Below are 1153433 nucleotides of genomic sequence, written 5' to 3'. Positions count from 1 at the left end.
TGGATGACTGGAATGAGTGGCAGGAGAGGGGAGGAGGAATGACACATGAAACTAGGGAATGCACGAAAATGTACAACCTGCATGAACACATACACAATCCAAACAAACTTGGACATCATTGTCATGGCCTTCTGTAGTCCAGGCTCAGGAGTGGTACGAACCAACCACCCCCTCTAGGGTTTTGGCGCCTGCAAGTTCGGGGCTTACACAGGCATCCGCAACCCCAGTGGGGAAAGAGGGTCAGGGAACGTTGCTTGGATAGGTACGGGAAGCAGGAACACCGGGTAGAGGGTACAGGTTTCAAAATTGCATAGGATTACGGGTGATTAGGGAGAAAAAACATACCAAATTGAACCACACATACATCCATGCATCAGTACACTCCCCAGCAAGCCTATGCAGAGCAGTTCGAAAGAAAGACAACAAGACACTTAGCTCTGGTTTTGAGTGCTGGCCTCCTGCCTGCGCACTCTCAGGTCCGGTTACAGGAGCACTGCAATGCTGCAAAGAGAGCCACAGTCAACAACCTGTACGTGCCAATTACACAAAAACACAACACCAAACATGCCCCATAGCAACAAACTACTCTACAAACAGACAATCTGTGGTCGATGCTTCGTACCCATATATAACATCAGCCCTGTGACGGGTCATACACAGTCAATGCAGTAAGTCAGCCGCTGGTGGGTGCGTGGCAAATGGAACACCAATGTGTCACAATTCACACAACATGCAATGTTCCCTGGGTAGGCAGACAGACCCATATAGCAAGCCATGACTACAGAGCAAGTTGCGTACCACCATGACCAAAACAAAGTTGGCAGTGCATTTATCATGAAGTACGTGGAAAAGACATGCACTGCACCCGAGTATGTCCCTTGCTGTATGTCCCTGTGAGCTGCCCCTTTCCATGTCTCGGAAGGCTACATGGTTGATACAAGTGCCTCAATGGACCTTGGTGTACCGGAGGGTATGTGCCACTGCCCCTGCATGTGTCTCAGACAACCCTACTATCAACAGCCATCAGTCCACAAACACATCTGAGCTGCATTGTGTGCTTCAACACCAATATTCGTCTAAGCTCACCCTCAGTGCTGTGACTAAGCCTGCATGTGCAACTCGCCTGGTGCAAGCTTTGCTGTGTCGTGGCCCCCCTGTGATGCTCACCTTGCCTGGAGTTCCTTGGAACATGTCAGCAGTTCTAGGATGTGGGTCTGCAATCACTGTGCCTCTGCTTGTGCACACATGTGCATGTGGGCACCAACAAACGGGTCCAGAATTCCGTCGTCCAATGGGCCATGTCTGCTGGCAAAGGTGCTCTGGAGGCTCATCCCCCTGCAGAAAGGGCATGAAACACATGATTAATGCTTCAAAGTCATCTGTGTGTGTCTCATCAGGCATCTCATTACTTGACCATGTCAGAGAGTCACATCACAAATCACACCATCAGTCCGTCTTTCACCTCCAAAGTGTGGAACACTATCTACAGCATGAATTGCAACAAGCACGTGTACAGGAAAGATATGAAACATACTACACAATGCATAGCAATCAATGTACACATTAATCATGACACACCCCATCTAGCAAAAGCTGAACAGTGGACAATGACACCTAAATCATCCCCACTAGGGGTGTCAACACAAGTCACACAGCACCAGACATGCCACAGATATGACAGTCCAAAGCCCTTGTGTAATATTCTGTAACACCGAACCATCCTTGCGAGCCCATGGATAAGGGAGGCAGGAGTGGCATATGTGAGTCAAGGACCCCAAGCAGCAAACACATACACAAGACAACCATGAAGGGCCCAGCTGGAACAGACAGTGGATGCCTTCAAAAGCCACAAAGCAGCGCACCGTCACATGAAAGCACAATAGACTAGCAATTTTAAACTAACTCAACTATTAACTAATTACACTAACAATGGAAAACCTACATTACCTATTTAAACTAACTATCAAACAGAAACTTAACTAACTAAACTAAAAGAAAAATCAAAAATGGCCACATACAACCCGGGGGGGAGGGGAGGCACCCAGGAGGGGGGAGCTACAGGGTGCTGCTCAACATCCACATGCGATGATGCTGAGCCAAAAAAAAATCCTCCATGGGCTCAACGCCTGCACAGCCCGACCTATGTGGGAGATAGATGGTCGTCCGAGTCTGGCTCATCCTGTAAAGGAGGACGTGGCACAGTAGCCTGGCCACGCCTAGCCGCAGCTTGCCCCTCGTCGGCAGCAAGTCTGCCGGACGGGTGAGCCTGGTTCTGTGTGGCGATGTGACATAGGTCTGCATGCAGAACCTCACGTGATACACGTGCTTCCTCTTGCAAGGTAGCACGTGTAACACGGAGTTCGTCCTGCAAGGCCTGGCTGGACAACCGCTGCACCTCCCGGCAAGCCTGTAGCTCAGCCGAGAGGGTACGCTCAAGCTGTGCAAACCTCTCCTCTGCCTGCTGCCTCTGGGACATCATAAGGACACCGAGAGTGGATCTGAGGGAAGCATACTCCTCCCTCAGGGCATCCATGTGCGCCTCTGCGTGATCAGCAATTGCTTGAGAAGCACCTGCCTAGCTGGGGGGAGCACAGATCGGGCCACACGCTCCATGCTCTCAGCGATGTTCTCCATTGCTGCCCCCTGCCGTTCGGAATTGGCAGTCATGTCTTGCTCCCACTCAGTATACAGCAGTTGCGCGCGGCGACCGCGTTGCCGGGCTTGACCCCTGCGGGACCCAAGGACCGGGGGTCCTCGCTGTGTTGGCACCGCCTGCGGCTGCACGACTACATGCCCCCGTCGACGTGATGTCCCAGGCACATCAGTGACTGCTGTGGAGGGTGACCCTGCGTCCCGATCCACCATGGGCGGAGGAACCAAGACTGTCTGATCCCTCAGTGCAGGTGTCGCAGACAGAGGAGTGTCCACATCAGAATCACTCACCCCTGACACATGGACTTGATGCTCATCCAACTCAACATGGACGTCAGAGTCGTCATCAAGGCTGAGCTCATAGGCAGCCAGAGACAAGATGGACTGCAGCACTTGGGGGTTTTCGTGGCCTACCACCCCACGACCCCCACTAGTGCCGGGTTGATGTGGTGTTACCAACCCTGTGTCTGGCATGACAACACCATCCTCCGCCTCCATTGCGTCATCACCTGAAAAATAGGGAGAAAAAGGTCACTACACATGTCAGAAGCACACGACACACACACACACCGACAGCAAAGGCATCCGGCAGACATGTGACACACAACATATGACCTGGCATGCATTCTGGGTCTACTTTGAATAGCTTCTGTGATCAGACCTGTTGAAAGGTGGCAGTTTCCATGGAAGTGGGTCTATGCAGTGCAGAAAATGTGTACGCCACTCACTACCTACATGTACAAGCACTCCATGGTGTGTGCCAGGAAATGTGAAGGCAGTGCAATGTCAAATTCAGACATCACGTGCATTGTGCATTCAATATGTACCATGTCTAGAAGCCAAGCACCCCTCCACCCCAGTACCAAAGCAGGGATGCCTAGCATGGTATCAAAAGGCTGACCATACACCTGTGTATTGACAGGCAGTGTTGACTGGCATCAACAGCTTCATGTGATTCAAATTACAACACTGCAAATGATGCTGGGACAGTGGGCAGGACACATGATGAAAACTCCGGAGGCCGCCCACGTGTGAAGAAGACACAACAAGAGTTGGACAGAGTCATTGGCCATTGAACAGGCTGAGGCCTGTGAGCCACACAGATTGTCAGAGCCTAAACATGTGTGCAACGCAGGACTGAGCCACAGTTGACATGGGGAGGCCGATGAGATGGCAGGCAATGTATGTAACCAAGGACTCATATTACAGTGATCATCCAGTCAAGGACACATAGGGGCATGCGTGCAATGCACATGGAGCATGAATGGGCACTCATGTCCCTGTGGGACATCTGACCCATGCACAGTACAAGTGGGATACCCTCTATCAAGTACTAAGGCTGTACCACACGGCATATGTCTGGCAGTTTCTACGCTGGAAGTTAGCATCTACACAGGACACATGAACAAGAAACTACACATTGGCAAGATTGAAGCAGACCAGTGCAAAGGTGGAACTGGGGTGCAGAGTGGCGGAGGAGGGGCAAGGGAGTATGCCCACTTGGAGTCCCGCATGCAGGCAGAGGAGACATGCATGACGGTAGCATTGCATTACTTACACATCAGAACCATGTACATGTCACATGTAGCAGCAATCATGCACAACACATCCCACAAGTGAAACACACACGTCCTCAACAAACACGCATCAACACTCACTGGACTGGGCATCAAAGTCCAGCATCCCTCCCACTCCTTCGACCAATTCAGGTGGTATGAACTCCGCAACGAGAGCCTCATGCGGAGTGAGTTCTTCCTCCTCTGGTGCAGGCCCAACGCCAGTCACCAGAGTCAAGTTGTAATTTGAGGCACGCTTAGCCTTAGTGATGCGCTTGATGTCATTCCAACGCTTTTTGCACTCCTGCGCCGTGCGCACCTCATGGCCGAATGAACTGACATGTTCCGCAACATGCTTCCAGTGGGTGTCACGTTGGGCAGCCGTAGTCTGACTATTGGCACCCACTAGCATGTCACGGCTGTGGCCCCGCACGTAGTCCACGAGGAAGTCCAGTTCCTGCTTACAGAAAGGCTTCTTCCTCGACGTGCAGGAGGTCGTGGCTGTGTGTGGGGTCCCAGCCTGTGCTGCAGGTGCAACCTTCCTCCTCTTGGACTGTGGCGCAGACCCTGGCTGGCTAATGCCGCCCTGAACAGTATGGCCAGTGGGTTCGGTGGATTGAGCCAAGGGAGTGGCAGGTGGAGGGATGACCAAAGGCCTGACTTGTGTCAGTGGCAGCTGGGTGCCCACTAATGGACCCTGCACAGCAACATCAGCTGTGGCAGGGTCATTGACCGCAACGGACCTGGTTGGCAGACTCACAACCGGGGTGCTGTTGGGTGCATCTGCCCCTGCACTTGCCAACACCCGGCTGTTCGGGGCAGCAGATGACATGACTGCCCCAGGGACACGTGTCTTGGTCTGAGCAGCCCGGCGTGCCCCTATGGTTTCCCCCCTGGCCTGTTGGAGATCTACCAAGGGCTCTTCAAGTGCCAACGCAGCCTGCGCTGGCAGACCCTGAGCCTGGGTGGCGGTGTCCACAGCTGCACCTGCAGCTACCACTACCCTTGGGCCCGTGGCAGTCGATGGAACGGACTGCCGGGTCATACGGGTGCCAGTGCCAGATGCAGGAGCTGCATCCCCCGGAACCACAGGGGGTGGTGGCATGGCTGCACCGACACATGGCACAACATTGTGCTCAAGTGGCGCACCCCTGCCTCTTCCCCCTCTGTGGCTGCCCTGGACACCCTGGAGTCCCCCTACTTCCTGGTCACCACGGCCTCGTCCCCGACCACGCCCGCCACGAGGAGGACGCCCAGCTGAGGCACCCCTCACCTTTGGTGGCCTCCCAACCATGGCACAGATGTAGTAGTGCTGGCACAGATGGAGTGGTGCCAATGGGAGGTGTACACCACAATTGACCTGGGCAATTGGGGTGAAGGGGGTGGGAAGCAAGATGTTAACAGCCCCCCTGCACCTGCAAGGCTGTATGTGACCCCGGTGATGTGGTGACGGGTCATGCAACGCTCAGGCACCCCAAAACTGCAGTAAAACCGTGCACGCAACCCTGCAGCCTACGTGCGTGGATTCAACCTCCCGCAGTACGCGGTGGCACCCAGTAACACGAATAACGCGTAAGCGTGGGACACGCAGGCTACTATGACATCGAAAATGGGTGCGATACACAGGGGCACCCGCCGTGGGAAAAAGAGCGTGTGCGACTCACCGTCTGACTAGCGCGATGCAGAAAAACACGCGTAGCCAATACCCCCGCCAAAAGAAGAGATACGTCCTTGATAGCTGTGAAGTTGTGATGGCGCGCGAAACAACAGGAAGCAGCAACACACGTCGGTCTCCACGAAAGGCACGTACAGCGAACTGCTGGGCCCGCTCACCTTTAACCCGTGCTGAGGGAAACGCACGCGCGCGTCACATCACTTACGCGCTTGGGCCCTTTCCTCGTATTACACGCGGACGTGCAGTTTTCCACACGCGCTTACGCGCATGGGCCCTTTCCTCGTATTGCACGCGGACATGCAGTTTTCCACGCGCGCTTACGCGCATGGGCCCTTTCCTCGTATTTCACGCGGACGTGCAGTTTTTCACGTGCGCTGAAATGCCCATGCACGTCTGTACGCGTCACGTCACAGGGGCGCTTGCGCTTGAGGGGCCTTCTGTCCAATGAAAATGCGTATGCGTGCAGACGCGCTTACGCGCTAAGGGCCTTTCCTCGAATTGCACGCTGACGTGCAGATTTTTCACGTGCCAAATCACTCCGTATCAAGTTGGCCACGCGTACGCACACGGAAGACCACGCTCCTGCCCAGAAGGCCGAACTACTGCCCCCCAGAGCCCCGAGCACGCTCCCACCTGCCATCTGCTGCTGCCTGACTGCCTGCTGCCCACGTGCCCTGCCATTTGCTGCCTGCACATCAGCCAGGGGTGCTGTTGCTGTGACCACCCCTGCTGGAACCGAAGACTCCCGACTGGGATTCCATCGCTCCACAGCCCAGCCCCAGGACCCAGTTGCCCACCCACTCCTGCCTCTGGGGTTGTCATGTCGGGGCAAACACCATCTGAGACCACTGACAACCCCCGGCCAGAGAGGCAGAGGGGCACCATCTTCAGTGCCACCGAAGTTGGTGTCCTGGCGGAGCAAGTCCTGGGGCAGTATGATGCCCTCTTCGGAAGTTCCCGCGCCGACAAGGAAGGACAGACTCGGATCTGGACTGACATCGTGACTGCCATCAACGCGGAGGGGGTGGCAGTCCGCGACTTACAACATGTCAAGAAGCGCTGGGAGGACTTCAGGTCCAGGACCCTTAACAAGGCCCGGCGCCTCTTGAAGGCAGCGGATGCCAAGGGGCGCCGGGGCCACTTGTCGGAAGAACAGATGAGGGTCCTGGAACGCATATCCCCAGCGCTCCACGTCCAGGTCCTTGAGAGGCAGACCTGTCTGGAGTCGAGCGGTGAGTGTACATGCATCCTGATTGTGAGCAGTGCGTGTGGTGATTGTTCAGTAGTGTGCAGGTTGCACATCTGTTTGTATGGGGTCGAGTATGGGTGGGGGTGTACAGGGCCGTGGGGCTAACACATGCGAGGGCTGGTATGTGTGAGACATGGATGGTGCTTGTGTGTGTAGGCTTGCATGCCAAATGCAGTTGTGTGGGCACACATGTTTGGATGAATGTGTATGTAAGTAGACATGTCCGTGATGTCACGCATGTATGTTGTTTTCGGCTGCATGTATCAGCACTGTGTACATGTGCATGTGTGTGTATTTGACAAGGGTGCAACAGTGATGCAACATGGATGCATGTGACAGCGGTATGTGGAAGCCTGATTGGCAGATGTGACATGGATGCCCGTCTGAACACTGCGACACTTGGCAGAGGTGTACACATGCATGCAAGTGTGGTGGTGTGTGTACATGTGTGGTGCACTTCCTGTGTTGCATGTGATGTCTGGCTCACCTTTGGCTGCTCATGCTGTTGTATGTGTATGGATGGTGCTGGCAGTTGCGATATGGCTGTGGTATGGCTCATGTGTGCGAGTTGAAATGACATGTGTGTTGGGGATTGTGATGACATGTCTGAGGTTTGCCAATGCCACTCATGTACAACTGTCATGTGTGTATGTGTCCATTGTACAGTGCCCTGATGCCTGTGTTTTGTTTCTCCCTGTCTGCAGCGTCAACTGATGAAGAGGGCGGAGAAGGTGCTGTGGAGCACAGCGGCGGGGATCCCACCGCCAGCCGGAGACGCAAGGCCCGGCTCCCCTCCCATGTTGTGATCTCGTCAGGGAGTGAGGAGTCCGGTGCCGCGTCCCAGGCCGCAGCTGCCGGGGGGAGGTCCAAAAGGCGGAGGTTGGAGTTGGACTCCTCGGCAGCAGAAGGGGCAGCTGGGACCCCACAGGGCCCAACAGGGGAAGATGGCACGGAGTCATCCAGGTTGGTGGGGGGTTTGGTGGAGGAGGAGGCCGTGCAAGCACCAGAGACGGGGTCTGGAGGTGGGGATCCCACTGGTGCTAGTGGTGCAGTGCAGGACCAGGGACAGGAGGCAGCACAGACCGCCGCGGAGGTGCCTGTGTGCAATCCTGTCCCTGATCCTGTCCCTACATCATCTTGCACCAGCAGGGATGCCTACGTCCAGACCCGTTTTCAGGCAGGTGATGAGCTCACGTCAACTGGTCTTCCTCTGCCTGCGGACGTGGCTATCCGGGTCCGGGTTGAGCCTGTCCTGACTGGTGTGGCGTTGCGTCAACGGGCCATGCGAGGTGACCTGCAATCTTTTCATGAGGAGACTGCACGCCATCTCGAATGGCTCGTTGACCACGTCAGCCTGCTGGGACAGGTCACCCAGGCTGGATTCCTCCGTCTGATGGGGCTTGCTACGACCCCCTCCTCAACATGACCCCCTACGCGCCAGTCGTCCTCCGTGCCATCTTCCCACCCATCAGTCACCTGGGTGCCCTGTGGAGCTGCCTCTGACGGTGCGGCCAGGCTGGTGGAGGAGGCATCCCTGCCACAGTCGGGAGTCGGACGTCCAGCAGGGGTGGCCACATCTACGACTGCATCCCAGCCAGCGGAGAATGTGCAGGCAGCAGGAGGCAGTGCACGGGCAGAGGCACAGCAGCAGCAGCAACGTGGTGGGAGCCATGAAGGCTCGGGGCCTTCAACATCGGAGGGGCAGGCATCGGCCGGAGGGCAGGAGGACCCAGGACAGAGAGTGTCTTCCGTGTGGCAGCGGTTGGGCCACGCCATAGATGCGGAGCGGCAGCGGGCGGAAGAGGCACGGCTCACAATGGTCAGGGCGGAGAACTCCATGCGGAGGGCCTTGAGGCGGGCCGAGTGCCTCGAGGCAATCCGCAGGGGTTTGGAGGTTGACACGTCGACGGCCCTGCAGACCCTCGGGGCCATGGAGGAGGACCGCCTCCGGGACATTGAGCAGGAGTTCGATGATGCCCTGGCCCAGGACATCCACAAGTGAGCCGTGAAACTAGCCTGCTGCCCTTGTACATAGTTATGTAGGTAGTGTTAGGTTTCATTTTTGTTTTGATTTTATTTGGACTTTTCGGACATTGGCCACATTTTTGTATATAGTTTATTTTATTAGTTAGTGTAGTTAGATAGGTTTCCTTTCTTTTGTTGGGATAATGGACCCTGGCTTGTTCCCATGTACATAGTTCACTGTTGGATTGTATTTATTTTTTCACATTTTAACCATGGAGCAATGGCTTTCTTTTTTATTTCCCATTGGATTTTGTTTTGTGGACATTGACTTTGGACAACATTACTTTGGAATTTTATTTTTGGTTTTGCTTTTTTTCACGGACATGCTTCTTTTAATTTTTGTACATTCACATTTCTGTTTCTTCATTTTTGATTCTATTTATGTTTCCTTTAATACATATTTTTTTTGGTGAACTTCAATGTGTGGTATCTCATTGGTTTCATGCATTTCATGATATGTGTTTTGAGATTCACTAACACCCATTGGGTGTATGTGAGGGAAATGTGTTTGTTTCGGAACTTGCAATTGGTGTTCTGTGATGTAATTGCAAATTATGAGTGGGTGGATGCAATACTCGGGTGGGTGTTTTGCATTTGGAGGCTGACCATAGGGACCAGGGATCTAGATTGTGATGACATGTTGGCTGGGGAACATGAGTTGCACATGGGTGGGGGCCTGCTGGCAGGTGCCCCACAGTGCTGGGGGGTGGGGGTGGTGGGGAACATGAGTTGGACATAGGTGGGGGCCTGCTGGCAGGTGCCCCACAGTGCTGGGGGGTGGGGGTGGTGGGGAACATGAGTTGGACATGGGTGGGGGCCTGCTGGCAGGTGCCCCACAGTGCTGGGGGGTGGGGGTGGTGGGGAACATGAGTTGGACATGGGTGGGGGCCTGCTGGCAGGTGCCCCTGGTGGCTGGGGGGTGGGGGTGCTGGGAGACATGGGTGGGGGCCTGGTGGTGGATGTCTCTGGTGGCTGGGGGGTGGGGGTGGTGGGAGACATGGGTGGGGGCCTGGTGGAGGCTGCCCCTGCACTGCTGGGGGGTGGGGGTGGTGGGAGACATGGGTGGGGGCCTGGTGGAGGCTGCCCCTGGTGGCTGGGGGGTGGGGGTGCTGGGAGACATGGGTGGGGGCCTGGTGGTGGGTGCCCCTGGTGGCTGGGGGGTGGGGGTGCTGGGAGACATGGGTGGGGGCCTGGTGGTGGGTGCCCCTGCACTGCTGGGGGGTGGGGGTGCTGGGAGACATGGGTGGGGGCCTGGTGGAGGCTGCCCCTGCACTGCTGGGGGGTGGGGGTGGTGGGAGACATGGGTGGGGGCCTGGTGGAGGCTGCCCCTGGTGGCTGGGGGGTGGGGGTGGTGGGAGACATGGGTGGGGGCCTGGTGGTGGGTGCCCCTGGTGGCTGGGGGGTGGGGGTGCTGGGAGACATGGGTGGGGGCCTGGTGGTGGGTGCCCCTGCACTGCTGGGGGGTGGGGGTGCTGGGAGACATGGGTGGGGGCCTGGTGGAGGCTGCCCCTGCACTGCTGGGGGGTGGGGGTGGTGGGAGACATGGGTGGGGGCCTGGTGGAGGCTGCCCCTGGTGGCTGGGGGGTGGGGGTGGTGGGAGACATGGGTGGGGGCCTGGTGGAGGCTGCCCCTGGTGACTGGGGGGTGGGGGTGGTGGGAGACATGGGTGGGGGCCTGGTGGAGGCTGCCCCTGCACTGCTGGGGGGTGGGGGTGGTGGGAGACATGGGTGGGGGCCTGGTGGAGGCTGCCCCTGGTGGATGGGGGGTGGGGGTGGTGGGAGACATGGGTGGGGGCCTGGTGGAGGCTGCCCCTGCACTGCTGGGGGGTGGGGGCGCTGGGAGACATGGGTGGGGGCCTGGTGGTGGGTGCCCCTGCACTGCTGGGGGTGGGGGTGCTGGGAGACATGGGTGGGGGTCTTGTGGAGGCTGCCCCTGCACTGCTGGGGGGTGGGGGTGGTGGGAGACATGGGTGGGGGCCTGGTGGAGGCTGCCCCTGGTGGCTGCGGGGTGGGGGTGCTGGGAGACATGGGTGGGGGCCTGGTGGTGGGTGCCCCTGGTGGCTGGGCGGTGGGGGTGGTGGGAGACATGGGTGGGGGCCTGGTGGAGGCTGCCCCTGGTGGCTGGGGGGTGGGGGTGGTGGGAGACATGGGTGGGGGCCTGCTGGAGGCTGCCCCTGCACTGCTGGGGGGTGGGGGTGGTGGGGAACATGAGTTGGACATGGGTGGGGGCCTGCTGGCAGGTGCCCCACAGTGCTGGGAGGTGTGGGGGGGGGTGGGGAACATGAGTTGGACATGGGTGGGGGCCTGCTGGCAGGTGCCCCACAGTGCTGGGGGGTGGGGGTGGTGGGGAACATGAGTTGGACATGGGTGGGGGCCTGCTGGCAGGTGCCCCTGGTGGCAGGGGGTGGGGGTGCTGGGAGACATGGGTGGGGGCCTGGTGGTGGGTGCCCCTGGTGGCTGGGGGTGGTCGGAGACATGGGTGGGGGCCTGGTGGAGGCTGCCCCTGCACTGCTGGGGGGTAGGGGTGGTGGGAGACATGGGTGGGGGCCTGGTGGAGGCTGCCCCTGGTGGCTGGGGGGTGGGGGTGCTGGGAGACATTGGTGGGGGCCTGGTGGTGGGTGCCCCTGGTGGCTGGGGGGTGGGGGTGCTGGGAGACATGGGTGCGGGCCTGGTGGTGGGTGCCCCTGCACTGCTGGGGGGTGGGGGTGCTGGGAGACATGGGTGGGGGCCTGGTGGAGGCTGCCCCTGCACTGCTGGGGGGTGGGGGTGGTGGGAGACATGGGTGGGGGCCTGGTGGAGGCTGCCCCTGGTGGCTGGGGGGTGGGGGTGGTGGGAGACATGGGTGGGGGCCTGGTGGTGGGTGCCCCTGGTGGCTGGGGGGTGGGGGTGCTGGGAGACATGGGTGGGGGCCTGGTGGTGGGTGCCCCTGCACTGCTGGGGGGTGGGGGTGCTGGGAGACATGGGTGGGGGCCTGGTGGAGGCTGCCCCTGCACTGCTGGGGGGTGGGGGTGGTGGGAGACATGGGTGGGGGCCTGGTGGAGGCTGCCCCTGGTGGCTGGGGGGTGGGGATGGTGGGAGACATGGGTGGGGGCCTGGTGGAGGCTGCCCCTGGTGACTGGGGGGTGGGGGTGGTGGGAGACATGGGTGGGGGCCTGGTGGAGGCTGCCCCTGCACTGCTGGGGGGTGGGGGTGGTGGGAGACATGGGTGGGGGCCTGGTGGAGGCTGCCCCTGGTGGCTGGGGGGTGGGGGTGGTGGGAGACATGGGTGGGGGCCTGGTGGAGGCTGCCCCTGCACTGCTGGGGGGTGGGGGTGCTGGGAGACATGGGTGGGGGCCTGGTGGTGGGTGCCCCTACACTGCTGGGGGTGGGGGTGCTGGGAGACATGGGTGGGGGCCTGGTGGAGGCTGCCCCTGCACTGCTGGGGGGTGGGGGTGGTGGGAGACATGGGTGGGGGCCTGGTGGAGGCTGCCCCTGGTGGCTGCGGGGTGGGGGTGCTGGGAGACATGGGTGGGGGCCTGGTGGAGGCTGCCCCTGCACTGCTGGGGGGTGGGGGTGGTGGGAGACATGGGTGGGGGCCTGGTGGAGGCTGCCCCTGGTGGCTGGGGGTGGTGGGAGACATGGGTGGGGGCCTGGTGGTGGGTGCCCCTGGTGGCTGGGGGGTGGGGGTGCTGGGAGACATGGGTGGGGGCCTGGTGGTGGGTGCCCCTGCACTGCTGGGGGGTGGGGGTGCTGGGAGACATGGGTGGGGGCCTGGTGGAGGCTGCCCCTGCACTGCTGGGGGGTGGGGGTGGTGGGAGACATGGGTGGGGGCCTGGTGGAGGCTGCCCCTGGTGGCTGGGGGGTGGGGATGGTGGGAGACATGGGTGGGGGCCTGGTGGAGGCTGCCCCTGGTGACTGGGGGGTGGGGGTGGTGGGAGACATGGGTGGGGGCCTGGTGGAGGCTGCCCCTGCACTGCTGGGGGGTGGGGGTGGTGGGAGACATGGGTGGGGGCCTGGTGGAGGCTGCCCCTGGTGGCTGGGGGGTGGGGGTGGTGGGAGACATGGGTGGGGGCCTGGTGGAGGCTGCCCCTGCACTGCTGGGGGGTGGGGGTGCTGGGAGACATGGGTGGGGGCCTGGTGGTGGGTGCCCCTACACTGCTGGGGGTGGGGGTGCTGGGAGACATGGGTGGGGGCCTGGTGGAGGCTGCCCCTGCACTGCTGGGGGGTGGGGGTGGTGGGAGACATGGGTGGGGGCCTGGTGGAGGCTGCCCCTGGTGGCTGCGGGGTGGGGGTGCTGGGAGACATGGGTGGGGGCCTGGTGATGGGTGCCCCTGGTGGCTGGGCGGTGGGGGTGGTGGGAGACATGGGTGGGGGCCTGGTGGAGGCTGCCCCTGGTGGCTGGGGGGTGGGGGCGGTGGGAGACATGGGTGGGGGCCTGCTGGAGGCTGCCCCTGCACTGCTGGGGGGTGGGGGGGTGGGGAACATGAGTTGGACATGGGTGGGGGCCTGCTGGCAGGTGCCCCACAGTGCTGGGGGGTGGGGAACATGAGTTGGACATGGGTGGGGGCCTGCTGGCAGGTGCCCCACAGTGCTGCGGGGTGGGGGTGGTGGGAGACATGGGTGGGGGCCTGGTGGAGGCTGCCCCTGGTGGCTGGGGGGTGGGGGTGCTGGGAGACATGGGTGGGGGCCTGGTGGAGTCTGCCCCTGCACTGCTGGGGGGTAGGGGTGGTGGGAGACATGGGTGGGGGCCTGGTGGAGGCTGCCCCTGGTGGCTGGGGGGTGGGGGTGGTGGGAGACATGGGTGGGTGCCTGGTGGAGGCTGCCCCTGGTGACTGGGGGGTGGGGGTGGTGGGAGACATGGGTGGGGGCCTGGTGGAGGCTGCCCCTGCACTGCTGGGGGGTGGGGGTGGTGTGAGACATGGGTGGGGGCCTGGTGGAGGCTGCCCCTGCACTGCTAGGGGGTGGTGTGAGACATGGGTGGGGGCCTGGTGGAGGCTGCCCCTGCACTGATGGGGGGTGGGGGTGGTGGGAGACATGGGTGGGGGCCTGGTGGAGGCTGCCCCTGGTGGCTGGGGGGTGGGGGTGCTGGGAGACATGGGTGGGGGCCTGGTGGAGGCTGCCCCTGCACTGCTGGGGGGTGGGGGTGCTGGGAGACATGGGTGGGGGCCTGGTGGTGGGTGCCCCTGGTGGCTGGGGGGTGGGGGTGCTGGGAGACATGGGTGGGGGCCTGGTGGAGGCTGCCCCTGGTGGCTGGGGGGTGGGGGTGGTGGGAGACATGGGTGGGGGCCTGCTGGAGGCTACCCCTGCACTGCTGGGGGGTGGGGGTGGTGGGGAACATGAGTTGGACATGGGTGGGGGCCTGCTGGCAGGTGCCCCACAGTGCTGGGGGGTGGGGGTGGTGGGGAACATGAGTTGGACATGGGTGGGGGCCTGCTGGCAGGTGCCCCACAGTGCTGGGGGTGGGGGTGGTGGGAGACATGGGTGGGGGCCTGGTGGAGGCTGCCCCCGGTGGCTGGGGTGTGGGGGTGCTGGGAGACATGGGTGGGGGCCTGGTCGAGGCTGCCCCTGCACTGCTGGGGGGTGGGGGTGCTGGGAGACATGGGTGGGGGCCTGGTGGGGTCCTGGTGGAGGCTGCCCCTGCACTGCTGGGGGGTGAGGGTGGTGGGAGACATGGGTGGGGGCCTGGTGGAGGCTGCCCCTGGTGGCTGGGGGGTGGGGGTGCTGGGAGACTTGGGTGGGGGCCTGGTGGAGGCTGCCCCTGCACTGATGGGGGGGTGGGGGTGGTGGGAGACATGGGTGGGGGCCTGGTGGAGGCTGCCCCTGGTGGCTGGGGGGTGAGGGTGGTGGGAGACATGGGTGGGGGCCTGGTGGAGGGTGCTCCTGGTGGCTGGGGGTACAGGGGGACATGCGTTGGTGGGCAGTAGTGCAAGTTGACAAGTGGGTTGGCTGGGGGTCATGGCCATGGTGGATGGTGTGCCTGCAGGACATGTACAGGGTAGTCCCCTGTGGTGTGAGCCACCTGCAGGGGCCGTGGAGGGTGTAGAGGGAACACCTGGGAGGACCCACACGTGCAATTCACGTGTGGTGCTCCCCGCGCACCCCTGTAATACACGTACCCTGATGGAATCGTGTGTGGAACTTCCCGCGCACCCCTGAAATGCGTGCACCCTGCTCGCACAGGCCCAATCGCGTGTGGAACTTCCCGCGCACCCCTGGAATACACGTACCCTGATGGAATCGCGTGTGGAACTTCCCGCGCACCCCTGGAATAAACGTACCCTGCTGATGTCGCGTGTGAAACTTCCCCCGCACCACGAAATACACGTACCCTGATGAGATCGCGTGTGGAACTTCCCGCGCACCCCTGAAATACACGTGCCCTGCTGATGTCGCATGTGAAACTTCCCCCGCACCCCAAAATACACGTACCATGATGAAATCGCGTGTGGAAATTCCTGCGCACCCCTGAAATACACGTACCCTGCTGCAATCGCGTGTGGCACTTCCCGCGCACCCCTGAGATACGCGTACCCTGCTCGCACGGGCCCAATCGCGTGTGGAATTTCCTGCGCACCCCTGAAATACACGTACCCTGCTGAAATCGCGTGTGGCACTTCCCGCGCACCCCTGAGATACGCGTACCCTGCGGAAATCGCGTGTGGAATTTCCCGCGCACCCCTGAAATACGCATACCCTGCTCGCACGGGGCCAATCGCGTGAGGTACTTCCCGCGCACCCCAGTGATACACGTAGCCCGCTTGCCGTGCTGGTACAGGGTTAGCGCAGCCCTTTGCGCTGGATTGGGTATATTGATGGCTTTTCCCTGCGCAAGAGGCGTTCTTGGGGGCGTAACTGGCGCTGCTGCAGGGTCGCTGCGCCACTGTGCGCCACGGCTGGTTTTGGTGGCTGGAATCCATGAATACGCTGTGAGCGGAAATGGATTTTAGCGCACGCGGCTGGCGCAGGGATTCGCACGCGCACACTGTGCGCCAGCCGCGTGCGCCACTTGTGCGCTGAATTCTATGAATTACCCCCTAAGTCTCTCCCTAATAGATACAGCAGGGATATGGGGTAAGTGGGGTCAGCACAAAAGCATACTGATCTGAGAGGCGGCCAATAGAAACTGTAAGCGGTTCTTTCACATGGTAAATTTGTGGGTTTTAGAGATGCTGACCACCAGCACTATTTCAGAGGATAAGATTATTTTGCTTTTATTGCAGAGTGATTCACCTGTGTCTGTTAAACATTGCACTTCCTCACCCTTGATCTTGAAATTCACATATGGTCCCTCTTCATCCACCAGCACCAGTTACTGCAACATGACATCAGCTGCCTCTCTGGCAGTCCTAACCATTATTGTGTTGTGTTTTAAAAATTAATCTGATTGTCACATTTGTAAAAGAAGAGGTAGAAGTAACTGTTGTTTCGCCTCCTGTGGCTTGGAAATTAGGCTGATTCTGGCACATGTACGTTCAATACCTCTTCTGTTTGCAATAGTGACAAGCTGTATTCCTAGTCACAAATCCATTTAAATGTCCCTGTTGGTCAAGAGTACCACCCCATGGTCTTTATCTCTACCTCGGGCACATCCAGTACCTCTTTCTATTATAGGACTTTCAATTTCCGTATTCACAAACACTGCCACCCCGTCAGCGCTTGCTGTTGTACATTTTGTACACGGAGAGTCATTAATTATCCTCATTAGCCTCCTTAATTTATTCTTGATGTGAAACACAATGATTTGCAACCAAAATGAATCCCAAAAGGGCTTTGTCTACCAACTAATACAAACAACATTAAGCTGTTGCTGTGCTTTAGGCAGCAGCGCAGACGCAAATGCACTGGCTACAGCTTCCCCTACCGCTTATTTAATTCTGAATGATTGAAAAAGACAACTTTCAATCCATCTAGAAAATGTGCTTCCAATTAGAGAGCTTGCCACAGTCAGTTGTACATGGACACACGACTGCAATCTTTTGTATCAAAGCAACTCTAATCGGAGTTAGTTCAATAACATATCCTACATCCACCATGGGCCAATCACTTTCTTGAGTCAAACATTGATGCATTTCGGCAGGCATAATCACTCTCAAGATGATTCATATCAAGCCATGAGGGATAATAATACTGACTGGCCGTTCATAACCCCTTATGTAAAATAATCTCTGCTTCCTCTCCCTTATATTTGTAAACCGTTTACACAAATTCCTCAACTCCCCTGGATTTCACGGGGCATGTACTATTACCAGGCTACCAATTCTATCAGCACCCACACCTTGTAGCTGTCTCAGTTGGGTTTGGAGATGTGCACTATAAATAGCATCTGCGCTGGTATAGGAGGGGCTGGTAATGGATACACTTTATTCCTGGCCAACCAGATCTTGGGGCATGGGTTGCATGCTTGCTGCCCTTTGGGAGAGTGATTGCAGGGTTTTTGCTTGCATTGCTTGAGCTGACTGTGCCATGTGCGCTTGCAGTGGTTGATGGATCCTGAGTTTTACAATGTCTTCTGTTCCTGCCTCATCTGTTTCTTTCCCCTTTGGAATCTTTGTCAGTTACGGGCATAACTTAGCTTTGGGTGGGAATTTCACACAGTAGCTGGTACAGACTGGGTATGTGCTCATTTTAACACTGGAGCAGACCCACTCCCGCCTCCCGCTACACCAGTGAGAACACACAGCAAGAGGAGCTGCTGTGTCTGGAAAACAAAACACCCAATTTCAAGACACACACTTTTACTTACAGCACAGATGTGACTTTTTTGCCATTTAAGGCAATACAACCTGGAAACACACTAGCTGGTTACCTTGACACATCTTGAAGACCAATCATTAAGTTCATTCAACCAGGGTATCATCTTTCGGACTCCATGTACAAGGAAGATTGCAAACATTGAAAATCTCCACAGCAAACTAGCGGGAACACCCATTGACAATTTTTCTTGTCCTGAAGAAGGCTGGGCCAGTCAACAACCACAGACCCCCACCCCCACCACCAGCCGAAACCTTTATATACGGGTTGACAAACAAGCATCTTGTCCATTCACACCGTACAACGTGCACTCTTGCACTTTTGATTGAGTTCTGATGTTGTTAAAATTGTCAATGATTTTTTGGTATTTTAATACTTGATACGCTGGAGCGATCATCACATTATCATTTGTTGTTTCACTCACAATCATACCCACTTGGCTTTTCTCACTTTACTTTTTTTATTCTTTGCGTACCTTTTTGACTGATTTTGGTTGTTGTGTGGTGTTGTATTGTATGTCCTTCTATAATTAAAAAACTTTGTCGCCTTGTTATTTAGCATTTCACTTTACATGACTAATCATAGAAACTGTCCACGCTAGGGATTTCCTTTCTTATATTCTTTTTTTTGTCCCCCGGCTTCTCATAAATAAGCTCTGTGGACAGATGAGTTACGGCTCTCCTTTCAGTTTTTCCCTTCTAAATAGCTGTGCTGTTTCTAGTTTATGGCGTAGTTTCAAGTGTGTTTCTTCTAAATTTCTTAATCTTGAATTCCATAACCTCTTTGATCCCTCAACAAACTAATTGAAAAAGACCCCCCACTCTCCTGCTTTTATTGATGAACCCTTTGCTGCTAAGATTCTTTTAAAGTGAAAACGATTCATTATGTCGAAGGTTCCGTCTATAAGAATTTGTTGATGTCCAGCCCCTTTCATCAGTTGCTTCCATTTTTCTAGGTACTGTGATGAATCCAGGGAATTGGTCCCCTCTCCCCAAGGGGAGCCACACTTTTGGGACTAGTGAGGTGAGCCTACTAACCGTAACCCCCCCTACGGGACAGTGAGAATGGGATCTCACTGAGAGTGACCCCTCCTTAGAGGACAGGAAATCCCTAGAAGGGTTTTCCATGTATCTTCCCATGTCTCAAGATTCCAATATCTTTGTTGGCTATATGGGAGTTAAAATGTATGACATTTTGAAACTACCCGTAGGAATGGCTGGTATGGTTTCTGGCCCTTGGTGCACACCATCCTTGCCTGGGACAGGAGAACAGTGAAAGGGCCCCACCACATAGCAGACTAGGGGATAAAGAACCAATCAGAAAGGGACAAATGTGTAGAGGGCCGCAGAGCTCGAGCAGACCGCAAACCTCCTCCTTGGAGTTGTGGTCAGACAGAGAGTGCATACTCCAAATGCAGCGGACCGAGCGACAGAGGCAGAGCCAGAGCCTGCAGAACGCTCAAAACCCTGCCGGGCCAGATGCCGGAAGCGCTTGGCTTAGAAGAGGGGATGGCATCATACACTGAGCAAGATACAGATAACTAGCTCACCAAGAGGAATTACCAAGGGTGCGAGAAAGGTGGCCTGAGGCAGTGCTAGCGGAGCAAGCCGAGGCGGTCATGGAGACGATATACGATATCTCAGAGGGTGGGCACGAAATATCCCGCATATACGAACTACTGATCTCTAGGGTGGGCAAGGAGCCGCTCCAACTGAGGCGGGACTGGGAGGAGGAGGTGGGAGAACCTATGCAGGATGGACAATGGGATAGGGCTCAAAGGTACCACAAGAAGGTGTCCCGAAACGTGAGGCAGATCCAGTTATATGTTACTCACAGGGCATATATGACGCCTAGCTAAATCACCAGGTTTGGAAGTTCAGTGACACAGAAATGCCCAAGGTGTGGGGAGGTGGAAGCTGGGATGATACATATGTTTTGGGCTTGACCGGAGGTGGGTAGGTTCTGGAAAGAGGTTAAGCTACGCCTAGCTGATAAAGGGATCACTCTGGAGGTGGAGTCAGTTTTCTGTGGGGCTTTGCCAGACCACGCAACCTGAAGCATATCAGTAAGATGAAAGACCTGGCCTACATCCTGGCCAAACGGAGAATCGCAATGGGCTGGAAGGCAGCCCAACGACCCAGACTAGAGACATGGTGGGCTGACCTCCTGAAGTGGGCAGATGCAGAAACAGCAGCTTGGTATGAAGCAATCAGCAGGGGATGGGAGGAGGTAGCGGGACCCCTGATAGCATGGCGACAACCTCAAGGCGGGGTACAGATCAGTAGGTACCAAATTGGACAGAGCACTGGGACGTTCCTTGGTGGGGAATACCAGAAGAAAAACCTAAAGTGAGTGTCATGATGCCTACCCCCGCAGCACCAGGCCAGGCCCAGCACCCCCGGAAGCAGGCATCATGCCCTCGGGTAAAAGCCCAGCGGCCCCTTATAGGGGCTCTTTGGACTCAGTCCTGGCGCCTTTGGCGCCAGGCTCATAAAGGGAGGTGTTTTGTGCACTTACCTGATGCAGACCATGCTGCACGCTTCAGGCCTCCCTGAGACCTAAAAGGGACTATTTTTTCATAGGGACTGTTTTTTCACTCGGGCGTGGCCAGGGAAGGATACATACCTAGTTGGTGAAGGATACATACCTGGGACTTCTTTGGAGGCTATTTAAGCCACGCCCAGACAGCAGCTCATGCTTCGCGTTGTTCTGCTTCCTGCAGCTTAATGCTCACCGTGTCTGCTCCTGCTCCTGGACTCCAGCCACGCCCGCCTCGAACCTGGAAGACCTGCAAGGAAGGAAGAGAAGGGAAAGGTGAAAACCAAGGACTATTTCAAACTTCTTACCTGCATCCGGAATCTTCTCGCCAGCATCCCTGAAGAAAGACTTCCATTTAAAAGCATTGCGTTGCTCGCTGCAGCGCCACGCTTCACTCACCTGTCCTCGAGACATCTCCCGGCTCCATCGCGGCTGTCAGCATCGGACGCCACATCTCTGCACCTAGGGGAGAGAGGAAGAAACAAAAGGTGAGCAGAAGGAACACAGAAGGAAAGCCTGATTAACAGCCATAATACTTACCGGCTTTTCTTCCACATTTCGGGTCGGCGCCGCCCCGTTGGCAGGTACCGTACCCCGGCCCCTATGGGGAAAGGACAAGAGACATTTCTGGGGAATGATAAGGACATTTAGAGGGATCACCTCATCACTACTCACCTCGGCAGTTTAACCCCTCGACGCATCGCCTTCATTCTGCACCTGAAATAAAGGACAGATCACAGGTTAGAAAGACAACATAAAGGGGGCCTCACTTGAACTTTGAACTTTCATACTTACGGCGTATCGCTCAGGAAAGTCAAGTGGATTTTGCCAGCGCCATTCTGAAAACCAGTGAAGTAACTGGACGAACGCGCGCCCCTGCACCAGAAGCAGGATGGAGAGTTCATCCTTCCAAACCATAAGGTGAGCTTAAACCGGGGTTTGGAGGAAGTTAGAGAGGAACGAAAGGGGAAAGGGGGGAGCTAGTACACTATTCTGCAGACTGTTAATCCCCTTTCTCATCTGCAGAAGGATATTCCTACGGGCCAGGCAAGCACGATTTGGAGGTCCTGTCCAATCGGTGTTCCGGGTCCTGCGCATCACGCTAGAAGAGGCCACAGCAATCCAGACTAGACCAGCGCCCCCGTGGGAACCAGGTGAGCGTTACAGAACGCGAAGCCCTCCTACAAATTCCCACCCAGGCGCTATGGAAACTTCCGAAACTGACCAGTTGGCCCAATTACTGGAGGAATTACGGGCCGAAGTACACGCCGCTCGTCAAGAGACTAGTGCCCTCAGGAGGGAAGTGATTGTAATAAAGGATAGAGCTGATGACCTGGCTAGACAGCTTTTGCAAGGTCAAGCTGGACAAACTCCTTTACCCGGTTCCAGGGGGAACCCCGCTCCAGTGGTTTCCAGTAACCCGGTGCAGATTAATCTACCTGGAAACATGCCGCTGGCCCCACCTGAACGCTTTGCTGGGGACCCCAAACGATTCGCCGTATTCATGAATCAGTGTCTTTTGCACTTCCTATGCAGACCTGGGGCCTTCCCTAATGATCAGACCAAGGTAGCCTTTGTGTTGTCATATCTCAGCGGCTGTGCTGCCGATTGGTCAGTCCCACTGGTAACTCAAGATGACATGATTCTTCGTGATTTTCAAGGATTTCAAACAAGCATGGAAAGGTTATTTGCTCGACACTCCCAGGGACAGGCTCTGGATGACGAACTTCTATCTCTGCGACAGGGCAATCAAGACCTTCTATCCTACATTGCAACCTTCAATAGACTAATTGTGGAAACTGGTTGGCCAGAGGATAAAAGAATCACGTTATTCTATCGAGGTCTACGCGGAGAACTTAAAGATGTCCTGGCACAAGTTGTAAATCCGCCCCAAGAATGCACTGAATATATAGACTTAGTAGTCCAATTGGATCACAGGCTGCAAAACAGAAAAGCAGATCGGTCCAAGTTTGAAACCCGGGTGTTGGCCAAGACCCACGCTAACCCCAAGGGGGCTGATGGCTCGGAGCCTATGCAAATCGGAGGGGTTAAAGGACCCCTAACTCAAAAAGAACAGGAAAGAAGATGACAGATGCAATTATGCCTTTATTGTGGGTCCTCTGGACACTTTCTATGAGATTGCCCGGTTAAGCCGCCCAAGAAGGTGGTAGGAGCCGCTGATAAAATCCATGGAAACTCTGTATCGGGAAACGACCACGCCCGGCAAGCGTAGGGGTCCGCTTGCCGAGCTTGAAAACTAACTCTCAGACCTCGCATTTCATTGTGCCAATGGTCCTCGTAGATCCGGAACAGCCTAAACGGTTGCATGCTATAAAGGCATACATCGATAGCGGGGCTATAGGAAACTATGTGGATCGAGAATTGGTTTCTAGGATAAACCTCCCTCTGCGTCCTAAAACCAACAAAGATGTCATCACCACAGTAGATGGAACCGAAATTGCCTCTGGACCGGTAACACATTCCACAGCTGAGGTGACACTTGTAGGTCCGGATGGCCATCGGGAGGCAGTTGTGTTTGATGTAATCAAGGCTCCACAGTTTCAGCTTATTCTCGGAATCCCTTGGTTAGAGACACATAATCCTCGAATTGATTGGCGAGCGAAGAGAATAACCTTCCCGGATTGTGCACAAACCTGCTACCCAGAAAATCCAAAGATTAATCTAGCATCAGTAACCTCTGTCCCCGTGCAACTACCTCCAGAGTACCAAGACTTTCAGGACGTCTTCCAAAAGGAACAGGCCAACACGTTACCTCCCCACAGATCGTACGATTGCCAAATCGATCTGGTGCCCGGTGCACAACCCCCTTGTAGCAGGATTTACGCCCTTACTGAACCAGAGAATCTGCATTTGAGACAATATTTAGATCAATACCTCGCCAATGGTTTCATTCGCCCGTCAAAGTCCCCGGCATCCTCAGCTTTGTTCTTCGTGCCTAAAAAAGAAGGCGACCTTAGAACTTGTATCGATTACCGCGCATTGAACCAGATAACTGTTAAAAATCGTTACCCTCTGCCTCTGATCCCTGAACTCCTTGACCAGGTGAAGGACGTTTGTGTATACAACAAGTTGAATCTCCGGGGGGCTTATCATCTGGTACGAGTAAAAGAAGGCGACAAATGGAAAACGGCCTTCTGTACAAAATATGGACTATTCGAATACCAGGTGATGCCTTTCGGGTTGTGCAACGCGCCTGCAGCCTTCCAATTCTTCATGAACGATGTCCTTCGGGAACTCATCGATGTCTGTGTTGTCGTGTATATCGATGACATTCTTGTGTACTCCTCTTCGGAATCTGATCACAGAAAGCATGTCAGGGCCGTCCTAGAGAAACTGCGCCAGCACAAACTGTTTGCCAAGCTGGAAAAATGTCTTTTCCATACCACCGAGGTTGAGTTTCTCGGATTCATCCTGACACCTAAAGGGGTCCGAATGGATTCACGGAAAGTGGATGCCATCCTCAAATGGCCATCACCAAGTTCGGTGAAAGGTGTCCAAAGCATGCTTGGTTTTGCCAACTTTTATTGCAGGTTTATCCCGGAGTTTTCACGTGTGGTGCAACCCATCACTGCACTCTTGCGAAAAAATAAACGTTTTGAATGGACCGAGGAAGCCGAACAGGCCTTTCAGGAGTTGAAAGCTAAGTTCACGTCCGCACCTATTTTGAAGCACCCGCGTCCCGATCTCCCATATATAGTCGAAACCGACACGTCCAGCTTAGCCATGGGAGCTGTCCTGTCTCAGAGAGACCCTGAAACCAACCAACTGCACCCCGTAGCATTTTGGTCCAGAAAGTTCTCGCCGCCGGAGATAAATTATGCGATCACCGATAAGGAACTATTAGCCATTAAGTCTGCCTTTAAGGCTTGGCGGCATTATCTCCTCGGCGCCCGGCATACCATTACCGTGATCACTGATCACCGAAATTTACAATATTTAAAAACTGCCAAGGCTCAATCGTCTTGACAGCTCCGATGGGCTTTGTTCTTTGCTGAGTTCGATTTTGTAATCACCTACCGCCCCGGCTATAAGAATGGTAAGGCGGACGCTCTATCCTGAATTGGAATGGAAGAAATAGACACAAACTCAGAACCTGTGCCGATAATTCCCGAACAAAGAATTTTGGGGATAACCACTTTACAATCCCTTGAAGACATTCAAGCACGAGTGAAACAATTCCTGGACTCTTCAGCCTTGCAGGATTGGATCAAAAGGGGGTCTAACTTTTCAGTCAAGGATGGCTTACCTTACTTCCAAGGACGCTTATTTTTGCCAGAAAAGGAATTGCAAGAACTGGTTATTTCCCGTCATCATGATACCCTGATGGAAGGACATCCTGGCATTGCCAAAACAGAGGAAAAGGTTAAACGACAATTCTGGTGGCCTTCCTGGCGAAAGGATATTAAATCTTTCGTGATGTCCTGTGGAGTTTGTGCCCAAAACAAAGGTCAAAAGACAAGACCCGCCGGTCTTCTTCAGCCCTTAGACATTCCACCAGCACCTTGGCACACCCTGTCACTAGATTTTATCACGGACCTGCCCTCTTGTAATGGTTACAATACTATTCTGGTCGTGGTGGATTTATTTTCCAAAATGGCCCACTTTATTCCGTTGAAAGGATTACCTTCAGCCTTTGTTCTTGCCAAGGAATTCCTCGAAAATATCATCCGTTTGCATGGATTCCCGTCCATACTAGTCTCCGATCGGGGAAGCCAGTTTATTTCTCATTTTTGGAAAAAGTGTTGTCAACTGGCAAAAATCGACGTAAGACTCTCGACCAGCCACCACCCACAGACCGATGGTCAGACGGAGAGAACGAACCAGACCCTTGAACAATATCTACGATGTATGTTGCACCAATCGGAGGGTAATTGGAAGGACATTTTATGGGTGGCTGAATATGCATACAATAACTCGATACAATCTGGAACTGGTCAGAGCCCCTTTTATACCCTATATGGACATCACCCTCGTACTTCAGACTTGGACTCACCTCTGAGCCTTGAAATGCCCGCAGTGGACCATTTGCATTCTACGATTACTCAAGCCTTCAAGGATGCAACTGCACATTTGCAACATGCGAAAGGGAAATACAAAAAGAATGCGGATCTGCATCGAAGAGAGGCGCCTCCATACCAAATAGGGGATCAAGTATGGTTGGCTACCAAACACCTATCACTCAAGGGGCCTCGAACTTTTAATCCAAGGTATTTAGGCCCTTACTCGATCAAAGCTATAATCAACCCAGTGGCAGTCAAGCTCGATCTACCAGCTAACATGCGGATTCACCCAGTTTTTCATGTGTCACTTTTGAAACCAGTGCACCCAGGAACCAGATTAACAAAGCCACCAGAACCGATTCAGATAGATGGGGAGCCTGAATTCGAGGTGAAGAACATTTTGGATTCTAAGATCTCAAAATCAAAACTTTTCTATCTAATTTATTGGAAGGGGTACGGGCCTCAGGAAAGGTCTTGGGAACCCAGTGATCACGTACATGCACCTCGGCTGGTAAAAAGGTTCCATCGGAATTTCCCAAACAAACCGAAACCTCCAGAAGGAACGACCTTGGGAGGGGCCTTGAGGGGGAGTGCTGTCATGATGCCTACCCCCGCAGCACCAGGCCAGGCCCAGCACCCCCGGAAGCAGGCATCATGCCCTCGGGTAAAAGCCCAGCGGCCCCTTATAGGGGTTCTTTGGACTCAGTCCTGGCGCCTTTGGCGCCAGGCTCATGTTGGACATCAGTCCTGGCGCCATAGGCGCCAGGCTCATAAAGGGAGGTGTTTTGTGCACTTACCTGATGCAGACCATGCTGCACGCTTCAGGCCTCCCTGAGACCTGAAAGGGACTATTTTTTCATAGGGACTATTTTTTCACTCGGGCGTGGCCAGGGAAGGATACATACCTAGTTGGGGAAGGATACATACCTGGGACTTCTTTGGAGGCTATTTAAGCCACGCCCAGACAGCAGCTCATGCTTCGCGTTGTTCTGCTTCCTGCAGCTTAATGCTCACCGTGTCTGCTCCTGCTCCTGGACTCCAGCCACGCCCGCCTCGAACCTGGAAGACCTGCAAGGAAGGAAGAGAAGAGAAAGGTGAAAACCAAGGACTATTTCAAACTTCTTACCTGCATCCGGAATCTTCTCGCCAGCATCCCTGAAGAAAGACTTCCATTTAAAAGCATCGCGTTGCTCGCTGCAGCGCCACGCTTCACTCACCTGTCCTCGAGACATCTCCCGGCTCCATCGCGGCTGACAGCATCGGACGCCACATCTCTGCACCTAGGGGAGAGAGGAAGAAACAAAAGGTGAGCAGAAGGAACACAGAAGGAAAGCCTGATTAACAGCCATAATACTTACCGGCTTTTCTTCCACATTTCGGGTCGGCGCCGCCCCGTTGGCAGGTACCGTACCCCGGCCCCTATGGGGAAAGGACAAGAGACATTTCTGGGGAATGATAAGGACATTTAGAGGGATCACCTCATCACTACTCACCTCGGCAGTTTAACCCCTCGACGCATCGCCTTCATTCTGCACCTGAAATAAAGGACAGATCACAGGTTAGAAAGACAACATAAAGGGGGCCTCACTTGAACTTTGAACTTTCATACTTACGGCGCATCGCTCAGGAAAGTCAAGTGGATTTTGCCAGCGCCATTCTGAAAACCAGTGAAGTAACTGGACGAACGCGCGCCCCTGCACCAGAAGCAGGATGGAGAGTTCATCCTTCCAAACCATAAGGTAAGCTTAAACCGGGGTTTGGAGGAAGTTAGAGAGGAACGAAGGGGGAAAGGGGGGAGCTAGTACACTATTCTGCAGACTGTTAATCCCCTTTCTCATCTGCAGAAGGATATTCCTACGGGCCAGGCAAGCACGATTTGGAGGTCCTGTCCAATCGGTGTTCCGGGTCCTGCGCATCACGCTAGAAGAGGCCACAGCAATCCAGACTAGACCAGCGCCCCCATGGGGACCAGGTGAGCGTTACAGTGAGCATATGAACCAGGGATCCTAAAGTGGGATGAGAAGGCAAGAAACATTTATGCTACAGACTTGAACTGTGTATCTGGGCGAGAAGACCATTCTTTTCACCAAAGGGACACATGGATGGGGTACAGGAACCCTCCACCATTCTTTTGTTGGGCAATCTCTCTAATTGTATCTTTGTTGAGATTATGTTTTGCCTTTTTCTTCAGTAGTAGGGACATAATTAGGTTAGCATAGGATTCTGGACATAGGACTTTTCCCTTGTTTGAACGACATCCTGACAAGCACCCTTATAAACATCTTTTCTTTATAGAGTAGTGTAGAGAAACATGATTGTAGGGATAGCTTAGGCCTTGTCTGTTCTAATAAAGGACATTTCACCATATCCGTCCCCTAATTGTGATCTACCACAGTACCTACGTGTTTCTGTTCGGTAACCTATGAACATATAAAATGCTGTGGTGCCCCTGTCGAGAGGATTCCACTCTCGTGATTGATTTCTTCCCCCTATCTTCAACTTGAAAATGAAGTATGCCTGTTTTCCACGTATGGAGGCGTTTTAGGCTCCTGCCCGCTGTACCTTTTCTCCCTTGGCTCCACCCTCAGTGCCCATCTACTGAATTTTCCATGACCTTAAATATTCTCTTTTCCCCTGTATTATGTTTTAAACTTCCCGCTATTATTATTTTAATATCAACTAGAAAAAAATACCCATACTCCGCATGGGTTCTGTAGACAGACATGATAATACTCATCAATTCTTGAAAATCAATGATCTTGTAGGTCACTTTTCCGAGTCGCTTGTTGTGCTTTACACTCTGAAGTAAACTGAACTGAGAATTGGCGTGTGTAGCTGGCTGACATACCCTGGAGCAGACATGGAGGGGAGGCGAGAGTTGTTTGCAGCATACTGGGACCTTCTTTGCACTCCCCCACGCCTGTCGCCTCACCCTGTCACGGTGCAGTGCGTTGCGGTGCAAATATCTCAGAATCTGTGCATCCTAGGACCTTAAAACATGGTTTTCAAGGAGCTTAAAATGAGTGTTGTCTGGTCCTTCTACGACCACATGATGATTCGCCGATTTCAGGCAACTGTCTCATGTGTGATGGGGCTGAAATCCGGGAAATGGGTGGGGTGTCCAAATATCAAGAAGCCAGTAATGTCCAGAGGGTCCTAATAGGTGACTATGCAAAATATAATGCAGATTGGTGGAACGGTGTGCAATCTGCTTTCTTTTGTTCTTTCTTTCTTTCTTTCTTTATTAACATTTATATAGCACTCAGCAGCCCTTAGGCATTGTGGCACCGTTACAGTGAACAAATCTGGTTGCATGGAGCATAACAGTTTACAGGGACATGCAGTAAGCAATCTTGATTACAAAACAGTCTGGTGTGTTATACATACTTAGTTACAGTCGGACAACGGGGTGCAGGGTTAGGCAGGTGAAGTTGGGAGTGTCAGTTGAAAAGTGTGGTTTTGAGGATTTTGCTAAAAGTAGTGAGGGAGGTTTCAGCTCGAAAGGTGTTCCAAAGTTTGGGAGCTAAGTAGGGGAAGCCTAAACCTCCTGCTTTAGCTCTTTTGATGGGCGGGATGAGTAGTTGGTTAGCGTGGTGCGATCTTCTGGGCTGTGTGGATGGGTCTCTGCTGATGGTTCGGATAGGTAGGAGGGGGCAGAGAGGCTGAGGCATCTGTGCGCTAGGGTAAGAGTTTTAAATGTAATCCTTTCCTTAACCGGGAGCCAGTGGGCATCTCATCTGGCTTGTGTGATGTGATCTCTTTTGGGGATGTTGAGTGCTGCTCTGAGTGCATTGTTCTGGACTGTTTGGAGCCAGATTATGTTGTTAGCTGAAGTGCCTGCTAGGAGAACATTATAGTAATCTAGCTTGGCACCAGTAGTAGCTCGAGCAATTGATAGACAGTCTTGGTTACATATATATGGTTTGATGGCGTTTATAAGTTTGGTGGTGTGGGCAGAGGCGTAGGCGATGGCACTGACCTGTCTATTCATGGATAATGTGGAGTCAAGATAGACCCCAAGGGTCTTTACTGCGGAGACAACGGGGTTCCGTTTGTCCAGTATTTCTTCTGGGCCTAAGAGAATGATCTCTGTTTTGAGGCATAGTCCATTGGCTGCCATCCATGCTTGGATGATGGTGTATATTTGGAGAAGCTCTGCAGAGTCATAATCATACGAGCCGGTAAGGGGAAGGAGAACTTGTGTGTCATCAGCATAGTTTGTGTAGGCTATGCCAAAGGAGTCCAGTTTGACAAAAAGGGGCTTGGTAAACAGGTTGTAGAGGGTGGGCGCAGTGCATGATCCCTGGGGAACACCGCAGTGGATGGTGGTGGGAGCGGCGTTGGCAGAATCTGAGAAGACTTTCATGGCTCTGCCTTCTAGGAAGGAGGTTATCCATGAAGTGGCCTGTTTAGTGAAGTGGCCTGTTTAGAGAAATGGGCTGCATTAGTCAGGTGGGAAGTGAGTGTTTTGTGATCGATTAGGTTGAACAAGGCTGATGGGTCTAATAGCAGTAGGAGGGCTGGTTTACCTTTGTCCATTATCTTAGATATTTGTTTTTTTAGGTCCAAGAGGGCAGTTTCGGTGCCATGGCCTTCGCGAAATCCAGATTGTCTTATGCCTAGGATGGAGTTGGTTTCAAGGAAGTGCTGGATCTGATTGTGGGTGGCTTTATCAAGGATTTTAAGCAGGAAAGGAGCGGTGGTGATGGGTCGGTAGTTGTTGGGGGAGGAGGGATAAAGAGAGGGCTTTTTAAGAAGGGGGCAGACCCATGCTTCTTTTAGACTGGATGGGACAGTACCTGAAGTAAAAGAAGCATTAATTAATGCAGTGATGAGAGGGGCCAAGGAGTCGGCGCTTTCTTTAATGATGCTGGGTGGACAATATATATATTCTATATATAGATTTGTTTGTAACATCCTGGGTACGGCGGCATTCTGTTTGGCATAGGTGTAGAGGAATCCGGGCCATTTGCCTGCCTTCCTCCAAGATGGCGCCTGATGCGCCATGTGCAGGTCTAGTTTCCTCTGCAGCTGACTTCCTGGTTTCTCCTCGTTCCAGCATCAGAACAAGTCTTATACTGCCTTCTCCAGCTACCGGGGCATCGCTACTCCTTTCTCTGGACGTTCCGTAAGTTTGGCCTTCTTGTATCCTTGACTATATACTTACCTACTCTCTGTTTCACCTTACATCAACTGCTCTCCTTTCCCTTCATACTAGAACGCAATCAGAGTATTAGAGATCGTCTTCCGTGTCAAGCATTACACCGAATTAACAAGTACACATCTAGGTGCATCAAGCCGACTGTAGTCCTCCATTCCGCAACTTCTGTCCTTCACTTTATGCTGTTTCCTTCTCTTAGCGCGACACAGCTTTGCCCCAGATGCTGAGCGCTGCAGGAAAGAAGGTAGAACAATCAGACAGAAAGATGCTTCTACAGCCTTCCCGCTCAACATCTATGCTTTGCAAATTCTGATACCCTGCAGTTCCTGATACCAGGGTTTGCTTCCCCAGAGGATTTACCTGAGCCCACTGTATCTCCTACTTCGTTCTGCTACAAAGAAGGGCAGTGTTGGGGTATTAGGGGATTCTTTACTACTCCGTTCTGCACCTGATCAGGTTAGTTGCATGCTGTATAATTCTGTCATATCTGGCGAAAAAGGGTCTATCTGTGGATTCATGCGCAGTGAGCATAACAAGATTATTATTTCCCCCTGTGTTGTGGCAACTTCCTGTGAGGAACCGATGGTATCACAAGTAAGAAAGCAACACAAAGATGCAGGTTTCAAGGGTGTTTATTGAACTTTCAAATGGGATGGTAAAATGCTAATCTAACCTTAAATCTAAAGATGGGAGCAAGCTACGACCATCAAATAATAATAACGCAGTCCTAGTAAAGTCTTGTCAAAATAAAAGGGCCTATCCAAATAAACCTATTGCCAATTCTTACTTCTAAATACAAATGGTGTGGGAAACAATGTTATGCAACAGAAAAGTGTTCAAGAAATGATAAGTCAGGATATTTGAGCTGTTGGCTTCCCTTCCCCATATTTTCAGCACGGGACAAGACGTTCACTCGACCTAAGCACAGACTCTGGCTTCTCTAGCACGTGGGTGCAGTTCAAACATTAGCATCAGGACCTTCCATGCTGAAGTCTCTTTGCCCTTCAAAGTCTCCTGATTTAGAGGGCCTGATGTAACAAACAAACAATAAGTTCCTTTCCTCTTTAAGATTTTCACAATTATTCAATTTCTCTGGCAATTCACTATTCACCTTGGATCCCCCTCAACCAGGCTCAGATCCTCTTTCACAATGTTCATAGGATATTCTTTCTCGGGGGACTCAGGGTTCACCCCAGATCCCCCTCGGTCGGGCTCAGATCTCAGATCCCCCCCTTTTTAACACAATGTTTGTAACTTTACACAAACTTGCTTTAACGAAAAGCTTTTAGCTGATCTCCCTACCCTGGGCTCGGAGCAACTTCCTACACGATTTCATCAACTATCAAAGACTTTTGACTGGGCACAGGGTTTCGTCTGACCTGTTGCAGGACCACTTCAATTTCACAACTCTTTGTTACATTTGCCACCTTTCAGCTGGATACCTAACAGAGACTTTCGAATCAGCACCCATGTGGTGCCGGACCACTCTGTATACAGCACTATATCTTGGCTTCAAAGTTCAATCACTCATTCGCTGGTTTAATTGTGCTCGTGTCGCTTGCCACATATGCTTCATACACTGTTCTCTTCAGCTGTCACTTATACAATGTTGCCGCCTGCAACCTTGGCTTCAACACAGACCGGTCTGGTATCAGTCTCCGCAACTCACCGGATGTGCTGACTTCACTGGTGCTGCTTTGTTGTATGAGCCAAGGATAGTACCACAGCGGCAAACGATTAACCCTGCCTTGACTATCGATGCAGGAGGGCCCTGGGTACCACTGACACACAATGCAGGATTCTTCAGCCTCTATTCCTGGTCTTATGGTTCCTATTCTCGAATGTTCATGAAAGTAACGGTCTTGTGTAGAAAAGGTCACAGGCACTTCCCTCCTTGCAATCCTCTTCGGTTTTGCCGTCTTTCGCCTTGTATTAAACTGCCATCTTGGAACTGCTGCTTCCTCATGTGCTTTGCCTTGCTCAGAGTGTGCTTTTGTGCTCCACCTTTTATCCGTGTGGGGAAACGTGATGGAAGTCAGGTGTGTGTAATGATCAGTAATTGCCTGAACCCTGCCTGACTATTGTATTGGGACAGGTCAGCTATATGGCTCGGGTGTTAGTCCGTTTTCTCTCACAGTGAGCTGTCTGTGAGAAAGTGTTCATGTTGGGAAAGGGGGTTTTAAGTTCCTAAGTAGCCTAACTGGCAGCATGGGGTAAAGGTGTTACAAGGAAGGGGATATCATGTCTCGCACTCTGGTGTTCCACTTTCACTCCCTGAGGACCCCTCACCCAGGTGATCCTCCCACACTGGTCCACCCCCAGGAGCTGGATCCAAAAGCGATGGCCGTTTACTGGCCACCTATATGACAGATCCCCAGGGACTAGCGGGTGAGACACCTTCAGGTTTCTCAAAGGATGCAGTTCAAAACCTCAGTATCAGGGCCTTATGTGCCAAAGTCTTTTTGCCATTCAAAGGGCCTCATTACACGGATGGCGGTAAGGATTTACCGGTACCGGTAAAATACCGGTACTGGTAAATCCTTACCGCCTTACTACGAGGTCCCTTTGCGGGTTGGGGGATTTAACGCCTGCTTTTTGCAGGTGTTAAAATCCAACCCGCAAAGGGACCTCGGAGCTAATTACGGCACCACAAAATTGCGGTGCCGTAATTAGCGCCTTCCCCATTCCCATAGAGCCCTATGGGGCAGAAATGGGAATGGGGAAGGGCAATGGTGGAAGGGGGATTTACCGCCCCTCCAACCTTGGAATGGGGCGGTAAATCCCCTTTCCACCAAGGCGGTGCCGGTATTTTACCGGCATGAGCCATGGCGCTAATAGGCTCACCGCCTACTGTGTAATGAGGCCCAAAGTCTTTTAATTACAGAAGTCCTAATGCGACAAACAAACATTAACGTTCCTTCTTTCTCAGGATTTTCACATGTAAGATTTCTCAGTGATTTACTGTTCACCCCGAGCCCCCCTCCGCCGGGCTCAGACTCACTTTTCTCACAATTTTCACATGCACAATTCCTAGGGTGATTTAATGTTAACCCCGGATCCCTCTCTGCTGGGCTCAGACCCACTTTGACACAATGTTCTCAATTGGTCTTCCTCAATCGGGCTCAGACCATTTAATCTAAATTTCCAATCTTTTCTTCTTTGCATCAAAAATCGAATACCATCGACTGTGAAGGATTTCGCTTGACCCGTCGCAGGACAACTTCGATTCACAATTAATTTCTCTTTACAACTCTTCAACTTACACTTCTGTCACTTCTCGGATGGATACCTTACAGAGACCTTCGGCTGAGCATGCACGCGGTTCCAGACCCCTCTGGCATTGCATCTTTCATTTCAAAGTTCAAGCATTCATCAGCAGCAGTTTAGTTTCACTTATGGTTCCCTCAGTCAGGCTCGAGTCAGTCTTGGCTTCAACAGTTCACTTTAGACACCTTGCATCACAATTCCACTTTCTCTGGGTGTCTCCCTTCACATTGGTCAGAGACTTTAGATAAGGCTACTTTATTTTTGCCGGACCACTATGTTACTTCACAACACTTTATACACTGCATTCTCTCTCTTTCTCTGTCACTGTTTCCTAAAACTGCAGGTTCCACAATGCAACAGTCACTTGTTACATTAATTGCTTGAAATGTCACAAACCAGGCTCTCTCCTATTTTACACGATAACTCACTGGTTGTCTTGACCTTCCTTCTTATCAATCTTTGCCATAGGCCGGGGCCTCAGGTGCCGGCCTTGCTCCTCCCCAACTCCGTCATTCACCCAGGAGGGAGCCAGGCAGTCTCCAGGCACACATGGCGGGAGAACACACACAGTTCAATGTAGGGGGAAGAGGCTGGAAGCCTTTATACTCCGCCTCCACCTCTTCTGCCTATCAGACCTTGCCGGGATCTCCTCCTCTGCTCCACACCCGTTCCTCGACCTGTCAGTCCTGGGCTGAAAAGGATCTGGGGCTCTGCTTTGTGGCTCCCCTCCGTGTCTCGCCTTCTTCTTCGGGCTTGCAGACTGCCAACACTTAGGGATCCTCTGCTGGTCTCATGTGTTTAACCTCCCTGTACCAGTGCTGGGTCTGGTCCACTGCTTTCTCCAAGTGCTTGGGCTTCAGGTAGGGATCCTCTGCCAGACTTAGCCTTGCAGCCGCCCTCCTGGTGTCCCAAGAGCAATTGACCCTTATTGCTCAGCAGCCTTCCTTTATACACCTAGGAGATGTTAACAGGCTGCAGGTGTTGGGTCAGGGTTGGATCTGCCTGACCTCACCTGACTCCATTAGTGGGACATCCTACTGTCAAGGTGTGCTAGTCTGTTTCCTGTTTCCTAAGGGTTTTTTCCTTTGCAATCCTCATACTCGTACTCCTTCTCTCCCTCGTCTCAGTCCTTGGGTATTTCAATAGGGGAATGGGATAATTGGAGTTGTAGTGTCCTATAGAAGAGGAAAAAAGAGGGTGTAGATTTTTGTCAGAAGAGGGGGAATGAATGTAAGGTCGCTGAAAAAAGGGTTTTAAGGAAGGGGAAATAAAGTCTGCACTGCTGTTTAGAGATGGTATTAGTCTTCTTTTCCGTAACATGAAAAGTTGGGGTATCACAGGATTCTGATGACAATGTGCTGCACACATAGAGGGGATGTTGAGTAGGGGTTTGTTGAAAGGAAGGGGATACCTTGTCTTGTCTGAAGGCGTTCTTCCCACAGTCCCCAAGGACGCCCTGCCCAGGTGATCCTCCCTCACTTGTCCGCCCCCAGGGGTTCGGATCCAAGTGCAATGGCCCTTCCATGGCCACCTGAACAAAGGATCCCGGGGAATTTCTAGTGAGAACACCCTTGGGTTTCTCACATTTAGCAATTTATTTTATATCTGTGTCTACCCAGGCTGACTTATAATTAAATAATCCCTCTTTCGTGCAGCCCGAGGAGAAACACCAACCTTCATTTGCAGATCTTCTCCGAAAACCCTTTAGAGGTTTCAATTCAACCTCCTTCCTATTCTTTAGTACACACAAGAGTTTGAAGGGAAGTATTCTGCTATTCTCATTACCGTCTCTGCTGGGCATGGCAAATGTGAGAGGTAATGCCACCAAATGTACACATCTTGCAGCACATCACCACATACTTCAATATGGCGTTAAGCCCACGTTCCAAGGGCTGGAACAGGGGTTAACGGGCTTGCAGCCCAAGTTATCGGCCCAAGCGAGGCAAAGCCCAGTGAGCAGCGTTCGCCGCCCGGGAATCATGCAGCGTGTAGCTCCCGGTTCACTCAGCGGAAGCTACGGAGAGCACCTTTCGCTCTCTCTCTGTGGCCGGCAGCAATTGGGAGGCTTTGGTGCCCCACAGCTCCTGCTGTAGACACCAAGGATGGAAGACAGCAGGCTTCTCGATCCTCTCACAGCCACACTCCTGCTAAGCACGTCTTCCCTCCAGCCAGTTCCTCTCCAGCCTGCTTTGCTTCTGCAAGCCGTGTGCCGTTCTCCAGGCCCTCTCTCTCCCAGCCTATTCTCTCTCCCTTCTGGGAGGTCACCGATTTTATACACCTGTGACTTGTTAACAGGTTGCAGGTGCAAGTCCTTCACTTCAATTGCCTGACCATGGTTACGCCGATTAGCTGGCCATGCCTGGCTATTACAATAGATCCCATCCAAAGCCCTCTTCCTCGTGTCTTAGTACCAAAGTGGTGTGATTGAAGGGAAGAGTGCATAACTCCCCGTTATTTCCTCCTCGTCCCAGTCTTAATGTTAAATGACTGTGGAATGGTCTGAATAGACGAAAGGGGCACAGCCTGAAAATAGCTTACAAAGGCTGGGGGAATATAGGGCTCCTTTTTACAAGGGAAAGGGGATACCATGTCTCACCCAAAGGCATCCTCTACACACTCCCCAAGTTCCCTCCACCCAGGTGATCCTCCCTTGCATATCCACCCCCAAGTTGGGATCCAAGAGGGATGGCCTTTCCCTGGCCAACGCAGAGGAGGATTCAGGGGGAGAAGAAGTGAGGATGCTCTCAGGTTCACCAAGTTAATTGAGGGGTTCACCAGGATTGAACAAACCCTGGTTCCCAGTCTACTGCACATATGCCAGGCAGGAGCTCAACCTTGGGACCACCAACATTACAGAGATTGGTGGGTACTGTGACGAATCAAGGGAATTCGTCCCTTCTCCCCAAGAGGGAGCCCACCACATGAGGGTAGGGAGGGAAGCCTGCTCCGCAACACCCTCCCTAGGGGTCAAGGGCAAGTGGGACCTCAACGGGAGAGACTTCCCCTTTGGGACAAGGACTCCTGTTCCGGTTAGGAACTCCCTGATGCCCTCCATATGATGGCATATATGGAATGGCCTACACTCCAAATCAGCACAAGTTCCATAACTTGGACGGAGAGAAAATTGACTTATACCATTACCAAACAGAAAAAGAGCCTGTCAAAAACGTAGCGGGTGTCACAGAGAATAAACACAGAAACAAAGAGAAGGAAAAGAAGGTCGGTCTCACAAATCTAGCGGTACCAGAGACGTTCCCCCTCAGCACTGAATGTAAAGGGGAGAACGGTCAGGAACAAGGGACTCGTTATAGGATCAGAGATACTCGTCTCAGTACAAATGACGAGACTCCAAAAACACCATTAATAAAATGGAACTGTATTAATGTGATAAAGAGAAGCCTAGAATCTACACAGAGATGAGAGAAACAAAACAGGAATAGTATTACCTTGAGAAAAGAAGAAAATAAGAAGCAAAAATTGTACACAATAGAGAGAGATAATTGTGTACCAAAGACCTGAGGGGTCCCTAGGATAGACTGTTTACAAAGAAGTTGATATATATAGAAACTCAAAGTCTCAGAAGATAATACACTACATCAGAACTCTCAGAATCCTATAGGAAAGAGAAAAGGATTCTGACCAGAACCAAGCAACCATTAATAAAATGAGATAGAAAGACTTTCAATCCCGTCAGAGAGTTACAACAACTAATACAGGGGATCACAAGAGAATATTTGAGAATCTCATACTAATAAGGAAAAGAGAAAGAAGAGAAGACAAGTGCAGAAGCACAACCAACAGGAGAAAAGAGTAATTCTCCTGATCTTAGTTGATTATAAAAGTGGTACGGTCAGTAAGGTTAGCTTTGGACAGTGGACTGTATTCTTTGAACATTTATCCACAACTGATGAGCACCTTAATTAGTAAAATAGGTAGGGAATCCCCATAGTACTAGGGAAAGAGGGGCATTCTTTTATTCTTTAATAAAAACACTTTACAGATGTCCTCAGCGAGTCTGCGTCCTTCTTCTGATCCGCCAAAGTACCTAAATGTGTATGTGCTTGAAGGATGTTTACATCACACACTCCTTCCTCACATGGTATTGTGATGAATCCGATGGTGACCTCCCCTCATGTGGTCAGGGGATGGCAGCCGCTACCTGATCCTGGGGGCCGCTGTACAGAGGGAGGTAATTTCACTGACGGGCCCATAGGTCAGTGCTTACCCTCTAGTACCTGTAAGACAAGATAGCTGCACCATGTGAGGAATGGGGTGCAGGATTCACTTACTCCGACACGACTCAATAAGGAGGACTTAGTAGTTTGGCAAAGGGAAGTCTGTTTAATGACAAGTACATCAAACAGGGAAACAAATGGGAATCAGCATTGTTGCGATCACCAGTCTCGCTTCAACTTCCAACTTCTTCATGCAAACAGTAACCTTTATAGCAAATTCTCATCATTGAAGTCTAACTCTACAAAACTTCTCATGCAATCTAATTGGTTAGGAAAGGTAACTTAAGTATAGGTGTTATATCTGTATATGGTAATAGAGCATGCAGATTGGATAACTCTTATCGGGTGGGCATCTACGCCCCTCCCTCTACATCACACGTGATTGACGTCACTACAAGTATGACGTCCTATTGGTTCTACTATCTATAGGACCCAGATAACTTGGTCCCTTGTGATTGGGCAGGTTACACCCCTAGACATAAATCCCCATTTTAATTAGCAGCATGCAGAATGGACACTCAGGTGCCTAGTGCCCCAGGATTCACCCTGCCTCCTTTCCATCAATCAGTATTTTAGGGCTATGTGTCTATTAGTTGGCTGGTTATGGCCTTGATACTGTAACTTCTTATCAGGAAAAGTTATGGCATCCTCGGGTTCTGGGTGACATCAGGCGTTGGTACCTCTTCGCCCCTGACTGGTCATGTGTCTGTTCACCATGAATCTGCTTCAGTTTCCAACTTTTAATGTGTTTAATCCTGCTTCGGCCCTGCCACCTGCCTGGGCCTCTCTTATCTTGACCTTCAAGAGCGGGCTGGTATGCTCTGAAGTTTGATTCTTGTTAGTTGACGCTCTCCTCCCTTTCTCTGGGTGACCTCGATTTCCCAGGCATGAGTCGCTCTTTGTTGAGTTTTGATTCTGCTCTTCCTCCCTGCTCTGGCTGGGTTGTGAAACTTGGCCTGTTAGGCCTCTGGCAGCCTGGGCCCATTTCTGCTTTACAAAATGGAGTCGCACTTGTATAATGTGCTTCTTGAGGTAGATATATAGTTGGCGCTTGCCGCTTCTAATATTCTACTAAGCATAGCAAGCAGTATCGATTTCTAAGCTTCTTGCGTTCCAAGCCTGTTTACACGTGTTAACTGGTTGGTTACTTCCATCTTGCCTTGTAACACATTTCCTTATGTTTTATCATCATCTCTTTCTTGTGTCCATTACATCTATTTTCATAACTGCTCGCACCGGAGTGCTATCTTCGATAGCTGATTTTGCTCATTCGCGAGTATGTCCAGGCTCTTACGTCATTTCCACTGGCCTTCCATTAAGGCTCTTTGGGTCTCTTCATGGACCGTCTGTAGGTACTCTTCATTTTGTATCAGCGGCTGGTATGGCTGTCTAATAGGGTACCGTGCTGCCCAGGGTTGTCTGATTATGGGTGCTTCAACAGGTATGGATCTTCTGATGTACACTGGGCAGAGTCCCAGTGCGGCTCTTTGTTGGGTCATTTGCTCCTCATACGTCACGTACCTGGGCAAGTACCTTCCAGGTGCCTCGAAAGGAGGGACAGGGGTGCAGGCCATGTCTGGGACCTCCTCTGCACTCCCCCCTCTGGTCGGTTCATCGACCACTTCTGCTTCGTCTTTTGTATTTATTTCCTTTGACTCTTCAGTGTTTTGTTCATCATCTTCATGGTTAATACATGATGGTGCGAACATGTGCGTCTTTCGAGTCCATATTTTTACCACACCTTTGAAATTCCCTGCTGTTTTCACATGTTCATCTTTGTTCCAGGTCATTAGCTGGCATTGTCCATTTGGACTGCAGTAGATCCATTTTCCTTCATATCTTCTTCGTTTCTTAGGGTATGTGAACTTTGTTCCCTCTGCCGCAAATTCGCTGGCTTTCACAAAGTCTCTTATTTCTTCATCAGTCAGGTCTCTGGGCTTCCATCCTGGTTCGATATCGAGCATTATTTTCATCCCAATGGCTTTCTTTGCAGTTCTCTGGCACTGTCTGATGATTATCTTGATAACACAGAATCCTAGCAGTACCATTGCTAGTAAGGCTCCCAGAAACTTGAATATGTCTGCCATCCATTGTGGGACCCATGAGAACAGGGCTCCAAACCAGCTGTCACCGCCCACTTCGTCAGTCTCATCGATCAACTAGTTTTTCAGGCTTGTCAGCATACTTATGGCCTCTGTTAGGGTTCCATTTTCTTCAACATGTGATGGTACAAATGTGCAACATGATTCTCCAATTTTTGCACAAACACCTCCATCGATTGCTGTGATCATGTCAAGCACATATCTGTTCTGGAGGGTCATTAGTCTGACTGCTCTTAGTTCTTCTTTGATTGCGTTGAATCCTTTTATAGTGGTATTGATGGTCTGCAATAACTCCCATCTGGTTATCTGCAACCATTTAGCATTTACTCCAACTTGGAAATGGGACAAGAGCAATGTTGTGAACACTGTTGAGGTGAGGCTGAATAGCCTGTGTTCGTAAGGGATTGCATGGAATACCTCTTCTAATTTGGCAGAAAAGTAGTTTTCTCTTTTCATCCTGAATACCAGTTCCGCAGATCTCCTTCTCCTTAGATGAGCATCTGCTTTCGGGAAACTGTCCAGTTTTAGGTCATTTTTTGGGATCACTAGTGCAGGAACATGGACGTTCACCAGTGTGCATATACCTCCCCAATTCTTCGGTAGTCTTATATATGCCTTGGATCCACACGCCCAGTAATGGTCCATGATGACTGTGGTACCTTGTGTCATTCCTGGAGCTTCAAAGATTCTACCGCAGTTTACATTCTCTCCCATCTTCCCCATGCCATTACTTCTGAAGCATAGCTTTGGGCTTTCCAGTGGTACTATTTGCAGGGGTCCTCCTCTATCTTCGACCCATGTTAGCAGTTTTACCAACCTCGGCCACAAAGGTTTGCATAACTTCTGCAAATTCTCTATTGCTTCTTGGCAGGCTCCAAGGACCATCCAAGCTCGGCAGATTACTACTCCGTCTTCCCATCCATTTGGGGAGACCACTGACCCCCAGATCTGCATTTGGCCTCTGTTCTTCCAGATTTGTGCCTCTTCTGCAGTTTTTCCTTGGACGTTCAGTCTCAGGTTTATTTACCATCTTACCCCTGACCCTTTAATACCAGGGTTCTCGTATCTGATCACGTGGTTCCTGGTGTGCGCCCTGTTTCTTGTTTTAATGTCCTGGACGTAGCCATCTTCATCCGGGTAATCCTTTTCTTTGGCCCATATCAACGAGGCGTCTCTTCCCATAAATTGTCCTCTGGTTTTGCACATTGCTACGTGTGACATACAGTGTGCTGTGGGGACATCAATTTCTACGGCTACAAAGATCTTAGATTTTCCCATGCTGTATCGTAGAAGTGCACAGACGAAGCATTCACCTTCTGACTGCCTTCGTCCAACTTCCTTCATGTGCTGACCATATGTTGTTTCCAAGATGGGCTCTGCTGTCCAGGTAATCATTAAGTTCATTGTTATCTTTATGAGGGCTTCTCTGGATTTTCAGCGTTCTTCTGTAGTTTGCTATGACTATGGCCTCCATTAGGACCCTGGCGCTAAGTGTTTAATGGCGCCGTAAAAGGCTGCGGCGCCGTTAAACACTTAGCGCCTTACTACAAGGTCCCTTTGCAGGACCCGACCTGAATGGCTGGTTGAGACCAGCTGTTAAAGTAGGGACCCGCAAAGGGACCTTGGTGCTAGGTACGGTACCACAATTTGCGGTACCATACTTAGCACCTTCCCCAGTCCCATTGAGCCCTATGGGAATGGGGAAGGGCCGATGTTCAATGGGGAATTACCGCCCCGCCAACCTTGGAATGGGGTGGTAATTCCCCATTGAACATTGGCGGACTCGTTATGATACCGGCACCAACCATGGTGCTAATAGCGCCATGGTTTAGCGCCAGTATCGTAATGAGGGCCTATGTCTCTAAATGCGTCTGTGCAGCTTTTCAACACTGGGTATCTCGGTGGAGCAGGCTGCCTTGACTGTATCGCTGTGGTAGGAGAAGGTTTTGTGCTACCTTTCCTTCCCTTTTTTAGTCTGTCATAGACTTCCTCTAACCACCATTGGCTCCCCAACCTCCCAACGCGTGGCTGTGTTGTAGGCCTGAGGCTTGTTCCTGGCGTTGGAGCAGGCATGCTCGATATGCCATTCCCCTCCGGATGATACACTGATGAGAACTTGTGCTTTATTCCAAGCAACAAGTTGATCTGTTCGAAAACTGAGTTTACAAAGTGGGCCCCATTATCTGACCTCATTGCCTCACACACCCACCATCTAGGGAACACTTCACTCACCAGAAACTTGGCAGCACAGGTAGCGTTGGGGTGTGTACAGAGACCTGCTTCTATCCATCTAGACAATGGACACACCACCACAATTAAATACCTGTACCCATTGCACACTTGAATCATATTGACATAATCGATATGTAAGTGCTGGAATGGCCCATTTGGTCTGGGGATGATTCCTCTCACTACTTTTAATGTGTGCCCAGCGGTGAATTGCTGGCAGATTATGCAGTTCACCATGAAAAATGCAACATGCTCCGCTAAATTCGTCATGAACCTATCTTCTGCGAGCGTTGCAACTAGGTTTCCTTTTGACATGTGGATAGGGTAGTGCAGTTGCTCTAATGCTACCTTTAGTAGAGCGACAGGCATTACTGGTTTACCAGTGCTGTCTTGCCTCCACAAACCGTCAGAGGGGTTTAAAGAACACCCTTGACGCTTCCACACATTTTTCTCCTCCTGAGGTGCCTCCCCCTGGAGCTCTATTAGCTGAGTCTGCCCCATATTGCTATAGGCTTCTGGTGTGGCTCGCGCTACCATCATCCTCTCATAGGTACGTGCCACCTCCACGTCCATGATTGTTTCATTCTTGGATGCCATGCGCTTGGCTTCCGTGTCCGCTTGATGGTTCCCGCGTGACACGAAATCTGTCCCTTTGGTGTGGGCTGCGCATTTCACAACCGCTATGCCCACTGGGAGCTGTGGTGCTTTTATCAACCTGTCCAATAAGGCTGCATGTTGCACTGGCGTGCCGTCCGCTCGGAGGTTGCCCCTCCTTTTCCAGTGTGCTAAGCCTGCGTGCACGGTAGACGTCACATAGGCAGAGTCCCTGTACACCGTTACTTCCTGGTCTGCATGATTCTAAATGGCGAGTATCAATGCCAACAGTTCTGCAGCCTGTGCCGAATAATGAGATGGTATTCGTGCACTAACGAGTACTCGAAACTCTCCATTCGCTAGGTGTTTTACCACGGCCACGCCTGTATACCTTTTTCTGTCTTCTTGGTCAATTCTCAAAGACCCGTCAATAAAGACGATCCCTCCACTCGCCAGGGCATTTTCCTTCACCCTGGGGATTTCATCATAGAATTCCTCATAATTTGCACAGTCGTGTATAGGTTCTCCCTCTGCAACTGGCTCAGCTATGAACGTAGCAGGGTTTACAGTTTTACATTGCACTATTTTGATCGATGGGTTAGAGATAATCACCTCATAGGCGGATGCTCTCTGTGATGTCACTGTGCTCTTTGGTTTTTCTAGTATGGCGAATAGCGAGTGCTCAACGTACAAGGTCATGGAGCACCCCATCCCAATGGATGACGCCTTTTCGATGGCGAACGCGGCGGCAGCTAGATTTTGTTTGCATGGGAAGTGGCCCCTTATGACTGGGTACAGACTCCCGCTGTAATACGCTATGGGCTTGTACCCCAGCGATGTTCGCTGCGCGAGCACTGCCGTCATAAAATTGCCATCGGTATGTGAAAACAGGTAGAATTCCTCTGCATAATTAGGAATCCCGAGAACTGGGGCCTTACAAATTGCCCCCTTGAGTTCTGCAAACCCCTTTTCCATTGTCTCAGTCCATTCGATTTTTTCCTTTGTCGCCTGGGCCTTCTTTAGGGCCTGAAGCAAGGGCTTAGTATACGAGCTGTAGTCGAAGACCCATGCTCTGACATAATTGCATAAGCCTAGAAAGCTTTGTATTTGTTTTATCGTAAGTGGCTTAGCCGTGTTCATGATTGCTTCAGCCCTTTCTGGGGTTACCTTTTTCCCTTCATGTGAGATTAGCTGGCCTATGTACAGCACCTCTTTCTGACAGTATTGTAACTTTTCCTTATCAACTTTATATCCTTTCTCAGCCAGGATAGTCAATAGTTGGACAGAGTCACGCCTGCATTGTTCCTCATTGATGCTGCAGATCAGAATGTCATCCACATACTGCAAAACAACACTGTCTACTGCAATATTGCTTAGGTCCATCTGTAGGACTCTGTTAAAAATGGACAGGTCTCACAATACCCCTGTGGCAAACTTGTGCTTTTCAGGCGCATTTGTTGGAAAGTAAACAATGTCAGATCTTGTGAGTCACGGTGCAACGGGATTGAGAAGAAAGCATTTTTCAAATCGATCACCGTGAAATATTTTGCCTCAGTGGGTATATTGCATAGAATTGTAGATGGGTTAGGGACTAGAGGGAACTCAGCTTCAACAACATCTTTTAATGTCCTTAAATCTTGGATTAAACGCCAAGACCCTCCCGTTGATTTCTTGACGGAGTAAATCACTGTGTTACAGGGTGATTCTGACGTCACTAGGATGCCCTGCTCCATCAAGGTGGAAATTGTCTTCGCAATCCCTTCGTCCGCTTCTCTGGACATGGGATATTGTCGCACTCATGGTAAAATTGCTCCTGGTTTCAGTTTAATTTTCACTTCACCTGCCCCCTTCAGGAGGCCTACGTCAAAGGGCCCTGTAGTCCATACCGCGGCAGGCACTTGGGCCATGTCGTCATCAAAGTATTCTGGACGTACCAGCGCCAACATCATTCTTTGTGGCACCTCCCGTTTGATCATTTTGACCCAGAATATGAGACTCACTTCCACCCTTGTCTCCTCTATGTCAGGGTGTTCTTCGAACAGATAGTCATCAGTGACGTTAGTCACTTGATACGCTTCTTCGATGGCGATAATCGCACACCATTGTCTGCCTTCGTCATCATATCCTTCGACCAATACTACTTTCCCTCGCACTGCAACAGATTGTATCATTAAGGGAAATACTTGTCCCTCCTCTTCGTGCATGGGTATTCTTGGTCTGAATAGAAACTCATCAGGGGTTCTCATAGTTTTGTCTGCGAGGCCTGGCAATCCCGCCATAAGCACCCGCATGCCATATGCAAAGACTTCTAATTCTAACAGTACAGCTCTCATGGCTATGCGTCCTGAGTATGCTCTAATCATTTCGCACACATCTGAATAATGCATTCCTGGAGTGGAGCACACTATACATTCTCAGTAAACGAGATTGTCATATTCAATTGAGTCATCAGGTTCCGACCCAGAATGTTTACTGGGGTCTGACGTGAATATAATAGGGGTACATTCATTTCGCGCTCTCCCACTGAGACTGGGAGCGTGTCTGTAAAGGGAACTCTATTGTGAGCTCCAGTGAAACTCTGAGTATCTATAGCCTCGCCGGACAAAGAAAACTTGCCTTCTCGTATGCACGATCGCGTCGCACCCGTATCAACTAAGAAGGAATATTCTTTATCCCCTATGACGACATTCACCCTAGGTTCCCTATTAGGGTCTGGTGTCACTGATAGGATAGAGCACATCAGAGTCTCCCATGAGCTGACCTATTTAATATACAGGTTCGGCCCACTGTATACTTGTGGGATCCTCCCATTTCCAGGGTTCATTCCCCCTCCGGAATTAGTGCCCTGAGCCATCTGTGGCGGTGCCTGCTGGGATTGTCGCTGTGGCAAGTTCCCGATGTTCGAGGGTTGAAGCACTTGCTGCGCACCTTGCTGCAAGCCTGACGCTTGCTGCTGTGCTGTGTGATTTTGTGCACCGCCCTGTTGCGGGACGGCAGGCTGATTCACCATGCCTGCCCCATTCCTTGGCTTTTTTGCCACATGCCTTGGCTTCTGCACACGCGCGCCACATGTCCTGTCATTCCACACAGCCAACACACTGGCGGTGGTCGGGCCATCTGTCCATTTAGCGTAGCTGGACTGCCCATCTGTGCGTTCTGAAAGCCACCTTGATTATTCTGAAAACCTCCCTGGTTACCTCGAAACCCTCCCTGATTACTCTGCCATCCTCTTCCTCCAAAACCCCTTCCCCTTGGGTAAAATCCTGCGTTACCCTGATTATTCTGCGATTGGTTAGTCGCTTGCTGTGCACTTGGTTCAGCTGGGCTTGTCAACATGGCTCCCTCGAAAAAGCATACTTTGAGAGTTTCTTTTGCACTAGCTTCGCCTCCTCACCCTTACGAGTTGCCTTCTTTTTCCGATTCTTTTCTTGCAACAATCTACAATAATGCGCAATTGTTAACTGTATTTCAGCCCATGGTTTAGCTTCTATTCCTACCAATTTCTTGAGCTGTTTTTGCACGGGTTCTGGTAACCCTTGGTACAATATATGGTAGAATACAGGGATAGATTTCGTCCAAGACTCATGCGTTTCGAGTACCCACGCGTCTTGAAAATTCTGGATATAAATCAATGGATCCTCTGATTCTTTCATTTTTCGAGTCATTATAGCTCCCATATCGAACGTGTCTGGGTATAGCGTTCGTAGAGCTTTCCACACTGCTGCTCTACAATTATTGAACGGGGCTCCGTCATGGGTGGTGTTAGTTATTGTTACCCTAGGATAGCCTGCCCATTTCCATACATTGTCTGCTCTTTCACCAAGTATAGCAATTAGAAGGCCCTTAATGTCCCCTATAGCTAAGGTGACACCCCCTGTCATTTTCTCTAACTCATGTATCCACTTCCCGGCTCCCGATGTCAGCATTGGAAGCTTATTTTTCAGGTTCTCTCGATCCATGTGTGGCCATGGAATATATTGTGGTCTTGCTCCCCCCTTCTCTAGCAACGGGAATTGGAATGCACAGTCCTCCTTCTCCTTCCCCATAGCTCTCCTGTCTATAGTAGGGGTCTCATTCCCACACTGCCGTCTACCTGGCAATGCCCTTAATCTGTTTGTATAGGCTGGTGCTGACGCTCCACTCTGCCCTTAGGGTGTTCCTTCATGTCGGCTGGACCGTACAGCAGACTTTGGTGTCCTCGTTGCGGACCCACTAGCGTCTGACCATCATACCCCCTGGTTCCTTGGGAGCCGTCTCCCTTCTTCATATGCCTCATCCTCCGTTTCCCCATCGGAGTCAGATTCTGAGTGTTCCCAATTTACACAACTCCTTGCATTCTCTTCATTCTGCCTTATCTCTAGTCTGTCTAGGGACAGTCCGCTGTTCCCACTACTTTGAGTGACATCTTCAGTGTCATACAGCTGAGTGCTCTCCAAGCGCTCGTCTTCCCTTCCCCCATGGGATATCTGTTCTAACCCCATCTCGTCATATATCTTATCAATCGTTTCCATGATGCTTCTGGTGTCGAAGTCATCTTCAATATTTGTCCCACTTATACCTTGCACCGAGTCGTGTGCAGGAAAGAATTCTTCTATGTCCTCCCATTCTACAACAGGATTGGGTTTTTTAACTTCCCGCTCCAAATATTCTAGATCTCATGCCCTCTGTCTGCGCTTACGTTCCATTTCCTCCTCTATTTCCTTGCGCTACCTTGCTTTTTCTCTAGCCTTATCTACTTCCCTCATCCTTTAGTTTCTACGTTCTTTTGCCCTTCTACTTTCCTCGTCCTCTCTTCTCTTCACTCTCTTCTCACGTGCTCTTTGCTCTTCTTCCAACCTTTGCATGTTCTGCCTGTATTTTCCACAGGCTGCGCACTGTGTGAGACTGAGCGGTATTCCTTGCTCTTCGCGATATAATTGTTCTCGCCTTAGCCTATCCTTCTTTTTTATCCTCTCGTCCCTCATTCCCTTTTCCTTCTCTTTTTCCTTTCTTCGCGCCTCATCAGACCTCTCTCTCGGCCTTATATCATCACTTCCTTTACCATCAAGTTTCAGCAATATCTGACCTCCCATCCATTCATCTTTTGCGAATGCTACCTCATCTGTCCTATTTTCACTTCCTTTCCCTTTCTTTCCCTCTCTCTCCCTAACGAGAGATGCACAACTCTGTGCCTGATCCTTTCCTTCATCACTGCGTCTCTCCTTGTCCCTCGGTACTGCGGAGGCAAGATTAATGTCCTGGTCCTTTTGTTTAATCTTGTTACTACTGCACGTAGGTGACTCATTTGCCGGGTTGCTGTACCCCGTAGCTACCTTTAGTTCTCTTAGCGGGTACAGTCCCTCTGTCTTGCGTCTCACCCCCCTCCGTGCATACATTTAATATCCAGTCTGTAGGATGCTCTTCCTCCTTTGGCTGCTCAAACATCTTCCATAATTCAAGAACAGCAAGACGTTTCTCTAGCTTCTTGCCGGTATATGTGGCATGTAGGAAAGTCGTCATATGCTGTAAAACGGCTTTAGAAAGGGACCCATTCTGTGGCCATAGCATAAACATCTTGTGGGCGGTACCCTTAACCCATTCTGTGCTATACTTCTTGAGTTTTGGTGCATGCTTGGGTAACTGCTTGCACAAATGTGCAAGCGGGGTAACTTCCTCCATTCTTAATTTCGCCACCAACAATATTTATACAGTTTTTTAACCTTCCAATGGTATGAGCGAGCACCAAATACGCAAGCTCCAATCCACTCTTTTCCCGCCACAATTTATATTATCAATTTACTCAAAACCCATCAATTCACTGGCGATTCCCTCTTAGTTACAGAATCACGTAAAGCCAAATAGCATTGCGAACAATCAATGATACACTCACTTTACATTCGACGTACAACAGAACACATATGACAGACACTTGACAGACACTTCACAGACTAGACGGACACCAGCTGGTCATACATATACCTGCCTTCTAATCAATTCCCCGTCATGGGGTTTAAACAAACTCCCTTGATGACGTCTTTAAACGTCATCGTAGCCTTTTTGTCCCCCCTCTGTGGACTATGAGTTCACGTTTCTTCTGACCGCTGTATTAAAGCGCAGGAAGATGGCGAATCCTTATGTGTTTATCTCAGGTGCCCCCCTGGTAATCCTTCGTTTTTAACTCAGGTATCCCCTGGTATCCCTTGTTTTTCTCTCGGGTGTCCCCCCGGTATCCACTCTTTATTTCTTATGCTCGAGTCATTACCCCCTATATATATTCTTCTCTACTTCTGACTATTTTAATTTTTTATCTTTCCCTTACTTCTTCTAATGCCTACAAGACATTTGCCAAAGTATAGAGTTTATTGTTTCACTCACCGATCGCATCTTCGGGATCACCGCCCCTTCCTCTTCAGCCTCTTGCGGTTATTTTCGTCCGATTGGCTGCCCGTGGGAATGAGAAGGGTTATGCTTGGAAAGGCGGGTTCCTTCAGACCCACTGCAGATTTTTATGGGCTTACTCTATCATTGTCCACAGGAAGCTTCTCAGCCTACTCAGCCGGAATGGCGGAATGGCAAAAGGACTTGTGATATTGCTGAAGGCCTAGAGTTACTTCGTGCTGTCTGTCTATAGGTGTCTTATAACTATATTAATCAATAATCCATAATCGATGGCCGTAACCATCCTCACGCTACCAAGTGTACAGAGGGAGGTAATTTCACCGACGGACCCATAGGTCGGTGCTCACCCTGTAGTACCTGTAAAACAAGATAGCTGCACCATGTGAGGAATGGGGGTGCAGGATTCACTTACTCCGACACGACTCAATAAGAAGGACTCAGTAGTTTGGCAAAGGGAAGTCTGTTTAATGACAAGTACATCAAACAGGGAAACAATTGGGAATCAGCATCGTTGCGAACACCAGTCATGCTTCAACTTCCAACTTCTTCATGCAAACAGTAACCTTTATAGCAAATTCTCGCCATCATTGACGTCTAACTCTACAAAACTCGTCATGCAATCTAATTGGTTAGGAAAGGTAACTTAAGTATAGGTGCTATATCTGTATATGGTAATAGAGCATGCAGATTGGATAACTCTTATTGGGTGGGCGTCTACGTCCCTCCCTCTACATCACACGTGATTGATGTCACTACAAGTACGACGTACTATTGGTTCTACTATCTATCCAGATAACCTGGTCCCTTGTGATTAGGCAGGTTACACCCCTAGACATAAATCCCCATTTTAGTTAGCAGCATGCAGAATGGACACCCAGGTGCCTAGTGCCCCAGGATTCACCCTGCCTCCTTTCCATCAATCAGTATTTTAGGGCTATGTGTCAATTAGTTGGCTGGTTATGACCTCAATACTGTAACTTCTTATCAGGAAAAGTTATGGCATCCTCAGGTTCTGGATGACATCAGGCAGTGGTACCTCTTCGCTCCTGACTGGTCATGTGTCTGTTCACCATGAAACTGCTTCAGTTTCCAGTTTTTAATGTGTTTAATCCTGCTTCGGCCCTGCCACCTGCCTGGGCCTCTCTTATCTTGACCTTCACGGGCGGACTAGTATGCTCTGAAGTTTGATTCTTGTTAGTTGACGCTCTCCTCCCTTTCTCTGGGTGACCTCGATTTTCCAGGCATGAGTCGCTCTTTGTTGAGTTTCGATTCCGCTCTTCCTCCCTGCTCTGGCTGGGTTGTGAAACTTGGCCTGTTAGGCCTCTGGCAGCTTGGGCCCATTTCTGCTTTACAAAATGGAGTCGCACTTGTATAATGTGCTTCTTGAGGTAGATATATAGTTGGCGCTTGCCGCTTCTAATATTCTACTAAGCATAGCAAGCAGTATTGTTTTCTTAGCTTCTTTCTTTCCAAGCCTGTTTACACGCGTTAACTGGTTGGTTACTTCCATCTTGCCTTGTAACACATTTCCTTACGTTTTATCATCGTCTCTTTCTTGTGTCCATTACATCTATTTTCATAACTGCTTGCACCGGAGTGCTATCTTTGATAGCTGATTTTACTCATTCACGAGTCTGTCCAGGCTCTTACGTCATTTCCACTGGCCTTCCATTAAGGCTCTCTGGGTCTCTTCATGGACCGTCTGTAAGTACTCTTTATTTCGTATCAGCTGCTGGTATGGCTGTCTAATAGGGTACCGTGCTGCCCAGGGTTGTCTGATTATGGGTGCTTCAACAGGTACGGATCTTCTGATGTATACTGGGCAGAGTCCCAGTGCGGCTCTCTGTTGGTTCATTTGCTCCTCATACATCACGTACCTTGGCGAGTATCTTCCAGGTGCCTCGAAAGGAGGGACAGGGGTGCAGGCCATGTCTGGGACCTCCTCTACACCGCTATATGAGGGAGGATCACATGGGGAGAGACAACCTCCGGGGAAGTGTCATGGCATCATCGGATGAGACATGGTATCTCCCTTTTCCTTCTGAGTATCCTCCCACCCATACCTAACACCTTAATGGTGTTGGCTAAACCTCCCTTCATCCATCTTCACCCATCTAAGAAAAACGTTGAAAACCTTTTCACCAGATCTGTTTATAAACCATCAAAACCCAACTTGCCTTTGAAAACCACTAAAACCGTTTCCCCAAACTTCATATGCAAGTTACCCAACTTGAAGTTCCATTCCCACATATCTGAGAATACTGACTTGAGGAAGAGGGATTGAGTAATACAGATCACCTAAGCTCAAGAGCACAAGCCGCGCTCTAGTTGTTATGAGCGCTTACCTACGGCAGGGAAATTTAAACAGCTGAAGCAGCTGACCAAGCAGAGCTGCTGGCGGGAGAAGACTGCATCTCTCGGGAGCGACCAAGAGATTGAGGGACCAGAAGGCGTTCTGTGGAGCCAACCAGTTTATGGAGGAAGAGAATGGAAGTGGACCATCAAGCGGAACATGCTGCAGAGACGCCAGAAGCCGAGAGAATACTTCTGGGTGTTTGCAGGTGTACAGAGATGGCTTTCACCGCACCGGAGCTCAGGAAGACACAGAAGAGCCCTGCAGGAGCGGCGAAGAGCAGAGAGACCAGGAAACAGAAGCAGCGAGCAGGATGCCAAACGCTTGCTGCTGGTTAACCACGAGAGAGGCAAACTACGCCAAGAAGAACCAGTGAGTCCACAGAAGGCAAGAGGGGACACTAGGGCATATTGGCAGACATGCCAACCCCTGTTAATAAGCAACCCAGCCACTAAAGGACTACATGCAAATTAACATTTTTGTGAAACGGATAAAGCGGACAGAATAAGAGCCTTGCAATCAGATGAGTGTATGCAATACACAGGTGAAAGAGGTCTCGGCAGAATAGCGTACTATGGCAGATATGAAGCCAGAAAAAGCCAATAGAAGAGACTATCAGTATTGGAAATGAGTCCAGATAAGAAAGCCCTGGCAGGAGAGTATACAAGGCAACTTGAAGGTATGTTTGAAGGTACAATAAAATGCATATGTAATAAAAGCCCTGGCAGGAGGGTATACGAGGCAGTTTGAAAATATAAAAAAGTCCTTATATAAGAAAGCCTTGGCAGGAGAGTATACCAGGCAAACACAAGTTGTAAGAGTGTTTGTCATGTCTGCCATGCCTGCCCCCGCTTCAAATACGGCTGATACCTCCATGTTAAACAAGAAAAGAAGGCTGCTTACTGATATGCTTCACAAGCAGCAGTTTGCCCATAGAACGGCAGCTAAACCGTTCTATTCACGCTATAAGCTCACTGGGACGTTTCCATGGAGACAGCGTGTGTTTCCAGGACACCGTGCTCCATGTCTACATATTGTTTACTAAGATTGTCACGTGATTTCCAGCGTCACATGTCTTGTGGGCATTCATACAATATTTAAACACTGCTATTGCAGGAGTCTGGTGCTTCTTATTGACGTTCAGACGCTGAAAGCTCCTGTTGCTCTTCTGCATATTCACCTTGCAACTTTGTATCCTGTGACTTCCTTACTACAGTCCGTGTTCTTTGCCGTTCCATCGGCATACTTCCAGCTCTCCGAAACCTGGAGTTCTGAACCGCTGGGTTGCAAGAACTATTTCCTATCCGGTTTTCGGTCTGCAGTCGAATAAAGAACTGCCACGCTATGACCGCAGCAGCTGCCATTGGATCACGACCTGTGAATGGGGCTGTATTTCTGAAGCCTTTATTCTTCATTTCATTCCACTCTCGTGGAGTTTCCGGCTGCTGTTTGCCCCGCTGTTATTGAACTACGGCTTGCGTTACGGGGCTGTAATACGGGAAACCTGCTAACGTTACTTCCTACAGCTCACCTCCTTTGATCTAAGGAAAATGCATGTACTTCTGACTCCTGTTATTGCACGTCTCATTCCATTCCGCTTTCTGTTCTGCACACGTGCTTCCAGTCCAAACTTACAGGTCTTTTCTGCTGTGAGGGCTGCATTGGGAGCCACCTCTCCATTCTGGGATTCTGTCTTCACCTTATTCTGTAGGGAACTGGCAACTCTATCCTCAAACCTATCATTGGCATACATCCTTTTGGACCCACAATAGACTTGTGCACTGAACTCTAAAGATGCTTTTCAGCGAATCACTCTGTGCATCAACCCGACTCTAGTGCGTCCCTCGTGCCGTTCGGGTACTAGCTCCTTACTAACCTTCCCTGCCTTGCACGTTGGTTCTGAACATATTACTGGATTGTCATACTCTGCAATAAGGTAGGGAAACTGAAGGGTATTTGTTGTTCATGTGGGAGTAGGAGGAATGGGGGTGAACTAGTTTTGGTTTTACCATACATTGAATTTGGTGTATTTGCCTTCTAGGAGAAGACTACTCCCCTCAAGAATGGGACCCATGCTCTGCAACTGGTTTCCCTATAATGGTAGATTCCTCGCCCTTTTCAGTGATCCACTGCTCTAGCTATAAGTTCTTCTTGGCTAGTTGGGTTGATCATTTAGAAGGTCTTTTCACATCTAAAATATCCTGCATATTGCACAACGGGCACAGCAGTTAACCAGGATGCGTGCTGCATTTCCTTGTGAGTCACTATATTCCTTATTGACATCTCTTTGTTGCCTACCTGGTGCTCAATTGTGACAGTGTTTTAAAGAGAAAGTCCCTGGAAGAAGACTATATCAGGTGGATGTTAATTGTGAACGCGTGTTTCCATGAGAAAGCCCTGATAGGAAGGCATATCAGGCATCAAGTTGAACTAAGTGTAAAACAAAGATTGGTTCAAGAAATCCTGAACAGAGCACATCATGAAAAGGCAGAGGAAATATAACCAGGGAGAAAAGAAACCTGGCAGGAGAGTACACCAGGTATCCTAACATGGTAAAGTACAAGAGTCAAGTTGTTTTGTGAGCCAGCCGCATTGATATTCAAGAGACTGATAATCTTGAAAGGAAAACAGAGCGAAGAGAAATTCACGGTATGGGAATCACCCTCTGGAGCAAGGAACTCTATCCTTTGGAACTTTTCCGTGTTGGAGTGACGCATTCTTTGTGTGAACATTTATACATCATCCAAGGCCAAAGACATTTTCCCTTTCCACTTTAGAATTACTTTGTTAGAATGTGAGAATCAGAAGAGAACTTTGGACACAGGACATTTTGTTTTGAACACACTGACCACTGACAGATCCTTAGTTTTGGTTTTGTCAGGGTTCCGTCTGGTTCCTCTTCATCATGTCTTGAACCAGGTACACACAGGAGGAAACATTCCTATGCCCCTGGCAAATCTGCCTGTATTTCTAGGAATTTGGGACTCAAACTAAACCCTCAGAAAACCCGTTCATCCAGAAGTACGCGTTCCTTCAGAGAACGTTATGGGTTGCCACGCTGGCTTCCATTGCATTTGCGCATGCCTTCAAGGTTACGGCGGCACATTGTGCGTGCAGTCAGCTGTTCGTAATATAAACCCTGCACACTCTGCACAGCGCTGCTTCTGAATTTTATTCTGAATGCTCTTCGTCTTGTCACCTTGTTTTCCTGGTTTTCGATTCCCTGGTCTGTATTTCGACTTCCCTTGCTTCGTCTCCTGATTCTGCTTAATCCTGCTTGCCTGTTGCCGACTCAGAACGCTTACTGGACTGCACCTGCCTCAGCCCTCTACACTTAGTCTGCCTGTTGCCGACTCGGAACGCTTACTGGACTGCACCAGCTTCAGCCCGCTATGCTTAGCAAACCTGTTGCCGACTCGGAACGCTTACCGGACTGCACCAGCTTAAGCCCTCCACAACTCGCCTACCTGTTGCCAACCCGTAACGTCTACTGAACTGTACTCGCTTCAATTCGCTACACTTTGCCTGCCTGCTGCCAACTCGGAATGCTTAATGGACTGCATACGTTTACTGGATCGTCACGACTCTGGAACAATCAACCGTTCATCACCTCTTCACTTCTCCTTCTGCCTGAAGACTTTAAAGAACACTGTGCAAGGATCAAATACTTTGTTTAGGCATCCTCGTGCCGGCGGGAATAGTCAACAAGAATTTTGTGCTCCTGGAATTACACCTCTATTGCTGCAATCCTTTCTTCAGAAACACTCCAAGACACCTAACACCCTTCTATTGGTAAGCAATCTACTGTTTGAATCTTTTGCTCTTCTCTACCTTGTTTACCCTCAGTAATTGCTACCTTTCTTATTCCCAGGATACTCATCAGCCTAGCTTGGAAAACCTTAGTCAAATCATTCATTCTTTACTTGTGAGTAACAGTTACTAATCTCGCCTAGTTCCCTCAGTGAATTTAACTGTACATTAATCCTTGTTTTTTTCTTTTGCAGCCAGCTGTGTGGGTACCAGGGTGTACCAAATATTTTCGGGCAATACTCACCTCAATCTGTCCTTTTGAACTCTTGAGGGGTATATTGGCAGAAAGACCCAATTGCTTCACGACGTGTCAAGCCACCACTTCTGAGTTTAGCCCTTGGGCCTAACAGGTTTTAGGTAGAGAAAATCCTCTAGTGCAGGGACAGAGAGGCATTTTCCCAACCCCTTTTATTTTAATAAAAGTCTTTGACCAAAACTATGAACCCCTTGTATCCGAGTTTCATTCCTGACTCCACACATATGGTGCCAGGAGTGGCATCAGGCTCAGTTGACAGAAATTGAAGGATCCTCAAGTTTGAAAAACTTAGCAACAGAGGTTCCGATCTATCAGTAGCTACAGAACAATTTGTAGAGTTAATACAACTTGGGGATCGCGTCTTAATACCAACGGACCTGGACTTGATACCCCCATCAGGCACTTACATCCGACTTGCCTCTTATGTCAGGCCTAGCCTGGCGATACGGCCTGGATGTGCTAGCGGGCATCATAGACGCCAACTATTGAGGTGACTTAAAAATCTTGATCCAGAACATCAGGAAGGAGGCATATCAAATAAAGACAGGAGAAAGGATAGCCCAGGGGATCCTGGAGCGGGCATTATTTCCCAAAGCAGAGGAGGTTAAAACCACAGATGAAACAGAAAGAGGGAGAAAAGGATTTGGAGAGGCATATGCAGATCTCCCAACCACTTCAGAGGCAGTACCACCAAAAACCCTTGGGGAGGAAGCTGAGATTATTCCATACCTTCCATTCGCCCAAAGGAATGATCCCTTGCTTGCAGAAGCTTTCTTTCATGTGAGAGTATATGTTACTGTTAACTTCGACAGCGGTAGCTGGCAGATTAGAATACAATAATACACTAACCTGGCCCGTCAGCAACTTCCAAGGAAGACAGCAGATGAAGAAGTGAAAGATCCCCCATGACAATCGTGCCCCCTCCTCTCAAAAGAATAACACTTCTAGAGAGGAAGATGGCACGACCCTCAGGGAAAACCTCCTGGGGTAGAAAACCCTGTTCCACCGCAGGACTCCGGGTTGGTCGATGTGGGATGTTGTTCTTTGGCGCTTGCAAACTCACAGGCGATGAAGACTTCTCTAAAGAGGAGAGATATAACAGGTAAGTATGCCCTATAAAGGGTGCGAAGGACAGAGTGGAAAGAAAGAACAGAGCACTTACTATGAAGCCTTAAGTGGTGCCAGTTAGAATGTATGCACTGAACCAGTTACTCAGGGGATTCTTAGATCTGTATCCTGAAGTGGTAGTCAGAGAGTGGTTCTACAAATAGAAAGAATCGTAATAATAGAAACCAATGGTAGTTGTAACAGCGAAGGATTGTTGAAGAGAGCGTGAAAAGAGGTAAGACTCACTTTCGGGAAGTAGAAGGATTGACTCGCATTCTCTATTAAAGGGTTGAAAGGATCAGAGTACCTCGTAGGTTCGCCCGAAACGGACAAAGATGAAGAGAGAATTCTTGCACAGAAAGTGTGCGGAGGTGGGAATCTGCAATACACGTAAATGGAAAAGAAAAGAGATTAAGGAAAAGTAAAGTCTCTAGCATGAATGATCAAAGGTAAACTCCTAGAAGCGAACTTACGAAGCGTCGATATGAGCAGTAGCGAGACATTTGCTAGCTGCACTTGCTTCCGTATATGGAGTCACATAATCCGCCGACAACGTTCCTTGCGAACGTGCAACAACAAGACTGCTGATCTCACTGTAAGGAAATAGGACACCGGCTATCCTGGGAGTACCACTCCTAATAGGTGCGCATAAAGGCTTCCGCTGCCACAAAGACCAATGTTGGAAATGTGTAACAGTATAACCAGGTTACTCACTGTAGTGACCACCTTACTCCTAGTCCATAGTCTCCTTTCCTCCATACTTATGGGACATTCCTCCGTCCTGTGGGACGGGACCGGAGCACTTTGTAAAAGCATAAAAAAATGTGCAAAATCTTTAGTCCTTCCTCTCTTTCTACATGGGGTACAGCACGCGGCCGTAACCCCACCCATCTCGGCTCCGCCCCGCACTTCACCCATCAGTCCTTTTCTATCGCCAGGTCAGAGACTTTTAAGCAATAACAGAGGAACCTTATTAGAGGGGACGGCGGGCGGGCGTATGGAGGAAAGGGGACTATGGGCTAGGAGTAAGGTGGTCACTACGGTGAGTAACCTGGTTATACTCCTATGTCCCATCCCCTTTCCTTCATACTTATGGGAGATTCCCAAGCACTCCTCACAGGAACTACGGGTGGATGGAAAACCCCTTACTGAAAAAGGTTCTTCAGCACAGCCTGGCCAAACTGAGCATCAGATCTGGAGCTCAGGTCTAGACAATAGTGTTTACAAAAGGCCGACGGGGCGGGCCAAGTAGCCCCCATAGCGATGGTCTCCCAGGGGACATATTTCTGAAAGGCAACTGCAGCTGCTTTCCCCGCACCAGGTGTGCATGAATGCCTTTAGGAGGCTGCAGTCCTTGGACAGTGTAAGACTCCGTAATACAGGCAGCGATCCATCTGGAGATAGTCACCTTAGAGGCCTGCTTACCTTGTGGATTACCAAAGGTTACCAACAGTTGAGAAGAACTCCTAAATTCGGATGTTCTGTCCAGATAGAATTTAAGAGCCCTTTTAAGATCCAAACAATGCAGAACCCTTTCCGCTTCTGAAACAGGGTTCGCAAAAAAGACTGGCAGGGAGATTGACTGGTTCAGATGGAAATCAGAGACCACCTTCGGCTGGAAAGAAGGGTTTGTCCGTAGGACCACCTTATCCTTGTGAAAAACCAAGAAGGGATGCTCCACCGACAAGGCCTGGAGCTCACTCACACACCTTGCTGAGGTAACGGCAACCAAAAGCGACACCTTCCACAACAGGTGCTTGAGGTCCACCGTGGCCATTGGTTTAAAGGTTTATGGCACAATGCCGTAAGGACCACGTTCAGATCCCACGCCGGGTGCAGTTTGCGAACCGGGGGATAAAGGCACATCAAACCTGTAAAATGTCTCTTAACCACTGGATTAGACAGAGAGTGTCAAGGATGGCACTCTGTCAAGAGTGGCACAGGGCACCCAGGTAGGGTTTGGGTGGTTGTGCTGATGTAAGGTGGACAGATAAGTACACACACAGCGGGAAGTTAAAACAGAACAAAGAGTAGGAAAGTGTAGCAGGAAAATAAAAGGTACAAACAAACTGGATTCCCTCTTGGGGTGTATGGAGAAATGGGAAAGCGTGTTCTACGGACCTTAGGAAACTCCAGCCTTCTGCACAGATTGCTATAACAGAGGCCCACGCTGTATGCTCATGGCTGGGAACAACAACTATGGGTGTCTGTAACACTGAAACCAGACAAGGGAAGGGGCAGAGGTTGCCTGCCGGAAACCAACAGTCAAGCTCTGTACAAAGGGATCTACATACGATACAAAAGAAGACAAGAACAGAAAAATCCAGGGAAAAGGAAGTCGATGAGCAAACTAGCAGAAGGAAATGAAGGAAAAGCAGTATAACTGAAATGGACAGGGATCAAGAACAGAGGGTTGAAAACAAGGAAGAAAGCAAGGGAGCAGCAGCCAGGAAACAGGGGGGGGGCTGCAATAACCGATGGTACAAAGTGCAGGTAAACTGTTGTGGACTGCAGAGGACTGTAGGTAGAGCGCTTAGAATAGCAGGACAGCAAGGAGCGAGCCCAAAGGAGCAGGGCTGTAAGGAAGGGAGCCCAGAGGATATGGGCTTTAGGCAGCGGAGTGAAGCAGGCTACAAGGCAGGGAGTCCAGAGGACACGGCCTCTAGGCAGCAGAGTGAAGCAGATTGCAAGGCAGGGAGCCCAGAGGACAAGTGCTGTTGGCAGCGGAGTGAAGCAGGCTGCAAGGCAAGTAGCCCAGAAGGGCAGGGTAGCAAGGAGTGAGCCCCGAGGAGCAGGACTGTAGGCAGCGGAGTGAAGCAGACTGCAAGGAAGGGAGCCCAGAGGACAAGGGCTGTTGGCAGCGGAGTGAAGCAGGCTGCAAGGCAAGGAGCCCAGAAGGGCAGGGCAGCAAGGAGTGAGCCCAGATGAGGAGGGCCGCTGACTGTAGAAGGCTGCAGAGGACTGTAGTAGGCTGCAAGGGAGGAAGCCCAGAGGACGATGGCTGTAGGTAGAAGGCAGCGGAGCGTGATCGGCTGCAAGACAGGAGCCCGGAAGACAAGGGCGGTAGGTAGAAGGCAGCAGAGCGTGATCGGCTGCAAGACAGGGAGCCCTGAAGGGCACTGGATCAAAAGCAGGATAAAGCAGGAACAGCATACAAAATTCGTAGCTCAAAGCAAAAAAGTGCTGGAAGGACTCTTAATGCAAGAGACTGAGCTCCTGCAGGCAGCAGCTTAAATACCGCCCTGCCCAGTACTGAGGCAGGCTAATTGGCCGCACCTGGATCAGCACACCTGAATACAATCTGCCTCCTCCCTCTCTGGTCCTGAGATGGTGGAAGCAGCGCTGATCCCTAGGGCTTCTGGGGATTGTGGTTCCGATGCTGACGAATTGGAATGGCCAGGAATAGATAGTTGTAGCAAAGTGCATTGTGGTACGTGTAGTTACTTGAGTAAAATAAAAAAGCACCAAAGTCACGCAAATGGGAATTAAGGTCCAAAATGTGAATAGGGGTTGTTCTAAGAGTATTCTGTAGGAAAATGAATAACAATTAGTCCATGATGGTCGCCAATGTGTGTGCCCATGGCGCAGGCATGACAGAGAGTAAGAACATTGATCTGTAGATAGGTAGGCGGATACCGCCGAAAGATAAGTTCTGCATGACAGAACGTGAATGCCTGACTCTGCTAGGTGGGATACGAAGGACAGTACAGTGTCAATCGTAGCCACCCTTGGGTCCAGTTGTTTGTCTAAGCACCAATGACAGAACCTAAGCCATTTGCTTCTATATTGAGACCTAGTCGAGGGTTTCCTGGCTGTTTCAATAATGCGCATGTTATCCACAGACAGGTTGAGATGTTCTAAAGACCTGAACTCAGGCACCATGCCGCCAAGCTGAACGATTGTGGGGAGGGGTGCCACAGCTGTTGATTACCCTGGTGAAGAAGATCGGGAGTCACCGGCAGTCTGATCGGTGCACACACCGACAGGTGTTGAAGTTCTGAGAACCAGAGCCTGGCCGGCCACCACGGGGCTATGAGCAGAAGAGAGCAGTTCACCGTGTTCTTCAGCTTGCAAATCGTCCAATGAATCAGAGGCAGAGGCGGGAAAGCATAGGCCCTCATGTTGTGCCAAGGAATCTCGAGCGCATCCCCCAGCCAGGAGGCTCTCAGACCATTTCTGGAGGCATACAGAGGAAGTTTCTTGTTTGCCACTGTTGCGAAGAGGTCCACCTCTGGAGTTCCCCAACGCAGGAAAATCCATGAGAGGATCTCCGCCTTCCGCTCCCACTCGTAGCTGACCATCGTCCGCCGACTGAGGGCATCTACCTTGACGTTCAGCTGGCCCGGAATGTGTACTGCTACCAGCCAGACACCATGACGAACCGCCCACTCCCAAATCTGGATGGACAGGTCCACGAGAGGGGGAGACTTGGTGCTCCCTTGCTTGTTGATGTAATACATTGACACCACATTGTCCGTGCGGATACGCACCACCTTGTTGGCAATGATCGGTCTGAACGCCTTGAGTGCTAGGAAAATCGCCAGAAGCTCCAGATGATTTATGTGGAGGAGCTTGTCCTGGGGCGACCATAGGTCCGAGACCTGAAGAAGATCCAACGTCGCACCCCACCCCAGAAGGGAGGAGTCCGTCGTGACCATTACTATCGGGGCTGGGTCCTGAAAACCTGCACCCACCGACAGGTTGCTGAGAGACGGCCACCACTCTAGGTCCGTTATCATGGAAGCCGGAATCAATATCAACTTGGAGTCCGGATCCACAGCCTGACGCCAAAAACTCCGGAGAGCCATTTGAGTCCGCCTCATCTTGAGATGAGCGAGAGGTAGAGCCAAAACACACGAGGCCATGAGGCCCAGAAGCCTCTGGAACCACCAGGCCGACATGCTCCCCGACTGGGCAAACATCTGACACGTGGCTAACAGATCCGCCATTCTGTCCCCGGTCAGGTAAACTCTGCAGTCGATCATGTTCCAGCGAAAACCCAGGAAGATCAAGTCCTGAGCGACCATCATGGAAGATTTCCGCCAGTTCCCCGATATCCCAAGATGGAACAGGAGCTGGAGGAGAGACTGAAGATTGCACGCGGCTTTCAACGGACAAGGACTGCGTAAAAGCCAGTCGTCCAAATATGGATACACATGGATACCCTGCAGACGAAGATAGGCCGCAATCACCGACATCATTTACGTAAAGACACACGGTGCTGAGCTGAGGCCAAAAGGAAGCACTCGAAACTGGAAGTGCTCCTCTCCCACAGAGAAACAGAGATATCTCCTGTGTGGATTCCAGATCCGAATATGCATGTACGCATCCTGAAGGTCCACCACGCTGAGCCAATTGCCCATCTGCAAAGAGGACCATATCTGGCCAGGCGTGATCATCTTGAATTTCTCTTGGGGTAGGAAAAGATTGAACTGGGAAAGGTCTAGGATGGTGCGCAGGCCAGCCTGGTTGGGTTTGGGCACCGTAAACAGTCGGGAGTAGAAGCCCTTCCCTAGCTCCCCTAGGGGAACGGTTCCACAGCTCTGAGGTCCAGCAGTTTCTGAACTTCGGCTTTTAGGGAAGAAGACCCCGACTGCTGGAAAGGAGGGTTGAAGGGTGGGGTGGGGGTTAAGGGTAAGCGGAAGCCCGCCCGAGCAACTGACAAGACCCAGCGGTCCTCGGTGATGGTCTGCCATGCCTCCCAATGAGACGCAATGCGTCCTCCCAATGGGTCTTGTGCGGAGAACTCTCATTTGGTGGGTTTTTCCGTGGTGTTGCCACCTGAACCCGAGGAGGAGGCTGAGGAGCGGGAGAAAAACCCGAGTCCGTTGCTGCCTCTGGCGGGAATTTCCCAAAGGGGTATCCACTCTGCGGGATTTCCGGTCTAGAAATCTCCTGAAACCAGAGGAGGGCCGGCTTTGCAACAACTGTCTTTGGGTCCTAAAAGGGGTTTTAACCAAGGCAGACAAGGGCTTGGCCGTCTGGGTGCTGTCCTTCATTTTGGTGAGCTCTACATTCGTCGAGGAAAAACTCCTTACCGTCAAACGGCAGGTCAAACGGCAGGTCCAACACCTTGTCCTGCACCTCCTTTGAGAACTTGGTGACGTGCAACCAAGCCTACCGAGAGGTATCAACCCCAAGCATAAGGCCCCGAGCCGAAGTGTCAACGTGGTGAGCCACGGCCTCCAGCAGATCCTGGGCCAAGACCCTGGCATCCAATAATCCCACCTTAAAGTCTTCCAACTTCTCGACCGGAATGAACTCCTCGAACTCCGCCAGACCTTTCCACATCTTCATGTTCGCCCCTGCTAACACCAGTTCTGCATTGGCCTGCCGTAGCTGCAGGATCGAGTTAGCAAAGATCTTCCTCCCAAGGGAGTCGAGAAGCTTGTCCTCTTTCCCCAGGACCTGAGTAGCCGTCGTAGAAGAGGATGCCACAGGCCTGGACTGTAAAGTGGCTGCAGCCACCACCGTGGAGGAGGGGGCGGACAAGATGCTAGAGCCACCTCTTCTGAAGAATGCAGCCTGTAGCGTGTTCTTATTGACAAAAAGTCCAGAGTGTGGTTTTTCCCAGAATTTTCCCAGACTCTACGGACCTCGGCCAAAACGTCCTTCTGCAAAAACAGACCAGCACGCTCCGAAGGAGACAAGGTGAACGCCCCCAGAAGCACACCCTCCTGCGGAGCGGGTGCCTCAGGCACTGGAACACCCAATAGGCACATCATGTCCAGTACCCGGTCGTGAAAAGCTCTAATAGAGCGGGGCTGGTCTTTGCTGTCCTGATCACCCTGCGCATCATCCGACAGGTCAGGATCCTGCGGAACCACGTCAGGCACCGCCTTGTCCACGGGGGACAACGGAGGCAAGGGCGGAAGGGTCGGGGGAGGCCCCGTAGGCAAAGGCGGCACCGGCGGAACCACCAGAGGCTCGGGTGGGGCCGGAGGCGCAGGCGGGCATATCTCCCTAAAAAGACCCTTGAAATACTCCCTCGTGGGGTCAGTACGCATGAGTACCTGAAACTTGCCGAAAAAAGCATCCTCCGGAGAAAGCTTTGGAGCTGCCGGAGAAGGCAGGCCTCTCATGAGGGGGATAATTCCATGGACGGAGAGGGGAGGGATGCCAAGCCGGCCCATCCCCTGGGGTGTCCACATAAATCAAGGGTGCCGAACCCACAGGCAGTGAGATGTTGTGTGGAAGGGGCATCCAAGCGTTCCAGTCGTAAACTGGGCGGAACGGGTGCGCAAAAGGAACCTTATGTTCACCTACAGAACCGCTCCCCACACCTGAGGCCGATGGTGTAGTTGTAGGAGAAGTGCCCAAAATGGCCACCGTGGTCGTGGCGGGAACGGCTGCCATTTTGCCGTCACCTGAGGGGAACTGCGGCACGTGTGGAAGTGAGGCAGTGGTACCCGCCGGTGGATCAGGGGGTCTTCATTTTAGCCTTTACACAAGGAACCTCGGCCGAGCCGGTACTATGCGGCCTGGAATGTTTCTGCGACATACCAATAGCCAAACTAGCCTTCACAGGAAGGACCTCGGCACTGCTGGTAAAGGAGGAACTTCGGTTCGAATACTCACTCATTGGCCCTCATTACGACCCAGGCGGTAAGTTACCGCCTGGGTCGTACCCTTACCACCATGGCGTAAACTACGTTTACGCCATGGTGGTTGGCGGATTTACCGCCCCATTCCAAGGTGAGTGGGGCGGTAAATCCCCATTTCACCCTTCCCCATTCCCATTTTCGCCCCATAGGGCATAATGGGAATGGGGAAAAGCGATAATTACGGCACCGTAAATTACGGTGCCGTAATTATCGCCAAGGTCCCTTTGCGGCATGGATTTTAACGGCTGCAAAAAAGCAGCCGTTAAAAGCCATCCCGCAAAGGGAACCTTGTAATCAGGCGTTAAGGGTCAGCGCCGTTTACGGCGCCGTAAACCCCTTAACGCCTGAGTCAGAATGAGGGCCATTGCCCCTGTTTGTGCCCTCCCCAACTCTACGTGAAAAAAAAATGAATAATACAGACACTCCCTGGACAGGGAATAAGGCACAAAAGAGCAGGCTGCGAGAGTTCAAGGAAAAGTTTCTCTAGATCTCTGAGAGCGCTCTGACCACATCAAGGTTACAACACATTTATATAGTACATTGACATTTTTAACATATGATGCTACGTTGGACCTGGATTGGTCAGTCGGGGTGGTGTCTTAGGTGTGGGCATCATCTCTTCCTCCGGGTTGGTTGCTTGGTTGGCGGGAGGATTGACATCAGACATCTGTGCTCCGGATGGGTGAAGGTCAGGTTGCTGTGAAACACGGTGGTCACTATCTAAGCTAAGCTAAGAAAACACATTCTGAATAATGCATGCACCAAATAATGGTTGATCAAAAGACCCTCAGTAGTGTATCATGTCATTGTACAAATCACTCAAGAGTTTATATCATCTATAACATTTGCAGTTTTACAGGTCACAGGGTTACGGGCCTTGACCACTATAATACTGTCATTGAACTATTGGGTTAGTCTCACAAGAATCTCAGGTATGTGGCATTTTGTTAGTATTGGGCACGATATACAGCAGCAGGGGTCTAATGTTAGTTGGGGGTCTGTTGGGTGGGCTTCATAGCATGGTCAGTAGTCTGGCACATGAAAGGGATAACTTGCCGGGACACAGGGTTAGAATGGCAATAAGTTTCAACTGGCAAGGGTAAGAGGGCAAGGACACTTTTGTGGAGATGGACGAGCTATGTGCTTGGCTCATGTTGGTTCACATGCAGGACAGTGATCTCAGAGGAAAAGAGATGTGTTACATTTATTATTTGTTGCAAGCAGCTCCGGCTTCAGCGTGAGAGTGGAGCTGCGGAATCTTCCAGTTGGAGTGGGAACGAGGGTGGGGGCCATGTGCTCCGAGCTACTGCGGCGGGGAAAAGGGAGAGAGGCATTTTGTACTATCGCAGTGAGGCCTAGTCACCAAGATGGAGTCTAAAGGGGTACAAAAAATGGATGCCCCGTGTCCTGCTCGGTGGTCCCATCTACGCGAATGTAACCCAAAGTTAACATTGCGTAAGGGCGAGGGGCGTACCCACCACTAGAGGCACTTGGTCCGAGTTTTGTACTGAAAAGTGATGGTAGAGAGGGGGCCATTGGCCCCTCGCTCCCACACATTCCTCCCTTTCGTTACATCTAAAGTAACAAATACTTCTACTTTTTATTCTCCCTTCGGTAGTACTCAGCTTCGACCACAGCCTCGTCCCACGCGGTGGTGCCTTTTATGGGCATCCATGCTCTGCATACACTTCTTAAGCTATTTCCTCTTCTGGCATATTCGTCTGGTGTACACATTAAGTAAATTCCTCCATCCCCATCTAGATCCACCCATACTTCTTGGTACCATTGCAACTCCCTTGGTTCTTTTATCATTGTATGATGCAAATTATCAACTATATCCCCATATTGCCTGTAAATTGCTGTCATCCTGTATTGTGGTGTAGTGTACTCTCCTGTTTGCATGTTTGCATCTATCATGGTGGCTACCGTTGTCGGTCGGCCCATTGTTACCATCATCATAGCTGAGGTTGGCATGCTTTTCTCACAACACCGTAGTCCAAGTTGGCACACACAAAAGAACAGGAGCACAAAGACGATGATGGGGATCAGTATTTTCATTGCCACATTTACCCATGATGGTATCCAACTGAACAAATTGTCGAACCATGTGCTTTCTTCTGATCCTCCTTCCGTTCTCATTCTCTCTCCTAGATTGTGTACTGCTGTTATCACATGTGAGAGTGTCCCGTTATCAGCATCTTCAGTTGGCACGAATGTGCAACACGCCCCCCCCCCAATTTTTTGGCAAACACCACCGTCCATCGCCGTGTGGAGATCTAGGACATATCTGTTTTGCATTGTCATTAGGCGCAGCGCGCCGAGCTCTATTTTTATCACGTTGAACCCATCTTCAGTGTCGTTAGCCAGTTGGATGAGCTTCCAGCGCACTATCTGCAACCATTTGGCGTTTGCTCGTGCTTGCAGTCCCGGGACAAGAAGTGAGGCGAAAAATGTCTCTGGTGCTGAAAAGAGCTTGTATTTCTGCAGGATCTCAGCAAGGAGTTTCGATGATTTGGATGAGATGTAATTGGAGGATCTTTTACTTCGTGTCAGTCTTTTCTTTAGCTCATATTCTGACAATAGTTCATACGCTGGAGCTTCTGTTATTATTAGTTGGGGCGCTGTCGATGGTTCAGCCGATTGCCCTGCTGCCGATATGCCAGCCGATTGCCCTGCTGCCGATATGCCAGCCGATTGCTCTGTTGCCGATCCTTGGATATGGCTCTCTGGTATTACCATCAGGGCCGTGTGGAGGGTGGCTAGAGCACAAGTTCCTTTCCACGATGCGGGGAGGTGCAAGTAAGCTTGTTTGCCGCAAACCCAATACATATCCATTAGTGCAGCTGTGCCTTTCTTCATGTCCGGTATGATTACTGTTTTGTTACATCTCTTTGTCTCCCCCATGTTCACTTTTCCTTCCCCGTGGAAACACAGTTTATGGGGCGCTTCTTTTTGTATTTTGATAGGTTTTTCTAACGCTGTGACCCACGTTAGCTTTGCGACATGTTGCGACCAGATGGGGTCACATACCTCTTTTATCCATTGGAAAGTGTCATTTGATAGGCCTCGAAGGGCTTCTGCTTTGCATTCAATTGTTTCTTCGTGCCACTTATTTTCTGCATATCGCGTCCCCTTGATGACAAGAAATGGTTCCTTGAGGTAAATTACTCCTTGACGTCTGCTTGTGCACGTTTTCTCATTCTTTAGTTTTTTTCAATGTGACGGTGTGCGCTTGGAACGTGCTCTTTATTCTGCATAAAACCAGATGAATTAAACATTGGGCCTCCGACAAGGGCACTTCCTGCGGTACTAACATTTTCGGTGTTCCTGATGCGTGCGGAATGAGTGAACAGACGTAGCAGCTTTCATTTGTTGCTTGCCTTGAGGTGGCACTCCTGTCGGAAATACCATTTATTTGATTGATCAGGTGGCAGGGATCTTCTATTTCGTCTAACCCCAGGTCATGATAGATGTCCTATCTTTTCCCTCCCGCCCCCCTTTTTCAGCTCCTCCTCCCTTCCTGGTTATTGTTTTTCACCCTTTTGTAATGTATTGGAAACATTCCAACCCAGGTTGTATCATTGCTATTCAATATGGCATGTTTATCCTCATCAGTGGCAGCAATGTTGTGTGAGGTAGGATGTGTGGTTGTCTGTGAATTAGTACTAGTGTTAATTAAATCATTTGGCCAATAATAGTCTCCATAATATTCGTTATAGCCATAAGCATTACTCATATTTATATTGAAACATAACACTGACACACTTGTTGATTCTACAGTGATGTATTCTGAGGATTGCATCACATCTGTATTGTTGACGTTAGTCTCATGTGACTCTTTCCATATAGTCTTTACCCCAGTCCATATCATGTGCGATCCTTCTCGTATCATGTTAGCCCCGCTTCCTCCCCTGTGCATGTCATTGACAAACGATAAAAGGGTATAATACCAAGCTGAGAAAAACAACATTACTGACATCAAAATTGCAGCACATTTCAAAACACATTCAATGTTACTGAACCTTTTAGCCCTAATGGCGACCCCATCACTACCTAGCATTAATTGGTTCTCCGCGATTGTAGGTCATTGTGCCATTTTTCACCTTGAGGGGCGATATAAATTCGTTAAGTCACCACAATATATACATGTATTTACATTTATTGTTCAATTTCATGTTTAATCATTATTTTTAGTCATGTTTGTTCATTTATTCTATTGCACAGGTACCTTTACTATGGAGAGAATGATAGTAACACAGTGATGGAGAAAAGCGTGGAACAATAATCGAAACGAAGGTGGGAGGTAGAGAGAGAGTGTTGAGGTGCATGGAGAGGATATTCATCAAAGAGGAAAGAAGGAAAACAGAGAAGAAGGAAGTAGTAGATAAGTTGTGCAGAACAAAATACATATCATAACTTTTATCTTTGCCTGTTCTCTTTACTGACAATTTGGTTATCCTTTTTCAACCTTGTTTGTGGTACCAGTGGCACCATCTTGCTCCTCCTGGGGGATTGTACTATCGTGTGCCCTCCTCACGTCTGATAAGTGCACCCAATACTTCAATCCTTTTACCTTCACCGCACTGGGTGTACTATAGATGACCTCATAAGGGCCATGAAACCTGGGTGAATTCCACCTTCTCACAAAGCTGCGGACGTACACATGTGTTCCTGGCATCAGTGGCCCGCTTGAACTGTCTGTGGCCGGGGGTATCAGTTGCCACATTTTCAGTAAAAGGCGGTGCTATTCGTCGCGCTATGCTGCGTACTGCGCGTGTTAACTGGGTCAGGTATTCCTTGAACTCTTCCCCCAGCACTATGGCAGCCCTGTGCGCATCCGATGCTCTTCTAGTCGGGGATACTGGCGTGTGTATTCGCCTCCCAGTCACAATTTCGTGGGGGCTCAGATGGTGGTTTTTACATGGTTGCGTCCTGAGTTGGAACAGTGCTAGGGGCAAGCAATACACCCAGTTCTTCTTCAGTGTGTTACACAGCTTAGATAACTTACTCTTTAGTAATCCGTTGATCTTTTCTACCACCCCATTCACCATTGGATGATAAATTGAGCATAGTTTGTGTTTTACCCCCAAGAGTGATGTCACTTCCTTAAAGAGGTCATTCACAAAGTGTGTACCGTTGTCTGATCTTAACACATTGCATATTCCCCATCGTGAAAACACCTCCCGAACAAGGAACTTGGCCACACACTTTGCATCTGGGTGGGGGCATGGGCCCCGTTCCACCCATCTTGAAAAGGGGCACACCACCACAATCAAATATCTTGCTCCATTACCCCGCTCTCCCATATCAGCATAGTCTATGTGGAGCTCTCTAAATGGTCCTGTTGGTCGGGGCAGGGTACCGCGCAGTGTTCTTAATGTCATTCCTGAATTATATGTTTGGCATGTTATGCATTCTACAATGAATTTCGACAGGTGCTCTTGCAAATTGGGGATGAACCAGAGTTCCTGGATGTCTGCGGCAGTGTGTTGCTTTGCTACATGGCCGGGGAAATGCAGCTGTTGGAATGCTATTTCTAGTAACTCTATGGTCATTACAACCTTTCCTGTTGTCTCCTGTTTCCAAATGAGATCTGTGGCTGATTGTTTACATCCCCGTTTGCTCCACAGTTCTTGCTCCTCTTGTGGTGCACTTCTTTGTAATTCTATTATCTGCGCTATTGGGGTATTATTGTATGCTTCTTCTTGTGGATCCTTGGTGGTTGCTTTTACAATGCATTCGAGTGTTGGTGTCACATTGAAATACAAGGCCTCCTTCGCTGCTGTGTCGGCTGCCGCGTTTCCCAATGAGATTGCATCTGTGTTGTTAGTATGGGCTTGGCATTTTACCACTGCCACTACCGATGGTACTGCTAATGCATCCACTAGCTAATTCAACAATGTTGCATGCTGTACTGGAGAACCGTCTGCCCTCCTGAATCTCCGTCTACGTCACTGTGACAACCCTGAGTGCACTGTGTTAGTTGCATATGCTGAGTCTGAGTATATTGTCACCGCACAGCTCTTGGCTGTGTGCAGTGCTTCGATCAGGGTAGTTAGTTCGGCTGCCTGTGCTGAGTAATGGGATGGGAGGCGCTTTTGTACAATCGTCTCATAGTCATCTTCCTCCATGCGCACTACCGCCATTCCGACGTGTTTTTCCCCTGTTTCGGGGTTTACTGATGCTGACCCATCTATGAAATATATTTCTCCCTCCTGTAGGGCATTTTCAATTGCTTTTGGGATGTCATCACCGCCCCCCTCATATGTGGCACAATCGTGTTCCTGTATGTCCTCTGTCATGCATGGCTCTGTAATAAATGTTGCTGGGTTTACTGTTTTGCACCTCACAACGTATACGTTGGGGCTTGAAATTATTATTTTATATGCTGTTGCTCTTTGTGTCGTTAGTGTTGATTTTGATCGCTCAAGGATGGCGAATAGGGAATGCTTCGCATATAGCGTTACTGAACATCCCATGACAATTGTGGCGCTCTTTTCAATCGCGAAGGCCGCGGCTGCGAGAGCCTGTTCGCATGCGAAATGGCCTTGCATTACTGGATCTAGTGTCCCGCTGTAATAAGCCAATGGTTTGTGACCTAGTGATGTTTTCTGTGTCAGTACTGCTGTCATCAATGTCCCATTACAGTATGAAAACAAGAAAAATTCCCTCTCATAATCTGGGTTTGCAAGGACTCGGGCATCAGCAATGAGGTCTTTTAATTTCAAATACTGTGTTATCATTTCCTGCATCCATTTTATTGCGGCTCTATTTTTCTGTGCCTCTTTTAACGCTTGTAGCAAGGGGCGTGTGTATGCCGTGTAATCGAGGATCCATGCTCGGCAATAGTAAGTAAGTAAATCGTCTACGTATTGGATGATGGTACTCTCTACATCTATGTTTCCAATGTCCTCACGTAACACTCTGTTAAAAATGTTGGGGCTTTCGCAATACCCTTGTGGGAGTCTGCGATGTTCATACCTGTTGTTCCCTAATGTGAACGCTGTTAGGTACTGGGATCCTGGGTCGAGTGGTATGGAGAAGAAAGCATTCTTCAAGTCAATCACAGTGAAACATGTTGATTCTTTTGGCACACTGCACAATATTGATGCCGGGTTAGGCACTAATGGGAACTCTTTTTGAATGACGTCATTGAGTGGGCGGAGATCCTGGATCATCCTCCACGCCCCTCCTTTTGCTTTTTTGATCGGGAAAATCGCTGTATTACATGGGGAGTTTGATGGTACTATGATGCCTTGTTTTAGGAGTGCATTTATCGTTTCCCCTAATTCCCTCCTCTGCTTCTCTTGATATGGGATATTGCTTTAGCCTCGGCAGTATTGCACCTGGCTTGAGTTTTATTTTTATTTGTGTCACCTCATGCAGTAGCCCTACATCGTGGGGCCCTGTGGTCCACATTTCAGGTGCTACTTTTGCCATGTCTTCCTCAAATATAGTCAGTGGGGCATTAATGCTAGCCATCAGTGGGTTGTGTACCTCTCTGTACTGGATCATAATATCACATGGTATGCTTATTTCCATTATTATTTCTCCATCATTCTCACCATCAGTGAATAATTCCTCGTCTGTTATATCTCGTAGCATTATGTTTGGGTCTATGCATAACACAGTTCTCCACTCGCACCCATGCGCGTCCAGTCCTATGACCACAATACGTTTGCTGGATACTTGAACTGCCTCGATGTCTATGGACATTATCATGCCTGGCACAAGGTCTGTGTGTGCAATTGGGCGGAATATGAAATCTGATGGTGTTCTCCAATCTTTTCTCGTTATCTCTGGCACCGCTCGTGCTAATACCTTAATGCCATAAATAAACATACTTATATCAATGGGTACTCCTCGCACCACAACTTTGTTCATTACTGTGCTGATCATCAACATGGCTCGTACTGGGCATATTCCTGGGGTTGAACACACTATTCCTCGTTCTGTAAATGAGATGGTCATATTTAATTTGCTTAACAAATCTCTCCCCAGCAAATTGATCGGCGCGTCTTCGTGGTACAGTAAGGGTGCGCGCACGGTTTTTCCCCCCACCGTTATATCAAGATCTTTAGTGTAAGGAACTTTTAAAATAGCCCCAGAGAACCCCTGCGTCTCTAAATTCCTGCCTGAGAGCGGAAACCGCCCTTCCATAAGACATGATTTCTCCGCTCCTGAGTCTACCATAAAGATAAACTGCTTATTTCCTATCTCTGCCCCCACTAGTGGTTCCTCTTCTGCACATAGGTGGTGGATAGGACTGAACACGCAAGTGTTCCCTGTGGGCTGTCCTAATCTGAATGTCTTTCTTGCCCTGGCACTGAGAAGACATTGTCTCCAATCACGGTCACGCCACGGTATGGTGCGGGCGCACCGTTTGCGGCTGTTGAATAACAATTATTGTTTGCGCTTCCTACTGCGTTTTGTCTTGCCATAGGTTGTGGCGGTGGTTGCTGTCCTTGCTGCATCTGAGATTCGTTATAGCATTGGTCTTGCTGTCTCCCTCCTCCCATCGGTAGTCCATAGGAGCTACCTGGGTGTGGGCACCCCCAACCTTGTTCATTCTCCATGGGCTGTTGCCCCTGGAAATATCCTGAAGGCCGCATTCTACAATCTCTGGAGTAGTGTCCCCATCTCCCACAATTCCAGCATGACCCTTGTGGTCCGCCTCTCATTCCCTGACCACCAAATCCTCTATTTCCCAGACCTCCAAACCCCCCTCTCTGGCCACGGTACCCACCTCTTCCTCTTGCTTGCCACTGTTGTCCACCTTATTACTCTTCTCCGTTCCACTGTCCTTGTCCTCCTGTGGCCCGCAGTGCCGCTATTGTTGCTGGTCTGTTTCCCGCTCCTTCGTCCACCTCGTTTTCTCTGTCTGTGGCTACGCTGGCATTGACGGCGGCGACCTTCACTAATTTGTTCTGTACCAGCTTTGCTTCGTCTGCCAGACTTTTTTGTGCTATTTCCTTTTCTCCCTCTTTCATCCTCCTGCAGTGGTGCACAATTATACTCTGTATTTCAGGCCAGCTCTTGGCTTCTATCCTAGCTATTTTGTCCAAGGCCTTCTGCACCTCCTTTGGGAGCCCCTTTTTAAAGATAAAATAAAACAAGGCCGTGCCAGTTTCGCTTCTCCATAAATCCTACACCCGCAGTATGAATTGCGTAGGATCCTCGTTCTCCTCCATTGTGCACTGCATCACTAAATGTAAATCTGGAATATCTGGAAACGTGCGCCTCAATGCATCCCATACTTGTGCTCGAACGTTGTTGAATGCCGACCCATCGTGGCGGTCACAACTCATCGTTACTCCGGGGAATCCGGCCTTTTCCCATACTGCATCTGCTTGGTCACCAATTGCTGACACTAATAAACTTTTCACATCCCCTATCGCTAGCGGCACTCCTGCTGTGTTTTTCTCAAAGGCGTGTATCCATTTCCCAGCCCCTCCCGATAATGGGGGGAGGACCTTTAGCAAGTTGTTTTTATCCATTTGAGCCCATGGAATGTAGTTTGGCCTACCTGCTCCTTTATGTATCAATGGCATTTGTAACTTGTGTTTCTTTCCTACCTTACTTACCGCACATTTCTTTAATTTACTTACCATCATATTTCCCCCTCTCTGTCTTAGTCTACCCTGCCATAGTGGTGGCGATGGTGTGTCTGGGTAACGGCGGTTTGGCAGTGGGGACCCGGCCTCGGCAGCTGCCTCTTCATACTCGTCTAAGTCACTCCACACCTCTTCTATTTCTGATTCTTGCTCATTGTTCCCTTCACATCCTTCCCTTCTCTCACTTTCTGCGGTGGGTGGGCGTATAATCCTCACGGGTTTGTCATTTAGATGGAACAGGAACTCCCCTGACCGCCACTCTTTCTCTTGCCCTTGTGGTATGGATGTTCCTTGTGATGATACTTATCGCGCTGGCTCTGAGATTGCTTGCGCCACTTCCTCTGCTGTGCTCAATGTTGGCGTTAGATCCGCTATGGATAATGGTGGCATCTCTACTCCCCCTGGGAGCATTTGGCCTCTATCGCACAATGCTCTTAGCCGCATTATTTCCATCTGTGCATGCGCTAGCTGGCAGTCTAATTCTCCAGTGAAGTGTGCCAAATTCACCGGTTGAAGGTGCGGGGGTGGGACATGCCGGTACGTACAGGGGATCACTGTATCCTACTGCTGGCCTTGACATTAAAGGATATATTTTGGTTGTATCGCCTTCAGCTGTAGTGGTTGTGCACTCGCCCTTTGGCGTTCCGCTTACCTCTTCCTGCGTTTTCTGTGTTTCGTTCGTTCTTTCTTTATTTACCTCTGCTGTAGGCGTAACTTCTTCAAACATTCGCCACAAATCTAGTACTTCTCTTCTATTTTGTAGTTGTTTCCCCTTATACCTTGCTAACAAGTGTGTGGATACTAAATCTAACACCCTTTTGTCGAATGACCCACCTTCTGGCCAAATTGGCGTCACACTGTCTCCTTTTATCTCCGTCAACCATTGATTGTAGTATTTTTGTATTTTCTCACTGTATAACGGAAGGTGCTGACAAATATGTGCTAGTGGTGTTACACCCCCCATGATGCTATTTTTTCCTTTTCTCCCTTTGTCTGTACTTGCCCTTCAACCTCTCTTTACCTTTAATCACTTCTTCACTGGTCTTTCTTTCCTTCTAGCTGGACAATACACCACAAATCTTCTCAGTTACTTGTAATTTGTATGCACATATATGTATCAATATATATATTTATATATATATATATATATCAATTTTCAATGGTACCCTTATGCTGGTTGCATAAATTCAACAGTTCATTTTTTGCATATTTTACCACCTTTATCCACAAATCAATCACAGTATTTGGATATCCTTGACGAAAAAATGGACAGAACACAAAAGCACATATAACACTTATCATGCACATGCAGGGACGTCATTTGGGGGTCGCCAGAGGTCGCAAGAGCGACCGCTGGCGATTGGCCAGCGACCCCTGTCAATCTCTTGCGACCTCTGGCATTGACCAATCAGAGGAGGAGGGGGGGGGGGCGTGGCCACAGCGTGCTGCGACGCTTGTGGCCTCCATTTTGATTATTGTTGCTGCATGTGAAACGCGTGTGGTGCGCTTCTCATCTCGCTGGCGCTGCTGAGGCTGAGAGTTTTGTCCACAGGCTGGCTGCATCCACGTTGATCCAGGAGGCCAGACTAGTGACCAGTGACTAACTTCCGACTCGTCTCTCGAGGTGAGTGACACGTGACTGAGTCCAACGGTCGCCGCCGCCGCCGCCGACCGACGGCAGGGCAGCGCCAGAACCAAATTCATTTTACTGATGTGCAAATATGTGTCGGTGGTGGCTTCCAAACCGCCGCCGACACATATTTGCACGTTAGTAAAATGAATTTGGTGCCGACTGCAGGCAGCACCTAATTCATTTTACTGATGTGCAAATATGTGTCAGCGGTGGCTTGCAAGCTGCCGCCGACACATATTTGCACGTTAGTAAAATGAATTTGGTGCCGAGTGCAGGCAGCACATAATTCATTTTACCAACGTGCATATGTGTCGGCGGCGGCTTGCAAGCTACCGCCGACACATATTTGCACGTTAGTAAAATGAATTTGGTGCCGACAGCAGGCACTCCGTTACCTGAAAGTAATATACTTGCTCCCGGACATACCGAAAGGCGAATGGGCAAGGGTTTGATATGTTGATAAAGGTTTGACTTAATGTAGCCCTTCTTCTCTCTAGTGGTAACCATTTTCCACTGCAAAATAGCATTAAGTAGCAAAAATGGCCTACTTAAGGGATGGATCTTGCATGTACTTACACAAAATGAACCACCAGTGCACAAAAAACGGAAACTGTCTAATACTAGTAGCTGTACGAGTACGGGCCATGCTAGTAGTGCAGTTCCCGTTTCCTCTCAAACCTCTAGATGATATACAACATTAAATCCTGCTCTTCGCCATCAGGGGACTTCGCGAGCTTCCCTCTTAGCTATCCCTGCCTCACAGGTCAGAGGCAATACAAACAGCCTTCCTTAACAAGCCAGGACTCACAACAGTATTGCTCCGTTCCTTGCAGGGGTGGACATATTATACCCTCACCATCTCCTTCTGCCCTCCCTTGTGGGACCTCCCAGTTACCATTTCCAATAAACAAGCAGAAATCCCAGCCGCCACTATAGCATAAACATACGCAGAGTTTGTTCTGTTTTGATTACATCATCATTGCGACTGAGCCATGCAGCAGAGCGCCCGCACACACGTGGCCCATGGTGCAGAGGCCAACAGGGACATCTCCAGACTTCCTTGTAGGCCAGCCCCACCACTGGTTTCTTAGTGTCTCCACCTATGCCATATTGTGGTATGGGACATCATACAAATACACATATTCTATAAGGTTATGCATTTTGTTGTGCTTGTTTGGTTGCGTTATGACAGTGGGAAAAACAATATTCACTCGTTCCCCCCTTTAGTGAGTGCATGTGCATATTATAGTAAACAATCTATATTTATATGAACATTGTATTAATGAGAACCTGATAAAGCCTATGATTGTGTGCATACTATATGTGGGATCAGGGGTCCACTATAAAAGAAACATAGATAAATATACATGTCTTGCAGGAAAGTTAACATATCTGAAGAGCATAGGATATATGAACTGAGAATCCTGTAAGATCTAAACAAAGCTGCTTAATTCTACAGCAATGTGGCCCACTGATCGAGCAGATCCAGAAGGGATAGGAACTACTCCTTAATTAAAAGCAGCAAATGGCAAAACCTACCTGTGCTGAGGTTTTGATGAGGCAGGAAATTGTTCTGAGATTGTCAGTATCTACAATGCAATGGGGCGAACCTATCAGGCTGGGGTCCCACTCCTCTGTGTTTCAATTCCCTATCCGAGTCCTCAGAAACCCCAACCACTGAGGCTGAAACGGGTGCTAGAAATGAAATATGAGTGCCTCCAAAATAAATTAAACATGTATGTTTTGTGGCAGAGTCACTAACAAGAGGCTAAGGGGTGGGGCCGAGGCACCCACCATTTCAAAGACAAAGGCACCATGACAAAGACATCTTACTCCAAAATTGTGGGGACCCTTTTGTGGCTTCCTCCTATGGAGCAACAGACCACCTAACAGAGTAACAAAGGTTAGGAGTTTCACTTCAGTTGAAAGTGGGAGAATGGACAAGCACCCAACCTAGACCTGTGAATATCTAAGAGCAAACAGGTGTCCCCAGCGCAGTACTAATCAGCCCAATTACATGGAAAGCACGGATATAAAAAGGCATTTGTCCCAATAAATGTGGTGGAAGGTAGGAGGCAGATTGCAAAGAGTGACGAGGGACTGAGAGAAAGGGGAGGTGAGGTAGGACTAAAAGAGATTAGAGGTGAGAAGAAGATGGATGAGCGACAGAAGGATGGAAGAGGCAAGGTGTAGAGAGAAGACTGCATATGAGGAAGGACAGGGAAAGAGGGGGTGAGATAGAGCAGGAAGAGCTAGGGGTAAGGAGAGAGAGAGAAGTGGCCAAGTGGAGCAAGGAGAGTATAGAGGTGATATTGAAACAACAGAGGCAGGGAGAGCGGAAGCAAGGAAGAGAGAAAACCACATAGGAGGGTGGAAGGAAGGAGAAAGGAAGAGCAACAGAAAAGTAAACACTTAGAGGAAGGAAGAAGGTCAGCAGAATGAAAGAAAAGCACTGTGTGGCCATAGAGAAGGAATAGAATGAAGGAGGATTGAGGTAAGAGTGAGGTAGAGATGGAGAAGAAAGAGGGATGGCAAAAGGGGATAAAACCGTGTGAAAGTGACTGTCCAGCCTACACAGGGTGCCACGGCCCTGACCCAGAGAAAAGAATGGACTCCGGCCTTTAGCACTTTAGAAACTCAGTCCTCACAAGTTATGGCAGCCCTTGACATGAGCATTATTTTGTTTAGATTACCCTCTCGCTCATTTTCCTGTACTGACTTTAACCCAGAATATAGGGGAACAAAGTCAAGTGTCTCTGTCGTCGTCTGCGGATTTTACGGCTGGTACAGGGTTTAATGTACAATAAACCTAGGCTGTGTTCCAGCAGAACAGCTGCCATGTTTTTCCGGTGTGGTGTTGAAATAACAGGGCAGATCTACATCAAGTTGGGATTGGGGTTCATAAACTTTACGTGGCAACATGGACCTTGACACTGCTACATATGATGATCCATTCTTGTATGAAATGTCACAATACACTGATATCATAACCATTTTTTTCTTAGTGCACTGAGGGATAATGCTTCATGAGGCCATGTCATGGTGGGGGCGTGGTCAAATGGCATCACTTACTGTGGGGGTGTGGTCTAATGACATCACTCCCTGTGGGGGTGTGGTTGACTGACATCACTTCCTGTAGGGGTGTGGACAAATGACATCACTTCCTGTGATGCCACTCTTGGGGGTGTGGCACTGTGATGTCACTTCCGCTACCCCTGGCATTTTGGTGAAATGACGTCCTTGTGCACATGCACTACCTACTTGCTTTTTTCTCCCCGTTTTGCTCTTTTTACCATCCCTTCCCCGTTTTGCCTACTCTTCTCATTCACTCCCCAACTCTTACACCCTCTTACTCTTTTCCAAGAATCCTTTCGTACCCAGAAAAAGTATGTTCTAAACAACTACTCCGAGTCTACTCAATATGCGAGACTCCTACTATTTTCTCTGTATCTTCACTTATTTATTCTGCACTGGACGAGACAATGCTACGCAGCGCCGCCTTCTACCCCGTTCGAGCTAGGATACCACTTCTCTTTTTTCTCTTCACTTCTTACAAAAACCTAATGGCCATATAAAGGACAGATCAGAAAAACATCATCACTCACACAGGCCCTACTCTTCCCTATAACCCATTACCACCTGTCCCCCCTACCTTTCCTTCGGAACCGGCACTCACGTGTTCAGTCAGGTGACCAAAGGGTCGCCCCTCGCAGTCTGACCCCAGTCAGGCTCGCACCCCAACCAAGCCGTGGACCGCCTGGGCGAGCAGCTTTTCAGTCGGGTATTCGTCAACCGGGAACCCTTGACCCTTCTTCGTAGTGCGCACAGACTGGTCGGCCGCGGGGGCGATGGTTTTGCTGGGGGGCATCCCGGATCGCGCCGCACGGCGCCGGCCTCGAGGCACCTTTCCGATCACGTCACAGGGGGGGTCACCAAATGTTTGTGCCCTCCCCGACTCTACGTGAAAAAAAATGAATAATACAGACACTCCCTGGACAGGGAATAAGGCACAAAAGAGCAGGCTGCGAGAGTTCACAGAAAAGTTTATCTAGATCTCTGAGAGCGCTCTGACCACATCAAGGTTACAACAAATTTATATAGTACATTGACATTTTTAACATATGATGCTACGTTGGACCTGGATTGGTCAGTTGGGGTGGTGTCTTAGGTGTGGGCATCATCTCTACCTCCGGGTTGGTTGCTTGGTTGGTGGGAGGATTGACGTCAGATATCTGTGCTCCGGATGGGTGAAGGTCAGGTCGCTGTGATACACGGTGGTCACTATCTAAGCTAAGAAAATACATTCTGAATAATGCATGCACTAAATAATGGTTGATCAAAAGACCCCCAGTAGTGTATCATGCCATTGTACAAATCACTCAAGAGTTTATATCATCTATAACATTTTGGGTTATACAGGTCACAGGTTTACGGGCCTTGACCACTATAATACTGTCACTGAACTATAGGGTTAGTCTCACAAGAATCTCAGGTATGTGGCATTTGTTAGTATTGGGCACGATATACTGCAGCAGGGGTCTAATGTTAGTTGGGGGTCTGTTGGGTGGCCTTCATAGCATGGTCAGTGGTCTGGCACATGAAAGGGATAACTTGCCGGGACACAGGGTTAGCATGGCAATAAGTTTCAACTGGCGAGGGTAAGAGGGCAAGGACAATTTTGTGGAGATGGACGAGCTATGTGCTTGGCTCATGTTGGTTCACATGCAGGACAGTGATCTCAGAGGAAAAGAGATGTGTTACATTTATTATTTGTTGCAAGCAGCTCTGGCTTCAGCGTGAGAGTGGAGCTGCGGAATCTTCCAGTTGGAGTGGGAATGAGGGTGGGGGCCATGTGCTCCGAGCTACTGCGGCGGGGAAAAGGGAGAGAGGCATTTTGTACTATCGCAGTGAGGCCTGGTCACCAAGATGGAGTCGAAAGGGGGTACAAAAAAATGGATGCCCCGTGTCCTGCTCGGGGGTCCCATCTACGCGAATGTACCCCAAAGTTAACATCGCATAAGGGCGAGGGGCGTACCCACCACTAGAGGCACTTGGTCCGAGTTTTGTACTGAGAAGTGATGGTAGAGAGGGGCCCACTGGCCCCTCGCATCACCACAAGAGCGGGAACGGTGAGAAACACCTTTCACCGATAAGGCCTTCTCAGACCTCTCAGAACTGTTGGTTTCCTTAGCCTCTGTACGAGGGACCTCGGACCCAAGTCTGGTAGCAGCCTTTCCACTGCGGGCCTCGAACATACGTTCGGTATCACCAAGCCCAGTCGAGGCCTCGGGGCGCACCCCGGTACTTTTGAGGGAAGCCGATAAAGAGGCCTCGGAGCGAGCTCCGGTACCCCCACGACTCAGTAGAACTAGGTCTACAAGCAGCCCGCAAAGGAGAGGCCTCGGAGTGTACTCCGGTATCCACAGGCCCCTTACAGAGACCCTCAGAGAAAACTCTGGTACACTTTTAAGGCCCAGAAGGCACCTCGGGGCAAGCCCCGGTGACAGATCGGTCGACGCTCCTCCTGGACCAGGAAGACCCTGGGAAGGTGTCTCCAAGCCGGGGTGCTCTGAAAAGTAAAGCACTTACCGGGCATTGCTTCTTTTCGTCGATGAAGGATTGAAAATGCGTAGGAGGAGTACGCTGAAACTCCTCCTCCCACCGCTCTAACCGACGTTGAAGTGCCCGGACCGAAAGGGAAACGCAATAGAAACAGGAGTCCCAATGGTGATCAGGACCCAAACACTCTAAACAAAGAGGATGGGGATCCGCCCTCGCGAAGCGTCGCTGACACGAGGAACAATTTGGAAAGTCTAGTTTAAATGACATAGACTGAATAGTACGCAATCGCCAGCGAGAGCCAGAGAGGAGGAAAAAAGGAAGAAATTCTTCCGCAGATGCAAGTGCGTCCAGTCCCGAACGAGCGGAGAAAAGGACTGATGGGCGATGCGCGGGGTGGAGCCGAGATGGGTGGGGTTACGGCCGCATGCTGTACCCCGCGTAGAAAGAGAGGAAGGACTCAAATGTTTGCAATATTTTTTGATGCTTTTAAAAAGTGCTCTGGTCCTGTCCCACAGGACAGAGGAATGTGCTATAAGTATGGAGGAAAGGGGACGGGATGTAGGAGTACAGCAATTACTGTACTCCATTGAAACCCTACCATTTGTATTGCCCTACATAATGTAGCTCATCAATGGTAGCCTGCTAGTAATTAGTTTTCCAATCACTACTGTGTCCGATTTGTAGGTGGTTCCCCCTTTTAATGCTGTGTCTCAAATCTTGGTGTTTACCACCTGCTATTATAGCTCACATTTAGGGGTTTCTCCCACTTGCCAGGAGTGTCAAATCTAGGTGTCTACTACTTGTTATTGTATCTCACATTTAGGAGTTTTCCCACTTGCCAGGTGTCTCAGGTCTAGGTTTTTCTACTTGCAATTGTATCTCACATTTAGGAGTTTCTCCCACTTGCTAGGTATCTCAAATCTAGGTGTCTACTACTTGTTATTGTATCTCACATTTAGGTGTTTTCCCACTTGCCAGGTGTCTCAGGTCTAGGTTTTTCTACTTGCAATTGTATCTCACATTTAGGTGTGTATCCCACTTGCCAGGTGTCTCAAATCTAGGCGTCTACTACTTGTTATTGTATCTCACATATACGTGTTTTCCCACTTGCCAAGTATCTCAGGTCTAGGTGTTGACTACTCGCTATTGTGTCACATTTAGGAGTTTCTCCCACTTGCCAGGCTGTCTCTAATCTAGGTGTTTTCTACTTGCTATGGTGTCTCACATTCAGGCGTCTTTGGCCCCCTTCAGCATGCTGTGCCAGTTCTAAGGGGTTTCCATATGGCTCCTGTATCTTGAATGTAGTTGCTCTTCCCCTGGCTGCTTTGCTCCATTTCTGGGTCTCTCCAATCATTGTTTCTCCAATTCTGGGTGTCTCCCCTCTAGCACTGTCTTCCAACTTCGGGTGCTCCCCACTACTGCTGGTTTCAGTTCCAGGCTCACCCTAGAATCCGGACCTCCACGCATGTAGGGGCTTTATCCGTTAACCCTAAAGCCCCCCCTACACCCTGCTTTTTGCACTTACCATAGCTGGCTCCCCCGGCTGCACTTACTCAGAGAAATTGCTGCCCTGATCACACTTCCCTTTCCCCCTCCCCCTGGCACTGCTCCTCCCCCCCTGAACCTGCACAATCTGAATGACACAAGACCTAGTAAGATAGTTTGTTTCATCCTCCCCCTGTCTCCCGTAAGGGAGGCATAGTATCACAAGTATGACACTGAGTTACAAGTTTCAAAACCATTATTATCTTTTGGGATTTGGAGAAACTCCTACTCTGCCCTATAGCTAAAATGGGAGTAGTCTCTACCATCAAATAATAAAGAAAATACAGTCCTAGTCAGCCTATGTCAAATCAAAATGGCCTATACTAACAAAACCTAATGCCTGCCCTATCTCTTATACAAAAAGTTTGTAAAGGGGAATATGTATGCAAAGGAAAGTAAGTGTTATAACAAAGAATCAATGTGGCTGAGTCAGATCTCCTTCCCCACGTTGGACAGCACGGAGTAAGGCAGCCCCTTTAAACAGGATGACACACTCTGGCTCGGGTTCTCAAAACAAAGGCAGTTCAAAACGTGGATTGAGGCCTGCTTGGCCTTCCACGTTAAAGTCACTTATTCCAGCTTTCAAAGGTTCTTTCACAGTTCAACAAATGTTCAGGTAGGTCTCCCTCGGCCGGACTCAGACCTTTCAAAGCAAAAAGTTCACATAGGTCTCCCTCAGTCGGGCTCAGACCTTTCAACCAAAAAGTACCTGATTCAACGTAGATCTCCCTCAGCCGGGCTCGGACCTCACAATCACAGCACTTGCAGGGTTTCCCTTCCCCAAGCTTTATTCACATTAGTTAGGGGTTCCCTTCCCTTAATTTATCACATTTCCAGTCTCCCACAGTCGGGCTGGAACCTTTCACTGATGTCAAAAGACTTTTGAATGTGCGAGGCTTTTATTATGGAGCTCCGCAGGACCACTTTGACTTTCTCTTCAATTCACACTCTTGTGAAATTTGCCCGAGTGTCTCTGGGTCTTGGTAGTTCAGTATCATAAGCACATATGTTCATAGAAATCTTTCTTTTAAAGTAGTTTGTTCACTTTGCTGCTTTATAACAAGATATCACATATTTTGCGCAGACTTTCGAGTGGGCTATTTCCTGTCGTCGGACCACTCCACTCGTCTGTATCATTAGCTTCACAGTTATTGGTAATTTAAAGTTCACCACAGGTCTGCCTTCCTTCGCGTCTCATCAGCACAAGCACAGCCTTAAATCGTGAGATATACTGTTGCAACTTCAATCTTTTCTTAACACACACCAGCCTTTCCTGCCATTTGCTAACACACCGGCTGTGTGCATTTCTTTCTTGTCTTTGCGGCTTTATTTCACGAGTCAAGGTTAATACCACAGGCTTGGCCTCGCCGCCCCAACTCCCTCGTTCTCCCGGGAGGGTCACTGGCATTCTTGAAACACAATGCAGTCTTGTCTGGGATTTGGCCTTCTCTGCGCATCTTACATGGCTTTCCGGAGGCAACAACCTCCTGCAGGGATCTCCTAGGTTTCCCTACCCTTTTCTCTCATCCCTAGATCGGTTGTTCTGCTCCAGTGGATTCACCTTCGCCCCGGAGGATCTGCTCCTTCTCGTGTTCCAACTTGCTCAGAGTGTTTCTATATGTTCCACCTTTTATCCATGGGGGAGAGCTAATGGGTATCAGATGTATGTTATTAAATCAAGTGCCTGACTTTGCCTGACCTGATTAGCGGGACATGTCCAATGAGATATGTAAGGGTTAGCCTCTTTACTCTCAGTCGCTCTCTTCCTCGGCGCAGTGTTTGTGCAGAAGGAGGGTTGGGACATTAGAGAATCGTTTAAAGTAGGATAGGGCATGGGTACAGGAAAGGGGGGGAACCACGTCTCACCATCGGTTGCCTCACCCCCCACTCCCCGAAGACCCCCTCACCCAGGTGATCCTCCCGCACTGGTCCACCACCAGGGTATGGATCCAAAGGCGATGGCCGCGCCCTGGCCACCTGCTCCACCACCACCACTCTGCTCCAACTCTAGAGGTTTATAGGGGGTATCTAACAGAAAACTAGAAAGATAGCCGTAAACTACCTGCAGACTAATAGCTTGAGGGGTTCAGACTTCCGAGACAGCCCAAAGAGTAAAGCCTCCAATGCGCTGATTCAGGAACCACCGCCCAGCTCTTCCCCATTAAGAACTTTTTCTCCACCCAATCTAGGAACCAACAGATCATGACTGAGTCGCACGCAACACCCCCACCCCTAACAATAACCATAGGCAACAGAAACCACCAAGAAAACCGTGACTAAAAGGGGAACCTAAAACTAAACAAACAAAACAGACAACAACAAACCCAACAAAAATTCGCAAAAAGTGTTGGAGATGGGAAAGGGACCCTATGATCCAAAAACAATAACACTGTTAAAAACTAAAACACTAAAATAGAACAACAAAAATGCAATGCCACAGAATAGGACAATGTGAAAGAAAACCGGGATAACGGATAAACGAAATAGAACCACACCAGACCACCACGTCACCAATTACCAATACAGCAACATAGCATACACCCATAAGTGCGACAGAAAAAATAACTCACTCAAAAACAAGACAAAATCATTACACCTCACTACCGACCACTTGCCAGCATACAACCACCAGAAATGTTAGACGCACCGGCAGGACACAAAGACTACGCAGGAAAAGAGCAGAGACATGTGGAAGGAGAAATATGGGGAAACAACATCTTCACTCCATACATCACCAAAATCCACAGCAATGGCAACTAGATACAGAAGAGAAGCCAGAAGAAGTCATGGACACAACACAAAACCTAACCGATCTACTCAATGTTCAAACAGACCTAACAGAACAGATCCTACATCCTGAGAAGAATGAGAAAACTCACCAACAAGACCAGACAAAGATGAAAACAACAAAGCAGAACATCATAAAGAAAAAAATATGCTGCAATCTAATCAACGCAAGATCAATGTCCAAACATGCCACAGAGATTTACTATCTACTCTACAACAATGGGATTGACATCCTATTTGTCACAAAAATCTGACTAGGAGACAACTACAAAGCTGTCTACCCGACAACTTCAAATGCATACAGGTGTCAGGTGTTACTCACCGAACGGGAGTGGACAAGACAGGAGGCCAAACCGGCGAGACGGTGCTTTGATTGAAGAGCTCGGGTTGAAGCCTCCACCCGCGCCTCCTCTCTATGAGGGGAAAAATGACCTTCCTGATGATATGACCCACTGCTGATTATTGTGCCAGACAGAGGGACCGATCACCCGAAAGAGCGGGGAGAAACACGCCGCCACGGACCCAGCTGCAAGAAACAACACACGATTAATCACTTGGAATAACAGTAGTACCAATAAGTGGAGATAAGACAGAATAATACCGGAACAACCCAGTCCCTGGATCCTGAACCCACAATGCCCTGGTCCCCCCCCCCTGGAGTTATAGACAAGGAATTAGAAATTATCCTAAGAGGTGTAGGTAGCAAGGAGAACAAAATTAAGGGCACTGAAGGTCTTACCCTAGGAAGTCGAAGTTCCCTTATACTCCAGGATGCAGAACACAACGACAGTGCAAAATAATAAACGGGGGAATGTTAGTTGGGTAGCTTTTCCCGGGCGGAACGAGGGACGCACTAGATCCGGGTGGGTGCACAACTGCAAGGCGTCCCAAGGTGCACTTAAAGGGCGGAACCAGGTAGAATCCAAAATAGCCAACGTCCTTTAACAGTATCACAAAACGGAAAGATTCGGTACACAGACGAGAAAGAAGGTAACAGAATCAGCAGGCAGGCAGTCCTTACAGCAATCCTCAAGTCGGTACACGGGCGAGCAATAAGTAAACAGAATCAGCAGGCAGGCAGTCCTTAGTTCAGAAAGAGGGTTCGATACACGGAGCGCGGTATGAAGGGACAGGAATCCGCGGAGCGGACTGGAAACGATACAAATGAGCTTCAGAAACAAGGCGATAAGACAGAACTTAAGCGCCGGCTGTAACTTTCAAACAGAAGCAGCGTCCTCCGGGCTGCAGCCGCTTAAATCAATGAGGAGGTGGAGCAGAGTGAGGGAGGCACTCGTGATGTCATGGACTACGGATTCCCTAGGTTTCATGGGAACCGTAGTTCGAAGACCGTCTGGCTGGTGCGGTAGTCGTTAGCCTCCAGGGCATTCTCCACTTCCTCAGGAATGGCGCTACAGAATGCCGAACAGAACGGCGAAGCGCAATAGTTTTGCCAGATGTCCCTTTCCGCTGTCGGCCCCGAGGTAAGCATAAAGCACGGGGTCTTAGTGTGGAACGGTGCCGAGGCGTGACATCAGGAATCAGGGGTGGAAGTTATGGAACCGCTGGCGGCACTAGCTAGCGGTTACCTCGCTCTAGTCCTCATCCAATATGGCGGAGGACTCTATAAGTACTGACTCCGCCTCCCTGTGCGGTGCGTTGTATCTGTGTTTGCTTCTCGCACTCTAACGCTCCTTTGCTCTCTAGTATTTTCCCTTCCATTAGGCTTCCTTAGCCGCCTTAGTTTTCCAACTATATCCAAATCTTGTACAACCTTAGTTTCTCGCTGCATTTCCTTCTTTCGTATTCTTAGGGTTCACGGCGTGTACTCCGCTGTTTCACCGCTTCGGTGACTTGCTGTCTTGCTACCCTGGATACTTGGCTCCTCCTACTTCTCTGCTCGACTTCTCACCGTTCCTTCCTTGCTGCCTGCGGCCTTCTCTGTGCGCGGCACTCTTTGCACTGTTTACTACTTACATTTGCCGTCCGGTACTTCAAACTTTGCGGCACTCCCTTCCTGTATCTGGTTTATTTATTACTCGGCGGTATCTGCCATCTATTCCTTCCACTGGGTATTGCATTTCGGGTTTCCTTCTTAGGCCATTTGTTCTCCTTTCCTTTCCTCTTTTTCGTCTATTATCCTGCTACTTACTTACGATTTCCTTGTTGCTATCGAAGGATTCTACCTGCAAGTCTTATTCCGAGCTCTGTCTGGGAAGCTGGTCGCGGACATCTGGTTACTTCCAGTCAGCCTTCGCTATCCACCTTTCTTCCAACGGCCTGGGTTATCAAGGACTACCTCACCTCCTACCATCAAGACCTACAGGGTTTTTTCTGCTTTGGCTTTTTCCCTGAAAGTGAGGCTGGCCCCACTGGAGGCACCCAAGACAGGTTCCCACTACTGTCACGGTGGCCTCTGGAGGGGATAGACCTTATCTCCGCGAAAAGAAGGTCCGGATTTATAAGGACGAGTCATCTAGCAACAAGAAGAAGCAGCTTCCAAAGAAGAAGAATCCTCTCAAGGATCTATCCTCTGAAGAATCCGGTGAGGAGATAGGGGAGGTGGGACCGACGTCTGAGAGAATACAACGCCATACATTACCCATGGCGTCCTTGGAGCAGTACCAAGAGCTGGTCGCAGCCATGCAGAATCTCACTGCGGAAGTCCAGTCTTTGAGAACAGAGAATCTCGCCCTTCGACAGCAGGTCGTACTGCACCGAGATGATCATGGGGATTTACCTACTATGCCACTCTCTTTTGGCAAATATGATGGCCATCCGGGAGGACTTAAGGAATTCTTGGAAGCCTGTAAGGTATACTTCACCTTCAGACCTCATGCCTATGGAACCGATCGATCTAGAGTCGGATTCATCATAGCCAATCTTCACGGAAACGCCTTGTCTTGGGCTACCCCGTTAGTCACAAACGAAGATCCTGCATTGAATAACTTTGACCAATTTGTAGCTGCATTTAAGGACAGGTTTGACAGACCTGAAGTTTTGTACTCTTCCTTGGAAGCTATCCTGGACGTCCGCCAGGGAAACACAGACGTCCAAACATACATTTCCAGATTCCTGAGACTTGCGGCCAAGGAGGATTGGCCGGACTCAGCACAGCAAACGATCTTTCGACGAGGTCTTCAAGACGAAATTAAAGACGAGCTAGCTCGAGCAGCTCGTCGTCCTTTTCGAGACCTGATGACCTTAGCCCTCCAAATAGAATTTCGATTACATGAACGTCGTCAGGAAAGAAGACGGTTTCGCGGAAACCAGCAGGTGATTGGTTTACCCACCCAAGCTCCGGTTCAGAGAACGCCTCCCTTAACAGAGGAACCCATGCAGATTGGGGCTACTCGTGGTCCTCTTACTCCGGAAGAGAGAAGACGCTGTAAGGAGGCAGGTTTATGCATGTATTGCGGATCTTCAAAACATTTTTTACGGAATTGTCCAGAAGTTCCTCCCAGGCGGAAGGAAAACTACAACCCCCGAACTGTGGCAAGGGAAGTGTCGGGGGATTTGCCAAATACCCTTGCTACCATGCAGGAACAATAGGGGACACAGAAGTAAATAGTCTGATGGTGTTCAAGGTCTCACTATGGATATCGGATTCTAAACAAGTCGAAGTGTTGGCAATGTTGGACTGCGGTGCCGCAGGAAACTTTATGGACCTACACTGGGCTAAGGAAAACCTTGTTCCCACGAAACCGAAGTCAAGGGCCATTCCCGTAGAAGGGGTTGATGAGACACCTTTGTCCTCAGGACCTATTGTAAGTGAGACAATTCCCCTGCGAATGGCACTGGACCACCACCAAGAGGTTCTGGTTTTTGACCAGATCAGAGCGGCACATTTTCCGTTGGTATTAGGCATTCCCTGGTTAAGGAAGCATAACCCTCATATAGATTGGACCGCAAATAGGGTCAGCTTTGACTCCCAGTTCTGTAAGACAAATTGTATGGACCCTTTTGCCATCAAGGAAGTAGCCAAAGAAGAGACTAGGGTCATCGGGCCTGTAATCGTGTCAACGGTCCCAACTCAGTATCAGGAATATTCTGAGGTGTTCCTGGATACCATTCCTAAAAGCCTACCTCCACACAGGGCCGAAGACTGTTGTATTGACTTGTTACCCAACTCTACGGTGCCCTTTGGTCGAATGTACCCCTTGTCCCTTCCCGAACGAGGAGCTCTCAGAATCTATCTCGATGCCCATCTCCAAAACGGATTAATCCAAGAATCAAGATCATCTTGTGGGGCCTCTTTATTCTTTATACCAAAGAAGGACACCACTGAGCTACGTCCATGCATAGACTACAGAGGTCTCAACAAGATAACCATCCGAGACAGATACCCTATGCCCCTTATAAGGGACATCCTGGAGGCGGTGCAGGGTGCAAGGTATTTCACCAAACTCGATTTAAGGGGTGCCTATCACCTCCTGAGAATAAGACACGGAGATGAATGGAAGACGGCATTCCGGACCCCTTTTGGGTTGTATGAATACAAGGTAATGCCGTTTGGCCTTGTGAACGCTCCAGCAGTTTTTCAAAGATATATGGACAAGGTGTTTGCAGACAAGTTATTCTTGTCAGTCGTAGTCTATCTAGACGACATCCTGATTTATTCTGAAGAATTAGCCGATCACCGGCAGCAAGTCAAGGAGGTTTTGCACCGACTACAGTTCCATCAACTGTTGGTCAAACCTGAAAAATGTCAATTCGAAGTACCCTCAGTGTCCTATCTAGGATTCATCCTATCACAAGAAGGCATCAAGATGGATCCCAATAAGGTCACAGCAATCATGGAATGGAGGGAACCAACTAACATTAAAGAACTACAGAGCTTCCTCGGATTAGCCGACTTTTACAGGAGGTTTATTCCCAACTTTTCTAGGATGGTACTCCCTCTAACTTCATTGCTTAAGAAGGGAGTTAAGTTCGCCTTCGACAAGGAACCCCGAGAGGCTTTCCTTTTTCTCAAAAAGAAGTTCTCCAACCCACCCCTTTTAGCTCAACCAGATCAGTCAAGACAGTTCATCCTAGAAACTGACGCTTCTGTAGGAGCGGTAGGAGCAATTTTACTACAATGTTATGACGATGGCTATGAACATCCTGTAGCCTATTTTTCCAAGACTCTGACCAGTAGTGAAAGGAACTACTCTGTCTTAGAAAGAGAGTTATTGGCCATCAAATTGGCTTGCCTAGAATGGCGTCATCTCTTACAAGGTGCCATTCACTGCTTTATTATCCGCACGGATCATCGTAATCTCAGGGTCCTACAGCAGATGGAATGCTCCAACGCAAGACATGCCCGGTGGGCCTTCTTCTTTTTGCAATATGATTTTGTAATTACTTACATTCCTGGGACAGAAAACAAGAAAGCAGATGCATTATCACGAAGTCTCGGAGAAGGATCGGAGTACTGTCAAAGACAAGACTTGATGTTACCTGGAATTAAGATTCTGGCTTCCACCACCTCCTTTCTAGAAGAATTGATACCTAATTATCAAACCTGCACTGAGCTTCCTTCAACTGTGGTTCAAGGAGACGATGGGTTGTTCTATCATGAGAAGGCGTTATTCATCCCTAACAAGAAGCTTCAAAGCAAGGTTCTTTCCTGGTGCCATGACACCCCTTTGACTGGCCATCCAGGAATTAGAAAGACTTGTGAACTACTGAAGAGGAACTTTTGGTGGCCAAGGCTTAGAGAAGATGTATACCAATAAGTGTCGACTTGTGCGGTTTGTGCCTCCAGTAAATACCAGACGGGCAAACCATTTGGATTATTGCAACAACCGCCTCTTCCGGAACGCCCTTGGGAACACATATCCATGGACTTTATTGTGGATCTCCCCCAGTCCTATGATATGACTGTAATCATGGTGACTGTGGATTCCTACAGTAAATTGGCACACTTCACTGCATTTAAACAAGTTCCATTCGTCCCTGATACGGCAGTTGCCTTCCTTAGAGACATTGTCCGTTTACATGGATTGCCCAGGACTATAGTGTCGGATAGAGGATCTCAATTCACCTCCCGACTCTGGGCTACCCTCTGCCATGTTTTGAGCATACAAAGAGCTCTTTCCTCTGGTTACCATCCAGAAAGCAATGGCCAGACGGAAAGACTCAACGCCAGCCTAGAGCAATATTTAAGATGTTTCTGTAGTCATCAACAGAAGGAATGGTTTCAATTCCTCTCGCAAGCAGAGTTTGCTTATAACAACACTTTGCACACGTCGATTCAGATGAGTCCTTTTCTTTGTACTTATGGATTCCACCCACACCATCTACCCCCTGTAATTCCACCAACTACCAAGATCCCTGCTTTGGATGGTACATTTAAAGAGGTACATGATCTAGCCAAGAAGGCTCTCCTGGCGAGCCGTCTTACACAAAAGAGGTGGGCAGATAGAAGCAGACGATCTAACCCAGGCTGAAAGACGGGACAATTAGTCTGGTTGTCCACCAGATTTCTCCCAAAATGGGTCCATACCGGGAAGTTTTCCCCACGTTTTATTGGGCCCTTCAACATCATTCAACAGATTAACCCGGTGGTTTACAAGATAAAGCTCCCTATATCTCTCAAAAGGGTGCATTTTGTGTTCCATGTCTCCTTACTCAAGGAGCATAAGGAAGACCCCTTTCAAAGACCAGCTCGTCGGAGACTTGCTCAGGTGGAGGAGATTCCAGAGGAATACGAGGTGGCTCGGCTAATCGATTCCAGGTATCACCAGGGCAGGTTACAATACCTGGTACATTGGAAAGGCTATCCGATAGCTGAGAGGTCTTGGGAACCTAAGAGCCATCTCCATGCTCCCAGTCTGGTAAGAAGATTCTATCAGTTACACCCGAGCAAACCAGGGGGATCCCCGAGAAAGAGGGGGTATACTGTCAGGAATCAGGGGTGGAAGTTATGAAACCGCTGGCGGCACTAGCTAGCGGTTACCTCGCTCTAGTCCTCATCCAATATGGCGGAGGACTCTATAAGTACTGACTCCGCCTCCCTGTGCGGTGCGTTGTATCTGTGTTTGCTTCTCGCACTCTAACGCTCCTTTGCTCTCTAGTATTTTCCCTTCCATTAGGCTTCCTTAGCCGCCTTAGTTTTCCAACTATATCCAAATCTTGTACAACCTTAGTTTCTCGCTGCATTTCCTTCTTTCGTATTCTTAGGGTTCACGGCGTGTACTCCGCTGTTTCACCGCTTCGGTGACTTGCTGTCTTGCTACCCTGGATACTTGGCTCCTCCTACTTCTCTGCTCGACTTCTCACCGTTCCTTCCTTGCTGCCTGCGGCCTTCTCTGTGCGCGGCACTCTTTGCACTGTTTACTACTTACATTTGCCGTCCGGTACTTCAAACTTTGCGGCACTCCCTTCCTGTATCTGGTTTATTTATTACTCGGCGGTATCTGCCATCTATTCCTTCCACTGGGTATTGCATTTCGGGTTTCCTTCTTAGGCCATTTGTTCTCCTTTCCTTTCCTCTTTTTCGTCTATTATCCTGCTACTTACTTACGATTTCCTTGTTGCTATCGAAGGATTCTACCTGCAAGTCTTATTCCGAGCTCTGTCTGGGAAGCTGGTCGCGGACATCTGGTTACTTCCAGTCAGCCTTCGCTATCCACCTTTCTTCCAACGGCCTGGGTTATCAAGGACTACCTCACCTCCTACCATCAAGACCTACAGGGTTTTTTCTGCTTTGGCTTTTTCCCTGAAAGTGAGGCTGGCCCCACTGGAGGCACCCAAGACAGGTTCCCACTACTGTCACGGTGGCCTCTGGAGGGGATAGACCTTATCTCCGCGAAAAGAAGGTCCGGATTTATAAGGACGAGTCATCTAGCAACAAGAAGAAGAAGCTTCCAAAGAAGAAGAATCCTCTCAAGGATCTATCCTCTGAAGAATCCGGTGAGGAGATAGGGGAGGTGGGACCGACGTCTGACAACAGGTAAACAGAAAAGGAAAAAGAGGAGGAGGACTTGCAGTAGCGTACAAAGAACTCCTGAAAATTAAAACAGCTGACCTGCTGAACATCCCGAACTGTGAATCGCTCGTCCTTCACCTGACATTGGACCCACAAACAAACCTCACATTCACACTAACCTATAGACCACCGACCTATGACGCAACCTTCATAGACATCTTCATAGAAGCCCTCACAAACCTGGCCATTAAACATGATCACCTGATCATCCTCTGGGACGTCAATATATTGTTCGAAGAAGAGAACACAAACTCACAGAAATCACTGTGATGAATCCTGCGCATTCCTCACTAAATCCCTTCCCAAAGTCTCCTCCCAGGGGGCCAATGAAAGGCAGACGCTTTTTGATCCTGACCTTGGGGGTGGTGTTCTGTGGGAGGATCACCTGGGAGGAGATAAGGCTCAGGGTGGTAAGGAGACTCAGTGGAATGATACGCAGTATTTGTTTCCAAAAGGGAAGAACCTTTTACAAATACTGTTATGATTTTTCTGATCCATAAATTGAACATCTTAATGTCGATAAAGCTAATATAAAATCCCTAAACATCTTAAGAAATGAAAGCCCGTCTGAGACTTCTAAAGTTAGAAATCATCCTAACTCCCAGAGGTACAGTGAAAGTAAATCTGTAATTAATGGCTTAAATGAACTGTCTTGCCTTTTCCAAGTAAATTCCTGTGATGCTTCCTTAAATATAGTTAGAAGAAATGAACTTGAGTTCAAAAGTAGAAAGCAGACTATATAACCTGATTTTGTTGTTGGGGATTTCAAGTCCCATAATTACCCAAGTACTGGGACGAGGAAGAGGCCTCAAGAGTAATGTTGCAGGAGTGGTCAGCTTGTTAATGCTAATGACCCACACCTGAGGGAGGTAGAAAGGCTTAAAAGGCCCCCTCAGGTACAGGCCATTGGGATTAGGAGTAGAAATAGCAGCAGCATCAGAAGGAGAAATCAGAAAGCAGAAGCAGGGATGTTGTTGGCAGTGCAAGCAGAAGTTGGAGGAAAGAGGGCGCCGGGACCACTGCAGGCCAGATTCCAGCTGCTGGGCCTGAGTGGGTCCTTTTCCCCCTAAATCTGAAGTGCAGAAGTTGCGCAGCGGGAAGTGTGAAGAAGGCAGGCTTTCCCCCATGTGAACCGAATTGTAGATACTGCGCAGCAGGAAGCGTGCAGGAGATGATTGCTGGGGGCTGGTATGTACCAGCGGGTCTCAGGAGCAAGCAGAGCTCTGTGTTTAATTGGCGGGAACGAAGTCAACTTCAACGAGGAAGTGTGTCAGTTCAAGAAAATCCATAGCAATGAAAGTCCTGCGGCACACAAAGGGATCAAAGGCAAAGGAAGAAGCCGTTGAGAGTTGCAGAGCGCTCTAATCCCTTTTGAGTATTAAAAGGCAGGCAACAGTAGCAAGAAAGAGTCACTCGCGTGCAAGTGACAATTGTGTTCAACCCGACCGTTTGATTGTTGAACAATGAAGGCAACAAAAGTAACATTTGCGTATGAGCAAAACTGCTTTGATAATATTATTTGAATACCGAACCAAAGAAAACAGCTTTGATTGTTGAACAATGAAGGCAACAAAAGTAACATTTGCGTATGAGCAAAACTGCTTTGATAATATTATTTGAATACCGAACCAAAGAAAACAGCTTAAATACTAATCGCGTATATCTAAAAGGGATTCTAAAGTGAAAGTTAACTGAATAATACTTCATAAAGCAGCAGAAAACATTGTAGCATTTACACCAAGTGGCCAGACCGTAAGATTGTGAGTTTCAGTGAACATATACGCATTGTCCAAAGCCAAGAGTTATACAAGCATTGCCCAAGCCAAAAGAGACTAACAAGACATACAATTAAATGAATATAACCAAAACAAACAAAAAGGGCAAATTAAATGTTTTCAAAGGTGAAGCTTGTTGATTTGTGATTGTTCCATAAATGTAAAGCTGGTATAAAAACTCACATTGCCAAAAGAAGGAAAGTCAAATCATATCCTTAATAGTACTTGGTTAGTGGTGTTGCAGGAAGACAGGAGAGGTGAATAGGCTGCCCATCTGGAAGGTGAATGTTCAGAAGAAGTGCACTGCATTGCTTACAGGAAAGTGTTGAAGAGCACTAACGTGAATCTTGTCTTTTCTGGAAAGTTGTTAAATGTTATAAAACCGAAAACTGCTTAAGCTGTTGTGAACATTTGGTTGACGGTAGATCTACAACCTCAGAAGCACTGTTGATTGTGGAAAGCTGTCAGGCAGGTGAGTAAACCTGCATGGTGAATCCTTATAGATTAGGCCGGGCATGGAAGTAAACCAGGTTGAAGTGAAAATGCTGTGAAGTTATTGTGACAAAGATACAAACTGTGATTTATGGTGTTGAAAGAACAGCTGAGAAAAGCTGATATCAAGAAGCTGCGTTTCTTTGAATCTTATAAGTTGTGGCAAATCATCTTGACCAAGAATATCATTGATGCTATTTGTTGGACTAAAAATATCTATTCAAGGAAGAAGAGAAATCTTTCGTTTGTTAAACATTGGATTATTGGAACTTTCTTTTGACAAGTTGAAGATGCAAAGAACTGTGTTGGAACTTTCTTACACACCCATATTTCCTTGTTTATTTTGGTTGTACAGCGGAACGGAGTCCAACTTAAAACATGGGGAAGGAGAATTCACCCCGGTTCAAAAGAGAGACTGAATACATTACAAATGCAATTATTGTCGTTGTGAATTGCCATATTCTATGTGTATTAGATGTACAAGTGGGCGGGCCAGATATCCTTTGTGAGAGTGTTTCCTTTAGTTTATTTTAGGCAGGGAAATCCTCCTCAGGGTAGGGATAGTAAGGCATTTATTGAAACTTATGATTTGATAAAAGGGCATTTATTGAAAAATCATCTAAAAGTTGTCCGCCTCAAATTTTTCCACCGTCACATCACTAAGTAAGCAGCTTGAGACAATGAGACTATGACAGATGGTGAAAGGAGCGACACACACAGCAGGACACACCATTGACGCAATCTTTGCCAATAAAAAACTGATCTCAACTGCACCACCAATACAAATACTATGGAGCGACCTACCATTCGTGATCAAACTACCATCAAATGCACCAACAAAAAAAAACATAAGTTCCTGCCGATCTGGAAAAGAAACTGAAATACAGTGTCATGCGGCGCATTCCTACCTGGCGTCCGTGGCCCCGATTCCGATTACACACTTCCTAATTCCTGTCACATTTTTCTGTGCTACGTCCACTTAGCGGTGTAGTCTTTTTCCGCTCGTGAACGTAGCGTTACTTAGCCACGCCCTATCCTCTGTTCTGTGCGTTGCAACCCTTCATGGTCAGCTGTGTTTTCTTTTGCTGCCGCGGTTTGCTATACGCTGTTACTCTGCTCCACTGAGCTTTCCTCTCTCTTTCCCCTCCTCGTCCACTCGGGTCCAGTTTCCCGGGAACCCCCTTCTCTCTCTCTATTACCTTTCTTTTTCTTTTGTTTTTTTTCCGTCCTGTTTGCCTGCAGTTATCCGCTTTCCTGGAGTAGGAGCTCTTGTATTTCCCTACTCTTCCTGTTTCTTTGGTATTCCTTCTCCGCATCACATTGCTGATATCTGCTAGTCCAACCTCCATCAGGATACCCACCTGCCTTTGTGATTCACCAGGGTTTTTTGCCTACAGTTGGCTTTTTTCCCCTTTTCCGGTCCCTCCCGGGAGGGGGTCACGGTCAGGGCGTTTCTATCGCTCTCACTGTGGCTTCTTCTTGTGGGAGACGTACACAACAAAGAAAAAAAGAAAAGGATTACAGAGCACATCGAACTCTCAGCCCTATCGAAGAAGACTCTGATTCAACAGGTGAGAAGGTGGAGGAGGGAAGCGGGGATATTGACGTCCTATCAGGGAATCTGCTGACAGTTTCCAACGCCCCCAAACCTCAAGGATGGCTACTCCTGAGCAAGTGCAAGAGTTAATAGCTGCCGTTCAAATTCTTTCTCTCGAAATGCAAAACATGAAAACAGAGAATAATCTTTTGAAACAAATGGTGGCGGCACGCAAACCACCCACAACAGATCTACCTCCCATGTCTTTGTCTTCTGGGAAGTACGACGGGTCTCCTAAGACCCTAAAAGAATTCCTCGATGATTGCAGGGTGTATTTTTCATTTAGAACTCGCACCTATGCATCCGATCATGCCAAAGTCGGGTTTCTAATATCTAATATGACAGGGAATGCCCTTGCTTGGGCCACCCCTCTTGTTACAGGAACCGACCCAGTTCTCCAAAATTTGGATGCCTTTGTGGACCTAGTAAAACGCACTTTCGAGAGACCCGAAGTATCTATGGCAGCAGGGGAAGACCTGATGGACATTCGCCAGGGCCAAGCCGATGTGTTGTCATACATTTCCTCCTTCAAAAGACTGGCAATGGAGACCGGTTGGTCGGAGCAATCTCAATTCATATTGTTCCGCCGAGGCCTCAGAGAGGAACTTAAAGACGAATTGGCTCATTTTCCTCGTCCTACCTCACTACAGGACCTGATGACTGCTGCGCTTCAGATGGAATTCAGGATGCAAGAAAGGCGGCAGGAGAGACACAAGACACGCCCCTCCTTTACAAGAACCTCCTCACCTCCTTCAGCTACACTCAAACATCATGACGAACCCATGCAAATCGGAGCTACTCGTCGGTCCCTGACCCCTGAAGAAAGGAAAAGGAGAAGGGAACTTGGCCTATCTGCTTATTGTGCTTCGGTCCGTCATTCAGTACATAATTGTACAGAACTGCCTCATAAACCGGTGGAAAACACGAACCCTCGTACCTAAAAGGGACGGGTTACCGAGGGCAATCTTCCAGTCCCTATGTGACTATGTCAATTGATTCGTCAGATCCCTCAGAAGACTCGCATTTTATGGTATTAACAGTAAAGGTTACCATTCATGGTAATCAAGTGGAGACCTTGGCACTTTTGGATTGTGGTGCCGCAGGAAACTTTGCTGATACACTCTGGGTGGACAAAGTTTGACACGGCCAAAAGGTAGAGGGGGTGGATGGCACGCCTTTGAGTTCTGGACTCATTTTACAGACAACTGAACCTCTGCCACTCACCATTTTTCAGCATTCAGAAGTCATCACATTCGACATTATCAGGGCGGCTCATTTTCCTCTGACCTTAGGTATCTCCTGGTTGCGTCAACACAATCCTAGCGTAGACTGGAAGTCAAACTGTTTGCATTTCAATTCCAATTATTGCCAAACCCATTGTTTCCAAGACACACCTTACCAGGACGTCAAGATCCATCCCACCACTCTTCACACTACTGTTGGAGTACACTCTCTTGACAAAGTCTTGGAGGAATATCAATCATTATTTGCAGAAGCTGCTCCCATGGCGTTACCTCCCCACAGACCTGAGGACTGCGCCATTGACTTGGCTCCCAATGCTCTAGTACCCTTTGGCAGGACGTATGCATTATCAAAAACAGAAAAGGAAGTACTACGGAAATACTTGGATGATAACCTGTGTAATGGTCTCATTAGACCTTCAAAGTCCCCGGCAGGTGCTCTTTTGTTTTTTATCCCCAAATGGGATTCCAAAGACCTCCGGCCATGCATTGATTACAGGGGACTTAACAAAGTAACTCTTAAGGATAGGTACCCCATGCCGCTCATCCCAGACATCCTGGAAACCGTACAGGGGGCAACGGTTTTCTCAAAGCTGGATTTGCGTAACGCTTATCATTTACTCAGAGTACGTTCCGGTGATGAATGGAAAACTGCATTCAGAACACCTTTTGGCCTATACGAATACTATGTGATGCCCTTCGGACTTGTGAACGCACCTGCCATTTTTCAAAGATTTATCAACCGTATCTTCTCAGATTTGTTATTTGTGTCTGTTGTCGTTTACCTTGACGATATACTGGTTTTTTCTCAGACCATGCCAGAACATCTAATACATATCAAAGAAGTACTGGAGCGACTCAAACTACATCAACTATTGGTCAAACGGGAAAAGTGTCTCTTTGGGTCTTCTTCTATACCCTACTTGGGATTTATTCTTTCATCTCAAGGGATTCAAATGGACCAAAAGAAGGTTGATGCCATTCTCCAATGGCCAGCTCCTTAATCTGTCAAGGAAGTACAGCGATTCCTGGGCTTGGCAAACTTTTATAGGCGATTTGTACCAGGGTTTTCCAACATTGACCTACCCATCACCAGTTTACTAAAGAAGTCATCAGTGCCTTTTGCCTGGAGCACTCAGGGTGAAGATAGCTTTCAACTCTTGAAGAAAAGTTTCTGTAGGGCTCCCATCCTACGCCAGCCAGATCAAAGGAAACCTTTTATCCTCGAGACCGATGCTTCAGCTGTGGCCATAGGAGCGGTTTTACTACAAGAATATGACAACATAGAACATCCGATAGCCTATCTGTCCAAAACCCTTACAACAAGCCAGCTGAACTATTCCGTCATTGAAAGAGAACTCTTAGCCATGAAAAAGGCTTGCGAAGTTTGGAGACATCTCCTTCAGGGGAGTTGCCACCCCTTCATAATTCAAACTGATCACAAAAATGTACAGGTATTACAATCTATGGATTGCATAAATTCCAGGCAAGCAAGATGGGTACTTTTTTTCTCACAATACGATTTCCGTATTACCTACATCCCCGGAAGTCAGAATACCTCGGCCGATGCTCTATCCAGAAAGACACTTACCTCCCAGACAGCCCCTTCCTACCCTGAAAAACTGTTCCCAAGGAATCGAATAGTGGCTACCATCACCTCATTCTTTCAGCAGATCAGAGAAGCCGCCTCCTCTCAACCGGAGCCTCATGGCATGACTGAATGGGATGGCCTGTTTTTCAAAGGCAAAAAAATATGGGTACCATCCAAAACTCTCCAGAAAAACATCTTGTCTTGGTGCCATGATCACAAGACAGCAGGTCATAGAGGGCAAGCCAGTACCCTGGACTTGATAAGAAGAGCCTTCTATTGGCAGGGTTTGCCCGAGGATGTCAAACGGCATGTAAGGACCTGCAGAGTTTGTTGTCAGAGCAAAAACAGTACTAAAAGGCACATTGGATTGTTGCAACAAGACACCATCCCTGATCGCCCGTGGAGTCATATATCCACAGATTTCATTGTGGATTTACCACCCTCACAGGGACACACATGTATAATGGTGACTATCGATTCTCTCACCAAGATGGCCCATTTTTCTCCGCTCCCAGGTCTCCCGACTGCTGACGGCATGGCATTGGTTTTCATAAAAGATGTTTTTAGACTCCATGGTCTTCCAGACAAAATCATATCTGACCGGGGAGTCAATACGTCTCTAAATTTTGGAATTCACTTTGCGCTGCCCTTAACATCCAGCGTGCTTTATAGTCTGGATATCATCCCCACACAAATGGCCAGACGGAACGCTTGAATGCCACCCTGGAGTAATACTTACGCAGCTACACGAACCTGGAACAAGATAACTGGGTGGACCTGTTGCCAACGGCGGAATTCGCATACAACAACGCCAGTCATTCAGCAAGTGGGATGTCTCCCTTCTACTGTTCATATGGTTTTCATCCCTGAGCCATCATTCCTCTCTCTCCCTTTCAACCTACCTTTCCGGCGGTTGCCGAAACACTGTCCAGGATAAAAGATACTCAAGAAAAAGCAAACTGAAAGACAGTCTGCAAGTCTATAAGAGACAGGCCGACCGACACCGGCAGGTGGTACCTGATTGGAAGGTGGGCTCTGAAGTGTGGTTATCCACTAAATACCTCCCAAGATGGTCTCGACCATCTAAACTGTCCCCTCGGTTCATCGGTTCCTATCCTATCACTGAGAAAATCAATACAGTGGCATTCCGCCTAAAATTGCCATATGCGTTAAGGCGGATTCACCCAGTGTTTCATGCTTCACTTTTTAAGAGTGCCGAACAGTCTCACAAGGCTCGACCCTTCCCTATTCTCACTCCCCCGATTCATCTGAATACGAGGTTTCCCAGTTGTTGGATTCTAGGTACCGTAAAGGGCGCCTGGAATACCTGGTACACTGGAAAGGTTTTTCCCATGCTGAGGTCTCTTGGGAACCCCGTTTACATATCCATTGTCATGATGCCTACCCCCGGGGATCCGGATCGTGTCCATCAGCCCCGGGAGCTGGCATCCAGATACTCATTAAAACCCCAACAGCCCCGGCTGGGGGCTGTTTGGATTCAGTCCTGGCGCCTTAAGCGCCAGGCTCATCATAGAAAAAAGTCCTGGTGCCATAGGCGCCAGGCTCATAGACTTTACTTACCTTATGCAGACCATGCTGCAAATGAGTCCAAGCCAACGTGAGGCCTGGATGGGACTATTTTATTACAGGGACTATTTTTCACTCGGGTGTGGTTCTGGGGAACTTCTTACCTGGGACTACTTTGCAGGCTATTTAAACCATGCTTCGCGTTATTCTGCATCCAGCAGCGTGACGCTCACCATGTCTGCAAGTCAGCATCCAGTCTTCTGCCACACCCGCCTCGAATCCGGTGCTCCTAGACAAAAGGAAAAGAAAGGAGAAGAGGTTAGATCACAGCCATTATTTGATTCCTTACCTGATTCCGGACCCAGCACATCTCCGAGCCTGGAAAGGACATTATCTCAGCATGCGTCGCTTCGCCATCAACAGCGCCACGTTATACTCACCAGTCCACCGCATCTTTTGACTCGGCGCTGCCTCCATCATTTTCTTTGTCGAAATCCAGCACCTGGGGGGAAAACAAAAGGAATAACAAGGTTAAGACAATCTCTTTGCCACCATAGGCTTACCTGCTTTACCACCGGAGGTATTATTCTTTAATTCGCCGCATCTTCCTATGCCGCACCTATAAAGGGAGAGAAAACAGCAAGTTAAACTCATGCAACTTTTACTGGATAGTGTTTGGTAATACAGACTCTTACCTGAACGCCATCAGCTGCCTCCAGACAATATTCTTTTGGACCCAGCTGCAACCTAACGAGGGAATGGAACAAGAGTGAACATCGGACATATTGAACTCTTTGAACTTTATAGACACTGGAGTTAATATTCCTCTGGAACTCCTCCAGTACCTTCAACCCAGTGAAGTAACTGGTATCTACGTACCCCTGCATGGCATGCAGGATGGAGAGCTCATCATTTAAAAACATAAGGTGAGATTACCAAAAGGAGATATCGGAGGTGATTAGTGGGGAGAAGAACTGTTGGGGGGCCATCACTAAAGTCCACGGGTGGCTAAAACCCTTTCTCCACTTGCAGGAGAATACTTCTACGAGTCCAGCAGACAAGATTAGGCGGGCCAGTCCAGACTGTCATCTCTTCACTACACATCACGTTGGTGGAGACCGCAGCTGTCCGGGTCCGATCGACGCCCCTGTGGGAACCAGGTGAGCGTAACATCCATGCCCTGATCCTTCTCAGAAAGTTTCACCGATTACATCCTGGTAAACCGGGGGGTCTGTGTCTTGGAGGGGGACATACTGTAATCCGGCGCATTCCTACCTGGCGTCTGTGGCCCCCGATTCCGATTACACACTTCCTAATTCCTGTTACGTTTTTCCGCGCTACGTCCACTTAGCGGTGTAGTCTTTTTCCGCTCAAGTGAACCTAGTGTTACTTAGCCACGCCCTATCCTCTGTTCTGTGCGTTGCAACCCTTCACGGTCAGCTATGTTTTCTTTTGCTGCCGCGGTTTGCTATACGCTGTTACTCTGCTCCGCTGAGCTTTTCCTCTCTCTTTCCCCTCCTCGTCCACTCGGGTCCCGTTTTCCGGGACCCCCCTTCACCCTCTCTCTCTATTACCTTTCTTTTTCTTTTGTTTTTTTTCGTCCTGTTTGCCTGCAGTTATCCGCTTTCCTGGAGTAGGAGCTCTTGTATTTCCCTACTCTTCCTGTTTCTTTGGTATTCCTTCTCCGCATCACATTGCTGATATCTGCTAGTCCAACCTCCATCAGGATACCCACCTGCCTTTGTGATTCACCTGGGTTTTTTGCCTACATTTGGCTTTTTTCCCCTTTTCCGGTCCCTCCCGGGAGAGGGTCACGGTTAAGGCGTTTCTATCGCTCTCACTGTGGCTTCTTCTTGTGGGAGACGTTTTGTTTGTTTGTTTATTTGATAATGCGCACCAAGCCCATGGGCAGCCGGGTGCAACGGAACAAGAATACTCGAAGCTTAGTTACAGTGTTACATAGTTGGTACGTGCATTAATTACATTACAGTATGAGAGAACAAGTACATTTCAAGATTCAGTATAGGCAATAATTGTAGAGAGAAGTATAATACAGTAAATGAGGTGAAGCATCAGATGGGTGGCCTGTGGTTGCACTTGTGAGAGTGAGGATGGTGAGTCATAGGCATTAGGATAGTGCAGGTCAGGAAAAGAAAGGCAGGCAGAGAAAGACGTTATAGGTCATTCGAGCGAAGGCATTTGAGGGCGTTGATTCTGAATGTAGAGTACGGGAGAGGGCATCTAAGGTCAGTGGGGAGTGTGTTACATACTTGTGCAGCTTTGACTGGGAAGCTGGTTCCTCCAGCCGTGGCAAGTTTGAATCTGGGAATGTCAAGCAGGAAGGTGTTAGCAGATCTCAGTGGTCTGGCGGCAGTTTTCCTAGTGATTTCTTCTGAAAGGTAGGGTGGTGCTAGGGTGTTGAGACATTTGGAGGTGAGGGATATCGTTTTGAGGAGGATTCTGTCTTTTATTTTTAGCCAGCGGGCCTCTTTCCTAAATTTAGAGATATGCTCTCTGTGAGGTATGTTCAACCCTGCTCTAAGAGCGTTGTTTTGCAGCCTTTGAAGTTTGTCAGTGACATACTTGTTGGCTCCTGAGTACAGGGCGTTGCAATAATCAAGTCGGGACATGATAAGCGCATTGGCCAACGTAATGCAACTGGACAGGAATGGTCTGGCAGCTCGGATTAATTTGCAAGTGTAGGCAGTGGTAGAGGAGAGAGAGTTAACTTGCTTTTTTAGGTTGAGAGAGGAGTCCAGGTAGAATCCTAACATTTTTACCTCCGGCAGGACCTTGATGATGTTATTGTCAATGTTAAAGGATGTGTAGTTTGGAGTTAGTTTTTTTAAAATAGAATTGGATCCAAGGATTAGAATCTCAGTCTTATCGTCATTCAGGCAAAGGCCATGGGTTGCCATCCATGCCTGAATGAGGGTGTATATTTTGTTCACCATAGCCAGGTCCTCTTCATAGTTGCCCGAAAGGGGTATGAGGATCTGGGTGTCATCTGCATAATTAATTAGTGTGGTTGACACCCAGTCTGTCCAACGTGTCGAATAGTGGTTTAGTGAAGATGTTATACATCGTTGGTGAGACGCAAGATCCCTGTGGGACTCCGCAGGAGATTTGGATGAGATTGGCGCAGGCAGAGGTAGAGAAAACTCTCATTGTGCGATTGGCTAAAAAGGATTGCACCCAGGCAATGACTTCTCCTGTGAAGTTGGCAGGAGTTTGTACACAACAAAGAAAAAAAGAAAAGGACTACAGAGCACATCGAACTCTCAGCCCTATCGAAGAAGACTCTGATTCAACAGGTGTGGAGGTGGGAAGCGGGGATATTGACCTCCTATCAGTGGAGTCTGCTGACATACAGTCAAAAGCAGTAACTTAGAAGAACAACTAGAATCCTCAATACCATTGATTGCAACCCTGGACGCAACCGACTTAGATGAAAAAGCAGACCTAATCCAGAAATGGATTGCCGAAACAATTGACACCATCTGCCCGGAAAACCCCCTCATCCCATCATGGAAAAAAAGCAGTGGCAAAATGGGGGATGCCCGAACTCAGTACAATGAGAAAAAAAAACGGAAACTGGAACAAGAAAGGAGGAAAAACGATGAGCAAGCTGATGGGAATTATTTATCAAAAACAAATCTGAGCATTCAAAAAAGAAACTCTGAAAGCCAAAATGAAATACTACAACAGGATCAACAAAGCCACCAACACTCAGAAAGAACTATTCAACATCGTAAACGAGATGCAAAATCCCCCTGGATGCAATAACACAGAAGCACCCTCGCCTAAATAATGCAAGGATCTCACAGATCATTTAAAGAATAAAATCAATGACATACACCAGATCATACAAAATAGACCAATCAACCAAACCATGCACCATCCCCTACCTATCCCGGGACCACAGAATAGGCTTAACAGTTTCACCCAAATGTCAGGAGAAAAAACCCACAGCCTGGTGAAAAAAGCAACATGGCAGTCTCCCCAATGGACTCCTGCCTACCTGACATCTATAAATCAATCCTTATACTGGGAACACCATCGGAATGCTACCTAAACCTCTTCAACCTATCACTCTCAACAAGGGGAGTACCGCAAGCATTCAAATCTGCCTACATCAAACCACTCCCCAAGAACACAACTGGTAATGTGGAAGACCTATCAAACTACAGACCGATCTCAAATATTCCCTATTGTGAGGGGTCAGTAATGTGAGACTCAACTGTATTGAGTTTTCGCAGTATTTGCCATTTTATTACACACAAAATAATAACAGAAATCCAAACTAAACCTACTCTACCAGGGGGTTTCATAGCTATTCTAAGATCTATGGCAAAACCTTCTCGCATTCACAAAACTAACCCTCACACTAAACAACATAAACATTGAAAACAACATAAATAAAAGGTTATCAAACACCCAGTGTCTTGGATGACTTCTCATGGTCCTCGGCAGATATTGCTCCCCCAGGAATGTGCCAAATCAATTTCCTGCAAGGAACAAAAAGTCTCAACCAAAGTCTTGAAAAGTTCCAAAGAAACAAAAAGTTCACATAAATAAAATCCACTGGTCAAAGTCTTTCTTTCTTTGGGTGAAAGGCTTCTTTCTTTACAATCCCACAAAGAAAATAAAAGCACCAATGGAGTTTCCTGGACGACTTCCTTCCAGGAAAGAGTAGATGAAGTTGACAAATATCTCTCCTGCTTTAACACCAACTTCTCCACCGTCAGCTTCTGCGGTGTCTTTTGTTCAAACTGTCATGATGTTTCCGTTTGAGATGTACTCCTCTCTCAACTTCATTCTGCAATATAACTGTGAGAGCAGGCTCCTTTTCCCCACAGTTAGCTTCAACAGTTTTGACGAATATTGACAGCCACAGCCTTGCTACTGCTACTACAACTTCTACTGCTCTGTAATTTGCTGCTACAACAGCACCTTTAAGGATGGACAATATTTCAAGACATCTTCTACTGCCACAGGTCGGCAAGGCACTCGTATTTCTATACCATAAGAAAGGGCAGTCACTTTGTCTTGCCGCTACCATAGAATCTGCTTTGGGCTTCTAGACCACTTCTTACTCTGCCAAACAATCTTTGCAATGCAGCTATAAAAACAACTTTGGTGAACAAGTACCCAGCTCCCTTCCCCAGCTCTGTATACTCCTTGCCTTCAATGGTTACCCTAAATCGGTTGTGCCACTCTCCCAGCTTTGGATGAAGTCTCTTGGGTAATAATACATTCATCAACTTCAGAGCAATGGTATACAGTTCTTATGCCGCAGGATTTACTTTCATAGAGATCGCTCGATGGGCTTGGGTAATGCTTGTGCTGGCTTCAGCTTCTACTACTTCTATAATCTCCAGCTTCAGCCTTTGATGTGTTGCAAATGTGTGTCTTCTATCGAAAACAAAATTACGCACACGTAATAGCTTTTTGGTATTGAACTGCTACTTCAAAGAGAGACGCTTTCCCACATTTCGGTCAGCACTCAGCCTCCAAGGTATCAGGATACATTGTCTCATGCGCACAGTCCCTTTAAACAACACTTGCAACTCTTCAGGAAAGTCAGTTTAACTTCAACAATACTACCGGCAGCGTTCTCCGTGTTAACCGGAGCCACGCAACTGCTCTGCAACAAAGGATTGCTGATGTTGGGCAAAGAAAGGCTTTTTATCACACACGAACGTTTCAATGAACTGTGTGTTACGTTCCCCTTAATAGAACAACTTCCTACGTCTGTGGTTAATATTTACTCGCTCATACTTCAGCACAAATGCAATTAAAAGCTTCTCAGGAGCATGCAGCTTCCTTTTCCGATTCCCAATTATTATAATGACTGCAGGCTGCTGCGGCTTCTGGACTGGGGGGCAGAAGGGCAAATACCCCCTGGCTGGGCTGTCCTGTCTGAAAGGGCAAGATACAAATGGAGTCAACGGGCTGTCTCCTCCTGTCTATACCCTGATATTTGTAACACATAGTTGACAGAAGTTATTGTTGAGGGGGGTTTATTCCTACGTATGTGTCCCGTAAAAATAACTAGTTTGCCCTGTGTTGCTATTCTACATATGTAGTGATCACTTCAGCCCTAGAGGTCGCTGGTGTGACGGCTACAAACGGGATGTAGAAAGCCTATCCCTTTCCTCTCTCACTACTTTCCTATGCTAAAAAAGTTAGGTGCACATTCATCGGTGGTCGGATTTCCACTTTATTGTTTCCGCCTCCAATGTTTGTGTCTAATCAATAAAAAAAAATAATAATACTGTTCGGCCAGTTGGTTGAAAGATAATTAAAAGTGTGTATAAGTGTCCTGTTCCTTGTGTAAGAGTGGGACACTCAGATGTTTATTGATTTATATACTTATTCAAGCCCTTTTATCATAAATATAGTGGGTCTTGGAGTCCTAGGTCATCGGCCCAGGACTGCTTTGAACGTCAACCGGTTTCAGCGGTTCTGGTTAGTGGCCACTTTCTTCAGGACTGGTGATATCTTATTGCTTTATTTGTAAGATATATCATTGGTTTCACTCCTCCCATACATGGGTCTCTTAGGGAAATCTTTGGGTTTCCAGGCGGGCATAGTGAATAATTTTCAGGCCCTATGGGGTTAAAAAGACAGATGGGGTATCATCAGTCTCAAAGTGCTTGAACTCAACAGGTGAGGATTATGTAGAGGGTTCATTGTTCCTTACCTGTAGTGACCTGTGTGTCACTGTTAGTACATCTATCCTAAGTGAGATGTAGTGGTCGGGTCCTGGTATGGGGTGGCTTCCAGGGTCTCCCTCAGGTCAGTATCTAAAGGTGAATACAAGGTGAGATAGCGCTCTTGTCATCATGCTGCTATTTTCTAGAATAACATGACACATGTATCTATATCGGATGCTCAGTTTACCTGTTGTATGACTGGATTCCTGTAGGCAGTCCACGTTGTAAACTTCTTGTTCCTCTATTGGTGTCTTATCGCCCTATGGAATAAATCCCATTATGTAAATATTTTAGGGGTGATGTTCAAAACATCTTTCTTTGTTGTTTAACTAGGGGGTATTAAGAACCGTTCTGGGCCAAGCTGCAAGGCTATTTCACTATACCGAATCCAAAACTGTGGATAGTGCAGACTATATTTGTTTGAAGGGTCTCTCCCCAGTATCGAGTGCAGTATGGTGCTGCGTCGTGTAAAACCAAACTTGAGCACCAACTTTGGCTGCTACGGGCTGAAAAGTCTCTAAGGGTTGTGTGCCGTGGCTCTTCAAGGAAAACAAGCACCCAATTAGGCTATTTAGAACTAAAGAGTCTCTAGAAGTCGTATGCTCTGACTCTTCATGGGATACCCCCACCACCAGGATAGAGTTGCCATTGTTCAAGTTGGCTTACCTTGATTTCAGATTATCGGGCGCCATAGGGGGGACGTTCCCATTTGTAGTCACATGTTATAATCACGTGACCACTCGCGTACAAATTAATTATTGTGTATTTCGATAACTGTTAATGATCTGTTGTTAGAGACAACCGTGCGAGCCTCAGATGTTATTATATTCAAATTATTTACTTATTTGTTGTGTTGTCCAGTCTCCGGCGGTTCGGGCCGTGATCTCCCATGTACTCATAGGGATTGTAGTTCTACGCGTGTCGTCACATATCCTGTTCGTTGCACGCCGAACTACGGCACTGCCTATTGGGACTCCTAGGAGTTCATGGGGGTTGTAGTCGCTCCATGTGTATTAATTAAGTATATTATCTGTTAATTAAACAGATTATATACAAATTATAATATGATTCAAGCCTCATATCTCTAGTATTGCGGAGGGTTGTTCTAAGGTTATATGGTGTATACATTCTCGTTGTATGAGCCTTATTGTGTGATGTCAGTATGGCGATTCAAAATACAGATTCCCTCTTGTTCACGGGAATTGTAGTGCAATCTCGTGCTTAGCTCATTCACCTTGTTTTCAGAGGAGAGAGACAACAACTATATCCTTGCCCGTAGTTTAGTCTGTGATGCCATCTTGCATGTCCAACCCAAAGGGAGCATAGATAATTGTACGGTTAGTTCCTGGCTCACCATTAGAATTTCTATGTCCCTGCATGGGTCCATTTTGTGTGTCACATATTTCCAGTTGTTCAACATGTACTCTCAAGTGACTACATGGGACTAACTCAGAGCAGAAGACCATGTAGTAGACCATGTGTCTATACATGGCTGTCATTTTATTGTGGCTCTGTCTCGTATTGGAGTGAATGTAGAGCCAATAGCTATTGAGAACAAAGTGTATTGCATTTCATATCATCATTGTACCGCAAGTGCCTGCCAACAGATGTCCTTATTCATGCCAATCTTATGGCTTTGTAGTCTAAAAATCCACATCTGTTCTCTCCTTAATAGGAGTGCGATATATTGCCACCTCTTCTAGGTGTTGTTACTTTTTCAAGTATTGTCCACGTTAGGTCATTTTCCGTATGGCCCATTGTTATGTAGTGTTCAACTAGAGGGGCTGTGCGTCTTTTTGTCCTAATATTGGACCTGTGTTCGCTTATCCGTGTTCTGATGGCTCTGGTTGTCATCCCAATGTATCTTTTCTGGCATGGGCACTGAATCTGATAAACCACATTAGTGGTGTTGCAGTTCGTGAAATTCCTTTGTTCCCATGGATGTTTCCAACCAATGTCAATGGTGGTGGTCCGTTTTGTAAATTGACAGACGGAACAGTTATTGCAGGGTGCATGCCCTACTGGTTTTGCTGTGTTCCACAATGTTGCTGTTTCTCTTGTCTTGGTTTCTTTGTACGTATGGACCAGGCTGTCCCTTAAGTTTTTTCTACGTTTTATAGCGAACATAGGTATTGTTAAGTCACCTTCTACGTTAAGTAGAGGCCAAGCCTTCTTGATCTCTTTTTTAAGGCGGTTGATGATTGGTGAATGACTGAAAACCGCCGTAATGGCATCCTCTCCTCTAGCTTTCTTTCCATGTTGAGTAAGTGTCACCTCTCTAGGTATATTCCTTGCTCTCTTTCTATACCGATAAAAATACGATTGAAACAACACTTTTCCAAGAACACCTATGAAGGCTCTAAAGATGTGACTTGTTTACATAATAAATCCACATACTATCCACCTTTACAAGCTAATACAGTGGAATCACAAATCTTTCAAAAAGTAATTCTGAGAAAACCTGAAGAAATTGAAAAAGAGGAGAAAAAACAATTCAACAACATGACCAGGACCGAGAGGATAGCCTTCCGAGATCTACAGAACAATGTTGAAATAACAATTAAACCTGCTGACAAAGGGGGTGCTATCGTTGTCATGAATACACTTGACTATGAAGGAATAGTGAATACCCTGATTGAGGATCACACCACATACCGGCAACTAGGGAGCGACCCTACAGAAAGACTCAGGAACCTTATAAATCCGATCATAGAAGAAGCAGAGGCAGAAGGTCACATCAGTGCCAAAGAAGCGGCCTTCCTGAGTCCCCAACACCCGAGATGTCCTGCATTTTATGCACTTCCCAAAATCCACAAAGGGGTTTCCCCACCACCAGGACGACCTATAGTCTCAGGCATTGGCTCTATCCTGGAACCCCTCTCTCAATTTACAGACTTCCTCCTATGAAACGAAGTCACTAAAATGCGATCCTATACCATAGATACCACGGCAGTACTAACATACCTAGAAAACCTAACCTTGAACAATCCAGACACTTTCATTGTCACTATGGATATAGAATCCCTATATTCGAGAATCCCCCAAAAGGAGACGCTGAAAGTTCTGGAAAAGGTTTTACAAGATAAGACAGAAACCTTGGAAATGCCAATTTCACTTATTCTACAATTAGCAGAGATCGTATTGACAAAGAATTACTTTTTGAGGGAAGAAAGCTATTATGAACAAATAGCAGGGACCGCTATGGGTGCGATCTTTGCCCCCACATTAGCCAACCTATATGTTGCAGACTTCGAGGAGAGACACATCTACCCAGAATCCAACCCTTTTTCTACCAACATTTTGAGTTGGCGCCGCTATATAGACGACATCCTCATTATTTTTTGAGGGGGATATAGCGACATTGGACAACATTATCGAATGGGTCAACAATCAAAACCCGTTTTTAAAGTTCACACATGAGGCTAGTAAGACCTAGGCCACCTTTCTGGACTTGAAAATCATGAGGACAGGGCAGACTTTTGAAACCACAGTGTACTAGAAAATGACCGACAGAAACTCCCTCCTAGAATACTCTAGCTTTCGCCAAAGGTCCTTGAAAGACAATCTCCCTTTCGGACAATTTCTTACGTTCAGACACAACTGCACAACAAGATCTGAATATGACAAACAGGCAGAGAGATTAGCTAGCAATCTAAAAGAAAGGAATTATCCCAACAAAATAATCAAACAAGCAAGAAAGAGAGCAAGGAATATACCGAGAGAGGTGACACTTACTCAACATGGAAAGAAAGCTAGAGGAGAGGATGCCATTACGGTGGTTTTCAGTCATTTACCGATCATCAACCGCCTTAAAAAAGAAATCAAGGAGGCTTGGCCTCTACTTAACGTAGAAGGCGACTTACCAATACCTCTGTTCGCTATAAAACGTAGAAAAACTTAAGGGACAGCCTGGTCCATACGTACAAAGAAACCAAGACAAGAGAAACAGCAACATTGTGGAACAGAGCAAAACCAGTAGGGCATGCACCCTGCAATAACTGTTCCGTCTGTCAATTTACAAAACGGACCATCACCATTGACATTGGTTGGAACCATCCATGGGAAAAAAGGAATTTCACGAACTGCAACACCACTAATGTGGTTTATCAGATTCAGTGCCCATGCCAGAAAAGATACATTGGGATGACAACCAGAGCCATCAGAACACGGATAAGCGAACACAGGTCCAATATTAGGACAAAAAGACGCACAGCCCCTCTAGTTGAACACTACATAACAATGGGCCATACGGAAAATGACCTAACGTGGACAATACTTGAAAAAGTAACAACACCTAGAAGAGGTGGCAATATATCCGCACTCCTATTAAGGAGAGAACAGATGTGGATTTTTAGACTACAAAGCCATAAGATTGGCATGAATGAAGACATCTGTTGGCAGGCACTAGCGGTACAATGATAATATGAAATGCAATACACCTTGTTCTCAATAACTATTGGCTCTACATTCACTCCAATACGAGACAGAGCCACAATGAAATGACAGCCATGTATAGACACATGGTCTACTGCTCTGAGTTAGTCCCATGTAGTCACTTGAGAGTACATGTTGAACAACTGGAAATATGTGGCACACACAATGGACCCATGCAGGGACATAGAAATTCTAATGGTGAGCAGGGAACTAACCGTACAATTATCTATGCTCCCTTTGGGTTGGACATGCAAGATGGCATCACAAGCAAAACTACGGGCAAGGATATAGTTGTTGTCTCTCTCCTCTGAAAACAAGGGGACTGAGCTAAGCACGAGATTGCACTACAATTCCCATGAACAGGAGGGAATCTGTAATTTGAATCGCTATACTGACGACATCACACAATAAGGCTCATACGAGAATGTATGCACCATATAACCTTAGAACAACACTCCGCAATACTAGCGATATGAGGCTTGAATCGTATTATAATTTGTATAATCTGTTTAACAGATATTATACTTAATTAATACACATAGAGCGACTACAACCCCCATGAACACCTAGGAGTCCCAATAGGCAGTGCCGTAGTTTGGCGTGCAACGAACAGGATACGTGATGACACGCGTAGAACTACAATCCCCATGAGTACATAGGAGGAGATCACGGCCCGAACCGCCGGAGACTGGACAACACAACAAATAAATAAATAATTTGAATATAAGAACATCTGAGGCTCGCACGGTTGTCTCTAACAACAGATAATTAACAGTTATCGAAATACACAATAACGAATTTGTACGCGAGGGGTCACGTGATTATAACATGTGACTACAAATAGGAACGTCCCCACTATGGCACCCACGACCAAATCCAGAAAACAAGACGCGGCTATAATCTGAAATCGAGGTAAGACAACTTGAACAATGGCAACTCTATCCTGGTGGTGGGGGTATCCCGTGAAGAGTCATGGCATTCGACTTCTAGAGACTCTTTAGTTCTAAATAGCCTAATTGGGTGCTTAGTTTTCCTTGAAGAGCCACGGCACACAACCCTTAGAGACTCTTCAGCCCGTAGTAGCCAAAGTTGGTGCTCAAGTTTGGTTTTACACGACGCAGTACCATACTGCACTCGATACTGGGGAGAGACCCTTCAAACAAATATAGTCTGCACTATCCACAGTTTTGGATTCGGTATAGTGAAATAGCCTTGCAGCTTGGCCCAGAACGGTTGTTAATACCCCCTAGTTAAACAAAGAAAGATGTTTTGAACATCACCCCTAAAAGATTTACATAATGGGATTTATTCCATAGGGCGATAAAACACCAATAGACAAACAAGAAGTTTACAACGTGAACTGCCTACAGGAATCCAGTCATACAACAGGTAAACTGGGCGTCCGATATAGATACATGTGTCATGTTATTCTAGAAAATAGCGGCATGATGACAAGAGCGCTATCTCACCTTGTATTCACCTTTAGATACTGACCTGAGGGAGACCCTGGAAGCCACCCCATACCAGGACCCGCCCACTACATCTCACTTAGGATCGATGTACTAACAGTGACAGGTAAGGAACAAGGAACAATGAACCCTCGACATAATCCTCACCTGTTGAGTTCAAGCACTTTGAGACTGATGATACCCCATCTGTCTTTTTAACCCCATAGGGCCTGAAAATGATTCACTATGCCCGTCTGGAGACCCGAAGATTTCCCTAAAAGACCCATGAATGGGAGGAGTGAAAGCAATGATATATCTTACGAATAAAGCAATAAGATATCACCAGTCCTGAAGAAAGCGGCCACTAACCAGAACCGCTGAAACTGGTTGACGTTCAAAGCAGTCCTGGGCCGATGACCCAGACTCCAAGACCCACTGTCTGAAAAGGCAACTGCTGCAGCCTGCAAGCATTTGATGGCTTGAAGTTGATTCATTTTTAACTCCATGCGTAGGAGAAAGGCAGGCTTTGCCCCGCTCTCTGCAAGGTGACTGACTCAGTCCTCGGCAGCAGGTGTGGTGAGTGCTGGAGTGCAACATTGTTACAAATCTAAGCAGGGCCAGGGCTTTTGCAGACGGTGTGGAGCTGTCAAAGCCTACCTCTGTTGCTGGCTGGGCTCTGCTGCTTGACAGCTTCAGTCATAAATCTTCATGAGGGGACAGGACAGGCAACACCATTTCAAGATCACTGCTGCTGACCTCAGTAGGATCACTGCTGCTGGCCCCGGAAAGGGAGAGAGGAGTTTGATTTTTTAGGTAAGATATAGGTAATAGGTGTTGAAAGACTTGGACTACGGTGGTGGGCCGGCTGCTTCGCTGGGATAGCAAGAGGAGGTTGAAGGCTGTGCATCAGTTAATGTTATTTAGATAAACTCTGCAGTGCCAGTGAGCTATCTCCTTAAGTTAATGCACCTGCTGTTAACATCTGTGTGTTACATGTATGTCACAGGTTTGAAATTGGTAGAACGACTGAGCCCTTCAATCTTCTAAAATAGGTGAAATAAGTTCCATTGAAGTGAGTAATTCTGGTTGCATGACAGTGCTACAACTCTGTTTGAATGGGACAAATGCAATCACCTGTCAGGCCTGAATGTTCCCCCATTTCATTCTTTATAGGGCAATAATACAATTAAGGTGTATAGTGTTACCAGAGAGTTCATGGCAGGCATTTACCACTTCAAAGGCCTGTCATGCGGAATATAGTCAGTCACATGCCAATCCTGGTGCAGCCATACATGCTTGGGATATTGCTTAAATTAGTGCCATTTAGAGGGGTAAAATTGCAATAGGATACATTTTTGGCAGCTCTGCACCTGTGAAAGAACAGTATAACATAGGTCTCCGCAGTGAGTATTTTTCTTTGAAGGATTCTTTTTTATCACCTTAAAACAAAATTTGTTTAAAGGTGCTAAATAGTTTGCTGATTGCGATGAAAAGCCATGCGTGAAGAGTTGCATGTGGTATGTGGTTGGTATCGTGAGATTTTCAGCTAGCACTTTGTGGGGTGAGAATATCTAACAGGGTTTATACCAGTGTCAGCAAAGGCAAGTCAGTAAAATGATCATTGCACAGTCATGCCTGATTCTGTTTACATTCATCTTACATGTCAGAAAAGAGTGTTCTGTCATGGGTTTATGCTGCTTGCACTTATTCCCTCCTTCAAGATAATTTGGATATTCAATATTGCTATACCAATAATATAAACCACCATATTCACAGACACATTAATACTTCCCAAAACTGCATATATCTGTGAGTGGTATAACACGTACATTAAGTAAATAGTACAGATTCTGCACTACTTATCCAGTAGATATCAAGGCTGCACATGTAGGAGTTTAAGGAAGAATCCTAATTGAGGTATTTTGTTGCAAATTAAAATAGTCCTTTATATCTGGGATGCCACTTCCTGTGATTATGTCAGTACAAGGTCACATGCCATCACTTTCTGTGATATCATCCGAGTCAATGATCATGTGATGGCACTTCTTGTAATGTTAAGAGCTTGATGCCACTTCTGCTACCCCTGGCATTTTGGTGAATTGGCGTCGTTGATAAGATGAGGTTGCTGTTTAATTTATGGCATGGAAATCTAAGGAAGGCATGGTATCAAACAGTAAGACAGACACAACTGATCACAGTTCAAGGGTGTTTATTGAACTTCAATTGGAATTGAAAAACATCTATCTAATCCCAAGTCTAAAGATGGGAGCAAGCTAAAACCATCAAATAATAATAACGCAGACTACTGGTGTCTTGTCAAAATAAAAGGACCAATGCTAATAAAGCTATTGCCAATCCTTACTTCTAAATACAAATGTGTGGGAAACAATGTCGTACAAAAGAAAGGTGTTCAAGAAATGATATGTCAGGATAGCTAAGCCGTTAGCTTCGATTACCCTCATTTTCAGCACGGGACAAGGCGGCACATCCAAGCTTAGCACATACCCTGGCTTTTCTAGCACGAGGATGCAGTTCAAAATCTCAGTATCAGGGCCTTCTGCGCCAAAGTCTCTGTCATTCAAAGTATCTTACTTCAGAGGGCCTGATGTGACAAACAAACATTCAAAGTTTCTTTCTCCTCAGGATTCTCATATGCACAATTTCTCTGGTGATTCACTTTTCACCCTGGGTCCTCCTCTGCCGGGCTCAGGCTCAATTTAACACACAACCTTCAATTAGTCTCCCTCCGCCGGGCTCGGACCAATTTATCTTGTTTTTCCAAACTTTCTTTACTGTATCAAAATCGAAGACTTTCAACTGTGCGCGGCATTGTGCTTGACCCGTCGCAGGACCACTCCGATTTACAATTCCTTTATAATTATAAGTTTCACTTTTGCCACTTCTCAGCTGAATACCTTACAGAGACCTTCGATTGAGCACACATGCAGTGCCAGAGCACTCTTTCAAAAGTATTGTATCTTTTCCTTTCAAAGTTCAAACATTCATTAGCAGTTCAACTTTACTTACGTCTTTTATCACACGCGTTTTAACAATGTTCATTCCGGCACTCGCCATACAATGTTGCTGCTTGCAACCTTCGCTTCAACACAGACGAGTCTTGTATCGGTCTCCCCACCTCACTGGCTGTGTTGATTTCACTGTGGCGTTGCTTTGTTCTTGGAACCAAGGACAGTAACATAGCAGCTGCGGATTCTCCCCGCCTTGATTATTGACGCAGGAGGGCCCTGGGTATCTCCGGCACACAATGCAGGATTTTTCAGCCTGGTTTCCTGGTCTTACGTTTTCTATTCGAGGTTTATGTAAAGTAACAGTTCCTTGTCAAAAAGGTCAAGTGAACTTCCCTTCTTGCGATCCGTTTCTGTTTTGCATCTTTCTACTCTCATTAAATTGCTGTCTCTAAACTGCTGTTTCTTTTTTTTAATTTTTATATTTGATATGGCTGAAAAACAGCCTTTCAAAGTTAATAAACATAATAACAAAAACAAAACAACATGCTATAGAATATATGATTACAAAGCCCAACAGAGAAGCATACAGCACATAACTTAACAATTTTCAAGTTAGCAGATGGTGCATATAATATCTCTGTAATTCTTCTAAAAATCTAGACATATGGTTTCTTTCCTATAAGTAAAATTCTTTCGAAGATTGTTCCAATTGCAAAAATCTAATAAAAATTTTGAAAATCAATAACCACACATTATTCCTCAATGTGTAGTGTTTGTAAAAACATGGTCATCGCTATGTTCATTTTAGAACTTTGACTGTTATATAACTCAGTCCATAGAGTTTCGGGATCTGTCATAAGACGTCCTTTAAACAAATGTTTGAAATACAGTGATCTTTCCTCATACAAAGCTTGACATACCGCTACCAGATGTTACAGTGTCTCTGTTTCTTCCCTTTTTTGACAAAAACTACAGTTATCATTATCAGATCATTTTCTCATGCACCGTATTTCATTAGTAGCACAGATATTGAGTCTAATTCTCATGTATGACAATCTGGATTTGGGATCTGGAAATAATAACAGGTACTGTTCTACTTTGTTAAATTCTTTGGTACAGTAAAGTTGGTTAGTAAATATTTTCAATTTCATGCATGCATTTCTAGTATTAATCCAGTCCATGAGCCACAATCTTTTTTTTTGCTCTCTAAGGGTTAGTAACAAGAAGTTCATTATCGATCCCTACTTCGTCTATTATTACGTCAATGGTTTTATGCCAGATAATGATCTTTTTGTTACCAGATTCCAACATGTATTTTCCCATTGTATACATTATACAGTTTATATCTGTCACCATCAAATATTTTCTGTACAAAGAGAATTTTCCATAAATACATGGCATTCAGGGATATCAACCCTAAATCATGTCGAACCAGACACATAGAAACTGTTTTAGGTAAACCACATATAACTTTTTCCAAAAACGACCTTCCATTCTTAGCCACCTTTGTTCTGATATGACATTTCTGGTTTCAGCGCTGTAAGTCGGTATAGGTAAAATATAGGTAACATTTTTTGCTAATAAAAAATCATAGCAGGTGACACTGAAAATGTTCCATACTTTGCTTGTATGATTTTTGCTTGAGCTATACCTGTTCTGACTTTACAATCCAACTCTCTGTGATAAGGTTTGTCATTTGGATCATTGCTTATTTGAAGACCTAGATATTTATATTCAGAAACAGTATCGATTACCACATTTTGCATAGTCCAAACCTCCTTTCTATTTACAGCCTTCTTTTTTAGATCACATTTCATTATTTTTCCTGGTTTATCTTTAACAAATTTGCATCTTAGCCAATAACATTAAATCATCAGCGTAAAATAGCCAAGGAACAGCTTTGCCCCCTATGCGAGGGGCATCAGAGATTATCGACATGAAATTATGCTGTACTTCAGAAATAAAAAAATTAAACAGCGTGCTGGCCAGGATACATCCCTGCTTTAGTCCTCGTAGCGTTACAATTGGATTAGATAAAGTACCATCTAACGCCAGTCTTATTTGGACAGTTGTTTCGGAGTTAAGTTCATTGATCCAAAAAATCAGATAATTCGGGCATTTTGCCACTCTTAATTTTCTGATTAATAGTTTACAATACACAGAATCGAACGCAGCCACAGCATTAATAAAAGCCATATATAATGGATGTTTCTTGGCTTCTTCTTGCTTTTTAATGATTTCGAGGATATGCAAGTTAATGGAAGTACCCGTTCCAGGCATAAATCCTGTTTGATTTGGGCCTCGAATTTTGGATTTATTCAGCCAGACATTTAGATCTCTCAACAAGAGCCTCGCAAAAAGTTTGCCCGGTATATCTAACAGAGATATCGGTCTATAATTCTGGGGGTCTGTGGTATCACCCTTCTTATATATTGGTATTGTTATTGATTTCCTCCAAGATGGAGGAATCTTGCGAGTTCTTAAAGTATGATTGAAAATTGTAAAAAATATCTGCGCCCATGCACCGGGGTGTTTTTAATCATAAGGTTGGAGAGGCCATCAAGGCCAGGAGCTCTTGATGTCGAGAGCTTCATTATATAGAATAAGATTACTCCTATGTCTCGTCCCCTTTCCTCCATACTTATGGGACATCTCTCCATCCTATGGGACGGGACCGGAGCACTTTGTAAAAAGCATCCACATTTTTTTCAAAAATGTGTCCCTCCTCTCTTTCCTGCGCGGGGCCCGGCACGCGGCCGTAACCCCGCCCACCTTGGATCCGCCCCGCGCATCGCCCATCAGTCCTTTTCTCCGCACGATCGGGGCCGGACGCACTTGCATCCTCAGAAGACTTTCTTCCCTTTTCCCTCTCTGGCTCTCGCTAGCGTTCGTTTACTAGTCTATGTCTTTTAAACTAGATTTTCCAGACTGTTCATCGTGTCACCGTCGCCCGTGTTTGGGTCCGGAACACCGTTGGGACTCCTGTTTTTACTGCGACTCCCTTTCGGTCCGGGCACTTCAACTTCGATTGGAGCGGTGGGAGGAGGTGTTCGGACGAACTCCTCCTTCGCATTTTCAGGCGTTCATCGACAAGAAGAAAAAACGCCCGGTAAGTTCTTTACTTTTCAGAGCACCCCGGCCGGGGGATACCTTTCCGGGTTCCTCTCGAGCCTGGAGGGGCGCTGATCGCTCCGTTACCGGGGTTCGCCCTGAGGTGCTTGTCGGGCCTAATAATTCTACCGGAGTTTTCTCAGAGTGTCTCCGTAAGGGGCCTGTGTCCACCGGAGTACGCTCCGAGGCCCCTCCTGGGGGGGCTGTTTGTAGACCCAGTTCTACTGAGTCGTGGGGTACCGGAGCTTGCTCTGAGGCCGCTCTTTCGGCTTCCCTCAAAGACAAAACCGGGGTGCGCCCCGAGGTCTTGGCTGGGCTTGAGGTTACCGAACGGATGTTCGAGGCCTGTGCCGATAAGGCTTCTACCAGGCCTAGGTCCGAGGTCCCTCGTACAGAGGCTAAGGATACCAACAGTTCTGAGGGGCCGGGCAAGGTCCCGTCGGTGAAGTTGCACCGTTCCCGCTCTTGTGGTGACGCCAGATCTGTTGAGGGGGCAAAGAAGAAAGTTTCTTCTTTTACCGGCGGTGCCGAGGCCCTTCCTTCGAAGGCTCAGTTGGCAGTTGGTATGTCGCAGAAACATTCCAGGCCTCATAGTACCGGCTCTGCCCAGGTTCCTTACGTTAAGGCTAAAATTAAGACCCCTGACCCATCGACGGGGACCCCTGCCTCACTTCCTCACGTGCCGCAGTTCCCCTCAGATGAGGACAAAATGGCGGGCGTTCCCGTCACGACCACGGTGGCCATTTTAGGTACTACCCCTACAACTACGCCATCGGCCCCTGGTGTAGGATTCGGTCCTTCGGGTGAACCTAAGGTCCCTTGTGCGCATCCTTACCGGCCGGTTTATGATTGGAACGCCCGGATGCCTCTTCCGCACAATGTTTCGTTGCCCGCGGGGGCGGCTCCTTTGATTTATGTGGATTCGTCGGTGGAGGGGCCGGTGTGACACCCTTCTCCCTTACGTCCCTGGATTTGTCCACCTCATGAGAGGCCTCCTCAGGTTCCGAAACAATCTCCTGAGGACGCTTTTTTCGGTAAATTTCAAGCGCTTATGCGCACCGACCCCATGAGGGAATATTTCAAAGGGCTTTTCAAGGAGATATGTCCACCCGCGCCTCCGGCTCCACCTGTTCCGCCGGTGGTCCCGCCGGCACCTCCCTTGCCCGTGGTGCCTCCCCCTGCGCTTCCGCCTGTGCCACCATTGTCCCCAGTGGACAAGGCAGTGCCTGACACGGCTCAGCAGGATCCTGACCTGTCAGATGACCCTCAAGGCGATCAGGACAACAAGGACCTTCCCCGCTCTATCAGAGCTTTCCATGACCGGGTGCTGGACGTGATGAGTTTCTTAGATGTTCCGGTGCCCGAGGCACCTGCTCCGCAGGAGGGCGTGCTTTCTGGGGCGTTCACCTTGTCTCCTTTGGAGCGTACCAGCCTGTTCTTGCAGAAGGACGTTCTGGCCGAGGTCCGAAGAGTTTGGGAAAAGCCACACTCGGGACTTTTTGCCAATAAAAAGATTGACGCGAGGTACAGGCTGCATTCTTCGGAAGAAGTGGCCTTGTCGTCTTGTCCGCCTCCCTCCTCCACAGTGGTGGCTGCGGCTACGTTGCAATCCAGGCCTGCAGCATCCTCCTCCACGACGGCTACTCAGGTCTTGGGAAAGGAGGACAAGCTCCTGGACTCCCTAGGGAGGAAAATCTTTGCCAATTCAGCCTTATAGCTCAGGCAGGCCAATGCAGAATCGATTTTGGCGGGAGCTAACATGCGGATGTGGAGAGGTCTGTCGGAGTTTGAGGAGCACATTCCGGTTGAGAAGTTGGTGGATTTCAGAGGAGGCCTTTCCGATGCCAGGGTCTTGGCCCAGGATCTCCTGGAGGCTGCGGCTCATCACGTAGACACCTCGGCTCGGGGTCTGATGCTTGGGGTTGATACCTCGCAGCAAGCGTGGCTGCATGCCACTAAGTTCTCGAAGGAGGTGCAAGAAAACGTTCTGGACCTTCCATTTGATGGTAAGGAGCTTTTTCACTCTTCTACTGATGTAGAGCTCACCAAAACCAAAGATAGCACTCAGACGGCTAAATAATTGTCTGTTCTGGTTAAAGCTCCCTTCAAGTCTCAAAGGCCGTTGTCGCAAGGTCAACTTTCCTCTGGTTTTAGGGGCTTCCTCGAACGCAAATCTCGCAGGGTGGATACTCCTGCGGGGAATAACCGCTGTAGACAACAGCGTACGCGGTTTCTCTCCCGCTCCTCAGCCTCATCAGGTTCAGGTGGCACCGCCACGATAAGCCTGCCAAATGAGGGTTTTTCCGCGCTGGCATGAGACCCCGGTGGGAGGACGCATTGCGTCTCATTGGGAGGCGTGGCAGGCCATCACAGAAGACAGATGGGTCTTGTCAGTCGCTCGAGCGGGCTTCCGCTTACCTTTACCCACCACCCTACCCCTCAACCCTCCGTTTCAGCTGTCGGGCTCACCCACCCTCAAGGCCGAGGTTCAGAAACTTCTGAACCTCAGAGCTGTGGAACCCGTTCCCCTTGGGGAGCGAGGGGAGGGCTTCTACTCCCGGCTGTTTACGGTGCCCAAACCCAACCAGGCTGGCCTGCGCACCATCCTAGACTTTTCCCAGTTCAATCTTTTCCTACCCCAAGAGAAATTCAAGATGATCACGCCCAGCCAGATACGCTCCTCCTTGCAGATGGGCGATTGGCTCAGCATTGTGGATCTTCAGGATGCGTACATGCATATCCTGATTTGGAACCCACAAATGAGATATTGTTACGCTCACCTGGTTCCCACGGGCGCGTCGACCAGAACTGGGCCGCTGTTATTTCCACCAGCGTGACATGTAGCGCTGAGATGACTGACTGGACTGGCCCGCTCAGCCTAGTTTGTCTGGCTCGCAAGAATATTCTTCTGCAAAGGAGAAGAGGAATTAACCACCCGTGGAATTGAGTGTCAACCCACCTTCCCCACTCCCGTTGTCTTCCCACAGATCACTCTTGATGTCCCCTCCTTAGTCTCACCTGATGGTTTGGAAGGATGAGCTCTCCATCCAGCGTCGACCGCAGGGGCGCGTTGATGACCAGTTACTTCACTGGCGAAGAGGAATTGGGGAGTTCCAGTATTGACTCTAAAGTCCAATTGTTCATAAGAGTTCAAATGTCTGCTCTTCACTCTGTCCGTTCCTTGCAGGTTGCCGATTAATCCACTCGAAGATTTCCAAATGGCACTCGGTAAGATTCAGGTAAGTCTATTGTGGTTTTCCCCTTAGGGGCCGGGGTACGGCGATGAAGCAGAGTTGACTGTGCCGACCAGAGATGAGGTGAGACCCCCGTGGTAAATCAGGTACGTTTTGTGGGGGGTAACTGGTATTGTCTTTGCTTTCTCCCCTTAGGGGCCGGGGTACGGCGATGAAGCAGAGTTGACTGCGCCGACCCGAGATGAGGTGAGTACCTCCCGTGGTAAATCGGGAAAGTCCTTGGGGGGTAGCTTGTATAGCCTTAGAGAGTCCCCTTGCTCACCTTGCTGTCTTTGTCTCCTTAGGTTTCGGAGGGCGGCCGCGAGATGGAGAGAGCGTGATGGAATGCTGAAGTACCGCCAAGCAGGTGAGTTCAGCGCGGCACCGTAGGAATGCGAAGCAATGCTTCAAAGACTTCTGTCTTTCAGTTCCGTGGCAAAATGGATCAGGATTCAGGTAAGGATTAAGTTAAAACTCCTGTTCTAACCTTTATCCTTCTTGTTTCAGGAGTCCCAGGACTGAAGCGGGCGTGGCTGAAGACTGGAGCTGCTGAAAACACCGTGAGCGTTACGCTGCAGCAAGCAGAATAACGTGAAGCACGTGTGGCTGTCTGGGCGTGGTTTAAATAGCCTTGGAAGAAGATCCAGATAAGTATTCTTCCACAGCCCCACCCAAGTAACAAAATAGTCCCTTCAGTAAAATAGCCCCTCCTAAGCCTCATTTGGCTTGAGTCTTCATGCAGCATGGTCTGCCTCAGGTGAGTATGCAGCATGGTCTGCTTCAGGTAAGTTATCAATAATGAGCCATAGGCACCAGGACTGTACCCAAACAGCCCCTAACTGGGGCTTTTGGGCATGCTCCAAGTGGCATGATGCCTGCTTCCGGGGCTGCTGGGCATGGTCTGGTCTTCCGGGGGCAGGCATCATGAGCGATATCTCTGCTTCTCTTTGGGAGAGGAGCACTTCCAGTTTCGAGTGCTTCCTTTTGGCCTCAGCTCGGCACTGCGTGTCTTCACGAAGATGATGTCGGTGATTGCGGCCTAACTTCGTCTCCATGGTATCCATGAGTATCTGTATTTGGACTAATGGCTCTTATGCCGGGGTGCGCCCCGAGGCCTTGGTGGGGTTTGGTGCTACCGAACGGATGTTCGAGACCCGCGCGAGTAAGGCTGTTACCGGACCTGGGTCCGAGGTCCCTCGTACAGAGGCTAAAGCTACCAACATTTCTGAGGGTCTGGCAAGGCCTTATCGGGGAAGGTTGTTTGTCACCGTTCCTGCTCTTGCGGCGACACCAGATCTGTTGAGGGGGCAAAGAAGGGAAATTCTTCTTTTACCGGCAGCGCCGAGGTCCTTCCTGAGAAGGCTAATTTGGCGGTTGGTATGTCGCAGAAACATTCCAGGCCTCATAGTACCGGCTCTGCCAAGGTTCCTTATGTTAAGGCTAAAGTTAAGACCCCTGATCCATCAACGGGGACCCCTGCCTCACTTCCTCACGTGCCACAGTTCCCCTCAGGTGAAGACAAAATGGCGCCCGTTCCCGCCACGACCGCGGCGGCCATTTTGAACGCTACCCCTACAGCTGCGCCATCGGCCTCAGGTGTAGGGCTGGTTTCTCGGCCTTGTGCGCATCCCTATCGGTCAGTTTATGACCGGAATGCTCGGATACCCCTTCCACACAATTTTTTGTTGCCTGCGGGGTGGGCACCTTTGGTTGATCTGTCCATCCAGATATAGGAGTGGGCCATGCTTCATGGCGTATGGCTGCTTGCGGTACACATCCCGGGCCAGCTGAATGTCACAGCGGATGTCCTCAGCCGGCGGACAGTGGTCAGCTACGAGTGGGAGTTGAAGGCGGAGATCCTCTCATGGATTTTCTTGCGTTGGGGCACACCGGAGGTGAACCTCTTCGCTACGGTGGTAAACAAGAAGCTTCCTCGGTATGCCTCGAGAGGGGGGATGAGAGCCTCCTCTCTGGGGGATGCTCTCGAGATTCCATGGCACAACATGAGAGCTTACGCCTTCCCGCCTCTGCCTCTAGTTCATCGAGCAATTGGGAAGCTGAAGAACTCTGAACTGTTCCCTTCTGCTCATGGCCCCGTGGTGGCCGGCCAGTTTTTGGTTCTTAGAACTTCAACACCTGTCGGTGTTTCTGCTGATCAGGTTACCAGTAACCCCAGATCATCATCATCAAGGGGAACAGCAGATGTGGCACCCCTCCCCACAATTGTTCAGCTTGGCGGCATGGTGCCTGAGTTCAAGTCTTAGAGCTTTTTAACTTGTCTACGGATAACATGCGTATTATCCAGGCAGCCAGGGAACCCTCGACCAGATCCCAATACAGGAGTAAATGGCTCAGGTCCTGTCGTTGGTGTTTGGAAAAGCAGTTGGATCCAAGGGTGGCTACGATTGACAAGGTGCTGTCCTTCGTGTCCTCCCTAGCAGAGTTGGGTGTTTACGTTCTGTCATGCAGAACTTACCTTTCCGCGGTTTCCGCTTATCTTGCTATAGACCAATGCTCTTATTCTCTGAGTAACCCAGTGGTTAAGAGGCTTTTGCAGGCTCGACACTCCTCTACCCTCCGGTTCGTAGTCCGCACCCACCTTGGGACCTAAATGTAGTCCTGACGGTGCTGTGCCATAAACCCTTTGAGCAATGGCTACGGTTGACCTCAAGTACGTGTCCTGGGAAATGTCCTTTCTGGTAGCCATTACGTCAGTGAGGAGAGTGAGTGAGCTCCAGGCATTGTCGGTGGAGCACCCCTACTTGGTCTTTCACAAGGACAAGGTAGTCCTTCGGACGAACCCAGCTTTCCTACCAAAGGTAGTGACCGAATTCCATCTGAATCAGTTGATTTCCCTTCCGGTCTTTTTTCCGAACCCTGCCTCAGAGGCGGAAAGTGTTCTACACTGCCTGGATGTCCGAAGAGCTCTTAGGTTCTACCTGGACAGGACTTCCGAGCTTCGGAGCTCTTCCCAACTGTTTGTGACCTTCGATAAGCCTGAGAGCAGGCCGGCGCCTAAGGCATCTATTTCCAGATGGATTGCCGTCTGTATCACGGAATCTTTCACCGTCCAAAAGCTGAAACCTCCTAAAGGTATCCATGCACACTAGGTGCGAGGCAAGGCAGCCGCGGTTGCTTTTCAGAAGTATGTTCCCTGGGAGTCCATCGCTAAAGCGGCTACTTGGGCCTCCCCATCTGCTTTCTGTAAGCATTACTGCCTCGATATGAGCTCTAGAGCTGACGCTCAGTTCGGCCAGGCTGTGCTGAAGAACCTGTTTCAGTAAGGGGTATTTCCATCCACCCATAGTTCCTGTAAGAAGTGCTTGGGAATATCCCATAAGTATGGAGGAAAGGGGACAGGACGTAGGAGTATTACCAGGTTACTCACCGTAGTGACCACCTTACCCCTAGTCCATAGTCCCCTTTCCCCCATACGCCCGCCGCCGTCCCCTCTAATAAGGTTCCTCTGTTATTGCTAATGGGTCTTTGACCTTGCGATAGAAAAGGACTGACGGCCGCGTGCCGGGCCCCGCGCAGGAAAGAGAGGAGGGACACATTTTTGAAAACATTTTTGATGCTTTTTACAAAGTGCTCCGGTCCCGTCCCACATGACGGAGAGATGTCCCATAAGTATGGAGGAAAGGGGACTATGGACTAGGAGTAAGGTGGTCACTACGGTGAGTAACCTGGTAAATCAGCAACATCAAATTCTAGATTTCCTCGGTCACCGTAGTCCTTGATGTTATCTGGGCTCTTTACGTCTGTATTTGCATATAAGGTTTTATAATATGAAGCCCATACCTCTTGTGGAATGGGATTCATTTGATGCACCAGCTGTACTCTGCGCCCTGATTCTTTCAACAAAGACCATATTTTTGCTGTATTTTTGGAGCATAATTTCTCAAGCACCGCCTCCCCATCATGTTGATACATAACAGCATGTCTGGATCTCAGCCAGTTTGTATATTGACTTTTGAGCAATCTTAAAAGAACCACACGGTCAGGGGAGTCTGATCTTAAAGGCATGGTCTAGTAAAAAATGTTATTTAAAAAATAGATAGGCAACATAAAAAAAATACTAGCATTCTCTTTTTTAAAACTTCCTATGTAAAATTTTGAGCTATTCAAGCTCAAAATTCGCAAAAGCAAGCACATGGGCGCATCCATTTTGTGAAATGGATGCCCTCCTGTGCTGGCTTTTGCGGCACTAATGAAGGAAAAGCCAGCCAGCTGTAGTAAACAAAAGCTACCGCTGGGTGGCTTTCCCTTCATTAGTGCTGTACGCGGAGGACAGGGACCGGAGACCAGAGCAGGAAAGCTGCAGCTGAATCTCGGTAAGTGCTATTTATTTTTTTTAAAAAAAGCAACAAAAAAAATAAGCACTAGCTGGGGTTTTTTTTCTAAGTTTTCCGGGCTGGAGGAGCCCGGAAAACTTAGAAATAAAACCGCAGCTTTAAAAACGTTGTATTTATGTTTGCGGTCGCTTTTGAAGCGACCGCAAACATAAATACAACGTTATTGTGTTGGAAAACGCTGCGGTTTTTCTTTCCAAGTTTCTCGGGCTCCTCCGGCTCGGAGGAGCCTGAGAAACTCGGAAAGAAAAACCGCAGCGTTTTCCAACACAACCACGTTGTGTTTCTGCCTGAATCTGCTTTCCCATTTGGGGCTCTCGAGCCCCAAATGGGAAAGCAGATTTAGGCAGAAACAAGGCAGCATTTAGCATTTCCCATTTGGGGCTCTCTGAGAGCCCCAAATGGGAAATCAGCTGTAGGAAGAAACACTACGTGGCATGTAAACACAACCGCGTTGTGTTTCTGCCTGCTGTGGCTTTCACTTTGGGTCTCCGGTGCTCCCCTGGGAGCACCGGAGACCCAAAGTGATAGCCACAGCAGGCAGAAACACAACGTGGTTGTGTTGGAAAACGCTGCGGTTTTTCTTTCTGAGTTTCTCAGGCTCCTCCGTTCATCTTCAAGAGAGAGCGCTGGATTAGCAGGTTTAAGGGTAGGTTTAAGGGTATTCTTTGTTACCTTTGCCACTTTCAACTTAATCGGCTGAGTTTTGTGAGCATTACTGATATTATCAACTTCAACCACTCCAGTACAGACCGGGTGCTGATCAAATGCCTCCAAAGCACCAGCCGCTACTAAAGAATTTGGAGGGGTATTCACCAGGTCGATCATTGTTTTCCAGGTTGTAGCCGGCATACAATCCCTCACAGCTTCTCTAACTGGGGGAACAGATTCCAGCAGACGCTCTGTTCCTACTGAACTCTTTCCCCCCAGCGCGCAAAATTTCCTTATGCCTGCTGCAGCCGAGCAAACTCTATTATTAATTGTAGCTGATTTAGATGCTCTTGTCAACATAATTGTTCATGAGGATGATTTCGGCGTGTGTACAGCTTCTTTGCTACAAGCTGCAATCTCCGTCAGTGACGGCATTCCTGCTTTCAGGGACACTACCATTTCAATTCACACACAAGTGTTAAGTAAAAATATGGAACCCCACCTGATACAAGATGTTTACCAGACCAACGGCACACTGTACCATCAACTATGCCCACCGCCCGCCGACAGCCTACATGCACTTACAAGCACTTCACCAATGCACATGCCCAGTGCTTGAATTAGTGTTCTGGGAAATGTGGGCAGAGCTTAATGTTCGAGTCACTAGAATAGGGAAAATAAAGTATTTGGGTAAGTAAATATTACTTATATAGGTCCACAATAGATAGTCCACAACTGTATAAATCCTTTTTCCACTCCGTAGAGCAGAAAGTATCCCGTACCGTGATGGCTCCAAAAGCACGTCGCAAAAACGTTCCTTGCACCGGTAAGTAGTTCAACTACGACAGGCACTTCCAAGCACTTCATCAATGCGCGTGTGCGCCAATGCAGGCGGCCAGTGCTTGAAATAGGGTTCTGGGAAATGTGGGCAGAGCTTAATGTTCAAGTCACGTGATGGCTCCAAAAGCACGTAGCAAAACGTTCCTTGCACCAGTAAGTAGTTCAGCCACGACCGGCACTTCCAAGCACTTCACCAATGCTGCGGTTTCCTTGTGTGATTTGACTTGCTCAGAGTGTGCTCTCGTGCTTCGCCTTTTATCCGTGTGGGGATGTTTAATGGAAGTCAGATGTGAGTAATTGTCAGTAATTGCCTGACCAACACATTGTGACAGGTCAGGTACATCGCTCAGGTGTTAGTCTGTTTTCTCCCATAGCGAGCTGTCCGTGTAAAAAATCTTGTGTTGTGTAGGGGGGTAGAGTTCCTAAGTATCCTACCTTGTAGAATGGGGTAAAGGTGTTACAGGGAAGGGGATACCGCATTTCTCCATTCTGTGTCCCACTCGCCGAATACCCCTTAACCAGGTGATCCTCCCGCACTGGTCCACCCCCAGGAACTGGATCCAAAAGTGATGGCTGTGTCCTTGCCACCTTGATGACAGATCCCTGGGGACTAGTGGCTGAGACACCTTGCGGTTTCTCACAGAAAGCAGAGCATCAGCTAATAACATGTGTGTGTTTTCTACCGTGTTTTGTTTTCGAAGCCATCGAATTAGGCCAGGGATTGTATTAATTGGCAAACAGACTCTGAAATGGCAGCAGGTGAAGGGGGCTCATTTAGTACTTCAGCGTTTGTTTGTTTGTTTTGTTTGTTTTATTCACTTATAATGCGCACCAGACCCGAAGGTAACCGGGCGCAGCAGTACAGAAAATGCGAAGCTTAGGTTGCAGGGTGGGTTCATGGGATACATACACTGTACAAATACAAAATACAAATATAGAATGCAAAATATCACGGTAAAGCAGCAATTGCGGTTTACATGCAGAATAAATACAAAATATGATCAAGACAGTCTATGTACAGGTACTGTGTGGGCGAAAGCTCAACGGTCAGGTGGGCAAAGTGGGTGGGACCATAAGATCATGATGAAATGTATGTTCTAGGGTGGGGTGAAGGATAAGTGGGTGCCAGTAGGCTATTCATTGGCAGTCCTTAGCAGATTGATGTAGTTATTTCTGAATTTAGGGAAGGGCTGTGCCTCGCGTAGAGGATTAGGCAATGAGTTCCATAATTGAGCTGCTTGCACCGGGAAGCTACTACCCACCGCCTTAGATAACCTGAATCTCGGAATGATGAGGCTGTTGGCATTTGCAGTTCTGGCAGGGCGCGAGTGATGTCTTATTGTGAGTTTATTGCGCAGATAGCTTGGTGCTGCATTGTTCAGGGCTTTATGAACTAGGGATGCAACTTTAAAGTGGATTTTGTTTTGGGAGGACAACCAGTTGTTTTGACGCCTGATATTTGAAATATGTGATCTTTTAGGTACACCAAGGGCGGCTCGTAGGGCATTGTTTTGAAGAATTTGCAGTCGGTGGATAATGGATTTATTTGCTCCAATGTAGAGGGCATTACAATAATCAGGCCTCGAAAGGATTAATGCTCTCGCTAGGATAAGGCAGTTGTTATCGGAGAGAAAGTGCTTGCCTGCTCTAATGAGCTTGCATGTGTAGGCGGTGGCAGATGCCAATGACTTCACCTGCTTGTCAAAAGAGAGGGTGGCATCCAGATAGAAGCCAAGTGTCTTCACATCTTTGGAAACCTTGATAATGTTCCCGTCAATTTCAAATGAGGTATAGTCCTGACTGAGTTTCTGTATGTTAGAATGTGTCCCTAGGATGAGCAACTCTGTTTGGTCATCGTTCAGGCATAGACCGTGGGTTGCCATCCATGCCTGGACGATGATATACACCCTATTCACCAAGGCCAAATCCTTGTTGTAGTCCCCGGAAAGTGGGAGGAGAATCTGGGTGTCATCTGCATAGTTGGTGTAGGTGATACCAAGATGGTCCAGAACATCAAAAAGGGGCTTAGTGAATATGTTGTAGAGAGTCGGGGAGACGCATGAGCCCTGAGGGACTCCACAACGGATGGGGATTGGGTCCGCCGCTGCCGAAGGGGAGAACACCCTCATGGTCCTATCACTGAGGAAGGATTCAATCCAAGATATGGCCTCCTTGGAAAAATGTGCGGCTGAGTCTAAATGGCTACAAAGTACTCCATGGTCTACAAGGTCGAATGCCGCAGAGAGGTCCAGCAGCAAGAGGAGAGCCATTTTACCTTTATCTCTTATTTCATCTATTTGTGCCTTAGGTCAATAAGGGCAGTCTCTGTACCATGTTGTGGACGGAATCCTGATTGGCGCTCTCCTAAAAGTTTATGTTGTTCCAGGAAACTTTGGATTTGATTGTAGGCGATTTTATCCAGGATTTTGAGCAGGAAGGGGACTGTTGTAATGGGGCGGTAGTTTGTGGGTATGAGAGGGTCTAGCGTTTGCTTTTTAAGCAATGGTAGTACCCAGGCTTGTTTTAAGTTGGTGGGTACCGTGCCGGACGTGAATGAGGAGTTGACGAGTTTGGCAATAAACGGGGAGAGGTCTCTAGCTGCGTCTTTTATAAGCTGGGCAGGGCAAGAATCGCCCTGGCAGTTAGACGGCTTAAGAGAGAGGATGACTTTCTCCACCTTGAGAATCGATGTTTTGGAAAACATAAACCGTGTGGCTGTGTCCTGGGTCTTTGGGGTATGGTCTGTAATGAGGATGTTAGTCTTGGGATGATGAGTAAGGGAGGCTTTCTTTTTGGTTATTTTTGTTTGGAGTAGGGAGATTTTATTGGATAAGGCTAGCTGAATGTTGGAGCACCAAGTTTTGTCTTTGATGCAAGTGTCCGGAATGGGGATGGGTGACTCTAGTTCTTTGAGGATGGTGAAAAGTTCCCTCATGCTTGAGTTGGCGTTGGAGATCCGCTTATTAAAGGAGTTCTGTTTGGCCAGATGGATTTCTTTTTTGTATTGGGAGGAGATTTCTGTTAGTTTCATTTTATGGTCTACTGAAGGGGTGAGCCTCCAAGCTGTTTCGCAGCTCCTCTTAAGTAGTCGCAAATCCTTTAGTTCGGGGGTAAACCATTTATTTAGGTGAGATTTGGGTTTACTTTTTCTAAGTTTCAAGGGTGCGATGTTGTCGAGGGTAGTTAGCATAATTTTGTTGTACTCGTTGACTAGTGTTTCTGGGTCTAGATGATCTGCTAATCCGTTAAGTGTAGGTAGAATGGCCGGGATCACTTTGTCTCTGGTGATGCTCTTTTTGTTTCTTGTTGGGCAAGGCGGGGCCATGATGGAGGCTAGTGAAGGTGGTCTGGAGGTAGATAGTTCAAATGACAGGAAGAAGTGGTCTGTCCAAGGTTGAGGGATAATAGCTTTGATATTGGCCGTGCAATTGTAGTCTACTAGCCAATCAAGGATTCTTCCCTTATTATGTGTAGGTTCAAGAGTTTTTTGCGTCATGCCCAGATTTGAAAGGGAATTGGCAATAATGGTGGCATTTTTATCTGAAGGGTCATTGAAGCCCAGATTGAAGTCTCCTAGGACAAGTAGTTGTGAAGAGGTTTTAAGGTTGTTGGAGAGTGAATTATGTAGATCCTCCTCGAAGGTCCCTAAGGGACCAGGTGGTCTGTAGATGAGGTGGATCGTCAAGGTTTGGGAGCTAGCTAGTGGAAGTTTGATAGTGAGTGATTCACATGAGTCAACTGCTATTGTAGGTGAGATTCTCAAATCTAAGCTGGTCTTTGCAATGATGGCAATGCCACCGCCGCGCGTGTTGGTTCTATCTTGCCTGAATATAGTAAAGTCTTCTGGGATGGCTAAGGAGAGTAGGGGTCCTACTGCGTTGTGCAGCCAGGACTCGGTGATGGCGATGAAGTCCAGATTGTCAAGCACTATCAGATCGCAGATATCTGTGGCATGTGCTATCAGGGATCTTGCATTTATTAGTCCTCCTTTAAGTAGGTGGTATGACGGATGAGGTGGTACAGTTTTGGTCTGGGTAGTGGGAGGAAGTCTCCTGTTTTTTGGGGGGACGTTGGTGTTGGGCTTCTGGGTGTTGGATCTTTTGTTGTTGGGAGGTAGGGTTCTGGTCAGAGGCTCATAAAGTTTCAAGAGTCTAGCTCTGAGCCTAGAGTTTCGACAGAGTAGACTAAATGGGTTGCTGGGAAGCTCGGATAGGGGATTCAGATCCGGGTGTTCCATACTGGTGTCAGTAGAGAGGGTGGTGATGGTGGAATTTAGGGGTCTTGTGAGCATAGTAGGGAGGCTACTGTCCTCTCTATGGTGGAAGATAATTGCAGATAGGTACAATAGCAGGCTGCAAGGTGTGATACTCATGATGTGGAGGTGGATACACCGGGCACGGTGGGCATAGATAAGCATAGGCAGTGACTAAGTTGCACAGGGCACAGTGGGCATAGATAAACATAGGCAGTGACTAAGTTGCACAGGGCACAGTGGGCATAGATAAACATAGGCAGTGACTAAATTGCACAGGGCACAGTGGGCATAGATAAACATAGGCAGTGACTAAGTTGCACAGGGCACAGTGGGCATAGATAAACATAGGCAGTGACTAAGTTGCACAGGGCACAGTGGGCATAGATAAACATAGGCAGTGACTAAGTTGCACAAGGCACAGTGGGCATAGATAAACATAGGCAGTGACTAAGTTGCACAGGGCACAGTGGGCATAGATAAACATAGGCAGTGACTAAGTTGCACAAGGCACAGTGGGCAAAGATTAGCATAAGCTTGCAGGTAACCAATGTCAGAATGTCAAATTGATGGTTCCTCTGTTATGAGATGTAAGAAAAAAAGAATAAATAGCCCCTGGGCTTACCATAGTAGTATGGGTCCGTCAGGCAGTGAGCAAAGGTCCTTGCAGCATTTAGGGAGCGGGCGCAATAGGAGTAGGCTACGCCTCCCATGCGCCGAACAGGGCCTTTGTATGGCCTTCGTGTGGGCCGGCGTATCCGCCTGCCGGCGGAAGCAAAGGGCTTAGAAGTGCCCAGATCGAGGCTCAGCCTCGCTTTGAAGCCGCGTCGCGCCCGGCATGGCGAAGTCAGGCGAGCGGGAGAGACAGGGACAGGCAGGCCGCCGTGTGCAGTGCAGCGGATCTGCACTTGCTGCTGCCGGGTGGTCTGCTGGATGGGAGGGGGGGGCTCCTGCCCACCACCCTCGTCGAAGGTCGGGAAGCGTGAAATGTATTTAAAGTGTATTCCAAGCCAATGCTGCTGTGTAATAGGAGACCGCAAAGGAATAGGTGGCACTGTTTCTAAGAGTGGGATAAAGTGAAAAGCATATGCTTTATGTTTGTTCCAGCCAGAAACATCAACTAACATGTTTTCAGACTTATGCTGGGCTGCCTATCGCATCAGGAGTCTTTTAATCATGGGACTGGGCTATCCTAATGTATTGAGTCTCGCAGCATTTCCAGGGGGTGGCCTCTAGGCACTGATTTGGAGAACATACCATGCAGAATAATTTGTTGTACTTTATGCAAACCATGCATTCCTCCCAAATCTATTTGCTGCACAGGCCCTTTATAGTGTTCCCTTCCATTCGAAGATTCTGCTTTATTCTAGTTATTGAAAATGAATATATGAACCACCATCAATCCGAAACACTGTGTTGAGTGACGAACACAATAGCACACCAATCTGTAAGAAGGCTGGTGTGTTACAAGGGGTAGTAAAGGTGAAGATGCTCATTTGATACACATACCCTGTCAATGTGACTCTTGAATTTGAAAGTGATAACCTAGTGCTGTTAGATGGTTTGGTGAGGCCCTGAGCAAAACATGTAGTGGGGCCCCTTTGCTGCCCTATGCCAGGGGACCAGCGAAAAGAGGACACAAACATTCTCCCTTTGAGTTTGTGTGGAGGGCACTCTGGATGCAGCTGGGCTTAGCCAAAATTCTGCAGTTGGTCTCAAGTGGCACATGGCAGAGCTGAGCTTTAACTCACTGAGCAATCCAATTACGACACAAGTATGCTGTTTAATTAACTGTGCAGTTAAAAGAACCTATATTAGGATACTTACCTGGATACAACCCTCTCCTGTCTGCTTCAATCCTTTAAAAAATATATAAAACACTATTATTACATTTACTAGATCATGACATATTCCTACTGCTTATAAGCACTGTAATAATAAGTGTTATATTAATAAGAAATACAACTACCAGAGCAGTGCATTACCATATTCTATGTTCTGCACATTCGAAGGAGAACAAACTGGTAAAATAGCTCAGTTTTTTAAGTGCTCAATGCTGGAATATATTTATAATCTGCAAGTCACAGGTTAGAAGACTAGCAAGGTCTATCCCTCTGAGGTCGACAAATGAGTATTAATTTCTGTTGTCAGGTAATATTTGTATAGGAGTATTTTATGTATATGGTGAAAGCGCTATATAAGAAATGGATTATTATAAATACTTAAATGCTACTATCAATCATTCTATGCAGTCAAGAACGAGCTCCGCGTATACGATGTATACCTCAGTTGGAAACATACCAGTTGGAGAGTTGGGGATGTAGCAGAAGGGAGGAGGTGGAACAGGAAGCCTGCTTGTTCCCAAGGTGATGCAGGGTGGTAAGCGATGATCCCTGCTTGTCCCCTCCAAGGTAGTGCAGTGTGGTAAACGATGATCCCTGATTGTCCCCCCAAAGGTGGTGCCGTGTGGGAAACGAGGAGGGACCAGCAGCTGCCATCAGATCCCAACAGGCACTTGATGGTTTACCACCGTAGTCCAGAACGTGACTGGGAAGGGCCCCAATGGTGGAAGGATATTGCCAAGCGTGACACCAAAATGCAGAACCAGAAACAAACCAGTTAAAGAGTCTGAAGCCAGAATATCCAAGATTGGAAACAGACGTGCGCAGTGACAAAAACGTTCAGAATGAGTCAGTCCGTAAGCCGTTACCAGAGTAGAAGCAGTTTGTGAGGTCAGACAGTAGGGTTTGCCGTAGCAAGAGGGTCGATCAAGAGTAAGTCTGTGTAGTGAAAAACAAGGTCAATAATCCAGAGGAAACAAGAGTCGGACTCAAGGAACGCCACTAGCCGGGAAGAAACACAGCGGAGAAGCGCCATGTAATTCACTCGGCATACTTTCATTCTGTTGCTATGGCTACTCGATCACGTGAGCAGTTCTGTGTCATGTGAGCTTTTCGCCACATCAGACGTGTGTTCCTCCATCTCCATGGCAACTGCCATTGCTGACGCAGCCAGAGGCGCCACGGATTATATTGCTGCATTATCATAGCACCCTTTCTTGGTGGGAGGGTGTAACGAGGTGCCAATCGATCGCCAAACTGCTGCTGGGTAGGACAAACTTGCGTCCCGTGAGTGGAAGTGCCCCGGTGTGCTGAGTGCGTGACAGAACCCCCCCTCAAAGGCCCACGACCCTGTGGGCTAGAAGGATTGTCCCTATGAAAACGGGACACCAGGAGCGGAGCATTGAAATTACTAGCGGGTTCCCAGGACCTCTCCTCGGGGCCAAAACCAACCCAGTCCAGCAGGTAGTATAGGCACCCCTTGCGAATATGGGCCCCAAGGATGCCACTGACCTCGTATTCATCCGGGGAACCCTGCAGAACGGGAATAGGGGGGGCAAGACCACTCATGTGGTAGGAGGACAGGGTTTCAGAAGGGACGTATGAAAAACAGGGTGAGTGCACCAAGCAGCAGGCAAGGAAAGGCGATACGCAACAGGATTTATGACTCTGGTAACCCTGTAGAGGGTTGGAAAGGGTTGGGGTATCCAAATGTCATGTAGCCAGTATTGTCCGGAGGGTCCTAAAAGGTGACTGTGCAAAATTTGGCACAGATTGGTGAAACGGTGTGGAATTGTATAGGGAACACACGCAATGCCACCAACCCAAACACACATTTTCCCTTTTGCTGAAATCCGGGGAAAGGCGTGGCGTGTCCAAATGTCATGTAGCCATTAATGTGTGCAGGGCGCTAACAGGTGACTGTGCAACATGTGGTGCAGATTGGTTAACAGTGTGGAATTATACAGGGAACATACACAAAGCCACAAACCCACACTTTCACTTTTGCTGAAATCCAGGGAAAGGGGTGGGGTGTCCAGATGTTATGTAGCCAGTAATGTCTGGAGGGTCCTAACAGGTGACTGTGCAAAATTTGGTGCAGATTGGTGAACCGGTGTGGAATTGTATAGGGAACATACACTTAGGCACAAACCCACACATTTGTATATATATATGATAGATCTATAGTACTACAGTATGCCTCCTTTTATGTTTTTAGATGGAAATGTAATAAAGCAATGTACTGCACCAATGCTGCTCAATTGATACTGACAGGAAGGAATTCTTGCTATTTATCTGTTGTGTGAATTCTGCATTTGGTTTGCACATTCATGTTTGTTTTGTGCATTTGGAGTACAGAGGTCTTTATTCGATGAAGTATTTAGGAGTCTTTTTTCCATTAAAAAAATCAGTTGCTATTTTTAACAGCACTACATTGCTTGTGTTTTAATTGACAAGTATATTTTGATATCATATATGCTGTTTTAATGGTGGTTTGGGCCCGTGGTCTGGGGAGTTTGGGAGTGCTGCACCATGGTCTGTAACTGGGGGTGAGGGCTGCTGCTGGGCTGTAAATGGGCCACAGAATTGTCCTGCCACCTTGGCCAAAAGTTGCCCATCCTCCCCTGTGCACGCCCTAATGATTAATTGTCTGACCCTGTTTAGAGTCATTAGGCTTTCTTGCATGACCTGCAGTCCTACCTGCCCCTGTAGCCCTCTTCTTTTTTTTTTTAATTGTCTTTATTGGGTTTTTGAGTCATTACAGATAACCATATGCTTAACAATAGAAAAACAAGCAGGTTTAGACTACTTTTCTTAACTCCCTCGGTCTTCTATCCCTCCTCCCCTTCCCCCCTAAACGGATAAGCTTAAAGGAATAGTGCACTCAAAAATTTTATTGTTCGGGCATGTGGTTTTAAGCATACGTTGATCGATTGTAAAAACATTTCCTAGGCACTGTACCTTAGTTTTCCTCACTTTTACACATGCAAAATCAGGCAGCTGGGCGCGGCTATGCTGTGCTAATTATTTTTATTTTTTATTTTTGGTAGCAAAAAATAATTTACACCATTACAAAATATGCTTCAAAGTAAGTAAAAAGCTAATTTACTTTTGAACTGATCGCATTATTCCATAATTTACAAACAACAACATAAAATCACAACAAGTTGTGGAACAAGTAATAAATCAAGTAATAACACAATTCCCTTGTTTCATCCCTTGTTGCATCTCGCACACGAGGAACCAATACCAAGTTAAAATATGGTCACAAAATTCATAAGCCAGAACACTTTCAGCATGGGATTCATATTCCTGCCTTCTAAGATTTACAGAAACAAAGGAACGAGAGGAAATTAAAAGAACCACACCATTACCAGTTCCAACATCAGTCCCAACCCTGGAAGTCGCAGGTAGGAGGATAAGTCACCCTAATGGGAGCACTTCTTCCCTGGCGATCCTATCCATTTATCCATCGCCCTAAATTCAAGTGCCCCTGCGGCAATAAAACATATCCCCCGCCCCTGAAGCTGACCATTCCTAGCAATATTCTCCGCCTATCGCCATGACGTTACTGTGCAGCGTAGCCAAACGCGTCCAGTCATCACATACGTCTTGACATCAATTGACGCAGAACCCCCGAATATCAACACACATCCTCTCACAGCACAGCGCATCCCAATTCTGAATACAAAACACTTTTTTTTTTTTTAAAAAGGAAACTGCAATACTCTGCAATTTATATTGTGCTTTCATTTCACAATAAACGCTCTGAGAACATCTGCCGATTTCCATATTCAACCAAATTTGAAATTTCTTTCTTTCTTTCGATCCACAAATCTTTATTGTGAGTTACACAGAGTTACTTTGGGTATAAGAAGCGCACTGGACGCGCCGTGAATCGCAAGGTTTCGGCATCAGCTTGATGTCAGGTTGCTCCTTGTCGCTGGTAAAAGGGCATATCGACCCGGGGCAATTGTCCCACAACAGCGTGATTGAAATACAGCCATTTAGGTGTATCTGCAACTGCCTGCTGAAGAAGCCATCAATTGGTATCTGGAAACTATGACATGCGCAGAATGGCAGGATGTAGCTGTGTTGAAAACATAACAGAAATGTGTCTCAGTAGCCGTTCTTTATTCTAATTTACCAATTCACCCATTAATTCTGCACCGTGTGAAAACTAATGATGACCACAAACGTGAAACAATGGAAACACAAAAAACATTGTGGAAAGTTGGTGTCTACAATGTACTTGAGAGGTTAGTGCTATGAAGTATGTTTAGCTCGCAATGTGATGCGGAAGCTGACGGATGAATTCGAAGAACACAGACAGCATTTTAACGGAATATTAGTGTAGAATTTGGCGTTGGTGGAACCCAGACGTGGACTTCATGCATTTCGGTGCTGGACTGCTCATGTGCCCGGGACAAAGACAAGTACACACAGGTTGTTTTTGCGTGTCGTTGCAAAATGCCACAAACAACCCATTACAATGTTAGCCAGCAATACCGGTCATAAAATAAAACCTTGACTCGATCTTCTATAAACTCGTTTCCAGTAAAACATACATAATATTCGGCATTTTCATTCTCTCGGCATAACGCAGAGTGTCCGTTCAGATGAACGAATTTTCATAAAATGAAATTAAATGTTCCTTTGTCCAGTTTTGGAATGGTGAACCTTATCATATTTGACGGTATTACACACCTCCCTTCATTCATTCCATTCCGAATCCTCCCTTTCTTTCAAGGATGAAAAACAATCTAACCTTCTTAGAAGTGCCTATGCTAAGTTTGCTTTTGGTGAAGGAAAGCCACAAATCAAAAACATACTGTGTAGGATGCGTGGGTGTGCACAGCTCACAAGAAAAAAAATCAAACGCAGTGACCTTCACTCCCATGGGAGCAATTAGCCCTGCAGACCAACGTGGCATTTGAAATATTTTCGAAAAGCAAACAAATTGTTTGCTGGCATCCACCAATGCCGCGCAAAATTTATAGCGATTCACTTATTTTATGAAAACAGTACCAGTTAGTGTCCTCCGCATTGTCAAATATGCGTGCACCCTGTTTGAGGAGGAATGTGCTCTGCGGATAACGTGAGACACCCACAAGTCATAAATACAAGTGCCCTTCCATCTCCACTGAACTTCATGCACACTAACAAATGTTGGGGGAGAGACGGTATATCCCACCCGCCCTGAACCATTCTCGTACCGGTCAAATGACATCTAAGCAAAGGTGGGAGACACCTCCACCCCTCCTGTACCTATTTGCATCACCCATGTTTCATAAAAGTGTATTAGCGTTGTGCTAATGTGTATGCTTTGAACCTCGTACGAGAATGTCAGACCAAGCCCTGCACCAACCTTAGTGCACAATCCATCTCTGCTGACTGACTCGTGCCATCTCCAACCCCCTCCTGCCATGCCACGGTCCCCTGATCCCATGACCCCTGTTCACTTTGAACACATCTGGTCCCCAGACTCTACCCCCGCACCACCTCAAATTCACCTCCCATATACCTAACCAGGAGTGGTCATGTATTTTGGTAACACTAACGCCTATCCCCACTGTGTTTGAAATCGTAAGACTCCAAAGGCCACAAATCAAAGATCAGCCCTTCTGATAAGGCATCCGATAGAAATGACCCCTAACACATGCCCCCATAAAAATATAGGTCAGAATACACCTATTTCACACCATCAGCACCCTTTCATGCATTGTTTTGCTTAGTCAGTAGTTCTTGAATGCCAAGTTTGTTATCTATCCTAGGTCTCATTCCTTAGTAGGACGCGTATTTATTCAGCTATTTGGACACGTGCTTGCTAAGGCAACTACAGACCCCACATTTGCTTTCATGCTGATATTCATCTGACCTTCCCCTGATCAGTGAAGGACCCACAAGAGCTCGCCGAAAGTGGGAAGTGTGAAAGCACAGAGTTCCACTGTATGGCATCCTCTAACAGGCACTTACTGCAAAGCAAATTGACAAGGAGGATCCATTTGAAAAGACTATTTGGACAATTTATACTTTTAATAGCTTTGAAATTCAAGTTAAATAGATTTCCATTGGTCATGTACAATGTATAAACATTGTTGAACATATGAATAGCTGCTAATCATTTGAACCGGGAAGTGAACTGTTCCACAAGGTCTGCTTTCGGTGGACAGGGCACGTTTGCAATGTTTTGTGGCAATGCATGTGTCCTAAGAACAAAATCATGAGCGATTCCATGTGTATGCATGTCCAACACAGTCAAAGTAAGATCTTTCACAAAGTCGAATTCCATTTCCTGGTATATTGGCTTGACCACCCATGTTTTGCTTCTTTTTGCAAAGGCTATTGTGTAACGAAGCATACCAAAGTTTCCTGCAGTTCTCGATTGTTGTCTCCCTATGTTCTCGTTAAGCGCTAATACCGCTAGTAATGTTCAATATTGCATCCCGCCTATGCCGAAATGTAATCTCTTGTGCCTGTACTTTAGGCACATATTGTGCAACACCTCCAAATCTCTGGTGTGACAGAATTCTGTGAGTCTCTTCAGGTGTCTTGAAAGAGTTTTATCAAACACGATCTTTTCAAGAGCTTTGTGTGGAGGTGTAGATGGAACCAAGCACTTCTTCTTGCATTCCTGTTCCTCCGATAAAGGTCCATGTGCACATTGGTGAAAATGTAATGGCACAAAAATGTCACACTGTCCAGCCTGAACCATTTGCCAGAGAATGTCCTTTCAATAGACATTTGTTCAATTTTCCAGGCTTGACTAATAGCAGGGAATAAAAATTCTCTTTGATATTTGTAGTACTGTGTTTTAGAAAGAAACTGAAGTCCAACAAATTGACAGAAACTGGACAACCTACTAAAAGTAGAGCCACTGAAAAGTAAAGCTGCTGCACACAGTAGATTTCTAGCTGGCACTTTGCCCAGCATCGGTTGAGAGGACCATGAAAATGTACCATTGAGTTGTGCACAGGTGGCTTGGAGTTTCAGGTTAGTGCCTTGTAATACACTAGTCACATTCACCAATGGCTCCCTGCATATATTCCCCCTCACCGGATGGACACATTTCAAAGCCCAAGTTGATTTATCTATGAAGTAAAATTTGTACTGGCAACTATGCCATAGGATACAAGATTGCATTTTCAAATAAGGTTTGTACATTTCATGTTCATTTAAATACAGTTTGTATGTTTTTCTTCCACATGTGGTACAGGCTGGTGGTCTATCGTGTGTTTTACATGGTGGCTTAATGGGTGGATTGGATACTGCATTCGAAGAGTAATACCTGTCTGTGCCGTTGGTGCCCTTCGAGCCGAATTCCCCAGTGACATCGGTCAGTACAGGGGATTTTCCCACACTGTGCTGCAACCCGAAGTATACAATGTGTAGTACATTTGTGCCGTCAACATCAGCAACAAAATAAAATATAACTAAACTTTTCTGAATAGTTGTTTCAATTTTTCAGTGAATCATGGTTACGCTCACTTGTCCTGGCAGGGCTGACTGAAGTGTACATGGTGTTTGGCACCTCGGCCATTCCCACCCAAAGGCAAGCAGTCCACGCCCCTGCAATCCACATAAGTGTCTCCATTCAGCAGTGTTCCGGCCCTTTTCTGCACACATCATGCCCATCCATCCCCCCTGCCACTATCAATGGCAGTTCGCACCTGTGGCTGTGCCCTCCCGAGGGGGATGGCAGGATGGGAACAGCCAAGGTGCCAAACACCACGTACACTTCAAAGGTATTTTACGCGCAGGGGCCATTGTACACATGGCCTCCCTAGACCCTGTGTCTCCTGGCATGCACCCCTGAAGCAGGCCATGCCCCTGCAATCTGCATAAGACAACGCCATAAAGAAGTCACTCATTCACATACACACCCACTTTTCTCATTCTTTATAAACCCCTTAATATTTATCCTGAGAACATCTGTGAGCACCAAGTCAGCTTGTGATCGTGCTACCTGTGAACATCTGTAAGCACCGGAGGTCAACTCGTGATTGTGCTACCTCAGAACATCTGTGAGCACTGGAAGTCGACTCTTGATCGTGCTACCTGTTCGCCTGCTACTAACTACCCTGCTTGCTGAATCTAATTGTTTCTTATTCAAGGTAAGGGCAGGTCACCTAATCATCTCTCCTTGATCTTTACATTTCTATCTATTTCAAACAAATGTACCCAGTAATGTAATGTTCATTCATCTGATTGTTATTACCATTGTCTTCTGTTTAATTTGTTCTGTTCTCGATACATAGCAAATGTCATCAGTGTCAATTGGGATAGAATTGCATGCTTCGCGGACCATGTCTATAAGCATGTTTCCTTTTGATGCGTGAAAGTACATTCGACGGACGAGTAACACGTTACAATTTGCGTCACATCAATCAATTCTGTATGAAAGTTATCCTAGTGTATATTCGACTACGCCACAGTTTTTGCTCTGTGGCCAAAACAAACCTAGCATAGAAAACTTTCATATAATTCCATCTTTCTGGCGCATTCATGTAAAACATTTTTGTAAATATGTTTACTTTTTTTTTACAGATTTTTAAGGCACGCCTGCTTGTATGGTTTATGGCTGCCGTCTAAGACCCATGACAAACCTAAGGGCACAATAATGCACAAATTGCAGAGGAATATAGATCTAATAAGAGAATGGGTCAGATATTGTGGATTTCCAGTGGACGAGCTTAAAAGTAGAGCCCAGGATGTGTTGGGAGACTTGAGGGCCAATCAATTCCGCATCTGCAGCCTGCACTTTACCCCGGATATGTACAACCAATCGCAGTACACAAAAAAGCATCGACTCAGAACGTCTCATAAATTGCTTCCAAATGCAATTTCACCTCTATTCATGCACACACTGGACCAGGTGAGTCCCGGATGAGGAATTAGCTTTAGACCTTGGGTACTGAACAGGTAACTACATGAACGGATTGGTGCTTTTGGTGTAAATGTTTACTAAACTTTGCATATTTGATTAGATTGTATTACTTTCTAACTGTACCACATTTTGCTAGACATCTGTCCCTGGTTTTAGGAGCATCATAGAAAGTAATTATGACCATAGAAAACTATGCCATAGTGCCCTTCGAAATGAGCATAATCTTTTCGTAATCGGTTGCTTCACATGTCAATTATTTTAGGAGAGCATACTGACGGAAGCACAGACCCTCGCTAGTGACAACATCATTGACACGTCCATTATACCAATGGTGAGCCATACAGACGTGCAGAAGTTCATATTATTGAGAGTTGGATCTTCCCACATATCTAATGCAAAACTAATTTTTCCTTTTACCACTTTGTGACAATATACTGAAAATGAAGGAGCAGGATTCTGCATCCATTTCTTTTCCAGAGTCGACAACAACTTTGAGAGCCTAATGGGTAGTTTTATTTTGCTTTTCTATTACGTGAATGTATTATGCAAGGCATTTTAAATGAGGTGAAATAGTTTACGTATCCTGTCGTTTGTTTACATAACGTTTCATTTATGGGTTTCTATTTATATGTAGCATTGTCTGCATCCTGTTGTGTCTGTTAACTTTCAATGTTTTCATCCATACTAAAACAAGTACCGTGTTACAGGGGGATGCTGGTACTTGGACTACAATTACATCACCCTTTTGAGCTCGTCCAGAGTTTGAGCTATGCGTGCTGACAGTTCCCTTGATTGAAAGGAAGTAAATCCTACATCGGATACTATTAGACCTTGACATTCATATAATCGTGCAGTGTTTCAAACTCCTATCATTTCAGTTCTAACGTTACAATTTCTACCCTAATGCAGAATACAATGCAAAATGCTTGAGTTCAACATTACAATCAGTAGGTTTTACACGGTGATCTCTGATCGAGTAGACTTGTCATCAACCAGGTGAAATTCGAAATGTCTATTTTGACAAAATTATATACACTGTTTACAAGGGTATGTATGTAAGCGATGTATGCTATGAAAGACTTTCAGTTCGAATATGATTGACTTTAGTTTTTTTATGAATATTCTATTCAAGGAATGTATACAAGGTTGGGGAATTAGAAGAGGGGGCACATGGATCAGAGGTGGTGGACCAGCTTGCTGGTGCGGTCGTTACAGTGAAGAACACGTTTGCACAGAAAATCAAGAAAACAAGGGTAACTTACAAACAATTTTGTTTAATAAGTGTTTTGGCCTGGTATTGTCTTCAGAAAACATGTTTTTTATTTTATCTAAAGTGCTATATACTGTATGTTGGATTTACATTGAACATGTTTTTACAACCCATCTCCTAGAGGCCCAGAAGGAAAAGAAGTATAAAAACACAGACAACAAATGAAACCAAAGATGCTGCTTGCCAAACAGATTTCACCATCGAGCGGGGGGCTCAAGCCCCTAAGCTTTGGAACACCCTCCCCGCTACAATCAGAGCGGAAGATTCCTTCAACAAGTTCAAGGCCAATATCAAATCTTGGCTGTTCCACCAACTTTAAGATATGGTCAGCACCCCTGTCTTACTTTCTTGGTCTGTTACTTTTCTGCACACCCTATTGCATTCACGGCTGAAACCCCTGTAACTCTTGTAGATATGAGCACTTCATATTTCCGTTAAAGTTTAATTTCTTGTCATTTTTATGTCTGTATATATGCATTTCTGTAACTTTGTACAAATTGCGCCCTGATGCCTCCGGGCCCGATGGTTGCGCGTTATAAATAAATACAAATACAAATTATTTGAGGCGCAGCGTGGTCCAGTCTATAAGCAGACGAGAGATGCTTATGTCCAATGGCCAGAAAATGAATTGAATGTGACTGGCGAAGCAAGCAAAGTGTTCTTGGACGATTGCTACAATGTGAGAACTCGACAAGATGAAGATGAAATTGAATATAAGGAAGATGCTTTTTAATTACTCACTGATCACTTAACACAATCTACACCCTCAAAAAAAAAAAAAGGCCACCCAATAAATAATCGACATTGATGGTTTCTCCAATTTGCGTGCAAATAACGCAAGCAGAGCTAACAGAGACCGAAGCTTCTACACAACTTGCCAAAGATCTTGACTTCAGTGTGTCCAGTTTGGCCGCATTGTCCACATCAGTTGATTCACAAACCAAATTCATGCAGGACAATAGTCTAATAAACGAGCGCAAATACATTGTATTCGACAGCTGCCTGGTAGAGATTATACTGATGCTGAAATGTGTCCATCCGGTGAGGGGGAATATATGCAGGGAGCCATTGGTGAATGTGACTAGTGTATTACAAGGCACTAACCTGAAACTCCAAGCCACCTGTGCACAACTCAATGGTACATTTTCATGGTCCTCTCAACCGATGCTGGGCAAAGTGCCAACTAGAAATCTACTGTGTGCAGCAGCTTTACTTTTCAGTGGCTCTACTTTTAGTAGGTTGTCCAGTTTCTGTCAATTTGTTGGACTTCAGTCTCTTTCTAAAACACAGTACTACAAATATCAAAGAGAATTTTTATTCCCTGCTATTAGTCAAGCCTGGAAAATTGAACAAATGTCTATTGAAAGGACATTCTCTGGCAAATGGTTCAGGCTGGACAGTGTGACAGCCCCGGACTTTCAGCAAAGTAATGCACATACCACTTTCAGGACATGGAAACTAAAAGAATTGTGAGTTCTGTGGTCGTGCAGGTGTCCCAATGAAAATCCTCAGTGGCCATTAAGAAACATGGTTTTATACAATCCCTGGAAGATCTCCAATCGAGGGGAATCAAATAGACCTCATAGCCACTGACAGACATGTTTCAATATCCAAGGCCATGCGAGAGCAGTTTCCAAACATTCAACATCAATTTGATGTATGGCAATTTGCCAAATCAATCAATAAAAGAATCATAGCTTCTGGTAAAAAAAAGGGTTCTGAAAATATTTTACAGTGGTCCCAGTCTTTCAGCAACCATCTTTGGTGGAGCTCCAAAACATGTGATGGGTCTGTGGAAATTACTCTCGAAAGAATGGCGCTCATTGATGCACCATTGTTCCAACGTTCACTCATGGACAGAAAACCTACATTAGACACATTACAAACGTGAACAACTATGCATTCCATAACGTCTGGGACACAGAGAAATATTGTTTCTTGGTTGTACGTGAAAGACACGCAAGATGACCATTATGATTTCCCCACATCGCGAGTGATGTATAGAATTGCAAGGCTATATTCTTTTGGCAGTGATAGATCAAAGTTACAATGTAGGAGACAAACATGAAATATTAGTGGCATAAGTGACATCACATCTAGAGTACACTTACTCGTTACTTGGATTGCGAGGGCGAACTGTTGCACGAAGTTTGTGCATAAGCACCATCATAATCCTCAACACGGACCTGGTGAGGCAGGCGGCCCTGAAGGCATGCAGCTGGGTGACGCATAGCGGCGGTTGCTCTTCTTCCAATACGTAGGAAAAGCATCCAGAGGTTTCTCTGCAGCAGCAGTTCTCCTCCTCGGTTGGCATGACCTCGCACCAATTGCAGGTACACCAGGTGGAAACGTCATCCATGTGACTAGGCTCAGGCTCTTGATCCGGGGATTCGTCCTCCTAATTCCACCTCGGAATACTCTGGCTCGTACTGGTAGGGCTGTATTGTTGCCATTATACAACTAAATTAAAATAAATAGTAATGATAGTACTAGTATCTGTTCGCACGGGCTACGAAAATAGCTGAACAGAGCAGAAACGAGCCACAGGATACACAAAAAAAAAAGACAGTGAAACGATTGAAAAAGCAACTCTGATGTTGTCTGATGAGAAGCAGTCTGTTTATACCTATTGAGGAAAGAGGAGTCCTGCCATTTCAATGGAGACATGTCATTAGCTGGCACACAGAGAACATTGACACGAGACGTGCATTCGCATTGTGAAATGGTTAATACGCGTCAAGTGATGTCAGCTTCAGGGGTGGGTGATATAATTTAGTGCCGCAAGGGCAGTTCACCTTAGGGCGATGCAGCAATGGATAAGATTAGCACAAGATGGCCGCGCCCGGCTGCCTGATTTCGCATGTGTAAAAGTGAGGAAAACTAAGGTACGGTGCATAGGAAATGTTTTTACAATCGATCAACATATGCTTAAAACCACATGCCCGAACGCTCGGGACAATAATATTTTTTGAGCGCAATATTCCTTTAAAGGGCACGATGGGTCTTACAAAATGTCTAATATTCTGATATGTTGCAGGCAGTATTGTTCAGTATAGTCACCATGGAGATACTCCAAAATTGTCACCCATTCAGTAGATCATTTGGGGCTATCCCCTTGAATTGCATAGGTGATCCATTCCTGTGGGACAAAGTTCCAGAGTTTGTTGTACCAGTTGCTTATGTGAGGTGGGTCTTTGGATTTCCAATTCTGCGCTACCACTAGAAGGGCCGCTAGCTGGATCGGATAGAATGTCTTCCTTTTGTGCTTTGGCCACAGTACGATGTCTAATTTTGCCAGGCCCAGTAGGTGTTCCCCCGGCCGTCCCTTAATTTGGAGCCCAAACATTTGGCTGATATCCGCTGTCACCTCTTCCCAGTAGGGTTGTAGTTTTGGGCATGTCCCCCATATGTGTAGCCAGTTAAGCTCCCCTCCGCATTGACTCCAGCAGGTGTTTGCTAAGTTTGGGGTTATTTTATCTAGTCTTTCTGGAGTATAGTGCCACTGGAACATACGTTTGAGCCCGAATTCTCTTACTTGTAGGGATCTGGTCATGCGGGGGATATCATTCCAAAGTTTCGACCAGTCTGCATCCGAATGTGTTGTTACCAGAGTTTTCTCCCACCTGACTTGGTATGGTAGTTTTGATTGGGGGGGGGGGGGGGGGGGGGAGAAATTGTCCATCAGGAATTTATATATTCTTGAGATCTGGTGTTTGTCCCCTGGGTTAGTGGACAGACATTTCTCAAAGGTTTTAGAGGTCTCAGTGCGGCGGTTCTGATTGCGGGGGCCATCAGCCAATGGCGGATTTGAAAGAACTGAAATCTGTGTGTTTCTTGTAGGCCTAGTTCTGTTTTACATGTGTTGAACGATTTGATCTCATTCCCCTGGAACATGCCCCTGAATTTGGTACACCCTGCCTTTTTTAATTGTGGGAAGGAGAGTGCATCCAGACCTGGTGTAAATGGTGGGTTGGCAAATATGGGAGTAGAGGGTGATAGGAAGGTTGTGATCTGGTGTTTGCATAACGTCTGGTCCCACATGTTTTCGACTAGGTTCGTGATTTGGCTCAGATACATATTGCTTAGGCGGTCTGATCTCTGTAACCATAGTTTCACCTCCATTTGCGGGACTAGGAGTGCTCTTTCCATTTGACCCCACCATTTGTCTGTGTCCCCCACAAACCATGCTTTTATTACTCGCAGTTGGGCTGCTTGATGGTATGTTCGAAGGTTGGGCAGTCCCACCCCCTCCTCTGTTTGACGGGAGCATCAGCGTTTTGAGTGCTACTCTAGGGGTTTTGCTCTTCCAAACGAAATCTGAGACTAGTTTATGGAGGTCTCAGAAAAAGGTGGGAGGGATTGGGATCGGTAAGGCTTGGAGTAGGTAGAGGGCTTGGGGAGGGTGACCATCTTTATTGAATTGATCCGACCTAGCCATGAGACTGTCAGTGGATTCCAGTGTCTGCGAGGAACGGTTTGTAATTTGGGTGGTACAGGCCATCAAGTGTGTGTGTGTTAAGGTCACCCCCAGGACCTTGTTTCCCTTTGTAACACATTGAAATTGTGAGTATTCCTTAGCCCTTGCCAGTTTGTCGTTTTTAAGCGGTAGGTTTAGTATTTGAGATTCAGTTAGGTTGATTTTCAGGCCAGCTACTTTGCCAAAGTTCTTGAGTTCCAGTGTTGGCCCCGGGAGGCAGGTTGCGGGGTTGGTTATAGCGAGTAGCATGTTATCAGCGTGATTTTGTGAGTGTCGCCCCCAAAAGTGTTTCCTGTTATCGTGTCTGCATGTCGCATCTGTGAAAAGTAGAGGTTCCAGGTGCATTGTGTATAGGAGTGGGGAGAGCGGGCAACCTTGTTTTGTGCCCCTTTGCAAGGGGATGGGGTTGGATAGGGGACTGTTTATTAGTCTGGCTGTGGGATTATTGAAGTTGGCTTGGATCATATTTATACATTTGGGGCCAAAACCTATTGCCCTCAGGGTGTTCAAGAGGAAGGACCATACGACACGGTTGAATGCCTTTTCTGCATCCAATGAGACTAATGCCACGGGGTTCCCTTTTTTGGCTACTTTCACTGTTAGAAGGCAGGTTCTCCTTATGTTGTCATGGGTTTGATGGTTTTTGATGAAGCCTGATTGGTCAGGGTGTATTAGTATGGGCATAAGGTTCTTGAGTCGGTTTGCGAGTATTTTTGTGTAGATCTTTGCGTCAGTGTTTATCAGTGCTATCGGGCGGTAAGAGCCGCATTTCGAAGGGTCGTTCCCTGGTTTGGGGAAGAGGATTATCTCAACTCTTTCCATTGAAGCAGAGATCTTGTCTGCATTTATGCATGTGTTGGAAGAGACCTGTTAGAGACAGACTTTCAGAACACAAATCGAACAAGGAATGAGAAGTCACCTGTAGCCAGACATTTTGGAGCAAAACACCACTCTACATCACAACTCAAATCTGTAATCTTAGAAATGATATCTAAACCACCAAGAGGAGGAAACTTACAAGATATCATGTCACACAGAGAAATGTTCTGGACCCACAAACTGGATGCACTTGAACCACAAGGAATGAATGAGGAATTCTCTTTAGCTATCTTTTTGTAAAAACAAACAGTTTCCAAACTCAGAATGCTAACATCTAATCAGGCTCAAAAGAAGAGGGGAATAGTCAAATGCACTCAGAATGTGAACTTAAGTTGAATTACGCCTAAACGAAGCAAATAGACATCTATAGGCCATCTCACTTGACTACTAAAGGACACTTTCTTCTATTCAACTAAAAATTTCAAATTCTAGAATTGGTGTAATATTTGGTGTGACATTGGTGTCGAATGAACTCAAAATTTGGACCTGAATTGAGTCTAAAAGAAACTAGTAGACATCTATCAGTCATTGTATCTGACCACTAAAGAACGCTTTAATTCATCCAACTACGAAATGCGAAGTTGCAAAACTTTGTAATTTATGTAATATTTGGTGTGACATTTGGTACAACATTGAAAAGAAGTAAACAATCATGTTGTTAATAATACATAGATGATATCCGCTAACATATGTAAGTGGCTAACTCCAGGACTCTATCTTATTACACAAATGTTGAACTGCACAAACGTTGCAACATGTGAAAGTTTGAATTCATGTAATTTACCTGATATGCCCGACACAATGACTAATGCAAAATGGTTGTAAATGTACAAGATGTCACAAATCTGTTGTCAATAACTGGTTGTCAACAAAGTTAAGGCATCAGAAAATGGATTGTATGTGCATATACATAATAACACTGAACAATTTGAATATATTATACTTATCGGATATCTAAACAGCACTATGCCTCTGGTCATGCAAGTATGTTGTAAAACTGGCACATGTATAGTTATGGCATCATTAGTACCATTACGATTGATAAGACAGAGAACCAACACTGCCTAAACTGTCAACTTAGTCATAAGAATGAAGGAACCTCATATCCCAGAAGGCTTATCAGAAACAACGTGGCAACACTAGACGTACGCACGTTGATTACAAAAAGAAAACGTTACCTAGCAACACTAACATAGTCAATTTAGTTATAAGAATTAAGGAACCGCAAATCCCAGAAGGCTCACAGAAATATATTGGCAATACTAGATGTACCGCACGTTGACTATAAAAAGAAAACGTTGCATAGCAATGCTTTAACACAAATCTATCGCAGCAAAGGCATCCTGACACGAGAGACTGTGCTATATGGCAACGTGATCACAAATTAGGTAAGAGCATTTGGAGGAAATAGTGAAGATACCCTAAATTGAAGCCACTATTAGGCAATCTTTTATTAACAATATCGCAGTCGTTTGCCGACGTGTGAGCAAAAGAAAGGGAACATGCTCAGAAGGGGCAGCGTTAAAGTCTGAAAATCGCTGATAACGGAAGAGAAGATATGATCCCTGCCTTACTGTTGTGGGGGCGAGTATAGCCTCCACATAAATATACACAGAGGATTCCGATGTCTTGTAGAATTTTGACCATGAAATAGAACGCAATTGTAACTCACAAAGCGTTCGCTTTGTCAACAGGATTTAACCCAACACTATTCAATCTATTTGAAATAGAGAAAGACTGCTACATGTTTAGTCAACAACTTACCACAATGACATCATGGCATGTTGGTAAGTACACAACCCAGATTTGAACAAATGGTCTAACGATGTTAAAACCTAGAAGTTACTAGACTGATAGCCTTTAATTCAAATACGTGTATTATAGTTAATTGTATGTACCGCATAAACGCATAAACACCTAAAGAAAGAGGATGCCTGCCGAATAGAAACATCGTCCCTAACAGCATCTAAGGATACCCATAAGGTAATATTTTCTACCTAATTTATGTGATTCCTAGACTAAAAATAAGAGATTCCATTAGTAATACGCTGCAAATATGTGTCCCACAGGTTACATTTAATATTGAGACCGCACAACTGTACCAACAATTCCCAAGAGGAACAATTTAAGGTGAAGTGCTCATGATGAACAATTTACACTAACAATGGTTAATCATTAGCAACCAAGAAATTAGACTAACATGTGAACTTTTGTAATTTGCCTTATAGAAATGTGATGTCAATATGAAAATTGAAGGCAAAAGATAACCCTGCTCCTGAAGAAACGAGTCCGCTCTCGAAACGCGTTGAGCTTTTTTCATTTTCTGCAGTAAATAGATTTTAAATTATGTTTGTATGTATGGAATTAATGTCAGAAAAAGCAATGCAAGAAATTGTTGATGTTCCAAGTTAAAAAATGATGAGTAAAATTGACAAGACAAACTTCAAATATTGTTAAAGATTTTCTTTCTACCAAGGCACATGATTGAATCTGATTCCAAAACTGAAAAACAATACGTATACTCTTTGGAACTTTGACTGAAAAGTTGTTTCAGTAATTATAGGTGTGCAAGGGACGGGAGTGCCCATGAAATATGGTCACTTTTTTTGTCTTCTATGCTATTGTGCAAGGACGTGCCCGACACACCGCAATTGGGGATGGGTTATAGGTTTAGCATTTTGTGGACTGCGGTTGTACAGGGGCGCATAGTCCTTTAGCTTGTTGCATTTGATTTGTTACGTTAAGTTGTCCTATACTGTACACCTTTACCATTGGCATAGTCTCTAGGCGCTCCCGTGGTTTTGTAAGAAAGTGGATTGGGTAAGTTAGTTAGCATAGAAGAAGTAGGATAGAGGTTGTGCTTTTCTGTTGGTACTTGTAGAACCAGAAGGAACTGGCGTCTACTGTGGGTCTGCTTTCTAGCTGTGTTTGAATTGTGCGCACTGGGGATATTGTCCAAATGGGCAGCGTCCAGTGATTGGGCGTTTGTGGCAGTTCATTTTGTGGTGGTTGTGTTTCAGTGGGATTAAAATGATCTGAAGGGTCATGCGAGGTAAGCATGGTGTGTGTTGGAGAGGAGTCGGAAGCAGGGGATTAGTGTTTTGGTCCCCATTGGCATCGCTGGCAGTTTGCATTTTGTTCTGGTCATTGTGAGTTGAATAACCATGTTTTCAGTTGTTTTCTGAAGGTGAGGTGGCTTTATGTCATCCTAATTTCCTTCAAGATTTGCCCATACATCCCTGTTTTTCATTATGCTCAATGGGTGGGGTGAAGTCAGTGATGGTGGCCAGAACTGCAGTTTATTTGTTTCTGCTCTTGCTACGAACGGTCAGCACTTGGTGACCATTTTGAATAAGGTATGGTACAAGATCTTCCACTTTATTTTTCTTGCTTGTATTTGTATTTTATTATAGCTTATATAGTGCTTGTATCCAAAGCGCTGTACAGAGTATTAAAATAACAGTACAATAAATATGAAATGACGAGGGAGGATCAAATATCGATTCTGAAAGCAGACAGTCAAGGACAGCGGAGAAGATGATTTTTTAAAGAGACCTTGAAAAGAGAAAAGACAGTAATAGATCGCAGAGATAGAGGAAGAGTGTTCCAGTGGAGAGGAGCGAGAAGCTGCAAAGAGCGAAAGCGAGACTAAGCACATGGTAGACGAGGAACCGACAACTGGAATAGACAGGAAGAACGAACAGAACGCGAAGGGGTGTAAAAGGACAGGAGAGCTCCAAGATAATCAGGAGCTAACCCATAGAGAAATTTAAAGACGAGACAAAGAAAATGAAATTTAAGTTGAGAGTGAAAATGCAACCACCCAAGAGAGGCAAGTTATGCTGAAATAGAATCCCGATAGGAGAGAAGACAAAGTAGACTGACAGAGGAATGATACATGGATTTCAAAGGAGCCAGACGAGATGAAGAAAGGCCAAAAAGCGTTGCACAACAATAAAAAAGTCAAGAGGAAATAAGCAGTTTGGTTGTGTGGAAGCTAAGAAAGGAGCGAACTTGACGGATGTTATGCAAATGAAAACAGCAAGACCGGGATGTAAGGGAGATATGATGGATAAAAGAAAGATTATAATCCAATTAAAGACCAAGATTTTGCGCAGTGGGGGAAATGGAAAGGGTGAACAGGAATTGGCAGGGAAAAATAGAACCTCAGTTTTCCCAGCATTCAAGGTAAGAAAGTACAGGGACAGCCAAGATGTAATAGCAGAGAGACAGGATGAGAGATTGTGGTGAATTTCAGGTGTAAAGGAGAGAAAGATAGGAAAAGTTGGGTGTCATCAGCATAAAAGTGATGAGAAATTCCAAAAGAAGTAATCACAGGAGCAAGTAATGAAGTATAGAGTGAGAATAGAACTGGACCCAAGACAGATCATTGGGGAACACTGTGTTCGAGGGGAAGAGGCGACAAAGTTTTCCCATCCCACGAAACTGAAAAAGTTTGTTTTCTCAGAGTAGGATTCATTGCTCATGGACAAGTTAACAGATTCCTGTGTGGAGTTTAGCAGTTCACAATCTTATTGTTGTATCCCTTTGATTGTTTTGTGATGCATGGGCAGGGGCTCTGTACATGAATTTATCTTACTGATGTGGTGAACCAGAAGGAGGACTACAATGGGTCATGATTCAAGGGTGTTTATTCGAAATGAAAGAAAAATGCCTATCTGGCTCTGCTGCTATGAGGGAAGTTCCTTACCTTCTAAAACAAAACTAAGGTTTTTTATTGAAGTGCAAAAGAAAATAGTCCCAAGTCCAAATCCTAATTTACCAACTGGCACTACCACTTTATAAAACTCCAACTAAAAAGAAAAAGGAGGCTGTAGCAATAGTATAGTAAAAGCATCTGCCTGTGTCTCCTGCCTGGCCCAATTACTTTAGATGACTTATCTTCAGTCTCAGGATATAAAGACACAGTTCCAAAGTTCCTTGGAATATAATGACAGTCCACTGTTTTCTTGTAGATCCTGTTGATCAGTGCAAGTGGTCAGAAATGTGAGGCGGACAACTTTGTGAAGATTTTTCAAAATATGCCATTTTATCAACTCAAAAGGATGGATAAACGCCTAACTATCCCTACCCTGACAAGGAGTTCCCTGCCTAAAATAAACTAAAGGAAACACTAACAAAATGTTTCTGACCTTCCCACTTGTATATACACCATATCAATAAGGAAATATATTTGATGTTGTTGAATTGCCATAGAACAGTAAAATTCCCATCACACTAGCTGCTTCTTCTGATAAACCGGGGGTGAATTCCCCTTCCCCAGATTCCAGCAGGATTTTGTTTACCTGTCCAAAAAGGATAAGGAAATCCTCTATCATAACAACTACCACTTCAGTTCTCCTTTTGGTTCAGCTTGATAACACAAAGTTCCAACTTGGATTCCAAGGGCCATTCACAATGGTTTAACAAAGATGTACTCTTTCTGCTTGTATCCAAGGTCTTGAAACGGCTTCTTGTTATCAACAATTTATATTTCAGTACTTCATTAGTTTCAAATCAAATGTCTTTGTCAGCATATGTTTGCACCACTTTTAGTTTCATTATTACTTCACTAAAATACTTCAGTGATTCTTCAACTGCTTCTTGATTAGCTTTACCCTCACCACAGTACTTTAACAACCTTTACCTGGTTTGCTCTCCTGCCAGGCATACTACTACAACTCTCTGATCCGGTGCACTCTACTGCCAGAACAGGTATACGCTCCTGCCATGCCAAGACAAACTACTGCAATTCTCTGTTCGGGTATACTCTCCTGCCAGAACAGAACCGATTGGTACAATGTCCTCTAACCTGGTGTACTCTCCTGTCAGGCCAAACTACTATTAGTACTTCTGTGGTAAGAGTCAACTTCAAAAGCTTTAACAATATATTCTGCTTCATACAATCAAGTTTAAGGTTTAAGAATGTCTTCAAGGGAAACAAGAATCCCACTGGTGCCATTTATCACACCTATGTGTTTGCCACACAAAAGACAGGCAATGCTTCCCTCCTCCTGAACCTCCTTTTTCAGAAGGATAGCCGCCTGCCAATCTTGTTACACCTCTATTATTAACCAAGTGCTGATAACACTTTCTCTCCTTCTCACTTCTTTGGCAATGTGGGTTTAAGCCATCTCCGAGTATGACATCCTCTACACATGGGCAATATTCTTCACAAACACTTAAATGCTCAATGATCTTCTTTTGGCTTGGTCAACAGTGGTTGCTTATCAATTGCCTTAGTAGGAGTCTCTTTTGGCTTTGGCATTATTGGTTTGTATCCTCTTCTTGAGGTATTGCCCCTTTGTGTGTTTGGCTCCTTCTGTAACCCAACAGATGAAAGTCACAGCCTTCAGGATGGATTGTTAAGTTCTTAAATAGTTTCTTGTTATGCCAACTGCTTTGTTTTAAATCAGCTTGGTATGCAACATAATCGTTAACTTGTTTTACATCAGTTCAGTATTCAAAAAGTGATTTGTACCCAGCAAGCGGGCAGTCACGGAGTGCTCGGGTTCACAATGTAACAGTGAACTCACCGAATCTGGCATGTGCTTGCGTTTGGCTCGCTGCCTCGCACTCTTCTGCTTTGGTTTTCCTATGCAGCACGGCAAACTCTCCTATGCTGATTTCCGTGGCCCGCGTCTGCCACTTTCAGAGCTCTCGTGGCTCCCTGAGCGGACCAGTGCTCGCCTACCACCGCTTTAGTAATAGTGGGGAAAGTTACCCAATGGTGTGCTTTCCCCTGTGCAACCTCTGCAGCTGAAATCTCAAGCACTTGTGACCCTCTCAGGACAAGCATTAATTCCACTGGCCCTTGTGGTCCTGGCTCTTCCACAATTTCTTTCTCTGCTGCTTCGTGGATAGTTTGGAACTCCTCCACCCACTACTACTACCCTCCTGCTGCTGCTTCGCCTCCTTTTGCAATCACCACCTCAACCCCAACCTAATGGCCTGCACCTGAGGGGGCCCTTTATGCCTCCCAGTCACCCTCAGGTGTGGGTCATTTACTTTAATTGGCTGCAACTTGCAACATGTGCATCTGAAGCTCTCTTCTTCTCCCCTGTACTTTGGACATTCTGGGACTCGAAGTCCGCAACATCAAAATCAGTTTTCTCAACAGTATTTTCAGCCCAAAGTTCACTTCTCTCCTTATGCATATTCCTTAAAGGAGTATCATAAGGATTAACAGGACATATTTGTTTTGACAGAGGAATTATGGTTTTTCGGGATTTAAATTGGTAGCATTTAAAGACTGCTATGCATAATATTCCTGGGACTCACAGGGGTTTGTATTTCAGAGAGTGTTAGTTACTTTACAAGAGTTTTTCTTGCCCCGGATACATGACCGCTTATGATGATCTTCACTCACACTCTGACAATTGACATAGGGAATAACAGCTCGCTTTGATAACATGTCGTTGCAAGTGCCGGCATTAATGACATTCTCCTCCTTGGGAGATGAGGGATTGGGGGGGACACAGATACCGTGTATTATACCACAAATTCCCCCTGTTGGCCTGCGGCCCTTCTCCCACCAGGTGATCCTCCCAGCTAACACCACCCCCAGGATCAGGAAGCGTCTGCCTTTCCCTGGCCATCTGAGAGGAGACTTTAGTTAGGGTTTTAGTGAAGACTACGTAGGATTCATCACATCTGGGAAAAATAAATCCTCTGTACAGTTTCCCCTTCCCTGTTGAAAAAGGAGGCTTCTCCTTCGGTCGCATTTCTCAGATTCAATCGCTTATATGACTTACTTTCAGTCTATAATTACAGGGTGCACAGTTTCTTGTAGATTCTGTTGATGAAAATCAGATTCAAGAAGTGTCTAAATCCCTCCAGGATCACTTTCACCAGAGTTCTCTATGCCAAAACATTGTGGCGCTAGGTCTTGCTCCACTTAATAGGCATAGGGTGTCTGCCTGCTTGGATATTGTAGGTTTCTGTTCCCCAGACGTCTTCTCCAGCCTTGTTGCAAAGTGCTCTAATTCTTTTCAATCTGTTTTGCGCGGATGTATGTCTGTCCAGCTTTATCAGTTCCTCGTACCATGGTCTGCTTTCCCAGTCTTGGTATGAACCACTCCCATCTCCTTTACACTGTTTTACATAGGGTGTATGACCGTTCTGTTCTCTCAGGCTCTCATACCTTTGGCGGCTTCTCCAGCCTTGGGACAAAGTGTTAATATCTTGCTTGCTCAGTTTTAGCGGGGAGTGTGCCCATTACATGCTCTCCTGCTCTCGTACATTTGGCAGCTTTGGGATGAAATGTTTGTATATCTTGCTTAGTTTTAGGTAGAGCGGGTGCCTGTTCAGTTTTCTCAAGCTTTCGTACCTTTGTGGGCTTATCCAGCCGAGGTCCTCTCTGTTTGCCTGTGCCCAGGCCCTGTAACCTCATCGGTTTTGCCAATCTTGGAAACCAAAGTTCGTAGCCCTCAATGACGTTCTCACTTCTGGTGTTTTTGCTTCCCGGTTTGTGCTAGTCTCGGCAGCAAAGGTACTGTACGTGTGGAGCTCGGGGACCCAGGCTCCCTTCTTATTTCTGGTTTTGGCGTCGGTTGTCAGGCACCAGGCCCATCACTCCTCTCCTGTGGTCAAGCCACCAGTTGGAACGGTTGTGTTCCAGTCTCAGTCTCTCCCCTAACCTGAGCCTCTTGGCCGGTCAGAACACCTGCTGCTCGGCCTCCAGCTAGCAGGGGTTTCTCTCCCCCAATGCCCCTGCATTCCGCAACCCTGCGTGGGTCAGCACTGCCAGGACATTGCATCTCCAGAGGCTCGCCTGTGTAGGGATTACTCTCCTCCTTCCATAAGAGTTTCTCCTCGACTCACAGTGCACTCTAATCTTATGAACGAATAGAAAGGTGTCAGTCTTCTTTGATTATGGCATTCAGGTGAAGTTCAGCATTACCTGAAGCCAAAACAGTAAAGGAAGGGTCTTGGTTTATTATAGTCATCCCAGGAGATGCTAGTCTTTCTACCTTCCATATAGGCATAAACTGCATTTCGGACTGAGATTCCTTATTGGAATGTGAGTCCTTGGCCCCAAGAGGGGAGTCACTCGCAGTGAGGTCACAGTTGCCCAGTCCGCTATGGAGGGTCTTGCTTAGCGGCCTCACCTACCTAGCATTAAAGGGAGTGGCTCCCCTCTGGGGAGAAGAGACGAATTGTCCAGATTCCTCACACTGCTGTAAATACTACATTTATAATACGTAACATCTCGCCACCAAAGGGGCATCAAGCGTAGGATATTACATGACATACAACTACAGCATAAGTACTGACAAGCACAGTTTTTTCTTAGGAAACATACACGTTTTCAGAGTTTTCCTGAAGGCCAAGTGATTTTGCAGCAAGTGGAAAAGTGGAGGCAATGCATTCCATAATTTTTCCGCCTGCACAGAAAAAGAAAGTTCACATTGCTTTTGATTTCTAAATTTAGGAACCATCAGTAGTCTGGCACAAGGTGAGGTGAGCTGACAAATGGGTACATAATGTCTTAAGCTTCTCAGCCGATACAATGGTCCTTTACGATGGTTGGCCTTGTGAACCAAACCAATGTCTTTGAATTCAATGCACTTTGCCACCGAAAGCCAATGCAAGTCACCAAACGCCTGAGAAATATGGTTGTGCCAATTTAGACAAACGTTAATTCTGGCTGCCACATTCTGGATATACTGAAGTTTTATTAAATATTGTTTAGGAAGGCCCAGGTAAATGGAATTACAATAGTCCAAATAACTAGTCAAGAATGCATTAATCAAGTGCACTTTTGCAGAAAAGGCAAAGTAGTCTTAACATCTTTTCAGCTGGGGAAAACAGCTGCTGGTGAGTTTGCCAATCTGAGTAGTAATAGAGGGATCAGATTCCAGCCAAATGCCTAGGTTGCACACAGATTTAGATTGTTTTGGACAAGAGCCAAATGAGGCAGGCAAATGGCAATCTTGCCATACCTGCTCTCTTATAATGGCAACAGATTAATAAATCTGTTTTCGGAACATTCAATTGCAATCAATCAGAGCCCATTGAGATTTTAACTTGTTCCATGCAGTTTGTACATTTTCCATGATCAGATTCCTCTGGCTTGCCTAGAGGAAGAATCAGTTGGGTATCATCAGCATACAAAGAAACCTGTATCCCTGCCCTATGAATTAACTCAGCCAGAGGTCTCATATTAATCGAATAACAGTGGCCAGAGTGAAGAGCCCTGAGGAACTCCACATATGATAGGTTTCTGAGAAGAGAAAAAAGGTGGCAAAGACCAGAATTGTGCTCAGTTTGTAAGGAAATATTCCAGCTATATCCAGGCACTGCCTTTAATACTCATCTTATACAGCCTCTCCAACATGATTTTATGGTCCATGGTATCAACAGCTGCAGACAAATCTAGCAATACGAAGGCTCTCTTTTTCCTGGTATCCGCCCAACATCCAAGATCAGCCCGTGCTGCTACCAGCACAGATTTCGTATTATGACCCAGTCTGAATTCTGCCTGTATTTCATCCAGCCAACCAGATATATCAATGAAGTGTTGCAACTGAGAAGTTACCTCAGCTTCCATCAACTTACTAATATACGGAAGCTGTGCAATTGGCTGATAGTTAACAAGATCTCTAGGATCTAACATGGCTTTCTTCAAAAGAGGGGTCACCACTGTGAGCTTAAAATAGTCTGGAACTTTCCCAGATGAAAGTGAACGATTTATAATATGACAGAGGAAAGTCAGGGTGTTGGCACAACAATATTTCATAAGCCATGCAGGGCATGGGTCAAGAGGAGACGCCATAGCACGTTTCTTACAGAATTCTCAACAAAGAATCCTCTGTTAATAGTTGGAAAGAGGTGAAGGTCATATAGGGAGGGGTTTATCCAATATTCCAATGTCAACACTGTCCTCAATACCTGAAGAGATAAATTGATCCCTAAAACTTCTTATTTTTGCCTTAAAAAACTATGCCAACTCTTTGCATCAGAGATGGAGGGGTGTGCTTCCTGAGCAGTTCGGTCGAACACAATTGAGCCAAAACAGAAAAAAGCGCTTTGGCTGAACAGTGCTGGAAACTAAATGTGATCAGTTTAATATCACGTTTTGCCCTTTTGAGCATTTTATTATAGAGTTAATCCATAAAGGTTCGCTTAGGAATCAGTTAATAAGCCTCTTATGGGAATGGGCAGAATCGGGACTCTTGAGTTGATTTTTAACTCATCTCCACATGGCTGGTTCTGGTCCAGTCAGTCTCCACTTCTGCCCTCATTGTATTCCAGTGGTCATTTGAATGGCTAACCTAGAGACTGGGTTGGTGGAGCTTCCAAATTAGCTGCTGTACATGGGCTGGTAAGGACGTAATGCATTGTTGCAACACATGTGATTCCTTGACCTTGTGGACTTTCTGCCCAACCACTTCTTCACCAGGAATGGAATCCAATCAGTCATTTGCCTTGAATTTCAGGAGGGATTTCCCAGAGGCATTCCCTCTGGGTAACAGTTGGTTCTCCCAGCACAGTTCAGCGCCTGATATGCACTTCAAATCTCTCTAGCGTGCAATGTATGTAATGGGGCCAGTCAGGTTACATTCCACCTTGCAGCAGTCACAATCGTTTCTAATTTCTGGAAGAAGACTCCCAAATCTTTCCAACTCTGTACTTTGCATATGTTTTTAAAATGCATTGAGCGCATTGTTTCATTTGTTATTTATGATGTATTCATGTTTGGGTTCTCAAATATGTGACTTGACAGGCTTCAGCTGAATCTGTACAGCTTTTTAAAAAAAAAATATAATACATAGTTATTGTATTTAGGTTACCTTCATGCATACCCTTTTGTCCAGGTTATTTGCCCTTATTATGAAGGTTTTGGGGGCACACCAACCTCTTATTTTGTGTTTTGTATAGGAGTGAAACCAGGGCTACCAGGGTCCGGGCTTGTAATTGGCCCAGCAGGAATAGCTGGCCAGTTACCAACTTATCCAGGATGCCGTTCCAGGTCAGGACTCCTGCTTCAGCCGAGGCACCAGCCTCCATCGTCAGACCTCTAGCAGATTACATTTTAGCCTCCATATGGACTGGCAAAACAGGTTGACCACTATTGGTTGGACCCAGGAGCATGTGCAGCTCATCGCCCTCTGTGCCAGTGGCTGACCAGGAACCGGTCCAGACCAGTGGAGACCAAGTTTAAACATGAGATATCTGGATTGAGATATTTTTCTGGACAATTCCTGGCAGTTCGTTTCTAGCTGGTTGTCCGAGTGGCTTCTGGAGATAGTGTGTCCAGGTCATCAGTTGGTCTGGGGTTCCAAACCTCGGACCCAAAAGGAGCCGCAGAAAGAATTGCCAGGTTTGGAGGGATCGGCTTTAAGACCGCTTGTGTCTTGGCAGTGGAGTATTAATCTGCTTGTTAATCAGTCCAAACCTGCAGATTGCCCATCTGACATTATATGGCGACAATTTTTCAAGCAACAGGCATGACAAAAATATGGTAAACATTAACTATTTGGGACATGGTACAGGATTGGCTAAAATAATAAAAACAGCGAATAGAAAATCAACAAAAAATCCTGGCGTTTCTTCCGCCCATGCTACCCACTTCGGGTATTGGGCCCTGCTACCCAGTTTTTCACACCTCTTCCTGTCTCAAAAGGTCTCCGAACCCTTCTCTGTCCCAAATGTCCCTTGCAGGATATTTAAACCCCCTTGCCCATCCTGTATCAAAAGGTTCAGAGTCTCTGGTCCTTGCTGGTTTATGGGTTTCCCAAACCCTTCTCAGAACCATGTCCTTTGTGGGTTTTGGATTCACCATCGATTCCTCCTTCCCCCAAAACATTCCCTCATTCTGTATGCCATCCTCAGAAGGTCTTGATCATGTGCATCTGACTACAAGCCACACCATGAGGGGTGGGAGGGTCCCTCACCTACTTGGATGTGGGCTGGGGTCTCCTCGTCCACACCCTTCTCCCTTATGCCATTATAGGCTCCCTGTCAGCAACATGTTCCTCTCCCCACCTCTAACACCTACAAGTCCTTCTACCTCCTTCTGTGGGTCTCTAGTCATCACCTCCTCCATTCCTTCAACAACTCTTGCTTGATGACGGTTTTCTATCGCCTTTTAGTCTCTCATATCACCACCTTCTGTGGTCTGTGGATCTATCACATTCTCTTACCAATTGCTCCTATGCTCCCCTCATCTAATCTCCTCACTATCCAACCTCCTTGCTCTGGGATTCTTCCCCATAAACTCTGTTCAACCTTCAGTTGACGTACCCATCCGTAGTCTCCTCTGTGCAATTTCGTTCCTCTCATGTTGGCCTCTACCAATCTACTCTCCAATCTCCTAATGTTCGCCTCCTCTGTCCAACCGCCTCCCTCTGAGGTCCTCCTCTGCCATCCTCCTTTATTTGTAAAAATCACCTTCCTCTGATCACTGATGTTCTCCACCAACTCTTCCATATGTCCACCAGCCTTCCTCTAATGTTCTTCTCCATCAACCTCCCACTGACCTACTCTCGCTCTCCTCCTTTGGTCTTTAACTTTCTCCACACCCTGTATTTACATCACTCTCCTCCTCTGGTCACCAATTGCTCCTCTTACATGCGCCATAAGCTCTCCATCCTCACCATCTCCTTTTGCCTTCCTTCTCCTCGGCTCCCCAGCCACCAAACTCCCAAACCAATGGATTGGAAGGATATGCTTATATAATGTGGGGACCCCTCCCCTTAAATTGTGGTCTGGGCTTCACCAGATTGTTCAAATTAATGTTGCCATGTGATTGGCTGTGCCAAGTTATCCTTGGCCTATTAGAGAAACGGTGGGCTAGCCCATCTTGGCTTTTACTTTCCCAGTTTGGTTTATGTGGAGGGCTGTATTGGGAAAATGCAGCTCTCGGCTTTCCCCACGATGGGTGTTCAGTGGGCACATACTTTTCATTCGGCCAGCCAATTTAAATCGTTTGGCGGACATTTCTGCGGAAAAACTGCAAGACTGGAAGCCTCATGACAGACTCTCCTGCCCATAAGATTTGGGTGGCTGGGTGCAGGTTTTGTGGGCTGCAAGAGGCATTGTGTCAACAAATCACCAAACCAGCCTCTCTGCCACTTGGATTGGGGTGCAGCATTTGCAGGCTGCATCCATTTCACAATCCCACAACGCAGCACAGAATTTGCTGCACCTTTCTCTGAAGCTCACAAACATACCAGCTCTCCTCCATTAGGCTGGCGGCAAGAATACAAGTGTTTTTTTGAGAGTTCAACCCTTTCCGCTGCAAGGTGAGAATGTTTCCTCTTGCGGACTTTGGATCCGGGTATCAAGATAATCATGCTCTTGCACAGCAGCAGGTGGTCTGTTTAGTGGAATACAATGAAGGTACCCTGCCCTACCACCAGGACCAGGCAATTCTCCCCCAGGGAACATTATTTTTTACAAATGTTATTGGTTTCTCACAAACATACATAGAAAGCAACAAGAAACCTTTAACAGTTTTGTTCACTTCCTCAAAAGTATTCCATGACAGCACTACTTTGTATCTAACATCAAAGAAGAAAAGAGCAAGAGAAAAGAGGTAGAAACAACAGAAATTACTAAAAGAACATACAAGAAACTCCAATTGCCAATCCTATTTACATATTAAAAACATTTCAACATATGATCTTCCCAAAAAGAAAAAAGAAAAGTACCACCCATTCCCTCAGTACCTCCCTTCCTCTTTTAAAATTAACTCAATGCATTTCATTGCTGCCAATACTAAACCAACCCTCTCCCCCCAATAGCACCAGCTCCCATCATTCTTCCGCTGTCAATTGTCAATCTTATTTGGCCCAATTGCACTCCCAAATAATGTTCTGAGCTTGGTTAATGCTGTACAAGTGGTAGCTAAATGGGCTAGCGATTCCAACGGTCCCTTTACCTCACAGTATCTACAGTATGCATTATCCACCTTTATTTGGCGTCTCCTCAGTTGTACTTCTTTCGTAGGCATAATATTCAGACAACATCTCAGCAAAAGATCTCTATAATATGCTGATGGCAACATCTGGAGATACTTAGAGGGGGGGGGGGGGGTTAGTCAAATTTTTCTCCTCTTTACACAGCCCATAATTCAAAGAAGCCTTACTTCTGGCTTCAGTCGTTTCAATCCCATATAACTTTTCACGTTTTTCTTTGACTTTAGATGGATTGCCAGCAAGGACCTCATTCTCAATGTTATGGTGATCTAGGAGCCTCACTATTTTCAATTTCCAATGTTTCACAACCTTTTCTTCCTTAAACTCCTGTGTTCTTAGGATGGCACCCCGCCCATCATCACACATTTCCGGTATAACAATATTGATTTCCATGGCACTATGTAAGCCATAGATTGAAGTCAAAGTTTGTGTCATCTGGAAACCACCGGGCGCGAAACTGGAAGCCTTAAAATGTTGCGCCAAAAATAACCTAATAGCACCCACACTTTCCATGTGAGCTTTAGTAAGGCTTTGGTGCCGTACGTTAACTCTTGTACCACCTTCTGTTTATAGAAGGTGATTAATAGTGTGAATGAGAAATTGCCATATCTCTTATGAAGGGCCGCCCCCAGTGTGGTTAATTTTTTCAATGTATCCCTCAATGCTATGCACTGACCTTTTTCATTCAAGTTTTTATTTATCACAATTCATAAGTAGACAATTAATTCAACAATCTCCAATGTCAGATCTTCAACGCTCCATCTAAAAGTCTCCTTTCGTTTCCTGCCTGCTGACGACTTAACCCTTATTTTGGATTTCTTCACATTTATTTTCATACCATTTGCTTTTAGATAGCTTTTAAAAGCCTCAATTCTATGCTGCAGGACGATGGCAGTTTGATCCAAAAAGACTGTCGTCGGCGTATAGGATCCAAGGGACCTCAGAATTATTTAACCTAAGGGGAACAGCTTGAATACCCTCCTGTGAAATTTCCAAGTCCGACATATACAGGACTAAATAACAACCGTGCTAGAGTGCACCCCTGTTTTAGCCCGCAAAAAGTATAGATTTTCTTTGACTGTCTCTTCTGCCGATAACCTTACTTGGATGGACGTGCCCATATAGAGTGATTGTATAGCCTCTACCACGTCTGTCTGGCAGTTCCAGCTCTTAGGTTTGGCCCACAGGCGTTGCCTATCTACCCCATCCAAGGCCTGTTCGAGGTCTATGAAGGCCATGTAAATACTAGATTTTGTCTCCACCGCCCTGTTTCAACATTTTAAGGATGAACAGGTTTAGTGACGTTACTACCCCCTTCACAAATCCCAACTGCCTGGGATCTAATATGGCAGTTTTTAATCGCCCAAGCATTCAAGCCACGCAATATGACTGATGCAGAGAGCTTCCCCAGAGATTCAAGAAGGGCGATAGAAGCAACCCGAAGAACTATCACCCCTCTTGAATATGGGAACCACAATGGCCTCCCTCCAGGACTGTGCCACCTGTTTATTTATCATGATCTGTTTGAACAGTGCTACCACTAACTTTGCCCAGATATCAATACTTGATTTCAAGATGTGGTTTGATCAGCCATCTGGGCCAGCTGCCCTAGACGAACTAAGCTTGGTCAACATCCACCTAGCCTTTGTCATGTCAAACTCAAATGACCAGCTCTTTCACTTTGGTCCTTCCTTCGCCACTGGTAAAAAGTGTCAAGTAGTCATTTACCTGTCCCTCTTCGGTTACCTGACCCATCATATGCATCTTTCTAAAATGTCCACCATTGTTGATTAGGTCCTACACGTATCTTGTATTTTTCGCGCAGACAAAACATTTATTCAGTGTCTTTTTGCACTCTCCACACTCTTTTTGCCTTTGCCCAGTTTTTATATTTCTGCCTGCGTATTCTTATTTTTTTCTAGCATTCCTCAGCCTCTCTCCCACTCAATCCCTTTAACATCTGATCTGAAAGCTCTTGTTGCCCTCACTAGAACTTGGTCACAGGCATGTCTAAAATCTTTCAAGATCCATGCATATTCAAAACATTTCTGGATTTCCAGCTATGGAATAAGCATAAAAGCTCAGGATTTTAGCAGCTACCTTCTGGTTTATCTTTAACCTATTTTCCCCCAGGCAAGCTCGACTGGGGGCATTTTCCTCCAGTCTTGTGCAAAATAGTGTAATATAAGTGTGATGGCTAGGAGATCATGATCACTTTGGGTTCGTTTCACCACTTTAAAGCCCCTACCCTTTCCCCAATATTTCTGGTCAAAATTGTCAAGACAAGCCTTTTGCGATCCATTTTCCAAGGTACATGCCCCAGGTTGGTCACCTTCTGTCTCCCATTTAGCATTACCAATTCGTGCAACCTTGTTTCGCATAGCCATTTTCTAGCCCCCCCCCACCCTCTTCCAATTGGGATATTGCGAGTGGCACACCTTCATTGGACAACAGCCGTATATTTAAATCCATGCAGAATATAATCTGTGGGTCAGCCCATTCTATTAGGACTTCAACCACCATATCCATAATTGATTTAATGAACACATCTGTGTGGAGTTTGTCGACTCTTCGATAGACATTTATCAGCAAAAGATTAGATTCCCCTACCAGAGACTTCCTATACAATTTTAGTATTTGCACACATGGCTTTGGGTTAATTTGGCTCTTATAAAACCCTTGTCCACCTTAATCAATGTTAACAGGCCTGAGAACAGTCGACCCAACATCCCCTTAAAAGTAGGATTTAAGAATGCTTTGTAGGCCTCACACAAGTGTTAGGACCTCAACCACGTCTCCTAAAAGCAGAGGAGATCATATTTGCCCAAAACCTTTGATTCCTCAGTGAACATGGATTTAAAACATTGTGAGTTCCAGGATCCTATCCGGATTTTTGATTTCCTCTGACTCCCATCAGTCTATTTTTGTTTCGGATTCCCCAAAGATCCTGCAAAACAGGTCCAATCAGTTGTTTCCAAACGGCCTTAGTGTTGATAGTTCAGGACCGGTTCAGTATCTTTTTTTTGGGGTCGATCGTCCACAGTAAATTTAATATATGAGGTTTTTGATTACAGAGTTTGAGTTACTTTGGTAGATTTCACCTCCCTTCTTCCCCCTGCATCATTCACTTGGCTATGTAATATGCTTTACAAATATGTCCTCGGGGCAGTTTGGACTTTATTTTGCACACTTCCGATAGTCACTACGTTCATAGCCCAAAAGTAACAGTTTATTGCTATATTCCAGTAGAGCGTCTTTGATTAATTGGGATTCTAGATGAAGAATGACCCAGTCGGTGCGTTTTTTGGTTACAAACTCCACCACCCTGATGTCATCTGTTGATATATATACCTCAGGGCCAGAATATGTTGCAGCAGCTTCATTATATTTCTCCGGTTCAATATTGGAGCTTCCAGGCCTGACAATATTCTTTCTAAGCATACTCTCAGATCATTATTTTTTAGACAGAGAGACAGAATTATCCCGAAGGATCCCCTCTCTTATTTGGACTTTGTTAATTTCCTTAAGGACGACCCCCTGGGATTCTTGCTCGATACCGTTCTGATAACAGCCAGTCTCCCCATGGGCAAGCCTTTTTTCCTCCGTAGTTTGAAAAACAGGAGATTTTTTTTACTATAAACTTCAAGCCCTTTTCCATCTCTGAGATACCTCTCAGGACCACAGGGTTTGGGGCCATTTGAGCATCTTGTCACTAAATCTCTATCCAATCCGATCTGCTCAAATTATTCCAAACCCTCATCTTCTGTGTCCATAATCTCTATTTCATCGTTTAAACATGTCTCCGAGGAGATATCTCTCTCCCCAGTCTCCTTTAGTAAACTTTGACAGAGACCAGCTGATTGATGACTTTTAAATACAGGTATCGTTAATTCAATTCAAGGCCTCTTACATGTTTGATTGGGCTCCTCTCATGCTGGAGTTTTTAAATTTCTCAGAAACGCTGTAGACCCATTTGATGTTAATTTCCAAACCTGTATTATAATTTTTATATTTCTTCTCCCGTAACACTTGGGCTTTTTTTCTTTTTTCAGCGTCCATCCCCCACATATTGAGGTTACTTTGGCTTAAATATTGAAAAGGTATTTACTTGACGCGATGTGGCTTTGACAATTGTACTGCTTTTACCCAACTCTTCTTCCCAAGCCAGCAGCGAGTTTAAGACCACTTGGGTATTGAGTTATTTCCTTTATGCTTCAATGGAGCTCTTTTACTGCTTTGGTACTGGCTCTCCTTCCATTGGGTCCGCATCCATTTGCCAGCTTCAATCAATTAGGTTTTATCGATAGTCACCCGCCTAGCCAGATCACAATGACGGGACTGCCACCGAGTAGAGGTTTCGGATTCTGTATTTAGCCTTGTTTTAACCTTATTTACGAAAGGCGTCTAGGCTTGTTATTTTTGTATGCACCATAGCAATCAGAGTAGCCTGATCTTCCAATGTGGAGTTTACTGCTTTGTATAGTTTGCAGAAAGGTGCCATCGATATCGCGAGAGTGACCATCGTCTTGTTTTAGATGTGGCCCAGGTCTTCTCCAATTGAGATTTCCCCTTGCTGCTGGTGAAAGACAGCCCATTTTACAAGGGTACTCCTTAATTATACAGGTACCGCTAATCACGCTCACACCAGAATGCATGCACCCCTCTAGGGAAGCAAGGCCAAGAGTCTTATCTTGCAAGGATAAAAAGTTTATCTTTACAGAAATGAGGATGGGTGTTAGGGAGAATTCTCCGTTTAGGCTGAATTTCCTAACCTAGTGAGTCCCCCAGCAGCTTTGCTGGATTTCTGGAGTTTGTTTTTTCTCCTGCCAAGAGTGAGACTCTTTCTCCCACTCTTGGACATGATTTGTGGTGTTTCTTTGACTGTTAATGTGTTTTATGGGCTATGGGGTCCTTTACTCCATAGGGTCTCATGTGTTTTCACTATGTGTGTTACACAGCACCCTCCGTGCAGTGACACAGGGGTGTCATAGTGACACCCCACCATAGACTCCATACCCTGGGACTGACTACTGTCTCCCAGGGCATGTATAGTCACCATTTGCTTTACTAGTCCCAAATTATGAACATAAACCAGTACAAACCATCATATTGTGGACGAACTGGTCGGGGCAATTTGATTGCCCCGGGGTCTATTAGCCGAGGGGGCACATCTCCGTCCCCCCTGATCGAGTTTTGGCTGGTGGCAGTGGATACTACTTTTTATATACGACCGCGAATATATCTCTATGGGATTTTCCCATTGTTCGAGGCTACCACTTTAAATATTTAATTCTCAGTCTCGAGCATACCGCCGGTTTATTTATTTAATATTAATTCGCCGGTTGGTATTTTTTGCCAGGACTCGATTCTAAAATGGCATTTGTGTTCTCTTCTGTGACTCCAACCCAAGTCGAGCCCTTTGTTCCACTTTTTGGCGGGCTTCTCCACAGAAGCCTCCAAAAGTGGTGCCACTCTGTCTGGGTACCAAAGGGGGTGCGGGAGGGGGTTTGGGCACCCTGGACGGAGTTACCTTGATAACTCAAGTCGCACTCTTGTGTGATTGGCCCAAGTGGTGAGCCGCACTTAGCATGTTTGATTGACAGCAAGGCTGAGTGAATGGGGGTGTGCCGCATAAAAGCATGGCTTTTGAGACTGGAACTTCAGAAGTCGCCACAGGACCTGAGAATCCGACGAGGGAGAAGCTGAGCCGACCTGCTACGACGACACCACCGGTGGAGCCCTGCGGAACCGACTCACCACTTCCCAACGACAGAGAAGACCTCCCGGCTGGAGTCTTCTTCCACTGACTTCTTTTCCTCGCATCCCAGGACGTCTTGTGGTCGAATTGCCCGTGCCAAGCACCCCGGCAACCAGATAGCCACTTACCACTGGACCGCGAATAAAAGGACCGCTCCTTTTTGACCTGAGAACTCCGCGGCTGGTTTCTTCCCTGGCAGTGCAACAGACTTCTGTCTTCCTCCCAGACGAGATCCTCTTTTCCCCCGGACGAAGCACCGACTTGCATCCGCTGCCAGGAGCAACTGCCCCCGCTGGAGTATTCTCACCACTTTAAGGTACCGTGTCCGCCAGGCCTCCCTTTCTAAAGATTGCTACAAGGTAATAATAATCCCTTAACCTTCTGGACTGGGCTGGCCGCCTTGACCATCTAACTGGTCCCTTTCTTTTGGTCCAACTCTTTCTGAACCTTTGAGACTTTTCAACCGTGTGACCTTGGACACATTTCGTTCTGATCCTCTTAAAGTGGATCCGGCATCTGAACTCTAACTTCACGGTTTGACTCTGCCTTCCTCTCTTGCTGTGTTCTTTTGAAAGTGTTGGGATCTGTATCAATTTATGCTCTGCCTTTCTCTCCCTTTTTAAACCGAATTATTAGAGTGCCATCTACGTTAAGCGCTCACCGCTGTCTGAAAATAAGTGGGGCTTTACTTAAGACTTGTCTAAATATTCTTTTAAGGGAGTGTATATCTTTTAGTAACCGTGTTGTTGAACTGCTTAATATTAGTGCCTGTGTGTTTTATTAGATGTGGTTTTAAATAAATAATTATATCTCTTTTACACCAAGGTCTGGTCAGTGTTTGCTTGTTCTACTGTGTTCTTTTGACCTATTGTGAATACTCTGTATACTGCCTAACTCTTCTTGAGGGAAGTCTGACTGCTCAGCCACAGCTACCAAGTGAATCTGTGTGGTACAGACTGCTACCAAGTGGGTTTACTGCCAAACACCTGTAGTCTTAAATCGTTTGCAGTGGTCCCAGAGGGAACTGCACAGGTTTCTGCCTAACAATGGGGGGGGGGGGAACAAAGAACTCTGCTCCCTGAATAGCCTTCTGTCCTTCCGTTCCAAGCTCCTCCAGACTGATGCCAGGCAGGTGCTTATATACTTCTTGACTTGGTCACTGGATACTGGCATGGCTCTATCCAAAACTGTCCTCCTTCCCTACAAGGGATGCTGCAGTCTTCCTTCCTTCATGGCTGAGTTTCCATTTAGGACATACTACTTAACATACTGCTAGCCTATGCAAGAATACACACTGTAGGTCCGGTTTATCATAATTTTGCTACATTATGAACATTTATATATAGACACATTTTCCCGTCATGCTCTCCATATTTCATTCATTTGACTCATTTTTATCTGGCCCTGTAATTTCCCTTAAACCCTTGTTTTCCATAACTCTGCATGTCGTGCCTTGAGCATGTTAAAATCCCCATTTAGCATACACAGGCTTTTGACAAACAGCTGCTCAGCCACTTTGTGTGCTCTGCCAGAGCTTAGCCTCAGTGACGCAATACCACATGCTCTGCAATCCATTTTTAGCGCAGGCCACATTCCTTCCTGGAAGGCAGGGGTAACAGGGGGTGGGGGAATTTGACGCCTACCGTGCTTTGAGATCTTAAAACTAAATAGAATAACATTTATAAATGTATTCAGCTAATAGTTTTTTACACCTTATATTTAAATACTAACTACCTTCATTTAGTGCCCACCCATGTCTGTATGTGATTATATTTGCATGAAAAAGGCTTTCTCAGTGCTCCAGTGCTTAAAAACAGTCAAAAGAAGTCTTGCCTAATTCTAAAGTGCTTGGGAACAAAGGAAGGCACTAGCTCCTTCCCAAAACCGGCTTCCCCCACCTTCACTATATCGATTTTGAGAGCCGTCGGATGAAATTGAGCTATGACTCGTAAAATGTCATGCAGCGGCTCCTCCCCCACCCAGCTTTGCGTCCTTACATGCCTCCTCATTTACTCTCCATCCCTTATTTGTTTTCACTTTTGTCATGTTGCTTTGATATGCTCGGTGGTGCGTGGCTGTTTTCAGCTTCACCGTTTTCCTTTCTTGGTGCATTGGTAATCTTAACAAGAGATCTATTCTTGGTTGTTGTACAATGTCTGCGATACTGCTCTATATTTTGATGCTCGTCACTTAAGGCAGCCAAACAATTTAATTGTTGAAAGACTTTTCCTCCTTTGTGAATTTATTTTTTCCGTGAGATTCGTAAGATCTTTTGAAAGCTGCGCCACCAAATAAGAGTTTCAAACTTCATGCCTTCCCAAGTGCAATAACGAATTTCTTTCCAAACCCAATTCAACCTCTTTAGCCATATTTCTCTCACCCTGTGGGTTGGCATTTATTTGGTACGATTCTTTTCCAGTTCTTAAACAGTCAGTGCTTGCCCCATCTACCAATACATTTTGGTTCAAAGCCACCAAATCCACACGGGCTTCCATCAGCAATGTTTGTTGGGCCGATAAAACACCTACCCCCTCCTCGCCGTTAACCCCTGCAGCCGTCCATTTGCCTTTACTGCCAATTATTCTTTGCGCATGCACCCCAATGCATTACTCCTTATCCCCACAAATTGGCATGACACAGAATTTCAAATGGCAAACTTGGCCGCAGTTTTATTTCCATGACAACAGAATTATTTGTACACATTTGTGAACTTCATTCTGTCCGTGTGGCGCTTGCTTGCCGGATTTCCTTTGCTTCCCCCTATCCTTGGTATAGTAGGCCCCCAACTCCCCCGACCCATTGTACCTGTTCCAATCCTGCCCATGCAGGTGTCCGTGGGCGGGGAGAGCGCCGTTTGTTTTGTAGGCCCCCAACTCCCCCGACCCATTGTACCTGTTCCAATCCTGCCCATGCAGGTGTCCGTGGGCGGGGAGAGTGCCGTTTGTTTTTTGGGGGAAGCTGAGCCTTATTTGTCCCTACCAGACGCCCCCGCCGTTTAGGCCCCCAAGAGGCGCTGGTCCGGAAGAGCGAAGACCCATTCCGTTTCCTTCTGGCTCGTCCGGAGTCTATCCTTTGTGCTTGGTTGCCCAAACACCGCCAACTTGTCATATCCTGGCCTGGGTGTCCTGCGACAGCAACCCCCAGGTCTCCTGCTCTTTGCTTGTATTTCGTGGGTGGGTGGGTGGTGAACGAAATTCCTTCCATCTGCGAGCGAGGCGGCGACCGGGTCCCAGTGCAGGAGCGAGATGCCTGGCACCCCGGTCCCGCCTGCTTAAATCCTGATGGCCCCGCCCCTTTCTTTTGTTCCGCCCTTCGCGGGCTTTTGGGCCATTAGGCCTTTGGCGCCTTTCCGCCCCTCGCCTTTTGACCCCCAGAGGATGGTCCCAGGTCCTGGCGGCATGACCCCGCAGGGGTTAACCTGCTGCCTCCTCCATTTTGAGCTGATTTTCCGTCGTCAGCTCCATAACCCCTGCAGCCGTCCATTTGCCTTTACTGCCAATTATTCTTTGCGCATGCACCCCAATGCATTACTCCTTATCCCCACAAATTGGCATGACACAGAATTTCAAATGGCAAACTTGGCCGCAGTTTTATTTCCATGACAACAGAATTATTTGTACACATTTGTGAACTTCATTCTGTCCGTGTGGCGCTTGCTTGCCGGATTTCCTTTGCTTCCCCCTATCCTTGGTATAGTAGGCCCCCAACTCCCCCGACCCTTTGTACCTGTTCCAATCCTGCCCATGCAGGTGTCCGTGGGCGGGGAGAGCGCCGTTTGTTTTGTAGGCCCCCAACTCCCCCGACCCATTGTACCTGTTCCAATCCTGCCCATGCAGGTGTCCGTGGGCGGGGAGAGTGCCGTTTGTTTTTTGGGGGAAGCTGAGCCTTATTTGTCCCTACCAGACGCCCCCGCCGTTTAGGCCCCCAAGAGGCGCTGGTCCGGAAGAGCGAAGACCCATTCCGTTTCCTTCTGGCTCGTCCGGAGTCTATCCTTTGTGCTTGGTTGCCCAAACACCGCCACGCCACTGAGTGGGTTCTCGCCCACTGTGGCTCCCCTTCCTCCTGTCTCCTTCTCCCCTTCCAGTAGTTCGGTAGAGATGTCCCCGAAAAAGAGCTCCGTTTCGTTCCTGGACAAGATTTTCCTCCGTCCGATAGGAAGTACTCGGGTGTTTCCCCATTAATCAAGCCATGCCTATTCTGACAGAAACCCCTGCCCTTGCAGAATTTGCAACGGCCCTGTTCAGCTTCCTCCTTGCCTTCTCAACTGCTGTATGGCTCTCTGCCCCCTCCCCTTGCGCCGGGGGAATATCTTCCGATCACCCGATTTCAGTCTCGCCCCACTGTGCTGCTATTTCCTGCAATGAGCTTGCAATGTCCCTTGGCCGGACACCCCTCCCCAGGCTGGACAGGTCGTTCCCTCCCAAGTGTATTACCAACCCTCCGGCTTCTGCCGCCTACTCAGCAATTTTCCTAGCTGCCCCTCTAGCTGAGCCAACTTCATCCCTGGCACCCCGTGCCACTCACTCTTGAACTCGCCGGCCGTCAGCGCCTCCTGCCGTTGAGTCCAGCTCACATTAGCCTTTGAGATGCATGAGCGCCCCTACTACCTACACGGTACGTTCCCTCCTTCTTCGTGCTGCTGTGAACTGACAAAAAGGAGGGAACGGCATGGTTAACTATATTTTGCGGGCCTGATATATCGTTTGTAACATCCTGAAGACCATCTCCCCAACTTTTTGATGCCTTCCGGCCATGCCTGGTCGGGGACACTCCTGCCCCTGCCACCTTTCCACCTTGTACCGCCTTACCCAGGGCGGGCCTGCTCTGGGACACTTCTGCCCCTCCACCTTTCCATCTTGCTCCACCTTAACCAGGGTGGGCCCGCTCTGAGACACTTCTGCCCCTACCACCTTTCCATCTTGCTCCACCTTACCCAGGGTGGGCCTGCTCTGGGACACTCCTGCCCCTGCCCCCTGCCCCCTTCCATTCCGCTCCGCCTTACCCAGGATGAGCCTGCTCTGGGACACTTCTGCCCCTGTCACCTTTCACCACCATAGCCTGGGCTGGCCTGCTCCGGGACACTTCCCTGCCCCTGCCACCTTTCCGTCCTGCTCTGCCTTAACCATGGTGAGCCTGCTCCGGGACACTCCTGCCCCTGCCACCTTTCCGACTTGCTCCTCATACTGCACCCGTAGTAGGTTCCTGACTATTTTTGTTCAGCAAAGGCTCCCCCACCAATTTAACCTTGCTCCGCCTGCCCTTGCAAGAGTCACCCTGTTGGGAGAGCGCCATTCCTGGCGGGTGAGCTTGAGCTGAATTATTTCTGCTTGCTTTCCCAAAACCACTTTGCCTCCATTGCCCCTTCTCTCACTCTTATCCCTTTCTTTACTTTAAAGGAGGATCTACCCTTCCATATTCCTTATGTTGGCCCAATTCCCCTGAGCCTTACTCCTTAACGGGTTGCTTGCGCTTGGCTCACGATATAGTCCCCCGATACTTTAAATGGGAGGTTCCCCATTCCCTTGTCACGTCCGGCCCGCTTCCCCCTTCTTCCTCATCTGCGGATGGGACCGTTCCATTCCTTCAGCCGGCCAAAGCTCTCCCGCCATAGACCCAGCAGCCTGCCTCCCAGCAGCTGATACCAAGCTGATGGGGTGCCGTTCCCGACCCCCCCATCTGACTTGTCCTCGCTTCCCGTCAGCCATCCTTGGCCCACCTTCTGGCATCTAGGTAGCTTCTTATTACCAACCGCTCTGCTATCTACCCTATGAACCACGAACAGTGCTACCTGTTTTCCGATCCCAGAGGGGTGAAGGCTGCGCTGGCCTTACTGCCCAGGTCAACTAAAACCCCCACTCCCACTGTTTAACGATGTACCCCACGTTATGCCTGATGGTAATGGTAATGCCTGACTCATGGCCCTCGCTCACCACTTTGGAAACCCGGCCGCCCCCCGGGCCAGCCACCAATGCCAAACGAACCACGTTTGTCATTGTCTTACTCGCGCGCCCTCCCCAGTAAGCAGAGTCATTTCAAGACTTCGTCCTGAAGCATGCAACCTTTTGCGGTATCGAGCCCCCATGCATGTTATTAATATTGCAGTCTTGCCGCCAAACAATTAATTTCCTCTTCTATTCAACCGTGGCATTGCCGCTGGTCCACCCACGGCTGCCCTCGGGGCCGTTGTACCTGCGCCCTTTCCGTGTACGAGAGCCCCAACCCTGTTTTAGTAGTGCAAACCCTGTAACCTTTTTTACATTCCGTGCCTCCAGAGGCCGGGCTCACCTGTACTAAGGACACCTTTTTGACCCACGAACCCGTCCGTTAGGTGTTCCAAAGAGGCCCTACTCCGCCCGACTGCCCTCAAAATTCTCGCGGCCTGGTTGAGTAACCTGGCGTACCTACACCCATAGAAGTACCCTTTGCACGGTCCATGCGCCAAGTGTGCATCAAATAGCCCCCTTGCCGCTTACCGATGTAAGGACCCTCTACTGTCCCATTTCCCCTATCGCATGGAGCTGAGGCCATAACTCCTCCCAGGAATACCTCACCCATTATGACAAACCCATACGCGCCTCTATGCTTCTACCCCAACCGTGCTGAACCATACCGCCACTGAAGCTTGTAAAGCAGGTGATCACACTTGTCCCCCATTCAGCTCGAGCGCCTATATGGAACGGCGACCGTACTTTCCAACCGCCCATGCGGCCATGCGCGTCTCCCCAAATGCGCGCCATGTGTCCACACAACCAGTGTTTTTTAAATAACCCTCTTTTCCTCCAAGACTACCTGTGCCTTCAGTTACCAATTTAACATTAACTTAAACATTACGATTCCATGTTCCTCCCCCTAGCCGCTCGCACATCAATACTCCCCCTTTGCCACCATTGGTCAGTTCCTCCCCAAATTACGCGCGCTGCAGACCGCATCAATTGTTTCCTTTCTTTTTCTCATACCATTGTGGTTGCAACGTTTAGCTTTGCTAGGGGGTTGGTTGTTCGGAGACGACCATGCCTGCTACTTGGGGGTCCCTGCGACCACTTCCTTTGCTGGGAGCCCGTTAATTTGTGTTAATCCTCCCCCCCGCTCTCGTGTGCCACTTAATGCACTTTCTCCTCCCAAACGGGCGGGCGGCCACCTCACTGAGCTATTTTCCAGCCGAAGCCCCTGAACACAACCTCCTGCCGAATAAAATTGTTGTGCCTGTGCACCACCTTGGGTGGAACACTGAGCGACGCAGTCCACAAACCATGCACGCCTCCTAACGCCGCACATAGCCCCTTCTCCTTCTGGTTCCTGGCAATAACCCCCCTTGGCGTCCCTAGTGAGGCGTGTTGTCCGCCCCCATGTTGCCACGCTGGTGAGCTTCCTCCCCCCGCTTAGGCGCCCCCACAGGTTGGGGGAACCAGGCGTGCATCGACCAAGACATACTAACGCCCCTGGGGAACTCTCCCTGCATTTCTGCCCGTGTGTGTTATCCAACCAACAAGAGGATATTTAACCCTAAATAACAATTGGGGGCAGGCGCCAAGTCATTCCCATGAAGCATACTTCTTTTTGCAGGCCTGACCTTCACTAGACAAGTCTTGCCTCATCGTCCTGTTAATTGGTGTATTTCATCCAATTGTGCTCAGCTGGGGTCCTAGCCTGCTCTACGCTCGGCCAAGGTGTTGAGCTTTAAAATTATCTAGCCCTGTGTTATCCCAATGACACCGCTGCTGGGCTCTGACAGTCTGGCACCCCTCTTTTAAAACTCAAGCTACCTCCCTGCCAAAAGTTTTATCAGCTTGTGTCCACATGTCTTGGGAGGGATCTGTAATCCTGCTTTCTCATGCTGACCCTTCACTGCCCCTCCACCCCAACTGTTTTTTAAACGTGCACACCCAAACCCCGAAAAACTCACATACATAATTGGCACCAGCATTAAAGTGCAAATAAAAATGAACACCAATTGGCACTAGTGCAGTCTCCCCAGACTCTTGAGGGGCCAAATAACCACCTGTTAATATTTTTTACATGTGCTTTCTTCGCCATAGTTTCCTTTGCGAAGCCCAAGGGCTGGCACTTTTCTCACCTGCAAACCATTATTTAGGAGTTGGAAGGTTCCGTGCATTGGCTACGGAAGCAGGAATTCAGTCCCCCAGTTCACGGACTACAAAATATCACCCTCTGGCAGTTTTTCATCAGCTTTTTTGTTTCTGGTGTGTTTTAAAGCATCGGTTTTCGCCACTAGACGCCTCCGGGCGCAGATCAGAGACAGCCACATCTCCTTAGGAAGTGGTGGCCGGTCTCATGACGGGGATATAATCCGATGTTTATACAGCGGCCGCCTGAATTCGAACATCCCCGCGAATCTTATCCTCACATTTAACTGCACCTGAATATAAAGCTTGCTAATACGCCAGGCGCTTGGCGAAGGGAGATAGTGAACGATGCCCAAAATCCCTCCATGCCTTTATAATCACGTACATTGCACGCATTTCCTGACCCACCTATTTGCGTTTCTTGACAACCGTGGCCCCCACAGCTCCAACCGGGATGCAAAATTACCCTTTATGCCGCCAGAGGTTTAATTGTAACACTTTCCGTTTTGGGGAAACCAGGAGTTTATTTAGTTTTACTTTTCTAAGCGCGGACCCGAGGATCGAGCCTGTGTTGCTTTGTGTCATTTTGCTTTTAAAGCGCGCACATTGCCGCCGAGCTATCCTCCCGGGATCAACAAGCACCGCCATAAAGGCGGCATCCCCACGTCCTTGCACATTCCCCTGTTTTCCTCACGCACCCGGCCCTGAAGCAAATATGAGCCCGACATGATTAGAACACGCGACCCTCAGCACTGGAGTCGGACGCGCTACCGCTTGCGCCACGAGCTCCTTTGTGCACACAAGGCGCACTCCTGTGCTCCAGCCCCGACTTTTAACTCTAATAACGTTAACGTTATTAGCTCCTGCACCCGCCCTCACTTTGTCCTGATCCTGCCATACCCGCAGCAGCATCCCACTTTCGGCAGAGTGCCACCCTGCTCTCTATTTGCCCTGCTCCTTACCACACACTCCTTCATTACTGCCACAGCGATCCTGAAGCTCCTTCCTCCCTGCCACGGCGATCCTCATTCGCTGTAAACCGACATCACCGGAACCTTTCTCCCTCTGTAACGGGCCACAGCAACACTTCCTCACCAACCACAGCAACATGAACGAAATAGGAACGAAATTCCTTCCATCTGCGAGCGAGGCGGCGACCGGGTCCCAGTGCAGGAGCGAGATGCCTGGCACCCCGGTCCCGCCTGCTTAAATCCTGATGGCCCCGCCCCTTTCTTTTGTTCCGCCCTTCGCGGGCTTTTGGGCCATTAGGCCTTTGGCGCCTTTCCGCCCCTCGCCTTTTGACCCCCAGAGGATGGTCCCAGGTCCTGGCGGCATGACCCCGCAGGGGTTAACCTGCTGCCTCCTCCATTTTGAGCTGATTTTCCGTCGTCAGCTCCATTAATGCTGCAGTTGGCATTCACATTGGCAGTTTAGCTGCAATGACTGCAGTTTCGGATACCTGACAACACCGAGCCCTATGGGCTGCAGCTCCTCCTCTACCCTCGCTGCATGTGATGCCGTTTGGAGTCCCGTCGACTGCAGCTCTTCAAGTTCATTTCTACCAGTTGTGCAGACTACCGTCGGCGGCTATACTACCAGCCCTTCACGGACCTGGTCTTTCCCAAAGTTTTGAAGTGCCTGGTTCAGTATTTAAATCTGAGAGTGAGGGGGTAGGGCCATGATGAGAAGCTCCCGATTCAATGAGTGTCTCAGAGAAAACTGAGGCGATACAATAGGGGGGGGCAATATAAACGGATGGCAAGGCATTTTGTTTTACCCGTTGTCTCGTTCTCGCCCCGGCCAGATTGTTTAATTCGATGACCACATTCCGACATTTCATTTGAACACAAGAGATAGCATAGGAACAAAGCCGCTTCCTCCTGCAAACACAGCCAGCACCACTTCTGCTCCACTTTTGCGGAGTGAGGGGGTTTTCAACATTCTTGGGCTTCGGTCTCATGGACACAGGGGTGGCGATCCGGCAAGTTAAAGGGGCAGTGTAATCAGCTTAGTAAACAGCACTTCTGCTCCACTTTCACATTATCGTCAAGCTTGGGAGCCCTAAGGACACCTATCAGGGCATGGGACTCAGTCATGCTACTTATTTAGATATGGCACATGACATGGTGACAGATATGCAGAATATCATAGTGCACAAGTTTCATTTCACCCTGCAAGAAAGACCTTAGTTTAGTGAGCTGGCCTTGTGGAGATCCTATTTTTTTATTTTATTGGTTTTATCAAATGAAAACCAAAATGTTTATAAAACAATTGGCAAGATCTTAAATTCAGATATGAAATACCTTCATCTTTGAACTTCATAGCAAATAAACGTTCAAAATGCCCCACTTTCATAACCCTCATTAACCATTACATTCATTGTCAGGAAGTGATAAAAGTAAGGTTTGTTAAATACTTAACTGCCCATCATTTTAATGTGGCTCATAATTTGGTAACCTAGCTATGCGTCCATATTAAACATAACAGTTGTTGAGAAAAGCGAGTACCATTCGATGCGGCTCATCGTCCAATATATAAATCAGTTTATGTAACGTCCTCCCACCATAGTAGCATGTCCTGGTTATCTTGTGTAAGGTCAGGTTTATTTTGTCGGACCTCTCCAAATAGGAAACCCTCATAGAAATGTGTATGGTATTAGTTAACTTCCATGCCAAAGCAATTCTTCTAGTGGCCAGTTTAAATTGCTACATTTGTGAACCTTTCAATTCCTAGGCCCCAATAAGTAGGACCCTGTCTGGAACATATTCAGCTTCTATGCAAGATATTTTACGTCTAGTTTTCACCCAGATAAATGATCTGTGAGCATGACCATACTATGTGCAAGTGGTCTGCATTCCGTCGTCGGCATTTAGAACAGCAATGGGTCGTGAAGGGAGGCAGAAAAAAAATCGACAAATATTCAGGAGTCTGGTATACACTGTGCAAGACATATTGGATCAAATTTAATACATGCATTCGAGAAACACCAGTAGGATGTAATGTTATATGGGACCATTGTGTGTCAAAAATGTGTTGCCCACATGTCTTTTCCAAGTAATGGGATACTTTGCTGTTAGTTAGTACTGTTAGGGAGAATTCTCTGTAAAGGCTAATTTCCCAAACCTAGTGAGTCCCCCAGCAGCTTTGCTGGATTTTTGGGGTTTATTTTTTTCTCCTGCTAAGAGTGAGACTCTTTTCCTCACACTCAGACATGATTTGAGGTGTTCCTTTGACTTTGGATGTGTTTTATGGGCTATGGGGTCCTTTACCCCATAGGGCTTCATGTGTTTTTGGTATGTGGGTTACACAGCACCCTCCCTGCCGTAACCCAGGGGTGTCGTAGCGACCCCCAAACATAGACTCTATACCCTGGCACTGACTACTGTCTCCCAGGGCATGTAGTCACCATTGGCTTTACTAGTCTTAAATTGTGAACCAGTACAAACCATCATATTGTGGACGTACTGGTAGGGGCAATTCGATTGCCCTAGGGTCTGTTGTTCGAGGGGGCACTGTCCAGTCCCCCCAACCGAGTTTTGACTGGTGGCAGTGGATACTTCTTTTTATATTCAACCGCAAATATATTCCTATGGGATTTTCCCATTGTTCGAGGCTACCACTTTTTTAAATAGTCCCGAACATACCGCCGGTTTATTCAATTAATATAAATTCACCGGTTGGTATTTTCTGCCGAAACTTGGTTCCAAAATGGCGTTTGTGTTCACTTCAGTGACTCCAACCCAAGTCGAGCCCTTTGTTCCACTTTTTGGCGGGCTTCTCCACAGAAGCCTCCAAAAGTGGTGCCACTCTGTCAGGGTATCACAGGGGGCGTGGGAGGGGGTTTAGGCACCCTGGACTGAGTTGCACTCTTGTGTGATTGGCCCAAGTGGTGAGCCGCCCGGCTCACCATTTAGCATGTTTGAGTGACAGCTAGGCTGAATGAATGGGGGTTTTCTGCATAAAAGCAGGGCTTTGGGGACTGGAACTTCAGAAGTCGCCACAGGACCCAAAGAATCCGAGGAGGAAGAAGCCAAGCCGACCTGCAACGACGACACCACCGGTGGAGCCCTCCTGAACCGTCTCACCACTTTTCCCGACGACAGAGGAGATCTCCAGTCCGGAGAGTCTTCTTCCTTTGACTGGTGGGGATAACCAGTTTGCCCGTCTTTTCCCCTTCCTGGAACCTCTCGTGGCCGCCTTGCCAAGCACCCCGGCAACCGGAATACCACGGTTTACCACTACAGCGAAGAAAAGGGTAGCTTGTAACCAGAAAACTCTGTGGCTGGTTTCTTCCCTTGCAGTGCAACGACCTTCATCTTTCCTCCACGTCAAGACCTCTTCCTCTGGACGAAACACCGACTTGCACCAGCTGCCAGGAACAACTGCCCCCGCTGGAGCGTTCTTCCCATTTCTGGTACTGTGTCCCGCCTGGCTTCCCTTGCGACAGATCGTTCGGGGTGACAGTAAATCCTCGACTTTCTAACCTGGGTTAGCCAGGGCCTGTTCACTAACTTTTCCTGACTTGATCTCAATCTTTTGCGAACTATCTACAAAGACTCTTTGGGCATAACCCCACTGTGTGATCCTGGACACATTTCGCTTGCTCTAAGAGTGGGCCTGGCATTTGAACTTCCTTGCCCTCCAGTAGACTTTGCCTAACCTGCCTCACTGTGGTTCTTTGAAAAGTATTGAAATTTGTGTGCTTTCATAACTTTTCCTTCCCTTTTTCTATAACTTATTAGAGTGCCATCTTATGTTAAGCGCTCACCTCTGTCTGAAAATAAGTGGTGTTTTTCATTAAGACTTGTCTAATAAGTGATTAGGGTTGTATATATATATATATATATATATATATATATATATATATATATATATATATATGGTAGTGACTGTGTTGGATTTACCTCTTTTTGTGCTAGTGTAAATTACAAGTGTGTCTTTAAATAAATATTTATATACTTTTACACCAAAAGCTCTGGTCAGTGTTTGCTTGTGCTACTGTATCTCCGTACTTATTTTGTATACTCTATATACTGCCTAACTCATCTTGAGAGAAGTCTGACTGCTAAGCCACAGCTACCAGGTAAATCTGGGTGGTACAGACTGCTACCAATTGGGTTTACTGCCAACCACCTGTAGTCCTAAATCTTTTGCAGTGGTCCCTAAGGGAACTGCACAGGTTTCTGCCTAAAAGTACATCTAACATAGCACTGTAAAATCCAGAGAGTACTCAAACTAAAAAGGTTTTCTAGTGCATAGAGTATCAGTTCTTGTATTGGTTCTACAGGCAGGGTGGGCCAATGTTTCCTTGCTCTTCCGGTCAGGGATGCTTAAGTCAGAAATGGACCAGGGGGATAGCTTATATAATGACTGGGTCTCGGGTGGTTTGTACATAGCCTTCCACAGACATCACACCATGTTGCAATGCTTCTGGGCTCCCATGTATGCAGCACATCGGTTCCTGTGATATCAAGTCAGAGGGACTATGGAAAGCAGATTCCCAGTTTCTCAGTCACATGGGTTTAAGCTGTGGATGACCAATGCCTCCTTGCCTTCCTTTTCGGGGGCGGTGTTCCATTTTAGAGCCTGTGGCTAAGAGCATAGAACTCCACACCCTAGATGGTTACAATTCCTTCCTTTGAATGAGTGCATTCAACCCTTTAGTTACAAAAGAGTTATCACAATACCTATGGTAGAATAATTGTGAACTCCTTCACCAGGTCATCACTGGATAGCTTTAACACCAAGCGTTTGTATAAAAGAAGTCCATCATAGAAGAGTAAAGACTCCGTTCCACAGTGGGCTCTTTATCCCCTTGACCTGAAAACCACAGGCCAGTGACAAAATGCATACATGATAGTGAATATAAACAGTATAGGGTGGGGACAAAAATTAACTGCTACTAAAAAGCAACAGAAAACCGTAAAAACATTCCCCAAACCCTTTCCAATAAAAGTACAGCACACATGGCACAGTAAATCCTTAGAATGTATTCATAGAATATAGAAGTTGTCAAATAATTTATTCAGTTTTCGCCATTAAAAACATACTCAATTGTACAATTCTCAAAAAACTATTAAATCACCTACACACAGAATAAAACCACAAAATAGAGGTACACTCTTTACATTGGCCAAGTGGGTGCTAGGTGCAATCCACATTATAATGCACACTGGAACCAGTTTTAAACACTGTCACATGATATTGAACTGTCTTCGTGAAATAAAATATCTAAAAAGGTACATAACAGAAACCGGATTCCTTTCCATAAACCATTCAAGGATTCACGATCCAGGATCTGTTCATCTACACCCAAAATAAAAAGTACAGATCTAACCAACTAATTGTGTACCATATACAAAATAACACGTTTTTAGCACTAGGCTTTAATTAACAATGTATAGGATTATCAAAGTTAGCAGATACAAGCAGTGAAAACCAATCCCATGTCTACATAAATCCGTAGTAATTTCCTAGCAATGGAATACATAAGTGAGTGAAAGTGAATAAATTACTATATATTATTTGTCAAGACAGTTATTACTACCCAGTTTAACAGTACATTTCTTTTATTTTTTTAGAGACATACTGGGCACAGCAAGAGTAACTAACAAAAGGTTAAGCAAAACAGGAAGAGAAAACATTAAAAGCCATAGAATGTATAAAGTGCAGCCCAGATATCCTCTTATAAATAAAACCCCTCTAATTTACACTATGTAACAAACACAAACTCTATAGTTCCGAATGCCCAAAGCGCAGTGCCCATTTATGTGATTAATACCTTTATGTTACGTTTTGATAAAATGTAACAAGTCTTAAATCCAGAGCAAATCTTTACATTAAAATGCATGTGTCTGCTAGAGACCAGTGACGGGTTATTTCCTTCGGCAACAGGATAATGGGGCCATCATAAATTATATTTGGTTATTTTATTACAAATGCTGCAGCATTAGATTGTTAATTATATGGTGTAAAGGCAAATGTACATTTTTATATAGAGCTTAAAACTATCATGGAGCTTGTAGACAGAATTATAGATGTTAGGGAAGAGGCGCCCAAGCCTTAGTGTGATTATCAGGGAAGAACGTGGTGTTTCAAGCCTGTGCAAGAGGTACATACCTATACATTGCTGTTGAGAGCATTGGTTATGTGTGGGCCATGGTGGAATTGTAGGCTACATTGCACATGAAGTCACTGTACGGGTGAAGTAGCACAACGCCAAGAAATTGGGGGTTGAGGGCGTCAGATGTTTTCCTTGTGTGAGGCAATGTAATGCAACAGGCTTGTGCAAGAGAAGCTGCAATCACGCAAATACGCAAGCAAGCTGCCTGCAAGGTATCCTTTTGGCAGTAAACAGGATTTTGCATTTTGAGGGGTTGGAGGACGCTTGCCTTTAGTAACACTGAATGAAGATCTGGTTTATGTGTCGAGTAACATGGCCATTTGTTCAGTAGTTCTCTGTACTGGTTTATATGAGCACTGGTGCAGAGTGGAGCTTACATAGACCTTGACGACTTTTGGATATGCCCACGGGCCAGACACCGATCTAATGTAGTACTTCCAAGTGAGGGCTGAGGGAGTGGTGGGAAGGCATCGTCATATACATTAGCCTCACAAAAAAGAAACATACTTCACATTGCAATGCAGCAGGTTCGGTTTGTACTTGGCCTTGTGCTATTCCAGCAAGATGACAGTTCCTGCTGGGTGGTGACCACCCTCACTAGAGGACCTAAGGATGCCTGCTCTACAGTGAATAGCAGTTCAGGGGTTTAGTTAGTTGGCAGCTACCAGTCAAGCAAATATGACTTCCATCAAGGCAATTCGCTTTAAGGTCAGGTTGCAATTGTATATTTTTGTTTTTCGGGGAGAGCAGCAATACCTCGCAGCACAGTTGTTCCAGACAGCACATTCTATCTGGGGGAAGGCCAAACCCATGTTTTAAGCTAAACCATCATCTCCTGTTTCTAAACCATGTCCAAAACTTATTCTGCTCCTTAGTACCTGTAATTTCGGCAGATAATGGAACTGAAACTTAGGAAGACACATGGATATGTTGAGGATCACTATTTGGCAGAGTTATAATTCGGGCCTCCCTAGTTCACAGTTTAAGCGCTAGACCACATACCTTCCCTAATAAATTGACACCCAAACACTACAGGAGACTGACCCCCACAACCCCAATATTGTGACACCAAGCAGTACAGTAAGGAGGTTGATTCGCCGAGCTATATATAGACGAGTGCTACCCAAAACGACAGGATTATGACAAACATTAAAGGAGACTCTTCACTAGCAGAGAGTGGCCCCAAACTTGGAGCTATTGCATCACAGGGACACCCAACAATACAAGAATGTGATATTCCAACACTACAGAAGAGTGGCCTATCCAACAAAGACGATCAACAGCATTGTGCCCCCACAACTACAAGGAAGTGCCCCAAGCTTTTCATGAAAGTATCCAAAATACTGCAGGTCACTCACCACCGACCACCACCACAGAAGGAAAATGGCCCAACTTCACAAGAGCAGGAGTTGCTTTTCTGTAGTTTAACAAACCAAAGTTGCATTACAGTGGTCCCCAACTACCAGAAAGTGACTGAAACGCTAAAGAACACTGCAAGAGTGCCATCAAGTACACTGACCCAAATGCTTTAGAAGAGGAGGCCGAACACTACTCAAGAAGGTCCTCACCCTGTTGCAGGGGAAGGAGGAAAGGGGTACCATAATCATAGGAGAAAGACCAGCTGCTACCAGTCAATGGATAGAAAGTCACAAGTATGACATCAACACAACACGATCGTGACTCACCCCACAAGAGAGTGACATCCCAACATAATGGGACAGCAGCTCCAAACCTACTTGATGGGAACCATAGCAGAATCCTTTAGGAGGCATCGACTTAGACTGTCCCAAGTCCACGCATGCCTGCATTTTCTACTGAAGTTTCTTTAAGAGAATCCTTTAGTGTCCCTGCAGCTGTTAGGAATGGCTCCAGGATAGTTGCGTAGGCCTGCAAAGCAGCATTGGGATGCACATCATCCTGGTAGCAGTGAAACCTTAGTCTCTGTAATCTGCGTCTGGCTCTTCACGGTGTTCGATGATCCTAGTTTTGTTTAGATCCATACTCGGCTCTAATAGAGAGAGAGTGCATATAGGTCAACACAGATCGAAGTGAGACAAAAGGCAGGATACAATTATTAAGTTAAAGCAAATATAAAGCAACAAAATGCATTAACACTCTTCAATCAGTATGCACCACCACATAGCTGTATCAAACACAAAACACATGTATATCCTTTAAAGATACAAGTTTATAGATCCTCTACTATAGTCAATGACGCATAGCTAGGGGTAAATCACACATGACATCAGGTTATGCATGTTTAGTATGACATGTCTCACATTTTATGGGTAACGCAGGGGCAGTGTGGACGTGATCATGCATTTTAAACCGGCTCCTATTCCAGAGAAGTCTACATTTGAAATGACTCGGAACCTCTTGTTTAGCCCACATTAAATCTGCCAAAACTCAGACAGCACAGTAGGTTGACTAGCTCACTTGTACTACCTTAAAGAACCAATGTACGATCTAAAGGAATATGCTTGCCTAAAACCAGCTGAACTTTCTACAATATCTTCCCAATGTCAGATTACCCATGAGCAGGGCCAAAACATATGTCCCAAATCCCCAGAAGAACCCATGCATCTAAAAGTATTGTGTGGGGGTTGGATAGAGTCTCCTGAACAGTTGCCTATTGCATCCATGGTATATTCGGGTCACTTGAACAGCTAACAATATTACAGCATTGTGGTGAATTGTTTGAACTTCCCCATCGTAAAATGTGCACGAAGCAAGCCGCGAGGGATTGAGTTGGGCCATTGCTTCCTTATGTGCCTTAGAGACGGCAGATTAGGAGGGATCCCACAACCTCAGCGCCCCTCCCAGAGGTGTGGTATCCGCCCCAGTGGGTGACCTATGGCAGGAGTCCAATACGCAGGACAACAATACTAAGTGTTGCAAGAAGTAAGGATTAGCTGGGAACTGAAACCACCATCCTGTCATCAATGAGGAAAAAGAATGTGCAAACCTATCGTGTTTGCAAGTTGCTAGGAAACCAAAGACAATTCTGCCATCTGGTTCAGCGAGCCATCACTCAAACACCCAGCATGTTCTGCGTCACAGTGGTGTGGTCCAGTTGCAGTGGCTTCAGATAATTCAAGGTGGCGCCAGACACAGTGGTCCCCTTTAAAGCCTTGCAAACACTTGTCAACTGTAATGACTACTATCACAATTAACCAATGTGAAGACCGCCTAGAATAAGATACTGAGCAAAAATAAAAAAGGAAAAAAACACAAATAGACATTTCAAGCGAGGAATAAAAAATGAAATTGGGAAGAACCACTCGGAGGTGAGGACAGGAATAAACTCTCAATGTAAGAAGTATCAAAGGGGATGGATAGACCACAGTGAATGAGAGAATCCAGGAGACAAATCAGGGTCCTGCACTCCTTTTCCGTATGGAACCCAGAAAAGCACAGACTGGAGGAAGGCAGAAAGTTTGGAAAAAGTTCAAGGAACCATTTTGGATGCAGCAAAAACTTGTTAACACTGGAAGAGGACGACACACTGACTTAATGAGCATCATTCATGCTTGGCATAAAAGAAAAAAAGGGATTAACAAAAATCCCTTGATTGAACTTGATAGCCAAGTCCAGAGGTTTTCCACCAGCCACTGTAAGTTCATGGTATAGGAAGTCTTCCTGTGGCAGGAGGGTAAAATATAATTTCATGCCAGACAAGGAGCCTAATGGAGTATGGCACGCTGTTTGCTCAAGCCTTGTTTGATAAGGGCTGTCTGTGGCTGTCTTCGCTGCTCGTGCTGTCTGCCAGGACTGATTTATTGCCTCAACGGTATGTTTGCAGAAGCCCAAATCATTTGGACTTGAACTGAATCACAAAGAAACTCCAAAGAAACCGTGTATTTACACCGTGTGTTTTTCCCCATAGGTGCGTGTTTCCATTGAATTGGCCAAGTGTCATTAGCCCCTCCCACCCTACCCAGGAATCCTAATCAGCCCAGGTGTGCGCGCGCACGCTGTTTGCTCAAGCCCTGTTTGATAAAGGCTGTCCGTGGCTGGTGAGGGCCCCTTTGGAAAAGTTAAGCTGCTGACAAAGCTTGTCTCTGCTGCTTTCTCTATTCTTCTATTTTCCTTTTCTTTGCGTTCCAATCTCCTAACAGCAAGTAGAATTGATTTGGAGCCGTCGTCAAGTGGGCATAAAACAGAGAAAGGAGAAAACTGTGCTCTAAGTACATCAAATCCCCCGCTCATCTATTCTAGAACAAGGGAGAACAAACACCAACGAGCTTACCTGGACCAAATTGATTCACCTGCTCCTCACTCTGTGGATGAAACCATAGAGGCAACCCCTTCACCGAACCCCTACGTGTGCCCGACGATTGATTTAGCTCACACTACATTGTCGGACCTGTCATTCCATGCAAGTTTTTCAGAACCTTTATACGGTCAGGAGGAGGTACTAAATTCATCCTGAACCTCTTAAACAGAAAACGCTCATTCACCTTCTGTCTCAGTTTCATTTGTTGCTCCCACTCCGAGACGCCCAACAACACTACCTCCTCCAAGGGCGATGAATACACAACAACCTTTGCTAGAAATTACTCTTGCAGTTATTAATAACGCCTTAGTGAGTCTGGGTCGCTTTTTGAAACTATGGATGCCAAAATTACGTTTCAAAACTAACAAATAGACAAACTTACTCAATGGATGTTAAAAGTAAAACATTCAAAGGAAACTGAAGTTCCTCCGTTCATACCAGACAGTAACTCTGGCGAATTTAGACCAGGTTGTGTTCCCGTGCTGGAGTCACAGAAAGATACATCCCTGACTCCAGTTTTACCGACCATTGATAAAATCATCGGTCCAGTCATTGAACAACTGACCGGAATTGTCTCTGGGGAAAGGACCACTCGAGCAGTGAGCACAAATGAGAACGCACCCAAAAAAAAAATCTGTGACATTTTCCAACGGGTGCCTCATGTCCCTCCTGCCTCTAAAGGTTATGTCAAAGCCAAAAAAAAACAATGTGCAAGTGGAAACGATGAAAAAAAGCAAGAATATAAAAAACGTCAGAATTGTTAACCAACCAGCCGCAAAGCAGTTCATAAAAAGAATTGTTGCTGTTCAAAAACAGAATGCAAGCCTGGCTCTGATAAAGAAATACAGAAACATGCGGAAAATCAGAGCAGCGGAACTGGAAGGCTCGGTGGCTCTGCGAGCCTCTGCACACGAGCCGTTAGACCAACTGGTTCAGGAAATATCTAGAAAACAACACGATCTTGCTCAAGACAACAGAGGTGAGGCAAATGATGTGCGCAGGGAAAAGGAAATGCGCCAAACACAGAGCAACTATCAGGACAGACAGGCTACAGAGTCTCGAAGGAAAGAAATTTGAGAAGCAGTAGATGCCTATTTAAGTTCGCAAAATAATGAGCACACTCTTAACATAGATCTTTGTCTCTAACCAACACGTCAGCCGGTGTAAACCTCTCCCAGCTCCTTGGGAGGGGGTTCCAACGACAAGCATCCAAGGGTTCAATCTTGCCAACAGCGACTGTCTGAGAACTTAACCCAGTTAATACACCGTTGATCGGACAATGCGTTACAATTCAGCAACGCCCAGCCTAATGACACCCCCAAGCAAGGTTATACATGCACTTGCTTACATCTTAAACAACCTAGTCAAGCATGCACACAACAACAGCTTGAAGGAGGACTCGATACTCATCCAAAAATCATGATGGTCTTGCATAAACAAAGTCTCACTAGTGACTATGCTGGACAACAAACACCAATCACAAGAACATGAAAGCCAAATCGGTTCAGCATACACGGATTATGAAATGCCGCCCAGCACCTTTCAAACAATTTATGTTGTGCCGTGCCAACATACTGAATATTTTTAAGGATACTTCTACCTTAAATAACATTGCGACTGTTGATATTGCGCAAGTAGAATTCCCGAACCTGTACAGACCAGAGATGGTCAGGCTGTGGATACCATCAGGCATGGTGGCTCAGGCAATACGGAATGCAATTCCTGAATTGTTTGAATTAGGCTTCATCATTGTGCAAGAAATACAAGACTATGAGCCTTTGACCGTGGCGAGACCTGTAATAGAAAAATGCATTAGTGCTCAGACACAGAATGGGAAAATCGCCAAACATAACTTGGATTACAAAAATCAAGCAATTACGAAAAGGACATATCATTGAAACAGACTAGTCTAGCCAGCTGGAATACTTGTGGATATTCCCATTTTATTGAATCCTTGGGGAGCAAACTAGAGAGCTTTGATATAATTGCACTCCAAGAAACGTGGTTATCAATGGATCCAGTGTGGAACGATCATAATATTCTGCTTCTTCCTGCGATGCCTGCCACCAAAGGCCGACCTACATCAGGTCTGATGGTGGCGACTAAAATCAGATCAGGGTGTATTTTGCGACCATGGCTCACACCAAATAAGTATATCCAGCTGGTCAAGATCTTTTACCACTAACAAGTGGTTGCCTTAATAAATGTTTACAGAAATCCAACCGGTATATCTGACTACGTTTTATCAAGACTTAATATGCTGGATGAAATTGCTCTTGATATACAAGTGACGAATACAATCTAGGTGGGAGACTTGAACTTACGTTGTCTCAAAGAAGCCGCTCAAAAAAGATCTGATGTGCACAAGTGGTCCTTCCTAATCAAAGAGCGAGGACTAGTCATGATGAACGGAGCATTACCGGAAGACATTCCAGCTAAACCAACGTGGTTCAGGGGTCAGTCAAATAGTATAATCGACTTCATATACACTGACAGTGCTCCGTTTAACCAGACCATCTCATTTAAGGTGATGGAGCAATCAGTGACCATAACATCTTAACACCGAGTTGGAACTCAAACTCGATGAAAGTTCACAAAGCCAGGAATTACTACTCTCACGACCTGGAGATACAGTTCCATAACTCGATTTTGCTGGAACAAATTAAAGTTAAGCCAACTGAATAAAGCAATATTACATAAATTAAATAAGGATGAAAAGTCCTCATACACCGTGGCTCTCCTTTCATTTAGATCTAATGGGCTAGCAAACAACTTGAAGCAGAAACCTACCTTGAGCCACTCCTTTGATCGAGAACAGAAGGCTAAAAAAGCCCAAATGAGAAGAGAAAAAAAAATGCTTGCTCACTGCCTGAACCGGTTAGATCAGCCACTCTACGCTCCATAAAATGTCACTACAGAAACTGGACTCGCAGTCGGAGCGCGATGAAATACCAACGAGATGGTGAGATAATGCTATGTGCCCGGACATCGAAAAGCACAGCTCTTATGTGGTCTGTTCTCAATCAAGTCGGAAACAACAAAAGACTGGTCCAGATCAATGGAGTTCCAGAGGATTGTTGGTTACAACATTTCCAGGAACTTTATAGTGCAACTAAATGGAGAGTGGTCCAGGCTCCGTTCACGGCATGTACCTCCTGGCATCTGGACATATCAGTAGAGGACATAATAGATTTCATCAACAAGTCATCTAGTTCACGGGCCCAGGATGGCTTAAGCAATGCTATGCTTGAAGCTTTTCCTCAGGAGTGGGCAAAAGTTTTATATAACATCTTTGCTTATGTCCTCAAAACAAAAACCATTCCGGAGTCATGGTGTAAAGCCGTGGTAATACCAATTTATAAAAGTGGCGATCGTCTTCGCCCTTCCAACTACAGAGCAATATCATTGCTGGATGTGGCAGGGAAGGTATTTGCTCGATTTGTTTTGCGAGACTTCAATTCGTGGACCATACAACATCAAAAGAGATCCCTGCCAAACTGGTTTTATTCGTGGAATGGGCACAGGTATCAACTTAATGTCTCTTTATGCCATCAAACATCAGGCCTACACTCAAAAACAACCACTGTATCTTGCATACATAGACTTTAACGCAGCCTTCGACTCTGTGTCGCGAGAACTGTTAATCCTAAAGTTACAGAGGGCTGGATGCCGTAGCACCTTGGTAGACATCATACATGAGCTGCACTCAAACACTTCTCTACAGGTGAGACTGAACATAGGTCTCTTGTCATCGTCGCTACAGACTAGAAGAGGATTGAGACAAGGATGCATCCTTGCCTAGGCCCCATTTAACCTTTTTATATACGACTTACCAGAGAGTTTCCAAAATCTAATCACAGATGCTCCAAGATTGGGTGAGACACCATTGCCCGCTTTACTATACACCGACGACCTAATTCTACTTTCGAATACACCTACTGTCTTCAAAATTTACTGAATGCCGTAAACTCATTAACAATAACCATTTTACGGTGAATACAGATAAAACCAAGATTATGGTTTGCAATGTGTGCAAGATGAATTCTAATAGATATACATGGACTTTACAAGGCACTGATAGAGGTGGTAAACCAGTATAAATATCTAGGAATGCAAATTGATGATCGTCACCTCAGCGGAGCACATTTAAAAACCCTGGAAGAACGAATGATGACAGCGATTTCACAATCAAAGTTAATACTGCGCACTTATGGCAAATTCTCCATAAAAACAGTCATTCATTATTACAACATGAAGACCGTTGCAATACTTTTGTATGGCCTAATTTGAACCTAAAAATTGTACCAATATTCGAGTGGAGATACCGGAGGAAAAACCTCAACCTGCCCCAGTGCACCCCGGTTGCTTTTATACATCATCAACTTGGCCTGTTATCTTTGCAGGTTAGACTCCGGTGGCGACAATGTGCTCTGCTGAGAAAATGTGTTCTTGCTAACAATCCGAATACCTTGTTGTTTTCTCTTACATCGTATATTCTAACTTCCTCACACTGTTTTTCGGTAAATTGGTGTAAGAGTGCGTATGCCGCAATGGCTGGTGCAGATGTCTCATTGCAGACATTGCTGGAAAATCCTGATAGAGCAAAAAAGAAACTTTATTTGCATGTTTGGATCCAAACTAGAGAATTATGTGGCACATATAGAGACTTTAGAGAACCCATTTGCAAACAAAAAGTTGTGATTGTGAACCATATCTAATCTATTCTCCATCTATTTCACTTCGCTCAGCCATACTCCGATTTAGATTAAATGTATGGCCAACCAGATCAGTAATGGCTAAGCGAAATCTTACTTCCTCATCTTCAAATTTTTGTCGATTCTGTGGAAACTTGGAAGTTAAGGAAACCCTGCAACATTTATTTATGGAGTGTCCTGGGGTTGGGAGAGAGCGAGAAGTTTTTTTTGTACAAACATTGTCATCAATATCAAAGTCTCGATCAAGATTAGAGATGGAATTTATTCTTCTCAACCAAAAGATTACCTGTGTATATAGCCATAAAGAGTTTTTTTTAAATATTACTCAACTCAGAGAAATGTGCATAATATAAATTAGGGATTTGGCTACCTGCTCTATATGACATCTTGCATACATTTTACTTGTGATGCCACCTAATTGTGTATAAAAACAAATTGTGTTCTAAAATGTTTTATTTCCTTGATAACATAAGAAATGTATTAATGTGATAATTTATTATTGTATGTGCCAATTGGTGTATTCGTTGCCGTTTGTTTTTTTCTTAAATTGTAAAGTTGATAATCAGCTAAAACAACTTTTAAATAAAAAAATAAAAGTATGGGGGTCGACTGCTTGGGAAAGAAAGCCAGGCCAATCAGGGATCCACTGAGAAGCTTGAGACAGAACACTAAGGTCCATGAGGGACCTGTTGTGAAAGCCCAGGACCTGGAAGGGCCGACTATAATGCCCAGAAGTGCTCAAAGGTCAACAGATCACATATTCTGAATCTTTTTTTTTAAACTCTTTTTTATTAATGGTCAACACAGATTTACCTTATTGCACATTGCATTTCACAGTACATACATTTCTCGCATTGTTAGATACATATTTCACCAATTGTATTTCCATTACATAGAGGTTTCCTCGTCCGAGGCCATTTCACAAAGGTATATCTGGAATGGGGCCCATATGTCTTTAGGGCGATTACTCGATGTTACTGTCAATGTATACTGTTCCTCGCATTTGTTCACGTAGGTTAGATTACAAAGAAAATGTTCAATCTTAGGTGGAAAAGGGTTTGTCCAACATTTCAATATACACTTTTTGCTACTTCACAGGAGGCATTGAACAGTCTCCTGATGGTTTCGGACTGCTTACCAAGGTCTCCAAATAGGTATATTTGCGGGGATAGGGACGCGGGGATCTGCGTTCTCTCTTCCAATGTTTCCGCCACTTCTTTCCAAAATGTAGCAATCAAGGGACATTCCCAATACATGTGGTATGACCCTGCCTGGGCTGTCTTGCATTTAGGGCATTACCCCGTTGGCCATCTTGGCCGGTGTATAGTGTAGCCTGTTTAGGACCTTGAATTGAATCAGCCGAAGGCCTGCGTTCAATGATACCGATTTTGTAAGCGTGCAGTATTTGGCCCATTTATCATCTGTAATGATTGTGTTCAGGTCCTCCTCCCATTTAGCCTTAACCTTGTTTATTGTGAGTGATTGTACTAATGAATATAACTTAGAGACTCCCAGTCCCGTACCAGATGTCGCCGCCTGTATGCATGGATGTGAGGGTGGTTCATCCGGGAATAGTGGCCATCGTGCATTGAATGCTGACTTCATCCTGTGGTACTGAAGTGTTTTAAGTGGTCCCCACCCAACCCCCCCCATCAAATTCTTCTCTGGTTATAAATTTCCCATTGGGGAACATGTCCCGCATTCGAACTTCTTTGTCTGGGTCCCAGTGCCTCTATCATTTTATCGAATGTGGGCAGTATACCAGGATATTTCCAAAGCGGCACGTCTGGGTCATATGGGGTATCTATCTTTAGTTTTTTATATAGTGTTATCCATGCGCGGACCGTAGTACCCACTGGGTCATAAGGACAGGAATCTTTGTAGTTAAGGTTGAATATAATGGAGCGGAGGTCTATTGGGGCTGCAGCGAATTTCTCAAGCCATATATGAGGTGAGCGGTCTTCCGGGTCATACCAGTGTCTTGCAAAATTGCGCTTGCGCTACCAAGTAATATGATTTAAAATCTGGTGCCGCCAGTCCCCCTGCGCTATAGGGTTCGGTCAACTTTTCCCACTTCATTCGAGGGGTCTTCCCGTCCCAGACAAACGTCACCACCATAGATCTTATTTTATCAAAAAAGGTTCTACCAGGCCATATGGGTATGTTTACAATAAGTAGAGCAGCTTGGGGAGGACCACCTTCTTGAGTATGGCCACGCGGCCATTCAGGGATATGGGCAGTTTAGCCCAAGTTTGGAACCTGACACTGAGCGCCTGTATAATTTGGTCATAGTGATCTGTGTACAATGTCTGCCTATCCCGTGATATCATTATGCCTAAATATCGTATATGCCCAGTTGCCCATTTAAGATTCCCCACTGTCATTGGGCACGTAGTGTGTGGCATCAGCGGAAGGATTTCTGATTTTTCATTATTTATTTTGTACCCTGAGTATTCAGCAAATGTATGAATGTCTTGCATGAGCGGTGTCAGGTTAGTGTCGGGGTCACGGACATACAGTGAAGTATCATCAGCATATAGTGAAATCGATTGGGGTGGGCCCGACATTCATATCCCCCTATCACCATGTTTTAGTCTGACCATTAAGGCCATGGGTTCAATGGTTAATGCAAACAATATTGGGGAGAATGGGCAGCCCTGCCTGGTGCCTCTGGCAAGCTCAAATAGATCCGAAATTGTATTGTTTGTAAGCACTCTTGCGCCTGTTTTTGTGTAAAGCAATTTAACATATTGAACGAAATTGGGGCCCATTCCAAATTTTCTAAGTACCTCCATAAGATATATCCATGACACCGAATCAAATGCTTTCTCGGCGTCAAGGGACACCGCCACTGCCTGTGCTTCTGGGTTTATTTGCGCCATTATTGTGAATAACCTGCGCAAATTCAATGCCGTGGATCTTGTGGGAATAAATCCATTCTGATCTGGGTGGATCAGCGTCGGCATGTTAGGTAACAGCCTGTTAACAAGTACCTTGGCAAACACCTTGGCATCTACATTTATGAGTGACAGCGGTCTATATGATGACATTTCCTGTGGTAGACGGGGTTTTGGTAAAACGGTTACGATTGCTTCCCTCATTGAGTCGGGAAGTTTATTTAGCTCCAATGCTTCCTCCCATACTTTTAACATGATTGGGACCAGTTCTTTTCCAAATTCTTTATACAGTTCAACTCCCAACCCATCCGACCCCGGGGCCTTCCCCGGACTTAATGAATGCTTTTATCGCCTCAGTGACCTCTTCCTCGGTAACCGGGCTTTCGAGGGCCATTTTAGCTTCTAATGAGAGTGTTGGGAATTCCAGGTCATTTAGGTATGCTTGTATTTCTGGTATCGATTTCTCGTCATTATTTGAATATAAGTTCCAATAGAACCCAGAAAATTAATGGTTTATGGCCCTTCCCCCCATTACCATTTTACCTTCCCTATCATGGATACTTGTGATTGGGGTACGTTGGCGATCTGCTCTAATGAGGTTGGCTAGGGACCTTCGTGCCTCATTACTTTCCCCATATATCCGTGCTCGGGGGGGGTTGGGGCTGCTATGTGTTGTAATTCCCTCGTGGCCAGTCTATCAAAGTCCTTAAGGAGTCAGTTTATCTCTGCTAGGGTATCTGTGTTCCGAGTCTCACTATAGGAGTTTTCCAAATCACGCAGTTGTGTTTCTGTCTCAGTTAGTTCGCGCCTCACTGACCTCAGCAGTCCCGTGGTTTTGGAGATCAAAGCCCCCCTCACCCAGGCCTTGAACGTCTCCAAGAGTGTCGAGTATTTGTCTACCGTTCCCATATTGTTATTAAAAAATTCTTCGATTTCTATGTGTAGGGATTCAGCTACATTGGGATCTTTAAGGATATTCGCAGGCATTCTCCATCTCTTTTGGGGCATTCCTGAACATTAACTCTAGTGCTATCGGGGAGTGGTCTGATAGTGTTGTGGGATGTATCACGCAGCACTCAAGTGCATCAAGTAGATCCTCAGACAGGAGCCAGTAATCTATCCGCGATTCCGAGTCATGTACACTCGAGTGGTATGTGTATTCTTTTGTGCATGGGTGCAGTGTCCTCCATGCATCGCTCAGTGTCAATTGTGGCATTATCTGTCCCATTGCAACAGATGCCTTGGTTTGCGTTCTCCTTACTTTAGAGGATCCATCTAGTTCTAAGTCTAAGACCAGGTTGAAGTCTCCGCCCTATATAATACTAGAGGTATCCAATGTTGCCAGTATTTCCAATATATTAAAATAAAAGTTTGGGTCACCTATATTTGGACCATGTGCTGACTAGTGCTACTGATTTTTCTCAAATATCTCCCCATAGTATTACATATCTACCCTGGGGGTCTATTATGTGTCCTTTAGTCTGGAATCCCAATGATGGATGTAATAGTGTTATAACTTCCCTGGCCTGTGTGGAATATTCAGTGTGGTATCTCTGCTTGCACCAAGAGGGAAGTATGTGCGCATTATTGGACCCTTGTCTATGTGTTTCTTGTAGCATTATTACATGAGGGGGGTGTCTGTTTACATATGCCCCAACTTTTCTGGTCTTAGAATGATTATTTAGGCCTCTAACATTACATGACAGAAGTTTAATCTTTAGTCCATTCCCCTTTTTAGAGTTACTCATCTTTGTATCTATTCTTTGAACTGTTCCTGTAAAGGTACTGTTTAGCATGCTCCGTGCGACTATCTGCAAGACCATCATTTAAAGAACTCTTGTAACTTAACAGTTCAACTAACATTTCGTCCCTCCCCTCCCCATTCCACCCGCCACCCCCATCTGTCCCAACTTGATGATTGTGCCTTACAAATTCTTAGAGATCTCCTGGGGTTGCCATGTTGTTGCCACATGGCCGCCGGCTCCAGGCTCACGGCCCGACCTTCTCATTCGCGTGCAGTGCACCCCGCATCAGTCTATATCTTAAAAGTCTTCCATTGTGTAGGGTCTTTGCGCAGTTTGTTCCAATCACCATTCCTCGTCAGTCCGCTACTGGCAGGGGTCTGCCGTTTTGATCAGGTCTGCGGCCCTCAGGGGGGAGGGGTATATGAGCCTCAACGTAGGCCATGGTTGCTGTTGGGGTTTCAAATTAGTGTGCTCTTCCCCCATGTTGGATTCTCATTTTATCTGGAAATATCAGTGCATATTGGATATGCCGTGCTCCTAGTAGTCTCTTTACTGGTTCGTATGATCTTCGCTTGGCCTGAACCCCAGCTGCAAAGTCCGGGTATATATGGATACGGGTCTCCTCTTATTGTAGTGTACCTTGTTCCCTGGCCTTCCTAAGCATCGTATCCCTATCTCTGTAGTTAAGGAGACAAGCTATAATTGTGCGGGGTGGTGCCCCGGGTTTTGGCATTGGGGCCAGTGTGCGGTGCGCTTTCTCCACTAGGAATTGCTCGGAGAAGGCATCAGTTCCAAAAAGATTTTTAAGGAGGGATTCAACTTGTTGCCCCATCACTCCTTTTTTTCAGAAACGCCGACAATCCTTATGTTATTTCTTCTGGATCGTGATTCAAGGTCCTCGCACTTAGTTTGTACCTTCACAAAATCAGTTTTCAATTGTGCGATATCTCGTTCGTGGTTGGCAATGGTATCTTCGTTGGAGCTGATTCTGCCTTCCGCTTCCGTGATTCTCAAGCTCTATTTGTCCACCCTTGCTTTTAATGACCCGATAGTGGAAACTATATCATCTAACTTGACATTTATCGCAAGGAATCCATTTTGAACTATGGTGGTCAGCCTGTCGACTCTGTCTTCGCTTTCCGCTTCACTCCCGTTGACGGATGTTGTCGGTGTTCCAGGCACTGGGTCTGCAGCCTGGCTGTTGGTAAATGAGTCCATTGGACCTTTCTTCCTGGCCCCTGCCCCTTTCGACATATTCCCGGGTGTTGGCGTGTCACTTATCAGATTTCTCTCAATCTACGGATCTGTGGTTTCCCGCGGATTTAGGGTATTTTTCACCCCAATCGTGCTTGGAGGTATAGTGAGTCTTGTAATGAATTTCTGGGTTGGAATTCCTAGGGAGATCGTCCCCCCTCTTAGGCTATTTAGGAGTTGTTCGGTGGTCGACTTTAGGTGATGCAACGATGGTGCGCTTCAAGAATAATGCATTTCTTAGGTATGTCTTGTGTTCGTTAAGGCGTTGTTACCCTGATCAATCCCTCTGGTTTGCAAATGCAGATTAACCAGATACTTGTGCTGTAGCGATATAGAGACTTTACCAGTCTCTCAATTAGTTGTTTTGGGCCATTTAAGTTCTTGCTTCTTACTCTTTGCCCCCTTATTTATTATGATTTCCTTAGGTGATTCACTATGTTTATTTGTACAGCAATAAAAGTACACATACCCTGTACAGTCATGCTGATCCCCAGGGATGGGATCCCCAATGTTGCAGCCTTTGATAGGGGGGGAGGGGGGGGGAGGGTTCAGGGGGGGGATCAAGGACCGGATCCAGTGTTTGTTCCTAACACTTGTCCACGAGTGGATTGCGCTCTCCCACGTACAATTTTGGCTATTTGCCCAGTTCTAGTTTTCACCAGTTTTCAATTCTTACCTCGTGGGTGGATGGTTGCTTGTGCTGCGTACGGATTTTTGTGTTCTGGTGCTCCAGGGGTTGGATCTTTGTTGTTGTCTCTGCCTGTATCTGCCCAGAGCATCCAGCAGTTGCTTTTAACTTTTGTCTGTGGGTGGTTTGTGTTCACCCCCGTACACTGTGGCCCGTGCCACAATTTCTAATGTTTTTAGCAGGTTCCACAGTGTTTTGGCGCTCTTTTTAATGCAGTTCCGATGGCCTGCCTCCGCCCAGTTATGCGCCGCGGTGTTCCAAGCGTCTCCCGCTTTGCTGCCCCACAGTTCTGCCAGTTGTGATCCACCACCGCATGGGCCCTTGTTTTCGCTTCCCCCCCCCAAGCTTTATACTGCCTAGTCCGTCTGAGGCGCGTAGGGCACCCAGCGCAGCCCGCCGCCCCGTCTGGCCACGAACCAGGGGAAGCAAACAGCCCAGGGCCAGTTCTCCACTCTCAGTCCTATCCGCGCCGGCTCCTTCAGTCCAGCTCCCACTTTGGGTCGCCTCCCCGTCAGGATTGTCTTTGGTGTGGCGCCGGCTCCGGTCCCAGCCGCCGACACGAGATCAGTCTGACCCACGCAGTCACCACCTAGCTTTACCTCGGGCCTCCTCTCTCACCCGGTTCCTGTTGTCGTCTCGCCCGCCTTAGGATAAGGGTGTGTGACCGTACGCAGATGAGCGTCTCTGCCTCTCAGGCGTTCTGTCTGTATCACCGTGACCCTCCGCTTTAGGATATCTCCCCTCTATGGTAGGCCAGCCGGAGTGTCTGCGGTACAGTCCTGAAGTCCTCTGGTTCCGGGGCTCGGCTTGCGTCTCCGCCTCCTCCCGGTCCGGCTTCTGCACAACGTATCTTCCCACAGCCTTTACGATTTTGCACAGGATTCTCTCTGGGCACTGTCCACACCTTTAGCCTTCCATGCGACCCTTCTGCGTGTTTAGTGGGGTGCTCCGAGCAAGGATAGGAATGATACGGATGTTTGCCGGGTCGGAGCTCTGGCGGCCATCTTTCGTCGTGCACAACAGCGCCCTCCCACATATTCTGAATCTTGAGCACGAAAACCAACGTTCATGAGAGAGCTACTGGTTTTCCTGACCAAAAGCAATGGTCAGCGATGTAACGCTCACCCGACTCCCACGGAGGCGGTGGCCTGGTTCGCGCTGCTGTGACCTCTTCTAAGGTGATGCGCAGGGTTCGGAAGACGGACTGAACTGGGCCCCCAAATCTGGCGTGTCTGGCTCGCAGAAGTATCCTTCTTAGGGTCTGGAAGGACAAGCTCTCCATCCTGCTTCTGATGCAGGGGCGCGTTGGTGTCCAGTTACTTCACTGGATTTTCGGATTGGTGAGAACCAAACCTGCTTGGCTTCCAGGTAAGTTTTTTGATAAGAGGTTCCCCTTGTGTTCATGAATTAATGTACTAATGCTAGTGTCTTGTTCCCCATAGGGGCCGGGGTACGGAATGCCGGGGAACAGGCACCGACCCGAGATGAGAGGTGAAATCTTTGTAGAAATCAGGTAAGTCTTTAATGAGCGTTTTTTGGTAATGTCTTTTCATTCGCTCATTAACGCTGATGTCTTTTTCCCCTTAGGGGCCGGGGTCCGGAAATGCCATGATGCGGCGCGGACCCGAAATGAAGAGGGAATGAATCAACAGGTAAGTCTTAACATGGAGATTTAGCTTTCCTTATTCCCTTCTCTCTCTCACCTTTTGTTCTGGTCTTGTTCTCCCTAGGCGCTGGGGCGTGACTGCGAATCCGGATGATCGCTGCTGAACATGGAGGCGCCCTGTAAAGGTGAGTGGAATGTGGCGCTGTAGCGATCGACGCGATGAGCTTTTAAATAAAAGTCTTCCTTTTCAGGATTGTCGGCGAGATGTCTCCGGGATGCGGATTTAGCAGGTAAGGACTTTTCCTTCTTCTCTTCTCTTCTCTTCTTCTCTTCCTTTGCAGGTGATCCAGGATGCTGGCAGGAGTGGCAGAAGTCAGGATGCAGGAGCAGACACGGTGAGCGTCCAGCTGCTAGATGCATAACGCGAAGCACGTGTGGCTGTTCGGGTGGGGTTTAAATAGCCTTGGAAGAAGTTCCAGGTATGTATCCTTCCTCCAATCAGGTATGTATCCTTCCCCGACCACGCCCGGATGGTAAATTAGTCCCACAGGTAAAGTAGTTCCTTTCAGGCCTCAAGGAGGCCGGGATCCTGCAGCATGGTCTGCATCAGGTAAGTGCACCCAAGCACTTCCATAATGAGCCTGGCGCCTATGGCGCCAGGACTGATGTCTTTTATGAGCCTGGCGCCATAGGCGCCAGGACACTGTCCAAAGGGCCCCTATATGGGGTTGCTGGGTCCTTCCTTGGGGACTGGATGTCCGCTTTCGGGGACGCAGGGCTTGAACCGGCTCCCCGGGAGCGGGCATCATGACAAGCGATTGACCTATGGTAAACAGGGTCACAAGAGGCATAGTAGGAAGCAAGAAGCAAACCAAGGTCATTGAGAGAGCTAGAGAAACCAGTAAAAACAAATCCAAGGGCCGGGGAGAGTCCTCAGTGGATGTGCCAAGGTTGATAGGATCCTAGAAGCTAGAGAACAGTGAAGGCCAGAGTCTGAAGAAAAGGCGATGGAGGCCTAAACAAAGACCAGATCGAGTCTGATCACACCTTCCCAGAAGTATTATTTCCGTTTAGTTTGTGTTAGAATAGGGTTGAGCTTCACAAGGCTAGTTCTGGGACTTTTGCTTCCTTTGAATAGTGTGTAATTAGTTCAGGGGTGCCAGGAGGCCCTGGACTTACGACTAGGTTGAAAGACGTTCCGTTGGCCACATAGTTGAACTCTACTTTGTAGAAGTGGTTTTCTTATGAAGGAGCAAGGACCGGGAGTGGGTCTGGAATGTTAAAACATTGTGCTACACCTCCGGTGTTGAATCTGAATAGAATCCCAATTTGTGTTGATTTCTCCCAAACACAGTTAAACTTAGTTTTGCCCTCATTAGTTATAGTTTCAGCCTATAGGACCTTTAACAGTTTGATCAAACCATATTCCTGAAATACAATACAAATAAAAGCCTTGCTTCTAACATACTAACATATGCCTAATGTGTCATTGCTCTGCCTTACCACAGGCATATGCATCCTCAATATTGCAACCCACTTCTCAGCAGGTTAAAAACCCTTGCCATGCTATGGATAGTCCTGACCAGCATGCCTGCTCAGCTAACCGTAAGAGTGGAGTGTAGGTATTTGATATCTGTTGAAGGGGTATGATTTCCTCTATTATATCATGGTTGATCTTTACCTCCTCGTTTTCAGGACCAAGAACTGAAAAGCTCTAGCTATGCGTAGCCAGAAACCGACTGGCAGTAAAGAACCTGGTCTCTAAGAACCAATAGACAGTTCCACCATGGAGTTGAGATGTCCAATTCGGTTCAAGGTACAAGTCAATTGCCTTTTAAATTCTATGGAAAACAGAAATGTTTTAAGACCTTTGAAGATTCCTTGACCTTCCTAAATAACTGTCTTCTTCCAGTCCACCTAGAAGTCTCATGATGTTTTCTCTTTGTGCTACACCATCAAAACCCCACGACTTTACCACCTCCTCTTCTACTGTGCTCTGTGTATGTTGACACAGACAACAGGCCAGCCCGTTTTTACACCGTTGCAGGTGTTCTTTTCTGAGACGTAAACTAAGGTAGAGGCCTCGGTCCATTTTAAAATGACATTTTACACTGGATTAACAGGTGTGTATAATTTCCATTTTGGTACTGGTTTATATACTATATACTTGTACACCAACACACATATTTATGGTACTTGCAGTACCCCTGTATTATTGCTTAAATAATATTTTAATAAAAAGTGGCCCTCTCAGTGAAGTCTACATGACAAATGACACCCTAGCTTTATTGCCCTATACAAGCACTGCCCTCTAATTCCTCCAAACGTTTCATCCCATTGGTACCCAAGAAACGTCCAAAACTTGGACCAAAGTCAAATCTATGTCTCAGACAGTGACAAACTGCACTTGTGAGTTTCACATTAGGATTACCCAATATTGGGGCATCATGACAAATGTGCAAGAATCTTTAGTAATTTAGCCACCAAAACACTGCCTGTTGTAGCCCAGGAACCTGCATATAGCAACCATCACAAGTTGTCTTTTTACAAGACACACTACACAGACTGTTGGGGAATCTGACTGCTCCTATTCTCTTGTCAAGAATATGTTGGTAGAGACAGCGAAAGGTTCTAAAACTGAACAGGCGAGGGACAAAAATAAATAAGTGACTGGTTCTCTTTTAGTTCTGCCTCGCGGACAAGAGGCTTTGGTGTACACAGTTCAGGGAACAGGTCAATTATCAGTTACTTGTCAAAAGGCATCAGTCTTACATTTTCTCTAGTTCCCCCAGGGTGCCATCCTAAGGTCCATGTGTTCCCATGGGGCCATAGTCTTGTCTGATGCCACGGTTCTCCTGCATAGACTATTCGGTACTTCCGTTGCTGACCTTCCTGGGTGCACCAATACATGAGACTGAGGTGGGTTGATTGAAGTTCATAGATTTTATTTTGCACCAATCCTTGGCCTCTGGGTCATCGCAAGGGACAGGTCCGGCCCCAGGCTTGCTTGGCAACAGAGAAGTTCTTGCATACTGTATTTTCTGGTTCCAGGCTCTGGAATCTTGGCTGTTTTAGGGTGTCTATACACTTGCCCTTCTGGGTGTATCAACATTTGGAAACCAGGATTTTATGTTTCTGTGCTCCAAATGCTGGAGCAGACCCCCGCCCAGCTCTCAAAGTCTGCTGGATGATCAGTGACTGACTTTCTCTTCAGAGTCTGGTGGGCTAGTGACCAGCTTACCTCAGATTGCTCTCTCAAGAGACTTCTTTGTGGGTTATACATGTGTGTCGCTGTTGTGGTATTGTTCCAGGTCTACCTTGATGTCTACACTCTTTTCCTCTTTGGGCGTGCTCTTGTCCTCACCTTGTTGTAGATCAGTCGTTCTTTCTGGACTTTCCTCTAGCTCCTATTACTCCTGCCCCTCGCCCCCTCCTCCAGCTGCCATTACTCCTGATCCCCCCCACCCTTCCTCCAGCTCCCATTACTCCTTCCCTCCGTTCCTCCAGCTCCCATTACTCCTGGTCCCCCCCCACCCTTCCTCCAGCTCCCATTACTCCTGCCCCCCCCTTGCTCCAGCACCCATCACTCCTGGTTCCCCCCACCCTTCCTCCAGCTCTCATTACTCCTGGTTCCCCCCCACCCTTCCTCCAGCTCCTATTACTCCTGGTTCCCCCCTGCTTTTTTCCTTTATCCTGTCTCCTATTGTATAGCCCTTTGTCTTTGCGGTTTCACTGTTCTGCTTTTGACATTCTTCTCGCCCCAGTGGGCTGCACCCGGTCCTCTTAATTACCACTAGTCAATATGGATATTATCCTCTTACTTCCTCTGTGGGATCTTTTCTCCTTCACTTCTGTTTACTCCTAGGGTTTCTTCCCTTCAACGTTTCCTACTGACCAGAGTTTCTCTCGTTGTGGATTGCTTACTCTTTTCTTTTCACCTCGCGGCCCACTCTGTGCACCTCCTCTTTCTCGCGTTTGACATCTTACCTCTCTGCTTCGGTTGTTCCATTCCCTTCAGAATCACTGGCTCTCTAGCTTTCTGATTACCAACACCTTCTTCCCCTCGTCCCATGATTTTCAGGCAGTTCTCTTAGTCTTCTCTGCTCTATTCCAAACTCCTGTTCTCCTTTGTCACTTGACAACAGCTTCTCACTGCTCTCCAATGTCCCATACTCTTCAACCATCGAGTAGTCCTTGCTGCTGGGCAATGCTTTACTAATTCCCTCCTTCCGTTTCCTCCACTATCTAAGCCTTCTTCCAAATCGCTACTTTTTCAGCCTTTTCTTCCCTGCCTCTGCCATCTGCTTTGGATCTCCCACATTCCCCGCCGGTACCCTTGCTTCCACTCCGTCTCCCAGGCAGCCAAACAGCCATATGCCAAGCACCCTTTAGTACATCATATCATACAAAACCTAAGCGAGCAGAACATTTCAAAGCAAGGCAGGGTATAGACAAGATAGTACAGTGCAACCAATAACAAACGATACCATAGCTTCGTGTAACAAACAATTATGCAACCCACCAATGATTTGAAGTCTGCTGCTGCTATGGGGGGTTGACTGCTTTTAAGATGTGAATGGAATGGTCTTTTCTAGACCAAGGACCAGGGCTAAAATGCAGGAGGATGCCACCTTTCCTTCATTCAACCCATGGCAAAATAGTTCCATTAAGAATTGCTCTCTCCCGGCTACAGGAAGAAACATTTGGGCCCTTTTGGGCAAGTAAGTAATGTCTCATTCTTTGACTCAACTGGTGGCGTACATTTTTCCTCATTTCTTTTAGTCTGTATACAACGCCAACATGCTGCCTTACATTTGTTTCCTAGGGCTCTGACACTCTGCAGTGTGTTGCAAAGTCCAGGAAACAAAATTAATAAAAACAGCAAACAAAGGAGACTTTAGTGCACCACTGGAACTGGACCAGTATTGGGCCTTTTCCCCCACAATCTATTGATCAGTCATTTTTGTCCACAAATACCAGGGGAGCGGAAGGGATCAGGGGTGGTGTGATACCCCTGATTGAATAAGTTGGGGAAGTGGCTGACAGAAGGATATGGGGGATTGAGCAGTGAAACCCCTCAAAATTGTCATAATACACCACGTTTAAGGCTACATAAAATCAGCCAAAAAAATTTCACTGCGGCCTTCAACAGTCAGAATTATGACACTGAACCACTGTGCCTGGGCCCTACAGCCCTGAGAAAGTGGTGCCCTTTAAACACCCTCCCTCTGAACCAGCTGCCTTGTTAGACCCCCCCCCCCCCACTCAGGAGCCTGTTAATATGCTTTATACTGCACAAAATAACCACTAAAGTAGATTCAGATCACCCAGGTTTTTATGTGGCGTGGCATGCTCTGGAGACCGCCGAAAAGTGCAGTACCTAGAACATTGTGGTGTATGGAGCCCAGTGAAGATCAGATTACAGAAACCATGAAGCGATGGAAGAGGACAGAAGACACAATTGGGACAATACAGACGGACAAAAATGTCAACTTGTTGACTACTGTGCGATGTGCTCGTTTCAAGCGGTTGGTCAACCAGGTGAACAAACAAGAAAACAAAGCTGGAAAGGCTGGAATGCTGGAACATGGCTAAGTTGCACGAGATCCGATCTAAAGGCTGGATACAGCTAGATTTACAGGTTAGGGATGACTTGTGTGATCACTTTAGGGCACTAGAGCACCCACAGCCCATACAAAGGCGGCCTTCCCCTCTCGCCATTCCAAAGAGAAGGATTAACTTCATATCTGTGGAAGGGGTCTATAATAGGAATAAAGAATTTCTATGTAGAACTCAGGAATGCCCCTGGACAGTAGGGTGGAAAATACATAATCAGTTGGTAGAGCTATTTCTCCCCTTGCAGCTGGCCCTGGATAGACCAAGAACCCCACTAACTTTGTGTGAGTCATTGGAAAGACTAAAAACAACTACACCCCCTCTCCTACAGAATGATGGATGCCATAACGCTGCGATTCACAAATAATGAGGAGCCTCAAATCCAAAATTGGTTTCCCTGCGAAAAGGCTTCCAGCCCAAGAATGGACTTGTCGTTCTGAAAACAGTATGAAGACAGGCTTGCCTGCAATATGCTCTGAAGTCATTATATTGTTGCCCTTGCTCTTTATGGGCAGTGACTGGAATGGCTAATGCATCTGTGGATTAATTGAAGTTCAGCAGGAATAAAGCCAGCAAACATCTTGCGTGGATGGCGTTCGCTCGTAGGAGCATCTCTGACCTATATATCCTATGTGAAACGACTGTTGTAGTTGGACTAAGGTTCAGTTTCTAGCATTTTGCCCTCAAGCTAAAGCTCGAGGCACTTTCAACAGATCAGAGTAAGGTTTAGTGCGACAGAGGTGGCATCTGAACCTGTTGCGATTCACAAAACATACGTGCAAATGGAATACAATGGGATATGCTACTGGGGCGGATCGATGTTGGTCTTTACTTGACTACAAAAGAGAAACAAGGTAATGAACGTTCTAAGAACAGCTTGACCAAGGACTTCAGTATGATGTAACTTTAACGGTTATTAGGCAACAGGTTTGATGCAAGAGTGTTGCACAAATTCAATAATTTGCATTATCTAATGTTTTTGATATTTGTATAGTGTCTATTACCATTAGTATGGATCCAAAGCTCTGCCTTGGACCAACACCCTTCGAAAGACTGTAGTCTGTGCAAACATGGGAATAAAAGGAGCAATACAATGCGAGCGAACAGTAATTGACATTAGATGATGAGCAGAGATGACTAGGTTGAAGAATTTTAAATCATGCAGTGCATATTGCAAAGACATAAGAAAAGACTGCTAGGTCAGTGGCTATGCGACAGCTGGACCACATTTTTCATAGTACTCCGCTGTATTCTATAGGTGGCAGTGCGAGAGGGGGCAAGGATATTGTGAAAAGATTGTCACTTCCTAGGGCAACAGTCTACAGTTGAGGGCTCTGCTATACTTTACATGCAGAACACATGCACGGTTGTCAGAGAAGAAACACTGCTAGCTACACCACTTCGTTGACCCAACCACCAGGGTCCCCTGCATGTCCATATTTCTTTTACCTTTCCTAAAGTCCACCTGGGTGGGAGACGAACAAGTTACTTACCAACTGGTAACGTTCTTTCGACTGGATGTTCCTCCAACGTATTCCACGGGCCTCATTACGAGTATGGAGGTAGCCATGCCCTTAAGAAGGGCATGGATGCCTCCATACCGGTTTCCAGGTCCGGGTTCCTTCAATGAGGAATTGCCGGGTCATTCCAACCTTGGAGGACCCAGTAATTCCTCATTGAAGGAACCCATCCCCATTCGAGCCCCCATAGCGCTCAATGGGAATGGGGAGGGAGCTAATAACGGGCCAATTAATAATGGGCCCGTTATTAGCTCCCTGGTCCCCTCGCGGGACCCGCAAAAGACGTCTGGTCTGACCAGGCGTCCTTACAGGGTCCCACAAGGGGACCTAGTAATAGGGCAACCCGTAATGAACGGTGCTGGTCCCATACCGGCACCCTTCATTACGGAAGCGCCAGGGTCATGAGGCCCCACATCTTTGACATGTAATGTCCACAGCTGTGCACTTCGGAAATGTTTTCGGCAGAGGGCGCCCTGCGTTCATGACGTCAGGTCGATGTCCCTCGAAGGCCTCCGTCGAGGGCGACGTCACCAGATGTTATAAATAGGACGTACAGTGCCCGCAGCCTCAGTTTAGGTTTTTGGCACCAGTCTCATGCCTGCTTGACTGCACTTAGCCTTGCAGAAACGGAAGCTGAAATCTCATAGGAAATTCTCAAGAGGGGCAGGCTGGGGGGGCGATGTGGAATACGTTGGAGGAACATCCAGTCGAAAGAAGATTACCAGTTGGTAAGTAAGTTGTTCTTCGATTGGATTGTGTCCTCCAACGTATTCCACATCTTTGACAGACTCCCAAAGCAGTACCAGTAAATGGAGGAGGGAAAAGAATTTAGAGTACCCAATTAGATGTAATAAAGAACCGCCTTCCCAAAGGCCATATCCTGACCATGGATTGTATCCAGGCAATAATGTTTAACAAAGGTGTGGATGGAAGCCCATGTAGCAGCATCACAAATATTCGTAGGAACACCCCGCTGTAGGGCGGTGGAAGAAGCCACGCCCCAGTAGAATGAGCTCGCAACCCTTCAGGAGGGACCTTACCCGCCAATCAGTAAAACTCTGTAATGGTAAGGATAATCCACCCGGACAAGGTCTGTTTGTTAACAGCCTGGCCCAATCAGTGTCCAGCATATCCTACAAAGAGTTGATCGTCCACTCTGACCCTGGACATCCTAGAAATGTAAAAGCTTAGAGCTCTCCTAGGATTCAACCGATGGAGCTGCTCCTCTAGCTTACCAGGATGATGAGGGTAGAAAGATGGAAGAACCACCTTTTGACTCAAATGATATTCAGATACTAACTTGGGTAGAAAAGAGGGACGTACTCGCAGTACAACCCTGTGAAACACAGTAAAGGGTGGCTTAGATGAAAGTGCCTGCAATTCACTCACTTTGCGAGCGGAAGTAACCGCAACCAAGAACACATTCTTGAAGGACAGTAATCTCAAAGGACAAGAGTGCAAAGGTTCAAACGGAGCACCCATGAGAAATTTCAAAACCAAATTCAAATCCCAAACCGGCACCTGGAAAGGAGACGGCGGGAATACATTAGTCAGTCCTTTAAGAAACTGAGAAATCAAACCAATCAAAGTAAGAACATTCTTCAGACGAGCGCTTACAGATGGACAGCGCCGCCAGGTAACCCTTAATGGTACCCACTTGAAGGCCCCTGTGGGCCAAAGAAAGTAAGAGACAACCATAGGAATGGAGCACTGAAAAGGATCAACATTGTAACCTCTGCACCAGTCGCAGAACTTATACCAACGGTACAGGGATTTTGTTGCAGGCCGCCTGGCCGAAAGCATCACCTCCATCACGTCATCCGGGAGGTCCCAATCCTTATACCTCAACCTTTCAGATACAAAGCGTGAAGGTTGAGAGTTTTTACCTCTGGATGGAGAGCCTGACCAATCCCCCCACACCCCTCCTCGCGCGCACGAGAGAGAGAGAGAGAAGATCCTCTCGGTAGGGAAGACGGCGTGGAGTGCAGATGGACAATTCTAGAAGGTCTGGGTACCATGCTCTCCTGGCCAATCCGGCGCAATGAGAATCATGTGGGAATCGAACCTCCGTAACCTCCGCAACACTTGAGGAATGACGGGGACTGGAGGAAACGCTAACAGCAGTGGGAATGACCAACGCGTCTCCTAAAGCTCCTCTTGGAGGAAATTCCCTTGAGCAGAATCTCTCGCACTTCCGGTTGACACTGGTGGCAAAGAGATGCACTTGTAGGGTTCCCCAAAGGGCGAAGATCTCCTGAAGGACTTCCTGAGCCAACTCCCACTCGTGAGAGATCGTGCTCTGCCTGCTCAGAGCATCCGCCGCTGCATTTTCATCTCAGGCCAGATGAACTGCAGAGATCGAAAATCCCTGCTGGATGGCCCAGAACCAGAGCTGCATTGCCTCTCTGCACAATGGGAGTGACCCTAACCCCCTTTTGTGTTGAGGTAATGCATGGCCACTGTGTTGTCCGTCATGATCAGGACACTCTTCCCACGTACAGAGGGCAGAAAAGCCTTCAGGGCTAGCCTGATGGCCCTCAGCTCTAACAAATTGATGTGGAGTCTGGACTCCGGAGACCAAGGACCGCTGACGGTCAAATCGTTGCCATGAGCGCCCCATCCTGTGAGGGAAACGTCTGTCACTACAGTCACCTCTGGCCACGGTTGCCAAACGGTTCCCCCCTCATCAGGTTCCCTTCGTTGGCCACCACAGAAGATACTGGGAGACCGAGAGTGGAATCTAAACGGGATCCGACGTCTTGCCGGAGAACTGCGACCACTGCATCTTGAGGACCCATTGCAGGGACCTCATCTGCAGCCTGGCCTCTGGACCCGAAAAATGCAGGATGCCATGAAGCAGAACAAGCTTAAGAATTTGAAAGCCGGGAGACTCTGGGCATGTTGAAACTTGTCCACCATCTGCACAATGTGATGAGCCCTCACCTTGGGAGGTGAGCACTTCCCCCAAGGACGTGTCTCATACCATCCGATGTACTGGTGCTGTTGGGAATGTGTCAAATACGACTTCTTGAAATTCAGGGAGAAGCCCAGCCTGTGGAGGGTGTGGCAGGTGAGACAGAGGTGATACAACGCTTGCTCGGGAGAGCACGCCAGGATCAACCAGTCATCCAGGTAGGGGTAGACGTGAATCCCCCCTCGCCTGAGATACGCTGCCACCACCACCATTAGCTTGGTGAAGACCCTCAGGGCGGAGGTCAATCCAAATGGCAGGACCCGAAACTGAATAAGCGAGTCACCAGCCGCAAACCTCAGGAACTTTCTGTGCTTGGGATAAATAGGCACATGAAAGTAAGCATCCTTTAAGTCCAGAGACACTAACCAATCCTGAAGTTGAAGGGCTTGGAGGACTTGAGAAAGAGTAACCATCTTGAACTTGTCCTTCCTGAGAAATTTGTTCAACCAACGCAAGTCCATGATGGGTCTCAATCCCCAGTCTTTCTTTGGGATCAAAAAATAAGGGGAATACCATCCCTTGCTCCTCTCTGCTATAGGCACCAGTTCTATAGCACCTTTCTCCAGCAGGGTTAGGATTTCCTGCGCAAGGAGCAGATCCGGAAGCTTCAAAGAGTTTCCCCTGTGGATTGTCTGAGGCTGCTGAAGGAAGGGAAGGCAGTAGCCGTGGGCAATGGTAGCCAGAACCCACACATCCGAAGTAATGGCTCGCCATTCTTCGAGATTCTGAGACAGTATGCCCCCAACCAGCGAACCATGGGCCATGGTCTCATGACTGTTTGGAAGCGGCTGCGGCAGTGCCTGAAGTCAAAGAGGCAGCTGCCTGAGCGGCTCTGGCACCACGATTTCCCCGACCACCACGGGTACTTCTCGCTGGCCCCTTTGACTGGCGGCCCCTCTCGTTCTACCAAAGGAGGAGTAGTAACAAAAAGAACCTCCCCACCATTGCAGTCCTCTAGGACGAAAAGGCAAAGAGTGACGCACAGCTGCGCTCAAAGATTTAGCCGCAGCTTTCGAGGTCTACAACCTCTCAAGGCTCTCGTCAGCCTTGCTGCCAAACAAATTTGCGCCATCAAAGTCCATGTTGAAAAGACGGGCCTGAACATCCGGAAGCAAAACCAGACTTCCTCAACCACGCAAATCTGCGTATGACGGTGCTCGCAGCCATGTATCGGATAACACTGTCGGCTGTAACCAAACCCGACTGAAGGGATTCGCACATGGCATCTGTCATGACCCTTGCCCCTGGCCCTCACTGGCAAGTCAGCCTTCCAGTTAGGGCCAGGTCAAAGGCCTTAAAACCTCATCCAAGACTCTCTTGGAGTCAGTCGGCGCCAGGCTCATAACCATCATGAATACCAACATTAGAATGGGACCATTTAACTTGGGGGAGCGGGGGGTTCAGCCTACATGGAAGCACACACATAGCTCAGTTACAAGGAACTGAATTATGCGGTCTAGTCTTTTGGGTGTGGCAGGCCTGGGACTACTTTACCTGGACTACTTTGGGTGTGGCAGGCCTGGGACTATTTTACCTGGACTACTTTACCTGAGACTATTTAAACCAAACCCAAACAGCAGAACATGCTTTGTGTTATTCTGCTGTGGGCAGCGTAACGCTCACCGTGTCCAGTTCTTGCCAGCTTACCTGAAACCAAGGACCTGCAGAGAGAGAAAGAACACTACGAAACTTATCTGGAACAGTATCCTGTCTTCAATCCATCGCTGACTTCCGTTCCACTCACCTGAAAGGTACTCACATTTCCTCCCGAATGAAGAAAGCCACACAATTCTTACCTAGGTAATCATCCCCTGGTCAGTATCATTGCTGGAACATTACGGCGCTCGACAATGTCCCTCGACGGAGGCCGTCTAGGGACATCGACCCGAAGTCATCAACGCAGGACGTCCTTTGCCGAAAGTTTCTCAAGTGCACAGCTGTGGACATTATATGTCAAAGATGTTGAATACGTTGGAGGACACAATCCATTCGAAAGAATACTACTGAAGCACCACTTCTTATTGAAGCATGACCGCTAATTGAAGCATGACCGCACCATTTACTGAAAGTAGCAACGTTTAGCTGGATTTAGCTCACTCCCATCTTAAAAATTGGGATGATCACAGTAGTCCACCTAGACAATGGAATAGTTCTATGGAAGGAACATTCTATTAAATAATAAAGTACAACTAAGGAACAAGATAAGCAGCTCACCTTTCAAAAGATATACAGTTAATGGTAAGAGCCCGGAGCAATACATTGTCAACCTTTATATTCGGCAGATGGGGTCACAGAAGGGATAATATGTGCATTACACAGCTCCCCGCAAATACAATCTACGGAAGCGGTCACACCACCCATTCTGTTGTAACATTCAGGGGTTGTGTCTTTAAAGAGCAGCTTCCCACCAGTTTCCACAAAGCCCTTGCATTTTTAAAAGCAATGACCTCAAGCAGCGCCTCCCAGTTACTCTATGCATACTTCTTAGTGCCAGTGAGATTTGTATAGTTGTCCGGTTTGTCAAATCTCCCAGGAAGATGCCTTACACAAAGGTCTACAAGACTGACTGGCTAGTAGCCATTTGCTCTTTGCGACAACACTTTCAAACCAGAAGCTCAACTCCCTCTACAGGTTAGATATGGTACAATGATTTATGTAGACTAATAGGGTCATAATTGCTACATTACCCTTAACTGGAAGCTCAAGTAAAATGGGCAGACTTGAAAGACGCAGTACAACCGTAAAGTCTTTTAAACAATGCCAATGTGCTAAAATAAACAAATGCATAATTGATGTGACAAATCCTAACCGGGTAACGGAAGGTTGCTTTGGTGAGGATATCTCCTGGTAAATGGCCATGACAGGCCCTATATCTGGAATGAACGTAGCTGCAGTATTGGGAACCATAGGATGCCTGTAAATCTGGGATTCCCCAATGCCTCATTTTCCACCAAGAGACCAGTCAGTACACAGGGTTCCAATTTCATGTTGTAGCTCTCACCAAAACCCTCAAACTTTCAAGGTATATCCAATCACAAACCGAATCCTTTTTAAAAGGCAAATGGGCTTTATGTATATGCTGCACATACATAAGAAACTAATTTGGCAAAAAAGGAGTAATAGCAGAGAGGATGAAACACCCAGATTTAAATGCATGTACAGTAGCATTCAGGGAAATAATCACCCAACATTAAAGAGGCCCCACTTGGTGGCTCCTGAACTCCTTGGACTGCAGGAACAAGAAAGATTAGCTATCCCTGCCTGAATATTTCAAACAAGATTCTTGAAAACAAAACATAAGCCTGATGAACACAATTGCTCCAGTTATACTAAGGCATAAGACAAAAGCCCAGATGAACATACTGCGATTGATCCTCTGTGTTTGTACTGTGGGCAAAGGGAAAGGAATCCATATTTGCCTGGGCTCTACACACCTCAAGCAGGTGTTTCTCTGAACCAACAGTTCTTGCCTCCTTTAGCACCTATCTTATAATAATGGATCAGAGTCTCCAGGCTGCCCTCTTCCCGCATCTTCAAAGCCCCAGATCTTTGTGGCACATAGGGTAACATGCATCTCAGAGCATGGGGTGGGAGAGGGGAGTTCAGAAAGACAGACAAGGTCTGCTCTGACAGTCACAAGTGAGAAAGTGGAATGGGACGATTCTGCAAGAGACTAGTGCTGGGAGCATGAGGAGGACACCAGGTTGTAAGGCATTTTCCTTCCTTTCTTTCCATTTATTTGTTTTAAAGTATTTTTATTGGCATTTTCAAATATAACATTTACCACCCCCCCCCCCCTCCACCTCCCATATCCCCACCACTCTCCCCCGGGCAGAGTCTTATTTTCATACTTCCATTGTTCAAATAGGCAACAATTGTTCTTGCTTACATAATATTCAATATCTAAGTTATGTGGACACCATTGTTGTACAAAGTCAAACAGGTGAAAACCACAGTCCACGGTTGTTGAAATGTTGCCTGTTCGCCCTGCAGGTTATAGGTCATCCACTCCATTGCGATAAACCTGCACAATTTAACTTACCAATCTCTTAACCCTGGTGATCTTTTCTGCTTCCAACCACTTGCTATCACCAACCATGCTGCTATCACCATTAACATAAAAGCTTTGTTTTGGGTCTTTGTGGGTAGACATTTCTGGATCGTACAAACCACATCCATTCCCTGGGTGTCCATATCCCTTCAGCGGAAACCATCATTTGTATCTGGCTCATAACTTCTTCCCAGAACTTCAAGATTGGCCAATCCCACTATATATGTCTCCAATCCCCTGTCATTCCACAGCCTCGCCAACCTTTTTCCGTAGTTTTCAGGAACATTTTGTGCAGTCTCTCAGGGGTATAATGCCATTGGAACATGATCCTATACCATGCTTCCCTGATCTGAATCGACCTTGTCAATTTGGGGATGTTTGCCCATAGATTTGCCCAATGATTTCTCAGAAGATTCATCCCTAAAGTCTTTTCCCACTTATGCATATATCCCCATATCTGTCCCCTCTCCTCTTCCATCAATATCGAATACAACTTAGACACTAGGTGCCTACTACCTGTATGTGTGGTGATGAATCTTTCAAACAGTGAGCTCTCTCCCCGGTGCTGCTCTACCCCCTGACCCTGCAATCCAGTGTCTTAATTGGTAATATTCCAGCCTGTCGTTCTCCAAGAGGCCAATTAATGGTTTACAATCCTCAAATGTACAAATATCTCCTCCCTGTATCATGTCATCTTTATACATCCCACTTTCCGCCATTGTTTGAATGCTCCCTGTATCATCCCTGGGTGGAATTGCGGGTTTCCAAAAAGCCGAGTAAACAGGGATGGGCGCATAGATAAACTTCCTTTTTCTAATAGCCGGTCCCATATATCAAATTCCACTGCAAGTATCTGGCTGGCCTATTGGAGGCCTATCTTGTCTGTACAGTCATAGTAACCCTTCCAATGTACACCCAGCCACCGCCCTATCCATCTTTACCAAGGGTTTCTTGGCCTCCCCCGTGAACCATTCCCAGAGTACACTTGGCTGTGCTGCCTCATAATATTTTACAAAGTTCGGAAGACCCACTCCCCCACCATCTCTGGGTGCCATTAATGTTCATAATGCGACTCTCAGGGTTTTATTTTGCCAAAGTAATCTCGTAACCTCTTTATTCAATGCCGTGAAATAAGACCATGGTATCTTATTCGGAAGAGCTTGGAAGTAGTCTCAGAAGAGTCACTATCTTAATAGTAGCCACTCTTCCTAGCCATGAGATTTGAAGCAGGGTCCATTTCCCCAGGTCTTTTACCTTCTGTAATAGTTGTGGGTAATTACTATGAAACAGCTGTGAAACAGTCGTTATGTTAACCCCCACATATTTAATATAGCTATCTGCCATAATAAATGGAGAATAGGAGGGTAATACCTCCTTCTGTTGTATAGATCGTCCCAATTCTAGGAGTTCCGATTTCCATATATTGACCTTGAGGCCCACCACCCGCTCTATATCTGCCAGTTCCCCCAGCAATGCTGGTATTGATTGTTCGGGATGCGTCAATGTAATCAACATGTCATCTGCAAGGCCACGATCTTATGCTCCTCTCCTCCAAAGAGAATGCCCTGTATCATCGACCTGATTCTATGCAGGAATGGTTCCAAATATATTGCATATAGAAGTGACGATAGTGGGCACCCCTTTCGTGTTCTCTAACCTATTTCTATATTACGAGAGATAGGTTTATTAATCGCCAGCCGTATTTTAGGGGCCTGTTAATTTGCTTGCACCATCTGTTCCATAGCAGAAAACAAAAAGGGCCATTCAACGTGATCAAACTCCTTTTCGGCATCTAGTGAGACCAGAACTGAGGGAGATCTGTTTAAAATTAACTCTCAATTAAATGGGTCACCCTCCTAATGTTATCTGAGGTCAGTCTGCCCAATATAAACCACGATTGATCTGTATGCATCAGCTCCGGGAGATGAGGCGTTACCTGTGTACAGCTTTGCATCAATATTCATTAAAGCAATGGCTCTATATGACCCACATTTCATTGAGTCTATCCCTGGTTTTTCAAACACCATCACCTTTGCCTCTGACATGGTTGGTGTAAACCCTCCACCCCCCCCAGTTTGCCACTATCGTATTAAAAAAAGCTCCACTAATTTTGGGACCAACTGCCTAGCATATTTTATATAAAATGCAGCTGGGAACCCATCTGGTCCTGGTGCTTTATTAATTGGCAGCGCTCTTATTGCTGACACCACTTCCTCCTCCCTGACATCCCTGTCTAGACCCTCCCGCTCCTACATAGTTATCTTTGGCAAATATATATCCCCCATATAGCGTATATCCCGTAGGTCAAGGCGACTCGACGCATATAGTGATTCATAAAATTGGGCAAAGTTCTCAGTTACAGCCTCTGATTCAGTTGTTATTGTTCCATCTGACTGTGACATTCGCTGTAGCAACTTAGCTGCCTCAAAACCCTTCAGTTGTCGAGCAAATAGTTTATCCGCTTTGTTGGCACGGACATAATATCTTTGTTTAGTCATCAACAGGGATCTCTCTGCCCTTCGAGTCTCTGCAGCATATTCAGCTGACTATGTCATGCCTTCAGTTTATTAGATGGAGCTGTCGTTCTGTGATTGGCTATAGCTGATTTGGGCATCTCGCACTTGAGCCTTAAGGTCCCCTTCCATTTTCGCCCTGTTTCTCCCGTTGGGCATGCAGTGCAATAAGTTCTCCCTGAATTACCGCCTTAAAGGCGTCCCAGGTTCCTTCAGGGGAGAACGATTGATTGCTATTAGTAGAATAATAGCCTTCTATTTTGCCTCTTATCTCCTCAACTATCCCTTCATCATTCAGCAATTCGCCTGGTAACGTCCATGCCCACAACCCTATACGCGGCCCCATATCCCTTACCAGAACTATCAGGGGGGCATGATCTGACAATGAAATATATCCCAGGTCTATTTCCTTTACCTCCCCCATTAAGTTAGCTGCTGCCCACACATTGTTGATTCTGTATAGGGATTGATATATATGTGAAAAGCATGTGTACCCCCTTTCATCTCCTCTCTTCATCCGCCACACATCTCGCAATGTTACATTTTCCATGTGGGTAGTACTATTCCTTTTCCTGCGCCTCCACTTCTATCTAAAATAGGGTCCCATGCCTAGTTAAATTCACCCCATAGTATTATTTCCCCTCTTGCAAGTTCCTCCAGCTTAATTGCTACCTCCCGCAAGAATCCCACCTGACCTGTATTAGGCGCATACTCCGTTGCCAAAGTGATTTGTTTAGATTCCAGTTGCACCAATAGAAAGCTATCTCCCCTCCATGTCCGCACTACTGATGCCCTTAATGTAGCCGTGATTCCCATCATGACGGCCAAGGCCTTCTCCACTGCATTGGATTGACAGATTCGGGAGAACAGCCACAATTTCCCTACAGATTTATCTGCCTTCTTTAAGTGTCTCTTGTAGCATGATAAATCTTTACCCCCTTTTGATTAAAGCTTCCACCTTTTGCTACTTCACAGGGGAGTTTAATCCCCTAACATATGCAATAATATATTATTCATCATGATTGAAATATTCCCTTGTAGTAATTAATGCCTTTTCCTCATTTCCTCTGCCCCCCTCCCTCTTCCCCTCTCTCCATCCCCACCCAAATCCCCCCCCAATAACCCATCCCAGGATCAGGCCTAAGATACCCTCAGGGAACATCCCGCAAGCTAAGGCCCAGACAGTTACCTGAGGTCACTCCCACCGTGAAGTATCCAACCACCTCCATTAGATTCAAAGACATCCTTGTCCAGCCCTCTGCTCCTGGCTTCCTTAAATCCAGCCCCAATTTTTAACACACCTCCCTTTCCATTTTCATGTTGGACTTCTCTTAAGAGATTCTTCTCCACTCCCTTCCCCTCCTCGCCCTCGTGGACCTGTCAAATGTACCCCTATGAAGGGGCCCCTGAGGGACCCTCGAATGTGGAAACAAGGCACAGTCACCACACACGAATAGATACGCCAAACACGAGGTTCTGTTCCCAAAATCTAGGGTTTATTGCAATACAAATAGTTCCAATTGGCCAAGTGGTCCCACGCCCCACGACGTGTGTCTAACAGACCTCGGGGGACGCAAGCAAAAAAGAGATGTACATCAGTTACATACATACAAAAGGAGCACCTTATAATCAGCAATGACACAATTGATGCCGCCCCCAATTCATTTCCCTTTGAATTAGAGGCGATGATTGACCATCATGACAAATACGACACTTCAGACCACCATATTTAGTAACAGGTTGCAATCTCCATTTTTACAGACACCATTCTTTGTTTGCGAGAACACCGTTTCTGTTTTTTATAGGCAAGCTGTGCGTAGGAGACTTGCACATACCAGGCCTCACTATCTCGAAGTTTCGATTCTCGCTCTAGAAGTGAGCCCGCTCTCCGGGGCCTCACTGGGCTCAGAAAGGGGGGCCGTAAAGAAGATCATAATTCAACTCTTTAAATGCTAGTTTCGTACATTGCTATTCTTTCAGGAGACTCGCTGGCATTCGTGTACTGATTATATGCCTTGCTCCCTGTCTTCAAGTATACGTGAGGGAGGGAATCGGGCATTCCTGTCTTGCTCTCCAGTGTAATGTTTAAACATGTTTCTTAGCCTTGGACCATTGAAGCGAAATAATCTCTACAGCAAAGCAGTTTTACATGAGGCAAAGTGGCAATGTTAGAGAAAGCAGAGAGAAAACAAAATGGCGTTTCTGGTCATCTTAAAATGGCTTCACTCTAGTTAAACTAATAGCTACGTAATAACTAATGACTAATGAATATATATTCTTACACTGTAAATGAGGCGGTTGGTCTTCGGCCAACCAGTTATTAATTTCCGGACCCTCAAGGGGTGCTTAGTTTTTCTGGACTGACACCTAGACCACCCCTCTTTCCGGATACCACAGACCAGTCCCATTGTCGCATCCCACGTTGGAAGGAGGCCCTTGTTAGTCTCTCCATGCCCCTCTTCTTCATCCATGTTCGACAATGCCAGCCCTTCCGCACACAACGTTATCCAATGTTGTACCGCCTCCAAGGTAAAGAGCTGCCCAAATGGAAATGTCCACTTATACGGAATATGCACAGAATATTTTTTGCATTTAAAGCGTGTGTCAATTGACCCATATTCCTTCGCTTTTGAAGTGTCACCAACGCCAAATCTTCATACAGTTGAACTTGCTGTAATATTCCCTACTGTTCTTGCTGCCCAGAAAATGTTCTCTTTTAATCCAGATGAGGTTACTTCAACCAAGACATCTCTAGGTCTAGCACCCGGTTCTCTCCTCCTTGGTCCTACCCTGTGAACTCGATTGATTCCAATGTCTTCCAGTTGTACTTCTGTCAATAGGTTTCCAAAGCATTGTTGAATTGTGCATTTCAAATCTGTGTCCAATATTGTCTCACTTAAACCTTTCATTAGGATGTTAGACTTCCTTGAGCGGTTCTCCATGTCCTCTGCTTGTAGTTATAGATTATGAGACTCTCGCCAGCTGTTCTAGTAGTTCACTATTCTGCCATACCTCATCCGACATCTCAGCAAGGCCTTGCTCAGTGGCATTCACCATTTCCCCCTTAACTTCCGTTAAAGAGTTTCTCAAATATTCTTGTAGCAAGGTGAACTGTTGCTGAAAGTTGTTTTTGATTCTTCCTTCCATTTCAGCATTCTTTAAGATCTTCCTGGTTGAATGGCATTTCTTCAATCTCTGGGGTGTCCCCTTCCACAAAGTCTTTCTTTTTATTCCCTGTTGCTGTCTGACCACTTTGCTTTTGCTTTCAGCACCGCTCCAATTGACCTTCCTGTTCTGCTTGGGGTTGCCTACTTCTGGCATGGGTGCCCTTATCTTTAGATTTTGGCATTTAGGATCCGATTGCCCACTCTGTTTTATATGCGTTATTCTGCCTCTTCAACCACTCTCTACTCCAGCTGGGGCGTGCTTTACCTCTACTCTGGCCCATTTCCCCAGTCACTTTTTTGCACATCAGTCTCTCTAGGCTTCCTGTGGACCAAGATTGCATGCTCTTTCCCTCATTTCGTCTGCATCTCTAATTTTAAAAGGCAGCTTTCGCATTTGTTATGGGATATGGGGTCAGCCACGTTGTGTCTCCCTTATGTGTTCTCAATTGGCCTCTCAGTCTCTGCACTACTTCAGATTAGTAGGTAATCCCAGCCACCATTCTATGTGCCGGTATATATTTGCGCCGCTATTCCTTCCTCTTCCCGCCAGTTCCTTTACCATATTGGCAAGCTTTGTGCTCCTTGATTCACCCCTACCTCCACTAGTTGCTATTTGTACATATACACCAATCTGGGGCGAACCCAATAGACTAGAGACTCTTCTATTGTATTAGAGCTTTGGCTGTTAGACTCACCTTCCCGGGCTTCTCATTCCCTGTGTGCTTCAATATTTCCAGATCGGGTCACGCCCTGCCACCCATGGACAGCTAAATCTTCCTCGCACACACTCCGGCGGCAAGAGCCATCACGGGTCTGCCACTACTCCGCCTCTTCAGGCACTTGGGTCCCTGCCTTCCTTGCTCATCGGGGGGGGGGGAGCTCACCCAAACTCCCCCGGGGAATATGCCTCAATCCCTAGCTCCTCAGTGACCTCTCCTTGGCAGCCTTCCTTTGCGGAGAAACTCCATCCGTGTTGTTTTCCCTCGCCGTCGGGGTCTCCGGTACCGTGCTCCTTCTCCCCTGCACGGCCAGGGGATGCTTATCTCTCTGCCTGCCTCCCCTCCAGTTTCACTGCCTCTGCAGTGCTTGCTTCCCCTGGCAGGCTCCTTACTTTGTGCTTGCACGTGTCACTGCTTGCGTGCGGGCCACTCCTCTTCTGGTAGGTGGGGGCGCCTGCAGCTTCCAGCAAGGGTCGGCACTTCGCTATTACTGCTTCTGGATGCTTTTCGTTGCCCAGCCTGCGCCCAAATCTCCTCACTCACTACATCCTCACCTCACTCAACAGCGGCCATTTTGGAATATTTCCATGCATTTCTAAGACTTCCTCTGTACCGTGATTACGTTCTGCATTTTTGCATAACTTGCTATGCCAAGTTATGAGCAAAGCAACCTAGCCTTTACCATAAGAGGTGGGACAATAATATGTTTTTCAAAACATTTTTAAGGGAGGGCCACCACATCAGCCCTGAAAGGGTATACGGCTCAAGCTTACAGTCAGCTCTTTATGGCACACAGATTTTGAGTTACAGCAACATTTCACAATCCCTGAAATCTTGGTTCAAGAATCTGGCCACTAATGATAAGTACTCCAAACGTTTCCCTAAACATTTAATTTGGCAAAGAGGGCATGGTTTTAAATGCAACCATCAGTCCATTATTGTACTGACAGAAGATAGAGTTCCCGGCGCAAATGGATTACAAGGATGTCCGTTGAACACTAGTTGGTTGCCTTTTCCCTAGTTGAAAAGCATGGCCAAGAATATAGGTCTAGAATGTCTTGGAAAAATCTTTGTATGATCACTAAAAAGCACAAAAAGGATTGTGAAATTCTACTTTGAGGAGCGGTTGACAGCAGTTGGGGTGGATAATTGTATGAAGGAGTACCCAACATTAAATAGCCACATGGGGTGAGACCTGGCTGAGGAGTGGTAACCTTGGCGCTCAGGCGCATTGGGCCATGCTACAGGGGGCTTGGGGGGTTGGGTGGGGGAGGGCATGAATGTCCCCAGGATCATGCAATAACACTTTTGGTGCAAAGGAAAATAGTTTGACAGAGCAACAATGGCAAAACTGTTGCCATTCAAGATGGTGCCTATGTGCCGAACTAGGGAATGCAGACACTGGCTGGATAAGGGAGGCTCCTCTCCCCCTGAAGGTCTGGTTGGTGTGCCACTCGCAGTATCAGTGCAAAGTTTCTGGTACTCCGCTTGGTGCACACGTCAACTGCAGGTTTCAGATTTCACCTAGTCGCACCAACCAAACTGCTTATTCGCCCAGTTTAGGGAAGAGCTGCAGGGCCTCAAAGCAACAGATACAGAGGACCTTGTGAGCAGCTGCACAGTTGTGGCCCAATACTCCATCCCTAAGACTAAAGGCGTGCTGAAGGATGGGCATGTTCAACCCTGGTTGGCATGGTGCGTGGTCTATGGCATTTTTCTGGATGGACGAGGTTTCAAGCAAAGCAGTGCTTAGAGGTGTGATCACGATCCATGTAGCTTGGCGGTAGATGTAGGACCCCCTTACCCAGGCATGTCGATACATGGTCGAGAGTGGTGGACACTTGGGGACAACACCACCCTCCAAGTGATTTGAGGTGTGCTAAAGGATTGTCACAAGCGTTCTCCACCAGGGTGAACAGCATGCAGAGTTTTTGGTAGCTTTCCCACAGGTTCAATGATTTGTAGCTGAATGGCCTGAAATGCTGTTCCCCAATAGTGATCTTTAACATCTTTACAGATTTGCCAAAAATCGTTGAAGCAGATGTGGGCACCACCTTCGTTACTTTAGAATGGCCCATTGTAAAATGCTAGCGAAATAGTGATCCCCAATTTTATAGTGCTACATGGAAATAGGTATATTGCGTAACTAGAGGAGAGCCCGCTCCTAGGAAGTTGGCGACTATACCACTATGGCGGGTAACTCCACTTTGGCTGAAGCCTAGAGAAACCTTCAAGATCCTTTCAAGAACACTGCAGGCAGAATGCTCATCTTTGCAGTGCTTTTGGTGAAGAGTATCCTGTGAACACTAATCTATAGAAAGTCTCCTTTTGTAAATATTTGAATCTATGCTTTCACTCAAACCCAAGTAACCTAATAAGCGGTTTGCAATTTTACATTAAGTTTGGTACTTCACTTGAGATACAATTGCAGTCCAAAAGCTTACATATCTTTACTCTTCCAGATTTGCTGACTTTTGCACACTAGTCCTTCAACTGCTGCTCTGCCCTCTGTTGAATGCGAGTCCTGATCGCTAACATTTTACAATGGGTCAACCTAAAGTGAAGGAGAAGGTGGTACCCACATCTGCTTCAAAGATTTGTGGCAAACCCATAAAGATGTTAAAGACACTCTCCCTCCCAACTGTGAGCCTAGCAACCCCTCTAACCTCGGTATATGTGGGGCCGAGGGCCGATTGACAGTCTCCCCAGCCACTAATGATTCTGTGCTATATTAGACTTCAATATGTCACAATATACCAAAATCTGACCAAATCAGCTCAAACCTAAAAAAAACAAACATTCAGGTGATCAGAGGAGGCTGAATATTCTCTTTGTGAGCCGGCCTACGAACACTCAACTAGTTACACGGGTTTGAATGCTGGCAGAACACCACTACTAAAGGCAGAAAAAAAACCTAGGGCTATGAAAATTGTTCTAGGAGGAACAACATTTGGGTAAGGAACATTCCAAAGGAGTTTACCAATAAGAACCTTTGAGAATCTGTCCATGCATTGGTTTGAAACATTCTAGGAGATGAAGACATATCTAATTTTCAGAACAATGGATTAATCCCTGTGGTTCTATCCAGCATATACTTCTTTCAAGTTCAGGAGGCATCAAATTTCAGGGATCACAATTAAACATCAATCAGGATCTTCCTCGTTCAATGATTTTGAAAGGCTGCCAAATGAAACCTTTAACCACTTAGTCTCCAACAGCTTTGAACTAAAGACAGCTTCGAGTCCCCCTTGTAATCATCTTCTCATTTGAAAAGATGCATCGATTTTCCACTTTGCAATCAGCAGCCAGGTTTCTGTAGATCCCAATCAGTGGATAAGATCTAGAAGGGGGGCCATGGCAAGTCCCTTTTGGTCGCAGAAACACAGAGCTGCAGGAGGCGTTTTATTTTCAGATTGCCTGCACTACCTCTGGAGTAACCGGCAACAGTTTTCTGGGGAGCGCCCGAGTACTCAACCATTTTTGCTTTGCATTAGCCTTCCTAGGAGAACATGCTCCTACATGGTCTAGAGATGTAGAATCCAAATGTTTGGTATTTAGGATTTAAATTGGTTATACCTATTCCGCTATGGGAATTCTTGTTTAAACAGTACTTGGGTTTACTCAATTTTTACAGTTACACTTTAAACTGTTGCCTGTAAATCAGTTGTTTTGTGTGCTTTGCTATTCCACATTTAATGGACACAGCAGTCTGGATGCATTCAAATCCTATTCCATGCTTAGAATATTTATTTAAAATGTACTGAGATTTCTTTACCACAACACTTCCATTGGGGAGTTTTCATTACAACCTTTCAATTTGCTCAGATGGCGAAAAGAAAAGTGGTTTCCCTAAACATGCAAGGTCTTCATGACCCAGCCACACAAATATTTTGGTTAACCTGGGGGGCGGAGACTGTCGGATTTCAGAAGATCCATCTGCTGCCCAAATATTCCCATAGATGACTCGAAAGAAATGTACCTATACCATATTTTCCCATTCTGTGCCTAAGAGGGAGGTGTCAATTTTCATTAGCAAACAAATGCACCAGTTGCTGAGCTCCTCGATGTAGATATTTGGGGGTAACAAATATCTTTAAATAAAATCCCCTCTAATGACTTGCTAGATGCGGGCCCAAGGATGAAAGACATTTTGCTAATTTCCCAAAATAACCTTCTAAAAATGCACAAATTGATAATGGTGGTGGGGGGATTTTAATGTAGCGCTTGATCCATGTTTGGATTGCTGAAAGGCCATTGTTGATTTGGTTTAGTACCAGCTTAACTATTACTCCTATGCAAATAAATGTTATTTCCAGATTAGATTTTTTGTTTTGTTTCTAGAGTCCTCCAATTTTGTCCATTTTGCAAATACTGAGTTTCTCTCTAAATGCTACATTACCTGGAGTTTGAATGATTTGCTTTGCTCGGCATCTCTCTGACCCAGTTATTGTTGAAACAAACAGCTCTATTCCAAAAATGTAGTGAAAGTGAACAGCCAGACATTAATCTAGACATTGTTTGGGATGCATGGCATCCTGTAGTTCGAAGAGTGGTTCAAATTCTTGCCTCTACTAGACATTGGGTAATTAAGTCACCCAACAAACCTTAGAAGCTAAAAGGCAGAAGAGACCTAATACAAGGCCAGTGGCTCTAATAAAATACCAGCGTTTGTGTGGGTGGGGGAAGCGGCTTATATACTTGGGACAAAACTATTTTTTAAAAATCTGATGAAGTGAATTGATGGTTAGCCTATAAATAAATTAAGTTTCATTACAAGATATGCAGGATGCCAAACTTTGCTTAAAGGAAGTTAAGCTTTGCTTTCCAACTATTACTTTGCCTATTTTCAGCCCAACAACTGAATCTAGAACAGATTGACATTTGGCAAAAATCAATAACTTTTTTTTTGCCCGAAGAGAAGTGTCTTGGGCAGATCAATCGCTGTAGAGGTGATAAATCGCTCCCTACAAATAGAACCCCGGGTCCTCATGGTTCTTCAGCATGGTTTGATAAAAAAAACCACACTTTAAGCCCTGGATATGGTCTCGCTTTTCCAAAACTTCACAACTCAATGGGCAAACCAGTGGTCAGTCTCCCAAGCAAGTGAAAGATCCCTTGCTTTTCTCTCCAATTATACAATTGTAACTACGTCGCAACCAGATTGATTAATAGGGTTCTTCCTTGCACACTTCAAATTCGTGGGGGTCGGGGGGGTCATTTTTCACATTAACGATTGACCACCTTGTCCAATCTATTTAACAGGACAACAAAGAAATTTCTAGGAACTACCATAGGCAAGCATTGTCATAAGCAGACTCTTCGAATTACACTTATTGCACGCAACTCCACAACACCTTTTACTGAAATTACGCATGTGCTCTGTGCCTTTTACGCTGCCTCAGGTTACAAATTAACCTTTATAAATCTAAACAGTTAAATATTTCCAACAGATTTCAGTTTGTAATCAGCAAGATTCATATTTCCATTGGGAACATGAAAACCAAAAATAATCAGGGCACATATCTGAACAATATTTAATTGGCTCAACTAACAATGTGCAAGAGGTGTGGGCATATTTTTTGAAATTTATGTAGGTGTCAAGTACATATCCAATTAAGGTGAACCTCCTACCCCGGCTGCTATTTATTTTTCACTCTTACCATTTTTACACAAGAGAAAATCAAAACGATTTTTAAAATCTGGCAAAACGAAATTCCCAAGTTCTTAGGAAAGACTTACAGGGGGCTTGTCGTTCCCAACATGGCAAGATATGCATTGGCAGTCAATCTCACAGCAACACTTGACTGGACCACACAAAACAAATCTCCCTATTCCATTAAAAGACTTGTTAGGTCTACATCCTCTTGCACGGTACTTACCTGTAAACCTGAGTCAATCAACTCATAACTGGTCTCTGGCATTCAAAAGGATTTGAGACTTGTGGAAAACCAAGGACTTCAATAGTATTGAGGTGCTGGGGTTTACAAAGACTGGGGCAATACTATAATCACTGTTAACTGCCTTCAATCCAGCCCTTTCAGGCATGAGAGGATTCCACATTTGAGGATTTCTACTTTGAATTCCACGCTAAGTAAATCAACTCTTTGCTCTACAGAATTTTGGACAAAGTTTCACGGCACATTCTTACACGAAACGCTGGATGAAGACTGTTAGTCAAAGGACAGAACAATCATGGTATAACATTGGTTTGAGGGCAGCTAAATCAAATCCCATTCAAAAAGGTTACTTTCCCTTGAGGTATCACTTCAGTTCACCTCAACGTTTACCAAACTACCCATTCCTTTTGTTGCCATCTCTTCTGAAGTGTAACGCATGAACACATTGTAGGAATGCCACATGATCAGGCAGAAATCCTTCCCAATACCCAAAGGTACTTCGACTTGGGGATGGTGATACAACATAGCTATATTTGGATGGATGGCTACCTTGACATCTACGCATGCAGCTTCCTTTGAAGTGGAGGAGTGCCGCATAGCAATGGTTCAAAACTCTGCAAGGCTGACTCATGCCTTCACCCTTCTAAGGATGAACTGTATTACCACAGATGAGGTTAGTAATAGCGTTAATTGTAACACCTGCTACCAAGCACTTTGAAAGTGTGACTCTTGATTGATAGCCTTTACAAAACATCACATAGGCATGGAGTTTGCCGCTCAAGACTAACCTCCCACATGTTGGTGACCGCTACAATAATTATAGCAAATCACTGAAAGTCCCCCAGGTGCAAATGAATGGAAGCCTCGCCTCTGGGTTTTTATTGCCATGGAAAAAGTGTTGGCTTCCTTTAGTAATAAAATTCCCAAATATTTGAACGTCTGGTCTCCCTTTCTATGTGAGGTGGAATTCATTCATTTCCCCACATCCACTGTGAACCAATGATCATGCAGTCATGTTCCTTCTATTGAAGGTAGAGCCCTGTAAACTCTAGCACCCACCCCATAGAAGCACAGTTTGTAATGACAGGCCCTGAATTTATATTAGTTGGTTTCACATTCTTTGTTAAGAAGTAGTCGATCTACTTGGCTTTCATGCACCTGAGCACTGCCTTCAACAAGGTGAATCGGGGCAAATTTTGGAGGGTGCTCAGGTCTATGGATTGTCCGATGGATCTTTTATCAATATTGCAGTCTGTTCATACACCTAATAGGGCATGTGTAAGATATGGGGACAAGCGTCTGTGCACTCTTTTTGACACAATACTAGATATATGAGTCATTTATAAAACGCCTGTACACAAGTGTTTCTAGGCGCGACGAGAAAAGGGAGGGAAGCACAAAAACAATCTTATTAGGCCTTGTGTCATTCAGATCGTGCAAGTGCGATAATGCGAAGTGCAGGGGGAAGTTCCACGGAGAGGGAAGGGTGGAGTGCAATCAGGGCAGCATTGCTCCGAGTACATTGAGCTGGGCCAGCATCTCGGTAGGTGCAAGGAGGCAAGGGACTGTAAAGTTGCAGTTACATCCCCCAGTTGCGCAGTAGGCCCGGAGGCAATGCAGGGCAACTGGTCATCGAGGAGTCTGATACCCAGTGCGACTGAGGGTAGCCAGGCAACCAGTCAGTGCAGCAGACAATATGTCAACAGGGAAGAGAGAAAGCAGAGGTGAAAAGGAAGGCCTTGAGCGGCTTCCGAACATCAGGTGGTCCGGCTCAAGTCTGAGAGGGGCAGTGAGGCCATTCCAGAGGGAGGCACCTGCAGAGGAGAGATCTACCCCCCACTCTCTACCTGGAGAAGCGTCTGACCCTCAGAGGTGTCTGAACAAAGGGCTTGAGAAGGAAGGTGTTTTGGAAGAGAGTTGGATGTAGTGCAGGGCCTGGCCCCAGAAAGTCTTGTGGACGATGCAGAGGGTCTTGAACTTGACCCTTGCAGCCACAGAGCCAGTGGAGAGATTTCAGGGCTGGAGAAATACGGTCCCTAAGGTTGAGGACAAGTCTCACAGGCCTGTTCTGTATTAGTTGCAGAGGGCGGAGAGTAGAGGAAGGCAGACTGAGAAAGAGGCTGTTGCAATAGTCCAGCCTAGAGAGAACCAGGGCTCTGGAGACAGCAAGCTTCTGGGGGAAGGTGCAAAATTGAATACCTCTGAGATGCAGCTGGTAGTGGGCCTTCTTGGCAAGGTCCTTGATGTGAGGAAAGAGTGGAGTCGAAGAGACACCAAGGTTTTTAGCCTCACAGGAAGGCGCAGGAAAAGGTCCCAAGGAGGGCGGCTAGAGTGAGAGGGAAAGCAGGAGCAGGGGTCCCATGAGAAGGATCTCAGTTTTACTGGCATTAAGGCAGAGATCGTTGGAGGCGCACCAGTCCTGAATCCCAGACAGGCAGCTAGGAATGAGCGAGAGAGGAGGCTGAGGGGAGCCTGAAAGAGAGCCGAGTCATCCGTATACCACTGAAAGTTCGAGAAGGTGGTTTAGAGCTGGTGGGCCAAAGGGGCCACGTAGACATTGAAAAGCCAGGGTAAGAGGTTATTGCCCTGGGGAATACCACATGTGGAGAGAAAGGACCCGGGTTGGACCTGGGAGGGTCAGTCCAGGAGAAAGGAGGTCAACCACTCAAGGGCATGATCCGTGATGCTCAGGTTCTTGCAGAGTCGATTGCTCAGAATGGCGTGATTGACAGTGTCAAAAGCAGAGGAAAGGTCAAGGAGGATGAAGACAGAAGGAAGACTTGAATCGGGATTAGTGAGCAGATCTTCATGGGTGTTCAGGAGAGCAGTTTCCGTGCCTCTGGTTGCTCTGAAGCCAGACTGATGGTCATGAGACAACCAACAGATTCAGTGTGGAGAGTAAGCTGGTAGATGGACAGCTTTTTCAGGAGTTTGCTCAGGAGTGATAGAGCTCGGGCGATAGTTTGCCGGACAGGTAGGAGTCAAACAAGGATGTGTCCTGGCCCCTAACCGGTTTAATCTGTACATTAATGGCTTGGAGAAGGATCTTGTAGAGACTAAGACAGATTATCTAAGATTGGGCCACAGGACTTTACCAGTCTTGACCTATGCAGACGATAATGTCTTAATTGCCCGCACAACTAAGACTGTGCGAAAGTGGATATCAACCTACACTCCGTTCACAACCACCCTGGAATTAAAAGTTAATACACCGCCATGGCATGTGCTAGAGGGAATAGAAATATAAAGATGATTAAGATGCTGTGTAAAGGTGACATTATTCGAAGGGTACAGGCCTTTGATTATTTAGGAACGCGCTTTTTATCTTCAATGACCGGGAAAGCTCATGTGGAGAAACAATGCGCACGGATGCGCCAGTCAATGGGGGGTGTCTCATTTTATGTCATGGCCACCCTTTGCATACAATTCTACAAGTTTATTCTGCATAAACTAAGGCAACTTATCCACGGTGCCATGCTCTGGGGTTATGTAAACATCCCAGAACTCCAAGTGGCCAAGAAAACATGAAGCAATCACTGGGTCTTCCGTGTTCGGCAGCCAACTTTTCAGACCATTCAGAGCTGGGGGGATCTGCTTCTTAAAAAACGACTGGCGTTTGGCTCCTTTGTTTCATTCGCTACGAATCAGGGCCAACCCAAGAGAATCAATTACACATTGCCACTCGAGAATTCCTTGGTTAGGTTATGTCAAATTTAATCTGACTAAATTGAACCTACCGGCACTCATTGCACAATGTATTTTGTGGACTACTGTTCAGCGAAAATTGTACAATGAGAAAGAATCGATGTGATGAAACAACGCAAGAGCAAGAAGTTGCTCCTTAATACAAACAGAAAACACGTCACCTACACTCGTTAGATTCACTACAACCATATTTAACTTTGAGTCACAGGTCCTCAGATCGGTGGCTGATCACTAGGGCCTGCTTGGATTGTCTGGGTTTTGTCATGATCACCAGCAAATCGGGCCCCAGTCACCATGTCAGATGTCAGAAGTACACGTGAAGGGGGTGGAAGAGGGAAGGCTGGACCCAGTTGTGGTGTGGTTGGAATGCACTCTAAGCAAATCATGCTCATCCAACACATCCTGCTGGCACTTTCTGATTGGGGGTCTACTTTATATGGTACCTCCAAGATGGCCACCCCATAGGACCTTATTGGCCTACTCTCAGTATTTCTGCCGGAGAGGCCCATCAATGTATTGCTATTCTGGTGGTCTAGTTGCATGGGTGCGGTAGCTATATAAGCCACACACAATGCCTGTTTCATCACATTGCGTTCTGCCTTCTGCAGCTAAATGCTTACCGCCAGAGTCCTGTACCTCACTGGGAATCCTCTGAGTCCTGCAAGGGGGGGGAGGAGAAAAGAAGAACAAGTTAGTCTGCTGGGCATCCGACCCCCTGGAAGCAGGGCAAGCACCTTAAGAACATCTCCGGAACATTTCCAGATACTTACTTTCCACATCGTGTGCCAGTGCGTCTGTCCCTCACTGAAGAGCTGCGCTCTGTCCCTCGCTGCATCGCAGATCCACCGTTCCCTGCAAACAAAAAGGAAGAACAAGTTAGTCCTCAGCAAGGGAGCAGGGCGAGTACTTCACCAATAATTCCAGGACATTTAAATACTTACTGCATTGCGTGCTTGCGCTCCTGTCTCTCACTGCAGCACGCTCCCCTGACACAGGCTCAGCTACACGGCCCGACCACCCCAGCTTCCCGGGAGTTCGTGCACCTAAGGAAAAGCAAGAAAAGACAAGAGAAGTCAGGACAAGCAATTTGACAGCTACATCACCCTTGGGCAAACAACAACTCGTGAGGGAAGGAACTGCATCCACGGGTTTCTTGCCTCAATAGATACTTTCAGCACAATTTGCCCATAAGTAAAGGAGGGGATTTCATCCCCACGAACATGCCATCAGAGTTTACCATCCAGAGGACTAGTCACAGCGGGTCTGGGCAGCGCCAGTGATGTAACTGGCAGAGAAGCAACCAGGAACCCTCATACCTGTGCAGAGTAATAGGTAAGTTCAGCCTTCTGTCGGCCGGAGGGGGTGGGGGGGGACAAGGATCCCTTCGTTAGCAGCAAACACTTATCCGTGATCTTTGGTCCTAGGGTCCTTGCATCAGATTCCTGACAGTCCTGGGTAGCAGCTCCACAACACCACCACCAGCAAAATATCCCACTTCTTCCAGCTCACACTCGGGTGGTGTAATATTGGTACTACAAGGGTGTGGGACGGTTAGTAGTGTGGAACAGGCCCTGGAAAGTCCAGGCGCTCCTGCAGAGACCAAGGTAAGCGTTACAGAACGCAAAGCCTGCATTAATCACACTGCCTGAGCGTCATGGGTTCTTCCTAAATGGACCAGTTAGCGCAACTCTTGGGGGAACTCCAGGAAGAAGTCCATGCAGCCCGTTCGGAAACCAATGCCCTGTGTCGAGACCTGGTATAGAATAGGGACCACACAGGGGAGTTAGCACAGTAACTATTACAGCCACAAGCCTGACGGGCCCCGCTCCCTGGGAGAACCCTGCAGCCCCCATAGCCCCAGTCCAAGTAGTGTTTCCAGGTGCTATGCCTTTGGCCCCACCAGAGAGGTTTACCAGGGACCCTCACAAATTCCCAGTCTTTATGAACCAATGCAGACTACATTTCCTATGTAAGCCAAGAGCCTTCCCCAGCGTCCAATCTAAAGTGATGTTCGTCTTGTCATACCGGGGGGTGGAGGGGGGACATGCAGCTGGTCGATTCCATTGGTAAATCGGGACGATTCCATTCTGCGTAACTTCACAGGGTTCCAGCTGGAGTTAGAAAAGATGTTTGCCCGCAGGACACAAGGACGAGCCCTGGATAACAAACTTTTGTCGCTATGTCAGGGTACACAAGACCTCTTATGTTTCGTGGCAACTTTCAACTGGATGGTAGCAGAAACAAATGGCCAGAGGAAAAAAGGGCATGTTTCACCAAGGCCTTCGAGGGGAGTTAAAAGACATTGTGGCTCAAGTTGTGAACCCACGGGAAGGGTGGGCCCAATACATAGATCTAGTATTGCATTTGGCTACAAGACTGGAAGGCCGACCGTACCCACTCCGAGGGTCTCGCCTTTTATGTCGACCCAAGTCCAAAGGAAGTATGAGGACATCAGGCCGAGAACCCCCGGAACCTATGCTGCTGGGGGGCTTTAGAAGGTCCCCTTACCAGAGGAGAGAGAAGAGCAGCAATTATGTTTGTACTGCGGTAAGCCTGGACACTTCCTGCGCGATTGCCCAGCAAAACCACCCCGGAAGACAAGAGAACAGATCCTCAGAAAACTACACTGCCCGACAAGAGTAGAGGGGTGCTTGTTGAGCACGGAAAAGGGGTCTACAGCCTCACATCTAGTTTTACCAGTGGTGCTCATCAGCCCGAGGCAACCAATACGTATGCACACCATGGAGGCATATGTGGATTGTGGAGCTGTGGGCAATTACATGGACCACAACATGGACGTATTTCACAAAGAGCAGGCCCACACTCTGCCACTGCATAAGTCTTACGACTGCGAAATAGACCATATCACTGATTCCCCAAATACTGTGTGGTCGCATTTATGCCCTGATGGAGCAAGAAAATGGCCACTTCTGGACCAACACATAGCTAACTGTTTTATCCGTCCATCAAAGTCTCCCGCAGCCTCTCCCCACTTTGTACAAAAGGAGGACTTATGGACCTGTATTGACTACCGGTCCTGAACCAAATCGCTGATTAAAAATAGGTATCCATTGCAGTTGATACCCGTACTCTTGGAACAAGTTAAAGACTCCTGCATCAACACCAAACTGGACCCGAGAGGGGCTTATCACCGGGTACGCGTCAGAAGCGGAGACAAATGGAAAACCGCCTTCCACACCAAGTTCGGGCTCTATGAATACCAAGGGATGCCGTTCGGGCTCTGCAATGCACCAGCAGCATTCCAGTACTTTATGAATGACGTTTTGTAGGAACTCATGGATGTTTGCATGATAGTTTACATCAATATCTTGATATACTCCACCTCGACTCAGGATCACATGTGAAAGCCGTGTTGGATAAGCTTTGCCAACACAAACTATATGCTTTGTTGGAGAAATGCTCTTTCCATGTCACTGAGGTCGAATTCTTGGGCTTTGTGTTGACCCCACAGGGAATTCGTATGGACAACTGCAAGGTGGAAGCGATCCTCAGTTGGCCTCCCCCCGCCCCCCACTTCCGTGAAGACCGTCCAAAGTTGTAGGATGCGCAAGCTTCTACCGTTGCTTCTTTCCCAGGTTCTCTCACCTAGTGCACCTCAGAACCACGTTTCTCTGAAAGAATCAAGAGTTTGCCTGGTCCGCCGGAGCGGAGCAAGCCTTTCAAGCCTTGAAGAAAAGCTTTACCACTGCACCCATTCTACAACACCCAACGCCACACCTTCCGCATGTGGTAGAGACTAATGCCTCAAATGTAGCCATGGGAGCTGTGCTGTCCCAGAAGGATCCATCGACTGGACAACTCCACTCAGTGGCTTTTTGGTCCAAGACATTCTCTCCCACAGAGGTAAACTACACAATTACAGACAAGGAGTTGTTGGGGATCAAGGCAGCATTCCAAGAATGGAGATACTATCTGGTGGGAGCAAGACATCCCGTTACGATAATCACTGATGACCGAAACCTCCAGTACCTGATAACAGCTAAGGCCCAATCATCTAGGCAACTGAGACGGCTCCATTTTATGCTGAATACGACTTTGTGATAACCTACAGACCTGGTGTGCGGAATGGTAAGGCCGACGCTTTGTTGCGGTCAGGGTGTGGGGAAGAAGACGGAGCTTACGCCGCGCCCAAACCAGTGGCCATCATTCCAGCTGACAAACCATTGTAACCACCACCCCCTGGGAGGAATTACTAGCAGCAGTACGGAAGATCATGACACCAGAAGATCTAAAAGCTTGGGTTGCACATGACCGATGAGGACCGGGAAGGCCTTTCATATCATCAAGGTCGGTTATATCTACCTGACCCAGCATTGCAATCGTTAGTGCTCTCGAACTACCACAGTGCCTTGATTGGGGGGCACCCAGGGATTGCAAAGACCCTTGCCAAAATACGGCATTTCTGGTGGCCCAGCTGGCGCAAGGACACAATACAATATATTCAAACGTGTGATTATATGTGCGCAGAATAAGACACAGAAATCAAAACCTTCAGGCCTACGTCAACCTCCGTCTCCAAGGCATACTATATCCCTCAATTTTATCACAGATCTGCCCTTGTGCGATGGCTACACACCATACTGGTCTTCGTGGCCTTTTTTCTAAGATGGCCCATTTCACTGCACTCAGACGACTCCCAAACGCAAATACCCTGGCTGTGCCTTCCTTGAACAGATAGTCAGATCGCACGGCTTCCCTTTGGTGGTGATCTCGGATCAGGGAACCAATTTGTGTCCCAGTTTAGGAAAATGTGTTGTGCTGCTGCAGAAATTGAGGTATGGTTATCAACCAGCCATCATCCCCAAACTGATGGGCAAACGGAAAGGACAAATCAGACTCTGGAACAGTACCCCCCCTTGCATGCTTCCCCAAACCACCCAGAGTTGGGTTAAACTATTTTTGGTCGCCGAGCACGCATACAATACCTCAGTACATGCTTCTACAGGTTACAGCCCATTCTATATCCTGCATGGTAGGCATCCTCGCATTTCTACGTATGACCCTCCCGAACATTTGAGATGCCTGGGGTTACAGCACTGCATGCTACTATCAACCAAACACTAAAACAAGCCACTAAACATTTGCAAGCAGCTAAAGAGAACCAGAAAGGTGTGCAGACCGTAAGCAAAGGAATTCACCTGAGTATCAAATAGACAAAGTATGGTTAGCCACTAGATACATCCAACTGAAGGGACCCAGTAAGTTCCACCCCAGATTTATTGGGCCCAATCGCGTTTCTGCCATAATCAGTCCAGTGGCAGTGAAACTATGCCTACCACCTTCGTTACACATAGACCCAGTATTCCACGTCTCACTACTTAAGCCTGTTCAGCCTGGCATACGAACCAGTATAACTCCACCAGCCTCTGTATTAGTCCAGGATGAGCCTGAATATGAGGTGAAGGATATTCTGGACTCAAAAAAATTAAGAGGTGTCCTGTATTGCCTAATTGACTGGAAGGGATTTGGGTTACTGGATCGCTCCTGGGAACCTGCTACTAATGTACACACACCCAGGATTTTAGCAAAGTTCCACCGAAACCACCCAACCAGTACAGGGCCAGGGAGACGTCCCTTGGGAGGTGCCTTGGTGAGGGGGGGGGGGGTGGTCATGATCACCAGCGAATCTGGCCCCAGTCTCCATGTTAGGAGTACACATCAAGGGAGGGGTGAGGGGGGGGGGGTTGAAGAGTAAAGGCTGGACCCAGTTGTGGCGTGTTTGGCATGCAATTCAAGCAAATCATGCTGATCTAACACATCCTTTCTGTTGGGATCTAGTTTGTATGGGACCTCCAAGAGGGCCGCCCCATAGGACCTTATTGGCCTACTCTCTGTATGTCTGCCGGAGAGGCCCATCAATGTATTGCTATTCTGGTGGTCTAGTTGCATGGGTGTGGTAACTATATAAGCCACACCCTTGCCTGTTTTATCACCTTGCGTTGTTATGCCTCCTGCAGCTGAATGCTTGCCGCCGGTGTCCTGTCCCTCACTGGGAATCCTCCGAGTCCTGCAAGGGGGAAAAGAGGAACGGGTTAGTCCGCTGGGCATCCAACCCGAAAGAAGCAGGGCAAGCACCTTAAGAACATCTCCGGGACATTTCCAGATACTTACTTGCCGCATCGGGTGCTGGTGCATCTGTCCCTCACTGCAGAGCCGCGCTTTGTGCCTCGCTGCATCACAGATCCACTGTTCCCTGCAAACAAAAAGGAAGAACAAGTTGGTCCTCGGCACGGGAGCAGGGCGAGTACCTCAACAATAATTCCAGGACATTTAAAAACGTACTGCATCGTGCGCTTGCGGTCCTGTCCCTCACTGCAGCACGCTCTGCCGTTACAGGCTCAGCTACACCGACCCACCACCCCAGCTTCTGAGGGGTCTGTGCATCTAAGAAAAAGAAAGGAGAGACAAGAGAAGTCAGGACAAGCAATTGGAAAGGGAACAGCTACATCACCCTTGGGCAAACTCAACAACTCGTAAGGGAAGGAACTGCATCCACACGTTTCTTGCCTCAATAGATACTTTCAGCACAATTTGCCCACAAGTAAAGTAGGGGATTTCATCCCCACGAACATTGCCATCAGCGCATACAAGCCAGATGACTAATACCCTCCAGCTAGCCACAGCGGTTCTGGGCAGCGCCAGTGACTTAACTGGCAGAGTAGAAACCGGGAAACCTCACACCTGTGCAGACCAACAGGTGAGTTCAGCCTTCCCTGGGTGGGGGAACAAGGGTCCCTTTGTTAGCAGCATACACTTATCTGTGTTTTTAGGTCCTAGGATCCTCACATCCGATTCCTGGCAGTCCTGGGTAGCAGCTCCACACATTACCACCAGCAACATATCCCACTCCTTCCAGCTCACACTCTGGTGGTGTAATATTGGTACTACACAGGTGTGGGATGGTTAGTAGTGTGGAACAGGCCCCGGATAGTCCAGGTTTGAATGCGAATACAGCTAAATGGCAAACCCCTGCGGAGGTCACAAGTTGCCCCATATGGAATGCGGACCCTGAAGATCTTTCGCACTTTATCTTTTTCTGCCACGCATATTCATACATTATGACTAGGATGATTTTACTGCTTTAAAGGCAGTTTGTTTGTACAAGGTCATCCAGCTTTGTACTTTTTATTGGCGGCTAATGCCGGTTATGTGACCTGGGCACTATTGCTGTATCTAAAGGGGGCATCAAGAGATCTGTGCATTCTTAATAGAATACATTTTAAGTGTGGTTAACTTTTGATGCATTGTATGCCATTTTTATTACAGTCCTGTCTGCAATTGGATGTTAACGATTAAATGTTCCATGCTCTATATTAATGTTGGTTTGTTAATGGAATTGAATATCAGAATTAACTATTTTTGATGATGAATGAAACCTTACTGGATTTGTTTGTTACGTTAAAGGTTCTTATTCCGTGCACGGTTTGCCCCTGCGTGGTCTCTTGGTGCTCTGGAGGATCTGTAATGCAAGGAGGGAAGCAGATATGTTAGCTGGACTGAGAGTGGAAAAAGAGCAAGAGAGCTGTGATGTTCTACTGGCAGCTTCAATTCGGATACACCAGTCACTGAGCGTAGTTGTGTTTTTCGGTTGGTAGTTGCCATATGGTGTTGGGCGAGATCCTGTGTGGTTTCTTTGGTTGTTGTGAAGTGCGTGCGGTTTGTGGTGCTGTAGAGGTATGGTTGTCTTTAGTTCAGAGTTGTATGCAGAAGGGTGAGTTTTTAGTACGGTTAGTCAGTGGAAGTATCTCACCCGCTAGTACACAGGGATCTCGCCCTCTCAGGTGGCCAGGGCACAGCCATCACCTTTGTATCCAGACCTTGGGGGTGGACCATTGCAGGGGGATCATCTTGGTGAGGGGTCTCAGTGGAGTCGGGGTAAGATAGCCAATGGAGAGATGCGGTATTCCCCCTTGTTTGTACATCTACCCCATCCGATTTTGGGGGATTTTCCAAAGTCCCAACTCTTACTAGATATGTCCCGTTCATCAGGTCAGGCAAAGTCAGGCACTTTACCCTAAGTGCATATACCAGATACCAATTAGGACTCCTCACTCAAATAAAAGGCAACACCTAAAGACACACTCTGAGCAAGGCAGAACACGAGAACGAGCAGAACTTCCAGGACGAAGAAAAACTTCCTGGAGCAGAGCAACAGACCAAGGGACAAGAGTAGCGGGCCGAAAACGCCAAGGCTTCCCTACTGGAGGTCGTTGCCTCAGATAGACCCGCGAAAGACAAGTGGAGAAGGCCAGATCCCACAAATGAAGATTGCATTGTGTTTCAAGGATGCAGAGTTGGAGAGGCGAGGCCAGGCCTGTGGTACTAACCTTGACTCGAAAATCGGAAAACGCAAAACAAGAAGCGCACACAGCCAGTGAGTTGGTGAGCGACCTGAGAGAACGGTGTGTTAAAGTGAATGAAGTTGCATCATATCACAAGTGAAGGTGGCACGCGTGTGGCTGAGACGTGAAGAAAGGCAGACCCGTGAATGAACTTTAAGATACAGCAGTAGCCCATTCAAAAGTCTCACAGAAAAGCGCATTGTTTGAAGCTAAAGGGCGAACAAACAGCAAGAGTGAAAGTAAATGGTGAACGTTGCATTGAAATGGTCCTGCGGTGGTCTGTAAAGAAAGCCACGCTCATTTGAGAGACTTAGACATCCAAAAGTGGTTCAAGCCCGATTGAGGGGACCCAAAGTATATTAAGCTTGGGGAGACCTACGAGATCTGTGTGGTGAAAGGTCTGAGCCCAGCAAAGAGGGACCTTGGTGAACGTTTTGGTTGAAACATTTTGAAAGTCAGAGAAAGGAACTTTAAACGTGGAAGGCCAGGCAGGCCTCGATCCACGGTTTTGTACTGTGTTGGAAGCTGAGCCAGAGTGTGTCATCCTGCTGATAAGAATCGCCTTACCTCGTGAGGCCTAACGTGGGGAGGAGAGCTGGTTCAGCCACATTATCATTTTAACACTGACTTATCCTTTTGCATATATTTTCTCCTTTTTACAATTTTTGTACAAGAGATAGGGCAGGCATTAGGGTTTTGCTAGTATAGGCCATTTTGATTGGTCTCCACTATGACAGTTTTGTTTATCGTTTGATGGTAGAGACTACTCACATCTTAGTTATACCGCACAATAGGAGTTTCTACAACCCAAACATTTTCAATAAAGGTTTTACAAATGGTATCCATTGTGTCAATGTCAATACTTGTGATACCATGCCTTCCCTACATACTCCACGGGAGGTGTCACGCGGTGCGGATTTGAATGGTTTTAACCATACTGTTTGTTTTTTCGGACAAGAAAGATTTCATCCAAGGCAGCGCTGTGCCGATCCCCATTCTTCCAGTCCCTTCACAAGGGAGTTATGGTTGACTGTCGAATGTTGGAGAGAGGTTGAGTAGTATCAGTGCTGAGTTTGTGTTTGAGTCTGCGTTGGTCTCGAGGTCGTCCTATAGAGTAGTGTGGTTTCCCTTCCTCTCATGGGTCTGAAGCTTATTTGTACCTGGTCCAATAGTTGGTTATTTTCTAAGTGTTTCAGTATTTGTTCGTAGACCTAGGTCTCAAATAGTTTTGCTGGGCAAGTAATGTTTGAGATCGGTCTGTAGTTTGAGAGGTCCTCCACATCACCCACTTTATCATTGAGGAGCGGTTTGATGTAGGCAGATTTGAAGGCTTGTGGTACTCTCCCAGTTGAAAGTGACAGATTGGAGAGGTTTAGGTAGCATTCAGATGGCGTACCCTGTGTAAGAATTGATTTGTAGATGTCTGGTGGACATGGGTCCATTGGGGATCCTGCCTTGTTGCTTTTTTTTCACTGAGCTGAAGAATTTTTCTCTTGACTGTTGGCCCAAAAGGTTCAGTGGTCCCACGGTTGGTTGGAAGTTGTGCACAATCTGGCTTGATCACTCTACTTTGCATGATCGGATGCACGTTGATGATTTTGTTCGTAAAAAGATATGCAAGATTGCATAATCTTTTGCTTTGAGGTGGGGCATGAACCATCCAGCAACTGCTTTCTTTCATAATGGGATGAGGGTTTTTTCGCTGGGAGATGCTATCAACTTTTTACATGATCCATTTCAGGATTAGGTCTGTTTCTTAGTCTATGTCAGTTGCATCCAAGGTTGCAATCTATGGCTTAGAGGATTCTAGTTTTTGTTCTAGGTTACTGCTTTTGACGGTTCTCCAGTTTCATTTGCAGATCAGGGGTCAGGGGGGTTCTTTTGGGGATTGTTGGATGGTATTTGGATTACGAAGTGTATAATGGAGGTGGTCGCTCCATAGTATTTGGATTGGTGGTGCTGTTGTGATCAGGTTTTTATTGGCGAAGATTGCATCCAGAGTGTCTCTCCTGCTGTGTGCACTACTCCTTTTACCATCTGTTGTAGTTTCATTGTTTCAAGCTGCTTAGTCAGTGATTTCTGCAGGTTCGCGTTTTCTTCGAACCTTATGTTGAGGTCCCTGAGAATGATCATTTTTAATGGCCAGATTTGTGACTGCTTCTTTGAAGGGTGTGTTGTAGGTCGTTGGTTTTGGGTATAAATGTAAGGTTTGTTTGTGGGTCTGAGGTCAAGTGAAAGACTAGTGTGACTCAATTGGGCCAGGTGGCTTGAAGTGGGAGGGCCTCTGGCTATATAGGGCATTATGGACAGTCATACTATCTTTGTGGCGAAAAGGGGAGGAGTTTTAGTGGAGCAGAGCTGGTCAGAGGGTCATGGATCACAGGGTGGGTAACATTGCGTGCGGTCAGGTAGGGGGGGGGTACCAGACAGTCGCTGTCCCTATAAGTATGACCGGAAGTGGCAGTGGGGAGCAGAGGTCTATGGTGTTATGGGCCAGATACAATGCCGGCAGGACCAGCTCTGTTGGAAAGTATGGATTCCCTTACCCCACCCGGTTGGATGAGAGTTATTTGGCAACCTTAGAGTACTAGGTCAAGTGCAAACATGGGCACTCTGCACCCCCCCCATCTAAATGCAGAAGTTGGACCCCTCTTGGCAAACGATCCGAATGCGGACTTCAGCTACCCCACAGACTCTGGCCATCATATACACTTGAACAGTTGAAGGTTTGGCTATCCTGTGTATAACTGGGCAGATGTAAGCTTTTAGGACATCCTGCACAGTTAGGGCGAATGCAGAACTCATGTTATCTTAGACAGTTGGCTAAATGCAAGCTATGGTCACCTTACCCACTTGAACCAGACATGAACTTTGGCCTCCGCAGAAAACTATTTAGTATGTTTCTGCTACCTTTCCACCCTTCAGCTAATTTTCAACCTTTGGCTACCTTAGGCCAGCGGCTAGCTGCAAGCTGTGGCTACCTTCGACCATTTGCCAGATGCAAGTTGTGGCCGCCTTATAGGCTTAGTTCAGGTGCAAATCTTTCTTGGACCGTTGGCCAAATGTACGTTTCAGGTTACGTTGTTTTCTTAGGCTAAGTGAGATGAAAGCTTTGGCTATCATAGATAATTTGCCAGGTGCAGACGTCTGCTACCCTACACTCCCAGTATGGACACAAAATTACTAGCTCACACAATTAGGTGGAAGGCAAATCTAACCATCTTATACAATGCATCTGAATGTGAAAGGCTCTCAGAATCTGGGGAAAAAGCAAGATCTGGCTGTGTCACACAATTATGCTAGATGTGAAAAATTGGCTGTCACACAACTAGGGGGAATGTAAAATATGACAAGTCCACAGAATCAGTGGAAGAGCAAAATATGGCTTCAAGTGCAAAAAAGCCTCTAGCATGATTAGTGGGAATGCAAAATATGATTAATTCACAGAAATTGGTGAGAATCAAAACATATCTATCTCATACAAGTATGCAGGATGTGCAAGACGACACACACAACTAGGGGAAGAGCAAAATATAAATCTCATACATTTTGGTTAAATGTTAAAAGAGACTACCTCACCCAATCAGGGCAAATGCAGAATGTCTACCTCATACAATTGGAGAAAATGGGCCAAACGCGAGATATGGCTTACTGACACAAATGGGCTAAATGTGAAGTATGGCTCACTAACATAAATGACCTAAGTTCTGGTAGGTAATAAGAGTGGTGGGGCTTTACTGTAGTACAGTAATGGCTGCACGCCACACTGTGAAGGCATCATGGAGTATACCCAGACAACAGGTTCAAGTTTTGTTCTCAAATGTTTTATTTAAGTAAAATGCAGGATGGTGTAAGGCCTAACTTGCCCTATGCTAAGGTGGGATTTCCCTACCTAAAGAAAACTAAGGATAGTCTATGTCAGGAAGTCCAAATCAAAAGCCAGTCTGTGTCCAAAACCTATACTTGCCCTTACAACTAACTGTATACAATGGGTAGGGGTGTCAGCATCAAAATGAAAAGTGTTCAAAACAAAGTTCAGAGCTTCTTCCAGCTCTTGGTTTGTAATCAGCTTCCCTTCCCCAAGTTCAAAACAGTTCTCAAGGTATCAGGGTTCCCTTCCCACAAGAGTTCAATTGTTCCAGCTTTTCAACGAAACCAATATAAATCCATGGGACACTTTCCAGTTATTTTTAGATCACCAATTCACAAAGGCAGTTCTTTTTCTTTACGTCAAAAATCACATAACAGATTGTTGCCAAACCTAGGCTTCTTTATGGATACTTTCATTGACTTCGACACAGGGCACTCGGTCCACCTATTACAGGTCCCGCAACCGATACCGCTTGTTGATAGCTTGCCATCACCAATGGGCCATTGCTTCCTTGTGACAGTGATGTTGCGTTGCTTCCCCAGTGTCACATTCTTGACACTGTACTTTGGCTTGATTGGCCACCATGCTCTTTGTTACACTTTTGTTGCACACACAGGTTCCTTTTTAACCTGTAGTCCCTTGGACCCCTTTGATCAATACTTGGAGTCTTATCTTATACCCTTCTTGGTTATGTTTTGACTTTGCCAATAATTGTGTTTCATCCAGTACACTTTGTGGTATTGTCACATGCACCGCCTTTCACTCCATGAGTTCTCAACACTTTACTTTACTATGTTTCGGCATTCAAAAGTGCTTATAACTTTCAGGTCATTCTGCATTCAAGAGTACTTGATTCCGCCTTAAAAAAAGTACTTGAAATGAGTTTGTTCGGTATTCACAGCACTTGTTTCAGCATTCAAAATACTTGTAATGACTGTTCGGCATTCAAAAGTATTTGGAATACCGTTCAGCTCGTTTGGTATCAAAAACAACAATGTTGAATGCGCAGCCTGCCAGCCCGGTGCTTCCCATTCACTCACTGGTCGAAGCTACCGCAGTTGCGAGGTCTCTGTCACTCCAGGTTCTCACCTGCTCGAGCGGGATCTCACTCCTCTCCTCGCTCCCCTCCCAGCGACTGTCTGTGGCATTGCTCCCCAGCAATGCTCTGCCTGCAGCCCAGGACTTCCGACTACTTCGCTCGGTCACGCCGGTCTTCCACAGGCCATCTGCTACCAGCTTCCCAATTTCCTTAGCGTCACTTCCTGCTGCATTGCTCACCGGGTTTCGAGCGCTCCACTTGCCACACCACTCTCAGGAGTTGCTTCCCCAGCTGCTGCCTCAGTGCCCTTGGCTCACACTGCTTCCATAGCTGACTCCATTCCCAAACAGCGCTCGGGGTTTGAAGTGCCTGCCACTATAATGATTGCAGGAAAGACTAAACCGCTCACCGTCCGAACAGCAGTTCTGCCTTATTCGCGCTATCGTCCTACTCGTCCCAGTACACATTGAAGGCTGATGTTTGTATTAACAAAAGGAGGCTGACATGTGTATTAATAAAAGGGGACGGATATGTGTTTGCCTTCAAAAAAGTATACGTCTTGCTAGTTGGTCTCTTCCGCATCCCTGTGTTAAAGTCATGTTTCAGAGGGACAGTTTGAAGGGAAGAAAAGGGAAAGGGCTGACAGTAGCCTACAAAAACTTGAGGGATAGAGGGTTCAGTGTGAAAATGGAAAGGGGCATACCAGGTCTCAACCAGGGACATCCTCTGCCCACTCCCCAAGTTCGCTCCACCCAGGTGATCTTCCCGCGCATACCCACTCCCAGGGTTGGGATCCAAAATCAATGGCCTTTCCCTGGCCATCTCAGTGAAGGATCCAGGGGGTAAAGTAATGAGGAGGCCCTCAGGTTCCTCAAACCGCCCAGACCACACTTACCTTATTTAATTCAAAGCCGGTCCACACACTCTTTAGCATCTTTTCCATAATTTGTGTTAACTTGTTTGATGGACTGCATTTGAAAGACTCAGATACTGTTTTTCCCCACTTTAATTGTATTATTGCAAATATGAAAAAGGCTGAAAACAAATACAAATATGGATCAAAAAAGCCACACAAGGTTAGAAAATTAGCTTAATGAGGTGCAACTGTTTCCTGTGAAGGTATTGTACCTTTGCCCATGTCTAGAGACCCACCATTGGCCCCTTTCCCAACCCTATGGAGGCCAGTTACAAAGGACTGTTGCACCTTCTATTTGACAGTGGGACAGGGACCTGACCCTCAAGAGAGGATGGGGCTGCCCTCTCAACCAGTGCAGGAGGCATACCAGGGCTTTTACCAGAGCCAGCCCTGTGGTGTGGAAGTTGAAAGGGCCCCAGACTCTGTCCCTTCTACCTATGCCTGGCTGTCAAATACTACCTTTTCTTGCCCCATACCTGTAGATGCACAATGCTGGCCAATTTCTTTCGGTTTGTCCAGTAGGACATAACCCAAAAGGCATATAGATGGAGAGAGCAAGCAACCCAACTGAGAGCGAGCTGGCAAGGAGCTATAGAGCCACTGCACTACCCACAGATTCAACCAGCAATCCAGACACTCTACATGCCCCATACGGCAACCTCCAACGTTACCTTCAGAGAAGGCAACCTCCAACGTTACCTTCAGAGAAACCACAGAGCAGACTGCATATCAAATTGACAATCTAGAAACTCAGTTTAAACCTGAAACGAACTCTAGAACGGACTATGTTGAGAGGAAGGTGTGGGTTGTTTGGGTGAGGTCAAGGGAGGACCACCAAAATAATAAGCGGTGTAAGGACTCTGTAGAGGAGCGTGGAGAAGCACTGCAGAAAGTGGGTCTGCAAAGCGAAAGTGAGAATCATAGTACAAGTTGAAATAGTGGAAGGAGGGTGACTGTAGGAGAAGGTGTGGGGGAAGTAAAAGAAAGCAGGGGGAAGAGTAGGTGTAAGAAAGGACAGAGGGACAGAGGAGAAGTGAGAAAGGCAGAGCAGGAGAGAGATCACCCTTAGGCCATCACAACCAGGCAGTAGGGGCTACCAATCTCTAATGATCATCCTGGTGTTTACAGATATCTGGGCTAATGAGGGTACCGACCAGAGGGACAGAGGACCCTTAGTGAGCCCAGTTTCAATAGAAACCCTTGAACGGTCTTCAAGAGTTGGCATGTTCTTGAAGCCAGCTGTGAAAAAAGCTAAAGAGTGTTGCTCATTTCTGGTTTTTCTGTCACTTAGACTGTGCATTTAGAAGAATTGGTTACTTACCATGGATTAGATTGCAGGACGTAACAATTGGGTGTAAATCTGTGCATGCATACCAAGCATAAGAACAGAGGTCTTAACAGTTATTACATTCTTGAAAAGAGCCTGAAAAAAAGATCTGGCTCTTAAGTAAGTCTATTGGTTAGGCTTTCTGTACTTAAAAATATAAAGTTGCTGGTTTCTACAATTCGTTATAGGTCTCGACTAGTACTGGTCAAAGATTTGCTGTATTGGGATCTTAACCAACATTTTCAATGTAGTCTTCTTGTTTGAATTGTGAACTGTAGGGCTTTAAAATTTAGATTGTGTGACGAGGCACAGGACTTAAACACTGCAGGAAATAGTTACCTGGGAGATGTAAAGTTACAAACCACTGAAGTTCAACTGTTAAAAGAGCATGCCAACTTGCTAATACTTGTAACCCTATTCATCACAAACTCCCCACATAAGGACACTTATTCATATATGGCACACGTATGCTCCCAATCTGCGATGAAGACTAGACCTGATGAAGGGGAAGATCAAGGAACAAAGACGTGGTCTAGTGTATCACCAATACTAAGCTGCATCCATAAAAGAAGGGAGAACGGATGCAGAGAAGAGGATCGTGGTAGCAGATGTAGTGGTGGCAGCAGGAGAAACTAAGGCGGCGCAGCAGTGCAGACCGGAAAGAAATACATTCTCGTTAATCCTAGCGGCAGTGTGTCGGGTAAACACACATGGCTGCGAGCGAAAAGGAGAGAGGCAAAGCCCCTATGCACAAGACTTTGCCGACTGGCGTATCTGGCGACAGCAAGCAGCGTTGGTGTGCCCTCCAGCAGAGGCATGATCAAAAAGGTATGGTCCGTGCGACATAAGGGGGAGAATAAATATATGCAGAGCAGGCAAATCGACTGGTATATACAGAAGCTGTTACAATACGGTGAACCCCCCCGCTAGTTGTGAGATGCAGTAATAACTAAACCAGTCCTGGGCAGCAGAGTAAACCCAGGCTGGTTAAACCCCACCGAAGGAAGACAACGCTATTCCGTAGTGGATGGGGTGGTTGATATTAGTAGTCAAAGAAATGATCTGTTCTTAATAATATCGACCTGTTAAAACTCCTCAGTGACCTTACTCGTCCCACTCAACTTTGGAGAACCAAAGCAAACATCCTTTGACAGGAGGAGGCGCCAAAGAGAAAAGCAACCAAAAAGGGGACTCTAATTAAATAATTAGTAGAAAAGGAAAGTCCAAAGACAAGGATTGTCCCCTTGGCATTATTGAAGTGTTTCTTACGGGGAAGAAAGCCAATTCCTTAGAAGTTAAGATTAACTTCAGTGAAACTAGGAAAGTCCAAGGAAGAGGATTCTCCCCTTGGCATTCTTAGTTAGGCTGGTCCTTGAGAAGGGAACCTATTCCCTTAGAAATGTAGGTTAACACTAATGAACATCAACTTCTGTGGTGTATGAGTTATAAAGAAAGGCTGCAGACAACCAATCTGAAGACACTTCATTTTCCCTTGGTTACACGTTGTTAAAACATTGATAGTGTTAGGCTCAGGATAGGTTTTTGGACACTTCAGAAAAGACTTAGTTTTCAACTTCACATGGTTTCATTTGAGGCAGGGAAATCCCCCTTAGTGGTAGCAACAGGTACGAGTTTGTCAAAACCCAGATATGTATTAAAAAATAAATGCTTGTTGTTGAAATGTCTTCCTTGCAGCTGAGCCGTTTTTCTGGCGGCTCACAATTGGTATATTGTAGGTTTTGAAGCTCAGGAGACTGACTCAGCGTTATGTTATCTGAACATTTATTTCAGAACAAAAACAAGGGCCAAAGTCTAAGAATCTATGCTATACTCTACAGAGAAAGGACATAAACGGGTGCTCGGCAGGATGTCCTCCATAAATAGTCCTCAGTCCAGAATCATATTCCATTTTGAGTTCTGTCCCTACCATTATAAAGGAAACATACAAATGCAACAATGATACTTTGGGCTATTGCCAGACTAAAAGGACGGTGGCTAGTTTCTGCCCCCACCCTGGTGTCTTTGCCATGTGCTCCTCGCCTAGATGTACAGTCCAAACCATCCACAGAATAACTTCTCAACTTGGGTTTCTCAAAATGTCTATTCTAGTCTGGGATTCTCTCAGTATCTCGCACCCGGTTCTTTTCCATGTTGTGGCTTGCCTCAACCTTGTTCCTCAATCTGGGGTTTGGTGCTTTTCCTATTTTCCCACTCTGGGAATTCCTGCTCATATCCCCACTCTAGGGTTTTACCTTGCACTACATACCTTGTGGCCTCTTGGTATTCTCCGCACCTTGGGGATTTTTGGGCTCAACCGCCTTGAGTTTTCTTGGTACTATCCCTACCTTGGGATTTCTTGCAGTTCTTCCCTCTCCGGGGCTGTCCTGTGCTCTCCCCACCTTGGGCCTTCTCTGTATTCTCCGTGCTTTGGCTTTGCTGCCCTATTCCCAGGTTGCCACTGCGTACCTTGTGCTCCGCGGGAGGGAGATTTGCCGAGTCCATTTGACGTGGAGCGTTTATGCGACTTGTCAACTGGGTTTCGTGTCGGACGCAGCTTTCTCTCAGTTCCCGCTGACTTCCAACAGGACTCAGGTGGCACCTTCCCTGCACGCTGGTCTCACTCTCCTCTGATCCTAGGCCCGTCTGGCTCCTCGCTTGGTGGGTCTTGCAACGTCTCTGCCCACCTTGGTAAACTCTGCCACAACTGGATTTCTCCCATGCAGCCTTGCCAAACCTCTGAGGCTCCCAGCCCTCGAGCTCCACAGGCTTCTCTCCCTGTGGCAACTTCTGAATGGTTCTTGACCTGGCGCTCCTCCAGGTACTGGGCTATCCACTGTTTGGCTCTTTCAGGCAAAGACTGAAAACTAACCAGCAGTTAAATACAAACATAAAAACGTATGTTTTAGCTTCCACATAGCCAACAAAGGTATTCGTTTTTGGGTGGTGGGGATAACGTGCAACCATTTCTGGGGATTTCTTGTCCCCCTAAAGGGGTGGAGAGGTAGGGTGGGGAAATCACCCCCAGTCAGATCCCTCTTGCCCGGTCCCCTAGGTGTTGAGCATAGTGGGCTCCCCTCCCTAGACCCAAACGGCGTGGGCTCCCCTTGGGGAAAGAGGACGAACTCCTTGGATTGGCCACAACTGAAAAACATTTAGATTGATAATGTACAATAAACTGATTTTTTTGCAACTCAACACCTAAACTAATAAATAGCAAAAGCCACATGTGTACATACAATCCTGTTCCCCCGACAATAGTGTGGAAAATGTTAAGATATTCTATTGCTAGGTATACTTGGAATTGCTACCATTGCACCAATCACCTATTGGTGCCCTCCCATCATTTCACCCTCATCCATCCTGGGAAGGCCTGCATCTTGATTTTCTTCTCCTTCCACTCGCCCTGGTTGTTTCGTGAACGCTTTGAAGCAGCAAACAAATACTGCAAGCATTACATAACCAACATTGGTAATGCCAATAGTTAGGGCTTTCATCTTTAGAACAATAGATCAACCTGTGCCCTGCTCGCCTTCAATGAAAACAGGAAAGTAAGCTAAAGGGCGTAATGCAGGTAGGACCACTAGAGTACATGGTAGTCTGCTCTGAATGTGAATTGCCCAGTTTCACCACAGACTATTAGTTGCATCAGATCCACCGGACCAATGAAGGAGCAGCTCCAGAGATTGAAGTGGGGATTTGATTATCTATGGACCACTTGTGAGAACGTGCATGCTATGTATGATGAAACCACAGTGTACACATTGCTAATGGAAGGAAGAAGGGAACCAGCAGCTCTGCTGATGCGCCTTGACAGCTCTGTGTTCGGGAGGGAGCTATCCAGTCATAGCATTTCTGCACAAGTGTAGTTTCTGTTTAATTGGAAATGGTAGTTCAAGTATTCATGAGACCGTTGGTAAGTGTATAAATACATTCATTTAAATTGTTGCAAAACAGCCTCCTAGCCTCTCCATCTTCTGCCTCCAAACCCCCACCCCTCCCTCCACTGGCTTTATATCCACAGTCGCACATTACAACTTACCAGGCCAATGGCATGCAGGGGAATGGCACGAGTCAGGAAGCAACCTGGAATGTAGCCAACCCACAGGCTACTCAGATAAAAAAGTAGTAGGAAGGAAAAAAAAACAAGACCAAGGAAGTGGAGGACACTAAGCTGTATTGGGTGAAATTTGACAGTGTGAAAGCTACTTCAACTAAGCCACGGACGGGGGCGTGGCTTGAAGCTGCCACGAGTGGTATGGCTCCGTAGTAGCTCCTGGTATGCGGTGGCCACCGAGAGATTTTGCCGGCATATCACTCCATTAACTAACGAGAATTTACGGAAAGAGTGAGGAAAGTTCGGAGCGGGCTCTGCCCAAGAATCGTGCTGTTAGCACACCGGCAATGGGAAAAGTTTGGTGCACAATCCATGGCCGACTCGCAGTTTGAGAGGAAAATGGCAGCCACTCCGGCCCAGAGCTCTTCACCCACAGCAGCAGAGAGGAGCTACGACATGGTGCGAGGCACCAATGCCTGATGCGGTCCCAGCTGGATGCAAATGACATGCATTACTTACCGTAAAAGCATTTCTGATGGTTTTATCTGCTTAGATTCACATGCTGTGCATAGTACGACATTCAGTGGTAACCGCAGAGAATTGCATCTTGTTTTTCGAGAATCGAAAGAGGAAGTCGACAAGGGCGTACCTGTAACACTATCCCTACGTGACGTGTAGTGTACCCAAGATCCCTCACGCATCAAGGTCCCTCCGATTGTACTTTTTTTCCTGCCAAGAGGGAGCCTTATGACTATCGTGAGTACAGAAAAGCGACAGTAGTAAAACGTCTATGTTCCTTCCATCCAAGCAGGGAGGAAGGGTGGGCGCATATGAATCTAAGCAGATACAACCATCAGAAATGCTTTTACGGTAAGTAATGCATGTCTTCTAATGTTTATCAATCTGCTTAGAATCACATGCTGTGTATAGACTTGCGAGCAGTATCCGGAGTTGGAGGTGGGTTGTGAGAAGGAACAGTAGTGAAAAGATGTCTTGATACTGCCTGTCCCACCTGAGAATCAGATGTAGAATGAGTGTCTAGGCAATAGTGTTTTGTAAAGGTGTGTACAGAACTCCAGGTTGCCGCTTTGCAAATGGACTCAAGGGGAACATTTCAAATGAATGCTATGGATGCCCCAGTGCCTCGAGTGGAATGTGCTCTAGGCTTGAAGGGCAGTTCTCTCTTAGAAAGATTGTAGCAGAGTGTAATGCAATTGACAATCCATCTAGAAATAGTGGATTTGGAGACTTTCTCCTTTTCCTGTGGCCACTGAAACGAAAAACTGATTTGTTTTCCTTAGTGGATAAATTATGTCTATATAGAACATGACAGCTCTGCATACATCCAGTGTGTGCAGGGTTCTTTCTCCCAGGCTTGAAGGATTTTTGAAAGAACGTTTAGTAGCTCTATTGACTGGTTCACATGGAACTTGGAAAAGAATGTAGGCGCAAATCTAGGGTCAGTGCGCAAAACCACCTTATGTTTGTGAACTGTTACAAAGGGATCTAGAATAGAGAGTGCCTGTAGTTCACTTACCCTCCTAATTGAGGTAATCGCTATTAAAAGAGCAGTCTTGAAGATGAGGTTTTTAAGACTTACTTTGTGCATGGGCTCAAAGGGAGCTCCCATAAGCCTAGTTAACACCACATTGGGCCCCACCCGGGAGCCGGGTTAGAAATGGGAGGGTGAATTCTTTTTACTCCTACCATGAAAGCCTTAATCACTGGCATCTTCCATCATGAGACTTTCTGTTGAGATGTCGTGTATGCTGAAAGTGCAGCTAGGTGCACCTTTATTGAGCTGAAGACTAGGCCTGAGTCAAGTAAGTGAGTTAGGTATAAAACAATGTGAGTGGCAGAGCAGTTGATTGGGTTGATGCTCTAAGTTACACCAGATGACAAACCGTTTCCATTTACTAGAAGAGCAATATCTAGGGTTTGGTTATCTTGTTTCCCTGAGAATGTCCATACATCTTTGAGGGAGGTGTCCAAATTCTATGACCTCAGGAGCCAGGCCGCTAAGTTCAATGTCTGCAGGCATGGGTGAAGCGTCTCCCCTTTGTCTTGCGACAACATGTTGTATCGGCAAGGCAGTTTGACTGGAGGAGATAGGGACATCTCCATCAGATGAGCGAACCAGGGTTGACTGGTTCCCGGTGCATCTTGTGCACGATCTTGTTGAGAAGGGGAGTCGGGGGGGGTATATAATGGGGTGTAGACAAATTTCCCTGACCATGTTATCCAGAGTCCGTTCCCCTTGGAGGCGTAGTCTTGGCATTGAGCGTTTTCCAGAGTTGCAAACAAATCTATCTCTGGAAAGCCCCATTGTGCGAAAACGTTGACGCCGATGTCTGTGTAATCGCCATTCGTACTCCCTGGGCAAAGGAAAGTCTCTGCTGAGTACATCTGCCAGAAGATTGAGTTCCCCTGGAACATGCTGTAATAACAGGAACATGTTGCGATTGAGAGCCCACTTCCAAATGTTCTTGAGACAGTTTGTACAGCCCTGGAGATTGAGTGCCCCCTTGTTTGTTCAGATAGCACCACGGCCATGTACTGTCTGAGGATTAGGATCGCCTTTCCCTGCAGTTGTGTTTCGAAAGCTTTTAGTGCTTTGAACACTGCCAGCAGTTGTAGCAGGTTTATGCGGTTCGATGCCATGTCTGACGGCCAAACGCCGCCTGCCGTTTGCTGAAGCAGGTGGGCTCCCCACCCTGCGAGGGAGGCGTCTGTTCGAGTGGCTTCCACTGCGGGGGTGGTGAAGGATTTCCCTTTCAAGAAGTTTTCCCTCGACCACCACTGCAGCGAGAGAACTAGGGCCGGCAAGACCACTACTAAATCCTCCCACTGTCAGTTGGCCTGACACCACTGCTTAGCCACTCTTGCATTGGGCGCATGTGCAGGTGCGCGTGAGGTACTAAGTAGATACATGGCGCCATCATTCCTAGCAGACGCATATCCTTGCGTACGGTTACCTCTCGACTGGCTACATAGTGAGGGATTTGAAATAACATGTTTTGAACCCTCTCGTTGGAGGGGAAGTCTAGGCCGTCCTTTGTTCGAATTAGAGCCCCTAGGAATTGTTTGACTTGACTAGGGTCTAAGCTGGATTTTTTCTCGTTGATAGAGAATCCCAGGCTGAATAAAAGATCTATCGTCTTTTGGGTATTTGACAGACACGTTGCGTAAGAGTCCCCTGTTATGAGTCAGTCGTCGAGGTAAGGATATACTGGAATGGATTGCTTGCGCAGGTGTGCTGCCGCTACTGCTAGTACCTTGTAAATATCCTTGGTGCAGATGCTATGCCGAAGGGTAGTACCTTGAACTGATAGTGTTTGTTCTGTGCGATTGGCAACATCGAAATATGAAAGTATGCATCTTTCATGTCCAGGGTTGCCATGTAATCCCCGTGTGAGCGGGGGAATTACTTCCTGCAAGGTGACCATGCAGAACTTTTGTGGTTTTACAAATTTGTTCGTTGGGCGCAGATCTAGAACAGGGCGCATGGTTAGATCCTTTTTGGGTACAAGGAAGTACACTGAATAAATACCTTCTTTTACCTGTGATAGAGGTACTATTTCTATGGCTCCTTTTTGTTCCAGTATCTCGACTTCTTGAAGAAGTATGAGAAGATGTTATGGCGTTAGTCTTCGTTGACGTGGAGGTCTGTATTTTGGGGACCGGTTGAACTCTACACAGTACCCGTGGGCTATGGTTTTTAGTACCCACTGGTCTGTGGTTATTCCCTCCCATGCCTGAAGGAACGATTTAAGCCGGCCCCCGCCCGGGTAGGCATGGGAGGGGACCTGAATCCTTGGGTCATTTGGAACCTGAGGCTGGAGAACCTCTGGGGGTAGGGTTCCTGCTCCTTCCTTTACCACAGCGCTGTCCCCTTTGGGGGTACGGGGTGGTGTAAGTATTGGTTCCCTGTGGAGAGTTCCAGTTGTTTCCTGAAGAGTATTGTTGATGAGTGAAGCGTTGGCCAAGAAAAAACCTTGTTTCCAAATCCTCATCTTATGGAGGGTCTCTGAGTGATTTGGTCCAGACTCTTTAGTGTGCCATGTTCCTTTTTTGCAGTCTCTAGGGCCTCGTCGACTACCTTCCCAAACAATTTGGATTCCTCCACAGGTTTGTTTATAAGTGACGCTTGCGTCTCAGGTTTACATACCGAGTTCCGAAGCCAATGCGTGTCTTTTGAGGAGTATGCCCTGAGCCAGGGATCGACTTGCCGTCTCAGCAGAATCCAAAGTGTTCTTTAAAATGCTCTGGTTAACTTGCATACCCTCAGAGACTGTGGTGAGGAGATGGGTTCGTAGAGGTTCTGGAGCCTCTTGTAGGCCTTCTTGTATTAAAGCCCACTGCGCATCGGCGTAACTGGCCAATAAAGTGGTGTTATTGGCAATACGCATAGTGTACGCTGCTGCTGTGGTAACCCTCTTCCCAAGGCCGTAAAGTCTTTTCCCTTCTTTGTCAGGGGGTGCCTCGCCAGTTGACAAAGGGACCCCTGCTCTTTCTTGTGGTAGTGACTACAAAAGAATCTGGGGTGGAATGACCTATAATATATAGAGGATCCGAGGGAGAAGGGCAAAAGTTTTTCAATTCTTGGGTTTACACCTCTTGTGAGAGCAGGTGTTGCTAAGGAGGGAGCCATGCGTTTTTTAATCAAATTGAGGAGAGGGATAGCCTGGCTGGCTGGCGGCTTCTCCGAGTATATCCTCAACAAAGTCTGCTTCAGGGGCTGCCTCTTCAGTGGCAATTTTAAAGTGTTCAGCTGCCTTACGTAACATTACGTTAAAAGTCAACTGATCATCACTTGGAGAGGGGTTTCTTGTAGGGGTGGTTTGAGGGGAGTCCAAAGCCAGAATATCTGGATCTTGTGGATCTGGGGATTGCCATGGTTGAGGGTCACCCATATCTGGAAGGCCCGGACACGTCAACAGGATCACCGTCCGTCGAAGTTCTTGCAGGTCTTCGGCAGAGACTGGAACAGCCGCCGAGATAAGGGACGGAAGGGATGATCTTTAACTATTTTATAGAATTATTCGACCAAAGTTCAGTTGGACAATAGCAATGTTCTTTACGAACTCCGCATAAGGGCGACCAGTTATCTGGGTGGAAAAAACAATCTGAGGGACCTCGACGCGTGAGGGATCTTGGGTACACTAGACGTCACGTAGGGATAGTGTTACAGGCACGCCCATGTCGACGTCCCTTTTCGATTCTCGAAAGACAAGATGCAATACTCCACGGTTACCACTGGATGTCAGACTATGCACAGCATGTGATTCTAAGCAGCTTGACAAACATTAGAACTGGCCATTACTCCAGCGACTCACTCCACCAGCAACAATGAAGATCCCCCATGTTGGTTCCCTGGAAACAGGAAGGAACGCCAGGACCTCCCGCGCTGAGCATAGCCGACCCCAATAGCAGTTCGGCTGACGGTGGCCTTGGTCTGGGCGCTGCAGCCCCAGAGAGCCTGGGTCGCGGCAGCTGAGCGGACCCGGATTGGAAGTTGTCCCCAGCAGGTGGGGGTAAGGGGAAAGCAGCCCCCGCTGGGGCACACATGAAATTGCCCAGGAGAGACCCGGTCGGAGGCTGCCACCATGGTGGCGGATTCGGGGATCAGGCATTCCCAATAGGCGGCAAGCGGTTGGAGCCCGGACCCAACATGGCGGGGGCTGGGACTGTCTCAAGTAAGCACTGAAGTGAAGAGCCAGCCGCATGCAGCCAGCGGGGAGCACCCGGACCTAGCGGAGCAGGCGTGGAGGAGCAGCCACGCACCGACAAGGAAGAGCCATCCGGACCAGCGTTGGAAGTTGGAGGCCCTCCAGGAAGAGACTGTCCGGCTGCCGCAGTGAGTCGGGGGGGGGGGGGGGGAATAACATAAGGAAAGCAGCAATCCCCTCTATCTAAGCGTTCCAGCCTGCATCAGGAGAGTTCTGGCCTCGGTATAATCTGAGTGCCCTGAGCCACAGTAGCAGGATTAAGGGACTGCTGGGGGAGGGGAGAAAACAACTTTCAATCATATAGCTCCCTGACCTGCAGTGTTCCCGGGAAATCCCCGACCCTGCCTGAAACATCCTCCACTGTGGCAAGCAAGGCACCAAAGCACCCTCAGGAGGAATCATTGGCAGAGCACCTGAGTCAGTGCGGGGAACAGCCCATGCCTAACAGAAGGTGTTAAGCCCCCACCAGCGTCAAAGTAGGGGATCCCCACCCACGCAACCGCCCACCGCAGAGGGCAGGGATGAGGCGAGAGAGGCGGACACCTGGACCGGATCCACCACCTCCTGCTCATGCTCCAATCCCAAGTGCCTGTCCAACTCCTAGCATCCCACAAGCAGCTGAACCATTATCCGCCCACACAGACCCTCCAGGAGCGGCACTGCTGAGCTCTGAAATGCCAAGAGAGCATGCCAACCTCTCGCCGGGCCACACAGCACTACCGCCAAGAACACACGATGGCGAAGAACGGAAAAGCATCCAAGCAGGTGGACACCACAACAGTGATGAGTGGCTCCACCCAGGAAAAACAGAAAAAAGGTGACCAGGCCGGTGGGCAAAATATGGAAACCAGTCACAACACGAACCTGCCAGAGCAGGCCCAATCTGCCAAAAATCTGATCTAAAAGACTTGCTGTCAGCCCTCACAAAGGAGATCCAGAGGGGGGGTCAGAGGAAGTGACAAAGAAGATAGCCAGCCTAGACAAAAGAGTGGAAGCAGTAGAAACCCGCACGGTGGATATTGAAAACAAATTATGCGAACAGGCATTCGAAATGGAAAAATGTCTGGACAGGATGGCTGCCCTAGAGGCGCGATGCGAAGCAACACAGGAAGATGCAGAAAATCGTTCGAGGCGCAACATCCGCCTCCGGGGAGTTCCCACCTCAATCCCAGATGCTGACCTGGAGAGATATGCAGCCAACCTGTTCAGGTTCATCCTGACCCTGCCCGACAGCTCCCTGCTGGAAATTGACCGGGTAAACAGAACGGTCCCAAGGCAATCGTCCACCTCCCCTCCAGATGTCCTAGCAAGGATCCACTTTTATGGGGTGAAAGAAGAAATCATGAAAGAGGCAAGATCATCACAACAGATCTCGTTCAGGGACGCCAACATCCAGCTGTATCAAGACCTGGTAAATTCAACCTTGCAGAAGAGGAAAATCGATCAACCCTCTCCCGGATTGGCTACGGGAAAGGAAGATTACGTACAGATGGGGCTACTCAACTTCCCTGACGTTCACCTGGGAAGGAGCCCAAAGGCAGGTCTACACCCTGAAAGAAGCCGAAACATTTCTGGGGAGAGGAGCTGAAAGTGGCGAGTCTGAAACAGAGGACCCAGCACAAGACCAGGTCAAGAAGCAGTCGACTACGGCGTAGACAAGGGTCAACAGAAGATCCAGGATCCCCGCGGAATATCCCCAATCCAGAATGATCCAGAGAAGAGCTATAAACCTATTACAAGGTCAGTGACTTTCCCCATGGTAATCTGTCCAACAGGGGACAATAATCTTGATTACACTGAGCACTCCGGGGACTTGGGAAAGGTGAGGTGAACAATTGAGCGGACTAGGGGGTAAAGAAGCTGGCCCCTCTGATAACCCTGCGGGGAAGCATTCAAATATGAGTCACTCAGGCACTAAGGAGCAGGATGGCCAGAGTTCCACTATTGCCTCCAGCTGATGACTGTACAGGCCCGGTTGGCCTAAATTGTTAAGTGGTGAGACGCAGCCAGGTACCCCGTTGGGTGAGACTGGCCTCTACTCGCTATGTACAAGGGGGGTAGAGTGGGGAGGGTGAAGTTCAGGGGGCAGGGTTGGTAGTTAGAATCCAGATTCCCCACAAAAGTAGAATTAGTAACAATGACATCCATACAGACAGCAGTCGCATTCACTCGGAATAAGGAATAAGACAACCAAGGGTCCACAAAACAGGTACGGTCTAGGCTGGTCCAAAATGAAGTTCTGCAGCATGGGGCCTCATAACGAGGCAGGAATCTGAATAAGCACATGGAATGTCCAGGGCTTAAACTTCCCGGGGAAACGTACATCGGTGGAGCATAGATTAAACCCATTAGAGGGGGACATTGTTCTCCAGGAGAGACACTTGATGCTAGCGGACGAGAGACTAATTAGATTGAAGAGATACACTAAAAGCATTCTTCGCCACCTCAGGGGAGAAAAAGAAGGGGGGTGGTAATATTATTGAGTGACAAAATTCCACCGATGAACATCACAGTAAAAAGGGATCCTGGGGGCAGGTATCTCCCATTGAAAGGTCACCTAGTAGAACAGCTGGTCACCATTGCAGCCATTTAAAAAAGCCCAAATAATGCCCCAGACACATTCTTAGAGTACTTGATTCCGACCCTGCAGACATTCTCAGAGGGTTTTCTCCTGACGGGGGTATGGGAGGGGGGTTTTAACCTGATCCCAGACCCAGGGAAGGACAAGACGCTACCCCCTACCAGGGCCGATTACACCCAGGAGCTAGCCCTAGCCAAGCTCCTCAGGGAAACTGAAATGGTGAACGCATGGAGACTAGCCAACGAGAGCTCTAGAGACTACACCCACTACTCTTACGTACATAAAGGCTTCTCAAGAATCAACCTGATTCTGGTCACAGGCGCCCTATTCCCCTGTCTGGATAGGGTTGAACTACACACCCCAATGATTTCAGACCACGCGCCGGTCTCAGCTGATCTGTGCAGAGGATCCCCCCTCCTCCCAAGGTACTGGAAACTAAGGGATTCCCTCCTGCTAGATGCAGTGATCAAAAAGGGAAACGGGTGAAACGCTAGTTAACTACTTTGCAGAAAACACCACAGCGAATAGGCCCATTGACGTATGGGATGCCATGAAACCTGTGGGGAGTGGGGACAATCAGTGCAAGCGCCGAACGCAACAGGGTCTCCAAAATTCAAGCATCCAAGTTAGAAGCAAAGGTAACAGCCCTAGAAAAAGAATAAAAAACCCGGCATGACAGGAGCTCTGAGAGGGAACTGAAAAAAGCCAAAATAGCATTAGAAATGCACTGGGCTGATCGATAAGCTAAATCATTGGCATATGCAAAACAATTTTACTATAGCAAAAGCAATAAAGTGAACCATATATTTTCATAGAAGCTACAGAAGGTCCATAGGAGGAACATACTGATGCTGGGGGGTGAGAACGGCAAAGCTCTTTATACAGATAAAGAAAAAATGGCAGCCCTAGAAGCACACCACAGAGAAATAATGGCAGGACCCCCAATACCGTCTGAACGCCAGAAGCAATACCTGAGCACCGCCACCTACCCCATACAAGACCAGTTAAAACCCCTAGAAGCCCCAATCATAGTGGCTGAAATAGATGCCATAAAATCCTTGAAGAACACAGCCCCAGGCCCAGACAGACTAACAACAACATTTTACAAAACTTATTCTCAAATCATAGCCCCACACCTAGCCTCATTATTTAACTCCTTCCTGAGCACAGGGGGCATCACGAGAACAATGGCCGAGTCATTAACAATATTAGTCAACAAACCAGGGAAAGACCCAGACCAAGTAGCCTCAGAGACCAATAACATTGATGAACAACGATGGGAAAATATTTTCAAAGGTGCTGGCTTCTAGGCTAAAACTGTTTCTACCCGACAGTCGCCTGTGATCAGACAGGATTCATCCCAGGAAGGGGGATGCATAACATCATCAGGCATACGATCGACCTTATAGAAAGTACGATCGACTTTATAGAAAGTACAGACAGACTGGGGGAGGAAATGCTGGTCATCTCGCTGGACGCCCATAAGGAGTTTGATCTGGTAGACTGGGGTTACATCAGGAACACACTCATACACCTGTGACTGGGCCCAAACTTCATCACCTGGACAATGGCCAATTATCAAAGCCCATCCACGCAACTTCGGGCCAACAGGATCAGATCAGGGACCATAAACATCACAAGAGGAACAAGACAGGGCTGCCTCCATCTCCCCTAGTGTTCGCCTTATTGATGGAACCATTTGCGGAGAAGCTCCAACAAAACACTAAGATTAAGAAACTCAGGGTTAGGGGACAGGAGTACAAGGCGGCACTATACGCATACAATGTGCTTCTAACAATAACTTATCCGGACACCTCTCTGGTGCCCCTGTGGTCAGAGACCGAGGCCTTCAGCAGAACCTCAGGATTCACGATAAATTATAATAAATCATCAGCCCTAGCGATCAATCTTACTAGAACCCAAGGGGAAGGCCTGGACCGGCTGCTCCAAAACCCTTGGGCGAATGACTCGATAGGATACCTAGGGGTACAGCTGCCCAATCATATTTCACGAATCTAACAGTGCAATTTCCCTCAGCTGTTCTGCGAGTTCCGAAAGGACCTAGAGCACAGGAGAAAACAAGATCATGGCTCGGAAAAATAGCAGCTGTAAAAATGGATCTAATTCCCCGTCTGATTTACCAATGCACCGCACTCCCGGTACACATCCCAGAAACCATTAAATTCCCTGCAGAGGAAAATATTGAAATTCATATGGGGACGGATGAAACCCCAAGTAGCTACAAAGATTTTGCTCCATGGCAGATGCTTGGGGGGCCTGGGAGTCCCAGACGTGTCGAGGTACAGGCGTGCAGCGCAACTATCGCAGGCATTCATATGGACGCAAGACGCAGACCAGCCATGTAGGAAACAGATAGAAGCAGCATGGAACCCCCCCACCGCCAGACCTTCCACACATTCCGACCACGCAACCCCAGACAAACGTCGGTCCCCTCGCAGTAACAAAAAATGCGATGTCAAACTGGAAGTGGGCAGCACTCAAATGGGGTTGTACAGGTACTCTAGGCCCGCTTACGCCAATCTGGAATAACCCAGATTTCTCACCAGGACTTCACCCCCAGAGTGTTTAAGCTTGGAGGGAGGGAGGCTTGCAAAAGGTCTCAGATTTCTTGGAAAGGGGTAACCCTCGCACATTCGAGGAATGCAAGGCCAAGTTCAAGATGACCGAGAGGGAGCGGTTCCACTACACCCAGCTCCGACATTGGATGTCGCAAAAAATAGTCATGGAAAGGGGAATCGAGGGACCTCACGTCACTAGAACGAACACTAACATCACCAGCTCCACAGGGGAAAATCTCCACACTCAACTGCCTACTAGACAAAACGGACCCAACTATAAAAGATGGGGTAGAATCTGGTCCAGGCTACACAAAAGCACTCAATGCATCACAGATAGAGAGGGGATATAAGGTCTGCTACAGATACTATGTGACCCCGAAACTACTCCATAAATCCAATCCAAACTTCCCACGGGAACGCTGGAGGGGTTGAGCAGAGGTGGGAACTTTGTTCCATTTGCTATTGGCCTGCCCGAAAGCCGGGACCTACTGGAGGGAGGTGTTGGATCAGATCAAAGGGATTACAGGGCTGTCGATCTCATGGGATCCAGGAATAGTACTCCTAGGAGAAACAGAGTGGGGGGGGGGGTGGAGTGGAATTCACACTCTCTGGACAGTTGGCGCGCCTGTGTACGCACCTATTAACGGATGCAAAAGTAGCACTGGACCGGCTATTGAAGGCCCAGGGGGCCCGTCGATACCATCCTGGTTGCCCAAATGCTGGAATATTGTAGTGGCAGAGAAAATATCAGCGATCCACCTAGGGAATATAAATGTGTGCAGAAACACATGGGCACCATTTATGGACTATGCAGAAAAATACCCAGGATTAACTAGGAGACCCCCGCTGACAAGGTGGCTTCAGTGAACAGATCTTGCTGAGCAAAGGCATCCGAGGCCCCAGGAGAACACAATCAATTCAAACAGTGTCCCCTGAGAAACTGACATTATAAGAGTGGTCCCTCACTCCTTCCCTATCGGCAAACAGCTTGTCTTATGAGTGGTATGTGTTGAAAATGCTGATACGATGTCATTGTAAAATTAACTTGAAATGCTTAATAAAATATTTGGTTGAAAAAAAACTAAGTCACAGACGGTCAACACTGTACAGCTTGAAGGCAAGCAACAAACCATGCAGACAATTTAATGCTGCTTGGCCTTTCCCAAACTTGCCTCGTGCCCATAGCGACCAGTGTTTTGACAAGGAACAGACCCAGGTGCAGCAGAGGGCCTTCTGGCAGCGGGGTGGAGAGCGCAGGTACTAGTTATGCCAAGAAGTTACTGAAAGCTGATGCTATTTCAATATTTGTCATGCTACTTTAACATTTCTCCTAGATACTACTTGGGAAGCAGAAGGTCTCCATCCTGGGCCTGGGGTCAACCAGAGTGGGTAGTGCAAGTAGAATCAGCATACTGAAATTAGTGGGAAAAGTTTCTGACTTTCACCCACTGCAATGGGGTTGGATTTTCCCCTAATTGGGTGGAAAATATCGGGCCTGAATGCAGGTGTTATGGCTGGAAGGCCAAACAATAAGTGGTTAATGGAGTGAAGAGCCAGATTAGGGATAACGTATGAAGATGTTTAAGTTAATAAAGTCCACCGCCAATTGATTTGGTTGTTTTCAATTCAATGGAGTTCGAATTACATTTTTAGATAGAGTGATCTTAACAAAAGGTATCGTCTATTGAATGTCCCCCAATCCGCTGTCTGGGTACTGCATGCTTCATGCCCTACTCTGTAGCAGCAGCTGGTCCTGCAAATGGCTCCTTCTTGCAGCTTACTCCATTTCACAGAGCACACGCTTGCACAAGGAACTGAGAAGCCTTGCAAGAGACTGCTCGGATTGTCTATGTTAAGCCCAGGAGGGATGGGTTTTCAGTCTTTTCTAATCCACTGTTAAAGTTAGCATTCCTGCCAAACAGGTAACAATAGTACAATAATTACACGTCTTTTCTGATCTCTACTTGTTTATGTAAAGTCTTTGTACTATATTTACGTTTACAAAGACGTTTCATAACAGGGAGCGTGTGCGTAGAGTAAAAGACTGACTGGTGTGACACCAAATCAGTACCGCTCAGGGAAATGCCAACAAGTACCTGCGACTTAAGATACTTGTACGGTTGATACAGTACCTCCAGTGGGATGGAAGAGTTCTGCCTTTAAGTTGGGAATAATTTACAAGCCTGCGTACCCAATACCCACTTCATGAATACAATGCTAAAACAATCAATAATATACTAAAAATAAATACCACCAACACACAAGATCTTCTATCAACTAATTTTTAAAATGCCATAGATTTGCACACCCAGGGTTCTAAATTAAGATTCAATGAGCAGTCGCTAAAACCAGCTCCTGGGTGTCAGGCATCACCCTATAGGTAGGAGCTACCAGAGATACTCCTTTAAATGGACAAAATGTGTATTCAATGTGTTCTGATTCTTCTTTATTAACATACTCAAAGTAAATGTCACATTTACATGTTTAAAAGGCACCAGTTGGCTCCAGGAGGCAAAGTAGCTCCTGGTAGATGTTTATTTCAAGCTAACCAGGCTCCACTATGCTAGAAGCATGAGCTAAATCGCTCCCGGCTCCCCTCAATTTAGAACCCTGTCCACCTGACTTCTGTGGAATAATCCAACGACATAACTCGGCCACCCATGCAAATGAATAAAAGTCCAAGAGAAGGTCCATGCGCAATTAATTTAAGCTATTAAGTGCTGATGTTCGCATTGAAAGAGCATTGCCTATTTTTACAAGGGAGATCAATTACAACAGCTCTCTTTCCGTGGGAGACGCCACATCACTGCAGGCCTTGAATCTCAACAAGACTTTTAGTATGCCATGCAGCAGATGCCAAGTCAGCAATGTGTACGTTTCATTGGTGCTGCATGCTCATGGTTTATAGTCATAATTTCGAAACCAATAATGTCGAAAGTCATTTTTTCGAGAATTTTGTTTTTAATGCATTTTATTTTCCAAACGGGGGGGATTCCCCCCCCCCCAACCCCCCTTTTTTAAAAAAATTTTTTTGTTTTACCCATTTTTTTTATCCCGAACCCCAAAATAAATATATAATTTAAAAAAACAGAATTCGACTTTTCTTTCCACATTATTTTTTCGAAAAAATTGTCATTCGACATTTTTTCGAAAAAATGACCGACCACCCATGCGATCATGCATCTGAAGCGGTCGGAGCGGGCCCTGCCCAACACAAACAGAAACAAATTAGTATTAGTTCAGTACACTGGCTGCAAATATCCTCAAAGGATAGCCATTGTGTCAGAAGATGAACCTGGTGGATTGTGCATATTTACCAGAAACAAGAAAATGTATTTTCTTTGATTTGTCACCACAATAAAATGCCACTTTAGAATTAATAATGCTTAGTTCATATGAATCAACAACAATTTGCTTCATAATCGAGAAATACAACCAACAGCCAACTCTTAATTTGGCAATCGTGCCCATGAAAAAAGTATTTTCAAAAAGGCTTTGTGGATGGTTTCTGGAAAGTCTGCATCGCTTCTGCACAACGCACTACGCGGATGATGGCCGTGACGTGTCCTGGAAGGCTTCCATCACCCTGCCCCATGTAGCTTCCTCCAAGTACTCCTCGCCCATTCCTCAGTAGTGGTGTTCTCACTGCTTCAGGTGCTTGGCTGACTGGTGTATACCACGGCAGGCTGCAGTCATTCACTTCTGCCATTTCCAAACTTTAATTCTATCGCCACAGAAAGCCTCCCCGGGCCATTGTTGCTGGCATGAGCCGAACAGCCAATTAAAAGGCTGTATATGGGAATGCAGACAATCAAAATATCCGTCTGAATGCGGATAAGCAACCAATCATAAGGCAGTTTCTAGCGGTGTCACGGGTGCCTAGAAACAGACCGGAAAGACTCGGCCATGTCATCTGTGTAGTGGTGAGGGAGTATAGGCCACCTCTGCCCCACTTACTGCCTCTGGCAAAGACCAGCAGCGCCACAATAAAAAGGTTGAAGAATCTCTAAAGTATCACACTGGCTTTGGGACATCACCAATCATTAACCAGTGTCTGCATTATTATACTCCCAACAACAAACCCATTGAGGCAGACCCAGTTAACTAGTACTGCAAAAAAAGCAGGAGCACGCTGCTCGTCTCAACGTCATGCCAGCATTGCCCCTCTTTCAATGCTGGCTTAGAATGGGCCCAAATCAGTTCACAAGGTCTTCCCCACCTTTCATACTGGTTGTGTACAAAGAAGTTAATGAGGCTGATCTCAACAATACATGTCAGCATTGACAATGTAAAAAACACAGTTTCATTCTGTTAGTGCCCAAAGAACACATGAGGCCTGTCCCCACAATGAATGACTACTCTGCCCTTATCATGCCCAAATCAAATCCTGCAGTCTGTCATCATCAACCATTTGCCATTTCTACATCGTGTCATTTTCAGCACCGAAAAAAAAGGTGCATTTGCTTTGCCCTGAAAAACACACACATACACAAACTTTGTTCAAAGTACTTTTTTTTTTAATGAGCTTTAAAGCTAGGAATGGTTCATTATTTCCCGTCTGACAATGGAAAACTTGAGACCTCCTTGTCATATAGGTTTTAATTAGTTCAAGACTAGGGCCTCATTACAAGCTCAGCTGTGCGGCCAAAAACAGGGGTACGTGACCACTGCATTACCGCATCGCTGAAATATGGGGTTGGAGGTAAAGCAGAGGAAACATGGGTTTGGTGTTAGAGCAGAGGAAACCCTCCAGCAGAATGCTGGCGGTACTTCCTCTCCCTTACTAGCAACAAGAAAGGCTAAATTGGCAGAATTACCACCAGTGGCAATTCTGTCGAAATCCCCATTGAAACCTATGGACTCCAATAATTAATGTAATTAAGTGGAGTGGCTTAAACGAAGCCATTGAACGTTCGTACCCAGAATGAACGTGAGTAAGGAACAAGTTACTTACCTGTAACTGTTGTTCTCCAGCATGGGTCTGGCATGGATTCACATGCTCATGAATATTCCCCGTCGTCAGGCTGGGAATCCTCGGTAAAGAAAAAATCAGTATCAGTTTCGTTTCTGATCTGTCTTTCGTAGTAGTAACCAATCACTGATCTCTGCGTCATACTGACCACAGCCAATGACTGCCCTCTACCTAAGCCCCGCCCCTGGCAGCCATCTTCAGATTTGGTAGCACGTGAAGTGGCAGTATGACCAAGTGAAGAGCTGCAGAGGGGTAGGCGGGAGGGTTCGCTTGTGAATCCATGCCAGACCCATGCTGGAGAACAACAGTTACAGGTAAGTAACTTGTTCCTTCTCCAGCATGGGGTCTGGCATGGATTCACATGCTCATGAATAAAGAATACATAGCAGTACACACATGCACAACCACGGGAGGTGGCAATGGCTCAACATTAAGCATTACATCAAACTCAACATTAAGCAATTCTTACTCCTCACCAGGCTCACCTTAGGCGAACAGGTTGCGCAGCACTTCTTGGCCGACCCTGGAATCCCGATCGACGCAGTAGAATTTTGTGATGGTGTGCGTCGACCTCCTCGTAGCAGCCCTGCAGATGTCCAGCAAGGGCACACCAGATAGGAACGCTGTGGTAGCTGCGATCGCTCTGGTGGAATGGGCTCTCGGACGGCCAGGCAGCGGTCGGTTTGCCAACCGATGATAGTACATGATACAGCCGGAGAGCCATCTGGAAATGGAAGCCTTCGAGAGAGCATTCCCCTGATTGACAGGTCCAAAGTTCACAAAGAGTTGTGACGTCTTCCGAAAACACTTCGTGCGGTCCACGTAGAACTTCAGCGCTCTAGCCACATCCAGCGAGTGCAAAGTCCTTTCAGCCGGCGACGAAGGCGACGGGAAGAAAACAGGCAACACCAAGGGTTCCTTGAGGTGGAAGTCCGACGGCACCTTGGGCATGAAGGAGGGGTGCGTCCTGAGCACTACCCTCGTGTCGTGAAAAGTTATGTACGGGGCCTTGCAGGAAATGGCCTGGATCTCTCCCACCCGTCGTGCGGAGGTGATGGCCACAAGAAACACTGTTTTCCACGACAAGAACTTCAACGGAGCCGAGTGCAGAGGCTCGAACGGAGGTCCCATGAGCTTGGTCAGCACCACGTTGAGCTCCCACGCCGGGGCCGGAGCCTTCACCGGCGGGAACGATCTGAACAGTCCCTTCATGAATTCTTTCACCAGACGATGAGACCACAAAGACGTCCGCCCCGTGGTTCTGGTGTATCGGGAGATCGCAGCAAGATGAATCTTGATGGACGCGTGCGCCAGTCCAGCTTTGGCCAGCGTCAGTAGGTACGGCAGTACTTGGGGAGCCGTAATCCGTAGATGGTTAATCTTCTGTGCGTGGCACCAGACAGAGAACCTCTTCCATTTGTGTCCGTAGCATTTAAGAGTTGAGGACGCCCTGGCCTTTGCAAGAACCTCTCTGCAGTCGGCCGGTATGTCGTATCCTCCAAACTCTAACGCTGCAGGAGCCAGGCCTGCAAGCTCAGCGACTTCGGGTCGTGATGGAGGATGGCACCTCCTTCCCTGGAGAGAAGATCCGCGTCCACTGGCAGCTTGATTGACGGGGACGCTGACAAGTCCAGAAGGTCCGAGAACCAGATCTGCCTCGGCCACGCAGGTGCGACGAGGATCATCCTGCCCCGTGACCTCTTGAGCTGGTTGATGAGCCGGATCAGCAATGGCAATGGAGGGAACACGTATAGAAACAGGCCCTCCCAGGGGAACGAGAAAGCATCGCCCATGCTCCTCGGCTGGGGAAACCTGCTGGCGAACCTCCGGCACTTGGAGTTCGTCGCCGTCACGAACAGATCGATCTGGGGTGTGCCCCACCGTCGGAAGAGGCGGTCCACTAGATCCTGTCGTAGGTCCCACTCGTGGCACGAGCGCAGCTCCCTGCTGAGTGAGTCGGCAATGGTGTTTTTTATCCCTGCCAGATGAAACGGCACCAGAAACATCCCTTGGGCGACGGCCCAATGCCACAGATCCTGCGCCTCCATGGACAGGACTGGGGACCTGGTTCCGCCCTGTTTCCTGATGTAGAACATTGTGGTGGTGTTGTCGGTGAAGATCCTCACCACCTTGCCCTTGAGGGACGGAAGAAAGGACCTGAGGGCCCAAAACACTGCACGGAGCTCCAGGACGTTGATATGGAGGGACTTCTCCGTCGGGAGCCAAAGGCCTCTCGCGTGCAGATTTTCGGTGTGTGCTCCCCACCGTTCCAGGGAGGCATCTGTGGTCACTGTCTCCTGGTGGCCGGGGGTCTGGAAGTCCATGCCCGCCGTCAGATGCGCGCGGGTGCCCCACCACCGGATCGTTCGTCGGAAACTCTCGTCGAGTGTGATCCTCTCCTTGAAGCTGCCTGTCGTCTGGATCCAGCGCGCGTCCAGGAACTCCTGCAACGGGCGCATCCGGAGCCTGCACAGGCGGATGAGGTAATTGCAAGAAGACATCATTCCGAGGAGGGACTTGATGGACCTCACTCTGGCCGCGTCCGCAACCAGCATCCGCTGCACCTTGCCCAAGATGGCCCTCGTCCTTTCCTCCAACGGAGAGGCCAGAAGCGACACTGTGTCGAGCTTCGCTCCCAGAAACAGTGCGTCTTGCCCGGGCACCAGGTGGGACTTGGTGTAGTTTATGGAGAATCCCAGGTCCGTGAGAAGTTGGACGGTCCTTGCCCTGTGATCCACGGCGAGCTCCTTCGTCTTCGCTCGGATGAGCCAGTCGTCCAGGTAGGGGTAGACGTGGATCCCCTCTCGGCGCAGCTGCGCCGCCACCGGTGCGAGGCACTTGGTGAACACCCTGGGTGCCGACCTCAGTCCGAAGGGAAGGGCTCTGAACTGGTAGTGACGCCCTTGGACCACGAACCTGAGAAACTTTCGGTGTCCCTTTAGGATGGGACTATGGAAGTAGGCATCCTCCAAATCCAACGACGACAGGAAATCGCCCTCCTCCAGCTGACCCAGGACGTGTTGTTGGAGGGTGACCATCCGGAACTTCTGTGCCTTGATGAATTTGTTCAGTTATCGTAGGTCCAGGATGGGACGCCATCCTCCGTCTTCTTCTTCACGAGGAAGTATCTTGAGTAAACTCCGGAGCCCCGAAGCCTCTTTGGGACGAGCTCGATGGCGCCCTTCTTGAGCATCGCCTTTACCTCCAAGAGAAGTTGAGGGACGTGATGTTCTTTCCTGGCCACAGGGGGGACGCGCGGGCACCTCTTTAGAAACTCGAGCGCGTGACCCTGAGCTAGGGCGTCCAGCACCCAACGGTCGGTGGAGATGGACTCCCACACGCTGACGAAGCTCGCCAGCCGGCCTCCCACCAGGGTGCTTCGGTGGGGGCCCGATCCCACGGCCGGTTCAGTCCTGCTTCGACGAGGCTTTGCCGCCTTGTCCTCCTTGGCGACGACGGCAGGGTCCGCCTGACTTGCCTCGTCCCCTGTAAGCTTCCTGCGACGACGAACAGGCCACTTGACGGTAGGTGGAAAATCCGCCGCCGGAACCTTTGGAGGCACCCTGTTTGCCTCCGCCGCTCCGAAAGGGCAGCCGCCGTTGCTGGATAACCCCAAGAGCCCGGGCCGTCTCTGTGTCTGCCTTGATGGCTTGAAGGGAATCGTCCACTGTTTTCCCAAACAGGTTGTTTCCATCGAACGGCATGTCCAAGACTCTGGTCTGCACGTCCTGACGGAAGTCAGTAGCCTTGAGCCATCCACGCCGCCTAAGGCACACGCCGTTGCCCAACTGGCGAAATCCAGTGTCAGCGATGTCCGTCGCAATCGTAATGGCGTGGTCCGACGCCACCTCTCCTTCCTGCAAGATCTCTAGGGCTTCAGCCCTCTTGTCGTCCGGTAGGAAGTCCAGCAGGGGGGCCAGTTTGTACCACAACTCCCTGTCGTAGCGGGCTACGATAGCCAAGGCGTTGGCCACCTTAATTGTCGTCGCTGCAGACGAGATGACTCTGCGTCCCATCGTATCTAATTTCTTTCCCTCGCCGTCCGGCGGGGAGGTCGACGTAGAGGCCGCGCCCCCCCGCTTTCTTCCTGGCCGCCGCGGAGACGACCGAGTCCGGGGTCGGCTGTGCCCGAAGGCACAAGGGAGCCGCCTCCGGGACCCGGTACTTCTTCTCGTACCGATCCCTTCTAGCCAGCGTCGTGGATGGGTTCTTGAGGAGGGCGAGGCCCTCATCCCAAATATCATCCAGTAGAGGTACAGAGAGGACCGTCTTCCTCTTGGCCTTGCGCCGTTGATAAAGGAAACCTTCCTTCTTCTCTTCCGGGCAGAGCTGGAAAAGCTTGGATGCCCTGGCGATCATGGAGTGAAACGATCCAATCTCGTCGGGCGGGGAAACCCGGGTGGGAGGTGACGACGGCAGATCCTCGTCGTAAACCTAGTCGTCCGTACCCGTCGTGGCCGTGTCCGTATCATCCCCACGAGTCGTGGACGGGGAGGAGGGCTGAACAGGGCGCGATGGCTGAAAAGGAGGTGGAGGATGAATCCTTCTTCTCTTAGGGGGAGGGCTCCCAGAAGGGCCTGGCTCCGGGTCCCCCGTCGGGAGCGGTTCCTCCGCTGGTGGTAACGGCAGTCTCGTCCTTATCTCCGAGCATAAGGACTGTATAGCCAACAAAATGGCCGCCGAGTTGTCTTGCGCACTGGTTGAGGGGAGTCCGACGGGCGGTCAGGGGCCCCGTCGGCACCCTCGACGTTATCGTCGTCTCCAACGTCGGGGTCCCTCCCGACCGACTGGTCTTCTTCCACGCCAACGCCGTGGCTTAAGACTTTGATCAGCTCTTCCTCAGAGGTTGAGGCCGAATCCACGACGACCTCCTGCCCCCCCTTTTTCTTCTCCGTCGGAGGTTTCACGGGGGTCCTGTCGATGGGCATAAAAGAGGACTCCCTCCGCGGTGGCAGGGAGACTCTGAGCCCCGAGGTCGCCACCACTGGTGTAGCCTCCACAGGCTGAGCAAGGGCCGCCGCGACTGTCTCGATAGAGGCCTTGGCCGGATGGATTAAGGCTTTCACCACCTTAGGTGCGCTCACCGCCTTCTCCTTGGGGGGAGGGTCACTGCCTCGCTCCCCCTCCGATGGGGCCTTCGAGCTCGACCGGGGTCTCTCCAGGAGCTTCGCCGGGTGCTCGGCCTTCCTCTTACCCGAACCAGAGCGTTGGCTCGTGGTTGATGGCGCCGGGGAGGATGCGCCCTGCCTGGCGCCCGTAGAGCCCGACCGTTCGGCGCTCCCGGTGCCAGCGGACTCGCGGTGCTTGGCCTTGTGTTGGACCCCCGTCGCCGGGGCATCCTCAAAGGTCTTAGGCGAGAAGAAGAAGAAGTCCGAGCGGTCTTCTGACGGGCTCTTCCCTTCCAGCCAGTTGGCGAGACGTTGATGGCGGTCCTTCATGGTCCGCTCCGACATATTGCCGCAAAACGCACAGTCCTTTTCCACGTGCGTCTTGTCCTCATGTAGGCAGTAAAGACAAAGGGAGTGTTCGTCCTCCTTAAAGACATTCTGAAGCTGGCATCCAGGGCAGACCCTGAACAGCTTTCCGGGCGTCGAGCTTCCCTTCTCCTGGGCCATGTCCGAGATGGGCCTGAGAAACTTCTGGAGTCCTCCAAAAGCGTGGCTCGACGAAATCTTCACCCTTGAGGGGCGTAGACGAATCCGACATGGGTCCCCGTTTATCGGATGAAGAAACGGTGGAGCTTGAGGCTCTTTTGACCGAAAAATAGAAGTTTTTTGAGAAAAAACGTGAAAAAATAACACTAACGCTCGAGAGCAATACCAAGAGGATCCCAACACTTGAACGTGCGGTAAAAATCTGAAGATGGCTGCCAGGGGCGGGGCTTAGGTAGAGGGCAGTTATTGGCTGTGGTCAGTATGACGCAGAGATCAGTGATTGGTTACTACTACGAACGACAGATCAGAAACGAAACTGATACTGATTTTTTCTTTACCGAGGATTCGCAGCCTGACGACGGGAAATATTCATGAGCATGTGAATCCATGCCAGACCCCATGCTGGAGAAAATTCACTTTAAAAAGGTGTCCCTTCTAATTAATGCGTGGAACAAAAATAGACTAAAATAAATACATTCAAATATGGAATCCTAATCTAAACAAAACAGGTCAATCAATGCACGTTCCGGTCCCTCTGTTTGAAAGAAATTAATCGTTTCCTATACATTCATTGTATTAAATAATGTTAGCTGCAAAACTTAAAATGTATTCTCAGTAGATTTCACGCCCTTCCTTCAGTGTTAGAAACATAATGGAATTCCAAATGCCTCCAACTGATGCGATTCCAAACAAGGCATCTACTTGGAAAAAAGAAAAGCAGTACTTGTCGCGCATCCTATTAACTTTAGCATGCTATAAAATCAGGTTGCGTGGGTCATTTCTGGGGTCCCTGCATAGCCCCTGCTCGCGGATGCGTTCCCTCTTCTCCTGAAATTACTATGGCAGCACAGCCCCCGTAATGATTAGCGTCGCGTACTTCCTGACACGCGTTTTCTATTGACAGGAACAGTGAGCTTCTCCTACGTTTGAGGGTAACGCACAGCTCCATTCACAGTGTGCCAGAATGCCTTCCGCTTTGCCTTTATATATGAATGTTTGTCTCCAGTCCATGTGTTGCCGCCTACGTCGGATCTTTCTGCTGCTGTAGGTCGCTTCCGTGCAGCAGGCAGGTAGAGACAGACTATGGCGCTGTGTGTCGGGAAACCTTTGCCCCCAATGCGAGCCAGTCACTATTAAATAGAAAACACTTGTTTTTGTCCCAGCTACTCCTCACAACAAACAAAAAGGTACGGATTGTTTGTGTGTCTGGAATCGCCAGGGTCAATGATCGATATATATCCAGGGTCGGAGTAGACTCTGAACCGAAAAGGCGATTTTTACCGTCTTTACCGTCACCTTTTTACACAATGAATGCATTGGCCAATTCTTCTAAGCACTTGGCTTTTATACTTGTTCTAGGTATACCGCTCATGTCTGGACTAAGCTATTCTATTCTGAGGCGCTCTGGTGAGTTGGAAACCAGAGCCAGAAGATGCTTCTACTCTATAGCAGGTTCGAATGGGCGTTATGCCATCAAATAGCATTGTTCCTAAATACACTATGAAAAATATGGTTACAATATCACTAACGCGATAAACATTTCATACAAGAATGGATCACCATAGTATCAGCAGAAAAAAATATGCTATAACTGCAACTTGCGAAAAAGCAAAATACATCGTCCGAAATGGATGCTTATTCTACTATAAATGCTTTTTGGAGTATTTTGCCTGCATTGAGAATTTGAAGTGTTTAAGAACTAAATCAGTGATTCACTCCGTGAAGTGTCCCTAAAATAAACCTTTAATGAGTCTAGCAAGTATTGTATAGAATTCCAGAAAGACACATTATTTGTTATTCTTATTCTTTCTTATTTAGGGTCAATGCTCAAAGTGTTACACTTGTGGAACCCCCTGTTTTTTTTAAAGAAGCCTGAACAAGAAAGCCAGCCACTCTAGAAGAACAAGTTACTTACCAACTGGTAACGTTCTTTCGACTGGATGTTCCTCCAACATACTCCACATCTTTGACATGTAATATGCATAGCTGTGGACATTACATGTCAAAGATGTGGAATACGTTGGAGGACCACAGATGAAAAAACATCCATCTCCGCGGTGGATGAAGATGAAGGAATCAACAAAAGATTTTGACCAGCTGATCGGAGTAGGCGAGTTGGACAATTAGGAGAAATCTTTGAAATAAGTTAACTGGGGGCTAGGCCATGTAGTCATTTGAAGACAGTACAGAGGATCTTAAAAATGATCCTCAGTTGTACTGGGAGCCAATGAAGACTTCTGCGAAAAGCAGATGAGATGGTTCTTGGAAGACTGTAGAGCAGTCTGATGGCCGTATTTTGTGCGACTTGGAGGCGCTGCATTTGGCCAGCCGGAATGCCTGTAAAAAGGGCATAACAGTAGTTAATTTGAATTCACCAATGTCCCAACAGCTGGATGATCTTTTACTGCTATGAGGAAGAATGAGCCGCAGTAATTTAAGGCGAAAATAGATTAATTTAACAATTGTCATATTGGTGGTTTCTTTACTGTAGTGTTGTACTTGTGATGGTTCTACCTACATAAAGAGAATGAAGATGGGAAAAAATAAACTTACCAAGCTCCTCCATGGAGGTTTCTGTATTGGAGAAATAAAGGGTACATATATCAGAATTCACATGAATTGTTATTTTGCATTCAAAACTAATGTATGCTTTATTGTTATTACAGATCAGATATAGATCTACACTAAACCTTTTTGAAAAAAAAGTGAAAAAAATTAAACTTCCATCGCACATAAATGACTGTTGTACCAGAACTCCTTGTCCATATACTCCACAAAACTCACTACCAAACAGAGGGGGCATACGAGTTGGAGGATGCATCGTTCTTCAAACCAACAATGGAGTTTGCAACAGATTACCCTGCCAAGTAAAAAAATAAGTCCCTTCTTCCTACGATTATTTCATGAACAAAGGTCAGGTAATCTAAACACACTATATCCTCTTTCCTCAACAGTTTGTTCTTCATACCTTTCTTTGGGTTTTAGTACAATTTAACAGTATATTCTTGTCATTTACTAATGCAAAATTGAGTCAATAAATTACATGTTCTCTTTAAAGGATTTTAATCGTACATGTTCCAGAACCATCTTAATTTCATATTGAATAACTTGTAATGTCAGATTTAATTATCTGATCTATAAACTAGCCAAACATTTAAGAGATTTTATATAGCTGAAGTTCACTATCCACCTCATTTGTACTAATTGTAACAGGGACTTGATCCTGTCCAAAAAAGGAATAGGGACCCCTCCCGACCTGGGTAGGGGCCTACTAGGGCATTTGCCAGCACAAGAGGCAGGGAGTGGAGATTGAAGACGACCACTGTTCTTGCCCCCATATGCGTAACTAATGTGGCTGAAGGTACCAGCTTCTCTCCTATATCTTCCAGCACAGCTTCTGGCTTGTTTGCCCTTTTCTTTTGTAGAACCACAACTCCTAGAATACACTTGGGAACTACGAAAACCCAGACCAGTATCAAACATGAAATCCGAAAGGTGACAACTGAAACAGACCATGCAAGGACAACACTCAGTGCATCACAAAATCAAACTACTCCCTGCAAGCATGTGAAAAAGGTTGTCAAGCCCCACAGCATGCCGAGGAAAGAACAGAGCAGCCATTACAGACTTACCAAAACCTGGGCGAGGCTTAAGGGTTTTTTGAAGCTTTAGTCATGCGTAATGCCCAGCCCCTGGTGAAAAGGTAGTCAAAGATTGGCCCACAGAGTCAGGTGAGTGCTGGAACCAATGGAAGACTGGGGATGGGGTGTTTGAGACTGGTTGGAATGGACAAAACCAGTAACTGCAGAGTATACAAAGGGAATGAATAGAAGGCAGAGTGTGGGTGAGGTGGAGTGGATGTGGACCAAGAGACAAAGTGGAGGACAGAAGGCATAGCAGCAGGCTAAGGAGTTGGTGGTGGAGATTGGTGCAAAGGTCTGGAAGTAGTATTGGTTCTGAGAGTGGTTGTGCGTGCATGTATTCGAAGCTGTGAATGAGTGAGTTTGTAGAGTGGGGGTGGGAGAGCCTGTTAGTGGAAGTGAAGGGAGTGAGTAGCAGAGCAAGGAGGAGTGAGAGGGAGACAGGTGAGAGGAAAAGGGGAGATGGTGAAGACTGGAGGGTCAGAGGAGGAAGAATGGAGAGACAGGAGGAGGGAGTTAGAAGACCAGAGCGAGTAGGAAAGGAGAGAAGACAGTGGGAGAAAAGGAGGGTGGGAGGAATGGAAGGAAAAGACCAGGGGCAGGCGACAGAGCAAGCAGAGGTGGAGGGGGGATTGGAGGCAGGTGTGGGGGACTGCAAGGAGGCAAGAATCTCTTTTGCCACAATCAATCTTGTTTTTCATAGCACAGTTTTATAGCATAACAAGCAAAGGATCCGTCACAGTGAAGAGTCAAAATACACGTCAGTACACAGCCCAACTTTTGCACTCCCATGGTCTACTTTAGGACATGCTACCCGGCTCCCATTCCCTCCCGCTATGGAGTGTTCAGTCACCCTCCACCCATCATCCCTACATTTTTTCCACCTTTTCTAGGCATCCTCATGCAGCATATATGCACCGCTCCGTAGACGCACAGATGTTTAAATCTGCCACCCATTGTCAAAACTGCAGGCGTTCCGGGGCCCCCCATTTCTTGGCTATGTTCCGTTTTATCAACCCAATCGCTGTGGACAAAAACAGCTTTTCATATCGGCTATTTAAGTTTTCACCCCAAATTCCCAAAAGTAACAGCCTGGGGTCCTGTGCTATCTCTGTGCCTAGTAGCCTGGCCAGTTTATGGCAGCATGTCGACCAGAAGTGACACAAACGCGGGCAACCCAGATAATGTGTATAAAAGTGCCCTCCTCCCAGCACCTCAAACATTGTGGGCTGTCAATACAACCCCATCGGAAACAGCGAGACCCTGGGGTAATATACCCTATAGAGGATTTTAAGTTGCACCAGTCGGAGTCTGGAAAATATTGCCACTTTCCAGGGGAAAACATCAGGGCTTCCACCCAGTCTTTGGGTTCGATGGGTCCCACCTTGGCCTCCCATTTAGCCTTAGGGTTGGAAAGCTCTGGAATTGCAAAAGCACCTATGGCCTGGTAGATGGTGGAGGTAACCTTAGTGGTTATGTGTTCTAGCAAAATGTTCCTCTCAAGAGGAGAGCAGGGTGGTATGTCAGGCTGGTTTGCGAGTTGTGTGCCTAGTGCATGTGATATTGGCAAGTAGTGGTATTGTAGACCAAACCCCTGTTGTAATTCAGCAAAAGAAGAGGTGGTGCCCCCTCCCATCATATCGTCAATGGTTTTGATGCCTGTGGCCACCAACCCTGGTAATACCGGCAGCTTATTAATTTCAAGCAACAAGGATGTCCCCCAGAGAGGGTGGGCCAGGGTTCATTTATCATCACATCCAATGTATTTGTGAGCTGCTCTCCACAACTGGACTACATATTGTGTCATAGATGTGGGGGTGAGGTCTGTTGCACCCATCGGTATAGGTAAAGTGGAGTCGCACCATTCATCCCCTCTGCTCTAACATGGAGCAAAGCTGTCTCCCTGTGTAGTATGTCATTGATAACCGCCATTTGGCTTGCCCAGTAGTAGCATCGAACATGTGTTAGCCAATACCTACCTCCCAGACCGATCGTTGCAGTGTGGTCAGGGCTCTCCGTGGCTGTGTACCTCCCCATTAAAGGTCCAGAAGAGCAGAATCTATCCTCTTGAATTCTAGATCAGGGATCTGTAAGGGGGCATTCTGCATGATGTATAAGAAACTTGACAGTGCCAGCATGTTAAACAGGGCAGCACTCCCCAACATGGTTAACAGAAGGGATTTCCAGTGTTGGACAACCCTGAGGAAGCGATCAGTAACTGGATGTAGATTACAGGCAAGGCACAGTGTGTGATGAATGTCGACATGGACACCCAGGTATTGAAAGCTATCTTTTTCTACTCAATATGGGTAATTCGGAGGGATCGCCAGGTCTATGCCCTGAAATGGGAAGAGTACAGATTTACCCCAATTCACTCGTAACCCGTTGAATATTTCATAATCTCACAACCGTTGGTCACGATGGGGCAGGAATTGGCACGGGTGCCCAAGTATACCAGTAAATCATCTGCGTATAGTGAAACTTTACCTTCCCACCCCCTTGGCCAACGGAAACCTGCCCACGAAGCTGAGCTGCACAGGCAGGGATTCAATGGTGATTGTGAATAGCAGGGGCGGGGGGACAATGGGCACCCTCAATGTGTTTGCCCCGACCCAGCAAGGTGGTCTAGGAGATCTTGCCATTCACTCTAACCTCTGCTACCAGCAACTCATATAGAAGGCAGACCCAGGTCATGAAACTGTCCCCAAAATCCTTTCTATCAACGGTTTCCCATATACTGTCCCACACCACCGAATCAAATGCTTTTTCGAAGTCTATTGCGAACAGTGCTAGTGGTTCCCGTCACAGATGCCCGCTCAAGTGCTAGTTTCAGCCACCGAATGTTCATGCAGGTCGATTTGTCTGGCATAAACCTGGATTAGTCAGGGTGGATGAGAGTCGAGATAACCGGCAGCAGCCGGTTCACAAGGACTTTAGTGAGTATCTTTGCCTCCCCATTAATCAATGAGATTAGCTTGTATTACCCACAGAGGTCTGGGAGTTGGATTGTTTGGGGAGGACCACAATGCTAGCTTTCTGAAGGAAGGATGCCCTGCTCCCTACAGTATTGAAACATATTGTGTAAAGGGTTAACCACTCTCTCCAATGTTCTATGTCTCAACCGGGAAGCCATTGGGGCCCAATGTTTTCCCTAAATTAAGTTGGGTAATAGCGCTGGCAATTTCATATGATGTCAGCTTCCAGATGCAGGTGCTGGGCCTCCGACAAATGTGGAAACGTAGAGTTGACCAGTGTGGCAGCCCCCCGCAACTTGCATCGGCTCAGATGGAGCTCTGCGTAATAGTCGGTAAAGGCCTCTGCTAGATCGCCATCTGTCCTCACCACTCTTCCCCTCCCCACACGCCCCGGCCATTCCTTTCGCTCCAGGACTTGCCTGTGCGCCTCTCATCCTTCCTTTCGAGCCATGCCAACATTTCTCCTGTCTTATGCCAGATTCATAAATGTGACTGCGCATTTCATAGTGGGCCTGCCTGGCATTGTCCAGGGAAATGTTGTGAAATATTTCCCTGGCCCTGAGGAACGACTGATGTGCTTCAGAAGAACCTAGGGTTAGATACTCTTGTCTCCCACCTTGTCGCTTTTTCAGCCTCACGTACCGGTTTGAGCTGGGCCTTCCTTCGAGCCATGACCCATGTGATAGTTTCCCCTAGGACTGTTTTATATCCCTCCCACAGCATTGCTGGGCTATCCACCGAATCCAATAAAATCTGCACACTAGAATTTACCAAGATTATTCTATACAATAGCTTCTTCAGATACACTAAATATTATCCAGATTTCAGAAACATCAATGGTGTCAGCCATGCCCCAGCCTATGCCAATACATTTATGTTTGCATTTGAATCCCAATACATCCTCAAACATCCCACATGGGCCAGTAAGCTGGCCACCTTGAAGAAATACATAGACAATACTTTTGGGATCTGGAAAGGTCCAGTGGAAGATATCAAAGCTTTCCTGGAGTATCTAAATGAATGCAACCCGAGGATAAAATTCACCCTTGAAGTGGGATTGCCAAGTGTCCACTTTCTTGATGTTAAGATCACACCAGTCAACAACTCCCTCTGCACATCCATCTACTGCAAACCAACTGATGTCAACAATACTCTACACTACACTAGTTATCATCCACAACCTTTGAAAAATAACCACCCGAGTCAACTGTTAAGATTGAGAAGGATTCTCTGACAACAATGATTACATGAGGCTGAACAGCAGACCGATTCAAATCCAGAGGCTACCCAGATTCCGTCCTATCAGAAGTAAAGTCCAAGAGAGTCATACACAACAGAATTACCGTGCTGAAAAATAAGCAGAGAAAAGAGTACCCACCATTGATATACTTGACCAAGTTCTCAAAACAAAGTATGCAAATCAACGCTCTATTCGAAAAGAACTGGAAGATTACAAGATTAGACACGCAACTAAGCTAATTATTTCCAAGCTAATTATTTCCAAGAACCACAATGGAGGCATTCACAAGAGGACGAAATATTAGAGATAACTTGGTAAAAGTTTAGATTCCTAAACAATTTCCCAAACCTAAACACAGGACCTTTCCATGCCTACATTGCAGCAATGTTCAAAAAGGCCAACATGCACCCACACACAGGACAAAAATAAAGTTGTGACAATATGCCACATGTGACTATCTGTAATATATGGTCTGATTTGCCCTTGTGGCAAGTTCTGTGTCGGACAAACAACAAGGAAAATGAAGGAATGACTATCTGAGAATCGAACATCAGACCAAAAAATTGAAATCGGTGGCCAGACACTGGGCCTCATTACGAGCATGGCGGTCCTGGAACAACGTTGCCGGTAAGCCTACCGGCACCGTTGTTACTGGACCGGCACAGTATGAGTCTGTGGGATGGCACCGGCCTGCAGACTTACACGGCAGCACCAGCACTGTTGCACGTGGTGCCGGTGCTTCCATGTCCCCATTCCCATTGAGTTCTATGGGACTCAAATGGGAATGGGGATTTACCTTTTCTGGCACCCGACTTCCCGGACCGCCGGTGCTGTAGTGCCCCGGTAAATCCAGCAAGCCAGGTGCCGGAAAATCTTGCAAGTCCGGCGGCAGCCTGCAGGTTTTACCGGCACGGCTACCGCCGGACTTGTAATGAGGCCCACTGACACAAACAAATAGAAAATTGCCCAACTAAAATACGTGATCTTGGAAATTGTGGCCAAACTTCATAGAGGAGGCAACATCAACAACCTACTTCAACGCAGAGAGATGTTTTGGATCCACAAACTGGATTCAAGAGCCCACTTGGAATGAATGAAGAATTCTTGTCGACACCGTTCCTTTAACTACTCACTGATACTTGTTGAAATCACATGTGTTTTTTTGTTTTAGCGTAAAGTTGAGGAAAGAATGACATCTGTCACATTGCCAATCTGAACATTTAATGTTGATTCTGATAACAGAACATGGACATTTGAAAATGTATGGTCATAATGTGCAAGACTTTATACTGCCCATTACACCAGATCACTTAATGTTCCCTTTGAGAGGAAATGGGAACATTGGAAAATTACGCTATCCATAGAAAAAGACACTTTCAGACAACCCTGTGTATCAAATCAAGAGGACATCGCATTTATCACCTTGGACATACTTCTGTCCATCTATTGTTATAGTAGACTCATACTGAAAAGATTCATAATGCTTGAAGCACAAGCTAGTTTATGGATACATTAAGAGTATAACCAAGGTATTGTATGAGAATTATATTAAGCTGTCTTGCTATGCAACATATCATGTAACACACTATGCTTATATAGGATGTATCACCAGAATAACTTGTAACGCTGTACCAGACCAATATTGAGGAATAGAGGCTATTTCACATTGAACAGTCACATAATCCTATGTGCCAGTGCACCCAACCAAATTTCAGTCACCTCTGCTTCAGCAAGCAAAGAACATAATTAGATGTCCTTTTGGTCATCGGGCCGCTGCCTTAACTAAAGGTACTAAGATAGACCGAGCTCCCGGCAACGTCATTTGTTTACCTAACGTTACGTCCATGACATCAGCACGCGAACGGTATCAAGCATAGACATAGAACAGCCATTTTGACCGCGGGTCACTCTGTTGAGCACCCGCGATCCGGTCCTGACCCTCACCAGCAAGTAAAAAACTGTTGCAAAATAGCCTTGAGGCTTCACATTGACAGAATATTATACCTTGTTCCCTATTCTAGGTTATCTTCTATAATCGCTACCCATAAGGTGTTATACTATCTATTATTGATTCGTACTGCATCAATCTACATTTCCCACTGGTTACACAAGAGTAATACTCTCCTTTGTGTTTTATTTTATCCACCAGAGTGGATCTAGACAATTGGCCAAATGTTTTCCAGATACATTCTCAGTCAGTACTTATACTGCGACCAGCAGACGACATCGGACCACAGCGAAGTTGACAAGGGAAGGCTGCCAACCCTAGCTAGGCACACCTTGACTATGAACTTTTTTTATCTGCACTGACCATTCTCATCGACTAAAGACCACCACACATTTTCTAACATAGGTGGATACTTCCATCGAACGATGGGTGACCTCAACCTGTATTGCCTCTTCCGCAAGGAACATTAGAGATATGCACTTCAGCAAAATAGATTAAGGTGATGTACCATCCTCCCATACAGTTTTTAACATGTGTAGGCAAACTAAAAGATAATTCAAGATACAGAAGTTGTTCTCTTGAAACAGTATCTTATTTTGTGTTATTTATATAGACAGCGAAAGTTATATCCTGAAGCACCACTACCATACCAAGAAACGAACACTTCTTCTGATGAAGGGCTTATTATCCCGAAATGCCTTGAGCTAATTTCTTATTTTTGTTAATACTATGAACTGTGAATTTTGATTTATGTTGGAGTTTATTCCCACATTAAAAAAACTGATCTTACTCAGTGCATTTTTGAAATGTTTACTGAACAAACAATTTAAATTAAGTTGCAACATATTGTTAGCAAGTGTTGAAATATTTCTCAGTATTAGTGGTGTGCATGGGAAGGGATTGTCCGCCACTACTTTTTCTTTTCCACTATCCACCGAATCACCATTTATGTCAAAGTACAGAATAGTCCTGGAATGAATATGCTCCACAAAGTCAGGGAACCCCTGATAGTAGCCGTTCAGGCGCCAGCTCTGGGCGGGCCTCGTCACGTGGCTTTGGAGCCATCACCAATGGCAAGCGGTCCGAGACCCGATGGACTAAACAGTATGCGGCTGTCGCACTGTGCGTCTTGCCACAGAGACAGAAATAGTCCAGCCGTGAGAGGGGAAGCATGGACCCCAGAGTGAAAAGAGTATCCGTGTTCACCTGGGTGCAGATCCCTCCAAACATCACAGAGGCCTAACGCCAAAGAAAAGGCAGCTCATTTTGTGGGTATGCTTGGATTTCTACCCGGCTGGTGTGCGATCTATCGACACATCTATAACATTGCTAAAGTCACCTCCAAGGATCCATACTGATCCTTGGAGAGTATGGCCTGAATATCAGCAGTGAGTAATTCAGCAGAGACTGGTGGTGGGGTGTAAACCAAGGATGCCTAAAGTCCTATCCCACACTTTGCCAGTTAACCGGACAAATCTACCCGAGGGTCCTGCTGTACTACAGCATTCTGAGGGGAAGGTGATATGCAGTAGGACTAATACACCCCTATCCCCCATGGAGAAGCCAGAGTGCAGGGAGGTCTTGTAGTTCGATCTGCGGAAGAGAGTGCATGTTGACCCAGCCATGTGTGTTCTGCTTAGTAGGGCAACATCAGAAAAGTATCTGTTAAGGAAATGTAAAACTAATCTCTTTGTGCCAGAGCAGAGGTCGTTAATATTCCATGTGAGGAGCTTAATAGATCTGACTTCTGTCCCAACCATACAAACTCAAATAAATGGCAGGCAATATGTGTAGACATTTTGATGCCTAAATATATAGGGTCACGTGCCCTGTTGGAATGGTATGCAGACTTTGTGACCCAATCCAAACAAACCAAAACTGAAACACCCCAACCCGAAGTAACATGTTGCCCGAACATTTCCAGTCCCAACTCTAGGACTCAAAAAGGAACAGGAAATACAAAAAGGGAACAAAAGGAGGAGGGGGTTGGGTGAGTCTTCACACTGGCCCTACGGAGATGAACCAGAGGGACAACAATACAAACACTTGTTACATGGAACTTAAGTTTGTGGCGGCGTCCATGTTCTCATCCCTTATCTTGTGAAGGTTGGGTGTCTCCCTCGGTTCTAGCTAGATCAACTTCTTGGTTGTTTGGTGGTCAAGTGGGGGTGTGATCGTAAAGGCCTTGTCTGCGGGGTGTTGCTGGTCCTGTGGTCAGGGGTGCCTTGTCCGCCTTCTAGGTGTTGTTCGACCTATGCCCAGACCTCGTGGGGGACCTGTGAAGTGGAGGGCGGGCCCGTTGCAATATATTTGGAACTGGGTCAGGAACAATAGTCCATATTTAAACACCCAAAATGTGCAGCCGCCTCTTCAATGGTTCAAAGGACTGTCTAGCTCGTTGCACCTCACGTGTAGTAAGGGAAGAATGCAATTTTGGATACATGATCGATCCCATTGCTCAGGCCGTTTGAAGCAGTGCATCCCGGTCCCTGTAGTTAAGCAATTTTGTTTGTGGGGACTTCCAGTGGGCCCTCTCAAATCGAGAAGAATTTAAGGTGCCACAAGGTCAACCAACCATTGCTCAACAAAAAGGTTCCATGCTAGGACCTTCCAATTTTTCTGGGAGGCCCAGGATATGACCGTTGTTATGCCGAGAGCTGCCCTCCCCTTAGTCCACTCAACCCTCCTCCACCCAAAGGTGCTGCACACCTTTTGTCAATTGGCGCTCCATGGTCTTTAGGGTGTCTTCAGTATCTGATATGCGCTATTCAGCTTCCCCCATGCGAGAGGATAACATATGCAAGTCGTGCCGCAGAAGAGATACCTCTGAGCTGAGGCCGTCAATCTTCTCCTCCATAGAGGACGGGGAACCCACGATTGCAGCCATTCCATCTTGCAGACAGATGGTCATGTCCGCCAGTGTGTTTTCTTCCTGCACTCTCCGCCTACTGGGGGCACTAGCAGTACTAGTTGCGTAATGGTCCATCTTACTTTGAGTAGAGACCTTTTTGAATTTCTCTTTAACCATGATGCCAATAATCGAAGGAAAGGGGGGCCGATAGGCTGCCTTGGGGGCTCTAAGTACCAGAGCGTCAAGAGCCCAGCGTATGTATAGGGCACCAAGGCCTGCTCCCGCTGAGTACATGCTGCAGGCCACCATGATCCTGGTTCCGTTATCCCAGTCTATTTTTGGTCCAAGGATTTATGTCTCTTATTCATCCAGGAGGTAGATTTGCTACCGGGTGGTCGCCCCGTCCAAGCTCCTCGCCTCTTGCTGTGTGTCACACCAGCCGGGGGCCAGATCACCACCTTCTTTTGACTGTCAACGTCTTACGGCCACCCCCTCAGCATTGGTCCTGGTCATCACCGCTGCGTTGCCCAGGCAGTATGCTTCAGCCCCATGTGTGGGGCCCAGCGGGTGCTGCAGGGCCACAGATGGTATAGGGGGTGCGTAAAGGGCTTTCCTTTCTCTAGTCTATTCAACAGAGAGCGGGCCTTACCAGTCTGCCAGCCACCATCACCGCCCGACTGGCGAGGTGCACTGCAATACTGTATTTCACAGGTCCGCTCCCGGGCCTTGCATCAACCCCTGCCCCAAAACAGGTGTTGCAGCTCCAGGAGCCCCGCTCACGCGCTCATGATCCAAAAAGTCTTATGAGTGGGGGCAGTCCCACGGGCTCCAGCTTTTGGGTTCCGTTTGCAGAGGGGTTTAGCGCTGCAGGACTTCTCTATGTGGTGAGCCTGTGGCCCCGCTCTCCTGCACTGCCCATTCAGGGATGAGGGTTGGGGGGGTGCGGGAGGGGGGAGGGAGGGAGGGGAAGGCGGCTGCTTCCACACTGTCACGTTCTTAAAAAAACATGCTTACACACAATCAAGCAGATACCTTCCCACACAACACTCACCATCCTTTCGCTCATGTCAAGAGTAGACTACACCAACTGCATTTCTCTCGGAATGCTAGAGTACCTTACCAAAAAACTACAAAAAAATACAGAATGCAGCAGCAAGACTAATCCTCAGACTCGGAGAGAGAACACCAGCACCAAGCACCCTAAATTGGCGGACGTTATTCCAAAGTCTCTGCATAACAGAGCAATCCACAGCCAAGGAGCAGAATTCATACAGGGGGTTAGGATTACGCAGCAGCGAACAGGGTTCCCATTTGCCACATGCAGAATTCACTGGTTGCCCTGAAGATTAGTGGCTCGATGAGGCGGCTGTCCTCTGGTTTGCTGCCCTCCCCACAACCAACCATTTCCGTATACAGTGTGGCACGCACCGAAGTGTTATGTTCCTTTCCAGTCGTGCTGAGACAGAGGGCAGTCTGCTTCACAATAAATGGAGCGACGGCAGACGGAACAAGCTGTTCTCTCAACGGTCTACTTACCTATATTCCCCTTCAAGAACCTTACGTTTCCAAGTCTCTCTGTACTCTGAAAACTTGTCCCAGTCATTACAGGTATGTAGTCATCTTATTTAGCTCTTAGTTTACCCTCTATTATTCAATGATACAAACAACCTTACCCCAAAGAGATTTCATGTCCCAGATTTAGGATCTAAGCTGGGCACAGCAGCAGGTAAGCCCCTTTTCAGGGCATTTTTCTTGTATCCATTCTTTACTGTGCAGCGTGTTATTAAGTCCTTGCTTATGTAACCCTGCAGCTCCAGTGCACATCTTGATTCTCCAGTCCATCCAGTATCAAGCCTCCAGGCTGACAGGGAAAAATGTCCATCTACAAACCGAACACTAAGGTCCAGCAACGACACTCGCCTCAAATCTAAATACTCAAAGCAGAAATTTGGAATAGCAGCGCTCACATGCACCACGGCAAAACTTTGGAACTCGCTCACAAAAGGAAATACAAACAGAAGATCTAAAGTTCAGAATATTGCTAAAATAAAATGGCTCTTTAACTCACCGAACTAAATGGGAAAAATCAAAAAAGGGAAACTATCAACACTTCACAATGGCGACACCAAAACAACTGAAACATGACCACCCAATGAAATGAACAAGTTGCTTACCAAACTGGTAACGTTCTTTCGAATGGATGTTCCTCCAACGTATTCCACATCTTTGACATGTAATGTCCACAGCTGTGTACTTCGGATACTTTTTCGTTAGAGGGAGTCCTGCGTCAATGGATGACGTCACCGGATGTTCTAAATAGGACGCACAGCACCTGTAGCCTCAGTTTATGCTTTTTCCCCCATAACGTGTGACCTGCACATAGTCTTGCGGTAATGTAAGCTGCAATCACATAGGAAATTCTTCAGAGGGGCGGGCTGGGAGGGCGATGTGGAATACGTTGGAGGAACATCCAATCGAAAGAATGTTACCAGTTGGAACTAACTTGTTCTTCGAATGGATTGTGGCCTCCAACGCATTCCACATCTTTGAAAGACTCCCAAAGTAGTACCAGTAAATGGAGGCGGGAAAGGAATTTAGAGTACCCAATCAGATGGCAGAATAAAGAACCGCCTTCCCAAAGGCCATATCTTGACCATGGAGTGTATCCAGGGAGTAATGTTTCACAAAGGCGTGGATAGAAGCCCATGTGGCTGCATCACAAATGTTCCTTATTGGAACTACCCGATGTAGGGCAGTGGAAGTAGCCACGCCCCTAGTGGAATGAGCTTGCAACCCTTCCGGAGGGTTCTTGCCCGCAAACGGTAACATTCGGAAATGGTGAGGTTAATCCACCTGGACAAGGTCTGTTTTGTCACAGCCTGGCCCAATCAGTGTCCAGCGTATCCCACAAAGAGTTGATCATCCACTCTGACCCTGGACATGCTAGAAATATAAAAGCTCAGAGCTCTCCTAGGGGTCCAATCTATGGAGCCGCTCCTCTTCCTTACCAGGATGAGGAGGATAGAAAGAAGGAAGAACCACTTTCTGGCTCAAATGAAATTCAGACACTACCTTAGGTAGAAAGGAATGACGTACCCTCAGTACAACCCTGTCCTTGTGCAACACAGTAAAGGGCGGCTTAGATGAAGGTGCCTGCAATTCACTCACTCTGCAAGCAGAAGTAACCGCAACCAAGAACACTGTCTTGAAGGATAATCTCAAAGGACAAGAGTGCAAAGGTTCAAATGGAGCACCCATGAGAAACTTCAAAACCAAATTCAAATCCCAAACCGGCACCTGGAAAGGGGACATGGGGGGGGGTATTGGGGACACATTAGTCAATCCTATAAAAAATTGAGAAATCAAAGGAATCTGAAAATAAGAACAATCTTCAGACGAGCGCTTAAATATAGACAGCGCCGCCAGGTAACCTTTAATGGTACCCACTTGAAGGCCCCTGTGGGCCAAAGAAAGTAAGCAAGACAAAACCATAGGAATGGAACACTGAAAAGGATCAACATTTTGTCCTCTGCACCATTCTCCAAACTTGCGCTAACGGCAACGGTACAGGGATTTTGTTGCTGGCCTTCTGGACGAAAGCAACACCTCCATCACATCATCCGGGAGGTCCCAATCCTTATACCTCAACCTTTCAGATACCAAGCGTGAAGGTTGAGAGTCCTGACCTCTGGATGGAGAACCTGACCCCACTTCTCGCGAGAGCAGATCCTCTCGGTAGGGAAGCTGGCATGGAGGGCAGATGGACATTTCGAGAAGGTCCGGGTACCACGCTCTCCTGGCCCAATCCAGCGCAATAAGGATCATGCAGGATCCGAACCTCTGTAACACTTGAGGAATGACGGGGACTGGAGGAAATGCATACAGCAGTGGGAATGACCATTACACTACGAATGCGTCGCCTAAGACTCCTCCAGGAGGAAATTCCCTTGAGCAGAATCTCTCGCACTTCCGGTTGGCACTGGTGGCGAAGAGATCCACTTGTGGGGTTCCCCAAAGGGCAAAGATCTCCAAAAGGACTTCCTGAGCCAACTTTCACTTGTGGGAGATCGTGCTCTGTCTGATCAGAGCATCCGCCGCCGCATTTACATCTCCAGTCAGATGAACTGCCGGGAGCTAAATGCCTTGCTGGATTGCCCACAACCAGAGCTGCATTGCCTCTCTGTAAACTGGAGTGACCCTGCCCCCCCCACCCTTTTTGTTGAGGTAATGCATGGTCACTGTGTTGTCCGTCATGATCCGGACACTCTTCCCGCGCACAGACTAGCCTGATGGCCCTCAGCTCTAACAGGTTGATGTGGAGGTTGGACTGCGACGGAGACCAACAACCGCTGGCAGTCAAGTCGTCGGCATGAGCGCCCCATCCTGTCAGGGGAAGCATCCATCACTAGTCACTTCTGGTGTTACGCTCACCTGGATCCCACAGGGGTGTCGAGCAGAACTGGACAGCCACGGTCTCCACCAACGTGATGCGTAGTGCAGAGATGACTGACTGGACTGGCTCACCTAGCTTCGTCTGCTTGACCCGTAGAAGTAGTCTCCTAAAGACGGGGAAAGGGAATTAGCCACCTGTGGATTTGAGTAGTAACACCTCACTGCGTCCCCACTTATCACTTCTGACATTCCCTTTCACAAAGCTCACCTTATAGTTTTGTATGATGAGCTCTCCATCCTGCGAAGAATGCAGAGGCGCGTTGATGGCCAGTTACTTCACTGGCTTGAGGGTATTGGAAGAGTTCTGGACAAATCTTGGCTCCAAACCTCCGGGCGAAAGGCCGTAAGTATATAGTTGTAAAGAGTTCAAAATGTCTGAATAATCACTCTTGTCCAATTCCTTGTTTCTTTTGCAGCTTAGACCCAAAAGATGATAGTCTTGTGGCAGCTGAAAGCGTTCAGGTAAGAGTCTGTGTTTTGTAACACTGTCCGGTAAATGATGCCAAGGTTTAACTCGCTGCTTTCTCTTTTCTTGCAGGTGCAGCGTAGGAAGATTTGGCGTGCTGGTGGATAATACCTCCTGCGGTAAAATCAGGTAAGCATATGGTGGCAAGAGATTGTCCTGGCTTGTTCCCTTGGCTCACGTTGTTTTCTTGTCCCCCTTAGGTGCTGGAAGGCGGCAAGCTGGTGATGGAGACAGCACCGGATCCTAGAGATGCTGCGAGGAACGGTGAGTATGGCGCGGCGCTGCTGCTGGCGATGCGTTTAAAATGAAGTGTGTTTCGAAGATGCGCTGAATCCGAAATCAGGTAAGAAATCCAGTAAAGTTCTTGTTCTAACCTTTCTTCTTTCCCTTCTTTCTAGGCGCTCTGGACTCGAGGCGGGCGTGGCAGGATGCTGGATGCTGACTGCAGACACAGTGAGCGTTACGCTGCTGGATGCAGAATAACGCGAAGCATGTGCTGCTCTTCGGGCGTGGTTTAAATAGCCTTCAAAGTAGTCCCAGGTAAGTATCCCTCCACAACCACACCGGAGTAACAAAATAGTTCCCAAGATAAAATAGTCCCTTCAAGCCTCACATGGGCTTGGATGCTTGGATCCCTTGCAGCATGGTCTGCATCAGGTAAGTTTGAACATATGAGCCTGGCGCCTATGGCGCCAGGACTGATGTCCCATATGAGCCTGGCGCCATAGGCGTCAGGACTGTACCCAGATAGCCCCTAACAGGGGTTGCTGGGTTTGCTCCAGGTAACAGGATGCCTGCTTCCGGGGCTGATGGACTTGGTCTGGATGCCCGGGAGTAGGCATCATGACATCTGGCCATGGTTGCCAAAACGGCTCCTCCATCAGGTTCCCTTTGTGGGCCCACCACAGAAGATCCTGGGAGACCGAGAGAGGAATCTAAACGGGATCCAACATCTTACCGGAGAACTGCGACCACTGCATCTTGAGGACCCATTGCAGGGACCTCATCTGCAGCCTGGCCTCTGGCACTACAAAAATGCAGGATGCCATGAGGCCGAGCAACCTTAAGAATTCGAAGGCTGGGAAACTCTGGGCATGTTGAAACTTGTCCACCATCTGCAGAATGTGATGAGCCCTTACCTTGGGAGGCGAGCACTTCCCCCAAGGACATATCCAGCACAGCTCCGATGTACTGGAGCTGTTGGGAAGGTGTCAGATGCAACTTCTTAAAATTGAGGGAGAAGGCCAGCTTGTGGAGGGAGTGGCAGGTGAGACCGAGATGATCCAACGCTTATTTGGGAGAACGTGCACAGATCAGCCAGATGTTCAGGTAGGGGTAGACTTGAATCCTCCCTCGTCCGAGATACGCTGCCACCACCACCATCAGTCGACAGCGGCAAACCTCAGGTACTTCCTGTGCTTTGGATGAATCGGCACATGAAAGTAAGCATCCTGAAGGTCTAGCGACACCAACCAATCCTGAAGTTGAAGGGCTTGGAGGACTTGAGAAAGAGTGACCATCCTGAACTTGTCCTTCCTGAGAAGTTTATTCAAGCAACGCAAATCCAGGATGGTCTCAATCCCCAGTCTTTCTTTGGTATCAAAAAATAAGGGGAATACCATCCCTTGTTCCTCTCCACTACAGGCACCAGTTCTATAGCGCCTTTTTCTAGCAGGGTCAAGATTTCCTGCAGAAGGAGCGGATCTGGAAGCTTCAAAGAGATTCCCTGGTGGATTGTCGCGAGGCTGCTTTAGAAAGGGAAGGCAGTAGCCGTGGGTTATTGTGTCCAGAACCCACGCATTCGAAGTAATGGCTCGCCATTCTTCAAGATGCTGAGACAGTCTGCTCCTACCAGCGAACCATGGGACATGGCCTCTTGACTGTTTTGGAATGGCTGCGGCAGCGCCTGAAGGCAAAGAGGCAGCTGCCCGAGCGGCTTTGGCACCTCTTCCCAGTCCACCACAGGTACTTTTTCACTGACCCCTTTGACTGGCGGCCCCCCTCGTCCTACCAAAGGAGTAGTAGTAATGAAAAGAGCCACCCCTCCACTGCTGTCTCCTAGGACGAAAAGGCAGAGGTTGACGCACAGCTGCGCTTAAAGATTTAGCTGCAGCTTTTGAGGTCTGAAACCTCTCAAGGCTCTCGTCAGCCTTGCTGCCAAACAAATGCACGCCATCAAAGGGCATGTTCAAAAGACGAGCTTGCACATACGGAGCAAAACCCGACTTCTGCAACCACGCAAATCTGCGCATTACGATGCTCGCAGCCATGGACCGGCTAACACCGTCTGCCGTGTCCAAACCCGACGGAAGGGATTCACACATGGCATCCTTGCCATCTTGCACGAGAGCAAGGAACCCACCCCTTTCTTCCCCCTCGGGAATATGTTCAGCCGCAAGAGAAACAGTGGGACAGAGTGTGAAAATCTTGCCAAGGCACAAGTGGAGTTGGCCTATTTAAGTGCCATACTCCCTGCAGAAAACACCTTGCATGCCCAACCGTCGAAGCGTTTGTCGTCCCTATCGTGAGGGATGGTAGGGTACGCCGCCTGCCTCGAGGTGGCCGTAGCCGCCTGAACCACCAAACTCTCTGGAGTGTGGCGAGTAGATAGGTAGCTGGGGTTGCTACCGGAAGGGCAGTATTTTTTGGTTAACGACTTAACAGCCGGAAGAGATTCCGGTGACTGCTAAGCAGCCGCCACCCTTTTTTGTAAGGTCAGATGAAAAGGTAACACTGGGTCAGAGGACGGACCCTGATCTAAAATGTCAGTTAGATCATCTTGCACAAAAGCTTCCGGAGGACTGGACCAACCCAGATACTCTGAACGTAGCCATGAGCCTCCTGTAGGACGACTCTGCATGAGCACCAGGCTCAGGCCTGCCAAATTCCACGTCCGGAGAAGTGTCCGGGCCGCTAGCATCATGAAGAGTTTCCTTCAACGCATCCAATTGGCTATCCCCTGAAAAGACAGGAGCCCCATCAAGCTCAACAGAATCAAGATCAAAGTTTGACCGCTCCTCCTCCTCATAAATGTCATACAGAGGGAGGTAAAAGTCCTTTCTCTGACCAGCCGAGGGCCTGGAGTCCAGAACAGGCCTCACAGACTTGGAAGTAGCCTTCCTAGGAGGATCCACAGTAATAGGGATCTCGATGGTAAATTTCAGCCAAAAAGCCTCAATGGCGCCAAAGGTTTTGGCGTCGAGAGCGCTGATGGCTTCGGCGTCGATAAAGACGCCGAGGGCTGAAATGAAGGCAAAGCTTCGCCATCTGTATCCAACGGACAAGGTTCTACAAGGTAAGTACAACACATTTAGATAAAAAATGTCATCACATCCATCACTCAAACAAAAGAAAAATCCATCTACTTTCAAATGATAGAATCTCCGCTGTCGCCCATGATCAAGAGACATTCACCTGGATCGTTGTGTATAGGATTCTTCGGAGAAGAAAACACTCCAAGTCGGATGTCCATTGTGATACATTCCACGCTGAGAAAAAAGGAATGTGTGTGTGGCTTAACTAGATTAGGATCTGGGCCCTGCAGCAAAGGATGTGTTGACACATGTAACTAATCTTTTTAACACAAGCTCCAACATTATTAAGGATGGAACGGCAAGGCGGCAACGTGCTCACCTTGGAAGCAAGATGACGTGGAGCAACACAGGTTCGATCCCCGGGTCCGCGCTTAGAAACCTTTGGGTATTAAGCGCGTTATAAATAACCTATCATATCATACAAGTATAAATGTGCTGCGATAAAACCAGAATTCATCATGCAGTGGATCACAAATGGATCGTCAGTTCTAAGAATCTAGAGACCAAAAGATAAAGATAGAAAAGGATAAAGAGGGGGGCATATAGAGTCTCAAAAAGGTAGTCATATGGTGGTGCCAATTGCCAACTGGTTTACGAAGATACGACCAGGCTTACCTCTGGTAAAAATGTCCATCGTTGGGGGCGTGGCCAGCCGAGGACACCGAAGGATGTCTCCTTGGTGAGCTCTGGGACTCCTTCCCCGTCCTAATGCCCTAAAACCCCATAAAATAGGCTAAATACCCAGGAAGACGGCTCTTCTGGTCCATGCGAGTGTTGGGAGTACCTGGCACAGCAGGCGGCCCTGGGGAACCACTTATTGAGGAGAAAAATCGCTGAAGATTCGAGGATCCAGGAGCTTTCAAGATGGCGGGCTCAATATGTGGAGCAGCGCGGGGGCTCGTCAGCCCACCCCTGGAGTAATGGAGCACTGATTGGGGGTCTGACTGGGGTGCTCTTGTAGGCAGAAGACGAGGAGCCTCGCCAGGGGGCACTGGGATTCGGAGGCGAGTGTTGGCCAACTGGATGTCTCTGCCCCCCTCCTGTTGCCACGCTTGACTGGGGCCGCCGCGCTGGAGGAGCGAGGCGGGACGGAAGCTCTTCAAGCGGAGTGCCCTGGGGAGGTGAGCACGTACGCAGCGCTTCTGTGTTTACCCGCCGAAGGAAGAGGCGAGCCGTCTGCTGGGGGCCTCGTTCGGATCTGCGGTGCCGGGCTGCCTGTCCCCCCCCCCCCAGCCCTGCCTGGCCGGGGGTCCGTATGCGAGGAGGAGGCGTTGGCCCGCTGACCGGGGTGCCTTGTGGGGGCTGGCGGCACATAGCCCAGAGCGCGTGGAGGAAAGGCGGGGTTGCAGCGCTCTGGTGTTTGCCTTCGGTTGGAGCTTCTGCAGCCAGAGAAGTGTGGCGGCAGGGAAGACAAGAGGTGAGGAGGCGTGCTACGGAGGAGAGAGCCCTGGACACTGCAGGGCGGGGAGGTGGTGGCACTGGTGCTGACTGTGCTGTGCTGGGCCTGGAGTGAGGAGAGCCCTGAGGCACATAGAGGGCTTTCCCCTGAACCGGTCAGGGTGGAGACATCCTGGTGAGAGCCTACGTTGCCCTAAATACCCTGATAGGGGCGCCTTGTGCGGTTGGTGCCCCCCCCCCTTTCCCCCTCTGTTACGATGCTCGGCGGCCCACAAGGGGGACACGACTGAAGGTCCCCGGGGTGAGGGGGTCCTAACTCATGGGAACAGCGGTCAGCTACACTGGAGCGGAGAAGTGGAGTGGAGAGCACAACTTGAAGAGCCCATATAGCGGCGATATCAGGCATTAAGGGGCCAGATTCAGCACTGTAGTGATGGAGCACCTCCCTTACATATAGTGACAGCACAGGCCTTGGGCGACCCATCCTATTTACTACTGGTGGCAGAATGTCTAAGCAGACGGGAAAGCCCAAAGGTTCAGGTTCTGGAGACATTAAGTCCATGATGCAGTCCGTGGAGGCTCAGAAGCGTAATCAACAACAGGCGCAGGCTCAGACCAACTCACCACCTCCGGGGGTCTTGGAGGACTGTGCAGACCCACCGATGAACACGGCCATGAGCATGAAGAGCTAGCACAAAGGGTCCGGATCCTTGAACAGCAAATGGAGCAGGTCCAGGAAAGACAGGAGGATGCAGAAAATAGATCACGGCGGAACAATATACGTATCCGGGGTATTCCGAAATCTGTTCCCGATGGAGACCTGCACCAATATGTGACAGAGTTGTTTCATCATATCCTGGGCCCAGATACTGAGAGGGACATTGTCCTGGATCGGACTCATAGGGTATACTCATCGCACCAGCTAAAGAAAAATGTGATCCCGGACAATTTAACCAGAGTGCATATGTTTCAGCTGAAAGAACTCATCATGCGAGCCGCACGGGAAAAAGAACCTATAAGTTTCCGCTCTACGTCCATTCATCTGTTTCAAGATCTTTCCCAAGCCACCTTGAACAAGCGAAAATGGCTGCGGGTCGTCACGGATTGGCTACGGACAAGGAAGGTTTGCTACCGTTGGGCGTTACCGACGGGTCTGCGCTTTGAGTGGAAGGGACAAAGATTTACGATCACAAAAGAGGAGGAGATGGACGAGCTTATGGGAGAGACGGAAGGCAGCGAGGGCAAGGACCAAGCAAGTTGCCTGCAAAGGAGTGAGGGCAGAGAAGATCCTTTGGCAAAGGAACAATGGAAATCAGTGCGCTCTCGTCAAAGAGGTCACAGGAAGGATCCTAGTGCCGGGGGCCCGGTCTGAGTGGGGAGGGCGATGCTTCCCTGCAAGCTGGCTGGAGCATTTTATATTAAGTTCTGGAAGAGCAGTGTTATGGTTTTGATTCTACATGCCTTGAGGGTATTGGAGATGGGAGCAATGGTTGTACTGGCTTGAGAAAAAAGGGGGTGGGGACGGGGGGAGGAGACCAGACCCTACATTTCCCGGGGGGTGATGCACCTGGTGTTATTCCGAGGTACAATTATGGGGTCTGGGTTTGTTGAAGTTCAAGGAGTTAAATTATGTTGGGGTGTTGAAGGGGGAATGGTTGAGTATCTTTTTGTGGTGGAATTTCTATACGGGAGGATTGCGATGCCTAGGAGAATGACCCAGTTGGAGAATATTGCATTGGGTGTGTTATAGTACATGAATAGCTGAACTAACCTTCATCACATTAAATGTCCAGGGGCTTAATTCCCCGGTTAAAAGAAAATCGATTTTGACTAGACTCAGGGACATGCAGACCTCGGTTGTTTGGCTACAGGAGACATTTGCTCCCGGAAGATGAACACAGGTTGCGGAGTAGGGCCTTCCCGGCGCAATTTTTTGCCTCTAGTGGTACAGAAAGAAGGGGTGTGGGCATCCTCTTGGCTAAAGGGCTCCAATTTGAGAAACAGTTTGCAAAGAGGGATCCAGAGGGCCGTTATCTGATGCTAAGGGGATTATTGATGGGCCAACAAGTCACGCTGGTGGCGGTTTATGCCCCCAATGAGCGGCAAGATCGCTTTCTATTAGAGTTGTTACTTAAAATCACAAAGGCGGGAGTGGGACAGATCATGATTGGGGGCGATTTTAACGGGGTAATGGACGCAACTCTGGACAAAACTCTTCCTGCCACCTCCAGTGACTCGGTGTTTAGACAGGCCTTAGTCAAATTCCTTAGAGACTTGCACTTAATAGAAACCTGGCGATTCTTTCACCCCCTGGAGAGAACGTACACCCACTACTCGGCAGTACACAGAGGGCATTCTCGAATTGACATGGTCTTGATTTCGGATTCTCTGGTTCCGCAGGTCATGGGCCTGGATATTGGGGTGCGGTGCCTCTCAGATCATGCCCCGGTTTCCCTAAGGATGGAGCCCCTTACCCTGCAGCCGCCAAATCGTAGGCCTTGGCGTCTAAATGAGGTGTTTTTAAAAGATCTAGCCCTGAGAACAGACAGAGTCCTGAGGGACTATTATCAAAACAGTGTCACACGGGAGGTGGACTGGGCCACAATTTGGGATGCAAGCAAAGCTGTGGTACGGGGCGAGCTTATAGCGCATACAGTGGGGTATGTTAAGAGAAAAGAGGGTGCGAGGCGGGAGTTGGAAGCCAAGATTAAGGAAGCAGAGGTGGAGTATAAGAAAAAAGGCTCACAAAGAACAGGGAGGGATTTGAAAAAGGCCAGAGCCGCCCTAGAAACGTTACTTGCTGACGAATCTGCACAACTCCTTTTACGGAGTAAGCAATCTTATTATATACATGGGGACAAAGCCAACCGCTTTCTAGTGGCTAAATTAAGGCGGCAGAAAGCCCGGAATCATATTGTACAGCTCAGAGACCGGGATGGGAACTTGGTGAGGGGGGAGAGGGAACTGGAAGGGGTTATGCTTTCCTACTACACCAATACATCCTAAAGGGGGAGAACCTAGAAAAGGAAGCACAGGTGGCCTTCTTGGACCGGGTGACTGCCACAACTTAGTGAGGCAGACAGACTAATGCTGGAAGAACCCATATCAGTGGAAGTGGGGGAGGCAATAGGGTCATTAAAGGGTCATAAACCCCCAGGCCAGGACGGGTTAAGTAACGCGTACTATAAAACCTTCAGACCGATCTTGGTAGGCCCTCTAACAAATTTGTTCAATTCTATCAGGGACTCGGGGCGAAGCTCAGGGGATATGGGCCCGGCCACCACGGTCCTCCTGCTAAAACTGGATAGGGACCCCTTGGATTGCTCCAGTTATCGCCCCATCTCACTATTGAGCGGGGATGCAAAAATCTACTCCACTGTTTTGGCCCGTAGGTTAGCAAGAATCCTCCCCAAAATAATACACCCAGACCAGGCTGACTTTGTAAAAGGGCGGCATACATATCACAATATACGCAGGGCCGTGGGTACGATAGAGTGGGGGCGGAGGACTGGGCAGAGATTCTCGGTCTTAGGATTACATGCCTCCAAGGCTTTTGATAGCTTGCACTGGGGATATCTGCAACTTGCTCTTGAGAGGTTTGGGCGAGGACCGGCATTTATACGTATGGTGGCCAATTTTGTAAACCTGTCAACATGTTCAACGGACGGCTCACAGATAGCATTACTATCCGCAGGGGCACGAGGCAGAGTTGCCCATTGTCCCCATTGATCTTTGCCATGGCCTTGGAGCCGCTGGTGCAACAAATCCGGGCTGATCAGGGTATCCTAGGGGTGGAAGTTGGGACGGACGGTCCCCCAGAAGGTGGCCCTATGCGCAGATGATATCCTTTTGTTCATGAAAGACACGACAAATACCCTCCCGAGTTCTATAGAGCTGCTGGATAAATTTGCAGAAGTTTTCGGGGTTCCACATTAATTACTCTAAATCTAAGGCACTTAATAATACAGAGGCTGCCAAACAGGTGTTAGAGTGGGAGATCCGTTATCCCTTGAAATGGGAACAGAAAGCTTTAAAATACTTGGGTGTCCATTTAACCCCCACTTACAATAGGCTATATGGGGCTAATATCCCGGGCCTTTTGAACTCCTTTCAAGACCTCAAACTATAGGACTTGCGGGAACTGTCATGGCTGGCACGTATAGCGGCGGTCAAGATGAACCTGCTTCCCAGGTTTTTATACGTGACTGGTGCCCTGCCGATATGTATACCAAACCCAGCAATTAAGAAGTTGCAGGCAGAGGTGATGTCCTTCATCTGGAAGGGGAAGAAACCGAGGGTTCCCAAGAAAGTCCTATTTAGACCGCACGTTCTGGGGGGATTGGGGGTTCCGGAATTCCACAGGTATTTATGGGCAGCACAGGTGGCCCCCATGCTGCAATGGCCACCTAAGGACAGTTAAAATAGGTGGGTGATCTTGGAGAAAGCAGCCTCAAAGATGCCTCTGGAACACTTGGGCTTCCTCGCAAGTCGACAGAGAAAGGGGGCACGTTGTTGGAGTCTTCCTAGGCCACTTTGTGGTATTGGGATAAAGCACTACGGGGGAATAAGGTGGGGGGAGGCCCACTTACCCCGGTAGCTCATAACCCAGATTTTACGCCAGGTTTGCAGAAGAGTTTTTGGAAGCATTGGGGAGGGAAGGAACGGGCTCTAGTATTAGGGGATCTGTATTCGGAGGGTGAGCCGTTGACCTTTGAAAGTTGTAAAGCTAAATTCCAGATACCGGAGACAGAACGTTTCCATTACGTCCAACTCCGACACTGGATCACCAACGGGAAGGTACGAGAGAGAGCTGTAAGGGCTCCCACAGGGCTGGAGCTTACGGTACAAGAGGGAAAGGACGAGAAAGGGGTGTCAAGACTGTATCGGCTGATGGGGGGAGCGGACCCAGAGGAGATTCTTCCATACATGCAAAAATGGGCTGAGGAGGTGGGTAGGCCTATTTCGGGGGAGTCATGGGGCCGCATATGGCATCGCACTGCCAAGGGTTCCAAATGTACATCAAAGAAGGGGCGTACAAGCTTTGCCTTTGTTGGTCCATGACACCACAACGAATGCATTCCATCAATGCGGACTATTCCATCCTCTGTTGGAGGGGCTGTGGGCAACCCGGGGATTTAATCCATATGTGGTAGAGGTGCCCGGTGGTGGAGACCTATTGGAAGGAGGTCCTAAGCCATATAAAGGATAGAACTGAGACCCAGTTGCCATTTGACCCGGTGGTCGTCCTGTTGGGCGATGCAGTGGAGGGGAGCTACGCTAACTCTGGATGCAGGGCTGGCCTCATCACTCATATGCTGAGCGCAGCGAGAATCACCATAGCGCAGGCGTGGAAGAATAAACAAGGGCCTGTGGTGGCTGCATGGTGGGTAAGACTCTGGGGGGTGATGGCCATGGAGAAAGTAACAGCTATTTCCGAAGGCTCCTACTTGAAATACATCAATACCTGGGCACCGTTACATGAATTCATGGACGACAGGGATCAAATGTACTTTAAACCCAGGTTGCTTCGCAATGTCTCTATCCTGTAACTGGGGACGCCCGAGTAGCTAGAAGGTTTGGTGTTGGAGGGGGTTCTTTTAGGTGGTTGACTGTAGACGCTATATTCCACACAAATGTTAGTGTTATTGAAGCGGGGGGGAGGGGGTCGGGTTTGGGGAGGGGGGGGAGGGAGTTGTATTGTTGTATTAGTTAAATCTCAGCAGCAAATTGCACCCCTGATGGGGGTATCTGGCGAGAAGGATGTTGGCGACATCATTATTTGATATTCCTTTCTTATACGATTACTTGTAATTCGCTCTGCTGAAAATAAACATAGTTGATAAAACATTTTTTTAAAAGTCCATCGTTTCAGGAAACACTGATAGAGGTGTGTAAAATCACTTGCTAATATCAGTATGCAAGCTTGAAGCTGTTAATGATAGAGATGTATGAGGGCTACATAGGTGTAAGATCTATCTCTAATAGGCTTGGTTTAATGAGAACTCCTGGGGAGATTTATCTCTGAAAGTACCAGAGTATCTAGATCTCACTTTTATGATTGCAGTGTTCCCGTCCCTCTCCTGGGTATCGGCATTCGCGCGGGCATTCCAAAAATGGGCGCGTTAGTTTACAATGTAGTCTGTGACGTCATCACGTCACGATGTAAACACGGATCCGCGCCCATGGGTAAAAGACGCATAGCGCCCCTTGTCTTGTCTGTAGACCACCTTTAGTTATGGAAACTAGAGTGTTGTTAGGAACAGTACTGGGTGTTGCGACCCATGCATATTACTTACCGAGGGTTTCCTCTCCAACAGCTGCCAATAAAGTATAGAGACAAATGTTTCTCAAGTTGTGCAATCTTTCAAGAGTCCAATTATCCGTGATAAACACGAAAGTGGTCTGGGGCCCATACAAAGTCGGGGAAAGCACGCAAGCGCACCACACCAGGGTCTGGGACCCATATGAAGTTGGGCAAGCCCTGCAAGAACAGCACACCAGGGTCAAGGAGCCATATAAATCCGGAGAAGCACGCAAGGAAGGGGCTGGGGCCCAGAGCAAGACGGGAAGGTCCCGAGACAACCCAGAGGGGTCTGGGACCCACATAAGAGAAAGAGAAGTGTGCAAGAAGTGAAGAGGACCCATTGCCAAAAAGACATTTTCTGGAATACTAAGATCTACAGTCAAGCCTGGCAGGATAGTGAACCACACTACATTTGTGAACTGGACAAAGAATAATGGAAGAGCTGCTCCAGATACTTGAACTGTTTTTGTATATGTTTGGAAGAGCATTCAACATCAAGAACCTTTTAGTTAAAGAAAACATTCATGGTGTTTTCTCATCAAGAAATGAACATTTAAATTTGCATCCAAAACGAGAGAAGTCTCCTTCTGGATCAAGAAGACACCAAGTGTTTCCTTAGTCTAGAGTGGAAGGGACAGCAATCGGTTTGACACAGGACGGTGGACATTTTATTTTATTGGACATCACGACAGAGTCCTTAGTCTTTTGGTCGAGGAAGGGGAACCTCTTGTAGAAATAGGGCAAGGTAGAGTGTAGAGAAGGAGCCAAGTGCCCCCCCCCCCCGGATCAACCACCTCACCCATATTGCCTATATGTTGGGAACAGGAGTGTGAGACACATGCAGTACCAGTGAAAATACTGATACCAAGGAGAGTCCTGGAAGTAAAGGTTCCCATTGAGTAAGCCCACCCTGCATACAAGACAGTATGATGGCCATTTGAATGAAATCCCTGAAGAAGCAGAGGAAATGTCTGGAACAGAAGACTGGTGATGTCACACACGAAGCCAAACTGATGTACATAGAAGAGATGTAGTGACAAAAGAATGAAGATATTCTATAAGGCATCAAGAAGGTATCGAATATAAGTGACATCTTGGGGTCAAGATGAAGAAACTCATGTTACAGAAACGATGAAGATAAAGTCATTTTAGACGTGTACATATGCAAAAGAAACGCAAGCAGACAAAATATTCTTGAGGCTAGCTTTCTAGTGAATGGATTGCTGCATGCGCCAACGTATACATATATATGAGTGAGTAAAGAATGGATGTCTCCACTACTGTTTTCTTTTCGACCACATGGGGAAAAGAAGGTCAGTGTTTTCAGTGCCCATCCTGGATCATGTGTGGAAGGAAGGACTTCAAACCATGCGTAACCCTTTCTCAGAGCCAGCGATAAAGGATCGTCTAGAGAAAAAATTCAAAGCCCCAGACTCTATTCCCAAGTGCCTTTCCTCACAACCAACTCCTGACTCTGTGGTATCGGCGGCGGCGAGAAAGGTAAGGGCTCAACATAAGTGTACGACCCCCCCCAGAAAGTGATGCCAGACAAGATGCTTTCGGCAAAAAAGTCCTGTCGGTAGGTGCTACGACAGTGAAGGCAGCCAATTGCGTCAGCGGCAGAGAAGAAGTTGACGACTGCCCTACCGTCGACGACGGTGGTGGTCGTGCAGGCTTATACGTTGTTCCCGCCTTTTCTGAACTCGACCTGCGTTTCTCTGCCTCTCGACTCGAGGCCGATCTATGACGATCGCCCGAGGAGGATTTAGATTTTTCTTGGTCTTTCCTCGCTGAAGAGGACGAAGAGGCCTTCTTCGAAGAAGAGTCCTTGGAATGGCCTACCGACGATTCCTTGTCCACCGGTCGCGATTTCTTTACCGGGGGTTCTGACGACGATGAGCAGCGCGGGGCCCCTGAAGATTTTGACACTGAGGCCGCGCTGTGTGTGGAGCCCACCTCAGAAGGCGGGTATGCCCCCGCTCCGTCGTTCAACCATGCTACAAGTCTGCGACTCCGATCTTTAAGAGTCTTCTGGGAGAAGACCTTACATATGTCGCACTTGTCAGCCGAGTGATGAGGGTGCAGACAGTATATGCAGTCCATATGTCCGTCCCCCTCGTACACCTTTAGTCTGCACGTAGCGCACGGGTGGAAAAGTGCTTTTCCCGACATCAGGAGAAAAAACTGCAACAGCACAACCTAACCAAGTAGAAATGACACGAGGTGTTCCCACTTTGGAGACGGTTGAAATCTGAAGGGAGCCGCGGGGATGGGGCATTTATACCACTACGTCCTAGTGGGGCGTGCGTGCGCGGCCCAAAACGATGTAGATAGGACACAAAAGTGTTGAACGTTTTCCTATGGGAAACGGCTTTATAAGCTTACCGAGGGTTCCCAGTCTGTCGACGGGGAATATTCTAAGCATGTGAATCCATGAAAGATCCAATGCTGGAGAACTCATGTTACAGAAACGATGAAGATAACGTCATTTTAAACGTGAACATATGCGAAAGAAACGCAAGCAGACAAAGTATTCTTGAGGCTAGCTGTCTAGTGAATGGACTGCTGTATGCGCCAACGTATACATATATGAGTAAGTAAAGAATGGATGTCTCCATTACGTGTTACAGCAGTTCTGGACCAGAAATGGAAGCCCTTTTTTCCAGTGTGTCGCAGTTGGAAAAGCAATTGAATTACAGGAGTGAATCTCAGAAAGGCGAGGCTGGATGAGCACCAAGACGACCAAGGCCGTTGACGGCTGGGATGTGCAGACATTACTTAAAATCATGTGAAGGAGGTCTATTAGAAGATAGTATTTTAAAATGCACTAGAGCTCGATTTTGTGGTCTTCAGTCACGTGCAAGGATTAAGTTGGACAAACATGACGAACCACACCTACGCATGGAGGCAGAGCGTGCCTTCACTCCCCTGAATTCTCCAGAGCAAAGAACATTTCCTAGGACAAGTTCAAAGCCCTAATTGACAGCAGACCATGGAGGTGATGAGGGATATGCTATGCTAATTGGTGGGAAGCTATGGTTATGACCAGCTCCTGAATGCCCAGCCTGCGTGCTGCTAATGTAGGTGGAGAAGTCCTGACGGATGTAAGAGAGCCAACGAATGGTAGGTGGCAGCGTGATTAAGGGTCCTATAGTTTGTGTAGCCAATGGGATGTTGTGTATTTAGTGAAGTTCATAGTGACCTTCTTAAGGGGAGCCACCTGATGTTAAGGAGCCTATCACTTCCTTAGACTAGTATGGTACTTCTCAGTATGCCTGAATTACAACACGCACCTGTAAATAATTAATTTTAGTGTTTGCAGCAGTCTTGCCGCCCCTCAAATCATGCACGGTCAGTACGTGGAATCTTAAATGCTTGCAGCAGAGTCCACTACCAATCCAACTTCAACTGTTACAAAACAGTACACATGACTGCTATTACAACCAATCAAAAAAGCTACATTATCAATTTATACTGATTACGTTTCAGTATAAAACCGTTTAAAAACCAAGACAATGTGATACGAGTGTGATAATTCTCCCTTTAAACAGTTCAAGGGAAGAAAAGACTGCTTCAAACCAAACAGGGCCTATGCCTACACATAGGACAGTAGTATGATGGGCTTGCAAACTAAACATATCAACATTTTCCAACTGCAAGTCTGTATTAAAACTGGATTGTATTATTCTTGAGGAATATTAGAATAATCTTAATAGTAGACATAATAAAATGTAAAAATACCCATACCATCTAAAAGCAATATAACATTATATAAATCCCCAATCATATAAATACACTTAGGCTGGATGAATAGACTAAGTGCAGCTGGAGTAGAATGTTCCAAAGACCAGACCTTAAAACAGTTAACCAATATAAAATAAAAATAAGATGGTCTGCATCGTTTAAAATGAAAACTAAAGGAATAAGGTATTGTTTGCATAGCAAACAATACATTTCAGAAAATATTTACTTCATATTCTGACCATCACAATAGCAGTAAATCCTTCACTGATTGCCCATTTACCTCCATTTGCACCCAATGGCAAGTGATAATGCATACGAGTAACCTGAACATGGGCCAGCCTTTCATGAGACAACCATCAGTGTCTTGCACCAGTGAGCATCATGCCTTTAAAGCCCTAGTTTTCCAGTGCATTAGTTCAACAACTGCCGCTCCCTGCCTGGGCTTTTACCACTCTGAAAGATCTCGACCCCCATTGGCAGGCTTGCTCGATCTAGTTTCCCGAATTTGGAGATACGGCTGCACTCGTTTGCAACTTTAACGAGTGGAGGAAAAGATTAATGTAATTAATAAAGGTTAAAAATATAGACAAACGTGATTCTAAGTAAATTTAAATGAAAATGAGAAGCATACCTACTTACGAGAACTAGGGCTTCCATTTCAATGTAGTAGGGCCCGTTATAGTTCGAGAGACCATTTTGAATCAGATGCATGCTTGCTGTCTGAATGGAGCTTCAAAATATGGCTTGCAGAAGCAGTTTTTAACTTGCAAGCTATCTTACTGCAGCATCAGCAGAAATGTATGAAATCTCGATTATAGCGCCAGAATATTTTTTATGTATTATTTAAAACTTCAGATGACTAGCTGTTGTCTTGAAGGTGGCAGGTGGACCTTGTAAGACTAGAGCCTGGCAATCTCACACAGATCCATTGCACCGATTGGAAGGAGCAAAATCATACAATCCTCTGCTGGTTGCATTACAATGAATGTATTAAAAGTCTATGTAAGTTATTGTATGGGGCGGGCGTTCGCCGTTCTCGATTCTTGTCGGTTTGTGTGGTCACTCTGCATTGCAGTTAATCACGTACTTCCTTCACGATTTGTGTGCAGAGTTCGATTTCAGCAACAAGGCTGTTTTGCGTAATCCATTCTCCAGTCAGAAGTCTATTTTACAGATTACCTGAGCAGTGCTGATACCTGCATGCACCTTTCGTTTCAAGCTCCAGTGTCCAGGAATTGATAGCATTCCGACTTCTGTTACAAATACCCTTGCCTCACAAAAGATTCTTATCAGTTTATAATGTCATTTTAATGGCCCAGTCAAGTACAAAGATTCCCTTTCGTTAGGGCCAATGTAAAAATGTTACTTATGTTCCAACCAGTTTCCTGCTTGCTCTCCCCACCCCTTCCCACACTGCGCCTTTTTTAACCTGCATTTCCAGCTCCAGAATGAGGTTCCATTTTCCCAGTTTCCGCTTCCAAGATGCATCCCAGCTTTTCCATAGAACTGCCATATTCCGAAAGCCATCGCCTGCTTAATGAGACCTTTTCAATCCGCATTCTCTCGTGATTTGTACTGTTTCAATGTGCGGACTATCTTTTACAATGGGTGCCAGGGAGGTGTTTATAGTTTAGTTTCTTTATTTATAGCGCGCGCCGAACCCTGGGGTAACTGGGCACCGGAGACTTCGAGGAGGTTACAGCATAGTATAGACATACAGTATAATAACAGTAAGTGCAGTTGACCTGGTTACATGGTGGTTAAGAGGCAGACATAGGAGTACAATAATTAGTGTGTCAGATAGTGGTGGAGTTCTTGTTGGCAAGCAAGGACCTTTCTTTTGCTCAGAAGATCCAAAAGGAGGTTTCTGCTCTAAGGTTCAGGGGTATAGCGTTCCATTGTTTGGCGGCTAGGACCGGGAAGCGGGCGCCGCCTGCTTTTTTTTTTTTAGGGAGAATTTGGGGGTGGCTAGGCGGTGAGTACAACGTTCTGGTGGGTCTGGTTGAAGTGTGTTTGTTGAACTTGTCTGCCAAGTATTTGGGGGCATCATTAGATAGGCATTTGTGGACGAGGGATCTCAGGGTGATTCTGTCTCGTACAGGGACCCAGTGGGCATCTTGTCTGAAGCTGGTGCTATGCGAGTGACGTGGGATACTCAGAGCCGCTCTGAGGGCATTATTCTGCAGTACCTGCAGTTTGTTCAAATTGCGTTCTGAGGTGCCCAGAAAGTGTGTTGCAGTACATTTTAGAGCACTAGTGCTCTGGCTAGTGTAATGCAGCTGGAAGGTGAGAGGAAGGGTTTGCATGCATTGATGAACTTATAGTACATTGCGCACAAAGGTTTGGGCAACAGCTGTAATAGGATTTTGTAATCTCTGCAAGTTCAAGGTGGTCACATTCACTCAGCCAACAAGCTAGCATTTCCTCCATGGCGCTTTGTCTGGAGTGCTCTTCATCATGCCCGACACCTTTTTACTTGTTTCCTTGTTCATTGTCTAGGCACAAATACGTGTTTGTGCATTTCCTCTTCCTGGTTCCATACACTTGAGGTCCCAGCTAACTCCAGTCATATACTTCAGTCTGGTTCTCATCTTTGTCCAATCCAGAAGGTATTGGCCAGTCTCGTTACATCATTCATCCCTCCGGCTTAGTGCTCTGCCAGTACTGACCTTAGTTTAGTATATCCCAAACTATCACTCCTGCCGAAGTTCTATTTAAAGCTGTGTGGCATCCTCTCAAATACGGTTTCCCCCTATGGGTACTGACAGTTGGAGGTCCAATACGGTACTCCGGAATTGAGCAGAAAGGCTATTCTAGCTCCAATTCCAGATCCATTCACTTAATAAACAATCTTCTAATGCATGTTTTAAGCCCATCTTGTTTGGACCAATCGCTCCAGGGTTATCCCATTAGTGAATCATGCCCAAATTACATTTCTTCTTAGGCTATTTGAACTATAGCACCTATGCTAGAGGCTTCTAACTGTGGCTATTATACTTGTGACCGGTTCATGTTTCTACAGCATAGAAGGGGTGCAGATGGGGAGACCAAGAAACGTCTTCAATATCAAGTTATTTCCAATGATTTAACATTGCTGGAGCCAAAAAACTCAAAGCCATATAAAGCCACTGAAATTGGATATGATCAAAATCACCCATGAAGTCGATTGCACACCTCCAAGACCTCAAAACCGTGTGCCCCCACCCTCAACCCCTCCCCCAACCCTCAATGAAGACAATCTAAACCGAGCCATGGGGCTTTCTTGAATCTGGGGTGTCCGAGTGGCCCTTAAACTCAAGCATATGCCTAGATAATCGAAATTAGGCAAATACTTTTAACCCTGAAACGGTAACTAAATAGCATTCGAGTGCTAGGCCAATTACAAGCCATACACCTACAGTAATCGATGGGCCCTTGCTACACATCCATTATTAACATTATTGAAACAATCAAGGTGACTCTGAAGGCATACAGGTGTTGGACATAAATATTACTTCATCTGCACAAATGCCAATCGCCTCTTTATTTAGGGCTGTGGCACCAGTCTCAAGATTGAAAAGGCTCTCTGGATTCCATTATTTATAAAAGGAGATACCCTTGGCTAAATTTTACAGTTGAAGCGCAATAGTAGTTTGAAGGAACACTACACAGACAGCGCCAATACTCTTCAAAAGAAAATTCTTTATCGGGGCTACCCCAAGAAATTGGTTAGAGATGCTGCAAAAAGAGCATATAACAATAACCGGGAGGCTCTGTTGGAACAGACATCCAAAGAATCTAAGAAATTGGGGGCAATGGTCTTTGTGAACACTTTCTCAGATTTGTCTTATAAGCTAAAAAGTGTAGTTTCAAAAACATGGAAGGTGGTGTATACTAAGGAAAATCCCACACCTGTATTAGCATACAGAAAAAGTCAAAATCTAAGAAACATCTTAATTAGAAATGGCCTTAAGGACAAGACTCATGTCCCAGCTAAGCAGACCACACCATGGGGGTTGGCTCCAGTTGTGGGTAATCACCCATGTGGGTGCTGTAGTATGTGCCAATATACTACAAAAACCCATGAAGTAGACATGTGATGTGCTGAAAAATGGTCGATAAAGGATTTCTGCAATTTTAACAGTACGAATGTAGTATACAGGATCACCTGCCCATGCGGACTACACTACATAGGAAAAACCAACCGCAAATGTAAGACCCGTTTGATTGAACATAGGAGTTGCATTAAGGCAAAGGTGATACAGGCACCCATGGTAACACATTTTATTGAGAAAGGGCACTCCCATGAAGACCTTACATGGGTTATTCTGAAGCGCGTATATGGTACAGCTAAAGAGGTGATTGATCAGAAATTGATAACTATGGAGCAAAAACTAATTTTCAAGACACAAAGTCATTTGGGGGGGCTTAACGAAGAAATTGAGTGGCACAATGTTGGTCGTCCAATACAATACAACAGATTAATGAATGTATGGTTTTTTCCTGAAGTGCGTGTCTCGGGTTTTCAACCAGATGGGCCCTGTGTTCTCCTCCGCTACTGTGTTCAACACTTGAAGAGATGGGATCTACCCAATTGGAAATTTGTTGAGGTTGGGTCAGATAACCTGGTATGTGGTATTTCGATTTAAAGAAACAACGTTGGGGTCTTTATCCCACATGTGATTAGGGGTAAAGACATGTATAATTGTATTATATTCACCTCCTGCAAACACAAAGCGGAATACAGTACAGTATTAGTAACAGCAAAACAGTTTCAAATTTAGCAAATGGTTTTTTATATCACCATCTATTTGATTCTCCAGAGTTGTGCCCGTCTATATGATAGCCTTGAGTGATGGGTCCAAGTACGTAACCGTTGGCTGCTTCAGCGTTTTAGTGATCAATTGCAATGCCACGTAGTGGACATAATAGATGACAATAGCCCAGTTGGATAGGCACGATGCAGTACTGGATGTGGCTTTAACAGCCTGAAGGCGCAGGTATGTGCCGAAATATGTCGAAGTCCTTTTTCTTTGACTAATGTATGGGAATGTGTGAAACCGTGGAGTCTGCTTTCTATTACCAATTAATACGAGCTTTAGGAATAGTTTTTTCTGCCTTAATAAGTTTTAAATTATATGCAGTAACTGCAGCGGGTGTCGCGAGTTGGATGCAGACGCTGTGGACTTTAGAACACAAAAGAAAACTGAACGAACGGCTAGGTAAGACTTGTTGTAGACTCTGCGCCTTGGGTGTTTGAAAGCATTATTTTCACATTTTTAAAGTGCTTGCAGGGTGTTCCAAGAGTTGCTGTTGGTGACTTAGGCAAATGAGCCAGTGGGGTGCATGATGCCTCTACACTTTTGAACTAGATGCACAATTGTTTGAAAGTGCATTTCCCTAGCAGTTAAGGGTGAAAATTGGATTGTATGCAGGAAATTAAAACGTTGGACCCACATGCAAGTATGTGTTGTGCAATATATTAAAAATCAAACGTGATAAAGACTAAGGTGTCCTATTTGTTTACAGATCGCAAAAGAAATTGAATGGAAGCCTGTAACATGTGGAATGTTTAGGCTCAAGTGGATTGGTATTAATAGTTCACAGTTAATGGAACCTCCAGTGTGTGAAGGTAGGGAATTGTTGGTCTAATCATTTGGTATACCTATAATGGTGATGGTCTGTTTTGAGTGACAATTAGTGACATACTTCTGATTTTATGCAGCGTGTCTACCTGGTAGCCATATTAAGGGTTGAAGAAAGTTTTTTGAGTCCTATTGAGAAGGAACAGATTAAAAGTATTACCCACTGAATGGAATTTTGAATTACATTTTAGAGCAGGTATGGAGAGCACCAGTGATGTGCTGTTATGCTTACCAATGCATATGTAGGGTGCTTTATTAAGTAAGACGCACCCTGAATTGTTGATGAATTGATTAATTCTGTGTTTAAAATTATTGTATGGTGATTGAAAATGTTTTTATATTTTTAATTAGAGTGTTACAAAAGGAAGAACCCTCACCAGGTTTGAAGTTGGGGACACCGAAATACAAGTCAATATTTCCCCTGATGAATGTCTGATGCAAAGGGTCTTTTTGGACAGAAACATGTTTAGCAGGAACAGCTATCAGACCGGGTTGTTGAATACTAAATGTTGGCCTTGTTGTGTGTAAAGTCATCTGTTTAATGGTGTTTGTTAACTGTGTATTTTGTGATTAGAGAGTGTCCTTGTTTCTCTTACCAGGGTTTGGAGTTCAAATTAAGAAAAAGCAAAAAAGTAACATTTTTTAATGACATTGTATTACATTTTCTGCCATACACTGAATGAAATAATAAATACAAAGTGTATATTTTATACAGAACAAAATATTTCTTGCATGTTTTATGAGAAAAGAAACATCACCATTGCTTAAAAGAAAAAGTATGAGATTGTCTCCTCAATTATATATACTAAAAGTAGAGAAGAACACCAGGCCATCATGCACCATTGTCTTACCCATTTCAATACTGGAAAGGGATTAGATTTCTCTTAATCTGGGTACCAGCAAACATCAGCCATTACATAACACCCACCACACAACATTAATTTGTACATGCATTAAACGGATTGCTGATTTATGCCAATCTTGCTCACCAAGTCACCAGTTCCATCAGTTCAGTGGCATCCCTTTACCAGTCCATGAGAAGATTCAACCTGTTGACCCTTGCGATTTTCCATCTTAAATCTTTAACTGCCCCTAGATGATTTTCAAGGTGATCGATTTGGTAAATTTCTGTACTGCACTCCTGCTCCAAGGTCTTTAGGCACTGAACTTTATTTCTCCCTAGGTGAACCAGTTGATTTTTAACTGTGATCTAATAGACAAAGAACGAATGTGCAAAGGGGGGAGGGGGAAAAACTACACACTTTAGCAGCTTGGACTGAGAAACATGACAACCTTTGTAACCAAGTCCAAAGGAAGACATTTCAGCGATCACCATCTGGCACATATGGAGTAATTCAGGATGAGAAAAAAACAGGGGCCAAAGAGTTAATACATTTGCAAGCTAAGCAAGCCATTTCAAAGATTACCATTATGTACATCTAAATTATGCAGTGAGAATCTGACCGCAAATTCATGGTCCAATTTACGATGTCACGAGACAAACAGCAGTATTTACAGATAGTATTGCTCACATGCACAAGGCGGCATAAGGAATGGTGCTACAACTTAACTCAGCACCCAATTGCAGCAAGCTAGAATAACAAAGTTACTCACCCGTAGGTACTACCCAACTCCTAGTCCATAGTCCCCTTTCCTCTATACTTTTGGGACGGGACCGGAGCACGTGTCCTCTTTTTACGCAGGGTAGTGCACGCGGCCGTAACCCTGCCCTCCTTATGTCCGTCCCGCGCACTGCCCTTCAGTCCTTTTCTATCGCCAGGTCTGAGACCATTTAAGCAATAATAGAGGATACTTATTAGAGGGGACAGCGGGCGGGCGTATGGAGGAACGGTGACTATGGACTAGGAGTAAGGTAGTCACTACGGTGAGTAACTTTGTTATACTCCTACGTCCCGTCCCCTTTCCTCCATACCTTTGGGAGATTACCAAGCACTCCTCACTAGAAATATGGGTGGATGGAACCTCCTTACTGAAAAAGGTTTTTAAGACAGCCTGGCCGAATTGAGCATCGGCTCTGGAGGCCAAGTCTAAGCAGTAATGCTTACCAAAAGCTGGTGGGAAAGCCCACGTAGCTGCTTTGGCCACAGTTCAATGCGCTTACAGAGCGACCAATAGATGGGAGGCAATGAGGGGAAAGCATAAGCTTTCATGTTGTCCAACAAGCTGCAAAGAGGACCACCTCTGGCGTGCCCCATTGCTGGAAAAGGTTGGAGATGATATTGCTGTTCATCTCACACTCGTAACCGATGCCGACTGGTGACTGAATTAATCTGCGGTCACATTGAGGTGACTCGGGATGCGTGGAGCCTGGAGCCAAACAATATACTGGATGCCCCAGCCTAAATTTGTATGACAAGATCCACAAGGAGAGGAGAGTGTCACCCTGCTTCTTGATGTAAAATCTCGCTTTTAAGGGAGGTAGTCAAAAAGGCCGCCGTGGCCCGCGGAGGTTGGGCCACCATTATCACACACCTGGGGCAAACTGCGTCACAGGAGCAAGTGAAGCAAGTCTCCCCAGGGGAGTCAGGGGCCTTGCGTGCCATCCTAGCCTTGAAACAAGTAACCTTGGCAGAGCTGGTACTGGCAGATCTAGGGTGTTAACTCGACACGTCAGGGGCTTCCCCAGAATTAATCTCTAGTGGAGGATCCTCGGCAGAGCCGGTACTGGAAGGTCTGTAGTACGCGACCGCCTTCCTTCACCCCCTCTCAACAGAACTGGTATCACCACGGCCGGGCGCGAGCGCGGAAAGGCTTAGGGATATACCTTACAGCCAGGACCCTTGATGAGGGACTCAATTCTGTTGGTGACCGATTCAGCCCCAAGCAGGGGACCTCAGGAGTAATCCTGGTCTGATAGCCACCTCGAGAGGGGCCTCGAGCTAAGACTCTGTACAGTTGGCTCCAGATGGAGAAGCCTCAGGGCGAACCCTGGTATCCAAAGCCACAGCAGAACTGGGGTCAGCCTTAGCCCCAAATGGGGAACCTTGGAAGAAGATCCGGTATTGGGAGACCGCTGCAGGGCCCCTTAGCGAGCTTCCGGTGGGTCTCGCTGAGACGAGACCAAAAAGAGTACCCGAATCTGAAGTGTTCTGCTCCCACAGAGAACTGCAAATATTTCATACGCGGGCTCCAGAGAACCGCAGATATACTATAAACGGGCTCCAAGTCAGAATGTGCATTTACGCATCCTGGAAGACCACCACACTGAGCCAATCGCCCTTCTGAAAAGAGGACTTTATTTGGCAGGGCGTGAACAACTTGAATTTCTCTTGGAAAAATCAAAGATAGTGCACATGCCAGCTTAGCTGAGCACTGAAGGGACCGCATTACTAGCCCCTCCCTTGCTCCATGAGGGGAACAGGTTCCACCGCTCTGATGTATAGAAGTTTCTGTACCTCTGCTCTGAGGGAGGGCATCCTGATATGTCTGAAGAGAGGCTTGAAGGGTGGGGTAGGAGGAAAGGGCTAAGCGAAAACCCACCTAAACGATGGACAAACTGTAACGCTCACCTGACTCCCACGGGGGCGCTGGCCTGGCTCGCGCTGCTGTGACCTCATCTAAGGTGATGCGCAGGGTTCAGAAGACGGACTGGACCGGGCCCCAGATCTGGCTTGTCTGACTCGCAGAAGTATCCTTCTGTAGGTGAGAATAGGGGGTTAACTGTCTGCGGGGTAATGCAATCGGCCTCCCACTTACCCCGCTCACCCTCCTCAAAACCAGCGTCTCACCTTAGGGTCTGGAAGGACGAGCTCTCCATCCTGCTTCTGATGCAGGGGCGCGTTGGTATCCAGTTACGTCACTGGATTTTCGGATGGGCGAGAACCAAACTTGCTTGGCTTCCAGGTAAGTTTTTCTATAAGTGGTTCCCCTTGTGTCCATGCATTAATGTTCTAATGCTAGTGTCTTTTTCCCCATAGGGGCCGGGGTACGGAATGCCGGGGAACAGGCACCGACCCGAGGTGAGCGGTGAAATCCTTGTGGAAATCAGGTAAGTCTTTAATGAGTGTTTTGGTAATGTCTTTTCATTCACTCATTAACGCTGATGTCTTTTTCCCCTTAGGGGCCGGGGTCCGAAAATGCCTGGATGCGGCGCGGACCCGAAATGAAAAGGGAATGACCCAACAGGTAAGTCTTGACATGGAGTTTTAGCTTCCCTTTTCCCTTTTTTCTCTCACCTTTGTTCTTGTCTTTTTCTCCCTAGGCGCGGGGGCGCGAATGCGAATCCGGATGGTCGCTGCTGAACATGGAGGCGCCCTGTAAAGGTGAGTAGAATGCGGCGCTGCAGCGATCGATGCGATGTGCTTTTAAAAATAAATGTCTTCCTTTTCAGGATTGTCGGCGAAATGTCTCTGGGATGCAGATTTAGCAGGTGAGGCCTTTTCCTTCTTCTGTTCTCTTGTTCCCTTCCTTTGAAGGTGATTCAGGATGCTGGCAGGTGTGGCAGAAGTCAAGATGCAGGAGCAGACATGGTGAGCGTCCAGCTGCTAGATGCAGAACAACGCGAAGCACGTGTGGCTGATCGGGTGTGGTTTAAATAGCCTTGGAAGAAGTTCCTAGAATGTGTCCTTCCTCCAATCAGGTATGTATCCTTCCCCGACCACGCCCGGGTGGTAAATGAGTCCCACAGGTAAAGTAGTTCCTTTCAGGCCTCAAGGAGGCCGGGGTTCTGCAGCATGGTCTGCATCAGGTAAGTGCACCCAAACACTTTCATAATGAGCCTGGCGCCTATGGCGCCAGGACTGACGTTTTCTATGAGCCTGGCGCCATAGGCGCCAGGACGCTGTCCAAAGGGCCCCTATAAGGGGTTGCTGGGACCTTCCCCGGGGACTTGATGTCCGCTTTCGGGGACGCAGGGCCTGAGCCGGCTCCCCGGGAGCGGGCATCGTGACACAAACCCCACCAGTCTTCAGTGATATTTTGCCACGCCTCCAGATGAGACGAGATTCCCACCATAGTGTAGTGTGACCGACAAAAAAATATCACTTGGTGATTTGTGGACAGGGAGATTACCTGTCCCTGTATAGAAGGCTGATGGCCGAGAGAAAAAGCAACCACCTTGCCGCTGCAGGCGGGGCTACCAACAGGAGTTTCAGATCAGCGCGCACGGCGACCCTGAAACCCCCTGATCCCAGAGAAGGACGGAGTCTGGGACCCCGACCTCTTTGTACAAGGGGCCTTAGCTGAAGCTGTCGCCAGGACCAACAAACGGGTCTTTGTTGTCCACATAGCGTGGAAAAACTGCTCAGCCCCAAAAGGAACGCTCCCAGCACCAGTCGTCATGGAAGTTGGTGTGAGGGAGGTATCAAAAATGGCTGCCGTGGACCAAGGGGGTTGGGCTGCCATTTAGTCAACACCTGAAGAGGACTGCATCATAGGAGAAAATGAGGCAACTGTCCCCTCAGGCGAGTCAGGGGAATTAAACACCTTGAAACAAGGATCCTCGACCAAGCCGGTGCCGGCAGATCTAGGATGTTTAGTGGACAACCTAGGAACTGGCCCAGAATTATCCTCCAATGGAGGAACCTCGGCAAAGCCGGTACTGGAAGGCATGTTGCGGATCACCTTCTTTTCCCCCTCAACAGAATCGGTACCACCACAACCCCAAGCATGGGACGGTTGAGGAATGCACCCTAGCGACAGGACCCTTGAGGATCCCTAGATTCCGTCGGTACTGTATTTAGAGGCACCCTGGGATTTAACCCGGGAAACACTGCTGCCTCAAGAGGAGCCTTGAGCCGTGGCTCGGTGTGACAAGCACTAGAAACAGACCTCTGGGCGTACCCCGGTATCAGTCTGGAAAGCTCCAGAAATGGAGACCTTGGGGCGAACCCCGGTATCCAGAGCCAAAGACAATGCTGAACCTTAGCAACCAAACTGTGAACCTCGGAACCACGTCCGGTTTTGGCAGGTCCTCTGAGGGACCCTCAGAGAACACTATTGTGCCCATTAGGCCCTTGAGGCACCTCAGGGGATTCCCTGGTAACAGAGCTACACAAGCCCCTCCCGGACATGGAATGCTCTCACCGAGCGGGGCTGCTCATCGCTTAAGGCTTATCCTAACGAGGCGGGAACAGAAGACTGGTCCTCCACGCCTACCACCTCAGATTTTAAAAGAAAACCCAAATCGGAGTAGCCGGGGTGGAACAGGAGTGAAAGAATGCCTGAAATACGTCCTCATAGGGTCAGAGTGCATGAGCATCTGAAACTTCCCAAAAACTCATCCTCAGCTGAGGTGGTTTCCAGGAGGGTCCACCACCGGCCGGGTCCACATAGATCAGTGGAGCAAAAAGCAGGAGGGAGCGAGACAGTATGAGGCAGCGGAGCCCATGCACGCCAGTCAAAGAAGGGCAGAACGTGTTACTATTGCCAAAAGGAATGCTCCAAGCACCAGACGTTGCAAACGTAGGTGGAAGGGAGGTATCCAAAATGGCCGCCGTAGGCCACGCAGGTTGGGCCGCCATTTTGTCGCCACCTGAAGAGAACTGCGTCACATGATTAGCTGAGGCAATTGCCTCCTCAGGAGAGTCAGGGGACTTAAGTAACACTTTAGCCTTACACGGATCCTCTGTGACCACAAAAGTGATGGGTGGAAGGTTTCAAATGAAGCTGAACCACTGGCAATTGCTCTGGGCAACCTTCCACACCACCGTTTTTTAGCACCATTGCAAAAGTAGTCCAGCCATGTGCAAATCAGTCAGCTGCCGCCACCAATGGTAGCAGCCCAGCCCGAACTGCTAGGCCAGGTCCCCTCTGCGCAGAAAACCAAGCAACCCCAGACATGTTTCGGCCTTGTTGGACCTCCTCAGTGAGGTGCAGCCTGGTTCCCCATGGCGGAGTGAGCAAGGGACCCACGTCTGGGCATACCCTCTCTCACATGGAGAGACAAACTGCGACCACAAAAGTGATGGGTGGAAGGTTTCGAATGAATCTGAACCACTGGCAATTGCTCTGGGCAACCTTCCACACCACCGTTTAGCCCGTCTGCGCCATTGCAAAAGGGGTGCAGCCATGTGCAAATCAGTCAGCTGCTGCCACCAATGGTAGCACCCCAGCCCGAACTGCTAGGCCAGGTCCCCTCTGCGCAGAAAACCAAGCAACCCCAGACGTGTTTCGGACTTGTTGGACCTCCTCAGTGAGGTGCAGCCTGGTTCCCTATGGCGCAGCGAGCAAGGGACCCATGTCTGTGACCCTCTCCCCCCCCCCTCGATAGAACCGGTACCACCATGACCCTGAGCGTGGTACGGTTGAGGACAATACCTCACCGACAATACCCTCAGAGAAGGCCTCTCAGATCTGTTGATAGACTTTAGCCTCCACATGAGGAACCTCAGGTTTCAACCTGATAACAGCGGGGAAAGCTCCAGAAACTTAGACCTCAGGGTGAACCCTGGTATCCCAGCACCCAGCTGAACTGGGCTTAACTTTAGCACTGTGATGGTGAACCTCGGAACAATGTCCGGTACTGGCAGGTCCGTCAGAACCCTCAGAGGAATATCCGGTACGCTTGTTAGGCCCTTGGGGCACCTCAGGGGAAACCCTGGTTACAGAGCTACAAGAAAGGCCCTTAAAGTACTCCCTCATGGGGTCAGAGTGCATAAGTCTCTGAAACTTCCCAAGAAAGGCATCCTCTGACAAAGAGGCTTCCAGGAAGCGAGACCGAATGAGGTAGTGGCATCCGAGCACCCAGTCAAAGGAAGGGTGGAACATTCACACTGTTGCGTGGAAAATGTTGTCCACCGAAAAGAAGATTCCCAGCACCCGCCGTCGATAGCGTGGGTGTGAGGGAAGAATCCAAAATGGCCGCCATAGACCACCCGGGAAGGCCCGCCATTTTGTGAACATCTGAGGAGAACTGCGTCACATGTGTATATGAGGCAGTTGACTCCACAGATTGGTCAGGGGACTTACTGGTGACTCAGCGAGCGCGGGAAAGTTGAGGAATCCACCTCACAGACAAGGTCTTAACAGGCCTCTCAGTTCTGTTGGTACACACCTTAGCCTTGTTAAGAGGAACCTAGGAACAGAGTCCGGTTTTAACAGCTCTCCCGAGAGGGGCCTCGAACCGTGGTTCGGTACAGAAAGCCTCAACGGAGGCCTCAGGGCGCACCCCGGTGTCTGTGTGAGAAGCTCCCGACAAGCAGACGTCGGAGCGAACTCCGGTACCCAACGCCTCAGCACGCCTATGCTGGCTATTAGCACCTGATCGGTGAACCTCGGATTGTGATCCGGTATAGGCAGGCCCTTCGCGGAAACCCTCAGCGAAAACCCCAGATACGCCTATTAGGCCTGCGTGGCACCTCAGGGGAAACCCTGGTAGCAGAGCTTTTGAAACCCCTCCAGGACCTGGAGGACCTCGGGAAGGAGTCCCCCAGCCGGGGTGCCCTGAAAAGTAATGAACTTTTCTTTCTGTCTATGAACAGCTGAAAATGCGATGGAACCTTCTGGAAGATCACCTCCCACCGATGATGATGATGATGATGCTGTAGTGCCAGAACCGAAAGGGAGTTGAAGTAGAAACACGAGTCCCAACGGTAATCCGGTCACAGACACTTCAAGCAGAGAGAATGGGGATCTGCCCTAGCGAAGCGACGTTCGCAAGAGGAACAAGTAGCAAATCCCAAATGATCTGTTATACACAGAGCACTAAGCGACCGCAGAACCGGAACAGGAGAGAAGAACAGGAAGGAAAATAAATGTCTTCCCGGTGATGAAAGTGCCTCCAGCCCCGACCGTGCGGAGAAAAGGACTGAAGGGCGATGCACGGGGCAGAGATAAGGAGGGCACAGTTACGGCCGCGTGCAGTACCCCGCGTAAATAGAGAAGCAGGATACATTTTTCAATTTGATGCTTTTTTACAAAAAAGTGCTCCGGTCACGTCCCACAGGACGGAATGTCCCAAAAGTATGGAGGAAGGGGGATGGGACGTAGGAGTAACTGGGATTAGCTGACCCGCCATGTTTTACAATGAGGTGCCTAAGCCAGGCCAACATAGAGGGAGTTAAGAGTAATGAAGTCTGGCATTCATTGCAAAACCAACCACTAGCTTCTTACGCATCACAGAGTAAAGGCACGCGTCCCCTTAATAAATGTATTTACATTTAACTGAAATGATTTGAAGTGTGTCATATCTGCAAACTGAAAACTGAGGCATAATGTGAGGAATCTTGTAGGCAGTAAAGTGCCCAGTAATGGTATTGCTGGTGCACTCCCGAGAGACCTTTCTAGTTGAGGAAAAGGACCCTAGTTGCACACTCCTGTCCTGCAAGTAGTAACAGAACCAGGTAAGGGTGCTGCTGCAAATGTTAGCCACGTAAACAAGGTATCCTAATAACATTTCCTACCAGACATTGTGTACCCCAGCTCTATGCTGACTGATTACTGTGGTCACATCAAAGCCTAGTTCGAACCCCAGGTTATTGCAGTAATTGATCTTGTGCAAATCACCTACGCCCAGCTTTAAATTCAGCATGGCGTGACTACAGACCAAACATTTTACCTCTGATCTGCATACAATCCCCAGTGCTCCCGTTGGCACCAAGTGATCCACGGTGAGTCACAGCCCCCCCCCCTAGATTTTCAAATATCAGCTCTACAATGATACTTGCATACCATTTGAGATACTCCATCCAGACTTATATCACGGACGCGCTCGACCCATAAATTCCAGTCAATATCCTCCAAGTATCCACTCTGGCTGGGCCACCAATACCCGGCATAACCTCAGGCGAGGTACTCTACACACAGATGGCTCAATCCAATGCCTGCTCCTGTCACAGACAATGAGACTCAACTTGAGCAAGTCATTACTTCCTTGGCTATTTCTGGAACTTGCCGTCAAGAGGATCACTGCCCCTGGCAGTCCCTTGAAGTGATTGTTTGGGTGGCCACAGGGGCTGGGTGCCGCAACTTGCACGAACAATCCACCCAGGGAGGTGTTTGTAGGATTCCCTGCCCAATCCCGCTATGCCCTAGTTAGGAGGCATTTGCACATCACACAAGGCCATTATATAGGGCTGTACTCAGGGCACAGACACTAGGTGCCTCCATAAAGTAACTATACCATAGTCCAATGCTTTGCAAACCAGCCATAAAGTGGCCCAAGAATAAATCCTGAAAGAAGCATTTCCCCTGAATGCAATTCTAAAAAAGTGGCTGGCAGACAAGCGAGAATAAACAGACTTCAGCAAAGGCGCAGAGATGCGCCCATCTACACAAGCTGCGTCGGAGAGCAGGGAAGAGATGCAGAGCGGGCAGCCCCAAAGCTGTGCATAGGTCCACTCTGTGTATCCAAGATGGCAGCCAGTTGTTATGAAGGCTTGGTCTGCTAATGTGTGTAGAGCAGGGGCTAGATCTTCAGAGTGACAGAGGAACCGCCCAAATCAGTGATTTAAATAATGGTTCGGGGTGCAGAATCACATGAGGCTGAGACCGCTTGAGCGAGTGCAGTCTCCGGGGCAGGGCCCCTTTCTAATAGCATAATTAGAGGTTTGGAGGAGGAGTGAGTTTGGAGGCGGCAGGAGGAGTGGATGGAGGGCAGGTAGTCCGGATCTGATGGAGAAGGATGAGGAGAGGAGAGCGGGAATACCATCAGAGGGAAAAAAGCAGCAGAGGACAGATGGTATCAGAGATCGTGGAGGTGGTTGGCGAGACGGGGACCTTCGGGCCAAGAACGAACCAGGGTGGTAGACCAGAGTGCGATGCCCTGAATCAGTGAGACAGGGGTGGAGGAACAAGCACATGGCAGAGCATGGAGGTGGTGCAGGGGAAGTACGAGAACAGAGGAGGAAAGACAGGGTAAATTGGATGTGTTATGAGCAAATGGCGAGACGAAGTAGAGTGAGATGGTGCGCATTAGAGCCAGAACCGTGAGACTAAAGGCACAGAAAGGCCTAGCTTGTTTATCCGGGCATTCATGCTCATTCTCTCCAAGTGCAGAGAATGAGCATGTACCAGATTTGAATGAGCTCCAAACCGGATTCATTGACGAAAGAAATTGTGATCTGCACAGTTTATACACCTGGAAACTCTTAAGAGCATTCAGGAGAGGTTGCATGTCTGAAATGTGTATTTGCCATGTTTGTAACTCCCTGAACCATTATCTATGTTTTATCCCTTTATGTTACAAAGTGTTTACACTGTCAAACCACCACCATTAGTAGTAATACTGTCCTGCACTTTTCAGTGCCAAAGGCCTGTGTGGGTGTGCTAGGCAAGAACAGGTTTTCTTTTCCAAATAATTGCAATTCAGAAGTAATTAACAATACTTTTATTAAGCTAACTATATCCTGTCATGCAAAGACAAGTATGTGTTAACTTAATTTTTGTTTTTAAAGACAGTCATGCAATTCCATTCCTAAAACTTAAGTTGTTACATAATGCATAATTACAGTATTGCTAATGTAAAACAATGCCATGTCTCCATGCTGGACAGTCAAGTTTAGGTGTGTGTATCTAAATCCCAGTGTCAACTATATTTCATTGTGTTGGGGAAGATGACGGGTGTATACTTTTTTGAAAATGCACATGACCAAAATTCTTTTGATGGCAAGCCTAGTTCTGTAACTTGCTGGTTGCATTCATCTGTGCAACTGGTGCTCAACCCATGAGCTGATCCCATACTCCGACAGTCTCGCATCAACCTGTTGCTTTATACCAGCTACCATGAATGTGAGCTGGCCGGAAACTGCAATATTCCACCTGTGTTTGACCAGTTCTCTGCCTGTTACGCCATCACCTCTGCTTAGTCTTACTTTATATCTTCTTACATAATGAATACACAAAGCTAACTAGAGGTTAGTGCAAAGTAGTGATCAATAGTTCCATCTAGTCTGTACATCTACAGATCTACTGCACTACCATACACTGTAGTGAGATTCGTGAGAAACCCGAAGGTGAATCACCCGCTAGTCCCCAGGGATAAGTCATACAGGTGGCCAGGACAAGGCCGTCGCTATTGGATCCAGTTACTGGGTGTGGACCAGTGCGTGAGGATCACCTGGATGAGGGGTCCTCGTGGAGTGGAAGTGGGACACCGACAGGTGAGACGCGGTAGCCCCTTCCCTGTGCCACCTTTTCCCCCCATCTTACCCCGTAGGATATTCAGAGGTTCTACCCCCCACCTTTCAACACTTTGCTACACCGTGACAGACAACGGACTAACAGCAGAGCCATTTACCGGAATTGTCCCAACACAAGGGTCGGCAGAGTCGGGCACTTGACAAACTACGCACACCCGATGGCCTGTTGCCTTCCCCACAGGGATAAAAGGCAGAGCACAAGAGCACACCACGCAAGCCTGAACGCATGAGGAAGCAGCTATTCCGGACCGGCAGATCAAACGGAGGAGAAAGGCAGAGAGACCTGGAGGGACGAGGAGGGAATTGCCCATGCTCTTTTCAACTCAGACCTGTGAAGCCTCCGAACAGGAAATCTTAACACCCGGAAGTCCAGCTGTAAACGGTGCAAGGTGCCCTCCCACGCTGATAGCCAAAGCGGGGAGAAGTGCTTGGTGCCGTCCTTGACCCCAGAGACAAGAAACTCCAACAGTTCAGCACAGTCGGTGAGTCGGAGAAAACAGATAGAAAAACCGAACTGTGCTCGGCCCAAGGTTGCAGGCGGCAACCTTGCTGAACAAAACTTGTGTAATTGAACAATAAAAATAAATTATAAGTGACTCACTAACATACTCTTAGTCCCCTTTCCTCCATACTCCAAAGGAAGGGAGACGGAACCTTTTTCACCAGAAAAAACCATCCTGTTCAAATTTAGAGGCATGCGGGGGTGTGGCCCTGGGAGCATGCGCTGCCCTGGCTCCGCCCTCTGGCACCACACCTCCGTCCCCACAGACGCGTCGACAATAAATTTAACATTGCCTAATGACACCAGTTTCATTAGGAGGGCGGGGGGCGGGATGGTGGGATGTATGGAGGAAAGGGGACTAAGTACGTTAGTCACTACGGTGAGCAACTTATGATTACTCTTACATCCCATCCCCTTTCCTCCATACTGCATGGGCGATTACAACCAAGTGTAACCCCAGGGTGGAGAGGAGACCCTCCATAATCAAACCGGTTTCTAAGAACCGCCTGCCCGAAAGCCGCATCTGATCTAGAGGCGGTGTCCAAACGGTAATGCTTGCAGAAAGCCGAAGTGGTGGCCCAGGTGGCCGCCCTGCTTAGGACTTGCCAGGGGACATGCTGCTGGAATGCGATGGCCGTTGCCTTGGCTCTGACCGCGTGGTCGTGCATGTTGGCTGGAAGTGGCTTATGCAGTCCCTCGTAAGCTTCCTTGATCGAGACCATCCAACGGGCTATGGAGGTCTTGGAGGCCGAATTCCCCGGTATTGATCCACCAAAGGTGACAAACGGTGCGTCCGACTTGCGGAAGCCCTTGGTCCTGTCCAAGTAGAATTTCAGGACACGTCTGACATCGAGGCAGTTCAGAACTCTGTGCCTCATCTTTAGGTTCAACAAAAAAGGAAGGCAGCACTATTTCTTCATTTAGATGGAACGCGGAAGGCACCTTAGGTAGAAATGCTGGGTGTCTCTAGCGGACTACTTGATCCTTGAGAAAAGTAGTATGAGGTTCTGAGGCGACCAGTGCCTGGATCTCCGACTCTGCAAGCTGAGGCGAAGCCTACTAGCAAGGCTGTCTTAATGGTGACCAGCCTGATGTCCGCGGACGCCATCGGCTCAAATGGCTTGTGCGCCAGGGCACCCAAGACTTGTTGAGGTCCCATACTGGGTGTGGCCTCTTGATGGGTGGGTAAAGTCTGGAGAGTCCCATCAAATGCTTGACAATCGGGTTGGAGGAGAACACCTCCTCCTCTGAGATTCTGTAGGCCTTAATAGCTGCCAAGTATGTGCAGCAAGTATCTACCTGCACGCCCAAGTGGGTGAGGTGCGCCGAGAAGGAGAGCACGTCGTCCAACGTACATGCAAGGGGGTTGATATCCTTAGAGTCAGCCCAGTGATAGAACCTGGTCCACTTGCTCTTATACTGGGCCCTGGTAGCCTTGCTCCTTGCACTCTATGATCCCTAGATTAGCCTGGTGTTAGGGAGAATTCTCCTTCTAGGGCTAATTTCCCTCACCTAGTGAGTCCCCCAGGAGCTTTGCTGGATTTCTGGAGTTTATTTTTCCATCTGGTAAGAGTGCACATCCTTTTTCCACTCTTACATGTGTTTTGGCCCATGTGTTCTTACTCGTTGTGTGATCTTGGGCAATGGAGCACACCACTCCAGGTGCCCCTGTTCTTGTATGGGTTACACAGCACCTTCAGTGTAGTAACCCAGGGTGGTCTTTAAGACTGCCCTCCGACTCCATTTCGCTGGGGCTGACTACTGTCCCCCAGAGAAAGGTAAAGTTACCATTTTCTTTACATAGTCACTTTAACCACAGACCCAGTACACCCCATCTTACATGGAGTACTGGAAAGGGCTAATCTGTACCCCTTTTCTGTCTGTACCTCCCCGAGCATTGTTTCGCTCGTTTAACATTTAGACTTGGCTGGTGGCAGTGGTATCTACCCTAACTTTTCTACCACAATTATATTAGATAAACGTGGTAATGCTTTTGGCTATTTTAGCAGCCTAAAGCATAAACCCGCTTGACCAAATAGTCTTTCTTTTGGCTCCGGTTGGGTTTATTCGCCATTTCTTTTTGTTAAAGTTCTTCTTGTGTTTTACTTTGCGCGGCAAACTAGGTTCGCCTTCTTTATTCACCGTCTTTTGGCGGGCTTCTGCAGAGAAGCCCTCCTCTTGGTGCCTGGGTGTCTAGGTAGACTGAATGTGGGGAAGGGGTGTAGTCACCCCCTGCACAGGGTATTCTAGGAAACCCAAGTCGCACTTTGCCATGATTGGCTGAGGTGGTTGTCCCGGCTGGACATCCCCCCCTGCTGCATGATTGACAGCCAGGCTGTGTGAATGGGGGTTTTGCGCATAAAAGGCAGGTCTCTTGGGCTAGAAGTCAGAGTCGCCACTGGAACTACAAGGAACCGAAGAGAAGCGGAGAGAATGACGGCTGCTGCAACTACCCCGTCCCGGTGAAGCCCTGCTGCAGTCCTGAGCTATCTACCCTTCAACGACTAAGAGAAGATCCAGTCCGGAGTCTTCTTCCCGTGAGCCTGGTGGGGATAACCAGCTCATCTTCAGCCAGAGGTCGCCTTCGTGGTCGAAATCGCTGCACACTGCTGTAGTGGTCCGGATAGCCACCTGAAGAGCCTCTCCTGTTTTTAAGGAGCGCATCTTTTATTCGTTGTCGCTGCTGCCGGCTTCATCCCTGTGTGGTGCAGACCCCCTTCAGACGTCGTCCTTCACAACAAAGTTCCAGGAATCGTGGGTCTGCAGGAAACCGACAGGAACAACTCCCAGGGCACCAGCTGCACCATTGGAATAAGGTACTGTGTTCTGCTTGAGGAAATTGGGTGAATCCCTTTTCTTCATCTTCAAGGCTTGCCCTGGTCTTCCCTCCTTCTTATAACTTTTGCTTCCGAATATTGACAATATCAAAGTACTCTTGGCTATGGGGAATCGTGAACTGTCTAACAGTGTGATCTTCGGCAACGGGTCTCTGGTGTCACTTGAACCTGGCTCCGGTCCTTTGACTTTTGAACTTCTGTTTCCGAGTGTTTCTCGATTCTGTCTGCCTAACCAAAATATTGCCTGTGATTTTTGCCTCCAACTCCCTCTGGGTATCTCAGGTGCTAAGTGTGTTTTTGCCCTGGTATCATTTCATGTCACGTATATGCGTTTATTGAGCAGACCGAACTGTCAAAAACCGTATCCGCGGTATCATGTTTTGTTCATAACACCTGTTCATTCAAACACAGGGTACTAACCTTGAGACACACTGTACAAAGTGAATTGGTTAGTTGTAGTATATTTAACGTGTGGTTTTGTTTAAAGTTTAATAGAAGTGTTGTGTTTATAACTGATGGTTTAAAAATAAATGTACTTATATTTTTTACCTGAAACCTTGAGTCAGTGTTTGCTTGAGTCACAGTAATTGTGGTCCCTTTGTGTGTGTAATATCTGCTGCTGCTCATACTCTTGAGATAAGCCTGGCTGCTCCGCCACTGCTGCCACTATGACATAGTACAGGCTTGTACCAAAGGTTAACTTGTATTGCCACCTGTAGTTTTAATTGTGTGTAGTGGTCCCTAAGGGCACTGCACAGGATTCTGCCTAACACCTGGTAAAGGCTGAGGTGCCCTAGCGTGACCTGCTCAGGAACCACGCTCTGAGGGCTACTTTGTGGTGTGGGGTGGATGACCCTGCCCCCCTGCAGCGCTAGAAGATGTGCTGGGCACGTCGGAAGGTGAATGGTTGGTCGATCCGAGAGGCTGAGCAGCTCAGAGAACCATTGCCTGGCTGGCCACCATGGAGCCATTAGAATGACGCAGAGGTGGCGTGACTCCTTGATCTTGCATATCATCCTGTGTATCAGTGGTGTGGGCGGGAAAGTGTATGCAGTCATGCCGTTCCACTGAATCTGAAATGCGTCGTCCAGTGAGCCGGGGCCCTGCCCCTGCCAGGAGGCAAACTGTAGGCACTTCTTGTTGTCAAAGGAGGCAAAGAGGTCCACCAGCGGGTGTCTCCCCATCTGCTGAAGATCTCCTGTAGCACAGAATTGTTCAGATGCCACTCGTAATTGTCCGCTCCCAGTCTGCTGAGCCTTTCCACCTCCAGGTTGGATTCCCCCGGGAGGTAGACGGCCCTGAGGTAAATGTTTTCCAGGGCCCATTCCCACATGTCGACTGCCAGTCTGCACAGTGGAAGGGATCTGGTGCCTCCCTGCTTGTTGACAGAACATGCTGGTCGAGTTGTTCGTCTGAATGAGGACGATCTTGCCCCCAATGACCGGAAGGAAGGCCCTGAGCACTAGCCAGATGGCCTTCAGTTCCAACCAATTGATATGGTACTCCTGCTCCTGCCGGGTCCAGGTGCCATGGACGCAGTGGTTGTCCAGGGTGGGCCCCCATCCTTCGAGGGAGGAGTCAGTAGTGATGGTGACCTGTGGGGTAGGTTGCTGGAAGGGCTTGCTCAGCCGCAGGTTGCAGTCCCTGGACCACCAGGTGAGGTCCGGGTGAAGAGAAGGAGGAATGTTGATCATCTCTGCCTGGGAGCCCTGCTCATGGTTCCATGATGCTGCGAAATGCAGCTGTATCCTCATCCCAAGTCTTGTGTGGGGGATGGCCAATAGGACCGCTGCCATGAGACCCAGTAGGTGTTGGTACTACCAGGCCGACATCACTTCTCTGCTGATGAAGTGCGTAGTGGCCCTCCTGATGGCCGTGATCTTGTCCTCCAAAGGAAAAACCCTCATGCAGCACGCATCCCAGATGAGCCCCAAGAAGGTCAGTCTCTGCGCAGGCTGCAGCTGCAACTTCTTGAGATTGAGCAAAAATCCCAGATCATGCAGTGTGTTCATAAGAGCATGGGAAGTGTGGTGCATCGCTTCCGGAGATGAAGTCCTGACGAGCCAGTCGTTGAGGTACGGGTAGATGCAGTGGCCCTGAGGAGGGCCGCCACTGTAATCATCAGTCTGGTAAAGACCCTGGGGTCGAGTTGAGGCCGAAAGGGAGCACCTTGTATTGGAAATTGTAGCCCATGATCCTGAATCGTAGGAAAGAACGATGGGGCTGTCAAATCGGGAACTGCAAGTACGTGTCCTTCAGATCCAGAGAGCACATCCAGTCTCCCTTGCACAATGTCTCTACAATAAAAGCTGGCGTAACCATTCTTAATTTTTGTAGAGGTAGGGTGAGGTTGAGGGTGGAAAGGTCCAGCAAAACTCAGGCCCGCCTGGTTCTTTTTCTGAATGTCGAAAATCCTCGAGTAGAAGCCCAAGCCTCGCTGGGAGGCTGGGACTTCCTCCACTGCCTGGCTCTCAATGAGCGACCGCATCTCTGCAAAAATAGTTGCTGTCCCAATCTGTGGGAGTGGAGGGGAAGAGGCAGGAGAGGCTGGGATGGGTAGGCGGTACCCTGTGGATATTACGGAGAGGAACCAAAGGGTATGCAAAATTCTGGCACCAGAAGTGTGCATGGAGAGCAAGCCCACCCCCCACTGGAGACACGTGGACCCGGAGGGGCGTGTCATGCCTTCTTTCCCTCTGAGGCTGTTGTAGAGGAAGGGGACTGGAAAAAGCACTTAACCCCCACCCCTTTTTGTTGCTTGCGCCGATGTTGGGTCGGCGAACGGTTCGGCTGCCTGGACCTCCGCTCTTGGAAGCCGCAGAACCCGCTGTATGTACGCCCCTTGTCCGAGCGCTGCTGTGACTGGGTGTACGTTTTGGGCGTGGTCTTTGTAAGGATGGATAAACACTTGGCCATTTGCAAGCTGTTTTTCTTTTCATCCTGCTCCTCGTCCGTGGTGGAGTGAAAGAGGTCACCCCCATCGAATGGCAGGTCTAAGATGCGTTCCTGGACATCCGGGTTGAATTTAGTAGCACACAGCCAGGCTGTCCTCATGTCCGTGGCAATGCAGATGGCCCGGCTAGAGGAGTCAATGTGGGCCACGGTGGACTCCATGATGTCTTGGGCCACCGGCTTAGCCTCTGCCAATCCCGCCTTGAATCACGATCGGCTCTTTGCCGGAAGCTGTGGGAGGAAATCTGCATTTTCCCACCAAAGCCTCTGGTTAACGGCTGCCAGCATGGCATCCGCGTTGGCTTGCCAAAGATGCAGGGACGCGTTGGAATACAGCTCCTTCCCATACGCCTCCACGATCTTCTCCTTGCCTAGCAGTGCCGCAGACGAGGAGGCCGAGGACGACGGAGGCTTGGAGTAGAGTGATGCCGCAGCAATCACTGAGGAGTGCTGCTGGAGATGGGCCGATAACCAGAGTGTATCCATCTCCATTTGCCTGTACTTGGCGTCCAGGGGTCGATTGACCGGCTGGACCGAGTGGGGCTTGAGCCAGCCCTTTTTGGCCAAGGCAACAATGTCCTTCTGCATCGGAATCCCCGTTCTAGCTGCAGGACTTAGCGTGAGGACTTCAGCGAGGACCCCCTCTGCTGGTTGCTCCACCTCAGTTTGAGGAAGGCCCAAGTATTCGGCCAGCCCTGCAAGACGCTCGTGGAAGGCCTTGGCTGACGACGGTGTCAGAGTCCTCCACCTCATCTGTGTCCACCTGGGGGTCCGGTAGGTCCGGCACCGCCGGTGGAGTGCTGGGAGCCGAAGGTGGAGGAGTGGAGACCGGAGCCGCCTGCACAATTGGTTGGGGGGCCGGAGCAGGCAGGGGAGGCTGCACAGGCACCAGGGGCGCCTATACTGGAGTCTGCAGCGCCGGGGCCATTTGCAGGTGCACGTCCCTGATGGCATCCCCGAGAACGACCCCCATCCAAGGAGATTTCATGAGCTTGAGTAACCTTTAGAAAAACCTGTCCTCGCAGGCCGGACGGGTGGTAGGCGATATTGACAGGGTAGCGGGCGGCTGCTAGAGCCGTTGCATGCCCTGCCCATACGGATGCAGCGGGAACCTTCCCAGTGCAAATGAAGGCTAGGCTGTAGACGGCGTACCTGGTTGACACCAGTCCCACCTTGCCACTCGTTTCTCCATCTGCCCCCTTCCTTGGTGCGGTGTCGGGTGGGTGTCCCTAATGTCTGGCACGACGGCCATCTTGTCGAGCTGCCTTCCACATGCCTGTGTCGTGTTGCTTGGCTCAGTGGGCAAAGCGTCGTCCAGTGTGGATCATGAGGCCTACCCTGTTCTTCAGGCCGAGGCCTGGTAGGCATTTCCCCCTTGGCAGATCTGCCAGTAGTATTGCATATAGGCGCCCCCTCTAAAATGTTGCTGGTACTTGGGCGTTGCCCCTCAGTTGAAGACCAGGTAAAAGAACCTTCCGGTCCCTCAGCAGTGTCACCGGGAGGATCCACTGACCCCTCAGCCTGCCGGCCGGTAGCCAAATTAGCCTCGTACTGGTATGAGAACCTGAGAGGTTTCTCTCGTGCGGGCGAGTCCTTGGAAAGGAGTCTCCCTTGCAGGGTGCGCTGGAAAAGAGTGGTCCTACCTTGGGCCTGGATCAATGTTTGATGAAGTCCTTCAGGTCCTCTGGAGGCGATCTCTGGAATAGCTCCCTCCAACTGGCTAGTCTGTTCTTCTGAGACCTTGAAGAAAGCGCCTTGCATGCGGTACAAGCTTGCCAGCTGTGGTCTGGGCCAAGGCAACCTAGGCAGAAGGCATGGGGGTCTGAAGTTGGAAAGAGTCCGTCGCAGTATGGACACTTGATGAACCCTGTTGAAGTCGACATGTGCCGGGGAGGAGCGCGTGGAATTACATGGCCAAAGCCAAACCCAGGAGCGCAAGTGAATTCGTCCCGTTTCCGTCGACGCGGAAAAGGGGACTGAGGTCTGGCGCCGGAGGGTGGAGTCAGGGCAGCGCATGCTCCCAGGGCCGCACCACCACGCGTCTCTAAGTTTAAAGGGGAAGAAGGTTTTTTCTGGTGAGAAAGGTTCCATCTCGCGTCATATGGAAGGGACGCCCATGCAGTATGGAGGAAAGGGGACGGGATGTAAGAGTAGCCCTAGTAAAAGGTTCAGAAGCAGAGTGGTCAGGCGTCATAGGGGGCTCTCATTCGAAGGACTCTGACTGAAGCCCTTTTGACTTGTGTATTTTTCAAACTACGAAAACCAAGAGTCCTTAGGAGAGGCTAGTGTGGAGTGTTTAAGTGGTCCCACGATGGTTGAGCAAAACCCCTTGTACACTCTAAAGTCTTTGACACGTTGGAGAAAACTGATTGAACTGTGAAACTGGCAAATGTGAACCAGACAGGAGGTATGCCTGCAGGTTGAGGGTAAACAGTGATATACCCGTGAACATTGTGATAAGTGTCAACCCAGCTGAGGGATGTCCACAATGGATAGTTGGTGAAAAGGACTTTGAGACTGTTGAATGACACGTTTGAGTGAAAGGCCGTAGTGAACCAGATTGAGGGAGGCGAACTTTGCAAGAAGGATCAGAGCCCGGCTGAGGGGGATCCAAGGGGCGAAGAGCAATCAGCAAACTTAAAAGGATTACCACAGGAACTTTTGTTTGTTTATAGTACAGCAGGCCATCTAAGGCAAGAGACTTTTGCAGGTAAGAGACTTGACCGGAGAAGGTCCTGGAGTCATTGAACGGAACTGTAACCTCATGCTGGCGAGGCTCAGGAGTGTGCTGTGCTCAAAGGGCCTGCCTTGTCCCGTGCCAAAAACGTGGGCAAGGGAGACCCCAGCCATACCATCCTGACGTATCATTTGGTGAACACTTCTTTTCTTGAGAACATTGTTCCACACTATTTCGTAACTTAGTTGTAAGAATTGGCAACAGTTTTTTTAGTACATGCCCTTTTTATTTGACAAGACGCCACTAGGACGGCCTTCTTATTTGATGGTCGTAGCTTGCTGCCATCTTAGATTTAGATTTGGTGTTTTTCTCACCCATTAGATAGTCTAATAAACACCCTCTAACTGTGATCACTTGTGTGTCTTTACTGCTGCCACCATGAGTTCTTTAAATACTCATGAGCTTTCTTTGCTTTAGGATTACGATGACATTATATATTAGCACCGCTGGGAGAGAACTGGTTGTTAAGATTTCATTTTATATGTAATTTTCCCTCTAGTTGTACAACCCCAAACATTTTGCTTCTGTTTAAACACCATAGACTGACTTTGCCAGAGAAGCACAGCCTTCTGCTGCACTCTTCTGGGCTTTCGCTCACTTTTTATGGGGAAACCGACATGCCCTTAAGACAGTCCGTAGTGGGAGACTGTCTCCCTTAGTCCTTTTACAATGGTCCAACTTTTCTGCAAAATGTAACAAGTGCACAATGTACCTTACAGTAAAGTGCACTTGGGTCTCTTAGTCATTTCCAAAGACCCTAGATACTCTCGTAGGACTTTTTAGGAGATGTGCAGATGTCTCATGGACAGGGCTGGTGGCAGCTTATCTTTTCATATCATTTTAACCCTTTCCTGCAAACCATGATTACAGCATTTGTTTGGTCATGCAGTTTCCCACGAAACGCCATGCTTTCGCGGGCTTCTACAAGCCCTGTGTGTGTGCCTCCAGGATGTGGGCTGGGGTGTCTGTCCCCAATACACATCCTGGGTGCCAGAGAGTCTGGAGTGCTGTGAATGCCTGGGACCACCATGGTCCATGATTGGTCCATGCATGGAGTGGGTTTGTGAGCAGATCTCCCATTGGCTCCTGTTCGTTTTTGGCACGAAGTAGACTCTGGATAAGAGGAGGACCAAAGCACCCATACCATGTCGATCTCTGGAGTTCTCACTGAACGAAGGATAGGATCCAAATATCCTGAAACTAAGAAGCCGAGTCGAGGAACCGCTGGTGAATCGCTGGAAGGTTTGGCACCCTGAGCCCGCAGTCGTCCCGTGGGACCCCTATGCATCTGGTCGTCATAGAATGTCTGCAAAGACGCTTCGACCCATTAGAATAATGGGACCAACGTGTCCCTGGGCCAACCAGTGGGTTGACCAGCTTACGCAGGACTTTTGCTCTTCCTCCACCGCGATTTTGAGGAGGCCCTCGAAACTTGGTATACTGCTAGCTCTGTGTACCCGGCACCCTCATGCCGAATTTTGAACACTTGGCATTCCCAGGTCTGAAGTGAGACGAGTGAGCCAGGACCGGAGTAAACGCGGTTACTGAGTTGCCCAGCCGCAGCAACGATCTTTGCAGGTGTGCTGCATCTGTGACCCTCTTGCCCCTGAAGCATGCTGCAGTGAAACTGGCCTGATCCATCCATCAGGAGCGGAGAAATCGCCACTGTCCCATTTGGGAATCATTGCTGTATCTTCTGAACTGAAAGCCGCAGAGAAGTCCTTTTTGTCTCATTTGAACCTGCAACCGCAATGGACTCGACTGGTGAAGTTTGGTCCGGAGTGCGCCTGGGGCCGGTGAGTAACCCTAACCGGTGGCCCCTAGCTCCTCCATCCAATTTTACGCACGAGTGGCCCCTGGGGTTCCCTCTCCTTTCCACTGCTAGTGCAAACTAGCAAACTACTCCCGAACCTTGGAATCACCTCTGCCGTCAAGTGGAGGTCCTCCCTGAATAGTGGGAATCTATTCTTCATCGCTTCACCCACCTTCCTGAGCTGCTAGAGACCCCTGAAGAAACCCCGCTTTGCCCATTGCAACAACCGCGTGCGCCTGCAGTGCATGTACTATTGAGCACAAGGCTCCTCTCCTCTTAGGGATTGCACTGCCTCTTAGTTCGGTGTGCGTTTGATATTGAAGGGGACTAAAAAGACTACCTGCACTGCCTATTTTCCTTACCCCCTAGTTTGTGAACATATTTTGTGCCATTAACCCTTTAGACCCCAATGGTCTTGTATATATCTTGTATTGATTGTGTTGTGTTGATTTGCTAGTATTGCTGTGATTCTTTTACTGTGTGTTGAGTTACAAAGGCCTTGTAATAAATGGGTTTATATTTTTGATATATACACCTGTATGGGAGTAATTTGTAAGTGTCCTTGCTCTGTGTGCTCACTGAGGTCTTTCAGTCACCCTCACCCCTCCTGAGACTTGGTCTTGACTGCAGACCATAGCTACCTTGATTGGTCTGGCTTGTCCACAGGTTACCCTGTTTCAAGAAACTAGGCTGGCCTTCTGAACATCTGCCCGCCAGGTCAGAGTTCAGAAATCCGTCTTAACAAATTGGTGTACAGCGGTGGGATAGGACTGTAGGTATCCAGTGTTGCACACTAGTGAAGGCATTCCGAGTTATTCCTACCCAGGACACAGTGAATTGTTGTAGCATAACTGAAAAAGGTCATAGACCTATCTAACAAAATGAAACAAGTACCTTGTTAACCTTAAATGCTTCTAAATCTGAAACATTAATATAGATGTGTGTTGAGAGGGGTTTACCTGCTCAAGGCACAAAAATGGAAATGAGTCAAAGAATCGTGGAATGGCAAGAGTCACAACTTGGTGCCATAGCTCCTAAGGAAAGTGCAGAAGGTGGTGGGGCTGCTCTCACTGGCAGAACTGACAAGTCTGTCGCTGCACTTATCCATGGGAACAATGAGGATTTAGATGATGTGATGTCCAATGTTTCCTCTGCCAGTGCTGATGCCGAGGCCATGCTTGAATTCAAGAAACAAGAACTGCTGTTTAGCCAGAAGGCACTTGAATTTAACATGGCCAAGCTGAAGATAGAGCAGGCAGAAAAACAGATGGCAGGGATCACCAGTTGGAACTGGCCAAGCTTCAAGTTTCAAATGGATCTAAGGGTCCTGGACATGGGTCTGGGCCCTCCTTTCATCCAAGGTTTCCTAAAGATATTCTCAGTGTGTATGATGAAAAGAATGACATTATGGACTGGCTGAATACTTTTAAGTATGCATGTGAAGTTCAACAAGTTGACAATGCTGATAAAATTGCATGGTTACTTAGCAGACTGTCCTATTCTGGCTGCAGTGCCATTATGGAAATGTCAAAGGCTGAGAGAGCAGATTTTGCAATGTTGAAGAAAACTCATCTTAAAGTTTGGAAAGACTCCTGCCCAACACTTGAAGAGATTAAGAGAGTACAAAAAGAAAAAAAGGAAGTACTTGGGTGTCTTATGTAACTGAGTCCTTAAAAAACTTGACTGGCTGAGTTGAAGGTTATAAGGTCTCCAACTTTGAGGGTATGAGATGTCTTGTCATACTTGAACATATTGTTGCATCTTGTTCCCCTGAGCTTAAGCAGCATTATAATCAATCCGCACAAATCTGCCATCTTACCCTTTGGGGTTCAAAAGAGCCAGCTGCGAACAAAAACGACGCATTGGTCGCTACTGGGAACAGAAATCCCCGTAGTACAATCCTTTCTATATCTAGGAGTTTGTATCAACACAAGTAAGATCGACGCTCCACGACTGGAAACACTAAGAAAGAAAGTGATGAACCTCACAGGTTTAGGAAAAATCATTTTGAAGCACTAGTGTGGCTTTAGTCTAATTCCATTGATTAAATCTTATAAAGGCAAGGTGATTCCGATTCTCACCTACGGTGCTGAAACTGCTTTCAATTTCAAAGTAAAAAACTGGGCAATTCTCAAAGGTCATTTTTGGAAAAACACCCTGCGCCTTCCGAAGGGCACGCCAATAACAGGCAATCCGTAGAGAACTGGGTTTAACCTCTTTGCTAGCCATTTTAGAGTGGAAAACATTGTCCTTTTACAGAAAATGCATTGAGGAAAACCCCAAAGGGGGTTTAAAATGACTAAAAAAAGCCCTTTTGGAAGACCATGAACCACTTCTGACTGCATGGAAAGCCGAATGTCAGACTCTTCTTAACATCACAGGAGAGCAAGTGGACATTCTCATCAGTAATCCGGACAGAGTATAAAAAAAAAAAAAAAAAAAAAAAAAGCTATATTCTTGTGACTAGTTCAGGACTGAGAATGAATGGCCAACCTGCAAAACTTATGGGAAACCATGGGAAGACAGTAAAAAACCAAATTCCCTACCTAACTACCTGAAATTGTTTCCCCATTGGTATTTCAGAGATAAATTTCTCCGATTTCGACTTAACCTGATCAAAACAAGAGAAACTACATGGACACGAAATCATGCTGCGCCCGTGAATTGTAGACTGTCAGGATCCAGAGTTAATAGAAAATCTGTATCATATGATGATGGTGTGTCCAACTTTATCATTGCAAAGGAACACCCTCATGATCCCGATCATCACAAAGTACGGATACAAATCAAGGGAGCTATGGTGGAAAATGTTACAATCTGGGGAAAAATCATCAATATCCTTGGCCGTAGTCAAACTCTCTATTGCCATCCAGAAGCAGCTATCAACACTTGAAGATCTGTGACCTTGATTCTGGACGTTAATTGAAACTTATGTCAATAGAACTGTTTTTCTTTTTTATGGAGTATACTTGATAAAAGGTTGTCAATTGCATAACCAAATATCAAATAAATAAAATTAAGAAGCATTTGGCAGATTCAAAGGAGTTAGATCCTAAGAAGCTAGCCATAGCAGCAGATTTGTGGGTGTCACAGAGTGTCCCATAAGAACAAGACTCATCCTGGTAAGCAGGAGGAGGGGAAAAAGCCCAAAGATAAGGAGGGTGGGGGATCTGATAAAACTTCCTCCCAAAAGGGCCACAAAAAGAAAAATAAGGGTAAATCACAAGAGAACACACGGGGTAGTGGAGATTATCCTCAAAAACAGAACTCGCGTTACAGTAAGCCTCCCTATGTCACCAGACCCAGTGAATCTTGTGTGGCCTGTGGAGCCAGTGACCATGTGAAGGGGGATCCCAGATGTAAGGTCAAAACCTTGGGGGTCCACTCTGCTGATCTGGCCTTCTCCTCCTATGAGGAAGAAGCGATTACATGAGCATCCTTCTCCTCAGATTCCTTCCCCAGTGGGAAGGATTCTGAGGTAGTTTTAGTTTCCCTGGGTGCCTGTGAGCCTAAAGTCGCAGAGGCTTATGCTAGGATTCCAGACGATACCAAGCACTACTTTGAAGACAGTGTGCTGATCAATGGAGTGGACACTCCTGCTCTTCGGTATAGTGGGTGTAGTCGAACTGCAGTGGACTCTACCTTGGTAGACCCAGAGGAAGTTGCCAGAGCTCCTCTGATGCCCACTAAGTTGGCTCATGGCCCACCTCTCCAGTTCCCAGTAATACCTGTAAACCTTACTATAAATGGTAGATAGTCCGGATTCCAGTGAGCATTCAGAGACACAAACAAGGAAAGGTATTGCTGGGAAATGATCTCAGAGCTTTAGGGCTTGTGGGAGATCCAGCAGGAAGACCCTGCATAAGGTCTCAAACAAGGGCTGCACTGGCCAAGACCACTGCAATGCCCAGGCCAAAGGGGAAACCCAAGGCTAAAGGAGTCAGGAAAAACAAAAGAGTCAAAGAGAATATTCCCCCTAACTCACCTACCACTGAGGTGGAGGTAGTTGGTGTTAAGATGGATTTTTGAACTCTGACCTGGTGGGCAGAGGTCCAGAAGGTCAGCCTAGTTTCTTGGAACAGGGTAACCTCTGGACAAGCCAGACCAATCAAGCTTTGGCAGGCGGTCAAGACTAAGTCTCAGGAAGGGTGAGGGTGACTGAACGACCTCAATGAGCAGACAGAGCAAGGACACTTACAAATTACTCCAGACAGGTGTTATATCAAAAATAGACACATTTATTACAAGGCCTTTGTAACATAGACCATAGCAAATGAATCACAGTAACACTAGGTAAACCAACACATCCCAATCAATACAATATATATACAAACAAGACCACCGGGGTCTAAAGGGTTAAATGCACGGAATATGTCGACAATCTAGAGGGGAAGGAAACGGGCACTGCAGATAGTCTTTAGGCCCAGTTTATCATCAACAATACACCTAACTAAGAGGCAGTCCAAGCCCTACGAAGAGAGGAGCCTTGTGCTCAATAGTACATGCTGTTAGGCAGAATCCTGTGCAGTGCCCCTAGGGACCACTACACATAATTAAGACTACAAGTGCTAATACAAGTTCACCTTTGGTACAAGCCTGTACTACTTTGTTAGAGTGGTAGCAGTAGCGGAGCAGCCAGGCTTATCTCAAGAGTATATGAGCAGTAGCAGAGATGACACAAAGGACCACAATTACTGTGACTCAAGCAAAAACTGACTCAAGGTTTTCAGGTAAAAAATATAAGTACATTTATTTTTAAACCATCAGTAAAATACAGCACTTCTAGGAATTCTAAATCACACGTAAAATACACTACAACTAACTTCTTCTCTTGGCACAGAATAGCTCAAAGTAAGTACCTTGTACTTAGGCAGACCGGTGTTGTAAAACAAAAGCGTTACCGGGAATACATTTGCAATCAATTTTTGACAGCTCGGTCGTGTTAACCCTTTAAGTGCCATGGACGAGGTATCTCGTCCTTGGAAGTGCATACGCAGTGCCAAGGACGAGATAGTTTGGCAAAAGCAGGGATCGCTCAAAACTGTAATCCAACCCCTGGGCTATGTGAGGGGGAGGTCCCCCCCTCACTGGCAGGGGGCTGGATTACCTTCAGTTTCACATCGGCGTGCGTAAAGCACGTCGGCGTGAAACAAAGTAAAATCACTGCAGCAGCCATTTTCGGCTGCTGTGGTGAAGAGAGAAGGTAAGAGCCCTTCTTGCTCCGCCTCGATCTCCGGCTGTATTTCAAGCCAGAGATCGAGGCGGGTATCGTTGGAAAGGGGAGATTCTCCCCTTTCCAACGATACCCATTGTGTGGCATTGCTGCCCGCGGATCGGGCGCAGGGCGTGCAATCCGTGGGCAGCAATGTCACCGGATCAATAGAGATCCGTTTGTGACGTGGGGGGAGGGGGGCTGCTTATCAGGTAAGCAGGCCCCCTTCCCCCTGTTGCCCCAAAGCATGGGGCCACAGCGCTGGAGACCCCTGGGGGCAGATCACTGCCCCCAGGGGTGAAAAAGAAAAATAAAGAAAAAAAAAAGGCGAGGTAACGGGGAGGTGGGAGGGGGTTTGGGGCCCTGGGACCCACTAGGCCACCAGGGATATAGGAAAAAGTGGTGTCCCTGGAAAGGGGAGGTTCTCCCCTTTCCAAGGACACCACTTATATGACGCATTGCTGGTCACGGATCAGCGCAGAGCGCTCGATCCGTGACCAGCAACCACTGGACCACCATGTAAATGTTTGTGATGTGGGGGGAGGGGGCTGCTTCAAGTAAGCAGCCCTCTCCCCCTCCCCCCGGCCCCCAAAGCATGGGGGCACATATGTGCACAACCCTGGGGGCAGATGGCTGATCATCTTCCCCCAGGGAAGGGGGGCAAAAAAAAAAAAGTCATAAATAGAACGGGGGTGGGGATGGGGGGGCCTGGGATTTTTTTGCCCCCATGAAATGGTGGTGGCCCTCCCCCACCAAGTGGAAAGGGGGGCCACCCCTTGTAGCCCTCCCTGGGGGCAGATTTATGGCCCCACGCAGGAGTACATGAGGTGGCCCCCCATCCAATTGGGGGTGGGGGGGAAGGGCTACCAGGAATTAGTGTGCAGGCCCCCAAAGGATGGGGCCTGCAGGTTAGGGCCCCCCCCTGGGGGCAGATGGCTGATCATCTGCCCCAGGGAAGGTGGCAAAACCAAAAAAAATAAACATTTCAAAAGGGAATTTTGGGTGGGATGGGGGGGCACTAGCCACCAGGGATAGATTTTACAGAAATGGGGGGTGGCCCTCTCCCCCTCACCCCAAGGGGAAATGGGGGCACCCCTTGTAGCCCTCTATGGGGGCAGATATCTGCTCCTAGGAAGGGGCATTTGACCCCAGGGAGGGCTGCATGAGATGCCCCCCTGCATTTGGTGTGGGGGAGTAGAGGGTCACCCCCCATTACATTAGAAAATTACCTGGCGGGGGGTGTACCTCACGCAGCCGTTTGTAGGAGGCCCAGGGAGGCATGCATGAAGTGCCCCCACCACCCATTTGGGTTGAGGGGGGAGAGGGCCCCCAAAAATGGTGGGACAGGCCCCCCAGTGGGTGGGGCAGTAAGGTTTGGGCACCCAGGCGCCAGATTGGCACACTAATGTGCCCCTCTGCGCCAAGGGGAGTTGGGTTACCAAAGGAAAAAAGTGAAAATGGTGGATTGCTTTTTAGGGGGGCGGTGGGGCACCCCAAAATGTTGGGGAATTTTCTAATGGGATGGGGCGTTGACCCCCTCCCCCCCACCCGCAATGGAGTGGGTGCCATGTCATGCAGCCCTCCCTGGGACCAGATATCTGCTCCTAGGAACGGACGCCTGAGCCCAGGTAGGAGTGCAGGACAGCCCCCCCCCCCTTATCTGCCCCTGGGGAGGCTACATGAGATGGGCCGCCCCTCCAATTGGGTTGGGGTGGAGAGGTGCACCCCCCTTCACGTTAGAAAATTCCACAGCGGTGTAGGGGGCCCCCCACCCCTGCTAAAGGGCAGCCTGCCATTTTGAATTGTGTTCTTTGTTTACTATACCTGCCTTGGCGCAGAGGGGCACATTGGAGTGCCAATCTGGCGGCGGGGTGCCCAAAACGTACTGGCCAATGCAATAGGGGGGGGGGAGGCAGTATGGGTGGTTTGGTATTTGGGTGGGCTGACAGATAAGGAACAATGTAATGTAATTAAGTGGAGTGGCTTAAACGAAGCCATTGAACGTTCGTACCCAGAATGAACGTGAGTAAGGAACAAGTTACTTACCTGTAACTGTTGTTCTCCAGCATGGGTCTGGCATGGATTCACATGCTCATGAATATTCCCCGTCGTCAGGCTGGGAATCCTCGGTAAAGAAAAAACCAGTATCAGTTTCGTTTCTGATCTGTCTTTCGTAGCAATAACCAATCACTGGTCTCTGCGTCATACTGACCACAGCCAATGACTGCCCTCTACCTAAGCACCGCCTCTGGCAGCCATCTTCAGATTTGGAAGCACGTGAAGTGGCAGTATGACCAAGTGAAGAGCCGCAGAGGGGTAGGCGGGAGGGTTCGCATGTGAATCCATGCCAGACCCATGCTGGAGAACAACAGTTACAGGTAAGTAACTTGTTCCTTCTCCAGCATGGGGTCTGGCATGGATTCACATGCTCATGAATAAAGAATACATAGCAGTACACACATGCACAACCACGGGAGGTGGCAAAGGCTCAACATTAAGCATCACATCAACTCAACATTAAGCATCTTACCTCCTCACCAGGCTCACCTCAGGCGAACAGGTTGCGCAGCACTGCTTGGCCGACCCTGGACTCCTCCCTGGAATCCCGGTCGACGCAGTAGAATTTCGTGAAGGTGTGCGTCGACCTCCACGTAGCAGCCCTGCATATGTCCAGCAGGGGCACACCAGATAGGAACGCCGTGGTAGCTGCGATCGCTCTGGTGGAATGGGCTCTCGGACGGCCAGGCAGCGGTCGGTTTGCCAACCGGTGACAGTACATGATACAGCCGGAGAGCCATCTGGAGATGGAAGCCTTCGAGAGAGCCTTCCCCTGATTGACAGGTCCAAAGTTCACAAAGAGTTGTGACGTCTTCCGAAAACCCTTCGTGCGATCCACGTAGAACTTCAGCGCTCTAGCTACATCCAGCGAGTGCAAAGTCCTCTCAGCCGGCGACGAAGGCGACGGGAAGAACACAGGTAACACCAAGGGTTCGTTGAGATGGAAGTCCGACGGTACCTTGGGCATGAAGGAGGGGTGCGTCCTGAGCACTACCCTCGTGTCGTGGAAAGTCAAGTACGGGGCCTTGCAGGAAAGGGCCTGGATCTCACCCACTCGTCGTGCGGAGGTGATGGCCACGAGAAAAGCTGTCTTCCACGATAGAAACTTCAACGGGGCCGAGTGCAGAGGCTCGAACGGAGGTCCCATGAGCTTGGTCAGCACCACGTTGAGCTCCCACGCCGGGGCCGGAGCCTTCACCGGCGGGAACGATCTGAATAGTCCCTTCATGAACTCTTTCACCAGACGATGAGACCACAAGGACGTCCGCCCCGTGGTTCTGGTGTATCGGGAGATCGCAGCAAGATGAATCTTGATGGACGCGTGTGCCAGTCCAGCTTTGGCCAGCGTCAGCAGGTACGGCAGTACTTGGGGAGCCGTAATCCGTAGAGGGTTAATCTTCTGTGCGTGGCACCAGACAGAGAACCTCTTCCATTTGTGTCCGTAGCATTTAAGAGTCGAGGACGCCCTGGCCTTTGCAAGAACCTCTCTGCAATCGGCCGGTATGTCGTATCCTCCAAACTCTAGCGCTGCAGGAGCCAGGCCTGCAAGTTCAGCGACTTCGGGTCGTGGTGGAGGATGGCGCCTCCTTCCCTGGAGAGTAGGTCTGCGTCCGCCGGCAGCTTGATCGGCGGGGACGCTGACAAGTCCAGAAGGTCCGGGAACCATATCTGCCTCGGCCACGCAGGTGCGACGAGGATCATCCTGCACCGTGACCTCTTGAGCTGGTTGACGAGCCGGATTAGCAGAGGCAAGGGAGGGAACGCGTAGAGGAACAGGCCCTCCCAGGGGAACGAGAAAGCATCGCCCATGCTCCTCGTCTGGGGAAACCTGCTGGCGAACCTCCGGCATTTGGTGTTCGTCGCCGTCGCGAACAGGTCGATCTGGGGTGTGCCCCACCGTCGGAAGAGGCGATCCACTAGATCCTGCCGTAGTTCCCACTCGTGGCACGAGCGCAGCTCCCTGCTGAGTGAGTCGGCGATGGTGTTTTTTATCCCTGCCAGATGAAACGGCACCAGAAAAATCCCTTGGGCGACGGCCCAATGCCACAGGTCCTGCGCCTCCTTGGACAGCGCTGGGGACCTGGTTCCGCCCTGTTTCCTGATGTAAAACATGGTGGTGGTGTTGTCGGTGAAGATCCTCACCACCTTGCCCTTCAGGGACGGAAGGAAGGACCTGAGGGCCCAAAACACTGCACGGAGCTCCAGGACGTTGATATGCAGGGACTTCTCCGTCGGGAGCCAGAGTCCCCTCGCGTGCAGATTTTCGGTGTGCGCTCCCCACCCTTCCAGGGAGGCATCCGTGGTCACAGTCTCCTGGTGGGCTGGGGTCTGGAAGTCCATGCCCGCCGTCAGATGCGCGCGGGTGCCCCACCACCGTATCGCTCGCCGGAAACTCTCGTCGAGCTTGATCCTTTCCTCGAAGCTGCCCGTCGTCTGGATCCAGCGCGCATCCAGGAATTCTTGCAACGGGCGCATCCGGAGCCTGCACATGGGAATGAGGTAGATGCAGGAAGACATCATCCCGAGGAGGGACTTGATGGATCTCACTTTGGCCGCGTCGGCCACCAGCATCCGTTGCACCTTGCCCAAGATGGTCCTGGTCCTCTCCTCCGACGGGGAGGCCAGAAGGGACACTGTGTCGAGCCTCGCTCCCAGAAACAGTGCGACTTGCGCGGGCACCAGGTGGGATTTGGTGTAGTTCACGGAGAATCCCAGGTCCGTGAGGAGTTGGACGGTCCTTGCCGTGTGGACCACGGCGAGCTCCTTCGTCTTGGCGCGGATGAGCCAGTCGTCCAGGTAGGGGTAGACGTGAATCCCCTCGCGGCGCAGCTGCGCCGCCACCGGTGCGAGGCACTTGGTGAATACCCTGGGTGCCGACCGCAGTCCGAAGGGAAGGGCTTTGAACTGGTAATGCCGCCCTTGGACCACGAACCTGAGGAATTTTCGGTGCCCCTTTAGGATTGGAATGTGGAAGTAGGCATCCTCCAAATCCAACGACGACAGGAAGTCTCCTTCCTCCAGTTGACCCAGGACGTGCTGTAAGGTGACCATCCTGAACTTCTGCGCCTTGATGAACTTGTTCAGCCGTCGCAGGTCTAGGATGGGGCGCCATCCTCCCGTCTTCTTCTTCACGAGGAAGTACCGCGAGTAGACTCTGGAGCCCCGAAGCCTCTTTGGGACGAGTTCGATGGCGCCCTTTCTGAGCATCGCCTTTACCTCCAGGAGAAGTTGAGGGACGTGAAGTTCTCTCCTGGCCACGGGGGGGACGCGCGGGCACCTTCTTTGAAACTCGAGCGCGTGGCCCCGGGCCAGGGCATCCAGCACCCAACGGTCGGTGGAGATGGACTCCCACACGCTGACGAAGCCCGCCAGCCGGCCTCCCACCGGGGTGCTTCGGTGGGGGCCCGACCCCACGGCCGGTTCAATCCTGCGTGGACGCGGCCTTGCCGCCTTGACCTCCTTGGCGACGACGGCGGGGTCCGCTAGACTTGCCTCGTCCTCTGTAGGCCTCTTGCGACGACGAGCGGGCCGCTTGACGGTAGGAAGCGAAACCGCCACCGGAACCTTTGGAGGCGCCCTTGCCTCCGCCGCTCCGAAAGGGCGTCCGTCGTTGCTGCAGGACTCCCAGGGCCCGGGCCGTCTCAGTATCCGCCTTGATGGCCTGGAGGGAATAGTCCACCGTCTTCCCAAACAGGTTGTTCCCGTCGAAGGGCATGTCCAGGACTCTGGTCTGGACGTCCTGCCGAAAATCCGTAGCTTTGAGCCATCCACGACGTCGAAGGCAAACGCCGTTGCCTAGCTGGCGGAACCCCGCGTCGGCGATGTCCGTCGCCACGGTGATGGCGTGGTCCGAAGCCACTTCACCTTCCTGGAGGATCTCAAGGGCCTCAGCCCTCTTGTCGTCCGGCAGAAAATCCAGCAGGGGAGCCATCTTGTACCAGAGCTCCCTGTCGTAGCGGGCCACGATAGCCAAGGCGTTGGCCGCTTTAATCGTCGTCGCTGCCGACGAGATGACTCTACGTCCCATAGCATCCAATTTCTTTCCCTCGCCGTCCGGCGGGGAAGTCGATGTGGAGGCCGCACCCCCCCCCGCTTTCTTCCTGGCCGCCGCGGAGACGACGGAGTCCGGGGTAGGCTGCGCCCGGAGGCATAGGGGGGCCGTGTCCGGGACCCGGTACTTCTTCTCGTACCGGTCTCTTCTAGCTGGCGTCGTGGAAGGGTTCTTGAGGAGGGAAAGACCCTCATCCCAAATGTCGTCCAACAGAGGCACTGCGAGGACCGTCTTCCTCTTGGCCTCGCGCCGCTGATAAAGGAAGCCTTCCTTTTTCTTCTCCTCGGGGCAGAGTTGAAAAAGCTCGGAAGCCCTGGAGATCATGGAATGGAAGGATCCGATCTCGTCGGGCGGAGAAGCCCTGGTGGGGGGCGACGACGGAAAATCCTCGTCGTATGCCTCGTCGTCCGTACCCGTCGCTGCCGTGTCAGTCCCCGTATCATCCCCTCGGGTGGACGGGGAGGAGGGCTGGACGGGGCGCGACGGTTGAAAAGGAGTTGGAGGATGGATCCTTCTTTTCTTGGCAGGGGGAACACCAGAAGGTCCCGGTTCTGGATCCCCCGACGGGAGAGGTTCCTCCGTCGGTAACGGTAGCCTCGTCCTTATCTCAGTGCATAAGGACTGTATGGCCAACAAAATGGCCGCCGAGTTGTCTCGCGGCGCTGGCAGAGGGGAATCCGACGGGCGAGCAGGGGCCCCGTCGGCATCCTCGACGATGTCGGCGTCGTCGCCTGCGTCGGCACCCATTCCGACGGGCTGGTCTTGTTCCACGCCTAGGCCGTGGCTTAAGACCTCGACCAGCTCTTCTTCTGAGGTTGAGGCCGAATCTACGACGACGCCCTGCCCCCCCTTCTTCTCCACGGAGGTTTTCACGGGGGTCCTATCGATGGGCATAAAAGAAGACTCCCTCCGAGGAGGCAGGGAGATTCTGGGCCCTGAGGTCGCCACCACTGGAGTAGCCTCCACAGGCTGGGCCAGGGCCGCCGCGACCGTTTCGATAGAGGGCTTGGTCGGATGGATCAAGGCCTTCACCACCCTAGGTGCGCTCACCGCCTTGTCCTTGAGGGAGGGGGCACTGCCACGCTCCTCCTCTGCCTTCGAGCTCGACCGGGGCCTCTCCAGGAGCTTCGCCGGGTGCTCGGCCTTCCTCTTACCCGACCCAGAGCGTTGGCTCGTGGTTGATGGTGCCGGGGAGGGTGCGCCCTGCCTGGCGCCCGTAGAGCCCGACCGTTCGGCGCTCCCGGTGCCAGCGGACTCGCGGTGCTTGGCCTTATGTTGGGCCCCCGTCGCCGGGGCGCCCTCAAAGGTCTTAGAAGACCGCTCGGATTTCTTCTTCTTCTCGCCAGACGGGCTCTTACCCTGCAGCCAGTTGGCGAGACGTTGATGACGGTCCTTCATGGTCCGTTCCGACATGTCGCCGCAAAACGCACAGTCCTTCTCCACGTGCGTTTTGTCCTCATGAAGGCAGTAAAGGCAGAAAGAGTGTTCGTCCTCCTTAAAGACGTTCTGCAGCTGGCATCCAGGGCAGACCCTGAACAGCTTTCCGGGCGTCGAGCTTCCCTTCTCCTGGGCCATCTCCGAGACCGGGCCTGAGAAGCTTCTGGAGTCCTCCGAAGCGTAGCTCGACGAAATCTTCACCCTTGAGGGGCACAGATGAATCCGACACGGGTCCCCGTAGATCGGATGTAGTATCGGTGGAGCTTGAGGCTCTTTGACCGAAGAATCGAAGTTTTTGTGAAAAAAGCGCGAAAAAATAGCACTAACGCTCGAGAGCAATAGCACGAGGATCCCAACACATGAACGTGCGGTAAAAATCTGAAGATGGCTGCCAGAGGCGGTGCTTAGGTAGAGGGCAGCCATTGGCTGTGGTCAGTATGACGCAGAGACCAGTGATTGGTTATTGCTACGAAAGACAGATCAGAAACGAAACTGATACTGGTTTTTTCTTTACCGAGGATTCCCAGCCTGACGACGGGGAATATTCATGAGCATGTGAATCCATGCCAGACCCCATGCTGGAGAATTTATGTTTTGTTTTTCCCTTTACAGGTCTTGAGCAGTTCAAGCTTCTCCCTTGTTATGTACACATGAAATTTTGGTTATTGCAACATTGTATAGTGGGTGGAGGGCACACTGCTATTGGGATGGGTGGGAACTGGGCCTGTAGTGTTGGTGTTGTGAAGGGAAGTGGGTGCTCTTAGGAGGTATTGTGGTGGCCAGGAACACACTTGCCGAGGTAGGGCACAAAATGCCCCCCAGTCCAGCTGAACAGTGCTTTTTCCCTGGGAGGAAAGTTTGCCACTTAGCCATCTGTGCAATGTTTATTTTTGTGCTGGGGGTTGCCATACGCCCATTGGTCTTATTCCAATTTCCTATCATGGTGCAGTCCAGCTTTCTGTGGTGGTAGATGACTGAGCAGTGTTATGTATGTGGTGGAAGGAGCTGAAAAATGTACAGATATCTGCCAGACAGTTGACGGGACGGTGGATGCCCCCTGTGCAAGTGGTAGGGAGGCGGTCGATGACTGGGCCGCCGTCGACGACGAAGACTTCGCAGGTGGTTTTGGCGGTCCCGCCTTCTCCACACTGTGCCCGCTTTTACTCGACTCTTGACTCGTGGTCGATCTGTGATGATCGCCAGAGGAGGATTTCCTTTCCTTCTCATGCTTTTTTGATGAGGATTATGATTTCTTTGCCGAGGAGTCTCTAGTGGAGTGACTTCCAGACGACTCTTTTTCCGACGGTCTAGATTTCTTCGCCGGCGGTTCCGACGAGGCCGCTCGGCGCGATGTTTTCGCCGATTGTGTGGAGCCCACCTCCGAGGGGGGGTATGCCCCCGCTCCATCATTCAGCCATGCCACCAGGCGTCGGTTCCGGTCTTTGAGAGGGTTTTTTGAGAAAACCCCTTGCATATGTCGCAGGTATCCGCCGAATGATGAGGGTGGAGGCAATATATGCAGTCCATATGTCCGTCCCCCTCGTAAACCTTTTTTAAGCCGCATGTCGCGCATGGACGGAACAGCGCTTTACCTGACACAGAGGACATTATTACTCGAAATCCAATGACGCAACCTACTACAGAACAGTAGGACAACACGAGGAGATCCCACTTCTTTGGAGACGGTTGAAATCTGAAGGGGAGCCGCGGGGGCGGGCCTCTTATACTGGCACGGCCTGCGGAGCATGCGTAGGCGGGTCCTAGAAGGATGTAGATGGGACACAAAAGTGTCAAAAGTTTTCCTTTGAAAAAGGCTATATATGTGTACCGAGGGGTCCCAGTCTGACGACGGGGAATATTCTAAGCATGTGAATCCATGAAAGATCCAATGCTGGAGAACTACATATATTACTTGGTAATGTGGGGGTGGAGGGTTACTTTGGTGGGAGAAACTGTGGCTGCAGTGTCAGTGGTATGGGTGGGAAAGGGTAGTGGGGAGGTTCGGGGGCAGTGAGGGGAGCGCCTTGCATTGAGGAAGGTGGCTGCTTTGCAGAAGGAAAAATTGGCCGACATAAGTAGCAGCAGCTTTTCATAAACATTGCTGGTATTAATGCAGATGGTCATTTTTTTCTGAGCATGCTACGCACACTTGATACAGAGATCATTACTTTTACTGCAACAATCCCCATTTCTGTGGTCCAATTCCAGCAGTGGTCCCAGTGAGCCCTGCAAGGGTCCCCATCCTTTTGCAGGGGGAAAAGCTGTAACGCAGGGTAGCTAGAGGGGCAGGACGGGGGGTGATGTCATTGGCCTTGGGCGTCCATTTCCCTCATGGATATTGTGCCCCCCAAATTCAGCAGTGGGTGAAGGGTGCCCCGGCATGGTCCCCATGCCTTCCTGGAGGGGAAAGCTGCAGTGCTTGGCAGGAAGAGATGTAGGGTGGTGGTGGTTGACGTGTGTGACCTTGGCTGCCTCTCTGCCTTGGTAGTTGAGTGGCCCCAAGTTCACCAGTGGTCCTGGAGCTGCGCCCCAAGTTCTCACAATCAAAGTGTCCAAAGTTGCATCCTTTTGTGATGAATGGCGCACATTCTGTAAGGGTACCTATATTTAGAGAGTGTACAAAGCACCCTTGCTGCACAGTTCGTATCCTCTGTCAGACTAGTCACCCTGCCAAAGTGTAACGGTGTTGCATGTGCAAGTCACCTTACCACCGTGCAGTGCAGTCGGTGGGCGACAGGAGCAGACAACCTTCACTGATTACAATTGCGCCAGCACAACTGTGTTATTGGCACAAGGTGACATACTGTCTTCACCTCTTTCCCCTGAAACGCAAGTGCCAATTACGTATTGACCTACTGTAATTTCACATGAGGTGCATGTCCGAATGGGTGAAGTGTGTGTCTGGGATTGTTACAAGAGCCATGTGTTGATGCAATCATGCTGCTATTTGGTAAACTGTAGGTCTGGCCATATTCATGGGGGTTTACTTGTTATCATTTCCTAGTGACGATGAGGGTTGTGTAGATAATTGGCTACTCTTTCACCCAAAGGGCTGCACGATTTTCCGAGGGCCAACCACATCTGGCTCCCAAAGGGATGCCTTCCCGGTGCATTGGTTTGGGGTCAGGGGGAAGCACTTTCAACAGCTCAGAGGAGCAATTAGCAATGTCCAGCCAAAAGGAGATCCAACCCCTCCACCCCCACCCTACAGTGGTGCACCTGGGAGGAAATGATTTAGTGTCTGTGGGAGGGGAAGGGATACAGGAACTGCTCATGGAGGAACTGGAATGGATTGCACAGAGGTTTCCAAACACTGATGGTTTGGCGCCAGTTATCCAGGAGGTTTTTCGTTTGCTGGGAGATGCCATTTGCCAACTGGTCTTATTTCCATTTCCAATCCGTGTGCAGTCTAGCCTTCCGTGGTGGTAGATGACTGAGAAGTGTCATGTATCTGGTCGAAGGAATTGAAAAATGTACAGATAGTTGCCAGTTTGGATATGTTATTGGCAGGCAAATCACTGAATGTAATTCTTTTATGTTTCCTTTGCAGTTGCGGCTACTGAAAAGCTTTTGCTGACTTATGTAAGTACAACATATATTACTTGGTAATGTGGGGCTGGAGGGTTACTGGGGTGGAAGGAATTGTGGCTGCATGGTCAGTGATATGGGTGGGAAAGGGTAGTGTGGAGGTTTGCGGGCCAGTGATGGTTGTGCCTTCATTGAGGAAGGTGGCTGCTTTTCAGAAGGAAAGGTTTGGCCAACATAAGTAGCAGCAAATTTTCAATTTTTGTTCCAGTAATTATGCAGATGGTCATTTTTTCTTAGCATGCTATGCACATTTGGTACAGAGCTCATTCCTTTTACTGCAACGTTCACCATTTCTGTGGTCCAATTCCAGCAGTGGGCCCAGTGTCCCCCGCCAGGATCCCCATCCTTTTGCAGGGGGAAAAGCTGTAACGCAGGGTAGCTAGAGGGGCAGGAAGTTGGGGGGTGGGGGAGATGTCATTGGCCTTGGGCGTCCGTCCCCCAGGTGGATATTTTGTCCCCCAAATTCAGCATTGGGTGCAGGGTGCCTTGGCATGGTCCCCATCCCTTCCTGGAGAGGAAAGCTGTAGTGGTGACCAGGAAGCGATGTAGGGTGGTGGTGGTGGATGTGTGTGACCTTGGCCGCCTCTCTGCCTTGGTAGTCGAGTGTCCCCAAGTTCACCAGTGGTCCTGGAGCTGTGCTGAAACACTCACAATGAAAGTGTCTGAAGGTGCATCCATTTGTGGTAATTGTGGCACATTCTGTCAGGGTACCTATATTCAGAGAGCGTACAAAGCACACTTCCTGTGGACCTACCATCCTCTGGCAGACTAGTCACCCTGCCAAAGTATAGTGGTGTAGCATGTGCAAGTCACCTTAACACTGTTCAGTGCAGTTGGTGGACCACAGGAGTAGAAAACTTCACTGCTTACAATTGTGCCAGCACAACTGTGTTATTGGCACAAGGTGACATACTATCTTCTTCACCTCTTTCCCCTGAAAATAATGTGGCAATTATGTGTCGACCTACTGTTATCTCAAATGAGAGGTGCATTCCGAATGGGTAAAGTATGTGTCTGGGATTGTTACAAGAGCCATGTGTTGACGCAATTGTTGTTTTATTTGGTAAACTGTATGTGTAGCCATAATCATGGGGGTTTTCCTATTTTCATTTCCTAGTGAGGATGAGGGTTGTGTGGATTTTCGGCCACTCTTATATCCAAAGGGCTGCACGACTTTTCCGAGGGCCACCTACATCTGGGTCTGGAAGGGATGGCCTTGCAGCGCACTGGTTTGGGGTCGGGGGGGGGGGGGATGCTCCTCTGAGCTGGTGAAGGCGCAATCATCGATGCCCAAGCAAAAGGAGAGGCCCCCCCGCCCTGACCTTATAGTGGTGCACCTGGGAGGAAATTATTTTGCGTTTGTGGGACGGAAGGGGGTACGGGAGCAGCTCATGGTGGACCTTGAATGGATTGCACAGAGGTTTCCAAACACTGTGGTTGCCTGGTCCCAGATGATTCCCAGGATGGATTGGAGAACTCAAGGGAATACAAGGGCCATCAACCGCTCGGTGTGGAAACTGAATGGCGAGTTCACCAGACTGAAACAGGGCAACAACAGAATACGGACCATTCACCATGGCATTATCAAAGGTGCTGTGATGATTCACAGAGACTGGGTGCACCTTTCCAAAAGAGGCTTGGAGCTGTTCATTGGAGACATAATGGATTTTGCCCAGATGCTATTTTACGGGGGGGGGGGTTAATTTCGTCCTCGTGACCTTTCCCCTTACAACAGACACCCCTATGTGAATGAGCAGGTGTTTTTGTCAAAAGTGTGCCAGCAGTTGCCTGGAAGGGCCTGCCGTGTACTTTTGTTATCTTCCCTGTCGGCTTCTTCATTGCCTATGACTTTTCAACTCACCCAATCACTAATACGTTGCATGGTTGCTTCTCACCTCCATTTCCCATCCACCAGCATCCCATGGAGGAGGGCATGGTGCAGAGCATGGTGGCCGTTTCTGAATAGGTAGTGTGGCTGAAATCCTCATCCCCATGCTTGCATTTGTGTAAAGTTTAGCGGAAGAGAACATTGTCCTTCGCTTTTTTGTTGTCTTTCTTTTAGGTGCAGGTGTGTTGTAGCTGTCTACCCACTTGTAGGAAAGCAGTCAGCTGGTCCTTAGCATTTTACATGAGCGTTTGCAAAGTAGTACTCCGTTTATTGTCGCGTGCAGGGAGTATGTCATATTGCAGAGGGCTGCTACAGTTTGTGAGCAAAGTCTGGACCTTTTGGTGTACTTGTGTGGAGTAGGTTCGTGGCACTGAATACCACTTACTCTGCTACGTTCCATACTTTGAGAAGCACACATACTTATTGTTTCAGTCTTCATCTGGTCTTTGGGCAGTGAAGGGTTCCATAGCGAAGGTACTCGTGGCTTCTCAGCGATCAATGTCTGGTGCGGAGGCATTAGCTGCAGTGATGGAGTCTGGCTCAGAGCAAGGCACAGGTGGACATGGAATCTGAAACAGATAGTGCTTCTGAGGGGCAGGAGGGAAGTGAATGGGGAAGTGAGTTGCCAATTGACGAAAGTCCCTCCTCCAACTCATCATCTGATGACGAAGAGGAAGGAAGAGTGTATCCACCTTTTCGCACACTTCCCACACGCAAGGGACCTGTAGTAAGGGGGATGGGACGTGCAAGACGGCCACACAATGTGGCAGTTCCTGACATGGCTGAAGAGTCTGGGTGCCTCCAGCAATGGCTCAGCCTGTTGTGCCCCCTTTCACTGGTATATAAGGGTGCACAGTAAATACAGATGGGTTTCAGCCTATTGATTTTTTCAACCTTTTTGTTGAGGATGGGTTAATTGCAGATGTGGTTCAGCAAACCAATTTATACGCTGCACAGTTCATGAGGTCAAGGGGTCCCACTCTGAAAACCCACTCCAGAGCACAAGCATGGGTTCCCACAACCGATGTTGAAATGAGAAAGTTTTGGGGTCTCATTCTGCTCATGGGAATTGTACACAAGCCATCTGTCGCGATATACTGGTCTACTGTAGCACCACTTTATTGCCCGTTTTTGCAGCTACACTGAGCAGAAATCGCTTTCAAGCACTGCACCGTATGTTGCACTTCAATGACAACTCGGCAGCATTACCCAGAACGGACCCAAACTGATAGGCTCTTCAAACTGAAGCCATTTCTGGACGACTTCACTCACCGATTTGCGGAGGTGTATGTTCCTAGCTAGAACATATCCATTGATGAATCGTTGGTGTTGTTCAAAGGTCGCCTAGTGTTCAGGCAATGCATTCCAAGCAAGAGATCACGATATGGGATTAAAATGTACATGTTGTGTGAAAGTACCACTGGGTATGTCTGCAACATGGGAGTCTACACCGGTAAAGACCTTACCCTAAACCCTCCGGGCTGCCCAGCCCATTTAGGGACAAGTGAGAAGATAGTTTGGGATCTTCTCACACCATGGCTCCACAAGGGACACCATTTGTATTTAGACAATTTCTACACAGGAATTCCACTGTTCAACGAATTGTTCAATGTGGGCACACTGGCATGCGGTACAATCCGCAGTAACCGCAAAGGCTTCCCCAGACAACTTGTGTGTAAGAAGTTGGCCAAGGGACAATGTACGGTATTGCGGCGGGATGAATTGTTGGCAGTGAAATTCTGCAACAAAAGGGACGTGTACATGCTAAGCACTATTCATGATGAAAGTACTTCAGCAGTCCCTCTGCGTGGGCGGACTCCGCAAGTGTGGAAGCTCAACTGCATTCTGGAGTACAACAAGTACATGGGTGGAGTAGACAAAAATGACCAAGTGCTTGAGTCATACCATGCTGAACGCAAGTCACGTTTCTGGTACAAAAAGTTAGCCACACACATTGTGCATATGGCAACTTACAATGCTTATGTGGTGTACGGTGCAGCTACTCCACAAAACAACCTCTCCTTTTTGGACTTTGAATTAGCCATTGTTCAATTTCTTGCTAATGTTCATGTACAAATTCCCTCCTTTCCAGAGGTCGAAGATGTGGCCAGATTCCAAGAGCGACACTTCAGTGATTATGTTCCTCCCACTGCCACGAAGGCACAACTTTACCGAAAATGTAAGGTGTGTACAAAAGGAAAGAGGAAGGATACTCGGGTGTACTGTACCCAATGCCCTTCCCAGCCTGCTCTCTGCTTTCAGCCTTGTTTCCTTTTGTATCATACAAAGGAAAAATATTGTGAGATCGATTGATTTCCGAAAATGTCCATCATTCCTTGAAAGGGATCCTTAGCCGCTGAAATCGTGCATGTCTTATAAAGGAATGGCACTCTTGCACCCTGCCCTGGAGGTGTACCTTCAATGAAAATGCAACAGGATGTCAACTCACTTCACTTGATTTAGCGTGCCTTCACGAGCATTGCTAGTCCTGCTTCCTCCACTTGAGGCCTGCCTTGGAAAGGCAACCACAGCCGTAGCTTTCCCTTGAGGCCTGCCTACGAAATATACATCAGTCTAGATCCCTCAGCTCAAGGCGTAACTTGCAAACGAACGCTAATCAGGCTCCTTCCATTGGAGGCGTGCCTACGGAATAGTAATCATTACGGATCCCTTTACTCGAGTCGTGCCATGCGGGTCATTCCACTTTGGTGTGCTTTGGCAAGCAATGCTAGTCCTGCTCCCTTAACTTGAGGCCTGCCTGGGAAAGAGACATCACCCCCGGTACCTTTCACTTCAGGTCTGCCTCATAAGGAAAAGGCAGTCTAGCTCCCTCTGCGCGTGGTGTGCCTTGCAAAGTAACGCAATTTAGGCTCCTTGCACTTCAGGCGCACCTTCAAAAGGAATGCCACTCCACCGCCTCTAGTTGAGGCGGGCCATGGAGAAGAAGGGTAGAGCACTCTGAGTAACTCCCCTTTGGGGTGTCTTGGCAAGGCACGCTAGTGCAGCTTGCTCCTGTTCGGTATTACCGTAGAAAAAAACGTCTGGAAAGCCCCATCCGCATCCGGCGTACATTGGAAAGGAACCCGAATCTGGCTCCTTCCACCTAAGGTTTGGCATGCAAAGAAACGCCTGTCCCGCTCCCTCTACTCAAGGGGTGCGTTGTGGAAGACCATAACACCATTCAGGTTCCCTCCACTCCAGGGGTGTCTTTTCAAAATAATACACGCCACTTTGGCTCCCTCCCTTGAGGTCCAAGTGTCATGAAAGTGGTACTTGGACACCAACTATATGGCGGCTGTGTCTTGCGTACCTCGTAACATCCTGCCTTGTTTATTGTTTTACTGCGAGTAATGTTGTGTGGTGTAAGTGACACGTCTTCTGTAGGAATGAATTGGATATGATTGGTGTGCGAATTAGGTAAAGATACAAAGAACATGCAGATACAATTTCTGTGAATGCACTTTTCCAGCAGTGCAGAAATGATTGTCAAGTTGCAGGGTGTGTGTTTTGTGTGGGTACGGTTGAACATATGAATGTTTGCCCAGAGTTGCTATGGGCATACTCGAAGTGGTGTGGAAGATAGCGCCTGTAGGCGCAGGGTAGCCAAGTGAGCCAGTATGCACTTGCTATCAGTGTCCACAAACGATTGCAGGCACAAAGTTTGAATGCAGACAGTTGCTATACAACTGCTGCCAAATGATAGTTAAGATATTGCTAGAGACACGGTTGCATTGTAAGCACATGTCCACGTGGTATAAGTGTGTAGATATGCTCATGTGCAGGTACGCTTGCTCTGGTGCTAGTGATTTGGTAGAAGTGCAACTGCTGAAATGGATGCCAACTGACTGCATACACGAAAGGGATACGAATGGCCAGTGATCCGGTGGGTGCCTTGTCGTGGCATCACTGATCACAAGGACGATCCTTCTTGTGCTACACAAGAAGGTGTCTCCTTGTGCTAAATCCCACCTTGCATGTCCAACTGCATTGTGACTGGTATGTATGGGAAGTGTGAGGAAAGGTGCATGTGAAATGGCTTACTACCAGTACTTTACTGTCTCCTGAGCGCACTACAGAGAAGTTACTATACAAATGATGTACCCATTGTCACTCGGGTGCGACACCTGCACACAAGAGGTCTGCCTCTCATTGGGACACGTGTGGGGACGCGGGAAGGTAGGCCACGTGTTGTTGGCGGTGTGTTTCGGTGGGTGGCCAGAGTGAAATGTCTGAGAATTGTCTTCATTTCCAGGCAATTTCAGAGACATTTCCCTGTGTCCACTCACCGAAACAGTTGCCAACAGATGTCATACCTTCTCGCGTTCCCACAGGTGTCCCGACGAAAAAGGTACCTCACATGTGTGGGTGCACCTACGGGGGGCGCAAAAGGAAAAGGGTAACCTGCTGGTAACCCCAAGCCTTTCGACACAGCACAATTTGTTCATAGGGACAACCTACAGATTTGGGCCTAGGGTGTCGAAGCCAGCAAGGAAAACAGGGAACCCCATGGATTTCCCAAAAGAGGACACCCGTGGGAATGCACAGAGGTCTGACTTGCGCGAAGCGGCCCAGAATTTATTACCCAGAAGCCCAGACAAAGTGAACATTGTGTTTTTTCCCCACCAAATATCACACTTTGTCGGGGATTGTGGCTAATAAAAACTGGGGCAATTTGTGCAAGGCAGACCTCTGTGGATTCCCAGGGGTGTCCTCTTTTGGGAAATGCATGGGGTTCCCTATTTTCCTTGCTGGCTTCGACACCCTAGGCCCAAATATGTAGGTTGCCCACATGAACAAAATGGTCAGTGGCGAAAGGCTTGGGGTTACCAGTGGGTTACCCTTTTCCTTTTGCGCCCCCGGTAGGTGCACCCACACATGTGAAGTACCGTTTTCATCGGGACACCTGTGGGAACGCGGGATGGTAGGCCATGTGTTGTTGGCGGCGTGTTTTGATGGGTGAGCCGAGTGAAATGTGTGGAAAATGCGTTTTTTTCCCCCCACAATTAAGATTTTGCGGGGGTGTCTGGGTAATAAATTCTGTGCCGATTTGCGCAAATCATACCTCTGCGGATTCCCACGGGTGTCTTCTTTTCGGAAATGCATGGGGTTCCGTTTTCCTGGGTGGCTTGGAAAACCGAGACCTATATCTGTATGTTGTGCTTCTCTGGAAAAAGTGTCAAATTCAGGTGTCGAAACAGACTTGGGGTTACCTGTGTTTTAGGGTTTCCCCTTGGTGGTTAGGTGCACCCACACATGTGAGGTACCGTTTTCATCGGGACACCTGTGAGAAGGAAAGAAGGTATAACATTTGTTGTGTTTGTGCGGTTTTCATAACGTTTTGACCCATTTGCAGGTGCCCTTTGTCACACAACCCTTTCATTTCCCAAATGTGACCTACATTTAGTCGCTGCTTTAGGCACCATACACTTTTGTAACCTGCATAAGTCATCTACCCTTGAAAAGATCTGCCTGTGTTCTTTCAAAAAATGGATGCTTGCCGTTCCTCACCACATTGGTTTTCCCGATTTACACATGCTAAATGCGTCTGTTCAGGCCGTGAGCATAAAACTCCTGTGTACCATGGCTCAGTGTTTGGCTTGTGGTATTGCTTGTTTTGTAAAACACTCCAAACAATTGTGCTTTCCTAACTGCAAGAGTCGGGGGAATGTAGCAGAGCATAGCGTTTCTCAAAATTCATAGAAGCCATTGCCGTACCAAGTCAACCATGTCCAACAAATACCTTTTTTTTCTCGGTCATTTTCCCGCTTTTCCCCCAATTTATGGCATTTTCCCCTACCTATTTGTTGCCTGACCTACGCAAATCACCCCTTCCTAAACTTGGAATTTTGTCTACTTTTCAGAAATATATGCCTTTCTGTCCTCCAATTTGGCTTTCGTACCCTTTTCTTCCATTCTGTCCATGCATGTCCAATTGGCAAAAATTGCCAAAATCGCCTACCTCTCACAAAACAGTAGATAACCACATCAAAATAATTTCTCTTCGTTTGGGGAATTCAGCACAGCAAACCATTTGTTCCTAGCTCTTACAAGGAAAAAAAAAAAACACAGGCTTCTTTGTACATCATTTTATTGGCATTTTTTGAAAAAACACCAAATTTTCACCATTTTTGCTTATTTTCGCTCACCCCCCTACAGCAACCTAGGATTCCTGGGTGGCGTTACGACCGCCTACATGTGGGAAAAAAAGGAGCCAAATTTGGCTGAGATATCTCATGTAACAAAAAAGTTACAAGGCTTTGAATGGCCACATACCGAAATCAACAAAAAAGGCCCTGGCACTGGGGGGAAATACCCATGGCACTTAAAGGGTTAAAGAAACATGTATCCGCGGCGGGAAATGTTACCGGGGCAAAAGCACACTTAGCACCTGGGCTAACCAGAGAGAGTTGGGGGCAAAAATCACAATACTTTTGTCAAGGCAGACAGAATCTGAACACTCGCTGAAAGCAATACAAAAAAAGTCAATAGGCCGGAGCCAGTGTCAATTGGAACCGGGTCCCTGTTGCCGAAGATCACACGGTTAGACAGTTCAAGATTCACGCAGCCAGGATTACTTAGATATTGTTCGAAAGAGGAGGCAAAAGTTATAAGAAGGGGGGAAGACAATGGCAAGCCTTGAAGGTGACGAAAAGGGATTCACCCTACTTCTTCAAGCACAACACAGTACCTTATTCAAGGGAAGAGCTGGTGGCACTGCAGTTGTTCCTGGTAGTTTCTTGCACACCCACGGTTCCTGGAGCTTCGACACGAAGGAGGACTTCTGAAGGGGTCTGCACCACACAGGGATGAAGCCGGCAGCAGCAGTGATGAATGAAAGGTGTGCTCCTTAAAAACAGGAGAGGCTCTTCAGATGGCTATCAGGACCACTACAGAAGTGTGCAGCCAATTCGACCAAGGAGAGGATCCTCTGGCTGTGGAAGATGAGCTGGTTATCCCCACCAGGCTCAAGGGAAGACGACTCTGGACTGGATCTTCTCGTTGTTGAAGGGTAGATAGCTCAGAACTGCAGCAGGGCTTCACCGGGACAGGGTAGTTGCAGCAGTCGCCGTTCTCTCCGCTTCTCTTCGGTTCCTTGTAGTTACAGTGGCGACTGACTTCTAGCCCAAGAGACCTACCTTTTATGCGTAAAACTCCCATTCACACAGCCTGGCTGTCAATCACACAGCAGGGGGGTTGTCCAGCCTGGACAATCACCTCAGCCATCATGGCAAAGTGTGACTTGGCTTTCCTAGGATACCTTGTGCAGGGGGTGACTACACCCCTTCCTCACATTCAGTCTACCTAGACACCCAGACGCAAAGAGGAGGGCTTCTCTGCAGAAGCCCACCAAAAGACAGTGAACAAAGAAGGCAAACCTGGTTTGCCGCGCAAAGTAAAACAAGAAGGACTTTAACAAAAAGAAATGGTGAATGAACCCGACCGGAGCCAAAAGAAAGACAATTTGGTCAAGCAGGTTTATGCTTGAGGCTGCTAAACTAGCCAAAAGCATTACCACGTTTATATAGTATCGCGGTAGAAAAGTTAGGGTAGATACCGCTGCCACCAGCCAAGTCTAACTGTTAAAAGAGCGAAAAAATGCTCTAGGAGGTACAGATAACAAGGGCTAAGGAGTAACCCTTTCCAGTACTCCATGTAAGATGGGGTGTACTGGAACTGTGGTTCAAGTGACTATGTAAAGTTAATGGCAACTTTACTTTCTCTGGGGGACAGTAGTCAGCCTCAGAGAAATGGAGTCAGAGGGAAGTCTTAAAGACAACCCTGTGTTACTGCACTGAAGGTGCTGTGTAACAACAAAAAAGGGGGTCCTGGAGTGGTGTGCTTCCGAGTCCAACATCACACAAATAGTAGAAACACACATGGCAAAACACATGTAAGAGTGGACAAAAGGTGTACACTCTTACCAAGTGAAAATAATAAACTCCAGAAATCCGGCAAAGCTGCTGGGGGACTCAATAGGTGAGGGAAATTAGCCCTAGAAGGAGAATTCTCCCTAACACATGCAATGCAGGTGCACGCGCTTGTGCCAATGGGCAGAATAGGGTCTCTTCAAGGGTTTCTAGCAGCTCAGGAAGGTGGATGAGGCGATGCAGAACAAGTTCCCACTATTCAAGAAGGACCTCCACTTGAAGGCAGAGGAAGTTCGAGAGTGCGGGATGGAGTGGCTATTTCGCAATAGCATTGGAAAGGAGAGGGACCCCCTAGGGGCCACTTGTGTGTAAAAATGGGCTCTTGCGCTAGGGGCCACCGGTTGGGGTATGGAGTACTCACCGGTCCCCGACGCAAGCAGACCCAAACTTCACCAGTTTAGTCCACTTCGCTGGTGTAGGCAGAAACCTGTGCAGTTCCCTCTGGGACCACTGCAAAAGATTTAAGACTACAGGTGTTTGGCAGTAAACCCACTTGGTAGCAGTCTGTACCACACAGATTCACTTGGTAGCTGTGGCTGAGCAGTCAGACTTCCCTCAAGAAGAGTTAGGCAGTATACAGAGTATTCACAATAGGTCAAAAGAACACAGTCGAAGAAGCAAACACTGACCAGACCTTGGTGTAAAAGAGATAATTATTTATTTAAAACCACATCTAATAAAACACAATATTAAGCAGTTCAAAAACACGGTCACTAAAAGATATACACTCCCTTAAAAGAATATTAGACAAGTCTTAAGTAAAGCCCCCACTTATTTTCAGACAGCGGTGAGCGCTTAACGCAGATGGCACTCCAATAATTCGTTTCAAATGGGAGAGAAAAGCAGAGTATAAATTGAAACAGATCCCAACACTTTCACAAGAACACAGCAAGAGAGGAAGGCAGAGTCAAACCGTGAAGTTAGAGTTCAGAAGGCCGGATCCACTTTAAGAGGATCAGAACGAAATGTGTCCAAGTTCACACGGTCGAAAAGTGCACAAAAGTCTTGAAAAGGTTCAGAAAGAGTTGGACCAAGAGAAAGGGACCAGTTAGATGGTCAAGGCGGCCAGCCCAGTCCAGAAGGTTAAGGGATTATTATTACCTTGTAGCAATCTTTAGAAAGGGAGGCCTGGCGGACACAGTACCTTAAAGTGGTGAGAATGCTCCAGCGGGGGCAGTTGTTCCTGGCAGCGGATGCAAGTCGGTGCTTCGTCCGGGGGAAGAGGATCTCGTCAAGGAGGAAGACAGGAGTCCGTTGCACTGCCAGGGAAGAAACCAGCCGCGGAGTTCTCAGTTAAATGGAGCGGTCCTTTAGTTTGCGGTCCAGTGTTAAGTGGCTATCCGGTTGCCGGGGTGCTTGGCACAGGCAATTCGACCACAAGTTGTGCCCACCAGTCAGGGGAAGAACTCTCCAGCAGGGAGATCTTCTCTGTCGTCGGGAAGTGGTGAGTCGGTTCCGCAGGGTCCACCGGTGATGTCGTCGCAGCAGGTCGGCTCAGCTTCTCCGTCATCGGATTCTCAAGTCCAGTGGCGACTTCTGAAGTTCCAGTCTCCAAAGCCCTGCTTTTATGCAGCACACCCCCATTCACTCAGCCTAGATGTCAATCAAACATGCTAAGTGGGGAGCCGGCCGGCTCACCACTTGGGCCAATCACACAAGAGTGCGACTTGAGTTACCAAGGTAACTCAGTCCAGGGTGCCTAAACCCCCTCCCACACCCCCTGTGGTACCCAGACAGAGTGGCACCACTTTGAGGCTTCTGTGGAGAAGCCCGCCAAAAGTGGAACAAAGGGCTCGACTTGGGTTGGAGTCACAGAAGAGAATACAAACGCCATTTTAGAATCGAGTCCTGGCAAAAAATACCAACCGGCGAATTAATATTAAATAAATAAACCGGCGGTATGTTCGAGGCTATGAGAATGAAATAATTAAAGTTGGTAGTCTCGAACAATGGGAAAATCCCATAGGGATATATTCGCGGTCGAATATAAAAAGTAGTATCCACTGCCACCAGCCAAAACTCGATCAGGGGGGACGGAGACGTGCCCCCTCGACTGACAGACCCCGGGGCAATCGAATTGCCCCGACCAGTATGTTCACAATATGATGGTTTGTAGTGGTTTCTGTTCATAATTTGGGAGTAGTAAAGCCAATGGTGACTTTACATGCCGTGGGAGACAGTAGTCAGTCCCAGGGTATGGAGTCTATGGTGGGGTGTCACTATGACACCCCTGTGTCACTGCACGGAGGGTGCTGTCTAACATGCATAGTAAAAACACATGAGACCCTATGGAGTAAAGGACCCCATAGCACACATTAACAGTCAAAGGAACACCATAAATCATGTCCAAGAGTGGGAGAAAGAGTCTCACTCTTGGCAGGAGAAAAAAACAGAAACAGCAAAGCTGCTGGGGGACTCACTAGGTTAGGAAATTCAGCATAAACAGAGAACTCTCCCTAAAAGCTGGCAGGTTGGGATGCGGCAAAAAAGGACGTCTCTGCACCTTTCATTTCCTGAGATACAGTGATGATTCCCAAACGAGACAGTGGCGATTTCTCCGCTCAAGTTGGATGAATCAACCCAGTTTCACTGCAGCAGGCTTCAGGGACAAGAGGGTCACAAAGGCAGCTAACTTGCAAAGTACGTTGTCGCGGCAGGGCAACACGGTAACCGCGTTTACTCCGGTGCTGGCACACTCGTCTCACTTCAGACCTGGGAACGCCAAGTGTACGAAATTTGGTACGAGGGTGCCGGGGACACAGAGCTTGCAGTATACCAAGTTTTCAGGGCCTCCTCGAAACTGCAGTGGTGACAGAGTAAAGCAACTGGGTAAACTGGTCAGCCCACTGGTTGGCCCAGGGACACTTCCGAGAAAGCTTACTTGCGGGGTTTGATGAAGGTGCCGAGAATAGTTGGTACCACTATTCCAATGGGTCGAAGCGTCTTCACAGACCTTCTAGGACGACCAGATGCAGAGGGGTCCCACGGGACGACAGCGGGCTCAGGGTGTCAAACCTTCCAACGGGTCACCAGCTGTTCCTCGGCTCGGCTTCGTGATGCAGGATACTTGGATCCTATCCTTTGTTCAGTGAGAACTCAGGAGATCGACATGGTAGTCGTGTTTTCAGCCTCCTCTTATCCAAAGCAAAAAAGAAGGTGGGTGAGGCGCGCACTCCCGGTCCTGGTCAATTGAACCTGTTGCAAAAAATAAGTAGCTGGGTCACATCCCAAAATGGACAAATATTCACAGGGTTAGATCCCTTCTGCTGCAAATCAGGTACTCAGTATTAACAGGGTTAGATCCCTTGCTGCAAATCAGGTACTCAGTAATAACAATAATTGTGCTTTGGAGGGGTGTCGGTTGCTGGTCACCTGAACAGAAAAAAACGTTTTCACTACAGCTACCAGAATCCTTTGAGTCTAATTAGACACCTGCTCAACAGCCTCCCTGATGATTATTTGAGATAAGAAAGCGCTAGGAGGAGAACAACTAACTGCAGCTGAGGGATCTAACCCTGTTATTACTGAGTACCTGATTTGCAGCAAGGGATCTAACCCTGTTAATACTGAGTACCTGATTTGCAGCAGAAGGGATCTAACCCTGTGAATATTTGTCCATTTTGGGATGTGACCCAGCTACTTATTTTTTGCAACAGGTTCAATTGACCAGGACCGGGAGTGCGCGCCTCACCCACCTTCCTCTTATCCAAAGTTACCTTCGCGCCAAAACAGAGAGGACCCAATGGGAGATCTGCTCACAAACACACACTCCATACGTGGACCAATCACGGACCACGGTGGTCCCAGTCATTCATGGCATTCCAGACTCTTTAGCACCCAGGATGTGTATTTGAACCAGACGTTCCAGCCCACATCCTGGAGGCACACACACAAGGCATGCAGAAGCCTGCGACAGGATTGGGATTTGCGAGAAAGTGCATGACCAAATAAGGACTGACCCGGGTCGACTCGACCTGGGGAAGCTGAAGGGGCAAGATGGCCAAAGGACAGGACAAAACCTTGTGGCATGGCCATTTTGGAGCCAGGCCACCTATTTGTGCCAAACGTGGTTAACACGGTTAACATGGCAGGAAAGGGTTAAAAAGAATGCGAAAAGATAGCTGCCACCAGTCCTGTACATGACACATATGCACAGCGAGAGTATCTAGGGCCTTTGGAAATGACTATAGACCCAAGTGTGCTGTATGGTAAGATACATTGCACACTTGTAACATGTTGCACAAAAGTTGCAACATGAGGAAATTACTAAGGGAAGCAGTCTCCCAGTACTGACTTTCTTAAGGGCATGTCAGTTTCCCCATAAAAAGTGAGCGAAAGCCCAGAGGAGTGCAGCTGAAGGCTGTGCTTCTCTGGCAAAGTCAGTCAATGGCGTCTAAACTGCAGCAACATGTTTGGGGGTTGACACATGGAGGGAAAATTACATATAATAATGAAATCTTTTCTAACAGTTGGCCAAACACCAGAACCAGACGAGGTAGAGGTGTTGCCTGAAGTATTTGATCCAAATGACCATCCTGAACTAAAAGACTTGTTAGTAGATGGCCCCGACAGAGAAGAATTTAGTAAAGGCCAACGTGAGTGCCCATCTCAGGAAGGCCTAAGGAGATAGGCCTGCGCCCAGCTTGAGGGTGAACCTCCTGGGACACAGGATTTATTGGGAAGGTGGGCTCCTGTACAGTGAGCCTTCAGAGTCTACAGAAGGAGACATAGGAGGTTGGTGGTTCCCCTTGCTGTAAGACCCTTCCTCCTGCAGCTGGCACATGAAGTGTTACGCTCACCTGGCTCCCACAGGGGCGTCAGTCGGACCCGGACAGCTGCGGTCTCCACCCACGTGATGCGTAGTGCAGCGATGACTGACTAGACCTGCCCTCCTAATCTTGTCTGCTTAACCCGTAGAAATATTCTCCTGCAAGTGGAGAGATGGATTTAGCCACTTGTGGATTCAAGTGATGGCACCCCCACAGTCCACCCCAACTAATCACCTCCGAAATACCCTCACAGCAATCTCACCTTATATTCTTGAAAGATGAGCTCCCATCCTGCGTAGATTTGCAGGGGCGCGTCGATTTCCAGTTACTTCACTGGTTTGAAGGCTCGGGAGAGTTCGAGAGTATTGACTCTGAGGTTCCTGGTGAGGACCAGTAAGTATTAAGTTCATAGAGTTCAATATGTCCGATGTTCACTCTTGGTTCCCCCCTTCCTTTCTTGTCTTGCAGGTGGCTCGTGAAAAGATGCTCTTGTGGCAGCGGGTGGCGCTCAGGTAAGAGTCTGTATTACCCGGCGCTGTCCGGTAAATGTTGCACGTGGAAAACGTGTTGTTTTGTCTCCCTTTACAAATGCGGCACGTGAAAATATGGAGAGTCACAAAAGGATGCCTCCGGTGGTAAATCAGGTAAGTCTATGGTGGTAAGAATTATATTTGTTGGTTCCCTCGGCTCACCTTGTGGTTTTCTTTTGTCTCCTAAGTGGCGAAGTTCGGCGAAGAAATGATGGAGGCAGCGCCGACCCGAAGGATGCTGTGAAGACTGGCGAGTAAGGTGCGGCGCTGCAGCTGGAGGTGCGGCGCGTTCAGAAATGATGTTCTTTACAGGTCCGGAGACGAGATGGATCCAGAATCAGGTGTGGAATAGAAATAAGTTTGTTTTCTAACCTTGTCCCTTTCTTTCCTCTGTTTTAGGCGCTCCGGATTCAAGGCGGGCGTGGCAGAAGACTGGATGCAGGCTGCAGGCACGGTGAGCGTTACGCTGCTGGATGCAGAATAACGCAAAGCGTGTGTTGCTGGTCGGGCGTGGTTTAAATAGCCTCAAAAGTAGTCCCAGGTAAGAAGTCCCTAGAACCACACCCGAGTAAAAAATAGTCCCTGTAGAAAAATAGTCCCTTTCAGGCTTCATGTTGGATTGGAGTCATTTGCAGCAAGGTCTGCCTGAGGTAAGTAATGAGTATGAGCCTGGCGCCTTAGGCGCCAGGACTGAACCCAGATAGCCCCTAGCCGGGACTGCTGAGGTTTTACTAAATGTCTAGATGCCTGCTCCCGGGGCTGATGCGCTTGGTCCGGATGCCTGGGGGTAGGCATCATGACATGAAGTCCCCCTTGTTGGCCACCTTGGAATCAAGAGAACCAAGCAAAGGTTATCCATGCACTTCTACTGGCCCAAGATGGGGGTGCAAGTAGAAAGTCACTGCAGGAGTTGTGCCACCTGCCTGTTATCTGGTAAGAGTGGCTCAACAATCCAAGCTCCAATGGTAACATTCCCAGTTGTGGGGGTACTATTTGAGAGGGTCCGGATTGACATTGTTGGTCTCCATGATCCCCAAACATCCTCAGGCAATAGGTTTATCCTGGTGCTGGTCGGCCATGCCACCAGGTATCCTGAGGCCATCCCATTAAGAACTGTGACTGCCAAGGCAGTTGCAAAAGTTTTACTTGGTATATTTACTAGGGTTGGCTTCCCTAAAGAAGTTGTGTCTGATAGGGGCAGCAACTTTATGTCAAAGTATATGCAGGCCATGTGGAAGGAATGTGGCGTCACCTATAGGTTTTCATCTGCATACCACCCACAAACCAATGGTCTAGTGGAAAGGTTTAACAGGACCTTGAAAAGCATGATTGGGGCTCTGGAAGAACCCCAAAGAAGAAAATGGGATCTTCTGTTACCATGCTGTTTTCCTACAGAGAGGTACCACAGGAGGGTGTTGGCTTCAGCCCCTTCAAGCTTCTGTTTGGTCACCCTGTAAGGGGACCCTTGGCCATAGTCAAGGAGGGATGGGAGATGCCCACTCCCCCTATTACTACCAACGTAGTGGACTATGTGCTAAGGCGCAGAAAAAGGATGGTACTCCTGATGGGTCTGGCTAGTGAGAAGCTGAAGGCAGGGCAAGCACTGGTGAAACATTGGTATGACCATAAGGCTTCCCTCATCACTTTCACACCTGGTCAGCATGTCCTGATCATGAATCCTAGAAGGCCTAGAGCTTTGCAGGAGAAATGGTCACACCCTTACACAGTGGCAAGGTCAACTATTTAGTGGACATTGGAAGGCGGGACAGGCTCCAAAAGTGTTCCATGTGAATAGACTGAACGTTTTCATCCCAAGAGTCGAAATAGCTGCACTGTTGCTGGCTTCAGATGTTGAGGAACAGGAGTCCCAACCTCTCCCTGAACTGTTCCAAAGCAGTCCTTCCGACAGCTCCATTGAGGGTGTTCAAGTGGCCCCTCACCTGACTTCTGATCAACAAGCAGAGGTGAAAAGTGTGACACCGTGGTGGAAACATGACATTAACACAGGAGACAGTGCGACTACCAAAAGTAGGGGATACAGAATGTCAAAGCAAGGTCTTACATCAAGACAGAGGTCAACAAAATGTTGGATCCTGGGGCGATTGAACCCTCTAGTAGTCCTTGGTCCAGCCCAGTGGTATTGGTTCCAAAAGCAGGTACTTCTGAGTTGTGGTTCTGCGTTGATTACAGGGCTCTGAATGCTGTCACCAAGACAGATGCACAGCCGTTGCCTAGAACAGATGAGCTGGTGGATACTTTGGGTGCCTCCAAAAACCTCAGGACATATGACCTCACTGCAGTCTATTGGCAAATAGCTCTTGCAGAACATGCCAAGGAGAAGACCGCTTTCTTAACACTAGAGGGTCTTTACCAGTTCAGGGTAATGCCTTTTGGGTTGAAGAATGCACCTGCCACTTTCCAGAGGCTTGTGAATCATGTGTTGAATGAGTTGGATGAATTCTGTCTTGCATATCTGGATGATATAGCAGTTTTCAGTGCCACCTGGGAACACAATGTGAAACACCTTAGGATTATGATACCGGCCCTTCAGAATGCCCACTTGACCATAAAGGCCAGTAAGTGCCAGATTGGACATGGATCAGTGGTCTACCTTGGACATGAAGTAGGTGGAGGGAGGATACAGCCTCTACCCAGTAAAGTACAAGCAGTACAAGACTGGCCTACCCCCACTACGCAGACCCAAGTGGGAGCCTTTTTAGGACTCACTGGGTACTACAGAAATTTCATGGCAGACTATGGCACCATAGCTGCCCCTCCGACTCTATCACTCCACTGAAACCCAAGAAGGTAACTTGGTCTGAAGAGTGTGAGAAGGCCTTCAATGGCTTAAACGACTCATTGTGCCAGGCCCCTGTTCTCTGGGCCCCTGAATACCAAATACCTTTTATTATGCAGACAGATGCCTCTGACAATGGGATAGGAGCTGTACTATCACAAGTAGAGGAGAAGGGTAAGGACACCCTATTGGCTTTATTAGTCGCCAGTTTAAGGACAGAGAGCTCAGATGGTCCACAGTACAGAAAGAATGTTTCTCTGTTGTGTGGGCCCTAAGGAAGCTGAGGTCCTACATCTATGGGACCCACTTCACTGTGCAAACTGACCATAAACCCTTAAAGTGGCTAATGAACATGAAGGGAGAGAATCCAAAGTTGCTCAGGTGGTCCATAAATCTGCAAGGCTTTGACTTCACTACTGAGCATAGGCCAGGTGTCCAACATAGCAATGCTGATGGGTTGTCCAGAATGTTTAACCGACCGGAACAGGATACTCATCCAGGGGTGGATTAGTTTCCCCCCTGTCCTTACTCTGGGAGGGGCGAGCGTTAGGAAAGATTTCATTTTATATGCAACTTTCCCTCCAGTTGTACACGCCCAAACATTTTTCTGCTGTTGAAACACCATAGACTGACTTTGCCTTCTGCTGCACTCCTCTGGGCTTTCGCTCACTTTTTATGGGGAAACTGACATGCCCTTAAAACCGTCAGTACTGTGAGACTTTGTTTCCCTTAGTCCTTTTCCAATGGTCCAACTTTTCTGCAACATGTAACAAGTGCACAATGTACCTTACAGTACAATGCACTTGGGTCTCAATCATTTACAAAGACCCTAGATACTCTCGTGGGACTTTTTAGGAGATGTGCAGATGTGTCATGGAAAGGGCTCGTGGCAGCTTATCTTTTCCTATAATTTTAACCCTTTCCTGCCATTTAAACTGCGATTACCGCGTTTGGCACGAATAGGTGGCCTGGCTCCAAATGGCCATGCCACAAGGTTCTTTGTCCTGTCCTTTGGCCATCTTGCCCCTTTGCCTTCCCCAGGTCGAGTCAACCCGGGTCAGTCCTTATTTGGTCATGCAGTTTCCTGAGAAATGCCAAGCTTTCGCAGGATTCTGCATGCCTTGTGTGTGCCTCCAGGATATGAGCTGGGGTGTCTGTCCCTAATACACATCCTGGGTGCCAGAGAGTCTGGAGTGCTGTGAATGCCTGGGACCACCAGGGTCCATGATTGGTCCATGTATGGAGTGTGTGTTTGTGAGCAGATCTCCCATTGGGTCCTCTTCCTTTTGGCGCGAAGGAGACTCTGGATAAGAGGAGGCCCCAAACACCCATACCATGTCGATCTCTGGAGTGCTCACTGAACAAAGGATAGGATCCAAGTATCCTGAAACTAAGAAGCTGAGTCGAGGAACTGCTGGAAAGTTTGGCACCCTGAGCCCGCTGTCGTCCCGTGGGACCCCTCTGCATCTGGTCGTCCTAGAAGGTGTGCAAAGATGATTTGACCCATTAGAATAGTGGGACCAGCTATTCTAGGCACCTTCAGCAAGTAAGCCTTCTCGGAAGCGTCCCTGGGCCAACCAGTGGGCTGACCAGCTTATGCAGGACCTTTGCTTTGTCTCCGCCGTCGTTTCGAGGAGGCCTTTGAAATTTGGTATACTAATAGCTTTGTCCCCGGCACCCTCACACCGAATTTCGAACACTTGGTATTCCCAGGTCTGAAGTGAGACGAGTGCGCCAGGACAGGAGTAAACACGGTTACCGTGTTGCCTAGCCGCGGCAAAGATCTTTGCAGGTGCACTGCATTTGTGCCCCTCTTGCCCCTGAAGCCTGCTGCAGTGAAACTGCCCTAATCCATCCATCAGGAGCGGAGAAATCGCCACTGTCCCGTTTGGGAATCATCGCTGTATCTTTGGAACTGAAAGCCGCAGAGATGTCCTTTTTGTCGCATTTGAACCTGCAGCGGCAGTGGACTCGACTGGCGAAGTTTGGTCCGGAGTGCGCCTGGGGCCAGTGAGTAACCCTAACTAACCGGTGGCCCCTAGCGCCTCCATCCAATTTTACGCACAAGTGGCCCCTGGAGGTCCCTCTCCTTTCCACTGCTAGTGCGAACTAGCAAACTAATTCCGAACCTTGGAATCACCTCTGCTTTCAAGTGGAGGTCCTCCCTGAATAGTGGGAATCTATTAATCGCCTCAACCACACTCCTGAGCTGCAAGCGACCCTGTTTTGCTCATTGGAACAACCGCGTGCGCCTGCACTGCATGTACTATTGAGCACAAGGCTCCTCTCTTCTTAGGGCTTGGACTGCCTCTTAGTTAGGTGTGTGTTTGATGTTGAAGGGGACAAAAGACTACCTGCACTGCCCATTTTCCTTCCCCTCTAGGTCGTGAACATATTTCGTGCCGTTAACCCTTTAGACCCCAATGGTCTTGTATATATCTTGTATTGATTGTGCTGTGTTGGTTTGATAGTATTGCTGTGATTCTTTTACTGTGTGTTGAGTTACAAAGGCCTTGTAATAAATGTGTTTATATTTTTGATATATACACCTGTCAGGGAGTAATTTGTAAGTGTCCTTGCTCTGTCTGCTCATTGAGGTCCTTTAGTCACCCTCACCCCTCCTGAGACTTAGTCTTGACTGCAGACCGTAGCTACCTTGATTTGTCTGGCTTGTCCAGAGGTTACCCTGTTCCAAGAAACTAGGCTTGCCTTCTGAACATCTGCCCACCAGGTCAGAGTTCAGAAATCTGTCTTAAAACTGGTCAAACTCTTTTCAATGCTTTTTTGTCATATCTATTTATGTATGTGTTTCCATTAATTCAGCTAACATTTACTGTTTACAGACACTCGTTCAAGGCTTGTAAAGTCATTTTCGGCCACTCGCATAGTCTAGTAGATTTTATGAAGCGGGAGTAACATTTGCAGTGGATGTTTGAAACTTTTATTTACCAGTTACTTTGCAGTAAATGCCAAATAAAGGTTTCACTGTGCATGGCTGGCCTCCGGGTGGTAGCAGGGTGCCCAACAAAGTGGGTTTGTGGTGACACAAACCATTTTAGAAAAAGCCCATTTAAATATGTTGCCATGGTACAAATGCATTTCTCTGAGGTCGAGTAGGTAAACCAAGTTACTTGACCTGCAGTCTAGTGGAATTTTCAAGAATTTGCCAGGCCTGACTCGTCTCACTAATGTATTACTTCAGCAGTAAACAAAACTGCTGTATTGTTGCTCACTTTATGTCTTGGGTAAAAATAACTTCTGGTGACATTAATATCAGTGCAGTACTGCTAATCAAATGGGTTTGTTTGCTAGCCAAGAACATTTTAATTAGTAAACTCTGCTAATCAATTTTCGAAAACTAATGTATGCCTTGTAAATGGCTGATGGTCTCGCTTCTGGGTTCATGTGGCCATGGGTAACATTTTTGCATCCCTTAGTAGTCACATTCCCATGAAATTTAAATTCTCCTCTATTTTACATGAATTCCAATTAACACCACATCCGTGATAAGCCTATGATCATACAGTCATTTTCCTTTTATTGAATGTCGACCCTGCAATGACTACATATAGATTTGTTTGGTGATACAAATTAACCGTCAATTGCTTGACCCATTTCCAAACATGGAAACGTTTCCACTTACATACATGAACTCTGTGGCATCTTTTCCATAATTGTTCTACCTTTGTAGGCCTTTACTTCTCTTAATTCATGAAATATTCTTATCGGGTACCTTTTCCACTGTATTATTTCCACTTTGAAAACTGGAAAAATTAAAATAAATTAAACAGTGAAGTTTAAATTGTGGGAGTACGGACTTATGAGTATTGTATGACTGACATAGGATTGTTTTTTATTTGTAGTTGTATTATGAACTTTAACCGATTTAGTACCTCTTTTTTAATGTGGATTTGCTGCACCAATGTGATTTTTGGAGTGTATTGATACATTGTTTTTATAGTAGGACTATGACATTGTTATAAGCGGTCTTGTGTTTTAATCATATTTGAATTTTGTAAACGTTTTATAACTGATTACAAATAAATATAAATAAAATAAATTACGGATTCATATAAAAAAAGAAGCCACACAGGGTTCAGAGATGACCTTAATAATGTGCCAGTGTTCCATGCAAATGTTTTGTACCTTACGCTACTTGTGGAGACCCTCCGATTGGCCCCTTTCACATCGAGATGGAGGCTGCACACAAAAGATTGTTGCACCTTCTGTTTGACAGCTAAAGACAACATTCATTATTTATAGTTGCTCTGCCCCTTCTACTCTGCACTTAGGAAGAATCAGTCACTCCCCTTGCTTAGATTGCAAGAAGTAACTACAGAGGTGGCATTGCATGTGTGCAGATCAAACATACGATCAGTGGTCTTGGCCACGACCAATTTCTTGAAGAGCTTGGAGAAGGTCTACACTATAAGGCAAATCTACTGGTTGAATTATTTGCACTTAGAATCGGTTACAGTTCTTTATAAAAACCGCTTTTGGATACTTTTATTACACATTCAGCGATTTGATGCACTGTCCTCTTATCCAAAACTTTAAATTTAAAAGTTGAACATTTGAATTGTAAAATGTATGGATTTAAAGTTTGGATTGTGATATTTCATATAATTATAGTCTGCAAAGTCTTAAATAAATATTCTTGAAATATTGATTGACAATGCATAGTAAGCAGATTTCTCTGCAAGTTCTCACAAATGCATACAAACTGCCTGAACGTGTAAATGTGGCATATTGGCTGCATTTTCTTCCATACAATCCTGTGCTCATTGGGAAAGTGTGAGGTTTTGCGATAGTCCATTGCTACTTTTGCTTGGCATTGCAACTCTTGCGTCACATGCCACCCTCCCAAACATCTTTGATTGGCTCTCTTCCATGCTGGCCAGAACACTTGGCACTGGTATCAGGATGCTGCTTTTCTACTCCATCCACTCTTAATGCTCCCAAGCAGTGAAATGAGAATGGGCGTGCAAAATAAAAACAATCTGCATAAACGCGGGTTGTGCCTCTGCAGCAGTAAGGCTTTCATTTCAGCATACTCCGACAGCATTTTCTACCTTAGTCTGCATAATAAGTTACAGTATTTATGAAACTGAAAAGGCACACTTGTTCCAAAACCAGATTGGGTATTTGTTTCTCTACACCACAGGTATATGGTGTAATTAGCAGGGCGTAGTAAAAGGTATACATTCACAATCACTGTCATTTTGGTCAGTTAAATAAAAAACACTTTACATTAGCCAGGCACAGCAAGGCAAACATTAGTTTAAAAAAAATTGATTAGCAGTTTGCCCATTAAAATGTACTTAATTAGCAAACAAACCCATTTGATTAGCAATATTTTATTACTATTTTTAATGTCACTAGAAGATATATTGTACCCAAGACATAAAATGAGCAACAATGCAGCAGTTTTGTGACCCGCATAAGACATAAGTGAGATGAGTCGGGCCTTGCAAATTCTTTAAAATTTCTGTAGACCTGCAGGTCGAGTAACTTAGTTTACCTACTGGACCTAAGAGAAATGCACCTGACCCATGGCAACGGACATTTAAAACTGATTGCTTTCTCTAAAATGGTGCATGTCACCACACACCCACTTCATGCTTGGAACACAGCTGCCAGCCAGAGGTCAGCCATGCACAGTGAAACCTTTTTGAAATGTACTACAAAGTAAATGTTAAATAAACATTTCAAACATCCCCTGCAAAAGTATGCACCCTTGACAAAATCTACTAGATCATGTGAGTGGCTGAAAGGACTTTGGCCAGCCCTGGATACGTGTCTGTAAAATGTAAAAGGTTAAGTGCATGAATGGACACAAATAAATAGATATGATAGAAAGGCTCTGAAAACAGTTTGGACGGATCTCTCCCGCAGGTGCTCATATATAATGCAATCATAATCATAGAGCAAAGCTCGCTCTGGGGGCTAACTACAGTGTATGGTAGTGCAGTAGATCTGTAGATGTATAGACTGGATGGAACTATTGACACTACTTTATGTTAACATCTATTTAGCTTTGTGTATTCATTATGTAAGAGGAAAGTAAGACTAAGAGTGGATGGCGTAGCAGGCAGAGAACTGGGCAAACTAGGTGGAATATTGTATTTGTGGCCATGATATGATATGGCATTTATAACGCGCCTATACACAAGTGTTTCTGGGCGCGATGAGGCAAGGGAGGGGAACAGAGGGAAGACGGAGTATGATCTTACTAGGCAGGTGACATTGAGATTGTGCAAGGGAGGGTGGGAAGGTGGAGGGGCAGTGCAGTACATAGGATAAACAGTAAATAAATAAAAACAATGAATAAGAACAATAAAGAAGTGTGGGCAGCTGGTGGCAGGTGCATGGGTAAGTGCAGACATCAGGTGTCAAGTGCTGGTAGGGGGCTGTAGGGATACAGAATCAGCCCCAGAGTGCAAGGGTTGCCAGGGGGGCAGTGCAGGTGTGCAACTGGCGGGGAGGGGCCTGGGCACGAGAACAGAGGGTAGCCAGGTGACCAGTGCAGTGTCGGTCTCAGCCAGGAGTTCAGCAGGGGAGAGGAGGAGAAAAAAGCAACAAGGAAAGTCTTGAGGTGCTTCCAGACCCGGAGATGGTTCTCTTCAATTTTGAAAGAGGCAGGGAGGCTGTTCCAGAAGGAGGCCCCATCCAAAGAAAGATCTACCACCAACTTGTTGCTTGGAGAAGCGACTGACCCTGAGGGAGTTGGAGGCGGATGAGCGAAGAGCTCGAGAAGGAAGATATTTAGGAAGAGAGTTGAAGGTATTGAGGCCCCAGAAGGCCTTGTGGACAAAGCAGAGGGTTTTGAACTTAATCCTCGCAGCCACTGGGAGCCAGTGCAGAGATTTCAGCCCTGGAAGGATATGATCCCTCATCTTGAGGCCAAGGACAAGTCTTGCAGTCCTGTTTTGGTTGAGTTGCGGAGAGTAGAGGCAGGCACATTTAGAAAAAGGCTGTTGCAGTAGTCCAGCCTAGAGAGAACCAGAGCTCTGGAAACAGTGAGCTTCTGGGGGAACGAGTGGAAAGGAAGAATACCTCTGAGGAGGTGCAGCTGTTAGTGTGACTTCTTGGAGACGTCAGAGATGTGAGGAGAAAAGGAGTGTGTGGATTGAAGATGACCCAGAGGTTTTTAGCTTCAAAGGTGGTAGCAGGAAGAGGGCCAAGAGAGGCCAGCTAGAGAGACAGGAAAGGAGGGAGCGGGCGTGCTGATGAGGAGAAGCTCAGTCTTACTGGCATTAAGGCAGAAATCATTGGCGGCACACCACTCCTGATAGACAGAGATAAGAGAAGAAGAGTTGGCTGTAGAGAGCATGAAAAGTAGCTAAGTGTCATCTGCATAGCACTGAACGTTGGGGCAGAGAGCAGCAATGCAGTGGGCAAGAAGTGCCAGATATTGATTGATAAGATCGAATGCCAAGGAGTATGGGATCAGCTCCTTGGTTGAGCACCAGCTGCACAGATGCATGCAACCAGCAGGGTAAAGAACTAGGTTTACCATCAAAAGAATTTGGTCATGTACATTTTCAAAAGTGTTCACTCTTATTCCGCAACAAAATGAAATATAGGTGACACTATTGAGATTTAGATACACAAACCTAAACTTCACTGTAATGCATGAAGACAATGCAGTGTTTTAAAGTAGTAATACTGTAATTATGTATTATGTAATAACCACATTTTGTAGGAATGGAATTAAAAACAAATAACGTTAACACATACCAGTATTTGCCAGACAGGATTTAGTTTGCTTAATAAAAGTATCTTCCCAATTACTTCTGGTTCGCAATTATTTGAAAAAGAAAAGAAAATTTTGCCTAGCACTCCAACACAGTCCTTTGGCATTTACAAGTGGATAAGAGGATAACTGCTGCCCTTTTTCTCCATTAGCACCTTTTAACTTGCAGCAAACAGAGAAAAGAGTAGGGAGAGCCCAGACGGTGAGAGCAGAATGCAGGGCGAGCTGTGCTTAGATTGGACAGGCTAACTTAAACAGCTAGCTTTGCTACGCAAGTGCCAATTTAATTAACAAACCTACCGAATTGTATGGCAAATTGCTATGAGAGACACTGCTTATTTTTTGCTTGTATAGGCAAGTTAATGTTTTGTGACCTTCCCCCGAACCACACATTTGGTGTTCAATTAAGTTTAAGATCTTGAGGAAGGATTGGAAGATGAACATTACATGTGTACACTTGGGGAGAGTTTGTGATTTGGAAGCAATGCATTTCATTTTGATTGTATGTAGATTAGCATTTTGTAAAAGGTGGATTAGGTTTCAACTGTCATTGGTTTAATTTCTTTTGTACAATTGCTATGTTGGATATGGTGATGGTTTACATAAGACGAATGATGAAGAAAAAGAAAAAAAACGTTCATCTGAAAACAGCTTTGCATTACAAAAATTAAAAAAGAGACCAGAATGTATATTGTATTCATGGCTGTAAAAGGTTTTGATCTCACGTCATATCAGGAATTTCATTAACCATATTAGAAAAAAGTGTCCACCCTGCAGAGCTGATACAAGTACAAGACAACATTGATTTTCTCTTAGTAAAGAAAACACAATTGGGAGAAACAGTATAATGAAGCACTGGATTTCTTAAAGTCTGCAAGAGATCATCCGGTCAAGTAAAAAAGTTGCAAAAAGTAATAACTCCTACCTAAATGGTTCATAGTTTTCTCCAACTAGGAGATTGTACACAATTTAATAGTATAGTCAAATCAATACCAAATGCACACCAGTATAACATTCGCACATAAAAATCCATTTAGAAATATAGAACATTGCCTTCATAAAGTCTCTACTATGTGAAATGTGCAGGCCAACAAAGCTTCACTAACCAGGATGTTTGTCACATTTACTTCAAAGAGCCTCAGTTTTAGACTCCGTTACCACAATCGCAAACATAGCACCTACCTAGAAAACACCAATAATTACTAGATTGCCCTAAAACTCCATCTTAATGTTGTAATTACTCAGGCATTAGGTAAACAATGCATACTGTGTTTAGACTATAGTCTGTCCGAAACCCAGGTAGGAGCAGCAATCCGCTACCAAACAGCTTTAAAAGGCAACACCTGCTGTGGTTTTGCTAAATCGACAAATAACATACTGGGCGGCAATAATATCCTTAGCACCAATAGGTGCCAATATTCCTCCTGCCATAAATGTTCCTGGCTGGCACTTGAAGCCTTAAGATAGGAGTAACAGTGAGCCCTTAGTTGAAGCACCTAACAAAGTGCTTTCAACTTTACAGCAGTACATTTCAAAGAATAGATTATCTGGAACAGAGTCGTGTTGGCATTGAAGGCCAGATCCGATGCACAACCTTAAACAACACCCTTTGGACCAGAGGAAGCAATTGGATAAACCCTCCAGATGAGCAGCATACTAGTTTTACCCCCTAAAATAATGCAAATATTCTCAAGAGAAAATAAAAAGTGAATTATTAGCAGGCATCTTCCCCTTCTTTCTACCTCCACCGATTTGGTGACTTCAGACCAGTAGTATCAACAGCTCATGCCACACAGAGGAGCTCTGCTGTGGTACGTGATCTTAAAGGGACCAAGATTGTGATAACTGGTGTAATGAGGTCAGAGACTCTTGGAAACATTAGAAAGCCCTAACCTGGGGGCGTGGCTAGCTGTGGAAGCCGCTTGGATGCTTCTACTGTGAGCTCCCGCTGTGAGCCCCTATGCCCTCAAAATGTCGATCTCCCCCCTGAAAACCAAAGGTGAGGTGCCAGAAGCAGTGACCGTGACCTCCTGAAAGTTTCAGAAGATTTGGCGTTTAGGAAAGGGCAAAACGCTGACCGAAACTTCAGCCCACCTGGAATCTTCATGGCGGCCGTACTAAGTTCGCCAAGACTCATCAGCAGTGTGTCGGGCAGGAGGCGCTCATGGGTGCTGAAGCGGCCTGGGCCTGAGGGATTAGGGGATTGTTGGACCCCCGGTGGAGAGAGCAAGGCTTACAGCGCTCTGGTGTGCCCGGGGCGGGAGCAGGGTCTCCTCCGCAGAGGATCAGTGATCCTTAACATGCAGCCGGTGGCCTCATGTGTCGGAAAGTGTCTGGAGAAGCTACGTCAGAGAACATTGTGTGTCCACCGGTGATCCCAGCTCAGGTTCAAGGTGAGAAGTTCTTGCTGCAGGGCACAGCTGGGTGATGGTGAGTGGCAGACAACAGTGGGCAAACACCGGACCTTGGATGATTCCGGCACCGACCAGGCAGGACTCCAGCACAAAGTGAGTCAGTAGGGAGGAAGGAGACACAGGGGCATGGAGGAAACTGGGAGGCTGATGGAAGGTATGCAGCAGGTGCAGCACTGGGAAACGGTGCATGCTTGAGAAGCTAAGAGACTTGCAAGGCATAAGAGACGTAAATCCATCTATTGAACGCTCCCCTGGCCCACTTCAGTATGGTGAAAATTGCATGGCAGAAGGTGGAGGGCCCGCGAGAGACTATGAAGTGGGTCCGACGTGAAGCTAGAGTGGGCACAGTAGTCTTGGTGACTTCCTTGCAGCCCACTCAGCGGTGGTGAAGTGGCCCTCTCACAGTGGGAGATATGACAGGTGGAAATACTCTGGGATAAGTAAATGTCCTGGGAGGTCTGAGATTGGATCAGCCCAGGACCTGAAGAGGCTACTGGCCAGACATCGGTTCTGGATAGTAGTGTAGGGTGGGGTGGGGGGTGGGTGTCTGACTGAGAATCCCGCGCACTGTTTGTTGTGAACAACTTGATCCACAGGGTCCCAATATGGCAGAAATAAGCAGAGAAGCAGAAGGGCCCCTTGTTGGGGGACAAAGGTACTGATGCAGGGGTCTGAGGGGCAGAAGCGCCCAAAGCCCCCGATGGCGGCCCAAGTACCTTCTCCAACCCCTCTTCAACCGGAGGTCGAGGATCCACCAACAAGGAGATCTGACCTGATGGCAATACTGACAGAGCTTAAGGACATTAAAGATAGTGCAGCTGACCTCACTAAAACCATTGCAGATCTCATTAAGAATGTCCTAGCGGTTGAAAGGAGGGTGGACGAGGTGGAAACAGTGCTATGTGAGCAGGGGCATGATTATGAGGAACCGACTCGACGTGTGGGTACCCTGGAGCACCAAATAGTGTCTGTTCCTAAAAAGGAGGACGCCGAAAATAGATCCCGCCAGAACAACATACGCATCCCCAAATGAATACCGGATGCAGAGTTACCAGACTATGTGGTGGCACTTTTCCGACACCTTCCGGACTCTTTGGCGGAAAGGGAGTCTTAGACCGGACTCAACAGGTGTACTCCTTGTACCAGCTTAATAGGACTCTGGCCCCAGATGTTTTAACTAGAGTCCATCTATTCCAGGTGCAGGAAGAAATCATGGGAGCTGCGCAAAAACAGGAACCAGTGCGGTTCCGGGAGGCCCGGCTGACACTACCAGGATCTGGTGCAGGCGACCCTGCTTAAAAATGGAAGAGATTGCAGATAGTTACGGGCTTTCTCAAGTCCAAAGATATTTGCTAGGGATGGACATTCCCACGTGGTCTGCACTTTGAATGGCAGAACCAGCAATACACCATCTCCACAGAGGAGGAAGCCACGGAATTGATGGAAGAGGACAGATCACTGCGCTTGAAGAACGCGGAGGCGGACACGGACGATAATCGAGTGCTGTGCCGCTCCCCAAGAGGAAGAGATGGAAGATGGGGTGTCCACGTCCAAAGGGGAGAAGCAAAAGTGGCCGAAGAGCTGCTCCTACCTCAGCAGTATATCTAAGGCATGGGGGGGGGCGAGGGCTACATAGTTGGGGTTGGACAGACATGCCTGAGGGTGGCAGAGATGCTAATCCGTTCAGTATTTGACAAGGGCTGATATTGTGCAAAGGAGGATTTTCAGTGGTGGGGAGGGAGGTGGGGGGACCGGGTGCATTGGAGAAGACCGTTTGAGGAGGGGTCGGGGGAGGGAGTGGGTGGGTAGCGGGAAATAGGTCCCATTTACCCCGGATGGTTCCGGTGATCCCAGTGGGTGGATATGACATGCTAATGTTAGATTTTAAACGTTAGGGGGGGGGGGGGGTCACTTTTCTCTTAAATCTCGTCTTTTGGTAGTGGTACACAGTAGTTCCGTTTCCAAACAGGAAAGGGCGTTGGCAGAGGGTCTCAAGGACACCAAAGGGTTGGAATTGGATGATGGGAGGTACAAATGGTTTCCCTGTACATCCAGAGACTAAATAATCCGATCAAAAGTTGCTCAATCCTGAGGAGGCTGACTGAATTACAGACCTCTGGTTTGGCTACAGGAGACGCATCTGCTCCGGATGAGACAGTTTCCCTCACAGTTTTCCACAACCAGTGGAACAAAAAAGAGGGGGTAGCAATACTGATTTTGATGGGTATGGGGTTCCAGAAACGCTTCCTACACAAAGATCCAGAGGGTCGCTACCTGGTCTTGGGGGTGTTGTGCGTCCAGTTGGGCACGTTGATAGCCATATACGCACCAAATGAAAAGCAAGAGCAATTCTTAACTGAACTTCTGGGTGGGGTAGCCGGATGGAGTGTGGGGAAGGTTCTAGTGGGGGGAATTTTAATTGTGTAGTGGACGCCTGAATAGACAAAACGCTCCCACCCAGTCACAGCGATAGTACAATAGTAATCACACACAGGCATTGGCATGCTTTCTTAGAGAGTTGTAGCTCATTGAGACTTGGCGATGTTTCCATCCCCAAGACAGGGAATATACACATTACTCTGCAGTGCACAAGGTTTTCCCCGGATCAACATAGTATTAGTGTCAGACACCTTCATTCCACAGGTTACAGCAATAGAGATAGGGGTGCAGTATCCGACTGATCATGCCCCAGTCGTTCTTGGGGCTGCCTATGACACCACCCCTGTTGGCTCGGCCACCCCAACGGTTGAATGAGTTGATTCTCAGAGACCTTGCTTTTAGATCTCATATGGAAGTGGCCATGCAAAACTATTTTCGGGAAAATTATACTGGGACAGTAGACTGGCTTACGGTCTGGGATGTCAACAAGGCTGTGATGAGCGGGGAGTTCATCACTCAAACAGCAGCCTTCCTGAGGGAGTAGGAGCTCCTTCAGGTGAGGTTAGAACAGGAAGTTGAAGAGGCAGAGAGTTTGCATAAATCCAGGGGATCCCAGGGAGCATGGTGGACCTTGTTGGCTATGGTGAAATTAGAAGCCTATTTATCAGATAGTTTGTATGAGGAGTTGCGCTGACCTAAGAAATCATACTATGCAAGGGGAGATTAAGCCAACTGGTTCCTTGTGGCACAATTAAGGAGGCAGAAGGCTAGGAATTACATTGCCCTGCTCAAAAATCCAGCAGGCTATCTACTGAGGTGAAACAGAGAAAGTGGGCATTTTCTGGGCATTCTACGCTCAGATCCTTAAAAGGGAGGACTTTGCAGGCATTCTTAAAGAAAATAGAGCTACCCCGAATCTCCGAAGAGGACAGACAGTTTTCGGAGGCCGCGATTACAGAAGAGGCAAGTCGGGCTATTGGCTCTCTTCCCAGGAATAAAGCTCCGGGACCAGGCAGGCTAGGCAGTGCATACTACAAAACCTTCTGGAATATCTTAATCACCCCTCTAACAAGATTGTTTTATGGAATCGGGCAGTTGGGACCCTCCACGACTTTGATATTGAAACCGGGTAAGGATCCGACAATGCGCCAGCTATCATCCAATTTCCCTACTCAATTTGGATGCAAAGCTCTATGCAAAGGTGCTGTCCCAACGGTTAATGTGGGTGCTACGAATAATCATACACGCAGATCAGGCTGGGGTCATTATGGGGAGGCATATCCAAGATAATATTAGAAGGCCTGTGAATGTGGCGATATGGCAAGTTAGGACTACCTAGAAGAGGTCTAGGATTGCGCTTTACGCCACCATAGTGTTTGATAGCCTGGGTTTTTTCTTTTAGGATGACCGTGGAAAATTTTGGATGTGGGTCGGTTTTTAGTTGCATGATTCTAGCCAACTTACAGATACACTATGAAATTGCAGATCAATTACCAACTCTCGAGCTCGATCCCAGCAAGGTTGCCCCCATCTCCGTTTATGTTCGCCATGGCCATGGAGCCACATGTGCAAGAATTTAGGACCGACCCAGAGATCCATTGTGTCAGGGTTAAAGGGTACGCACATAATGTTGAATATGATATGTCATTTATAATGTGCCTATACACAAGTGTTTAAAGGCGCAACGAGGCAAGGGAGGGGAAACGGAGGGAAGACAGACAGCGACCCTACTAGGCCAGGTGACATTGAGATCGCTCAAGTGCAGGGGGAAAGGGGCGGGGGAAGTGCAGTACATAGGATAACAGTAAATAAATAAGACAATAAATAAAAGTGCAGCCAGCTGGTGACAAGTGCAAGAACAGACATCAGGGGTCAAGTGCTAGTAGGGGCGGTAGGGATACAGAAACAGCCCCCAAGTGCAATGGTTGCCAGGGGGCAGTGCAGGTGGGCAACTGGCGGGGAGGGGACCTAAACCCGAGATCAGAGTGTAGCCAGGTAACCAGTGGAGTTACAGATTCAGCCAGGAGATCAGCAGGGGAGAGGAGGAGAGAAAGCAGAAGCAAAGAGGAAGGTCTTGAGGAGCTCCCGGAACCGGAGATGGTTTTCCTCAAGTTGCAGAGAGGTAGGGAGGCTGTTCCAGAGGGAGGCCCCAGCAGAAGAAAAGATCTACCACCAACTCATTGCTTGGAGAAGCGACTGAACTTGAGGGAGTTGGAGGCAGATGAGCGAAGAGCTCGAGAGGGAAGATATTTAGGTAGGGAGAGTTGAAGGTATTGAGGTACCAGGCCCGAGAAGGCCTTATGGACAATGCAGAGGGTTTTGAACTTACTCCTTGCCGCCACTGGGAGCCAGTGAATAGATTTCAGTCCTGAAGAGATACGATCCCTGGGCTCGAGGCCAAGAACAAGTCTTGCAGTCCTGTATTGGATGAGTTGCAGAGGGTGGAGAGTGGAGGAAGGAAGATTTAGAAAGAGGCTGTTGCAGTAGTCCAGCCTAGAGAGAATCAGAGCTCTGGAGACAGTGAGCTTCTGGGGGAAGGAGAGGAAAGGAAGAATGCCTCGGAGGAGGTGAAGCTGGTAGTGTGACTTCTTGGAGACGTCAGAAATGTGAGGAGAGAAGGGAAGTGTGGAGTCGAAGATGACCCTGAGGTTTTTAGCCTCACAGGTGGGAGCAGCAAGAGGCCCAAGAGAGGCTGGCCAGAGAGCGACAGGAAAGGAAGGAGCAGGTGTGCCAATGAGGAGAATCTCGGTCTTCCTGGCATTAAGGCAGAGATCATTGGCGGTGCACCACTCCTGGTTGGCGGACAGACAGTCGGAGATGAGAGCGAGAGAGAAGAGGTGGAGGAAGGGAGCCTGAAAATGAGTTGTGTCATCTGCATAGCACTGAAAGTTGGGGCAGAGAGCGGCAATGCGGTGGGCAAGAAGTGCCAGGTTAGACCCCTGGCGAACACCACAGGTAGAGTTAGAGATAGAGAGGAAGGACCCAAGTTGGACCTGGAAGGGTCGATGAGAGAAGAAAGTCAGCCAAGCCAGGGCCTGATCGGTGATACCCAGGGTATCACAGACAGTTGAGCAGGATGGCATGGTTGATCGTGTCAAGATGCCGCGGGATTGAGTTGTAGGCTCTCTTCTTGGTGCGGACAGAGCCGGTATTGCCTTTGGAGCAGGCGGCAGGCCAGTTCGTCAGAGGATGTACCGGAAGCATGACATTTCCTCTCGGCCACACTTGCCGTTTAAGGGTGACAAGGTCTGAGTCGTACCAAGAGTTGCACTTGGCTTTGGGTTTCAAGCAGATCCTCATGACAGAGGCAAGAACATCGAGAGTATCAAATATAGCAGAGTGGAGCATGGAAAGGGCTGTGTCAGGATGTGAGACAGCCAGAGGAGGAGTAGGGGGTGAGACGGTGGCACGAAAGCTTCAACTGACACACGCTTCATGAGTCGGATAACCGAGAAGGTAGGTGGAAGTGCTGGAGTTGGCTTGGCCGGAGGGGTAAAGAGGGTGAGATGGGAGGAAAGGAGGAAGTGATAACTCCAGGAGAGAGGGGTGGTCAGAGGAATAGAAAGGGGAAGGTCTGAAGAGATCAGAACATCCAGAGTGTGCGAGAGAGAGAGAGAGCGAGAGAGAGCGTCGCAGAGGTCACAAATGAGTCCAGTGGAAGGACAGGAAACAGCCAGGTGGATGTTGAAGTCTCCAAGAAGGAGGAGTTGAGTGGTTGAGAACAGGAAGGAAGAGGAGAGGTCCGCCCAATCAGAGGAAGGAAGAGATCTGACCAGGTGGGCGATAGATGGTAGCCACAGTGAGGGAATGGCCAGGAGAGAGAGAGCCTGCAGACGAGGCATTTGAAAGAGGTGGAGGCCTGCGTAGGAATGACAGCGGCAGGAATCCACTCAGGGAAGATCATGGCTACACCGCTACGTAACGGTTGGATCTGGGTGCGGAGAGGATCTTGTATATATGCTGACATATTTCTGTTCCTCTGGGGCACTGCGAGATTGCTACCAAGAGTTGTGGAGCTCCTGGAGGAATTTGCTGGCGTGGCGAGCTTCGGCATTAATAAAAAGGCCCTTAATTTTACAGAAGATCCTAAAAATATTGGTAACTACCTGGAGCACAGATTCTACCCCCCCTTCCCCAGTCCCTGAATCCCCCCTCTGAGCTGGGAACGGGATTGCATAGAATATTTGGGGGTGAAGCCGACACCAAAATATAAGGGGCTATTTGCAGCAAATATCTCGTGTCTACGTCTTTGTTAGATGATCTTAAGAGGTGGGACATGCAAGAAATGTTGTGGTTTGCTCCCATAACGGCTGTCAAAATTACCCGGTTACCGAGATTTTTATATGTGGCGAGCTCCCTTCCGAACCAGACCCCTGTCCCTATGGTTAAAATTTTCCAGAGGGAGATCCTCCGATTCATATAGAGGTGTAGGAAGCCTAGAGTGCCCAGAAGAGTCCTTTTCTGGCCCCCAGGTTTGGGAGGGTTGGGGGTTCCCGCAATGTCCAGTTATCTTCTGGTTGGAGCTGCTGGCCCCAATGTTGCACTGGTCATCAGAGAAGTGTCAAGCGGGCTGGGGTGAACTAGAGCAGAGTGCCACCAACATTCCATTGCAGTATCTTGGGTTCCTTGGGCAATCGGCGGCGGGAGGCCCACTACTTGAAACTTCGAAGTGCACACTCAAATATTGGGACAAGGCAATACGGGATAAGAAATTAAAACTCTGGTTGGGTCCATGTACGCCAATGGGATATAAAACAGATTTTGCGCCCGACAGATCCCCTAGTCTTTGGGCATGCAGGGCAAGCAACACTAATCAAAGGATTTCTATCAAGAGGGTGTCCCACTACAATTTAAGGACTGCAAAACTAAATTTGCCCTTACAGAGATGGAACAGTGCCACTATGTGCAGATTCAGCAATGGATCTCGAACAAAGCAGTTCGAGAAGCAGCCAATAGAGCGCCCATTGGGCTGGAGCTTACAATGAGGCAAGCGTCAACCGAGTCGCAAGACTATAGTTTAGTTTATTTGCTTATATAGCACACCGAACCCAAGGGTATTTGGGTGCGGTTACTGGACAGAACGGAAATCGTTACAACATACAGATGCATATTGACAATATGGTACAACAAAGGCTTACAAGAGAGGTATAGTGCAATGCCGACACAGGGACAGCTATACCAGAGTATCGAGATAGAAAGTGCAGTCGAAGATGTGGAAAGCCGTCCTGTGGTACAGATCAGGTGTCATGCATTCACCTATGAGGTGTGGTAGTAAGAGTCCCTACGCCTTTAGAACGGCGGCCAAGCAGTTTTATACCAAATGGAGACTGTTCTCCAAACTGCCTGCCAAACGATATTGAAGCTACATTAAATCACATGGCTCGTCGCGTGTCTAGGGCACGTATTTAGGTCCCTTCCTCAGAATGCTATGTGCTTCTGATCAAGCTTTTGCTGGCGTTCCGTGCGGTCACGTCCAAACGGAATTTCTTCTTGTTTCTTGGAGTTCCTGTCTTGCCATTTTGGATTTTGTCTTTCCAGCGGATGTTTATGATGACTCCTCGTGCTCACCATTTTTATGCGAGTTGTGTGCTTCCTAAAGCACACTCCATTGACACAGCGTTTTTCATTGAGTGCTCCTTAAAGCACTTTCAGCAACGCGGCGGCTTCCCTGCCGTCCGCGCCAGCGTCATTCCTGCAACTCTCCGTGGTCGCCAGATCCCACACGAAAGTTTCTGGTGGTGTGCTGTTGTCTAAGCACTTCCAGTAACGCAGCGGCTTCCCTGCCGTCCACGTCAGCGTCATTCCTGCAACTCTCCGTGGTCCCCTTTTCCCCACACGAAAGATTCCGGCGGCGTGCTGTTGTCTACAAGGACTGCTTTCTACCAGGACGGCTACAGCTACCTGCTTTCTCGTCCCATTGCAGGTCATCCTCCACGTCAGTCTTGCCCCAACCGCGGATGCGGTCTGTGATCATTTCAGGTACGAGGCATTAGTTCTGCATTTTTGGCTTATTTGAACGCTCCACGTTACTTCCTAAAGAACGGAAGTTATATTAGTTGTAGACTGCTCCAGGAGGTGAATCTGCCCTACAAACCAGTTGGTTTTGAGTTTCTTTACTTATGCTTATGGTGTCCGGTTTTCGGGGATAACCGGAAAGTGCCTGATATCGGACCCCCGTTAAGATTTAAAAATTCTCGGGGTTATCCGATAAACCCCGTATTTCATAGTGCTGGGAGCGGGATTCGAAACCATGGCGTCTTGTTTCCAAGACACACACGTTGCCAGTGAGCTATCCTAGCAGCTCTGTTAAAGCATTGTCTATTGGAACTGGCAAATGCCGATTTGACTGCCTAGTCATAAGGACCTCACATTGCAAACTGCAATGCCAGACAATCCGGAAAACTCTGGTTTCGGTTGAGCGTTAAGCTGTGTGCCTCTCTCAGCTTTGGCATTGTTCTTGGGAGGGAAACATTAGCAGGACTGCAGGGGGCATGCTCCTGTTGTTGATGTGTGCGTCTGTCAGGGAGGGGGAGGGCTAATGTACCCCCTCCAGTCAGGACCTCTGAGGCCTGCATGGGTAATTAGGCTGGATGTGCATGTTTGCCCGGGAAATCTCGCCCCATATAGGCAGCGTCACTTGTTCGAGCCATTCACTGCTCCTTGAACCTGCTGAATGGTATTTTCCAGTGTTTCCTTCACTTTTGCTAAGCTGGACATGTTGGACCCTTTGTAAGGTAAGTTGTATGTATGTTTGTGTGTGATGCCGACGTGGTTGGGGTTTGATTTACACACAAGGACTCCTGTGCCATTTCTAGCGAGCTCGGAACTGGCACAACCCGTGCCCCTGAGCCGAGGTGCCATAATGACCCCTTACCTTGGAGGGGGGCCCCACAGGGCTGCCTGATTTCAAGAAGTAAGATTCCATTGAGCACCAGTCTTAAATAACACACGTCAGGATATTTTATGGAGTGCTGCTGAGGCTCTAAACCCATTGCCTTTCTGTTTTGACAAATCACTCAAACTCATCTCCTCAAAGCTGCATATAGGTCGGTACTAGCGTTTGCATAACAAGATGTCACTATAAAAGCACAACGCCTGCACATGCATATTACAACATGAGTACTTTAAGCACACAGAACCAGAAACCAGCTTCATGATGCTCCATGCGCTCAAAATGGCACCAAAGAGTAGAGGAACAGTCTGAAAACAGTCTATGAAATTGACAGCCTAGAAGCAGATCTGCACTTCGAAATCGGTAACCTTTTGGGGAAGCGCTACAAATTCTCAGAAAACAAAAAGCTGCCCCCAACCTGGTCCCTGAACTTTATGAATTCATCTGTTATAGCACGCTTGGAACCCGTAATGCTCTGCATTGTCTTGCTTCCAAGACAGGTGCATTGCCCCTGAGCCATCCTCCCGGCCCATTAAAACGAACTGGGATGATTTTCTACTCACCCTCTCACAGTTCAATTATGTAGGTACAAACCCCACACGGTTTGGAATCCAAAGGTCCACAGACGCCAAACCTCTAAGCCCATTGGAGTCCCCAGAACGTGCAAGTACCCTTTTCCCGTGTGCATTGGAGTGCTCTCTTAACACGTGCATGTATCCCCTTTTGCCGTTTGCGAGTGCCCTATTCCCATGAACACGTGAGTGCCCTTTTCCCGTGTGCGTGAAGGCGCTATGGGGCTGTCAGAACTTCGGGGGGTCGGAGGGCAGCGCTTGCTGCAACCTCTACTACTATAGCAGGCTGTGCGACCCAGGTGAGCGGGGTGTGTGATTGGGGGTGGGGTGGCTGGTGGAAAATGCTATTTGTATTTGGGTGTGGGGCAGTTCGGTTCTGCAGCAGTTGCTAGACCACAGGCTTCTCTGTTAAAGGTCGGCAGAGGCTCTTGTTTAAAGTGGTTTATGGGGGATCTGGGATTCTGGGTGCTGATAAGTTCCTGTTTGTAACTTCAAAGGACTCGGTCCTGGTTATCTTGACACCAACTGCTATTTCGGGGCGACTTTTGACCCCCTAGATTTATGTGTTTTTTCCTTTCTTGCATACAAGCGGTTCCCATACTTTATACCTGCAGTGTTTACGTCTTTAAATAAGGGGGCCAACCCCCTTAATATTTTTATTTTATCCATAACCTTTATCCCATTTTTCTATACACCTGTTTTGCCTGTTCACTGAAAAATGAGCAAAACCAATGTAGACAGAAAAAGCCCAATGGGTCACAATGTCATGAACACACATGAAGTTTGCATCACGCTATAAACCTAGGAGTTCAGCCCACTGGGCAGTAGCTCTGCAGTCATACACAGGACACCCCCTCTGTATATCCGCTCAGGTTCCCAGCAATAGGTAGGTGGGGCGGTTGGGGGCATGATTTCCGCCAAGCTGCTCTGTTATTAAAGCATTTCTTTAAGTGCTTTCGCTCGGCTCCTTCCTGCTGAGAAAAACCATGAGGAAAAGCAGTGACATTTTTCACAGCCTGACATGTTAATCGTGGGGGAAATCATTTTTCCACACTAAATCACCCCTGTGTATAAATGTTTTATTGCTTGCCTGCTGAGGTGTGAAAGATGCATTGGGTCCTCTCCTACACTTCATTTGTCTCTGTGGTCGACATCGTTGCTTAGACACTTTGCACGGGTCCGTATAAACGCTGTTACCTAACCATCTAGCAACAGGCAGCTTCCTCTGGGACAGTGTAAGCAACCCCTGTCGGGGCGTCATCAGCTGTTCTATTGTCTGCTGCCTACAAATCAAAGATGCTCCCTCACACTTGTAACTCTCCCTTGATCCCACCCCTACTAAGTTAATGCATATCCTTATTTTGTAGAAGTGAGAATAGGTGCAACTAGAAGACATTTACAATAGGTGCAAACATGTCAGATATTATACAACTACTTTACATATTAATGTTTTTTTAAATAAAAGCAGATCATTTAGGTGACTGTCCAAGAAGAACTTTACTCAGTGCAGCTGTCCATGTGTCACATATCAGCTGCTATTGTTCACTTAAGACAGTGATCGAAGTGAGCGGGAGTACTTTAATTATTTTCTGATTACCATTCCTCTACTTTTTACGACCATATTCACCATTCTATAAAGTGGATTTGTCCATTCTTGTCCTTGTGCAAGTGTAACCTTGTAATAGGAGCCTTAGTTAGTAGTCCCTTATACTACTCCAATGCCACGGCCACAACACCTTGTCACATGTTGCACTATGCTTCCACCTACCCGCTCCCCTACCAAGGCCAAAGTTCCACAAAATTTATTTCGGTATACGTCTACCACTGACTTTAGGTCACAGCAAGAAATCTGCAGGTTCGGAAGGTGCTGTAGAATTATTGCTAGGCCCTCATTATGTATGGGGCAGGCATGGCAGAAGAACCACATCCAACCCTCTTGTCACTGATTCCCTGCATGCTTTTGGAATTCCATGAAGAAACCCCACACTGAAATGTTCTTTTAACATGCAGGTTACCCTACATATGCACGCAATGAAGCAATAAAAGAACATTTCTGTGTTTTCACCTCAAAAAACAGTTGTCCGCGATTTTTTGAAAGGGGCAAACGGGAAAACACTGAAACACAGGTTCTGAAAATGTTTGAACACACCGGAAAAACACCCCCGGAAGTAAAAAATAAATAAATAAAGCCTTAAAACAGGAAACCCTACTTATGCTGTATTATTTGGACTCATTAAGTCAAGGGTGAATAACAGACTGCACCTGAGTGAGAACCTAACAATTTATATTACCAAAGAAAGATGTTATGTGCATTGAACATGAACGCTACCCAGACTGCACCATCCCGACTCTAGTTCGGCCCCTGTTCCGCCCGGGTTCAGTTTCCTACTAACCTTCCCTTCCTTGGCGTTGTTTCCTTTGGATCCATCTGGAGATTCCTGGTTCTTCACCATTCATTCAAGTCATCTAATCAATTAAGGTTAGTGTTGATAGTTAGTGTTTATTAGGAGGCCCAACAAAGGTTTTGTTACTTATCAAGTGTTTTTTTTATAACAGATTGGAGACTGTGCTTAGTTATTTATCCTTTCAGGTGATTCTTCACGCTGACTGTATATTCTTCAGACAACGAGTAGAATCATTAGAAAGGATTCTTCCTTGAGGATTCGTCACTGAAGGTTGTGAAGATATCCGGGAGCCTTCGTGTATCCTTTCTAAGTATCCTTTTATTGGTTGTGGTGACCACTGCAAATAGGGTGGCATGTCATCAGGATGCAACGCTTCAGTAAGTCAAGAGTCTCCAGTATTGTCGTCTAGTGTTACAGATCTAAGCGACTGTCCTGGAGATGGTGTGGGCAGGTTGCTAGGGAAAGTTGTATAAGTATTCAAGGAGGCTAAAAAGCAAAGAGGGGAAAATAGGATCTTAGAGCAGCTGAGAGAAGAGCCAGGTTTTTACCTTGTTTCTGAAGGAGCGGAAGGAGGGTTCCATTCTGAGTTCTAGGGGTAAAGAATTCCATGCCTTGGCTGCCAGGACCGGGAAAATAGATCCACCAGCTTTGTGGTGTTTAAACTTCGGGATGTTTAAGCAGTGAGTAGTAGGTCCTAGTGGGTCTGGAGGATTGCTTTCTGGAGAATGTGTCCACTAAGTATTTTGGAGCTAGATTAGCCAGGCACTTATGGGTGATCATCAACGTCCTGAACGTGATCATGTCTTGGATAGGGAGCAACTTAGCATCACGTCTGGCTTGGGCGATGGGGTTTGCGCTAGGGATATTTAAGGCCGATCTAAGGGCGTTATTTTGCAACACTTGTAGCTTATTTAAGTTGCGCTTGTAGTGCCAAAGTACAGAGTGTTGCAATAGTCCATTTCAGACAGTAGGAATGATCTTGCCACTGTGATGCAGCTGTAGGTGGACAGGAAGGGCCGGCATGCATTTATAATTTTAGCGGAGTATGCTGTTGGTGATGAGGTAGCATTTACCTGTTTGGAGAGGGAGAGAGAGGAGTCCAGGTACACTCCCAACGTTTTGACTTCCTTGTCAACTTTAATGTTATTCCATCAATGTTGAATGAAGTGTACAGGGCAAAGAGTTTAAGACGATGTTTGGAACCGATGAGTAGAAGATCGGTCTTGTCATCGTTGAGACAAGACGGTTGTTGGCCATCCAAGCTTGCATTTGAGTAAATTTCATTTAGGAGTTTGGAATCTTTCTCATAGGATCCTGATAAAGTAATGAGTATTTGCGTATCGTTTGCATAATTTTTGTACAATACTCTCAAATCATCAAGGTGATCAAAGAGAAGCTTTGTGAAGAGATTGTATAAGGTATGGGAGACACAGGAGCCCTGCGGAACTCTGCATGTGATAGGGGAGGGTTCTGCGGAGGCTGATGGAGCAAAGACTCTCATGGTTCTGTCAGATATGAATGAATGGACCCAGGAATCCGCTTTAGTACAGAAGGAAGCAGATGTGGTTAGATGAGACGTAAGGATGTTGTGATCTACTAAATCGAATGCTGCTGATAGGTCCAGCAGGAGGAGCAAGGCCGGATTCTTATTGTCTTTCGCATCACCCATCTGGATTTTTACATCTAGGAGGGCTGTTTCAGTGCCATGCCTAGGCCTGAATCCTGATTGTCTTATGCCCAGCAGATTGTTAGTTCCGAATTTGGATGTAGGCTGCCTGGTTGAAAATTCTCAAAAGGAAAGGCACAGTTGTTATGGGCCTGTAATTGGTGGGAACGCTGGGATCAAGGTTGGGTTTTTTGATGAGGGGCATGACCCATGCATCTTTAAGATTTTTTGGGACCCAGCAGGCAGCAAAGGAAGTATTAATTAATGACGTGATGAACGCCGCAAATTCCTTCGCCCCTTCTTTTATAATGGTGGCTGGGCAGATGTCGCCAAGACATATAGAAGGTTTTAAACTTGCAATAATCTTCTCAACCTCAATAGTGGTGACTGGTGTGAAATCAAAAGTGTTGCAAGGTATTTATTTATTTGTATTTATTTTTACATTTGTAAAGCGCCACGCAGCCCGGAGGCATCGGGTATAGGTTGAGGGTGCGGGGTGAAGTATGCTGGGGTTGCCCAAGGATGCAAGGCTAAGTTTTTGTTGCTACTATTTTGGCTTGCAGTGATGCAATTTTATCTAACAATGCCTTTTGGATATTGACACAACAGAGTGAGTCTTTGATGCAAGAGTCTGGAAGGGCTATAGGAGACTCCAATTCCTTGAGGATGGTGAAGAGTTATTTTGAGGAAGGTGAAGAGTTATTTGGAGCTAGACTTGGCATTTTGAATTCTGTGATTAAAAGGCATCACTCCTAGTTTTTTGTGTGGCAGTTTTGTATATGGCTGAGGCATTGTTGAAATAATTCTTCAGTGCTGTAGGATTTTTTTATCCAGCTAGCTTCTGAGCATCTTTTAGCTTTCTGTAAGGCCTTAAGTTCAGGTGGGAACCATTTGTTAAGGTGTGCTAAGGCTTTGGCTTTTATCGCTTTGAGGGGAGCTATATGGTCAAGGGCTAGGAGGAGTTTCTGGTTGTACTGCTCCACCAGTTTGGAGGGATCAGTTTCTAGGAACTCTCTGGGGCTAGTGATAGGCTAAAGTAGCAGGGGTATATTCTCCAGGGTTATCATCTGGTTATTTCTTGTGATGGCAGTGGGGACTTTTTGGATGTTAGTTGGCGGGGGACAGATGTCAAGGATCTCAAACGACTATATGGTGATCTGACCAAGCACAGGGGGAGTTTGATGTAATTTGTGTGTTGCAATTTAGATCTGCTACCCAGTCCAAGGTGCTGCCTTTGCAGTGAGTAGGTTCAGAAATGCGATGAGAAGCCCAATTCTCAGAGTGAGTTTTCTAAGGCGGTGGCATCATTGTCTGAGCCGTCATGAAGTCCGAGATTCATGTCGCCCAGAAGCATAATTTGGGAGGCAGGCTTAGTGTTTTGGGTAAGGAGGTAGGAGAAATCTTTGAAAGAGGACAATGGGCCAGGTGGTCTATAAAGTAAGTGGATGAGAATTGTGCGTGTGGGAGATAGTGGGAGTTTAGCAGAAAGGAGTTCTCCAGAAGGAAATGGATGGCTATCGATTTATCTGATGCAGAGTGTTATTGACAATGATGGCAACTCCGCCACCTCTACCGTTGGTTCTGTCTGTTCTAATGATGGAGCAATTATCAGGGATGGCTAGCATGAGGGATGGACCTGCTGCCGGATGGAGCCAGGTTTCTGTGACTGCCAGAAAGTCAAGATGATTGGCTGAGATAAGGTCAGCAATATCTAAGGTGCAAGCAATAAGTGACCTGGCATTAATCAGGGCTCCTTTGATGTGCAGGGGCTCCGCGGCCAGAGGAGGAGTTAAGCGAGGAGGTTTGGAAGTCTGTGCCCGAGTAGTATTACTTAAACTCGAGTCAATTGTATTAATGGAGTCGGAATTGGATGAGCTATATTTAGTAGGGTGGACTTTGCAGCATTGATTTGTCATAATGAAAGTCAGAGAACCAAATCTATCATTTCTGTAAGAGGTGGAGCAAAGTATGTTCGGAGTTGGCTTGGTGGCAAACCCTAGTAGCCATTGACTGGGGGTCAGGGAGATATTGTTCACATCGTTGTCGTAATTTTGTTTAGGTTGTGGTCTAGTAATGCTGCAAGGAAGGTAATGGAGCGTGGCAATGGAGTGGAGGAGTGGTATTATGGTAGCCATTATGAGAGTTAAGGAGGGCTAGTTGGCCATAAGGTGTAAGGTGGACTGCTCTTCGCTGCTAGGTTCCGTCAGCAGGGCGTGGGTATGGGGTATCCTGGGCTAAGGGGATAGAGGATGGGATTAAGGTCACCCTCCCAGCATCAGAATATATAGTAGGAATACATCTCACTTATTCAACATAATAAAATTGAGGTAACTAGCCTATTAGATGGGGCCACGTCTGGGGATATTTTACCCTGTATGACCAAATAGGAGAACGATCTAGGGGTTACATAACGGAGGAAGAGTGGGGCCAGATTTGGACGTGATCGAGCAAACACTCCAGATGTATGGCCATCAGAGAATCAGCATATAAAAAATATGCTTTCGGTGGTATATGACCCTGCACCGATTGCACTCAATCAACCCCAGAATTTCCCCCGCTTCTGCTGGCGAAACTGTGGCCAGGTGAGAGACCTGGATCACATGTGGTGGTCCGGCCCAAAGGCACAGATTTACTGGAAAGATGTTCTGAGCCGCATTAAGGACATCCTGGGGATACAATTACCACATAGCAAGACAGTGGTGGAGTTGGGGCGGTAGCTGAGGGCCTCCGACGCTAGCAGAGCTTGTGCCACCCTTATAACATGCTTACAGCGGCAAGGACCACAATAGCCCACTGGTGGAAAACAGAACAGGGCCCAATTGTGGCTATGTGGTGGGTCAGAGTATGGGGAATCATGGCAATGGAGAAAGTGTGTGTCTTGATTGATGGCAGATAACAGAGATTCCTCGCTGTATGGCTTCCATTTTAAGGATACGTATCAGAGAACCAGATTATTTTAGGCATACTTTCTCCCAAATGTCTCGTGTGACTGGAATGAACCGAGGGGGAATGCCATTGAAAGGTCAATTGAATAACAATTGGAGGGACTCTGTTACACCACCTTAGATTTGTTTAGTTTGTTGGGGGAAAGGGGGTTGGGTGGAGGGGCGCAGAGGTATTGTATTGGTTAAAATGTTGTGAACTCAGACACAAAGTGAACATTTCTTCCCATTATTACGATCTAAATGCTGGTGGCGATAGGTTGACTATGCTTGTCTGGCATGCACATTGAAATAAAAAGCTAAAGACCAGGCAAAGGATCCAAAGTTAGGTTTTGGGATCCCAAGACTGGGCGTACAAAAACCAATTCCACATTAAGTTAACATACGGATTGCTGGCTCTGAAGCAAAGCTATGTCATCTTGACTGAGGTCAACAGGGTTGGTGTAGATAAGGGCCAAGCCAATGGATTAGAAAAATAGACAACACGTTTTTAAGGAGGATGCAATCACAATCACCACTGAAGGGGGTGGAACCAGAGGGCAAACGTTCATGCCAACTCAAGAAGTTAGAAGGGGAGCAGAATCCACAAATCAGAGCCATTAGCCCAATTAACTAATAAGTACCTGTATAACAGTATGCAGAAACCTCCACACTAGGCAGGTGCCTTGGTTTCAAGTAAGGACAGCATCCCAAGGAGAGAAGATTCAAAAAGGAGCTGGCCAAAACACAAACATCCACCTAGGGGAGGATGCAGGAGGAACTGGATTTGGACAAAAGCCAGCTAGTAAGAAAGAGTACAGCCAGACAACCTGAATTGGTCAAGCTAAAAGGGTGAGCTAATTAGACAAAGGCAGGCAGGAGAAGACACAAAAGCGAAACCTGGATAGGTCAGAGAAAGTACAAGTACATAAAAAAGAATATTCATGGACACCGCTCGTCCGCCAAAACCAAAACCTTCATTAGTAACGCTTTTCTTCTTGCAGCATAGGCACAGTAGTTTCATCTCCATTTTGCATAATGCAGGCCAGTGTAGAGGAAACTCTTCAAGGAACTTGCTCTAAACCCAGACAAGCTTTTCCTCTCTCAGGACCACTTGCAGGATCCCATTTGCAGTGTGTGCAAAGAAAGCACTCTCCAATTCCAGTCAAAATCACTATATTAAACCTGCTCGTGTCAGTACATTGTGGAGTGTCCCAACCCCACAATTTAGGTCTGGTTGAGATCTGGTTCCCAGTTTGTCAACGGGGAATATTCTAAGCATGTGAATCCATGAAAGATCCAATGCTGGAGAACTTAAGTACTGAGGACCATTAGATGTATAGCTCTGTGGAGGGAATGTTGTGTTTAAACACTGTATTGCATTTCGATTTTATGTATTCAAATGTTTTACTAGGTGGATTAGGTTTGAATTGTTCTAGCTATTGAACATGTTGATCATATTTTGTACATTTTGCTGGCCGTGCCTACATAAAGCAAATTCTAAAAACAAATATAAAAAGAAAATCCTTACCCAGTACATCCGGAAACTTGTCTGCATGGGGGAAAATAAAGAAATAATATACAAATTCACATGGGTCATTTTGCATTACCAAATCTAATACAGTTTTTTGTAAAAACCACACCATACAAAGAATAGAATTAACCATGTTAAACCACAAAGCACAACAGGTTTAAGTACTGGAATACATTTGATCCCCATTTTCTCACTACAACAACAAATGGGTAAAAAAAGTTGAGTGAAGCATTCTTCAAACGAGTTGAGGTCTGCAACAAATCACCCTACCAAGTAAAAATATAGTTAAAAAAGTTTCCTACGCTTAATCCAAAGAAGAATTTACGAAAGAGTCAGATAATCAAAATATGAAAATATCCTGTTTCATGAACAGTCATTTATACTTTTCTTCAACTATGTGCATTAAAATGCATAACTATATTCTAGTCACTATCCAATACCATCCAAATATACCATCACTGTCCAATACACAATTCAGTAAATTACAATTCCTTTAGAGGATGTTAGTTAATTGTACACATAAATCTCCCCAAAAATTGTTAATCATGCATTTAATCATTGGTAATGTCAGATTTACAAACCATTATAATATTTTTCTAACCCTGCAGTAACATTTCAGATACCAGTCTGTATGAAGTTTCATCGGTACCAATCCAATTAAACCATTAACTGAAATAAGTTATGGATGCATTTTTTTTACATGAAGGGAACACTATGCTAATAATCTACATCTTCTGCAGTACCATTGTATAGATTACAATGAGTTCCATTTTAGAACTTTCAATTATGTATCAGAATCAGTGTCACACTACAAGATGGCGACCATCTTTGATACCACGCGAGTTACTGCACAGCATATTGCCATAACATCCCGAAACACCACATGATTAGAATAAAACATGGCAGATGCAGTGCCACATCAGTGTTCAGGAACCACAATTTCCAAAAGGACTTAAGGACAGTGGAATGCTACCCTCTCCCAATTCCAGAAAAAGGTAATACTTAATTGATTTAAACTTTAAGGGATTCCATTTCTGATCGAATAGGCAGCTTTACTTGATACTGCCTCCTTCCTAGTTTTTTACGTCCCTTAAACTAACACTGAAAGATACAAAATGATAATACGTGAATCTTTTCTTTTGACGCTACACTTTTAGCATGAATAGTTGTCTAGATTATCAAAGAAATCATTTCTGAACTATAAATGTACTGTCCTATTGCAGAGATGAATAAATTGCCCCATAATCTTACACCACCCAGAATATTGCATTCCTCAAATTGCAGTAGTGTTAGCCAAATCAGTATGTTGGTTGACATTTGGTTGATTAGAGTTCGGTCATAATTCCCCAGCAATTACTTTAGGAGATATACACTTTTCAAATGCCCAACATTTAAACAAATACTCATTATCAGATGAAAATTGAGGAATATAGTACATGGCACTGAAAGTATCTAGCATACGAAATGTGTCATTCAACAAATATTCAACTAAGCAAGATCCGTTGCTCACACTAATCAAACTGTGGTCACGTTTATTTCAACATCCACAGATTTAGACACTCAGTACACCACAATCCCACCCATAGCTCTAAGCCTAGAACATACAGCTTTAATTTCTAGACATCCCTAGGACTTGCTCATAATTTTACAAATCACTGCCATTATGTAGAAATGGATGCTAAGTTCAAGCTATGGTCTACTTTGAGAAACCAGAAGGTGTCTCACCCACTAGTCCCAGGGGATCTGTCATGCACGTGGCCAGGACACAACCATGGCTTTTGGATCTAGTTCCTGGGGGTGGACCAGTGCGGGATGATCAGCTGGATGAGGGGCCTTTGGGGGAAAGTATCCCCTTCCCTGTTACACCTTTACTCCATCCTATCAGGTAGGATATTTACGAACTCAACCCCCCCCTCTTTTTTACAACACTTTCTCACAGACAGCCCGCTATGAGAGAAAACTGACTAAACACCCGAGCGGTATACCTGACATGTCCCAATACAATGGTCAGGCAATTACTGACCATCACAGACACCTGACTTCCATTACTCTTCCCCACATGGCTAAAAGCCGGAGCTTGAGAGCACACTTTGATCGAGGCAAAGCACACGACAACAGCAGTTCCAAGGAGAAAGACAGCGTAACAGAAGGGGATCGCAAGGAGGATGAACGGTTTCCTCCTTGCTCACCCGTTTGTAATCGCCAAAACTGAATCAGTTCTATCACACTATTTGAGGGAAAACAAATCAACCAGAATTCAATAATTTGATTGGAAATGCATGGAATCCTGTTTTTTGGGGCGGGGGCGCAGGGGGGATTCAAAGTCTTGCCTCCGCCATACACTGGGTTAGTTAAGAAAGTTGACAAATATGCCTTGGAAGCTGAAAAGTAGAGGTTAAAGACCCAAGTTCCAATAAAACCCATTGATTCTGGATTCCAGAAAAGGGAAAATTGTATTTGCAAGTGGGGGGAAGCCGCGTATGGCCCAAGATCAAAACAATTCTATAAATCTGAAAGCAAATTGTTACCCTATAATTTGAACAACTCGTGTAATACAATCATTTACTTACAAGATATGCAGCGCTCCAAATTGAGCTCTGAGAAAGTTAAGCGGTGCATTTTGACAAATTACTTTGGATCTCTACTTTTAGCCCAACAACTATCTTTATTCTATTGAGCAATAGTTGCTGAAAGTCAATTTACCCTCTTACCCATGAAGATGGGAGTAGCTTCTTACCTGTAACTCCATTTCTCCAGCGTTGGTATCTTTCATGGATTCACATGCTGTGAGTATTTCCTGTCAGGCTGGGAAACCTTGGTAACTTTAACTTAGAGTTTTCCTATGGAAAACTTCGACACTTTAGTGTCCCATCGATGTTCTTTTTTGGTGCTTTAGGCCACGGCAATAGGACGTCCGATATAAATAAGCCCCGCCCCCTAACCCAGGTTTGCCTGCAGGGGTGGCTAGTGGGCGCATGTGAATCCATGAAAGATACTAACACTGGAGAAATGGAGTTACAAGTAAGAAGCTACTCCCTTCTCCAGCATTGGATCTTTCATGGATTCACATGCTGTGAATAGATTACATAGCAGTGCGACCACTGTGTGGTGGTGTATCATAGGCAAACCAACCAATACTATCTTCTCACATACATGAGACAACAAACCCAGCAAGTGACAGAGTAAAATAGAAAACCCCCGAAGCCTCTGGGCCTACCTAAATGAAACAGGCGTTGGAGGACCTCCCGCCCCACCTGCACATCTTCCACATGTTGCTGCCCCAGACAGTAATGCCTGGTGAAGGTATGCGGCACCGCCCAGGAAGCCCCTGGCAAATGTCCACTAGCGGTATCCCAGACCATAGCTCCGCCGCTGTGGACTGCATAGAATGAGCCTTTGGAGCACCCTTCAAAGGCTTGTCAGCTTTTGTTTGACAAAATTAAATTGTAGAGGAAACCCAACGGAAAAGTCCTTGTTTGGAAATAAACTGCCCCTTGTTGGAGTGCCCAAATGCTAGAAACAGCTGCTTTGACTTCCGGAAGTCCTGTGTACGGTTCAGATAAAATTTGAGTGCCCTCTTAACATCCAGAGAATGAAGGGCCTTTTCTGCCGGTGTGGATGCGTTAGCAAAGAACGAGGGTAAGGCAATAGATGCAAGCTTGTGAAACGCCAACAGCACTTTCGGGATAAAGTGCGGGTTAGTAGCCAGGAGAATCTTGTCCTTCATAAACATCAGATAAGGTGGGTCAATGACCAGTGCCTGCAATTCTGACCCCTGTCTGGCCGAGGTAATCGCCACTAGAAATGCCACCATCCACGAGAGGAACTTCAAAAAAGCCGTCGAAATGGGTTCAAATGGGTTTCATCAAAGCTGAAAGAACTACATTGAGGCTCCACACCGGTGCAAACCGTTTCTCCGGGGGAAATGTCCGAAATAGTCCTTTCAGAAAATGTTTCACCAAGTGATCATTAAACAGAGGAGCAGCATGGCGCCTTCTTGTGAACCTAGAAATCGCCACCAAAAGCACCTTGTAGGATAATGCCAGGCCCCCTTGAGCAAGATTTAACAAGTATGGGAGAACTGGAGCCAAGGAGACGTCCAAAGGCTTTCTCTCAGGATGACCCTCACACCAGGCACATAATCTCACCCATTTATGACCAATGTGACATTGGTAGAAGGGGCCCTTGCTGCTTCCAAGATCCGGCGACACTCCCGGGAGATCCCTAGATGATCTAACTCTGAGTGGTCGGAGCCACGCCGCTAGGCTGAGAGATGCCGGATCGTGATGCCACACTCTGCCGTCGTCCTGAGACAGGAGATTTGGATCCGCCCCTAAACAAAACAGCTCTTCCACCGCTAGATGAAGGAGATCTGAAAACCACGTCTGACTGGGTCAGAACGGGGCTACCAAAATCACCCTGCACCGGTACTTCCGCACCCACTGGATGGTCCTCCGAATCAGGGGAGTGAGAGGGGGGGGGGGGGAACGCATACGCAAAGAGGCCCGTCGACGGGAACGAGAAGACGTCCCCCCCCAATAGACTCTGGATGAGCCCCTCTGCTGGCAAACTCCGGACACAGTTTTCCATTGTAGCGAACAAGTCTATCGGGGGAGACCCCATCGCCAGAAGATTCTTGCCACCTGCTGCACCTTCAGCCTCCACTCGTGCAGCTGACTGGCGTCTCTGCTGAGCATGTCGGCTTGAACATTCGGAACCTCCGGCAGATGGAAAGCAACAAGACTGATCCCTTGAGCAAGAGACTGTAGAGGAGGTCCCAAATACAGCCCGCACTCCAGCAGTCCATTTTGAAGTACCAGGAACGTTCACGCCGAGATACGTGACGTATGATGATCAAATAAACCAGCAGAGAGCCGCAGTGGGGCTCTGTCAAGTACCTATCAGAAGAACAGCACCTATTGAAGTACCAATACCAAGGAAACCATGGACAGTAAGGTACCCATTGAGAAAACGATATCAACAAATGAGAAACTGAAGATCGCCTGAGCAAGGTCCCTGAAGAAACCAAAAAAAGGTCTTGATGGAAGACGAATGGTGACATTACAACAACCAGGACCAACTCACATATTGCTATGCTTAGTAGAGGGATAGTGCGGCAAGCGCCATATGTCTACCTCAAAGAAGCACATTATATAAGTATACTTCCACTTTGCACAAGAAGCAGAATTAACCAGGATTACTAAAGGCCACACGAGAAAGGTTTCATATTCAGCGAAATCAAGAACAGAGCGGCAGAAACGAAACTCAGCAGAGGCAACTCGTGCCGAGGGAACCAAGGTCAGCTCTGCCAAGATAGACGAGCAGTAGCTACAAGTAACTGAAGCAAAGACCAGAATATACTGCTTTGAAAGGTCAAGATAAGAAGCCAAAGGCAGGTGGTGGGTGAAAGCGAAAATGAAATACACGAATTGTTGAAGAGGCAAAATCACGGTACCTGAAACACGTGACCAGCCGAGCGAACAGAAGCAAGACCCCCACACCTACACATGGCAACAGATCAGGAGAGACAGGAGATGCCAACCAAAATGAACTGACACATGGCCACTAAAGGGATGATTGATTGTGACAATAATTGGAGGAAGGCCGGGTGAATTAAGGGGCACCCTGCACCTGGCCGACCATTATGCATGCTGCTAAGCAAAGTGAAAAAGTATGCATGGGGTTGGTGCCAACCCAATCACAATGGACCAAGTAATCTAGGATCCTATAGATAGTAGAACCAATGGGATGTCGTACTTTAAGTGACGTCTACAGTAGCCATTTTGAAGGTAGGGCTAAGATGCCCCACCTGACTGCGTTTACCCAATCCCCTTACTCTGTTATCATAAAGATATAGCACCTATATTAAAGTTACCTTTTCCTAACCAACAGAAATGCATGCCAATTCTAAGCGTTAACCGTGAATGATGACGAGTTTTCAGAATAAATGTTATGATTTTTGTGAAGATCGGAGTTGTGAAGCGAGAAGGAAGATCACGCATCCACTGATATTCATGAGACTCCCTGTTTTTTGTACTGGTCATTAAACCGACTCCCTTTGCCAAACCGTTGAGTTGTCCTTATTGATTGGTGTTGAAGTATATATCTGCACCCCCATCCGTCTCACGGGTGCTGCTATCTTGTCTTAACGTGCTTCTGAGCTAACCCCGACTATATGGGCCGGTTGGGGGTCTCGTAACACACTTGGTAGCAGAGTATGGTTGGTTATCGATTAGACCAGACACCCATTAACCGTCAAAGTAACTCTAGGTCCTCGGCAATATCACAAGTCCTTTGCCATCCGGCTGAGTGGACCGTGAAGCTCCCAGTAGACAGTGGTAGGGTAGAAATAAAATCTGCAGAACGAGGTCTAATGGACCCGTGTTACCCACATAACCCCTTCCCACTCCTACGGGCAGCTGAGCGGGAGAATGGCCGGAGAAGGCGGTGACGAAGGCGGTGATCCCGAGCATCCAGAGAGGAAACATGCGAACGGTGAGTGAAAAAGACTAATGCTTTGCCAAAAAGTATATACCTTAGAAAAAGTAAGGGGAAAAGATAACAGAGGGCGGCGGGAAAACAAAATATAGTCAGAAGTAGAGAAGGAGATATATATGGGATACATTACTCACCGTAATCATATTTCTGATGCTTGTATCTGCTTAGATTCACATGCTGTGCATAGGCTGACATCTAGTGGAAGCTGCAGAGTATTACAGTTTGTTTTTCGAAAAGGGCGTCGACACAGGGCGTGCCAGTAATACTATCCCTAGTGTGACGTCCACTGTACCCATGATCCCTCACGCGTCTAGGACCCTCAGATTGTATTTTTTCTGACATGAGGTAGCGCGAGTACAGATAATCCAAGCAGATAGAAAGTTAAGACTACAAGCATCCATGCGCCTTCTCTCAGAGGAGAGGAAGGGTGGGTCGCATGTGAATCTAAGCAGATACAAGCATCAGAAATACGATTACGGTGAGTAATGTATCCCTTCTGAGGCTTGTGGAATCTGCTTAGATCACATGCTGTGCATAGATTAGCAAGCAGTACCTGAAGGAGGTGGGATGTGTGAAGGGCCATGAGCAAATAAATGTCTTAGAACCGCTTGTCCCACTTGTGTATCTGTCTTGGAATGAGTGTCAATGCAGTAGTGCGGAGTAAAAGTGTGAATAGAACTCCAGGTAGCTGCTTTGCAAATAGTGTCAAGGGGTACATTTGCAATGAAAGCCAGAGTGGCCCCAATGCCTCTTGTAGAGTGGTCCCTAGGCGTGAAAGGCAGAGTTTTTTCAGAAAGTGAGTAACACAGCTGGATACAGTTAATAATCCACTTAGAGGTGGCACCTTTAGAGATGCGATCCCCCTCTCTGCCTGTAGCTACGGAGACAAACAGCTGATCTGTTTTCCTTAGCGGTCTGGTCTCGTTTACATAATAGAGGACCGCCCTACGCACATCTAGTGTGTGTAGTTTCACCTCAGCCGAGCTTTGTGGGTCTTGGAAGAAAGCCGGAAGCTCGATGGACTGGTTCATGTGGAATTTTGAAATAAACTTAGGTGAGAACCTAGGGTGTGTACGTAAAACCAGTTTATCTTTATGGACAGTAAAGAAGGGATCTTGCACTGACAGAGCCTGAATTTCACCGACTCTTATAGATGTAATTGCTACTAGGAAGGCCGTTTTTTAAGTCAGGTGTTTGAGACTGCTTTTGTGCATGGGCTCGAATGGGGGGCCCATGAGCTTAGATAGCTCCGCGTTAAGGTCCCATCCTGGTGGTGGGTTTGAAATAGGAGGGTGAAGTCTCTTTACTCCTTCCATGAAGGCTTTAACTACTGGTACTTTCCACCACAACACCTTGTTATGGGAAGTGGTGTATGCTGACAGGGCTGCCAGGTGTACCTTCAGTGAGTTAAAAACCAGTCCTGCATCCAGCAGGTGGAGCATGTATGTAACAATAGTGGAAGGAGTGCAATCAACTGGGTTGATTTGTTTATTCTGGCACCAGATAACGAATCTCTTCCATTTGTCAAAGTAGCAGTGCCTCGTGTTAGGTTTCCTAGATTCCTTTAGGATGTCCATACACCTCTGCGGTAATTTGAGATGTCCGAACTCTATGACTTCAGGAGCCATGCTGCCAGGTTCATTGAGTTGTGTTGAGGATGCACTGTTTGACCTTGGTGCTGGGACAGTAGATTGTACCAGCTCCGAAGTTCGATGGGTTTGCACACCGCCAAAGGGAACCACGGTTGTCTTGCCCACATGGGAGCAACTAGGACGAGCGTCATCGATTCTCTGTTCATCTTGTTGACCACCTTCCTGATTAGAGGAGTTGGTGGAAAAGCGTACGCAAACATCCCTGACCAGTTCATCCACCGGGCATTCCCCTGAGAGTCTGGTTGGGGGAAACTGGATGCAAATCCTGGGCATTGTCCGTTTTCGCTTGTGGCGAATAGGTTTATAGTGGGGAAACCCCACTGAGAGAAGATATCTTCTACGACTTCTCTGTGTAGACACCACTCGTGTTCCTCTGGGAGGGGGTCTCTGCTCAGAGCATCCGCTAGGGAATTGGGATCCCCTGGAACATGTTGCGATGACAGGAAGATGTTCCGTCTGAGTGCCCATATCCAGATTTTCTGGGCAAGCTTCGACAGATTTGGCGACCAAGTCCCTCCTTGCTTGTTCAGGTAGAACATGGCTGTAGTGCTGTCCGTCCGGATTTGCACTGACAGATTTAACAGGTAGGGCTCGAACGCTTGAAGTGCTCTGAATACTGCCAGAAGCTCTAACAGGTTGATGTGATTCTTGGCCACTGAGTGCGACCAGAGACCCTGAGCTGTGTGGTGGAGATGGTGAGCTCCCCACCCCGTCAGGCATGCATCGGTTGTGACTACCACCTGTATCTCGGGATCGTAAAAGGGTTTCCCCCTTGGACGATTCTCTCTTGTCCACCAGTGAAGGCTTTGTACAAGTGTTGGCGAAACGACCACTAGATCGTCCCACTGACCACTTGCCTGAGACCACTGTTTCGCCAACCATTCCTGCATGGGACGCAGGCGCGCGTGGGGGACCAGGTAAATACATGACGCCATCATGCCCAGCAAACGCATTGCTTTGCGTACCGTTATCTGGCGACCGGACTGATATTGCGGAATTCGCAGCGGTATATTCCGAATTATTTCCTCGGAAGGAAAGGTCAACCCCTCTTGAGTGTCTAGGATAGCTCCTAGGAATTGTTTGGATGTGCTTCGCACCAGACTTGACTTTCTCGTTTATTGAGAAGCCCAATTCAAAGAGGAGGTTGATTGTCCTTTGAATGTTTGCTCTGTAAATTACTGGGGTCTCCCCTGTGATGAGCCAGTCATCCAGGTAAGGGTACACCGGGATTGCATCCCTGCGTAGGTGTGCTGCCGCCACCGCCAGTACCTTGGTGAATACCCTTGGAGCCGAAGCCATCCCGAAGGGCGGTACCTTGAACTGGTAGTGCCGACTGTCCACCTTGAAGCGCAAGTACTTTCTGTGCGCTGGGAACATGGAAATATGAAAATAGGCATCTTTCATGTCCAATGTTGCCATGTAATACCCCTTTTTTTAGGAGGGGGATTACCTCCTGGAGAGTAGTCATGCGAAACTTTTGGGGCTCGACATACTTGTTTGCAGGCCTTAAGTCTAATACTGGGCGCAATGTAAAATCTTTTTTTGGCACAAGGAAGTAAGTTGAATAAATACCCTTGTTTACCTTGTACCGCGTCCTTTGCTAGCAGATTGACGATCTCCTCGAGGAGGATCTTCTGGTGGTCTAAAGAATGTATTTTTTGTCGTGGAGGATGGTTTCGTGGACGCTCTAACAGTTCTATGCAGTACCCTGCGGATACTGTGGACAGCACCCATCTGTCTGATGTGATCCCTTCCCAAGCTTGGGTGAAGTTGGAAATGCGTCGCCCTACTGAGGTTGCGTGAGAAGGGACCCTGAACGGAGCATCACTGTTTTGGTGGAGGCGTGCCGCCTCCTCTACTGGGGCTGCCTCTACCTTTCCCACGTCCTCTTATTACCCCTGCCGTAGCACTGGGTAGACTGTTGGTTATTATTGCTCCACGGTGTACCCTGCCCCTGGGAATAGTTAGATCCTCTCTGGGAATTTTGGCCGCGTGGGCGACGAAAATTGCCATTCCCTCTCCGATTAGGGGGTTTATTGGTTAGTTGGCCTAGGGATTTGAGTGTTTCATACTCGTCCTTGGCATTTTTCAGCGCTTCCTCAACCGCCTTACCAAACAGTTCCGGCTCCACCGGTTTATCTAGCAATGATGCTTGGGTTTCAGCTTTGAATCCAGACTGCCGTAACCAAGCGTGTCTCTTGATAACAGTTCCTTCTGCTATCAACCTGCCGGCGTTATCCGCGGCATCAAAGGTTGCTTTTAAAATGCAACCGGACACGGCTCTTCCCTCTGCCGAAACTCGTGCCAACTGGCTCTTTAAGGGTTCTGGGGCGGAGTCTGTGTGCCGCGACTTCTTCCCACTGATGGCAGTTGTAGCTGGCCAACAGGGTGGTGAGTTGGCAATACTTGCCTGGTAGGCGGAAGTGGAGGCTACTTTCCTGCCCAAACCATACAGTTTCTTGCTCTCCTTGTCGGGAGGAGCTTCGGACGATGACAAGGGTGTTCCAGCCCTCTCACGGGTGTTTGTAACAACCAGGGAGTCCGGCTTCAGATGCCCCCTTATATACAGTGGTTCTGATTGGGCTGCCCTGAAAAGTTTCTCAACCCTGGGGTTCACTACCCTGGTGAGGTTAGGATTTACGAGTGAAGGGTCTATTCTTCTCTGAATAGACTTCAGGATAGGTATGGCCTGAGCAACAGGCCCGCTTTCTCCCACTAACTCCTCGGCGAAGTCCCTCTCCTCTTGAGCACCCTGGGTGTCAATGTGGAAATGTTCAGCTGCTCGAGAGAACTTCATTCAGGAGAGGTTGGTTGTCGACAGGGGAGTTGGTAACCGGGGGTTCCTTCTCTACCAGGGAATCTATTCTGTAGGTTTCCGGGTCGTCCTCATCCTCTTCTTGGTCCTCATCATCCCCAAAGTAGCCCGTACCAGTTCTTCCAACATGCCCAAATCTAGATCCTCACAAAAGGATGTCTCTCCTTGATACTGAGAGTAGAGCTGTACATAGAAGGGGTCTGAAGACCGTGTTGGTGTTTCAAACCGGGACTTTTTACTTGGAGGTATAGGATCCTTAGAGCCCGAGGGTGCTGACCCGTCGGGAGTATAAGAGAGAAAGTGTTCAGGGTTTTTTGCGTACAAATCTGCTGATGACATCCTTGGCATTACCCTGTCTATGTCGTCACTAGACCATTCTCTAGAACTGGGAATGACTCTTTCTGGAAGTTTCTCCGATTTATCCTGACTAGACTTGGAGGTCTGAGCAGGGGTCCTTGTGATAGCAGAAGACTTGGACTGGTCTGTTTATGAGGAGTGGAGTGTTTTATAGGTGTGGAAGTAGGCAGAGGCTGCTTCCTTTGTTGTTTTTCCCCCTCCCCATGAGTGGAAGAGTATTTTCCCTGTTTTTTCACCCCTTCGGAGCCTTTCGACGCCTGGCGTCGAGGTTCGGGGATAGTGTCCCTATCCTTCGAGCGTGGAGGTAGGGGCTCGGGAGCCGCCGTAACACGGTCTGCGGGCGCCGACTCCGGGAGTGCGGTCTGGGGATTGAAGTCGGCTTCGTCCTCCGACGATCGAACTTCTGTTACCTTGGGGAGCGAGGCACTCTTGGCAACAGTGGATGATTGCCTGGAGTCATGCGGCGATCTTGATCGAGAACGCCCAGAGGACGCCGATTCGGACCGTTCTCTATGTGCCTCTTTCCGAGAACTCGACGTGCGCCTAGAGTCCCGGTTGGACTTCATGTGTTTTGTGTAAGTGTTGTGGGAAGCGCTTGTGTCGCCGGGGGTCTTCCCCATAGCCGCCCTGCCAGACGACCTTCCGAGGTCGGGGACTTGCGCTCGGCTGTCTTTCGACACCATAATGCCCTCGTCGTCCGAAAGCACGGCGTCGCTGCCATCGCTGAAGGCGCCTTCCGCTGCCATGGCCTCTTGACGCCTGCCGTGGTGGGCCCAACGCTTGATCGAACGGTCCTTAAGTGTTTTGGGTTTAAACCTATTACACGCTCTGCAGTTCGCCTCGGGGTGGTCCCTCGGCAAGCAGAGATTGCATGTGGCGTGCCTGTCGACCCAAGGGTACTTGCGGTTGCACTTGGGGCAGAATTGGAAAGGGGTACCCTCCATACGCACCTTGTGGCAGCAGGCTTGTAAGTGTAGGAATATATAAGAATGTACCTATATACCAAAAGAGTGTGGAGTATGTCCACCCCCCACTCTCCCTACTTGCAGGGCCGAGGCCAGCGGCCTTCCAAGGCCGGGCCGAGGCCAGAGGCCTTTCCGAGGCCCAAATCCGTTGTGCAGCTGTCGACGGTCGAATTCTTCTCCGGGCCGGTGTCGAGTGTGGAAGTTCGGTGACTCGACGTTTGGGTGGAGAAATGGGTAAATTTAACAATATTTAGCAAAATCATGGCTATAAGGACAGGGAACTCTGCGAAATGCTTCCGACCAGTATGTCGGAAAAAAACAATCTGAGGGTCCTAGACGCATGAGGGATCATGGGTACAGTGGACGTCACACTAGGGATAGTATTACTGGCACGCCCTGTGTCGACGCCCTTTTTCGAGTTTCGAAAAACAAACCAATACTCTGCAGCTTCGACTAGATGTCGGCCTATGCACAGCATGTGATCTAAGCAGATTCCACAAGCCTCAGAAATTATATATATATATAGAAATAATGACTCAAGAATAATTAAGTAGACAGAGAGGATATACTGGGGAAGACACCAGAGAAGTGAGAGGATTCGTCTAATTCCTACGCTTTTAATACAAGCGGCTAGAGGAAACTTGCATCCAGAGTCCCAAATAAAGGAGACCAAATAGGTAACCACAGCGGTTAAAGACACTTTGTGAAAGGGGTGAGTTTAAACTCCATGACGGGGTAAAATATTAGAGGCAGATGTCTATGTAGCCAGCTGGAGTTCGTCTAGTCTGTTAACATGTAAGACAGACGTTATTTGTTGTGATGTCATAGGATGAAACATTTTCCTTCGAAGAACTAGCATAAAAACTGTGCAATTGGATATTTGGAATATTGTAGAATGTAACTTGAGGTTTATTGAGTAAAATAGAGGATATCAAATTTTGTGGAAAACAAGATTGGAGCTCGCAGCGATTGGTGCTCACTCATATTGTTGGATTTTTTTAAACAAAGAGTGTTGTGTAAACGAGAAGGTGAACAGGGTTAAGCATAGAAGATATAACTCTGTTAGTACACCTGTGCAAGCAGTTGCCAAAACATGCACCTAAACTGAAAAAGTACAGTGCAGAATGGGTGAAAGGAACCGCAGGAAAACTGTTTATGCCTTGGCCACAGGGCGGGTCATTATCTAAAGCCGTTTTGCAACACATGACATATTTGCATGTCATATACACAGGCAAAACGTTAGACAAACGCCTAGCTAGTCTAGAGTTGTGGAAGATGTATCAACAAGACAAAGAGGAATCGCCATTAGACTGGATACTTAACGCATTCACAGAGGGGGGGGGGGTGAGACGCCCTAAGCGCCACACGCCTCGTCTGAAACGAAAACTGAAAATAAGGAGGAAGGGTTATACCCGCTCAGGGAACTTAAAGCAGCCACGGGGTATAGCAACCCAGCATACGAGTCACCTACGCATAGTAGTGACGAAAATCCAGATAAAGATAGAGATATCACCTCCAAAGTCCCAAGGGACAAGGAGAGACACGATGACTAGAGAAGAGACCAGACACAGGCAAGTACATCTCTCGAGGCAGAGAGAGAAGACAAAAGATGGAAAGGAAACGAGGATAGAACTGATGAGATAGCAAGTTCAAAGAACAAATGGATTGGAGGGCAGATTCTATTGAAACTATGGCAAAGGCATTGATGACGCAAAACAAAAAGAAAGGTTAGACAACGTACAGAGAAAGGAGAAGGAAAAGGAAAGGATTGAGAGACGAAAGAATAAAGAAAAGATCGGCTGAGATGAGAACAGTTATATCGCGAAGAGCGAGAAAGGCAACGCGATCACAAACAGAAAGCAGCCAATGAGCAAGACAGACAGGAGCAACTAAGGATAGAGGAAGAACGAAGTATACGAGAGAAAAGGATAAAGACGAAGGGATGAGGAAATCCGAAGGGCAAAAGAACGTAGAGAAGCAAAGAAAGAGGAAGAAGATGGGGTCAGAGAGGAAGCGAGGAAGCGCAGAGAGTTCGATAACGATATAGAACGAAAGCAAAGGCAGAGAGCTCTTGAATATCTGGAAAGGGAGGTTAAAAAACCTGAGCCAGTAGTAGACTGGGAAGATATAGAAGAATTCTTTCCTGAGTACGATTCAGTAACAGGCACGTCTAGGGCGAATATGGAGGATGACTTCGACACCAGAATCATCAGAGAGACGATTGATAGAATATATGATGAAATGGGCCTAGAACAGGTATCCCAAGGGGAGGGGGAAGACTAGCGCTTGGAGAGCACTCTGCTTTACGGCACTGAGGAGGTCTCCCGAAGTAGTGGAAATAGGGAACTGTCCCTGGATAGATTGGAAATAAGTAGGAACAAAGATGATGCAAGAAGCTGCACGAGTTGGGCGCAGACAGTGTCTGACGCAGAAAGAGAGGAGCGTGAAGAAAAAGGAGAAGACACGAAAAACGAGTCGCAGGACAGAAAGGGTTAAGAGGGTCAGACTCTAGGGGGTCTGCACCGGGGGCATCAGAATTTGCCACAGTCAGATCGGCACGAAGAAGTATCTCACGGTCAGAGGGGTGTGTCGCCTCCATCCACTGTATATGAGCCGACTAAGGTCATTGCCGGTTGGCGGCGATGCAGGAATATTACTCCTGCAATAGACAGGAGAGCAATGAGAGAGAAGGGAGAGGACTACGTATCCCAATTTCCGTTGCTCGAGAAAGGCAGAGCAAGACCACAGTATATTCCATGGCCACACATGGATCGGGAAAATCTGAAAAATAAGCTTCCAATGTTGACACCGGGAGCCGGAAAATTGATACACGAGCTAGAGAAAATGACAGGAGGGAACACGTTAACTATAGGGGATAATAAAGGTCTCTTAATCGCCCTACTTGGTGATAGAGCAGACGATGTGTGGACAAGGAGAGGTTACCCTGGTGTGACCACAGTTAATACTGCGCATGACGGAGCACCATTTAACAATTGCAGAACTGCGGTGTGGAAAGCACTATGAGTGCTATACCCAGATACTTCCGATATGGGAGCTACCATTACTCGGAAAATGAAGGAGTCTGAAGACCCGTTGATTTACTTACAGAATTTCCAAGACGCCTGGGTACTTGGGAATCTTGGGGGGAAGTCTATACCCCTGTTCTATCATATATTGTGCCATGGGCTGCCAGAGCCAGTACGGAAACAGCTCAAGAAATTGGTAGGAATCGAGGCCAAGTCATGGTCAAATACATTTGACCATCACACACTATTGCAGGCTGCTGCAAGAAAAGAATTGCAAAAAGGAAGCTGCACGAAAAGGTGAAGAGGTAAAATTAGTGCAGAAGAAATTGTCAAAATATGCTCTTGAAGGAGCAATAACTAACACAGCTGAATCAAGCATGCCACAAGTCAATAATCCACAGCAGAATAATCAGGGCAGTACAGGATTTTACCCCAGGGGAAGAGGATTTAGAGGAAGAGGATGGCAGAGTAATCAGGGAGGTTTCCAGAATAATGAAGGTGGTTTTCAAAACATGCAAAATGGCAATCAAGATATGTCAAATGGGCAAATGATCAGACCACCGGGTATTTAGCGCGCACATGCAGAAATCAAGGCATGATGCAGAACGGCCAAGGAATAGGAGCAGGTACGGTGAATCCACCTGCATTTTTACAGCAGGGAGTTGCACAAAACCACACGGTGCAACAACAAACGCTAGGAGCGCAACAAGGCTTGCAACCTCAGAATTCAGTGAGTTTTTCACATGACAGTCCCAACAGTCACCGATGCAACTGACAGACAGTAAGCACAGGACAGACTGTGAACCCTGGAATGAGGAGTAACACTGGTGATAGAGGAGGGTGGGGTGCGGGGGGTGGGTGAGTCCATTCGCACAAGGTGGGACAAAATTATATATGGACTAGGACAGCTCACTGGGAGCCCTGATGTGTTCTGTCCTATCAGTGACACCAGACCCTCACCGGGAACCAAAGGTGGACGTCGTTCTAGGGGATAAAGAATATTCCTTACTCGTTGACACGGGTGCAACACGTTAGTGTATACGTGAAGGCAAGTTTTCCTTGTCTGGCGATGCTATAAACACAGTTTCACAGGAGCTACCAGTCGTGTTCCTTTCACAAACGCACTTCCAGTTTCTATAGGAGAATGTGAAATGATTGTGCCTATTATATTCACGACAGACCCCAGTAAACATTTTGGGTCGAGCTCTAATGGCAATGTTAAATATGACAATCTCGTTCACAAAGGAGGGCATAGTATGTTCAACTCCAGGAATGCACTATTCAAATGTATGCAAAATGATTAGAGCATACGCAGGACAGTCAGCTATGAGAGCTATCCCATTAGAGCCAGAAATATTCGCATATGAAATGCGCGTGCTAATTACAGGGCTGCCAGGCCTTGCTGAGAAAACCATGAGGACCCCAGATGAATTTCTGTTCAGGCCAAGAATACCTATGCACGGAGAAAAGGGACAAGCATTTCCCTTAATGATACACACAGCCGTGATACGAAGAAAAATGGCTTTGATCGATGGTCATGATGATCAAGGCCGACAATGGTGCACAGTAATCGCCAGTGAAGAGGGGTACAGACTGACGTCACTGATGACGATCTGTTTGATGAACAAGCAGACGGAGGAGAAACAAATGAGGTGAACCTCAACTTTTGGGTGAAAGTAATTAAAAGAGAGGTGCCTCAGAATGATATTAGCACAGAACCGTCCTGAATATTTAGAGGACGACATGGCCCAGGTGCCTGTCTCAGTGTGGACCACAGACCCTATGACATAGGCTTATTTAAAAGAGTCGGAGAAGTGAAAATTAAATTGAAGCCAGGAGCAATTCTACCAAAAGTAGAACAATATCCCATGTCCAGGGAGGCAGATGAAGGGATTTTTAAGACAATTTCGTCTATGATGGAGCAGGGCATCTTAGTGACATCAGTCGTCATGCAATACTGCGGTTTACCCCATCATAAAAATCAAAAGGAGGGTCTTCGAGGCCAATTCAAGATCGGAGGCCGAGGTCCCTTTAGTCCCTAACCCGGCTACAATTCTATGTAATATACCTGTTAAGGCGAAATATTTCACGGTGATTGACTTGAAAAATACATTTTTCTCAATCCCATTGCACAAGGATTCACAAGATCAGACATTTACGTTCAGACAAATGCGTCTGAAAAGCAAGAGGCTACCCCAGGGGTACTGCGAGTCTCCTTCTATATTTAACAGAGTCCTGCAGATGGACCTAAGCAATATTACCTTAGAGAGTGTTGTCTTGCAATATGTGGATGACATCTTAATTTGCAGCACGACAGAGGAGAAATGCAGACACGATTCTGTTCAGCTATTGACTATATTTGCTGAAAAAGGATATAAGGTTGACAAAGAGAAGTTACAATATTGTCAACAAGAAGTGCTATACATAGGTCAGCTGATCTCACATGAAGGGAAAAGAGTTACCCCAGAAAGAGCTGAAGCCATAATGAACACAGCCAAGCCACACAGTAAAGCAAATGCAGAGCTTCTTAGGCCTTTGCAATTACGTCAGGGCATGGGTCTTCGACTACAGCTCCTACACCAAGCCATTGCTTGAGGCCCTAAAGAAGGTACAAGTGATGAAAGTAAAGATTGAATGGTCCGAGACCATGGAGGCAGAATTTGCTGAACTCAAAAGAGCAATTTGCACAGCACCAGTTTTAGAGATTCCCAATTATGCAGAGGAATTCTACCTGTTCTCACATACGAAGGGCAGCGTTATGACGGCAGTACTCATACAGAGAACCACACTGGGGTACAAGCACCTGGCATACTATAGTGGAAATTTGGACCCAGTGATGAGGGGCCATTTTCAGTGCGAACAAAGTTTAGCTGCCGCAGCGTTCGCCATCGAAAAGGCTACTACCATTGTAATGAGATGCTCAATGCCATTGTATGTCGAGCACACTCACCATTTGCTATTCTAGAGAAACCGAAAGGCACATTGACATCTCAGAGAGCTTCTGCTTATGAAGTAATCATATCAAACCCATCGGTTAAGATAGTCCGATGCAAGATAGTGAACCCAGCTATGTTTATAGCAGAGCCAGTCACTGAAGGAGAGCCAATTTATGACTGTGCAAATTATGAAGAATTCTATGATGAAATCCCCAGAGTGAAGGAAAATGCATTGGCAGGAGGAGAAATTGTCTTTATTGACGGTTCTTCGAGAATCGATCAAAACGATGGACTAAGATATGCAGGCATTGCTGTGATGAAGCACACAGCAAATGGAGAATTTCAAGTGCGTCTTAGTGCACAAATACCATCTCATTATTCAGCACAAGCTGCAGAATTAATGGCGTTGATACTCGCGATTGAGAATCACGCAGACCAGGAAGTAACGGTGAACAGTGACTGCCTATGTGACGTCAACAGTGCACGCAGGCTTATTGTGCTAGAAAAGGAGGGGCTACCTCCGAGTGGATGGCATGCCGGTACAGCACGCAGCCGTATTGGATAGGCTGATTAAGGCACTACAGCTCTGAGTGGGCATAGCGGTTGTGAAATGTGCCGCCCACACGAAGGGGGCAGATTCTATCTCACGACGAAATCAAGCAGCAGACACGGAAGCCAAGCGTATGGCATCCAAGAATGAGACGATCATGGAAGTGGAAGTCGCTCACACAAATGAGAAAATGATTGCTGCACGGAGTGCACCTAAGAGCTACAATAATCTGGGAAAAACATTTGATGGAACTCCAAGAGGAGGCACTGCAGGAGGAAAAGAACTTATGGAAACAGCGAGGGTGTTCTTTAAACCCCTCCGAAAGATTGTGGCGACAAGACAGCACTGGTTAACCAGTAATGCCTATAGCCCTGTTAAAGTTAGCACTGGAGCAGTTACACTATCCAGCACACATGACAAAAGAGAATCTAGCGGCAACGCTCGCGGAAGACTTGTTCACACCGAACTTAGCGGAGAATGTTGCATTTTTTATTGTGAACTGTATAATTTGCCAGCAGTTCACAGCTGGGCACACATTAAAAGTAATCAGAGGAGACATCCCAAGGCCCAATGGGCCTTTTCAGCACTTGCATGTCGATTACGTCGATAGAATTCACGTATGTAACGGGTACAGGTATTTAATTGTTGTGGTGTGTCCATTCTCTAGATGGATAGAAGCAGGTTCATGTACACATCCATACTCTACCTGTGCGGGCAAATTGCTAGTGAGAGGTATTCCCCAGGTGGGGGGGTATGCAAAGTGATGAGATCAGACTCACTTTGTGAATGAAATTTTTGAGCAGATTAGCTTGTTGCTTGGTATAAAGCACAAGTTCTCATCAGCGTATCATCCGCAAGGTAAAGGGATATACGAAAAGCTGAAGAGCTTATTAAAGGAAAAGACAGCCAAGTTGAAGCTTACTCTAAGAAAGGGATGGTTGCACTGCCTTCCTTTGGCACTGTATGCACTCAGGAATCAACCCGGTTCCGACCATCATCTTACGCCGCACGAAATAGCCACAGGAAGAAAAATGCGCACTCCCCTGACACCCCGAGACAGATCTAGATGTGATGCCCAGTCAACAGGAGAAATCTTAGGGTCTGAAATGCAAAATTACTTGAATTGCATGACATCCTGCCTTACTGTAATTTCAGGCCAGCTGCAGCAACGACTAAAGGGGTGCAGGCCAGCACGGAACACAGGAGATACTACTGCCGACTCAGCTCAAGGATTACATGTACCACCCATCTTCCCTGGAGATGCCGTCTTGGTAAAGAACCATATGAGGAAAAAGTGGGACGAGCCAAGGTTTAACGGTCCTTTTACAGTGGAAGACTGCACTCCCTCTGCAGTAAAACTACTAGGAAGAGGAGCTTGGATCTTTCGGGTGACATCAAGCCATACATCGGAGAAGGCCCCCTGCCTGCACCCCAGCGCGAAGAGATTACAGACGACAGGGAAGAACCACAGCACGTACAGACGAGATCCATGACGAGGAAGAAGGACGCATGAGCAGCAGCAAAACAGACAAATAGCTTTTGTGCAAAAGTTGTGGCTTCATTTTTTGGACATTCCTTTGAGCAAAAAAGGGGATAAGGACATAAAAAAGGACACACTGTGCATAAGTACACGTGGAAGCCACAACATAATCTGTCGACTTTGAACTTTGGACTGAGGCACACTGAAGCCTTGATAAGAAAAGAGAATGCGCCAAATTTTGATCGAGGACACACAAATTGGAAGAAAATACAATACCCAGATTCTTTCCACACGGAAACTTTGTTCGGAATCACTTAGGGTGTCCCACAGTAGCGACATTACCAAAGATGTATTAACATACTTCGATCTGGTACTAAGATCATACCCGTCATTGGTGGGGAGCAGGCTCACCAGTGTCACTGACTTTCTTCAAGATCCTGAAAACGAAAAGACTATAAGGAGATTGCTTACTGTGATTGCCGAGCAGTTCCTCCTACTTCCGGAATACAGCGAGGAGCAACCAAATGTCCCAGGCAGACGAAGAAGCAAATAGGCTTATTGATGTACTGTTCTTTCGCATAATTGAAGATTTTCCAGATCTTGTTGGAAGAACTACAGATGTATTTTTTTTTTTTTTTTTTTATTGCTTTTAATCAATAAGATTTTTACAATAGAAGACTTTTCATTTTCAGTGCGAAGCTGTGGTGTCATCGGTGATGATTAAAACGGGGGAAGTATTGTATTGTATTATGTTGAATTGTGTTGAGGCCGGAACTCATCGAAGGTCGTTCGACGGACCGCTCAACCTGAGGGCGGTCGGCTGAGAAGTTCAGTGTTTATATAGACCAACATTTTGTAGGTGGCCAGCCGCCACGAAGGTCTATCTCCGGCCATCAGTCTGGACCAACAAACGTCCTGGTCGCTTAAAGTGTGCTCCGAAAAGATCTTCGACAGGTAGACTGTTCGGATCCTGGCTGTGCGAGGACATGCTAAGAGCAAATGCCTAATCGATTCTATTGTTCCCGGCGTTTTGCAGAATCGGCACTCGTTCGATAGGGAAAGCCCTCTGATTGCTAAAATTTCGTTAGTTAACAGGAGGTTTAGCCGCGCTCTCATTATTAAATCGCGAGCGTGTCTAGAAGGGAACTTTTTGATGTACGGTTGTAAATCGTTAAATCTTCTGATGTTTGGCGGGAGGTGCTGTGTCAGTTTGTTCTTTAGAGCTGCCTCGTTGGTTTGGATCCAGTCGATTTCTTTCAGCTTGTTATGAATTTTGTAGGGTTTCTGACAAGTGTCTCTTCATCACACTCTGTAGTAGCCAGCAGAGCCTGGTTTATTTTTGTCCAACGGTTTAGCAATTTACTTTGGCCGTTTTCACATTCTTTCTTTATTAGATTGTAAATTGATGGGTCAGGCGAAATTCTGGTTTTGCGATAAAGCATGAGCATGCTGGATTTCACTGTTCCCTCGAGTGATAGTAGGCTGAGTTCCTTCCTTATGACGGTCACCGAGGTGGAATTAGGGAGACCCAGTGTCCCTCTCCAAAACATCACTTCCAGTCTCGGCCACACAACAGTGGGTAAATTCGGAAGGGCGTTGACGCCGTAGGTCAAGGTGGGAATAACCTTTTTCTTGTAGAAGTCTACAACAGGAATTAGGGAGAAGCGACCGAATTTTCTGTTAATTGCTTTGGCTTGTGCAATCAGCTTTTTCGTTGTTCTTTTGAGGTGGGCTTGCATTGCCAATTCATTTCTTGAGCCGTCGAGTGTCACTCCAAGGTATCTAAATTCGGCGACTTTTTCGACCCGCTGCTTTCCCAAGAACAGAGCGGTTTTTTCCACCTTCTTTGGTTTTGTAGACAGGATCATAAATTTTGTCTTTTTTTCGTTTATCTCCAATTTGTTGTCAGCCATGTATTCCGAGAGTTTCTTTAGTTGCCGCTGTAGGCCCACGACAGTGTGGTCTAGGAGGACCAGGTCGTCTGCGTATAGGATTCTATTCACGTGTGCATCGCCCAACTTTGGTGGGAAGCAGTGGACTTCTTCGAACGTTGTTTGCAGGTCCCCCAGGAAGGAGATAAATAGGGCCGGGGCCAAAGGGCACCCCTGTTTCACCCCTCTGGCGGTTGGAATCGCTGGGGACAGGAGGCCGTGTTGGTTTAATCTTACTCGCATGGTGGTGCCGGTGTACAGTGCTTTGATCGGCTCCAGGATCGGGGTAGGGCAGCCCCAGGTTTCGAGTTTCTGCCAGAGCCGTGGGCGCTCCACCTTGTCAAACGCCTGGGTGAGGTCGATGAAGATTAGGTAAAGTCGCGGTCCACCCTCCAACACTTTCCCTTTGAACACGCTGAGCATCAGTATGTTGGCTGCTGTGCCCAGTCCTTTTTTAAAACCTGTTTGTAGGTAGTCATGGCAACCCGCCGTTTTGGCCCAGTTGTTGAATTCTCTCAGAACGAGAGAACCAAACACTTTACCAATACAGTCGAGAAGGGCGATCGGCCTGTAGTTTTTTGGATCTTCTTTATCTCCCTTCTTGTAAATTGGAACGACTGTGGCCGTTTTCCATGATGGAGGAATAGATTGTAGTTGGGCACATCTCTGAAAGATTTTACTGAGAAGAGGGGCCCAATCTTCCTCGAAGGACTTCAGGTCAACGTTCGAGATGCCGTCCGGGCCTGGGGCTCGGGAGTTTTTGAGTCTCTTAATTTGTGTTGTGATGTCCTCTATGTCATCCACTCTGATCCATGGTAATGGTGTCTTTGCCAGCTTCTCCGTTTGCTCTTCTTCGGACTTCCTAAACAATGCGCTGAAGAATTCGACCCAGGTAGCTTCGCCGATGTTTGAAATAAAAGCAGTTTTTCCGTCGGAGTGTGTTGAATTCAGGAGGCTCCAGAACTCTCTGCTGTTGTTGGATACTATTGTTTTCAGAATAGCTTCCGAGTCCTGTTGATATAGGGTCAGGCGATAGTTTTTGAGCCAGTTTTTGTACTGTCGGCACCCCTCTGCTGCCTCGGTTATTGCTGCCGCAGTTCCTCTCACTTTAGCTTGTCGTTTTAGCCTTCTCATCTCCTTGCGTTTTAGCACCATGATGTTGTCAAATCTGTGGTGCGAGCAGTTGTGATTGGCTCTGTTGGTGGCCTTGACTTTGTATGTGACCAATAAAGGTAAGTAGTCGATCAGCTCGCTTGTCCCCCGTTCTGCCTGTGCCTGGTATTTGTGTCTTAGTTCTTTTATTGCTTTAGCCGATATTTTCACTCTTGTTCGCTGGTTATTCGTGGAGAGCTGTGGCAACGCGTAGTCTCTTTCCACCTGTGTTGTTGACCAAACTGTCACCAGCAAGTTGTGGTCACTAGCCGGCGCATTGATCACGTCAAAAGAACTTATCACTGCCAACAACGGGGTGGACACAAATATGTGGTCTATTGTGGCATTCACTTCTCGCCTTGCCCAAGTCGGCAGCCGTTTTGGGTCTGGAAAGGCTGCGTCCAGGTTATGGAGTTCATAAGAGTTCATCAAATTCGTCCACTGGACTCCTCTCTTCGCACCCGGGCTGTTCTTGTCCAAACGGGAAGTGAATTTGTCTGAGGACTGGCATGTGGCATTGATGTCTCCACAGATCACGAGGTTAGGGGTTAACTGGGCCGACAGTGCATCATCGATCGCTCTTTCCATTTGTTCCAGAAAGGATGTGTCACTGATTCCAGCTGGATTCCAATACGTATTTATGATGATCAGTGGCTCCCGTAGCTGGTTGGCTGGGTGTTCTTCGCGATCAGTCTGAACTGCTTTGGTCATCAGGATGGAGGGACTGCTAAATAGCGTGACGTCGAGTGAAAAGCCACAGCCTTGACGACATGCTGTCAATATTCCAGAGGATGGACGTCCTGTTTGTCCTTTTGTGGCCGGTGAGAGGATGATTTCGTATCCCTCAAGTGTCGGGACCTCTGTGAGCCAGGTTTCCTGTAGACATAGAAAGTCATAATCTCGTAGTTCAATGACTCCTGGTCGCGTTAGATGCGAGTGTCCCCTGGTGTTCCATGAGCCTAGTCGGATGCAGGATCTCTCAGCTTTCTTGACGGTCGTGAAGGCTGCACCGGACTCATGGTACTTGGATTGCTATTTCCTTGGTGCACCAGTCGGTGCTTTGGATAACCACGACTCTGGACCCAGGACTAGGTTGAGTCTCGAGTTGTGCCTCAGCGAAGGTTGTATTTGGTCTGCCAAGATAGTTTTTGTAATCGTGAGGTCCATTTTTCTGTTATTTTGTTCTTGGCTTATTCTTGCCGGCGCTTTCTCGCCTCCCTGGTCCTTGTAGGCCTTCTCCTTAGTAGTAGTTTGTGACTCGTATCTATGATTTGATTTTTCCCCTCTTGTCTCGTGCCGATGGTTTTTTGTGTACTGACAATGTTTTGATGAGGGGCTTCTCGTTTCCAGAGCAGCTGAATGATCGCGTTTTGGGCTTGGTCGGTTGAACCGTGTTGATCTAGTTGATTCTATGATGTCGTATCCAAGTTTCAGCAAAGCTTTCGTTTCGGCTATCAGGAGACGAAACACAGATTTGGCAGCCACGTAGAGATGTGAGATGGATTTGTGCTGGCTCTGGCTGGGGTCTACTATCAGCAGGTTTTTCGCGTTTATAGATCTGAGATTAGGCACGAAGCTCAGTAGTTCTAGCACCGCGCCTCTGTTTAGTACTACCTCGTCATCGTTTCCAGGGATCTGCTCCAGCTTCAGTATCCATTTCTTCCTTTCTGTGTTTTTTTCATCCTTGTGGTATTTTTCCGTCTTGGAGGTGAAGTGCGGCGCTTTCTGTTTCCAAGAATCTGTGCTAGGTCGGAGGCTTGTTTTGCTCGTGTAGTGCGGCTCTGCATAGGCAGAAGTATGACTTTGGGGCTTGGACGCGTGTCGGTTTTCTTTCTCGTGTGGAGGGTTTGTAGACTCTTGGTTGCCCTTGTTCGCTGATCCCCTCGGGCTCTTTGCTTTCCACTGCACCTTTTTATTCAATTTCTTACAGCGATCCTCGAGTGTTAAGAATTCTGAGCTAAATGGTTCGTCCTCAAAGTTGGACCCCGTGCCCATGTGTGTCTCCCTATGGACGTCTCTTGTTGCCATGAGTGGAGCACACTCGTTTTGTACTTGGGTTGGCTCTTCGTCCAGGTGTTGGCTATGTTCATCATTGAGTCATCTTCAAGGAAGTCTTCAGCAGATTTGGGCGAGCTCACCGCTGTTCCGGGTTTGGGGCTCCCACTTGTGATGGACGGTTGTTGGGCTGGGGTCTTCTGTCTCGTTTCGGCCCCCTGCTGTTTTTTATTTTGCTTAGTGGGAGGCCTGGCTTTCATCGCTGTTGTTGATGAGGGGGGTTCTTTCTCGATCAGGTAACTGAGCACAGTTGAGCCTTTTGCTTTTCCGGTTGACTGTTTAAAAAATTGAGTTTGCTTCTTATGGGGTTTGCTTGGGGCTTCTTGGGCTTGACTATTCTCTTTGGAGGTTTCACCGCCCAGCCCCTGCACCTGCTTGTCGAGGCCTGTCTGAGGTCTCTTTAAGTGCGGTTCTTTCTTTTGGTCCTGACCGATGTCATTGGTTAGATCTATAGTTATGTCTGTTTGCGTCGCGGTGGATACTGCGTGCCTCTTTGAGACTGTTGTAGTTATGTTCTGCTCCGTTGTCAGGATTGGTATACTTGTCTCGGTAGGTGGATTGGGAGAGCCTTTATCTCTGGCCATGGTATAAGCCTCTAGAAATAACAGTTTGCTATACATCATGGCTTGTGTTGTGCTGAGATCTTTTAAGTTGTCACTCATGGCCTCGTAAAGCTTCATAAAGGGCGCCAAAGCAATTGTTGTTGATGACATAATTGCCAGAATGTCTGCTTTTTTCGAAGGGGTTTCAGCGCCTGTATGATTTGACGAAGTCGATGTTCTTGTTTTTGCAGGGGTCTTTAGCACTTTGTGCTGCTTTTTGTACCCTGGCCCGGACTCTGAGCAAGAAGAGTCCGTTGGCCTTCTTTGATTTTCGTTCACTGCAGAGGCTCTTGCCGATCCCGTATACCTTGGGATGTTGCTAGTTGAGGGTCCTGTTATTGGACTATTCCATGTTTCCCTGCTCCCCTGATCAGTTGTGTCGCCGCCCGGGTGCAATTGGGCCCCCTCAGATGGAGGGGCAGACGGCCACGGGCTCCTCGGGGTTAAGAGACCCTCCCCCTTATAAGGGCTTTTTTCACCAATGGATACTGTGGCTGTCCGTCTAAGTTCTGCTTGTTGGAGTGTGGGTTCACCTTTCTCTCGTTCTGCATCCGTGCTCACATCTGTTGACTCTGATGCAGGATCGATTACGTGTGACCCGTAGATGTTAGGTGTGGGTTCCACCGCTTCCCCATCTTTATGTGTGTCTTCCACCACTGGGCTCGGGTACTCTCCATTTCTTGTCTCTTCGGAAGTCTCTTCAGGGTCTAATACGATCGCCTCTAGAGAGGAGACCTTTTCTAGGCCTTCCTCTTCGTTAGCTTGTGTCGCCCAGGCCCTTTCTTTTCTATGGTTGTCTTTCTGCGTTGTCTCGGGGCCGCCGGGATGCCCTGTCCTTCCTGCAGTCCCTTCTGAGGGAGGGCTCATATGCGACAGGCTGCGCCTTGGTGGGCAATCTTGATGTATCGTCTATTCTCCGGCATTTCGCCTGCGGCCAGCAATCCTGCAATGCTTGGAGGATTTCCGTGTCTGACAGTTCCACAGTGTTTCTACTTCTATGTGCTGAAGATGGCTTAAAGTAGTATTTTAGACTATGAGTTACTGGTGGTTTTCTTGTAGTTTTAATCTCAGATGTCATTTGTGGAGATTGATCCCCCTCCGCTGCCTCTTGATTTTTGTATGGCTTCGCTCGAGCCCGTCTGCGGTAACCAGTGCCTTCCTTCGTCCTTATTTTGGAGGCCCAAGAGCGTGCATTCTCATTTCTTTTTCTCTTGGCTTTGACTCTGGATGGATTAGATGGGCCCAATCTCAGTTCTGTGGAATCAGCTGTCCCCTCTCCTCCTTCCTGGGAGCCAGGCAGAAAGTCACTGTTAGTCCATTGGGCAGGGGCGTGCACCATCGCCAGCACCGACAGTGCTGGCCGCCTGCTCTCTTCGCTGCCTGCCGCTGGCGCTCCCTGCGTGTCGCTCGGGCGCTCCTCAGCTGCTGGCAAGCCGACCGCTTTGAAGTCTCTCCCCTCTCCTTCTCCCTCTCCCACCCTCACCCTTGTTCGAACTTCAAGCCCAGGCCCGACGCCGTCCTCGGCTGGCGTGCTCGGCCCTCCTGGCAGATCTTCCTCACGTTCCCGGCCCTCTGCTGGGCTACCGACGGTTTCTTCTTCCGTGCTCGGTCTCTCTGACGGCCAGGCGTCTGCTTCCCCACTCCCCGCTAGCTCCTCCCCGGGCGACCTCTGCGCCGCCACGGCCTCCACGAGGACCCGGGTCGGCGACTTAGGACCCCGAGCGGTGATAAGCGGGCAGGTGGTCGTAAGGCGGGTTGGTGGCTGCGAGTTCAGGCTGCTTAGTGGAATGTTAACTGCTACACCCCAAACTGGCTCATGGCTGGTACTGGCGGCTGGGGCAGTTTTGGGAGTTTTTGTTTGGGACACGGAGTGATTTCCTCCCCACTCGGTGGCCCTACGCCTCGCTCCTCGGCCCCTCCATGTATAACTAAGGGGCTAGGAGTAACTTTGCTGTCTATGTAGGGGATTCCTTTACGCTCACCTTTTTTTTGCTGTAGCAGCTTTGAGGGCGAACGGCTGTCCAGTTGTGGCACTCTGTGCCCGCTCGTGATCTCAGACTTTTCAGCCGGCCTCCGCAGTCCTCACCTTCTTCTTCCTGGCTGTGGCGTGTTGGCGACGATGTTTCGCTCCTGGCGAGCCTGGCCGCCCTGGCAGCCATGACTGCAGGACTGCACCTACTCGTCACCTACTCCGCTCCGCTGGGAAGTGGGGTTTTGATTGTTCACTTTGCACCACTTTGCTCCACCCACTGAAGAGACTGTAAAAAGACTGCTCCAGAGTAGACTGCAGGACTGCACCTACTCGTCACCTGCACTTGTGTTTTAGCTGCCCCGACAGAGTCGTAAACAACCGCTAAGCGTTGCGGATTCAATAGGCAACGGGGGGGTGCGACCCATGCCTGTCCCGAAGGGTAGTCTACAGATGTATTAACATTTCTTCGCAATCCAGCAAATACAGAACATCTAAGCATAATCCTAAATGGTATAGTGTTTTTTTTTTTTTTTTAATTATTTTTATTGGTTTCATAACAAGAAATAAACAACAAATACAGAAAAGAATCATTGGCGATTGGTTAAGCATATCAAGAAAACAACCCAAACCCCTCCCCCCACCCCCGACCACGGTTAGTTCACTGTTCCTCTCTAGTTCGTGCCCGTATCCGGGCAACTCTCTCCACTCCGCTCCGTATCATCTGCCTCAGGGTGGAGCATGGGCACCTTCAGGGCCACCCAGCAGTGTAGTTCCTTGCTGGAATCTAGTCTTTGCACATGAATAGCCGTTTCCCATGCCGCGGTTTCGGCTATGATCCACTTCGTGAGGTCACCCCACCATAGGGGCATTTGTGGACCTCTGGGGCTTTTCCACCCCATGGCAATACATCTTTTGGCTGTAATGTAAAAAAGGTCAGTGAGCTTGGATAGGGGTTTGTTCTTCCCGTTTCGCCTGTATTTGCCAAGGATGCAGGCCGTAGGCTCATCCACCTCAACTACGATGTCTGCGCCAGCCACTCTGTCCTTCACTTGTGACCAGTCCCTGATTACTGGGCAGCCCCAGAACATGCGAGTCATTCCCGCTCTGGGTTCACTGCATTCGGGGCATGACTGGGTTCCAGCTCCCGTGAATCTCGATATGGCTTCCGGTGTGAGGTACGCTCTATTGGTGATATACAGTTGAATGAGCTGTAAGCGTTCCTTCTTATGATAGTGGGTTATTTCACCCCAATCTTTGTCTTGAAAAACGAGGCCCAGTTCAGTTTCCCACCTATTCCTACATTTGAGGTCTCCCCTGGTCGTACCCCATAACAGGGCTTCATAGATTCATGAGGTTTTGTGCCCCCCCCTCAGTGGAGTTCAATATCATTTCGATGCAATAATTCTCCTCAGTCAGGTCAGCTGCGACTGGCCATCTCCTGCACAAAGCCTGTACAACCACCCTGTGCAACAGAACGGTCCTGCCGGGAGGCCCGTGGTCTCACAGAGTTCCGAAAAAGTTAGTATTTCCTGTTCTTGAATCAAGTCCCCCCCAGTGTGGCCACCCCAAGGAGCTCCCATTGTGTACGTGTTTCGGCATGCCCCCAAGAGTGATTGACCAGGAGTGCAGCGATGGGGATCTGTGGGGAAAACGGGTCATCCGACCCGACCAGTTTGCAGGCCCTTTTCCAAAGCCGGATCCGAGCTTGGCGAGGTAAGGGCAGTGACTCGTAGCACCCTCCCCGGCCCACAGTATGTCTGAGTAACAACCGGCAGAGGGCCGGCTGAAGGAGGCGAGCGTCTGTCGTGCTTTCGTCCGCCATCCACTGCGTGAAATGTCTCAGCTGGCTGGCGAGGAAGTACAGCTCAAAGTTGGGGATCTTGAGTCCACCCCTCTCGTACGGTCTTAGGAGAGTCTCCAATGCCACCCTGTGCCTGCCTCCCTGTCAAAGGAAGCCCCTACAGAATTTGTTGAGATCTTTGAAAAAAGAGGGGGGGATGTTGAAGGGGACGTTAGTGAAGTTATGTAATAGGCGGGGAAGGGCGATCATTTTGAGGAGACCCGCCCTCCCGGCCATCGAAAGCGGGAGCCGGCCCCAGAACTACATAGATTTCGTGAGAGAGTCTTTGGCCCTTACGGTATTAAGGATGTGTTCAGTGGTTGGGTTGCGGTGTATAGTTATCCCCAAGTATTTGAAGGAAGTAGCCTGCGATTTGAGATCCAGAGGGGGGAGGGGCCTGTATTCATCGGTGTAGAGAGCTGCGAGGGGGTAAAGGCAAGACCTGCTCCTATTGATCTGGATACCGGTGAGCTTGTGGAAACAGTCCAGGGTTTCCAAGATGTAGGGAAGGATGTGCTCCGGGTCCCGTAGGTACAATAGGGTGTCGTCAGCGTACATAGAGATGAGGTGGGTCACCCCATCTATCTTAATGCCACCCTCTCCATATTCCTGTCTTAGGTAGGCCCATATTCCTTTCTTAGGTAGGCTGCCACTGGTTCAGCGGCAAGGATGTATAACATGGGGGACAGAGGGCACCCCTGGCAGGTGCCTCTGTGTAGGGACCATTTAGCGGAAAAGGTTTTGTTGGTATGTACCCTCGCAGTGGGGCTGGCGTAAACCAGCCGGGTCCACTTAAGGAACACAGGGCCTATCCCCATTCTGGCCATGGTGGCATACAGCCAGTCCCATCTCACTGAATCAAAGGCTTTGGTGGCGTCAAGTGATGCCACTGCGAGTTTCTGCGGCTTTCCCTCAGTGCTATAGATAACATGATGCAGCCTGCGCAGGTTCTCAGTGATAGAGCGCCCTGGGACATATCCAGTTTGGTCCTGATGGATCAACAGAGGGATAACTCTGCGCAGTCTATTCGCCAACAGGGCGGTGAGAATCTTACAGTCAACATTAAGCATAGAGAGAGGCCTGTAAGAACCACAATCCGCCCCGTCCCTCCCTGGTTTAAGCAAGGGTATAATCACGGCCTCGTTCATGGAGTCTGGGAGGATGCCACGCTCAAAGGCCTCATTTAAGACCTGGGCCAATATTGGGGCCAGAGTTTCCTCATAGGTCTTGTAGAATTCCCCCAGGAGCCCACCGAACCCGGGGTTTTCCCAGCTGGTAGCGATCTGATTACCACCCTGACCTCGTCGGGGGTGACGGGCTCATCAAGGGTCTCAGCCAATTGCAAGTCTAGTTTAGGTAGGTCGATGGCGTCAAGGGCGTCCTCGATCCTGGTATCAGAGGGGGGCAGGGCTTCGGAGTACAGGTTACGATAAAAGTCAGTAAAGACCGAATTGATTTCTTGTTGGGTATGTACGGCCGTGCCGTCGGGGGTGAGTATGTGGCAGATGGGTGGCCTGGGGTTCTCCCTTTTATAGAGCCAAGCTAGGAGTTTCCCGGGCTTCTCTCCCAGGGCATGGATTCTTTCTGTCTGTTTGGCGTAACTCCGTTTACCAAGGGATTCCAAATGAGTTAAGCAGGTTTGTCTGAGTTCGGCCATTTTTTTTTAAGTGGTCAGGGGATGGGTCAGCCTTACCTTCGAGCGTACTCCGGTCCCTTTCTGCACGCTCAAGCGAGGATGTAAGAGATCTATGGGCTCCCCCAACTGCTGCAGTCATCTCGCCCCTCATGACCACCTTATATGCTTCCCAAGTTGTGCTCAAGTGTCTAACGCTATGCAGATTATTTTGCCAATATTCTTCAGTGCTATCTTTAATGCGTTCCTTGAATGCAGAGTCAAGTAGGGCTTCAGACCTCAGCTTCCATGTGGGAATGGGGGGTGTGGGCGGAAACACCTCCCAGGTTACCAGAAGGGGAGAGTGATCCGACAGCACCCTAGGCAGGTAGCGCGCATCAACAAATATGGACTGTTGCGTTAGGCTGAGAGATGTAATCCAGCCTGGTGTGTACAGCTGGGGTGGGGAGTAGAAGGAGTACTCCCGTTGCTCGGGGTGCTGGCCCCTCCATAGATCACTGAGTTGCAACTGTTGGATTAGTTTGGAAAGTATTTTGGCTGGGGGGGAGGGTCGGTCATGTTTGTTATCAGATCTGTCAAGTAGAGGATCAAGGGTGCAGTCGTGGTCACCCCCCCCCCATATCATAATTCTGTCCGCATATGGGCTGAGTCGCGCATGAAGGGAATGGAAGAAGGCAGTCGCGTCATGGTTAGGTGTGCAAGTACTGACCAAGCAAACCTCTTTGCCCTCTATGGAGCCGCACACCACCACCATCCTACCCTCGTTGTCTGTTTTAGTGCTAGTGAGTTTGAAAGGGACAGTGGGGGCAATCCAAATCAGAACCCCCCCCTGGCGTAGGAGTAAGTCGAACCTATCAGGGTACCCCGCCAAGTTTTTGCCAGGGCTTCCAGTTTCTTGGGTATTAAGTGAGTTTCCTGCAGCATTACGATTCCGACCTTGCATCTTTTCAGGTAAGTATGGACCTGTCGTTGTTTAACAAAGCTGTTCAGGCCCCTGATGTTCCCGTTAACGACCCTTATTGTGTCAGCCATAGGCGTGGTGTGGTTTATTCTGTGTAGTGTGTGGCGCTCGGGATCTAGGAGGTGCTGCGTTGCATGTGAATTGTTCCCGTGGTCTTGATGTGTCCCCGTGCATGTCCCCAACTTGTGCAAAAACTTGTACAAAAACTCCCGTATTCCCACCCTCCCTACTTAACTGTGAAAAAAAACTAAACATAGAACTGACTCAGCGAGGTTACCCTCGTTATGACTGTCCCGTTTCTGCTCCATTGGACCGTGCATCGGTCTCCAGGCGCCCTACGGGCAGGTATATGTACCCAAAAAGAGGGAAAACAATCAGGGGGTGGAGTGAACAAGGACTCCAGGTCTCTGCGGGAAGGATCCATTCAGCTGTGTAACGGTTCAAGCAAATATAGTTCCCACTTGAATGACAGGAGGATAGTCATCTCGGTCTCCGTTTCCTTTCCTCAATATCAAGGATCTGTAATCCGTCCATCCAGTCCCTGGCCTGGGCCGGGGTGTCGAATAAGTGTGCCTTGCTGTTATGCAGTACTTTAAGTCTGGAAGGATACAGGAGCATATAACGCAGCCCGGCGGCTTTCAATCTGGCCTTGGTGTGTATGAACTGCGCTCTGTTCATTTGAACCTGAAAGGTATAATCAGGGTATGGCGATTTTTGCCCGTTGGATTTGGCCGCCAGCTCGGGAAAAGGCCAGAATGACCTCACGGTCCCAGTAGTTGAGAACTTTCGCTATCACCGGCCTGGGTGGGGCCCCCGGCGGTGGTTTCTTGGGCAGGGATCTGTGGGCCCTCTCGATGGGAAAGCCCTGGGAGAGTTTGCCAGCTCCTACCTCTTGTAGCAGGAGGTTCTCTATGAAGTTAGTGGGGTCGGAGCCTTCGGAACCCTCTGGCAAACCGAGAAGGCGTATATTGTTCCGGCGAGCCCTTCCTTCTGCCTCCTCGGCTCGGTCCTCCAAGTTTTTGACCCTTTGCTGAAGCTCGTCGACGTCTCTAAGAAGGTGAGTTTTGGATTCAGTGTTTTCCCGGACTTGTGTTTCAAGCGCCTCAGTCCTGAGGCCCAGGTCTGTGGCAACGGCATCTATTTTGTTTTCCATTGTTGCCTGGAAAAGCTTGATGGCTTCGAGTATCTGGGTGTTGCTAGGCTCTGAAGCCGCGGGGTTAGATTGAGCGTCTGGGCCGCTTTGTTTGTGCCCTCAGGATTCGGGGATTCACAGGCTGCGAAGGTGTCCATCGTGGTCTGGCGCTGCTGCTTGGGCCTGTTGTTCCTGCCCGACAGGTCGTCAACACAGGGCCTTCCCGCACCGAGAGGCCGCTAGGTCTTGTTCCCGTCGCAGGGCGATGTTAAGAAGCAGCGGGGTAGCAGGCCGGTTTCGGGAAACAAAAGATATCATGGATCAGGCAGGCGCGGTCGGCCCCCTCCGTCATCGGCTGTGAAGTGATGGGGGCCCTAGGAGTGGGCCTCGCGGTCCGCCTGAGCGTTAGTCTGCAGGCGGGGGCCAGGTGTTTTCGCCCACACCTCCCCCTGGTGAAGGATCAGCAGGCGGGGGGGGGGGAATAGCAGGGTTCACAACGCCTCGAGGAGGCCAGCCCAAGTTCTTGCGTTGCCACCAGCGGCAAAGTCAGGCGCAGGGGGTAGAATAGGCCCCCCTCACCCTGCCTCCGATGTAGGTGTCCGGGGTGGTCCTTCGCCACCCCCGCTTACCTATGCGGTACCGGTCGGCCACCGCTCACGCCAGGGGCCCTCTCGACTGTCTAGGGCACACCTAAGCCCGGTCACACACTGTGGGAAGGGCGCGGTCCGGTCAGGACATCCGGATCGGTCCTCTCGATCGATGTGTAGCTGTTCGGTCCCCTCCAGCGCAAGTTCGGTCCCCTCCAGCGCAAGTCGGCAGCTCAGGATCCTCTCCTCCTGCCGGCGGGCAGCTTCGCCTGCGATGGTAGTGCGCTCTGGCATTTCAAGGGATCAGGGCGCGGGAGCCGCCATTTTGAATCCGCTCAGGGACCCTCTTCGCTCGCCGGATAAAGGAGTTAGGTTTCTCTGCTTAGCTTGGGAGACAGGGCAAAAGTTGCCAAGGAGGTTCTGCAGCGGATGGTGCAACTTGTAGGGTTCCGGAGCACTTTCAAGTCACTTAAAGACAGCTTATCATGGCACATCAGCGCGGCGCTCTCAGGAGACACATCCGCTCTACATGGCGGTTAGCCACGCCCCCCCCCAAAATGGTATAGTTATGCATACCATAGTAGTTCTTCAAGCACACCGAAATTGCAGAAACTGCTCACAATAAGGAAGAGCAAATAGTCCCAAACTTCAGCTAAGACAGGACAAATGTCCCCGTCACCAGAAGAAAGCAAGTTGGTGAGTAATGTGTTTTTCCGTCTAATCAAGGATTTTCCAGAGCTTGTGGGGAGACCAGTCGATGTTGACGTCCTCGCATACATCAGAGACCCAGCAAATTCCACACAGATGGGCATGGCTCTGCATGGCATCGTGATGCAAATCGAACGTTCTAACCATCAGCAGAACTATTTGAGAAGATTTTGAACCATCCGCTGAGGGACAGATTGAGAGAACTGTGCCAAAGATTGAATTTTTTCATCTTTATTATACTAACAAGGACACAGCAGGTCTTTATTTATTTATATATTTATAATGCGCCAAAAGCCCGCAGGCATCAGGGCGCGACAGACAAAGACGGAAAGGTGACAGGACAGAATAATAAGTCTTCGGGAATGAAGCAGATCAGAGGTGTAGACTGGGAACGGATATATTTTGAACATGCACACTAAGGAGACTTGCTGGATTATTCACCTGTTTTTGACACTCACATAGAAAAAGAGAACTGTATCCAGAAATAATAGACGATCCAGTGCTCAGACAAAGAGACAATTGATTAGAATATTGTTAACTCACAAGCAGAACCGGCAGAACCTAGAAAAAATATTAGTTTGAGAAATGCTAACTTTTAACATATTTTCTAACAGATGATCGAGATGGGGATCCAGAGCAGTAACCTAGTCCTTCCTCGGGAGGAAAGACGTTCATATCTTTCTGGAAGTAAATGCTGCCGATGGACCTACAGGGGACTAATGTATTTATGTATCATATTCATTGTTATTTTGCTGTCGCTAACGATAAGAACTGCATTTATTATTGGTGTGCAAAGCATTCCAATCCCAGTGCATCCACCTAATGATGTACGTATGACACCCACACAAGTACCCAGACCTTTTATAGTAATTCCAGTTTCTAGGAGATCTGATAGAGTGAATGAACTTGAGATGGATGTAATCAGTAATAATACACATAAACTTACGATAACAAGCAGAATGAAAAGTCGGAGACGGGGTCGGCAAAGTCTGAATGGAAAAGGAGCACTGACAACTACACGCACGCAAACACTGAATGCACACACAACAGGCCTAGTGTCAATAACTGCAGAACCACAAAAGGAAGCATGGAAAAAGAAGACTGCCAACTATAAGAAATTCCACTACAAGCGAAGTGAAAAGACAAATGGAAGAAGCTGAACTCCTGAAAAAAAGACAAGAGGAGTTAGAGAATCGACCAACAGAGACGGCATGGATAAGCACATATGTTCCAGTGAAAGGGACAAGTACACGTTCTACAACACAGCCATATACTGGACCAATGCCAGAACGGATACAGACATTTTCAACCAAAAGGAAAAAGATCCAAGAGGATAAGGAGAGAATTGCCAGACTTACCTACTCAATTGGTGAGGATGACGAGGCCTGCACCATGGATCAGGGTACCTGAGAATCCTCCAGCAAGAAGGAGCCATACAGACGCATTCAGGGATGTAGTTATAGCAAACTATATGAAATCCTTGAGATGCATACATGGGGACGACAGTGAATTGAACGACTACTTGGACAGCACAGCACATTTGGGAAACATTTGGTACCAGCACATGAAGGAAGTTGGAAAACAGAGTTCAGAAGGAGAATGTTTTGTTTGTGCACTACTACCGTACAGCATGGGGAAGTCCAAGATCTTCGTAGCTGTAGAAATTGATGTCCAGACAGCACACTCTTTCGCATTTAGCAATATGCAAGACCAGAGGCCAGTTCATGGGAAGTGATGCCTCACTAAAGTGGGCAACTGAAGCAACTGATCCTGATGAAGAGGATTATGTTCAAGACATAAAGCAAGAAACAGAGCTCATACTAAGAATCATGTAATCAGGTACGAAAAACCTGGAGTAAAAGGAACTGAAATCAGATGGGAAGTGAATCAGAAGCTAAATGTCCAAGGAAAAACTCCAGAAGAGGCTCGAAGTTGGAAAAACAGAGGCCAAATGCAGATTTGGGGAACAGTGCTTTCACCAGACGGATGGGAAAAAGGGGTGGTGATCTGCAGAGCCTGGCTGGTCATTGGTCAATACGAACCTACCATCAACATAGTACAAAATGGATGCAAGCCATTATGGCCAAAGCTTGCCAAACTATTGCCATGGGTCGAAGACAGGAGGACCCTTGCAGTTAGTGCCACTGGAAAGCCCAAAACTGTGCTTCAGAAATAATGGCACAAGGAAAATAGGAGAGAATTAGAACTGTGGACGAGTTTTTGACGCTCCAGGAATGGTGCATGGAACTGCAGTAATTATGGATCATTGTTGGGCATGTGGATCCAAAGCATACATCAGACTGGCGAAAAACTGGGGAGGTATATGCACAATAGTGAATGTCTAAGTTCCAGCATTAGTGATCCTGAAAAGTGACCTGAATATTGACAGTTTCCCGAAAGCAGATGCTCATCTGAGGAAGAAGAGATCTGTGGAACTGCTGACTCGGATGAAGAGAGAATTATTTTTCTGCCAAATCAGAAGAAGTTTGTCATGCAATCCCATATGAACACAGGCTGTTCAGCCTCACCTCATCAGTGTTCACGACAATCTTAATGCCAAGATTTCAAGTTGCAGCAAATACTAAATGTTTGCAGATAACCAGATGGAGTTACTGCAGACCATCAGCACGACCATAAAGGGGTTCAACGCAAAGAAGAGTTAAGGGCAGTCCGCCTGATGACTCTCCAGAACAGATATGTACTTGACATGATCACAGCTATGGATGGAGGAGTTTGTGCAAAAATTGCACATTTATACCATCTCACAATGAAGAAAATGGAACTCTAACAGAGGACATAGGTATGCTGACGAAACTACAGAACCAAATGATTGATGAAACTGACGAAGTGGACGACAATTGGTTTGGATCACTGTTCGCATGGTTTCCACAATGGATGGCAGATGCATTCAAGTTCCTAGGAGCCCTGTTAGTAATTATATTACTAGGATTCTGTGTTATCAAGATAAAGCCATAGGGATGAAGATCATGATTGATGTAAAGCCAGGATGGAAGCCCATAGACCTGACCGATGAGGAGATAAGAGACTTTGTGAAATCTAGGAATTCATGCACCTGAGGGAACAAAGTTTCTCTATCCCAGGAAGCACAGAAATTATGTGGGAAGATGGGTTTACTGCAGCCCAAATGGACATGTCAACTAATGACATGGAACAAGGACGAACATGTCAAAACAGCAGGAAGTTTAAGAGGAGTCATAAAGATATGGACCCCCAAGAGACATTTCTTCAAACCATTATGTGTAGACCCAGTAGATGAAGAGAAAATGGGCCCAGGCAATGTAGTAAAAGTGAATATAGATGAACCAAAGAAAGAGGTGAAGGCGGTCGGTGAATCGCCCAGACAGTGGGGGGGAGAGGGGAGTGTATAGGAGGTCCCAAATACAGCCCGCACTCCAGACATCCATTTTGAAGTACCAGGAACGTTCACATCAAGATACGATGAGCAAATAAACCCGCAGAGAGCCACAGTGGGGCTCTGTCCAGTACCTATCAGAAGAACAGCACCTATTGAAGTACAGATACCAACGAAACCATTGACAGTAAGGTACCCATTGAGAAAACCACATCAACAACAGAGACAAACTGAAGATCGCCTGATCACGGTCCCTAAAGAAACCAAAAAGGTCTTAATGGAAGACGAATGGTGACGTCACAAGAACCAGGACCAACTCACATATATAAGATGTAATAACGACCTGAGAATGATAAAAAGACAAAAACACCATGAACAAAGGATATCGTGAACCTAAAGTAAAGGACGATGTCAAACATAAGAAGCTTAAGCCATGAGCATGGAGAAGATACTCAACCAGTTTACAGGTGTACATCTGCTTGAAACCGTAAGAAAACTAAGAAAATTGTGCAGCAAGCGCTATATATATATATATATATATATATATATATATATATATATATATATATATATACATACATATACACATACATACATACACCTCAAAGAAGCATGTTATATAAGTATACTTCCACTTTGCACAAGAAGCAGAATTAACCAAGATTACTAAAGGCCACACGAGAAAGGTTTCATATTCAGCGAAATCAAGAACAGAGCGGCAGAAACGAAACTCAGCAGAGGCAACTCGTGCTGAGGGAACCAAGGTCATCTCCGCCAAGATAGACGAGCAGTAGCTACAAGTAAATGAAGCAAAGACCAGAATATACTGCTTTGAAAGGTCAAGATAAGAAGCCAAAGGCAGGTGGTGGGTGAAAACGAAAATCAAATACACTAACTGTTGAAGAGGCAAATTCACGGTGCCTGAAACACGTGACCAGCCGAGCGAACAGAAGCAAGACCCCCACACCTACACATGACAACAGGCCAGGAGGAGATATCAGAACTCTTCGAGACAGGAGATGCCAACCAAAATGAATTGACACATGGCCACTAAAGGGAAGATTGAATGTAACAATAATTGGAGGAAGGCCGGGTGAATTAAGGGGGCACCCTGCACCTCGCCCACCATTCTGCATGCTGCTAAGCAAAGTAAAAAAGTATGCATGGGTTGGTGCCAACCCAATCACAATGGACCAAGTAATCTAGGATCCTATAGGTAGTAGAACCAATGGGACGTCATACTTTTAGTGACGTCTACAGTAGCCATTTTGAAGGTAGGGCTTAGATGCCCCACCTGACTATGTTTACCCAATCCCCTTACTCCGTTATCATATACAGATATAGCACCTGTATTAAAGTTACCTTTTCCCCACTAATAGAAATGCATGCCAATTTTAAGCGTTAACCGTCAATGAATACGAGTTTTCAGTATACATGTTATGATTTTTGTGAAGATCGGATTTGTGAAGCGAGAAGGAAGATCACGCATCCGCTGATATTCATGAAACTCCCTGTTTTTTGTACTGGTCATTAAACGGACTCCCTTTGCCAAACCGTTGAGTTGTCCTTATTGATTGGTGTTGAAGTATATATCTGCACCCCCTTCTGTCTCACGGGTGCTGCCATCTTGTCTTAAAGTGCTTCTGAGCAAACCCTGACTATGGGCCGGTTGGGGGTCTCGGAGCACAAGACTAATGGCAAACGTCCTGCGCCTCCTTTGACAGGACTCTGGAATGCGTGCCGCCCTGCTTCCTTAAATAGAACATTGTGGTGGTATTCTCAGTCACTCTCACCACTGCTCCGCGGGTACCTGGAAGAAACGACTTCAGGGCCCAGTGCACCGTCCTCAACTCGTGCACAATGATATGCAACAAAGTCCCCTCCCAAGACCATAGGCCCCGTACCCGTGACTCGTCGAGGTGTGCCCGCCATCCTATCTGGGAAGCGTCTGCCACGATCGCGAATTGGAACTATGGCTCCAGCAAGGGCATGCATCTTACGAGATTGGTCGTGCAAGCCCACCACCGAAGGGCGTCCACCAAGCCCTCGTCAACCACCAGCTTGTCTGACCATAATCCTCGACTCTGCAACTACCTGTCTGCGAGGAACTCCTGTACCGGCCTCATGAACAGGCGGCAATTGGGAAGGAGAGGGATACACGACGCCATGGCCCCCAACAGCGACATGTAACCTTGGACCGAGACCACTGTAACCCCCGCCACTCGCTTGCCTTGGACCGCAACTTTTCCACTCGCTGGAAGGTTTTACCAGATTGTCCTAGGTAAGAAACTGCGCCTGAGAAACACCAATTCTCTGGACGGCGCCAAATATGATTTGTCGAAGTTGACTGTGAATCCCAGCCTTTGCAAAAGGCCCATGGTCGCCATGAGAGACTTCCTTGCCTGTTCCTGCGACAAACCCCTTAACAACCAATCCTCCATGTAGGGGTACACATGATGGCCCTCCCTCTGGAGGGAGGCAGCCAACGGAGCCAGACACTTTGTAAACGTCCTGGGGGATGACCCAAAACAGAGTGATCCTCTCCGACCGTGAAAATAGGCATCCTGCACATCTAATGACGCTAGGAACTCGCACGGTTGCACCGAGCGGATGACATCTTGAAGGGTGAGCATGTTGAACTTCAGGCATTGCAGATTCTTGTTCAACGCCCGAAGATCTAGAATAGGCCTTCACTTGCAATTGGGTTTTTTCACGACTAAGTACCAGGAGTACACCCCCTGGGCCCGCTCCGCGACCGGAACTGGTTCGATCACCCCTTTCTCTAGCATGAGCACCACCTCCTGCCACAAGATCGGAAGATGCGGCTGCACCACATACAATGGCCGAATAGGGACCGGTGGATGCCGAAACTCCAAGTGGACGAGATGTACCGTATCCAGCACCCAGCGATCTAATGTTATCCGTTGCCACTCGTCAACATGGTTCGCCACCCTGCCCCCCCCCAGCAGATTGTCCATATGGCAGTCATTGTTGAGCTTTTGACTGCCTTCCTTATGCAGCCGAGGCCTGTGAACCTTTCTTTCGCCGAGCTTGAAAGTCTCTGCTCTTCTGAGCCGATGGACTGATCGCCGATAGCCTTGAGACGAGTAGCTGGAGCGCCCGTAACTTCAATCTCTGGAGGCGGCAAACCGGGCATAAGAGGCTCCACAAAAAGCTCAAAAGGAGCAAAAAGAGCGACCACTTTGCAGGGAACCCAAAGACTTTGCCGTCTCAGTATCCTCTTTCATACCTTTCAGGGCCTCATCAATCTTTTCCCCGAACAAGTGTTCACCCTCACAGGGCATATCGATGACCTTATAGTGGACTGCTGGTCAAAAATCCGTACACTTCAGCCAGGCCAGCAGTCTGAGCACCACCCCATTATTAATTTGCTTAAACCCCGACTCTGCAAGGTCCACTGCAATATTGATACTGTGGTTGGAGGCCTCCTCCCTCTCTCAAACCACCAGCATTGCTTGCTTACGGTGTTGCTCCGGAAGATGAACAAGAATCGGGGATAGCCTGTGCCACATCTCCCGATCATATCTGGCCACAATTGCCAAGGAATTTAAAGCCTTCACAGTCGTAGCCCCCATTGTCAGGACTTTCTTCCCAAATACGTCCCGTTGCCTGGCCTCGCTGTCCAGGGGTGTAACACATTTGTGTTTGCTTCTGGCCTTACGGCTGGCTGCTGTCGAAACCACTGACACGGGTGCGGGCTGCGACATGAGACACCTAGGGTAGACTCAGGAGCCTTGAATTTAATTTCTAGGCGACCCTTCACTGCAGGCTTAGTAAACGGGTGGCGCATCGTGTGCAGGCCCTCCTGCCACACATGGTCGAGAATCGGAACAGAGAAGACCGCCTTCCGTCGCTTTCCCATATGGTCGAAGAGAAAGCAGTCCTTACTTTACTCTTCAGGCGCCAGCCCAAACTCCTGACACGCCTTTGCCATCATGGCGTGGAATGCCCCAATATCATCCAGCGGAGATGGTTGTACTGGACTACTGGGCTGCTCCACCACAGGGTCCGTGTCCCAGTCATAAGATACAGTCGACAGGATGTCACACGGTGCACACTCCGGGTCAGACTGAGGTAACTCCCCCTCAGGATGACTTCGTGGGCGGCCCAACCCCACCGGCAACCGTGCCCGAGGCGACTTCCTAGGGGCCTCACCAGGGACACTGCCAACCACCGGCACCGCCGGACTCGGAGGCGGAATCAACCTCGCATCCAGTTGCCCCAACAAAGACTGGAGCAGGTTTAATACCTGCAAGGACAGCAGGGATTGCGGATTAACCAATGGGTAAAGGGGCGGCCCAGCCCCCACCCCATTCAATGGCCTTGCACTCTGCAGATCCAGAGCCGACAGATGAAGACTGCTCTTGTTCTTCCTCCATCCCTGAGGAAACCAAATACGCAGCTGAATCTTGCTACAAAATGTCCACGGGAAGCATGGACACAAAGCTGGTGGACTGCCACGGCCCATCCGTCTGCAACAAGCCTTCCGACTCCATCTGCGTCGACAACAGCAATGGACCACTGTCAGTCAGTTGTGGGCGGCGCCGATGACACCATAGTCGACGACGGAACCTCAGACTGCACCACCGCCGAGGGAATAGCCGCTGCCGATCTCGTCGGAACAGCGGCCTCCGCGGTCTTAGCCTTCGCCAGAGACCCAGATTTTTTGGAAGACGAACCGGAACAGTGCTTCGAAGACTACCGGCTGGACAAAGACTTATGAAGATCTCCTTCGGCTTCGCCTGTCCTTTGTCCGACACCTTTGACTTCTCGGGCCTGCCACCAGGCCCCTTGGACTTCTGCCCTGGAAAGTGAGGAGCCACTCGCCCCCTTTGAATGATGCAACCTGGATGTAGATGACTTGTTACCTCTCCCCACCTCCGACGCAGGCAACTCCATCCGTTGCTTCTTAACGGGGGTTCCACCGATGCCGCTCGGCAGTGCTCAGAGGCCTTCGTCGCCTTCCCTGAAGACTGGCTCCCCCGGGCCGAACCCACCTCCAAAGCCGGTTAAGTGCCCTTGTTTAGACAACATATGAGCTGTCGATTACGGTCTTTCAAAGTCTTCTGCGAAAAACCCCTAGCATATCTCGCAGGCATCTGCCGAGTGATGGGGGTAGAGACAGACAGTCCGTATAGCCATCCCATTCGAATACCTTCTTAAGGCCGCAGGTAGCACAAGTCCAGAAGAGAGATTTTCTCTGGGCCACAGATGACATACTGGCCAAATATAAAAAGCATGTGCAAACGCGAAGAAACAAGGTGATCCCAACAGTTTGGAGACGGTCAAAACCTGAAGGGAAGCCGCAGGGGCAGGACTATAACAGACGTCTTAGTGCAGTGGCCTAAAGCATCCAAAAAGAATGTCGATAGGACGCTAAAGTGTCGAAGTTTTCCATAGGAAAACACCAAGTTAAAGTTACTGAGGTTTCCCAGCCTGACGACGGGAAATAATATTCACAGCATGTGAATCCATGAAAGATCCAATGCTGGAGAAATTGATTTCTTTGACAGGACGTTCACCGATGAGGTGGTAACTCAAATAAGTAGTCACTCCCGAAAAATAAAATCCTGGGTCCTGAAGGTTTTTCTGAATTATTTTAGAAAAAAAACCCCACTGATTTTATTCCTACAGATATGCCTTTTGCACAGCTTTCAAAGATCAGTGATAGTTGCCCCTCAATGGGCGAATGAGTCACTAGTTTCCTAAGCAAGCTTGACAAAGGCATTGCTTTGCTCCTCTTTCCATCCTATAGTGGTACTCTATTACAATCTACTCAAAACTATTATCAACAAGAACGGCAATGATCTTGGATACCCAATAGAAAAGGTCGGACCAGTCAGATATTAGTTTAGGTAACTAAGAAAGCATTCACTTGGTTAATCTTGCATACAATCACAATCTAACCATGCACCCTTTTATTCAATATGTGGGGGGAAAAGCATTTGATCACCTTGACTTTATATTCAAAAAGTACCAAATACATTTGGCTTTAGTCTCAACTTTCTATGATCGATTCTGTCCAACAACGTCACAACAAAATTGAGGGTTCATTGGTTTTCTGTCGCATACATTTCCAAATTCAAGGGGCATTGGACAGGGCTGCCCCTTAGTCACTAATGTTCACATTAGTGATTGAACCCCCTGCCAGATCTATTTGAGTGGACAAAGATTAAGAGAACCACCATAGGAAAGGAATGTCCCGAGCAGGATCTTTTTGCAAATGACACTCATTACGCACAACTATTCCTCAAATTACATGTGAGCTCTCTGCCTTTTATGCTAGGCCAGGCTATAAAATGAATCTTTATAAATGTAAACTATTCAAATATTACGGCCACTTTTCATGGTTCATAATCTGCAAGAATCCCACTATTTCCAACGGAATCATGGAAAGACAATATATCTGGACATCTCTTTTTAGAGAAATAGGTTAAGTTAGAGCTGTCAAAAGCTCATACAGTAAAGATGAACCTTTTATCCCGCCTTAGATTCATTTTTCATTCTTCCTATGTTTTTATTCCAGAGAAAGGACCAGGCCATGCCACATTTTTTAAATACATTTGGCAAAACGAAATTCCAAGCAAGGGGAGATGGTGAGATCTCTCTCTCAGACCCGAATATTGACATTACAGAATAATAATGGTAGAACATCTGGATGAGAGCAGCCAAACGCAAGATCTATATGCAAATGAAAAAAGGTTTATAAAATTGCTCTTCAGATGGTATCTCACTCAAGGTCCCCTCAACAAAATGTATTGCAAACACGTCTCTTCTGTTGGTGCCGTTTTACCACGTGAAATGATGCATAAGGCAATGTTGTGCCAAAATACTTTACAACATCCCAAAGATAACTGGCGTTTCCCCTTCATATGGCACTCCAGGTACTCCTCCTTAGGGATGTGGATATGACATACCTAAATTTGGATGATAACTACATGGTGAGGGCTGCATTGACAAGGGTTAAAAATTCTGCAAGGCCGACTCAGGCCTTAATCTTTTCAAGGTCTATAATTGAGTACCACACGTAGTAATATAGTAATTTGTTATTTTATTTATACTTGTGTGTAGCCAAGCTAGGCTTTTACAAGGACTGTTTGGTTTGTAGAAGAAAATCAGGACCGGTCTCGGACATATTCTCTGTCTGGATTCGAATTTTGCAATTTTCCAATTGCCAATTTCAAGATTTTAGCCGCAGCGATAGTCCACCTATTGTCACCAGAGAGGAGACGCGCCCACTAAAGCTCTTATTCACAGAGATCGCAGTCCGAAAGCAAGGGGGAGAGAGATGCTTTTCTGAGCTCTTGCATGGCTAGGCACAACATCAACAGGTGCCTTATAGTTTCGGGTTGATCGATTCCGGAGCATAGTCTGCATTCTTTTTATCGTTGACAGTGCCCTGATTTCGTGAATACAGTAATTGTAACACTTGAAAGCAAGTGCTCTGAAATGGGTAAGTCAGTTATGCAGGACTATAATACGTTTTGCCACACTTAGACGGAATTACAATTATTAGCTAATGCCACACTTGGATGGAATTGTGAATGTTAGCATGTGCCACAACCTGACATAATCAAGAACATTAGCCGGCGTCGCCTCTAGACGTAATCGTGAGAATTAGAATTGCGATTATTAGCATTTGCCTAATTAACCAATCCACTAACAATTTCACCCTACTGCATATACCTCTCAAACTCTAACCAAACTACAAGCCCATAACACAACAATCAGCACAAACCTCACCACACTGCAACAACAAACCAAACCACACAGACTTGCACAACAACACATGATGACTACCGACCCGAAAACACCCCAAGCCCAGCCAACGAAATTCAGGTTGAGGCCCCCCAACAGCACATCACTGCTCTCTTGCACGTTTCCAGCTTATTCCCACTAACTCACCCCCCCCCCTTCCCTTTTTCAGAGCCGCCGGAGCACCAGGGGACCACTCCGGTGGTGATAGTGCACGGTACAAATATCCTTTAACATTAACATATTTATAGCTCAAACAAGCTTTATCATAATACAAAGGCAATAAATACAAATCAGTTTATTTAAAACACAATCAATTAATCACAGGTAATAAAAGAAAGAAAATAATACAAATGAAATGGATCCGTCCATGGTACATTAATTTCATACTTCCTAATTTAAGTAAACAGTTCAGTAGGATAGAGCTATCAGCACCAAGTGTAATAGAAAATAAAAGTCATTGGGTGCCTCATAGTTAAATCATCGAACATCTCACAGTTTAGCTCACTCTTCCCGCCTTTCCCAGCTTGAATATTGTGTTCCAGAAGTTAAATAACGCAATATGTACCGGTTTATTTCCGTATTAAGGCAGTACCGCCAAAAAGCCTCACTCTTGATGCTGTTGTAGTCAGATACGTATGGACCCAACAACTTCATGTAGAGTGGGCCATAGTCACAGCACTCTGTCAATATGTGCTGAGCAGTCTCTAGTATTCCAGGTAGCCCACTGGAGCGACACTCTTCGCTCTTTGGGGACACCCAGCTCAGGTCCAATGGAAGCTATTACCAGTAGTTTGTCCATTCGCAGTAACACAAACCTGCGTAATTCAAGGAAGGGGTATATCTTGATGTAGCCTTGAGAAGTTTTATATCTGTGGGCTAGCTGGACAATAAGATCCATAGCTACTCCTGTTGCTCAAGTTTGTTGGTAAACTTCTTAGTTCATGTAAACTATCCTCCCAGACAAGTTTCCAGCACATATTTTCAATGCTCCCTAGCGCCGAAGATGTGTTGCGAGTCATGGTGTGCGGTAGGAACTTGTTGACTTAACAGGTGTAAAAGTGGGCATCTAGGTGCTTTGCGAGATTTAAGAAACAATACAATAGTTTATTGTATACCCCTCCAACACTCTTCCCTTCCTGTCACCCATTCACCCACCCCCCCCTCCACGGGATCTATGTCTTGCTGCTATATATTGTATTGTCACTGTATAGTAGCTTGTTCTGTTTCTACCCTGCCCCCCCACCTACCCACCTTTAACATATCTATGCAAGGCACAACTAAGGATTGTCGTTTGACAGGGATTGTACCTTTTTACTGACAAAGGCCAAAAGTTCTAAAAATGCTACCACCAAAGGTAAGGCAAGTTAAAAAAAAAAGACTGCGGGGGTGTCTCCCGCAACACCCCGCTCACTATACTGTGTGGTATAGTGAGCGGGGTGCTGTGGGGGACACCCCTGCAGCACACCAACAAAAAATAAAAAAGACTGCGGGGGTGTCCCCCGCAACACCCCGCTCACTATACCACACAGTATAGTGAGCGGGGGGGGTTGCTGGGGAAACCCCTGCAGCCCCCGAAGTATGTACGTGTGCTCACATGAGAAAGGTGCAAACCTTTGGTAGTTCGCACCTTTCTCATGCAAACGTTACGACGGTGGCAAAATCAGCCGTAGTCGGATCACGTAGATCCGCTTGACAAGTTATCTCCACTGTTGTATGTATTACTTGCACTTATTCCTGCACTATGCAGGCCTGTATCATTCAGAAAGTCAAGGGCTCCGAATGGCTTTTTTTCCCCACTGTTGAACCTAACACCCCCACTCCCTCAACCCCCTCCTTGAGCGCTTTGCAACATTTTTCTGTGTGTATTTGTATTTTGTATTTATTTATTTATTTGTATTGCGCGCCTTGCCCAGAGGCTTGCGGGAAGTTACAGGTTACAGTAGGGGTAAAACAGTATACAGTTACAGGTTTTAGTAACATCAAAGTCAAGATAACAGGTTACAGCAGAGGGTAAAAGCAGTATGCAGTTACAAGTTACAAGATATATTTACATCAAGGTCAATTTATATTACAGCAAGGTCGACAGGGTAGTGAACCTACGCACATTAAGCAAATATAAGTACAGGCGTGTTCAAGTCACAGATTGCAGTCAGCCGCGCAAAAACAGCACTAGCAGCTGATGGATGCTGGAGTGGATGCTGAGGTATCTTGTTCAAGTAACCATAGTTTGGTTTTGGCTTTAAAGGCGTGGCAGTGCGGAATGTTCCTTAGGACATTGGGAAGGGAGTTCCAAAGCTTGGCAGCAAGGACAGGGAAGCTCGACCCTCCAGCAGATCGTAACTTGAAGCTGGGGATGTCCAGTGTGTGAGCCTGGGTGGATCTCAATGGTCTAGTGGCTGTGTGTTGCGTGAAGCGTGATGCTAGGTAGGCAGGAGCTACATTGTTCTGTGCCTTGTGGGTAAGTACAAGTGATTTGAGTGATATGCGGTGAGAGATGGTAACCACTGAATGTTACGTCTAGTATTGGAGATGTGATTTCGTCTAGGTATGTCGAGTGCTGCCCTTATGGCGTTGTTTTGCGTGATCTGGAGTTTGTCCAGGTTTCTTTGGCTGGTCCCTAGGTAGAGGGTGTTACAATAGTCGATTTTAGACAGTATGAGGGTTCTAGCGAGTATCAGGCAGTTGTCCGGTGTCAGGAGGGGCCTGCAGGCTGTAATCAATTTGCAGGTGTAAGATGATGCAGACACAAATGCATTAGTTTGTCGAGTGAGGGACAGGGTGGAGTCAAGGTATATTCCTAGAGTTTTGGTGACATTGGCAACTTTGATAACATTCCCGTCAATAGAGAAGGACTTGTAGTTGGAGTCGAGTTTCATAAGTTTAGTTTGTGAGCCAAGGATGATTAACTCAGTTTTTTCGTCATTAAGGCAGAGCCCATGATTAGCCATCCAGGCCTGTATGACGGTGTAGACTGTATTAAGAGATTTTGAGTCGGTTACGTAATCACCAGTGATAGGGATGAGTATCTGGGTGTCATCCGCATAATTAGTGTATGAGACACCCAGATAGTCGAGGATATCAAAGAGTGGTTTAGTAAACACGTTATATAGTGTGGGAGATACACAGGATCCTTGAGGGACTCCACACGGGACGTGGGATGGATCGGCTGCCGATAGTGGGGAGAAAACCCTCATGGTTCTGTTAGCAAGGAATGAGCTGATCCAGGATGTAGCTGCGTCAGAAAAGTGGGCGGCAATTTTGAGATGGTGACAGAGGATTTGGTGGTCGACCAAATCAAAGGCTGCTGAAAGATCAAGGAGGAGCAGGAGCGCCAGTTTGCCCTGGTCTTTCAGGTCCTCGATTTGGGTTTTTAGATCTAATAACGCTGTCTCAGTGCCATGCCTGGGACGGAAACCCAGTAGATTGTTGCGTTCGAGATACTCCTGGATTTCGAGATAGGCTGCGCGATCAAGTATTTTGAGCAGATATGGCACGGTGGTGATGGGCCTATAAATGGAAGGATTGCTGGGGTCCAGATTATGTTTTTTTAATTAAAGGTATGACCCACGCATCCTTGAGGTTGTCGGGCACAGTGCCTGATTCAAAGGATGCATTTATGAAAGTGGTAATAAATGGGGCGAGATCGGGTGCGGCCTCCTTAATGATGGCAGCAGGGCAGGCATCACCTTGGCAGTTGGAGGGCTTGACCTTAGTTATGTTTTCTACTTCCTGGATAGTAAGGGGTGAGAAACTGAATCGTTTAAGGTCGTGTTTAGGCGACTGAATTTTGTATTTCGGGATGGCGCTGGTTGAGTCTAAAAAGGTAGGGTTTTTTTTGCATTCATTTTAGCTTGGAGCATGGCAATTTTGTCCAGCAAAGTAGACGCTGAAATTCAGTGCCAACATAGACCTGGTGGTAGCATGTGCATAGGTTTCACCCTAGATCAGGCTTTGTCAAGGCATAGTAAATGTTGGGATGGAAATGAGTATATTCCACCCCGCCCCTAGGCGGTTTCAGGTGAGGTGAAACCCCATGAAATAGTGTAGTGTATAAGGGGGAGAGAACCGCACTATGAAACTCGCTGAGGATATAATATAGCATTAACAGCAGACTTATAACCTCCGAAGGCACATAGAAACACCATTTTGTATTTGCAGGCTTGCATGGCCGCACTGCACCAGTAACGCTTCATGGAAGGATTTCACTAGGCCCAGATCATTAAGGCAGAATGAGTCAGCACCACCAGTTCTCACATTTAGAATCATTGGGAGGAATTTGCCCTGCAAGGCTGTGAGACAACTCCAGGCTCCCTGCAGTGCCCATTCAACACAACCAAGCTGCCAGCAGGCCTCTAACCCCCACCCAGCCGACCCAGAGCCCATACCACTGACCCGACCGCCACACCCTTGCATTCCATAAGCGAGTGACCCCCCCCAGCCCCTAGAATAAACCAAGCGACCATAAAAGATCTAAGCATGCATGACCGTTTCACCCCCCCGAGCATAAAACACATCCTTTGTAACACGAGGTACAGGGTGGGATAAATTATAGATCAAGCAAGGGTGGAAGCCTTGTGTGCTAGAGGAGCAGTAGCAACAGAGCCTAGAATGTGTGGGTCAGTGTGACTGTATTCCTTCCTCCCTTCCCCCTGGCACCAATCCCCAAGCCTTCCAGGTGCATGCCATAGTGATCCAGTGGTAAGCTTAGCATGCTAGCATATTTTGTACAATGTAGCTTATGAGCGACCTGACCTTGACTCCACGGAGAGATGAGCCCAGCTGACCCACGTAGGAACGGACATCAGAAATGTGAACCAATTGTAGCCTGGCATCCCCTATGGAGCAGGCCAATGTATATGGTCTCACCAATCAGTAACACCAGTTTTTACTGTATAGTGATGACACTGAACAGCCGTTTAAGCTTCTGCCTGTACAGAGCTTAACCCGAACGTTCTTGAGCAACAGAGTCCTTTGCTGATATTTTGTATTCTGTACAATTAAACCTGGTTATTCTTGCAAGCCATCGACTGGCTTAATTCCCTAGAGGGTTGTATTCATTCTGGAGTGTGCGTATTCAGGGACTTACCTTCATAAACAATTATTACATGCAATTACATATATGAGATTACATAGATTACAGTTCGTATCAACTCGTGAACCCTCAGTGGTTGACAGATCATAGCATTGCATGTGCTTATTCATGCAATTATTCAACGGTACATTACAAGACAATTCTGTTCATGCCTGTATTCAAGAGCTTAACTAGCAAGTAATTTAGTCACAATGTTGTCTGTTGGTGTAACCTAGGTAAGGGGCGGAGGAGGGAAATAGAAACTGGAGAATTAGAGAAACAAGGGAGTAGAGTGATTAAGTAAACTGGTTAGCATTCAATCAAGTGCCTGGTGGCGTAGCGCTATATAGTTGTTCGATGGTGGAGGGTTCAGTTGGGACAAGTAATAAGGCGTCGGTGCAACTAGTTGTGGTAAACATGGTTTTATAAACAAAGTGGTGATGTAGTAGTTTGAGTATGGAGTGTGTTCCATTAGGGCCATGCTTAGTGATCTTTGGGAGTGTGTTGGGCTTGTGATTATTCGGACATTACCATGTGCTCTGTGCATTAATTGGGTCAATAGAAATCCTGGATGGTATCACAAATATATGGTAAGTTACCCGACGTATCGCATGTAAGTAGGTGGTCTGTGTGCCACGTTAGGCCGCCGTGAGGACTAAACCGTCATTGTCCCGAGGCGTTTGACTCAACAGAAACAGACAGTTTATCAGTGGATATTAAAGTAGTATCTCATTCCGTAGTAGAGCTTAAAAGAACAAAAAACAAATTACCTATTGGCTGCCATAGCGGGTAGTATCTGTGCGCAAATCGCATTCACTTAAGGAGCGGTAGTGGAACCCTTGCGGTTGCATTCCCATCTATGGAGAAAGTAAGGAGCCCTAGTGGGTAAGAAAGGTGGCTCACTAAGTTATTAAAATTCTAATTAGCTGTATCACAGGTGAGCGCTTGGCGTTCATGTGCTTACCTTAGCGATTTGTGTGATGGTATCTGGTTAAGGTACGTAGTAGAGGGCCCTGTAGGGTTAAAGGAAGAAGTCAATACTTAATTGAAGGTTAGGGTACGGACCGAGTCCTATGCGCTCAGGTTTCCTGGGTTCTTACCTTTGTAAGCGATTGTAGAGGATTGCAATTAGAGGAAGCCGGCATACATTTCCTGTCCTGGAGCGCTGCCATATTGGTTTATACCAGCCGGACTTCTTGTAACCGATTGTGTGGGGACGTATTGCATACAGTTGGCCGTGAAGCTGACATGCGCCCCTAGGCTAAAGATGCATAGGTGCATCTTAGATGTATCCTGTCATATTTGTGAATACTTAAAGTTTGCTCATTAGTTGAGAACCGTTCAAAAAGCAGGCTTCCCTATATTTGGTATTAGTTCAGTGTTTAATTGTTCCGCTTGGATGCAGGGCTATATTCACATGGATAAAATCCTGCGTACGTTGATAGGTCAGATCATATTATAGCAGAACGCATAGTTTGCAACTTCTATTTGTGAGAGGTGCATAGTTATGATCATGGGGGGGATGTTATTGTGAATTCCAAGGTGGTTTCACCTCTACAGTAGTTGGAAACATCGAAGTGCTGGGCCTAGTTCACGGTGTAGTCACTCACGGCAGGGTATAGCCTACTCCTCATAAGCGTCACAGTTCAACAATTATATTGGAGAAAGCATTCAGTACGTTGGTAAGTGTGCCTGGTAGTAAGGTTACAAGTTGGTGGGAGTTACCTGGGGCTTGTATTAGCAGAATACTGTAATGCCTAAAATCATTCTCCTGATATAGTTACACTGTGGCAGCAGTTGCTTATTGCTATGCATATATTACAGAAAGTAATGCAGATCATTACCCGTATTAAGGCGTTCGTTGACTGTCCGTAGGTTACATATTATCTTGGCCTCTTCTTGTCTCAGTCTTTTCTCTCGGTCACCCCATCTGGGGTCTGATTCAATGCGTTTGATCTCGAAGAATTTAACATTGCTTGTCTTTGGAGTGTTTTTTGTTCCAGTGTTCTGCCAGTGTCATTCTTTTCTCTACAGCTGCCAACTGCTTATATGCCCTCCAATTCGTACACGTAATTGTCACAACCCTCACCCCAGACCCCCACTGGCAAGCCCACTTGCCAGGTGGGATCAGGCCTCGGGTCTCCATTAAAGCCCTGAAGGCCTGGCACCCACTCCCAAGGCTCTCTTGGGGCCAGGCTTGGCGCCTATGGCGCCAGGCTCATGCACCTTGAAGAACGTGTGTGCAGGGGGACTACTGTTTAATTTGAGGCCTGCAGCCAACATGGAGGCCCCCACATAGCTTGGTCCCCAGGAACCAAGCTATGCAGTATAGTGTTTTGGGTGTGGTGGCCTAGGGACTACTTTACCTGGACTACTTTGTTGAGGCTATTTAAACCACACCCGAACAAGAAAGCACGCTTCACGTTACTTTGCAGACTGCAATGTGATGCTCACCGTGTCCTGTGATACCCACGAGCCTCAGAGAAGCGAACCTGCAGAGGAGACAAAAGGGACATCCGATCCGATTATCCGCTCTCAGCTCCAGTGAACAGCTTCCTCTGAATTCCGCATACCATCCGGACCGAATACCTGAAAGAGGAGTGGACAATATCAGAGAAGGTATATTTGGCATAACAATCACAAAAAGCACAAGAAGGTTACCTGGCTGGTCGCCTCCCGGCCGGCACCGCTCCAGAGTTCCACACATGCTGGAGAAGCACTGCGACCTGTAAGGAAGGAAGAAAATGGGTTAGCAAAGGCAAGACAAGGCATCGCTGCGCATATCGCTTGCTTACCACATCACGCGCCATCATTTACTGGCAAGGCCCAACTCAGCCAGTTCGCAACGCTGAAGCTCCGCACACCTAGGGGAGAAAAAAGACATTATTAAACAAAGAAAGGCATGCAAGAACACCACCATACAGAACTGCTGCAATAAGACCTACCTGAAAGACACCTAAGAGGGCACGTGCCAGTGAAGTAAGTTGGCCGCACACGCCCACAGAAGACAACGCGCCCCTACCAAGAAGGCAGGACGGAGAGCCTGCCTAATTCCACAACAAGGTGAGAAGGCCCAGAGGGGCTGAAGTCACGCGGGGTGGTGGGAGGATACTTACCTCAGTCGGCCAGTCTTGAACACAGCCCTCCTGTATTTTCAGGCAGAACATCCTCCGTAGACAACCTCTGGGAAAACTGGGAAGAAGGTACCAGCAACCAACCCGCGCTGAGTGGCGTCCCTTTGGATACCAGGTGAGCGTAACAGTAATTCTCCAATGGTGCTGCCCACGTATAGCTTATCACAGATGCAAACAATTATGTAAATCACATAGGTAGTTCTATGGTTTATTAATTCTTTCACATTAACAGTATGTCCTTGTTTGGTGGTGTGTAATTGCACATTGATGGTGTGTTTGCACATAATGCAGCTAGAGCTTTTGAAGAATCCTTGTATTGGTTTACTAGTGATGAAGCTGGTTTGTCTTTTGTGTGTTCTCCTGTTCATGTAGCTTGGGCTAACTTTAGTTCCTATTGTGGGGGCTCAGCGGTAGACTATGTCAGGTTGCTCTGTAATGTAATCTTTGAGATCGGGGTCTAGCTTGAGTATGTGCCAGTTTTTACGAAAGATTCTCCTCACAGTGTTTTTGTATTGGGTAATAAGTCGGACATTGTCTTTTTTGGATTCATTACCTCTAATTTTGGGTTTCAGGCGTTCCTCTCCGTTCTGTGTTGTTGCCTTGTCTTTTGCTTTAGGGACACATTGCTTAGAGTATCCCTTGCTGAGGAATCTGTTTTCAATAGTTTCACATTCTTTCCTGTATGTTGCATCTGTGCTACAATTTCTCCTAGCTCTAATAAATTCCCCTGTGGGTATGTTATTGATAGTGTTTAAGTGTGTGCTCACTGTATGTAGTGCCGCATTAGCCTCTGTTTTTTTTGCGAAATGTTCTAGTCTGCATCTTTCCTTCTTCGATAGATGCATCGGTTCAGGTAGTTAATTTGTTCTACACTTTTCTCTAGTGTGAAAGTTAGTCTAAACTTATTGGTGTTAAGGAATTCACAGTATTCGTCAAATTGTGTAGCATTGCCTTTCCATATAATGAGAACATCGTCGATATACCTCATCCATTTCACTTATTTCTTTTTTTGAAAATCTTACTTTATTGTCATTTTAGGTTAAAATATCATGCATCATATATTGACATGGATCACCATAACACAATTATAACAATTGCCCTGGAAAGGCCACCCCCCCACCCACTGCCATAGATCGAGCACATGTAACTAGTTCGCCTGCCGAGCTCGTGGAGAACGTTTCAAGGTACAATCAATCAATTCCTTGCACACTGGAGTTTTGGGCCCAACTTTGAACATTGTTTATGCCCAGTATCATTCCTGGTGGCCTTTCATGTTTGGGGGGGAAGCCCCCAAGCGCATTGTTGTCGCTTTAGGCCAGGCATCCATACTTTTCGAAGACGGGGAGCCACAGTTCTTCAATGTTCGATTTGGACTCATCTATAAGGTGTGTTAGGAACTCCATATCGTAAATGGCCCGAACTTTAGTGACCCATTCTTTTTCACCTGGCATCCGTGGACTTTTCCACTTCTGTGCCAGACAACACCTAGCCACCACCAACATGACCTGTAACATATGACCCTGAGTTTCCTCGTGGTCATCCCCCACATTGGTTCCGAAAAGGGGGAGCCAGGGCACAGGGTCCTCTCCACCCCATCAACTCTTAATCCAGGATAAGACCTCTCCCCAGTATGTCTGGAACACCGGGCACCTCCATCACATATGTATATAGTCGCCTTTTACCGTCCTACATTTCCAACAATGCGGGTCATATCCCACCCTCATCCTAGCAATCCTCTGGGGGGATAGTGCCACCTGTGTAGTACCTTTAGAGCCTGATGTCGGAATTGGAGTGAGGCCGTTGAGCGGTTGGCTCGTCTGCACATCTTGGACCACCTTTCATCAATTACCTCCTCTAGGTCCTTTCCCCATTGTATCCGTGCTGGTGGAGGGTCCGTTGGAGCAGAGAGTAGGAGAAGCTTAGAAAGACGGGATATCACCCCCTTAGAGCCCCGGGTAGAGATGAGCAGTCTCTTGAAGTCTGGCAGGTCCCTCCTGAGAGTGTCCCCCCCCCCCCCCATGAGAGTTTGGTGAGGACTCCCTTGAGCTGGAGATAGCGGTACAGCGACAGGGTGCCCAATCCCAGAGCCTCCTCCAGATCTTTCAGGGATATGAAGGAGCCCCCCACCCAGAGCTGACCAGCCCTGCTAAGACCGGCTTCATACCATTGCTGAAATGCTGCTGGCTCGGCTGCCTTGTCTATGAACGGGGGGGGGGGGGCAAATGCAACTCAATGGGGAAGGCCAGGTTGTAAGCCATCGATAGTAGCCCCCTTCCATCCAAACTGACCACAGGACCTTCAGCAACGGGTGGTACAGGACGCCTCTAGGAGATGCGCGCCCTGGGAACCCATAGCCATTCATTTAATATAACGGGAGCGAGGACCTTGTTATCCATCGCTACCCACTGCTTTTCTGTCCTCGGGTAAAATGATCTATTAACACCCTCAACTGGGAGGCCTTGTAATAGGTCTCCAAATCCGGGTATCCCACCCCACCGTCGTCCTTGGGCCTAGTTAGTACTTCATAAAAGATCCTATGTTTTTTGCCCGCCCAGACAATTCTCAAGAGGACTCGTTTTATTTCCGTTAGGAATGTCTTGGGTACCTCCACGGGGAGCATTTGGAACAGGAACAGAAACTTGGGGAGAATCACCATTTTCACCAAGTTGAGACGTGCCATCCAGGAGAGTCCTGCTCTTGCCCATCTTTCTAAGTCCCTCTTGATATCTGACCAGAGTGGGAGAAAGTTACTAGGAAAAAGGTCATCGGGGTTGCGTGTCACTTGGACACATAGGTATCGGAACCCGTCCCTCTGTAGACGGAAGGGGAGCCCTCCCACATAGTCTACCTCTGCATCTGATAGATTTCCCCCTATGAACGCCACCGACTTCCCAAAATGTACCTTAAACCCGGAGAGTCCTCCGTAGCGCGCCAGGCCCTGCACGATCTGGGGGACAGTCTGTGATGGTCTTGTGATATAGAGCAGTGCATTGTCGGCAAACAGGCCGATCTTGCAGTGCGAGTCTCCTATCCGTACCCCATTGATTGTCTCGTCTTTACGGACTGAGATCGCCCATGGTTCCATAATCAGTGTATATATTAGGGGGGACAGAGGGCATCCCTGTCTTGTGCAACTCCACAAGGGAAATATCTTTGATTCACTCCCGTTTGACACCACCTTAGCTGAGGGAGTGGAGTATAAAGCAGACATCCAGCCTAGCCACCTCGATCCCATCCCCAGAGAAGAAAAAACCTCCCCCATGAAAGCCCAGCTGACCCAGTCAAAGGCCTTCTCGGCATCAAGGGCCAACAGGAGGGCCCCCTCTTCATGGACCACCCTCGAGTTAAGCACATGGTGGGTCTTTCGCATATTGTCAGAGCCTTGTCTGTTCAGGATGAATCCCACCTGATCTGTGTGAATCAGGCAGGGGAGGCATCTCTCTAATCGTGTCGTCAGGATTCTGGCAAAGATCTTGGCGTCAAGGTTCAGCAGGGAGATAGGCCTATACGAACCACAATCTGCCTGATCTTTGCCCGGTTTGGGTATTACAGTGATTAGGGCCTGTAGGAACGTCGGTGGGATCGAGTCTTGGTTTCTAATTTGGTTAAACAGTTTGGCCAGTGGCTTTAACAGAATGGATTGACACAGTTTGTAGAAGTCCGCTGTGTAAACATCTCCCCCCCCCCGGGGCTTTTCCCGCTTTTAACCTCTTAATGGCACACCCCCTCGAGGGCCTCATGCTCAGACTCGGTCAATTGGGGTAGGGGATGATCAGACAAATCAGCCTGAATCTCTTCCGATGACTCACTCCCTTGTTTGGTGTAAAGTTCCCTGTAGAAGTCAGCGAAGCATTCCACTATTTCCGCCCTTTTCTTACACAGATTGCCCCCTTTGTCTCTAAGGAGGCCCACCCTCCTTTCCATCCTACACCCCCTTGCCCTGTGTTCCAAGAGAGTCCCCACTCTATCCCCCCGTTCATAGTATCTTTGTCTCGTATATCTCACTTTAACCACTTCCCCTATGAGGACCGCATGTAATGCCTACCTTTTTTCTTGCATTTCCACCAGGAGGGTGTCCCGATCCTCCCCATCGAAGCAGAGTCTAGCTCTCAGGGCCCTTAACTCTATTCAGACCTTGTTTTCAATAGGCCCCCTTTCCTGCTTACGTCTGGAACCCTCAGCTATCAGGAGACCCTGGAAAGTGGCTTTCGCGGCCTCCCACACCATCACCGTTGTCGTTTGTTTCAAAATAGGCTAGAATTTCCTTCCTTAGCGACTCCCTGAAGACCGGGTGCCTCAAAAGCATATGGTTACAGCGCCATCAAGAGGATCTCGGGGAGACAGGCAATGACCAGTTTGCCACCAGCAGCTCTTGGTCTGACCACATTATTGCTTCAACGCTTGGGAGCTCAGCCACCCCTCCCCCTTCCTCAGAGGTCAGTAGCAAGTCGATTCTTGTATATGTGCAGTGTGGGGGTGAGAAGGTGGTGTATCCCCCTGGACCTGGCCACGCTCTATGCCATACATCAACCCAGTAATGTTCCCTTAGGAGAGTCTGCATGGCTAAGTTATCCTTGGTACTTCCCTTTGTCCCTGCACCCTTTGCTGACCACCAGTCCAGTTGGGGGTCCATTATGAGATTGAAACCACCACCAAGTATCATGAGCCCCTCTGCCCATTCATCCATTACCCCGAAAATCTTGGTCAGGAACCGTATCTTGCCTGAGTTGGGTGCATACAGGGTGGCCAGCGTAATCCCTTCTGTGAGAGGCCCAGAAATTACTCCCAATTTCCTTCCCCGTCATCATAGATTCCTTCCCCCATTTGTAATGGGTTTCCTGTAGAAAAAGGACCATTAACCGTTGCTTGCGAAACATGTTGCTGGTCAGTGATCTCTTGTTTTGAGAGTTTAAGCCTTTAACATTGTGTGCCTATCCTTCCTTCAACCATTGTCGTCCTTAATACTATTCTCTTTGTGCGCCTCTGTGTTTCCGATGTGGAGCCCATTATGAAGCAGGCGGCCATGGCTCAATCTGGCTATTCCCATACCCCTCAACCCCAACAAATGTCCCCCTTCTTCCCCCACCCTCTTACCCTTTCCCGCCCCCTCCCCATCCCTTGTTCCCTCCCTTACCCATTTGAGGCGTTCGTCCACGTCCTTCAACACACGCTGCAGTTAGTCAACGAACCACCAGGGACTCCACCCCAGCCCCGGATGATTTCAGCAAACAGGGTTCCCATCTCAGTCTTCATGTCAGGACTATTCCCACTTTACCATTGACATGGGAGCCTGAGACAAGGTCTCAATTCTACCCCACTCCTTTCGCTCATATTAATGAACTTGCACCCTAGGCGTGCACCCATCAACAACTTAACCACCGAGTGTCAAAAAGTGGCCCCTCAACCTCAGGGGCAGAACATGGCGCCAACATGGCGCTCGGCCATAGTGCCTTTGGGGCCTCCGCACTCGGCTGCTTCGATGCCCTCGCACAGAGCCACAAAACCGAGAGGAACATTGCCCAATTCTTAGAGAATAATTTCAGAGTCAATTAAGGTGTCCCTCGGAGGCCAAAGAGGGGTGTTTAGTTTTTTTTAAACTTGCGGGCCCCTTTCACCTTTGCTTTACCTCTGAACGCGTCTGGGCCATTAGGGCCACGGACGGGGTCCCAAGCTTCTCCTTCACGGCTGCCTGAGGGGCCGGCCCGATAACTCACCAGGTCCTCCGTGACCCTTTGAATGTCTTCCTCAGACACCAGGTAGTGCTTCTCCCCCTTCCATTCAAACGCCAGGTAAAAGGGGTGACTCCAGCGATACCTGACCCCCTTCTCCTGGAGCCATCTGGTGATATTGCCACACTTTTTCCTCATCAGCAGGGTGAAGGCTGAGAGGTCCTGAAAGATGGCCACCTTGGAATCCCCATATTGTATGCTCCCAAGAGTCTTGGATTTTTCCAGGATTTTAGCCTGGTCTTTGTAGTAATGTAGTCGCGCCAACACCGAGCGAAGGCCCTTGCCTCCCCCTCCAGCGCAGTGAACTCTGTCCAATTTGATTTCTTCACCAGCATCTGCCCCCAAAACTATCCTTATGATGTCGTGCACCTTGCCTTCTAGCCCAAGCAGGCTTTCACTGTCAGATTCCACCAGGCCAAAGATGTGCAAGTTATTTCTCCTCTCCCTGTTTTCCATGTCGTCTACCTTGAATCGTAGTTCCTTCTCGCGACATTGCACCTCCATGAATCTTGCCTCCATTTGAGTTTCCAGGAGCGCTGTGGAGAGTTGGTTCTTTTCGACTGCCTCCCTGCGGTCCTCTAAGGTAGTCACTTAAGTTGTGAGGTCTGCCAGCTTGGCTCCCATGTCCGTTCTTATTCCGCAGATTTCCTCTAGGATCATCTGGATAGTATTTTGGATGGTGCTCAGGTAAGGGGCTGGGGTGGAAAGGCCTCCGGAGGCCATCTTGCCCTCGCCGGCACGGAATTGGAATTTGGAGAGGGCCTCCTTCCAGCTCATGGGGGTTATGCCAGGGTTGGATATGGTGGCTACCCTGCACCTCCAAGCTTGTGGTTGTCTCCTCAGTGGTGCTCTGGCAATGCCGGAGGGTCTGGTGGGTGTTGGCCCAGGGAATAAGTTGGCTCCATGGGGGACTGGTAGGTACCCCAGGGGCGCCAGTCCTCGAGTCCCTGCACACGGGTCCCGGTCCCTTCCTAGATCTGATGTGGTGGGAGGTGGGACAGTTGGACAGCCTGGGGATGTGGAGGTTCTTGGGTGGGGGTATGTGGGCTCAGTCCAGGGCGGGAGAAGGCACCTTCCACAGTGCCCCCAGGGGCAGGGCTGTCTCCCATCCAAGTGGCGCTCCCTTATGGGCCAAACCCCACTGGATTGGCTTGTCTGGTGTTGGCCCGGCGGCCCGTCCCTCTCATAGACCCCCTCACCTGAAGTGTGGCTCTGTGTGCGTCCTCCCGGCCAGCTGTGGTGAGGGCACGCTCCCGCGATGGACCAAGCCGGGGGAACCGCACCAGCGATGTGGGCCCCGTTGCCAGGGCCCAGGGACGTGGGCCCAGGCGCAACCCCAGGGGCCCTCCAACTGTCCCTGGTGCGCGCCTCCCTCTCCCAGGCAACAGCAGTTCGCTGGTGGTCTAATGGGCCCCCATGCGTGAGCAGTGGGAGTTCAGTCTTGTACTGGGGAGGAAGGGGGCCACCCCCAACCACCTCTTCACCGGGTGTTGATCCCTCTGTGTGCTCGCTTTCCTTGAGTGGCGGGGTGGGGGGCGCGCTCCAGCGTCGCCCTGGTGCACAGTACCAATGCCAGTGGAGGGGTTGTCACTCTGCTGCCGACTCCCCGGGGCTCCCCTCAGCACGGGGGGAGCAATGAGGGATACCTCTGCTGGCGTGTCTCTCCTTTCGTGGGTCCGGCCTCTCAATGCTGCTATATGGGTGGTCGCGAGGCTTCACTTTCTCCTGCGACTCGTGCCACATGCACCTGGGGAGGAAGAGGGGAGCCCACAGGGTCCAAGCTGCCTCGCAGTGCTCCAGGAGTCTCTCCAAGCTCTGCTGGCTCACCCTCAGTTGCGCGTCATGGATGGGGGCGTTTCGTGGCTCGGCTGATACCACTTCCTGGTGCTCCTCCTCTCCGGCCCAGGCAGTGAGCGGCTCCACTGTCGCCTTCTGGCGCTCGGCCCACAGCCCTGGGGGGAGGGGCAGCCAAGGCTCACGACGTTTCTTGGGCCAGGGGGCACCTCCAGACTTGTGGTTTGGACCCGTCAGTGGGTCATGTATTCCGAAGGCGTTATCTCGTGTCTCTGCAAGACAGAGCCCTTTCTCCGTTATTACTCCACATGTTTCCCGGGACTGGGTGAGGAGCTCACTGCTCAGGCGGCCATCTTGCCTGTGCCCCCTGGTGGCGTCACAACTAATTTCTATAGGCTAGGTGGTGTTGCATGTTTCTATTCAAATTCACCCACAAACAAATTAGCCAGCGATGGAGCAAAGCTGGTCCCCATCGCTATCCCCTTTGTTGGTGCAGTTTGTCATTAAAAATGAACACATTGCTTTTCAATACAAATGCTAGTAATTCTTTATACATTTCTATATATAGCAGGAAAGATACAGATATGTTTGGGACTGTGAAGTCGATATTATCCATCGCAAGTTTGTGATCAATGGAGGTATATAGTGCTTTGACGTCCATAGTACCTAGCATGTAGTTTTCTTGCCATGTTACATTTTTGAGGTTATCAAGTACATGCAGTGTCTCTAATGTAGGAGTCCAACTTGTATACCTCTGGTTTAGGATGAAGTCTATGAATTTTGACATGTTTTCCGTAATCCAACCATTGCCACTCACTATTGGTCTAACTTCCAGGAGTGTCTCGTATTCCTTGTGGGTTTTGGGTAGAAAGTAAATAGTTGGAATTCTTGGTTTGTTGGTACATAGGGATGCCCTTTCATCATCACTGAATATTTGCTAGCCATGCCATTTGATAATCAAGTCATTCATTTCGTGGCTAACACTAGTAATAAATAGTCGGTTAGTTTCTTTGTAACATTCAGGAGTTTAAGTGTCCCTCAGCCATCTTGATATAGTGCTTTATATTAAGAACTACAATGTTACCACCCCTTGTCGGCTTCTTCGATTATTATGTCTTGATAGGATGTGATGTTATTCAATTCTGCCTGTTCTCTGGGGTTGAGATTCTTACTGCCCCTTTTTCGATTCGGTTGTTCGGTGTCCATCTTTTTTTCTATATCCTTAATGACTGCCCTGTAGAAGGCGTCAATGCAGTGGTCCTGTGATACCATCAGTATAAACTTAGACTTATTAGGTTTGAGGTTGCTTTCTATTAGTGTGTTGGTATGTATGCCAAGGTGGTCAATTAGGTCCTCCCTAGGTAATTCAATATCATCCTCAATGGAGAGTAGCATCTGTGTCTGATGCTTAGAGGGCTTATGATAGGATCAGATTTGCTTTCTACTCTTGTAGGGTCCAAAATAAACTTATATGTGTCCACTTGCAAGTTAGTGTAATCATGTTAGTTGTGTGGAGCATCGCATAATCCTCTATTAAGTACTTTAATTTCAGTGTCGTCCAGTGTCCTGTCTGATAGGTTAAGGATTAAGTTTACCTCCTTGAAGTTTGGTCCTTCCTTAATTCTGAGCGTGTCCTCATTCCTGTTTTGTTCCCTTTGTCTCCCGTTACTTCTTCCTCCTCCTCCTCTTCCCCTGCAGCCCCTGGGTCTGTTGGTATTCGGAATCTTAGTTATTTTGAATGTATTGGTTTGTTGCTGCGGTGGTATCTTTCTATCTGTTCTAAAACCCTTTTTAGTGGTTGTTGGGCCGGTACTTTGTGTATTTGTCCTATTTTCCCCTTCGATATCCGCATCTGAGCTGTTGGGTGATGCAAAACCACTGTCAATTGCTTGACCCATTTCCAAACATGGAAACGTTTCCACTTACATATATGAACTCTCCATAATTGTAGGCCTTTACTTCTCTTCATTTATGAAATATTCTGATCTTGTTCCTTTTCCACTATATTTCCACTTTTAAAAACAATTAAGGATTCATATTAAAAAAAAGCCACGCAGGGTTCAGAGATGACCTTAAGGTGTCAGTTTCCATGCAAAGGTTGTGTACCTTGCACTACTTGTGTAGACCCTCTGATTGGCCACTTTGCTTCCAGGTGGATGCCGCGCACACATGATTGTTGCACCTTCTGTTTGACAGCTAAAGACAATGTTAATTATTTCTAGTTGCTCTGCCCCTTCTACTCTGCACTTAGGAAGAATCAGTCATGCCCCTTGCTTAGATTGCAGGAAGTAAGAACTACAGAGGTGGCATTGCATGTGTGAAGATCAAATATACGATCAGTGGGGTTTGTCATGACCAATTTCTTGAAGAGCTCAGAGAAGGTCTACAGTATTGCCGTACTCCGTGGGGTTTGCCACCAGATACTGCAAAGCCGAGCAGACCCACTCCTACCGATAAGACTTTCTTCCTGAGAGCACGGCATGCAGGGTATAAAAACCTGTCAGGCCAAGGGCTCAAGCAAAAAGACAGGAGACACAGCAGAGCTATAGGGAGAAAACACGAGGCAAACAAATACCTTTCCCTCCTTGTCGTTAACACCACACTCCCCAACTGCCCACAACCTTACACGTAGTCGTCCCTTGATTGCAGTTTAACCTACTTGTGGAATAGCACAAGGTAAGTTAGAGCGGGTAGGCTCTGATGTATTCAGCAGGAGTCCAGAAGCAAAGATACCTATTGAAGGTATGTGTTGTAGGTAGATGAAACCCATAACCCGAGCGGAACGAGGACTCAACTGGGGCAAAGGAAGGCAATCCAAGGAAATACCAGCAGAGCGTCCATGCATATAGTCGAAACAATGGGGAAACAAAGTCCTCTTACTCGATACAGCAGAGCGTCCAGGAAAGTATGCCCTACAGAATCACAGGAGAGCGCCCGGCTTCAGTAAGAAGTGGGTGTGTCCTCGCTTAGCAGCAGAGCATCCGATGAGGCGAGAACACGGGTGTACAATGTTCACAAGTTCAGATGCAGTTAAGTGGGGGGTACGCTAGGAAGAGTGACAGGGAAAATGGGGTAACAGGCAAACAGTGTTAGGGAGAATTCTCCAGAATGACTGATTTACCTTAGCTATTGAGTCCCTCAGCAGCTTTGCTGGACGTCTAGGATTTATTTTGTTTACCTGGTAAGAGTGTGAGCCTTTCTTCCCACTCTTACATGTGTTTTTGCTGTGTGTTGTACATTTTTGTGTTCATGGATATGGAGTCTCACCAACTCCATAGGCATCTTTTTACTGTGCGTCACACAGCACTTTTAGTGCAGTGACACAGGGTTGTCTTTTCAGGCTTCCCCCTTTAAACTCAATTTTCTGGGACAGACTACTGTCTCCCAGAACATGTAAAGATGCCATTGACTTTAATAGTCTTTTTAAATTTACAGACCCAGTACAAACTATCTTCCATAGAGTAATGGAAGGGTTAATAGTTATCCCTTTTTGGTCTGTTTCTCATGGAACATTATTTTGTTCCCCTTTCTCTAAAATCTGGCTGTTGGCAGTGGTATGTACCCCTTTCTTTCTACTGCGAGCTATGAAAATAGCCTCGGTATAGTTAGAGGTTATGGTGGTAGCCTCAAACTCTAAACCCGCTGGAACCCTTTTATTTTTATTTGGTTCCGGTAGGGTTTATTCGCTATTTCTTTTTGTAAAGTTCTTTCTCGCGTTTTACTCTGCACGCCAAACCAGGTTTGGTTCCTTTGTTTGCCGTCCTTTTGTGGGCTTCTGCCCAGAAGCCCTCCTTAGGCGCCTGAGTGTCGGGGTGGGCTGAATGTGAGGGAGGGGTTTTAGGCCCCCTGCATAGGGTCTGCTTGGAGACCTAAGTCGCACTCTGGTTTGATTGGCTAAGTGACTGTCCGGCCAGGACAGCCACCCTGCTGTGTGATTGACAGCCAGGATGTGTGAATGGGGGATTTGGTGCATAAAAAGCCAGTCTCCTGGACTGGAAGGCAGAGTCGCCACCGGATCAAGAGAGCCAACGAGAAGCTGAAGGAAGACGACTGCTGCAACTACTGGACATCCCGGTGAAGCCCTGCTGCAGGCACGAATCGCCTGAACTTCGTCGACAGAGGAGATCTGCAAGGAGTCTTCTCCCCTTGAGCCTGGTGGGACCAACCAGCTCACAAAGCCCCTGGACTTCCCTCTGCAACCTGGTCGAATTTGCTGTGCCACAGAAAAATCGGATAGCCAGCTTGAGAGAGTCCCTTTGTGCTTTTAAGGAGTGCACCTTTTATTCTTCGCTTTGCTCTTCTGCTGGCTTCTTCCCGGGGCAGCGCAGGACCCTCCAGTCTTCCTCCTTGTCAGTCCCACAGTCGCTTCAGGAACCATGATCCTGCAGGAACTACCGCCTCAGCTACAGCATTCTTCTTGATCTAAGGTACTGTTCAAATCTGGTCGTTCGTTTCACCTCTCCGAAGGCTTGTCCTTCTCTTCTGAATAACCTTTCCTCCGACCACCTTTGTTTTGAACTCTTGGCAAAGACTTAACAGCGAACTACTCTGAACTGTGTTATCCTCTGCAAAGATCTGAACCATTAATATTGGCCCAGGCCTATTGATTTGAATCCTAGTTGTAGTAAGCCTTTTCTAGATTGCCCTGCCTATCACTTGTTGGTGTTGTTGATTTTGAATAACCTTGCCTTTCTTCCCCTTTAAACTGCAGGAGTGCCATTTTGCTACACTTCATTTTTTAGCTGAACTTGTCCAGAATTGATTGGGTGGTGTTTAGTGTATTAAGATTGTGATTTTCTGGTGCTTTATATTAGTGAACTGTTTTATAACTGATGGTGTAAATAAATGTATATTTTTTTACTCAGAAACCTTGAGTCAGTGTTTGTTTGAACCATAGTAATTGCTGTCCTTTGTGTAACTTCTGATACTGCTCACTTTACTTTTGAGATAGGTATGGCTGCTCAGCCATCGCTACCACCTTACTGTGTACTACAGGCTTCTACCAAAGGTGAATTTGTACTTGCACTTGTAGTCTTAATTGTGTGTGGTGTTCCCAAAGAGTACTGCATATGATTCTGCGTAACAGACAGACATGTAAGGGTTATGCAGGAGCAAGCCAGTAATCAATCCGAGGTCAACAAGGAACTGGAGGACAATCCGAAGGAACAGAACACCAAACACTGAATCAGAGTCGGAAGCGGACTCCAGAGAAACAAAAGCCAAGTCAAACGCAGGAGCAGGAAAAAACGTAGAATCACCAGGAAACACTGCTTAGCCGTGCCAAAGCTAAATGGTTTAGGAGCACCGGCAGGTTCGGAAGGCAAATCCTAAGTAGTCAGTGTACTTCCGGGTGAGGCGTGGAACGCATGAGATCAGGCATTCCACGCCATCACCGAGCGCTAATCCTGCTGGGTAATGTAGTCCCATGAGTATGGTGCTGTTGGCATTGCCCTAAGCACCATGGCAACTGCCAAGCCCTTTTCCCACAGACATAGCAGAATCCCGGAGAGGCCTGGGATATGACAAGTATAAGGCAAATCTACTGGGTGAATTAATTGCACTTTGAATCAGTTAGAAATATTTATAAGACCTCTTTTGGATTCTTTTTTATTTTTTATTTTTTTTAACACATTTCCAATGATTTGATGAACTGTGCTCTTATCTAATACTTTAAATTTAAAAGTTTAACATTTGAACTGTAAAATCGATGAATTTAAAGTTTGTATTATGATATTTCATATAATTATCATCTGCCAAGTCTAAAACGTATTCTTGAAATTTTGATTAACAATGCACAATAAGCAGATTTCGAAGTGATTGTGTCCTCCGATGTATTCCTTATCTTGATAGATCATCTCCAGCTTGCTGGCCTCAGAATTGTTTTTTCAGGAGAGGGCGCTGTGCGTCGACTTCCCTTGAGCCGATGTCCCTCGACAGCCTCTGTATCGGCGCCAACGTCATCATGCGTATAAATAGATTCGCGCAGCGTCCGTTGCTCAGTTCCGTTTTTCTGCGCTTCGTGGGCCTCGGAATCGCGTTGCACAGTTCGTTAGTCAGATATATTCTTCATTATTCCTCGAGAATACCAACTCTTACTCGATGGCTTCCTCATCTGAACCGACAACTCCACGGTCCGGCTTCAAAAAATGTTGACTGGAAACAAAATGTCGTTGACAGATCCTCACAGGATCTGTTTGTGGTGCCTGGGATCGGAGCACCAATGTTCGGAGTGCGAGGACTGCGTGTCCATGACGGCGAAAGCCTTGAAGGAGCGTAAGGGGAAGCTTGAGAGAGGTAAGACAGTTAAAACTCTTTCAAAAGTTTCCTCGGCAGAGTCGAGACATTCGTCTACTCGCCAACACAAGAAACATTCTCGTTCTAGGTCTCGAAGCAGTTCCCACCACACTTCGAGATCCAAGCATTCGAGTTAGAGACGTCGAAGATCCCCTTCCTCGTCTTCTATTTCTCCGGAAAGAGTCAACTACCCCACAAAATATAGCTCTCAGGCTGAGTGGGAGGAATTCCGTAAAAGGATGCTTAGCGTCTTCGAGAAAGCGGCCTCGACCCCCTCGAAGACAGCTGAGGGCGATACCCTGGTGATACCCTGGGTGAAGTCTATTTATACGCATGATGACGTCAGCGCCGATACGGAGGCTGTCGAGGGACATCGGCTCGAGGGACGTCTCCGCGCAGCGCCCGCTACTGAAATTCCTCCCCCCCAAGGCCAGCAAGCTGGAGATCTACCAAGATAAGGAATACGTCGGAGGAACATCCCATCATAAGAACGTTACCAGGTAAGAAGTAACTTGTTCTTCTCTGCAAGTTCGCACAAATGCATAAAAACTGCTTCGACGTGTAAATGTGGCATATTGGCTATACTTTTTCATACAATCCTGTGCTTATTGTGATAGTGTGAGGTTTTGGGATAGCCCATTGCTACTTTTACTTGGTATTGCAACTGTTGGGCCACATGCCACCCTCCCAGATATCCTATTGGTGCTCTTCAATGCTGGCCAGTACTCAGCACCGGTATCAGGGTGCTACTTTCCTACTCCATCCACTATCCCTGGTTGTTTTATGAATGCTCCCAAGCAATGAAATGGAAATGGGTATGCAAAATAAAAACAATCTGCATGAACGCGGGTTGTCCCTCTGCAGCAGTAAGGCTTTCCTTCTTGACAGCACGGCCTGCAGGGTATATAAACCTGTCAGGCCAAGGGCTCAGGCAAAAAGGCAGGAGACACAGGAGAGCTAAACGGAGAAAACACAAGGCAAACAAATACCGTTCCCTCCTTGTCGTTAACACCACACTCACAGTAATTTCGGTCAGTTAAATAAACACTTTATATTAGCCAGGCACAGTAAAGCATAAATTAGTTTTCAAAAACCGATTAGCAGTTTGCCAATTAAAATATTCTTAGTTAGCACACAAACCCATTTGTTTAGCAATATTGAATTACTATTTTTTAATGTTACCAGAAGTTATTTGTACCCAAGACACAAAATGAGCAGCAATGCAGCAGTTTTGTGAACCGTAAAAGACAGTGAGATGAGTCAGTCTTACAAATACTTTAAAATTTCACTAGACCTGCAGATCGAGTAACTTAGTTTACCTATTTGACCTAATAGAAATGCACTCGACCCAATGGACGACAGATTTAAATTCCTTTCTCTAAATTGGTGCATGTTACCACAAACCCACTTCATGCTTGGAACACTGCTGCCACCCAGAAGCCAGCCATGCACAGTGAAACTTTTATTTGACATTTACTGCAAAGTAAATGTTAAATAAACGTTTCAAACATCCCCTGCAAAAGGTATGCACCATACACAAAATCTACTAGACTATGCGAGTGGCTGAAAGGACTTTAGCGAGCCCTGGATACGTGTCTGTGAAATGTAAATGGTTAAGTGCATGAATGGACACAAATGGATATGATAGAAAGGCTCTGCAAACAGTTTGGCCAATATTCTCCCGCAGGTGCTAATATATAATGCAATCATAATCATAGAGCAAAGCAAGCTCTGGAGGCTAACTACAGTTTATGGTAGTGCAGTAGATCTGTAGATGTATAGACTGGATGGAACTATTGACACTACCTTTTTTTTTTAACATCTATTTAGCTTTATGTAGTCATTCCGTAAGAGGAAAAAAAGTAAGAGAGTAAGTAGAGTGGATGGCGTAGCAGGCAGAGAACTGGGCAAACTAGGTGGAATATTGCAGTTGGCGACCATCTCAGGTTGATAAGTTAGAATGTCAATGAGTATGGGGTCAGCACATGGGTTGAACACCAGCTGCACAGACGCCTGCAACCATCAGGTTGTAAAACTAGGCTTACCATCAAAAGAATTTGGTCCTTTACATTTACAAAAGTGTTTACTTCTTCCCCAGCAAAATTAAATATAGGTGACAGTATTAGGAGATTTAGATACACAAACCTAAACTTTACTGTACAGCATGAAGACAATGCAGTGTTTTAAAGTAGCAATACTGTAATTATGTAACAACCACATTTTGTAGGAATGGAATGACTTAAAAACAAACTAACACATACCCGTCTTTGCCAGACAGGATGTAGTACGCTTAATAAAAGTATCTTCCCAATTATTTCTGGTTTGCAATTATTTAAATAAGAATATAACATTTTGCCTAGCACTCCAACACAGGCCCTAGGCATTTAAGAGTGGATAGGAGGATAACTGCTGCCCTTTTTCTAATTGGCACCTTTTAACTTGCAGCAAATAGATAAAAGTAGAGAGCCCTGAAGGCGATGGGCAGAATGTAGGGCGAGCTGTGCTTTTATTGACCAGGTAACTTAAACAGCTAGCTTTGCTACACAAGTGCCAATTTAATTAGAAAACCTACAGAATTGCATAGCAAATTACTATGCAACACTGCTTATTTAATGCTTGCACAGGCAAGTTTAATGTTTTGTGACCTTCCCCTGAACCACACAACTTAGGTCCAATAAAGTAAGATCTTAAGGAAGCACTAGAAGATAAAATGACACTTGTGCACTTGGGGAGGGTTTGTGGTTTGCAAGCATTGCATTTCATTTTGATTGTATGTATATTAGCTTTTTGTAAAAGATGGATTAGGTTTCAACTGTCATTTGTCTAATTTCTTTTGTAAAATTGCTATGTTGGATATTTTACATATGGCAAATGATTAAGAAAAAGAAAAAAACTTACCATCAAGTTCATCTGGGAATAGCTCTGCATCAGAGAAAATAAAAAATATAGATAAGCATGTATATTGTAGGCAGGGCTGTAATAGGTTTTGTTATGACGTCATTTGAGCAATTTCATTAACCATGTTAAAAAAAGCGTCCACTCTGCACAGCTGATAAAAGTACAAGACATCGTGTTTTCTTTACCAGGAGAAAATAATTTGGGGAAAAAGTATAATGAAGCACTGGACTTCTTAAAGTCTGCAAGAGATATCCTGTCAAGTAAAAAAGTAGCATAACAGAATAACTCCTCCCTGAATGGTTCATAGTTTTCTCCAACTAGGAGTTTGCATACAATAGTATAGTCAAACCAATACGAAATGCGCACATCAAGTATAACATTCTTTCACATAAAAATCTATTTATAAATATAGAACATGGCCTTGAAAGCTTCACTAACCAGAATGTTTGTCACATTTATTTCAAAGAGCCTGAGTTTTAGACTCCGTTACCACAATCGCAAACATAGCGCCTACCTAGAAAACACCAATAATTATTAGATTGGCCTAGGACTCCATCTTAATGTTGCAATTACTCAGGCATTAGGTAAACAATGCATACTATGTCCGAAACCCAGTTAGGTGCAGCAATCCGCTACCAAACGCAACATTACAAGGCAACACCCACTCTGGTTTCACTAAATCGACAAATAACATACTGAGGGGCAATAATATCCTTAAAACTAACAGGTGCCAATATACCTCCTGCCATAAATGTTCCTGGCTGGCATTTGAACGCTTAAGATAGGAGTAATAATGAGTTCTTAGTTGAAGGACCCAACTAAGTGCTTTCGACTTTACAGCAGTACATTTCAAAGAATAGATTATCTGGCAGAGAGTCAGGCTAGATTGGATGCACAACCATAAACCATACTGTTTAGACCAGAGTAAGCAAGTGGATTAGCCATCCAGATGACCAGCATACCTGTTTTACTCCCTAAAATTAGGCAAATCTTCTAAAGAGAAAATAAAAAGTGAATGATTAGCAGGCATCTTTCCCCTTATGTCTACCTCCACTGATTTGGTTACTTGAGACCAGAAGCATCAACAGCTCATGCCACACAGAGAAGCTCTGCTGTGTTACGTGATCTTAAAAGGAACCAAGATTGTAATTATTGGGGAAATGAGGTCACAGACTCTAGGGAACATTAGAACGCCCTAACCAGGGGATGTGGCGAGTCGTGGAAGCCGTTTGGATGCCTCTACGGTGAGCTCCCACACTTGAGCCCCTATGCCCTCATAAATGTCGAGCTCCCCCTGAAAACCAAAGGTGAGGTGCCGGAAGCAGGGACCGTGACCTCCTAAAAGTTTCAAAAGATTTGGCGTTTAGGAAAGGGCAAAACGCAAACGAAACTTCAGCCCGCCTGGAATCTTCATGGCAGCCGTACTAGGCTCGCCAAGCTGTGTGTCAGGCCGGAGGAGCTCATGGGTGCTGAAGCAGCCTGGGCCTGAGGGGCAGGGGAATGCTGGGCCCCGGTGGAGAGAGCAAGGCTTAGAGCGCTCTGGTGTGCCCGGCGGCGGGAGGAGGGTCTCCTCCGCAGAGGATTGGTGCTCCTGCGCATGCAGCTGATGGTGTCAGAAAGAGTCTGGAGAAGCTCCGACAGCGTGTGTCCACCGGTGATCCCAGCTGAGCTGTGGGGTGAGGGGAGTTCTTGCTGCAGGGCGCTGCTGCATGACTGATGGCGAGTGGCAGACAACTATTGTCAAACACCCAACAGCCCCCCTCACCCCTCACAAATGCAGCAGAGAGGAGGTCGTGCCTGGGATGATTCTGGCACCGACCCGGCAGGCCTCCAGCACCAAGTGAGTCAGTAAGGAGGAAGAAGCCACAGGGGCATGGAGGAAACTGGGAGGCTGATGGAAGGTATACAGCTGGCGTAGCCCTGGGAAATGGTCAATGCTTGAGAAGGTAAGACTTACAAGGCATAACTGTCCCCTGGCCCACTCAATCATGGTGAAATGGCGTGGCTGAAGGTGGTGGATCCGGCTTAACGCTAGAGTGGGCCCTTGCAGGAAGGCATCGTGGGTGCAGTACTCTTGGTGACTCCTCCTGGCCCCCGGCCCACTCGGCGGTGGCGTAGTGGCCCACTGACAGTGGGCGATATAACTGGTGGAAATACTCTGGGATAAGTAAACATCCCGGGAGTCTGGGACGTTGGATGTTGGGTCAGCCCAGATCTGAAGAGGCTACTGGCCTGACGTTGGTTCTGGACAGTGGTTTAGGGTAGGGTTCTGACTGGGGATCCGGAGGCCCACTTGAGTTGTGCACAACATGACCCCAGGGGGTCCCAATATGGCAAAACAAGCAGCGGAGCAGAAGGGCCCCTTGTCTTGGGACATAAAGGCACTCAAAGGGATCTGAGGGGCAGGAGCGCCCATAACCGTCGACGATGGCCCAAGTACCTTCTCCTCCCCCTCTACAACCGGAGGTCAATGATCCACCAACAAGGAGATCTGACCTGATGGCAATACTGACGGAGCTTAAGGATATTAAAGATAATGCAGCTGACCTAACTAAAGCCATTGCGGAGCTCAATAAAAATGTCCTAGCAGTTGAAAGGAGGGTGGACGAGGTGGAATCGGTGCTATGTGAGCAGGGGCATGATCATGACGAACCGGCTCGACGTGTGGGTACCCTGGGGCAGCGAGTCTTTATTCTTAAACAGGACACTGAAAATAGATCCCATCAGAATAACACACATCGGAGGGATCCCCAAATCAATACCAGATGCAGAGTTACCGGACTATGTGGTGGCCCTTTTCCGACACCTTCTGTACTCTTTGGCGGAGAGGGAGATATACTCTTAGACCGGACTGACCGGGTGTACTCCTTGTACCAGCTGAATAGTAATCTGTCCCCAGAGTCCCATCTATTCTGTGTGAAGGAAGAAATCATGAGAGCTGTGTGAAAACAGGAACCAGTGAGGTTCAGGGAGGCCCCGCAGACACTACCAGGATCTGGCACAGGGAACCCAGCTTAAACAGAATAGATTACGGATAGTTACAGGCTGGTTCAAATCCAAAGATATTCGCTACCGATGGACATTCCCATGTGGTCTGCGCTTTAAATGGCAGGGCCAGCAATACACCATCTCCAAAGAGGAGGAAGCCACGGAATTGATGCAAGAGGACGGAGCACCACACTCCAAGTGCCCGGAGGCAGACATGGACGATAATCAGAGTGCTGTGCCGCTCCCAAAGCAGGCATCCACATCCAAAGGGGAGAAGCAAAAGTGGCCGATGCTAATTCGTTCAGTGCTTCGACAAGGGTCGATATTCTGTAAAGGAAGGTTTGGGGGGTGGGGGGGATGCATTGGAGAAGATGGTTTGAGGAGGAGCCGGAGGAGGGAGCAGGTCGGTAGCAGGAAATCTGTCCCATTTACCCAGGGTGGTTCCTGTGAGCCTGGTGGATGGATACAACACCCTAATGTTAGATTTTAAAGGTTTGTGGGGGTTTCACTGTTTTCTTATATCTTGCCTTTTGGTGGTGTTACACAGGAGTCCCGGTTACAAGCGGGTGCAGCGGTTGGCAGAGGGTCTCATGGGCAGCGAAGGGTTGGTAGTTGATGGCGGAGGTGCAAATGGTTTCTCTGAACATCCAGGGACTACATTCTCCGGTCAAAAGACTCTCAATCCTGAGGAGGGTGACTGAATTGCGGGCCTCTGTTTGGCTACAGGAGATGCATCTGCTCCCTAAAGATGCGCTCCGGATGAGATAGAGTTTCCCTCTCAATTTGCCGAGTCCGGGGGCACAAAAAAGAGGGGGGTAGCAACACGGATTGCGAAGGGTATGGGTTTCCAGAAACACATCCTCCACAAAGATCCGGAGGGTCGCTACCTGGTCTTAGGGGGAGTTGTTGTGCAACCAGTTGGACACGTTGATGGCCATATATCCGCCCAATGAGAAGCAAGAGCAATAACTGCTCTCCTGGGTGGGGTAGCGGGATGGAATGTGGGCAAGGTTCTAGTGGGGGGGGATTTTAATTGTGTAGTCGATGCCTCAATGGACAAAATGCTCCCACTCACAATAGTAGGCACAGACAGGCGTTGGCACACTTTCTTGGCGAGTTGCATCTCATTGTAACCTGGCGATTTTTCCATCCCCAAGACAGAGAAAATATTTCCCAGATATACATGGTATTAGCAGACACTTTCATTCCACAGGTTACAGCAATAGAGCTAGGGTTGCGGAATCCAACTGATCATGCCCCAGTTCTTCGGGCAGGGCCTTTGACACCACCCCTGTTGGCTCGCAGACCCTGGCGGTTGAATGAGTTGATTCTCAGAGACCTTACTTTGAGATCTCGTATGGAGATGCAAAATTATTTTTGGGAAAATGATACTGGGACAGTAGACTGGGTTATGGTCTGGGATGCCTGCAAAACTGATGAGAGGGGAATTATCACTCAAACAGCAGCCTTCCTGAGGGAGAAGGAACTCCTTCTGGTGAGGTTAGAACAGGAAGTCGAGGAGGCAGAGAGTTTGCATAAATCCAGGGGATTCCAGGGAGCGTGGTGGGCCTTGTTGAAGGCTATGGCGAAATTAGAAGACCATTTAGCAGATAGGTCGGCGCAACTCATACGAACTAAGCAATCATATTATGCAAGGGCGATAAAGCCAACTGGATCCTTACGGCAAAATAAAGGAGGCAGAAGGCTAGGAAATATGCCCAGCTCAAAAATCCAGCAGGCGATCTACTGAGGGGGGAACTGAAAAAATTGCCATTTTCCAGGCATTCTACTGTCAGATCCTGAAAAGGGAGGACTTGGACACTAAGGCCCAGCAGGCATTTTTTTTTGAAACTTTAATTTTATTGGCATCTAAACAATGTCAACCATATAGACTTATAAACACCCTGTGGCTGTATCAACCCTTGCCCTCCCCTCCCTCCGCCCCCCACCCCTAGTCCCCTTAACCTTTTTTTTTATTAGTTGGTTTTAGTTTGCTCAGCAAACTTTTTCAACAGTACATTAAAAAACAAATACATTAAAAGCTTACAAACAAAATTGAAAGGATAATGCATTAAAGGCTTACATACATATTTAATCAGAAATGTTTTCATCAACTCCTGTGGTTGGATTTTCTATGGGATACTGATCTGGAGGGAGGGGCGGACTTGGGGAGGAGGGAGAGGGGGCGTGAGGGGAGGGAGACCCCGGGGGTTTGATGATGATAAATGTGATATTCATATTGCTCCCGGTGTTGTCATTGTTTCTTTCTCTGAAAAATTGCCAATAAAACCAATGTTTAAAAAAATAAAATAAAAAAAGAAATGTTTTCATAGCTTTCATAATGTCAAAACACAACTTGACAACAATTGCTATCCAAACCCAGCGACGCCTCTATATTACCAGCACATAAGCGTCACCACTTGTCTGCCATTGTCTTTCAAAACATCATGCAACAAGTCACAAATATTCTCCTAATTCCCAGTACATGACTTTGCAGCTATCAGACCATGTGGTTCCCCTTCAACATGCATTGTCCGTCGTCTCAAGTTCCACTTTAATAATCAAGAGGAATTTTGACAATGCCAGAATGGACTTTATGCAATTACCCCATATAAATACAATCCAGAGCCATTCCCTGGCTAATTCAGTTGTACCCAACACTTTTGATCCAAAGAATGCGGTGCGCAGCTTTTCAAAATATATACAGTAGAGTACCAAATGTTTGGTCGTCTCTGTAAATTTAATTTACAAATCGGCAATTTTCTTTGCCATTTACTCGAGTTTTAGAACGCCAACTCTTGATTCTGTCATATGTTGGGATTTGATTTAGTTTGAATCGTAGGCATACATCCCGCAATTTGTTACAAGGAAACCGAAGAATATATGACCTGCGCGGCAACCTCTTTGATGCAAACTTAGCAGCTTGCCCATAAAACTTCATTTCAGAAATGGACTCAACAGTAGTGCACCAATCATTCAAATAGACGTTTTTTGACATATAGTAGACGAAATTATAAATCATCTGGAGTAAGCCCAATTGCTGTTAGCAGAGCAACCATACAATCATAATACTTTGCCATTGAAGGTGGATTGTGCTTTGTAATCATTCTTTCCAAGTTTTCATACAATGAATTATCAGGTGGGAACAACATTTTTGCCAAATAAGCCAACAACCGCCAGTGGAATCTTGTGGACAGGGAAGTGAGACCTAGTTCCCGTTTAATAAGTGCATTTGGCAAGGATTTCGCTAGTCGTAATGTATTTTTCCAAAGTCACCCCTGCAATTGGGCTAGGACATTGTCAATATTTGTTATACATATGTCTAGTCCATACAAAATTATAGCTTCAACTTTAAGTGTATAAAATTCAAGCAAAGGACCCATCGAGTATTTGCAATAGTTAGTGTAGACAAAGCACATTTGGGTGTATATTGCTTTCACCTTTTTATTGACCATCCTTCCACATTTTGGCAGAATTGGCATCCACCAAATCATAGCCCAGATATTTAATCGATAATGCACATGGGATGTAAATGCTGTCAATCGTCCACTTCTGAGTTGCAACCTTCCTCTTACAATTTTGAAATATAAACACCCTTGATTTATTGGCGTTGCACTGCAGGTTGTGTGCAAAAAGGTATGAAGCGAAGAGATTCAACTTTATTTGCAGCCCAAATGGAGTGTGGTCAAAGATCTGGATATCATCCGCAAAGGCAAGCCAATGCAGCTTTAGAAGACCAAGCCTTGCTGGATAACTGAATTCAGTAGCCCAAATTTCCTCTATGTCACAGAGGTAGAGGTTAAACAGGGTCACTGCCAAATTGCAACCCTGCTTAAACCACACCTCAGTGAGTATCGGGTCAGTTGTTGTACCAACGTTGTTAATCCACACCAAATGAGCAGCATTATGATGCAATTGGATATAAGTGCAATTAGATGTTCAGGGATACCAAACCATCTCATTTTTTTCCCACAATAGACTGCGAACAACGCAGCCAAAGGATGCAGTGAGATCAAGTGAAGCCATGTACAAGAGGCCTGTATTAGAAACTTTAGATGTGGCAAGAAAATGGGTCAGAATTGATGCATTTAAGGTTGTGCCCATTTGTGCTCGAAAGCCAATTTGAAAACGTGGCAAGATTTTTTGAGATTTCATATGGGCCTGAAGTTCTCGTAGTAGAAGAATTGAGAAGACCTTCGCAGCAGCATCTATCAAGGCTATTGGAAGAAAGTTGTTGGGATCCGTTCTACTTCCTTTTTTATAAATAGGGACCACTATCGACTTAGGCCAAGATACAGGTATCCGAGATGTTGGTAGAATATTATCAAATTGTGTTTTTAGAATCAATGCCCAAAAAGTAGGATTCCGTTTGAAAACACATGGTGGGATGCGATCAGGACCTGTTGCTTTTGAATAATTCAGTGCCCTAATAGCAACCATTACTTCCTCAATTGACTAACTCTTAAATAGCTTTGACGATAGAGCGTAGGGGAGCTCCCCTTTTTGGAAAACCTGCTTGGTAGCTTAAACGTGGTCCCAAAGAAAGTTGTCCATACCTCCTCCATAATGTGGGAGGTTTGATCGGTGATGGTGATTTGAGGATTGGACCAGAGCAACGCTCAAGTGGTACGTCTATCGTTGTGGCAGACTGACAATCATTCTGAATCACCAAGTTGTGAAGGTGGCGTTTGAAATGTAGGCATTTATTTCTATATGCATTGCAGAGGATTTTCATCCTTTTGAGAAATTTGCTGGGTGATACGGATTCAGCTTTTAGTTTGCGTATTTCAGTATTTTTCCAGCGTTTGGCCAATTGAATGTCCCTACAATAAGGCTGGGGGTGAGTTACTTTCATACGATTTTGAACCAGCTTCTCAAGTGCTGTGTTGATTATGTAGGAGTGTCGCATGACTCTTTGTTGCAGTGTCATAAGAGATGCCCCAATTTCTTTGTCGGATGTAATATGATTGTCAATCATAGTATTTAGTTTATCACAAAGATAGGTGTTCCATCGTAGCGGGATCCCAGGGGGATCGCCTACTAATAGGTCATGCGACGGGTCACTCCTTAACTTCAAAATATTTGCTTGAACTGTCATGCCCAGCATTAAATGGTCCCCAACACCTGGTTCCGTTATAGCTATCTCGCTGCAGTATTCTCTCATGTTATACGATACTGCATAGAAATCAATACATTAAGTTTTGAAACCTCTTCTCCAAGTGACCTGGGGGGGGGGGGGTTATGTCAGAAAATTGACAAATGCGATGTCCCAATTAGCAAAGAATTCAATCCATATTTCCCCTCGCGCAGCAGCCATGGATTGAGAGACAGCCATCTGGACGAAATAATATGTGATCCGCATATGCGCAGTAGGCGTTGAAATCGCCCCGTATAAGTATTTTACATGTAGGTAACCGGACTGTAACCTCCTCATTAATCGAAGCTAGATCAGTAAATAGTGCATCTATCTTAAACTGTAACAGATTATGATAAATAGAAATGATTAAAATATTATCATAAGGTTTTTTCCTGAAAGACCAGTAGCGCTAATATTGCTGGAGACTTGTGGACTAGCTTTGTAGTAATTATATTTGTGTTCAAAAGTATTGCTAGGCCACCAAATGGCCTCCCTAGGGGGCCTCGAAGGGCCTCTGCATGGAAGGCAGTAAAACTTTGTACTTGGAACTTAAAACCACACATGGTTTCTTGACACAGTATAATGTTAATAATGTTATCTGGAATAAGAGCTTTGGCCCATGTGAGCAGATTTATAAGGCCACATGAGTTCCAAGAAACAAGCTTTAAAGAAGATTTGTTACTATGTGGTTATGATGTTCTCAGGTGGCGTTGCAATACCTGCCAGTGAGGACAACCAAGACCAATTTTTACAAATAGTAGAACGAGCCACTAGTTGGGTGATCACAGCCACCTGAGGTGCCACATTCAGTGATGCCATAGTGTCGTTTTTCGCTACCAGCTTTGGCTTTTCTTCTGGAGTTTCGTTAAAAGCAATAGCTTCCTCTATGGTATCAAATCGAAACGGGATTAGACCGATTTGCTTAAGTTCTCTCTCATACTGCCACAACAAATAAGCTATGATTACAGATTGAAGATGGAACACCATCCGGTGATCCATTCAATATCACTTGATATTAAGGTTCTCAAAGCTGGGATTTTATGGAAAGCCTGAAATATAAATGATTGATTTAACCGCTTATCCCCATTTCTACCTACCTTACTCAGCCACCCCCTGATAGTAGAAGGTGGCATCCTAGTTTCATTCCCAGAAGGGCATATTATTGACCTTTCAGTCAGATGGGGTGATTTTGCAGAAATCATATCCTCATCCAGGTCAGGAATTTGATCAGTTTCCAAATCCAAGTTCATGTTTTTTGGAGCCTCTGCGGCCTTCCCCTCATGCTTATCACTCCGCACAGTTTTGGGAGATTCCAAAAGGTATACTGGAAGCCATCGTTGCTACTTCCTCCATGGCCTCAGGTATGGACATCGCTGAATTGTTTTTTTTGTTGGGAATAGGTATGTAGAACATGGATAACTCTTTGTTGAGGAAGGGTTAAACTGGAGGTAAATTCCCTTTGTTTTGTGGAAATTGGTTTAGCTACATCATCATCCGCCACACTCTTACTAAGAGGCTTGGAATCACCTTCCATTAGCGTACCTGAAATGTTTGGCACCATACTTTTATTGATAGATTCTTTAAAAGTCCCACTAACCAATTGCAAAGCCCTTTTACTTTCCTCAGAAAGTTCATCGAGATTTATACCATGTTCAACATTGGGGGGCAATGGTTGTAGCCTGTGCACCCTTTCCGACCTCATTTTTTTTTAGTTGTTGACATTAGGTGTTTGTCATTTTTTTTTGCCTTTCGCTATCTGCACACTTTGCCGATCAGCCTTTCTTTTCAGTGCGCGAAAGTACAGACATTTTTCTTTCCTAGGTACAAAGAGAAGACCAGTGCGATTTGCCGTAGGGTTGTCATACACTTCAGCATCCTCTGCTTGGGTCTCTACTTTTTGCACCTCTGCCTCAAGCAGAATAGGGAGGGCAGAGGGGCAATCCGGGTGAAAGATATCACCCGGTTTAGGACTACCATGTTCAATTTTCAAGCCTGTGCCCTGTTTGATAACCTCTACCTGAAGAAAAAAGTGTAGTTGATCTATTTTTTCGCTGTTTTGAATCGCCCTTTGGCAAAGCTGAGTGTGTGTTAATATTCGAACCACAGCAGGATCGCAGGTTTCAGCAACCGTCTGGGCAAATGTTTGCGCGAAGCTGAAAATTGGGACCCCCAGTTCGTGTGTAGAAGTCCTTTGATCATTCGTTCCAAGAAAAGCAGTTTGAGTTGCTACCGATACTGTAATGGAAGTATCATTTTTAAAAGGGAGCTACACAACCACCTTCTCGCTTATAGTTCTCAGCAAAAATACAGCCCTCTAGTTAGTTTAATTTTGACAAGACCTCAAATTGGGCAACTTTCAGGTCCAGTAATTCATAATGGGTGTAGTTGTGACCCCTATTTAGCAAGTTGATCACCCTCGATAAAACGGGATAGGAGGACTCTAATGACTATGTCCTCAGATGGATTTAAGAGGGCAAACCCCAAAGGGAGGGGTACCGTCAATTCTGGAAGGGCTACGCAAATATTTATCGTTTTAGATCACAGGAATTATTTCCTTATTCAATGAATTGCTAGCATTGGGATCATGTAGTGGATCAGTGTCAGGCCATTCATTCCAAGGCAAGTTGTCGGTTGAGTCATTAAAGGGGGCAATTGGGGAGACGGCCTCATAGTGCAAGTGCACATTTGCTATCTTCCCTGGCGCCGCAATAACTGGAGTGGACGGCCCCGTTGACAGGCGTACCCGTTTTTCAAGTTCCACCAGCACTGCAGGTGCAAGGATAGAGATGTCGGATGGGGCAGGATACTGTTCCTCCCCAATATCAGCCAACTAGTCCCCTTAACAGCGTGTTCGGATAACTAGCATCAGTGAACAACAACTCAATCTCTGAGATGGAGAACCCCATGAGAAGGAAGAAGAAAAAAAAAGAAAACCAAAGAATGACCACCTCACTTAATATAACATTATAACGTTGCATATGGATTGGCTCCCCCCTGAAGGGCCAGGCCTATTCTACGGACTTCAGCTAGGCTTTGACCATCTCCATCTTTGCCATTAGTGGGACCCCAAGTAGTCATTAACAATGGAAGTCAACCTCTCCATCACCATGATGTTGCATAGCTTCTGTTCCCACTCCCTCTTCGTGGGGGCCTCCCCTGCCTTCCACTTGTGCGCTATTTCCAGTCTCCCTGCCCTAAACATGGCTTTGCACACCTGGGTAGCCTATGTTCCTCCCGGTCACTGGCCTGGATCCCAAGCAGCATCTGGAGCGGGTCTATGCTCAGCTGTACCTCCGAGTATTCCTTAATCCATCTAAGGAGTGCCTGCCAGAAAATGCATATTTTCGGGAAATGCCACCACATGTGGGATAGTGAGCCCAGCCGACTACAGCACCTGAGGCCCATGGGAGAAAGCGCCCCGAAACATTTGTGAAACCTTCAATGGGTCTCTGCCACCCCTGTAGGATTTTATAGTTTTGCTAGACAGTTGAGGTGAAGAGGTTGCCGTGGAATGTGTTCCGGAAGATCTTGGCCCCGACCTCATCAGAGATCTCTTCTCCCACTAGTTCCACCCAATACCTTTTTAATGTGCTTCTCCCAACCTCCAGGTGGAAACCAGGAACTTTTATATGCTCGAAAGGGATCCCTTGCGCACAGTTGCTGTATCCCACCATCTCTTGAACGCGATAAGCTCCCAGGAGACTTGGGCGTGCCACTTTGGCTCAGTGAAGATCCCTTTTAACCTCAAGTACTCGATCGTGATCCTGGCCTGCCCTACGCCCACCAGTACCTCCTCGAAGCTCTTGAATCAGCCTCTCTCAAACAGTTGTCCCACCCTTTCTAGACCTCTGTCCAACCATTGTTGAGCCCAATTCCCTCCCGTGCCTTGCCAAGTCAAATGGGGGCCCCAGAGCAATGCCATGGGTGAGGCCCATGACGGGAAAGTCCTGTTGGCTCCTCCCTCCCTCCATAGGCCCCACAGTGCATTCAACACAGGGTGCTCCCTCGCCCCCCTCGATATCCTCCCAACGGGAGCCCACAGGTAATCAACCATCAGCGGGTCCACCACTAGTTCTTTCAGGTACGACTAATATGTTCTCAGCTCCTCCCTGGAGTAACGGCACACTTAATTGGGTGGCTTTGTAATATAAGAAGGGGTCTGGGAAGCCAAAGCACCCCTGGTCTCACAGGAGTGTGGCCCATTTCCCCTTCTGCCATACAAATTTCGATAGCACTTGCTTGAAGTCTCTGAAAAAGGACGCAGAGAGCCTTGTTGGGAGGGCTGAAAATAGATCGAGCAGGCGAGAGGATGATGTTGATCTTTATAGAAGTCATGTGTCTATACAGGACAAAGAGAAGGGCTACCACCTCTTAACGTCCTCTTTGATCTTTGCCAGCATTGGATTGAAGTAAACCTTGGCCAGCACTGCGAGGTCCCTCGGTATACACCTAAATATTTACTCTGTGTCCTTTCAACCCTTATCCCCAAACGTCAGGCATGTGTGGCGATGGCAGAGTTTTTTGGACTCATGGGCATAATGCTAGATTTGTACACATTAATTTTCAATCCAGACAGGCATCCATAGCTCTCCATTTGGTCCAGGAGTTTGGGGGGTGCAGGGAGGGGAGAGGTGTCCACCTCGGTCAGGTACCGTAAGATGTCGTCTGCAAAGAGGGATAACTTGAACTCGACCTCACCCGTCCAGATGCCTTTAATTTCCTGATTGCTATTGAGAGCAGATCTATGTTAAGGGCATACAATAGAAGCAATAACAGACACACCCTGTCTTGTACCCCACGACAGTCGGAACAAATCTGACAGGGCGTTCTTGACCCGGACTCGTACCATGGGCTGCATATACAGGGCATCCATCCACCTCAGGAAACCAGCCCCAAGCCCATTTCCCCTAGTATCTGCATCATAAATGGCCATTCCACCATGTCAACTGTTTTTTCCGAGTCTACCGTGATCAGGCAGGCATAACTTTCCTAGGTATGTACCTGATGCATCAAATCTAGAGTGTTCTGAATATTGTCTGAGCCCCGTTTCCCTGTGAACAAGGGACAGGAGCAAGCCCTCCAATCGGGATCCCAGAATCTTGGCTCGGATTTTGACGTCACTGTTTAGCAATGAAATCGGGCGGTAATAGTCGCATCTCGTAGGATCTCTAACCCCCTTGTGGATTGCCACTATCGTGGCCTTCAGCATTGCCTTTGGAAAGGGCCCTCCCGATAGGACCTCATTGAACACTCTGGCCAGATATGGGGCCAGTGTGGCTCTAAACCTTTTGCAGAACAGGACTGAGAACCCATCGCTCTGTGTCACCTTCCCAGTCTTCATCCCGCTTAATCGTCAAAAGTAGCTCCTCCACAGAGATGGGAGACCACAGCCTTTCAGACTCCTCCTGCAGAACGGCGTCCAGGAAGGCCGACCGCTGATCATCTGCCCCCAAATGTACGGTTCTATAAAGATTTTCATAGAACTTAGCAAATCCCTTCCCTAGCTCCACTGAGTCGTGTACCACACTGTCCTCCTCCCCCTAATGGCCCCTATTGTATTTCTCTTCCTTTCCTCACTTAGCTTCCAAGCCGGTATCTTACCTGCCTTTTCTCCCCAGCTCATGGTATTTCTGCTTTAGTAACAGTAACTGTTTCTCCGTATCCTGCACCAGTAAGGCCTTAAGCTTTGCCTTATTTAACTGCCATTTGGCAGTCCTATCCAGTGTCAGGACGGAGCCCCCCAGCCCCACCAGCTGTAAATCTGATCCTCCCCCTTAGTTCTTCTTGGGCCCTACGTTCGATCCTCCCCCTTAGTTCTTCTTGGGCCCTACGTTCCTTCTTTTTCTGGGATCCTATCCCAATGAGGACCCCCCCCCCAGCATGGCCTTGAGGCCCACCCAAAGGGTGCGCACCCCCACCGCCCATTATCGTTGATCTCAAAGTAGTCCGATCTCTGTCAATACCGACTGGGCGATGATCTCATCCCTCAGCAGGAAGCCATTGCTACGCCACTCTCCCGAGGGCCCCTTGCTAAGAACATTCCCCAAAACCACTTGGACCATATCGTGGTCAGACCAGGTGACCGATGCCACACTGGACGTCCTAACCTGGTATCTACCAGAATCAAGTTGATGCTGGAGAAGGCGTTGTGGACCGATGAGATTGGTGAATGGGCTTTGCACCGCTCTCACACCCCTAGGGAATCTGCAAGGCCCATCTCCAGGTTGATTTTCCTGAACCTTCTGGAGGTTGCCTTGCCTGGTATGCTGTCTGTCCCCTCCCCCATCCTCCTGCGATCTCTGGCTGGGTCGAGGATCACGTTGAAATCTGCCCCCACCACCAGCCAGCCCTCAACAAAGAGCTCTAGTTTATTCTGGACCCCCTTCCAAAACTCCACCGGACCCACATTGGGAGCATACAGAGAGCACACAGTGGGGTCCTTTCGCCCTGCAGGGAGCCCTCGATTAACAGAAACTGGCCCCGGGGTCCCGCTGTGTTCTATCCACCACCAGACCCAGCCGGGATGACAGCGATTGCTGCCCCTCCCTTCCTCGATGCAAAATATACCTGCACTCCCCATCCCCTACCTAGCCGTGGTTCCTTGCACCTCTGGCAGTGTGTCTCCTGTAGCATCAGGTGTTCCACCCTGGCCCTTCTGAACTCCTGCATGGTCATTGATCTTTTGGCACGAGAGTTCAGTCCCCTCACATTGAGGGAGCCAATTACTAGGTCACTCCTCACATCCATCGCCTTGCTCACGTTTCTTACCTTGACTCCAGCCCTTCCCAAGACACCACAAACCGTTTCGGCGAACACACAAAACTGAAAGTTTTCCCCTAACCCCCAACCCGAACAACCCCAACCACCCTCCCCTCCTTGGATCCCCTGGCATCCAAACCCAGCACACACTCCGCCTTCCAGGATAGTATCACCAACAGGTTTCAGAGTCAACAGGACTCACATCCGACCAAACTCTTACTTCTTCTTGAGCCCTCCCTTCTCAAAACTCCTGACTTCCTCCCCTTCGCCTTCCGAACACAGCAAAAGCTTCCTCCAGCCCCTCCCCCTCTTGAAGACCAGATCATGGGCCAAAGGGGCCCCTTGGTGAGGTATTGAGCTTTTTGTACTTGCGGGCCCCTGCCATCTTGCGTCTATTTCTGGCTCCAGCAGGCTGAGCCCCTGATCCAGCGGTCTCTCCCGGGGCAAATGACCGGAGCCGTGAGACCACCATGAGTTTGTCAGATCTAGTTGGGTCACCATCCATGTCCAGCCGGTAGTCTTGGCCTTCGTATTCAAAGATGAGGAAGAAAGGGAAGCCTCAGCGGTATCACACTCGTTTCTCTGTCAGCCATTTGGTGAGTGAGCCGCACATCCTCCTCCTCGTAAAGGTAAGTGCCGAAAGGTCCTGGAAAATAGTCACTTGGGCCTCACTGTAGTTGATTCGGCCTGCTCTCCTGGCACAATGAAGCATCCTTATACTTTGTTCGTAATAGTGGAAGCGCGCTACCACCGAGAGCGGACCCCTTCCGCATCCCCCCGCTCTATAGGCCTGGTCAATGGTAGGTCTGTCCATGGTGTCATCTCCGAAGAGCATGCAAATCACTTCCCGGATGGCTCTCCTGATGTTGCTCTTAGTCTCCCCATCTTTCTCCAGGAGTACAAAGTAGTGCAGGTTTTTGCAGCGTTCCGTTTTCTATGTCGTCCAGTTTGAGCGTCGTCTCAGCCTCCCTCCTCACCAGCTCTGCCAACCTCACCCCAGTCTGGACCTCCAAGTGCCACCGAAGTTTGATTTACCACCTGCCCTAGGACCCTTTCTTCCATAGAGGAGTCTCTTGTCCATCTTGTCCAGCCTCTGGTCAAGGACCAACCTAATGTCCCCGATTTCCTCCATAAGGGCCGCCACGTCTGACTTCATGGCTGCCGGGTCCCAATCCATGTTGGCAAACGGGGCGATGAGGCCTGCTCCCTCTCTCCCCACCCTCAAATTGAAACCTCCTTAAGGTGTCTCTCCAGCTCATGGGCCGGGGTTATGACCCGATGGTCAGGGTCTCGTGGGGCTTTGCCGGACAGACTTGGGCTCCATGTTCCTGTGCCTCTGGCCGGGCCGCCCTTGAGCCTAGGCGGCACTGATACTACTCCTCTGTAGCTTGTGGCTGCGTGTCCCTGCGGCAAAAGCTCAAGCAAATGGTTGTGGGGGTTTTGCGGTCATGTGCCCCCCCCCACAGTCTCCGACGAAGGCCAGCGGTGACATCTCCTCTGTGGCCCCTGATAATGAGGAGCTGGCCTCTCCTCGGGCCGGATGCCCTTTGGTAGAGGTGGGGTATCGTCTCAGGGTCTCTCCTCTGCTCCCCTGTGGCTAAAACCAATCCTCCCACCTTGGTGCTGCTGTCCCGGGGGCCCCTATGGGACCTTCGTTTTGGGGGCTGAAACACAGGCCCCTGCCAACACTCACCGCCTATTCTATCTGGGGGGGGGGTCTCCGACAGGCTAGGGAGTGCATAGTATAAAATCTTGCTGAATATCTTAATCACCCCTCAAACAAGATTGTTTAATTGAATCCGGCAGTTGGGACCCTCCTCAACTTTTGATACTGAAGCCGGGTAGGGATCCGACTGAATGTGCCAGCCATCATCCCATTTCCCTACTCAATGGGGATGCAAAGCTCTATGCAAACGTGCTGGCCCAACGGTTAATGGGGGTGCTGCCAAAAATCATACACACTGATCAGGCTGGGTTCATTATGGGGAGGCATATCTAAGATATTTATTAGAAGGGCTGTGAATGTTGCGATATGGGGAGGTAGGACTGCCCAGAAGATGGTTTAGAGAGATTTGTATATGTGGTGAGTTCCCTTCCGATCCAGACCCCAGCCCCCATGGTTAAAACTTTGCAGAGGGAGATCCTCCATTGTATATGGAGGGGTAGGAAGCCTAGAGTGCCGAGAAGAGTCCTTTTCCGGCCCCTGGGTTTGGAATGGTTCGGGGTTCCTGCGATGTCTAGTCATCTTCTGGTGGCGCAGCTGACCCCAATGTTGCACTGGTCATCAGAGGTGTATCAAGCAGGCTGGTTTGAACTAGAGTGCCAGCAAAATTCTATTGCAGTATCTTGGGTTCTTTGGGCAATCGGTGCGGGAGGCCCACTATTTGAAACTTTGAAATGCACACTCAAGTATTGGGACAAGGCAATATGGGATAAGAAATTGAAACTCAGGTTGGATCGATTTATGCCGATGGGATATAAAACGCTCACTTTGCATCCTGCAGATCCCCTAGTTTTTGGGCATACTGGGCATGGCAAGCTACACTAACCTTAATGGATTTCTATCAAGAGGGCGTCCCACTGCAATTCGAGGACTGCTGTATAACGAAATGTGCCATTATGGAGCTGAAACGGTTCCACTATGTGCAGATTTGGCATTGGATCTCGAACAAAGCAGTTAGAGAAGCGGCCAATAGAGCACCGATTGGGCTGGAGCTTACAATGAGGGAAGGGTCCACCAAAAAAAGAGTTGCAAGACTATACCGCCTATTAGATGGGGCCACGTCTGGGGATATTTTACACTATATGACCAAATGGAAGCAAGATCTGGGATTTACCATAACAGAGGAATCAGGGTATAAAATATGCGTTTGGTGGTATATGACCCCGCACCGATTGCACTCCAACCACAGAATTTCTCCCCCTATGCCCCCACCGCCCCTTCTGCTGGCCAGGTGGGATATGGTCACATTTGGTGGTCAGGCCCAAAGGCACAGATATACTGGAAAGAGGTTCTGAGCCGCATTAAGGACATCCTGGGGATACAAATACCACATACCCCGATGGTGGTGGTGTTGGGGGTGGTAGTTGAGGGCCTCCAACACTAGCAGAGCTCGTGTCCCTCTTATAACACATGCTTACAGCACCAAGGATCACACTAGCCCATGGGTTGAAAACAGAACAGGGCCCAATTGTAGCTATGTGGTGGGTCGGGGTATGGGGAATCATGGCAATGGAGAAAGTGTGTGCCTTGATTGATGGCAGATACCAGAGATTCCTTGCTGTATGGCTTCCATTTCATGAATACGTATCGGAAGGGGAGGCATACTGGGGGGAATGCACTTGAAAGATGAATTGAATAAGGATTGGAGTGACTCAGTTACACCCACTTAGATTTGTTTTGTGTAGTTTGTTGTGGGTAAGAGAGCAGGAGGGGGTGGGCCGGGGTTGTATTGGTTACAATGTTGGGAACTCAAGCGAAAGTGAACATTTGGTTGTCCCATTTTCCCATTGTTATGATCTTAATGCTGGTGGCAATAAGTCGACCAGGTTTGTCTGGCATTCACAATAAGCTAACAGCCGTATTGCTGGCTCTCAAGAGAAGCTATGTCATTTTGTCTGAGCTCAACAGAGTTGGTGTAGATCGGGGCCAAGCCAATGGATTTGAAAAAACACCACACGTTTTTAAGGAGGAGAACATCACAACCACCACTGAAGGGGGTGGAACCAGAGGACAAACGTTAATGCCAACTCAAGAAGTCAGAAGGGGAGCGGAATCCACAAATCCGAGCCATTAGCCCAATTAACTAATCAGTACCTGTATAACAGCAAGCAAAAACTTCCACACTAGGCAGGTGCCTTGGTCCGAGTAAGGACAGCATCCCAAGGCGAGAAGATTTAAAAAGGAACTGGCCAAAACACAAAATCCACCTAGGGGAGGATTCAGGAGGAACTGGATTTGGACAAAAGCCAGCTAGTAAGATAAAGAGTACAGCCAGACAACCTGAATTAGTCAAGCTAAAAGGGTGAGCTAGTTAGACAAAGGCAGGCAGGCAGAAGACTCAAAAGCTAAACCTGGATAGGTCAGAGAAGGTACAAGTACATAAAAACAATACTCATGGGCCCAGCTGGTCCGCCAGAACCAAAACCTTCATTAGTAAGGCTTTTCTTCTTGCAGCATAGGCACAGTAGTTTCATCTCCATTTTGCATAATGCAGGCCAGTGTAGAGGAAACTCTTCAAGGAACATGATCCAAATCCAGACAAGCTTTTCATCTCTCATGAACACGTGTAGAGGATCCCATTTGCAGTGTGTGTAAAGAAAGCACTCACTAATTCCAGTCAAAATCTCTATATTAAACCTGCTCGGGTCAGTACATTGTTATAGCTATTTCGCATGTTGATCATATGTTGTACGTTTTGATGGCCATGCCTACATAAAGCAAATTCTAAAACCAAAAACAAAAAAAAACAAAAAAACTTACCCACTTCAGCCTGAGACATTTCTGCATGGGGAAAAGAAAGAAAGAATAGTCTAATTCACATGGGTCATTTCACATTACCAACTGTGATGCAGTTTTTGTAAAAGTCCCACCATAACAAAATAGCATTAACCATGTTAAACCACACAGCACAACAGGTTTAAGTACTAAAATACATTTGATCCCCATTTTTTCACTACACTAACAAATGGGTAAAAAAGTTGAGCGAAGCATTTTTCTTTAAATGACTCATTACAATCTGAAACAAATCACCCTGCCAAGTAAAAATATAGTAAAAAAAAAGTTTCCTACGCTTACTCCAAAGAAGAATTTACAAAAGAGTCAGCTAATCAAATTATGAAAATATCCTCTTTCATGAACAGTCATTTATACGTTTCTTCAACTATGTGCAATAACATGGGGAAGTATATTCTTGTCATTATCTAATACACAATTCAGTAAATAAATTACAATATTATAATCCACTAGAGGATGTTCGTTAACTGTACACACACACATATATATATATATATATATATATATATATATATATATATATATATATATATATATATATATATATATATATATATATATATACCTCCCCCCAAAAATTCTTCATCCTGCATTTAATAATTGATAATGTCAAAACCTATTATAATATTTTTTACCCTGCAGTAACATTTAGATACTGGTATGCATGGAGTTTATCCACATCATCTGTACCAATCTAATTATATAAACAACTGCAATATGTTATGGATGAATTTTTTTTACATGAAGGCAACACTATGCCAAAAATAATCTAAAACCTCTGTAGTACATTGTATAGGTTAGAATGAGTTCTATTTTAGAACGTTCAATTATGTATCAGAATCAGTGAGAACACCGCACTATGAGATGGCGACTATCTTTAATACTACGTAAGTTACTGCACAGCATATTGCCATAACATCCTGAAACACCACATAATTTGAATAAAACATGGCAGATGCAGTGCCACATCAGTGTTCAGGAACCACCATTTGCTAAAGGAAATAAGGACAGTGGAATGCTACCCTCTCTCAATTCCAGAAAAAGGTAATACTTAATATAAACTTTAAGGGATTACATTTCTGATCCAGGAATAGCAGCTTTACCTGACACTGCCTCTTTCCTAATTTTCTTTTATATAGGAATTCCGTTTGAACTAACACTGAACAAAAGCCAAAAACGTGGACCTTTTCTTTTGACGCTACACTTTTAGCATGAATATTTCAGTATAGATTATCAAAGAAATGATTCCTAAACTATAAATGAACTGTTCAATTGCATAGATTAATACCTTGCACTATAATCTTACACCACCACGAATATTGCATTCCTCACAGAAAGCATCAAGCATACGAAATGTATTGCTCACACTAATCAAACTGGTCACGTTTATTTCAACATCCACAGATTTAGACACTCAGTACACCACAATCCCACCCGTATCTCTAAGCCTTGAACATACAGCTTTACTTTTTAGACATCCCTAGAACTCCCTCATTATTTTGCAAATCACAGCCATTATGTAGAAAATGGATGCTATGGTCTAACCGAAACCCAGTTCAATGCACTACCAAACAGCACTCAGCGCTACAAGGCTACACCTGTTGCAGTTTACCTCAAATCCCCAAATAACATGGAGGGACAATATAGGTACACTTCAACACAGGTGCAATTATTCATCCTTCCAGGGAATAAATCTCCAAACAGGGCGTATGTTGTAAATAGACATATGTTATCTAGGCTAGAACACAGTCCAATTGTGGAGCCAGGGTTCGGTAACAGGGCCTTTTAGTTACAGTCCGTATATGGATACATTACTCACCGTAATCTTATTTCTGGTGCTTGTATCCGCTTAGTGGAAGTCAGTTTTACAAGATTTGTTTTCGAAACTCGAAAATGGATGTCGACAGGGCGGGTTTAGTAATACTATCCCTAGTGTGACATGTACTGTACCCATGGTCCTTCACGCGTCGAGGTCCCTCAGATTGTTTCTGACATGAGTTTGCATGAAGTATAGCACGAGTACAGATGTGGAAGCAGAAACAGTGATAATCCAGGAAACAGCTATCCACCTACTCCAGTAGGGGATGAAGGGTGGGCGCATGTGAATCTAAGCAGATACAAGCACCAGAAATATGATTACGGTGAGTAATGCATCCCTTCCGGAGCTTGTGGATCTGCTTAGATCACATGCTCTGCATAGATTAGCAAGCAGTATCTGGAGAAGGAGGTGGGAAGTTAGACTGTAAAGCGGCAAAGATGTTTTAGGACCGCTTGTCCCACCTGTGAATCTGCTTTAGATTATGTGTCAATGCAATAATGCTGTGTGAACATATGGACTGAGCACCATGTAGCAGCTTTGCAGATGGCTTAAGAGGGACGTTTGCAATGAAAGCCAAGGTAGCTCCTGTGCCTCTGGTAGAGTGTGCTATAGGTGTGAAAGGTAGAACTCTCTTGGTTAGGGAATAGCAGAGTTGTATGCATTTGACTATCCATCTGGAGATGGCCCTTTTTGATATGTAATCGTCTTCCCTACTAGGTGCAATGGAAATAAATAGATCTGTTTTCCGAAGGGGTTTTGTTCACATAGTACAAGACTGCCCTCCGTACATCAAGTGTATGGAGGCTTCTTTTTTGCTGAGTTTGATGGATCTTAAAAGAAGGTGGGAATGACCTTTGGTGAGAACCTAGGATATGTCCGGAGTACAACCTTGTCCTCGTGTAGCATGAAAAAGGGGTAAGGGAGCGTAAGCAAATTTCCCTGACCAGTTCTTCCACAGGGTGTTCCCCTTGGACCCTGGCTAGGGAAACCTGGACGCGAAGTCTGGGCATTGTGCGTTTAGCTTTGTGGTGAACAACTCTATTCTGTCTAAGATATCTGTCGAGTTGCCACTCGTGTTCTACTGGTAGAGGGTGTCTGCTTAGTGTGTCTGCCAGAGAACATAGTTCCCCTGGAACATTTGGAGATGTTAGGAACATGTTCCGCTTGACTGCCCACTTCCATATTTTTTGGGATAGCTTGGAAAGACTTGGACAGTGTGCCTCCCTGCTCGTTCAGATAGAACATGGCCATGGTGCTGTCTGTGAGTACCTGCAACATTTGACTCTTGAGATGTTGAAAGCCGTGAAGAGCCTTGAGGACTGCCAAGATTTCCAGGAAGTTGATAGGTCTTTGGGCAATAGCGTGTGTCCACTGTCCGGGGGCTGTGTGGTGGAGGAAGTGTGTCCCCATCCGGCGATTGAGGCGTCTGTAGTTAGGATTGCTTATGCTGGTGGAGCACAAAAACAGTTTTCCTTTTAACAGGTCGTCCTTGAACCACAGGCGAAGAGCCTGAACTAGGGTTAACGAAACAACCACTAGATCGTCCCACTGTCCGCTTGCCTGAGGCCACTGTTTCGCTAACCATTTCTGCATTGGACACATCCGCAGGCGCGCACGATGAACTAAATGAATACAAGAGGCCATCATCCCGAACAAACTCATTTGCATAGTTATCTGGCGACCGACCTGGTATTGTGGTACCTGCAACAGCATATTTTGTACTCTGAGGGTAATGCCAGCTCCTCCTTTGTTTAGAATAGCCCCTACAAATTGTTTTATTTGACTCGGGACTAGACTATTTTTTCTCGTTGATGGAGAAACCCAGATTGAATAGAAGGTTTATTGTCTTTTGTGTATTTAATGTGCAAATTTGAGGAGATTCCCCGGTGATTAGGCAGTCGTCCAGATAAGGGTATACAGGGATGGACTTTCTGTGCAGGTGTGCCACCACTACTGTAAGCACCTTGGTGAATACTCTTGGTCCTGAGGCGATGCCGAATGGGAGTACTTTGAACTGGTAGTGTACTCCCGCCATCCTGAATCGCAGGTATTTTCTGTGTGGAGGGTGCATTGAAATATGAAAGTATGCCTCTTTCATGGCCAATGTCGCCATGTAGTCTCCCCATTTCAGGAGTGTAAACACCTTCTGGAGCGTGGTCATGCGTAAAGTTTGTGGTTTGACATTTGTCCGCAGATCTAGTACTGGGCGCATGGTGAGGTCTTTCTTTGCCACAAGGAAGCACGTTGAATAAATACCCCTCATTTGCCGGGACGATCTCTATGGGTCCTTGTCGAGTAGCGCCTTTATTTCCTCCAGCAGTATTGATTGTTTTTCTGCTGTCATCTTCTGTCTTGCAGGCGGTAGTGTGGTTTTTGTACCAGCTCGATACAATAGCCGCCTGCCACGGTGGACAACACTCACTTGTCCGAAGGTATACCGTCCCATGCGTGGGTGAATTGAGTGATTCGGCCTCCTACTGGAGTGGCGTGGGAGGGGACCTGAAACAGCGTCTCACTATTTGGGAGGGGCCGAGCCTCTCCTAGGTGAGGTTCTGCCTCTACCTCTGCCCCTTTTATTCCCTCTTTGAAAGTTGGGCTAGGAACCTTGGCCTTGTGACTGGCCCCGGGACGAGGAGCGTCCTTCCTGAGTAGCCTGAGAAGCGTTGCACACCCTTGCCCTGAAATCGCTTAACCCAGTTGGGAATAAGGTCTGTTAGTTAACTGCCCAAGCGATTTAAGAGTGTCCTACTCATCCTTGGGAACCCTTAAGGGCGTCGTCTACAGCCTTTCCAAATAATACATTTGGCTCTATTGGCATGTTTAAAGAGGGTTGCTTAAGTCTCTAGCGTAAACCCTGACTGCCTACGCCAGTGTTCCCTTCGCTATAATGCGTCCTGCATTATCCGCTGCATCATGATTGTTCTTCAGGATGAGACTGGTTTGCCCTCTGAGATAGTCTTAAGAATTTGAGCTTTTAGTGGTTCTCAGGCGGTTTCTAATTGTTGTTCCAGCTTATCCCATGTGTGGCAGCCGTAACCAGCTAACAGTGTAGTATTGTTTGCAATTCTGGTCTGGTATGCTGCAGAGGAGGCGACCTTTATCCAAAATGTATATATCTTTTTGCTCTCCTTGTCTGGCGGGGCTACTGCTGACACCAGGGGAGTGCCTGCCCTTTTTCTGGTGGTAGTGCCCACTAGGGAATCTGGTCTGAGCTGGTCCCCAATATCGAGCGGGTTAGTAGGCATGGGTCTCAGTAGCTGCTTTATCCTTGGGTTGACTGACCTTGTAAGATTAGGTCGTTAGTAGGGATGGTTGGGTACATCTCTGGACTGACTGCAGGAGAGGTATAAACTGGGTGGCAGACGTGTTGTCCCCCAGGATATCTCCAACAAAGTCCTTGTCGACCTGTGTCCGAGTGTCGATATTGAAATGTGCTGCAATGTTGTGCTGCCTTTAATAGCAGTTCGTTGTACTGGAGTTGGTTGTCAACCGGCGAATCTGCTACCGGCTGGTCCAGATGGTCTGGCGACTGTACTATGTAAATGTCATCATCATAGTCGTAAAACCTGTTTTAGGGCCTCATCACGAGTTGGGCGGGAACTCCTGCGCTATTACCGCTGGCGCTATTAGCCCTACCGCCAAATCCCCCAGCGCTATTAGCGCCGGATCACGGGTTTGGCGGAACGGTTAGTGCCCATTCCCTATTGGGCCCATTCAGGAATTCCTCATTCCCCATTGGGCCCAATGGGGAAAATTCACGCTATTACCGCCAGCAGATTTCCAGCCGGCGGTAATAGTGCTGAAAATCGGCAAATCCGCCAAGGCCCTGATCTGGCGGACCCTTAAATGCAGCGGTAATAGCACTACCGCCGCATTTAAGGGTTACCACCAGACTCGTGATGAAGCCTTAGTCTTGGCCATTTCTGCGTTTTCTTTGGGGATGCCAAATGCCTTTTGTACCCGTTCTTTGGCATGCGAAAGGAGCACCTTTTTATAAGCGGTGTCCGAACCGACATTCGCTTTTGTTTTTTGGGGACGGCCATGAGGTGAAAGCGAGCAGGATGGCCCAGAGAACAATGAGTAACCAGAGCTTTATCCCCGGTTACTGCATGGGCCTAGACGCTGTCGCTGAGAGTCGTCCATGGGGTAAGACCGCAGTGCGTTTGCGTGTGCCCTGCCGCTGGGTTTCTTCTCCATCACAGGACCGCCGGCCTGCTTCTCGGAGTGGGGGGCCCGCACTTGGGGTTCTGGCGGACCTTCTTCGGCTTCGCTCATGACCCAAGACAGCTCTCGATGGAGTCTTCAGTCACATCTATGGAGGCCTCGACCTGCATGGCGTGAGCGGCCCAGCGTTTCGTCCGCTGATCCTTTAGGGTTTTAGGCCGGAAAAGCCGACATGATTTACAATGCTTTTTGGCGTTATCACTTGGGAGACAGCGATTGCACACTCAGTGCGTGTCTTTCCACAGGACTTTACAGTGGCAAGAGGGGCAAAATTTAAATGGGGTTTTGTCCATTATATTTTAAAAGGGCAGATGCGCAAAAATAGAAGCAGATGATGGGAGAAACATTCTCTAAAAGAGGTCAGTATAGAGAACCTCCCCCCTCTTTCCCTACAACAATTGGGCAAAGCCCGAAGAGGCCGTTAAAGGCAGCGTCTGATTGTCGATCGATCAGTTGTCGCCGATGTGGGTGTTAGTCAGGAAATTGAAGGCATCAGCCTGGAAGAGAAATCTGCATGGCGGAAAAAAACAATCCGAGGGAACTCGATGTGTGAAGGACCATGGGTACAGTATACATCATAATAGGTATATTATTACTAAACACACCCCGTCGACATCCATTTGAGTTTTGAAAACAAATCTTTTAATACATTGCGACTTCCACTAGATGTCGGACTATGCAGAGCATGTGATCTAAGCAGATCCACAAGCTCCAGAAATAAATATACACAGTTCCAGATGCTCTCAATAGTATATACAGTAAGACAGGAAAGGGACTGGACTAGGGGTCACACCCACCAGTCAACCTCACACACCGACAGCTTGGACCCAACCGTCACTCTCAGAACACACACCAGAACACAAACATTCCAAAAAGCGGTCAATCATGCCACTCCTGAACATTCCATAGTAGCAGAGATGGCTGCAAGCGCAAACAAGACATGAATACATCACAACATTCCCTTTCGCACACGAACAGAAGACAGGAGAAATGTATCACTACACTCAACCAACTCCAAACACACAACCCGCTCGAAACAACCATCAGCAACAACACACACACACACACTTCCTACCTGGTACTGCCACTCCCAGGTACAGGGTCTGCCACACCCTGGCACACTCCAAAGAAAGAAACCTCCAGAAACACAAGCAAGCACCAAAGATCACAAAACAGGAGTAAACGGGCTAACCAGAGACATACACCGAAGCAGCAAACAACCCATGCGCTCACGTCCCTATATCAACGCACAGAAGGGTGGTGCCACACAAATACCTAGTGTGACCACACAAACTGGCTGTGTAATCCACACATTTCTACCCACCAGCAGATATGTGCTCAAGTCAACCCAACACACCCTGCAGACAGGTCAAACAAGATCACATTCACCAGAGATCATATCAAAACATCCAGACCTAACATCACACTAACCAAACGAGGTGGTGCCACACCAATACCTAGTGCACAACCACAAGATGAGGAACATGCGCCATCCACCTTGCACCCCCCATGCAAAACACTAGACACATGCGCCCTCATGATCAATGCACTTAATGTTACAGTCCATCCAGACACAAGCAATACATACCACCAACACCCACGCAAAAACATGGCAAAACATGGAAATGGTGATAAATAGAAACAGTAGCCCTGGTGATACTAAGCTGAAGAAACTGAAACAGTGGAAAGCCAATTAACTATTAAACAGTGGACGCATCATTTTCCAACATCAGTTTCATGCAACATTTGGGTCGAATGTGGGTGGACCCTTCACCAAAAACCTGAAAGCAATCAAGTTATTCTCCTCAAACATGAGAGCTGAACTTATTCCAGCTTTGTATATGAGATGGCTATTTGAAAACAAACCTCTCCCATACTCCTACAAAGTAAATATGCTGAACCCCCATAACATGAAGTACCTTAAATTAATTCCCAAGGATGCACCCTAAAAGCTGGGCAATACACCCTAATAAGCTTGGTTAACAACAACTCCTAACCAAAAACAGGCGATGGCCTCTAAATCCAGAAGCAACCAATGCAATATGCCAAAATCCTGCAATGCATCAGGGGCCAACCATGGTGAAACACCGACAAAACATTGAGTGTATTACACAATCTTTACCAAGAAGTGAGCAAGCACAACAGATGGTGGCCACAACATTGACTCAACACAATGAGCACAAAACAAAAGCCCACAATCATTGCATATTAAATGTCAGATCTCTTCCAAAGCATTGATTCCAAATTTTATGGCAGCTTGTAACACAAACACAGCTTTCCTATTTTTTTTATTTTTTTTATACCTTGTATTTATTTGCCCCTTAAACAGCATAAGTTAAAGTCTGCATATTTTGTTTACTATCTATCCCAAAGGTGACTAATGCATTCACCATCTAACCCCAGGAGTGACCAATGCATCACATTTCAATGCAATTTCTTTTCCCTATACTTTGTTTCCGTTTTTAACATGAAACATCTCGTTGCACCCTTAATCTCAGAGGTAATACGTTGCCAGAAACATTTAGCATTACTGTAAAAACTTTTTTTAACCCACTCAAATGGAATCGAAGATGACAATGGAAACTCCAACCACAATAATGTCTAAGATGCGAAAGTTCCCCAAGTTAAGCAATAAAATACAGGCAGCTCCTTTTTTCAGCATACTATGATCACACATCGAGTACCGTGTGAAAACGGCAGCCTGCAAGCATTAGCAGTTCTGAAGTGGCCTTCAATGTTTACAGGACACTGGTGTGATATGAAGGTGTTTATTCGGATACCTGGCAAATGAGGACTGACGGGGTACTTAAGTCCAAGATCAAAGGGAGAAAACAGTACTCGCAGTTCAGTCTCTTTGCCTCACGCAGTTGACTGACTTCACTGCATGGTACATGTGCTGGGGTATTAATATCCCCTGCCAGCTGAAGCTCCCACAAGGCTACCCTCAGCCATGGTATTACGCTCAGCTGTCTAGGGGCCTGCAGATGGGGCTGGCTTGCATGGGAGGGCTGATTTACCTCAATAAGGAAGAGTGCCAAGGACCGACCATATTCTGGTCCCTGGCTCTGACTCTGTTCCTTCTGCGCGAACTCTCACGAGACAAGTCCCCACACACCTCCTTTTGTGGGAAAAGCTGGATCCTAGTCTATTAGTCTGTGAATCTGGTTGGCTTCCTTCTCTCCAGTTGAGGTCGGTTCTGATCAGTAGCCGTTTTGGGAGACAGGGTGGTTATGCGAGATCGCAAGGGGTTTGTTCGCTGCGTTTGCTTCCCGATATGGTTCTCTAAACCGGGGTTTGGAGCTCTGTGTACATGTTCATTTTGGTTTCCTTTTTCCCCTGACGTCCATCTCTGGTTTTTGGGGTTTGCTGGCTAACTCCCACGGCTGATGGCCCTCTCCTACTCCCATGGAAGGGCAGGTGATGGACGCCCTTTTCTTGTACACGGCCACTTCTCCAGGTTCCACCTTCTACCATCACTGGTGTGGATATGGTTGGTTCCTTTCCGAGTTACTTCTATGGCCTTGCTATATTTGGAGCCTGTCGCAGTGTCTTTGTGGGGTAGGCGTATTTGTACTCAGGTCAACGAAGGGGACTTGGTGAAATGTGCTGCTTTGCATTTGTCGCTCTGAGATTTTATGATCTCCTTGTTCTTTTACAATCTGAAGACAAAGTTTCTCATGTCGATGTCATCGTACTCTCCGACGTTGTGTAGCCACGGTGATACCAGCGTGGATGCAGCCCTTCTCCCTCTCAGAGATATTCATGTGATGCGTCAAGCAGTGTGCTGCTACGGCCTCTGACAACTTTGCATGGATTCATGCCCGATGCGCATGCCAGTTGTAAAGCGCCTTTGATGAAGCGGTTTGCCCTTTCCACCAGCCCGTTGGCTTGTGGGTGATACAGGCTTGCTCTCAGCTTACTGTTTTTTTTTGGAAAGCTTTCCATTTCCCTGGAAACTAGTTACACCCAATTGTACGTTCCGATCAATTTGGGGAGCCCCTCTCGAGATAGTCCATCTGGACTACCCCCGTACCTGTGGTCGCTCGACATGCAGTCTAACGTGCCAATGAAATCCAGCCCTATTTTGTGCCAGACACCATGTAGGATTTCTGTGGTTATCATGGGCGCTTGCCTCACCTTTAAATCGGTTTGTCGCCGTTTGTGCATTCATGGCATCTTTCAATCATTGCCCTCACATCTTGGTCCATGCCAGGCCACCAATACCCGTCTCGCACTCTGCGTCGTGTCATATTGCTGCCTAGATGACCTGCATGCACTCTACACAATATCACCTTGCGGAGGCCTCTTGGAGGAATCACTTGGTCACCTCATTATTAGACCAATTTCCATGATTTCGTCACTACCTTTCCAATATAGTCGTAGAGCTTCCGGTACTGCTCTCTCGTTGGCCCACACTTTTGCAGGCCCATTCCGCTACTCGGCCCAGAGCATCATCCTGGAACATTTCCTACTGCCAGTGCTACTCGCTCATTTCCATAAAGTCTTTGTTACTTAGATCGCCTATGGATGCCACAACACATCTGTCTTTGAGGGATGTAGTGCCCAGGGTACTTTGATCCAGTAACATGGACATGCAGTCCGCTTGGGCATTCGTCCAGCCCGCAATGTGAGTGATCTCGTGTGTGTACTCCTGCAATTTGGCGGTGATTCTAGTTAGGTGTGGTGTCGCCGTTTTTGTGCCGCCTGGGCTCAACATATGCAACAGGGGTTTGTGGTCAGTGACTAGGTGGAATTTGGTTCCCCACATGTACAACCTGAAGTACGCCTAGGCGTACGCCAGCATCTCTTTCAACAGTAGAGTAGCTGTTCTCTGAGGTGGAGAGTGCTTTCGACGCAAAGGCAACAATATATTCAGTGTCTCCATTTTATTGGGTGCGGGTGGCGCACAAGCACTATGCATTGGCGTCTGTTATGTACGTTTCCCATTCGGGATTGAACGGTTTGAGACATGGTGCATGCAGGATTCTCGTCTCAATTTCGGCGAAAGCCTCGACTTTCCCATCTGTATTCCGTACCTTTCTTTAGGAGCTCTCAAGGGCGATGTGGTTTTGGAGAATCTGGGAACGCATTTCGAGTAGTACTCCGCGAGACCCAGGAACAACCAAAGTTCATCTTTAGAGGTCGGGGCTGGAGCGTCGACTAAAGCCTGTAGCAGGTTTTTCTTTGGGCTCACTCCTTCCTTTGAGATGCAGTAACCCAGGTAGTCTACTTCACAAGCTCCAAATATGCACATCTTGTAATGCAGGTGTACTCCTGCGCTCTGTAGTTTGCCAAGTACTTCTCCTAGCACTCTTGTCATGGGTTTCTGTGTCCTTGGCGTACAACAGGATGTCTTGGAAATACGACATGTTGTTGATGCCATGCAGAAATGAGTTCATCATTCTTTGAAATCCTGATGCAGCGGATGACAACCCGAATGGCATTCGCCTATATTGAAATGTGCCAAATGGCGTGTTGAATGCTGCGAGTGGGTGAGAGGCCTTGTGCAATTCTATTTGATGGTAGGCATTACTCATATCAAGTTTTGAATACACCGTCATTTCCTTCATCAGTATGATTTAGTTGATGCTTGGTCAGGGAAAACTGTCCGTGACCACTTCCAGGTTGAGGCTGCATAGATCTATGCACACCCTCAGCTTGTTGGAGGATTTCTTCTTTACAAGGATCACCGTGTTTAGTCATTCGGAGGATTCGACAGTCTCAAACGTTCCTTCCTCGACCATTTTCTGAAGCTGGGATTAGACTGCCGCTCTCGCTGTCACAGGCCTGACCTTGTGCTTGACTGGTACTGCATTGGGTTTTAGGTGGATTTTGTGCACATATCTTTATTATCCCGGGCGTTTCGGAGAACAGCATGGGGAATGCACCTTTGAGATCCAACGCTCCACCTGAGGAGACCAGCAGCACTTGTTCAGCAGTGCTGGGGTCTAACCGGATGCTCAGTTTATGCTGGCCATCCCATCCCAGTACGGCTGGACCCGCAGACGAAAAATAGACTTTCGTTGTGGTGCCCTATCCTTGAATTCAAGTTTGGCACTGATGTAGTCTAATAGGTCTACGGGGGCTCCCCCGAAGACTGTGGGCCTTTGCTTGGTGCTTCTAACCTCGACCAAGTCGCGTCCCATCATGTTTTTGTATATCTGGATGGGGAGGATGGTCAGGTCGGACCCTGAATCGGCCATGACATGTGTTTCCTTTCCATCTACTCTTACCACGCAATGGAGTTTCTCCCTCCTTGCTCAAGATGAGTGGACCATGATTACCATTGGCTTGTCGTACAGATCTTCATCGTTGCTGGTTCCTCTGTCTCCGTCAATGTGGGCAACATTCTATTCCCGCCCTGTGCAGGATACCGCAACGTGGCCAAATTGCCTGCACTTGGAGCATTCTTTGTTCCTTGCGGGACAATCTCGATCGTTCGCCAGGTGCTTAGTAGTGGCCCATCTGTAGCGCTTGGGTGCTTCTCTCCACTTTGGTCCTTTCTCCCTGGCGGCTTCTCGCTGCAGTCTCCCTCTACGCCCCTTCCATTGCACAGCGGCTATTTCGGGTGCGGGCGACAGTCCTTACTTCTCTGCGTCTGCTCGAGGTCTCTTCTGCCCTTGCAATTTGAATGGCTTTATGTAGGTCCAGTTCTGTTGTATGAACTTACCCTGGACTTTACGGAATTAGTGTGGACCACTAACATGTCGCAGATGACTTGTTCCACGTTGTCCCTGAATCCGCACAAGGCTGCGAGTACTCTCATCCTGGTGATGTAGTCAGACAGGTTTGTTCCCTTCTTGTTTCCTCGTGTAAAACTTGAGTCTGTGGAGGGCCACGGTTCCTTTGTTGGAGAACCTTTTGATTATGCGGCAAACTGCCTCCTTGACATCTTTGTTTTCGGTATGCACCGTCTTCAATCCTGCAAAGATGCGCTGTCCTTCGACCCCCATGGCATTAAGTAGCATGGAATAGCCCGTACCTCCCAATGCCTCCAGATACGTGGAGAACAGCGGTTCTCATTGCTGCCAAGGGATTGCAGGCATGCCGGGGGACTGGAGGAAAGCGGGAGGTGAAATGGCGCCCTGCATGGCTATGCACAGGTGTTTTCAGGTCCTTGTTGCCAATTATGTAGTGGCCTTCAATGATTACAGGACACTGGTGTGATATGAAGGTGTTTATTCTGACACCTGGCAAATGAGGAGTGATGGGGCACTTATGCCTAAGATCAAAGGGGGGGAAAAACAGTACTCGCAGTTCAGTCTCTTTGCCTCATGCAGTTGACTTCACTGCATGTTACATGTGCTGGGGTATTCATATCCCCTGCCAGCTGGAGCTCTCACGAGGCTGCCCTCAACCATGGTATTACGCTCAGCTGTCAACAGGCCTGCAGATGGGGCAGGTTTGCATGGGCGGGCTGATTTTCCTCAATAAGGAGGAGCGCTGAGGACCGACTGTACTCTGGTCCCTGGCTCAGACTCTTGCATGTATCTCGTGATGAGATCTCGCATGACAAGTCCCCACAAGTTGCTTTTCACTCACATGCTGAAGTCACATTAAATACCAAGTGAAAAAAGCCATTCTAGGGAAACCGCTCAGCAGTGCTCTGCTGTGTTTATAAATTCCAAAAATGAAACGCAGTATCACCAATTGTGGTTTGCCGTCTCTTGCTGCGAGACTATTTCGGGTACATCTTGCTGTTTTTTTTTCCAAGTTTACACAAATAAACTGTGCACTCCGTATTTGTTTCTGCACACGGTGGAGCACTCGTCCCAAAAGTCTGCATACCAGGAAAAAATGGTTGGCCCATGCTCAGCGTTCTACGCACGTAGTCATTCTTCAGCATCTCACATGCTAGGAAGAACTCCCAAGCCCTTGAAACACGCTGCGCTCTGTAGGAAATGGGGGTGTCCAGAGGGTGAATCGGCCACCAGCCCGGCGACCTGATACCCAACAAAATGGCCCGTTCATGAGCAGAACTCATAGGGCCAGACGGCACGGCAAAGAGGACGCAGACTTTCCCCAGCGGCATCCAGGGAACCAATCTTCGATGGGAGAGAAGCCTTTGATGTATTGATGGCCTGAGAATGCCGATGGGGAGCGCTGTGTCCGTGTCCAATTGCCGGGCACCCAGGCGGGTCATACCTCCCCAAGCTCATGCAGGAGGTAAGTGCGAAATTGGAACCCCTTCCCAAACTTGAAGTGTCGAAATGAGGGCCATGCCCCACTCCATTCCCTTGTTTAAGTGTCCCTCCTTTGGTCACACCAGAGAAGGGCCCTTCCATTGCAGGATTCAACTCTGTTGCTGGATTAACACCCAAACCGACACTTCTGGCACAATGATGGGCCATATGTCATCCCTCATCACTCCCCAACCCTGCGGGTGATCTCTGGGACCGGGGAAGTTGGGGCCGCTGGATGAGGATGGAAATAGCTTGTTGGGGGAACGGTGGGTGGCTATGCTGCTGCGCCCCCACCTCCACAGCTTATTTGCACTTACTTTTCTCTTGTTCACCTGTCCGTCAACGTTGATCCAGTTACTCTGTCAGCTTAGGCCGAAGCAGCTTCTTTCCGGGATGTAGGTCCTCGCCAGTTGTAAATAGATATAGGTTATCTAGGCTAGAACAAAGTCCACCTGTGGAGCAAAGGTTCGGTACCAGGAAGCTTTTACAGTCCGTATATATACATACAGTTCCAGTTACTCTCAATAGTATATACAGTAAGACAGAAAAGGGACTGTACTAGGGGCACACCCACCGGCCATCCTCACACCCACAGGTTGGACCAAACTGTCACTCACAGAACACGTACATCAACATTCAACCAAGCTGTTAATCATTCCACTCCTGAACATTTCATAGTAGCAGAGATGGCTGGTAGGGCAAACAAGACACATGAATACATCACAACAGCATACCTGTGGTACAGCTTTCTGAGCATAACCATTTAATTCTCCCAGAACAGTATTCATGATAAGTGCGTCATCCCTACAGCAGTATTTTAATAACACACCAGTTGTGATTGAATTCAGTGGTTCTAAGTGTGCACCTTTCCTGAATGGCACAAGTATTTCAATGGGCACAGTGTTTGCGATGGGCAACACTAATATGAAGAAAAAAAAAAGTCTACTGAAAATCTGTCCTGTTACCTCATGCTGCAGAGCTCCAAGCCAAATGAGGCTTGGAAGGGACTATTTTACCTAGGGACTATTTTTTACTCGGGTGGGGCTGGGGAGGAATACTTACCTGGGACTACTTTGGAGGCTATTTAAACCCCAAAGAGCAGCACACGCTTCGCGTTATTCTGCATCGAGCAGCGTAACGCTCACCGTGTCTGCAAGCCTGCATCCAGTCTTCTGCCACGCCCGCCTCGAGTCTGCAGCTCCTAGAAAAAGGGAGGAACAGAAGGAGAAAAGGTTAGAATAAGAGCAAAACCTTCGATCCTTACCTGAATTCCGGATCCACCGCGCCTTCGAGCAGGAAGAAAGAAGCATTTTACTCGCGCCCCCTCGCCTGCTGCAGCGCAGAACTCACTGGCCTTCGCAGCATCCTCACGATCCACCGCATCCTTCTGCACGTTCCCGCCGCACTCTGGTACCTAAGGGGAACACAAGAACAGCAAAGATGAGCCAAGGGAATAAACAGAGGCAATAGTAACTACCGCCATAGACTTACCAGATTACCGCCGGGGGTACTATTCCTCTTCACGGGTCAGCGCAGTCTCCACTGCAGTTTCACCGTACCCCGGCCCCTAAGGGGAACAAAAGGACAACAAGGTGAGACAAAGGGACAAACAAGGGGAACTCTTCTCACCACAATAGACTTACCTAATTTTACCGCCGGAGGCATTATTCCCGAACTTAATTTTTTCTCTCCACATCTGAATAAGGGAGCAAGCAACAGGTTACATTCTGGCCTTATTTTATTGAACTGTGTAGGATAAGCCAAATCCTTACCTGAACTTTGTCAGGTACCACAAGGAACTCTTCGCTGGGGTCAAGCTGCAAACTGCAAGGAATCAGACAAGAGTGAAAGTCAGACATGTGAACTCTTACGAACTACATACTTTTCGGAGTCAATATTGTTCTGGAACTCACCAATTCCTTCGAGCCAGTGAAGAAACTGGTTATCAACGCGCCCCTGCGCTCAATGCAGGATGGAGAGCTCATCTTTTCAAACCATCAGTTGAGCCTATAAGAGGGGACATCAAAGGTGATCTGTGGGGAGAACAGCAGGGGTGGGGGGATTTATGCTCAACTCCACGGGTGGTTAATTCCCCTTCTCCATTTGCAGAAGAATATTCCTACGGGCCAAGCAAACGAAGCTAGGTGGGCCGGTCCAGTCCATCATCTCGGCCCTACGTGTCACATTGGTGGAGACCGCAGCTGTCCAGTTCAGATCGACGCCTCTGTGGGAGCCAGGTGAGCGTAATACCAAGATACGCAGACACGATTTTTGGTTGCATCAGTATACGGACGAATTGCGTCTTGTAAGATGAATTGGTTGATCAGGCGAGTCGTGCCCTGATTCTGAATAACCCCGATATTGGTTGAGAGTTGGTTTTTCAAAATCAAACGCCCAGAGTAAGGTTGAAATTAGCCAAGGGTAAGGTTAAAACATGCCTGGGGTATTGTCTTAGTGCCTAGTGGGTTTTTTTCTGCTGCGGTAGACAATCTTTGGAAACTGGCCAGGTCGCGCCACCCGTGGGGTCGCCGGCGTAAGACGTGTATGTAAAGTATGGTGTAGGGGCGATAATGTTTTGTGAAATTTGGCATAGGCAAACCAGACACGAAGAAGACTTACAATGGCTGAAGCATGGGAGTTATGAGATTGCGAGGATAGATTATTTGGGAAAAGAATTGCTGAAAGAAAAAAAAAAAAAACACGCCCTGCGGCATTTGACGTCATTAGAGACTGGAGGAAGGAAGCTATGCTTCGTTGGAAAAGCAGAGAGAAAAATGCGCATAGGCACAAGTCAAAAACAGAAAGAGTGAAAGAGCAGGATGAAAAGGAGTGGGATGATATGAGAAAATCAGAGATGTGGTCAGTTGGGGGTAGATAAAATATATCCTCAACAAGAATTGCACTCATCAGATGAGCTGATAAAATATTAACTGAGACAAGACAGGAACGCCCAAAGAGAGGCTAATAGAATCACACCAGTACCCATTGTTTAGCCGCCTTTAGTTGCCCAGCCCCTCCCAGCTGCTCAGACTCCAGTGCAGCTGCAGATTATACAGCCAGAAGCGCAGAGGTCCGCAAATTCGGCGCTGCAGCAGGCACTCCACGTTCCCATTGTCCCGTCCGCACCTCCCGCCCAAGACATTCCTCTTCCCCCTCTGCCCCGTGAACTTGAGTTCACTGTAATAAGAGAAGGTGCGGGAAGAGAGGGGACGGCACAAAATGAGTGCACCAGAGTAACTCGTAGTGCGGTCAGCAAAGAGGAAACGAGAATTGAAAGAACAGGCAGAGATGTATATAGACGGAAATTATGAAACATCAACGCTGGATTCGATGTATGATTTCAGGAACAATAGTGAAAGACAGGTATTGTTGGAATGCATGGGGGAATATTTAATGGAGAGATGGAAGCAGTTAATTGGAATGGTACCACCGCAGAAGTTGCGGGATTTGAATGCTTTGGCACGATGTAGAGAGAGAGATGAAGAGATAAAAGAACATGTGGACAGGATTTTTGAATTTAAAAATGAACTTGATGATGCATATGCTGAAATGTTTGCCATGCTGGGCTACAGGAGTAAAGCTATAAGAAGGGATAGGAAAGAGGCGACACCTCATGTGCAGCAGCGATTCCTTGCGCCGTCCAAGCAGGCCAGTGAAAAATTGAAGGTATGTACAAAGGAGGCACTAAAATGGATTACAGATCCTAGTTTTCCCAAGATGGAAGTGCACGAGATATTCGATCAATATACATTGCCAATGAAGAGAAAAGCACTACAGGTGATGGTAGAATATTTACAGGACAGAGATATAGAAAATAAAAAGGTTATCCCCCCCGAATTAATGACGATATATAAAAGAGCGATAGAGCGCGGAATGGGAGAGACAGCCTGATTTGGGAATAGTATTGAACAAGAGGGAGGGGGGGAGGCAAAGTAAGTGCGGTATTTCCTATGAGGGAAGTCCCACCTACTTTTGTGCCAAAAGTAGAAATTCCTGCAACAGGCGACCAACCGGCACAGGTAACAGAAGTGCATTATGCAGCACAATATGTACATGTTCCTTTCTCCAGACAGGAGGTGAATAATATAAAACAAACGATTACAGATTTGAGGAAGAATCCGGTGGGATTCTATAAGGAAATAGTGTCTTATTTGAGATCATCCATTTTTACTATGAATGATATAGATTTAATATTCCCAGTCATTTTGCCGGCAGACATATGGAAGCAAGGAAAGTGAATGATAAGGCCTATGGTGACACATGGGAGAATTTAATAACAGAGGATAAGGACAGAAAAGCAGGCGAGAAACCATCAGCAAATATGGCAGCGTTACCCAGACGAATAATACAAAAATTGAAAGAAATAGTTCCAGAAAAAAGAATTTTATGGGACAAATTAACTGCATGTGTTTAAGGCAAAGATGAGTTGTCCACAGATTACTTTAACAGATTTGAGGGAGTGTTTGCAGATTTTAGTGGACAGGATGTTAGCACAGAGGCTGGTAAAAGATTATTTGTTGACAAATATGCGAGAGGGTTAATACCTCCAAATTCAAAACCTAATAATGACATCAGAAAGTGCATGGCAAGCGAAATCATTAAGTGAAGTATTGCATATGGCCCAGTATTATGAAATTAGAGTGAATATGGAGAAAGACAAAGAGGCGAAGGATAGGGTAAATTTGAAAACGAGGTCGTTACTTCAGCAGGTGACTGGACACAACAGAGGGAGAGGGAATGCGCAAGGGAGAAGTAATTCTAACATGCATGGAGGGCCTCTGGGATTAAATCAGTGTGCATATTGTAGGGAAGAGGGTCATTGGCGAGCGCAATGTCCACACTTGCAGAATAGGAACGGGTATGGTCAGAGAAGACCATACAGGGGACACCCGGGAACCAATGGGCAGAGTAGAAATAATAATATGCAGCAACATCCGAACAACCAAGGAAATGGCACTCGGAGTCAGAGCCAAGATCAGAGTTTGGTTCCTTATAACCAAAATCAGAGTGGGTACAATAAAGGCAGGAGCGGAAACATTGACACACAAACACAACCCAATACATATTATAGTGGTGATTATACATCGGATGACGTGTTTCCCCAATTCCCTCAATAGGACAGCCTGAGACAGGGGTCGAACCAGTGTCTATTCCTGTGAATCAAAAAGGACCCTGCGTAGAAATGAAAGTCGGGAATAGGGAGCACAGCTTTCTCGTAGCCACAGGTGCGCAAAAGTGCTCAATAGAGCATCACTTGGTTCCGGAAATACCGCTGTCAGAGCAAAGAAACATTTCAGTAGGGTTCGCAGGTACGCCAGTAATTAATCCAGTATCCCAAGCAGTACCAGTGACATTCGGTCCATTTACTGAATATTGGCCATTTCTCTTAACAGAAAATTGTGGGGAGAATCTTTTAGGATTCAATTTGTTGAAAAAACTGAGTGCAGTTATCCAATGCACTCCTGATGGTGTTCTTGACAATTTCTACACAGAATATACCATTGTCTGAATTTTTGTCCAAACCTCTGGCGGGGGAGTTGAGTAAAGTACTAGCTTGCATATGGGCGATGAATGACAATGATGTGGGATGTTTGAAGATGGAGGCAGTAAGCATTGTTTTGAAGGAGGGAGTCACATTGCCACATATTCCTCAGTATAAAATTTCAATGGAGGGAAAGAAAGCATTGAAAAATATTGTTTCAGATTTGGTAAAATTGAAAGTAATTGAAGAAATCACAGGTAGCATATGTAACAGCCCCATTCTTCCAGTGTATAAGAAAGGAGGTAATGAGATACCGTACAGTTTCATAATTGATTTACACGCATTGAACAAAGTGGTTGCCCCACAATTCCCATTGGTCCCAGACGTCAACACGATTTTGACAATGATACCTGCCTCGGCAGAATATTTTAGCGTGGTAGACCTGAAGAATGCATTTTTCAGCATTCCAGTACACAAGGATAGCAGATACTGGTTTGCTTTCACGTTAGGAGGGCGGTCATTTACATTCACGCGCATTCCACAAGGCTATACAGAGAGCCCGAGTATCTATAGTAGAGCATTGAAAGAACAATTGTATATTTAAGAACTACCGGCAGGATGTGTATTGTTACAATATATAGATTTGTTAATTGCTGCGGATACCGAGGAAATTTGTAAAAAAAGTACTGTCTTGTTATTGTCACACTTAACAGCGCATGGCCATAAAGCGAGTTTGAAAAAATTCAGTATTGTCGAAAGGAGGTGGCCTATTTGGGCTACCTACTTTCGAAAGAGGGGAGAAGACTGACACCAGAACAAATAGAAAGTATCTCTGGTATGCCTAGTCCAAAAACACAGAAAGGAGTCAGAGCCATAATAGGCATGGCTTCCTATTGCCGGCAGTGGATTGTAAACTTTGCAATGATTGTGAAACCAATGGTGCCATTAACAAAAAAGGATGCTGGGATGCCTTTGCAATGGAATGAAGAATGCCAGAAAGCATTGGATCTGCTCAAAACTGCATTGTGCTCCGCTCCAGTTTTGGGCACACCAAACTATGAAAATAATTTCATATTGTTTGTGCATGAGAATGAAGGCTGCGCGTTGGCAGTTTTAACGCAGGAACAAGGTAGAAGAAATAGACCATGCGGCTATTTTTCTTCCGCGCTGGACCCTGTGGCATGCGCTCTACCATGTTGTTTGTGAGCTGTTCCAGCGGATGCTGCGTCAGTGAAACAAACTGAAGGAATGGTGTTGGCGCACACTTTAATTTTGATGGTGCCACATGCCATACACCTTCTATTAAATATAATGCAGATGCAACACCTCACGTCCGCCAGATTGACTAGATATGAAATCGTCCTATTCGTACCACACATCCAAATTATGAGGTGTAGCGCCTTGAATCCTGCAGAATTAATGCCACTCCCCGATGGAAAAGTAGGTGAGAATGAATCACCTCCCCATGATTGTTTAATGGTTACAGAGGAAGAAACGAAAGGAAGGATTGATTTAAAAGACACCCCACAGAAAGAGCCAGATGGAGAACTGTTTTGTGATGGCTCCTGTTTCAAATTACCTGATGGCACATCGACTGCTGCCTATGCCATTACGACACAAAAAAGTATTGTAGAAAGTAAAAGAATCCCCTACAACTCCGCACAGACCGCAGAAATAATAGCGTTAACCAGAGCATGTGAAATTTCTGAAAATCTGAGTGTAAACATATATACCGACAGCCAATACACCTTTGGGGTGGTACATAACTTTGGTAGACTCTGGGCAGAGAGGGGTTTTTTGACATCACATGGAACAAGAATTCAACACGGGCCTTTGATTGTACGACTACTGTCTGCACTTACGTGTCCAAAGCGCCTAGCGATAGTAAAATGCAAAGCGCATAAAAAAGTAACATGTAAAGTGGGAGAGGGAAACACATTTGCAGACACGATTGCGAAGCAAACTGCCACTGATTTGAACACCAAAATGTTAACAGTACAATCAGAAGAAGTGCCTTGCATGATAGAGGATGGGGTTGCCACTGTCAAAGAGATGCAGGCAGAAGCCACTGCTAATGAAATACAAGGATGGGCTGAGGGCTCCGCAGAACTAGATGTAGAAGGTTGCTGGGTGGATAAGAAGAGTATAAATTGGATGCTGCCCAACTCCTATGTAACCGCAATGGTCACGATGGCCCACAGTCCCACTCACATCTGTGCAAAGAAAATAGTCCAGCACATACACAGTATGGCAGAACACACACAAAGAAAAATGCAGAAAGACTGGTACAGAATTGTATAACGTGTCTGAAACATAATGTGGGAAAAGGAACAGTGACTCCAACAGGTAGTTTTGGCCCACATTCTATGCCATTTGAGGTAATCCATTTTGATTTCATAGAAATGGAAAGGTGCCAAAACTTGAAATACGTTCTAGTGGTTGTGTGTGCGTTCAGTAAGTGGGTGGAAGCATATCCATTAAAGGACTGTACTGCCATGAGCACTGCAAAAGTAATGTTGAAGGAATATTTCTCACGGTTTGGCCTACCCCGGGTCATATGGTCAGACAATGGCCCACATTTTGTGGGCGCAGTGATGCTACAGATTTGCGCAGGCCTCCAGATTGACAAACAATTCCATTGCAACAGACATCCCATGAGTGCTGGCCTTGTTGAGTGCCAAAACGGCATATTAAAGCTAAGATTAGCAAAATATGTGCGGGGAATAAGTTGCGTTGGATAGATGCATTGCCCCTAGCGTTACTGTGCATGCACACTTTCGGTGCAGGCAAGGACTGGGCTCTCCCCATATGAAATCTTGATGGGGAGACCTGCGAATGTTTGGTGTGCGCCACAGTGACATTGAGTACCCTGTGCTCAGTACATATTGTAACTTGTTAATACAGAAAATGCGTTTGAGTCATCAGCAGGTGCAGGAGGCTCTTCCCATCAGATACACTGGTCCGGGGCATTCTCTGCAACCAGGTGACTGGCTCCTGGTGAAGAACTTTGAAAGAAAATCATCGCTTGCACCCAGGTGGCGTGGACCCTACCAGATACTTTTGGCGACACAAACTGCAGTTCGTGTGGACGGACGAAAGGCATGGATACATGCCACACATACGAAGAAAGTCCCATCGCCATTGAAAGAACTGCCTGATCCGGACGAGAAAAAAGAGAACGGCCGCAGATACGAAGGAAATTGTTGCCAGCTCTATGCCATAAAACCTGTCTGATCCTGAAACGAAGCCTGGAAAGATTGCTATAAAGGAGGAAGGGCAAAGAGTGCCCCAACGCGGTCCAGCAAAATCTGCATCACTGCTGGCTGACACAAAGCCTGCATCGACACTTTGGCGCCCCCCACTCATTGTTGTGCCACAGGATGGCACTGAGCCCGAGTCTGGAAGTGCACCTGCACTATTCATTGATCACAGTACCAGGAGTAAGGCGGTATAATTTACAGCCTCGAAACAAGGAGTGATAAAATCTTCGTCCTATTGATCTTTGTTGCCTCCGTTTCCCATCACGGATGAAGTGGGAACCGGAGGCCTAGGGGAGAGAGGCTTGAGAGTTGTGCAAATCCGACAGCTCAAGAACGCGGCTCCCCGGTGCCATCTTTGAAAATCCAGGTGTAGATCACCCCTCACGGACAAGAGGGGCTCATATGGTACAAAGGCAATTGATAACTGCTCTGGAGTTCCTTGAGCGATGTGCAGAATCTTGCCCAACGTATAGCAATCCAGGCTGCGGAGAACTGAGTAAACACTTTATTGGCATTCCTGAACTTATTGACATTCAAATAAGAACAACAGTGAGATATTCACGACGAACATTGTTTGTAGAAGGACCACGAGAGAAAGATGCATGCACCAGCTTTTGCCCCCTCCTGCACCGCTGCTGATAAAGAGTTAAAAATAGAGACTGTAAGGTTACAGAAAAAACATTGCAGAAAATAATTGTATGCCGATTCTAACAATAGTCATGTGCATTATGAGTATATTAGCACCGATAACCACGGTACTGGTATTATGGTATTTAGAAGAAATACAGCCATTCGAAGTGTTCTTGCCAATTAGAAATATTTCCACTACTGACACACTCGATTTTGAGAAAAAACAATTGTTGGGTGTGTGCCCACTTACCACAGCATGGGGGAAAGGGAATCGGTTGGTATGTGCAGCCACTGCCATTGAGTTCTGCATGTTACGCATCCTAAAGTGCATTATATTATGGGAAATGGAACCAGAGTGAAACGGGTCCGTTAGATAGAACGAACATGAACGAGTTTGAGGAAGTAATTATGAAACCCGTAGGTTGTTCTATATTCCATAAAACACAACTGATACCAGTAATAATACCACAAGATAGATTATTTGTGCCATATAAATCATCTGTAATCACGTTTCATATAAATGAAGAAGGAAATAAAGATACAGTGCCCCCCCTCCTATACAGTGAACTATAGCCCACGCTCTGATCCCTTTTGCTTAAAGAAGAAGGGCTCCTATTCAGTGGGGACATTCACTAGATGTATGAATATAGCATTCCTTGACAAGGAGGAAGAACCAGTGTATGTAGGTGACCCTGTTTATTAAATATGTGGAGAAAAAGCTTATCCCTGGTTACCTAGAAACTGGGGAGGTACCCGTTACTTGGGGTTTCTGTTTCCAGGGGCGTTTCTTTCAAAAACAGCAGACATAGCCAAACTATCCAGATCAAGGCCACGACGAGATGAGGAAGGAGGATTGATTGCGGAAGATAGCAAAATCATTTATACCATTCTGGGGCCAAGCAATAAACTACTATAACATAAGACAACTGTCCAGAATATTAGAGAAAATAATAAATGGGACAAAGGATATATTATACAACATGACATTGGAGGAAAAAGGGATTTGAATAATGACACTCCAAAATAGGATGGCTCTTGACATAATCCTGGTTGATCGTGGGGGAGTTTGCAAAATCGTGGTATCAGAGTGTTGTGTATTTGTAAGTGACTTCTCCCCTATGATTTTTGAAGCGATAAGAAAGCTGCACGTTTGGAGCTCTGATCTCCATCCCCCGGAAGGTAGTTGGGAATTAAACATAAGCTCCTGGTTCTGGGAGATATTACGCTCATGGGGATGGAAGTTAGTTGCAATACTGGTAGCAGTGCTCAGAATATTTATAACCTGTTGCTGTTGTATACACTGTTTACCAATAATTTGCACTGAAATAAGTGAGGAGTGTGTACATATAGTCACACAAAAAACTCCTAAGCTAGATACTCAAATGAATCATGAAATAAACACAGTGAAAGAATTTCTCTCAATCAATATTGATGACAACGATGATGAAAATAGTAGTATGCCGAGTTCGGAATCATACACTTGGTCAGAAGAGGATGCAATGTATGGATAAAGCGTTTGGCTTACGGCCCAGAGGAGGGTTTGTGAGTCCATAAAATACCCTCCCTTAGTAAGAGCAATGTATTTTATTGGCCGAAAGCCAACCGCCTCACATTTGGGATTAGTGAGACAGAATCAGCATGACCAGAGTACGTCCATTTTGAATGGAATAGAATCACCATTTTGTCTAATTTTCGCTTTTTGCTTTCTGTTCAAACTGCTTTGCTCTAAAGCTTATTTCATTCCGTTATTTCATTTCTGCTCATGCATAGAGCAAGGCCACAAGATACATGTTGAAACACAACGCAGGCAACCCAGACAGTGATGCCCGGTCTCTTCCCTCACAAGTCCTTGAAAGTAAGCAACAAGGTCTTTAATCACTACGCAGGTGCCAGCTAGTCTTGCTGATGTGGTAGAAATGGCAGGAACGAACAATGAATGGCCTGAATTCTACTCTCTTTTACGCCCCCCCCCCTCACCGAGCCCTGTAGCGCGAGTTGACCCCTAGCACACGAATAGAAACTAGACGATAGCAAGGCCTGGGATGTGCCTCTCCCCTGCATGCAGCTCGCTTGAAAGAACAGGAGCAGTGTGTTCCCTAAAACAAAGAATCATGTCTGCAAGTCCGCAGATTGCAAATTGTTTCTAAATGAATGTCTAAAGGTGTCATATTTGTCACAATTGTCAATCATCGTATCCATTTTACAGGAAGAACATTAGGGGGGGGGGTTTAAACATGTCATTACTGATAGTGACATGTCCGTTTTGTATATATATAACTGTTGTAAAATGCTCGCTCTCTTGCGTCCCTCGGGGTCTGAAGACACGTTGCGGGACGTGAGACCCAGTTGGCCAACTGAGACTATTTTGCTTGCAATAAACCCTAGCTTTTGGGAATTGAACCTTGTGTCTGGCGTATCAGTTCGTGTGTGGTGATTGTGCCTGGTTTCCATACGCGAGGGTCCCCTAGGGGCCACATCATTTAGGCCAGGATCCAGACATTGTCATTGCGCTGAATGTACCTTCCCCGAATATTGCACTATAAAAAAAAGATATCTTTTCCACCCTTGCATCCTCTGGGCAGTTCCGCTCACCAGTGGCACGCAATGCACTTTTTAGCGATAAGCACCAACACTTGCAAATGTCTTACATTTTAGTATGGCAACCATATATCCTAATATACATAGATGGTATTGCTTCTCTTTACATCTAATCTACTACCATTTTATATCATATTGTGATTGTGTGTTTAGGTGTGCCTGCTGTAATGCAGTTAATTAGTGTATGGTCGATATCGCACATTGGGCAGCTCTCCTCGCAGTCTTACATATATCACCTGTAAAATCTTATCCCCTCCGAGCGCCTTATAGCTTTCCAGCAGGAGGAATTGGCCATCCTGAAACAGGTTTAGTCTAATCAGTCCCATTTTGGCAAATTCCTTACGTATAGTCATCAAAAGCACAATCCAGTCGCCAAATCCGGTCAATCGATATTCTCATTGTAATCGAGTTCTACGGTTTACCTTTTTTTAAAGTAAGTGCCAGAGTGCACTGACTGCTATTTGTTCTGCGTTTAGGGACATCCAGTTAGGGTGTGAGATTCCATTTACTACTATAAGTGGGTTGTGGGTGGGAGGTCTTCTCTCTTTACTGCCACCTGCTGTGTGTAAAACTAAGTGCCTATCACGCAACAATGGTGCAGTACAATACATGACAAGGCCAGTAATCAAGCCTTGTCACGAGGGGTTTGTAGCCCCTCTCCATCTGTGGCGGGAGGTGCTAGCCCAGAAGGGGGCAGAGGCAGTTGATTGGAAGGGGGCAGAAATTGAGGTCCTAAGTACCCGATTGTACTTTAGCAGTAAAACCATGCATCAACCCATACCTCAACATATACTTGCCAGCCTGGTTTCTTTTATTGCAGGCATCCTCAAGGCCCAGAGATCAAGCCTGATCACCTGCATGAAAGTGAGCCATCAAGCGCACCAATGTGTTAACAGCTGGTGACAGAGTAAAGTGTGGAGTCATAGTTTAGAGGAGGGAGTCACATGGAAGGGTGGAGATAGATATATAAACCGAAAAAGATATCGGAGAGACTGTTGAGAAAGAAGTATGATTTATGTTATTTATGACACACACTTAATAACCAGAGGTTTCTAAGCACGGACCCGGGGATCGAACCTGCGGTGCTCCATGCCGTCTTGTTTCCAAGGCGAGCATATTGCCGCTGAGCTATCCTCCCAAGGACAAGAAACGAGGGCAGGGGGTGGAGTTGGACGGAGGAAAGTAGTGAGGGGGAGATAGTAGCAAACATGAAGGGGAAGATCAGGGGGTCAGAGGAAGGAGAGTCAGAATAGCGTCTTAAAGGCACACTAGCAACCTCTTTAGAACGAACGCAGATAGAGTAGAACCAGTTTTCGAAGCTCCCTCTGGGTCTTTGTAAGGTAAGGAAATTGTCTTCAGGCCCTCACTATTAGATAGCTAGAAATTAGAATATTGGGTTACTACGCTCTAGACACCAACCTGGGGAGAAGGACATCTGGTACAGAGTAGAACATGCTTCAACACTAGCGAGTGACTGATGGCACTAGTGCATAGTCTAAACATTCAATAACAACCATTGAACCTCATCTTACAAACATTTGGACATTTGGCACCCCAGTTAACCCCCATGCTTGAAGAGAACACTTCCCAGTTAACTGTGTGCTTCCCACCCATATGACAACATTGCAAACCTCAATCTGTGAAAATATTGTTACACACGGATGGTACATTCATAAAAATATATAGCATCTCAGGCAAAATAATTTCATAAGTGATATTCTCACCATCATTGATAGTGGAAGTTTCAACCAACAATCTTTTTGTCTTCAACTCTTCTAATGCGTTCAAATAATATCTATCATATAGTATGGGCACCTCTCAAAATTCTAATCCCTAGATAATCCACTTCACTGACATCTGAACCCAGATATTGTCCCCCACTACTTACTCATTGTTCAGGGCAATTGGTAGTATTTCTGTTTTGGTCTAACTATTAAGCCTTAGAACCTGCAAACTATTAACAGTGTCTACTACCGGACCAATGTTCCCAGCAAGTCATCTGCATCTAGATATTATGTAGACCTCCATCTATGTGCTATACTCCTGGATAGCAGGTTAGTGGCTCAATTATTAATGCAAATAATAACGGCGAGTCAGCCCTGTCGCATGCCCCACTTGAGCACAAGTGATGGAGCCAGGGTAATGTTAGCCTGAACTTTTGCCACAGGTGAAACATGCAATAATTGAATCTCTAAAAGATACTCATCCATGTCCATTCTATCAACGACCGGAATTAGAAAGTGTCATTCTAGCAAATGAAAAGCCCTTTCAGCATTGAACCGCAGAGCAACTGCTGGAATGCTGGATTCACTTTGGGTAATGGCCTCTGCAAGCTCAAATGAGTGGACATTCAACAAAATCCTATTGGTCAGGTAGCACAAGGTTATCCATTAAAGGGGTTATCCGATTAGCCATCATCTTGACCAAAATCTCATATCATCCTCTGTTTCTAAGCTTTGATAATAAGGGGCACTTATTAGCATGCTCGCCAGACTTTGGTATTACAATATTGGCCTCTCACAGTTAATGGCAAACATTCCTGCATAAGATTCCCTTTAAACCTCCAGCAGAAGCGGAGCAACTAGATCTGCATACTCCTTGTATTATTCAGGTCTTATTCCAGGCAAGGTGCTTTCATACTCAATTCTTTTAAGGTGTTGTGTATTTCTGATTCAGTTATGGGGTTGTACTGGAGTGGCAGGGGAACCATTATCAGTCTCCCAGTCTACATGCAAGAGGAACTCGGCCCTAGAAATACCCTGCACCAAGAATGGAAGACCCAGCCATATGACAGTTCTACTGTCTCTAATAACGATTCAATGACGGGCATTGCAGTATGAACCATGCAGCATTCTCCACACTTGTGCGCTCTCCAGGTACTTGTCGTCGTGTTTTATTAACCCATGACATCATAGGAGGTTACAACCCAACAGGGAAGGGGATTGGTTTGTGAGGTGAACTATATACACATTCTATAAGGGGTTAGTGCCACTATCTACTTGTATCAGATACAAAGTTGCAGGTTAGAGTAGGTTGACTGGCCAGTGCAAAATAGTGTAAAACATAGCGTGGAAGGTGGTTAGGGATTGGACAGAAACTTGGGGGCTTGTACAGTTACCAGGCCAAGTCTAACTATTGAAGGCAGTGGGAACGACCGCAAAGGTGCTGCATGTTCCCAATAAGTTACCACCTCCAGTCTGCTAGGCCCTGAGAGAGAACATTCAGCTTTCAACCTGTATTACATTTGTATCTCGCTGCCTTCAGTTCGATGGAAACAGCCACCTCAGTCTGGCTCAAATGAATAGGCTCTTCCTTGCAGGTTCATATCACGTTTATAGGGACCACGAAAAGGACTTTCAGCTTGTGTTCCCTGCAAGTGTCCAATCTCTTCTATTAACGTGAAACCTTCCTCAGTATTCTTGGCAAGGCTGTACATGGTAGCCACGCTGGAACCCTGGTCTGCATGCTTCAGCCGGGTCAGCCCATCAGCTCTTCTCTGTATTAGAGTTCATTCTGCTTTTCCCCATTCACTTCAATTTACCTGAAGCTTCCATATTTTCATGGCCGCCCATGTTGTGTTTAAGCTTGAGAAAGCAGTTCATAAATACATCAATGATGGGGAGGGGCCCAGACACGATGTACATCTCTCATTTTTCTCTGTCACCGGGATGGGTGCGACAAGGGCCACGTTTAGGTCTCCTTCTTCAGGGTTATTCAGTGGCACTCTGTGCCAGCTAGTGAATTCTTCTATGCACTGTACATGTCTAATAATTTGACTCAGACAATTTCTTCTAATATTCAGTGTAGACTGTCCCTTCTCCTCTTCCTCTCCAACAAGAGCCCCCTCTACTTCAATGTCCTTCACCCAGAGCCTTGGAGTTTCTCTATTAGCCAGGAAAGCACCTTTATAGACCCATAAGCTTCCCTATATCGACTAGCTGTTGCCTTTCTGGTCAAACTTCACCAGACGTCCCTCATTCTCCGAATTAGTTTTTAGCTAGCTCACCCAGGGTCTGATCACAACCAGTCACTGCATGTTTAGCTTCTAACTCAGAGCTCGCTCTCCAAGCAACTTCTCAGCGAGTTTCAACACCCCAACTTCCTTGGATACACAAATTCCCAGGAGATGCGCCTCATAGGATTCCCATATTATGCCCAGACTTACAATCATGCCCTTGTTAATGTGTACATTTTGTTCCATTTCTCCTTGAAATGCCTCTTTAAATACTACCTCTGAAAGTGCATCAAATCTAAACCTCCATCTGGGTCAAATTCCAGCACCACTCAACGATGACAGATTGGCCCAAGATGGTTCTTGGTAATATTTCACGTTTCAATTGCTTTTCCACCAAGGTCCTTGGTGGAAAATCAACCATTTATAAATTCTTGTAAGTGATTCATGCATACTGCAGTAGTAGGCCTACCTCCCATCGGTGTGTGCTTTCCCGCAAATGTCTAACATCATACAGACTATAGAGTTGTGTTGTAATGAGGCTTGTTGAGTAGCAGTGTGTGCGACATCATCTGCTGGTGGAATGTTGGTGTGAGTGTTCTGCTGGGTGACGGTTAGTGAGAGATAGCTGAGAGCTGAGAAGATGGGTGTGGGGGTGAGCCCGGTGTTTCCCTTGTGAAGCTGTGTCTTCTGTGTCCCCTACCATCCCCGTGTTTGACTTATGGAGTACAGGACCAGGACAATAAAACATCATAAACTTACCTTTGGTACCCGGACATCCACTTTGTTACAAGTTGCTCCAGCTGCATTTCCCAGCAATCTTGGGTTATCTGCAGATCTATTGGTTTTTAAAATCTGAATAGTCCATTCCCAGAGTTACAGATCCCTTCCCCCTTGCCCCCTGCATAGCTCCACAATAGCGCAATCACACCAGCAAAGAAACCAGAGGTATTAATGTTTGGGGCCCAAATATCAACCAGCACTATTCTTTTTTTACAATTCAGTTCACCTTCAACTGCCAGATATCTCCCTTCACTACCCTCTAGAGGGTTATTACTTTGAAATTCAGTGTGTGACACCATAATCATGACCACCCCTCTCCCCCCAAGGGGAGTATTATGCTAGGAAGACCATCACTGTGTACCCCCAACTGGCCTAAATCGTTTTCCTTTTGAAAGATGCACTTCTTGTAGCATAGCTATAATTACCCATGGTTCCATATTCCTCATTCTTGGTGCATAACGGTTATGCAATTCATATAACATCCCCAGTGTTCCTGTACACTTGCCTAATTTTTTAAAGATTAAATGTTCTCCACCCGCTCCCTCACTGACATATCCCCACCTACCAGTGCAGCCCCCCCACTCGCTTGCAACGACTAAATCATTCCCCATTCAACTTCTATACAGTCTTCTCAAAGCCAAATGGCTTCTTCATCTTGGGGGCTTACACAAACCCGACCTATAAGCACCAGACTTTTTTAGAGCATGCATATCCAGGTAATTAGGTTGCCAAAGAATCCAGAGTATACAGAGAAAAAAAGAAACCAAAAACAATCCAGTAGCTAACTTAGTCTTTGTTTGCTTATATTGCTTGGAGAGAGATTCTCCCGAGAATGTGCTCGTTTTCCTAGATGTAGCATAAATCAGTAATCATCTAGGCGACAGTTTCTCTGTCATTTCAGGTAGCAAAAAGCATACTTACATATTTTGCTGTCTCCTCTGGGCTGCTAAAAAGGGGGGAACTCTCTGGATGTATTATGTTCAAGTTTAGATGGGACCAGCATCTGGCATTATACCCATTTAATACATAGTCTCTTTTTCAAATCGTGAAAGGATGTCCTTGCAGCCTGTACCACCGGGCTAAATACAAAAAAATTGCGATAGCGTTCTTTTAATTCAACTCCCGTTTTTCTTTAGTAGCTCCAAGTATATCTCTAACTAGGTAGTTTATTATAAAAGCAATTATAGGTCTTTGGGGCATTCCTGGAGCTGGTCTTGCTCTCTCCAGTCACACTGATGAATGGTCTACGATGTCTGGTCGATCTTTCTCAAAAGGGTTCCATGGAGCCCTGGGTTACTGCTTCTGGAAGCCCCAGTATTCTGATGTCATTTTAACATCTATACTCCTGATCCTCAGTCGGTTTTAGCCATCAACAGCTCTGTCATTGCTCCATCTCTTTCCATCTTATGTACTATGTCCACATCTCCTTTTCAGTTACGCAACTCGTCCACACAATTGTGTAATCTTTTGTGACATCAATGTCCCAATATGCATGGTTCCCCTGTTCATAGAGGTTTGCCAGGTTTTTAAATCCGTGGCTGCTAATACGTGTTGCTTTCTGTTGCGGCTTGATTGTGAAAGAGTTCATGAGTCTGTGGTGCCTTTTTTCCAGGGGTTTGGTAGATCTTGTACCCACTGCTTCCCTACACTTTCAACTTGCCGCACTGTTTGCCGTTTTGTCTGATCTTGAGTTAAGGCTGCCTGGTGTGGGTTAGTTTGCATCACATCAGAGCAGTCCCCAAGCTTATTCTGTGGAGATCTCACACCGGTGGATTGCTCCACACTCTCACAGCAGGCTTTCTGCTGCCATTTGCATCAAGCATTTTAATCAGTATTGTTAGGGAGAATTCTCCAGAATGGCTAATTTCCCTTACCTACTGAGTCCCTCAGCAGCTTTGCTGGATTTCTAGGATTTATTTTTGTTCACCTGGTAAGAGTGTGAGCCTTTTTCCCCACTCTTACATGTGTTTTGCTTTATATGTTTTTACATTGTGTGTGATCTTGGGCTGAGGAGCCTCACCTACTCCCCAGGCATCATCTTTTTACTGTGTGTTACACAGCACCTTCAGTGCAGTGACACAGGGTTGTCTTTCAGACTTCCCACCTCTGACTCCATTTTCTGGGGCGGACTACTGTCCCCCAGAAAAGATAAAGCTGCCATTAACTTTATTTAGTCTCTAACCACAGACCCAGTACACCCCATTTTACATAGAGTATTGGAAAGGGTTAATAGTTATCCCTTTTTGTCTGTTTCTCTTGGAGCACCGCTTTGCTCCCTTTTCATCAGGACTTGGCTGGTGGCAGTGGTAACTACCCTATTTTTTCTACCGCGATTATCTTAAATAACCTTGGTATTGTTTTAGGCTATTTTGTTAGCCTCAAACATAAATCCGCTTGACCAACTATATTTTATTTCGGTTCCGGCTGGGTTTATTCGCCATTTCTTTTTGAAAATGTCTCTCATGTATTACTCTGCATGCCAAACCAGGTTTGATCCCTTTGTTCGCCGTCTTTTCGCGGGCTTCTGCACATAAGCCCTCCTTAAGGGGCCTGAAAGTCTGGGTAGGCAGGATGTGAGGGAGGGATTTTAGGACCCCTGGCATGGGTTCCCTTGGTAACCCAAGCCACACTCCTGTTTGATTGGCTAGGTGACTGTCTGGCCAGGACAGCCACCCCACTGTGTGATTGACAGCCAGGATGTGTGAATGGGGGAACACTGCTTAAAAAGCAGGTCTCTGGGTCTGGAAAGGCAGAGTCGCCACTGGAACGAAAGAACCAACGAGAAGCTGACAGAAGAGGACCCCTACCACGACTGAACCGCCCGGTGTAGCCCTGCTGCAGGTCCGAATCTTCAAACTCCAACGACAGAGGATCCTCCAGGAATCTTCTTCACTTGAGCTGGTGGGACCAACCAGTTCGCCCAAACTTCAAGCCAGGACTCCCTCTGGTCGAATTCGCTGTACAGAGCTACAGTGGGCTGGATAGCCAGGAAGCTCTGACCCTGCTTGGGTTTTAAGGAGTGCACCTTTTATTTGTTGCTTTGCTCTGCTGCTTGCTTCTTCCCTGGGCAGTGCAGGACCCTCCAGTCTTCCTACTTCGTGTCAGTCTAAAATTCGCTTCAGGAACCATGAGCCTGCAGGAACGTCTGCCTCAGCTATGGCTTCCTCTCCACTTAAAGGTACGGTGGAAATCCAGTTGCTCGTTTCATTCAGCCGCAGTGAAAGTGTGTGAAATCTTTCTCCAATCCGAGGGCTTGTCCTTCTCTTCTCACTAACTTTTCTGCCGACCAACTTCGTCCGGAACCCGTGGCATGAACTTTACCGCGAACTACCCTGAACCGTGTGATCTTGAGCAAAGACTTTTGTCCTATTCACTTTGGCCCCAAGCCTTTTTTCCTGATTCTATCACTGTAGTTCCTCTTGCTCAAATTGCCCCGAGTACTTACCTGTTGGTGTGGTTCAATTTCTACTTAACTTTGTCTTTCCCTCCCTTTTAAATTGCTGGAGTGCCATTTTGCTCCCACTTCATTTTGTGAGCTTAACTTGTCTGGAACTTATTGGGAGTGGTGTGGTGTATTAAGAGGGATTTTTAAACTGCTTTACTTTAATGAAATGTTATACAACTGATGTGTAAATAAATGTATATTCTTTTACTCAGAAACCTTAAATCAGTGTTTGTTTGAATCATAGTAATTGCTGTCCTTTGTGTAACTATTTGATACTGCTCACTTACTCTTGAGATAAATCTGGCTGCTCAGCCATCACTACCACTTTAATGTGTAGTACAGGCTTGTACCAAAGGTGAATTTGTACTGTCACTTGTAGTCTTAATTGTGTGTGGTGTTCCCAAAGGGTACTGTATATAATTCTGCCTAACAAGTATCCACGGGTTACAGCCCCCAAGTCGGCCAGTTCTGCCGCTCTAGTTTGCGAGAATTGCTTTCCTTTTGTCCCCATCAGTTTTACATTTCACTTCTGCCATGGGTTCGCTTTACAGGCACCTCAGGTTGCTCTCCCCCAGTGTTTGTGACGCCTCTTCATCTGCTTTTGTGCCATGTGCATTTTGCCTCAACACCCTTTTCTCAGTTCTGGTTCTCATTGCAGTCAAGGTTTTGCAAATCTGGCATTTCTGCTGCAATTTTAGCTGAAAGTATCAATATTGGTTGGACCGATATTCTTGTTTCCAACTATTGTGGCAACATCGGTTGCGGCATACACTTACAATTGCTCAGCGTTCTAGGCTACAATCCTTGGGTTGCCGTTTGCTGTGCGTCCGCTAGTAGTCACCTTCTCATGAGCTCTGATGTTTTTGCCTGACTGGCGCAGTCTCCATCAAAACGCTCACCTTGCAGGTGACTTAATCGATAGTCCAATCTACTCCATCCGACTTTCATCGAACATTCTGCGCTTACCCCTCCAGTTCTCCACATAACCTGAATGCAGGATTTTATTACATGATCTCATCTCGTTGAGGTCAAAATCGCTCCTTCTAAGGAGCCATCTTGGTTGTTGCTCGCAGGCACCTCCCTGTCCCATACGCTATTCTAAACAAGCGGCACGTGTTGTAGCACCCTAGGAGAGCCATTACATTTCACTCACTTGCAGGGTATACATTTACAAAGCCATAGAATTTTATTTTTGGCTTTAGCAATTGCTTCAGAAGATGAGGGTGTGTGTAAACTTTAGTTGTACTACAAGCACTCCTACTGGGGCAAAGTATTGAGCTTCCATCCCATTAACCTAGGGATACATTTAACAGGTATCAATAGGAATTTCACCTTTGTTGGGTGCTTTTCAGACTGCGGTTATCACCCTACAGCCATAGCCTTAGGCACACCACTGGCACTGCTTCATTCTCAAAGTCTTAAGTACTTGCCCAGTGTAACGCTCACCTGATTCCCGTAGAGGCGCCGGTCTTGACTGGGCGTATACCGTATCTTCAAAGGTGATGTGTAACACACGGCTGGCTCTTTGGGCTGGACCTCTGTGCACTGTATGTCTGACTTGAAGGGTAAGATGTCTGCAGATAGAAATATGGGATTAAGAAACTGGGTTATTGAATGTCTCTCTCTTCTTCCCCTTCTCTTCTCCTGTAGAACCCCAAAGGTTAACGCTCTCACCTTAGGTAAGTGAACGCCGTGCTCTCCATCTGCCTCGGGGCAGGGTGCTGTAACCAGTTTCTTCACTGGATAAGGGGAGCAGGCCTCTTGACTTCAGAGGACTGCTGTCCGTCGTTTACTGCACGAACGGTAAGTTTCGAGTAATTCTAATGTCTTTAAAGTCTTTAGTAATGATGTTTCTTGTTTTGCAGGGTTCCGGCGATGGCGGATGACGGGCTGAAGTGAGTTGAAGATGGAGCCCGTGTGATGAATAGAAGCGCCTGGAAGCACGTAAGTAAGCGCTTGTTGCCTGCTTCACGATGCGCTCTAACTGTCTTTATTTTGCAGGTACAAGTTCGGAGCGGCTGCAGGGTGCCGGAATACCCGCTGGGTTAGATGTGGAAAGGAGTAATGGCACGTGAGTATTAAAGTTCCCCAATGTCTTTAAACGCACCTTGTTTTGTCTTTCAGATGCGGGATGCAGCGCCGAAGGCCTCCGGAGCGTGCGAAGAGTTGGTAAGCTTTTGTCTTTCAGATGCCGGAATGCAGTGTGAAGACCTCCGGAGCGCACAAGGAGTAGGTAAGCCTTTGTCTTTCAGATGCCGGAATGCAGCGCAAGGCGTTGGTGACAGCCGATGGACCAGGTAAGTGAAGAGCTGTCACTGAAGCCCGTAATGCTAACCTGTTCTTTCTTGTCTTTATAGGTGTTGCTGAAGACTGGATTCAGGATGGTAAGCCTTTTTCCTTAGGCCCAGGATCAGATGCAGAAGACACGATGAGCGTTCTGCTGCAGAGGATGCAGAATAACGCAAAGCAAGATTCATCCATCGGGTGTGGTTTAAATAGCCTCCTGTAGTGCTTAGGTGTCTCCTCCCACAGCCACGCCTAGGTAAGAAAAGAGTTCCTGCTTTCCAGAAGAGTTCCAGTGTTCTGAATCTAGGGAGTGGCTCCTGCCCCACCCAACAGGAAAAGTAGTTCCAAACAGAAGAGGATCAGAGGCTCAACTGGCAGGCAAGTAAGCAGCATGGTCTGCTGCAGGTAAGTCCACCCAAGCATTATGAGCCCGTCGCTTCCAGCGCTGGGACTGGGCATATTTATGAGCCTGGTGCCACTGGCGCCAGGACTGGGTCCAAAAGGTCCCAATTGGGACTGGTTGGCACTCGGAACCTGGGTTATGGATCTGCTTCCAAGGGAGTTGGGAAAACCCTGACCTTTTGGAAGCAGAGATCATGACACCCAGCTCCCAACGCAGCAGGGTAAGCAATACTCCTTCACCTCCACTAGTCTCCATGCTAAACCAGAAATATGTGCCCCAGCCCCAAGCAGATTAAATGCTGGACCTACCCAATGGTGTGGCTTCAACTCTGGTAATCCTAGGACTACCACCAAGATCTGGGCTGCAGCACCACTGCCCCCCAAAAAGGCTAATCAATTACTGCTCCTTCTCAATTGTCTCTGGTTCAGGACAGTCTAGCATACAGCCCACAGCACTTTTTGCAACATTCCCATCAGTGTCCGATTTCTCAGGGCTTAGCCACCTGCATTCCTCTACACCTGCTGCTTTTTTAACATACTAAATCTCTGGGACGTGGCTGATGGCTGCCTCCTGGCACATTATTTTGTACTGGATTAAAGTAGCTATGGCAGAAATTGGTTGGGACATTATTGCACGCACCTTCAGCACTTCCATCAAGCAGGGGACCGTTCAGCTTGCCTTCAATACTGCCTATTCTGAACCCCTCAGTGACCCACTACAGACCCAGGTGACCAAGTCAACTATCTCCCAGTCTCCAGCATAAGCGTAATTGGCATAGTCCTTAAGTAACTATCTACATACAGCTTTGTGAGCGTATGGAAAGGAGCAGCCTCCAAAATGGATCTCAACAATGATTTGGGCAAATGGGGAAAAACAGTGCCCATTCTCAGCTCTATTTGGTACATGCTGGGGAGAGGCACGACAGCGACAACTGGTGCTTTTGTCAAGCTGGATATCTCTGCAGCCTTCGTTGCCCCATCAGATCCTACTGCAGACCCTAGAGGACATTGTAATTGGGGGAGTCACCCTGTATGCCATCACATCCATCAATGCCACAAGCAAAGGCAGCGCTCAGGACCCTTTCAGCTCAACTCCTTGCAGCCTAATATAGCCAGGGCCCCATGGCAACAGCCTCTCCTGTACGGTATGTGCAGGAGGGAGGGGGAGAATCAGCAACATGGACATCAATTCCGTCAACTGTGCAGACAACTCAGTTTGTCAGAACACCCACATAACCAACCTGTGGACACTGCAGTGATTGCCATCTGCTTTACATGGGTTCAGTCCATCCAGGCCTAAGCTTCTGATCAGCGGCACTACACAGCCTAACACTGCACTAATTCCCTGCCGGAGGTGGTAGATCACGGACATGTGATCAGCTTGGTCTTTTAGCCACATTTATTTTTTAATGTGCCCCCCCCATTATCAAATATTCAATGCACGCGAGCAATCCCCCCCCCCCCCCAAAAAAGAAAAAAAAAATCTCAGCATCAAGAGCTCCCACCATCACTAGATGAGGTTTCTTCCAACTAAGCATCCTATGGTGCATCATGACCTACCTGACCTTCAAAAACAGGACCATGGCAGATCACGCTATATCACACACAAACACAGTATTGTCGACCACTCTGAACAAAGGGAGACACCTTCTCCCTCCTGGTGGAGAATTCTATACCCAGGCAACCCCATACAGAGGCAGACCCAAACATCAGAAAGCAGCTGATGGGTTTAGCACTTCAGCAAACTCCCAATGGGATATCTATTCAGAAATCTCCATATACACAAGTACCTAGTCTCACCCTCCTACCAGGAATGGAGTCTTCAAACTACAGAAAAGGGCACAGATCCCTTCCTGAACCCCACTGGTCAACCTACGAGGGTGACCGCTACAAGGATCGGACATAGCACAGCCAAGGGGGAGCGCAGTTGATACCAACTAAAACCCTGAGCAGGCTTCCTATCCACCACACCTCTGGATGCAGACTGCCCTGGATACGGTGATGCAACATTTGGTTTTACAACTCTTGAACATTACCCTTAATCCTTAGGTCCACCCCACCCAACTAATCAACAACTTCCCTCTAAAACGTCACCCTTCAACCACATTAGAACATTTCCCGGACTGCAATAGCAAACCTAGTCAATACCACTGGAATACAACCAAGGTAGGACTTCTGCTGTTCTACTCCGCTCCATTACACTCTCCCCCCCTGCCCCCCCAACCCCATATTGGTGGGGAATACTGTTCAGGCACACTACACTGTTGAGTCCTTGGGCTCTTTCCTCAGGATAATATTCCCAAACTACACCAATCCCATAAGAGCATATCGACCTACATAAACTGAATACTTCAGACTTGCACCCATCAACATTACAGGTTTTGCATGTACATCTCTGCAATCCCCACGCTCCCTTACAGAGCCACATGCAGCGAGGTGCACAAAAATGGCAGATGTGCACCCATACAAGCCCATGTTATTATAGTAATGTGTCGATTGTAGTGCAGTACATTTTGAAGCAAATTATCACACTTTTCTTTTACACACTCCACGAGATCAACCCGGAAAGGTTTCTGTATTGAAGTAGAGGATATCAGATTTCTCCTGGATAGTATTATGCATTCAGAACTAATGCAAGTTTTAATGGTATATAAAGAATGTCTGCTAAGTTGACAAAATAATTTCACTTCTTCCGGTACTTACGCTTATGAATTTACTAATGTCAGCTTATCGAAAAAAGAATTTCTCCAAAACACAAGTTCATAATATGCACCACCCTAAACCCCAATAACAAAAATGTGGTAGTTCATTAAATAATAAAACATGCAGTGAATATATTAAAGTGATTATAGTATGTACATATACATCATAATCCCTGTAAAGGAACTTTGCAAACTGCACCATTATGGATTCTCCATACAATAACTAATTAAGCATTTAATAAAGTAATTATTTTCTTAACCATTCAATAAAACAAATGATAGTAAACATCATATATGAAATGTGTGAAATCCATCTACTTCATGTGTATCATTCTAATTATATGATTAATTGCAATACTTTATGAATGCATACATTTGAGAATGGCATGATTGTTACAAATGCTAGGATGAATTAGAAGGTTGCAGTAAGCGGATGATTACAAGTTCTATTTTAGAACTTTCCTTTATCCATTATAGAACTAGCATGATCATTACATAACATGGTGCCCATCGAATATCACGAGGCAGTGCGCATCACATTGCCATAACATTCTGATACACCAAGTTATTTAGATGAATCTTCACCAGGAACTAGTTCCTAAGAGGACTGGAGGATGGTGGAATGCCACGCTCCCAATTGCAGACCCAGGAAAACCTATGTTGGGTCTAACTTGCAAGAATCCAGGAATAGATTTCTTGAATAAACACTCCCGCCATTACTTATTAAACTAGGTTTTTATTGAAATTGTACTTGACATTGCTAAAATTCACTCTGAAAGATACAAAAGCCTAATGAATTGATCTTTTTATTAAATTAAATAGAAACATACTGTGAAGAGCCAGGAATGAGACACGGACACATGAGACATGTTTGTGGTTACAAACTGTTATTTAAAAAGAAATGGGGGTTGGAAAATACTCACTATGCCTTCCCTACCTCAACAAAAAACGAATGGGTATGTCCACTGTCAAGATGTCCAAACAAATGGATGTCCTGTGTCCATAATCCTATTCTGGCCCTCACACTCTAAATAAACTCCAGTGTAAACAATACTGTTTCTGGTTCAACAAGTTCAGATCCAATAAAAAGGGTTTCAATGACCAATGTTCACAATTCCAGTGAACAGTTTTTCTTTCCCAGTTTCCTTGTATAAAACTTAGCAATTCAAAACAATAATCAAGTTACAAAAGGATTACTTTCTCTCCCCTTGGTCAAAAGGAGTTCCAATGAATAATGTGGTTTCGCAAAAGGTCATGAGGAGAAGGGCTCGTTCTCTCCCCTCAACCTCTCGGGCTTTGCTCCCCTTGGTCACGGGTCCCAGACTCGTTATGGTTTCGCAAAACTTCACGCGTCGAGGGGTTTTCTTCTCCTCCCTTGACCTCCCTCAGGGTGTCTCCCTTGCCCAGGGTCTCTTCCTCCTTAGCACTAGTAAAATCCTAAGGTTATGTCTCTTCGTAAGGACTCTTTCTTCTGGGCGTATTTTCAAAAGTTCATGATTTCAAGGGCATGTCCTTCCTTGAAGTTCTTTAGAATTGGTATCTAGGTTTCTCCTCACCAGATATACTTGTCTGCCAAGACTAATGGCACAAATTACTTTTAAGGATGTGGTTTAATAACAGATTAGTGGCTTTCTGCACTTTTACAGTCACTTCTTTAATGGCTTTGCTGTTCACTTCTTGTTGCGCTTTCAAGAGCCGACTTGGTTTCATAGGCCATCCAGCAACCCACTTGCTTTCATTAGGTTCACTGCAGGTTTTTGGCTTCCCCTCACTTTGCTTCCCTTCAGTTTCAGTTACCGCTACGAAGCGGCAGTCACACGCTGGCAACCCTCTTTCCTGGCCAGGGCTTAATGGTTGCCTTCAGCGCTCCGTCACTCTCCTGCTTCAGGATACTGCCTCCATGTACGCCCAGTGAAGCGTTGCACTCTCGCAGTGTGGGGTTCCTGCTGCCCTCTGTCAGCAGTGAACCGCCTGCATCCAGGCTTCTCCCTTCCTACTCTGGAATCGCCCTCACGTCACCTGCCACAGCAGGCTTTTCCCCATCATGGTAACGGGCTTTGCTGCAGTTAAGCTTCGCCAGCTCTCCTCTCTCCCTCGGTGTCAGCTATAGCCAGCCCGTATTTTAACTTCCCGGCTTGCTTAATCATTTTCCAACAACTAAACCGCTGTGTTTGTCACATGGTCCTTGTGCTCTTCATTACTCTTGCTTCGTTCTCATGCCAGTAGTCCTGGGACCATTTCCTCTAGGGATTTGAGGGAGTGGATATTGAGCATCACTGGAAGTGATCCTCACTACTCCCTGCCTCTTCCTCGGTTGAGGAGAAATGTGGCAATATATCCTTAAGGCAAGGGGGACAGGACAAATCCCTGAAAGGAAAAGGGGGGGGTATGTGGTTTTCTCCAACAATGCCCCGTTAATCTCCAGAGGTGTACCTCCCCCCTGATGGTCCTCCCTCATACAGCCACCCGCAGTATTAGGAGGCAGCTGCCGTCCCATGGACTTAGAGGGTGAGGCCTCCTCAGAGAAAAAAGTGATGACATCGCCAGATTAATCACAATACAATCTGGTGAGATTCTTCACCGTTAGCATGAATGGTTCATGTATTACTAAACAAATATGACTTCACATTTTTTCTCCATTAAATGTTCCATTTGTAGAGCTCATTAACTTACATTACAAAATCTCACACTATCGCAGATATCTTAGTCAGCATTTTCCAAATCATTATGTTTGCAATCTCAATTTCTAAGGCGAGTGTCCTCCCAGGTATTCCTTATTTTATGATATTTCCATATCCAGCTTTGCTTCAGAAACCTTTTCCAGCAGGGGGCGCTGTGCGTTGTTGCCTGTCGACTCAATGTCCCTCGAGGGCCTCAGTCTAAGCGTCGACGTCATCGATATTTAGCGTGCGCAGCAACCGTTGGCTTCAGTTCCATTTTTCGACAATAGCCATCGCTTCAGAAGATCAGCGTGCTTCGGTTCCTTGACAGAAACCTTTAGTTCCAAAAAAATGTCACGGGCAAAAATGTCTCTTACAGACCCCCATCGGGTGTGGCTGTGGTGTCTAGGATCCACTCATTTAACATCTGAGTGTGGGTACAACCTATCGTTGAAAGCGAAAGCCCTGAAAGAGGGAAGTTAAATGCAGGAAGGTCTCAATCCCCTTCGACAACCCCCATCGAAAAAGCGATTCTCTGACGAGTCGAGAGATGACTCTCCTCGTTGGAAGAAAGCTAATCGGTCGCGATCGCGCAGTGGCTCACACCACTCATACTCACAGCAGTTGAAGAAAAGGTGGCACAGATCGCAGACTTTGTCGTCTAGTTCCACCCCGGAACGGTTCTTGTGCCTGACCAAAACCGCCTCACTGGCTGAGTGGTAGAAGTTAAGACTAAAAATGCTCAAAGTATTCGAGAATGCGGCCTGGACCACCTCGAAGAAAGATAAGAGCCATGCCCATGTCAACAAACTCGACAAAAAGAAGGCAAGGGACAAAACCCATGGCCCCTTGGGCCAGTGTGTCCAGGAGAAGACTCCTCAAGAGCCCTCAGAGGTTCCCTATACAAAATGAATGCCATTGATGCCGAAAGACTCAAATTCAGTGTCTAAAAAATCATCGATGCCACAGCCATCGTAGCCCTTGACTTCAAAGACTTAGACACAAGGAACAAAAAACTTGAAGGATGTAGAGAAAACTTCAACCCCACTTCCGAGGAAAGATTTAAGTCTTTCCTAAATTTATGAGGATTATGAGCCATCTTCAGATAATTCATGTACTTTTGGGTTACAGTATGGGAAACAAAATGTTCCAGAGGCCTTAATTTCAGAAGACTTGATAATAAAAGACACCTGAAACCCCTGAAATCTGCACATTGGTTGGACACTTCCCCAGAAATAATGTTTGACAGACCAGATCCCTCAGACCATGCAGATGGATCTTACAGGCAACTGATGTAGAAGGTGCTTGTACTACTCTTTGGCTCATCTGTCAGTGACCTGCTCAAAACTGCATTAACTGAAGTACCTTATCCACATACTTCTCTGCTCCTCCAACCAGGGCCCTATTCCAGCTCCTTTACAACAAATCTAAATGTTCCGTTTTTCCACCTCCCTCCCCCCTTTCTTAGGTAATCTGGTAATAATGTTCCCATACATAATGTCCCCATACACAATGTTGCCGGGAAAAGCCACTGGCGACATATGGTGACGGGTTGCTGGATGTCCCCTGCGCCCCTTGTAAAAAATAAAAACGGGGGTTGCGGAGGTGTCCCCCCGCATGTTCCGCAAAAACCAGCGTCATTTTTGTTAGGGGACATTTTTTGCGGGGACATTATATGCAACCCTTCTTAGTACTCTAGCCTCCTGCCGACAGTCCCCTCCAAACATCGGTCCCATTCTTTCGGGCTATTTCGGATCTTAACCCTTCCTTCTAGGCTGGGCCACCCATAGGTGTTTGCATCTAGGTTTGATTGTTTCTGGATGGCATGCAATTGATGGTACATTGCTCAAATAGGTTAGGGGTTTTGCAATCTGGAGCTGGGAGTTGCTGTGATGTGCCAACAGCTTATGAAGGGCGTGTCCATTTCCAAACAGGCTTGCAGCTTGCCCTTTATGCAAGCCTCTCTCTGCAGGTTCGATACCACTGACTATGGCGCTACTCTCATCAGTCACCTTCCCTGGCTACTGTCTAGTGCATAGATCAAGCGATTAGGTTATGATAGACCTGTGAATTTGGCGAAGTAGCCACACATTTTTTCCAGTCGTGCGCACCCTACAAAAGTGTACAATCTTGTAAATACTACAGCTGTGGCACTTTTTTTTGCAGCTTTGCAATCTCCTTCAACGCGACTCCCAACATCTCTCTGGACAGCTCTTGTGACTGACCAGATATTAGTGAGAGTGGGGTATTTGGAACATCACCTTCTGAATTCATTTTGTTTTGGGGCAGTAGTGAGTCTTAAGGTTACTAGTGCAGGCGTCTGTTGTATAGCATTTCCAACTTCAGTAGTACAAGGGAACAAAGTTTCCCGCTTTCTTTTTACTTGGGAGTATTTTTCTCCGTGCATAGTGCATCTAGGACAAGTTGATGGCATTGACACTTACACTTTTGGGGTACACGCCTGTGCACCGCTTTACTGGGGAGGTAGCCATTTTACCTCTACAGTGTCTAAAACTTCTAACCTTCCTGGCTAACTGACTTGCTTGGCCTTCTCCCTCCTGGGTAAGAGTCGGAAATTGCCACATATGGTCACTCTTCACTTGCTCTAGTCAGAGCTCAGGACGAAGCCTGCCTGTGCATGGAACTGGTTTGGGATGTGGCCGCAAAAAGCCCCAATACCCATTTAAAACCTGAACGATGCATGGCTATACCTGGTCAGCCACTCCGCTTGAATGCTGTAGGTGGGAAATTAAAGGAGTCCCCGCCACTTACTATGAGTCATGCATGTAACAATTCTTCACAGGGGTGGCTGGAATGGTATCAGGTAATATATGAGAATGCATTACTTACCGTAAAAGCATTTCTGATGATTGTATCTGCTTAGATTCACATGCTGTGCATAGGTCCGACATCCAGTGGTCACTGCGGAGTATTGCATTTTGTTTTTCGTAGTCGAAAAGGGGACGTCGACAAGGCGTGTCTGAAACACTATCCCTATAGTGACGTGCGTTGTACCCACAATCCCTCACGCGTCGAGGTCCCTCTGTTTGTATTTTTCTGCCCTGAGGGAGCCTTCTAGACGTGAGTGAGTACAGAAAAGAGAGAGAGAGATATATAAAGGAAGTCTATGTTCCTTCCATCCGAGCGGGGAGGAAGGGCGGGCGCATGTGAATCTAAGCAGATACAATCATCAGAAATGCTTTTACGGTAAGTAATGCATTCTCTTCTGATGTTTGTTAATCTGCTTAGAATCACATGCTGTGCATAGACTAGCGAGCAGTACCCGGAGTTGGCGGTGGGTTATGAGAAGGAACAGTAGAGAAAAGGTGTCGTAATACTGCCTGTCCCACCTGGGAGTCAGATCTAGAGTGTGTATCTAGACAGTAGTGTTTTGTAAAGGTGTGCACAGAACTCCAGGTAGCCGCTTTGCAGATGGACTCAAGGGGAACATTTGCAATGAATGCTATGGATGCCCCCGTGCCTCGAGTAGAGTGTGCTCTTGGCCTAAAGGGCAGTTCTCTCTTAGCAAGGGTATAGCAGAGAGTGATGCATTGAACAATCCATCTAGAAATAGTGGATTTTGAAACTGCATCTCCTTCTCTTCCTGCTGCCACCGAGACGAAGAACTGATTAGTCTTCCTCAGTGGTCTGGTTCTTTCCATGTAGAACATGACCGCTCTGCGTACATCTAGTGTGTGCAGAGTCCTTTCTCCCAAATTGGAAGGATTTTGAAAGAACGTTGGTAGTTCTATAGATTGGTTTACGTGGAATTTAGAAATAAATTTCGGAGCAAACCTAGGGTGAGTGCGTAGAACCACTTTATCTTTGTGAAATGTAACGAAGGGGTCTAGAATAGAAAGAGCCTGAAGTTCACTTACTCTCCTGATGGAGGTGATAGCTATTAAAAAAGCAGTCTTAAGCGTGAGGTGTTTAAGAGATGCTTTGTGCATGGGTTCGAATGGAGAGCCCATGAGTCTGGTAAGTACCACATTAAGGTCCCATCCGGGAGCTGGGTCAGCTATCGGGGGGTGTATTCTCTTTACTCCCTCCATGAAGGCCTTTATAACAGGGATCCTCCACCACGACACTTTGAGTTGGGAAGTGGTGTATGCAGAAAGTGCAGCTAGGTGGACTTTAATGGAGTTAAACACTAGACCTGAATCCAATAGGTGGGTCAGGTATAGGACCACATGTGTGGGAGAGCAGTCAATAGGGTTGATGCTTTTACTCCTGCACCAGATGACAAATCTTTTCCACTTGCTAGAATAGCAGTGGCGAGTGTTCGGCTTTCGGGCTTCCCTGAGGATGTCCATGCATCTTTGCGGGAGTTGTAGATGTCCGAACTCTATGATCTCAGGAGCCAAGCTGCTAAGTTCATGTTCTGGGGGCATGGATGCAGAGTCCTGCCTTTGTCCTGAGACAGCATGTTGTACGGGCAGGGGAGTTTTACTGGGGGGGATAGAGACATCTCCATCAAGTGAGCGAACCATGGTTGTCGTGCCCACATTGGGGCCACTAGTATCATGGTCACTTGTTCCTGGTGCATCTTGTGCACCACTTTGTTGAGAAGGGGAGTCGGGGGAAAAGCGTAAACAAATTTCCCTGACCATTGCATCGACAGACCGTTCCCCTTGGATTGGTTCTGGGGGTACCTGGAGGCGTAACTTAGGCATTGTGAGTTTTCCAGGGTTGCGAACAGGTCTATATCTGGGAATCCCCATTGTGTGAAGACGTCGAAGACGATGTCTTTGTGCAGGCGCCATTCGTACTCTTTGGGCAGGGGGAAATCTCTGCTGAGACTGTCTGCTAGCAGATTGAGTTCCCCGGGTACATGTAGTGATAGTAGGAACATGTCCTGTTTGAGAGCCCACTTCCATATATTCTGGGCCAGCTTGGACAGGCCTGGAGAGTGGGTGCCCCCTTGCTTGTTGATGTAGTACATGGCTGTGGTGCTGTCTGTAAGGACCATTACTGTTTTGCCTTGTAGGTGTTCCTGGAAGGCTCTTAGCGCCTTGAACACAGCTAGTAGCTCCAGTAGATTTATGTGTTTGGATGCTACGTTCGGAGTCCACACTCCGTGAGCAGTCTGATGGGATAGGTGCGCCCCCCATCCTGTGAGGAATGCGTCTGTGGTAAGAGTGGCTTCCGCCGCGGGTGTGGCAAAGGGTTTCCCTTTTTCCATGTTTTCCTTTGTCCACCACCGTAGCGAGAGAACTAAGGCCTGCGAGACCACAACTAGATCCTCCCATAGTCCACTGGCCTGACACCACTGGCTGTTGAGCCACTCTTGCATTGGGCGCATGCGCAGGCGCGCGTGAGGTACCAAATAAATACACGACGCCATCATTCCTAGCAAGCGCATTGCCTTGCGTACCGTCACCTCTCGACCGGTTACATATAGAGGGATTTGAAACAGCATGTTTTGGACCCTCTCTTTGGAGGGGAAGACGAGGCCGTCTTTTGTTTGAATTAGAGCCCCTAGGAATTGCTTGATTTGACTGGGGTCTAAATTGGACTTCTTTTCGTTGATGGAGAAGCCCAACTGGAACAAAAGGTCTACTGTCTTTTGGGTATTGGAGAAGCATGTTTCGTAAGAATCCCCTGTTATGAGCCAGTCGTCGAGGTAAGGGTAGACTGGGATGGACAACCTGCGCAGGTGGGCCGCTGCCACTGCCAGCACCTTCGTGAATACCCTTGGTGCTGATGCTATGCCGAAGGGTAGCACTTTGAACTGGTAGTGTTTGCCCTCTATCATGAACCTGAGGTATTTTCTGTGCGCTGGCAACATTAAAATATGAAAGTATGCATCTTTCATGTCCAATGTTGTCATGTAATCTCCCTGAGAAAGCAGTGGGATTACTTCCTGTAAGGTTACCATACGAAACTTTTGGGGTTTGATAAACTTGTTCGCTGGGCGCAGATCTAATACAGGGCGCATGGTTAGATCCTTTTTGGGTACAAGGAAGTACACTGAATAAATACCTTCCGTTACCTGAGATAGAGGCACGACCTCTATGGCTCCTTTTTCCAGCAGTAGTTGTACTTCTTGGAGAAGGATGGCAAGATGTTCCGGTGTCATGCGACGTCCCCTCGGGGGTCTGTAGGATGGGGAACTGTTGAATTCGATACAGTATCCGTGGGCTACGGTGGACAGTACCCAACGGTCTGACGTTATCTCCTCCCATTCAGGAAGAAAGGATGTTATCCGGCCCCCGACCGGTGTTGCATGGGAGGGGACGCGAATCTTCGCGTCACTTGGAGTTGTTGGGGGCTTGGGAGCCTCTGGGGGTGGATCCCCGACCCCTCCCTTTGCCCCGGCGTTGGCCTCTTTGGCTGTACTGCCCACTATTGGTTTGGTAATTGGTGGCAGGGTATTGCTGATGTTGATTTTGTTGTTGGTGTTGGCGTTGGCCACGAAAAAAGCGTTTGTTGCCATAGCCGCGCCTGGTAGTGGGCTTAGAGATTTGGTCAAGAGTCTTGATAGTGTCGAACTCTTTTTTAGCCATCTCTAGGGCTTCATCTACCGCTTTTCCGAAGAGGTTAGCGTCCTCGACAGGTTTATTTATCAAAGACGCCTGTGTCTCTGGTTTAAAGCCTGAGTTGCGCAGCCATACATGGCGCTTTAGGAGTATTCCTTGTACCAAGGAACGTCCTGCTGTTTCTGCCGCGTCCAGAGAGTTTTTAACAATGCTCTGGTTCACTTGGGTTCCTTCGCCAATAGTTGACAGTAGGCGCGTACGTAAAGGCTCCGGTGCTTCCTCGGCGTCTTTTCGCAGTTTGGCCCACTGCGCGTCTGCGTAGCTTGCAAGCAATGAATTGTTGTTGGCAATTCTTGCTGAGAAGGCAGCCGAGGAAGTAACTCTTTTTGCAAGAGCATATAGCCTCTTGCCCTCCTTGTCAGGGAGTGCCTCACTGGTGGAAAGTGGTACCCCTGCCCTCTTTCTAGTATTAGATACCACTAGGGAATCCGGAATGGAATGTCCCCTAATGTAGAGGGGGTCTGAGGGTGAAGGAGTGAAAAGTTTTTCAATCCGTGGATTGACCCCTCTGATCATTGCGGGAGTGGACAGCGAAGGTATGATCCTTCTCTTCACTGAAGCGAGGAGTGGAATGGTCTGGCTGACCGGGGGTTTTTCTTTAATCACTCTTTCTACAAAGTCCAATTCTGGAGAGAGTTCCCCGGTGTCGAGTTCGAAATGCGCTGCTGCTCTGCGCAACAGTGCATTGAACGTGGGCTGATCGTCAATTGGAGACGTGTTCCTAACTGGAGAATTGTCCGGAGGAGTTAGGTTTAGGACATCAGTGTCGGAATACACTGATGGTGATTGCCAGGGGTGTGAAGGTCCCTCTTCTGGGTTAACCCCGAAGCCTTCTTCTATAATGTCTGTTCTGTCTTCCAGACATTCCTCCTGGTTCTGTTCTTCATTGTCCATGAAATCATCTTCCTCCTCGAAGTCTTGTTCCTCCCCAGTGAGGTCATATACATCTTGGAAGTCTGAGGCTGTGTCCTGCTGGGGATCGACTAGCCTCGGATTTTTGGCCCTGGGGTCCTCCTGAGGCCCTTCTCTGGTCCTCTTGTGAGTTTGAGAGGCCTGGGTGGTCATGAACCTTTCCATCCTCTCCATACAGAGGTGGAGTCTTTCCATTGTTTCATGGGGTACCCCAGAGCGGTCTGGCGGGGGAAACATAGGGTTATCTAACTCGAAATGGCTCGACCTCTCCCAAAGCGTCGAGGAAAGTGTCCCGTCGCCCTCCGAAAAACCTTCAGGTGAGTCGGGAGACTTCCTGACTGAAGGGGGTAGTCCCTGCTTCCCTTCGGGCTTTTTCGGCGTATCCTTTAACTGATGCATAACGCTCGACGTAATTTTCGGCGTACGCTTTTGGGCGTCGGCTACAGCGATCCTTGCTAAGCTATCTGCGACTCGCTTGTCGGCGACTCGTTTGTCGGCGGAAGCTTGAGTTTTCGACGCTATGGGTATCGAACGCTCTACGGCGGTCTGCGCTTTCTGTAGGTGCGCACCGGCCGATGGTTTGGTGGCAGCGCCCTTGTTTGCCGAAAGCCCAGTCGCAGGTCGCGGCTGCGGTTGCGAGAGGGGCTTCGAACCCGAACGGTCCGAGGAGGCCGCCGGTGGAACCTGCGTCTCCTTGGGCGCCGAAGGTCTTTTCGACTTCGTCGAAGAAGAGCCGTGGGTTGTGTGTTTATGTGGATCTTTGTGTGCGTCTGTGTCGCCGGGGTGTTCATCCCCATAAGCAGGGCGTGAGCCGAGCCCGTCGGGGCCGGGGACAGACGACGAAGCGCGTAAGCGCTCCTTAGAGGGGGTTTCGACTTCCGTAGCGGAGGTCGTGTTATCGCGTTCCTCGTCACTGTCGGTGGTAGCAGCGGCGGGTGAACCTTCGGCCTTCGACATCGCGTAGGCCGCCCACCTTTTAACCCTTCGGTCTTTTAGAGTTTTAGGCTTAAGAAGCCGACAAGCCGCGCACCTTTCCTCCTTGTGATCGAGGGGCAAGCAGCGGTTACACCGTGAGTGCTTGTCCTTCCAAGTGAATTTGCCTTTACAAAGTGGGCAAAACCTAAACGGTGTCCTCTCCATAGCCGAGGCAATAAATCGCGATAAACACCCCAAGGGAAAGGAAGGGGAAAGGGAAAGTCATTCTCAGAAAAGACCCAGAGATGTCCCACGACCCCACTCTCCCTACTGTATATGGCCTGCGAGGCCAGGCCACGTGTTCGGCAGCGCCGAAGGATTCCTTCCGCTCGACCCTCCGTCGAAGATTCTTTTCGGCGGAGAACAGCTTACAACTGCGTCGAGGGAGGGATTATTAATATTAGAGAAAAAACGACCAAAGGTCGAGGAGTTGCAATGTCTCTCGAGGAGCTCCGCGTGAAGGCGACCAGAAGCTGGGCGGAAAAAAACAATCTGAGGGACCTCGACGCGTGAGGGATTGTGGGTACAACGCACGTCACTATAGGGATAGTGTTTCAGACACGCCTTGTCGACGTCCCCTTTTCGACTACGAAAAACAAAATGCAATACTCCGCAGTGACCACTGGATGTCGGACCTATGCACAGCATGTGATTCTAAGCAGATTAACAAACATCAGAAATATATATATATATACATAGACAGGGGCAGGCGGGGTCGTCCCCCGCTCCCCATAAAAAATAAAAAGGGTTTGGGGGTTGCAAGGGTGTCCCCCGCATGTTCCATGTAATAATGTCCCCACACAAAACAAAACGGCAATTTTTCCACGATTTCTTTGCATGGCGATATTTTTGAGGGGACATTACTACATGGAACCGCTGGAATGAGTCAGCCTTAAAACTACCCTGAGAAAAGCATGATTGGTGAATACAAATTATCCAGGTTGACTGAACACCAAAATTCCAAGTAACTACACTTTTTTTTTTTAAAGTTGTTCGGGAACACTTTTATTGGTGTTGTCATGTACTAATGCATTGATAGGTTGATTTCATACATTAATTTAAGGCAGTTTAATATACTGTCACAAGCTTTTTTTGCATTGTTTTTGAAGACAATCGTGCATTGGAGACAAAATATACAGTTGTCATACAATCGTGGGTGACAGAAAATATATAATCAGCGCTAGTACATAGTATTTGCACTACAAAGCTATTCTTATAACACAAAACCTAACGGCGTTGGGCATAGTATAACACATTAATATGTGCGTGTCATTTTTTGACCCGACAAAGGTCATACTGCAGATAAGATGGTGACCAATCCTGGGTCTACGTTGGGTTATAATTCCCTCAATGTTTTATTAACTATGTAGAAACAGTTGTAGCTGTGTCCAAATACGTTTCCGCTGCATCAAAGGCTGCTTCTGGGGCTCCTATCGGGTCTCTCTGGAGAAAAAGAGCACGGAAGGGTTAAGTGTGGTGAACACAGAAACACTTCATCTAAAATGTGAGCTAGTGAAGGGTTAAGCAAGTGATTAAAATCAACTAAAAGGCTAAGAACAGATATTTTTGCTAGGGCACAAATGACCTTGTATCACCCCATGGGTGGCACGGTGTGGATTTTGTTTCTCTATATGGGTTGGCAAGTCTCAGTTGTTACTGAAACGGCTCCTGTCGTTGTGCGGCCATGGTCGCGGACCAATAGTTGATAGCACACATGGTCCTGGATTCTACCTGCAAGGGGACAGTATGGAGAGGGAAAGCGCTATGAGGACTGTGCTACTGTCTGGTACTCATAGAACCATGTATTGAAATGCTATTGGGCATTTTCAATGGTTAAGAGTGAGCTACCCCTTCAGAGGTGAGAGAAGTGTTTTAGAAAAAAGTGCACCCGTAGCTCAGTGCCAGCGGTTGCCGTGTGCTGCTGCACTCAAGATTGCTGGTTTTCTGGCTATTCCTCTATTGTCAGCAGTCAATCTGACTGCTGACAATAGAGGCCAACACCCGAGGTCACAGAGACTCTGCCAGGAAGGGCAAAACTTTGTGCAGCACTCGCAGTAGAAAGGGACCGCTCTTACAGACTGCGCAGATTTGAGGCAGAGCTCCAAATTCTTGACCACCTTCAGAGGAGTAGGAAGTTCACCTAGTGTGGAGGGCCAGAAGGAAGACCATGCTGCAGACGCAGAGCAAGAAGCCACCACCAGATTTTCGGTCTTGTCCCCGTTCAGCTTCAGCCAATTCGCACTCATGTAGTTACCCACTGCCAAAACTCCCGTAGCTGAGAAGCCAAGGATCACTGGTCATGATCCAAACAGACCAGGATCTGAGGGTCATCAGCATAGGAATACAACGAAAACCATGGGTGCAAATGAGGCGAATTAGCAGCTGAATATAGATGTTGAAAAGCATCAGGGACAAGGCCGACACCTGAGGACTACCACAAAGAACAAGTTACTTACCCCTGGTAACTTTCTTTCGACTGGATGTTCCTCCAACGTATTCTCATCTTTGACATGTAGTGTCCACAGCTCAGCTGCTTTGGAAAACATGTGTCAGAGGTCGCCCTGCGTCGATGGCTTCAGGTAGATGTCCCTCGAAGGCCTCAGTTGACGTGTGGCAGAAGCGGACACAAATCGGGTCTGACCGTACTCGGCCGTGTGGGAACGAAAGCTGCAACAGCATTGGAAATTCTACAGAGGGGTAGGCTGGGAGGGCAAGGAGGAATACATTGGAGGACCATCCAGTCGAAAGACTGTTACCAAGGGTAAGTAACTTGTGTCCTCCAACATATTCCTCATCTTTGACAGACTCCCAAAGCAGTATCCATGATTGGAGTAGGGTGAAGAATTTCATAAAGGGCAGAGTGCAGCACTGCCTTACCAAATGCCACATCCTGAGCATGCGAAGTATCCAGGGAATAATGCTTAGTAAACATGTGTATCGAAGACCACTTTGCAGCATCACATGCTCTTAATCGGGGCACCCCTTTGCAGGGCTGTCTATGTAGCCATGCCTCTGGTTGAATGAGCATGCAAGCCCTCAGGAGGGACCATGCCCGTCAAACTATAGCATTCAGCAATAGTGAGGATGATCCACCTAGACAAGGTCTGTTTAGACACAGCCTGGCCTAGCCTGTGCCCGGTATACCCCATGAAGTGCTGGTCCTCCACTCTCACCTTTGACATTCTGGAAATATAAAAGCTCAAAGCTCTCCTAGGGTCCAACCTATGAAGCCTCTCCTCTTCCTTACTAGGATGCAGAGGAGGATAAAGGCAGGTAGCACAATTTTCGGACTCAAATGAAAGTTCGAAACTACCTTAGGTAGAAAGGAGGGTCTGACTCAACAACCCTGTCCTTGTGGAAAACAGTAAAGGGTGGCTTGGAAGAAAGTGCCTGCAACTCGCTCACTCTACATGCAGATGTAAGAGCAACCAATCCAATAGTCTTAAGTCAACAATCTCAATGGACATGAGTGCAATGGTTCACCCATCAGAAACTTCAATACCAAGTTAAGGTCCCAAACCGGAACCTGAAATGGTGAAGGTGGGAACACATTTGTGAGCCCTTTTAGAAATTGAGTAACCAACGGAATCTTAAAATAAGAGCACTCCTCGGAAGAGCGCTGCTAGGTAACCTTTAATGGTTCCCACCTGAAGACCCTCATGGGCTAAAGACAGAAAAAAGGATAGAACTTCCAGAGTTGAACATGAAAAAGAATTAACATTCTTTTCCCCGCACCATTCAGAGAACATTCCAACAGCACAGAGACTGTTGCCGGCCACCTGGCCAAAAGCAACACCTCCATTACGTCATCTGGGAGGTCCCAATACTTGTATCTTAACATTTCAGAATCCATGCATGAAGGTTGAGAGTCTTTACATCTGGATGGAGAACCCGACCAGAGAGACAGAGGCAGAGAGACAGATGGGAAGACACTTGTAGGACAGATTGACATGTCCAAAAGGTCCGGGTACCACGATCTCCTGGCCCAATCTGCAGCCACCACGATCATACGAGTCCTGAACCATCTTAACCTCCTGAGAACTTGAGCAATGACAGGGACTGGAGGAAACTCGTACAGTAGCAGAAAGTCCCAATCCACCACGAACGCATCTCCTAGTGCTCCTCGGAGGAAATTCCCTTGAAGAGTACGGTTCTCACTTCCGGTTAGCACTGGTCGCAAACAGATCCACCTGCAGGGTTCCCCAAAGGGCGAAGACCTCTTGAAGGACTTCCTGAGCTATTTCCCACTCATGGGAGACTGCGCCCTGCCTGCCCAGAGCGTCCGCTGCTGTGTTCTCCTCTCCGGCCAGATGAACAACCGCTAGGGAGATTCTCTCTTGAATTGCCCAGAACCAAAGCTGCATTGCCTCTCTGCACAGTGGTAGGGACCCGATACCTCTCGTTGAGGTAATGCATGGCCACTGTGTTGCCCGTCATTATCGGGACATTCTTACCCCATACAGATGGCAGGAAAGCCTTCAGTGCTAGCCGGATTGCTCTGAGCTCCAAAAGATTGATGTGTAGTTTGGACTCTGATGGAGACCAACGACTGCTGATTGTCAGATCGTTGCATGAGCACCCCACCCTGTGAGGGAAGTGTACGTCACTACAGTTACCTCCGGCCATGGCTGCCAAAAAGGTTCTCCGTTCATTAGGCTTTCCTTGCAGGCCACCCACAGAAGATCCTGTGAGACCCTGAAGGTGATCCGACATCTTGCCTGAGAATTGGGACCATTGAGTCCTGAGCACCCATTGAAGGGAGATCATTCTCAGACAGGCCTCTGGCACCAGAAAAAAACAGGATGCCATGAGGCCGAGCAACCTCAAGAATTTGAAGGCCGGAACACTCTGGCCAGTCTGAAATTTGGTTACCATCTGGATAATGTTGAGAGCCCTCACCTTGGGTGGTGAGCATTTCCCCAAGGACGTGTCTAAGACAGCCCCCGATGTAATGGAGCTGTTGGGAAGGTGTCATATGGGACTTCTTGAAATTGAGGGAGAAGCCCAGTCTGAAGGGAGTGACCGGTAACGTTAGATGATCCAAGGCTTGTTCAGGAGAACGGGCCCTGATCAACCAATCGTCCAGGTAGGGGTGGACGTGAATCCCTCATCTCCTGGGATGTGCTGCCACCAGCACCATCAGTTTGGTGAAGACCTTCGGGCGGAGGTCAACCCAAATGGCAGGACTCAAAACGGATGGTGTGAGCCGCCAACGGCGAACCGCAGGTATTAACTGTGCTTGAGATGGATCGGCACATGAAAATAAGCATCCTGAAGGTCCAATGACACCAACCAATCCTGAAGTTGGAGGGCCTGAAGGATCTGAGAAAGAGTAACCATCTTGAATTTGTCCTTCCGGAAGAACTTGTTTAAGGGTCTCAATCCCCCGTCCTTCTTGGGAATCAAAAAATAAGGCGAGGACTAGCCCTTGTTCCTCTCCGCTACAGGCACCGGTTCTATAGTGCCTTTCTCTAGCAGGGTTAATATTTCCTGCACAATGAGCAGAGCGGCTCTGGAACCCTCAAAGAGTGTACTCCCGGTGGATTGTCACGAGGCCTCTGTAGAAAAGTAAGGCAGTACCCATGGGCTATTGTGTCTAGAGCCCAAGCATCCGAAGTAATGGCACGCCATTCTTCTACATGCAGAGACGGCTGCCCCCCACCGGTGAGCTGTGACTGAATGCCATCAGGCTCTGCAACTGCTGCTTCAAAACTGCTCTGAGGCCAAGAGGCTGCTGCTTGAGTGGCTTTGGCACCTCTACCTCGTCCACCACGAGGAAACGCAAGTTGGCCTCTGACTGGCCATTCCTCTCGCCCTTCCAAATGAGGAGTAGTAGCGAAAAGATCTACCCTTCCATTGCTGTCCTCTAGGACAAAAAGGCTGAGGCTCCCCGACAGCGACACCCAAAGATTTGGTGGCTGCCTTAGAAGTCTGCCGCTTCTCAAGGCGCTCATCAGCCTTGCTGCCAAAAAGGTGAGACCCGTCAAATGGCACGTTCAGAAGCCTAGCCTGCACATCCGGTTCAAAACCAGATTTCCGCAACCACGCAAATCTACGTATCACGGTGCTCATAGCCATGGACCTGCTGACACGGTCTGCAACTTCCAATCCGGACTGAAGGGATTCACACATGGGTTCCTTGCCGTACTTAAGAGCTAGGAAACCCTCCCTTTCTTCCCCTTTGGGAATATGCTCAGCCACCATAGATATGCAATCCGGAGTGGGGTGAGATGACAGATAGCCTGGTCGCTACTGGGGGGGGCGGTATTTTCTTGTCAGAGACTTGTTAACCGCCGGATTAGTCTCCGGGGTTTCCCAATTTATTGCCACTGTGTTCTGCAGAGCCACATGAAATGACAATAGGAGATCTGTAGGAGGACCTTCATCCAAAATGTACGCAAGATCATCCTGATCATAGTGGGTAGTAGGCCTGGGCCAGCCCAAGTACTCCACAACTCTCGACATAAATTGTCGGTAAAAGGAGTCGGCATGCTCCCCAGGGTCTTCTGGTCTGCCGAACTCCAGCTCAGGAGATGGAACAAGTTACTTACCTGTAACTGTTCTCCAGCATGGGTCTGGCATGGATTCACATGCTCATGAATATTCCCCGTCGTCAGGCTGGGAATCCTCGGTAAAGAAAAAATCAGTATCAGTTTCGTTTCTAATCTGTCTTTCTTAGTAGTAACCAATCACTGATCTCTGGGTCATACTGCCCCCAGCCAATGACTGCACTCTCCCTAAGCCCCGCCTCCGGCAGGCATCCTCAGATTTGGTAGCACGCCAAGTGGCAGTATGACCAAGTGAAGAGCCGCAGAGGGGTAGGTGGGAGGGTTCGCATGTGAATCCATGCCAGACCCATGCTGGAGAACAACAGTTACAGATAAGTAACTTGTTCCTTCTCCAGCATGGATTCACATGCTCATGAATAAAAGAATACATAGCAGTATACACATGCACAACCACGGGAGGTGGCAAAGGCTCAACATTAAGCATTACATCCAAAACTCAACATTAAGCAATTCTTACCTACCTCTTACCTCCTCACCAGGCTCACCTTAGGTGAACAAGTTGCGCAGCACTGCTTGGCCGACCCTGGACTCCTCCCTGGAGTCCCGATCGACGCAGTAGAATCTTGTGAAGGTGTGCGTCGACCTCCACGTAGCAGCCCTGCAGATGTCCAGCAGGGGCACACCAGATAGGAACGCCGTGGTAGCAGCGATCGCTCTGGTCGAATGGGCTCTCGGACGGACGGGCAACGGTCGGTTTGCCAACCGGTGACAGTGCATGATGCAGCCAGAGAGCCATCTGGAAATGGAAGTCTTCGAGAGAGCCTTCCCTTGATTCACAGACCCAAAGTTCACAAACAGTTGTGACATCTTCCGAAAACTCTTAATGCGGTCCACGTAGAACTTCAGCGCTCTAGCTACATCCAGCGAGTGCAAAGTCCTCTTGGCCGGCGTCGAAGGCGACGGGAAGAAAACTGGTAACACCAAGGGCTCGTTGAGGTGGAAGTCTGACGGCACCTTGGGCATGAAGGAGGGGTGCGTCCTCAGCACCACCCTCGTGTCATGAAAAGTCAAGTATGGAGGCTTGCAAGATAGGGCCTGGATCTCTCCCACTCGTCGTGCGGAGGTGATGGGCACGAGGAACGCTGTCGTCCATGACAGGAACTTCAAAGGCGCCGAATGCATAGGCTCGAATGGGGCCCCCCCATGAGCCTGGTCAGCACCACATTAAGCTCTCACGCCGGGGCAGTAGCATTCACCGGTGGGAATGATCGGAATAGTCCCTTCATGAAGTCCTTCACCAGGCGATGAGACCACAAGGACGCCCGTCCCGTAGTCCTGGTATATCGGGAGATGGCAGCCAGATGTATTTTGATGGAGGCGTGAGCCAGTCCAGCTTTGGCCAGCAACAGTAGGTACAGCAGTACTTGAGGGGCCGTAATCCACAGGGGGTTAATCTTCTGTGCACGGCACCAGACAGAGAACCTCTTCCATTTATAATCGTAACACTTGAGAGTTGAGGACGCCCTGGCTTTTGCAAGAACCTCTCTGCAATCAGCCGGTATATTGTACCCTCCAAACTCTAGCGCTGCAGGAGCCAGGCCTTCAAGTTCAGCGACTGTGGGTCGTGATGGAGAATGGCGCCTCCTTCTCTGGAGAGAAGATCCGCGCCCGCCGGCAGCTTGACTGGTGGGGACGTTGACAAGTCCTGAAGGTCCGGGAACCAGATCTGCCTCGGCCACGCCGGTGCGACGAGGATCATCCTGCACCTGGACTTCTTGAGCTGGTTGATGAGGCGGAGTAGCAACGGCAACGGAGGGAACGCGTATAGAAACAGGCCGTCCCAGGGGAACGAGAAAGCATCGCCCATGCTCCTCGGCTGTGGGAACCTGCTGGCGAACCTCTGGCACTGGAGTTCGTCGCCGTCGCGAACAGGTCGATCTGGGGTTTGCCCCATCGTTGGAAAAGCCGATCCACTTGATCCTGTCGCAGTTCCCACTCGTGGCACGAGCGCTGCTCCCTGCTGATCCCCTGGGATCGAACCTCTCGTTGAGGCCTATGGACCTCTCGTTGAGGCCTATGGACCTCTCGTTGAGGCCCTTCTCGGTTTCCACCAGCTCCTCCTCAGAGGCTGATTCCGAGTCTGTAATGGCCAACGCCCCCCCCCCCCCCTCTTTTTCCGCCGGGGACTTCACAGGGGTCTTAACGATGGGCTGGAAAGAGGATTCCCTCCACGGTGGCAGGGATACTCTGGGCCCAGAGGCCGTTTCCACTGGCGTAGTCTCAACCGGCTTCGCCAGGGTTGCAGCAGCCACTTCGATAGAGGCATTTGCCGGCTGGAACAAAGCCCTCACCACCTTAGGTGCATCCTGGGCCTTCGCTTTGGGGGGGAGGGTCAGCGCTACGCTCCCCCTTCGAGATCGACCGGGTCCGCTCCAGCGGCTTACCCGGGTTCTCGGACTTCCTCTTCCCTGAACCAGAGCGCTGGCTCGTCGTCGAACGTGCCGGGGAAGTAGCCCCTGCCTGGCAGCCGAAGAGCCAGACCTTTCGGCGCTCCCAGTGCCCGTGGACTCGCGGTGCTTGACCTTCTGTTGGGCCCCCGTCGCCGGGGCGCCCTCACACGACTTAGAAGCCCGCTCAGACTTTTTCTTCGCCTTCTCACCTGCTGTGCCCTTCTCCAGCCAGGTGGGAACGACGATCTTGTTTAGTCCGTTCCAAAAGGTTCTTTCAGAATGCACAGTCCTCCTCCACGTGCGTCTTGTCTTCATGAAGGCAGTAGAGACATCGAGAATGCTCGTCCTTGAAAACGTTTTGCAATCCGCATCCAGGGCAGCACCTGAACAGCTTGGATCCGGGCGTCGAGCTTCCCTTGTCCTGGGCCATGTCCGTTGCGGTAGGCCCCAGATCCTTGGTGTAAAGCGCTCTATAAATAAATCAATCAATCTTACGGAATCCTCCAAGAAGTGTAAAACTCAACGAAAACTTCACCCTTGAGGGGCGTAGAAGAATTCCGAAACGGGTCCCCGTTGTCGGAAGTAGAAACGGTGGAGCTTGAGGCTCGATTAAACTGAAAAAATGAGAAAATCTCCTGAAAAAGCGTGAACACGCAGCAAAAAAACTCGAGAGCTAAGCACGAGGACTCCCAACACTTGAGCGTGCGGTAAAAATCTGAGGATGCCTGCCGGAGGCGGGGTTTAGGGAGAGGGCAGTCATTGGCTGGGGGCAGTATGATCCAGAGATCAGTGATTGGTTACTACTAAGAAAGAAAGACAGTTCAGAAACGAAACTGATACTGATTTTTTTTTTCTTTACCGAGGATTCCCAGCCTGACGACGGGGAATATTCATGAGCATGTGAATCCATGCTGGAGAAGTGCCAATACCACTAGCATTATGCAGGGTATCACAAAGATCCTGCATCCTACTCTCCTCCGAGATGAGGCATTCTGGCACATTAGGGGTCTAAACTGGAGACCAAAAGCAGCCTCACCCTCATCAGAATGTTCCTCCTCAAAAATGGAGGTGAGGTACTTCAAGAAGTCTTTCTTTGGCAGGGGAGTACACCTTTACTCAGGAATCACAGCCAGAGGCTACGAAGTGGATGATTTCGACACCGCCTTTTTAGAAGGTTCAACTGGTACTTGGGGCTGCGCTGGCAAATTTGGCATCAACAGCGTTGGTGTCGACAAGGGTGCCAAAGGCATCAAGGATCTGATTGAGGTGGAGGACCTATCGACTGGCGTGGTGTTGAGGGTTTCGATGGAGACAAAGACCGTGACCTTGCTTCACATCTCGAGCGATCCTTAGCAAACTTGTCCATACGAGGCCTTGACGGCTCCCGATGAGGATCGCGCAGTTTACCTGTGTTCGAGGGCACTCAAGTATCCGGCCGAGACTGTTCCCTGCCGACTTCAACAGAAGGCTCGGACAGGGCCTTGCCCCGCTTTTTGAAAATTCTAAGCATTTCCATGCGGAAAGCTTCCCACTCACCTGGCGACAAATGTTTGGAAGGCCAACTCACCCTCTCCAGGGTGCCGCCTGAAGACGAGGAAAGAGACTGGCAGTGCCTTCTCCTCGAGCGCTTCGACAAGGACGAGTGGCGGGAACCACTCCTGGACCTTGAGCGCTTTGCTTTCTTCCTCTGAGGAGAGTCACCTCTCGACTCATCGGTCGAAGGCCCAGCAGGTCAGGGCTTATGGAGCTTGGACACCTTGCCTACCTTGAGCTTCCCATTTCGTTCCCGCAAGGCCTTTCCAGTCATCAACTGACAATTTGTGTCATGGCCCCCGCCGAGGCACCACAGGTAGGCAAGATGCAGATCTGTGATGGACATCTTGTATCCGCAGTCCCGGCATTTCTTGAACCTGGACCGAGGGGTTGTCGGAGTGGAAGACTAAGACATATCGAAGAACCTCACAGCAAATACTAGACAGCACGGGGTGCGCAGAGTTCCACCAAGCAAACCGGTTTGCGGAAAAAACTGAGCTGAGGCAACGGCCGCTATGCGTGCTACTTTTAACGCATAATGATATCACCCTCAATTGAGGCCTTCGAGGGATATCGGCCCGACGCCATTGACAGAGGGCGCCCTCTACCGAAACATTTCCGAAGCAGCCGAGCTGTGGACACTAAATGTCAAAAGATGAGGAATACGTTGGAGGACACAATCCATTCAAAACAACGTGCAAGCAGAGGGCAGAAAATGAGGCAACGAGTGTAATTGACTTCTATTCTCAAGAAAAGAAGCTAACCAATCCAGGACGGATCCAGAGACCCCTGTGGCCCGCAGGCGAGATACCAACTGAGTGGTCAACTGTGTCGAACATCGGCAATAGATCTAATAAAATAAGAGCTCCAACACCGCCTTGGTCGAACACCATTGCAAGATCATCAAATCACAGACACAAGGACACTCTGTACCTCGTCCCGGTCGAAATCCCGACTGAAATGAGACAGTTATGATTCTATGTTTCATGGTTTTTGTTTCTTGTCCTAGTGATGGACATGCCCAATGTTGTTGCTCTGGGAGTTTCTTTTTATAGGAAATGGTGCATCTCCTGATCCTTGTTCAGTCCGGTGTAGCAAGTGTCCAAATAACAAATCCAAAAGGCTTTCTCTTTTTCTCAGGATTTTCTCTAAATTACCTCCTACTGGTGGGGATTGGTTTTTCTCAATTCCAAAAAAATCTTAAAAAGTTCTCCAACGCATCCATACTTTCATCGAGCAAGATACCTTCTGGTCTAGATGCCAGAAAGGCACTGGATCTGGAACGGAACCACAGATTTATTTTAAAACAGCAGAAAAAAAACTCCTAGATTGAGAGGGTAGATGTTTCTGTATAGGATGTTATAGTCAAAAGGGCTACAATGAGTATTAACATCTAGCAAAATTGAGGGGCCTTGTTCAGCCATTAATCCTCACTAGTCTTCCCTCCAGTGGTGGGAAGTAGAGTTAATGTTCTGATGTTTCAGTTGAATTCCTAATAAAAGCAAATGTGCTCAAATAGGGGATAGTTGATGCAGAGTTGGCAAGATTTTCTGAATCATGTGAAGATTAAAATATGCAAGCACTTAGTCTTTAACATCCAATAAAAAGTTAAATTGGGATCCATGCAGCACACTCTTGTGGTTGCCTTAGATATACTTTGTGCAACTGTTTCCAAGGTAACATTTTTTACAAATCACCTTTTATTGAGCAATAATGTTTAGTAACTTCAGCAAGGGATCCCTCTATATAAAACAAAGAATATGTATAATGAAGGAAGGCAAGCAGAGAGATTCAGGGAAGCATTATTCACACTACCAGAAAGCCAATAGGCAATTTGCACCCTAAACAAAACAAAAAAGAAAAATGGGATACCGATATAATTGAGGTCATTGTATGTAGACATGTGGGCACCCATTAGCTTCCAATTTAATGCACTGCATCATGTTAGCAGAACCCCAAGATCTGGGCAAACTGCTCAAATAGTTCCTATATACAAAGAGTGGGTGAGAACCCGCCCACCTTGGCTCCGCCCCGCGCATCGCCCATCGGTCCTTTTCCATCGCCGGGTCAAAGACCCATTAGCAATAACAGAGGAACCTTATTAGAGGGGACGGCGGGCGGGCGTATGGAGGAAAGGGGACAATGGACTAGGAGTAAGGTGGTCACTACGGTGAGTAACCTGGTAATACTCCTACGTCCCGTCCCCTTTCCTCCATACTTGTGGGAGATTCCCAAGCACTCCTTACAGGAACTACAGGTGGATGGAAATACCCTTTACTGAAACAGGTTCTTCAGCACAGCCTGACCAAACTGAGCGTCAGCTCTAGAGCTCATGTCGAGACAGTAGTGTTTACAGAAAGCAAATGGGGAGGCCCAAGTAGCTGCCCTATGCGATGGACTCCCAGGGAACATATTTCTGAAAAGCAACTGCAGCTGCCTTGCCCCGCAACAGGTGTGCATGGATACCTTTAGGAGGTTTCAGCCCTTGGACGGTGAAAGACTCCATGATGCAAGCGGCAATCCACCTGGAAATAGTTGCCTTAGACGCCGGCTTGCCCGGAGGGTTACCAAAGGTCACAAAAAGTTGAGAACTCCTAAGCTCGGAAGTCCTGTCCAGGTAGAATTTAAGAGCTCTTCGGATATCAAGACAGTGTAGAACTCTTTCAGCCTCTTAGGCCGGGTTCGGAAAAAAGACCAAGAAAGGATGGTCCACCGACAATGCCTGGAGCTCACTCACTCTCCTTGCTGACGTAACGGCAACCAAAAAGGACACTTTCCTGGACAAGTACTTGAGGTCTACCGTAGCCATTGGTTCAAAGGGTTTATGGCACAGCGGCGTCAGGACTACATTTAGGTCCCATGGCGGGTGCGGATTACGAACCGGAGGGTAGAGGCGTGTCAAGCCAGCAAAATGCCTCTTCACCACTGGGCTAGTTAGAGAAGAACAAAGGTCTGTAGAAAGGTAAGCGGAAACCGCTGAGAGAAGTCCTGCATGACAGAACATGAACCCCTGACTCTGCTAGGGAGGACATGAAGGACAGCACCGTGTCAATCGTGGCCACCCTCGGATCCAACTTCTTCTCCAAACACCAATGACAGAACCTGAGCCATTTACTCCTGTGTTGAGATCTGGTCGAGGGTTTCCTGGCTGCCTGGATAATGCGCATGTTATCCGGAGACAAACTCAGATGCTCTAAAGACTTGAACTCAGGCACCTTGCCGCCAAGCTGAGCGATTGTGGGCAGGGGTGCCACATCTGTTGTTCCCCCTGGTGAAGAAGATCGGGAGTTACTGGTTACCTGATCGGCGGAGACACCGACAGGTGTTGAAGTTCTGAGAACCAAAACCTGGCCGGCCACCACAGGACCATCAGTAGAAGGGAACAGTTCACAGAGTTCTTCAACTTCCAAATTGCACGATGAACTAGAGGCAGAGGCGGGAAGGCATAAGCTCTCATGTTGTGCCATGGAATCTCGAGAGCATCCCCCAGAGAGGAGGCTCCCAGCCCCCCTCTGGAGGCATACTGACGAAGTTTCTTGTTCACCGCTGTGGCGAAGAGGTCCACCTCCGGTGTGCCCCAAAGCGAGAAAATCCATGATATGACCTCCGCTTTCAACTCCCACTCGTAGCTGACCACTGTCCACTGGCTGAGGGTGTCACGACTCGCTCCCTTCGCTCCCGTTCCCACCACTTGGGGGCATGATTTGGGGTTTATTCCCTACTGGACCTTTCCTCCGAACCTTATGCTACAGTGCTGTGATGAATTGGGAGCGCTAAATCCCTATTTTCCAAGCTACTTCCCTTCCGGATCCATTCCAGGTTTTTGGCAGCCAGCATGCTTCTTTAACCAAATGACTATGCTTCCCAGAATGCCTGGCCCACTGCTCCACCTCCACCCTTGCAGGACAAGGTTGGGTGGAGGATAGGTAACAGCTGTGGCTGCAGGTGCAGCAATCAGCACACCTGAGGCGTGTGCTCGTTAAGCAGCTTTAAAAGCCTCAGTCTTACTTCAGTCCAGCGCTGGTCATCGTTTGCAGTGTTCCTGTTGTGACTAGTCCCTTGTTCCTTGCCTTTGTACCTAGTTCCTAGTTCCTGTTTTCTTGTTCCTCCGCCCTGAATTTCGGATTCATGCGCTAATTGATTTCTGCTCCCTTGATTCCCTTTTTGTCTTCCTCTGTTTGCAGGCAGCATTTCTCAGTGCTTTCCCCTTTTAGATGCAGCCCAGTTTGTCTGTGTTCTATATTTCTTTGACTCTGTCCTTTGCTGCTGTAAACCCGTAAGCCTTAGCCTTGCTCTTAGATTAGCATCCTGTCTTTCCCTTGGAGGGGTAGGGGGAAGTTTGCATTGGTTATTTCGTTTTTCCCTGCTCCTGATCCTTATTTTCCATTGGGATCCATTCCATGTTTTCCATTGCACAACTGCATTTATTTCCCATTTGATATTTAGGTGTGGTGTGCGGTTGTAGCTAGCTCCTGTGTGAATGCTTATGTTTTCCTCACTAATTTGTAAACACTATTCCAACTTAGGTATTTAGTTTTCCTCCCATTGCTGTTATAGCCTTTCTGGGTCCCAGTTTCATCAACAGGATTCATGGGCTAGCTGACATTCAAGAGGTTTATCTCGTCCTCGTGAGTACTGTTCTTTAGTTCCCTTATTTAATACCATCAAGAGTGTTAGTTCACAGATCCTGTCATTGCTTGCCCTCCACGTGGGTTTAGCGCTGTCAGTACCTGTAACAGCAATCAGCGGTCAGGTGCTTACCCCACATCCCTTTTCATATATTGGTTTTGTTGTCACACTCTATTTGCACTCCTGGGTTCTAGCATACATGAGTCTTTGTTCCTGTGTGCACGTAGTTTAATTCGAAGCCTTTCACTGTGTAATTTAGTGCACATTTCCCTTGCCATATTCGCTGCCTTTGTACTCGCCTGACTAATCCTGACAGAGGGCATCCGCTGTGACATTCAGCTGGCCCGGGATGTGCACTGCAAGCAGCAAGACACCATGAAGCACGGCCCACTCCCAACTCTGGATGGCAGGTCCAAGGGGGGGGGGGACTTTGTTCCCCCTTGCTTGTTCATGTAATACATTGATACCACATTGTCCGTTCTTATGCGGACCACCTTGTTGACAATGAGCGGTCTGAACGCCCTGAGCGCTAGGAAGATCGCCAGAACCTCCAAATGATTTATGTGCAGGAGCTTGTCCTGAGGCGACCAGAGGTCCGAGACCTGAAGAAGATCTAATGTCGCACCCCACCCGAGGAGGGAGGAGTCTGTCGTGATCGTCACCGTGGGGACCGGGTCCTGAAACCCCACGCCCCCAGACAGATTGCTGAGAGATGACCACCAATCCAGGTCCACTCTCATGGAATCCGGAATCATTATCCGCATGGAATCCGGATCCACTGCCAAACGCAATGCATTCCGAAGAGCCATCTGGCCCGTCTCATTTTGAGATGAGCAAGAGGAAGAGCCAGTACACACGAGGCCATGAGGCCCAGAAGCCTCTGGAACCACCAGGCCGACATGCTCTCCGACTGCGCAAACATCTGACACGTGGCCAACAGATCCGCCATTCTGTCCCCGGTCAGAGACACTCTGCAGTCGATCGTGTTCTAACGAAAACCCAGGAAGATCAGGTCCTGTGAGACCGTCATGGAGGATTTCCGCCAGTTCACCGACAGCCCAAGATGGAACAGGAGCCGAAGGAGAGACTGGAGGTTGCCCGCTGCTGCCAACAGACAAGGGCTGCGTAAGAGCCAGTCGTCCAAATAAGGATACACATGGATACCCTGGAGACGAAGATAGGCCGCAATCACCGACATCTTCGTGAAGACACACGGCGCCGAGCTGAGGCCAAAAGGAAGCACCCGAAACTGGAAGTGCTCCTCTCCCAAAGAGAAGCGGAGGCATCTCCTGTGTGGATTCCAAATCAGGATATGCATGTACGCATCCTGAAGATCCACCACGCTGAGCCAATCGCCCATCTGCAAAGAGGAGCGAATCTGGCTGGGCGTGATCATCTTGAATTTCTCTTGGGGTAGGAAGAGATTGAACTGGGAAAGGTCTAGGAAGGTGCGCAGGCCAGCCAGGTTGGGTTTGGGCACCGTAAACAGCCGGGAGTAGAAGCCCTCCCCTCGTTCCCCAAAGGGGAACGGGTTCCACAGCTCTGAGGTCCAGAAGTTTCTGAACCTCGGCCTTGAGGGAGGGTGAGCCCAACAGCTGAAAAGGAGGGTTGAGGGGTGGGGTAGGGGGTAAAGGTAAGCGGAAGCCCGCTTGAGTGACTGACAAGACCCATCTGTCTTCTGTGATGGTCTGCCACGCCTCCCAATGAGACGCAATGCGTCCTCCCACCGGGGTCTCGCGCGAGCGCGGAAAACCCTCATTTGGCAGGCTTATCGGTGGCGGTGCCACCTGAACCTGATGAGGAGGCCGAGGAGCGGGAGAAAAACCGCGTACGCTGTTATCTACGGCGGTTATGCACCACAGGAGTATCCACTCAGAGATTTGCGGTCGAGGAAGCCCCTAAAACCAGAGGAAGGTCGACTTTGCGACAACGGTCTCTGGGATTTGAAAGGAGCTTTAACCGGAACAGACAATGATTTAGCCGCCTGAGTGCTATCCTTGGTTTTGGTGAGCTCTACATCAGTAGAAGAATGAAAAAGCTCCTTACCATCGAATGGAAGCTCCAACATCTTGTCTTGCACTTCCTTAGAAAATTTAGTGGCATGCAGCAACGCCTGCCGTGAGGTATCAACACCAAGCATCAGGTCCCGAGCCGAGGTGTCTACGTGATGAGCCGCAGCCTCCAGGAGATCCTGGGCGAAGACCCTGGCATCGGAAAGGCCTCCTTTCAAATCTTCCAGCTTCTCGACCGGGATGTGCTCCTCAAACTCCGACAAACCTTTCCACATCCGCATGTTGGCTCCCGCCAATATCAATTCGGCGTTGGCCTGCCTGAGCTGCAAGGCCGAGTTGGCGAAGATTTTCCTCCCGAGGGAGTCGAGGAGCTTGTCCTTTCCCAGAACCTGAGTAGCCGGCGCAGAAGAGGATGCTGCAGGCCTGGACTGCAAAGTGGCCGCAGCCACCACTGTGGAGGAGGGAGGCGGACAAGACGACAGGGCCACCTCTTCCGAAGAATGCAGCCTGTACCTCGCGTCAATCTTTTTATTGACAAAAAGTCCCGAGTGTGGCTTTTCCCAGACTCTTGGCCAGACCGTCCTTCTGCAGGAAGAGGCCGGTACGCTCCAAAGGAGACAGGGTGAACGCCCCAGAAAGCACGCCCTCCTGCGGAGCGGGTGCCTCGGGCACCGGAACATCTAAGAAACTCATCATGTCCAGTACCCGGTCATGAAAGGCTCTGATAGAGCGGGGAAGGTCCTCGTTGTCCGGATCGCCTTGAGGGTCATCTGACAGGTCAGGATCCTGCTGAGCCGTGTCAGGCACTGCCTTGTCCACTGGGGACAACGGAGGCAAAGGCGGGAGAGCAAGGGGGGGGGGCAACACGGGCAAGGGAGGTGCCGACAGAACCACCAGAGGAACAGGTGGAGCCGGAGGCGCCGGTGGACATATCTCCTTGAAAAGCCCTTTGAAATATTCCCTCATGTGGTCGGTGCGCGTAAGCGCTTGAAATTTACCGAAAGAGGCATCCTCAGGAGATTGTTTCAGGACCTGAGGAGGCCTTTCATGAGGTGGACAAATCCAGGGACGTAACGAGGAAGGGTGCCACACTGGCCCCTCCACCGACGTATCCACATAAATCAAAGGAGCTGCCCCCCGCGGGCAACGAAACATTGTGCGGAAGAGGCACCCGGGCGTTCCAATCATAAACCGGCCGGTAAGGATGTGCACAAGGGACCTTAGGTTCACCCAAGAGACCGAGCCCTACACCAGAAGCCGATGGCGTAGATGTAGGGGTAGCACCTAAAATGGCCTCTGTGGTCGTGGCGGGAACGGGCACCATTTTGTCCCCATCTGAGGGGAACTGCGGCACGTGAGGAAGTGAGGAAGTGAGGCAGGGGTCCCAGTCGATGGATCAGGGGTCTTAATCTTAGCCTTAACATAAGGAACCTCGGCTGAGCTGGTACTATGAGGTACTATGAGGCCTTGAATGTTTTTGTGACATACCAACCGCCAACTGAGCCTTCGAAGGAAGGACCTCGGCACTGCTGGTAAAAGAAGAACTTTGCTTCTTTGCCCCCTCACCAGATCTGGTGTCACCACAAGAACGGGAACGGTGCGCTTTCACTGACAAAGCCTTGACCGGCCTCTCAGAACTGTTGGTAGCTTTAGCCTCTGTACGAGGGACCTCGGACCTAGGCCCGGTAAAAGCCTTTTCTGCGCAGGCCTCGAACATCCGTTCGGTAACTACAAGCCCAGCCAAGGCCTCGGGGCGCACCCCGGTTTTGTTTTTGAGGGAAGCCGACAGAAGCCACAGAGCGAACTCCGGTACCCCGTGACTCAGTAGAACTGGGTCTACAAACAGCCCCCACAGGAGGGGCCTCAGAGCGTACTCCGGTGTTCACAGGCCCCTTACGGAGACCCTCGGAGAAAACTCCGGTAGAATTGTTAGGCCCAACGGGCACCTCAGGGCAAACCCCGGTAACAGAGCGATCAACACCCCTCCCGGACCGAGAGGTACCCGGGAAGGTATCCCCCAGTCGGGGTGCTCTGAAAAGTAAAGAATTTACCGGGCGATTTTTCTTCTCATCGATGAACGCCTGAAAATGCGAAGGAGGAGTTCGTCGGAGCACCTCCTCCCACCGTTCCAACCGACGTTGAAGTGCCCGGACCGAAAGGGAGTCACAGTAAAAACAGGAGTCCCAACAGTGTTCCGACCCAAACACTCTAAACAGAGAGGATGGGGATCCGCCCTCGCGAAGCGACGGTGACACAATGAACAATCTGGAAAGTCTCATTTGAAAGACAGACTAGTAAACGTACGCTAGTGAGAGCCAGAGAGGAAAAAAGGGAAGAAAATCTTCCGAGGATGCAAGTGCGTCCGGCCCCGATCGAGCGAAGAAAAGGACTGATGGGTGATGCGCGGGGCGGAGCCAAGGTGAGCGGGATTACGGCCGCGTGCCGGGCCCCGCGCAGGAAAGAGAGCGACACATTTTTTAAACAAATTTTGATGCTTTTTACAAAGTGCTCCGGTCCCATACCACAGGACGGAAAGATGTCCCACAAGTATGGAGGAAAGGGGATGGGACGTAGGAATAAGAGCAGTCCCAAAGGGGCTACGCCCCTACCGGAAAGTGAGCGACGAAATTACAACCATGAACGGTCTCATTATGCGAGGTGACCGTGTGATTCCCCCCAGAGGCATCCGGAAAGTTATCCTGTGCAGAGCACATTCAGGCCACCTAGGTAGCAACATGATGAGGCGTAGAGTACACGACGCCTACTAGTGGCCAGACATGGACCAGGACATGCGGGCCATGATAGAGAGGTGCCACGAATGCATCAACAGCGACAAACGCTTGTCCGTGAGACAAGCCCCCATGATGCCCACCGAGGTGTTAGGGAGAATTCTCATTTTATGGCTAATTTCCCTTACCTATAGAGTCCCCTAGCAGCTTTGCTGGATTTGAAGGGTTTTTTTTTTTTCTCCTGCTAAGAGTGCGACTCTTTTTCCCACTCTTAGGCATTCTTGCAATGTGTGTTCTAGGCTATTTTTGCGTTTAATGTCTATGGGGTTTTTCTCACCCTCATAGGAACCATCTTTATACACGTGTTACAGAGCACCCTCAGTGCAGTGACACAGGGGTGTCATAGTGACCCCCAAACATAGACTCCATACCCTGGGACTGACTACTGTCTCCCAGGGCATGTAAGGTCCCCATTGACTTTACTAGTCAATTTTTTTGACCTAAACCAGTAAAACCCATCTTACTATGGAGGTACTGGGAAGGGTTAATAGTTTTTCCCTTATGTTCATTTTCGAGAGGGTACCGTACAGTCCCTCTCTCAAAAGTTTCTGGCTGGTGGCAGTGGTTACTACCGTAAATATTCGACCGCAAATATTTCCCTATGAGATTTTCCCATTGTTCGACGCTACCACATTTTCTGACAGCCTCTAACATACTGCTGGTTTATTTTATTAATTACTTTACTCCGGTAGGTTTTATTTGCCAGAACTTTAATATCAATTCTTTCTCGTGTCTTTCTCTAAACTCCTAACGCAGGTCGGGGATCCTTTGTTCGTCCTTTTGGTGGGCTTCTGCCAAGAAGACCTCCTTTCGGCACCACTGGTCTGGGACCATTGTGTGGGAGGGGGAGTAGGACCCCTGGACAGGGTTGCCGCAGCAACCCATGTCACACTCTAACCTGATAGGCTGGAGGGTCTCCCGCCAAGATGACCACTCCACTGTGTGAGTGACAGCTAGGCTGTATGAATGGGGATATTTTTGCATAAAAGCAGCGTCTTGAGGACTGGAAGAGCAAGACGTTGCCACTGGAACTGAGGAACCCAAGAGGAGAGAAGCCAAAGACATCTGCAACGACTGAACCACAGGTGAAGCCCTGCTGCAGCGTCTCACCACTTTTCTTCACCTGCAAGAGCCTTCTTCCCTTGAGCTGGTGGGGCCATCCAGTTTGCCAATCGCCTTCTTGGACCTGCCCTGGTCGAATCGCCAGTGCCCAGCACTTGGAGGCCCGGTAGCCAGGCAGCCATCCACCCGGACCACGATTTAAAAGAGCATACCTTTTATTCGTTGGGCAGCACCGCGGCTGGTTCATCCCTGGGTAGTGCAGACACTCAAACCTTCCTCCATGACAAGAGTCCCTCTTCCTCTGCTCGATCACCCGAACTGCAGGAACTACCAGGAACAACCGCCACCGCAGGAGCCTCTTCTTCATATTAAGGTACTTTGTATCGCCAGGCCTCCCTTTTCGTGTGGTAGCACTAAAGGCGTTTTAAATCCTTTACCTACCTGTTGGGTTGGCCGCCCCTTTCGTCTAACATTGTCTTTCGCCTGCTGCACCCACCTTTTTGAATCGTTAACCAAAGACTTGACTGCAGCTACAAGAACATTTTGCTCCTGGGCCCTTGCCCTGTACCACTGACTGGCACAGGCCTATTGGATCTGGCTAAATTTGTTAGACCTGTCTTCTCTAGATTGTTTCTCAACTAGAACTGTGTTAGTGCACCGACTTCTTATAACCACCTTTTCCTTCCCACTTTTAAAACTTGGGAAGTGCCATTTTGCGCGGTTTCATTTAAGTAGTCTCTATGCTAAAGTACTGCCTTGCCTAAACTTGTTCACAAACTTATTGGGAAGCGTTACTAAAGTGCCTAAGAAGATATTCCTGTATAACTTGTCCCTTCCCTCCCTTGTGAGAAATTGCTTGAGTGCCATTTGTGTTTGGTTTTCACTGTGCTGTTTTGCTCAGTTGTCACTCTTGCTGAAACTTGTCTACAATTTAACTAGGGAGTTGTGCGTACTCTTGACTGATTTTAACTTGCTTTATTAACTTTGATTAATGTGTTGAACTAGAAGTGTGTAAAATAAATATATATATTCTTTTTAATACAAAGCTTTGGTCAGTGTTTCCTTATACCATAGCACGGTAGTCCTATGGTGTAAACCCTGAATACTGCTCATCTCCCTCTTGAAATAAGTCTGACTGCTTAGCCACAGCTACAAACTAAATCTTTGTGGTACAGACTGATAAAGGGGATTTATTGCTCATACCTGTAGTCTTAATCTTCTGTAGTGCTCCCTAAGAGAACTGCACAGGATTCTGCCTAACACGGTCCCCAAAGGAGTGTGGCACAAAATAGGACTGGATTTCATCGGCCCACTGGACGGCATGTCCTCAGAGCACAAGTATGGAATCATCATTGTGGACTACTTTTCCAAGTGGGTGGAGGTTGAATTTGCCTCAGACATCACCAACAGCACGGTCATTGAGGCGCTCACCGCCGTTTTCCAGTGCAAAGGCCTTCCAGAAGAGATAGTTACCGACAACGGGGTGCAACTAGTCTCCTGAGAAATGCAGAGATTCCTCCAAAAACACAACATTCGACAGTTGAGCGATTCTGTACCACCCACAAGCCAACAGGCTCGTCGAGAGAACAAACCGCTTCATCAAAGGGGTGCTACAGTTGGCGCATGCATCGGGCTTAGACCCCAGCGAGACAGTAAAAGAGGCGGTCGCGGCCCACCGCATGACACCAAACGCCATCACAGGCGTTTCCACCCTTCTAACTGTTGAGAGGAAGAAGGGCAGCGTCCATGCTGGTACCGCCTTGGCTACACCTAATAAGGTTAGACGAAGATGTGCACATGCAAGACATAGTATTCCGCATGCAAAGAAACAAGGAAGCAATGAAGGCTCAAGGGGACAAATGCAGGGCCGCTCAACGCACAGCAGTTAACGAAGGCGACCTGGTAACAATATGTCTTCCCTATAAAGACACCATGACCGGGGCCAAATACAGTAGACCCATAGAGGTCACTGCTAAGGGCCCCAACCACATATGCACCAGCGATGGAACTTGGAAAGAGTGGCCATGTACCGCAGAAGAGAATCTACCAAGCACCCATCCGAGGAAGCGGGAGAAGGACTGGCCCAGCAAGGTCTGTCTAGCAACATGCATCATACTAGGGAAAACTCGGGAACACAGCATCACGAAGAACCCGGAAGCATGAACCTGTCGTCCCTGCCTGAGAGAGCACAGAGAAATGACACAAGGAGAACCCCGATCCACCTGAATCTCCCCACGTCCCATATGTCACCATTCAGATCCACCCTCCGAACAAGGCAGACCCCAGCGTGAGAGAAGGAAACCCAGCACAATCCACTGTTATGCACTGACCACCTGTCCTTTTTCCCCACCAAAGGAGGTGTGTGGGGACTTCCTGTTGAGAGATCGCGGGAAAGCGATCTCGCGACAACTCCCGGAACACGCAGCGAGCCATAAGCGGGCGGGAGAGCGCAGTGAGAGGACTGCCCCTGCGCTCCACCTGAAACACGGAGCTAGCAGGCTCCCAGGCCTGTATATCCAGGACACACACCAGAGCGTAACGCCATGGCTGAGGACAGTCTTCTGGGGGCTCTGGTGTGAATTGTGTCTCTCACTAAGGGCACTTGCAAGCAGCAGAGGAGCAGCTACTGGAATAATACTACCCGACTGAGTACAGTTATGCCCCTGGACACCATATTCCCAAGTTGATCACTTTACCTCTAGTATCCAATAAATACCACAGTTTCCACATGCGGCGTCCTGTCTTCATTAAGGCCACCACAGCGTGGCTGGCCGAAGCAGCATGAAGACGTGCACTCAGTGAGCTTCGTGCTTTGCCGCCAGTCAGCCTTCTTACTGCCTATGTGAGCAACAGCACCAGATTGAGCCTCCGGTGCTGTCGGGGGCCGCTACTGGTAATACGGGGGCCCTTGCCTGTGGTGCAGGAAACCCAAGCATTTCACAGCAATTCACCACCGGCGCAGACACCATTGTGCCAGCAAGATGGCGACTGAAGCAGGAGCGAGGCAGCCGGGAAGGGTGGTGGTGGGGAGGAGCATACGGTGGCCAGCATGTACAAGTCTATTGTAACCTCTGATGATCAGCATTTGAGGAGCAGCCCCCATCAGTTTTACAGGTAGCAATGGAGGGAGCGGACCTCAGCATATGTAGCGACAGACAGAGGAGCAGACCCCTAGAGACAGGCAAGCGCTAGCATCTGCTGAGTATCGAGGAGGATTCCTGAGGGTGCCGGCCCTTCTGAGGTGCTTGTGATGGAGCGCTAGTGTGGTTTGCTGTGGAGTGCCTGGTGCCCAGTTTGGAGCTGGGGCTTCCTTCTGGTGCTGCAAAGTCTGCCCCAACAATCATGGTAGACAAAGCAAGGGGTTTCAGAGAGCCCTGGCTAGCGGTCTGAAGCACCAATATAGTTCAGAGATCATCCTCGGGGGCCAACGCTTTGACCATCCTCTGGTAGATGGGAAGGGGAAGAGGCAATCCACCATCTATTGCTCTGGCGAGGGGCCAACAGTGAAAAAGAGGTGAGCGTGTCATCCCACAATGGCCAATCGACTAAGACCAAGGGGCTGCTGACTGGGGACATCATGCCACTTTTGCAGAGCCAGGAGGACCCTAAGAAGAACCAAGTGGTGGCAGCAGGGCAGGCCCACTCCCAGATATCAGAGCGAGACTTTGAGGATGCCCCCACCAGGAGATCTGTTCTCCAACTGATGCTAGCAGAAATCAAGAAGATTCAAGACAATGTGGCGACGTTGTCCAAGACCATCTCCAATTTCAGCAAACGGGTGGTAACAGTCGAAAAGAAAATGGAGGAGGCAGGGACTATGAGCAGGGTTTTGAGCAGGAACAGATCTCAAAGCGCTCTGGGGAAAATGGAACTGGTGACAAGTAAACAAGTGGATGCGGAAAATGGGTCCAGACCAAATAATATTCAGTTGCGTGGAATCCTTAAAGCAGTACCGGATGCAGAGCTGGAAGCCTACGTACGGGGCTTGTTCTGACACATCCTGGGCACGCCTCAGGAAGAAGAAATTGTATTGGAGCGCACGCACAGGTGTTATACAGCTCCCAGCAGAATAAGAACTTGCTACCTCATGTGCTCACCAGGACCCTACTGTTTCAGGAAATGAGGGTTGCACAGTGACAGGAAGGGTCAGCTACCGAGATGCCTCTAGAAAGATTTAATCAGGACCTGGCTCAGATGTCTGCAGCTGGTGTCTGGCTGGTTGCATAAAAAGGGAGTGCGTTATTGATGGACCTTTACCTGCTGATTGCGATTTGAATATGTGCGGAAAGTATACCACAACACAAAGGAAGACGCTGCAGATCTTCTAGCGGGCAATGGGTCAATTTGGCAAGTTGAGGAGTCACACAGGGGTGCCGAGAAAGAGTAGGATGAGCGGGGGTTCATGTTCTACTGATCTTCTCATTGCATCATGGGGAAGGGCGTGGAGTACTGCATTTGGTCCCGAAATTCCTGGGATGGAGATTCAATCCCAGGGTTTGGGGGGGGGAGGGGTTAAGCATAGGGTTGAGGGGGAAACTGAGTGTGTAAGGTTGAGTTTATTACAGTTGTAGGATAATGACTGGTTCGAACCAGCAGATGTTGGGTGGTTTCTTTCAGCTTCATGGAGGTACACAGAGGGAGAGACAGGACAGGAGATGGCTGATTTGACGATTACCCTGAATGTTCAGGGACTTAATTCTCCTTCCAACGCTGATATATCTTAAGGCGGTTGGCTGAGCTCAAGGCCTCCATGGTCTTTCAGGAGACATCCGTCAGTGGCCGATTAGAAACGGATGAGGGATAGGGCCCTAATGAATGGCAGGATCCCTTCAGTAAAACACTGAGACTGCGCCTAGATTGCCTGACTGAGGGAATCCAACAACGGGTTCTGCCCACTTTGTTGACAGACGACCTGTTGCTCTGGAGGAGTGCAAAAGCCACAAAGTATAAATAGCAACAGGCTACCTTTCTCTTTTGTAAAAATAAATGCAGTAATCCAGACTTGTAAATGCAGTTGTCCAACAAGTAACTGCCAAAATACCCCCCTCCTTCTGTTAAAATCCAATTTATTGAAAGACACTAAACAGAATTAAAAGCATTGGTTCAGTACAGCTTGCACTGGTCTCTACTATACCAAATTAACATGTACAACAAAAAAAAAGAAAAATCACAATTGTGTTTGAATTTGTAGTTGGATCTAAGATTGGTCTTTTTTCCCGCAGGACCAACAAGCCACTCAATTTTAGGGTTTGAATAACATGTTCAGTCAATAAGCTAACAGTGCCCTATCATGCACTACAATATACAGTGGAGAGACATACTATGGTAAAATAGGGTGTCAAAGGTTGGCCACATTGCACTATGTTCGAAACAATGTAGCTTAAGACCAATACTCACAAATGGCACTTTATGACCATCCCCATGAGCACTTTAAAACACTTTCTGCATTTTTTGCACATGTTAATTTGGTATTTTAATTTTAGAGACAAGTACAAGCTGTATTCAAGCAATGCTTTTTAATTCAGTTTTTGTTGTGTTTCAATAAAATGTATTTTACAGAAGGGAGGGTATCTCAGCAGTTATTTGTTGAACTGCATTTACAAGTTGCGATTACTGCATTTATTGTCACAACACTGAGGGGTAGCCTGTTGCCATTATTGATTCTCTGTGGTCTGACTGAGGGCTAGGTGGTGGGTGGAGACTTCAATTGTAACAGATCCCAGGATCAATAAAAAGCTGCCTCCAGCACCTAATGAAAATAGATAGACAGGAACTAGCAAGGTTTCCAAGGGAGCTGGGTCTTAATGAAATGTGGAGGTTTTTCCATCAGGAAGAAAGGGACTATACACATTTTTCAGCCGTACATGGGGGCTTCTCCAGAATCAACATGGTGATGGTCTCGGCTACCCTTATCCTCAGTCATTTCTGTAGATATAGGACTTTTGGTACCACCTTTCTGACCATTCCCCCTTTTTGGTGCAGGTTGAGTTGGGGGAGGGGTGGTGTTACCAAAGGAAGGGAAACCCTGGAGGTTGAATGAATAAGTACCGAGGGACATAGCACTCAGGGCACATATGGAGGATGCCATCCGTAACTATTTTCTCGAGAACGAGACGGGGGGTTGGTGGATTGAGAGTTGTTTGGGATGCTGCAAAGGTGGTGTTTCGGGGGGGGGGGCTCATCTCCACTGCTGCGTTCATGGGGCACGAGATTCGGTGCAGGTGGTTTTTAGAAAGAGGTGGGGGTCGCCGCAAAGGGCCACGCACATAATGAAATCTGAGGGTACTTTAGAAAGTTGCCCAGATGTTGCTCCAAACCAAACAGTCATATTATTGTAATGGGAATAAGAAGCACTTTTATGCAGAGAGCAAACTTGCGCCAGATGTCTGGGGAGGAAAGTGAAACCTTGGAAAGCCTGATCACACTGGAGGAAGTGGGTAAAGTCACCTAACAAAATACCAGGTCCTGACTGGTTCGTGAACAGCTTCTAGAAGGCTTTCAGTCCTTGGCTGATACCGCTATTAACAAAACTATTTAATGTAATCAGAGAAAATGGGTTGATCTCACGGACATGGGTATTTCCACCACAACATTGCTTCTTAAGGGCCCAACGGAGTGTGGTAGTTACTGCCCCATATCGCTTAACGATGCAAAGATTAAAGCAAAGATATTGGCTAGGTGCTTAATGGGGATTCTTCCTAAAATCATTCACCCTGATCAGGCAGGATTTATAGCGAGTTGGCGCACTCAGGATAACACTAGGAGGCCGGTAAATGTTTTTGACTGGGGTAGACTGAAAGGGCACAAATTCTCAATTGCTGCCCCAGATGCCACACAGACCTTCGATTGCATGGATTGGGTTTACCTGCAGAGTACATTGGAGGCCTTCGTCTGTGGTCCAGCCTTTATCCGAATGGTTCGTACAAATATTCAAATCCCATCCATGAGGTTGGTGGTCAATGGGCATCTGTCATGGGAGATTGCCATCAGGCGGGCTACATTACAGACGTGCCTTCTTTCCCCTCAATGGCGATGGAGCCACTGGCCAACGCAATATGGCAAGATAAAGGGATACTGGGCATGCGGCAGGGTCAAAACACGCACAAAATAGCCTTGTATCCGGATGATGCACTGCTATTTCTCTGCAACACCTCCCGCTCATTTGCAAAGGTAATGAGGGTACCAACAGAATTTGCTAGGGTGTCAGGATTTAGGATCAACTATGCAAAATCTAAGGCGCTTAACATATCCGAAAGCCCAGAGGAATTGGAGGGGTGGAGCAGATTTTCAGCTTCAATGGGCTATGTCAGACACTAGGAACTACGTTGTTCGCCCGCATTACAACACTCAAAATTACATTATCTAGGTTTACACATGTGGTGAACTCTTCTGGTTGCTGTACCAGCGCCACTGATTCAAACGCTACGAAAAGAAACCCTCCTTTATATGGCAGAAGCAGCAGCCATGGGTTTCCCGGCGAGTTGATGCCCCCTACGTTCTTGGGTGCGTTGGGATTTACAGACATTGGATTGCGGTGCAAATTGCTACTATGCTGGAATGGGCAACGGAGGATAGCATGATGGGTGTTGCAGCCTGGAGCAGGGAGCCATATCCATAGCGCTGAGTTCCTTGTCATTTCGGAGCGCTCCTGCATGATTGGCAAGGGGTCGGGGGGGGCCTTGGAAGCGACTTAATGCGCCCTGCCGTACTGCAATCGGTTTAGGTCTACTTGGTCAAAAATATTTCCAATTTGACTTATTTTCATTTGGTTGTTTTTCAGGCATAGGTTAAGGTGGGGGTATCGTGGGGGCAGGAGACCCCCACGACACCCCCACCTTAACCTATGCCCTTCCCCCATCCCATGTATTTATTTAATTTGACCAAAAAACGATCAAAATAATTTGGTCAAATCGAAAAATCTCAAATGTTTTTCGATTAAGTATGTGAATACCCAGCAATCAGACCACGAAGCGGAGGGGTTGAGCTCCTGTATTGGGCCCCTATTTGCTGGCGAGACATAACATTGACTTTAGCCCTGGTTGTTCAAACAGGTTTTGGGAGGGATGGAGTCCATTCCCCTCATTGATATTGGTGGAACTGTATAAAGATTATTCCCTGCTTTCATTTGAGGACATGAAATTAAAATTCCATGTGGGCAAAAGGGAGTGATTTCATTACATACAGATTAGGCACTGGATTTCATAGAGGGTTTAGATCTGCGGGTACAAGGCCACCGACCAGAATGGAAACAGCAATAAAGGAAGGAATGGCTCCGAAGAGGGTTTCATGGCTCTATTTGTTGTTGGAGGCAGCGACTTGAGGAGCCGCGATTCCTGTGGAAACGTGGGGAGCCAAATCTGGCATACGGCTCACAAGGCATCTAGGTGTTCTACGATTAAAGAAGCAGCGTATAAGCTAGGTTTTCGAAGATACCTCACAGAATCCATCAGCAGTACTCACCACTATGTTGGAAGAACTTTAGGGAGGTCGGGGACTTTCAACACATGTGTTGGTCTTGCCCAAAAGTGCAGGTTTTTGGAAAGAAATCTAGGAGCACAGTAAAGATGTCATAGGGGTGCAATTATCCCTCTCTGGTGGGAATACTCCGGAGGGCAGTAGAGGAGATGTTTATGCAGCCAGTGGACCCAGAGCAAGCTTACACACATGTCAACCACTGCCAGGATGGTCCTGGCCCACCAATGGAAAACTGAGGGCCCGGGGGTGTCTTTATGGTGGGTGAGGGTATCGGGAGTGTTGGCAAAGGAAAAGGTGTGTGCATTGGCATTTGGAACGTACCAAAAATTCTTGAAGGTTTTGCTTCTGTTTCATGAATGAGAACACCACTATTTTAGACACTTGTTGAATGCTAGAACATACTTGCGTGGAATGAACAACCTTTCTTTTTTCTGCCTTTGCTTTGTATTAAGAGAGCCGTCCTTGCCACAGTCATTTTTCAATTGGTTTGAATTTGTATAGTTCATGCTCCAAAGAGACAGCATAGAGTCTGATCTGTAATGGCAACTGCAAACGTTTAGTACATACTGATGTTACTTCAGAGCATTTGCTAATAAAGAAAGTCTACACACAAAATAAATGATGCAAGACCATCAGTAAAGACATGTGGTCTCCTGAAAATGCTTGCATAGGTAAAAACCTATATAAAAAAAAATCTAAAATAGCCTTAGCTGTCAAGACCAGGGACATACCACGCCTTTGCAGAGATTCGAATTCACCCCTATAACCCTCACAGAAGTCATCAATGGCCTGATACCGTCAAGATGCCAAGGAGACATCTGTCCAGCCTCTCTCAAAGATTGCGCTGAGGAGATTGCCCCTTTCATCACAGCCTTAATCAACTCATTCTCCTCTAGCAATGTACCAGAAAAGCAGCATGGGTACTGCCACTTCTCAAAAAACCTACACTCGACTCAACATCCCCACCAACTACCGCCCCATCACCACGGTACCCTTCCTTTTGAAAATTCTGGATAGAGTGGCATATGTGCCAATACAAAACTACTTGGAAACACAACCTCCACGCCCTCCGCCAGTCTGGTTTTCGCCCTGGTCACGGAACAGAAACTGCCCTCTTGGATCTTAAAATCCAAATGGATGAGATTAAAGACAATGGCAATATGGCCATAGTACTCCTACTTGACCTTTCAGCAGCCTTTGACCTGGTAAACCACAATGTACTTTAGGAACACCTAACCACAGTTGCCTACCTCTCTGCCAACACCATCAAGTGGATCAAATCCTTTTTATCCAACCGCACCAGGAGAGTACTTTCAACCACCGCAGCAGCCCCTCCAGCCACAGTTATCTGTGGAGTCTCTCTCTCCCCCCCTCCCCCCCCCCCACCCAACGCCCCAGGCTCCTGTGTCTCTCCAACACTGTACAAAGTCTTCACCAAGACACTATCCAAGCTTGGATGGCACAACATGAGTTGTGCCTTGATGAGAAAACGGAATTACTCCTAATTGGCAGTCAATCCCGTCCACATAACCTTTCCAACTCTTACCAAAGATTCACCATTGACGGCGACATTATCACCACAGTGAAAGAGGTAAAAACCTTAGGATTTCTCGACTCGTCACTCTCCCTGACAAAGCAAGTCAACGCTATTGCGTCAGGAGCAGCCTACACTGCCAAACTTATCACTGCCAGCAGACCCTTCCTGTACACAGACAACTGCATTACCCTGGCTAGAGCACTTCTACTGTCAAGGACTGACTACTGCAACTCCCTCTTTGCACGATCCAACTCCCCGAACATTAACAAGCTACAAATCATCCCGAACAATGCTTTAAGAGCAGCCCTCAACATTCCCAAAAAAGCGCTCTACACCTTGACGCAAGATCCATTGGCTCCCAGTCCGGGAACATACAACATTCAAAACACTATCTCCAATAAATGTCTTTCAAACAGTGCCCTAATCTATCTAGCTAATAAAATGTCCAAAGTACAGTCCAACAGGCCTACCCTATCTGCTTATTCCTTCTGCCTCGACATCCCTCGCTACAGACGCCAAAAAGCTGCAGGCTGCAGCTTCCCAGTGATTGCAGACAAACAATGTAATGCCATGCCCTTAGCACTGAGATCAGATCCCTCCCTCTGGTTCTTCTGCCAAAATAAAGCACAAGTACTATACACATTCTCTCTTATGCCCAACGTTAACTACTACTATCAGTTGAAGAAACTCAACCTGCAAAACTGTAACCCTACCCGTCATGTTATGTCACACTATAACCTAATGTAACGAGTAATGACTGCAACTGAAAACAATACTGAACTACTGTAACCGCCAGTCTTAGGTAACCAGCACCTAGATGCCTCCAGGTTAGGGGCACTTAAATGTCAAAATAAAAAAAATAATGTAGAGGTGAAAGCACTATAAAACAGATGCACACGAGAAAACGTGACAAATGTCTAACCAGCAAATTGGGCTCTGAATACCTTCGATAGAAAAGGGCCTGCAGTGATGGCAATTATCTAGATGCAACTCAGTGCACATAAGATAGTATGTTAAATTCTGCCTAAGAATTCTCTGTGGTCAAAACGATACAGGGCCAATAACAATGACAACTGCCCTTTTTGTCCAAACTTTGTGGAAACCATTGAGCCCTTTGGATTTATATGCCCTGAAAATTAATACATCAGAAGATCAGACTTGTGAAAAGGCTTAAATAATTACAAAGTAAGAAACATTCAGATAGTGATGAGGCCATAATTAGCCGGTTCAGATGCGCGTTTGAAAATGTACAATGCCAAGCCCAAAGCAATGGTCTGATACAGCGCACGTATTTGGGGGCTTTCCAATTACTCTAAACTAGGCATTGTGGAAAATAGCTACTTAAAGCCCCTTTTGGGTCTTCCTCTTTTAGCACTTAATAAAAGGCAAATTCAGTGCCACACGAATTGTGAAAATGAGGATATGCTTGCTTCACAACTGGCTAAGAATACAGGTGACCAAGAAAGCAACTCTTAGGAGACTAATCTTGAACCACATCTTATCTTCTGAAGTAAATTAATCCTAAAGCCCCTGGTTGCATCACATCAAGAACAATTTTTGTAAAATTGGTGCACCTTGCAGCTTATTGCTAATCTGTGGCTAGCCTCTCACAAATATCAAAACTGCTCTAAAAGCCTGCTAAACCGCAAGGATGTTGAAGAAAACCCCAGAATACGAAACATCTGGTAAAGGAAAAATACCAGGCCATTCACTTTGGCCCAAATATAAATTTGAATGTGGTCTTATCACAAGGACTCAGTTTGATGCACTACAACTCAGAGCTGTTAATACATATTGGGCTCCCCAAGGATCGGAGTAACTAATTGTTTACTTTATGGTGCTCTGAAGGAGGTGCATTTATATTTTTTCTGTCCAGTTTATGAATCTACAAGGAGACCATTTCTGATTGCTGTAACACAGTTACATTTCATTCAATATAAACCTACTTTGTTTTACCGTTTACTGGCTGAGACTACATTGATAGCAGTCCTTTTTATTGCATCATCAAGACCCATTTGGAACAAGTTATGCCGGAATTACATCCAGAGGATATTTACGGTCCAGTGTTTTTTTTTTGTGCATGAGATTTTCTCTTTTAATCTGCATTATTTGGAATTATGTTTATTGTTGTTATCAGTTTTGTGGAAGGAATTTCAGAAATTAACTATGAACTGAACAGATCATCAACTACACATACAAATATAATCCATGCCATTTGTCATACTTTGTTCAAAGAGTTCACTCCCCATCATTGTTTCCTGAACCACAACCTCAACTTCCATTCCGCTCTGTGCCAGTCTCCCTGCTTCCAGCTCCCCTCCACTGCCCCCCCCCACCCTCTTCCTTCCCAATCCAGCCACTGACCAGTGCTGCGCTGCAATTGGCAATGCAGTAAAGGCCTGTGCCACAAATTCAGCAGGTTAATACCTGCACTGTGAATGTCAGCACAGTGAAAACGTGTGGTCATGATTTCTTCTCCTCAGGGGAGTCTCCGCTGTTGGACGCAGAGGAATAATCCTGGCCCTGACCCCATATCTCCATTCTTCCCCAGTTCTTTCCATAAGGTTCTGTTTTGCATAAATTGCTGTGTACTTGCCTTTTAGTTGTTTCTTCTTTTTTTGCACATAGGCATGCAGTGTTCCCAAGTCAATCTGATTCTTGCTCATCCCAGCACAAACGACATTGAGCTTCTGAAGACTCTTTATTTCGTTATCTCTAGGGATGAGACAGCAATATTTTAGATAACTGCATGCATATTACTATGAAGCACTAGAGTAGACACAAAGGAACTTGCATAATTCATGAGCAGAGCAGTTATTTGAAATCAAAACGGGCCAGAAAGCACAAACCTGCAACGTGATAGAACCAAACCAGACTTATCAGAAGACAGAAAAATCAAGTAGCTGAGAGCTCCAGAAGAGGGGCCCAGTTTTAGTTCCATAGGTTTCCTAAAAATGCGATCTAATAGAAAGACACCCTTAAGAGAAATAGTGCACAATTCTATTATTTTGTTGTTTGATTAAGGATACACTTCTAATTCTACACAACAGAGGACCGGTTATGAAAGGTTTATTTTACCCCTTCTATATTCTTATTACCCCATTTATATTCCATATTCCTTTTTAGTGACTAGTCCTTCTATAGGGAATTTCTGTTTGTGTGAATGTATAGTCAAGGGTTACTTAACACTACGTAGGAAAAGGAACAATCATTTTCCTCTAACTTGTGATGTCTTACATGAAGGTTTACCACATTCGACAAGTAGCTGGCCTGGCTATAACTCACTCCTGCCGAATTAGGTGACATTTCCTGAACAATTTAATGTGGGAAAAGCTAAACTACAAAAGGTTGCTTTTGCATTGGGTTTTACATATAAAAGCATGCTTAAAGTGAATAAAACACTATAGAACGATCAGATGAAAGCATGTCAAGAGTGACACCAACATGTGCCAATGGAACAAGACACCAAAGTGAGGAACCAACACCTCAAAAACGAAACTGAACAAACAGACGAAAAAACACAACACATGTGTGACGAGATCACCTCCCCCCTGTGGGCAGTCATGTGCTGGTCTGAAAGGACCACTCTGGAGACCCAAGAGTTGGTGTCTGTCACGCCCCCCGGTTTCCTAGGGCATTCTTATGTCCAGGGGAGAAGCCCGTGGCGTTTACAGCAACGCCGACGCCACCGCCGGTAAACAACTACATCTCCCAAGAGGACCGTGCCTGCAAGGATCCTTTGGAACGTTTTCACTTTCTTTTGCGTGCGTTTCACGCCTCCGTTGTATTCACTTCCTATATCTGGCCACGCCCCCAGTAAGCCGGTGCTCCTAAACCGTTGCGCGAGCTACGCTCCTGGGATAAGTTGTTCTTTCCCCTATTCCTTGCTTACCTGGTTGCCGAATCCTGATTCTGTCTTAGACCTCCGTTTGATCTCCTCCCCTGCTCGACCACGGAATACACAACGGACTTGCTTTGGGTTCTGCTCCTCATGTCTGGCTCCCGGCTCCCTTCAACCCTGTATTCCTCAATCGCTCCTGGCCATCCGCTCCCCGAGCGAAGAAAGAAACACCCTACATCCAGGCGTTCGAGAAATCTTACACCACTTCTAATTTCTCCCTGAAGTGTTGGTTACCGCGCTAGCAAGAACGGCGCTGTTTGTTTACACCCGGTGAATTTTTGCTTGACTTTTTTTTTTTTTTTTTTTGGACGCTTTGCTGTGCTCATCATTTGTTGGTGTTTTTGGGACGCTTCGCTGCATCGCTCTGTCTCTTTGGACCTTGGGACACTTGGCTCCTGGCTTCACTCCTTGGATTGTGGGACGCTCTGCTGTTTTTTCCTGCTCATTTGATTTCGGAACATTGGATTTTGCTTTCACTCATTGGATTGTGGACGCTTTGCTGTTGACGTTACTTATCTAATATTGGGGGAAGTCTTTGATCCCCCTTCTTTCAAGAAAGAACACTTCCTCTGACCTTCACTCACTCCCAGTCTTGTGTCTTATCACAAGTAGGTATTCCGCTGGAAAAAAGGAATACACAGGTAAGCTTGTGGGTCTCGGAGGGGGTAGAGGGACTGGAATTGTCAACAAACGGTAAGTAATATTTGCTTTGTTTGTTTTCTTCCCTCTAGCTCCGCTGTGCGTTCCGCCTTTTTGCCTGAGCCCTTGGCCTGACAGGTGTTCTTTTCCCTGCACGCTGTGCTCTCAGGAAGGAAGTCTGAACTACTTTAGCGGCATCTAGCCCAAGTGATCCCCCAGACAGATCGTGGAACATACGGAGCGCGACAGTGCCAAAAGGAGCCAGAGATCACCATAGGGTGGTAGGAGCATGAAGCTCTCTCGAGCCAGACACACCCAGCAAAGAGGGCGGGGTTAAGCAATTTCTTTCCCCTTAAGGGAAAGGAGTTGCTGCATTTTAAATCCTTCAATGATGTACTGAATACATTTAGCCCCTCAGCAACACTGCCAGAGGAATCGTTACAAGTTTGCAAGACCAGTGCAGGATTCAGGATTCCTGTAAATACATTGCTGCAGCTCTTGAATAGTTTTACTACAAAGTAAAACTTGCACCTATTGCGCAAGGGCCAGAACAGATGGGCGTTGCTTCTGCTCCAGCCGACATCACAAGTGTCCCAATTTCACAGTGACATTAGAATACCAGCAACTCCCTTCCCTGTCCTACCAGAGGGTCGCCGGACCAGAAGTGCACACAGAGCTTGCAGAGAAATACAGGCAGAAGCAGGCAGTGGAAACAGGTTGCAAGGGGAGGGAAGAGGTGAACACACATTTCCAGCCCCTTGTAGACCACATGGCTGAGCACATGGCACCAGAAAAAAAAACACTTACAAGGAGGGACCTGCAGTACGGTCCAACCTACCCTGCCCTGACCCCCTTAAACTTAAGTTAAACTTGATGGGTGAACAACAAGAAATTAGAAATATCTCTTAAAGAATCAATAATTATCAACCAACCAAACAATGGGAGAAATTGGCCCAAGCTGTGCAATTGACAGAAGATGAAAAGTGCATGCCATCTAGGGTGGAGACAAGTGTTTTTGATAACGTCCCACAGAAAAAAGACTAGTTCCGCGAAGGTCCCGTATATAGAACCGGGGGAGAGAATCATGGTGCCTATACATTGAAGAATCAAACTCTTAACAATAAGATGTCTCAGACTGGATTGGAGAACACCCCACCTAACTGACTGCCCCAGTATTATGTCATATTGTATGCTTCCCCAGGGCAGCCCAGTTTCACTAAATCGGCCAAGAGTCCTATCCCTCTTTAGTGAAATACCCAGACTCTCTAGGATTTCATCAGGTGACAACAAATTGGTGGATTTTATCCACCCAATGAGGTTTGATTATGTTAGACTCGTATTCTACTCCCAGGCCATCATGGATTTACTAATCTCTGAAATTGACGCACTCCACTGCTTCGGTTTTGATCTTGAACCTTTTAATAACAGATTGATCAGCCGAGGGGTGGTGGCAGGGGGTGCCGCTCACTGAATACCACTATGTACTCATTGGTAAAAAAAAAAACTGGAGAAGGGACAACTGGACACATCTTAAGTTGAAATTGTTGGTACAATCATTGAGTGAATCTTTAGCCAAAATTCAATCTCTAAATGTGAAACCATGGACCACTTCAATGTACACAGTGGTATCCTGGAACTCTCGGGGAAATAAATCTCTTAGGTTGCAGTCCTCTTGTACTAGTCAGCTATTTGAAGCAAGTATTTTCTGCCTTCAAGAGATTGGGCATTGGCTCCTCTAGTGCTTGATGGGTATTATATGCATCAGGAGCTTGCAGTTAAAAAGGCTAGAGGGAGACCATCGGGAGGTATGTGGATAGCCATCAAAAACGTACTGCCTTTCAAGTGCCTTAAGCTTTTCTCCCCGCACAAGGGCTGTATAGCCATGTTGCTGCACTTCCCCCCCCCCTCACTCCATTTGGTCAATTGTTGATAGTCAATGTTTATTGGAGTCCTGAACTCGACCGAAGTAAATTTATCATTTTAATTGACATTATACAAGAATGTCAAATTTTGTGTAAAGTTTTGAACATTGTGATCCTGGGTGATTTTAATTCTGAAGCAGGTTTATACTCAATGGGGTCACTTGGGGAGTATGCGCCTGGTACCAATGATGCAGGCTCCTTGAGAAAACAAGTCCAGGGTTTACAGTGGAATCACTTTTTGATAAATTGGGGTCTAAATTGCGTAAATGACTGAGTAAGGAAGCCAATTGTTATACCTGGACAAACGGATCTGAATTCTCAACCATAGATTATATTTTTGTTAATACGTGTTTGATTGCCTTTCTGATTTTACGATTATACCTTCTGCGGTCAGTGATCACAACATGCTTAAACTGACTCTTCAGGCATCGACGGAGGCCACTGATATGGATGTAGATCCATTGATGAAGCCCAACACTGCAGGGAATAGAATCAATTGGCACTGTGATAATGTTGAAAAAATAAACAAGTTTTTTTTTTCCAGGAATAGGACAGCAATGGCTGTGAAAAAAAATCACTAGCATGTATACACATGGGGACTTCAATAACTATGTTAAGGGTGTGATTCTTGGGCCAAATGGGATCAGGTGGCCCAAGACACAGGGTCCCCCTCATACACACGTCTTTGAACCAAATATGTACCAACTTAAAAAAGATAGGAATCGTGAGCTACGTTGTCTAGTAAAACAGCCTCTCTCCCCAAAATTAGTGGAAGTGATTAAAAAAGGCCAAAAATAAATGGAAAACCAAGGTACGGACATTAAAAGCAAAAATCTTTCAGCAGGACGCGGAAAGCATTCTTAAGGCTTTATCAAAAACTAATATGAGAAATTTCTGGACCCTGGTCAACGGGCGATGTGAAAACCAAGCCAGAGAACAAGGGGGGTGCATTTCTTCGGCAGTCTGGGAAGGGCACTTTGGCTCTTTATACAATCAACCCACAGCCAACTGGCCAGTGCCGGCACATCTCCTGGTATGTCATTGGAATATCCCTTTCTCATTGCCAGATATACAAAGACTCATTAAGATGCTCATCCTCGCGGGCCCCTGGGCCCAATATGCTTGCTAATGTGGTGTTCAAAAGGTAACTAATTTATGGGCCAAGATTTTATTTCTCCTGTTTAAGGACATCACTATTTCGAGGGTTTTTCCTCCTAGTTGGCATCTGTCCTACTTGGTACCATCTATAAAAAGGGCGATAGGTCTGAGCAATCCAGCTACAGACCTATCGCCCTTTTGGACGCTGATTCTAAAATCTTTGCGGCCCTGGTCCTGGAATTTATTCATTCTTGGATGGATAGAGAGGCAATACTATCTCCACAGCAATTCGGATTTAGGAAGACAGTGGGCACGGATGCTGGGGGCCTCCTCCTGTCTATTATGTAGATAACAGACCAGGTTAAGAGATAGCCAACCAATCTACTTGGCATCAATAGATTTGAGTTCCGCGTTTGATCTTGTAAATAGAGCAACCTTATGGACTAAACTTTATGCCCTTAATATGCCCACACAGCTCTTATCCATTTACCATCTTCACGCTGAAACTAAGATTAGGGTTCGACTTAACATGGAGGGAAGTCTCTCAGAAAAAATTATTACAACTAATGGTGTAAGACAGGGATGCATTTTTGCGCCAACCATTTTTAATTTGTATATATCTGATGTTGGTCCGGTCCTGGAAGGGGCATCCTTTGCAGCACCCAAAGTTGAGGGCACGAAAATTGTCTGGACTGCATATGCTGATATTCTACTTTTTGACCTTACTCTCATTGGCCTGCAGCCAGTACGTCGTTCTTTTAAGAAATAAACAGGCGAAAATTCATTAGTCATTAATCGCACAAAAACCTTTGTTATGCAATTAAGCCATAAGAAATGTGCAATCAGATTTGCATGGTTTTTAGATCACGCAAAACTCACAATATGTCATGCTTTTTGTTATTTGGGATATCCAATTTGAGTTTGTAAGCAGGACCAATCTATGTGCATTCTTGGATAAGAAGATTACACCAATGATTGCGCAACTGCGTAAAATGGATAATAAATAGGGAAAATTTGTATTGTTACAGTGTGTGAAAGTTTATCGTAACAAGATTATTGCACAGTTGTGTTACGGAATGGAATTGGCCCCCCTATGGTTCAGAAACAAATTTCTTACGTACGAGGCGCGCCTGCTAATATCTGGTTTGGTACCTCCCCAGGTGTGTCCCACTTGCAGCAATACGATATGAACTTGGGCTTTACTCATTATCAAGTGTAATCCTTTGGCGTAGAGTATCGCTGTATAGGAAATTGTTGGTGGGCAAGAAGACCACTTTGAATGGGATTCTGGGACGTTTCCTGGAAGCTGCCGAGGGCCATTTCCTAGTCATACGGGAACTAGAGAAAGGCTCAAGAATCACTTGCAGAAGTTGGGGTTTCAAAAGACCTCCTTATCAATAATCCCATGAAGGTTAAGATGCTCCTGCAGCACGCGGATTGGAATCTGACTGTCAGTATAGTTTCTAGCAAAAAATTGTATGCACACTTGGTAAATAACAAAAAATGGGTACCATGGAACCATATCTCATAAAATTCCCAAGCAAATTGCTTAGACAGGAATTTATGAGATTTCGTTTTAACGTTCTGGTGACGGGTCAGATTCTGACTATCAGGCAAGTTTCGCAAGCCATAGGATCAAAGTGCAGATTTTGTCATTTAGATTCTGGGGATGTAACACTAGAGCACCTTCTGATTCAATGTGCGGGACTCAAATCAGCACGTATTGAATACTTCCTTAAATATGTGCCCAACCCAGAATGCGTTAATCTCGAAGCACTCTGGATGAATATGTTGCATGGCTCTAGGGTTGGATTGCAGTTGGCGGTGCTGCGTTTTCTAAAAATCAAATGTGAATTATTAGGATAATGGAATTAAATCGCCCTGTTAGAATTTGGCAGTTTTTTTGGGGGGATCGAAGTGGGATTAAGAAATGCACTGTTAACATCACGGGTAACAGGGAAAAAGACTAATCACTTGTTGAACATCACGATCTGCTAAGATATGCAACTTGAAACATCCTGTGTGAAGAAAGTTTAAGTGTAAAATGTTTGATGAAGAAAGTGTTATAATATGTGCATTTGTATCTGTATGTAAAAAACATTTATGTAATTGTATGTCATTTTATCTAAGATCTCTATTTTTGTAAAGGTTACTGTGTAGCCAAACAAAAACAAAAAAAGGAAAAAAAAGAAAGAAAAAGCAAAAAAAAAGCCATCCAGCAAGAACAGAGCAGCAAACTCAAGTGGGCCACAGTCCACTTGGGGACCCCATGGCAAGAGACTGGAGTGGAAAGGAGATTGAAGAAGTGAGTAAAGAGGGGAGGGGGTATCCCAGAGGTAATGTTTGTAGTATGTTGTCTGAAGCACTTGGGAGGACCTAGCTTGCTAGTGAGAAAAGGGAGTTGTTTGGAGTCAGAGACGGGGTATTACTTTGGAGAAGACAATGAAGGACATCATCTAGAAGGAGTATCCGAGGAATATTGGGCAGGAGAAACATCTAAGAAACTTGTTGCAGACAGGAGAAGATTGGGATGCAAGTGAGGATTACAGAAAGCAGAGAGCCCCACACAGGAAGGATTGTTGGCAAATGAAAGAAAACAGATCAGAAGAGTTGAGAAGGGACTGAAGACAGGGATGTGCAAGGTGGTCCATTTTAGGATGGAAAGTGAACAAAACATCACCTTCTTAGGTAGCAAGTACGAGGAGGTTCCAGAAAACCACAAAAGTGGAAGAATAAAAAGGCGGGTGGTGGAACTAAATGGCACAACTGCACTGGGGACAGGAAGGCCAGCCCATGCGTAAGGGCAGAAATAAAATATTAGTACCAGGGAGAGCCTTGGAAGGGGGGGGGGCAATCAGACATGGGACTTCACCCATTCTGCCCCTGTGGGGTAAAAGCAGCATGTGTGATACAATTAATTACATATCAGAATTCTCATCATAATAGTAGGCCAGCATTAGCCTGACAAGGCTTCAAGTAGAATGTAGAGCCTTGAAGCCAGCATTATGAAACATGCGGTCCATACTGCAACAGGATATATTTAGAATAGCAAACACTGTGCTTCAAACAGCAGTAGATTATGTTCTTAAAAGCCTACACTATTCTCAGGCTGCACTTAGTGAAAAAAGTATTTTTATGCGTTGCCTTTCATTTAACCATTAATTATAGCCTTTCATTTAACCATTAATTATAGCAGTTTTAAACAGCGTGTTCATTCATTAAGGCAAACATGTTCATATAAGTAGTTGTAAGCAGGTAAGTGCAAGTATCCATGTAATGTAATTTGTCATTTGTATAGCGCCTTTTCCATTGGTAAGGACAAAGCGCTGTAGGTGAATGCCCACGGGGGACCGAAGTAAGGTGTGGGAACATTTGTCAGTTTAGAGTGCATTTTAGCTAATTCGAAGGAGGCTAGGGCTGGCCAAGTCGCTACTAGCTACTCATATCAAGATGGCATGTGGATGGGTGCTTTGATATCGTCTTGAGAGGAGAGTGCAGGAGACTCATTATGTGTCCAGATAGACTGAATTGGTCATGGGGGAATAACTACATTCTAATGGCAGAGGTGTTTTGCAATGTGTTTTGAAGATGTGTACGATTGCAGCTGCATGCCGGTGGGTGGCCTTGGCATCGGCTATCTTCCATAAGCATGAAGTGTGATATGTACCTTTTTTTATAGGTCATCCCAGATGGAGACTAAGAATGATCAGTTCCACAGAGGGATCTGAAGCTGGACCAGGCGAGGTTGAGGAGGCGGTTGGATTCAGTGAAGAGGCAGAGCTGGGAGTAGGCTGTTCGGTCAGTGAGTTTGGCTAAGAAGCGGTTGTTAGAAATGGGTCTGTAGTTTGCTGGAAGGAGCGGATGAAGGGAAGTTTTTTTTTTTAGGAGGATTTCATGGGTGAGGTCTTGAAAGCTGCAGGGAAAATGTCTGAGATGAGGGAGGAGTTAATGATCTTGCGATGCCACCTGCACAGGTTGAACTAAAGACTTAATGAGGACGACGGGTAGGCATGGGATTATCGGGGATCCAGACGTGCTGCTGCTAGCAAGTAGCTTAAGGAATTCAGGATGGGAGAGAAAGAAGATGGGGCTAGATGGAGGAATAGAGGGGGTGCAGGTGATCATGGCGGGAGTGCTGCTAGTTTCACGCTGGTGGTGCACCTTCTTTCAAACAAACTTTTGGAGTAATGGCCCAAGAAGGTATTCGGAGTTTGTCTTGTAGAGTTCCTTGCTGCCGTTAGAGATTCTGTTCCCATAGTACGATTTGTTTTGCCTTCTGGATATCTGGCTAGTAGACATGGATCTGATGGGTGTTGATAGCTCTATTGAAGGGAGACGGGTCGGCACGCCATCTACGTTCTAAGGTGTTGTTCAGTGTTTTGAAAGAAGCGTTGCACCATGTAGGTGAAGGGCTTCGTCTGTGGGAGGACAAGATCTGGAGGGGATTGGAAGGGGGTGGGGGAGCGGGTTGGAAAGCCTCAAGTTGAAATGGCTGATCAAGGGTAGACCTCCCTGGACCGGCTGACTTGTTGGGGAGGAGAGCATGGATTCTGCCAAGTCCGGGGTTACTATGACCTAATTGTACAGTTTCCACAGTGGGAATGGTCCAGTGTTAGTCATGCAAGGGATGGGAGTCCGAAGCGAGAAGGGAATGCCTGCGTGGTCCGTCCATATGAGTGGGGTGGTTTGTGGGGTAGAGAATGCTGGAAGAACTGAAAATTGCATCAAGGGTATGTCCTGCAGTGCGAGTGGCATTCAATACCTGCCGAATCATGTTGAGTGCTTCCAGGTTGTCCAGGAGTCATGTCATGAAGTTGTGCGGGGCATACCATATGGTGAGATCTCCTAGCATGGTGAGGGAGGGTTGAGTGACTAGGATGGCCGCTAGGGAGTCGCTTCAAGCGTTAGCAGAGTGTTGTGGCCGTGGCCGTGAGGTCTGTAGATGAGTAAGAAGCTGTGGTTAATGAGAAATTTCAGTAGGAGGGATTCACAGTCTACATTGCAGGCTTGTTTGATGGTGCGGTGAGTTTTGTGGGGGGATCGCAATCCCACTAGCTCCGCAAGTTCTGTTGTGAGTGATGTGTAGCCTGGGGGGGCCTGTCTTGGGGATGTCTTGTGTGCAATGGTCTGGAAGCCGTCAGAACCAGGTTTCTGTGATAAATAGGATGTCTGGGCTTTGATGAAATATGGTTGTAGATGCGTCTGTTTTTGGCAACAGATCTGGCGTTGAGGATGCAAGAGAGCAGGATGGAGAGGTGGGAGTAGTCATCACCCAGAGAGAGGGGAGTATGAGGGCAGGAGGGGGTTCCCCTGGTGGAGCCCCTGCGTGGTGGTGTAGGGCGAATAAGGGGTAGGGTAGATTGAGGGGAGGGACAGCATATGGCAGGCAGAGAATCTGTTAAGGTGCGAGTGGGGAGGCTCAGAGCATTCTTTCGAGTGAGTGAAAAAAGTGCTTGTAATGTGCATTTCCTAGGGAGGAGGTCTGGAGAGGTGGTAGAGGGGAAGGGGGTGTGCAAGGGAATAGCTGGAGTGGAGTCAGGGGGTGGGGGGGGGGGGGGGCAAAGGGGCCCGGCAAAGGTGCAGAGAGGAAATGAGGGTTGCCAAGAGGGGTTGTTTAAGCATGGAGGTGGGAAGGAGGGTGGATGAGCTTAGAGGGGACGCCAGGTTGCTGAATTCCAGGGGAGTGTGGAGGACCAAGGGGGGAATAGAGCAAGGAGGTGTTTATGGAATGGTTTAGAGATTTCACAGGGTTGGGAGAGATGGTTTGGAGATAGTGAGGGGTGCAAACAGGGATCTGGGCTGGAGATAGGGAGAGGTGTGCAGAGACAAGATGGTCCGGGTTTTGCAGTTTGAGTGGGTTCTTGGGTGCCTGTGGCATGTGTGGGAGGGTTGGCTGGTCTGCTGAGGAAAGGGTGTTTGCAAGGGCAGCCCGATCAATGCTTAGTGAGGTGAAGACTGAGTTGGGAGGGGTTGGAGCAGGTGCAAATGTTGGAGTGGGCAGTGTCGAAGGGGGGTTGGGGGGAGTGCTCCCTATGAGGGCCGAAAGTGTGGAGGGTGTGTGGGAAGCGGGAGGGCAGAGGGGTTGGCAGTGTGTCTGGTGTGCCAGAGTGCACCTCTGGTCTGAGAGTTGATTGGCATGATGGGTAGACTGTCAAGTCTGCTCAGGTGGCAAGAATGGGTTAAAGGTGGGCCTGCCCACCATCAGTGCACTCAAAGGAAGCAAGGTTGGAGAAACAAAGCTAGAAGGAAATGGAGGCTACATTCAGAAAGTAGCTAGGTTCAATGCTGTTCAGAAGCAACTAGGTTCAACATGGACGGGATTCAAGCATGTGGTGGCTGCACGATGGCGTGGCTATATTCAGTGAGCAAAAAGAAGCATTGCAGTGACAAAATTCCAAGCACAGCCAACTGAAAAACTGGCTATTCAAGAAAGCCCGTAAATATGGTACAGTTGACATACCCAACATTCAGATAAACTCTTTACCTTGGCTATACTTAAAAATTGAGCTAAATTCAAACTAAAAGCTATACAAAAAAAATAAAAAAAACAACTACATTCAATACATTGGCTATACTCAGAAAATGCAGCCAAATTCGAAACAATGGCTACACTTAAAATGCAGCTAAACGACACGGATTGGGGGCGTGGCTTGGAGCGCCATCGATGTGGTCGCTCCTCTGAGGCCGCCCGTGGGATGTCCGCCGAATTCTGGTGGTTCTAGGCGGGGTTTTGTGTCCTAATGCCATCTACAGCGACCGGAACCGACATGGCATAACCTGGCTAAACACCGTCTTCGACCGTGGCGGCGTTCTACTAGAAATTTGAAGCTGAACTTCTCTCCCATACCCGACGGACGAAACTAAGATGGCCGCCATACCGGGGCTCAGCAGCACGCTCCGCACCTGCCGGTAGCGGGACCTTGGGAGGCAGAAGAACCGGAGAGGGGGAGCGGTACCTAATATAGAATCCCCTGATTTCGGTTGGGCGGCCTGGATTCCTCCTGGGTTGCTACCGAGAGCAGGCCTCCACTCCCCTCCCTACTTTGCAGATCAAATCGGGACCACTGCGGCCATCTTGGATCAGCCCTGCCGAAGTCCTTCTCCCCGTTCAACCCTTCCTGGGGCGCCCCTGCCCACCCATCCACCTACACCTGACCCGGAGCGGAGGCCAGGGTGACGGAGTTCTCCAGCTGCCATCTCCCACCGTCCTGGGCCTTGCCGCTAGCCTCCCGACTAGAACTGTTTGGCGTGAGCAACATGTCGAGACAAACGAAAGCGAGCAAAGGCACGGATATCTCCGCCATGTTTACGGCTACAGAGAAACCCAAGAAACAGGAACCTCCCAAACTGACCCTACAGAAGCAGCAAGAGGACAGGGGCGAGCTTGCCACTAAAGGAGACCTGATAGCCTTCATGGCGGACATCAGATCTGAGTTCCGCGCTTGCCTTTCGGAACTCGCCACCAAAGTTGACCAAACAGATCAGAGAGTCACAGAACTCGAGCAGAGGTTCGGAGAGATCGAAGATCATACCCAGGAGCACACCACCGCTCTGGGGGAAATGCAAAAATCGATCGATTCCCTGCATCACAAATGCGAGATTATGGAATTTAAACAGGAAGATCTCGAAAATAGGGCCCGGCGCAATAATCTCCGCATCCGGGGCATCCCATCCTCTGTCCCCGATAACAAGCTAGCGGACTACGTGGCAAATTTCTTTGCGGCTCTACTTCTAGATCTGGACAAAGCTCAGCTCATATTGGATCGCACCCACAGGCTTCGCCAGCGCCGCGGGACAGATTCGGACCCCCTTCCAGACGTGATCACCAGGGTCCACTTCTTTACAACGAAAGAAGCGATATCAGCGATCAGCCGCCAGGATGAAGAGATCACTTTCCAGGGCACCCCTCTTCAAATTTACCAGGACCTTTCGCCACTTACTCTCCAGAAAAGAAGAGCACTTCGGCCTCTGACATTATTCCTCCAGGAGCAACAGATCCGTTACAGATGGCTGTTCCCGACAGCTCTTCAATTCACATATAATGGCACCCTACGCCGAATTAGCCACCTGGAAGATGCGGAGAAAATCTTGCACTCGACCGCTCCCCGGGACCCCTCCACGCCACTCTTGGAGGGGACTGAGAACTCTGGTCCGCCTCCCTCCCCGAAAGCTAAACGCACGCCTTGGTCGTCGGTACAACGAAACAACAAGAAGTGATGAACGTGGACGCCTCCACGGTCCCAGGCTCCGTCAACGAGCTAGCCGGGACACAGATATGCTCGTCTGAATTAGAACCCGCCACCTACTTGCCAACCTCTTTTAAGTACACGATGACGGCGGGGCATTCCCATGGCTCATACCCACCCCAAGGATACTTTTCATCTTCTGTTCCTTGGGAACCCACAGTATGGGACAATTGGCCCTGTTGGCCTTAGGTACGACCGTACTGACAAAGTCGGTCTACCGCCCTGTTAAAGTTGCGATCCCCCGTTGGGATTTCGCGTTAAAACCTCAAGTGCAGAATGATTTTGTGAGTGCTTCCATCAGTTATGGCAGTTGAACCTCCACCCCAGGACCCCCCCCCCTCCTAACGCAGGGAACGGAGAGTGAGCCTTCAGAGGACCTTCAGTCGCTTCGGATCCTCTCCCTGAATGTTAACGGCTTGAATTCTCCCAACAAGCGAAAGGCAATTCTATTAAAACTCCGCGACGAGGAGGCCGCGATTGCTATGCTTCAAGAGACCCATCTGTTGCCCGCTGATGTATCCCGCCTTCGGTCTCGGCTATTTCCGCTTCAATTCTTTGCCTCCGGCACAAGCAAAAAAGGAGGCACGGCAATTCTCTTCAGGAAAGACTTGAACCCACAGATTCTGGAAACAAAGACATGCCCAGAAGGCCGATTTATAGCGATCAAATGTCTCCTGATGGGAGACTTGTACACCCTCGTTTCAGTATATGCCCCCAACTCTGGACACACACATTTTTATGACGCCTTGGGCACATCGCTCGCCAACTTCGTGGAGGGCCAAACGATCGTCGGTGGGGACTTCAACGGGGTCCCTGACCCCACTAAAGACCGATCACACCCCCCGACCCCAGGCGACTTCGCCCAAGCACTCAGCCTCCTTCGTCTCTTTAGGACCCTGGAGATAATAGACTCATGGCGGGTGTTTCACCCTGATGAAAAGGACTTCTCCTTTTACTCGTATGTCCACCGCACCTTCTCAAGGATTGACCTATTCCTGATTTCACCTCACACGTTCCCCTCAGTTAAGAAGGTCACTATCGGCACAAGAGCGATCTCCGACCACGCCCCAGTGCTCCTGGAACTTCGGGTTCAGAACCCTGACCCTACCACCCCGCGCAAATGGATGCTATACGACCCAATCCTCAACGACATGGCCACCAGAGATAAGATCGCAACGGAAATAAAGAACTTTTTCATGGAAAACCCGGCCTCAGACACCTCATTAGCAAACAACTGGGACGCCATGAAGGCAGTAATCAGGGGCTCCCTGATAGCCCAGGGTGCGGCCTACCATCGAGATAGACGACGAACCCGGACGGCCCTGGAGCTTGAATTGAGAGAGGCCGAGGCACTCCACAAGGAGAAAGGCTAGTCCCCCAGAACACAACGGGCCATTCGCACGGCACGGAAAAGACTGGAAGCCCATTACGCGGAACAAACCGCCCAACTAATGGCGAAGGTCAAACAGTCGTATTATGCGAAGGGCAACAAAGCGAACAGGTTCCTGGTGGCCAAACTAGCCAAGCAGAGACGCAGCATCGCGATCATGGGCCTGCGAGACACCAACGGGGTCATACTATACTCAGAACCCGAGAAGCAACGCCTCGCGATTGAGCACTTGGCCCAAATCATGAAGGCAACCCCACGAAACCCAGCACAACAGAAGGAATACCTTCGGCAGGCAGAGGTGCCCCAGCTCTCCGACGCAATGAGAGATGAACTGGAGGAGCCCATCACGGGGGAGGAAATTGAGGATGCCATCAAATCTCTCAAAACACGGGCCCCTGGCCCGGATGGCTTCTCAACCAGGTTCTACAAGCTATTCAGGTCGCAACTGACCCCCCATCTCACCACCCTAATCAACTCCTTCAGGGAAACGGGGGTGGTGACCCCATCGATGCAGGAATCGACCACCATCCTTCTGCCCAAACCTGGAAAAGACCCAAGAAGCATAACTTCTTATAGACCCATCGCACTCTTAAACATAGATGCGAACATTTACTCGAAAATCTTGGCGACCCGCTTAAATCGCATCCTGCCGAACATCATTCATCCAGACCAGGCTGGGTTTATCCGGCACCGGACCGCAGGCGATAATATCCGGAGAACCCTGAACCTGGTGGACCTCGCCTCCCGGAACTCCCAAAAACTAATCCTGGTGGCCCTCGATGCAGCTAAGGCGTTTGATAGGGTGGATTGGACGTTTATGGGACACACCTTAGGGGCCTTCGGCTTCGGACCAGCGTTCCGAACGATGGTGCTGGCCAACTATGACCGACCTACAACAAGCCTGAGGATCAACGGCCACTTCTCGGCCCCAATCCCCTTGTCATGCGGGACTCGGCAGGGCTGTCCGCTGTCGCCCTTACTTTTTGCACTCACCATGGAGCCCTTCGCACAAAAAATTAGGCGGAATGACCAAATCAAGGGCATAACAAGCGGCCCTTCACATCATAAACTTGCCCTATATGCGGATGACATTTTACTTACGATCTCGGAGGCCCCCTCATCGCTTGAACATGCGATTCGCGAAATCACCAGCTATGGCGAAGTCTCGGGCCTCACCATAAACTTTGATAAATCTTCCGCCTTGGGCATTGGCCTCACCCCAGCAGAGCGAGAACCGCTGACTAGGATGTGCCCGATAGTATGGGAAAGGAGCGCCATCCCCTATTTGGGGGTTTACATTCCGGCTGATCCAAAAGAGACGTACAAATCCAATTTTCCCCGACTTCTCAAGGAACTGGAGGGCGACTTGAAGCGATGGGGGACCCAGGAGATTTCGCTGCTTGGACGCATTAGGGCATGCAAGATGAACCTTCTCCCGAGATTTTTATACATATGCGCCTCACTGCCAGTGGCAATCCCCACGCCGATTCTCCGAGGGATCCAGAGGAAAATGCTGAACTTTATCTGGAGAGGTAAGAAAGCGAGAATCCCTCTCAGAACTATGTTGGGGAGTCCCAAACTGGGGGGACTGGGGGTTCCAGACCTTCAGGCCTACAGAGTGGCAGCCCAACTGGCCCGGGTCCAGGCCTGGCAAAAAACGACAGACCGCCCGAGATGGGTGGAACTGGAACAGTCGCGGACCCCCCTGCCTCTGCGATTTCTGCCACACATCCCGCCCCCCCTCAGGTCCCATGGGGGAGAGCTCCTGCTTTCGACCAAACACACCCTTAGCACTTGGGACTGGGCGCTGAAACGAAAGGGAGTCCCAAGAGGACTGAGCCCACACTCCCCGGTCTTTCTCAACCCAATGTTCGCACCGGGCATGCATCCCCGCAATTTCCAAAATTGGACCAAAGGTGGGCTAGAAACCATAGACCAGCTGTATACAGGGGAGAAACCGCTCACTTTCGCCCAATGTAAGGAGAAGTTCCAACTTCGGGAACGTGACAGATTTACTTACATCCAACTACGCCACTGGTGCTCACACCCCCAAACCTTGCAAGCAGCGACCCGTCCTCCCACTGCCCTGGAACTCACCCTAGGAGACCTTCCGACTCGCGGCAGCGTATCCACCCTCTACAGACGCTTCTTAAGCGACTTCCTAACCACAAGAACCCGATGTATGGCCCAATGGGAAGCGGACCTGGGACACCCGATAGAGGATCGAACCTGGGTGGACATATGGACCCGAACACATACCGCATCCACCTGCATCACCAACAGAGAATGCGCATACAAAATCATGCTGCGGTGGTACTATTCGCCCCTTAGACTCCACCATATGAACCCCCAGATAGACCACGCTTGCTGGAGAGGATGCGGCCTCCCTGGCTCTTTCTTCCATATGTGGTGGGACTGCCCGAAGATCCGACCATTCTGGAAAGCTTGTCTAGAGTCTATTTCGCTGATTACCGGAACAATGATTCCCTTGAAACCAGAACCGATCCTGTTAGGAGCTCCAATTCCCGGGATCTACCCGCGCTCCGGACCCAGAGCGAAACTATTGACTCATTGCCTACTGGCAGGGAAAACGGTGGTGGCCCGAACCTGGAAATCCCCGGAAGGCCCCCACATTGCCCAATGGTGGACCAAAGTATGGGACATTCTGATAGCGGAGAAGGTAACGGCAGCACGAGCGGGGATGCTACATCGCTTTCAGAACATCTGGGCCCCAGTCCTGGAATTCGACCAGCGCTTCCCCACCCTGACCTATAAGCCCGCCAGAGCCCTCTGGATCTTGACGAACCAGGAGAGCCCGGAGGAAGACTCATGACCGCTGAGGCTCCAGCCGGACTGCCCGGGCGGGAGGAGCCCGCTCGCAGAGCCTGTGGGACTGATAACCCAGGGAGGAGGATAGAGAGAGAAGACACAGGGGGGGTCTAAAGACTGGGGGTCAACGTGCTGAGATAACCTTTGCATATAATGTCTGTATTTATCATTCTGCCTTGATTTAAAATAAACAAAGTTAAAAAAAAAATGCAGCTAAACTAAATGCAGATGAAGAATTCAAAGCATAGATATCTAGAATATTAGGCAGTGGCTCTACTCGGGTGCAGCGGAGATGAACACAGAGGCTATACTTAAAAGTGCAGATCAGTTCAACGCAGAGGTGAAAGGCAGTGAGCGCAGCAAGAGGTAAAATTTGGCGACAATAGTTCAGGTAATTACTGTACAGTATCAGGTGTCACATCGATAGCACTGGCTATGCAGCCTAAGGGTCGTCTCTTACCTTGAAGTCACAGCAGACAGCTTTAGCAGCCTGGTTGGGGCAACCAGAGGTGCCCTAAGTAGGAGCCCTTTGCTGTGGCCCTTAGCCTGCTGCGCTGGGACTCACTACTAAGACTTCTTCCTGATGCGGGGCAACCAATCGGGGATGGTGCGGGCATGTCGACGCCGCTCTGGCCCCGAAAGGACCTCCCTGCAGTCCGCCGGCAGCTTTTACCCTCCGAACTCCAAGGCTGCAGGAGCCAAGCCGTCATGTTCAGTGACCCTGGGTCATGATGTAGGATTGTGCCTCCTTCTCTGGCGAGCATATCCGCGATCACTGGCAGCTTGACTAGGAGTGAGGTAGACAGGCTGAGAAGATCTGGGTACCAAATCTGCCTCGGCCACGCTGGGGCGACAAGGATCATCCTCTAACAGCACAGTTTGAGTTGATTGATGACTCACAGCAGGAGAAGCAACGGTGGGAATGCGTACAGGAACAGGCCTACCCACGGGAGGAAAACGTGCCCCCCCCACCCCCATGCTCCTCGGCTGGTGGAACCTGCTGGTGAATTTTTGCCATTTAGAATTCGTCCTCGTTGCAAATTGATCGATCTGGGGTCTGCCCCACTTGTAAAAGAGGCGGTCCACTTGATCCTGTCCAAGTTCCCACTGGTGGCAGGAGCGCAGCTCCCTGCTGAGGGAGTATGCAATGGTGTTCGACTCCCGCCAAGTAAAAAGGGATGAGGAACACCTCTAGGGCGACAGCCCAGTGCCACAAGTCCTGTGCCTCTAAAGTGCTGGGGATATGGTGCCCCCCTGCTTCCTGATGTAGAACATTGTAGTGGTATGGTCCGTGAAGACCCTCACCACTTTACCCTTGAGGGACGGAAGGAACGACTTGAGGGGCCAGAACACTGCCCGCAGCTCCAGGACATTGGTGGAGATCCCTCTCCTCCGATAGCCACAGGCCTCTGGTGTGGAGACGTCCGGTGTGGGCTCCCTAGCCCTCCAGGGAAGCATCCGTGGTGACCGTCTCCTGGTACACGGGGGCTCTGGAAACCTGCGCCCCCGGCGATGTTGGCATGTATGCCCCACCCCCTTATCGCTCGACAGAACTCCTAGTTGAGGGCAATCTTGTCGGTGAAGCTTTAGGACACCTGGATCCACCGAGCATTCAGGAATTCCTGAAGGGGGTCGCATACACAACCTGCAGAGCCGGATCAGGTAGATACAGAACATCATCAAGCTGAGCAGCAACTTGATGGTCCACACTGGCGTTCTTCAGTGCCAACAGCTGGTGCACCTTGCCCAGCAGGGCCGCTATCCTCTCCTCCAAGGGAGCCGCCAGGCAGGACAGTGTTGAGCCTTGCCCCCCATGAACAGTGCGTCTGCAATGGTATGAAGCAGGACTTTGGATAGTTGACAGAACCCCAGATCCTTCAGCAGCTAGACAGTCCTCTTTGTGTTCAACAGCTTCTCCCCTTGACTTGGCCCAGAAGAGCCAGTCGAGTTACGGGTACACGTGTATCCCCTGTAGACGCAGATGAGCAGCCACTGGTGGCCAAGCACTTCGTAAACACCCTGGTGTCCGACTTAAGTCCGAAGGGGAGGGCCTTGAATTGGTAGTGCCTTCCCTGTACTACGAAGCACAGGAACTTCCAATGCATCTCTTGAATGAGGATGTGGAAGGATGCATCCTCCAGATCCAGCAACGTCAAGAAATCCCTGTCCTCCAGTTGGCCGAGCATGTGCTGCAACTGACCATCCTGAATTTTTGGGACGAGGTGCTTGTTGAGATGCCGGAGGTCTAGAATGGACTTCCAGCCCCCCCCTTTTCTTTACCAAGAAGAAGTATCTGGAGTAGACTTCAGAGCCCCAAAATCGCTTTGGAACCAGCTCTATCGCCCCTTATCTTATCATGGCTCGTACTTCTTGCAGGAGCTGAGGGATGTGCTGCTCCTGCCAGGCCATTGGGGGTAAGCGCAGACACTTCTCCTGAACTCTAGAGTGTCCGTGGGCGAGAGCATCCAGCGGCTATCGGTTGGTGGAGATCTTCCACTCGCTGATGAAGCCCGCCAGCCGGCCTCCCAGCGGGGTGCATGGGTGGGGGCCGGACGTCCTGGCCAGGTCAGTCTTGCTTCGGGGCCTGCCTGCTTCCTTGGGAGCGATGACGTCAGCCACCTCCACCGAAGACCTTGGAACGGCTTCTGTAGGCCTCCAGGGTGGTGGACCGGGAGCGTGGACGGTACGAAGGGGACCCTCTGCCGAAACCCTTCGACGATCTGCCAGAGGCATGAAAGGACGGGCAGTGTTGAAGAGTTCCCAAGGCACGGATCATCTCAGTGAGAGTCTTAATGGTCTGCAACGACTCGTCGACGGCCTTCCCAAAGGGGTTGTCCCCGAAGGGTATGTCCAGAACACTCGTTTGGACTTCCTGATGAAAGTTGGTGGCTTTCAGCCAGCCACTATGACGTAGGCAGACAGTTCCCCCCCCCCCCCCATCTGCCGGAACCCTGTGTCCGCGATGTCCAGGGCCACCGTGATGGCTTGGTCCGATGCCACCTCCCCCTCCTGGAGGATGGAAAGTGCCTCGACTCGCTTCTCGGTAGGAACTACAGCAGTGGGGCCATCTTATACCACAACTCCTTCTCGTATCTGGCCAGGAATACAAGGGCGTTGGCCACCTTTGTTGACACCGCCGAGTAGATTACTTTTCTTCCCATGGCATCCAACTTCTTCCCCTTGCTATCCGGAGGGACAGAGGATGAAGACGAGGAGTTAGATGACTTCTTCCTTGCTGCCAGAGACCACTGAGTCCGGCTGTGAACGTAGGCACTTGGGTGCAGACTCAGGCACCCATTGTTTCTCTCCAGCCAATCCTGCTTGGCCGGGGCAGTGGCCGGGTTCCTCATCAAAGCCAGGCCTTCCTCCCAAATATCGCTAGGAGAGGCACTGCCTTGTGTCGTTGATCTAGGAAACTTTCCGTCCTGGTCTCCTCTGGTGTCAGTTGGAAGAGTTCCGACGGTCTGGCGACCATGGCATGGAACGATCTCACCTTGTCCGGGGAGAGACCCTTGACTGCAGCGAACCGCCCGCCGTGGCCATGTCATCCGTCGTGTCAGCCCCGCGTCTCTAGGGGCGGGCATGTGTGGAGATTGATGCAGCAACGTAGGGTGCTGCTTCCTCATTTTCACCGGAGGTTGGTCCGGGACAGCATCTGTTTCTGAATCTCTGACACCAGGGTGTGCGGGGTCGAAAGGATGTCCAGCGATACATTCCTCTGAGGGGTCAGGGTGGTAGGCTTACTGGGCCTGCGCCGTCAGGTCCGCCATCACCTCTGTCGTTCCCATCGAGATTTTCACTGTCAGTGTGTGGAAGGACGCCTGGCCCTCGTCTGAGGAAGACATATCCGTGCCCTAGAGTACGGTTGAGGCCTCCTCTACCCCACCATCCCCTTTTTTCGCATCCCGGGGAGTCTGGTTCGGGCTCAAGGATGGCATCCTCTTCTCCGGTGTCCTCTCCAACGGCTTGGCCGAAGCCTCCCGTCTCGGGGGCAGGGATACTGTGGGCACTGGCAGGGCTACCTTGACTGGGTCAGCCCCCTTGGCCTTCGAGAGTGCAGCCACCACCAACTCTATGTCGACGACTTCACCTGGGCAGACTGGGCCTTCTGGGGTAGGTTGGTTGTCTTTTCCTGCACTTTAGTCTTTTCTGGCTTTTCACGCAGCTTCGCCGATTTCCTCTTTGAGGAGCAGCTGGAGCGATTGCCGGAGATTGACGCAGATGTTGAAGATTAGCACGCCCCGCTTGCACGGCACCCCTGTCGGAAACAGACTTGCGGTGCTTGGCCTGGTCTTGGGCCCCTGTGGATGGAGTGCCCTCAAAAGACTTAGAAGCCCGCTCTTCGGAAGGCCGGTCCTGATTGAGGTATGGCCCTGATTCCAGCATGGGGCAAAGGCCTTAGCGCAGAGTCACGCCACCAGCCTACTGGGACGATCCTTCAGTTTGTTTGGAGAACCTGAGGCAGATTTCGCAATCCTCGGCTTCCCTGTTATCCAGATGTCGATAGTAGAGGCACTGGAGGTGTTTGTCTGCTACAAACACATTCCAAGGTCCGCAGCTGGAGCAGAGCTTGAAAGGGCAGCTTCCCTCCTCCGACATGGTCCGGAGTGGGCCTGATGGCCTTCTGGAATCTTCGATGATTCTTGCCCTTGAGGGGTGTTGAAATTCACTGACAAACGGATCCCCGCTTGTCAGCCGATGTAGAGAAAGAGCACACAGGCTCGGTTTGACAAAAAGCAAACTTTTTACTGAAAAAGCGTGAAAAACAGATCAGCTCACAGAGCAAAACACGAGGACTCCCAACTCTTTAACGTGCAGGAAAAATCTGAAGATGGCTGCCAGAGGAGGGGCTTAGGTAGAGGGCATTCATTGGCTGGGGGCAGAATGACACAGCTCAGTGATTGGTTTAGAGGAGAAACAGTTTGTAAGTGAAAGTGAAACTTTTTTACCAAGGATTCCCGGCCTGACAGGGAATATTCATGAGCATGTGAATCCATGCTAGACCCCATGCTAGAGAGGTTAGGCAACCCACATAATAGGGCTACCAACTGACCCAACTAATGTAATCATGGCAAGACTGCCTTAATGGATAGGGGCCTACAGCCCAGATCCGTAATGGGTGACTGGAGTAATAAATCAGAACTCAAGCGGTTGCTTTCTAATTTGCTATGAAGAAAGACGCTATTGTGAGGAGCCCTTGTAGCTTTTGGGCCAACTAATATGGTTAACCCCGTCCAGCACAATCCAGAGACACCATTTTAGATACAGGGGGCATTATTATAGGCCTTCAGACAGCCAGCAACATAACTTGACCAAAAAGAAAAATCTGGCAAACTGCAACCCCCTGGAAGTGCGACCTCCCTGGTAGTGCCCCCAATATATGGAAAATATCCAAGAGACTGACAAGACCAGAGATTTACCATCCGTCAGTCATGAACAGATGCACAAGTGACTAAGTGCATTGAATGATCTAGTGACTTGAAAAATATAGACTGACTCGCATAACAAACTGAAAGTTATGAATGAAATCTTCTGCCCCAGCCTATTTATCTAGATGGCAATGATTGTGATGGGATGCAGTCCTAAAGGTGATGGTCTATATTGGCATCAATGAGTAAGATCCTATAGTGACCAGTGAACAGAATTTGAGAACAATATCAGACAGATGAAGTAGAGGGCCAGACTACCAAACCACCAGGTAGTCTCCAGTTTAAGAGTCTAACAATTTGGTCTTGGTATGCGGCAGGTTTGAACTCCTGGTTATTCTTTGTTAAACATCTGACATGCTGATGTTCCAGGAAACTCGGTTTTGAATAAGTTGCTCAATATCCAGTAAAAGCTACTAAAACAGAGGGCTAAACTTAGTGGTTATTGCCATGTGTGCTTGAAGGGGGATGTCCACAAGTGACTTATAATTTCATGAAGACAATGGGAATTAATTGTGAATATGGAAGTGATCACATTTTAACCAATTGATTACGTGTCTTATCAAGGACATCAATAACTACTTATTGTGGAACGTGCATGAACGTCGAACCGCTGAGTGAATGGAGTTCCATAGATTTGAATAACATTGAAGCAGAGGCTAGGAAGGAGTTTATACCTTCATTACTTGAGTGCTTATCTGAGAGATACTACCATGTCAGATTAAAAACTGACAATATTAAGGAGCATATTGCAAATAAATGTTCTAAAGTAATAAAGAAAGGGAATAAACTACCTATGACAGGTTGGTTTAATAATGTGTGTAAAGCAACTAGGGAAGCTTTCTAGCATGCATTGAAACGTGAACCTCAGGATAATGGAAAAGGGAAATAATAAAAGAAGTGATCTGGTAGCTGATCATATCGTCTTGTATGGTGTAACACATGGGAGAATATTTTATCAGCTGCCAGATGTGAGGATTCAAGATGCTTCTGGAAAGCAGTTGCCGTTAATTCTAGCCCAAAAATAATTATATTGAAACCAATGTACAGGCTTTAGGGTGGCTGTATTTCGAGAAAATGTTTAGGGATGAAACTGTTGCATTAGCGCTCCCACTGTTTTAGATTAAAAAACCTGGAGGAATTTTTAGATTTTCAGTTGTGCGATATTCTTAAATCGCCAAAATAAAGCAAATTAAGAGCCCAGACCCGGATTTCATTCTACCAAACCGGTTTAAATTGAATGTTGCAGGGCCCCTTAATTATATAGTTTGTGTGAGCAATAGTGGAGAATAAATTATGTCCCTCGAAGTTGAAATAAGGTGGTCACTTAAGAGATTAAGAAAGGGAGTAGATCACTCGCACTTTTTATTATCGCCGTATTTCACGATTGGGCAGATTATGTAAAATAATGGGCTTGATTTCACTCACATCCAACTGAATGCATTAAGGAAAGAGGTGCGTTTTTAACACCCATTTGGGCTCTAGAGAGGGCATTGGAACCATTAAACTGGCTTTAAATGTTGTGCTCTTAACTATCAAGTATGTACTAACTGAAAGGGGGGGTGGGAGTCATTTATTTGGCCATCATGGGCCAGTTGACAGCCATCAACCATTTGCTTTGTGGATATTCCAGAAGCACTACTACAGTGGTTAATCATTTTCCATTCCAATACGGAAGTAGTACACCGACGGTAGTGGGGTGGGGTGAATGTACAAGACCCATTTCTATTAAAGGTTTACGCTAGGGATGAGAATTCGCCCCAATCCCTGTTTTGTATACCAAGAAGTCCTCCTAGGTTTCTCCCTACTGGTAAAAGGAGTGCCTTCATTGGCCTACACAGATGAGGACGCACTCATCGGATACTCCCAAAGTTCTTTAGACTGATTTATGAGTGAGATGAAACCAAATCAAACTATGTAAAGAAATCTTGGTATGGGGAAGAACTGTAATATGAATAAAGGGATTTCAAGGTTGACGGTTAGCTAGTGAAGGTCACTTATTAATTTTTTTCTTAGCAAGTTGGCTTTAATGCATCAGGATGAGATTTGATGCATTTAGGAAAACAAGCACTCTTAATGACCCAGGCAGTAGGGGGCATGTGCCATTTTGTAGAGCAACTGAAGAGGCATCTTGTTGATTGCACTATTCAGTGCAGAGATCTAGAACATTGAACATACAATCAAATTCAATAATGGAGGACGACTTCCTACATAACTTGTTGGTCCTTCCCACACATTCTACAGCTCATCTTGGGCCTCAGTTTTGTAGAAGACCAGGTGGATTATCGCTCGAATATTGCACTGGTTAGCGTGAAGGCATCATGAGGTAAGACGCAGACAGATTCGCTTTTCTAAAATATAGCTTTTATTTCTCAAATGTCAGAATGAAGTAGGTAGGATGTCCCTACCTGAAGAAACTAACAATAACGTTCTAAGTCTGTGTCCAAAACCTATGCTTCCCCTCAGGTAAATCTATACAGTGTGCAGGGATGTCAACCACCAAAGAAACAGTGTTCAAAGTAAAGTTCTGCTTTCACATCAACAAATAGTACTTCTTAGTTGCCTTTCCGGTGCTTCGCCAATTCTCATTACTGGCTTTCACTTGGCTTTTCACTTTCACATTGTTCATAAATGCTTTTTCCTTAATTCCACTCCGTTCGTAAATACACTTCACCTTTTTCTCCATTCGGGCGGTATGGTAATTTCACTTGTGCACAGCTTTTATTTTATTTTTTGAATTTGTAAAGCGCGCTACAGCCCAGATTCATTGAGGCGTAGTTGCATGAGATTGTCTTGGTTACACGTAGGAAGGCTTGGCTCAGGGTTACATAGAACGTGCAGCCCAACAATAGGAATTTCTTAGGATACATACACAGGTGGTTCAAGAGGAAAGCATAGCTCATAGTTATATGTACTTTTAACATAATGAATAAAGTATAATACATACATAGGAGGTTACCAATTTAGAGTATCATATGGTCACAGTGAGAAATACTGTACAGCCTGAATGGGTGCCAGTGTTTCATAAACTACACAAGTAGTAGTATCATATACAAACCGCATCATTTGTATCGATTTGCGGAAGGCCAAGTGCGAGTCAATCCTCCTAATGTGGGGGGGTAGAGTGTTACAATGGGTCGTGGCCATAGTAGGGGAGCTAGTACCTCCTGCCCGAGCTCTCCGGGTCTTAGGAGTGGCAATGTTATTGGTGTAAGCCGATCTGAGGAATCTGGCTGAGATCAGTTTGGCTATTCTTTGAACCAGGTTGAGAAGTACAAGGTTATGGACACAAGGGCGAGAGTTTTAAAGACAATCGCTCTTTAACGGTGAGCCAGTGAGCCTGCTTCCTGGTCTCAGAGATATGGTCCCTGTTGGAAATACCGGTGGCAGCCCGGAGGGCATTGTTTTGTGCAGTTTGGAGCTTGGCGATATTTTTGCCAGAGGTCCCTAAAAAGAGGGCATAGCAGTAGTCCAATCGAGATCCAATTATTGCTCTTGCAATAGTGAGGCAGTTCTGTTCCAACAGAAAGGGTCTGGCTGCCTTAATTAGTTTAGAATGTAATGTTGAGCAGGAAGCAATGGCATTGACCTGCCTGTTCATAGTAAGGTTGGAATCCAAAAATACACCCAAGGTCTTGACAGCCTGGGAAACAGTGATCGGTATGTTGTCAATCATGAAGGAGCTGTATTGTTTGCCCAATCTTCCAAGGCAGGAGATCCAATCAGCAGAAATTCAGTTCTCTCACTATTAATGCATAACCAGTTTCTGCCATCCAGGTTAGGACAGTTGAGTATATGAAATTGAGGGTGTTCATATCAGACTTGTAATCGCCAGTAAGGGGAATAAGCACCTGCGTGTCATCAGCATAATTAGTGTATGAGATGCCCAGCGCGCCCAGAATGTTGAAAAGTGGCCTCGTGAATAGGTTATATAGGGTGTTCCAAGCACAGGCCTTGGGTAGAAGTTCGCCGCAGAGGAGAGATGGTGGCAGAGTATCTTATGATCCACCAGTTCAAACGCTGCGGATAAATCAAGGAGCAGAACGAGCGCAGGTTTGCCTGCATCTCTGAAGTTGTCCATTTGATTTTTAAGGTCCAACAATGCAGTTTCGGTACCACGTCCTGGACGGAAACCAGACTGCCGGAGGCAGAGAAGAAGTTTAGCTTCAAGGAATTTTTGGACTTGCAGATAAGATGCCTTGTCCAGGATTTTTTTTTATAGAAATGGAACTGTGGTCATAGGTGTGTAGTTCCCTGGGACCTTTGGGTCAAGTGTGGGTTTCTTGAGGAGAGGGCGTACCCAAGCTTCCTTAAGACTAGTTGGGACATGGCCAGACTGGAAGGATGCATTAATGAAGGCTGTAAGGAAAGGGGCCAAGGTAGGGCCACAGTCAAATAACCTGAGCCGGGCAGGCGTCCCCTTTACAATTGGACAGTTTAATGGCTATAAGGAGGGCAAGGACTTTTGGTTAACTCATTTCCTTGAAGTCAAATGGCGGGGATTCACCAGATTCAGCAGACGTGCTGCTGTGTAGGTTAGCTATTTGGTGGCTAAGTGCCTGTTGATGTGCTAGGATTTTTCAAGGATCAAAAAGCAGAGTATTAAGTTTGTCAAGCATAGCAGATTGGATATTACACCAATTTTTATCTGGGGTAGGGTGGTGAGAGTTTCCAACTCTCTGAAAATGGTAAAGATATCTTTAGTCCCCGATTTGGCCTTTGATATCCTAGCATTAAAGGATGGGACTTTGATTATGGCAGCTTTATATTCGTTAGACAGTCTTAAAAGCCACCTTAGCAGTGTCGTTATGGTTAGCTTTCCAGGAGGAGAGCGCCGTCCTCCTCTTGGAGCGTAGCTAAATAAGCTCCTGGGAGAACCAGGCATTGGAATGCTTGGACCGCTTACCTTTCCTAAGGGCGATTGGAGCAATTGCTTGGGTGATGACAGATTTGAAAGCACTAGCGAGAGTTTCCGGGTCCCTGGAAAAAGGGGGCTGAAGGGCAGGCACCTTGACTTAAGGAGTGAGCTTTTCCTTAATAAACCGACGACAACTTCTGGTGAGTGCCTGAGGGAGCGGGGTCACTTGTTTGGGGGACCCTTTAGTAATATTAAAGTCAAATTGAATGGAAATCAGACCATGGAATAGGAGAAATATCCGTGACCAACACAGAGCAATTATGGTGGGTCATCCAGTCAAGGGTGCAACCTTTAATGTGGGTCGGCTCAGAGATAGTGTGGATAAGGCTTTATTCAGGGCAGCTGCTTGGGAGTCAATAGGGTTGGGAATTAATGCCCAAGTTGAGATCTCCCAAGAACATGGATTTGGTAGTTTTTTCCAAGTTATCCGAGTGTGTGTTAATCAGGCCTTCTTGGAAGTCCAAGGCTGACCCTGGTGGTCGATAGACAACGTGGAGTGTAATGGTACAGTTAGGGGAGGGGTTCACTTTAAGAAGATAGTGACAATTACAACCAAGTTCCCCTTCCAACCTTCTGATCGAGACAGTCTCTTTGACAATAAGAGCTAGCCCTCCACCTCTCTGGAGTGTACGGTCTTGCCTAAAAAATAATGTAGCATAGTGGGATGGCACAGGCAGGGCTTTGTTCAGCCGAGTTTCACTAAGTATCAGTAGGTCAATGTTACCACTGGTGATGAAGTAATGAAGTAATGAAGGTTGACAACTGGCACAGGGGAACCACCATCGGCAGTATTAGGCAAATGCAAATCACGGTTAGCGGACACTGGCTCAGTGGAACCCATAATGGCAGTATTCGGCAAATGCAGAACATGGTCAACAGCAGCTAGTACCAGGGAACCATCATTGGCAATATTAGGCAAATGCAGCTCCTATCAATAGCTAGCACAGGATAACACACAATAGCAGTATTAGGCAAATGAAGATCCACGCTATCAATAGCAGGCAGAGGAGCACAAGATGTGTCAGTACATGACATGGGACTAGCAATATTTGCCCTACACAGTGAGACAGTTCATGTTTGGCTTAAGGCAAGAAGTATTTGCATCTGGTAATGCCAATGGGGAATACCATGAGGCATTCAATGCAGATGACGACTGATGCGCTTCTATGACGATGTCGGTTGGGGGAACTGAGCTTGTCAAAGTGGAGACGGGCAGCGATAGTGTTAATAGGTTCTTCGCTGAAGAGGACAGCTGTATGCCAGTTAGTGCTGTGGATGGCGCAGGAGCCAACATATCCAGACTGGATAAGGGGGCGGTGATAGCATGAACTCTGGTAGTAGTGTTAGGAACGGGTGATGGCTCTGGATGGGTGGAAAACGAGGAACAGTGGTTCCTGAACCGGAGATACATGAAGTACTGGCAGTGCAGCATTTTTCAAAGAAGCCGGTCTGAGGGTCATAGGACCGTGATGATACTTTTGCACGCGTGTACACCTGGTCCCTTAACGTGCATTTCTTTGGTAAGGAGGCGGATGGTGGATGATGAAAGGGGGTAAGGAAGGTGCACGCACCAAGGCGCATCTTTCTACTTGCTAATAGTGCCAGCATAGCCAAGTTAGGGGTAGCAGAGGGGACCACAGAGACTGCAAAGGGTTGGGATCTGATGGTGCTCAATATTGCAACATGACCCTTACCTTGACCTGATGGGCTGGCATCAGCATCGAGCAGCGGAGAGCTGCAGAGAGGGAGCTTGGCCTTTTCTCCTGGCCTTCGCTCCTTGGCTTCACCTGCCGATGCACCTCCCCTCCATTTAAGGCATGCAGGGAGGGACGGACATGGTCGAGGAGCCAATGGGACTCGCTGGGCAATTTTGTTTGGTTCCAGTTATCTTAGTAACCACAGCAGTGGCCATTTTCGGGGCTGCTGTGCCTTGTGGCCTGCTGCAGACGCAGCGGGCTTCCTCGAGCACTGCGGTGCTCCTGAATCCATCGGATCAGCTGTAATGGCAAACAGCTGGTGTTCCCCTCGCAGCGGTACTGCAGAGAGGGAGCTTGGCTTTTCTCCTGGCCTTTGCTCCTCGGCTTCAACTTTCGGTGCACCTCCCCTCCATTTAAGGCAGGAGGGGAGTGAGGAACAGGGTCGAGGAGCCAATGGAGACTCACTGGGCGATTTTGTTTGGTTCCAGTTACCATAGTAACCACGGCCGGGACCATTTTAGCGGCTGTTGTGGCCTTAGAGCTGGATTATGATGAGCCATTCAGATTTTAATTAGAAAATGTACTACCAATGTCTCCCACTCCGAACAGACTTTTTTCATGGCCATGGATTCTTTTACTCAGGCTAATTCTTCTCATATGCCGTCGGGAGGATGGCTCAAGCTTAAGGTGCTCGCTTCGGGAAAAGGACTATCCCTTGAGTCATGGGTTAGATGCACTGGTCTGGGCAACTTACTTAGTCCTTCACTCGCGAAACCCTCCTGTTCAATAAACAGAATACCACACTGTGGGTAATGATGGTAACAGCAAATGCTCTGAAATTAGATTCTACGGGAATGGTCCTATATAAAATAAAACACACTTAAAGAAAATGGATTAAACTTTCAACATTCAAGCAGGACCAGTGGTAAAAAGGTTTTGTTTCGGCACAACCATTACAGAAATCGACAAAATGAGCCTTCTTTCTGCAAGTTAACTGCATGAAAATAATGGGCACCCCAAGTTGCAACATAAACACATTTTGGATCTTGCACACTCAACCAAAAACAGGTGGTGAACCAGGCTCCAACATAGTAGCACAACCATATACGTAGATGGATTTGAATCAAGGTTGTATATAAAAAGCAGCTTGACAAATTGAACTTTTTCTAGGCCCTTTGCAGATCCTGAAAAAAGGGGAAGAGGACAGTTTTGAAAATAGCAAGGATTTTATTGCCTTTCCAAACGCCATCAGGATGTTGAAGTTTCATTCTTCTAATAGAATGGAGTAAGCAATCATAAGGTTTACTAAATGCGTCCAGAAAATCATGCCTGCAAGACAGAAGATGGGTGTTGGCAACAGTCCCACAGTTTTGAGATTTAACCCGAGCGGTCCTGATATACCAATAAAAACCAGTCTGTCAAGCTATTCTGTCAGGTCCCAGGCAGGTGTGGGCTTGGTAATCCCTGTGGTGGGTGTTGGAGGGAGGAGGGAGGCCGTACGACATCCAACACAATACTCCAGGCGTTTGTCCACCCTTTTTGTAGATCTGGAGCACAAGGGTGGAGAACAGCCCGAAGACTACACTACCCAGCAGGCCGTGTGCAGCACAAGCCTGCTGGGGAGAAGATAGCCACACCCCGACCGCGCCCGCACAATCGCGAGCTGCGCCCTGCGAACGCTGCTTGCAATTAAGACCGGCAACAAGGAAGGACGTGTATTCCGGAGCTCTCAGTGGCACGCCTACACGGGGCATCCGCCCACCTGTAGAGAAACCCCAGCCCCGCGTGACAAGCGAGATAAGTACCGCTCTCAGTTTTAAAAGCGCAGCGGTTGCGAGAGGAGCCCGCCCAGTATTACTAACAGCAGCACTTAACCGGAGCATGACCGGAGCTGAAACCTGCATACTGATACGCATGCAGGCTTTCTAATTAACCGTGCATGGGCAGCGCATGCATGAAGGGACGTATGTTTTGAGAACTTAGTGAAGCGTGGTCAAGGCACGGACCGACTGAACGCTTGAGATGGGACTAACCATATGAGGGAGCGAGTGTACACGCACCCATCTGACTGACTTATATTCTTTCAGCGCGAATGAAGCTGAAGGACGTCGCTTGGCCCAAACAACACAAAAAAGGCCAGAAAATCCCGAAACTCGCAGCAAATACAAAGCCAAGTGTATGTGTTTTCTTATGACTTGGGGCATGCCCGTGCATGATGTAATATGGGGGCTTAGTTCATGACTGCATGGTGTAATGTGGGGAAAAGTGTTGAAGCCTTACATGAAGTAATGTGGGGACAAAGTTAAAGAACCAAGTTGAGGCAGTGTATGTTTAAGTGCTGCTAGAGGCAGTGATCTGGTTAGAGGGCTCCAGTACAAAGGACCACATCTCACAATGTGTACAGTGTGAAAGTGCAGGCGTGCGAGGGCAGAGATCTTCAAGCTCAGAAGCAGGGGCCGAGCAGCAGGTTTCCCTAATCACCCCCTACCTGTCCATCAAAGCTTACCTAACCCTCTTCTCGGTGTTCCTGAAACCCCCCTACCTATCCACTCTACGAACCCTAACCCTCTTTCCCCGAAGGGTTGCAGTGGCCTATAGTAACACTAACTCGGGTGCCAAAACCCAACAGGGAGGCCGGTGTTTGTGCTGCCTCTGCGCCAGGAGAAGAAGATTCAAGACACTGACAATTCTCCCCACAGAAACAGCCCATAATCGCTTAGCAGGTACCCAGATAATTGAAAGCTTAAGTGCCTGTAATTATGGCATCTCAACAAGCTGGACAGGACAAGATGTAAATAAATCAAAACAGAACATTTCTCTAGGGAGAGGATGGACAATGTGCCTCAGAGATAAAACAAGGTTATCAGAAGAATGGGAGTAGTTTCTTACCTGTAACTCCATTTCTCCAATGTTGGTATCTTTCATGGATTCACATACTGTGTATATTCCCCGTTGTCGGGCTGTAAATCCCAGTTTACCTTGATTTAGTAATTTTCCCATGGAAAAAACAACATGAGACCTTGAGTGTCCCATCAACGTCGTTCTGGGTGCTTTTGGTCTCCACCAATAGAATGTCGAGTGTATAGCTCTGCCTCAGCAGCTTCCCCTCAGATTTTAACGACTCCAGCTAGAGTATAACCCCTTGTAAAGGAAGTTTGCATGGAGAGGGGAAGGTTGGAGGGCGCATGTGAATCCGTGAAAAATACCAACACTGGAGAAATGGAGTTACAAGTAAGAAGCTACTCCCTTCTCCAGCATTGGATCTTTCAATGATTCACATGCTGTGAATAGATTTTATAGCAGTGTACATGTTAGGAGATAACCCAGGCAAACAGACTAGAGACTTTCACATTTTCTGCGTTATGCGAGAAGTATACATATGCAAGTAGACAAAGGAAAAAAACCCTGAAGCTCCGGGGCTTACCTTACTGGAACACCATTTGAAGCTTGTCGCATCTGCACATCCTCAGCGTGCTGTTGATGTAAACAGTAGTGCCTGGTAATTGTGTGGGGCACTGCCCATGTTGCTGCCTGGCAAATGTCTCGGATAAGCACTCCGGACCAGAGAGCCACAGAGGCAGCCGTGGCTCTTGTGGAGTACGTTCTAGGAGCAGTTTGCAACAGCCTGTTGGCCTTCGAGTGTCAGGGAGCGATTGCTGATGAAATCCACCTTGCAATGCAATATTTTTTTATTTGCATTTTCTTAATCAAAAGCTTTTATACAAAACTGAAGTCCTTTCAACAACATGAACAGGAGTAGCCGTGAACATACTATCCCCCAGAAACCCCCACTCCCGCCCCCTCGCCCAAACGTCCAGACAGGGCATGCATTGTATCATTAATGTCTGGTCGGGGAAACACATTCATCAACAGCAATTGTCATATCTCGTTTTGTTATTTGTAGGCCTCGATGAAAGAAACCCATTCTGATTCGCTGTTCGGCATCGTGTCATGTAATTGAGCAGTTATCTTCTCCATTTCATATAGGTCCTTCGCTTTTCTAACCCACATTTGTTCCGTTGGGAGGGATTCTGATTTCCAGCCAATAGTTTTTCACGCCCTTGCGGCTAGGAGCAAAAAGTGTACCATGTGTGGGACCCTTTCCCATCGTTTATCATGTAGTTCCAGGCCGAAGAGGACCAACCTAAGGTCAATGTCTCTTGGAAACCCTTACACCTTTCTAATCCAACCCAGGACCTCCTTCCAGTAGGATTGCGATTTAGAGCATGACCACCACATCTGCCAATAATCTGCTTCCATGTTACAACCTCTCCAGCACATGGGGCTTGATTGAGTAAGCATCTGAGTCTTTTGGGGTCAAATTGCCATCTGTGTAACAACTTCAGCCCATGGAGTTTATACTGCGCCGATATGGACGTTCTGTGGCCCGCCAAACAGATTCGGGACCACAGAGCATCCAACATGAATGGGCACATGTCTTTCTCCCACCTTATTTTAAGACCCTCCCCCTTATTATCTTTTGCCTCAAGTTGCGAGTCCTCTCATTTCGCCTTTGTTCCACCACAGCCCTAAAAGGGAGCCCATTGCAAAGTGGTTGCAGACACTTCTTGGAAAGGCTTTCTTTGGAGCCTACATCCATTCCCCCAGTGTGACTGGTCTCATCCTATAGTTTTGAATCACCACCCATTGCTTTTGTTTAGCTTCTCTTAGATGGGAAACCACTGCCCTAAATTGGGAGGATCTAGAATATTCATACATATTTGGTAGGCCCACCCCTCCTTTTTCCTTCGGCCTGGTCAAGGTCTTGAGCGCTATTCTCCGTTTTCCCCTGCCATAAGAATTTGCGGATCATCCCTTTTATTTCAGTAAAATGGTGGTTTGGGATATGGATCAGGAGCATTTGATATAAATACAACACTTTGGGGAGAACCACCATTTTCAGGGCACTCGCTCTTCCCAACCACGATACTGTTAGTTTGGCCCATCTTTCAAGGTCATTTGAAACTTCCTTTAAGAGCGGAGGGAAGTTTGCTTTATAAAGTTCCCCTGTGGGTCTCGTAATGTTGACATCCAAGTATTTGAGACTTCTGTGATTAGTGGGTATTCCCCCTACTATTACCTCTGCATGCTCCTCACTTGCTGAGGTTCTATATAGGAAAAGCGTAGATTTATCAGCGTTCACTTTAAGTCCCGCACATTTCTCAAACTCTTGTATGACCCGGAGGACCTCTGGAATGTCTTCGTGGGGATTCACCAAATATAACAGGATGTCATCCGCGAACATTGCAAGCTTGTATTCCTCTGCACCCACCCGTACCCGCTGACATCTTTGTTTTTCCTCATGTTGTTCCCCAGCGGCTCTATGGACAGCGCATATAACAGTGATAGGGGGCACCCCTGTCTTGTCCCTCTGGACATGCTGATCTCTTTGGATATATTATTTACCACTACCCTCCCCTTTGGAGATCTATACAGAGCATGAATACCTCGAATATTTCGCCGAATCCCATTTTTCTCAGCACAGCCCACAAAAAGTTCCATTCTACTCTATCGAATGCCTTTTCCGAGTCCATGCTGAGGAGGGCATGGTTTACATCCTGTCCTATAGTGTGTTCCATTACATCAAGGGTCTTACGCATTGCATCTGCCCCCTGCCTGTCCTTTATAAAGCCTACCTGGTCCGGATGGACCAAGCGTGGCATAGTATCCTCCATCCGTCTGGCAAGCCCTCTCGTATATATTTTCACATCCGTGTTCAGGAGCGATATGGCCTATATGACCTGCATACTGTAGGGTCTCTTCCTGCCTTAGGGATCACTGCTATGTGATATATGGAGAATGAAGGTGGTGCTATGCCTTTTTCCCTTATGCCATTTAACAGATTTGCCAAGTGTGGGGCTAAAATGTCTCCAAATTGTTTATAAAATCTCATGCCATATCCATCCTCTCCTGGAGCAACCCCCCGCCCCCCTCAGGAGGGAGCATCTTTAGAGCGACTTGCACCTCTTCTGTTATGTCAGACTCCATACTTGCCTGATCCGCCTGTTAGCCGGGACAGGCTCGCCTTTTCTATATATATTTTCCCATCTCCCTCTCCAACCGTGTCCCCTCCGAAGTGTACAGGTTATCATAATATTAAGCAAATTAATCGGCTATTTCTTTGCCGTCTTAGTAACACTCCCACCATCCATTCGGAGTCCCTCAACCCATCTTTAAGCCCTTTGGACCCAGAGCCTCGCGGCTAGCATCCTGTCTGCTTTGTCTCCTTTTTCATAAAATTTCTGTTTTAGGAATTTTAACTTTTATTACCTCCCCCGTCCTGAGGTTTTTTAAGTTCTCCCCTTTTATCTTTGAAGGTCGCTATGTGTTCTTTGCAGCAAGACCCTTGCTTGTGCAGCTTACCCTCTAACTCAGTAATTTCAGTTCTCGGTTTGTCTTCTACTAGTGTGCGTTCTCTTTCTTCTAGCCCCTTCTCTTATGAGATGACCTCTCCACACTGCCTTTCCCGCCTCCCACACAGTGGTCATGTCTAATTCACCATTATTATTAATTCGGGAAATATTCCTTTCTTGCCTCCCTCAACTCCTGATCGTACAATTTGTCCAGCCAAAAAGAGTCTACACCTCCCACATAGTGTTTCTTCAGCCAATTCCATCCACCCATCTCTATATTGGTTATAACCATATCATCGTCTGTCCATGTTACTGGGTGAATTATCGTATCCCGCAGCCTGCAATGCCATGTTTTGAAATTGATTTTCCATTGTTGGATGGGCCAAAGGCGGCAAAAAGCAGTTTAGTTGATCTAAAACATTTTGTCCGGTCTAGATAATATTTCAATGCCCTTTTCACATCCAGTGAGTGCTCCGCTGGTGAAGTGGTGTTTTGAAAGAATGTAGGCAGAGTTATGGTTGCATTTTTGTGAAACTCTACTTTTGGGATGAAATAAGGATTGGTGGAGTGTATCACCTTGTCCTTCACGAATCGTAGATCTGGAGGATCTACTACCAAAGCTCGTAGTTCCGAAACTCGTCTGGACGATATAATGGCTATTAAGAAAGCCACCTTCTAGGTGACAAATTTAATGGGTATTGTAGACAGAGGTTCGAACAGAGGTTTCATAAGAGCTGCCAGGACCAGATTCAGGCTCCATGCCAGTGGAATCATTTTCTTGGCAGGAAAAGTACGAAAAAGCCCTTTTAAGAAGAGTTTGATTAGCCGGTCACTGTGGAGAGCGGGTGAACTTTCTTGTAAATCTCGAAATTGCTGATAAGTGTGCCAATTTTAGCAGGTAAGGAAGAACCTGATGAGGTTCTATGGCCAGTGGATAGAGGTTGGGCTGTTTTGCACACCATGTACAGAATAATTTCCATTTGTGGTTACAGTAAACGTTAGTAGAAGGGGCCCTAGCCGCTGCTAGAATATGTTGACAGTCTTGACGGATGTTCAAGTGGCCGATTTCGCCGTGGTCAGGAGCCACGCTGTTAATTTGAGAGAGCCCGGATCGTAATGAAGAATCATCCTGTCGTTCTGGGATAGGAGATTGGCATAGATCCTAGATGGATCAGATTGCCCTCTGCCAGCTGCAGGAGGTCTGAAAACCAGGTCTGCTTGGGCTAGTACGGTGCCACCAGGATTATTTTGCATTGACCTTTGCGTATCATCTATCGTTTTACTGATGAGGGAATGGGGGAAAACGCACATGCGAACATGCCGTTCGATGGGAACGAGAATGCGTCAGTTGGGGATGTGGGATGCTGCTCGCAAATTTCTTGCACTGCTTGTTGTGAGTGGCGAAAAGGTCTAGAGAAGTATGACCCCATGTCAAGAAAATCTTGGATATCTGGATGTTGAGCAGTTGCCATTTATGTGACTGAGACAAATCCCTGCTGAATGTATCTGCTTGCTTGTTCAGTATCCCCTGGAGGTGGAAGATTTGAAGCAGAATGTTGTTTTGGATGGTCCAATGCCAAATGTTCTGTGCTTCTTGGGACAGGGTGTTTGACCGTATTCCGCAGATAAAACATTGTGGTTGTGTTTTCTGTGAAGACTCAAACCACTGAATTCTTGATTAGCGGGAGGAATGATTTTAGAGCCCAATGTACTGCCTGCAGTTCCAGCACATTTATGTGGAGGATGGATTCATCGGGAGTCCAAGGCCTTTGACTTGGCGCTTGCCCAAATGAGTTCTCCCTCCCACCAGGGAGGCATCCGTCACAATCGTGAGATGGCAGTTGGGTTCCACAAGTGGCAGTCCCTTTGCGATGTTGCAGGGGTATGTTCACCATTTTAGTTTGTTTGAGAGAGTCCGAGTGATGGTAACTGTCTGATCAGGAACACAGGATTTGGGACCAACTGGTAGCCAGAAACCTTTGCACTGGCCCCATATGTAGCCTGCAGTGGGGAATAAGAGTGTTGCATGAAGGCATAGTCCCTAGGAGAGCCATGTATGTGCGCACTGTGACTTACTTGTTTGGCGTGAAAGAGTTCACTAGGAGTATCAATTTTTTCACCCTGTCTGATGAGCGTTTGACAAGACTTGGTCCGTGAGGAATTGAGCACCCACGAACACCACATTTTTTGAGAGAACTGTGCAATATTTGGTGCAATTTATTGCAAATCCCAATTATTGGACAAGAGCTTGTGTTTGTCACAGAGAAAACATGGTTAACTGATATGTTGAACCACAAACCAACCAGTCATCTAAATATGGGTAGACGTGGTGGCCCCGTATTTGGAGAAAGGCTGCTACTTTTGTTAACGTCCTGGGTGCTGATTTTAGGCTGAATGGTTGTAACCGAAACTGGTAATGGCTTTCGCCGACCACAAATCTGAAGTACTTTTGGTGGCTTGGATGTATTGGAATGTGGAAGTATGCATCGTTGAGATCTAACACCACCAGATATTCACGGGGCTGTATGCCCTTTATGACAGCCTGGAGTGTTACCATCTTGAACTTTTGCTTTTTATGTTTTTGTTCAGCTTTTGCAAGTCCAGGATAGGCTGCCACTTCCAGTCTGGTTTCTTGATGACTAAGTGCTTGGAGTATACTCCTTTTCCTCTTGCCGAATGAGGATCTCCTTCGATTGCTTGTTTCCTTAACATTTGACGCACCTCCCGTTTTAAAATTTGAAGGTGCAGGTGTGATACCTTTACGGGAGGTATTGGGATTTGTGCGCATTTGAACTCCAACAAGTGACTGTACTGGACGTCATCTAGCACCCACCTGTCCTTTATGGTTTTCCACACGCTGAGGTAGAAGGCCACATTTCCCCCAACCTGTCTGCCCTTGAGGCAGTGTTACACCTTATTTTGCCTACCTCTTTCAGAGGTGGCTGATCCGCGCTTTCGCTGCCCTTGATGGTACTCCCTGCTGCGCTGGTAGGATTGGTAATTTCTCTTGTAACCCTAAGAGGAGTATCCGGGTCTACTGTAGTTTTCTGTTGTCCATTGAGGACGAGAATCTTGAATTACTGGAGGCTCCTTGAAAGGAGCGAAAGGACCGCCTGCCCTGTAGGGTTGTAAGAGATCTAGCAGTGTCGGAGTCTGCTTTCATGGTTTTAACTGCCTCATCAATCTTGTCCCCAAACAGATTTTCCCCTTCACACGGCATATCGATTACTTTGTGCTGTACCACGTAACCAAGCCTTCCGTTGAAGGGCTACACCATTGCCAATCTGTCTGAACCCGGTTTCAGTGAAGTCTACATCGATAATGCTGTGATTCGAAGCTTCCTCCCCTTCACGCACTAGCGTCATGGCTTTCTTCCTTCCTTCGCTGCTCTGGCAAGTGTTACAATATAGGAGCCAACCGATGCCACATCTCTAAATCGTATTGTTACACTTCGGGCTTCCTTGCAGAATACGAATCCTTTACAAGCTCCTCTGTGGAGCAGATACAGGTTGCCATGGCGCCTGTACAAACTACGACGGAGTCCGTGTCAGCTGACACGTCCTGTACGTGGAAGACGTATGGCAAGACATGCCCCCATACAGCTTTAAAACCACCGTCTTTCAAGGGGCTCATTGCTGCTAATTAGCGTTACAAGCTACAGCGGTTACGTCTGTTTACTCCTTCGTGTTTTCTCCGCACAAATTCCTATTCTGCTTACCTGGTATTGACCCTTGCCTGGCTTCTGGATTGGCTTGCCTCCTCTATTCCTGTCGTGCTCGCCTGGCTTTTGACCCGGAACGTTATTGGATCCTGCTTCCTGCTTTTTCTTGCGGTACTTTATTCCTGCTAGCTGCTACTAGACGCGGAACGACTTGCCTTCCTCGCAGGTGACTTGCCATCCAGAACTTTTCTACGCCTTATCTGGATGCGTGTGCGCTCAGGTACATACTTGTAATTGGCAATTGCACCCTTGCTATTCATTTTCTCCACAACCTTGCTTGGATCTCTGTCTTCTGTTGGATTCTGGGACATTGAGTGACTGTCTTGTGAACTTGTCTTCAAGTGCATATAACGCTTTGCTGATACTGCACCAACCCCGCACTAGTGCGACCCTGGTGCCGTTCGGGGCTATTTCCCTATACTAACATTCCTGTTTGTTATTTTCTCCTGTCGTTGCCTTCTGTTTCATGGACTACTTTCCATCCTCAAAATATCCATATTCAGGTTAGTTGTTATTGGTTCGATACATTAGCAAGTCTCTTTAGAATGAATCCCACTCATTGTGCTTATTCATATTTTTGTAGATTCACCCCGGGGAAGCTCCACTCCAATACTTAACTAGGTATTTTCCGGTTATATACTGCTGTTCTGATTACTTGGTTTATTTTCAACACTGTATAATATCTTTGTATTCCTTTGCAGCATTGGTATTGGCGGTGTGTGTTCTCCCCGCTCTTTTATTCAATTGACACCTCTGTCTGTCCCAATCGAAACAGCAGAGAGGTACATTGTAGAAAAGAGCCCCTCTTTGAGGAAGCCTGAATCTTGTACTCAGGGGAGCTGGGATGGAAGGCTGAATATCGATTCTTGTACAACCATCATCTCCAAGGTCACTCATCCACATCTTGGGCCTACTTCGGAGTGGTGAGTAACACGTATCAAGCAACTTGTTCAAGGGCATTTGCTGCTTGGACAGTTGTTGCCCCAATGGTGAGTACCTTTTTTTCCGAACGCATCCATTTTTCTGTTTTCATTGTCTGGGGGAGTGGCGCATTTGTGCTGCGTACAAGCCTTGCAACTTGCTCCCGCTGTTAGGCAGAAACCTGTGCAGTTCCCTTAGGAACCACTGCAAAAGGCTTAAGACTACAGGTGTTGGCAGTAAACCCAATTGGTAGCAGTCTGTACCACCCAGATTTACCTGGTAGCTGTGGCTGAGCAGCCAGACTTCTCTCAAGAAGAGTTAGACAATATATAGAGTATACAAGATAGGTACCAAAATACAGTAGCATAAGCAAACACTGACCAGAGCTTTGGTATCAAAGTATACAATTATTTAAAGACACACTTTAGAAACACTCCAGCACTATTATTGTAAGCAAGTTAAAAAACATAGTCACTATTAATATATACATCCCTTATTCCTTATTAGACAAGTCTTAGTTAACACCACTTATTTTCAGACAGAGGTGAGCGCTTAACTAAAGATGGCACTCCAATAAATTATCAAAAAAAGGGAGGGAAAAGGCAGAAATTAGAAAAGCACACAACACAATACTTTAGAAGCACCCAGCAAGGCAGGAAAGTCAAAGTCTACTGGTGAGCAAAAAGTTCAGAGGCCAGGCTCCCTCTTAGAGAGAGTAGAATACCAATTCGCCCAAGAACACCGTTTAAAAGGCTTGAAAAGTCTTGCAGAGTTAAAAAAAGGAATTAGTTCAGCTCAGCAAAGTTCAGTTAGCCAGCCTAGGGCCAACCCAATTGGTAAGTTGAGGATTTTAGAGACACCCCACGCAGACCGTTGCGAGGGAGGCCAGGCGGACACAGTACCTTGAAAGTGGAGAGAATCCTCCAGCGGGGGCAGTTGTTCCTGGCAGCGGGTGCAAGTCGCGGCGTCGTCCAGAGGAAGAGATCTCGACGTGGAGGAGAGCTGAAGGTCGTTGCACTGCCAGAGAAGAAACCAGGCGCTGAGTTCTCCAGTTACAAGGTACTACCCTTTTATTTGCGGTAGTGGTAAAACATGGTATCCCAGTTGCCGGGGTGCTTGGCACAGGCAAGGCGGCCACGAGATGATCAGGGAAGGCGAAAAGGCGGGCAAACTTGTTATCCCCACCAGATGACTATCGGGATGAAGGGTGTGCAGTCATAATGTCGAATTCAATATAGTCGAAAACAAAAATGTCGAATTTTTTTAAGTAATGAATTATATATGGTTAGTAATACAAAAAAATAATGCACTAATACAATTTTTATATTTAAAATATGCTTTTTTATTTTAGAAATATTACATTTTATTTAATAACACAATTTCTAATATTTTTTTTATTTAATATATATATGAAGTAATAGTTTATTTCAATTGTAAACTAAAGATAATAAATATATAACATTCAATAGAATTTTTCTATTAAAATGTCGAAATTTTCTATATTTTATAAGTAATGAATTATATATGGTAATACAAACATATATAATACACTAATACAATTGTTATATTTAAAATATGCTTTTTTATTTTAGAAATATTAAATTTTATTTAATATCAATTTCTAATATAATATTTTTTTATTTAATATATATGAAGTAATAGTTAATTTCAATTGTAAACTAAATATAATAATAAATATATAACATTCAATAACATGCATGCTTTTTACTTAGAATTTTTCTATAAAAATGTTGAATTTTTCTATATTTTATAAGTAATGAATTATATATGGTAAGTAATACAAACACATAATGCACTAATACAATTGTTATATTTAAAATATGCTTTATTTTAGACATATAAAATTTTATTTAATAACACAATTTCTAATATAATATTTTTTTATTTAATATATATGAAGTAATAGTTAATTTCAATTGTAAACTAAATATAATAAATATATAACATTAAATAACATGTATGCTTTTAACTTCCATGTACATTATACTTTTTGTCCTGTAGATGTGGTAGAGGATTAGAAACATTCATATAACTATATATAATGTTTGTTTTTGTTTTCCTATGCACGTTACGTACCCTTCCGTTAACGTGAGCGCCATTTTTAAAGCCCATTTGTAAACCGTTTTCCTAGCGTTCGCTTCTCCGTTACTTCGTGCTCGTGGATTTTTTTTTCATGGATTTTTTTGAACCAAGCAGGTTTTTTTGCATTGGATTAAGTGCTTTTTTCATCTTTTTTCTTCAGGATCATTGTGAATTTTTTTTTACTTATGGGTTCTTTTTGCTGTTCCGTATATTTTTCCTTCCTGGATTGTTTTTACTTGTTTTTTTTGTGGATATTTACATGGATCGTTGTTGCAGACTCAGATTTATTGAGTTTCAGGTTGGTGTTTTTGGATGTACTTCTCACGTGCCACACTGGATCGCAGATTTCCACGAAACGCAAGTTTATTTTTTTCTCAAGTTAAATTCCACTGTACTTTTATTTAACATTTCAAGTTAAATGCAACCGAATTCAAGAATGTGTCTTTATTGTGTTCGTTAAAATCTCATATTAGTTGTTCCAGTTTATTTTTGTAATCCCTGTATTTTTTACATTTTGGTTCTTGGTTTGCTAATGAAATTGTTAGGTATATTCTAAATTCCTGGTGTTGTTCTTCCATTTGCAAGTCCTTCAAAAAATTCCATAAATTAGGATTCTTTGTATTGAAATTTTGTTTAGTCTACTATGCCATCCCTCTAGTCTATTATTGGTGCGTGGTTTACTTTCTAATGTAGCCTGGTAGCAGTTCCACAAGTGTACAGGGTATTTTGACCTGCGCCGCGTTCCACTTCGAGTTATTTGTCCGATCCAAGTGGTTTCAACATAGTCTGATAAATCTGCATTTTCTGCTTCATGATTTTTGTAGTATTCACTCAATTAAATGTTCGTAAAATTCAACATGATTCTCCTGTACAAAAGCTAATGCAAACAGTTTTTTAATGTTGTATTGGTAACAACTGTCCTCTGTATATTTACTGCTTAATCCCAATTTCTGTAATTTTCACCATATACTTTGCGTAAAATGAAAAAAACACCCCTGAACCCTTGTTTCTTTGTACACTGATTGAAAACCCTTAATTTGCGCCATTTCGTAGTCCATGATTATTGTAGTCGGTTTAGAATCAGGTATAGTCTCTTTGATTTTGTCAAACACGATTTTATATGTTTCCTCACTTTTTCTTGGCATTAAAATATATAAAAGTGGAATGATTTTGTCATTTATTGTCCCATGTACAGTAAAAAACTGGTGACAAGGTTGCGGGCACACTTTAAAAGATGCGTTCACTTTGCCAATGTTGACTTCTATTTAGATTTTGAAAATTAGCAGCAGTGGAAATTATCTCCTTTGGCGGTTATTTTAAAAACATCCGGGATTGTTATATCATTAAATAGCATTGGTACCAGTGATAGATTTTCCTTCTGCTGTTTTGTACGGTTTATTTTTCTTTGCATTAATTTCTCCGCTGGTAACTAAGCCGATATATGAGAGGGCAATTTATCACACACACCGGAAAGTACTGATCCACTAGCTTCACCCCGACTGTCCAAGGCTTTTCGTTTTAGTTCGGATATTGTTTTTTTAATAATAATATTGGTCTGATCAGGTAGATGATTGTGTTCATTTTTGCTCTTTACATCCGAAGCCTCAGTAATAACTTGTGCGCTGCATTTACTTTTGGCATATTCTACGCACTTCCAGTAAGTGCAATCTTTTTTTTCGGACTCTTTATAGAACACGTATCCATTTAAAACAAACTGTTTTCTGCCTTTTTGTGTGGTGATGTACTCCACTTTCTTCTCCATTGCGTATTCTAAAATAAACGAGAAAATAAACTGTTTACCTTTTCTGTTACATATAAACGCGAAAATAACGTATACCTTTCCTGTCATATATTACTATATTGTAAGATACCTTAATGTCTAGTTATGACAACATTACCTGTTTTAGTCAGAATCAACTTCAATCGATTTCCTGCAGTATGTTCTCTAGTGAGGTTCTGTCAGGTAATGACTGTTTTCCACAACCGTTATTGGGTTCATGGTACCTATGCAAGGTTCTTTACTCGTGGTTGTCACCTACGAGTTCAACCCTTTTTTATCCTTTTGTGTTGTGTACGAGGGTTCAGGGGTGAGAGGGTGGTCGGGTGGGGGGTCCTGGTGGGTGGTGTAGGGTTAGGGGGGAACCCCCCTATTAAAATGGTACTATTGTTGACGTTTTACATTCGGTTAAAGATATTGTTTTCGATTTTTTGTTCGACGTTATTTTTTCGACATTATCACTATAAACCGGGATGAAGATCTCTGTCGTTGGAAGAAGTGGTGAGGCGGTTCAGCTCCACCGGTGGTGTCTTCGTTGCAGGTCGGCTCAGCTTCTCCCTCTTCGGATTCTTTGGTCCTGTGGCGACGTCTGAAGTTCCAATCCCCAAAGCCCTGCTTTTATGCAGAAAACCCCCATTCATCAGTCCTAGCTGTCACTCAAACATGCCAAGTGGTGAGCCGGGCGGCTCACCACTGGGCCAATCACACAAGAGTGCGACTTGAGTTTCCGAGGAAACTCAGTCCAGGGTGCCTAACCCGCCCCCCACACATCCTGTAGACCCAGACAGAGTGGCACCACTTTTGGAGGCTTCTGTGTAGAAGCCCGCCAAAAAGTGGAACAAAGGGCTCGACTTGGGTTGGAGTTACAGAGGCAAACACAAACGCCATTTTAAAACCGAGTCCTGGCAAAAAGACCCAACTGGGGAATAAATATTAAATAAATAACCCGGCGGTATCTTTAACATTGCACCAAAAAGTGGTGCATTTAAAATAAATGGGAAAATCCCATAGTAAATATTCTTAAGGAATATTTAGCATGGTAACCACTGCCACCAGCCAGAAACTCGACGAGCGGGACTGCACAGTGCCCCCTCGAAAAACAGACCCAGATGCAATCTAATTACCCCTACCAGTACTTCCACAATATGATGGTTTGTACTGGTTCTGTTCCCAATTTAAGACTAGTAAAGTCAATGGTGACTTTACATGCCCTGGGAGACAGTCAGTCCCAGGGTATGGAGTCTATGTTTGGGAGTCACTAGGACACCCCTGTGTTACTGCACTGAGGGTGCTGTGTAACACTTACCAAAAACCAAATGAAACCCTATGGAGTAAAAGACCCCATAGCCCGTAAAAAACATTACAAAGTCAAAGGATATCTCAAATCATGTCTAAGTGCGAGAAAAAGAGTCTCACTGTTAGCAGGAGAAAAAAAATATACCCCAAAAATCTGGCAAAGCTGCTGGGGGACTCACTAGGTTTGGGAAATTAGCCTTAACAGATAATTCTCCCTAACACCAGCTGATACCACGGACTGTGGAGCGGGTTGTGAGGTGAGGCATTTTGGTGTGGTGTCTGGTGCTTTAAACTTTATCCAGTCTAATTTTAAATGCCGGCTCTGTAAATGGATGTTTCAGAGTACGGAGGTCCTCCTGACAAACATGATCCAGAATGGGTATGGAAAACCCTGCCTTCCTACGTTTACCCATGTGGTCAAAGAGGAGGCAATCCTTTTCCTCTTCAGAAATTAAACCAAAATGTTGGCATGCTTCAGACATCATGGAGCGAAAAAAGCCCCAATGTCATCTTGGGGAAGAGTGCCGAGCAGGACTACGCTGCATATCTTGGGTCAGGATAATCCATGTCCCACGTGTCGGCTCTGCGAGGCGATGAAGAGGTGGTGGCACTTGTACCTCGTGGACCAGTGTCCTGGTCTGTGTCAACCAATTCTCCCTCCACTTGCTCTCGTGTACCTGGACTATGTCTTCATGGAGGTGGAGGTCCAGGAGGTGTTCGAATTCTAGGACGTTTGTCTTGGTCTCTAAAGGGATGGCCTGGGTCCCTTTGACGCTGCAGTGTAACTTGTCTACTCCATACGTCAGAATTGTCTGTGGCTGCGGGAGCAGAGGCCTGGCATCTAGCTGTTCCAATAGTGATTGTAGTGTTGTAAGCACTTGCAAGGAGAGCAAGGTTTAAAGGTTTATAAGGGGGTATTGTGGATTCATACCGCCCATTCCCCCAGTAGTTGATGGTAGAGTAGGTGTCTGAATTCCTAGAGGTAGGTCTTCCCCTCTTCCTTCCTCAGGATCAGAGTCAGTGACTGTTAGAGAGAATTCTCATTTTATGGCTAATTTCCCTTACCTAAAGAGTCCCCCAGCAGCTTTGCTGGATTTGAAGGGTTCGTTTCTTTTTACCTGCTAAGAGTGAGACTCTTTTTCCCACTCTTAGGCATTTTTGCTATGTGTGTTCTAGGCTATTTTTGTTTTAATGCCTATGGGATCTTTCTCAACCCCATAGGAACCATCTTTATTCACATGTGTTACACAGCACCCTCAGTGCAGTGCCACAGGGGTCTCGTAGCGACCCCCAAACATAGACTCCATACCCTGGGACTGACTACTGTCTCCCAGGGCATGTAAAGTCCCCATTGACTTTACTAGTCAAATCCTATGAACTAAACCAGTACAACCCATCTTTTTATGGAAGTACTGGAATGGGTTAATAGTTTTTCCCCCCCATGTTCATTTTCGAGAGTGTACCCTACAGTACCTCTCAAAAGTTTCTGGCTGGTGGCAGTGGTTACTACCATATATATTCGACCGCAAATATTTCTCTATGGGATTTTCCCATTGTTCGAGGCTACTACATTTTCTGACAGCCTCCAACATACCGCCGGTGCATTTTTATACTAACTTTGCTCCGGTAGGTTTTATTTGCCAGAACTTTATATAACTTCTTTCTCGTGTCTTTCTCTACAATCCTAACCCAGGTCCGGGATCCTTTGTTCGTCCGTTTGGCGGGCTTCTGCCCAGAAGTCCTCCTTCCGGCGCCACCGAGTCTGGGGTGGGTCCATTGTGTGTGAGGGGGAGTGGGACCCCTGGACAGGTTTGCCTCCGCAACCCATGTCGCACTCCATCCTGATAGGCTGGAGGGTCTCCCGCCAACATGATCACTCCACTGTGTGCGTGACAGCTAGGCTGTATGAATGGGGATCTTTTTGCATAAAAGCAGGATCCTGAGGACTCGAAGAGCAAAACGTCACCACTGGAACTAAGAAGCTGAAGAGGAGAGAAGCCAAAGACATCTGCAACGACTGAACCACTGGTGAAGCCCTGCTGCAGCATCTCACCACTTTTCTCCACACGACGAGAGAAGATCTTCACCTGCAAGAGCCTTCTTCCCTCGAGCTTGTGGGGCCAACCAGTTTGCCAATCGCCTTCCCGTACCCAGTACTCGGAGGCCGGATAGCCAGGCACCAGTCCACCCGGACCGCGATTTAAAGGAGCATACCTTCTATTCGTCGGGTAGCACTGCGGCTGGTTTTATCTCTGGGTAGCGCAGAACTCGAACCTTCCTCCACGATGAGACCCTCTCTTCCCCTGCCGGATCACCCGAACTGCAGGAACTACCAGGAACAAACGCCACCTCAGGAGTCACTTCTCCATTTTAAGGTACATTGTTCCGCCAGGCCGCCCTTTCTTTGCGGTAGTGCTAAAGGTGTTTTAAATCCTTTACCTATCTGTTGGGTTGGCCGCCCATCTCTCTTATCATTGTCTTTTCAAACTTTTACAACCACCTCTTCAAATATCGTTAACCAAAGACTTGACTGCAGCTACAAGAACATTTTGCTCCTGGGCCCTGGGACCACTAACTCTGGCACAGGCCTATTGAGGTCACATTGTTAGACCTGCTTTCTCGAGATTGATTCTCCATTCGAACTGTGTGGTGCACCCCTTTCTTTTAACTACTCTTTCTTCCCTCTGCATATTCATTGTGAAATGCCATTTTGCTCAGTTTTCACTTTAAGTATTGCTTACACTGATGCACTGTTTTGCCTATTTCTGAATAACTTGTGTTTTCCCTCCCTTGTGAGGAATTGTTAGAGGATCCCTTGTGTGTAGTTGTCACTGTGCCGTTTTGCTCCGTTCTCACTCTGGTTCACTTGTTCTACAATTCATATAGGGAGTGTGTATATTTTTCCTTGACTTAATTTAACTTGCTTGATACTTGTGATACATGTGTTTGATTAGAAGTGTATAAAATAAATATATATCTATTTTTTAACTACCAAGCTTTGGTCAGTGTTTCCTTGTGCCATAGCCTAATACACCTGTTGTGTAAACCCTGAATACTGCTCATCTCCCTCTTGAGATAAGTCTGACTGCTCAGCCACAGCTACCAACTAAATCTTTGTGGTACAGACAGTTACCAAAGGGGATTTATTGCTCTCACCTGTAGTCCTAATCTGGTGTAGTGCTCCCTAAGGGAACTGCACTGGATTCTGCCCAACAGTGACACATGGACATTCTTCTGGTGGAGGCTCAAAATCGGACGTGATTTCATGCTGTAAAATCTGTTATGGCCTGATGTCGATAACTTACAGGAGACATTACTAGAGGAACCCGGCCATGGTCTACCATGTCTCCTGTTGGGGTTTTCAGAATATCTTTGGGGACAATATACTGTCCTGTATAGGTAATCCCGAAGTCTCAGTTGAGATGGCAGTCGACGGTTGTATAGGTGTATCTCTGGACGATTTAGGCTTTTTGGTAGACATTGACGCAATTGTCGATGTCATTGTGGATTTCGATGACGATTTGGTCGTCGAAAGGGGTCTCGTGGACGATTCATGCCCAGAGGAGGATCTGCAAGACTGATGATGAATAGGGTTCCTTTTTCATCAAAGACGAAGAGGAGGTCCTCGTAGCTGATTTGGATCAGTGTTTGTCCGTCATCAGAGGCGATCTCCTGGACATGTCAGGCGTGGGTTTTGTCGACTGGTGTGAACCTTTATCCCCCTGGTTTTTCCGACAGAGTCTTCGTCAACGGGACCATTTTTTTTTAAAGGAAAGGAATGTTTGGTCTTATAGTGACCCTTGGACGACTTTGTCTCACCAGTGTGTTTTTTCGCTAACGGCTCTTCAGACCTGCTTGGCTTGATGGTGACCTCTTGTCACAGGGAGTGGTAGCTCTCCCACTCCGTGACAACCCCACTTCCAATGCTGGGTACGAACCCTCATTGAGCCAACAGATTAGGCAACCGTTTCTGTCATTAAGGGTTTTTTGTGAGAAACCCTGCCAGATTCACATCCTTCCGCGGAATGGTTAGGGTAAAACCAGTAAAGACATTGTGCACGTTTATCGTCCTCATACACATTCTTCAGACCGCAAGTGTCAAGGCCTAAATAAGGACTTTTTGGTCATGGGGTCTCCATGGTCATAAAAGGAACAGTTTATGTAGACGGCGGATGCTCCGGATGGAGTAAGTTGAAGAAATATACATTTTTTGAACAACGTGAGAAAAGAATGCGAGGAATCCTACCAGCTCGAAAGACGGGTGAAATCTAAGGGGAAGCTGCTGGGGCGGAGCTATACACTCAACGTCCTATTGGTGGGGATCAAAAGCACCCACAACAACTTCGATTGCACACTCAAGAAGTTTTTTCCATAGGAACATTTCTAAATCAAGGTAACCAGGGATTCCCAGCCTGACGACAGGGAATATTCACAGCATGTGAATGCATGAAAGATCCAATGCTGGCGAAATGGTGCTTCTACTGTGGGATAAACAAGAGGGTTAACACCCGTCTAATGCTAGACAGGGCTATGCTGCAAGACATTGGTAATAGTAAACTTCTCTGGTTAAGGATAGACACAGTCTATTGTGTAAAAAGAGGCATGAAAGTCCACCCATTCTTGGGCAGAACATCTCTGGTTAGAGGTCAGAAACAAGACCCCCCTCCCCACCCCCTTCACCTGCCTACCTGCCCTCAAGAATGGGCAGGTAGCCTCTTGTGAGATAGAATATGAATGAAAAGCCCTTCAAAAAGGGAGACAACAGAGGGAAAACATAGCCGAAAATGTGCTTCAAGGCTCTGTGGTCCAGGCTGTATATTAAACAGTAATGGTTTATTTTTCATATAATGCAATTATACTGTACCTCAGATTATGGTCGTACCCGCTTAGGCAGCACTGCACAACCTAAAGCCAAAGGGAGAAAGAACAGAATAATACACAAATTAATATTTCAGAAACAGATCATGTGCCCTGCCTTGTTTTCTTGTAGTACAAAAATAGTAGGTAACTCAATGTTAATGTGCCAACTTGCCTCCCAAAAGACAGTCGAAACAGTTTGATATAAAAAGTACATCTCAGTTGAACGGTCAACAAGATACACACAAAAAAAATGCATTTGCAATATAGCAACCCATATTTGTATCCACCCAGCCGCTCTTCTGAACAGACATACATTACAGAAAAGGTGATGGCAGAAAAGGGTTGAGGAAGCAATGCAAAGTTAAACCTTTGATGATCAAAAGGTGGATTCTGCTCACTATAGGCAACGCACATAGGTTTACAGGTCCAGTATGTCTGTTGCTTTATAGGATGCTCCCTTGGTTGTGGTTAAAATGACTAGGAAGATTCAAGTTGGCAGCCGGCAGGGTTCGGATGTGAGGTGTAGAGCTCCGTCCCCACCAGGCCATGAACGCAGCTGAACAGAGAAGAGAACACTGATGCAGCGACCTAGTTGGATGGGGCGCGACTGAACGTCTGCAGTGGTCTGAGCGCAGCCCGTACCGGGAGAGAAACGCAGAAGAGCAGAGCTTCATCCGCGCCTGTGGCGGCCTCTCAGAGGGTAGAGCGGTGGCCCGCTCGGGGTGATGTGCTTCCCATATTCCAGCAGCAGGGCAGCGCAAGGCACAGCCCCAGCTGCAGGCCGGAGCAGACGCATAGGTGGCTCGGGTCACCAAGACTGCTTGTTAACGCAGCCACTTAAGACCAGCGGCATTTAGCAGGCAAGTGCTGCAAACCCGTAGGGACAATTAACTAGACCATAAGTTGGGCGGGAGTCACCTCCAGGCCCCAGCACATTTCCCAAAGCGTGCTACAGCCCAGCCGGGGACCCGCAAGTAACTCCAGGAACAGCACTGACTCATTCAGGGCATTCTGGAAGCCACAGCCCCACCACTCCCCCATGAATAGTGGCACTCTGCAGAAGCGTGGGAGGCAGTGGGGATCCTAAGCATGACGCTGATCGGAGGCACAGGTGCTCAGCAGTTGTGTTGGTGATGTTGGAGCGGCAACGGAGAGAAGTCCTCCGAGAACCCCTAGGCTGAGGATTGGGAGATCCCATGCCTGGAATACAGAGGAGGCAGGAGAGAACCCGCTTCCCCCTCTGCCCCCCAGCAGGGGGAAGCAGAGTAGTCGCCGACAAGCAGATTGCCCGACACCCCAGCAAAGGCAGATCTGAGAAAGGGGCGCACTGGTGGAACCGGGAGAGCAAGCAAGGCCCCAAAAGAGCAGACAGGGTTGGAGACCGCAGGTGATGCTGGAAAAGGGCCCATGTGAAAAAGCAAAGGGAAGTCGTCGCTGGCCGGACAAAAACCTCCCCCAAAAGCACCTGGAAAGTAGCATAGAAAAGTTCTGGAGACAGGCGACGCAATCACGCAGTAGCGAGGGAGCAGGGGGCCACAAGGTGGAACGGCCGGGCGACCAGGAAATTCCCAGCATGTCTGTCAGCAAAGAAGATATAAAACAATGCTTCAAGGACTATGGAAACCTTTCAGACCCAGTTCACCATGCTGAACACGTAATTGACGCAGTTCATACAAGAACTGAAGGTGGACTTCGACCAAGCTGGAGGAAAGGACATACACCACAGAAAAAGCCCTACGTCGCAAAGAAAAACGAGGAGGTCCTAGAATACATTTCTCGTCTATCACACAATTTGGAACTGCAGTGTGAGGATTTAGAGAACCGGTCCAGAAGATCAAACATTTATGTCAGGAATCTGGCGAAGACAGTGGTGGATAGACACGGTGCAACAAGTCTTTGCTGGCCTGCTGTACAGGAACAGGAAGGGCCTGTACAATTCGAAACTGGACAGGATCCACCGTGTAGGGCCATGCAGAAATTAACCTGGGTCCAGACCAAGAGGTCTTGGCGGCAGTGACTTCTTGCGCCCAAAAGGAGCAGATAGAGCGCAGCGCGCATATCTGGTCCGGTGAAACTCAACAGCACTGACATAGCTATACCAAGATTTGTCTCAAAGCACCATGCAAATAAGAAGAGCGATGGGTCCGGTGGCGAGATTCGCTACCCAAAAAACAATATAAGTGGACATTTCCTTTTGGGTGGCTCTTTGCGTGGGAAGGCCACCAACAGGGTCACAACGTGTGATGAAGGAGCACAGATCCTACTGCTGTAGGAGGACCTCAGAGCAGTGAACAGACCCAAAACGGTGCTTGAGCCGGCAGGAGGCACTGGGAATGGAAGAAAATCGAGGCAAGAAAGAGGCCAAGAGACGTGCAAGACATACCAAAAGAACTGATCTACTATACTAGGACTGGCTAGTGACAGGGTCCTGCTGAACAGTGAGAAGATAGCAGGGTCTGAGACTGCCTTTCTACTGCTATGGCACAGGAGAGCAAATTAATGTGTGTTCACTATAGCAGCATGGTGGAGACCACCACGCTGACGGTGGTCAATTGGAATCCAGGGGTAGGGGTTTTAGTACGCCCCATAAAGTGATCTCTGGTAGTTTAGGAGGGTCAAAAGCTGTGAAGCATGCATCCAGGCTTCCACAGGAACTTTGACTCTACCCAGGGAGTTGAGGGGCAGGGGGGCGGGGCTCGTTGGTTGTGTTGGGGAAAGAGGGGTGATATATTGGGGCCAGGCGACTATGTGAAGGGGGCAGAGGAGAAGGGGGTTCATTATTGAAATGACCATCACAATTATAACGTATAAATGCACAGGGCATGAATACCCGGTGAAGAGGAAAAAATTAGAGGCTTACTTACAGTAAGAGAAGCCAGGCATTGATATACCAGGAAACCCACATCAGGAAACGAGATAAGGGGCTTAAAATCCGGGGATACGCCCGGGTCTACCAAGTATGAGACGGGTATGGTATCAAGAGATGACACATACAACAGATGTCAAGTTCCAACGATGTTTATTTCAAATATTTGGATGGTGTAAGGCTTAAACTGCGCTATAACTAAGGTCGGGATTTCTCCTGCCTAAAGGAATCTAAAGGAGGTCTATAAGTCCAAATCAAAAGTCTGTCAATACCTATGCTTGCCCTGACATCTAGAAAAAACATGCTGGAGTTCTTAGTTGACAAAAATAGTATTCAAAAGTAAAGTCTCAGCGGTTCTTCACACAGTTTCTCTTGGGTTCCCTATCCGAAGTTCAATACAGTTCCCAGTACTGCTTGCCGTACCACCAGGTCTTCAGGTTCCCTTCCCCAAGACAGTTTCTCAGTTTTATCAGTTCAGTGTTCCCTTCTCCAAGATTTCACTTCAACACTTGTACTGCTTTCACTTGCAGTTCACTAAAAGAAAATCGGTCCACTGGACCAGTCTTCCAGCTTGCTTTAGCATTCCATTCACCGTTCTCTGTGGTGTATACCCAAAGTCTGTTGCTGGTCACCATTTAGGGCTCCCTGGTTTAGGCGTGGTTGTCAGACCAGACGGTCCTCCCCCATTTCAGGCTGTGCAACCATAGGTTCCCTTGACCTTTTTTGGTGCGTTCACAGGTTCTTCTGCCTACGGCTTCTGACCTCAGACTGGCAGCGTTTGGTTACTGCGACACTTCTGCATCAGTCTTTTGCTTGACCATAGACTTATGGTTCTTTTCCCAGTGCTTGGAATGCTCAAGTGATTGTTCAATTCTCCATATGCTTTCATTTTCATCACAGTGCTGCTCACATATAGTTTGATTTTCAAAATGTCAGTATAGCTTCAAATGTTTATTTGGTATTCAATAGGTCATGATTTGATTCAAATAGCACTTTTCATTCAGTTCGGTATTCAATAGAATGTGGTTTCATTCAAACCGCAACTTCCATTCAGTTCAGGTCTTGAATATAGTTCACATTCACATGCTCCGGTCTTCATATGTCCTCCGACACTCACCGGCTTTTCGCATCTCCACAGTGCCAGTTTCTGTTGCTCCAGTTTACCTTCTCCATAAGGGGAGGCAGAACACCACATTCGTCGGGCACTTCCCAGTCTCCCTTCTCTGCTTCTTGCTTCACAATAGACGCGGAATGCATCTTCCCTGCTCTCGACTGGCTCTGCAGCTCCAGCTTCCTCTAGGTCTCTGCATGGACAGAGTCTTTCACTCATCAGTATGGTAGCCCCGGCTGCTCCCGGTCCTGCACCCACCAGCTGTAGAGCCTCTGGAATCTATGCCGGTGTTCAGACTTCCGAGTCTCTTTACAACACAGTGGTTCTCCTCTTGCTTGCGTCAGAGTCCTTGGCTTGACTTGTCTGACCATACTGACCCTAATCAACGTGACATGACAGAACTTCAGTATTGGATGCCTTCATACCCCTCTTCGTCTGAGTACTAGTGGCAGGGACGTCTCTATGGGGGGGCAAACGGGGCACGTGCCCGGGCCCCCCATCCTGGTGGTCCTGGAGGGGGCCCCCGGCCCCCAGTGCTGAACACATTGGGTTTTATTTTTTTAATTTATGTGCGTGCAGGCTGCACTGCAGTGCAGCCCCGGCCCCTGAATCAACACTGGGAATCGAAACCACGGCTTCACAGATCACAGAAGTGTCAAGATTCAGGAACAGGGCCCCTGTTCCTGAATCTTGACACTTCTGTGACCTGTGAAGCTGTGGTTTCGATTCCCAATGGCAATGTTGATTTTGACTGAACAACAAGTGGGGGAGGGGGGAGGAGAACGACGCAGGACCACGAGCCGTGCGTTCCCCTCCCAACCTCCCCCCACCCCACAGGGAATACGGCACGTGCCACTGGAAGTGCGCACTGGCACTGCTGCGCAGCTTGCAGGCAGCCTCCTCAGAAGAACAAGCCAGCCAGCAGCAGGCAGCGTCGCGACACGTGCTGCCTGAGCTTCCGAGGCTAAAATTGTGTGGCTAGCTTCCCAGAGCACGCTTCTCCAGGTCAGTGTGTTATGTTTTGTGGCTCTTACACATGGCGCCTAGTTGCCATTTTGTTATGGATTTGCAGAGCAATGGACTTATTTCAGTATAGGACTTAGTGGAACTCGTGTCTCCTGTCTCTTCACACTCTGTGCACCAGGGAACATACAGTGGAGAGGTCAGGCTTTAAGCAAATGGGAGATGTGCAGAAACATTTGACCGAGGTGATGACCAAATCTGAAACTGGCAACTAAAAGATGGGACTGGGGCGATCAGGTGACTTCATGTCAGACGAGGATGTGTGTCACAAGTGGGAATGCTATTTTTTCACAAAATGGCCAATATGGCGATTCTTTTGTCGAACATGTATTTTTCCTGTTGCATTTTTTTGTATCTTTAAATGAGGAATGGCCCCCCCAAAAACGCCTCATTACTCTTTTGTCAGTGCACCTTTTCAGCCTATTTCCTCTTCCTTGCTTCCCCTTTTTGCACACGTTAGTCAGCTTCCCTACAACCCTGTCTACTACTCCACAATCCTTTTCATTCAAGAAGGTTCAAAGATACGGGCTGTCGCTTTTTGTTTGTTTTAGTGACTGAACACAATCACCAGACACCATTTCCCCAGTCCCAGCTTTCCTTTTTGAAAATCGCTCATATCAGGTGTACATAAATGTGTCCACTTCGAGTTAACCAAGACTACAACACCGAGAATGCATTCGTTTCGTTTGTTTAATTAAATTGCATGGTTGGCAGTGAGACTTGTGCCCCTGTTACATGGAGTCATTTGGTCATCGTAGTTTGTACTGTTCCCCATTCCTGTTGACCTTTCAGAGACCTATGGTAAACATCTTCCTGTGTATCTGCACCTGGGTAGTGTTCCCAGTAGTGCATATAATTACCGCACTGTAATTTCCGCCCGAGTTACACACACTCTTCATAACCTGACCACAAACAAAGAGGGGGAGGGCAGGGAGGGGGCAAGCAATTAGCCTCATATTCAGAATTCCTTTCATGAATTAAAAATTCTATTTACTTTTTGGTTAAGTTGAATCTGTACCTCTGCTATCGTTTCAATGCATCTTTGCTAACCCACTGCTCCTTATGCCCTTTTAAATGGGTTCCTTTGTATTGTGCTTAGTGTTTTTTTTTTTAGTTTGTTAAACTTTAATTCGATCCAGAATAGATCATAAAAGTCATAGCAATAATTTACAACATATAAAACTTCATGCATAAAAAAGAAACTAACTTAATTAATGAAATACAACATCACATACTCGATTGAAACAAGTGAAAAAAAAGAAATTAATTTGAAACCCAGTTCAAATTGTGCTTTGTTATGCTATTGCATTACTTGAATGATTATAGTGTATTTCACAAAGCAATTCATTTTCCTGCTCGTAAACGCAAACATGTGGCTCTTTAAAATACAGCGCTATAGTCCCCAGTTGACCTGAAATTCCCAGCATGCCCCTGGGCGTACGTGGGGAACAGGGAGATGATGCGCCCGCCCCTGCCCAGCCCTGGGCCCACCGGCTCTGAATGGGGGGCAGGAGGGCCCAGAGGCACCTCTCCCCTGTACAGCTTGGAGATGTTTGCCCGATGCACTTTGGTAAACACGGATTCAAACCCCTGCACAATGGCGCTATAGTCACTAGTCCTGGGAATTCACATGCGGTATTACTAGCCATATAGTCTGTAAATTACAGAATCACATGTTCAAGTGTTGTGTTGCTTTTACATGACAAGCGCAGTCTAGCATGGCCCATTACTGCCACGTCATCATACACCTGGTATATGGTTGCAATAAGAAAGGTACACGCTGATATGTGCAGTTGCTGCCATCATTTTGCAAATGCAGCCTCGTGTCGAGTAAAAGCAGAGCTTGAGGGTTCTGTAATACGCACGCACCCGCCATATGAGCGGAGTCGCCTGAAACCATTTCGGCTGAAGCTCTGCAGCGAGAGAAACTGGAAGCTGAAGAAAAGTAACAGTGTGCGGCTACTGCACCCTTCACACACTGTCACAGCATGAGGAGTCAGGCTGCTTTCTTCCAGTGAGAATGTTTAGGGAGCGCTTCTTTACTGACCTGGTCTGCTTCAAAGCACAGAGATATGATACATTAAGCAGGCGCTCCCCTCTGCAGCTGTGAGATTATCAAGCCGGTCAAGTAAGTGGCACAGCGAGTAGAGCGCTCGCTTTGACATTGGTGCAGAGCCTGCTAACGCAGGTTCGAATCCCGGCGGGGCCAAACTCAGCCTTTCATCCTTCTGAGGTCAATAAATACCACACACCATGGGTAATAATAAGCAGCGCTCAGATACCCGAGGGTTCGTAGCTCTGTATAAATGCTAAATTATTATTATTATTTATCTATCCGCTAACGAAGCCCGCGACCTTCACGCGGAAGGAAGCTCAAATGCACGCATTCAATCTGGAACGTTGAGCCCCCCGCGCTCACTGACGCCGTGGAATGTTCTGGCAGGCCGTGTATTTTCCACAATACGATCTAAAACCTATAAAAGAGTGTTGGGATGGGATGCACTAGGAATGCTCAGCTCCGAATCTCTCAGACCCGCAGTGCCGATGCTAGTGAATAAAGGGTTTCTAACATGTAATGGTCCCTCCAATAGCACGTTGGGACCTTAACTATGGTGAAAAGCGCTATAAAAAATGAATGAATAAATGCTAGTTAATTTCTCATTGGGTGGACATCTCTCGAGTCTAGGGCTCATCTCCCACATGGGGGCAGCCGGCACAACAAAAGATCGAATGCCAACAGGGCAAACTCAACCGGTCATCCAGGGACATTAAGACTGAATGCCCATATCTTCTCCATCTCTGTTAAAGCTCCCCTAGAGGTCATCACTGCGGCACTATATGGGGTGGAGTTACGGGGGTTCGCTCCTTGACTCAAGCAAGTTTGTGATGTGGAAGTCTTCTTGAGATGCCTTCTGAGCTTAGGTTCAGGCACCCCAGTTCCACCTTGAAGACGGAGCTGGGGATCCCGCTGGGGTCCGAGGAGGACCTTCTGGAACCCTTTTGGATTGGATTAGACAGTGACTTGAGCCTAGTGATTCAGTTTGAGGAGCTCTAACTGTTCAGGGTGCTCAGTCACTCGCTTGGATGAGGCATATTAGTGTCTGGAGTTAGTGTCTGGATGTGGGCCACTTGTAGGGTCGCCCAGAGAGAAGGACTCATTGGAAAGAGGCTTTTTGGCACCACTGCAGGGATCAGTCGCGGAAGGCGAGTAGCTACATCACCCAGAAGCAGCTTCAGGGAACTGGCTTATTTTGGCCCTGGGTGTCATTCCACGCTGCAATCCTCTTAGCAACTATTACATTGCATTTGAGTGAAGACAGCTGTGACCACCTGAGCAGCAAAACCACAGCCCAATGTTTTTTCTTCGCCCAATGTGTCTTGCGAGATCACATCTATGTGGTCCCTTTCAGCTATCTTCACAGTTTTTATACATACCTTTATGTGTTTTTAATATTTTCTCTATTTTGGATATGTTGTGTTGATTGTAATTGTAACACTGTGATTCTGCATTCAGTACAACTGGTTTTAATGACTGGAAGCATGCATCTTCCCGCATTCATGAACATGAACATGCTCCTGAACATGAAAGGTGCAATGTAATACTTTGGAAACGTCAAAAGGAAACTGGCCGCATTGACTCAGCATTAGCTGAACAGTTAAAACATGGACAAACCTACTGGCAGGATGTGCTTAAAAGAGTTGTAGCAGTTGTAAAGTTCATGTCATCGCGGGGTCTAGCATTCCGAGGAGAAAATCAGATTATAGGATCACAGCACAATGGAAATTATTTAGGGATTTTGGAGCTGATCAGCCAATTTGATCCCTTCATGGACGAACACATCAAAAAATATGGAAATGCTGGTAAGGGAAATCCATCCTATCTGTCAGCAAATATTTGTGAAGAATTCATCACACTGATGAGCAAAAAGGTTTTCTCTGCTATTATTTCAGAACTGAGAGAAGCAAAGTATTATTCACTTAGCGTCGACTCCACTCCAGATGTGTGTCACATTGACCAGTTGACTTTTACGGTGCAATATGTAAAGGATGATGCTCCAAAGGAGAGATTTCTGGAGTTTCTCCCAATTCATGGCCATGGAGCAGAATACCTTGCAGATGTTGTCGTCCAGTTCTTGAAAGGGGCAGGGATCACCATATCAGATTGCCGTGGCCAATCATACGATAATGCATCCAATATGGCAGGACAGTACTCAGGCTTGCAGGCAAGGATAAAAGAGATCAACAAATTTGCTGTTTATGTTCCCTGTGCAGGACATTCCTTGAATCTAGTTGGTGTCAAGGCTGCTGAGTGCAACATGCAGGTAGTATCTTATTTTGACTTTGTTCAACATTTGTACACATTTTTCTCTGCTTCTACTCATCGCTGGAATGTGTTGGTGTCTTCTGTAGGTCCAGCTCACAAGATTGTGAAGCGCTTGTCTGACACTAGATGGTCAGCTCATGCAGATGCAGTTAATGCTCTGTGTGATGGCTATGAAAGAATTCAAGCTGCTCTTGATTCACTGAGTAGTGATAACACACAAACAAAAGACACCGCACACGATGCACTAAGTCTTCTTAAAAAAATGGAGAAGCTGGAAACCATTTTTCTAACCATTGTTTGGAATGACATTCTGTTACGTTTCAATGAAACAAGCAAAACTGTTCAGAAAGAAGATATCAACCTCTCTGTTGCAGTTAATATCATCCAGTCATTGAAGTTGTATGTACAAGAAATAAGAGACAAATTTAATGAATATGAAGTCAAGGCAAAGGCAAAAGCGCCAGAGGCAGATTACAGTGACCAAGGTAAACGTGTGAAACAGCGAAGCTCTCGTCTAACTGGCTTTGAAGGAGCTGCTAGTGACACTGTCCTTCAAGGACGGCAGAAGTTTCACATAGAAACATACTTGTCAATCATGGACTCAATAATTAATGGGTTAACAAGACGAGGTGACGCATACAAAGATATCAGCAATAGATTTGGATTCCTCGTGAACCTGAGAGACATGGATGGAAAAGAAATGAGTGAACATTGTATAAAGCTGGCCTCTTACTACCACCAAGATCTTGAGAAATCCAACCTAATTTCTGAATGCCAACAATTTAAGCATTATACATTTGAAAAGAAAGAAACCATGTGACTTTTGTGTATTTACAAGATAACAATGATAAGCTTGGCCCTGCATTTCCAAATCTAGAAATTGCATTAAGAATATTCCTCTCTATGATGGTGACAAATTGCAGTGGGGAGCGTTCATTTTCAAAATTGAAGTTGATAAAAAGTGAGCTACGAAATCGTATGCTTCAAGCCAGGCTGAATTCTTTGGCTCCGTTAAGCATTGAATCTGAAATGGTTCAAGAGATAGAATTTTCAGACATAATTAAGGATTTTGCAAAACGCAAATCTAGAAGGAAACACATAGTTTAATGTGGGTGGTGTAGAAAGCATATCCTCACTGTCATCTCATTCTTTCTAGGATTACTTGAATTTGTTTGCTGTGCGGGCATGAACTGAAATGCCAAGTGAATTTTGATGTTTTGTTACATGCTTTTGTCATGCTTTTGTCATTTCTGTACTGCCTTATTTATTTCATGTTTTTCCAAGTGCTTTGGACACATTCATACAGGCAAAAAAGTTCATGTTGAACTGTTAGGTTTTCATTTTGTTTAATAAATGCTTGCTTAAAATCCTTTTCCTTTATTTTCTTACAAAATATATTATTCGAAAGAAAAACAAAGTGAAATGTCCTTAATATAGCATCCTATTGGGGAAACAGATCACAGATGTATAATGTTTATATTTTATTAACAACTAGATAATCCATTTAAAGCTTAGATGAGTATCTGTTGAATTAGACTCGAGATATGGAGGGGGCATGGGTGTCGTGTCGCGGGGGCGACATGGGTTTGGAGGGGGTGGGAGTAGGACATGGGTTTTGGGGGGCAACATCGGTTTCGGGGGGGTGGAGGGGGCCCCCAAGGCTGTCTGTGCCCCGGGCCCCCAAAACTGTAAAGATGGCCCTAACTAGTGGTGTTTGTAGTAGGAAGTGTGCATTACTTCTAGTTGCTTCTTACTCTTCTCAGTAGTTGGGTAATTGCATGGAAAAATGGGGCATGAATGGGCCAGCCCATGAAGGCTGAGGGAAGGAAGTCCGTGTTAGGGAAGAGAGAAAACGATGTCATCCTTAGACGCTCTTCTCTTCTTAGAATTTGGTGTGAGTATTGATATTTTATTTGGATCGCGCTCATACACAGGTGTTTCAGAGCACGACGAGGCAAGGGAGGGGAACAAGGGCGAACAAAATAACGATCTTACTAGGCCCAGTGTCATTGACTCGCAAGTGCAGGGCACAGGGAAGGGGGGAGTGCAGTGGGAAGGGAGAAGAGCAAAGGGCAGGCAGACCACCACATTCGTCGGGCACTTCCCGGTCTCCCTTCTCGGCTTCTTGCTTCACAATAGACACAGACCGCATCTAGAGGAAACCTAATGGACTGGGATTTACAGTAGGAAGTGTACATCTCTCGTGATTGTTCTCCTTTCTTCCCACTCCCATAATGGTTTCTGCGATTGGCAGTAGATATTATTCCCAGCTGTTTTGTTCTTGCCCTAGCATTTGAATATGTTTTGTGGTAGGAAAGATATTACTCCACTTTGCCTGTTTGACTGCCTACACTTTGTGAGTGAAGGAGGGAGGATGGCACTGGGTTAGCAATATCCCATAAACTTAGAGCGAAGGTGGGATAGGTCATTCTCCCCCCAATCCCGAAGGACCCTCCATTCAGGTGATCCTCCCTCGCTTGTCCACCCCCAGGGTTGTGATCCAAAAAAAAAAAAAAAAACAATGGCCCTTCCCTGGCCCGTGAGCAGAGGATCCCCAAGGAGTAGATGTGAGAACGCCCTCCGGTTTCTCACACAAGCCAACGCCATGGATAAAACTGCGTGGGTGTTAATAGAGATGCAGGATATATTACAGGCGCAGGTCTGGAACACACAAGTGGACCCAGCAGGGAAATTTATGTTCCTTCGCATGCAGTTACAATCTCAAATCGTATACATTGGCAACTGTATAAGGTCCAAATGCAGGTCAAGATGGCTTTCTACAGGAAGTTGGGGAGAGGTGGGTTCTTAGCACAATAAAATTAAAAGGGTTTGCAGTGTGATAGATAATCCTCATGAGGCATTTCAATATGGCCTGCATCCTTCAAGAATGTAGGGGGGGGGGACGTTGCAGAGCTTACAGGCACGGTCGAGAAAACTAAAACAGAGGATGAAGCGCTGCATTGCATGATGTCTGGGGGGGGGGGGTTAGATGGAAAGCGAAGGGGGTCACCTAATACTCAAAAGTCCAATCTTCTCCATCTCGCATTGATTATGTATGGGCATCCACAACCATCATGGGGAGGGTTAAAGAGGTGGAGTTGGGCACCATCTCATTGTCGGATCATGCCCCAATTGTGGTAAAGAGAGTTAGCAAGGGACCGGAGGAGCCTTTGGAAATGGGGGAATCGCGATCTGTTGCAGGACCACATACTCACGGAAGCAATAAGGGATAGAAGAACAAGTTAGTCTTACCTGTTAACGTTCTTTCGATGGGATGGTCCGACGACGTATTCCATATCGTAAAATCTTTCTGCGTCCTGCGCCGATGACGTCGATACGCTGCCCTCGAGGACCTCCTCCGACGGCCGACGTCACCGGATGTTATAAGTAGTACGCACGACACCTGTAGCCTCAGATGTAGTTTTTTCCCCAGAACGTGTGGCACCAGTCTTCTGCCAGTCCGACCACACAAAGCCTTGTGGAAACGTAAGGTGCAATCGCATAAGAAATTCTGTAGCGGGGAAGGCAGAGAGGGAGCGATATGGAATACGTCGTCGGACCATCCCATCGAAAGAACGTTACCAGGTAAGAGTAACTTGTTCTTCGAGGGGATTGGGTTCTTTCGACGTATTCCATATCTATGACAGACTCCCAAAGCAGTACCAACGTAAGGAGGTGGGAAAAATAATTTAGAAGATAGAAATTTAGAAAGGCCAGATCCTGCCCACGGATACAATCGAGGGAGTAGTGACATACAAAAGTATGGACCGAAGCCCAGGTGGCTGCATCACAGATGTTACAAATAGGAACACCCCTCAGCAGGGCAGTAGAGGCAGCCATACCCTTGGTAGAATGGACCCACAAGCCGACCGGTGGGTCTTTACCCACCAAACAGTAACATTCAGAAATAGCCAAAATAATCCAGCGAGACAGTCTGCTTAGTTACAGCTTGTCCCAAACGCTTTCCAACATAACCGATGAAGAGTTGATTGTCCACTCTGACCCGGGACATGCGTGAAATATAAAAGCTTAACGCTCTCCTAGGATCAAGCCTGTGGAGCATCTCCTCGTCCTTACCAGGATGTGGAGGAGGATAAAACGCAGGAAGAACAACCTTCTGGCCTAAATGAAATTCCGACACCACCTTCGGAAGAAAAGAAGGACGAACTCTAAGGACAACCCTGTCCTTATGAAACACAGTGAAGGGTGGCTTAACTGAAAGTGCCTGTAACTCACTCACTCTGCGAGCGGAAGTGACTGCAACCAAAAATACAGTTTTAAGAGTTAACAGACTCAAAGGGCATGAATGCAAAGGCTCAAACGGAGCACCCATCAGAAACTTGAGAACAAGGTTCAAATTCCAACCTGGCACCTGGAAGGGTGACGGAGGAACACATTAGTGAGCCCTTTCAGGAACGGAGAAATTAAAGGAATTTTAAAATAAGAACACTCTTCAGACGAAAAATATGGACAGCGCCGCCAGGTAACCTTTAACAGTACCCACTTGCAAGCCCGTGTGGGCCAAAGAAAGCAAAGAAGACAGAACAATGGGAATGTCACATGCAAAAGGATCCAGATTCTTAACCCTGCACCAGTCGCAGAACTTACGCCAACGGCAACGGTACAGGGACTTTGTTGCTGGCCGTCTGGCCGAGAGCAACACCTCCATCACGTCTTCAGGGAGATCCCAATCCTTATACCACAACCTTTCAGAAACCAAGCGTGAAGGTTGAGGGATCTGACCTCTGGATGGAGAACCTGACCCCCCCCTCCCGTGAGAGCAGATCATCTCAGTAGGGAAGACGACGTGGAGGGCAGATGGACAAGTCGAGAAGGTCCGGGTACCACATCCTCCGGACCCAACCCGGAGCAATGAGGATCATCCGGGAACCGAACTTCCATAACCTCACCAGTACTTGCGGGATGACGGGGACTGGAGGAAACGCGTACAGCAGTGGGAATGAGCACTCCACCACAAAGGCTCCTTTTGGAGGAAATTCCCGAGAGCAGAACCTCACACTTCCGGTTGACACTGGAGGCAAAGAGATCCACTTGAGGGGTCCCCCAAAGGGCGAAGATCTCCAGGAGAATCTCCTGAGCCAACTCCCACTCGTGAGAGATCGCGCTCTGCCTGCTCAGAGCGTCCGCCGTCTCGTTCTCATCTCCGGCCACATGAACTGCCGAGATCGAAACTTCCTGCTGGATTGCCCAGAACCAGAGCTGCAGCACCTCCCTGCACAGAGGAAGTGACCCTGCCCCCCCTTTTTGTTGAGGTAGTGCATGGCCACCTTGTTGTCAGTCAGAAAAGCCTTCAGGGCTAGCCTGATGGCCCTCAGCTCCAACAGATTGATATGGAGTCTGTACTCCGACAGAGACCAACGACCGCCGACTGTCAACTCGTTGGCATGAGCTCCCCATCCCGTGAGGGATGCGCCTGTCACGAACGTCACCTCCGGCCAGGGTAGCCAAAATGGAGCCCCCTTCATCAGATTGTCTTCGACGGCCCACCACAGAAGGTGACAACCGAGGACGGCACCTGAACAGGGTCCGACAACCTGCCGGAGGACTGAGACCACTGGAGCTTGAGTGCCCATTGCAAAGACCTCATCCGCAACCTGCCCTCTGGCACCAGAAGAATGCAGGATGCCATGAGGCCGAGCAATCTCAAGAACTCGAACGCTGGGAGACTCGAGGCAAGCTGAAACTTGTGCACCATCTCCTGAATGTGATGAGCCCTCACCTGGGGAGGAAAACACTGCCCCAGGGATGTGTCGAGCACAGCTCCGATGTACCGGAGCCACTGAGTTGTTGTCAAATGGGACTTCAAGTTGAGGGAGAAGCCCAGCTTGTGAAGGGAATGGCAGGTGACGGACAGATGATCCAGGACTTGCTCGGGAGAGCGCGCCCTGATCAACCAATCATCCAGGTAGGGGTAGACGTGAATCCCCCTTTCCCGAGGTGCGCTGCCACCACTACCATGAGCTTGGTGAAGACCCTCGGGGCGGAGGTCAATCCAAACGGCAGGACCCGAAACTGAAAGTGCGAGTCGCCAACCGCGAACCTCAGGTACTCCTTGTGCTATAAATGGATCGGCACATGAAAATAAGCATCCTTGAGGTCGAGAGACACCAACCAGTCCTGAAGTTGAAGGGCCTGGAGGACTTGAGAGAGAGTAACCATCTTGAACTTGTCCTTCCTGAGGAGTTTGTTCAAACCGCGCAAGTCCATGATGGTCTCAATCCCCAGTCTTTCTTAGGGATCAAAAAATAAGGGGAATACCATCCCTTTTTCCCCTCCACTACAGGCACCAGTTCTATGGCGCCTTTCTCCAGCAGGGATTGAATTTCCTGCACAAGGAGCAGATCTGGACTCTTCAAAAAGAGATTCCCCGGTGGATTGTCTTGAGGCCTCTGCTGGAAAGGAAGACAGTAGCCGTGGGTTGAGACCTCCAGAACCCACACATCTGAAGTAATGGCGCGCCACTCTACAAGATGTACGCCAGCCTTCCCCCAACCGGCGAACCATGGGACATAGCCTTATGACTGAGCTGAAGCGGCTGCGGCGTTGCCGAGGGCAAAGAGGCAACAGCCTAGCGGCCTTGGCACCTCGAGTACTTTGTTTTCCACCTCTGGCACTCCTATGGTGGCCCCTTTGACTAGCAGCTCCTTTCGCTTTATCAAAGGATGAGTAATAACGAAAGGAACCTCCCCTCCATTGCTGTCCCCTAGGACGAAAAGGCAGAGGTTGGCGAACTGCAGCGTTCCCAATGACTGCGCTGCAGCTTTTGAGGTCTGCAACCTCTCACGGCTCTAGTCAGCCTTGCTGCCAAAAAGATGGGCACCATCAAAGATGGGCACCATTGAGGAGCCAGGCTTGCACAACAGGAGCAAACCCCGACTTCCGCAACCACGGAAACCTGCCTATTACGGTGCTCGCCACCATGGACCGGCTGACGCAATCTGCCATGTCCAAACCCAACTGAACGGCCTCACACATGGCATCCTTGCCATCCTGGGCCATAGCAAGAAAACCATCCCGTTCGTCCCTTTCGAGTGTGCGTGAAACGAGACAAGGCACATGCAGAGTTGGCTGGCTGAAGCGCCATACCTCCTGAAGAAAACACTTTCTTCGCCCAACCCTCAAAACGCTCGTCGTCCCCATCAGGAGGGATGGTAGGATATGACACCTGCTTAGCTGGGGCCGTAGCCACCTGCACCACCAAACTCTCCGGAGTGGGGTACATGGACAAGTAGCAAGGGTCACTACTGGTTGGGCGGTATTTCCACGGCAAAGACTTGCCCACTGCCGGGAGACTCTCCGGAGCAGTCCAAGCCGCTGCTGCCCTTCTTTGCAGAGCCATATGGAATGGCAGTACCGGGTCAGTGGGCGGACCTTGATCGAGGATATCCTTAAGGTCATCCTGCACAAAATCAACTGGGGGCACCGAGCACCCCAAGTAGTCGGTGACCCTTGACATAAGGCGCCGGTACGATGACTCAGCATGGGTGCCAGGCTCAGGCCTACAGGACTCCACCTCTGGAGAGGTGTCCAAACCACTGGCGTCATGCAGTGACTGACGCAAGTCCTCAATCTGGCTATGACCAGAAAGAATCTAATCTGGTACAGTGTCCCGAACCAACCCATCTTCAGAACCCTCATCCACCTCGGAAATATAATCCATAGGCTGGAAAGTGGGCATTGAATAGGGGAGAAAGACATGTTTTGCCCTGGCCAGAGCCTTTCCAGGGGGGTTCCCCCGTGCCACGGGGTACCTCTGACACCACAGCCTCGAAAGGTGTCGAGCGAAACGGCGTCGAGTGCGGCGCCGACATCGACGGCTTCGACACAGGCCTCAAGGGCGGAGCCCCAAGCGTGTCCTTCGACAGCCTGGGCACCGATGGCGTCGACGACTTCCTCGGAGGCGGAGCCTCGAGAGAGTCCGTCGAGGACCTTGGCACCACCGGCGTTGACGACTTCATTGAAGACTTCACAGGTGTACACGGGCTCGAGCGTGTCGAGGACCGGGACCTGGAAAGGGCATGACTGGAACGATTCCCCTTGTCCGAGCGGGACCTCTCCCGCGAATCGTGCCGACCACCCGAGCCCAAAGGCGTACGAGCAGTGTCTCCAGTACGGTCACGACCGACCCCTCTCTGAGGCACGGACGGATCGAGCCCTGCGATTCAAGAATCGCCAACATTGTCTTCCCGCAGGAAGCCCACTCCTCCGGAGAGGATCGCTTGGTGGGATAAGAAACCCGCCGACGCGCAGAGTCCTTGGAAGAGGACGGGGAAGGCGACTGATGACGGCGCTTCCGGGAGTGCCTCGAAGAGGCAGAGGAGTGGCGGGACCCACTCCGGGACCGAGACCACCTAGACTTACGACTACGATGCAGACACTCACCCCTCGAATCATCCGTCGAAAGCCCAGTGGACCTTGCCTTCCGGGGCTTGGACACCTTGCCGACCGAGAGCTTCTTCTTCGTTCCCGCAAGGCCTTGGACGTAAGCGACTGGCAGTCGACACAATCATCTGTGTTGTGGGCCTCCCCGAGGCACCAGAGGCAGGCATCATGCGAGTCTGTCACCGACATCTTGGACCCACAGTCCCCACACTTCTTGAAGCCCCGACGCGGGGTGGAAGAAGAGATAGACATCTTCATGAAGAATATACTTCACAATACGAACAGGTTCGAAGAACCAAGAAAGAACAGAAACTCCCAAGAGTCGAGGCACGCCGAGATCGCCGAAGCGAACACGTTCGCAGAAAAAAATTGAACTGAGGCTACGGGTGTCGTGCGTCCTACTTATAACATCCGGTGCCGTCGGAGGAGGAGGTCCTTGAGGGCGGCGTATCGACGTCATCGACGCAGGAGCCGAAAGATTTTCCAAAGCAGCAACGCTGTGGTGATTACTGTCAGATATGGAATACGCCGGAGGACCCAATCCCCTCGAATAGACGTTTATTTTGCTGAAAATATGCACCCAGAGATAGCATCGGTGTCAGATGTGTTTAGGGCAGTACTGAGGGGGAGTTGATTGTAATGAAAGCCACTAGAAAGAAAAAGTGCAGATGGAAGAACAAGTTACTTACCAATGGTAACGTTCTTTCGACTGGATGTTCCTCCAACTTATTCCACATCTTGGACATTACATGTCGAAAATGTGGAATACGTTGGAGGACACAATCAGTTCGAAAAAGATTTACAGGATTAGAAATTGAGGGGAGTTGTGAGCCATTTAGCTCCTGCTTCTAGCACAGTAGAGCCTGGTTAGCTTGAAACAAACAGCTACCAGTCACTACCTTTGGCTCCTAGGGCCAACTGGTGCCTTCCAAACATGTAAATGTGACATTAACTTTGAGTATTTGAGAATGCTAAGAATTAGAACACATCTCATACATTTAAACACAATGGTTCATACAAAATTTACAAAAAGTTAGAAGGCGCATCTCTGGTAGCTCCTGGTTCCCCTGCGGTAGCGCCTGCCTACAGGGTGATGCCAACACCCAGGAGCTGGTTTTAGCTCTTGCTCATCGAATCTCAATTTCAAACCTTGATTTAGGAAATCAATTAGTGGAAATATTGCCATTGCAATGCGCCCAACCAGAGTCCTGCAACGAACACCAACACAACCATTGTCAGTTAGAACTACTCTGCACAAAACGAGCAGAGAAAGCCCTGCGGTACACAAAACAGCGGTACTATATAGGGGGGGAATAAGATAGACTGTATGCTGGCATGGCAACTTCAAAACAAAACACGGGCCCACACAGTTCTGAAGATGAACACAAGAAGGAGAAACAGTCACGGTTTAATGAGGCAATTCTTCGGGTCTTTGAGTTATACTCCTCGGACAACCAAGACTGGGACAGGCAGGAAATGAAGTATGATCCCACTACCTAAAATCTCTAGGTTTAGAGAGGAATTGTGAAAAAAAGATCCTAGAAAGCGAGGTAGCAGGGGCTATGAAAACATTCCTCCTCAATAGGGCCCCTGGGCCAGATGGTTACTCAGCAAGCTTTCATAGGAAATTTAAGAGAAACCCAACCTGTGGCTCACTAAACTATATAAATTCCTTCAGGTCTAAAGGACGGATTACACAGACAATGGATGAAGCAAAGGTGGTGGTTTTCCCAAAGCCCAACAAGAATCCGACACTCCCCGTATCCTATAAACCCATAGCATTAATAAACCTTGATGGGAAGATTTACACTAAAATATTAGCGAATATGCTGCCTGCGCTACTCTCAAGGCTCATTGGGCCAACCGATCTGGTTTATACCGGGGAGACAGACATGACAATATACGATGGGTCTGCCACTGAATAGAGAAAACTTGAATTATGTTGGAACTGGCCTTGCTAGTGTCGTCGGATGCAGAAAAAGACTGTAGAATGAACCTCTCTTTTTCGCACTCTTTAATGCATGGGGTTTGGTTCAGGGTTCCTCCAGGGGATCTGGGCGAATTACTACTCCCCCCTCTCAGACTCAAATGGCAATCTCTCTAGGTTTATCAACATCTGGTGAGGCACACAACAAGGGTGCCTGCTGTCCCCGCTATTGTATGTCTTATACTTAGAAACCCTACTAGTTAAGCTTCGGGCCTCAGACCAGGTCCAAGGAATCCATATGGTCAGTGAAGACTACAAAATTATGGCTTTCGCAATATGTTGCAAAACCCAAATTTGTTAGTCCACCCATACAAGTTGGGACGGATACGTTCCCAGACCCAGCTTTAAATGGCTTGACAAATCCCATATGCCACCAAATGTACATATTAGTAAGTTCTGAGGGCTAGTGACGGACATCTGGGACTTTGTTGGTGCAAGGGTCCCTTTCCACTAATCCAGCCCATTTCACCCCCCTTTTCCAAAACCCACAATTCTCACCGGGATTAGAGCAAGGGTCCTTTACGGCGTGGCAGAGAGTGGGGTGCCTGACACTGCGGGACATGATGCAAGGCCAGGAAATCATGTCGTTTGACACCTGAAAACAAACTGGTATGGATAGGAGAGGGAGAAAGGCTCAGCTATTACCAGTTAAGGCACTGGCTGTCAGATCCACATATCAAAGCAGCTGCTAGTAGACAGCTGACCCCTTTTGAGAAGCTTATCGCAACGCAATCAGGGTCCAAGAAACGTATCTCGTCCCTCTACCAGCACCTCATGGAGCACAGTCTCTGGTCCAGATGAGGCACATGAAGATGTGGAAAACGTCATTGGGCAGTGCAATCTCAGAGGAAAGGTGGGGTACCTGTGGGACAACATACCCAAACGTACGTGCTCTATCCAGCTCAGGGAAATGTGGTATAAAATGTTCGTGGAACTAATCCCAGGCAAGACTCCATGCAATGTGTCCTGCGGTTCCGCCGGTGTGTTGGAGTGGCTGTAAAAATAGCGAACATGGGTTCACACTTGGTAAAGTTTGTGTCCCGTTCTCCAACCATTTTGGCTAGGAGTAAAAGGGGTGGGGGGGCATGGGGGGGTTTAACTACCAGGATAAAAGTCAAGTTGCAAGTCTTTCTATTGCTTGGGAGGGGACATCTTACTGGGTCTGATGGTTTGGTCCTGTGAACACCACAGCTTGGTGCTTTTTGACTCCAGGGGACAGTCTTGATTGTATAAGGGCTTGGACGTAACCCTTATAGGACCACTTGGAGTCTCACGCCGCCCCTTCCTAGGGCTTCTGGTTCTTCTAGTTTCAGAAAATAGGTCCCAGAGGCTTTCGAATGAGTGCCCCCGTGGCACTGGACCCTTCTGCACCTGGACCTCAACTGGGCTTTCTCTAAAGTTCAACACATACACAAGTTCTTGGTCTTTCAGATTCCTTGCGTTCAAAAATGTTGCCACTTGAAACCTTGTGCTCAACACAGTTCGATTTACTATCAGCTTCCTCCAACTCACCGGCTGTGCTGAACCGTGGGCTTCTTTGTTCTCTAGAGTCAAGGATAGTACCACGGTAGCCAGTTTTTCTCTCCGCCTGCATTCTCAAAGCGGGAGGCTCCTGTGTACCATGGATGTCTGCTGCTTTGCACGCCAGCTGTAGCGCCCAGTCTTATGATTTTCCTTTCGGAGGCTTTGCGGTTCCTAGTTGAAAAGGCCAAGTGTGATTCCCCTTTCCTCATCCTTCCAGGTCTCGCCACCTTCCTTCGCCGTTTGAACTGCTGGTTTGGTGTAGCTGTCGCCTTGTGCGTTCGGCCTTGCTGAAAGTGTGATTTCATGCTCTGCCTTTAATCCCTGTGGGGTAAAAGGTCGTCCGGTGTGCGTGATTATTATCAATTGCCTGACTCTGCCTGACCTGTGTATTGGAACATGTCAGGTAAACGGGTCTGGTGTTAGTCCGTTGTCTGTTACCGTGCAAGAAAGTGTTAGTGTGGGAAAAAGTGGGGGCAGAGGGGAGTTGGCGCTTCTTCATATCCTACAAGATAGGATGCGGAAAAGGTGTCACAAGGAAGGGGATATCACGTCTCAACTCTGTGTCCCACTTCCACTCCCTGAAGACCCCCTCGCCCAGGTGATCCTCCCCCACTGGTCCACCCCCAGGAACTGGATCCAAAAGCGATGGCTGTGTCCTGGCCACTTGGACGACTGATCTCCAGGGACTAGCGGGTGAGACACCTTCAGGTTTCTCACAGTACCTACATTTCAACTTCAGATGTAGAACTACTTTCAACTCCTCAGAGGTATTCTTCCTTTCCTCTCCTTACCCCGGAAGCTCACTGTCTCCAGAGCTCTGGTTCTCTCTAGGCTGTACTACTGCAACAGCCTCTTTCTAAATCTGCCTTCTACTACTCTCCGACTCTGCAACTTATCCAAAACAGGACTGCGAGACTTGTCCTTGGCCTCAAGCTCAGGTATCGATCTTTCCAGGACTGAAATCTGTTCACTGGCTCCCAGTGGCTGCGAAGATTAAGTTCAAAACCCTCTGCATTGTCCACAAGGCCTTCTGAGGTCTGAGGCCTCAATACTTTCAACTCCCTCTTCCTAAATATCTTCCTTCCCGAGCTCTTCGCTCATCCGCCTCCAACTCCCTCAGGATCAGTCGCTTCTCCAAGCAACAAGTTGGTGGTAGATCTCTTTTTCAGTTGGGGTCTCCCTCTCGAACAGCCACCCTGAAACTTGGAGAACCAGCTCCAGTTCTAGAGGCACCTCAAAACTTCCTCTTTGCTGTTTTCTCTCCTCCTCTCCCCTGCTGAACTCCTGACAGAAACTGCACCTACCCTCTGATCTCGGGCCCAGGTCCCCTCCCCAACCAGCTGCACACCTGCACTGCCTCCTGGGCAACCCCTGCACTTGAGGGCCGTTTCTGTATCCCTACAGTCTCCCACTCCCCTCCTCCCCCAGCTCCTGACACATGTCTACACTCATCCCTGCACTTGCCACAAGCTGGCAGCACTTTTACCTATTGTTTTATTTGTTCTATTTATTTTGTACTGTTGATCCCATGTACTGCACTGCCCCTTCCTCACCACACTTTTCTTTCCCCCCCTCCCCTTTTCCCCCCTCCCCTGCGCGATCTCAATGACACCTGGCCCGGTAAGATCATTGGGCCTCATTCTGAGTCTGGCGGTAGCCATGCCGGTAATTACCGGCATGGCTCCCGTCCGAGTTATGAATTTACCAGCAGCCGGCAATGGGCAATTACCGGGGCATTCCGGCCCTGCCGAACCTGGTAATTGTCCATTGCCGGGTGCAGTTAATGATTAATGATTAGAACACATTCCTATTTGAGCCCGGTAGGGCTCAATAGGAATGGGCAGGTCAGATGCACCGGAACCACAAGTGAATGGTGCTGGTGCATCCGACATGGTCTACTCACCAGTGCCGTTCCACCCGCCAGGTAAGACCTGGCAGGCGTAAAAGGCTCCCACGAGCAGACCTCGTAGTTTGCCGGTCCGGTAACTGTACCAGCAAGCTTACCGGTACTGTTACTAGTCCGGCAAACATGGAACGATGCCCATTGTCTCGGTCGTCCCTCTGTTCCCCCTCCCTTGAAACACTTTTGTATAGGCGCGTTATAAATGCCATATCCTATAGTCACTCACATAGCTTTAGGTTTGTTCCAAAGATGGCTCGACTCTGGGAGAATAGTCTCAGATTCCTATGCACCAAGATGGATTGTGGGGCAGGACAGGTTCCCCATCCTAAGTTTGATAGGCTGGCATTCCTGTTTCACAGGAAAGTATTTTTGGTATGAGCAGTTACCTAGTACAGCCCTAGTGCCAGTCGAACAATAATAAATCATCAAGGATTGTGAAGCTTCGAGCAAGTTCACTGGTGGCATTGAGCATTTCATATATATGGCACCTTTCTGCTGAAGGTGATTGTGTCAGAGTTTAATGTCCACACAGAGTTGTTTTTAGTATCAGTCAGGGTAATGAGCATGAGAAATTCACATCCCAGTGTTTGGATCTGAAGACATTTAATCTACAATTTCATTAGATCAGCATGAAGGATGCATGTGCAGATCAGCTCCGCTGTCCATTTCCTTTCTAAGCAAGGCAACTGCAATAAAAACAAGCACTGGCAAAGCCAATAGTTTTGGCGTTTACTGTTCTTTGCATTATGCATTTATAGGTACCAGGGTGCAAGGAGGAGAGTGCAATGTTTTAAAGGAGGATGCAGTAAGGGATACAGGTGTGCAAGAGAATGAGCAGGGGAGTAGATCAAGGGAGGAAACCATTGATCAAAAGGTGCCATCTATGATGAGCAAAAGGAAATATGAGGGAGTGAGGGTAAGAAATAGAGAATGTGTTAGAAGGAAGGATGAGAGGGGTAGAGAGGAGGTAAGGTACATAAGTGGGGGAATAGAGGGTGTAGGTTGGGCTAGAGGGTGTAGGTGTGCGTGGGTAGCTACAACACCAAAACTAAAATGGAGCACTGTCAAAGCATAATGTTTTGTCTTGTGTATAGGTATTAGATAGGCAGTTCTAGGCAGCGATCATATGCCCAAATTGGTACCATTAAAGAAGTGTGTGGCAAATGGCTACATAAAAAGGGCAAAACTGTTGGCTTGGCCAATGCTTGTTCTGCCTGGCTTTAGCGAACAGTTCATGCAGCAGTATACAGCCAAGCTGTGTAAGTCAGCTGCTCAGTGGGACTGAATCATAGTGTTAGTTTCAGACATTTTGCATAAGCTAATGCAACTAATCTGTAGTAGTTATATTTCTTGTTTCCGTGCTGTTTGGGACATGGATTTCCCCCGGTTGGTGTACTACCGAAGTAGCGTGATTAACCACGTTTGTGCCACACTTTTGGCAGTGCCACCAAAGCTTTTACGGTCCCCAACACGAGGAGGTGGATGTCCAAGTCCTTGACGGCTGAGGTTCCGGTTACAGACTTACACCAATAACTGTTACAATGTGTTTAGTGGGCAGTGATTCCAGCCACGGGGACAAAGGTCTGTTTAGCGCTTCCTCTTTTGGTGTCGATTGATACATCAACACGGCTCTCTAAACCGACCACCTCCTGTACAGGAAAATGCCTTTCAAACTAAGTGTAGGATATCTGCTCTGTACATATGGTCCTGTAAAGGAGGACTGCCCCTACACTTATCTGTGCTTTTCCCCCCTCCTGTGCTGCCTCATGTTTAGACTCATGGAGACACTGGTGTCCCCGCACCACTAGAGAATTTGCCAGGGTCTCTCCTAAAGTTGTAACAAAGACCGCATGCAGCCATTACGGACTACAACAACTGTAACACATCTCGGGTATTTTGGCCAGTATCACCTCTATTTTCTGATCAAGAAAGATGAAACTTCCACACGTTTATTTTTTATTTTATTAGTGTACATAGTTTATTTCAAACTTTTCACTATTTTCATAATAATAACAACTTAGAAAAGGAGAGGACTTGAAACATGGAAGAGTGTAAAGAGAAAAACAATATCCTTTGAAATTTCAGCTAAAGCAATCAAGATAAGAAAATATAAACATAAAACATTTGATCCCATTCGTATCAAACAATAAAAATCATCCAATGCCATATGCTGTCATTCTTATTAACTCTTCCCTTCTAGCAATTTGAATGTGTACTCTAAAAACTTAGTTAGTGCGTAGTTCAATTTTCTGTTTCTACATTCGTATATCATCTCCCGCCATTTTTTGGAGTTCAAGCTGCATACATCAACCATACAATGTTGGAAGTATGTGAATCTCAGTTCCCTCAATTCTGGGCAAAATAATATCAGATGCTATAACGTTTCACACTTCTGTTTGCAGAGCCTGCCGTTCAGGCAGATTTGTGCTTTACTATATCTTGCAAGCGTAGTCTTAATAAGGAGGACATTTAGTCTAAAACGTAATAACAAATCTGTTTGTCGTGAGGAAACTAAGTATTCTGGGGTGACAAATCTTATACTCCAGTTTGTTTCCAGCAAGATATGGGTCCTTGATTTTGTTCCATGTTGCTCAGTTTCTGGCCAGTCTTCAGCCCAGATCTGTCTCTTAATTTAGGGTTTTCTTTTAGTGTTTTTAACCCAAGTCCCAAATTATTCAGCAGTTGATCACAATCCTTTTTCCAATCATCTACAACTTTCTCAATGTGTCGATTGCTCTTACTTTTTAATATTTCAAATTGCGGTGGGCAGCTGTCGAGCATGGTTTTCCAATACAACTTTAATTTATTATAAGTTATACAAGCAAGTAGGGATGACGCCCCCAATTCGTGGCAGATGACAGCCATGGGAGTTTCCTTTGGGAGTGGCAAGATGTTTTTCCAAACGCAGCCCTCAAGGGTATTCCTAAACTCCTTTTATACCCATGCAAGTCTCTCCATCGTAGATCAATGATGGTGTGACTTTTTGCCTATAGAATATAATCAATGGTTGTAATGAAAACTTCCAGTAGCTTTTGTTTATAGTTTTTCCTTGCTCCGTTAATCTTTTTACTTTGTGTTTCAACATATTCTTCCATGGGTCTGTTTTTTGCGGTACTCAATTGAACTCCGAAGTATCTTATTTCATTTCTTGATTCTATATAGTTGCCATTTATAAACCATTTTGGTCTTTTTTTGCCGTTCCCTCTTCTATCACCGAAGACTAATATTTATGATTTTGTTGCATTTATTTTCAATTCTTTTTCAGCTACATATTTTTCAAGTAAGTTTAAGGATCTTTGTAGGCCTATCATTATCTGATCCAAAACGATCCGATCATCAGCATAAGGTTGTCTTCCGACTGTTCTGTTAAATTTGGGGGGGGGGGGGGGCACACAAATTCTTCTGGTATCCTTTGCAAGTCTTCTATATAGAAACAAAAGAGAGTGGCTGCCAAAGGACATCCTTGTTTAATCCTTTTCTTGTCGCAATTGTTTTTGATAAGTTGCTGCAATCGCCTAGCTTTACTCTGATCAATGTGTTCGTATATAAATCTTTTATTGCTATTAGATGATCTTTAGGGCAGCCTTTGCTCTACAATTTCCTCCACAGTAAGTCTCGATTTATATTGTCAAAGGCTTGCTGGAAATTAATACTTGCTAAGCATAATATCTGCTTTTTATCAAAGGCTTTTTTTACAGCAGTGCCAGTAACAGGAGGTTCAAACTACATCCCACATGTTCAACAAATCCAGATGGTCTTTTATCATAACACTCGGTCTCTTTGATCCATTTCTTTAGCTGAATCAAAATTCCTGTGGTGAAAATCTTTCCCACGCAGTCCAACAGGGCAATCGGACGATAGTTTGTTGGTTTCAACCAATCTGCCTTTTTAAAAATGGGAACAATAATCGTGGATCTCCAGGTCTCTGTAATGCGACCCATTTTGGTTATTCTCTTTAATAACATATCGCAATATTCCGACAATTTTTCCGGATCTGTTTTTAGGACTGCATTTGATAGCCCATCAGGACCTGGGGCGCGCGAGTTACTAGCTTTGTTGATCAGTGTCTTAATCTCTTCTTTGTCAAAAATTATACTCCACTCTTCCTTTGTCTTGCTCTCTTCTTTGTCAAATTATTGCTATCTCCTAATTTATTGAACACTTTTCCAAAATGACTAATCCAGACACACTGTTACTGGAGGTATTCGCATAGTCTTTCTCATTTAATAACTCACACAGATTTCTAGTTAGTGTTGGTGTTAAGAGCTCTGCACATATTTTCAGCATCTTTCTGAAGGATTGCTTTATGCGATTTTTGCCAGTTTTTGTATTGTTGATTTATTTTTCGTATAAATTCTTTTTTGTGTTGATCTTTTTAGCTTCCTTAAGTCTTGTCTTAATTGTTTCTTTTGTTCAGCCAATTCTATGTCGTATATGTGATTTCGATTGAAGTGTGGTTTCATTGTTTTAACGTTTGTTTCTTTGAAACTCTAATGTGAGACTGTATTCTACTGACTTTAGATCCTCTGTTTGAAGTAATATCAGCCTCTTTATTACTGTTGATGCATCATTTGGTTTTATTCTCAAATGGTTTCTTCTAGATTCCAAGTCAACTTTCACATTCCACCTACTGTTTTCCACTTTCTTGCCTTTAACCCCTTGAGTTCCCAAGGAAGGGATATATCGTCCTTGACATTACCTCCGTAGTGCCAAGGACGAGATAGCTCATCCTTTTTGGCACGTTGTTTTGAAACTGTAACCCAACCCCGGGCTATGTGAGGGGGAGGCCCCCCCCTCACTGCCAGGGGGCTGGATTACCTTCAATTTCACGTTGGCTTGCGTGATGCATGCTTTCGTGAAAGTGAAAGTAATTTTCAGCGCAGCAGCCATTTCGGGCTGCCACAGTGAAAATAAAAGGCGAGTATGCACCTTTCTCCCCCTCGATCTCCAGCTGTATTTCAAGCCGGAGATCGAGGGAGGTGTCGTTGGAAAGGGGAGATTCATGATCCGCACCCGCCAATGCCCACTAGACACCAGGGATCTGTCTGAGAGGCGGGGGGGGGGGAGGTGGGGCGCTTACAGTAAGCAGCCCTCTCTCCCTCCAGCCCCCAAAGCATGGGGGCACATATGTGCAGACCTCTGGGGGCAGATGGCTGATCATCTGCCCCCAGGGAGGGGGGCAAATTGAAATACATTTTTTTTAAAAAATGCAACGGGGATGGGGTGGGGGGCCACTAGGCACCAGGGATTTGTTTTACTCATGAAATGGTGGTGGCCCTCTCCCTCCCACACAAAGTGGAAAGGGGAGCCACCCCTTGTAGCCCTCCCTGGGGGCAGATTGCTGCCCCCAGGCAGGAGTACATAAAATGGCCCCCCATCCAATTAGAGGGGGGGCACCAGGAATAAGTGTGCAGGCCCCCCCAAAGGATGGGGCCTGAAGGTTAGGCACCCCCCCCGGGGGCAGATGGCTGATCATCTGTCCTCAAGGAAGGGGGCAAAAAGAAAAGGAAAAAAAACAAAAACAAAAAAAACAAAAAGGGAGATTTGGGTGGAAGTAGGGGTGGCGGGGGGGCACTAGTCACCAGGGATTTATTTTACAGAAAAGGGGGTGGCACTCTCCCCCTCACCCCAAGGGCAAATGGGGGCACCCCTTGTAGCCCTCCCTGGGGGCAGATATCTGCTCCTAGGAAGGGACATCTGACCCAGGGAGAGTGAAGGACAGCCCCCCCCCCCTTATCTGCTCCCCAGGGAGGGCTACATGAGATGCGCCTCCGCTCCAATTGGGGTGGGGGTGGAGAGGTGCACCCCCTTCACATTTCAAAATTCCCCAGCGGTGTAGGGTGCCACTCAGCTCCTCCCCTAAAGTGCAGCCTGCCATTTTCAATTTTTTTCTTCGTTTACCAAACTTGCCTTGGCACAGAGGGGCACATTGGTGTGCCAATCTGGCCCCAAGGTGCACGAACCCTACTTCCCCATCCATTGGGGGGCCTGTCTGATGTTTTGGGGTGGGCTTCTCCCCACCCCAAATGGAGTGTGGGGGGTACCTCATGCAGCCCCCCCTGGGGGGGATATCTACCCGTAGGAAGGGGCAAATGGGTTTTCACTGGGGGTTGGGGGGTGAGGTTCAGTAGACCACCAGGGATGGTTTGCAAGGGGGGGGGGCATGCTTGGAAAGTATAGATTTGTTTTTGCTGGTGCGACTGTAGGTAACATGTTTTTTCTTTTGGTTACAGCTTTTATACGCAAGCAGCTGCAATGTGGAGAGTACTGTTTTTGATTATTCTATGGTTAGGTCCCACTGTCAGTGGGGTGAGAGAGATTGGGGCTGGATTGTTGGTGGTGTGGGTGGGAATGGGCCTTCTGGGCAGATATTTTGGTGTGCTGGGACACAATTGCAGGGGCAGGCCACAAATTGCCCCCCATGCCAGCAGAACATTGGTGTTTCCCTGGGAGCGGATGCCTCCCATGTGGGTTGTCCATCTGCAAGCCCAGGCTGCAGCTCTGGCTGTGCTACGTTACAGGTGTCACCTCCGGGAAGAAATGGGGATCCTGCCGGGGAATCCTGAAGCTGCCGCTGTGCATCGGGGACGGTACACCCACATGGTGCAAGGATGTCCAAGGCCGGTGACATCACCTCCAACCGTCCTGGAGTTGCAGCTGGGCTGCATTGCAGCTTTTCCCTTCAGGGAGGTATTGGCACACTGCCGGACTACCTGGTAGGGAGAAGCTGTAACGCAAAGTCGGCGGGAATATCCCTGACCTTGGGCACCCTTATCCCATGTGGGTCTTTGGCAGGGCTTGTGGGTAATATATTACAGGGTGATTTACGCAAGTCAGATATCTTTGGATTCCCACGGGTGTCTTTTCAGAAATGCATGGGGTGCCCCGTTTTCCTTGCTGGCTTCGACACCTTAGGCCCAAATCTGTAGGTTGCCCACATTAACAAAATGCGCTGTGCCAAAAGACTGGGGTTACCAGTGGGTTACCCTTTTCCTTTTGCGCCCCGGTAGGTGCACAGTCTTTTGTTGAGTGAATGGTTATCGCCGACATTTCTGGCAATTTATCAGCAGTCTTTGATATCATACACGAGGAACCTATTTTTTTGTTTACTTCTGTCATCGTGAGCTTTCTAAGGAAACTTCTAGAACCGCAAAATCTCTTCGCGTCTTGTTTCTTTATGTTTTTGTTTTTACAGGTGTTTCCTTCTGCTCTATAAGCTTTGTTTTTTTCTCCTCCTCAGCATTATTTATGCCAGCTTTCCCAAACACTGAAAATGAGTTAGAAGATCTTTCCCATTTTTTTTCAAACTAAGTTGGTTCCTTTGTTTGATCACTTGGATTTGATTCCTCTGGAATTTTTACTATTGAAGCACTACTCGAGGGAGTGTTTTCCTTTTCTTCAGTTGAAGTCACCGCATTTGCGTGTGCTATTTTTGTTAATCAGCAGTGCTTACAGATGAGCCATTTGACATTCCTTCTTTATTTCCCACAGGTTTTTTTAAGGGTTTTAAGTGTTCAACTGAAGTTTCTTTGCGCACTACGAGGTAGCTACATACAATTTCCTTAATTGCCTCTAGGTATATCCCCTTATCCTATTTTGCACCCTGTAGCAGATCAATTAAAGTTTTGAGGAGAACACCTTCCGTTTCCTTCTTTCTACTGTGTTTTTCTTTTAACGCTTCCATCACCGATTCCACATAAATCAGCTTGCTATTCATCGAAGCTAGCCGGGTGGATTGATCTCTGCAATTTTCATTTAAGTTCTCATACATTTTAAGAAACAATGCTAAGGTTATTGCCACTGAAGAGGTAATTGCTTCTTGTGTTTCTTTCATTCATGGCTGCTCTTTTACTTCAGTCTCTTTAAATCGTTTATTATGCTTCAATTTTTGGAAATTTTGTCTTTTGCTCCGTTCACTACATGAGCCAATACTTTCATTACAAAATGAGGAATACGTTAACTCATCACTTTTTTTAAGCCTTTCAGAGGATTCCAATTCCTCAAAGGTTTTTTTCAGATAGATCACTTTTAGTTTGTTTTGACACAACACTTGGCACTTTATCACCACTTGACATCTTAATTGAGTTAGATCCGTCTTTTCTTTTTCCAGTGCTCCAATTTTCTCCATAATCCCGGTGATGTGCCTCTGCTGCTCTTCAGTAGTTGTATTACACTGCAAGGTCATTAATCCAGGTTGTTTTGGTGCCCAGGATTCCAGTTCTTGCATATCTGTTTGCAATAATTCTGTGCACTTGTTTGTAGCATTATAGATTTTTGCCAAATTTGACACCGGCACATTATCCGGTTGTGCTATAAGTCTCGCTATTTCCATATTCTGGCAATCTATAAATGGCTTCACCTGTATGGAGGTCTGCTTCTCCACGTGTTCTATGCACTTCATCTCCGGAACAAAAAGTGTGTCTGATCGTATGTTGCGTGGGAGAAGATACAATATTTGTGATTTTTGCAAGTGCAGCTGACTCTACTTTCTTTAGGTCGCCGCTCATTTGTTTTGTTCTGAGTGAAACTCCTCAGTACATGATAATTGTGAGCCGGATAAAAGATCTTCATCTGTCAGCTCACCTCAATTTTTTTCTGATGTTACATCATTTGTAGTGATTGTTACATCATTTGTAGTGATTGTTCTTTTTGTAATCCCAGCTGTTGCCAATGATTTATTTTTGAAATGCCAGCGAAAAGAGCCAACATCTGAACTAGAATAACTCCTCTTAGTAGTTTTTTGTTTGCTATGTTCAGAAATGTTATTTCCTTAATTTCCTGATTTTTCTGTGTGCTGTTGTGCAAATTCTTTTCCTCTTTGAATTTCCGTTTTTGTCCATTGATTTTTACAGAAATATTTTTGTTTTTTGGTGTTTCTTTGTTTATCGGAGAGCTCCTGTAGGTGCGGGATATTTTCCCATTCACCACGCACTCGCCCAGCTGTGAATCCAATCCATCAGCTCCATCAGTTGTCCCATGCGCAACGTTTTGTGTCCCACTCAGTCGCTGCATCACGCGAAACGAAATAAGCCGCTCCCTGCAACGAAGCGTCTGGATCCACACCCACCGGCTCTGTCGTCAGCTCGGCCGGAACCAGAGAGCTCGCAGCCCCGACTACCCGGAACTCATCGGGGAGGCAGGAGAGCTTGCGCTCCGCGACGGGTGCGCAAAAAGCAGCAGGAACAGGCAAGCCGGGGCAAACACAGCCGCAACGGTAAGTGAGGGAGCGGGAGGGAAAGGGGACACGAAGGGTGGCTGAGGCACAGCAGATCTAGGGTCTGCGAGGGCGGTGCCGTTTTTCCTCAGCGCCATTTACAATACCATCGCACAACGCAGACATGTTTGCAAGATCTACTGTAAAGTCTGTAGGCAAAGCATTAGGAGTGTTGAGGGCATTAGAGGATAACACAAGGGAGGCGCTGTCAGGTAGCACTTGCTGTTTGGCAATACTAGTCACTTTCATGTTATTGCTTAGTTCGTGTGAACGTACCAGACTCCTGATACGATGGCTCAAGGATTCTTCTTCCATGTCGATTGTAACCTCCAGGCCTCCACTCCGGCTAACACTCGGCAAACATTCCGCGTCCAGAAGTGTTTTTTTAAGATTTGGTTTCCACTGCCATTAAAGACAGACTTCCAGTCTTTCCTTTGGTAAAAGCAGGTCCTTGCAGCAAAGCAGTAGAGAGACTCCTTCAACACTCGGCAAACACTTCCACACATGTAACTTTGCAGTATTGCCAGATTACCACACGTCTCCCCCATCACCATTCCATTGTACATGGTTAACAATGGCCCACATTCTGACAGACACGGTATACCCTCTGTCATGGGACTCCAAGTTGCCAATGCCAGATACTGACTCCTTGGTGACAGCAGTGTAATTTGTGTCTTCCATTCACAAATGCTGCCCCTGGCAATACCAATCTGGGTGTGGCGCAAGTGTCGGACAGTTAAAGCAAACAGCGACATATGGTAAGGGCTATGGCTGGAGAGTTAGTTTGTATAGAAAACCAAATACAAATGTGTCACAAAATGCCACATGAACAGTTGTGCCAACTGTAGTGTTACACACACGTATAGCTTGAAAATGTTAGATGCAACTTCTGCGTCTCAAGTACAATACATGCAATGGCCTTGTGATGCACCAAAGATGCAACCCAGATGGTGATGTTAACAAATCACTACAGTGGTTATGAGACTGTCCTCAACACCTCCCCCCACTCAACTGTGCACACACTGGTATGGTTTCATATGGCTCCTGGCTCTTGCACAGCGTTGACAGCACACTACATGTATGAAGGCCAGAGTTGCAAACATTCACATTCATTGGGTGGAGACAAAGCCATTTGATGCAACCTTTGACCTAGCTGATGTCATGGGATGTGACATTAGTACTAACAGCACACTACATGACATCACAGGAAGTGGCATCATAGGCACTTGCATGTGGGCAATACAGTCCCATCCTTTTTACGGACCTGCTTTCCAATCAAAATTAAAAACAGGATGGATGGAAGGCTTGGCATCAATCATATGATATTGCATGTATAAGGCGCCTGTACACAAGTGTTTCTAGGTGCCACAAGACAAGGGAGGGAAGACCAGACAAATGATCGCGTTCGTCATCGTGCAAGTATGACAACCACTGGTATTGCTCTGGTAAGCCTTCCATTGCACTGAACTTCTAAAGCATAGGCACAGAAAATGTCTGGAAATGCTTGGGTTCTCGTACCGAGGCCGCATGGCCTACCAGCTCATACTGGACTGCTCCATTTACTGACATGGCCAAGCAGCATTTCTTTATGGCAGGCCCCTTTCTGTAATGGTATAAGTAGGATAAACAATTATGGCATGTAAGGATAGCCAGAGAAATGTTATGGGTTATGATCCTTTGTACTCAATGCTCCTTCACTTTTCAATTCCATTTCACCTTCACCTTTTAAAACACGTCTCATGTTTCAACTGTCATAATTGCACTGATCGTTAAGGAGGAAATTCAGTCAGATATCCTTCTCAGAGGTCACAGTTCATGTTCATCAATACAGCAGAGTGAACAACTTTCATACCAGCAGGATGTAGCAATGCAACTGACTATATGAGTGCAGACTAATTCAAGAGTGGCCAGGGTATATGTGTAAGTATGCCATGTGGAACTTTGTACATATAAGATCTACTTACTTGACGCATATTGAAGGTGCTTAAGATGGAAAATAGAGTACTATGCCTATGATGCCCATGTGAAGGACTTAAGCTCAACATTCGACATATGTGCCCCAACTCATCCACGCATTAGGCCTTCACTTCCGAAGATGTGTTTTGCTGTCCTCTAATAGGAGCGAGAGAGAGAAATGTGCCTCTACTGCAGAGGGAAGGGGTGGTACAGTCCTGGGTACAGGCTCCACCTCTCACCACTCCTCTGCCTCTGATGCCATCTCGCATTGCCACATGTGTACTAGCCTTGGCTGATGCTGCCAGACCACCAGATCATTTGTAAGTGCCAGGGCAAGCTGCTGTGTTGAGTCTTGTGCTGTTCCATTCTGGTAGTGGTGGTGTGCCTATGCCCTTTGGTGAATGTGTGTGATGTGGAGATTAGTACATGCTCTCTGGGCCCCAGTCTAAGCATACTCTAATGTAGGTTCTCAGCCAACAGGCAGTGGAGCGGCAGCACACAGAGCACCAGCAGCAGGCAGGGGGTTTGGGGGGGGGGAATCTCCTTGGCTCCCGGAGGCCCACCCTCTTCCTCCCCAAAGCGGCAGCATGTTCGCCTTGTACCCTTGCGGCAGTGCAGCGGCAGCATGCAGAACGCCAATCTCTGCATGCTATTGTACAATGCCCCGAGGCGTGCCTTTTGGCTGTTCACACCAAACGTCTGCATACACCATTTAATAATGGAATGCATTTTATGTTCACTTAGCAGGCAGGGGGATTTGCTCGGCTCCCGGTCTCTCCGGAAGCGGCAGCATGTTCGCCTTGCATCTGTGCTCCCAAAGCAGGCTACTGCCTCTTCTACCACACCCAAAGCTTCAGGGTAAACTTTCAGCGGCCACCTTACAACTCTCCGATCCAAGTTGACGTGGAAGCGAAAACCGATCACAGACAGGTGACATGTGTCAGTACTCCTGATTCAAAGAAATTTATTTTTAAACAAGCCACTATTTGATTACACCCTCTTAGTACGACAGAAATTAACAAAGTGGGCAAAGTGTGACTTGTAATGTCTTTTAATGCTGCTCAACTTGGAGGGAAGCTCTTTTGGGGTGGAAGTTTACAGTAGACCCGATTTAAACTGCCTCCTATCCATACAGGTCAAGTTAAGTTAAAGGACTCCGATTGTGCTCCACCGAGAGACTCGGAAACAATTTCACCAGCATATGATCAAGGAGTAAAGTATTATATCACGTCTGTTATTTCCCAAGGAGTGCACCGCCTTGGCCGTATGGCTGGCTATTGCGAGCAGCACTCGGGGGCACATAGATGTCCCACCTCAAGTTAAGTGCCGTTTTGGGACCATCTGCCTGGCGATGGGGACTGAACTGGTGATTGCATAACCAATCTGGCACCCTCCTGACAACTCTGATGTTGGCAGTGAACTAGGGACCCACTAGAGTTGCGTTACAATGCAACTATCCTGGATTGTGATCGCTTCCAAGAAGCGAATGCCATTCATCCCTTTTATAGACATAACTAGCTTACCTTTAGCAACTCAAAGAAATCCTCCCACTTCCCCTTTATCTCTTCTATCAGGTTTTTCGGGGAGGAACTCTGCTCGTCCAGCTCAGTCACGGTCTGCTCAATCTTGTATAACATTTCTTGTTCCTGCATCTGGAGCTTGCAGAGGAGCTCTTGCTTTTCCTTCTCTAGAAACTGCTGCCACCGTTTAAATTTCTGGAAGATCTTGGTCCTCTCCTGCTTGAATATTTCCTGCAAGAAAAACAAAAAAAATGTTTGTTGCGGCTTTAAAATAAAAACAGGTCATCACATTTGGTGCAGCAAAGAGTATTCAAAGTATTCAGATGTTTGTAAAAAGGCAGCCCGTCAGTGATTGTATAGACCAGATACTTCAAAGATACACCTGAAGTACACATGAAAACTGTACCCTTGGCAGTGACAGGCTGCGAGTGCAGGTTTGCTGCCTATGTGCCTAGCACAGGCCCTGTAGGCACACCTATGCCTCCAGTGAGTGTTGGGACGAATTTGATGACAGCGAACAGCAGGATCTCAGACTTTGGGGTCCTCTTAAAGAAAACACTTTATTAAAGCAGGTGTAACCAAAACAGGGGTTAAAGAATAATGCAAAATATTGAAATGTAAATACTTTAGAAGTCCATCCCAGAATGAATTATGCAAACTGAAGGTGTACCTCACCTATAAAACAAAAACGGTGCCCCCAAAGTACTAAAACGCCTAAAGTAAATTTGCCTGTCACAACCAATCCTTTATCTTAAGATAAAGGTTTTCAGAAGCAAAGAATCAAAAAAGTTCTTTGAACACGAGTTGTCAGAATAGCTAATGAAGAATATAAATGAAAGTGCTTTGCTTGGGTGAAAAGTATGGAGGGTAGAATATTCAACAAAAAGTAATTCCCTAGGGAGGACACGAGGGGGCGCAGGCATGATGGCTGCCTGAGTCTTTAGCTCCACGACCAGCCCCGGGAAAACAGCGGAGAAACCATGGAGAACGGGCTCCATCCCGTTAATGAGCACACGACCCTGATCGGTGAACCCACACCGCACCAAGGAAAAAATCCCCAAGCCTGGAGGTGGCCCCGAAGCAGAGAAACATCGACGGAGCTGTGAAGCTCCCCCTCCCCCACCAGTGCGCCTCAGGCAACGCATAGCGATGCCGGCATCCGCTGCAGGCCTGCAGAGACCCCGTGCTTCTAAACAAATTGGTCACCAGCACCCAGCACTGGTCGCCAGCACGAGCGGAACGATAAGAAGCCCTGCAGCATGAAAACAACTGGAGCAGCTCGCAGTGTCTGCCCACGCCGCTCCTGGAGGGGCCCCCACCCACCTGAGACCTGCATCCACAGTCCTACGGAGGTGGCAGTGAAGACAGGCGAACGGCGTCCCACAACGCTGCCGCTCTGCGCCATGGAAGTGGGCCTATGTTCCCCGCCCCCCACACCAGCTGAGGGCTCGCTCCCCCCACAAGGGGGCACATCACAGTCTGGGCCGACGCGGGAGCGTGCCCAGACACCCCCTGCACACGACCCCAAGGAGAAAGGTGAGGAGAGGGGGGAGGGGGGGGTGCTGCCCCAACGGGACATCGGATTTCTGAGGTTACATTGCAGCCCATACAGGCACTGCCCTGCAGACACCCTTAAAGTGCCCACATGAGGACCCCCCAGCACACAGTTTTGCACCTTGGCCTCTACTCTCGGGGGACTGCCACCCCACATGCCCCACTGATCGCGGGGCAGCCCCAGGAGCACCACAACACCGCCAACAAGCCACATAACCCTGGCTGAGTCCACCCCCCGACCGGGGCCATCGCAGGAGCGCACCCCTTTCACCAGCATAAGGGGGGGTGGGGGGGAGACATATCTGGGACATCATCAGGAGGCAGGCTTTTAAAGTGCCTACCGGCCCAGACCCAGGTGGGGTGGGCGCACCCGATTGCGACCGGCACCCCCCACATCCACGTTGCGGACCCCACCGACCCAGGTACACGCTAGGGGCCCACCAGTGGCTATAATAAGAAAACGCAGCCCCCACCTGGGGACACCAAACGCGAACACTACAAGATCATTTAGCTGGCTGCCAAACGGGTCACACCACCCCCGAGGACCCCCACGAATGCAGCGCCCCGACGCCTTACACCAAGGAGACGCCCTTGAGGAGCTCCCTGTGGAACCACGACTGCCACCCCGGCCACCTAGCCCAGGCACGACTCCCATGAACTGGAGGGAAACCCTCTCAAGATACCGATTCCAGGCTATTGAGGATAGGATGGCCTCCGGGGGCCCATCCGTGCCGGCCCCGGATCTTGGGGCCATCCAGAATAACATCCAAACAATCCTAGAAGAAATCAGAGGAATGAGAACGGACATGGGGGCCAAGCTGGCGGACCTCACCACAAAATTCACCACCCTGGAAGATCGCATGGAAGGAGTCGAAAACAACCAGCTCTCCACGGTGCTCCTGTATACTCAAATCGAAGTGAGGTTCCAGAAGGTACAACGCCGCGAAGAGGAACTACGGTTCAAGGTGGACGACATGGCAAATAGGGCGAGGAGAAATAACCTGCGCATCTTTGGTTTGATGGAATCCGGGGGCGAAAGCCCACAGGGCTTGAAGGGGAAGGTGCATGACATTATACGAATTGTCCTAGGGGCGGAGGCCGATGGGGAGATTAAACTCGACAGAGTCCACCGTGCTGGAGGGGGAGGCAAGGGTCCTCGCTCAGTGCTGGCCCGGCTGCACTACTACAAAGGACAAAGCCAAGATCCTCTAGAAAGCCAGGAACCTCGGAAACATCCAATATGGGGACTCTAAGGTTGCTATCTTTCAGGACCTCTCAGCCCTCACCTTGTTGATGAGGAAGAAGTGCGGTAACCTTACCAGATGGTTTCAGGGGAAGGGCGTCAGATACTGCTGGGGTCACCCCTTCTACTTGGCATTCGAATGGATGGGGGAAGAGACATCACCTGGTCTCCAAGGAGGACATCCAACGGGTTACAGAGGACCTGGTGAGCGACCGGGCCGGCTACTCAGGCACCCGAGAGGGAGACTTACGGGACCTTCCATAGGGTCCCGGGAGACTGGATAACCTCAGTGGTAAAGCGAAAGTTAAGGGTGCCCGCAAGTTCCAAAAAATCAGACATCCCTCAACGGCCTCTGAGGGACACTTGAAGTGACCACGATACTACTTCCCAAGAATGGGTCAAGTTCCTTATCAGGATGACGGCGCCAAGTGAGGGCTCCCACATTGTCTTGGGCCAGTACCCCAAGGTTCTATAGCCACACGCCACGTTGACATTATGTTTGGCACTCAAGGTTAAGAGGCCAGTTGTTGTTACCTGAAAGATGACCAGGTTGTTCACGGTCTCACATAAAGGGTATAAATTCTATAATATGAGCAGAGGGAGGGGATTATAAACTACAGATCCTGCTTTGGACATCCACGTCGTGGATAACGTGGGATCACCTTACCCACGATGAAGGGGATGGAAACCCCACATACCTTATCTACCCGGGGCTGGGGTAGAGACCTTGATGGTTCGTTAACCAACCCCGACAAAGTGTTGGGGGACGTAGACGAACGCCTTACAATGGGGGAGGAAAAGGGGGGGGTGAGAATGGGGGTGGGGGTGGGAGAGGGCGGAAGAGTGGGGGGAGATCAATGAAAGGGGTACGAGGGAGACATCTAGGGGGGGTCAAGGGAAGAGGGGTCAGCCAGATCGAGCCTGGGTTCCGTGCTTCACAACGGGTCCCATACCAAAACCAAATGAAGGAGCAGAAAGAGAACGATTCGGAGGACGACAATAGTTGAAGGATAGGCACACTCAATGTCAAGGGCTTAAATTCCCAAAACAAAAAGACCCGACCAGTAACATGTTCCGCAAATGACAGCTAATGGTACTCTTCTTAGAGGAAACCCACTACAAACAGGAGAAAGAGTCGCCCATTAGAAGAAAGGAAATCGGGAGCAACTTCTGGGCATCCCACAGGAGTTCAAAGGAAGGAAGGGGTGGGGATACTTCTGAACAAGACATTCCACCTCACTAACATAGAAACCAAGAGGTGCTGTGGGGGGCGATTCCTGGGGATCAAAGGCATCTGCGACGGTGAACGCATCACTCTGGCCACCCTCTATGCACCCAACTCAGGACAAATCCGATTCCTGTCCCAGATCTTTGGGGTGATGGGCGAATGGGCGGAAGGGGCCATGATATTGGGTGGTGATTTCAATCTCATTATGGACCCCAAACTGGACTGGTGGACGGCTAGAGGAGTGGGGCCAAAAGGGGTCACCAAAGACAATCTAGCACTAAAGACCCTTCTAAAAGAACACTATTGGGTGGAAGTATGGCGTGCGGCTTGCCCGGGCCCTGGGAGATGCACTTTCTTCTCTCCCCACATTACACCTACACGAGAATCAACCTGCTCCTAACCTCAGAGGAGGGTGGAGGGGTTGCCTCGCTCCCCAGGGTTGAAGCAATAACATGGTCGGACCACGAGCTACTGGTGGCGAGTTGATCAATGCCCCTGTCCCCGAGATCCTCACGTTGGCGCTGCAACGATATACTCTTGAGAGACCCAGCATTCAAAGATTACCTAAGAAACGAGATGGTAGCCTACTTTGAGAATGACAATGGAGAAACCGACATGGTGACGGTGTGGGAGGCGGCGAAGGCTAAATTCCAGGTTCTCCTTATAGCCGAAGGCTCTAGGCGCAAGCGGGAGAGAGGGCTTATTGAAAACAGGATACGAGCAGAGTTGAAAGCCATCCGTGCAAGGCTCGTCCTCGCCGGGGAAACCAGGGAGACCCTCCTGGTAGAGATGCAAGAGAAATGACAAGCACTGCACACAGTCCTCATAGGGGAGGTGGTTAAGAAATTGAGATACACACGCCAAAGATACTACAAAAGGGGGGACAAAGTTGGGACTCTATTGGCGCGCAGAGCCAGGGGATGTAGAATGGAGAGAAGGGTGGGACCCACCAGGGACGAGCGGGGCAATGTGCGCAACAAAAAGGAGGAAATAGTGAGCTGCTTTGCAAATTTTTACAGGAAGCTTTACACAAAGCAGGGGGGGTGGGAATCAGTGGAGGAGATCCGGGCATACCTAGCGGAAAACACCCATTACCCCGACTGACCGAGGTGGAACTACAAGAACTGGAGGGGAATATAACGGGAGAAGAGGTTGAGGCCGCCATTAAGAGATTAAAAGTGGGGAAGGCCCTGGGGGGAGATGGGTACACAGCGGATTTCTATAAAAAATACCAACCCATCCTCATGGAGCCCCTAGCTAAACTGTTCAACCAAATTAGAAATCAAGACAATCCCTCCCACATTTCTGCAGGTGCTCATCACGGTAATACCCAAACCGGGCAGAGACATGCCTCCCCCGTCTGGTCACCTCGGACCAGGCAGGATTCATCCTCAATAGACAAGGCTCCGACAGCATGCGCAAAACCCTCCATGTACTAAATTCAAAGAAGGTCCGGGATGAAGGTGCCCTACTGCTGTCACGACGCAGAGAAGGCCTTCGACAGGGTTAGTTGGGGATTCATGGGGGGAGGTGTTCTCTGCGATAGGGATGGGACAAAGGTGGCTGGGATGGATGTCAGCACTATACTCCGCTCCCTTGGCCAAGGTGGTCGCTAATGGAACTGAATCAGAGGTTTTCCCACTAGAAAGAGTAACGAGACAAGGCTGCCCACTATCCCCCCTGATATATGCCTTGGTCATGGAGCCCTGGGCGGTCTCTGTTCAGAATGATGAAGCAATCAATGGAGTACGGATAGGGGATTCCCACTGTAAAATAAGCCTATTTGCCGACGATGCACTCCTCTACATCACTAAAGCCTCACAAACTGTCCCCCATATCTTGCGAGGTTTGGCGCGCTCCGGTGACCTCTCGGGATTCAAGGTTAATCTGGGTAAATCGGTGGCATTCATAGAGGGGTAGTTATCCGAAACTGAGACAGAATATGTGGGGGAGCTCCCCTTTAGACTTCAGAGGGACTGGGAGTCCGAGTCACAGCCAGCCCCACGGATCTCTTCTCCAATAATTTCACACCACTCTGGACAGAAGACAAAAAGGGAGAGAGAGAGATGGGGGGGGGGGCTCGGGGTTTTCTTGGATGGCGCGTCTGATTAAAATGGTAGACCTCCCCAAGTTCCTATTCCTGTTCCAGATGCTTCCCATCCAGGAGCCTAAGACCTTTCTAACTGCAATAAAACGCACTCTCCTTAGATTCCTCTGGGCGGGCAAGAAGCACAGGATTTCATACGAGGTCTTAACAAGGTCTAAGAAGAACCGAGCGGTGGCATTCCCAGGCTTCGAAACATATTATAAGGCAGCCCAACTGAGAATTCTTACGGACCACTTCAACCCAGGGACAGAAAAGCAGTAGGTGGCGATGGATAATAGGTTGCTCGCCCTGGTCACGCTGGACGAATGGCTGTGGGTCCCAAGATCACATGTTCCAAGACGGGCGTTACACCACCCAGTGCTGGGGGGTTTGTGGTCGATCTGTAAGGAAGGAGGCTACTACAGGTGGCTCACCACCTGGCCTTCTCCGCTGAGTTGCATTTGGGCCCCCCGTTTATAGACAAGGTGCCCGAACCAGCCGCCTACCAACAATGGTACGAGGCAGGACTTGCCAGGGCGGGTCACTTGTGGTTCAGAGGATCCTTTATGCCCCTACTGGACCTAGAGGAGGCCTTGGGGCTGGGCAAGCTGTCACCCTTGCGTTACCTCCAGCTCAAGGCAGTTCTCACTGAGCCTTCATGGGGTGACACACTTAGAAGAGACCTAACAGACTTCGAGAAAATGCTCATTTCCACTCTGAGTTCCAGAGGGGTCATATCTCGCCTCTACAAACTCCTGTTCTCGGCCCCTGGGGAACTTCCACCAGCCCGGACACAATGGGGGAGGGACCTGGGATGGGCAATAGATAAGGTGGTCTAAGATGTGCATCCGAGCCCACCACTCAACAACCTCGCTTCAGTACCGCCACCAAGCTCTAAAGGTACTACACAGATGGCACTATCCCCCCAGAGGATCGCCAGAATGAGACTGGGATATGACCCACACTGTTGGAAATGCCGTAAAACGAAGGGTGACTATTTCCATATGTGGTGGGCATGCCCCAAGATACAAACATATTGGGGAGAGGTCCTATCTTGGATCAAAGGGGTCGACGGAATCAGCAAGCCCCTCTGCCCTTGGCTGCTCCTCTTTGGGATTGATGTGGGGGATAACCATGAGGAGACCCAGGGCCACATGTTATGCTGGTGGCAGCGAGGTGTTGCCTAGCCCAAAAGTGGAAGAACCCACACATGCCGGGGGAGAGAGATTGGGTCTCCAAGGTCCGGGCTATCTATGACATGGAGTTTGACACGTCCTCGATGAATCAAGGTCAAACATTGAAGAACTCTGGCTCCCCTTCTTCGAGAAGTACGAGCGCCCGACCTGAAGCGACAGAGGCACACCTTGGGACTTACCCAGACACCAAGGAGCACATGGGTCGACACCTTAAAGGCATGAGATATTTGGCAAACAACCCCTCCACAGGGGCACCAACAAGCTAAACCCAAGACATTTGTGCACAAGAATTTTATGTCAGACTTCGACCATGAACGTTCTTGGTCAACCTGTGGGACAAACTAGACGTCAACACTCGATCAATGGCTGAGGGTTAGGGTGGGAGGTGGGGGGGGGGGGGAGATAAGGGTTATGGTTAAAATGTTTTGGAGGAGAATATTGATAAAGCAGAATGCATATTGTAATAACCAAATAAATGCCAATAAAAACTTGTTTTTCAAAAAAAAAATTCCTTAAATGACAGAAGTCCAACAATTCAAAACACGTTTTCTCATACGGTTTCCTCAGATAGACAAACAATAGGGCCGCTTAAGCGAAGCAATCAAACTTGGACCTGTAGTTGTCTTTTAGGTACAGGACCTCTTAGGTGAGAGATCAGTTGGGCTCTGTGCTTTGGGTTTCCATCTCAGTCTTTCAAATGATTTGTCCCCCTCCCTCAGCATGACCATTTCCTTCAGGAGTCCATCTTCATTACATTCCTAACCTCTTCTTTGCCCCTCACGTCCTCAGGGGACCAGGAATGTTGCCCCTTTCCTGTTCAGGTGAATATTTGTTTTTGCCCCTGTGAGAAACCAGTTGTCTCACATAGCAGTCCTGGGGCATGGCCATCACTTTTAGATCCAGACCTTTGGATGGAACCTTTACTCCCTTGTTCCAGATCAAGTACATGAGTTTTTTTGGTTTTTTTAACTCCCACCACCCCCACCCACCTTCCATGCACAAACACATACATTCCCTTTACACACTGGGGAAAGAGACTAACGTCCCGGTGCCGTGGTCAGGCAGAGTTAGGTAACTGCCTGGAACAACTCCCACCTGAATCCCCTTTGCCTTCCCCACCTGGATAAAAAGGCAGAGCACAGGAACACACTTCGAGCAAGGCAAGGAACAGGACAGAGCCCATGAAAGAGCAGCCTATATTCCAGACTGCAGCTGAATTGAGGAAGCAAGACAAAGTTGCATAACGAAACCAAGGAGGGTGATGCCCTTGGGCCATTTGACAAGTAATCGTTGGGCTCTTGAAAACTCGGAAGAAGCACGTGTGAGGTTGAGATGTGAGGCCAGAGAATCCTTTAATTAGTGTCAGAGGTACCAGGGGCCCTACTGCCCGACTTGAGTCGGGGGAGAAGTGCAGCTTGCCTGGTATCGCTCTTAACTCCATGATCAAAGCCGCAAGCCGAACCTTGTATACAGCCGGTGAGTTGAAGGCAACTGAGTGAAACCGGGGTGCATATGAACGAAGGTTATGGAGGGCAACAAAGTGTCCTGTGAAGTCGAATGGAAAAGGCGTTTGATGAGACGCAAATGAAAAGGAAACCCGATAATTGTTTTCTGAACTTTGAGAAGTGAACGCACAATACTTAGTAGCAGAGTGGTCCGGCACCACATGTGTGCACAATCTAAAGGTCTCTCTGCCTGAATGTATCCCGCTAACAAAATGTATGACATGTGAATATGATTTATGGAGGAGCAGAATCGAATTGGCATGCAAGGGTTTAAGTAAAATCATTTGCACAATCGAAAGTCTTCAGTTTACAGTGAACAGTGAAAGTGAAATATGAGTCTGAGCCTGACAGAGGGGGGACTCAGTGGAAGTAATACTGTTTAAAAAGTAAACTCCTGAGGAAAGGAACTTCAAACAATCTTGGTTGAACTTTCATCTTGCAAGGGAGAAGCCTTCCTAGATTGAGCAAGAGCCGTTTGGTTGCGGAGAGCCGATATATGTCCTGGAACTGTGCCCTTTTGCTTAGCCGAGCTGAAGTGTGTTCCAAGCCAAAGTGTGCTGCCTTGTCCAGTGGTAAAAACGTAGGGAAGGGGAACCAACTATCCGGTCATTCTGGCATATTGCTTCATGGCACACTGTTATCTACATCATTTCCCACACTGTTTTATGGTTTAGAAGTAGGGATTGGCAATCATCTTTTTTAGTATAGGCCTTTTTTATTTTGATGAAGACACTACTGGGACTGAGTTACCTTTGTTTTGATGGTCGTAGCTTGCTCCCATCCTTAGATTTAAGTTTAGACCAATGTTTTACCAACCCCCCTGAAGTTCAATAAACACCCTTGCACTGTGATCTCTTGTATCCATCTCACAGGGTGATACCATGCCTTCCTTACACCCCTCTTCCCCCTCAGGGGTTCTGCTTCTGTCCTACTCTCTTGCCAAGGACCTCAGCAAGGTTTTGCCTTAGCCTCTTCCCAATTGGTCACCTTGCTGGCTGTGGGGGTACTCTCCTTCCCCCCCTGGGGTGGTCAGTTACCTCAGCCGCTTCTCAAGCAGGTCAGCTCTTCTACCCTTTTGGCTTAGTTGGGCTGCAGGGGTACTCTCCTTCTCCCCCCCGGGTCAATCAGTTGCCTCCAGGCTCTTCAGGAAGTGCTCCAGAGTAGTCCAGGCTCCTTCACCCAAGCAGCAACTCCTTCGGGATACAGCTCCTCTTCATGCAGTAGCATTTGCAGAGAAGTACATGGAGCCTGTCCCTGACTGAGATAAGTTCAGAATGAGCTGGCTCTGCTTTTATTGTCAGGCTTCCCCCTCCCCTCACCCTTTGGCTGCTGACTGAGTTGATTATACAATTGGCTGGCAGGGTGTTTCCACTCTAGTCTTCCTGTGTTTAGGCCATCTTTGTTGGTCGGTTGAGCTTCTATTATTTCTATTGTAGATTCACTTTAATTGCTTTTTGTATTTTTGTTTTAGCCTGGGCTCCTTTTGTCCGATCCTTTGGGCTCAGGTTTTTAATTTGATTATTTAAGTACCTCTTACATTTCCCCAGGTTTCTATACAGGGATTTGTACCTAGGTCCTCCAATAGGCTCTATGAAATTCCAAACATCTGTGACCTTTCCTGGTGTTGTCTGAGGAAAAGACTATGGCCTTTCCTCCGAGGTCCTGCAGGGTCTCTCCTCCTCGACTTCCATACCTCATAGCAGAGCACTCCACCTCCGCTCCCGGTGTTCCAGCACCGGCACGCCTAGGGAAGGATGCCCATCTATTCCTCCAGTGCTCAGATCGAGGGTACGCGTGGGGGGACAGAGGGTGGATGAGAAACATTTAATGTCCTCTTTGAATTTATCAATTAAAGCGGACCTCAGGGAGCAAGCCATGCAGTCGCCAGGTTTCCAAGCCAGACAATTCACCACTGCACTATATAACCTGATAAAAAAAATAAAAAGGTGAAATGTCCCATTTCGGTACTGCAAGTCCCAGGGAAAACATTTATATTGGTTCTTGGAGTTTAAAACATGCACACCTTTTAACGTTTTCAAAAAGACTTAGAAGAACATATCCTCTTGGTTTTGTGCGTTTTAATTTTATGAAAAGGCACATGCCAAATTGTCCTGTGCAATTTGGGTGGTTATACAAAGCCAATTTAATGAAGTGTAAATGTTCACCTTGATATGCTAATTTCTGGCGACCTCACATCTCTCATTGCATGTGTTGAGGAGTCCTCCCCAACTTTAATTTTAAGGACTTGACCCCTGCATTCCTCCATGCGTCATGAGCTGCACCACTTCCGCAGCCAGGCAGTCCTGGGTAGGCTCTTGTGTGGATTGAGGCATCGCGATTCACCACAGTGTACAAGGCAGAAGAGGTAGTACCCAGTCTCAGTGCATGTATAAAGCAGAGACAGGTCTGATGACATGCTTTAACGTCTCGTAAGAATTGCAGACTTTTTCTCCAGCGTGGCATGAAGGGAGAGTCGTTGGTAAATGGAACCTGGTCGGATCCTTCTGTGGCATTGGCTTTAGCAATCAGGTTACCCTTCCTCCTATAGATATGGTAGAGTCTCAAGGCCTGGCACTCTGATCCATGTCTATTGGTAACATACTGCTAATACAAGAACTACGGTTGCTAAGCAAAAACCTTTCCAGTCTGTTGCAAGAGTAATTACAGACTACTTTTCATCTTTGCAAAGGGGTAGTGGGTCTGAACTAATCCACGAAGGCCCGTCAGGTGAAGTTAAGGATAGGATTACAGGTACCAGTTTGGGTGTGGTGCAACCCCATATCCTTTTGGATCACGAATCATTAATAACAGGTACTGTGTATGGGCTTGGTAACCAAGGAACAATTCATCTACAGTCAGAACAGGAAGACTTATTGAAATGCATCATTGATATTTTTCTGAAGCTGCGGATTCTGAATGGGATACGTCTCAAACATCATATTCATCTAATTCTGCAGCCCTCCAAACAAAAAGATGATCACTTCTGATAAAAAAAACATTGATCAACGTGTGGCGTTTTGTCAAGATCCACTGCTGAAAGAAACAAATGAGGTTTGATATGCACTTTTGAAATTATTTTAACATTTACAGCACAATTTATTTATTGTGCATTTGTAAGGCGCTTATACATCAAGTAAATAGGGTTTCAAAGCGCCCACATGGCAACGGGGAAGGAAAATGGGAATGAATGGCAAATAAAATAACAATGAAGAAAGACAGTCCTACTACGCCCTGTAAGCATTCACAACGTGCAAGCGCAGAGAGAAGAGATGAGGGAGGGGGTAAGTGCTAAGGGCACAACAGAGGCAAGTGCTAGCAGCTGTTAAGTGCCTGGCAGAGATCACTAGGTAAGAGTGGTCAACTGCCAATGCAATAAGTGCAGGCCTGTGAGATAACAGGTCAGTGGATTCCCAAAGGCAAGTGCTGGGAGTGGGCAGAAGGTCAAGGCTATTGACAGGGGGTGTGGGGGGGCTGGGGAGTTGTGAGCGGGAGGCCAGGACCCAGAAGGACATATAAGGGCCCTGGTCACCAATCTCAGCGACTGGGTTTAGCAAAGGAGGGAGAGGGGGAAGGAGGTGTTGAAAAGTAAAGTCTTGAGGAGCTTCCGGAATTCGAGGAGATACGGCTCAAGACAGAGGAGGCTGTTCCAGAGGAGGGAGCAAGCAGAGGAAAGGGAGCAGCCACCCGCTCGCTGTTTAGAGAAGCGCTCAACACGCAGAGAGTTGGCGCCAAAGGAGCGTACAGTTCTGTAGGGAGAGTATTTAGTGGGAGCTAGTTGTAGCTAGCGTGGTCCCCGGCCCCAGACTGCCTTCTGGATGATGCAGAGGAATGTTTATTTGATCCTTGCAAAAACGAGGAGCCAGCGGAGAGAATCTAGGGCTGGAGAGATGCAGTCCCTGGATAGGTCTCGCAGCACTACTCTGGATAAGTTGGAGGGGATGTAGAGAGGAAGAGGGTAGATTAAGGAAGAGGCTGTTGCAATAGTCCAGCCTAGAGAGTACCAGAGCTCGAGAGGCATTATAATCCACGATGTAAAAATGCATGGGTCCATGATGGCAAAGTTTAAGACTGTGTTGTCTAATAATAGTGACTATGACAACAATATGACATGAGAGGTCAGCCTAGTAAGGTTTCCATGAGTGATTTGGACCACATAAGAGAGAAAGGACAGATGGTGCAGCAAGTGCACACCCGATGGTGGTTCCAGCTTTACCTTCCCAGGAATTCAGGGTGTCTGTAGAAGGGAGCGTTGACGCCAGGTATACAAAACTCTGGGGGTCCAGAATTTGAATATGCCTAGGAAAGAGCAGCTATAAGTATCGTAAATTCAGGTGTAAAGAAAATAAGTGTGTGGAAAAGGTTAAGAAAAAAGCTTTAAAAAAAAAAGAACATGAAAAATCAAAAACCTCCCACATTTAATAAAGCTACTACTGGCTTTTCCTCAAATTGATTGTACTACCTAACAGAGCCTCCTAAAAAAAATCTAGTGGGAAAGAGGTGCCATGGAAAAGGGTCCAGAACCGGTGCCAAAAAGGAGCACACAGACAAGGACAAATGGGAACCAGAGGAGCAATGAAGTGTGCAGAAGTGCCAAAGAAGTGGCAAAATTATCAGTTTAAGCGATGCCACCTTTCTGATCTTTCACTAAGGGATGGGGCAAGGCCAAACAATTGGGAAAGAAGATTTGGATGGAGAGAAATTAGGCTGCGCGCAGAACTAACATATACCTCATGCCTGGCCCTATGGATCAAGGACTGTTCTCAAAATCTGGACAAGCAGTGGTACTCCTTTGAGGACCCCCGAGACAGCATGGCGCTTTCTTCAACAATGAAACCTAGTAACAGACTTCGAACGGTCGGCTGCAGAGTCTAAACGATCAGACCACCCATCCTCTCCCCTCACAACAACAACAAAAAAAAAAAACAACTGAGTGAATATGGAGACAGCCTAGGTCAGCGAAATAGATGCATAAATAACCCATGGCTCCAAAGGAAGGTCGATATCGCAACAGAATGTCCATACACTCGTGAGAGGCACTTTGGGGAAGCCTAGAATCTGAAAACAACATGCAGACCAACGGATATCGAACACTGAGCATCGTGAACCTCTTTGCATTAGACATTAATATCGCCTCATGTGCTCCGAATAGTGACTAGTGAAAGGTACCACACCATTGCAATCTTCATCACCTGCAGCCAGCAGTTGAACCTGTTCACAGATGACGCCCATGGAATTACCACAATATGTGGGGAAGGTATGTGACCCTCAGGTTTGCACCGGCAAACACCATATATGGGCTCTTTGACCAACTATTGGGAAAGCACTGTATGGTAGGCCTTCCAAATGGGTCTGTTTATGCTTATGTTTAGGTTATGTTTTGATTTGGATCTCGATCCAAATGTTGAAAGTTTGGGGATTACAACTAAGGACGTGCTCAATCACTGCAAACCCAACAAAGAAACTACCGCAGATAGAGCCTACATGGCCCCACAATCTTTTCACATTTATGTAAGATGGCTCAGATTACGCAGATAACCCTCAACACATCCAGGGGTTGGGACACCCAATAAAGCACAGACAAATGCTCAACTATATAAGGGACATCTCCAAGGAGATATCTTATTTCTACAAGAAACCCACGTAAACAAATATGACTCCGAGAAGCTAGAACGCGGATGGGTGGGAATAACGGCACACTCACCATACCAAGGAAAGAGGGTGGTCTCCATTCTGATCCATAAACGGGTCCCGTTCAATATACAGATCAGCAGCAGGGAGGGGGAGGGAAGATGTATTCTTGTTCAGGGTCAGGTGCACCAGCACCTTATCACATTACTGAATATATAAGCCCCTACGACCGACACCCCATCATTGTTTTACAAGTACATTCAATGCATGTGCACAATAAATAGGGAACTTAACCATTGTGGGAGGAGATTTAAACGGGGCTCTTGACCCATCAAAGATCCCCAGATCACCGCCTCCGGCAACCCCACCAATCCAAGAAAACAGATAGCCTTCCAAGCGCTGATGACCAACTTGCATTTAAAAAGCTATGGCGACACATACATGGAAACCACCAGGACTATACATTCTACTCCCATCGACACCATAGCTACTCTCAAATAGACTACTGGATGACCCCCGCCAATACATTACACATAGCCACAGACTGTACGATCCTCCCAACCACCCTCTCTTACCATGCCCCTGTACTCCTGCGCTTAGCACTTCGACACAGTACACAGACCCCTATCCTGGCACCTCAATCTCTGCATTCTTAAGTACTCAGATCTCATTGCACACTAACAGGAAGACTTCGACGTCTTCTGGAAATCAAACCTCATCCCAGGATATTCTCCCTATAATTGCTGTGACACTTTCAAAGCCTTTCTTAGAGGCCAATGCATTTTGCAGTTGTCGTACAAACCTAAGGCCTAGGGAAAGACTGAAGTCCAACCGAAAGAAGAGCTCAGAAAAACTGAAAGACGACAAACAGAACAAAGATACATTCCTACCCCAGCTCGGGAAACTGATATTAAACAACTTTCAGCCGCAAGGGCACAGAAATCTTTCACAACCTGGTCACAAGCATACCATCTAGAAAGTGATGGACTGTTGCAAATGATGGCGCTAGCGTTAAAACAGACAGGCATCACAAATGATTGCCTCCATTAGAGATGCTGGCGGCGACCTATTGGTAGGCGCCAAACGCATCAATGCCAGATTTGTGGAATACGGTCAAGTATGTATGGTGAACATTAACCTGTAGGAGTCAGAACCTTGTGCTGCACAAGACATGCTTGCCATGACAGAGCGCCCACTGCCATGGTTTGTCCGTGAAATCTTCTCCTAGATCTGCCTCCCCCTTGGCCCGAGCTTCGTTTGGTCTATGATCGTACTGTCAACCAGGGCCTTGTATATTCGGAACACTGGTCTCCATCCATCTTCTAATTCGCACATATTGTGGGTCCTCTGGCCAGTCAGGCCAAACGCGTTTAGCAAACTTAGTCATCTGCATAGGTCTCAAGAACTGGCCTCTTGGGAGACTCTGTTTTTGAGTGAGGTCTAAGAACTCTCTAAGCGCCACTGTCATACGTATCTCCCCATGTTGCAACACCAACATCTTCCCAGCACTGTGCTAACTTTAACTCTTGCGAGTCCCACTGTGTGCTAATCAGTAGAGATCTATGTGGGGAATACAGATGTGAGAGCTTTAGAACTCTCATGGTCCGTTGCCAGATTTGTCTTCCCAATGTCAACAGTAGCGGGTGTGGTACATGCTTGCTCAGGGGATACCAAAGAGCATCACGTAATCACAGAGGGCGGATCAGGGCCTCTAACAAAGTATGTTCTGTGTTGGGTTTGTCTGTTAACCATTTAGCAGTGAAGCCAAGTTGTGCCGCTAAGTAGTGATATTCCAGTTTAGGTAGTTTAGGGGAGTGCCAATATTGTCGTAAACAGTCTATGTCTCTTGAGGCCCCACAGGAAGGTTCTTAGTGTGGTTTCGAATTCCTGAAAAAAGGAGAGCGTGATATAATAGGTGACATTAGTAAACCCATATAACAAGCGTGGCAGTATGATCGTCCTTGCAATGGCCACTGTACCCATAAGCGAGAGTGATAATCTGGACCAGAATTACCATTGATTATTTGATTCCCTCCAGTGCTCTCAGCGTGTTTAGTGCGTGTGTGTGCGTTCCGGGGTGTGGGCTATTTTTATGCCCAAGTACTGGAATGAGTCATGTTCCCAATTAAATCCCCAGTCTAATGTCGGGGCTGGTCCAGTATCGTTTAACTGTGCTATGGGGGGTAAAAGGCATGATTTTTGTTTATTGAATGTAATCCCAGAGTATCTTGCAAAGTTGTGTAATATTTCCAACATCAGAGGGAGGTTCTGGTGTGGTTGGCTTCAATAAAGTAGGACGTAGTCTGCATATAATGAAAGTAGGTGGGTGGTGTTACCTATGCGTATCCCAGCCTCAAGGTATTCCTGCCTAAAATATATAGCGATTGGTTCTAGCGCTAAAATATAAAGCATTGGAGAGAGTGGACAGCCTTCGCGAGTCCCCCTCTGGATGTCGCATTGTTTTGATATACAATGCCCCGTTCTGACTCTAGCGGTGGGGGAAGTGCAAAGTATCTTGACCCATCGTCTGAAGTTTGCTCCAAATCCAAAACTTTTTAATGCAACTGCAATCCACTCCCAGTAAACGGAATCAAAAGCTTTAACTGAGTCTAGTGATGCTACTACATAGTGCTCTATGTGGCTATTTGTCTGCTTGACTACGTGTTGTAGTCTGCGTAAGTTTAAGTTAGTGTTGTGGCCTGGGATATAACTGGTTTGGTCCGGATGCCAGCATAGTCATTGGTAGTTTTACATCACAATTGAGCATGGCCAATGGTCTACATGAATTGCACAAGTCTGCAGGCTTCCCTGGTTTATGAATTGGGACTATCCATGTTGCTCATTGTGTCTGGAATTTCCCGGTCTCAAAGGTTTCTTCAAAGACCTTCAGGAGTGTCAGGCCACTGTGCTCTGGTACGTGTTATAAAACTCAGCAGGTAGACCATCACTACCTGGAGTCTTCCCTGAGCCTGACACTAATTGTGCTTTCTAATTCTTGCAGGTTAAAGGGCTGGTCTAAGAGGACCTGTTGGCTGGTAGTGAGCGTGGGGAGTAATTTCTCTGAAGGCCTCCACTATTTGATCTGCAGGGACACGAGTATTGAGACTATACAGTGTGGTGTAATATGTGGTAAATATATCATTGATTACTAATTGCGCTCTCCATGGTTCCCCGCATTCATCTTTCAGCAGAGTAACCAGTGTTTTGGGATGTTCTCTTCGGCATAGCCAGGCGAGAAGCCTCCCTTATTTGTCTCCCTCAGGATGTGTGCGCGCAGCGTAGTGAAACTTAGATAATCGTTCCCAAGTAGTTTGGTGGTCGAAGCAGGCCTCCCGAAGGGTGTGTGCAGCGACTTCCCCTGTAGGTTGCATTATTTCCAGCTCTTATTCTGCTTTCTAGGGCCTCAACTTCCATTTTCAGTTGTTTCCGAACACTGCCCGCCCCTACTATAACTTCTCCCCTAGTGACCACTTTTAGGGTTGCCCAGACTGTCCATCTTTCTACACTACCAATGTTTTCTTCGAGGAAACGTGCCAGTGTTTCTCCGAGTTGTTCTTTAAAGGCTAGGTCTAGCAATAGGTCAGTGGGCATGTGCCACGTGGGGACCGGGGCACGCGGCACCTCAGTGCTCCACAGCACAATGAGGGGAAATGAAATTATATTTATATTGCGCTCATACACAAGTGTTTCAGAGCACGATATAAATAAAATATCCGAGAGTGGCCCAATATTACACGAGTCGTGTATTCTGCAACAGTTAAGTTCTGTAAGTGTTCAGAGCTCACAAAGATGTAGTCGAGCCTCGTGTGAAGGCCATGCGGGGAGGAGTAATAGGACTATTCCCTCAGATCCGGGTGAAGCTCTTGCCATACGTCTGTTAGTGCGAGTTCTGTCAGCGCAGTATTGAGGGCCGTTGTCAGTGACGAAGCCCGAGTGAAGGGGCCCCTGAGGGACCCTCGAATGTGGAAACAAGGCACAGTCACCACACACAAAGTGATACGCCAGACACAAGGCTGTATTCTCAAAAGCTAGGGTTTATTGCAAAGTAAATAGTCTGTTGGCCAACTGGTCTCACGGCCCGCGACGTGCGTCTAACAGACCTCGGGAGACGCAAGAGAACGAGACACAAACACCAGTTACATATATCCAAAACTAACATCTTACAATCAGTAGTGTCACATCAAAAACCGCCCCTTGCACATCTACTTTGAACTGAGCACGATGATTGACAATCGTGACGAGTATGACACCTCAAACATTTGTTTTAGCAACAGTTTGCAATTTTGTAAGGCTGCAGACACAAGTCTTTGTTGAAAAGAACAGAATGCTTCTGTTCTCGCTAGCAAGCTGCATGGCGGGGGGGTTGGGGGCGTCACATTCCAGGCCTTCCTATCTCCTAGTTTCTATTTGGGTCCTGGGGGTCAACTTGCTCTCCAGGACTCTACAGGGCTCGAGAAGGGGGGGCCGCAAAGAACATAATTCAAGCAATTTAATGTTTGTTCCGAGTATTTTCACTGTGTTTGAGACACACTGGCACCTGTGGGCTGATTAGGATGCCTCACTGCCCTCTTTCAAGGATAGCGCGCGGGAGGAGACCGGGTATTTCTATCAGGGTTGCTACGTTATGTTTCAGCATATTTCCCTTGGCCTTGCATTGCACACTAGTAAAGCAGAATATCATGTCAGCGAAGCATTTAGAACAGAAAGCAATAAGCAAACAGAGAAAACAAGATGGCGATTTCTGTCACCTTAAAATGGCCGCACTTCAGTCAAGCTTGTTTTTATGTATTACTAACACTAATAGCATGAGACGGTTGGTCTTCGGCCAACATAGTACATTTCCCCATGATCGAGGGGTGTCTGTTTTTCTGGATCGACAAACCCTCCTTTTGGCTGTATGCCAAACGTCTCATCCGTACATTGCATCCTCTTCCGGCCACGTATCTGTTTCAGATTCTGAATCAGAAGCTGAATCTTGCATATTTTCAGTTTCCTCCTTATTGTCACCTATGTCAATGGATATGAATTCTTTGACTGTCTTTGTCTCTTCTCTACCAAGGATACTTGATCTACTAGCGCTCTTTTTCTCCATCTGTACACATCTTTCACTAATTTCGGTGCATATCACAGGTAGGCAGTGTCTGCAACAACATGTCATGAATATCCCTAGTACTGCTATCAGAAGCGCAAATAGTTTCCATCCCTATGAATATAATAATTCCCAGAACCAGGAATTTATATCCCAACCCCCGTCTTGGGTATGGAGTTCAGAACTTAATACATGTAATTTTCTTATTGTCTCGAAAATCGTGGGAGAGGAGTTGTTTACAAATACACAGCACTCTGATCCCACGATTTTACAAACACCACCACGATCAACCAGGATTACATCAAGAGCCATTCTGTTTTGCAGTGTCATCAACCTAACCCCTTTCTCCTCCAACGTCATGTTGTAGAATATATCTGTTCCGTTTATTGTTTTTTTCTAAGATTCTGGATAATCGTCGAATATTATAGGAGTTTATTGCTTGGCCCAAAAATGGTATAAATGATTTTGCTACATCTACTGCTATTAATCCTTCTTCATTACTTGTTCGTGGCCTAGGTCTAGATAGTTTGGCTATGTCTGTTGTTTCTAAGAAAAACACTCCTGGGAACAGTAGTCCTAAATAGCATGTACCTCCCCAGTTTCTAGGTAACCAAGGATACGCTTTATCTCCACAAATGAAATACACCGGGTCACCTACATGCACTGGCTCTACTTCCCTACTAATAATCGCTGTATTTATACTTCTAGAGAATGTCCCTACAAAATAGGAGCCCTTTTTTAAACAAAGGAACAGAACGTGGGCTGTAGTTTACTGTGTAAGAGGGGGGCACTGCATCTTTATTTCCTTCTGATCTTATGCGAAATACGATCACAGATGACTTTTCTGGTGGAGACAGTCTATTTTGTGGCATTGGTTTGGGCGTAGCTTTTGGTGTTATCATCCGTGCTTTATGAAATATTGAGCAACCTATGGGTCTCATAATAATTTCTTCAAATTCATTCATGTTTGTGCTATCTAATTGACCCGTTTCACTTTTATTCCATTTTCCATAATACAATGTACTCAGATGCACTGCATGCAGAACATGTCCTCAGTGGCTGCCCGTACCAACCTATTCCTTTGCCACCATGCTGTGCCCCAATACCATTCCTTCGGTTTGTTTCACTGACGCAGCAGCCGCTGCAACAGCTCGCAAACATCGTGGTAGTGCGCGCGCTACAGGATCCAGTGCAGAAGAAAAATAGCCGCATGGCCTACTTCTTCCACCTTGTTCCTGTGTTAGAACTGCCAACGTGCAACCGTCATTCTCATGCAAACAATTTAAAAATCTTTTCATAATTTGGTGTCCCCAAAACTGGAGCAGAACAATGCAGTTTTCAGTAAGCCAAATGCTCTCTGACATTCTTCATTCCACTGCAAGGGCATCACAACATCTTTCTTTGTCAACCCCACCATCGGCTTCACAATTAAGGCAAAATTCACTATCCATTGCCGACAATAAGAAGCCATGCCTATTATAGCTCTGATTCCTTTTTGTGTTTTTGGAATAGGCATATATTTCTACAAAAGGAAGGAACAGTCAACACATTCCCCTCCGATAGCAATTTCAAGACACAGCCCTTGAACAAATATAGGCTGCATTCTGTGTTTCAAATAATCATCAGAAAACATTTTCTTCACAAAATATCATTTTTAATATATTAATCTTTTGTTAAGCACAGGTAATACAAAAATTATTAAAACACATATACACACCACATAGTCATATACAAAGTAAAAACACTACCACCTCACAGTATCGCAACTAGTATGCTGAAATATTCAACCAGCATACCACACTATTGGCAACTCAATAAATCTCATTTTCCATTGTGTGACAAAGCCCAACTTATATAAGTTTCAGTCCTCTGTGTTCAATGTAACCGGACATTCATCAGGGGCAGAAGTAGTCCTGTGCTTTAGGTAGAATCTTCCTATTCATACACCAATTGCTATCTCTAAGGATGAAAAACAAACAAACATATCACTATACGGGCATAATAGGTTAAATTTATACACCATAGCCAATCCCTCATCACCACAAGGGTATCAGATATACTGTAAATCATATACCTGAACTAAGGTATCAAGAATTACATGTCTTGTACCTAACAAGTCAGACACATTCTGACTCTTCACTACTAGTATAGGCAGAAAACACTATAGAGTACCGTGAATAGTCTATTGATAAACCATAATCCGATCTCCCCAATTAATACTGACAGGGCCAATACCCCAATCATAGGTAATTGCAACATGTCCAATAACGTGGGAGTCATATTAGAATTAAAGATTTTATAGCAAAATTACTCGGCAGTGTGTTTATGCAGCCCAATGGGTCTGCCTAATCCTGGAAGTTCTCACCTCCCTCGGGCTATTCCAAGAGTCCTCCAATCTGCAGTCAATGTAGCGTCCCGAAGAAACTGGCCTCTTTCCTCTATCTGGCAGACCCATTGGGCTGCATAAACACACTGCCGAGTAATTTTGCTATAAAATCTTTAATTCTAATATGACTCCCAAGTTATTGGACATGTTGCAATTACCTATGATTGGGGTATTGGCCCTGTCAGTATTAATTGGGGAGATCTGATTATGGTTTATCAATAGACTATTCACGGTACTCTATAGTGTTTTCTGCCTATACTAGTAGTGAAGAGTCAGAATGTGTCTGACTTGTTAGGTACAAGACATGTAATTCTTGATACCTTAGTTCAGGTATATGATTTACAGTATATCTGATACCCTTGTGGTGATGAGGGATTGGCTATGGTGTATAAATTTAACCTATTATGCCCGTATTAGTGATATGTTTGTTTGTTTGTTTTTCATCCTTAGAGATAGCAATTGGTGTATGAATAGGAAGATTCTACCTAAAGCACAGGACTACTTCTGCCCCTGATGAATGTCCGGTTACATTGAACACAGAGGACTGAAACTTATATAAGTTGGGCTTTGTCACACAATGGAAAATGAGATTTATTGAGTTGCCAATAGTGTGGTATGCTGGTTGAATATTTCAGCATACTAGTTGCGATACTGTGAGGTGGTAGTGTTTTTACTTTGTATATGACTATGTGGTGTGTATATGTGTTTTAATAATTTTTGTATTACCTGTGCTTAACAAAAGATTAATATATTAAAAATGATATTTTGTGAAGAAAATGTTTTCTGATGATGATTTGAAACACAGAATGCAGCCTATATTTGTTCAAGGGCTGTGTCTTGAAATTGCTATCGGAGGGGAATGTGTCGACTGTTCCTTCCTTTTGTAGAAATATATATCTCATATCCTCACGTAGTAGGAGGGAATATCACCAAAGTGTGGGGTTTCCCCTGCAGAATAATTCCCCTTTGGAATAGGCATACCAGAAATGCTCTCTATTCTCTCCGGCGTTAGTCTTCTCCCTTCTTTCGAAAGTAACCCAAATAAGCCACTTCCTTTCGACAATACTGAAACTTTAAACTGGCTTTGTGGCCATGCGCTGCTAAGTGTGTTAATAGTAAAATGGTACTCTCTTTACAAATCTCCTCTGTGTCTGCTGCGATCAACAGATTGTTTATATATTGTAGCAATACACAACCTGTTGGTAGCTCTAGCATATCTAGTTGTTCTTTTAATGCTCCGCTATAGATGCTAGGGCTTTCTGTGTAGCCTTGAGGAATGCGTGTGAAAGTAAACGATCGCCCTCCTAGTGTGAAAGCAAACATATCTATTTTCTTTGTGTACAGGAATACTGAAGAAAGCATTTTTCAAATCAATAACACTAAAATACATTGAGGAAGCTGGGATCATTTTCAAAATTGTGGTAACATCCGGAACCAATGGGAATTGGGGATCTACCTTGTTTAGTGCACGCAAATCAATTATGAAACAATATGGTACCTTATTACCTCCTTTCTTATACACCGGAAGAATGGGGCTGTTACATATGCTGCCTGTAATCTCTTCAATCACTCCCAATTTTACCAAATCAGACAATACTTTTCAATCCTTTCTCTCCGTCTGCTGAAGATTTTATACTGTGGAATACGTGGCAACGTTACTCCCTCTTTCAAGGTAATCTTCACTGGCTCTATCTTCAAGCATCCCACATCATTATCATCTATTGCCCATATACAAGTTGGCACGTCACTCAATTCTCCTGGCAAAGGTTTGGACGAAAATTCTGACACTGGTACATTCTGTGGTGAAATAGTTAACACTCCATCTGGTGTACAGTGAATAACTGCACTCAATCTTTTCAATAAGTTTAATCCCAAAAGATTCTCCCCACAATTCTCTGTTAACAGGAATGAACAGTACTCAGTGAATGGGCCTAATGTTAGGGCTACTGGTTGGGATACTGGATTAATCACTGGGGTACCTGCGAACCCTACTGAAATATTCTTATGCCCCGACAGTGGTATCTCTGGAACTAAGTGATGGTCTATCGAGCACTTTTGTGCCCCTGTATCTACAAGGAATCTATGCTCTTCATTCCCAACTTTCATTTCTACGTAGGGTCCTTTCTGATTCACGGGAATAGATGCTTGTTCCGACCCCTGTCTTGAGCTGTCCTATTGGGGTAACAACACATCATCTGAAGTGTAGTCACTTATTATCGTAGTATGCACCCGTTTGAGTATCAAAAATGTTCCTGCCTCTTCCTCCATTTCCATTTTGCATACCCTGGGGATTCTGATTCTGGGTAAAAGTAGTTTGATTCAGAGCCTGGCCTCGATTCTGTGCTCCATTCCCTTGTCTATTCTGGTGCTGCTGCATATGGTTTCTGTTGTGGCCATTTGTTCCTGGGTGCCCTCTGTGCTGTCTTCTGTGACCGTACCCACCTCTATATTGTCAATGTGGACATTGCACTCGCCAGTGTCCTTCCTCTCTGCAATACACACATTGATTTAATCCCAAGGGTCCTCCGTGCGTATTCAAATTACTCCTTCTCTGTGCATTTCCCCTTCCCCTGTTGTGTCCTGATACTTGCTGGAGCAACACCCTTCGTTTTCAAATTTGTTCTTTCCTTCACTTCCTCCTCTTTCTCTGAATTCACTCGATTTTCATAATATTGGGCCATGTGTAATACTTCTAACGTGTTTGCTTGCCATGCACTTTCTGATGTCATTATTAAGTTTTGAATTGGGGGTATTAATCCTCTCACATATTTGTCAACAAATAACCTTTCTCCCGCTTCCGTGCTTGCATCCTGCCCACTGAAGTCTGTAAATACTTCCTCAAATCTATTAAAATAATCTGTAGCCAACTCGTCCTTACCTTGAACACACGCAGTCAATTTGTACCATTGAATTCTTTTCTCTGGGACAAATTCTTTCAATTTTTGTACTATTCGTGCCAGTAACGCAGTCATATTCGCCCTGGTCTCGCGCCTACTTCTTTATTTCTATACTCCTGCATTAAATTTGCTCAAGTGGCGCCGTAGGCCGTCTCATCATCTACCTTCCTTATCTGTTTCCATATATCCGCTGGCAGGATTACTGGGAATATTAGATCTATATCACTCATAGTGAACACTGATGATTGCAATAAAGACTACTTCTTTATAGAAGCCTGCTGGGTTCTTTCGTATATCAGGGATCGTTTGCTTTATGTTATTTATTTCCGGTCTAGAGAAAGGGACGTGCACATATTGGGCTGTGTAATGTGCTGGAGTTATCTGAGCTGGAGCGGTGCCTACCGCAGAATCTCTACCTTTGGTACAAAGGTAGGGGGGCACTTCCCTCATATGAAATACTGTGCTCACTGTTCCTCCCCCTTCTCTCATATGCAACAATATTCCAAGATCGAGGGATAAGGCTGTTTCTCCCGTTCCTCGTTCCAATGCCCTCTTATATACTGCCATTGTCTCAGGGGGGCTGGCTCTCTCCTCGCTTATATCCCCGTTTATCAGATATTCAACCATTGTCTAATGCTTTCCTTTTCAATGGTAGAGAATATGAATCAAATATTCCATGTATTTCCATCGCAGGAATACTAGGGTCTGACATCAATTTTAACGCCTCTTGTACGCATACTTTTAGCCCAGCCCCAGTCTGTCCTGCTGGCGACAAGAATCGCTGCTGTCTATCGGGTACCGTTTCTTTCCTGCCACTCTCAATATCTTTCCTACTATACCCCGGTGTGGCAAGTACTTCAGAATATTCTTCATCAAGTTCATATTAAGTTCAAAAAGTCGGTCCACATGCTCTTTTATTTCTTCATCTCTCTCTATAACGGGCTAATGCATTCAAATCCAACAATCGTTTGTGGCGGCAACTTCCCAATTAACTTTCCATAGTGTCGACAAATATTCCTCCATGCATTCCAATAATACCCATCTTTCATTGCTTCTCCAGAAATCATACATCGACGCTAGCGTCGCAGCCTCATCATTCTCGTCTATATACATTTCCGCCTGCTCTTGCAACTCTCGCTTTCTCTCCTAGCTGATCGCGCTGCGGGTAACTCTCACACATTCACTTTGTTCAAGTTCGCTTATTGGGGGAGCAGTCGGGACGAAGACACCCTCTTGGGCGAGAGGTGCGGAGGGGGCAGTATAAGCGAGAGATGTCTGTTGGGGCTGTGGTAATTGCGAAACACTCGGGCGGGCCGACTAGTGGGCGGCGCAGTTACTGATGCAGCCTGTGGCTGTGCTTGGGTTGGGAGGGGCTGAGTAGCAGCTACTAACGTAGTCTTTTTAGTTTCTATACTCGGGCTTTGTATCGTTTCAGTTAATATATTATCAATTTGTCTGATGAGTAACTCTTTGTGGATATATTTTCTCGATGTTTAACTGGTTGTGTCTATTTGCTTTCCTCAAGCTATTACTCCACTCCTCCTCCTCCGATTTCAATTTATGCCTGCGTGCATGTTTCTCTCTACTTCTAAATCGGACCATCGCTTCCCTCCTCCAATCTCTAAGGATATAGAGTGCTTCGGGGCGTTTTTTAAAAAACTTTTTTCCAGGTTATCTATTTGGTCCATCTCAAAACTCCCATTCCTCGGCCACTGAAGATCTTCCTGCTTTCTGGTTTGCTTATGCCAAATTTCACAAAACATTATCGCTCCCACACCATATTTCACATACATATCATAAGCGGGCGTTCCCCCCGGAGGTGCACCCTAGCCAGTTTCCAAAGATTGTCCGCCGCAGCGAAGAAACCCTGCTAGGGTGGACAATACTCCAGGCATGTTTTAACCTCACCCTTGGTTATCAAACTTACTCTGGGTGTTTGATTTTGCAAAATCAACTCTCAACCAATATCAGGATTACTTACGAATCGGGGCACGACTCACCTGATTAGTCAATTTGTCTTTCCAAGACACAATTCGTCCGTATACTGATGCAACCAATGATGTCGTGTCTGCGTATCTCGGCCCTGCCTCGTTTCGGGACCCTCGCCTCCTTGTTCACTGGCTGAGCACATCGATCAGGGATGAGCTGTGTGCAGATCTGCAGAAAGGAGTCTCATCGCTTATGCAGGGGCATCCCGAACACCTCTTGATCCCGGCTTGAACGTCCCCGATGTCATGATGCCTACTCCTGGAGAACCAGTCCAGGACCAGCGTCCCCGGAAGCAGACATGTTCCCCGGGGAAAAGGCCAGCAACCCCTAGTAGGGGCCCTTTGGACACTGTCCTGGCACCTTTGGCGCCAGGCTCATTTTGGACCTCAGTCCTGGCGCCATAGGCACCAGGCTCATAAAGGGAGTGTTTATGTGAACTTAGCTGATGCAGACTGTGCTGCCAGATCCAGACCTCTTTGAGGCCTGAAAGGACTATTTTACCTGTGGGACTATTTTGCCACTCGGGCGTGGCCGGGGAAGAATACGTACCTGGAACTACTTTGGGGGCTATTTAAGCCACACCCAGACAGCAGCTCACGCTTCGCATTGTTCTGCACCTAGCAGCTGGACGCTCACTGTGTCTGCTCCTGCATCCTGACTCCAGCCACGCCCGCCTCCATCCTGGAACACCTGAAAGGAAAGAAGAGAAGGGAAAAGGTGAACAGAAGAACATTACCTGCTTCTACCCGGAGTCCGGAGTCATCACGCCGGCGATCCTAAGGGAAGACATTTATTTTAAAACGCATCGCGTTGCTCGCTGCAGCGCCGCGTTCCACTCACCTGTTCACGAGGCATCTCTGTGCTCCTTAGCGACCATCTGCACGATCCGCCGCATACCTGCGCCTAAGGGGGAAGAGAAGAACAAAAGGTGAGCAAAAGGAACATATTGAGGAAAGCCAGATTTTCGCCATAAGACTTACCTGATTATTGTTGGGAGAATCTTTCCTCACCTCGGGTCGGCGCTGCTTCTTCGGCATCCCGGCCCCTATGGGGAAAAAAGACACAAACATCAGTTACATATATCCAAAACTAACATCTTACAATCAGTAGTGTCACATCAAAAACCGCCCCTTGCACATCTCCTTTGAACTGAGCACGATGATTGACAATCGTGACGAGTATGACACCTCAAACATTTGTTTTAGCAACAGTTTGCAATTTTGTAAGGCTGCAGCCATAAGTCTTTGTTGAAAAGAACAGAATGCTTTTGTTCTCGCTAGCAAGCTGCATGTGGGGGAGGGAGCCACATTCCAGGCCTTCCTATCTCCTAGTTTCTATTTGGGTCCTGGGGGTCAACTCGCTCTCTAGTACTCTACAGGGCTCGAGAAGGGGGGCCGCAAAGAAGAACATAATTCAAGCAATTTAATGTTCTTTCCAAGTATTTTCACTGTGTTTTCAAGACACACTGGCACCTGTGGGCTGATTAGGATGCCTTGCTGCCCTCTTTCAAGGATAGCGCGCGGGAGGGGACCGGGTATTTCTATCAGGGTTGCTACGTTATGTTTCAGCATATTTCCCTTGGCCTTGCATTGCACACTGGTAAAGCAGAATATGTCAGCGAAGTATTTAGAACAGAAAGCAATAAGCAAACGTTAGAGAAAACAAGATGGCGATTTCTGTCACCTTAAAATGGCCGCACTTCAGTCAAGCTTGTGATTATGTATTACTAAGAGCATGAGACGGTTGGTCTTCGGCCAACATAGTACATTTCCCCATGATCGAGGGGTGTCTGTTTTTCTGGATCGACATGAGTCCTAAGTCGAGTGGACCGGTCTCGTACTGTTTGCACACGCAATCCAAATCCCCGCCCCATATCAGGAAGACATCTATGTGGGGGACAACACAGGCAGTGAGCGTTTGTAGATGTGCTAGTATGGCATGGTTTGGGAAATCAGAATTAACGAGGACTACTTCCACATTGCCTATATACGACTTGAGGATGACTTATCTGCCGTTCGGTATCCTTATCACAACTCAGGAACTGAGAGGGCAAAGAGCCGTCCACCCACGTGAGGACACCTCTTGAATATTTGGAGTATGGGGCCCCATATACAGTGCCTCCCCAATATTTGGCTACAGCCTCTGTTACTACCCAGTGAAGTGTGTCTCTTGTAGAAGGGCCATCGAGATCTTCTTACGCTGAAGATATGACTTGATCCTATTCCTACGCATGCATGTGGCAAGGCCTCCACTATTCCATGTGATTTTAATATGTGTCATCTTTCCATATGTTACTGAATGGAAGGCACTAGTGCTAAGCATTATGGGGTACATTTGAATCTGTAGTCGCAAGCGGCACAATACATGGTGTAAATCTTTTTTGCTCATTGACTCGTTAGCGCAGTGTAGAGAACAAAAAGTATCAAACTTTTTCTTGGTTGGGTGATTTAAACTAAACTTCAATAACCAGTCCCGGAACATGTGGTACCAACTATGGCCAACAGATACGGTCTGCTCTGACTTACCAGTGGTCTTTCCTGAGTTTGCACTGGCCAAGGGATTTAGCATGGCCAGCCTGCCAAAAGTCTAGATGGATTAGGGGAGGTTCCATCGGAACACAGTGGGCTGGGTCTCCAGCAAAATAGCCGCTGTTGCAACAGCTACGTTCTCATCTTGTCGCAATGTGTAATACAGTTCAAATAGTTAGAGTTTGCACATCTTGGCATAATAATTGCATATCTATTTTAACCTACTCTATTTTATGTTCAGGGAGGTTCTTAAGGCTGCTATCGCAGCCAACACCTCGTCTTCTTTCGGATCTGAGCGGGCATCGTGTCCGTTGTTCCTGGACCGCTTTCTGTTGTGGTTGATGTCTGCATCTTAGCAAGCCCCACAAAGGAGTCCATTATATTGCTCTTCGGTTTATTTTTTGTGGTAGGCATATTGCCCGTCTGAACGTCGGATTACCTTAATGTACACTCCAGAGGATCAGTACTATATAGTTGCTTGTCTTATTAGGCTCTATCTGATGTACTCCAAGTGTAGACAAGTCTGCCAGAAGCGGCACAGCACTCTCGGCCAAATAGGATTTTGAGGAGTGCAGTACTTTTGTTTTCAGTGGTCTGTGCACAATTCTGGGCTATCCAGGGGGCAGCCGTGCCATTTCTCACTGTGCCCACCAGCTGGGGCACAGTCTCTCGATGTTTGTAGATTGCGGTTGTAGAGCAAGCGCTTTCCTGTCAGCAGACGGTTGGCTGTATCTCAATGTGCTTAGATGACGGATCCTGAGGGGCTATCCTTGACAGCAGGGATATCTGACAGCATGTTCAGTGGTCTATGTAAAGTGGTGCAATGCTGGCTGTTTATTGGGGTAATTTCGCTAGCCAGTTGTGCCTGTGCCCCTCAGCACTTCCAACTATGGTAACATTTTTAAAGGATCAAGTCAAGAGTTTGGTGTGTTGCTTATCCGTTGCATGTCTCGCTGTGGAAGGGGGTGCGTAGCCCCATAGTATAGCTTGTCTGACTAGTGCAGGCTGGGTGCCGGGACGTAGAGCAAGAGATTTATGTATAGCCTCTGCGCAGACTTCTCCCCAGCGCTTTTCGTGACCCTACAGGGGTCTACGATAATGGTCAGTGTTTAATCTAGAAGTCAATTGGGGTGTGGGGGGGGCAGTGCTGTCACTTCCCAGATCCGGGTACTAGGCAACAGCTTCCGTTTTCAATTAGACCGCAATCACCTTGCTGTGGGCATAAACCAATGACAATGGATGGAAGCTTCCCTGCTCGTGCCTGCGATGAAGGTGTTATGTTTATTACTGCCGGAGCTCGATGGAAACAGTCTCCCGCCATGAGCTCCAGGCCACGCCCCTGGACTATGAATGTTAACAATATAGTATTAATATAGTTTACCAGCCCAATTTTCTGTAGCAGTGAGCATTCGGTGCTGCAGTATCCTCGGATTTCAGGTATAGCTGAAAAAAAACTCTTCAATCCATATCGCCAGGGCACGGAAAGAAAAACAAAATAATGTTCTTTATATTACCATGGGTAGCAAAGTATAAATCTTTTTTCTTCAGATGAACACTGTGAAATTGGGTGCTGCAGTCTGAATCTTACCAGGTAAGTAATGTCAGACTGAACGAAAACTGCACAGTAGCGAGTTCGAGTAAATGTCTCTGTAAGGAAACTAGGAACGCACAGAGGCAGTAAATTAAATGTCCAATTTTCTTGTTGATGGGAACTGAAGTTTGGTTTAAACTTGCACAGCAGTGAATTCAGGCAAAGGTATCCATTGGGAAATGGAAATCGCTCTGTGGCAGGAAGACATGCATTACTTACCGTAATAGCATTTCTGATGATTGTATCTGCTTAGATTCACATGCTGTGCATATCGTCCGACAGTTAGTGGTAACCGTAGAGTATTGCATCTCGTCTTTCGAGGATCAAAAGGGGACGTCGGCATGGGTGTGCCTGTAACACTATCCCTAACGTGACGTGTAGTGTACCCGAAATCCCTCACGCGTCAAGGTACCTCCGGTGATATTTTTTCTGCCGTGAGGGAGTCCGACTATCGTGAATGAGTACAGAAAAGAGTACTAGTAATATGTCCATGTTCCTTCCATCCGAGCGGGGAGGAAGGGTGGGCGCATATGAATCTAGGCAGATCCAATAATCAAAAATATAATGAGTAATGCATGTCTTCTGATGCTCGTTAATCTGCTTAGAATGGAATTGTACGATCAGACCAAAAAAAAGGTCTGACCGTACAAAAAGTCCAAAAAATGCTACCACCAAAGGTTCGAACACCAAAAGTTCGAACTTTTGGTGGTAGCATTGTAGGCAAGTATGAAAAAGAAAAGAAAAAAAAGCTGCGGGGGTGTCCCCCGCAACACCCCGCTCACTATATCACACAGTATAGCGAGTGAAGGAAACCCCTTGCAGCTCCCAAAAAAATGTTTTAAAAAATAAATACATTTTTTAAAAAAGAAGAAAGAAAAGGACCCTGCGGCATCGGTTCCTCAACACGGGGACACCGCATGAAGAGAAGGTAAGTAGGGTTTATGTTGAGGGTGTGGGTATGGGGGGGCGTTGATATCTATGGGTTTTGAACATGTGTTGGCATGGGAAATGTACAACCCTTTTGTGGTTCGTACATTTCACATTTGAACTTTACAGCCGCAGGAAAATCAGCCGCGGTCGGATCCCGTAGAATCTCATGCTGTGCAAAGACTAGCGAGCAGTACCCAGAGTCGAAGGTGCGATGTGAGAAGGAACAGTAGTGAAAAGATGTCTTAGTACTGCTTGTCCGACCTGAGAATCGGACCTAGACTGAGTATTTAGGCAATTGTGTTTTGTAAAGGTGTGTATAGAACTCCAGGTTGCCGCTTTGCAAATGGATTCTAAAGGAACATTTGCAATGAATGCTATGGAAGCCCCAGTGCCCAGAGTAAAGTGTGCTCTAGGCTTGAAGGGCAGATCTCTCTTGGCAAGAGTGTAGCAGAGTGTGATGCAAAGGACAATCCACCTTGAGAAGGCTGATTTAGAGACAGGATCCCCCTCACTACCAGCTGCAACGAAAACTGGTTCTTCTTTCTTAGTGGTTTACTTCTTTCCATGTAGTCCCTCCGCACATCTAGTGTTTGTAGGCTTCTTTCCGCCACGTTAGTGGGGTTCTGGAAGAAAGTTGGCAGTTCTCTAGACTGGTTCACATGGAACTTAGAAATAAATTTGGGCACAAACCGAGGGTGAATGCGCAGAACCGCCTCATCTCTGAATTGTAACAAAAGGGTCTAGAATTGAAAGGGCTTGTAGTTCACTAACCCTCCTTATTGAAATGACTGCCACTAGAAAGGCGGTCTTGTAAGAGCCTCGAGACTTGCCTTATGCATAGGCTCAAAAGGAGACTGCATAAGTCTGGTTATCTCCCATCCAGGAGCCGGGTTAGAAATGGGAGGATGAATTCTCTTAACCCCTTCCACAAAAGCCTGAATATCTGGGATCTTCCACCACAACATTTTCTGTTGGGACGTAGTGTAGGCTGAGAGGGCAGCTAAGTGAACCTTCAGGAAATTAAAAACCAGGCCTGAGTCTAGTAAGTGAGTCAGGTACAACACAATATGGGTAGGTGAGCAGTCAATGGGACTGATGCTCTTGGAATTGCACCAGAAGCGTTTCAATTTATTGGAGTAGCAATGTCCGGTGTTAGGCTTTCTTGTTTCTCGAAGTATGTCCATGCATCTCTGAGGAAGTTGGGAGGTGCCCGAACTCGGACTTCAGGAGCCAGGCCGCTAGATTCAGAGTCTGTGGGCATGGATGTAGTGTTCCCCTTTGTTCTGAGACAAGTTGCATGGGCAAGGAAGTTTCATTGGAAGAGAGCCATCTCCATCAAATGGGAGAACCAGGGTTGGCGGGCCCACATCGGGGCCACCAATATCATGGTGATCGATTCCTGGTGCATCTTGTGCACAATATTGTTGAGTAAGGGAGTCGGGGCGGGGGGGTAAGCGGGGGTGGGTTAGAGCGGAAACAAATCTCCCTAACCATGTTATCCAGAGACCGTTCCCCTTGGATCAGTTCTGAGGGTATCTGGAGGCGTAATCTTGGCATTGTGCGTTCTCTAGTGTTGCAAGTAAGTCGATCTCCGGGAACCCCCATTCTGCGAAGATGTTGGAGACAATGTCTTCATGTAGTCTCTATTCATACTCTAAGGGCATTGGGAAGTCTCTGCTGAGCACGTCCGCTAGATGAGTTCCCATGGAACGTGTTGAGACAACAGGAACATCTTGTGTCTGAGAGCCCATTTCCAAATATTCTGGGAAAGTTTGGATAGCCCTGGAGAGAGGGTGCCCCCTTGCTTGTTCAGGTAGTACATGGCGATGAGGCCGTCTGAGGATTTGGACCGTCTTCCCCTGCAACTGTGTTTGAAAGGCCTTTAGTGCTTTGAACACTGCTAACAGCTCCAAAAGGTTTATTTGGTTGGATGTTACTGCTGGGGACCAAACCATGTGCGCAGTCTGCTGAAGGGGAGCCACTCCCCACCCCATGAGAGATGTGTCCGTCGTGAGAGTGGCTTCGACTGCGGGGGTGGTGAAGGTCTTCCCCTTCAAGAGGTTTTCCCTCGACCACCACTGCAGAGAGAGAGCGAGGGCTGCCGAGACAACCACTAGATCGTCCCATTGTCTGCCGGCCTGACAACACTGGCTATTGAGCCACTCTTGCATGGGACGCATGAGCAAACGTGCATGAAGAACCAAGTAAATGCAGGACGCCATCATTCCCAACGTTGCATGGCCTTGCGTGCCATCACATGTTGACTGGCTACATACTGAGGGATCTGAAACCGTATGTTTTGGACCCTCTCGTTGGAGGGGGAAGACGAGGATGTCTTCTGTCCGAATAAGGGCCCCCAGAAACTGCTCGACTTGGCTGGGGTCTAGGCAGGACTTCTTCTCGTTTATGGAGAATCCTAATGTTGTGGCGAATCTTGGTCCAGCACAGAAGCAGCACAAACTCCTACCTCCCATTGATGGTCTTGGTGCCTGGAACTTAATGCACACAGGCCTCTGCGACCACCATGGGGAAAGAGGGTTAGGGTCCACAGATTGGATAGGTTGGGGGTTGTAGGAACACCAAAAAGAGGGTTAGGCAGAGGCTATGGATAGGTAGGGCGAATAAGGCTAAACATGCTCCTTGGCTCTTGTCTTGAGCTGTCACAGCTAGAGCTGCGCTGATAGGGCGTGATCTCCTTTTGCGCTTTTACATTAATTCATACATGCACACACATTCACATCACCTGAGGTCTTGCCACTCAGTTGACTCTATACCAAGTTTATCTTGTCACTCGATCCCTGGACACTGATTCAGGGACCAGCGCCTACACATGAGCCCCAACGTGAGGCAACCAATGGGGCACTTACAACAGTGCCTGCTTATACTTTAAATAATGGCTTCCCAGCTGTTTATCGATTACATACACATACGGTTTTCACATACTAATATTGTGTTTGTACATGCATATAAATGTCACCAAAAGAAAGAAAACCAGCACTTGGCTTTGGCTGTGTTTTTCGTGGGTCCTGTAATCTGTCCCAGCCACCTGCGGTCTCCTGGAGCCTGGGTGCCGCGTCTGCCAAAGGAGAAACTATTAGTACGCGTTCTGCAGCATAGCGAGTAACTTTGCAGAGAGCCACATGCTTATTAGCAATAACGTTCAGCTTTGTTGCATGCAATCAGTTTTCTGTTCATCCGCGGTATGAGCCGGGTTCCACCCACGCATTTTAGTACTCCAGTGTAGTCTCTATGACCGGATTGCCCTCCCGTGCCCCCACACTGCAGGCATGCGGTTAGTAAAAGAGAAACTTGCTCCGTTTGTGAAAACAAAAGCGTTGAAATATCTTTATGGCCACGGGGCCTGAAGGGTTTGCTTCTGGCGAGGACTGGCCCTACAATGGAATCTGCCAGACCAGAGCGCTCTGGGATGCATCTGACCAGAGGAAGAGACATGCGCGAACAAGCATTTGGTGTCTGCGCATGCGCACAAGTTCCGGCGTTGGACTGGGCATTGCCCAGAAGGTTATGGCTTTGTGTGCCTGTTCCTTCAGTTTACAGGCTCTGTGTGCCTGTTTCTTCACATGCATGAGGGGCCGGGCTGCTGGGGCTTGTAGTTTTGTTCTCTTTGCGGCCTTAATGTAGGTTTCTGAGGCGTTCCTTCTCCACCTGATGCACCTACAAGAGGGACAAAAGTGGTATCTGCTGGATGAATAAGCCCCCAGTATTGTGCCTGCTACAGTCTGCTTTCTGGTGTAGTGCTTTGGCTTTATGACACCTTGACTGAATAAGAGGTCTATAGTCTTTTGGGTATTCGACAGGCATGTTCCGTAGGAATCCCCAGTTATGAACCAGTCACCGAGGTAAGGATAAACTGGGATGGATTGCCTGCACAGGTGTGCTGCTACCACTGCCAGCACCTTTGTAAACACCCTTGGATTGGTAGTGCTTATTCTCTATGATGAACCTTCGATATTTCCTGTGTGCCGGCAACATTGAAATATGAAAGTATGCATCTTTCATGTAAAATGTTGCCATGTAATCCCCCTGCGTCAGACGAATTACCTCTTGCAACATTACCATACGAAACTTCAGAGGTTTGACAAATGTGTTCGCGGTGTGCAATCCTAGCACGGCGCAAGTGAGATCCTTTTTGGGGTACAAGGAAGTACACTGAATAAATACCTCTGTTTACCTGTAGAAGAGGGACGACTTTGATAGCGCCCTTTTCCTGCAGGATCTCGACCTCTTGTAGCAGAATCCTCAGGTGTTCTGATGTTAGGCGTCTTGATCTCAGGTCTGAATCGAGGCGGTCGGCTGAACTCGATGCAGTAACCGTGGGCAACGGTCTTGAGCACCCACTATTCTGTTATAATCCCCTCCCATGCGTGCAGGAATTATGTTATACGCCCCCCAGACCAGGGAGGCATGGGAGGGGACCCCGATCTGAAAGTCATTTCTGACTGGAGCCCGGGGAGCATCTGTGGTGGCATTACGAACCCTTCCTTTTCTACGGTGTTGTCCCCTAAGTAGATGGGGGGGTAGAGGAGGCAGACCCCTGTCCTGAGGACCAATTGTTCCCGGAACCATATTGGTTGTGAGGGGAACGAGAGTAGGACTGCCCACGAAAGGAGCAGCGAGAACCTCCCCCTCTGTTGAAAGGGTCTTGGAGTAATTTGGTTCAAAGTTTTCAAAGTCTCGTGTTCCTTTTTTGCTGTTTCCACCGCCTCATTAACGGCCTTGCCGAACAGGTTGCAGTCCTCCACTGGCTTGTTGCTCAATGCTGCCCGAGTCTCTGGTTTGAACCCAGAGTTCAACCAGGCATGATATTTAGCAGGATACCCTGGGCTAAAGTCCTTCTCGCTGTTTCTGCAGCGTCTAAAGTATTCTTGAGAACGTTGTGCTTCACCTGCTTACCCTCAGATACAATTGTAAGCGGGCGAGTACGCACAGGTTCAGGGACCTCCTGCAGGCCCTCATACAGCATGTTCAATTAAACATCCAAATAGCTGGCCAACAGCGTAGTGTTGGCTATGCGGGTGGAGTATGCTGCTGCAGTAGTGGTTCCCTTTCCTAGAGTACTATTTTACATTCTTTGTCAGGCGGTGCCTTGCCTGTGGACAAGGGGACACCTGCCCTCTTTCTTGCAGTCGTGACCACCAGAGAATCCGGGGTGGCATGGCCCCCCATATAAAAGAGTCAGTAGGGGGAAGGGCGAAAAAGCTTCTCCAACCATGTATTAACAGTACGAGACCATGTAGGCCGAATATTTGTGTTTAAGCACAAGCTTGATCGATTGAATAGAGAATTAAGGAAGAAAGATAAACCGCATATATGTCCAGCAATAATTTTTTCCGCCGTTGTGAGGGCGTTAATAGTGAAGGGGCAACGCGCCTTTAAATGGAATTAAATAATGGGATAGCCTGGCTGGCAGGAGGCTTCTCATTTAAAATGTCTTCACCAAAATCCGAATCTGGCACTGCCTACTGCGTGGCAATTGTTCTGCTGCTTTCTTTAGGATGGTGTTAAACGCCATCTGGTCATCAACAGGTGATGCCGGACGTGATTATGGAGAGGGGGTCGAGTCCATACATAAAGGTGTCAGGATCCGGGGTAGGGGACAGCCAAGGTGGGTTATCTACCGGCTGGTCATCGTCCCCCATCCCTGGGTCTGATCATTGGGATCATCAGCAGGATCATCAAAGGGATCATCCTGAAGGTATGGGTCAATAGAAATCCTCCTTGATCAGTAAGGTCAAAGACCTCTTCATTAAGTACTTCAGAGGTCCTTTGGAACATTGCTATTGGTGTATTAGGGCTTTCTTCACAAGGCCTCTTAGGAGCAAACCTTTTAGAAAAGTCTACAAACTTTTCCAGCCTTGCCATGCAAACTGCAAAGGTCTCTTCCTGATGATCCTCTTCCATAGACCGTCGAGATTCCTCAACCAGAGTTGTAGATAAAGATAGGGACCCTCCCACTTATGCTCCATCGTATACATGGAGTTTGAAGGCAAAAAAGGAGTCGAGGACGACGCTGTTGAGCCAGGATTGAAAGGATTTCGGTTCGCCCCTGTAGAAGTGATGACTCCTCTGCAGATCTGTACACAGCCGATTCCTGATCGACGAGCAGCGCCCAGAGAGCATCGAGGCGAGGGTCCTGGAACGAGGCAGATTGAGCCAGACATGCAATCACGATGATTCTTGGTTGCGTCTGTGTAACGCTCACCTGATTCTCGCAGAGGCGCCGGTCTTGACTGGGCGACTACCGTATCTCCAAAGGTGATGTGTAGCACCCGGTTGGCTCTTGGGCTGGACCTCTGTGCACTGTATGCCTGACGTGTAGAGTAAGATGTCTGCAGATAGAAAATATGGGGTTAATGAACTGGGGTTATTGGGGTGTCCCTATCTCTTTCCTCTTCTCCTCTCCTGTAGACCCCCAAAGGTTAACGCTCTCACCTTAGGTAAGTGAATGCCGAGCTCTCCATCTGCCTCGGGGCAGGGTGCTGTAACCAGTTTCTTCACTGGATAGGTAGCGCAGGCCTCTTGACTTCAGAGGACTGCTGTCTGTCGTTTACTGCACGAACGGTAAGTTTCGAGTCATTCAAATGTCTTTAAAGTCTTTAGTAATGATGTCTCTTGTTTTGCAGGGTTCCGGCGGATGACGGGCTGAAGTGAGTTGAAGATGGAGCCCGTGTGATGAATAGAAGCGCCTGGAAGCACGTAAGTAAGCGCTTGTTGCCTGCTTCACGATGCGCTCTAACTGTCTTTTTATTTTGCAGGTACGAGTTCGGAGCGGCTGCAGGGTGCCGGAATACCCACTGGATTAGATGTGGAAAGGAGTAATGGCACGTGAGTATTAAAGTTCCCCAATGTCTTTAAACGCACCTTGTTTTGTCTTTCAGATGCGGGATGCAGCGCCGAAGGCCTCCGGAGCGTGCGAAGAGTTGGTAAGCTTTTGTCTTTCAGATGCCGGAATGCAGTGTGAAGACCTCCGGAGCGCACGAAGAGTAGGTAAGCCTTTGCCTTTCAGATGCCGGAATGCTAACCTGTTCTTTCTTGTCTTTATAGGTGTTGCTGAAGACTGGATTCAGGATGGTAAGCCTTTTTCCTTAGGCCCAGGACCGGATGCAGAAGACACGATGAGCGTTCTGCTGCAGAGGTTGCAGAATAACGCAAAGCAAGATTCATCCACTGGGTGTGGTTTAAATAGCCTCCTGTAGTGCTTCGGTGTCTCCTTCCACAGCCACGCCTAGGTAAGAAAAGAGTTCCTGCTTTCCAGAAGAGTTCCAGTGTTCTGAATCTAGGGAGTGGCTCCAGCCCCACCCAACAGGAAAAGTAGTTCCAAACAGAAGGGGATCAGAGGCTCAACTGGCAGGCAAGTAAGCAGCATGGTCTGCTGCAGGTAAGTCCACCCAAGCATTATGAGCCCGGCGCTTCCAGCGCTGGGACTGGGCATATTTATGAGCCTGGTGCCACTGGGGCCAGGACTGGGTCCAAAAGGTCCCAATTGGGACTGGTTGGCACTCGGAACCTGGGTTATGGATCTGCTTCCAAGGGAGTTGGGAAAACCCTGACCTTTTGGAAGCAGAGATCATGACAGTCTGTATACCGATGAATTGCGTCCCGAGTGAAGAATTGATTGATCAGGTGAGTCGTGCCCCGATTCTTAAACGTAATGATATTGGTCGAGTGTTGCTCTTGCAAGATCAAGCGCCCAGGTTAAGCAAAGGGTAACCATGCCTGGGAAATTGTCTTCCTGTCTAGTGAGATTTATCCACTGCGGTAGACAATTTTTGGAAACTGGACAGGTCGCACCACCTGAGGGGTCGCCAGCACATGAAATGTATGCAAAATACGGTATGGGGCAATAGCGTTTGATGCGATTTGGCATAGGCAGACCAGACATGTATCAGACCTACAGCAGCCTAATAATGGGAGCTTTGAATTAGCACATATAGAAAACCTAGAATCAGTATTGCTGCGCAAGAAGTCCAGACTAGCAGCGTTCGACGTTGAGAGATTGGAGGAAGGAAGCTAATCTCCGTTTGAGAAGGAGAGAGAAACACACGCGCAGACATAAAAAGAAGAGAAAGCACCAGAGCATGAGTTGGTCGCTTGAGTAGGCAGTTCTACAGAGATGGGGCCTGCGCAAGGAAGCAGTAGACAGACTCTTAGTACAGTTAGCAAAGATAGGAAAGAAGAACAGAGTGGGCAGAAACATGTTGACAGTGATGATGAAGCAGCTGTGCAAAGTTCCATATCTGATCATAGAGGCCTTGGTGAACAGCAGGTATTGTTATGAATGGGGAATTATCTTGTGAAAATATGGAGGGATTTGACCGATAGAGTGGTACCACAAGAGTTGCGTGATTTGGTTGTTCTTTTGAATTTACGAGATCATGCGACAAAAGTACGAGACCATGTAGGCCGAATATTTGTGTTTAAGCACAAGCTTGATCGATTGTATAGAGAATTAAGGAAGAAAGATAAACCGCATATATGTCCAGCAATAATTTTTTCCGCCGTTGAAACCCGTTAGTGAAGAGATGAGAATGTGTACGCGAGACGCGCTTAGATGGATTACAGATGCCATTTCCCCAATGGAAGTGCATGATACGTTTAGTCAGTACACACCAGAAATACAGAGAAAGGTATTACAGGTCATGGTAGAGTACTTACAGGATGAATGTATGAATGTATGAAGAATAAGATATGTTGTCCCTCTGATTTAATGACGATTTACAAAAGAGCATTTTTGCCTGGAACGACTGCTCACTAAGACTGCTATTAGGGGAGCCTTGAAGGAAAAAGCAAAGGGGCTGTGTAATCAGTTGGTAAAGATTCATGGGAAATACGGTTGGTTCTCAATCTTGCCTGCTTTAAAATGTCAATAAAAAGGTGATTGTTCTGAAGTTTATGTGTGGAGTTGAATTGTATGACTTCAGTTATTTAAATATGCTTTCAGATATTGAAGCTATGCTATGGAGGAGAGCTTTGAAACGACCCAAGTCTTCACCTGTGGTAGCAATAAGGTATGACCTGGGCCTGATATGTTTGAACTGTAGCGGTATGTGAAAATTAAAAAACTTTTCTGGTCACATTCTCACTGCTTTCTTAGGAACATTATATGAAGATCTAAAAGCTACTGCCAACATTCTTCTCCCTGGCAAGCAAGTTTATTGATGACAATATTCTTCTTCATGTGTTATTTTACTCAATGATATTGGGTTTAATTGGAAAGAGTTGAGAATTAGGGCAGACCTTACTAAAGAATGTTTGGAACACTGGGATAGGTCCTCTATGTTGGAATAAAATGTACAATTAGGTTTGTCTCACTTGGCGAGTGATCATAAAAAACTGGGCACGTTGGCCCAGTTCTTTACCATTTACCCTGGAAAAGAATTCCGTGGTCCATTTAGGAGATTCAGGTGGAGATGTATTTTGACCAGGGATATTCTATACAAGTAAAGGAAAATATCACTGGAAGATGCAATGTGCAGATTTTGCACTAGAGAGACTGAAACATTTATTCATCCAATTCTTGAGTGCCCCTTCAAGGTTGTTTCGTTTTAGATACTCTAATCCGTTTTTTTTATTCTAGGTCATTTATTGATGGCGATTCATTTTGGGAACGATGGTTAAGGGGCACTGTAACATTCGATGTAGTGGCGGCGGTTGGTTTTTTGGGGTCTTTGGAATAATTGTCTGGTCACCATTTTTAACTTTGAGGCAAAAGGAATGCACATATCTTATTAGGGTTTCATGAACAATAGCTAATTTTTAAATCCTCTTAAAACGTCTGAGGTGTTCCTTTTATTCTTCAAAGGTCTAGTAATTGCTTGGTTTTGTTTTATTGTAGGAATGTATATTTATACTGCAATGAAACAGACAACCACTATTCTGCTGTTTTGTAAAACCTATTATCTATAGTAATGTGTTTTATTTGTCAACGGTTTCACAGTGAACCGACAATAAAATAAAAAAAGCAGAAATAGGTGTAAAGCGCTTGTTCATGCCCAATGGGGCTACATTGTGCTTTCAGATCACATGCATCGTTTGTGGTGGATAGAGGATGTTGTGTTGTGTTTAGTTGATTTATACAGCACACTGCTGCCATTTCCGTGGTCTCCAGGTGCTCATGGTGATGTGGGGCATAGGTCTTATAACACATGCAAACAACGTAATGTGATATGAAGGAACTGATCAAGCTAATATCAGCTAGAGGTCCCAGGATGCATTTATCAACATGGCAAATTACAAATTAATAACTAAGTCAGTGCAAAAATTATGAGCTATGCCATAGTGGGTTTAGTTAATTAAGCACAGGAATAGGACAGGTACAGCAAATAATTAAAACAAAATTGGATCAAGATCAATCTGGCAATTCTGACCTACATCTGAATTATTCACACTAAATACAGTGTAAAAGTACATTGCATGTTGATAAAAAGGTAATACTCCAAGTCAAATGATTTTTAAATAGTGGTGGTATAAAATGAAATTACTCCTGCAACAGTCAATTGTAGCCATATACTTATAAGGGCAGTTGTGTTGTCCTAATTGAAGAGTCTTGCGAAAGCAAGACAAGGCAGAGTCCAACCAAAATTCTGCGATAGAGCATTGTCAGTGTTTCAACATGAAAATAAATACCAGGGAGAGAAATTAAGCTGCAAACTACTAGCCGCCATACAGATCATTTTCCCCATCTCAAGTCTATACCTAGAGACAGCACACCATTTCTTACTCACCAAGAGCCAATTGTCACTAGCCAATGGCTAGTGGCGAGTGCATTTTGGGTCTCGACTCTGGGAGGTTTCCTTCCTGCATTTTGGTGATATATGCAGTCACTGGATAAAGTACTAAGGGATATTTGGTGGTTTTATTGACCCCCATTTTTGTTTTAAGCTCAGTTGACCTATGACCGTTTAGGTTCCATGTAATTTCCACAAAATAAATACTTAGTGGAAATTACTTTGACAGTTTATATCGAAATGTATAATATTACTCACCGTAATCATATTTCTGATGCTTTTATCTGCTTAGATATCTAGTGGTAGTCGCAAATTATTACAAGATTTGTTTTCCAAAGTCCAAACCTGACATCGACAGGGTGTGCTAGTAATACTATCCCTAGTGTGACGTGTACTGTACCCATGGTCCTTCACGCGTCAAGGTCCCTCAGATTGATTGTTGCTGACATGAGGTTAGCATGAAGTGTGGCGCGAGTACAGATGTGATAAAGCAGAAACAGTGATAAAGCAGAAAACATCTATGTGCCTTCGACCAGGGAGGGAAGGGATTGGTCCATTTGAATCTAAGCAGATACAAGCATCAGAACTACGATTACTATGAGTAATATATCACTTCTGAGGCTTGTGGATCTGCTTAGAGCACATGCTCTGCATGGATTAGCAAGCAGTATCTAAGTGGGATGTGAGAAGATCAGCAGCACATAGATGTTTTAGAACCCCTCGTCCCACCATCTGCTTTAGAGTTAGTGTCAATGCAATTTTGCTGTGTGAAAGTATGAATGGAACTCCATGTAGCAGTTTTGCAAATGGCATCTAGAGGGATGTTTGCAATGAATGCTAACGTAGCTCTGGTACCTCTGGTAGAGTGAGCGCTGGGAGTGAAAGGTAACTCTTTTGGATAGGGAACAGCAGAGCTGTATGCACTTGGCTATGAATTTGGCGTCATCTCTCAGGTGCTATGGTAACAAAGATGGGGTCTGTTTTCCTTAGGGGTTTTGTTCACATAGACCGCCCCCGTACATGAAGTGTATGAAGGCTTCTCTCAGCGGAGTTGAATGATTTTGAAAGAAGGTAGGAAGTTCTATGGATTGATTAACATGGCACTTTGAAATGTACTTGGGTGAAAACCTAGGATGTGTGGACAGCCTTGCCTTTTTAGATTATGAAGAAAGGGTCTTGTATAGACAAAGCTTGTAGCTCACCGACTAGTGTGATAGGAGGGGATGGCTACTAAGAATGCAGTTTTGTAAGGCTGGCTTTGTGCACAGACTCAAAGGGCGGACCCATGAGTTTGGGGAGCAAGACATTAAGATCCCAACCCGGTGGAGAGTTAGAGATGGGAGGTGTAAGTAATGCATGGTATCCAACAGTGAAGACAGACACGTGATCACAATTCAAGGGTGTTTATTGAACTTCAATGGGTTGATTGAACGCCTGTCTAACCCTAAATCCAAGGATGGGAACAAGCTACAACCATCAAATAATAACAGTTCTAGTGGAGTCTGTCAAAATAAAAAAGTCGCATACTATTGCCAATTCTTACTTGTAAATATATCTGGTGTGGGAAAACTGTTTGCAAAAGAAAAAAAGTGTTCAAAAACAATATATGTCAGGATTGTTAAGCAGTTGGCTTCCCTTCCCTAGGTTTTCAGCAAGGATCAAGGTGGCACACTCGAGCTTCGCACACACTGACTTGTCTGCCACAAGGATGCAGTTCAAAACATAGTTATCTGGGCCTTTTGCGCCAAAGTCTTCCCCAATAGAAGTCTCATTACAGAGTGCCTGGCATAACAAACAAGTAGCAAAGTTCCATTCTCATCAGGATTTTCACATTCACAAGTTCTCGGGTTTACTGTTCATAACGAGTCTCCTTCTGTCTGGCACAGAACCCCCTTAAACACGTTCACTATTGGTCTCCCTCGATCGGGCTTGGACCTTTCAATCACTCCCCTTCTTTGCTTTCTTTTTGCTAATAAAATTTGAAGACTTTCAACTGTGCGATGGATTTTTCTTAAACCACTGCAGGACCCCTTCTATTCACTTCATCCATAAGTCTAACTTTATTGCTTTTGTTTCTGCCACTTCTTGGCTGGGTACATCACACAGAGACCTTCGATTGAGCACACCCGCAGTGTGGGACCACTGTTACTTTGTCTCGTACCTTCTCTGATTCAGATTAAAGTTCAAACATCCATTGGCAATTGACCTTAAGTTGCGTCTTTCATCACATGCATTAATATTCTTTGCTCTTCACCCTCACACAAAGTTGCCGCTTGCAACCTTGACTTCAACACAGACCGGTCTTGCATCTGTCTCCCTAACTCACCGGCTGTGTTGATCTTTCTGCCGCTGCTTTGATTCTGAAGGACGGTACCACAGCAGCTGCTGCTGCTCCTCACACGACCAGTCATTTATTTTTTATTTTATTGATTGAAATATAGGGCACCAAAGCCCGCAGGCATAAGGGCGCACAAACAAAAGGACAAACATACAGGAACGGGACAAGTACACAGGAAGGATCAGCGATGCAGGGAAAACAGCATTAGATCAAAAGCTAGGCTTTGAAGAATTTTAGATGAATAGAACAGTCTTCAGTTTCTGACAAAAAATATCGTAGTCCTTTATCAGCCTAATCTCCAGGGGCAGGGCATTCCAGATCTTAGCAGCCTTGGTAGGGAAAGGCTCTTCCCAAGCAATTGTCTAGAGAGAATTTAGGAATTTTTACCAACGCCAAAGTGGCTGAATGCAGTTTCCTCGGTGGCTCAAAGATAGACCAGATCCTTAATATAGACTGGCGCAGTGTCACAGAGCTCTGCGAGTTAGTGCTGTAGCCTTAAATTCTAGCTGAGCGGAACCCAATGAAGCCAATGAAGATCAGATACATGCTCTCCTAGATTTCTGCGCAATAATGCGGGCTGCATCATTTTGAAGGATTTGTATAGTCTGAATGTTCTTCCTATTGGCTCAGACTAAGAGAATTGTGGTAGTCTAGCAATTAAGCATCAACAGGAAAGGGTGCAGGTTTCTCAGCAGCCGAAGATAGTATGACCCATTCGTTACTGTCGGATTGATGTGAGCATCTGCACTGACCAGCGGGTCAAGATGAAGCCCCAGATCTTAACACTCTGAGACCAGGATAGGACAGCCATGAATAGATAATGGATAGCTAGAATGTAATTTTGCTCGAGCATGCTTGGTACAAAAGACCAGCAGCTCGGTCTCGTCCCCATTTAGACACATCCAGTTCTTACTCATCCAGGTCTTAATATGGAGATAGGTGGGCTGGAGAAGACTATTCCAATAGCTGAAGAACTAGCTGGGTGTGATCAGTATAGTTTGAGAAATACACTCTGAGGTCATCCAACATATAACAGAAGGGTTGGATTTAAAAGGTGAATAGCAGAGGGGACATACATGCTCCCTGAGGAACCCCATGGATAATGGGAGCGAAGGGAGAGGTAACCTCACTACAACATATCCGGAATGTGTAATTCTGAAAGAACGATTTCACCCATAAAAGCGAATAAGTGTTGCAACGGCCCTGTTTCTCTAATACAAGCAGGAGTTGATCATGATCGAGGATATCAAAGGCTGCTGATCAGTCCAAAAGGTGGCCAATATTGGACATTTTCAGCATATGTAGCTGTAGTTCTAGGAAAGCCGTCTCAGTACCGTGACGCGGTCTAAAGCCAGAATGTCTTGGATGCAGGATATTAGATTTCTCAACAAATGCTTGTATTTGATTAGTAGAACTTTTATCAAGAACCTTAAAGAGGAAGTGGCAGTTGGTAATGGGATGCAGTTTACCCGTGTCATTAGGGTCAAGCCATGGAATTTGAAATCATGATGGTAGTTTTTTTTAATACAATCAGGAACTTTAGTAGAACAATTTGAATTGACAAATCTTGTCACAAAAGGTGCAACGATATCCTTATGATCTAGGATGAAGTTAGCTGTAATAGTATTCTCTGGGCACTGAGATGAACGCATGGCGGAGACAGTAGCCATCATATCAGCGAGAGGCGGGAGCTAAGCTAAACATACATTCTGACATATTAATCGGGGGGGGGGGACAGAAGGAAGAATGTTTATTCGCCAGGAGTTTAGATCCGATTTTATCCCGTGCCTTGTCTACCTTAGCATTACTATACTATAGCAATGGAAAGGGCACTAGGCTTTTCTGGAGATTTAACAATCTGAAATAGCTTTTTAGAACTGTTAATAGCTGTCCTATAGGCTCTCTCAGAGTCTTCCATTGATCTTTGTTTCAGATGGATGGGCATTTAAGCCATTTGGTCTCGACCTGACATTTTCCAACTTTCTTTTGGCACAGATCTTGTGTAAACCATTGCTGATGGGAAGGGTTGTCTCTAACCAGCTTATTCCTAACCGGGGCCACTTTATTCAGCATAAAGAGCATACCCATATTAAAAGTGTCAGTAAGAATAGAAGGAGAATCCAAGACAGGTGGGGCCAGTCTTTGAAATTTAGCTGCGTAATTTTCGTGAAGTTACATTTTTTTTTACAGTTTTCTGCGGGTTGAGTAGTTTAGGAAGTGGGGTTGGAGCAGTTATGATATGGCATTTATAACACGCCTATACAAAGTGTTTCAAGTACAGTATAAGACGAAAAGAGATACGATGATGGTCAGGCAAAATGCATGGAGAGGTGACCACTGTGTTAATTACAAGATTGTTTAATGTGAGTGGGTGCACTATTAAAGACGTGAACATTGGCGTTTAGTGCATTTTCTAAGGTAGTTGCTTGCTTGTCGGTTGTGCCATTACACCCGCGATTTGAGTCCCCCACCAACATTGTGGAGCAATTTGGTGTTTGTAGTTTGAGACGGTGAAGGAGATCTTGAACAAAGTTGGTTGTTTCAGCAGGACAACGGTAAAACAGAACAAGATTAAGGCAGTTATTTATTGATGGAGTCAGTTTGAGGTGAAGAGTTTCACAATCATTAAGCAAGCAAGAAGAGTCTAAGAAGTTAAAATTGAGTCTTGCTATAATAGCTAACCCCCCTCTTGGCCTGAAAGGCGGCTCTGACAGAAGGTGCTATAACCACTTGGAGTAGCCCGCTAGCTTCGTGGACCACTAGCTTCGTTTAACCACGTCTCTCGGAGGCATATTACATCAAGGTCTTTATCAAAGATATAATCAAGACTGTTAGTAGCATGTTTAGGAAATTAACGAGTGTTAAGTAAGGCATAGTTAAGATTAGTAATGCCCTTGTTAGTTGTTACAGTCCTGGCAGGAACAACATGTGAGGTCGTCGACAATTGGTGGACGGAAGTGGTATAACTGTCCATCTTGAGCAGTAATCAACAATGCAGAGGTAGAGCACTAAAGGCTTTGACTAGATTTGGTAAGTGAGCATTACTCAGGGTAAGGGTGAGTCCGCTCAGGGGTATAGCCTGGGGTGAAGCACTCTGTTGTAATCCAGGATTATTAAAAGGGAATGTCATCATTGTGTAGGAATCCTTATTGCATTTGACAGGGCATACACACTGTGCGCCCATTACCCACCGGGGTGGATTTGGCCAGAGGCAACACATCTAAGGGATCTAGTCTCAGATGAACAAGTACTTACCCCGGGTAACGTTCTTTCGACTGGCTGAAACTCCCAGGTATTATTCATCTTTGACACTTGTTGTCCAGCTTCAGGAAAATAATTTGTCATGAGGGCACTGTGCGTGGATGGCGTTGAGTCGATTTCCCTCGAAGGCCTCCGTCGAGGATGTCATCGAAGGCATAATTAGCATGTGCAGCACCCGTTAACCTTAGTTCTGATTTTCCCCCCTTAGCAGTAGAGATACCTGTAAACACGGGAGTGACCGTACTCAACCTTGATGGAACGGAAGCTGTAATAGCACCGGAAATTCTACTGAGGGGTAGGATTGGAGGGCGATAAGGAATACATGGGAGGAACATCCAGTTGAAAGAATGTTACCAGGGGTAAGTAAACTGTTCTTTGAATGGATTGTGTCCTCCCATGTATTCCTCATCTTTGACAGACTCCCAAAGCAGCATTTGGTTTGGAGGAGGGCGTAAAATTATTTTACGTTACCGCTTCACAAATGTTTCTAATTGGTACGCCCCTTTGCAGGGCTGTAGATGTAGCCATGCTGCTGGTGGAACATGATCTGAACCCTTCAGGAGGGTCTTTCCCTGCCAGCCTGTACCATTCTGATATAGCCAGAATTGTCCACCTGGATAAGGTCTGTTTAGCAAGAGCCTGACCCAGCTTATGTCCTGTATATCCAATGAAGAGTTGCTCATCAATACGTAACCTAGACATTCTTGAAATGTAAAAGCTTAACGCTCGATGGTCTAACCTATGTAGTCTTTCCTCCTCCTTGCAAGGATGAGGTGGGGAATAGAAAGAGGTTCAAAGGGCAAACACATTAGGAATTTTAGAACCAGATTAAGGGGTCCCGAACTGAAACCTGGAAAGGAGATTGGGGAGGGGAAGGGGGGGGGGGGACACATTGGCGAGTCCCTTTAAAAATGGTGTCACCAGTGGAATTTTGAAATGGGAACTTTCCTCTGATGAGCACTTCAAAATTGACAGCGCTGCCAAGTAACCTTCGATAGTACCAATCTGGAGTCCCAGATTAGCGAAGGATAGAAGAAAGGATAAAACATCTGGTGTTTCACATAGAAAAGGATTTAAATTCTTTTCTTTGCAGCAGTTGCAGAATTTATTCCAACAGCAACGGTACAAAGTCTTTGTTACTGGCCTTCTGGCCGAAAGCAACACCTCCATTACGTCATCCGGCAGGTCCAAATCCTTCTATCTCAGCGTTTCAGAAACCAAGCGTTAAGGTTGAACGTCTTGAACTCTGGATGGAGAACCCGACCCTCCTCTCGCAAGAGAAGGTCCTCAATTTGTGGAGGACACATCGGAGGACAGATGGGCATGTCCACCACGTCCTCCTAGCCCAATCCGGGAAATTAGGATCGCATGTTTGCCGAACCTTCTCAACCTCCTGATTACATGAGGAATGACGGGGACTGGAGGGAACATGTACAGGAGTGGAAACTCCCAGTCCACTACAAATGCATCTCCTAGAGCTTCTCTAGGAGGAAATTCCCTGGAGCAATATCTTTCACACTTCCGGTTGACCTCTGTCGCAAACAGATCTACTTGAGGGGTTCCCCAAGTGTGAAGATCTCTTTAAGGACTTCCTGAGCTAGTTCCCTTTTGTGGGATACTGCTTTGCCTGCTCAGTGCATCCGCCGCTGTGTTCTCCTCCCCGGCTAGGTGAACTGCTGATGGAACTTAAGTCCCCGGTACCAGAGCTGTATTGCCATTCTGCAAAGTGGTAGTGACCCTACACCACCTCTCTTGTTGAGATAGTACATGGCCACTGTGTTGTCAGTCATTATCAGGACATTAATTCCCCGGACAGAGGGCAGAAAGCCCTTCAGTGCTAGTCCGATTGCCCTCAGCTCCAAAAAATGGATATGTAGTATGGACTCCGATGGAGACCAATGACCGCTGACTGTCAAATCGTTGGCATGGGCTCCCCACTCCGTCAGTGAGGCGGCCGTCACTACTGTTCTCTCCGGACATGGTTGCCAAAAAGGTTCTCCCTTCAGAATATGGTCCTCGCAGGCCCACCACAGAAGATCCTGTGAGACCCTGGTTGGAATCTGAAGTCGGTCCGACATCTTTCCTGAGAACTGGGACCATTGAGTTTTTCAAGCCCATTGAAGGGATCTCATTCTCAGGCAGGCCTCTGGCACCAGAAGAATGCAGGATGCCATGAGGCCGAGCAACCTAAAAAAATAATGTTAAAAAAACAAAAAACAGAAAGGTCAGTAGACTGGCCATTCTGAAATTTGGTAACCATCTTAAGAATGTCTTGAGCCCTCACCTTGGGTGGAAAGCTCTTTCCCCAAGGATGTATCTAGTACAGCTCCTATGTACTGGAGCCTCTGAGAAGGCACCATATGGGACTTCTTGTAATTGAGGGAGATGCCCAGTCTGAAGAAAGTGGCAGGTGACGTTGAGATGATCCCAGGCTTGTACGGGAGAACGCACCCTGATCAGCCAATCGTCTAGGTAGGGATGGACGCGAGTCCCCCTCCTCTCCTGAAACTCACTGCCACCAGTTTGGTGCAAACCCTCGGGGCAGTGGTTTACCCCAAATGGCAGAACTCAAAATTGATAATGAGAACTGCCAACCTCAGGTTTTTTCTGTGCTTGAGATGGATTGGCACATGAAAATAAGCATCCTTAAGGTCCAATGACACCAACCAATCCCGGAGTTGAAGGGCCTGAAGGATTTGAGAAAGTGTGACCCTCTTGAACTTGTCCTTCCTGAGGAACTTGTTCAAGTATCTTAAGTCCAAGATGGGTCTCAGTCCTCCGTCCTTCTTGGGTATTAGAAAATAAGGGGAGTACCATCCCTTGTTCCTCTGCGCTACAGGCACCCCTGCACAAGGAGCGGATCCAGGAATCCTCAGAGCAGATCCCCGGTGGATTGTCCAGCGGTCTCTATGAAAGGAAGGCAGTAATCGTGGGCTACGGTTTCCAGAGCCCAAGCATCCAAAGTAATGTCTCGCCATTCTTCAAGATGCTGAGATAGTCCCCCCCGCGCCACACTGGTGGTGAACTGCGACTCAAGACCCCAAAGCAGTTCTGCTGCTTGAGTTGGCTTTGCATGTCTAACTCGTCCACCACGAGGAAATCTTCTCTGGCCTCCTAACTGGCCATTCCTCTCGCCCTTCCAACTGAGTAGTAGCAAAAAGATCTACCCCTCCAAGGTTGCACACTAGGACGTAAAGTCTGGTTGCCCAATAGCAGCGCCTAAAGATTTGGCTACAGCCTTTTGGAGGCCTGCAACTTTAAGGCTCTCCTCAGCCTTGTTGCCAAAAAGATGAGACCCGTCAAAAGGCATGTTGAGAAGTCTAGATTGCACATAAGGTGCAAAACCAGACTTCCTCAACCACGCAAATCTGCACATAACAGTGCTGGTAGCCATGGTTCTGCAAATACTCGCATATGGCCTCTTTGCCGTCTCCAATAGCCAAGAAGCCGTCTCTTTCATCCCCTTCGGTAATGTGCTCTGCCACCATGGAAATACAATCCCATAGATTGCACGTAAACTTTGCGAGGGTACAAGTGGAGTAGGGGCATTTTAGTGCCATGCTCCCTGCAGAGAATACCTTCCATGCCCATCTATCTACATGTCTGATGTCCCTATCAGGAGGGATGGTAGGGTACACCGTTTGTTTGGAAGTAGCAGTAGCTGCCTGCACCACCAGACTCTGCGGAGTGGGGTGTTTTGACAGGAAGTTGGGGGTCACTACTGGAAGGGCGGTATTTCTTAGTGAAGTTCTTATCAACTGCCAGCTTGGACTCCGGAGTCTGCTAGTTCCTAGCCACCCTTTTCTGCAATGCCATATGGAAAGGCAAGATGGGATCCGATTGTGGACCTTTGTCAAGAATTTCAGTAAGGTAGTCGTGTTCATATGGTAATGGAAGCCTACTCCATCCCATATATTCCACCACCTTTGACATGAGATGCCTGTGGGATGCATCTGCATGCTCCCCAGCCTCTGGCTTCCTAAATTCAAGTTCGGGCAAGGTATCTACCCCACTTGCAGTTTGCAAATTGTCATAAAAATCCTTCATTCTGGACTCTTGAAATGAAACTCTGGTACAATGAGTGTACCATACTGTAGGCCATTGGGGCTTCATCATTAGACCGCTCCTCTTCTTCAAAAAAATCGAAGAGATTTAAAGAATTCTTTTTTAAAAAGGTATTTGAGCATATATTTTGTCTGGAATTACTGTTTGTCAAATTTGGCTTCAATGCCACAGAAGGCGTAGATTATTTTCTTTTATCAGCGCCGTAGACAGAGGGGCACTCAACCTCGCCGGCATAGCTGGTAAAGGTGGCGTAGCTGGCGAACGGTCCGGCATCTATGTCAAGGCATTGGCGGTGAAGGTCTCGACGACCTCGACCTTGACTTTTCCTTATGTCTCGAATGATGCTTCGATGAAACATCGGATTGAGGCCTAGAAGGCTCACAATGTGGAACAGGCCTTTTTCCCAGGCTCGAGGGCGCGCAGGTTTTAGGATGAGACCTTTCCTTTCCGGCTTCTTTCGAGGGCTCGGCAGGAGCATGGCTTTTTTGTTTTTCAAAAATCTTAGCATTTCAGCCCTGAAGGCTTCCCACTCAGCTGGAGTGGATTTCTTAGTTGGGCAAGCAACTTTTTCAGGGGAAGCGTCCAACGACGAAGTCGGCAAAGGCGGTCTATGGTGCCTTCTCTTCGATTTTTTAGAGGACAAAGAAGAGTGTTGTGAGCCACTTCTCGACCTGGATGGATTGGCCTTCCTCTAGGAGAGTCGCCTCTCGACTTGTCAGTCGAAGGTTTCACGGATCGGGTAGGAGATTATTTGTGGTTTTTTCCTACCTTCAGCTTCCCCTTCCGTTCCCACAAGGCTTTTCCAGTCATGGACTGGCATTTCGAACAGTACGAGTTGTCATTGTCCGCTCCAAAGCACCACAGACAGATACGGTGCAGATCAGTGAGAGGCATTTTTGATCCGCAATCCCAAAACTTCTTGAAACCCGTCCTCAGAGTCATCAGTGTCGATGATCAAGACATAGTATCGATAGATATTGAGCCAAGACGTCACAAGATGCGAGGCATGCCAAATTTTACTCAAAGCATTTGCTGTCGCAGAAAAACGTAACTGAGGCCAACGGGCGCTGCGCGTGCTATGTATGCCTTTGATGACATGCTCGACGGAGGCCTTAGAGGGACATCGACTCGACGCACAGCACCCACCACAGAATTTTTTTCTCAGAAGCAGATGAAGCTAGACAACAAGTGTCAAAGATGAGGAATACGTGGTAGGACACAATCCATTCGAAAGATTTGTCCACAATCGGTAAATCTGTGACCCTTTTGAGTTGCAAGCAGTAGGTTAAGACAGTTCAGGTAACCCATATTAATTCAGAGGTAGCAAACCTAAGGAACGCTAGATGCAGGCCCAGGCGAGCTAAGAGCTGCTACTAGCACACAATGTGTACTAAAGCGTGGGTGTACTGCCTCATAAGAGCAATTTCGAAGATGCTGACACGATCGAAGAATACAGGGCGGCGGAAGAGGTGCACAGCCAAAACCTGTGGACCTAGTGACAATGGCGAGTGCAGCTATTAACAAATTAGTATTCCATGCATAAATAAATAGGCAAAGGTTGTTGCATACAGTGATAAAGGATCTGAAGTGAATACCTGGAGAACCGATTTCGGGAGAGTACGCTAACATGCCGATTCCGGCGATGACTGGAGAAGACTGGTCATGCAGGAGTGCCCGGGTATCTCCGACACCCAATGCAGGATTATTCAGTCTGATTTCATGGCCTTGCGCCTTTTAATCTTGAGGGTTTCTGGAAAGTAACAGTTTCTCGCCGGAAAGGTCGACGGTATCTCTTCCTACAGGCTATCCTTTGTTTGCTTCCTTTCTCCCCTCATTCAGCTGCAGTCTGGAAATCGCTGTTGCTTCGTGTGCTTTTCCTCGCTAACTGTGCTTTCGTGCTCTGCCTTTTATCCGTGTGGGTAAGCTTAATAGAAGTCGGGTGTGAGTTGTTAACAGTAATTGCCTGACTTTGCCTGACCATAGTAGATGAATAGGTCAGGTACAAAGCTTTGGTACGAGTGTTTTCTCCCAGAGCGGACTGTACGTGTGAAAGCGTTCATGTAGGGAAGGGGGGGGCGTGAAGAGGGGCGAGGGAGTTTACAGTTCCCAGCTATCCTACCTGGTAGGATGGGTGTTCGGGAAAGGGTGGGGGGAGCGAGTCAGAATACTGCCTCTCGCCATCAGGTGTCCCACCCCCTGAAGACCACTTCCCCAGGTGATCCTCCCGCACGGGTCCAGTCCCAGGGTCTGGATCCAAATGCGATGGCTGTGCCCTGGCCACTTTGATGGAGTCGAATACTAGGCCGGAATCTAGAAGGTAAAGCATGTAATGTAGAAGTTTAGCTGGGGAACATTCCATTGGGTTTAAGATTTGTGACCTGCACCAGATCACAAATCACTTCCACTTGTTGAAATAGCAGTGTCTGGTGTTGGTTTTCCGTGCCTCCTTTAGGATATCCATACACTTTTGCGGAAGATTTAAGTGGCTGAATTCTAGGACTTCAGGAGTCAGACTGCCAAGTTCATAGATTGATGACGAGGGTGGAGGGATGCTCCCTTGTGTTGTGTTAGGATGCTATAGGGGCACGGGAGCTTGATTGGGTCACACATTGCCAGTTTCAGCAGATGTGGAAACCAAGGTGGTCTCACCCACGGAGGCGCAACCAGGATTAGAGTTGCTTGTTCCTGGTGCATTTTGTGCACATTCCTGCTAAGGGGTAGCATTGGAGGAAAAGCGTAAACAAACTTCCCTGGCCAGCTCATCCATAGGGCGTTCCCCTTGGACCCCGTTTGGGAAAAGCTGGAAGTGAAGTCTGGGCATTGTGCGTTTAGGCTTCTGGCGAACAAATCCAATGAGGGAGGACCCATTGGGAGAATGTTCTGTGTAGGATATCTTTGAGTTGCCACTCGTGTTCTCCTGATAGAGGGTACCTGCTTAGAGTGTCTGCCAGAGCATGGAGTTCCCCTGGAACGTGTGGAGATTAGGAACATATTCCGCTTGAGTGCCTACTTCCATATTGTTTGGGATAGCCTGGACAGACAGTGTGTGTGCCTCCCTGCTTGTTGATGGTGTTAGGACTTGCACTGTTTGACTTGTACGATGTTGCTGAAAGGCTTGAAGAGCCTTGAGAACTGCCAAAGGTTTCAGGAAGTTGGTGTCTTTGGGCTGTAGCACGTGTCCAGTGGTCGTGGGCTGTGGGGTTGAGGAAGTGAGCCCCACATCTGGCGAGTGAGGCGTCTGTAATTAGGATTGCTTGTGTTGGTGGAAAGTGATAAGGTTTTCCTTTAGCAGGTTGTCCCTGGACCACTAGCGAAGAGCCTGTACAAGGGTTAGCGAAACAACCACTAGTTCTTCCCACTGACCGCTGGCCTTGCACCATTGTTTCGCTAACCATTCCTGCATTTGGAGGATGTTGGTTTTGCAGTCACTGTGCCGTTGCCATCAGCGGGGTGCAGGGAGACCATGTTTGGATGCTGACCAGCCTCGATCCCATTATGGGATGGAGTGAGATTTGTATATTGCACTTTATTCTCCAGCTGCAGTTTCTTTCACTAAGGGGTCAGAGGGTGCTGCACGCTGATAGGGCGGTCTTCCTATGAGAGTCATTGCAACAGTTTGGCAAATGCACCGATTATTGTGAATTAAAAAAGCCATTTGGCTTTACATCGCCCTGTTTACTGTATCATAAAGCGGCTACCGACGTGTATGGCCCCTGCACCCACAGCGCGAACATTACTCTATTCAACCATTTTATTTTTGGACAGTCCTTGTGGGCTAATAACGATTGGTACACATTTAATGGCTGTATGCGATTGGTATGCTCATTTGGAGACTTCGTGGAATTTAGTTTTAGGTTTGGACATGGGCACAGCAGTATTACATATAAAAAGCAAGCAATTGCGGGTAGGAATTTAGGTTTCACTACATAAGTACAGCGATGGCTCCACATTTGCCACGCTGTATGTTACAATTAAAGTAGCAGTAGGGAAATCATTTAAACAGTGCTTTTTTCGCACCAAATATATTTTGAAATGGTGCAAGGTTCGCACAAGACCGACGTGAACTAATATAGTGCTCATCGGATGTAGCGCCTTATTGATTCCTGCGAAGGGACCGTAGGTATTATAGGTTTGCAAATTGCTCGTTGCCAGGTGTAGGGTGGCCAACTTTTTCATATCCTTTTGCGGGACACTTGCCCACAAGGCGATGAGGACGTCACAGCATCATTCACGTTCGGCCCACCCCATTTGTAATTTAAATGTGTTGATGGCTCTTAGCACCTGGCTTAATTGCAATGCAAATGGTTTGTCCTTGGGACGTGATGGTCACGTTTTTTAAACCAAACATGACCATCACAACCCCATCAACAAAGTATTAGCATTAGAATGAAGACGGGTGTCTGAGCGTTAGCAGCTCGACCTGCAGGCTGAAAAGCAGCCGGGGCCACGGAGCTACCCAGAGAAAGAAAGCAGCAGGTGGCAGCGCCGTGGGATGTAGACGCCCACTTCAGTTTGCAGAGTGGGTGTGCTGCACGCAGGTTGTCCCGACTTGCTGTCTCCTAAGAGTCACACTCCAGGTAACAAAGCAAGTCGGGACAGCCTACGTACCGCACAGACACACTGCGGGACAGAGTCCCCAATTACAGGACAATCCCGCAAAATACAGGACAGTTGGCCACCCTAGCCAGGTGCCATACTGAATGAATTTAAAAAAAAAATAAGAAGCCCCTGTTGCTTTCAGCAACCCATATATTAAGCACAGCCAGGCTATTGCTGCAACTTCTGCGGCGATTAGAAGGAAAGTAATATAATGCATCTTTTTTGGGTTCGCATGGTGATTGAGCTTAGGGCCCTTGGGTATCGTGCATGCAATGGATGGAGATGCAGAATAACTCTAGACACCAAATGATCGAACCAACTCAGGAAGATGGCAATGTTTACTGTTTTAATATCAATTAACTTAAAGAGGGAGTTACAACAGACATAAACGGACGTTCGCACGTGTCCTCAGTACATTTCACATAAAAACATGTATATGCTAAAAATTCATACTACGTGGCAAATGAGAAATACCTACGAGGGGGTTGTGATAGGCTCAAAGGGAACCATCTAAGTGTACTTTCTATAAGGGATGGAAATGTGATGGATAGTCAAGTGGAAAACTTATGCCTAACTCTAAAACATGTCATCTTCAACACTATTAAGTACGTTATATCATTGGCTCTCAAACGATAAGGCCCTACGTTATATGGCCCTATATAAATTGGTTGGCACGCTCAGGCCCATGGGCCAGGAGGTGTACTTAACTTTACCACCCCACCCAGTTAGCCCAACGTCTGATCACCCATGCCTTCTGCCATGAAGATTGTTTTTGAACTTGGCTTTGCAAAGTATTGTCTGTGAGAATAGAAGGGAGTGTGAGCACGCACCATCGCTGTTCTAGGACTCCAAGCTCAACTCTATTTCCATCCTTGGCTCCCGTGACAGGAGACAACGATTTGGCCCATTTTGCAGCATTTAAATGCCTTAAATTAATATAACTTTGCACGCTTGGTGTTCTTTCTTTGCACCTTACCAAGGGAGGATTCAGATTCTCACATTCACTGCCTTCAAGAATAGATAACCAGCTTTGGCGCTTTGACACTTGGCCAATCAGCCTTGCCATTCGCAAGGCATACATTAGTTTTCAAAAATTGATTAGCAGAGTTTGCTAATTACATTTTTCTTGATTAGCAAACAAACCCATTTGTAATGGTAGCACTCTATTTAGATGTACTGTGGCTCTTTTCGCGTATTCGTACAAGCGGTGCGATTGCCGATACTGTATCTATTTAGAAGACATATCGCTAAATTTCTATCCTTTGAAACACATTTTTTTGCATACTCTACGCACGCCAAACCACATTACTAATGTTTGACAGACGTATTTAAATAAGTGAATGATCTGCTTTTGTTTGGAACAAACCTCACACTAGCCACTATACCCCTGAAGAACCGCCAAATGTAAGGCGGGGAAACGTGCGTTGGGATTAGGCTGGACACAATGAACTATAACTAACCAATTCAAGTCTATTCACAATGAAAATGTAATGCAACAAATTGAATGACTCTTAATTCAATGAAGATATCACAGCAACAATTGGATTAAATTGAGGTTAAGAAAATTGCACTGATTTCTTTTGAAGTGAATCCTTTATTTACTTTACAATACTTTGTTGATTGTGACTTTCACTGGGGGAAGCGCAAGTCACATTAAGGTCTGGTTGTTTTTTTTCTACTTCCATTTTTTCCCTATACAGTCTGATGGCAATAGACCTTAAATTTGCTGCTTCTTTCCTCCAAAAAACTGCTTAACATGAAGTAACGCTGGAATCAGCTTCTTATCTGAAGTGGATGGCATAGCAGGCAGAGAACTGGGCAAACTAGGCAGAATATTGTAGTTTGCAGCCATCTCACTTTCAAGGTAGCGGGTATAAACCAACGTGGCAAGATAGAATGTCAAGGAGTATGGTATCAGGTCATGAGTTGAGCACCAGTTGCAAGCTGTATGTAACCAGCTGGCCACAGGACTAGGTTTGCCGTCAAAGCATTTGACCGCGTGGTCATGTACATTTTCAAAAGGGTCCACTCGTCCACATGATACATCTTCCCCCACAAAATGAAATAGAGTTGGCACTGAGATTTAGATCACTTCACTGTAAAACGTGGAGACAATGCAGTGCAATACTCTAATTATGCATTATGTAACCAATTACATTTTTAGAAAAGGAATTGAAAGCATTTAAAAAAAATATAACTAACACATGCTGGTCTTTGCCAGACATGATACAGTTAGTTTAATAACAGTATTATCCCTATTATTTCTGGTTTGCAATTATTTGAAAAATATAATATGCCTAGCACTGCCACACATGCCTTTTGGCACATGAGTGAAGGGGATGATTACTGCTGCATTCTCTCCATTAGCCCTTTGAACTTGCAGTGAACAGAGAAAATACGGTGGAGAGAGCTCTGAAGGCAAGAGGAATGCAGGGTGAGCTGTGTTCATTGAACAGGGTAACTTAAATAGCTAACTTTGCTACAAATTTAATTAGCAAACTTACAGAATTGCATAGCACATTGCTCTGCGACACTGCTTATTTTATGCCTTGCATTCGTATCCATGATCTCAGCTAATTCTTGCTGCCACACCGCTCTCTGCCTTTCCGCTCCATGAGTCCGGGCTTACTAAATTCAAGACACCAATGTCAAGTTTCCATACAATGGCGGCTCCGCCTGCAGTCTATTCGCTAGGTATTAGCCACTGCTATGATCACTCAGTCTACTTACATTGCTGCATCTGTACAGTTATTGAACGGCTTGCATTTTCTGCAGTGCGTCACACGTGCAATCTTTTTGCATATGAAAGTTTACTCGATTCTTAACTTCGACATCAGTTTCTATAAGGTCCATGCATTCTCTTCAGCCAGTATTCTCAGTGCATCACGCTCGTCTCTCGTGACGTCATCAGCTCCTCTCTCTTCTTCATATTCCTTCAGGGATTTCCTCCCTCAGAATATAGTCTCTTCGGGAATACATTTGATAGGGTTTTCTCAGTGGGTATCTTCTTTCGAATATTCGCTGTGGTATGGTCACAAATGCTGGTGTCAAGCATGGCACAATCTCAGGCTTCCAACCTACACAAGGTAGGGGGGCAGGATTTCCTGAAGAGGCATGCAACTGCTCCTATACATGACGAATATTGATAGGCTGCATTTCGGAAGCTGTGTTAACAGTTTCTTGGTCCAGCAATCACTTTCTTGGTCCAGCAATCACTAATTGCAAGGGGCCAGTGTTGTTGCTCGCTTTTTTGTGCTGTGGCCTTACAAGCTCCCCGGTGGTTAGCGTAAGCAGGGGTGGCGTGCCATGTGCGTTTGCGGGCAGATTCGTTTTTCTCACTAGAGCAACAAATATTAGACCACAGATGCAGCATTTCGATGTCGGTGTTGAAGAGCTGCATGGTCTAAGTAAGTATAGAAATGTGCCCAGCACGACTGAATTTTGCCATGAAAAATGGCCATGTAAGCTTTCTTGTTTAATGAACTGAGATAGCGGATTGGGCTAGACGCTTGCTGGAGCCTCCCAATTTTGTGAGGTTGATAAAGGAATACCAACTTCAGTCAGGAGGGTAATGGCATGAATATGTGCTTTGTACTGAAATTGATTTATAGTTTAATGGGTACTTATAAGGCCTATACACGAGATGGAGGACAGCCCGTTCACTTGGATATACATATTGTCAGTGGTTTATTGGTTATTTAGAAGGCACCTTTTGCGAGTTAATCAGCTCAGCGGGGTGGGACCTGGTAGTTGCATTCCACAATTTGTTGGTATTGGTGGACTAGGTAAAGGGTGAATAGCTTGTGTAGCAATAAGCGCCAGCAAACACTTTTGGGGATAGCACTGAAATGAATTCCATGGGAGCATGGAGGGCGGATACCTGGAAAGGCATGACTTAAGTTCAGTGTTTCTTTTAAAGGGACCATTTACAGAAATTAAGGTTTGTAAGGTGGGGCCACACATTCATAAGAGGGATTGCCAGTTTGGGTAAGAAGCCTTGTTTCTCAAATTTTTGACATAAGGCCACTTGATGCTGCTGGTATTGGGGTCTTCGGGGCTTGCAAATTGCCGGAAAATTACCACTCTTTCGACGTGACAGTTCTTCAATCCCACAGCAACAAGAAATCCTATGCAGACAATTCCCACTTACAGTAGCTGTGTTTAAGTGGATTCAGCACATTGGCTTGGAATTTCTCTGCAAATTCTGCGTCAACTGAAGGTGTATGGTTGGGTAATTAATAGAGCTAGTACGACGGGCCAGCGGGCTAACAATAGTTGCAGTGATCCGTGCTTGCTCTGCAGGTCATGGGTTCGGATCCCAGCAAGGCCTACTTCCTGGGGGTTCATAAAGAAGTACCAATTTTGAATGGGCAGTAAAAGTATTCCAAGAGATGTCCGATGTAAGCACCATCTTCTAGTGCTAGCAATACAATTACATAATTATTCAGTATTTATAATGCGCCTAGACAAAAGGTTGCTAGGCAAGGTATGAGTACCAGGGAGGCGGGGGGGGGGGGGGTCATGAGGAGAATGCTTTCTTATGCGACTTTAGTGAGGGCTTTTGGAACGGTCAGACCACCACAAGAACTAGTAAGGTAGATGGCCTGGTGGTGGAACGGTCAGAATAGCACAAGGACTAGTAAGGTAGATGGCCTGGTTCCCCCCACGCCCCCATTTTTCCTTTTCTGTTGGGTAGTGTCATTTTTGCAAGCATTTCTATCCATGGTTTATTAGTACATACATACCAGTTACATTAATGAAGTACATCTGACAATTGGACACGCAATGGAAAGCGCAACCAAGGGATTTGGTTTACATTAATTGCATGTGATGCGCGGGTATGGCACTGTAGTATGTGTGTGCTCTGCGTAGTTAGGGCTTGACATACCGGCAGCTCCGCAACAGAGGAGCTGCCACGCAAGGGAGGAATTGGGGGTCCATGAGTAGACCCTAGGTACCATTTGACGGACGAATGCTGGTGGGGTTAGAGGTGGTTGGCTCGTGGTGGTTGCCAAAGCTTCAGCATGGCCAGACAAAGGTGCCATTTGAAACACCCCCCCACCCCCCTGTCATTAGAGCTGGACTGGTGGTATGAACCAAATGATAATGGAATTACAGACCCACTGGAGGGTCTTTCATCACCGATGGGGCCAACTGGGGGGCATTGTTCTGCATACTAGAGTGTCAATAACAGACTTATGTTTATGTGTTGTCATAGGGAATGGGATATCGGAGGATGATGAGGACCGCCTCAGGAGTATGGCCATGAGCACGGCAGAAGTGCCCACAAGTTGGTGAGGTGCGGGAAACTCCACGAGGGGCATGCCTGCGGGAAGGCTGGATGGATAAAGTACACAATTTAAAATGATGGTTTTATGTACAATTCAAGGGTCCAGAAGTGGAAGGCATGTATATTGCTACCAGGTGTTTGGGGTGGTCATCAGGCCTTCAATGGTACATGAGACTAGGGAGGCCTGAGCCACTTGCAGGATATTAGGCATTTTTTGTTGCCAGGACAGTTCCCAAAGGCCAACTAAGAGAAAGCATGTTACGGCCAAAGGGGTGGAACACCAACTAACATAGTGGGTCGACTGACCATTAGGATGCGACAGTCCAGCATCAGTCCCTGCAAACTGGTGGCTAGCAGGGTATTTATTGGACAGGGAAATTAAAAGACCAGCGGCCAGTTGGGAGGATACTTACCAGGTTACTCACTGTAGCGACCACCTTACTCCTAGTCCATAGTCCCCTTTCCTCCATACTTGTGGGACATCTCTCCGTTCTGTGGGACGGGACCGGAGCACTTTGTAAAAAGCATCCAAAATGTTTTCAAAAATGTGTCCCTCTCTTTCCTGCGCGTGGCCCGGCACGCGGCCGTAACCCCGCCCACCTTGGCTCCGCCCCGTGCATCACCCATCAGTCCTTTTCTATCACCGGGTCAAAGACCCATTAGCAATAACAGAGGAACCTTATTAGAGGGGACGGCGGGCGGGCGTATGGAGGAAAGGGGACTATGGACTAGGAGTAAGGTGGTCACTACGGTGAGTAACCTGGTAATACTCCTACGTCCCGTCCCTTTTCCTCCATACTTGTGTCAGATTCCCAAGCACTCCTTACAGGAACTATGGGTGGATGGAAATACCCCTTACTGAAACAGGTTCTTCAGCACAGCCTGACCAAACTGAGCGTCAGCTCTAGAGCTCATGTCAAGACAGTAATGCTTACAGAAAGCAGATGGGGAGGCCCAAGTAGATGCCCTAGCGATGGACTCCCAGGGAACATATTTCTGAAAGCAACCACGGCTGCCTTGCCCCGCACCAGGTGTGCATGGATACCTTTAGGAGGTTTCAGCCTTTGGACGGTGAAAGACTCCGTGATGCAGGCGGCAATCCACCTGGAAATAGTTGGCTTGCCCTGAGGGTTACCGAAGGTCACAAAAAGAGAAGAACTTCTAGGCTCAGAAGTCCTGTCCAGGTAGAACGTAAGAGCTCTTCGGACATCAAGACAGTGTAGAACTCTTTCAGCCTCAGGCAGGGTTCAGAAAGAAGACCGGAAGGGAGATCGACTGATTCAGATGGAATTTGGTCACTACCTTCGGTAGGAAAGCCGGGTTTGTCCGAAGGACTACCTTGTCCTTGTGAAAGACCAAGAAAGGATGCTCCACCGACAACGCCTGGAGCTCACTCACTCACTCTCCTCGCTGACGTAACGGCGACCAGAAAGGACACTTTCCAAGACAAGTACTTGAGGTCTACCGTAGCAATTGGTTCAAAGGGTTTATGGCACAGCGCCGTCAGGACTACATTTAGGTCCCATGGCGGGTGCGGATTACGAACCGGAGGGTAGAGGCCTGTCAAGCCAGCAAAATGCCTCTTCACCACTGGGTTAGTTAGAGAAGAATACAGGTCTGCAGAAAGGTAAGCAGAAACCACTGAGAGAAGTCCTGTATGACAGAACATGAACCCATGACTGCTAGGGAGGACACGAGGACAGCACCATGTCAATCGTGGCCACCCTCGGATCCAACTTCTTCTTCAAACACCAATGACAGAACCGGAGCCATTTACTCCTGTATTGAGATTTGGTCAAGGGTTTCCTGGCTGCCTGTATAATGCGCATGTTATCCGCAGACAAACTCAGATGCTCTAAAGACTTGAATTCAGGCACCATGCCGCCAAGCTGAGCGATTGTGGGGAGGGGTGCCACATCTGTTGCTCCCCTTGGTGAAGAAGATCGGGAGTTACTGGTAACCTGATCGGCGGATACACCGATCGGTGTTGAAGTTCTGAGAAACAAAACATGGCCAGCCACCACAGGGCTATCAGTAGAAGGGAACAGTTCACAGAGTTCAACTTCCAAATTGCTCCAACTAGAAGCAGAGGCGGGAAGGCGTAAGCTCTCATATTGTGCCATGAAATCTCGAGAGCATCCCCCAGAGAGGAGGCTCCCAGCCCCCCTCTGGAAGCATACTGAGGAAGCTTCTTGTTCACCGCCATAGCGAAGAGGTCCACCTCCGGTGCCCCAACGTGAGAAAATCAATGAGGACCTCTGCCTTCAACTCCCACTCGTAGCTGACCTCTGTTCGCCGGCTGAGGGCATCCGCTGTGACATTCATCTGGCCCGGGATGTGCACTGCAAGCAGCCAGACACCATGAAGCACGGCCCACTCCCAAATCTGGATGGACAGATCAACGAGGGGAGCGGGGGGGGACTTCTTGTTTATGTAATATATTGATACCACATTGTCCGTTCTTATGCGGACCACCTTGTTGACAATGAGCGGTCTGAACGCCCTGAGCGCTGCTAGGAAGATCGCCAGAAGCTTCAAATGATTTATGTGCAGGAGCTTGTCCTGAGAGGTCCGAGATCTGAAGAAGATCTAACGTTGCACCCCACCCGAGGAGGGAGGAGTCTGTCGTGAGCGTCACCGTGGGGACCGGGTCCTGAAACCCTGCACCCTCAGGCAGATTGATGAGAGATGACCACCAATTCAGGTCCACTCTCAAGGAATCAGGAATCATAATCCACATGGAATCCGGATCCACTGCCTGACGCCATGAATTCCGAAGAGCCATCTGGGTCTGTCTCATTTTGAGAAGAGGAAGAGCCAGTACACACCCAGAAGCCCCTGGAACCACCAGGCCGACATGCTCTCCAACGGCGCAAATATCTGACACGTGGCCAACAGAGCCGCCATTCTGTCCCCGGTCAGATACACTCTGCAGTCGATCGTGTTCCAACGAAAACCCAGGAAAATCAGGTCCTGTGAGACCATCATGGAGGATTTCCGCCAGTTCACCGACAGCCCAAGATGGAACAGGAGCTGAAGGAGAGACTGGAGGTTGCCCGCTGCTGCCAACGGACAAGGGCTGCGTAAGAGCCAGTCGCCCAAATAAGGATACACATGGATACCGTGGAGACGAAGATAGGCTGACATCATCTTCATGAAGACACGTGGCGCCGAACTGAGGCCAAAAGGAAGCACCCGAAACTGGAAGTGCTCCTCTCCCAAAGAGAAGCGGAGGCATCTCCTGTGTGGATTCTAAATCAAGATATGCATGTACGCATCCTGAAGATCCACCACGCTGAGCCAATCGCCTGTCTGCAAAGAGGAGCAAATCTGGCCGGGCGTGATCATCTTGAATTTCTCTTGGGGTAGGAAAAGATTGAACTGGGAAAGGTCTAGGATGGTGCGCAGGCCAACATGGTTGGGCGCTGTAAACAGCCGGGAGTAGAAGCCCTCCCCTCGCTCCCTAAGGGGAACGGGTTCCACAGCTCTGAGGTCCAGAAGTTTCTGAACCCCGGCCTTGAGGGAGGGTAAGCCTGACAGCTGAAAATGAGGGTTGAGGGGTGGGGTATGGGGGGAAAAAGGTAAGCGGAAGCCCGCTCAAGCGACTGACCAGACCCATCTGTCTTCTGTGATGGTCTGCCACGCCTCCCAATGAGACGCAATGCGTCCTCCCACGGGGGTCTCGTGCGAGTGCGGAAAACACTCATTTGGCAGGCTTATCATGGCGGTGCCACCTGAAACTGATGAGGAGGCTGAGGAGCGGGAGAAAAACCGCGTATGCTGTTGTCTACGGCGGTTATTCCCTGCAGGAGTATCCACTCTGCGAGATTTGTGGTCAAGGAAGCCCCTAAACCCAGAGGAAGGTCGACTTTGCGACAACGGTCTCTGGGATTTGAAAGGAGCTTTAACCAGAACAGACAATGATTTAGCCATCTGAGGGCTATCCTTGGTTTTGGTGAGCTCTACATCAGTAGAAGAATGAAAAAGCTCCTTACCATCGAATGGAAGGTCCAACACCTTGTCTTGCACTTCCTTAGAAAATTTAGTGGCATGCAGCCACGCCTGCTGTGAGGCATCAACCCCAAGCATCAGGCCCGAGCCGAGGTGTCTACGTGATGAGCCGCTGCCTCCAGGAGAACCTGGGCCAAGACCCTGGCATCGGAAAGGCCTCCTTTGAAATCTTCCAGCTTCTCGAACGGGATGTGCTCCTCAAACTCTGACAGACCGTTCCACATTCGCAAGTTAGCTCCCGCCAATATCAATTCGGCGTTGGCCTGCATGAGGTGCAAGGCCGAGTTGGCGTAGATTTTCTTCCTGAGGGAGTCGAGGAGCTTGTCCTCCTTTCCCAGAACCCGAGTAGCCGTCGTGGAAGAGGATGCTGCAAGCCTGGACTGCAAGGTGGCCGCAGCCACCACTGTGGAGAAGGGAGGCGGACAATACGACAGGGCCACCTCTTACGAAGAATGCAGCCTGTACCTCACGTCAATCTTTTTATTGACAAAAAGTCCCGAATGTGGCTTTTCCCAGACTCTTCGGACCTCGGCCAGAATGTCGTTCTGCAGGAACAGGCCGGTACGCTCCAAAGGAGACAGGGTGAACGCCCCAGAAAGCACGCCCTCCTGCGGAGTGGCTGCCTCGGGCACCGGAACATCTAAGAAACTCATATCCAGTACCCCGTCATGAAAGGCTCTGATAGAGCGGGGAAGGTCCTCGTTGTCCTGATCGCCTTGAGGGTCATCTGACAGGTCAGGTTCCTGCTGAGCCTTGTCAGGCACTGCCTTGTCCACTGGGGACAATGGAGGCAAAGGCGGGAGAGCAGGGGGTTGTGGGGGGGCACCACGGGCAAGGGAGGCGCCGGCGGAACCACCGGAGGAACAGGTGGAGCCGGAGGCGCCAGTGGACATATCTCCTTGAAAAGCCCTTTGAAATATTCCCTCATGGGGTCAGAGCGCACAAGCGCTTGAAATTTACTGAAAAAGGCATCCTCAGGAGATTGTTTCAGCACCTGAGGAGGTCTCATGAGGTGGACAAATCCAGGGACGTAACGGGGAAGGGTGCCACACCGGCCCCTCCACCGACGTATCCACATAAATCAAAGGAGCCAACCCCCGCGGGCAACGAAACATTGTGCGGAAGAGGCATCCGGGCGTTCCAATCATAAACCGCCGGTAAGGATGCGCACAAGGGACCTTTGGTTCACCCAAGAGACCAAGCCCTACACCAGAAGCCGATGGCGTAGTTGTAGGGGTAGCACCTAAAATGGCTGCCGTGGTCGGGGCGGGAACGGGTGCCATTTTGTCCTCATCTGAGGGGAACTGCGGCACGTGAGGAAGTGAGACAGGGGTCCCCGTCGATGGATCAGGGGTCTTAATCTTAGCCTTAACATAAGGAACCTCGGCCGAGCCGGTACTACGAGGCCTGGAATGTTTTTGTGACATACCAACCGCCAACTGAGCCTTCGAAGGAAGGACCTCGGCACTGCTGGTAAAAGAAGAACTTTGCTTCTTTGCTCCCTCAACAGATCTGGAGTCACCACAAGAGCGGGAACGGTGCGCTTTCACCGACAAAGCCTTGACCGGCCTCTCAAAACTGTTGGTAGCTTTAGCCTCTGTACGAGGGACCTCGGACCCAGGCCCGGTAAAAGCCTTTTCTGCGCGGGCCTCGAACATCCGTTCGGTAACTACAAGCCCAGCCAAGGCCTCGGGGCGCACCCCGGTTTTGTTTTTGAGGGAAGCCGACAGAGGCCTCAGAGCGAACTCCAGTACCCCACGACTCAGTAGAACTGGGTCTACAAACAGCCCCACAGGAGGGGCCTCGGAGCATACTCTGGTGTTCACAGGCCCCTTGCGGAGACCCTCGGAGAAAACTCTGGTAGAATTATTAGGCCCAACGGGCACCTCAGGGCGAACTCAGGTAACATAGCGATCAACGCCCCTCCCGGACCGAGAGGAACCCGGGAAGGTATCCCCCGGTCGGGGTGCTCTGAAAAGTAAAGAACTTACCGGCCGTTTTTTCTTCTCGTCGATGAACGCCTGAAAATGCGAAGGAGGAGTTCGTCGGAACACCTACTCCCACCGCTCCAACCGACGTTGAAGTGCCCGACCGAAAGGGAGTGTCAGTAAAAACAGGAGTCCCAACGGTGTTCCGGACCCAAACACTCTAAACAAAGAGGATGGGGATCTGCCCTCACAAAGCGACGGTGACACGATGAACAATCTGGAAAGTCTAATTTGAAAGACAGACTAGTAAACGAACGCTAGCGAGAGCCAGAGAGGAAAAAAGGGAAGAAAATCTTCGAGGATGCAAGTGCGTCTGGCCCGATCGTGCGGAGAAAAGGGCTGATGGGTGATGTGCGGGGCGGAGCCAAGGTGGGAGGGGTTACGGCCGCATGCCCGGCTCCTGCGCAGGAAAGGGACAAATGTTTGAAAAAAAATTTGGGATGCTTTTTATAAAGTGCTCCGGTCCCGTCCCAAAGGACAGAGAGATGTCCCACAAGTATGGAGCAAAGCGGACGGGACGTAGGAGTATTCACGGTATTTATGTCGCTCGGGGTCCCTGGGGTTATTGTGCAAGGTCGGTATCAGCAGTACTACCTGTTAAGAGGCTGTGGAAATAATAGGAAAAGTGCATCAACACAGGGCTCCTCTAATTAGCCCAAAGGTTGCAAACGCGGCTCAAAAATGTTAAACTCCTGGCTGAGAGCAGGATAGCTCGGGCGAGGGGGGGCGGGGGGGTTGAGTGTCGTTGCAGCAATCTGGGTTGGGAATGGCACGCTGCAAGTCAATATCCTAGTGGAGTCTAACAAATCCTTACATTTTCTTAGGTGACGAGCGCAGACTTTTTTGGGGCGGTAATAACAGGTGATTAGGGTTATGGGTTTGCCAGAAAAGTAACACCCCTGGGTGCCCTGTTATGCGGGAATACCATCAAATGGTACCTGCACACTGGGGAGACAACTCGGCAAGTTAAGCCCCAGGGTGCAACCTGCCGGTTTATGAAATCACTGCAAAGGTCTGGAAAACTGCACAAACGAGGGCTACAACTTAGAACGTACCATTTAGTTAGTGCCCTGGTTATGACAATGACTGAGCTGACGTCCGATACCATAGGTGGGCTGTTCTCTCAAACAGAAATGGGGTATCCACACAGGGGTTATGGGAAAGTGATTGACTTGTCAGTCGGGTACCAAATGTGGCCAGTTTGCACAGAAGCGTAAGTGATCCATTTGAAGGTTGAGCTATGTGAACATACCAAAGGTTTTCCCCCGTGGGGGAGGGGGGCTCACAGCCCTAGACGGGAGAGGATGGAGTAGGCGGACATAAGTATCTTCCCCCGCCATATCTTCCAGACCATTTCTCGCCTCCTTTCCACTCTTACTTCTGACCCTTCCGCAAACTCTCCCCCCTCTCCCTCTGACTTTGCTAACTTCCCATCCAAAATCCTCTCTTCGCCAGAACATCCTCTCTTCTCCCCTCCCCCCCCAATTCTGCTAACTTGTCCACCTTCTCTCCTATCCCCCCTAGCCTGTGTCTCCCATCTCCTGTCCAAAACTCACCCTACTGCTGCCCCCTCTGATCCCATCCCCAAAATGTACCCTCTGCTTATCCCCTACCTAACCACCTTCTTCAACATCCGTTTCTCCTCTGCCACCTTTCCTTCAGCTTTCAAACACGCTACCATAATCCCTATCCTGAAGAAACCTTCTGCTAGCCCTCTTCTTGCCTCCAACTTCAGACCAATCACCCTCCCCCCCCTTCATCTCAAAGCTCCGAGCGCCTAGCCTACTCTCAACTTTCTACCTTTGTCTCATCCCACTCACTCCTCCCCCCCTCTCAATCTGGTTTCCGCCTTAAAGCCCTCACCTATGTCCTCAACTCTCTCCTCACTGCTCGCTATGCTAAGCAATCTTCAATTCTCATCCTCCTTTACCTTTCTGCAGCTTTTGACACTGCAGATCACCCCTTACTTCTTAGCATCCAGTCCTCCTTCGGCTTCAAAGGCTCTGTCCTCTCCAAGCTCTCCTCTTACCTCTCCAATCGATCCTTCACTGTCTCCTTAGCCTCCCCCTGAAATATGGTGTCCCTGAGGGACCTGTACTTGGACCCTTTCTTTTTTCTCTTTACCTCCTTCTCGCCCCAGTCATCTCTTCCTTCGGCATCTCCCACCACTTCTACGCTGATGACAACTCTTTCTTTCTTCTTTTCCTTCACATCAGAACTCCACCACACTCTTTCTTCCTGCCTCACGGCCATAAAAAACTGGATGTCATCCCACTTTCTTTCCCTCAATACTGACAAGAATGAGGTGCTTTCCTTCCCTCATAACACTCCCCCCCCTCCTTTCATCCACTTTCCACCTTCCAACCTCCCCATCTCGACCCACGCCCGCAATCTCGGCCTCCATTTCGACTCCTCTCTCTCCTTCTCCAACCACATCTAACCTCTCGTGCCTGCCGCCACCACCTCTTCAACATCTGCAAGATCCGCTCTTCTCTCATCTTCCATGCTTCTAAACTCCTAATCTCCTCCCTTATCTTCTCCTGCCTCTTCTACTGCTCCTCTCTGGACTCCCTGTCGCTCACCTGACTCCCCTAAAATTCATCTACCACTCCTCTATCCGTACTCTAGGTCTTCTCGGCCCTCGAGACTATTTCTTCCTTTCTCCCTCAACTTGGCTGGCTTCTCTTCCTCTCAACTGAAATTTTAATTCCTCTGTCTTGTCTACAAATCTCTCCATGACCTGCCCCCCTACCTTTCTTCCCTCCTCTCATTTTACTCCCCCTTCCGCTCTCTCCGCTCAGCAGATCTACCTTCTCATTGTACCCCCATCTCCATGTGCCTCCTCACGCTTCCGCTCCTTCCAACTCTCCCGTCCCCCCCCTCTCCACTGGAACTCCCTACCGCTCTCCATCCCATCACCCCTACCTACTCATCCTTCCGCTCCTCCCTCAAAGCCCTTCTTCACTCAACCCCCCCCCTTTCCTACCTCTCTCCCCTTCCAACCCATGCCCCCCCTCCCTCCCTCTTTTCCCCCTTCCCCTATGACCTAAAAATTGGTCACGGAAACCATTTAGGGGCGTTGGAGGTCACCAGAACACTCCCCCTTCCCCCTCCTCCTTCCTCCTACTCCCCTGACCTCAAAACAGATATTGTAACAACCCCCCCATCACCTACCCCCTATCCCCTCCCCTATTCTTCCCCTCCCCTACTCTTCCCCCTCCTTTAAGTAAATTGTTCTACATATTGTTCCAATGAATTGTTTCATGTTTGTAAATACGCTTCTCTCACTATTGTACCCGTTATACTGTAAAGCGCTATATAAACTCAATAAACATAAGTATGAGATGTGCATGCAGATAAGGAGCATAGGTATGGGAGCATTAGGGTCGTCAAGGAAGCCACCCACCAAAGGCGGAGTGGGGGGGGGGGGCGGTCCAAACCAGAGAGGAGACGGCCACGAGCGGTTCCGGAATGGGCGCACTCAAGCCAAAACCTGTTGACGAGCACCACCTTCCCTTAGGGACAGCTGAGACTCCTGAAGTCAGTTGTGCAGAGAAAGACTCACTGGCAGTTCTGAAAACCAGAAGCAGATGGCCGCAATTTGCAAACAGGGAGTGGCACGGGTCACCCCTTGGATTTACTGATGTGACTGAGACCGGCCTGATTTCTGTGCTCCAATAAACTGCAATCTTTGTGTTTCCAAACTTTCCAACTGCTTGTGTGGACTATTTATTCTGTGCTGATTATTATACCCTTGTCTCACTGCTTTTATTATGTGTGGGGGGGCGGGGGCAGAATGGGGGAATCACCCCGCTATGTTCAGCCGCCTCCAGCGCCGTGAAAAGTGTCCAGGGCTCCAAGCCCCTAAGATCCAGTGGGGCAGGGCAGGCCAGGCCCTCCTCATGTGGTGCAGACACCAAACACCTCCATGGCGCCCACACCCCCGCAGGGTTCCAATGATCTGTACTCCGTCTTCCTACACCCCCGCTTCCCCCTCACCCCATCCCATCCCATCAGGGCATGCCTTCACACGGCACAGGGGCCTTCAGATCCGCTCCACACACTCCCAGATAACAAACCTTAGCAGGACCCAAAAACCTATCAACGGCCTGGGACTGCAGCAATCCAAGCACACTACTGGCTCTGCAGGCGCTCCATCTGCCAGCTGGAGCTGCCTCCCTCCCAGCAATGCAGCTCCTGAGCCACCCAGTGACATAGTCCCTCACACTCTGCAGTCCTCTGTCTCGAGTCTGGGGCAAACTCCTTGAATGACGCCAGACTCGGACGAGGAGGGGTATCCACTCCCAGAGGGAGGAGGTTTGCAGCTATGCCATAGAGCAGCTGTCCATACCCTTCATAATAAGGTAGATGGGTGTAAACGAAGGACAGATGGGCAAGAGGACCAATCGGGGCAGGACTACAGTTCATGCAGGATTAGATGAGTGTTGGTATAACTAGTGTGTAATAGGGACAGAGTAAGCCGAAAGCATCATTGGGCCTTCGCCCATTAGACAAATCAGCTTTTGAATTGAAGCTCCAATAAGCCTCACTTGCTGCAATGATTGAAGGACAGACTGCCTTATTTCAGATATAGGCTTGATTTGGATATAGCCGAGTGAGTGAGAATGAGGAGCTGCTCAGTAGAGGAGGCCGGCTGCCACTTCTGTTCCTGTGCAGAGGAAACCCTTGGGAAGGCATGCCATTTGTACCGGGAACCAGGCACAGCGGGGTAACTAGTGGCTTAAAAAAGCCTACACGAGGCTGCCTTCCAACTCTGAATGGAAGACTTCTGGTGGAAATTGGAAGGCAGAATGTGCGGTGGGAACCAGGTTCAGAGAGATGCAAGACCTAAAGGATGGTGTGTGGCTGTCCCCCACCTCCTGAGTGGAAGTCGCTGAGCAAAGGTGCATTGATGTACAGAGCCCTACACCAATAGTTGGTGATGCAGGATCAGCTATATCCAGATCAAATCATTAAAGGTGGAATTGTTTGAGACCCAGATCTTCTAATTGCTAATGGAAAGAAATGTTGATGCCAGGGAGGGGCACCCAAGTGTGCGGGGTGACTGATCGACTGACTGTCCCACATGTTGGGTAATTCCCAGGACAATGACTGGTAAAGGACTACAAGTAGTTAACCCAATCTAGTACCAGCCAGTCACCCTCTATTGCAGAGGATGCCTCAGATTCCCTGCACTGCTTCTCTGCTAGCTAAAAGATAAAAGTCCTTCATAAAACCAGGTGGGACACCATTCCTGCAATAACTACTAAAAATGTGAATTCTGATAAATTGGCAAAGTGCCAATGTTTAGCCCCATGAGCCATTTGCTTCAGGGTGAAGGCATCAGAAAGCCATTTGTTTCTCATTTCCAAGGAAGATCAGCCTTGCAATTTAGCTTTGCCTCCAAATTATTGGAGCAAGCATGAAAAAACATGCAAAAAAGAATTTGGAAATACTGGCAAAGTATCAATTGTTAGGCCCATACACTTCAATTACCAGTCTAGGCTTAGTCATTAAATCTGCTTGCTTTCTTACCCAAACAGGTCACATCTTGTGACATCAAGGGTTCCTCATGCTTTGCCTCCTCAGATTTCAGTGTTGCAGCCTTCAGTGTAATTTCAGAACCGCATCCTAGCTGGCAAAATGCAGCTGCTTTAGAAAGGATTAATCCCACCCCTGTATCGCCCGATATTTATGTAATCAGTAAGAAACAGGGCATCTGGTTTGTTTCTTTTGAAATTAAGCCACCTTGTTATCCACAACTACATATGAACTAGCATTTCTTGAATAGGAAACTTTGCCAAAGCACTGCATGTCAGCCGGTCTCAATTAAGCATTTGTTTACACTGGTTTGGGGTTTTATTTATATTAGCTTGGATATCAGTCTTTCTGTTAATGTAAGCAGCTCTAGATGTGTATACTTACCAAAAAAACACGATTTGCAATCCAATTTCTGGGCAGTTTTTCATTGTTGTGCAGTGTGCAAATAAGTCTTACCAATATAGCTAGTTTTTAGCAAATTATTGCAGAGCAGGGAGAGCATTTGCTTTGAAAAGCAATCAAAGAAAAAATATATATATTTTTAAAAACAGGGCAAGTTGGAAATTAGGCCTTTTCCTCAGTTCATATCAATCTTGTGCTTTTTGCATAGAAAAATGCAGTTTGAATGAACATTGCTTTTGTAGCTTGAAGTAACACTATGCTGAATTATGTCTCGGGAGGATAGCTCAGGGGCAACATGCTTGCCTTGCAAGCAAGATGACAGGTTCGATCCCCAGGTCCACGCTTAGAAACCCCTGGGTATTAAGCGCGTTATAAATAACCTGTCAGATCATAAGACGGGTTCAAACATTTAATGTATATTGTATTTTCAATTCTGCCTGAAGTTAGAAGACTGCCAGAGACAATAGTTGAAATACACATTTGTGAAATGTATCCCTGTGAAAACCAATAATAATGTTCCTTTTGTGGCTGCAGGCTGATGTGGCTTTGCTTGCTCTAGTTAGATGTGTTCAAATTATAGATATATAATGCAATTTAGGACATAGGACTTTCAACTGTTCAAGAGATATAAATATTTAAAAAAATAAAAACGCATTTTCTAGGAGTGTTCATGGGTTGAAAAATCTTCAGTATGGATTGTATCAAGAAAATTGACCACTGAAGTTTATTTTTGGATTATCATGTAAATCAAAATGAGTTACAATTATACACCAAGAAAGTTCAAGTTCTCAACTGCAGTTTTTAACTTCAAATACAATTGTCACTGGGATGGTGGCCAGTGACCAATAGGGGTGCAACGGTACACTGGCTGCAGTTTCTCATTTAACTATAAAAACCACCACCTTGTTAATATCGGTTTACCATTCTGGGGCCGGCATAAGTCCCTAATTTGTACGCCTTTCAATTTGATCGAAGCTGCAGTGAGTTATTGAGCATGGTTTGCTCCCCTGGGAGGTGGATTATGCCTGGCCTCCCTTGTCTTGGCAGAGGTGTGTGTAAAGTGGCAAGTGGCAAAAGCAGCTTCTTGCAGCGTCTGAGTCCTTCCACTTCAAACGTGCTTGGCCCAAATTGTGTTTGTACTGCTGCCCTGCAGCCACTGCCTTTGATCACTTTGCCCCACCAACCACAACAAACAAAGCCGCTCTGCATTAAATATACGAGGCCCCAGTGCAGTGTGGAATTGAATAGGAACTCTAGTACCAAGGTATTTTGTTTTAGCGGCTTCATTTGAAACAATAAACACTCCTTTTATGATCTTCCCATCCCTGCCACTTATCGGATCTTGTATTCAGCCTGTTTTACAATGGGCATTTGACAAGGCCTGGGCTGTTATGCGGAGGGGGAAGAGGGTCTTGCACTTGTTTAGGGTAAGCAGGAGAAAATAAGTTACGTACCAACTGGTAACATTCTTTCGACTAGATGTTCCTCCAACGTATTCCACATCTTTGACATGTAATGTCTACAGCTGTGCTGCTTTGGAAATTTTTCGGCAGAGGGCATCCTAGATCGCTGGCGTCGGGTCAATGTCCTTTGAAAGTCTCCGTCGAGGGTGACGTCATTGGATGTTCAAAGTGGCACGCACGGTGCTGCAGCCTCAGTTCATGTTTTTTCCCTCCACAACATGCGACATACCTGTACACAATGCCTGCTTGACTGCACATAGCCTTGTGGGATTGCAAGCTGCAATAGCATAGGAAATTCTTCAGAGGGGTAGGCTGGGAGGGCGATGAGGAATACGTCGGAGGAACATCCAGTCTAAAGAACGTTACCAATTGGTAAGTAACTTGTTCTTCGAATGGATTGTGTCCTCCAAGGTATTTCACATCTTTGATAGACTCCCAAAGCAGTATCAGTGATTGGAGGAGGGAGAAGAATTTAGATATACCCAATCAGATGGCAGAATAAAGCACTGCTTTTCCAAAGGCCATATCTTGACCATGGAAAGTATCCAGGGAGTAATGCTTGACAAAGGTGTGGATGGAAGACCATGTGGAAGCATCACAAATGTTCTTAACGTTAACTCCCGTTGCAGGGCCATGGATGTAGCCTCGCCCCTGGTGGAGTGAGCTTGCAAACCCTCTGGAGGGTCCTTGTCAGCCAATCTTTAACATTCAGCAATAGTGAGTATAATCCACCTTGCCAAGGCCTGTTTGGTAACAGCCTGGCCTAATCAGTGTCCAGTGTACCCCACAAAAGTTTGGCTGTCCACTCTGACCCTGGACATCCTAGAAATATAAAAGATCTCCTAGGGTCCAACTAATGTAGTCTCTCCTCTTCCTTACCAGGATGAGGAGAAAGATAGAAAGCAGGAAGTACCACCTTCTGGCACAAATGAAACTCAGATACTACCTTAGGTAGGAAGGACGGACTTATTCCATCCGTCCGTACATATAGTACAACCCTAGCCTTGTGGAACACAGTAAAGGGTGTCTTAGATGAGAGCCTGCAACTCGCTCACTCTGCAAGCAGATTTAACTGCAATCAACAAAACCGTCTTGAAGGTCAACAGTCTCAAAGGACAAAAGTGCAAAGGTTCAAACTGAGCACCCATCAAGAATTTCAAGACTAAACTAGGATCCCAAAAAGGCACCCGAAAAGGGGACGGTTGGAACACATTTGTGAGCCCTTTTAGAAACTAGGCAATCAAAGGAATCTTCAAATGAGAACATTCTTCAGACGAGCGCTTGAAAATAGATAGCGCTGCCAGGTACCCACTTGAAGACCCTTGTGGGCCAAAGAAAGCAAGAAAGAACCATTGGAATGGAAAACTGAAAAGGATCGACATTGTGTCCACTGCACCAGTCGCAAAACATATGCCAACGGCAAATGGTACAAGGATTTGGTTGCCGGACGCCTGGCCGAAAGCAACACCTCCATCACATCATCCGGAAGGTCCCAAACCTCATATCTCAACCTTTCAGAAACCAAGTGTGAAGGCTGACAGTCTTGACCTCTGGATGGAGAGAGAGAGAGGAGATACAGAGATTGCTCAATCTCTCTCGCACTTTCGGTTGGCACCATCGCAAACAGATCCACTTGAGGGGTTCCCCAAAGGGCGAAGATCTCCTGAAGGACTTGCTGAGCTAACCCCCACTCGTGGGAGACTGCGCTCTGCCTGCTCAAAGCATCAGCCACTGCATTCTCCTCTCCAGCCAGATGAACTGCCGAGAGTGAGATTCCTTGCTGTATCACCCAAAACCAGAACTGCATCACTTCTCTGCACAGAGGGAATAACCCTACAACCTCCTTTTTGTTGACGTAATGCATGGCCACTGTGTTGTCCGTCATGATCAGGATCTTCCCTCGCACAGACGGCAGAAAACTCTTTAGGGCTAGCCTGATGGCCCTCAGCTCCAAAAAATGTGTGTGTAGTTTTGACTCCGACAGATCAACAACCGCTGGTGGTCAGCTCGTTGGCGTGAGCTCCCCATCATGTGAGGGAAGCGTCCGTCACCTCCAGCCCCGGTTGCCAAAAAGGCTCCCCCATGCATCAGATTCCTTTCGCTGGCCCACCACAGAAGATCCTGTGAGACCGTGAGCAGAATCTGAAGGAGATTCGACATTTTGCCTGAGAATTGCGACCACCACGTCTTTAGAGCCCATTGAAGGGACCCAATCGTCAGTCTGGCCTCTGGCACCAGAAAAATGCAGGATGCCATGAGGCCGAGCAACCTTAAGAATTCGAAAGCCGGGACACTCTGGGCATGTTGAAATTTGTTGACCATCTGTACAATGTGATGACCCCTCACCCTGGGTGGCGAGCACCTCCAAGGATGTGTCCAATACAGCCCGATGTACTCGAGCTGTTGGGACGGTGTCATATGCGACTTCTTGAAATTGAGGGAGAAGCCCACCTTGTGAAGGGAGTGGCAGGTGAGGCTGAGATGATCCAAGGCTTGTTTGGGAGAACGTGCTTGGATCAGCCAGTCGTCCAGGTTGGGGTAGACGTGAACCGCCCCTCTCCTGAGATACGCTGCCGCCACCACCATGAGCTTGGTGAAGACCCTCGGGGCAGAGGTCAACCCAAATGGCAGGACCCGAAACTGAAAGTGCAAGTTGCCAGCCGCAAACCGCAGGTATTTTCGGTCCTTTGGATGGATCACCATATGAAAATAAGCATCCTGCAGGTCCAGAGACACCAACCAATCTGAGAAAGAATGACCATCTTGAACTTGTCCTTCTTGAGGAACTTGTTCAAGCAACGTGAGACCAAGATGGGTCTCAGTCCTCTGTCTTTCCTGGGAATCAAAAAATATGGGGAATACCAGCCCGTGTTACTCTCCGCCACAGGCACTAGTTCTTATAGCGCCTTTCTCCAGCATGGTCAAGATTTCCTGCACAAGGAGCAGATCCGGAATCTTCAATGAGAGCTTCCCTGGTGGATTATCGTGAGGCCAACTTAGGAAGGGTAGGCTGTAGCCCTATTGTTTCCAGAACCTACGCATCTGAAGTAATGGCTTGCCACTCTGAGATGCTGAGACAGTCTGCCCCCAGCCGGCAAACAATGGGACCTGGCCTCATAGCTGGAGCGGCTGCGGCAGCGCCTGAAGGCAAAGAGGCAGCTGCCTAAGCGGCTTGGCACCTCTTCCCCATCCACCACGAGGAACTTTACGGTGCCCCGCTCCTCTCGCTCTACCAAAAGAGGAGTAGTAATGAAAGGAACCACCCCTCCACTGCTGTCCCCTAGGACAAAAAGGCAGAGGATAACACACAGATGCGCCCAAAGATTTAGCAGCTGCTTTGGAGGCCTGCAACCTCTCAAGGCTCTCGTCAGCCTTGCTGCCAAACAAAGGAGTACCTTTAAAGGGCATGTTGAAAAAACGGGCCTGCACATCCAGAGCAAACCCCGACTTCCACAACCACGCAAACCTACGTATCACGGTGCTCGCAGCCAAGGACCGGCTAACACTATCAGCCGTGTCCCCAGACTGAAGGGATTCACACATGGCATCCTTGCCATCCTGCACAATAGCAAGAAACCTACCCCTTTCTTCTCCCTCAGGAATATGCTCAGCCGCCAGAGACAATTCCACAGAGTGTGCAAAAATGTTGCCAGGGCACAGGTGGAGTTGGCCGATTTCGGTGCCATACTCCCAGCCGAAAATACCTTGCGTACCCATCCATCGAAGCGCTTGTCGTCCCCATCAGGAGGGATGGCAGGGTATGCCACCTTTCTCGAGGTGGCAGTCTGAACCACCAAACTCTCGGAGTGAGGTTCATGGATAGGTATCTGGGGCCTCTACTGGTTGGTAGGTATTTCTTAGTCGTTGAGTTGTTGACCGCCAGAAGACACTCCGGGGTATTCCAAGTAGCAGCCACCCTTTTCTGCAACGCCATGTGAAAAGGCAACACTGGGTCAGTGGACGGACCCGGATCTAAAATGTCAGTCAGGTCATCCTGATCAAATTCAACTGGAGGGCCGGACCACCCTAGGTACTCCGTAACTCTCGACATCAACCTCCTATAGGAGGATTCAGCTCAGGACTATCAAACTACATCTCAGGAGATGTGTCGGGCCACTGGCATCATGTAAAGACTGACCCAGATCCTCCATCGGACTGTCCTCAGAAAAGAATGTCAGGAGCTTCAAGCGTTTCACCAGGAATATCAAAAGGCTCCAACTCCCCATCAGACCTCTCCTCATCTTCATAAATGTTCTGTAGAAAATGAAAGGACTCCTTGAATCCTGCTCCTCTACCTAGGAAGAACAGGCCTCACAGTCTTAGAGCCTTTCTCTGAGAATCCACAGCCACGGTGGCCTTCAACTGCAAATTCTGGCCATTTAGCACCAACAGCGTCGAGGGCGCTGACGGCGTCTGTCGACAAGGGCGCTGAAGGCTCCGAGGGCCTGACCGAAGGCAAAGCCCCGACAGCTGCACTCAATTGGACACAGCGCCAACGCCTTCCTCGACACCTTCCCATACTTCAACGGTTTTGTTGGGGACGAAGACCGCGACCTGGATCTGGCACGTCTCTGGTGATCAACCTGAGCCTTGTCCGAACAGGACCTTGACGGTTCCAGATGTTTATCACGTCGACTGCCCAGGCCCGAGGGCGCGCGGGCGTCGGACCGCGACAGTTCCCTGCCGGCTTCAACCAAAGGCGCAGACATGCCCCGAGATCGAGAAATCTCCAGCATTTTCTCCCTGAATGCCTCCCATTCCTCCGGAGTAGAGGATTTAGTGGCACAAGCCATTCTCCTTGCGGAGCCATCATCCGATGGGGAAGGCGAACGTGACGCTGCTTCCGGGAGTGCCTCGACGAGGACGAGTGGCGGGAACCACTGCGGGACCGAGATCCCCTGGACTCCCTCCGACGGGGAGAGTCACCCCTCGAGTCGTCAGTGGAAAGACCAGTAGTCTTTTTGGATATACGGGGTTTGGATACCCGACCTACCTGCAATTTCCCCTTACGCTACCGCAGGGCCTTGGCAGTTAACAACTGGCACTTCGAGCAGTCGTCTGTGTCGTGGCTCTTGCCCAGACACCACAAGCAGATATGGTGTGGGTTTGTGATGTACATTTTGGACTTACAGTCCCAGAACTTTTTAAAGCTAGACCGCGGGGTAGAAGACCTTATCGAAGTAGATAACACAAGGCGCGCCAAGTTCTGGAAGCAAACGCGTCTTTTTTTTTTTTTTTTAAAGCGGAACTGAGGCTGCGGGCACCATGCGTGCTACTTATAACATCCAATGACGTCACCCTCAACAGAGGCCTTCGAGGGACATCGACCCTACGCCATCGACGTAGGACGCCCTCTGCCGAAAAATCTCCGAAGCAGCACAGCTGACATGTCAAAGATGAGGAATACGTCAAAGATGTGGAATCCATTCAAAAGTGCATTTACTTTCCTTTGGTTTGGTTTGCATATAGGCATGAAGTGTTTAAGGTTTATGAGAGACAGAAGCCTTCAGCCAGCAGGCCTGTTGCAGACCATATCCAACCACCACGTGCGCAATTGTATTGATTTTCCCGGGCCCACAGTATATGCAGTTTGTGCACAACATTAGTGAAGTTCCTTCAGCATTGGGTCAGAGTGCACACTTCGCAAGTGTTCTCCTCAACCGACATGTGCGGGCCGATGTGCTAAGCGAGTGCAGTTTCTCAAGTCGTCACTAACCAAGGATTGAAGTGTGTGGACATTGGATTCTACAGCCTGCCTGTTACAGCACTGGACTTCTGTCAATTGCCCAGAACAAACACTGGACTCCCTGTGCATCCCAGGTGGGGTGAAGGGGTTTGCCAGGGATTGTGTCAATTCGTAGGTCTTGACAAAAGCCCAAATCTCACATTAGAAACAGCAGGATCACAAACCTGGCTTCTGCTGCATACTTTTTAATAAGGCATTTATGGGGCATTTGCAAATACAAACCATGAACTTCCAAATTTCCCCTCCCCAACCCACCCTGCCCTTCCAAAATACACCCTGCCCTACTCCCCTAGAGTCCAGAGCATGAGATGGTCAATTGAGGACACCCACAGCTACTGCACAAGTCCCTGCACCTATTGCAGGTTTAACAATCTCATGTTTGTAGACAAATAGGGTTATTAAGTCCAGCACAGGTCCTCAACTCCTGCAGAGAGATGGCTGGATCCCCAATCACCTCAATGGTCCTAGCAGCCCCCAGTTCGCATAACAGTTAAGCTAACAATCAGCCTAATTGGCCTTCACACAGTAACTTTGTTTAGTATACAATAGAGACCCTTCACCTCTTCTGGCCCACAGCACCTCCAGCTGACTCTTGGCAGTCCTACCCCGGCTCCCTTCTTCCCCACACTCTGGCCTTCCTCCATGGGCTCTGTCCCTGCTCCTTCATCTGAAGCTAGAAACCTAGGATGAACCTTTTGACTCCCCTCTCTCCTTCCTCCCTCACACTCGGGACATTGCCAAAAAGTCCCACTTACAGCTCTTCCTTCTCAAAGGAGTTTTCCACTTTCTCACTTTCCCCCAGAGGCTGAATGTTAACCGACGCTGGTTCCCTCTAGGCTAGACTACTGCAATAGCCTCCTCCTGAATCTACCTTCCTCCACCCTGCGACCACTCCAGAATAGGGCAGCAAGATTTATCTTTGGCCTTAAACCCAGGGTCGGCATCTCTCCTGCACTAAAAAGTCTTCACTGGCTCCCGGTTGCCCCATGGATTAAATACAAATCCCTCTGCATCACCCAAAAGGCCGTCTGGGCCCGGGGAACGCATCATCATTGACTTTACCTTACTAAATACTCTCCCTCCAGACCTCTACATTCCTCAGGCACCAACTCTGTGTAAAGCATTTTGCTAAACAGAGGGCAGGAGGTTGATCGCTTTCAACAGCTGGCTCCCACCTATGGAACAGCCTCCCCCTCCTTCTGTGCCTTGAGCAAGACTTTCTTAAACTCTGGAAGATCCTCAAGACTTTCCTTTTTCCCTCCTCCTTCCCATCTTCTCCCCTCTGCTAATCTCACAGTTGCTGCGATTGGTGTCCTGGGCCCTTATACATCCTGGGGCTCCTGACCTCCCACACCCAATCGCCCCAGCTTCTGTCTACCCTCGGCAGACCATCTGCCCTGAAGGCTCGCACATACACCAAACACGGCTCCAGGCTGTGTAGCACTTACCATACCATGCACTTAATCTGCTGTTCAACCACAAGCACCGACACTCAAGCACCTACCCCCTCTGCCCTCTCCCTTGCACATTTTGGATACTCCCAAGGCATAGTACGTTTGCCCTTTTTCCTTTATCCCTCCACTGTTTAACGGTTTTGTGTTTTTGACTGTTTCACTCCCTTGTTCCCTCCCTTTGCCCTGTGGTTGCTTTGAAACAGTATGCACTTGCTGTATAAGTGCCTAACAAGCAAACAATATAATATAATATATAACCCCTCAAATTTGCTCTCAGCACATGGTTGGGACAGGGGCGGGGGGCTGTTCTTCTCCAGCTCAATCATACACCTTCTCACCTACTCGTCCAGATCCAGTTCGTTGCCCTGCCTACTTTTCTCTATATGCTATCATGGCGATTAAGACCCCCCCTCAAAACTGCCTTGTAGTCATTGCATGTAATCCCATCCGACGTTAAGGAGGTCTGGTTATTCTCAAAGAAGACCCTAATTGTGTCTGACTGCCTCCACGAGGATAGTATTCTTCAGTAGTTCCGTGGCGGAATGCCAGACCTCGCCCGCGAACCTAGAGTGGGTGCCATGCACGAGAGAATAAAACATACCAGTATTCCTGAGGGTGCAACCCTCCGCATATTAGTGAAATTCATCCACCCCATGTGCTGTTTTAAAGCTTTGGACAGGGAAACACTGCCAGAAATTGATCCCGGCTCCTAGCCTTTGCAGGATCCCATGCCATGTTGAGATCACCCAACAAGATAATCTCCCCCAGAGCAAACTCCTCCAATTTGTATACGACATCCCTGAGAAAGCTATCTTGGCCCATATTTAGGGCGCAAACATTGCCCACTGTGAGCTTCTGATTATCTACCAGGACATTAATAATGAGGAAACACCACCTCTGGTCTTCCTTTATCCTCTGAACTGCTGTTTTAGGTGGTTATGGAAAGCTGTTGCGTGGAAAGTCTGCGAGAACCCCTGAACCGCACCCTGGCCCTGTCAGAACTCTGAATGTGTTTCCTGAAGAGATAGGACCTCTGCCTTTTCCTCTGCAAAAGTGATCAACTTTTTATGTTTGCCAGGGAGTTGAGCCCCCTAATATTCTGTGTCAAGATCTTCAACCCCCCCATCCAAACAACTATGTGTGTGTAGCCGCACTTACCAAGTCATCTGCGTTCCTTCCTCCTTTTGACAGTGCTGTGCACAGGTCTGCTCCTGCGGACTTCCAGATCAGACGTGGCAGACTGCCCTGTCCTTGGAGCCCTCTCACTCCGGATCAATAGGTTTGAATCTCCTGCGTTTGGTGCGCAGCACACCCGCAGCCTCCAAGTGTTTGGTCCATTGTCAATTTTGATACAATGTTGCCAGCAGTGTCTAGGCCCATTGTACAAGTCCTTTGTCTCCTTCACATGTTTCGTCTTCATTGATCCGTGGGACCAACTCATCCCAGTACTTGGATTACTTGGGTTCCTGTCCTTCATCTCAGTACCTTCAAGAACCTCGAGGTACTCTGCCTTACAACAGTCCCTAGGTCTACTGCCTACAAAGAGGTTAGCAGAGGAAGGAGAGGCTAGAGTATGTGGGGTTGGGATCTCAAAGGGCTGTACCCTAGATAGTGGTCGTTATCCACACAGTGGAGTGACTCCTTATGAGATCCTCTCACATTATACCACCCCCAGGGCGACTATTTGGTGGCAGCCTGGCCACATGGAAAGGGACTCCCTTCTGGGGAGAAGGGACGCCAACCGAAGGTTCATCACAATTGGTAAACCTCCATCCCTCTCCTTGAGGATTTCAACTGGCATGTGGCACGCTCAGTTCGGATGGCAAGCTCTGGGAGCACCCCCATGGTTCCCCCCAACAAATGAGAAGGAACAAGCAACCCTATGGATACGGCCATCACCCCTTCGAGACCCTGAGCCTATGCCCATGCTATGACCAGGCTACCCCAGCCTAAGTCGAAGGTGTCCTAAAACGCTCTTATGGAATGGTACTTTTGAACCTCTGCTGCGCCTCTACATATTTCCCCCAAATGCCTCTCGTGCCCTGAACCCCCTACCCCTCATTACTTACTGTACTGCCTAGAAACTGGCCACCCCTGCAAATTATTGGTCAAAGCTATACACAGGCCCTTGTCCCTCTTTCGAATCCAGCTGAGGCGCGGGGCCCTCCCGGCCCAGGAGTTCCACCGCACAGTCGACCACCCTCAGGTTTTTCCTCCTAGGGGGCCGTGCCCAAACCACTAGGCCATCTCCATGGCGTCCACTGCGATATTGAGACTGCTGAGCCCCTCCTCCAGGGTGGCGATTCAATGTTTGCCCTCCAAGGTGAAGATCAGTCTGAAAAGGAAATGCCTACGGACACTGGATCCGTTTCTGGATGAGAGTCCAGATGACGGGCCCATTTCCCTACTCTTCTGAAGCGCGATTTGGGAGATGTGCTGGAAAAGCTTAACTTTGCCATTTATTCGGATGGGGCCTGAGGCTTTAGCAGCCCTCAATAGGTTTTCCGATTTTGGGAGTATGAAACCAACACCTACAGTACGTCCCTCAGGGCCAGTGCGATGGATCCTGTTGAGATGAATAGAGCCCCCCGGGACATCGAGAAATAACTGTTGAACCGTGACTTTCAGGTCCTGGTCTGAAACATCCACAGGGATGTTTTTAAAGTGAATAATCACTCGGCAGATCGGTTCTCCAAATCCTCGCATTGGATCTACAAAACGTGCGAGTACAAGATGTGACCAGGCGCTCCACATCTTCGCCTTTCCTCACATCATCTACCACTTCCTGCAGGGCCTTCTCCAAAGTGTCTATTTGAACATCCAGGTTCACCAGCTCCCATTAGATTTTCAGCTACAGTTTTTTTCAGTTCACCCTTAAGTGCAGCCATTTGATCATGGAGCGTCGCTGCCAGCTTCTCTTGGAATGTAGGCAAGCACTGAATTAGGACTTCTTAAGTAACTGCTCCGACTGTACGACTGTGATGGTGTGGGTTCCATTGCATCCATGGGCATGTTACCTCCTACTTCTGTACCCACACTCCAGCACCATGGCAGGCTCCCCCTTACAGTAGGGTGCTGTTTTTGAGGGGTGTGGCTGCTGGTCTGTCACCTTGCCCATAGGACTTCAAAACTGTCACACCAGAGTCCCCTGGGGGAGTACAAAGCCGGGCGGTAAAGCAATTCTTACAGCCTCCTTACAGTGACCCTGAGGGGTCGCACTCTCACCTCCCTGGGCCAAAACGAACAAGAGCTGGAACACCCCTCAGGCCGGCCTGGATCTTCCCTCTTCCCCTCCCCCCCTATCACCGACTCAGTCGGCTCTTCCTGGCACCCATGGGCCTTCGGCCCCCCTGCTTCTACTAGGTTGGCACCGTCTACCCAAGGCCTGCTGTCCTGATCCACTGACTTGCGGGTAGCAGATCTCGATTTGGGCCCGCTCTGGCCTTCCTCCATGCTGGGGCCTCCAAAACACCTTGCACCTGCTGGTGGTAGCATAGCCACCCCACGTTGCCAGTGCAAAGGAGGCCGGCCAGTGCCGCTGCTATTGCTCTAACCAATCCCCAGCCGACAGTCGGTAAACTGCTGTTTTCCCGAGGCACACCACACTGTGCCAATATGATCATGTCCTTCCCTGTAGCAAAGCCATCTGAAGTCCCTCCACATGCTTTTGATTAAATATTTTGACCTTTAATCTGCATCTGATACATTTTTATTTCATACTTGGCTGAATGGACATTGCATTTCCTTTATTTACACTGTTCACCCTCATCCGCTGAATCAAAAGCAATTCTCCATTCAACCAGCGGTTGGCTACCGTATTGGTTTCCTTTGGCATTTCCAGTGGGTTGACGGACTTATCCCTTATATATTGGTAGCAATACTACCTCATTAGTGATATTTGTGCACACTGTACTTATTGTTAAAAATACCTTTTTTGGTCAGCTCATGTAAGAATTCATATGATGGGCTGAGGCTTGAACCCATAGTTTCCTTTTCACGATGGGACAAACCCACTTGTGAAAGAAGTGCACAGGTCTAGTTCAACAGGTAGTGGTGTCACTAAACTCCTGCGAGCGCCACAAAGACAAAATTCCAGCTAAGTAGCACCACATAACATCATGAACATCAATGATGCGAGAATTCTTTCAACCTGTGAGAGGGTTTCTTTCAGAAGTTCCTTTTTTGTACGTTTACAGTCCTTTGCAGTAAGGGGACCGCAATGGGTCCCTGCACTGCGAGTCAAGACATGTGTGACCCTAACAACCAGGCTGCCAAATCGGTTGCTAGCTAAGGAAGTTTAGAGGAAACCACTCTAAAGTGCTAAGCCGCAGTGGCGTATATATACTTATCAAATTACAGATGCTGATTGACAAAGGATAACCATTGGTTGTTTGAAAAATGTTTAAGTACAGTTCAAGGTACGGTGCAAAGTGCAGTCTAACTGCATAGACTGAAATGAGTGGGCTGGGTTGGGTGCTTTTGGCACCTATTGGATTTTCCTCTGAGTTTGGTAACTAGTGTATGGTACACTCTGCCTAGATAGACGCTGATCTCACCAGAGTGTACAATATCAGACACTTCTTAGAATGCTTTCCTGATCAGTGACGACTGAATTGCCACCATAATATGCAACTATATACCTAGTATAAACATTGAAAAACCCCAACGACCTATATTATCACCACCAACCTAAAAGATTGACATATTGAGTTTAACATTGCATTGACATTTTGCCACTGTATAGCCTGTTAGACTAGTGATTCAATAACGGTACTAATCGACTGGCTATATTAAAATTAAGCGTTATTGTTGGGATCAGCGCAGTGTCTTTGGTGCATCATTCCTAGTACTGTAATGGCTACTATGCTTCTGAATTGTTGCTTCTATGCTTGTTCTTTGCCCTGTGAGTGTGTTGATTTTGAGTGGGTGACCTACAGGTTCTGCATTGTGACCTATGGGTTCCTCATTTTTAGTGAGGGGCCAGTGCCATTATTTGGGTGACTGGAGTTCCGTGGGATGTGAGTTAATGTGCAAGCTTAAAGCCATAGGGGCTTGTTTAAGTGCATTGGGTATTGTACTGCAGTATTTGATTTAGCAGGTTCGCAGCTGTGTGCCACTACAGACCCGAGCATGCCATTTTGGTGCGTTTGTGAAGATGAAGTTGGCAGGGCATGTTATGTTATTGTGTTGCATCGGCCTTGCACAGATCTTAAGCCCGCAGGGCGTAAGTGTAATGGGAACTCATGAGCCGTTGGCATTAGTACTCTAGAGGTAGAAAAGTGTACATTTTGACTTGCAAGTATTATGAAAGGTGTGTAAGATAAGTGTGACTACACTGTTTTCATTAAGTTTTTTTTTATTTGTGTTTGTTCCAAATGGAACTATACAAAGCTCTTGATCAACTGGTTTTCAAATCTCGAGTTCCCTCAGCCTAACATTTTCAATGTTTCTTGTATGATCTTCACCGGGGCAATTTGCCATGTTGTTCTGTCGCCACCAATTAGTCTGTGCCACCATTGATCGATGTCGAAAGGCCCATTTGCCGGAGTGGATCGAGGTAGGCTGATCTTATCTTTTGGTTCCCTTGGCAAGTCATTAGTAGCTGACATATGGTTTCCTTTTCTGCTCCACAAAAGCAGCATTCACATGAGTCTGAGATACCTCTGATGTAGCGGATCTCATTGATTTCAATTAGGTTGAGTCTTATCCCGAGTAAGAAATTCAGGGATGGTGTATTAGGAAATTTTTTAATAAACCTCTGTAGTTCGTTTACTTTGCACAGGGTCTGTGGCAGATGAGCTAGCAGTTTGTTGTCTGATGCTTCGGTTTGAGTATTGGCCCAGTCATGGTTTTTGAGTTTTTCGCACACTCTAACTGGATTAGAGTGGAGGTCCTCTTCGGAGCATGCAACTGAGTCCAAAAGAGCTACATTTTCCTCTCTCCATTTTGTCAGCATTTTCACCGAAAGGGATTTTGTTTCTTCACATATCATTGTGTAGATGTTCTGGGCGTCCTGGCAAATGCACTTTCGGTAGAGCAATATTGAGTTGATGGTTACCGTGCCTGCTAAGGAGAGAAGGCTAAATTTGCGGCGGATTGCCGGCATTGAAGTTCAGTTTGGCAGGCGTAGGACCTTTTTCCAAAAGTTTTTCGGTCTCTCAGGCATTAAGTTTTAGTTGTAGAGGCCAATGGCGCGATGCATTTGTGGGGTGAAATGTATGCTTTTAGCAAATCTAGCTGTGTGCTCAAGTAAGCAGCAGTTGGTGTACTTTTCTATTCCCACCATGCCTCAAAAATCCCTGGTGAGGTTTAGTGGTTCAGAAGTTTTGCGAGATAAGTATATCTAGTGTGTATGCAGGGACTTTCATTTCCTTCATGGGTGATTTAATTTGGCAGGCCTATCTGAGCGCTTTGTTTAATCAAAGGCTGATGTGGTTTATTATGTTTTCAACAGACTCTAGAAGTATGGTTCATGGTCGTTGGGGTTAGGGAAAGTACTCAGTTGAAGTTATTGATGCTTTAATTTGTTGCTGGGTGACATTTAGTGTTCAGTGCAGTTTACGTTGTGGTGCTGGTTGTACTAGTTGGATTTGTACCACATTTGAAGTACATTCCTTTTAGGAATTGGATTCCTTTACTTTTATATTTCCTGTCTTTCTACGTTTCCTCCTGCTCTTCTTGTATTCCATTTCAGATGGTTATACACTGTAGGGCCCGACAGGTGTGTAAATTCTGTAATCTGCAAGAAGCATGTAATCTGTGATAAGCGTGTGCGAGAGGCTATTTCCTTGTGTGTAGGTGGTCTGTAGTGTCTAGGTGTCCTCTAGTTCCTGTGTGTTATCCACATGGTTTATCTGTTGCCTATGAAAAAGATAAATGGTGGTTGCATGGGGATCTGGTATGTTATATGGAAGGAGAGGTGGGTGGAAGAGAGGTGGGTGGAAGAGATCTACCAGTGTTTCCCTTTGATCCAAGTGAGTGGTGCTAAGTTAGTGCTCAATGGTGTGAGTTGCCATGCTTCTTTCAGCGAGTGAATGTGCAACCTTGTGTTCCTGTGAGGTGTGCGATTTAGAAGGTAGGTCATGTGCACTGCGAGATTTCCCTGTGGGCATCTAGGATGTGTGCGCTAGTGAGACTGTGCGCTGGTTGTCTCATTCATTCGATCCCTTTATAAAAGGAGTGCTGTGGACTTTGTCCTTGGCCATGTGACTTGGCTTTGTCACTTCAGAGGGAAGGAGTGTTGTGGCATGCGTCAAGGGTGTGAGGTCACCATCAGAACCCAAGCAGCATCTTGTGGGCTGAGAGTTCTGAAGGAGTTAGTTGGAAGGGTACCACCTTGGTGGTGGGCGGCGACGTATCACTGTCCCACATGTCTACTGTAAGCCTTCTTTCATTACTTGTAATCCCGAGACTGCACTGAAAAGAATAAAGAAGAAACATTCACACGCGTGCTGCAGTCTTTATTGTAACCTAGCATTACCCTGAGGCTAACCTTTAACATGTAACCACAGTTCAGCACCTGCCTCCCCTACCATTTCAGCTAGCAACTGTGCATTAGGCGCTTGTAGGCGATTTTTGCAGGTTTGCAACCTTTCTATTGGCTGTGTATGGTGTGACAGAATATAAGACGGGGACAATGGAAAGATCTGCTAGATAAAGAAGTTGTTCAGGCGTTGAGGGGAGATGGGGGCATGGGGGAGTGCAGAGGTTATGCTACCTCTGCCTCCATCCGACCAGAAATCAAATAACCCTCCTAAAACCCAACGGCTCTATGGTGAAGCTCTGCTTGTGACGGATCATTGGGGCAGTCTGGAACAAGAGTGATGCCCCTTCTCGAGTCTGCACCCGTGCTGTGGAGCCAGTAAACACTTCTCTGATGGATGCCTGCATAGGTTTGAAGGTTTTGATAAGTACTTTGGACCTTCCTGCCACACGCTTCAGTGCCTCTCCAAACCTGGTTTGTCAGTCACAATACCAACTAGGGGCATCTAAATCACCTGTTGCTGTGAATAATCAGGAGGGGATTTTTGATCGATCTGATTCACCCTCGGCTACGCATGATGAGAGTTCTATCTTACCGGTTCAACAACATTGGGTGGCTCTTCACTATCAGCTCTTAATTTGGTTTTACAGGCTCTAGTTTGCCTATATGATACCAGCATAGAAGTTCGCTCTCACTCCATGTTTATTGAGGGATATTAAAACTAATTGAGGAGCTGTAACGACATTTTTAGATCTTAGGTGGTTGATCAAATGTAGGGCATGGCCTCTTGTGCAATTGTACTCAGCAGCAGGGGGGATATCTTGCTCCAGAAACTCAAGAAAAATGCCTCCTAATATGCCCAAGCAAATGAGTGGAAAAGTAGAAACCAGCGGTCCAGGAATATGGAGAGTCGAAGAGGCCAACTAGACCAGAGATGACAAATAACTATTGTTTAAATCAAAATATTTTTTTGTTTATTATCCGAATACACATGTCATGAAAAAAATCGGCTCCACAAACCAAATGCAATACATCCCACCCAGAACCATTCATTCATCACTCATCCATCCAATAATCATATTTGCAAAAATTGAATAAAACAAGGTGATACTTTGTATATACCACAAACAGTGAATCAGTCAGTTATAAGTTCAACACTCAATTATTTTACAATGTGCCCCTCTGTTGGTATTCAGGTTTTTTTTTGAAAACTGTTGTCAACATGTTTCGGTTAAGTTTTCATACGAGGAAGAGACAGTCCCCTCGTGTATTGACTTAGTGTTTAACCTTCAGGACAGGAGAGCAATCGCTGACTTGGCGTTACCTCTTGGTAAAAAAAAAACAAAGCTGAGTGGTGTGTGGCAGGAGAGCCTTAAATCTAAAAGTAAAAAAGAATAAAAATTGTCATCTCTGTGTTTACTCAACAAACTATTTACTTAGTATCTACATATAGTTTACTTAGTTAACTATATATCACCTGTTAACCTCCTCTCAAACTTTCAGGGGCTGGTGAACCGGTGTGATGGAGTAGATCCCGTAGTGAATGCTTCCAACAATGGCGCTTCACATAATGGATGCCCTATAGTAAAAAGGACGTGCGTTTTAAAATTCAGAAATGAGAACCTACTCGGGTCATTTATAAATAATGGGTTGGTACTCACTGTTATTCTCAAAAAGGAAAATATTCTCTTTTTTCTAATTTCCAGTTCGAAAATAGTGCCAATTAATTCATTAAAGCAACTGTGTCTTTAAAACGCCTGCAAAGGAGAAAACGAAGCATAAGAAACATGCATTAACTGCTATGTTTCAAAGCGGTAGCAATCTGTCATTGTTGGATAAACTCCAGCACAATCACGCTTTAAAAACCGGGAACACTTACTTGAGACAGCGGTATGTTAAATCGCTGTTCCGGCTCACTAGCAAGAAGTGTAGCAAGATTTACGGCCGTGAACCGAAGGGCTGCCTATGTAAACAACAGACACAGAGCAGCATGATTAGTGTCTGCTCATTAAAACTTGGTGCACTTCGGCACTGCTGTTTATGAAAATCATTCTTCTCTTACCTTGTTAAAGGCGAGAGCTGGAATCCAGGACTCTGCTGTGCAGTCAGTAGTCTGCGCTTCTATCGTCTGCCAGAGTTTTGCAAACGCTGTGCAGGCATGCGTTTAGACCTCACAAAACGGTCGCTTGGAATTATGGGCTTCGTAGTCTATATTGACATATACCAGCTGATGCACGTGTCACTGCCTAAGAAACTTGTGCATCCATCGCGAAATATTCTGTTTGTCAGTCTTGTGTTTCCTGGCTCGACATCTGCCGGAAATTTAGCTCACCGCCTGACAGACTCATGTAAACGCTGTATAAACATGCGCTATGACCAGAGAACACCCGTTTAGAGTTGTGGGCTTCGTAGTGCGTAGTGTCACTATGGATGATATAATATCGTCCATGTTTAAATATAATAAGATATTGTACTGTAAAAACTGATTCACATGTCTCTGCCATATCGTGCCTCTATCGCAGGGCTTATTCAGTGGGTGAGGTTTCAAAGAGACTCCTCGCTACTTGAAAAATACTATGCACCAGTGAAGCGCTCACGTGTGCAATGTATTGTGGATGGGGTAGTTTGAGCTACAGGGAGTTAACTACTGTTTAGTGCGTTCCACTCTACAGAAATGTTTAACCCATGATGTACTGTATCTAGGGAATAAATCCATTTCTGTTCAAGGCGATGTAAAGCCATTGCCATATCTCCACCTCTTGATTTTGGATTTAGAGTCTGTAACACAAACCACTTAATTTCTGTGTCTTTATGATTAAGCCTCTTGAAATGCTCCACCAGAGGTTTGTCAGGGGTGTGATTTCTTATGCAAGAACGATGTTCTCCAATGCGGACCTTAACTGCTCTGACCGTTTTCCCTACATATAGTAGATCGCATGGACAGGATATCACATATATTGCATTTTTTGTGCAGCAGTTGGTGTGATTTTTCATCACCCATGTCTTATTCCCGTATTGAAAACTGTGTTTAGTCTCGGTAAGTGGACAGACACTGCAATTCCCACATTTATAATGGCCAATAATCGGAGGGAGGCCCCATTGGTTCATGATGGTAGTATCCCTGGGTTTCTCTCGATAAGTGTGAACCAATTTTTGTCTTAGATTACAGTTGCGTTTAAAAGCGAACAATGGTTTCTGTGATAAAGTACCGGGATTTTTTACCAAATCCTAATTCTGATTGATTATTTTTCTAATAGCGTTGCTGATGGGATTGAATGTGGTAACGCAAACCAATCTATCATTTGATTTTTTGTCCTGTACTTGTAAAGAAACTTCTCTGTTTGTATTCGCAGCTCTTTTTAGATTGTTCTTCACCAGACGTTTGGGGTATCCCCGATTGTACAACCTTTCTTTGAGTTGTGTGGCATGTATATTATAGTAATCCTTATTGGTACAATTCCGTCGGATTCTTAAAAATTGACCATAAGGAAGATTGAATTTAAGACTCTCTGGATGAAAACTTGAATAGTATAGTAAAGTATTCTTGTCCGTAGCTTTTCTGTAAAGTGAGGTGACTAGGTTGTTCCCTTGTTTTCTGACCATCAAATCCAGGAAGCTTACTTGTTCTTTACTCCATTCAATGGTAAATTTAATATTCGAATCACACGTATTCAACCATTTGTGAAACGCGAGGAGAGATGTAATGTCCCCTCGCCAGATCAGGAAAACATCGTCGTTATAACGACGCCACATCCTCAATTGTCCATTTGTCTGATTTTTTAGAATATCAGCAATATATTTTGATTCAAATTTAGCCATGTATAGGTTAGCTACATGCGGGGCAAATGTAGCCCCCATGCTGACCCCTTTCTGTTGTTTGTAGATCTGCTGTTTAAAGAGGAAGAAATGTTCTGTCATGGCCAGTCTTGTACATTCTAATATAAATCCTGTGGGTGGTTTATGTGGTCTACTTCGTGTGTCCAATACTTCAGCTATAACCTCCAAACAAGCCATTTGGGGGATGGACGTATATAACGCCTCCACATCCATAGTCACTAGAAGATCACCTGTTTCTATCGTGACATCTCGGAGGATTTTCAGCATGTCCGTTGTGTCTTTGATATAAGACGGCATCGCCAGGACAAAAGGTTTGAGAAAAAACTCGCTATAGATGGAAAGAAGTTCCAATAAGGACTCTATTGCTGACACAATAGGTCTGCCAGGTGGATTTTCCAGGCTCTTATGTACTTTTGGTAATGTATAAAATGCTGCCTTTTTTGGATGTTTTTTGTTGAGAAATTTTTCTTCATCCAAACAAATCCATTCTTCTTGTCGCGCATGTGCTGTTAAACTTTTAATCTCATCCTGTAATCTTTCTGTGGGGTCATGGTCCAATTTTTTGTATGATGTAGTATCGTTTAGCAATCTCATACATTCTTTGTCGTAATTTACAGTATCCATCAGTACTATCCCTCCGCCCTTATCGGCCGATTTTATAGTTAAATTTTCTTGGTTACTGAGATTTTGAAGACTCAATCTCTCATTTTTAGTCAAATTATCAGTACAGTGATTTTTCTTTTTTAGACATGTTAAAACTTGTTTGGTCACCCGATTTTCAAAGGTGATGATTTCTGGTGGGCAGGTATGTGGTGGTGGAAAAAAATTGGATTTCATTTTGAGACCTGTGATGTTTATATCTGCTGAATCCCCTGTTTTGTCCCCTATTTGTTTTTGGTTCTGATTAGGTAAAAATACTTCAAAGAAGTGTTTTAACCTGATGTTCCAAAAAAATTGTTGTAGTTCTAGTTCTACATTGAAAGCGTCTGCTTTAGTGACTGGTACGAAAGAAAGACCTCTAGCTAAAAGACGTACTAATCATGCCGCTCTGTGTCTGTTTACATAGGCAGCCCTTCGGTTCACGGCCGTAAATCTTGCTACACTTCTTGCTAGTGAGCCGGAACAGCTATTTAACATACCGCTGTCTCAAGTAAGTGTTCCCGGTTTTTAAAGCGTGATTGTGCTGGAGTTTATCCAACAATGACAGATTGCTACCGCTTTGAAACATAGCAGTTAATGCATGTTTCTTATGCTTCGTTTTCTCCTTTGCAGGCGTTTTAAAGACACAGTTGCTTTAATGAATTAATTGGCACTATTTTCGAACTGGAAATTAGAAAAAAGAGAATAGTTTCCTTTTTGAGAATAACAGTGAGTACCAACCCATTATTTATAAATGACCCGAGTAGGTTCTCATTTCTGAATTTTAAAAACACACGTCCTTTTTACTATAGGGCATCCATTATGTGAAGCGCCATTGTTGGAAGCATTCACTACGGGATCTACTCCATCACACCGGTTCACCAGCCCCTGAAAGTTTGAGAGGAGGTTAACAGGTGTTATATAGTTAACTGAGTAAACTATATGTAGATACTAAGTAAATAGTTTTTTGAGTAAACAGATGACAATTTTTATTCTTTTTTACTTTTAGATTTAAGGCTCTCCTGCCACACACCGCTCAGCTTTTGTTTTTTTTTACCAAGAGGCAACGCCAAGTCGGCGATTGCTCTCCTGTCCTGAAGAAGGTTAAACACTAAGTCAATACACGAGGGGACTGTCTCTTCCTCGTATGAAAACTTAACCGAAACATGTTGACAACAGTTTTAAAAAAAAAACCCGAATACCAACAGAGGGGCACATTGTAAAATAATTGAGTGTTTAACTTATAACTGACTGATTCACTATTTGTGGTATATACAAAGTATCACCTTGTTTTATTCAATTTTTGCAAATATGATTATAGGATGGATGAGTGATGAATGAATGGTTCTGGGTGGGATGTATTGCATTTGGTTTGTGGAGCCGATTTTTTCATGACATGTGTATTCGGATAATAAACAAAAAACTATTTTGATTTAAACAATAGTTATTTGTCATCTCTGGTCTAGTTGGCCTCATTCCTTATTATATTACAAAACTGCCTGAAGGGCCATAGACAATAATCAGGCCTCCCCTTTTTTCTACCCCGAGTCGAAGAGGCTCCAGGAAATGTTTGCAGAATATTCTATGTGCTACCGAAACAAGTGAAACTGCCTTCTGCGTCTTCTAAACAGGACAGAACTGTTATTTTGGTTTCCCAGGATGGGTGCATTAATTGAAAGATTGTCTAAATTCCTCCAAATGGATTCAATCCAGCATTTCCAAGCGAAGGCTTATTAGGAAGCAGCAACAAAAAAAGAAAGGGGGTGGTGGTAATTCCTGATGAGATGTGCTCTGCTGTAGCTGAGAGTGTAGTGGTGGGATTACAAAGAGTTTATTTCTGAAGAGATGGAAATGCTGGCTGTGAATTTTACAGTTGAAAGTGATATTGACACCCAGGATGCCCCTACTATTGGACAGCCAATTACTGCTGAATCAGGGGTTAGTAATAAGATACCAACAAGTCAGGGAAAAACAAAAACAATTGTCTTTGATGAAAGGAAAAAGAAAATAAACCCTTTTTTCTGTTTCAGCCGGATATTCATGTGGATTGGGGGACGGGGGGGAAATCAGAAGCCTTTTAAGAGAACCCCGATGTTGCATTCCTGGTTTCAGATGTAGTCCAGGCAGGCCCTATTGAGGATCGGTCTATGCCAACTAGTGTTTTGTGTTTGAACGATAGGGAAATGAGCTCAAAGGGTGTAATGGGTTTTTCCTAAAGAGGTACTGAGAACCAGGGATAACGCTATAAATAGGTTTTCTATGAAGTCTAGTGGCATTGACATCACAGGGTGGTCCAACTCATTCAGCATCAATTTTACAGCAATTTTTCGTATTGGGGGAAATGTATGGAGACAGGCTTTTTCTAATGAGCCTCATTAGTTGCGGGGGTGTCCCCCATATGTTCCATGCAATAATGTCGGCACAAAAAACGACCATTTTTTGGCGATATTTTTGTATGGTGATATTTTTGTGGCGACATTACATGGAACCAAAAAAAGCACAAAAAATGGTCATCTGGTTGGTGACCTACTAATTGCAGTAAAGAATTATCTGAACCTGTTGGTTGAGGAATGGAAGAGGACCCATGACTCGATCTTGGTGGGGTGGGGGGGGGGGGGTTTGTAAATGCTGTAACGCTTAATATTCTTTTAATAAATATATACTGCAAACCGGTCAAAGCTGAAGTTTCTGCCATTTGGCTGGACTTGGATAAAATTCTCTTTCAGTGGTCAGCTATGTACCCTTCGGCTAAAGTCATCTGACCAGGTGATTGTGTGTTGGGACTTTGCGCCATATGTGGATGGACAACCCTTTAGTTAACAACCGGTTTGCTAATAGATTGCAAGAAATCTAGGTGTTCAGGCTGGTCGAATTTTATGTATACATGGAATCTGTTTAGGCTCAACAGGAATGGTATGGGTGATGTTCTCATTCAGCCTACTTGGTTTGGACCTTTTTCAAGTGCAATTCTTGATTATGTTTGTATGCATAGGATATCGACTTTAGAGGTGTTAAGAAACAACAAGAGTGACCATGCAACTGAGGCTAAAATTCGATTTAGATGCATACAGCTCTAAGGTTACCTACTCTGTATGTCAACATCCAAATCCGTGATAAGTAAAGGGAACTGCATTGAGACATGGGAAGATTCAGAGCACTTCTAACCAGCGAAAAACAATACAAGGTGCACTATTGTAGGAGTCTAAAGCAATTCAACAAAAATTGGTTAAAAGTGCATAAAACGTACAAGTATTTACAAGTAAACCAAAATGTGTTGACCATTTTAAGTACAATTCAAGGGCTATGGCACTTTTTGAATGGCTCAGAGGAGTTCAATGCAGGTAACTTGTATTTCTGAGCTGGATTGGGCAACTTTCTACTCTAACCTTTAAGAATCAGGAGGAACCTGATCCAGTAATAGTGGGACTCCTTGGCACCCGAATTTCGATTTTGATGATTTGGTGAATGGTTTAGCAAAGTCCCAAAATTCTGGTGGCTTCCCAATTTAGTCTTAAAAGGGAATATTTTTTTTTTTATGTGCAGAAGTCCTTTGAGCACTTATTTTCCTTTCCTTTTTACATAGGTAGCCTCGAATGTAGTAAACCCAGAATCTTGGGCGGTTTCAATACTGGCTCCTATTTTTTTTTAAAAAAGGGAACTGGTTTCTGCTTACAAAATATTAGCAAGTTGTGTGCTAAAAGACCTATTAAGTGGACAGAAGATTCTGGGCCCTTAAGCATGTGCCTGACTGGTTTTAGGTGGGGCCTGGGCACCTCTTTAAATGGTTTATTTATTTTTCAGAGGTCTAGGCTTGTTGGTAGCATTTCTCCCTCTACCTTGCTAATCTTGACAGGTCCTCTGCTTTTCAGAGTGAATAGAGGAAAGTTGTGGCATAAACTATCTAACTGGAGTATCCCCCTAGGTTTGTTAAATATTTAAAGCATTTGTCATTTTCAATATACAACAATGCAATTACATTTTGGTCTCACGCTATCTTGAGATTGCATTGTATTCATCCCTTCCATCACAGGACATAGCAGATAAGGCAGTTCCAGGCTTTGAACAACCCTGCTTCAATCTCATGCATTACTTCTGAGCCTCTGAGCATCAGCCCTTTCCCTTGATACCCTCCCTCATCCCCCTTCACCGGCAACACCGTTCAACGCCTAGGGCTCTCGTAAAACCGAACGTGCTTTGAGCTTATCCCACATTTCATGCCATATCTTGGATCATGAACCCTCCCCCCACTCCCATCCTCCTGTGTTGGCAGAGTTGGTGAAATTTTCGCCCTCAAGCATTTGCGCACTGCCCTGTGCCAATCACCAACTTTAGATCCACCTTCTGCCTTCCATGCCAAGGAAATTGCTCTTTAGGCCAGTAGCAGCCCCAACGCAAGAACCCTGGTGGTGGCCTTGTCCCGCCTGCCTTTCCTAACAAGCCCCTGGCCCAATAAAACAGTGTTGTACTATAAGTTTTTACTTTTTTTGTTAAACTAATAAGAAACTTAAGGTACGGTTCAATGCAGAAGGTTTCTTATCCAGGGGGATTTTGGTAAAAAAGGTTAAGGCAGGGCTGTGTGCTGGCCCCCACCCTTTAATTTATATATTTCTGATTCAGCTTTCCGTTATGCATCTTACTTTCTGCCACAAATTGGAACTCTTAAGGCTGGTTAGCTTATGCTGACTACCTTATACTAATGGATGTGCCCCCCCACAGGACTCTAAAGACTAGAGAGTGTTGAGACATATGTACAGGATAATAATTTATTGATAAACCCTACCAAATCACATATTGTGCTATTATGCTAATTTAACTTACAAGAAGTTCAACTGGTTAACAGTGAGAACATTGATGTGGTAAATACTTTGGTGTATCAGGGCTACCTTTTTTTCAACAAAAAACCTGTGAAGGTTCCGAGGTTAAAATGGGAGTACAAAAATATAGAGTTTTATCCTTCAAATGAGGATGATATTGAGGAAATTGTTTCTATACTTTGCCAGGTTTGGAATTTCATAGAGCAAGTCACACTTGCAATCTTATATGGTTTGGAATGTTTGTCGCCTGGAATAAGGAAGTGGTTGAAGATCCTTGAAGAGAATTTGGCATGTGGTACTGAATCTGCCCTGTTGTGGTCGAATGGAAGCTAAATGCATGAAATTGGTTCTGGATTCATGGTGGTATACATACAAATGCAATAGAAACTATATTTCAAGATAAAAGGATGACCTTTACCCGACTCGGGTTTGTAAATTAGGGGAGTGGGTTTGTGATGGTAATGAAAAAGCCTTGGATTTTATGGGAGAAACCAAACACCTTCTAATGGAGGCTGATCTGTCTTTGGCTATTGACCCAATTTTAATAAAGACAAAAATTGTCTGGGAGCCTATCGATTGGTAGGCAAGGTGAGCTAAAGCTCTATAAGGACTATGTTGAGGGCTCGTCTATCTGCCAACCTCGCATTTACCATATGTGGAGAAATCGCCTTTGCGGGCGTTTAGATCTATGCTGTTGAGATTCAGGTTAAATTGTCTCCCAACAGAGGTATTAGGGCCTCACATTGGTTCAGCGTACTTAAATAGGACTAGTATATTATGTAAGTCAAAGTAACTTTAATCTAGTCAGCGCTTGATTGAGGCCTTGGTTGCCAAGACACCTGTTTTACTCATTTTATTCATTCCATTTCTGCAGTGTTTATGAAGATGCATGTTAAGCACTAAACATCCATTGTTCTCAATTACTCTCCCAGCATTTTTAGCTGAGATATGCAAGACATCCCTACCCTCAAAAACTCAGCTTTATCCAAATGATAAAATTGCAGGTTAGAATTGATGAACTTGTATATTTAACCTGGTTTGACTATGCTCGCTATTTTGGTTGTTCTGTATTTTAATCTTTCTAATAACATTTTTTAAGCTCTTTCATGAATATTATTAGGATTGTTCTTGTGGTTTGTGTGGTTTTGAACTTGGTATGAAATTTGTATGAATTGTTACACGATTATGTATTTTGAAAGGTTTAGCCACATCACAATGAATACAACAACATAAATAAACTACAGTTTATAACAAAAATATTATCCATTTACTTCATGGGTTTAATTGTGTTAAAGGCAAATCCACGTTTTACACTTCAGTGCTTTTTCCAGGCTGGTATATGCCCATCTGTTCTTGCTGTGTGTTAAGGTGCCCATGCCAGTGTGGCATGCTGCTGAAATAGACGCCACTGCTGAATATTTTATGCCAATCACCTACCTATAATGCGACAAAATCTGTAAGCCGCCCTGAACACGTGATTATTGCCTGAATTCTTAGTGCCTAGTTTTCTCTTTAACATTCCTGTATATCACCATAGGAGATTCTACGAAAAATGCCTTGAGCATGCATTTAAGGTTTTACCTCATTCCGCTTGTATTTTGCCTGACATTTCTTTTTATGGTAAATCATGAATTAATATTTCTAAACATTACAATTAAAGAATAAATGTGTTGGATAGACTATTTCATAAAAAGGTGTCGGTCGCAGAGTCTTTGGGCTCTCGGCCTGCCGCGCTCATCCCTGCCCTACCGCGAGTTTATGCATGAGCTCATAGGATTTCTGCAATCAGAGGTGAGCAACAATACAAACTTTCCATCTGGTATTACAACATATATGTGCATGGCGCCCACTTAAAACACACCATTGCTGGACCTTCCCACGTTTGTGAACACCTGCCTTAATATATCGAGAGAAATTCAGTCACTGTACACAGAACAGCACTCCGATCTTACACGTTATCCATATTGTGCAAACTACTTAAACATTGCTTGGCAAACAGCCAAATCCGAAAGCGATATTTGCATAGTGTGAGAGACGTGGCGCTCTTGCCTCTGATACTTGAACATTTCGTCTTTTCTCAACCTGTAATAGCTTGCCGTGCGAGAGCCTGCGGGGCTTTTGCCCTTTGATCTCGCACGCTTGTTCATTTTGTTTAGCGTGTGAGAGACTGCGGAGCATCTGCTCTTTGATCTCACACGCCCTCAAGTAACTCTCCATCCACTGCTCCAGCGAATGAGACTGCGGAGCATCCGCTCTTTGATCTCACACACTTTCTAAAGTAACTTTTCATCCACCACAGACTGCGTAAACCAGGCAATTACTATCACTGAATAGTCAAGTTTTGACGTGATACTTGCATAGTGTGCAGGTATCTGCGAGGTAAAAGTCATCTGCTATCGGCACCCGAACATTCGGCTGTTGCTCCAGCTTGAAAGACCCTGTCGTGCGAGAGCCTGCGGGGCACCTGACCTTCGCTCTCGCACACTTCTGCCTGTTTTATTCAACTACAGCAGATTCTTCACATTATATATCTGTGCCCTTGTATACAAGAACTAAACTTCAAGACAACCTTTTATTGCATGGGAGAAACTGCAGGGCTAGTGCCCTTTGATCTCGCTACCAGCCTGCACCTATTGACAGACATTAGCGTCCACTGGAAAGCTGGCAACCAAGATCATGTCCTCGAAGTCTCCTAAAATCCTGTCTGGCCCCAAGACTAGATTACGCTGTAAACTAGGCTCTTCCCCTGCCTCTAACCAGAACGAACTAAACAGCTGACCTTGGAACAAACTATATCAAAGAAACATAAGTGTGTGCCATCGAATTACCCCATTCCGGAGGAATTAATTGACCAAGAGCTCCTTCAAATAGACAACTTCCAAACCATAAGACAAAGGAGCATAATAGAGACCCACATCAACATTCAGAATTTAACACAGCTCATCTGGATCAAGTGCCTTCATGCGCCCAAGACACAAATGTGGATCCACTCCGGCGCCCAATACCCTTAACAAAGGACTGCACCCTCGAGGCTGAGCTACCGTCAATTATTACATCTACTAACAAAGATGTTTCCATAACAACTAGTAACAAAGAGCCTGAGGTGCCCGCAACTTTTTCAGCGAGTAAGAAGGAAGACTAGCACTGGAAAAATGAACCAACAGACAAGTGTTCATGCAGCAAAACGCCGAACGATACTGGAAATCCAAATAGTAACTTGTCCCTATGCAATTCTTGCCTGCATCGAAATTTGGCGCCAGAGACAAACACGGAAGAACCACCAATTGAGACTACTCAGAAGAACAATATTACTACAGCCAAAAAGACTTCAGATGTCAACGAAAAGGATCCCTCACCTATAGATATCATCCACCAATCAGAGGAATGCTCCAATCAATTTCCACCTACATCCACCCCCGCATGCTCACTATTCCAAAATCCACACCGAACAGCCAAAAAGGAGCAAGCTAGACTAGCAAAACTAAAATGGCTGAGCGCTCATCTTAATATACCACAAACCAAAGACAATGACCAATAATCTAAAGATAACACCAAAGCTGCTAGACTCTCACTTGATATCACAGAAATTGAGTCCATAATGAACAGCATGGAGAAACGGAAAGCAATATTTGGCAACATCTCACTTAGATGTCCGGAAGCTACCTCCACCCCAGTTAATAAACACTGCCCCTGTATCACGGCGAACGAAAAGAAACTACGTGAAACAACGTTGATTCTACCACAAACTATCCCAACAAATTATCCAAAGCAAAGACCAAAAACTGAGGAAAGAAGTCCTCCAAAACATTTCTCCTATGACTCAAGAATCCTTTTACACACCATTAGCTGACCAAGAAATCCAGAAATCAAGTGCATCAATTCATACCAAGAAAACCCATAATCTGGCCCCGCATATGGAGAATCTGACCTCCGATCAAATAAACCAGCCAAGAATTCCAACAACTATGATCGATTTGCAAAATATGCTGATAGCAGTTGTATCGCAATCAATGATAACTTTTCTTAAATTACAAGAAGATTCCAAGGATGCTATTCGAGATCAAGGCACACTGTTAACCCTAACTCACACAAAACAGGTATATATTGAGAAATTTCTAGCAACACTCGAAAAAGATTGGATTCGGAAGCAGAGCAATCGTTGAGATGGCAACAGAGACTATGCGAAATTGCAAGAGGTGATAGAGAAGAAAAAAATAGAGTCATGTCTAACGTTATGGCTTGGATGCAACCGCCTCCACAGCTACAGCCATTAGATTCGATTGCCACTAGAACGATACCGGACATACAAACAAACTTACCTAACTACCTGCACCATCTAGAGAAGTAGAAATTCCAGTCAAAGGTATCGACAATTTTTCAATTCTGGAACCTACCCGAGTTCCTTTAAACATAAATAAAGAAAGTCTCCCAAGAGCGGAAATTTTCCAAATTTTCACGCCAGGATCAAAGGCTACAAATTCAAAGATAGGAAAGCCAGCAACAACAACAAAAAAAAAACCTGGAAGCATCAAACAGAATGGTTCAAGGGCCTTCCTACGTGCAATAAACCAACCAACGGAACATTCGATCACTCACTCGGTACCCTCTGCGAGTCGACTAAAGAAACCTAATGCCTTACCAGTGGAAAGCAACGTTTCAAAACAACTACCTGAACCGCCAAATGGAACTGATCAGAACATTTCAATCACAGATGACTTACTAGATCTTACTATACACACAGACCATCATGAAGAAGATGTCAATGAACACATTACACTTAACAAATCTAATCTTATTATCGTGGATGAGTATACAGCAATTACATCTCAAAGCTTGGACCTGACATGCGAGGACATATCAGATGTCTCAATGCTAGATGAAATCTCCACAGCCACAGAATCTATAACTGACAAAGGGCACGTAGATGCCTTATTACCATCTAGACAAACTAGAGAACATCGAAACTCCTATTTGGGGAGTCCACATGAAATGACGTACATGCCTGGTCACGACCGGACTGCCCGATCCAACCAAAGGTTAATACAAGATGACCTACAAAATCAGAGCCAGATTAGATATCCAGATTTCATTAACCCAATCTTAGATCGAACTCGATACATATTACAGATAGGAAATCAGACAATTGAAAACAAACAACTGATATTGATTCGGACTAATATACTTCTACTTTTAAACGCTATACCTGAACTCAAAATGATCTCAACACGAGATATTAAATTAATAACCTTCCAAGATCACACCCAACTGGATAGAGTCCTAATCGAGCTATGGGATCGTGCGACATTCGAAACAATACTCGCACAAATTGAAGCCCTAGCAACCTTGGGCTTCAGCTGCAATCCAGCATCTATCGAAACAACATCCGATGCACCAAGAAAGTGGAATAACTATACAAACTTTTTTCCATGTAAGAACCTAGAGTGTGAACGACCGTTACATACAAGATACGACCCCAACTATAGGGTCCCTGGCCATCAAGAACCGCAACCATTGACATCAAAAGATTCCTTCTATCAAGGAAACGAGAACCACCCGTTCTATCGTGACTACACTGAAGACAGTGATATTACCCAAGATTTATCATCTGTATCGTAATCACCAACGAATCTCACTGGTCATTATGTAGCTGGAACACAAGGGGTAACACTCGCCTATTTAATCAGACAGCAACGGAATTCAAACTAACAACTATAGTATGCCTGCAAGAAACATGGCTGACCAAATTACCTAGCTGCGACGGCTTCATTACTTTCCTCAATCCAGCAATAAAACGCACTCTGGGAAGACCAGCATCAGGACTTTTAACATTAATCCAAATCCTACCACAATGGACAATTGTATCTAGTAATAACATCAATCCATGGATACAAAATACTATTATTCAAATACAAGAATCCACTCCCAACAGCCATGAGCGATTAATATCCATTATGAACCTATACTGGAATCCCGCAACACTAAACGACAGTAAATTTCTGGACGATGTTTTCTTAACTATCGATCAAACACTTCTAGAGCATCATCACGTGGAATTAATCATTTGCGGTGATTTAAATATACCTCTATATAATAAACTCGGCCAACAGATGGAGTATGCGGAACTGCCTACACGTGCAAAAAAATGGCACAAAGAAACTTCCACTCGTAACCTTAAACAAGTCGATCATCCAAATGATGGGATGGGCAAAACTCTACCTACATGGGACAGCGGCAAGGCAACAGCAACAATAGACTATGTATATTTCTCAACACACCTATTTGATTCCATCACAGAGACAGTAATCAATACATCAACAAGAAGTGATAATAACCAAATTATTATTAACGGCTTTGGACTTGTACAACTAAAAAAAGATTGATTTCCGTACTCAGACAGCAGTCACTGGCAATAATCATAATTTGTGATTAACTGAGGAACAATTAAGAGACCTCACAAAGCAAATCCAACTAACATCAACGCCAGATATTGACAAACTCAATTATGATGCCTGCTTGATTCCATTCTTAAAACCAAGGAAGAATCAAATGAAATCACAATCACCACTATAACACGCAAATTGTTCAGAAAAAAAAAGATGCGCAAAGATATTCGCAAATTAAAACCAGTAAATGGAACTTCAATCTTCTCACTGAAGAGAAAAATAAAACAAAAAGGTACACAAACTGGAGGAAGTCATATCACGCAATATTACTACAAAATGACGCAGAAGCTATGTTGAAGACTTATAAGAACCACAATCCAAGGCATCTGTGGAATCTTCTGAACAACAATGACCGTAATCAACAGCTTCTGGTAACAAACATGACTATGCAAAAGTGGACAGATCATTTTACAAACATCTACAACGATTCTGTTACCACTGCCTCCAATTTCACAGACCGCGAACAACTCTTGGAAAATCGATTACGACAAGGAAGACTTGATCCAGATCTTTGGCAAACTGAACACCCTCACGTGCCCCGGGCCCTAACGGCATATCAAATGCAATCTTAAAACAAATTACGGACCTGTGGATTCTCTTCATGATACAACTTATAGAAACAATCAACAAACAAAAGACAATCCCAATTGTCCCTATATACAAACAAGGACCAAGAGATAATCCCCAGAATTTTCAGCCGATTGCATTATTAGATCCATTAGGCAAGATTTTCGCTGCACTACTCCTCAAAAAAACTCAAAGAATGGGCCATGAACACAAACCAATTTGCAGTGAGACAGACGGGATTTACTTCAAATGTAGTAACAAACGTAAATCTGCTAATAATGAATCTGATCAAGAATGAAGCAATAGAAAAGAAAACACAGATATACGCTGCTTTCCTAGACGTACATATGGCATTCGACTATCTCAAGAACACGATTATGGGAAAAACTATCAGCTTGGAATTGTCCAAAAGAGATCTTTGAGCCAATAAAATTATTATATTCCAACACCGCAATTTCTGTAAGACTCACAAAGAATGTTACAACTACTCCTTTGATAGCGACAACAAAAGGATTAAAGCAGGGCTGCCCCCTTGCAGCCATTTGATATAACCTATACACAGCAGGCTGCGAAGATCATTTAAAAGTTACCACTTTGAATCCGCCAAAACTGAATTCTGTTCCAATTCCAAAACTATTCTATGCAGACGACATCCTGCTAGACAAAACCATTTCAGGATTACAACAGAGTTTACACCTTATGGGAACCTACATGAAGATAAACAAACTAAAAGATCAACACCACAAAGACCAAAGTCAAAACTCCCATTTAAGAAACAACCTTTACTAAAACTCTCTATTGATGACATCTCTCTAGAAGAAGTCCCAACCTTCAAATACCTTCGGATCACGTTAAACCAGTCCAAAACAGAAAAGCAATGGTTTGATACTGAGGAAACAAAAACTCAATCACTAGCCAGAAAGGAATGACTTCTACACCGAAGATATGGTAAATTTTCATTTAAACCAATTATAACATTCTATAGGCAGAACGTAATCCCTGTAATTACATATGGCAGTGATGCAATGATCCACACACTACCTAAAAATTGGACGAAATTTGAAGCAATATTCTGGAGGAAGATTTTAAGATTACCAGATTCATACCCAATGCCGAGAATGCGTTATGAAGTCGCGACACAATCACTATCCTCCATAGTGATATGGAAGCAACTAGATTTCCTAAGGAAACTGCTGATAAAGGACAAAATACCAGCTATAGAAATTCTGAAACATAACCCAATTGCTTCGTATAATACATGCTTACAGAAATGGAAAGAACAATTAAAAGATGAAGACATAACTCATGAACAGACCTCAATATGCAAAGCGTAAACTGGCAAGCAACGATTGGATTAGAACCTGCCAAATGAAAACCCTATAATCTAGATGGCTTTGGAGATTTCTTGATGTTCGAGCGTTAAATGAAACTCCAAAATACATGGAACTATTTCCTGACGACAAGATCCGCACAGTGTTTATGGCGATCCGTCTGAACAATCTGCCGACAAGAGATAAGCTTGCAATGGTCGGACAAATTCCGAAAACCGACAGACATTGCCGCTTTTGTAAAGGAGAAGAACCAGAGACAATACATCATCTAATAATGATTTGTCCTGAATTTATGCATGAGAGAATGATTTTTGGCAAATTCTTTAACCTATGAACTCAACAGATGGACAAAGAACTGCGATGGGAACTATTATTGAATGGACATGAAAAATTAATTTTCACGATAGTGCAGTTCTTACAACATATTTTAGGACTAGATGCTGGAAACCAACCAAAGCCAAAGCAAAGACAATGACTAATATCACTTTAGTTGCCTCACAATGACAAAAATAAATCTTTTATTTACATGTTATACTTTTTTCTCATTTCTTTCTACTTTTTCCCTATGAATTTTTACCCGCTCGAATTGTAATGTCTTAAAAATGAAAAGTTTGTAACAATCATTTTAAAAAATAAAAAAAAAAAGGTGTTGGAGAACAATTCTTTTTTGATAAAATACATTTTAGTTGAACAATTCCAACATAAGGCTTATTCAATTGAAAATATTAGCAAAATGGGATAAAACCAACAGAGGAGATTAACAGACGAACTTAGATACAAATAAGGAAAGAGGCATGGGGTTAGCACAATTCGAAGTAAAATGTGTATTTTACATTAAATATGAGGTAAAGATATTCCATTTGGCATTCTATTTGGTTAGATTTTCACAAGAAAAAGCTTACATTTATGGAACGAACAAATGGAATTCCAAAGATTGTATGTCAGTTTTTGATCATTTTTCCAGTTTGAAGCAATAAGATAAAAAGCAATATAAACCAAATAAACAAATCCAGTGAGGGGAAGAGAAGTCATAAAAGGATTCACTAAAACAGCAATCATTAAATTGGATAACGTTAATGGTTCTTTGTATTGTTTACTTGTAGAGAGCACCAAGCCCAAAGGCATCTGGGCGCATTTCTTACATGGTAAAAAGGTTACACAATTACATACAATTCTACCACTAACATAAAATACAAATTAACATGAAGTTACGAAGTTACACAGTTGCAAGTAGCAAGTATGTAGGTTAAAAGGTTAAAGTTACATATTAACATACAGATTACACAATTACAGGTGTGTTATATAGATAACAATGGTTAAGTAGGTGCAGAGGGCTGGGGAAATCCAAGACTCTTGAGCTAACAGCCATTTTCTTTACATTACTTCCGAATGAGTGGTAGGACGGTTCTGTTCTTAGTGATGTAGGTAGGGTGTTCCACAATCTAGCTGCTAGCACTGGAAAGCTCCTGCCTCCTGTAACTTATACCTAGGGAACTTAAGGCAATGTGTTCGGGCAGATCTAGTAGGTAGTTCTGAGATGTTGCGTGATAAATTCTGTATTGGAGGCATCTTGAACAATGAACGAGCAAGATAATAGGCTATTCCAAGCATTTTTGAAGGAATGTAAGAGGGAGATTTTTAATACCAGGCCATGAAGATGTCCAACGGAAATGAGACAAAGGGCCTATACATTTAGATTCCAATTTGAACCAGGTAGGGGCATCTGTCAAATTAGGTTCTGTGAACTTAAATAAAATGATTTGTCGTAGTAAAAAGGATCCAATATTTGGGAAACAGGGAATTCCCACCCACCCCTTTACCCCCACCCTGTTATTTTTATTTGCTTTGAGTTTATTAAAAGCAATTTTGGGAGTTTTAGAATGAAAGTTAGACCATTTTCTATTTTTAAAAAAAGGTAGTTGATAGGAATAAAGGAATCCTAGAAACATAATAAGTACAAGTGTAATTTTGATGGAGTCTAAAAATAGAAGTGACCAATTATTGATGTAAGAATTTATTTTTGTGAAATAGTGTTTTCCTTTAAAGTTAGGGTAGAAGTAATATTGTTAGCTATAGGGATGCCCATATATTTAATAGATGATATGCACCATTTCATTCAATGGAAGGCAATATTAAACCTTATGCATAAGTTGGTTGGTTGATGGCAACATTTCAAATTTTGCAACATTTAGTTTGTATCCAGAGACTAGAAAATTGATCAATACAAGCCATAAGCGCTGGGATAGAGGTCAATAAAGAAGAATGGCATCTGCATAGGCAGAGAATTTGATTAATTTCCTTTAAAGTAATTCCCTTGATATTGCCATAAAAAGTAATGCTTTGAAGGAAAGTTCTAGAGTTAGGATAAATAGTAATGGGGATAAAGGGCTGCTTTGCCTAGTCCCGCAAGATATGGGAAACGATTAAGAAAAGGTATTTGTTTTTTTTAAAGTTAGTAGCTGGTAAAGAATAAAGTGCAATGAATCTAGAGAATGTAGGGCTAAATCCATGCCATGATGAAGATTGAAACATAAAGGACCAATACACTCTCGTCATCAAGTGTGAGAAGGATAAGAGGGTCAGATGTGCACGAGAAAGAACATTAAAAAGAAGTCCAGTATCAGAAGAAGCATATCTTGCTTTAATAAAGTCAGATTGATCCACATTAACACGTTTAGGCATTATGGCTATTAGCAATCTGTTTGGAAAGAATCTTCTGCAATTCAGAATTTATAAGAAAAATGGGTCAGTAATCTTTTTTACATAAGAAGCGTCTGTGCCGAGTTTAGGGGATAAGATTAATAGAGCTTCTCCCAAGGTGCCTAGACTTTGACCAAAATTTTAAAAGTGGTTAAATAACTGGAGTTTATGTAACGCTCACCTGACTCCCACGGGGGCGCTGGCCTGGTTCGCGCTGCTGTGTCCTCGTCTAAGGTGATGCGCAGGGTTCGGAAGACGGACTGGACCGGGCCCCAGATCTGGCTTGTCTGACTCGCAGAAGTATCCTTCTGTAGGTGAGAATATGGGGTTAACTGTCTGCGGGGTAATACAATCGGCCTCTCACCCTCCTCAAAACCCTTCTGTGCTTCCACGTAGCGTCTCACCTTAGGGTCTGGAAGGACGAGCTCTCCATCCTGCTTCTGATGCAGGGGCCCGTTGGTATCCAGTTACGTCACTGGATTTTCGGATGGGTGAGAACCAAACTTGCTTGGCTTCCAGGTAAGTTTTCTATAAGTGGTTCCCCTTGTGTCCATGCATTAATGTTCTAATGCTAGTGACTTTTTCCCCATAAGGGCCGGGGTACGGAACGCCGGGGGGAACAGGCACCGACCCGAGGTGAGCGGTGAAATCCTTGTGGAAATCAGGTAAGTCTTTAATGAGTGTTTTGGTAATGTCTTTTCATTCACTTATTAACGCTGATGTCTTTTTCCCCTTAGGGGCCGGGGTCCGAAAATGCCTGGATGCGGCGCGGACCCGAAATGAAAAGGGAATGACCCAACAGGTAAGTCTTGACATGGAGTTTTAGCTTCCCTTTTCCCTTCTTTCTCTCACTTTTGTTCTTGTCTTTTTCTCCCTAAGCGCGGGGGCGCGACTGCGAATCCGGATGGTCGCTGCTGAACATGGAGGCGCCCTGTAAAGGTGAGTAGAATGCGGCGCTGCAGCGATTGATGTGATGTGCTTTTAAAAATAAATGTCTTCCTTTTCAGGAGTGTCGGCGAAATGTCTCTGGGATGCAGATTTAGCAGGTGAGGCCTTTTCCTTCTTCTGTTCTCTTGTTCCCTTCCTTTGCAGGTGATTCAGGATGCTGGCAGGTGTGGCAGAAGTCAAGATGCAGGAGCAGACACGGTGAGCGTCCAGCTGCTAGATGCAGAACAACGCGAAGCACGTGTGGCTGATCGGGTGTGGTTTAAATAGCCTTGGAAGAAGTTCCTAGAATGTGTCCTTCCTCCAATCAGGTATGTATCCTTCCCCGACCACGCCCGGGTGGTAAATGAGTCCCACAGGTAAAGTAGTTCCTTTCAGGCCTCAAGGAGGCCGGGGTTCTGCAGCATGGTCTGCATCAGGTAAGTGCACCCAAACACTATAATGAGCATGGCGCCTATGGCGCCAGGACTGACGTTTTCTATGAGCCTGGCGCCATAGGCGCCAGGACGCTGTCCAAAGGGCCCCTATAAGGGGTTGCTGGGACCTTCCCCGGGGACTTGATGTCTGCTTTCGGGGACGCAGGGCCTGAGCCGGCTCCCCGGGAGCCGGCATCGTGACAGTTTAGGAGAAAGAATAGCTGAAAGGAGCGGTAGAAATCAATAGGGAAGCAATCAGTCCTAGAAGCTTTACCAGTTTTAAGATCAAGAATAGATTTTTGAATTTCTTGTAAAGATATAGGAGGCTCTAAAAAGGAGAGATCAACAGGATTATCAGTCATTTTCCTATTATGTAGAAAGTGGAGTATAGTCAGAATAGTCTGAGTGGAGAGTACAATTCAAAAAAAGAATTATTCATTTGTTGCAGACTCGTAACTAGTACCTTGATTTATAATAGATGTAATAGTAGTTTCCTTTCTTTTTTTGAGATACGAAGCTATAACCTGATTTATTACACCCACCATAAAGCTTAGCTTTTGTTCTGAACATAGAAGAGCATGCTTTATTTGTATTGTATTTGTTAAAATCAACGTTTTGAAAAGAGGGATTTAAAGGTAGCATCAGTGGGATGATTACAATATGAGGATTCTAGTTGCTTGATAGATTGAAGTAAGTCTTAAGACTTACCATCATTTTGTTTCTTTTAAAATGCAACACATTGTATAATGAAACCTTGTAGGGTAGCTTAAATGTGTCCCAATTATTATGGACAGAGGTGTCAATTGGATTATTAAAGATGAGAAATTTGGTATAGAAATGGTTAATCTGCTGAATAAAAGAAGGATCATTTAATAGGAAAGAATTGAACCACCATCTAGAAGAAAAATTAAGTTGGGTTCACATTCAAGAACAGCGAGAACTGATGCATGATCAGATATAACGGGGCCAATTTCCGAATGCAGAATTTTTTAAGCAAGTGAGGAGTTAATGAAGATATGTTATGTTACTTGGCATTTATATAGCGCTCTATATATCATTGGTAGGACCTCAAAGCGCTGGTAGGTTGGACGCCCTCGGGTACCATAGTTCTGGTTAGTAGAGAGATAGTGTCGTAGGATGCGTGGGTACACCAGATGTGTGCCTGGTGGTATCTGCATCCTAGCGTTCGGTGTGGTGATGGAGATATCAGTTGGATGTGTGCAGTCTGGTGGGTGGACACCCAGACTGGGCTCTGGCTGCATTAGGCCTGAAGGCCACCTATGTGAGCGACTAGGCCGGAATGTGCTCAGCTAGCTGCGTTTTATTAGGTTGATGAGGTGTTCGTGGGGTAGTATTCGTATGTGAACAGCTAGGCCGAATTAATCAAGGGTATAGCTGTGTTCTAGTTAAACGATGGTGTACAGTAGAGAGTGAGCATAGTGATGCGATATGATCATCTTTAAAGTGCCCGAGACGAGGCACGTGAACAGGATGGCAAGGAATATAGGGACATGCACACAGAGACAGGGGGCTGGGCTTACAGCAAAAAAGGGGGGGGGGATACAGATATATAGCAACAGCACACGAGTTTACATTTACATTCATATTTTTATCCTGATGCGACCCAGGCTAATGTTTACAGCTCCACCAAAGTGTGAGACATGTCAACGTTCGCATCTCCATCCAGAAGCGACTCAGGCCAACGCTCACAATCATGCCGGGGTATGGCGCAAGGTAATGTTTACAATTCCAACTGAGTACTCCCTTAATACCATCCATTCAATCTTTTTCTTCCATTCCATCCGTACCACCCACTTCGTTCATTCAACACATTCTGTCCATTCTACCCAATCTATCCATTCCATCTATTCGGTCAATTCGATCCCTCCACACAATTTGTTGGCTCCACCCGCTCTATCCATTTCATCCGTTTCATTTACCACCTCATCCATCTATTCCTTCTATTCTACCATTCTATCCATTTCATCTATTCCATCCGTTTCCATCCACCTGTTCCATCCACTATATCCATTTTCTTTTCCATCCATTAATCCATTATATCAATTCCGTTCAATCCATCCATCCATCCGTACATCTACTTTGTACACGCTATCCATTCCAGCAATTTCATCCATTTCGTCCATTACAACAATACCATCCATTTCGTCCATTACAACAATACCATCCATTTCGTCCATTACAACAATTCCATCCATTCCACCGACCTCATCCACTCAATCTACTCCATCCACTCCATCCATTCAGTCTACTTCAAGCACTCCATACATATCGACTATCCACTCCAGCCGTTCCATCCATTTGATCCGTTCAATCCACTCCATTCAGGTTATCCATTCTATGAACCCTATCCACTCCACCCATTCCATCCATTCCAGTCATGTCATATCTATTTTATCCGTTCCATCCATCTGCCCCATCCATCCACTCAATTTGCTCAGTCTACTCCCATTTGTTCCATCAATCGAGCAATTCCACATACTCTGTCCATTCCATCCAACCAGTCAGTTTCATTCATCTGTTCAATCCATTCCTTCTACTTATCTGTTTCGGCCATCCAGTCTACTCCATCCGTTTCATCCATTGATCGATTCCGCTCCATCCGTTCCGTCCGCTCTATCCGCTCAGTCTGTTGCATCCATCCTTTTAATCCAACCGTAACCATCCGTATCAATCCAATCAAAGTTCGAAGCACATTATCCAATTCCAGCCATAAATTCCATATACACGTATTCCGACTATTCCATCCATTGCATTCGTCAATTCTCTGTGCATATCTTTTAATCATTTCACATGCATCTACTGTAACGCTCACCTGATTCCCGTAGAGGCGCCGGTATTGACTGGGCGTATACCGTATCTTCAAAGGTGATGTGTAACACACGGCTGGCTCTTTGGGCTGGACCTCTGTGCACTGTATGTCTGACTCGAAGGGTAAGATGTCTTAGGTAAGTGAACGCCGTGCTCTCCATCTGCCTCGGGGCAGGGTGCTGTAACCAGTTTCTTCACTGGATAAGGGGAGCAGGCCCCTTGACTTCAGAGGACTGCTGTCCGTCGTTTACTGCACGAACGGTAAGTTTCGAGTAATTCTAATGTCTTTAAAGTCTTTAGTAATGATGTTTCTTGTTTTGCAGGGTTCCGGCGATGGCGGATGACGGGCTGAAGTGAGTTGAAGATGGAGCCTGTGTGATGAATAGAAGCGCCTGGAAGCACGTAAGTAAGCGCTTGTTGCCCGCTTCACCATGCGCTCTAACTGTCTTTTTATTTTGCAGGTACAAGTTCGGAGCGGCTGCAGGGTGCCGGAATACCCACTGGGTTAGATGTGGAAAGGAGTAATGGCACGTGAGTATTAAAGTTCCCCAATGTCTTTAAACGCACCTTGTTTTGTCTTTCAGATGTGGGATGCAGCGCCGAAGGCCTCCGGATTGTGCGAAGAGTTGGTAAGCTTTTGTCTTTCAGATGCCGGAATACAGTGTGAAGACCTCCGGAACGCACGAAGAGTAGGTAAGCCTTTGTCTTTCAGATGCCGGAATGCAGCGCGAGGCGTTGGTGACAGCCGATGGACCAGGTAAGTGAAGAGCTGTCACTGAAGACCGTAATGCTAACCTGTTCTTTCTTGTCTTTATAGGTGTTGCTGAAGACTGGATTCAGGATGGTAAGCCTTTTTCCTTAGGCCCAGGATCAGATGCAGAAGACACGATGAGCGTTCTGCTGCAGAGGATGCAGAATAACTCAAAGCAAGATTCATCCATCGGGTGTGGTTTAAAGAGCCTCCTGTAGTGCTTAGGTGTCTCCTTCCACAGCCACGCCTAGGTAAGAAAAGAGTTCCTGCTTTCCAGAAGAGTTCCAGTGTTCTGAATCTAGGGAGTGGCTCCTGCCCCACCCAACAGGAAAAGTAGTTCCAAACAGAAGAGGATCAGAGGCTCAACTGGCAGGCAAGTAATCAGCATGGTCTGCTGCAGGTAAGTCCACCCAAGCATTATGAGCCCGGCGCTTCCAGCGCTGGGACTGGGCATATTTATGAGCCTGGTGCCACTGGCGCCAGGACTGGGTCCAAAAGGTCCCAATTGGGACTGGTTGGCACTCGGAACCTGGGTTATGGATCTGCTTCCAAGGGAGTTGGGAAAACCCTGACCTTTTGGAAGCAGAGATCATGACATCTACGCCATTAGTTCCATCCACTTGCACCACATTCGTCCATCCACTCCATCTATGCCATCCATCCCTTCCATCCGTCCGTCTATCTATTGGATCCATCCATTCTATCCATTATCTATTCCACCAATCCCCCCCCTCCATCAATCCATCCGTACACTATCCATTCATTTCCTCCATCCATTCCTTCTATCTATTCTTCCACCGTTCCACTTGTCCGATCTACCTATCCACTTGGTCCACCCATCTACTCTGTCCATCAGTTCTATTAGTTTTGTCTATTCTCCGGTTCATCCATTCTATCCACTCTATATACATACCTTCCATTCATTCCACTTGCATCTGTGCCAATCCTTCATTTCACATGCGTCCATCTGTTCCATTCGTTCCGTCCTCTCCATCCACTATCTGTCGCTCCATACATGCATCCACATCATCCATTTCGACAATTCAATCCATCCAATCCTGTGGGCAGGATCAGGGGTCATTGAACACCTGTTAGAGTCCCATTGTGTTTTTAGTCATTGTCTTGTTGGAGTTCTGACATATCTTTAAGGTTGTGTTGGTGTTTATGGAAAGAGCCATGTTTCTAGTAATTTGCGGAATGTCAGTCGGATGGGTCGAATGTGAGTGGAAGCGAGTTCCACAGATCAGGGCCAATGCTGAGAAAAAGGATCCTCCAAACCTGACGGAATTGGCGGTTGGTATCACTAAAAGGAGTGTAGAGCTTGATTTTAGGAGGTGGGGTCAGAGGTAAGGTTTTAGTTTATCTTGCAGGTATAGAGGACCGGTCTTGTGCACTGCACGATGAGCGATGCACAGGGTCTTGAAAGTGGCCCTTCGTCCAACTGGGAGCCAGTAGAGGGTTCTGAGAGCTAGAGAGGTGTGGTCTCTTGGACCCAGGGCCAGTAGCATTTTAGCAGCATGTTTTGCACTCTTTGGAGTTTATTAAGGTGGCATGCCAGGACTCCTAGGTAAAGGGAGTTGCCATAATCCAGTCTCGACATTCCAATGGACATAACCCGCAGCAAGTCTGTTCGGGAAGGAGAGGTAGGGGAAAATGCGCCTGAGAATTTTGAGATGGTAGTGACAAGATTTAGATATGTTGTTGATCTGTCGGGAGAGGGTTAGGCCAGAGTCCATAGTGCATCCAAGGTTTTTTACTGTGACTGAGGGAGGGGGTGGGTGGTTGGCCCATGGAAGGGGACAGGGGAGTGGACGAGGCAGAAGCTCAGTGTTGCCGCATACCATGATTTTGGTTTTAGTGGGGTTTAGGAGGAGATGGTTTTGTGGTCGTCCAACGGTCGATATCTAGGAGGCAGGCTGTGAGGTCGGGCTGAGAATTGGAGTCCGAGTTGAGGAGTTTAAGGATGATTTGGGTATAGTCGGCATAGTTTAGCACAGGATATTGTGCAGGTGGATGATTCCAGGGAGGGTGGACATATAGAGGTTTAAAAGGAGAGCTGATAGACATGCGCCTTGCGGTAATCCAGTATTAACTGGGCGAGCAGCCGAGACAAAAGGGGAGAGGAGGGTTATTGGTTTTCTGTTGTTGAGGAAAGAGGCTATCCATTTGAGTGCCTTTCCACCGAGTCCTATGGAGTGGAGGCAGAGGATTGAGGGGTTAATTGTGTCGAAGGCTGCGGACGGGTCAAGGAGAATTAGTGCAGCGCATCCTGCAGTGATCTAAAGATCGTCCCAGATTGAGGCCAGAGTGGATTCGGTTCCATGAAGTCTGAATAGGTGGGTTCAAGGAGGTGGTTGGATTCAACAAAGGCGTTTAGTTGGGAGTATGCAGTTCGATCGATGAGTTTTGAAAGGAATCTGGTGTTCGAGATATGATATGGCATTTGTAACATGCCTATACACAAGTGTTTCACGACACGACAAGGGAGGGGGAACAGAGGGAAGACAGACAATGATCCTACTAGGCCAAGTGTCATTAAGATCGTGCAAGTGCATGGGGAGGAAGGGACAGTGCAGTACATAGGATAATAGAATAAATACGCAAGTAAGATACAGCCAGCTGGTGACGAGTCCAAGGGTAAGTGCAGACATCAGGTGTAAGTTCTGCTAGTGAGACTGTAGGGATGCAGAAACAGTCCCAATTGTGGGGGTTGCCAGGAAGGCAGTGGAGGTGTGGGACTGGCAGGGGAGGGGTTAAAGACTGGGGGGGTATGTACTTCTGCTCTCTATGGTAGAGGAGAGGCACAGAGGACCCCAGCCAAGATTCTCCATTATTGGTAAACGTGGGCGAGCAATCAAGGCCTAGCTTCTCAGGAAGTGATGCAGGCTGGTTCTTAAAACAGACCAGTGTAGTCCCCAAGCACCCACAAAGGAATGCCCACACACTGTATTACTGAAAACAGTCTTTATATAATAAAGGTTCAAAGTTATATACACATTTACAATAACTCACTTAGTGCTCATTTTATAAAGGTAAATATATACAGTTCTAAGTGGTACCACAATTACTATCAGATTTCATCAAAGTGCATCAACTGTACTCTGGTTAAATGGCACACAAATCAGTTAATAAAACTGTACCCAACATTAGATATAAAAGGAAAGCAAGATGATGACAATAGGCAGAATACTAGCCTCTACCGTTAGACAATTCTGTGTGGAGATTCCCCTCCCCCCATCTGGGCAACCTGTAAAATAAAGATACATCACAAGCCCAGTCAATATATTGTTCTAGAAGTCTTATTTCCTCCTAAAATAGTACCAATCTACCTGGAATAGCAGAGTTTGTCGTCGACAAATCCTTCTTGAGCGGCTCCTTTTTAAACAGGAGCCATGGATCGTTGAGATCCCACGAGGAAAAAGGGTTGAACGATGATAGTGAGGTGGCGTGCGGACCCCCTCAGTGACGATAGTTCAGGACCGCAAAGAGACTGAAGAACTGTGGGCCAGCAAGGGCGTCGAGTCGTCCGGCGTCTATGGTCATTGGGTGGCGGGAAACCCACCGGCGGATGCTCCTTGGCGCGTCGACGGCCTGGCCTTCTCCGGCGGGATAACGCGGGCGGCAGTGCGGACGAGCGTGTCCGTGAATCAAATTAAGTTCTTATGCAACAAGAGCACAGCGGCTCCGGTCGGCGACGGTGATGGACAGAGTCCTGGCGCTTCTTGTGATTCTGCGGCAGTCCCAGTCTCCGGTCGGCAGCCTGTCGTAGGTCTGTCTACCAGGGTGCTCTGGCAAAGATCAGCTGGTGCACGATGGTCGCTCGTAGCTCGGGAAGAGGGCACCTTACCAGGTCCTCTCTAGGTCAGTCCTTGGAGAGACAGCAGCTTTCAGATTGACGAAGGGAAACAGCAATTCTAGTCTTCCAGCAGGGCTTCACGGTTAAGCTTCAGTTTCAACTCCAGCTTTTGAACACGAATTCTAGCAGTCAGAGGCCCCGATATATACTAGTTGATCTCCCATTAATTCTGCTGGGTCACACTCAGGCCACCAATCGGTCAGAAGGGCATTCATGCAGGCAGGCAACCAAACGGGTGCATGGTGCATTCAGGCCATTCACTTCTCTGCAGACACTCACAACAAGATGTGTATTGGGACAAGTACCCAGCCATTCAACACTCCACACTGCATTCATACCAGTTTGGGGCAGGGCTGTCTCAGTCAGTGTCAAACACCAGAAACTAGACATCCACAACAAGTGCATATTGGTCACACACTCCATTCACCCATGTCCCACCCGCAGGGTGTACCCACAACATACAGTCACTGGGAAGGATCCAGCCAGTCTGGTCTGGACTTCACAACACCATATATGGAACTTCCACCCAACAGCCAGTCAGGGGGAAGGGACAGAGTCAGGGCTTCCCAGGACTTCGGGAAAACAAGTTAACAGGCAATAGAAGGCAAGAGGCCACAGGGGCCATCTTGTTTCCTATCAGGAATCAATGGCAGGGCCTGGGTATCCCAAAATGGAGGCTACTCAGAGCACCTGTCAAATTCAGCATGGAGCTGCCACCAGCCCATACCCTGCTCTGTGGCCCACACACAGGTGCCCAAAAACATACACTAGGGGAACAGTGTTGTACACCCACCCTGTGGGTGCCATAAGGGTATCCCATGGGTCGGTACACCAAACCAAAAACAGGAAGCGCTGCACTGCCAGGCGTCCCGGATGGACTCCTGGGCAGAAAACAATACAGAACAAATGAAAAAGGACTACAGGACAAGGACAGGGAGGCCCTGTCCCTCCAATTCATCACAGAGGGGTTCCTGGGCCCAAGAACAGAGGGTGGCCAAGTAGCCAGTGCAGATTCAGTTTTAGCCAGGAAGTCAGCAGGGGAGAGGAGGAGAAAAAGATGGACGGTAACTTTTAGGGTCAATGGTTCTTTTAAGAAGAGGCTTGACATGTGCAATTTTGAAGGCATCAGGAACGAATCCAGCGCTGAGGGGGTAATTTAGGATGGTTCTCACATGCTCTCCCGTGCAGGTGGACAAGAATATTTCTTTGAGGACTGTGGCGGGGCAGGGTTCTAAAGGGGAGGGGGAGGACCAGAAGGTTTGCGAGCAGATAGGTCAAGAAATTCTTTTCTGGAGATCAGTTTGAAGGAGTCAAAGGTGGTTACGGTGGGGGTTGCAGCAGCGGGAGGGGGGTGGTTGTGGAATTCAACAGTGTTTGGAGAGAGGAAGGACAGTTTAAGGGAAGTCTTTCTGTCAAGAGCAGCGGTGTAGAAGTGGAGGGAGAGAGAGTTGCAGAGCGATTGTGATGGGGTCGATTGGGCAGAGGAGCAAGTGGGTTTGACGAATTCAGATAAGATTCTGTGCAGTTCTTTGCTGCGGTTTCCACAGTTGAGAATCCGATTGTTGTAGTGGGATTTTTTGGCTTTTTGGATTTCTGCTTTGTAGTTGCGATGGTGCAAGGCGAAGGGGAATCTACTGAGACTGTTTTTTTCAGCACGCCATTTGCGTTCCAAGGATTCATTTAGTTTTTTGTCATTCCTCAGTTCGGGAGTGAACCATTTGGTAAATGGTCCGATGCGTGAGGAAGAGGGGCGCGAGGAGGTGAGCGGAATTAGTGAGTCGTTGAGCCATGAATCTATGGTTAAAGATCTCTCCAGAGGGTGTGTTGTGGGGGGGTCTGAGAAGCAGGGCATCGGCTAGGTCAGGTATGATCTTTAGTTTATTCCAGCATTTGTGGTGACGGGTGGAGGCGGGTTGGTGCAGGGGAAGAGGATGGAGAAAGGGACGACAAAGTGGTTGGACCAGATGAGTGGTGGGGGGTGGGGGGGCTAGGTGTATCAGGTCACGGGAGCTGAAGTTAGCATCTAGGGTGTGCCCTTTAGAATGGGTCAGACCGTTCATGTGAAGTGAGAGGTGGAGCGCATCAAGACTACCAGTGACTGGGTCATGGGGTTGGTGGGGATGTCCAACCAGATATTGAAGTTTCCTAGGAGAGTCAGGGAGGGGTAATTTACTTGAATGGTGGCTACAGAGTCAGAGGTTGGTTGTGAAATGTCTGCCGTAACCAGGTCGTCTGTAAATGATTAGGAAGCTGTGGGAGAAAGTCGGAGGTAGAGTTTAATAAGGAGAGTTTTGCATAATGGAATGCATGAATGAGAATCAATGAATGAGACGGAGAAGTGAGATTTAAAGAGTTAAAGATGACTGCCATGACGCCTCCTCTTGAGGGTCTGTTGAGTGGGATGAGGGAGTAGTCGGGGTGGGGGGGGTCAGGGGTTAATGCCAAAGTAGTCGTAGAACCAAGTTTCAGTGATAAAGACTAGGTCAGGTTTGTCAGAGGACAGGAGGTCGAAGATGCGAGGTCTGTTTTTCGCTACAGAGCAGGCGTTAAAAAGAATGCACTTGACTTCGGAGTGGGGTGTGGTCATGGAGGTTGATGGGGTGTGAGTGAAGTGTGTGGGGGTGGTTGGAGGGAAAGGGAGCGGTAGGGTGGACACTGTCAGTAAGGGGTGGTGTGGAAGCATGACGTCAGTGTGCTCCGGGTGACGAAGAGTGGAGGCAGGTCCGCGGCGGCTGGGAAGAGTAGGTGGGCGGGGAGAATATGAGAGGGGTGTGGGTAGAGATTAGGGGGCGTAAGTGGGCGGATGGAAGTCGGTCGAGCAGACATTTGGGGGGAGAGTCTCGAAGGGTTGGGGGGGTCCGGTGTGTAGGGCGAGAAGTCAAGAGAGTGGGGTGGAAGCAGGGTGAGGGCAAGGGTGAGTGTGGCGGGAATGGGGAGGGAGAGATTGGGCGGCTGAGTAGAAATGGTGAGGAGTAGGCCGTCATGGAGGCGGACGAGGATCATTTTCTACTTTAAGGGTTTCTGTGCAGTGGGGGTGTGAGGTACAGGGTGGGCAGGGGTCGCAGGGCAAAGGAGCTGCAGCTACTTTTCTTGCGAGGGCGAGACGTGCTGCTTTTAGAGAGGGGAAGGGAGGTGGACGAGGGGATTTCTACGGGTGTGCTCAGGGAAGTATTGGTTGTGGGGCTCGAGAAGGGGACTAGTGTGAGGGTGGTGAGTCGTGGGGACGGGGGAGCGCAGGGTTCTAGGAATCTGGATGGGTGCAAGTGGAGGACATTTGCGAGACGGGGTCGCCATCTAGATGTGACACAGTCTTACTAGGTAGAATTCAAACTGTCAGTGGGCTAACTGGATTTGATTTGAGATAGGTTAAGAGAGTGGAGATGCAACACAAATTGGGCCTCATTACAAGTCAGTCGGTCTGGAAACAACAGTGGCGGTAAATCCGCCACCACGGTTGTTACCGGACCGACTGATTCAGAGTCCTGCAGGCGGGAGGGGTCACTCCCGCCAGGTCGGACCTGGTGGAAGTAACACCACCTGCCTGCAGGCCGACATAGAAACACCAGCTCTGTCAGACAGAACCAGTGTTTCCATGGTCACCATCCCAATGGAGTCCTGTCGGACTCCATGGAAATGGGGATTTACAGAATTCCGCCTCCAGAATTACCGGGTCACCGGGTTTGTAATGTCCCGGTGATTGCGGCAATCACGGAGGCGGAATGGTATTACGGGTCCGGCAGCAGCCTGATGGTTTTTCCGGCACGGATACCGCCGGACTCGTAATTAGGTACGAGTACAACACAGTAATCTTTGAGCGCACCATCTAGAAGTGACACTGTTTTAAGCAGCAGTTCCTATCATTAGTGATTCTGTTCGGGTCCGACGCAGGTCAGACCTCACAATTCCGCCTAAATGCAGTTTAGATGCAGACTAATGCTCTGGACTACATCCAGGTGTGGTGCATGCCAATCACAGTTCAAAGGTAGGCTAATATTAATGTTGAGTGGCAGGGCTTTCTGGAGTAAAGTGATTGCTCTACTCCCCACTTACTTTAGTGGTTTAGTGGTTGGTGCTGGTTGACGGCTGGCTACTGGCTTCCTGGCGTCTCCTGCGGACACCTGCTGACACTTCCTGAAGCTGCCCCTTGCCTTGGGGCCCTTAACAGCAGGGGCTGCCGGGCAGAGGGCTGCCCTGGGTAGGGCAGTAAAGGCGAGGTAGCAAGCGCTGCTGAGCCAATCACAGCGGAGGGGTGGATCGGGAAGCAGGTGATTTAGGCAAAACAGGAAGAGGTATGCGGACACACAGGGGCCGGAGATCGTTGTAGTAGCAAAATGGAGTCGGAGCACTCACCCGATTCTGGGGTGAAAGATCAACAGTAGACAAGAATTTATGTGGAGGGAGAAAAAAAGTGAATGCTTTCATATCAGAGTGACAAAAGCGCCAAGTATCAATTAGGGTGAGATCTATGAAATTAATACATTATTTATGCGATTTAGAATTCATAAATATAGTATCAGATTTTCAGTCGAGTGTGAAATCACAAATTTGGTTACAGTCAACGCAAATAAGGCAATCAGTCTTTTTGAAAAAGGATTGGTTTTAAATTACTCCAAAAAGAAGGTTTGGGGGAATTAGGACCATAAAGGTTAACTATAGTAGCTATCAAATTATTAGGATTGGCTGCAATAAAATCGACAAGAAGGGTTATGGTTGCTTATTAATTAAAAGCATATTCTTTTGTGGCTACGTATACTCACTACCTCTACCCCCCCCCCATTGCTGGTGCATAAAATGCATGTCTAGCCCACAATCTAACTAGTTTGGTATTTTCTTCGACCAAATCTGAATGCAGGCGACGTCGGCTTTACTTTTCCCAATATGGCTCTGAATTCTTTGTCTCTTTATAGGATTATTTAACCCTTTGACATAACTTGAATACTCATTGCAATATTTTCTTGGAATCATGATTATACAATGAAGCTTCCTAAACCGTAAACCTATCCGCACATTGCGTTGAATAAAGGAAGTAGTTGCAAAACCATTTGTGCTAGGAAACACTACACCATGAGTGGATGGTTTTACGTATGATAAGTTAAATTAGAGGGTAGGAAAAAGAAAAAAGGGGAGGCAACACAACAAGAAAGGTAATAACAGTAGTAATCCTTAAAGGCATGGTCTAGTAAAATTGTTTATTGTCCCTACGGGTCGGCCATGTTTTTTTAAGCCTAAGTGGCTCGATTTTAGAAAAAATTCCTATGGACCTTACCCGAGTTTTCGTCCATTAAACGCACGCGAAAACAAGCACCAGGGAGCCGCCATTTTCTGATAATCCTATCTTTTCCCCCATCGCCCTGGCTGACCTGCTTTTGCGGCACTAAATCAAATCCCCCGCCCCCTGAGCCTGTCATCAGCAGACTCGTACCGCCCATTTCTCAACGCCAAAGCACGTCTTGTGTCAACATTCGCTGCGCTTCAGCTAATGACGCGTCGCCACGGAAATGGCAGGACGCCTCTTTCCTCAATAAGTATAAACAGACCGTTTCACAACACAGCAGCAGATTTTCGATTCCATTCCTCTCTCTGTGTTACTTTGAGTATTCTGTGACTCGTTTCAGTGCTCTGGTCAGCTACCTTCGCCGCTTGTAGCCCGTGTGAACAGATACCAGTACCACTGCTATAAATTATTTTAGTTTGTTTAACACACAATTGCTACAATAATGCCCTACATGTACAAGCCCGAGTATACCGAGGAGGAACTACTGGAAAGGGAAGCACGCGAAAACTATGGGGATTCGGACGGCAGTTGGCAGGACGAATCAACAGATGAAGAGCCTGGGCCTAGTCGAATGGACGGCGTCTCCACCTGGTGCACATGCAATCGGTGTGAGCTAATGCCAACTGAGGACGAGAACTGCTGCTGCCGAGAAAACTCGGGATGCCTGGCCTACATTTCGGAAGACGAGCCACGACCGCAATGCATCACCGAGCTGCCAGACTTCAGGGCAGCCTGCCTCACACGGGCCGTGTTGAGAATAATGATGGTGCTTATGTATGAACTTCGCGCAACTGTTCGTCCTCGTAATCCGAGTAACGAGTAAGTATTCTCTGCTTGTCATGCCACTCCTATTTCATGTTCTTCTACTATATCCAAAATTACATCTACATATCATTGTAACGCATGCAAGTCGTTCAATAGTGTGCATTGTCTAGATAGCATTTGTCCGTGCAGAATGCCATTAGTTACAACAATTGCCATTGACAACAAACGTTTATTAAACTTATCTTGGTCATTTAAAAACAGTTTGTTTCATTCCTTTTCACAGGTGATACAGGCTGGTGGCCTATCGTTCCTTTACATGGTGGCTCCACGGGAGGCTTGGACACCGCGTTCGAAGAGTGATACCCGCCTGTGCCGTTCGTGCCATTAGAGAAACGTTCCCGAGTGACAGCGGTCAGTACAGGGGATTTTCTCTCGCTGTGCTGCAACCTGACCTGTATAATCTTTAAAGTCTTGTATTTTTGTGTCATGAAAATAAGATACAAAATAAAACACCACATATATTTTAACAACGGTTGTTTCGATTTTTTAAATGAATCAAGTGTGTCTCCATTCAAGGATGGACGTAGGACATCTGTGCTCCGAATGGGTGAAGGTCTGGTCGCGGTGAAGCAGGGTGGTCACTATCTATCTAAGCTAACATAACATTCTCGATAATGCATGCACTAAATAACACTTGTTCAAAGTCTTTCAGTGGGTTATGTCTCTATAAAAGTCACACATATATCTATACTAACAATTACCATTGGATTATACAGGCCTTAGGGTCTTGACCACTATAATACACTGGTTGAAGTGTGGGTCTGTGCTCACAAGAATCTCCGGTATGTGGCATTTGTTATTGATAAGCAACGATATACCATCATTGATTTAAAGACGATATACTATATATTGATATAAAGGCGGTTCGCGCCAGTGGATGAGCGCTGGCATGGGGGGCTGTCAGGGGCGCGAAAGGCCAAAGAACATGTACATTTCAAAGGGTATTTCACGCCAAGGGGCCATCGGTCACATGGCTTCCTCAGACCCCGTGTCTCCAGCCAGGTCTCCCCTTCAAGCAGGCCGCCCCCCTAAGACCACGACATACATAAGTCATTCATTCACAAACACACCCCTGTTTCTAATACTTTATAAACCACTTGATATGTCTCATGAGAACATCTTTGTGCTTTGCAAGTCAACTCCTGAACGCGTTACCTGGCAACCACTGAGATCTACGCTAATCTGCTAGTCGTCGTGCTATCCGTGAACTTCTGTGACCGCTTAGAGCAAACCCATCAGTGTGCTACCTGTGGCCACCCACCTATTCTCCTGCAACATATTGCTCTGCTTGCTGAATCCAACTGTTTGTTGGTCAAGGTAAGGCCATGTATCCTAGTCATATTTCGCAGATTTTTAAAATTTCTATCTATTTGCGAGTTGAGTACACAATAGTGCTAGGTTCATTGGTCTCATTGCTATTGACTTGAGTTTCCATTGCTATGCTATTAATAGCTCTATTTATTTTTATCTGTGTCTATTGTCATCGAATTGCACCCTTCGGGGGTCCAGTCTATAATGTAAGCATGTTTCCTTCTCGTGCAATACAGAACATCCAAGGGATGAGTCACATGTTCAGTTTTTAGTCACATCATTTATACATTTCTGCAACCTATGCAAATACTAAGCCACACATAATGAACTGGTATAGTTCCTGCGACCAAAACAAACCTTGCATTGATCATTGTATGATTCATTTACTGTATCAAATCTTTATTCTTGAAGATTGTATAATAATGTCGATATTTACTTTTCAGATTTATCAACAATGCCTGCCTGTTCGATTAGCGGTTGCCCTTCGAAGACCCATGCGAAATCTGAAGGCACTAAAATGCATTTATTCCCGAAAACTGTTGATCGAATAAGAGAATGGGTCAGACATTGCGGATATCCACTGGATGAGCTGGAAAGTAGAGTCCAGCAAGTCTTACAGGACAAGAGGGGTGATCGATACCGCATCTGCAGCTGGCACTTTTCCTTGGACATGTACACAACATCTTGGGTAACAAAGAAGAATAAACGGCGAACGACACAAATTGCTCGAAAACGCTATTCCCACTCTATTCGTCCACATTCCGCCACCGGTGAGTCAAGTGTCCGGATTTAGCTTTAAGCCTTTCGGTAGTGTGTAGGTATCCGAACGGATTAATTGATATTGTAGGTGTTCTATCCCTTGTAATAATTTTGATATTGATATGAGTATAGTTTTTTGAATAATGACATTTACCAATATATTCTTTTTCGATTGCATAACCCACAAACGCAATGTATATATATGGGAACAGGGAACTGTGCTGTATTGAGCATTTTTCAAGTATTCTGTCACCTTACATGGCTATTTTTAATATTGGCATTTCATTATCAATCATTAATTTACCTTTACAACTTCTTGACTATCCCTTAAATCTGAAGCAAGAACATTCTACATCCTTGACATGGTCGCAGTTATCAACCACTTCTAGCGCGTATCAGGTAATCTTACTAGGCTAATCCGCTACAGACTTGTTTTATGCATGTCAAGTAATAGTTTTATTTTATCGTGTAATTATTTTACAGAATGTTTGGTTAGTGCTTTCCAATTGATATACACCTTAGTTATCGTCCACTGGTGTTTGTTTTCAGTTATAATTAGTGTTATCCTTACTAATGCAAGTACTGTCTTTCAGGGAGATGCTGAAGCGTCCGCCACATCTACAACATTTCTAGATGTTCTTCACCAGCAGGAGGTATGGATACTGACAGCTCCATTGAGGGTCATCATCAGAGCTGGAATTCTTGTTGTTTGATTGTTCTACACAATGTTTCATTCGTGGTTAGCTGTTAGTATGTACCTGTGCTGTCGATCCCAGGTGTGTGTTATGTTTTCACTATTGTAATCCTCACTAATGCAAGTACTATGTGTCAGGCAGTTGGAGCGTCAACCCCTGCACTTGAAGCAGAGCCTGACATTCAAGTAATTCCAGGGGAAGTGGAAGCGGGACCATGCGTATACGAATCGGCGCAAGAGCTTTCGGAAGTGCGCACTACATTTGCAACATCCCTAGATATTCTTCAGCAGCACGAGGTATGGATAATGACCGCTCCATCATGCGTGATCATATAACGTGATTCCATTTGCTATACTTTCTTCCCTATTAACGCAAGTGCTGTGTTTCAGGGAGACGACGAAGCTTCCACTACAATCACAACATCCAATTTAGATGATGCAGATGTAAATAAATCAGAGAAAAAAGTCGATGAAATGTGATCATATTTAGATTTTCCTTGATTCTTTTGGACAATGCATCATTTGCGGTTATCTCTTTATATGTACCTGTGCGTTCGACCCCAAGTGTGTGTTATGTTTCCAATATTGAAAACCATACTAATCCAAGTACTGTGTTTCAGGGAGATGCGGATGCCTCCTCTCCAATACAACCATTCATGGCAGTCCATGCAGAGCCAGAGGTATGGATACTGACAGTTCCATCAAAATAGATCATCACTGGTCGAATACTTGTCATTTGATTGCTGCACACAATGTTTAAATCGTGTTTGGCTTTTGAGATGTACCTGTGTGTTCTTCCTCACGTGTGTTTTATGCTAACAATATTTTGAAACATAGTAATGAAAGTACTATGTTTCAGGGAGACGATGGAGCCTCATTCCGTGCTGTCTATGCGGATACAGAAAATATAGTCGTTGCAGCGCAAGAGGAAGGGAGGACATGCGGAAACGAATCGGAGCTACAGCGTGCAGATGTTGAAGGTCGAGTCAAAAAAGTTGCAAAGAAAAAAAAAACAAAAAAAGGTTACAAACAGTTCATAACTTTAAAAAAATGTTTGTGCTGGGGACTATTTTATGTTTTTTTCCAGTCAATTCTACTACACTCCATCTTGTGTTTAAACTGAACATACCTTTTCCAATCTCTCCTCCAGTTACCCGTGGGTGTCAGAACTATACATACACAGACAGTGAAGCGAATGTGAGATGTGGCTTGCCAGACCGTGTACACTATGGAGGAACTATTAATTGAGGCGAGGCGTGTTCAGGCTCAAGATGCTCATGTCCAATGGCCAGAACATGAATTAACTGTGTTTGGAGACTACAGCAAAGTTGCATTGGACCATAGCTACAGTGCGACCGCACCACCACAAGAAGATGTTATTGAATGTATTGAAGATAGTTCTGAAGTAGTTGCAGATCAATTCACACAATCTACACCCGCCAAAAATTTGCCACCAAAAAACCTGTCGACATTGTTGTGTTCTCCCATCAATGTTGAAGTAATAGATGTCGAAATGACAGAATGAACCAGCCGCAGCATCCATAGACGCATCAGAACTTGATATCAGCAATATTACTTTCCAATGTGTTGAAGTCTCCACAACGTCACGGGCCGAAACAACGTTGACGCAGGATGACAGTCTAATGAAAGAGAGCAAATACATTGTATTCGACAGTTGTTTGATGAAAATTATAAGTATACTGAAATGTGTGCATTCCATTAGAGGGAAAGTATGTGGGAAGTCATTGATTAATGTGACTCGTCAAATAAAAGGCAGTAACGTCAAAATAAATGCCGCCTGTAGATTAAATCATAGGTTCTCATGGTCTGCACAACCGATGCTGGGGAAACTGCCAGCAGGCAATCTACTGTGTGCAGCTGCATCACTTTTTAGTGGCTCCAGTTTTACAAAGTTAGAGGCTTTCTTTCAGTTTGTGGGACTCCATTTCATTTCTAAAGCGCTGTACTACGTATACCAACGTGATTATCTGTTTCCCGCCATTAGTGATGCTTGGAAAATTGAACAATTGTCTCTAGCAAGTACATTCAAAGGCAAACGATTCAGGCTAGCCGGCGATGGACAGTGCGACAGTCCTGGATTTTCTGCCAAGTACTGCACCTACCACTTTCAGGACATGATAGTAAGAAAATTGTGAGTTCGGTGGTCGTGCAGGTAACACAATGTACATCGTCAGTGGCCATGGAGAAACTAGGATTTATAAAATCAGTGGAATATCTACAATCAAGGGGAATGCACATCGACCTCATAGCCACGGATAGACACGTTTCAATTGCCAAGACAATGAGAGAGCAGTTCCCACATATTAAACATCAATTTGACATATGGCATCTTGCTAAATCAATCAATAAGAAAATCTCGGCTGCAGGGAAAAAAAAAGGTTTTGAAAGTATTTTGCAGTGGTCACATTCTATCACCAACCATCTTTGGTGGAGCTCAAAAACTTGAGGGGTCAGTGGAAATACTACTTGAAAAATGGCGGTCACTGATGCACCACTGTACCAACGTTCACCGCTGGACAGCAAATCAACATTTCCACCAATGTGAACATGGCCCTTGTCCCCAGAGGAGGCACGGAAGAAGAAGTGGTTGATTCCATCTTCACCGACACACAAAGCCATTGAGAAGATTGTTATCGACAAAACTCTATCAAGAGATTTGAGAGGACTGACAGAATTCTGTCACACAGGAGATTTGGAGGTGTTCCACAATATGTGCCTAAGGTACAGGCCAAAGCGCTTGCATTTTAGCTTTCGGGGCATGAAACTTCACACTCTACTAGCGGTCTTGGCCCATAACAGCAATGTCGGACGTGAACAATCTAGGACTAGGAGTAAAGTAAGGATGCCTCGCTACACTAAGGTGTTTTCAAAACTAAGCAAGCAATGGGTGATCAAACTAGTCTATGATGAAATGCAGTTCGACTTTGTGAAAGGCCTTATTGTTGCTGTATTAGAGAAGCACAGATATGGAATTGTGGACGTTTCTGTGCAGAGCAGTGATCCATTGCCACCGAACATTGCGACTGTGCCATGCCCACCCGAAGCACAGCTGATTGTGAAGTACAAATCCCGGTTTAAATAATTGCAATACGATGGTCTTTTTGTAAATAAATGTTATTGTACAGTGTACCTGTAAACCTAACCCCTACCTTCACCATCATGGGTGGCGAACAAGCTGGGTGTCATCTTTGAATTCTCTCTATTCACCTCACATATGTGTATGCATATATTTTTCTCATGTCTCATCTCATGTAAATGTAAATGCTGCGCACTGTTAACGGAGGGGAGGTTTGCGTATTGCAAATAATAAAACAAACAAACAATAAATCTCACTTTTAACTCTACTCCTGTGGTACTTTATACTTTCCCTGACCTTCCGCCAAAAATTTAATGTCTCAATTTGGGCTGCAAAGCTCGCAGACAATGGGGACAAAATTGGGGCACTTAGAACGCGCCAGCCAAGCGGGCCGTGGCATTTGGGAGAGAAGCCAGTTCGCATTTGCACATTGAGGCGCACTACATAGACGGATTCTAAACTTCAAGTTCTCACAGATGCCTATACTACGTGATGTTGCAAATAAAGAATGCGAAGGACAGCGCCCAGATGAGGCCCACATGTCGCACTGGAAGTATAAGGGTCTATTGTTTTTTGACCTTGAGACAGGGACCATGCCGAAAGAACTACATTTGAAGGGGGTGCGCAATAATGTAAGAGACGATAAGGCAGAAAATTCAGAAACTAGACCGAGTTTCATTTTCGTTCAGTATACGAAAAATCGTTGTAAAGAGCACGGTCCGTTTTACAGACTGCATTACGAAGAGACACAATGGATATTTCAAATATAATGTAAGTGAATCTTTACTCGCTTTTATACCGTGATTGAAGATTTAATGAATGGATGCATGAATAAATGAATGAATGAAGAGCTAGGAAAAGCAAGTAAAACGTGTTCGTAGTGGGCACATGGGCATGCAGGTCCACTGGTCTCACCGATCTCGGTCCTTGGCCCAGCCACTTTTCCCTGCACTGCCTACCTGGACTACGGGACTGTCTCTGTATCCTTCAGCCCCTTCTCCCGGCATTTACCTTGCCCTTGCCACCAGCTGGCCCTATTATTTAATTTGTATTCAACTAACCATTTACAGCCCTTCCCCATGCGCGATCAGAAAGACACCTGGCCTAGTAGGATCGTTGTCTGTCTGCCCTTGTTCCCCACCTGCCTCGTCACGCCTAGAAAAACTTGAGTATAGGCGCGTTACAAATGCCATATCATATATCATATCATTCCTCACGCATGTAGACTGTCGTTTATCATTGTGTGTTGGCCTAGATTTATTTCGTTACTTTTCGCATTGATTTTAGAGCCGAACATACTCCATTGAACTATCCTTGCAAGCAAATAGTTTCTGATCGGCTGTAATAAATAAAATAAGTAATATTAATGAAGATCGGCTGGCGAGACTAATTAAAATTTTTTTGTTTTCATAACAGGTATTTGCTCCCCTTCTGCTACTGCCATCGGTTTGAGACACCAGCAGATGGCTTTTACAGTAGACACCTGCAGCTTCGTGTGAACAACTGGAGCACACTAACAATTTTATGGGACGATCGTCAAGGGCCCACATGCCCTTACACTGTGCTAGTGGCTAGAAGCAACATAACCTTTACGATGGACTAGTGCCTAGTTGATGGAACAGCCTTGCGGTCACCGTGCTTCCAAAGTGCTTCTTTTAACGAAAAGCAACACCCTGTGTACCATGGCGGATACAGATAAAATAAAATAAATGGCTTTCGGAGTTCATATGGCAATTGCTGAATATTCTCTAAACATTTAATGTAAAATAAATGTACTTTACCAAATGTATCGTATTGCTGTTTGATTTTTAAGTACAGTTTCATATTCCGAATTGTGGCGCGCTGTGTTGTGAGATGGTCTGTGTTGGTTTCCGGGTTCTGTGTGGAGTCGCGTAGAAGACGACTGGGCGCGTTTGCCTACGCAGCACAGTAACGTCACGGAGAGAGGCGGGGAATATGAATGTTTTGATAATGTCAGGCTCAGGGGCGGGGGAATTGATTAAGTGCCGCAAAAGCAGGTCAGCCAGGGCGATGGGGGGAAAAGATAGGATTATCAGAAAATGGCAGCTCCCTGGTGCTTGTTTTCGCGTGCGTTTAATGGACAAAAACTCGTCCAAGGTCCATAGGAAAGTTTTCTAAAATCGAGCCACTTAGGCTTAAAAAAACATGGCCGACCCGTAGGGACAATAAACATTTTTACTAGACCATGCCTTTAATAATGAATAGGTAGTATATGAACAATAAGAAAGAATTATGACCAAAGGGAACATGATTAGGAGCTGCCATATGCAAGGACAAGACAGTGCACTGCAGACCTATGAGCCAAACAGAGCTGGCTAAGTAAGAACAACAAAATTGTCCACAATGATGAAATTGTGGTTGCAACACCAATGAATGAACAAGTTACAAAGGCTGTAAAACAAAAAAGTAACATTAACTGATGGGGCCACCCCCTCTGAATCAATATGATTGATAGGAGATCTGGATTTGTCTCTATGTTTATCCAGGCTATCGAAAGAATTTGAAGGCGCATTATGATCAGATCTACTCCTAGAATGATGCATGTTACCAAATTCGAACTTATTACGACTAGATAAGTTGTGAACATGAAGTAGTTCTTTTAGGGCAGGGACCTTTGTCGAAGACGCAGCGCAGGATTAAGTGTCCATATCGGAAGATTGAAGAGATTTAAACAGAGCATATGACTCATCAGGATGCAAGTACTTTGGTGATGCCATGAGGCGGAGCGATAAGCATTCTTGCGGGTTCCAGTAGGTCAGAGTCTTCAAAGGCGATCTCATGTGCAAAAATCTGTTTCTTTTGTCCTGTGTGGTTTGAGAAATCTGGAGAGAGAAATATTACATTTCTTTGGAAGGTTAGATGAGATTTTTTTTTAGCTGTTAGGAGGATTTGGCGTGCTTGTTGACGCAGCACAGGCAATGACTGTTCTTGGGGATAAGCGCTTGATGGTAAAAACATGGTGTAATTCTGTGTGCCCTTTGAAAATCGAGAAGACGAGAAAATGGGATATTCAAAAGTTTAGGAAGCCACTTGGTTAAGAATGGGTCTTTCTGCTCAGAATTTTCTGCCATTCCTACATTCTGATAATCTCTCCTATTTCTATCCTCTAAATTGGACATTTGTTTGGACTCTAAATGGAGAAGTTCATGATGCATATGCTAGAGGCCCTCCATTCTATCTTCAGTAAAAGACGCACGCTCCTACCAGGTGGGACCACCTCTGCTCTTTATAGACTCAACAGAAATTTGGCATTGGGGGGAAAAGATTGATAAAAATACACACATCAGAGACTGGATCATACAACCTATGGTAAAGAGGACGGGCACGAGGGCACTATCGGGGCTAGAGCCAACTATGCAGGAGGGTTTAGCAGCGAAGGGGATAGCACAGCTATACAGACTGCTGAATGGTGCGCAATTACAAGATAACCTCCCATACAAAGAAAGCTGAGAAAAGGATATGGGGGGGAAACTATCTCAGATTGGGAATGGAGTCCGATATGGCCGATGGCACAGAGCTCATCCAAATGCACCACGATCAAGGAATCGGCCCACAAAGTGTGTTATAGGTGGTATATGTCCCCCTACCGCCTTCACAAAATCAATGCACAATATTCCCCTACGTGTTGAGATGCTGTGGTGGGAGGGGAGATCTGTTACACATGTTGGTGTCCTGCCAAAAGCAGCAACATATTGGAAAGACGTGCTGGGACACAAAGGAAATAAAGGGGGCGGAACTTCCTATGTCACCCAAAACAATCTTGTTTGGTGCGGTAGCAGAAGCTGCCTATGCGGCATCTGGGCATAGAGCCACCTTAATCACGTACTTATTAACAGAGAGTGACGCTTGCACAAAGATCGAAGCCTGAATCGGGCCCAACGACAGCATGGTGGTGGGAAGATCTGGAGAGTTATGACAATAGAAAAAAATCTGTGCCAAAAGAGCAAGAAAATACCTGAAATTTTTCGCGGTCTGGAACCCCTTCCATGACTTTGTGAAAGAGAAGCCCACTTCCACAAACCACAAATACTTAAAAATGTGCATGCTATCGGACAAGTGGACTACGGACAAACTGTTCCACACTCAACCAGGAAAGAGTTCAGTAAAGAAGGGAAGTCTCTGGAGTCTAACAAGTTGATATAAAGGGAGGGGTGAGTGTTGGGAGGCGGTGGGGCTTATATGTTGGGGCAACATTGAAAATACTCTGGGGCATCTGGGCGGTTGCTGAATCAGACATAGTCGGTATGCTGTTGGTTTTGTGATACAAAGTTGATTTACAGTCACGACTATTTGATGTATTGTTTAGACCCTCGATCAATAAATAAAATTGTTTAAACATTTTTTAAAAAGACGCACGCTCATCAACTTAAGTTAATCTTGAATTGATTGTTTTAATTTAATTTTTAAAACCATTAAAGTCATTCTGTAGCATTATGGATCTGGAAACTAGCACCGATATGGATGATTGAAGTGGAGAGCTCAATTAAAATGTTCTCCATACCTAGAAGTGAGATCTATTGAGGAATTTGAATAAGTGGTCCGCCATATCGGATGTTGTGGAAAGTCCAATTACACTTTAACCAGGCAGGAGCAGTAAAAATAAGTATGGCGTGAATAATTTCCAATAGGTAGTACCAGTATAAGTCACTGGGTGTCAGTACCAATCAGGCCAAAGCAAGTAAAAGCATCCATGAACTCTTGTAATGTGCTGAGAGTTCCCTCAGGGGATTAGGTGGAGCAGCCGAGGGTCAGTAACAAAGTAACATACAGCAAAGGCAAAGGAGCTCACCAATGTTCAGTTTGCAACCAATACAGCTGCTGCACTGTAGTAGAAGTTTGTGCACTGTTAGGCCTTCAAGCTGCCACTGCCACAACGCAAGCTGAAGTGCAGACACATTTAAAGCACAGAGATACTGAAAAATGATACCGGCAGATGCACCAACCAAGACAATGAGCGAGAGACAGAAGTCTGGTAATATTAGCACATTATGGACATACTTAAAGTATTTGTTAAGCTCGGTCAGGCGAGCTCACATGCTATACGCCCATCCCGCTTGGTCGCAAGCCACGCCCCCTCTGCCCGATTGATTTCTAGTTTATTTAGAACCACCATATTTTTAGCTCTGTTGCCCTTGGCCTTAAAAGTTAGATTTTTAGATATCGCAAGCATAATATGCATGCTTAAAATGGTCTCCAAATAATCACTTGTAAAAGAGCTTGCATTTGCAGAGAGTTTTCAAATATTTAGGAACGCTACGACACCTTGAGTGACTTTCTTCTATAAACCAGATCAGAGGCAACGCTACCAAAAAGAAAACCTTTCGGAATGATAGTCTCAAGTAGGTTGGTGGAGGGCAGGCAGCCTCCCTTCTGGCCATAGTTAATAAATCCTGGGCTGGTTTTGAAAAAGATGATATTTGAGTGGAGCAGCATGCAGTAAATGATTCTCTCATGAGTTCCTCCGCATCGCGAGATGCTGAGCGTTTTTGTTTTGCCAGGAAAGGCTTTCCCATGGAATTATTTGCTCCCCCTGTTACAGATGGTTAAAACTGCCTCCTTCAGCATATGCTATAAACGAAAATACATTGATGATGTTGCAGTTTAAAAAGTTTTCAAATGTTCAGTGAAAAAAAAAATAATAATAAAGTACTTGTTTGTGGTACAAGTCTCACTTGGGTCTGTTTTGTACACAGCCTCCAAACCACGATTGTGATCACGTAATCCATTTATCAGAAGGAATGCAAAAAATGTATTGAGTCCAACATACGTAAAGGACTCCCGTTAGGGAAGGCAGCTGTGTGGTTTATAGGAGTAACAGAAAATAGTTCCCCAATGCATATTGCAATGGGCGATTTCCCGATTTTAGCACTGAACTTGACCACCATGAGCAACATTGTGCATGAAGGTCACTTATCTCTGCCAAAAGATTAAATATGTGAATATTTATTCACCATCAGCCTGCTTGAATCTGTAGCTCGCAGATTTTTAAGAAAGGAACATTTTAGTTGACTTCTGATGCACACCCAGGAGGGGAGATAGGCTGAGTAGTGTGGGCTCGCCTCGCTTCTCTTACCAGATCCCTACCTAAGTAATAAATCACAGACAACTTGTGTATGGAAAAGTTGTAGGCCGTAGGCATTTTATTTTCTTACAGAAAATAAAACAACAAAATAAATACTCTGCCATATGCTTTTGGGCACCTTGTGTCCAGTCCCGAAGTTGCCCAAGGCTCCTCCTGAGTCCTCGTTATCCTTGGGCCTTCGTTCCTGGGCACATGCCGCCTACGACATGTCTTGGACCGTGTACCGAAAGAGTACTCGGCGTTCCCTCTTCTGCCTGCTCCTTTTCTTGGACCGTGTACCGAAAGAGTACTCGGCGTTCTCACTTCTGCTTGCTCCTCCTTTTTTAGACCGTGTACCGAGAGAGTACTCTGCGTACCGGCTCCTGCCGGCACCCCTCTTCTTCCGTTATTATTGTAGGGTGGGTTGGGTGGCAAACGTTTTTCCTTCCCCTTCTCCAGGCACTAAGAGCCTACCCGAGAGAGGTGAGCTCTTACCTGGTTTGTGCCGCCTCTCCTTTTCCTGGCTTACTTATATACCCCTGGCCTTTTGTTCCTTCTTGGGGGCGGCCGGGTTACCCCCCCTGACCCCTTGCTGTTATATTTCGCACCTTCCCAGGTGCCGTTTCCTGCCCTTTCCTGGGCTTTTGTTTCTTGTGGCGCCGCTCGGACGCCCCTCCCTACGCTTTCGCACCGTTTTCCCCCCAACCCGCGCCTAAACTCTCAGCCTCTCTATCGTCCCGCATTTCATGCGGCCCGGGACCTGGGTCAGGGGAGGCCCTAAATAACCACTTCGTAAAATCTAATGCATTCCAAGAAGGCGGCCGGCAGGGGGATGTGCCCGAGTGTCTCTCCCCACACAATTTAACACCATAAATCAGAAATTCGGGCGAGTCCAAGCCCAAATAGAGCGCGCGAAGACCGAGAGCACTAGGAACCAAATCATAGTTTGAAACGGAGAAGAAAACCACTTCGTACGAGAGGAGCTGTGCCCACAAGGGTCACAATCTCCTGGTGGGCCGCGCACGAGAGTGGCCGTGTTGGTGTGGGGGACAATCTCCATGTGGAGCGGACAAGACCTCGGCAACCAGCAACGAAGCAGGCGAGCCCCGCAGCACGGGGGCGGGATGGTGGGCAGGATCTTAGCAGGAGATCTAGAACAAGAGGCGAAGCCGAAGCTACCAGCCTGCCGATGTAACGTCACTGGAGGGCACCGGACAAATTAAGACCCCAGCCGCAGCAGGCGAAGGCAGCCGCTGACACCCACCAAGGCTCCTGAGGAGGAAAATTTCAGGCGCATCAAGAGAGCGTGCTGTTCACCCCTGCCACAGCGGAGCAGCAACAGGTAGACGAAACAGCGAAGAGGGGCTCCGGACACTGCCCCCTCCCTCGCACACAGGGCCTGCAACCCCGGACTTGAAGGAAGGCTGCAAGCAATGCAGCCACACTGTCCGTTGGGCCTCAGTCACGGAGCAGCGACATGCTCGGTCGTCACCAGGAGTACCCTGCAGGGAGAACGTGAAAAAAAAAAACTAATGCTTTGACAGTCACAGCAGGGAGGACCCACACGCGTCAGTTTGTGATTCAGTTGAAAGTGTGTTTAGAAATTTCCTGGGTGCCAGCCCAGTCCTACCCTCGTTCAGACTTGCCTCTGTTGCAGCGTAGGCAGTGCCTCTCCCCCAGCCCTGCAGTACAAAAAAACAAAAACATGCTTTTTGGTCAAAATTCACGCCCCCCCCCCCACCCCTCCCATTACAGGGGCCAACTAGTCGACCTTCTCCTTTCCTGTTATTGTCTTTCTAACAGAAATAACCAACATCAGGCCTCATTACAAGTTGGCCAGTGCAGAATTAAGGTGCCATTATTGTGTACCAGCAAGTTTCTGCACCGGCCAACTACAAATTGGCCGGTGAGGTGCCAGAATTACCCCCAGTTAAGAGCTGGAGGCAATTCTGGAACCTTAACAGCAAAAACAGCTATTATTACTGGCACCGGTAATACCAGAAACTCCCCCCATGGATTCCAATAGAGACAATGGAATGAGGATTTACCACCAGCACTCGCAATCAGGCAGTAATTCCGCTAGACCGAGTGCCGGTATCAGTATTTCCGTTTAACGGTATCCTGGCGGATTTACCACTAGTATACCAGCAAACTTGTAATGAGGCCCATTCAGCCCAAGTTTGGCTCAGCATATTTAAATTAGTCTACATTGATAAAAAAAAGGACACCTTCTTGGTGCTGCCTTGTTAATGCTGGATGTTTTTTTAGCAAAAGGAATGTTTTAGGAGTGCAGTTAAATACCTGTGGGATACCATGGTATACTGTAATTTGGAAAAAAAGTTTCATACCAAACAATAACCAGGTTACTCACCGTAGTGACCACCTTACTCCTAGTCCATAGTCCCCTTTCCTCCATACTTATGGGACATTCCTCCGTCCTGTTGGACGGGACCAGAGCACTTTGTAAAAAGCATCTGAACATTTTGCAAACATTTTGTCCTTCCTCTCTTTCTTGCGCGGGGCCCGGCACGCGGCCGCAACCCCGCCCATCTCGGCTTCATCCCGCGCATCGCCCATCAGTCCTTTTCTATTGCCAGGTGCAAGACCTCTTAGCAATAACAGAGGAACCTTATTAGAGGGGACAGCGGGCAGGCGTATGGAGGAAAGGGGACTATGGACTAGGAGTAAGGTGGTCACTACGGTGAGTAACCTGGTTATACTCCTACGTCCCGTCCCCTTTCCTCCATGCGTATGGGAGATTCCCAAGCACTATGGGTGGATGGAAAAAAACCCTTACTGAAAAAGGTTCTTCAGCACAGTCTGACCAAACTGATCATCTGATCTTGAGTTCATGTCTAGACAATAATGCTTACAAAAAGCAGATGGGGAGGCCCAAGTAGCCGCCTTCGCGATGGTCTCCCAGGGGACATTTCTGAAAGGCAACCGTGGCTGCCTTGCCCCACCCCAGGTGTGCATGAATACCTTTAGGAGGCTTCAGCCCTTGGATGGTGTAAGACTCCGTAATGCAGGTGGCGACCCACCGACAAATAGTCGCCTTAGATGCCTGTTTACCTTGCGGGTTACCAAAGGTCACAAACGATTAAGAACTCCTAAACTCGGATGTTCTGTCCAGATAGAGCTTAAGAGCCCTTCTGACATCGAGACAATACAGAACCCTTTTTGCCTCTGAGGCAGGGTTTTGGGAAAAAGACCGGCAGGGAGATCGACTGGTTCAGATAGAACTCGGACACCACCTTCGGCAGGAAAGCAGGATTTGTCCTTAGGACCACCTTATCCTTGTGAAAGACCAAGAAGGGATGCTCCACCGACAAAGCATGGAGCTCACTCACCCGCCTTGCTGAAGTAACGGCGACCAAAAAGGACACCTTCCATGACAGGTGCTTGAGGTCCACCATGGCCATCGGTTCGAAAGGTTTATGGCACAGCGCCGTCAGGACCACATTTAGATCCCACGTCTGGTGCGGACTACGAATCGGAGGATAAAGGCGCATCAAGCCTGCAAAATGCCTCTTAACCACTGGGTTACACAGAGAGTAAGAGCATTGGTCCGTAGAAAGGTAAGCGGAAACCGCTGAAAGATAAGTCCTGCATGACAGAACGTGGACGCCCGACTCTGCTAAGAAGGATACAAAGGACAGTACCGTGTCAATTGTAGCCCCCCATTGGGTCCAACTGCTTACTTTAACACCAATGACAGAACCTGAGCCATTTGCTTCTGTACTGGGACCTAGTCGAGGGTTTTCTGGCTGCCTGGATAATACGCATGTTAATCGCAGACAAATTAAGATGTCCTAAAGACTTGAACTCAGGCACCATGCCGCCAAGCTGAGCCATTGAGGGGAGGTGTGCCACAGCTGCTGTTCCTCCTGGTGAAGATCGGGGGTCACCGGTAACCTGATCGGTGGATACACTGACAGGTGTTGAAGTTCTGAGAACCAAAACCTGGCCGGCCACCACAGGGCTATGAGTAGAAGAGAACAGTTCACAGATGTCCGGTGAACTAGAGGCAGAGGCGGGAAAGCATAAGTCCTCATGTTGTGCCATGGAATCTCGAGAGCATCCCCCAGAGAGGAGGCTCCCAGCCCGCTTCTGGAGACATACAGAGGAAGCTTCTTGTTTGCCGTCTTAGCGAAGAAGTCCACTTCCGGTGTGCCCCAATGCAGGAAAATCCATGAGAGGACCTCCGCCTTCAATTCCCACTCGTAGCTGACCATTGTCCGCCGGCTGAGGGCATCCGCTGTGACATTCAGCTGGCCCGGGATGTGCACCGCAAGCAGCCAGACGCCATGAAGTATGGCCCACTCCTATATCTGGATGGACAGATCAACCAAAGGTGCCCACCCCGCAGGCAACAAAACATTGCGCGTAAGAGGCATCCGGGCATTCCAATCATAAACCGGCCGGTAAGGATGCGCACAAGGGACCTTAGGTTCACCCGAAGGACCGAACCCTACACCAGGGGCCGATTGCGTAGTTGTAGGGGTAGTACCTAAAATGGCCACCGTGGTTGTGGCGGGAACGGCCGCCATTTTGTCCTCAACTGAGGGGGAACTGCAGCACGTGAAGAAGTGAGGCAGGGGTCCTCGTTTATGGGTCAGGGGTCTTAATTTTAGCCTAAACATAAGGAACCTCGGCAGAGCCGGTACTATGAGGCCTGGAATGTTTCTGCGACATACCAACCGCCAACTGAGCCTTCGAAGGAAGGGCCTCGGCACTGCCCAGTAAAAGAAGAAACTTTCTTCTTTGCCCCCCTCAACAGATCTGATGGCACCACAAGAGCGGGAACAGTGCGCTTTCACCGACAGGACCTTGCCCGGCCCCTCAGAACTGTTGGTATCCTTAGCCTCTGTACGAGGGACCTCGGACCTAGGCCCGGTAGAAGCCTTACCAGCACGGGCCTTGAACATCTGTTCGGTAACCTCAAGGCGCACCCCGGTTTTGTCTTTCAGGGAAGCCGAAAGAGCAGCCTCAGAGCAAGCTCCGGTATCCCCACGACTCAGTAGAACTGGGTCTACAAACAGCCCCCACAGGAGGGGCCTCGGAGCGTATTCCTGTGGACACAGGCCCCTTAGGGAGACCCTCAGAGAAAACTCTGGTAGAATTATTAGACCCGACAGGCACCTCAGGGGGAACCCTGGTAACAGAGCGATCAACGCCCCTCCCGGCTCGAAAGGAACCCGGAAAGGTATCCCCCGGCCGGGGTGCTCTGAAAAGTAAAGAACTTACCGGGCGTTTTTTCTTCTCGCCGATGAACGCCTGAAAATGCAAAGGAGGAGTCCGTTCAAACACATCCTCCCACAGCTCCAACTGACTTTGAAGTGCCCGGACCGAAAGGGAGTCACAGTAAAAACAGGAGTCCCAACGGTGTTCCGGACCCCAACACTCTAAACAAAGAGGATGGGGATCCGCCCTTGCGAAGCGACGGTGACACGATGAACAGTCTGAAAAATCTAGTTTAAAAGACAGACAGACTAGTAAATGAACGCTAACGAGAGCCAGAGAGGGGAAAAAGGGAACAAAGTCTTCAGAGGATGCAAGTGCGTCCGGCCCGATCGTGCAGAGAAAAGGACTGATGGGCGATGCACGGGGCGGAGCCAAGGTGGGCGGGGTTACGGCCGCGTGCCGGGCCCCGTGCAGGAAAGAGGGAAACATTTTTGGAAAAAATTTGGATGCTTTTTACAAAGTGCCCCGGTCCCGTCCCACAGGACGGAGAGATGTCCCAAAAGTATGGAGGAAAGGGGACGGAACGTAGGAGTAACCATGAAGAACAGCCCACTCCCAAATCTGGATGGACAGGTGCACAAGGTGAGGAGGGTGGGGGGGAAAGACTTGGTTCCCCCTTGCTGGTTGATGTAATACATCTACAACACATTGCCAACAAGGTGGTCCGTATCCGCACGGACAATGATCGGTCTGAACGCCTTGAGCAATAGGAAGATCGCCAGAAGCTCCAGATGATTTATGTGGAGGAGCATGTCCTGACGCTACCAGAGATCCGAGACCTGAAGAAGGTCCAACGTCGCACCCCACCCTAGAAGGAAGGAGTCCGTCGTGACCGTCACCATAGGGCCTGGGTCCTGAAAACCCGCACCCACCGACAGGTTGCTGAGACGACCACCACTCCAGGTCCACTCTCATGGAAGCCGGAATCATTATCAGCTTGGAGTCCGGGTCCACAGCCTGATGCCAAGAACTTCAAAGAGCCATCTGAGTCCGCCTCATCTTGAGACGAGCAAGAGGAAGAGCCAATACGCACGAGGCCCAGAGGCCTCTGGAACCACCAGGCTGACATGCTCTCCAACTGCGCAAACCTCTGACACGTGGCCAACAGATCCACCATTCTGTCCCCGGTCAGGTACACTCTGCAGTCGATCGTGTTCCAGCGAAAAGCCAGGAAAATCAAGTCCTGCGAGACCGTTATGGAAGATTTCTGCCAGTTCACCGACAGCCCCAGATGGAACAGGAGCTGAAGGAGGGACTGAAGATTGCAGGCTGCTTTCAACGGGCAAGGGCTGCGTAAAAGCCAGTCGTCCAAATACGGATACACATGGATACCCTGCAGACGAAGATAGGCCGCGATCACAGACATCTTAATAAAGACACGCAGCGCCGAGCTGAGGCCAAAAGGAAGCACTCGAAACTGGAAGTGCTCCCCTCCCACAGAGAAACAGAGATCTCCTGTTTGGATTCCAGATCAGAATATGCATGTACGCATCCTGAAGGTCCACCACGCTGAGCCAATCGCCCATCTGCAAAGAGGACCGTATCTGGCCGGGCGTGATCATCTTGAATTTCTCTTGGGGTAGGAAAAGATTGAACTGGGAAAGGTCTAGGATGGTGCGCAGGCCAGCCTGGTTGGGTTTGGGCACCGCAAACAGCTGGGAATAGAAGCCCTCCCCTCGCTCCCCGAGGGGAATGGGTTCCACAGCTCTGAGATCCAGCAGTTTCTGAACCTCAGCTTTTAGGGAGGATGACCGCGATTGTTGGAAAGGAGGGTTGAAGGGTGGGGTAGGGGGTAAAGGTAAGTGGAAGCCCGCCCGAGCGACTGACAAGACCCACCTGTCTTCGGTGATGGTCTGCCACGCCTCCCAATGCGTCCTCCCACCGAGGTCTCGTGCGAGCGCGGAGAACCCTCATTTTGTAGGCTTTTCAGTGGTATTGCCACCTGAGGAGGAGGCTGAGGAGCGGGAGAAAAACCGAGTCCGTTGTTGCCTCCGGCGGTTATTACAATGGCGGAAGGGTCGGGAAAGGCACCGTAGGCAAGGGCGGCACCAGCGGACCCACTGGAGGAGCGGGTGGAGGCGCGGGTGGACATAACTCCCTAAAAAGCCCTTTGAAATATTCCCTCATGGGGTCGGTACGCATGAGCGTCTGAAATTTGCCGAAGAAGGTGTCCTCCTGGAACTGTTTTGGTACCGGAGGAGGCCTCTCATGAGGAGGATAATTCCAGGGACGCAATGGGGAGGGTTGCCACACAGGCCCATATCCCGATGTATCGACAAAAATTAAAAGTGCCGACCCCGCAGGCAACGAAACATTGTTCGGAAGGGGCATCCGAGCGTTCAAGTCGTAAACTGGACGAAAAGGATGTGCACAAGGAATTCTATGTTCACCCACAGAACCAAGCCCTACACCTGAGGCCGATGGCGTAGTTGTAGCGGTAGCATCCAAAATGGCCACCGTGGTTGTGGTGGGAACGGCCGCCATTTTGTCATCACCTGAGGGGAACTGCGGCACGTGAGGAAGTGAGGCAGGGGTCCCCGTTGATTGATCAGGGGTTTTAACTTTAGCCTTAACATAAGGAACCTCGGCTGAGCCGGTACTATGAGGCCTGGAATGTTTCTGCGACATACCAATAGCCAAATTAGCCTTCCTGTTACGCTCACCTGGACCCCACAGGGGTGTCGATCAGACCCGGACAGCTGCGGTCTCCTTCAACGTGATGCCTAGTGCAGAGATGACTGACTGGAGTGGCCTGCCTAGTCTTGTCTGCTGGACCCGAAGAAGTATTTTCCTGCAAGTAGAGACAGGGATTAACCACCTGTGGGTTTTAGTGATGGCCTCCCAACTGTTCTCGCTCTCCCCCACTAATCACCTCAGATATCCCCTTAGTAACCTCACCTTATGTTCGTAAAAGATGAGCTCTCCATCCTGCGTGTCTTGCAGGGGCGCGTAGATACCAGTTACTTCCGGTAAGTATTGACTCTGAAGTCCCTGGCGGGATTGGTAAGTATCAAGTTCAAAGAGTTCAATGTGCCCGATAGTCACTCTTGTCCCCTTCCTTTCTTAAATTGCAACTGAGTTTGTGATAAGGTCTCGTAGCTGCTGCTGGCGTTCAGGTAAGAGTCTGTGTTACCCAATGCTATCCGGTAACTATTGCATGCGTGAACGTGTTGTTTTTCTCCCTCTTTACAGATGCAGCATATAAAAATGTGGAGAGTTATGGAATAATACCACCGGTGGTAAATCAGGCAAGTTGTTGATTCCCTAGGCTCACCTTGTTTTTTTCTTGTGTCCCCTAGGTGACGGATTACGGCGAAGAAATGGATAGTGCCGGATCGAAAGATGCTGTGAGAAGTGGAGAGTATGGCGCCGTGCTGGAGCTGGTGAAGCGACGCGTGCAGGACTGATGTACTTTCCAGGCCCGGAGATGAAATGGTTCTGGAATTAGGTGAGGAATTTGAAATAAGTTCATTTTCTAACCTTCTCCTTTTCTTCTTTATTCTAGGAGCTCCGGACTCGAGGCAGGCTTGGCAGAAGACTGGATGCTGGCTGCAGGCACGGTGAGCGTCACGCTGCTGGATGCAGAATAACGCGAAGCATGTGCTGTTCGGGTGTGGTTTAAATAGCCTCCAAAGTAGTTCCAGGTAAGAAGTTCCCTAGAGCCACGCCCGAGTAAAAAATAGTCCCTGTAACAAAATAGTCCCATCCAGGCGTCATGTAGCCTTGGACTCTTTTGCAGCATGGTCTGCATCAGGTAAGTAAAGTCTATGAGCCTGGCGCCTAAGGCGCCAGGCCTGAACCCAGACAGCCCCCTAGCCGGGGCTGCTGAGGTTTAAACAAATGTCTGGATGCCTGCTCCCGGAGCCGAGGGCCTTGGTCCTGATGCCCGGGGGTAGGCATCATGACACTTCCCAGGAAGGACCTCGGCGCTGCCGGTAAAGGAAGCACTTTCCTTCTTTGCCCCCTCAACAGCTCTGGCTTTGCCACAAGAGCGGGAACGGTGAGAAACTACTTTAACTGATAAGGCCTTGCCAGGCCTCTCAGAATGGTCGGTAACCTTAGCCTCTGTACGAGGGACCTCGGATCCAGGTCCGGTAACAGCCTTGCTAGCGCAGGCCGCGAACATCCGTTCGGTAACACCAATCCCAGCCAAGGCCTCGGGGCGTACCCCGGTTTTATTTTTGAGGGAAGCCGATAAAGAGGCCTCAGAGCAAGCTCCGGTACCCCACGACTCAGAACTGGGTCTACAAGCAGCCCACACAGGAGGGGCCTCGGAGTGTACTCCGGTATCCACAGGCCCCTTACGGAGACCCTCGGAGAAAACACTGGTACAATTATTAGGCCCAGAAGGCACCTCGGGGCAATCCCCGGTGATAGAGCGAACAATGCTCCTCCCGGCTCGGGAAGAACCCGGGAAGGCGTCTCTCTGCCGGGGTGCTCTGAAAAGTAAAGAACTCACCAGGCGTTTCTTCTTTTCGTCGATAAACACCTGTAAATGCAAAGGAGGAGTCCATTGAAACACCTCCTCCCACCGCTCCAACCGACGTTGAAGTGCTTGGACCGAAAGGGAATCACAGTAAAAATATGAGTCCCAACGGTGATCCGGACCCAAACACTCGAGACAAAGAGGATGGGGGTCCGCCCTCGCAAAGCGTCGGTGACGCAATGAACAATCTGGAAAGTCTAGTTTGAATGACAGACAGACTAGTACACGATCACTAGTGAGAGCCAGAGAGGAAAAAAGGGAAGGAAATCTTCTGCAGATGCAAGTGCGTCCAGTCCCGAACGAGCGGAGAAAAGGACTGATGGGCGATGCAGAGCCAAGATCGGCGGGGTTGCGGCCACGTGCCGGGCCCCGCGCAAGAAAGAGGAAGGACAACATTCTTGCAAACATTTTGGATGCTTTTTACAAAGTGCTCTGGTCCCGTCCCACAGGACGGAGGAATGTCCCATAAGTATGGAGGAACGGGGACGGGACGTAGGAGTAATTAATATCTTAACACCCTTAGTGACCAGAGGCAGTCCCCAAATTTTGTTTATGGTATGTTGTGATTGACATCTGAAAGAACCATCTGAGAGAACTGAGCCCGTACAGTTGGGATTCTTTTAAAAGCAACAACTAAAGAAATCTGGAGAAAGCAGCGCAAATGCAGGATATGTGGGTTTTGCACAGTTCCACTAGTTAAAACGGGGACCTTGTCCTACTTGAAGATGGCATTTTAATAGTGTTAAAGGCAGACTTTGCCGGCTGAATAGCCAAATAAGAGTAACAAGCTTCTTGCTATTATAGAAATGATGCGATTGAGTTATGCGCTAAGTTTCTGTATCATTCTTCTATTCATATTCAATTCATTAGAAAAACCAAGGATTGAGAAATGTTTTTATTTCTGCCGCTTACAGGATGCTGGAGCCATGCATTAAAGTACTGCCATGAGCTAAGGGCTTTACCTTCATGAGACATTTAACGTTTCCATAGATTTAAGTACACAAATCACAAAGTTAAGCTACCAGACACTTGCCAAACCTGACGGAACCCAGTTAAGCAGTTAAGTGAAAAGAGAATGGCGATCTTGGTTTCCACTGTCTGAATTGAAAACTACAAGCCCCATAACGCATAGAATGTAAACCCCCAAGTTGAAACAATTATTCACATGGCAGATGGCTTTTCGCATGCTTTCCTGGAAGTTATCGGCCACCGAGGAGATGCCGGAACGGAGTCTCTTGTAGCAGAAGTGTCCGAAATGTGTAGCAAAAGTGGCAATATACCAGGATTGTTCATCCATTTTGATTTGATGATATCGCTTGTTTAGATCAAGTTTCGAAAATACCTTTACCGCATTGAACAGGCTGATCATGTTGTCTAAATGCATTACTGGGTGCCTCTCACGGCCAATGGCCTCGTTTGCCCGCCTATTGTCCACAAGTGTGTATTTTGGCTGATGATCCCCTTTTGGGGACATCTACTATGGGGGATACCCATGGAGATGGCCCACTGACCGGTTTGATTAGGTCTTTGCTCAGTAATAATTGTATCTCCTTTTCCACGAGTGGTTGTAGGTGAATCTGTATTCTCCTCGGGTGCTGACATACAGGTGCTATGGATTCATCAAAGTGTCACAGATTCCCCTTTAAGGTATCCAATAGTTTTGAATAGTTGTAGAGGACATTATTATCGATGGGTTGTGTATCTCACTACCGCAATTTCCAGCTCGAGGGCAGTGGGGCAATCCAGTAGATTACTCACAGAAACTTCCCCTTGTAGCATGTGGAGTGCAGTATATGCGCACTTTCCTTTGTATTGTAGTGGCGTGGAACATTTCCCATGATTTTACACTGGGCCCTTCACACGCCCTTTGGAAAACCTTTAGGTCAGATGGTATTAGCTGTGTCGGAGGTGTCATTTTGCGGTACTCGGATACACACAAAATTTAAGGTGGAACCAGTGTCTGAGAAATGTGGCCTGTGAACCCCTACTAGCAGGTTGACATCATTCAAGTGAGGTTGTCAGCTGAATCATGTAGGCACAATCACGCTGGTTTAACTCTCTGGACAGTGAGGATGATGGAGACCTTCCTGTAACTTATCGTGTCTCACAAGGTCTTATCATGCACCGGCATCTCTTCGACACTGTGCTGCGCATATCAAATTCTTGTTTGGCAGACGGTGAGTTGTATCCTTGTGGCCGTCCAGGTGGGGAGTTGCACACAACCACTAGGTGATTCTCTCTGCTGTACTTAGTACAGCTGTGACTGTAAGGAAGGCCTGGTATCAAACAGTGAGGACAGACAAGTAATCACAATTCAAGGGTGTTTATTGAACTTCAATGGGTGGTTGAACGCCTAGCTAACCCTAAATCTAAGGATGGGAGCAAGCCAAGACTTTCAAATAATAACGCAGTCTTTGAGGATCCTTTCAAAATGAAAGGGCCTTTACCAATCAACCTATTGCCAATCCTTACTTCCAAATACAAATGCACGCGTATGGGTCTGCTTAAACCCAGAGTAGGCTTTCTGTGTGAACGTGTTAATGTAAGGAACGGTGGGGGGCAGGAGGGGGCGTACAGTTCCTAGGTATCCTACCTGGTAGGATGGAGTAAAGGTGTTATGGGGAGGCCTACCGAGAGAAAAAGAGCGAAAGGGGGGAGCGAAAGGGGATGAGAATTAAAGAGAAAGATACCCACAGACTAGCGGGTAAGACAACTTCTCGTTTCTCACATGTCCAAAGGCGGGACACTTCACACCTTCGATGAGAGAATCGGAAGCCACATCGATAGCATCTCCCAGGTGAAACAGGTCCCTGCGACGTATTACTACTTGCGTACTTGCTCCGAGTCGCTTGCGAGACTTGGTATATCTGTTCTCTCCCAGAGGTCTTGTAGGTTTCAATTTGTGAGGCTTGCGTGTCCGCTCTGGATGCTTTCCTGGCCATTTGCAGTATGGCAGTGAGGGGGAGCGGCTCTCAGAGTAGCTTCTTCCTAAATTATGACAAACATCCTCCAATGTTCCTTAGTCTGATCGCCTCTTCATTTGTGCAATTCACAGTGAGCCACTAATTTACGGAGACGAGTCGCAAAGGTGTCAGTGGATTCGCCCACTATGCTGTGTTGAATGTAGGTCTTTCATGGTCAGTGCTACGCTGTGAGTATAAGTATGTGTTTAGTGCCTCCTTGAGACCTGCATATGTAAACATCTTCTGGTGGGAAGGTAGGTATTAGGTTTTTCCACCTGGTCTCCCACTAGATTTATTAGTCTCCTGGAGAACTTGTCAGGCTAACGTTCATTGCGAGCGTGTTCGTAGTTTTCGAATCTCCTTATCAATTTCTCTCTGCGCCTGCTGGTCACTCACGTCAGAAGACCCGGGTTGGTGAAAAGCTGCTGCACATCTAGTCATCATTTGGCTCACCTTCTGACATCTCTCCCGCGCATGCAGATTAGCCTGTCTGTTCTGTGACGGAGATCCTGCGCTCAGATAACTATGCCATTGCCAGAACACAAGAAAACCCATTTCCAATCCCTTACACACCAACACATAAGAAAATGAGCTACTGATAATAGAAGTACCTGGCCCTTGTTAAGGCGCTGGCTGCACAGAGTAGCCCTGAACAGTTTGCATCACAGGGATCCCTGCCTACAAACTGATTTTCCTTGGTAGCTTCTACTTTACATATATAAATAGATCATGTGACAACTCAATATCTCACTTTCACTGCTCAAGCAAGTAAAGAGCAGTTTCTAGTGGTTATGGACCGACTAGGCTCCATGCAGTGCACTATAGTTTAATAAATTGTGTACAAGGAGACCGCCAGGGGGCGCGGAACATGACGGACCTGTGAGCTCGTGGTCCGTCAGCACCGCAGGGCCTAGTGTGCTTCGAGGATCCCCGACCGGGATTTGAAAGCAGCCCCAGAGGAGACCACTGTCCCCGAATTAAGTGGGAAGCCCCACTCGCCCAGCAGCCTGAGACGCCAGCCTCCCTAGGCGCAAACACGGAGAGAGTCGCTGGGAGCGGGAAAGACACAGCCAGCCGAACGCGAGCGGCGCCTACAGCGCGGGAGTTACCTCCGAGCTTTCGCCGAGTGGGCCCCTTGGAGGCACACGGGAACCACCAGCGGGGCGGGAATTACCCCCCCTACAATCACCACAATATCAGGGAAGCCGGGGCGCTGGGGGAGGCACCCCCTCATCCACAGCCCGGAGCGAGACACTAGGGGCCAGCTACCAGAACGCAGGGGGCAGAAAGACGAGGCCGCTCCGGACCCGTCCCTGGTCAGAGGGGACGGGACTGCCCCGCGCCGATCCAGGCGCTCCTCGGCCGCGCCCCGCGTGAAAGCCTGGGTGCCTGGACCACAGAGGAACCAGAGAAAGTTGGGCCCAGAGGGCCGCACACGTGAGGGACCTCGCTCCCGCTGCTTTCGGGCCCCATGGAGGGGCTCGGCCCAAAATCAGCCGCCGATACTAGGTGAGGAGCCGAAGGGGGGAAAGCAGGTTGGCATTGGCATTGTGGCCGCAGCACCCTACAACAAAAAGGGGCCGTGATCCCCGACCTGAGCTTCTAGAACTGCCCGCCTTACCCCTGATCCTGGAGCAGACCCCACTCTCCGGCACTATCAGTTCTCTCCAGCGGTTTCGCCGCCAGTCCCCAACCCAGCCCGAGGGCCCCGGGGTCATCATGCCGGCTGTGGGGGACCCCCCCCGCCCCCGGACAGCACTGACCAGGGATGACCTCAAGGATATCCTCCAGGAGATCAGGGCGCTCCGCACAGACATACAAGCCTCCATTGTAGACCTCAAGGGGAGAGTGGACACCCTGGAAGAAAAAATGGAGGGGATGGAAAACAACCATCTACAGGCGTACCTCCTCGACATGAAATATGAGGCCAGGTTAACAGACTTGGAAAAGAGAGAAGAGGACATGATCCTTAAGATGGACGATCTAGAGAACAGGGAACGTCGAAACAACCTGCGCATTATGGGGGTGTCTCAGGAGGGAGGGGAGACGCCCGCGGATGTGGGGAGAAAAGTCCAGGGCCTAATCAATCAACTCTTCGCACTGGAGGGGGGCAAAGAGGTCCAGCTGGAAAGGGCGCACCGAGGTGGAGGCGGTGCAGGGGGAGGCCCAAGATCCATCGTGGTGAGGTTTCTCCGCTACAGGGAGAAAATGGAAGTACTGGAGAAGGCAAAGAGGCTGGGGAGCTTCATCTTTGAAGGGGACACCATTAAGATTTATCAGGACCTTTCAACCCTCACGCTCACCCGTAGGAGAGAGTGCCGTCCAATCACAATGGCTGACAAGCCAGGACATGAGATACAGATGTCCTTCCCGTTCGCCCTTTCCTTCAAACGGGCGGGGGTGGAATACAGGGTGATCAGTAGTAAGGAGGCTATGCAAGTTTTACAGGCGCTCAAGGGAGACCCTCTGGAGGAGAGAGAAGGAGCGGGAACTCAGCCCAGACCGGAAATGGAGAGGGGACCGTTGGGTCCCTGGTCGACAAAGAAGAAAACAAAGGGCAGGAGGAAATTTAAAAAACCCAACACCCCACCATCAGAGGCTGAAGGAGACTAATGAAACGACTATGAACTCCTGGGATACATCAGGTCCCTTGTGGCACAACCCCGGCCGGGGACAGGATTTTCGTTTGACCAAGAGAACTGCGGGACACAATCATGTTTTGGCTTTGGCGGCTTGCCCGTTGGCAGGCGTCAGAAACGGGGGGCAGGGGGGAAAACGGGCTAGGGGAGGAAGGAACTCTCGGGATCTCCTCGGATCCAGCCATAACAGGAGACAGGGCAGCTCCCGCCGAATCGGGAAGCCGATGAACACCATGCTTGGGAGTAATGGCAGACCACGAGAGAAAGGGCCGGATCGAGATGATCAGAATTGGCTCACTCAACGTCAAAGGGCTTAACTCCCCAATTAAGCGCTCTCTTCTGGGGCGAGAAATTAAGAACGCGGGGACAGACATCCTCTTTGTGCAGGAGACCAGATTGGTGAAGGGTGAGGAGAGGGCCATCCCCGGATCGCATGTGGGCCAGGTATTTTGGGCGTCCAGCGCCAATAAAAAGGCGGTGGTTGGGATCCTGATCCACAGGCATCAAAAACTAACAGAGGTTTCCCATTGGGAGAGAGAGGATGGGAGGGTCCTGATGGTATCCGGTAATCTCCACAACTCCAGAGTCTCCTTGGTATCCATTTACTGCCCCAATGTAGGCCAGAAGGAATTCATCCACGAGGCCATGGGAGAGGTGATGTCTGCTGGTACTGGGTAGGGACCTCAACATGTGGGCGGACCGGGATTTAGACTATAGCGGGGGGCCACCCAACCAGGCGGCGTGGGGAGAGGCCCGGAATGGGGGCTCAGAGACCTGATGTGGGAAAGGGGACTTGTGGACATTTGGAGGGAACGTCACCCAAGAGCAAAGGGGTACACCTTTTACTCAGCAGCCCATGGGACAAGGACAAGAATAGATTATCTGTTCACAGGTCACCAGTTCATGTGTAGAATAGACGCGTGTGATATTCGCCCTGTCCGTTGGTCAGACCATGATACGTCTGGTCGGACCTAAGTATCTCTGGCTTAAAGGCCAGGGAATCTTTGTGGAAATGCAACGACTTCCTGCTCAGGGACGCAGTCTTTAGAGAAGAATGTCCTCGGCTATCGGAGAATACTTCTAGCTAAATGACACAGGCGAAGTGGATTGGGATATCGTATGGGAGGCGGCGAAGGCAACTTGGAAGGGTAGGCTGATAAGTGAAGGAGCCTCCAAGGAAAAAGAAAAAAGGACCCTTCTAGCTCACAGGTTGAGGTCAGATATACTCTCCCTAGAAAGATCTGAGGGGAAGGGGGAAGCAGAAAAAGAGAGGGACCTAGGCCTGGCGAGGGAAAAGATACAGGAACTCAGGGATCTAGAATTGGGCAAAATAGTAGCGGGCCTCCAACACCTGCGTCAGAGGTACTACGAGAAGGGGGACAAGGCCGATGCTATGCTGGCGGCCAAACTCAGAGGTCAGAGAGCAGACAGGTGGGTCCAACAAATCGGGGATGATGTAGAGGGGGAATGTACGGATCCGGAAGGCATAGCAGAGAAATTCACTAGTTTTTACGAGACCCTATATGGAAGAGAGGGGGTAGTGGAGAGGGAAGCACGGGAGACATACCCCAAAGGGGTCTCACTTCCGACCCTTGGAATGCTGGAATCTGCGGCCCTAGATGCCCCAATAACAGAGGAGGAGGTGCTGAAAGCAATTTCAGGGCTGATGCTGGGTAGGGCCCCGGGGGAGGATGGATTCACTGCAGGCTTCTACAAGGCTTTCTCGGGTTTACTGGCGGTCTTCCTAGCGGGTCTATTTTCGAACATAATGCAGACAGGGAAGGCACCACCGTCATTTGACAAGGCACTAATCACGGTGATCCCGAAGGAGGGGGAAGGACCCTACGGACTGCCGCTCCTATAGACCCATCTCCCTCCTTAACGTGGACGCGAAGCTGTTCGAGAATTATTGCCACAAGGCTGGACGGCCATATGCCGAACCTAATTCACTCAGACCAGGTGGGGTTTATACAGAGAAGACAGGGAGCCGACACCCTGCGTAAAAGTCTGCATCTCATGCGGGTCGCGGCTCTGATGGGTGAGAACCCAGTCCTTGTGTCCATAGATGCCGAGAAAGCATTTGATCGGGTCGACTGGGGGTTCCTACATGGTGTCCTAGAAAAGCTGGGCTTTGGAATGGGGATCAGACGGGCCGTCAAAGCCCTATATATGTCACCTTCGGCCAGAGTGACTGTCAATGGTCGCCTGTCTCGCATTTTTGGCCTCCGAGGCAGGGCTGCCCCCTTCCCCCCACCCCTTCTCTTTGCCATGACCATGGAGATTCTCTCAGAATGCCTCAGAGGTTCTCCCATGGTGCAGGGCATAGTGGTGGGAGACCGTACCTTTAAACTCGGCCTGTTCGCGGACGACATCCTGCTCCACCTGAGGGAACCCACGCGTTCAGTCCCGGCGGCCCTTCAGATCATCGACCAGTTTGGCAGGTTATCAGGTTTTAAAGTTAATGTCGGCAAGTCCATGATCTTCCCATTTGCCTCGGGTGCCGATAGGTGCTTACCTGAATTGCCCCCTTTGGGCCTTCAGGTCTGCGTCGATGGGATAAAATACCTGGGGATCAACATTGTAAGACCCAATGAGGACTTGAGCCTGGCAAACTACCCCCCTCTGTTTGAGAAATTGTTCAGGGAGATGGAGGGTTGGGGGGAAGGGACAAATCTCATGGATGGGTAGAATAAATGCGATAAAAATGAACCTGCTCCCCAGAGTGCTCTACCTCTTCCAGATGCTCCCACTGGAGGCCCCGGTGGCATACCTCGGAGAGGCCAAGAGGCGCATACTGAAGTTTATATGGCAAGGCCAGAAGCCCAGAATAGGGTATGAGACCCTCACCCTTCCCAAAGAAAGAGGAGGTGTGGCCCTCCCAGATCTCGACACGTACCACAGGGCCGCCCAGCTCAGGGTTTTGGCCCCCCACCTTAGAGAAGACCCCAACAAACAGAGGGTCTACATTGAAAACTCCTTCCTGAGCCCAGTTACGGTGGGTGAATGGTTGTGGGTCCCACTTAAGAAACTTCCGAGAAGAATTAAAGACCACCCCATTATGGGAACTAAGTGGAAGGCACTAGCAGGGAAGGGACAGAAGGATGGAGTCACCACATGGCCCTCCCCACTCAGTCACATATGGTCCACACCGGTACTGGAAGAGATTCCGGGACACGAACATTACCAGTCCTGGTTCGAAGCGGGGCTTTGTAGGGTTGGCCAACTGGTGAGGGTTAACTCCTTCATACCGATCCAGGAACTAGAGGAGGCGCTGGGTATCGGCAAACTTTCACCACTCCTATACCTTAGACTCAAGGGCATTCTAATGACCCCAAAACTGAAGGAATGCTTACAGAGGGGGCTCACCCCAGTGGAAAAGATACTGGACTCCCATTCGGAAATGAAGGGCCTCATCTCACTCCTGTACCCAGCCCTCCTGGCTCCCCGAGAGGGAACCACTGGGAGCCTCAGAAGAAAATGGGAGAGGAATCTAGGCTGCACCATAGGGGATGGTCTCTGGGGGAAACTCTGCACTAGGGCCTTCAAGACGTCGATTTCATGCCAATATAAGTCCCACGCGGACAAGCTTCTCCACAGGTGGCAGTACGACCCGATTACTCTTTCCAGGATGTTCCCAGACGCAGCCCCAGTGTGCTGGCATGGGTGTGGGGAAAAAGCCAATTACTGGCATATGTGGTGGACCTGTCACAAAGTCCAGACTTATTGGTCCGAGGTGCTTAGTTGGATCAGGGATGCGGGAGAAGGGGACTACCCGTTGGACCCCATACTGGTGATTTTTGGCCTGCAACATAGAGATGAGCACTGGGAAAAGGTACCGGCCTTGACACACGCCCTATTGCTGGCTGCTAGAGCGGCTTGGGCCAGGACCTGGAAAAGACAAACACTTCCAACGAAGAGGGAATGGGTGACAGTGGCCAAGGACATTTACTTCATGGACAAACTAACGGCCGCAATACATGGCTCTAGTGTACAGATTGAAACCGACTGGCTGCATTTCATGGAGGTGTTTGTCAACTCAGAGAACAAGTCTCCAGGGTAACTGGACGCCTCCACCCGGCCCATAACTACCTTGTGCATGGATCCCTATGCATGGGAATCTGGAGAGTCGATTATACATAGTTGGCCCCGGGCCTGGCTGGTGCTGCCCAAAGAGAAGAATCACAAATTGCGGACTCTGAGTTCCCGAGAAGGGGAGGGTAGAGAGGGGGGGTGAAAAGCGTTAGAGCCTTGCGTTTCTATTAAGTTTTGAAGTCATTATGGGCATGTACCCAATGTGAAAAACCAATAAAAATTGAATTAAAAAAAATATTGTGTACAAGGAGGAGAATTGTCGGTGACAGTATCTCCATACGTTGCAAACTGTTCCTAAGTGATAACCGTCCAAGCAGAGGGTGGGCATTACCTGTCTGGTAATGCTACGTGGCATCAGTTACAAGCCTGTGCGACGGGAGGGCTTAACGTAACCCCAGGGGCATTACCAGACCAGTAATGCCCCACATCTCGGGTTCTATTGCCATTAGTAGCCCCGGGTTCTATTGCCAATTGTACCGGGGTACCAATAGTATGTTTGAATTGAGAAAAGGAATGTAAACAGTTTCTCAATTAGAGGCAAAAACAAATAAAATGGCTGCCATGGATAGGGATAAGAGACTACACATAGTCACTTCTCCCATTCCATGGCAGCCATTTGCGAGTTGGAGATGCGACGGGAACACTACAGTTCCCGGTGCCAGCGACCGACCATGCTGCACAAGGTAAGCGGGGGCTTAAATATGAGGAAAAGTGGGGTGTGGAGGGGTTTGCGGGGAGCGCACTTAACCAATTCCTGGTGAGGGAAGATAGCAGAGGCTCGGAGCAGGGTCTTTCCCTGTGTTGTAAAGACCCTGTTCCAAGCCTCCCCATTGGCTGGGAGGGTTCGCCACAACCCTGCCCCTCCCCCCCCCTTGCCAGATACTAATAGTTCCTAATCTTCAAGGATGTCAATTCATTTAACAGTCAAAATTCAGGTGATGCACCAACTACATGCATTTTGACATTGCAATACCCCTCCGTACCCCTGACATCTACCGGGCCGTCTTCTAGTTGTACCGTTGAATCCTTCAAAGCTAAGAGAGAAAGCCCTTTTGCTTCCATGTGCAGTTTCCCCAATTACGAGGAGTCCCACCTCACTTACCTCTGTCGAAACTTTCCGCTCCACTTTTACTGCTGCTAACTTCACATCTGCCGCTAACTTCACAACTGCCAAGTTGTTTTCTGAAAGACTAGACTTTTGACATTCCTAGGAACAGAAAAGAAATAGATGTAAATTGCTTGGTTCCACAGTTGTGGTTTGACTTACACCTGCAATACTGCAGTAACACTCCCTGCGATATCCTCCCCACTGCAGTATCCAGTCCAACGACCTCCAAACCCGGTGATACTGCGCCCCTCTGGTACCCTACCCTGCAGTAACAATAAATCAACAAAATGCCATGCACCAGGAAAGACTGACGAACAAAAAGCAGCCATAAAAGAACAAAACAGACCAATCATTTCAACCCACCTTGCCACGGAACCAACACGCACCAAGAAATACTACATTAAACACATTCCTGTAAGAAAGCCCTTTACGAAAGAAACGGACCAAAACATTGTTGTGCTGCCTCCCAATATATAAACATCTCAACAACCAGCCATCCATAAACACTCCAACTATAGAAGGAGGGACGATGGACCAAAGAAATACATCTGAACCAAGTGAATAAAACACACCGTTCTTCATCACTAAAAACGAGTGACAGAACAAGTTTCAGAGGGTACTGATTGAATAATACAAAATTCTGTTTTTGATTGATCTATTGTTTACCACAATTTTACCCAGAATTTTGTACTTTGAATATTACCATCTGTCTTTCATTTTCTGCTTCTTTCACTACGAGCTCTGGTCTTGCACACTACTATCACTGGGTCCCCTTCACCAATTATAACTTATTTTTGCACTTTTCTGTCTTTAAGACTACAACATACTCATACTATATTTTTATACCTGCTACACACAAGGTATTTGTATTGTACCAGAATTTCTGTTTTGTTTTGAGGAAGCTTGGTGTTTTCAAGCGTAACGCGTGTGGATTTCCACCCTAAGGGGGTGAGCGTTCTATTACTTGTGTGCCATAAATCGAGGCTTGTCATCTATGCCTGCCCTTAAATGCTGTTATGCATTGTTGGTTGCACGTTTTATGATTAAATAAAGACTGTTTTTCTAGGTGGTTTGGTCATGTGTGCAAGGGAAATTCTGTGACATGTTTTTTTCAGAGGGTTTTTTGTAGTGTTACAACCCACTGTGTACATGTGTTTTCCTTAAAAAAAATGTTTATATAATTACATTAGTCACCGTAATCGTATTTCTGTTGCTTGTAACTGTTTCGATTCACATGCTGTGCATAGGCCGACATCTAGTGGAAGCTGCAGAGTACTACAGTTGTTTTTGAAACTCAAAAAGGGACATCGACAGGGCGTGCCAGTAATACTATCCCCAGTGTGATGTCCACTGTAACCAGGATTCCCTCACGCGTCGAGGTCCCTCGGATTGTTATTTTTCTGACATGAGGTGTAGCATGAGTATAGTTGTAGCCAAGCAGATACGTATCAGACAAGCTCATAAGCATCCATGCGCCTTCTCTCCGAGGGGAGGAAGGGTGGGTCGCATGTGAATCTAAGCAGATACAAGCATCAGAAATACGATTACAGTGAGTAATGTATCTCTTCTGAGGCTTGTGGAATCTGCTTAGATCACATGCTGTGCATAGATTAGCGAGCAGTGGAATAAGCAGGTGGGATGTGAGAAGGTTCATGAGCGAATGAATGTCTTAGAACCGATTGTCCCACTTGTGTATCTGTCTTGGAATGAGTGTCAATGCAGTAGTGCCGAGTGAAAATATGTATAGAGCTCCATGTAGCTGCTTTGCAAATACTGTCTAAGGGGACATTTGCAATGAAAGCCAGAGTGGCTCCAGTACCTCTTGTGGAGTGGGCGCTTGGTGTAAAAGGCAGTGGGCCTCATTACGACCCAGGCGCTAAGTGGTTAACGGCGCCATAAAAGGCTGTGGCGCCGTTAACCACTTAGCGCCTTACTACGAGGTCCCTTTGCGGGACCCGACCTGAACGGCTGGTCTGGACCAGCCATTAAAGTAGGGACCCGCAAAGGGACCTTGCAGGCAATTATGGTACCGCAATTTGCGGTACCGTAATTGCCGCCTTCCCCATTCCCATTGAGCCCTATGGGGCAAAAATGGGAATGGGAAGGGCCATGGGGAAATGGGGAAATACCGCCACGCCAACCTTGGAATGGGGCGGTATTTCCCCATTTCACCATGGCGGACTCGTTAAAACACCGGCACCAACCATGGTGCCAATAGCGCCATGGTTTAGCGCCGGTGTTGTAATGAGGGCCAGTGTCTTATTTGATTAGGGAATAGCACAGTTGGATACATCTGACTATCCACCTAGAGATGGCATTCTTAGAGATGCAATCTCCTTCTCTGCCTGGCGCTATGGAGACAAACTGTTGATCTGCCTTTCTTAGCGGTCTGGTCTCGTCTACGTAGTAGAGGACTGCCCTCCTCACATCTAGTGTGTGGAGTTTTACCTCCGCAGAGCTTTTGGGTTCCTAGAAGAAAGCCGGTAGCTCAATAGACTAGTTTACATGGAATTTGGAGATGAATTTAGGCGAGAACCTAGGGTGAGTGCATAAAACCAGTTTGTCCTTCTGTATAGTAAAGAAAGGATCCTGCACTGAGAGCTTGGATTTCAAGGACCCTTCTTTTGGAAGTGATGGCTACTAAGAAGGCAAAGTCAGGCGTTTGAAACTAGTTGTGCATAGACTCAAAGGGGAGTCTCATGAGCTTAGCGAGTACCACATTAAGGTCCCAACCTTGCGGTGGGTTAGAAATTGGAGGGTGGAGTCTCTTCACCCCTTCCATAAATGCTTTGATGACTGGTACCTTCCACCATTAGACCTTGTCATGGGAAGTGGTGTAGGCTGATAAAGCCACCAGGTGTACTTTTAGGGAGTTAAACACTAACCCTGCATCTAGTAAGTGGATCATATAGGTTAGACTGTTGGAAGAAGTACAATAAATGGGGTTGATTTGCTTATTCTGGCACCAAATTACGAATCATTTCCATTTATCATAGTATCAGTGCCTAGTGTTCGGTTTTCTTGATTCCTTCAAGATACCCATACATCTCTGTGGTAGATTGAGATGTCCGAACTCTAGGACGTCAGGAGCCATGCTGCCAAGTTCATAGAGCGTGGCTCTGGGTGCACTGTTAGTCCTCCATGCTAGGGGAGTAGGTTGTACTGGCATGGGAGTTTGATGGGATTGCACATCGCCAGTCTGCGCAGATGTGGATACCATGGTTGTCTTGTCCACATAGGAGCAACAAGGATCAGAGTCATCGGTTCCTTGTGTAACTTGTTAACCACCTTCCTCATGAGAGGAGTTGGGGGGGGGGGGAGCGTATGCAAACTTCCCTGACCAGTTCATCCATAGGGCGTTCCCCTTGGAGCCTGGCTGGGGGAACCTGGACGCGAAGTCTGGGAATTGACAATTTTCACTTGTGGCGAATAAGTCTATAGTTGGGGAACCCCATTGAGAGAAGAGGTGTTCTGCGACCTTTGTGTAGACGCCACTGGTGTTCCTCAGTTAGGGGATATCTGCTCAACGAGTCTGCTAGAGCGTCGAGTTCCCCTGGAACAAGTTGTCATGACAGGAACTTTTTCCGTCTGAGTGCCCATTTCCAGATTTTCTGTGCCAGTCTGGATAGATTTGGAGAGCGTGTTCCCCCCCGCCCCCCGTTTGTTGATATAAAACATCACTGTGGTGCTGTCCGTCAGGATCTGCACCGACAGGATGGTTAAAATGGGTTTGAACACCTGGAAGGCTTTCAATAATGTCAGAAGTTCCAGCACATTGATGTGGTTCTGAGACCACAGACCCTGAGCTGTGTGGTGAAGGTAGCGAGCCCCCCACCCTGTCAGAGAGGCGTCCGTTGTGACCACTGCCTGTATCTGTGGGTCGTAGCAGGGTTTCCCCCTTTGTCAGATTTTCTCTAGTCCACCAGCAAAGATTTTGTACCAGTGTTGGCGAAATGACCACTAGATCGTCCCACTGACCGCTTGCCTGAGACCATTGTTTCGCCAACCAATCCTGTGCGGGAAGCACACATAGGTGTGCGTGAGAAACCAGGCATATGCAAGATGCCATCATGACTATTAAACGCACCGCTTTGCGCACCCTTATCTGGCAGCCGGCCTGATAGTGTGGTATTTGCAGTAACAAATGTCTTATTCTCTCCTCTGAGGGAAAAGACCAATCCTTCCTCTGTGTTTAGGATAGCTCCTAGGAACTATTTGGAGGAGCTTGGCACCAGGCTTGATTTTTTTTCTCATTGATTGAGAAGCCCAATTGAAAGATGAGGTTGATAATTGTTTGCATATTTTGTCTGCAAATCAGAGGTGATTCCCCTGTTATGAGCCAGTCGTCCAAGTAAGGGTACACAGGGATTGCCTCCCTGCGCAGGTGCGCGCTACCACCACTGCCAGTACCTTGGTGAATACACTTGGAGCCAAGGCTATTTCGAAGGGCAGCACCTTGAATTGGTAGTGCTGGTTCGCCATCTTGAAACGCAAGAATCTTCTGTGCGCTGGGAACATTGAAATATGAAAATAGGCATCTTTCATATCCAATGTTGCCATGTAATCCCTTTTTTAGAAGCGGTATTACCTCTTGTAGCGTAGTCATGCAGAACTTTTGTGGCTTGACATACTTTTTCTTCTAGAAGGATCCGTTGATGTTTCTCCGAGTGGACTTTTTGTCTTGGCGGGGGGGGGGGGTTTGCAAGGACATTGAAGTAGTTCTATGCAGTAGCCCCCTGCTACCGTGGACAGCACTCATCTGTCCAAAGTGATACCCTCCCATGCGTGGGTGAAGTTGGAAATGTGTCCTGCTACTGGAGATGCATGGGAGGGTATCTGGAGCGGAATGCCACTTGCTCCGAGAAGGGGTGCCACCTCGAGCTGGGCCCCTGCCCAGATTACCATGACCTCTACGTTGTGGATAGCTTTGAAAGGCTTATCCTTGGTTGTTGCCATAGGAACCTTGGCCGTATCCTGATACCCTCTGAGAATTTTGGCCCCCTAAAGCGGCAAAAATGACTTACCTCTTTGCCCCGTGGGCTTGTTTGTGTGCTGACCTAAAGATTTTAGAGTGTCATACTCAGCCTTTGCTGTCTTAAGTGAGTCTTCTACAGCTTTGCCAAAGAGCCCATCAGGTTCCACTGGCATATTTATTAGGGTGGCCTGTGTTTCTGGCCTGAAGCCTGACTGACAAAGCCATGCGTGCCTCTTTATAATAGTGCCCTCTGCAATGACTCGCCCTGCATTGTCAGCCGCGTTGAAAGTTGACTTGAGGAGACAAGTAGATACAGCTCTTCGGTCTGCTGCCACCTGAGCTAGTTGAGATTTAAGTGGCTCAGGTGCCGATGAGTAACGCGGAAACCTCCTCCCACTTATGGCAGTTTTAACTTGCCAAAAGTGTAGCATTGTTAGCAATTCTCGCTTGGTAGGCTGCAGAAGAAGCAACTTTTCTGCCCATTGCATACATCTTGCTCTCATTATCCGATGGAGCCTCGGAGGAAGCAAGGGGTGTGCCTGCTTTCTTTCTTGTGGTGCTAACAACCAAAGAGTCTGGTTTTAACTGGCCTCTTAGGTAGAAGGGGTCTGAAGGTGCAGGCCTGAACAGGTTTTCCACACGCAGGTTAACGGCCCGTGTGACATTAGATGCCTCCAAAGAAGGTTGAATTCTACGTTGCACCAATTTTAGCAGTGAGATAAACTGCCCTACTGTCTTTTTGTATTCCAATAATTGCTCAGTGAAGTCTGTCTTCCTGTACCTCCTGTGTATCAATACGGAAGTGTTCCGCCGCTTTGGCTAAGACTTCGTTGAGGAGGGGTTGATGGTCTACAGGGGAATCTACCACTGGAGGGTCCTGATTAATAGGAGAATGTAAGGCATACATGTTCGCCTCCTGGTCTGCTTCTGGGTCCTCACCGTCCCCATAATAAAGTTAGTTTGTGTCCTCATCAATTAGTTGAGGGTCAGAAGTTTACACAAATGAAAGCCTTCTTGTCTTCTGGATCTATTTGAGGGTCATACAGATCTATAATTCTGCCCTGCGCAGGGACATCAGAGCAAGCCCTCTTAGCAGGGGGTTGAGAGCCAGAAGGGGCGGAGGTCGGAGGAGTGGATTGAAAACTTTGAAGGTGATCTGGATTTTTCTAAAGAAATTTACCATAAAGGTCATTCTTTGCATAACTTTATTGATATCTTGCGAAGACCATTCCTTTGAATTTGGGATTAAAATGTTGGGAATACCCATATCTTCATTAGTAGGAGGTATAAGCTTTGGCCTAGAGTCCTTAGGTTTCTCTATGGACTTGGACAACATTCCCTTTTGTGAAAACCTGTCCCTAGTAGGACTCTTGTCCCTATGAGGGGTCGTGGAGGATATTTTTATGGTGTTTTTCCCCACCCTGGGGCCAGAGGCGAGTGCAACAGACTTTTTGGGGCCGGACGTCTTACCAGATGAAGAACGTTGAACTTGGAGTGTGGGGGCAGAGGCTTAGTCTGCGGACGAACGGCCTTCGGAAGGTGTTTTTCCTGCGACACCATTGCAGTCTTTCGACGTCTGAACCATGTTGTGTGGCGATCTTGAACGAGATTGCCCAGAGTACCAGGACTCTGGACCATACACAGGGTGTCGAACGTTGTCGAGTATCCGACTCATTTGTTGAATGTCGAATGGGGCTTATGTGCTTGGTGGTGTGTGCTTTTGTCGTGCTTCCGCCGCCGGGTGTTGTCACCAAAACATGGCCGCTGGCCTGTCCTATGGGGTCGGGGGAATGTGCTTGAGTAGCCAAGTTACTCCAGTGCCCTCGCCATCCGAAAGTACGGCGTTGCTGCCATCGCTGAAGGCTCCCTCTACTTCCATGGCCTCGAGTTGCCAGGAGTAGTGGGCCCAGCGTTTTGTTGAACAGTCCTTCAACGTCTTAGGTTTAAAGAACCTGCAAGCTCAACAAGACGTTTCAACGTGGTCTCTCGGGAGACAAATTGCAAACTAAGTGTTTGTCTACCCAGGGGAATTTACGGTTACACTTAAGGCAAAACTTAAATTGAGTATTTACCATAATTATGGGTTATGGAAATGGCAGCTGGGCGAACAAAGTGTAGGAAGGGGAGAATATGCATTCTAAAATGGCCTAAAAAAATGGCCTCTCCCCCTCTCTCCCTACTGTCTGGGCCGAGGCCCGGGGCGGCCTTCCAAGGCAGTACGGTCAGTCGCGATGGTCTACGACGGGCAGTATTCTTTCCCTTTCCTCTGTGTGGTGTTACGGCAGTCCAAAAATATAGAAAGAAAAACTCTCTTAATCATACAAAGTCAATGGCTTATCGCCGAAAGGAACTCCGCTATACGTGTCCGTTTAGCATAGCTGAAAAAACAATCCGAGGGACCTCGACACGTGAGGTTTCATGGGTACAGTGGATGTCACTAGGGATGGTATTACTGGCACACCCTGTCGACGTCCCTTTTCGAGTTTAGAAAACAACAACTGTAATACTCGGCAGCTTCCACTAGATGTCAGCCTGTGCACAACATGTGATCCAAGCAGATTCCACAAGCCTCAGAAATATATATATCCTACTGAAAGGGAAACTGATGAACCTTCAAAAGAAGTTACAAATCTAAGAATACAACCCAACACTGGAACCACAAATCAATGCAGTCCTAAACGAATGCTGCTTCCACTTACGCACAAACTTTCTACTTTTCCTCACCACCATCATCATGTCAAGACTAGACTACCAGCATCTAGCGTGGCATGCTGCATTACCACAACAAAAAACTACAGCGAATACAGAATGCAGCAGCAAGATCACTCTTCAGACTAAAGAAACACATCACACCAGCACTGAGAACCTTACACTGGCTACTAGCAAAAAAAAAAAAAAGCATCGGCAATGCACACAGTTGGGGCTTCTGCGTAGGAATGGAAAAGGCACTTGCCAGGCACAGCCATATTGCCATTAACTACCCATCTCTATGGGATCAATTACCCCTTTAACTAGTGAGAATATTATATCTGAAACTGTGAGCCCAGTTGGCCCTAGGAGTTGGTCGTCCTTCCCAAGGGTCTCTGAAGAGACGTTGCTAGCCGCCATTCAAAAAATTAGGTCATGCTCCCCCGTCAGATGCAGTCGCACTGAAGATCATGAAAAAGATCTCCCCCCGACCTCCTGACGGAGATCACATTCACTATTAATGACTCGTCAGTCAGGGCTGGGTCTGCCTGAGCTTAAAGCGGCTAGGGTTATCCCTCTCCTGAAAAAGCAATCACTGGACCCTTTTATGTTGTCTAACTTTCGCCCCATTTCTCTCCTCCCCTTCCTCCCGTAGCTTTTGGAGTCCCTGGTGTCACCTCTACTCTCCACGTTTCTTGAATCCTCTCACCTCCTCGACCCTGCTCAGTCTGGCTTTAGACCTGGCAGGGCCACAGATTGTTTTGTTTTCAGTCCAGGATGATATGGCCAGGCTGGTGGACACAGGTGGTGTGGGTGCCCTGATCTTATTAGACCTGTCAGCGGCATTTGACACTGGTCGACCACCCCATTCTGCTGTCCCGTCTTTCCCAGATGAGTATATCTGGGCAAGTACTAGCCTGGTTCACTTCGATCCTGGCGGACCGCACTCAAGACACTTGCCATGCCCCCCTTTCGCTCTGCTTCTTGCCATCTCAGCTGTGGGGTGCCACAGGGCTCTTCCTGGTCTCTGATTCTATTTAATATTTACATCTGGGTACTTTTGTGTCTCATCCGCTCCTTCGGCGTCAGGTGCTACTCTAAGTTGACGACACCCAGATCCTAATCCGCCTAGATCTGGATCAGGCTGAGGTGTTGTCACGCCTACGGGGGTGCCTGGCAGCCGTGGGGTATTGGATGATCCACAACTGGCTAAAATTGAACGGAGACAAGACTGAGGTGATGGTGGCGGGCTGTCCTCTAAACCTTCACTGCGGGTGTCCTCCTTTTGGCCTTCTCTGTCAGAGCCTGGAGGGGATCAAGAGAAGATGATGAAAAACTTGGAGGTAGTTCTGCCTGCATCTCTATGGACAACCAATTTGCAGGCGTTTGCCAATCCGGTCATTTCCAGCTTCAAGTATTAAAGAAAGTACTTCCCATGATCCCAGCCCCTCTTCGTCTGCTGGTGGTGGCAGCCTTGGTGCTATCCCAGCTAGACTACTGTAATTCCCTCTATCTGGTGCAGCCGAAAGGGGTTGATTCAGCGACTGCAACATTTGCAAAACATAGTAGCTCGTGTGGCAACAGGCACACCCTATGGGGCTCATTTCACCAGTGCTCCTGTCCCTTCACTGGCTTCACAGACGGATGCTCGATAGTTTAAACTGCGTGGTCAACTTAATTCTCAGGCGGTCTGGTGTCTCAGAATTATTATATCAGCCTTTTTAAGGCGGCAGAGCATGGAGGGGGGAGTTTGATCGCCACAAGATTATTGTCCGGCGGCACACGTGTTAATCAAACATGAATCGGAGCTGCATCAATCTCAGCTTCCTAGGGTTCAGATACTTAACTTCGTTTGTGGCTAGAATTCCGACTTTCTTAGTGCATTCGCATGCTCATGACTTTCTCAGAAAGACGCAAGCATGCGAAGGCGCCAAGAACGAAAAATGCACTGCCGGACAATAATTATCTTGTGGAGAACCAACTCCCCCTCCATGCTCCGCCGCCTTAAAGAGGCCGATATCATAATTTTGAGACACCAGACCGCCTGAGAATTAAGTTGAACACACTGATAGAACGATCGAGCATCCATCTGTTGAAGGCATGCTAATATGATGTGTTTGTTACTTGTAAGACACTGAAGAATCAAAGATGTATGCACTATACACCCTGCAAAGAGTCTAGGTGTCCAGAAGACAGCCCTGATACAACCCAAAAGAAAGAATAAGTCACTAAAGGTTTTAGAAAAAGACACCTCTCTTATGAGGGCCTTTTGTCACCGATATGTTATCCAATTGTGGATAAAGGTTACTCACTAAAGGTTACTATCACCTACGATCATTATAATAAACTGATCCAAATATAGAAAACAAGACAGTCAGTTGTCAAAGAAGATTATGTTGTCCTTGTATTTTAATAAGAAAGTTTTGATTGTGTGACTTAGTTGTGTAGCCTTTTTATAAAAATTCTGTCAATAAATTGTGTTTGGGACATTCTAGTGACCCATTCCCATTTTTTGCATTTAATTATAAATTTGGTACCATCACCTTTCTGTCACCTATGTGTTCTCTAGCCATTAGTGTAACAACTGGGTAGCTTCTTTGGAAATGGTGTGTATAGGAGTTGTTGAATTTGTGGGATTGGCCAGAGGGCAATTGGCAGTCAATGGGTGGGTAAATAACCAATAATACCTACAAGCTTTGCCTTCCTCCTCATATGCCATTTCTCCCCATTGGAGCTGTACTCCAATGCAATAGTTTTGGCTTATAGGTGTCGCAAGCGACACCAAATAGCCCAAACTTAAAACTTTGTAATGTCTACTTTCATGTGGTTTTAAAGTGCCAGAGTGGAAAACTATAAGGCACTGCGTCAGTGATGTAGCACAAATATATGAATGTATCTACTGTGCATCTTCACTTTATTTTGTGCACACATTTTTATGATAGATCTGCACATTATTTTCTGCATCCACATGTGTACATAATGCGAGTGACCCAGCATTTTAGGTATTGGATTACATATTGTATCCCCCCTCAGACTGCAAATCTTAAGGCTTTTTATTCAATTTAGCAAAGAAAATGAGCTATAAAATGGACCAATTCTTAATAAAAGAACATTGTAAAACCACATCAGGGTTCAAAACCATCCCAATCAATCTTGTTAGGTTCAGGGATCCATGCTTTGCTTGCTCGCTCACAGGATTCAGGACAAATATTTCTACCTCCCCACTTAAGTACCAATGAGCGCCACCACAGTCCATTGTTCTCAGGGCTGCAGACAGCCTTAGAATGACACAACCCGAGCCATTCAAATTAATTTGAATCAGACCAAAATAACTTAAGTAATTCATTGAAGTGCAGCATGCCATCAAAACCACAGGGGAAAAAAAACATTGCGGATAAACACAGCGAAGGCTTAATGTGGTCTTGTAACTATGACTTCAATTGTCTGAATTATTGGTTTGATTTAATATGGTGCTTAGTATTGGAGGGGACGGGGGAAAATAAAAAAAATAAATCACATTTCCAAAATCCTTTGTTACCAAATAAATTAACTGAGTGCACTCGAAGATAAAGATATTGCCCAGGAGAACGTTTGGGCAAGTGGGGAAGCCAGGATTAGAACTCGCGTTACTTGGTTGCAAGTCCACCGCATGCTTGCTAGGACATGGGTTTGAAGGCATTGCAACGATTGGCATACACCTTGATCTTTGAGGCCAAGGGCTCCAATAAAACCACATTTTCTATTTTTCCAGACAATATTAAACTTATTGGGGGCTAAAGTAGAGTACATGTATATGTGAATATACTGCATGGGTTAAATGTATTGTATTTATCCCATGCAATATTTTCTATATACCCCTTGATGTAAATATCCCATGCAATTCCAACCTGTAAAAACAGGTTGTATATTAAAAATGGTGGGCATTAAAAATACACTTAGTTTTTACCATTACCACCAAGCCTGTAATGAAACCCAAAACACCATAAACTGTCCATGCACTAGATTATTTTTCAGTAAGCCACCCTCACCGTTGTACGTGATAAGGCAATTGCAAGACACGGAGAGCTTTCCTTATAAAGGTCAGGGAACTCTGAGATTACTTTCCATATCTTTCCACATCGCTGAGTACTTTATTTCTACCACAATGTGCAGAGCTGTCCACAATTCCCACACCCCTCAGTTAAAACTTCACATCATTCAACCCTCAGAGGCAATAGACTTCCTCAAGCAGTTATATAGAAATATGTAAACCCGTACGTCGGAACTAGAACAAATATGCAACCAGTAATTTGTGGCTACAGAATATTTTAAGCAGTTTAACATAATTACCAGGTTACTCACCGTAGTGACCACCTTACTCCTAGTCCATAGTCCCCTTTCCTGCATACTTATGGGACATCTCTCCATCCTGTGGGACGGGACCGGAGCACTTTGTAAAAAGCATCCACATTTTTTTCAAAAAATGTTCCCTCCTCTTTCCTGCGTGGGGCCCGGCACGCGGCCATAACCCCGCCTACCTTGGCTCCGCCCTGCGCATCACCCATCAGTCCTTTTCTACCGCAGGGTCCAAGACCCATTAGCAATAACAGAGGAATCTTATTAGAGGGGACGGCGGGCGGGCGTATGGAGGAAAGGGGACTATGGACTATGAGTAAGGTGGTCACTACGGTGAGTAACCTGGTAATACTCTTACGTCCCGTCCCCTTTCCTCCATACTTATGGGAGATTCCCAAGCACTCCTTACAGGAACTATGGGTGGATGGAAATACCCCTTACTAAAACAGGTTCTTCAGCACAGCCTGGCCGAACTGAGCGTCGGCCCTAGAGCTCATTTCAAGGCAGTAATGCTTACAGAAAGCAGATTGGGAGGCCCAGGTAGCCGCACTAGAGATGGACTCCCAGGGAACATACTTCTGAAAAGCAACCGCAGCTGCCTTACCTCGCACCTGATGCGCATGAATACCCTTAGGTGGTTTCAGCTTTTGGACGGTGAAAGATTCTGTAATACAGGCAGCAATCCATCTGGAAATGGATGCCTTAGACACCGGCCTGCCCTGGGGTTTACCGAAGGTCACAACAGTTGGGAAGAGCTCCGAAGCTCGGCAGTCCTGTCCAGGTAGAACTTAAGAGCTCTTCGGACATCCAGGCAGTGTAGAACCCTTTCCGCCTCCGAGGCAGGGTTCGAAAAAAAAACTGGAAGGGAAATTGACTGATTCAGATGGAATTCGGTCACTACCTTTGGTAGGAAAGCTGGGTCCGTCGAAGGACCACCTTGTCCTTGTGAAAAACCAAGAAAGGATGCTCCACCGACAATGCCTGGAGCTCACTCACTCTCCTCGCTGATGTAACGGCAACCAGAAAGTTTGCTTTCCAGGACACGTACTGGAGGTCAACCGTAGCCACTGGCTCAAAGGGTTTATGGCACAGCGCCGTCAGGACTACATTTAGGTCCCAAGGCGGGTGCGGACTACGAACAAGAGGGCAGAGGAGACTCAAGCCTGCAAAATGCCTCAACCACTGGATTACTCAGAGAACAAGAGCATTGGTCTATAGCAGGATAAGCGGAAAACTGCTGAAAGGCAAGTTCTGCATGACAGAACGTAAACACCCGACTCTGCTAGGGAGGACACGAAGGACAGCCCCTTGTCAATCGTAGCCACCCTTGGATCCAACTGCTTTTCCAAACGCCAACGACAGAACCTGAGCCATTTACTCCTGTATTGGGATCTGGTCGAGGGTTCCCTGGCTGCTTGGATAATATGCATGTTATCCGTAGACAAGATAAAAAGCTCTAAGACTTGAACTCTGGCACCATGCCGCCAAGCTGAGCGATTGTGGGGAGGGGTGCCACATCTGATGTTCCCCCTGATGAAGATGATCTGGGGTTACTGGTAACCTGATCAGCAGAAACACCGACAGGTGTCGAAGTTCTGAGAACCAAAAAATGTCCGGCCACCACGGAGCCATGAGAAGAAGGGAACAGTTCACAGAGTTCTTCAGCTTCCCAATTGCTCGATGAACTAGAGGCAGAGGCGGGAAGGCGTAAGCTCTCATGTTGTGCCATGGAATCTCGAGAGTGTCCCCCAGAGAGGAGGCTCTCAGCCCCCCTCTGGCGGCATACCGAGGAAGCTTCTTGTTTACCACCGAAGCGAAGAGGTCCACCTCCGGTGTGCCCCAACGCAAGAAAATCCATGAGAGGATCTCCGCCTTGAACTCCCACTCGTAGCTGACCACTGTGCGCCGGCTGAGGGCATCCGCTGTGACATTCAGCTGGCCCGGGATGTGCACCGCAAGCAGCTAGATGCCATGAAGCATGGCCCACTCCTATATCTGGACCAAAGGTGCCCACCCCGCAGGCTACAGAAAATTGTGCGGAAGGGGTATCCGAGCATTCCGGTCATAAACTGACCGATAAGGATGCGCACAAGGCCGAGAAACCAGCCCTACACCTGAGGCTGATGGCACAGCTGTAGGGGTCGCGTTCAAAATGTCCGCCGCGGTCGTGGCGGGAACGGGCGCCATTTTGTCATCACCTGAGGGGAACTGTGGCACGTGAGGAAGTGAGGCAGGGGTCCCCGTCGATGGATCAGGGGTCTTACCTTTAGCCTTAACATAAGGAACCTCGGCAGAGCCGGTACTATGAGGCCTGGAATGTTTCTGCGACATACCAACCACCAAATTAGCCTTCTTAGGAAGGACCTCGGCGCTGCCGGTAAAAGAAGAATTTCCCTTCTTTGCCCCCTCAACAGATCTGGTGTCGCCGCAAGAGCAGGAACGGTGAGAAACCACCTTCACCGATAAGGCCTTGCCAGACCCTCAGAAATGTTGGTAGCTTTAGCCTCTGTACGAGGGACCTCGGACCCAGGTCCGGTAACAGCCTTACTCGCGCGGGCCTCGAACATCCGTTCGGTAGCACCAAGCCCCACCAAGGCCTCGGGCGCACCCCGGCATAAGAGCCAGTCGTCCAAATACGGATACTCATGGATACCCTGGAGACGAAGTTAGGCCGCAAACACCGACATCTTCGTGACGCCGAGCTGAGGCCAAAAGGAAGCACTCGAAACTGGAAGTGCTCCTCTCCCAAAGAGAAGCAGAGATATCTCCTGTGTGGGTTCCAAATCAGGATATTCATGTAGGCATACTGAAGATCCACAACGCTGAGCCAATCGCCCATCTGCAAGGAGGAACGTATCTGGCTGGGCAAGATCATCTTGAATTTCTCTTGGGGTAGGAAAAGATTGAACTGGGAAAGGTCTAGGATGGTGCCCAGGCCAGCCTGGTTGGGTTTGGGCACCGTAAAAAGCCGGGAGTAGAAGCCCTCCCCTGGCTCCCCAAGGGGAACGGGTTCCACAGCTCTGAGGAGCAGAAGTTTCTGAACCTCAGCCTTGAGGGAGGGTGAGCCAGACAGCTGAAAAGGAGGGTTGAGGGGTGGGGTAGGGGGTAAAGTTAAGCAGAAGCCGCCCGAGCGACTGACAAGACCCATCTGTCTTCTGTGATGGTCTGCCACGCCTCCCAATGAGACGCAATGCGCCCTCCCACCGGGGTCTCGTGCGAGCGCGGAAAACCCTCATTTGGCAGTTTTATCGGTGCCGGTGCCACCTGAACCTGATGAGGAGGCTGAGGAGCGGGAGAAATACCGCATACGCTGTTGTCTATGGCAGTTATTCCCCGCAGGAGTATTCACTCTGCGATTCTTGCGGTCGAGGAATCCCTTAAAACCAGAGGAAGGTCGCCCTTGCGACAACGGCCTTTGAGCCTTGAAGGGAGGTTTAACCAGAACAGACAATGATTTAGCCGTCTGATTGCTAACCTTGGTTTTGGTGAGCTCTACATCAGTAGAAGAATGTAAAAGCTCCTTACCATCGAATGGAAGGTCCAATACTTTGTCTTGCACTTCCTTCAAAACTTAGTGGCATGCAACCATGCTTGCCTCGAGGTATCAACCCCGAGCATCATGCCCCGAGCCGAGGTGTTTACGTGATGAGCCGCAGCCTCCAGGAGATCCTGGGACAAGACACTGGCATCGGAAAGGCCACTTCTGAAGTCTTCCAACTTCTGGACCGGAATGTGCTCCTCAAACTCCGACAGACCTTTCCACATGTTAGCTCCCGCCAAAATCAATTCGGCATTGGCCTGCCTGAGCTGCAAGGCCGAATTGGCAAAGATCTTCCTCCCTAGGGAGTCCAGGAGCTTGTCCTCCTTTCCAAAGACCCGAGTAGCTGTCACGGAAGAGGGTGCTGAAGGTCTGGACTGCAACGTGGCCGCAGCCACCACTGTGGAGGAGGGAGGTGGACAAGACCACTCCCTCCGAAGAGTGCAGCCTGTACCTCGCGTCAATCTTTTTATTGACAAAAAGTCTCGAGTGTGGCTTCTCCCAGACTCTTCGGACCTCGGCCAAAACATCCTTCTGCAGGAAAAGGCCGGTACGCTCCAAAGGAGACAGGGTGAACGTCCCAGAAAGCACGCCCAGCTGTGGAGCAGGTGCCTCGGGAACTGGAACATCCAAGAAATTCATCATGTCCAGTACCCGGTCATAAAAAACTAACAGAGCGGGGAAGGTCCTGGTTGTCCTGCTCGCCTTGAGGGTCACCTAACCGGTCAGGATCCTGCTGAACCGTTTCAGGCACTGCCTTGTCCACTGGGGACAACGGTGGCAAAGGCGGAAGAGCAGGGGCAGGCACCACGGGCAAAGGAGGCGCCGGCGGAACCACCAGAGGAACGGGTGGAGCCGGGGGCGCTGGTGGTGCTTCGGAACCTGAGGAGGCCTCATGAGGTGGACAAACCCAGGGACGTAACGGAGAAGAGTGCCACGCCGGGCCCTCCACCGACGTATCCACATAAATCAAAGGGGCCGCCCCTGCAGGCAAATAAACATTGAGCGGAAGAGGCATCCGGGCATTCCAATCATAAACGGGCCGGTAAGAATACACACAAGTGACCTTAGGTTCACCCAAAGGACCGAACCCTACACCAGGGGCCGATGGCGTAGTTGTAGGGGGTAGTACCTAAAATGGCCGCCGTGGTCGTGGCCGGAACAGCCACCATTTTGTCTTCATCTGAGGGGAACTGCGGCACGTGAGGAAGTGAGGCAGGGTTCCCAGTCGATGGATCAGGGGTCTTGATTTTAGCCTTAACATAAGGAACCTCGGCAGAGCCGGTACTATGAGGCCTGGAATGTTTCTGCGACATACCAACCGCCAACTGAGCCTTCGAAGGAAGGACCTTGGCACTGCCGGTAAAAGAAGAACCTTGCTTCTTTGCCCCCTCAATGGATCTGGTATCACCACAAGAGCGGGAACGGTGAGAAACTGCTTTCACCGACAAGGCCCTGCTCGGCCCCTCAGAACTGTTGGTAGCCTTAGCCTCTGTACGAGGGACCTCGGGCCTAGGCCCGGTAATAGCCTTATCGGCACGGGCCTCGAACATCCATTCGGTAAACACAAGCCCAGCCAAGCCCTCAGGGCGCACCCCGGTCTTGTTTTTGAGGGAAGCCGAAAGAGAGGCCTCAGAGCAAGCTCCGGTACCCTGTGTCTCAGCAGACCTGGGTCTACACGCAGCCCCCACAGGAGGGGCCTCGGAAGTTACTCCGGTGTACACAGGCCCCTTACGGAGACCCTCGGAGAAAACTCAGGTAGAATTATTAGGCCTGACGGGCACCTCAGGGCGAACCCCGGTGACCAAGTGAACAACGCTCCTCCCGGCTCGAGAGGAACCCGGCCAGGGTGCTCTGAAAAGTAAAGAACTTACCGGGCGTTTCTTCTTCTCGTCGATGAACGCCTGAAAATGAGATGGGGAGTGCGTTGGAACACCTCCTCCCACCGTTCCAACCAACGTTGAAGAGCCCGGACCGAAAGGGAGTCACAATAAAAACAGGAGTCCCAACGGTGTTCCGGACCCAAAGAGGATGGGGATCCGCCCTCGCGAAGCGACGATGACACGAAGAACAGTCTGGAAAATCTAATTTAAAAGACAGACAGACTAGAAGACAAACGCTAGCGAGAGCCAGAGAGGAAAACAGGGAAGATAATCTTCCGAGGATGCAAGTGCGTCCAGCCCCGATCGAGCGGAGAAAAGGACTGATGGGCGATGTGCGGGGCAGAGCCAAGGTGGGCGGGGTTACAGCCGCGTGCCGGGCCCCAGGCAGGAAAGCGAGGAGGGAAAAAAATTTTGAAAAAAAATTGGATGCTTTTTACAAAGTGCTCCGGTCCCGTCACACAGGACGGAGAGATGTCCCATAAGTATGGAGGAAAGGGGACGGGACGTAGGAGTAATGCATTTTGCCAGCTGACCACCCATTTTAAAATGTACATCTATATGCAGATGCTTATTTTTGTAAAACTGCAGCAGTGCACCAAAAGCACAAGGTGGGATAAACGCATAGTTCAGGAACAAGTTACTTACCTGTTACTATTGTTCTCCAGCATGGATTCACATGCTCATGAATATTACCCGTCGATGCACCAGATACACATCGAGCATTACTATTAGCACAAAAACGCCTGCAGAATGTGGTTCTAGATAATGCAAAACAAGCACACAGGGTGATGCGAGCTAGGGTGTACGAAACAGGGGACAAAGCCAGCAAGATGTTGGCATGGTTGGAACGCAGGGAGGAGGGTCATAGCCAAGTCCGGCAGCTAAATACGGGAGACACGAGCACACCACCAACAGACCAAGACATAGCCGGAGGATTTGCAGCTTATTATGCTGATTTGTATAGGACGCCTACCACCCCTATAGAGGACTGTCATGGTGGAAATCACCCTCCCCACCCTTAGCACGATACAACTATACCTACTGGAGAAATAGATCACGGAGGAAGAGGTGCTGGTAGCCATGTCCAGACTCCAATCCTGGAAATCTCAAGGCGTGAATGGCTTCCCAGTGGAGCTATGGCAGAAGGTGGGAGCAAACGTAAACGCTCCACAACTGCTACGTATGTACCAGAATGCACGGGATCAGGGCTCCTTACCCCCGGACTTAAGGGAGGATAAAATAATAGTACTACCTAAGAGGTAGTGAAATACAAAGTGCCATATTTGCATATTCCGCCTTAGATGGCTGTATTAACAGCTAAGACTAATAGCTTATTCAAAGTATGTGCTAAATGCTGAAAGTAATGTGTTGGTAGCGCCTACATTACGCATTAGTGAGCTAAAAGGAATATGCAGGCCTAGGAGTGGTGGAAGGTTACATTATGCATAGAGAGGCTCCACTTTAGTAGCTAATAGAGACCTGCATTTGAGTGTTTGGAGCATTATAGCACCTACATAGCGCTTAGATAGCCAGTCTTTTAAACTCTATAGACACTAGCTAGCAGAGTGCAGGCCTGGTAAAGTTTGCTCACTAGGGGTTAGTTGCAATGCATATTATTTCAGCTCCTCTCTTTGCTAAAGTGGCTCTGCCATGCTTTGTAAACATACCCTCTTTCTCCGAGGCCTGGTACGGCCTTGCACACACTGATGAGACATTCCTGTGCTTTCGCGGACAGGGCTCCAAGTAGGGAGGGGAAAGAGCAAGGAGCATCTCAGAGAGTTAGGTTTTTCCATCGGTAAACATATTTTGCACAAAGAAGGTTCTGGAACTGTGCGTTATGCTGATTGACAGCACAAGAGCACAAAAAGGTGAAAGCACCCAGAACTGGGGGGGTGGGGGGATTCGGGGAGATTCATCCGTGGACTTGCTTCGAGCAAGAGCAAGTGCCCGGAACAGGATACCTCAGGCAGCACCATGTAACGCTGTCATCTACGGAGCTGGCTGAGCCAGCAGTCAGTTGTAGACGGCCCGGGTCTCCAGCGCTAACGATAACGTCCAAGGGATACAAGACTTTCTCTAATGAGCTTTATAATGTTCTATAACTTGAATTCCTAATTGCTGCTAAATTTACTGTTCTGTTATATTATGCTTTTTGTCGAATAAATGCTAAATTTATACTGAAGGTGTAATTTCTCTGGCACAAGCGAACCTGTAATTAGGTGGAATTGGGTAATTTATGCTAATAAGGGGTGGTCCCTGGGAAGAAACACCCCTTTTCAAGACAGACAGATAAACCCCGAGCTCTGCAGCTTGTAAAGACCCATTTCCCTCAAATAGTGAAACAAAGATCTTAGCTAAGGCATTAGCAGACTAACTACGACAGGTCATCCCATCATTGATCCACCCAGACCAGTGCGGGTTTATACCCCAGAGATCAACCCGCATTAACCTCTATAGACTGCACTCAGCTTTGTAAAGAGCTGATAGTCTTCAGAGCCTGCAGGCTCTACTTGCCATCGACTTTGAGAAAGCCTTTGACTTGGGTGGCCAGCTGGGAAATAATGCGCCGCATGCGTTTCAGACGCAATTTACAAGCTGGGTGAAACTTCTATATAGTTCCCCAAGTTCTAAGACTAAAGTTAATGGCTGACAATCGGTTCCTTTCAGCCTAGGAAGAGGCATGAAGCAAGGTTGCCCCTTGTCTGCCATGATCTTCACAATCACCATAGAACCCTTTGCTATACTCCTGAGGGATACAACACTCTGGGAAGGTTTCCGATGGTCAGATACGAAGGAAGACAAAGTCTCACTGTATGCATACGATCTACTGATCTATTTAAAAGATCCAATTAACTCTTGCCATATAGTCACGCACATGCTAGAGAGGTACGGGGCCTTCAGCGGCTTACACGTCAACTGGTCCAAGTCCACACTATTCCAGATAGGAGAGAAATGCCACAATACCAGTAAACTGTCTTTACCATATTGAAACAGAACAATTTAAGTATCTTGGGTAAAAATCACAAAAAAACTTGCAGACTACATAACTAAAAATCTACACCCAATCGTAGCAAGACTCTCGGAAGACACTAGTCACTGGATCTCCCTGCCATCAACACTGTTGGGTAGAGCAGCCCTTTTTAAAATGATTGCTCTTCCTCGCTTTTTGTACAGTCTGCAAAACGCCCCACTACACATCCCAAAGCAGGAATTTAAAAAAATTGACCGGGTCCTCCGGAAACTATTGTGGGGTGGAGGGCATCCACGCATAGCGCTTTCTACACTTCAAAGATCCATCTTGGGGTGGGGGGGAGGAAAATCGGACTGCCCAGAATGCAAACATATTACTGGGCTAGTCAGGTGGCAATGGTGAATGACATGCCACACATTAGAGGGATAACCACTAATAGCACACCACCACCCCTGGAGCTCTTATACCGTGATCTGGGCAAGACAACGCCCGCCCGCCCCCCCAGTCTCACAAACCTAGGCAGAAACACACAAATACATGGCATGGGACATGCAATTGACACCGGTACAACCGTTGTGGAACAATAGATGCCTCCCAGAAATAGGTAAGCTCCCCAGATGGCCTGCCTGGAAATTACAAGAACAAACAAAGAATGGAGACGTTGTGCAGGTGGGCAAGATGGTCCCATTTGAAACACTGCAGACCAACTTTTTCCTCCCACACACAGAACGAGATCACTATACCCAAATGAAATGCACACTCCAACTCCACCTTCAGAACATGAGTGATATGCCCGAATTTACCCCGGTGGAACGGAACATAGTTCTGGAACAAATTAAACACAAAGGGCCTCATTACGAGTATGGAGGTAGCCATGGTGCTATTAGCGCCATGGCTGCCTCCATATCGGGCTAAAATACCGGGTTCCTGCAAGGAGGAATTACCGGTCATTCCGACATTGGAGGACCCGGTAATTCCTCCTTGCAGGAACCCATCCCCATTCCCATTTGCGCCCCTATAGGACTCAATGGAAATGGGGAGGGAGGTAATAACGGGCACATTACGAATGGCCCATTATTAGCTCCCTCTTCCCCTCGTGGGAACCGGAAAGGACATCTGGTTTTACCAGACGTCTGTTCTGGGTCCCACAAAAGAAACCTCGTAATAGGCGCTCCCGTAATGAAGGGTGCCGGCCCTGTACCAGCACCCTTCATTACGGGAGCGCCACCCTTGTAATGAGGCCCAAAGTCACTTCAAACATGTACAACGCGATCACATTCTTTGCCACACCAGATCTATCCAGCCTAAAAGCCAAATAGGAGTGGGACGTAGGAACAATACAACCAGAGGACTGGATAGCCGCGTTGATGTACCCCTGCAAGGTAACCATATCGTCCAAGCTCAGACTAGTCCTGCTCAAGATCCTACACCGCACTTATTACCCGAGGGTGGCACTCTTTAGATGGGTTGGAGCTTGAGATCCACGATGCTTGCGTTGCAAACGTGAAGAAGGTACCTTCTTCCATATTTTATGAGAGTGTGTCAACATACAACAGTACTGGCAGAGGTGCTGCGATGAATTGTCAAGAGTCATGGGCAAACCAGTATCGAGGGAACCAAAAGAACTGTTGCTAGGGGTGGATGTTGAAAGCGACCCGTCACGATATGAGAAGTTATTCCCGTCGACTGCCACAGCAATAATTAGGAGGAACATTGCACAGCTATGGGGATCGGAGACAATAACCAGCTATGAACAATGGTCTACGGATGTGGACATATGTGCTATAATAGAACACAGAGTATATATGGCAAGAGGGTGCCCTAAGAAGGCGTACAAAATTTGGCGGAAATGGGAGGACGCCCATTGACCGATTTAAAACCTCTCTGCAAGACTATATCCTCAAGTGAAAATGGAATTTACACATATATGTCAGATGCACAAACCAATGTTGCTAGCAGTCTTGTTTCTATGACCCCCCCCCCCCCTTTTAGTGCTCGATGATCCAAGGGGCTGCGGCCCACTTTTCTTTAGTAGTAATTGTGATGTTTGTTTGAATATGAATATTCCCCATCAGGCTGGGAATTCTCGGTAAAAGAAAAAACACTTCACTTACAAACTGTATTTCTCCTATAAACCAATCACCGAGCTCTGGGTCATACTGCCCCCAGCCAATGACTGCCCTCTCCTTAAGCCCCTCCTCTGGCAGCCATCTTCAGATTTGGTAAGCATGTAAAGTGGCAGTATGACCAAGAAGAGGGGACGGCGGGAGGGTTCACTAGTGAATCCATGCATGACCCATGCTGGAGAATAGTTACAGGCAAGTAATATATTCCTTCTGCAGCATTGGGTCTGGCATGGATTCACATGCTCATGAATAAAGAATACATAGCAGTACAACATTACACAGCCATGGGAGGTGGCAAGGCTCAACAGAAGCAATTACTCTTTCCTCCGAGACAGACTCACCTTCAAGCAACAGGTTGCATAGTACTGCTTGGCCGATCCTGGACTCCACTCTGGAATCTGTCGACGCAGTAGAATCTTGTGAAGGTGTGCGTAGACCTCCACGTCACAGCCCTGCAGATGTCCAGCAGGGGCACACCAGACAGGAACGCTGCGGGTGCAGCAATCACTCTGGTGGAATGGGCTCTCAGACGGCCGGGCAGCAGTCGGTTTGCCAACCGGTGACATTGTGTGATACAGCAGGTGAGCCACCTGGCGATGGAAGCCTTGGATAAGGTCTTCCCCTGGTTCAGAGGACCAAAGTTAACGAATAGTTGAGACATCTTCCGGAAACTCGTGCGTGCCACATAGAACTTCAGCACACAAGCCACATCCAGCGAGTGCAAAGTCCTTCCAGCCGGCGACAAACGTTTTGGAAAAAACTCAGGCAACACCAAAGGCTCGTTGAGGTGGAACTCGGATGGAAGCCTAGGCATGAAGGAGGGGTGCGTCCGCAGCACCACCCTTGAGTCGTTAAACGTCAGATTAGGCTGTTTGCAGGAAAAGGCCTGCATTCCACCTACCCTCCTGGCAGAGTTGATGGCCACGAGAAAATCCATTTTGCACAAGTGTAACGAGAGGGGCCTGATGCATATGCTCAAAGCCCTCCACCCCCCTCTATTAACCTCGTCAGTATCACGTCGAGTTCCCACGCTGGGGCTGGAGCTTCACCAGCAGGAATGATCGAAACAGACTGTGGAACTCCTTGACTAGACGATGCCACCAAAGAGAAGACCGTCCTGGAGACCTGGTGTAGCGGGAGATAGCCAACAAATGCACTTTGATAGAGGCGTGAGCCAGCCCCGCCTTAGGCAAGGACAACAAGTACGGAAGAATCTGCAGGGCTGTGACCCCTCAGAGGGTTGATCTTCTGCGTCCGTCACCACGTTGTGAAACGTTTCCACTTGTGCCCATAGCCCTTCAGAGTCGACAACGCTCTTGCCCTGGCGAGGACCTCACTGCAGTCCACTGGCAGCTAATACCCTCTGAACTCTAATGCTGTAGGAGCCAAGCCTTCAGTTTCAGCGACCCCGGGTCGTAATGTAGGATTGCTCCTCCTTCTCTGGCAAGCAGATCCGCCACCCAGGCAGCTTGACCGGGGCGAATGACAGGCTGAGAAGATCCGGGTGCCAAATCTGCCAGGCCATGAGGATCATCCTGCATTGGCACCGTTTGAGTTGATTGAGGACTCGCAGAAGGAGAGGCAACGGAGGAAAAAGCGCACAGAAACAGGCTGTCCCACAGGAAGGAAAATGCACCCCCACCCTATGCTGCTGGGCTGGTGGAACCTGCCAGCGAATCTCTGGCACTTGGCATTCATTGCAAACCGATCCAATTCGGTCCTTCTTAGGAAGATGCTGTCCACTTATCTGTGTCGCAGTTCCCACTCGTGGAAAGAGCGTAGCTCCCTGCTGAGGGAGTCTGCAATTGTGTTCTCGACTCCTGCCAGGTGAAAAGGAATGGAGGAACATCCCTTGGGCGACGGCCCAGTGCCCAAAGTCCTGCGCGCCTCTGGAGAGGGCTTGGGATCTGGTGCCCCCCTGCTTCCTGATGTAGAACATTGTGGTGGTGTTGTCCTCACTACCTTGCCCTTGAGGGAAGGAACAACCTGAGGGCCCAGAACGCTGCCCGCAGCTCTAGGACATTGATGTGGAGATCCCTCTCCTCCAGCAGCCACAGGCCCGTGGCGTGGAGACGTCCGGTGTGTGCTTCCCAGCCCTCCATGGAAGAGTCTGTGTTGACCGTCTCCTGGTACGGGAGGACTCTGAAAGTCCGTACCACGAGGCGATGTTGGAGCACACGCCCCACACCACCTTACCACTTGACAGAACTCAGAACAATCTTGTCGGCGAAGCTTCCCAACACCTGGATCCACAGAGTGTCCAGGAATTCCTGAAGGGGTCTCATCCGCAACCTGCAGAGTCGTATCAGGTAAATGTACAACGACATCATGCCGAGCAGCGGCTTAATATGCACCGTGGCGGTCTTCAGTGCCAAGAGCTGTTGCACCTTGTCCAGTACGGCTGCTATCCTCTCCTTGGAGGGGGCCGTCAAGCAGGAGACCGTGTTGAGCCTGACCCCCAGGAACAACGCTTTCTATGATGTAATCAAGCAGGACTTTGATAGTTCGCAGAGAATCCAAGATCCGTCAGCAGCCGGACGGTCCTCCCCGTGTGTTCCACGGCTAAGTCCCTTGACTTGGCCCGGATGAGCCAGTCATTGAGGTATGGGTACACATGTATCCCCTTGTAGGCACAGATGGTCCGCCACTGGTGCTAGGCACTTCATGAACACTGTGGGCGCCGACTGCAGTCCAAAGGGAAGGGCCTTCAATTGGTAGTGGCTTCCTCGAACCACAAAATCACACAAACTTCTAATGCTATTCGTGAATGGGAACATGGAAGTACGCGTCCTCCAGATCCAGCGACGTCAACAAGTTTCCTTCCTCCAGTTGGCTGAGAATGTGCTGCAACGTGACCATCCTGAATTTTTGAGACGAGGCGTTTGTTGAGACGCTGCAGGTCTAGAATGGGCCTCCAGCCCCTGGTCTTCCTTATCAAGAAGTATCTGGAGTAGACTCTGGAGCCCCAGAGCTGCTTTGGAACAAATTATTGTTCCCTTTTTTTAGCATGGCCCGTACCTCCTGCAGGAGCCAAGGGATGTTCTGCTCCTGCCGGGCTACCAGTGGTATATGCAAACACTTCTGCTGGAACTCTAGAATGTGTACGTGGGCGAGAGCATTCAGCACCCATCGGTCGGTGGAGACCTTTTCCCACTCGCTGACAAAGTCCCCCAGCCGGCCTCCCACTGGGGTGCATGGGGCCAGACGTCCTGGCCAGTGCAATCTTCGGGGACCTGCGTGCAGTCTTGGGAGCGACGACAGCCACCTCCACTGAAAGCCTTGGAATGGCCCCTGTAGGCCTCCTGGGTTGTAGACCGGGATGGTTGATGGTACGAAGAGGACCCTTCACCAAAACCCTTCGACGATCTGCCAGATTTTCCACCAGAGGCATGAAAGGATGGACGATGCTGCTGAAAAGTGCCCAGGGCAAGGGCCATCTCCGTGACAGTTTTCATGGCCTGTTCCCAAAGAGGATGTCCCCGAAGGGCATGTCCAGTAACCTCGTCTGGGCTGGTTGCTGAAGTTAGTGGCCTTCAACCAGCCACGACGACAGAGGCAGACACCGTTTCCCATCTGTCAGAACCCTGTGTCCGCGATGCCCAGGGCCACCATGATGGCATGGTCAGATGCCACCTTGCCCTCCTGGAGGATCAAGCACCTCGACCTGTTTGTCGTCTGGGAGAAATTCCAGCAACAGGCCATCTTGTACACCAGCTCCCCGTCACATCTAGCTAGGATGGCAAGCGCATCCGCTGCCTTGACCGTCGTCGCTGAGTAGATCACTTTCCTACCCATGGCATCCAACTTCTTCCCCTCACTGTCCAGGGGAAGAGATGCTGAAGATGAGGGAATAGAAGACTTCTTCCTTGCAGCCGCTGAGACCACAGAGTCCGGGGAGGGCTGCGACCATAGGCACTTGGGTACGGACTAGCACCTGGTACTGGTTTTCCAGCCCATCCCTTTTTGCCAGGGCTGAGGCTGGGTTTCTCATTCCGGCGAAGGAGAACCAGACTATATCCTATTCCAATGCTGTAAATGCAAGTAAACAAATCGCCCAGAGCACTGGAGAATGGAATGATTGAGACCGTTCAGTTCAGTCTTAAGTAGTCACCTGTCGCAATTAAAACCTACAAACAATTCCTCTCTTCCCAATTCCTGCTCTAGTTGCTATGCGACTCCTGTAGGGGAGGACTGGTCCAAGACGACCCCCCTCGCCTGCACTTTCTCCCCAGGTGAGGACTATGGCTCTCTTGGACGTCTCCTCATGCCACCCGGGCCCAGGTGGTGGAGGGCTCACCCACTGGAGACATTGCCCGCACGTATTAATTGCCCACACGTATTAAGATTTAGCTAGGCCTAGACACCATTTTTGTCTGGTAAAGATGGTGTGAGCTCAGCGCGCTGTAGCGCGGCCCCCACCCTTGGAGGGTTTCAGTCATCCTTGTTGCCGCAGCACCCTGGTAGATCCGCTGCGAGCCCGTTCCCACGAACCAGAAGGACATGAGCCAGTGTAATGCACTAACATTGTAACAGTCACCTTCCGCAGTGTATCGTATCATAGCTCCCAGCATGACCCGGCCAGCAGGCCTAGGCAAAATAAAATGAACAGTAAAATGGTCGTCACAGGCCTGACAATCCTCGTATATTAATGTTTAAACTACTTGCAAAGGATGCTTTCCTCTCATAAAATCCCTTATATTATAAAAGCCTGTAAGATATATAATTAAAAGAGATCATGCCCCCATGATATAAGCAATGATGAGCATATACCCTTGCAGTTGGATGCTAATAATAAAGGAACGCACCAAGAATCTATTTGTTACGTGTATTACTGAGAAACTTACACCCCATGGGCTCGCGCCATAACTGAACTAATGCTGCTAGAATACACGAGAAAACGAATGTAACCAGACTGTGGAACTCATGTGAAGGATGCGCAAGAAATGCACTAGTTATGTGTGTATGTCTAAGCTTCTTATGTGCCACCACCGTCACGTACAGTGGCGAGTCATTTCCTATGTATTCCACCAACCCGACTACTACCTCACTTACTGCAAATATATATATGCATATAATTAAATACTGTAGTTGTTAAAACATAGTGTACGAGTACGGTGTTCAGACTGGGTATAATCGAGACACATCCAGCAAAGTTGAAATGCATGTTTTAAAAGGATTTGAATAAGTATTATAGAATGTTCAAATGTTTGATGTTTTTACCTATCTCAGCAACACACGAGGGAGATACCTTTGTGAAATACTTGCAAGGCCATTCCCCCTCCCTCCCTTTGAAGGCTGCCAAAGGCATGAGAGCAGAGACCGCGCCGCGCTGCTTTACCTCCCCCAACCAGACTGGAGCCGCTTCAAAGATTTGTAACCCCCTCTGTAGCACCCAAGGCCACCACCCGCCACCTGCATTATTTACAGCACAGCAGTAAACCTCTGCCTGAACATACGCGCCCCCTCGTAAACCTCACAACCCACCGGACCACCTCAGACTTATGGCCCTGTGCAATAAAGACACCCAACACTTTGACAACACACAGCGGAACATCCATAACAACTTCTAACAAGGCAGAAAGGCATGTACCGCCCGTGCCAGGCCCTGAAGCTTAGCCCCTCGACCTATGGCCCCGGTCAACAGGACACTGGTAACCATGCCCTGACGTATTACCTCCAGTCCCCTCACAAGGTGCATTCCTCCTGTGTTGCATTAACCTGTTGTATAACCTATTGTAAGATTTACTGAAGAAGATAATGCTAAAAATGCTCGAATGACTGCGGTGTGCATGGCATAGGGCTAATAAGTCAGGAAGAGACATTCATCTCTGCCACTGGCCACGATGGCCCCACAACACCGCCTGGATGAACTCCGCCACCCGGCCAGGCCCAGCCCAACCCACGAGGCTGCCCAATGACGTCTTCCAGCCAAAGCCAACCACATCACAGCAGCACCTATAGTTAGTCGTCGCCACCCAATCCCCATGAATTTGTGCCCCCTATAGTGTGTAGGTTCTTATGACGTTTTTTGTAAATATATACGCCTGTCTTTGCTATTGTCAGACAGAGCGCTCTCGGAGTTTGCAGAGTTCTTTGCATGCCCTATTCTGATTGATAAACTCCCATTTACGCTCACCCGCACTCTGTCTTGGCCTTATTCCCATTTTGGGAGAGTCTTTCATTGTCTCTCATTGCGGGGAGGATCATGCTGTTTGGGGACGCTTGCCTTCAGTGGTGACCCCGATAGCGTGATTTTATTTCTTCCTAAACCCATTATAACCGTCCCCTTTTGGCACGAGAATCTCCGGTCGGAAAGGGATACGCACGGTGAGCCGGCTCCGGGAGGCTGCCCGCCAACGGCGACCGGTACACTAAGAAGTGCGCACTCAATAGAGAAAGGGTACGGGATCCCGATTGGAAAAAAATCCCCTTTGAGTACCGCTCGCCGGAGCCGGGGCTGACTGTTGAGTTAACGGCGACACTGCCTGGACGGACCCAGTTTCGGAGACTATCGGTTCAAGACGGGCACGTGAGTACTGAGTGTGAGCGATTGTAAAGGGAACGGGGAGAGAAGGGTAGGAAAGGGAACGAGAAGGGGGTACGAAGATATACTAAAGATTACTCTAAAATGTTCCTTTCTTTTTCTTTGCATATGGCCATTAGGATTACGAGGTGAATAAAGAGATAGAAGTGACGGGAACCTAGCTCCGAAAGGGGGTGGAAGGCGGCGCCGCATAGTGCTATATTGACTAGTGCTGGGAATATATGACGAAGTGAAATACAAGATAAAAGTGCTCAGCAAAAGGGGGCACTGAGAACATATTAGTGATCGCTACTACTTCTTTTTCTTTTTTCTTTAGGGGTAGGGGGAGAATAAAAACGGAATTAGCACAAACTTGGGAGAAAAGTAAGAGAACAAGGGTCCTACTAGAGGGGGGAGAGAAGGTTAAAACCTATAAATATATGCATATGCGCTAAGTAAGATAGAGAGGGACAGCCGGCTAGGGAGGAAAGGGAGGGCAGCGTGAATGGTGTACTGAGTGTTACCAAGAGGTGTGTGCACCTCGTATGTGTCAAGGGACGACTTTGATGTTGCGAATGTGTAAAACGGCTATACATGTATAATTGTCAAATGGTCATGGTAAGTGTGACCGGATAAAAACTCTTTTGAAGCAACGCTGAGACAGTGACGTGAGTGGGTATCTTTTGATTTCCGGGTTGATAGTGTCAAAATAAATGATGGATTGCTCTTGTATGTGTCCCCCGAAGAGAACAAAGTAGAAATTGTGTACTGACAGTTTTTGTATTGGGCAATCAAGGGAGGGAGAGCCCAACCGAGCATAACACTGGATGTGAAGTAGAATACGAAAAAACAATATCGATACTACAGTAACATTGGAGTTGCAGACATACGGAGACACATAAGCACTAGGAGGGCACACAGAGATGGGGCCTGAAACACCATTATCACATATTTGTAAAAGCCTTCCAGGGCACGCGGAGCGGATTAAGAAATACCACGACCAATGGGTAACCGAGTTGAAAGGAGAGGGGCTACCCCAGATATGGCCAGAGGGAGGGTCATTTGACAAAAGCGTTCTAGATATGGTGATGACATGCATTTTCTTGAAGTACCGAGGGAAACAGCTGCAGAATAGGAGGGAAATATTAGATCTTTGGCGGTTATTCGAAGAGGTACCACCGCCTAAAGCGCCAGCACCAAATCCTGATCTCCCATCTACTACAGACAATCCACTGGTGTTACAGAAAGATATCAAAGAATTGCCAGGTGTAACACCACCAGTAGAGGTAATAAGTTTATACCTGATATTAAAGAAACCCGTACCCGCAGAAGGATACATAGGGTGGACATAGAGAAACTCACAGATGATCTAGAATCAAGACTGTCGATAGCAAAAGATGAGCTCTCGAGGATAAAAAACATATGCGAACGGACAGCACTGGATACAACTAGAGCTGGACGTACGTCTAGAGCATCGGATGAAAGCAGACGGCCCGAAGAGGGGTGGAAGAAGGGCGAGATCCTGTTTAGGATTGAGGAAGAACCAACGCGAATAATAGAAGTAGGGACCCGAGAGGAAGATGGTGGTAACGAAGAAAGGCTTGGGGGACTTAGAGAGGAATTACTATGTGATATTAGAGAAGAGTTAGACGAAAGCGACAGATTGAGTATGGCAATAGGAGGGGGAAGCGAGGGGGAGGAAGGTGCATGTTCTATGAGAACCCTAGATGATGACTGGTCGGGACGACTAAGGAACAGAGTGGGGAAAATGGCATCAATGGGAACATCAGCAGCCAAAACGGGTCCGGATGCAACAACGAAAGGAAAGCTACAGCTCCCGTTGATACATAGGGGAGGAGGAAGGCCTAACTATATCCCATGGGCACAGATGGATAAAGCTAATTTATTAAAGCTATTGCCCCCGTTATCAGGAGGGGCTAGTAAGTGGATATACGCCTTCGAAAAACATACAGCTGGGGTACCCCTGGCTGTAGGAGATGTGAAAAGTCTGCTCGTATCAGCGGTGGGCGACCAGGCTGAAAGAGTATGGGTTAAAGCCGGTTTCCCGGGAGTAACATTAGACTGCGACCGCCATGATGGGGCCTCCTTTAACACAGTGCGTGCTAGGGTGTGGGACGCCTTACGCGAAACATTTCCAGACACGCCTGACTTACAGTCCGTGATGCAGTGTGCCATGAATGACGGGGAGGAGGCTATGGATTACATTTTTCGGGTCCAAGAGATGTGGAGAGCGGAAACGGGCACGCCCTGGTATCAATCGACATCTTTATTTTACTTCATTATAAAAAGGGGGCTCCCAAAGGAGGTGCAGAAGGCGCTTGACAAAATAGCAGGTATAGAAGCAAAGGGATGGCCGGAAATTCAGAGCATAATAGTACACCATTGTAAACAAATCAAGGAAAGGGAGAAGGAGGTGGCGCAGAAAAGATTGGCAGACGAGGCGAAGTTGGTGCAGACAAAGTTAGTGAAGGTTGCAGCAGCAGTAGCCGCGCTCCCACACAGCAGGGAGGGAGAAGATGAGGAGGAGGGGCTGATAGCAATACAAGGAAGGATGGCAACTAATTGGGCGGGAACCGGACAGCGGCAGTGGAACGAGCAGGAGCAGGGTGGAGGTCCGCAGTGGCAAGAGTGGACCCCTCGAGGGGGACGAGGTGGGTACAGGAGCCGAAGAGGAGGTGGACCGCAGGGGTACGGGGGAATGGGAGGAAGTGGATGGCAGGGTCCCAGGGGCCCTCAGGGGAGTTGCTGGAACTGTGGGCGATGGGGACACTACTCCAGGGAGTGCAGAAATAGACAAAACAACGGGTTCCAGGAGATGGAACAGTATGGCCATCCCCACCCGGGAAGCCCATATGGCCTTCCGATGGGACAACAGCAACTGAGAGATCCAAGCCAGGGTAACACGAGCCAGCAACAGGGACCCCAATATAGAACACAGAACCACCCACAAAACATGCCTAACAATGACAGCATGCAATATACACCAGGCAACCCTTTCGCGACAGCAGCTAACGGGGCCCCCGCACCAGCACCTTATAACGGCATGTCAGTGGTCTCAGGTAACGTATTTAATGAAGGGGGGGCCATGAGACACCCCGCATAGGACAGCCCACAGAGAACACTTGCGTGTCCAGTTCTATCTACCACCCACAGTGCAGCAGAGGAACCATTGGTGGGGGCGCAGATAGGAGACAGGCAATTTATATTCATGGTTGATTCGGGAGCGGAGAAATTATGTGTCAGAGAGGGCCGATTCCCGTTATCTAACAGGAAGTTAGAGACGCAGGGGTTCTCTGGGGCTGTAATTGAAGTTCCTTACACAGAAGCTTTGGATGTAACCATAGGGGGCAAGACCGTAAAAGCACCCTTACTGTATTATGAACAGTCCCCGATAAATTTGCTGGGGAGGGATCTTATGAGTAAACTTAACATGACCATATCATTTACCGAAGGAGGGATAGTGTGTTCTACACCCGGGATATGCCCCTTACGTGCAATGTTGGTAGTGCAAGCCTACACAACCACACAGGAAATACGAGGGCTGCCACAAAAGGAAGAGATGTTTATTGCAGGGCTAAAGACTTTGGCCCTTATAGTCCCAGAGCTAAAAAACATGGATTGGAGGATTCCAGCAGAATTCCTCTTCCGCCCCATAGTGTGTCCGAATGCAACACCAGGATCAGTGGTGTCGTTGGATTTGCACGCTGTGCAGGTATCAACGAAGCGGATCGCTGTGATTGGAATGGACAAAGAAGGATGTGAGTGGCGCACCGTACTGTGTACAAACGCCAACCTTGCCTTACGCGAGGTAACAGATGAGGACCTCTTTTCAGACACAGAAGTAGATGGTGAGATAGTAATGGAAATAGCGATGCCCTGTGACATTTTGATCCAAGCCAGAGAGATCCCCGTCCAATTGATGGCAGTGGTAGGAACACCACCGTCATTTTTTGATGACGACATGAGGCTAGTACCAAACAATTTATGGACAACAGGCCCACATGATGTAGGGCTGTTGCATGGAGTACAACCTGTGAGAATAAAACTAAAACAAGGAGCTATCTTACCAAGAGTTAAACAGTATCCATTGTCCCGTGAAGCTGAAGAAGGGATAAAAGAGACCATAAATGCACTACTAGTACAAGGAATAATACTGCCTTCAAACTCCCCATGTAACACATGTATTTATCCAATCAAAAAAGCAAAGGGGGGGATCTTGGCGGATGATACAGGATTTACGCCCCCTCAATGATGTAATACAAAAAGAGTTCCCTCTAGTCCCGAACCCTGCATCCATACTATGCAGTATCCCAAAACCAGCATCACATTTTACAGTAGTGGACTTGAAAAACGCATTCTTCTCAATACCTCTGGCTGAAGAGAGTAGATACCTTACAGCGTTCACACTGGGGGGAAAAAGATATGAACACTGCAGACTGCCACAGGGATACTGTGAAAGCCCGAGCATATTCAACCGCATATTGCATGAAGACTTGGGGAACCTATCAGTAGAGAGTACGATTATTCAGTACGTGGACGATTTATTGGTGTGTGCACAAGACAAAGAAACGTGTAGAAAAGATTCAACAACGCTCCTGACTTTACTGGCCAACAAAGGATACAAGGTAGACAAGGAGAAGCTACAGTATTGTCTGCCTGAGGTCCTATACCTGGGACAGCTCATATCGAAAGATGGAAAAAGAATAATTCCCGACAGGGTAGAGGCAATAAGATCGGTAGGAGAACCCACAACAGTGAAAGATATGCAGAAATTTTTGGGGATGTGCAATTATTGCCGAGCATGGATACTAGACTATGCAGCATACACCAGGCCCCTCCTACAAGCACTCAAAGAAGCACAACAGGAGAATGTAAATATAAAATGGTCAGAAGAAATGAGCATATCGTTCAAATCACTGAAAGAGCTAATTTCAAGCGCTCCAGTACTAGCAAACCCTGATTATGGACACGAATTTTACCTATTTTCCCATTGCAAAGGAACACTTATGACAGCGGTGCTGACACAAAAGACATCCTTAGGACACAAGCCCCTAGCTTACTATAGTGGTACTTTAGATGCCGTAATGCAGGGTCATTTCGCGTGCGAACAATCGCTCGCAGCAGCCGCATTTGCGATTGAAAAAAGTGCCACAATAGTAATGGGATGCCCTGTGACATTGTTTGTGGAGCACTCATTATTTGCAATACTTGAAAGATCAAAAAGCACACTGACCACACAGCGGGCAACAGCATACGAGATTATATTGTCCAGCGCCAACATCCACATAGTGAGATGTAAAACAGTGAACCCCGCCACATTCATTACAGAAGCGTGCACAGTAGAAGACATGCAAAATCACGACTGCGCAACCCACACAGGAGAAGGAGGGGAGGGCACAGTGGTGTGTGAAAACGCTCTCAGCGAGGGGGAAGTGTACTTTGTGGATGGGTCCGCATCAATTGATATGGACACGGGAGAAAAACACGTTGGCATGGCGGTAGTGAGATTAGAGGAAGGTGAGTTCGAAACATTAGTACAATACCGCCTCCCGTCGCATTACTCTGCACAGGCAGCAGAACTGGTTGCGCTCATAGAAGCACTACACGCAGCAAAGGGCTGTGCAGTTACAATATACACGGACTCAGCTTACATGACAACGACCGTACATGGAGGTCTAGCAAGATGGGGCCGTAGGGGTTTCAGAAGGGCAGATGGAACACCAGTGCAGCATGCAGAATTGTTAAAAGAATTAATTGAGGCCCTACAAAACCCTACTGCCGTAGCAATAGTGAAGTGCCAGGCCCATACCTCCAACTCAGACGTTGTGTCTTTAGGGAACGCGGCAGCAGACGCTGCCGCCAAGGAGGCTTCCTATTTTCAGAAATACGACACCGGTGAGTTCATGATCAAGAACAACAACAACCAAAGAACTGTCAGACGGGTATAACATGATGTCCTTATCACAAATATTAGAATTACAGGAAGGAGCTAATGCAGAAGAAAAACTAACATGGACGAAACGGGGATGCAGCCAATCAGGGACAGATCTACTATGGCGGCAAAATAACTCAGGGAAAGTGGTAATGCCACTACAGTTACTAGAGGTTGCATTTCAACAGTTACACTTCCCCGCACACAACACCAAGCAGCACATCACAGCAGAGATACAGGAAGAATGGTTTGTGCCCTGTCTCCAGGAACATGTGTCTCGATTGACAATGGAATGTACAACATGCCAAATATACAACTCAGGAATGACATTACGCACACTCCGGGGAACAATTCCCAAACCCATTGGCCCATTCAGAGAACTGCATATAGATTATGCAGACATGGGGGAAAGGTGTAATGGCTCGCGGTACATGATCGTGGTGGTGTGCCCATTTTCAAGGTGGGTGGAAGCGGGACCATGTGCGCGACCTGATGCCAAAAGCGCCGCCAAGTTCCTAGTAAGGGAAGTGTTCCCGCGCTGGGGAATTTGTGACGTGATACGCTCAGACAACGGCTCTCACTTTGTGAATGAACTTTTCAAGGAAGTTACCACGTTATTGGGTATAAAACATAAATTATGTTCGATTTATCATCCACAAAGTAATGGCGTAGTGGAAAAGATGAACGGCCTGTTAAAGGGCAGATTATCAAAACTATGCTTCTCATTAAAGAAAAATTGGATTTACTGTCTACCCTTGGCTCTATTTGAGTTGAGAAATCAACCAAGTAAAGACCACCACTTGTCCCCACACGAGATCGTGACTGGGAGACGAATGAACACAGCACACTCTCCACTGCGTGAACACTCAGATGCTCACAGAAGCGCCGCAATATTGGGAGATGAGTTCACAGACTACCTAAGAAAATTAACAAGGGCAGCGCGCGCAATATCGAAGCAACTCTCCCCACCCTTCACTAGAGAAGAGGGAAATGTAACAGGATCTGTCACGGAGCCAGAGCAGCAGCTACAGTTAATGCCAGGCGACTCAATTTATGTCAGAAGTTTCGTGCGTCGGTGGAATGCTCCATGATTTCATGGCCCATACGAAGTAATATTTTGCACGCCCACGGCAGTAAAGGTGAAGGGTTTGAGATACTGGGTGCACTTAACCGACGTACGAAAAGCATACAGCAGTGTACACGAGGAGATAGACGAGGAGGCACAGACAACAGCAACCAATGCAAATGAGTAAGATGTCTAAATATCGACTTGCGTGAGTGTGTGTGTCAGCACTGAACCTGAATGGAATAATGTCAGCACTGGAATTGAATGAAATAATGCCTGACAACGATAGTACAAAAAAAAAAAAAAAAGGGGTGTGTGTGTGTGGGATTTCTTTTTTTTTATTTAGGTGAGTGATGTATAATTAATGAAATAATAATATTATATCTTTTATATACCCTTGTCTGTGAATACCCCTCCCCCGGACCCCTACCCGCTTCCATTCCCCGTCAAATGTATTGGCACAGATGGTGCCAGCAAAACGTTTACATGCATGCACTTAATGCACTTTTATATCTCAAACAGGAGCTTCCATGGCATCTAACGGGCAGCCTGCAACGGATAGAATTAGTAGAATGAGAGAATTAGTATATAAAAGATGTAGATATTCGTATGAGTGTGGATTATCAGTATGCATCACATTGTTTTTTATGATAATGTTTGGCTTGGTTACATATTGGTTTATAGCGTTCATCTCTATCGAGATGTACGAGGGGGGAGGGAGTAATAACACTACTAGATCAATTAACAGTACCACCGGGCCCAATACAACTGCAGATGTCAATACAAGGGAAGGTGATTTTTTGATATGGGACGGAACTAAACTTGTCTGGGGGTATCATACCACACCATCAAGTGTTGTGACCGCACAAAGAGAAAAGCCACATGGTGAAATGCAGAGCAACACAGTGTCTCCACCAGGGGTATCCAGTTACAATGCCCATAGTCTCAACGATCGAAACCCGTCTGCCATATCATGGTTGTATGACACCCCCACCAGCAAGCCTGCCCACATTCCAAAAAACAATCTGCCAGATAGCGTCAAGAAAGAAAACGAAAAACTACTAGAAATGCACGAAATACTATATGATGAATGGGCCAAGGGGGGCGGGAATGAGAAAGGGGGGTCTAGTTTGCCCACTGCTCAGGGGGTTGGGAAGTACATGAGTAACAAGAACACCAGACGAAAGAGAGAAACAGGGAGGAAGAAGTATGATGAGTACTATGGGCTAGGTCTAGATAAGATGGAAGACCCACGACACCCCCATCAAACAAATAAGTGGTATGCAGACATGAGTGCCACAGCTAAACAGACAACAAACGAAAGCTGTTATGTCTGTTCCCTCATCCCCCATGCATCAGGTACACCCAAAGTATTGTTACCCAAAGAGTTGCCTATTGTGGATGCCCAATGTCTTCTTCATCTCACGCTGTGCAGGATTAAGAACACCTTCCAGGCACACGAAGTGACTTTTCAAATGCTGCAGAACGAGAAAACCTGTTACCCAAAAACGACAGGAGTAGTATGTTTGAAAGAACCATTTTTTGTGATAGGAGGGACACTTTTTTCTGACAACAAGCGGAAGGATGAAGAAGTGATGTGCAAAGCGGAAGCACTAAGAGGTGTGGCGCCAGATAAATTACAGTGGATAGAGGAAACATGTACACCAGTATGGAGAGAACACATTTCAAAGCTAACTTGGGTAACTGCCATTGAAAAGCCGTTCAAACTACAGAGCGAAATGGACTATAAACTGTGCTTTAAAGGGGAAGGAAGAACCCCCATGGGAACAAACAAGAGCTGCAACAAGACCCTCACCATCCCAGACCTAAAGAAAGGGACTGCGGCCCTCATGGACACGTACTGGGTGTGCGGCAAACAGGCATACCTACACCTCCCCCAGTCATGGAGTGGCAGCTGCTCAATGGCCACTCTGCACTCGGCACTAATGGTGATACCAGAAAGCCACATCGATGGGAGCAAAAGGACACAGGAACGCATGCAGAATGTGGCTCAACCTACTGCAGAGTCACAAATATATGTCCTGTCTTCTGGAAGCAAGGGAGAAGTGCTGACCCGTAAAAGACGAGCATCAAATTACATATCAAAGGCATCATCAGAACTATTGGCCCAGATCCCAGACAAATATCGATTATTCAGCTCAGCAGAAACATTCTTTGCCTCACTAGTCTCAAGTGTCCAAGCAAGGGCAAATGCAAAATGGCTCCAGATAACACGCTGGGAACTGATTCAGCTGGCGAACGACACTGAAGAAGGATTCAATATCATCAGAGTCGAACTAAGAGCTTTACGACTAATGACCATGCAAAACAGGTATGTCCTGGACCTGTTGACAGCGATGGACGGTGGTGTTTGCCGAAAAATAGGAAGTGCCTGCTGCACTTTCGTACCTTCCGAGGACGCAGAGAATGGCTCCCTGTCCCATGTGATCGAAGCAGTCCACAACTTAGGAGAAAAAATGAAAATGGAAGGTGGAGCAGAAGCGAGTGCCTGGTTCGACAACATCTTCTCCTGGGTTCCCTCATGGCTTGGAACAACTGTGAAATTTTTAATACCAGCTGTTGTGTTCCTCCTTCTACTTTTTTGCCTGTGCCAGGTGGGTCTTCGAGTCTGTGCTAACGCAGTACCAAATGGTGCAATGATGATGGTGACAATGGGCAACTCACACGGGACAATAAAAACAATGCAAGAAGCACAAGAAGCACAAGTACAAACAGGGATAGATAATTCGCCCAGGTACCAACTGGTGCCCATATACCACGATAAAGATATTGTAGATAAGTTGTGGCATCAAAGAGCCCCGTATACTAGAATGGTATGAGGAAGTTTGGGTAGATTTAGAAGCAGATGGTGGGTGCATATATCTAACGTGTACTCCAGATGAATATGCCCGGAGAGGTGAGAGCTTAAGAGCAGTGTGCAGGGCATGGATGCCCATCAAAGGAACTCCGGCATGGGATGAGGCAGTGATGGACGAGGCAGAATGTAGGAGGATAGAAGATTTAAAGAATTCGTTACTTTAGTAACGAAAGGGGGGAAATGTAGGGGAGGACTGGTCCAAGACGACCCCCCTCGCCTGCACTTTCTCCCCAGGTGAGGACTATGGCTCTCTTGGACGTCTCCTCATGCCACCCGGGCCCAGGTGGTGGAGGGCTCACCCACTGGAGACATTGCCCGCACGTATTAATTGCCCACACGTATTAAGATTTAGCTAGGCCTAGACACCATTTTTGTCTGGTAAAGATGGTGTGAGCTCAGCGCGCTGTAGCGCGGCCCCCACCCTTGGAGGGTTTCAGTCATCCTTGTTGCCGCAGCACCCTGGTAGATCCGCTGCGAGCCCGTTCCCACGAACCAGAAGGACATGAGCCAGTGTAATGCACTAACATTGTAACAGTCACCTTCCGCAGTGTATCGTATCATAGCTCCCAGCATGACCCGGCCAGCAGGCCTAGGCAAAATAAAATGAACAGTAAAATGGTCGTCACAGGCCTGACAATCCTCGTATATTAATGTTTAAACTACTTGCAAAGGATGCTTTCCTCTCATAAAATCCCTTATATTATAAAAGCCTGTAAGATATATAATTAAAAGAGATCATGCCCCCATGATATAAGCAATGATGAGCATATACCCTTGCAGTTGGATGCTAATAATAAAGGAACGCACCAAGAATCTATTTGTTACGTGTATTACTGAGAAACTTACACCCCATGGGCTCGCGCCATAACTGAACTAATGCTGCTAGAATACACGAGAAAACGAATGTAACCAGACTGTGGAACTCATGTGAAGGATGCGCAAGAAATGCACTAGTTATGTGTGTATGTCTAAGCTTCTTATGTGCCACCACCGTCACGTACAGTGGCGAGTCATTTCCTATGTATTCCACCAACCCGACTACTACCTCACTTACTGCAAATATATATATGCATATAATTAAATACTGTAGTTGTTAAAACATAGTGTACGAGTACGGTGTTCAGACTGGGTATAATCGAGACACATCCAGCAAAGTTGAAATGCATGTTTTAAAAGGATTTGAATAAGTATTATAGAATGTTCAAATGTTTGATGTTTTTACCTATCTCAGCAACACACGAGGGAGATACCTTTGTGAAATACTTGCAAGGCCATTCCCCCTCCCTCCCTTTGAAGGCTGCCAAAGGCATGAGAGCAGAGACCGCGCCGCGCTGCTTTACCTCCCCCAACCAGACTGGAGCCGCTTCAAAGATTTGTAACCCCCTCTGTAGCACCCAAGGCCACCACCCGCCACCTGCATTATTTACAGCACAGCAGTAAACCTCTGCCTGAACATACGCGCCCCCTCGTAAACCTCACAACCCACCGGACCACCTCAGACTTATGGCCCTGTGCAATAAAGACACCCAACACTTTGACAACACACAGCGGAACATCCATAACAACTTCTAACAAGGCAGAAAGGCATGTACCGCCCGTGCCAGGCCCTGAAGCTTAGCCCCTCGACCTATGGCCCCGGTCAACAGGACACTGGTAACCATGCCCTGACGTATTACCTCCAGTCCCCTCACAAGGTGCATTCCTCCTGTGTTGCATTAACCTGTTGTATAACCTATTGTAAGATTTACTGAAGAAGATAATGCTAAAAATGCTCGAATGACTGCGGTGTGCATGGCATAGGGCTAATAAGTCAGGAAGAGACATTCATCTCTGCCACTGGCCACGATGGCCCCACAACACCGCCTGGATGAACTCCGCCACCCGGCCAGGCCCAGCCCAACCCACGAGGCTGCCCAATGACGTCTTCCAGCCAAAGCCAACCACATCACAGCAGCACCTATAGTTAGTCGTCGCCACCCAATCCCCATGAATTTGTGCCCCCTATAGTGTGTAGGTTCTTATGACGTTTTTTGTAAATATATACGCCTGTCTTTGCTATTGTCAGACAGAGCGCTCTCGGAGTTTGCAGAGTTCTTTGCATGCCCTATTCTGATTGATAAACTCCCATTTACGCTCACCCGCACTCTGTCTTGGCCTTATTCCCATTTTGGGAGAGTCTTTCATTGTCTCTCATTGCGGGGAGGATCGTGCTGTTTGGGGACGCTTGCCTTCACTCCTCAGAACTTAACCCCTTAATGACTAAATTCATAAATGCTTCACTAACCCAGGGGGTAGTTCCTGATGCTTTGAAACGGTCAGTTGTTTCGCCACAACTAAAAACAAACTGGTCTTGAAGATTAGAACTATCGTACCATTGCCGGTCTGCCCCGCCAGGAAAGGTTCTGGAGAAAGTGGCCACAAGCCAGCTCCAGAACTTTGTTTAAAATAATGGCCTTCTCAATCCGTTGCAGTCCGGCTTTCATCGCAAGCATGGACAGAGATGGGACTGATGGCAGTATGGGACGATATGTTGCAGGCTGCGGATGCAGGTAAGCTCTCTTTGCTTGTAATGCTCAACCTATCTGCCACTTTTGATACAGTGGATCATGGTTCCGTAGGTCACATCAAGAATTTTGTCGCAAATTCTTGCGCATTGGAGTGGTTTACCACATTCCTTACTGGGCATGAACAATGCGTACAGGTGGGAGGTTTCCGGTCCAAAATCCTCCACCAGTGCTGTGGCGTACCACAGGGATCGGCACTCTCCCCTCTTCTATTCAATATTTTTCTTCGGTCATTAATGGCCATTTTGGGGAAATACCAGCTTCAATTTCATTCGTATGCCAACACAATTGTAGATCAGGTTAGATGATGCGGAAGACGCTCTTGCTACGGTGACTAAGTGCCTGGGGGCAATAGGGTCTTTGGTGGTAATAAATTGGTTGCAACTTAACCCCCCCAAAAAACTGAGGTCATTTTATTTGAACCTAAACATCTGCTCGAATGAAAATGTAGTCCTCCGCCACCCCAGTTTTTGGGTTCTACATTCAAATATGCCAAAGTTAAAAATCTCGGCTGTGTTTGGCAGAGTGACCTGGGTTGTAGCGGCCAGGTGTCAGCCAAAGTACAGTCGTTTTTTTAGAACATCCTCCTCCTCCTTCAAGCACTATTGTATGTACCAGACACCGATCAAGCTTTGGTGGTGGGAGCTCTGATCAATTCCAAATTAGACTACTGTAATGGATTATTGGCCAGAGACCCGGCTAAACCGATTCCTCGTTCACAAAAGGCGCAAAATACTGGAGTAAAATTGGTGTTTGGCGACTCTAAAAACACTCCAACCTCAGGCCTCCGTCACCCTCTACATTGGCTAGCGGTAGAAGACTGCATCCAAGATGGCACAGTTCCGATAAGCACTGCAGCTCCGAGCTCCCAGCCTGTGTAAGACATTATGCACAAAGAGCTGCAGTAGAAGCCCTCCCCAGGTCCTAAATTAATGTCACTTATCACCGGGAAGAAGGCGCAGTCCGAGGGAGCTAACAGTTAAGACGCAGTGTCTCCATACCCGCGGGCCCCAAGGGGGACGGACTAGTGGTATGCCGCACGGCCTGAGACGCCAAATCCAGGAAACGGATAAGATCGTTGTGTGGCGAAGCAGGGCCAGGCGGCCCCGAGACGAGAGTGAAGCCCCCCCACTAGCTAGGGTATAGGAGCAGCACAGAAACACAGGGGCACACCGAGAGGCGAGCACCCCCCCACTCCAATGGTCCCTCACTCAGCACCCCGCAGACAGGGCGCATCGGAAGGTGGCTCAACATCGCTGGGGGCCCTGGTCAGCTACACCGCACTGCGGCAACGGTTTAGCAGGGAAAAAAAAAAAACCAGTCAGCACCAAAAAAAAAAAAAAATGCAAGAAGGGACCCTAGAAAAAATAAGGCCCAAAGAAATTGTTTCAGCAGGGGGCCAGAACACAGCAGACTGCTCTACATACCAGGACACTGCCCCCCACACAAGACGACCAGGACAGACCGGTAACCCACGCCTCGCTTAAGCATTTGCTGGGAGAGATAGTGGGGGGAGGGGGCCGAAGAGAACAAAAAAATAATAATAATAATAATAATAATAATAATAATAATAAATCACTGCAGCCGGCCAGAAACAAATGGATATGCTGAGGAACGATCTGGCAGAATGCATACAGGAAATAAGAAGAGACATTAATAAAAGAGGAAAGAGTGGATACCAACGAGCGTGCCATAAAGGACCTCTCAGAAGATGCAAGGAAAGCAGACACTCTTTGAAACTCTGGCGGTGGCCACTCAGAACCACAAGCTACAGGCAGAGGACTTGGAGAACAGCTCTAGGAGAGCCAACATACGGGTCAAATGCCGCCAGAGGAGACACAAGACCAGGACCTAACCCAGGTTCTCAAGAGCCTATGCGGAGAACTGTTGGACGCGGAAGCGGAAGCAGGAGCAGGAGCGGAAATCCAATCAGACAGGATCTACAGGGTAGGGCCGTGCCAGACTGAACCACGGGCGAGACCGAGAGATGTACTTGCGGCCTTCCACAGCTACGCCGTCAAAGAACAAATCCTAGCTAAGGCAAGAAAAGCAAACCAAATCACATACAACTGCACATAAATATTCTTGTATCAAGACCCATCGCAAATAACTGTCAAAAGGAGGCGGATGGCCCCAGTAATAGCGTTCCTGAGATCACAACAAATAAGATAAAGATGGACACACCCTTGGGGGCGTGGCCTGAGTTCATGGCGTGAGGGTGCACTCGCTTTGAGCTCCCGCCGAGATCCTGTATTTATCCTGAAAACCTGCATTATGGGGTGAACTACGCTAAAATAAGCAGTCCTACTGATGGAGGAACTCGGCGCACAACGCGTGTGGAAATCGGACAGTCACTCAAGAGTAAATCAGTCGGTGAAACTGAAGCCCAGCACGGTAATATGGTGGATTGTGCCCCACCTCAGAGAGGAAGGCGCAGCTGCTGTGGGCAAACCGACAGAGGCGCCGTGCAGCGGGAAAGCCGCAATGAGAAGCACTACGCGGCGACCACTGGTGTCGCGGTTTGCTCCATCGGGCGGAATCCTGTGCCCTGAACTTGACATCGTTACCACCAGAGTGCTGGGACGGTTGCTGGGGAACCGGGTAACCTGCCAGAGTAGTACGGGAGGCTGGGTGGCCCCCAACAGATTAGTTGCAGCGCGGACGTGGGGCGGTTGAGTGGGGCAAGAAAAGAATCTAGCAAGCAGAGCTGCTCTCGAGACCACCGACTGTTTGCTCCGAACGTAAGCCAGCACGGAGCAACCTACGTGCTGCTGCGGCAACACAGGCGCTGTGGAGAGGCACCACGCACAGTCAAGAACTGCGGGACCAGAAAGGAAGGAGTGGCATGTGAACAGCTGCCTTCATGACACAAGCCCTGATAAGGAGAGCTTGAGCAGAGGGCCTGATCTTGTGGCTGCCCCCGGCCGGTGCTGCGGAAGGGATCACAGCACTCGAGCTGGAGTGCAGTGCACTGCTCTGAGAGCAACGAACCAGAGGAGTTTTGTCCCCGATACGCGCCGGGTCCCAACATCTACTGGAGGTGGAATGTGACCAGCAGCTGCTGGAAAGGCGACTGACCCAGCGGCAGCCCATATATAATAAAAAAATAAAGTACAAAAATAAAAATAAATAACAAAAAAAAAAAAAAGGAACGCCAAGGAGCGACACGGTTACCCCAGAGCAGCAGAAAGTAGGCTGCACTATAACGCAATGACAGGGGCACAGCGGTGTGGCCCGACAGGCAGTGTGATAACTGCATGACTTCAGTAGAGTGATCCCAGGGTCTGGAGGCCACGGAGTGACACAGGTGCAGCTATAGAGGAGGCTACTCTAACAATTTAAGGACAGAGGACTCCAGGGAAAATCGATGAGTGTGGCATCTATGGCAACCACAGCGACTACCTGGCTGCCTGGTATACAAACCTCACAGACAAGGTGGAGAATGGGTTTGAGCTTGGTAGGCCCACACACTGCTGCATAAACTGTATACAAGCACTGGGCGAGGCGGAGCCTGGTTGGGACTCCTACGGTGGATGCAACACAGTCGTAACAAGGCATGTGGGCTATGGGGAGTGGAAGACAGTGGCTGGTTCCATGCCCTCACGAGAGTAACGCAAATATCGCAACATACTGTATTGCGGAGGGTGGCTTCCTGGCTAAAATGAATCCTGCACTGTCTGGGAGCCACACGACCAATAGCAGGCTTCTCCCCTTGAGGACAGAGGGTCAATGGCTGGTGAGATCTTTATCCTGCACTTAAGCAGGGGCCACACTTTTGGTGGTGGTGGTGGGTCGTCTGGGGGCCCAATTGAGGCGCAAGATAACCAGCAGAATAAGCGACGCGTAGCTCCAGAGGCACAGGGGAGAGACATCACCCGCCACCACAGTGCTGGTGAAAACCAGGGTGAGGCCTAGCTGCCCGGGAATCGGAGGGGCACACTGAAAAGCGGTCGCAACTACTGTGCTGCTATGGATAGAAACCACAGGGCGTCAGATGACTGGGTCCACGGCCGGACACAAGCGGCACACGGATCGGTGTGCGCAAAGGTATGCAGCAACTTGACGAATATTGTGACAAGTACCTGCCCAAAGGGAAAAACAGAGGGAAAGCTACAATTTTGGACTCATTCAATGCCACTACATTCAAAGGCTTACCGGAGTGCACTCCAGCAGTACAGCCAGTTAATGAAGCAGGGAACAAGGAGACACAGGTACTGGATGCGACTGCAGCCTTGAAAAGTTTCATCGACACAAAAATTGGGCAGGTCAAATCTGACATGCGGCTGATGCGGCAGGACATCCGTAATCTTACGGAAAGAGTCACAAACACGGAGAAAGATTTGAAGGAAACTATGGACACCAAAGATTTAGAGAAGAGGCTGTCAAAACTGGAAAAGAGGAATGGGGTGCTCGAAGCAAGGGAAGAGGACGCCTAGGGCCGCGCTCGTCGCAACATGCTGCTGCTGGGTATTCCGGAAGGAATAGAGGGCAGGGACCCTACAAACTTTGTTGAGAATCTAATTCTACAAGAAAGCGGTGCAGGCAACCTCTCGCAGGGCTTCGTGGTAGAGCGAGCCCACAGGTACTTAGAGGAAACCACCTCCTGGCTCAACCCCCGACCTATGATAGCAAAAATACTCAATTTCCGCGACAGGGAGGACATCCTGAAGTTAGAGAGAGAAGGTGGGGAAATCCGCCGAGATAATTCCAGCATAGCCATATACCCAGACTACACCTGCGGTTCAACAGGCGAGGAATTCCTTTGTGCCGGTTAAAGCAAGGCTTAGAAACTAAATCTAAAATATATGCTGAAGTATCCATCTAGGTTTAAAGTACTTTACAAAGAGCGGCCAATATTCCTCAAAACACCTGCGGCGGCCACAATGTGGATGGAACATAACTTGGATCGGGTGGGGAGAGGGGGGGGAGAGAGCAAGTTACTTGAGCGGGATCTGGCTGCAGTGAATAAGAAGGGAGGGTGGGTCTGCATGGTACAATAGATACGAGTGAACTGAGGTAAGGACTGAACACGCATATTTTACCGCAACCATAAGCGTATTCAGCGAGAATCAAGCTGGGACACTTGCCCAAGGGTGGAGGACCACCCCCCTCACGAACTGTGTGTTAGCCTGTTGCCAACACCGCACACCTTGCGCATGAAGACCCGGACGGGCCAAAAGTGTGTGAGGGCGCTTGAGCATCACAGTTGGAGAGCGGCTGCTGAGCGCAGTTATTTGCTTTAGTGTTTGCTGGCTGCAACGGCTAGGTGCAGTGGGCTGCGTTTGGTTTTCTTGCTGAGATTTTGTGTGGTCTTGGAAGAAGATTTGGTGCTGCATCAGGAAGTGCCTGCTCAGAGACATGCAGGAACTATGAAAAGGAGTGGGGAGGGGTCAAGTGGGGGGGGGGTAGAAGGCACCGGGACTGCAACAGATGGGAATGGCGGCTGATCTAAAAATACTGACCTGGAACATCAGACGGCTGGGCATGTATATGCATAGAAATAGAATCAAATCCTACCTGAGGAGGAAGAGGGTTTCCATAGCTCTGCTGCAGGAAACCCACCTCACTCCCGAAGGCAATAGTCTAGCCTCAAGCCATTGAGGTAGGCAGGGGTTCGGGGCCACTTATTCCAAATACGCTTGCGGGGTCTATACCTGGATAAGTGCGAGGTGCCCTTCAGGCTTTTGGCAAAAGAGGCGGATGTTGAGGAGAGGCATTTGATACTAAGAGGGAGCATAGAGCAACTGGAGATCTGTATAGATGTATAGATCTCTTACCTCCCTAACCATGGGACCGCAGCGTACCGGTCTACACTTGGCGCGAAATTGGCCCCATATCAGGGTTGTTTTTTCATATGGGGAGGGGACTTCAATTGTGTTCGCGATCTCATACTGGATAGGTCCAGCCCGACACCACAAGTGATGAAACTGGCCCCGAATACACAGAATGAGGTGATTAAAAACCTAGACCTGGCAGAGGTGCGGAGGGAAATGCATCCAGAGGACAGGGAATATTCCTATTATTCGTCTCCCCATGGCCTATACACTAGGATTACTTCCTGATAGAGCGTGTCCACCCCACATAGTGTTGGCATCTTACCTGGACAGGACAATCTCGGACCACTCACCACGGATCAGAGTGGAGGGTGAGAGGCCCTAGACCTCCCATACCGCTGTGGCGCATGCCAACAGACGCCCTCACTGATAGCGCTTTTAGAGAGGAACTTATAAACAGAATAGTGGAATACAGAGACATTAATGTAGGGAACGTAGAGGGCTGGAACACTATATGAGAGACACAAAGTGGTGATCAGGGGAGAGGTAATTGCTAGGGCAGGTGGCATAAGAAAACTGCTTAAGGGGTAACTGGAAAAGGGAGAGGGAAAGAACGATTGGAGGCCTGCCCCCGAAAAACCAAGGAGGCAGAATTGGAACTAGCCGAAGTGAGGGTGGAATGCAAGGGCTAGACTATCGAAGTTTGACTATATAGCCAGGACCACCAGGGCTCACGCGGAAGGTGACAAGACGGGTAGGTTGCTGTTGTGGCTGTGCAAAAAGGAAAATCTAAAACACTTCATCACGGCCATCAAGGACAAAACGGGCATATTACACAACACACAATCGGCTATAAATGAGGTGTTTAGAGACTTCTATTCCTGACTGTACAGCCATGACCAGCAGGTGCCCCCAAGATGACATACAAGATACACTGGAGGAGATGGGCCTGCCTTAACTGGACACCACTCAGCGAGATATGCTAGACGTGGAGCTAACAGTGGAAGATATACTCCACCGCTCACGTCACTCAGCCTGTTCTGACCTCTTACGACCTCGAACCCTTCCCTGGAGTCTACTCTACTAGAGACTGGGCTTGAAACACAGGATTGGTAGAGTTTAACTCACTATTGTCTCTTTGTGCTTGAACCCCTTCTTCCCCGGCGTCCAACCCCTCCCTTTGATCCATAGCTCACCTTGTTTTCTTGGAAAGTGTGCTCTCCGTCCTGCTTTCAGTGCAGGGGCGCGTTGATTGATGCAGGCTCGTTGCTGCCTAGTTACTTCACTGGCAAGAGTCCGACAGGTAAGTATAATGAGTCTTTTGAACAGTTCTTTAACTTTGTTCCTTTCCTTCCTTAGATGATGGCCGCCATCCGGGGATGGCAACGTGCTGCTGAGATGAGTAGCGCTGAGGGTGAGCGAGGGCGCGATGCGACCCTTTCGTATTTGTATTGAACTGAGTTCTTTGTGTCTTTTAGGTGGCGCAACGTTTTCAGCTTGGATGTCAGTTATGAAGAAGAAATGCGGTGAGTAAGCGCGGTATGCGGCGCCTCTAGATGTTTCCACGCTAACCTGGAGTGTCTTTTCCCACTTGCAGATGGATGAGTTCCGGAGACCGAGTTCCCCAAGAGCGGCTGGGATTCAGGTAAGCGTTTGAAGCTCGTACAGTCTTTAATAAATAAGCGAAGATGTGCTGACTGCTTACTAATGCCTTTTTTCTGTTCTTTTCCCTTTTCCTTAGGAAGCAGCGTGCAGGGATGGGAATGACACCGCCGAAGATGCCCGCAGAACAGAAGGAGTGATGAATGATGGGCAGAAGTACCGCAAGGTAAGGCTGTTCCCGACGGTGTCCAGTCAACTCGTCAAAAAAAAACTGGTCGACTGCAATTTGGTCGAAAACCAAATGGTCGAATTTTTTTTTATTTATATATTTATTTTTCGGGTTTTCGTTTAGTTAAAAAATGGGTTTTTAGAGAAAAAAAAGGGAGTTGGGGGGGGGGGGGGGGAACGGGACCCCCCCCCCCCAAAAAAAAAAGGGTTAAAATAAAAAAAAAAAAATTTTCGACCATTTGGTTTTCGACCAAATTGGTTCGACCTTTTGTCTGGTCGACCAATTTTTTTCGACGAAATGTCTGGCAACCGTTCCCGACGGTGTTCTTGTTCTTGCAGGAGCTGAGCGCAGAAGAAAGATGCAGGCCTACTGGAGACTGATCCGAACACGGTGAGTGTCACGCTGCAGGTGCAGAAAACACAAAGCATGCTTCTCAGCCTGGGTGTGGCTTAAATAGTCTCTGGGTATCCCAGGTGTCTCTGGGCTGAACCACACCCAAAAGACTAGACTGCACATGCAGTTCTGGGAACCGAAATATGTGGGGGCATCCATCTTGTCCCCCATCAAGTCCAATCCCCAATGTTATCCTATGGGAGTGAGTGAGTCTGGTGCCACAAGCGCCAGGTCTGACTTCAAGTGGGTCTTTAGAGGGATGGAGAGGCCCTTGAGGGCCATGCAGTTGATCGTCTTGACAAGCCTGACATCTTGGAGGGATGGGGAAATGAGGGGCAGGAATCATGACATATACAGGAGGCGATCCAATCGCTAGCCATTTGCAAAACCACAGGGAATAATGGGCTGCCCCCTGAGTTTTATAAAACCTATAGCCCAGAGCTAGCCCCACTTTTACACAAAACGTTTAAGGAAGCACATGATGTAGGGATACTGCCCAGAAGCATTAGAGAGACGCTAGTGGTTCTGATACCGAAACCTGAGAAGCCTGTGGAAGATTGTGGCTTGTATAGGCCGCTGGCTATGCTTAACTACGACATCAAAATTTGTACGACTATATTGGCCAAGCGGCTGTCGAGGGTCATAGTGCATGGGGACCAGATTGGGTTTGTACCAGGCAGGAGTACTGCGGGGAACCTGCGTAGGCTTCAACACATTATTGCGCAGGCGACGGATGAGCGGGAGCAGTATGCAGTGATCTCGTTGGACGCTATAAAAGCATTCGACTCCATATACTCAGTCAGTTTGGGTTGGGAGAACGCTTTACAAGATGGATTAAACTACTCTATGAAGCACCAGTGGCAAGAGTAAAAACAGGGAGGGTGGTCTTGGCGGTATGGGATATACAGAGGTGTACCAGGCAGGGCTGCCCACTGTCGCCAATGCTCTACATCCTGGGCTTGGAGCTGGTGGCAAAGAAAGTCGTTTTTCGACGTGGGCATACGAGCAGGCGGAGAGAATCACGCGTCTCTGTACGCAGATGATTTACTGCTTTATTTGAGGGACCCACACCTTATGTCCCCGTGGTCATGGAGGGGACCTTGGAATGGCATCGGGAAATTCTGCGTGTATCAACTCGGGGGGGGAGGGGGGGCTCCCTAGGGTTCAACTCTCAAAACCACAATTCGAGGGGGCCGAGAGCCAGTTGATCCCACCCAGAGGGTGGGGGTATGGGGATGGCGGAAAGAGAAGGGACGATCCAGGGACAACACAGCCCGAGGGGATAAACACCACTGAGGAGGGAAGAGTTACCAAGGGGAGGTCCTTAAGGCAACAAAGGTGAGAAGCCAACACGTTCACACCAGAGGAAAGGTAAATGGAGAACACTGAAACATTGAAAATCATTTCATTAAACATCAATGGGTTAAACTCAGCTATCAAAAGGAAAACGGTGGAAAGATATCTTAGAAGGGAACAACCACATATAGTCGCACTCCATGAAACCCAATCAGCACTCAGGATACACACACACACACACACACACACAAATTCTGGGGATATAGGACAATCTTGCAGGCATCCCAATCTGTCAAGAAAGGGGGGAGTGTTAGCATTGAAAGACGGCCTCCACCTAGCAATTAAGAGAAAGGAAACGGACAACCAGGGGAGATACTTGGCAGTAACGCTGGAGGGGAGGGTGGGGCGGGGCTAGAAGTATACGGTGGCAATACTATATGTCCCCAATTCTGGCCAAGAGGCCTTCATCCAAAAAGTCCTCAATCGCCTAGAGAAATCTGAACACCCACATCATACTAACAGGGAACTTTAACATGGCCTGGGACCGCACATCAGATGGTAGGTTCCCCCAAAGGCTGCAGGTGCAGCCCTCCGGGAACCTCAAACGGAGACTCCAGGATCTAGCGCTAGTAGACACATGGGAGACAGAAGGGGACACACACACACACACCAATCGCACTCAAGGATCTACTACATCTGGCTTTCCAGAGCCCTGCTCGGGAGAGCAACAGACATTACACTAGGAGCAATAATAAGACCATGCTGCAATAACCCTCGCCCTATGAGGAACAGAAACCTACCAGGTCTGTGGAGGTGGCGCATAGGGATAGGGAGCTGAAGCTGGAAGAAGCGCAACTAGAAGAGAAGCTAAAGGACACAATGGTTAAGATGGGCGCCGTACAGACGCCAGCCGTTTCAGGGAATACAGGACGATCCAAGGCCAATAATACCTCATTCAGACAAAGGCGGCGGAAAGCAACTTACTGCACCTTAGGCAAAAATACTATATTAAAGCTAATAAAATCAGACTGCATGCTGGCCAGAATGTTGCGGGAGGAAAAGAACAAAACAATCCTAAAAATCAAAGTGGAGGATGAGACGACTAGCACTAACAAGGATATAGAAATAGTTTATAAAGTTCTACACCAAGCTATATAGTTGTAACAACCCATCACCGTCACGGCAAGAGGCCTACCTAAACAAAATCGCTATGCAGCAAATATCAAGGGTAGAGAGGGATGCATTAGAAGGGGAGATCACAAGAGACTAGGTCAGAGCAGCAAATGAACTCCTTCCCCATGAATAAATCCCCAGGACCGGACAGCTTCGAAGCTGAATTCTACACCACACACAAAGAAATCCTAAGACCACACCTCACAAATATATTTAACCAGGTACAAGTGTCAGAATCCCTACCGAATACAATGGAAGAGGCAAAGGTGATCTACTTCCCCAAAAAAGGCAAGTACCTGAAAGAATGCGGGTCATACGCTCGCATCGCCTAAATAAACATGGACGCTAAGATCCATACAAAAATCCTGGCTACCAGATTAGAACGGATAGTCCAGACATTAGTACAAGCCAACCAATCAGGCTTCATTAGAGGCAGACAGGAGATCATGGCAGGAGGATAGCACACCCAATAGAGAAGACCAAGAAGAGAAATCCCTGCTCTCCTCGTAGGCATAGATGCCGAAAAAGCATTCGACCAGTTGGAGTGGGGATTCCTTTTTGCAACCATGACCAAGATTGGGTTGGAGCCCAAGTTCCTGGGACGGGTTAGGGCCAACAACCGCTCCTTCGGCTTTCCAACAACGGGAAAATATCAGACCCAGTAGATGTCAGAAGAGGTACGAAGCAGGGGTGCCCTCTGTCCCCCATACTTTATGCCCTACACCTAGAACCATGCCTACAGGCCGTAAGAGCCAGTGAGGATATGGCAGGGATACCTTCCGGGGGGATGGGGCAAAACACACAAAGTAGCTGCATTTGCAGATGACATGCTCATGACAGTGACCCAACCAGAGATCTCCATGAGGGCTCTGGACACAGAACTCCTTCAGTTCGGAGCTGTGCCGGATTAAAGGTGAATATTAATAAATCATAAATCCTCACCCTCAACCTTACGCCCAAGACAGAACAAACCCTCAAAAAGACCTTCCAGTATAGATGGGTAGAGCACTCATATCTAGGGGTAAAATTGGGCAAGAAGGTGGGAGAGCTATAACAGGAAAACTATCCTCCCTTGTTGGAGAAACTTAAAATAAAATGGTCGACTGGGGCCTGTCGACAACATGGACGGGGTGCATAAACGTTCTAAAAATGGTGGTACTCCCACAGCTACTCTACTTTTTTTTAAATTTTTTTTTTTTTTAACAGCCCTCCCGATCCGCATCCCTCTGGCCTTTTTCAGAGCCCTCCACAAAAACCACAAACCAATTTGTCTGGAAAAAACAGTAGCTGCCAAATTAATGAGAACCCCGAACTCTCGAGTGGGTATGGGGGAACCGGACTTCAGGGCCTACTATATAGCGGCCAAACGAGGGTTATCAGAGACTGGCAAAAGGATGATCGGAGGAAGATCGAGACCCGTGGATAGGGCTGTAGCAGGGGGGGGGGGCAACTGGAGGAGCTCTTATGGAAACCCAAATTAGACAGACCGGTGCAAATGTACAGTAGCACAATTCTAGCAGAGGTGGGAGAAGCATGGGACTACGCAGTAAAAAGGGCACACATTACCCCTTACCCTTCCCTTTACACCCCTCTGTTTGACAACCCACAATTTACCCCAGATTACAAAACGCAAGCCTTCTAGGCCTTGCAGCAAGGGGGTTGCCAGAGGGTAAAATACTTGTTCATGGAAGGCCAGGTAAAACATTTTGAACAATGCAAGGCAGACTTTGCCTTGGACGAAAAGCAGTTCAGATACACCCAGCTAAGGCAGTGGCTGCTGCACCCCACCATGAAAGCAGCGGGGACCTGACAACTAACCCCATTTGAGAAGTACCTAAACACAGACTCCGGGAACAGGGGAGTGGTTACATCAATACACAAACACAAAAGATGGAGAATCCCCTCCGACAAGAGCAGATATGAATAAATGGGAGGAGGCCACGGGAGGCGCAATAGAGGAAGTGGAATGGGCAAAACTGTGGGGGCAGATCCCAAAACTAGCGAGATCCCTGCATATTAGAAAGATATGGCTGAAACTAATATTCCAGTGGCATCTAACACCGGTTAGACTACATGGAAAATTCCCGGGGACCTCACAACTATGCTGGAGGGAATGCGGAGGAGTGGGTACCTGGAATCACATATGGTGGGAATGCCGAAAACTAGTCACCTACTGGAGAGGGATTTACGAAGCAGTTGAGCATGTTCTAGGGGTCAAGTGTGGAGGAAACAGGGGACTAGCAATGATAGGCCTCAAAAGGGGTACTAGTGGATATCGCATCGAAATTGCACCGCAAACTAGGTCATGATGGCGGCAGCGCACGTTTTGGCCAGTAAGTGGAAGGCAAGGGACCACCCCCCCCAGCCTCCCCCACAGGACCACGTATGGATAGCAAAAATCTGGTCATTTGTAGCCATGGAATGGCACACCTACTCGATGCAAAGGGAACATAACAGATTCAGCACAGACTGGTCATGTCTACTGAGATTTCTAAGGGAGGGAACATGACGAGCATAGCGCCCAAGATCTTTGAGCCTATTGGGTATTACAGACACCCCACGGGAAGACGAACTTTGAAAGTTTTATATCAAAGAACTAACTCGAAGGAAGACCCAGGAGGAGACTGCCAATATCGCATCCCACCCTCACAGAGGAGAGGTGTCACAGCAAGGACAGTTCCCGGATCAGGGAGGGAAGGGGGACGAGGGGGAAGTCATCTCCCATGATGGAAATGGGACTGTTAAAAATGCAAATACAAACTTATTGAAAAAAATATATGAAAGAAACCTTCCTTATTGGTTTCTTCTGGCATCAGCTTGAAGAGCTCAGGTGCGCAGGCGACCATGGCGTGGAACGACCCCTCTTTGACTGGGTTAGAAGCCCTTGGTGGCAGAGAAATGCCAACGTTGTCGTACGTAGTCACTGTCTGTCCCTGTATCCCTAAAGGAAGGGTGGGGGCTCAAGAGCATGTGCGGCGGATGATGAGGCGGCGTAGGGTGCCATTTTCTCTTCGCCGGCAGCAGGCCCGGTGCCACTGGGGCCAGAGGTGCTGTTGGTATCCTCCTGGCTACCCGACACCAGTGTGCGGAGAGTTGAAAGGATGTCCAGCAATACGTCCGTGGGAGGAGTTAGGGGCAGAGGATGGGGGCGTATGATTGCTGGGCACAGCGCCCACGTCGTCTGTATTCGTATCGTCGTTCCCCTCTGCGTTTCTTCCATCATGCCCCACGTTCTCCAGGACCATGTGAACGGACACCAGGTCCTTGTCCGAGGAAGAAATATCCATGCCCTGGAGCATGGTTGAGGCCTCCACTCCCCCCCGCTCCCCCACCACAGTTTTTAGCATCCGGGGGGGTGGAGGGGGTTCGGTCGCCGTCTGGCTTAGGGATGGCATCCTCTTCTCCAGCGCTTCCAACACCGGCTTGGCTGAGGCCTCCCACCTGGGGTAGGGCCACTCGGGTGCCGCTGGTGGGTCCGCCCCTTTCGCCTTCAAGAGGGAGACTGCCAGCAGCTCCATCGTCGAGGAGGACTTCTCCTGGACCACCGGGCCCTCAGGGGCAGGTCCGACACCTTTCCCAGCGCCTTGGTTTTCTCTGGCTGCTCACGCAGGAGCTGGAGCGATGATTGGAGATGGAGGCAGACGGTGAAGAGGAGTGCATCCTGTCCGTCGCAGGACTCACTTGCGCGGCATCCCTAGGGGAAACAGACTTGCGGTACTTGGTCTGGTCCAAGGATGGACCGCTGTCAAAAGGGCTTAGAAGCCCACTCCTCGGGGGCCGGTCCTGGGCGAGGCATGCCCCTATCAGATGCTTGGTTGGTCGACCCTCCGGCCCAGGATCCTTCTTTTCCCCCTCCAGAAGCGGGCTCCTTGTCAGTAACTACAGGATAGCAGATTTCCCCACATTCATTTTAAGCCCCGAGAGGCACCCATATGCCGCTATCTGGACCATTAATGCTGGGAGGGAAACCTGGAAATTGGTGAGGTAGGCCAGCACGTCATCTGCAAACAATGAGATTTTGCATTCCAGATCTCCCACCTCTATACCCCTGATGTTCATCCGTATTGCAATTGCATACAGCAGCAGGGAGAGGTGACATCCCTTCCTAGTGCCTCTCTTGAGTTTGAAGGACTCCGTAAATCCCATATTTATCCACACCCTCGCCCTTGGCCTATTGTATAGTTCCGTCACCCATTTCAAAATAATTTGCTCCCAACCCCATCTTGCTCACCACCTTCATCATGAAGGGCCATTCAACCCTATCAATGGCCCTTTCTGAGTCCAATGTAACTAAGCATGCATTCACCCCTTCTGTTTGAGCTCCATGGATCAGGTTGATGGTCTTCCTTATGTTGTCTGACCCTTGCCGCCCCTTAATGAAACCTACCTGGTCCTTGTGCACCAGCAGCGGCATACTTCCTTACAGTCTTGTTCCAAGGTTCTTTGCTAGAATGTTAATGTCACCATTGAGGAGGGTGATTGGCCTGTAGGAGGAGCACTTAGCTTGATCCTTCCCTTTCTGCAGGATTGCGACAATAACTGCTGTCATCATTGTATGAGGGGCTCTCCCTCCAGGCATGCATTAAATACCTTCGCTGGGCATGGAGCTAACAGGGGCCTATATAGTTTATAAAATCTTATGGTGTATCCATTCCCCCCCCCAGGGCGGACCCCACTGTCATAACCGCAATAGCCTTAACAACTTCCTCTGTGGTTATTGGGTTTTGTCCAGGCCTTCCGCTAACTCCTTCGAGAGTGCTGGGATCGGAAGTTTGTTCAGAAACTCATCGATTTGAGTACCCTACCCCTCCCATTGTGAAGAGTACAGGGTTCTATAGCATTCCACGAACTCTTCCCCAATACTCTGGGCATCGCATAGGTCTCGAACATTCTGTGTTCATACGACCCCGATGGACCTCCTCCTTTTTTCGTCCCTCAGTCTCCATGCAAATATTCTATCCACCCAGTCTCCCTTCTCATGGTACTTTTGTTTCAAAACTTTTTTTTCTCTATTTCCTGAGTCAGTAGGGCTTCCAAAGTCGTACAACCCCAGTACCTCATTGATCCCTTTAAAACGCTCCGATTCTGTCGGTTTGGGTTTACTCATTCGTTCTCAGCCCATTCTCTTGGGGTTCCTCTGCGGATCCAGCACCATAATGAAGTCCCCACCATCACCAGTTGGCCTTCATGTAAATTGGATTATTTTATCCCGTACTTTCGCCCAGAATTCACATTGCTGCACACTTAGGGCATTTATCTAACCTATCGTGACCTTTAACCCCTGCAGGAGTCCCTTCGCAAACACATACCTCCCATTGGGATCCACCAATGCTGCCTCCACCGTAAAGCGCTGTCTGGTCGAAACCAATAATGCCACTCCCCGCCTCTTTTTAAAATCTGATGCCATGATCACTTCACTCCACCTCCCGGGAGCGTAGTGTGCGTTTGTCTCCCTTTTTCTAACGTGTCTCTTGCAGACACAACCAATCGAGCTTGGACCGCTTGAACTCCCGAAGAACCATCAATCTTTTGTAGGGAGAGTTAAGGCACCGGGCATTAAGGGGGACAATCCGCAAGTCACACTGACCGGACATCCCCAGTCTTTCCACCAAACCTTTTATGCCCCTCATTCCTGAGACAAGACCACCTTTAGCACCCTTTAAACCGGGGCCCGACTCTGCACCCGTAATTCAGAACAACATCTTGAACCCCATCCCCGAAATCGTCCATCTTTAGCGCCACCTCACCCTCCCTCCTCTCCAGTTCCGCAATCCTCATGTCCATCTGGGTTTCCATGGTGTCGAGGGATGTCTGGTTATGTTCCACCGCCTGTAGACTCTTGATGTTTTTGATTCTTACATTTATTCTGTCCACTCCCCCTCCCCCACACAAATGTCTGCCCTCATTCCTCCAATCTCCTCCAGAAGGGAGGCTATGTCTCTTGGTGGACATGGCGTTGCTCTCTGACTCTGACATGGTGGTGCTGGGTGTTTCCCTCCCCTCTGATGGCTGCTGATATTGAAATTGCTTTAACTTTGTCCTCCAGTCCATGGGCCCACCAGACGACCGAGAGGGAGTGGGACCCGACACTGTTTGCTTCCTCTACGAGTGACCCTCCGGTTGCTGTTGGGGCCATGTTCCTCTGAGTAGGAGGGGGGGGGGGGCGTGTCGGGGCTCCAGTTTCCGCCACTTGCCTTAGATTCTGTCTTTGCATCTGCTCTAGGTGAGGCAACTTGCTGCTCGTAGAACGGGGAAAGCTTGTGCGATGAGGCTCACTCTTTCTATCCTCTCCTGCGGCCAGGGGCGGTTCTTGCCCACTCCTCCAATCTCTCCTTCAGAGTAGAGTGCCCAATTGAGGGGTCCCTGACAGGGCGGGTAGATGCCCCAGGACGAGATCTTGGGGGGCTCACCCTGACCAGGCCTGGTCAACCTCACACCCGCCCCTCCAAGGGTGTGATGGGGAGGATGTCCACTCACCAGCCCAGATCTCCTTCCTTACAGTAGCCACCTCCTCCCGACCCCACATTGGAGCTTCTTCTCAGGTTACTGGGGTCAAGCTGTGAGTCTGCGTGTGCCTACTAGGACAACAGGCTAACCAACCTCAGCCAAACTACCCTTATCCACCACCTCAGTTTTTTCCTTTTTTAGGAGGAGGTGGTTTTGGCAACCAACAATGGGGACCCCCACAGTGGGACCCCATTACCCAGAGGAGGCAGACCCGGCACCCGACCACGCCGGAGGAGACCAAGGTATTGATACCTCCCAATGAAACATTGACACCAGTGTTTAACTTGGCCAAAATTGAGCTCACCAAAGAACAAAACTCTGTCCTAAATAAAGGACTAACATTTGTCCCGGTCAAACAGACCGTGGTATGACTTAGAGATGGAGACACGCACTTTCCTACAAAAAGTCAAGCTCCGTGCCTTCTCTAGAGGACACGAGCAAGATTCTCAAGAAGAAATGGCAGACACAGGTCTACATAAACCATCTAATTTTACCCCAACAGACAACCAAGTGCCACCAGAACTCTTAACTATTGAAAAATGCATCCTTAAAGACCTAGAGAAATTGAAAACTAGAAAGATGAAACTGAAGTACAATCTCACATGGAAGGAAAAGCAAGCTCTAACGCAACTCCAGAATAAAGGCATAATAAAACCAGCAGATAAGGGAGGTGCAATTTTTATTATGTCCATAACCCAATACAAACAAATGGCGCTCACGATACTGGACAACAGGGAATGCTATTCAATTCTCCGCACCTATGCCACTAAAAGTCTGGTACAAGAGATCTCGGAAACTGTCGATTTTGCTATGCAACGGGAGTGGATAACCCAAAAAGAAGCAGAATTCCTAATAAGGAAAGGGGGCCGCACACCCTGCTTCTGTGCGCTACCCAAAATCCATAAAGACCCCACAAACCCGCCGGTGTCAGGTTGTGGCTCCATTTTGGAGCCACTGTGGAAATTCGTAGATACTTTTCTACAACCCTTGAGTATACAAACTATCACGTATTGACGTGACACAAGACATACCATCACCATCATGGAGGGGAAAGCCTTTGACCCACAAACACAGATCTTACTTACCATGGACATCAAAGCATTGTATTCCAACATCTCGCAAGACGCGGCTGTAGCATGTGTACGCAAGTGGCTCACGAAGAACCCCCAACAACAAAGGGTACCTACCAACTTCATTTTGGAATTAATGTCTATAGCCCTAAGAAAAAACGTCTTCACCTTCGATGGCCAAATTTACCTACAAACCAAGGGTACCGCGATGGGGGCTGCTTTTGCTCCCAGTATGGCAATACTATACATGGCAAATTTTGAAGAACAATACGTGTTATCCCAGACTAATCAGTGGCATGACCAGGTCAGCTCCTGCTACAGATACATCGACGTCATCGTCATATGGACGTGAGAACTGACTCACCTGTTTCAATTCTGGCAATGGCTCAATACATGCAATCCAGACATCCAGTTCACAATAGAGCACAGCATCAACCAAATCTCATTTCTGGATCCGATTACTATACCACACCAGCAACCACCCAAGTCACACCAAAGCAAACCTACCATATGGACAATTTGAGAATCCGGCGGAACTGCACGTCCAAAGAGGATTTCAAGAAACACTCTAAAGACCCCACCACCAGACTAAGGACCCGAAGTTATCCAAAATCACTACTAGACCAAGCGGCAAAAAGAGCCCTGAACACAAACAGGGACATCGTTCTACAACCCCAAAACACAACCAACGATGAAGGAGGGGATCGTCTGACATGTGTAATCACCCACATCCCAGATGAAGAAAGCGATTCGGAAACATTGGCATATAGCCAGAATGAATCTACTGGATGACCCACCACCCCGCTTTGCATACAAACGGGGTAAAAATATCAAAGCAGCCTTGGTACATTCTCTCTTCCAACCAGACTTGAAACACCAGGCACAAAGAACTCTACTACCGATGCAAGGGCACCATCCATGTGGCAACTGTGTGGCCGGTAAATTTACCACTAAACTCAAATAATTTAAAATAGGCCAATGTGAACGGTTCCTGCGAGACCTCACGAATTGCAAAAGTGAATGTGTGGTCTACTGCATTCAGTGTCCATGTGGCCTCAAATATGTAGGCCAAACAACACGGGCTGTAAATCTGAGAATATCAGAAAACTGTTCCCGGATAAGATGCAAGACCCTGACAGCCCCCTTGGTGATACTATCTGAAGCTAGACACTCCCCCAATGATCTAATATGGAGGGTTCTGGAGAAGGTTTAAGGAGGACCAGATTTATCTAAAAGCCTAATACACAGAATCCAGATGGATACACCGCCTAGACACGTACCATCACGGTATCAACAAACCTTTCCAACCTACCTTTTACTGATCTAGACATATACAGCATGCCCCTACACAGAGGGCTTACAGTAGTCCAACTGATGGCAGGGATACACTACTTTCTAACCATCTTTCTGTGCAAGACTTACAAGATACAGAATAATTGGTTATCCCCCGTTTATTCAGTATTTGGATGACCACATAACCCGGCCAGTCGTTGGCGTTCTTGATTGCAGGAATGGTAGGTTTACATTTCTTTGTTTGATTATGCCACAATACTCCAGTGACTGAACACACAGGATGTCCTATTCCTGTTTGACACAACAAGATAGGCTCCCCCTTTATCCGACCCTACTCTAGTGAGTTTTTTATCCCCCTAGCCCAAATATTACCAGACATCACTACACAGACTATGTTACCAAACATATAGCGTTCCCTTTACACCTGCATGGCACATTACATGCTTAGTTCAACACACAGCAATACGCCTTGCACCGACAGTACCTTGCACCCCACTCCAAGTGCTCAAATACTTGGGGCACAGAGTCCGTTATACACCTGAGCCCTTCCTCGGCTTAAACATGCACATAATTTCATCATTTGCAAACCGTAGAGCCAGACGCTAAGGAACGGGACTACAAGCATTGTCAGTTTCCTTGACACCGCTAAGCAGCCAATCACGATGCACGCCCCAACCACATCATTTCGCAAGACCTCTCTGCACCAATGGCTGCTTTAACGGGTGACGTGGTTTCCACAATTACCCGTTCGCGTCCCCGGAAGCAGCACGCCCAGTGAAGGCACACTGCAAACCGAGGAAGTGAACGCAGCTATCGGGAGCTCCGCACACACAAGTTAGTGCACGGCCGCACACAAAGGTGAGCCGACATGCTGGAGGGTTTTTTCTCTAGATACACACCAGCGCATCTCATCACAATGCATCAAGCTAGGGCATGCTCACTATAGACCACGCATGGGGGTCATAGGGGCCCGGCACGCTCTACACAGCACGTGTCAGCTCAGAGCATGTGGGACACCACTAGGGGTTGCTAGGACACACACTGCCTGTGATACCCATGTTCACATAACGGTCCCAGAGACTCACGCCCCTATTGGTGCTTTACAAATAGAATCTCACGGTTTTTTGAATCCATGGTGTATTTCACTCACACTCCTTTGATAACCCCCATGTATGAGACTCTATGGGGGTTTCCCACCAATTAAGAACTTCTCCTTCCCTAAACAGATATATTGTTTGACCGAAGATGATCCATACAGAGAAGAGGTTTTCTCCAATCCTCAAACAAAAGCTTTGGGCAAATTACCCGCCACAGGAGAATACCATCTAACACCCTGATAGATATATATATATCTCAAATCCCCTACATCATCATCTTCTCTCTTTTTCCTATGTTTTTACTACTCCACACCACCTTAATTGACAGATGGGTGCAGTTCATGAGGATGCAAGACCCCCACCCTCGGTTTGAGCAAACACAATTGAATACTGCCTTTCAACTGTGCTCCTTCCTCCCCGGACTCGTCCAAGGAACTTGTAATTTGGTCACCAACTTTTTTTTTTTTTAAACACAGCCTGTAACCTGAGCAAAAACGCTTAAGTAATATGCTAAATTAATAGCATTTCAAATTGAGGACCACTCACACTTCTTTTCTCTCTTACACTTTAAACAGGGTCTACCAATTGGACGCCCTGAAGAAGGTGGCTGTACACCATGTATATATAGCCCACCGAAACGTGAACACACTACAAGCAATACTGAAGTTAAATATGTTTGAATTGCCCTCTTCTTCTAAATAGTGTGATACTTTTTGACACGTAGGCAAACAAAGATATCTCGTAAGTCCAAGACCCAGACCTCAAAGATCATATAAATTAGGAAGACAGTGACTGTGGGAATATATGCAATTTAGACAGCATTTGTGAAAATAACAAAAAAATTGGTTTGGTTTTCGCTTCCAGAAATAATTCAGTCACAAATTTGTCACATTTGAGATGATCTAGGAGATTTCTCCACAAAACGAATGTGGATTTTTTACTTTACTTTTCTGTTTTTGTATATGTCACTGTAAATAATTAGGGATGTACATATGTTCCGACTAAACCTTTGAGCATCAGAAGATGAATGTGATATTTTGTTTACACTCCATGTACGTGCCATTGTGAATAATTGTTGATGCACTATGCACTACACACTTTGATTTTATTTGCTTTGTTTTTCTATTTATACATAAAACTATATGGTGGGGTGATTTTACGCCAACCTTCACATTCTGCGACCTGACATTAGATACTTGAATGCTGGTGATTGTGTCGCATTCAGCAGGAGAGCTAGAGGTGCAAGCCCCCACCTCTCATAAAATGATATCTAGTTCAAACTCTCCTTTGCACAAATGCGCCAGATTTGATCATTTGGTAAATCCAAAACTATATTTTATTTTCACATACAGTTCTGAAATGTTTTTTTGATTTACTGCCCTTTTTGGTAAAACGTGTTTCGGCAAAACAAAAAAGCCTCTCTCAAACCAGGGCTGTTTTCTTGCACAAATATGTTTATAAACCGTGGTCTGTTCCTCGAGTAATAACCGGGTTAGATCCCGTTCTGTCTTGGCTCCAGAGCCGCGTTTGCTAAAAAGCAAACGCGGCTTTTTAGCAGGATCTCGCCCTGGGGTCTGCCGTGCTACCCAGTCTCTCCAGAGCCAGGTCCCTCCTTTCTTTCTCTGCACACCACCTTTTCAGGCAACTGCGTTCTCCGTTCCAACTTGGAGGAATTTATACCTTAGTTCCCAGCTACCTTGACGCTACCAGGGGGAGAGGCGGCCGCACCAGGAGGCTAAGGACTGTAGGGGGAGCAGATACTGGATCCCGCTCTGAAAGCCTGAAATCGATGCGATGGCGTCACGGAGCAAAAGGAAATGGCGGCAAGTCGTCACAGGACCCACGGGACCCGCAGAATACCCTCTGCTCTTTGTGGTCAGTGCAGGACAGAAGGGATGGCTCGGAGGGCAGTGCCGAGGGGCCTGAGGGGACGGGATCCGCGGAGGAGTTGAGGGACTCATCCCCAGTCAATAGACAGGACCTAGTGGGGAGATTCAGGCCCTTCACTCCAGCTTAGCCAAGACGTTCCAGAACAGTTCCAGCTTATGCGGACTGACTTAAATGAAGCACTGGGGGAAATTAAGCAAGACTTAAGGCAGCTGGGGGAGAGGACTGATCTCTTGGAGAGGGGGCTCCAGGAAATGGAAAAGGACTCTATACTGCCAACAGCGAAGCCATAGAACGCCTTGATGTGGCAACCCAAAACTATGGAGGATTTAGAGAATAGATCTCGAAGAATTAACATTCGGGTGAAGCTGCTGCCGGAGTCGGTATCGGATAAGGACCTAAAACAAGAAATTCAGAGCCTCTTCACGGGGATACTAGGGGAGACTGTCCCGGGCGGTATTGAGCCAGATCGTGTCCACAAAGTGGGCAGGCTCTCCAGGGGACCCTCCTCTAGACCAAGGGACATCCTCGCGGCCGTCACCAGATATGCTCAGAAAGAGGCAGTCCTCCAGGCCGCGGGGAAAAAAGAGCCAATAGAATTTAAGGGCCACCAAATAGCGTTATATCAGGACCTGGCAAGCGTCACCTTGATAAAGAGAAGACAGATGACGCCAGTGTTGAAAATATTGAATGAGCGGGATGTGAGTTATAAGTGGACCTTTCCATTTGGCCTTCTTTTTGACTGGAAGGGCCGTCAGAAACGGATAACATCTGTCCAGGAGGGGGCGAATGTGTTGCAGATCGACCTGGAGGGCGGGTCCTCCGGCAGTGAGGGTTCAGTTGCAACCAACAGGCCAAGGCAGAGGGTGTGGGAATGGTCAACGGTGGGGGACAAAAGGCAAAAGGGAATGAGAGGGAATGGCAATTCATCTAAGGAGGGCGGGAGTATTCCTGTGTAAATTGCGATACTGATGGCAAGGGGGCTGACATATGTGAAATCTAGTGGGCAAGGGGTGGTGGACCCGTAAAGGCGGCAGATGAGCTCGGGGCGGTGGATGCAACATACTAGGATCAGGAAGGGCGACGAGGCCCGGTTGGGGGGGGGAGGGGGAAGGAAGGGAGGAGCAAAGGGAGCGGCTGCTCTGGGGAGTGGGCAGGGAGTAAGGGAGGGGGGCGGAAGGGGGGTCTCATCCTAAATTGGGGATTTGGGGGGGGGTCGTAGCCTCCGGTGGGTAAGTTCGGGTTTTAAGGGAGTAAGACTTGGAGGTAAGGGAAATGGGGGTGATGGAGAACCAAAACTTTCCGATGAGCGAGAGGAGGGGGGGGTATAGGGTGTGCCCTGGCGCAAGTGGCAGATTCTGATCAAGAGATGCGCGCTAGTGACCAACTCAGTATTCAAGTGGTTAACACATAATGTTAGGGGCTTGAACTCCCCTCTTAGGTGTACAAAGTTAGAGCAGTTCACCAGGTCCTAGAGACCAGATGTTTTGGCGATTCAGGAAACCCGTTTGCTGCGGAAGGACCAGCATCGCCTGCGGTTGAAAGGCATCGGGTCCCACTAAGAAAGGGAGGGGGGTGGGGGGGTGGCCTTGGCTTTCGGGAGGGGGATGGACTTTCGTGTGAACGATACCCTCTGGGATAAGAATGTCAGGTTTGTCATGGTGAACGGCGAGTACATGGGAACTCCATACACGATAGCCTCGGTGTATGGCCCAAATGCGGGCCAGGATCAGTTCCTTCCAGAGACCTTGGCCAATTTACAGGATTTTGCGAGAGGGCACGTGATCCTAATGGGTGATCTTAATCTAGCTTGGGAAAGGAGGGGGGAATTGCACACAGCAGGGGAGGGGTAGCAGAGGAGCAGTAGCGTCGCCTCAATTAAAGGGACGATGGGAGGAAGCAGGGCTGCGAGATGTATCGAGGGCGCTGAGGGGAGAAGAGGAGGGATTCACCTTTCTTTCAGAAGTCCATAGAACTCAGTCACGAACTGACTACATTTGGGTGTCGGCAAGCTTGATCGGAGGGGTGGAATCAGTGGAGGTAGGCCCCATGGGGATCGCAGATCACAAGGTTGTCTGAATGGACCTCCGACTGGTGGGGCACAAGCCGGGGGTGTGGAGCTGGAAATTTCCGGAGGCGCTACTGAGGGACAGGGCGATGAGGGAGGAGATAGATGGTAAGATTCGGGATTTCTTTGAGCGGAACAACAGCGTCGATACGAGCCTAGAGACTAGGTGGGATGCTTTTAAAAGTGACCCTGAGAGGGGAATTGAGTGCCCTGCAAGCGGAGAGAAATAGGTTATTGAGGAGGCTGGAGGCTCAGTTGGAAGATGAAGTCGAGGCCGCCAGAATGCGCATGGAGGAGAACCCCACCAGTAAGGTGTACAAGGAGTATAGGGCAGCGTAGGGCCAATTGAGAACCTTAAGGACCAAAAAGGCAGAAGCGGCCATGCTTAGAGTTAGACAAAAATTCTACGTGAAGGCCAACAAGGCAGACTCACTCCTGGCGTGGTTACTGAGGGGGAATAGGGAACGGAATGTTATTGTGGCCATGAGGGACAAGAGGGGGGAAAGGCTCACTCGGACAGAGGAGATTAAGGGGAGGTTGGCGGAGTTCTATGAAGAACTATACTCTTCGCAAGATACGGCATTGGGACCACAGAGGGATTTTCTTGGGGCTCTCCCCCTTCCGCAGTTATCCAGGAACGAGAGGAGAGAGTTAGGCCAAGGCATCACGGAAGATTAGGTCAGAGCCACTATAGCGGCTCTCCCCCGTGGTAAAGCCCTGGTCCCAGACGGCTACCCAGCGTCGTTTTATAAAACCTACTCCGATTTGTTGGTCCCACACCTAACAATTATTCAACTCATTCGGGTCGCGAGGTGGCATTACCCCATCGATGGAGGAGGCTAAAATAACACTCACACAAGGCCAGGGAAGGACCGGGAGGAGTGTTCATCTTATCGGCCTATTGCCCTCATAAATACGGCGGTAAAAATTTACACTAAAATATTGCCTAGGCGGCTGGAAAAGCATTTGCCTTCGCTGATTCACCAGGATCAGACAGGGTTTGTGGCTGGGAGGCAGACGGCTGATAATATTAGACGGGTAGCTCACATTGTCGAGAAATCACGGAAGACGACCACTCCGGCGATCCTCTTAGTACTCGACGCCGAAAAGGTGTTCGATCGGGTGGAGTGGTCGTTCCTATTCCTGGTTATGTAATCGATGGGCCTAGGCACAGAATTTATCAATATGGTTGCGGCGAACTATAACAATCCTAGCTCACGGATCCTAGTCAATGGGGAGGTATCGCATTCAATTAGGCTTCGACGGGGAACGAAACAGGGATGCCCTGTCTCCCTTGCTTTTTGCTATATATTTAGAACCCCTGTTAATAGCTATAAGGGAGATGGACAGGATTCAGGGCGTACCATTTGGGGGATACCGGCACAAGGTTGCGGCTTTCGCGGACGATATGCTTCTCATGCTGACGCAGCCAGAGGAATCCGTCAGGGCCTGTATAGAAGTGCTGACCGAATTTGGGGAGGTGTCGGAGCTGCGGATTAATTGGCAGAAGTCCGAATTGATGAAACATTCTCTAGGGGAGAATGAGGCTAAAGAATTGAAGGCACTCTCCCCGTTCAAGTGGAGCCCGGGCGGGTTACGGTATTTGGGGGTCCGGGTGACCCCTTCCCTAGGTGGCTGGTATGGTGCGAATTACCCTCCCGTGTTGAAGGCAATCAAAAGGGATCTAAACAGGTGGAGCAACCTCAGGATTTTGTGGCTTGGGAGGGGGGGGGGGCAGTACTAAAAATGGTGATCTTCCCCCGCATACTTGATCTGTTCCAGGCAATCCCTCTGTCTGTCCGTGTGGGCTTCTTCAGGGAACTAGACCGGGCGGTCAAACAGTTTGTATGGGAGGGAAAGAGGCCACGTGTCTCTTGGCGTCTTCTCACAGCGTCCAGAGGAGGGGGGGGTATGGGTCTACCGGACTTTAGGCGGTATCATGAAGCTGCGCTTCTCCGGGTGATCAGGGAATTGTTCGCAGCGAGCTATGAGAAGCATTGGGTGAAGATGGACAGGGCAGTCGCCCAACATCACCTGGATGAAGTACTATGGCTCCCCCGAGGGCTGAGACCGCCTCATATATAGTTGAGTGATATTACAAAGGGTATGGTAGACACATGTGACAGGGCAGTGGAGAGGCGAGGGATATCGTCCTTCCCATCCCCGTTCACGCCGTTATTCAATTACGGGGACTTCATGCCGGGGCTGGAGAGAGGAGCTTTTCGAACATGGGAGGGGGGGGGGGTGTAGGACCTTTAGGGATATGTTTCAGGCTAAGGGAGTGAAGTCCTTTGATGAATGTAAGCTGCAATTTGGAGTTGGCGAGGGGGAAAGGCTCAGATACTATCAAATTAGACATTGGGTCATGTCAAGGGATGTCAAAGAGGCAGCAACACGCAAGTTGACACAGTTAGAGCGCTTCCTCCTGACCCATGATGGCTCCAGAGGTCTCATATCGGACCTATATAAACTGTTAGAGAGCGGGGCCCCCCAAGGTCATTTGGCCATACATGAAGGGGTGGGAGCGGCAGATGGGGGCGGGGATGGAGTGGGGTGATTGGGAGGCGCTATGGAGGTTAATCCCAAAAGTGGCCAGGGCTTCTCAACTACAGGAAGCATGGTATAAGTATATCTATGGATGGCATTACACCCCCGTCCGGATGCATGCGATGTACCCAGGGGCTTCAGAGGCCTGCTGGAGGGGATGCGGGGAGGTGGGTACAGCGGTAGATATATGGCGGGACTGCCCGCGTATTAGACCCTTCTGGCACGATATTGCGTGCGCCCAATCCACAGTCTTGGGGACGGGGGGGGTGGCCAAGGTCCTCGCGAGAATTTGCTGGGAAAAAAAGGGTAGGTAGAGGAGGGGTGGAGTTGGGGGAAGCCATAAGGGGAAAGTGGTCTTTACCCTAGCGGCAATGGGGCTAATCACTCAAAAATGGAAGAGCCCAGTGATTCCCGTGGAGCAGGACTGGCTTAGGAAAGTGTGGGATATTGTTTCTTTGGAATGGGCCACGTACGCAGCGGAGGGGAAATTTTAAAGTTTTGCTGCCAATTGGGGTGAGACACTGGACTATTTGAAGGGGGAGTTCAGGGAGCAATGGTGCCCCCAAAGACTGAAGTTGCTGGACTTTCAATGTTGAGGAGGTTGAAGGGGGACTTACTTACGCTACGACTGGGGTTGGGGGGGGCAGGGAGGAGGGAAATGTTTTTGGTTGTTCTTGGTTTTGCATTCTCTATGTTTATATACTAAAATCAATAAAGAGATGTTAAAAAAAATGATGAGCTAATTAGGGAGGAAATAAGGAAAGCTATAAAAGAAGTGTTCCTAAACAATAAACCAGAGGACGCAAGCCATATCACAGGGTGGGACGCACTTAAAGCTACAATCAGAGGCCAAATCATAGCAGTGAAATCTAGAAGGGACAAGGAGAGGAGACAGCTTGAAAGGGAATTAGAAGACAAATTGAAAAAAGTTATGGCACTGATGGGTGTGGGGGCTAGTGGAGACACCAGTAGAGACTACATGGCTATAAGGGGTCAACTAGAGATCCTGCAATCCAGGGAAGCAGAAAGGGTCCTGTTACACCTCAAGCACAAATACTATGTGAAGGATAACAAAGCTGATAAGATGCTAGCAAGGCTTCTAAGGAGAGAGGAAAGAACCAACAATCATAAAAATCAAGATTAGGAATGGCAGAGACGCTACCGATCTGTCAGATACAAGGAGAATTTGTGGAGTTCAAAAGAACTCTACAAATCTGAGGAGACTGCCATATAAAATATATCAAAGACCACCACCTCCCGACCATATCCGAACAAAAATCCCAAGCCCTAGATCAAGACGGAACGCCTGAAGAAGTGCTGAGAGCAATCTCCTCGCTGGAAAGCAACAAAGCCCCATGCCCTGGCGGTTTTACTGCCGACTTATGAAATATTTAGAGATGAGTTGATACCACACCTAACCCAGTTCTATAACACGAGAAATGGGAGAATAACTCAGACTATGGAGGAAGCCAAAGTAGTCCTCATCCCAAAGCCGGTAAGGATCCTGAAAGCTTGTAAAATCTTATAGACCAAATGCACTAATCAACTTGGACGCCGAGATTTACACAAAAATCTTGGCCACCAGATTAGACCCCCTCCTTCCATATCTGATTGGAATAGACCAATCAGACTTCATACAAGGCAGACAAACCGGGGATAACACTAGAAGAGTAGCACACGTGGTGGAAAAAGTAAACCTAAAAGGTGCCAGCGCTTCTCTTGGCACTTAATGCAGAGAAAGCGTTCAATAGGGTACAATGGCAGTTTGTGTTCAATACCCTGAAAAAGATGGGCTTTTGGGGGGGCACTTCTTGAGCAGAGTTGGGGCCAATTACATTGATCCTTCTCTCTGCTATTGATAAATGGGCAGCTAACCATTCCCATTAGGATTACAAAAGGGACAAAACAGGGCTGCCCTCTATCCCCCTGTTGAATACGATTTTTTTAGAACCCCTATTAGCCACGATCAGGGCCTCAGAGGACACAACAGGCATCCGGTTTGAAGGGCAACTAATGGCCTTTGCAGACGACGATATGTTGCTCACACTTACAAAGTCAGAAACCTCTGTTAGGGCGCTGGAGAGAGAATTGGGGATATTCAGAAGGGTTGCAAGGTGAAAAATAAACAGGAACAAGTCTGAAGCCCTGAACCTAACATTATCGACAGAGAGGGAACAGGAATTAACAAAAAAAAATTCCAATATACCTGTGAACCCACGGCGATAAAATACCTAGGGATCAACATCCCTAAGGATATAGACTTCTTATATCATGAAACTCATCCCTGATCACCCGCATCAAACAACTGCTGCAAGAATGAAGCCCACTTAGGATCTCATTGTTGGGAAGGATCAATGTAATAAAGATGGTCATCCTCCCAAAAATCTTATACCACTTCATGACAATACCATCGAAAGTCCCCAAAGCATTCTTTATAAATCTCCAAGAGGCCATAGGGAAATTTGTCTGGAACAATAAAAAACCTAAAGTGGGGAGGGCCCTCATGCAAAGGCAGAGGAACAGGGGGTGGGAGGGGGGGGGGGGGGTTGGGGGCCCCGGACTTCAGAGCACAACAAAGCGTCCCAGATCAGAGTGATCAGAGACTGGTCTAAAAAAGATAGAAACAAGGGATGGAGACAAATGGAGAAAGCACTAGTGGGAGGTCCCTTAAGAGTCGGTCCTGTGGTTGCCCAAGAGAGCAGACCCAAATACCTGTACAAAGGCACACTTGTGGGAGAAATATGGGACGAACTGGGGGCCAGCCTGAAGCTCACAACCTATCCCTCTCCATTCACCCTAATTCTGTACAACCCACAATTCACACCCAGACTCTGAGGAAAAGGCTTTCTTAGCTGGGAAAAGGGTGGGATGCAGGATGATAAGAGATAGGTTTGAGGGAGCGGAAATCAAATTATTATTGTTGTTAATGCAAGGCAGATTTTCCCCTGGGGGAGGAAGAGAGGTTCTGATACATGCAAATGCGCCACTGGCTACTCCATCAAGAGAAAGAAAGTAGTGCTGAGACCCCCACACCCCCAAACGCCCTTCGAGAAATTGATCACCGCAACCACAGGAGACAAAAACCTAGTAGGCACCCTCTATAAATTCATAAAACAGCAGGAGGAAAATAGACTCACAAGATACAGGAAGCAGTGGGAGGATGAACTGGGCCGCCAAATAGAAAATGAGGAATAGGAGAGATTGTGGGGCAACATTCCAAAGCTGGCAAAACCAATCCAAATACAGTGGCACCTCATCCCAACAGCCCTGAACAAAATGTATTCTCAGGTACAGAAAGACTATTGAAGGGCATGTGGGCAAGAAGGGACTTGGGGCCACATGTGGTGGGGCTGTCCCCTTATCCTGGGTACTGGGGCATGACAGCAGTCACAGAAATGACAGCGATCAAAGACAAAGGCAACCTAAGATAGGCTATTATGGGACTGGGGTGGGGGTATACTCGAAGACCTCCCTTCCAAGGCACAAAGGAACATAAATGTGACCCTAATTCTCTCGGGAGTTCTAGTAATCGCTCAGAAATTGAAAATCGAAAGACATCCTGAAGGAACACAAATGGGTGAGCACAATATGGCAGTTTGCCTCTATGGAATGGGTGACCTACTCCATACAGCGGAACCACCAGGGATTCATTGCAGACTGGGACCTAGTGTTGAAGTTCCTACAAAAAGACAAGGAGGAGCATGGTGCCCAAGGAGAATGAAGCTTCTAGGACTGATTTAGGCACAGTAGGCCAGGGAAACAGGCCCACACATAAGCTAGGACAACCGATGGAAGGGCCCTCCGGCAATTGAGAATCCAGGCCCGGAAAGAGCCTAGGAATGAACACATAACAAACTTATGAAATTACTTAAGGGGGAATTTGGATGGGGCACAGGGGGGGTAGGGAGTTTATGTTTTGCATACTATTCAATTGTATAACTTGCAATAAAAGCTTGTGAAAAACTAAAAATAAAAAAAGGAGATGCGAGGACCGCCAGAGATGCCCGGTAAACTCACGGAGACGGAAGGGGTTACCAGGGTGTCCGAGAGTGAACGCTATGTCGCAATGAGAAAGCCATTGAAAATAGATGAAAATATGCAAATGACAATATTGGAAAAGGGTCAGTGACCCAATATTCCAAAAGGAAGGATTAATGTGTATATGAACATAGTTAAAAGTGAGACCAAAGAGGAACGGTTATACATATGGACAGTGTTGAAAATGGGTTGTAGACCCCACCCTTGAAAAAGGGGGAGGCAAAGTAAATGCAAACTTTATCAGAAAAGTGTCAGTCACCCAACTGTGGAAAGCTATTGTGACGTGGATGGAAGAAAGCATGAATAAAAGAAAGCCCTGGCAGGTTAGTGCACCTGGCAAACAAGGAGTCCGACTCATCCTTGGTGGGGGGGTGAAAGTACCCCTTTCAAGGATTGAATAGAAAGATAGAAAGTTACTAATACACCAGGGCTAGAAAGTGGACAAAGTATGAGAAATTGAACAGACAAGAGAACTGTGTGCTTAAGAGGAATACAAAGGGAAGATGCATACCCTTGGAGTAAAGTCGAATTGAGACAAAGTAAAATAAGCAAAGGAACTGGAAGAGAAAATATGTCCCCTGGTGCCAATTGGAATGTTTTTAAATCTGTTGATTGCTGAATGTGAACTAAAGTGTTTTCCCTGAAACAGTGAAATTGACGTTACCCCTTAAACTTTGAAGTGAAATATTGTGGAAAGTGCAATACGCAGAGGAGGATCCAAACCATCCCCTCTCCATTTGTGCGATACGTAATTGATCTTCATCCAGAGATGCTGGATAACTTCAAAATTACTAGAGAACATTTTAAAGAAACTGCATGCTTAAAGGAAACTCAAAAGATTCATGCCCTTTGGGACACAGTTAAATTGTGAGAAAGATACTTTTGAATGGCCAGGACTCCGAGGGAAGGGAGACCCCTTTCCGGGCATAACCCTTTATTACTTTTATGTTCTTCACCTTAAACCTTTATGTTAAGAACTTTATAAACAAGCTGCAAGTATATAGTTTACCAGAACATCCCTATACAAATTATACTGAGTTTAGAGTGCGGGGTCAGATTAGGATTGTTTGACACAGGAAGCTCTTTTGTTTAACATCCCGACACAGACGTTCTTAATTTTGTTGAGGCAGTGAAACCCCTTTTAGGAGTAGTGATACCAATTCCAAAACCCTTACTATTTCCTGGAAATAAAGTGTGTAACCATCACTTATCATGCCTCCGAGTCCTACTCTTCATCCCTTGCAGTGTGTACTCAACTGAAGCGATTAATTGACTTGATTGGAGTAGAGCATGTTTCTATTCTGTTACAGAGTAATCTTGTAATGTTACTTTTCTTTTATAAGAGGGTAAGTACTAGAATGCAACTGGTGGAAACTTCAAAAAGCCAGCTGAAGACCTTGCCCCTGTGAGGATGCACCTTGGTGTAAGTCCTGATTAGATTAAATCTGCATATCAATAGCAGTCAAACAAAAAGTATCATATAAATGAAATACACCTCCGAGTCATTCACTTATTTGATAACTTTTTTTCTTGAATTCAATAAAATGGGCATACCTTGGTTATGCAGATGACAAATGCTGCACAAAACAAACGAGAACCGGATAATAAGCAAGAGCAACCCAGCACGAGTCTGCGTTGGGGTGCTCAGCTCCAAAGGCTCACTCCAGGAGACTCCTCTTCCTGTTCAAATAAAAAAAAAACCTGCCCCGATTTTCCCAAATGTATATGTCAAACACTGCACTATAGGAACACCCCACTGTACGAAGTTAAAGTTTAACATTCATCTGCGTGTTGTTGCAGAGCACCCAAAGATACTAGTACAAGCCCCATAAAATAACACCCTCCATGGTCTTTTCAAGATGTTAGTGCCAAGTAGCAGATTTGCAAGGTGTGCTACATAGCTTTAAACCATTATGCCTTATTACACTAGATTTATGACGTGCTGCCAGTTCCCCGCATGGTATACAGCAGTGCCTGATAAACGCTTTAAAAAAAAAGTACGCACATGCCAAATATGTTGGCTTTGCCAATACTGTTCTTTAACAGGATTTCAGTGAAAGACACGCAGACTGCTTATAAAATCGAGTGACTGAAGGCAGGGCTGGTAAAACAGCGTGTTTACAACTCCACTTAATTTACAGGAGCCTGCTTTCAACAAACACTGGCAGACACCGACTGTTAAGTCTGATGGAAGGGCTTGATTAAAGTAAGCTCAAAAAGTTCCTGTGAGGTGGTGTTTTGGGCAGGCAGAGGCAGGAATGGCCATGGGTGGGCACATAACCAAACCACCTGCAGTCTGTGACCCTCATTGTATCCGATTCCAGGCAGGCCTCTTTTGGTTCTCAGTCCACCCCAGTTCTTCCCCATCTCCAATGCAATAGTTTCAGCTTATAGGTCTCGCAAGCAACAGCAAATAGCCCAAACTAAAAAGGATTTACTTCAAAACCCTTTGCATAGTGCAATATATGGCCAAGGAGCGGAATTCACACAGGATAAAATATCCATCTACAGACCAAAACGAAAACGTGGGTACTGCAATGACATATGCCAAAAACCAAAGCAATACTCTAAACTGAAATATAGCGGATCAGCATTTTCTTGCATCTCAGCAAACATGCAAATAACTCCAAGGAGCAGCGAAAAAAAAAAAAAAAACACGAGCGCCTAAGATTCTGAAAGCTACTAAAACACCTGGCTCCTCAACTCACCCACCTCAATAGGAAGCACTACTGAAGAGACATACCCACTAGGAAAGTCACTATAGACCACTGTACAACCAATTCGAATCAAAATTAACTGGATTGGCCAAATGAAAGGAAAGAAGAATATCACCAACTGCAAAATAAGGAATTCAGCATAATCTAAACAAAACCTCAAGAAGACAGAAGCCCCCCCCACCAGCTAACACTACTAAAACCTTGAACTCCACCGTTCAACTTCCAACACACATACCCCTACCACAGCACAAATCAGAAATCACACAGAAATGGTACACCTCCCCCCACCCATCTGCTAGAATCCTCACTCCAGCGCACAATCTCCAGCACTGCACCAGAGACAAAACAATCCCATATAGACCCACACAAAGTACAAACCAATTACATCTAGAAGCAAACCCAATACGGCAAATGTTTTTTCCAAACTGAAGCTACCAACAGCACAGCGAAAGTACTATTGTGCCATCCCGTCCCACAAACTAATCCAACCCCACTTTCTCAGACACCCCGACCACCCCAGAACGCCTAGAAGCCATGAAAACAGCAGTGGTGCACAATTTATTTTTTTTTATTTGGTTAGTTCATTTCATTGAACCTTTCAAATTTTTACAACATAATCAAACATAATAACTTTTACATTTTACATTCTAATATTAAAATTTGTAATTTCGTCAATACACTATATTGGCAATTCCATAATAAATTTCATTTATACATTGCCTTTTCGGGAGCAATTATCAAACATTTACTTATCACAACATATCTACCTCCTATGTATAATATAGATTTCCATCTAGTTTAGATCTTTATATTTTTTTAGTGTACTTCTTAATTCGCAACTTCTTCTGTTTTAAACAATTAATTCAGGTATTGTACAATGGCAATTTGAACCGTTAGCTTATTAGTCGAAAATAACCATTTCCATACATCAGAATACTTCATAGGCAATAATTCATGGGCGATTCTGAAGAAATGTTTTTTTTCGTATATCAAGATTAGGACATTCAATTAGACAATGCTTTAGGGTTTCTTCTTGTGTTGGTACTTTGCACCATCTACAAAAATGTTCATTCTCTGGAATTTGCTTTCTTGTTGCCAATACTGATCTAGTATGCCATAGATTGCATCTGAAGCGCAGATATTGATTGCGCATATGCGGAGAAGGATATTTCTGTAGATACCAGGCCATTGTTCCTAATTTTTTTATGCCCAAACGTCAATATATCAAAATTTTGCATTCTAGAACATTACTCGATCGTTCTAATCCAATCCATTTGGAATAACTTCATTTTAGCTCTTACCGGATTAACAATGTCTAGAGAAATATAAGCTTCTGCTAGAGTATTTATAATATTCTGTGTCCATACCTTGGACTAAGAATCATTTGTAGTAGCTAGATAATTTGCTAATATTCCGACAACATTTGAGGAACAAATATTTAACAGACATTTCCTAAACAACGCACATCTCTTCCATTGATCCTGTGCAAACATGGATGTCAAACCCAATTCAAAACGCAATATGGCTTTGGACATGGACATAGGAATGTTTAGAATTTTTTTCCAAAACTTGGATTCTATCCTGTCCCAAAAATTACGTTGCTTAGGTAGTGTAGATTCGACCCCATACATGAGGATAGGAATCCCTTTGTTTATAAAATAGCAGTATATGGGAGTAGAAGAATTTTGCATATTTATGTGTTAATAACCTTGCCTGGGCAATTAGAGGAGTAATTTCTGAGTGATTCCTATTTCATTGTCATTCTTTCTCAGAGAATTGGAAATCATAACACCCAGGTATTTGTACGTATTAACTTTTTCAAGTTGTTCACTTCCCAGATACCACTGGTAAGAGTTAACCTTCAGCTGCTTTTTTTGGTTTGCAAACCACTATTTGCGTTTTTGCTGTATTAATCACCAAATTGTTTTCCACTGCATACAGGTTTAGTGCATTCAGCACATTTTGTAAGCCACTCGGAGTTTTGGATAGCAAAATAAGATCTGCATAAAGCAGATAGTTTATCAGATAAGAACCCAATTTTGGAGCATCACAAATTATATTCTGAAACGCACAACCTATGTCTAAAATAAAAAGATTGAATAGTGTTGATGCCAAAATGTATCCCTGTTTCAAACCTCTCTGTGTTTGGATGTAAGCAGATAGCATTCCATCTAAAGTCAATCTTACACGCATGAACGCATTAGAGTGGAGCAAGCCAATCAGGGCCAGTAGTGTATCGGGACAATTGTAAAGCTTTAGTTTCTGGTATAGTAACAAGCGGTCCACAGAATCAAAAGCTATTTTAAAATCAACAAATGCTAGATAAATTGATTGACCAAGATTTGCACACTTATCCTTGATTAAGTTCAGGATCATTATGTTGTTAGGTATTGTGCCTACTCCTGTAACAAAACCTGCTTGGAGAGGATCTACCATATGTGTATTTTGGGCCCAATATTTAAGTTTTTTTCAAGATAAAACGCGTAAAGATCTTCCCTGGTGCGTCTAATAATGCTATTGGCCGGTAGCTGTTAGGAGCCTGACGGTTACCCTTTTTGTAAATTGGTACTGTAATTGAGTGTCTCCATGACTGGGGGATGGTTTGAGAAGCATTCACCATAGTAAATAGATTGTAGAGAATTTGGGCCCACATCTGAGGGCTATGTCTTAATGTCTTATTTGACAGCCTATCTGGGCCACACACTCTCGACCGACTTATAGAATTAATACATAACTGGATGTCTAACAGATCGAATTCCAAATTAAATTTAGTTGGGAACTCGACTAAATCCAAACTTGCGTTATTTGTTGGTTGAGCATACAATTTAGCAAAATAAGATATCCAGTCAGACTCCATGACGCTATTGCCTTGAATGAGCCCTTGTGGTCCATTCACAGCACCATTCAAAATTGCCCATGTTCTTGCAGAATTCTTGGATTGTATTAAACTAAGCATGTTTTGACCATCTATCTGGTATAAATTTGCCGCCTAGCTCTTAACCAGTTTTTGTACCGTGTCTTTATCTTGTTTAGTGTGGGCCCTCTTAATACCATGGGTAGCTTTGCAGCATTTCTTTTTTCCATCCTATACATAGTTTTTCGCTTTTACACTTCTTCATTATATTTGTGTATAGATGGTTTCATAAAACTCAATTTTCCTTTCTTATCATCAAGAATGTAAGGCATCATTGTATAATAACAATCATCCCATGACTCACCCCGTTTGGTCAAACCCACGCAATTCTGTACATAATCATGATATTCATGCAACTGCCTATCCGAGCATCATAGTCTGGTGCAGGAAACGGAACATTTTGGATGGTCCATCATGTAAATTGCCCGTCTGATCAATACATGCCGACCGTGGCCCTCGCGCTCCATTTGTTCATGCCACAAAGGGTTGATATGTTCATTGCATGACCATGCACATAAACTGGGCACATCCAAGTGGTCTCCCATTCACCTGTATGTGGAGTGGAGCTCTGTCTGCACCTGCACCCCCATTGTATAAAAATATTCAAATTGAATGCATCGAACAGAATTACCAAGGAGAAGTTCACTTCGATGAAACATGAACAAAAACATTTAAAATGTATCTCCTCGTACTTTAGAACACTGTCATTTAATATAGAGTTGCAAGTTATCATGGATATACATTTAAGAAATAGTCTCTGCCCTCGCCCAAAAGTGTGATTTTTTTTAACTTCCCAATCATGGTGTAGTCTTACATGTTCGTACTGCTACAACGAATGTCTTATGTGAGGGGTCAGGAATGGACAACTTTGTGAAGGTTTTTCAAAGATGACATTTTATTAACTCAAAAGGATGGATGAACAAGTCACTATCCCTGCCCTGATGAGGATTTCCCGGCCTAAAATAAACTTACGGTTTCTGTCCCTTACACACAAATATATACCAAATCAATAAGGGAATATATGGCAATTCAACATGTGTGTTAGAAATTTTCAGCATACTGAACACCTGATATTTGGCATGTGGGCAAGTTATATGGTGTAGACAATGTAAAAAGTATAAAATGCACATTCTCATTTGTCTTTTTTTTGTTACGCTGTCTGCCATGCTTACACCAGCCATATGGCCCTTCGCGCCGTAGTTCTACGTAAACTTCAGTAGTTCATTGGTCCTAAACGTTCCACAGTATCAGCATTATAGCTGACGTTAGCAGCACTCCAAGTCATGCGGGTGACACAAAACAGTGCTTTGTAGTAATGTGGGCAACAGGAAACGGTGCATGTCTCTTCAATAGTGTCCGCAATGACGTTGTCCGTCACATCGTGGCAAATCTCATGATAATTACAGGAACTTCATTTCCCATGGAAGTTGAATGTATGCCATCTCATTAGTATAAAGCATACACGCTTCAGTCTAGAGGCGTTGCTGGGGGGTGGGGGGGGGGCTTAGGGGGCTATAGCCCCGGGTCTTTTGGTTGTTGCCCTGGATCGAATCTCAGGGTCTACAATCAAAAGGCTAGCTAGCCCAGAGTACTGACAATCCCGACATTAGTGTAGCCCCAGATCTTTTACAGACCTAGCAACACCCCTGCTTCAGTCCTACACGTGTGCCACTTATGTTGAGGTCGCTGCTGCCTCAGCTGTAGCCCAGGACACCAAAAATGTTGCTGCGCAATATCAACGCTCCAACTCAAAGTAGCTGGAAACGATTCAGCTTGATAGCAGGTGAGGAGCAGGAGGGCCCGCGAGGCCTCGAGATACACGCTGAGCGTGATCTTTCAGTGATCTCACCATTCAGCCCACCAGCTCCTCACCTGCCTTCAAGCACCCTTATCCAAGGAACAAGGCTTACCCAACTAGCTCAAAGCCTTCAAGACCTGATGGTCAAAACACGTGTCAGCATTTGCTATGCAAGCATCAACTTGGTTCTCTGTTAAAATGCTAGCAACCGGATGCAAATAAAAACAACAACAACAACTTGTGCTACGCTTTATCAGGTAGCACAAGTTATTTTTTTTTGCTGTATGTGCAATACGCCTTAATTTAACTGGTATGAGCTGAAGTCCAGCACCAATGCAGACGGGATTCCAAACCGTGCCATCTATAAAATGCCTACTGCACGGGACACCTTGGAGCATCATCCCGTAGGAACTCCCAAACAGGCAGCAGGGCACACCACTTCACAACTTACCAGATCAGCCCAGGGATCCATCGCTCTTTAGATGCTCCAGCCTCTCCTTCTCCGACTATGTTAGACTGATACACTTGTCCTGTGCAAAAATCGTCACTGTGTGGCCTAGGTTTATTAAATATTGCACACTGTCCAGAGCAGTGTTTGACAACGTGGTGACTGCCCACCGCGCTCAGTCACTCAATGGCAGTTGCCAAGGCACCTGGTGGGCCTAACAGGCCACAAAAAGCGATGCTTTAGACAGACGTCCTGCCAATCATGGGCGAAGCGTCTCAGGAGCCTGGATGCTGTAGCATTTAGCCCAGTGTACACGCTGCATGGTGCTTATTGCAGCAGTTTCCAGTTGTAGAAATCCAAGCTTGCAGTTGGACTTCTCTTTTTGGACAATTGTTTGTACCTCTGCATGTGGATTACCTACGCAAACTCGGCTTGCATATCAGACCCCGCTTCTCGTCTTTGGTTGTATACCTCGACTTGAACCCTGCAGACTAGACTGGGAATACTTTGTGGCATCCCTTGCAGTGCAGCACCTCCCTCATTTCCATGTTCTTTTATGCCCACTGAGCTCTACTCTAGGAGGGAGGACGGTATAGGTTCTCCCTGTATTTTTGGACTGTTGGAGTAACATTCTTCTCTGGAAAACCTCATGCTTTGTGCCTTAGTAGCATCCTCGTTCCGGGTGTCTCGGCCTCCTAGCAAACTGTATTTTGCCCAATAAGACTGTGCTACATCAGGTGGATTATCTGGCCTATTGCCCGATTTGAGCTCCAGATAGAACAATGTATGCAAGAAGGATACATCCCAACTGCCTTTTTTGCAGGCGGGTGTCGTGGAAGAAATCCATGAACTTAACTTGGCATTTGAACGTTTGTTTGTTATGTTTCATTGGTCACTTATTAGGCACTTTTACAATTAGAAAAAACTGTTTCAAAGCACCCACATGGCAAACAGGGTGGGGACAGGGGAGGTAGACAATGAATTACAGCAATGATAATTACATTAATAGTACAAACAAATATTGAGAATCGAGGGAAGGGGAGACAAATCTACTATGCCTTGCGAGTGTTCGGAACGTGAAAGTGCAAAGTGGGAGAGGGATACGGTGCTTTGATGCTCATGAAGAAGTGCTCAGGGTAAGTGCTGAGGAGGAGAACGTAAGTGCAACCATCAAGGAGTGGGTGAGCCAAGCAAGTGCAGTAGAAGGAAAGACAGTGGCTGAGATATGTAGGGTTCAAGGCCCAGAGGACACAAAGGGCTTAGCAGTGAAGAGAGGAGGTTAAGAGAAAGGTCTTGAGGCTTTTTCGGAACTTAAGGAGACCTTGGTCAAGACACAGAGGGAGACTGCTCCACAGGAGCGAGCCTGCCAAGGAAAGCGATCGCCCCCCCAGCTCTCAGTTTGGCAAAACGCTTAACACGCAGGGATTTGGTGCCGGAGAAACGGAGGAGCCTAAAAGCAGAGTATTTGGTCAGGAAGCGTTGAAGATAAAGTGGTCCATGGCCACAGAAAACCTTGTGTATGATAGAGGGATTTGAATTTAATCAGTGCTGAGACCGGGAGCCAGTGAAGGCTTTGTAGAGCAGGAGAGATGCAGTCCCTGGGCTAAGTCTCACTTCCCTATTCTGGGTAAACTGGAGGGTGTGGAGGATGGAAGATTAAGGAGGTGGCTATTGCAGTAGTCTAGCCTAGAGAGAACCGGAGCACAGGTAATATTAAGTATCTGGGGGAAGGTGACGAAGGGTAGAGTCCCTTTGAGAAGGAAGAGCTGAAAGTGGGACTTCTTGACAATGTCCTGAATATGAGAGACGAAGGAAAGGGAGAAGTCAAAGGACGCCGAGATTCCTAGCTATAGTCGAGGGGCCCATGGAAGAAGGCCAGAGTGCAAGGAAACAGCATGGTGCAGGGGACCCAATAGGGAGAATCTCAGTTTTGCTGGCATTACGCAGCAGTCATTGGCAGTGCACCAGGCCCGGATGGCAGATAGGCAGTCAGGGATGAAGGAGGGTGAAAAGGCGTCAGTGGGAAGTTTGAAGAAAAGTTGTGGATCAGCAGGGGCGTGGCCAGCAGCACCACTGATGTGGCAGCTCTGCTGATGACCTCCGTATGAAACCCATCTAAAATGGGCGAATTCAGCGTTCTCTGGGGGAAATTGAAGCACTTTTGAGCTCCTATTGATGTCGGAAGGTGTGGGGCGCAGATTACAGTGATTTGCCGGGATTCGCTTGGGATACAGTGCCTGCAGTGACTAGCAGGATGCAGCGTCCCTTCAAGATTGCGCAGTGCGGCGGCAAGGAGGCCGTATATGGAATCCCCCCAACCCCCCGGTCCGCAATCATTCGACGTCGCAGAGGCAGTCCTCTGTCCTTGTGTGACCGGCCCCCGAAGTCTGTGTCCAACTGGAGAGGACCCCACCCGCCACTCTACCCACACGGAGCAGACGAGGATACACAGCCCGCATATGATGCAGCGGATTTCTGGAGCAGCGTTCCAGCATATATAAAGTAAGGCGGCTAGCGGCCCCAAGTTTCACCCTGCGGCTTCCAGCACAGCAAGCGCCCGCCCCCCCCAGTCTCTGGCTCACTCAGCGGCTCCATGTGGAGGGCCTTCTCTACCTGCAGGGAACAGGTGCCATCCAGGCGGCCCGACGCCTGAGCCATTGTTCCTCCCTGCAACCTGGCTTGCACTCCGACATGACTCATCTACGCCAAGCCATGGAAACTCACAGTTCTGACATAAGAGTGTGAGGGCTGGAGCTCACAGCCCCCACCGGTGGGGATGAATGCACTGGTAAAGGTAAAAAATGAAAAGTGGCAACTTTACACTAAAGTGGAGACTCTCCATCAGCTATATTAGGCTTGACGGTGTGGAGGAAGCTATTGCCTTAGTTGGCAAGTGCCTGGAAGGAAATAAAATTGGTTGCAACTTAATCCTAAAAAAAATAAATAAACAGAGGCAATACTATTTGGTCCTAAACATTTGCTTGAGGGAAAAAGTTGCCCACCAAACACCCCCAGTTTTTGGGGACCACTCTTAAATACGCCACCAAGTTAACAAATCTAGGCTGCATTTGGGAGTGTTCAGGGCTGCAATGGCCAGGTCTCGGCCAAAGTACAATCAGTCTTTTACAACATCCGTCTCCTGCGACAAGCACTACCCTATGGCCCTGATACCGATCGTGCGGTGGTTGTGGGAGCCCTAGTCAACTCTAAATTAGATTACTGTAATGGCCAATCAGATTCCTCATTTAAAAAGCTCACAATGCAGGAGTAAGGCTTGTTTATGGTGTAGCTATGAACAGCCCAATCTCTGGTCGTTGGTCGCTGCACTGGCCAATGGTGGAAGACCGTATCAAATTTAAAATGGGGCGTTAGGCAGAATTATATGCAGTACCCTTTGGGAACACTACACACATTTAAGACTACAAGTGACAGGGGGGGCGCTGTTGTGCGCGAGAGAAAATGGTCGCTCTCGTGTGAGCTCCGGCGTGGACCAAGGCCGTAATGCCGACATAACCGCTTGCGATGACCGGTTCCTGACAGAAACTGTACAGAAGGTGTGCCAACATCGGCGGAACAAACTGGGAAAGTTTGGTGTCTAGCAATTGCAAAATGTCAGAGAAAAATCCGAATTAATACCCCACGTGCGGAGGGAAGCGGCGCCTGGGGACAGCCGAGGAGCGAGACGAGGAGCCTGGCGAGCGACAACACGGATACTCGCTGGCAACGGACGGTGCAACAACCAGCTTGGAAAGGCAGTGGGCGCTCTGCTCCTCGTTGAGCGCCCGCGAGTAGCCCCCCCTTCAACGCCCCCCCCCGCCCCGGACACTCGGCGGCCCTCAGACTCTTGCGGCCACGGCCCGGAAGGGTGTCACGCGTGAAGCGCGCGCGGGAACTGCAGAGCCCCCGGGAGGTGAACCGCAGAAGACCGGACAACTTGATCAGATAAGTGGGGCGGTCACAACAGGGGGGACGCGCAGTAAGATTTATGTGTACCCCCAGAACGCCGGTGATCCTTCCCTCTTACCCTCCTCCAACAATACCTCCGTGATACGCACGGATCGGATTCGAGCCAACACGGGCTCCCCGTGGACAATTGCGAATAACAGACAACTCCCTATAAACACATAACTCAACTGCGAGGCGAGGTTGGCCATGTTGGTGCGGACTCATGGGATCACTTTATAGGGCGACGGGCGGCACCCCTCCACTCGGCACGCTTTGCCAGAAGTAAATCAAAGTATCAAGCCACAGAACCGTAGCGCAGCGTAGGGCACATTGCAGCTCGTGTCACAGACAAACTGACCCCGAGGGAACAATGCCAAAGGGCTTCGGCCCCAAGAAGAGTAAGGGTTCCATTGATAAGTTCATGACACTATTGCAGAAAGAACCAGGCGTGACGATGGCGGAGAGCACAATCCCACACGAACAACAGACCCCTCCGGCAACGATGATGGAACCCCAGGCCGTCTTCCTCGCCATGCAACAGGGCTTTTTCGGCCCTCCACGACAAGCTAGATGGGATAACGGCGAACGTGGCGGCCATCAAAGCACAACTGGACAAAACCACTTCACGCATGACCGAGGCGAGAATCGCGGCCACGGAAGACACTTGAAACCCTGAAGACCACGGTCTCGAAGATGGCGATCGACCTGGGAACTGTGAAGTCCAAATGCGAGGATTTAGAAGCGAGGTCAAGACGCAATAACATTCGAATAATTGGAGTTCCAGAAGAAGCGATAAAAGCACCCATGGAAAAGACAGTGGAGGAACTTTTGCGTGCCCTCTTGGGTGATCCAGGGTGGTCGCCGATGTTCATCATAGAACAGGCCCACAGATCCCTTGCCCCCAAGCCGAAGCCAGGAGCCTACCCTAGGCCTATAATTGCCCGAGTGATGAACTACAGGGATAGAGATTTAATTCTGAAAGCGGCAAGAGAAAAGAAAGAATTACGGTGGGAAACTAATATAATACGCATCTTTCCAGACTTTACCCTTGCGGTACGACAGGAGAGGAAGATGTTTACGGGGGTCAAAAAACTGCTACGAGAGGACTGGCCACCAGGGGGCGCACGGATGATCTCCTACCCCGTGTGAGGTCTGTCGTCGATGGTCCGCGAAGTGACTTGAGCCCCCACGTCGCGACCCCCCTCCCCACGGCGACAAACCCGTGAATAAGGCATTGGAACACCTCCCCACGGAGCGGGAAAAAACCCGAACGAAAACGGGGCTGGGAAGCCCGGGAAAACCCTATCTGAAGTTTTCACCCCATCGGAAGCGAGGAAACGAAACTAATTGGCCCGACGCAGCCGCGCTGGAAGACGGGCCTGCCTGGAGGAGAACACTCGACTTCTGGACTTCCCATCGACGTGCCTCCCCCAGACCGCAGCCCCTAGTGTTGGAGTGCCCCTGCTGACTCCCCAGCACGCACCCCCACTCCTGGCCTGTGGAACAACAGAAGGCCCTGCCAAGGAAGTAGGCCGCACTCCGAGTCGAGTGCGGCCTACACAGCCAGCTGAGATCAAGGCTCCTCGTAGTCCCGAAGCCCGTCACTCGGTGGATTGACCCCCCCACCTATGAGCGCCCGGCATAGATGTACATCGCTCTAGGTGGCCCCTATCCTGACCAGGCCACGTGGGGATAAAGAGGTGGTGCGGGACCCAAGGTGAAGCGCCCGACCCCCTAGATAACTAACAGCCGCCATCGTCCTACGCCTCACAGACTGGTCACCTAAACTTTCGATGGCTTCATGTCAACCCACACGAGATACCGAAGATAGAAGACAGCCTTGAACCTGCAACCCTGCATGTCTTCATAGAGGGAAGGGTCCCCTACTCAGGGGCGTGTGCCTCCTCTTAACAGGGTCGTACTGTATGGACCCACTTCACAAACTAGCCAGATTTGCCTATGACCCTCTCCCCCCGCCACGCAGGCCTGCAGCAAACATGTCCACGGACCCATCGGAGGAGAGTGCTGCCGCCACCAAAGGAGACATTACCACATTACTGAATGAGATAAAAAACATGGGAGCCAACCTAGGTGGTAAAATCGATAAAATTACCCAGAGGATGGATAGATTTGAGGAGCGGTTGGAATGTGTGGAAAATAATCAAACGTCGATCGATGCCCTCGAAACCCAGATGGATGTACGGATCCGTAACATTGAAAAAAGAGGTTGAGGCACGGCTTAAGATGGATGAATTAGAAAATAGTGAGAGGAGGAACAATCTCCGCTTTTTCGGTATCCCAGAGCGCGAAGGAGAAACTGAAAAAGACCTCAGAGATACCATATATGATATCATAAAAATACTCACCGCTGATGAGGAAATTGATGAGCCCATGACCGAACGCATACACAGAGCTGGTGTAACGTCTGGCGGCCCGCGTTCCGTCCTAGCCAAATTCCATCGCCATCAGGACAAGACCAGGATTCTGGAGAAGGCCAGATCTGGAGGCCCACTCACAATGGGGGGCGCCCAAATCACGATCTTTCAAGATTTATCGTCACTAACATTGGCACTTAGATGCCTCTGCAGCCCCCTGACGAAATGGCTCAAGGACCAAGGTACACGATATAGGTGGGGCTACCCTTTCTCGCTCACCTTTGAGCACGGGGGCAGAAAAATTGTGCTACGCTCTGAGGACGAAATCAAGGACTGTATCGCTGACTTTCTTGGCATGGGCTCGAAGGGCAACGAAGGAGGTGACAATGAGCAGCTGGGACCACAGTGGGAGCTCCAGGGCCCCAGGCGCAAGAGGGTGAAGGGATCGAGGAAATATAGACGCGCCAACAACACGCCTGACAAGGAGCAAGGGAGTTGAAATGTGTACGACCCGGCCAAATGTAACTACCGGTGAAGAACGAGACACCGGCCCCCGCAGAGTTCCGAAGAAGTAATATCCGCTGTTGGGATGCCACCGCTGGCGGGGCACCCCTCTGGACTAAGCGACGATGTAAACTCTCGCGGGAGGCCCCGGGAACACACGTAACGTTAAACTTTTATATGCTTGTTGCCATTACTGTTGAACTGTTGAAGTTTTACAATGTTTTTGGGGGGGATTAAAAAAGGGGGCTCACCCTTAAGTTGTGATGGTATACTCGACCGGGACCGTGAAGCAACGGTCCCCACTGATGGTCCGCACAATGTCATCCGGCCCGTACCGGACGCCGTCAACAGCTGCCCAGGCAGCACCCCCAGTTCCCAAGCTCAATGGAGCTCCACCAGATACAACGGAACAGGGGGGGAGAGGTGAAGGGTCAGAGACACTTGGGAAATGTATGCGCATCATTGGGCGCACCCCGGAATGTCACCGTTCAGATGTCACTGAGAATCGGCAAACCTAGCCGGCTGCAACAAATGGGCGATCCTCAAACCCAAATCATCGATGGCTTCACTTGAGAAGTCTAAGGGCAAGGGTCTCCTGAGAGTTGGGACTGTCAATGCGAAGGGACTGAACTCTCCTACTAAGAGATCACTGGTCCACAGAGAATTCCGTAGATCTAACAGACATTCTTCTCATCCAAGAGACGAAATTTGCAAGGGGAGAGGAGCGAAGAATCCTGGGAAGACGCGGGGGTGTGGAATACTGGGGCTCCGGCCCACTCAGGAAGGCAGGTGTTGGAATCCTCATCAAGAAGGGAGTTGGGTTTGAATTGGAAAAGACTTGGTCGGATGCGAGTGGTCGAGCCCTTCTAATAGTGTACCAAGTGCACCAAGAAGTACCTTGCTGAAGTACTGCTTGACCCACTTCGGAACGCTGCTTTCGGCACGCTGTTTTGTATGTGACTGAACTCCATTTACCAGAACTCCCTGCTGCACTTGGACTCGCCCACTATAGGGGCTGGACTTGGCTATATATTGAAAGTGCACGCGCACCAGCGCGCGCGCACCTAGCAAGAAGTACCTTGCTGAAGTACCGCTTGACCCGCTTCGGAACGCTGCTTTCGGCACGCTGTTTTGTATGTGACTGAACTCCATTTACCAGGTCAGCTTTCATCTGGATTTTCCTAGGCTGTACTACAGTCTGGCTCTGGACTTGGACTTGGATAATCATTTAACTATTTGTTTGGTTTATTTGTTAATAGAACTCCCTGCTGCACTTGGACTCGCCCACTATAGGGGCTGGACTTGGCTATATATTGAAAGTGCACGCGCACCAGCGCGCGCACACCTAGCAAGAAGTACCTTGCTGAAGTACCGCTTGACCCGCTTTACCGCGGTGCGGCGGGAGGCGTGGGGAGACACTCTGTGTAGATTGTGCTCTCAACCCAGAGGGTACGGGTTGCCTTAGCTACGCCTCTATAACAGGTTTTGTAGTTTAATTCAATTCAATCTGTTTGCTGCTTTTTTTTTTTTTTTTTTTAATTTATGATTGCTGAATCTTGAGTGACCTTTCTGAAACCTAATCTCATCTTACTTTTTTCTTTACTTGCTTTTACTTGTTTTGTTTTTTTTTTTTTTTTTTTTTATTTTCTCTCCTCGGACATCTTCAGTCCCCGTATGAATTCCAATATATATACTTTAAAAACAAATATGCCCGGAAACAATTAGCCTAATGAATACACCGGGTGTGAAAGTTACACCGCAATCCCGATTATCGAAAAAAACAATAGTTTTAACACCGGCTCAACGCATTCCATTTCCAAATAAAGACATTCAAGCTTTCTGTGCTAAACGGAAAGCATGCATGTCTGATGTTGGGCAGTGTGAAACTAAAAAACCATCCATTGGCAAGACAACTGTTCAGTCAGAGGGGCCCTCAGCTACATCCCAATGCCCCAAGAACAATCATATTTCAAAAATGGTAACTTTATCCACTTTAGCAAGTCAGGTCTTATCTACTCGAACAACCATTCATGAGACAGATGGGGTGGGAGCTAGTTCTCACCTTTCCAACTTGAACGAAAAAACACCTCTATCTTTAGTTTCACCACAAATTATGTCTCCGGCTGCCAATAGTAATGGTACGATATTAAGTATATCTGATAATACCTTGTTAACCGTGGTTCATACACCGAGTAAGCAAGTTATTAAAAACAAAATTACTTTCGCCGGTAAATGAACACAATGCATCAATCATGGATATATCAAATATCTCCATTCATGCTAGCACCAGTAAAATTAGCACAATACATGGAAACTCCTATCAACATGATAGCTTTGAAGAAATTGTGGAAATCCCTCATAAGGCTATATCCGATTCCTTTGCATATCCAACACCTCGTAGGCAAATTCAACTAAGTCACCATGAGAATAGGACGGAGAATCTTGCTCTTATCGAAATTACACTAACTGCCGTTAATGCAACATTGGCTAGCTTGTTCAAGCTTTTTGGAGGCTTGGATTCAAAAATCACGTCCCAGGCTAAACAAATACAACAAATCTTTGAATGGACTTCCTCTATGTCATTAGATTTGGCATCAACTAAAAATAGTGGTAATCAACATGAAGCACAACAAAAAAATGACCTGCTCTAAACAAGATGAGTTTGTATCAGCCGTCCCATTGTTTGAACATGTAATATGTCCGATAGAACAGCTCCCCTCAGAGGCTATTAATATAAATGATTCTTGGATCAGTTTAGATCGAAGCGTAAAGAGAAAAAAACCTCGTAATATTAGACCAACATCACGAGTGGAGAATGTCAATCACAAAACCACTTCTCTAGCCCGCACGAAAAGAGTTGCGTCCATAAGCAAAACGAACACCAAAACACTGAGGACAGCTGATTCAAGGGATTTTGAGAGTGAAGTACTAACAAAACCCACATTAATTTCTGACACTACTCCTGCTGCAGCATTGTCACAAGATTTGAATTGCTTACCCTCTAAATCAACAGAGACTCGGGCTGGGAACAATCAAGGTGAAACTAGGAATGATGCACTTTATAGCCTTCACAAAAATAATGTGAATTACGCCCCGCTTAACGAAATTGTTGACTTAATTGATTCGATTCCGGTTGAGCCCGTTAGGAAAGTGGTGCAAGTAAGCTCCTCTGCGCTGAATAGCCAAGCGCAATCTCTGTCACAAATCAATTCTCATGACCAACAACTTCTTCGACACAAAACTGCCGAAGAATCACATATTCAGGGGCAAATGACCTCAATTAGAGCAGCGGTTGATGCTTACCTAAATACTAGATTCATAGAGGCTACTACAAGCGAACCTGTAGCAACTATGAGAAAGCATGATGAGTGCTATGACATGGAATCTAGAGCCCTAGTAAAAACTAAATATGAAGCAACACATTCAAAAAAAGATAGCTCGCAAGCTGAACAAATGAACTGCACAAAAGCAACAGTGTCTGTTAGCACTAATAATCATCTGGCTGTCGCGCAAGGTTCACATGTAACCTCAGCTACGCACGATAAAACTGACATGCTGGCTATACCAAAATCAGTACGTTTTCAAGAAAATCAGTTCAAAAAATCAGGGTCCCGTCAACACAAAAACACCTTTGCAAATTGTCATTCTTTGATCATGAAATGTAGAGATGAGCCCTTTGAAAAATACGACTTATGTAGAACCAGTGTTCTTAATATTTTTGGGGATGTGCATGATTTACAAGATGTGTCGTCAAATGATATTGATCAAGTGGAATTTGTATGTGATCAGAATCTGTCGATTGTTCGTTTGTGGATTAAGTCAGGCTTGGTTTTGAACTCGATTTGGAAGGCCAAAATGGATTTGTTCAAGATGGGCTTTTTGATAGCTCAGGACCCGAACGTCTAATAGAAGAACGTAAAGGCCGAGCTGCGTATGAAGTTGAAGGATGCTTGGCCGTCTGTTCTTGTTCTTACTGTGGTCCTACTGAGAAACCGCGCCAAGTAGACTTGATACATTCGAGGACATAACCATTAATAGAACCTAACTATAGTCCCCTGACTCTGGTTAGCTGGAATACAAGGGGACATGCTCATCTTCAATGGTCCTCAAACCTTTTTTTAAATCAGTTTGATATAGTGGTCCTTCGGGAAACCTGGCTCTTAAAACCGCCTTTATGGGATGATCATGATATTGTACTTTTGCCAGCAGTGGGGGGAACAAGGGAAGACCGACATCTGGTCTTATGGTGGCTGTTAAGACAAGCAAAGGTTTGAGTGTAAACAGATGGGCTGATCCTAATAATTTCTCTCAATTGGTTAAGATCTCTGACCCTAACATTACCTTTGCTCTAATTAATGTGTATCGTAACCCTATGGGTATTTCTGATGATCTATTTTATAGAGATTTAGTAAGTATCCTTGAAAAGGTTGCACAAGATCAAAATGTGATTGCTACAATTGTGGTAGGGGATTTGAACCTTGATTGTTTTTTTCTGTAAAGAAGATCTGTTGCTCAAGCACAATGGTTAAAATTCACACTAGACAACAATCTGTTTATGGTAAATAGGGCATTTCCCAGAGATATTCCGCCTCACCATACGTGGGAAAGAGGAACATCTAAATCTATCATTGATTATCTCTTTGTTACAAAAGAACTGTTCTCTAAAATTTTGGATTTCAAGATTATAGAGCAAAAAGAAAGTGACCACCTGCCATTAACTGTAGTATGGCAGGAGAATCGAAACGAGCCAGAGCAAAAACAACAGTGGTATCGACACTCTCTTGACACCAATGTTAAAAAAACCCGCCTTAGATGGTCTAGGAAGGCGCTTGATGACCTTGAGAAGGGCACGAGAGAGTGTTTGGGCAACGGGATGGAGTCATATGTGGAGGTGTTATCCATTATGAAAAACATCCACACTGATAAAAATCTAAAGTATCCGCATCGGCATACTTTTGATCGGGTTGTCCAACAAACCAGAGCACGTTATAGACGAGACCTGAAGGCCTGTCTCAGATTACCATCGAAAGAGCGCAGAGAAATTCAGAAGCGCGTTAAATGCCGCTACCGTAACTGGATGAGGGCGAGGAAAGCGACGCTCTTCCAGTCCGATAGCGAGTCGTTTATGCAAACCATCCAGAACAAAAATTCTGGACAAATATGGGCACTCTTGAATAAAACGACAAATTCCACCCGAAACAATGACCAATTGAGTGGGGTGACTGAAGTTGCATGGCTGGCTCACTTCACAAAGCTTTATGCAGACGCCAAATTTGATGAACATAATTATGTGAAACAGTGCTCAGGTTCATGGCAATTAGAGTGCTCTGAGAATATAGTTGAAGATCTTATCAGAAAATCATCCTCTTCCAGAGCAGTGGGCCCAGATGGTTTGAGTAATGCCATGTTCAAGGACAACCCATCGAGATGGGCCGCCATTCTGAATAATATCTTTCAAAAAATTCTACTTTCCAGGGAAGTTCCAACTTCTTGGAAAACTTCTTTGATTGTGCCAATTTTTAAAAAGGGAGATAGAGGCTCTCCACTCAGTTATCGTCCTATTGCTCTTCCTGACACTCCGGGAAAAATCTTCTCTCGGCTGGTCTTGAGAGACTTTGTCAAATGGACGTTAGATTTCCATCATCGCGATCCGAGCCAGACAGGTTTTGTTGCGGGCATGGGTACGGCGGTAAATTTACTAACTCTGAATGCCTTGAAGACTCAGGCCCAAACCCTCAGTCAACCAATTTATTTTGCATTTATTGATCTCAGCTCATCCTTCGACTCGGTATCTCGTGTCAAGCTTTTTGAAAAACTTCAAACTGCAAATTGTCCCGCTACTTTGTGCGACATTATTTATGATCTACACTCCCAGACATCCATTAAGGTGAGGCTATCGGTATTAGGCTTGCTGTCAGCTGCCATCAATACCTTCAGAGGCTTAAAGCAAGGTTGTATTCTTGCATCTGCCCTTTTCAACTTTTTTATACATAATGTGATGCAAACCATTAATCATGTTGCATCTGATTCTCCGAAGATGAACGGCCTTGCTTTTAGGGCCTTATGGTATGCTGACGATCTAGTCTTAATTTCTAAAACACTGATAGGTCTACGTCTCTTAACCGCTGTGGGATCATATTTGGATGATAATGAATTGATTATAAATATGAAGAAAACACAAATTGTGTACTATGCACCCAGAGCGACTAAAAGGACGAGAATGAACTGGATGATTAAGGGTATCAGTGTTGAGGTGGCTGTGAACTATCCATACTTGGGCATTTTGGTTGATGGAACCACACAAATGGATTCCCAGATGAGAGCCCTTGAGAATAAATTGGTGTCAGCAATTTCGCAGTCCAGAATTCTACTATATAAATATGGCAAGTTCTCAATCAGTTGTGTAATTATTTTCTGGAGACAAAAAGTGTTGCCCAAACTATTATATGGTCTGGAAACGTTGAACATAATTAAATCTGCCTTCTTAATAACATTGGAATCTAAATTTTGGAGAGCTGTGTTAAGTTTACCTCCATACGTTCCAGGCCCGTGGATAAGACACGAGCTGGGCCTCACGTCGCTGTTAGCGGAATATGAGTGGCGATTATGTGCCCTGTTTCGCAAATGTTTGGTACATACACAAATGGATAATCTTACAATTTTGTCCAAGTATATGTTAACATCGTCACATAAATTTGCGACTACCTGGACAAAATACATTTTGCGAATCTTGGCCAACGCTGACATAAGCATAGAGCTCCTTGTTATGAATCCAACCAAGGCCAAAGATAAAATCCATAAGAGGGATTGGATTGAGACCCAAAATCTCTGCCTTAGATATAAGGACTTCAATAGCAGTGCCTTTTCTAATAAAAAGTTGGGAGAACTAGAAAGTTATTTATTCAGGTCTCCAACGCCGCAAGTGCGATCTTGCATCTTACGTCTCCGCTTTAATTTGTTTCCAACAAGAGAAGTGTTGTTAAGGAGGCGACAAATTGAGAATGAGTTGAATTTTTGTAGATTCTGCACAAATAAAAACATTAAAGAATCATTAAAACATCTAATAGTAGAATGTCCAGCTTTAATAGATCTCAGAGCCAAGTGTTTTTGGAAACATCTAACCCTTTTTGGCTGGATGGCAGAAGAGCACAGATGGACTACTATTCTAGCTACAAGAATCATTAGTATCCGCATTGCCACATATAACTTTCTGAATGCCTTAAAATTGAATACTGACCTAAATGTAAGGTTGTGAACTGCACAGTGAAAATAGGGTGGTTGCAGGGTCTATAAACTTTGATGCGCAGAAGCTATATGGGGTCAAGAGAAGGTGAAATGTGTTAGTCCACCTGCATTTTATTTTATCTTACTTTTAACGTATTGATGTTTTATATTATGTTAATATCCAAAGCCTGGACATGTCGTCCTCTTTTTAAAATGTGCTCATGTAGGTGTTCATGATTTAGTAATTTGTAAAATTTCTTTCTTAACTGTACTGTTCTTTGAAATGAAGATCTAATGAATTAAGCTTTGCATTTGATAAAAGTTGAGTTTCTCAGTTAAATTCAATAAAAAATAAAAAAAATAAAAAATAGTGGGGAGAATACCACGAGTCCAGGTCACAATTGCTACAATATACTCACCCAACAGCCGACAGGCCGCATTCCTTAGAAAAACGATCCCCAAAATTGTGCTAGAGACCGCGGGTCAGCTCATCCTGGGTGGTGACTATAATCAATGGGTAAACCCTGCCGTGGACTGGAGACCACGCACGCCTGGCTTGAAGACCCAACACAAAGGGAACCGTACTGAATTCGCCGCCATGATGGATCTATACGACCTACGTGACGTGTGGAGAATTCTACACCCGGACGAAAGTGGCTTCACCTTTTTTGCACATCCCCATGGCACACTCACACGGATAGATTACATATTCCTTTCTCCTGACCTTTCAGAATCCACAAGCTACTCTGGAATCGTCCCAATAACATGGTCTGATCATGATATGGTTTTGGCGGACGTCAATTGGACGACCTACCAGTCGCTGGGGGACCTTGGCGCTGCAACGAGTCCCTTTGGACTGATGCGGTGTTCAAAAACGAAATGGAGACCGAGATCGAAGAATATTTTAAGGTAAACAACAACGGGGAGGTCTCCAAACAAGTAATTTGGGAGGCTGGGAAGGCCACGTGGAGGGGAGTACTGATACGCGAGGGCTCCTCTAAAAAAAGGGAACGTAAGATTATAGAAAATAAACTACGTAATGAGATACACCAGCTGGAAGCGGAAGTGAGAGATAATGCAGGGGCAGACCCCACCAAACTAGACGCAGCCCACCGTAAAAGGGAGGAACTACGATTGTTAGAACATGGCCAGGTGGTGAGAAAACTGCAATTCCTCAAGCAACTTTTTAATGAGATAGTGGACACTGGGGCTGCCCCAGAATCTTTCAAGAAAGCCTTCATAACAGTCATCCCTAAGGAAGGCAGGGACCCCAAATTATGCAGATATACCGCCCCATCTCCCTCCTCAACCTCGACGCCAAGATCTATGCTCGAGTGTTGGCCGCAAGACTGGAAACCTTGATGCCTAAATGGATCCACCCTGACCAGGTTGGGTTTATTCTTGGGAGACAGGGTGCCGACACCATGCGCAAAACTCTGCATCTCATTCACGCAGCACATAATCTACCAGAGGACCCGGTCCTCTTATCCATTGATGCAGAGAAGGCCTTTGACAGGGTGGAGTGGGATTTCCTGAGAGCAGTCCTCCAGAAAGTAGAGGTAGGCCCCAAATTCTGCGATGGGATAGTTGCAATATATGCCTCCCCCAAAGCATCGATATTCGTGAACGGGTAGTATTCCAGGTGGTTTGCGCTGCAGCGAGGAACTAGACAAGGATGCCCCCTTTCCACGATCTTGTTTGCACTATCCCTTGAACCCCTGGCCCAAAAACTTAGAGAAGATCCCCTGATAGAAGGTATACGGTTGGGAGAAACGGAATATAAAGTAGCGTTGTACGCAGATGATATCCTTCTACATGTGACCAAACCCAATGACTCTATTCCCCATGCCCTAAAACTAATAGTAGAATATGGCCAATACTCCGGCTTCAAAGTAAACAAGTCAAAGTCCACTCTCTTCCTCCTCCAAGGCACCCCTGATGAGAACAATGCCAAATTCCTACCACTCGGGCTTAATCTGGAGCACACGAAACTGCAATACCTGGGGATTCAGATTACTAGATCCCTAAGTGACTTATATGAGGCCAACTTCCCCCTCCTCCTCCGACGATTCGAGGCAGACCTTGAGAAGTGGAGTAAATTGACGATCTCTTGGCTGGGGCGTATCAACGCCGTCAAGATGGTGTGCCTCCCCCGCTTCCTCTACCCTTTCCAGATGCTCCCAATTGAGATGCCCAAAACATTCTTCACAAAGGCCCGTAAGATCATGATGCGATTTATTTGGCAGGGGAAAAGACAGAGGATCGCATATGACACACTTATACTCCCCAAAGACAAAGGAGGGGTAGGCCTTCCCGATCTAACTACTTGCTACAAAGCCGTCCAGCTACGTGTCTTGATTCCGCACTTTAGAGACCACAAACACCTGCAATGGGTACAGATGGACAATCATTACATGTCCCCCCCCCCCACGGTAGCGGAATGGCTATGTGTAACGCTCACCCGATTCCCGCAGAGGCGCCGGTCTTGACTGGGTGAATGCCATATCTTCAAAGTTGATGTGTAACACACGGTTGGCCTCTTTGGGCTGGACCTCTGTGCACTGTATGTCTGACTCGAAGGGTAAGATGTCTGCAGATAGAAAATATGGGATTAATGAACCGGGTTATTGAATGTCTCTCTCTTCTTCCCTGTCTCTTCTCCTGTAGAACCCCAAAGGTTAACGCTCTCACCTTAGGTAAGTGAACGCCGTGCTCTCCATCTGCCTCGGGGCAGGGTGCTGTAACCAGTTTCTTCACTGGATAAGGGGAGCAGGCCTCTTGACTTCAGAGGACTGCTGTCCGTCGTTTACTGCACGAACGGCAAGTTTCGAGTAATTCTAATGTCTTTAAAAGTCTTTAGTAATGATGTCTCTTGTTTTGCAGGGTTCCGGCGATGGCGGATGACGGGCTGAAGTGAGTTGAAGATGGAGCCCGTGTGATGAATAGAAGCGCCTGGAAGCACGTAAGTACGCGCTTGTTGCCTGCTTCACGATGCGCTCTAACTGTCTTTTTATTTTGCAGGTACAAGTTCGGAGCGGCTGCAGGGTGCCGGAATACCCACTGGGTTAGATGTGGATAGGAGTAATGGCACGTGAGTATTAAAGTTCCCCAATGTCTTTAAACGCACCTTGTTTTGTCTTTCGGATGCGGGATGCAGCGCCGAAGGCCTCCGGAGCGTGCGAAGAGTTGGTAAGCTTTTGTCTTCCAGATGCCGGAATGCAGTGCGAGGCGTTGGTGACAGCCGATGGACCAGGTAAGTGAAGCGCTGTCACTGAAGACCGTAATGCTAACCTGTTCTTTCTTGTCTTTATAGGTGTTGCTGAAGACTGGATTCAGGATGGTAAGCCTTTTTTCCTTAGGCCCAGGATCAGATGCAGAAGACACGATGAGCGTTCTGCTGCAGAGGATGCAGAATAACGCAAAGCAAGATTCATCCATCGGGTGTGGTTTAAATAGCCTCCTGTAGTGCTTAGGTGTCTCCTTCCACAGCCACGCCTAGGTAAGAAAAGAGTTCCTGCTTTCCAGAAGAGTTCCAGTGTTCTGAACCTAGGAAGTGGCTCCTGCCCCACCCAACAGGAAAAGTAGTTCCAAACAGAAGAGGATCAGAGGCTCAACTGGCAGGCAAGTAAGCAGCATGGTCTGCTGCAGGTAAGTCCACCCAAGCATTATGAGCCCGGCGCTTCCAGCGCTGGGACTGGGCATATTTATGAGCCTGGTGCCACTGGCGCCAGGACTGGGTCCAAAAGGTCCCAATTGGGACTGGTTGGCACTCGGAACCTGGGTTATGGATCTGCTTCCAAGGGAGTTGGGAAAACCCTGACCTTTTGGAAGCAGAGATCATGACACTATGGTCCCCTTACCAGAGGGTCCAGAGGAGAATCAAACACCATCCCATACTGACCACCATATGGAGCATATGGCACACTGGGAAAGATGCGAGAAGTCACAACCTGGCCATCCCCGCTCAGTCACTTGTGGTCTCCTGGCATAAACGACCATATTCCGAATTTAGAACGGTTTCAGTCATGGTATTAGGCGGGCCTGGAGAGGGTGGGCCAACTCCAAAGAAAGGAGTCGTTCATAACGCTACCGGACCTAACCACAGCATTGGGGATAGGTAACTTATCGACATTCCACTTTCTCCAATTGAAGGGGGTGCTAACGAAACCTGAGTGGAGAGAGAAATTGAAGAGAGATCTTACCGCCTTCGAGAAACTACTAGACTCCAGAACGGAAATGAAAGGTCTTATATCTGTGATGTATCAGACGCTAATAACGGCGGGGGGTGGATCCACAAACCCCCTCAGAGCCAGGTGGGAAAAAGACTTTGGTGAAGAGATACTCCCCGACCAATGGGATTTAATGTGCAGAGCTGCACCCAAAGCCTCCTTGTCCAATCAATACAAGCTCCATGCCATAAATCTCTTACATAGGTGGCATTATGATCCACTTAAACTCTCTAAAATGTTCCAATCGTTGAGCCCGAGATGCTGGAGGAACTGTGGAGCATCTGCTGACTACTGGCACATGTGGTGGAGCTGCCCGCATATCACAGTGCATTGGACCGAGGTCCTGGGATGGATTAAGGAGATCGATGGAATCCAAAGAGCTCGACCCACTCCTTGTGCTGTTCGGCCTTGAGAGAGACGATGAACAGTGGCTCCGGATGAGAGGTCTAGCCCCCCAGCTGCTGTTGGCGGCGAGAGCCCTGATAGCGATCAAATGAAGTCTCCCCTAACCCCAGGGAAAAATGAATGGATTAAACTGGCCACGAGCATCTACGTTATGGAAACGATCACAGCCTCCCTGCACAATAAATCAGCTAAATGAGAAACCTTATAGATGGACTTTAAGAACAAACACATCACACCTATCACAGACTCCCAGTCAGAAGAACCCTCAGAAGCCTAACTTAACGAGGTCGCACTCTAAAGAACACTGCGAAGGATCAGAGACTCATTCCCAGCAGCCACAGTGACGAAAGATGTCGCACTATGCCAAATATGTGCTACCAATGTTTACGTTGGATGATTATACTTACGATGTACATTATCCCAAGTGGGGGAGGGAGGTGGGAGCGGGTTGGGGTGAACAGTGTAAGAGACATACCCAGGCAAATGGAACTGTCACGAATCTAAGCCATTTTAATATTGTTTGTTACTTTGCAGTGCTTCTCTGACATGTACCCCTGGACGATGTACAATTTTCTTTGACTACTGTTTGCCATTCTTTTGTCTTCTGTAAAACCAATAAAGGAAAATTAAAAAAAAAAAAACTGCTACGAGAAAGACAGATTCAGTATGCTATGTTGTACCCAGCAAGACTCAAAATCCACTTCCAAAACAAGATCCACATCTTTACGTTCCCAGAGGAAGCTGCAAATTTTGTGGAAACACATATTCCTGCTCCGAATGATCATCCCAGGATAGGGGAGACTTAACGAAACCTGTGATTATGTGAATATGGGAATGTTTCTGCTATGTAATGTACAATTCCCGAAGCTTTAGCCGCCCCCCCCCCTCTGGGGACGGCCTTTACAGGGGGTACATATGGCTGAAATCACAGGATTTGTGTAATTGTGTTGCCCCCACAGGTTACGATATGCGTGTGAGCAACCAAGTTGGACCGGTGTACCGTTTACCAGCCTCAAGATGGCATGGCCATTGGTACATGCCGCAGGTCCCCCCCCCTGTAGCAGGTGCACAATAGTGATGGGAAGGGAGGGTTGGGATCCTATGAACACAGTTGAAGTTGAGGGAACTGTGAGGGTGGGGGGAGGGAACAAGTTGGGAATGTTGGGTTACGGTTATGTTAAGGATGGTAGTAAAATAAAACGCACACAGGTAGTGAACATGACGACCAACAAGCTCCTAATAGAAACATGCTTTTTTACACACATCTATAACTGCTTCATAGGTTATGGCTGGAAATAACGATGAAAGTATCAAAGTACTAAGTTGGAATGTCCGAGGCCTGGGATCCAGAGTCAAGAAGAGGAAAATCCTGGCATATATCAATAGACTGGGCACTAAAACAATTTTCCTACAGGAAACTCCTGTGGGACCTCAATAGGGGGGACAATTAATCCCGAATTGGGGAACGCACCAGTAATTCACAACATACTCTAAACGGGCAAGGGGGACTGCGATTCTAGTACATAAAACCCTCCAGTTTGAATGTATAGAAGCGAAATGTGATCCTGAAGGGAGGTTTGTCCTACTCCATGGTACACTCTGTAATAAGGACATAGTTCTCCTAAACATATACGGACCAAATGTGGACGACCCAGAGTTTTTCTCCCAAATTTTCGAGAAGTTGGCCGCCTGCCCCACGGCACAATTGATATGCGGAGGGGACTTTAACACTATCTTAGACGTCCCAACGGACAGCACATCGACACAGGCCAGGGCACTGACCAAAGCAGCGCAGACTATAACTACACATATGAGAGACCTAGGTCTGAAAGACGCCTGGAAAACATTAAATCCTACTAAGAGGGAATATACATATTACTCGACGGTGCATGACATGCACTCCAGAATAGACTTGTGGCTGGTAGATAATGTAGTCCTTTTTCTGGGTCCTAGCAGCACAGCATTATCCCAGAACATATTCAGATCACTCCCCAATCCAGTTAATATTACGAATTCCAGGCACCGTAGCAGCGCGACCAATGTGGAGATTTAAACCTGCAGCGTTGCATGACTTGGTCTATAGGAACGCTATGGAACAACAAATACAGGAATATTTTGAACTCAATGAAAACTCGGTGCCCAGTCAAGCAATAGTATGGCAAGCATTTAAAGGCATGGTCTAGTAAAACATTTTATTGTCCCTACGGGTCGGCCATGTTTTTTTTAAGCCCAAGTGGCTCGATTTTAGAAAACTTTCCTATGGACCTTACCCGAGTTTTCGTCCATTAAATGCACGCGAAAACAAGCACCAGGGAGCAGCCATTTTCTGATAATCCTATCTTTTCCCCGATCGCCCTGGCTGACCTGCTTTTGCGGCACTAAATCAATTCTCCCGCCCCTGAGCCTGACATTATCAAAACATTCATATTCCCCGCCTCTCCCCGTGACGTTACTGTGCTGCGTAGGCAAACGCGCCCAGTCGTCTTCTACGCGACTCCACACAGAACCCGGAAACCAACACAGATCAACTCACAACACAGCGCGCCACAATTCGGAATATGAAACTGTACTTTAAAATGAAACAGCAACACGGTACATTTGGTAAAGTACATTTATTTGACATTAAATGTTTAGAGAATATTCAGCAATTGACATATGAACTCTGGAAGCCATTTATTTTCTTTTATCTGTATCCGTAATAACTGTTCCGTTTCATCTTGAGTCACGCGCTGTTCCTTTCTGGTACACAAGGTGTTCATTTTCGTAAAAAGAATCACTTTGGAAGCACGGTGAACCGCAAGGCTGTTCCATCAACTAGGCACTAGTCCAGCCAAAAGGTGGATATGTTGCTTCTAGCCACTAGTACAGCGAAAGGGCATGTGGGCCCTTGGCGATCGTCCCATAATATGGTGATCGTGCTCCAGTTGTTGACACGAAGCTGCAGGTGTCTGCTGAAGAATCCATCCGCCGGTGTCTCAAACAGATGGCAGTGGCAGAAAGGGATCAAATACCTGTTATGAAAACAAAAAAATGATAATTAGTCTCGCTAGCCGAACTTCATTAATATTACTAATTTTATTTATTACGGCCGATCAGAAACTATTTGCTTGCAAGGATAGTTCAATGGAGTATGTTCGTCTCTAAAATCAATGCAAAAAGTAACGAGATAAATCGAGGCCAACACACAATGATAGACAGTCTACATGCGTGAGGAATGATATGATATGGCATGTGTAACGCGCCTATACTCAAGTGTTTCTAGGCGTGACGAGGCAGGTGGGGAACAAGGGCAGACAGACAACGATCCTACTAGGCCAGGTGTCTTTCTGATCGCGCATGGGGAAGGGCTGTACATGGTTAGTTGAATACAAATTAAATAGGGCCAGCTGGTGGCAAGTGCAAGGTAAATGCCGGGAGAAGGGGCTGAAGGATACAGAGACAGTCCCGTAGTGCAGGTAGGCAGTGCAGGGAAAAGTGGCTGGGCCAAGGACCGAGATCGCTGAGACCAGTGGAACTGCATGCCCATGTGCCCACTACGAACAGTTTTACTTGCTTTTCCTAGCTCTTCATTCATTCATTTATTCATGCATCCATTCATTAAATCTTCATTCCGTTATAAAAGCGTGTAAAGATTTACTTACATTATATTTGAAATTTCCATTGTGTCTCTTCGTAATGCAGTCTGTAAAACGGACCATGCTCTTTACAATGGATTTTCGTATACTGACCTAAAATGAAACTGTCTAGTTTCTGAATTTTCTGCCTTATCGTCTTACACGTTATTGCGCACTCCCTTCAAATGTAGTTCTTTCGGCATGGTCCCTTTCTCAAGGTCAAAAAACAATAGACCCTTATACTTCCAGTGCGACATGTGGGCCTCATCTGGGCGCTGTCCTTCGCATTCTTTATTTGCAACATCACGTAGTATAGGCATCTGTGAGAACTTGAAGTTTAGAATCCGTCTATGAAGTGCGCCACAATGTGCAAATGCGAACTGGCTTCTCTCCCAAATGCCACGGCCCGCTTGGCTGGCGCGTTCTAAGTGCCCCAATTTTGTCCCCGTTGTCTGCGAGCTTTGCAGTCCAATTTGAGACATTTAATTTTTGGCAGAAGGTCAGGGAAAGTATAAAGTACCACAGGAGTTGAGTTAAAAGTGAGATTTGTTTGTTTTATTATTTGCAATACGAAAGCCTCCCCTCCGTTAACAGTGCGCAGCATTTACATTTACATGAGATGAGACATGAGAAAAATATATACCTACACATATGTGAGGTGAATAGAGAATTCAAAGACGACACCCAGCTTGTTCGCCACCCATGATGGTGAAGGTAGGGGTTAGGTTTACAGGTACACTGTACAATAACATTTATTTACAAAAAGACAAATCGTATTGCAATTATTTAAACCGGGATTTGTACTTTACAATCAGCTGTGCTTCGGGTGGGCATGGCACAGTCGCAATGTTCGGTGGCAATGGATCACTGCTCTGCACAGAAACGTCCACAATTCCATATCTGTGCTTCTCTAACACAGCAACAATAAGGCCTTTCACAAAGTCGAACTGCATTTCATCATAGACTGGTTTGATCACCCATTGCTTACTTCGTTTTGAAAGCACCTTAGTGTAGCGAGGCATCCTTACTTTACCCCTAGTCCTAGATTGTTCACACCCGACATTGCTGTTATGGGCCAAGACCGCTAGTAGAGTGCGATGTTTCATGCCGCGAAAGCTAAAATGCAAGCGCTTTGGCCTGTACTTTAGGCACATATTGTGGAACACCTCCAAATCTCCTGTGTGACAGAATTCTGTCAGTCCTTTCAAATCTCTTGATAGAGTTTTGTCAAAAACAATCTTCTCAATAGCTTTGTGTGTCGGTGAAGATGGAATCAACCACTTCTTCTTCCGTGCCTCCTCTGGGGACAAAGGGCCATGTTCACATTGGTGGAAATGTTGATTTGCTGCCCAGCGGTGAACGTTGGTACAGTGGTGCATCAGTGACCGCCATTTTTTAAGTAGTATTTCCACTGACCCCTCACAAGTTTGAGCTCCACTAAAGATGGTTGGTGATAGAATGTGACCACTGCAAAATACTTTCAAAACCTTTTTTCCCTGCAGCTGAGATTTTCTTATTTATTGATTTAGCAAGATGCCATACGTCAAATTGATGTTTAATATGTGGGAACTGCTCTCATTGCCTTGGCAATTGAAACGTGTCTATCCGTGGCTATGAGGTCGATGTGCATTCCCCTCGATTGTAGATATTCCACTGATTTTATAAAACCTAGTTTCTCCATGGCCACAGAGGATGTACATTGTGTTACCTGCACGACCACCGAACTCACAATTTTCTTACTATCCATGTCCTGAAAGTGGTAGGTGCAGTACTTGGCAGAAAATCCAGGGCTGTCGCACTGTCCATCGCCGGCTAGCCTGAAACCTTTGCCTTCGAATGTACTTGCTAGAGACAATTGTTCAATTTTCCAAGCATCACTAATGGCCAGAAACAGATAATCACGTTGGTATGTGTAGTACAGCGCTTTAGAAATGAAATGGAGTCCCACAAACTGAAAGAAAGCCTCTAACTTTCTAAAACTGGAGCCACTAAAAAGTGATGCAGCTGCACACAGTAGATTGCCTGCTGGCAGTTTCCCCAGCATCGGTTGTGCAGACCATGAGAACCTATGATTTAATCTACAGGCGGCATTTATTTTGACGTTACTGCCTTTTATTTGACGAGTCACATTAATCAATGGCTTCCCACATACTTTCCCTCTAATGGAATGCACACATTTCAGCATACTTATAATTTCCATCAAACAACTGTCGAATACAATGTATTCGCTCTCTTCCATTAGACTGTCATCCTGCGTCAACATTGTTTCGGCCTTTGACGTTGTGGAGATTTCAACACATTGGAAAGTAATATCGCTGATATCAAGTTCTGATGCGTCTATGGATGCGGCGGCTGGTTCATTCTCTGTCATTTCAACATTGATGGGAGAACACAACAATGTGGACAGGTTTTTTGGTGGCAAATTTTTGGCGGGTGTAGATTGTGTAAATTGATCTGCAACTACTTCAGAGCTATCTTCAATACATTCAATAACATTTTCTTGTGGTGGTGCGGTCGCACTGTAGCTATGGTCGAATGCAACTTTGCTGTAGTCTCCAAACACAATTAATTCATGTTCTGGCCATTGGACATGAGCATCTCGAGCCTGAATACACCTCGCCTCAATTAATAGTTCCTCCATAGTGTACACGGTCTGGCAAGCCACATCTCTCATTCGCTTCACTGTCTGTGTGTGTATAGTTCTGACACCCACGGGTAACTGGAGGAGAGATTGGAAAAGGGATGTTTAAACTAAACACAAGATGGAGTGCAGTAGAATTGACTGGAAAAAAAAACATTAAAAAAATGTTTGTGCTGGGGACTATTTTAAGTTATGAACTGTTTGTAAGTAACCTTTTTTTAATTTTTTTTCTTTGCAACTTTTTTGACTCGACCTTCAACATCTGCACGCTGTAGCTCCGATTCGTTTCCGCATGTCCTCCCTTCCTCTTGCGCTGCAACGACTATATTTTCTGTATCCGCATAGACAGCACGGAATGAGGCTCCATCGTCTCCCTGAAACATAGTACTTTCATTACTATGTATCAAAAATATTGTTAGCATAAAACACGTGAGGACGAACACACAGGTACATCTCAATAGCCAAATACGATTTAAACATTGTGTGCAACAATCAAACGACAAGTATTCGACCAGTGATGATCTATTTCGATGGAACTGCCAGTATCCATACCTCTGGCTCTGCATGGACTGCCATGAATGGTTGTATTGGAGAGGAGGCATCCGCATCTCCCTGAAACACAGTACTTGGATTAATATGGTTTTCAATATTGGAAACCTAACACACACACTTGGGGTCGAACGCACAGGTACATATGAAGAGGTAACCGCGAAAGATGCATTGTCCAAAAGAATCAAGGAAAATCCAAATATGATCACATTTCATCAACTTATTTCAACGATTCCTTTACATCTGCATCATCTAAATGAGATTTTGTGATTGTGGTGGAAGCTTCGTCGTCTCCCTGAAACACAGCACTTGCGTTAATAGGGAAGAAAGTATAGCAAATGGAATCACGTTATATGATCACGCATGATGGAGCTGTCATTATCCATACCCTTTGCTGCTGAAGAATATCTATGGATGTTGCAAATGTAGTGCGCACTTCCGAAAGCTCTTGCGCCGATTCGTATACTTGAATGTCAGGCTCTGCATAAGTGCAGGGGTTGACGCACCATCAACTGCCTGAAACATAGTACTTGCATTAGTTAGGATTACAATTGTGAAAACATAACACACACCTGGGGTCGACAGCACAGATACATATCAACGGCTAACCACGAATGAAACATTGTGTAGAACAATCAAACAACAAGAATTCCAGCTCTGATTATGATGCTCGATGGTGCGGTCAGTATCCATACCTCCTGATGTTGAAAAACATCTAGAAATGTTGTAGATGTGGCGGACGCTTCAGCATCTCCCTGAAAGACAGTACTTGCATTAGTATGGATAACATTAATTATAACTGAAAACAAACACCAGTGGACGATAACTAAGGTGCATATCAATTGGAAAGCAGTAACCAAACATTCGGTAAAATAATTACACGATAGAATAAAACTATTACTCGACATGCATAAAACAAGTATGTAGCGGATTAGCCTAGTAAGATTACCTGATACGCGCTAGAAGTGGTTGATAACTGCGACCACGTCAAGGATGTAGAATGTTCTTGCTTCAGATTCAAGGGATAGTCAAGAAGTTGTAAAGGTCAATTAATGATTGATAGTGAAATGCCAACATTAAAAATAGCCATGTAAGCAGACAGAATACTTGAAAAATGTTCACTACAGCACAGTTCCCTGTCCCCATATATATATATATATATATATACACATTGCGTTTGTGGGTTATGAAATCGAAAAAGAATATATTGATAAATGTCATTATTCAAAAAACTATACACTCATATCAATATCGAAATTATTACAAGGGATAGAACACCTACAATACCAATTAATCCTTTCGGCCACACTACCGCAAGGCCGAAAGCTAAATCCGGACACTTGACTCACCGGTGGCGGAATGTGGACGAAGAGAGTGGGAATAGCGTTTTTGCGCAATTTCCGTGTCGTTCGCCGTTTATTCTTCTTTGTTACCCAAGAAGTTGTGTACATGTCCAAGGAAAAGTGCCGGCTGCAGATGCGGTATCGATCACCCCTCTTGTCCTCTAAGACTTGTTGGACTCTACTTTCCAGCTCATCCAGTGGATATCCGCAATGTCTGACCCATTCTCTTATTCGATCAACAGTTTTCGAGAATACATGCATTGTAGTTCCTTCAGATTTCACATGGGTCTTCGAAGGGCAACCGCTAATCGAACAGGCAGGCATTGTTGATAAATCTGAAAAGTAAATATCCACATTATTATACAATCTTCAAGAGTAAAGATTTGATACAAAAGTAAATGAATCATACAATGATCAATGCAAGGTTTGTTTTGGTTGCAGTAACTATACCAGTTCATTATGTGCTGCTTAGTATTTGCATAAGTTGCAGAAATGTATAATTGATGTAACTGAAATCTGAACATTTGACTCGTCCCTTGGATGTTCTGTCTTGCACGAGAAGGAAACATGCTTACATTATAGACTGGACCCCCGAAGGATGCAATTCAATGACAATATACACAGATGAAAATAAATAGATCTATTGATAGCATAGCAATGGAAACTCAAGTCAATACCAATGAGACCAATGAACATAGCACTATTGTGTACTCTACTCGAAAATAGATCGACATTTAAAAATCTGCGAAATATGACCAGGATACATGGCCTTACCTTGACCAACAAACAGTTGGATTCAGCAAGCAGAGCAGTATGTTGCGGGAGAATAGGTGGATGGCCACAGCTAGCGCACTGATGGGTATGCTCTAAGCGGTCACAGAAGTTCACGGATAGCACGACGACGAGCAGATTAGCATAGATCTCAGTGGTTCCCAGGTAGCACGTTCAGGAGTTGACTTGCAAAGCACAAAGATGTTCTCATGAGACATATCGAGTGGTTTTTAAAGTATTAGAAACTGGGGTGTGTTTGTGAATGAATGACGTGTGTATGTCGTGGTATTAGGGGGGAGGGCTGCTTGAAGGGGAGGCCTGCCTGGAGACACGGGGTCTGAGGATGCCATGTGACCGATGGCCCCTTGGCGTGGGACACCTTTTGAAGTGTACATGCAGTTTGGCACCTTGGCCGTTTGTGCCCGTTACAGCCCCCCCTGCCAGTGCTCATCCCCGGGTGTGAACCGCCTTTGATAGAGGGGGGTGGGATTGATGGGCCTGGGGCGTGCAGATAAGGCACAGGAAGACTGCTGAATGGAGACACACATGTGTATTGCAGGGGGGCGGCCTGCCTCAGCGGAGGCCTGCCTGGAGACATGGGGTCTGAGGAGACCATGTGACCGATGGCCCCTTGGCGTGGGACACCTTTTGAAGTATACATGCAGTTTGGCACCTTGGCCGTTTGCGCCCGTCACAGCCCCCCATGCCAGCGCGCATCCACCGGCACGAACCGCCTTTATATCAATATACAGTATATCGCCTTTATATCAATGATAGTATATCGTTGCTTATCAATAACAAATGCCACATACCGGAGATTCTTGTGAGCACAGACCCACACTTCAACCGGTGTATTATAGTGGTCAAGACTGTATAATCCAATGTTAAATTTTAGTATAGATATATGTGTGACTTTTATAGAGACATAACCTACTGAAAGACTTTGAACAAGTGTGTTTTAGTGCATGCATTATCGAGAATATGTTATGTTAGCTTAGATAGATAGTGACCACCCTGCTCCACAGCAACCAGACCTTCACCCATTCGGAGCACAGATGTCTGACGTCCATCCTTGAATGGAGAGACACTTGATTCATTTAAAAAATCGAGACAACCGTTGTTAAAATATATGTGGTGTTTTATTTTGTATCTTATTTTCATGACACAAAAATACAAGACTTTAAATATTATACAGGTCAGGTTGCAGCACAGCGAGAGAAAATCCCCTGTACTGACCGCTGTCACTCGGGAACGTTTCTCTAATGGCACGAACGGCACAGGCGGGTATCACTCTTCGAACGCGGTGTCCAAGCCTCCCGTGAAGCCACCATGTAAAGGAACGATAGGCCACCAGCCTGTACCACCTGTGAAAAGGAATGAAACAAACTGTTTTTAAATTACCAAGATAAGTTTAATAAACGTTTGTTGTCAATGACAATTCTTGTAACTAATGGCATTTTACACGGACAAATGCTATCTAGACAATGCACACTATTCAACGACTTACATGCGTTACAATGATATGTAGATGTAATTTTGGATATAGTAGAAGACCATGAAATAGGAGTGGCATGACAAGCAGAGTATACTTACTCGTTACTCGGATTACGAGGACGAACAGTTGCTCGAAGTTCGTGCATAAGCACCATCATTATTGTCAACACGGCCCGTGTGAGGCAGGCTGCCCTGAAGTCTGGCAGCTCGGTGATGCATTGCGGTCGTGGCTCGCCTTCCGAAATGTAGGCCAGGCATCCCGAGTTTTCTCGGCAGCAGCAGTTCTCGTCCTCAGTTGGCATTAGCTTGCACCGATTGCATGTGCACCAGGTGGAGAGGCCGTCCATTCGACTAGGCCCAGGCTCTTCATCTGTTGATTTGTCCTGCCAACTGCCGTCCGAATCCCCATCGTTTTCACGTGCTTCCCTTTCCAGTAGTTCCTCGGTATACTCGGGCTCGTACATGTAGGGCATTATTGTAGCCATTGTGTGTTAAACAAACTAAAATAATTTATAGCGGTGGTACTGGTATCTGTTCACACGGGCTACAAGCGGCGAAGGTAGCTGACCAGAGCACTGAAACGAGTCACAGAATACTCAAAGTAACACAGAGAGAGGAATGGAATCGAAAATCGGCTGTGTGTTGTGAAACTGTCTGTTTATACTTATTGAGGAGAGAGGCATCCTGCCATTTCCATGGCAACACATCATTAGCTGAAGCGCAGCGAATGTTGACACGAGACGTGCTTTGGCGTTGGGAAATGGGCGGTACGAGTCTGCTGATGACAGGCTCAGGGGCGGGGGAATTGATTTAGTGCCGCAAAAGCAGGTCAGCCAGGGCGATCGGGGAAAAGATAGGATTATCAGAAAATGGCAGCTCCCTGGTGCTTGTTTTCGCGTGCGTTTAATGGACGAAAACTCGGGTAAGGTCCATAGGAAAGTTTTCTAAAATCGAGCCACTTAGGCTTAAAAAAACATGGCCACCCGTAGGGACAATAACATTTTTTACTAGACCATGCCTTTAAGGCCTATATAAGGGGAAGCTCAATATCGACGGAAAATGGAATTCTTAAAGACATCAGAGGTAGACTGAACAGATTGGAATCGCATATAGCATCATTGCAATCACAATATGCACAGGCCCCATCAGCTCACCTCAGTTCCGAAATGAAAGCAAAACTATATGAATACAATGAGGCAGCAGATCAAGAAATCCGATTTTTTGATAAGCCAGTTGCAGCATGCAGATACGGGGAGGGCGAGCGCCCCGGGAGGTTACTGGCCAGGACAGTGAAGGGAGAGAGGGGACCAACAATCATACCATGCGTGCAAAGGCCAGATGGTTCGGTTACCACTGACCGAGACAAGATTGAAGAAACGTTTCATACATTTTATAAAAAACCTCTATTCCCCGCAATCTGATTCCACAGACGAAGAAATTGATCGATATCTGTCACAAATACCGACAACATTGCTGGCTGATGACACTAGGGAGTCGCTAGAGATGGCAATTACCGAGGCGGAAATGTTAGAGGCGATAAAGGCATTACCTAACGGGAAAGCACCAGGCGCTGATGGACTGGGGGCTGAGTTTTATAAGGAGTTTGGTCCCCTACTGGTCCCCATATTAATGGCAGCATGGAGTGAAGCCCTACATAAAGGAGAACTCCCCGAAACCACTAGGGAAGCAGTAATTACACTCTTACTCAAGCCGGGGAAACCCCCTGAGGAGTGTGGGTCATATAGACCATTATCATTAACAAACACTGATGCAAAGATTCTGGCAAAAATACTGGCAACTAGACTAACACCTTTGATGCCGTATATGGTCCACGAAGACCAGGCAGGCTTTGTTAGAGGAAGATCCACTGCAACCAATGTTAGAAGTTGCCATAAAATCTTAGCCATTATATCCCCTGAGGTCCAGGCCGTGGCTGTTTCCTTAAATATGCATAAGGCCTTCGACACGGTTTCGTGGCCATTTCTCTTCGGGGTTCTGCGCAACTATGGGTTCGGCCCCAATTTCCTGAAATGGATAAAAATACTGTACACACGCCCACATGCAAAAATAAGAATCAATGGGGTTTTAACAAACAAGCTAGAACTGAAGGGGGGAACGCGACAAGGATGCCCATTGTCGCCATTATTATTCGCATTAATAATTGAACCTTTGGCGGATATCCTCAGGGCACGGTACAGCTCAGCAGGACTCAGACTAGACGGGGAATTACACATTATAACTCTATATACAGATGACATTCTGCTATATCTGAAAAATCCGGATCGAACCTTGGGCAAGGTACTGGCTGTGGTCAAACGGTTTGGGGAACATTCGAGTCTACGTCTTAATCCTAGCAAATCAGAGATATTCCCAATCACAGAAAATACACTGCAACCACACGACTTATATGGCCTGGTCTGGAGCCCTACTCATATACTTTATTTGGGCGCACATATTGCCAGAACAGCACAGCTCTCCCGCACATTGAACTATTGCGTTCTAACTGAGACCCTATGCGTGAAAATAAAATGCTGGAACGCTAACCCCATATCATTGATGGGCAGAATAGCACTGATTAAAATTATTATATTACCCAAGCTTTTTTATTTGTTCAGCACTATACCGGTCTGGCCGGGCCGCTCTTTATTTACCACACTGACTGGCGCGTGCACCTCGTTTGTGTGGGGAGGACATCCCAGAGTGAGCTGGAAAAAAGCTATCTGATACATACTCTAGAGGATGGTTGATGGTGCCTGACTAGAGTTGTATTACCTGGCTGCACAGGCACACCACGCCTCCCATTGGGCGCCGCAATTCCTCAACCCTGCGACCTCGATGCCCGGTTCTATAGAGCGCAAAGCGATAACAGCACTCCACAAAATGAGCAGATCTACCTCCAAGCACTATAACACTATAGAACCAGCGAAGGTGACGACCACTGCATGGGCCAAAATAGCCGATATGTTGGAAACCAACAGACTATACCACCCGAGTATGCCACTCTGGGGAGACCCACAAACACCCTTCAGTGCAGACAGTCAAATCACGATGCATTGGGCATCCAAAGGGATCACCCAGTGGGGACAACTCTTCCCTGACCAGAACTTCATCCAGTGGGCAGACATCAGAGAGGTTGTGGGAAACACAGATAGACATAAACAACAGTACACCCAAGTGCGATCGGCCGTACAAGAAACACGCCCCACATTCCTCAGCGAACCAGCGATAAATATAGGTCTCGGCTACTTATTCACAGGGGGGACACAAAAAATCTCGGCGGCGGCGTTGTATAAGCTACTACTTCAAACACGCCCAGTAGAGGACACCGCAACCAATAGTCAATGGGAACAAGACCTGGGACAGCAGGTTGATGATCAGGAATGGGCACAGATTTGTTCACTCACCAAGCAAATATCGTGTAATTCCAGATACAAGGTAATTCACTACAAAATAGTGCAGAGAACACATTACACCCCAGCAAAACTTAAACGACTATATCCCAACATGTCGGGGACCTGCCCTAGATGTCAGACAGAGAATGCAAATATTTATCATATGCTATCGTCATGTACAAAGCTAACGGGTTACTGGGAAGAGATCTGTGCCGCCTTGGATGAGATGGCTGACCAACCACTGGAATGGTCACCCAAGATATGCATACTGGGAGCAGTGGGGAAAATGAACCCGACTTGGCATAAACTGTTGAATTTGAGCCTGCTAATAGCCAAAAGGGCAATTTTGATGAAATGGAGGAGTGCACACCCCCCAACAAGGGCAGATTGGGATAAGAACATGGTGTGGACTAATGATACAGAAGAACTCTACATGGACTCGGTACTGCCCCAATCCAGACCAAGGAACATATGGGGCAGATATAAACAATACCTGTTGGATAAGGCAGAGCGAGATGACTCAAGATCGGAAACTGACTGATGTTGTAAACTGTATTGAAGCAATGTGCAACATATGTAAGCAGTAATGTTACCTGTGTGCAAGAAAAATAAAGTTTTTAAAAAAAAAAGACAAGTGACAGTACAGTTTCACCTTTGGTACAAGCCTGTACTACACAGTTATAGTGGTAGCAGTAGCGGAGCAGCCAGACTTATCTCAAGAGTAAGTGAGCAGTACAAATAATTACACAAAGAACAGCAGTTACTATGATTCAGGCAAACACTGACTCAAGGTTTCTAAGTAAAAGTATATATTAACTCAACAGTTGTATAACATTTCACTAGTCTAAGCAAGTCAAAATCATAAATACACCACACCACTTCCCTTAAATTCCAGACATGTTAAGCTCACAAAATGAAGTGGGAGCAAAATGGCACTCCAGCAATTTAGAAGGGAGGGAAAGACAAAGTTATCAGCAATTAGGCAAAACCAACAGGCAAGTGTTCTGAGCAGTTGAACAAGAGAGACTACAGTGAGGAGATCAGCTAGAAAAGGCTTAGGGCCAAAGTCAACAGGTCAAAAGTCTTTTGCTCAAGATCACACAGTTCAGGGTTGTTGGCGGTAATGTTTGTGGCACAGATGCCGGAAGAGGTTGGTTGGTAGAAAAGTTAGTTCAAAGAGACAAGAAGGACAAGCCCTCGGATTGGAGAAAGATTTCAAACACTTTCACCGCGGCTGAGCGAAACGCACAACCGGATTTGCACAGTACCTTAAAACCGAGAGGGGGCTGTAGCTGAGGCAGACGTTCCTGGTAGTTCCTGCAGGCTCACGGTTCCTGAAGCGACTATCGGACTGATCAGAAGTAGGAAGACTGGAGGGTCCTGCACTACCCAGGGAAGAAACCAGCAGCAGTGCCAAACAACGAATAAAAGGTGCGCTCCTTAAAACCCAAGCAGGGTCCGACCTTCCTGGCTATCCGGCCCACTGTAGCTCTGTACAGCGAATTCGACCAGAGGAGGGGTCCTGGCTTGTAGTTTGGGCAAACTGGTTGGTCCCACCAGCTCAAGGAAAGAAGTTTCCTGGAGGATCTTCTCTGGCGTCGGATTTGGAGATTCGGACCTGCAGCAGAGCTTCACCGGGCGGTTCAGTCGTGGTAGGGGTCCTCTTCTTCCAGTTCCTTGTTGGTTTTCATTCTAGTGGCGACCGTCTTTCCAGTCCCAGATACCTGCTTTTTATGCAGTTTTCCCCCATTCATACAGCCTGGCTGTCAATCACACAGCAGGATGGTTGGCCAGGCAAGGGGAATCCCCTTAGCCAATCAGACAAGAGTGCGACTTTGGTTACCAAGGGAACCCACAGCAGGGGTCTGAAGATCCCTCCCTCATATCCTGCCTACCTACCTAGACTATCAGGCGCCTTAAGGCGGGCTTCTGTGCACAAGCCCGCGAAAAGACAGCGAGCAAAGGAGTAATCCCCCATTTGGCGTGCAGACAAAAACACAAGATTAACAAACAGAAATGGCGACTAAACGCAGCCGGAACCAAAATAAAATGTATTTGGTCAAGCAGGTTTTTGTTCGAGGCTAATATAATAGCCTAAAACGTTACCACGTTATATAAGAATCACGGTAGGAAAGTTAGGGTAGATACCACTGCCAACAGTGAAGTCTTAATGTTAAGGGAGTGAAACAATGCCCCAAGAGGTACAGACAAAAAGGGATAAGAGTTAACCCTTCCCAATACTCCATGTAAGATGGGGTGTACTGGGTGTTTAATGCGAGTATATAAAGTTAATGGCAACTTTACCTATTTCTGGGGGACAGTAGTCAGCCCCAGAAAAATGGAGTCAGTGGGAAATCTCAGACAACCCTGTGTCACTGCACTGAAGGTGCTGTGTAACACAAAAAGTGGTGCACATGGAATAGGTGAGGCTCCAGTGCCCAAGATCACACAAACTAGAAATACACATAGCAAAACACATGTAAGAGTGGGAAAAAAAGGCTCACTTACCAGGTGAAAAAAAGAAATCCTAGAATTCCAGCAAAGCTGCTGGGGGACTCTTTGCGTAAGGGAAGTCAACCATTTATGAGAATTCTCCCTAACATTGAAGTGCTATCAGCCGATCCGGACCCTTAGATCAGAAGACCAAGATCTACGCACGATTCACAGGACCAACTGTGTCTGAAGAGGAGATTGTTGCACACAGTCTTGGCCCGACTGAAAAGCTACAATCTTCCATTGAATCTAAGGAGGGCAAACTCCATCGATTTTTAGAGCAGGTCTAAAGACTCATCTGTTCAAGTAGTTCTGTTTCCCTTATGCTCCTCCCATGAATTTCAGTGGTATCAATATTCACTAGGCTGGTTTTCTTCCCTCAGCCTATGGCTCCATCTGCACCAGGATTCGATTAACTTTGTTGTGTGCGCTATATAAATAATTCAAAATTCAGAGACGGAGAATCACAGCCACCTAGGGCAGAAGACCAGTGCACCCCATATTGAGAATTGCAACCATGAGCATGCCTGAAGGTGATCCAGTAGCCCCCACCCCGACCTCTCCTACCACCAGCCAACCAGGGAAAGCATATTCCCTTCCTTCTGGTGAAGAGTCAAGTTATGGTAGCTAGCCCGCAGAGCCCCGGCCTCCCGCGCAGCGACTCACTGGGGAGAAGAGTCCTCCAGAGACCAAGCAGCTGGTGGGGTGGGTGCCCTACTCCAGACATCTCGGACTGGTGGGTAAATGTAAAAGACTACCGGGAAGCATACCCCCCGCCATAACCACTCTTTCCTAGCACAAGGACTTATGGAATCGCTTGTCTATGAGCTCTGGGACCCTGTTCTCACCCGAAACAGCTTGCCAACATGTCCAAGCACCTAAAAGCCCAGAAGAGTGGGGATATTAAAAGAAACTTGAAACCGCAAAATCCTCACCGTAGGAGTCTCCAGGTCCCTCAAGGCAATTGGCCACCTAGAAGGACATCCAAGCATTAATGCTGGATATTGAGGCAGCATTTTCAGCTTGGTTTAGTTCATTTTCTTATGTTGCACACTAAACCCAGGAGGTACCTAGGCGCTTTTACTTAAATGTACAACATTGTTACAAATGGCATTAATATTACAGGAACATGCAGTGTTCTCATACATTAGACAACAAGATAGGCTAATATTCGCTCTAGTGTTACAAGTCAAAGTCACATGGCTTGACCAGAGCATACAGTTATATACAGAAAGTTATATAAATGTGTATATAGTTTGTGAAAACCCTGCTAACAGAATGCTTAATGATACATATGTAGACGTGGGTCCTTTGAAGGTAGGTGTGGAGTTGGTATTTGGGGTAACCTACCAAGCATGGAGAAGAGCCAAGATTTTACCTTATGTCTGAAGGACGGAAAGGATGGTTCGACTGAGCGCAGGGGATTAAGAGTTCCAGGTCTTGGCTGCCAGTACTGGGAAGCTGGATCCACCTGCTTTCTGCAGCTTGAACTTGGGAATGTTACGATGAACGTAGCTGGCTCTGATTGGTCTGGATGATGTCTTTCTAGAGAATTTGTCACCCAGGTATTTGGGGGCCGAGTTAGACAGACATTTATGGGTAATCATTAAGGTTCTGAAAGTAATCCTATTGTGAATAGGGAGCCAATTAAGGTTACGTCTCGCTTGTGATATATGGTTTGAGCGACGTAGGTTTTGAGCCACTGACGCCATTGTTTTGCAACACTTGTAATTTATTTAGGTTTTGTTTACTGGGGCCTAAATACAGGGTGTTGCAATAGTCCATTTAGAAAGTATAAGTGCGCTAGCAAGAGTGATACAGCTGAAGGCGGAGAGGAAGGGTCTGCAAGCGTTTATTCATTTGGAGATGTAGGCAGTTGCTGAAACTGTTGCGTTTACTGGTCTTGAAAGAGAGTGGAATCCAAATAGACTCCTAACATTTTGGCATCCTTAAGACACTTTGATATTGTTCCCATCAATATTGAATGAAATGTATTGAGGATCTAACTTGTTGAGGCGATGCTTTGAAACGATAAGCAGTAGCTCGGTCTGGTCATCATTGAGACAGACCACGCTTGGCCATCCAGGCTTGAATTCTGAAGTAAGTTTCATTGACTAGTGCAGTGTCTTTGTCATATGATCCTGAGAGCGTGCTAAGTATTTGTGCATCATCCGCGTAATTTGCATAGTGATGCCCAGGTCACCTAAATGGTCAAACAGCAACTTTGTAAAGATGTTATACAAAGTTGGAGGGACGCAGGAAACTTGTGGGACTCCACAAGTGATTGGAGAGGGGTCTGCCAAATCTGAGGGAGAAAAGCCCCTCATAGTTCTGTCCGAGAGGAAGAATTGGATCCAAGCACCGGCTTTGGTGGAGAAAGAAGATGCTGCGGTCGGATTGGAAGTTAGGAACCCATGATCAACTAATTGAAAGCTGCCGATAAGTCGAGAAAAAGGAGTAAGGCAGGGTTTCCGTCATCTTTAGCTTCATCCCTCGAGATTTTTAAATCTAGAAGGGCTGTCTCAGTGCCGTTTCTGGGTCTAAAGCCAGATTGACGGAGGCCCAGAAGATTGTTAGCTTCGGGATGGTTCTGTATTTCGATAGAGAACGCTTTATCCAGTATTTGTAAGAGAAACTGAACGGTTGTTTAGGTCTGTAATTAGTTGGGATGCTGGGGTCGAGATTAGGATTTTTGATGAGGGGCATAACCCAGGGATCTTTGAGATTTTTTGGGACAGAATACGAGGCGAAAGAAGTATTAAAGAAAGATGTTATAAGGAGTAAACTCCTTGGCCCCCTCTTTTATGATAATGGCTGGGTAGATGTCTCCTGGTCATCTAGACCGTTTAAGGCAGGCAATTAAATTATAGCTTCTACCCCTTTAGTAGTGACTGGGGAGAATTCAAATAGGTTGCAGGATTTAGTAGGAGAAGAACTGATTTCACTTGGTTTGCCGCTGGATGCCAGGCAACTTTTTTAGCTTCCATTTTTGCTTGTAGTAGTGGGATTTTATCTAGGAGGGCCTTCTGAATAGTGGCACACCAAAGGGCAACTTTATTGCACACATCCAGTGGGGAGATGGGTGACTCCAACTCTGAGGATGGTGAAGAGCTCTTTGGTACTGGACTTGGCGTTTAGAATTCTATTGTTGAAAGTGTTGCTTTTAGTTTTCAATATAGAGGTTTTATAGATGCTTGCGGCAATGAAGAATATTTCTTTATTCTGGATCGAGGGTGTTTTTTTCCCCCCCAATTAGATTCTGCAAATTTTTTGGACTTCCATAAGGTTTTCAGGTCCGGTGAGAACCATTTGTTTCAGTGTGCTGGAGGTTTGGCTTTTCTTACTTTGAGAGGAGTTATATGGTGAAAAGCTTTGAGTAGGTTCCGATTATATAGATCCACTAGCTTAGCTGGGGTCCTTGCCTAGACTCTTATGAGGGGGAGGGGAGGAGAGCGGTCGATAATAGATTGGAGTAGTGGGAGTATATTCTCCAAAACGATCAGACGGTTGTTTCTAGTTAACGCAGGCGGTGCTTGTTGAACACTAGGAGGTAGATGGCTAGTGTCCTGAATCTCAAAGGATATGACGTGGTGGTCAGACCAGGTGCACAGGGAGTTTTAGAGAATTTTTATGTTGCAGTTTAGATCAGCTACCCAGTCTAGGGTTCTGCCTTTGCTATGCGTTGGGTCAGTGATGCGCTGTGAGAAGCCTAATTCAGTGAGTGAGTTTACTACGGCTGTGGCGTTAGTCTCCTGGGTGCCAGAGGCCTAAATTCAAATCGCCTAGTAACAGAATTTGGGAGTTGGGCTTGGGGTTATAGGTGAGAAGGTGTGTGATGTCTTCATCGAAGGAAGACAGGGGGCCAGGAGGTCTGTACAGAAGGTGTATAAGTAATGTGGCTCAGCTGATAATGTGAGTTTGACAGAGCTTGACAGAGAGGAGTTCCCCCGAGGTGATCGGTTGGCTAGCAAATTCTCTAATGCCCAGTTGGTTTTTGGCAAGGAGTGCTACTCCCCCCCCCCCCTCAACTGGTTGTTCTGTCCACTCTAATGATTGTGTAGTTTTCAGGTAATGCCAGTATGAGGGAAGATCCTGCTGCAGGGTGAAGCCACGTTTCTGTGACTGCTAAGAAGTTTAGGTTATTAGAAGAGGAGGTCTGCTAAGTCTAAAGTGTGGGCGATCAGAGACCTAGCGTTGACGAGAGCCCATTTAATGGAAGAGGCTTCAGTCGACATAGGCGGCACTGCCGGGCTTAGAAGTCTGTGAAGGCACACTAGTATTTGACTTGAGGAGGTCAGTGTAGGCTGTCGTGGATTCCATCAATGGAGTCCTGTCACATAATGTATTCTTAAGGTTGGTGCGAGAACCAAGTCGGGCGTTTCTAATCGCAGTAGAGCAAGGTATGTTAGGTGTAGGCGCAGTATCCACTCCATAGGAGCGGAGGGGTAATTGTAACTCTCAGACTACAAAGTTAGGTCTGGTTAATTGGCAGTGAACAAGTGAGGGGAGGACTTTAGTAGGTGCAATGGTATTGGAGAGGGGTAACCTGCTATGGGGAACAGGATAAACTTCATTTGGCACAAATGCACTTTAGAAACAATGCGGAATCCTGGGAGGTCGGTCTCAGCACAGATGTAATATATTGTAGCGGGGGCCCTACCACACCTAACCCAGGAGGACATGTAGTCATTAGAAGCCCCAATCCGACGAGAGGAAGTTGAGGCGGTAATTAAGGCGCTAACACCCAGGGCCCGGATGGGTTCTCGCCTAGATTCTATATGATTTTTAGTGTGCAGCTGCTCCCTCCCCCCCCAATCCTCCTTAACGGCTCTCTTCAACACTTTTGGTGTACTAGGCAGTGTTACCCACCCTCCATGCAGGCCTCAGCTGCGTTCTTGATTTTAAAACCTGGCAAAGATCGAAGGTGTTAGCAAACCGTTTAGCCCCCCTCATTCCTACACTAATCAATGCCGATCAAACAAGGGTTCATCATGGGAAGAAAGACAGGGGGGACAATATTAGACGGGCATTAAACTTCATTGAATGCAGCCCGCAGAGGAATGGGAAGATGGCCCTTTTAGCACTAGACGCAACCAAAGCCTTCGATATGGTGGACTGGTCCTTTTTGCACATAGCACTAGAAGCATTCGATTTCGGATCCAATTCAAGAGAATGATAACTGTCAACTACTCCACCCAAGTACTTTATTATTATTATTACAGGTCAACCAGATGCGCTCACCCCCAATTCCCCCAACATGTGGTACTCGGCAGAGTTGCCCCGTCTCCCCTTCTGTTCACCCTTATTATGGACCCATTGGCCCAACATACACGAAGGAACAGCTCGATCGAGGGAGCGGGTACTCGCAACACCTCACACAAGATTTCCCTCTATGCCGATGACGTGCTTCCCACTATCTCGAACGTCCGGACATCTCTCCAACCGGCCCTACACAAACTCAAGGCGTTTGGTAATGTGGCAGGCTCTGAAATAAAACTATAGGAAGTCAGTGGCCTTGGGGGTGGGGTTGACACTGCAAGACATTAGTTCCCTCCAAACTGTGTGCCCGATCCGCAGGGACACTAACACTATTGAATACTTGGGGTCCGGTTTACAGCCTCGCCAGCTGACCTCTATACAGCCAATTTACCCTCCCCCCCCCCTTTCAAGCTGCTTGAGAAGGACTTAGATAGGTGGGCAGAGCAAGGGATATCCTTAATGGGTCGTAATTACGGCTGTCAAAATGAAACTGCTGACCCGCTTACTTTAGTGTTGCGCCTCCCTCCCGGTGATTATCCCTAAAACAGCATTAGACCAACTTCAACATAAAGTCTTTAGATTTATATGGGGGGGCAGAAAATCTAGAATCCCCAAGAGACTCCATGATTGGGGAGCCCAAACTTACAGAAATATACAGAGGCAGCTCAACTTGCTCACATAACGACGTGGATGTCTGAAGCTCCAACACCAAAATGGATGGAGATTGACCAATCCCAATGCTCTCAGTCTACGTTTGTTACCGTTCATCCTTCACTCGTTGCGTAAACAATGGCCACTTCTCTCATCGACTAAGGTTACCTTGAAACTCTGAAACAAGGTATTAATGGGGGAAGATCATCCCAAGAGGCATAGGCCCAGTCTTTGGCAATCCTTCCTTTACTCCGGGTATGCCCTCAGGGGAGTTCAAAGGTTTGAAATGGGGGATAAGGAGGTCGAACCGCACACATTGGCGCAATTATTTGCGAGGGTTCAACCGCGCACATTTGAGGATTGCAAGAAGGAATTCCACCTATCGGAAGCAGATATGTTCTACTCCCAGCTGCGGCATTGATCACACCCCCAGATATAAAACAAAAAGCCAAGTCCATTCGAACTAACGATCAGGGAGGGCATGAGCGAAGTGGGTATCTCAAGACTATACAAACTTTTGAGGGAGGATTTGTTAACCATCCGCAGACCAGACTTCATGCCCTGGTGGGAACAGACTTGGGCCACCAACTGGATGAGATATCTGGGCCAGAGCCCATTCATCCAGATGTGTAACCAACAATAAATGCGCTTAAAACTGCAGTTCCGATGGCCTGCCCATCGCCGACACCTATACCAGTGCCTCCTCCAGGCAAACTTTCACACACATCCTCTTTTTCGCCCCTCGCCAGACCTATTGACTCTACATATGGTCTCTGTGCTCTCTCACTTCTTCTCCCATTAATGGTGGCACCCTGAGGGAGGCCCTCCTGACCACCTTCCACTCCTCCAAAGTCATCAATTCCACTCCTCTAAGGTAATCAATGTTTACTTGAATGGTACCGGCTTGGTCCAAGGCCCTCAAGCCAACCTTTTCCTCTTTGATATTCGCTTCACACGCCTCATCAACTTCCCCTGCTGTCCCCCTCTCCCCTCCACGGCTTCCTCGCCTTGCCCTGCTGTCTCCTCCTCTGCTCCCTTGCACTCTCCTACTTCCTCTTGTGCAACCCCCCCCTCAGGCTTCTTCTACACCTCCGCAGGGCGTACCTTTGATTTGTAACCCTCCCCGGGAGCCTTTCAAGGATGGCAACCTTCTCCATATTACCACGCTAAACTCTCACTCAGCTGTCAAACTCCTCTGACATCTGCCGCCTCCTGAAGGAACTTGACCTAGATGTCCTCAGTCTCACCGAGACATGGTTCATGGCCAGCTCCGTCATGAGCTTTGACACTCTCCTCCTTGATGGCTACAAGATAATCTGCACCCAAATCCAACCATACCAGGGGGAGGTGGGGTGTAGCCCTGATCTTCCCTGAGTGGACGCCTGCCTCTCATTCCTACACAGGGTTACTCTTTCGAATGCCTCGTCTGCAGTCTCTGCTGGCCATTCCCTTACTGTGGCTACCATCTATCGGCCACCTGGTCAGATCTCCTCCTTCTCCGAGTGGGCGGACCTCTCCTCGTCCCTCCTGGTCTCAACCACTCAACTCCTTCAACAGCCACCTGGATGCTTACAGTCCTTCCTTTGGACTCTTTCGTGACCTCTGCAACTTCCTCGCTGTCTATTCTCCCCTCTGGCCTGACTCACTCTGCAGGGCACACTCTGGATGTTCTGATCTTTTCAGACCTTCCCCTTTTGATCCCTCTCACCAGTCCTCTCTCCTGGAGTGATCACCTTCTCCTTTCCTCCCATCTCACCCTCTCTACCCCCCTCAGGCCAAGCCAACTCCTGCTCAGCCACCTACCTTCTCGGTTAACCGACCCATGAAGCGTGCGTCAGTGGTGGCTTTCGCCGCCACTTTCTCACCCCCCTGCCCACCCCCTTGGCTGACTCACACCCTGACACAGCCTTTTCCATGCTTCACTCTGCCATATCCGATACTCTTGATGTTCTTGCCCCGGTCATGAGGATCCGCTTGAAGCCCAAAGGCAAGTGCAACTCTTGGTACGACTTGGACCTCTTCACCCTTAAACGCACAAGCAGGGTGTCCAAGAGGAAATGGCGAGCTTCTGGTACATCCTCTGACAAAATGGCCTGCTGACTGCCCCAAAGGCAATACCACCTCTCCGTCCACACCAAGAAGAGAGCTCACATCCAAGCCAGCATCTCACAGCATCCAACTCCTCGGCCGAACTCTTTAAAATCTGCAAGGAGCTGGCCAATCCTGCTGCAGTTTCTACCTCTCCTGTCCCTTCCCAAGACCTCTGCACGGCCCTGGCATCTCATTTCATCTCATCTCTAAAACTCAGGACATCCTTACCTCTCTTCCTCTACTCCCTGCTCTTCCTCCGACCCTTCCTTGGCCACTTCTCCCTCCTCTGCCTTTCCCCTGTTCTCCTCAGACAAGGTTTCTAGACAAGTTTGATCTATGAAAGTCTTGTCAAAACAGGTTCACTCCTGCTCCTCCAAAACCATCAAGGACCACATGGACACCCTGGCCCCTGCTCTGGGTGATTTCTGCAACCACTCCTTCACCCTGTCCCCCCCGAAGCACTCACTTGTGCACCCTCTTCTTAAGAAACCCTCCTCCGACCCATCCTGCCCGGCTAACTATCGTCCAATCACCATCACTCCTTTCCTGGGCAAACTGCTGGAAAAGCTGGCCATCTCCCAGCTTAATCTTCACTCTGAATCTGTTGGTTGTCTCCATAACCATCAGTCTGGCTTCAGGGCTGCCAGAAGCATGGAAACTGCTCTCCTGAACGTACGTGAAGACCTGTGCTCTCCAACCTCGATTCCAACACCTCTGTGTCCTCATCTTACTTGATCTGTCTTCTGCCTTTGACACTGTCAACCATGCCATCCTGCTCAACCGTCTCCATGATAACCTGGGTATCACCGATCAGGCCCTGGCTTGGCTGACCTTCCTTTCCGATCGACCCTCCCAGGTCCAACTTGGGTCCTTCCTTTCCACCATCTCCATCTCCATCTCCATCTCTACCTTTGGTGTTCCCAAGGGGGTCTAACCTCTCTCCCTGGCCGTTAAACCAATACCTGGCACTTCTTGCCCACCGCATTGCTGCTGTCTGCCCCAGTACTATGCAGATGACACAGGCTCCCTTCTGCCACCTCCTTTCCTTCTCCGACTGTCATCCAGGAGTGGTGTGCCGCCAATGATCTCTGCCTTAATGCCAGTATGACCGAGATTCTCCTCATCGGCACACCTGCTCCCTCCTTTCCGGTCACGCTCTGGCCGGCCTCTTGGTCCTACTCCTGCTCCCACCCGTGAGGCTAAAAACCTCAGGGTCATCTTCGACTCCACACTTTCCTTCTCTCCTCACATCTCTGACGTCTCCAAGAAGTCACAGTACCAGCTGCACCTAGAGGTATTCTTCGCTTCCTCCAGAAGCTCACCGTCTCCAGAGCTCTGGTTCTCTCTAGGCTGGACTACTGCACAGCCTCTTTCTAAATCTGCCTGCCTCTACTCTCTGCAACTCATCCAAAACAGGACTGCAAAACTTGTCCTTGGCCTCAAGCCCAGGGATCATCTCTCCAGGACTGAAATCTCTGCACTGGCTCCCAGTGGCGGCGAGGATTAAATTCAAAACCCTCTGCATTGTCCACAAGGCCTTCTGGGGCCTGGGACCTCAATAACTTCAACTTTCTCTTCGTAAATATCTTACTTCTCAAGCTCTTTGCTCATCTGCTGCCAACTCACTCAGGGTTAGTCACTTCTCCAAGCAGCGAGTTGGTGGTAGATCTTCTGCTGGGGCCTCCCTCTGGAACAGCCTCCCTGAAACTTGAGGAGAACCATCTCCGGTTCCTGAAGCACCTCAAGACCTTCCTCTTTGCCTCTGCTTTTTCTCCCCCTCTCCCATGCTGATCTCCTGGCTGAATCATTCATTGCACTGGTTACCTGGACAGCCTCCAATCTCTCGCCCAGGTCCCCTCTCTGCCAGTTGCACATCTGCACTGCCCCCCCCTGGCAACCCTTTCACTTGGGGACCGTTTCTTTATCCGTACAGCCCCTACTAGCACTTGATACCGGATGTCTGCACTTATCCTTGTCACCAGCTGGCCGCACTTTTATTTACTTTACTGTTAACTTATGTACTGCAATGCCCCTCCCGTTCCCCCATTCCCCTGCACTTGCACGATCTCAATGTCACCTGACCTAGTAAGATCGTGGTCTCTGTCTTCCCTCCATTTACCCTCCCTTGCCTCGTTGTGTCTAGAAACACTGGTGTATAGGCGCGTTATAAATGCCTCATCATATCAGACTACCCACAGACACAGATACACTACTTCCAGGCCTCAATTCCCTCCACTTGTTGGCGAAACTGTGGGGCGCAAGGGTCATACTTTCACATGTGGTGGAGCTGCCCCTGTGTCCAGTCGTTCTTGGGAGGCTATCGTGGGGACGATAGAAGATATCAAGGGGAACAAACTCCCGATCTGTCCCAAGACTTGCTGCTGGCATCCCCGTTGGAGGATGTATACCCAAAAACGGGGGCACTGCTGACACAGCAGCTTCTGGCAGCACGCGTCACTATTGCTCGGTGCTGGAAAGCCCCAGAAGGCCCCAACTTGATCCTATGGTGGGTTAAGGTTTGGGATGTGCTAGATTCGGAGAGCGTGACTGCAGCAAGAGAAAATGCCAATTTCGAACGATTTGGTCACCTTGACTGGAGGAATACGACTGCAAATACCCAGCCCTGAACTTTAAACCCTGCCTGGCATGGCTTTACTTGGGACAGGGAGTAAACTGATGAGGCAGGATGCATTTGCGTGGGGGTAAGGGGGCAGTTGGAAGATCAGAGACAGAAGTAGGGTTACAAGTGATGCCGTTCTGTTATGCTCCAACCGTTTAACTATAAAAATGTTTTTTTTTAAAAAAAAAAAGCTTGTGCATCAGCGTAGCACTGGAAGTTGGGGAATAAGGAGGAAATTAGTCGTACCAGAAGAGAAAGGTGTATGTTAAAGAGCCAAGGCGAATGAAGGAGCCCTAGGCGATCGCCACAGGTAGCGGAGGAGAAGGGGCCAAGAAGGGTTTTGGAGGAACGGTCATTTAGGAAGGAGGCAAGCCAGTCCAGTGCCCGCTCCGAGATGCCAAGGGTATCATGGAGCTTTTTTGACGATGGAATGATTCACTGCGTCAAATGCAGAAGAGAGATTTAGGAGGATAAAGACAGCAGGGGAATTGGAGTCAAGAGATGCGAGCAGTTCTTCAGAGGTGTTCAGAAGAGCAATTTGTGCCTCTGGATACTCGGAATCCAGACTGTTCGGTATGGGAGACGAGTTGGTGGGGGGAAACCAGCTTCTCACAGTTTTCCCAGGAAGCGGGTATAGTTGGCTGAGCAGGAAGGGTCTGCAGAGGAATTTTAAGAAGGGGGACGCACAAGGGAGTGCTTGAGAGAAGATGGAAAAGAACCAGTAGAAAAGGAATGGTTGCAGAGATCAGTCAGAGCAGGGGCAAGAGAGGCAATATTTACGATGTGTAACGCTTGGAGGCAGGTTTCAGGTGGATCCTCATTACTGGGGAAAGAATGTCAAGGGTGTAAGCGGTGGGCAGATTGAGGTTGCCGGGGCATAATAGGCAGAAATGTCAGTGCTGGGTGGGCAAGGGGAAAATGAAGGTAGACTAGAAGGCGGCAGCTGACACTCGACGGATGTTCGTGAACGAGGTTGACAGAGATTCATGCAGAGTTGTCACAGGGCCATAGGGACCCAGGTGGGCGGTGAGGAGAGAGTGGTCAGGTCAGGAGAGAGGTGTGACCAGGGAAGAAGAGAGTGAGGTTGGATTGGATGATGGCATCTAGTGTGTGTCCAGCAGAACGGGTAGGTTCAGGAGGAAGAATGGAGAGGGTGGTTGCTGTGCAAGGGGAGTCTAGGTGGATGTTGAAGTCACCTAGTAGTAGCATGTTGGAGGTGATAGAGAGAAGGGATGAACAGAGGTCCACCCACTCAGATAGGAAAAGAGAAGACGTGCCAGGTGGCCGACCAGAGGGAAGAATGGAGAGGGATAGGGAGGAGCAGGAGAATGTTTACCTTCTCCTGTTCAATCTACTTTTGGTTGTTGTAGCTTGGAAGGCAGCCAAGTGGTATTCCTCTGGGCTTCTCACCCAAGCCCTTTGCATATGCGGTTCTTGCTTCACTGGTGCATTGCTCTTGGAGGAAAGAATTGTACCCTGGGGGAGGTGGTTCCTAGGCACCCACCATGGGGTGCACAAGAGCAATAGGCTGAAACCCGGACAAACAGGCAACATGCCATTTTATATTGCATAGTGGTCGAATATACCAGACACATGTTTGAAGTTAATGCAACATAGCATGGTCAGCTGTAACAAACATTTGTGTGTAGCTTTGTACTTCATACAAAAGTAGGGTGTTCCATAGGGAAAGTTAAGTGAACTATTATATATCTTGGATAGCACAAGTACTTGCACTACACTGAGGAAAATAGGAGGAGGAATAATAAATGAACACATTTTTTTTTACCAACACTATCAACATTACATTTCCAGATCACACTTCTCAGCACATCCATGCAACCATCTGTAGTTGGGGGATATGGAGTGGTTTCATTCTGAGTTGGGTGGGTGTGGTAAGAGTGAGGAATTGAGCTTTAAGTCAAGTCAGTAGGGGTGATCCTTAGGGCAGAATCTGAGAATGTTGTACTCTGGTCTTTATCTAATGTGAAGCAACATTTTAGCAGGGCCACTACTTCAGATGATGTGAAATTAATTGAAAATCTGAGTTGGTGCATGAATTATTTAAGCAAACGGCAGAACATAAATATAAATGCTAATGTCACCAACCATATTTCCTTTAAAACTTTTTTTTTTTTTTTTTTTTTTTTTAAAAAGGAAATAAGAACAACCAAAACTAAAACTTCACATCCCATGAACTCCCCAGTCTCTTGTAGTCCCTTAGTCGATTTCCTGTCTCTGGGCCTCATTAGCCACTTCCAGCCCAGGTCCTCTCCTCTTCTTTTGATGCCCTCCAACTGACATTCAGCAAAACGGAGCACAATACCGATGCTCACTGGCCGATCCGAACTAGTCTGCTCAAAACAGTCTTAGGCATGTGTCGCCTACACCATCAACAACCAATCAAAACCCTTGCTCTGCTGCGCTTAGCCAGCTTTCTGGTCATCACCTGCCAAACACGGCACGTATTGGGGAGCCAAAGTCAGTCATCAACAAACTAAATACAGAAACTGCGTCAATGGGCGGTATAATGCTTGCATCCGTGTCTTTAATAGAATCAATACTCCCTGTGATATAGCAAGGGTAATCTTTATTCAAATATTCACTATATTTTCTTTATTCACTAGTTAAATATTCTTTATTCACTAGTTAAAGTCAAGACCAGAGGTAAGCATTATGCTCGATCAAAGCTATCCACCACAGGAGCCGCTATTGGCTTAAAATAAAAAGGTCTTAAACATGCTATCGCTAGAACAATCTGCTGCCCTCAAGATGCTCTGAAGGCTAGCCCTGGCACTAAACGCCTTCGAGAGCTTTCACATCTGTCATTCTTCTACAGCAAACCAAGTATGGCCAGTTTCCCTGCCAGCTGCTGAACGGACAAATCCTAGTTCCCGGGCCAGTCCCTAAATAGCCACAACACTGCATTGACGTCCCACAGCTGCACTTATTTAAGCATGGGGGGCGTACAAGTCTTCACGCCTCGCAGCAGTTTCACAACTACTGGGTGTTCCCCACCCTTCCACCAGCTTGTGGCAGGCCGCAATAGCAGGCCTGTAGACTAACCGCGTTTTCTAACAAAGCCAAAAGAATTCAGCACTTGAACCAGATGCGCTGAATGCTGCACTGGCTGCACCATAGGCTCCATTACTGCTGCATCTTAACTCCAGAGGATGAAGAGGGCCCAGAACTGTGAAACTCTGCAGCCGGTCTGGAAATGCTTAGCAGGCTCCATCTGATCCAGACACCCTGCACACTAGCAATGGTAGCTGACCAGTCTCTGTCAGAGAATGATTCCTTGTCGGATCCATTAGCAGATCTCTCCTGAGAGGAATCACTTGCAGGAAATCCAAAGAATGTTCCATCAGAACTGGAAACCATGCTTTTGACTTCCAGTTTGGCGCTACTATGATGACCTCTGCCTTCGACTGATCGTACCAAAGTCCTGCCTAACATCATGAAGGGCAGAAAGGCGTAGTGTATCGCGCCAGACCATGATTGTAGAAAGGCATCTCTCCTTTCCTGGTCCAGTCTACAGCTAAAGAACATGTCCAACGGTCTGTTCAATCTGGACACGAACAGGTCGGTGTCCAGCGGGCTGCTATCTGGGCAAACACTGCCTTGTACAGCATCCAGTTACTGGAATCGTTCCAGTAGTGGGAGTTCCAATCTGCCACCACGTTCTGATCTCCCGGAAGATATTCTGCTGTTACCGAGATTCTCTGGCAGAGTCAGTGGTGCCAGAAGTACTTTGTTAGCTCTACTAGCATTCTGGACTGGGTGCCTCCCCAGTGGTTGATGTAGCGCACCAGAGAGGCCCATCCAAAGTAGGATTTAACACTCCACTCCATCTCTCACGAAAGCCTTTAGAGCGAAGGAGCCTGCGAGCAATTCCAGGCAATTGATGTGGAGGACCAGTTCCTCCTGTGACCACTTGCAACCTGTCTTCAGGTGACTGCACCTTGATCCCCAGCCTGCTCCGCTTGTGGATTCTATAATTCGTTCAGATAAGTCTCTGAAGATGGTTTTGGAGCCACCATTCTAGCGCCAACCTCCCCTCTTGGTCTAGGGGTATAAGCTGATGATAGCCGAGGCCCTCTCGCAGAAGCCGACCATTCAGCCTCTGCTGTGCAACCGGCAGGGAAAGAGCTTGGATGGAGGCTGCTAGAAGACACGCGATCTGCGCTAGAGCGCGAAGAGATCAGTCTTCGCCAGTGCTGCCCTCAACTCCTTCATCGCCCTCATCTTGAGAGCTGGGAGTTTCAGGGTTGCTTGTGTGGTATCAACAAGCAAGGAATTCCATGTGCTGCCTTGGTACGAGTTCGTACATCTCTTGGTTTATGAGAAACCATAGGGAAGTGAGAAGCTGCGCCACCCAATGCACTGGTTCAGCCATCACTTCAGCGCTTGCTTGTTGTCCGCAAGAATGGAGGATACCGTCCAAATAAGTGATCATCCGGACACCTCTCTCCTTCAAGGCTGCTAGCCTCAACATTTTGGTAATGCCCAGGGCACCAATGCAATACCAGACAGTAGTCATTTGAATTGCCACACCAGCCCGTTCAACTGGAAGCTCAGAAACTGGCGATGTTCTCTGGCTATCGGGGAAGTCAGATAGGCGTCCTTCAGATCTAAACTCACTAGCCAGCCCCCTTTCGTGAGAAGATGCACAGCTTCCATCTTAAGGGGTCTGTAAATCAGCCACCCATTGAGCTCCTTCAGGTTGAGCACAGTCCTCACTTGGCCTTTCTGTGGACTAAGAACATAGCTGTTCACGAAAACTGTCGCTGCGCTCCATTGCACCCTTGCTTGCTAGCTGCTGCAGCTCCCGAGGAGCTTGCGCTCCCACTTGTGCTGCCAGTCGGGCCCGCTGGAACGGCTCTGCCACAAACTCCAGCCAGAACTCTGGCTCCGCTTGTAGCAACCATGCATCACTGGAAAGCCTACACCAATTTTTTAAGCACAAAAACGTCCTGCCTCCTACTGGGGGATAGTGTACTGTGAAGGCATTATGAACCAAGACTCTGACAACAGATGCAGAATTGGATCCCAAAACTTTATTTAACTTAAAAGTTGGGATGGCGTAAGGCCCAACTTGCCCTATGCCAAGGTGTGATTTCCCTACCTAAAGAAAACCAAGGATAGTCTCCGTCAGGAAGTCCAACTCAAAAACCCATGCTTGCCCTCACAACTAACTGAATACAATGTGGAGGGATGACAGCATCAAAATGAATAGTGTTCAAAACACGGTTCTTCCAGCACCTGCCTTGTAATCAGCTTCCCCAAGTTCAAAATAGTTTACAAGGTACTGGGGATCCCTTTCCCCCAAAAATTCAACTCTTTCAGCTTTTCAATACACTAGTTAATCTTCCAGATTTTCAAAGCACAGTTCCTTTGGACACTTCCCCCATCTCTGGTTATCAGCACTTTTCACCAAAATAGTTGCGATTTCTTGTCTTCAAAAGTCCCATGAGCAACTGTGGTGAAACACAATCTTCTTTATGGATACTTTTTGGATCTTTCCTTAAGGGGGTTGGGGTGGATGCACTCGGTCTAGCCCCAGTTGTGAGTACCCTCGGTTCACCCATTACAGGTCACGCAACCGATACCCTTATGCACTTGTTACACTGTATTCTTCTGGCTCTTACCAATACATATATTTCTTCTCAACTTGCAGTTCTTTGAACTCTCTTTAGCTCTGTTCAATACGTGGTTTCTTAGCTCATACCCTTCAAATATGCCAACATTTGCCTATCAAACAAATAATTCCGTGGCAACTGCTGCTTGCACCACCTTGCTTTCACAAGTACATAACTTGCTTTTGCTCTGTGCGGCATTACATTTTTTATGAATTGTCCATTCATTTGTTTGGGATTCAAAAGCACCCGATTTAGCCTAAATATAAAAAGTCTTTCAGTATTTATAAGCACTCGTTTCGGTATTCTAAACAGCTCATAACTTTGTTCGCTATTGACAAAGAGTTTGAGTGTTCGCAATTTCCAATCACCGCCTTTCCATGGCAGCTCCCGTCAGCTTCGTTCAATTGCTAGTGCTGCTTTCAGCCTCCAATGCCTCTGCTCTTCCTTCGCACAGGTCAGAGAGAAACGCTCGCTCTCCTCGAGATACACGACCACTGGAGTGCTTCAGCACCCCACAGCTTCTGCTGCTTGCACCCAACCTCCAGACCCCCTCAGCCGACCTTGGCCCCAGCGTCACTGTCCCTGCTCGACACGGTTTCCAGCACCTGTGTCTCCCCCTCTGGTCTTTCCGGTCTGCCTCTCTCCAGCCTGCTTCCCCAAACCTGCAGTTTTCTCCCCTTCTGCGCTGTGCGGCCTCCATTTATATATCCATTAGGATTGTTAAATGACCACAGTCCAATTGCCGGACCATGGTAATACAAATTAAGGGGACTTGCCTGGTGGCTCCATCTAGAATACTCATAGCCCACTTCTTTGTCTCAGTACCAGAGTGGTGTTTGAGGAGAGTCGAATTAAAGGAAGTATGCATAAACTTAGTGTTGTCTCCTCCTCATCGTGGTGGTACTTGACTGATATGGATCGCATTAACATACGGCGGATAGGCATTTATCTCACCCAATTGAGGAAGTGTCCTCGTGGGCCTCGTCCTCGTCCCAGTGTTGAGGTGGGGCTTTTGGGGGACATTTTGGAGGGAAAGAAAAGGGAAATGGCTGACAGTAGCCTGCAAAGGCTTGCGGGATAGAAAGTTCATTTTGAACAGGGAATGGGGGAATACCACGTCTCCCCCAAGGACGTTCTCTCCCCCACTCGCCAAGTTCCCTCCACCCAGGTGATCCTCCCTTACATTTCCACTCCCAGGGTCGGAATCCAAAAGCAATGGCCTTTCCCTGGCCACCTGAAAGGAGCAGCAAGGGGAAAAGGAGGACGGCCTTGGTTCCTCACAGTACTCCTCTCCTCACCTGGCAGGGGCTCCCTGATGATGTTAATAGCTTTGTCCTCTGCGTCCTTGCACCAGGGAGAAGGCACCCTGCTGCCAGGACTCCCAATAGTGTGCTTGGATTTTGAGCCATTTTTTGGGAGTAGAAACGACCGAACGCATGACCTCTACTGCTGCAGGTCCCTGCAAAAACTGTGGCTGGGAAGATCTTAATGGAGGTCTGTGCTTTCGAGGGATGTATATGTGCCTACAAACCTCCCCATTTCTTTAACCGAAGCCTCCCCGGCTTCGAATCAACTTAAACATTTCTGCAAGGTCCATGATCTTTGCTATAGGCCCGGCCAAGTCTAGAACCTTCTCCTGGCATCGTTTCCAGGCCCGGTCCATGCCCTTCCTCAGATCTCTGGATGCCTTCGATAAGCCGGTGATCATTTTGGAATCCAGCTGCAGCGTCTCCATCACCTGCCCCAGTAGATCCAACCGAGGGCACTGTGGCCGCACGTGCTGTCCGACCTCTCTCAATAGGCTTCTGTAATCTTTGGGCCATGTAAAATACAACCCTCCGAGGGTAGCCAGACATTCGATCTGGGATTTAATATCGACTCGGGGTCGAAAGTGTCCGACAGCTCCTCTAGGTGCTTCTCCTTGCATGCCCATTTCCTGCTTTTGGACTTCTGCAAGGATCTCGGATCCGACATGTCAGACTCGATTGAGGAGAGTGGTCCCCAATATTTTACACCCTTGAAGAAGGGGATAAGAGGCTCGGCGAGGTCGATTGCTTCATGAAAGAACCTTTAAGCTTTTTAAAAAGGTATCGACAGCCTCAGGAGGTTCCCCCCCCCTCCTTAATTTGACGCGGGTGTGTCGAAGAGATCTTTTGCGTCTGGTCTGTCCCCTTAAAAGCCTCCTCTTTCCGAGGTTGGCTAGAGGGCGTGCCTTCATCCTTTTTTTAATTACTTTTTAAGGCCATCCCCTATCAGGCAGTCTGGCACTTTTAACCTCTTGTGAAGCGTGTGCACCCCTTGGGCCACCGTATCCACCAGGGAATCTTCAGAAACCCTCTTAAAACTAAGAGTTAGGTCTGAGTCTTCTTCCAACATCTCTTGGCAGCCAATAACTCTTTACTCAAGTAAGAGGTGCTGGCCCTTGCTGGGCAAAGAGCATGCAGCACTGCATTCTCTCAGATGACAGTAATCAGTTGAGCTCACACGAGTTAACGCCTTGAGCCGCATGCTTGCCGAGAAAATAATGAAGCCCGAGCTATAAATGAGCTCAACAGTCCTTGTGCGCGAGTGATCGTGCCACCGAGTGAAGCCTGTGTTGGGAAACTGCTGCACTAGGCGTGCATGAGCAAGCTGCCGGTGTAACGTCACTTTTTGCTATGTGTCAGAAAATCCTATCCTGCTGACTGAGCAGGCGCACGCATGCTCAGTCATTAATTAACAGATAGGATTTTTTGACACCATGAATGTGGTGTGCCCGTCTTTTTGGGGACCCAGGGGTGCAGTTCATTTAACTTTATGTGAGCTAGGCTGACTGAAATAAAAGAACAAAGAGAAGTCGTTTCACGAGCGACTTCAAAAGGGACGGAAAGAGCATGAACCCAGCGGACGGAAAGAATAAGCACCCAGCGGACACTATGCGTTTTTATTCTATAAACTCCCAGGATTGCAATAATCACTAATGCGGTGCCATTGTAACTCCTCCCCCACACTGAATGTTTTCAAGGTTGCATGTTATTGTACATTTCCTTTCACAGCACACATTGCCTGGGTCTGCCTCCTGCTGCACTGGCTAATGTGCACGCGGCTTGGGATCTTTAGTTTAGAGAGAGCTGACTCGGGATAGAGGGAGGGGGCTCAGGCGGGTAAAGACATGCGAGGGGGGCTTTAGATGTGATCACACCCTGTCTCGAGTAATTGGAGTAAGCCATCTGCATATAGAAAGAGTGACTCGTCCACTGCCTGAAGTCCACATCGAAGAAGTCAAATAATCCACTTCAATATGTTCACAACAATATTGGGTCATGCTTCTTGAGAGAGCCATTGCAGGGGTGTGTGGCAATAGACAGGGACACAAGAAATAGAGCGCACAGTATTTTCATTTACAACAAAATATACATTCATCATGGGACCTTAAAGAAGTGCTCGATATTTATGCAGCAAAGATGTTCTATGTTTGCTCAAACGTGACATGGACAGTGGCAGAGATTGAATGACAGTGGGACAAAGGGAGCTGTTCGAGGTGTCATCTTGCAGGGGGTGGAGGAAAGAGGTGGTAGCTGGCAGGGGGTTAGAGGTGGTAGTGAGCAGGTGGTGGGAGGAGAGTGATGGTAGTGGGCAGATGGTGGGAGGAGAGAGGTGGAGGAGAAAGGTGGTAGTTGGGAGGAGAGGTGGAACAGAGAAGTGGTAGCTGGCGAGAGCTTCGACTGCTTTGGCGCGGCGGCCAGTTCGGTGCGCCCATTTTTTTTTTTTTTTTTTTTTTTTAAAAAATCAGACTGTTCCATCATGACAGTTAAATGTGTAATTTTGCTGCCCCAGGAACAAGGGCAGTTTGGTCTTGTGGTTAAGTTCCAAGCATCACAATCTTGCAGGCCATGGTTCGTTAACAAATTAACCTCATCCCTGGATTTGAAAGCCCCCGTAATGCAGTCAGGAATTGGCCAAGTAGGGACGAAAGGTTGGGGAGCCATGAATCGAAGAGGAGCATAACAATGGCTCGGCATGGAAGCAGGAAAGAGGGAAGGAGACGGGTATTTGGTGAGAGTTCGATAGAGTGGAAGGCTGGATGTGGCCAAGTGATAGTGGTAGTTTTAAACATCTGTGGGCGATGGGCTGAGAAATGGTTAATCTGGAATTACAGCTGATGAACTTGTGAGCACAAACCGTTGTGAAGTATGGAATGTTAGGATATGAAAAATAATTAAATATTAATAAAACAATAAACCAAAGGCTCATGGATTATCACTTGACACACAACCACACTCAGTGGGAGACTAGGTGCCCCAAAGGGTAAGCAGCCGCTTGGCACTCGCATAAGTTGCAGAAAAGGCCCACTGCACTCACCACACTGAGATGGGTCACATCTCGGACCTTCAATTCTGGTTTTAGGTAACCGGTCCGGGATCTGGCGTTCATAAAAGCCCCCACACTCAGATTGATGAAGTAAACGTTCACGACTGCGTTTGGAGGCAGTTGGATGGGGTGGGGTTTTATCATTGTGCAACAGGTGTGGGCATGGAGTGGCTGTCATTTTAACAGTCTTTATGAATGATGGAATAGTTGAATGACAGCATGTTGAGGAAGTGACAGTAATGTATTGTATCTAATAGCATCTATAAAGCCCAGCACTACAGCCACAAGGCATCTAGGTGCTAAGAAACAGCCTGTAAGAGAGTCCACTCCAGAAATCCTAATAGCAAGAAACTACAAAAGTTAAGTCTCAAGAGCTTTCCAAAATGCTAAATGAGAATGAATGCTTCTTAAAAGATTTGTGGAGAAAGCACAACCACTGACCCGGATATTTAGAAGCAAGGGACCAACAGAGGTTTTTGAGACTCCGAACGGAGCTGCCTTGAGGGAGTGTATAGAATGAGTCTCATATGCAGATACTCAGCGCCCAGCTGATAGAAGGCCTGATGAGAAATGCAGAGAGTCTTAAACTCGATGCCACTATGCACAGGAAGCCAATGCAATTGATGACGATCTTGGGAGAGGGACATTCCACCAACTCCAAGAGCCAGCGGTTCCATGTAGTAATGTCCCTGCAAAAATGTTTCCTGACAAAAAAGTCAGTTTTTTGCGGAGACATTATTACATTGCATCTGCGGGGACACTCCTGCGACCCGCAATTTCTTTTTTTTTGTTTAAACAAGGGGAGCAGTGGACATCCCAGCAATCTGTCCCCATAAATAATGTCACCATATATTCAATGGTTCCCAGCAGACCGTGGTTAAGTATGCATATGTCACTTTATTTGTAACTCTCCACCCTCGACCCCATCTACCGCCTGTAGATCCTTACTGTGCAGGCAGGCTGAGCTCCTTCTATACTATATGAACAAACATTGTATTGTGAACTTGTAAGCTTAGGTACCACACAGCCACTGAGTACATGGGAGACATTGACCCCGTAATCCCAGATCCACTAGGGCAGGAGTGTCATTTGCCCAGTGGGTATACTGCATGCATTTTATGAGGGTGACCAAAAACGGACAAAAAAGGATTGATTCGTGTGTGCTTTTAAATCACTTGGCGTGAGATGGCTTCTGGGTCCTGTCCTGCTAGGCTGAGACTCTGTGAAGTGTTAGCATCCGTCTTGTAAAATTAGCACGTGCTGATCGTTTCAAAGTAAAAAGGACTCCACATGATTGGACCACTTGAGCCCTAATTGCAGGGTGGAGGGGGAAGGAGAGGGGTGGACAGGCAAAGCTGTCTGGCAGGTGCAGAAGAAGTAGAGGCAAGGTGGTGATCCAAAAGCAGAATGCCGAGGAAAGACAGCTCTGGAGGAAAGGCGACTGTTGCAGAAATGTAATAGGTTTAGAATTGCCAGTTAATCCTGTGGCTTTTTTTCCATTTCTTGCTGCAAAACGTGCTTTAAAATGGTTTGTTTCAGCCTGGACATGGGCAGGGCTCCCTCTCTTTGCTCAGTGTCGGAATTTCTGCCTCTGTAGCGAAAATCATAAGTTGGCACCCAAGCTTGTACGGTCAAGCTTTTCCCAATTACCCTACAGTAAGGCTAGTTTTTTATGTTTGGTTTAGTAAGGTTTGATACTTTGGTGTGGCAGTTATGAGGAGTGTTCTGCATTTCAGACGAGAACAGGTTTTACGTGTCATTACCGTAAAGACTCTCTCCTAGCCCATTTGTGGATGGGTAGCGCTGCGTGGGCTTGCTGGGTGAACAGTATCTGTGCAAATGTGTTTGGAGCCTGCTGGTTTCCCCGTCTCTCCAAAGGGGACCTCCTTGAGCTTATGAGAGCCACTCCAGACACCTATATAACTGGATTGCCCCCTGTTGCCGGAACACCTATACGCATCCAGGATAATGTGGCGAGTCGGAAGAAGGAGTCAGACATACTCTGGACAGGTTGATTTGCTCTTGATGAAATTATAAAGAAAAGGCCCATCTCCCACTAATGCTAGAGGGGGTTCCCTGCCTTATTAAAGTAACTGAAGGTGCTTGTCTGTCGTCACAAAGTGTCACGTAAATGTCCTCAGTCCTAAACACAACTCTATCTGACCCTTCCACTAACACAAACTAAAGTCGGCCAAAAGAATGTCTCATCTCCTGGTCGTTTCCCTTTTTGCCTTCTTGGCAGTGGCTTTCTCTCAGGGTTTTTATTTTAGCTCCTTATATTTCAGAAACAGAGATTTTGTTTATTGATATGTTGCTTATGCTGATTTTCTTTGACACTCTCTTGGAGTTTCCTTCATGAGTTCTTGTAGCTAATCCTAGCTGTTCATTGGTCTTTTACTCTCTTTAGTGTTATGCTTATAATGATTCTCCTGAACATACTGTCTCAGATTCTTTACTTTACTTTCAGGTTTCTCACATCCTGAGATCCAACCTTTAATGTTTATTTGTTTTAGGAATCCCCCCCCCTCCTGGGTTTCTCTATTGGTTTCTTTCTCTTGTTATTTAATTTACTTGGCAGTTTCAAATCACAATTCCTTCGACCCTTGGATATGGAGGGTCTTCCCCCCCCCCTTCAACACTGAGCTGCTATTCCCCTCTTTCCAGGGTATTTGTTTCCACCTTTCCTTCATTTCCCACTCACCCTTGTTTGTCAAGCTCTTCATTTGTTCCTCATATGTTGACTTATTCAGGTTTACTATTCGAATGCAGCCCTCAGGCCTTTCACTCGTTCCACTCCTTACAATAGGTTGCCCCGGCAGCCTCCCGCTTCTCCTATTTTCCCCTGTACCATTGTTTGTCCCGGGTGCCATTGCGGGGCTCGGCACTTGCTGGGGTAACCTGCCTTGTGTTTTCGGTCTCGGTTTTCTCCAACATTCTGTTCCTTGCGTCTGTCGGCTACTGTAGTCGAGGCATGCTGGCCAGTGGGAGGTGTCGGCACTCCCTGCTGTAGGGGTTTCGGCATTGTTAGGCGGGTGTCTGGCACACCGCAGGATGGTCCTGGTCACACAGACAGGTTTTCTCTCCCCATCTTCACAACGGCTTCCCCGTTGTCTACTTCGCCGGGCCTCCGGTGTCTTGAACTGGGTTCTTCAGTTTGTCGAACAGTCGCAGGTTCCACGGTTTCCTCCTAGTCTGCCTCTCCAAGGCGTGATTATGCTAGGGGGGTTCCCCTGTGAACCATAATCTCTCTATTCTTGTGATCCACTCATCCCAATTATATACAGATCTCTTCTTAAAGAGATATTCTTTATGGAAGGCAGTCACATATGCATATAAGGTGGGTGGTCTAGAGAGTTCCTCGTGGAAATGAGTAATTGTCCCCTAAAAGGAAGTCACTCCCAGTTTGGTTCAACTTGCCCAGACCCCTAGGGAGAGTCTTGCGGAGTGGACTCACCTCCCTAGCCTCAAAGGGGGTGGGTCCAACCTGGAAAGAAGGGATGAATACTTTTGATTTGTCACAATAACTAAGGGGTTGCAACCCTAGATCGGTAGGCACAGCCTCAATGGCTGCCTGTCTCCCAGTGGGTGGTACAAACAGTCGTCAATCAGAACCCCATATGGGACTACCAGCCCCTCTTCAACATTCCTAAATCTGCGATTCCGGGATATGGTGCACTTTTTGGGCGGGGTGACCGGCCTATTTCTTGTCCCAGTCCGACCCTGCTTGTGGTGTGCTTTGTCTCACCTGTACGTTTGTATGAGTGAGTTCCCATCCGAGATGTGCCCTGGTGGGTGTGTTGAAAAAGGAGAGGTATGTTATGTAGAGTCTGGAAGAATGTATATGGTCCGAGTGTGTTCTCTGCTGTGCGTGTGTGCAAAAGAGAGGTGTGTTATATAGTGCTTGCAAGAATGCTGTGAGAGGGATTAGAATGTTTGGGTATGAGTGAGGCTCCAGCCCAGGCAGTAGGAGAGAGGTAGGCCTAGGTGGTGGGAGCCAGTGGGTTTCTTCCACGTTCCTATGCAACTACTTGATACAACTTGATGGAACATAATAGCAATTTACCAGAAGTGTCAGAGCATCCTATATGGGAACACAAGCAATCATAGGCATGCTGTGTGGTCTAGCAGTTTGGATAAGACTGCTCGCATTGGTGGCAGGACCACAACTGAAAGGACAGCAGCCCCCGAAGAAGCAGCTCCAGACCATGTTGGCCCGTGTTAGCATGTGGTGCCTGCAGCCGTCCACCAGCAGCGACCAAAAACGTAGGAGACCAGCACCTGCTGCTCCCCAGTAAAATGTCCAAACCCATCGAAATTCAATTTAACCCCACCTGTTTTGTGCTATCACACTTAGATTCAGCCCACAGCCAAACAGCTCCTAGTGTTTCAAATTGCTGCCTGCCTCTTGAGTTACCGTTACTACCACTATTGCATTTACTGTTCCCCTGTGTTAGGCCCTTTCTCCCTCTATCCAGGCGTCCCAAACCTAGGTGCTGTTAATACATCTACTGTTCCCTCATGTTAGACCTTTTCTCCCTCTATCCAAACCTAAGTGCTGCTATTGCATTATAGCTCAGTACACTTCCTGCCATCTTATTAATAGGTGCCTCGACCCAGACTCGACTCCTTTGGTCCTAGCCCTCTGGACGTGCAGCTACTCTCTGACCCACACATCACTCAGCTGCTGATGTGCTGCATCCCACAATCATGACCGACCTCCCCTCCCTGATGGAGAAACCTAGGTATCTACACAACAAAGACCGCCGCTGCACCCCCTCAACCCTGCCCCTTCAGCACCACACCCACCCGCCATAAAGCACCACCCGCAGCACCTGCGCCCCGTACTAGCACCCGCTTTCAGGAACCCCACCTTCATCCCACATCGACTTGCCAACTCAGACCATTGTACTCGATCGCCGATACTCTGCCCCCTCCCCCTCTGACCCTCTAATCACCATCCCACAACCAACTCTGAAATCAGAGGAGCACTCTGGTGCGGTAAACACTGCGCACCTCATCCCACACATTTCAGCCCAACCAGCCCACTCGCCGTCCTTCCCCCCCCCCAACCCCCAAGGATCTACAGAGAACAATCCCCTTCTCCCCTCCCTTACACCCCATGCAATTTCTACCTCACAAGCCAGAGGAGCTCTCTGGCTCTCCAAACACCACGTGTTCTATGCAAATAACAGCATCTGTGCGCTCACTCAGGAACTCACCCCCAGAGCAACCCCACCCACCCCAGCACACCCAGCCCCTGCCAAAGCCCTCTTGACACCTGCACTAGCACCCACACTCATATCTAGCGCTCCACGTCACACCACCAGGGTCAACCCGACACCAACACGCACTTCATCCACGACCCCCACATCAGCCCCACTCCTCCTCACCACCTATTCCACTTCCTCAAATGCAGCGTCGCCTTGACAGATGTCTCACAAAGACAACCTGTTCAGGAGGAGAGGAATTGGCTGACGGGCCCATTGGTCAGCACACACCCTCAAGAACTTGTAAGACAAGATAGCTGCACCATGTGAGGACAGGGGGTGCAGGATTCACTTACTCCGAGTTTGGAAAGGGAAGTCTGTTTAATGATACATACATCAAACAGGGAAAACAAATGGGAATCAGCTGTAGTGCGATCACCGGTCTCGCTCCGACTTCCACGAACTTAAGTTGAACAACAATTTTTATAGGCACAAATCGTCATCATTGACGTCTAATTTCTATAAAATATCATCATGCAATATAATTGGTTAGGAAAGGTAACTTAAATATAGGTGTTATATCTGTATATGATAATGGAGCATGTGGATTAGATAACTCTTATCGGGTGGGCATCTACGCCCATCCCTCTATATCACACGTGATTGGCGTCACTACAAGTACGACGTCTCATTGGCTACAGTGTCTATAGGACCCTAGATTACATGGTCCATTGTGATTGGGCAAGTTACACCCCTAAACATAAATCTCCACTTTAATTAGCAGCATGAAGAATAGACACCCCTGAGCCTGGTGTCTCAAGTTTCCCCCTGCCTCCCTTCCATCAATCAGTGTTTTAGGGTGACGTGTCAATTAGTTGGCTATGGATGGCCTTGAAACTGTAGTCTCTTATCGGGAAAAGTTATGGCATCCCCGGGTCCTGGATGACATCAGGCGATGGTACTTCTTCGCGCCTGGCTGGTCACGTGTTAGTTCACCATGAACCTGCTTCAGTTTCCAGCTTTTAGTGCATTTAATTCTGTGTCGGCATAGCCACTTGCATGGGCCCCCCTTATCTTGACCTTCATGAGGCAGGCTGGTATGCTCTGAAGTTGAAACGCTCACCTGGTATCCATGGGGACGTCACTCATCCTGTTCTGACCTCTTACGACCTCAAACCCTTCCCTGGAGTCTACTTGACTGGAGACTGGGCCTGAAAAACAGGATTGGTAGAGTTTAACTCCCTATTGTCTCTGTGTGCTTGAACCCCTTCTTCCCGGGGTCCAACCCTTCCCTTTGATCCACAGCTCACCTTGTTTTCTTGGAAAGGGTGCTCTCCATCCTGCTTTCAGCGCAGGGGCGCGTTGATTGATGAGGGCTCGTTGCTGTCTACCTACTTCACTGACAGTTCTCTAACTTCATTCCTTTCCTTCCTTAGATGATGGCTGGCGTCCGGGGATGGCGACCCTTTCGTATTTGTATTGAACTGAGTTCTTTTTCTGTGTCTTTTAGGGTGGGGCGACGTTTTCAGCGTGGATGCCGGTTATGAAGAAGAAATGCGGTGAGTAAGCGCGGTATGCGGCGCCTCTAGATGTTTCCACGCTAACCTGGAGTGTCTTTTCCCCTCTTGCAGATGGATGTGAAGTTCCGGAGACAGAGTTCCCCAAGAGCGGCTGGGATTCAGGTAAGCGTTTGAAGCTCGTACAGTCTTTAAAAATAAGTGAAGATTTGCTGAATGCTTACTAATGCCTTTTTTCTGTTTTTTCCTTAGGAAGCGGCGTGCCGGGATGGGAATGACACCGCCAAAGATGCCCACAGAACAGAACGGGCGATGAATGATGGGCAGAAGCGCCGCAAGGCAAGGCTGTTCCTAACAGTGTTCTTGCAGGCGCTGAGCGCAGAAGAAAGATGCAGGCCTACTGGAGACCGATCCGAACACGGCGAGTGTCACGCTGCAGGTGCAGAAAACACAAAGCATGTTTCTCAGCCTGGGCGTGGCTTAAATAGTCTGGGTATCCCAGGTGTCTCTGGGCTGAACCACACCCAAAAGATTAGACTGCACATGCATTTCTGGGAACCGAAATATGTGGGGGCATCCATCTTGTCCCCATCAATGCACTACAAGTCCAATCCCCAATGTTATCCTATGGGAGTGAGCGAGTCTGGTGCCACAAGCACCAAATCTGAATCCAAGTGGGCCTTTGGAGGGATGGAGAGGGCCATGTAGGTGATTGTGGCCTGGCTCCAGCCTGACATCTTGGAGGGCTGGGGACATGAGGGGCAGGAATAATGACAGAAGTTGGAGTCTTGTAAGCTGACGGTCTCCTCCCCTTCTCCGGTTGACCTCGATTTCCTAGGCATGAGCCACTCTGAGTTTCGATTCCGCTCCTTCTCTTGCCTTTGGCTGGGTTGCGAAACTTGGCCTGGCAGGCCTCTGGCCGCCTGGGTACCTTTTCTGCTTTTACAAAATGGAGTCGCACTTGTATAATGTGCCTTACTGAGGTAGATATACGGTTGGAGCTAGCTGCTCTATCTTCTACTAAGCATTGCAAGCAATATCGATTTCTTAGCATCTTGCGTTTCAAGCCTGTTTACACACAGGACGGCTGCTTCCATCTGGTCTCGTAACACTGTTTCCTGGTGTGCTAACATCGTCTCTGTTCAGGCCCTGGTGTCATTTCCACTGGCCTTCCGTTAAGGCTTTTGGGGTCTGTTTGTAGACCATGTGTAGGTACTCCACATTTCGTATCAGCGGCTGGTATGGCTGTCAGGTAGGGTACCATGCTGCCCAGGGTTGTCTGGTTATGGGTGCTTCAGCCGGTATGGATCTTCTGATGTATACTGGGCAGAGTCCCACTGCAGCCCTTTGTAGGTTCATTTGCTCTTCATACGTCACATACCTTGGCAAGCGCGTTCCTGGTACCTCAAATTAGGGGAAGGGGTGCAGGCCATGACTGGGACCACCTTTACAAACCGCACCCCACAAACTCCGCACAACGCTGAACCCCCATCTCTTCACCTGCGAAACCCTCTCGCCCAATCTCCCACCCTCAGCTCCCTCTCGACCCCGCCCACCAACCTCCCCCTTCAAACCCTTTCCCGTCTCTCAAAGTAGCACGTCATGCCCTTTTTATAACCATCACCTCATCCTCCTTCCCCTCTGACCCGCCTACCCTCTCTCACACCCCCCTGGCAGTCAGACCCAAAAAACGCAGAAAAGGTGACTAGCCCTCTCCCTCAACTCGCCATACCTGACCACTTCTTCATCGGTCCAACCTCCCATCCTTCCCCTCCCCTGCCATCAGGCCCTTCCCTCGTCCCATCTTCACCCTCTTGAACCCGACCTCTCACCCAGTACTCCTAAATCCCTAGCACCCGCCAGACTCAAACCCCAAACAACTTCCATGACCCCACACACCTCACATGCACCACTCTCCACCCCCCCTCCCCCTCTAACATACCTACCACTGCCCGCTTATGCTTCCCGCAACCCATCGACCTGACCCACTCACCTCTCCCCCAAAGAGTACCTACATCCCAACCCCCACTACAACCCCTCTGTCAGTCTTAACTTGCCAGACTAATCCGACTACTTCCAACATTGCAAAGGGCACCTATGTAGACCGAACACTCCCTGCCACGAGCATCAAGAAAATCACTTCACCTCATGAAATCACATGCCTCCTTTTCAATGCTTGCTCCGTGGCGAAAAACAGACACAGCATCTTTGACATCCTATCCTCCGACAGCCCTGACCTGACCTTTATCACTGAAACATGGCTCTCTGACGATTTTGCACCAGTCGCGCACAAGGCCTTCCCCCATGACTACTCGCTTATCTACCACAACAGTCCTTCCAGACGTGGCAGAGTGGCAATTCTCTACAAACCGCATTTCTCCATCTCTCTCACTGAAACCCAGACATGCAATGCTAACTGTGAATCCCTTCTAGTAAAACTCTTGCTATCATCACTCATTCACAGCTTCGCATGCAGACCCCCTGGATATGACAGACATTTTGCCAACAATCTCTGACTCAATAGCTACCATTCAGGTAATTCACCCAACATTCACACTACTGGGAGACTTCAAAATATGGTTTGACGTGCCGAACAACGCCATCACCCAACCCCTGGTCGACAGTCTTGAGGCACTCAACCTCTCCCGTCATAGCACAGGTCCAACTCACTCAGGTGGTCACACCCTTGATGCGATCTTCAGCAGTTAGGACCTCGTCTCTAGATCCAGTCACAAACCACTTATCTGGACAGACCCCTCTGCCATCCCTTTCTCTATCCACGCACCAGCCCATCCTACCACAGCTCTCCCTACCCTCACCTTTGATCACAAATGCTGGAACAAAGTCAGGGTACTCCCTGACCTACCCGAAACCCTGCTACTCTGTCCCCCAACTACGCCGACTTGTGGTAGACTTTTAAACATCAAATCCTTTGACTCCTGGATTAAAGAATCACCGACACCCTGCAACCTCACGCAAAGGACCGTACCCCAAATGGTTCACGCCCCACCTGAAGACTTTCAAAAGTCATAACTCTTGAGAGCAAATGGTGAGCTTCTAAAACCGCTCTCAACAGATCTGCGTTTGTCCGCATAACACTGAAAGTTGGACCAGAAGGTAGCGATGCGGTCGGCAAGCTGTCCCAGGGAGTGAACAGCCAGAAAAAGAAAGGTTAGACAGCTCGGGAACACCACAAGTAGAGAGACACAGATAGAAGAGAGGAAGGATCCTAGTTGGACCTGAGAGTGTTGGTCAGTGAGAAAGGAGGTAAGCCTTCCCAGGGCCTCATCAGAGATACCCAGGTTATCACAGAGGCGATGCAGGATGGCATGGTTGACCATTTCAAAAGGCAGAAGAAAGATTCAGGAGAATGAGGACAGAAGGAAGGTTAGAGAGGAGGTCTTCACGGGTGTTCAGGAGAGCAGTTTCCGTGATTCTGGCAGCTCTGAAGTCAGACTGGTGATCGTGGAGACAGCCAACAGATTCAGTGTGATGATTAAGCTGAGAGATGGCCAGCTTTTTCAAGAGTTCGCCCAGAAAAGGAGTGATGTAGATCAGCCGATAGTTAGCCGGGGAGGAAGGATTGGCAGAGGGCTTCTTTAGAAGGGGGTGCACAAGGGAGTGCTTAAGGGGGAGGCAAAAGTTCCAGTGGCAAAGGAGTGTTTGCAGAAATGGCCAAAGGCTACAGCGAGGGTGCCAATGTGGTCTTTGATGGTTCTGGATGAGCAGGATAGAGCCTGCTTTGGCGAGACTTTCATAGATCGGACTTGTCTAAAAACATTGTCAGGGGTGAAAATTGGAAAGGTTGGAGAAAGGAGGAGGAGAGACAGCCACATACGGGCCAGGAGTGGAGGAGGTAGAAGAAGAGAGGACAGGATGTCCTGAGTTTTAGTGATAAAGTGAGAAGCCGAGGCCATGCATAGGGCTGGGTGGGAACAGGGGAGGTAGAGACTGCAGCAGGATTGGCCAGCTCCTTGCAGATTTTGAAGAGTTCGGCCGAGATGTTAGATGCCGCTGAGACACAGGCTTGGATGTGAGCTCTCTTCTTGGCGAGGACAGAGAATCTGTATTGCCTTTGGAGCAGGCAACAGGCCAGTTTGTCAGAGGATGCGCCTGATGCCATCCACTTCCTCTCCGCCTCCCTGCACTTGCTTTTATGGGTGACGGGGTCAGAGTCGTACCAAGAGTTGCACTTGGATTTGGGCTTCAAGCGGATCCTCAAGAAGGGGGCAAAGATATAACTAGTGTTAGTGATAGAGAGAGGAAGGTTAGAAAGGGCTGTGTCAGGATGTGAGTCAGCCAAAGTTGCAGAAGGAAGAGAGAAAGTAGCGGTGAAAGCCTCTGCTGACACACGCTTCATGGCAGATGACAGAGAAGGTAAGTGGCAGTGCAGGGGTCGGCTTGGCCTGAGGGGTAGAGAGAGAGGTGGGAGGAAAGGATAAAGTGATCACTCCAGGAGAGAGGAGTGGTGAGAGGGAGAGATGGACAGGTTGTATCCAGGTGGATGCTAGGGTCTCGGAGGAGACATTGAGAGGTAGAGGAAAGGAGGAAGGAGGGAGGAGGAGAGGTCCGGCCACTCGGAGACAAAGAGGGCGACCTGGCCAGTTGACCTGTAGATAGTGGCCACAGTGAGGGAGAGGACAGGAGAGATTGAGATACAGACCAGGCATTCAAAGGAGGAGTAGTGCTGCAAAGGGATGAAAGAAGCAGGGATACACGAGAAGATCAAGGCTACACCATGACCGGGTTGGTTGGTTCTGGTTTCCGAAAGGACCTTGTAGCCATCAGGAAGAAGAGTGTCAAAGCTTGTGGCAGAGCTGGCTGTGAACCATGTCTCGGCGAGACCGAGAACATCCAGATCAAGTTCTTCCAGGAGACGGCAGAGGAGTGTTTGACAGCAGAGCAAGAGTTAATAGTAGCAATTTGGAGAGGTTGCCCCCTTTGAATGACTTCCATGGTGGTGTACAGGTCAGAGGTACGTCCTGCGGAAGTATTGGAGGTGCCCGAAGGAGGGCAGAGTAGGAAGGTGGAGATGGCAAGGTAGCCGGAGGAACAGGGTGCCAGAGGGGTAGCGGTTAAAGGTGGCAACAGGGTGGTGAGAGAAGAAGCAGAGAGAGCCGTAGAGGTGGCAGAGGAAAGAGGCAGCAGAGGAGCCTGAGAAGGAATAGCAGGAGAGGAAAGGAAGTTTATAAGGTGCAGGAAGCATCTATCAAAAAGGAGGAGGTTGGCCTGAGGGCCTTGGAACTAGATGGTGCCATTAATGTAGACATTTATGATGGTCTTGGAGGAGTGGAAGGGGGCCAGGAGGGCCTCCCACCGGGTCCCACCATTAATGGGAGAAGAGGAAAAAAGAGACAGAACCAAGACCCTATGGGGGGGTCCATAGGCCTGCAGAGGGAACAACAAAGAGGATGCCTCCAAGCGTCTGTCTAGAGGAAGCACTTGTGTAGGTATCAGCGATAGGGAGGCCTGGGTTGGAGACCTGGATGTCCCTTTGAACTTCTTATTGCCAGACTTACTGAGAGAGATGAGATAGTTGATAGAAAAACAGTTTGAGAAGATAGGTGAGACAGAAGTAGGGGCTGAGGACAAAAAGAAGGGAGGGAAACAGAAGGAGGGGTAAACAGTGGACAGCAAACAACGGCCAGAAAATCAGGTGCAAAACATGGACCACAGCAACAGAAGCACAAAAAACCAATCCGAGGGGGGCGAACCAAGTCATCAACCAAAGGAACCTAGAAGTAAAGTAATGAACACAGCAGGAATGCAGGCAATGCAATGTGGGCCAAAAACCTTGGGGAGACAAAACCTGAAACAAAATACACAAAGTCAATCACAAAAGGTACCTAGAGGTAAAGGAATAAACACAGCAGGAATGCAGGCAATGCAATGTGAGGCAACAATCGGGGAGAAAAACAAAACGTCAAGGACACTACACACATGATCAAGGCGGGAGATAAGAAGGGGAGGCGGTGCGTGGGGAAAGTTGAGACATAAAATACGAGGGAGAGCATGCAGCCTAAGATGTGATTCTCAATGGCCTAATAGCCATTCTCAATTCCTTTCATTCATTTCAATGAGTAATATGGATACTTTTCAATTTGAGAATGCATTTCTTCAGCGCAACGACTTTTATACAAGGTTTTACTATCTTATTGTCTGCATCGCTTTTCTTTCACTCAGAACTTTCTATTAACATGCTGCCTGCACGCGTTGGCATTGACACAATGAAATTCAGCAACTTTCACTTGCATACCGGGTTGCTTCTTCGGATTGAATCTCACTGGTCATGCTGTTGCTTCGGTTAGCTTCTGCTTCTTACGGCTGAGGTCAGTGTCTCATCTCCTGCCCCTCAGATACTCCTGAGCCGTTACCTCTCTGCCCGGGGGACAAGCAACTTTTTATGCTCACAAAAGGGACCACAGCGTCTTTGGGCTCCCTTCTCTGGACTCTGGCTCCTTGGAAACACGGTTCCCTCACCACGTTTCCTCTTGCAGCCTCACTCTGCAGTCGGTAAGCGTCTCAGCGTCCCATTCTCCACCTTCTTGGCTGCTCTGGCTGGACTGTGACTGACTCTGACTCGCCCTTCTACTCGTACAACTTGCTTTCGCTGATCACTCCTTTTATACTCCTGTGGAGTAGTAACCAGCTGCAGGTAGGCATGATCAACTTCAAGTGCCTGACTTTGCCGGACCTTGTTAAGGGGACATCTCCGTTCAGTATGGCACTAAGGGACATTACTACCCACGCGTAAAACAAAATGAAAAGAAATGCGCCGATTGTAGGTAGGTGACAGGATCTAAAACAAAAGGATCGAATACAATAGTTTTGAGTCAAAAGGACCGAAAAATAAAAGGTGAAATCTTAATTTTTTTATTTTTTTGGGGATCCCCCCCAAATCCCTGTTTTTGGTGTAAAAAACACTTCTTTGCTATACGGAAACCAAAAAAAAAAAATACATTTAATAAAAGGCATTCAACCATTTTTTTCAGTCCTTTTGACTCAAAACTATTGTATTCAATCCTTTTGTTTTCGATCCTTTGACTGGACAGCGGTATACAGTAAATACATTTTGAATGCTTGGTATTACACTCAACAATTTTGACTGGAGTGCATTTGTAGGCAAACAGCCTAACACTCTTGGGCCCCTGTTCGACTTGTAGCCCAAACGGAATGGCTCTCGTAATTGGCTACAAGTCACCAAAGAGCTATTAACCTAATCAGGGTTTAGCTAGCCAACTATGATTCTATAAAGACCACTTGCCTGAGGAACAGTCGTGTCCTGCTGGGAGCTGTTAATTATTGTCAGATAAGGGAGGAGTGCTTCAGCCGGAAAGGGTCTTGAGTACGGAGTGTTGGGGTAGTTTTCCCAGGTATGCCAGAGTTTGTCTGGGGGTCCGTCTGACTCTCAAGGGCCCAACTACCTTCCCCAGAATAAATGGAGGACTCAGCCAACGGCAGGTTCAACCTGCAGTTTATTACAAAAAGCAACAGGGATCAACAATCAAGTGTCTCCAGTACTTTTCAGTATTCCATGGTGTGCGTTACAGTTTGTAGCGATCTTACGTCATCCCTGGGCCCTTCCCCGAAAAACCTATCACCACAAATGATTGGGTATTGAGAGTGGTAATACCCATCAGTGCACCTTTTTGGAGGTAATTCTACTGGTCCTTGCATGTCAGGTGGTTGGCCTGTCCCGTCCCCAAGAAACTATCTTTTAAATTGCTGCAGAGTAATGGGCTTACCATTGGTTCTTGCCCCTTGCCATCCACCCCTGATTTTCTATTCTGTGATTGGTTAGAGCTGATCTCCCCAGGCCTGGGACTCGATCAGCTCTCTGTGCACCTCTTCAAGGTAATGTGAACGATTATGTGTCTGTATTGTAAATTATGGTGTACCACCTTTGCCTGTGAGAATGCGCTCCTACGTTGCTTTCCTTGTCTGAGTTTGCTGGGATCGGGTCTGCTTTCCCACCACGGGTGAATGTCCAATGTCTGGCTCGGCTGCACCACGTGCTTGGAAACAAAGCCAAGCTCTTGCGCTTGCATTTGTGAGGATTTATTCCGATTCTCTGTAGCTGGTCCCTTGTGGTCTAAAGTTTGGAATGCAGTTGTGTATCTGACCTTGGCTGTGAGCCGGCTTTGCGCTCCGTGCAGTCTGAATCAGCTCTTCTCGTCTCTTGCTCTGTAATTTGAGGCCTCTGTAATTTTACTTAGACTTATAATAGGATTTCTACATGCCCGTGTTATGCTAGGTAACCTATAGGTTAGTCACACCTGGTTCTACCAGGCTCCATATATACTCCTGTAGTCCCATAGGGGTAATTGCTTTAAGCATCTGCAAGCTTGCTCAGGATCTCTTCCTGCTTTGCGTTTCTGCGTTCCTGCATTTGTCTAATGGGAAAAATAATAAAAGCTTTGACAGTATGTATATGTATCCTTCCTCTAGCTATAGAGCTGTGTATGCTTGTTCTACGTGTATGCAAATGTGTGTTTGTGTGATGCAGTGCAGGAGTGGGAGTGTGCTTCATGACTAATGCTGCTATGTCGTGGTGTCACTAATGACATCAGCATCATGGCTTCTTGGTGCTTAATCGAGACTGTCTATTAGGGTATTTCCATTCTCGCTTTCTGTTGTCTCCTTATACCTGTAAGAATTTGCACTGGATTGGGTCTGTATGGTTGATTAAGGGGATATTTTTCCATGTACGTGTCAGCAAATTGTGCACTTGGATTTCGTCCATAATAAGATGGGTGGCTGCGAGCGTTCCTGGCTCGTCGTCCTGCCATGTTTCTGGGGGTAAGGAGGGGCATTCTTGGGACCCTCTCTTGAGGAGGGAGGCAGATGCATACAATGTGGCCTTGAGGGATGCAAGGATGGCAGTGAGCTCTTCCAAAGTGGATGTCTTGAAAATCTTCCAGATAACTTTGATTTTGCGAGATGGGATGTGTAGCGTGCTGTCAGTTGTAACGCTGGTTTCAGCATTAGTGCAATTCTTTCAGAGGGGTAGGCAAGGCAGGAATTTACATCAAGGGTATGACGCATGCATGGGAGGAAAGCAGCACTTCTACCCATCTGTTTCATAGTTAGCAGCATTTGGCGCTGGGGTCCCATCCAGTCCCCAGGCGGTGTTTCAGCAGAGGTGCAGAGAACCCACAACTGGCCCTCCACAAGAAGCTTTAGGAAATATGTAACCCGTACCCTGCTTCAGGTACCCCTCTCCCCCACCGTCGCCTGAACCTGAAAAATCACACCCGACAAGCCCTCCCCAAACCCCCAACACTATACCCAGACAAAAGCATTCAACACAAGGGGTGTGATGGAGACAAACACCTGCATCGTGCTTTATATAGCAAGAGTTAATTACAGGTGCTCCGTCTACATGACATCAGTGTCCGGATACTGCTCTACACTAGCCTCCTAGCTTTGCCGGTGAAGACATTCTTTAATTCCTCTTCCAGTTTCCTGACAGCGCATAGCTGTGAGCATGGGCATCAGAGAGGGGAGTTCAGTGTCAGAACCCCAGTACGAGGTTCCAGTCGCCGGCATCTTTGCTCTGTAGTCTGTGCACAGTGATAGTGTTAACAGCAGCCTGTTTCTCCACTCCCACGACTTTTTCACAGAAGTCTGCAAGCATAATGCTGCACAGAGTCAGAACCGCTGACCAACCCCGTCCCTCGCTTAACTCGTAACTCCCCTCCCTCCCTTGCCACCCCTGCCCCCATTTCCCCCCTTTTCTTTATTTAGCACTCGCCCATTTCAGAGCACATACTTACCTGTTGACTGCAAGCTTAATCCCACAGGCAAAGCTGTCACTTGTCGCAGTTGTCCTTTCCCCTCCTCACTTGTCCCCCCCATTTTCCTGTAAATAGTAGTCTCTGATGGGTTGGAAAATATGATGACCGTTGCCGTCATATTTTACTACCCTATCAAATTGTCTCACCTCTGCTTTTTTAGATTTTCTCCAGCATTGGATTTTTAATAGATTTACATACTGTGAATAATCAGCATTACATTCTTTAGACGTCAAGAGGGCCTTAAAGTATGACTTCGACTGTACAAAAGCATTCAGGGCTACAAGACAACTTTTCATTGCATTTGGGTGTAGTTTAGGCAGCAGTGAGAAAGACCAAACCTGCGGAGATTCATAAACCTCTCAGCGTTTCATATTATTAGCACTTGTATACCAGAACAAATGCACCCTGCAATTCCAAATGGGGGCAGAGAGCTCCCTGTGAGAAGTTATCCCACCTGAAAGAGGGTACAAGCCTCCGACCTTCACAAGTCCAAACCCTAAATTATAGTGCCCAGATGCCCTATCCCAAGACCCCAGTGTACCAGTCAACCCCAGACCAACGGCCATATGTGCTAATCCATCACAAGGATCCCTGTCCCTGTGAGTTGTGTTGCAAGGAAAGTAACAAATTTAAGCTCAGGGTGGGAAGAACCGGAACAGCGCTGACGGTCTGGAATCAAGCACAGGTTTGGAGTTATCGTGACCTCAAAGGTAGCCTCTGCTCTCGTGTCTGCAGTACCAGGTGCACATGAGACCACAAATAGGAGATCTAGTGAATTCATATAGTAATTACCAATTATGAGCTTTGCGCTTGATGGCGTATGAAGAAGAATCCAATGTGGAAGAAGAGGAGCAGGTGAAGCTGGGACCAATGGCCTAGCATCCCCAGTGGACGAGGCTGCCTATGTATAGAGCCGCACCAACCAGCTACAAGGATTTCTAACCTATGTGATGTCAAAATGTGTTATCGGTAGGATTTTCTGACGGGTGGGAAAAAAATGACATTACATGCGGTCATATTTTCGTACCCGGTCACATTTTCCTACCCCTGCACAGCCTGTCAAATGTGCCTACCCATTGAAATGTACCCCCACTTTCCTTCTACACGGTCACAATGTGCTCTTGGTAGGATTTTCTGACGGGAAGGAAAAAAAAGACAGGTCAGGCTGTCAGATTTTCCTACCCCGTCACCTTTTCCTACCCCTGGGTGGGTTACCCAATGCCTGCTGTCGGTAGGATTTTCTGACGGGTAGGAAAAAATGACAGGTCAGGCTGTCCGATTTTCCTACCATGTCACTTTTTCCTATCGGTAGGATTTTCTGACAGGTAGCAAAAAGTGACGTTACACCGGTACGTATTGTCTCAATACTCGTGCATGGTCACGGGGAAAGCCCGAAGCTAACCGGGCTCAGCCGAGACATGCTGGCAGTGAGAACTGATGAGACGCAGCCAGGAGCCCTGCAGTAAGCTCGATTTTCTTGCGTCCGGCTCAGTTTCCAATATAATCAATGAAACAAACGCACACACACACACAAACGTTACAAGTTCCGCACAATGCGCTGTGTGCGTCTGAAAATACAGCAAGATTAAGGCAGGTTATAAAGCGTATGCATGCAATGTGTAAAACATTCATCGCATCTAGCCATTTCTGAAGGGTGTTTTATAGAACCATACCCAAACACTATGTGCCATCTGCTCCCAAACTGGAGTTAATTAAAAGTACTTATCGGCAGGAAGAGCAGAAAAAGAAGAGGATAGGACCTGGGCAGGAAGTGGCTAGTGAGGCACAGAGGAGTTTTAAAAAGAAAAATGAAGATTGAAATCTGCTGTGTAGAGTAGAAAAAAGAAAGTTGAAGCAGAATGCGCACCTCAGTTCTTGACACAGAATAAGAGGACAATCCACCTAGAGCCCCCCCACCCCCACATCCCCACCTATCTCCCTAGGGTTTTGCCACTCTGTACAATTTTCCTCTTGGCTCGCTGATCATTGAAAACACCATCACAAGTTCTATAGACAGACCGCGCCGAGTACAAAAAAACAGGCCTTTTCATGCTATGCAATATACAAACCACCCCCACCCCGCCAGATTCGATTTCAGTGCCACACATTTGAACATCAAAGGAGAATTTTGAAGGGAGAGACCTTCGACAGGCATATCCACTCTGGCAATAGAATTCTATCTCGATGCAACAAGCACACAGATGCTGGAGTGATTTTGAAAGTCCAAAAGAAAAGAAAAAAAAAAAAACATACAGACTTTACCTACCATCTAGTTGCCCAGGGGACAATAGGTTTATTAAATTGTGTTGTCCCTGGAAGAGAAAAGGGGGAGAAAAAAATAAGTAAAACCTATTCCCACAAAAAATGTATCGAAATCTGATCCAGCGGTATGGGCTGTGTGCATGTTCAAAGATACACACTTTCCCTATGGGGGGAAAAAACATGATAGCAAAAAACCTTTTATAAAAACTGTTGGACGGATTGCACCAAACTTTTCAGTTTTTCCCCCCTGGGCCAAAGGCATTTTACTAAAATATTCAAGCAGACTTGTCCAATGGGTCAAAGGTTCCAAACCACAGAACTATGAGCAAGTCAATAGATGGGGCAAGGGCTGTCGCTAGGTTTAGTGACTTTACTTTATAGCATTTGTATGGCGCACTATAAACCCATAGGTGTGAGGGCGCAGACAAAAACATAGAAGAAAGGGGAGATAGAGAGGCTGAACTATCTAGTGGAAAGAGTAACTGTAAACCAGGGGCAACTATTTGAAGAGGAAGGTTTTAAAGCCCTTCTTGAATGTATTCAGGGATGATGAATTTCTCAGTTGGTCTGGAAGAGTGTTGCAAAGCGCCGGTGCAGCAGAGGCAAAAGCACCACATTGTGCCTTTTTGCCTTTGACTCTGGGCTGCTGGAGCAGGTTCCGGTTGTTGGACCGAAGGATTCTGGCAGAGGATTTTATTCCAATGTACCTTTGCAGGTAGGAGGGCATCTTGCCCTGAAGACATTTAAAAGTGATGACCATAAGTCTGAAGGAGATTCTTGATTCCACGGGCAGCCAGTGTAGTGCTCGACGTGCCTCCAAGACATGTGTCCTGTATGCAAGACCAGATACCACTCTAACAGCTCCGTTCTGAACCACCTGAAGTCGTTTGATGATTTTTTTACTGGAGCCTACAAAAACGTAGTTAAACAGTTCAGGTGAATCAGGTCAAAGCAACCAAACCCCTGAAATTCAGCAGGTGTTGGAAGCTACGCCAAGCCCACCCCGTTGCATAGTCCAGGAGCATTGCATACACCACCACTTAGGGAATAGCCACCACATGAAACAAGGGCACACTGATGGCATCACTGGGAGCGCAAATTGCAACTGAGTGAGATGCAAGGTTTTAATAAAAAAGAAAATAAGTTTAAGCACAGCTAAATATGATATGGGATGCCTTTAAAGCGACTCTTTGCGGCGTGTTAATAGCAGAAGCAGCTATCCGACGTAATCAAATAACAGCATTAGAGTTGGAGCAAGAACAATTACAGCAGGTAATGGGGAAAATGGAAACAAATGTGGGCCCCTCCATTCAAATAGCCTATAGAACTGTAGTCGGCAAATTAAACCTACGTCAAGCAAAAAAGGCGTAAAAGTCCCCATATCTAGGCAGAAATATTAAAGTCAATAGGGCAGACCGCTTATTAGCTAGACAACTACGCCAAAGTACGGCATCACAAACTATTCAGATGATTCAATCATCCACAGGGGAAGGAAAAGGTTATGGAAACACCTCACATTGTCTCGCAGTTTCATGCATTGTATTAGAATCCCTATCGAAGAGTCTCCTGACCCACAAGCTCAGGTGATGTACCTGGACTTCAGCATTGTAGTTACCTGAGAGAGTAAGGATTATCTGAGTGTCAATTGCATACTTGGTGTAGGTGACAGCCAGATTGTCCAGTTTGTCAAAGAGTGGCTTTGTAAATATATTATACCTTGTGGGACACTGCAAGTGATAGGGTCTGCTGCCGCTACTGGTGGGAAAACCCTCATGGTTCTATTAGCCAAGAAGGATTATATCCACATGACTGCAGAGGAGGAGAAGTGAGCTGCGGAAGATAGGTGGTTGCAGAGGATTTTGTGATCGACCAAGTCGAAGGCCGTTGAGAGGTCTAGGAGTAGGATGGCAGCATTCCCTTTATCTTCGATTTCATCAATCTGACTTTTGAGGTCAACAAGGGCAGTTTCTGTTCCGTGTTGAGGTCTAAAGCCAGATTGACATATTCCTAACAGCTGGTTTGTTTCTATGTAGTCCTGAATTTGCAGACAACTCTGTCAAGGATTTTTAGCAAGAAGGGGACCGTGGTGATGGGTCTGTAATTAGTGGCTATGGCCGGGTCGAATGATTGTTTTTTTTAGCAGTGGGAGAATCCATGATTGTTTCAGGTTGCTAGGGACTGAATTAGTGGAGAAAGACAGGTTTATTAGTTTAGTGATGAAAGGGGATAGATCTCTGGCTGTGACTTTTATAATCTGGGCAGGGCAGCTGTCCCCTTTGCAGTTGGATGGTTTTAGAGAGGCTATGATTTTTTTGTACTTCTGGTATAGTTACCTTTTTGAATGTGAAGCCTGAGTTAGAGTCAGTGGGCAGTGGTGTACTTGGGCTGATAGACCTGCTACTGGTAAATTGTTGTCGTTTATCCTCCATTTTAGTTTGGAACCCTGCGATTTTGTTGGCAAGAGCGTTCTGGATACTAATACACCAGGGTTTGACTTTCGTGCAAGTATCTGTGGGTGGATTAGGATTTTCTAATTCCTTTAGTATATTGAATAGTTCTTTGGTGCAGGATCCTGCCCGATTTATCCTAATGTTGTAGGCTTCTTTCTTGGTGCGAATTATCTCGTTTTTAATTAAGGAGGAGATATTTGTAAGATTAGTTTTGTTTCCAGCAGATGGTGCCGTTTTCCATAGTATTTCTAGCTTAGCTTTCTTTTTTCTCAATATTTCGAGTTTGGGGGTGTACCAGGAGTTCAAACGAGCTCTAGGTTTTCCTTTGCACAGTTTCAATGGGGCGATGGTATCAATGGCATTGGCCATGGAGTCGTTGGGGTGGACCAATAAGTTAAAGGTCGGCCGTGGCCGGAAGTGCGTTGAGTGGGAAGGACCAAAGGTATTAGGGCTTCAGCAGTGATGTTACACTTGTTCCTGGTCAGGCAAGCTGGTGCAGTAGGGCACTTTTTAGGATCTAGGTTATTGATATTAATATCTAATGGGATGAGGTGGTGGTCAGTCCATGCAAGAGGTTGGGGGCTTTGCAAGTAATATTGCAGTTCAGAGCCGCTACCCAGTCGATGATTCTACCTTTCTGATGAGTAGGTTGAGAGCCAAGTTGTATGAAGCCATGCTCAGCTAGAGCTTTAGCTAAGGAGGAGGCTGGAGAGTCATTGGGGTCATTGTACCCAAGGTTAAAATCTAAGAGGATGATAATTTGTGCTGATGGCTTAGAGTTCTCAGCTATTAGAGAGGTGATGTCTTCCTCAAAGGCTCCAGGATGACCTGGAGGTCTATATATTAAGTGAATGGAGATTGTGCTCTTGGGAGAGGTTTGCAAATTGATTGTAAAATGCTCACATGATTTTAGTGGAGGGGAAGTGACTGATCTGAATGAAGTCTAAGGACGATTTAAAGATGATGGCTACACCTCCTCCCCGAGCATTGAGGATGGAGTATTTGTCAGGAATAGCTAAGGTAAGTAAGGTCCTGATGCCTCATGTAGCCAAGTTTCTGTTAGGGCGAGGAAGTCAAGATCGTTAGTCAGGATGATGTCAGCGATTTCTGTAGGATGGGCAAAAAGGGACCTGACATTTAGTAGAACTCCTTTTAGGGGGAGCGATTTGGGCTTGTTGGAGGCTGTCTCCTTATTATTAGTCTTAGTGTGGGGTTTGGCAAAAGGCTTACTAATCGTAAAGGGGAGTCAAGTGCCTAGGCTACTGTTACGGGCTATGAGGTTAGGGTTGATTGTGAGTGTGTTTCCTGGAGGCTTGGTTGTGGGGGGCTTAGTATTGGGTTTGGTGTGGTTGGGCTTAATACTAGTATTGGCACCCCCTGTCAAACATGGAACACTTGGTCTAAGATGACTCAAAGTGCTATCAAAGATAGTATGGGCAGGGGATGGGGGAGTATCTCAGGCATCCAAGTTTGGCTAGACCATTACTGAAAGCTATGTAGTTATTACCGCTGCAAGGTACACCATCTTGCATGACACAGAAGGGGAACATGAGTGTGAACCAGGTGAGCATGGTCTTGGCTGGGATGTGATCAAGGTTGTAGGGCTAAAATAAGCAGATTCGACTTAGGCTAGGTGCACAGAAATAGGCAGATACAACTTTAGCTAGAGGCTCACAAATGGGCAGATTCAACATTGGCTAGGTACACAGGTATGCAAACTAGGTGCACACAGGTAGGCAGTTTCAACATTGGCTAGGTGCTCACAAATATGCAAATTCAACATTGGCTAGGTGCTCACAAATAGGCAGAATCAACATTGGCTAAGGAGTATACAGAAGGGGATGTATACCTACTAAGGTTTCTATTCGAGTGACTGTATCCAGGATGCAAGAGTCTGGATAACCCCCCCATGGGAGGGAATCATAAAGCAGTAATGCATAGTAGCCTGATAAGGCATGAATTTAGGCTCAGTGCAGCAGAATTCTAAACCAATACTGTAGAAATGGCGTAAGAATAGGGTTCACGGTGGGTTTCAAAGGAGCAGGGATACATAAGGACCTGGTGTGTCAGGGGACTACGGAACAATGAGTGGGGATTAAAATGCGCAAGAAAAATGATGGCACTAGCCAAGAGTGCAGGTCTAAAGGTACCTTAAATGCAGCACGACAAATTGTTCCCCTATATACAGCATATGTACAATGTCAATGAGTAGAAGTTGCGTCCATGGGCGGCTTTGAAAGTCTGTAGGCCGTAGCAGTAAGTGGGTGTGGTGGGAGTTTGCACGTTGGCTAAGAGAACCGTGTGGATTCAAACGAGGTGGAACTTGGGGTCAATGAGGCAAGCAGTAATACAGTGGGAGCCCTGGTAGATGACTCGTCTAAGAGGCTACATGGGAAGGGCTGTAAGGTAGGATGACAGCACGCTTACCCAGTCAAGCAGCATCGGCGGTAGGTGAGCGTCACGGAGGGAGCAAGGGTCATGGCACTAGGCTCGAGGGCTCACGACAGGATATGGTGCCTTTGAAAGTGTGCCTTCTAGCCGTCAGGCGTCTAAGCCGGCCCAAAGCTCGCAGTTGGCCAGTAAGTGTATACTTACAGCCAATCAGGAACAGCTACTGGCCCTGGTGTGTTTCCTCAGATGGAAACAGAGGGAAAATAATGCAGGCGGTCATTTTTGAGTGCCGGGGTCCTCGTTGTCTCCAATGGTGGCCGTTGCACTTCGGTGTACTCCAGTACAGTGGGGGCAGAAACGAGTGGCATGCAGCCCACCACAGTTGTAGTGGCGAATTATGGAGGGGCTCCGGTGAGCAAAAAGATTTTTTCAGCGAAGCGCTGCGGGCTTCGGATAATAGTGTAGTGAGACAGATTGCCTACCTTCTAAGGGGGTCAGGTCTCCTGGCAGGGCACTGCTCCTGCAGTGGGAGCTCCAGCTCCTGCTGGGGGAAGGCAGCAGAAAGTGTCATAATGTAGGTACCAAAAAAATAAAATAAAAATAGTAATATGCCTTTAGGGACCGTTTTATAGCCTATGGACATGGCTAGTGGCCAGATTATCCGGGTCTCGGCCAAAATCCATGACCCGGATAATCTGGCTACTGGCCAGGACCACTAGGGACCAGCAATGGTGTTAAATACAGGAAATACATTGGGTGTTCGGGAGCGATTTGATTTTTTTGAATTGGCAAGCGAGTCAGCGACACACAGCGCCATCGACCGGAACCAGGACAGACGGTGTAACCGTTCCACTATACAGGCGACTATTGATGAATAACACGGACTAGCAGTACGATCCCAGGACAGATGTGATCTAGTTCGAAATTTAAGCCTGACGATACGGGTGCGTGACTGTTGTCATAACGATTAATTCCTTATCAGTCTCCAGACGAGGGACATTGGTTTTGTCCAGCCCTCGCTGTGAAGCTGGTGGTCGGAACCGATATAACTGCCGGGGCGTGAGTCTCTGAAACTGTCTACATGTTTATGTTTCCACATGTCTTTCTTTGAAAATCCCAGACCTACTCAACCCTGAAGAATTTCCACAAAACTAATGATGCACGGAAAGAAACATGTTGGGTTGGGGAATTTGAAATTGTTGTAGGTTGTACTACGTAATACACAGTGAAACACATTGATTTAACTGATGATCATGTTTATGCTTTGTTGTTTCCCTGTTTATGTCTATTATTTCTCATTGACAGGACAGTAGAGTATTTTAGAGTGTGGTCTCTTTTTTAGATCATGAGGTTATTAGCATATGAGATAACAGTGAAGTGAGGATACTTGATTGTGTATGAATGAGGTATGTCTGGAGTATGTTTTCAGGGCATGTGAGAGTCATGTGTATGAATGGATAGGATTTCCATCCATCTTAGCATTTTATAGGACCTTGTGTCGGCATTAAAATTGTTGTGGCACATTGATGATTTTTAGAATGAAATTATTAATTGAATTTTGTGTATTTTTGTACAAATAAAAATGTCATGTATTTTGAATTTGTAGTGAATTGTTTCGCATCACATGTTCATGTATTCTGATCAATGATACCTTATGGTATGCCTGTGTGAGGTATCGGTCATATAGCTGTGTGTCCATGTCTAGAGCTCACCCACAGAAACACAGGTGCTGTGATCCCTTTGTTTCATTAGATATATTGGTACACTGCAGGTTAGACTACAGTACCGAGATAAACCTGGTATCCCGTTACTCTTGTTTGTTGTTGTTAAAGTGGGCATGGCCACCATGGACCAGCTACGTGGTAACGTTTGGGATGGAAATTAAAAATTCTACTTGTGGCCGAAGTGCTCGACAGAATTGCAGCAAACATTCGCAAGGAGCATCAACAAGGGCCTGAAAGCATGCTTCTGCAAATCTGTTCTGTGCTTTACTTTTTTGAAAGTGTCAAAATGCAAGTACAAAAATATAGAGATAACTTTGCTGTCTGGGCAGTGGGCCTGGCCCTCGGAGTAGACATTTGTCCTTGCCGATTTACCTATTGGGAAATGCGGCATGGCCGAAGCCCATGGACTGTGGAGACTGGCCATAGCTGCAAGCCATGAGCACTGGTCACATTAGGGGGGTATAGTGGACACTGAACTAGGATGCAAAGTAGGTGCAGTTGATAACAGAGGTGGTTTGCTACATAATACACAGTTTGTTCATAATATAAGAGGAATTATTAATAACCTATATTTAGTGATGTAACATGAAACATTTTCACTCAAAAACCTATGAAATAAAAAAATAAATAAAAACAAATCATAATTTAAAAAAAAAAAAAAAAAAGGACATTATGGTTACAGGCAATACCAAAAACCCACAGAAAATCACCAGTTATGGTAAGCTAAGCAACCATAACTCGCACCACCACCGTGCACTGCTAAAACCAACACCCAGGACATCAAAGATGACGTCAATGACATTTGTGATATCACATAAGAAATTCATTTTGATGAAGTCCCTACAAGGAGGTTGAGTTTATAATGTTGGTAACAAGATGTCAGGGGTGATCAGGAGACCCGACTCATCTAATTAAATTATACTGGAGTGCTGTTGTTAATACAGGAACCTAATCATACACAGACAACGGCTGTAGCATCCCCCATACAGTACAATATTTTTAATCTGGTAATTTTGGATAGTAAATGCTACCTTATAGTTTTGAGTAATGTTAAAAATTGAATAGCTAACAATCCAAGACTTACTACACACTTGTGCTAGAAAAAAGGAAAAATACATATGAAGATCCACAATGCATACAAATCAGAGGCACATACAGGAAAACTAAAGTAAGGACAAAGAAAAACAGCAGCAGAAAAACGTCAACATCTTCATGTATACAAATGAATTGTTTGAGGCCTGCTTATTGCCCAATTTATGCGCACAAGAGCTGATACCGAACCCTAAGAAAAGTACTTTTAGAAGATACAAGGTTAACGTCTATATATAGCACCTTTTGAAGTTAATATTCTAACCATCAGTGAACAAAAACACCTGGCCTAGCTATGTGATGTCATCAATGACATTTGTGACGTCATCTCTGGTGTCCTGGGTGTTAGTCTTAAGAATGCACAGTGGGCAGCGGAGGGGTCCTTGGTGTGGGAGGCGACGTCTGAGGCAGGAGACGAGCCCCTGGAGGAGACGCGGCCAGAGGTGCCAGGGCTGCGGAAGCTTGGAGGCCCAGGGCTGGGGCCGCGTTTGCCAAGTGAGGTGGAGAGTGAGACCGCGGTCCACGGGGCGGACCTGGGGGGCTTCGGCAGGCGGCCCGCTGAGTTGTTACTGCCCCACCTTGGGCCCTGAATAAATCGATTATCCGGACTGCTTCCGCCCCTCCGGGGTCGTGGTGGAGAGAGTGCCTGGGGTCCGTGGGGCGGGCCTGGTGGCCTTCGTCCGGCGCTCCGTAGAGTTGCTGCGGCCCCGCCTCCCCTTGCGGCCCGCAAAGACAACCAAGCGGACTGTTTCCACCCGCTGGAGGTCTGGTGCTGAGCACGCCAAGAGGGGTGGACAGGCGGCCCGAGGTGATGGAACCGGGATGCTCCGGCCACGGGCTCACTACGCTGTAGCCCCCCCCCCTCTGGCCTGGGGGGAGCTGAAGCGAACTTTCACTGCCCGCTCGTGGATCACCAGGTTTGAAGGTGCAGAGAGGGGCCGACGGGGAGCTGGGGAGTCGTGGCAAAAAGCGCAGGAGGAGACTGTGTGGCGCTTCCCCCTGGGACTCCTGAGCAGCGGGAGCATAGAGGCTTCGGGGCCTGAGGTTGGAGGCACTTCCCCAAGTGCAGAGCGCAGGCGGGCTGGGCTGGCCCCTGGATCGGGAGCAGTCACCCGGGGTTTGCTGAGTCAGAGAGCGACGGAGCCCATTGGTGGTGCTCTGGAGTGGGGCATCCCCACTAGATTAATTGGGCATCGCAGGCAAGAATTCGAAATAGCCAGGAGTACGGGGATACATCCGGGCCCCGGGTGGAACGGGCACCTTTTCTCTGTGCTGTGTCCTGGCCGAGCTAGCAGACGGCCCTGCCATTTAGGTGCACCAGAGGAGGGGGTGTACAGTTACGTGCCAGAGAGTGAGGCCCGGCTGGGGCACGGTGCGACTCTTCCATACGAACCGGGGCACAGCGGGATCCCTTTGCAAGCAGTGCGCCCCACCCCTTCCCCCCGCATTGACTTTGCCTGGAAGGCATCTTTGACGTCAAACCAGCTCCCTGCTTTTTGGCGATTGGTGGGTGCAGTCACTTGGTCAGACATGTCAAGGAACAAGGGAAAAGACTGCCCACCCCAGGGGAAACCCCCCCAAAAAAGTTACAGAAGGCCCCCTCACGAAATTCTGGACTAAAGATATGGAGACGGCTGAGGCTCAAGAGTTGGCCCAAGAGTTAACCGTGACCGCCTCCGGGCTATCCCAGGAAGTCCAAGACAAGCCGATAACTCAAGCGATGCTTTCACAGCTCATGGGTGAATTGGTTGAGAAGATCACAGCGGAGGGGCAACAGCAAATGGACAAGTTGCGAGAGGATCTGGCCGAAAGCCTAAGGGATCTTAAAAGGGATGTGAATAAAGTCGAGGAGAGAGTGGACACTAATGAGCGGGCCATTCAAGAACTGACAGAGGATGCAAGAAAAGTGGACAACTTGTTGGAGACCCTGGCTGTAGCCACGCAAAACCTGGAGTTACAAGCAGAAGATGTGGAGAACAGGTCAAGAAGGGCGAACATCAGAGTTAAATCGCTGCCTTAAGATATCCAGGACCAGGAGCTGGCCCCAGTGCTGAAAGTAATATTTGTGGATCTGCTGGAATCTAATTTGGACTCAGAAATGCAGTTCGACAGAGTCCACAGGGTGGGTCCGTGTAGGTCGGAGCCTGGATCCAGGCCGCGAGATGTGTTGGTGGCCTTCCATAGTTATGCAATGAAGGCGAAGTTTATGGAGAAGGCGAGAAGGGCCGCTCACATCACGTACAATTGCCAAGAAATCTTGCTGTTTCAAGACCTGGCAAGGATTACGCTAATTAAGAGGCAACAGATGGGTCCTGTCCTGTCCTTCCTTAGATCCCAACAAATTCGCTACAGATGGGCCCACCCATTTGGTTTGCCTTTCATCTGGCAAGGTTCCCATCACAAGATCACGACTTGCGACCAGGGGTTGGCCTTGCTGGGCCTGGAGGAGCAGGCCTCGCCCCCACTGGCGGGAGCGGAGGTGTACCAGTCTACACGCAAGCCATGGGAATGGTCTACAACCAAGCATAGAAAAGGAAGGAAGAGAACTACGGACTCAGCACCCAGGAAACCCGTCAATAACGGAGACAAGGATGGTTCGTCGGGGCAGAGTAGTCCCCCAACTGCCATACAAGTCAACCTTGGTTGTGTCAAGTCTTAGATTAGAGTCCGGGAGGGCGCTAGCGAAAGCTGTTCAGTTGATGTTGATAAATTGTTCTTTTCTGCTGTAATGGGTTGCAGGTTTGGGGAAGGGGGATGGCAGGGGTCTTGAAATGGGAAGGGGTTTTCCTGCGTTGGAAGTTTCTGGGTTTGATATTGGGATCGGCTCTCGTGAAAATCTCACGGACGGGGGCTGAGGGCCAGTCGATCCTGCCTAGAAAGGGGTATGGGGGGGTTGGGGGTGGTCCGGGTCTGAGAGGTTTTAGATCCAGGGTTCAGGGCTGGGCTGCCCAAACAGGGGCTCACGGCGGGAGCTCACGCTGCAAATAACAAATGGGAAACGGCTTAGAAGGTCCATTAAGGTTAATAAGGTCCACAAGAAACTGACATATGGCTAGCGTTGATGTTTTAAAGTTTCTTTCCCTAAATGTGAATGGTCTCAATTCCCAGGTTAAGAGGAGAAAGGTGGAGCGCTTTCTCAAGCGGGAACAACCCCAGGTAGTGGCATTGCAAGAGACCCACGTGCATAAAAAGGATTCCCACAGGATTAGATTCTGGGGATACTCCAGGCTGGTACAAGCCACACAAGCATGCAAGAAGGGGGGGCCTTAATTGCACTACGGGACGGGTGAGGTCTGACCATTAGGGACATGCAGAAGGATAACCAAGGACGGTATCTCGTGGTGATACTAGAGGGGAAGGGGGAGTTCTTCACGGTATCAACCCTTTATGCCCCCAATCAGGCTCAAGATGCCTTTATACAAAAATCCTTCACACGTTTATGGAAATTCGCTGGGGGGGGGGGGGGACATCGTCCTAATGGGGGACTTCAACTGAGCTTGGGACACTTCCAAAGACAGGAGCTCCTCATCGTGGGAGAACCAGGGGGGACCGTCAGGGGATCTCGTGAGGAAAATGTGCGACTTGGCCCTAGTGGATACTTGGCGTGAACGGGCAGGCGGAGGGTTACACCTTCTATTCACATGCGCATAGGTCGCATTTGCGGATAGATTATGTGTGGATCTCGAAACCACTGTTGGGAAGGACGACAGCATTCGAGGTGGGAGTGACCACGCTCCACTCACCCTATTACTGGCAGTGCCTAGGGATCCCCCAGCCATTTGGAAATGGAGATACCCAGCTTTGCTGTTTAGGGCTCCTCTCCTGGTTAGGGAGAGAGGAGGAGGTAGGTGAATACTCTATTCATAATAAGTGGGAGGACTCAACCCCTCAGATATGATGGGAAGCCCTTCAGGCCACAATTAGGGGCAGGATCATTGCAATCAAGGCCAGAAGGGAAAGGGACCTAAAGCTGGAGGAATTACAACTGGAAGCAGGGCTTAAGGAGGTTATGACTTGCATGGGCTCTAGGATGTCGGCTGCCACCAAAAAGGAATACAGGGCAGTGCAAGGTCAGCTGAACCTCTTACAAACTAGAGCAGCCGAACAAAATCTTCTCCGCCAGCGACAGAGGTTCTATATCAAGGGCAACAAAGCTGACCGCTTACTGGCCAGAAAGTTGCGAAAGGAGGCAGGCGATAACACTATACTAAAAATAAAGGGTGAGGGAGGGGTCATGCTCACGTCGCACAACGACATTGAGGGCGAATGTACCAAATTTTACGCTGCCCTTTATAGTTCATGCTACCCCAAAATCTCAGACCAGGAAGCATATCTACGCGATATTGGCATTCGACAAATTTCACAAGACGATAGGGACGCACTGGAAGTTGAGATAACGGAGGATGAAGTGCGGAGAGTCATTAACCTTCCATTCGGTAAAGCCCCAGGCCCTGATGGGTATGTCTCTGAATTCTACAAGACCCATAAAGAAGTATGGATAACCATCCAACTAAACTATTTAACTGCATAGGTTCCACGGGACATCTCCCCAACTCCATGAATGAAGCCAAAGTAATCTTGATACACAAACAGGGCAAAGATCCGACTGACCGTGTCCTACCGTCCAATTGCATTAATAAACGTGGATGCCAAAATCCATGCTGAAGTCCTGGCCAATCGCCTAGAATCCATCCTCCCCAAACTAATTCATAGCGACCAGTCGGGTTTCATAAAGGGCAAACAAACCTCAGATAATGTCAGACGTCTGGCACACCTGGTTGAAAAGTCCCAGAAAAAGAATATAACGGACCTTCTTCTGGCGATGGACGGCAAGAAGGCTTTCGATCGGGTTGAGTGGGGGTTCCTGTTTGCGGTCTTGGGTCGAATGGGATTTGGCCTGGGTTTTATTGCACGGGTAAGGGCAAACTATCAAAACCCAGTTATACGTCTGGCAATAAATGGTGAAGTCTCTGTACCGATACAGGTGGGAAGAGGTACCAAGCAGGGCTGCCCGATGTCGCCGCTCCTTTACGCCCTTCACCTGGAACCGTTTTTTTGGAGATGGTGCGATCGGCTGAAGATATCAAAAGGAATCCTATTTGGGGGCGAGGTCCATAAGATCTCAGCTTTTGCTGATGATATGATCCTCTCATTGACCTACCCGATTACCTCATTGCAGGCGGTGGGAAGAGAGCTGAACAGATTTGGAAAAGTAGCTGGCCTAAAAATCAATGTCCACAAGTCTGAAGCGCTTCCCCTTACCGTCATCTTCCGCAACCCAAGACCTCAGGAAGGCTTACAATTATAGATGGGTTGACTCCTCGCTGAAGTATCTAGGGATCCATTTGACCAAGACTGTGGAGCAATTATATACAGCAAATTACCCCCCCCCCCCGCTCCTTCAGAAGGTGAAATCTAAGCTGGTGGACTGGGGCCCCCCTGGAGATTTCGTGGTTAGGTAGAATTAACACACTAAAGATGTCAATCCTTCCTCTGCTCCTGTATCATTTCGTAGCCCTACCGATCTGAGTCCCTGCATCTTTCGTCACAGCTCTGCAAAAAATAACCAGCCGATTCGTATGGAACTGAAAGTGCCCGAGGGTGGCGGCATCCATAATGAAATCTTTGCCTGACAGGGGGGGGTGGGGAGGGGGGGGGGGGGGGAGTAGGGGAACTGGACTTCCGAGTGCACTATTTAGCAGCACAGATTAGGGTCATTAGGGACTGGCAAAGGAACAACAGGGGCAAGGTGTGGAGGCCGATGGATAGAGCAGTAGTGGGTAAAGACTTGGAGGGGGTTCTGTGGTTGCCGAGGCAAGATAGGCCGACCAGAACGTATTATAGTGCAATAACATCGGCGACAGGGGATGCATGGGACTAAGCTATCAGGAGAGCCCGGATCACCTCCTTCCCTTCCCCGTACTCACCCCTGCATGGTAACCCGCAATTCACTCCAGCGGCCACATACGAGCCGAGCTTTGATCCATGGTTTTTTGGGGGCTGCAGGATGTTGCGGGATATGCTAGTGGGGGGCGAGGTGAAAAAGTTTGAGCAGTGTAAGAAGGACTTTGACGTGAAGGAGAAGCAGAGGTTTTCATATCTCCAGTTCAGGCACTGGATTTCCCATCCGTCAGTAAGGCAGGCGGGCTCTCGTTCCCTTACCCCATTTGAAAAATATCTAGAGTGACACGGGAGACAGAGGGGTGGTCTCATCCATTTACAAACTCATAAAACGGGAAGAAGCATTACACTCCAGGACCTACATGAGCAAATGGAAGCAGGATCTAGGGTCGGGCATAGAGGAGCAGGAATGGGTCAGGCTGTGGTCCCAAATCCCGAAACTTACAAGATCTATTCAAATCCGGGAGATTTAGTTGAAGCTTTTGCTGAGATGGCACCGTACCCCGCTTAGGTTAAATAAAATGTACCACATGACTTCGGAGTATTGTTGGAGGGAGTGTGGTGAAGTGGGCACCTGGGCTCACATTTGGTGGTAGTGCCCGATACTTGATCTATTTTGGTCGCTAGTCCAGCGGGCGATAGCCCAGGTGTTGGGTCTCCAGCAGGGCAATGGCAGAGTGCGGGACTTACTGGGCCTTAAAGTGATGCTCGCAACCCTGCCCACCAAAGGGGACCGCAAACTGTATGCGATAATGATGTCGGCTGCATTGGTCCTGGCTAGAAAGTGGAATTCAAAGGACCCTCCACAGGAACATGAGTGGGTCGCGAAACTGTGGGCACTGGTGGCAATGGAGTGGCTCACCTACTCGATTCAGGGGTCTCACATGCGGTTCTATTCTGACTGGGCCAGCCTATAGTCATTTCTAAAGGCGGGTGCCTGCCGAGCCTGGTGCCCCAAGGCGATGGAACTATTGGGCATAGTTCGCCCTCAGGACGAATTGGACCTGTGAACTCACATGAGCTGGTACTAATCCATCTATTCCATTTGTTGAACTTGAGTGGTCAGCGAACCTGTAAGATCTGGGAGGGGAGGGGCGGGGACGAAGGGAGTTTCTATTGGTTTCTAATTCATACTGGTTTCAATTAAAAATTGCTAACAAAAACTTATTGGGAAAAAAGAATGCACAGTGGGGGCACGAGTTATGGTTGCTTAGCTTACCATAACTGGCGAATTTCTGGGGGTTTTACTTGTAACAATGACGTCCCTTTAAATGTTTTTTCACTGAATTTTAAAAATATAAATATATTTGTCTAAATCTTTCGTGAACAGAGATTTGTCCTGGGCTCGGTGGGAGTACAGGTGAGCCTGGGGCCATGTTGCCTTTACACAAGCGAGCGGTGGAGACCGGAGGCCGCAGACTGGAGGCCCCAGAGGGTCAGTGCGTTTGCTGCAGAAAGATAGCACCCGCTCACTGCTGCTGGTCCTACTTAAGCTGGCTAACTGCCCTGCCAGGCCGGTAGCATCTTCTGGGAGCTGGAGGCAGAGGCGTGTGTGTGGGAGCCCTGCATTCGCCACCTGGATCACAGGAAGGTTCCCGTCCATTAAGTGCTTTGCTGATTAGTCGATGTAAATACATAGAACCCTTCTGTCAAGTGTCACTGTGTCAAGGCTACTTGTGCTGTTAGGTGTAGCAGCGGAACTACTCTATTTAGCGAGGGTAAAAGTTCTCACTGAAGCGGCCTTACTTTTAGTAGATCCAGAACGGTCCTGAGATTTCAGGGTTATATCCCTAGTACTTTTTGGCTTATATTTTGAATAGAGGATACTAAACAGCATGCCTTTATTACTTTTAATGTGGATCCATTGACACTTCTTTTGATAGTTCAGAAACTGGTTGGAATACCGGGTTAGGTTTGCCAGAACAAACCCCACCAATTGGCTGGGGGGAGGGGAAATCTATTTGGGCTTGAAAGCTAGGCGGCCTCTATTCAAGATTCCATTCTTCAAACAAAAGGCTGTATTTTCATTAGGACAGAATTGGAACTGCTTACTAGTAATACTAAACTGTTAGTAGATGGGCGCCGGTAGTCCTCAGCAGACTTCCGATCACTTATCAGTATACTAAAAACAGTTGTTTGGTGTCAGCATTTCACTTGCTATACAAGTAATGCAGAGTATCCGCACCACAAACACTTACCGTGGCCGATTTACGCTAAATGTAGCTGCACATTTCGGAAGATCTCCTTGTCTGCCCTACTTTCAATGACCGTGGATTGTTTTAGTGTAAGGGAATGTAGAATGAAGCTGGTTTAACTTGGAATGTGGGGAGGCGCTGGGTTAGTCAGTTGGATTTAGACATTTACAGGGTAGTTCATGGAATTAATGTGCGCTGAAAAGGGGAGCGCAAGCGTGAAAAATCGCAGCGCACGCGTGCTAAAGCCGCGCATGCAGCCGTTCGTCGATTCATGGAATGCGCTGCGCGTGTTTACCCCGGGATGTGCGCCAATCCGTGGGTGGCGCACACGGGCACAGACATCACGGCAAGCGCAAAGCACATAGTGAAAGCGCACAACGTGTAGCGCACACAAAAGGGGGCGGAACACGGGGCGGAACACACGGAATGGGGGAACAACGTGTGAAAATGTGGGCGTTACGGAGGAAGTACCAAAGCTAAATGCTCTCAATGCCCGCCAACAACACATTCATGGAATCTAACAGGGGAAACCCATGTGCCAAATAAGACGCGCTAATCCGGAAACACGTACGCTATCAGAAAGCAGGCGCAAGTGGCCCTGCGCAGCATAAAAGTGCGCACAAACAAGCTCATACGCTACAATGAATATACCGTCGTGCGACAACGCAGGAGGATGATCGCCAGGCCCCGCATTTTTTTACCCAGGACCAGCCTTTTTGGGATGCCTGATGACCATGTCTATGGGAGGTACAGTGGGAGGATGGCCTCACATCACCCACCCTGTGCTCCCAAGCACTGAGCCCCTTGGAAAAGGTGCTCAATGTACTGCATTTTTTGGCTACTGGATCATTTCAGCGGACAAGTGCCATAGTTGGGGGGTGTCTCACAGGCCACGCAGTCACGCTGCCTACACCAGGTGTTGGCGATCATGACTGCACGCCCCTCAGTCCGCAGGCACATATACATGCCCAGAACACCTGCAGAAAGGCAGGCCGTCGTCCAGGACTTTTACGGGGTGGCACACTTCCCCAAAGTGCTAGGTGCCATTGATTGCACCCATGTGGCTCTATGTCCTCCCAGAGCCACTGAGCACATCTAAAGAAACCGCAAGCACTGGCATTCCATCAACGTGCAGGTTGTATGTGATGCCAAGGGAATCATCACCTCAGTATATGCCAACTATCCGGGGTCCAGCCATGATAGTTTTATACTCCGAATGTCACTCCTAAACCGGCACCTGGAAGCTGGGAGGCATGGCGACACATGGCTCATTGGCGAGTATAAATGCCTCTGCACATGCATGCATGTCAGACACTGAGAAATGGGAAAACCCAACTAATGACAACCATTATGACCTCCCCAGGGGACAGTGCCCAACCTCTGAGCACCTACATGACGACGCCAATACGGAACCCCACCACACCACCCGAGGTAAGATACAACACAGCCCATATTGCAGCCCGGGGGATAGTGGAGCGCACATTCGGAGTGCTCAAGTCATGTTTTTGCTCCCTTGACCGCTCTGGTGGGCAGCTGCTATATGCGCCCCCAGTAGTGTGCAGGATCATAGTGGCAGCATGAGTCCTGCACAATGTTGCAACCCGGCGGGTGTGCCGGTGGACACGGTGGTACCCCCACATCCCCAACCACATGCATGGCTGCTGCGCATGGGAGGTGAAAGTGCATGTGGTGAGGCAGCCCGTACCCAGCTTGTGGCAAATTTCTTCACCTAAAATCCCACCCCTGCGGAGTGCACACAGGCCTGGCACATACCAACTGACAATTGATGATGACAAAAGGGACAGTCAACTGTCACAACCATACCACCCTGAGATTGTTTACCTGGAAGTGCTACATTGTGTGCATCCCTAGCTACTTAAACACACCCAATGCTGTGTCAGTAAAAGGCACACAAATGCAGCATGAAGGACTACCCCCTTGCAAAATAGTACACCCAAATAGTACCATGTCACCCAACCCCTCCCTAACCCCATCTCAGCTACCCAACACACCATGGCATAGCATGCAATGTGAAAGCAACCAAATGAATGCACAACACATGACAAGTCTCACAAAGTGCACCGTCCCAAATGGAAACAGCCCAGAGACAATTCCCTCTCAGTAATAAAAAAAAAGAAACAGCACACAAATACTTACCAGCAAGACCAAAGTTTAGTACAGGATCCTACAGTGGCAACGTATGTCAGTAAAAAAAGAAAGTAGTTCAAGTGTCATAACCTGACAAAGGCAGCACATCGACCCCTTCTATCTCCAGTGTGGCGTTGGTAGGTAAATGTGGCAGTGTACTGCATACAACATGAACGGCATCTGCAATGGTGACCGCCTCGTTAAGACATGAAGAAGCTACATGCAAATATGTCAAATGTCCTGTATGGAATACAATATACAAATCAACCATGCAGTGGAGAAATCACCACCAATCCCCAGTAGGGGAGTATACACAGTTTGGATTACAGACTACCCACACAACTTATGGGAGCCCAATGCCTCTGTGAAAATTATTGTCACTTGGTCACCACCTTGCGAGCCCATGGAAAGGGGGAAGCAGGAGCGTCATGTGTCAGGAACCCAAGTTTCAAACCCAAACACAGGACAAGCCTGCATGTGCCCAGCTGTAACACACAGCAGATGCCTACGGGAGCCACACAAAGCAACACACTGTAACATGAATGTACAATCTGAAAGAAAATAGTCAACATAAAAGCAAATAAGAAAATAGAAAAGTAAACAAAATAAATGAAATTAAAATCGATCAAAATAGTAAATACATGCAAAATAAAATAATCAAATTAAACCTAAAAAGAAAATGAAAACAATGAACTGAAAAAAATCAAAATGAAAAAGTTTCAAATCGGAATCAAATATGAACTACAAAAATAAAAAGACAAATCTACAAAAAATGCTATTTTGTCAAAAAGAAAAATCAAAAAGAAAAATCAAAAATGGCCATGTGTTGACCAGGGGGGAGGGGCACCCAGGAGAGAGGAGGTACAGGGTGCACCCCAACACCCACATGCGTGGATGTTGAGGAAAAAATAAATAATCCCTCCATGGGTTCATGTCCTGCACGGCTACCCTATAGGGCTATAGTGGGAGAACTGCCGTCGCTGTCATCACCCTCTGGTGGTACATTAGAAGGTGCGTGTGGTATGGGAGGCAGACCACGCAAAGCCCTGGCATGCTCCTCCATGGCAGCAAGCATGCAGGTCTGAAAGGTTTGGTTCTGCTGGATGATGGTACCGAGATCCCCATGCAGCACCTCACGGGTAGCACGGATTTCTGCCTGCAAGGCCTCGCGTGATGCCCGAATCTCCTCACAGGTTGCATGGAGCTCAGCTGGGATTGTACATGTTCGCTGCTTCAGCTGCTGTTCTGACCTTGTACTCTGGGACACCTCAAGTGCACCCAGAGTATCTCTGAGGGACCTTTGTTCTAAACTTAGGGCTTCCCTGTGGGCCTGTGACTCTGCAGATATGGCTGAGCGCAGAGTATCCAGTGAAGCCGTCAGTCCCAATTGGACGCCAACATGTCCTCCCTGTGTGAGCGGCACATGGACTCTGTTGCCTGCTGCTGGAGCTCCACCTGCCTTTCAGGGGGGAGAATGGAAGTGGCCACCCCATCCATGGCCTGAGCCATCATCTCACATGATGCCCCCTGTTGTGCTGCAATAGTATAAATGGAGTTCTCCCACACAGTGTTGCCTGGTGGCGCACAGCCACCGTGTTGGCAGGTACCACACCCATTTGGGGCAAGGTGATGTGCACATTGCTGTGCTGGCACTGCCTGAGGCTGCAGGACTGTATTCCTCCTTTGATCTGCAGGCCCAGGAACAGGAGCAAATATAGTGGAGTGTGACCCTGCATCCGTAACCGCTACAGGCGGACATTCTGCCATGGTGCATGCTCCAAAACCCCTGGAACTGTTGGGCGGCCCACCCCAGTCACTGACACCCAAAAGGGTGTATCAAGCCCCAAAGAAGTGCTCCAGAACCTCCTGGACTCAATCCCGGCGCCGTCGCCAGGCTCATAAGGTGGGATGAACTGCATGGGACTACTTAATCAGCCTAGTGAAGCCGAGTCTTTCTGCATACCCGGGGTGTGGCTGAGGGACTACTTTACCCGATAGGCAGGGTGTGGTAAAGGGACTACTTTACCTGGAACTACTTGCAAGGCTATTTAAGCCACGCCCTGCAGGCAGAACACGCTTCGCGTTATTCTGCACTCCTGCAGCATAACGCTCACTGCGTCAGCTCTCTCCTCGAACTTCTACAGCCACGCCTGTTCTGAGATTTCCATCCATCGTTGCCTGAAAGAAGAAAGAGGAGAACAGGAGTTATTACAGCAACGAAGGCCTTACCTGCAGTTCTCATCCATCGGTCGCGCCTTCAGCTGATCTTCGGATCGCCGTCCTTGCAGGTAAGAAGGCATCCGCTCAGGCATCCAATACTCACCCGGGCGTCTGCATTCCTCCGGAATACCTTGGAACAGTTCTTCCATTCGCATCCTGGAGCCGCGCCGCGCCTGCACAGAAAGAACGGAAACAGCAGGTTAGTCGCGCAAGAAAAACGAAGTTATTCAGACGTGCAGCGCCACTCACTCGTGTTAACACTCACCTGAAGGGAACCTGCTCTGCATCCTATGAAGAGTCAATTCTTCATCCAACCTCTGCACAAGACCGCGCCTGAAAGAAAAGACAAAACACGTTTAAACCTTGGACAATAAAGACTTTGAGCATCTATACATTGGCATTGAGACTTACCTGCTAAATCCAGATATTCCAGACTCTGCAACAGCCACACTAGACCAGTGAAGAAACTGGGTCCAGGGAAAGACTGCTTACTGCGCCCCTGCTAAGAGACAAGCAGGATGGAGAGCCAGCCTCACAAAACTCCAAGACAAACGCCTCCTGCAGTGATCACAAGGAAAGGACATCATTCAAGCAGTGCTACGCCGGTGCAGACATCATTTGTACGGCTACATGCTACGCCCCTGTGGAGACCAGGTGAGCGTGACACATTCCAACATTGAATGCCCCATAGAGGGGTCTACCCCCAGTGCAGGTGGGTTGGACAGGACAGCATCCCTGACTGAAACACTCACCTGCGATGGGACATTTGTCTCAATGTCAGATTCAGCACCCGAGGCATAGAGGTCTTTGGAGGTGTACCCAGAGACACCCGTGGACAGGGTGGTCTGTAGGAGTAATGGATTTTCACCCACCACCACCCCACGTCCTCCACTGGTGCCTAGTTGGAGCTGAGTGTACTCCTGCCCCTGCACTATCTCCTCCTCAACAGCATCTAGTGCCTCATCACCTGCAAAAACATTAAACAAAAGTAATGAAGACAGGCATGAACAGCATAGCCCACACACATAGGCATCACAATGTACACATCAAATACATAAATGATATGACACTAACTCTGGCATGCATGCACTGGCAATGAAGTGGAAGGGGAGCCTAAAAGCAGGCACCGATGACTCCAAGATGGAAAAGCAACACATGCGCTGCATGCTGCATAGCACCTGCATCACACATTAGCCTGTGAGTGGCATGGACAATCCACATACATGACACATGCCAGCACACAGATGGCACGTAGCATAGCCATGGCAGATTTGACAAGGACACCCAGATGGTAGCAAGTCAGTACTGTCCCCCATCCATGTGAGATGGACATCATGAAATAGAACATGCAAAAGAGTGTGACAAAACACGCATGTGCCACACGCTGCAACAAAGCCAGTGTTTACTAATACAGTGATGGCAGGCACATGCGATACATCAATGGTTGGTTACTTGGACATGACAGAAGATAATCGTCATGTTGAACATTCAAACAGGGCCCCGAAGTGATCGTGTGCAGGGCATGTGTAAGTGCACAATTGTCAATCAGCCTGATTGATGAAATCATTCCCATTATAAGTAAACGAATGTGGGGCATTGTGGGGTGAAATCTATGTCTGAAGTATGGTGAATCTGGGGCAGAACGGCACAAAAATGTGTGTTAATCATGCAGATGATTCCATCAATCAGGCAGAATGAACAGGAAAACACTATCAACAATGTTGTGGCATGATGGCATTTGAAGGGCAAGTGCAGTAATCAAGTGCAAATTGTTAACTGCGGTCAGAAGGGATACTGTAAAACCCAAACCTAAGGCCGGGGGATGGTTTGGAGGCACCGCATGGGTGACCCATAGCAGTCATGACTACACAGCCTCACCTGGCACTCAATCAGAACACATCACCCAAGCAACATACACATGGTTTGCACACACATGCATGGCCACTCACCGGACATTGCCTCAAGATCTGGTAGGTCTCCCACACCTTGGATCTGATCCTCTGTGATGAAGCCTCCAGCGATTGACTCATGTTCTGTGAGTACTTCCTCCTCCGGTGGAGACCCACTGCCAGTCACCAGAGTAGAGGCATGATTGGAAGCCAGCTTGTTTTTTGCTCTGCGTTTGAGGTCATTCAACGGCTTACAGCAATCATCAGCTGCACGCCTCACAAATCCAAGGGAACTAATCTGGTCCGCGATGCACTGCCAGTGGACCCTACGTTGAAAAGTCGTAGTCTTGCACCCTGCAGTCACCAGCATTTTGCGGCCATGGGCCGACAGGTAGCCCACAAGTGCATCTAGTTCCACATCATTGAAACTCTGCTTCCTTGACGTGGCGGAGGGGTGAGCCGTGTCTGGGGTCCCAGCCTGTACCGCAAGAGAACCCTTCTTCCTGTTGAGAGGTTGTGCGGACCCCGAGTGACTTTCGCCGCTCTGGTCGGTAGGGGCTGAAGCGCAGGTGGACTGGGCACTGGAAGTAGCCAACGGCACGATGACCAAAGGTCTCACTGCAGGCATTGGCTGCTGGGTGATGTTGGCAGGACCAACCTTGGTGTGATGGTCTTGGACCAACACTGTCCCGGCTGGGTGACTTGGAGCTGGGGTGGATTGAGCTGCAGCTGCCCCTGCAGCCGCCTCACCCTGGCTACCTGGGGCAGCAGATGACATTTCTGCCCCATATCCACGTGGCCTGGTGACAGCAACTTCACTGCCACGGAAGTCGGGCTGTGAGTCATCCTGTGCCAGTTGGGTCAACAATATGGGTCGGGTTAACAAGGCCTGAGCTTGGATGGCGTCAGCTGCATCTCCCCAACCCATTGGGGGAAGGGGGGGGTGATAGGTGTCCCCGATTGGTCCTCTTGGGCCACCCTGCACATCCTGCCACGTCCCCTACCACGGACACCTCTTGGAGGTCGGCCACCTTTGCCTCCCTTACCACTTGGTCGCCTCCCAACCATGGCACTGATGTTCTTGTGCGAATGGGAGGTGCAGTAAACAATTGTCCTGGGCAATTAGGGGGAAGGGTACTAGATGGAATACATACCCTAGTGCTCTAGCAAGGCTGTCTGACCCCTGGGGGGGGTGAGGGAGAGGGGGTGGAGAGAGAGATGACTGGTCACGCAACGCTCAGGCACCCCGTAAACATAACTTTAATGTGCACGCGACCCCTGGTAGCCCACGTGCATGGAATAAAGAACCCGCACTACACTGTGGCACCCAGAAATAGAAAAATAAGCGTACAATGAACTCTGAATTGGTACGCGAGACACGGGAGCAGTTGAAAAACACGTGCACGACTCACCGTCTGCCTGGAAAAAGAATGTGAATAAGACGTGTGTGCGCGTTGGCAACACCCCCGCCAAAAGAAAAATTGAACGCTGTCGGAGTATGAACTGTAACCGTTGTGAAGTTATTGCGTGTGAACCGACAAGAAGTACAAGAATCACCTGCTCGCTCTCCACAAAAAGCACGTACAAGAAAATGGCGTCCTACCCGTACCACGTCACGTACGCGCTAAAGGCCTTTCCTCCAATTACACGCTGACGTGCATTTTTTCACGTGCCAAATCACTCCGTATCAAGCTGGCCACGCGACAACACACGGAAGACCACGTTCCTGCCCAGAAGGACCTTTTCCTGACCCCCAAGCTCGCTCCGACCTGCCATCTGCTTCTGGCTGCTTGCCGGCCACGTGCCCTGCTATTTGGTGCCTGCACGTCAGCCATCTGCAGGGGTCCAGTTGCTGTGACCATTCTTGCTGGAACAGTAGACTCCGACTGAAGTTCCCTCGCTCCACAACCCAGCACCAGGACCCAGTTGCCCACCCACACCTGCCTCAGGGGTTGCCATGTCGGGGGAAACACCATCAGAGACCACTGACAACCCCCAACCAGAGAGGCAGAGGGCTAGCAGCTTCAGTGCCGCAGAAGTTGGTATCCTGGTGGAGCAAGTCCTGGTGCATTATGATGCCCTCTTCGGAAGAGCATGCGCCGACAATGAAGGACGGAAGAGGATCTGGAAGGACATCGTGGCTGCCATCAACGTGGAGGGGGTGGCTGCCCGCGACATACAACACGTCTGGAAGCGCTGGGAGGACTTCAGGTCCAGGACCCTCAGCAAGGCCCGGCGCCTCTTGGAGGCAGAGGATGCAGAGGGGTGCCAGGTCCGCCTTAGCGACAACCAGATGAGGGTCCTGGAATGTATACGGCCAGCGCTCCACCTCCAGGTCCTTGAGAGGCACACCCGTCTGGAGTCGAGTGTTAAGTGTCCGTGTGTACTGATTGGACGCAGTGCATGTTAAGGTTTGCCAGGAGTGTGCAGCTTGGACATATGTCTGGAAAGGCCCATGTATAGTTGTGCATGTGCAGGGACATGAGCCTGCCGCATACGAGTCCAGTCATGTGTGAGGCACATCAATGGTGTATGTGTTGAAATGCATGATGCACAAATGCATATGGGGATGCACACATGTTAGAATTTCTGTATATATACTGTGGCATGGTTGGGGTGTGACACATGGATGCTGGTTCCACCTTCATGTATGAGTGTATTTTACATGTGTTGGACTGTGATACACCATGGATGCATGTGACACCGACATGTAGGAGGCTGATTGGCAGATGTGACATAGTTGCCGATGATTTCACTGTGACAGGTGGTGGAGATGTACAGATGCATGTATGTCTGGTGGCGTGTGTGCATGCGTTTGACACTCCCCGTGTTGCATGTGACGTCAGGCTAACCTTCGGATGCTCATGCTGTTGTATGTGTATGGATGGTGCTGTCTGCTGCAACATTCCTGTTGATTTGCGCATGTATGTGGGTTCAAATGATGTGTGTTGGGGAGTGTGATGCCATCTGAAGTTTGACACTGCCACTCATGTGCAACTGCCATGTGTGTATCAGACCATTGTACAGTGCCCTGAAGCCCGTGTTCTGTCTCTCCCTGTCTGAAACGTCAACTGATGAAGAGGGCGGAGACGGTGCTGTGGAGCACAGCGGCAGGTGTCCCACCACCAGCCGGAGACGCAAGGCCCTGCTCTCCTACCGGGTTGTCATCTCTTCGGAGAGTGAGGAGTCTGGTGCCGCGGCAGCAGAAGGGGCAGCTGAGACCCCACAGGGGCCTATGGAGGAAGATGGCACAGTCATCCAGGTTGGTGGGGGTTTCGGTTGAGGAGGCCGCGAAAGGCCTGGGGGGTGGGGAGGGGAATTCCACTGGTGCTAGTGGTGCAGTCCAGGGGCAAGGACAGGAGGCAGCACAGGCCGCCACGGATGTGCCTGTGTGTAATCCTGTCCCCGATCCTGTGACTGCATCATCCGGCACCAGCAGGTATGCCTCCGTCCAGACCGGCTTTCAGGGAGGGGATGCACACACAACAACTGCCCTTCCTCTCCCTGCAGACTCCGGGACCGTGTTGAGCCTATCCTGGCTGGGGTGGCGTATCAACGTGGCATTCAGGATGACGTGCAGGGTTCTCGTGTGGACAATGCATGTAATTTCGAATGACTCATTTACTGCGTCGACCTACTAGGACGGGTCGACGGTGCTGGGTTCCTCCTTGTGCTGGAACTTCTATCGACCCCCTCCTCAACTGAACCCCCTATGCGCCAGTCATCCTCCGTGCCATCTTCCTGCCCACGTATCACCAGGCCACCCTGTGGGGCTGCCCCTGACCCAGCGGCCAGGCTGGTAGAGGACACACCCCTGCCACAGTCGAGAGTCGGAGGTCCAGCAGGGGTGGCCACCCCAACAACTGGACCCCAGCAGGAGGAGGACAGGCAGGGCACATGCAGGGCAGCAGCAGGCTCAAGGTGGGAGCGATGATGGCTCGGGGCCATCAACATCACAGGGGCAGGCAGCGGCCAGAGGGCAGGAGGACCCTGGATTGGGAGGGTCTTCCGTGTGGCAGCGGTTGGGCCAGCAAATATATGCGGAGTGGCGGCAGGCGGAAGAGGCACGGCTCACTATGGTCAGGGCGGAGAACTCCATGCGCAGGGCATTGAGGCGGGCTGAGTGCCTCGAGGCAGTTGGAGGAGGCCATGGCTCCATCCCTGCGAAACCTCGGGGCCAGGGAAGAGGCCCGCCTCCAAGACGTTGAAGAGGAGTTCGATGATGTCCTGGCCCAAATCAACAACAAGTGAGCCATTGGACTTGCCCACCGCCTTTGTACATAGTTCTTTAGGCTTAGGTTTCCTTTGTTTTTTCTTTATTTTGGAGTACACGGACTTTGCTCCACTTCATGTACATAGTTATTTTTATCAGATTTTTGGTAGGTTTCCTTTTATTTGGGCATCATGGACCCTTCAGACTTGCAGTGTATATAGTTCCAGACTTGTACATACTTTAGTTATTTTAACATCCCATGGATCAATGTTTATTTTTTTTCTTCATGTACTTTATTTGGACATTGGAAATGCACTACTCCCCCTTTCCCCCCCCCCCTCTTGGGTATTTTAGTTTTACATCGGATTTTCTTTTTTTTTGCATTTCATCATTTCTTAATTTACAAGTTTGATATTTCATTATGTTTTTTCATTACATATTTTAATACAAATCATATCTTCTTTATTGGTGTTGTGTACTCTCATTGGTTTTGAACATGTCTCAATGAGCATTGCCTCAGTCATGTGTTGCCACTGTGTGGCTCTGTTGTATATTTATGCATGACCATGGTGGTTCTTTTGAGGCTCTCATGGCATGGGTAATTTGGGAGTGGGTGTAGTGGATGGCTGTGTGCTTGTACTGGGAGGTGGGGGGGCAATTTGTGTTGGCATTAGATTTTGTTAAAACATGGTGTTTGGCGGGCCACGTATTGGGGCCTGCTGGCAGGTGCCCGTCAATGGTGGGTGGGTTTGTGGGTGGGGGACACGAGTCGGGGCCTGCTGGCAGGTGCCCGTGAATGGTGGGAGGGTGGGTGTGGGACATGAGTCGGGGCTCACAAGTGCATGGTGCCATGTGCGCTGCCTGCAGGGCATATTCAGGGGTGTAGGGCAGTCCCCTACAGTGTGGGCTGCCTGCCAAATCACGTGTAAAACTCCCCGTGCACCCCCGAAATACACGTACCCCGCTGGCGCTAGCAAAATTGCGTGCGATACTCCCTGCGCACCCCCGAAATACATGCACCCCGCTCGCACAAAGCACACCGGGTGTGAAATTTCCCGTGTACCCCCGGAATACAAGTAGACCACTCGTGCCAGGCCTATCGCATGTGATAATCCCTGCGTACCCCCGAAATACACATACCCCGCTGGCGCTAGCGAAATGGCGTGTAAAACTCCCCACACTCCCCTGAAATACACGTACTCGCTCGCACAAGGCCTATCACGTGTGATAATCCCCGCGCACCCCTGAAATACACGTAACCCGCTCGCACAAGGCCTATCGCATGTGAAAACCCCAGCGTAGCCCCGGAATACATGTACCTCGCTCGTGCAAGGCCCATCGCGTGTGATAATCCCTGTGTACCCCCCAGAATACATGCAGGCACCCCATCCACCCTGGGCATGCCCCACAGGCAGCCCATTCACCCTCCCCAAGCCCCACAGGCAGCCCATCCACTCTGGCCATGCCCCGCAGGCAGCCCACACCACAGGGGGTACTTGAACACAATTTACCTGGCGCGAGCGGGTACGTTTTTTCCGAGGGGTGCGCAAGTAAATTTTCACACGTTTTGGCTGCCGTGAGCGGGGTGCGCGTAGTATTTTCACGCGATTACAGTGTAGCGGCCCTGTAAGGTGGTCCAGCATTAGCGCGGCCCTTTGCACCGTATTGGGGATTTCAATGGCTATTCCTTGCGCAAGGGGTATTCTTTGGGGCGTAACTGGCGCTGCGGGATGTTCGCTGCGCCAAGGCTCAAAATGGCTTGGAAAATGCATGAATACGCGGTGCGCCAGAATGCGGTTTAGCACACACGGCTGGCGCACGCTCCCTCTCTGCACTGCTCGTGTGCGCTGCCTCTGCGCTGAAATCTATGAATTACCCCCTAAATGAAGAAAGAACTACTTGGTGTCCTGGAGTCGTTATTAATGTGATAACTAATACTCGTGTGAGCTAGAACACAACATTTGGCAACGAGAAGACAGATGACCCACAATACCAGCTAAAGAAGGTCCAGAGATATTGGCAGCCTGCGGAGGAGGCTGGGGAAGGCACAGCCTGTGGAGGTGGCTGACGCAACGGCAGAGTAAACAGAAGCAGAAACCAGATGGAGGACAAACAAGCGACCTGAGGAAGGGGGTTGGGGTCGTGATTCAGGCATGAGGTACAGGAAAACGAAAGCTGAAAAGGCGAGAAAAACGTGTAAAGGCTACTGAGAAAGGAAAGCAGCAATCGAATATGAGAAATCCTTATGAGAAGACAAGCTGCCATACAGGAAAGGCATTTAAAAAAATAAAAATGAAAAGATTTGAGGCTGCAATACTTACTAGAGCGAGAGGTCCAGTATTCCGAAACCGGTGATAAAGTCACTGTGTAGCCTTGGAAATTTAGAGGAAAGGACGTGATAACTTAAGAAAACGTGCAGCCATATTTGTTTCTGCTGAGAGAAATCACAAAGGTTGCCATAACAACGCGACAAGTGTACACGAAAACGATTTCTAATGCTGCGTCACGAATGTTATGAAATAAGCAAAATCTGAAATCGGTCAAATGCCACAAAAGCAGTTGTATTTGAGTGTGCTCATTAACATTAAAGCGAAGAAACAACAACGAAGCGCTACATTACGCATGATTAACAGGAAACACAGCATGTCGGCACTTTCTTAGCAGCGTTTCATTTAATTCAACCCTTGGACAATAAACCGTGTCAACACAAATCAAAGTGGTTAAAGCCACAAAGTATTAAAAAAATAAAGGATTCTAACAAATAAAAGGCCACACAAATTGGAGATACAAGTAAAGATAGTAACAAAATACAGTAACATAGCAAATAAAGACCCAAAGACTATAATGAAGAATAGACGAACTGCTGCATCTGCACAATAAACCCAATAAAACATAACAGAATAGCCAATTCTGAAACAGTATTCGACCAAACAGTGACATCCAGCATACCACGTCCGGGGAATAAGCAAAAATGTCCCTTGACAATGCAAGTGGAGATATAAACCCATCTCCAAACATGTCTGGAACGTCCATGTCCACAAACCCAGTCAGTTACCTACGCCGTCCGCCTTGAGCCACAAGATGATCAGGGACAGCTTTGGCAAGAATGGGTGGACGAATTTGAGGAGTTTTTAAGAGCAGTGGGAAATCAAGATGCTCCAAACAAATTAGATATGTTCATAAATCTGGTGGGGAAGGAGATGAAGTGTCATCAAGACCATACCATCTGAGGAGAAAAACATACCAACTTCTAATCACTGCCATCAGCGGAAGATTAATAATTCCTCCCAATAGAGATTATGAACGCTATATATTCAATCAATGCATGCAAGCTCCACATGAAACAATTGCGCAGTTTGTGCTACGACTGCAAAGAAAAGCAACATATTGTGAATTTGCAAACTTCAGTGACCATGAGGCAATAAGATTAAGAGCCATTGAAGGATGCATATCGTCACAATTTCGGAAGCAGCTTCTAAAGAAGCCCCTCCCTCTAAAAGAGGTACTAGAACTGGCAAGAGTTTACAAGAGAGTTGATATTCAGGCTGCAAATATTGAGACTCCCAAAAAAGTAGACACCGTTGCTGCTTTAGGACCAAACATGCAAGGGCAAACACGATATTGTGGCATATCGCTTCGCCAGGAATGGTGGAATAACAGCCCTAGAAGCCTGCCAGAGAGACAATACTATCGATGTGGATTTGAGTTCCCACATAAAGGCCAGTGCCCAGCCCTTGGTCAGATGTGTATGCGGTGTGGCCAAGAGAATCACTTTCAGGTAATGCGCAGGAAAAGAGTGCCTCTGTTGCCTGCACACAGGTCCAACATACAGATATTGCTGAATAAAAGATGACATGCAAAAGGCTTCCAACACAAAATTGTAGCAAGAGAAGGACGTTATGCGGCCTAACGCTACTTGAGCAACATATCAAGCACAGTGGGGATTCGTCAGGGCAAGGGAGAACATGTGTATGGAAACAACAGAGCATGCTAGTCAAGAACATGAGCAAAGTCTGCAGTCATACCAAAGTCAAGATCAGGAGAGGGGAACACAATTAGGGGATCCTTATGAGAATCTGCCAATCGAGGAAGAACATTTGAATGCAGACCAGCTTCAAGAGTATGACGGCTATAGCAGGGAATATGTTAAAACTGATTTATGACACATCCGATGACAGGGTTGCCATAAAAGTAACAGTACATATAGGTGAACAGCACATACCATTCTTGATCGACACAGGAGCCACAATGAATGCAGTGAGTGAGAAAGCATATGCAGGCATTGCGAGCATGTATCCTTTGCAACCATAAAGAGCTCAGATTTTTCAAAGGGGTGCGGCAAAACCTTTAACCTCCAAGGGTCAATTTCAATGTGACTTCATTCACAAAGGCCACTGTGTATCTGTCAACATGCATGTCATAAGCAGTTTGGCAGTGGGAAGGTGACTCAGATGTAAGACTGCAACCAAGTTACAACTTATTGATGTCAAATATGATCAGAGATAATACAAGGATGCACCACCCCCCATAACCATGACGTGCAAGCCTTGTCAAAGAAAGACCTAGACATTGAGGTGCTAAAGGACACATTTCCAAAGCTATTCCAAGGAGTCAGTAAGCTGAGAGACAATGGGGGGTCATTCCGAGGTTGGTGCTAAGGGAACAACGATGCCGGTAAAGGAATACCGGCATCGAATACCGCTACAGGCTTTTCTGACCAGCCCATTAACGGCATCGTAAAGTACGGTGCCGTTAATAGCGGTCTGGGTACGGGCACGCGACCCACTATGCCGGCAATAGCGGCATGCCGTAAACTGAGGAGATCACAAGGTAAGCGGACATGCAAATAACGGCTTCATGAAGGCGTTAAAAGTGCCCGCCGGCATGCCGTAAATACCAGCATTGCAGACCTACCGTAAAATGCCATGTGCAGTGATCCCAAATGCCACAGGTGCACACAATCAGCACAGGTGGAGGCAATGGAGTTTGCCCCACTACAAAATGAGCACACCCACACACCACACCCCTTACCACACCAAGATCAATAGCAGCATCAACACTTCAGCTGGAGGACATGCATGCATTGCAACACCAGCAACACCAATGACAACAGCAAGCACCACAGAGGAGACGCAGCAGGAGAAGGAGGGTGAGACAGGCCCTGCATGCCCCACCAGTGCAGCCAGCTTAACCACGCATGCAGCCCCCAATCCCAAACATCAGAGCCAGTCCCTTCAACCCAACCCCGCAGCACAATCACACTCTGTACCGTCTGGACCATGACACCATCAACACCATTGTGGACATGATATACGACTGTCAGTCTCATAGAAATGTGCACTGCCATCCCCCCACTCTACTGAAGGTAGTGTCGGTGCTCCACCACAAGCACACAACGTAATACATATCTCTACCACGGACTCCCCAGGAGATACTAGAAATAAAAGGTGGCCTCCATGCCATGGAGGTGGTTTAACGCAATCACAAACTATACCACCACAAACAGGTGGAGATGGAAGGTGACGCAAGCAAGATCTTCACACATTGTGGTGGCCATTATCCCGGATTAACCACAGGAATGCTGCAGGTCACCATGGGAAAAATCCACGCAGAATGCCAAAAATTGCAGAGGCTACTGCCAACGCTCACCATCAGTAAATCCTACACAACACAACAAATCAATAAATTCACACAAACACAGCAATATGCATACACAATGCATGAGCTACAATACGGCAGAGCACACCGTGTATCATCTTGAAGATGCAACCCACACCATTATTCCATGGCACAGGACACGTTGAGGCCCAAAAAATAGCTTGCATACAACCAGGGACATGTGCATGCGACCAACGATAATCTGCCGGCATGTGTGACTAGTACAGCTGTCCATCATTATTCGCATGAAATTTACCTTTAATTGCCTCTCATGCAGGGGATAGTGGCTATCCCTTGAAGCCGTTGCTCCTCACCCCTGTCCGAAACCCACACAACAGGCACGAGGAGGGCTACAATTGTTCCCATTCCCGTACCCGTGTGGACATCGAGCAGACCTTTGACCTGTTAAAGGCACAATTCCACTGCCTCAGCCGGTCGGGTGGGGCACTCCACTACAGGCATGAGAAGGTGGCCTAGATCATCATGGCATGTGTCAAGCCACACGATATGTGCATCCGCCGGAACGTGCCCCTGCCCCCTGACATTGAACTGCTACCACCTGGTGATGATGAAGGGGAGGAAGAAGATGTGGCTGGACATCATAACGGTGGCGATGCACAGGAGGGCCGTACTGTGCGCAAGTCAGTGATTGCACAATATTTGTGACACACATGGCAGTAGAGGGTGACATGATGGTTGGACAGAGGGCACTGGGTGTGGGGGTACATCTACACCATGCACTGTAACTGAATAAATGACGCATGCGCAATGATGAAAGTCCACTCAGGTCTTGTTTTTCACACAACCAGTGTATTAAATGTAACAAAGTAAACGCAGGTGACTAAACCCTCAACCACCCCCCTCTCCCTACAACTCCCCAACACAGCCCCTCCCCCCACACACACCCTTCCCCCTCCCCCCACAACTCCCCCACACAAGTCCCATTGCATCCCCGAAGCCTACATGAGGCTGCCATGACAATTACTCGGCACTCCCTGGCCCAGGGGGCGGCATGTCTTGTCGGCGCTGTGTACGGGCCGACCTGCGAAGCCTCCATGTTTGCGTGGAACTGCATGATGACGGTGTGGCCGCTTGCTGTGGTTTTGTGGCGGGATGCCCTGCCTCCATGGCATCCGCGATGCGGCCTAACATCTGCCGGAGGGCCGAGACCTCCTCGCAGAGGCGGCTGGTGTTGTCCGAGAAAGATCTCACCATGGAGGCAGTGTTGTCCGTGATGGACCGGCCTAGTGTGGCTAAATCCGTACGCCACTCCTCTCTGGCCAGCCTGTTGTCCTGGACGAACTCACGCCCAAGTGTAGTTAGCAGGTCAGCCCGCGGCAGCCCTGCGGGTGCACCTGTGGAGGTATTGGGCCCCTGGCTGTCATGCCCAGCCTGCTTAGCCTCCCTAGCCCTGTAAACTGGACTGAAGTGTCCCTCTGTGTGCTCATGACCGGACTGCTCTGGGGTGGTGGCGTTCCCCGTATTGAATGACGATTCTTGGGGGGGATGCCAGTGGAGGTGGGGTATGGCCCACATCCAAAAGATTGTCCTCCATGGGGACCCAGATGTCCTACTGTGTGTCATCCACAGTCAGGGGTACCGTGGCTGCCATCTCCCCAGCCAAACTTGACTCCTCCAAATGTGGTGCCTCGCATGTGTCATCAGGCTGTCCAGTGGGTGGAGGTGGTGCTATGCCCTCCACGGGCCTTGGTGGCACAGGTGCAATGGGTACCTGGGGTGGCTTGCATGCTGGTACACGGCGCCCCCTAGGTTGTCCCCTCGAGGTTGACAGTCGGTTGAGGTCATCCTGGGACCTCTTCCTGGGTGTTGCCTGTGCAGGGGTTGCGTCCTGCCCATCACTGTCATGGTCTGTGCCTGTGGGGGTGGAAGAGAGGGACGGCATGAGTGATGTTTTGGTAGGCATCATACATACATTGGGACAATTTCTCATCCACACAATTGTGGGTAATAGGCATGTGTTTGGAAGAGCACGTCATTTGATACATGGGTGGTTAATGCAGGCATTTGGCGGCGTCACTCATGTTGGCCAGGAACAGTGCTGTCTGACATACATACTATTTTGGAAATGCACACTGCGTAACTCGTGGAATTTCCTACTTTTTGTGGTATGTGTCATGTACAATATTGCCTTTCAGGGAGGGAGAGTGTGTGTGTGTGGTGTGTGGTGTGTGTGTGGTGTGTTTGTTGCCCAGATCTTTCTTAGCACTGCCTCTCTCTTCATGTTGCTAGAGAAGACTGTGGCAGCATGCTCCTGCAGTGTGTCCACCAGCATCTGGAGCTCATCCTCATTGAAATGTTCTTTTCTCAGGCAGGCAGCTCCCTTCTTCAGGGCCTTAGGCATTGTGGTCTTGGAGTTGGATGTTTTTCAACAATCAGTAGTGTCCCAGGGGTCCTGTGTGGTGAGGATGGCAATGGATTGCGTTTTTAAAGATGGCCGCCGTGCGCCTTCCCGTTCCTGTGCGATGACACTACTTCCGGTTCCACTTATTAGCAGAGACCATAAACAGCAGTGACCACTAATTACGGTCACCGCTAATGACGCTTTGAACAATGTCGGTAGTGTTATCTGCACTATGCTTGATGCCGGTAAGGGCTTTTTGGGAGCCTTTTACGGCACGGCGCTAGATACCTTACCGGCATGGTGTAAAGCTTGCGAACTCATAAAAGTCCTCTATTAGCGGACTGGTGACAGCATGGACACGCTATTTGCGCAATACCGGTAAGGGACGTTACTTACCTCGAAACTCAGAATGACCCCCAATGTCATACATCTACACATTGACCTTCTGTTCATCCTGTACCACAACATCCATGACGGATAGGATTTCACCTTCAGGAATGAGTATCGCAGGAGTTGCAGCAGTTACTCAATAATGATATCATTGAAAGAGTAGATGGTCCCACACCATGGGCATCTCCTTTGGTGGTGGTGCCCAAAGCGGATGGTTGTCTTTGTGTGGAAATGCGAATTCCCAAAACTGGGATACAAAGAGAAAGACATCCTGGGCCCAATATTGAAGATATGATAATTAGGCTTAACCAAGCTAACAGACTTTCAAAGATAAATATAAAATCAAGGTTATCATCAATTAGTAATCTATCCTGTGTCCAGGCAGATCACTACTTTTACCACTCATGAAGGTCTTTTTTGGTAGAAGCGCCTTAACTTTGGCATTTCTTCAGGGGCAGAAATATTCCAAGAGACGATAAAGGCAGCTCATTGCACCTGTCCAAAACGCCTTCAATTACAGTGATGACATTCTAATATTTGGTGCTACTCAAAGTCAACATGATGAAGCACTGAGACAACTTTGTAACATTCTGCAGGACAATGGTCTAACTTTAAATGGCCCAAAGTGTGACATCAATAGAGACAGCCTAAGGTTTTTTGCCCACATATTTTCTGAAAAAGGAATCAAAGCGGACACAAACAAGGTTAATGCCGTCCCGAGTCTAAAAGCCCCGCAAAATGTAACTGAACTACGATCTTTCTTAGGAAAGACAGGCTATTGTGCCAGTTAACGTCCTAATTATGCGATGTTAACTGATCCACTCAGGCAATTGCTTAAAAAGGATGTTCCATTTACTTGGGATGAGAACTGTCAAGCTGCATTTGAAATGGTCAAAAGTGAACTGACCAGTGATCGACAACTTGCATACTTTAAGCCTATATGTGGGATACTGAAGTTACAGTTGCCAGGCAATGCCATTAGGCAATGCCATTAGCTGCCCAGGTACTCGCACCATTTTGCACCCACTACCATCAAAAGCCAGTTAATTTAACTATGGCTGTGCCTGGCAGGTGCCTTTCCCATGTCTACACAAAAGCCCAAACTGCTGGCACTGCCGATGCTCGTTTAAAGTTGTGAGTAAAATGATTTTTTGGGGGAATTAAAATGCAAGTCAATTTAGGATTATAAGCAAGAAAACATTTTAACTGGAAAACTGCATTTTATTCTCTCTTTTCACTCATTAAAAAGGTACACATTCACTTCTTCCGAGCAGGCAGCAATAATGGCAGTTTGTTCTAGTGGTACTACATGCAATACTGATGCATACAAGTCCATGGAGCCGTTTGGGTGAATGCAGGGGCACAAGTTCCTATGTGTCCATTTACTAGTTTATTCATTGCGAGCATTTGCCTATTTTAGAGAGTAAAAGTGGCAGATACAACCCTTATCTGTGGAGTTGCAAAGAAAGATATAGGGCCTCATTACGAGCTTGCTGGTCCGGATAGAATGGTGTCGGTAAGCATGACGGTACCCTTGTATCCGGACCGGCAAACTGAGTTCTGCTCGCGGGTGCCTTTCATTCCGCCAGGTCTGACCTGGTGGAATGAAAGGCCCCCGCAAGCACAGCATGTCGGATGCACGGGCAACGTTATAAACTGTGCATCCGACCTCCCCATTTCCATTGAGCCCTATGGGGCTCAAATGGGAATGGTGAAGAATTTTTTCCGGCGCACAGGAATGGGCACATACTGGGACTGGAAAAGCCGTAGTGACCCAGTAATTGCCCAGAAATTGAATACCGGCAGCCGCCGTGCCTGTGTTACAGGCACGGCTACCACCAGCCTCGAAATGAGGCCCACAGTCTTCTGTCTTGCTTGGGTGCAGAGTACATGGGGAGTCAGGGGGGGCAAGGCAGAACATCTCAAACATTACAGATCATGCCTGCAGAGATACGTGACCAACAGAACTATCAGGTGGTCAAGGGTAATTGCAAGTGATATTCACATTACAAGCTACATTGCTAATCAAGACGCCATCATTATACCATACAGGGAAACCTATCCATCGCCCACCTACTGCAAGGTATTCTTATTGCAAAACAAAAGAATCAGGCCCTGCCTTGATAAGGACCAAAGTGGTCGAAACACGTGTCGGCACAGAATGGGCCTAAACTAATAAATAACCAACAGAAGTGACAATTGTTGCACAAAAAGGGTTCTAATTATTTCAAAATAATAGTTTCTAGGACAGCGCTTTCCCTGCAGATCCCAAGGTTGTTGTGTTTCATTGTGTACATAGGTTAGCGGTGAACTATCATCTGACGGGTTTGCAGCAGTCCATGCTCTAAATTTGTAGATTAGGATTAAATACTCTCTGGTCTGAGCGCTCTTGTACCCAGTCACCCACACTCAGCTGTTTGCCATTTCAGGATTAGGTCTGTTTTTTCGTTTATGTCTGTTGCGCCCAGGGCTGCAATCGTAAACCTTGAGGATTCTAGTTTTTCCTTCCAGGTGATTGCTTTTGACGGTTCTCCAGATGGGGGGGGGGGGCAAGGGGTTGTTCTTTTGGGGCTCGTTTGCTTTTGTTGGTATTTGGATCGCAAAAGGGTATAGTGAGGTGGTTGCTCCATTTGGATTGATGGTGCTGTTGCGATCAGTTCTTTACTGGTGAAGATTGCATCTAGAGTGTGTTGCATTTTCTTCTTCGAACCATATGTTGAAGTCCCCGAGAATGATAAAGCAATAATGTTTAATGGCTAGGTTCATGACCGCTTCTACAAAAGGCGTCTATGAAGGTTGAGTCTTAGGCCGGCAGTCTATAGAGGAGTATAAAAGCGCTGTTTGTTTGCGGGTCCAAGGTCAGGTGTAGGACGAGGGATTCCCAGTTCAGCGTGTTCAGTTGGTTGGCTGTTTCAATTTGAAATTGTCAGGTAGCCAGCTATGCAGTAGGACTGTAGTTTTCTGCTAGCCTTGTTTCTGTGACGAACAGGATGTCTATTCCCCATCGCAAAGTAGATCCCCATTGTGAAATTGGACAAAGATCTGGCATTGATAGGTTGCAGTGTATTTTTTTTCTTTATGGTGGCCCATTTGGTAATCGCTTGTGTCTTTAGGCGTTATTGCTGGTGACGGTCATTATTATCCTTGGGATGTAGGTTGTGTTCCAGGTCGATTTTGTCCACAAATACGTCAGATAAGTTTCATATTGGGTTTACGTCTTCTTCTGGGTCCTCTTGTTTCAGGCTGGTGTTGCCGGTGGTCCCCTTGGGTTTTGCGATGTGTGGTGGATGGTATAATTTCCCATCGTTCGCCTTCTGTTTGGTTCCGCCTTGTCCCGTTAGGAGTCCCGATATCCTGCTGATTTGTCTAATGTTTCTGGTAGTTGGTTGCTGCTCTGGCGAGTGGTCCGCTGTGAGGTAAGGCGGTCGCTACAGTGATTTATCTCGTTTTCGGGGTGGCTCTTATTACCATCGGCCTCATGAGCGTGCATTCCATTGCTGTGTTGGTGTAATTCCAGTTCGCTTATCTTACTATGTGGTTTCTCACACGTCTTTTTCTCCTCTGGCGTGGCATGTTCTGTGCTTCCAAGACTTCTAGTGGTTTTCCTTTACTTGGAAGCTCGGAATATCTCACGGTTGCAAATGACTTCCCATGACTCTGAGGTTTAATGTTTTAGAATAGTGTGTTTTTTTGGTTTGGTGCCCAAGGCGCTCTGCAGTGATGTGTTATTTCTTGTGTTGCTCCTTGGGTTTTCCTTTCAGTTTTTGGGTGTGTTAGTTCACTGTTGCGATTTCCTTACTGGCAGTCTGAGGTGTTCTCTTTATTGGCGGGGTCTTGTGATTTTGTATCAAGTGTGGTAGTTATGTCTGAGGCACCAAGCCTGTTTTTTTTCCCGGTTTTCCTTTTCTTTCATTCCTTTGTTGTTTATGTTATTAGATTGGACCATAGGGGCATTAGCCCTCCTGTGACATTGGCTGGAATGTATGTTGACCTTGTTGTATTCTCTGTGCTCGTTTCGTTTGCGGGTCACTTTGGAATTGCAGTTTTCTTAGCAACGCCTGTAGTTACTGCTGGGGGATTTGTGAGTGGGACTCATTTCGGGGGAGGGGGGGTTGGTGGATTGCAGCGAGGGCGAAAGGTGGTTATTGTTAGGCAGAATCCCATGCAGTTCCCTTGGGGAACACTGCAAAAAGATTAAGACTACAGGAGCAGCAGTAAACCCAATTGGTAGCAGTCTGCACCACCCAGATTTACCTGGTAGCTGTGGCTGAGCAGTCAGACTTCTCTCAAGAAGAGTAGGGCAGTATGCAGAGTATACACAATAGGGTCAAGACACAGTAGAGCAAACAAACCCTGACCAGAGCTTTGTATAAAAAGTATATAATTATTTATTTATAACACACTTTAGGCAATACACTAGCACTCTCAATGAAAAGAGATCTAAGAACACAGTCAGGTAAGTATACAAACCTCCCTTGAGAACTATCAGACAAGTCAGGGTTAAAGCACAACTATTTGTTAAGACAGAAGTGAGCGCTTAACCTAGATGGCACTCCAATAGTTTAGGTTAAAAAGGGAGAGAAAAGGCAGAGCATAAAATAAAACAGTTCCCAACACTTTTAAGAGTTCAGAGCAAGGGGAGAAAGGCAGGTTATACTGTAGAGCCAAAGTTCATAGGCCAGGCCCACTTTAAATGGAGCCAAGCGAAATGTGCCCAGGATCACATGGTTTAAAGTGCACTGAAAGTCTTTGCAGAGGGTTCAAAAGAGGTTGGGGCGAGTCAAAAGATATAGTTAGAAGGCCTGGAGCCAACCCAGTTTAGAAGCCAAGGATTTAAGGGTCATCTTTAGCAATCTGTAGAAAGGGGAGGCCAGGCAGGAGACAGTACCTTAAGGGAAAGGAAGCTCCAGCGGGGGCAGTTGTTCCTGGCAGTGGTTGAGGTTCGTGGTTCCCACCAGGGGAAGAGAAGATCTCGTCGAGGAGGAAACGTGGAGTCGTTGCACTGCACAGGGATGAAACCAGCCGCGGAGTTCCCAATTAAAAGGTGCGGTCCTTTTATTCGCAGTCAAAAGTGGTGAGCTTGGCTATCCGGCCGCCGGGGTGCTTGGCACGGGCGATTCGACCAAGTGACGTCTTTGGAAGCGAAAAAGGGCGAACTGGTTGGTCCTACCAACTCAAAGGGAGAAGAATCTCCAGCAGAAGATCTTCTCTTGTCGTTGGAAAAGTGGCGAGTTCGTTGCAGCAGGGCTTCACCGGTGGTGTCGTCGGTTGCAGGTGGCTCAGCGTCTTCCCTCTTCGGATTCTTAGGTCCTGTGGCAACTTCTGAAGTTCCAGTCCCAAAGGCCCTGCTTTTATGCAGAAACCCCCCCCCATTCATCAGCCTAGCTGTCAATCACACATGCGGCTCACCACTGGGCCAATCAGAGTAGAGTGCGACTTGGGTTGCTAAGGCAACGCAGTCCAGGGTGCCAATTCCCCCCTCCACCCTTCCTGTGGAACCCAGACAGAGTGGCACTATTTGGAGGGCTTCTGTGGAGAAGCCCGCCAAAATAGTGGAACAAAGGGCTCGACCTTGGTCAGAGTTACAGAGATGGACACAAAGGCCATTTTAGAATAGAGTTCTGGCAAAAAGACCCAACCGGTGATTTAATATTAAATGAATAAACCGGCGGTATCTTTAACATTGCACCAAAAAGTGGTGCGTTTAAAATCAATGGGAAAATCCCATAGAGAATATTCCGGAGGAATATTTTGCGTGGTAACCACTGCCACCAGCCAGAAACTTGACGAGGGGGGAATGGGACAGTGCCCCCTTGAAAACAGACCCAGGGGCAATTGAATTACCCTTTACCAGTATTTCCACAATATGATGGTTTGTACTGGTTCTGTTCACAATTTTGGACTAGTAAAGCCAATGGTGACTTTACATGCCCTGGGAGACAGTAGTCAGTCCCAGGGTATGCAGTCCATGTTTGGGGGTCACTGTGTCACCCCTGTGGTACTGCACTGAGAGCGCTGTGTACCACACATACAGAAAAACAGATGATACCCTATGGAGTAAAAAAGAAACCCCATAGCCCATAAGCACATAAGTCAAGGACATACCTCAAATCATGTCTAAGAGTGGGAGTAAAAGAGTGTCACTCTTAGCAGGAGAAAAAAACAAACCCCAAAAATCCAGCAAAGCTGCTGGGGGACTCACTAGGTTTGGGAAATTAAGCATTATCAGAGAATTCTCCCTAACAGTTATATCAGGCGTTAAGGAGAGTAATATTACCTGTAGTGTGAAAGTGGGAAGAGGGGCCCTTGCGGGATGTGGCTGGATGGCGGGTCATGAATTAGAGGGTGGCTACCTTTGTGCGTGGTTATCACCCAGTCACTATTTCTGCAAGTACGATGTTCGGGAGGTACACTGGGGAACAGGAGGCCTAGGTTGTGGGGGGTGGGGAGTGGGTTACCTTACCCTATAAAAAGGTTGGATACAAAACATTTGGTCATGTTAGTCTAGTAGGTCAAATGCCAACCTGGGCTACCCTACGCGCCCAGGCTAAACGCAGAGTGATAATGATCCTCATAAAGAGGTCCTACAGAGAAGGGGTCCGTCAGGCACCTTTAGGCAAATACTAGCAAAAAAAAAAATTAGGGAGTAAAAATACCCCTAACTAAAAATAGGAAACGGACACTTCGAACCTTGTGCCCCTGCTTTCACCCACACAGCTGAATGGATATGTTTGGACCAGTAGTGCATGTAATACCACAGGAACACACTGCTATTATTACTGCCTGATCAGAAGTAAATAAGTATCTTTTAATGTGCATGAATAACAAGGTGCAAATAAATAAATATTAAAAACCATTCCAGTTAAAACATGTGTACTCCTTTATAAAATACCCCCACTGAGAAATGGACTTCCATTTGTATTGTACTGCCTAAAAAAATAATTTTACTTCCAACTTCAGAAAATAGGCAGTAAAATACTCCCACTTCCAAATCTTTATCTGGAGAATTGGGTGCAGAAAATAGCAGGAAGAACACCCACCCTGTCAAATCAATACCATTGTCACACAAACGGCAATCTCTAGAGTACATAGACGTTTAGGTTACCTTTTTTCATGATGCATTAATTACCTGAAATTGAGGAATATCTGTAATTATGCACAAAGCTCTAGATCCATTGTGCTTTACAATAGCCTAAAGCCAACTGCGAGAAATCTATTGAGCATTAAGCGTTGACCCTTTAATGCATTGGAAAAGGTATGGGAGGATAGGTCCAAGAGACCCCCTCCTCCCCTGCAGTCCCCCTCTTGTGGAGTCCATGGCTCGTCAGGGGCCCCCCCTGCCACTAGGGCCCAGGTGGCGGGTGAACCACTGGCTGACACATTGGTAACGTGCTTTATTAAGCTAGGCCCTGGAAACCATTTTGTGAAACCAGAATGACATGAGCCCCTGTGCGCCGCAGCACGGCCCCCACCCTTGGAGAGTTCCCACTTGTCCCTGTGGCCGCAGCTCCCTGGCAGATCTGCTGAGAGCCCGTTCCCACGAACAGACGGACATGAGCTAGCGCTAGAAACAAACACTAACATTCACCTTCCGCAGTGTATCACTGTCCACAGTATGACCCGGCCAGCAGGGCTGGGGTGGAAAAGAACTGTTAAAATGGTCCCCCAACAAAAGTAGAGACCCTAAATACCAATATGCAAACTGCCTGTGATAAAACTTTTCTCCCTGACCTTTTGATAAAATATGTAAACTCCATGAAGATGGCAGAATGTGTGTTCATGTGGCATTCTGGTTGAAATACCCATATCCCCTTAACAATGCGCAAATGGTAGAAGTGTCCCGGGTTTTATGTTATAGGTTTCTCCAAGAAGAATGTACTCCAAGGCCCTATGCCATAACTGAACTAATGCTAGAGTGCAACGGAAAACAAGTGCAACAGCATTGGGAGCTCATGTAAATTGTGTAATAAAACGCATAGAATGTATTCTAATGTTCAAGCTCACCATGCGTCACTGCCATCAGTCTCATTGGCCAGTTGTTCCTGCGCGCTCCACCAACCTTAATACTACCTCGCTTATCGTGTATGCATAGAGTAACAAAATGTCTTGGTTGTTAAATACTTAACATAGTTATCAATAGCAACATTGGTATAGGTAACACATTTGAAATGGCCATGTAAAGGCACTAACAATGTAGACATGTAAGCTTTTAAGAAAAAACTCAATGAGTATTGTACAGTATGTGAATAATTAATGTCTTTTTGTATAACCTGCAAACACATAAGGAAAATACCATTGTGGGCATATCCAAGGCCACTTCCCCTCCCTCCCCAGTGAAGCCTGCCAAACGAAAGGCAGAGGCCCGGACTGCTCTGCCTCACCTCCCCCAATTCAGCTGGAGCCGCTTCAAGCATTCACGTTCCCCGGCAGCTCACATGGCCACGACCAGCCACCTGAATTATTTACAACCCAACAGTAAACCCTGGCCATAAACGCAGGCCAAAAGGTGCCCTTTCTTAGGCTCCACGACCCACCAGCTCACCCCAGGTTAATGGCCCCTGTAAAATTAGGACACCCAATATTAGAGCAACACTGTAGGAACACATTCATAATGACTTCTAACGAGACATGAAAACTTGGACAGCTCACCCCTTGCCCTGAGACCCAACCTCGTGACCTAAGATACCCGGCCGACAGGATGATGGTAACCATGTATTGATGTATTACCAAAGGACCCCACTCTAGGTGCATTCCTTCTGTGTTGCATTAACCTGTAGAATAACCTATTGTAGGATTTACAGGGAAAGATAATATTGCAGTATTGAATGAATGGGGTGTGCGTGGCCCTTAGGGCAGAAAGCCAAGGAAGACGTTCCATCAATGACAGTGCGCCTGGCACAACAGCACCTCCCGGATGAGCCCAGCTGACCTGCCCACCCCACGTTGGCACCCAGTGACGTCCACCAACCACACGGTAACACATCACAGCTGCACTTATAGTTAGTCGTCGCCACCCAATCCCCACAAACATGTGCCCCCTATAGTGTGTAGGTTCTCATGACGCGTTTTGTAAAATATATATGCCTGTCTTTGCTAGTGTCAGACAGAGCGCTCTCGGAGTTTGCAGAGTCCTTTGCATGCCCTATTTTTGACTTATATAAACTCCCATTGAGCTCACCCGCACTTGGTCTTAGCCTTATTCCTATCTTGGGAGAGTCCATTATTGCCTCTCATTGTGGGGAGGATCGTGCAATCTGGGGACGCTCGCCTTCAATAACCAGGTGGGCTGGTACACCAAAGAATTTAGAAATGTAAAGAAAAAAAAAGACTATTGAAAACATTTAAAAAAAAAAAAAAAAATCAATCAACCCAGAGATCCGCTAGCCATTGCTGGGGCTAGAGCAAAGTATAAAAGAGCAATATACAAAGCAAAAACATCTCAGCAATATATGGCTAGAACTGGAATCAGCAGCCCCTAGTACGAACACAAGTCACGAGGCATGGGGACACAAACAATTGGGCAACTCTGTTGGAGACTTCAGTCAAATGGGTTAATCACTTTGATCTGCTATATATAAGATCCAAGTGATTCCTTGCAACCAAACAGAGAACACTAAAGAAGCCATTAAATTCACGTGTGGAGAAGTCCACTTGCCCTCCACGCAGTCATTAAGCCACAAAGCTCCAGGTGCCAATTTGATTCCTATAGATATTTCTAAAATATAATTCAGCAATATGGATAACTGTCTTTACACAGCTTTTTAACTCAGTTTCCAGGACCACACATTTCCAGCTAGCTGGGGACAAACTATTATTGTACCCTTCTTTAAAATATGTACTTGGACATAGGTCTCCAATACATCTTGGATCCAAGTACAGCATTTGAACAGGTCAACTTTACAAAATTGTGCCAAAGGGTTACCAAACGCACATAGTGGTTTTTCATGAGAATTTGGTTGCTAGAGTATGTATTGATAACCAAAGTAAGATATCTGCAGCTATTAATCTGGGACAAGGAGTGAAGACAGGGCTGTGTTCTAGTGCCCTTGCTTTTTAATTTGTATAACAACTCATTGTTTTGAGAGTTGCAAGAGTTAACCCCAGACGCACTGAAAATAGCTGGAAGAAAAATGTGCTCACTCACATATGCCAACGATGTAGTCCCAATTGCTCTCACCTGAACAGCTTTGTCCAGCCCCGATGATGCGCAATGTTCCGAAATGCATTGACAATTCTATTGGACGCATATCTGATGTGGACTGCCTTTTATGAAGAAATAGGAGCGAATTTGGGGCTTTTTACTAAAGAACGATAATTTGAACACTAAGTGTTGGGGAAATAGTTGCAACTTTCTCTAAAGGGCTTAGCGAAAGTAAATCGTAAGCATTTCTTGGATAGTCATTTCTTCTGACAGACAAAATAATCCTCATCTGTAACTTTCCAATTAAAAGCATTCTCAGAGTTTTGACAAAAATGGCCATACATAAACGCACCATAAAAATAAAAAGACATCATGAAACTACAGTAAAGAAAACACCATACACCGGATGCCCTGGCACAGAGGTCAGTGGGATTAAGAAAAACAAGCATTGGCAAAGCCAGTCTGGGCAGGTATGGGATAGGCATTTGCTAGGCACCGATAGGTACTACATGGCCAGAAGACTGACATAGCGGGAACATTAAAAGGCTACCTGGGCATATAATTGCAGTACCTGACAAATGCCCATCTAATACCTCAAGCTAAAACGGTTGGCTTTGCCTGTGCTGCTTTGTAACAGGATTTCACTGCAAGGTAGAGTTAAATCAAGTGAGTTTTCCCCCCCATTTTATTTATTTTTTACTACAGCAATAGCCACTTACTGCTGAAATGAAGCCATTAACTCTCTACAGACTGATTAGAAATAATGCAGTCAGGCTAAAGCTTGATAGAGCGAGCGCAAACAGATCAAAGGAGAATGTGTTTTGGGCAGGCAGCGGGTGCGACTGGACACTGGCATTCTATGGCACGACAGGAGGCTTCATATTATGCATTACTATCTTTACTCCTGAACCACAGCAGCAAACAAACAAAAGAGTTCAAAGCATAAAATCAGAACACAGTTCCAATACAGTATAAGGGGAACACCCCAGTCCAACATGGAGGGGAAGTCATGCCCTGTGGATGACCAGTGAGCTGAGACCCACCCCCATAAAGGTCCATTACTCAAACACCAACTCCTCTTTCTGCAGCTGTCTTGACTCAAACATCCACTGCAACGGTCCAACTGCGTAGCGCAGAGAAAAAGATCAACGAAACTGGAGGGAATCGCAACTTTTCCGCAACTTGAAACAATGATGAAACTCCTTTAACATAGGACCTCTCACCCGAAAGAATAAGGAACAGAAAAGGGTGGGTGGGATAATACTCGCCTCCTGCCTTTCTTTGCTGCCCATGCCACAGCTAAGTCACACCTTCTAGTTGTTGCCTTAGAAATGCTAGTCAGCGTTAGTTTGTTGCAAGTGTAGCATTACAGTGTGCCGTTTATCCAGCGACGCGGTCGCTTGGCTCCGCGTTCACTTTGGAACGTTGGTTTCCTTACATTGCTATTTCGTTACATTGTGACAGGTTACTTTGTGCGGTGCATTTCCCTTGTTTCTTTCTTTGGGACGTCTGTCTATTGACAGGCTGCTTTGCTGAGCGGACATCGAAGCCTAGCTTCAGACCGGCGACACGCAGGCATTTTCCAGTCAGGAATTAATTTGTTTGCTCCACGCGAGCCCAGCTCAGGCCCGTTGTGCGTTCCAAGTGCTCCCCGTTTCATTTTGTGATGCGCGCGGCCCGTGAGGAAGCTTCGCTTCAGGCCTGCCACGCGTCACAGCTCTGTTTTTTTGTTTATTTCAAAATTATACACTGCTCACTTACAATAGCTGCTAGGCTTCAGGCACGGCCTGAGTGTTACGGCGAGGTTGCTATCCTTGCCTGCTGCTACTTTCTTCACCCTGCTAGGGTGTGCAGCTGGAAAACGAGCCTTTTCGGCTGGTTTCCCCTTCAGTAAGGCAAAGAGAAGTGCCTGTGGTTGTCTCCGTTGATTACTGTTTAACAAAATACATGCATAAATTGTTATTGATGTTTGTTCCTTCACTGCATTTTTATTGGTTGAGTTATCACTTTTCTATGATATTATTGGGGTATGTGCTGTCATGGAGCATAAGGGTTTAGGGGCCCCCTCTTCTGCAGATGCCAGCACTCACGTGCACCCTAAAAAAAAGTGAAAGGTTGGGGGAGTCCAGTGCGCCCTTCTAAAAAAAAGTGAAAGGTTGGGGAGGGGGTGGGAGACCATTTCCATCAAAGCCAGCCGTCTGTGGCTCAGGCAATAGAGGTGTCATTGGATAATCTGCCTGCCTCCACTCTCCGCCCTCTGCAACTCATCCAGAACAGAACTGCGAGACTTGTCCTTGGCCTCAAGCCCAGGGACCGTATCTCTCCAGGACTGAAATCTCTACACTGGCTCCCAGTGGCTGCGAGGATAAAGTTCAAAACCCTCTGCATTGTCCACAAGGCCTTCTGTTGCCTTGGTCCTAAATACCTTCAACTCTCTCTTCCCAAATATCTTCCTTCCCGAGCCCTTCGCTCATCCGCCTCCAATTCCCTCAGGGTTAGCCGCTTCTCGAAGCAACGAGCTGGGGGTAAATCTCTCTCCGCGGCAGGGGCCTCCCTCTGGAACAGCCTTCCTGCCTCCCTGAAACTTGAGGAGAACCATCTCCGGTTCCGGAAGCACCTCAAAACCTTCCTCTTTGCTTCTGCTTTCTCTCTCCCTCTCCCCTGCTGAACAGCTAATTAATTCTTCACTGAAACTGCACTTATCCTGCAACTGGACCACTCAAGACGGCCTCGGTCCTGGGCCCAGCCACTCTCCTCTTGCACTGATGCCCTGGAACCCCTTTGCACTGCGGGACTGTCTCTGTATCCCTACAGCCCCCCCCCCTTCCCCAGCACTTGCTCTGCACTTACCTCGCACTTGCCACCAGCTGGCCCTATTTATTTATTTATTTATTACTTTACGCCACTTACCTTGTACTGCACTTCCCCCCCTCCCCTTCCCCTTGCACTTTTTCCCCCTCCCCCACCCCTGCACTTGCGCGATCTGAATGACACCTGGCCTAGTAGGATCGTTGTCTGTCTCCCCTTGTCCCTCCCCTCTCTGCCTCATCGCGCCTTGAAACACCTGTGTATAGGCGTGTTACAAATACCATATCATATCATATCATACAGCCTTATCAGACCTTAATTGTACCCTGGCCTCCGCTTTTGATAGACTTATTAATAGAATTGCCAATGTTCACCCTTCCCAGGAGGCGGGCCCCTCCACTAATGAGCAAGCCCCTAGGAAATGTACTAGTAAGACCAAGCATATTCAAGGACACCTCAGTCCATCCCCTGTCCAGTACCAGATTTCGTTCCTGGGGAGGGGTCAGAAGAATCCCAGCAGCCCCTCTCTGCTACCCTTTGGCAACTTCCTGCTTCTCCTCCTACAATGCCAATTTCTTCCTCGGATAGCTCAGAGGACCTCTGATTCGCCTCCAAAGAGGCTCAAGAGGAAGGTAGCCCCTGTCCCTCCAGAGAAAGGGCCTGTTCTGGACGTTTATGGGGTTGAGTTTTTCGATCCTGCCCTCATCCAGAACACCAGGTCTGCCGAGTGGCATCTTTCAGAGGAGGTTTCCTCTTTTTTGAAATATTGGGTCAGGCGTCCCTTGCCCAAAGAGGACAGAAATAAATGACGCTTGGAATGCCTTAGGCCGGTGGTTCCCAACAATGTGGCCCTCAGGCCTGAAATTGACCAGTCCATGGCCTCTTTTCTATCCCAAAAAGGGAAAGACCTCAAGAAAGGGGTGGATAAGGCTTGGCGCAATTACCAAGATAAGGTATTGGACGTGCTTGGGCTGGTAATGCCAATTTTTGAGTTGGCTGAGGAGGCAGCGACCTCTAACACTCCTATGGACGGTCACATCCTGAGAGGGTGGATTCAACGGTTTGCCTGCTAGGCAACGCAAATTCTTCCATCTCTAAGGAGAGGCGTAAATCCCTGCTCATGAAGTTGGATCCTAAGCTGGCTGAAATGTCAGAGAGAATGGGGGGGCCCTTGGGTCCAGGGCAATTTGTTTGGAGATCGTTTTTTAAGGATCTCTCAGTTTATGTGCACACGTTCACGGCTTTGGACAAAGCTCAAGCTAATATCAAGAAGGTATTTGCTTCTAAGGTTTTCGATAGGGCCGGAAGAGGCAGAGCACGCTCCTCTGGCCGTTATTCCCAGGGCTCTTGCTGTCTCCGCCAATATGCGGGAACAATTCCTCCTCTGCTTGGGGAGAGACTACCCAGTTTTACCCTCAGAGAAAATCAAACTGGAGAGGACGCGCCGGCAGAGGCGGTGGTAGATCGAGAGGAGCATCAGGTAATGTCTTATGTGTTAAGCATTTCTTCCCACAGAAATTTAGGGAGCAGGCCGGCCAGGTTTCTTCCGCAGTGGGAGGCACTCACCTTGGACCCTTGGGTGTTGCAGACTGTAAAGGGGTTTCAAATAGAGTTTTATTCCCCCCCTTGCCAGTTCCCCTTTCTCCTTCCCTTGGTGTTCGATGAGGGCAAACACAATCTGATAGATGTGGAGGTCAGGGACCTCATTTCCAAGGAAGTGGTAGTCTCAGCCTCCTACATAGCCTCTCATTTTCTGAGCAGTATTTTTCTGGTTCCGAAGCCCAGGGAGGGCTTTCATCCAGTCATAAACCTGAAGGCCCTCAACTCTTTTGTAGTATACCACCACTTCAAAATGGAGGGGATCCATCTGCTCAGCGATACTCTTCTTCCAGCGGACTGGATAGTCAAATTGGACCTCAAGGACGCGTACCTAGTGGTCCCCATTTTCCCTCCCCACCAAGAGTTTCTTCAGTTCCAGTGGGGGAAATCGGGTTCAGCAGTTTGCTACCCTTCCGTTTGGCCTGTCATCAGCCCCTTGGTATTTCACCAAATTAATTAAACTAGTGATAGCTCTCCTCAGATCCCAGGGGATTCGGACCATAATATACCTGGATGATATTTTAGCCCAGAACTCTCAGACTCTTCGCTCTCATCTGGAGTGTACAGTGTCCCTCCTCCAGAGGTTAGGTTTTGTCATAAATGTCAAGAAGTCCATATTGAGGCCTATGCAATGTTTCCAGTTTCTGGGCTTCAATATAAATTCAAAGCTCTGCATCCTCCTTCTCCCAGAAAGCAGGCTCTCCAAAATAAGGAAGGACATTTATTTGCCAGCTTCTTCGGAAGGGGAGGGTCTCCCTCAGACAGTTGGCCAGGGTAGTGGGGATGTAGTCAGCTTCCATTCAGGCTATTTTTCCAGCCCCCCTCCATTACAGAGCGTTGCAACGTCTCAAGGTCAAGCATCTTCCCAGGAGTCTGTCTTACTCACAGTTAGTAGCGTCGTCCCCCTGAGGCCAGGTTAGAACTCATTTAGTGGCTCCGGCACATGGATGCCTGGAACGGCAGAGCAATTTTTGATCCCTCTCAGGATGTCATTCTGGAATCCGATGCCAGCAGAGAAAGAACTGCATATCAACTGTCTGGAGTTGTTGGCAGGATCGTTTGTGGTCAAGAGCCTGCTCAAAGATCTGGGGAATTGCTGTGTCTTCCTCCACACGGACAATGTCTCGGCGGTGCGATACATCAATCACCTGGAGGGCACTAGGTCCAAGGCCCTCAAGGGAATTTTGGCATTTTCGCCTGGGTCAGGATATTGTGTTGAAAACGGAGTATCATTCGGGGGTCAGCAACAAGGTTGCAGATTGGAACTCCAGGCATCTGCAGGACAGAAGCGAATGGATGTTGGACAGGGAGCTTTTTGCCAAGATATCGTCTCTCTGGGGTCCAATCGCAGTGTATCTGTTTGCCTCGAGGCTAAACTGTCATGTTTCCGGGCTTTACATCTGGAGGCTGGATCCCTGTGCTCTAGCTATCGACGCTTTCCTCCAGGATTGGTCGGGCCCTCTGGCATATGCCTTCCCTCCCTTTACCATGATAGCCAGGGTGCGAGTTCAGGTACGCAGGCAGGCGGCAACTCTGGTGTTGGTAGCACCCTTTTGGCCTGCCCAGGTGTGGTTCCCAGCCCTCTCGGAGTTGGCGGTGGACATCCCTCGTCTCTCTCCTCTCTATCCCCAGCTGCTGTCAGATCTGGCGGGTCTCCCTCACAAGCTTGTCCTTCAGGGGTACCTCTCCCTTATGGCTTGGAAGATTTCATATCTTCCTGGTGCTTCCAAGGACTTTCCCAGGACTCTGTCAGTCATCAGGGACTCCTGGGCGGCCTCTACTAAGTTGGGATACTCTTCAGCATGGAACCGCTGGGTTGGCTGGTGTGTGGCTAGACACCTCAATCCCGTTTCTGCCCCTGCAGTAGAGAAAGTTCATTTTCTGGTGGAGTTATTCAAAGAAGGTAAAGCTTACAGAACTATAAATGGGTTCAGATCTGCTATTTCTGCAGGCCATCTTTTGGTTAAGGGGGAGCCTATGGGTAGAAATTGTCTGGTACATAGAGCCCTAAAATCCATTTGCATCAAGGTCCCACCGAAAGCAAGGTATTCAGTTCTCTGGGATGTTAATATGGTATTGGATCTCTTCCGAGCCTGGCCTCATAATGAAAACCTGTCTTTGCAGCAGCTATTTTCCAAACTGGCAATGTTATGTCTGGTGTCCATTAAGAGGGAGTCCGATATCAGAGCGTTGGATGTGGACAGTAAGATGTTCACCCCTCAAGGGGTCACCTTCTTTATTTCAGGAAGAACTAAATGTTTGATTTCCTCAATATCTTATCCAACCTTTCCAGAAGATTGTAAGCCATGTGTCATTAAATGTTTGAAAAGTTTTGAGATGAAGACAGAGGGTCGTAGGCCTCCGAATACCCCTCAGCTGCTGATTTCCTACAGTAAGCCCCATAAGCCGGTATCCCCTTCCACTTTGGCCAGATAGATTAAGTGGGTCATGCGGGAGGCAGGTGTTGGCACGTCCTCCTTTGGTCGGTTTCTAAAGCCGCTTTCCTTGGGGGTAGTGTGAAACAAATTCTGAAAGCAGCTTGGTCAAAGGAGTCAACTTTCAAAACTTTTTATCATAAGCGTATTGTTCATGTTGCTGTAATGCAAGGGCTTTGAACTTGCATAATATGAAGCCTCCTGTCGTGCCACAGAATGGCTAATCCCCCGTACAAACGTGAGAGGGGGTTTTGATTCCATTAAAGACAGGAGGTGAGAATTATCCGACTCACCCTTTTCTGTTCCTTATTCTTTCAGCTGAGAGGTCCTATGGTAAAGGAGTTTCGTCATTGTTTCAAGTTGCAGAAAAGTTGCAATCCCTCCAGTTTCGTTGGATCCTTTTCTCCGTGCTACGCAGTTGGACCATTGCAGTGGATGTCTGAGGCAAGACAGCTGCAGAAAAAGTGGTTGGAGTTTGAGTAATGGACCTTTATGGGGGTGGGTCTCAGCTCATTGGTCCTCCATAGGGTGTATGACCTGCCCTCCACGTTGGACTAGGTTGTTCCCCTCATACTGTATTGGAACTGTGTTCTGATTTTATGGTTTGAACTTTTTTGTTAAAAAAGTTTTTCTTTGCTGCTGTGGTTCAGGAGTAAAGATTGTAATGCTTAATACTCGCCTAAACCCCCCTATCACGTTAGTGTTGGGGGATAGCCATTGTCATGACCATGGACAGTAAATGGGTGGGTAAATAACCAAACACTCACAAGCTGTGTGGCCCTCCTCAAGCGTCATATCTGCCTTTACTCTAATGCAATCCTTTCAGCTTATATGTAGCACTAAAGTGCCAAACTACGAGCCCAAACTAAATAATGGTAGGACGGGATCCAGGCCCTCTTCACATAATGGGATAACGAGTGAGGCAGGTGGGGTAATGATCCCACCCTTGTCACAAATAAGGCTGGGAGGCAGGGTCTGCGAATTTACAGTCTACAAATCGACCACGCTCCTGTAAACACACGTACCTTGTACTTGGTCGCAGCCTCCTCTACGGGGATGACCCTGTGAGACCGGTGCTCCTGGGAGCGGTCACACACCACACAGATGAGCTGCATGTCGTCCTCACAGAACAGCTGCAGCCGCCCCATGTGCTTCTCGCACAGGTTTCCTTGCTTCAGGACGGGCAGGCGAACCTTCAGCAAGTTCACAATGTTCCCCAGCTGCCTGTTAGGCCGGTAGCGGGCCCTGCCGTCCTCAAAATCCGGGGCCCAGCACCGAGGACACTTGATCCACCCCTCATACGTTGCATCCTTTACCCGACACTGAACGAGGCAGTCCTGGCAGAAGCTGTGCCCGCAACCAAGGATCCACGGGTCCTTGTAATAATCCATGCAAATCGAACAAGTAAGTTCCGCCTCGAGATTGTGCGACGCTGCCGCCGCCATGATGCAAGACGTCAAACTGCAGGTGCTTTCCTTTCCCGCTAATGAAGGCCAGCTGGGAGGGGCTCTGCCTCTACCTCCTGGTGCAATCTCTGCTGAAGGGTTTATGTGGAGAAGGAGCCACTTCTCAATAGAATATTAAGTTACTTTACTTTCAGAAGGCTTCAACGATACTATAACAATATATATATTTTTTTAAAGTACATAAAAGTGCAGTAGGGGTAAGGGCCCAATATGGCATGTGACAGGTGCCAGTGGCACGTTCCACTGCATGTCACTATTACCAGAGACATGTGTCACTGGCAGGGGTCATATGCCATGCCAACAAATGTCATAATTGAGAAAAAAAAAATCATATGTGCATGTCACTACTAGCCAAACAATGTTATAACTGCGAACAATCGGCTTAACGTGAACATGAAAATCCCTTACAGGGACTAGATCTGATGAACTCCTAGACACGTGCCTATTGCCTTAACCTCTACGCCACGGAGTTGCTTCTTTGAAAGAACTATCAGCTTAAACTCACTTCCTATGTGCATTGGTCACGTCCTAGTTTATAATACTAAATTTAAGGAACAGTTTTGACTGTATGAAGTGTGATAAATACAGCACAACTACATTTTACTGATAACATCACTTATATTGTAGAGTCTACGCAGATTCTGGAAAGGTTTTCATTTACAAATGTTGCAAAGTCTTCAGATTGAGGGTAAACAGCACTTGCATATGATACATTCAGTCTTGCCCAATGAAAGTTTTCAGAAGCTCTGCAAGGTAATGTAATATAATTTTTCTTTTGTATTGCCTTTTCCTATTGGTATGGTCTGAAAGTGCTGTAGGTGAATGCCATTGGGGGCCTAACCTAAAGTCATAGCTCAAAACCATTTATGTCGCAAAGGCGGGTGAAAACACCCGATTTTATTTTTGGAGGGTGAGAGGCCCATTGAAATGAATGGGCGTGCATGAGGCTTGGCGGGTGAGTCCGCTGTTTACAAGGCGGGTGACACCTGCCAAAAGCGTGTGAAAGCGTGTGAATTGAGAGCTATGCTAAAGTTCATGGTATGAGAGATTTGGCAGATGAGTTTAGAATACGTGTGTGAATTCTATGGCAAGACAGGAAGCTCATATTGAAAAACTTTTACAAACAAAAAAAAAATTTTGAAAACAGAACTAAATAGAGTTCAATGTCAATGTAATGGGGGGGGACTCCCCAATCCACCATGGAGGACAGGTCATGCCCTGCAGGAGACCAATGAGCAGGGACCCTCCTCTATATAAGTTCTTTACTCCAATCCCAACTCCTCTTTCTTTGCTGTTGATGCTACATCTAAGTCACACCTTATTGTGTTTCCTTAGGAATGCTAGTCTGTGTTGCAGTTGTATAACTTTGTTGCCAGTGTTGTGTTCTGTTCACAGTAGGACTTGGCTTACCTCAGCGTTCGCTTTGGAATGTGGCTTTCATTGCTTTCTAGAGTGACTTGATGTTCGTTTGGAACGTGCGTGTGCTTTTTAGAATTCTGTTGGGGCTTTTTGAGTATCTTATTGTGTTCTGCGGGTAGCGGCGCTTTCCCTTTATTTAATTTTTATGATTTATGGGTCCTCGCTCGCACGTCGTGGGAAGCCTTGCTTCAGGCCACCGACGCGCGAGCGTGTGCCTGTCAGGAATTTCTTTCCTGATGTACGCGAGTCCGTGTGGGCCGGCGTACCTTGAAAGTACTTTTATTTTTGATGGTGATGCGCGCGGCCTCTGAAGAAGCTTCGCCTCAGGCCTGCCGCGCGTCACAGCTGTTCATTTAGGGTTTCCTGTGATTTATGTCCTCAAAATTGTTACGCTGCTCGCGTATATTTGCCAGCTCGGCTTCAGGCAAGGCCTGTTTCTCTAGCAAGGTTGCCACCCTTGTATTGCTGCTTCCCCTTCACCGTGCTAGGGTGTGCAGTAGTTAAATAGCCTGCTCGGCTGTGCTTTTCCCAGTGCAGCGTTTGACCTGCTTTGTGTTTCCCACTTTATTTATTTATTCTTGTTTTGTTTTTCTTAATAAGAAAGATGCTATGTTTATTTCAGTGTCTGTGTTTATTGATACATATTTAAGTGTAGCAAAGTCCTTGGCTTAAGTCCAGAAGCAGGATACCTCAATGTTAGAGCTGCAGGTTTTTAATGCAGGAGAACCTGGGTTCGCTTCCTGACATGTCCAATACATATTTATTTTTAATATTGATGTTTTAATTCCATATTTTTAAATAATGATAATTTACAATATATATATTTTTCTTCTTTGGTATGACCCGCCTGCTCAAGAGCCTGATGCGCTTCCAGTCAGTAACTTTGTTTAAGTGCAGCATATGTCATAGGTGATTGCCTTCACTGTAGATGTGCCATACCTGCTCGGTGGCAGGCTTTGCCTATGTTCTAGTGCGAGGTTGCCCCCCCAAACCTCCCTCCTGTACTGCTGCTTACCACACCCTTCTAGGGTGAGCAGTTTGAGGTGCACTTGCTCAGTGTACTCTCTCTTAAACAATATTTTAAGATATGTGTAAGTGTTGGTAGTAGCCCAGAGGGCTCAGTAACAATCAGCCTTTATATAAGGACCCAGGGTTTTGGCCCCTGTTTGGGTGTAAGCCCACTTCCTAGGCAAGGATTACTTTTTTGTTTGTTATTTATTTATTATTTCTTTATTAATTATTTATTTAATTCTTCAAAGAAAAGCGTGAGAAGGGGGTTTAGATTCTATAAAAGACAAGGAGGCGAGTATTATGCATAACAATCTTTACACTGAACCACAGCATCAAAGAAGTAGAAAAACTTTGTAATAAAATGTTTGCAAATAAACACATAACACTGTTCGAAACAGTATAAAGGGAAACATCCCAGCCCAACATGGTGGGAAGGTCATGCCCTGCCCTAATTGCTGTGGTTGTCAAGCTGTGGACGTGCCGGAGAAGGCATGAAGCAGTTGTTAAGCTGGGGTCTCAGGAGCGAGAGGGACTCCCTGAACGTGTGGCTAGACTGAAGACGCCTTTATCGGAAAAGGCTGTGCGTCCTCAGCGAGCCAGCAGCAGTAGAAGAGGTGACACATTACACAAGCATTGCCAGCAACAGTATCCAGCTCCCTGTCGACGCACATAAGACTTTAAGTGAGTAGAACTTGTTTGTTGCATCTAAAACTACATGAACAATGAAAATGTAGCACTCGCGTATAACGCAAAAGGCTTTTTACTCCTGTAAGAAGTAAACGTTGCTTGACCCATTGTTCAATTTTTAAAACAGACAGTTACTACTTGAAGGAGTGGTTGCGTTCCCTAATTGAGGAGAGTGAAAATTGTGATTTCTAAAGAAAGACTGACTTCTATTCCTTAACCTAACACGGCATGCCTTTCAATTGAAGAAGTTAGAAGTGTATAACTATTGAAGAAAAGAAAAAGCATTGCCGATGCCAAGTCTCCCCCTATTAACACTGAAACCAGCCTTTGTCAGAGTTAAAAAGTCATCTAACTGTACTGTGATGTTAATAACTGTTCATTGGCCTATGATATGAGTGTGCAAGCGTTACCTGAAGTTAGGAGAGTGGCACCAAGGCTTCTGGGTAATTTATTGGGCCGATAACTGACAGAAAGGTCCAGGTAAAGTTGGGTAAGGGTAACTGGCTGCTTGTAAAGACTATTTTGAAGCTGACCCAACCTGTAGTGCCAGAGACTGTGGAAGACAGACACAAGTGAGTCTTAAAGACAAATCCAGGTTGTTGTTGTGACAGACAGACAAGATAGCGAAAGAGGATGTCCCTTTTGAAGAGAGTTGTTCAGCAGAAGAGTGCCTTGCCTACTTGAAGTTGTTGAAGTACTTTAAAGTGCATCTTGTCAAAGCCTGTCTAGAAGTACAAATTGCTGAAGCTGTGGTAGTAGTTAAAAGTGCTGAAGCCCTGGTGGTATATCTGGTTGTCAGTGGATGTAATACGTATGGCCTCTGTGTTGGTATCAGATACCAGAGGATTAGGGGGCCCGTGGGGAGCTGGCAGTGGAAGGCATCCATCAATTGCTTCCTCCACTGTTATTTTAAGTTATTGTGCATTTGTATAGCGCCTTATATACCATTGGTATGATCTCAAAGTGCTCTGGGTTGAATGACCTTGGGGGCCGCAGTCCACATCAGTGGAGAGAGTAGGGTAGCATATAGTGCTTGGGTGCACTCAGTATGTGTGCATCCAGTGCTGTTATGCACGGTGTGTAGCTGCATTCTAGTTCTAGGTGTGGTGCAGTGGTTGTGTGAGGTCAGTAGAATGTGTGCAGCATGGCTGTTGACTTAAGTCTGCATTCTGGCAGTGGTGGAGCTTGTGTATGAGGTTATGTGTGCAGCTAGGCCGATTTTATTTCGTGGGGTATAGCTGTGTTCTTAAAGGCTGTTGGGATCTGGAATAACAACATGGCCATCGCCCCTCAGTCAAATCTGGGCCCCCCCATCAGAGACCTCCTCATAGATCCAATACGCTTCCAGCCACAATACGAACAGGGGCTAATCAGGGCAGCTCAGATGTGGAAGGAGGGAGTCTTCCTATCCAGAGAAGAATTAGAACAGGCACAACAAGGCCTCAAAATCACACCGCTTCCCTACCTACAATTGAAAGGGGTCCTCACAGACCCAAGATGGAAAATGCAGCTGCAACGCCCTCTCGCTCCCTTTGAAAACATACTAAATACGCACCCAGGGACCAAAGGCCTGATCGCAAGAATGTACCGAGCCCTAATAGAAAGAGGTAATCTCCTGACCCCTCACACCCAAATACAGTGGGAAAGGTCATTGGGATGGGAAAACAATCAGGAAGGGTGGGAGGCTATTTACCGAGCGGTCTGGAAATCATCTATATCTGTCTAATATAAAATGCACAACTGTAGGATACTCACTCAATCGCACCTCACTGCCCACCGCCTAGCTAAAATGTATACAGAACCAGCCCTTATTGTTGGGCGGGGGTGTATGCAGGTCAGCACATACTGGCATCTATGGTGGGACTGCCCAATCACACAGACCTACTGGAAAGAGATCCTAGGTTGGATCCATGACGTAGAGGGCATCAGTAGGGAAGTTATCCCTCTCCAGGTCCTGTTCGGAGTAGAGAAAGTCGAAGAGCACTACTTGGTCCTCCCCCACATGCCGAGAAACCTGCTTCTAGCAGCACATATTTGTATAACCATAAAATGGAAGGGAGCCAATCAGCCTACCAAGAAAGACTGGCTGCACAAAGCTAAGGACATTTACTAGATGGAGAGCCTCACAACAGCGCTCCTGGAAACCCACATGCATATGGACATGCAATGGCTCCCTTTCTTAGACTACTGGGAAGCAAACAGCACAATCTCATAAACCCTCCTACAAGTAAACCACCACAAAGTCATGAATGAACACACGCTATAAGAGTTGAACAACCCCATAAGGTGCTTTGTCACCAATAGACCCCCAAAGACCCTTTGATATATGAAGTCAGATAAGAACTCTAAACACATGAAATATTAGACACTCACCAGCGACCCACTACCTTACCATCATTTGGAAAACTGTAGTTTTTCCCAGATCCTCGTCAGTGGAACGAAGCCTTGAGTAAAGGGGGAAAGAGGGAGGGAGGGGAAGGGGGACAGGGTTTATTTGATTTTCTTTCCTTTTGTTTTCTTTTTTCTTCTTCTTCGCTTCAAATGACAAAATGTAAAACTGTTCTTGATCTTGTCATTGCCTCCCCTAGTGGGGAGAAATATTGTGTATTCACTGTTCATCCACGGATCTCAGAAAAAATATATTTATGAAAAAAACAACAACAAAAAAGACTGTTGGGGTGTTCATGGAGGTGTGTGGGTATGTGTGCAGCTAGGCCAAATTGATCGAGGGGTATAGCTGCATTTTATTGTTTGTTGGTGTATAGGATAGAGTGAGCATATCAGTGTGTGTGAGTATCTGTGTGGATTGGCGGGAGAACCCTGTTCCTAATTTCCTTCCTGAGCTGACTTTATTTTCTACTAATAGTTCAGTGCATTTTTCTCTGAGAGAATTCTCTGTCTATTGCAGAGTTTTTCTGAATAACCCGGCCTGCGGATTTCTTTCCTTGCCTGGCAGTCTCATCAGAGTTGAGTTGCCCTTTTCCTAGTCTTTATTGGTGAAGTAAATTGTAGGTCTATGATGGTCCCTGTGTCTTGTGGTGTTTGTCATTGCTTATTAGATATCTTCTTGTTATGAGATAGTGGGCCTCATTACAAGCATGCCAGTCTGGTAACAACAGTGCCGATAAGCCTACCAGCACAGTTGTTACTGGACCGGCACCCACCTGCAGACTTTGACAGAAGCACTGGCACTGTTGCACACAGTGCCGGTGCTTCCGTCCTCCCCATTCCCATTGAGTCCTGGGAATGGGGAGTAACAATTGCCACCGCCTGACTTACCGGACCGGCGGGGCTGTAATGCCCCGGTTATTCCAGCAAGTCAGGTGACGGTTAATCATCCCGAGTCTGGCGGCAGCCTGCCGGTTTTACCGGCACGGCTACTGCCGGACTTGTAATGAGGCCCCTTCTCTCTCTAGTGAAGAATTTGTTCTGATTATCAGGCTTGAGGTTGCCTTTCCCTGCTTGGAAGTGTCATCAGCCTTAAGTTGCCCTAGTCCTATTCTTTATTGGGTTAAGCAAAAGTTGCAGGCCTATGGTCGTCCCTGTGTCTCGTTGGCTCTGCCATTGTTTATTGGGTGATACCTTCTCATTGTGCAGTTACATCCAGTTCTGTTCTGTCTGATTTACGAATACTACCTAATTTAGTGACTGGTGTTCAGTGGACCCAAGGATCAGCGAAAGCTACTATGGTCATCCCTGTGTCTTGTTGGGACTGTATATTGCTTATAGGATGACATCAACTCAGTGTGCAGCTACTTCAGTTCTGTTCTATTGGACATACGAGTACATCCCAGGTAAGGAAAGACTGGTACTCAGTGAACCCAAAGGTCAAGCAACAGATCAGGCCATGATGTTTGTGGTGTGTCTGACTGGCATTGTTCTAAGTACGGGTTTAGAGTGTTCTTGAACTGGTGTGTGGTTAGAGTCATGGTGATAGGCAGCTGCGTCTCAATGCCACTTGCACAAGCTTGCCTTGCCAGATTTCTCGCCTGCCTCAGAGCGTATTCCTTTGTGGAGGGGCAGAGTCAGTCTGTTTCTGAAGCTTGGTTATAAGTGCTAGTGGGCCCATTTTCAGGCACACCCCTATCCGACATCACCTCAGTCTTCAGAGGATATTCTAAACCAAGTCCTACCCCAGTAATTTCCCTTAAAGGAAAGAAGACCAGATCTCTATGAGAAACCAAAACCCAGTTACCCACCACCATACATCTATCCTCCCCGACCTGACAACATTTCACCCAATTTTCACATAATTACCCGGGAACACAACAACTCCCATAATCCCCCACCAGTGCTCTGTCACAAAAACACTGGGACGAGGAAGAAGCAAAAGGGAGCAATGAGAATTACCCAGAGGAACCTATGCACCAGGGATTCCTATGGGCAGTCGCCATTTTGTCCCGGTAATGAGGCCAGGCAAGGTCAGACCTCCCTTAACAATCATGCTCACCTGAAACCTGTTGAACCTCCCAGACAATATAAAAGACAGAGCACACAGGCATGCTCTGAGTTAGCTGTGGATGCTGGGAGAAGCACGCAGACCAGGAAGGAAAACCCAGAGCAGAAAGAACCCTGAAGGACCTGGAGGCAAAAGGACTACGCCAACACTGCACCTGTGAGTACAAGGAAGGCGGCAGTATGGCGAGGGAGCTCAAACTTGAGGGAGCCAAACCAAGGGCAGCTGGGGCTACCTGGAAGTGCTGAAGCCAGAGCTCCTCCCCCGGGCTAGACAATCAAGCCCATGTCTCTGAGGGGCAGGTGGGAAGACCCTGACATCAGAAAGATATCCTCTTTAAAATCCCGCAGCTCCCAAAACCGCTTGGATGCTATTTGGGGAAGTTGGCGAAATGGGAGCAAACCTTCGACTGTTACATTTTGGGACATGAAGTCTAAAGACATTAATTTTCATAAATCAAGAGGGGTCCAAGGACTACGGAGAGAAGTCTCTGAGAAGTCAAGAGAGCAAGGCTAGGCACGAGAAAGGACAGCCTTTTCCGAATGGCTGCAAATATAATTCAGGAAAGCTACAGGGAGCCACAGAGCAGAAGGCAGAACCACAGATCCATCTCAGCCCTGGACTGACTGATGGAGAGAAGAGGGTGGCGCAAAGTAGGAGCTCCCGACAAGGTCTGCCTAGACAGTAGAGGTGGAGGTGAATTGTGGAGGCTTCAATCCTCTCTCCCCCCCTACATTGAACTGTGTTTGTTCTCCCGCCACAAGTGCCTGGAGGCTGCCTGGTTTCCTCCTGGGTGAACAGCGGTGTTGGGGAGGAGTAAGATCGGCACCGGAGGCCCCAACCTAATCAAGGCAAAGACTAATGAGAAAGAAGGAGAAGACAACCAGTGAGTTCTCGTGCGCAATGGGAGAGAGCCCGGTTTGTGACATTTCAAGTGATAACTGTGGCAAGTGACTGTTGCATTGTGGAACTTGTAGTTCAAGGAAACAGCAACCGAGAAAAGCTAGTGAACCCTCCTGGGTTAATTAATGTTTTGGGGAGAAGCAAAGGAGGCATAACTCCTTTGGGGAGAACAAAGGTGGCCAGTTACCTTCCCGGGTGACCAACAGAGTTGGGGAAGAAGAGAAAGAGTCCAATATATAAAGTGATACAATATAACAGAGTGGTCCGGCATAGCAAAGGGTCCCAATCGAAGGTCTCTGTTTAATGTATCCCGAATGGTGAAAGAAAGTAAATGGAAATTGAAGTGGTCATGCAGAGGTATCTGTTAAACCCCTCGCACATTCAAAAGTCTTCGATTGGAAAAGCCATTGTGAATGGAAGGTCAGAGCCCGACAGAGGGAGACCTGTAATGAACTATGAGTAAATTATGAGTGAAAGGTCTGAACCCGACCAAGGGAGACCTATTGTGATCTTGTGTTTAAAGGGGGTCCGAGTCTGGCTGAGGGAGACCCATGGTGAAATGTGAGAAATTGCCAAACAAAGAGAAATTGTGATTGCAAAGTCCGAGCCTGACTGAGGGTGGTCTATTGTGAACCTGCGTTTGAAGGGTCCAAGCCCGGCTGAGGGAGGCCCATTATAAACTGTGAAACTGCAAACTTATGAACTTTAGACTCCTAAAGAGAAGGAACTTTGTTTTATGTCTACGAAGAAGAGACTTTGTGTGGAAAAGACATTTTATTGCGGAAGGCCGTGGCTTATGTGCCAAACTGCATCCTCGTGTCGAAAAGGCCAGAGGGTATTCCAAAGCCCGAGTGTGCCACGTTGTCCCGTGCTGAAATTGTGGGCAAGGGAACCTCACTGTTTAGTCATCCTGATATATTACTTTTGAACACTTATTTTCTTTGCATACACCATGTTCCCGCACATATTTGTAATAACGTAAGGGCAGGCAATAGGTTAATTTAGTTTAGGCCATTTTATTTTGACAGACTCAACTGGGACTGTTTTATTTATTATGTATTGGTAGAGCGTGCTCCCATCTTTAGATATAGGGCCAGATAGGAGTTTTATCCAACCATTTTACTCAAAAAACACCCTTGAACATTGCCTTCACTTGTCTTCACTTGTGATACCATGCCTCCATTACACTACCAAGAGCTAAGAGCGTTGGAGAGCTCCTCAGATTGGAGTGCATAGTGCATATCTGCTCCAGAGAAAGAGCTAGTCTGACCAAGCCTAGTTGACAATGCACCCCAGGTGGAGGAGGTCATTGCATAAATTCCTATGCAGATCATGGTAACCTGACTTGATCAGAGATCACCTTGTATACCTGGTGGAAGACATGATCTGGCCCAGTTGTAATGATTGAAACATAATTTCTATTAGGCTCTGTGATTGTAGTTCTGTGCAATAATTCCCAGATAAGTATGTTTGATACAGGTTGGCAAGAGCAGGCTGTGATGAATCCTGCAGATCCCTCAGTAAAACCCTGCCTAAAGTCTCTTCCCAGGTGGCCAGGGAAAGGCAGACGCTTCCTGATCCTGACCCTGGAGGTGGTGCTCTGCGGGAGAATCACCTGGCATGAAACAAGAATCAGTGGTGGGGAGATTCTGTGGGATGTGACACAGTATTTGTCTTTAAAAGGGAAGCACCTTTCACAGGTACCAATGCATCTAAAGCTTATTATCATTATGATTTATCTAATCCACAAATTGACCATTCTAATGTGGGTCAAACTAAGATAAAATCCTTAAACATTCTACGCAAGGAAAGCCCGCCTGAGACTTATACATTTAAAAAAAAAATGAAGTTACAGAAGTATAGGAAAAGGAAATCGGTAAATAATGGCTTAAAAGAACTGCCTTCTCCTTTTCAAATAAATACTGGTGAGGTTTCCTTAAATAGACTTGGGGTGGATTCAACATGAGTTTAAAAGTGGAACGCTTCACCCTACAACTAGATGGATATGGCCTAGGGGGATAAGGAAGTCCATGGAGTGGAAACTGAACAATTTGTTGTTGGTTCACCAAGTCGGTATCTGGTGTTTCCATCGAATTCCTATCCATCGAATTCATATCCATCGAAATGTATTCATTGAATTGCTTTTCCACCGAAAAGCATATTCTTTGAATGCATTTTGATGGATAATTTCGATGGAAACACCAGATACCCTCTAAAGGGTTAGATTAAGGGTTAGGGTTAGGGTTAGATTAAGGGTTAGGGTTAGGGTTGGGGTTAGGTTTGTGGTTAGATGTAGGGTTAGATTAAGGGTTAGAGTTAGGGTTAGAGTTAGGATTACAGTTAGGGTTGGCGTTAGGGTTAAGGGGGGCATGGGGGTTGGGGGTGGGGGGAATCCCCCCAATATACAATAAACATTAAAACATAGCAAGGAGCTGGCCAGTGCCGAATTTCAGCACTGGACAGCTCCATGTAACGTTTTAACGTGGAAAATAAAGGCATCGAAATGCTACCTTTTACATTTAAAAGTACATATCCATGGAAATTGCCCATTGCTATATTTAATGGATAAGTTTAGATGGATATGTACTTTAATGTAGAAAATAGCATTTCGATGTATTTACATTTGATGGTTTTTCATCGATGCATTTCCTTTTCGATGCATTTTTTTCGATGAAAAGACCATAAACCCACCGGGTCCTATGTACCACCATTTTGGATAGGATCCCTCAGTATTTTCAAGAAAATCACACAGGGGAGGTCTCTGTATCAGGGGTATGGGAGACTTTTAAACCTACACTGAGGGGGGAGCTAATTAGCATAGCCTCAGCGTGGAAAAAGATTCTTTCAGCCCAGCGTGTTCGAGCCGAGGAAAGTGTTACAGAGTGGGAAGCTCAATATAAACGGGATGGGGCCAGAAAGACTTATAGACAGCTCCAAGTAGCGAGGGCAGAGTTAAAGGCGCTATGGGCCGATGATATTTCGCACAAGCTACTTAGAACAAAGCACTTTTACTATAGTACATCTAACAAAGCATCCCAAATTGTAGCCTATAAACTCCAGGCCCGGAAGCACAGCACCACAATTGAGGGTTTGCAGGATGAAGGATTAAGGGGGCACATTACATGATGCTGAACCTGATAAAATAATATTACTCCAAATTGTTTGCAGCCGGCTCCCTTGTTGGCCCGCAGCCAAGAAGCATTTATCCCGGATGCTCATCTTCCCTGCATATCGGCGGACCAGAGATAATCTTTGGATGCACCCATAGAGGCAGAGGTGGTTGCTCAAGCCATTTGCTCCCTTCCGGGTAACAAAGCTCCAGGCCCTGACAGGTTCACAGCCCTTATAAAAAATTCTCCACGGACCTCTGCCCTCGATTTTTCGAACTGTTCTACCGAAACAGGATCTATCACGCCTACAACTGGGGAATCCACACTCACGTTAGTCACTAAACCTGATAAGATCCCACCTTATGTTCCTCTTTCAGGCCGATTGCGGTCCTTAACTATGACTCCCGAATATATTCGAAAATCTAAAAATCTTAGCTGCAATATTGCCTGAGCTGGTAATGGCAGATCAGACTCAGTTGGTTCCGGGACGCACGATAGACATCTGGGCCTGGCACGGAAACACAAGCGTGCAATGGCTCTGCTTTCAATCGACGCTGAGAAAGCATTTGACCACGTTGACTGTACATATCTGTCCAGGGAATTGGAGGGGTTTGATTTTGGCCCACGGTTTTTCAGGTTGGTACTCGCCAGCTTTGCGCTTCCATCTATGTGGATCAAAGTGAATAGGGTCCTTTCGGATCCAGTGGGTCTGTATAGGGGAACCCATCACGGGTGCCCGCTGTCCCCACTCTGTTCGCTCTGTCTATGGAGCCTCTGGCCTGTTTGGTGCGCTCATCGGGGATATCCACAGGTTAGACATAGTGGGTTATCAACACAAACTGGCATTATATGCAGACGACATTCTGTTTTATATGCAGGATTCCAAAGTCACATTGCCCCATATCATCTTGCTATTGGAAAGATTCCACAAGATCTCAGGCTTTAAAAATGTATTTCACAAAATTGATGATACTTTATATATCAGAAACACCTTGAAGGCGTCCTCCCGTTTCTCTTGGGCCTCCCAATCCCTAAAATACTTGGGGGTGAACTTAGCGGTGCACTGCACAGATCTGTACACAATCAATATTTTGCCACTCTTTGCCAGAGTCAAGCAAGACCTGGCACGTTGAGGGGACTCAGAAATGTCTTTGCGGGGGAGAATAACAGCGGCCAAGCTTACCCTGTTACAGCGCCTGCTTTATGTATTCCAGGCCTTACCTTTCTGGATTCCGAGGGCAGTGCTAAAGGATTTGCAGTCATATGTGTTTCGATTTATATGGTCCAGAAGGATTCTGAGAGTAGATAGACACACACGAATTGCAGAAAAAGGCGCATGTGGTGCCGGATATTGGAAGCTACTTGTATGCAGCCCAACTGGCACCTGTTTTTTTTTTTTTTTAAAGTTTTTATTAGAACCAAACAACCAACAACCAACATTCAGTAAAGCTTATGACGTTTCAATTTAAACACGTTTGACAACCTAAAACACTACACTCCCAATCCCACCCCCCCTTATGAGCCTGTGTGTTCTTCACTTTCAGTATCTGCTCCGTGCGGTTGGGCATCGCTGCCTTCAGATGCAGCTGGATCTGATACTGCTCCAAACAATTCAGCTATCAATAGTTTCCACGCCATGAGTGAACCCATTTCCTCATCCCCAGTATTACTACTAGCCTCTTGCCACACCACCGTTTCAGCCTCTGCCCATTTTTGTAGGTCCCTCCACCAGACTTCCACTCGTGGCCTGTGACACCCCTTCCATCCCATGGCAATCCTACGTTTCGCAAGTACATATGCCAAGTCTTTCAATTTCTCTACATGTTTAAGTTTCTTCGCTCTGGGATACCCTCCCAACAAACAAGCCCAGGCCGAGTCTATCTTGAGCATGACCCCCTTTGCCGCTAACCTCTGCGCCACTTCGCCCCAGTAGCTTCCGATTACCGGGCACGCCCAAAACATATGTATCATGTCAGCGCTCTCATCGTCACACTTAGGGCACGCCTGGCGCCCGACATTTCGGAACTTCGATATTCTAAGAGGGGTCATGTATGCCCTGTGCGTAACATATAGCTGTATTTGTTTAAACCTGGCATTTCGCGACACCTTCCTATGATATCCCAAAGCCCGTTGCCACATCCCATCTTCAATCGGGGCTCCCATATCTGTTTCCCATTCCAATCTCAAGTGCCCCAAGTTCTTCCCCACCTTGGTCATCATCATCTCATACAGCCTTGAGACCTCATGCCCGCCCTCCGATATATCATATATTACCCCCGCCGTAGCATCCGGTTCCTCAGCTAATGACATTTCAGGCCACATACTACGAATCTTCTGCACTAGTACATGATAAGTGACATATTGGCCTACGTGTAGTCCCGTCTCCCCCCGAGTCCTTCAAAGGTCATAATAGTCCCGTCTCGCCACATGTCTCCTAGCGTGACCAGTCCCACTGATTCCCAATAGGTCCTAATAATTACTCTCAGCTGCCTGTCCCCCTCCACCAGTGCGACCAACGGTATCTGCAGAACACACGGGAAAGGGTCCCCCATCATCCGGCAGGCTCGCCGCCACATATTCCGCCCCAGCAACAGCATTCTAGGGCGCTCCTTCATTTCCGAGCTAGCCACCCAGATAATTTCCCGCAAATAAAAAGGAGTACAGTTCCTCCCAAACAACCTGTGCTCAGGGGTCTCGTCATCCGAGAGCCACTTAGCCACGTATTGCAGTTGTGCCGCAACGTAGTAAACCTCAAAATTAGGCAGGTTAATACCGCCTTTCTTGTAGAAGTTCTGCAGCTTCCATAATGCAACTCTATTCCGGGTACCGTGCCACAAAAAGTCCCTGCACATACTATGCAGCTTAACAAAAAACTTCTTAGGTATCATGTATGGGATATTGTTAAAATAGTGCAACAGCCTAGGTAAAACCACCATCTTGAGCATAGCACCTCGGCCCATCATCGCCAGGGGCAACCTCTCCCAGAACCTCATGCATTTCCCGATTTTCTCAATAGCTATTTCCGTGTTGCGCCTATGTTCCTCCTCTACCGTGTGATACACATCTATTCCCAGGTAGCGAAAAGAGCTCACTGCCCACGGGACCTGCAACACCGGCAACCCTTCAGCCTGATGTCCCACATAGCTACCCAGCGGGAATATACTAGATTTCTGGGGGTTCACCGCTATACCGGACAGCCAGGCATACCTCTCCATTACCTCCAAAACATATTGAAGATTTTCCTCCGGGTATTTCAGATATAGTAACATATCATCTGCATACAAGGATATAAAATGTCGTTCCCCACCCACCTCTATACAGATTGGGTCATATTGTTGCCTAAAATAGATTGCTAAGGGCTCCAGGGCTAAAATATAAAGCATCGGGGACCAGGGACACCCCTGTCTAGTGCCTCTGCCCAGCCGCCACCTTTCAGACACCACCGAACCCGTTCGAACTCTAACCAGCGGTTCATTGTATAGTATCTTGGCCCATCTGATATAGCCTGGCCCCACTCCATAGCCTGCTAGGGCCACCAGCAACCATGGCCACTTAACCGAGTCGAACGCCTTAACTGCGTCCAGTGCCACAATCGCCATTTCGCCATCGTTATTGCACCCCCATTCGACCACTCGATGGAGCCGTCTGTGATTGTGGGTGATGTTCCTGCTCGGGACATAGCCCGTCTGGTCTGGGTGAATTAACTTGCCGATTACTTTTCGCATTCTGTTGGCCAGGACAGCTGTCAGTATCTTACTGTCCTGGTTCAACATCGACAAGGGCCTGTAGGAGCCGCAATCTCGACCCGATTTATTGGGCTTGGGGAGCGGTATTATAATCGCCTCCCTAAGTGATTCTGGCAACCGTCCCACCTCCCACGCCTCGTTGAGCATTTCCAGCGTGGGGGGAGCACTTCCTCCTCGTACACCTTATAGAATTCGCTAGGGAACCCGTCTGCACCTGGAGCCTTGCTAGTGGGTAACTGCCTTACGACCCCCTTAAGTTCCTCCAAAGTAATCGGTGCATCCAGCTCTTCTCTCTCCTCGTCGCTAACTTGGGGCAGGCCAATATCTTCCAGTACCTCATTTATCTCCTCATTGCTGCCCCCCTCTCCGTCCTCATACAGCACCTTATAATATTCGGCAAATGCCCTATTAACACCTTCTTGGGTGTCTACCGTGACGCCCTCTGCATTGGTCACAGTCCGAATCGGAGATCTAGGGGTCTCGCTCCTATACAACCACGCTAGGAGCCGGCCCGTTTTATCACCCCCTGCATGCTGCCTCTCTACATACTTTTTGTAATTAAGGTTACAGAGCCTATCCCAGTATTCCGCGCACTGCTGCTGCAATCTGAGCACTACTTCTGTATCAACCGCGCCCCCTCCCAACTCTCTTTCCAGCTCGATTTCGGCTTTATGCAGGTCAGCTAGAACTCCACCCATCAGTCCCTTCGACTTCGCAATGGCAGCCCCCCGCATCACAACCTTGAACGCCTCCCATAAAGTACCCGCAGACTTTACGCTCCCAGTATTCACCTCGAAATAGGCAACAATCTCCTCTCTCATATCCTCTCTGAAAGCTGGGTCTTTAAGCGCCTCCGCTCGGAGGCGCCACGTCGGTATTCGCGCCCTCGGGGGCAATACTGCCACCCTAGGACCAAAGGCGAGTGATCCGATAGGACTCTCGCTTTATAATCTATATGGGTGCTCTCAGTGGCTACGTCTGGAGTGGCAAAGATATAATCAAGCCTCGTGTGCAGTTGATGCGGAGCCGAGTTGTGCGAGTATTGCCTCTCGCCGGGGTGTCTCGTTCTCCACACGTCTACCAGGCCAAAGTCATCCAGCAGCGCCTGCAATACTTTAGCCGTCGGGTTGGGCCTGTCCGTCCTATCATCCGACCTATCTACCCTAGGATTCAATACACAATTAAAATCCCCCCCCCAGATCATCGCACCGCCCATACACGCACTCAATTTGGTGCACAGCGTCCTAAAGTATGCCGCCGTATTTTGGTTAGGGGCATATGTATTAACAATGCACACTTCTTTGTTCTCTATCAGCCCCCTCAACATTACCAGCCTCCCATCCTCATCCACCTCTTCTTCCATCAGCTTAAATGGGACATGCGGAGCCACCCAGACCAGAACCCCCCTTGCATAGGCAGAGTACGATGTACCCACCCCAGTTCCTCTCCATTTCCTCCCAACAAGCTCCACTTTCTCTCGCGTCAGGTGCGTCTCCTGTAATAGAGCGACGTCTATCTTATGTTGCTTCAAATATAGCATGACCTTATTTCGCTTCAAATAACTGTTGAGCCCTCTCACATTCCAAGTAAATATCTTAAGGTCCCCCATGGTTCATCGGTAGTTTCCCCTTCCCCCTTCTAGTCAGCCCACCCTCCCACACCAAACAGACTCCTGGTTTTAGTTCTTCCCAAAGGCTCATATTGAAACTTGAACGCCCAAAACTCCCCGTCCCCTCCCTTAACCCAAATATACCAAACCACTGCACACAACCCCTCTCCTCCCCCCGCCCCCCCTCGCCCCATAAAGTGCCCAGCTCCATCCCTGGATCTCAGGCTCCCCCGCGTTTGGACCTCCCCTGGAACCCCAGGTCAAGACCCCAGCAGGGTGTCACCACACTATTGGTGACCTAACTAATCTCTAAATGGGGATATGCAGAGTAGCTCTGCCAGGCTCTTAATAAAGCAACAATCACAGTGCTCAGTCTCATTGTCTATGGTCTCAGGTTTTACCGGCCGCCGGGCCACATCACTGACTATAATCTAGTCCCATAGTTCCATGCTGCCCTCAGTGCAGGTGCGCCTGCTGCCGATTACTTATCTGCGCCATCTCCTCCTTTCGCCTGGACGTCCGATTCCTGCGGGCATCCTACCATATCAAGCCATCCCATGGCATCGTTCGGGGAATCAAAAAATAGAGTTCTGTTCTTGTAAAAGACTTTCAATTTCGCCGGGTAAAGCAACATGTATTTATGGCCCGCTTCTCGCAATCTCCTCTTGACCACTCCAAAATTCAACCGACTTCGCTGCACCATCAGGGTATAGTCCGGGTAGGCTGTTATATTCGCCGCTCCTCTTTGGATTGTCCCTCCCTTGCGGAAGTGCTCCAGTATCCTTTCCCTGTCCCGATAGTTTAGGATCTTGGCAATCACTGGCCTAGGCGGGTTACCTGGCGGCGGCTTCCTCACCAGAGCTCTGTGCGCCCTCTCAACCGCGAACCCTTGAGACAGCACCCCACCAGGTATTTCCTGCAGCAACATGGATTCGATGAACTCCGTGGGGTTGTGCCCTTCTGCACCCTCCGGTATACCCACGATACGAATGTTATTTCTCCGGGCGCGTCCTTCTGCTTCCTCCGCCCTGTTCTCCAAATTGCCCACCCGCTGCACCAGGGCGTGTAGTTCAGACTTGTGCGATGCACAATCCGCCGTGTTAGGGCCCACCTCTTTCTCTAGGTTGTCCGTGCGTTCCGCCAGGGCCCGAACGTCCTGCCGCAGAAGGTTCACCTCTTCTTGCACCTCTCCTACCTTGCGGTCCAGTGCTGTCTTCAATTCAGTCACAGCCAGTTCCAGCTTCGTCTCCCAGGCCAACTTAAGATCTGCGATCCAAGCCAGGACCTCCTGATTCGCACTCGTGCCCGCGATGCCACACACGGGGGGGCTTGTCTTTACCCCTGGCCCCCTCTGGGCCCGGCGGGGTCCTGGCATATTCATCCAGCGTGGGCTGCTTCGCCTTTGTTCTCGGAGGCTTATTTGACATGGCGCTACCACTAAAGGACATAGGCAGCCCTGCCACTTGTGGACCGCTGTTCCAACAGGTGCAACCCGCTACAGTTTCACGTGTCTAGGGGGGACACCTTAGAGAACTTCCGGGTCCCGCTCCCAATCACAGCAGAGGGTTATGCGCTCCCGCTTGATCACAAGAGCCCCCTCTACTGTTCCTTTGTGCTTCCCCGAGGGTGTCCCTTAGCCCGTGTCTGTGCCCCTGATGGGTAACTGTCACACTTGTGTGCCCCAGTGTCGATCGTCCGGCCGCCACTATTCAGTCCAGAGGTCCGCCCTATGCAAGGCGCACCCTACAGCTGACTCATAGCACTTTGGCTATATGATTGGGCTGCACATCCAATAGGCACTTTGTGGTGCCCCCAGAGTCCACCCCAGCGGATAGCCCATGTGTGTGCCAAGAGGTATTGCGGCACAGAGCAAAATGGTGTCAATTAGCTGCTTCCTGAGTGCAGCACACCTCAATGCGTGCCAACTTGCTTGTGCGGGCGTTCAGTGCACAATTGCCATCCCGCTGTTGTCTTGTCCCCGCTCCAGAGACCGGGCGTCTCTTCAAGGTTTTTCCATGTTTAAATTCTTACAAATGTCACAGGAGACCGGGGCGTATTACTCTGAGGCTTCTCGCCCTGTTTGTTCCCTTTGAAGTGTCACGGGAGACCGGGGCGACTCTTTAGGGATTTTTGCACTGTTCGTTCTCCTTGAAGTGTCACAGGAGATTAGCGAGCGAGCGCCTCGGTCTCGGCTCCAGCCCTTGGCAGTCCTCTCGGGGCCGCCTCTCCTGCCGTCGGGCCGCGGGGATCGCTTTGTCTTCTTGGCTCCCGTGCGGTCCTAGCGCCTGCAGCCTCTCCGTGTCTCTCTGCCCGCTGGGATATTACTCACTGTTCTAGGCAACGGGCAGCTCCCAGCTCCCGGACACTCCAGCGACACCCCAGCGTGTGCCCTCACAGCTCTACAGGCGCTCCAGTCCATCTCCCGGTCGCGCCGCCGACGCTTCGGCGGTGACTTCTTCTCCGCCACGGCGGGTCGCCATCTTGTGTTTCTCGTCCCCCGTGTCCACCATACTCCGCGCGCCTCCAGCAGCTTCCTCCTGGTGTCACATCCGCTCAACACGAGCACTGAGTAATCGCAGCATATTCATAAGCAAATGCTTATGTTTCTGCGCCCGCCAGTCCAGTGCAACTGCACTTTATTCCAGGATCAATGTAGGATCGCCACGAGCCCGACGAGAAGCACGTCCGCTCACATGGCTTCGTAGCCACGCCCCCCCCAACTGGCACCTGTTATGGAGAGCCAGACAACTGCGCAAAATCCCAAGCATTGGGTAGTAATCAAGCAGGACACCCCTACATCATAGGTGCTGGTATTCCCCGGGGATCCGGAAAACAGGGTGAGCAAAGACTTCCAACATCTAGGGCTACACTAGTGTACTTGGATAAGGCAGCGCGTAGATATGCCACAACCACATTCCCCTCCCCTATAACAGGTCTCTGGGATAACGCTGAGTTTCCTCCGAGGATGGATACGGTGCGGCCTGTCCGCTGGAAGGAGGGAGGAACCGATGTTTAGGGACAACCATCCTCTCACATTTGAGGAATGCAAACAGGCCTACATGGTTGAAGAAATTGATGGATTTGGGTATTTACAGCTTCGGCATTGGGTGTCTCGAACAAATGAAGCATCTCAAGGGAGGTGGGAAACAACTCACTTTGAGGATCTATTTATGGTACAGTCTCTTTACAAGGTGCTGAATGCGACTAGATTTAAACCCCTGCACAGGTATATGGCTAGATGCGAAGAGAAGATAGGTGGGTCATTTGATGACCTGGCCTAGTACAACATTTCGCAAGGGCAAACAGGACATCCCAGGAAGTACAGCTCAGGGAACGTAGCTTTAAGCTGCAATACCGATGGTATCTCTCCTCAGAACGGTTACACAAGATGACTCTCGCACTCTCTCCCCAGTGCTGGATGTGTGGTTCACATGTGGTGGGGTTGTCCCCAAATCCAGGTATTCTGGCGGGCAATGGTCACCCAGATCAGGGCAATATGCGGATTAAAGATGGAAATGGGCCCCTTAAGGGGGGACGCTAGAGAGCCCCAACAAGATGGCAGATGCCTGAGAGAGTTCCCGCGGGCGGAGCCCAACGCATGGCTCTCTGCCTCTACAATCGCACATGTCTGCGCTGTAAAGAAGGGAATACCACAAGCAACCACTCGACTGCAAGCGCAGAAAGTTTGAGGCTGATCGGAGAAACAGAGACAGAGAAATGGATCATTGATCGCCAGACCGCTACACTCCAGGTGTGGTCCCGCTGCGAAAAAGGCTCAAACAGCACAACCAGGGTGCTGGAGATTGGGACTGCGGTCGTCCCGCCGTCGAGAAATGGAGAGACACTGGTCTCAACTGTGGCACCGCCCACACTATCGGCTCGGAGGACCCTGTCTGGCTACGGAGCGCCAGGACAGCACCTGCAACGAGGGAGGATGACACAGCAGGCCGCCCACCAATGGCTCACGGCCCAGCGGCGCCGCGCATGTGAATCGCACCCCAGCTTCATATCCGGCACCGGAGGACAAGACTAGGAGACACCACCCAGCCGCCGCTGTGGGGCCGCTGCCTGGAGGCAGAAAGAAGTAAGTGTGCGGCGCGACTGGAGCGGGGGCAGCTGAACTCCCTGCCACAGCCCGCGTGCCCGCTCACACCAAACCACTGGCCCCGAGGCCCCCGCAGCAGAGGGATACAGTGCGCCCGCTTACACCCAGAACCCATACCCAGCACCGAAGGAGCAACAACACGACACATAGGACACTGTGCCTCACCAAAAGGGCCAGACCTTAAGCGCTCACGGCCGAAAAAGAGGAGGTCTGCTGTAGACCAGAACCCGGACACCCGGCTCCTGCTGCCAGCCCCGGGGAGCTGCAGCCCCTACATCCAATAAAGGCAGAGCCAGGCCTAAACAAGCGGTCACGCCCCCCGGGGGGGACCACAACACCTCCCCAGCGTTCTCCACAGCCACCGGGCAGGGGTAACTAGAAAGGCCCTAAGGCAGCAACGTGACCCCCCACCCCCACCACAACAACCGACTATGCCGCAAAAGGACCTGGTCCTAAGACCACCCAGAGAGCAGCCCCCATCGGCCCCACCATTCTGCGAGAGGCACAACACTAAGGGACAAAACACCTACAACTGCCCAGGGGTAGAACCGGATATGAACAGCACAGACCCGGCGTAGCGGCACCCGCCAGCCCCGCGCAACCAACGTACAGACCACCCCCGGAAGAGCAAAAGGGCACCCCCCACAAAAAGCAGGCAAGATAGACCACCAATGACCACGACGCACCTGGTGGGGAGAAACCCAAGGGCATACGGAAGGCCAAGAAGGTCACACTGAGCGACAGATCGAGGACTCGATAGGGGTGACCCCCCCCGGAAACCACCCAAAACTAAGCGTGCATAAGCACCCCGAAGATCACCCCCCAAGAACTGGCTGCCCAGGTAAGAAAGGCGCAGAAGGGCATGCAACCGGCAGCGAACACCATAGCGGTGAAGGATCCTACAGACAAAGACAAAACAGACAACCTCCCAAGGCGCTCCACAAGCAAAAAAACTGACATGGAAGTGCAGGCGCAGCTACAGGCCATTCTGGACGAAATTAAGCTGATCGTCCAAAGGACCCAAGAAACGAACTGTATGGTCCAAGAGATCAAAAAAGACCTCCAGGACATGCAAAAGCAGCTCGCCACCCAGACAGAAAGAACCACTGACAACGAACAGCGCATAAGTGCGCTGGAAGATAACCAAACCACAGTGGAAACTGATCTTGACGGGGTCATCAGAGAAGTACAACAGCTGGGGGAGAAACTGGAAGATCAGGAAAATCGCTTCCGCATGAACAACCTAAGGGTGGTCGGAATTCCAGAAAACGCTGAAGACACGGATTTGGAAGGCTACATATATGACCTCCTCCAAAACGATCACCACATCACCAATGCCAAGGATCTCACCATCGAAAGAGTCCATCGGGCGCCGATCCCGAAACCAGCACCTAATGAGCGCCCTCGAATCATCACCATGAAACATCTGAACTTCCAACATAAAGTCCTCATACTGAAGGAATATAAAGCAGCACCCCGATACGCAAGCACAACTCAGACATCAAGATCTTCAATGACTACTCAATCGAGGTATCAAGACGGAAAAAGACCTTTAACCCCATTTTTTAAGCACTCCAAGCTACAGACCACAGGCACTATCTGAGATTCCCTGCCACATGGTGCATACAACTTGAAAGTCAATGGCACTCGTTCACGAACCCAGAGACGGCGTGGCGATTCCACCAACAACACAACATACTGACAACGGAATTCAACCCAGCAGAACCAGAGGTAACCAAACGGTGACACGTGCCATGCAGCCCCAGACAGACCGCCAAGAGTCTGGTGGCAGAGGGCGAGCAGGGGACCGAATGGTCGGTATCCATACCACAGGAACCGCACCAACAACACATGAAGTGCTACGGTCCAGACCCCAGGGTCCAATGATTAAATAGCCTGATCCCACCATACCCCTTCAACCACCAAGCGGGGCAGAGATTGGAACATTCGCAGGTAGGCCATGAACCCCCACCCCTATCGAGCTTGCACCCCCCGTCACCCCACCCCCCATTACAGGCCTGTTGTGAAATATGGGCAATGCTGGCTAGACAATAGCTCTCGCATGCCAAGTCCATATAAGGGTATCTCAACCCAGTATTGGGTGTGCGCTAAATGGCTGGCACACCCGATGTTCATGTTTCAGGTTAAACAGAGGCCACGGTTTGGACAGTTATGGTTTACGGAACATTTCCCCACAAGTTTACCCCCTCAAGTCGAGCAAACACACTACACCCACGTCAATGGAATATGACGGAGACCAAGGAAGGCGCCGTCCCCTGCAGAACACACACCCCGCCGGCCCAATTGGCTGAGATCTCATGTGTGACCTTGAACATCCAGGGCCTGGGACACCCCAACAAGCGCAGACGCATGCTGAACCTGATGAGGGACATGCAGGGGGACATCATATTCCTCCAAGAGATGCATCTTAATGGGCTCGAAGCAGAGAAACTAGCAAGGGGTTGGGTGGGGGCAGCTGCACACTCACCACACCACGGGAAATGTGGGGTATCAATCCTGATCCATAAACGGGTTCTGTTACAGATCCAGCATACAGCTTGCGATAAAGCAGGCTGTTACGTTCTCATCCAAGGCCTACTCTACAAACATCCAATCACACTCTTAAACCTATACTCCCCCACCACAGACACCCGGCTTTCTTCGCCAATACGTTCGCAGAATGTGCCAAATATATGGTTAGCCTCACGATCATAGGGGGGACTTCAACCTGACCCTAGACACGGACAGAGACCGTAGGGGCCAGAAATATTGATAAAGAAATCTCCCTTTCCCCCTTTCCGGACAGACACGATTTCACCCACTACTGCCACCGCCACGACAGCTACTGTCGCCTAGACTATTGGCTACTGCCCGCCAATACCACCCACATGGTCACAAGCTGTGAAGGACGCCTTTAAGTCATTCATCAGTGGGCAATGCATCTCATGGTGGGCCCACAAGAAAAAGGGATGGGGGGAAAGGGAGATTTCTCTGCTGAGAGAACTTAGGACGCTGGAAGGAAGACACAAATCGACACGTGACCCACTACTCTGACGCCTAATAGCGAAGATCAGGAGAGAGATAAACCAAGTCACTATAGACAGAACACAGAAAGCATACACTAGCTGGGCACAAAACTATTACCTATAGGGCGACAGACCCCTACGTAGAATGGCACTAGCCCTCAAGCAGCACCAAGCCACCCAAATAATCACTGCCATCAGGGACGACACCAACACACTGATAGAAGGGGATGACCGCGTTAACGCCAGGTTCACCAAGTTCTACCGCGAGCTATACACCGACACTGCGGTATGCACACCTCACCAGGTTGAGGCGTTTCTGGAATCAGTGCCATTGCCCTGTATCACGGCAGACCAAGCAGCCACTCCAAATGCACCCATCTCACCCGAGGAAATCTCCCGAGCCATACAATCTGTAAATGGGGGGCAGGCTTTGGGTCCAGACGGCATCCCGATTGACCTCTACAAACTCCTAATAGATGAAATCATTCCAAACCTGGCTGAGGTCTTTGACGAAGCACTCACCCACAAACGCCTGCCTAAATCTATGCTAGGTGCTAACATAATTGTGTTCCACAAAAAAGAGAAAGGCCCAGAACTATGCAGGTCTTACAGACCAATCTCGCTAATAAATGCGGACGCCAAAATTCTTACAAAGTGCCTGGCCCAAAGGATAGAGAATCTCATGCCACTGCTGGTTCATAAAGACCAAACAGGCTTCATCAAAGGACGGCACTCTGGAGACAACATCCGCAGACTACTCCATACTCGCAGAGAATAGAGACCCACACGACGCCATAATAGCAGTAGATGACGAGAAAGCATTCGACAAGGTGCAGTGGGGATTCATGTTCAGAGCCCACCACAAAAACGGCTTTCCCCCAGACCGATTCAACTAATCAAACTCCTCTACACTGAACCCACAGCATCAGTGATTACAAATGGAGTGGCGTCTGAAGAATTCACACTACAATCGGGCACGCGCCAAGGCTGCCCACTATCACCGCTCTTATATGCACTGTCTATCGAACCGATGGCCATAAAAATGTGCACGGATCCGCCATGGGCAGGAATCTATCAAGGCCCAGAAGAGCACAAAGTCTCCTTATTCGCTGACGACCTCCTACTCTACATCAGCAACTGTCCGGAGGCACTACCTCATGTCCGGTCCATGCTACAGGAGATAGGCCCGATGGTGGGGAGTAAAGTGAACTGGAACAAAATGGAAGTTATGTCCCTCCGAAGCAACATCCCATGGGTCCCCAGAGGTGTGGCAGCCACATTCCCTGAAATAGCTGGGGATACGAATAAGCGCCTCAATAACGGAACTCAGAGATCTCAATTACCCCCAGGATTGGGACAATATTCGCAAAGACTTTGAGCGATGGGATACCCTAACACTCTCGCAAACAGGAAGGATACATGCCCTGAAAATGAACTCTTTCCCAAAACTTATATATATTGTAACAATGACACCCATCGCACCGACAACACATATGCTCAAAGAAACAAACAAAGCCATCAGCAAGTTTATCTGGAGGGGCAAGAAAGCCTGGGGCCGACTCACAATCCTACAAGTGCACAAACCCTCAGGGAGAATGGCGGTCCCCTCTCTCAGGGCATACTGCCAAGCAGCTCAGCTAGTGTGGGTGAAACGATGGCTCAATCAGTGCGAAGGCACCATCTGGCACACCATGGAGACCCCCATCATCCCCCCACTGCGCCCCATCGAAATCATGGCGACCCCGTTGCACAAGCTCCCGACCCACATCAAGACACGGCCCATACTGAGACCGACCCTCCAACAATGACATAGGCTTAGAGCAGCACAGGTGGCACAGGTCAAATACCCTCCAGCCTGGGCCAGTATCAGGTCGATCCTATCCTGGCCAGTGGCACAACCACTGCACCACCGATAGACAGACACATGGGCCAATGTTCCCCTACTGCACATCCTAGAGGAAGGAGTACCGGACAAAAATGGGCCTGGGGCCGGCGACTGGCTACTCTATCACTCTATTCAGAAGGCGATACTCCAGTATACCACTCAAGAATCCAGACTCCAACCCCCCCCCGCCATGTGAAAAAGCAATGGATGTAATGCTCACCTGATATCCACGTGGATGCCACTCAGCCGGTCCGGACTTCCGACCACTTCAAACCCTTCCCTGGACTTGCTCAACCAAGCACTGGGCCTGAAACACAGTATTATCAGAGGTCAATTCCCTATTGGTCTTGCTTGTCTGGCCCCCCTTTTCTTCCCTGGGTCCCAACCTTCCCCCGGACTTCTCCTCACCTTGTTTTTTGATGTGGGGCGCTCTCCGTCCTGCCTTCGATGCAGGGGTGCATTGGGTGATGCGGGCTGGAGGGTGCCTAGTTGCTTCACTGGCACGGGCCCGGCGTACGGGGCTTGCTGCGGCTTCAGCCCGACCGGTAATTGGAATGAGTCTTACCAAAAGTTCTGATGGCTCTAGTCCCTTAAATACTGTGTCTTTCTTTCCTTAGGTGATGAAGGTCTTGAGGATGGTGATGCGCTGCTGAAGTAAGTAGGAATGCGGAGCGTGATACCTATTGGCTTCCTTAGCACTAACCAATGTTCGTCTTTTCCGTGTCCTTTTAGGTGCCGCAGTAACCAAGCATGGAAGTGAGCTGAGGAGATGAGTTGGGTGCGAAGGCGCGATGTGCGGCACCTCTTAAATGTTTTGCGCTAACCTTGGTGTCTTTTCCCCTTTTTCAGATTGGCGGGATGCGCCGGAGCAGAACTTGTCCGATCGACGGGAGTTCAGGTAAGGATTAAACTCTATTTGTGAATTCGAGAGAGGTAAGTATTGCAGAATGCTTACTAACGTCTTTTCTTCTATTCTTCTCCCCTTTGGTAGGGCGCGGCGTGCCGAGATGGAGATGACTCTGCCGTAGGAATCCGCAAGACTGGGAAGAGCTGGACAGAAGTTGGATGCTCTTCGAGGTGAGTATTGGCAACAAAGTTCTTATTGTTGCAGGTGCGCTGGCGCTGAAGAAAGAAGTGGGCCTCTTCAGGAGATCCGAACATGGTGAGTGTCGCGCTGCAGGTGCAGAGAAACGCAAAGCATGTTTCTCAGGCCGGATGTGGTTTAAATAGTCTGTAGGTATCCCAGGTATCCCTGGGCTGAGCCACACCCGAAAGACTAGACCGCTCATCCAGTTCAAGGAACTGAATTACATGGGGGCATCCATTGCCCCATAATACATTGCAAGTCCAATACTAAGTGGATCTCAGGACTGTGTGTGAGCTTGGTGCCAAAGGCGCCAAGTCTGAGTCCAAGTAGGTGTCTGGGGAGATAGAGAAGCCCTTAGGGGCCGGCTATGTGGCCGTGACCTGGCTCCAGCCTGATATGCCGGGGAGCTGGGCGCAGGAATCGTGACAATGGATCACAACTCCGAGGCGTTCCCACGCATTGGCACCTTCTACCGGATGGCCGTCCATAACAACCTACACAGATTGAACGCTCTAGCAGCAGCCTGGACGGAGGATTTAGACACACCAGTGAACTCACCTGACATTCAGAGAAGCTTTGCAGCGATACCTATGGTCTCCCTCAATCTCAGGAACAGAGAAATCCAATTCAAAATTTTACAACGCATATATTATACTCCTGACAAGATACACAGAATGGGTATCCGCTCTACCAATCAGTGCTAGAGGGGCTACAAGGGCACCGGGACCATGGACCACATTCTATGGACCTGCCCCAAGATAACCGCATACTGGCAACTGGTATACCAGACGCTCAACACCATAGAAGGAAGAGACGTCCCCTTTACCCACTGGCGATGGTGCTGGGCGACGTCGGCACTGACTGGCACCAAGACTCACTGATGAAAAAGCTAATCTCCCTCATCATGTTCGCAGTGAGGAAACTTTTTATCATACACTGGAAAGCAACCCAACCGCCATCGGGTGCCGAACGGTCACAATCACTCGCCAAAATGTGTTGCCTGGAATGTGCAGCTGACAAGAGACAGGCATGTGCTAACCCCGCCAGGGGCCAACGCTTTGAAGAGATCCTGGAGACATTTCTTTGACCCCCCGGATCCTGGCCCAATCATAGGAAACCGCCTACCTCTCCAATCAAACACGGCGGCACCCCCCCAGTAAGCGGGGAATGCCGGTGGAGTCTCTCGGCGGGGAGGGGAAAGTGCAATACAATGCCAGATATTGCACAATCAGAAGAGGGGAGGGACAAAGACGGAATCAGAAAGGGCCACAGTGGGGGGCGTCTAGGGGGAAGGAGAGGTACAATTGAGCCCGATATACAAACTCTATAACCTAGGAAAGAGGCAACTACCCCCATGCTGGGGGGCGCCGATGTGGGTCACTGCCTTTCACACAGACCTGAACCGCTGACTCAGACACACAAGGGGAAATGTTATTCTGTATTTTGTTATTCTGTATTTTGCAAGATGTTTTTACTCTTTAACTTTATTGTCTAATGTTTGTTTACTCGAAAACCAAATAAACAGAGGTTGGAAAAAAAAGAAATGGACCCCTTAATTTTGCTTTTGGGAAATTAAGACTCCCAGGGTCATTACAAACTGAATGCCAGAAGTTCTAGATGAATTACACATTTTTTGGTGGGGACATGTCTTATAATTGCAAAACACTGGAAATTCCAGGCTGCACTTGACATGAAGGAGTGGTGAGCACGAGTGTGGTATGTGGATTCTATATCTAAAATTGATGGGGCATTGTGGGTGGAAATGGAGCCATTTGTAACTGACTGGAGCATGCTAATAACTTTTGTGAACGTCCACGATAACACCAGCATTCACCATAAACCGCACAAAATGTTGTGTTTCTCAATGTAACCTGTGAAGCGAGATTTAGGATTTGTACTGACGTATGTACTACGCACTGTATTTTGCACTTGTTTATATATTCACTATGGCTAACTTTGGATATGTATTATTTTGGTTTCTTTTTGATTTTGTTAAAACTATCTAAGAGTTTCTTACTTATACTACTGTACTGTAACAGTGGAGCTTTTGAGATTCTTATCGAGCTCTTTGTGATAGTAAGTCCCTGGAGCCTTCTCTTCGACATGGTGGATATACACTGCTATGCAGACGAGGACCTCCGGAGCAAGGCAAGCTCTGTGACTGCGTGGCGGGAACGAAGGCAACTTCAAAGTCGGAGGGTGTCAGTTTGGAAGAAGCCAGAGCAGTGGAAGTTATGAAGCACGAGAAGGGATCGAAGACAGAAGCAGGCGAGTGTTACCGAGCGTTCTAATCCCATGTGTGAACAAAAGCAGGCAACAGTAGTAAAGGAAAATCATTTGTGTATGAGTGAAAAAGCTGTTAACCCGACTGTTGCTTGTCGGACAATGAATGCATTAAAAGTAGCACTTGCGTATGAATGAAATGATGTGAATGGCACTAATTGAACTTTAGACTGCATAAAACAGATGAATTACTGATTGTGTGTGCCTAAAATTGCATCTGAAGTTATGGCTAACTGAAGAGTCGTTGATAAAGCAGTAGAAAACATTGTAACACAGAACTGAAATCAATGAACTTTAAGAATTATGAGTTCCAGGGAGCAAACATTGACCACAGCCAAGAGAGGTACAAGCATTGCCAATAGCTGTGTAAATATTGTCCAGAGTCATAAGAGACTAATAACAAGGCATGCATTACATTTATTCTATGCAGAAGTGCTTCTAGTGCTTGTAGACTCCATTCCCAACCCAACCCAACCCCCAGCACCTTTCCAGTCCCTGCAACCTGCCTGCCTCCCTCCCAACCCTGCTCCGTGGATAGGCCTTGTTACCGTGTGTTTAACATGTGTGAGGGTCCAAGACCCTTGCAGTCTTGCCGACCTCCGTTTAACAGCACAGATGGAAGGTGAGTCTGCTGCTGCACTCCCCGTATGCCCCACAGACCTGTTTTTCTGCTATTTTAGCCAAATGTTTGCAGTAAAAATTGTTAATGTAAAAGCGCCTCTTGCGCTTCTAGACTCCACTCCCACCCCAACCCCAGCTCCTTTCCAGTGCCTGCAACCCACAAGCCTACCTCCCCACCTCTGCTCCGTGATTGGGCCTTGTTGCCCTGTGTTTAACTTGTGCGAGGGTCCAAGACCTTTGCAGGCCTGCCAACTGCCGTTTAACAGCGCGGCTGGAAGGTGAGTCTGCTGCTGCACTGCCCGTATGCCCAATGTTGGGAAGGGGACAGCCCCGTCCCTCCAAGTGCTTTCGAGTGAGGCGAGATGCATTTGAAGCACGATGATGAGCCAGGCAGAAGGGGGGGACGGTGAGAGGGACGCCATCCCATTTAACAGGGCTTTCCTTCAGTATAACTAAATATAGTTTAACCACATAGTACAGTATAAGGCACGAGTGGCATCGCTATTTTGCATAGTTATTAGTAATCATAGGTAGAAGGGAAGGCTTGCGCGGTAAATTCACCATTGCATGCATTAGGCCCAAATTCGCGAGACCACAGAAATCCCCAGCCATGCCCGAGCTCCCAGAAGGACAGTTCACACCCCCAACTGCCACAAGTCTATTCATTGTTCCAAAAGTGTTGTAAAGAGGCGTTCTTTCACCTAAGAGGAATGTGCCCTACAAGGCTGCAATCACAGGCCGGCGCCTCGTGTGCATGTTATCTCACACTGGCCAAAGCATGACCTGGCTTACTCCCGGGTGACCACGATTTATAGCCCATATTAGTCACTAAACCCTAAGACCTCTGAATTCCATGACACCAGGTGCCCTTTGATCACCAACCCCAAAGTAACAAGTCCTTAAATGTTCAAAGAGGACGGACAGGGCATATCGGCAAAGTGTCAGTCGTGTGATTTGTATTGCAAGGTGCTGGGAGGGATACATTATATTTCAAAACAAGGGTGGAGACCTTGGAGCCGGATGGCATGGAGGGAGGGAGTGAAATGTGTGTGTGAAGGTTAGAGTGCCCCAGAACCTCCTGCGTATCCGTCTTAAGACCTGCCAAGAGCACAGGATGAGTGATAAAACAAGCTGTATAGTAGGATTATAATTAATTTGTTTTCTGACCTTCGGCGTGAGAAGAAGATGAGCCCTGTAGCACCCACATGATGGAAGACGGACAGACTGGGCTGCGACCAATAAACTGCCATCCCTTATGGATAAAGGTGGTACCTGTATAGGGTCCATTCAATCAGCCACGCAGGTTTTTACTGTATGTATTGCGTCATCTAGGATGATCTTTTCCTTTATAGGTTTCTCCTTGTACCTTTCTTTGGCAGAACGTTCTTAGCAGCAGAGTTCTTTGCTGTTGCTCTCATCTGCGTGTGAGATTAAAACTTGTTATCCTTACAAGATTGACTTGGGCCTTTCTTCCCTAGCCAGTTGTATTCTCTCTGGTGTGAGCATTGAGGGGCGTGCTTTTTTGGTGACCCAAACGTGATCCCAGCGCCCCCCGTGCCTGCGGAGGCTTCCAGGCCGCTTCTCCAGAAGGAGTCGGCCCAGAAAAAACATGTGTTCTGAGTGGTATAGCAGGAGCCATTTTAAGAAAAGTCCTCTCTGCTCTTTGAAGCGGGGCGCGTCTCCGAGGAGAGTGCAGGCCAGTGTTGGAACCCCGTGACAAAGGAGTTCGGGTTTAGCACGCACATGTGAGTAGATTCTTATAAGAGATAACAAGTAGGGGACAGATGCATGGGGAAGTGGCAAAGGTGTGAGTACGTGGAGGTCATCTATGCGACGCGGATGAGGTCAGAGTTATTTGCTAAAACTTGTATTATGAATGGAGTGTTTAGGTAAGGCATTATAAGGTAATGCATTATAAGGTAAGGCAGGCAGCCCCTCCTCGGAAGGGGTGGGAAGGTTGTAACACAAAGCAGTACAGTATTTAAAGGAGGTATATGGAAATAAAAAGTAGTGGCCTCATATACGTAGTAGGCCTGGAACAAGTAGCGGTTGTTAGGTTAGCGTGTTGTTTTAATTTATGGTGGTTGTGTTTTCTGGGGGAAAAACAGGCCCTAGTAGGAGCAGTAATTGTGTGCGTCGCGATGTGGTGTAGTGCTGGATGATTTTGTGGAGCGGGGTGTGTGTGTATGGAAGGTGAGATAGAAGGGTGGGGGCTGATTTTCTTGTTTTGTTGTTACAAGCAAGCAGCAGTGTGTGCGGCATGTTAGAGGGGATTTACAGGGTCAGTAAGAGATAGACGTCACTAGCATGGGGGGTGGAACACCAATAGAGCACATTTACAAGGCCCTGCCGCTGTTTCTTGGCACGGTGGAGAAATATCATAAGCAGTGGATCGCAGAGACGGGAGGAGGGGGGGATGCCCTGCCCATGACCAGGGCAGGGCTCACACAACAAGAGTATTTTGGAACACATGTCCACATCTCTAGTAGCAAAATATAAGGTGAAGCATCTACAGAAGAGAAAAGAAAATGTAGATCTTTGGCGTATCTTTGAGGACACAGAAGATCAAGGGAGTGGATTGGAGATAGAGAGACAGAAAGATGGAAAGTGCAGAGTGGGAGAAGGAGAAATTGGGGCGCCACTGGAGGGTAGGGGATTATATCCCATGACAACATATCCTGCAGAAGGATATAGTAATCCAAGCTATGTACCCGCTGTGATAGGGACCCCTTCTACTGCTTTACATTCTCCTGCAGACTAGTAATACCACAGGCTACCGCTAAACGACCTCCGCATGCCCATCTGCCTGAAGTACCGGTATCAGTGAGTTATAGGTCTAGGGGGGGGGCGTGGTCTGCACGCATGGTGTGAAGCCGCGAATCCGCCGTGCTCCTGCCCAAGATCCTGAAGCCGCTGACACTACGGTGGCAGAATCGAAATAGCAGCGATAAAAAATTAAGAGGCACGTAGCGGAACCTTATTGCTCCACGCGGCTGAAATCCCAGTGGAAATCGGAGCTGGCAAAGAGGATAACGGAGCGTTTGAAAAAGCTCCCCTATGGCATCCAAGATGGCGGCAGAGGACTCCGAGGGCCGGACTGGGCGGAAGCAGATGAGATTGTGAACGTTTGCCCTCCAGATCGAGACGCGCGGCAGAGACGCAGAGTCCTGGGCTGAGACCCCACGGGGGAGAGCGACCCCCGCCGGAAGCCTGCCAAGGAGCTGGAGCAAAGACGAGACGGACGGAAGGAAAAAAAACCTACCCCTTCGGCGCTGTGAGGCAAAGAAGATCAAGGTGAGCGGAGTCAGTCGACTGGGGCGCCAGGATTGCTGGCGGCTGAGGAGCGGTGACGGGCAGGTACACGAGCAGTCCCGAAAGGCTTGACACAGCACAGGGTTCCCTATCACATACAACTGGGCCCTTACCTCGCACCTGGAGGGCAGACGGCGGAACTGGGATTAGGATTACAGAGTCAAGACCTGCAGCCCGCCATGTCCATCTGGAACCCTCCAACGGGGCCATGTCACCTCCTAAGAACAGATCAAAGGCCGCCACGATGGACGCTTTCACAACTGCATTCCCGAGGCAGCAACTACCGCAGGAAGCAACCCCTGCGGCGGACCCGCCACCCTCGGCGTTGGACCCCGGAGACGCTCAAATCTTGCAGGCAATTGCAGTGCTACGCACATCTATGGAAGGCATGATCGGAGAAATCAGGTCAGATATACAACTGATGAGACAAGATGCCCGCAACCTGACGGAAAGGGTAACTAGAACTGAAACGTCCCTGCAAGAAACCAGCGAAGACACACGGGAGCTAAAGGTGAAAGTCCAGGAACTGGAACGGACAGTGGCTAGACTAGAACCCCGCTCAGAGGACGCGGAGGGACGGGCCCGCCGTAGCAATGTCCGTATCCTCGGGGTTCCGGAGGACATGGAAGGCCCAAACCCCACCGAATTCATCGAAATGCTGCTGCATCAACAAATTGGGGCAGGCTCACTTACCCAGGGGTTCTCAGTGGAGCGGGCCCACAGATCCCTCGAGAAAAGACCGCCGCCGGGCTCATATCCACGCCCGATAATTGCAAAAATTCTGAATTTCCGTGACAGGGAAGTGATATTGCGGTTCTCAAGAGAAGGAGGGGTGATAAAGAGGAATGACTCCGTAATAGTTATATACCCAGACTACACCCCCACGGTGCAACGATCGCGGAATTCCTTCATACCTATAAAGGCCAGGCTACGGAAACTCAACCTGAAATACATGTTGTTGTATCCGGCGAGACTTAAGATACTATATAAAGGGTAGGCAGTCTTCCTAGAAACCCCAGCTGCTGCTAATATGTGGCTTGGGCATAATAACCTGGCCGACGACACCGAAGAACCTGAGAAGGGGTCCATATGACTAATGAATGACTGAATCTATGGAATTGACCGCACCAACAAGCTGGAGGTAAGGCCAGCGAAACATCACTTAACACTGCAACAAGCTGAAGTCTTGATTGGGCAGGAGCACGAAAGCCCAAGCGCGAGACCGTCAACGACCCACCCCGCCTAGAACAATGCAGGCCAAATGCCTACACACCACCCGTACCGAAAGGCCTGGAAAGGCCCCCGAGGCTCGGGAGCCCCTGAGCGTTGCGAGTTCAAAACGACTGCTGGGGGCAGTTACTTGTTTTGTTTTTTGGTTAATGCATCCTCCACGTTGGAGGATGTGAAGGTTGGTAAGTCTCCGATGGTTAAGCCTACGACAAGGGACGGGAGGACGGAAACACTGAAGATATTGGACCTAAGCCTATTACAAACGGGGAGTGATGGGGACACAGCCGCATCAGCATACAGCCCTTGCAGGAGAGGGATTGCTCCCAGACCCCCTAAGAGACCACCATGGTTGTACAAATTAAGATAATGACATGGAATGTGCGGGGCCTGGGCACATATCTCCGCAGAAACAGAATCAAGTCCTACCTGCAGCGGAAGAAGGTGGGCATTGCTCTACTACAAGAGACACATTGCTCTGCCGAGTTGGACGCGAAGCTCAACGAACACTGGGTGGGACAGGGTTTTGGGGCCTCCTATTCCAGATTTGTAAGAGGGGTCTACACCTGGATCGGCCCCCACGTACCTTTTCAACTCACTAAAATGGATAAGGATCCTGAAGGCAGATATGCGGTACTATGGGGCATACTTGAACAAAGGGAAGTGTGTATAGTGAACTCATACTTCCCCAACAACAATATCCCACTACACCTGAAAGATCTGAGCTCCAAAATGCTATAGTACAGAGATGCCTTCTTTTAATGGGGAGGGGACTTTAACTGCGTCCATGATCCAATGCTAGACAGGACCAGCCCCACAACGAAGGGCCCTTCAACGGCCACCACATCCCTGAAAACCACGACCAATGAATTGGACCTGGCGGACGTCTGGCGGGAGCTGCATCCAGGTGAGAGAGGTTACTCGTTTTACTCGTCTCCACATGCCCTCCATACCTGGCTAGATTACCTCTTTGTGGGCAGGGAACATTTACCTCAGATGGGGAGTGCGCAATATCTGGGAAGAACTATTTCAGATCATTCGCCACTGTTAATTAAATGGAATCAGACCGGCCCGAGACCACCCATCCCCATGTGGAGGATGCCTGCGGAGGCCTTGGGGGACCAGGCGTTTAAGGCTGAGCTACACGAGTCCATAGACAATTTCATAACCGAAAACACTGGGAGTGTAGAACACGTCAGCACGCTATGGGACGCCCTGAAGGTAGTGGTGCGGGGGGAAGTCATTGCTAAAGCGGGCGGTATTAGGAAACTTCTGCGCAGCGACCTAGACGAGGGAGAATTGAAAATCACGGCACTGGAGACAGCCCCGATAGACACCCCAAAGAAAGAAGAAGATCTTAGAACTTTGAGGGAGAACTGCAACGATGCATGGAACAGGCTATCAAAATTCGATTTTATTACTAGAACCAATAGGACACATGCCGAGGCAGACAAACCCGGCCGACTGTTAGCTTGGCTTTGCAAAAAAGAACACGCCAGACATATAACCACTGTATTGAAAGACGAACTCGATGAAACTCACAACACTCAACAGGGTGTCAATGACACCTTTAAGAATTTCTACGAACAATTATATTCCCATCAAATACAGGACACTTTAGATGAGATATGCTTACCCAAATTAACCCCTGCACATTCTGAGGCTTTAGATGGGGACATCACACCCGATGACATTACGGAAGCAATTAGATCCCTGGCGACGTGTAAGACCCCGGGCAGTGATGGGTTGCCCACAGAGTTTTACAAGGCATTTGAACCCTCCTTGACGCCACTATTGCTTGAAGTCTTCCGAGAATCCTATGAATGTGGGACCCTCCCCGTTAGCATGAGAGAAACTTTGGTGGTCCCCATACTTAAACCCGACAAACCTACAGATAGGTGCGACTCTTACCGCCCGATTGCGATGATAAATTACGATGTTAAAATACTTACGACAATCCTAGCCAACCGACTAGCCAGAGTAATTGGAGACTCAGTGCATGAGGACCAAAACGGTTTTGTACCCGGTCGTAATACGACCATGAACCTGCGTAGGCTCCAACATATAATAACCCATACCGACACAAGCAAAGAATGCTATGCACTACTGTCCTTAGATGCTATTAAAGCATTTGATTCAATATATTGGGAGTGGCTAGTGGTGGTCCTGGAGCGGTTTGGTTTCGCTCAGGGGTTTATTAGATGGATCAAAATACTGTACAATGGACCGAGGGCACGAGTAAAATCTAGGAGATATGTATCAGAGTCGTGGGACATCCGCAGAGGTACCAGGCAGGGGTGCCCACTCTCACCCATGCTGTATATACTGGGCCTGGAGCCCATCGCTCTCTTTTTTAGGCAGCAATTCTTTGATGCAGGCATTTGGGTTGGAGGGGTAGACCACATCATCTCCTTATATGCCGATGACGTGCTGATATATGTCAATAATCCCCTTCTCAATGTACCAACAATGCTGGACGTTTTAGACAATTACGCCAAGGTCTCAGGCATAAAATTCAGCAGAGCCAAGTCCTGCTTGTTCCCGCTCGCGGGACTGAAGGGAAAGGCCATTACAGAACTTCCTCTGGTGAGCATAACCTGGCAGACGACTTCATTCCGATACCTTGGGATTCAGATTCTACACACCCCAGAACTAATGCACGATCATAACACTAGAGCGAAGATCCCAGCGCTACGTAAATCCATGGGGTTCTGGTCTAAGCTGCCTTTATCCATGATGGGCAGGGCCTCCATAGCCAAAATGATTGTCTTCCCCAGGTTCCTGTATGTGTTCCAAAATGTGCACTTCTATATTACTAAACCTTTCTTCCGTTTGCTGGATACAATAATCCGGGATTTCCTATGGGGGAGGTGCAGGCACCGGGTGGCCCTGTCCACATTAGTCTTACCATACAAATCAGGTGGGATCCAACTGCCTAATTTAGAGAAATACTACCTGGCCGCCCAGTTGGGCTTTGTATCAAAATGGTTAGCAGACGAGGTCACTTCAGAGACCCCTCTGTTGCAGTCCATGATCTCCCCGTTATGCTTAAAGGAATTGATCTGGGGCCCTCAGACCCTGATAAGCAACCCACCCTTCCTGGTGACCCTGGGTAGGAAAATATGGTACAGGACCTCAGTGATTATGAAACTGAAGCAAACATATTCCCCGGAAATGCCACTGCTCTCGAGGTTGAATAAGACTGATACCGATCTAAATAGTGCCAGGCTATGGGAGGGAAAAGGAATCTACATGTGGGGAGACCTGTATGAAGTGGGGACCTTTCGGGAGTTCTCTGAGTTACAGGCGGAGTATGATATTCCCTCCAGTCAATACCTATGGTATCGGAAGATTAGACTGTTTGCCCGAACGAATTGGGAAAATTGGCCAGAGGAACCAGACATGAACCCCTTTATAACGCTGCTTTATAGTTTGGGAGAGGGTGGAAGAGTGGTGTCCCAAATATATGGCCATCTAAGTGATACACCTAACCCCCGAAGCGCAGAACTACGGACCACATGGGAAACTGATATAGGGCGGGAACTAACAGATAGCGAATGGGACAGGGCACTGTCATTCTCTGGAGAGGTCTCTAGAAATCACCGATTTGGACTGATCCAGATCAACGTGTTATACCGCACCTATCTGACCCCGAGTAGATTGGCAAAATTCAACAACAATGTGCCGCCAAACTGCACTTGGTGCGGAGCTGATAACGCGGACTTAATCCACATGCTATGGACCTGCCCCAAGACCCAGACTTTCTAGTCCAAAATAAAACAAATGTGCGAGGAGGCGGGTCACACTAGGTACGAATGGACCCCACATGAGTGTCTCCTGGGCACCTATCCTAGGTTAGCTAAACTCAAACATTCAGTCAAACTAATGGATTTGGCATGCATAATGGCGAAAAGGACTATGGCTATGTCATGGAAAAAACCTGCAGGTCCGATTTTCACAGTGTGGCGTAAAGAACTTGAGAAATGGGCGAACGCCGAAACAAAGGCTTGGGAAGAGAGCGTAACCAGGTATACTGAAGACTCGAGTATGGCGCTGGTTGCATGGAAAGATACCATGACAAAACTGTTCCACTCCCCTGATGAAAAAACCTCCTTGAATAACCCGCAGGAAGCACACCCGACCACTGCGGAAAAAAGACACCAGCTTCAATAGGTCCATCGTGAGACACAATGACCCCCTGGTCTGGTCCATGTCCCCCCCCCCCTTCCCACGACAGGAGCATCCGCCCTATCGGTCACCAGTGAAACTGGACTTGGATTGACACCGGAGACAGTTACTGCTCATTGTTGTTTGTACTTATTGTTTAACATGTTGCTGTATAAGTATGCAGACTTGTTTATTGATACTGAAGCTGGCACCAGAAAGAGGTGCAGTGTTTGTAAATATAACAAAATGCCAATAAACAAATTTTAAAATAAAAGAAATCAGTGAGTTATAGGTCTAGGGAGTTCAAGGACAGTTTGACAGGATTGATAACAGAACTGAGGAGGATACAGACATCCACAGGAACAGTAAGGGATGTAGGGGCATTGATAAAAGGGTCAGGAGAATGAAAATCTGGGGAAGTGCTGCTCAAGATGAATACTGAGGCAATAAGACGTGTAGGTGTTAAGAAAGAAAGACGCCCGGGGGGTGGATCATCTAGGGAGAAGAGAATACAGTGTTGGGTGAGAATGTGGTGGAAGGGGATGCTGATACGTTTACTGCAGATCAGAGTGAAGGAGAATGGACGGTGAAGAGGCAGCTGAAAATACCCCCCAAGGAGAAGGTTTATGGGCAGGGGGCAAGTTGAGGAACAGAGCCGGCCGGGTGGCATTAGTAAAGAGAAGGGAGTTGTGAAGAAGGGTATGGGAAGTTCACCAAAGATGCAGATGCCCCTTATTCATAAGGGGACACGGAGAACACAGTATGTGCCCTGGCCCCAAATGGATAAGAACAATTTGGTGTCCAGTCATAATTTCGAAAACATAATTTCGAAAGTAAAAAAAGTCGAATCAAAAATGTCAAAAAAAAAAAAAAAAAATGTCGAATTGTTTTTTTTTTCGATATTTTTTTTGGCTCTAGTTTCTGTGAAAAAAATAGGTAAAAATAAAAAAAAGGGGGGTTGGGGGGGAACCCCCCCCATTTCGAAAAAAAAAGTCATAAAAAAATTCGACATTTTTTTTTTCGACATTTGTTTTCGACTTTTTGACTTTTGAATATTTTGTATTCGAAATTATGTCTATGAACCGAACAACTTAATTAAGGCACTCCCACAGCTCACAGCTGGGGCGAGCAAGTGGATTTACGAATTTGAAAAGCAATCACCAAGGTTGCCTCTGTCAATAGGGGACCTTAAGAGGTTGCTGTAATTGGGGACTAGGCCGGGGACATGTGGGTTAAGGCCGGATACCCGGGAGTAACTTTGGGAGACGATGCACATGATGGAGCATCATTCAATGAAGTTAGAGCATTGGTATGGGGCGCGCTACAGTGGGCCTTCCCAGATACCCCTGATTTACAGTCCTTGATGCAGTATACTATGGTTGATGATGAAGACCCGGCTCGATTTATTCTTAAAATGCAAGAGAAGTGGAAAGCTGAGATGGAAGGGCCGTGAGATCAATCAATACCATTCTTCTATTTTATTGTAAAGAGGGGCTTGCCGAAGGAAGTGCAGAAGGCACTGGATAAGATTGTGGGTATTGAGGCAAAGGGGTGGCTGGAAATACAGAGTATGATACTACATATTTGTAAAAGGATTAAGGAGCAGGAAAAGGAAACAGCCCAAAGACGCCAACGAGAAGAAGTGAAATTGGTGGAGAAATAATTGGCAAAAGTTGCTGTCCAAGTGCCTGTATCGACACCAGTACAGGTGGAGGGAACAGAGCGTACCCAGCAAGTGGAGGGTACCACTATTGCGGTTCTCTGCGCTGAAGGAGGACAAGGACAGTAGGGCGGGAGTAACAGTACCCGAAGGGACGACAAGGAGGGAGGAACCCTTGTCCTTTTCAACCCAGACCCGCAAGACCTCTCTGAAAAAAATCATAAGACTGTGATTTACAGCTGGCGTGTGGTGTTGTAGATGTCAACGGTGCACAGAGGCCTCCCGCGCTGATAACCCAGGCAGGGAGGCGTGTTGGCTAACGTGGCACCGTCCTTGACTCCTGAGGCGAGAGACACCAACGAGTCCAGCACAGCCGGTGAGTCGGGGAGAGCTGATAGCAAGCTGAACTGTGTTGAGCCCAAGATTGCAAGCGGCAACATATGAACAAAGAGTTGGGTGAGATGAACTTTGAGAAAAGCACAGTTGAGGTCCAGGTGCAGTGTGGTCCAACGCCACGTGGACGTTCATTCGAAAGACTCTGATCAGGACTTTTTGTTGAAACTACATATACCAAGAGGCCTTGGGGAAGGCCGTTGGGAGGTGCCAAAGGGGTCATACGAGGGTCAAGCAAAACCCCTCGTACATTTGAAAGTCTCTGACACACTGAAGCAAAGTGCATTGTGTAAACAAGAACTGTGTGTAGCCTGACTAGGGCTGAGAACTGGATTTAGGTGAAGGCAAGAACCTTAGGGGTCTAAAGAGACTGTCTTGTGGACTGTGGCAAGTGTGAATCTGACAGAGGCATACAGAGAGAAAGCTAGGGGAAGGGAACCCCGCTTTCTGAAAAGATTGCGAATATTGTGAAATAAGGCAAGTGTGAACCCGACGGAGGGATGCCGAAAGAAAGCTAGAATGGAGACCCTGCTTTCTGATGAGAGGAGCAAATCATGGACTGTGTTAGAAATGGCTATGTGAAACCGACGGCGGGATGCCAAGGGGAAAGCTAAGAAGAGTGAATCCCGCATTTTAGTAACACAAAGTGAACTGTATATCTGGCAAAGGTGAAGCCGGTAATTAGGGTAAACAGTAATACACCGGTAAACATTGTGTCGACAAAGAGTGAACCCGGTTGAGGGATGTCCACAGTGAATGGTTCTTTGAAAAGACATTGAGACTTTTGAATGGTGCGGTTTTGATTGAGGGGCTGTAGTGAACCCGACGGAGGGAAGCTCACGTTGCATGAAGGATCGGAGCCCATAAAGGGGGAGCCTAAGGTGAAGAGTAATCGCCCCATGGAGATGTATTAAAGGAAATTTTGTTTTGTTAGTTGTGACACATCAGGTCCTCTGAGGCAAGAGACTTTGTTGAAAGAGACTTGGCCACATACGGCCCTGATATTTCGGAACCAAACTGTAACCTTGTGTTGGCGAGGCCCAGGAGTGTGCTGTGCTCAAGAGTCCTGTCTTATCCTGTGCTTCCAATTTGGAGAAGGGAGACCTCAGTCATACCATTCTGACTTATCATTTTGTGACACTGCTTTCTTTTCTGGTAAACATTACCCCACACTATTTTGCAATTTAGTGGTAAGGATTGGAAATGCTTTTTCTTAGTATAGGCCCTGTTTATTTGACAAGACGCCACTAGGACTGCCTTATTATTATTTGATGGTTGTAGCTTGCTCGCATCTTATATTTAGGTCTCTATTAGTTGTTTATCTCACCCATTCTTGCAGTTTAATAAACACCCTTGAACTGTGATCACTTGTGTCTGTCTATTCTTGATACCTTGCCTTCCTTACAGAGGGAAGGTAGTACGGGTGCCCTTATTATATTCTGAGAGTTCCCCTGTCAATTTACTGGGTAGGGACCTGCTCAGCAAGTTAAACATGACTATATCCTTCACAGATCATGGAGTAGTATGTTCTACACCTGGGATGTGTGTTGTAAAGGCAATAATGATAATACACACAATGACAAGTGAGGTGGAAGTCTGCGGGATTCATTTATGGTATTACAGTGCTTGTGAAGGCGGTGCACTAGATTGCCAGACAATGTGGGCGAGTGCCCACTGATTTCATTTTTCACCCAGCGGTGTCATCTGAGGTAGAAGCAGGAACTATATTATCATTGGATTTACAGGGGATGGTGGTATCGGACAAGAGGGTTGTCCTATTGGAAATGGACAGGGACGGGTATGTGTGGTGAACAGTGCTCTGTGTAGATCCAAGAGTGCAGCTAAAAGAGATGATGGATGACAAATTGTTTGAAAGTAAAGACAAAGAGCGGGAACTATTCCTAGAGATCTGTATCCTGTGTAACATAATAATACAGTACTACTGAAGAGTGCACTGTCCCTTAAGGGCAGCATTAACTTCATCTCCATTTTTCGATGAAAATCTGCAGCACGTGCCTTCCCAGTTGTGGACTACACATCCACATGATGTAGGATTATTGAAAGATATAACACCTCTACGTTTAACATTGAAGCCAGGCGCGGTGCTGCCCAAGGTAAGACAGTATCCACTATCGAAAGAGGCGGAGGAGGGAATTAAAAAAACAACACAGGCCCTACTCGACCAGGGGTTTATTGTGCCATCTACGTCCCAGTGTAACACGGCAATATACCCTGTTAAAAAATCAATGGTGGCAATTGGAGAATGATTCAGGTCTTGCGCCCCCTAAATGATGTGGTGCAGAAAGAATTTCCAGTAGTTCCTGTGACAATTTTATGCAGCATCGCCAAGGAAGTGGCGTATTTTACTGTAGTGGATTTGAAAAATGCATTTTTCTCGATTCTAATCGATCAGGAGTCGAGGTACATCACAGCATTTACACAGGCCAGATGCCGTTCAAACACACTAGGTTACCTCAGGGGTACTGCGAGAGCCCGAGTACATTTAACAGAATACAGCGTGCCGATCTTGGGAATATTCAGGTGCCTAGTACAATTATCCATTGCGTGGACAATCTGGTAGTGTGTAGTGATAGTGAACAGCACTGCCGAAGGGACTCCATTGTACTCCTACATTTGGTGGCCTATAAGGGGTACAAGATCGACAATGCCAAATTTCAATATTGCCAACAGGAAGTAATATATTTAGGACAGTTCATATCAGCGAATGGTAAGAGAATATTACCCGACAGGGCAGCGTCCGTATGCGCCACCCCAGACTGCCTCAGTTAAAGAGATGCAGACGTTTTTGGGCCTGTGTAATTACTGTAGCGTGTGGATTTTAGATTATGCAGCGTACACAAGACCACTTCTACAGTACCTTAGGGAAGCACAAAAGACAAAGGGCCACAAGTTACATTGGACGGCTCTAATGATCAGACAGTTTGACGACTTTAAAAAGGTGTTTAGCTCTGCACCTGTACTGGCCACCCCAGATTATACACATGAATTTTATTTGTTTTCACATTCTGATGGTCAATTTATGACAGCAGTGTTGACACAAAAAAGCAATATGGGCCATAGGCCATTGGTCTATTATAGTGGCACTTTAGATGCAGTGATGCAAGGGCATTTTGCATGGGGACAAGCTTTAGCAGCTGCTACCTTTGCAAAAGAGAAAAGTTCTACAATTGTAATGGGGTGTTCAGTGAAGTTGCATGTGGAACATTCTTTGTTTGCCATTCTAGAAAAGACAAAATCTACCCTGATTATTCAAAGGTCATCGGCATATGAGATCATAATTTCTAAACCCCATATTCATATGGTCAGCTGTAAAATAGTGAATCCTGCCACCTTTTTACCAGATATGCCTACTACAGAGGACCTGACTGCGCACGATTGTGCCCCATACGAGGGGGAGGAGATGGACACTACCAAAGTAAGAGACTGTGCATTGACAGAGGGTGATATACACTTTGTTGACGGGTTGTCTACAATTAATCAGGAGGATGGGCAGAGACAGACAGGGGTACGAGTTGAGGAAGGGGAGTACAAGACGGTGGTCATGAAAAGATTGCCAATGCATTATTCTGCACAATCGGCAGAACTTGTGGCACTCATTGAAGCACTGAGAGCGTCACAAGGGTGTCATGTCAAAATATACTCGGACTCGCGTACGTTACAACAATGGTACACGCCGGTCTATCCCGCTGGAAGAGTAGGGTATTTCGGAGGGTGGATGGATCCACAGTGCAGCATGCAGCATTGTTGGAAATGATGATAGAAGTGTTAGCGCAGCCATCTGCCGTGGCGGTCATTAAGTGCACTGCCCACACTAACGGCACAGACAAAATATCAACGGGGAATGCAGCCGCCAATGCGGCAGCCAAAATGCGGCATATCTGCCAAATGAAAAACTGACTGATTACGTTGTATTGCCCCACCTGCAAGCGCACATCCAGTACTTTACACAGCGTTGCATGTCTCCCAGATTATCGAGCTACAAGAAGGGCACCTGAAAGGGAGAAAGAGGTGTGGTTACGGGGAGGTTGTAAACAATCCCAGACAGATCTGTAATGGAGGCAGAAGACCTCTGGGAAAACAGTAATCCCCCAGGAGCTGCTAGCAGTAGCCTTCGAACAGCTACATTATCAATCCCACAGTTCGAAGAAGCACATAGCCGCAGACATAGAGGAGGACTGGTTTATACCAAACATCCAGGAAACCATTACAGAAATGGTCATACATTGCACCACATGCCAAATTTTCAGTACATGGATGACACTATCGATGATAAGGGGCACCTTGCCCTGCCCTACTGGGCCGTTCCATAAATTACACATAGACTATGCTGATATGGGTGAACGTTGGAATGGATCTAGGTACCTAATTGTGGTGGTATGTCCTTTCTCAAGGTGGGTGGAAGCAGGGCCATGTGTGCACCCGAATGGCAAGTGTGCTGCAAGGTTTTTAGTGCAGTAAGTTTTCCCATGCTAGGGTGTGTGCAAGGTTTCAAGATCAGATAATTGCACACATTTCTTCAATGCGTCATTACAAAACATTACAGCACTACTTGGCATCAAACATCGGATGTGTTTGATTTATCACCCACAGGCCAATGGCATTGTTTATAGAATAAATGGGCTCCTTAAAAGCAAGTTATCCAAACTGTGTACTATGTTGAAGAAAAACTGGGTGCATTGTTTGCCCCTAGCTCTTTCAGTCTACGCACGCAGCCAAGCAAAGACCACCATTTGTCACCTCCCCGAGTGGTCACTGGCCGGCATATACATACTTCCATATCCCCTGTAAGAAGGGCTTCTGAGGCACATAGGGCTGAAGTGGTTTTAAGAGAGGAATTCAAAGACTATTTGGCTCACTAACAGGCCATTAAATGTGTCTCCCGACAGATTGCACCTCCCAGGATTGTGACGACAGAGATGCCAGATGCTGAACATACTACGGTGACAGATTCTGAGCATACAACAACTCGACCACTGCTGCCTGGGGACTATATCTATGTTCGCAATTTTGTACGCAGATGGAACAACCCTCGGTTCCAAGGACCTTACGAGGTGGTGTTTTGTACTCCCCTCGCAGTTAAAGTAAAAGAATTGCGCTACTGGGTCCACCTCTCTGACATTCGTAGGGCACCTCCAGAGAACACACTGGTGCATCAGTTATCTTAAAACAAGGGGTAACAGTATTTGTACCCCGACTATCCCACCGACCTGTCCAGGGGAGACACAGGGGCGATATGTGTTTGGTGGTACGCTCAAGTGGCAGGCCAAAGCTCAGCTGCTAGCTCCATTTTCTTCTTTTTCTAGCAGCGCTTTCTTTTCCTTCTTTTCTCTCTTTCTCTTTCTTTATCTCTCTTTCTCCCATTTATCTTTTTCCCTAGCTCTCTCTACTTTTCTCTCTTCCTCTCTCTCTTTCTCTCTCTCTCTCTTTTCCTCTTCTTTTGTGTACAAAGTACATCTTGTACGTCTCTCCCTTTTCGTTGTCTTGTGTGTCTGTGCTTCTATTTCAGGAAACAAGAAGATGAACGCATCTACTGCAAATAATTTGTTAAGTAGGGACCCGAGGCGTAGACACACGAATGAGAGAATATGGACCTATATCTATTATTGTGGGTCAGTTATTGCAGAAGGATTATATGTGATATTGCTAGTACTACTGGGAGTGTGTTGGGGGAGGGTATTATAGGGGGAGGGCCTATAAAGGAAGGGAATGGGGAAGTAGGATTGTATCTTATCCAAATGGAATAATACACAGACATGCTAACAATACAAGTGGATTTACATATATCAGCACTGATATGAACACTAACAATAATAATTTCAATGAATGTAATGATTCTAATATGCATAATACATCCGTGGGGAAAGCAGAATATAGGTTGTTTACAACAAGTAGGCGAGTGTCTACCACTATGAAATGGTACAATGTTATGTTTGACAGTACTGCTAAAGTGGCCATCCTTGAGAATGTGTATAGAAGAATGAAAAGAGAAGTACGACAAAAGTATGACACGTATCAAGGGCTGGGTTTTGATGTTATTGAGGATATTCATCGCCCAGAGTTCACTAATTCATGGTACTCTGATATGAATGGTGTGGGGAGAAATGCTGTGAATGGGAGCTGTTATTTGTGTTCACTCATTCCATACTCGTCAGGGGGTCCCAAGGTGTTAGTACTGCAAGCTGTCGCAATTATAGAGGCACAATGCCTAGTTTATCTTGCGCTACGTAGAATAAAAGGAAAGTTCCAGGCACATAGTGTGCAACTGCAAATGGCGGGCACAAACTTTGTAAAATGCAATGAAGACCTGAAAAACATCAAGTGTGTGGAGTTACCCTATCTGATGGTGAAAGGAAGGAAACATGCCAATAACAACTGGCAGGACATCACACTACCTTGCTTGGCAGGGGGACTGGTAACATATAGCAAGGAAAGGATAGCACAGGTGGACACTTTCTGTGTGCAAATCTGGATGGAGCATATCACAAAGTTGACGTGGATTGCGACAATGGAAAAGCCGGTGCGAGTACACAAGGAAGAAGAATATAGGGCCGCATTACGGGTCTGGTGGTAACCCTGCCGGTAATACCAGCGGGTTGCTGCAAGACCCGAAAAAAAGTCAAGCGCCATTAATTTTGTAAGTCCCCATTCCCATTGAGTCCCATAGGACTCCATGAGAATGGGGACCAAGGAAGTACTGGCACCATTAATAACAGTGCTGGTGCAACTGTGTGGGCGGGACCATGGTGGGTGGGACGGCACTCGCCCGCAGAGTCGTACTGTGCCGGTCCAGTAACAATGGTACCAGTAGGCTTACCACCACTGTTGTTACCAGACCGCCATAGTTTTTTTTTTTAAAACAATTTTATTAGTTTCTTCAAACAAACAATACAAACCAAACATGCAGTGCATATATCAACAGTCCAATTGTACATTGCTTAATTCTGATCACTGCTTCCCTTTTCCCACCCCCCATTCCAAGCCTATTGCTTTCCACATTCCGTTCCTGCATCTTGTGTTAGGGTCTCCCCTTCCATGGGTTCTGCGGGGTCTTGTATTGCCCCAAGCAACTCCGCTATTAATGATTTCCAGGCCATCAGGGTCTCTGTCTCCTCATCGCCCCCTGCGCTGTTCGCTTCTTGTCATACCATGGTTTCTGCATCCGCCCATTTATGCAAGTCTTTCCACCACATCACTACTCGCGGTCTGTGGCATGTCTTCCACCCCATAGCTATTCTCCTCTTTGCAAGCACATATGCCAGATTTTTCAGTTTACTCACATGCTTGAGTTTCTGCGATCTAGGGAACCCCCCCAACAAACAGGCCCACACTGTATCCACCAAAATCTTGACCCCCTTCTCTGCTAGTTTTTGTGCCACTTCGCTCCAGAAGCGCTCGATAACCGGGCATGACCAAAACATATGCACCATACCCGCCTTCTCCTCATCACATTTAGGGCGTGCTTGCCATCCTGCATTTTCAAACCTGGATATCCTCTGGGGTGTCATATATGCCCTATACGTAATATACAGTTGTATCTGTTTTAATCTCGCATTCCTCGACACCTTCTTATGGTACCCCTGAACTTGTTCCCACATCCCATCCTCCATCGGGGCTCCTACTTCCGCTTCCCAGTCCTGTCTTAATTGTATTACCTCCTTCCCAAACTCAGACATCATCATCTCGTATATTCTAGATATCTCATGCCCCCCCTCCGTTATATCGTATATTATATCTATGGTAGCATCTGGTTCTTCCTCCAGTACAACTTCGGGCCATGTTCTCTTGATTCTCTGCACCATTCTATGATACGTAATATACTGGCCCGTGTGTAACCCAGTTACCTCACCCAGCACCTCAAAATCTATGATAGATCCCTCTTGCCAGATATCACCCATTGTTGCTAACCCAACCGGTTCCCAGTGGTTTCTGATTTTTTCTCCTCCTGTTAGCGCAACTAGTGGTACATGCGTGGAACATGGGGATGGGTTCTCCATCATCTGACATGCCCTACTCCACATCTTCCATCCAAGTATCATCATCTTGGGGAGCCCTTCCATTTCTGTCTTGGGCAAACACATCATCTCTTTCAAGTAAAATGGGGCACAATCTTGTCCAAACAACCTGGATTCGGAGGTCACTTCATCTGAAAGCCATTTGGCAACATACTGCAGTTGGCTCGCTACATAATAGACCTCATAATTAGGCAGTTTTATCCCCCCTTTCTCATAAAAGTTCTGTAGCTTCCATAGTGCCACTCTGTTTCGCGTGCCATGCTACAGGAAATCCCTGCACATATTGTTCAGTTTAATGAAGAACTTCTTGGGTATCAGGTGTGGTATATTCCCAAAATAGTGCAGGAGCCTAGGTAGGACCACCATCTTTAGCATTGCCCCACATCCCATCATTGCTAAGGGCAACTTCACCCAGAATCTCATGCAATTTTCGATTTTTTTAATGGCTACCTCCGTGTTGTACCTATGCTCCTCTTCCACTGTGTGGTATACATCTATCCCTAAATAACAAAATGTACTAACCGCCCATGGTATCTGTAACACCGGTAACTGTTCCATTAGAATCCCCTTATATCCGCCTAATGGGAACATGCTAGATTTCTGAGGGTTCACCGCTATAGCAGACAACCCCGCATATCTCTCCATCACTTCTAAAGTGTATTGGAGATTTTCTTCCGAGTGCCGCAAGTACAGCAGCATGTCATCCGCATATAGGGAGATCAGATGTTGTTCCCCTCCCACCTCAATGCCTATGATGTCATATTGTTGTCTCAAATATATTGCTAGGGGTTCCAGGGCCAATATATAGAGCATTGGCGACCACGGACATCCCTGTCTGGTACCTCTGCGAAGCTGCCATCTTTCCGATATCACTGCTCCCGTTTTAACTCTGGCCAGCGGTTCACTATATAGCATTTTCGCCCACTGTATATATCCAGGCCCCATCCCATAGCCCGCCAGGGCCGCCAGCAGCCATGGCCACTTGACCGAGTCAAAGGCCTTTATTGCGTCCAAAGACACAATTGCCATTTCACCCTTGTTCTCGCTCCCAAACTCAATAACTCGTTGGAGTCATCTATGATTGTTGGATATATTCCTATTCGGGACATAACCTGTCTGATCGGGGTGTATTAGTTCACCAATAACAGCCGTCAGTATTTTGCTGTCTTGATTCAACATCGACAAGGGTCTATAGGAACCGCAGCTATGCCCAGGCCTGTTAGGTTTGGGAAGCGGTATTATAATCGCTTCTCTAAGTGACTCTGGCAATCTTCCCAACTCAAACGCTTCATTCAGCATTTCTAACAGTGGGGCAAGCACCTCTTCTTTACATACTTTATAAAATTCACTTGGGAGTCCATCAGCCCCCGGAGTCTTACTAGTGGGCAACTGTCTCACCACCTCTTCTAGCTCCTCCAAAGTAATCGGTGCATCCAACTCCTCTCTTTCCTCCGCACTTATCTTTGGCAGTCCTATATCCTCCAGTGTTTCTGTTATTGTCGCACGACTACTCTCCCCATCATCTCCATATAGTAGCCTATAATAGTCTGCAAACTCATGATTAACTCCCTCTTGGGTGTCAGCTACACAACCGTCTTCCCTCGTTATTGTTCTAATCGTGGGTCTGGGGGTTTCGCTCTTATATAACCATGCCAAAAGCCTTCCTGTTTTATCCCCTCCTGCATGCTGTGATCGGCGCATTTCTGCTGCAGCCTGAGTATCAATTCCATTTCTTCCTTAGTATTACTTCCTCCCCTCAATGCCTTTTCCAGTTCTCCTTCTGTCTCCCGTAGGTCAGCTAGGATCCCCCCTTGCAGACCTTTAGATTTTGCTATGGCTACCCCTCTCATCACAACCTTAAAGGCTTCCCACAGTGTGCCTGCCGAGTCCACACTGCCAGTATTCGTCTCAAAATAGGTTATAATCTCCTCCCTCATATCCTCCCTAAAAAAGGGGTCTCTCAGTGCCTCCGCTCGGAGGCGCCATGTCGGAATCCTTGCTCTCGGGGGGCGGTATTGCCATCCGAGGATCAGGGGCGAGTGGTCCGAAAGGACCCTTGCTTTATATTCTACTTGTGTAATCTCTGTTATTACCTCTGGTGTAGTAAAGACATAGTCCAGCCTCATATGTAACTAGTGCAGGGCGGAATAATGCGAGTATTGCCTTTCCTGGGGGTGTCTCATCTCCCAAACCAAAGTCATCCAGCAATGTCTGTAGCGCTTTAGCACCTGGGGCGGGTCTATCCATCTTCCCATCCGATCTATCTACCCTAGGGTTTAGTACACAGTTAAAGTCCCCTCCCCAGATCACTGCACTCCCCATACACATGCTAAGATTAGTACACAGTATTCTGAAGTATGCCGCTGTATTCTGATTCGGGACATACGTATTTATAATGCTTATCTCCCTATTTTCCACCAATCTCCCTATTTTCCACCAATCCGCTCAGTATAACAATCCTCTCATCCATCTCAGCTATCTCCTGCAACCGCTGAAACGGGACATGCGGCGCCACCCAGATAAGCACTCCCCTAGCATAGGCAGAATATGATGAGCCCACCACAACTCCCTTCCATTTCTTAGCAATCGTCTCCATTTCATCCCGTGTCAGGTGGGTCTCCTGCAGCAGTGCAATGTCTATCTTTTGCCTACGCAGGTACAACATGACCTTGTTCCTCTTTAAATAACTATTAAGCCCCCTAACATTCCAGGTAATTATTTTAAGGTCCCCCATGGCCTATTAGAGTTCCACCCCGCCCCCTACCGGTGCAGTCCAGATATAAGTTCCATCTCAGTCCATATAGGCTTGTTTCCCAATTTGAACTCCCCTTAGCTAAAAACACAACAAACTCCCCAATCTCCCTCCCTCTCACCTCCCTTCCGATCCCCAACATCACCCCCCCAACTTTTGCCCAGCTCCATCCCTGGATCTCAGGCACCCCCGCTTCTAGCTCTTTCAGGCAATAGCCTGTACTCGCAGCTGAGCAGGGTGAGGTCGCCCTTGTGGCTACCCTACTACTACTACTACTACAACTATTACTCGGGGGCAGGGTGCCTTCGTCCTGCTTCTCCTATCCGCTTCAATTCAACCACGCATTGCTACCCAATTTACTTATGTACTCAATATTCTATATTCCAGTCCATTAGGTTCAAGAAAATCAAGGATATCACAGCCTGGTTTCAGCATTATCCATCCGTACCCCTCTATCATTATCTCTATCATAGTCTCTACTGGGGTACCCCGCTCGGTGTCATTTCAGTATACATATAATATCCCAATCACTTATCGTGCGCCTCATGGGCCTTCTCTGCATCTTGTTCTGGGCAGCCCTGTAGGTCCAGCCATGTCGCTGTTTCCTCTGGGGTGTCAAAAAAGAATATTCTGCTTTTGTGCAACACTTTCAATTTCGCGGGGTACAGAAGCATGTATTTGATTCCGGCCATGCATAGCCTCCTCTTGACTGCCACATAGTGTAGTCGTGATACGCCGTGATGGTGGTTGAAGCTCTTTTGATCGTTCCCCCTTTACGAAAGTACTCCAAAATCTTCTTGCGATCTTTATAGTTCAGCATCTTTGCAATTATCGCGCGGGGAGGGGCCCCAGGCTTCGGTTTCCTCATGAGGGCTCTATGTGCTCGCTCCACTGTAAATCCTTGCGAGAGTTTGTCGGCCCGTATTTCTTGCAGGATCATGTTCTCCACATAGTCTGTAGGGTCCTGGCCTTCTTCTCCCTCCGGCAGGCCGACCATGCGGATGTTATTCCTTCTCGCCCTCCCTTCAGCTTCCTCTGCACGGTTCTCCAGGTTAGCCAACTGTTGCTTCAGTATGTGAACCTCCTTTGCATTGTTGGTGCTGGTATTTGTGTTGGTTTTCACTGCACTCTCCAGGCTGCTCGTTCTATCTGCCAGTGCCCTGACATCTTGTCGCAGCAGGGTGACTTCTACGCCCAGTGCGTCTATTTTATCCTCCAGGGAAGTTCGCAGGTCTGCCATTGTTATCCCCCATGAGTCTCTCAACTCTGTTATAGCCGTTAGTATCAGGTGGTTTTTAGTCCCCAAGGTACTCTCCGCGAATGCGGTCACGCCACTGTGCGTTGACGCCGCAGGAGACTGCTGTGTCCTGGCAAATGCATCATGGGTTGCTTGCTTTTGCTCTTGGCTCCTCTCCCCGCCATCTTGCGATCTTAGTTATGTGTCTGAGGTTACTTGGTCCGTGGTGTGGCAATTCTGCTTCTCTGTCTTGCTGTGACACCAGTGAATCACTCCAGGCCAGGTAGCTCTGTGGGTCAAGTTATGTTTCAGATGGGTTGTATCCTCCCACGTATCTGATGCCACCAGTGTTTGGGCTCAGCTTTGCTTCCAGTGATTCCACCACTGCGGCAACCTGTGGCTTAGGCGTTCATCTGCCAGGGCATTGAATTTACCAACCCCCACAGCAAGGGTTTGTCTACAGTGTCCGTGGCCCACCCAACAGGCACCTTCATTCAATGTATGTCACCGTCCAGCAGCTGCTTAGGATGAGCCAGGCGCGGTTTTCCCCAGGCACTGTCTCATTCGTAAAGTGCAGCGCAGTGGTCTTGCGTGACCACCTTCAGTACATGCGCCTCATTTTCCACAAGTTATACCCAAGACAAGCACCTCCGCTCGGGCTTCTGTCTCCAAGGAAATCAGCAAGGCACTCCCTTCCAATTGGCTGGACACACTGGGGCAATGATCTCCTCTGCTATGCTGCCAGAAAAGCAGGGCTTACAGTGTACTTGGTTTTTATTATTAACGTGCAGCATAGATATGCCGCGCACCTCGCTCCCGTGTTTTTATTGCCCTTTGTTCATGAGGGCGACATTTTCCCTTCCCCAGCCTGGTCACAGTGTGGGCAATACTGTCTCTGTTTCGATCGCTCCAACTCGTCGATTCCAGGCAATTGGCAACAGTAGGTCCACGCCGGCTTCTTCGCACAGCGCGGGTCCTCTATTAAGTTTGCGCAACAATGTATTCATTTTGTGGGCTCCGGCTCATCAGCTGATCTTTTCACAGCTGAGACACACCATGCGGTCCGCACTGGGTTCGCTTGAACCGCACGGAGCATTGGTCGGCACGGACACTTCTACAGCTGTTGCTGCTCGGAACACCTTTATCACTTTAGATGCTCCGCCGCCGCTGGTCTCAGGCGCACACGCACCGTGAGCGTCTTGTCCGCGGTGCCGAGCGCTCCCACCTCCAATACTGCAATATGCGCTGCAGCAAGAGCACAGTTCCAACAGCGGCCGACTCTGCACGATCCGGTCTTCTTTACCAGCCTCCACCGCCCACCGCTCGCGTCCATATGGCAGCTTCCTCCGTATTGGGCTTGACTCCTTTGTTGGCCGCCATTTTGTATCTCAGCATTTCAATGCGGCCGCCTTCCGAAAAAGCTTATTTCCGAAAAAGCTTCTTATTTCCTTTTTGTCAATTCCGATTCATTTATAATCTTCAACCAGTGCAGAGCACATATTCTGACATCCTTGCTTCCATTTGTGAGTGCCGTGGGTCGTTTTTCCACGTGTTTTTGCCAGATCAATATCAGAACTCCAGGAGAAGCTCTACAGACACGTCCTACTCCATGGCTAGTTAGCCACGCCCCCCCCAGACAGCCATGGTTATAGTTATAATGAGGCCCACAGACTCTGTTTCCGCACTGCAATAAAACTCTCTTGATCACAGACATAAAGAAAGGAATGGGCGCGCTGATAGATTACTACTGGGTCAGCGGCCGACAAGTTTACTTGCACCTCCCGCCATCATGGAGCGGCTGTTGTTCGTTGGCCACATTGCACTCAGCGCTATTAGTAATCCCAGTAGAGCACCTGAAGGGAAAAGCACTGCTTGCAGAGGGGCCAACAAGCTTTCGGACAGCCGAAAATGAAGATAAAAGAGTGGTACCCACAAAGAGCCCCACATCTGGCTAGGAAAAGGACAGTTCCAACTGCTGCAGATGATGAAAAGATTGAATTACATATCTGAAGACTCTTTCACATTGCTTGCTGAAATACCAGAAGAATACAGGCTTTTCAGCTCAGCAGAATCATTTTTCGCATCTTTACTCTTGCCGGGAGTGCCGGTTTCAGCGAAGGCCAAATGGCTGCACATAGTGTGGTGGAAACTGGTCCAGCTCACTAACGACAGAGAAGGGGTTCAACGTGATCAGGGTTCAGTTGCGTGCATTGAGACTTATAAAAATGCAAAATTGCTATGTGCCGGACATGTTAACAGTGATGGAGGGTGGGGTTTGCAAAGAATTTGGTGATTCTTGCTGTACATTCGAGCCTCCAGAGGAGGCGGAGAATGCATCAGTATCCCACATCGTTGCAGCTGTCCATAGCCTGGGTGTTCGCATGAAGGAGGAGGGAGGAATACAGTGATTGGCTAACTGTGGCTTTTAACTGGGCCCCATCGTGGCTAGGAGCAATCTTGAAGCTGTTAATGTCCATCATTGTGTTCATCCTAGTAATTTTCTGAACTTGTTAGCTGGTCCTATGATGCTGTGCCACTGTGGCACCTGATAGCGCAAGAATGATGGCATCAATTTGGGTTCCAAAAGCAGCTCGCGAAACAAAAAATATTGAAGTGCAAACTGATGTCCCACAGGGTGGCCCGAAGTATGAAATGTTCCCCATCCTGTATGGAGATAAAGTTGATCCTCTATACCATACTATCATTTCCCCACCCCCTGATCCAGAAAATTACACCAAGGTTTGGGTCGACCTGGCGGGGGTGGGGAGGTTGCATTTATATGACTTGTTCACCTGAAGAGTACGCACGTAGGGGGAAGAGTTTGCGATCAGTGTTTAGGGCTTGGGTGCCAATAAAGGGGACTCAACCATATGAGAATGCAGAGACGGGGCGCGGGAGCGCATAAGTATTCCAGAATTCATTACTGTAGAAGTAACGAAAGGGGGGAATGTTGGCAAGCAGACAGTCCTGCCCCCACTAGGCGCTTTAGAGTGAGGCGAGCTGCATTCGAAGCACGATTATGGGCCAGGGGGCAGGGGAGACGGTGAGAGGGACGCCTTCCCGTTTTAACAGGGCCTTACTTCAGTATAACTAAATATAGTTTAACTACACAGTACAGTATAAGGCTCGAGCGGTATCGCTATTTTGCGTAGTTATTAGTAATCATAGGTCATAGGTAGAAGGGAAGGCTTGCGTGGTAAATGCGGCATTGCATGCACTAGTCCCAAATTCGCAAGATCACAGTAATCCCCAGCCATGCCCAAGCTTCCAGAAGGACAGTTCACACCCCCAACCTCCACAAGTCTATTCATTGTTTTACAAAAATGTTGCAAAGAGGCGTTCTTTCGCCCAAGAGGAATGTGCCATACAAGGCCGCAATCACAGACCGGCACCTGGTATGCATGTTATCTCACACTGGCCAAAGCAAGATCCGGCTCACTCTCTAGTGACCACGAATTATAACCTATATAACTGACTAGACCCTAAGACACCTGAATTCCATGGCACCAGGTGCCCTTTGACCACCAACCCAAGCAACAGGTCCTGAAATGTTCAGAGAGGACGGACAGGGCATATCAGCAAAGTAACAATTGTGTGATTTGTATTGCGAGGTGTTGGCAGGGATACATTATAATTCAAAACGAGGGTGGAGACCTTGGAGCCGGATGGTGCGGAAGGAGTGAGTGAAATGTGTGTGTGAAGGTTAGAGTGCCCCAGAACCTCCTGTGTGACCGCCTTAAAGCCTGCCAAGTGTAGAGGATGAGTGATAAAACAAGCTCTATAGTAGGAGTATACTTAATTTGTTTTCTGACCTTCGACATGAGGAGAAGATGAGCCCTGCAACGCCCACGTGATGGAAGACGGACAGACTGGGCTGGGACCAATAATCTGTCATCCCTTATGGATAAAGGTGACACCTGTATAGGGTCCATTCACTCAGCCGCACAGGTTTTTACTGTATGTATTGCGTCAGCTATGATGATGTTTTCCTTTACAAGTTTCTGCTTGTATCTTTCTTTGGTTGAGTTCTTTGCTGTTGCTCTCATCTGCATGTGACACAAAACTTTCTATCCTTACAAGATCGACTTGGGCCTTTCTTTCCTAGCAGGTTGTATTCTCTCTGGTGTGAGCGTACAGCGGCATGCCTTCACCCACAAGCCCTGTTTTTTTGCTGTTTAGCAAAATGTTTGCATTATATTTTTTTCAACATAAAAGCTTTTCTAGTGCTTGTAGACTGCACTCCCACCCCAACCCCCAGCTCCTTTCCAGTCCCTGCAACCCACCGTCCTCCTTCCCCACACGCCTCCCTCCCCACCCATGCTCCATGAGTGTGCCTCATTGCCTACTTAAGACAGTCTCCCAGGGCAGCCCTCCTGTCCGGGCAGCCCTGTTGGCTAAGGACAGCTCCTACAGAAGCAGCTCCAAATGGTATCTGCTGGTGTCAGCCGGGGAAGCGGGAAGCAGACAGCCGGCAACCAGCAGTGACAGACAAAGTAAGTGGGGTGTGGATAGGAGGGCATAGCAATCATTGCGCCCCACTAAACTGACCCACCTCTCTCATTACCTCTCATCACCAACCTTCCCACCACCCATTAGCTCGTAGCATGCATTCTATTTAGCAACTGTTGTCCGATATAGACTCACTGAGTGGGCAACTATGCCGCCTAGTCATTTCTCAAATCTAGGAGAACTGTTAGTCAGCGATATCTCACATCTAGATGGACTGTACTCTAACTGCACTAGTTAGTCCAGACAAAATCATGAACCTTACCTTGCGTCACACCTAGACAGAATTGTGATTATGAGCATGTGCCACATCTAGACGGAATTGTGAATATTAACATGCGCCACATCTAGACAGTATTGTGATTATTAGCATGCACCACATCTAGACGGAATTGAGATTGTTAGCATGTGCCACATCTAGACAGAATTGGGATTATTAGCATGCATCACATCTAGACAGAAATGTGATTATTAGCTTGCATCACATCCAGACAGAAATTTGAATGTTAGCCTGCGTCACACTTAGATGGAATTGTGGATATTAGCTTACGTCACATCTAGACAGGAATGTGAATATTAGCCTGTGTCACATCTACACGGAATCGTAGATACCATATGCGTCCCATCTAGATAGTAATGTCTATAACCAACCCAACTAATAGAAAAACTCACACCTCTGCATACACCTCTCAAACCCTGAACTAAACACAACCATACCTCTAAAGTACAAAAAAAAACACACACACACTTCACTACACCGCAACAAAACAAACCACACATAGCCTTGCATGACAGAACAAGAAGACTACCAACCAGAAAGTACACCTAAGCTCAGCGAACGGTGTAAATCGAACTGAAGCTGCCAACAGCACATCAAAGCTCTCCTGCTCTTTCTCACGCTCTGTCCTATTGACTTACCATACCCTCTTGCCTTTCAGAGCTGCCAGAGTGCCAGGGAACCATTCCGATGGTGACAGTGCGCAGTATAAATATCCTTTAACATTAACATTAACTAATGGGGCCCACAGGAAGAGAAGGGGCAAATGCAATGTCAAAAGGTTTGAAGCTTGTTAATTGTGATTGTTCCATAAAATTGAAGATGGTATAAAATCTCACATTGCCAAAGCCAAAAGGAGGAGAGCTAGAATCACATCCTTAAGGGTATTTTGGTTATTGATTTTGCAGAAAGACAAAAGTGGCAAACACTTTTCCTGAGAAGGAGCTGCTGTCTTATTATCCCGAGGGACTGCTGGCTGCAGAAAGCTTCGCTCTACTGCTCAGTGGAAGGAGAACACACTGGGCAGACTGCGCTTCCTGGAGGAGGCGGAGCGTGATCACGTGATCAATCACGTGACTGTTTTGGCAGTATTTACAGACCCACAAGCCACCCTTACGGCGTTAAGCCCGTGAGGGGTAAAGGGCGAGGACTGTTGTGTGGCTCTTTGGTGGCTGATACCCACTGACGTGAGCAGTGCTGAAGCTTACTGTTAAGTAACGAAGGATACCTGTAGAAAGATCATAAGTGGCAGAGCATCGGTGAGGGCCTCACTAGCATTTGAAGTCTGAGGTTTGGTTCAGCATGGTGATGGTGAAAGATGGCCCTCTGACCCGTCATAAATCATTGCTTTCTCGAAGGAAAGGGACGATGAGTCTCCCAAAGGAGGTAAACCCAGCTGCCACGTCAGAACAAACTGCTCAAAATGATCAAATCGAGTTTACTACAGCGAGAGGCTCAACCGGGGCTACTTGCCTAGAATTAGGCTTGGTGCCCTCACTAGCTGCCCTGTGCTTAACATCATTGGGCCCCACTCGAAAGGAGATTGATGGTACCAACGGCGCCGTTAACCAACGGGTGAGCTCCGACAGTGGCAGTGTCAAGTTGGTACCGGTATTTTCCCCTTCAGTATATGTTGACGCCAGCGATGTTGCGCAGACCTCCCCCTTTGATTTGACGGATTCTGACCTTATGGCAATAAACTTACAAAATGTCCTAATACAGGACAAGGCACTGCAAAAATCACCAATGTTTCACTCTCAAGGTGCTGGCAAGACTGACGCCTCAACGTGGCATTCTCAGTCCGTGGTAGGTAAAAACATGCTAGAGGAACGGGTCCCTCAAATGGCTACCACAAATGCAAAATGTAGCAAGGGGATTATCAAATTGACATCTAGCGAGGGTGGGCATCCTGTGAGTTTGTCAGTAATGGAGCAAAGCTCTACTGATCTCTCAGCCAGAGAAGCACGCCTTACAACTAAATTAAAGGCAGACTTTCTAGCCACCTATGAACGCCTAAATGATAGTTTCATACAAAATCAATCCTTGCATAAAAATAAGCTAGAAACAAAGCGTAATAGACGATCAGCGAGCATACTCCATAAGTCTAGCGACAGAGTTGACATCTCAATGTTGTCTAGCACAAATGACTCTCTACATCAAACGTCTTGCGAAAACATCGATTTATCAGGCATTAAAGATGTTGAAAAGAGAGCCGTAACGTGTATTCCAGTTGTGGACGACTTGGCAAAAGAAATGAACGTGATGCCCAGCATGGCGAAGACAGCCGTCAACTCGGATAGAGTCGACCAGCCATCTAAAAATTCTATGTCAACGGCTGCAAGTATTCAAATTCACAATAATGTATTAGCGGCAACTTCAATCGCCCTACTTCCATTTATGAAACTGTATGAATCCCTACATAATGCAGTAAGTGATCAAATGTCCCTGCTCGCAGCCGTGAACGCAAAAATCTCAAGTCTTGAAAGTTTTTCCCAATCGATAACCAAAAGACTTGATAGCGAAGCAGAAACATCTGCAAAGTGGCAAAATAGACTATGCGATCTTGCCCGTCAGGCATTCAGTGACAAATCTGCATTAACGGATGCGGTAATCGAAAGCACAAAGTGGATGCGCCATAATATGTCTTCAAACATGAGACCAGGTGATGATGGGTCACACATGTTCCAACCAGCAAATCTCTTTTGGGTAAAGTACCTCTTGTGGTGGATGGACAAACTTCCAAAAAGCACACAGTGATTGTCAGTGGACCTGTTTGCAGTGAAGCAGTGGGCATTAAAGTCGCTAAACTAATAGCACCAGAAAAAAAGCACATCTCTCTCCCATGGGATGAGCCTGGCGGGAAACTCAAAAAGCGATCAGAGCCAGCCCGCTGATGATAAAATCCTTGATCCTCAGCAAGACCGTCCCTTGAATATTGGTGAGGGAGTCGCTACATTTGCTCAGTTAAATGTAGAAACTCAGCATGCAAAAGGGGCAGTGGTTCAGGAGCCAAAAAACTTAACAGATAAACTCTCATTTGGGATTTTCAATAAGCCTACAACGTTGGACAAAGAAAATGAAAAGCGTCCCCAGAAAACAAAGCCTTGTGGAGCAAAATCCATTCAAAAACGTCCAAGCTTGAAACAAGTTGCCAAACGTGCTCGCACAACGTGCAGGAAAAAATTTATAAGAAATCTTTCTACTCCGCCGCCGCCTGTATTGTTTAATCGTCCGGCAAAAGGTCCGGAGGGCATATCGAAAACAAAAATTGACTCAACGAAAAAACTGACTCCCAAACCAAATGCTAAAAGGGCAAGAGAAGCCTCAGTCAGTGATAACAACGCAGTCTCCGATGCCTCATTAGAACTATGTGAGTATTCCACATACTCCATTGATGATGATGTGATTGATGAGGGCGAAGACACTGCAGAGATAAGTATACCGGCTCCTGCGAAAATTGGTATAGAATTTGAGCCGCGATCAGGTGTCGTAATTAAAACTCCTCCCAGAGCTGGCGTGCTTGGGCCAAAAAAAATTCCAAAGGTACTTTCAAAACAAAGTGCGACAAAGAGATGCAAGGTTTAAATTCGAACAATGGGGTGACGTCTGACCCCCCATATCTCTTTTGCGATAAACTAAATCCAAAATTAACAAGAGCACAAGTTGAAAAACTTAATAAAAGTGAAATTATACCCTGTAAAACAAGAAGTGAGGGATCTAAGAATGGTTTATGGAAAATTCAAATCAAAAACGCCCTGCCAGAACAAAAAGAAGTAAATTTGAACCGAAGAAATATTTTAACACTGCTGCAATGTATTCCAACGCTGCGTGCAATTAAATCTGAAGACATAGCAGTTGTAGAATATATGTCAGAGGACTTCTCGGATTGGGTAAACTTACATCTACACTCCAGATCTCTTAGAACAGCTGTAATGGATGCTGCGGACGATATCATGTTCTTTGGTTTTGAAGTCATAAGTGCGGAGGCCTGCTTTGAGGAAAGTATATATCCCTCGCCGGGGGACAAATCCGCAAATGAAAAGAGAAGGGATGCACTGTGGGCCCACATGAACATCAAAAAAGTGTCTGGTGTGAAAGAAACGAAACAACAGGAAAATTAGCAAAGAGTGGATTCCATTGATGGAAACCATCAACTTCTATCCTGGAACACTCGTGGCTTCACGCATCTGTTTGATGGAAAGTGGCAATTCCCGGTGCATTTATCAATTATATGTCTTCAAGAGACTTGGATGCGTGAGTGCCCGGTGTGTGATGGTTATACAGTCCTCCTGAATCCTGCTGGAAAGAACCTCTTTGGCAGACCTTTTGCTGGTTGGTTACAATGATCAAACATAACAATGATTGGAAGATTGTATCTTCAGAAAATCTTAATATGTTCATACAAGTAACTAAAATCCAAATTACGCAACCTTCTCTTTCTGATAGTCAAGTGATGCTGATTGTAAATATATACTGGAATACAGCAATGATTTCACAATCTAATTTTGTTGGAGCTGTATTGTCAGCGGTGGATGAGTGTTTATTAGTCTACGAGGATCCCATAATTATAATATGTGGAGATTTCAATTATACTTGGTTGAACAATTCTATTGACAAATGCACCGAAACTGGCCCAACAAACAAAGGAAGACTGCAAGATCGGGGAGATCGCTGGCTAAAAGAGATGGCATTAAGAGAGTGCTCAATGCTAAATGGATCCACCCGGGGTGATATTCCTCCAGGCTTTACATGGAAGCGTGGCGTGAGTAAAAAGACTCTTGATTACATTTGGGTGTCCAGAAATTTTCTATCAAGAATCATAACGTTTGAAATAAAAAAAACAGAAAAAAGTGACCACAATGCTTTGCTGCTAAATTGGGAAAAGGTAACCAACTATGTTTCACCTAAATACAAGGAGAGTGTTACCTTAAATAATGGAGCAAATAGGCTGCGACTGAGTGCATCCCAGCTGTTAACATTGACAAATAACCTTGAGAAAGAAAACTCAACAACGGCAAGGATAAACTATCCATTACTGCTATTCTACTTCAAAGTGAGGAACCCCAAGCAGAAGGGGGCTGCCATTGAAGTAAAACATCCTTTCAATGTAACTATAAACACTGAAAAGAAAAAACTTCGTGATGATATAAAATTGCTGAAAAAAGCTGATGAAGAAAGCACATTCATGCAAATAAAAGCCAGGCGCCTGAAATATCGGAAGTTGATCAAATCTTTTAACTCGATCCGGTTGCAGAAGCAAGCTGAACAGATGTTAAAACTGATCATACTAAAGGACAGCAGACACATATGGGAGATTATCAATACTGGCAGCCTAAATCACTCTTACTCAATGTCGAATAGTGTGAACGGCGCCAGCTGGGTCGCTCATTTCTCCGAAGTATTTAATGACGACAACTGTATCGTGGTTCCACCACCATCTTTAACAACGGCAAAATGGAATGTGGCAGACTCCGCTGATGACATTGGATGGGCGATTATGAAGCTAAAGTCCTCTAGGGCTGTAGGCCCAGATGGAATTTCCAATGTGATGCTGAAAACCCATAGAAGTTTATGGGCAAATATGATGAGTGCTTTGTTTGAAAGAATTTCACATGATAAAACCCTGCCGGTTTCCTGGCTGAGGGCAGTGGTGGTCCCAATATTTAAAAAGGGCAATCGGGACGACCCGAAGAACTATCGCCCGATAGCCCTCTTGGATACAATTGGAAAGGTCTTCGGCTCCTTCCTTCAAAAGCGCCTGGCAAACTGGGCTCAAGAGTTTTCTGTGGGTGACCTTCGGCAAACAGGTTTTACTAGAGGAGTGGGAGTTGAGCTAAATCTAATCCTCTTAAATTGCCTAAAATTAGATGCCTTTAGGAGGAAGAAAATGTTGTACCTTGCATTTATAGATCTGAGTCAGGCATTTGACAGCATAAACCGCAACCTCCTATGGAAGAAACTAAGTGATTGGAATTTTCCAAGTGATCTGCTGGCGCCCCTGATTGCTCTACACACTAAGACGTCCATTCGAGTAAGATTAAATCAACAGGGTGATTTATCAGATGAGATATATACAAAAAGGGGCGTGAAGCAAGGTTGTCCGCTCGCTGCTCAACTATTTAAATTTTTCATCTCCGACTTATCAGTGGCCCTAAAAGACCTAAGGATATTTCCGCCAATAGTAAATGGGCAAAAAATAAGTTGGGTCATTTACGCAGACGACATCGTTCTCATGGACTCTACTCAAATTGGGCTACAGCGTCTGTTAAACGCGCTTCATAATTACTGCCTGCAAAACGACTTACAAATAAATTCTAAGAAGTCAAAGATAATCATGGCTGGTCAAGGAGCGCAAGCTCAATCAAGAAAATTTCATTGGCAAATAATGAATGAACAGCTAGACTTATCGAATAGTATCAGATACCTAGGCGTTCAATTCAATAATTCCATTTGTGAGTGGGACTGGACGCAAGATCTAATGGCCCGGATGAAAATGTTCGCACTTCAAGGTTCCAAATTGCACGCAGCCTATGGCAAATTTTCCTTTAAGCCAATATTAACATTTTACCTTCAGAAGGTGGTGCCTGCAATAACCTTTGGGAGTCAGGTTGGAATATCCTGCAAGATTTATGGAACATTCTTGAGGGGAAATTCTGGCGTAAAGTTCTACATTTGCCGAAAAACATCTCTGTATTAGCTATACGATATGAGCTATGCATTGAATCACTCTATGGTACAGTTCTATGGAAATCGATCTCCACCATGAGGAAAATGATGCTGGAGCAACCTGCGAAACCATATGAAATCTTGCATACAGTCTCAGAGCACCCATCGGCTGTTTTGTTAAATAAGTGGAAAGAAAAGTTGCTCAACATATTGCACAACGCAGATGTGTCACACGAGACTGTACTTTTGCGCCCGCAGGTAGCAAAAAAGAAAATTCGTCTATATAATTGGATAACCAATGAAGAGTGCCGAAACAAGCTGACTTCTTCTTTAGTACTTGGATGCGCCCTCAACAAACTAGACGCTCTACCAAAATATTTGGACAAATTCCCTTCAAGTTATCATAGGCATATGTTCCACCGTCTACGACTAAATCTCTATAAAACCAAGGAGATACAAGTAATGAGGCGTGAGATATTAGAACAAGATGTCCGATGTAGGTTCTGTAATCAAGCGACAGAATATGTACGACACTTAATCACAGATTGTGAAGCGATTGGCGATCAGCCTTCTCTTCATTTAGCTCAATTCCTCCACCAATCAGGAAACATGGATGCGTGGTGGTGGTATCTGATTGGAGGTTTTAACACTCAATTAATTTGTGCAACTATAAATTTCATGGATGCTCTGAGACTTTGAGACTAACAAACATAGGACTCTTTTACTTAAGATAGTTGGGATCTTCGAATTTCTCTGTGTTTTTAGATGAGGAGAAACTGTAACTTAAAGTTTTCATTTCTTATGTATGAACTGATGTTACATAAAAAAAATAAAAAAATAAAAAAAGTGCCAAAGAAGCTGCCCTTCTGGAAGGTGAATCTTCAGAAGAAGAGCACCTTGCCTACATGAAGGTGTTGAGGAGCACTACTGTGAATGTTGTCTTTTCTGAACAGTTGTTGAAAGTCACAAAGTTAAAAACTGTTGAAGCTGTGGTAAATGTTTGGTTTTCAGTAGATGTAGAACTTCAGAAGCACTTTTGAATGGGGAAAGCTATCGGGCAGGCAAGTAGACCCGCATGGTGAATCCTTGTAGAAGTGGGCCTAGTCTGAGAGTAAACCATGTAGAAGTAGAACTAGAAATTGACAATTTGAAGGTGCAAAGAACTAAAATGGTACTTTGTTGCAGATCTGGATTTCCTTGTTTTCTTTTTGTTGAACAATGAAACTGACTTAAAACCTGGGGAAGGGGAGATCACCCAGGCTATCAAGAAAGACTCAGAATGTATTATTTGACGTGAGGCAGGGATATCCTTGTCAGAGTAGGGATAGTGAGGCGTTGCTTGAAACGTATGATTTAATAAAATGGCAAACTTTGAGAAATCATCTAAAAGTTGTCCGCCTCACATTTCTGACTGCTCACAAGGCCCAGTCGTAATTGTTTAAACATAAGTGCCATTAAGCTCTGGGTTTGTAGTTCTGTGCATGAATTCACAGATAAGTAAGTTTGACAGAGGTTGACATCTTCTGGACTGATAACGCAGTGTATACTTATAGGAAGATAATGATCAAACTCATTGGATGCAAAGATCATAAGTGCTGTTAAGGAATTTGGCGACATGGTATTAGTTCCCAAATAGATAGATAGAGTGAAACATCTCCTGGTCATAGGGCGTGCTGCGAGGGCTAGTCATGGCGTAAGAGCAGAAGTGGTGTTATGTCTCGGGTTTGGAGTTGTGGGCATGATGATTGTAGCGTGGTTTGGGTGGCACTGTCAGCTTATTGGCGCAAGGCAGCCGCTAGGCCATTTTTGCTGAGCCAGCAGTTCCTAGCGTTGAAACAGACTAATGTGAGAGAGGTACTGTATCGAGAGAGACAAAGACTCAAAAGGACCTTTGTTTACTAAGGTTTGTGGGTTGGTGTAATGCCCGACTGGCCCTAATTCTAAAGGGGTAATTCCCTTAGCTGATGTTTCTAAAGGCCGTTGTCTAATAGTTCAAAACAAAAGTCTGTCCATGTCTAAACCTATGCTTGCCCTCACTCTATACAAAAATGTGATTGGAAGTCTTTTTTTAAAAGGAAACACAATTGAAGAAATGTAACTAAGTTCCTTTTGGAAGCTTCTAGGGGTTCCCTTCCCCACGCTTCTATCCTTTTAAACACAAAGTTACTGCGATCAGACAGGCCTCTCAGGGTTCCCTTCCCTGAGCTTAGGCCTCTTCCAGCTTTCAAACACACAACACAGTATGTCACAGTTCCTTCTTAATTTCACAGGGTATCTTTCCCCAGCCTAATTCGAAACAGAAATGCAGCTGGTCAAGATGTACCTTTTCCTTATTGACAATCCTTTTCATAAATCATCCTTTCATGGAGTAGAATCAGAGGCTTTCGAAAACACCAGGCTCTTTGCTTTTCCTGAGCGCGACCACTCTGTTCCTTTGCCCCTCTCTTTATTTTCTTGCTCTTACTTTTTCTTGCTACCTTTTTTCCTTCAGATGCTTCCTGCACCGCTTTTCTTCTTCTTTCCTTTCCGTGCACACTTGCATTGTTTATTCTTGCTTTTCTTTTCGTGCCCCTGGCACTCGTCTTTCACTCTTCTCGTGCTACCTTGCACTCTCTCAAGTTTCTTTTCTTATCGTGCCCCTGGCACCTTTCCTTGACTCTTTTCGTTGCCCTCTCTCTACTGTTACGTGGCACTCGCACCCTTGTGCTTTTCTCTACCTTCTCATACACTCTGCTTTGATCAGACTTTTATTTGCTTTATGCTCCTATCGGCTTTCTGCTTTCAGCTGCGCTTTCAGCCTTTTCACTTTCTGCTCTGCTCTTACTTTCGGCTACACTTTCAGCCTTTACACTTTTTTGCTTCGCTCTTGCTTCCTGCTAAGCTTTCAGCTTTTACACTTTTCCTTTCTTGCAATTTCGTGCCGCCTTTACTGTCCATGCCATTCTCCCGCTGTGCTCTCATCCAAACGCACGCTTCTGAGTTTCTCTCACATTCCCCAGGATACTAAACGGGCAGAGTCGCGTTGAGAGGCAGTTTCTCAGGGAACTGGTCAGGGTCTCACCACCTGCCCCTCAAGCCCCAAGGGACCGAGCACTTTCCTGAACCTGGCTGGCAGAATGCAGGCTGCGCTTCTCCTGCTCCTTGGAGCACGCTCCCACACCACGCTGCAGCAGTTCATCCACACCGGGCCAGCATCTGCGCGTGCCTTCCTCCTCCCCCCTGCAGCTCCTGCTTCTCTCTGCTCCTGGGCTCCTCCGGTCCAGACTACATCCCTAGCTCGTTCATTTCTGTCTGCTTGACCACATCTTTTATAGTAAATCAACCAGTCAAGTGGAGTCCGGTGTGAGTAGTTACTCATGAATGCCTGACCCTGCCTGACACTATTAGTGGGACAACCTGAATTCTTTCTTATGTCGGTTCCCCTTACTTTCCTCATGTTATTCCTATGGGTAATCTTTACTGATCTTAGTTGCCTCCTCCTCGTCACAGTATTTGTTGGAAATGGGGAGGAGGAGATGGGATGAGATTGTAAACACCCCGCAAAGGCTGAGGGAGAGTAGGTTTGGGTGTTTTCAGGACTGGGGAATACCATGTCTCGCAATTGGGTACCCTCCTCCCAATCCCCCGTGACCCTCCAATCAGGTGATCCTCGCTTGTCCACCCCCAGGGTCGGGACCCAAAAGCGATGGCCCTACCCTGGCCACCTGAATGGAAGATTTTGAGGGAGTGGGTGGGAGAATACCATCAGGTTTCTCACACTACTCACTAGAGCTGGCTTCCGAGTCCAGACTGTTCTTACTTCCCGTGTTGATGCGGTTCCAGCCAATTCTGGCCATTGGTGTCCAAGCAGTCCCCTAGGTGATTTAAAGAAAAAGGCAGGTTTTGAGTGCCTTCTGGAAAGCCATGTGGTCTTGGCTTTGTCGAATGTGGGGAGGCAATGAGTTCCACAATGTTAGCGGCAGGGTTGAGAAGGCAGACCCTCCAATCCTGGCTGAATTTGAGGCGGGAATCAGTAGGAGGAGATTATCTCCCAACCTGCTTTGTGCGGGTTGGGAGATAAAGCATCATCTTTTCTTGTCGACTTTGTGCACAGCTCGGCGGGTAATTCACAGTATTTTGAAGGTGGCCCTTCGTCCAATTGGGAGCCAGTGTAGGGTACGGAGAGCAGGTGAGATATGTTCCCTTCGACCCAGTGCAAGAAGCAGTCTGCCGCATTTTGGACTCTTTGGAGTTCGTTTAGATGGTAGGCTGGATAACCCAGATAGATGGAGTTTGCATAGTCAAGTCTGGACATGACAAAGGGCATAATAGGAGCCGGTCTGTTAGGGTAGGTGAGGTAAGAGAAGATGTGCTTCAGAACCCTAAGGTGGTAGTGGCAGGATTTGGATACATTATTGATGTGGTGAGGCAGGGTTAAGTCCAAATCCATTGTACACCCAAGGTTTTTGACAGTGGTGGAAGTAGGGGGGGGATACTGAGGGATGGTGGCCATCGGGATGTTTGCAGGAATGGAGCTGTATTGCTGCACCCCAAGATCTCAGTTTTCCCTGGGTTTGGAAGGAGTTGGTTACTTGTCATCCATAAGTAATTATCTGTGAGACATGCTACTAGGTCAGGGCGAGGGTTGGGGCTTGATTTGGGAATTCTCAGGATGATTTGTGTGTTGTCGGCGTAGTTATAGCAGGTGAGGTTGTGAGAGCGGATGATCCCTTTCAGAGGGGTCATGTAGAGGTTGAAGAGAAGAGGTGAGAGGCAGGTCCCTTGAGGCACTCCAGTGTTCGCTGGGCGAACGGTGGAGAGGAAAGGGGGAGGAAAGTGATTTGCTGTCTGCTATTGAGGAAAGAGGTAATCCAGAGAGTGTAGTCTGTCAAGGAGGATTGTGTGGTTAATGGTGTCAAACGATTCTGAGAGGTCAAGAAAAACAAGTGCTGCGCATCCTTCAGAGACTGCAGAGAGTTTGAGGTCAGGCCAGATCGAGATCAGTGTGGTTTCTGTTCCATGGCGCAGACAAAAGCCTGATTGCACGGGGTCTAGGTGGTTGTTGGATTCCACAAAACCAATTGAGCTGAGCTCAGAATATGCAGAGCGGTCGATGAGCTTTGCCAAGTATCGGGTGTTGGAGATGGGTCTATAGTTTTTTTTTTTTTAAATAGATTTTTATTGATTTTTCAACACAAACAACGATACAAACCAAACAGCAGTGCAATAAACAATATTCCAATAAACATTTAACCATTAGTGCGCACTACTCCCCTGATCCCTCCCCCCTCGCGAGCCATTTTCCATGTCCTGTTCCGCTTCTGTTGCACATGAGCGAGCATCGTCATCATCTGGATCTCCCAACACCCCTGTCCCGAATATGCAGGATATCAATGTCTTCCATGCCATCAAAGAGCCCAGTTCCTCCTCCCAAGACATACAACTCGCCTCTTGCCACACCGCTGTCTCAGCCTCCGCCCATTTCTGTAGGTCATTCCACCACACCTCAACCCGTGGCTTGCTACATTTTTTCCAGCCCATGGCTATTCGTCGTTTGGCCAGCACATACGCTAAGTCTTTCAGTTTGCTCACATGTTTCTGCTGCCGAGGTCTGGGAAACCCACCCAGAAGGCATGCCCAGGCGGTGTCTATGGCAAACGTGACCCCTCTCTCTCTCAGCTTGCGCGCCGCCTCCCTCCAGAACCCCTCAATCACTGGGCACGCCCAAAACATATGCGTCATGTCCGCATTTTCTTCGTCGCATTTGGGGCACGCCTGTCTGCCTGCATTCCGAAATTTGGATATCCTCAGAGGGGTCATGTACGCTCTGTGCGTGACGTACAGTTGTATTTGCTGCAGTCTGGCATTTCGAGACACTTTCCTGTGGTACCCCAAAGCCCGTTCCCACATCCCATCTCCCATTTCGATCCCCACCTCACTCTCCCATTCCAATCGTAGGCATGTCAGTTCCTTCCCAACTTTCGACATCACCATCTCATACAGCCTAGAAATTTCATGTCCCCCTTCCGTTGTGTCATATATCCCCGCCATCGTAACCTCCGATTCGTCTGCCATGATATTCTCAGGCCACAGTTCCCGAATTTTCTTCCCCAATCTGTGGTATGTAACATATTGGCCTTCGTGCAATCCAATCTCCTCGCTAAGTTCCACAAACCCCTTAATAGCACCCTCCTGCCACACATCGCCCAATGTCACCAACCCCACCGATTCCCAGTAGGTCCTAATAATCTCCCTCAGCTGTCCATCCACCCCCGCCAGGGCAACCAGTGGAATTTGCGGAGAACACGGCAGTGGGTCACCCATCATTGTACATGCCCGTCTCCACACCTTCCACCCCAGCTTCACCATCGCCGGGTACCTTCTCGTGACAGCCTCGGGCAACCAAATGACCTCCTTTAAGAAAAATGGGGCACAATCTTGCCCGAATAGTCTGAGTTCTGGGGTCTCTTCGTCGGACAGCCATTTAGACACAAACTGTAGTTGGCTCGCTATGTAATACGCCTCAAAGTTTGGGAGTTTGACTCCCCCCTTTTCATGAAAGTTCTGTAACTTCCAGAGCGCTACTCTGTTACGAGTACCATGCCACAGAAACTCTCTGCAAACCCCATTTATTTTAGTGAAGAAACCCTTAGGGATCATGTATGGGATGTTGCTAAAGTAATGTAGCAGCCTAGGCAGAACTACCATCTTGATCATCGCCCCACGCCCCATCATCGCTAGGGGCAACTTCTGCCAAAAGCTCATACATGCGCGTATCTTCTCAACAGCCATCTCTGTGTTGCGCTTGTATTCTTCCTCCACCGTGTGGTAGATATCTATTCCCAGGTAACGGAATGTATTGACTGACCAGGGCACCTGGAGCACCGGCAGCCGCTCCGTGGGAACACCCCTATAGCAGCCCAACGGGAAAATGTGCGATTTCTGGGGGTTGACCGCTATGCCCGATAACCTCGCATATCTCCCCATCACGTCCAGGATATATTGTAAATTCTCCTCCGGGTGACTCAAGTACAATAACAAGTCATCCGCATACAGGGATATCAGATGATTTTCTCCCCCCACCTCAATGCCCACGATATCATATTGCTGCCGCAAGTACAGTGCCAGAGGCTCCAGGGCCAAGATATACAACATCGGGGACCAAGGACACCCCTGTCTGGTGCCTCTACTAAGCTGCCATCTCTCGGATATAATCAAGCCCGTCCGAACTCTAGCCAGCGGAGCGCTGTACAGCAGCTCCGCCCATCTAATATATCCTGGTCCCAGTCCGTATTCTCTCAAGGCCGCCAGCAGCCACTTCCAATTAACCGAGTCGAAGGCTTTAACGGCGTCCAACGACACTATCGCCATTTCCCCATCACTGTTAGATCCCATTTCAATCACCCGGTGGAGTCGTCTATGGTTTTGGGCAATGTTTCTCCCCGGGACATATCCCGTTTGGTCCGGGTGTACCAGTTTGCCTATCACCCTCCGCAGTCTGTTGGCCAGGACAGCCGTTAGTATTTTGCTGTCCTGATTCAGCATAGATATTGGTCTGTACGACCCACAACTATGCCCGGGTTTATTAGGCTTAGGGAGCGGTATAATAATCGCTTCCCTGAGCGATTCCGGCAACCTCCCCTTCTCGAACGCCTCATTAAGCATATCAAGCATCGGGGGGAGTACTTCCGCTCCAAAAGTTTTATAAAATTCACTGGGCAGGCCGTCCGTTCCTGGGGTCTTGCTAGTGGGTAGCTGCCGGACGACCGCCTCCAACTCCCCTAGTGTTATTGGGGCATCTAGTTCCTCTCTCTCCTCCGTGCTCATCCTGGGCAGCCCGATATCTCGCAGGGTCTCCAACATTTCCTCCCGGTCGCCGCCACCCGGATCCCCATACAATGCTTTATAGTAATTTACGAATTCCTCATTGACACCCTCCTGGGTATCTATCTGCTCCCCATCCTCTCTAATTATTGTCCTAATCGGGGGACTCGGGGATTCTCTTTTATATAACCATGCCAAAAGACGACCCGTTTTATCTCCTCCCGCATGTTGCCTTTCAATATACTTTTTGTAATTTAGATTACAGAGCCTCCCCCAATGTTCTGTACACTGCTGCTGCAGTTTAAGCACCAGTTCGTTATCTATATGCTCGCTCTTCAGCACCTTTTCCAGCTCTCTCTCCGCCTTCTGTAAATCGACCAGGGCCCCATTCTGCAAACCTTTCGATTTAGCAATCGCCACCCCTCGTACCACAACCTTAAAGGCCTCCCACAGAGTTCCCGCCGAGTCAACGCTGCCAGTGTTGGTATCGAAATAGCTAACTATTTCCTCCCGCATGTCTTCCCTAAAAGCCTGGTCTTTAAGCGCCTCTGCGCGCAGGCGCCACGTCAGGATCCACGCTCTGGGGCGGCCATATTGCCATCCCACCACCATAGGCGAGTGGTCCGAGAGGACCCTCGCTCTATATTCCGCACTAGACACATCCCCCAAGACGTCCGACGTGGCAAAAATATAGTCTAGCCTAGTGTGCAACCGCTGCGGGGCCGAGTAATGCGAGTTCTGTCTCTCATTGGGGTGCTTGGTCCTCCACACGTCATCGAGCTCAAAGTCCCGCAGCAGCGTCCGCAGCACCCGGGCTGCCGGGGCGGGCCTAATCACCTTATCGTCGGATCTGTCCATCCCCGGGTTCAACACACAGTTGAAATCCCCTCCCCAGAACACCGCACTCCCCACACACCAACTCAAGTTGGTACTCATGGTCCGGAAGTACTCTGCCGTGCCCTGGTTCGGGGCATACGTGTTCACTACACACATCTCTCTGTTCTCGACTACCCCTCTCACCATGGCCAGACGCCCCTCAGTATCCACACGTTCCTGCTGCAGTTGAAACGGGACATGCGGCGCCACCCAGATCAGCACGCCTCTAGCATAAGCTGAGTACGCGGATCCTACCACCGTTCCACCCCACTTTTTCTTCACCAGCTCTAATTTGTCTCGGGTCAAATGCGTCTCTTGCAGTAATGCGACGTCTATCTTTTGTCGCCTCAAGTACAACATAACTTTGTTCCGTTTAAGATAGCTATTGAGGCCCCTGACGTTCCATGTTAACAATTTTAGCTCCCCCATGATGTACTGATATCTTGCACTCTCCCCCCCGACCATCCCTGCTCGTTCATGCTATCCAGAAGTCTCATCCAAAATCTTCCCTCAGGGCTCGCGATCCCATTCAAACCTCCCAACACTATGTACACCCCAACTGCCCCCACACCCCCCATTCCCCCTGCCCATCCCCTCCCCCCCAACTCCCTCCCCAACTGTTGCCCAGCTCCATCCCGGGAACTCAGGCCCCCCCACATCTAGTTCCGGCTGTTACACACAGAGCCCAGTAGGGTAAAGTCGCCCTAGCGGCCACTTAACTAAGAAATACTAAACGGGGGTGAATGGACCAGCCCCGAAAGGCTCCCATGTACGACAACAATTACAGTGCAAACAGTGCATTTAACATCCAGTTCCAGGCCCGACCTCCCCAGGCCATAGCAATAACTATAATCAAGTCCCATGGTCTCCGGCAACACCCTCTCTCGTCGTAGAGCACTTATCTCTCATTGCCACCTTCATCCGCCCGGACCTCCGACTCCTGGGGGCTGCCCTGCATGTCCAGCCAACCCATGGCTTCCTCCGGTGACTCAAAAAACAGGGATCTATTATTGTGGATCACCTTTAATTTGGCCGGGTAGAGGAGCATATATTTCTTCCCTGCCTCTCTCAATCTTCTCTTGACCGCCCCGAAGTTCATCCGACTCCTCTGCACCATCATGGTGTAGTCTGGGTAGGCCGTTATAGTGGCCTCCCCCCTTTTGATGGTTCCTCCTTTACGAAAATGCTCTAAAATCCTTTCCCGGTCACGGTAGTTGAGGATTTTGGCTATCATTGGCCTGGGCGGACCGCCCGGCGGAGGCCTCCTAGCCAATGCTCTATGTGCTCGCTCCACCGCAAAACCCTGCGACAGCGCACCCCCGGTGATCTCTTGGAGCAACATATTTTCAATGAAGTCCGTGGGATTATGACCCTCCAATCCTTCCGGGATGCCCACAACACGGATATTGTTCCTTCGGGCGCGCCCCTCCGCTTCTTCGGCCCTGTTCTCCAAGTTGCGTACTTTCTGTTCCAAAATATGCAGGTCGGCCTTGTGTGAGGCACAATCTGCCGTGTTGGCGCTGCCCTCCTTTTCCAGACTCTCTGTGCGCTCCAATAGGGCCTTCACATCCTGTCGAAGTAGGTTCACCTCCTCCCGAACTTCTCCGACTTTGAGGTCGAGCGCTGTTTTCAGGTCCGCCACCACCATTTCAAGCTTGGCCTCCCAAGCGCTTTTCAAGTCCGCTTTCAGTTCAGCGAGAGCAGCTAGCACGTCCTGATTTGGGCTAGCCGCGGCCATGGGTGGCTTCTCCTTGGTCCGAGCACTCTCTGGGCCCGTCGGTGTCTTGGTAAACTCGTCCAATGTGGGCTGTTTTGCTCTCTGTCTGACGGCCTTATTCGCCATTCCACAGCCGCTGTAAGCCGTGGGCCCGTACACGCGACCCCGTCGTAGGATCAGCCACTATCCGAGTGTCCCCCAAAGGTCAGGGCCCAAGCACGTAATCCGTTGCACCAGTCAGCTCAGGCGGGTCCTAGTGCCGACCGCCGACCGTCGCCGACCGTTTCCCAGGCCCGCGTTAGGTCATCGGTGCCCACAGAGACGCGCTGACGCTCTCCCAAAGGCTTATCTGTATCTCCACGGCCTGCACCGCCCACGTCGCCGCCGATCACCGCGAGGGTGTTCCTTTCAACGCGTTTGTGTCCCCTCCATTGTCCGGTGTGGCCGCCATTTTCACTCCGTCCGGTCCGCGACTCCAGGAACTTCGATGGCCTTTATCTACCGTTGCCGGGCTTGTGGAGGTTTCAGCTCTTCCATAGTTGTGCAGCTCATATTCATGGACAGGTACTCTCGTTTCTGGCCTGCGGGAGTTAGTGCCAATGCACTATTGCACAGGATGAATGTAGGATCTCCGGGAGCTCTCCCAAGAGCGCGTCCTCTCACATGGCTTCCAAGCCACGCCCCAGATGGGTCTATAGTTGATTGGTTGGAGTGGGTCGGGGGGATGCTTTCTTTAGAAGGGGTCTGACATGCACGGTTTTGAAAGGTTCTGGGAAGATGCCAGAGGCAAGGGAGTCATTAATTATTGACATCGCCAGTTCTCCTGCACAAGTGAAGGTGAAGATTTCTTTGAGGAGAGAGGCGGGATATCGGTCAAGGGGGGAGCCGGAGGGTCGGCTGCTGGATAGCAGTTTGACGAATTCCTCGCTTGAGGTTGAAAGAGAAGAAAGAAGGGGTTTTGGAGGGGAGGATGGCTGATTCTTGAAGAGTGGGTGTTGGACGGGGGGTGAGGTTGGAGAGTTTGGCATTAAGGGTGGCTGTCCTGTCTAGGGCTGTATTGTGGAAGTGTTCAATGAGGGAGTTATAGAGCGTTTGCAGCAGTGCAAGAAGGGTTCAGGAATTCCGTGATGATCCTGTGGAGCTCTTTTCTGCTGCTGTGGCAGCTCATGATTCTTTTATTGTAATAGGCTTTTTTGGCCTTTCCGTTCTCTTATTTGTAGTTTCGGTGATGGTGGGCGAGCACTGACTTGCTTGGAGGCTCGGCATTTCTGCTCGAGGGAGCGATTTTGGGGTTTGAACGTCTGCAGGTGGGGGATGAACCACATGGGGGTTGGTCCTTTGCACGAGGGTGTAGAGTTGGAAGGGGTTAGAGGGGGGAGTGCCTCATTTAGCCAGGAGTCAAAGGACCCAATGGCTATGGCCTATCTGTGGCAGGGAATGCAAGGAGGGTGCATAGCAGGGCTTCAGCCAGGTTAGGTAGTACCTTGACCGTGTTCCAACATTTAAAATCACATGGAGGGACAGGGGGAGGGAGGGGGTGTTTGGGAGGCGGGGCAGTGTACGAAGAGAAAAACGTATGGCTGAATGCTCTGACCAGATGGGCGGTTTAGGGGTGGACACCAGCATGAGGTTGGTGGCGCTGAAAATCACCTCAAGGTTGTGGCCTGCAATGTGGGTGGGTCCTGTGGTGTGCCAGGTGAGGTTGAGTGCCTCTAGACCAGGGGTCTCCAACCTTTATGTTGGCAAGAACAACTTGTAGTGATTGGCCAATAGGCAGGAGATAAACCCAATTCATGCAAATTGCTCACATACCAAGTCACGGAATTCAGCCAAGGAAAAGTAGGCCAAATCCTACTGTGTTGACTAGCCTTACATGTTTTTATGTCAAAATTATTGGCACGATTGAAAAGATTAGCATGTGGAAACCATGTGATCAAGTTATATGCAAAAAGTTTAAATCACAGGGCTAAAATAACATTCAGTTTTATAGCAATGACTTGAAACGTGCTCAAATCGTATAACAACCCAACTAGACAATATACAAATAATTACATAAACATTTTGAGCAAAGAGAGTATGGTTGTAGTGAGGGGTGACTACTTCAAAATGGGTAGTGACCTGATACCTATCTGCCTTTTATGAAGGAGGCTGTAACACATAGAACAGCTCACAGGATCACCTCCTCTCCATGCAGGAATCATGCAAGTCATTCCGGTGCATGACCAATGGGACATGCCTCTCTTGCACATGCAGCTCCCTCAGACATATTGGAGTTTTCAATGTGTTAGAGAATTACTTGTAAATTCGATTGTTTTACCCAATTTCTAGCGAAAACTCTGCACATAAATTGCACCATTTCAACCCAGTATTTCAACCCCCTGCCAGAATTTGAACATATTCATACAGGTTCCCTACAGATCTCTGTAGATCTCCCCATTTGTGTCCATAGCCAAAGGGGATCCACACTATTCATTGTTCTCCCATCCCATGGTTCTCCTGAGTTCTCTCTCCCTGCATTCAACATCCTGTTTTGTAGAGTGCTCAGCTACTTAGTAACTAGGTTTAAGCTGTATGATATGATATGATATTGCATTTATAACTCGCCTATACACAAGTGTTTCCTATTAATGTTATACATGTTAAAGTATATACATACAAACCAATGCTTACTTTTCCCACCTAATTACTTTATTTGAATTCTTGTTTCATAAAACAAAGGCTGAAACAGAACTCTCAAATCGTGTTTTTTGAAGTCCTGGCATTAATGGCACATGCAAGTTTACATCCTGTTTTGTTTTTGAAAATGTAGTTGCAAGCACCAGAATGCAATACTCTAGTTTTCCACATTTACATATGTGTAAAATTGCCATTAGTGGTTGAATTCCTATGTTGGGACATGCGTAGAGATTGACTCCTTCATATCACAGCATATTCCATCTTAACCTTTAATACAGTTGGGGTACTACTGCCTTAAAACAGAGAACTCAGTATCTTCAATTTTAAAAATAATCAGTTTCACCATAAACATCAACACTTAACATTAGATGTACATTTTTCTTGCAAGCTGAGACATGGATTGTCTTTTTTCTACACACACGCACACACACACACATTCACACTGAGAAAAACACGATTACACCTTTAGCTTTATTTTCCCCATTCTGATTGAAAGCCTACAAATACTAATATGCAAAGTAATGCTAACCGAAACAAATCTAAAGCAACACAGTGAGACTGAAACTGTCACAGTCTCAGCTTTGTTTCACATGGCATGCAGATTTATGCACCCCTTCGCTTTTTAATCAGCCATAATTTGCACCTCTTGGTGACAATGGCCACAGCAAATATTTCCTATTGGCTATTGTTATTGATATGTAACCCCTTGTGACACTACCTGAGCCCTTCGAGCCCAGATGCAGCCCGTCCTCTCACTGTGCACACAGCTTTTGACTGTGTGCTTTGCAAGGAGAAGAGATCGAGGTGGCAGAGGAAGAGGCCCAGGGACTTTAGACACCAAAATAAACACACAGTGCTCATTTTGGTGTCTGATGCAAAGAGCTACTGGGAAGCCCCAGGAGAGCTACCAGTAGCTCACGATCTACTGGTTGTAGACACAGTGTAACAATTAGTTACTCACCAATGTCCGGAAACAGTAGAGGGGTAGAATTGGCTCTGAAGTACATAGGTAATTCCCCCAAAGTGTTCAGAGGCCAGAAAACTGGACTCAGTGCACCCCGAGGGCAGTACCCTTGGGAAACCCTCGTGGGGAAGAAAACCCAATTGTGTCTCGTAGAGGATGGTGTCTCCCGAGTAGCTATGGAAGAATGGTAAGTACTGCAGGCTGAGGGAGCAACGGTTCCAGGAATCCGCTCGGTGAGAAGGAGTCGAGCAGCAACGTGGAAGGAAGACCGGTCATGCTCAATGCTGTAGATAAGGAGTAAAGGTAAGGAAGGAAACAAGGAAAGAAGTAGCGTAGAAAAGAAACCGCACACAAGTGCACAGGGAAGGAAAGCAAGAAGAGTAACAGGGAAAACGGAAGGTAAGGAAAAGGTAGAATAAGTCGAGACGGAGCTCAGATAGAGTGCGCAGAGCGCAGAATAGAGGAGAAGAGGCTTAGAAAAGCCTCAACGGTAGTACTGCAGAAAGTTTTAGAAAAGCACCAGCGCAACTGCGAGGTGAAGCGAACAGAAGCGACGCGTCTTGCCCGACCATAGATAGGAAGATATAGAATGGGCAGACGCAGTCGCCATGTTGGAAACAACTAGAACGGTAATCGTCGTGTGGCAATAGCGCTGATAAGCCGCCATCTTGAGTTCCATTGTTGGTATCTTGAATGACTCATTCTCCATTTCCGCCAAGCGTGTCGAGCTGAATTCCTGACACACAGGCTCTAGACTGTCAACCAGGGGTTGAGTCATGGAGTTGTTGGGGATGTCAACCCAGATATTAAAGTCCCCCAGTAGGTCGAGTGCTGGGTGGTTAACTAGTATGGTCGCTAGTGAGTCTCATAGGCTGTTGGCAAAATGTCTGTCATATCCAGGTGGCCTTTAGACGAGTAAGAAGCTGTGTGAGTGAGCGTGCAGCAGAGAGAGTATGACTAGAAGGAATTCACAGTTAGCTTTGCAGGGTTGAGTTTCTGTGAGTGTGATGGAAACGCGAGGTTTGTGGAGGATGGCTACTCCGCCTCCTCTGGAAGGTCTGTGTGGTAGATGAGCAAGTGGTCGAAGGGAATGCTTTGTGTGCTATTCGTTTGAAGTCATCCGAGAACCATGTTTCACTGATGAAGATGAGATCTGGATAGTCAGAGGTTAGGAAGTAAAAGATGCTGTGTCTGTTTTTTGCTAAGGAACGGCAATTGAAAAGGAGGCAGGAGACTTGATGGGAGGTGAAGGGGGGGAGTTTCCCTGGGTGTCCAGTGCTGGGAGGACTTGGTTGGTCAGAGCGCCCGGTGGGCAGGTGTAGGTCACAGGGCAGGATGATGTGGGCGGGAGGACCATGTCAATCGCCTGGTGGGCAGGTGTAGGTCACGGGAGGATGATGTGGGCGGTAGGACCACGTCAATCGGTGTGACTGGGGGGATCGAGGGGGATGGGTTGAGGGATTCTGATGGAGGGGCTGGAGAGTGTGGGTGGTGGATTGGGAGCGCAAAGAATTAATGGGTGGTGACTGGCTTTCGTGAGAAGGTGTGAGATCTGTGGTTGTAGGAGGGGTGGTGAGTGGAGCCAGTCCACTGGGTGGCGTCTGGATTGGTGCTGTAAGGGATTTGTGCCCAGGAGAAGGTTGAGGAGTGGATGTAGTGGGGGAAAGGTCATGTTCAGAGAGAGAAAAGGGAGGCATGGGTAACATGGAGGTCCTGAGACAGGGACTAGGAGAGGTGAGGTGGGTGGAGCGATGCAGGGGTGGTAAGGCATGAAGAGTAGAGGGCGAGGGGTGGTCTCTGCCTCTGATTCTTGTGTGTGTTGGATGCAAGAGATATGTGAGAGAGGGTTGGTGGAAGCATGGGGAAAGGATTTGAAGCGATGGTTCTGGAAAGGGCAAGACATGCCATACTGAGTGAGGGAAAAGGGGTGGTCGGGAGTGGTCTGCTGGTGACAGTCAGGGGATGGAAAGGATAAGAGGAAGGGGAATGTTTGTAGATGGGGTAGGTAGGATAAGGAGTAAGGGGCATGTTTGTAGGTGGGTGGGTGGTACGATAGGAGGAAGGGGTATGTTTGCAGATGGGAGAGTGGGCAGGCAGGTGAAATGGATGATGGGCTGGCCAGGGCAGAGGAGGGGAGTGGTGCAAGTGGGTTAAGGCTGTCAAAGCATCACCAGGATTTCTTGGAGGTGGCATTGGGGAGAGAGTGGGACGGGTCAGAGATGCATGGGAGATGGGGTATGAGTTCAGGGGGTTGAGGAGGTGAACACGGTTTTATGTTAAGGAGTGGAGCTCCGCTTATATGAGCATTCGATGGGGTGTGATGCGCTGCCGTCCTTGGAGTTCTGGCTAAGGCCGAGAAGGATGGGAGTGGGCTTACTTAGGTGGAGGGAGAGTTCCTAAACGTTAGCACAGAGGTTGTGGTGGTGGGGTGCTCATGTTGTTTGGAGTGCCAGAGGGCTCCTCTGGTCTGTGAGCTGGATGGTGGGCGGTGTGGTGGTGAGAAGGTGTAAGTCTTCCTGATCAGTTGTCAGGATAGGGGGAGTGGGACAGAGGAGAGGGTAGGCGGAGGTGGTTGTGTGAGTGGCAGGGGAGGGGTGATACTTGGTGCACCAGAGAGCTCATCTGGTCTGAGAGTTGGAGGGGGTGTGGTGTGGTGCGAGAAGGTGTGGTGAGTGGCTGTTTGCTGCATGTAGGGAGGGTTCATGAAAGAGGGTGCAAGGGTAATGGAGGTAGAGTGGATGGGGTGTTTTTTGGACTGCCAGAGAGTGCCTCTTGTTTGTGGATTCGAAGGTGTGTGGTGAGTGGCTGTGTGGCGGAGTGTGACTCTGGCCGAGTGTGGTGCTGATGGACCCGAATTGTGAGAGGGGCAGTGGTCTTGGTTGTAGTGGTGTCCAGCACAAGTTGAAATTGGCTGTCATGGTCTTCTAAGGGAGCATCGCAGTAAATCGGAGACGCTCAAGTCTGAGACAACGCAAAAACAAAGAGGTGATGGCTGGAAGGTTTAGACTTAATCTCAACCACTGGCAATGCTCTGGGCAACCCTCCAGACCACCGTTCTTCGCCTGCCAAGCCATTACAGAAGGGAAAGACCATATGCAAATCAAGCTTGGCCCCACCCCAAGAGGGGCAGTCCAGCCCGAACTGCTAGTCCACATCCCTTCTGCACGAGACCTCAAGCATCCCCAAACATGTTTCGCCCTTGTTGGGGCTCATCAGTGAGGAGTAGCTTGGGTCTCTAGGCCCAGCAGGCACGGGACCCACGTCTGGGCATACCCGTCCCACTCGGGGTGACATAGCAAAAACAAAGAGGTGATGGCTGGAAGGTTTAGACTTAATCTCAACCACTGGCAATGCTCTGGGCAACCCTCCAGACCACCGTTCTTCGCCTGCCAAGCCATTACAGAAGGGAAAGACCATATGCAAATCAGGCTTGGCCCCACCCCAAGAGGGGCAGTCCAGCCCGAACTGCTAGGCCACATCCCTTCTGCACGAGACCACAAGCATCCCCAAACATGTTTCGCCCTTGTTGGGGCTCATCAGTGAGGAGTAGCTTGGGTCTCTAGGCCCAGCAGGCACGGGACCCACGTCTGGGCATACCCGTCCCACTCGGGGTGACATAGCAAAAACAAAGAGGTGATGGCTGGAAGGTTTAGACTTAATCTCAACCACTGGCAATGCTCTGGGCAACCCTCCAGACCACCGTTCTTCGCCTGCCAAGCCATTACAGAAGGGAAAGACCATATGCAAATCAGGCTTGGCCCCACCCCAAGAGGGGCAGTCCAGCCCGAACTGCTAGGCCACATCCCTTCTGCACGAGACCACAAGCATCCCCAAACATGTTTCGCCCTTGTTGGGGCTCATCAGTGAGGAGTAGCTTGGGTCTCTAGGCCCAGCAGGCACGGGACCCACGTCTGGGCATATCCGTCCCACTCGGGGTGACATAGCAAAAACAAAGAGGTGATGGCTGGAAGGTTTAGACTTAATCTCAACCACTGGCAATGCTCTGGGCAACCCTCCAGACCACTGTTCTTCGCCTGCCAAGCCATTACAGAAGGGAAAGACCATATGCAAATCAGGCTTGGCCCCACCCCAAGAGGGGCAGTCCAGCCCGAACTGCTAGGCCACATCCCTTCTGCACGAGACCACAAGCATCCCCAAACATGTTTCGCCCTTGTTGGGGCTCATCAGTGAGGAGTAGCTTGGGTCTCTAGGCCCAGCAGGCACGGGACCCACGTCTGGGCATACCCGTCCCACTCGGGGTGACATAGCAAAAACAAAGAGGTGATGGCTGGAAGGTTTAGACTTAATCTCAACCACTGGCAATGCTCTGGGCAACCCTCCAGACCACCGTTCTTCGCCTGCCAAGCCATTACAGAAGGGAAAGACCATGTGCAAATCAGGCTTGGCCCCACCCCAAGAGGGGCAGTCCAGCCCGAACTGCTAGGCCACATCCCTTCTGCACGAGACCGCAAGCACCCCCAAACATGTTTCGCCCTTGTTGGGGCTCATCAGTGAGGAGTAGCTTGGGTCTCTAGGCCCAGCAGGCACGGGACCCACGTCTGGGCATACCCGTCCCACTCGGGGTGACATAGCAAAAACAAAGAGGTGATGGCTGGAAGGTTTAGACTTAATCTCAACCACTGGCAATGCTCTGGGCAACCCTCCAGACCACCGTTCTTCACCTGCCAAGCCATTACAGAAGGAAAGACCATATGCAAATCAGGCTTGGCCCCACCCCAAGAGGGGCAGTCCAGCCCGAACTGCTAGGCCACATCCCTTCTGCACGAGACCACAAGCATCCCCAAACATGTTTCGCCCTTGTTGGGGCTCATCAGTGAGGAGTAGCTTGGGTCTCTAGGCCCAGCAGGCACGGGACCCACGTCTGGGCATACCCGTCCCACTCGGGGTGACATAGCAAAAACAAAGAGGTGATGGCTGGAAGGTTTAGACTTAATCTCAACCACTGGCAATGCTCTGGGCAACCCTCCAGACCACCGTTCTTCGCCTGCCAAGCCATTACAGAAGGGAAAGACCATATGCAAATCAGGCTTGGCCCCACCCCAAGAGGGGCAGTCCAGCCCGAACTGCTAGGCCACATCCCTTCTGCACGAGACCACAAGCATCCCCAAACATGTTTCGCCCTTGTTGGGGCTCATCAGTGAGGAGTAGCTTGGGTCTCTAGGCCCAGCAGGCACGGGACCCACGTCTGGGCATACCCGTCCCACTCGGGGTGACATAGCAAAAACAAAGAGATGATGGCTGGAAGGTTTAGAATGAATCTTAACCACTGGCAATGCTCTGGGCAACCCTCCAGACCACCGTTCTTCGCCTGCCAAGCCATTACAGAAGGGGAAAGACCATATGCAAATCAGGCTTGGCCCCACCCCAAAAGGGGCAGTCCAGCCCAAACTGCTAGGCCACATCCCTTCTGCACGAGACCACAAGCATCCCCAAACATGTTTCGCCCTTGTTGGGGCTCATCAGTGAGGAGTAGCTTGGGTCTCTAGGCCCAGCAGGCACGGGACCCACGTCTGGGCATACCCGTCCCACTCGGGGTGACAAAGCAAAAACAAAGAGATGATGGCTGGAAGGTTTAGAATGAATCTTAACCACTGGCAATGCTCTGGGCAACCCTCCAGACCACCGTTCTTCGCCTGCCAAGACATTACAGAAGGGAAAGACCATATGCAAATCAGGCTTGGCCCCACCCCAAGAGGGGCAGTCCAGCCCGAACTGCTAGGCCACATCCCTTCTGCACGAGACCACAAGCATCCCCAAACATGTTTCGCCCTTGTTGGGGCTCATCAGTGAGGAGTAGCTTGGGTCTCTAGGCCCAGCAGGCACGGGACCCACGTCTGGGCATACCCGTCCCACTCGGGGTGACATAGCAAAAACAAAGAGGTGATGGCTGGAGGGTTTAGACTTAATCTCAACCACTGGCAATGCTCTGGGCAACCCTCCAGACCACCGTTCTTCGCCTGCCAAGCCATTACAGAAGGGAAAGACCATATGCAAATCAGGCTTGGCCCCACCCCAAGAGGGGCAGTCCAGCCCGAACTGCTAGGCCACATCCCTTCTGCACGAGACCACAAGCATCCCCAAACATGTTTCGCCCTTGTTGGGGCTCATCAGTGAGGAGTAGCTTGGGTCTCTAGGCCCAGCAGGCACGGGACCCAGAGCATTGCCAGTGGTTAAGATTCATTCTAAACCTTCCAGCCATCATCTCTTTGTTTTTGCTTTGTCACCCCGAGTGGCACGGGTATGCCCAGACGTGGGTCCCGTGCCTGCTGGGCCTAGAGACCCAAGCTACTCCTCACTGATGAGCCCCAACAAGGGCGAAACATGTTTGGGGATGCTTGTGGTCTCGTGCAGAAGGGATGTGGCCTAGCAGTTTGGGCTGGACTGCCCCTTTTGGGGTGGGGCCAAGCCTGATTTGCATATGGTCTTTCCCCTTCTGTAATGGCTTGGCAGGCGAAGAACGGTGGTCTGGAGGGTTGCCCAGAGCATTGCCAGTGGTTAAGATTCATTCTAAACCTTCCAGCCATCATCTCTTTGTTTTTGCTTTGTCACCCCGAGTGGGACGGGTATGCCCAGACGTGGGTCCCGTGCCTGCTGGGCCTAGAGACCCAAGCTACTCCTCACTGATGAGCCCCAACAAGGGCGAAACATGTTTGGGTATGCTTGTGGTCTCGTGCAGAAGGGATGTGGCCTAGCAGTTTGGGCTGGACTGCCCCTTTTGGGGTGGGGCCAAGCCTGATTTGCATATGGTCTTTCCCCTTCTGTAATGGCTTGGCAGGCGAAGAACGGTGGTCTGGAGGGTTGCCCAGAGCATTGCCAGTGGTTAAGATTCATTCTAAACCTTCCAGCCATCATCTCTTTGTTTTTGCTAAGTCTGAGACAACAGCAGCAATCGAATAGTTTGATTTGAGGTACCCGGCGGATGGACGAAGACACCCAAACTTTAAGACACAGCAGCAGTGAAAATGGATTTCAGACGCTGGCTAGTGGGACAGAATGCCCACATTTGATCAGAAGGTAGTAAACAGCTAGATTTGAGATACCTGAATAGTGGGAAACATGCCTAAATTTGAGAAAACCGCAGCAGGTATTAAACAGCTAGATTTGAGATACCTGAAAAGTGGGAATAACTCCTAAATTTGAGACAACAGCAGCAATTAGTAAACAGCTAGATTTGAGATACCTGAACATTGTGAGGAGTGCCCACATTTGAGATGACAGTAGCTGATAGTAAACAACTAGGTTTGAGACAGCTGCATAGTGGGAAAAGCACCCAAATAAGAGACAACAGCAGCAGATATTAAACAGCTAGATTTGAGATACCTGAATAGTGGGGAAAACGCCTACATTTGAGACAACAGCAGCAGGTATTAAACAGCTAGATTTGCTTACTTTGTTATGTAGCGGTAAATGGATAAACAACTTTACTCCGGACACAGCAGTGATTGATGCACTACTATCTATCTGGCTGACATGGGTGTGTTAAGGTATGTATGGTATTGAGAAGTGTGGTGGTTACATGGAGTACAGTAATTGCTGTACTCCCCACCAGGGCCGGCCTTAGGATTTCCGGGGCCCTGGACAGCTGAAGATGTGTGGACCTCCCTATTAGTGATATCACAAAATGAGTCTTTAGTAGGTATCATGGGAAGTTAAATTTAAAACATGTTGCCATGCTAAGGTAGTAGACAAATCCAATGTGACGCCCATTATAGGAATTGTTAATATTGCGAAAAACCTAAGGGTTTTTTCCTACCTACTCCCGGGGATCCTCTACACAGGTGGCCAGGGGGGGCATCGCTTTTGGATGCCGACACTGGGGTGGGCTAGCGAGGAAGCATCACCTGGTTTGAAGGCCTGGGATTGGGGAGGGAATACCAGAGGGTGAGACATGGCATCCCCCTTTTCTGACATCCCCTTACCCGACATCCACTCAGCCTTCATGGGCTATTGTAAGTCCAAAACATCCTGTCCCCACAACATCATCCGGGAACTGAGATGAAGAAGAGGGAGCTAGGAGTCATGCATGCTTCCTATGGGAAAGACCATTATAGTACTGGAAAGACGAAGATGCAAGCAAAGGCACTCCCATGTTATCAGTACATGTGTCCCACTGATGAGGTCAGGCAGAGTCAAGTACTTGAAGCTGACTACAGACACCTGAAGCCTATCAACTCTTGCTGGGAGTATCAAAACAGCATATGAAACAGCAAGTTGAATGAGTCGGGAGGAGAGCAAAAGTACCAGAGCCAGCCAGGACCGGCAGTAGGAGAACGGGACATTGAGGCACTGAAGGTCTGCAGAGTGAAGTAGAGGACAACAGTGTGGCAAGAGAGTCATATTGTGTACCAAGGAGCCTGGAGGGTCAGTGAGAGAAAACTGGAAGGTGTGCTAGTCCCTTGTGAAGCAAACAGAATAAATGGCTTGTTCCTCTGGGCTAGTGAGCCAGCTATGGAGTGTCTGAGGGGAAGGTGGTGAGTCTGAATGCAAAGAAAGGCCCATTTTGTGAAAAGTGCAAGTGAATACAAAGTTGCCAAGCCAGCACGTGTGGAGAGAGTTGCGCTTGATGACATATGTACTGCTACTGTGAAATAGACAAGAGAGAGAAAGCACAACAATGAGGAAATACTAAGTAACAGAGTGGTCACGTGTATGATTACACGTTCTCGAAAGCCTCTGTATGAATGGGAGAAGCGTCCTAAAGTGAAGGGGAGCTGTGTACGAACTGAAAAGTGAGCAAAACAGAGATCACAAAAAGGGGAATTATGCGAGAAGGGAAAAGTGAGCAAAATCCCCAAGAAGAGGTGTAAGAAAGAAAGCAAAGTAAAAAAACTGTTAAAAATTGAAAGTGGGAACAAAGTAAAAGAATTTAAGTTGTCAAGAAGGAGTGAAGCTAAGCCCCGGGTCTCGGGTTGCACGACCTGTAATGGGTGGACAATGCGGTCTGACAACTGCGCCACAACCAAGGGAAACCTGTAACGCCCGCCTTAGCTCTGCAGGGGCACCAGGAAACCTCTTCTGTGTGGTGTCTGTGTCAGGACCCTCCAGTGGAACTGAACCCCTGGGCGTGATCCTAAAAGGGATAAACAATACTGCGTTAATGAGAGTGGTGGATAGGACTCCGCACTGTACCCCACCCTGGGTTCCCAACTTTCGTGGTCGCCGCTCACCTGATTTATTGTGAAGAGAAGATCTCCATCCTGCTATTTCTTGAGCGGGGGCGCAATAGGTGTAGAGTCAGTTACGTCACTGACTGTGGTGGTCTATATCCAGCCCAGGCCTGCTGCGGCGTGGATCAGTGTCCTTTCACCTTGCGGCGTAGATAATTTTCTGTAAAGGGTGGTTTTAAAGTTCAGTTTGGCTGTGCACACTGTGCTGTATGCACTTGTGTCCTTTTGCCATGTATGAGTTCTGAGCAGTTTTGCTCCGGGGCACACAGCATCCTGGCTGTGCCCTGTTCCTTCTATGCTCTGAGCTCTGTAGAGTGTCTTGATGCAGAGCGCTGCCCCTTTGGTGCGTGGTGCTCAGTTGTGGATCATCTAGCAGCTGCCGGCGTTGAAGGGCCCTGGTGCCGGTAATCCCTTACCATCCTACTACGAGTTCCTGTTTTTTTCAGGCGTTAAGGACGGGACCCGCAAAGGGACTCTAGAGCTAATAACGGTACCGCAGTTTGCGGTACAGTTATTAGCGCCTTCCCCATTCTCATTGAGCCCTATGGGGGCTCAAATGGGAATGGGGAATGGCCCTGGTGAATGGGGAATTACCAGTCCCGCCAACCTTGGAATGGACCGGTAATTGCTCCATTCACCAGGGCGGAGTCGGAACGAGTTTGAAGGCAGCCATGGCGCTAATAGCGCCATGGCTACCTCCAACCTCGTAATGAGGCCCCTAGACTACTTTTTATTTTACTTTATGGTTGAGACTACTCCCACCTTAGAGGTAGGGCCAGTTAGGTATTATTCCAACCCTTCTAGCCAAATAAAGGTTTTGGAAACTCTATCATTTGTGTCTGTGTCCATCTCTTTATGCCATGCCTGCCTCACAATATGAACATTTACCTTTGTAGCAATATCAGGAGTGGGGCATTTTATAAGTAAAAGACAACTGAATACCTTGTACATATATAGGGTCCCTGTTCCTTACTTACCTACTAGTGCCCTATTGACATGTTGTTATCTACCTCCAATCCTGTGATAAGGCTCATACAATCCCTCCAGTTTGCAGGCCACATTGAAAATCTCCTTATTCCCTCAATGTACAGACAAGGCTCAATTTGGCAGAAGCGCTCACGTGAGCTGAGCTGCTCACCTATAAAGAATGAGTAGACAAAGTACCTAATCGACAGGTATGGACTGCACCCACAACTTGAGTTTCACATCGTTACGGTAGTGCTAGGCACGTGTGGATCACCTTTGGCCGTGGTCCGAGTCCCGAGACCGTGCCATTGAACACATTAAGCAGCAAGAGCACCACATCCAATACTCTCTGCAGCCAGTGGCTTTGGTTCTTTCAAACCCTTGCCGGATGCTACATTATGTACAGCCTGTTAACCACCAACTTGCGCACCAATGTTTTGTGTTTTTGATCCTACTGGATACCCCCACTACAGCACTTGTCAAAACCTGGGTCAGGTTCTGTCCTTTCCATGGAGCACCTTCTGTTCTTTAAGTCCTTCTCAACAGTAAATCCAATGTTTTTAAAGATTTCTCATCCTATTATCAACTTATTATATTATGTGTACCTGTTATCTGGACAAGAACATTACCTTAATACATGAATTGTAAAAAACATCTCTGTGCAAGTGCTTTAAAAACATTTTCAACCTAAATGTATTCAATCCATACACTATAAAACATAGCTCAATAATATTGATGAAAACCCAGGCAGCTGTACAAGGGAATCAACATTTGCTCCATTGATGCTGTAGATATCTTCAGTGGGATTGATAATATTGCATTTTGTAGGGTGTCACTTGGCCACGTGATCAAATTGACAACCATCCGATCCAAACACTATTGTGTTGATAAACCATTAGCCACCACATTCTAACAGTGGAATGTGGGTATTTTGTGTTGCTCCAGGTACCCTACAACAGGATTGTCGCTCAACCTTTGTAAGCACACAGAGCAGACGAGGAATCACCAGCAAAGGGTTACCAGTAGAACACACCCTCTTCCAATGGTGGGAGGGCTATCAAGTGGGAACTAAAATCAAAAAGGGCCACCATGGCAGTTTCCACCTACAAGGACTGCTACAATTGAAACAAGAACACATTGTGCTGCCATTGGTGGATGACCTCAGCGTAGGTGTATGTGGCACTGGAAACCGGCCTGAAGTGACATTGGATCCATTATCTTAGTTGGAGGATTGAGTCATAAAACTAAAGACAGCATGAATGCGGAGAAACACCTAGTAGGCATTGCATAATGAAATCAGAAAGTGGGCTCCTTCAAGTTAACATCTACATATATTGTACCTCATTATAAGTTTGGTGGTGCTGTAACTTTTTGACTGTAATTCAGTTACTGCCAATTTGTTGTGTGGTAACCGAATGACGCTGAGTTTTACTGCATCTCTGAATTCTGAGTTAGCATTGACGTGCAGGATTTACTTCCATCCAAGTGCTGGAAGTAGATATTTAAAAGCTAAAATTTGGAGGAATTACCTCCTCTATGAGTGGGAACGAATACTGCTTTACTGCCATTTGTAATTCAGCAGTAATTCTGCCAGACTAATTGGCAGTAGCAGTAAGAAAAGTAAGAAAGTAATTCCAACAAAATGACTGCCAAACTCGTAATGAAGCGGATTCTCAAGAAAGGCTAATGGGAAATAATTTCTTTTCATATTTAGCATGAATGCTTTCTCTGAAACAAGAACACGCCAAAACCAGATGAATCTGCTGATGGATGATAGACTAGGGGCCTCATTACACGGAAGGCGGTAAACCATGGTGCTATTAGCACCATGGTTCCCGCCGGTACCATACCGGTACCACCATGGAGAAAAGGGGAATTACCACCCCATTCCAAGGTTGGCGCGCGGTAATTCCCCCTTTCTCCATGGCCCTTCCCCATTCCCATTTTTGCCCCATAGGGCATAATGGGAATGGGGAAGGAGCTAATTACGGTGCCGCAAATTCCGTTACCGTAATTAGCACCAAGATCCCTTTGTGGGTCCCAACTTTAACGGCTGGTCTACACCAGGCGTTAAGGTCGGGTCCCGCAAAAGGACCTCGTAGTAAGGCGGTAAGGGTTAAAGGTCACCGGTACCCTTACCAGTGACCGTTATCCCTTACCTACTTCCGTGTAATGAGGCCCTAGGTGTATGTTCCTTCTGGTACATTTTCTCATAAATGAATTAGTAATAGGAACACAGGAAAAATGAATAAGCTAATTAAAACTGCAAATGCCAAATTCTTGAAAATATCTGATAGGGGGCCAAAAGACCATCAGATTTTCTGAATTAGCAAATATTTTCAGCACTTTCTTGTTGTATAATTCCATAAAGGTTATGTGCTCCACATTACGCAAACCGGTTAAAGGTCAGAGCTTGTTGTAATTGATGCAACAAGTCAAGTAATGATTTTCTGTTATTGGCACTGACCAGTTTCCTTGCTGTAGAATGAATGGACATTGGATTACTAGTAAAACATAGCAATACATGCTATAATCAATTATAGACAGTCAGGGTGAACTGTGCTTGGTGTACAAAATGTATTGCTACATACCTCACCCCATGTTGGATTACCACAACCTGGATTACGGGAACATTACAACCTGGTTTGAACCGACAACTCACTAGTGAACCCTGGTCTCCTGCACAACAATCTGTAACCTGGAAGAGCATCACTCAAAACTTGGAAACCTCGAAGCTCCACTACTTATGTGCTGCAGCACAAGCCTCCGCTGAGCAATGCTGATTACAGGCTACATCAGACCAAATCCAATATGGCAGTTACCCTTGATAAATTCTTGTGCTGTTGACCTGTTCTTCCACATGAGTAAGACAAATGCAGCGTGGGTTTAGTAGTTCTTTCACAAGCTGGCGAAACTGGAAGCTTGCGCGTAAGTAACCCCCAGCTAAAAGTGGCAATGCAATTAGCAAGTCAATGGGCCTCATTACGACCCGGGCGGTAAGGGATTACCGGTACCGGTAAGGGCACTGGTGCCGGTAATCCCTTGCCGCCCAATTCTGAGGTCCCTTTTCGGGTCCTTCCTAAACGGCTGGTTTTACCAGCTGTTAAGGACGAGACCCGCAAAGGGACCTTGGAGGTAATTACGGTATTGCAATTTGCAGTACCGTAATTACTGCCTTCCCCATTTCCATTGAGCCCTATGAGGGCAAAAATGGGAATGGGGAAGGGCCAATGGGGAATTACCGCCCCGCCAACCTTGGAATGGGGTGGTAATTCCACCATTCACCATGACGGAATCGATAAAATACCGGCTGCAACCATGGCGCAACTAGCGCCATGGTTACCGAACGGGTCGTAATGAGGCCAAATGGGTCTAAAGGGACAAGGAGTTGGGGGTGGATAGAGTGGCCCAGTGTGCGGCAGAGCAGCAAGTATCAAAGAAGAAAAGAGGGGGAGGAGGTAGATTAGCAGAGAATTGGTGAAAGAGGAGGAGGTGTACAGAACATCAGTAAGAGGAGAGGAGTTAAGTTGAGAGGTGGTAGAGGAAACATCCGTATATGGAGGTGAAGGGAGTGGACATCAATCGGCAGTGAAAGAGGAGGAAATGGGAACATAAGTGAGAGGAGGGGAGGTGAAAGAGAAGCCATGGAATGGTGGAGAGGTGGCAAAGAGCGTATTAGAGAAACAAATAGGGATGCAAATCCTGCTGAAATACAATAGGGCATTAATGAGGAGGTGAAGGAAAGAAGAAAGGAAGAAGAGAATGTAAGTGCAGAGTCAGACTTCAGTATTGCAAAACTTCGAGGAGAAGGAAAAATAATCAGACAGGAGTGGGAAGGAGAGGGACAACCAGTATAGAGGGGGAAAGGATGGCAGACAAGGAGAGCGAGTTTACCTGGATCTGGATTTCTGAAGAGAATAGACTTGGTGGAGGCGGTTGAGCCAAGAAGGGCTCCTGTAGTCCAGCAGGGGGTTAAGCACAAAAACCACTTAGTCCAACGCAATCCTATCCAGGATCATAAAGTGTGGGACGATTGGCCCCATCCTTAAAATGCAAGACTGAGCAATGGTAGTACCAAAGGGTATCTAGTTTGAGGAGCAGACGAGTGAAATCCTGACCAAAAAGACATCATAGCCAAGAAAGAATGGCAGACCGCTCATAATCCCAGAGACTGAGTGACTCCGTTCATAGAACGGAAGGCAGAACCTAAAGGGGATCTCGACTGACGGAGGACTACAGTCTGAAAAGGTCATTTGATTTGTTGGTTTTACTCCCATTTCACCTCAGTCAAGCCGATTCTTATTCTCCTTCTTCTTCCCTCTTCCTTCATTATCTCATTCCTCATCGTTTTTTCCTCTTACGGACCTTGATACTCCTGTTCTCATAACTCATTCTTATCCTACAGCTTCTACTTCTGATCCTCTTACTTCTTCTCTGATCCCCCAAGTATATCCCCATTTTCTTTCCTATCTTTCTTCTCTCATTAATTCCTTGTGTCTACATTCTTGCTTTCCAGCAGCTTTTAAGCGTGTGTTTTTTCTTCCCATCCTAAATAAATATTCTCTTGATCCGTCTTTCTAAGCTAATTTCCATACTATTTCTCTCCTAACCTTTCTCTCTAAGATTCTTGAACGGGCCACCTATACCCAGGTAACTCGTTACCTGACTCTTCATTTTCTTTTTCCCCCCTTGTAGTCTGGCTTTTCGCCCATGTCACTCCACCGAAACTGCACTTCTTCATGTCTCTAATTCCTTACTCACAGCTCGTCACTTCTATCCTTATTCTTCTTGATGTCACAGGTTTCCCCCCTTCTCACCTGTCTATGTTGCTATGTCCTCCTTGGGTGGAGTCTTCTTTCGTATGGTTCGGGACTTAAATAAGCTCGCTCGGCCGTCCTCGGCTTCCAGGTTACGTTCAGCTTCGATGTCCAGGATCACGGGAAACTCCAGGAGAAGAAGGTGTTGGGGGCGCGCGGAAGCGGCACAGAGATTCCGGGAAGTAGAAAAGAAGGAAGAAGTCGAAAGAAGGGAATCCAGGAGCCAGGAAATAGAAAGTAGCGCTAGAGGAGTTTGGAACACACGTCCGATCACAGCTAGCAGCAGCGTTGAGACGCGCGGGGCTGCGGGGGTGTGGCTTCTTTATAGAGGACGCTGCGTAGAACGTGAAGACTGGCGAGCAGCGTGCTGAGCTTGCCGCCATGTTGGTAGTATTATGGAGTGTAAGGCCCGACGTGACAGGGACCAGGAAGCCCAGAAGGGGTGAGTTCGATGGTTCATGACAGCATGCCTCCTCCGGAAACTCGTTCCACCGGGTTTGCCCGGGTGTATGAGATGGAACCTTCTGAGTAGTCTGGGTGTATTTAGATTTGAGATAGGTTCCCAAGTGCGTTCACTAGGGGGATGTCCTTTCCACTCCACTAGGTACTGGAGTTTGCCACGTCTATATCTAGAATCGCAAATCCTTGAAACCTCATACTCCAGTTGGTCATTGATGATTACTGGTTTGGGCCGAAGGTTAGTTTGAGAGGTCTGAACATATGGCTTTATTAAGGACGTGTGAAAGACTGGGTGGATTTTCTTCCAGGAGCCTGGAAGCTTGAGTCGGTAGGCCACTGGGTTGATGATTTCCTTTATAAGGAATGGCCCATAATATAGAAGAGCCAATTTATTTGGTCGCAAATGCCGTGGTAGTAGTTTCAAGGACAGCCTAACCTTATCCCCTATTGTGTAGGAGGGGCTAGGTCTTTGTTTGGAATCCGCATACAGTTTGGTTTGGGTCCTGGCCTTTTCTAATCGTTCTTTTGCTTCTCTTTGGACATTAATGAGCATTTCAATCCAGGAATCGACTGTTGGAACTGGTGTAGGATGAGGAAGGATGGAGGGTAGAACCGAAGGGTGGAATCCTTGGCTACAGAAAAAAGGACTGGTCTTAATAGCAGAGTGGTCCAAATTATTATAGGCGAATTCTGCCACTGGTATTAAGAGGGACCAATCGTCCTGGACCTTGGTAGCGAAGCAACAGAGGTATTGCTCCAAGGTTTGGTTTACGCGCTCTGTGGCTCCGTTGGTTTGGGGATGATATCCCTAGGAAAGAGCACGTTGGATTCCAAGTATTTGGCAAATATGTTTCCAGAACTGGGAAATGTATTGGGGCCCTCTGTCTGATATGATCTTGGAAGGGAGTCCATGCAGTCGGAAAATGGGTTCCAGGAAAATTCCAGCAAGTTCTGACGAAGATGGTAGTTTAAACAGAGGTGTAAAATGGGCCACATGGGTGAACAAATCAATGGTGACCATGATGGTTGTGTATCCCCTGGAAGGTGGTAATTCCACAATGAAATCTGTTGCTATGAATTCCCAAGGCCTTGTTGGAAGTGAAGGTTGCTGCAATAAACCCGCTGGTCTCTTATTGTCATGTTTGTTTTGGTTACAGACAGAGCATGCCTGGATATACCTTTGTACATCAGTTTTCACTCCAGGCCACCAAAATTGCCTTTGTATTAATCGGAGGGTATTGGTAATACGACGGTGCCCGGAGTAAAGAGTATCGTGACAGAGATTTATTATCCTTTGCTGTAGTTTTTGTGTTGGGATGACCAAAGCTTTGTCTTTGAACAAGTATCCATCTTTGGTCTTCAGTTTCCACTGGTTTCTGTCCGAGATACCTTTCCAGAGTTCCGAGGGTTGAGTCTGACTGCGGACTTCATCTAGGAGGCTGGTCGCCTGGGCTACAATTATTGTGTGGGGAAACATCTTGGGAAATGCTCGGTCATCAGGAGGTTCATATTCAGGGCGCCGAGACAAGGCGTCAGCAATTACGTTTTGTGTTCCCGGAACATAGTGAATTTGGAAGTGGTATTGAGCAAAGAAGAACGCCCAACGGGCCTGACGGCTGTTCCTGCATTCCAGGGTCTGTAACACTTGGAGATTTCGATGGTCCGTTTGAACCTGGACAGGATGTTTAGCTCCTAGAAGTAAATGACACCACTCGGTGAAGGCTTGGCGGATGGCTAGAAGTTCCTTTTCTAAGACTGAGTAATGAGTTTCACTGGAGGTCAATGTCCGTGAAAGATAGGCAATAGGATGTTCCAGCCCGTCATCTAGTTCCTGTTTCAGAACTGCTCCGATGGCATAGTTAGAGGCATCTGTTTCCACTAAGAATGGTCGATTTATATCAGGTTGAACCAGGATGGGGGCTTGTGTAAATTCTGTTTTTAGGCGTTGGAAGGCCTTCTCCTGGGCTGGGGTCCATCGATAGGGAGTATCTTTTTTCAACAAGGAGATGATCGGTTGAACAATTTCGAAGGATGGTATAAACTTCTGATAGAAATTGGCCAAGCCCAGGAAAGATTGGATCTGTTTTACGGAGGTCGGAGTTGGCCAGGATAGTATGGCTTTAACCTTGGATTGATCCATGCCTATGCCATCTGGACTAAGGACAAATCCTAGATAGTGAACAGTGGAAACATGAAAAAGGCATTTCTCAGGTTTTGCTAGAAGCTTGTGTTCACGTAGCTGTTGTAACGCTGATTTAACATGTTCTTCATGCTTGAGAGGATCCTTAGAGAATATCAAAATATCGTCCAAGTAGACGATGACGAAAAGAAATAGCATATCCGAAAACACCCGGTCCATGAAGCGTTGGAAGATTGCCGGAGCATTAGAGAGTCCAAAGGGCATGACCAAGTATTCGTAATGACGGAAGGGTGTTCTGAAGGCTGTCTTCCATTCGTCACCTTCTCTAATACGAATCAAGTGATAAGCACCCCTAAGATCCAATTTGGTGAGTATTACGGCTCCTCTTATGGCTTCCAGGATATCCGAGATCAAGGGTAATGGATAACGATCCTTAAGGGTGCACTGATTAAGACCTCGATAATCCAGACAAGGTCTGAGTTCCTTGGTGTCTTTTTTAGGAACAAAGAATAATGAAGCTCCAGCCGGAGACTTGGATGGGCGTATGGTGCCATTTTTTAGGTTAGTATCTAGGTATTCACGAAGGGCCTTTTTCTCTGGTTCAGACAGGATGAACATCCTGCCAAAGGGAATCACGGCTGAAGGTTCAGTCTCAATAGCACAGTCCTCAGGCCTATGGGGTGGCAGGGCTTGGACAATAGCAGAAGAGAACACATTGGTGTATTCCTGGTAGGTTTTAGGAACCTGGATGATGTTGGAGACCATAAGAGGATCTTGCTCAGTTGTTGAATGTTCTTCTGATGTAGTCGGTGAAGGATCCTGGAGCAGACAATGGGACATACAAAACTCGGAACCTAAGAAAAGGGAACCAGCTGTCCAATTGATGTATGGGTTGTGTTTCTGCAGCCAGGGCATTCCCAAAACCATTGGGTAATGGGCAGATTTTATGATGTCAAACTTTATCCTTTCTCGATGATGGTTTATAGCAAGCTCAATTTCCTTAGCCTGAAGGGTTATGGGTCCAGAAGAAAGAGATCTTCCATCAATTGCTTCCACTGGTTGCTGGACGTACCGGGATTCATAAGGAATATGGTGTTTAAGGACCCATTCCTGATCTATGAATATTCCCATGGCCCCACAGTCCACTAGTGCCAGAATGGGGTAGGATTCCTTCTCAGATGACGATAGAAAAGCCTGTAAGACTACCAGGGAGTTTTGTCCAGGAGAGTTCAAGGATGGTATAGATGTGGAGCCTGCATCTCTCTCCCGTAACTGAGCTCCATCTAGGATCGGGAGCTGGCGTTTCCCGAACGCCGTGGAGGGGCCAAGGGACATTCTCTGACTAAATGCTTGTCCGAGGCACAGTACATGCATAAGCCAGTATGGATCCTTCGCAGCCTTTCTTGAGGGGATATGGGTCAGCGGAAGGCCCCTAGCTGCATGGGTTCGGGTTCACTTGTAGGACCAGGAGAATCTTCGGATTTTGAAGGGCTTGCAAGAGGATTTTTTTGGATGGTTGACTTGGTCTTCCTTTTCTCCGCCTTTCTTTCCTGGATTTGGAAATCAATTTGTAGAGCAAGATCCATAAGTGCCTGGTAGGAACTAGGACGTGCTACCCTGGCTAATTCGTCCTTAACATCTTCATTTAGCCCTCTTCGAAAGAGGGTGAAGCAAGCTTCAGAAGGCCAACCCGCTTCTTTAGCCAATTGCTTGAATCGAGTTACGTAGGTGAGCATGTCCTGAGAGCCTTGCTGGAAATCAAGTAAACGTTCTTGAGCACTAAAGACCTGTTCAGGGCGGTCAAACATAGTTTTTAGTGCTTGAATGAATCCATCATAATCATCCAAAAGAGAATCTCCGGTGTTAACTAATGGTGTGGCCCAGGCTAAGGCATTCCCGGAGAGGTGAGAAATAATAAAGCCCACTTTAGCCCTAGGGGTGGACAAATAATAAGGTTTAAAGGTGAAGTGGACCAAACAAGAATCCAGGAATCCTCGGTGGGTTTTGCACAGCCGTCATATTTGTCAACAATGCAGCCCAATAACACGCTGTCCCTTGAGGCAGAGTTGCGTGAGAGTACCAATTGTTTCAGCGCAGCGTTCTCCGCTTTCAAGTTCTGTACTTCGGTCGATAGTTCTTGCATGCCACGCAGAAGATCCTGGATGGCCGCCTCCATGTCTGTATCGACTTCTGTCTGTATCGACTTCGGTCAGGGTGCGTCTCAATCTGTCACAGGTTTCCCCCCTTCTCACCTGTCTATGTTGCCTGATGTCCTCCTTGGGTGGAGTTTTCTTTCGTATGGTTCGGGACTTAAATAAGCCCGCTCGGCCGTCCTCGGCTTCCAGGTTATGTTCAGCTTTGATGTCCAGGATCACGGGAAACTCCAGGAGAAGAAGGTGTTGGGGGCGCGCGGAAGCGGCACAGAGATTCCGGGAAGTAGAAAAGAAGGAAGAAGTCGAAAGAAGGGAATCCAGGAGCCAGGAAATAGCAAGTAGCGCTAGAGGAGTTTGGAACACACGTCCGATCACAGCTAGCAGCAGCGTTGAGACGTGCGGGGATGCAGGGGTGTGGCTTCTTTATAGAGGACGCTGCGTAGAACATGAAGACTGGCGAGCAGCGTGCTGAGCTTGCCGCCATGTTGGTAGTATTATGGAGTGCAAGGCCCGACGTGACAGGGACCAGGAAGCCCAGAAGGGGTGAGTTTGATGGTTCATGACACTTGATCTATGTGCAGCGTTTGATACTGTGGACCACTTCTTTGCTAACTTTTCTCTTCCTACTTTGGGTATTTCGGGTCTGCTCTTAATTGGTGTTGCTCCTATCTTTTACAATGGACTTATTCTGTCACCTGGGCTGGACACTCTTCTTCTTCGCTCCCTCTTCTTTATGGTGGTCCCCAAAGCTCAGTACTTGGCCCTCTCCCTTTTTCTCTCTATACTGCTCCTCTTTCTGCTCTTATTTCTTCTTTCCATCTTTCCTTTCATCTCTACACTGATGATACTCAGATCTCTATTATTCTTCCTTTGATTCTGTCTTACACTCTACTGTTTCAAAATGTTTTTTAGCTGTCCACTTTCTACACCTCATTCCCTCAAAAACGTAGGTTATGTTTTTCCCTTCTTCTACTGTTTCTCCCATTCCTTCCCCCTCCTCTCTTTTCCTCCATCTACTCTTTCTCCCTATCAGCGCGCAATTTGACCGTCATCTTCGATCCTTCTCTCTTTTTCTCTCCATATTTCTTCTATTGCCTGATCATGCAGTTTTGTTTGGTTAAACATTCATTGTGCTTGTTTCTTTTCACGCTACCAAACTTCTTCTCTTTTCCCTTGTTTTTTCCCATATTGACTTCTGTTCATCTTTATTGCTCGGTCTCTCTGCCTGTCATCTCTACCCTCTTCGTTCGATTTAATAACTCCTCAGTTCAACCTTCTTTTTTCCTTACCCCCTCGGGCCTCGATCACATCGTCTTTACTTTCAATCTCATTACTTCCTTTTTTTATCACACCTCTTGTACCACTTTCAATTGTTTTCAAATGCTCCCTATGTTTGCTCTCTACTCTTGTTCTATGTCCCTTCACACCCCTTGCAATCTCAGAATGTATTTCTGTTGACTGTTCCTTGCACTTCGGCTCGTTTCTGTTCCTTTTCTCTTTTGGCTCCCAAACATTGGAACGTTCTTCCTCTTTCACTTCGCTCCTCTTCATCTCTCTGTATTTTTCAGACTAATCTCAAACTTTATCTTCTTTCGTCTTTAGCCTCTTACAAGTCTCTGTTTCTTTGCTGGTGTGCATTTGTATCAATTTGATTGTACTGTTTATTCTTTTGCTTTTTTATTGTTCAGCGCCTTTGACGAAAGGCTCTTTATAATTTGAATGCATACAATACAATACATTATTTTTCTGTTGCTATAATAAAGATCCCATATACGGTTCATTGCTTACTCGGCCTGTGAAAATCCATTCAATGGATGGTAGAGAAGACCGAATCAAGTTGGACCCACAACTCCCTTGGAAAAGACAGACCTACCATAGAAACACTAACGGGGACAGTGGTACTGCATAATCCATACCTTTAACAAAATACCTGTCTGAATAAGTCACCTTGTGTACTTATGTCCACTTGCTCGAGCGCCATTACCTTTGGCCTGAATATGGCATTATTTGTCTGATGTTCATCCATGACCATCACATCTTACAGGCAGATGAATGTCAAACTGTGAACGTTCACACGATCAGCCTGAATGTCTTTCGAAACCACTGAGACTTGTGGTGCTGGGAGCCTGCTGCAGGGCCCATGCCTGTTGAAGTAGCAAAGGGGGTCACCTGCAGCACAGAATACATTGTTTTTTTTTTAGTTCAACCACCTCACATGCAGCAGTTCACTAACATATTCAGGAAATCTGGCATCATCTTCCATTGCTCACAACACAGCAAATAAATGGTTGGAACGCTGTGGTTTATAGCTTGGCAGGAGAAACGCTCACATACTTGCCCCTGAGAGGCCCCCAGGCCTACAAATCAAGGAGACACGGCTATTGTGACTCATAGGAACTCTGTTCAAACCTATAAACAGACCAAATATGCTGTTGGCTTTAAAATAAATTCCATAAACACCACCATGGCATATTTAAGGAGCCCTTATGATTTAGCGGATTCTCGGCTACTAAGAAAGCATTTTGATTAACAATGATTATGAGCTTTCTGAACCATGTACAAAAGACACCATTTCAGTCACTGGGTAAAAAGAGAAGTATAAGACCCCAATTTTGCAGATGATCGGTGGTATACCTCTCTTTTTATCTAGTGACGCCAAACTATTTACAGCTCAGGGCAGAGCTATGTCCCATGGATGCTTCATATTGGTGGGACCCTGAGAGGGCCAGTGGCAACACTGATTTGCTTTAACTCTGGCAATTCATCTAAGGGCCGTTACACAATCCCATAGAGCAAGCTTCTCCCACCCCAGCCTTAGCTGTCTTTGCACACTCATAACACCAGCTAAACCCGCCACCCCCCTCCCTAGGTTAGAACTTTTACCTTTTTTCCATATTAACTGCCTCATCCAACCTGTTATTGAGCCCTCACATTTCATCCTTTTGCCAGACTCATTCTTTCAGCCATGTTTTCTCATTTTGTTTCCGTCCTTTTTCTTTTTCATGTTTTTGTACAATCCTTTCTCTAGGCTACACCAATTATATTTGTGTATTATCCACCTTATCATTCCTTTTATGCTTACACTGAAAGGGCACCTTCCCACTGCATTCCTTTCTACTGCTCAATGTGCACCCATTTTCTCCTCACAGCCTTAGGTGAGCTCCCCATTTTAACATGTGGCCTAGCATTTTCTCTGTCCCTTTTCCTGTAAAGTGGAACTGGCTGCATTTTTGCAGAAAACATTCTTCCCCATTCGGCTCAGTTTTATGATATCTGTTTGCCACCACCACACCTGCAGCCCCACTCCCACAATTATGGCAGGACACATCTGTACCATTCCATGTGCATTTAGATTTTGACCTTTCACTTGACTGCAGCTCAATACTCAGGTGAACTGTCCTCTATAATATCTATGTTTATTTTTATTTTTTAAATTTCCTTTTTATTGCCAGTTGTTATAGATGTGAGAAACCTGAAGGTGTCTCCCTAGCTAGTCCCCGGAGATCTGTCTTCCAGGTGGCCAGGACACGGCCATCGCTGTTGAATGCAGCCCTGGGGGTGGACCAGTAAGGGAGGATCACCTGGATGGGGGTCTCGGGGAGTGGGACATTGACGGGTGAGACACGGTATCCCCCTTTGTTTTACACCTTTTCCCTATCCTCTCAAAGAGGACATTCCAAACCACTGCCGCTTGCCCCTTTCTTTTAAAAAAAAAATATTTTTATTGACATTTTCAACAAACAGAACAATCCCCAACACCTCCTACCCCTCCTATTCCTCTGTGCAGCCTAGGATTCTCCGGTAGTCTCTGTTGCCTCATAGAGTCTCTTTGGAGTCATTCTAGATCCAGAAGCCGAGACGTTGCGGACACCAAGCAATTCTAAAATCGTCTCTTAGAAAGTAGAGGACCTCGCCCCACTCACTCGCAAAGTTCTGAACTGCATTGTTCATAGCACATGTAGCCCATTCCAATGCGACCAATTCCCATACTTTACGTAACCAGTCCTGGAATGTTGGAGTTTTAGTGCTCTTCCACCTCATGGCAATAAGAAACATCCCAGCCAGAACGAGCATTACCCGGGCCATTTCCCTCCCCTTTGGCTCCCTTATTAGTTCCTCAGGCAGCAAACCCAGTACGGACCATTCCGGGGGCATACTTCCCCGTGACCCAAATGTCTGTTCAATCGCTTGGTTAATAACTGACCAAAATGGGGCTATAATGGGGCACTTCCACCAGACATGCTCCACTGTGCCCTCTTGCCCGCAGCCCCTCCAGCATAATCCTGTTGTCTCGGGGTAAATCCTGTGCAAACGCGCTGGGGTGTAGTGCCACCAAAATAATATTTTATACCAAGTTTCCCGAATTAGTGAGGCTCTCGCTAGTTTAGGGATTTTTCTCCAGAGTCTCTCCCATTCCCTCTTTTCTATCTCCCTGCCCAAGATACGTTCCCACCTTTCCATATATGGCCAGTGTGGCCTTACGGTAGCTTCGTCAAGAATTCTATACAACTCGGAGATAAGGCCTTTCGAGCCGTCATTAGTCATAAGGAATTTCTCGAAAGGGGTTGGTATTCTGATTGCCGCCTCCTTGTTTGTGGGATATAGAAGCCAGTGGCGGAGCTGGGAATACCTCAATCTCTCCCCCTCCCCTACAGCGAAATCTCTTTTGCAGTCTAGAAAGGTGCTGATTTCCCCCCCTATGATCATATCTCGCATTCTACAACAACCCCCTTCCCGCCACTTCCTAAATGCCCCCTTCTCGAGCCCGGGTGTGAACTCTCTATTATTAAATAGCGGCGTAAAGGGGGATGGATAGGTCGTGATTCCCTTGTGATTAACTAGCCTGTCCCAGTTGTCTGCGACTAATTTTGTGATGGAGCTCTCATACATATGCCTTGGGCGATGATGTTTGGGCAACCACAGGACCTCTCCCAAGTCATACTTTGTTACCGCCCTATCCATTTTGACCCAATGTTTTTCTTCCCCCTCTCGAAGCCATTCCCTGATCACCCTTAGCTGTGTCGCCTCATAATATTGCCGGACGTTTGGTAGGGCTAATCCCCCTACATTCCTCGGGGCCATTTGTTGCTGTCTGCTTATCCTCGGTCTTTTACCCTCCCATATGAATTTGTTTGTGATAGCTTGGAGCTCCCTGAAAAAGCTAACTGGAACCGCCTGGGGGATAGCCTGGAATAAGTAGAGTAACCTCGGCAAAATAACAATTTTAATAGCCGCCATCCTCCTGAGCCAGGACACCCGCAAGTTCCTCCATTTGTTGAGATCCTTTTTCATTTTTTCCAAGGGGGGGGGGGGTAATTGGCCGTGTACCATCCTGAGATGGATGGAGTGATTCTAACCCCCAAATATGTAATCCCCCCGGACGCCAAGCGAAAGGTGTTGATTTCATTAGTTCATCCCTCCCCTCCCTCCCTAGGTTAGATCCATCAATTCTGACTTATTCATATTTATGCGCAGCCCCGATGCATTTCCAAATTCCTCTAGTAGTAGCCTATCTTGTCTGCTCGATTCCAGTGGGTTGGTTAGGGCGAGCAGCATGTCATCCGCGAAGGCCGCCACCTTATGTTGTCTGCCCCCAAACGGGTTTCCCTGAATTCCCTCCGAATCCCGAATTGCTTGTAGGAGAAGTTCTAGGTAGACCGCATAAAGCAGGGGCGATAAGGGGCACCCCTGTTTCGTATCCCTCTGAAGCTGGAACGATCTTGAGGTTGAGCCATTAACGACCACCTTGCTCGCGGACCCTTGTAAAGAGCCTTAACCATTTGCAGATAAGCTCCCCCAAGGCCCATCTTTTCCATAGTTTTAAAGAGAAAGGACCACTCCACCCCGTCCAACGCTTTTTCAGCGTCAAGAGAAAGAAGTGCTGCCAGGGTGTGAGTTTTTTCTGCCTTTTTCACTAGATGTGCCACCCTCCTTATATTATCCACAGTCTGCCTTCCCTTCATAAATCCCGCCTGGTCCTGATGAATCTGGTCTGGAAGGAGCCCCTCAAGCCTATTAGCTAATATCTTAGTGTAAATCTTAGCGTACACGTTAATAAGCGCTATTGGCCTGTACGAGGATCTTTCGAGAGGATCCCTACCCGGCTTCAGGATAAGGGAGATTTTAGCCTCTTGCATGGAGGGTGTTGTCCGCCCGCTGTCTTTGAAAGAATTGAAGAGATAGGTAAAATGGGGCATCAGCACCCCAGCAAAGGTTTTATAAAAGGATGCATGCCGAGAACCCATCTGGGCCGGGGGCTTTACCTGCTGGCAAGTTCCTAATCACCCCCCTCACTTCCTCCTCTGTTATCTCCTGATGCAGACCCGACTGGGCTTCCCCCTCAATAGTATTTAAGCCTATCTTTTCCAGGAAGTTCTCCTGGTCCTGGGGGGTAGGGTTCTGGGAAGTGTATAGGGTCTCATAAAATTTAGCCATGGCTTCCTGGATATCTTCTGTTCGTGTAAGCCTGTCCCCTGAGTCTGAATTTAAGGCCATTATAGTATTTCTTGAGGTCGCCCCCCGAAGCAAGCGTGCCAGAAGGGCGTCCGACTTGTTCCCTTTAGCATAGAATTGTTGCCTGACCAAGAGTAGAGCCCCCTCTGCCTTTTTTGTGCGAAGGTGTTAGGCACTCTGTCACTCATCCACACACACCGCAGAACACCGCTAGCATTTCCGCTACACCTTCCTCCCACTCGCACAACATTTCCAGGGTGCGAGACTCACGTGCTTTGGTTGCCCCGCAGGACTGATTACCGCGTGCCAGGTGCAATATGCAGGCTCGCCTACATCCTTTTTTGCACTGGCAGTTGCCATGGAGATCGCACGCTAGGAGGATGGGCAGAACGCTTCCGCATCGCCCAGCTGATTCTAGCAGATCACGTGGTTCGCGGCGTCGTCACGTGACAGCAGTACGCATCACGTGACCAGGAAGCGCCCAATACAAAACGCTTGATACGCGAAACAGTCCTCGCTTCTCAGCTGTCTTCTGGACCCTGTTTGGCGTTACGTCTTGTTTAGCTTCCTGGAATTACCTTGACCTCGGATCACTCACCTGGACTTCTTTGGATTTCCCTTTTGCTTTGTCACCTTGGAACTGTTACCTCGCTGCCGACTCTTGGACCGTCCTTCACACTGCACTTGGATTTCCCTTGAACACTTGAAAGTACTTTGGCTAGGTTCTTGTTCTCTGGCAGTTACGCTACACAACCAAACTCTTCGTTCAGGTGGGTTAGCGCTGGTCCCTGCAGGACTTGGGGCTGCCACGCACTTGAGTCTCGAACCACCACTAGGTTTACTGCATTCTGACCCATTTGATAGGTAAGACCCTTTCAACTTGTTATACACTGCATTGCATTACTGTTATTGCCTGGTACTTAATATCGTTTTTCCTACAGCGGCTTTGTGGTTCTTGAGGCTCTGTGGATCCAGGCAGCGACATCTCCCACCTGTGGCCCCAAAGGTCGCACTGGGAGTACTTTTGGTTTCCCTGTGCGTCACTTGAGGACGGAGGTATCTTCGGTCTACACGACTCTCAAGTCAGAACAGACTGAGAAGCCGTATAGTCGTGTTGGACCATGCAGGGATCCACAGACGAACCCATGGCCGCGTTAGTTCAGGCCATCACAGTATTACGGGCAGATATGGCCGCGGCAAATACGGTCATATGCCAAAGGCTAGACTCCATACAGAGTGTACAGCATCCCCTCCCCGCAGACCCGGAATTCAGGGCTACTGCCGCTCCACCCACACCACCTCCGGTGCCTAGCACCCCAGCCCCGGCTCCCGTAGTTCTCCCAACACCCTTCCCGTTAGAAGCTCCTGAACGCTATCATGGCGATCCCAAGAAATTCAGGACCTTTATCAATCAGTGTAAACTACAATTCTTGTGTAGACCTCTGGCCTTCCCTGATGCAACCACCAAAGCAGTCTTTACCTTATCGCATTTGGCAGGTACAGCTGCTGCCTGGGCTAATCCATTGTTAGAGAATGACAGCCCTGCACTCTATGACTTCGACCTCCTCGTGGCTGAAATGTCCCGAGTCTTCGACACCAGACATAAGGTGCAGTACAGGGATTTGGAGTTACTCGAGTTAGCCCAGAGCAGGGGTTCACTAATAGACTACATTACACACTTCAACCAGTTGGTCGCAGAGACTTCATGGCCAGAAAGTAAACGGGCAGTGGTTTTTTACAGGGGTCTGAATAATCCTATGAAGGATGCACTATCAGTGGTTCCCTCCTTGCCCACTCAGTATCAAGAACTTGTCGATCTGGCGCTGTAGGTTGACGCATGTCGATCTGAGCGCAGGGCCGAGTTGGGGTTCTCTCAGTCTGCACACGTCACTCCAACTGCATCCGCCTCAGAAGAACCCATGCAAGTGGGGGGAATACAGAGTCCCATTACCTCGCTAGAAAGGGAATGGAGGCGGGTGGACAACGCATGTTACTATTGTGGTTTAACAGGACATTATGTTAAGGAGTGCCCCTGACGCCCAAATAAGCCTCAGGTTTTTCAGACTGCTCGGCCCTAGATCCGGGGACTAGGTCGAGCACTCAATCTTCATCCTCGGCCACACCTCCTGCTTTTGGTCGCATACACCCCATTTTTGTGCAGGCCATCCTGCGTCCCTCTTCGGGTGTTTCTCACTCATGATAATCATAGATTCAGGTGCCACTGGGAACTTTATAGACATTGCCTTGGCTCACACACTCAATTTACCTTTAGTAGTTAAGTTCCGACCCGAACCGGTACAAGCCGTGGACGGGACTGCTTTGATTTCTGGTCCGAATAAAGCACCAAACTGCCCCCCTTTTATTGACCATTCAGGACATCCACACGGAGATGATGAGTTTTGTCTTGATTTCCATGCCCCAGTTTGTCATCACATTAGGAATACCCTGGTTACGTGAGCATAACCCACTCATTGACTGGAAAAAGGGTACTGTTGTCTTTGAATCAGAGATCTGTCAAAACTACTGTCTCCTGGATCAACATGGGGTCGACACGCCATCACCGGCCCTGGGCACTATAGCACATCTCACGGTGGAAGACAATGGGCCTATGTTCCTGGGCACACACACCATTGGAGTGATTGCCAACGGGGTTCTGCCTGTGTATTGAGATTACGAGAAGGTGTTTGACCGTGGCTCCTCTGAGGCGCTTCCTCCTCACCGGTTTTACGACTGTCCGATAGAGCTAGTCCCTGACTCTGTCATTCCCTCAGGTAGGATCTATTCCTTATCCCCCTCAGAGGAACAGGCCTTGAAATTATACGTACAGAAAGCCTTACAGCTAGGTGTCATGATGCCTACCCCCGGGGAACCAGACCAGGTCCAACAACCCCGGAAGAAGGCATCAAGTTATTTTGAGCAAGCCCAAAAATCCCTGCTAGGGGCTGTTTGGGTGCGGTCCTGGTGCCTATGGCGCCAGGCTCATATGGAGAGTCAGTCCTGGCGCCATAGGCGCCAGGCTCATAGAGTAGAACTTACCTGATGCAGACCATGCTGCAAGTTTACCTGATGCAGACCATGCTGCAGAGCTCCAAGCCAAATGAGGCTTGGAAGGGACTATTTTACCTAGGGACTATTTTTTTACTCGGGTGGGGTGGGGAGGAATACTTACCTGGGACTACTTTGGAAGCTATTTAAACCACGCCCGAAGAGCAGCACACTCTTCGCGTTATTCTGCATCCGGCAGCGTAACGCTCACCGTGTCTGCAAGCCTGCATCCAGTCTTCTGCCACGCCCGCCTCGAGTCTGCAGCTCCTGGAAAAAGGAAGGAACAGAAGGAGAAAAGGTTAGAATAAGAGCAAAACCTTCGATCCTTACCTGAATTCCGGATCCACCGCGCCTTCGAGCTGGAAGAAAGAAGCATTTTACGCGCGCCGCCCCGCCTGCTGCAGCGCCGCACTGAACTCACTGGCCTTTGCAGCATCCTCACGATCCACCGCATACTTCTGCATATTCCCACCGCACTCTGGCACCTAAGGGGAACCGAAGAACAGCAAAGGTGAGCCAAGGGAATAAACAGAGGCTATAGTAACTATCCCCATAGACTTACCTGATTACCGCTGGGGTTACTATTCCTCTTCACGGGTCGGCGCAGTCTCCATTGCATCCTCGCCGTACCCCGGCCCCTAAGGGGAACAAAAGGACAACGAGGTGAGACAAAGGAACAAACAAGGGGAACTCTTCTCACCACAATAGTCTTACCTAATTTTACCACCGGAGGTATTATTCCCCGAACTTCATATTTTCTCTCCACACCTGAATAAGCGAGCAAGCAACAGGTTACATTCTGGCCTTATTTAATTGAACTGTGTAGGATAGCCAAATCCTTACCTGAACTTTGTCAGCTACCACGAGGAACTCTTTGCTGGGGTCAAGCTGCAAACTGCAAGGAATCAGACAAGAGTGACAGTCAGACATGTGAACTCTTACGAACTACATACTTTTCGGAGTCAATATTGTTCTGAACTCACCAATTCCTTCGAGCCAGTGAAGCAACTTGTTATCAATGTGCCCCTGCGCTCAATGCAGGATGGAGAGCTCATCTTTTCAAACCATCAGGTGAGATTATAAGAGGGGACATCAAAGGTGATCTGTGGGGAGAACAGCGGGGTGGGGGATTTACGCTCAACTCCACGGGTGGTTAATTCCCTTTCTCCAATTGCAGAAGAATATTCCTACGGGCCAAGCAAATGAAGCTAGGTGGGCCAGTCCAGTCCGTCATCTCGGCCCTACGCGTCACATTGGTGGAGACCGCAGCTGTCCAGTCCAGATCGACCCCTCTGTGGGAGCCAGGTGAGCGTAACAGAACGCAAAGCCTACCCACAAATTCCCACTCGGGCGTTATGGATACCTCAGAGACTGACCAATTGGCCCAATTACTAGGGGAACTGAGGGCTGAAGTGCATTCCGCCCGTCAAGAAACCAATGCTCTTAGGAGAGAACTGATTTTGTCAAAGGAGCGAACTGATGACCTTGCTAGGCAACTATTGCAAAGCCAGGCTGGACAAGCACCCCTACCTAGTTCCGGGGGAAATCCAGCTCCTGTGTTATCGAGTAACCCTGTGCAAATAAACCTACCAGGAAATATTCCATTAGCTCCACCCGAACGCTTTGCCGGAGATCCCAAAAGGTTTGCCGTGTTTATGAACCAATGCCGCTTGCACTTTTTATGCAGACCTGGAGCCTTCCCAAACTATCAAGCCAAGGTAGCCTTTGTATTGTCATATCTCAGCGGCAGTGCAGCTGATTGGTCAATTCCACTAGTTACTCAGGATGACCCAATTCTTCGGGATTTTCAGGGCTTTCAAACTAGCATGGAAAGACTATTTGCCCGGCACTCCCAAGGACAGGCCCTGGAAAACAAACTTTTGTCCCTACGACAGGGTAACCAGGACCTTCTATCCTACATCGCAACCTTTAATAGGTTGATAGTGGAAAGTGGATGGCCTGAGGTAAAACGAATCACGTTATTTCATCGAGGGCTTTGAGGAGAACTCAATGATGTCTTGGCTCAAGTCGTGAACCCACCTCAAGACTGCGCTGAATATATAGACTTAGTGGTCCAGTTAGATCACCGACTTCAGAACAGAAAGGCTGATCGAGCCAAGTTTGAGAATCGGGTGTTGGTCAAAACCCACGCTTACCCCAAAGGAGCAGATGCTTCAGAACCCATGCAAATCAGAGGGGTTAAACGACCCTTAACCCAGAAGGAAAGAGAAAGGAGACAGCAAATGCAATTGTGTCTATATTGTGGAACTTCTGGGCATTTTCTACGGGATTGCCCTGTAAAACCACCCAAGAGGGTGGTAGGAGCTGCTGATAAAAGCCATATGGAGTCAGACTCAGGAAACGACCACGCCCGCCAAACGTAGAGGTCCGCTTGCCGGGCTTGAAGAAGGATACTCAGACCTCGCATTTCATCATACCAATGGTCCTCGTAGATCCAGGGCAGCCATCGCGTATGCACGCAGTAAGGAAATACATTGATAGCGGGGCCATAGGAAACTACGTGGTCTATGAATTGGCTTCCAGGATGAATCTACCTCTCTGCCGAAAAACCACCTCAGATGTCATCACCACAGTCGATGGAACTGAAATTGCCTCTGGGCCTGTAATTCATTCCACCGCAGAGATGACACTATTGTCTCAGGATGGGCATCGAGAGACTATTGTGTTTGATCTAATCAAAGCCCCACAGTTCCAAATAATACTGGGGATACCTTGGTTGGAAACACATAATCCTTGTATTGATTGGCGAGAGAAGAGAATAACCTTCCCGGATTGTGCACAAACCTGTTACCCAAAGAAAAATCAGAACGCAGGCCTGGCCACAGTAACTACAGCAGTCATGCAATTACATCCAAAATACCAAGAATTCCAGGATGTCTTCCAAAAGGAACAGACAAACACCTTACCTCCTCACAGATCGTACAATTGTCAAATCGATCTCATACCCAGTGCACAACCCCCTTGTAGCAGGATCTATGCCCTTACGGAACCTGAGAACCTTCACCTACGACAATACTTAGACCAGTACCTTGCCAATGGCTTTATTCGCCCATCCAAGTCCCCTGCATCTTCAGCTTTGTTCTTCGTGCCCAAAAAGGAAAGGTGACCTCAGAACGTGCATAGACTACCGCGCATTGAACCAGATAACTGTTAAGAACCGATACCCATTGCCTCTGATCCCTGAACTACTAGACCAAGTGAAGGACGCTTGTATATACACTAAATTAAATCTCCGGGGGGCATACCATCTGGTACGTGTAAAAGAGGGCGATGAATGGAAGACTGCTTTCCGCACTAAGTATGGGTTATTCGAATACCAGGTGATGCCTTTCGGGTTGTGCAATGCACCAGCAGCCTTCCAATACTTCATGAACGATGTCCTTCGTGAACTCATTGACGTTTGTGTTGTCGTGTATATCGATGATATTCTAGTATACTCCTCTTCAGAATCTGACCATGTGAAGCACGTCCGAGCAGTCCTTGAGAAATTGCGCCAGCACAAACTATATGCAAAACTAGAAAAATGTGTTTTTCATGCCACAGAAGTTGAATTCCTTGGGTTTATCCTGACCCCAAAGGGAGTCTGAATGGACTCACAAGAGGTGGACGCAATCCTTAAGTGGCCATCACCAAGTTCAGTTAAAGGAGTACAAAGCATGCTTGGCTTTTCCAATTTCTACTGCAGATTCATCCCAGATTTTTCACATGTCGTACATCATCCCATCACAGCACTCTTGCGAGAAAATAAACGCTTTATATGGACTGAAGAAGCTGAAAAAGCCTTCCAAGAGCTGAAAGCGAAATTCACGTCTGCACCTGTGTTAAAGCACCCGCGCCCTGAACTTCCATACATAGTGGAAACTGAGGCATCCAGTCTAGCCATGGGAGCTGTCCTGTCTCAGAAGGACCCTGAAACTGGCCAGCTTCAACCAGTAGCATTTTGGTCCAGAAAGTTCTCGGCACCCGAGTTAAACTATGCGGTTACCGACAAGGAGTTATTAGCCATTAAATCCGCCTTCAAGGCTTGGCGGCACTATCTTCTCGGTGCCAGGCATACCATTACTGTGATCACTGATCACCGGAATTTACAGTATTTAAAAACAGCCAAGTCCCAATCGTCACGTCAACTCCGATGGGCATTGTTCTTTGCCGAGTTCGATTTCGTGATAACCTATCGACCAGGTTGTAAGAATGGTAAAGCAGACGCCTTATCCCGAATAGGGATGGGAGAGGCAGAAGTGAACCCAGAACCAGTACCTATAATTTCCGAACAAAGGATTCTTGGCATGACTACTCTACAGACACTAGAGGACATTCAGGTAAAGATCCAGCAACTCTTTGATCCTACAGCCCTGCAGGACTGGGTAAAGAAAGGTCCGGACTACCCAGTCACCAATGATCTGCCTTATTACCAAGGGCGACTATTTCTGCCACACAAGGAACTACAAGAGCTAGTCATTTCCCGTTATCATGATACCCTAATGGAGGGGCACCCAGGTATTGCAAAAACTGAAGCTAAAATTAAAAGACAATTCTGGTGGCCCACCTGGCGAAAGGATATTAAATCATTTGTGATGTCCTGTGGCATCTGCGCTCAAAACAAAAGTCAAAAGAAAAAACCAACTGGACTCTTACAACCTTTAGACATTCCGCCTACACCATGGCCCACCTTATCGTTAGACTTTATTACTGATCTACCTCCTTGTAATGGGTTTAACACCATTCTAGTTATTGTGGATCTTTTTTCCAAGATGGCCCACTTCATTCCTTTAAAAGGACTACCTTCAGCCTCAATCCTGGCCAAAGAATTCCTCAAACACATTGTTCGCATACATGGATTTCCGTCCGTGTTGGTCTCTGACCGGGGCAGTCAATTCATTTCACATTTTTGAAAGAGATGTTGACAATTGGCGCAAATCGACATGAGATTATCGACCAGTTACCACCCCCAGACCGATGGTCAAACGGAGAGGACCAACCAGACTCTTGAACAATACCTGCGTTATATGTTACATCAAACTGAGAGTAATTGGAAGGACATTCTTTGGATCGCCGAATATGCATACAATAATTCAGTACATTCTGGAACTGGACAAAGTCCCTTTTATACACTATATGGGCACCACCCTCGAACCTCAGACCTTGACTCACCCAACACTTCGAAATGCCCGCAGTGGACCATCTACACGCTACGATTACACAAGCCTTTAAGGAGGCAACTGCACATTTAAAACAGGCGGAGGAGAAATATAAGAAAGATGTTGATCGGCATAGAAGTGATACTCCACAGTACCAGATAGGGGACCAAGTATGGTTGGCCACAAAACACATACCTCTCAAGGGAACGCGGACCTTTAACCCTAGATATTTGGGACCTTACTCTATTCAGGCCATTATCAACCCGGTGGCCGTCAAGTTTGACTTAGCTGCTAATATGCAAATTCATCCCGTCTTTCATGTGTCACTTTTCAAGCCAGTGCAACCAGGGACAAGACTAACCAAGCCACCAGACCCCGTCCTTATAGACGGGGAACCCAAATTTGAAGTTAAGAACACCCTGGACTCCAAGATAGTGAAGTCAAAACTTTTTTATTTAATCGACTGGAAAGGTTACGGACCACAGGAAAGGTCTTGGGAGCCTAGTGACCACGTGCATGCACCTCGATTGGTGAAAAGATTCCACCGAAATTTCCCAGACAAACCAAAACCACGGGGAGGAACGACTTTAGGAGGGGCCTTGGGGGGGAGTGCTGTCAAGATGCCTACCCCCGGGGAACCAGACCAGGTCCAGCAACCCCAGAAGCAGGCATCAAGTTATTTTGAGCAAGCCCAAAAATCCCTGCTAGGGGCTGTTTGGGTGCGGTCCTGGTGCCTATGGCGCCAGGCTCATATGGAGAGTCAGTCCTGGCGCCATAGGCGCCAGGCTCATAGAGTAGAACTTACCTGATGCAGACCATGCTGCAGAGCTCCAAGCCAAATGAGGCTTGGAAGGGACTATTTTACCTAGGGACTATTTTTTACTCGGGTGGGGCTGGGGAGGAATACTTACCTGGGACTACTTTGGAGGCTGTTTAAACCACACCCGAAGAGCAGCACACGCTTCGCGTTATTTTGCATCCGGCAGCGTAACGCTCACCGTGTCTGCAAGCCTGCATCCAGTCTTCTGCCACGCCCACCTCGAGTCTGCAGCTCCTAGAACAAGGAAGGAACAGAAGGAGAAAAGGTTAGAATAAGAGCAAAACCTTCGATCCTTACCTGAATTCCGGATCCACCGCGCCTTCGAGCTGGAAGAAAGAAGCATTTTTATGCACGCCGCCTCACCTGCTACAGCGCCGCGCTGAACCACCGGCCTTCGCAGCATCCTCACGATCCACTGCATCCTTCTGCACGTTCCCGCCGCAATTTGGCACCTAAGAGGAACACAAGAACAGCAAAGGTGAGCCAAGGGAATAAACAGAGGCAATAGTAACTACCCCCATAGACTTACCTGATTACCGCCGGGGGTACTATTCCTCTTCACGGGTCGGCGCAGTCTCCATTGCATCCTCGCCTACCCCTGCCCCTAAGGGGAACAAAAGGACAACAAGGTGAGACAAAGGGACAAAAAGGGGAACTCTTCTCACCACAATAGACTTACCTAATTTTACCGCCGGAGGTATTATTCACCGAACTTCATATTTTCTCTCCACACCTGAATAAGGGAGCAAGCAACAGGTTACATTCTGGCCTTCTTTAATTGAACTGTGTAGGATAGCCAAATCCTTAACTGAACTTTGTCAGCTACCACAAGCAACTCTTCGCTGGGGTCAAGCTGCAAACTGCAAGGAATCGGACAAGAGTGAAAGTCAGACATTTGAACTCTTACGAACTACATACTTTTCGGAGTCAATATTGTTCTGGAACTCACCAATTCCTTCGAGCCAGTGAAGCAACTGGTTATCAACGCGCCCCTGCGCTCAATGCAGGATGGAGAGCTCATCTTTTCAAACCATCAGGTGAGATTATAAGAGGGGACATCAAAGGTGATCTGTGCGGAGAACAGCAGGGTGGGGGGATTTACGCTCAACTCCACGGGTGGCTAATTCCCTTTCTCCAATTGCAGAAGAATATTCCTATGGGCCAAGCAAACGAAGCTAGGTGGGCCAGTCCAGTCCGTCATCTCGGCCCTATGCGTCACACTGGTGGAGACCGCAGCTGTCCAATCCAGATCGACGCCTCTGTGGGAGCCAGGTGAGCATAACACTAGGTCACATACGCCCTTCTGCTTCACCAGCCACGAGTCCCATTTTCTTTGTCCCAAAAAAGGAAGGGGACCTCCATCCCTGTGTGGACTACCGCCGCCTGTCATGATCACTGCTTCCAAGGAGCCAGGACCAGCCCAACGTCCTTGGAAGCAGGCCCCTAACCCTGATCCTAGGCACCAGCCGGTCCCCACAGGGACCTTTTGGACCTTGTCCTGGCGCCGGTGGCACCAGGCTCATCAGAAGCATCGGTCCCGGCACTGGAAGCGCCGGGCTCATCATCGGTGTGAAGGTGCTTGGGTGGACTTACCTGCGGCAGACCATGCTGCTTACTTGCCAGACTCTTAGAAGTCCTCGGTGAACTGGGACTACTTTCTTACCTGGGTGGGGCAGCTCCACTCCCTGGATACAGCACTGGAACTCTTCTGGAAGCAGGAACTCTTTTCTTACTTAGGCGGGGCCGTGGAAGGAGACGCCTCATCACTCCAAGGCTATTTAAACCACACCCGATTGATGAAACGTGCTTCGCGTTATTCTGCATCTGCAGCAGAACGCTCACCGAGTCTGTTCCAGCATTTCTTCTTGGGATCCTGAACCTGCAAGAATTATACTTACCATTCCTGTACCTGAGCAACATCAGCACCTGCAAAAGACCAGAAACAACAGGTTAGCAGAACAAACTTTCACACGCAGTGCTTGCTTACCTGATCCATCGGCAGCGGCCGTGTCTAACGCTGCACCTCCGCCGGCAAAGATAAACAGTATTATTATACTTACTGGCACGCTGTGCACTCCAGATTCTTCACGCTGCATCTGCACCTGCAAAGATAAACAGTATTATTATACTTACTGGCACGCTGTGCACTCCAGATTCTTCACGCTGCATCTGCACCTGCAAAGATAAACAGCATTATTCTACTTACTGGCACGCAGTGCATTCCGGATTCTTCACGCCGCATCTTCACCTGCAAAGACAACAGCAGTGTCACACTTACAGGCACGTGGCGAATTCCGGATTTCTTCATTCTGCATCGTCTCCTGCAAAGACAAAGAAAGAGACAGTAAGAGCGCTGCCATACTTACGCAACTCCAGGCGCTTCAGTGCCACGCATAAAAGACTATAAAGACTAAAGGTGTCCAGAAACTTACCGGTCGTGCAGTCAACGACGGTACCCATCCTCTGAAGTCAAGAGGCCCACTTCTCACCAGTGAAGGAACTGGCAACGGCACCCTGCACTAGACGCAGATGGAGAGCCCAGCATTCACCTATCTAAGGTGAGCACGTTGACCTGGGAGGGGGGTTCAACGGTCAAGCTGGGAGGAGAGAGATAGGGACATTCAGCAACCCAGACCTTTAATCCCCATATTATTTCACCTGCAGAAACCTCACCCTTCGAGTTCGACACACAGTGCGGAGAGGGTCGACCCCAGAAGCCAACCGAATCCTGCACATCACGTTTCGTGTTACAGACACCTTCCTGCCAAGACCTGCGCCTCCGTGGGAATCAGGTGAGCGTTACACCGCCTCAATGCTATTACTAAAAAAGATAGATACCCAATCCCTTTGATCATGCCACTTCTGGACCGTTTGTCTCACGCATCCATTTTCACCAAACTAGACTTACGGGGTGCGTACAATTTGGTACGCGTCCGCGAGGGGAATGAGTGGAAAACCGCCTTCTGTACTTGCTATGGATTATACGAATACCTAGTCATGCCCTTTGGCTTGTGCAATGCCGCAGCTACTTTCCAGCGTTTTATGAACGACATCTTCAGGGACATTCTGGACGTTTTCATGGCAGTGTACTTGGACGATATCCTTATCTTTTCACAAAATCTGGATGAGTACATACAGCATGTCCGAGAAGTTTTATCTCGCCTTAGGGAACATTCCCTATTTGCCAAACCTGAAAAATGCCAATTCCACCAAAGATCCGTTGAGTTTCTGGGCTTTCACATCACCGCTGGAGGACTAGCAATGAATGAATCTAAGGTACGAGCGGTCCTGGAATGGCCGGTTCCCCAGACACTCAAGGATTTACAGGCGTTTTTGGGCTTCGCCAACTTCTATAGGCGCTTAATTTCTTCGTTTTCTGCTATTGTAGCGCCTCTTACAGCTTTAGCCAGTCCCAGGTACCCTATCATTGGCAGAAAGAGCAGCAGGATTCCTTTGAGGCACTCAAAACCACTTTCACCACAGCTCCGGTCCTCCAACACTCCAATCCTGAGCTGCCTTTTGTAGTCAAAGCGGATGCTTCTTCATTCGCCCTAGGTGCTGTCCTGTCACAGATCTGTCCTACCTCTGGCAAACTACATCCGGTAGCGTATCATTCCCGCAAGTTCACCAGTACCGAGGCCCATTATACGGTAACGGAGAAGGAGCTCCTGGCGATAATGGATGCCTTTCGGGTTTGGCGGCACCATCTGCTGGGGGCCAGACATCAAGTCACTGTGTACTCTGATCACCAGAACTTGCAGGACATGGCTTCACTGAAGTGTATCAATAGTAGATAAGTCAGGTGGTATCTGTTTTTGCCGCTTTTGATTTCCGCATCATGCATCGCCCTGGGGTCGCACATGGTAAGGCGGATGCCCTATCTCGTTCTCCAGGCGGGGTCTCCCTGCCATGTTACCCTGAGACTCTTCTCGACAAATGCCACGTGATTTGTCTTTGTACGCCCTCTCTCCCTTTGTTGGATTCAGTGCAGAAATGGATAAGAGGTCACCCTGACCAACTGCAGGAGTGGGACCCGGTTTACCATGAAGGGTTGCCCTTTGTCCACGATCGCCTGTTTCTATCCACACCCGACACCCGTAATTTGGCCCTCGAATAGTCCCATGACGCTCCCGTCAATGGACATCCCGGCCAGAAACGCACCATGGACCTCCTTAAACGCTGGTGTTGGTGGCCCTCCATGAAGCGTGATGTAGAGGGTTATGTGAACACTTGCTCCGTTTGCGCACAATGCAAACACCGAAGGGGTCGTCCGATAGGACTTCTGTTACCGCTACCCATGCCCCCGAGGCCATGGCACACATTAACCATGGATTTTGTGACCGATCTCCCCAGGGTTCGGGGTTTTGATACCATCTGGGTGGTAGTGGATTCATTTACTAAAATGGCCCGATTTGTTCCGTGTAACGGGATTCCCACAGCTCCAGTCCTGGCAGACTTGTTTTTTGAATCTGTGTTCCCTTTGTTTGGGCTTTCCTCCGTTCTCATCTCTGACCGTGGTTCTCAATTCACCTCACGCTTTTGGCGTGCATTGACTAAGCTGCTTGGCATTGATATACGGTTTTCCTCGGCCTACCATCCCGAGACCGACGGACAGACTGAGCGGACTAATCAGTCCATGGAGCATTATTTGCGCTGCCTGGCTGGGCGTTTTGCGCCTTGCAGAATTCGCCTATAACGACGCGACTCATTCTGCTACAGGCCAGTCCCCTTTCTACGCCCTTTACGGTCAGCATCCCAGGGTGTTGCCCGTCCCTGATTTCTCCGTGGCCTCGAATCCTGCTGCTGCGGCTTGCCTTAGGGACCTGTCTTCTGTTCATGCCCATAACCTTGCTCACCTTGGGGAGTCGAAAGCCTCTATGAAGGCGGGTGTTGATGGGAAACGCTTGGCTGCCCTGGCTTTTTGTGTGGGTTCCCATGTATGGCTGTCCTCTCGTCATCTGCGCCTGGTTGGTTGTCGCAAACTTTTGCCCCGCTTTGTTGGTCCCTATGTGATTTCTCAGGTGATCAATCCGGTGGCTTACCGTCTGGTTCTCCCGGCTTCCTGGCGCATTCACCCTGTTTTCCATGTCTCCCTTCTCAAGTCATAACAGAAGGATCCCGAGTTGACCCACTGCCCGTCTATATTCCCTCTGGTTTTGCCTGTTGGGGTTCTCGGCTACCTTGTCTCTTGCCCCCTCAACCTCTACCTCTAGCCGAGTCTCCAGGGCCTGCAGCAGTTTATCCCTTTGTGCTTTGGCTGCTATCAGTTCTACCCTCATGGTGACTTTAAACGCGTCCCACCTCATGTCTTCTCCCGTATCACCCCTTTTGTTATTGTCAAAGAACTCTCTCATCTTACCCTCCAGTTCTTCCCTTATTACAGGGTCCCTCAGCAAGTACTCTGGATACTTCCAGCCCCACATTCCCTTACACCTCCCCCCTAATTCCAGCTGCATTGATAATATTTTGTGGTCTGCGATTCCCATGGGGCCAACCTGTATCCCCTTAACTTTTCCCATTAGGGAGGCTGAGACCCAGAAATAATCAATTCTGGACTGCGTACCATGAACTTCGGAAAGAAAGGTGTAACCCTACACATTCCCTTTGAGTTCCCTCCAGACGTCCCTCAGACCCACATCTGCCATTTTGTCCCTCAGTATCGACGAGGCCACTGCCCCCGCCCGACCTCCTGATCCCTCCCGATCTATCTTTAGCCTTATCCCAAGCAATGTTTAGGTCACCCATTATGATTATCTGTCCCCTTGCCCAATCTCTTATCTTCCCTAGTAAATCACGAAGGAAGGAATCTTGTCCTGCGTTAGGTGCATAGAAGACCCCTATTGTATATGTCTCCCCTGCAATTATGCCCCTCACGAATATAAACCTGCCCTCTCTGCACCTAAGCGAATCCTCCTCCCGGAAGTTGACCGTGCGTCTCACGGCTAACACCACCCCTCCCGCCTTTGTGTGGCCCGACGCCTGGAATATTTGGTCGAACCCTCTCAGGTTGAGGCAGCCCTGATCTTTACGGAGCAAATGAGTTTCTTGCAACCCCAGAAAGTCCGGTTTCCCCCGAGTAGTGAATTGCTCCAGCTTTTTTCTCTTCAACGGGGAGTTGAGGCCCCTAACGTTATGGGTTACCCACTTGAATCGTGAAACCCCTCCAGCTCCTGCTGAACAAGCCCCCCCAGATCTTTACCCTGCTCCGCTCCCAGCCGTCCAAATTGCCGGGAACGTTTGTCCCACCCTTCTCACCCCTTAGACCGTACCTGAGGAAATCCCCTGCCTCCCAGACAGCACGAGGAGACAGCTAATACGCGGCAGTTTCACGTCGCCGTGTCCAGCCTCTCAATAGCCTCACTATTCTCCGTTGTTTCCCTGCCTACTTCCTGTAGGCCTCTCTCGATTGTATCCGTCCTCTCGCCCAGCATACTTACTTCCTACTTGATCTCAGCCATTGCCTGATTGATGTCAGCTCTCATTAATTGGAATTGGTCCTGAAATGTTCTACCCAGTGAGGCCTGAAGGGAGAGCATCTCTCCTCAGAGACCTTGGCGTGATAATTGTGTAGCCCCATCTGAGCTTTCTGGGGGGTGTTCCTGCCCCAAAGGTCCCCCCAGCGTGGCCCTGCGCTCGTCCGCCGTATCTCTGTTCGACCACATAGATGCAAGGGGGCCTGGCATATCCGCCTGCGAACCTCCGCCTTTATTGGCCTTGCTTTTGTTCTTGGTCGCCATGATTAGGAGATGTAGACCCCTGTGGGTAACCCCTGAGATCCTCCTTGTCAGTCCGGGAGTCTGGTGCCTCCAGCGTAGCCTTGAAGGCTGGTTGGGCTTGTATCTGCCTTTAAATACCTTTATCAGGTCAAACTTGGGCGCAGGGCCCTTAGTATCCTAGGCGCTGCTGTAGGAGCTAGATGAGACAATTTCTTGGAAAGAGGTCGGCCCCGGAGCTAGCCAAGATAGTTGGAGCCTGCCTATGATCAGATTGCCCTGTTGTCCATATGTTCCGGCTCCTGGCTCTTTTGTCTCTGGGGGGGGGTCTGGCACCGAACCCCCACACGCTCCTGGAGAGGGAGCACGGGCCGCCAGACACCAACAAAAAAAGAAGGGGGGGGCGGCGGACCGCTCGAAATCCCCCTGCAGACAATGCCCGATAGGACACGTCCCTTCCTCTGCTCTCCCCGCGCCAGCTCCCCGCTGGATGCTGCACCTCACCTCGGGCCCCACTCTTCTTGCCGGTGGCCTACCCGCCTCCAACGTGGGCCGAGCCTAGGCCCCTGCTCTCCTCAGGCCCGGCGGGGCTACAGCAGTCTCCTCAGGGCTGAGTCCTGGTCTGACGTGCTCTCTTTAGGGATCCGGAGCTGGACCCTGACGGCTGACGGCTGGGGGGCCCCGCGTATAAGCAATTCTCCGATCCTCCTCCACCAGCCTGCGCCGGCAAAAAAAAAAAAAAACAATGCGCTGCCGGGGCCCGGAGCGAACGCAGCTGCTTTCAGGGGGCAGATCCTCTCCTTCCGATGCTATGGGAGGCGTGGGGGGCCAACGTGTATCTGCGATACCGCTCTGCCACAGAGCTCCTTCCCCCACCGGGCATCCAGCGGACCTCCCGTTTCGCCTCCCCTCTTCCTCAAGTCTCCGACACTGGCAGGTCCGTGGCTCCGTTTCTCCTCTTCACAGGAACCCCGGAGCAGCTCCGGGGGCCCACTGAAATCACAGGCTACAACTCTTTACATTCGTGTGCCTGTCTGCCTGGGAGGGGTGGTGGTGGAACTGCCAAAAACCAGGAGAAGGTCACCGGAGCGCCGTCAACACCCGTCTATTCGGTGTCGGCGGCCATCTTGGAATCCTTTATGTTTCTTAAATTGCCCCTTTCTAACTCTAACATTTTCACACAACACAAAGGACAACGGACTAACACCAGAGCTGTTTAGCTGGCATGTCCCAATACAAGAGTCAGGCAAAGTCAGGCAATTGATCAGAATCACACACACCTGTAGTCCCTTTCCCTTACCCACAGAGATAAAAGGAGGAGCCAGAGAGTACAGTACGAACAAGGCGAGCACAGCAGACAGCACGAGGAGACAGCTACCCCGCGGCGGTTCAGGAGAAGGAGAAAGGTGGCAGGTATCGAGAAGGTGGCGAGGAGAGAAGTGACCTTGCCCTTTCCGTTCCAGACCCGCAGAACCTTCGTGGAAGAAAGCCTAAAACCGCAAACAATAGCACAAGTGTCCTGCAGCAGATATCAATGGTACACAGGGCAAGCCTATGCTGATAGGCAGGAGCGAGGGAAGCTCCCGCGCCCTTGGTACCGGCCCTGACTCCAGAGAAGCCAACATTCAAGAGGTTCATCAAAGCCAGTGAGTCGAGGGGAGAGCGATAAGAATCGGGCTGTGTTGAGTGAGAATTGCAAAGTGGCAAGTTTTGAACCAAAGCTGATGAACTTTGAATGCATTGTTAAGAGTATGAAGGGGAGACAGCTGTGGAGAAAAAGTGGCACTAGGTGGGTGCTAATTTGAGATACTCTGGTCGAGCCCCATATGAGAGAAACTACAAGTACCAGAATGCCGTAGGAGGGCCGGCAAAGTAGGTCCAAGTGGTCATACAGAGGGTCAAGCAAAATCCCGATACAATCGAAAGACTATGATCTACCAACAGTGTGAGAGAAAGGGAAGTGAATCACGCAGTGAGAGAAAACATTGAGAAACCAAGGGAAAATAAATCCCGAAAAAGGCAAGAGGGGTCCGAGCCCGACTGAGGGACATCCTGGGGTGAAGCTCTCATCCAAAGTGTGATATATTTCGGAATACGATTGAGATGGGTCAGCACCCAGAAGAAGGGGACCCTGGGGGGAACCCATAACCCAGCGAACATTGGAAAAGAACTTTCACTTGTTAAAGGAACTTTTGTTTTGTTGTTTAAACATGTCAGGTCCTCGAAGGCAAGAGACGTTCAAGTGAAACGAGACTTGGCCATCCAAGGCCCTGATAACTGAAAGTTTGACGGTTAAAGCTGAACTATCATCTTGTGCTAGAAAAGCCAGAGAGTGTGTCCTGAAAGCTGCCATTGGAACTGTTGTCTCATGCTGGAGAAGCCAGAAGACTGTACTGTGCTTCAAGCTCCCATCACACCCTGTGGCCAAAACGTGGGGAAGGAGGACCCATGCTACTGCATCCTGACATATTATTTGAGAACACTTCTTCCTTTTCTTGGGAACTATCCCACACCCCTTATATATTAGTTGTGAGGCTTGGCAATAGGTTTCTTAGTATAGGCCCTTTTATTTTGACACAACGCCACTAAGACTGCCTTATATTCATTTGATGTTTGACGCTTGCGCCCATCGTAGATTTAGGCTTAGATTAGGCGTTTTTTTCCAACCTGCATACAGCATTTCATTGTTCAATAAACACCCTTGAACTGTGATCACTTGTGTCTGTCTTACTTGTCATCATACGTTCCTATCACAGAACACAAATACGTATAACAAGATCATATATTCTTACTTTCCGACAATGTTCCCATTTGTACTTTACTTTTCCCCCAACACAAACCATTAAATAACCCCCCCCCCCCCCAGACTCCCCAGGGTAGCTAAGTGTAACGGAGTCAAAAGTAAGTCTATACATGTTACAGCACAACATTGTATCTTTTCCTCAGGGACTGGGGGATCCCGCTTCACTACTCGGGCAGGGGTCCAGTTCCAGTTCGAGGGTGTGTGAGACAGGCATGGTATCAAGAGAGACACAGACATAGGTGATACAGTTTCAAAACCTTTTTTTCAATGAATCAGGATGGTGTAACGCCTATCTAACCCAATGCTATGCTGGTATTTCCCTGCCTAAAGAAATCTAAAGAAAGTCTGTGTCAGGAAATCAAAAGCAATAATCTGTCTGTGTCAAAACCTATGCTGTCCTCACAACTGCAACAGAACTGGTGGGGAAATGTCCTCAACCAAAGTCAGTGTTTCAAAGCAAATGTTCAACAAATGTTACTTCAAAGTTCCATAAATTCCATAAAGTTCTCTTCTTCAGGTTTAACCCAATTCCAATATCAGAAGTTGTACAAGTTCTGAAATTACCTTCTGTGGCTTCGCAGATATCACAGTTCACATCGAAATGAAGATTTAGGGGTCTTCCATCTATAAGTTCAAAGTTGCAACAAAAAGTTCACACATCGCAGCAGTCTTGGCACTCCCTTCCCCAAGACACATGTAGCAAAGTTTTGTGGGGTTCCTGGGTCACTCCACTGCCTGGAAACCTTCCGGTTATACTTCTTTATGGTGGGGTCTCTGCGGTCCTCCTGGATCACTCTCCCGCCTGGTGGCCACCCCTGTAGAAAAGTCTTTTGTGGGTTTCCTCGATCACTCCCCTGCCTATTATGTTACTGACATTTGTAACACACACTTTCACCCAAAGGGCATCTTGGTTTAAGGATTCCTAGATCACAGCCAGCATCAGTGACTAAAACTGGAGCTTTCAGGACCCAGCAGGAAGAGGAGGTCTTAGTTACTTACCTGTAACTGTATTTCTCCAGCATTGGTATCTTTCATAGATTCACATGCTTGAATATTCCCCGTCGTCAGACTGGGAATCCTCGGTGATAAATTTAATAATACATTTTTTTTTTTTTTTAAATATATATACATTGCTACCTAGCAGTGCATGTACATAGCCCATTATGACCTATGAGCCATTTCATTGTGTAGTCTCTCCACCTCACTTTGGTCCTTTATGGCCCCAGCCAATGAGGTGGCAGGGCCCAAGCTCCGCCCCCGGCAGCCATCTTCAGATTTTGAACCGTATAGATTACAGTATGATGGATGCCGAGCATAGGAGCAGCCTCTCAGGGGAGGCGGGCGGGCGCATGTGAATCTATGAAAGATACCAATGCTGGAGAAATACAGTTACAGGTAAGTAACTAAGACTTCTCCAGCATTGGATCTTTCATAGATTCAGATGCTTGAATAGAATACCAAGCAGTTAAAACATGCCACCATTATATACATATATGCATAAATACAGAAAAACATATTTCTGATCAAACCTTTACCATGCAGCAACACAACGGTTATCTACTTCGGGAAAGGTGGGAAAGGAGGCTGGTCCTACCTCATACAAAAAGATGGCGGAGCACTGCCTGCCCAACTGCAACTTCTTTGTTGGTGTCTTCAGTCAGGCAGTAGTGTTTCGCGAAGGTATGCAGAGTGCTCCACGTGGCGGCTCTGCATATGTCCTTCAAGGCCACCCCTGCGTGGAATGCTCTTGACGCCGCCCTTCCTCTGGTGGAGTGCGCAGACGGCAGTCTAGTTAAAGGGTCGCCTTTCAATTGATGGCAGTGGGTGATGCAGGACGATACCCAGCGTGCCAGACTTTGTTTAGATATATGCTGACCCTTGGTACGGCCAGAGAAAGAAATGAATAGCCGGTTTGAGGAGCGGAACTCCTTGGTTCTTTGCAAGTAAAACTTCAACACTCTAGCAACGTCTAGAGAATGTAAAGTTCTTTCCGCTTCAGAAGCGTGATTCTGGAAGAAGGTTGGTAACACAATGCGCTCAGTGAATGACATCTCCGAAAGTACCTTGGGGAGGAACTTCGGGTGAGGCCTTAAGATGACGCGGTCCTTCTGGAACAAAGTAAACGGGGGTTCAGAAGACAAAGCTTGTAACTCACTGATCCTTCTGGCTGAAGTGATGGCTATCAGGAAAGATGTCTTCCAGGACAAGAATTTCATATCGCATCTGTGTATGGGTTCGAAGGGAGGTTGCATGAGGGCTGTTAAGACGGTGTTGAGACTCCAGTCTGGAACTGGTGTAGGTGTAGGCGGAGAAGTACGCATCAGTCCTTTCAGGAAGATCTTAACCGCTGGTAAGGAAAGTAAGGCTTGCGTCTCCGCGGTTACTGTGTAGGCCGCTATGGCTGACAGATGGACCTTGATAGAGGACAGTGAGAGCCCTGACTTAGCCAGGTGCAACAAGTAGGGCAGAATCTGATCAACCGAGGCCGAGAGGGGATCGATCGCAGAGGTCTCGCACCATTTGGAAAACCTGGTCCATTTCCTGGTGTAGGTAAGTTGCGTGGATGGGGCTCTAGCGGCCCTGATGATATCCCAGCATTCTGATGGTAACTTTAGGTGCATCAGTTTGCGCTGCTCAGGAACCATGCTTTGAGAGACAGGCTCCTCGGGTCGTGGTGGAGGACCTTGCGGTTCTGTTGTGTCAGTAGATATTGATGTGACTTGAGACGAATCGGGGGTCGGCAGGATAGGTGCCTCAGCGTCGGGTACCAGACTTGCCGTGCCCAATCCGGTGCAATAAGAATCAAAGAACAATCCTGTTCTTTTACCCTGCGAAGTACCCTCGACATGAGGGGAATGGGTGGGAAGGCGTAGAGGAACTTCCCTGACCAATCCACTGAGAAGGCATCTCCCAGTGATTGGTGCTCCGGGTATCTTGAAGCAAATCTCTTGCATTTTTTGTTGTTCCTGGTGGCAAAAAGGTCGATCTGTGGATGGCCCCATAAGGCAAAGATCCGTTGGGTTTCTTTTTTGTCCAGCTCCCACTCGTGCGACGCTCTGTACTCTCTGCTTAGTCTGTCTGCTAGGACATTGTCCACTCCTGGAAGATGCTCTGCCCTGATCTGTATCCCGTAGCGCAAGGCCCATGCCCATAGCTGTTGGGCTTCTTGCGACAGGATCTGAGACCTCGTGCCTCCTTGCTTGTTTGTATAGTGCATGGAGGTCGTGTTGTCTGTCTAGACTGTAAGAACTTGACCAGCTATAACCGGTAGGAAAGCTTTCAGCGCTAACCTTACGGCCCTGAGCTCTAACACGTTGATGTGGAGCTGGGACTCTTGTGCCGACCAAGATCCCTTGGTTTGGAGGTCCGCCAGATGAGCGCCCCAGCCTGATAAGGAAGCGTCCGTCCGCAGCAGGAGGGTCGATGTCGGTGCTTGAAACGGCATTCCCTGCAGAAGATTCCTCGGAACATTCCACCATCGAAGGGCCTTGTGCAACGTCGATGGAATCTGGACAATGTCTTCCCAGCATCCGAAAGCCTGTTTCCATTGGTGGTCCAGAGCTTCCTGAACCGGTCTCATGCGAAGCCTGCAGTTCGGTATGAGGAATATGCATGATGACATCATGCCCAATAGGGATTTGTAAGAGCGTACAGATGTTGTCTCTTTCTGTAGGAAGTTCGAAGTTGAGCGTAGAATCGCTGCTATTCTTTCTGTGGATGGCCTCACTCTGGGAATGCTGGTGTCGAGTTCGGCTCCCAGGAAGAGAGCTACCTTGCTGGGAACGAGGCAGGACTTCGTCTGGTTTATGGAGAAACCTAACTCTTTTAGGAGGTTGACAGTCCTCGACACTGCCGAGCGAGCCTTTGCAGCGGAACTTGCCTTTATCAGCCAATCGTCCAGGTATGGAAAAACGTCCGTTCCTGCCCTCCTGAGACTTGCCGCTACCGGTGCCAAGCATTTTGTGAAAACTCTCGGAGCCGATTTTAGCCCGAACGGGAGCACTTGAAACTGAAAGTGGAGCTCTCCCAATGTGAACCTGAGGAACTGTCTGTGCGCTGGATGGATCGGAATATGGAAGTATGCATCCTCCAAGTCTAAAGTGGCCAAGAAGTCGTGCTTGTTTAACCAAGGTAGCACCCCTTGTAAAGCTACCATCTTGAATGTTATGCGCTTGATGAATTTGTTGAGTGCCCTCAGGTCCAAGATGGGTCTCCATTGACCGTTTTTCTTTTTGACGAGGAAGAATCGGGAGTAGAAACCTTTTCCCCTCTGAGAATAAGGTACTGTTTCTACTGCTGCCTTCTGGAGCAGTTTTTGCACTTCGGACATGACCTGTCTTAGCATATGCACTCTGCGAGATGTTGGAGGCAGAGAAGGAGGTTGGTCCAGAAATTCTAAGGTGTGACCCTTT

General features: G+C 47.7%; 1 protein-coding gene across 2 annotated transcripts; it reads right to left on the bottom strand.

Annotated features, from left to right (window-relative positions):
- Nucleotides 1-185980: 185980 nt before the first annotated feature.
- Nucleotides 185981-1026062, bottom strand: LOC138521765 (E3 ubiquitin-protein ligase TRIM39-like). Of its 2 annotated transcripts, XM_069634831.1 has the most exons (17): nucleotides 1025651-1026062; nucleotides 818287-818391; nucleotides 660354-660581; nucleotides 624524-624564; nucleotides 574019-574137; nucleotides 489542-489562; nucleotides 470175-470198; nucleotides 399248-399268; nucleotides 278111-278131; nucleotides 241875-241952; nucleotides 240776-240877; nucleotides 240605-240686; nucleotides 240427-240500; nucleotides 235414-235515; nucleotides 235243-235324; nucleotides 235093-235130; nucleotides 185981-189137 (listed from the first exon to the last, which is right to left on the bottom strand). In XM_069634831.1, the coding sequence occupies exons 1-17, from the start codon at nucleotides 1026014-1026016 to the stop codon at nucleotides 189064-189066; spliced, it is 1578 nt and encodes a 525-aa protein (XP_069490932.1). In that variant the 5' UTR covers nucleotides 1026017-1026062; the 3' UTR covers nucleotides 185981-189063. The 2 variants fall into 2 exon arrangements, with proteins under 2 accessions (XP_069490932.1, XP_069490933.1); XM_069634832.1 differs by lacking the exon at nucleotides 241875-241952.
- Between the last annotated feature and the right edge of the window lie 127371 nt (nucleotides 1026063-1153433).

The sequence above is a fragment of the Ambystoma mexicanum genome, chromosome 13, assembly GCF_040938575.1.
Source record: "Ambystoma mexicanum isolate Mex_15411 chromosome 13, UKY_AmexF1_1, whole genome shotgun sequence".
Classification (NCBI taxonomy): Eukaryota; Metazoa; Chordata; class Amphibia; order Caudata; family Ambystomatidae; genus Ambystoma; species Ambystoma mexicanum.
This window is presented reverse-complemented; position numbering and strand designations above follow the sequence as displayed.

Bases quoted from the DNA above. Each gene is read 5' to 3' on its own strand.
- LOC138521765 (XM_069634831.1), bottom strand. From the start codon at position 1,026,016: ATGGATTATTACAAGGACCCGTGGATCCTTGGTTGCGGGCACAGCTTC. The intron at 241,953-278,110 runs GTAAGTTTATTT...CTTGCATTACAG, and splicing joins AACCTCCATGGAGGAGCTTG to ATCCTCCAGAGCACCAAGAG. The intron at 240,687-240,775 runs GTACGTTTTTAA...TTTTGTTTGCAG, and splicing joins GACCGCAAGCGCACGATGCA to GGAACAGTGGATCTGTGATG.